Raw genomic sequence first — 1,062,565 nt, forward strand, 5'->3', positions numbered from 1 at the left:
TCTGCAAGACTGATGAAAATTGAAAACAATCAGAAATTTGGCTTGCACAAATAGACAATTATCTGTGAGAATGATGGCTGAAGACTTAATCTGAGATGAAAGGACAGACTCATTTGAGAGGGTGCTTGAGGAGAAAAGTTTCTGTGACAACCATGCTGTGCATTTGAATAATAATCAGAAACAACCAGGGCTTGGCAGTTGTCTGGATCTCTCAAGGGAAGCTGGACAGAGTAAAATATTTTTGAGGCAATGCCTTCTACATTTGACTCCCCTCTCCAGGCAACTCACAGGGACATTCTTGATCTGGAAGCACTTGTCAAAAAAAAATAGGGGTAATATCTATCTCATAGGTGGTCTTCAAAATAAGATTATGTTCATGAAATGGCATGCTAACTTGAAAAGACCTCAACTAAGTTGACACTGAAGAGTTCACGAAGGTCAGACATACATGTGAAGTGCATGAAGTATTTCTGTGATTTAGGTGTGCTGTAAGGAAAGGGGGTGAGTGATATCTTGGCAACAGTCATGCCTTGAATATCAGCAATGTGGGTTCTAGCCCTGCTTTGCCACTTGTAGAGAAACCACTTGACACCAGGAGTCTCGTATTTCTCGTCTGTAAAATGGGAATTACAAATGTCACCTTGCACAGGTGTGTGATTTAAAGCCAAAACGAATAACATATGGGAAAATGTTGTAAATGCTAATGCACTATGTAAGTGTGAGGACATATTAACATGATTATTCTTGCTTGGGTTCCCAGTTCATGGGATTGAAATTCAGCTGTTCCAATGACAGATGAGCTGCACTACATTAATAATTACCCCCAAAGTATACTGTTTTCCTTGCCACCTATCACCAATAAATATTTGATTTAAATTTGAAATCTGGCAACGCTGAGAGTCATCAATCCAAATAAATCCTCAGCTCTCTGCAAAACAACATTTCCCAACCAGAGCCTACACCTGCTCGGTGATGCTTGCCTTGCACATGGGCTGAGAGACCTGGCCAGGTGCTGCTGGGGCTGTCAATGATGACTTGCCCATCAGCTACTCAACTACTTGCAGTGGGTGGCCACCGTGCTTAGAACAGCTTGCAGGAATCTGTAGGTAACTACAAAGAAAGAGCAAGCGTTGTCCTAAAATGCTGATAAGCTGATCGAGAGAACAAGAGGAGCACAAATACAATATAGAAAACCTAAGAGATTCTGTGGTAGACAACTATTGTTGCTGCCTGTCTAGCCTTCATCTACCCTCTTCTGGTAAGAAAATCTCTATTTTCCTTCTGTTAACCACCCTTCCCCTATTCTTGCCTATGTGATATTTGAGTGAGACTGACCTTAGCCCTTAGCTTCAGAAGTGGGCACGCAACCCAGGCCTTTTAACCAGAGCTTTGGTGATCGGTTCTGGGAAGGGCAAGTCACTTTGGCCCAGGTTTAGAGTGCTTGCTCAAATACTAAGAAAAAAATATTCTTCTGAGCCTCAAAATAACTATAAAATGCTTCCTGGTGGTATTTTTAAGCACCTGGACCTAGCTGGGCCTGAGGCTTATTTGGACTTGCCCATTGCCTTAACCAATGAATTCTTGTTTCTTTGTTTAGTCAATTTGAGGATACCTATAGCCACAGAAGTGTTATGGTTTATTCCTTCAGTCTGCATGACTTGGGTGCCTTCTTATGTTGGGCCCTGCGCAGGAAGTTTTGATGAATGACATGAGTTCTTCCCTTACAGAACTTTCAAACTAGCAGATGAGACACAGAGTATTAAAATACAATATAGTAAGCGTGATGATGAATGATATATGTATGAGCTATTAAAAAACATAAAGTGGAAACCCTTAATTCACCTGTGAGTGGTTCATTTGTAGAGGACCTGGGAAGGCCTTCCACCTCAAGGTGGTAAACCTTGAGAGGCTGCTTAAGGGCTGAGTAGGAATGATCCAGGAAATTATGGAGAGGGAAGGAGATGGATGCTTGTTTTCACCTCTGTGACATGGAGAACTGTGTGTGTGTGTGTGTGTGTGTGTGTGTGTGTGAGAGAGAGAGAGAGAGAGAGACAGAGTGAGTGAGTGATTAGCGGTTGACAACGGAGGGGAACTACAAGCAGATCCAAGTTTCTCAAATGAAAATGCAAAATCTCATTGACAGAAGAGCGAGCACGAAGGAAGAGTCAGGATGATGGGAGAAGTCCTCTTCGCCGTGGAGGGCCTTGGGACTTCTGTTGGATCTTGATTTCATCCTATAGGTCATGGGGAGCCTGGAAACGTGTAGAGCAGGAGAATGTTTTGAAAGGTCATGGCAGCAGCTATCTGGAGAATGGATTTGAGAAAGACACCCTTGGAGGGAAGGAGACCAGTTAAGAGGTTCTTACTCTAATCCTGATGAGAGGTCTAATTCAGTTTGGAGAGTCAAATGCAGATTAAAGAAATATTTTGCAGGTAAAATTTGTAATATTGGTGACTGGATGTGGGGGTGAGGAGGAAAAAAGGGTTAAGTTTGTACCATTTAATTTTCCTACTAGCAGTATAGAGTTCCAATTTCTCTGTATCTTCACCACCGTTTGTTATTAATTTTTATTATAACCATCTTAGTAAGTATGAAGTGGTATTCCATTGTGCTTTCTATTTACATTTTCCTGATGGCTAATGATGTTGAGCATCTTTTCATGTGCTTATTGGCATTTGTCTATCTTTCTGGTGGAAATGTCTGTACACATTCTTTGCTGATTTTAAAATTAGATTATTTTTCTTTATGTTGTTGTGAGAATTCTTCATATATTCTGGATACTAGACCCATTGTCCTTTCACTTTCTTGTTAGTGTTCTTAGAAACACAAAAGTTCATAATTTTGATGTAGTCCAATTTCTTTTTTTTTCCTTTGGTTGCATTTACTTTTGGCATCATATCGAAAAAACTATTGTCTAATCTAAGGTCATAAAGATTTACACCTGTGTTTTCTTCTAAGAATTATATAGTTTTGGCTCTTACATTTAGGGTTTTTATTTATTTTAATTATTACGTATGATGTGAAGTAGTGGTTCAACTTCATTATTTTGCATGTGGATGCCCAACTGCCCCAACACCATTTGTTGAAAAGACTGTTCTTTCCTCATTGAATTGTCTTGTCCCCTTTGTCAAAAATCAGTTGACCATAAATGTAAGGGTTTATTTCTAGATTCTCAATTGTATTCCAGTGATGTACATGTCTGTTTTTATGACATGTACCTTGGTTACTGTCAGTACTTGGTAACCAGTACCTTGGTTACTGTCAGTTTGTACTAAGTTTTAAAATTGGTAGGTTCTCTAGCTTTGTTCTTTATGAAGATTGGTTTTAGCTATTTTGAATTCCCTAGATACTCATATAAATTTTAACATCAGCTTATCAATTTCTCCAAAAAAGCCAGCTGGGATTTTGACACGGATTATGTTAAGTCTGTAGATCAATTTGTAAAGTATTAACCTCTTAATAACAATAAAAGTAAGTCTTCCAGTACATGAACACGGAATATCCTTCCACTTATTTAGGTTTTTTAAAATGTCTTTCAACAATGCTTTATATTTTTATTGTATAAGTCTTACACTTCTTTTGTTATAATGTTTTTGTAAGTATTTTATTTTTTTGCTGATATTGTAAATCAAATTGTTTTTTAAATTTATTTTTAGGTTGTGTGTGCATTTCTAGTGTATAGAAATACAACTGGATTTTGTATATTTTTTATCCTGCAAGCTTGCTGAACCCTCTTTATTAGTACTAGTATTATGTGTGCGTGTATTTCTTCAGATTTTTAAAATATGTGTGATTATATTATCTGTGAAGAGTTTTTCTTTTTTCTTTGCAGTCTGGATGCCTTTATTATTATTGCTAATTGCTGTGGCTAGAACATTTACTACAGTGTTGAATACAGGTGGCAAGTGTGAGATTTTTTTCCAGTGTTCCTGATGTTAGGGGTAAGGTCTTCAGTCTTTCACCATTAAGTTTGATGTTAGCTGTGGCCTTTTCATAGGTGCCCTTTGTCAGGCTGAAGAAGTCTCCTTCCATTCCTAGGAGGGAATAGTGATGTTGAGAGATTTTACCATGAAAAGTGTTGGATTTTGTCAAGTGCTTTTTCTGCATCTTTTGAGATAATCATGTTCTTGTCTTCTATTATATTAATATAGATTATTACATTGATTGAGTTACATGTGTTGACTCAACCTAACATCCTGGGATAAATTCTACTTGTTCATGGTGTATAATCCTTTTTTTAAAAAAATATGTTGTTAGATTTGGCTTTTTAGTATTTTGTTGAGGATTTTGACATCTATATAAGGGAGATTGTTTTCTAGTTTTCTTGTGATTTCTATGTTTAGCTTTGGTATCAGGGTAAATCAGGGTAATACTGGCTTTATAGAATAAGTTGAGGAGTATTTCATTTTATTCTACTTTTTGGAAAAGTTTGTGAAGAATTACTTTAATTTATGTATACATGATTTTTATTTTTTATTTTTTATTATACTTTAAGTTTTAGGGTACATGTGCACAACGTGCAGGTTTGTTACATATGTATACATGTGCCATGTTGGTGTGCTGCACCCATTAACTCGTCGTTTACATTAGGTATATCTCCTAATGCTATCCCTCCCCCCTCCCCCTACCCCACAACAGTCCCCAGAGTGTGATGTTTTCCTTCCTGTGTCCATGTGTTCTCATTGTTCAATTCCCACCTATGAGTGAGAACATGCAGTGTTTGGTTTTTTGGCCTTGTGACAGTTTGCTGAGAATGATGATTTCCAGCTTCATCCATGTCCCTACAAAGGACATGAAATCATCATTTTTTATGGCTGCATAGTTTTCCATGGTGTATATGTGCCACATTTTCTTAATCCAGTCTATCATTGTTGGACATTTGGGTTGGTTCCAAGTCTTTGCTATTGTGAATAGTGCCATAATAAACACATGTGTGCATGTGTCTTTATAGCATCATGATTTATAATCCTTTGGGTATATACCCAGTAATGGGATGGCTGGGTCAAATGGTATTTCTAGTTCTAGATCCCTGAGGATTCGCCACACTGACTTCCACAATGGTTGAACTAGCTTACAGTCCCACCAACAGTGTAAAAGTGTTCCTATTTCTCCACATCCTCTCCAGCACCTGTTGTTTCCTGACTTTTTAATGATTGCCATTCTAACAGGTGTGAGATGGTATCTCATTGTGGTTTTGATTTGCATTTCTCTGATGGCCAGTGATGATGAGCATTTTTTCATGTGTCTTTTGGCTGCATAAATGTCTTCTTTTGAGAAGTTTCTGTTCATATCCTTTGCCCACTTGTTGATGGGGTTGTTTTTTTCTTGTAAATTTGTTTGAGTTCATTGTAGATTCTGGATATTAGCCCTTAGATGAGTAGATTGCAAAAATTTTCTCCCATTCTGTATGTTGCCTGTTCATTCTGATGGTAGTTTCTTTTGCTGTGCAGAAGCTCTTTGGTTTAATTAGATCCCATTTGTCAATTTTGGCTTTTGTTGCCATTGCTTTTGGTGTTTTAGACATGAAGTCCTTGCCCATGCCTATGTCCTGAATGATATTGCCTAGGTTTTCTTCTAGGGTTTTTATGGTTTTAGGTCTAACATTTAAGTCTTTAATCCATCTTGAATTAATTTTTGTATAAGGTGTAAGGAAGGGATCCAGTTTCAGCTTTCTACACATGGCTAGCCAGTTTTCCCAGCCCCATTTATTAAATAGGTAATCATTTCCCCATTGCTTGCTTTTCTCAGGTTTGTCAAAGATCAGATAGTTGTAGATATGTGGCATTATTTCTGAGGGCTCTGTTCTGTTCCATTGATCTATATCTGTTTTGGCACCAGTACCATGCTGTTTTGGTTACTGTAGCCTTGTAGTATAGTTTGAAGTCAGATAGCATGATGCCTCCAGCTTTGTTCTTTTGGCTTAGGATTGACTTAGCAATGTGGGCTCTTTTTTGGTTCCATATGAACTTTAAAGTAGTTTTTTCCAATTCTGTGAAGAAAGTCATTGGTAGCTTGATGGGGATGGCATTGAATCTATAAATTACCTTGGGCAGTATGGCCATTTTCATGATATTGATCCTACCTACCCACGAGCATGGAATGTTCTTCCATTTGTTTGTATCCTCTTTTATTTCCTTGAGCAGTGGTTTGTAGTTCTCCTTGAAGAGGTCCTTCACATCCCTTGTAAGTTGGATTCCTAGGTATTTTATTCTCTTTGAAGCAATTGTGAATGGGAGTTCACTCATAATTTGGCTCTCTGTTTGTCTGTTATTGGTGTATAAAAATGCTTGTGATTTTTGCACATTGATTTTGTATCCTGAGACTTTGCTGAAGTTGCTTATCAGCTTAAGGAGATTTTGGGTATGTATACATGATTGACAGAATTCACCAGTGGAATCATCTGCTCCTAACCTTTCTTTCTTTCTTTCTTTCTTTCTTTCTTTTTTTTTTTTTTGAGACTGAGTCTTGCTCTGTCACCCAGGCTGGAGTACAGTGGCACAATCTTGGCTCACTGCAACCTCTGTTTTCTGGGTTCAAGCGATTCTCCTGTCTCAGCCTCCTGAGTAGCTGGGATTACAGGTGCACACCACCATACCTGGCTAATTTTTGTATTTTTAGTAGAGATGGGGTTTTGCCATGTTAGCCAGGCTGGGCTCGAACTCCCAACCTCAGGTGATCCACCCACCTTGGCCTCCCAAAATGCTGGGATTACAGGCCTGAGCTACTGTGCCTGGCCATGGGAAGATTTTTTTATTACTAAATTCAGTTTATTTACTTGTTATAGGTCTATTCAGATTTTGTTTCCTTTTAAGTCAGTAGGTTATGTGTTTCTAGGAATTTGTCCATTTCATCTAGGTAATCTAATTTGTGGACATACTTTTTTCATAGTATTATAATTTTTTTCCATTTATGTATGGTTGGTAGTAATGTCCCATCTTTCTTTCTTTCTTTTAGTAATTTTAATCTTCTCTTTTTTTTTCTGGTCATTCAGGCTAAAAGTTTATCAATTTTATTGATCTTTTCAAAGGACCAATGTTTAAAATTTCTGTTGTTTTTCTATTTTCTATTTCATTTATTTCTGCTCTAATTCCATTATTTTCTTCTTTCTTTTTGCTTTGGGTTTTTACTCGTCTTTTTTCAGTTTCTTGAGGTAGAAGATTACTGACTTGAGAGCTTTCTCCTTTATTTTAATGTAGATAATTCAAAGCTGTAAAGTTCCTTCTAAGCACTGCTTTAGCTGCACCTCATATGTTTTGGTATGTTGTGTTTTTGTTTTCATCTATCTCAAAGTATTTTCCTGCTTTTCTTGTAATTTCTTCTTTGACTCATTGGTCACTTCGAAGTATGTTTTAAAAATTTCCGCATAATTATAAATTCCCCAAATTGACTTCTTTAATTATTTTCTAATTTCATTCCATGTCATCAGAGAAAACACTGTGTGATTTTAATCACTTGAATTCATTTAGGACTGTTTTATGGCCTAACATATCATCCATACTAGAGAATGTTCCATGCACATTTGAGAAAAATATAAATTCTGCTGTTGTTGGGTACTGTTCTTTAGATGTGTTCTTTGTTGAATTGGTTTGAAGTGTTATTCAATCTTTTATTTCCTCATTGACCTTCTGTGCAGTTGTTCTGTTCATAATTGAAAGTGGGATATTGAAGGCTCCAAATATTACTTTTGTATTGATGATTTTACTCTTCAATTCTGTCAGCTTTTGCTTCATGTATTTTGAGGCTCTGTTGTTAGGTGCATATATGTTTGTAATTATTATATCATCATGATGGGTTTGTCATTTTATCATTGTGAAATGTCATTCTTTAAAAATGTTTTTAATTTTAATTTTTTTTTTTTTTTTAGAAATAGGGTCTGCTTTTTTGCCTATGCTGGAGTGCGGTGGCACAATCATGGCTCACTGCAGCCTTGAATTCCTGGGTTCAAGGTATTCTCCTGTCTCAGCCTTTTGAGTAGCTAGGACTACAGATGTGTGGCACCCTATGCCTGTGTTGGGATCACAGGTGTGAGCCACCATGCTGAATGCCCAAATGTCATTCTTTGTCTCTAGTAACAATTTTTGTCTTAAAATCTATTTGTCTAATATTAGTATAGCCCTTAAGTTCTCTTCTGGCTACTGTTTTCATGGTGTATATTTTTTCATCCTTTTTCTTTCAACCTATTTGTGTCTTTGAACCTAAAGTGTGTCACCTAAAGAAAGTATATAATTGGGTTATCTTATTGTATCCATTCTGCCAAAATATCCCTTTAATAATTGAGATGTTTATTCCATTTATAATTTAACATAATTACTGGTAAGGTAGGATTTATACCTGTCATTTTGCTTTGTGTTTTCTTATATGTCTTATGTCATTTTTATACCTGTATTTCTCCATTACTACCTTCTTTGTTCAATAGATATTGTCTAATGCACTATTTTAATTTCTTTGTCATTTTTATTACAATATTTTTTGAGTTATTTTCTAAATGGTCACCCTGGAGATTCTAATTAACATCTTAATTTACAACAGTTTAGTTCAGATTAATGCCAATTTTCTTTTTTCTTTTTTTTTTTTTTGAGACAGAGTTTCACTCTTGTCACTCAGGATGGAGTGCAATGGCACAGTCTCAGCTCAGTGCAACCTCAGCCTCCCAGGTTCAAACGATTCTCTTGCCTCAGCCTCCTGAGTAGCTGGGATTACAGGTGCCCACCGCCATGTCCAGCTAATTTTTGTATTTTTAGTAGAGACGGGGTTTTGCTACATTGGCCAGGCTGGTCTCAAAATTCCTGACTTCAGATGATCCAACTGCCTTGGTCTCCCAAACTGCTGGAATTATACATGTGAGCCACCACACCCAGCCCCAGTTTTCTTTCAATAGATAAAACTTTGCTCTTGTATAGCTCCATTTCCTCCTTCTTTGTAATGTTTTTGTAATACAAATTATATTTTTATATATTGTATGCCCATTGACACAGACATGTAATTACTGTTTTATGCAATTGTCTCAAACAAGTTACAAATAAAACTCATTTATGTTTTCTTTTATATTTACCTATGTAGTATCCTTTAATACTCTTTGCATCTTCATGTGTATTTGAGTTCTGCTCTAGTGTCTTTTCATCCTGAAGGACTCACTTTAGCATTTCAGGCAGGTCGGCTAGCAACACGTTCTCTCAGTTTTGTTCACTGATAGTTCGGTGAACAATTTTCAAGTTCACTGATTCTTCCTTTTGTCTACTCAGATTTGTACCTGGACCCTTCTAGAGAATATTTTCATTTCAAGTATTATACTTTTCAGCTCCCAGAAATCCTATCTAGTCCTTTTAACAGTTTTTCTATTATATTTGGTATGATATCATTCTCATACTATCCTTAAGTTCTTTAAATATGCTTTCTTTTAGTTTTTTGAACATATTTAAAACAGTATCTTAAAGCTTTTGTTTAATAAGTGCAATGTTTAGACTTCCTCAGGGACAATTTCTACTGACTGAGTTTTTATTACTGTATGTTTGCCATGCTTTCTTGTTTCTTTGCATGTCTCATAATTTTTGTTGGCAACTGGGCATTTTAAGTAATATAATGTGGCAACTCTGGAAATCATATTTTCCCTTCTCCCCAGAGTTTATTTTTGCTGTTTGTTGTTATTAGGTTCATGACTTTCTCAACTCTCTCAAGGCCATATTCTTTGTCATGCATAATCATTGAAGTTTCTGCTCAGTTAGGTTATTGCTTACTAATGATTGGCAGAGATATCCTTAAATGCCTGGAAAGTCTCCCAGTCACTGCTGAGGGGCTCTGTGTGTTTTGGGGTATTCCTTCAACCCTCAACCAGGCCATTGATAATTCTGCCTAAGCCTTTGCTTCCTCTTTGCCCAGAACTTCAATGTCAGCCAACAGTGAGATCTTAGGTTCTTCTCAGGTCTTTCCTGGGTGTGTGTCCCCCATATTCATGCAACTGGCAATCTAGATTCTCAAGAATATGTCTGAGGTTTTTGAAGCTGCCTGTGGACATCTCTCATTCCCCATTTTTTCTTTTTAAGCTTTTTAATTAGTCTTTTGTTTGCCTCAACTTTTGCCCACCTCCTCAAGCACTGTGATGTTTAACACTGTGATGTTTAACAATTGCTAGGCTGTTCCCACTGGGCAAGTTCCCAGTTACGTCAAATAAACACAACCCTGTAAGTGAGATCTTCTAGGGACCACCAGAGAGGCCAGTTAGTGGGAATTCTGTGGGAATGAGACTTTGAAGGTGCTCTAGCCCTGTTCCGCCCCTGCCAGTGGGGCAGCCAGGATGCTGCTTTTCACGTTGATTGTAACCTGTTGATTTTCAAGGCCACTTTGGAGCTGGGGGTAGGGATGGGGATTAGGACAAGTTAAATGCCACAATGCTCACTGTTTGTCTGTTTTTTTTTTTTTTTTAACTGAGATTCAGCTTTTTGCCTTGAATAAATGTTCCCTGGTTTGTATCAAGTCTTTGATTAAATCCCAGAGTTCTGGAAAAGTTGATTCTGATCATTTTTGCCGGTGTTTTAGTTGATTTTATGGAGGAGAGGAGTTTTAGACGTCTTTCCTCTACCATGTTCACTGATGTTACCAGAAGTTTTTTCCATGAGGTAGAAGTAAACACAGGGATGATGAGCTCCAAAGACTATACCACAGGGCAAAAGTGGTTGTGGCTAAGGAGGGGGCTAGTGAGTGGGATGCCTCAGGCAAATTTTAAAAGAGGGAAGGCTTATACTTAGAAAAAGACAGAAAATTCTGTTTTTATGTGATTCGAGAGGCAGTCTGGCTCCAAGGTCTCTAAATGAGGATTGCCAAAGGCAGATGATGGCTGAACGTGTCATCTGGAAATATATCCCATTCTTAAGAGACAGCCTTCTGTGATGCTATCCATCTTCCCAGGTGCTATTCCATCTTCCTCTTCTTTTCTCATGTATAGCTCTCAATAGAGTGATGTACAGTTTTTCACATTACAGTGTCGTCTTCATCTCATTCCTTTGGCTTTCCCGTCTGTCCAGAGGGACCAGAGGAAGACAGCTTCATAAAGAGAGGCATCCCAGCCTAGATGCCTCCAGTTTAGAGTATGGATCTGGGCTCTTAACATGGAGAGAAAACAGTGGCACTGAGAAGGATCCTCAGAGAACAGGTTGGCATATTTCAGAGACAAACCATCTGAAGAAACCAAAGAGCCTGGCTCTTTATTAGTCTTGCAAGGTGAGCATGCAGGACAACAGCAGCGTGAGATGCTGAGTGGTAGGAAGCACCAAAGGATTTGACTGGGAGGACAGTCATGGTTCCGTTACAGGTAAATATGTATGTTAGGAAAGTCCCTGGTAGCCAGTAACAGAAACTCCTTTGAAAAAGTTGAACAAAAGGGGAAATGACTGGAAGGACACAGGGGCATGCTTGTTTGGTGGTCCCCAAGGACAGGGAAGCAGCTCCCTCACTAAGTGCAGGCACTGGGATGAGGAAGCTGGCTGAGCTCTGTCTCCTGCCCCCATCTCTTCTCCTTTGCATGTCTCTGTTCTTCTATTTCTCTGCTTATCTGCTGTCTCTCCCTCTCTGGTCCCTGTGGTAGAATATGGTCACCTCACAGATCATGCATGTATGCAGTATGAGTCCTGCTACACACAGAAATTGACTGGCATCTCTCAGAGTGTAAGCCTTGGAGCAGAAGGTCTGAGTGCCCCAATCTAATTCAGGTGTCCTCTTCTGGTCAGATCAGCTATGGCTAAGGGCTGGATTTGCTCAACCAATATAACTGAGGATCCATTTTTGGGCTCACATGAGAAGGGACAGTTCCCAGGGAAAGGGGGAAAGTGATGGTTCATAGGCTGTTCAGACATTCCAACTTTCTCTTCTGTAAAATGGGGACAATAATAGTATCTATTTCATTTTTGTTGGGTTGTTTTCTAGTTCACAGGAGAAATATATGCTTTGAAAAGTGTTTGGCATGTAGTAAGTGCTGTACAAATGTTTGCTATTATTTTTCTAATCACTATTAGTGAGATACTGATATGCTGAAAATAAAAACCAAGGGAAACATGTTGAAAAATAACTTGATGGGATTTTCTTTAGCAGTGTCTTTTTTGTCAAATGGGAGAGAAATATAAAGCATTCCATTTTTAAAATTTATCATAAGAACTACACAAGACAATTTTAAAGTATACATTCATTTACATATAATACCCAAATAAGAAAAAGAAAACATGGGCTAGAGAGAGAAAAACAGTAAAGAAAAACACAGAAAAAAGAGGCTTTTTGACAGGGAGAGATAGAAAGACAGAAAATCACATAAAGATAGACACCTGGGGAGTGTGAGAGACCTACATATCTAGAGATAAGACACACAGAGTGAAATGGAGCAAGAGAGACAAGCAGGCCAATTAACATGCATCGAGAAATGAAATCAAGAAAACAATATAGCCAGCCAGTGCAAGGAAGTAATACTCTCATCTGATACCCTTTGAATACATTGCCATTTATTTCACAAACTGTGAGGTGCTTTCTAAATCAAGGCACAGACTGGGAGGACGTCTCTTGCTACTTGCCCCTTTGGCTAGGATAACGTTAGACTAAGGATCAGAACAGCCTTGATGTAAGGGACTGAAAAGACTTGTACTCTTTTTGTTTTTTGAGACAGGGTCTTGCTGTGTCACCCAGAGACTGGAGTACAGTGGTAGCTCATGGCAGCCTCCACTTCCTGGGCTCAAGGAATCCTCCCACCTCAGCCTCCCAAGTACCTGGGACTACAGGCATGTGCCACCATGTCTGGCTAATTTTGTTAATTTTTTGTAAGGGCAAGGTCTCACTACATTATTCAGGCTGGTTTCAAACTCCTGGGCTCAAGCAATCCTCCCACCTCCATCTCCCAAAGTGCTGTAATTACAGACATGAGCCACTGCATTTGGCCAAGACTTGTACTCTTGCTGACAGCCTGTACATAGCCAGATGAAGGCTGATGTTCGACTCAGCCCAGTTCCTATCACCTCTTGTTTTTCTCTATCTGCTCCAGCTCGAGCGAAAGGTGAACCTGTGGCAGGCCAGGTTTCACTAACAGCTGAACAGGCAGGCCTCCGTAACAACTGTTTCAGCACTGACCGAGTGGTTAAGTTAAATATTAAAGGCTGAGGCCGGGCACGGTGGCTCACACCTGTAATCCCAACACTTTGGGAGGCCGAGGCAGGCGGATCACGAGGTCAGGAGATCGAGACCATCCTGGCTAACACGGTGAAACCCTGTCTCTACTAAAAATACAAAAAATTAGCCGGGCGTGGGGGCGGGCGCCTGTAGTCCCAGCTACTTGGGAGGCTGAGGCAGGAGAATGGCGTGAACCCAGGAGGCGGAGTTTGCAGTGAGCCGAGATCACACCACTGCACTCCAGCCTGGGTGACAGAGTGAGACTCTGTCTCAAAAAAAAAAGGGCTGAAAGTGCCAGTGCCCTTTTACAAAGGCTGGAATGTAGCAAAAGCCCACCAAGAGCCTAGGCCTTTCCTGGGACTTGAAGCGTGACAAGATAACGAAGGAAATCTTAACACAAACCATTTAGGATAAAGCAAGTTTTACTAGGGGTCTAAAGGAACTCCCCAAACTTCCATGATTTAGCAAGAGACAAGATAAGGGTAATCATTCCCAGCACCTGGACCCATTTAGGTTAAGTAAATTTACTGAGGCTCCAGAGGAAGGTCTTCAAAACTCAGACCTTAGTTACGGATTAGAAGTTAATCAGTTATGTCTTTAGATGAATGCACGCTTGCACATAGACACATAGCTTAGAAAGTATGCAAGCTCTGGAAAACTTTGTAATTTTGAGGTGGTCTGGCAATGTTTTCCAGGCCTTCTCCCTGTACCAGGTTACAGAAATTAACTCTTCTTTCCCAGTTCATTTGCATCTTGTTATTGGGCCACGAGAATAAGCAGCCTGACCCTCAGTTTGGTCCAGGAACTAACCCACTTTTCCTGGATCCCCACCGTATGTCGTGAGTTGAGTTAAAGTGCTCTAAGTGTGTTCCACACCAAATCTTCACATTAACCCTAAGAGATAGGAATCATTGTTTTCATTTTATGGATGAGGAAATTGAGGCATAGAAAGGTCCCCCCAACTCCCCAAGATTATGCGCTATTCAAAATACAGCAAATTTGTAATTCTAGGGCTGGCCAACTCAGAGTTTGTGTTTGTTCTCTATCACCTGTTTTTACTATCTTCAAAGCTAGTCTGCGTCAGGTGCCAGGGATGCAGAAATAAATAAGCCCTGAACCCTACTCTCGAGGAGCTAACACATTAGTAGAGGGAAAGATATATGTTAATACATGAGATTAAGTAATGCAGGTGCAGTCCTAGGTGTCTGTACTGGGACAGCTGGGTGCAGAGGTGGGGTTGATGAGGATGCAGAGTATGGCCTATAAAGGGGGAAAGTCACTCTCCTCTCCAGTGGTGTCAATGGAATCTGAGTTTTGCCAGGTAAGCAGGATGCTGGAAGGGCCAGATATTATGGTGGCCATGTGTTTTTTATTTATATACTCCCTTCTCTGATCTGTGAGGGCTATAGACTCTTCCTTCTTTTTGGTTTGGATAAGGGAAAAAACAAGCGCAATTTGGGTTCATCTTCCTGTTTGTCTCTTTTCTGGGGGCACTGCAGAGATTGAGACATGGTTTCATTACAGGAAGGAAAGGCTGGTGCATTTAGACAGGAGAGCTCCTGATGGAGCATATGAGCTTCTGTGCTGAGTTGGAAGTATTCCCTTATCTGGGGTCAGACTGACATGTCCTTGCTTGCTGCTCCTGGCTCCTTGGCCTACATGCTTTGTTTCTGATGATCTCAGAGCCCCTTTGTCCTTACTGGTTCATATAACTGAGGCAGGCATCTCTAGAATGACTGGGGAGAGTGTGGCCCTCTGGGAATCCTACCAGAACTAGGCAACCTCATATAGAAGCCACTGGGCACATCTGACTTTTTTTTTTTTTTTAATATGGAGTCTTGCTCTGTAGCCAGGCTGGAGTGCAGTGGCGTGATCTCGGCTCACTGCAACCTCTGCCTCCCAGGTTCAAGCGATTCTCCTGCCTCAGCCTCCTGAGTAGCTGGGACTACAGGGGCGTGCCACCACGCCCGGCTAATTTTTGTATTTTTAGTAGAGATGGGGGTTTCTCCATGTTGGCCAGGATGGTCTCAATCTCCTGACCTTGTGATCTGCCCACCTCGGCCTCCCAAAGTGCTGGGGTTACAGGCGTGAGTCACTGTGCCTGGCCACATGTGACTTCTGAGCAATTGAAATATGGCTATTCTAATTGCCATGTGCTATGAATATTAACTATACACAGGGTTCCAAAGCCCTTGCTATGGAAAAAAGAATGTAAAATATTATAATAATTGTTTACATTGCTTACATGAAATCATGATATTTTGAACATATTGGGTTTAATATTAAAATTAATTTTATCTGTTTGTTTTTACATTTTTTAACATAGATGCTGGAAAACTTAAAGTTACATATGTGGCTCACATTGTATTTCTGTTAGGCAGCACTGCACTGGGCCCCTCCTATTCCCGGGGTAAGGTGGATAAAAGCTACTGCTCATTCTACTGCCACCATTGTGGGAACAACCACATGAAGCCCTTGCGAGGTGGTGGGGCTGTTGGGAGTGGAATAACCAGGCCTGGGGATGTTGGGCATCACTCAGACAGCTATGCCTTTAAGACAGGTGCATACATGCCCGCAGAGCAGCCGTGCAACCCTTAGAGGAAACAGCAGTCCAGGAAGGCGAAGCCAGGCTGATTGCATCTCCACAGGTCTGCTACTTGTCATTTCCTTTTATGTTGACCTCTGACTCTGGATTCTATCTCTCACCACTTTTCTCAGTATCTAGCATTAGTCGTGGCCCTACATGATGGAACAGGGCCCTTGAGTGCTTCAGTTCTGCAGTTAGTATAGAACTGAACCAAAGACTGTTTGCATTAGAGTGAGCAGGTTCAGGGATGAGAAAGTCCTTTTGTCACCTATCGGCCAGAGCAGTAGCACCGGAGTCCCCTTTCCTGGCTGCTTTTGGAGGCTGGATATGCCCTCCCCCACCATCCACTCTGCCTCTAGGCCTGAGATTGACATTCCTTTAGGACCCCAACAGAGTTAGGAGTCTGTGCAGTAGAGACCTCACCCCATGGGCCGAGGTGCATTTGGAGGGTATGATAGAGGCAAGGACAACCTAGAGCCAAGTTGTGTTCTGTCAACTGAGGAGTGCTTGCTGAACGTGAGTACTGAATCCTGGGTGTGCCAGCAGGGATTTAGCCAGCAGAGAAATCAAGGAAGTCGGGATGAGGATGCAAGTGTTTGATGAAGGCATTAGAAATCACTTCAAAAACATTGTGCTGCGTGCTACCGCTAGCATTACCATAGAACGCTCCCTTCTTCCTTCCTCCCTCTCATCTCCCTCCTTCCTTCTCATCTCCCCGCTTCCTTCCTCTGCCTCCCTCCCTCCCTCCCTTCCTCCCTTTCTGCTTTCTTCTTTCTCTGTGCTTGGGCGTGAACCTGCCAATGTGTCTTTGCAATCTGAGCTCTGATTTACATCACTCAGAGGTTTTGCATGGCTGTCACCTATTAAGGTATTTATGTCCTGGCAGTGCCTGAACTTGAATGTACCTTGAAGGTGTAATTGTGTGTTGCTAATATAATGGCTGGAGTTGCCCATGCAGAGAGTAACATGAGAAAGGTCACTGGGAAGAATGCAAGGTCACAGAGCCACCTGAAGCGTGCTCAGGGTTGATTTGCTCATTTCCTTCAATCCCAGGGTAGGGAAATGTCATGATGGCAGGTAGGGCTTGTAGAGGGGAATAACTACAGCATGGGCTTGTGCAGATGGAAATGGAGAGGAGTTTATTGTGCTTTCCAAATGGCTAAAAGCCTCACTGAGAATCTGAGAATCTGAGAATCTGAGAACAGACACAGCAATAGCCCCAAACCAGACGCCTATAAATACGAATGAACCAATGGGAGAAATGGTCATCTCTCCCCGAAAGATGGCTTACTGTTTCCCTAACACTGGCAAATTAATCTGAAAAACAATATAGGAAGATATTTTCCCCTTCAGAAACAGGTTCAAAATCCAGGCCTTTCTTGGGATCTACTTTCCAGATTCCTTGGGGTACGTGGTGTGAGAGTCATGGCTAGATCAGCCACTGTGATGCTTTTCTTTTCCCACTGCACAGGGAAAGGGTGGCTAACTGTGCCTCAGGGGCCTCTGGACCCTGAACTGTATCACAATTGTGAATTCAGCCAATTAAGCACCTGCTATGAGATGTACCAGGTGCCGGGAGTACAGCAGGGAATCAAACAGTCATGGTCCCACTCCCACGTTGCCAACTGACTGGCTGAGGATTCAGACAATATGAACAGTGTGGCAAGTGCTGTCAGGGAGGACAGAGCAGGCTTCCAGTTGCGCAAAGAAGAGGCATCTGGCCCAGACCAGGTGAGCTAGGGGGTGCTCCCCAGAGGCAGATGCCCCTGCAAATCTCAGATGCTCAGAATCATGGAAGGGATCTTGGAAGTCATCTAGATCAATGCTTTCAACAGTGAACATACTGAGTCTCAGAGAAGTGAAGTAAAACCCTCAATTTGCACAGCTGGTAAGTGGAAGACCATTCAGGACTCAGGCCTCTTTACTTCAGTCTATTCTGTTCCGCTAAAATTATGAAAATCTTCTTCCATAATATTGGAGTTTGGACCAATTGAATTTTAAGATATAAAAGAATTGATGGGAACCAAAATATTGCTGTTATTAATGCTATAACTGATATAGGAGAATATAGCTATGGTCTTAGGGAAAGGCTGAACTTCACATCTGTTCCTCCTGTCCCACAGGTGCTGGCACCAAGAAAATGCATACACCCTGTGGGCAGCTCACTTTGAAGAGAGAGAGGAGAAGAAAGGGCTGGGCTGCCCCTATTCAAGCTCTTCTTCCAAAAGCAGTACTCAGATGGGTCACTCCATAATTCCCAGGGTCCAGTCAGGGAGCGGTGGGGAGAGGCTGGAGTGGCCTACTAAGGGAGAGCCCTGTTAACAGAATCTCCTACACAAGGAAGAATCAGTAGGAGAGGGGAAGGAACCTGCGAGGCCCCTGCCAACTCCTCTTCCATACTTGTTCGTTTGCGCATTCAACACACTTTTGAGCACCTTCTTTTCCTCTGTGCTCAGTGACAGGAATTCAAACATGAAACTAGATGTGGCCTTGGCTTTCAGAGAAGTCATTCCCTTAGTAGTGAATACTAGTTCCCTGAAGTTTAACATTGGAGGAGAAGGAGTTATTAAACACCCATTCTAAGCAAGAACATCAGTAGCCTACAAAAGGCCTTTTTTCACACTTTGAGTCTGTTGAAGAAAACTCACAGTTGCTATCACTTGCTTTAAAAGTGCCCCCCACTCTGCCTTGTACAGTCCGGATTGCTGTGAGGCCATGACAAGGAACCAAGTTCTGTTTTTCTGTGAAGAGAATGGAATAATCATTTACCTCTTTCCTGTGGCTGCCAGCTGGTCCCTTCACTTAGTCACTCCCTGTTTCTCCTTCCTCCCTTTCCTCTCCCCTTCCAGTACACAGAATCCCTTCTCCATATCCCCCCATGATGAAGGACCACCAGTCGTTAGCTCACCTCTCTTCCAAAGTTCCAATGACTAGAGTCTTTCTCAGAGTATGTATAACTGATGTCACAGACTCCCGAGTCTGGAAGAGTCTAAGTAAAAGTGGGTGTTGACCTGAATGTAAGTTAGTTTTCTATTGTCTTAGTTTTTGCTCCCCTCAAAAGAAACCCTGAGATGATACGGATGAGATGATATGGATGCAATTAATTTTGTATGTGTGTGTGGGGGGCAATTCCAGGAAGCAGCAGTAGGGGAGTGAGGAAGGGATCCAGGGAAGGAAACAAGGCCAGCCATGTGTGAGGTTAAAGAGCAGGTAACTGCTCTGGGCACTTGGGGCTGTCTTCCTCTGCGGCCCTCTGAGAGAGCTTTTATGCAACATGTCTCAAAATTGTCCTTTAAAGGGTGAGGAAGCCAGGGTAATGATCCACTGACTCCCATCCTTCACTGGGTGAAGGGCGTTCCTGGGGCTCCAACTCCCTAAAACTTCTAGCCTCCCCTCCACCCCAGAGAACCCCAAAGCAGAGAACCCCAAAGCAGAGATGCAAACAGAAAGTCATTACGTGGATGGCAGCTATCAACAGTGACCTCCAGGGCAAGCTGGGGTGTAGGCAGGACACTGACCACCTTGGCCATGTCTCAGCTAGTCTTTTATTTCACACTTAAAAAAATTGCTGCACTTATCATACTTTTCAATTTTACATTAATTTGTATATTTATATGTCCCTTAAAGGGTGAGGAAGTCAGGATAATGATCTACTGTAAACTCAATACCTACCTAAGTGCCTGGAATGCAGGAGAGCCTCAATAATTATTTGTTAAGTGAATGAATACATAACTGAATGAATAGAAGCATGAATGAATAGAATCTATGCTTCTGCAACAGCTTTCTGTTCTCAGAGCGTGACTGGGAGTGCCTCTGGGGCTTTAGTTACTGGGGAGAGGAGAGGAGGAAGGTGGGAAGCTATGCCTGATTCTAAGTAATTCTTCCCCTGAAAAGTCTCTAGAGTAACATGGTATGGCTGTCATTCAAAACATGCCCCCTCCCACCCCTGGAGCTCACATCTTCCTGGACACTCAAAGATCCCTTTGATGACTCACTCATTTGACAAGTGTAAAGTGCTTACTTTGGACAACCATTATGTTTAGAGCTTTTATACATATGAGAAAGATATAAGACACAAATCTTGCCTTTACAGAATTTATATATAGTCTAGTTCAAGGAACACAATAACCCATGTGAATTGCAAAACAGCTTATGATCAAGCAATGGCTTGTGTATCTCAGATTAAGTACTTGTAGGGTTCAGAATCACCCAAGGGATTCAGTACAGCAAAGGAAGGTGGAATAAGCTGGGAACTTGGAGTGAAACTACTGGGGCTAGGCTCCCTTCTCTATCCCTAGACTGTAAGACTAAAGAGGGCACACACTAGAGTTGATCCAAAGGTAGTGAAGAACTACTCATTATTTAGATCCCACAAAGGCCACGTTGTTCTCTGCCCCAAAGATGATCAGAGGATTACATCGACAGCGCCCATGCCCTCTGGTTTCTGGTTGGGTTTAGCCAATGGAGAGTCCAGTTGGAGGGAGGAGACTGAGGCCAGGAAATTGGCATTCCATAGCACCTTCCCTGTGTTCATCTTGGCATGGTATTGACTCTATCCCACTCTTTTTTTTTCCAGGATTCATTAACTTTACCTTCTCTCATCTCTTTGGATCTTTGCTAGCTCTGGATTCCCTCGTGATCCCTTGAAGTTCTCTACATCTTTCCCATGCCTTTGTAATAAGTCCCTTTGTAAATCAAACCTCTTTGTATTGTCCAGTTTCCATGTGCCATGTTTCCTCTTGGAACCTGACTGATACAGAAAAACCCAGTCCCTGCCCTTAAGGAATTCATGGTCTGGGAGAGAGAGTTCCAGACAAAATTACTCCCAACCAGAAGCAGACTGAAGGCAGCATGCTGGTAGGCAGAGAGGAAGATGTGATGATTTAGGTTACAGGTGGCCGGAGGGCCTTTCCAAATGTGCTTTGGGAGTTACAGGTGCTGAGATCTCTTAGAGGAGCTGTTCTATCCTATAATTATGCTAATTTAATTGTGGCAGTATGATAAACTGAAATTGCAATTGAGTTTTTTTTTTTTAATTGGTGCTATACAGTCAGCATTTTCGTACCCCATTTTCATCTCTGGTCTCTGCCCAGGAGCAGCAGCAGGAAGCAGCAGCCCCTCAGAAGACAATGGTTCTCCTGGCTTTTGTTTTGCCAAAGTCTGTGCTCCAGAGGGGAATGTGCTGAGCTGCAAGGGAAGAGATGGAGGTAGAGGAAAGTGTTCGGTATCCAAGAGGCTCTAGCTGTTGAAGCTGCCACAAGGGGAAGAGGTTTTTAGACCATCCCCTAAGACCAGAAGGGAGAGAAAATTTTTAGGTTTATTGGGTGGTAGGCACCAGTGCCTTTCCCCTAATGGTAGGAAAATATAGGAGGATGGCAGGATCTCAGCAGAGAATACTACGTGGGGCACCCAGGAGGCTGGACCTGGGGCTCTGGCCACTTAGCCTTAGCCATGAGCCCAGGACAGAGCTGATGCTCACCTTTGTGGGATTTCATAGGCTTGGGCAATGACCATATTAGTGATGAACCATGGACCAGAGAGCCATTCCTGAATCACATACTATGGAAGATCCCTGGGAACTTTGCCAATCTTGAGTGAGGAAAGGACGCAAGGTAGTGACCAAAATTAAATTTGCTACTAACCCAGTGGGATAGGACCTCAGAAAAGATTAAATTTTATTTTAGGAGATAAAAGTAATATGAACTTCCTTATGTTCCATGTTGTGGAATAAAATTCATACCTGCTACACGTGGAGGCATCATCTAGGACTGCTAAGGCTCCCAGTGCAGAACATATCTACCACAGACTGATGATTGCCCTAGCTGTGAGACCAATTGGTTTTGAGGCAATAGCTGTTTCCCTATTGGAACACTGGTGGGCAGAGATGAGCGTGAACCCTCAGAGGTCACACCTGATTTGGAGAACAACACGTACCAGTGATGAAACTGAGTTTGAAAGAGTGCTATAGAAAGCTTTAAGCCTCTGAGTTGTTGCAGGGTGGATTAACAAATGTTTGGAAGGAAGAGAACACAAATGTAGCCTTGTTAGATTACCCTGACAATAGTCATTTCTTTGAAATTCCCAAGGAATACAAAGAAAGATTAGACTCACAGAAGAACATCAAGGCCCTATCTGTGATTTTATTTCTAAAAGCAAACAGATGAATAAATAAACAAACAAAATGGAACCTTTTTGGGCTGGGCGCGGTGGCTCTTGCCTGTAATCCCAGCACTTTGGGAGGCCAAGGTGGGTGGAACACAAAGTCAAGAGATCGAGACCATCTGGCCAACATGGTGAAATCCCGTCTCTACTAAAAATACAAAAATTAGCTGGACATGGTGGCATGTACCTGTTGTCCCAGCTACTCGGAGGCTGAGGCAGGAGAATCGCTTGAACCCGGGAAGCAGAGGTTGCAGTGAGCCAAAATCACGCCATTGCACTCCAGCCTGGCAACAGAGCGAGACTCTGTCTCAAAAAAAAAAAAAAAAAAAAAAAAAGAGGGGGGCGGGGGGCAAAAGATCTAAACAGATACCTCACTAAAAAAGATATAAAAATAGCAAACAAGCATATGCAAAGATGTTCAACATCATTTTATTAGGGATTGCAAATTTAAATAGTACAATGAGATACCACTATATACCTATTACTAACCCAGTGGGATAGGACTAAAATCCAAAAAAAAAAAAAAAAAAAGAAAACAAAAAAGCTAACCCTGAAAACATCAAATACTGGCAAGGATGTCAAGCACCAAGAACTCTTCATTCATTGCTAATGGGAATCAAAATGGTACAGCCACTTTGGAAGACAGTTTGGTGGTTTCTCACAAGGCTAAGCATAGTCTTGTCACATGATTTGACCATTGTGCTCCTAGGTATTTACTCAAACTTGAAGCAACCAGGATGTCTTTCGAAAGGCGAATGGATAGTCAAAAGACACATGTATGTGCATGTTTGTTGCGGCACTATTCACAATAGCAAGGGCGTGGAATCAATCCAAATGCCCATCGATGATAAACTGGATAAAGAAAATGTGGTACATATATACCATGGAATGCTATGCAGACATAAAAAGGAACAAGATTCTATCCTTTGCAGGAACATGGATGGAGCAGGGGGCCATTATCCTTAGCAAACTAATGCAGGAACAGAAAACCAAATACCACATGTTCTCACTTATAAGTGGGAGCTAAATGATGAGAACACATGGACACATAGTGGGGAACAACACACACTGAGGCCTGGTGTGGGGGGTGGGGGGAGGGAGAGAATCAGGAAGAATAGCTAGTGGATGCTGGGATTAATACCTGGGTGATGGGATGATCTGTGCAGCAAACCACCATGGCACATGTTTACCTATGTAACAAACCTGCACATCTTGTACATATATCCCTGAACTTAAAAGGTTGGAAATAAAGCAAAAAAAAAAAAAAAAAAAAACCCAAAAATATAAAAAAAGGTGAATGGATAATCAAATTGTGGTACATCCATACAATGGAATATTCAGTGATAAGAAATGAACTATCAAGCCATGAAAAGACATAGAGGAAACTTAAATGCATATTATTTAATGAAAAGCCAGTCTGAAAAAGCTACATACTATATGAGTCCAACTATATGACATTCTAGAAAAGTCACCATGTTGTAAGGAAGTCCCAGCTACACAGGGAGGTCATGCAATGGTGTTCCAGCCTATGGTAGCAGCTAATGCCCCAGACTACAGACAGCATTGACTAATAGATATGTAAGTGTATGAGCCGTCAGATAATTCTAGCCCCCAGCTGTCAAGATACTCCCAGCCTTCTAGCCTACCGAGGACTCAGTTATCTCAAGCAGAAGCTAACAACCCCTACTGTGCCCTGTCTGAATGCCTAATGCATAGAATTCATGAGCATAATAAATGCTTGTTTTGTAACAGTAAATGGTAGGATAACTTGCAGTAAATGACTAGACTGTATATCTTTATAGCAATACTTACCTGGAATATATATCTCATATTCTGGCTACTAATTAATTGGTAGGGAATTCTTTGTGATGTCTGTCCTGGAAGACTCAGAGACAAAAACATTTAGAAAAGAAAGGAGGTTTATTTGCAAAGAAGTACAAGATAGAGGACTGGCTTTCCAAATAAAAAGACAAAACAAAACTGAATTCTTATATTAGTTTCCTATGGCCTCTGTAACAAATTATCCAAAATGTAGTGGCTTGAAACACCACCAATTTATTATCTTAAATTCTGTAGATCAGACATCCAAAATGGGTTTCACGGGGCTAAAATCAAGGTGTCAGCAGAGCTCCATCCCTCCTGGAGGCTCTGGAGGGAATTCATTGTCTTGCCTTTTTCTAGCTTCTCAAGGCTGCCCAGTTCCCTGGCTCCATTCTTCCACCTCCAAAGCCAGCAGAATTGGGCTCTTTCTTATGCTGCCATCTCCTTGGATCTCCCTCTTCTCCTTCTCTCTTCCACTTACAAGGACCCTTCTGATTACACTGGGCCCACTCACATACTCCAGGATAATCTCCCCATCTCAATGTCAGCTGGTTAGTAACCTTAATTCCATCTGCAACCTTAATTCTCCTTTTCCATATCGCCTTACGTATTCACAGGTTCTGGGGATTAGGGCATGGATATCCTTGGGGGCCATCATTCTGCCTACAAAAGTTCCAAACTAGCTTTCATATCAATTATAGGATGACAGTGGAGGTAGTTATTTGCATTCGTTAAGTGGTTGAGAGTACATTTTATACGCTTTCTCATGCCTCTACAAACTTTGCATGTATTAGAGTCTCAATAAATGTTTGTTAACGGTCCCTCTCCCCAACACGTATAAGTAGTGAAAGTAATCCTATTCATTTACCAATCACATGGTTCCAAATGGAGAGAAGGAAAAATTAAAATGACAGGCAAAGCCATCTGAAACCTACCTGTGATATAATAACCTGCCCTTCTTGTTCCGATTTATATCGTTGAATTCTTAGAGGAATGTTATGAAATAAGGGGATGGGGCTTTATCTGCATTTTATGCGTGTAAGGAGAATGAATGAGCTCTCTAAAGTCACTGGGATCTCTATATAGCCAGCGTTGAGCTCTACCTCCTGTTTCCAAACCCAGTGCCTTTCTCTTACACACTTGATTTCTGAGCTTCCCTTGGCCTCTTCTTGGGCAGGTGAATTTTCTGTATGTGTCAAAATCTAATGTTTGCCTTTTTCTTCTTCTCTTCCTTATTCCCTTTGCTGGACTATGGGGTTTTTATCATATCCACTCTGTCCTGTGATTTTATTTCCAGCCTATTCTTTGAATGTAGCTTGATATTTTAGGGCAGGGTTGTCCAATCTTTTGGCTTCCCTGGGCCACACTGGAAGAAGAATTGTCTTGGGCCAGACATAAAATACACTAAACGCTAACGATAGCTGATGAGCTAAAAAAAATGCCAAAAAAATCATCATATTTTAAGAAAGTTTATTAATTTGTGTTGGGCTGCATTCAAAGCTGTCCTGGGCCACATGCATCCTGTGGGCCGCAGGCTGGACAAGCTTGTTTTAGGGCATCCTCAGGCACCAGCCAAAGAAAGCCAGGACAGGGCAGTTGTGTGAGCCTTGATTTCACTCTCCTTTCCTGCATGCAGATGCCCTACATTTTGTGCTATCATATCAGCGCATTTGGGCTGCAACAGCTGATAAAGTCCAAATTCACTCTAAAGGTCATTATCGAACTCCCGTGTCTTTTAGGGTTATCAGGAGCAGAGAGAGCCAGTGTCATCAACAGTGCTCTCAACTGGGCACTCAATAACTTAACTTTCTACTTAAAAATATTTATGGATATATTTGAAAAAGTGGAATTGTTCACAGTTACTCAGCCAGTTAGTAGCAGACATAGGACTAGAATACAATCTACTTCCCCGGCTATGCTGATCATCATCAGTTTATTACAGAGAGCATCAGGGCAAGATGGTGTGGTCAGGGGTGAGGGCTGCTCATCTCCATCTGTCCTCAGATGTCATTTTCTGAGCATTTTCAAGTTCAGAAATCTGCTGACACTGGAAGATCTCAGGTACAAAGAATAGGGCAGAGCTTGGAGTGAGATTGGGGTTTGAATCCCAGCTTTACTAGTCATTAGTTCTGGGAAAGTTTGTTAAATAATTCTGACCCTTATGTTCTTCTGTTTTCCTTCCTTACATTTTTATGTAATGAGAATAATTATGCCTATCTTTCAAAGACCATTGAGAGAAACAAATGATATGGTTCACATGAAAACATGTGACAAAGTATGTGACATAGCAAGTGTCCAGTAAACACCTTTCTTTTCCCTTCCTGCCTGTGATGCATTCAGCCACTCCTCGACTCTGTTCCTGAGAAGACACTGAGTGTAGCTAAGGCATATCTGGTAACTGAAATTGTAGGCTTGGTTTTGCTATGGGTACCCTAGGTATGATGCATCCTATTTCTGTACACGGGTTTTGTTCCATCCATCAAAATGTGGGTAGTCAAGCCTTACCCTCTCCAAACCTCATGAGGTTTGGTGACTAAGCTTTTAGGACTGAAAAACCTATAGGACAACAGAGAAAGAGAAAAGGTCCAGCCTCCAATCTCACTGTACCAGTGAGTAGAAAATAAACAACTAGAACTATTTGCCAGCAATCAAGAACTATAAATATTTCAGGATGAAATGAATTTAGAATTGGTAAAAAGCACTTGATTAATAGCTCCAGAGATTGAAATCCTTTATCAATGTAGTTACTATTGTTAACAGACTCATATTGAACAGCCACTGTGCTCTAGGTAGACTTCAAATAAGAGTATTTAAACACAGCCCCTCCCCAGTGTCTACAATGAAAGGAAATAGCAAATAAGCCAAGCATGAATAAATAAGAGATGTGCTAAAGGGAGCAGGGGGTGGGATTAGACTCAGCATGGATCAGGAGACCCTCAGAGCACTGGAACGTGTCTTGGGGCTCCAAGAGAAGGGCTGGGGAACTAGGCACTTGTTCAAAGGAAGGCAGTGGGAATGATAAAATAAGCTCTGACGGAAGGTTAAATGCTTCAGGCTGATTGCCCTGCAGAAGAAAGGGTTGAGGGGTCTGCCTTACTCAGGTGATCACACCTCAACTGCCCATTGCATGCACATCCATCTTCCTCTCAGCTATCTCCTCTCCTGCCCCTTATTCTCTTTGTGGTCAGTTTCCAGTTTTAGCAGACTACAAGTCCTCTGAAGACAAGATCATATCTTACTTTTGAATGTCAGACCACTGATGACCACTGGTGCTTGTACAGACTAAAGTGCTTCTTTCATGTTTGTTGGACTATTGAGTGATTGGAAGGGAGCATGGATGCCAGCTAGTGGGGCCACAGCTGGTTCATAGTACTGAGAAAATACAGGTTCTTTGTCACTACTTAAGAAAGTGTCCTCACACATTGTTGGTGAGGGAAAGGGGGACTAGTCATTTGACTGTCACAATGTACATCTATTGGTTGCTCACCTAGCATCCTATCCTGCTTTCCCCTCTTTCTAACAGCAACCAGAGTTTCTTCTTGTGATATAGCTGAGGTGGGGGTTACCTCATCCTGGGCCTATTACCGTAAGCTCATTTTCCTTGCCTGGGCATTGGTCTAGGACTGGAGGATGACCCAGGCTTAAGCTAATCAGTGCATGGCCATTCCTTGGCCACTTTGATTCTTTCAAGTTGGTCCAAATCAGAGTGAAGTTTATCTGTCTGTTTCAAGTTCTGGAGAAGAAAAGGGTCACTTCTCTTTTCCCTCTGGATGATGTAGGGCATGAATATTATGTTGAAATCACTGTAACCACTTTGCTTCTATGAGGGAAACCGGATGAAGCCTCACATGGATAAGGGCAGAACCAGAGAAACAGAACAGGAGCATGGATCAAGCTGCACCAAAGACCCTTCTCCCTTGTGCTTTTCTGTTATGAATCAATACATTCTCTTTATGTTTAAGTCCATTTGATTTGGATTTGATTAGTACATCTAACAATGCATGCTGAATGATGCAACCGTAATTCTGCCATTAAACTTGCAAACTGCGAGACAGTGGCACAGTGGTTGGGAATCTAGTTTGGCTCCACCACTCCATCACCAGCTGTGGTACTGGGAGAGTTATTTGAACTTTCTGAGACTCAGCATTTCTCATAAGAGAGTAGAGTGAGGATAATAATAGGCTTGTGAGGGTTAAATGAGATGTTGCATGTCACTGCTAAGTATAGGATGAGAGCTCAAAAGAGAGTAGCACAACAGTGCTTACATAAACCACACAGCCTTGAAGCATCCTGCCTGGGATTTCAAGTGTAAAATGATACCTCTGGAGTTACGAGTGAATTTTCTTATCCTATTTCTCTTAGTCTCAACTTTAAATTCATTGTGTCTACTTCTTAGAAGGTCAAGGCAACTCAAATGGCTTATTATTAATAACACCTTCCATTTTATTGTGTTGTACTCATTGTACTGGTCATGGTTCTCCAGAGAAACAGAATCAATAGGATGAATGGAGATCAACCAATCAATCAGCCATCTGTCTGTCAAAATAAACTTATTATAAGACATTGACTCACAGAATTATGGAGGCTTAGAAGTCCCAAGATCTGCAGTTGGCAAGTTGGAAACCCAGGAAAGCTTGTAGTGTAAGTTCCATTCCAAGTCTGAAGGCTGGTGAACCAGGAGAGCTGATGTCGTGAGTTCCAGTCTGAGGGCAGGAGAGGACCCATGTCCCAGCTCAAGCAGTCAGGAAGGTGAAACTTCCTCTTGCTTAGCTTTTTTGTTCTGTTTAGGTTTTCAACTGATTGGATGGAGTCCACTCATGCTAGGAAGGGCAATTTGCTTTACTCAGTCTACTGATTCAAATGTTAATTTTATCCAGAAACACTTTCACAGACACACCCCAAATAGTGTTTGACCAAATATCTGAGCACCCCGTGACCTATTTAAGCTGACATATAAAATAACCATCACACTCATAAATCTGAAGATGTCTGTTGAATACCTCCTGTGTGCCAGGTATTATTCTAGGCACTGGAGATATGGGAGTGGGAAAAAGGAAAGAAAAAAAATCCCTATTCTCATGCAGGTGTTTTTTTTTTTTTTTTTTTTATGAAAGGTTCTTAATAGTTTAGAAATGGTTTTCTCTTTATTGTCTTATTTAATCCTCAGTATTCCTGTGGGGTTGTTTGACAAGAATTATATCTTTGCCATACAAAGGAGGAGATGGAGACACAGAGAGATTAAGTCACTGACTTGGCCAAGGCCGTAGTGCTCGAAGCAGTAGAAACAAGACTAGAAATGAAATCCCCTGAATCCAGTACAATGTTCTTTTCACTTTAGTGGATTTTTTTCGTATCTGTTTACCTGCAGAGAGCTGCAAAATGGAGAAGAGTCTATTTACAGAATTACCCAGCTCCACTCTGCAATGTGTTTAGGGATGGACAGTGCAATATGAATTGTCAAATCATTCATAAATAATAGTGTGATTACTACTAGTACTCATTCAGCAGAACACAGTCTAACAGACTTTCACGGCTTTGTCCAATGAGAAACTGCATTTGAGTAACACACTTGGGTTGGCATCAGTTGACCACTAAATTCTCAACCTAAGACGAGCTCTCGCTTTGTTTAATGGCTCTCAAAATGTTCATGTGCCAGAGAGCACAAAACAGCACTCTTTCTTGTTTTTCCATCCTTCTAAAACCATGAGAAATTATTTAAGGAAGTTTTAATGAAATGCATCTGTCACTTATTAAGATGGATGACTGGAGTGCAGCTTTCCATTACTGGAAATGGCTGAATCAAATTAGGAAATAACAGTCCTCAGCATCTTCTCCAACTGGCTTTTGCATAATGTGTTGGGAAAAATGCCACCTCGGCATAAAACTGCTGTTTTGAGGGCCAATGTTATTTCCCCAAAGGGGCTGTGTTTACCAATAAGGTTCCTCTTCCTTTTGAGCAGGTGAAATGGCTGCCCTTGGAAGTGAAGCTCCCTGGCCTGGGAGGTTTTTTGGTGTTTGGAGGTTGGAGACTCTGTTTCATAGTCCAGGAGGCTTGGATAAGTTCTTCTGGGCTGTGTGTGTGTGTGCGTGTGTGTGTGTGTGTGTGTGTGTGCATATATATATATATATATATATTTTTTTTTTTTTTTTTTTTTTTTTTTTAAGACAGAGTCTTGCTCTGTCGCCTAGGCTGGAGTGCAGTGGCAGGATCTCGGCTCACTGCAACCTCTACCTCCTGGGTTCAAGCGATTCTCCCACCTCAGCCTCCTACGTAGCTGGGATTACAGGCACCCACCACCATACCCAGCTAATTTTTGTATTTTTAGTAGAAACTGGGTTTCACCATGTTGGCCAGGCTGGTCTCGAACTCCTGACCTCAAGTTATCCTCCTGCCTCGGCCTCCCAAAGTGCTGAGATTACAGGTATGAGCCATCATGCCTGGCCTGCTGTATACTTCTCTAAGTCAGAAGTCTTGGCTTCTGATTTGGCTTTTGAGCTTTCAATTTCTCCTTCCTTATTGTTCCAAGCAGCACTCATTCAACAAATACTGGACATCTACTACGTGGCCAGCACTCTGTTGACACTGGGGTTACCAGCGAGAGCAAAACGATGTCCCTGCTTCATCTTGCTACTGTGCTAGATGGGGATACAATAGATAAAGTTCAGAGAGTGTTGCATGCTCTCAAGGTAATAAAAGCAACAAAGTAGAGTGGGTTCGGGAGGGGTTTATTAGAAAGAATAAAAACTCTTTCACAAGCCATGAAACCCAAGCCCTTATTTTAGGATAATCATTACATTTTTATGTTTCCAAGGGAAAAAATGTGCAGTTCACATTTTTGTCGTTGTTAAAAAGGGCTTTGTGATCATGTAATTTATTTTCCATCTAAACAGAGGCATCTGTTTTTCAACATACTGATAGATGATGATTGGCTAGCCACCTTCGCCTAAGTACATCCAAAGTCAAATTCCCCCAATGAGAAATCAGATCAACTCAGAATGCTTGTTAATCATATAGTCTTTCGGCAAACATTCATTGAGCTTCTACTATGTCCCAGGCAGGGTGCTAGGTACTAAGGGGAGCGCAATAAACAGGATGCACTGAGCATCACCAGCATCCTTTCATTTCCATAGCACTTTATTGTTTATGAAGAAGTTCCATGTGCATGATTTTATCCTTTCAGTCACCCTGCAAAGTAGGTAGGACAGATATGATGGAGAGATTGAAGTTTATGATTGTCATTAATGCTGTTCTCCAGATACTCCTGGTGTTCGGCCTTCTGAGCATAACTCTTTTAAGTAGTTGTGTAGTTGTGCTGTGTGATGTACTCTCGCCAATGAAATATGAGGAAAGGATCACGTCACTTGGGAATGGTCTCGAAGAGGGCCTTTCCCTTCCCACTTTTGTGGGCAATCGTGGATGCTCACATGTACGTCACCAGCTTGCTGAGTGACACCACAGTGAGCAAAGACCCCTGCTGCTCCACATGGATGTGTAGTATGAGTGAGGAATTAAACTTTTGCCATATTAAGCTATGGAATTTTTGCAATCTTGTGACTGACCCATAACCTGGCCAAGGAATATAAGGTTCCATTTGATCACCTTTCTTCACTGGGATCTTACTATCTTGTGGGGAAACATTGGCATCTCAGAGGGAGTCCGTTTCATTGTTAGAAAGTTCTGGCCGGGAGCGGTGGCTCACGCCAGTAATCCCAGCACTCGGGGAGGCTGAGGCGGGTGGATCATGAGGTCAGGAGATCGAGAACATCCTGGCTAACACGGTGAAACCCCATCTCTACTAAAAAATACAAAAAATTATCCGGGTGTGGTGGCAGGCGCCTGTAGTCCCAGCTACCCAGGAGGCTGAGGCAGGAGAATAGCGTGAACCTAGGAGGCGGAGCTTGCAGTGAGCCAAGATCACGCCACTGCACTCCAGCCTGGGCAACAGAGCGAGACTCTGTCTCAAAAAAAAAAAAAAAAAAAAAAAAAAAAAAAAAAAAAAAAAAAGTTCTAATAGTTGGGAAGTTCTCCTGTCAAACTTGAAATATAATCTGCTTTCCCATCATCCTCCTGCCTCTGGAGTATCCAGGGAGAAGGGATTTCCCTATGTGGTGGCTCTCCACACGATGTGGCAGCTGTCATGCCTCCCTTCAGAGCTCTCTTCTCCAGGAGAAATGTGGCTGACGTGGTTCCCTGATGCCTCCTGATTCTTGTTCCCAGTCTCTAGATAAAACGACTCACCAGTGCTGCTTTTAAATGGGGACATAATTGTCTTCAGGTGTTTTCTGACCACATCTACTGCAATGAAATCTTTATATATATTTATGCTCAGGCAACAAAATGAGTCATGGCAGGCAAAGGCTGTGTTAGCCACATTCATTATTGTATTCCCAGAACTTAACCCAGTACCTGGATCATAGAAGGTACTCAGTGGATCCCTGAAGAATAAATAAATTCATAGCATATGGAAAGCAAGGTTATGACCCAGCATTCTGAGTTTTGAGAGTGAAATGAGTGCTTTGGTAACTATCAATAACGTCTGCAACTCTGAAGGTGACGAGTGTTGGGTGAGGCCCTGTAACATGACTTTAATATGAACAGAGACATGTGTGACCTTGACTTATATTTTGGATATCTATGACACAAGAAATTTCCTGAGCGTTTTACCCAAAAGGGTAAAAACCTTAAATAAGGAATTGTTGCCACTCATTGTACCATACAAGGATCCCATCAGCAATGGCTTAATATTCTGTAGAATATGTAGATAGGACTGGTTGTTGGCCAGGGTATCCTCTAGTGCTAAGATGACTACTTGAGGTTTATCCAGCTTTGCGGACCTTGGGTCCTGGATATTAGAGATGTCTCCATTAGGAAATGGAAAACAGCAGCTCTCCATTGGGTTTTATCACATGTGATGGTGGCACTACCAACCCTTAAGTATAGATTCTCTTTTCTGGTCACTCAGTTGATACCAAGGGGCACCCTAGTGGCCAGTGGGTCTGGGAGAGGGGTGACCTCCTCTGGCGCCACTGCATTTGGCAAGGGATTGAGGACCAGGGAAGCCATTTTCTTCTGTAGTCAGGGTATGCCAGAGGGTGCAGGTTTGGCTCTATCTTGTAGGTACTGTTTCCATGTTCAATAAAGAGGCTTCTGTAGCCATGCTGATTCTGTGCTCCTGCCTCCCTGACCCAAGGCGCAGAGGCAGCTGAGTAAAGACCAGTCTGGTAGAGCTGGGTGAACGCTGGGCTCAGGACCTGTGAAAGCTTCCATTAATCTCCAGAGGACTCCAGTATATAGCCAGAGGTTGCTGCTCTAGAGAGCCAAATAATTTCATGTACTGAAGCCCATGAGCAATTTATGGCCATCACACGTAGTCCAGAGACTTCAGGAGGCACAAGAGGAGGTTGTCAATGCTTCTGTATAGAAGGAGTCTTAAGGAGGCATTAATGGGATTGCCTGTTGCATTTGAACAGATTTTAGAGCCTTCTGTTGTAGGGGGCCCCATTCAAAGTAGGCTGATTTGTGAGTAACAGCATAAATGGGCTGAAGTCAAATTTGCAAGTGAGAAATACGTTGCCTCCAAAATCCAAATAGAACCAGTAAGTGTGGAGCCTGCTTTAAAGTAGTCGCTGCCAATAAGGTGAAGATTTGATTCTTTCCTGTATTGGGTATGGATTATCCCTCACCTGACCAAATAGCACCCAGCAATTTTACTGAAGTGGTATAGTCTTGAATCTTACAGGGCACAATGGCTCAGCCCCAGTTGGAAAAGTTCTGTGACAAATGTTTGTGTCTTCTATGTGAGTATATCCTTTAAATACCTTCAGAGAAGGATGCCATCAGTGCAGTGTCATACTCGTGTTCCTAGAGAAAATTGGATGTTGTTAAGATCTTGCCTGCAAAGACTGAGTGAGATGGCAGAGTTGTTGAAATACTCCATGGTGGAGGAAAATGAAGGTTTATTGTGTTTCTTCAAAGGCAAGGGCAAATCTCAGCTGAGAGGCTGTCAAAATAGGCACAGAAGAGGACACCTTAGCCAAGTCTATTACAACAAAATACCTTTCAGTTGCTAAAGAATGGTCAGTAATGTCAATGATATTAGATATGGGGACCTTATTGAGGGTACCATGGCATTAAGGCTGTGCTAAACCACTCTCAGGCATCATCTATTTCCATCAGGGGTGAGCACTGGCCAAATTGGGTTATTAAAGTGGGAGACAGCAGCAACAATGACCCTTTCTTTCAGTAAGTCTTATATAATGGGTCAATTCCTGTAGCCCTTGTTTCAAAGTATATGCAGCTATACTATTTTAACTGGTGGAAAGGGGGTGTGGAAATGGGACTCCATTTTGCAAAACCAACTGTAAGTACTAATTACTTAATTTTATTCCAATTTATTGCTCATTGGGTTTGGGCATCCATGCCAACTATAAGGTATTTTAGGGTAGTGAGTGCTATCTATGACCATGGGGAATTTAGGTAAGGTAATGGTTCTAACAGTTAAGGTGAGGGATAGGTGTCTGTCCTACATTTTATGTCTTATACTTTCCCTAAGAGTATAAGGGTATCTACTTTAAGTTTCATGGGATCCCAGGCATAGCTATAACTTGAGCCTAGTATTGATTAAGGCAGTGAAGATTTGCAAATATGAGGAGACCAATGAACTACCAGAGAGGTATAGGGACAGTTGTCCTAGTGGGTGGCTGGTGTCCTGGGGAGAAGCTGAGTCCCTAGCTGGCTTGTGGCAGTTGCCATTACCTAAAAACCGGATATTGGACAATGAGCCCTTGGGGTGTCAGGGATATGGGAGTCATGGAAGCCTGGAGCCACCTTGCTGTATATCTGATGCTGCCTGGCACTGGGAGCCATAACTTCCCCACAGTCTGTTATAATCAATCTTGTAATTCTTCAAGGGTTGTGCCCAAGAGAAAATGATTTGAGAAACCTAGAGTGTGGAGTCTCCAATATCAGGCCTTTGGATTGGGATCTTGGTTTTGGGGAAGCTGATTGCCTGGAGGTCCCTCATGAGGACACTGCCTCCTTTATGACTCCTACTCCTTTGATTATTTCATTGATAGGAAACATTTATTGGGTTTCATCTTATTTATTTACTTATTTTTATGTTTTTGAGATGGAGTCTCACTCTGTCACCCAGACAGTAGTGCCATCTCGGCTCACTGCAACCTCCACCTCCCGGGTTCATGCAATTCTCCTGCCTCAGCCTCCCTAGTAGCTGGGATTACAGGCATCTGCCACCAAGCCTGGCTAATTTTTGTATTTTTTAGTAGAGGCGAGGTTTCACCATGTTGGCCAGGCTGGTCTCAAACTCCTAACCTCATGTGATCCACCTGCCTCAGCCTCCCAAAGTGCTGGGATTATAGGCACGAGCCACTGCACCCAGCCTCATCTTATTCTTTATGGGCAACTAATAGCTCTAGGCCATCCAATGCTTCCCTAATGGTCACAAGGTGGCTAATAAGGAGGAGTAAGACTGCCTGAGAATTTGAGAATGCCCTTCTTAAAAATAATTGCCTTGTATCAGCATCAAAAGGTCCTGCTCAGGGCTAGTAAGAGCTTCTGGTACATCAGAATATTCAGCAAAACAATAATAAACCCATTGCACCATACCAATTTTTCTCAATAGCTGTTGTCCTTCCTCCCGGGGTTTCCAACTAGTGAAGGCATGAGCATTTGCAGTGGTGGCCATAGGCTGGGCTATTTTCCCTGTCAGCAACACCCAGTAGATGAGAGGACAGACCGGGAGAGGAGCTCTAGAACACTGCAGAGGGCATGGATTATGTGCTCATTTCAATAGATTAAATGGATTTCTTAAAAAATTATTAATTTGGGGATCACAAAAAAATGGCCTGACAATCAGCTCATCTCTACAGATGCTACAGTAAATTCTGAATGAGTGTTATAGAGGTGCCAAAGTCAGTTGGCTCCCTGTTCATCTTCCTGTTGAATAAATTCTTGTAGTAAATTTTCAGTCAGTTCAACTGACAGACTGTTTCCTTTTCTGCTTCTTCTACCTGAATACAATTTTTTGAGTAGTTATAAGAAACACTTCAGGGAAGGTCTTCCCCTGTCCCATTTTTGAGTTTTTCCATTAAGAGAATTCCAGTCAATGGCACTAGGATCAGGAGCTTGACCCTCCATGTATCCCCACTCCTCAATATTACCTGTTTTGAAGGCTTAGGGGGGGCCTCTGCTCCTAGTGGAGTTGCAACAGCCCCTTCATATACTGATGCTTGGTGGCACCCGCAGTGTTTGGTGATCACTTTTTCAATTTTCCAATACATGTATAGTTTGCTCTGGCCCCTTTGGAAGAACTGGGGTGAGATATTCTGGTCCACTGTTCATTACGCTCTGTGCCACAAGGCATCTGAGATCTCCCACTCTCGAATACTGAAGATCAGGCTCTTTACTTGTGACAGAAGCAAAGCAGCAACAACAGCAGAGACACTTTGAGCCTCACAGAGTCCAGGTGAGCCAGTGCCCTTGGGCTGTCCCTCGGTGCACCCCATGTAGTTGCTCTTCCTCACCTGAATGACTACCTGATGGACCCACACATTGTACAGGACACCAGCTTTTCCCTGAGTGCCCTGTAGAACAGGGGTCAGTACCTGGTTGGTGCACGCAAACAACAGTCAGAGGGCAAGAGTTGTTCCCTGAGCCGAGAGTCAGTCAGTCTCAGCTTATGCTGGAATCAAGATAGATGATTCAGTCTGAGGCACGTGGCTCCATCTGGGCCATGACACACTCCCCAGAGCAACTCTAAGGAGGGCACCAATCCTATTTAGGGACCCCAGTCCCTAAATGCCAATTATTGAAACTTCTCATTTAAGGCCGTTAAATCTATAGCAGAGTCTCAGCAGGACTTGGCAAATGCAGCACAAACTAGCACAGCTCAAAGTGTAGGCTCGCCAGCAAGCAGCAGCACCACTCAAAGAGCACACTGGCCAGCAGGCAGCAGCCCCAGGTGCACGTATGCCTATAGGCAGCAGAGCTAGTTAGCAAGCCAAAAAATGAGAGCAGAAAGGCCCCCAGGTAGTGGTGGTCGTTGCGCAGAGCATCCTGCTCACACCACTTATTGTCTTATGGTAGCTCACGGAGGGCAGGATCAATCCCTCAAAATTGGCATGGATGTCAATGCTGAGGATGCTACACATGTCCAGAAAGGGCACAAAAACATTCATTTCTCATAGATTGAGGCTTTCTGGAGAGAGCAGGGCAGGCCCCCAAGGTGGTCTGAAATGACTTTAAATCCAGGGGCCAGTGGCTTTGGTTTTTACTGTGGTTAGGGGGCAGAAGCAGAGTGAGTTCTGTGCACAGCCAGGGTTTGTGTGGTTTGAACTTCTCTGCAGGCACCCAGGGAGAGAACACCTGGGCTTTCTCATCAGCTGCTCAGTGTGGGGCAAAGGAAGACAGGTGGGGCCTGTCACACTCTTGAGGACACCGATACAACATGCTGTACAAAATCCTCATTTTGGTTTGGAAGCTCAAATTGTATCATTAGCTACAGGTATTGTCAGGTGTTTTCCTAGAAGTGACAGTCTCTGTTTCTGACCAAGTGTCTGCCAAGCTACCATTGTTTGCTAGTCATCCTTTCAAGTGAAAATGGTGTTCCATGGACAAAGCAGCTGGGACCACTTGCACCTCCATCACACAAATGCTTCTCCTTGTGACCACTATAGTACTTGGGTGTGTAACACAAGTGCTTTATGCTTACTTACCATTTCCTTTCACACACTAGGAAAACGTTTACTCATGCATTAAGATTTAATAAAATGCACCTTGTTTACTGCTTCATCAGGGAAATTTGTAGACAAACTGGCACTTTCCCTTACTGAGAGTGAATGGCAGTGAGGTATATACAATGACTATTGATTTAGCTTGGTGGCACAGCCTGGATACCTGCTGAGGTGCCGGCACTTTCACCCAAAGCTGCTTCTGCACCGTCAGTGGAAATGGCAACTCAGTGAAAAGAACAAACAATGTCTTAGTATTATTATAAAAGTAGTTTTGAACACGCAGTCTTTCTAAAAGTATTTCAGGGACCACCCCCTTCCAGATGTTTGCATTCCGCACTTTGAAGACGGCTGGATAAGATCAGAATCAGTGTGAGGAAAGCCCACTTGCCCTTTCCTGAGGCCACAGTGCAAGGGTTCTACTATGGTGAGAGGGGGTGAAAAATTAGGACCAATAATTTAGTCTCCTATGATGGGTGTTTTACCAATCTCAGCTTCTCTCTAGCCAAACTCACTCAATTTCCATTCCAGGCACTGTTTTGGGAAATTAATAATAAGCAACAAGTAGCTCCTAATGTGATTCCAGACCAGTAGAGGCTGAACATACTCCAATAAATGACCATAAAGCTTTGTTAATAGGTTCTATAATAGAAACATATACTATGGGAACACAGTAACTAAGTCTGCACTGTGGGTTCAGAAAAGGCTCACCTAAGGATGTAATGTTTAGGTTGGGTCTTGAAAGACGAGTAGTTCATGTGGAAAAAGAGGATAGGAACTTTATGCTAGGGAAACAACAGGATCCGTGACATGAACACCACAAAGAATGAGGCCTGCCGACATTTCTTCAAAACCAGCTGCAACTGTGGGCTTCTATGATTATCTCTGAGGCTCCTTTAATCACCCCAGATCCCAACGTGAGGCTGATTCTCATCCCCACCTTCTTCTCTTTGGCCAGCCATTCACTCAGTCATCAAAATTGTATCAAGCATCTACTAGACATTTTTACTGAGTCGCATCTTATCTTAGTCTGAAGTGGGGAAGGCAAAAATTACAGCTTGAAAATTCCTTAGATCACCTATAACATACAATACCTGTGAAGACACAAAGACTTCTTAGATTTCTTTGTGTCTTCACAAAGCCATACACATTGCATGTTATAGGTGATCTAAGGAATTTTGTGATCCACACTGCATGTAACAAAGGACTTGGACACATTAGACGTTTCCAGTCCTGCCATGAGGCGCTCACACTGTGAGAGGCATGTGGGAGCTGAGACCAAGTGAAGGACTTGCAGCTTCATAGCTTCTGGTTCATGGAGGAGCACATGAGCCTGGAAATTTTACATTGTTTTTTTTTCCTCTCTCTCCCATGGTCAAATCTGTAGATTAAAGCATGTATGATGAGACTCCCTTCTATTTTGTCGCTGGTCAACTGGAATTCATCATTTCCTTTCTGCCCCCTCTGTCACCACCCCGCTGGACTCCTGGATTGCTGTTAGGGTCCAGGATAGCTGGCCTCTTACTCTGGTCTCTGCATGCTCCCATCCATTCTTGGCACTAGAGTCAGATGAAGCTCCTAAGACTCCTGGATTGAAGGCCTTCCGCATGATACCCCATAGCCAATTGTACACTCAGCACAGGCAACTTTGTGCCATATGACTTTTATCTCTCTCACTTCTTTCTCCAACCAGAATGGGAGGTCATTGGGAGTAAAAAATCACCTTTTCTCCCCTTGATACTCTCAGACTGTCCCCAAGATAGGACCTTCATGAAGTCTGTTTGCTTTTTTTTTTTTAAATAATGGTGAAAAAGACATTGAGGTACATTTTGTCCCTTGCATGCAACTTGGTGTTCACTTGTTTTTTCCCTCTTGTGTCCATGAGGCTCCTCCTTCCCCTGCCTTGAGCTGATCATCTGACAATGATTACTTGCTTTGTGAGCTCTGCACCTAAGAAACGTAAAGCTGTCAATCATATTATCTTTTGCAGATCTCTTTTAAAACCTGATTCTCTTAAAGTCCTAAAGCAAATACAATCCGTTTGTAAGCACTTCCAAGGTTGTTCTTCCTCATGGGTACAATCACTTCCTGCTGAGCGAAGTTCTTCTCTTCTGGAGATCCAGTCTCCCACACAGCCACCGTGTGTGGGATACAGCCCCACAGTCATTAGGGGAGCTTTCTTTCATCCCAGTCCAGATGTGTGAAAAAGTAGGGGCCCCCTATCCTTACACCACCACCAAAACTGTGAGTTTAATAAATATTCCTCATTACTTGTGTCCAGCTTCCTTCAAAGAAGAATTCAGGCCAGTTTACAAAGAAAAATACATTAACCATGAAACAAAAAAATAAAAAAAAAAGGAAGCAGAGAGCAAAACCTTCATTCTTGTAAGATGGAAAAAGTTAGTGCAAAAATATACACCTTGAAACTTATGTACTTACAAAGACGGGTCATTTATTTGGCCCCTGGCTTTCTTTTGAGGCTCTGCAGTAAGAACTATCATTATTAAGTCATAATGCCCTGAGGTAAAAACAATCCAATTGATTGAAAGAAGCAGAATTCCTGTTATTGAGTTCAGCTAGAAACTTCTCCCAAGGATTTCCATAAAGAAAACCCATAAAGTAACGATGTCTTCAACAATGTTCTTAAATAGATGTAGTTGGGGGTTTCGTAGAGCTGTTTCTTCTCATGTCCCCAGATATAGCCTTAGAGAATGACTAGGGTGTCTTACAGAAAGGAGGCTTCCTTTAAGTCCTGAATCAGACCAAGGCAGGGCAGGACTGGGCAGAAAACTGGACTGGACAGGGCTGGCAGGGCAGGGCAGGGCCAGGTTGGAGTGGACAGGAAGGGCTGACTGGGCAGGAATGAACGGGCTGGGCAGGATGGTGCAGAATGTGAACTGGGCTGAGCAGGGCTTGGCTGGGCAAAGCAGAGTTGGGCAGGACAGGACAGCACCGGCCAGAACAAGGCATAACTGGGCTATGCTGAGCAGGACTGGGCAGGGATGCCTGTACTGGGCAGAAGTTGTCAGAACTGGGCAAGGCTCAGCAGGACTGGGCAGGCCAGGGCAGAACTGGGCAGGGCTGCTAGTGCTGTGTAGGGGAGGACTGGGCAGGACTGGACAAGGCTGGGCAGGTCTGGGCAGAAAACAAGGCATAGCAGGATAGGGTCTTATACTCTGGAAGGAGTTGCTGAAGGAAGGAGAATGTCCTTTGCTCCCAGCAACCCCAGAACTCTTCCTCCCTGAGCATCGGAAGCCTGCTTGATCGGTTTCACTCTGGACTTTGAACCCTGCCAAGGGTAGCAGAGACTCAGAAGCCTCCCCTGAGGATGTTGTAGGAGTGACTCAATCATCTTGGGCTGGGCAGAGTAGTATCCTCACAGTTGGTGAAGACCGTCTGGATCTAATGTGTCCTCTGCCTCGAAGGTCCTTCTTCTCTGGAAAACTCCTTGTCCTTAAAGACCCAATACAAATAGCACTTCCTCTGTGCCGCCTTCTTGATGTTTCAGCTCTGCAATTCTCAGATCCTCCACTACATTTACTATGGGTCACCAATAATGGGTGCTTGTGCCATTCCTAGTGCTGGTTATCATTCCCCTCCTTCTACCCTGCTCACTGATCATGAGTGGGCGTGATGGTACTTGAATGGTCTCTACTTTGACACATCCAACATTAATAACAAACTATTTGCAATATGCTTCACAATTAATGTGTCAAGACACCTCCACTGGGAGTCACTCCTAGGCTGAGATAGATCCAACTGCAGGATCAGAGAATAGAGGTAGAAGGGGCTTTAAGAAGTCTTATCAGGAAACTGAGGCCCTGAGATGATAATTGACTTACCTGAAGTCACTCAGAGAATGAGAAGGAGAATCTAAGCAAATTTCATCTGCCTCTTGGTCTGGTATTGTCACCTGGAAGCCTTTTTTAAAAACACGGGATTGAATATCTCAGGCACTCTGAGTTAATGGCTCTGAAAGCAAGATTTTTCAAAAGGTGGGTCAGTAACTCCCAGGATTTGGGACTTCTAGAAATTCTCTGAAATGTCACTTCCCAGCCTGAACTCATGGTTCCTTTACCCCTTGATACTGTGGCACCACCAGGGGCTTCCTCCCCTTTTAATGGTTTTGTTGGGGAACTATAGGAGCCCCCAAAGTGGAGTGAGAATCACAAATAAACACACTCAGATCAGCCTGGTGGGAAGGTGATGGGCACTGGAGTCAGACGGACCTGGGTTTGGAGCCCAGTTTGATAGCTTGAGTGAGTCATTGACTATCCCCAAGTTCAGTTTTCTAATCTGTAAACCGGAGATGAGAGTATTCACCACACAGGACTGTCATGAAGATGACAAGACATGAGTACAGAATTCCAGCTCAGAGTAGGTGCTCAGTAGACACATTTGTTGCCTTTCTTCTTGAAAGAGCCCCCAGATGCCATCTGTAAAGCCTGTTCATGCCTGGAAGGCAGTTCAGAACAGCACGCTGGTTAGGAACTCAGGCCCTCAAGTCAGACCTCAGCCCTAGTTCAGCTTTGCTGCCTCTTACAGGCTGTGCTGACTTGCATGGGTGAACCTCAGTTTCCTCATTGTTCCTACATTGCACAACCATTGTGAAAATTAAACAAAATACTGCATGTAAATGGTCTGAAAGCTCAATGTGTAGTATCACTCAATGCCAGCTCTTACTGGCAGTATTGTTACTCCGCCAGAACACTTTAGATGATGACAAGGAGAATCTTCCAGAAGCTGCGGCTCCCTGCAGCTGACCAGCAGCTCTGCGTTGGGCGCAGCTCTCTGGCCAGATGTAGATGCAGGTGCCTCCCGTAATTCTGGACTTGTTCCCTGAGACCTTTTAGGAAAACGAAGGGGGACTCACAGTAGCTGCGTCTCCTATTCGGGATGTCCAGTGGGCTTAAAGCGTTCAAAGGCATGTCTAAAAACTGTGTGTGTAACACATGGTTAAACCAGGCACAGGGTTCCTCTGTCCCCCAACCCCTTAACTCAGGGCCCCCCACCCCCACAAAGGGGCTGCTGCTGGGGCTCAGGATCCCAGATCACCCCCTCTGGCCCGTCCCTGATTAGCATTGCAGATTTCTCAAGCCAGAACCTGCCTAATCCTAGCTTGAAGCTTTAACCAGGTTAACATTTAATGAGCCCTGGAGCATAGTGGGCTCAGTCCTGGGGGTGTCAGGAGGGAGGGGAGCAGCCCCGTGACAGGAGGCTGGAGAAGCAGTTGCTGCTTGGAGCTGCCATCTCTGCACTCCCCTTCCCACACCCCACTCCCTGCTTGACTCACTTCCAAGCCTTGACTGTCCCAGCAGGCTCTACAGGGGTGAGCACAGGGGGCTGACTCCTGCATCTCAGAGCTGTGGCTTTAACTTTCATCAAGTCATTGATGGCCCCTGGCTGAGGCAGGGCGGGGGTGGGAACCTGGCCTTTGATATAATTGGGGAACCACTAGGAGGGCTGGACTGATGGGCAGGAATGGCCCCTCCGGAGCAGCCTCCTTGGCAGATCGCAAGGGGAAGGTCAGAGCACCAATGAATGCTGCTCTTTCTTTCCCCAAGGTCCTGTGCCTGGCAGGCTCCAGGAGTCTGGGGGGACTCTGAAGGATCATGATCCCCCAGGACATAGGCCCCAAGAGGACATCTCCAGTGGCTTATGGGACACAATGAAATAAGACCATTTCCATCTATGTTATGTACTATGTTGAGTTTCCTAGTATGCCGATGAGGTGGGCGAGCCACATTTACAACCCCAGTTTATGGATGGGGTGACTGAGGCCTAGACAGAATAAATGAAGTGTCTGATGCTGCTGAGTCAGGCAGGGCCAAGACTAGAATCAGAACTCAGGTCTTAGGGCTGCAGTCAGTGCTCTTCCTGAGGGAGCCCCTGCCCTGAACTCACAGGTCTCCTCTGTTCCTGGGAAGGTTTGTGGAGAGGTCCTAAAAGGCAAATGGGGCCCCAAAAGTGGGCACCTGTGACATCAGTGCTAGGCAGACTGGACAGAGGAGCAGGAAGAGGTCTGGAGCCCCACTCGGCCAGGCAGCTGGGGTGGTCAGATCCTCTCCAGAGCCTGCTTGCCTCCTCTGGAGAACTGGTAGAAAGAGGGCTGCTCACCATGTGTTTTGAGATTGTTGTAAGAATGAAATGATAGGAGATGGGCATGAAGGTGTCTTGTACATTGTAAACAGACATAAAAACGAACAGTGTAACTAACATAGAGTCAAGCCGAAAGGAACCAGGTTGGGGACACTTACAGCAGAAAACAAAAAGGTAAGAAGGAAGGAGAGCTTTAAGATGGGGTTGGCTTTCTTTCCTTATTCCTCTCCATCTACTGCCTATGGGCTGTCTTTGCTTTCTGTGTGAAATGTGCTGACCTTTTTTTTTTTCTTTGATCCAGAAGCTTCAAGACCAACTTTAAGATGAAAATGATTTTATGAGGCAGAATCTCAGTGTAAATTCCGAATTTTTCCTGAATTTCTGATTTTAAGCACGTTATTATGTTGATATTTTTTAATACCAGTCTCTCAATTCCCAAGAATACAAATTAGGTATTTATCTGTTTGACATTATACATTAAAGTAAAAACAATTTAATTTGGATTTGCTACTGTAATTTGCACACAGATACCACTTAAAAATCATGTCCTAAAAATATCAGACTTAGCTTGAACAAGTTTTAGTGGGAATATATTGCAAAGAAAAGGGAATAAATGCATCATATAGAATGTTATAAAATATAGGTGCCTTAATCAATTTTACGCACAGGTTTAGACTTCAATAAAGGAAAATGATCATGTGTGAGTGGATAATTATTTCAAATGTAGTTATAATTGGGATTACATTTTGGCTCACATGAAATTTTGTAAAACATGAGTTTTATGCAGCAAAGATGTTTTGTCATCAGTTCCCATTGTTTCTTTTAAAATATTATTGGAGGAGGGAAGACCTTTGCCAATGACTGCTTGCAAAGACCTAAGGGAATGGGTCAATATCATTAACGCTTAACTGAAGAAGAAACTGAAGCCCAGAGAACTTAAGTAACTCTCCTGAGGTTGCACCGGGAATCAAGGCCAGAGGATGCTGTTCCCTAAGTGTCCTGACTTCTGAGCTTGTGCATTGGTCTCTGAAGTTTAACTGCTGCTCTTCACCATTACTTTTTGTTAGGAATGTCATCTGGTGCTACAATCTCATTTTTTACCCCCTTTTATAACCTCATTTACAGAGCTAAATATGTTCTTTTTTCCTCCCATTAGTTTCAGATCATGTTGGAAGGAGACCCAGGGTTCTGGGAGTGTGACTTGGTCCTAGCATATGAGTATGAAGTGGTAGAGGGGTCAGAGGGTGATGCAGCAGCGAGGTCCTGCAGCCCCTTACCCCAAACCCTGTGTCTAAAACTGCTTTACTACGATTTGTCATATAGTCCGAGATCAGAAGAAAATTGAATTTGAAAAGAGGATTTCACTGCCCCACAGAGAGTATGAAGAGCACTACTGAGAGCAAACCACCCTCCTTGGATTGACAGATCTAAGGTTGGGTGGGTCAAAGGTGGGAAAGGCAGGGCAGGGGCAGCTGTTATATCCAGTTGAGAGTGGGGAGGAGGAGGCCAGCAAAGAATGGGAACCTGAATGTTCTCACTCCAGGTGTGAATCTGGAGGAGCCCGGAGCACCTGCATCTCCCAGCTGCTTTGGTAGGTTTTGCTTATTTCAGGGAATCTGGAGCAGCAGCCAAAGGCTGCCTCAGAAACAAACAGGCTGTTTTCTGAAAGTAGGACGTTTGGTGTCCTTAAAGGCAATATACCGTCAGCTCCCCACTTGGTACATTTACTTTAAAGGGAACAGAATTACAGAACTGTTCAGCGCTGAATGAAAGGTTTAGAGACATATACCATGAAGCAGTTCCAAACTCCATGTTGATGGGCTCAAATCCTTTCATCTTAGGATCTCAAAACACCTTACCTGGCATTAAGGGTGATTGCTTCAGCTTTACAGAGAGAAAATAGAGACAAAGAGAACAAAGCCTGCTGGATGAGATAGTGAGTGGACAGTGAGTTGTGAATAAATCCTGGGGCTGAAGGAGACCTTGAAATGCTGTTGTAAATTTGATGGAATTCTTTCCTCTCCCTCTGTTATGGAGCTTGAAAAGAGAGGGGAGATTGCTTGCCTTAGAATCTGAATTTCATTGCCAGTGAAATAATCCTAAAGTGGGGAGTGGATGACAACTAAGAAACCCAAAATGAAAGCACATTCCACCCTTTGCATAGTTCCTAATAAAAATGAATAAAACATATGCTATACTTCATTGTTTACCCACCAATTCTCCTCCCACCAATTTATTGACAAGGCTTCAGCAAGAGATCCAGCACAGATAGCTGTGAGGATAAGTGATGGACTCTGTGCTTTTACTTTTATCTATTTCAGAGTCTAAGAATCAGCAATTAGATCATGAAAAGGGGGTGGTGGTGACTACTTATCCATGTCTTTGCTATGATGAATAGCACTGCAATGAAGATAGGAGTGTGTGTATCTTTTTGATAGAATGAATTATTTTCCTTTGTGTATATACCCAGTAGTGGGATTTCTGAGTCGAATGGTAGTTCTGTTTTAAGTTCTTTGAGAAATCTCCAAGCTGCTTTCCACAGTGGACCTAGTTTGCATTCCCACCAACAGCATATAAGTGAACCCTTTTTGCCACAGTCTCACCAGCATCTGTTATTTTTTGACTTTTTAATACTCATCATTCTGATTGGTGTAAGATAGTATCTCATTGTAGTTTTAATTGGCATTTCTCTGATGAATAGTGATGTTGAGCATCTTTTCATATATTGGCCATTTGTATGTCTTCTTTTGAGAGGTGTCTGTTCGTATCCTTTGCCTATGTTTTAATTGTGTTATTTGTTTTTTGCTTATTGACATGTTTAAGTTCCTTGCAGATTCTGGATATTAGACCTTTGTCAGATGCAAATATTTTCTCCCATTCTGTAGGCTCTCTGTTTTCTGTTGGCAATTTCTTTTGCTATGCAGATTTTAGTTTAATTAGGTTCCATTTGTCAATTTCTGTTTTAGTTGCAGTTGCTTCTGGAGTCTTAGCCATAAATTCTTTGCCCAAGCTGATGTCAAGAAGAGTATTTCGTAGGTTTTATTCTAGGATTTTATAGTTTTAGGTCTTACATTTAAATCTTTAATCCATCTTGAGTTAATTTTTGTATATGGTGAGAGGTAGGGGTCCAGTTTCATTCTTCAGCATATGGCTAGCCAGTTATCCCAGCGCCATTTATTAAATACTTTACCTACTGCTTATTTTTATTGATTTCATTGAAGATCAGATGGTCATAGGTGTGCAGGTTTATGTGTAGGTTCTGTATTCCGTTCCACTGGGCTATGTGTCTGTTTTTGTACTAGCACCCTGCTGTTTCGGTTATTGTAGTCTTTTTTTTTTTTTGAAATGGAGTCTTACTTTGTCTCTCCAGCTGGAGTGCAGTGGTGCCATCTCTGCTCACTGCAACTTCCGCCTCCGAGGTTCAAGCAATTCCCCTGCCTCAGCCTCCTGAGTAGTTGGGACTACAGGTGTGTGCCACCACACCTGGCTAATTTTTGTATTTTTTTGTAGAGTCGGGGTTTCAACATATTAGCCAGGCTGGTCTTGAACTCCTTACCTCAGGCAATCCACTTGCCTCGGGCTCCCAAAGTACTGGGATTACAGGCGTGAGCTACCACCTGGCCAGGTTATTGTATTCTTAAAGTATAATTTGAAGTCAAGTAATGTGATGCCTCCAACTTTCTTTTTTTGCTTAGGATTTCTTTGGCTATTTTGGGTGTTCTTTGGTTCTGTATGAATTTTAGAATATATTTTTCTAATTTTGTGAGAGATGATGTTTGTGTTTTGATAGGAATAGCATTGAATCTATAAATTGCTTTGAGCAGTATGGCTATTTTATTAATAACAATATTGATTCTTCTAATCCATGAACATAGAATATTTTTTCCATTTATTTGTGTTATCTCTGATTTCTTTCAGCAGTGTTTTATAGCTCTCCTTATAGAGAACTTTCACCAGTTTGGTTAGATAAGTTCCTAAATATTTCATTCTTTGGCTATTGTAAATCTTTGTCTACTTTTAAATGAGATTATTTATTTTTTCTTGTTTAGTTCATTGTAGATTCTGGATATTAGTCCTTTGTCTGACACATAGTTTACAAATATTTTCTCCCATTCTTTAGATCATCTATTTACTCTGTTGATTTCTTTTGCTATACAGAATCTTTTTAGTTTAATTAAGTTGCATTTGTCTATTTTTGGTTTTGTTGCATTTGCTTTTGAGGTCTTAGTCATAAATTATTTGCTGAGGCCAATGTCCAGAAGAGTTTTTCCTAGATTTTCTTCTAAGATTTTTATTTTGGGGGTGTAATGATATGGCTTGGCTGTGTCCCCACCCAGATCTCATCTTGAATTCCCACGTGTTGTGGGAGGGACCCGGTGGGAGGTAATTGAATCGTGGGGGCAGGTCTTTCCTGTGCTGTTCTCATGGTAGTAAGTAGACTCATGAGATCTGATGTTTATTAAAAGGGGGACTTTTCCTGCACAAGCTTTCTCTTTGCTTGCTGCCATTCATGTAAGACGTGACATGCTGCTCCCTGCCTTCTGCCATGATTGTGAAGCTTCCTCAGCCATGTGGAACTGTAAGTCCAATAAACCGCTTTCTTTTGTAAATTGCCCAGTCTTGAATATGTCTTTGTCAGCAGCATAAAAATGGACTAATTCGTAATCCTTTGTCAGATATATAGTTTACAAATATATTCTCCCATTCTGTAGATTGTCTATCTACTCTATTGATTATTTCTTTTGCTATACAGAATCTTTTTAGTTTAATTAAGTCCCATTTGCTTTTGGGGTCTTATTCATAAATTCTTTGCCGAGCCCAATGTCCAGAAGAGTTTTTCCTAGATTTTCTTCTAAGATTTTTACAGTTTCAGGTCTTACATTTAAGTCTTCAATCCATCTTGGATTAATTTTTGTATATGGTGAAAGATAAAGGCCTAGTTTCATTCTTCTGCACATGGCTAGCCAGTTATCCCAGCAACATTTATTGAATACAGTGTCCTTTCCCCAGTGTATATTTTCATTGACTTTGTCAAAGATCAGTTGATTGTAGGTATGTAGCTTTATTTCTGCATTCTCTATTCTGTTCAATTGACCTATATGTCCATTTTTATACCAGTACCATGATGTTTTAGTTACTACAGCCTTGTGGTATAATTTGAAATCAGGTAATGTGATGTCTCCAGCTTTGTTCTTTTTGCTTAGGATTGCTTTGGTTATTTGGGCTCTTTTTTTGATTCCATATGAATTTTGTGATTATTTTCTCTAATTTTATGAAAAATGATGTTGATTTGATAGGAATTGTGTTGAATCTCTCACCATGCCTGAGTTCTTATTTGAGACTGAAGGCCAATGCTGTTAGAATTTTAAATGTGGTTAAGACAACAACAAAAAGATGAAATATTTTGGAATAAACTTAATAAGAAGTGTGTAAATCTTATATGAAGAAAACCAAAAAACATTTTTGAGAGACACAGAATTGAGTAAGTGGAAGCACATCCCTGTTCTTTGATAAATATTTCAATATCATCAGTATGCTGGGGAAGTTAATTTATAAATTTAATATATCCCCCTAAAACTGATAAGATACTTTTTTGCCATAGCTTTACGGATGATACTGAAAGTCCACATGGAAAAATAAACATGCAAGTATAGCCATGAAACAGTGAAAAGAAATAGCTATGTTTGTGTGTCTGGGGGAGGGGGAGAAGTGGGGGAAGGAAGCAATAAGTCCAAGGAGACAAAATATACTGCAAAGTCCCTATCATTTAACAATGCAGTTCTGACAAACAGACAAACTAATGGAATAGAAAGTTTAGGAATCCACCAAATACATGTAGCAATTTAGTATATGATAAAGGTGACATCTCAAGTCACTGGGAAAAGATAGCTATTTTAATAAAAAATATGAGGCAACTAGAAATCCATATAGTAAATAATAAAATTAGATGTATACAATAAGCAGCAGTAAACTCTGGATGTATCAGAGGGAGAGTAGAATACTGGCCATGGTGGCATCAAGAAGTTGGCATATTCTCTGTCCCCAAAATACATATCAAACTGGACAAAAATCCTTTCAGGGATCTGGAAATCAACCAAAGGCTGACGAAACATTGAGAAGCATTTATGGATGAAAAACTACCAGAGCAGTGGGTGAGAACATCGCAGCCTGCAAACTACTTGCTGGGGCCATTGTCAAATTCTCCCCTGACCCTCCTACAAATCCTATCCACTCTCCACATACAAAGCTGTTGGCAAAAATTATAATTTCACCATTGCAGAATTGACCAGGGAAAACAGTAGCTTTGCTGCCCAGGGGAGTGGACTTGATATGGGGAAGAGGGAGACAACTCAAGCTGTTGTCAGTAAAAATAGCAAACTCAGTAGAAAATGAGCAGGAAATACTATCACTCTGTTAATTTGCCTTGAGGTCCCAGGGCAAATCGGGGTATGAAGTGGATCAGTGAGATATTTAACAGGAATATCCTAGATATTAGAGTCGCAGAGGGCCTCTCCACCCTTCTCTGACTGACCACGAAACCGTGAGCATGCTCAGGGACCCAAGAGAGCTCAGGGCAAAGTGAAAGTCAAGGCTGACTTGAGAACTAGCTGACCTTTGAAGGCTTCCCAATCTATACATAGATAAACCAGCAGAGTGAAAGCTTTAAGAGACCAAGGCATTTGAGAACAGCCTGTACCCAAGTGTTGGTTATCTATGAACTACATAATCCTAGAAAGCCAGTGAAAAAAGTGAAGTTAGGAATGAAACAATTGCACAGAGACATTCGTGGCTATTCACCATGGGAGAGAGAGATTCTGTAGCTTAAGTTCAGGCAAGCTACCTCACTTTCCCTACCAAGAAAACCCTCAGGAAAAAAAAAAAAGAGAATCTAGAGTTGTCATAATATATTACCTAAAATGTCAAATTTCAAACAAAAATGTTGAGCATGCAAGGAAACAAGGTGTGACTCATACTCAGGAAAAAAAATAAGTCAATAGAAAACGGATTCTGCGTGAGCCCAGAATGATACATTTAGCAAAGACTTCAAAGATCTATTATATATATATATCTTCAAAGAATTAAATAAATATATGGTGGCAATAACTCAACAAATAGTAAATCTCAATAGAGAAAAAGAAACTATAAAAAATGGAATTTCCAGGATTGAAAAATACAGTAACTTTTAAAAAAAATTACTAGATTTGTTCAATAGCAGATTTAAGATAGCAGAATCAATGAAATCAAAGATAGTTCAGTAACCATTTAACATTCTAGCCAAAAATGCGTAACACAAATCTAATGAGGAAATATCAAGCAAACCCAAACTGAGAAGCATTCTATAAAATAACTATATTCAAATAAAATTCTATAAGGTAACTGACCTATAATTTTCAAATTATCAATGTCATGAATATCAAAGAAAGGATGAGGAACTGTTTCAAAGAAAACTAAAGAAACAAGACAAACTAAATGTAATACTCGATAACTGTACTGGTTTATTTTCTGGGAATAAAATTACAGTAAAGGACATTACTGGGAAAATTGATGAAGTTGACAAATAACCTCTAGTTAGATAAAACTATATCAATGTTAAAGTTATTGAATTTGATAATTCAACCATGGTTGTATAAGAGGATATCCCTGTTCTTAGGAAAGATACATTGGTGTATTAAAGGTAAAGGGACATGACGTATATATATTGTATAAAACATGCTTTCAAATGGCTTGAGAAAAATTATTTCAGAGAGAGAACAAATATGGCAAAATGTTACAACTAATGTGCCTAAGAATAATATCCAATGCTCTGTTAAGACCTGCAGTGTATTTTATGTGAATTAGATGGCTCTTTAGTCAAAAATCAGGGCTACACCACACTTTTTATGGACTCTGGATTTTAAGGGTTTTAATAACCCTTTTTGGAAATAATATTTTTTCTTTTAAAATAAAAAATAAAACTAATATATACACAGTTTATAATGAGACTCTCTCTCACCCCCAGGTCCTGCCCCCTGCCTGCCCATCTTCGACCTCAGCCCTCCTCCTCCAAAGCAGTCCCTCAGAACCCCTCCTGGTTTTAGTCTGGCTCCCACCATGTGTTAAATGGCACCCTCTCAATCTGGGACAGCATCCGTTGATTTTCTCCTGTGATAAATGAGGTTTTGGCTTATTTACATTCTCATCTTCCTTTTACTTTCTTCTAAAGAATCAAGTCACTACTTTCAGTTCCTTTAGCTTTGAAATTTTAAATATTATATTTAAGCCTCTGTATCTTGTGATAGCAATAAAGACCACACCTCTTGAGTCTTACTCTGCAAAATGAGGAAATGAAGACCCTGTATCTCCCTTTAAGTCATCTTCCTTCACCTCTCAGTTTCTGTGACCTGAACTTTTATATCGCTGAAGTTGAGAGTATGTACGTTATATTTTGGGATTATAATTAAGTTTTCTTCTTTCTTTCTTTTTTTGCTTTGACTCTAACTTGATTCCAAAAGTGGAAACCAACGCAGAGATTTTACGTTATTATGAGGAGGTGCTATTTACTGCAAAGCCAAAGCCAATTAATTACTGTGCTCTGATTACATTTCTTTCTCTACAGTTGCCATTTCATTATTCCTGTATCACATAAAGAAAAATCTTCAAATAGATTATTTTTTCTTGCATTTTACCAATTGCTCAAAATTATGTCATATTTTTTCAGATTTCACCTTTGGACTTTGCCTTTCTTGGACTTGCCCTCCCTCAAAATTACAGATTGCTTTACATTTTTCTTGTTAAGGGAAGGAACATAGGCCTTTTTGCCTTCCTCTTTTTACCACTCAATCTCTCTATTGTTCAGAATCCATTTTGTGTTTTCTTATGGACAATGATCTCTTGTTCTATGTTGAACCAGTTGCTTCATATTTGGACAAGTTTCTTGTGAGCTTTTTGGTTTCCTTGGAGAATCTAAGTGCCTTCCTTTATTTATCCCCATGCTTTTTGTTTTCTCATTCCCAATGTGTTTTTAGATTCTGTTCTATTGAGTCCCTTCCCCAGCTTTTCCTCCCACTTCTGTTTTTTTTTTTTTTTCTTAGAACCTTCTTTCTTGAAGGTCTCAGTTTCCCTGGTCCATTCTTCACTGGTTGGTAGGCCTATTTCACAGCTATCATTCTAGAATTTTGTATTTAGTTTCCTGGGTTGCATCTGTTGTTTCCTGGATCCAATGTTTTCCTCTTTCTTTATTTCCAACCCTATTTTGTTGACAAACATCCTGAAATAACTTTAAAAGACAGTACGTAGAATATAAACTTCCTGAGATTTTTTTTGGTATCAAAAGACTTTTATTCTTTTACACTTGTTTAGTAAATTACCTGGTTATAAATTCTAGCTTAAAATTTTATGTTCCTCAGCCTTTGCGATATTATTCCATTATATTTTAGCATCCACTGTGGAGGCTAAGAAACATGGTGTCAATCTGAACCTTTTTTTTATTTTTGTTGGTAGCCATTTTCCCCCATCTGGGTAGTTTTACTAGTTTCTATTTAGGCCTGGTGGTCATGAGTCTAGACATGGGTCAGTTTCTTTCATCTTGTTTGACTCTATGTTTTCCCTTTTAGCAACCCTCTCAACTGAAGTAGACTTTCTGAATTGAACACCATGTCTCTTTTCTCTCATATGTTGCATCTCTTTGTCTTTTTGTTCAACATTCTGAAAGTGGTTTTTGGTTTTGTATTTTAAGGATCCAATTTATTAATTTTTATGTTGGGGAAATTATATTTTTGATTTCCAAGAGATCTTTAATGTCTTCGGATATTTTTTAAAAATGGCACTCTGATCAGGATTTTCTTGAATTCCACTGGGATTTTCACTTAATCTTAATGTTTCTCATGATGCTGCAGGTTTTGCTTGTGTGTCATGAGATTTTTAACTGAGGCTGGGGAGAGGCTGATTGGGAACTCTCTGTACTTGGTGAGGCCTCTTGATTGACAGCTGTCCTTAGGGTGGGAAGACTGAGAGCCTTTGTCCTGGGGGCACCCCAAATGTCCACATGGGTAGGGTTTTTCTTGCAGACACAAATCCTCACAATAAAGGCTCATGTCCTCTCCAGATAGTTTGTTTTAATTCATTAGAGACTTTAGTTTTTCTTTCTTTGCACAGGGCAAATGACTAGCACCCAGTATTCTGCATGAGAGTAGAAGTAAATTGTTCCATTAACATACCTGTATTCTGTGTTCCATTCTGACCCTAGCTTCCATTGTATTTACTCTCTCTGGAGGTCTGCCTGGAAATTTGATTTCCTCTCTGTAGGCAACTCTACCTGTATTCTAGGCTGCAGTTGTATCTGTTGTCAGACAATACAATTTTCTTCTCCCTTTGTTGAACTTTCTGGTCTGTGAATGGGCCCCTCCAGTTCTGTTTGATGTTTAATGAGGTCTTGCAAGGTATAAGACGTGTGTCTGTCTACTATCTTTGGGAATAAGTTTTAATCACCAACAGTTTTGTTAGCAGGAGTCTTTGGTCAAGCTCTCTGCCTCCAGGAGGTGCTGCCCTGTTCTGTCTCAGGCAGGTTGCACTAATCCTTATTTTAAATTTAGAGATAGCAGTTCCACAAACACTTTTCAACACACTAGTAATGCATTCAGTTTTATAACTTTCGGAGACATAAACCTACTCATTCCTGAATTAGTGATTCTCCTTTCACCAAAGGTCAGTATTTATTGCTTGGTAATGAATCTTGGTTTTCTGGAACCTCCCCAAATCCCTGGCTTTCATGAGTCCAAGCCAAGATCACATAATCTACAGGGGTAGTGTTATCCTGAGCTTTGCTCCCTCCAAGCCTTTGCCCATCTTCTTCTTTCCGCTGGAATGTTTGCTCCTTTCTCCTGCACCTTACCTGTTGTCACTTCCAATAAAAATCACACCTGAGATTCCAGGCAAGACCGGGCAGGCCATTCAAAGTACGCTTCCTATCAACATCCACGTTCTAATGGAGTTGCTGCCCTAAGCCCTGTGGAAGGAAGTGTGGTCATCAGCAGCTCCTTAATGTGTACCATATTGTCCCATGTGATTCCATTGCCCTCTCTTGTCACAGACGGTTGTATGAAGCTTGGCCATGATCCAAGGAAAACCAACCTATAGATGTGACAGCAGCCTATGAGTGGCCCTGGTCTTATTTCACCTAATCAGACTGATGGTGACTACATTGGATCCATTACTCTCCATTGGGCAGTTAGCTGACAGCTGAGATGATGAACAGAGTCAGATATACACAGAGAGAAGCCGAGTCACATTCACAGTGGGGCATTAATGAGTAACAAAACAAGACTATTGCTGGCAGTGTCTTGGGCCCCAAGTGACTTCTGTCTAACTCTAGACTCTGTGAGGCTTGGTGTGTCATGGGCTTGTTCTCCCCATTAGAACAGGTTGAAAAGTTTTTCTTAGTTACAGCAAATCCTGGCTGATGGCTAGGAATCTTTTTCTTATTGCTGTCTGCATTCTAATCATTAGCCTCCCATTGTTTGGGAGTAATATGGGTAAATTTCAGAGCTCAGGCTAGAGTGAGATAAATCCAAAGGCTTTGTTCAAAGACAAAGTGTTCTATGAAGCTGCCTCTGCAACCCCAGGGATTGCTCCTCCCACTAAACTCACAGTTATAAATACTACTGATAAGACATAGCCCATACTGCCCCGTGGTTTGACTTTCAAACCTGTGCTATTACAGGATTGGAAGAGTATGAGGACCATGGCTTATTCTCATTCACCATTATGTCCTTACATTGCCTGGAGTAGGGATGGCACAGAAGAACTATTCAGCACATGAAGCAGTGAATGAAAAGACAAAAGGGCAAGAAAAGGAGAGAACAGTGGAGAAAAAAGATTTTAATTAAATACATGTGGGAATTTATCTCTGGCTATTATTTATTCCACCAAGTACACGGATGTATGAATTCATTTAGCAAACCTTTCTTTTTTTGCACATTTGCTATGTATTAAGTGTTAGATATACAAAGAAAGATAAGAAAGACACAATCTTTTTTCTTAAGGGGTTCTAAATCAAATAGAAAATATAGAGTTGTAAAATAATATTTATAATACAATAAATGTTGTGTCCTCATAGTTCTCTGAAAGCAAAACAGTAGCTGAAATATAAACGATGATGTCTTCATATGGAAGAGGAGGAAGAATGAGGCTCCTACTATGTGTGACCTGGTGCATACATTATCTCAGTTGATTCTCAGAGCAAGCTTTTCATGGTCTAGGTGGTCCGTCCTTTGTTTATTCTACAGCTGAGGGATCAGGCTCAGGGAGACTTGAGTTTTGCCCCAGATCACACGGCCAGCAAGTGACAGAGACATGATTCCATCCAAATCTTCTGACTTTAAACCCTCCTGCTCTGTGAATGTTGAGTACCTGACCCAGGTGACTTTTCTGGAGCTTAACCTTGCTCTGACATAAGATCAGAGGGAAGAAAACACACTGTTTGGTTTAAGAAGATTGTCCTGACTCTAACACCCTTGGGGCCTTTAGGGGGAAAACAAACTCCCTGCTTTTTGGCCTCACAAGACATTTAGCCTGAGCAGCTGGCTTCTGTTCTAAGGAGGCCTGGTTTTCTCATCTCACACCTGGCCTCAGACTGACTCTGCTGGCCCCCAGCTGCTGGGCCCAACGGGAGGTGCAGACACAGGCTCTAACCTGCAGCTCGCCCTGCCTTGCTTTCAACCTGGGCTTTGCATCGGCTCTGCCTTCAGGGCTTTGTTTAATTATTGCAAACCTGCTGACTCTGGTTTTTTTGTCTTTTTGTTTTTAAAATCCTGGACACAGATTCCGCAAGGAGCCTGATAGAAGTAAAACGTTTACCCACCATCGGTGATGTCATTACCAAAAGTGGTTGGCAACTTTCAGGCCAAGTTCATGCTAGAGTTAATCTGGAGCTCAGCCTGGCTCCAGATGAAGACAGATGTAGGAGGAGGCAGGGTGCTTGGATCTCTGAGTGACTACAGAGCCACTTGTCGCTACCAGTCAGCAAGCATCCCAACACAAGAGCTGGCCCTCCAGGGCATAAGTTAAAACAGGAAAAGGCCTAGAAAAAGTAGGGAGAGAGACACAGATCCCACATGGCAGTCTAAGGGGCCCTGTGAAGATGCCAACCTCTGCAAAGTGTAACAAAAAAAGGCAGAGAGACAGCATACACACACCACATTGCCTTACACACCACATGCCTTTATTGCAGTGCCACCAAGCAGAGCACCTTTTGGGGAAGGATGCTTCTGGGAGGGCACAGCTGCCCATATTCATTCTGATAATTACCCTCAGCGTCTTTGAGACCCTCTTGAGGACATCACATTTGACGCCCAACAATATCTCTTATGAACACTCTGAGCAAATGGCAGGTGATTATGTTCCAGATTGGAAGAGAAAAGCTCACAATACTGTTCCAGGGAGGGCAGAAATACATTTATGGGTCCTTAGCATCGGGGGCAAGGGATGCAAATCAGAACAAGCACTTTTCTCTTTATCCCCTCCTGTCAGCACAAAATTGGGCAAGGAATTCAACTTCTCTAAGCCTTGATAATCTATTTAATGGAGCTAGTGTTACCTACCCAGTAGTTTGTTGTGAAGATTAAATGACAGAAGGCATTTAAAGAGCACAAGATACAGTTGGAGTCAGAGCTCACCAGATGAGTAAAGAACCCTTTGTTTCACCCCATGAAAAGCTTCAAGAGATTCTTTGATCCTCATTGGGCCCTATACTAAGTGTCCATACCCATTAGACTCTCTCCGTGAACCCGCACCCTTTTTCCTCTTCCTGGGTTTTGATGGGTCTTACTGGTCCTAAATTATTTAGCTCAAACATTTCTCTCTCTGGAACTTTCCCTGACATCACTAGGCTGAGCCAAATGCCCCTCCCCTGGGCTTCATAGTTTGCTTGATATACCACATTGTCTTGAAATTATCTGTTCAAGCACATATCTGTTATCTGTTTTTCTCTCCCACTAGTGGTAAACTTCATGAGGGCAGGGCCTATATTATTCCACTTTGTATTCCAGCATCATTCATAGTGAGCTGCATATAAAGTCCAACATAAGGAGGGCCAAATTCAAGGTCCACGTTTGCCCCTTTCTATGGGTCGGGGCCAGATGGCTGCTGAAGGAGGCAGGGACAGTAGCATCAACGGCACCTTGAATAGAACAGGAATCCAAAGGGGAACAAACTCTATTTCTGCATGCCCCTGTCTGAGCTGCCAGTACCTGTGGGGGCTTTTGGCAGATCTAAGCCATTAAGGGGAAGAGAAAAAAATGGGAGAAGAGAAAAAAAAGAGGAGAAACAGTAAGAGGAAAAGTAGAATTGTAGTGGATCCATTATAGACCTTTGCTGATTGAGAAAAAAAAAATCATTGCCCAATTGAGAGTGAAAGTGGGAGAAGAATATTAGAGAGAGGACAGCCAAGTAATATTTTATAGACTCTCACCCACCTCTGTGGGAGACTTGACTCCATGCAATGCAGTAGAAAATTCCCATGACGTTTCAGTTAGTGGGAGGCTGGAGAGCCGGATTTTTGCTCCAATCAGTGGGAGGCAAATAATTCCAGCTCTGGAGTCAGATTGTCTGGTTTGGGTTTCACCAAAAGACCACTCAGGTAGCTCTTTAAAACCCTATTTTGTGATTCATACAATGTGAATAATAATGATCTCTCTCTTTTTATTGTAAGGATTAAATGAGATGATCAGTGTAGATGTAGTTGTCAGAGTGCTTGGTACATAACAAGTACTTAATAAATTATATCAGTTATATGTGCTGATATTTTTTTCTGAATATCCCGGGCCTGACTTTGGAGTATTAGAGAGTCGAGTGGGAAGGTTGTAGGAAGGGGGACCACTGGATAAAGAATCATATGGCCTAGAGAGGAGGAGCTATTCTCCTCCCAGTTTATGTTAAGATGCTCAAAACATTTTTACTGTGGATCTAAGGGAATTAGCCATATGGAGAGACAACTACAACAGTGGGAAGAGTGATCCTGAAGTGAAAACTACTGTATTCTGGTCTAAATCCCAGTACTGCTCAGTTTTGACACATTGGACAAATTCTACAAGCTCTCTGGGTCTCTGCTCTTTCATCTGTCAAATAAAGGAATTGCACTGTAAGCTCCTTTTTGGCTACAATCCTCAATTCTGATGTCTAGCCAAACCAAGTTGAAACTTTTCCCCTTTGTCTATATTTACTTGCTACCCCACCCAGTTGGCTGGGGGCTATAAATTAAATAATAGGCAAAGCAAAGATCACCAGACAGGCTCTTTATAAAGAGAACTGATGGTTGAATAAATACAAGCTATATCTAGCACTCTCTGTTTAAGTATTTAAGAACCCAAAGATTTCTGGGGCAGAGGTAGGAGAGGGAGTGGGGCTGGGTGTGAGACATACGTGGCTTCCTCAGAAGGCAGAGCCAAGCATGTGTGGACAAGGGTCGTTTTCTAAACTGCAAGTGGAGACTGCATAAGGAAGGGGTTTCCATCTTGGGGAAGAGAGAAAAAAGAACAAACCACAATGACTGATTACACATAACCAAAGGGTTGTCTGATGGAGGAAGGTGGGGAACAGTTTGATGGAAGAGGATGTAGCCTCCCATGGCACTCCAGGGGGAGGACTGTGACCACCAGGGCAGATTTCAGATTTCAGTGCAGTAAGAAAACCCATCTTTTCCATTAAAGCAGGGGCTGGGAAACTTTTTTGTGTAGGGACAGGCAGTAGACATTCTAGGCTTTGTGGACCATACAGTACTTGTCACATCACTCAACTCTGCCATTGTAGTATGAACACAGCCACAGGCGATACATAATAAGCATGGCCATGTGCAAATAATGCATTATTTGCAAAAGTAAGCAGTAGGTCATATTTGGCCCACGGGGCTCTGTTTGCAGACCCCCGCATTGGAGGATCACCTGTAGGATAGGTGACCATTGGAAGTAAGTGGTAAGTATCCCCTCCCATCATCACCATCACAGTAAAGACAGGGTGCAATTAGAGGTTGAAAGACCCTCCCTTAATAGTGTCAAGGTGTGTATACCAGCCCAGGTTGGGTGGGGGTTACAATTAGCTGGCTTATGGTGTCTCTTTTAACACTAAGTCCTACAATGCTATTAGATGGTAGGCATAGGGAGCTAGTATGGGGTCCCTAAGTATCCAAGAGAGGGCAGGAGACCTTGGAAGAAGAAGCTGAGGCCCATAAGGCAAACTTCACAATTAGCCTGGGGCTGCTGCAGTCTCATTTGACACTTTTCCGCTTTGATCTCTTTCTTTGGAGAAACATTGCCTGGTAAGGATTTTCTGTTCTTACAATTTTAGCAGATTTGAAGCGGATATCATAGAGATGCTCAATTATCATCATATTAGATAAAAAAAAATCCCTTTCTTCTCTCTTTTGCTGTTCTGGTTCCTCCCTCAACACACACACACACACACACACACACACACACACGCACGCCACTCACTCATTTTGTATACATTTTCAGTTGACCAGCTGCATACGAAGCAGGCATCCAATTATCCAAAAGGAGCACTGTCTAAATAGAAAGCTGTAGCTCTCTCTTGCCCCCAAGGGCCTCCCCTTCAAGGTTGGGTTCCTGCAAACACTGTGTCCTTTTTGGGCTTCCTTCGTAATCTGTTTAGCTTTCATCAAAAATATAGCAGGACTTGGAAGCAGGAGGAGGGATATGGGGCTGCTGGAGGGAATATTAAGTGTGCACACACCCAGGCTGCCGTTATCTGACTCTAGGCTGCCAGGCATGGCTGCATCTGGAATATTAAGATGCCGGGCTTCTCCTGGGGCTGCCAACATCTCAATTTGGAACCTGTACCAGGCCACTGATAAATCGAGTCCTCATAAAACCCAGCTCAAACCCAAGTGGAGCCAGGCAGGATTCTAGGTCTTTACCTGGCCATTACCTCCCGTAAAGAGCCAGCTAAGGCATCCTAGAAGACCTTCACTGAATTACCTTTCAGTCTTATGGCATGGCTGACTATAGATTTCTAAGACCTGGCCTGAGGGACACTGGTATTTCTGCTATTTTAGCATCTGCTGCATTTCAGAGTAGAAATATGGTGGGAGTGGGAATCAGACCGTTTGTGTTCAAGTCCTGGCTCTGATACTTAGTAGTTACGGAGCCTTGGGCAAGTCTCAGCCTTGTGAGACTTAGGGTCCCAATTTGTGAAATGGAGATTTAAAAGTCAAATAAAATGAAGCCATTCCAAGTGCAGTTGATTCTTATTATTCATGGTAGTTACATTCTATACAGTTGCTGCAAACACTGAATGAAATACTAAACCATTGCTCCTAGGGGAAATATGGAGTTAGGTTCCTGCAAGCTTTTGGTCATAATAGTTTAATCACTCTATCAACACATTGTTAAAACCTTGTTTTATGTGTGTTTCTGTTTAGACATCTTATTTAATACAAATTGTTGATTAGTTAACATTGAACTCATAGCCAACAGAACTACACCTTATGACTGAATAAAGCTTATCTAACACATGCATTTTCTTTGTAAGTCATGTCACATCCTTCTGGCCCTGCAGCACTTCAGCACCATACATGGGAGCTATTTTAAACAGTGGAATTGAAGCAGGTGGACAGGCAAGCCCCAGAATTGGGGTTTAGCCAGGGAAGGTTTGATATGCTTTTGCTGTGTCCCCACCCAAATCTCATCTTGAATTGTAGCTCCCATAATTCCCACATGTAGTAGGAGGGACCCAGTAGGAGGTAATTGAATCATGGGGGGTGGGTCTTTCCCATGCTATTCTCATCATAGTGAATAAGTCTCACAAGATCTGATGGTTTTATAAAAGGGGGATTCCCCTGCACATGCTCTCTTGCCTGCCACCATGTAAGATGTGACTTTGCTCCTCATTCATCTTCTGCCATGATTGTGAGGCCTCCCCAGCCATGTGGAACTGTGAGTCAATTAAACCTCTTTCCTTTATAAATTACCCAGTCTTAGGTATGTCTTTATTAGCAGTATGAGAACAGACTAATACAAGGTTCTTGGCTTCACTCAGGAAGGAATTCAAGAGTAAGCCAGTGGTGTTAAATAGCAGTCTTTTATTGAACTGGAGCTGCTTCTGGTGGAGCAGGGCTAATTCATAGGCAGTGTGCCCAGAGTCACACTTGTGGGCTGTTGGTGGCCATATTTATATCCAATTACTTGTAATACTTGCAGTTACAATACTTGCAAATTAAGGGACATGTTAATGCAAATTAAGGGGCAGTTTATTCAACAACATTCTAGAAAGGGGTGGTAACTTCCAGGTCCTTGCCATGGAATTTGTAAACTGTCATGCCACTGGTGGGAGTGTGTTATGCTAATGAGCAATGAGGGCATCTAGGGATCACTTTTGTTACCATCTGCTGGTTTCTGCCAGTTTCTTTTCTTTTTTTTTTTTTTTTTGAGACAGAGTCTCTGTTGCCCAGGTTGGAGTGTAGTGGTGCAGTCTCAGCCCACTGCAACCTTTGCCTCCTGGGTTCAAGCAATTCTTCTGCCTTAGCCTCTGGAGTAGTTGGGACTAATGGCCTGCACCATGCACCAATTTGCCTAGCTAATTTTTGTAGTTTTAGTAGAGACGGGGTTTCACCATGTTGGCCAGGCTGGTTTCGAACTCGTGACCTCAATGATCTTCCCCCACTTGGCCTCCCACAGTGCTGGGATTACAGGTGTGAGCCACTGTGCCCAGCTGGTTTCTGCCAGTTTCTTTACTTCATCCCATCTGGATCAGATTCTGTTTTGTGTCAGCAGGGTTGTGACCAGAAAACAAGTCCTGCTGGTCTCCTACTTCAGAATCACCAACAAAAAGCACAAAAATGTGCCACTCACTAGACTGCAAAAGGGTGCTGGTTTACAGTCTGAGAGCCAAAACAAAAAGGCAGAGCTTCACCTGGTCCCACCTCAGCTGGGAGCATGCACATTTTCCCTCATCTGCATATGTCTATGAATGACTGCAAATGCATCTCAAGACTTGATTTGGGAGTTACACAGAAAGAAATTTTAGTAGGAGAATTTGCAAATACTGAAATGTGAATAATGAGGAAAAACTGTGCTTTGGGGTGGTCATGGGGAGGATCTATCAGAAAGTCCAAACTACCCCATCCAGTGTGCTGAGTCCTTTGAAATCTACTTCCTGCCTGCTTCTTCCACACTTTCTGCCGCTGCTCCTAACACGTACCCCATTCTCCAGCCACTCCTCTTACTCTCTGGTCAGGGAATGCTGCTTCTTACTTCTGTACCACTGCACATACTGTTTTCTGCCTAAGGTGCCCTCTTTATCCTCACAAAACTAAGCTATTATTCTTCTCAGAAGATGCCAATAGGTAGGCATCTTCATCCATGTGGGCTGCTATAATAGAATACCATAGACTGGGTGGCTTATCAACAACAGAAATTTATTTTTCATGGCTGTAAATGCTGGGAAGTCCAAGATCAATTTGCTGTTAGATTTGGTGCCTGGAGAGGGCCTGCTTCCTGGTACTTAGATAGCCATCTTTTCTCTGTAACCTTACCTGGCAGAAGGGGCAAACAAGCTCTCTGGTGTCTCTCTCTCTTTCTTTTTTTGCTTGGTCACCCAGGCTGGAGTATAGTGGCACCATCTTGGCTCACTGCAACCTCTGCCTCCCAGTTTCAAGTGATTCTCCTGCCTCAGCCTCCCGAGTAGCTGGGATTACAGGCATGCACCACCATGCCCAGGTAATTTTTTTGTATTTCTAGTAGAGATAGGTTTTCACCATGTTGGCCAGGCTTGTCTCAAACTCCTGACCTCAAGTGATCCACCCACCTCGGCCTCCCAAAGTTCTGGGATTATAGGCATGAGCCGCGAGCTGCCACACCTGGCCTCTGGTGTCTCTTTTATCAGGGCACTAATCTGTTCATGGAGGCCCCACCCTCATGATCTAACCACCTTCCAAAGGCCCCATTCCCTGGTATCATTACCTTGGGAGGTAGGATTTCAATATATGAATTTTACAGGACACCAACATTCAGACCATAGCAGTAGGAAACCTAGTCGTCCACACAATTTGTATATTTGGCTCAGAAGCAAAGAGTTTGATTTTTATGATTTGTTTTTTAAAGCATGCATAAGTTATGGGACAAACAAATGAAAATGACTTTTCATTAAGGATCTGTTTCTTTTGTTTCCCCTAATCATTAGCTCTTGAGGAAATTCAGTCCTTTGTGAATGTTCTCACTGTTAGGGCTTGGGGGGAAATTCCTGCTCTATTTTTCCTGGCTTTTATACTCAAGACTTTGAGAATTCTCACTCTCAGCTTGTGGTTTCCACTCTTGCCCTACGCTTTCATCAGATGAGACCCTTTAGAATGGTGAGATAGGAACAACCAGCACCATAATAACATCAGAAATCAAAGCCAGCCCTTTATGTCTCCGAATGATAAATCCAGTCCTTAGCCCTGGTCACTCCAGGTCAGGGCTGGACTCCTGGAGAAGGAGGAGCCAGTAATGTCATGAGTCCTGTAAGTCTGGCTCCCAGACAGTTGCCACTAGGCAGCTTGGCTAGGTGTCACTGCTGGCTGGGTTTGGGCTCCCATCCATTTTTGCCTGCTTCTTGGATATGTTTGCTCCATTCTTGCCTTGTTTCCTGCCTACCTCTATCTAGTTCGGGGGCTTGTTTTCAAGTTTGTTTCATCTTCACTCCAGCCAGCTAATTTCCAGCTGCTCCTGGCTTCTCTCACCTGCATGAACTGCCTTTCCCCTATTCCCTGCCGAGGCTCTGATGGTGTCATCTGACTTCAAGAAGAGGTGGCACTGGGTAGCGGAAAGAATACTGGGATGAAAATTAAGCAGCCATGGGTTCTGGTCCTGTTCCCACCGCTCATTATCTGTATGTTCTTATACATGTCCTTTATTTTTCTGTGTCCCATTTTTCCTATGTGAGAAATGAAAGGTTGACTAGATTGCTAAGAGCTTTTCCAGCATTCACATCCTGTGGTGCTATGAGTCTTTGGAAGAGAGATGGGTGGGATGTACCTGATTTGTCATCCACAAGTGGTAAACTACCTTTGAATGTCCCCAGGGCTGATGGAAAATCTGCTTCGTGACTGTTTGGTTGAAAATGTTCAGGAGCTATATTTCCCCAGGCTTGTTGGTGACAACACTCGGGTGAGTGCTGACTGTCAACACAAATGAAAATTAAGCAAAAGCAATAACAATAGGCAGGGAACATTATTTGGCTTTCAAAGTAATCTCAAATTCATTCATTACTCATCTTTTGGAGAAGAAAAGCCTCCTAGGGTATCAGAGAAAGTCTTACTACTCAATTTTCTAATGCTGCTTGGTGACTTAGAGATTGGCTTAAAAAGGAAACACAAGTAGCCAAATGCCCATGAATCAAAAGAGAATATTCATTGATTTGGGGACCTTTATAATATAAAGTGAACCACACAGGATGACAATGACAATAGTGGTGATGACGGTGATAGTGGTGATAGTGATTGTGATGATGGTGATGATGGTGATGATGATGATAGTGATGATAGTGATGATGGTGGTAGTGGTGATAGTGATTGTGATAGCGATGATGATGGTGATGATGATGATGGCGATGATGGTGATGATGATGATGGCGATGATGGTGATGATGATGATGGCGATAATGGTGATGATGGTGATAGTGGTGATAGTGATTGTGATGGTGATGATGGTGATGATGGTGATGGTGATAGTGGTGATAGTCATTGTGATGATGATGGTGATGATGGTGATGATGGTGAGGACGATGGTGATGATGGTGATGGTGATGATGATGATGATGGTGATGATGTTGGTGATGATAATAACAATAGTCAGAACATAATTATGTGCTAAGTCCTATGCTAAGTCTCCATGCATACTACCTCACAGTCTTCAGAATCACATTGTATTATTCAAGGTCAAACAAATGCATAAACAATAATATTTTATAAACAACGAACCCAGACATGTTAAGGGGTCAATGGTAATGTTAGTAATCATAATGTTTTACATTTATTTCTAGTTTATAAGCCATTGCTCATCTATGATACCCTTTCTGCTTTGACATTAGCAACAACCTAAGTTGTAGAAAGGGTGGGTATATCTCATGTTATAGAGAAAGAAATTGAAACTCATAAAGGCAACAGGCCTACAAGCACCTAAAAAAGAACTGATGAAGATTACTTCAGGGCAATTGCATCAGAAATTTGAGAAGGACAATCCCATCATTGGAATTTGTACCCACCCCCCCCCACCCCCCCAACCCCTCAACCCCCCACCACCCCTCCCCCTGCCACCACACACACACACACACACACACAAACACACACAAACATTTACTCTTATGTAGCAAAAGCATTTGCTTACTTGCATGCCCTTTGGCCATATTGAAACCTGATTTGGAAATATTTAAGACTGCAAAAAGTTCCCAAACATTTTCAGAAAGAAAGCTGCTTACCTTTCCCTCCATGTTACTGGGCTTATTGTTTTGTTTGTTTTGTCTGGGTGGTTCTCTGGCCCTGCCTCCCTGAAGCTCATTCTGTGGGTCAGATGAGAGGAGTTTGCTGTTCTCTGCCCCTCAGTGACAGCTGTTGTTTTTTTTTTTTTTTTTTGCTGCGTTTTTCTTTGAAATCGCTGACTTTGGAAACTTTAGGCCTGCTTAATCTCCAGTCTGTGTTCCCTTGGCTGCAGCCAGCCCTGAATCCAGGCTCTGTGTGGAGCAGAGGGAGTCTCTGGCTCCTTCCTTCTCTACACTGCTTCCATTCCCCTCAAGGTCAGCCAAAGGGCTCAGACAAGAAGAAAAGATGATGTCAGTGTTCTCTCTTCCAGTTTCCACATTCAAGAACTTTATGAAACTCATTCTTTTAATCTTTATTCACATTCCACCTTGCCTCAGCTTGGTACCATGTGGCCTTGTGAGTAACTTTCTTCTTCTTTCATCTTCTAGGTCATTCATAAGGATGTTAATCATTTAGAAGGATGGGAGTTTTCCCTACCTAGAGAATGCTTTTTCCTGAACTCATTGAAAGTCTCTTTGATTTGCCCAAGAACTAAGAAAATAAGTAACATATTTATAAGCTCTGGGTGTTATATCAAAACCCCCACATTGTAGAGAGGTCTGCTGGCTGCTCCCATTGGCAGAGTAGGTGGTTGCTTATACAGTGTCTTTTAAAAGTTTGCTAGAAAAGCCTTCCTAAATCTAAAGATATTGCCTTGGATTCTGCATTACAGATATACAGCTTAGTGTTAAGCATTGGCCTCTTAGTGCAATATGGGTGAGAATATCTTTTAAAATAATACTCCTGGAGTGGCTATCAGCTAGAACTGTGTCTGACTAGAATAACAGAGGCTAGATTGAATTTTCTCAGGTATAGCAGATGCTGTTAGTATCCCACCCATACCTGTCAATAAGGTTCTTATTGCTACTGCAAATACCCCCAATCACAGTCATAGGGCTGTTTTGGGGTAGGGGAGCATGCTTGGCCTGTGTGCTGAGCAAGCCAGAGTACTGAAGAGTTAAAGCCTTACAGAAGCAGCCCTCTTCCAAGGACAGGTGGGATTGAGTGGATACATACCCCAGCCTCTTCTCCCCTTGGTTAGATAATCCTGGCATTGTTCTACACTGTCTCCCAGACTTCCCCAGGGATTAAGCTCCAGGTTCCCACTGTGCCATTGGCTTGGCGACACACTGCTACTGGCTCCCTTTGCTTCCCTGTGTCACTTCCCATCCCTCCAATGGTGTTTCCTGAAATCACTCCCAAATAAACTACTTGCAGCTGAATTCTCTTCTCAGGGCTGCTTTTGGAGAAACCCAAACTGGGGGTGCAGGTAAGGACAATCCATGAGACTTGAAGGACCCAGGGTGTTGCTTCCAGCACCACCTTCTTGAGTCTAGTTTTCAGTGTTATGGCCAGAGAGCTGCTGCTGCCCCTCCAGGTATTAGTCGGTATTTGAGGCAGGAAAAAGGGGAGAAAACACCAAAAGCCAAGACAAAAGCCAAAACCTCTGCCAAAGATTTTGCCCTTTAAACAGGAAGGGATACTGTATTATTCAGGGTTCTTTTAGAGGAACAGAATTAATAGGATATGTATATATAACAAATACATATATGTATTCATCATATACATACATGTGTATATATGTACATATACGTACATATATGTATGTACGTATATGTATATGTCCTTATACAAAGCAAATTAGCACAGGAATATAGGTGATAAATATTAAACTTTAATTATTGGAAAATTATAGGCCCAAACTACTTTTGATGCAACTATAGATCACTGCATATCATAGGGTTAACCAAATAACTGATAATACTCTAAATTGATAATAAGAAAGCTAGATGAACAGTGATTATATTTTACAAAAAGCAAAAATAGCAGCTCTTGAAAACCTCACCAGTTAACAATAATTGTGGTAAAGTTGTTCTAGTAAGAAATCGCATGAAGTATTATTTGCATTGTGAGTGCAACTCATGATAGCACTGCAGACCCAGTGATGGAGGAAACTGACTTCCTCAAAGTGTTGGAATACACCTACCTAGCAGAATATATGTACATATATACACATATACGTATATGAGTATATGTATATATGTACATATATGTACATATGTATATGTTTATATGTATACGTACGTGTGTGTGTATATATATATATATAGAGAGAGAGAGGAGTTTGTTAAGTATTAACGTACACAATCACAAGGTCCAAAAATAGGCTATCTGAAAGCTGAGGAGTGAGGAGAGCCAGTCTGAGTCCCAAAACTGAAGAACTTGGAGTCTGATGTTCGAGGGCAGAAGCATCCAGGACGGGAGAAAGATGTAGGCTGGGAGGCTAGGCCCATCTCTCCTTTCCACGTTTTTCTGCCTGCTTTATATTCGCTGGCAGCTGATTAGATTGTGCCCACCAGATTAAGGGTGGATCTGCCTTCCCCAGCCCCCTGACTCAAATGTTAAATCTCTTTTGGCAACACCCTCATAGACACACCCAGGATTCATTCTTTGAATCTTTCATCCAATCAAGTTGACACTCAGTACCAACCATCACAGATGCCTTCTCCAAGAAGTTCTGCCTATACTTCTTTTGCCAGAATTATTTCACAATACTCCCCCACCCCAACTACAATTGATACTATATGGAAAAATTGAATGGTTCTAGCTGAGCATATTGCCCTGCCAAACAAAACTGGGATTCTCATTGTGAAATAAAAAGAGAATGGATATTGGGTAGGCAAGTAGCAGTATTTGTCACCGTAGTTACGGCCTTATGATGTGTCTCTAACACTTGAGTGAGGCATGAGTTCATTGGATCCACACTGCTCAAAGTGTCTGACCAGCAGTACTGGCATCACCTGAAAGCTGATTAGAAATGCAGAATTTCAGGCTAGCCCCAGACCTTCTGAATAGGAATCTTTTTTTAACAGGACCCTCCCCCTTCCCCCTGCCCTCCCTTCTCAGGTGAATTGTATGCACATTCAAGTTTGAAAAACATTGTCTTAGATTACTTTCCTTAATGTCAAAGAAACAAGGGAATCCCTGGTTCTTGGAATCTTTTCCTTGGCTTTGCCCAGTGCCTTCTCAGTGGCAAATTTCTGCTAAATAAATTCACAACTGAATAAATTATGTCAACCCAGTGTTCAGGGAGAAGTATCCTTCCTAAGTAGCTCATAATCAAAGTGATCCCTTGTCCTTGGGACGATTCACCCCCTTGGCAATGCTATTTGCATTTCTTTTTTTTTCCCCCTGTATCATAGTCAGTTTTGAACATCTGTCTTTGTTTTCCTGAACCAAAAGGTCCAGCATCTTCTCTCATTCATCCCCCGTCATCTCCCATCATCCCCATCCCACCCCTCCTGATATCCACCCAGCTGGGTGCTTTGCTAGGGTAAATTGAGATGATTAAATCTTATCTTTCTGTGCCTAGTTCCACCTTTTCTTTTTCCTTTTCTTTTCAACCTTTTCTTCTCAACTAATGGGGCCATCTTTCTGGATTTTTCTAGCATTGTTTTAGAAGGTTATAGTATTTTGAATAAATAGAAAAGTGTAGTGCTGAGATTTCAAACACTTTTTGGCAGTAGGATTCTTTCTGCAAACATAGAAACTCAGTGTGTACCCAGATTATAGGCGAGCTGCAGTGCTTCAATGAAGTGGTTGGGGGACTTGGATCCCTTACCAGTGGCCTCTCCATCATTGCCCCCTCAACCCCTGTAATTTCTTAAAATTTTTTTTTTGGTCATAGTCTACTTGAGTGAAACAGAAACCTCCCTGACCCATCAATTCGCTCTGTCAGTGACTGATGGGAGTTGGTGGAGATAAAATATAATTGAAGGACAAAATCAATTATGTTAAATTTGTAGCTATAAAGAAATACATATTGCATATTATTTGTATTGTAAAAAAAGAAAATGAACACATACAAGAGTCTATATATGCTAAAACAATGCCTTGTGATTTTAAGATAACTCTGATTTTTATTATACTTTCTTTGTTAGAAGGCTCAAGTGATTCAAATGGCACAAATTCACAGGCAGCACATAAGTGTGTCATTTAAGTGTCCGTATACAAAGCAAATTAGCACAGGGATATAGATGATAAATATTAAACTTTAATTATTGGAAAATTATAGGCCCGAACTACTTTTGATGCAACTATAGATCACTGTACATCATAGAGTTAAGCAAATAAGTGATAATACTCTAAATTGATTATAATAAAGCTAGATGAACAGTGATTTATATTTTACAAAAAGCAAAAATAGCCGCTCTTGAAAACCTCACCAGTTAACAATAATTGTGGTAAACTTGATCTAGTAAGAAATTGCATGAAGTATTATTTGCATTGTGAGTGCTACTCGTGATAGCACCACAGACCCAGTGATGGAGGAAACTGACTTCCTCAAAGTGTTGGAGTACACCTACCTGTAAAGCATTGCACACACAGTAGGAGCTGGGAAACACAGCGGGGCTCGAAAGATATCCTCACTTTTGAGTGAATACCGAGTTAGACTCTTCCACAAACTCTAATAATGAGCAATTTTTAGTTGATGAATGACAAAATTTAAGAATCCGGATTGCTGAGTTTAAGTTGTGACTGTGTAGCCTGTGGTCCTGAGTCAAGATGAAAGTCTACTGTCTTCCCTGAAAGAAAGCGAGACCTCTTGCCTTCACCAGGCTTTGAAAATCTATAAAGAAGGCAGAGAGTCAGACTGGAAAAATGCTTCACTTCCCTCAAAGGAGCCTCGTTCATTATGTGGTGCTGCTGGAGACAGAAGCTAAACTCACCAGATGGGTTCCCTCGATGGGCCAGGAGTGCATTCGTTTCTCGGCAAACTCGCCTTGATGTGGTGTGACTTTCAGGGAAGTAACTAGCGGCGGTGCTGGTGGTTCATTAGCCGAGTCCCCAAACACCCCAGGAGACATGGCAGTGGGACAGCTTCTGAGTGAGTGTTTCTTAATGGGCTGAGCTGCTTTTCTCGTTTGCTTAAAGACCAATTTAAAAGCAGTTCAGCAGTTCTGCCACTTCACACCACCCTTGACTCCAACCACGGGGGGCTGCTGGTGGATCTCCTCAGCATTCTAAGGCCACCATTCAAAGTGGTCCTGACTGTGTATGTGAGCAGTAGACAGTTTGTAAATATGATTGTTCATCACCAGGGATGCTTGTTCTTACCAGTGGCTGTAACTCGGGCTTGCAGGTGAGACCTGCTCAACATCATCAGGCTATGGAGAAAAGGAGGAAGTAGAAAGAGGGCAGAGATGGGTACAAGGCAACCAACCATCTCCCATGAAAATGCCAGCTAGCAAGCCAGTGGCTAGTGTAACCAGGGGTGCGGCAGATGCCATCATGGCTCCTAATAGCCCTAATACCTGAGGCAGTTTAGGAGCAAGTGCAGACATCTGAGACACTGTGGAATCAGAGGCAGGGCTACTCCATGGATAGGGATGTACGGAACCGGCCTTGGGCACATGTTGTCTATGGCTGGAAAGATCTTGCTGTCATAGGCTCCCATGGCCCATTCCAGTAAAGGATGATTTCTCTAACAAAGCCTCCTAGTTCTGGGTTTTTCTGGGTTTGACAGACATGTCTGATCCACTTTGTTCAGAGTATCCACTAGAATCTACCCACGGATGGTTTGGGTGTGTCTCCACCTTCCCAGAAATGCATGTGCATCCTTGGAGATTCTAAGCCAAGTAGTTTACAAATAGTATTTGTCCTGTCTGGGTGGGGGTCATAGCATACCTAATAGTTCTAGGAAGAGCCTGATAATTTAACTTCTCGTCAGAAGAGTTGAGGATGAAGAGTTGGGCCTTGTAGGACCTTTAGCACTTCCTGCAGCACTGATGAAACTGTAAGGCTGTGCTTCTCAAATCATGGTATACATAAGCTTCACCAGGTCTTGGGGAGCCTGGGATTCTAAAGTTTTAGTAAGCATTCCTGGCTATTCTGTATGTTGGGAAACTGTGACATGTGGTTTCGCAGTCTTCACAAGTTCAGCATTAGCAGGTGTGGGTGAGGATAGAGAGTGTGTCTGAAATGATTTTGAGACCAGGGCTCAGCATGCTTTGTGAGTTAGAGACAGGCAAAGACTATGGGGGCTTAGGAAAGAAAGACAGCTCAGATAGAGCAATAGTAAATGAATAGATTTGAGTTGAAAGATTTTGCAGGCACTGTCTTCTTTCTTGAATGTTCCCTGAAAATTAGGCCCCAGTAGTAAATTTTTACTCAGCAGCCCTAAGCTGAAACGCGTGTGGTGCCTACCTTTTGGTAATCCCTTTTAGAGGAAAATGTTTAAAAATACCTTATTTTGGTCCCCAGGAGAGTTTACCATCTAATTCTAGACGATAAATTCATTCCTCCAGTTTGAGATATGTACACATATCACATGTCACCCAATAGGTGCAAGATGGGGGGCCACAATGATTGATTGGGGAATCTGAATTTTTGATGGGAGCATGGAGTTTAGAAAAGTAAGAGTCATAATTCAGTAAAAAGATATCTTTTTCAAGGCAATTCTAGCATTAGGCATACTGGTGAGATATTAGAACCATTCCCATAGAGTCAGGAACAACACAAGATTCTACACATCCTTACTGTGATTTGGCTTTATTTTGGAGGAGCTAGCCAATGAAATTTGATGAGAAGTGTTGCCAAATGCCAAGGGTTTGGTGAAGGTCAGTTGCTCACTGCGCAGAAAGCCAGTCACTGAGACAGTGGGTATTGTCAGAAAAGAAAAGCTTTCTTGTGGGTGACGTCTGCAGAGAGATGGGAGACAAGGCTCAAATTAGTTTTTTCCATGGCTACAGTTAGGGGTTTATACAGTAGGGAAGGAAGAGAAGATGTTCAACAGGCAGCAGGTGGTCAGACAAGGGGTCTGGAAAGTTTCCACTCCTTGATACTATCTGGGAGCCCTGACGATTGGTTTTCTGAGAAAGAAACTCAGATAAGACAAATATAAGTTTCTCAAGCTTCAAGTACAGGAAAGTCAATATCTATGTTTACTCAAAAAAAGCTATAAACATCAGTTCTATGGGAAAACTGAGCTGGTTTCAGAAAGAAAGGAGGTATAAAACTCAGAAAGAAAGCAGCACAATTTTCATTGTTTTCAGATGATATATACTTGAAAAATCCAAGAAGACCAACTGAAAAACTGTTACAAGCAAATGTATCCAGTAAGAAGGCCAGATATAAAATGAATATAGGAAAATCAATAGCATTACAATATTATATATAACTCCAATATTATATAATTCCAGTATTATATAATATGTAGCCAATTCAATAGCATTATATAACCAAAATTATATATTATATAACCAATTCAATATCATTATATAACCAAAATCAATAGCATCCCAATATTATATAATATATAATTCTAATATTATATAACCAGTTAGAAAATATATTTGAAAGGAAAAAACTTCCATTTATAATAGCAAAAGAAACAATAGGAGTAAACTTTACAAGAAATATGCAAGATCTATGTGAAGAAATTATTAAATGCTACTTAAGAACACTGTAAAAATACTTCCTGTGTTCTTGGACAGAAAGACTCAACATTGTAAAGATGGCAGATTGTCCTATGTTAATTTGTAAATTTTAAGTAATCTCAAAGCAACAGAATTTTTTTAAACTAATTGAATCAGTTCTAAAATTTCTATGGCAAAATAAAGGAGCAAGAATATTTAACTAAATACTGAAAAGAACGGATAATAGGAAGGAAGGAACAACTTTCTACCTATTACAAAGCTATAATATTGTAAATGGTGTGTAGCTAGGGAGGGACACACAGACCGATCCATGCAACAAAATGGGGGAATCAGAAAAAGACCCAAATACAGGCAAAAATAATTTTATAATAAAGATAGAATTTCTTATCAGTAGGGAAAAAATACTTCTTACAAAATAAATAGTGTTGGGACAATCAGTCCCATGTAGAAAGAAAATTTAAAAAGTAAAGTTGGATTCTTGTCTAAATCTGTATGAAAACAATTTAAATGGACTAAAAAGTTTAATATCACATAAAATCACTAGAGGAAAATATAGAATAAATTTAAAATGAGAGAGAGAGAGTGTGTGTGTCTGCGCACGTAACTTACATATAACCCAGATGCCATAACAGAAATTATTAATTTGATAGTTGCAAAATTTATTTTGCCGGTAAGATAAACCAATTAAATGGCAAAAGACAGAAATGTGCTAATTTTCTTATATGTAAAGAAATTCTAGTAATCGACAAGAAAAAAACAACAAATCAAAAGACAAATGGCAAAGTACATAAGCAGACACTTTCCAGAGAATAAGATACAAGTGACTTTTTAAAATAGGAAAATATACTTGATCTACTCATAATGGAATAAATGGAGCTCAAAGTACAATGGGATACCGTATTTTTAACTGTCAGATTTTAATGATCAAAAAATTGATATACTGTGATGGTGAAGATGTGAGAAAATAATTGCTCTCAACTGTTGTGGGTATAAAAATGGATATATTCTCTATGGAAAGCAATTTGACAGTACCAATTTCAAATGTGCATACCCCTTGAGCCGGCAATTCCACTACTAAGAATTTACTATAGAAATATTCTTGCATTTTTACAAAATGAAGGGCACATAAGGTTATTCTGTGCAACATATATTGTTATGTAATAGTAATAATGCAGCGAAGATATATTTTAAAACATTAAATTCTATTAATAGAAGCTGGTTAAATACATGTGGAACAACCATAAAATAGAACAAAATAGTCAATTAAAAACATGAAGACTGTTTTATAGCTGTTGAGATGAAGTAATCTCAAAGATTTATTGCCATATATTTTTAAAAAGCCACAGAATACATATAGCATACAACCATTTTTATGTACATGTATGTGTGTTTTAAAATCTATACCAACAGATCTTAAACATTTTGGTGTCAGGAAGCCTTTATACTCTTAAAAATTATCAAGAACTCTAAAGAGATTATCTTAGAAAATTCTAGAAAACCTAAGAATACACAAGCACACATTCCATTAGCTGTCAACATGATGATGTCATCACATATCATATAGCCTTTGGAAAACTCCACTGTATACCTCTGTTAGGATAAAAGTGAAGCAGGTGAATAATGCTTTGGTATTATAATAAAAGTAGCTTTGATCTTATAGACTCCCTCAAAGGGTCCTGAGGACCCCAGGGGTCCATGGAACACACTTTGAGAACAGCTGACCTTTACATCTATAATTATATATGCATAGAAGGGTTCTGCAAGAATACCCCAGAATGGGTAACCATTATTGCCTCTGAAGAAATTGACTTGGAGGACTGGGGACCCTGGAGGGAGAAGGATGTGCTTTTTACTGCCTAATCTTTTGTAACTTTTCAATTCTATGCATGTCTTAGTGATTACATTTTTAAAAAAGAAACTTAGGGATTTAGAGAAATGAACTGAAATGCAAACAGAAATTTATGAGCTGTAGAATTAATCAGAGTCATGGACAAAGATTAATGTACATGAATATTTGTTGCAGCATTATTTGTAACAGCAAAGACTTGGAAACAACCTACATGTCCAAAAATAGAGATTGGTTAAACAAATTATGGTATATCTATACATTGTAATTCTATGCAGTCATTAAAAACTATAAATCCCTAGAATGTTCTGTGATATGGGAAAATGCTTATAATATAATGTTAAGTTAAAAAATAGCACAGGATATGACCTTGCATCAACCAAATGATTCTGGTTTAAAACAATACCAGAAGGAACTATAACAAAATTTTGAGTCATTCCTTTTAGGTGGTAAGAATGTGGGTTATTGAAACTTTCTTTTAAACACAGTTCTGAATTTTCCAAATTTCCCACAATTAATATGTATCACTTTTATAATCAGAAAGAAAATTCTATAAAAGAAAAAAAATTAAAGGATTCCTTCCCAGGGATATGAAGGGCTGTGTAGCTTCAGCTGTAGGTGTTAAGGGAACAGTGAAGTATTTTTGAGGGGGTTTCCTGCCTCTGGCTATATAGCCTGTGGTGATGAGTCCTGTCTTGGTGGACATTTGGGTATATGTGGCACCAGCTGTGGCAGATTGACCTGCAATGGCACAGCCTGGCTGGGGACACAGGTGGAAAGACAGGTACCTGGTGAACAGGAAGAAGTGGTATGTCTGTTATCTATTACTGCAAAACAAATTAATCCAGAACTTAGCCACCAAAAATACAATAAATATTTATTATCTCACAGGTTATGTGAGTCAAAAACCTGACCTAAGCAGGTGATTCTCGTTCAGGGTCTCTTACAAGGTTATAGTCAGGGTATTGGCTGAGGCTTCAGGCATCTGAAGGCTTGCCTGGGGCTGGAGCATCTACTTCCAAGATGGCTTATTCACATGCCTGGCAAGTTACAGCTGACTCTTGGCAGGAGTCCTTTGTTCCTTGCCACATGGACATCTCCACAGGGCTTCTTAAATATCCTTACAACATGGCAACTGGCTTCCCTCAGAGCAAGTGATCCAAGAGAGCCAAAGTGTCTTTTATGACCAAACTCAGAAATCATACTCTCATTTCTGCATATCCTATTGGTGACACTGGTTAGCCCTAGTCACTGTGGGAAGGCAATGGACAAGTGTGCAAATATGAGAAGGTGGGACTGTTTTCGAGGCTGGTTAACATCAGTGGACATATGCTTCTCAAAGTAATGAGCAAGACTCCAGAGCTCGGCTATTACCACAGGGCCAGACATCTTGGACTGGTGGGAGAGTCGAGGGTCTGTTTTACAGGATGAGGACTGGCTATCTGGGCCATACTGGCTGCTAAGCCATCAGGAGCCATGAGACAGGGTTTGGGACTTGGAAAGGGGAAGTAGACACAGAGGAGGCTTTTCCCTTCTGACACTGATATCACTCCCTGTTTACAGGACTGTTGTCCCACCAGCTAGGGGTGCAGATATTGGCTGGTGGTGTTACAACCTTGTATCCTGGATGCGTTGGATCAGCCTTGATGTAACTTTATTTTCCAAAATGCTTCAAAATATCTGCAAAATATTGACATCGTAGCATCCAAGCTACTTCTCCCAAATTGCCTCATATGTGGAAATATGCTGTATACAGAAGTCCCACCTGACTGCATATCCAGATTGGTGGCTCTGAAAATATGGTCATGATGGACCTTTGTTTTCCTAGTGCTGGTTAAATCCACTTGGGTACTCAGTTCACAATCAGCAAGGGGTGACAGCAGAGGACTCTGGGGTTCTGTCACAGTGGGATGAACAAGGCCAGTCCTGGATACCAGGGTAGACAGGTGCTGGGGGTCAGATACCCATGAGACTTTGAGAAAAGTGTTTAGGTGGGGCCTATGCAGGGAGTCAGTGCCAACAGGGACCAGTGAAGAGGGAAAGGGCAAGTCCCAGCTTGTCTTAGTTTTATTTGCCAGGAGCAAAGTCCATCCCAAATTTTCTCAAGGTGAGGTGTTCATTATAAGATCACAGATCTGATGGGAACCACCAGTCCTCAGGCATTTAGGTGCTCCACTATTAACATGACTCAAATGTCAGTTCCACACAGTCTGGGCTTCCTAGTTCAAATTTTGGAGAGAAAAGCTGATTGGCTCAACCTGGCCTGGGGCTTAGCTTCCCTGGAGTCAGGTGTTCACCTCTGATCTAATCAGCTATGGCTATGACTGAGGTCCCATGGTAATTAATAATGCCCCCCTTGGCCGTAGGCTTAATCACAAGAAAGGGAAAATGGATGTGAGAGAGGTAACTCTAGTTTATTTCCCAAAGAGAGGCCTAGGACCTGGTGTGCACACAGCTGGGCCAGCAAGGTACTGGCATCATGGAAGCCAGTTAGTGGGTAGCAGACCTCAGAGGAAGGGCAGTGCCTAGGGGAGGGTCCTATAAGAACAAGGTTAAGAAACAGTCTTTTCAGAAATTAGGGACAGGGTGTGGCTTGGTCATAGAGGCAAGACAAAATAGGATTCACTCAATTTATTAGAAATGGGATTCGAAGTGAGAGGGGAATTAATATGAGAGGGAGTTGATGTTGAGCTGCGCGGTCTTAATTCCTCCTAGATAGAACCAAGATTGATCTCTGAATGGGGATGGGGCTCAGTCAAAGGCATTCTGCCATCCTAGGGTCTGGATAAGAAAGGAAGGCAAGGACGGAGGCCCAGGCATGACAATGCACATGAGAGCTGATAGATGAGATTAGACTGGCCAGTGGGAGCTGTCTTTTATTTGATCATTATTTGTCCAATTGACAACTGCAGCAGGTCAATTGGATGTAATCTATAGCTCAGAGATTGACTTGCCTACAGTTGATCTGATCCACCTCACAGACATGTCTAAGCTCTAAGACACCAAAGGCTTCTCCGTGATGCCACTAAAAGTCACAGACCACAGTTCTGACTGCAAGGCAGAGAGAAGTACATGGAAAGGACACTGCCCGTGGGTTTGGAGCCCTTTAAAAGGCTTTTCAAGAAGGCTGTGTTGATAACCAAATTACCCAAAAAGGGTTTCTTTGTCTTCCTCAGCTCAAAAGGATATTTAAAAAGGCCAGAGCGTATTAGAATAGCAGCAGGTGATAAGACCAACACTTGTTCATTACAGTAATAGCTCCTACCCCTCTTCCCTGATGTACTGTGCTTTGGCAAGAACAGGGATTGCTGTGAAATGTTCAGTGCTGGACACAATGTGCTTCTATCTCTCTTGCTATTTCTCCCCTCTTCTGTAGATGTGAGGTTGTTTCTAGTTTTTAGGAGAGAGCTGTCACTCTTTGGGAAAGGCTTTTCTTGTGTCTATGCCACCTCTTATCAAGCTGCCAGATAACTCTCATTGTTTCCACGATGATATATGCACAGACTGAAGCATATCGAGGAGAGATTGTGCTCTCTGATGACGGTTGGACTCCCCAGCTGGACTGTGGATCCCTGGGGAGTTGAGGTCATTTTTTTCTCTGGGTAACTCTAGTCTTGTGGACCCTTCCTAGTCTAAGTCATCTAATGCAATGCTTGCAGGTCTCCCCATTCTTTGGGAGTTGGTAAGCCCATTTGCTAGATATTTCTGACTCTCCACCTCGCAGGCCCTCTCATGATAGGGTGGGATGATGTAAATCTTCCTAGCCAGAGTTGTGAATGGAAGCGACATGTGCCATTTCCAGGCTGAAGGATTTACTTGTGGGTGCAAGACCCTCCAAGCTTACAAGAGTGGGTGCTCCCTCAGCCTGGATCTGTAAGTGACTATGATGATCAGAGCCCTCTGCTCACCTGAAATGGACTTGGATTATGCGAAGAATATATTTCAATATATTGTTTTTAATTTACTTAGATTTGGAGGGGCAGGGGTTGGTTGTTGTTATTACATCATAACCTAGCTACCCTAATACGCTTTCTTTATGGGGAGCAAATTCTATTACTATGTTATCTACAAAACTATTAAAAGTCATTTGTTAAAAAAAAAGGAGAAGGAAAAAAGTCACTCATAATTCTGCCATCCAAATAAATCTATATTTCAATGATTTCCTCCAGTTTTTGTTTTTTTTGTGTGTTTTTAATTTTTGCTGAGTTGTAGCATAGGTGTGGATTCTATTTCATACTCTGGGTATTTTTCATTTAATTTTATCAATGCCCCATGATAGTAGGAACCTAGATTTTTTTTTAATATATATTTTTAAATTATAAGTTTAAATTATAAATTTAAGTTCTCTGGTACATGTGCACAACGTGCAGGTTTGTTACATGGGTATACATGTGCCATGTTGGTGTGCTGCACCCATTAACTCGTCATTTACTTTAGGTATTTCTCCTAATGCTATCCCTCCCCCATCCCCCATCCCCCAACAGGCCCCTGTATGTGATGTTCCCTGCCCTGTATCCAAGTGTTCTCATTGTTCAATTCCCACCTATGAGTGAGAACATACAGCATTTGGTTTTCTGTCCTTGTGATAGTTTGCTGAGAATGATGGTTTCCAGCTTCATCCATGTCCCTGCAAAGGACATGAACTCATCATTTTTTATGGCTGCACAGTATTCCATGGTGTATATGTGCCACATTGTCTTAATGCAGTCTGTCATTGATGGACATTTGAGTTGGTTCCAAGTCTTTGCTGTTGTGAATAGTGCTGCAAGAAACATACGTATGCATATGTCTTTATAGCAGCATGATTTATAATCCTTTCGGTATATACCCAGTAATGGAATGGCTGGGTGAAATGGTATTTCTAGTTCTAGATCCTTGAGGAATCGCCACACTGTCTTCCACAATGGTTGAACTAATTTACACTCCCACCAACAGTGTAAAAGTGGAACTTAGACTGTTTTATTCACCACAGTCTCTCTCCATGGCACATCACATACAGCAAAGCGTATGGTAGGTGCTTAAATTAATATTTAATGACTTTAACTACCCTCCTCTTAGCACGCCGATCCTTACAAGATGTCTTGTATGTGACTGGTCAGCAGTGTCAGGCTACAGATTCAGAGCTCAGGCTTGCCATGTGGCAGAGCATATTTTAAAAGAAATCCTGGTTTGGTTTTTCCTCTGTGCAGCATTGGGGCCCAGCTCTCTTCCTGGTTGTGCTGGAAACTCACAGTCTTCTTCTAGTACCTGTCAACTCTGGTCCCCGGTCTTGAATGAGGCCTTTTGGCCACTTGAAGAATTTCACAGAGGATTTCAGACTTGTATCTTAAAGACTATACTTGGTCCTTTCTTCTAATTTGAAACAGGAGTCTGGATAAGCCAAAGGTTTTCCCAAAGTCACAGAGCCTCTGAGAAGAAAGGCTGGGATGAAAATCTACTTTCCTGAACACAAGTCTTGGTTCATTTGAATGTTTCTTCTGGGTGCCAATTCTTGCTCTTGGCCCAGGGTAAGTTCCTTTGGTCATGGGTTTCCAAATGCCTTAGCAATAAGTATACTCTGATGTCTAGTTTCAGGTCTACTTATTGATTTGTCTCTTGCCTTTTTATCCCCCTTCTCCTCCTCACCTCCCTCCTGCTTGCTGCTGCTGCTCCTGCTCCTTCTTCTTCTTCCTCTTCCTCTTCTTCTTCTTCCTCTTCTTCCTATTCTCTCTCTCAATCTCTGTCTCTCTCATATAACACGTGGTTTCCCCCAGCCAGAATACAACTGTATCCTGTCTTTATTTTTGACATTTGACCATGATTATTGACTTGCTTTAGCTTAGCGAAGGTAAGGGTACCTATCATGCCCTTAGGAATTTTCACATTTGCTATATTTGTCATGACAACTTTGTCAGAAATAGATTATAATCCACTTTTAAACAGGAGAGATAAGGCCAAGAGGTTAAAACTCTTGACCAAGCCCAGAATACTAGCTACATTAAATAAAGTAAAATTAATTTAATAAAGTAAAATTAACTTGAATAATATATTTTATGTAACCTGATATACCCAAAATATTATCATTTAAACATGTATTCAATATGAAAAATACTAAGGAGAGATTTTATATATTTTTTTCATAATAAACATTAGAAATGTGGTGTGTACTTTACACTTACAGCCCATTTGAGTTTGGATTAGGCATATTTCATGTGTTCAATTGCCACATATGACTAATGGCTACCATATTGAACAGTGCAAGTCTACAGCATAAATCAGAGTATGAGACTTTCCGCTAAAGTAGTGTCTTCCCATTGCAATCAAAATGCAAACTTGTTACCATGGCCTATCCAACTGTAGAAGATCTAGACCTTGGCTGCCCCTCCACCTTTCTGTCTTCTGTTCACTATGTTCCAGCCAGATTGATTTCTTACTGTCTACTGGACATGCAAACCTATTCTCATCTCAGGACCATTGCCTGTGATATTCCTTTGCTTAGAACGTTCTTTCTCAAAAGCTTTTCATGACTGCCTCTTTCCCACCAATCAGGACTTAACTCTAACCTCCTTAAAGAGGACTTCTTCAACTATGAAGGTAGAGCTAGGGCAGCACCCACACCTGCTGTCCCAAGTCATCTACCGCATGGCCCTATTTTGTTTTTTATAGCAACTATTATTATCTTAAATTACGTTATGTGCTTGCACATTTATTATCTGTCTCTCATCATTAGAGTGTAAGCTTCTTAAGGTGAAGGACCTTTTATTTTGTCCAGAGCAAAAAATTCCTGGAACATAGAACAACATCCTGTATACATTAGGTACACGAGGAGTATCTGTTGACCAACAAAATGCCTAACTTGATCCTATATGTCCCAATCAGATTTTGCAGTTGTGAGATGTGTTTTACCTTATGTCACATTGCTGAATTTCTCATGTCATTTTTATTATTACTTCTCTTATAGAGAATTTATGTACCTCCTTGACTGAGTTGTTCACTTTTCCCTTTCCAGAAATTGGGAATTTCCTGAGGAGGGTGTTGGTGGTCTCAGTGTCCTCTTTGGCCACTTCCTCTCTTGGTACATGGTCAACTCACATTCCTCCTCCCCCAGCCCAATGGCCCAAGTCATCTGCAAGGTGACCCAGAGCAGCCCACCTAATTGTCTCCTTGGGGATTCCAGTATCTATGTCAGAATCTATGTCTGCCACTTCCACTCCCCATCTCTCTGATTTGGCCTTTCAGCTTCTTCCTCTGTTGATCTTGGCTCATCTCAATCCATTTTACCTCATCCCATTTTCTCTATTGTGAGATCACCCAGAAATTTTATTTTATTTTATTATTATTATACTTTAAGTTTTAGGGTACATGTGCACAATGTGCAGGTTTGTTACGTGTGTATACATGTGCCATGTTGGTGTGCTGCACCCATTAACTCGTCATTTACATTAGGTATATCTCCTAATGCTATCCCTCCCCCCTCCCCACACCCCACAACAGTCCCCGGAGTGTGATGTTCCCCTTCCTGTGTCCATGTGTTCTCAATGTTCAATTTCCACCTATGAGTGAGAACATGCGGGAGATCACCCAGAATTTAAGAGCATGAACTTCTTAGTCAGGTATCCAGGTTCAGCTCTAGTTAACTGTGTAGCTTTGTCGGGGAGTTAACCTCCCTGAGCTTCTATTTGTGATCTGTAGAAAAGAGATACTATTACTTTTCCTCAGAGTGTTACTGGGAATATGAAATGAGATAGTGAACGAAAGTCTTTTTGAAATAGATCATAATAAGTGCACAAGATGTGTTAGCAATCATTCTCACACTTTTCATCTTTCTGTCTATTTCCCCTATGTGCTCTTAAATTCATTTTCCCGTCTCCCATCCTTTTGATGGAAATTATATAGGATAGGGGTGTTAAAATTATAAATTTGGGCATGAGTTAAGGTCCTGACTTTTCTCAGTGGGTTGTGTAAATGTTGGAGGAAAAGAGTCAGCGGTTTGAATTCCAACTCTGTTATTTGCTTGCTGTTTCACCTTGGGCAAATTATTTTGCCTTTCTGAGCCTTAGCTGTTTTATCTCTGTAATAGAAATAATAACATATACCCTTTCCCAAAAAAACTGTGTGATGTGTTAGACACCCACATGTCTACAGATGCATACATTCGTGCCTGGTAGACTATCAGTATTAATTCCTGCCTCCTTTAAAAAAAAATTATCTAAAAAAGAAGAAATTTTTTGAGATTTAGTGTGATTTAATCTACAGGGAAAGGCACTTATTTTTCCTTGGGAAAAGTTTGAGACAATGTATAAATCATGAGAATTAATTGAGACTCTTGTGTCTATGAGGTGCAAAAGCAATGGACGGGGTATTATTAGAGAACGTTAAACCCTGGCAGCTCATTTAAAGTTTCAGGTCTCTGCAGCCCCCTAGTGGCCATTGGGTGCAGCAGACGATTCACAGTTAACTGACAAATTAACTGGAGTCAGTAATGCCTTTGGTCAAGAATTTTATAGAGAAATAGGGAAAGGCTGGAGTTTTAGTCTTTTTTCATATTTCAAATAAAAATTCCTCTTCCAGTAGGTATGTCAGAAAAATCTGATGAAAATCAAACCTATATTGTACCAGGAAAGTATTAACTACCATAGCATTTTCCTCCCTCTTTTCTTTCTTTTCCACCCTTCCTCCACCAAGATAGGAACATATTTTCTTCTCGGGTGAGATAATTCTTTGCCCTAAAACTTGTAAAGTCAGTGTATCCAGTGTGACTTCCAGAGAGAGGGCAGATGCCTGTCAAATTAAGTGAGTTGCCAAACATAGAGCAGGAAGAAAGCCATTCCGAGAATCAATATTCCTTTGTTACTGGGTCTTCCACTTGCCAAGGCATTGCCACAAAGCTGGAAAGGCCCAGCTCCTAGGAGAACAGAGGTTCCACCTGGCCACTATCTCCTGTGGGGTGGTAGGCAAGTTACTGCGGCCCCCAGGAGCTCAGTGAGGGAGGTTCAATGTGACACTGTGCTCTGATCCTGTGAGAAGACTCCTGTGCTACCCGACAGGCCGTGAGCTCCAGAGAAGATCTTGCCTTATTCTTAGCTTCAACAGTCAGCCCAAGGCCTGACAACCAGCCTTTAAGAAGGAATCAAGGGGATTTGTGTGACCCAAAGATGGTAGTTTTGTCTGAGGATCTAGTGAACCACTTGTTATAAAAACAGCTATTATGAGTTCTGTGTTGGCAGCTCAGGAGAGACGAAAGGAAAGGGAGAGGAGAGGTACAGCCATTACAGGTGAGTAAAAAAGGCCTAAGGTTCTGAACCCTCATTCCCAAGATTGTGGGCAAGCAATTAAATGCTCTGCAACTCAGTTTCTGCATCTGTAAATCTGGAATTAAAATGTTTGCCTTGCAGAGACTAGGGGAGGTTACACATGTTCAGACACCATTCTGAGAAAACAGAGCGACTGACAGGGGTCTGAAATGTATTTGTTGTAGCTGCAGAACAACTCTGCCAGACCAAGACCATCCATCCCTCTCTGCCCCCCTATTCCCAAATTCTCCTGTGTGGACGGCAGGACTCCTAAGCTCCCAGGAATGCATTCAAATAATAGATGGGTCAGAAAATATTCTGTCTCAGGGCCTTAATACAAGCTGTTCTCAGATTTGCCAGTGTCGCGCTGCCACCCTCTCCCCACTTCCTCCTCCCTTCCCACTCCCCCCTCCCTTCCCCTCTCCTCCAGTTTTATTCTGGAACCTGTTTTTCCGAAGTCGGACCCGTTTAATCTCTTAAATGTATAATTAGGGAGAGTGCTTGATTGCAAAGTCCTCTTCCATTTCTCACATTTGCTCCCTTTCACACTGCAGAGAAATACGGCAGGGAATCTGGAGGAGGGGAAGGAACAAGAGACTGGAGAGGGAACAGAGGAAGGGTGGGGCGGGCTCACTGCTTTTCTCAATGAATGCCGAGGCCTCTGCAGATTTGCATAGGAGCCGATCGAGCCACGCCATTGGTTGGAGGGTGCGGGTGGGGCGGGGCGAGGCCGGACTGCGTGGGTCGGGCAGCAGCGCGGAGTTGGCTTGTGAGCCCCGCCCCCTCCGGGCCCCGCCCCCTCCCTGCGCGCGCTCGCGCGGCTCAGCCAGCTGCAAGTGGCGGGCGCCCAGGCAGATGCGATCCAGCGGCTCTGGGGGCGGCAGCGGCGGTAGCAGCTGGTACCTCCCGCCGCCTCTGTTCGGAGGGTCGCGGGGCACCGAGGTGCTTTCCGGCCGCCCTCTGGCCGGCCACCCAAAGCCGCGGGCGCTGATGATGGGTGAGGAGGGGGCGGCAAGATTTCGGGCGCCCCTGCCCTGAACGCCCTCAGCTGCTGCCGCCGGGGCCGCTCCAGTGCCTGCGAACTCTGAGGAGCCGAGGCGCGGGTGAGAGCAAGGACGCTGCAAACTTGCGCAGCGCGGGGGCTGGGATTCACGCCCAGAAGTTCAGCAGGCAGACAGTCCGAAGCCTTCCCGCAGCGGAGAGATAGCTTGAGGGTGCGCAAGACGGCAGCCTCCGCCCTCGGTTCCCGCCCAGACCGGGCAGAAGAGCTTGGAGGAGCCAAAAGGAACGCAGGAGGCGGCCAGGACAGCGTGCAGCAGCTGGGAGCCGCCGTTCTCAGCCTTAAAAGTTGCAGAGATTGGAGGCTGCCCCGAGAGGGGACAGACCCCAGCTCCGACTGCGGGGGGCAGGAGAGGACGGTACCCAACTGCCACCTCCCTTCAACCATAGTAGTTCCTCTGTACTGAGCGCAGCGAGCTACAGACGGGGGCGCGGCACTCGGCGCGGAGAGCGGGAGGCTCAAGGTCCCAGCCAGTGAGCCCAGTGTGCTTGAGTGTCTCTGGACTCGCCCCTGAGCTTCCAGGTCTGTTGCATTTAGACTCCTGCTCACCTCCGTGCAGTTGGGGGAAAGCAAGAGACTTGCGCGCACGCACAGTCCTCTGGAGATCAGGTGGAAGGAGCCGCTGGGTACCAAGGACTGTTCAGAGCCTCTTCCCATCTCGGGGAGAGCGAAGGGTGAGGCTGGGCCCGGAGAGCAGTGTAAACGGCCTCCTCCGGCGGGATGGGAGCCATCGGGCTCCTGTGGCTGCTGCCGCTGCTGCTTTCCACGGCAGCTGTGGGCTCCGGGATGGGGACCGGCCAGCGCGCGGGCTCCCCAGCTGCGAGGCCGCCGCTGCAGCCCCGGGAGCCACTCAGCTACTCGCGCCTGCAGAGGAAGAGTCTGGCAGTTGACTTCGTGGTGCCCTCGCTCTTCCGTGTCTACGCCCGGGACCTACTGCTGCCACCATCCTCCTCGGAGCTGAAGGCTGGCAGGCCCGAGGCGCGCGGCTCGCTAGCTCTGGACTGCGCCCCGCTGCTCAGGTTGCTGGGGCCGGCGCCGGGGGTCTCCTGGACCGCCGGTTCACCAGCCCCGGCAGAGGCCCGGACGCTGTCCAGGGTGCTGAAGGGCGGCTCCGTGCGCAAGCTCCGGCGTGCCAAGCAGTTGGTGCTGGAGCTGGGCGAGGAGGCGATCTTGGAGGGTTGCGTCGGGCCCCCCGGGGAGGCAGCTGTGGGGCTGCTCCAGTTCAATCTCAGCGAGCTGTTCAGTTGGTGGATTCGCCAAGGCGAAGGGCGACTGAGGATCCGCCTGATGCCCGAGAAGAAGGCGTCGGAAGTGGGCAGAGAGGGAAGGCTGTCCGCGGCAATTCGCGCCTCCCAGCCCCGCCTTCTCTTCCAGATCTTCGGGACTGGTGAGCAGCTCCCGCCTGAGTGTGCGGGATTTAGTGTTTTTAGTCACATTGATATGCAACCATTAAATAATCTTCACTTCCACCCCACTTTCTAAAACCTCAGCTCTGCTTCATCGCCCTCCTTCCTCCCGCAAACCTCCTTCCCGAATCAGACCGTAGTTTCTTGTTTTCTCCCTGAACGCAGTTCAGGGGTCTTCCTTCCTCTTTAGCAACCAAGTTGGGGGAAAAGTTTCATACTCTTGGCAGAGCGCCTTCTTCTCTGGACTTATACGCTGTCCGAGACAAAATTGGGCGCCCCTCTTCCTGGGCCCCGGGACAGTTGAAATGCCCCGATTACTTCCAGGTTCCAAGCTTAGTAGTAGATGTCAAAACTATTGCCCTTCTCTCTCTCTTGTTCCTGGCCAGCGCAGATTTGGGAAATATGGTACCTTCTCTTCATATTATTGAATCTCACCCAACTGTCACCATTCCAAACGTTGGCTTGGGCAGGTATTGCCAGGGATTGTCTCTTCTTTATTTATTTATTCTCCCCCTCCCACCCCCACCCAGTCTGCTATGCACTCTCGACTCATCCTTTCTCTTACATGTTGTTGGGAAAGCCCCAGAGAAACTAAGGAACAGAGGACAGGAGGGAGGTGTGGAGGAAGGAAGGAAAGTTGTCAAGATTGTCTTCCTTTGGGGAGTCACTATGAAGCCAGGGAGAAACCATCGTTGGTTTTCCTGCTTTTCTTACCTTTCCCCACTCCTCCTTTCCCCTCTGATTCTTAGCTTGAACGTCTGCAGCAGCAGCTCTTGATGATAGTCTCTGGCAGCTTGTTTCACTGCAGATCTCCCTGCTGGAGACTCCTAAAATGAGATTTTTCTGTTTCATTTACTCCCTCATTTCTTCCCATATTCACTGAGTTGGGGGTGTGTGTGTGTGCAGGCACTTACTTCTAACTCTTTCCAGAGTATCCTTTGACTGGAAAACCAGGTGGTTTTGAATCGATGTTCTTCTTGTAAGACAACTGGGGAAGACTTGTGAATAAAATATACAATGTAAATGAATAAGAAAGGCACAGAAAAGAAATCAGGCTTTTAAAAAGCCTACACAAATTCCATCAAGCAAACCCAGCTTCTTTTCTATCATTCTCATCATCAGAAATAAATGAAGTTCTTATGCTCCACTGGCTGCTAATGTCTAATATTAATTGGATGGAAACCATTGAAAAGGGCCCATTGTAGAGCTACAAGTATCTTGCATGCTTGTCCACACACATACACACACACACGAGTACTCTCATGCAGGAGGGATATTCAGAAGCTGAGGTTCCCTAGTCATTGCACAGAATACATACTAGTATGTGACCCCCAAGAAAAACAGAGTGCGGATGCACATTTCAACATTAGTGTTAGTGACACTGGCACCTAAAGTGAGCCCTTTTCATTTAGTGCTGGAATTTATATAGACCATCCTAAGAGGCACTGATGAGTTTGATAGTGCCTTCAGTGAACTGAGATGGAAGACTGATACTGTTGTTCCACCCAAGATGTTTTTGTAAAGAAAAGCTGGGCTTTAATGTCATTATGGTTTGTGTGGTTTATACATGCAACATTCTGTTTTAGTGCCCAGTGTTTTAGTAATGGATATAAAAATGACTTCTCTGGAAATGCAGATTATCTTCTAGTTTCATGCCTCTGAGCATCTGTGGAGCTTCCCGATCACCTTTTATCAAATGACCATAGAATCCAGCAGTCTGTATCAGCTGTTGTCAGATGTTGGTGACAGGCAAAAGGGCTCATTTCTACAGCCCCGAACCTGCCAACTGTAAACAGGTAGGTTGCATGAAGCTATCAGTGGGTGTCTCTGAAGAGTCACATGCTTAATTCATTTAAAGAATATACTCCACTCAAGTCTTAAATAAGGTGTTGGAGCTGCTGAGTGGGGAGGTTTATGTAGAAAGGCTGTGCTCCAAGGGCTTCTCTGCTATTGGCTGTAGGGAAGCATTGTGGGCATCCCAAGCCCTCCCTCCGTGGCCCAGTACATTTGGCAGCTGGACCAAGCCCTTATGCATCATTTGACACATCTAGCAATGCTGATTTCAGTAGGAGCCAGGATTCTGCCATTAAAAGGCAAGAAAATTTGGCCAAGCATTTTTCAGCAGGATTGGAATCAAATGATTATTGATAGGATCAAATAAGACACTAAGTGTAACTGGATGAGCTCCCCATGACCTCCAGAGAGACAGCCAGCCTATTGAAAAGCACTTCAGGCCTTGTGGTGATCATACTTGGAACAGCCTGGTCTCTCCTTTCTCTGAGGACATATGCTGTCTGCAGTTAGGCAGCTGGCCATGCAGGACTAGCCTCTCTCACATTATCATTGCCTCCCCAGCCTCATTCAGATACAGTCTCCATTGCAGACATCCCCATGGAGTAGATACACCTTGCTATACCATGTTCTGTGTTTCAGACAACATGTATCATTATGGTTCCATTCATTTTCCCTATGAAAATTCAAGGTTAGGTTCTGACACTGGGATTGATTTTGCTATTTATCATGTTTGGAGAAATGGGTTTATTATTTTTATATAGGCTCTGATTTATAGAAAAGGCATTTAACTCTTCTATGATGTGGGCTCTTCAATAATACAGAAGGAAAGTAGGCACAGCTCAGCTTATTTTCTTCCTGTGTCTGCCCAAGTGTCTTGTCTGGAGGTACACAATGATGCTGATGGGGCTATTTGTGGGGGAGGGAAGAGCTGATTGTTCTTCCATGTTTTGTGGTGAGGGGCCTGGAGCAGCCCATTTGGCTCAGACCAAAGATAGCTTCCTAAACCTGAGCAGGACCATGACTAAAATAGTAAAAATGAAAAAGCACCAGTTAGAAGAAAGCAAAACCGTTGCACTGCTTGTGATTTGGGCTGTCTGAGAGGACAGAAAGATGTCTGAGAGGCCTTATAATGCATGAAATGCTAATGGTTTTTCTTTGTGGGTTACTGTGAATTCATAAATAGGATCGGCATTTCACGTCTGAGGCAGATCCCAAATTCACCCATTCATGGAGAAGAGGTGAAGAGGTAGTTTCTGGGACTGTATTAATGGTTCTGGCCTCTCCCAGGACAGCCCAAATCATAGAAAAGATGTCTGTCTGCAAGGCTGGCATGTTGCCCACAGCTCCAGTTTGTATCCTGGCTTACAGGTGTTTTGAGATCTGTTTCTGCCGTCACCCAGGCAGAGGGCTAGGGGATGATGACTCATGGGGTAGGAGGCCTATTTCCCTGTAAGCACTCCCTCCCCACCCAGGAAAGTGGATACATGACTTTGGATTTTACATGTACTATGGAGAGGCCTGAGCAATTTAGAGATGTATGCAATGCAATATATCTGACCTTTGAACTCCCATATCTGTCAGTCCCTTCCCATTTCATTTCTGGAGTGGGCAGAGAGAGCAAAGGAGGATGGAGAGGAAATTGGAGCTCCCAGAAGGGATATCAGTTATTGGAGGTGAATTGGGAGAATTGGAACTAGTCCAGAGAAGAGCAGAGAGCTGATTTAACAGTTGAAGGGACTGATTTACCATGAAAGATGAAAAGAATTAAATATATATGGCTGGGCTAAATGGCGACGAAGGGAAAGCCATGGTAACAATCTACAAATCTCTGAAGAGAGAGAGTGGCAGTGAAGGAGAGGAGTTATTTAGCGTGGCCCATGGAAGTAATTGGATCATACTTGTAGAAGCAAACTTCGGGTTGGATATCAGGGAAACCTTGTTTTCTGACATTGATATTGTTCTGACTATGGAATGGAATTCCAATGGAGTGGGGAGTCAGGTGAGATGTGGGTCAGACAAGTCCCAGCATTCCTAATTAATCAGTTCTATATTTTCACATATTGAGAAGCTACAACAGGACAGAGAGCTGGGATGCAGAATGGCAGAAGGAATCAGAACCTTTTTATGATCCAAACCCTAGAGCCTTTGGGCATTGGTGTTTTTAGAGGAAAAGAAAAGAATTGCATATACATCTTTGAAGTTGGTGAGAAGCACTTAAAAAATTGTTAATGACAAATATTTTGAAATTACTGAATTTATTCTTCCCTGCCCTCCAATTAAACATAGATTATTTCTCTGGGGTGCGATCTGTATATCCAGGGGTTTGGGAGGCACAATCACCAGAGAATTGTGTATCTAAGATACATCTATGGGTGAGGGTATATGACAAAGCATCACTGAGCAGGGCAAAAGGTGACCTGTGTCTTGAGAAGATGCCATCAGTTCTAGATTTGGTGGACTCCTACTGGCTACTTAAAAATCCCTTTAAATGTTGAGAATCTATATTGCCATTTGAAAGATGAAGTTCATCCACATCCAATTTAACATTTCAAAAATTTTTAAAAGAGAAAGAAGGTCCATGAGGGGTTTTTGTGTAAGGCATGGGAGGAGAGTGTGATTATTAATAAAAATGGGTATCTAGGCTGGCCGCAGTGGCTCATGCCTGTAATCCCAGCATTTTGGGAGGCCGAGGAGGGCAGATCACTTGAGGTCAGGAGTTCGAGATCAGCCTGGCCAACATGGTGAAACCCTGTCTCTACTAAAAATAAAAAAATTAGCCAGGCATTGTGGCATGCGCCTTAGTTCCAGCTACTCAGGGGAGTTGCTTGAACCTGGGAGTTGGAGGTTTCAGTGAGCCAAGATTGTGCCACCTCACTTCAGCCTGGGCAACAGAGTGAGAAAGGAATATCTATAAGGAAGTTGGTCTGCTGAAAATCAGGAGGAACTGGCCTGAAGGTGGGAGAAGAAAAGAATGAGAGTTGATCAGCGGAAGTCTCAGTGCCCTGCCACTCAGGATCACTGCCTGGCAACCTCACAACATGGAAATTTTTCCAGTCTGACCTGTAAAGGAAATTTTGCCTTTCTTTATAATCATTATTAGTGTCCTGTTATGGTTATTTGGAACTTTACAATTTATAAAGCATGTTCACATTTATTATTACTTATTAATCCTATGGTAGGCAGGACGAATGTTTGCTTTATTTTGTAAATGAAGTAACTGGAATCCAGACCATATTTTTCCAGGTCATATAGCACAAAATGGTACACACCTGGAAACTTTCATACTGACTAGAACCACAGTTCCCCTTTCCTTCAAATCAGAGTTCTTTCCACTAAGGGAATCATCTCCAAGTGCAGATTACAAAGAGCAAGACATGTCAATAGGTGAAAAAATTTCCAGTATCCTTGCTAGAAGACCATGCAACAAATATTTGGTGGGCTATAGCCAGGGCTTGGAAAAATTCCTTGAAATCATTGAGGCCCAGCTTTATCATTAGAAAAATAGGGATATAATAGTTCTTAAATGTTCCTAAATGGGGATAGTAATAGTTCAAGGTGTTGTCATGAGGATTAAATTAGATGATGTGTGCAAATCCTTAACCCAATGCCTGATGCAAAATAAAGTGCTTCATCAATATGAACCACTATGGTTTTTTTATATAATAGCAACAGCAGCACTCCAGCATCTGGTCATGCAGGCTGTGCACTCTGCAACTCTAGGGGTTCCATATACATTTTAGTCTGTCTGAATGGTGCCATCTGGAGTTGTAATCTCTATGTGTGGCCATGTGTGGCAATCTTGGCAGCAGCAGTTGTGATGCTGTGGTTCTCCATTCAACTAGCTTCTTACTCCTAAGAGATGAAAGGTAGGATGTATGGGAAATGAAGAGAGTTATAAGTGTAGTAGTTTCTACCATTTCACCATGGAAGGTGACTTTCTCAGAAATATGCATGGAAAGGAGGATTGAAGTGTGGTATTTACTTCCTCCCCATGAATTAATGTCCTCTCGTCAGTCTTTTGACTTTGGATTCAGTTCAAAGAGTCCACCAGCATATTCGCAATCCAGTTCTTTTTTTCTACAGAAAGAAACCAAGGCTTAACTTTATGAAAATATGAAAGTTAAGATGGAGGAAGAACAAGATAGAGATGTTACAGCGGAATCATTTTCAGATGGCAGACGTTTCTTAACTGAGAGTGCTCTGTCCAGGTCTAGAGGCACTGGGCTACTGGCTTCTGGTAACTCTTTTATTTTAATTAGCTGAAGATGTGTTCTTTCTGTATTTTCAGCATCACCATTCATTGCCAAGTGGAGAATATGGAGAGAAATGTAAATTACCAACTGGTTAATGGACCTGAGCACATTAAGAGCAGTTAAACTTTGAGTATCCCTGGAGACGTATAACCCAGGGACTTGAGTGGGAGGCTGCCTCGGGAAGATCCCTCAATCTAAAAAAAGAGGCTAAGAACCACAGAGCATTTTGTACATGGTGGTTTTTATGAACCATAGCTGAGCCATTGCCTCCAAAAGATGCACATGAACATCATCTCTACTTGGGAGTAGATAAAAAATAAGACGTGTGGGTGAGGATGGTTGTAGGTCTAGGATCATGTGGAGAGAGCTGAGAATAAAGCTATCAAGGAGTCCTTCTTCTTTACAGCCATTGTGTTGCTCTGTGGTCTAGGGTGTGGCCAATGTTTCTTAACCTTGTGATGACCAGGGCTCTTTCACACAGGTCAAGATGTAAGCAGGGAGTGTTGGCCTGGTGGTGAGGTAGTGGAGGAGGTTGGAGGCATTCTTCAGTACACTTTTTGATTAATTGTATTTTTCAGAATAGCTTATTTTTCTTCAGTAAATTTTGTGATGAATTTTTCAGCTGGCTGTTCTGAGCTTGGGTCCTTTCCCAGGGAAATTCTATCAGATTCGCTTTGTGTTGTGGTGTACATATTCCAGAAAGTGGGCAGAGAAGATCTCCCTTGGGGAAGATACACCCAATCCCTTGGTTATTTAAGAGTCTTTTTTTTTTTTCTTGCACCTTACCTTTCTGACTAACAACAGGTGCATGCAGTGGTAGGCAGTCAGAAATCCTTAGAGTAAGAATAAAGCTAAAGGAAGGTATGAAAAAGGTATGAGGTTAGAGGACAAGGGAAATCTAGGCAGGCTTAAAGAAATCAGGAAACTAGCCAAAGGAAATGAGGATAGATCGAACCATTGGTTATATTTTTCTTTGACCCCTACTTATCTTTTATTTAGTTTTCATTGGAATGTGAGTTCATGAGGGTGAGCATGGAAAGGACTCTTTTAAGCCCAGATAATTAAAGTAAGTGTTCTGTGGTGAGGAGAACACTAGATTAGGAGCTCAAAGACATGAATTCTATGATGTTCTTTATCTTTTGTTAGCTTTGCAATCTTCTACAACTCTCTTAAACTTGCTAAGCCTGTATATTTATATATGTATTATAAATAAAAAAATATATATATATGCCAGTCATGCATGTTTTAAATAACTTTTAAAAAGAAAAATAGTCCTTTATAGCTATCCAGATATATACCATTTCTTTTGCTCTTCCCTTTTCCTCAAGTTTCAATATTTTCTATTTTATTATTTCCCTTCAGCCTAAAGAGGTCTTTTTTTGCATTTCCATTAGAATAAGACTATTGTCAATAAATTCTCTTAGTTCCTGAAGGATATTTTTACTAGGTTCAGAATTATGCATTGACAGTTCCTTTCTTTCCACACTTTAACTATTTTGTTCCTGTGTCCTTCATAGTTTGTGATGAGCAATCTGCCATTAAATTGTTGTTCCTTTTTGTAATTGCTTTCAATATTTTTTTCTTGGCTTTTGGTTTTCAGAATTTGATTATGATGTATCTCTGCATGGTTTTATTTGACTTTATCCTGTTTGTAGTTTTTTGAGACTCTTGAGTCTATAAGTTTATGTCTTTCATCAAATGGGATTTTTCAATTATTATTTTCTCCTTTTGTTCCTGCACCAATATATTCCTCTCCTCTTTTGAGACTCTGATTACACACCTGTTAGATCTCCCATGCTCTTGAGACGCTGCTGATTTCTTTTTTTGAAATTTTTCTCTTCGTTCTGTAGATTGAACAATTTCTATTGACCTATCCTCAAGTTGATTGACTCTTTCCTCTGTTATCTCCATTCTGATATAATTATTTACTTTAGATATTTTAGTTTCCAGTTTAAATGTTTCATATTTGACAATGACTTCTGTTTCTTGATGAGAACTACCTTTCCATTCATTTTCCAGAGTGTTTACTTTCACCTTCTGGGACATGGTCATAACAGCTTCTTTCACGTCTTTGATAATTCCAACATCTGGATGATCTTATTATTGGCATATGATATCTTTCCTCTTAAGAATTAGTCATTTTTTTTCTTTTATGTCGAGTAATTTGAGATTGTATCCTGCAAATTTTGTACATTACATTGTTTGGTCTGAGTTGGGTGTGGTTTGAACCTTTGCTTTGTTCTCAAAGCCTTTGTTATTCTGCTTTGAGTCTGTCCACACCTCTGCCACTCAGGTGAGCTGAGGCCCTTGGCCAGTTCCTTCAGCGAATTAGCATATTTCCTTCTCCAGCTCTCTTTAGGATTCTCCTTAAACTTAGAGTTTTACCTACCTGTATTATTGCTGCACAGATCCTGCATTTAGGGTTGCCCTTGAGAGATGACAGCAGAGAGATGATAAAGCAGATGAAAGTAGAGGGATGATAAAGAGAAACAAAATGGGGATTCCCTCCATACTCTTTGGACTGAAGGGACCCCTTTCCCAGTCCTTTATCCTGAAAGTTGTGGTTTCTACCAGGGTTTCTATTTGAGGGTTTCTATCAGCAGCTATGCTGGCTCTACTGAAGGGTCACCATCATGAGATAAGAAGGAAAAAACAAGTAAATGTAGATTTTCCTCTGCACTCACTGAATCATAAAGTTCCTTTCCCTGTCCTTTGGGTGAGAAAGAAAAGATTGCTTTGGGCCCCTTAGCTGTCCATGGTGCCACCACCACAGATTTTCTGGGTGCCTGCATTCGGTTCACAGACAAAAGAGGTAAAAACAGAAGACTTGCCTTCATATGAATTGCTTTTTTCAGGTTTTGACTCTCTTCCTCAATGTTCCTGATTTTACTTTTCAGAGTCCCCAGTAGTCATTTTTTGTTTTTCTTGTTGTTGTTGTTGTTGTTGTTTTGTCCAGAGTATTTCGGTTGTAAAGAACAGGATGAACAGGACTTTGTGGGCTTATTTCATCTTGGCTGCACTTGGAGTTTCTCATTTCTATGTTGAATCAGAGTTTCCATCTGTAATTTTTTCCTTTAGCCTTTAATATTTAATGTTGTGCTATTCTGTATTTAAATTATCTCAGCTTTTGTTTGCTGAAAGTGACTTTATTTTGCTTTCATTTCAGAAAAAGATTTTCACTGGGTATACTTTCAGGTGGATAGCACTTTAATGCTGTTGCTCCATTGTTACATGGTTTGCATTATTTCCAGTGAGTCAGAGAATTTCCTGAGTCAGAGATGCTCTTTACCTGTTTCCTGTTATGTCTTTCCCACCTTCTGCCTTCCTTAGGATTTTCTTTTTATCATAGGATTTTAGAAATTTGATTAATGATGTGCCCTTATGTAATTTGCTTTGTGTTTTTCCTCCTAGAAATTTGTTGATAGACTCTTGGTTCTCTTTATATTTTTCATCACATTTGGAAATTTTTAAAAAAATTGTTTTCTGCTCCTCCTTTCTAAGAATTCAATTACAATTGTGCTATACTTTTATGGTTCCCATACTTTATTAAGGGTCTGTTCATTTTTTTTCTCAGCCCCTTTTCTCTCTATATTTCAGTCTGCATAGTTTTTATTGCATATTTTGAAGTTCACCCTCTTTTCTTCTATAGTGTCTAATGTGCTAATAAACCAGCCCATGTAATAAGTTTTCACTTTAGATACTGTATTGATTTTCAGCTCTAGAATTTCTGCTTCCATTTTTATTTCTATCTTCATTATGTTTATGTCTTTCTCTAAGTCCTTGAACACGTATAACAGCTATTTTAAAGTTCCTTTCCACTAATTATAGTATTTCTATCATTTCTATGTCTACTTATATTGATCAGTTTTTCTCTTGGAAATAGGTCACATTTTCCTGCTTCTTTGCATACCTTGCGGTTTTTTTTTTTTTTTTGGTGTTGTGCATTATGAATATTCCATTGCTGAATGTGTGGACATTTTTGTCTTCATTGAAAGACTTTTGAATTTTCTTTGACAGTTAATTGACTTGTCCATCAATTTTATACTTTCAAGGATTATTGTCAAGCTTTGTTTGAGGGAGTTTAGAGAAGTCTTTATTCTATGGTTAGTTTAAGCCTCTTCTTAAGGTTTGGCCTTTCTGGAGTCTCCATCACATGCCTCGGGTATTCAAAGGTATTCAATGAGGTCTCTCCTCTCTGGTTCTTACACACTTAAAAAACATTTCCCAATTCCATGTATGAGCTGTAGAAATTGTTTGGCTTACAGTTCCCTGATAGCTATTCTTTACTTGGTAGCTGCTCTTTGCTTAGTCTTGTGGAATCTCACTGTATGAATGCACAACTTAATATTTAGCCAAAGACTCAAGGGGACTTCTAGGCAGTTTTGTGGAGCATTCTCTCTCTCTCTCTCTCTCTCTCTCTCTCTCTCTCTCTCTGTCTGTCTGTCTCTCTCTGTGTGTGTATGTGTGTCTAGTTGTGCCTTCTCTGGTTTGCTCCCTGGAAATTTGAGCTGCTTCAGCCTTCCTAGACACCAATCTCTATGACCTCAAGTCACTGAGGCCACTATGCTCTTTTTGGCCTTCTCTTTCCTGTGTCAGAGTCTGGTAAATGCCTCTAGGCAAAAAATCAGAACAGTGCTAGGGCCCACCACATACATTCTCACTCTTTCAAGGATTATAGTCCTGTGTTGCTGATTATTCCACAGCTTCTTTCAAATATTTTGTCAGTTTTACAGTTATTCATGGTAGGAAGGATCGTGCAGTGCTAGTTCTTGTATCATGGCCAGGAGCCTATATGATAAGCTTTGGGATCTAGGTCATACTAGCTTGTCTACTGAGATACCCTATAGATCTCCATGGGAGGTGCGCACCAAAGAGAAATTAGACAAGGGAATCCTTTTAATGGAGATCTATAAGTTTGAATTTTTGCCTGAGGAAATGCTTATTTATTGGTTTAGTTTTTTTTTTTCTTTTAAATTGAGCACTTGCCAAGTTGAGTGAAGTACAGTCTCTTCCTCCCAGGAGTTCACAAACTAGTTGGAGGAGAAAAGGCAGACAAAGTATGCTAATAAATAACTCCAATAAAAGGCAGCACTTGAATGCTAAACAAATGGTGCAGCTGGTTATAGTAGTTGGATAGAGGGTTGGAGAGGTCAATTCCTGCTGGGGTGATTAAGGAGAGTTTCATGCTGTACCTCCAAATCTCAAAAGCATTCCCTTAAAGGAAGATGAGCAATAGTTTTCAGTGCATTATGGGAGAGGTAAAGTTTCTCTGAGACAGGAAACTATAGCTCTGGAATTTTAGAAACAATAAGCTTATTGCCTTTTGGCAGGGAGTCAGGTCAAAGGATGTCTGCTGAGAATGATGGTTTCCTTTTGAGATTGAGATAGAAGTGAGTAAAAAATAAAAACACTTCCAGAAGGAGGTAATTTGAGAATAGGGTCTTGGAGAGAGTGCAGCTTTTTACTTCAAAAGAGAAGGGCAAAGGATCTTCTGAGTTGGGGCAAGAGCCAAAATAATGCCCGGATGAAGAACAATTGGCTAGAGAAAGGGAGAGAGGAAAGAGAAGAGAAGAGAAAGGAGAGACAGAGAGACAGAAAGGCAGACAGACAATGTGTGTGTGTGTGTGTGTGTGTGTGTGTCTGTGCTCTGGAGAGTAGAACCAGCCAGAGCAGAGAGCTCTAAGGTGCTAGGTCAGATATTCTGAACTAGAGGTTAGCCTGGCTTTTTGTGTCTGGAATTTTGATTTGATGCTAGAGAAATCTGAACCTATTTAGGTCTTGAGTAGGGGAGATGCATTTTGACTGTGTGTTGACTGCAGATTATTCAGGAAATGTATTTTAGTGTGGGTCTCAGGCCTGGATGTAGAGAGGGCTAGTGTTGGAGCCCCGTGAAGCTATTACACCAAATAAGCAATGAAAGAGTCAGAGCTGGGCCAATAGATGCCCAGATATAAGAGGAACAAATGAGAAGGAGTCAAAAGTCTAAAGTTTTGGAACCTTGAAGACTTATGGTTTACTGATAAAGAAGACAGTTGGGAAGAGGATCTGGTTTGAGGGGCGAGTGGTTGGCATGACAATAATTCTAGTGTGGCATCCATCCAAAGATGAGGGTATCTGGGATTCACATGAAAACATGGGCCTGAAGCAGGAATGGGGAAGGGGTCAAGGCTGAAGATATCGATGTGGGAGCTATTTACACGCACGTGGTAATTTAATCCTTGAAAAAAAGAGATGAGTTTTCCAGAGGACGTAGAGAGAGGAAAGAAGGAAGGTCACAGCTTAGATTTAGGAAAGTTCATAATTAGACAGTAGAATGGAGTCAATGACATCACCAGAAAGAATTTTCTTACAAGAAGGAACAGAGGCCTCTGTGGATCATGTGGTGTTATAGAAGCTCAGCAAGGCAGATGGAGTGGAAAGACCATTGTGTTGGACCAAGAGCAATTCACGGAGTGTCTTGTACAGAGCAGGAACAGGCAGAAGGAAGTTTAGAGAGAGTGCTGAAGAAATAGAAGCAAAATGTGTTTAAGTAGTCATTTAAGAAGTCTTTGAAAGAAAGAAGAGAAAGAGAATGAAATATCAGTGATGTCAGAGGGTTCAGCAGCATGGAGGAAACATGTTTTATGATAGAAAACCTCTTAATGTTGAAAATCAGGAGGGAAAAAGCTAAAGAGAAAAGATTTCAGGTATCTGAAAGAGAGAGGATAATCGTATAGCAAAACCATTCAATCTAGGTGCAGACTCTTATACAGGACTTAGATGCCGTTATATCTAGGGCCCTGTCTGCTTCTGGAGTTTCCTCTTAAAATAGAGTTCATTCAATCTTATTTAAAAAAATATTTCTGCTACTCGGGAGGCTGAGGCAGGAGAATGGCGTGAACCTGGGAGGCAGAGCTTGCAGTGAGCTGAGATTGCGCCACTGCACTCCAGCATGGGTGACAGAGCAAGATTCTGTCTCAAAACAAAAACAAAAACAAAAAAAACCTTAAATGTATATGTATATTTCTGGGGATGTGGGGATCACTATTTTCCAAGGCTGCCCTGTTACCTGTTGGACAAGTCTGTTGGGAAAATATTTAATAGTGGTCAAATTCTATTCCTCTGTAATTTAATGATAACAGCTACCATTGAACAGTTTGACATAGACTGCTTTATTTAGTCCTCACTATAATGTGGTAGTTTTATGATTTTAGTACTCTTTTCGTTTTTGCAAATAGAGAAACTGATGCTCAGAGAGGTCAGATAACATGATCCAGGTTGCACAGCCAGTAAGTGAAGGATCTGGTATTTGAATTTCAGCCTGTTTAACTCCACATCTATGATCTCTCTGTCTTATGTCTTTTACTTGTGACTGTAGTTTGGCTGACAAGCATTAACTTCTCCCCAACATGAGGGTCCTTCAAACATTTGAAGTCAGTTATCCCACATATCCTATATATTTTTCTTTGTCTCCTCCTCCTTTTCATTCTCCTCCTCTTTCTCTCCTATCCCTTTTCTTTAAAAAATCATTAATTCAACAAATAATTATTGGGCAGCTTCAGTATGTTAGACACTGTACTAGATGCTGCACAGACAGCAATGAACAAAACAGACATGGGCTTTGCCCTCATGGGATTTATAGAATGGTGAGGGAAGAATATTAAATGTGCAAATGAACAAATAAATATATAATGAGAAATGATGATACATGCTGGGAAGGAAACAAACGTCTCTAGCCCCCTTGTCACTTTTCCTCCTTCACCACAGGTTTCACAGTGCTCACTGAGCCTGCTTCTTCCCCCCTGCCCCACACGCCCTCTCCTCTTAAAGCATGGCCCCAGATGAGGACAACATTCTGCTCCTGTGATCTGACCCTCTATAGCGAGGCCCTTGAACTGGGAAACCTGTGTTGTTGCAGTTTAGCGGTAGGCATGGGCAGAACTGCAGGCAGGGGTACAATAGAGAAGGAAAACAACCTCCTTCTCTGAGACGAGAAGACAAATGTATCCAAGGCCATGCAGAGATGAAAGGCAGAGAGCCCAGGAGTGGGGCCAGACAGCGGTCTCAATCTGTTCTGTGAAGTATGAGCAAAGGTTGTGCTAAACAGATCACAAAGCCATGCATCCCCTTCCATTCCTCGCATCCTGCCTTTCCCTTCATGCTCCAGCCCCCTTGGACCCACACATCTGCTTGACAAATGCAGCCAAGGGGGAAAGCACAAAATTTACTAAATAGAATGCTTCACTGTGGCTGGCTAAGGTAGGAAAAGGGATTCCTTCTCTGTCTCCCTCCTTCCCTCCCTCTCTCCCTCCCTCCCTTCCTTCCTCCCTTCCTTCCTTCCTTCCTTCTTTCCTTGCCCCTTCCCTTCCCTTTCCCTTTCCTTTTCCCTTTCCCTCCTTCTCTTCCTTCCCTCTTACCTTCTTTCTTTCATAGTATTAATCTTTACACCATAATTTGGAAGAATCTGATTGGAGAAAAATGTCATGAAGCACAAATGCAGATTTGATATATCTGACCTTTCTTCTCTTCAGAACAATAAATGTCAAATAGCTTAAAATGACAGCCTGGATAACCAGAGATTATTTATGTGCTTAAATATTTAGGCAAGAAACATAGTTTAGACTTAAGTCTAATTTACATGAACATGCTGACCTATGTGAATCAGAAGCACTTTAAGGGATCCATCACAAGCAGTGGTGTTTGTATTTCAGAAAACAGAAAATGTGAAAAATCAGAATAGAGTAGAAGTGGTAAATGACCCTTGATAAGTAATGAGAATGTTTGATAACATCAAGAAATTACTTTGCAGCACAAAATTGTGTTTGCATTTTTCATATCTGAGTGGTGTGGTGGCGTCTGGAGAAGGACCCACAACCCACATGTCCTCTCCTTTATCAGATGCAAAGTATTTTATATGTGCATGTGTATGTGTATCATTTATTCCCATTTTACTGAAGACATTTACTGTTAAAACAGAAGGAGGGAGAATTATCTTGCTTCAGCTCTGTAAATCCTGATAGAAGTGTAATCCCCCAGACAGAGTGTAATTCTCTACTCAACCTCACACTCAATTATCATCAGGAACAGGCTCAGAAAGGTGGGTTTCTTGTTTTGTTTTGTTTAAAGAACTCTGAACATTCTTTAACCCCTGTACTTCTGAAAGGAGAGGATACTACATTGTGTTAAGGAAGCAGAATCTGGAATTAGTTCTAGGTTTGACACCCAGCTCCAGACATTCTTAAGCTAATATGAAAATAGTTTTTCTGGTCTTAGCATCCTTATCTGTAAAATTATAGTACTTGCTTTATAGGGTTCTTTTGAGGAGTAAATGAGGTAAATTTTAAAAAGAGTTTAGTATAGCATCTGTGACATGGTTAGAGCACTGAAGATATTATCCATTATCTTCTGTTTTATTATTGATGTTGTTATTAATAAAGGGGTTTCCCCTCATTATTTTTTGTGGCTTCGTTTCTATCTCATTTTTGCTGAGATCTAACTATTCTCACAGTTAGAGTTTATCTTGTGGAAAATATAACTAAATAAATGAGGGTCACAATATAATTCTTTAGATATTGAGCACTGGAGCAGCTGTTTTGCTCTAAGAGTGAAAGTTACCAGAAATCCAATCCTGTCCCATTATGCATTGCCTAAGGATTCCATATTGAACCAGCGAATCTTTTGTTTATTTATTTATTCATGTTGAAGGATTTTAATTAAATCATAAATAATATTTCCAAAGTCGAGATATTCATTGTAAGATCTTTTAATTTCACAGCAGAAAAAAACCCTATTTCAATAACTAACTAGGAAAATTTAAAAACTGTAATGTGAGTTGAAGCAGTGGAAGGAGGGAAGAGAGTTCTCGACCAGGAGTTGTGAGATTAGGTTTTCATTTTAGAATATACCAAGTTATTCTTTTTTAATCTGGGCAAATCACCTAAACTTCCTGAGTCTTTGTTTCTGTAATATCAAATAAGTGAGTTCTAATCTCTGTCCTTTTCATATTAAAATCCTATGATTCTAACCTATTTCCTGGGCTGATGCTGAAGCATGACTGGGAAGGTGTTATTTCTATAAACAGTTGCAGGGTCCGTTAGAATTTCATAAAGCAGTAATAAGAAATCATCACCTTCTCTGATTCTTATGTAATTGGTAAATTATGATAAGAGCTGCTTACCTCTAATATGCTTTAAAGACCATGACTAGATTAAGAACATTTATTTTTCTTTCTACCCCAAAGGAAAACCCAAATTATTTTGATGCTTTTCTGGATATATAGTAAACTCACCAGAGCTGCTTTGTTATGGTTTTCTGTTCTAATCATTATAGCCAATTGTGTGAACAGAGGCAATCAATCAATTGATTGATAGACCAACTGATAAATAAATATCTACCTACTTACATACATACATAAAAACTATTTTCTCTTCCTTATTTGGGTAGGGTTTATGTTAGGGTTGGGACTGAGGGACAAGGGAGTGTTTGACTCATCTGTCTCAGATGAGGGACATAGTAGGTGCTCAGTAAATATTTGCTGAATCAGTGAAGGAAGAAAAAAGGAATGAATGAGGGATATAAATGTGGTATATTAAAAGGACTATCTGAGCAAGTTCTTTCTATCTTTCATAGCCCATGTCCCAGTGAATACAGTTTGTGTTTATACGTTCACTTGCCCAATTCTTAATGGTTCACTGACTTTTTCCTTAATTCCAATTCTTCATTCTACAAATAGTCATTGAGACTTTCCATGCGTTCAGGACTTTGTACGGTTCTATAGGGTAACAGGCAATAATTACAAGATGTAGTCCCTGACTTTAAAGACTTAAAGTCTAATGAGGTAAACAAAAAATATAGGATTTTGAGTCAGAATTTGGGGATTCAAGACTTGACACCATCATCAGTTAGTTTCATGATCTTCATTTAAACTCTCTGGGTCCTAGTTCAGTGCAGGGATGATACCAACCCCACCAGGTTGAGGGGATCAGATAAGATTATATGCATAGGTTAGTGCACTGTAAAATCAAAAGCACTGTGAGCATTATACTACATACTTTAAAATAATACTAGATGGTGTGAGCTTAAGAGCTAAATGTCTTCGGGCAAAGAACAGTGAGTAGGAGTGGTGAGTACAGGCTTCCTGATGGAGCTGAAGCTTGATGGGTTTTGGAGGAGTAGGGTTTGGAATAGTCAGGATGAAAGAGGAATAGCATTCCAGGTGGGGACCACAGAGTATGGAGCACAAGGTCAGTCCAGTTTGTCTTCCTGTAGTGCCTAAAATGAGCCTCATGCTCTACTGGGCCCTCTCAGTTTGGAGAAGAGATTTTATGTCGGTAAGTACAGTTGGATGGGCAGGATGGGGCCAGGACCTTGGAGAGCAAGCAGAGGGTGTTTGACTTTCTTGCAGCAGGAAACAGGCAGCCATCAAAGGCCTGATGTGAATAGCATTTTAGGAAGATGAAACTGGTAATGGTGTGTGGTCTGGATTAGCATGTAGGGACTGGGGTCAGGAATCTGGGGTGGAGGAGAGGGAAGATTTGGAAAGATGCAGATTCAGCAGGATGATGGAGAAGAGGATGGCTTCAGAAAAACTTCACAGGCCTTGGCACAAGGGGCCGAAAAAGAGAAATTCAAGTTTCCTAGCACTTTTTGCCAGCAAGATTAGAATAATAATGGGTCATTTGATAGAAAAGAATTTGGGAAGAAAAAACACTGGGGAGGAAGAGTTGAGTTCAATTTGCACCTGGGGAGCCGAGATGATAGCCCAACTCCAAGCTGCTGTGTCCTGCTAGCTGGAAACGTGGCACTAGAACTCATGTAAGAAGTCAGGGCTGGGCGTGGGGATTTGGGAGTCATCAGCACAGAGACTTCTCATAAATTATGCGCTTTGCTTAGAAATTAATTTCATGTCTTTTTGGAAGATAAGAGAAATGAAAAGCTTGCTGAATTATGGATTATGCAACTGTATTCAAAGTAATTCTCTTTCCCCCTCCCCTCTGCTTCCCTGATGAATTTTGTGTTCTGTTCTTCCTGTTGATCCACACCCCCTAGCCCTAATTCTTTGTAAACTGAGGAACACAATAAACTATTTCTTTCAGATCAGAAGACTGTCAGTGAAGGGATTAAGGTGATCGAGAATGTTCACCAGAAGATACGGCGATCTTCCTGACCCCCTCTCCAATCCTTCATAGATCACAGGGAGAGAGGCTTTCTTTAGAGGAAAGCAACAATTTATATTTATAGGAGGAAATGTTTAAGGAGCTAAATTCTCAGTTCCCTGGACAGCCCTGTTGTTTGATTTGCAGCTTTTCTTAAGTAAAGCACTGATTCTCAATGAGAGATGAGCGGCTTGGCCAATAATGCAATCGGATAAAGTAGGGTTTTCAGACCTGGTGGGTGGGCTTGAAGCTGGGACTCCTTCCCTGGCACCAAGCTTGCCTTTGTAGTTTGAACTGAGTTAGCATAAACAGCGGGTGCAACACTCAGAAGCTGAATTTTCTTTAGTTTAATCCTCTTTGTCCTCCTCTTCAAAGGGAAAAATTTGCAAGCAATTTGCTGAGACATGCTCAAGAATTACCTGCCAGAGAGAATATCAGACATGACCTCAGATAAGGCAATGATGAGAAGGGGGGTTGGAGAGAAGAGAAATGTGGCACTGAAGTTTATTGAACATCTATTACATGCCAGGCACTTTGCAGACATTCTCATCTAATCTTCACAGCTGCAAGAGACAGATAGTTTTATCTCTGTTTCACAAATGAGGCTCTGTGGGGTTAAGTGACTTGCCTAGGTCAAATGACTCGTAAGTGGCTGAACTGGGATTTGATCTTAGGTTTCTAAGCCTGAGGATCCCCTCCTCGTTCCAAATCTGTGGTTTCTTCTCACCCCTGCTATGAGGAAAAGCTTGCTTGCTTGCTTGCTCTCTCTCTCTCTCTCTTTCTTTCTTTCTTAAGACATTCAGCTGTGATTTTCCGGAAGCCTGTGGAGTAGGATGAAAATCGAGTGGCTCTCATATCTATCTACTCCTCGTCTGTCACTCACTTCCCTTGTCCCTCACTCCTTCTTGATTTCTTTTCTCTTGTTCTCTACCTCTCATAGTAGGATGTGCTCCTTTCTTCTTACATGTCTCTCTCTTGAGGTGGAGGGGTTAAAGGATGAGGAGAGTGATGAAGCAGCAGAGCGTCAAGTCCTTCATCTCTCACAGTGTCCTGTGCATGTTTCATTGCCTTTCTGTGAAGCCCAGTCAAGGGCGTGTAGATGGCCCATGTTTGCTGGTTACTGCTTCTGACTGTCATTTTGACTGCGGATAGACATTGAGTGAAGTACCCACTCTGTGCAAGGCACCACAGTGGGTGCCAGAAAAAATTATTTTGAAGTGGCTAAATTGAAATTTCCTTAAAATAAAAATGAGTGTGCTTACGTTTTGCCTATTTAGGAAATAGGGGCTAAGGAGAAAGGAGTGAGGAAGCCAGAAGAGGAGGCAGCGACCCTGCTTAAGAAGCCAAGGAGTTCCCTGGTATACAAAGTGACAGCTTGATATGCAGCCTTGGCAACCTGCCCTGGTCCACTATATGGTCACTGCCTGGTCTAAAACCCTTGAGTGTCCAGGGCTCCCTGTTAGGTGGCCCATCTCCATTGACACTGCTCAGGTGGTACCCCATGCAGATTCTCTACTCTCTTTTCTCTTCCCCTGAGATCTATTTAATGATAAATGAAAGAATGCATGAACTGGCCTACTCTCAGGATAGATCTGTGTGTGCTTTCCAAAGCCCATTCATCTGGGCAAGACAGGGAAATTGGAGTGGGCCAGAGCCCCTTAAAATGCTCTCAGGTCAGGTCAGCCTTTCAGAGAAGAGTGGCTAATAGTGAGGATTTTAGGTCAATGAAGAGGCGAGACCCGCTGTGATGCCCATGATGATGAAGCCCACGAAGCAGCCACTGCAGTGCTTGGCCCATGGTAAGTGCATCCTGAACCCTTTAGTTAGAATACATTTGGCTGCAAGTAACAGAGACCCGTTCAGAGTAGCTCAACAATCAAGGGTGTGGTATTTCTTTTGTTCTCTTTCTTTCTTTTTTTTTCTTTTTTTTTTGAGATGGGGTCTCACTCTGTCGCCCAGGCTGGAGTGCAGTGGTGTGATCTCAGCTCACTGCAACCTTTGCCTCCCAGGTTCAAGCAATTCTTCTGCCTCAGCCTCCTGAGTAGCTGGGACTACAGGTGCATGCCACCATACCCAGCTAATTTTTTGTATTTTTAGTAGAGACGGGGTTTCACCGTGTTAGCCAGGATGGTTTTGATCTCCTGACCTTGTGATCCGCCTGCCTCAGCCTCCCAAAGTGCTGGGATTACAGGCATGATCCACTGTGCCCGGCCCTAGGGGTGTGGTATTTCATGTGAGAGCTTGAGAGCACATGTGACTCCAGGGTAGGTTAATTCAGCTGCAACATTACAAGCTCAAGAGCCCAGGCTCTCTGTCTTTCTACTCTGCCCTCCTCAGGGTGAGTAGCCGCCCCCAGGGTGATGGGTGGCTGCAGAAGCCCTTGGTACCTTCACACACAGCTGCTTGCAGGGGGCAGAAAAGGGGCAAGGGTCTTTGGAGAACAAAAATCTTTCCCGAAGGCCCTCACTGGATTTCCTTCTTTGTCCCATTTGCTGGGGCTGCCTCACACGATGCCAAAGTCAATCACTAGAGAAAAGAACACAATTCGTAGTCTCAAGCTCGAGTGCACATCAGAGTCACTGGAGGGTTTGTTAACACAGGCATTGCTGGGCCCCATCCCCAGAGTTTCTCATTCAGTAGGTCGGGGGTAGGGCCTGAGAATTTGCAGTTCTAACAAAACCTGCCGGTCCTGGGGCCACACATTGAAATGCATTGATTTGAACTATTCAGCAATCATCTCCCAGGCTCAGGGCAGTGCCCCTGAAGTACCTAGAAGCCCCAAATCTGAAAAAAAGCAGAGGCTCTGTGAGCAAGAAGGAAGGAGGAAGTGCCTGCCAGGTAGTCACATCATCTTTAATTTTTGGAGTTACAGATGGATATCAAACACTGAGATTAGTAGACCACCAGAGGTGGTGGTGGTGGCTTCTCCCCTCCCCACCCTTTTCTTCTGTTCCTCCTCTTCTTCCTCACTGTAAACTTCGGTGCCATCTGAAGCTTCTCTCTTTCTGAACATCAAATTCTTCCTTGTTTTGTAATGGGTACACCCAAAGCTTACCATGTTGGGGACATTCAGTCCTGTGGCAAGGGCTGCTGGTCTTTCAGTGGAAGCTGAGCTGCCCGAGCTCAGCCATCAGGGAGCTTGATGTGGCGGTTACTTCTAAATGAGCACTCATTATTGATGTTAATTGAACTTGAAGTTAATGAAAAAGGATTATTTTACAGGGCTTAAGTTGAGGCCAAAATTGTTATTACAGGTTAATTATTATCCTTAAAAGGCACCATTACAGCCATGATTGTTTTTTATCAGCTTTTTCTCTGGTGCTGAGATTTCTTCGAAGGCAGATTCCTGATATAATTAGTCACCTCATCTAATTCTTAATCACCAATCACTTCTCTCCAGATAAAGGTTAATCAAAGGGATGTGAGTTGGGTACTCTCCCTTAATCGCATTTGATCAGTTTCAAACAAACCCTTTCTTCTATTTTTGGTTAGGAATGTGTGGCCTTTCCCCGTATTTTCAAACCTAAAACTTGGAAGAAGAATTCAGAATGGGTCCACTGAAAAAATCAGACAGGCCTGCTATGGACAGCTCTAGGCTGCCTGGGGCTGGGGAAGGTGGCAGGAAAGAGAGGCCCTGAGGCCATGGAACTGTGTCAACTGCTGTCCTTTCTCTTCACCCTCCCTCTTTCTTTTATTCTTCCCTTTCCCTTTTCTCTTCTTCTAGTCTTGCCTTTACTCCTTCCATCCTCCAACCTCATTTTCACTTCTGTCTGACTTCAAGCTCATAATTTTTCCTTTGGATATGACTGCTTTTCTTTCATCTTCTCTTTCCCCTTTCCACCTCTCTCTATAGCACAAGCCTGCACACTGGGCTAGAACTAGGGGGAGGCTGTTTGGCTGCTGCTACTGAGGAAATATAACATGGACCACAAGAAGGACTCTCACCGTACCCAGGGAGAAGGGCAGGGTACAGGAGGGGCATGGACATTTGAGGAAAGCCTGAGAAGGGTAAGGGCTCTTCCTTGAGAGAAAGGGAAGGCTGAAGGGAATAGGATTGAGTTACACAATTATAAAAAGTCCTAGGTAGGAGGAGGAGAGATTTAATCACCAAATCCCAGGGTAACTGAATGAGAGAGGAGGCCTTGAGGCTTTAGCACCCTGTCTCACAGTGCCACACTGCTGACTGGTGGAGGGAGGAGCCATCAGGGAAATCCTGCTGAAAAGCCTCCCAAGAGAATCCTCCCTGGGGCCCCCACCCCACCACCTCCCACTCTGATGTCCCTGGTAACAGAACAAATGCACCCTTCCCTTCCTCTTTACAATTATTTTTAAACTGAAGTATTATTTATGAAAGTGACATGTGAATGTACTCTCCTTTTTCTTTACTTTTTCCTTCTTTTTATTGTTATTTATTAATTAATTAATTTTTTTTTTTGAGATGGAGTCTCACTCTGTCCAGGCTGGAGTACAGTGGTACGATTTCAGCTCACTGCAACCTCTGCCTCTGAGTAGCTGCAGAACCACTTGCAACCTCAAGTGGTTCTCCTGCCTCAGCCTTCCGAGTAGCTGGGATTACAGGCACCTATCAACATGCCCAGCTAATTTTTGTATTTTTAGTAGAGACGGGGTTTCACCATGTTGGCCAGGCTGGTCTTGAACTCTTGACCTCAAGTGTTCCACCCACCTCAGCCTCCCAAAGTGTTGGGATTACAGGCATGAGCCACCGCGCCTGGCCTCTGCTAACTTTTTAAAGGTGGATTGTAGATATCTATTTACATCTATGTCTATCTATATCTAAGCTCCGCTTTGCTCAAAACATCAACCTAGGCTCTTTCTCCTTCACTAGAGGTAACCTGTGTTAATAGTTTGGTGTGTATTCTTCCCAATATTTCCATGTATTTACACAATACAGAAACCTGCCTGTGTGAGGTAATGAAAAACCCAAGCTGAGCATCTTCTTACAATGAACTTTTACTGTCCAATGGGATCATGTGGAGGTGCGTGATGGAGATTTTATTCTTCTTACAATGAACTTTTATTGTCCAATGGGATCACGTGGAGGTGCTCTACACTTGTCTTAGCTTGCTAGAGCTGCCATCAGAAAATCCTACAGAATGGGAAGCTTAAGCAGCAGAAATTTATTTTCTCACAGTTCTTGAGGCTAGAAGTCCAAGGTCAAGGTGCCACAGGGTGGGTTTCTCCTGAGACCTCTCTCCTTGATTTGCAGGTGGCTGTCTTCTCTCCTTGTCCTTGCAGAGCCTTTTCTCTTTGTCTCTTCCTCTTCTTATAAGGATGTGAATCCTGTTAGATTAGAGCCCCACCCTTATTGACCTCATTTAACCTTAATTACCTATTTAAAGGCTGGATCTCCAAATGCAGTAACATTGGGGATTAGGGCTTCAACAGATGAATGAACGCGACTCAGCCCATAACAGCACAAAATCTGCCCTCCCAGCTCTGTGCTTTTGTCAAGACATTCCCTCTTGGGGGTCGGGGGTACCCTTTGTATTCTTCATCCTGGGAAATGTTCTTCATACCTTAAGTCTCCACTCAAATGTCAACTCCTCTAAGACGCATTTCCTCTGCAGCCTGGCTCCCTGCTTCCGCACAAGGGCTTTGTGCTCCCCAAGAGCTTGTGACCCCTGCCTTGTAGGAGCTCTTTTTGTCCTGCAGCTTCTGTGGCAGTTTGTCTCCCTGCACCCACACTACCATACCTACTCTCCCATTGCAGGAAACAGTTCATGGATCCTAGGGACACATTCAGTAAGTTTCCCTTACTTCAGGATGGAGACAGCTGTGTCAGAATGTTCTGGCATCAAACACAGGTTGTGCGGAATGTAGGGAAGACCAGGGAAAAACACAGACCCATAACCTGTAGCCAACCCTCTTTCTTCACCGCAAGCCACTGAGAATACTGGACAGCCAGTATCTCACTCCTGTGGTCCTCCTTTCAAAAACACATCGGCCAAAAGAATGACCTAGGAGAGCAGATAAACTGGCCAATAAGATGGTAATTAAGCAGATGGAGGCTCACAAGGAACTGTTGAATTGAGATGGCTAGGGATCTCCTGAATTAAGCCACTGGAAGGACTACTAAAAGGCACATATCATCTAGAAGGAATAAAATAATAAACTATGGCCAATCATGCAACACTCATTTAAAAGACCATGAATTCCTTTCTGCATTGTTTCCTTTCTGTGGGTTTCTGAAGGCATTGGTGTTGTTAAGGCATTCTGGTGCTGGACCATGGTATAGCCAGGCTCACAGCCACAGACCAGGGATCCCTGGAGCTGCAGCTTCCTGCTTCCAGCCTCAATTCTTGTCTCTCTGCCAAGCCTTTCAGTCTTAAACTTTCAGCTCATTGCCCATTCTCCTTTAAAGAAAAGCTCTGTGTTTTAACCTTTGTTCACTCTCAATGTCTTTCGGAATGAAAAAAGACTTTCTAATGGAATCCCAGTGCACTGCAGTGTGGTCTGCCTTCCCAAGTTGTCACCCCTCCACAGTGCAGAGTGCCGGGGAGGAGGTCATCCCAAGTAACAACTTTCAGAGCTAATTAAGGTTTTACATCATTCTAGAGAATTAGGATCAACCAGCGGCCCTTGTGTGTAACTTGCCAAATCCAAATCCTGCCTTATGTCCAGGCATAAAAGCTACATTAAGTTTTAAGACCTGATTCAAAAACACATTATGGATAATGATGACACCTTGATATTAAGTCTTCAGAAAGGAAGCACATGACTTGACATATGGAGCACATGACTTGACATATGGAGGTTTTACCACTGATGGAAACATGGGGCTTTTTATGGTTCCCATTGATTGTTAAACAAATGCTACATCTCTCTGTAGGAGATATTGACCACCAAGTGCATTTAAGAGGAGTATGTCGGGGTGTGTGTGTGTGTGTGTGTGTGTGTGTGTGTGTGTGTGTTTGAAGCATCACATTCTCACAGATACTAGTATGTTCCCGTCATCCTCCTAGAAAAGCAAAATAGTTGAGAATTGAAAGGGAGTCCAGAATCACAGAATACTGCATTCAAAAAGGTGCTTTAGAAGTAAGAATGAAACATTAATAGAATGATATCACCCTGATTTTTAAAATTTAATTTTTCTGTACTAGAAGAAATTATCCTGGACTTGAAGTCATTCTGCTTGGGGTTTTGCTGGTCCCCACTAATTTACTAAGTTATCTTAGATAAGTTATTGATAGTTTTTTTCCCTGCTCCCCCTCCCCAGGTTATTGGTAGTTGTGAGAGCTAACACTTTGTTGAATGTTTTCTCCCCTGCAAAAGTCAGGCTTAACCTCCATTTCTCATGTAGCCCTCCCAGCAACGCCACGTGGGGGATAGTATTGCTTTTCCCATTTCACAGAGGCTTAGAGAGGTTGTCCCTTGCCCAAGTATCTCACTGTTCAGTTGTGGAGCAGGAGCTCAGGACTCCTGGATCCCCAAACACCTGCCCTTAGCCCCCATGCTATGCTGCCTCCCCTGGGTTTAACACCACCATCCACAACAGCAACAAATATTCACTGGGGGCTCCCATGAGCCAGGCACTGTGAAGGAAACAGACATGGCCCCTGCCCTCAGAGTTTGCAGATGAGGACAGCCAAGTTCTCTCTGGGTTTCTTGATCATTTTCTATTATAAGAAAAGGGTTTGGGTCCTTGACACCCCTTTCAACTTGAAAGTTTGTGAGCACTTAAATTACTTGCAGTGACTTCTAGTTTTCCATTTCTTCATTCGTATCACCAGTTACATGCTTATATTGGGTGACTGTCATGTGCCAAGCACTCTGCTAAGGGTTTTTGTAGAACTACTGAATTTTGTCCTCATATCAGTCCATAAGAGACTTTAAATGAGGAAATGGAGGTTCAGAGTTTACCTTGCTCAAGGTCATTCTGCTTGTAAATGTCAGAACTGGGATTTGAACCCAGCTCTGTCAGCTCCATGCTTTTCCCCATAGAAGAAACTTCTTGAGCCACTGTTCTTGAAATTCAGTAAGTTCCATTCATTTAAACAAGCTAATTTCTATTATTACAGATATTATGGAAACAGTAATCTATGTAACTGAGTCATCTGGAAGCCTGTGCTGCAGTCTGCTTATTAGAGGCAGGATTGTATACCAGGGAATTCAGACCTGAACAGGACCTAAACCTTGGTGTTTGGTTGCCAAGCTGAGAAAGAATCCTGGAACATTCCCCACAGTGAAAGTTAATATTTTGCCACTTAGAATCAAATTCGGGAGGTTGTTAGTTATAACAACAACAATAACACAAAGAACTAATATTTATACACCTCTTTATAGTTTCCCTGGCCCTTCCACATCCATTATCTTATTTGATAAGAAGAAAAGAATAATGGAATGAATTGGGAGCTGGTGAACATATAAAACGATACTGAGTCTGCATGGCAGAAAGTCAGAGCAATGAGAAAAAGGAGCAGGGTCACTCATCAGAAGCAGATGGGCTTATCTTTAAATACCTGATCAGGAAGGCAGCTGAGCAGTAGATAAATGTAAAAAGGACCGTGAAGCTGAGAATAAATGGAGCAATCTTTTTCTGAATGGAAAGTGGCTGAAATCCCAGGGCCAGGGAAGGGGAAGGGTGGAAATATTCAAGAATTATGGCCTGAGAAGAATCCCTAAAGCTGTCAGGCAGCAGGGGCGACAACAGCACATCAGGAGTGGCCCAGAATAGATGGCCCCATAAATCAAGGAGGGAAACATTATGGCCAGCACAAGGCAGCACTGTGCCCTAATGGGGAATGGGCTGGAGGACTTTATAAAGCTGGGTTGGCCAGGCTCTGGGCACAATGGAATTGACCAAGTCAACCTTGGAAAGGCTCAAAATTCAGCATGTTTTAAAAAAATGGACTAGTGGGTGCTTAGATCATTCTGAGGATCCACAAGTCATTCTCCCCCCTCTACCACAAGCTTACTTAAAAGGAAGAAATATTATACACAGTTGGGAAGTATGTGTGTGGGAGCAGGGAAGAAGATGCATTCTCATTGCATTAATGTGCGTAGAGTCAGTCTGGAGTGTGGGGACAGTCTGGGCTCTAGCGTGGGTGGTCATGGTGTCAAGTCTTAGGTCTGCCACTTACCAATCATGTGACCAATCCCTTCAGCTCTCGGCCTTCAGATTTTCTCTACAGAACAGGGACAGTAATACCTTAATAATTGCTCATTGTGAGGGTCCAATGGGCTGATTGATTGTAAAGTGCTTAGCACAGGGTTTAGTGCAGATAAGTGATTAGAAGCAATTATTAGAGGGGACAGTGGAACTACCCTTCATTCAGAAATCACAGTCCAACAGATGAAGAGTATAGTGGACAGTTTTCACTTGGTTATGCTGCGTGAATAACCTCAAATTCTTGATACTTTCCAACAACTTTATTATTGATGTTGCTTGTTGGTGCAGTGGGATGGCTGCTGCTCTTCTTCAGGCTGTCAGTGGATTCAGATCTGCTCCATGCATCTTCCCATCCTGTGATTCAAGATGAAAGGGCATCTCCTATGTGAGCTGAATATTCTCAGATTGGAGGAAACTAGTGCAAGAGAGCTCTGAGAGCCTCTTGAAACTGCCACATTGCCCCTTCTGCACACATTCTAATCAGCAAAGGAAATCTTGAAGCCAAGGCCAACATCAGTGGACAGGAAACCACATCCTTCCATGGTGGGGGTGCAGGTAGTAGGTAAGACTGAATATTTGCAAGAGAATAATAGGGTGTGCCTCAAAGGGCATGGTTAGGACCATGGTTGTACATAGAAAGCCAGTTGACTGGGTTAGGGAGAGATTGGTTGAACTCAGTCAAGCCACCATTTACTAAAGCAACAGACATGTGGTCAGAGAATGAGCTTTTGCTGAATCTTTCTCTTGATGCTAGCATTGTATAGAGAGAAGCTGGATGTCAGGAAGACTGTGCCCTTCCTTGCAGTCCTGCTGCATCTAAGCTTCCACCTGTGACATGGCACTGACCTTCCTTATCAGCCCCTTCAGCTCCTAGGCTTGGGTAGCATGTGGTCCCAGGGAAGTGTGAACTGATGGTGAGTCATTCTCTCTCTAAGCAGTTGGATGTGAATATTAACACTTGTTTCCCAGGCAGCATCAGAATTCAGCATTTTCTTATAGTTCTTATGGTTCTCCCCAGAACTATAAAATGTTCTTCTTTATGGGCCTCAGATTTGTCATTTTTAAATGAGATGGGATAGAGTGATCTCTAAGGCCATTTGCAGTTCCTATGGTCTATGACCATGATGATTTTACAAGTGTAGAGAAGGCATCTGAAGTGCTTGATCTGAAACATGCTAATGCAGATAAGTGTTATGTCAACATTGTGCTTATTTAAGATGCATAGTGTTACCCACATTACTGTAAGTAGAGATTGTCACCCGGCATCCTCTCTAGGTCTCCTGTACCCTGGAGTTTCTTCTACTCTCACCTCTTATTAAAAATCTGCTGCAAGACATCCTTAAAGTGTGCATGCCTAATCATTGTTAACACTATTGAAGAAGATGAGCCTTTACCCCCAAAGGAAGGCCTTTCTAATACTGTGATGTTACAGGTGTATGGAGGAAGACATTTTAGGGCAGGAAGGCCCCTCTTTTTCCTCTATTCCAATTTGATAAATACTTATAAAGCATCCATTAGGTTTCCCCCCAAGCTATGTGCTTTCATTTTTGTTGTCTCTTTTAATCCTCACAAAACCCCCTTGAAGAAAATGTTACTATCCCCATTTTTATAGATAGAGAACACCGAGTTCCAGAGAAATTAACTTACCCAGTCATACAGCCAGGAACAGCAGGTGTGAGATTCAAACTTAGGTCTTCTTCACTGAAATTTCCATTCTATTCAGTTCCTCTTTTATTATGTTTTGAGAAGATGTGTGCTGAGCTATGAGTTGGGGGCTTCCTTCCAAGACTTGAGAGGTCTTCTGGCCTGTGTGGCCTGAGGCAAGTCTCCAATAACACAGAATTGAGGCAAGGGAACGGTTAGCTACCAGGAGACCTTGGTTCTTAGATGGGGGGACACAGCTGATTAAGTCACTGGCTTAAGATGAGTCATATATGTGAAGCAGGACTGATGGCAGCTACCCTGCCACCCGCTCAGAGATTCAGAGGGGCCCTGGAGAGAGAATATACATAAAAATTCTTTGTAAACTGTTTAACATCATTCAAATAGATGACAATGTTGTTGGTTCTCTTTAGAAGGAAATGGGAACAAACCTAACTGCCATTTTCCCTCAACAGAGGTTCTGCCTGAAAAGGCAATCTTGTCCCCTAAAATGTTTGTTTTGAGGGTTCTAGGACACGGCAAAGAATATCACGCCTATAACCTTTTTGTAGTAGAGAGTACAACAGAGAATTTCAGACTCACTTTTAGAAAACTCAGGGCATAGAAATCCAGATTTCTACCAAAGGCATTGGTGGATTCAGGCCCAGGCCTGTTTGACTCTGGAAACTTCCACTGTTTCATTCTGAAACAGTACTAATACTTAGGTATGGTACTAAAAGGGGTTACCAAATATAAGACATAGCCCCCTTCATTCTAGTGGCACATGGTCTGCTTGAGGTGGGAAAAGGCACACTGACATAAAACAGCAAAACCAAAGTGCTAAGGGGCAGAGGGCATGGAGTCAATTGTCAAGATAAATGCCTGGTTAAAGACCCAGCAGAGCTTGTCTCTCTCCTACTTGTAGATGCTCTATGTTCAGCTGAGAGTGCAAATGGCCTGGAAATCCTTGCTTAGGGGACTGGAAACCTCTGGATGTACACGTTTTGAAGCATTTCTCTATAATGTCTTTGTAAAGCATCTTGCTGTCTTGGTTTTTCAGCTTGCTTTCACAAGAGGGTCCAGCAACAGCTGGTGGTTGTTCTTATCCTTCAATAACTTGGGTCATAAAGAGATGAAATGACTACACAGTCATCCAGGACTAGCAGTACTGGAGTCTTTGTCCATCACAGGGCCTTTATGCACCTCACCTGCCTGCCCTCCTGGTTTCTCTCTCTCTCTCTCTATCTGTCTATCTATCTATATAGATACAGATAGATAGATATTCCACAACAGTACTGGGGGTCTGTGCATGGCCAGACCCAGGAAGTGGGTGTTTTCCCCTGCTGTCTCTCTGCTGTCACTTTCTCTCGGCTGTCACTTTCTCTCCACAGCCTCCCCACTACTATCTATCTATCTATCTATCCATCCATCCATCCATCTATTATTTAAAGGAAAAAGTCATTTTAAAGAAAATAGATCCTGTGGGAATGATAATTTATAACACCTGATAATCTAGACATTGCCATATTTTATCAAGTGGTTTACATTTCCTGTAATCCTGCTTTGAATGGTATCATTCCTTAAATAAGCAAGTAAACATTAGTAAATAAAATTGTGTTAACATTGCTCATTAGCTTATATGTGATATATAGAGAGAGTATATGATATATATGTGTATATATATATGTGTACATGTATTTTTCCTTTCTTTCCACTGCAGAGAAACCATTGTATATCCCTGGAAACATTTATTTCTATTTAAATGTGCTTTAAAATGCAACTAAGTAGAAAGACAGAACTTTTTAAGAAGAAAGCTTAATATAAATCTAGCCAGACTAGATTTATATTCAAAGTCACTTTTTGGTTCAAATTAACTTCTACTCAGTGGTTTTCAAACTGTGTTTGGAGACAGAGATGCTCCCACAGTTGATTCAGTCACAGCTACTCACTCTTGTTGGTTTTATACATGGGGATTCCCCTTAGGACTTCACTTAACAAAATGTTCTATTTCAAATAAACAGCTTGAAAATTCCACTTTTACACCAACAGCGAGTTCCCCAGGAGTCAGAAGGAAATGGTGTATTGGATGTTACAGTAACAACATTTTTCTGATTGTGAGGAAACATCTTAGAAATTGGCATGTAACTTTTTTTTAAAGTGGTTTTTCAATGAAAATGTAAAAGATGCAAAAATTTTGGATATAGTAAGAGGGACTCCTTTTTGGGAAATTAATAGGAATTCATGGACATATATCAAATTTTACTTCTGTGAAATTTCAGTACTCCAGAGCTAATTAGGTATACTGAACAGAAATATTAACAATTCCTTTCAGGTAAGCTGGAGCGTGCATTTCAATGCCACTGGTGCCATGTGCCTGAGTTCGGAAGCTGGTTCGGTAGCTGGAACAGCCCACCCCAGTGGAAATTCTACACAGGGCAAAATCTGCACTTGTTTTGATGGGAAAAAGGGAAAAGTCCCTTTAAAGAAAATTGGTCCTTTGGGAATGATAATTTATAACAGCTGATAATTAATCTAGACATCACCATATTTTATCTTGATGTTTATATTTCTTCTAATCCTGCTTTGAATTGTATCATTCCTTAAGTAAGCAAGTAAATGTTAGCAAATAAAATTGTGATCATTGATCATTAGCTTAATACATAGGTTCCCTTTTTTTAAAAAAAAAATAACAATTTATTAGACCATGTGCTCAATGTCTACAGGCCCAATCCTCCACAGCTAGGAACAGCCATGGTAATTGGATAATTGACTTATATTGCCAGAAACCAAGACATCAATATTTACCAGTTAGCAACTAGCTGAGTCACAGCTATCCCACGAGCCTCTAAGAGGTGATAAACCACCAGTGAGTCCTCCTCTCACAATTAGCTTTTTGGACTTACTCTCTCCTCAAAGTGGATGGTAGAGAAAAGGTACCCAGAAGGCTTTATGATTACCTGACCTGACATTCTCATTTGCCAAAGGTTTTCCTGGTAGCCCTTTTAGGTTCTCTTGTGAAATCTAAACACAGGGATGTTTCTTTCTTTTGAAGTAAAGGTCTTTTAACATAGCAGTCCTTCCAGTAAGCACAAGAAAAGATTGGCTGTCTGAGTTTTAAATTAAATGAAGCTACCCAGGAATGAGACAACAGGAACAGTAACAGGATTTTGGTGCAATGGAAGATACAACATAATGGGCTTGTCAAGCCTTTCCTACCCACAGTGTGACTTTTAAAATGTCCATATTGGCATCACTTGAGAATCTGTTAAAAATGTAGAATCCAAGGCCCAACCCTCAGGCCTACCCAACCAGAATCTGCACTTTGACAAGATTCCCAGGATGGCAGTTTAAAAATATAGGCCCAAAGTCCTTGATCCTCTCTCATTGAGAGGTGATGGGCTCTATGTCCCTCCCCTTGAATCTAGGCAGGCTTGTGACTGTTTGACTAATAGTGTGTGGCAGAAATGACCCAGGATGACTTCTGAGCATAGGACAGAAAAGGTCGTGCAGCTTTCTCTTGATTCTCTTGAGATGCTAACTTTGGGAGAAGCCAGCCGCCATTTAAGACTTCCAAGTGCTCTGAGATACCCATGAAGACACTGTGGCCAACAGCCCCAGCTAAGCCCAGACTTCCTGCTATTCTTGCTAGATTGTCAGGCATATGAATGAAGCCACCCTGTGCCCTCAAGACCAGCTATCTGCCAGCTGAATACCAACAAGTGACTCCAGCTCATGCCACATGGAACAGAAGAATCACCTAGTTAAAACCATGCCTGAATTTTGTAACTATGGCATTTATGAGATATAATACAATGGTTGTTGCTTTAAACCACTAAATTTTGGGGGTAGTTTGTTAGGCAGCAAGCTAACTGTAGGCCCAGTAAAATGTGAAAGCACTGGACAAAACAGCAATAATCAATCATTCAGGGAGTCATTGAGAAAAGTCCACAGAGTAGTCAAAATGCTTGGGTGGGTTAAAATATTCCTGATTTCAAGTGAGAATGTTCCTCATTCAGTCTTTCTCTTCCCTTCTTTACTGTGTAAACCATGGGAAACCTTCTGATAAGAATTTGAAAATTGGCATTTAATAAATATCCAATTTGCTAGGTGTTGAGCTAAGTGCTGTACTGTGTTATATCAGCGAATCTTCATAAAAACCTTTTGAGCTAGGTATAATTATTCCCATGTTGTAAATGATGGAACTGAGGCCAAAAGGGGTGATATAACTTGTGCAAAGTGAACTTCTGGAAGTTAAATATAGGTCTGTCTTACTTGAGTGTCTCTTTCACCCGGGTTTTGATGGCATGAGACTGAGATGCACTTGACCACAGTCCTGACAAGGTAGTGTTAGCTAAGGGCAATCTTCCTTCTTTCTCTTCCCTTGTGGGAGGAAGTGGACATGGTTGGGGCCATAGGCCTGAGTTTTGAGTTACATCTCTTTTTCTGTTTAGTCTCTTATAAAAGGGCTAACAAAGATGAAGGTACAGGCAAATAGACAGGTATAGGGCCAGGGTACTACACATGCATGATGGATTATTCTTAGTTAACTGGCTGAAATGTACACTTGACTTTTGAACAACCCCTGCACAGTTGACCCTTTACACAGTCAAAAATCCAAGTAGAACATTTGACTTCCCAAAAACATAACTACTATTATGATTAACCACTAATAGCATACTGTTGACTGAAAGTCTTACTGATAACATAAACAGTCAGTTAACACATACTTTGCATATTATGTGTATTTTATACTGTGTTCTTACAATAAAATAAGCCAGAGGAAAGGAAATGTTATTAACACAATTATAAAAAAGAGAAAATACGTTTACTATTTATTAAGTGGAAGTGGATCATTACAAAGGTCTTCATTATCTTCAAGTTGAGTAGGCTGAGAAGGAGGAGGAAAAGGGTGGGTTGGTCTTGCTATCTCAGAGGTGGCAGGAGCAGAAGAGGTGGAGGAGGTGGAAGAGAAGGCAGGAGAGGCAGGCATATGTGGTGTAACTTTATGGAAATACCTAGTAATTTCTGTCTGACTTTTTTGCTTTCTCATTTCTCTAAAAATGTTTCTATACAATATCAATTCTTCTTCCACCATGTGCTTTAGTTTCAGCACCCTCATAGAAGGTTTTTTTAGAACCCTTTTTCTGGATTGTCTACTGTCAATTTGTTTTCTGGAACTGCTTCTTCTGTGTCTTCCTCCTCATCATCTGGCACTGGTTCGGAGTCACTCATCTCCATCAAGTCATTTTCTGTTAATTCCTTTGGTGTGGTTTCTATTAGCTCTTGAACTTCTCTAAGACCCATATCTTGAAAGCATTCATTCTCCACCTTTTTTTTTGCCATATCCATAATCTCTTTCATGATTTCCTTGATTGTCATAAATCCTGCAAAGTCATATACAAAACCTGGGCATGGTTTTCTCAAGCAGGAATTGATTGTTTTGGGCTTGATGACTTTCACAACTTTTTCTGTAACAACAGTGGCACCTTCAATGGTGTAATCCTTTCAGACTTTCGTGATGTTCTGTTTGTTGGGGTTCTCTTCCACAGCATTGACAATCCTTTCCATAGAGTATCATGTGTAATGAGCCTTAAAGGTCCTTGTGACCCCCTGATCTAGAGGCTGAACTGCAGACATTGTGTTTGGAGGCAAGTAGAATACTTCATTGCCTTCATTGTTGAACTTACAGGTTTCTGGGCAACAAGGGGCATTATCCAATATCAAAAGAACTTTAAAGGGCAGTCCCTTACTAGCAAGGTACTTCCTGATTTCAGAGACAAAGCATTAAGGGCACCAATCCAGAAAAAGGGTCTCAGCATCCAGGCCTTCCTGTATAACTCCAAACCTGTCTCTTTTCTCTTCAAGGTTTAGGGGTTAGCAGCTGTATTGATAAGTCCTGATCATAAACCCATCTGCATTTGCACAAAATGGTAGAGTTAGCCTATCCCTTCCTCCCTTGAATCATGGTGCTCACTTCTGTTCCTTACTCATAAATGTCCTTTGTGGCCATTTCTTTTCTGAGTAGGGTACTTTAATCTGCATTAAAAATCTATTCAGGCAGATATCCTTTCTCCTAGATAATTTTCTTCATGGCATCTAAAACTCTTCTGTTGTCTCTTGGTCAGCAGAAGCTGCTTCCCTGTTATCTTGACATTTTTATAACTCAAACTTTTTCTTAAAATTATCAAACCATCCTTTGCTGACATTACCTTCTCCAGTTTTAGATCCTTCACCTTCCTTTTGCTCTAAGTTGTTACATAATGACTTGGCTTTTTCTCAAATCACATTAGAGTCTATAGGTATGGCTTTCTTATAACAATCCTGCATTCATATACAAGCTTTATTTTCAATCTGACATAAAAAGGTATTTACCCCGAAGCGCAAGGTTTTTATGCCTGCAGGTGTAGCCACAGCAATGGCTTCACATTTTTTTTTTTTACAATGGTCTTTATGCTGGATTCATTTATCTTGAAATGGCTGGCAGCTGCAGACCTCAATCTATGGCACATATCAAGCAATTCATCTTTTTCTTGTAACGTCATGACTTTTCTCTGCTTTTTGGGAGCAGTTCCAGCATTCACTACTGTCACTTTGTATGGGTCCCATGGTGTTATTAAAGGTTTACAATATTGCATTAAACATGATGAATAATATGTGAGAACTATGAGAGATCACATTTTACTATGATATGAAATTTACTGGAGAGAAAACTACTCATGTAGAGAAGATTTTAAACAGATACAACACTTGACCTCTTGCAATAGTAACAGGTGGTTATGAAACTATTACAGTAGTACAGTATTAACTAAAATTAATTTCAGTTATGATTTAATGCTGCATCTTTGCATTTGTTCACATTTCTCTCAATTATGAACAATGCCATGTCCAGTCTGTGTTTGTGTGCACAATAAGTTTTAATACATTTTAACTTATAGATTTGTGTATGTTTTATGGTAGTAAATGATAAAATAGACTAGTATCTACATATATTTTATGATTCATAACATAACTTTTTCTTATTTTTTGATATTTCCAGGCTATGTACTATATCTATGAGTTTTCTCAAACTGTCACAAATCTCCAAAAAATTTTCCAATATATTTATTGAAAAAAATTCACATATAAGTGGACCCGTGCAGTCCAAACTCTGTTGTTCAAAGGTTATCCATATTTAATTGGCATATGAGAAAATTCCATCTTACTCTTCAAGGAGTGAGCAGGTCTGAGCCTAGTTTTTACCCCATTGAATCTGAGTTAGTTGGCTTCTCTGTATTCATCTCTTGGGAAAATAACACGTTTCAATTTAGCATTCTTTACTGAGGGCCCCTGTGAGCCTGGTGTTATGCTAGACACAGTTGGGGAGATACAGTGGTAGACAAGTCACAGCACCCATCCTCAGAAATTCATCATCATGCACCAAGGAATATCACAGGGCAGAGGCCAGAGGATGGAAAGTCTAGGAAGGTTTTCTGGTGAAGATGGCCTAAACCTGGGCCTTGAAGGAATTCACTGAAAGTAAATGAGCTTAACAGCATTAAGGCAGTAGGATACTTAAAGGAAAAACCTAGAATAAGGAAAAGACCAGGTTGGGGAATGGCTGGCAGACCTCAGTAGCTGGAGTTAGCACAGGCTTGGTTGCTGGATAACCATTGTTTTGACCTGCCTAACAGGGAAGTAAGGGATTCTTTAATGCTGTACTTCTTTTCTTTTCTTTTCCTTTCCTTTCCTCTTTTCTTTTTCTTTTTTCTTTTCCCTTCCCTTCCTTTCTTCCTTCCTCCTTCCTCTCTCCCTTCCTTTCTCTGTCGTCTCTCTCTCTCACCCTCTGCTCCCTTCCTTCCTTCCTTCATGAAAAAATTCTCTATCAATATAAACATTAAGCTTACTTGCACTTCCGTTTATGACCAAGGAAAAACATTAGAGTAATAGGTAGAGTGACCAGCTTTAGCAAATAAAAATACATGATGATCAGTTAAGTTAGAACTTCAGATAATCACATCTGATGTTTACAATATTCGGGATACACATCACTAAAAGTTGTATTTGTTGTTTATCTGAAAGTCAAAATTTAACTCGGTGTCCTGGATTTTATCTGGCAACTTTAGCATTAGGTAAACATAAACAGCCCTTTTGACTTCTCAAGCCAGGTGAAGTGATGCCTCCTTGGTATTATCTAGTTCGTTGTCATTGTTGTTGCCTGTCTGTCGCCAGGCTGGAGTGCAGTGGCGCAATCTCGGCTCCCTGCAACCTCCGCCTCCCAGGTTCAAGTGATTCTCCTGCCTCAGCCTCCTGAGTAACTGGGACTACAGGTGCACACCACCACACCCAGCTAATTTTTGTATTTTTATTAGAGACGGGGTTTCACCATGTTGGCCAGGCTGGTCTTGATCTCTTGACCTTGTGATGCACCTGCCTCAGCCTCCGAAAGTGCTGGGATTACAGGCATGAGCCACTGCGCCCAGCCTGGTATTATCTAGTTTTTATAAACAAATTAAGTTTCGATTTAACCCACTGTAATAGTTTATGTTGAGACATTATGTTTTGCTTCATAGTTTTTATTATTTCCATTTTTTAGAAAAATGACCTGTTTGCAATTTGTGGCTTGGTTTCTTCTTGTCTGGCTTTATTCTCTTGATTTTAAACTTTCCGGTCTGACAGTCGAGTTCTAGAAGTTGTTCTGCTTCAAATCCCTTGAGATTTGTTCTGAGGGGACATCGATGCTCTCACACCTACAGTCCTTCACAGCCTTTTCATGGCCAGCTTAGAAATGATTAAGTTTATTGAGGCAACCTCAAACGGAGTCCCTGTTTGCAGATGGAGGAATTGGGTGGGGGGACTGTAATGTGTGTGTGTGGGTCTTCACTGAGCTGCTGAAGGGCTGAGGGTCAGATCAGAAGGGCAGAGCCAAAAAAGTCACACCCCATTCTGCAGGCTCCTTTGGCCTTCTGAACTGAGGAAGCTCTAGTTGTTTCTCCCTCCAATCTGCTGGGAGTAGAAACTACAGAAAATTTGAGGTTTAAAATGAGGGAAAGTGGGGGAGTACAGGTAATGAAAGTAATAATGAGAAAATAATTCATTTTGACTTGGAAAAGGTGAAGAGGATCATTTTGACTTGGAAAAGATGAAGAGGGTGGGGGATTGGGAAAAGTTTCATGGAGGAAGTGGCATTTCAGTTGAGCCTTAAAACAGCTGGGTAGAACTTTTGCCCCATTCTTGCCTGTGAAATTTCCTTTCCTCTCCCAGTTCTACCTCATTACTTTGTAAAGAGTTTAACAGCCCACGCAGGAGGCGGGGAGACAGCCAGCAGCCTGTTGTGTCTGGACAAGCTGGCAGGAGGGCCCGCCCCACAAGTACAAAAGTTTGCCATGCCTGACAATGCCACCATGCCCTTTGCTCCAAAGTCAGAACAATTAAGCCCCATCTATCTTTCTTGCATCCTGGAAGACACAGAAATGCTCCTCTTTGAAATTTGATAAAAGCACCAACCTGCCAATCAGAAGAGGGAAGATCATAATTAATGATAATAGCCTGGTTTTAATTATAGCTATTTAGCAAGTTAGCAGAACAATACCAGTAAAACAGCTCTACACTGAGTGGGTCGGGAGCAGCCTGCTGCTTCCTTCAGCGTTCACATAGTGGCCCTGGAACTTTGCAAGGCTCAGCTCTTTGGAAATGGAGGGATTGGAAATGAGGGCAAAGCAGCCTGCATTCCTCTTTCTCCAGTAAGAGATTTCTACCTTTCTCTGTTCCATACAATTTGCAGGTGCATCTAGCATGAGCTGGTTGTCCGTGAGACTACACAGTTGAAGACGGACCTATGTTCTGTTGGAGTAGAGGCAAGAGCTCAGAAATGCATATTACAGTGAGGCCCCTTAGTTGAACTGTCCACCCTTGGCTCCTTTCTCTGTCCAGGGCCAGATCTAGACTACTAAAAAGTTAACTCTGGAAGGAAATTTAGAGACCCTTTAATCCAGAGAGCTTTAAAATTTTAAAGGCCAGAAAAGCTGCTCTAACTGAAGAGGAAGAATGAGAAAGTGGCCACAAAACCTTGCTTCCAGCCTCCATCTTGCCAATGGCTACAGCCCCATGGTTGCTCCATGAAACACTTAGGATTCCTTAAAGAAGCAATTTTTCAGGCTCACTTTTATGGCATGGGTACTAGAAGAAATGTGGCTTTCCCATAACCAAGCAAATAGATATTGTGAGAATTAAAACCCAGATCTCCCCTTTCCTCCGAGGAGTGTGTGTTTATGATATCCCACTTGGGCTATTCTTTCAGCACTGAAAATCCAAATATACCTAGCCATAGATCCCTGGGGACTTATAAAGTAGGAGCTTAAGTGGGGGTGGGTGACAGCCACTAAGTCAATGGCTTTTAATTTGGTCCAAAGTGGGGAGTCCATAGCTTTCATCAGCTTTTCAGCAGGATCTGTGACCCCCCAACATTTAAAACCACTGCCCTGAGGTTACTCAGCAACTCAGCCAAGGGCTCTGATACACCCCGACTTCCTGCTTCCTTCTGAGGTCAGACCATCACCCCATTCCTGCCCTGGGGCACATCTGCCTGGCCAGCTGGTTTTTCCTACTTCACAGCTAATTCTGAAATGACCAGGACCCAATCAAGATAGAAGCTGATAGGCAACAAAGGTATGGAGCAGGATGGAGAGGAGACTGCCTCCCAAGGCAGCCAGGGGAAGATTTTCTCTGAGAGATGGTAAAGTGGCCTTGTCATTAATGAGGCAGACATCTCTCCAAGGATGGGTCTGCAGAAAAGATGGCATTTCCCCAATCCCCTTTCTGACAAGACAGCAGCCTCTAACAGATGAAGAGGAAATCTGTAGTATGGAGCTCCTTGGATCTGCTTTAAATCTGCCATGGGACATTGGCAGTTGGAGAAAATCATCTCAGGTGATAAAGAGTTGGATTAGCATCAGATGACTGTGAAGTAATAATTTGTCCCTTTGAAATAATTCAGGCGGCCTTTCTTCTCTTTGACAGATTCAGGTCCATGAAGTTTCGGCCTTGTTAGTTATCAGATTTACAGGAAACCTACTGACTGCTTCTTACCAAAGGGAAGAGAAGTTTTTCCCTAAAAGAAAAGCATTCTTTTGGGATGAATGACCTAGCATTCATCCTTTCTCTTCCCTTTCATAAGTGGGCACATCCTCTTTGTTTCTTAGGAACAATCACTCTGTCACTTTGGGGAGAAAAGGATAGAATAAGTACCCCATTGTTTGAGTCAAGCTGAATGAACCTTTATCTTAAATGTGAGTCCTTCAGACCCTACTTTCCCATGCTGTCAGTCTCCTAGGACATGAGTGGACAGTGGGATTTGTTTGGGAGGCGTCTGATACCTAAAGAGCTGGAGCAGAATAGTTTAAAACAGGTTGCCATAGACAGTCATTGATGAGATAAGGAGCTTGCACAAGGATGTAAATCACCTTCATCACTAAGTTTACAAGTTAGTTCAGTTGACACTTTTTTTCCTTGCAAGACCTTTTTGATGGAGGAAGCAGTGTGTTGCTGCATGCATAGTTGCACACTGCTTACCTGATCAACCACAAGCACTTTGGTTTAAAATAAGAGTATTTCCTTGTAAGCTGTTTTGTCTAAAGTTTGGAAGTTTTCCAAGCCAAATTCTTTTAGAATCCAAGAAAACTGCTTGGGGGAGGGATTCTCATTCTCTGGGTCAGGATTGTGTGTCCTGGGCTGCCATGCAGCCATAGGCTATGTGTGGGCAGTAGCCCTTTAGTACCACGCAGGGGTGGGTCATATATCCTGGTTCACTGAGTTCAAAGGATCTTGTGTCTTTGGAGTCAAAGAATGCTGGGTAGAATTGACTTCTCCTGACTGACACTCCCTGGCATCAGTCCTGTTTCTTGCCTGCATATTGCGTGGGTTCTCTGCTTCGACTTTAGCCAACTAGACTACTATGTTTCTCTGCAGCATTTTGCCCTGGATTCTCTCCCTGCTCCATCTACCAGCCTCACCTTCTCAACTCTGGATTCCTGGCCAGCACTGTCCCCTGATTTTACTTTCCTCTTAGACCTAGTAACCCTGTATCCCACATACCTGTCAACTACAATGCTTTCCAGCTCCCCATCCAGCTCTCTGCTGTGTCTACTGTCACTTCACTGGCTGAACCTCCATACCTTAGAGTCCTCCTTGCTCCATAATCTCATGAGATGACAGTTCCTTTATCATAGTGATTGGCAACTTGTTTATCCTCCAAGGAAGACTGGAAATTTCTAAGCCCCAATAGTGACCTCAACCTACTAGTAACATCCAGGTCTGAGCTAGGGGAAGTTGTTTTAAAATGCCTCAACAGGACCTTTCAGCATATTTGCCTAGGAATGATGGCTAAAAGAACAAAACTTAGGCTTGGGATTAAATATGGACCTTACAATTTACCAGTTGTTAGATCTCAGGCAAGTCATGTGAGCCTCAGTTTCTCAATCTATAAAATACAAATGACTGCAGGAATGTTGTGAGAGTAATAGAGGCAGTGAACAGTGTACTTAACACAGGCTTGGCTTATAATAGTTTTCATTATTTTCAATCAACCTCCTAGAGACCTAATTTCCCAAAGGCTCATAACTTTTTCTCTCGATTTCTGTGCCTCTTGCCCTTCCTCGGTGGGTATAATACTGCAGCTCCACACTAATATTTCTTGGAGGCAATCAAATCCCTTTACAAATGGTAAACAGGTGGCTTCTTGCTAAACAAAAAGCTGTGTACTTGATTGATCCTGCAATCCAACAAAATGAAGGAGGTAGCTTTTTATCTTGTACAATGGATGAAAAGCCATTCTTATCAAACAATGTTCTACTCAGCTTTTCTCCCAAGTTGGGGTGGATGGGATAATGCCCTCTACAGATTATGGTAAACAGGTGGGCCCACTACCCTATAATCTGGTAGTCATGTCTCTCTTCTGGGTCTGGGAAGGAAGCCAGAATCCTAGGGTTGGGCAGAGGGAATAGGAGGTTTCCTGCCTTTGCTTTACTGGGAACCATATGGCAGCCAGTCATTCCATGGGGAAAAGCAGCCTCCTGGATTCTCCCCTAGGAGCCAGGAGGCAACCACAAGGAGCAGCGCTTTTGCCTTGAAGACCTGATTCTGAAAGTACAGATAGGCAGAGCAGAGCCAGCGTGTGGGAGGGGTGTGGGAGTGGGGTCGTCACCCATGATATGCTGCTACGTCTGTGAAATTCTGAGCCAATGAGATAGTTGGTGGACTGAGGCCTCATGAATTCATTCAATTAAACAATGAACTGACTTACCCACTGAATGAATGAATGAATGAATGAATGATTACTTAATACCTACTATGTGATAGGCATTGTCTAGGCACTAGGGATACAGCAGTGAACCAAACAGAAAAAAGTTTCTGCTTCATGGTGTTTATATTCCAGAGGAGAGAACAGACAATAAGCCAAAAAATACATGCTGGTAAGGGTCAGGGAGAAAATGAAGCCTGGGAAGGGACAAACAGTGATAGGACAGTGGTGCTCATTTACATAGGATGGACAGGGAAGGCCTCTATGACAAGCTGGTGTTAGACCAAGAATGGGAATGGCATGAGAGACAGAGCCATGAGGATATCTGGAGGAAGAGTGCTTAAGGCAGAGGAAACAGCAAGTACAAAAAGTCTGAGGTGGGAGTGTATTTTGGTTCACATCAGCCTCCAACTTAACTTATAAACAGGCAAAAAGAAGTTATATATTTATGTTTATTTTTGATATGCAAATGTGATACCACAAGAGTCAAAGGAGACACTGATCCTTAAGAAAATTACTTCGTTGAACCTCTGATAATGTAAATATGTTGGATTGGATTAGCTCTAAGCTCTCTTCCAGTTTGGAGGGTCTGATTTTTACTATGAGTCCTGGGAGGTTAGATATTTCAGGGAGAAGTCAGGACCAAGGAAGCTAAGAAAGATGGAAGGATGGACAAGAAAAAACTGGTGGGACAGGGCCTGAGAGCTGGTTCAAGGCAAAGGTGGGCTCTACAAACACAGAGCATTCTAAAGGGAGAAAGGATCATTATTGTCATCTTCACCTTCATTATCATCCCCAACACCACCATCATCATTATCACCACCATCATCACCATCATCATCACCATCACCATCACCATCACCACCATCACCACCATCACCATCATCACCATCACCACCATCACCATATCACCATCGTTACCATCATCACTACCATTGCCATCACCATCATCACCACCATCACCACCACCATCGCTGTCACCATCATCACCATCACCACCATCACCACCATCAGCATTATTGCCATCACCATTACCATTACCACCATCACCATCATCATTACCATCACCACCATTACCACTACCATCACCATCACCATCATCATTACCATTACCACCATTACCACTACCATCACCATCACCACCATCATCACCACAATTGCCATCACCATCATCCTCACCACTACCATCACCATCACCACACCACATCACCATCACCACCATCATCACCATCATCCTTATCACTATCACCACCATCACCACCATTACCACTACCATCACCATCACCACAACCACCACCACCACCATCACCATCACCACCACTGTCATCACCATCATTATCATCACCACTGTCATCATTACCGTCACTGCTAACATTTAATGAGTTTATCATGTGCCAGACATTGGACTAAGCATCTTTTGTATTATCTCCTTTAATCCTGACAACAATAGTATGCAGTTGAGAATATTATCCCCATTTTATGTATGAGAAAACTGAGAATCAGAAACATAAAGTAAGCTGCCCATGGCCGTAGAACCGGCAAAGGCAGGGTAGATAACAGAATATAATCTCAACACACACACATATTGCTAGGCAGTGCCTGTAGTCCAGAGTGAGGATGAAGCAGAGAAAAACAGACAAGGGTGGGGAGGGCCAGGGAAACCAGAAATACCATTTGACTCAGCAATCCCATTACTGGTAGATACCCTAAGGATTATAAATCATTCTACTCTAAAGGCACATGCACATGTATGTTTCTTGCAGCACTATTTACAATAGCAAAGACTTGGAACCAATAAAAATGCCCATCAATGATAGACTGGATAAAGAAAATGTGGCACATACACACCATGGAATACTATGCAGCCATAAAAAATGAGTTCATGTCTTTTGCAGGGACATGGATAAAGCTGGAAACCATCATTCTCAGCAAGCTAACACAGCAACAGAAAACCAAACACCACATGTTCTCACTCAGAAGTGGGAATTGAACAATGAGAACACATGGACACAGTGGGAGGAACATCACACGCCGGGACCTGTCGTGGGGTAGGGGACAAGGAGAGGGAGAGCATTAGGAGAAATACCTAATGCATGCAGGGCTTAAAACCTAGATGATGGGTTGATAGGTGCAGCAAACCACTGTGGCACATGTATACCTATATAACAAACCTGCACATTCAGCACATGTATCCCAGAACTTAAAGTAAAATTTAAAAAAATAGTAATGGTAAAAAAAGAAATATTTTATTGTGGTAAGTGTACAATTGAGTGACATTAAGTCCATTTACAATGTTGTGCCACCCTCACCATTATCCATTTCTAGAACTTGTTCATCATCTTAAATAGAAACTCTGTACTCATTAAACAATGACTCCCCATTCCCCCACCCTAGTAACCTCTAGTCTACTTTCTGCCTCTATTTATTTGCATGTATCAGAATTTCATTCTTTTCTGAGGCTTGAATGATATTCCATTGTATGAATATACCACATTTTGTTTATTCTTTCATCTATTGATGGTCATTTGGGTTATTTCTACCTTTTGGCTATTGTGAATAATTCTATGAACATTGGTTTATAGGTATCTGAGCCTTTGCTTTCAATTCTTTTGAGTGTGTACCTAGGAATGGAATTGCTGGATCACATGCTAATTCTATATTTAACTTCCTGAGGGCCTGCCAAATACAGGAATGTTTTCTAAAGCTCTTTAGGTGATTCTAATGTGCAGTCCGGCCAGAAGAGCTGAGTACAGGTAGGGACTGATAAGGAAGTTCACTTGATGAGCAGGGGGAAGGTGGGCACTAGGAATAAAGACGTATCTTGGTGTGAAGTCCAAGGTGTTTGTATCTGTGCCTCCAATGTCATTTACAAAGGCCCCTCTGATATGGGAATTACTACCCTTTGAATCAAGAATCCACTCTTGTCTCCCCTGTTGCTTTCTTGTGGGATTTTCTGAAAATGATTTTCCCATGTATATTTCTATGCAAACTTGTCTCATACTTGCTTCCCTACTCTCTTCCTGGCATGTTGAGAAATGACATTGGTAATTTGGAGACAAAATCCCCAAAGAGCTTGAACAACATCAATAGTATTTTCTCTAGGTGCATGTGGGCCGGGAGGTCCTGTCCAAGGCATAGTAACTGCTTTAGGTAAGGGTTCCAGCACTAGCCCTGACTTAAATTGTCCAAATTCTCATGTTGTCTGAGTTCTTCTCAAGAGAGAGGAAAACATCTGATCTGACTTATCTGATATTTCACTGAGTGCCTTTGGGTTTAGCTTGTCATTGCCAAGGTTTATTTCAACTATATCAGCCTTTGCCACATGAACACAGCACTTTTCATACTGGGCTTGAGTTGACAGTCATCAAACATTGCTTGGTCCTGGGTGGCGGGGGTGGGGTGGGGTCGAGAGAAGAAAGCCATAGAGAAGGGAATAATCTCACCATTTTTTGAAGTCACAAAAACAGTCATACCAACAAGTGCTTCTGTATGCATAAATCCTTGAGCAATGGTACAAGAGAATTTGTCCATACATTCCAGTGCATTGCTATATTTGGTCAGTAGTTAATGGGTGCTTTGATGGTGGAGCAATTCCTACTTAGGGTTGGGGAGGTCATTGTAAGGAGGATCCTTTATGGAACCGGTATTTCTTCCACTGCTAAATTTGGGTTCTGCTGAAAGAAAGTGCTTCCAGTACAAACCAGGTTCCCATGGAATCTGCTTTATTGTCCAGAGGCTGCTGCTTTGTTGGGGACATTAAAAGGGATTTTGATGCCCAGAGTGGAGGTGATTATCAGGTGGTTATTGCTACCCAGTCATTATCACTGCTATCCTGGGTAATGATGTTCTGCTTGTCTTGGTGGCATTTTCATATCACAGGAACTCAGGAAGGGTGAGTTCAGCTCCATGGGCCCCTGCTTTGCCCAGGAAGAGGCCACGATGAGGCATCTGCTTCTTCCTGTCTGGCTTCGTTTAAGACTGACTTTGACTCCAGATGCTCAATTCTCTTCCTAGAATTTGGCTTTAGGCACCTTCTGGATTCTGTCTCTGGGCATATTTCTAGCATCTTGGTTTGCTCCACTGATTTTAGTTGTCCCTTATACTTCCCATCTCTGGCTTGGAACAAACCCTTGAGCACAGTCCTCATCACTGTCCCCCATCACCATTCCAGGTTTCCCATTCTCAGTGCCTGCACCTGACAAATGCCAGGACTCTGGTTCTGCCCTAGCTTCTGTTGCTCCAGTGGCATGTGCTGACCTGGCTTCAGAAGCTCTCTGGTTCCCAGCACACATCTTTTCTGCAGCCGCTTCCTCCACCCCCTACAAATGTCATTCTGGCTCTGGATATGGTATTTGGGAGTATTGAGGAAAAGAGGCATCTGAAATCAAGCCACCAAATTCTAGACTTTTTATCATTAATCATGAGAAATGACACTTGGATCTCTTGCCTGTTTGAGATAGGAGCCCATAGCACTGAGCTGTCACTTTGATAAAACATCTGTCCGTGGTTGGAGCCACAGCCCAGGGTGGATACCACCAGTGCCCCTGACTCCTGGAGGGAGTGTGGCTGGAGATACAGTCAGCTGAGGAGCTCACACTGTCTAAGACACTTTCAAAGAAGCCTTTGGGAATTCCCTGGAACTCTTCCAAGGAGAGATGTTGTGTGTCTCTTAAACCACTTGCTTTTTGACTTGCAAATGTTGCAGTCCAACAAGTTCTTCTGAATGCACACATCTTTGGGCAGTGGGACAGAGGATTTGTCTGTACATTCCTTTGCCCAACTTGAAAGTGAAGAGAGCTACTTTTGGGCAGATCTATGGCAGAGATTAGAAAATTGAAATTTAAAGAAACATAGTTATAAGAGACCTTAGTGATTATAGAGGGTCACTGACTTACAGTAGGTTGACTTATGATTTTTCGACTTTATAATAATGCAAAAGTGATACGTAGTCATTAGAAACTGTACTTCAAAATTTGAATTTTGAAATTTTCCTGGGCCAGTGATATGCAGTATGATACCCTTTTGCAATGCTGGGCAGCAGCAGCGAACAAAGGCTTCCAGTCAGCCACACAACCATGAGGATAAACAACAGTCTATGGTATACTGTGCTGCCAGGTGATTTTCCCCAACTGTGGGCTAATGTAAGTGTTCTGAGCACATTTAAGGTAGCCTAGGCTAACCTATGATGTTGTATTAAATGCATTTTTGACTTACAATATTTTCAATTACTCTGGGTTTATCAGGACATAGCCCCACTGTAAGCTGAGGAACATCTGTATCTAGTTTAACTACCTGTTTTGTCTGCTCACCAAATGAGGAAATTGAGGCTTGGAAGGATTTCAGGATGTCCTTAATATCATGCTCTCTGCAGTTCAGCTGCATCCCCTCCCCTGCTCTGTACTTAAATTCCTTGACTTCCAACACCTTCAATTCTTCTGAATTAAGAATGTTTCAGATACCAGTTCAGTCAACTCCCTGTCATTGTTCGAATATTCTGGGGTCTCCTCTCTGAAAGCCTCTGAGCTTAATCAAAAAGAGAAGCAAGTGGAGAGTGTGAGGTTTCCTGAAGCTTGGATCTGTGGGTCAGTGTGTCCAGCATGCCATGAGATCTATGTCAGCCACGTACTTACTGATATCCAGTCTAGGGCTCGGAGGACAATGGGCTGCCTGGTTTCTTTGGCCAGGAAGACATGTTAGAAGACCGGCACCTCTATCAGATATGAGTGGTGTCTCTCTAACCTGATCGGGCAGGTAATATAATTGCCCTCAATTTGTGATTGCTTCTTCAAAGCTAATGCCAGGCTTTTATCAGAATTGGTCTAGGATATGCTGTGAACCATCTGTGTGACCTTGGATGAGTCACTTTCTCTCTCTGGACTTCAGTTTTTCTCCTATGTAAAATAAATAGAGCTGCTGATGTCTAATGTATTTTTGTGGGGGAGGGAACTCATGTGATATTAGTAGCAACCACTGTAGAGTGTCCAAAGCTCTTTTTAAGCACAAGGCAGGTTTCTTATGGTCAGGAGTAGAATTAGAGCCATTGGTTGAGAGTGGATTCTAGAATCAGAGGTTCTGTTGCTCTTAGATGTTGGGCATGCTCTGATTTGATTTTTCCTTTTCCATGCTGCTTGTGCCTAATGGCCCTAAGCTCCCCACTGCTAAGTGAAGGACCAGCCTTGGACTCCCATCTATGAATGATGAGTGGGCAATAGTGGGAAGAACTATACAGGGGGTGTAGTTGTCAATCCAATGAAGCCTTTCCAGGACATTCCATCCAGTAGCATTCAAGGGGTCAGTGCAGGATGATTGCATGGCTCTATTATGGCCTAGATAATAGTTGCCCTTGGAGATAACCCAGGAGAGCCTGGATTAGTTTAGACACAAACTTCCTCTAGGTGAAAGGATGCCTTCACTGGTGGTTGGCTGTAGGCTTAATGTCACCAGGGATCTCTCCTCTGCAGTCAGGCATCCTAACCCTTAACGCTTGGCATCTGTCAGCTTTCCTAAAGCCAATGGGTTTTATACCAAGGTTCATGCGTGTTGACCAGCCAGACATTTCTGTCCCCACAAGGGATTGAAAAAGGAACATAAAACACACTCATGCACAAACTGAGGGCTGATGCGTAAAACAGTCCTGGATTCCTCACTTTCCTCCAAAAGAGGTTAGCTAAGCTGCCCTGTGATCCTGCATGACCTTGTGGTTCCTGTGGGCAATGCTCTTTATCAAAGACCTAAAACACTTAATTGTTCCTACTGGAAAACTGAGATCTAAATCTTCATCAGTTTTGCCCTGATTTCTTTTTCTTATTGCCTAAAAAAATGACCAAAACAAAAATGTATGAAGTAGATAAGAAAATTCACAGGTAATCCCTAAGATAACCAACACCATTAGTTTAAGGTACATCTTCTTAGACTTTTTTATTTGTAGAAGCAGATGTATTTTTCATATTTTTATTTATTCAAAATTGTTTTACATGTTCCACATCATCAAAAAGTCTTTGTAAGCATGATTTTAATAAATAAATAATATTTTCTAAAATAGATAAATCATAATTTGCTTAACTATTTCTTTAATGGTGGTTGATATGGTTTGGCTCTATGTCCCCACCCCAATCTCACATTGAATTGCAATCCTATATGTTGGAGGAGGGGCCTAGTGGGAGGTGATTGGATCATGGAGCTGACTTCCCCCTTGCTGTTCTCATGATAGTGTGTGAGTTCTCATGAGATCTGGTTTTTTAAAAGTATGTAACACTCTCCCGTTCACACTCTGTCTCCTGCCAGCCATGTGAATTTTTGCCTGCTTCCACTTCACTTTCTGCCACTATTGTAAGTTTCTTGAGGCCTCCTCAGAAGCATTAGCCTGTACAGCCTGCAAAACTATGAGCTTATTAAACCTCTTTTCTTTATAAATTACCCAGTCTCAGGTATGTCTTTATAGCAGTGTGAGAACAGAATTATACAGGGATAATTTACCCTAAATTGTTTCAAGTATTTTTCTTTTGTTTTATTCATTATGATGTGTGTTGTCAAATTAACTCACCAACTTTTTAAAAAATGTATACTTCTACCAGCAATGTATGAGACTACTCAGCTCACAATACACCATTATTATCAGTTTGCTATCATAGATGAAGATCATTATTACCTCATTATTATTTTAATTTGAAATTCTTGATAACCATCAGGTTGGATATTTACCATTTGTATTTTCTCATTTAGAATTGTTCTGTTTGTGTCATTTGCACATTAATCAATTAGGATCTTAATGTTTTTGTTTTGCATATTTGTTTGTTTTTGGTATTTGTTCTTTGCTTATAATCTTTGTGGCAGATACAGTTTTTAGTTTATTTTCTTTTAATATTGCATATAATTTTTTGGCATGCAATTCAATCCATTAATATTTTCCTTTGTAATTCCTTTGCTTTTATATTTGGAAAGCCTTTCCCTGCAAGAAGTAAAATATGCCTTTATCCATACTTTCTTCTTCCTCATTATTTGATTTTTTAATATAAAGTTTTTTGATTTATACCAAGTAGATTTAAGTGTAGGATCTAAATTGATTTTCTTCCATATAGTTAACCAATTGTTCCAGTGTTGATTTTAAAATAATTCTTTCCTTCCTTACTGATTTGTGATGCTTCCTTTAACTTCTATTAAGGTTTGCTTCTGGGCTATTTATTCTTTTCTGCTGATCTCTGTTAGGGGTAATATTGAGGCAATTAGATAGTTATTAGGTCAAGGGATATAAAAACACATTGATCTTACCTTAGCCTAACTATCTCCTTTCCTCACAAGATGCCTAAGGAAGGTATATATTCAAGGGACATGCAAAGCAAGGTAAATTTTATTATTTAGTTAAGGTAGGGCTCTATATTTTATGTGGCTGTTCCAGTTATCTCTTATTATATGGTTGCATAGCAAACCACTTGAACTTAGAGGTATAAATCAGCCATTTTATTATGCCCATGGATTATATGGGTCTGGAATTTGAAAAGGGTACAGTGAAAATGTCTTGTTTCTGTTCCACAGAGTCTGAGGAAGACTCAATCGCTGGGGGTGACTTAATGGCTGGGGGATGGGTGAAAGACTGTTCAAACTCTGTCTCCTGGTCAGCAGTAGCTATCAGCTGGGACCTCAGCTGGGGCTGTCAGCCAGAATACCTGTATGAGGTCTCTGCATGTGGCTGCTTGGGCTTCATCACAACATGGTGGCAGGATTCCAAGAGTAAGGGTGCCAGGAGAACCAGGTAGAAGGTTTACTACCCTTTTTATGTTACCCTCAGTAGCTATGTAGAATAACTCTGCCACGGTCACAAGTCTGTCCAGATTTAAGATAAGGGAACATCAACCCCACCTCCTGATGGAAGGAATGTCAAAGTCCCATTACAAGGAAAACGTGTGGGATGGGAGACATTTTTGTAGCCGTCTTTGGAGGAAGGTATGATTTGTTAGAGTGAGGAAATTTGGCAAGCTGGATTAGAGCATAAGGCTTAGACTATTTGTCCTGCTTGATGTTCTCTTCCCCTCCCCTAGATATCCATATAGCTCACTGCCTCACTAACCACCTTCTCAGTGAGGTCTCTCCTGACCGACCACTCTATTTAAATTTGACCTTACACACACTCTGAAACTCTTTATTGCTCTTCCTTGCTTTATTTTTTTCTTCAATTACACTTATCATCTCACATGCAATATAGTTGTCCAGTTTATTATGATATTATTTACTGCCTGTCTTTCCCCTGTAGAATATTATCTTCACAAGTGCAGAATCTTTGTCTGTTCTGTTCATGGATGTCTCCCAAGTGCCTACAATGTGACTAATACATAGTAGGTGCTCAAAATAATTGAACAAATAAATGACTGAATGAAGGGCAGGAGCCCCTTATTCCACTCCTTCTCTTGGCCACCTCCCATCTTGAGGTGCCTTTGGAAGGCCAGAGAGAAAACCAGACCATCTTCTCTCCTTCCTTTTCCTTTTCCTACCTCCTTGCCTTCCAGCTCCAACTCTACAGCCTTTCTGCTCATCACTACCTCTTTCGTGGCCAGCCTTTGCTCTGCTGTAGCCAAAGTAGGGCATGATCTCAAGGCTTTGAGCTTCCCAGATTACACACACCTGTTCCTGCCACCTTGCTCTCCACCCGATTATGCAGGGTCCATGTCTTCTGTATGTAACCTTCCAATGGAAATGAGGTCACTGCTGTCTGAGCAGCTGCCCACTCCTCCCATCCCCAACTGTGTCTGTAGTCATCTTGCTGCAGCACACCCCTCACTCAAGCAAAGCAAGGAGACTTGATCCTCAGAACAACCCTGAGAAGCATGAAGGTCAAATATAGGGGATCCCATTTGCAGATGAGGAAACTGAAGAACCGCATAATCAGCTTGCTGAGGTCATAAAGAATGGCTGCTGGAACAAGGGTGCTCAAGCTTGGAATCCATGAATCTCCATTGAAATGTCACAGTCCCCTTCTGAAAGTGGTGGCTGCATTACCTTGTGGCTCTGGGCCCCTTCTCAGTGTCTTTGGGCTTCCATTTCCTCATAAAGGAATTTAAAACACATCCCAAGTTATGAGGCAATTGTAAGATCTTAAATTGTCAGAGACAAAACAGTCTTGTTGCAACTCACGAATCTGTTGAATACCATGAACACAGCAACAAAATGGCTGAATATCCTTTTGGGACAAGTGAACCTTGTCATTTGATCAAATTGCCTCCCAGAAATACCGTTTTGACTATTTTTAATACAGAAGCAACATACTGAGCAAATGACTATTTTGGTTATGGTTCTTCTATTCTCGCTACCTTCGCCCTGGAGAACATTTAGACAATCTCTTAGTGTTTTTCGTTTTTTGTTTTTGTAAGGACTAAACTTCCTTAAAGGGACATGAGGAGACAAAAATAACTTTATTTTGCCATCTTTGACATGCTCACTTGAGCTCTGGGCCTTGATAAAATGGGGACTGTTTTCTAGAAGGTTTCTTTTAAATCTAACATTCTACTGTTGTGCCGTGGAGTGTCTTGCAGAATCTGGAGGGGCTGGAGGCTTTCTTTATGTAAATATATTAATCCTTCCACCCACCCCAGAAGCTGGCATCCAGGGCCAGCTAGATAATAAATTATGCCCTTCAATTATTGAACCAGTGTATGTATTTCAGCCAAAAGGTTAAAACTGGCTTGTTTGTAAGTGGCGAAAAGGACCAGCCATAATACACAGTTCTGATTCTGGTGCCTGTTCACCACTGTCTGTGAACCACAGATTATAGGGAGGGAACCGAGAGGCCCAGGAGCCTTGCCCACAAGGCTGATGCAGAATTGTGGAGTTTCCAACAGGTGACTTGTACTCCATGTGGCTCATTTTCAATAGGCCTTTAAGAATTTTCTTTCAGTCTCTTCTCTGTTTCAGTATCTCTCAACCCCTTTAATTATGAAGTTCTTTTCATCTTTAACTTTAATTCTTCCTTATGTATGTTCTCATCAGTCCCTGCCAGTCTCTGGTAAATCTGCATATCACAGAGATCAGCCTGGGGCTGATATAGCTCCTAAGTATAGCCTGTAAATGGAACTGGAGTTTAGGCTCCTTATTACCATAGAAATTAAAAAACTCTTCCATTCATGTGGAGTTTGGGTTCTTAGACAGGGTCCGCTAAACCCGCCAGCTCTTAGTGGGCTGTAGAGGCTTTGTGCTTGCCCCATGCTGAGCTGGAACCATGCTCTGAAGGGCATCAGATGCTACCAGCTCCCTCTTCTCTGAGCATTGTGTGTCGAGTTGCACCATGCTGCTGTGCAAACGTGGATGGGCTGACTGCCCTTCCTTTCAATTCAGTTAATAAATTCAGTGGGAGTGAGTTCAGTTCCTGAGATGTGCTAGAGATGAGAAAGGATGTGGCAGAAGAAGTACCTATCTCTTGAGGGATGAAGTGGCCTCATTTCACCTACTGAGATTCAGGAAGTGCCCCATCTGGAGCCTCTGGGCTGGTTGGGGTCAGTCTGCAGATTTTCCTTGCTTTCTCCCATGCCCTTGTCTTTCTCTCCCCTGTAGAGAAAGACACTGATGTTGCTGTTGTTCTAGGAACAGTGGAGACAACTGTTAGGTTACTTAAAAACAAAAACAAAAAACACTGAAGAATCAACTCCCTTCAAGCATGGGCTAGATGCTGAAGATAACATACTGCCCCTATCCCCAGAGACCCTTGCTCCCAGCGACCCTTGGTGTCTGGAAGAGAGACCTTGGGCATCTGGAGACCTGGTTTCAAGTCCTGACTCCTGTCTTACTGGCAATATGATTTTGGACAATAAAAACCATATCAATAACAATAATAAGTACTTCTGTTTTGGAGTGCTAACTATGTGTCAGGCAGAATGTTAGGTGACTTCCCACATTACCTATTTGAGTAAATTTATCTTTTCAACTTTCAGTTTCCTTGTACTAAACAGACTTTGTCAGCCTAGCTCTTCCTCCAACACAATCCCCAACCCCATACCCCTGTGGACATGGTCCACTGATCTAAGAATGGATTTCTGAGCAAAGATGGACCAATAGTTCTTCACCCTAGACTTTGGGGGCAGGACTGAGTTGTGTTGGGAGAGAGAGAAGGAGAATGTGTATCCGTGAGTGTCTGGATGTGCAGATTGTTACATATAAAACTCAGGAGCAGCTGAAAGGCAAAATAAGCCAGTCCACATAGGAGAAACAAATAAAGCTGATTGGCAGAATGGTGAAGACAAAAGAAGGGCTCAGGGTCCTGAGGGCTCCTCAGGCTCAGGCTTCAGTGTGCTCTGGGGACCCAGCTCCTTGCCTGTTCTTGGGCTCTGTGGGACAGCCTATGTCCTAGCAAAATCTTTCCTCCTTAGCTGGAGCTAGTAGGAATTAGGTTTCTCGTCACTGTGATAAAAATCCTAAACACATTTCTTTTGTGAAAAGTGGGGAAATTGCACAATAGCAGTCCCATGGAGGACACATGCCCAGAGCAGGTCACCTGATGTAGCAAGAAGATCATGGCAATGTTGGGAAGACTTTGTTGAACCAGAACACCCCAACCATAAGCTCTGCTAATTTAACTGTTGGCAGCAGAGTTCTGCTTCAGGCTGATAGGAGCAAAAGCCCATTGAACTCAGTAGCATCAGGCCAGAAACTGGTTGAGAGGTCTTGGCTGACATCTCTGACACCTTTGATGGATATCAGCCCTGCTTGATCTCCAGTGCCCTTCAGGGGAGAGGATGGGAGGTGTTTGTCATCTCGATGTGACTTGCGTGTCTAACTGCTAGTTCTATACATGTCTCATCTAGGAAAAACACTCCCAGTTCTCCAAACATGGGATGTGTCTTTGCAGACTGCAGACTCTCCCATCATTAGAGGCACCCTGGGACTGGAGGTTCTTTTGGGCATGTGTGGAGTGATCTTTTTCTCCCATTCAATAAATTTAACTCTTCTCTTTTCTTTCCTTTGTCTTCTCTTTCCCCATGATTAAATGAGACAATATGTATGAAGAAATACTATGCAAATACATTAACTTACCCATCATTTGTTTATTTGACAAATGTTTGTTGACTATGTGCCAGACACTGTATTAGGATTTATCAACACAGTTGTAAAAGAGAAAGATGTGATTCTTGGTATCATGGGACATGCATTCAAAGGGTAGAAGGAGACAAAAACACTAAGTAGAAGAGTAAAAGCAAAATTCGTATGTTGTGGTGAGTGCTGTCAAGGAAATAAGCAAGTGACAGAAAGAGAAAGGGCCTACTTAGGAAGGCCAGGAGTACTGCTCTGCCAAGACTCAAAAGACAGGAAGAAGCTGACCCTTCAAAAGAAGAGTATTTCAGACATGAGAAGTGGTTTGGGCAAAGACCCGAGGCAGGATAAACTGGCTGTGTTCAGGACAGGGAATAGACTGCTGTGACTGCCCTGTGGCAAGTAAAGGGAGGGGTATGTGTAGGTAGTCAGGGACAAGAGCACAGACCCTGGAGTCAGACAGTTCTGGATTGAATCCCAGCTCTGCCCACGTACTAGCTGGATGATCTCAGACAAGCAGGTAACCACTCTGTGCCTCAGTTTTCTAGTCTGAAAAATGGGGACAATAGTACTTATATTTTGGGTTATCATAATTATGAAATAAGATAAAGCATTATGTTAGTCCACATCTTCTGAGAAGCAGGTGTCAAGATAGGATTAGATGCACGACAGGCTGTTGGGAGAAATGTCTTGAGGGATAAAAGAGGAGAAGCCAGAAAATGTGGGAAAGCCGTCAGACCTCAATGCAGGTCTGACTTATGAAAGAGTAGGGGAAGGTTAATAATACTGCAATCAACATGGGAGTGCAGATATCTCTTTGATATACTGATTTCATTTCCCTTGAGTAAATGCCCAGTAGTAGGATTGCTGGATCATATGGTAGATCTATTTTTATATTTTTGAGGAACCTCCGTACTAATTTCCATAATGGCTGTACTAATCTATATTCTTACCAACAGTGTAAGGGTTTCCTTTCCTTCACATCCTCAGCAACACTTGTTATTTATTTATTTATTTATTTATTTATTTATTTATTTTTGATAATAGCCATTCAAACAGGCATGGAGTGATATCTCATTGTGGTTTTAGTTTGCGTTTCCCTGACGGTTAGTGGATGTGAGCATTTTAAAAAAAATATTCTTATTGGCCGTTTGTATGTCTTCTTTTGAGAAATACCTTTTCAGATCATTTGCTCATTTTTAAATTGGGTCATTTTCTTGCTGTTAAGTTGTTTGAGTACTTTATATGTTTTGGATATTAACCACTTTATACATGTATGGTTTGCAAGTATTTTCTCTCAATCCACAGGCTGTCTCTTCACTGTGTTGATTGTTTCTTTCACTGTGCAGAAGCAGCTTAACTTTTTATTTGATGCCATCTCTTTTGTCTGTTTTTGCTTTTGTTGCCCATGCTTTGGAAGTTATATCCAAGAAAACATTGCCCAAATGAATGTCAAAAAGCTTTTCCTCTATGTTTTCTTCTTGTGGTTTTACAGTTTCAGGTCTTACATTTAAGTCATTAATCCATTTCAAGTTGATTTTTGTATATGGGGCGAGATAAAGATCCAATTTATTCTTCTGCGTATGGATACCCAGTTTTCCCAATGCTCTTTCTTAGACAGACTATCCTTTTCCTCATTGTATGTTCTTGGTACCTTTGTCAAAGATCAATTAACTGGAAATGTGTGGATTTATTTCTGGGCTCTCTTGCTGTTCCATTGCTCTATACATCTGTTTTTGTGCCAATATGATGTTTTGATTACTAAAGCTTAGTAGTGCATTTTAAAATCAGGTAGTGTGATGCCCCCAGTTTTTTTTTTTTCTCAAGATTGCTTTGGCTATTCTGGGTCTTTTCTGGTTCTATATGAATTTCAGGATTGCTTTCTCTATGTCTGTGAAAAAATGTCATTGGAATTTTGATAGGGGTTGCATTGAATCTGTAGATCACTTTGGGTAGTACAGACATTTTAAGAAGACATTCTTCTAATCCATGAATACAGGATATTTTAAAATTTATTTGTGTCTTATTTAATTTCTTTCATCAATGTTTTATAATTTTCAGTGTTCAGATCTTTCACATTTTTGGTTAAATTTATTTGTAGGTTTTTTAATGCTATCATAATAGGGACTTTTTCAGATAGTTCATTGTTAGTATATAGAAATGCTCCTGAATTTTGTATGATGATTTCATATGATGAAACTTTATTGAATTTGTTTATTATTTCTAACAGTTCGTTGGTGGAATCTTTAGGGTTTTCATATGTCAGATGATGTCATCTGCAACAGTGTCAATTTAACTTCTTTTTTTCCTGTTCAGACCCTTTCCCTTCCCTTTCTTTCACTTCCCTTGCCTTTCTGTTTTTGCCTAAATGCTCTGGCTAGGACTTCCAGTACTACATTGAATAGAAATGGTCAGAGTAGGCATCTTGTCTTGTTCCTGATCTTAAAGGAAAAACGTTCAACTTTTCACCATTGAGTATGATATTGGCTATGGGCTTGTTATAAATAGCTTTTATTGTGTTGAGGTACATTCCTTCTATAACTAATTTGCTGAGGATTTTTATCATTAAAGGATGTTGAATTTTGTCAATTGTGGATTTTGCATTTATTGATATAATCGTATGATTTTTGTCCTTTATTCTTTTAATGTGGTGTATCATATTGATTGATTTGTGTATTTTGAGCCATCCTTGCATCTGAGGAATTAATCCCACTTGATCGTGGTGAATGATCTTTTAATATGCCATTGAATTCATTTTGCTAGTATTTTGTTGAGGATTTTTGCATCTGTGTTCAAGGATATTGGCTTGCAATTTTCTTTTCTTGTAGTATCCTTGTCTGGCTTCAGTATCAGGGTAATTTTGCCTCATAAAGTGAGTTTGGAAGTATTCCTTCCTCTTCAATTTATTTGGAAGAGTTTGAAAAGGATTAGTATAAGCTCTTCTTTAAATGCTTGGTAGAATTCAACCATGAAACCCTCAACTCCTGGGCTTTTCTTTGATGGGAGATTTTTGATTACTGATTCAATCTTTTTACTCATTATTAATCTGTTAAGATTTTCAATTTCTTTATCATTCAGTCTTGGTATGTTGTATATTTCTAAGAATTTATCCATTTTTCCTAGATTATTCAATTTGTTGCTGTATGATTGTTGATAGTAATCTGTTATGATCTTTTGTATTTCTGTGGTATTAATTGTAATTCTCCTCTTTCATTTTTTATTTTATTTGAGTCTTCTCTTTTTTATAGTAAAGATCTGTTGATTTTGTTTACCTTTTTAAAATACCAACTCTTAGTTTCATTGATCTTTTCTATTGTTTTTCAAGTATCTGTTTCATTTATTTCTGTTCTGATATTTGTTATTTTCTTCCTTCTGCTAACTTCGGGCTTAGTTTGTTCTTCTATTTTTAGCTCCTTGAGATCTGATGTTAGTTTATTTGAGTGCTTCCTCCTTCTCCTTACCCTCCTCCTTCTTTTTGAGGCAAGGTCTTGTGCTGTCGCTCAGGCTGGAGTGCAATGGTACAATTACAACTCACTGCAGCCTTGACCTCGTGGGCTCAAGTGATCATCCCACCGCAGCCCCCTGAGTAGCTGGGACTACAGGCACATGCCACCATACCCAACCACTTTTTTTATTTTTTGTAGAGATAGGGTCTTACTATGTTGCCCAGGTTGGTCTCGAACTCCTGGGCTCAAGCAATCCACCTGCCTTGGCCTCCCAAATTACTTTCTTCTTTTTTAATGTAGATATGTATTGCTATAAACTTACCTTTTATAATCGCCTTTGCTGCATCTCATAAGTTTTGGTATGTTGTGTTTTAAATTTTGTCTCAAGATATTTTTAAATTTCCCTTTTGATTTCTCTTTGACTCATTGGTTGTTTAGGAGCATATTGTGCATATTTATGAGTTTTCTGAAATCTCTCCTATTATTGATCTCTAGTTTCATACCATTGTGGTCAAAAAAGATACTTGATGTGATTTCAGTCTTCTTAAGTTTGTTAAGACTTGTTTTGTGGCATAGCATATGATCTATCCTGGAGAATGTTTTGTGTGCACTTGAGAAGAATGTGTATTCTGCTGCTGTTGGGTGGAATATTCTGTGTATGTCTGTTAGATCCATTTGGTCTAAAGTCTTAGTTTGTGTCCAGTGTTTCCTTATTGATTTTCTGCCTGTGTAATCCAAGAAATCTTGATAATTGCTATTGGTATCTTGTTTTTGTTTTCCTAATTCCTTTTCTGTTTTTTTTTTTTTTTCTCCCTTTCCTTAACTAATCCTTAGTTAGCTATAGGACCTCAGGACATTACCCATCCTCATAGTTGAACAAGAGACTTCCTAACAAGAGCTAACGTAGGCAGTTGCCATATGGTAGGATTTGAGAGGTACCACAAAAATTGCCCTTTCTTAAACAAACAAACCAATAATCCCATACCTGTGATACTACCAGAAGTTCCATTGTTAAGAATTTCTTCCCCTGGGATAAGCCTCAGACCACAGCTTCCAAGGGGAACATTTTAAGGCCCTAGCCATGTAGGTCTTTGTGTGTCTTATTTGGAAGCACTCAATGTTGCTTAACCCTACCCTCTTGAAATTCTCCCCTTCCCTCTCATGGGCCACTGCTGTTCTGATTCTTGTTTCAACCTTCCTCCCTTTCCTTTTGTCCATATCTGTATTCTTTGCTGACTCCTTTCTCCCATCCTTTGGGAACCCCAAGGCTCTACTAACACCCTTTCCCTTATAAATCTACTATGACTTCAACCAGGAACATGATTGTCAATCAATATGTCAAATTTTCACATCTTCCGAGCCTCATAGCACATCTCTCAACTTTGCTTTGGTCATTTCCTCCTAGAAGAAGTCTTTCCAGTAACTCAGTCCCTATGTGACCAAACCGTCTTCTCCTCCCCTGACATCCTTCCTCTGGGTCTCCTGTTCACGCAGGCTGGAAATCTATGATACATGTGTGATGTTTTCCCTCTTTCCCCTTCAATTCCAATCACTCCTGATTTTTTCTATTTTTTTTTTCACAAGCGACCCCCTTTCTCTGCCATTACCTTCACTCAGCTTTTCTTCTTCCACCTGCGGTTTTGCCGTGGCCCACTCACTATACTTCTCATTGCCTCCCCTGATCCCTCCATTTTTTGGAACTGTCTGTTGAATATTTAATACATATGGGTGAAGTCTAAGTAGTTTTGAAAGTTCTTGAGCGTGGTTTGTTCTCAGCAGTTTTGGCATCCCATAGTTTTCTTTACACGTGCCACTTGTGCCTGAGTCTGGCTTCAAGGGAGAGCGGAGGACAGCTTCAGCTGTAAGCCTCTCTTTCAGGCCTGGCCTGACTCCCATCCCAGACCTGACCTCCTGCTGAACAACTGCTGCCTGAGCCTTACCTTGCAGACACAGCAACTTCTTGCCACTACTGTCACCTAGAAAGGGTTCCTATCCCCAGTACATAACCCTTCCAGTGGGACAAATCCAATTCCTAGCCCCAGCCCCTCGTATTTTATCCTGCCCCACCCACTCAAGTTGTTAAATCAAAGTGGCCATTTCCTGAGAATGTCTGGAAGATCAACTGGGTCAGAACTTTTGTTTTTGTTTGTTTGTTTGTTTGTTTGTTTGTTTTTTGAGACAGAGTCTTGCTGTGTTGCCCAGGCTGGAGTGCAGTGATGTAATCCTGGCTCACTGCAACCTCCACCTCCTCGGTTCAAGCAATTCTCCTGCCTCAGCCTCCTGAGTAGCTGGGACTACAGGCACGTGTGCCTGGCTAATTTTTGTATTTTTAGTAGATACCAGGTTTCACCATGTTGGCCAGGCTGGTCTCGAATTCCTGACCTCAGGTGATCTGCCCGCCTCAGCCTCCCAAAGTGCTGGGATTACAGGCATGAACCACAGCACCTGGCCTTGTTTTTGTTTTTGAGATGGAGTCTTGCTCTGTCGCCCAGGCTGGAGTGCAGTGGCGCAATCTTGGCTCACTGCATCCTCCACCTTCCGGGTTCAAGCAAGTCTCCTGCCTCAGCCTCTGGCATAGCTGGGACTACAGGTGTGCACCACCATGACCGGCTAATTTTTTTTTTTTTTTGTATTTTTAGTAGAGACGGAGTTTCGCCACGTTGGTCAGTCTGGTCTTGAACTCCTGACCTCAGATGATCCTCTTGATTTGACCTCCCAAAGTGCTGGGATTACATACATGAGCCACCGCACCCGGCCTCAGACCTTTTGTCCATGTAACCTCCTGTCAGAGCATAGGAGATGCTGTGTGAGAAGGGGGTGCTTCCACTTTTGTGTCTCAGTTATCACCCTAAGGGATGTTCCTCATGCTTAATTATGTGCTATTATTCATATAATGTTAGAGTGCCTATGGTTCCATTTATGTAACATTATTAAAATGACAAGATTATAGAAGTGGAGATTAGTGGTTACTGGGTGTTAGGGATTAAGGCAGGAAGAAGGTAGGTGTGGTTATACAGGGGCAACAGGAGGGATTCTTGTGGTGACGGAACTGTTCTGAATCCTGACTGCGGTGATGGATACAGAAACTAATGCGTGTGATAAAATTGCGTAGAACTAAGCATACCACATGCATACACACATACACATGCACACACACATACACACCAATGCAAGTAAAACTAGGGGAATATGAATAAGGTTGTTGGATTGTATCAATGTCAGTATCCTGGTTATGCTATTGCACTAAAGTTACGAAGATGTTACCATTGGCGGAAACTGAGTAAAAGGGACACCACAGGATCACTCTGCTATTTCTCACAACTGCATGTGAGTCTACACTTGCCTCAAGATAAAAAGTTTAACAAAAGAACTAGCACTTCTAGCTCTAACACTTGCCTAGTGGTATTTGTTGAACTGAACTGTTCATTCTGTCAGCCAGTTCTGTCTCTTGGGAATAATAGATTTCATGGGACTTTTGTTCATTTAACGAGAGTATGTTTCTACTCACTCTCCAGAATGTACTGCTAGCTTCAGCTTCTCCAGCTTCCTCTTTATTCTTACATGCATGATTTTGTTGACATCAGTCATACCACCCTTCATGCTCTTGCCTATGGACTAGAGAATCCCACTAACTTTAGTCCAGCCTCAATGCTCCTTTGATTGTTTAAACTGCTCTTCTCCCACCCGTCACCTGTGCCCATGGGATCAGAGCCACATTCAGCCTTAGCCAAGGGTGACTACACTATTATATGCCACAGTCAAAACTGGATCATCTCATTGGTTTGTATTTTCCCTTTTTTTTCTTTCCAACATTTTTGGCCACTGAAACATATTAACTGGAATCCCCTGGGGTCCAGTCTGGGAAAGACTCCCAGATGAATTCCCTGAGTTTTAATTGAGAACTCAGCTCTCTGAATCTTTTAAGTTGCAGAACTATCCTCTACTTTTCTACCTTTCTCTGCCCATTCACATAGTCTTGTAGGATCTTAAGATTCCTTCCCATCAACCTCCCAATTTTATACTAAAAAAACTTAGTGTCACCTGCCAAATCTGAAAGTGTACTGCACATTTCATGATCTAGGTTATTTATAAACAAGGTGCATAAATTCGAGCCCAGTTCTAACTCCACAGACATGCACATTCGCCTCCTCCGGATGTTTCCTGCCTTTAGGCCAGAGTCCTATATTTGCTAAATCCCACCCCCATGGTCCTGTACATGACACACACACTTACACACAGACAACTAAGGACACTTGGCTAAAAGGTACAACTGAGAATGGTGCCTATTACAGAATCCTATTACAGAATCCTGGAGGCGGGAGAAACTGCGAGGTCATCCAATTCAGCACCCTATCTAACTCAGGAACTTCATTTGTTAGGGATTCTTTCTTAGCATGAGTCCACAGTTGTTTGTCCTCTGGAAGGACACAGGATCCGTTTCTTTTCTCCTTCACCCATGATGCTTCTCCACTAATTGAAACTCTGTTTCCTGGGTGATGCACCCACTCATCCCTTCAGTCATTTTGTGCATATCGTAGGCAGACAGAGGATGGCACCACTTGACCCACTTCTGGTCTAAGAGGAGGTAGGATTTGGTGAAAGCAGCCTGTTGGTGGAGTTAGATAGACCTGGGTTCCAATATCTATTTCTGCACCTCCTAACTGCACAACCTCGAGCAAATTACTAACTCAGCCTCAGACTTATTTTCCTCATATGTAAAACTTGTCTCAAAGGTTGAAGTGAGAAATGACTGAGGTCGTGTTTGTGAAATACCTGGTACACACTAGCTGCTTTCACTATGATAGCTTATATTACAGGTAGTAGTTCGGGTAATTTTACTGAACACTTACTTTGTGCTGATACTACATCGGGCACTTCCCATGCAATAATCATTTTTATTCTTCACAATGACTCTAAAATAAAGATGCTGTTATTATTTCTTACTTTACAGATGAGAGAGCTAGGGCCTGGTTAACTCATTTGTCCAAGGCCACAAAACTGTAAAGCAAGAGAGCTAAAATTCAACCCCAAGTTTTTTCTGAAACTTAGAGTTATGAGTCGTCTGACAACTCTGTGTCATTTTTTTTACTTCCTCCCTCAGAGAACCTCAATACATTAATCAGGCAGTCACCTCACATCTTCCTTAAGAAGAGACAACGTATCAGTACAGAGAATATGCATATTTCATCTGCAAGGCATCATAGTACTGCTCGCTCTATGTTTATGTAATTATCATGAATTTTAAATTAATGTCATCTGAATTAATGAGGTCACACATTAAAGAAACAAAACATGATCTTTAGGATACTTCTGGCTTTAAAATTTGATGATTCTATAGACATAGCAAATTATAGGGAAATAAACAACTAAATAATTGAAGAAATGGGAAGACTACACAGTGGCTGGTTTTGACCAAGATTTTCAGGATTTTCAGAACCTGAAAGCCATGGGCTTATGGAGACCAAATGGGCAAGGTCTCCGTCTGTCCAACCTTCTCTGACCTTGTGGCTCTAACACAAGAACCGGGACGTATAAATTCCTGTGTTCACTTCTTTGAGGGAGGCACAGAGACTTTTGTCAGTGTGTTGATTCCTATTAATTAATTTTTAGGAACTCTTCTGTTAATTTTTCCCAAAGTTCAAGGGTATAATCCTTGAATGTTGACCAATTAATTAAAGGTTATGTATAGGCCTATTAATCAAGGTTCTCATCTTTACATTTTCATATCCCCAGGGGTGTGAGGTAGTGATCTCTTGGTAGAAGGAAGAAGGGGCTAACTGTTCCTGTGTCACTCTCAAGAAATGAGCATGGCACTGCATAAAGGGATGAGTTACTTGTGCATCAGAGTGGCAGCCCTGTACAGTGGGAATAGCATGGGCCCAAGATTCATTCTGACTCAGATGTGAGTCTCTTAACCTAAGAGCCTTGGTGTATCCAACTATAGAAAGGAAATAATAATAATATTGCCATAGGGAGGCTGTGAAGATTAAATGAGATAATGTATGTGAACTGCCAAGGTGCTAGCTTGTCCCTTTATGGCTTCATTCAGTAAATATTGATTGAGTCCCTCTGTATGCCAGGTCCATGCCATGCACCAGAATTACAATTGGTGACACTGTAAGACAGACATCGTCCTTGCCCTCATGTAGCACACAGTCTAATGGAAAAGGCAGACCAGAAAAAAGTCACAGATACAATTCTGTATTGTGCACTTAAAATTTGTCAAGAGGGTAAATTTCAAGAAAAAGAAAGAGAGGGTAGATCTCATGTTAAGTGCTCTTACCGCAATAAAATAAAGACATAAATAAATAAGCTAGTATATTTAACTACAAAAGAAAGTATGCATGCACATCAATGAATTTATGTTGGTAAAGTATTTAGAACATTGCTGGTTACAGAGGAAGTGCTATGGAAGTATATGTTTAATAAAAAATATATTCAAATATTAGGGCTTTATTATAAGGCCATAATTATTGGATGTGGAAAGATTTAATTGCAAAGATGCTTCACTCCAGGATGGTTAATAGAAAGTTGGAAACAACCTTAAAGTCCAACAGTGGATGATGAACTACATTAGTGCATTTTATGTTGCTGCAAAGAAAGACCCAAGGCTGGGTAACTGGTAAATAAAAGTTTATTTTGGCTTATAGTTTTGCAGACTGTACAGGAAGCAGGAAGCAGGGTGTCAGCATCTGCTTCTGGTGAGGTCTCAGGAAGCCTCAGCCTACAATCATGGTAGAAGGCAAAGGGGGAGCCAGCATATCATGTGGTAAAAGAGGGAGCTCTTAAGAGAGAGAGAGGGAGAGGTGCCAGGCTCCTTTAAACAACCAACTCTTGTGTGAACTAACGGTGAGACACGAGTGATTCACCTTCATAACCAAAACACTTCCCAGCAGGCCACATCTCCAGCATTGGGGATCACATTTCAACATGAGATTTGGAGGGGACAAACATCCAAACGATATCATTGCCTAAGTAAATTATATTAATCTATATACAAATAAAAGAGAATACAGGGAACGTTAACGTAGCTAGTGTGATAGCGAAGGCCTCCTTGAGGAGGTGACAACATGATCAATAACGTGCGAGAAAGACCCATCCTGTGCAGGGTGGAGGAGGACAGGATAAGAAAGAACATTCCGGCCGGGCGCGGTGGCTCACACCCATAATCCCAGCTACTCGGGAGGCTGAGGCAGGAGAATCACTTGAATCCAGGAGGTGAAGGTTGTAGCGAGCCCAGATCGTGCCACTGCACTCCAGCCTGGGTGACAGAGTGAGACTCTGTCTCAGGAAAAAAAAAAAAGAAAAGAAAAGAAAGAAAACTTTCTTGTCAGAGGGAACAGTAAACCCCAAAGCCAGGAGGTGGGGAGGGGCGTGGCAAATCTGAATGAAGGATGAACCCCCAAGTGAAGAGAGAAGAGGAGGGAGGGAGAGGAGAGGAGGGAGAGGTATGGGAGGCTGGGGAGCCCAGCAAGGGCTGACCTTGCAAAGTCTCCTGGGCCATCTGAGTGACATTAGATTTTATTGCTAGTGCAACGGAAAGTCTTTGATGAGGTTTGAGTTGGCAGATGGCATGATCTGAATTAAGTGTTAAGAAGACTGCATGGAGAGCGGTAGGTAGGGAGAGCAGAGGTGGGAGGCAGGAAGGAAGCTGGTTGAGAGGCTGCCGTAGAAGACCAGATGAGCAATGAAGGTGGCGGAACTGGGTGGTAGAAGTGGGGAGAGCAAGGTGTGGGGGGCCTGGGATCTTGTCTGGAGGTGGCATCAACAGACTTGCTGAGAGATTGGATGTCCAGTCTGTCCAGGTGAGAGAAGGTGAAGAACTAAGGATGCAAAGCCTGGATTTTGGTTGAGTAACTGGAAAAATCAAGGTGTCATTTACTAAAATGGGGAAGACTGGTGTGTGGAGAGAAACACAGGGTTAGGCTTTGGGCATGTTGCATTTGAGATGTCTGTGAAATATCCAAATGGCAAGATCAAACAGGCTGTGCAGAAGTTGGGGAGTGGAGAGATAAAAATAAAAGTTGTCAACCATATTGATGATGTTTAAAGCCTAAATCAATAAAGCTGCTTTCTATTCCCATATATTAATAATAACAGCAACTGCTAGTTTATGAGTTTTCTCTGTCTTATTCTTTGGTTATAGCTGTTATCTTAGTCAGTTTGGGTTGCTATAACAAAATACCATAGACTATGTACCCTAAACAACCACATCTGTTTCTCACAGTCCTGGATACTGAGAAGTCCAAAACCAAGGTGTTGACTGATACAGTGTCCACCGGTGATGGCTGCTTCCTACTTAGCAGATGGCTGTCTTCTGGTTGTATCTTCACATGGTAGAGAGCAGAGAGAGAGAGAGAGAGAGAGAGAGAGAGAGAGAGAGAGAGAGCAAGCTCTGGTCTCTTCATCCCTTTCTAAGGGCACTAATCCCATTCATGAGGGCTCCACCCTGATGACCTAATCACCTCCCAAAGGTCTCACTTCCAAATACCATCACACTGGGGATTTAGGCTTCAGCATATAAATTTTGGGGGGACACAAACATTCGGTCCATAGGAGTTGTCAGGCATACCCATTAGATTGTGTACCGTCAGGAGTAGTTGTAACTAAGTGACCTAGGAGAGGGGGAATAGGTGTGGAGGAAGGTTCCAGAACTGTTGGAATCCTCTGCTGGGCAGGCTGCTCATCCAATTCCAACCGCTACAGCTGGGATTGAGAGATCTGTCTCATGGCATGGAGGGGCCCTTCCCCACACCTTTGAAAGTATCGTCAGCAACTGTCATACTTGTAGGTCTGGCTGGTGTGGCCCATCTTGGTAGGTAATGGTGAGTGGGGCTGCTAGTCTGGTTTTTTGAGTCTGAAGGGGTTAAGGAGGGCCACACAGATTTCATTGCAGAACAGATGGCTCACAGCCTCTGCACTTATACCTCCCATTGTCTGCTGTCTGATTGTCACCTGGGGGAAGGCTGCCATGCCATGAAAATGTAAGAAGTTGCAAGCTTTATTAGTCCATCACCACCTTACCTACCTTAGCATAGCCTCTTCCAGGGAAACAAACTCTGTGCCACAGGTCATTGGATAAACGCTACATAGGGGCTTCGTTTCTTATTCCTGTGCTGGCATCTAAGGGAACGGAAGAGAAAAATCGATGAGTTTTTGTTCCGTTCTCTATCTTCCCCTGCAGGCAGATATGGCCAGAACAGAGTAATAATATGAAGAAACTTTTCTTTGGCTGCACATAAGAAAATACAGGTTCTACCTCTCATTCTACTACTTACTGCTGCTGACCTTTTTTTGGCCAGTCCCTTGGACATTCTGCATCTTGGCTGGTCCATCTGTAAAGAAGGAGCAGTCTTTGCCTGCTCTACCCTCTCCCAGAGCTGTTTTAAGCAGCAAAAGAGACCACAGGTGTGAAGGTGCTTTGGTAACTACAGAGTCGTAGAAATGGGGATTTGTTTGCATGTATTCCGCCAGGCCCCTGTTCTCATGGAAGTGTGTCTGGTGAGGAAGATGAATAAGGCAAGCTGCTTGGTCTAGACAGTGGTCCTTAAAGTGTGGTTCCCAGACCAGCAGCAGCAATACTTGGGAGCTGGACAGAAACACAGACTTCCAGGCCCCACCCTAGACTTACTGAGCCCAAAAGCCCTCCAGGAGCGCCTGATTCCCACCTAAGCTTGAGAACAACTGGTCTAGGCATTCAGGAAATCACTTCCTGAGAAAATGACTTTAATAAAATCTGAGAAATAATCAGCTCTTAGACAGACCAAGAGGAAGGGAATGCGAGATTCAGAACACCATCCCAGAGGAAGGTCTTGGCGCAAGAGACAGCTTCATCTTTTTGAGAAATTGAAATGAGTCCAGTGTGGTAGGAGCCAAGGAAGAGCAAGTGTAGAAGGCAATGAAAGGAAGCAGCCAGCTGTGAGGGGCCTTGTAAACCCGGGAAAAGATTTTGCAGTTTATGCTCTGGTCAATTGAAAGCCATTAAGGGGTTTGGAGCAGAGAAGGGCCTTTTCTGTCAATAACGTGCTATTGTAATTTTAAAACATTTCCTTACAATCCAATAAGGGCAGTTAATTGTCTTAATTAGAGCTTACACTCTAATTCGGGAGAAGGCACAATGCAACTATTGGGGCAGTCTTTGAATATGTATATTAAACACAAATTATGTGTTTGGCACTGTGCTAGGCACTATGAAGGAGGCAGAAGGTTACACAGCTCCTTTCAGGGGATTGAGAAGTTGGGTGAGAGGACAAGACAAAGGCACACACACCAGCACCGGTGACGGGTGCCAGGCATCTCCACGTTAAGTCCCCTGGGGGCAGGGCTGGTTGTGGCAGTGGCTCAGAGGGTGGGTAGCTAAAGAAGTGTTGGGGCAGCCAGACCAGGCTTCCCGGACGAGGAAAGGGCTTGGGAGAAAGCACAGGGGCAGAGATGAGCAAGGGATTTCTCTGTATTCCCGGGGAACAGTTCCCTTGGGAAGTCCTACAAAATACACTGGGAGGCACAGCTGAGACCAGATGATACAACGAAGTCTAGGGAGAGGAAACACCCCCCAGCCTGGCTGCATAGATCCCAGACTATCTTGACCCCAAATGAAGCTATCCTTGAGGTTGTGGCCAAGGTCCCTTCTGGGAGGCCTCATGCAAGGGATTGAGGCCTTTTTCTGCAGTTGCCAATGAGAATTCCCTGTTCAGTCTCTTTATCAGGCTCTGGGGCATCCCTGAGAGTTGCTGGCTTTGCCCTTGTTTTTAAACCTTTTTATAGAAGTATAACAATCATAGAAAAAATTACATAAACCTTAAGTGCATAGCACAAAGAATTTTTTTCAAATGAACACACCTATGTTCCCCCTGCCTCCCCACATCATGGTCAAGAAACAGGACATTCCCAGCACCCGGAAGTGCCCCCGCCTCTGCCATTCCTCATCTGGCGCTGCCCTCCCTGCAGGGAACCAGTCCCGACTTCTAACTTGCTGCTTTTTGTCTTCTATGGGCTCTTTGGTTTCTAGCTTCCCAGCATGATGTTTGTGAGCTATGTCCACAGTGTTGCCTGTAGTTGTAGATTGATTCATCCTCATTGCTGTGTGATATTCCATCGGGTGACGTGTATACACTGCCATTGATTTGTCTTGTTCTACTGTCAATGGGCATTTTGGTAGTTTGCAGTTTGGGGCTATCATTTTGTTGCATTTTAAACTTTGACCTGGGTCTTCCTTTTCAGTTTGCTCAGATTCCCCTTATTGTCACTAATTTCCTCTCCTCTAAAACTGTTGTACTCTGTTGTATGTGTGTTTGGCAATGGAAACAAATAAAAAAAGAATACTATATGAAAAATTGGCACCACGAGATTGGAGGGATGAGGGGGGAGGGCACTACCAGAGAGCCACCTCTCTCCTCCCTCCTCCCCTCTCCTCTCCCCTTCTTCCCCTGCTTCCTCCCCACTCCTCTTCTTCCTCAGAGGGCCTAAGCTAAGGGACACCACTGCAACCAGGTGCTGACAGCCAGGTACCAGCAAAACTGGCCAAGGTACATTGCCCTCCAGAGCCTGTGAAGGGCAGGAAATGTATCTTGTTCATTTTTATAGATGGCTTGGTGTGGACACTTGGTAAATGTTTCTTGAATGAATGAGTTTCTGATATAATAAAGTGTCTGTGTTTCCTGTTAATCTATGAGGTGCCACGTAGGCCCTGAGAATACAGTGGGGTGTGACATCCTCCCCTTGAGGATCTTCTGAAACACATTTGGCCGAGCACTTAGGCCACCATCAGGCACCATCTCAGCACGTTCCGCCTCATGCCTCCTGTGATTCTGCCACAGCTCTGTGGGTAGTCCCTCTTCTTACCACATGCACAGGTGGGGAAGTTGAGGCACAGCTGCCTGAGTGGTGTCCCTGATTTATACAGTTAGTCAGGGGACATTCAAAGCCAGGGGTGGGCTTGAATTTGTGCTCTAACTGCCACTGTGACACTTGAATACTGCCAAGTGAGCATAGCTAAACGGAAGGGACAGCAGACAGTGAGCGGTCCCCAGAGCAGCTGGTGGGGAAGCCCAGCTTTTCTGAGGACGAGGGGCCCGAGTGGGGCCCTCAGGAAGGTGATGCTTAGGTGGGAAGAGCAGGCGGGTCCTGTGAGATGGGGGGCAGCTCGAGGACGCTCCTGGTGTGCATGGAGATGTGTAAGTCAGAAGGTCAGGGACACTGCCAAGGGCAGGTGAGACTATGGGGAGGGGAGAGGTGTCTCTGGGCTGTCCTGGGAACACAAACCCTAGGAGTACATTGTGGCCAATCAGTCCACCTAGAGCTGCCCGAATCAATATTTCGCACTCTAGAATCTGCAGCTTTGCTGCTGTCGGGGTCCCTGGTGGCCGCATCTCTGCAGTCCTGACTTGTGCATTCTATGTGAGCTCAGCTTTCCTCCCCAGCCAGTCTCCTAAGTCAGCTTCTGCCAACAGCCCGCAGGATATGTGCTCGAGACCTTCACCTAGCCTTCAGAGCGACATAGCCCCCACCTCACCCTCCTGGCACCCATTCCAGAATTTAGCCACAGGAAGCTCAGAGCTGAGACCTGCTGGAAGCCTCTCCCTTTCCACAAACCAGAGAGCCTACCCCTCACTTTCCATCCTGGGTAACCCTCAACAATACACAAATTCATTAACATTTATTAAGGTTTTACAGGCTAGGTATTAAAACACTATGCGAAAAGCCCTGCAGGCTAGCAGAAACACTTTAGAATTCTCTACTCATCCAGCAGTTTGGTAATTACCTTGAAGGTGGTATGGTTAGAAAGCACATATCTGCATACACATGTTCATTTCCTTCCTTCCTTTAAGTCTAGCTCAGTGGTTCTCAAACTCGCTAGTTTAAAAAAAAAAAAAAAAAAGCCTTCCTGAACAAGGTGGTCAGCATGAAACATGCAGGCTGCATGTTCTGGGGAATTTAAGGGATTTTCAAGGATAGTTTTGAATCTATGCAATTCAAAATATCAATTTTTGCCTTTTGCACTGACATCAGAATTGAAGTCCCACTGTACTGCTTAGGTGGTTGGGAAGAAAAGCCTCCCCACTTCCTCCTTCCAGAGGCACTAAGGCCTATTCACACCCGCTGCCCCTGATCCCCCAGGGACCCTGGCAGCTGCGTACCGAGCCTCACCAGCAGCCAAGAGAGCACTTTTTGGAGACTTGGAAATCCCTGCCACTTATGGGGGGATTTAAGTCCAGTTGGCTCCCGAGCTGGGCCTATTTTTTGGAGCCAGAAGTTTGTCTCGCCACTAGACAATGAGCGTATCAAAGCTGAGACTCTTTCCCATCTCTGCTTCTCCTTCTTACACCTCCCCCACCCTCATCCTCCTCTCCTTCCTCCTTTGCTTCATCTTCCCTCTCCTTCTTGTCCTCTTCCTATGCTCTCCCATTTCTCTTCTCCTTTCTCTCTCTTTCTACCCCTTCCCCTGCCAATGTTTTCATCATTGAGCACAGTGCCTGTCATGGAACACCATTCTATAAAGTTTATAAACGAATGAATGAATGAATGAATGCCATTCTTTGGCTTCAGAGGAAAATCCACCTATTTTCCCGTTCTTTTTTCAATCTAGGGCTCTTGGAACTAGATTGTCATGTTCACCTTTCTGTCTTTTTCATTATTCCCTGAAAGCACAAACTCAATTTAGGCTTTAGTGAAAAATGAAGAGCATTAGACCAACCTTTTAAAATTGCTTGGTCAGTACTTCCTGCTCGCCTGTACTTCACAACGCTGTCATCACTGGGTAATTATAACATTAAGTATGTACCTGATCAGCAAGTTGCTTTTATTAAAATCCCCTGTTGGTTTCTAGGCATCTCATAGCTCCTGGGGCATTTGTTCAACTCCTTGGGCCTCAGGTAGATTCATCTCCAGTGCGGATAGGAGCCCAGGTCCAGAGGTCCTGGGTCAACACGTCCCTACCACCACCCTATTCCCCGACTTTCCTGATAGTACTTTTGCCAACTGTGTGGTGAGCAGCTCATTATGGTCACCTCTAGAAGAAGGGGCTGCCTATTCATAGATGAGAATACCGAGGTGTCGTGGAGGGAAGGGAGGAGCCCCTGGGAACACGGCTTCTCTTGGCAACCCCTAAACCACATCCAACCCACAGTGAGATTCCTCTCTGTGTTTTTGCTGGTGGAGGCCACCTGGACCTCCTTTCACGTTTCCCTGCAGGGGTGATGGCAACTGTGGCAGGGCTGTTTTTTACTTTACAAGCTCCTTTTCACATGTGTTTACAAATTCTACAGCTCATCAAGATTCTAGTTCTGGAGTCAGACAGATCTGCTTGTATGTGCCGGGCCAAATAACCTGACTGTTCTGAGCTTTGTTTTCTCTGCTGTAAAATGGGAATAATAGAACCTATCTCATAGAACCCTTGTGAGCATCAAAAGATATAGGTAAAAGGTTTCACATAGATCCTGGCACATGGTAAACACTCAACAAGTGTGGCTAATGTGATAATAGTAGTGCTACTTAGCAGTTGTCCAGTAAGGAAGTTGCCAGACTTTTGACAATCTCTGGAGGAGGATGGTATTGCTTTCTTGCAGTGTCAAAAATCTTTCAATGCCCGGGGGAGGAGGTGGACTTTGGTACAGCACTGACCAGAGTCTCTACCACCAAGTAGACTCCTCTGCTTTATAAAAGTTATAAGCAAGAACTCATTGAGAGCATTCATTCACTCAAGAAATGTTTACATGCCTGCTGCGTGCCAGGCTCTAGACAAGGATCATCCTAGACAAGGTCTTGTTGTCATGGAGCTAATATTCTTGAAAGGAAGACAGACGATAAGTGTGTAAATAAATGGACAAGGCAATTTTATGTAGTGATGAGTATTGTGAAGAAAATAAAACGGGGTTCTAGGACAGTAGGAAATTTGGGGAGGGGTGCTGTTGAGTTCCAGTGGTTAATAAAGGAGCCAGTCAGCGTGAACTGGCTATGCGGTCGGGTGGGGGGGCAAGTGCCAAGGGCCAGATCCTAGCACCAGATCCTAGAACCAGCGTGGTGTGTTCAAGAAACAGACAGGAGTTCAGGGTAACTGGCCTGGGAGAGGCCAATTCCAGGTGAGATCAGAGAGATTGGCAGGGCCAGATTATGAGAGCCTGCTGATCACAGAACATCACATTCCCAAGCCCAAAACCAGATTTCTTTTTTATAACCATGGGCCAGATGTATGGGCCACACTATAGCACTATATGATATAGACCAGACCACTGGAGAAGGCTTCCTTCATGAGGCAGGATTTAGTATGAACCTTGGATGGGAAATAAAGTTGTGCATTGTGCTACAGAGAACCCTGGCATGAACTGGAGCACAGACACTTTTTAAGAGTGCTGTGGAGAGTCACAGTTCCCAGAATCTGTCTTGGAGCACCAAAACCAAGAGGTGCTCCTCAACCAAAGGTTTCTGGGAGTCTTCCAAAAGTTTGGGGAAATGGTAAACTAGATTTTATTCTCCAAGGTTAAAAAATGTGTCCGGGCACAGTGGCTCACGCCTGTCATCCTAGTACTTTTGGAGGCTGAGGCAGGTGGATCACCTGAGGTCAGGAGTTTGAAACCAGCCTGGCCAACATGGTGAAATCCTGTCTCTACTAAAAATACAAAATTGGCCGGTCATGATGGCACATGCCCGTACTCCCAGCTACTTGGGAGGCTGAGGCAGTAGAATCGCTTGAAACTGGGGGGTGGAGGTTGCAGTGAGCTGAGATAGTGCCATTGCACTCCAGCATGGGTGACGTGAGCAAAACTCTGTCTCAAAAAAGAAATGTCGTTAAAGGTTGAGGAAGCCTTGCAGCAAAGACACCTGTCTCACCTTTTGTAATCCAACATGTCCCAAGCTTACTTAACCGTGAAACCTTATTTATTTACAGAGTTCCTATTAACATCCCCCAGAATTAAAGTGCCAGGGAACACCCTTTGGGAATCACTGTTGAAGAAGAAGCCAGGGTTTGTGTGAGCCTGAGGGATCAGTAGCGTCTGTGATTCAGCACTTGTGCCCGTGACAATTCATGCTGATGATCCCCTCCAGTGACTCAAATCATTGAGTGTCAACTGTGCCTATGTTCGCACTGATCCACTTGCTTTATTTTCATTTTGCTAGCAGGACAAGGGAGTGCCTGGAGACAGAAAGTGAGTAAACTCACATCCATAACCCCCCGGGACTGGGCTGAGACTGGTTTGGTTATGAAAATGCTCTTGGGCCTTAGACGACAGCCCTGGAACCCCCAGTGATGAGCTTCTCAAAGAGTTGAGGTCCACAGCCTGTGAGGAGCCTTTCTGTAGGATGAGCAGTGTGTGTACTGTGTGTGTGCCTCTGTGTGTGTGTGTGTGTGTGCAGGGGGGTTATCAGGGTGAAGGTGATTGCATTCTCAGCTCATCTCTGCTGCTAGCAACATCAAACACATACTTTTAAACTTTTGGCTCTAATTTCCCTGCTAATGACAGTAAACCTTAGTTTGTCAATCACTTGGATGGATCTGGGTTGGTTTTCGGCTCATGAATCTTAGAAATGTAAGTGACTGTAGTAAGAAATCATCCAGTCTCCAGTCTCCTCCCCTACGAACCAGGACAATGGTTCTAACCTTCAGAAGATTGTGAACTCCTTTGGGAATCTAATAACAGCTATGGACCTAACCCCAGAGAAAAAGCACAAATGGAGATTCAAGTAACATTTCACCTACTATGTCAGAGGTTTACAGGCCTTTTTATGTCCTTGGTACCCCTGACGTGTGATATGGTTAATAACTGTTCCTTGAATACCTATTTAAATCCTTTTGTTCATTGTCTCACCTTGCTCTTAGGATAAGGTAAAATATTCCCTAAAATGGCACACGAGGTACATGATCTGCACCTGCTCCCCACTGGCCCCGGGGGGCACTGCTCAGTCTCTCTGCCCCCATCTGCTGCTGGTCTAGCCATGCTACAGCAGCTCTGAGAGTTCTTGCTCTTACCCACCCCTGCTTTCCACAAGGCATATGCATGCGTTGTTTTCTTTCCCTAAAATGTCTTTTTTCCTTTGTTGCCCAGACAACTCCTTCTTATCCTTCAGATAGCAGTTCAGGGGTGACTTCCTCAAGGAAATTTCCTTCACCTCCTTTTCCAGATCTTATACAACAGATCATCCATTCTATGCCCTTTACCAAGTCCTATATGTCAGATTATCCATCCTGTATTCTCATAGCACTGTAGACGTTTCTTTCAAAAGCGTATGTCACAGTTGAAATATACCTCTACTTTTGAGATTAATTAATTAAGGCCTGGCTTCCCCCACTAGACAGCAAGTTTCATGAGGGCAGGTGCTGGATCTTTGGTGCCTAATAATGTGCTCAGCACACAGTAGGTGCTCAGTAGTAACTTCGTGTAGGGTGAGAGGATGATCATTGATTATGAATGCTCCCTATATATCAAAGCAACCCATTCCATGGTCCCAGAGATTTTGTTCTGTTAACTTCTGGTTTTGAAAAGTGACAATTTTTTGCTTGCCTCCATTTTACTGACAAATTATGAGAGGTTTTGTCCTTTAAGTAAATCAATGACCACTTTGGTCTTTGCAAAGCTGTTGGCCAGGGCTCTACAATAGAAATCCCCTTCAATGAATTCATCGTCAGGCAGAACTTGGACATCACTCTGCCCACCCTCAGGCTGCAGGAGTATATGATAACCATATCCATCAGCAGCCATCCATATGATCACGTTTACATTTCTGTCCTTTCATAATTCCTGCCATCATTCCTGCCTCCCTTTCTTCCTTCTTTTCTTCCTCCTTCCCTCTTTTCTTCCAGCAGTTGCACAGGTGCCCTCGCAACCTAAGTAGAGAATGTGACACACATGCACACCATACACACACACCACACACACAACTCTTGGAGGAAATTTTATGTGTATATGTGTGCCCGGTATGTGGGAGTAGGTGTAAAGTAGAGCAAAATTTCACTACCAATAATTCTGATTCATAGTTGAAATTGACTCTGCATGGTCGTGGGGCACCGAGACCCCTTCTAGCTGGTGGGTCTTTTCCCCTCATCCCCACTGATATTCCCCTCCTCTCCATGAACACAACCTAATATTGGTATTATTCAAGTCTCAAGCCCCAATATTTTTCTTACCCAATCACCCTTACCTTCTCACTCTGCCCCTGCCATTTGGTCCAGCTGCGTTCTGGGGACTTCATACAGTGGGGAGAACCTCACCTCACAAGGATGAGAAGCTGTGGGCATTCCCTGTTCTCATTTCCTCTGTCCTTTATGCTAGAGCATTTGCTCCAACCTCCACTTCCTCTCAGTATCCTGCCACAGAAACATCCGAGGAAGATGGGAAGCCTATAGTTTCCCACCTGCAACTCATTTCCCCACCTGCAAGAGAGGAATGTTGGTGGAACCAGGTGCTGGAAAGGATGTTTGCACAGCCCCAGGAGCTCAGCACACACCACTGTTGTTAGGTCTACACAGTCCAATGCAGGCACATGACAAAGCTGCTCTGATAGAAATGAGCCCTGCCTGCTCAGTCCTTTTTTACTATCCTCCATCTCCATGTGGTCCAGTCCCAGCCTGTGGTCCATGCTGTGGGCCCTGGAGGTAATCAGCTGTCACTAAATTGAGAACTGTCCAGAGTCTTCACTGCCCCTTAACCACAACTAACCTGGGAACTTGAGTGTTTATCCTTGGAGAGTGAAGTGGTAACTGTGTGGGGTAGTTGGTTAGAAAGTTCATTGTCAAGTGGGAAGAAGAACAGACATGTGGGATATAGCTGTGTGCCCTGGTAAAGCATGAGAATGATGGTCAGTACAGCCCAAGAACACCCCCAGATTCAGATTCTTCGTCCAGTTCTTGCTTTTTCTGAAGTGTGACGGTGGGGCTTTTCTTGTATTCCTTCCAATAAATCCCTTGTTACTTGAAGTCACTCAAACAAATGTCTGTTCATTGCAACCATGAGAATCTAGCTAGAACCTCTCCTAGGGTCTTTCATATATATAATATATATTTTTTCTTTTTTAGGATGGTCGTAGATCTATCTGCCATATTTAACCTATCACACTACAGATTTCTTAAGGCAGGCTCTCCTTCAAAGTCAACTTTCTAGCTTCTGATGAAAATTGGTTTGAAAAAAGAGAAGGCGGGAAGGAAGGAGGGGGGAGGATGGAGAAAAAGAGGGACGGAGAGAAGGAAGGAGAGGAAGAAGGTAGAAAAGAGGAGTGAAGAGGAGGATGGAGGAAGGAAAGGAGAAGGGAACGTTAGTTTTCAGGAGGGACCTGCATAGCCTACACGTCATTACACTGTGTACCATGGCTGGGGTAAGAGTGGGGGATGAGGTAGGTCAAAGGCATAAGGGTCAAGGAACAGTTACTGTCTAAGTTTTCCATGAAGAAGGGTCAGATAAGGCCTTGATTCAGAACAGAGAGTTTTGTTTTTGGATAAACTAGTTTTGATGGGTATTTTTGGAAGATGAAGAAATGGAAGTTTATTTCATTGTCAATTCTGCCCGTTTCAATTTGGCAAACAGATTTCTTCACTCCCCTTTGTGTTTCAGGCAGCACTAAGGCCCTTGTTCATTGTAACTCCCCAGGACTCACCGAGCGCAGCCCCCAGCAGAGGCTGCCTGCTATTACCCAGAAGGCCAATAGAGGGCTCCCAAGAACACTGAGCAAAATTTGGTGGAAGACATCAAGATGTTCAACTGTAATGGCAGAAGTGGTTATTATCCTTCTCTAACATACAAACTGATAAGACTGTATTCATATGATAAAGGTGCAAATGGAAGTGCACCTGCCATGAATGCAATAGAAGCAGTTGCTGCATTAAGGAAGCTTGGATTAGATTAGCTTTAAGTTTCTTTCTGAACACAAGCCAGTGTCTTGACCGGAAGTATCTCTTCTGGAATTAGCTGATGATAGAGCTTTATAAAACATTTGCATGTTGAATATGTTCAAGCCTTGATTCTGTTCACTGTGTTATCTTGGAAAAAATTGCTTAATATCTCTAGGCATTATTTTGTCTATTTTTTTTTAAATGATGGGGGTAATATTAGGGTAGTGGGAGTTTGGCTTTTTAAGACCTTTTAAGGTAAAATCTTCTGTTACTACAACTGACAGAAACCACATTCAGAAAAATCTGGCCGAACATTACTTATTCAAAGGGAGAAGAGTTAATCCTATCCCCTAACACAAGGCTAACAAAATGATTCTTAGAGTAATACTTGGAGTAATACTTGGAGCGGTGACTGCAGTGTTTGATGGCCATTGAGTTAAGACAGTAGAGTGAGAGTGAAAAGATAACAGTAACCGTATCTAAAAGACTTAGATTGAAATCTTGACTTTATTTAATAGCAAATCACTTCACCAAGTCTCAGTTTTCTTAAATCTGTAAAATTTGGATAATCCAAATTGCCTTGTCTACTCCAAAGTGTGAAGGTCAGATAAGATAATGCAATAGAAGTATTTTGCATACTACAATGTGCCATGTAAATGTTCAGTTATTAATAGATGCAATAACTTAATGTTTCAAATTTTAGTCACACAGTATGTGTGAAAGTCTTAAATTCTTTCTTTCCTGAATTTAAGATCTCATATAGCCATACTGCAGCCATAGTTTTTCTTTGTAATCTTTCAACAGAAAACACATTTGAAAAGAGATATAGAAAGATTTCTGAGATGCAAAGGGAAAGGAATTAGATTCATAGATTTTAGAACAGAAAGGAATTCAAGAGACTAAGCAAAACCAGGTGATTTATAGACAATATTGAGAATATGTTTGAATTACTAGCTATGACTAGACTGAAGTGGGAACTAAGCTTTGTCTTTATCCATTTATTCTTTCATTTCAGTTGCTTGACGTTCTAGGAATCCACACTTTGGAACTGTGGAAAGAACTAGAGTCTTGCAGTGGGATTATCTATCTCTTTATCTCTCCAAGCATTTGTAGGACACGTACCTATTTGCCAGATACCATGTTAAATGCAGGAGGCAATACAAAGATGTACAAGATATTGCCCCTTCCCTCAAGGCACACTGAATACTCTGCCTGTCACATAGTAAGTGACTTAAAAGAAAGAGATAGATTTCTGGGTTTGTTTTTGTTTGTTTTAGGATATATGAGACATATATGTCAAGGAGGCGGTATAACGTAGCAGTTAAGAATAAAAGCTATAGATTTAGACAGCTTTGCACTGTAATCTCAGGTTTGCTAAGTAGACTAGCTTTGTCTTGAGCAAATAATTTGGCTTCTCTAAACCTGAGTTTCCTCCTCTATGAATTGTGTTAATGCTGCCTACCTTGGAGCATGACTGTAAGGATTAAATGAGCTGATGTGTGTAAAGTGCTCAGTGCTATGAGTAGTGTGTAGTAAACTCACAATTATTATTATATCATTATCATTATTACAGAGCGACACAACACCAAGTCATAATATATCTCACAGAAGAGACACCAAGAGCCACAGAAATCCAGAGAAGGGAGCACTCAGCAAAGGCTTTGTGGGGGATGACCCTGGACCATTTAAGGATAAGAGAATTTTCTATTGGCAGAGATAAAGAAAAGGTCATTCCAGAGAACACAGAAGAAGGGACACAAACAAAGGAGGGAAGCAAGAGAGAATGTGCCAAGGGCTGGGAATGGCGAGACAACCATTTTGTCATGAACAAAAAGCTTGTGTTGTGATCTACTTAATGTATTCATCCTGACTCTGAAATTTCCATAAAGATACCTTGCCATGTCTCCCTGTGTAGAAAATTGCCGCAATTATCCTAATGCTTTGCTGGTCTGAATTGGAAGGCAGTTATGTGAAATCTTGAAGATGATGAGATTTGTTTCCTGGAATTCTCAGCCACTCATTCTTCTACCAGTTTTCTCTCTCACTGGGTCCTCCCCTCTGCCAGTCATCTGGCATCTCTAGGTACTTAAAAAAACTTATTCATCTTTCTTATTATATAAATAATATTTGTTTATTGAAGGGAGATTAGAACACACAAGAAAATCTATTCCTGTGACCCCCATGGAATTTGACCCAGCCATCTCCTCAAAAACACATTCTTAGAAAAGAAACAGATAAACTAATTTGCACTAAGGTGGAAATGGTTTTCAGTGGGACCAATTTAAGAGCCCTTTGCAGACTACCAGGCCTAGAACTTCAGAATATATAAATAATTATCAGTGTAACTTTAGGCATCAGAAAGCATATAGGGAAGTCATTTTGGGTGGTAAAAGTGATGCCAGTATCTACTTAAAACATTAAAGTATATTATACATAAGCTGTTGGGTTGTGCCTTTTAAGTAACTTTTAAACAGTTTTATTCAAAAATAATTTAAATAGTTTATATACCATGAAAAACACTTATCTTTTGTGTCCAGTAGGATGAGTTTTGACAACTGCATGCACCTGCATAACCCTCTTCCCTACTGAGATATATAATATTTCTATCATCACAGAAAGATTCCTCATGCCCCTTCCCAGTAATCTCCTCTACAGAGGCAAACACTGTTATTCATTTTTCACCCACAGGTTCCTTTTGTCTGTTCTAGAACTTGAAATATGTGAAATGGCACAGATGTACTTTTGCATGTCTGGCTTCTTTCACTTATCATAATATCTGAAAGATTCATACACATTGTTGACTCAATCAGTGGTTTGTTCCTTTTTATTTATAGTATTCTATTGTATGGTTATTCCATTAGTTTGTGCATTCTCCTGTTGATGGACATCTGGATTATTTCCAGTTTGTAGCTATTATGAATAGAGTTGCTATAAACATTTTTATACAAATCTTTTATCTTTCTATCATTAGTTTTTAACAATTTGATTATGATGTGCCCTGGTAGAGCCATCATTGTATTTATCATGCATGGGTTTCATTGAGCTTCTTAGATCTGTAGATTTGTATTTTTCATCAAATTTGGGGAAAATGATCAACACTATTTTCAAAAATAATTTTTCTGACCCAACTTTTTGTCTCACTTTTATTTAGGCCAATTACATGTATGCTACACTGCTTAATATTTTTCCATAGATCACTGTGGCTCTGCTCCTTTTTTTCCTTTTTAACATTTTTCTACTCTTTAGTTTTGATAGTTCCTATGACTGCTCTTCAAGTTCACTAATCTTTTCTTCTGCAGTGTCCTCTGTTGTTAAGCAGAGTGACTTTTCATCCAGTGAACTTTTCATTTTAGATACTGTATTTCTCTGTTCTAGAATTGCAGATGGATTCTTTTTAAAATTTCTTTGCTTACCATTTCTCCATTGTAATTGTTTCTTTGTTTCTTTATTAAATTCATATTTTCCCTTAAATATATGAACAACTTACAATACCTATTTTAAAGTCATTTAAATGAATGCTAATCAATTCTTCTCTATCATTTCTGATTTGTTTCTATTGACTGGCTTTTCTTCTGGAAATGAGTCACATTTTCTTTCTTCTTTGCCTATCTGGTAATTTTTGATTGTATGCTAGACATTATTGGTGTTACATTATTGACTCCCTTGGTTGTATTGTCTTCCTTAATAAATAGTTGAATTTTGTTCTGGCAGGCAATTTACTTGTGAATCAGTTTAGTCCTTTTGAAGCTTGCTTTTAAGCTTTTAAAGAGATGATCTAAAGTAGTCTTTAACCTAGGGCTAGTTTAGGTCTACTCCTAAGCATGGACTTTCTGGGGCTTCTATGAATTTATCGAGGATTCTCCACAGTCTTGTGCCATCTCCAGTAGATTGGGGTACAATATCTTGCAGTTATGGGAGCAATTATCTTTGATAATTTTTCTTTCTCTAGTAGATATTTTCCTGGCTCTGTGAAGTCTTATACTGCATATGTGCAGCACAGTATTCAGCCAAAGACTCAAGGGAATACCTATGCACATTTGTAGATCTCGTTGTTTGCACTGCTCCCTTCTTTCTGGTGCCATATCCTACAAATTCCAGGCACCTCAGCAGCTCCAAATCCCAATATCTCTCCCCTGGCCTCAGCAAGACCATGTTTTGGCCTTCTTTTGTGATGTCACTCTCCAACAAGTGCCTACAGATAGAAAATGAGGTCAATTCCATGCCTTACCTTATCTGTTTCCCTACAGAAAATTATCTGTATAATTCCGGATAGGCTAAGTTATACTGTGAAACATACAACTCTCAAAATATCAGTGGTTTAAAACAACAGAGGACAACTTCTAGTTCATAATACCTCTCTATCAAAAGTTGAGGGGGATGTCTGTGTTCACAGTGGGATCAGGGATTACAGTCCTTTACTGCCTGCTGTCCAGTGTTTGAAAACAGTTATTTAATATGAATATTTTTTAGTTTCCAAAATGTTTGCACTAGGACACATAGCTCTGTACCAGTTATTTTATCTTGACCGAAGTGAAAGAACACATAAAGTAATGCTGTCAGTTCATTTTGCATATGGAGGAACTGTAGCATTGACCATGGATTACCTAAGAGCTCCATATTAAGCTGGAATAACAGTGACATTTTTCAGCTCCTGGTTTCTCCAACCAACCATGTAATCTCTAGTAGAAAGTAAATAGATTTTGGAGCTAAATTGATATTCATGAAAACCAAAGCATGTTTCACAAGGAGGTAACAGATTGGGGTCTAAGCTCTGATTTGCTGCAGTAGCCATTAGTGAAGTTCTTCCTTATTCTGGCTTAAGGTGACATTAACACTTACTTATACTTAGCAGGGCAAACTCTTTTCTAGTTGGATGGGGCCACAAAATTAGCTCTGGCTAGGGAGTTGTGAGCAGAAGTGGTATATGTCAATTCTGAGTGAACACTTATTGCTGACACGAGCATTCCAATCTCTATTTTTTTCATGGTGACTAGCAATGTTCAAAATGGTGACTCGGTCAGCCTGGGTCTCTGAGTGACTAATGTTAGCAGAGAGCCCCTCTCTACTTTCAATGGCCGGGTAGTATGAGCAAGAGGTAGTTCTCTGTTATGTCCAACCACTGCAATTTTTGAGGTTTGTATATTTTCATAATGTAATTTAGCCTAACTGAGTGATACAGATAACTTTGATAAAATTTGCTATTTTGATTGTCTAGGTTGGTTCCCCAGAAGCAGACCCTGAAATAAGAATTAGTATACAAGGGACTTATTAAAAGAAGTGCTCCCTGGGAACATTGCTAAGGAAGTGCAGGAAGCAGGATGGGGAAGGGAAGAAGCTAAGTTATGGAATGATCTCAGGCAAAACCCCCTCATTTGTCATGCTGCAGCATGATCTACAGGGGAGCTATGGAATGGAAGTTGTGCCTCGGTGATGTCTCAACTCAAGGCAAGTGAGTTGGACTATATTAGTCCATTTTCACACTGCCGATAAAGACATACCCAAGACTGGGTAATTTGTAAAGAAAAAGAGGTGTAATGGACTCACAGTTCCACATGGCTGGGGAGGCCTCACAATCATGGCGGAAGGTGAGGCTTGTCTTACATGGAGGCAGACAAGAAAGAACGAGAGCCAGGCAAAGGGGGTTTCCCCCTATAAAACCATCAGATCTTGTGAGACTTATTGACTACCATGAGAACAATATGGGGGATACCGCCCACATGATTCAATTATGTCCCATCAGGTCCCTCCCATAACTCATGGGAATTATGCGAGCTACCATTCAAGATGAGATTTGAGTGGGGACACAGGCAAACCATATCATGGACTTTCTTATATCCACATACAATCTGGGTCGGGGAAGGGAGAGTGGTGAATGGGGAATCTGTAGAAGGAGATACATGAACATCTAGATGAAGCACCAGCATGGTATACTACTGTGATCCCAGGGGAGAAAGAAAACACTCCATACCTTCATTTTCAGTTCTGTACAATGGGAAGACACATCGTTTCTTGTCTCTTGTAAGAATGGCATGGAAGAAATGCACGGCAATGTTATTTGAGGGTAGAAATGCTGGTGGTTTCAGTACTCTCAGATGGAAATACCTTTCCCCCCTTATGTCATTAGGTCTTAACTGTCAATATATCTCTATAATATGGCCACTGAATTTTACCCCAAAACGTTTACATTCTCTGCTACTTCGTCAGTCTCTAAATCAGCTTAGAACGAAAAAAAGAGCATCAAAATTTGCCTTCAACTCTTGCTACTTATTATTTGCTAGCTGCTAGCAGGATACTCGGCCTTTTGCTGCACAAAAAGACATGGGTCAAAATTGCTTGTTTCTTTGTCACCACTTGATTTACCCACTCACCAGCCCCGCCTGAATGACTGCTGCCTTTTTATTTGGCTTAGATTGCAAGGCTCTGCGAGCTTGTCTAATGGGGCAGTTTTCTTTACCATGAGCTCTGAATGAGTTACACTGCCTTTGTGCTCTTTTGAAAGGTAAAGGAAATGGAATTTTGCCTGCCATGATTTGAAGTGAAGGTGTGTGATTCTTTTGCTGCAATTGATGGTACCGTTAGTGCTGAAGGCAGATCAGGAAACTCTGGTCTTTCTGTGTTTTGGTGTGACTAATGTGGAAAGACTTCTCAGGTCACCACAGTAAAGTGGTTTGGGACCAACTGCCAATTAGGGGAGTACAGAATCATACCCCTCATTTTCTTTTCCTCCTATTTTTGTGATCTCCCCTCTCTATACTCACACCCTTTTGGCTTGTTGCCATTTCTAGACGAAGTATTTCCTATTGCAATCTCAGTTTTTCATCTTGATTTTTAAGCTGATAAAATGTCTATTATATTGGCATTATAGCTGATGTCTAAGCAAACTTCACTAAGAACTTTGAAAAATCTTTACTGTTCACTCCCACCCTACTTACTTTCCACATACTGACATTGTCCTAATTGTTTAGAGTTGGTACTTCCCCTAGAATTTTCTGCCTCCAGCTCTGTCAACTCATATACCAAAATAACGTGTCAAATCAGTTGAGAAAATTGATGAGACTGGCTACTGCTACTTGGCATTGTGTCAAGCCCACAAAACCTGGCAAAATCAGCTGAATTTTTCACTTTTTTTCTAACTGGGCGAGTACCATGTAGACAATAAACATACTGTGTGATTAGAGCTCTCAGGCAGAAAGAAGCAGTCTCATATTTTCCCCAAACATCGTTGGCTGAGAAGTTAGTGGTTTTGACCTTACCAGATGTGTGGCCTTGCTGGTCATATTAATTTAACTAACATTTTAGAGTCTCATACTCCTGACTTATGTCTTAGGATGAGTTTAATAATATTTTATATACCTTTGCAGTTTACAAAGTGCTTTCGTATACCCCATTTTTTCTGCCCAACCATGTGTCCTATTGATTTTGCAGAATTAAACTGTGCTCCCTGGCTTGAGATAATGAGGGCTGGGTTGGGCTGAGGAGTGCAGTTGATATTGGTAATGTCAAAGTCTATAAGAGATCTCGAGTAATCATGTAATTAAGCTTCCAAGGACAATGGCATCAAAACTGTCTAGAGCTGGATGTGGTGAGATATGTTTGTAATTTTTCAAGAAAGGAGATGCTGCATGCTTGAGATGCTTTCAAGGAGATACAGAGTAGACCTGGGCTCCAATCCTGAATCTACCACCTATGAATGGTGTCACCTTGAGTAAATTCTACACCTGTGAGCCTCAGTTTCCTCATTTGTAAAATGGGAGCTAAAATGCCTGGAACATGCAATATAGTCAAGATGAAATGAAACAATGCCTGTGAAGCATGTGCCCAGTGCCTGGCACCTGGTAAGTGCTCCATAAAAGGCAGTGATTATTCTGGGCACTGAAGGATTCTTGCTATTGGATTTCTTCCTAATGTTTGCTTCCATCTTTTTTAGAAAGCTCAGGATATGGAAAATAAATGAATGCTTCAACCCAACTAGTGGAAATTCACACTGTAGAGCATGAGAGATGATCGTGTCCAAAGATGGACCTGAAAACAGGCAGATTTCCTATTTTGTTCAGTATCTTACAGGTTCAGGGCCAAGCCCGGAGGCTGCTGCCCAGAGGCTGCTGCATTATTGTTGTGGACTTGCTCCTTGCACAGGTGCCTTGAGGGGTGGTGGAGGAAAATAGAGACACAGGGATGCAGAGCAGGGATGCCTTTTCATCGTTCTTTCAATCTGATACCTGGAGAGATTCCAACAGAGGAGAGGAGAAGAAGGGCCTGATGCTCACTTTCCTTCCAGGCATGAGGGCTCTATGAGGCCGGAGTCCGGAGGTCTTGTCCCCTGACAGCCCTCTCTGTATTCTGTAGTGTGACTCCACTTCCCTACCTCAAGTGCTCTCTGGGCTGTGCACCGACCCACACTGGGCTCTCTTTCTTTCCATGCCCCTGCCTCTGTTGAAAGCCCTCTCCCTACTTCTCTTTGCCCTGTCAATCCCTACACATGCTTTAGAGCTCAGCTCAACTGCTGCCTTCTCAGGAAGCAAGCTTCTCCTGATTTCCCAACTACCTCCAGTTTCTTTACATGCTCTCATGGTGAAGTGAAAATTGAACATTTATTTCTATTCTTACTTGATTCATGCCCACTAGACTTTGAGACCCATGAAGATGGGCAGTGCCTCACTCAGAGCCTGGCACATGGTAGGTGTTCCCTAAGTATTTGTAGGCTGGATGGATAAATGGGTGGATGGATGAGTATTCAGAAGCAGGTACAATGGTCCGTGGTTTGCCCAATGTGCTGAAGAAGCAAGGGCTTTAGCTTCGCTATTGCCTCGAAGTAGCTATGTTCAGAAGCTTTAGATCTCTGGGCAAAATACCCACATACATAGTGAGAAGAGGCATGACAGAAATGTAGGGCATTTGTGTAGCCCTAGTGTGCACACACACTCACTCTCAGGTGCACCCTACATATCCCTCTTCCCCCAAAGATAACAAATTTTGGGCTTCTTGGTTGTTGTGCATTGGTTTGCCCCTTTGAAAGATTTACCCCTTCCTCTTCAATTCACCTCAGTTCCCTAGTTCTGACACATCAGGCTCTGCCTCTGCTTCTCTGCTCATGAGACCTCCTGCCGGCGACCTATGTGATGGGACCCCACACCCAGCTTTTGGAAACTGCCACCTGCTTGCTCCATATATCTGCTTTCTGGGTTCTCCACCCTCTGCTTTTCTTCTCATTAGTCCAAAGTCATGTGGAATTGGTGTCTGGACATCCTGAATTTCAACCCAGTTTCTCCATGATGTTGAGATGCCCTTTATTACTGTTTCTTGTTTGTCCATTTCCACGAGATGACAATGCATACAGGGAACCTCATCTCCCAGTGTCATGGTGAAGACTCACCCGTACTCAAGATTCCTTTCCTGTTGCTAGAGTTTCTTCATAAATCGTATTCAGTATACTGAGATCTTTGAATGATAAGACCATACCCAGTTGGAGAACATTGTGAAATCCCTACTTTTCTAACATTTTCAGAATTAAGCATGCAGTGAAAATGGTTCGCCTATTCAGGAGATATTGGCCGTTAACCCAGACAGATGCTCACAAATAATGTCTTGCACTCACTGTATAATAATGAGTGTTATTAAATATGAATGACCTCATTTGTCCTCCTGGCATGTGTGTCCCATAGAGAGTGACACATATGTATATCGTCATTTAGCATCTGGAGAAACTATAGCCTAGGCAGGTTAAGTGATTTCTGTCAACTCCCAAGGCTAACTATTAGGTGTTGAACCTTGAGAAGGCATTGCACTGGCCGGACTTGAGTTGTAAAAGTTGTAAATTATAGTGATGATAGAATAAGAAGCCAAAATATATACACTGATGTGGATCAACAGAGTTGGAGCTAGGTCAGGAGGGGACACAGCACACACAGTAAAAACAGGAGAGGAGCTGATCAGGAACTAAGAATTTAGCGTATAGAGGAGTCATTGTGCCTCAGGGCATAAAAAGAGAAGCTCTAAAGCATGCTTCTCAAAGTGTAATATATATCCAGAATTCCTAGGAGTCTAATGAAAACCCAGATTCTGATTTGGGAGGTCAGAGATAAGTCCTGGAACTCTACATTTCTTCTTCTTCTTCTTTTTTATTTCTTTAGAGTTAGGGTCTCACTCTGTTGCCCAGGCTAGTGTGCACTGGCACCATCATGGCTCACTGCAGCCTTGTACTCCTGGGCTCAAGTGATCCTCCCACCTCAGCCTCCCAAGTAGCTGGGAATATAGGCACATGCCACCATGCTTGGCTAAGTTTTTTTTTTTTTTTTTTTTTAACTTTTTTAGAGACAGGGTCTTGCTGTGTTTTCCAGGCTGGTCTTCAACTCCTGACCTCAAGCAATCCTCCTCCCTCAGTCTCCTGAGTCACTGGGATTACAGGTACGAGCTACCATGCCCAATGTATTCTGCATTTCTAACAAGTTTCCATGTGATGCCTGTGCTATTGGCACTGGATCACTGTGAATAGCAAGGGTCTTAGCCCTGGATGGGATTAAAGAAGACCTTGCGTCAATAGGGCTCCTCTTACCTGAAGTCTCTTTTGAAAGCTCCATATCTACTTTCTCAGTAGGGTCTTCCTACATTCTAGGGCTGGAAAGGTGATGGTGGTCAGTGGGGAATACTAGGCTATGCCCAGGTCCTGGAAATTGACCAGTGATTTTTCTCCTAGATTACGTTAGCAACAACCCTACTTTTTGAAGATTGGGAATAATTTTTCCCCTGCAATGATTAATTCAATTGGAAGGGAAAAGAACTCTTTGCCATTGGTCTCTTTGTGAAGGACAAAGCATGTATTTGTTCACAGAGTTGAAATAAATAATAGAAAACAAGTTTTCCTGAAAGTATTTATAGCCAAGAGCCTCACTAAAACATCCACTACACAAACACTCTGTCTTCAGCAAGCCAGAGCCAAGTCAACGTTAAACTTCTCGGCAGCCAGTGGCTCCATGCCACTTCAGTTTGCCAAGGGAGTGATGAAGGATGCCCAGATTGGAGAGCAAAACCTTGCAGAGAGACAGCAAATTATGGCATCAACTTAATGGAAATCTCAAATGTTCACCCAGAGGCTGACAGCTTCTGTGCTCCCAACAGCCCATAGGGTTTGCTGTGTAGCTACTGAAAAGAGAAATCAAAGTCCAGTAGGGAGAGAGCTTCACAGGTTAGGGCCATGCAGGCTGAGAAATAAATACATACATCCATAACTTGGGGCACTGTGCTTCAGAGAATCAGAGACAGTCTTGCACTGGTGACCTTGGATTTTTCTAACAGCAGAACTCAATAGTATTAGGATAGGTTCACTGTTCACCAAGAATTAATCTGATGAATAATTTATCCCCCTTAGGTGAAAATGTTCTTAGTAGTGGACCCACCTCATTCATACAAATGCAGACCTATAGTCTGATTCTAAATAATTGGTCCTCTGAACATATCCTGTGATAAGCCTAAAGTATACACAAACTTGCTTGGTAATAGTCTTGGGCACCATGCAGTAGGACCGAGAGTATGGGAAGTCTCATTCTCTGCTCTTACAAACAACCACCTGGAGACTGCATCTCATCCAACTCCCCAGCCTTGAAAGAGACACTACAATCTACAAACTTAGGCCTAGAAGGCACAAAGAATATGGTTAAACTGCATCAGTTTAACCATCTTCATCTTTCTTTCTTTTTTTTTTATTATACTTTAAGTTTTAGGGTACATGAGCACAATGTGCAGGTTAGTTACATATGCATACATGTGCTGTGTTGGTGTGCTGCACCCATTAACTCGTCATTTAACATTAGGTATATCTCCTAATGCTATCACTCCCCCCTCCCCCCGCCCCTCAACAGGCCCCGGTGTGTGATGTTCCCCTTCCTGTGTCCATGTGTTCTTATTGTTCAATTCCCACCTATGAGTGAGAACATGCGGTGTTTGGTTTTTTGTCCTTGCAATAGTTTGCTGAGAAAGATGGTTTCCAGCTTCATCCATGCCCCTACAAAGGACATGAACTCATCATTTTTTATGGCTGCATAGTATTCCATGGTGTATATGTGCCACATTTTCTTAATCCAGTCTATCATTGTTGGACATTTGGCTTGGTTCCAAGTCTTTGCTATTGTGAATAGTGCCACAATAAACATATGTGTGCATGTGTCTTTATAGCAGCATGATTTATAATCCTTTGGGTATATACCCAGTAATGTGATGGCTGGGTCAAATGGTATTTCTAGTTCTAGATCCCTGAGGAATCGCCACACTGTCTTCCACAATTGTTGAACTAGTTTACAGTCCCACCAACAGTGTAAAAGTGTTCCTATTTCTCCACATCCTCTCCAGCACCTGTTGTTTCCTGACACTTTTTAATGATCGCCATTCTAACAGGTGTGAGATGGTATCTCACCGTGGTTTTCATTTGCATTTCTTTGATGGCCAGTGATGGTGAGCATTTTTTCATGTGTCTTTTGGCTGCATAAATGTCTTCTTTTGAGAAGTGTCTGTTCATATCCTTTGCCCACTTTTTGATGGGGTTGTTTTTTTCTTGTAAATTTGTTTGAGTTCATTGTAGATTCTGGATATTAGCCCTCTGTCAGATGAGTAGATGCAAAAATTGTCTCCCATTCTGTATGTTGCCTGTTCACTCTGATGGTAGTTTCTTTTGCTGTGCAGAAGCTCTTTAGTTTAATTCGATCTCATTTGTCAATTTTGGCTTTTGTTGCCATTGCTTTTGGTGTTTTAGACATGAAGTCCTTGCCCATGCCTATGTCCTGAATGGTATTGCCTAGGTTTTCTAGGGTTTTTATGGATTTAGGTCTAACTTTTAAGTCTTTAATCCATCTCGAATTAATTTTTGTATAAGGTGTAAGTAAGGGATCCAGTTTCAGCTTTCTATATATGGCTAGCCAGTTTTCCCAGCACTATTTATTAAACAGGGAATCATTTCCCCATTTCTTGTTTTTGTCAGGTTTGTCAAAGATCAGATAGTTGTAGATGTGGTATTATTTCTGAGGGCTCTGTTCTGTTCCATTGTTCTATATCTCTGTTTTGGTACCAGTACCATGCTGTTTTGGTTACTGTAGCCTTGTAGTATAGTTTGAAGTCAGGTAGCATGATGCCTCCAGCTTTCTTCTTTTGGCTTAGGATTGACTTGGAAATGCGGGCTCTTTGTTGGTTCCATATGAACTTTAAAGTAGTTTTTTCCAATTCTTTGAAGAAAGGCATTGGTAGCTTGATGGGGATGGCATTGAATCTATAAATTACCTTGGGCAGTATGGCCATTTTCACGATATTGATTCTTCCTACCCATGAACATGGAATGTTCCATCTTCATCTTTCATTCTAAGTCTCCTTGCAAAGCCAGTAGTAGTCTTGGGCTGTGGAATCAGTTTCTTAGTAGGAGTAGTAAATCACCTCACATAGGGTTTGAGCCTACCAATTAATACCCTGACACTGCCTTTGCCAACAAAGCTCACTAAACAGATTGGACTAAGTAGGATAAATACTAATCAGAAAACAGCATCTGTAATATGTAAAATCTGCAAAGAGTTCATCATTTGGTAGAAGCTCAGAAGCAGAGAAGACCTGTGGATTTAGAGGACATCACATCATGACAGTGAGCCACAGGAAGCAAGTGTTGTTGGAAATGTCTGACCTCTTTGAAGGTCAATTGGGTTTTGCATTAGATAGTGGGCCACAAATTAGGGATCTGGAGCAAATTCCTTAGTCTCTCTGGACCTTGATTTCTCATCTATAAAATAATCTTAAAGGCCTTCACTTCCAGCTCTGATATTCTAATTTTTCTGGGCTTGGAAATCCATGCTCCCAGAGCTGCCTCTGATCTGCGTGCTGTTCTGAGACCATTGCTTGATGTCTTTAAGCTCTCTTTTCCCTCTAGCAATAGTTACCCATCAAATGTCTTATGATCATTGGTTGAAAGCTACCAGATTGAGACCGATTTCTCTGTTAGTCTCTAACACTTGGATTTGGGTTCATATATGTGGAAATCAATCTCCTGTAAGGGTACAGCAGCTGAAGGCAAACCTTTTTGAAATGCTGCACTATTAACATGCCCCTTTAATGGGTTTAAAGTTTGACATCTGACTAATACCGACATGGCATATGCCTGGAGAATTACAGCCATGAGCTTGGGTAAAAACATTTTGAGTGCCCCTCCAATTTTTGTTCCTTACGGCAAATAAACCACATGATGCTCTCTTTTTAGTACTCAGCAAATGCCTGGGGGCCCCAAGGAGGGGTGGAAGATAGCTGAGGAAAGGGAGATCTGATTTATTGCTCTGATTAATCATGGAGGGCAGGCAGGCATTGCTCTGATGTTGGACTTTCTCCTGGGAAGTGTAAGAACATTATTCTCCTCATTCCTTGCACACCAAGAACATTTGCTGCTGCTTCAAGCACAGAAAGGGTTGCATAAACATTTTAATATTGCATGAGGCTTGTATAAGACTGACTGAGTATGTGAATGCTAAACCCTGACACATAAAGAGACAGAGAGAGAGAGACTGGTAAAGACCTAAGATTGTCTTTTTTTTTTTTTTTTTAAATCAACTGGTGATGCTGTCTGTAGTAACTCAGAATATTTTGATGATTCTCATTGGAGAATTTTGTCATTGTGATATATCAAAGCCCATGATAGATCAAGCCCAAACACCACAAACTGCAGACATATTTCCTATTTTTGCTTGATTTTTCACACACAAAAAAGTCATAAAATCACAGGCGCACTCTGTCTTTCTTTTTCTGTAATAGTTTGGGTTTTGCTGTTGGATTTCTACTACCCCATATGGAGAGGCTGGCTTTAAAGAGATTTCAGAACTCAGGTCTATGTGTCCTTCCTACAGAATAGCAGGCCATGGCAGAGATGCTAGGGGGTGGGGAGGGGCACTGCAGGGAAGGACAGTTGCAGGTGGGCAACTGTCACCTGAAAGAGCCCCAGGAAAACTTAACTTGTTTGGTTTAGCATTCAGAGAGTCACAAGACCATGTCATGGGTTACCAGGCACTGTCAGTCATGCTACCAGAGCCTCTAAAACATCTTTCCATAGTCACTCTGTTCTAACCCCTACCACCTAAACATCCAATTGCCCTTTCTGTTGTTTTGATTCTAACTTCTCAGTATTTCTCAGATGCTTCATCTGATGCTTTCTTCATCTCAATCCCAGTCCAAGTTCAGATCATCTCTGCCTGGACCACTGCACTGGCCTCTTTGTTTCTTTTACCTTCATCTGTCCAATATTTGGTACACAACGATTTTTTAAAAAAAACACAAAATGATCTTTTCAAGACAAAAACTTAATTCTATCACAATCATGCATAAAATCACTCAATGATTTTCTCTAGGATTCCTTTAGAAGTCATCATCCTTAATCTGGAGTATGAAGCCCTCCAGATCTGCCTCCAACCTGCTCTCCAGCTTCACCTGCCAGTATTCCCTGCCTTGCATGCTATGGCCTAACCCTGTTGTCTTTCTTTCTGTTCCTTGAACATACCAAGGTCTCTCATTCCTCTGGCTCTTTACATACACTGTGATATATATTTACTTCTCGGCCTCTCCTCCTTGATTGTAAATTCATTAAGACATGGACCAAACCATACTCATCTTGCTTGTTGTTATGGCGCAGGACCTAACAGCGAATCTGACCACATAATAGGCACTTAATACATATATGATGAATGAATGGATGGACAGATGAAGAGATGAAGCAGATGTATTAGTCTATTTTCATGCTGCTGATAAAGACATACCTGAGACTGGGCAATTTACAAAACAAAGAAGTTTAATGGATGTAAAGTTCCACATGGCTGGGGAGACCTCACAATCATGGTGGAAGGCAAGGAGGAGAAAGTCACTTCTTACATGGATGGCAGCAGGCAAAGAAAGAGAACTTGTGCAGGGGAACTCCTCCTTATAAAACCATCAGATCTCATGAGTCTTACTCACTATCATGAGAACAGCACAGGAAAGACTTGCTCCCATGATTCAGGTCCTTCACACAACACATGGAAATTCAAGATGAGATTTTGGTGGGAACATAGCCAAACCATATCATTCCACCTCTGGCCCCTCCCAAATCTCATGTTCTCACATTTCAAAACAATCATGCATTCCCAACCATCCCCCAAAATCTTAATCCATTTCAGCATTAACTCAAAAGTCCACAGTTCAACATCTCATCTGAGACAAGGCAAGTCCCTTCTGCCTACGAGCCTGTAAAATCAAAAGCAAGTTAGTTACTTCCTAGATACAGTGGGGGTACAGGCATTGGGTAAATACAACCATTCCAAATGGAAGAAATTGACCAAAACAAAGGGGCTACAGCCCCTGTGCAAGTTTGAAATCCAGCCAGGCAATCAAATCTTAAATCTCCAAAATATTCTCCCTTGACTCCATGTCTCACATCCAGGTCACACCTGCAAGAGGTGGGCTCCCACAGCCTTGGACAGCTCTGCCTCAGTGGCTTTGCAGGGTACAGGCCCCCTCCCAGCTGCCTTCACTAGCTGGCATTGAGTGTCTGTGGCTTTTCCAGGCGCATGGTGCAAGCTGTCAGTGGATTTACCATTCTGGGGCCTGGAGGACAGTGGCCATCTTCTCACAGCTCCACTAGGTGCTGCCCCAGTAGGGATTCTGTGTGGGTGCTCCAACCCTACATTTCTCTTCTGCTCTGACCTAGCAGAGGTTCTCCATGAGGGACCTTCCCCTGCAGCAAACTTCTGCCTGGACATCCAGGCATTTCCATGCATCTTCTGAAATCTAGGCAGAGGTTCCCAAACTTCAATTCTTGACTTCTGTGTACCGGCAGGCTCAACACTACATGGAAGCTGCTAAGGTTTGGGGCTTCCACCCTCTGAAGTCATGGCCCGAGCTATACCTTGGCTCCTGTTAGTCATGACTGGAGTGGCTGAGATGCAGGGCACCAAGTCCCTAGACTGCACACAGCATGGGACCCTGGGCCCAGCCCACCAAACCATGTTTTCCTCCTAGGCCTCTGGGCCTGTGATGGGGGGAGGAGGGGCTGCTGTGAAGACCTCTGACATGCCCTGGAGACATTTTCCCATTGTCTTGGGGATTAATATGCAACTCCTTGTTACTTATGCAAATTTCTACAGCTGGTTTGAATTTCCCCTCAGAAAATGGGATTTTCTTTTCTATCACATTGTCAGGCTGCAAATTTTCTGAACTTTTATGCTCTGCTTCCTTATGAAACTGAATGGTTTTTAACAGCACCAGAGTCACCTTTTGAATGCTTTGCTGCTTAGAAATTTCATCCACCAGATACCTTAAATCATCTCTCTCAAGTTCAAAGTTCCACAAATCTCTGGACCAGGGGCAAAATGCCACCAATCTCTTTGCTAAAACATAACAAGAGTCACCTTTGCTGCAGTTCCCAACAAGTTCCTCATCTCCATCTGAGACCCCCCTCAGCTGGATTTCATTGTCCATATCATTATCAGCATTTTGGTCAAAGCCATTCAACAAGTCTTTAGGGAGTTCCAAACTTTCCCACATTTTCCTGTCTTATTCTGAGCCCCCCAAACTGTTCCAGCCTCTGCCTGTTACCCAGTTCCAAAGTCGCTTCCACATTTTTGTGTATCTTTTCAGCAGCACCCCACTCTACTGGTACCAATTTACTTTATTAGCCCATTTTCATGCTGCTGATAATGATATATCTGAGACTGGGCAATACACAAAATAAAGAAATTTGATGGACTTACAGTTCCACGTGGCTGGGGAGGCCTCACAATCATGGCAGAAGGCGAGCAGGAGCAAATCATGTCTTACATGGGTGGCAGCAGGCAAAAAAAGAGAATTTGTGCAAGGGAACTCATCTTTATAAAACTATCAGATCTCATGAGACTTATTCACTATAAGAACAGCATGGGAAAGACTTGCCCCCATGATTCAGTTACCTCCCATGGGGTCCCTCCCATAACATGTGGAAATTCAAGATGAGGTTTGGGTGGGGACAGAGTCAAACCATATCAGCAGAGAAGGGAGTCAATGTCTGGAACAGTATCTTTCTATTATATCTCCCTCCATGTAGAATCATTGAATTTGGAAACAAAAGCCAGAACTGAGAGAGTCCTTAGGGAGAATATAACCAACAGCCTCACTTGATAGGTGAGGAAACCAAGGCTGTGAGAAGTCCAGTGATTCGTTGCACATTACACAGTCAGCTAATGGGCAAGGACTGTAATCCAGCTCTCCTAATGCCTATTGCAGTAACTCTTCTGGTTCCCTTGCTGCATCCCCAAGGAGTTCATATTTGTGACTTGTAGACCTTCAGGAGATGGAAGGAATCTTTTTGTCAATTTATAAGTGAGGAACCTCACTGAGGCTCAGAGAGGCCAAGGGCCTTGCTCCAGGTCAATTTTTACACACCACTGAAGTCCTAGAGAACAGGGATGGGCATTAGCCACTGATCATAGCCACTGCTGGCTGAAATGAGGCAGCCCAGGAGCCAAAAACCATGTGACTTTGACTATACATGGAGCTACAGTGATGCTCCCTGAGCAAATGGGCAGAATTCAGACTTGGCCACATGAATTTCCCATTTCCTCTGTCCTCCTCCCACCTGAAAACTGGTTCTGCCTTTGTCTCCCCTCTGCCTAAGTATCCTGGGACTTTAGTTCTCTAGGCTGGTCCTATAAACTGCCAGCAGGTGCTAGGTAGTGGTCTAAGACCAACCAGGTTGGGAGCCAAGGCCTTTCAATTTCAGATCTCCTCGTTAGGTAGGGGGCAGGGATGAGGCCTTGGATTGTTCACCATTCAGTCCTTTGACTCCTCCCTCTGCTGAATCAGGTGGCATTGGGACTTGGGAGCTGATTTTACTGGATTATTGGAGAAATGTGCGTAAAATCCTTTGGACTCTTTAGGGAAAAGGACAATAGAAGTTCCAGACATCCTTATTATCTCATTCTGCAGAAGAAGGCCTGATTTCAGGTTTAGAAGCTAAGCATACAGGGCCTGAGAGAGCTACCTGAGGTCCCTTTCCTTTCTAATAGGTAGGAAGGCATGTCCAATGTGTGCAATAGCCACCTCAGAGTGGCCCTTCAACCCCTGAATCCCCAGTCTCTGCTCATCTTCAGAAAGGCTACAGTGGGAAGGGCAGTTCAGACAAGATTGATTTTCCGCTTAATCCTGGCTGGCAGGCAGGAGATTGAGTTTCCCTTCTCTTCCCCCAGGCCTGAGGAATGGGAACAGCTGAGGGAGGCCAGGACAATTCAATTGGTGAAATACGTTCCAGAGGTCTTCCTCTTAATGCCAGGAGGATGTCAGGAGCAGAGTGATCTGGAACAATCGAGTGCCCCAGAACCCCTACAGATGCCCTTCATCAGGGGTAGGTGGCCAGGGCTGGGGATGGCATCAGCTTCCTTTTCACTCTCGTTTGTGGGGATTGGTCTTGGACCTTTCAGGGCAGCAGGACTGAATTTCAGGGATTGTACCTTCTCACCAGGATATGAGAGCCTCTTGGCCCTCAAATTCAGGTGCTCTTCACTTCTATCTATGCAAGAGAAATTTATCAAAATTGGTGCTTGTCCCCTTCCCCAAGAAAGTCTTCCCAAGTGGTAGATCCTTGAGGGGAGGGGAGATGAGTGTGGGTTCAGAGAGGGCAGAGGAGAGTAAAACCAAGCTAGAGCCTGAGAGAGAAGCAATCTCCCCCTAGTGACTCAGAGGGCCACCTCCCTAGAAACTGTAACACCGAGGGTAGGAGAAGATGGGTGGTTGGTGGGGAGAGCACCCGCTATTATTCTCACAACCTTCCTCTTCTTCCTCTGGCAACAGTGGGTGGGAAAACAGAAGGTGGGTTCCATGTGATGCCACCTTCCCCTAGTGCCACTGTGACTTGATTTGGCAGTAGTCTTGATCCTGTCCTCTAATGGAGGCTTCAGCCAGACACCCGTCCTCACTCGGGCAAGCTCCAGGTAGAATAAGCATGCTATCCACTAGCTCCTTCTTCTCCACACAGCATCACTCTGCTCTACCTCCAACCCCTGAGAACAACATGTATCCCCAAAACAAGTGTGCTGAGGTCAAAGGCTGCAGGCCTCTGAGAGTCAGGAACAGAAGGAGAAGGGGAAAGAGAACACCATAGGAGCAGTAGCTCCAGCTCTCTGAGTCCCATTTGGCAAGTGCTGGGTTAGTTCTCCAACATCACATCACTTCTGTTCTTCTAAGAGGAAGATTAGTTAAGGGACTCAGGTCACAAAACCAGTCAGTGGCAAAGCCAGGGTCAGACCCAGCACTTCCAGGCTCCAAAGTCTATGTCTTGTAAGTGTACTAAGAAGACAAGAATCTCATGAATCTTCATCTTCTCTCATGGCATGGGACGTGCTTCTTTTTCAGCTGGATCCCTATCCTCTTTCAGTTTTGTACATTGCTCAGGCTTTCAGAAAACATCTATTTGATGTTTTCAAGACCAATGTATTGGTTATCTACTGCAGCATAACAAATTCCCCCAAAACTTAGCGGCTTAAAAATACAGCAACATCTGTGACATTATAGTTTGGGAAGGTTAGGCATCTAGGAACACCCTAGCTAGATGGTTCTGGCTCAGGGTCTTTTCTGAGGTTGCAGTCAAGCTGTTGGTCAAGGCTGCAGTCATCTGAGGGCTTCAATGGAGCTGGAGAATCTGCTTCCATAATGGCTCATTGGCATGTCCTCACTTCCTCCCTATGTGGACTTCTCCATAAGGCTGCTTAACTGAGCTCATGGCGTGGCAGCTGGTTTCTCCCTGAGCAAGTGGTCCAAGAGAGGGCAAGGAGGAAGCTGCAATGCCTTCTGTAACCTAATCCTGTAAGTCACATACTGTCACTGACGCCATATTCTATTCATTAGAAGATAGTCCCTAAGGCTGGCTCGCTTTCACAGAGGAAGGAATTATGCTCCATCTCTTGAAGAGAGGAATACCAAAGAATCTGTGGATGTATTTAAAAACCATCACGCTCTGTTACCCAAGGCACCCCAGTCTTAGGGACAGATGTTTTGTTTTCCTCTCTTGTGCCAAATGAATATGGGAATTGCCTGTTCCTCACCTGCATTGGGGCCCAAACCCAAGAAAGACACATTTCATTCTGTTCTATCCCTGTAGGATCATGGATTGGGGAATGTGGATGGTGGAAGGCAAGCAGTCACTTCCAGTAACACCTTTTAGTGACCTGCTGACCATGGGGAGTCTAGCACAGGAGCTGAAACATTCAGAACAAAGTCCTTTTAGCAAATAAGAACAAAAACAAACAAAAAAACACATGCAACAGCTCTGAGTTTACTTGTTTTAACCATTTCCTAATGCTCCAACATAAATTTATTTTCATTCAGTTGGTAAGATCAATTTGCTAAGAAACTTTTTATGGCAATGAATTTTACTCTACACCATGGGAGAATGCACTCAGCGGTGAAAACACCTGGGTGAGCAGGAGTCCAGGGCATCGCCCAGTCATCCCTCTCATGGTAATAATAACACTCAGAGAACACGCACAAGCCAGCAGTGTTTCAAGCAGTATTAGCTAATCTGCTTCACACAAGAATCCTGTGAAGTAAGTGCTATAACTCAACCTACACATGAGGAGACTGAGATATGAAGAAGCTGTGTAACGTATCCCATGTGAATTGAGCAGCAGAGCAAACCTAGGCAGTAGTGACTGCAGAATCTGGGCTCTTAGGCATTCTTAGTGCTTTACACATAGCCCTGGATGAAAAAAACAGGAATAAAACAGTGTTTCTCAGTTTGTAATGTGAACATGAATCTCCCGGAGTCTGGGGGATCCTGTTAAAAATGCAAATTTGGATTCAATAGGTTCTGGTTGGAGGCTGAGATTCTTTATAACAGGCTCTCTGATGATCCTGATTGGAGGGACGGGAGAGGCAGGAACTACACTTTCAGCAACAAGATGTCTCCTCCCTTCCCCCATATTTCTTTTGCTGGGGGCAATATTTCTCCACTCTGGCTGGACTTAGGATCACAGGTATGGTGGTAAAGTGGAGGATGTAGGTATTAAAGAAAAAGCAAACCTTCTGCCTATGTTCCACCCTTAGAAGTTCTGATCCACTTGGTCTGGGGTGCCTTCCAAAGGAAGTAGGTTTTAAAAGCATCCCAGGTGATTCTCACATGCAGCTAGAGTGTAGAACCAAGACCCTAGGCGTCAATCTGCATATTACTAATGATATCTCTGCAGCTCCCCCCAGTCCAGAACCTGACCAGTCTCATTTCCCTTTGCAGAAACTGTGGCCAGGGCCGCCTCACGCTGTGCCAGCCAATCAAACCCTATATCTGCTACTGAGCTGCTGGAGGCACGGGGGACAGAAAAGTTTGATGCTATATTTCTTATGCAACGGAATATTCTTGGAGCACTAACGGGCTGCCTTGCTTTGGGGGCGAACAGCAGGCGCTGCAGATTGAGGCTCCAGAGCTGGGCCAGCGTGGAAAACCTGCGCGCTGTTCCCAGCCAGCGTGTTGGGTATGCAAGGCACGCGCCGGGCCGGGCTTCCTCTAACGTCTCATTTTGCATAACACTTTTTGTTTTCATTATGCCTAAATTTGGCCTGCCCAGAGAGCGTGATTAAAATGAAAACCTTATTCTAATAGAGCTCGGGAAATGAAAGAAGAAATCTAAAAATAGGCCAGGGAAAAGGGAAAAACTCAAATGGTATAATGACCAAATTGCTTCAAACACACACACTTGCAGTCATTTCTCTTCGAGAGAGAGAAAACAGCAGTGACATCCATGCAGGTGTTTGTATAATCCAGGTCACATCAAAACTCCTGTCAGTTTTATAAATTCACAGCCCTGGGAAAAATGGAAGCAAACAGTAATAGGAGATAATAAGAGGAATAATAAGTCTGACTCCCTGCCTCTCGCACAGTGGAGTTTGGCGAGCCAAGAGGGTATCTATAATGCACTTTGTTCTCTGTGGAGAAACACTGGATGGCGAGAGGAAATACAGCGTTAATATTCTAGCACAGGCCTGATGAGGACTGGCCATAAGCGCTTGGTTTTTGGCTTCATTTCTTGCTTTCTCTAAAATTAGATAATCCAGTTTTAAGAGCTCAGCTTAAACAATTTCTATAGAAGGCATCCTCTAGTTCCCTGGCCCAAGTTAAGGCCTCCAGCTCTAAGTTCCGAGAATTCCTTCCATTTCCCCATCAGGGGACTCTTTTCTCTTCATTACTTTTGTTTAATCTGTGTGTGTTTAGCTCTGCCCTACATCTATATGGACTTGGACAAAACATAGTGGTATGTATAAAGGGAGGAAGAGAGGAATGGAGGAAGGGAGGGACAGAGAGTGGGTCCTTGGGCAAGCCATTTAAATTCCCTGAGCTTCTGTTTCCAAGTCAGTATAATGGTAGTGGAGAAGAATTTGGGCAGATGATCCCTAAGCACTCTTTCTGTTTTGACTCTCCATTGTGAAACTTTCAGTTTTTCCAACCTGCGGGTCCCCTCCACTGGGACAGAGTGGTTGGCTGGACAGACAAGTGGCAGAAGACATGGCCCAGCCATGTTGCTCACAGGCACAGATAAGGCCAATAGAAAAGATGCCATCTTGCAGTCACGTTGTTTATTCACCTCTCATCTTGTCCCCCACTCCAACCATGCAGTATGATTTATAATTTGTCCTAGTTAAAACTGAGATCCATGAAAGCTGAGCTATCCAGTTGTCACAGAGAAATCAAAGGACTAGGACTAAGATCAGAATTCAGGTCACCACCCACCCACCCCCCACACCCCACCCCTTAGTGTGACACACCCACCTCCTCTTGTATGTAAACCTTGAACTCCCACCTGGTTGGTCTCAGGCTGGAGCAATAAGTGGCAGTGTTGAAGCTGTGTGACCTTGGGCAGGTTACTACTTAAGCTCCCCATGCTTCCATTGTGTCCTCCGTAAAAGAGGAATGGACAGTTTTCTACCTCCTAGGGTTGTTGTGAGGATGTAATGAGTTCATACGCACAAAGCACTTAAAACAGGACCCAAAGTTAGGCACTCAATAAATGTCAGCTCTTTTTATTGTTCCCTCTCTCTTGCATATTCCTGTCTCAGCCTCTGTGCCTTTATTCATGAGCTCCCACTCCTCTATTGAAATCTGATTCAGCTTTCAAGGCCTAGCCCCTCATAGACCATACATCACATCCCATCAGGCTGGGAGGAGCTGTGCAGATAATTAAATCCAACCCCCTAATTTTACAGATGAGAAGTCAGAGGCACAGAGAGGCACAGCCAATTGCTCAAGGTCGCAGAGCCAGGTGGTGTGGAGCTGGCTAGAAACCAAGGGGGACCGACCTTGTGGCCCAGCCTTTCCTTCCAACACTGGGCAGCCTCCCACTTTGGAACTCAGAGCTGTTATTGTCGGCATCTTTCCTCTGGTGCTTGCTCTCTTGGGAAGGCTTTTTTATTAGCGTATAATTAGTAAACACTTTTAGAATCGCCTTTCTTGATGAATCCTTCATCCCCTGCCTGCTGGGCATGTTGCTTTGTACAAAGTAGGCATTCACTGGTAATAATAATAATAATAAGGTCTATTGGATTAGGAGGCCACTGTTTACAAAGCACTTTCATATATGTATGTAAGTATCTCATCGATGCAACAACCCGTGAGGCAGAGATTATTTTTATCTCCTCTAGAGAGAAGGAAACAGGTTTAGAGAAAGGAAGAGCTTGCTCAGAACCACCCAGCCCTCACCCAGGTGAACCTCTGTCTGCAAATGTCCCTGTTATTCCTGCTTGCCTGAATGAATGAATCTATTACTTAATGTTTCATGTGGATTTGTTTTGTTTCCTTAACTAGAAAGCTTGAGCTGTGTGTTAAAAATACTTTATCTTCTCGAATAGTCTACAGTAATCACAGCAGATTCATAATGTGTACTTGTGGAAGAAATTAGTCAGTTTTCTACCAGCGCCTCCAACCCCAAGGAGACAGGGTCTGTCCAGACACACAAATGCCATTGGCCATGTGGCCCTAATTCACTTGCTTCCCGGTCTTGTGTTTCTCATTCTTCCCTGTAAAATGTGATTAAAGCTATTTGCCTCCTTTCAAATTCTTTGAGAACAGGCTGGTAACTAAACATTCATGGACTCCTTACACAAAGGGACTGTAAACACAAAGCCAGGAGAAAGAGTGTATGTGGAATTTCCAGGGCCTCAGTTTTGGGTCAGTGTCTCAGGGGCGCATCAGGTAGCAGAAGTTGGAGGACAGTGGACAGGAGGTGGGAGGAGGCATCTGGCCAACCCATTCCTGGTCCTTGTTTCCTTGATCTTTCATTACATTCTTACTTCATTAATTAATTATGTCACTACTACCTTAATATTATTCATTAAAACAGTTGATTCCAGGCAACCCTGCATGGCCTCCTCTGTGAATCCCACACGAGAGACCTTTCTACAGCCCAACAGCAGGAGAGTTCCAAACAAGAACTTCTCCTTCCTCAGAGAGGGACTGGTGGAAGAAGCTGCCCGGTGCAGAGTCCCAGTGCCTTCCTCACCTTCTTTGCAACAACCAGATTTTAAACAGAACTCTTTATATTAAACATATGGTAGGCCAGAAATAGCGGGGTCACTCAGAGACTTTAATGAATAGCTCCTGCTACCCCTTCCCCTTTATTTTTAAGTAAATTAAGAAGGTTAGTAGTGACTGTGTAAAATCTTTCCAGGTACTGTGCTAAATCTTTTCCAAACTTCGACTGCTGTCCTCACAACTTGCAAGTTACTGTTATCCTATTTGACAGACAAGAAGACAAAGCCTAAGAAAGCCTAAGAACTTATCCAATGTTGCACCATTATTAAGTGATAGAAGTGGGATTTAAACTCAATTTAGACAGTTTCACCAGGAATATCTGAGGTTCCAGACATACCTTGCAAAACACTCTAGATTTCTATGATTTTCCACTAATGGCCCGCACCATACTAGATGCTAGATGTTACACTGAGGCCGAGTCCGTCCACTCATTCATTCATTCATTCATTCATTTCAGATTAAATTAGAGGGTTTGTAAAACCTGGCATTCTGTGATTCTAAATCACAACCACCACGACTACTGCCACTAACATTCCCTGCACTGACAGTTTACTAGTTGCTAGGCACTGTAAGTACATTTAAATTGCATGTATTTCTCATACCAATCCTGTGAATAGGGATTAGTCCCATTTCACATAGGAGGAAACTGAAGCTCAGATAAGTTAAATAACATGGTCAAAATCATGCAACTAGTAAAGCAGACCCAAGATTCAGGCTTAGGCATGCCTGACTCTTTTTTAGAGACAGTCTTTTTTTTCCTTTTTTGGAGAGGGAGTCTTGCTCTGTCGCCCAGGCTGGAGTGCAGTGGTGTGATCTTGGCTCACTGCAAGCTCTGCCTCCCGGGTTTACGACATTCTCCTGTCTCAGCCTCCTGAGTAGCTGGGACTACAGGTGCCCGCCACCTCGCCCAGCTAATTTTTTGTATTTTTAGTAGAGACAGGGTTTCACCATGTTAGCCAGGATGGTCTCGATCTCCTGACCTCGTGATCCGCCCGCCTCGGCCTCCCAAAGTGCTGGGATTACAGGTGTGAGCCACCATGCCCGGCCTTGGGCATGCCTGACTCTTAACTACCTAGCAGAGATGAGGTGCTTGACTGGAGAAAGGATGTATATACCACCATGAAGGGAACTGGGAGGATCACCACTGGGCTGTCTGGATTAAACTCACAGCCCCACCACTTACAGTGCAGCATAACACGGACAAGTCAGTTAGCCGCTGGGCCTCAGTGCCTCTTCTATGAAACAGAATAGCATGCATGCCTCCTAGGGTTGCTGTTAACATTTGCAGAGTGCTCAAAGTGTTAGCTATTTTTGTTATTTTCTTCTTCCAGGGACCTGAGTCTGGGCTGTTGCACCCCAGGGGAGGTCAGCCCTAAGTTTCTTTATTCCTTGTACCACTGTGGGAGAAATCAGGCCCCAGACTTTGGAAGAGAGGTTTAAAGAGATAGCCTCTCGGATGTTACTGAAACATGAACTTATCCTTTCTTTCTCTCCTTAAGTTTCTTCCAGACATGACAGCCATGGACTTAATAGAATTCAATTCACTGAAATTCTATTCGTTCTGGATATGAATGATAGAAGGAACTTTCCCAGGAAGCTGCTTATGGGACTGATGATATAGATGCTATTTGCCACACAATTGTGAGTTACGGGGTTCCACAAGGAGAACAGACTGAGTTTAGATGAGACACTTGGAGTTGGCAGATGTGGATGCTGTAGAGTTCAGCATCGGGTCCAGGTTACAAGCTGATATTACTACAGTTGGCCATTATTTGTGCAAGGGCAGGGCCTCTCATTTTATAAGGAAACAGACACCCATATCCCTGTAAGTTCTAGGAAATTTATTTTTATGCCTCTTCTTTTTTAATATAAGTAATGAATTTAGCAGGCTGTCTTGGGGGAGACAGTGACTCCTTGCTTCTGGTGTAACAAGAATATGCAACCTTGAGCCCTCAACACAGTTATTTCCTTAGCCTGCTTTCCCTCCTCCTCCTCCTACATCCACTCCCTAATTCCCCTCACACCCCCGTTCTTAGTGCTAAGAGATTCTAGCTTGTGACATCTCTGCTGCATCCTTCTTGGGCACTCACTGCCCAGACTGAAATGGATGTTTGGCCTTTACCTAAATATGAGGTGAGGACACCTGGAAAATACATTTTTGAATCTTCTTTGGTGCCTGGCACAGTGCGGAACCTCTAGTAGATGTGCTCGGGAAATACTGGCTGGAGAAAGGCATGAACGTGCTGTACTCTGTCGGAGTCAGCCGTATTTACTGGGATGTTCTTCAACCTCCTCCATGAAGCTTTTCTTGATGGTGTCTTCATCTAGAAATAATGTCTTCCAGTCTGAAATCCCATGAAGTTTATCTCTTAATGGAGCATCATGCTTCACAATGTGTCATACCCAGGTCCTGGTTTCCTGGAAGGACTGTACACATCTTCAGATCAGGACCAAGTTGGCACCATCTTTATTCCCTATACAGCCCCTAGCATGGAGTCCATTAGGGAGATGTGTATGTGTGTGTGAACTTGAACAGCACATTCTAGATTGTGTGTGTGTTGGAGGGATGTACAGCCCCAGTGTCCAGCTCAGTCCTAACACATGATAAGTGATCCATGAGCATGACTACGTGAAGCCCAGGTGGGAAATGTTGTAGAGGAAATGCAGCCCTGGATGGTGGGTCCTCAGAAGTGGAGGTCTCCGGACAGGTGGCCTTCTCCCCTCTCTGTGGCACCATCAGCCAGATCAGGGGTTCTTATGTTTCACTGGAGCCAGGCACCACTTTGGTTATACCAGTACACTCACATGTGCTTGGTAAAAGGCAAATGGAGTTTAATCTGAAACCCCATCATTTAAAAACAGGAAGGGAATTTTTTATATGTATGAAATAATAATGTAAATTCTTAGGGTGAGTGGTGCATAGAAGACACTCAGCAGTTGTTAGTAGCCTTATTTCCCTCCTCTCAGGGGTGTGTTGCAGTCAGCTCACCCAGTGCCCCGAGACCTAATTGTACACAACTCTTTCTGACTCCATGGAGTGAGTTTTTGTTGGTAGCTAGAAATTGATGATGGCGGGGATATTTATGCTATAGAAACCAGCAAATACTACAGAGCAGAGCTGACCTCCTCTCTTACCCTCTTACCCAAAGCTGGTTGTTAAACATTTACCATTGGCTGCTCCCATCCCCCACCCCGGCAGGCTTAGATGCTGTGCGCTTGGCTTTGTTGTGTGTAGCTGTGATTGGGCACAATACCTGAGATCTGTGAAGGAGATATGGGTGAGTATGGACCAGGATGTAGAACTGTGTGCCTTTTGTGTCTCATACTTGTCCTTCCTTCAGGAACCTCCTCCCTAGGTAACACCTGATAGGCACAAGGAGGCATGAAGAACCTGAATTACTGCCTTTTTAAAACAGGGATTTACCTTGTCATCTTTACTATGTGTGTTTTACCCCTTCAGTTTTCCTGCCCCTTGCACCCTCTATGCCACCTTTTCCAAGGCTTTACTCTAATTGTGCCATAGCTTTGCCACCTTAGCATTATAGAGCCTGGGGGGACATTTGAACTGGAAGGGGCGTAGACAGATACCAATGCATTACTCTGGACATCATTTATGCAATGAGATACACAGTATCAAGAGAAAAGAAAGGCATCACCAGTAACATGAACTTGAAATCCAGATCAGAGCCAGGAATGGAGGAGCAGAAAGATTACAGATCCTACAGTGCAATCTGCCATCCTCTATTTGGCCAGGTTAGCTACATGCCTTATTGTGTTTGTGCTTTAGAGTCATGTCCTTGGCATGAAATCAGTTTGTGTTAGGAGCACGGGAATATTTCCTGTGTGAAGCAATGAGTTAGTTCCATCTCACACCTGTCAGTGAGTCACAAACCTGAATACATGAAAGCTCCATCCATGCAGAGCTTTTAGAATCAGGGAACATCCATTTTTTAAGGACTATTACATTTGATCTAATCCTCTTCTCTTGAGACATGGAGATAACTTGACATTACGATGACCCAATGTAAATACTGTTTGTAAATATCTCACGGGCTGGTTATCTCTGCTTCTTTTGTAAGTATTCACGGGAGAGACCCTGGCTTTCCATCCTACCAAACTTCTTTCTGTTGTGCTACCTCCTCAAGCTACTTCATGTCTCATTTCTTGTGCTCTTCAGTTTCAAAGGGGGAGTCAGAATGTGCCTTCTCTCCCCCTTCACCTCCCCTGCTCCCCTCCAGCCTGGCCTTCGACCTCAGCACTGTATGAAAGCTCCTTATCTGTGTGACACTTGACACCTTTTTTCTTACCTCATCTCTTTGGACTCTGCAGTAGTCTGCTTGGGTTGCCATAACAACATACCATGGACTGGATGACTTAACCAAAATTTATGATTTCACAGTTCTAGAAACTAGAAGTCCAAGATCAAGGTGCTGTCAGAATTGGCTTCTGGTGAGGTCTCTCTTCCTGGCTTGCAGACAGCAGCCTTCTCACTGTGTCCTAACATGGCTTTTCTTCTGAGAGTGTGCAGAGAGAAAGCTCCCTGGTGTCCCTGGTAGAGCCCTATCTTTATAACTTCATTTAACCTTAAATACCCTCCTAAAGACTCTATCTTTAAATACAGTTGCACTGGGAATTAGGGCTTCAAGCTATAAATTTGGAGGGTACCCAGTTCAATCCATAATGTATATATTCTTAATATAAGGCCTAAGAGACAGCCGGAAAAGGCCCTGTGATTGCCACTTTATCAGCACAGGAAAGCATAGCTCAGAAAGTTCAAGTGACTTGCACAAGGTTGTCAGGCCAGTCAACGTTGAAACTGGGAGGAGAATCTGCATTTTCTGACTCTGCCCCTGATCTCTTCACATTGTTCTCCCAGGCCCTCCAATACAAGTTATACAAGTCATACCCAACTAAAAATGCAATAGTCTTTTCTCAGCCATTATCTCATTGATAACATTTGATAGTATGACTATCCCTTTTTTTTTGAGATGGAGATTTGCTCTTGTCACGCAGGCTAGAGTGAAATGGTGCAGTCTCTGCTCACTGCAATATCTGCCTCCCGGTTTCAAGCGATTCTCCTGCCTCAGCCTCCCGAGTAGCTGGAATTACAGGCAACCACCACCACACTCGGCTAATTTTTGTGTTTTTAGTAGAGACGGCATATCACCATGTTGGCCAGGCTGGTCTCGAGCTCCTGACCTCAGGTGATTCACCCACCTTGGCCTCCCAAAGTGCTGGGATTACAGACATGATCCACCATGTCCGGCTGACTCTCTGTCCATTTTTAGAAATTATGGTATCTCAATTAAATTAAGTTGTGAAGGAGAAAATTTTACCCAAAACACCACCATCTTGACACCATCACTATTCTTTGTCTGTGTTACCTTTTTAACCCATATATAGTCATTAGACTCAGTTGTCAATGGAAGTTGGAATGAGAAATCCATGGACTTGTCAAACTCTTCAAGTCTGACTTGGGAAGATTCTAAAGCCATAGGCAAATACAGACCACAAAATACAAACTGGTTACAGATAGACAAGTCCTTTCTCAGTGAAGCTGGACCATCCAGCAGCCACTTCCCTGTGCTCTTCACAAACCTGCTGGACAATACTAGTTTCTCTTTGGAATTCCCTGGCCTTGTATATGTCTCTGGAAAGTAATCATTTGAATTCAGGACAGAGCAACAGAAGACACATCAAGATCCCACCAAACCTATGCTGTGACTGCATCTGAAGATGGGAAGTAGGGGTCATGGGGATCTCACACACTCTTCCTAATGTCCTGCACCCCCAAACCAGGATAAAGGGCTGTTAGGAAGCAAGGTGCCAGGCAGCCCCCCTCCTATCCTTAAACCAAACTCCCTCACGGAGATAAAAGTAGTAAGGTCCAGTAGAATGAATATGAATGGAGTCAGACCAACTGTAGTTCACATCCAACTCTGCCATGTAGTCATTTATTTTTTCACATCCTCCTTTGTTCCAGTAAAATTTTTAAATGGCTTCCTGCCTTATTACTTGCTATTAGGATGACATTCAGAAAGCCATCTTGATTTCAAACTCTCAGTATGATGGAGATACTAACAGCTACCTTGCAAGGAAGGCTGTTTTGAGGATTAAATGAAACAATGTATGGAAGGTCCAAGTACAACATGTGGCACATAGTAGGTGCCCAACACATAATATTCATTATTTTAAAATGGAAATGTACTTGTGTGATAAGCTTGTGTTTCCAGAACCTTGCTTAAGTAAATGCTCTTCATCCATATTCTACTGTAAAACTCATATGCTCTCCGATGTAGTTTAGCTTCTGCATAAAGTTTACACTGACCTGGTGTCATCAATAAGGGACTCATTATTCCACTGGTTTGGTGAAGCAATCCCTGGAAAGACATTAGGATTTGGGAATGGCAGGTGAGTATGGATGGGGCTAAATTATTTACTTCATCAAAGTGTCTCTGGGCTTTATCATGCAGGCCTGTCATAGGAAGCTGTACATAAAGATGAATAATGGTCCCTTTAACTCAGGGATCTGAAAGGTCACTGGGGCCGTGGCAGACATATAAAGTTGTGTTTGCCGCATCCATCAAGATGCAATTGTGTATGGATGTGATGCATGGCAGGCAGTGGAGGATGGACTTTTGCTTTCCACTTTGTATGCTGGTCATGCTGGGCTGCAATGTGGAAAGGCAGTGATCAGCCACCAGAAGGCCCCAAACCCTGTGCTGACACCACCCTTCATGGCCACTGCCTCCTATGGGGGAGCATTCAGAGCAGCAGGGGTTTGGAGCACAGGCCAGTGAGAAGAGGGTAATGGCTTGTCTGTTTTTCCATCTGATAGGTATCCTGGGTCTCAGCTCACTCTATCTCCCAGGGATCTAGCAAATTGATGGAAGAAAAATGAGGCAAAGTGACTAATTCTGTCACTACCATGTGATGCACCTCAGGGTTGGGGATCAGTTGGCTCTGGGTTTCAGGTTTCTTGGCCTGAAAAGGAGGGACTGAGACTCTTGGGATCCAGAGCTTCAGAGAAGTCATGTGGCTTCTCTGAGTGCCAGATGCTTTTCAGACGAGGCTGCCTTTCATCTTCTCTCCACCTTCATAGGAGACACCAGACAAATGTGACACTATGGGCAAGTCATTTCCTGCACTGGGACCAACATCCTTGCTCTCCAAACTCCGGTCACATTTGTGCCACCTCCATTATCCATGTCCTCTTTGTGTAACTTGTACTTAGTATCTTTTCCCATAGACTGTTTTTAATTTCAATGCATTTATTTTTAAGGAAGAAACCTTATATGGTTTAGTAATTGCATATAGAAAATACATAAAAAAAGAGATAAAATGAAAACCAAACAATGAGATTAGATCCTTGATAGATGCTTTGGCCAAATCAAAGTCTCTAAGCCTGAAGCTTGCTCTCTCTTTGTTAAAAAAAGGAGCTTGGCAAGTGTCAGAGAAGCAGCACCTAATTGAAACTCTCTCTCTTTGAGATACTCAGAAGGGTTAAAAGAGAATTAAAAACAGACATCACCTTCTCACAATGTGATTTAATGTTATTTAATAATCCATGCCTGTATTATGGAAAGCATTTCCCGAACCATCTACAGTGAGATGCCATAACAACAATCGTATGGATTCTATACTGTGGGGAAAATTCTACAAGGAAACTTTAATTCCCTTTTAACTCCACATTTTTATTACTTCATCTATTATCCATAATGATCACCTTATTAACCATTTATATTTCCATTTTCACTTGTACTACTTGCTTACTGGCTTGTATGAAGCTGGCATTTATTTGAACTCCCACCTAACACTTGTACCTTCAAAAAACTTCCAGGTGCTAAAACCATTGTCGCTTTCACTCAGCAAATCATCAGAGCCTGGAGGCAGGCCAAGGAACAAGCCCTGAGACTTCCTCTGCCCAAAGCTCCTGGCATGTGTTGGGCCCCTGAGCACAGAGCCCTCCCTGGCAGAAGGATACCTCCTCACCCTCTTCCTGAGGGCTGCCACCATTCCAATGAGTAATGTTTTCAGACAGATGCAAAATCGATAGCACAAGACTCACACCGCTCTGGTTATCTTCTATTCTTTTTCATTCACCCTCCCTTGACTTCCTTAGATGAGAGTCTGGGGAGAGATTCATCTCCTCCCTTGTTTCTTCTTATGTCACTGTTGTAGCCACAGGGGCGAGAATAACAGATATTTCTAGGTTGTCAGGGAGAGATAGGAAAGGCGAGCTCTTTGTAGCACCTGACAACTTGCCATAAAGACTCAAGGCACTATTTGTGGGCTTTAAGAAAATTAAAGTTTTAATTGTCATCTTCAATCTGCACAGATTGTAATCCTTGCTAAGGATTGCTCCCAAGTGAAATTTGAAAGTACTTTAGGTGGTCGGGTTGTCTAAGATCTCTTTAATTATGGTGTGTGTGTATGTGCGTGCACGTGCACATGTGCGCACACATCTATGTTTTTCCTTACAATTGTCTAACACAGACCTGTGGTCTTTTCCTCCAAGAACCCTGTTTGTTCCTCTTACCACCATCTAACCTAAGACAGTCTTCTGCAACTCATTTGTTTTGCTTCTTGTGTCTTTGCCACCCAGAAATGGCCCCCATGCGTGCCTGTACGTACACTATGCAGTGGGGAGAGTTGTGATGAATCAGCCATTTCCCCATCTGACTTCCTCATGGTGTCACCTACTCCTCTACCTTCCCCCGGAAGGATTTAAGTCCTCACCAATCTTTTTTGACAAACCCCAGCATTCCGGACAACATCTGCAAATATTGACATTGCTCAGGTAGAAAATCCTGCCAGGTGAGGACATGGGCAGGTAGTCTCAACTGGACTTCAGCACAGCTCAAAGTTTTCAGCCACTGTGCAATTTTAGTTACCTTTGTGTTTGCCCACATCAGCTGGCGGCTCCTTCTCTCCCAACTTTAACTGTTTAACGGTAGCTTCTAAGCTATCTTTCATTTTGGGGGGTGTTCCTAGATTTTGATCTCATTTTCTCTTTTCTAAATGATTTCTTTCCTCTGCTGTTATCACATGGAACCCTTTTCTTCTGATTTAAAACACTGTTAGTCTTTCTCCCATGCTATTAAGAAGCTTCACCATCCCACACCTCTCCCCGCTGACAACAATTACAGACCCAATGCACACACGCACACCGTGTGATTTAGGCTTTGCATTCAACTCTCTCTGACCTCTTACCTTAGTCTTAAGACCATCCTAAGGGATTCAGGCCTTTCCATATGGTATCACAGTTAGAAGACTATGAAAAAAAAGGTAACAATGCATTGATTTTTATTTAAACATCTGGATATTTGAAGGCTTCTGGAAATTTCTTACCTACTGAAGCCTGGGGATGTATAGACACACACAGACACCCCTCCATTTCACCTCCTCACTTACATGTACATGGCTTGTCAAATGTGCTGAGTTCCTTATGGTTTGGGTTCTGTAATCCTCAGCTGGTATCTCTGCTACCTAGCCCAGCAATATGAAGATAGTGCTCAGATACAGGAGTGAAATAGAGATGAAGAGTCAGGGATGGAGAGGTGGGAGAAACCAGCAGCCTGAACACATAAACAGAGATATTAAAAAGTGCTCCCCATTATTCACAATAGCCAAGACGTGGAATCAACCTAAATGCCCATCAACGATAGACTGGATAAAGAAAATGTGGCACATATACACCATGGAATACTATGCAGCCATAAAAAAGAACAAGATCATGTCCTTTGCAGGGACATGGATGGAACTGGAAGCCATTATCCTCAGCAAAGTAACACAGGAACAGGAAACCAAATACCACATGCTCTCACCTGTAAGTGGAAGCTGAATAATGAGAATACATAGACACGGGGAGGGGAACCACACACACTGGGGCCTGTCTGGGAGCAGGAGGAAGGAGAGCATCAGCATAAATAGCTAATGCATGTGGGGCTTAATACCTAGGTGATGGGTTGATACATGCAGCAAACTACCATGGCACACCTTTATGTATGCCATGTAACAAATCTGCATGTCCTGCACATGTCCACACTATGTAACAAATCTGCATGTCCTGCACATGTATCCAAGAACTTTAAATTAATATTTTTAAAAATAGTGCTCCCAGGAGCTCGAGCCTATTTGTATAGTGCTTCTATCCTGTAGCCCTTAATGTGTAAGGACTCCTTGTCTGTTATGTTAGCTGCCCTCACAGTCATTCTGTGAGGTTGGCGAGGTGGGCACTATGACTGTTCTCATTTCATTTAATAGGTGATGAGTTGTTTCACAGTGGGCAGGTCTGTGCAAACTTAGCCCCCAAAGTTCAAGGAAGCTGAGAGGCTGAAAAAGAGGCTGACAGATCCAGTTTCTCAGAAACATTTAATAGAGGCTTCCAAACAGAAACCAGACAAGATAGTAGATCTCTGCACCATTACTCCCCAGGCCCGGGAAAGGGGGATATGTGATTCAGAAGTGATGTGTAGGACAATCAATGCACCATAACATCAAGGTTGTTTTGACATCTAGGGGCAGGATTTATAGTAAATACAGTGCTGTTATGCAGGAACAATAGATAAACTGGAAATCTTACCGGCCTTCCGAGAACTAGGGTTACTCAAAAGTCAACATGGCAGATTAGCATCCAAGATGGAGTTGCTTTAGCCCCCAATATGGGTCTAAGAAACAGAGAGGGTGGGCATATTTTCCAATGTGGAAAAAGTCAGAATTAGGACTAATGGGCTGCGACGCCAGCCCTGGTAGCACCTTAAACCCAACGCAGACAATGGAAGGCAATGGAGGTAGAGTGGGAGTCACAGGCCTCCACGGCCGCCAGGTAAGTGAGCTATGATGGCTCGATAACCTCTCTGAACCTGTGTTGCCATATCTGCTGAAGCACACAGTCTTCCTGGCCTGCCTTACTTTTAAATGGTTACAGTCTTAAGCTGCATATGAGGTGATGGTTTGAAAGTCCATTGTGACCCAAACAATGCTGGGCATTAGTCCGTGTTAGGCTTCAGGGACAAATCCATACCTTGTATCCAGGCCCATTCTAGATATTGAAAGTCTCATTAGTTGGGAGTGGAATGAGATGGCATCAAGGGAGACAGAGCATGGGCTGCCCTGCCTTGTACCCCACCTGTCTGTGGAGCCAGTGGCAACAGGCAGCCACTTTTAACTTTCACTTGGAAATATATCTTTACATTCAGTAGCTAGTTCTTAGAAGATGAGATTACTGTTCTGAAAATGTTCTAACTGCGGGCTTCACAGATAGGCAGGCTTTTATATTTTGCCATGCTGTAATGAGAAAAAAGAAAAAGAGATTTAGTTTTCCTGGTCTGCCCCTGAGTATTGCCTAATTGTCTTGAACAACAATTGACTTGGTCTTTCTCATTCAGCTTCTAATACTAAACATACGTATATTATGTCTCCCAGCTTACTTATCTATTTACCACTGTTGCTTGGGGGAGGTTAATTTCTTCTCAGCCTAAGTTGTTTGTTCCCTAAAAATGCCTCCTGTAAGGGACATTGAGGCAGAGCCCATATACACATGTAAGGAAATGGAGAACAGTGTCTTTTATGAGGCATGATGCACCAAAGGGTTTGGGCTTCCTTCCCCCACCTCCAACCTCTAAGCTTGGCATCCCATTATTTATCTGCATTACTTCTTAAATCTACATTTCACTATGTAGACAAGCCGAGACAATGTTTATTCTACATGAATGAATCAACCCTGGTGCAGTCAATTTATTTCTCCTTAGTAGGATAAAAAGACAATTGCCATGTGATGGATTGGATGAAACATAGAGCAATCGGAAATAATGGTGAAGAAGGTAAAGACCAGCACCCTGACAGCCCAATGTTATTTTTCTCTCTAAACAGAGGTGGATATAGCTAAACCCCTCTATTCAGTTTCCTCACCTTGACTGTGAAGAATACCCCAAGCGTGACAGTGGACTTGCATAAACAACCAATTATTGTTTTACAAAGTTAATCACCAGTTGCTGGCCTTTTAGTTATTATTAAGGAATCAGTGGAATTCAAGCAAATAAGAGTCTGACTCTATTCAGCTTTACAATAATACTTTGTGGGAGCTTCATCTCTTCTGGCCCATTCTCTGCCCACATCTGCTGCCTAATGGGCTAGGTTGTTCAGAAGCTTATGTTGATGGAGTTGCAGCAATGACAGATTTCTTTGGTCTGAATTACGTGGACTATTGCCCAAATTGCCACTTTTTGTTTTGCTGGCATAGACACAGCTCATTGAGAATGAGTAACTCCCTGAGGTTGCTTTAAAAAAAGATTTGGCACTTAATAAAAGCAATTCCTTACTTGCATAACAGTTCAAGCCATTTTAGATAATTAAGAAAGAATTCCTTTGAATACATTGTAACTACTTTTTAAAAGTTCTGTTATTTTTTTAAAATCCCATTTAGGTTATTTGCATTTTTCCAAGAAACAGACAACTGTACCTAAGCCAAAATGCATGGTTTGGGGGTCAGTGTTGAGGGGATGGCTGTCACTGTCTAAAATATGTCTTGGGCCTTCTGTTTGGTTTTTCAACCCTTTCCTCCTTCTCCTCATTATTATAAACCACAACTGATAACCAAAAAAGGAAAAAAAAAAAAGAGTTCCAGTCTTTTGTTTCTTTTCCCCTTTCCAGTGTAGGTACAAGGGTATAGAACAGTGATCTAAAAATCATATTGGCAGAAGGGGATGGGTAGAGAAAAAATCCTGAATAATCTACCAACTTGATAATCATACCCTGAATATAGATTTGGGATTTGGCTCTGGAGGGTTTTCTCCCCTCCCCTCTCTTCCCCTGCCCTCCTCTCCCTTCGTCTCCCCTCCCCTCCCCTCCTCTCCCCTCCCCTCCCCTCCTCTCCCCTCCTCTCCCCTCCTCTCCTCTCCTCTCTCTTCCCCTCCCCTCCTCTCCCTTCGTCTCCCCTCCCCTCCCCTCCCCTCCCCTCCCCTGCCCTCCCCTCCTCTCTCCTCCCCTCCCCTCCTCCCCCCTCCCCTCCTCTCCCCTCCCCTCCTCCCCTCCCCTGCCCTCCCCTCCCCTCCCCTGCCCTCCCCTCCTCTCCCCTCCTCTCCCCTCCCATCCCCTCCCATCCCCTTCCCTCCCCTCCTCTTCTCTGCTCTACTCTCCTTTTTCTCTTGATAAGCAAGACCATGGAAGTTGCCCAGTGCAATCAACCTCTAAGCTTTCTTCTTTTCTCATTCAGTCTCCATACTTCACTGAGCTTAAGTAGGTAACTATTTTGGGAGACATGCATGGGTTTCTTATGTGACTGAGCCAAATATATTTAATCTTGATTAGTTTTGGGAGATTTTGTTTTGACATTTAAACCAAGTCAACATTTAAACAGAATTATTTTCTTTGATTGTACAGTTTTCCTTACAGAACAAGAGGTAGATTTTGATTTGGAGTTTATCATTATTATCATCATTATTATTTATGTCCCCCAGACCTAGGGGTTAAGAAGTTGTTTACTCTATCATTTCCCAAACTGATTTGCCCTGCAGTGGTACTGCAGCTCTGTAGTAGAAAGAATACTGACATAAGAGTCAAGTGACCTTCAGGATCCTAAAGCTGATTCTTAATAAATAACTGTGGTTTTAGGCTGTGATTTCTCAGCCTCCATTTCCTCAATATTGAAATGATGTGTTACTGGATAATTTCTAGGAGCCCTTTTAACTTTTATGGTTTGCACTAGCAAATGGAGAGCTGTATTTCTGTCCTCCTGGAAAAAGAAAGAAGTCAGGCAGGGAGGCAGGAAGGAAAACAGAAAATGAAAAAAAGTTAAGTGAAAAACAGAAGGCAAAACCAAGGAATAGAGGCCAATTTCTACTAAAGTGGTTGTGTGGCATCCCTGATCCTTGAAGGCTGAAAGTCGTGCAGCAATAGCATACAGAATGCACGATGCAGGCAAAACCTATATGTCTAGGAGCCAACTTAGAATCGTTAAAAGCAAATGAGAAAACTGAAGTGTTGCTCAGTATAGGTAGGAGCTAGAATACTCATCTGTTTTTTTCTCGTTGTTGTTTGTTTGTTTTTTTAATAAAACTGTCTCTGGGACTGAGTGATAGATGACTAGTCATTGAGCTTAAAAATTCTATGTGTTTTTCAAATTAGGTGCAATGAAGAGGAACTGGAAATTGGGAAAGCAAATGGGTTATTGTTTTCCATGTTTCTTGTTTTCTTCGCCTACTCTTGGTGGAAGACATTTCTCACAGTATCTGCTAGTTATTATGCATAGCTTTTCTTTTTCCTCCATCAGCTAGGTAGGGGAGCATATTCCTGGGCCTCATGGTCTTCCATAGGTTGAAGGTTGTGTCTCTCTTGCCATCTATAGGTTCTTGGGAGGTTGGGGGAGCTGCTTCAGGACCTGTTCCTCCCTGAGGTTGCTCTGCCCCTCACAGTGAGTAGGACCCCCCCACCCCGATTTGGGTGAGAGAGGGGAGGCCAGTGCCCATGGGAGCCCACAGGAGGGAGAGAGGAGCATGGGCACGCTTAGCGGCGTGGCTCTGATCTGTCACCACACATCACAGATGACAAATGACTATACTGTAAATTACTCAGCTCCCCAAATTGCCTTATTTAGGACTCAGAAGCCCCATGCGTTGGGAATATTGTGGTTCTTCCTCTCTGCCTGTTTTACCTTGGTGATTGGATGGGTGTGGGGTAGATTTGAGCCCAGAGGGCTCTCCTTGCATCTCAAAGAGAAGAGCTTGTTGTTAAGTCTGAGGTGTAGGAAACCTGAGTGCCTCCAGGGCTCTGGTCCTTCTCAGCAACCTCCCTGTTGCCACACTTCAGTGGAAATTCCTGGGTACCCTAATCCTAATGATTTTAGGGCTGGGGTTGGTAGCTGCAGGGGGTTGTAAGGAGTTCTCTGTCCCTGTTGACCAGCCACTTCTACCAAGATTCCTGGTCCGTAAGGAATTATCCTCTGCATAGTCCCAACACCTTCTTCCAACTGTTTTATGTGATCATCTTACATTGGCTGTGAACGCAATAAAACCAAGTAATGGTTCACATTCCTTGCCTGAGCTTCAGGAAACGGCTGGGAATGATGAAGAAACATGCAAGGATTTGTTTCTGTGCTCAGATGCTAAGGACTAAGTCTGGTTCCTTGCCTTTGCCCAGCATGCTGGTGGCTGGACTTTCCTGAAGTCCTCTGAGAAGTTAATCCTGCTATCTCTCAGCCATGAGGGCTGTGCGCCACCTGTCACTCTTCAGCCTCCTCTCAGGCATTGCCTCCTCTGAGGGGTCCTCCCTGGCTTTCGCATTCCTCTCCACCCCTCACTTTCATCTCCAATGAGTGTCCTCGTTCCGGACTGTCATCATTCTTAGAGCACGGCATGCACCACACTGAATTATGGTTGTTACTTTGCATGTTCACCTCCCCTACTTGGAGTCCGGAGCTTTGTCCTATTCTGCACCCTAATGCGGCACAGTGCCAGGTACAGAGAAAGTTCTGAACACAGGTGTGCTGAATGAATAGATGAATGCAAGGATGCTGGCTCGGCCACAGTTGTTGTCATTGTACTTTTTGGTCTAGTTTTGCATTTCTTGATCAGCCAAATGTGGTTTATTGATGACAATACAATATTACAGTATGCCTTTTTCTCATTTTGAGGTCTTTATGATGATTTTTAATGTATTTTTCTATTATTTTTGTTTGTCAACTCTTCTCTCTCTTAAAATATTGTTTTACATTTTTATTTATTTTACTTTATTTCTGAGTCAGGGCTTGCTCTGTGACCCAGGATGGAGTGCAGTGGTGCAATCATAGCTCACTGAGCCTTGAACTCCTGGCTCAAGTGATCCTTTCACTTCAATCTCTTGAGTAGCTAGGACTATAGGTGTGTGCCACTGTGCCTGTTTTTTGTTTGTTTGTTTGTTTGTTTTGTTTTGAGACAGGATCCCACTATGTTTCCCAGGCTGGTCTCAAACTCCGGGCCTCAAGCTATTCTCCTGCCTTGGCCTCCTAAAGCACTGAGATTATAGGTGTGAGCCACTGCACCCAGCTGCTATTACTTTATTAGTGTTTTTAAAGTGATACATGGTCATTCTTTCCAACCCAACTCTTCTGTGACCCCATTCTGAACCACTTCAGCATCCAAGTTGGTGCCCTTGCTGGATCTCAATGGCTAATTCAGAGTTTAGAAGTTTCTGAAAATGTTTCTTTTTCAACACTCAAAAGAGAAGTGGAAACAAATGATAGAGAAGCAACTATGGAAAGTTTGTTGGTTTTTATAGTAACCTGGCTGGTGAAAAAGCCCATATGAACAATATCTAGCTGGTGCAGCTGTGGCTTCCAATTTCAGACAATTTCAAATCCCCTCATCTCATTGATTTCTCACAATAGCTGTGTGAGGTAGGTGGAGCAAATTTTCTAAAATTTCTGTTTTATAGACGAGAGAATGGAAACTCAGAAAAGCTCAATGGCATATCCAAGTTCTCACTGGTGGTAAGCACAGGAGGAATAGAGCCAAGGCCCCTGACTGAATGCAGTGTCCTCGCCATCACACCAATGACCTCTCCATTCTTTCCCTCTTTCTCCCTCTCTTTTTTTTCCCCCAGGAAAATTCTCCAGAACGGTCAGAGTCCTTCTCTCTAAGATTGAGGTTTCTGGGTATTATTCTCCCTGGGGTGGGGATAAAGCCGTCCTTACCTAAGTGCGGCTTAAAGGGAGAAAAAAGTTCTTTGGGTTATTATCATCCTACCTTTGGATGTCCATGGAAGCATAGAGGGTTCTAGATATGGTGGCAAATATAGAATGTGGCCAAAGACTGTCATACCTCTCGAGAGCTTCACCATTCTTTAACTGCCTTTGAAGGTACATTTGCGAAAAGACCTGAATGCGAGGAGTGGGGGTTTTTGTACTTTGTGATGAAAAGACCAAATTCTACATATTTTCTGTCCAGCACAAAATCTCTTCAAATCATGTATGGTTTCTAAATTTTAAACAACAACTCACATTCCAGCAATATTTGAAATCACCAGTTTCCAAATGCAATAGAATTCTAATTCCTTAGATTTCCCTTTGATGGGATTTCTGTGGCTAATTTTGTCCCTGTGAGTGAACCTAGGGCTGAGTGTACTTGGCTTTCCCAAAATGGAAAGGAGCTGGTGATGATACCAATTTAATAATAAAGCATCCAAAAGACTCCCTGTCTCACACACGCAAAGAGAGGCTTTGGCCACATAAGTCCCAACATGGTGATCGTTATTTCCTTTTGGATTTAGCCTTCTGTGCTTATTTCTTTATTAGCTGATGTAATGAAGGACACTGGCAGGTGTGAGGAATCTGGCTGCTAGGCTTTGCCCTCTGGGATCAGTAGTTGATGGCAACACCAAATAGTGCTCACCCTTAAGATACCTGGTCACAAGCCTGCAGGCAGCTTTAAGACTTGCTTACTGACCAGGAAGATATATGGAGCTTACCACCCCGTGGCCTTCCGCAGGTGGCTCTACTTACTCCTTTTCGTCTTTTCTGGTACCCTTTGGATGGCCACAGCTAAAGCTTTCTTGACCCAAATTCTTGGGTCAATGAGTAAATGAATAAACAGGTATAGTGCTTTGGTGAAAGTGAAAAAAAAAATCCTATTTATCTGCTTTTTGAAAAAAAAAATCAACAAATATTTATTTAGCACCTACTTTGTGCATGGATATGGAGATGAGTAGGAAAGAGGCCCTGATTTAAGGAGATTTAAAAATCTAACACTACTCCAGTAACTAGTCAGAATATCAGTTCCTTCAATCAGCAAATATTTAGTGAGTCCTTCTACACTAAGCAATGTCCCTGGCACTTGGGCTATACTGGTGAATGAGACAGACATGGTCCCCGCCTTCAGGGATCCTAGAGTTCCAAAAGGGAGAGAGACACATGAACAAGCAATGATAGTGGGGATATTACTCCTTGCTGTCCTTTGATGGGAGAAGGAGAGTGTCTGATAAACTGGATCTTAAGAGAGATTCACAGGCAAGAAATCAAATATAACTGGGGTGCAGGGGCAAAGATTAGAGGATGCTTCAAGGAGAAGCATTTGAAAAAAAATCTTTGAAAGACTTATGAATAGGAGCAGGAGGTGAGCATTTTTGGTAGAGGAAATAGCATGAGCAAATGGCAAGGAAGTGGGAGAGCAGAGTGAGCTCAAGAAACAGAGTTATCTGGACTGGTTAGAATATACAGGATGGGACAGTTAAAGGAAGTTATGAGCAGAGAGCTGCTAAACTTCATTTGTTTTTAATTTTTTTAAAATGATGGCAATCTAAAGAAAGGTTGCTAGGATAGTATTGTTTATTTCTATACATCTTTCTGTTAGATTTTATAATCTAATTATTTACATTTTGCCATATTGTTTCTCCATATATATATGTGTGTGTATGTGTGTGTGTGGGTGTGTGTGTGTGGGTGTGCATGCACATATGTGTATGTATGTATGTATATATGTATGTAATTTTTGTTATTGTTGTCATTGAGCCATTTGATAGTAAGTTGTGAGCATCATGACCTTTTGTCTCCTAAAATTACACTAATAGAATTTTATTTGTGCTTATTCTTCTACATTTAAAAAAACTCATGAAAGGTAGCTCACCTCCTCTCCCCATTGTCATACCCGGTGCCCCACCCCACACCGGAGCTTCTTTTAAGGTAGTTGCAGCTCCACTTGCATCTTTCTGAGCTTTGAAATGAACAGCTGCTGAATAGCTAGGTTGCTTAGAGAAAAGAAACGAGTTTAAACAACTCCAAAGTTATTCGTAGTCTCTGCTGGGTTGAAGCAGACGGGGCCATCTGTGCTTTCTGTTCATATCTCAGGACCTGAAAGAAAATATTCTATGAGGCTTAGGAGAAAATGACATAAAATGAATCCATTCTGCTGTCCGTGATCATAATGAAACTAGAGAACAGGTACAAAATCAATTCATTCTTATTACAATTTTCAGATTGCCATCTTCCCATTTGTTCAGATGCAGGTCTGATGGCTCAAATTGGTCTTTGTAATATTTAAGGAGCTTTTTTGGTCTTTTAATATTGGCTTATCAGTTCCAGTAATTTTACCTCCCAGAGTGAAATTGGCTGCTAACGTTTGGAGGAAATCCGTGCTGTATTTTTCGTAAGTTTTGCTGATCGTCACTCACCAGGCTACAGTAAATGTGCTTCTGGCTTATTAAGAAGACAGCCACAGAGACTGGATGCTTTATTACAGATCTACCGATGGTTCCAGGAGCTCTTCCCTAGCAGAGAGACCTTTTGTGAAGTATTTATCTATTTATCTATTTTTCTGCCATAATACCTAGATCTTCTGTTTAGAAGTCTTCTCATTTGACCATAAGGATAAAAGAGAAAACTCAGGCCTACAAATGATTCTTTTATTTCTCCTTCAAGGCTGTGTGTGTGGACCTCATAGAGAGAGATTAGGAAGGAAAAGAAGGGCAGAAGGAAAAGCAGTTCGAAGGCAGTTGTCAACCTCATCCTATCTTTCTCCTGTTGCAAAGTAATAATTGGAATATGCAGTTATGTCCTTTTTATAAAAATATGTCATGCTAATTATAAAAATAATGCATAGTAATTATTTTTCAAATAATTGAAAAAGAAGAAATTAATTGTTCATAATACTACCCACCAAAGATAACTACTGTTAATAATTTAGTATTTTTTAAATCAGTCTTTGTGAGTTTAAAGACTAGAGTTGATTCATATAAAATTTTTAAGATGATATTTTCATTTAATATTACATAAAGTCTTAGTCATCTTTGTTGGAAGTTACATAATAACTTATCTTTTGGACATGCCATATTTACTTTATCACTTTTTATTTCAAGTAGCTACTTTGCTTCCTAGTTTTGTTCTGTTTTGTTTATCCTATAAAGATTGCAGCAGTGAATATTCTTATGCAAAAAAGCTTTTATGTGTATAACAGGTAATTTTCTTGGGATGGATTTCGATGAGTTAAATTACTGGGTCAAAAAATAGGCATATTGTAAAGGCGATCTATATTTGCTTTTAAAGAGTTTTTTAAAATGCTCTTCCAGAACAATTTATACTCCCACTAGAAGTGTATAAGAATGCTTATCTCACGCAACACTTGCCAGAACTGCATATTATTTAAAAATATTTTTTAATTAGATGGGCAAAGAAAAACTGCCACCTTAAATTACAATTCTTTGCTTACCAGTGAGGCTGAACAACTTTTCATATTTGTTAGCTCTTTGTGTGTGTGTGTGTCTGAATTTTCTGTTGATGTTCATAGCCTTTTCACCTGCCTGTCTTAGTGTTTTTCTAAATTATTTGGATGATATCAGGACTAACCCTCCATCTACTACATTTGTTGTAAATTTTTCCCAATTTGAAAGTCTTTTGCAATATTTGTATGCAGTTGTAACATAGACATACTTCCATTTTTCGTGCTTTGCTTTATTTCACTTCACAGATATCGCAACTTTCACCAATTGAAGGTTTGTGGTGACTCTGCTTAGAGAGAGTCTGTCAGCACCATGTTTCCAACAGCATGTGTTTCGTTCATGTCTCTGTGTCACATTTTGGTAATTCTCGCAATATGTCAAACATCGTTAATATATCTGTTATGGTGATATGATTGGTGATCATTGATGTTACTCTTCTAATTGCATTGGCATGCCACAAACCATGCCCCTATAAGGTGGCAAAGTTATTCAATAAATGTGTGCTCTGATTGCTCTACCAACCTGCCATTTTCCTAACTCTCTCCGTCTCCTTGGGCTCCCCTGTTCCCTGAGATACAAAAATATTGAAATTAGGCCATTTAATAACCCTACAGTCGCCTCTAAGTGTTCACGTGAAGGGAAGAGTAGTATGTCTCTCACTTTCAGTAAAAAACTAGAAATGATTAAGTTTGGCGAGTAGGCATGTCAAAAGCTGAGACAGATCAAAAGCTGGGCCTCTTGTGCCAGTTAATCAAGTGTGATGGAAAGGAAAATTCTTGAAAATTAAAAGTGCTACCCCAGTGAACACACAAATGATTTTTTTTAAAGCAAAACAGCCTTATTGCTGGTATAGAGAAAGTTTGAGTGTTTTGGATAGAAGATCAAATCAGCCACAATATTTCCTTAAGTCAAAGCTTAATCTAGTGCAAAGTTCAACTCTCTTCAATTCTATGAAGGCCAAAAGAGGTGAAGAATCTGCAGGAGAAAAATTGGAAGCTAGCAGAGGTTGGTTCACGAGGTTGAAGGAAAAAAGCCATCTTTATAACATGAAAGTGTGAGGTGAAGCAGCAAGTGCTGATGGAGAAACTGTAGAAAGTTATCCAGAAGATCTACCTAAGATAATTGATGAAGGTGGCTACACTAAACCATCAAACTAGGCAAAACAACCTTATATTAGAAGAAGATGACACTTAGGACTTTCATAGCTACAAAAGAGAAGTCAATGACTGGCTTCAAAAACTTCAAGGAACAGGCTGACTCTCTTGTTAGGGATGAATGCAGGTGGTGATTAAGTTCAAGTCAGTCTTATTTACCATTCTGACAATCCCAGGGCTTTTAAAATTATGCTAAATCTACTCTGCCTGAGTTCTATAAATGTAACAACAAGGGCTGAATGACAACACAAGTGTTTACAACATGGTAAACCATGTAAACTGAATATTCAATAAATGGAATATTTTAAGCTCACTTTTAATACCTACTGCTCAGAAAAAATGATTCCTTTTAGAATGTTACTGCCCATGGACCATGCTCCTCATCACTGGAGAGCTCTGATGGAGATGTACAAGAAAATTAATTTTTTTATGCCTACTAATACAGCATCCTTTCTGCAATCCATGGATAGTGGACTCATTTTGACTTTCAAGCCTTATTATTTAAGAAATACGTCTTATAAGGCTGTAACTGCCATAGATAGTGATTCGTCTGATGGATCTGGGCAAAGTAACTTGAAAACGTTCCGGAAAGGATTCACTACTCTAGATGCCATTTAGAACATTTTTAATCCATGGGAGGAGGTCAAAATAACAACATGAACAGGGGTTTGGAAGAAGTTGATTCCAGTCCTCATGGATTACTTTGAGGGGTTCAAGACTTCAGTAGAGTCTTCATTGGAGGAAGCAATTGGAGATGTGATGGAAATAGCAAGAGAACTAGAATTAGAAGTGGAGCCCAAAGATGTGACTGAATTGCTGCAACCTCATGATCAAACTTGAACGGATGAGATGTTGCTACTTGTGGATGAGCAAAGAAAGTGGTGTTTTGAGATGGAATCTACTCCTGGTAAAGATGCTGTGAACATTGTTGAAATGACAGCAAAGGATTTAAAATATTACATAAACTTAGTTGATAAAGCAGTGGCAGGGTTTGAGACGATTGACTTCAGTTTTGAAAGATTTACTGTGGGCAAAATGCTATCAAACAGCATCATATGCTACAGAGAAATCTTTCATGAAAGGAAGAGTCAATGGATGCAACAAACTTCATTATTGTCTTATTTTAAGCAATTGCCACAGACACCCCAACCATCAATATTGAGGCAAGACCCTCCATCAGCAAAAAGATTATGACTCACTGAAGACCCAGATCATTGTCAGCCATTTTAGCAATAAAGTATGTTTAAATTAAGATGTGTATATTGTTTTTTAGAGATTATGCTATTGCATACTTAATAGTCTAAGTGTAGTGTAAGCATAACTTTTATATGCACCAAAACCAAAAAAATGTTGTGTGACTTGCTTTATTGCAATACTTGCTTTATTGCAGTGGTCTGGAAATAAACCCTCAATATCATTGAGGCATTTCAAATGGTCACATTTTCCTCATTTTCTTTTAATCCTTTTTACTGATTTTAATCTTAGAAAATCCTGTCTTATCTAAAGATGTGTGAAATACCATTTTGTGTTTCCATTGAGTTTTGTTATGGATTATTTTTCTTACACTTACTTTATCTGCCTTTTATTGTGGTAGATGATTTGAATTGAGGGTTCAAATGAGTTTTTCCCCAAAACTTAACTAGTGGCCCCAGCAGTAATTATTATCTAGTGCTACCCTCCCCCTGAAACTGAGATGTCCCATTTATTACATATTAAATTCTTATACAGACCTGAGTCTGTTTCTGGAGTCTCCACTGGAATGTTCCATTATTCCATCTATCTACCTTCTGCAACTGTTCCACTGTTCCATCTATTTTTGTGTTAGCACCACACATTTTAAGAATTAAAGCTTTATAAAATACCTAATGTATAGTTAGAGAATTCCCCATCCCTCCATTTGTTTTCCCTAACAAAAAAGGTTAAAATTATTTTTAGCTATTTGTTGCAACAGAGGAGTTTCAGAATCATTTTTCAAGTTCCAAAGAAATTATATTCATGTTTTGGTTAGAATTGTTTAAACCTATACATGGGCACTTCAAGGTTACAACTCTTATTTCATAAGCTCATGTTATGATCAGAATTGCTGATTCCTAAACATCTATGGAGAACACAAAATACTCATTTTCAGATAACTTAGTGCATCTGAATCACCCTGATTGTTTAGAGAAAATCCTGAAATGCAATGTTTCAAATTCCCTCAAATTATAATTATTAATTGATGATGAATGACAAAGACTGTCTTTTGGTCTATATTGCACAAACCATATAAACTAGTTGAAAGTAAGTCAATAAATAAATGGATGGATGAATGAATGAGATTACAAAAGCGTCATGAAAAACAAGAGATCTGGTCTACCAGAGGCCTTCAGTATCATCTGGGCAGTGGTGACTATTGTTTGGAAATATATATATATATATTTTTTAATTATACTTTAAGTTCTGGGATACATGTGCAGAATGTGCAGGTTTGTTACATAGGTATACACATGCCATGGTGGTTTGCTGCACCCATCAACCCGTCATCTACATTAGGTATTTATCCTAATGCTATCTCTCCCCTACCCACCACCCCTCGACAGGCCCTGGTGTGTGATGTTCCCCTCCCTGTGTCCATGTGTTCTCACTGATCAGTTCCCACTTACGAGTGAGAACATGCAGTGTTTGGTTTTCTGTTCTTGTGTAGTTTGCTGAGAATGATGGTTTCCAGCTTCATCCATGTCCCTGCAAAGGACATGAACTCATCCTTTTTTATGGCTGCATAGTATTCCATGGTGTATATGTGCCACATTTTCTTTATCCAGTCTATCATTGATGGGCATTTGGGTTGGTTCCAAGTCTTTGCTATTGTGAAAAGTGCTGCAATAAACATATGTGTGCATGTGTGGAAATATTGTCTGACAACATCAATTACATATGGTACAGAGATAGGAAACTAAATGTTTATTGAGTTACACTGGGCATTTTGTTAGGTGTTTTTCACATGTTATCTAATAGAAGAAAAATAAGATAAAGGAAAGGAAGAGACTTGCCAAGAGGTCACAGAGACTGTAAGAGGTGGACCCAGATACAGATTCCTATCTCTTGGGCTTGAGAGCCTTTGCTGTCACTCCAGTTTCTGCAGCCTGGAGTGACAGGTCTAATGTATAGGATCTTAAAGAAGGATTATTTTTTGGCCAGGTGAGGTGACTCACACCTCTAATTCCAGCACTCTGGGAGGACCAGGCAGGTGGATCACCTGAGGTCAGGAGTTTGAGACCATCCTGGCCAACATGGTGAAACCTCATCTCTGCTAAAAATACAAAAATTAGCCGGGTGTAGTGGTGGGCACCTGTAATCCCAGCTACTTGGGAGGCTGAGGCAGGAGAATTGCTTGAACCTGGGAGGCAGAGGTTGCAGTGAGCCGAGATCGTGCCATTGCATTCCAGCCTGGGTGACAGAGCAAGACTCCATCTCAAAGAAAGATTTTGTGTGTGTGTGTTCCAATGTCAATATGTCAGAAATAGCAATGGGTAGTAACATTTTAGAAATAAAGTCCCACTGAGGATTATTTACCCTTGGAAAAGAACCACAAGATTCATCTTTTTTCTCTGTTATATGGAAGTAGGTCCACAAGAATGTGTGTCATGAAGGAATCTTCTGGTGTATACTGAGAACAAGAGGATTTTGCATAGATTAACATTTTTTCAAGCCCAGTCTATATCACTTGTGATTGCATAGACATGGCTCTTGGAGGCTTAACTTGGCATCTGGTCTTAACAGGAGCAGCCCTGCTTTAATCTACTTTCCACTCCGCCACCCTCCATCCTGACAAGATAGTCTAATTATGGCAGATGCAGGGTTGTGAACTGTGGTTTACTCTTCTTAAAAAAAAATGACATTAACATTGCTGTAATCATTCTTTAGCTGCATACATTAGAGATTTCTTCCCTAGAGCCCCAAACACTTTGCAAATGTGATCTCATTAACCCACATGCCTACCCTCTGTGGTAGGTCGGCCATCTTGACGGCATTCGGGAATTGAATTATGCAAAGAGAAAGTGGTGTCTTCAGAGCTGCCTGCCAGCTGGGGATGGGATCAGGATGAACATAAAATCTTAGAACTTTACAGAGCCCTGGATATTACCTGGTCTGACATCCTCAACAAATAAACAGGAAACTGAGGCCTGGAGGGGCCATGCTACTAAACTCCAAGGTTCTCCACGGCCAAATGTTAATCACCTGGGAAGCTTAAAAATAATATTATCCAGGTTCCACTCCAGATCAATGTAATCGCAGTCTCTGGGACCTCCCCACATCAATGATTTTAAACGCTCCTTAGGTGATTCTAATGAATAATCATGGTTGAGATTTAGCTGGACAACAGCAGACCCAGGAGAAGCCCCATTCATTCACCCTAGTCTAGGGGTCTGCCCATGGCTTCACTTTGTCATTCTCCACCATACAGTTTGGTTTATGACAGAAGTTCTTGAGGTTTTAATCCAGGCTGGCATCTTTCATACAGGAAATAATCAGGGTAATTCCTTAGCTTTTCACTTCATTTCACCAGCACAGGCACATTGTAAAGCTGTGGCAACATGGTGCAGAAGTAACTGTGTGACTCTGCCAAGCCAGTCAATCAACTGGTCAGCTCACTGGACAGAATCAGTCAAATTGGTTGGTTGGCTGATTCAGCCATTCCAGATAGAATAGCCTGCCTGGTTGGCTAAGTGTGGTCATTACTCTTCTAGACCTTGCCTTTTACAAGGAGGTGTGATGATATTTATTTTCCATCATAAGCTCAGTGCTAGGGAGCACTGGAGATTCTCAGCATTTGCTCTGTAAAAAAATAAATGAAATGATATCCTCTAGCATTACAAGCATTAGAGATTCAAGAGTTCATCACAGTGCCCATAGGAGGTGCTCAATAAATGGTAGTAATTATGGTGTTCATATTGCCTTGGGATATTGCAGTGACCTAGGCTCAGACCCAGGCAGCCACGCATAGGCATGTGCATACAGACACACACACACACACACACACACACACACACACACACACACAGTGTACCAGAATGGAGCATGTTTTTAGACTCGGCCATTTGCAAAACTTAGCTAAAGTTGATGGTGGAAGGAAGAAACAACCAGTCTACTAACTCTTTTACCTTCAGAAAGAAGTGTCAATATAGAAAGTGACATTGGTTAGGGAACTGGAAACAAAAACCATAAAGGTCTGTCTGAATAAGAAAACAAGGTTACTTCTTAGGCTGTATTTGAGGTGCAGCTATAATGAGTCCCTTGGCTCTTGTTCCTTAGCCCTCCAGGTTGTAAAGCTGAAGTCCTTTGACCCTGGAATCTGGGATTACCTGTCCTGCAGCTCCAGAAGCTCTTCCTGTCCCTTTCTGTTCTATTATGACAGTCAGTTAGTCTTACTGAGGTTCTTTGAGATTCTTTGCTATGTTCCCAGAAATTCAGTCTGCATCGGTTGCCTGTGAACCTTTCCTAATCTCTTGTTCAAGAGCTGGGTCCTTGTCTAGTTCCCTCCCTTTCGCTTTCTCATGAATACCCAAGTCCCTATATAACTTCTAATTTCTCCCAGACCTGGGAGTCCATCATGCGAGCAACAGAAATGGAAAGGGAAAGAAAGCAACTGTTGCTCCTGGTCTCCACAGCAGGCTGTTGGGAGCTGTCTAGACCTCTCTGGTTTTGGCAGCTAGACACTCGTTCCTTCTCTGACAAGGAATGTCATGTTAATCTGTCCACTGGAATATCCCTCACTGCCTGCCTCCCATGACATTGTAGCCCTTCCTGTCATGACAGGTGCTGTGGCTATGTGGCCAGGCCTCGACCCACCTCACGAAGCACTCAGCGAGTTATCACTAGGCTCCTTAATCTAACCAGCTGTACTACAGCCAGGTGGCTGGATAAGCTAAGACAAGTTCGTTTGTTGTCCTTATAGACAGGTCATAGGCTAAAGAGCAGACAGAGGCTGTGAGGTACATCTCTTAGCAATTGTGATCACTGCTTGTTTCAAGAAACTTTTTTTTGCCTTTATACAAATCCCTGGTGTCTGCTGCAAATGATGATGTGTTTTCATTTCCATGACTATGTCTATGTGCCACACCTAACCAATATTTCCATATACTAACACTTTGAATTAAGGTGTAGATTCTAATCTCACTTGAATGGAATTCATGTTCACAGAAGAATACCAAAGATTATTGGTGATTTTGATTCCATTCTTCTTTGGTTGGGACATTTGGTTGGGATGTAGGTCATTTGGTCCCACCCACATTTTCAGCATCATTTCTTCTTCTTCCTCGGAGGACCACTTAAATAGTCTCCCTTACTTAACCCGCCCTACTGTCTTACAGCCTCTTATCTGCATACTTACTGCTTCCTCTCTACAGACTGTCTTTTTCTCATTCTCTTCCTGGCTAACTCTGACTCATTTTCTAAAATCTGACCCACGAATGTATCAGCTCCCTTGTAAAGCCTTCCTGGGCTACTCTCTTTCCCTATGCATACGTCCCATGGACCGCTTGTCATATTGCTGTGAGCTCCAAGGAAAAGCCTGTGCATTGTTTATCTTCACATACATGATGTGTGTAGTATGAGTCCAGTAAGTGCTTTGGTGCCAGTGTATACATTTAACTGCAAATTAATAAACACTGGCCTTGGATTGCCCTTTGTGACTTTTGGCTCAGTCATAGAAAAACATTAAGTAGCTTAAGGAATAAAGACCTAATTAATTCATCTTTGTATCCCCTACCCAGCACCCAGCACTGTGTCTCGGACATAGTAAGTACATGTATTCTAGATGAACAATCACTAGATAGATTATTGCAGTGCTAATGTGCCTTGCCTAAAAATGGTATTTGCTTGGGTTAGATCGAACCTGATGTGAAACATGTATGAAATTGGACTTCAAGAGGCTTCTTTCTGTTGAGGGGGCTTCCATTCCCTTTCAAAAAACTCCCAGGGAAGGCCGGGCATGGTGGCTCATGCCTGTAATCCCAGCACTTTGGGAGGCCAAGGCGGGCAGATCACGAGGTCAGGAGATCGAGACCATCCTGGCTAACATGGTGAAACCCTGTCTCTACTAAAAATACAAAAAATTAGCCAGGCGTGGTGGTGGTTGCCTATAGTCCCAGCTACTCGGGAGGCTGAGGCAGGAGAATCGCTTGAACCTAGGAGGTAGGTAGAGGCTGCAGTGAGTCAAGATTGTGCCGTTGCACTCCAGCCTGGGCGACAGAGCAATACTCCATCTCAAAACAAACAAACAAACAAAACAAACAAACAAACAAAACTCACAGGGAAATCCTCAGAACATTTGTCTATGTAAACTCAATAAGCAGAGTGAATACAAGGGAACTTTTCATTAGCATTTATTTTCCACCTGGACTTTGGGCTCCCACAACTGAGACTCTGACCTCCTACAGTCGGGGACTACATTATTCACCTTTTCCTTGCCTCACCCAGCACAGTACACAATTGGTGCTTTATAAATGTTTACTGAGGGAGTGGCCACGTGGTGATCTCTACGCAACTCCTGGAAGCCCTCCAGCACCGTCGCTCTTAACACACATCTAGGTATAACATTGATTGCTGCGGATGCCATTTCCTTTCTAGGAGAAGTTATTTGTTCAAGCGCAACTTGCTGGCCTTTGCATTGTCCTCTGAAAAGAATCCCTGATGGCTGTGCAGAGGCTTTAGTTAAGTGGAATAAGATGGTTTCCATTTTCATATTGTTAGAGAGTGCCACTCGTGTTGGCTGATGAGTGCTGGTTAGAGCTATGGGAGGATCTCCTATCCTTCTCGGGTTCTATAGACATTTCAGATAATATAAGGGAAAGAAACGAAAAGACTGGATGGGAAAAGGAAGAAAAAAACTAACCTAGGCAAAGAAAATGAATACAAGAAAACTCCAAGGGACGTGAAAATCGGTAGCATTCGTCATTAAAAGGGGAACGTCAATCATTCTTAGTCTCGTTTTTTCTTCATTGTGTGCCTGAGTGAAGGCGAAAATGGAAATGACAATGGCAAAAACTTTTAAAAGCCACTTTATCCAGGAACAGTGAATAAGAAAGATATTTAGTTCCAACCTTGCAGAGAGGGTTGTGTGTGTGTGTGTGTGTGTGTGTGTGTGTGTGTATGTGTGTATACTCAAAAACATTTCCCCCTACGTAGATGATATTCCCCCTGAATCTCTCCTGTGCTTCCTGATACCAAGGGAATGAAAGATAGGGGAGCAGTCAGAAGTCACAGAGAGTTTGCTGACGGGAGGCCGCGGGTGGGGGATGGTGAGGGGTCAGTAGTGTGGTAGTGGTCTGTGACTTTGGGGCTTATACTAAATTAATTTTCCCACTGCAGGATTCATTTTCAACCCCATCTACTTTCTTTCTTGGTCTCAGCCTTGCAGCCTGCACACATTTGTATGCTTTGCTTCTTGTTTTACACATTTTTGCAAGTCACATGGACTTATGCCCATGTAACTCACCTCTGTTAATGCAAGGTTGTGTGAAAGGTTGAGGACAAATGGAACTTTTGTAAATCGAATCATCTTTCAGATGTATTTGGGAGCTTTCTATTTAACAGAAGGTAGGCTTGAGTCTTGGGCAAAATGAAAAAGACTTTAGCAATCTCACTCACATTCCAGTTTGTTTCTTCTGAAAGGTAATTTTGTGTTTTTATCGCCAATTTTCTTAAAGCTGAGTCTGGTTTTCCTGAAGCAACAACTGTGTGCCTGCTGTTTGCAGGATATCGGTACGTTCTGCTGAAATGGCTCCCACCTCCCCACTCCCCTCATATATACCAGGAAGTGCCTGGGACAGAACTGTCCTCTGCTTGTGTCTAACTCCTTGTACCCATGAGCTTACGTGCGCCAGGATATCAGCAGTGCTTAGAGGCAGGTAGGAGAGAGGGCAGAGTCCTGTGAGAAATCTGTGGCCAGAGTGTAGGTCCAGCTCTCCGGATGTCTAAGCCAGTACTTGTCCCTCTTTTTGCTATGCTGTCCCCCACAGCAGGATCCATCCTGAAAAGGGATACTTCTTGTCAGTGGTTCAGGGCAGTTCGACTTGATCCTCCCCTTCTGTGTCAGAGGTACGTTCAAAACTGCTGGTGGAAGGAGATACTGCCTCTGTGGATTTCTCATAGGTCTTCTAGTTGAGCCATGCTTTATAAACTAAAGCAGAAGAGAGCACTGCATCTCTTGCTAAACAACAGGGAGAATGGTTTAGGAGGCACTATAACGTAATAACATAGTGCAAAGGCTAGGTTGGATTCCTGGGTTCAATCATAGCTTCAAATAATTAGCAGTCTGAACTTGGACCAATTCTTTGTTGTTGTTGTTGTTGTTGTTGTTGTTGTTGTTGTTGAGACGGAGGTCTTGCTCTGTCACCCAGGCTGGAATGCAATGGTATGATCTCGGTTCACTGCAACCTCTGCCTCCTGGGTTCAAGCGATTCTTCTGCTCAGTCTCCCAAGTAGCTGGGATTACAGGTGCCTGCCACCACACTTGGCTAATTTTTGTACTTTTAGTAGAGACAGGGTTTTGCCACATTGGCCAGGCTGGTCTTGAACTCCTGACCTCAAGTGATCTGCCTGCCTCAGCCTTCCAAAGTGCTGGGATTACAGGCGTGAGCCACTGTGCCCAGCCTCGACCAGTTCTTTAACTCCACTCAACCTCAGTTTCTTCACCTATGAGACAGATGTGTTCATACCAGCCTCAGAAAACTGTGAATGTTATAGAAAATGTATATGCAGCGTGATAGGTGCTAGATAAAGAGAAACTCTCGTCATTCGTGTTTATTAGCACTAAAGTTCCTTTCATCCCATGTTTGTCTTGTTGTCTACTTTGTCTACACTTTCATTTTCTGTAATACTTCTCTTGTGGTTTCCTAAAGACATTTTCTTAGTTCTATCTCCTTGCTCCCTCATTTCTTTCTTTCTTCTTCTGTCTCCCTCTCTTTTCTCTCTTTCTCTCTCTATGTCTCGCTCTCTCTATGTCTCGCTCTCTCATATCTAATATCATGGCATTCCTGTTCTTTCTTCTATATAAGAATTACAACATTTCAAAGCTGAAATAGCCCTTGGAGTTTCTCAGCTCTAGCTCCTATGTGTGAGATGAGACAACTGATGCCCAAGGAAATTAACATCTTACACACGACTGCCACTTGGTGGAATCCTGGAGGACTGGGATGGGTGCTCAGGCCACCTGCTCCGTAACAACACTTTGTCCCTGGGGGTGACCGTGGGAGGGAGGGTCCTCTATCCCCAGGGAACCCAGTGAGGACAGGGATGTTACAGTTCTTTGTCTCCCTAAAGGGTAGTGTTTTTCCTGTGTCCTTTCGAACTCCTTGGGAGCACTTTATATTTCAAAGCTTTTTGATAAAACAGCTAAACCAACTCATCTCCTGGGACAGCAAAACTCAGTAGAGATTTCTCACGAAATTCTCTTATTGTTGGACTAGACTGAGGATATTTTTAATTTTTTTCTTGCAATCAAAAAAATTTACAGTCGCTCAGCATGGATAGTACATCATGAATGGGCAGTTGTGGGTCTTTGATCTAATTTTTATGTGTCTGATTTCTCAATAATAAATGGGCTTTTGTTAGGAGACAGGTTGGCACTTACTGAGTTTGCTCTTTATGGGTCTGTAGTGAGTTGGGAGCCAGCTGTGGATGTGTTCTTTTTTCTTGGTCCTACAGCAAAACTGTGACTTGACACATAATTGAACATTGTTGCCTAGGCCCTTTCAATATTCCAGGCATTTGAAAAGAGAGAAAACTGTGTTCCATCCAAGAGAATAGCATCGAAGCTAAATGTCAGGTGACAATTTAGCATAGTTGTGACTGATATGATCCATCACAAAGGGGGGAGGAACTATTGATTATGATGCAGATAAGAGAAAAACACATCCCAGAGACAAAAGTAGGAAAAAGCGAAGAGCCCGTAATGTAACCAGTTGTCTTTAAGTCACTGCCCTTGAGGAATGACAAATGCCTTGCACTGGCTCAGATTTTTTGAACAGCCTAGAAACGGAACACAACACTGCTACCATCGCAGGCAGGAGTTATGTTAAAGAAAGATGTTTTGAGTAATGTTCATGAACAGCAAAATGGCTCACACAACAGGACATCCTTCTAGAATATGGTCAGAGGGCATTCTGCAAAAGGGCCTGAGAATGAGGACTGGGGAAGAGGAACTGGCATAAACATGTCAAGAAGGCTCATTTGTCTGTACTCTTGAAAGGTGAGGTGAGAGGCAGAGGCACACAGAAGGCTGGCTCTGGGGAGTGATAATGGCATTTGAAGCTTTTCACTTCTGTGTAGGTCACTGGCTCAGTTCAAAGCCTAACTGCTCGAAATTGTTACTGCTTGATGGCTGATGGGAAATTAGGTCCTGGCTTTCAGTCTGCCTCCTAAAAGTATTCCTTGGGAATTGGTCTCCCTTCCTGGAAGACTGACAAAGGCTGGGAAAGGCAACAGGTACATAACTGTTCTGAAGCCAGAGGGGATCTTGCTGGAGTGGGGCGGGGTTAATGCTGGCCAGGCACAGGAGAGGGAAGGCCGCGAGGGGCTGGTAATGGTGGTGAATGGGTGCGGGGCACCAAAGAAGAAAATGCTTTATTCCTGCAGCCCCTGGAAGTGTGAGGGCTGCAGGAATCCTGGGGCCGCCAGTGGGCTGACCAGCTTGGGGACCATAGACAGCAAGTTGGATGGAGTCCCATGAAGAAACTCATGCCTGGCTCCAGAGGGCACAGTCCTCCTTATAAACCCACAGGTCTCTTCACCCTACCTCTCTCTGATCCACCTCTGGCTCCCTGACTCCAGAGAGTCCTTGTCTAATCTCAGGGCAGGCAAGGCTGATTGATGGGCTGTGTTCCAAATAAGACTCTTGCAAAGCAATTTAGCTCTTAGAATTAAACAACTTTTTTGTGTTTCTATTATTGTCCCCCCTCCCCTGAGGCAATGACATGAGGAAGAGATAGGGTAAGCAGATAAGGGGAAATCTATGGAATAAAAAGCACCTCAGTTAATATCTCCAACTGTCAATCCTGCTATACTTCCCTACTTGTTTTTCTTTTGACACTAACTTGACTCCTGGGCTTTTGAAGCCTGCACTCAGGCTGTCTGGGGGACCACTGTGGGCCCAGTTCTTTCTGTCTAGAGGAAACTCCCGGTGGGCAGTTCATACACCCAAAAGCTGTGAGAAGGTTTATTTGGTGTCGTAGGACAGGTTAGCAGAGGACAGGAGACAAAGAAGACAGCCCATGGAGAATTTGGCTAGAGAAATTCTCTCCTGATCCCCCAGCTTTTTCTCTTGCAAAACAGGAGGTATGAGTGTGTTGCACTCAATGATGAGCTACTACTTTATGGCTTACAACCTTTCAGACACAGGTTTAGGAGATGAGAAAAACCTCAGTACAGTTCATCACCCATCATAGGCATGCAGTGTCATTTTTATGTGGGTGAGACAGATTCTTTGTTTGCTTCGCACGTTGTAATGATTTGATGTCACTTTGCAGATGGTCTGTTTCTTAAAAAGTGTGCCTATTGCATTGGCTGTGTGATAGCAGGCATGTTCTCTCTCCTTCCTGGAGGTGGGGAGCCTTTTGGTGACATGCAAGGCCCATGCAAGGAGGATGGGGAAACTGGCATGCTAGACCTATCAGTAAGCCTGGGAGAAGCCCAGAAGAGCGGTTTCCATTGGTATCTGGAATACAGAGATTTGTGCAAAAGCTTAAAGGCTGGGGTACAGTTCTTTGAGGGAATCGCCCTGCCAAGGTAGAGGGTGGGATGGAAAACAAAGATGGTGTTCTCTGGAACAAGCTGCTGCCTCCACAGCCCTGACAGATGTTGAGCAGACTTCATGCTCTGTCTGGATAGTAAGTGGGTGTCTTCTAAATATTTGTGTGTAAGTTTCTCTCTCACTACCCCTTGAACTCCCTGGGGGCAATGTCTGAATCATCTTTGTTCTGTTTATTCCTGGCAGCTTCCAGACACATAGAAGGTGCACAGAAAATCCTTGTTATCAGAATGAGTGAAAGGGGAGAGCGAAGCCCAGGGTAGTTCTGTCTTTTCTGAGGATGATGTTTGAATGCCTTGGCATATTTTAATCCATTCCTACCTGACCTTTTCTTTAAACTACACTTAGGCCTCTAGAAAGTCATCAAAGAACATTTTGCTGAAGAGCTGAGGAACTGATCTTAAAAAATTAGAGCTCAGGTTTCCATATAATGATAAAGTCAGAGCTTCATCAACTGAAAAGATTCTAGAAAGATTTGGAGACACTCTCGCCAGTATCATCTTCCTTAACCAGCATGGGCTTTTTGCTGTGGCATCTGTTACCACGAAACGCCATGGGTTGTGCTAACTTAGCCCATCAACTTCAGTGGAGGGCGCTGCTCAGCTCTCCCTAAGGTGTTCAGGACTTAGCTCTCCCAACCTGGATTCCTCCTGTGCATTCCTGACTCCATTTGACCCTGTCATGTTGCAGTTAGGCCCGATCAATAATCTTTTAAAATAAGCTTTGCCCTTTGAAAACTAGCCCTAAGCACTTTGCATTCCTTTCTGTTTGAAAAGTTCAGTTTTGTTCCATGCTCAGTTCTAAAAATACCCTAGAGAGGTGGGAGGCCCACGCCATGCAGTTCAAAGCTGCTCCAGTGGGTGAGGGTCTTCAGGGCTTGGCAATGAGCTCACTTGGGTGAATTTATCACCTTCACACTTTCCGGAAATGGGCTCCCCTAGAGACAAAATAGGAAAGTGAGCATTCTGTCCCCTGGCAATCTCAGGTCCATGGACAGGAGGGCTCTGTGCTCGGACGATGAGGCAGGCACCAAGACCCTGAGGGTTGCTGAAGAGCCTGAGTTGAAATTGGCCCTCAAAAATTTTGTTTTCAAGATGAATGCAGTGTGTAGACACTATTGACTGCAGGTCGATTGATAATCTTCAGTCTGCATTTTTGAGAGCACCTGTAGAGATCCAGTCAATACTCACTGTGTTTGGGGCTGGGATGCTTGGTCCACAATGATGCTGGTTATTTGGTTCTCAGCATTCCCAAGATCAAGGAATCTTGTCCCAAAGCCCCATAAATGTAAGACAGTTTCCTGGTGTCAGTGAAGTAATACATTTGTTCCCTTTGCCTATAATTGTCCCAAAGTGGCTAGCAGAGGTCTAATCTCTGTTTTTACTCGATGTCCTTGGAGAATGAAGGCACAATGAGATATAGGCTGTTCAAGCACTGAGCTTTTTACACTCTGTTTATCTGATTCTTCTCTCTAATTAAAGTTACCTTCTATACTTGATTGGTTTTTAAAGCCCAATATTTGGCAATTAAACCTTCTTTATTCTAACAACTGTGTGACATTTCCCTGAGTGATTTAGCACATGATATATTATCTGCAGAACCAAAGACTGACTTCCTTGGGGAGCTTCTTTTGCAGAATTTGATGTCAGGTGACTTCTCTAAACATCCACCGAGCATTCTGCAGAGAGAATGATGCAGACTCTATTCAGGAGTCCGTATTGCTGGTGAAGAGAGAGCCTTGGCTTGAATTCGGACTCAGGAGACCCCATTTAATCCCCAAATGAAGCTACTTTTCTAAAGCCCCCTCGAGGTATTTGAAAGTGCACCCCTTTTTATCTGTGTCTGTTCATTATAACCAAGTAAGCATGAAGGGTGTCCTTGGAGAAGCCAGCCTGTGCCCACCCTAACAGCAGTTTAGCCCACTCAGCCCAGGCCCCAGGTGGGGTGCTAGAGGCTCTTGGAGCACAGAGCGCTTCCAAATAGGGCTGTCTGATACACCAGGAGCAAATTATTTCGACTTAACCCTTCCTAGAGGCCTAGTAAAACCACCTCAAGGTTTTCTTTCTCTTTTTTTTTGTTTTTTTGGTTTTTTTTAGACGGCGTCTTGCTCTGTCACTCAGGTTGGAGTGCAGTGGCACGATCTCGGCTCACTGCAAGCTCCGCCTCCCGGGTTCATGCCATTCTCCTGCCTCAGTCTCCCAAGTAGCTGGGACTACAGGCGCCTGCCACCACGCCCGGCTAATTTTTTGTATTTTTTAGTAGAGACGGGGTTTCACCATGTTAGCCAGGATGGTCTCGATCTCCTGACCTCGTGATCTGCTTGCCTCAGCCTCCCAAAGTGCTGGGATTACAGGCGTGAGCCACCGCGCCCGGCCTTAAGGTTTTCTTTATTCCATTTTCTCTCAGACAGGAAAACCCGTGGCAGGACTCACGGGGGGTTCAGCAGGCACAGACATTGTAATACAGCCCCTCCCCTTTCCTTATAAGAGTGGATCCTATTTCCTATTCAGATTTGTTCAATTTTTGATGGACAGAGTTGTAGTGTTGCCTTTTCTAGGCCATAGGAACCTTTCAGCTGCCATAGGAATGAGGGTGCGAAGCAGATAGCAGCCACTGCACAGAAAAAGCATCAGTGTGCTCAATACTTCCTCCCCACCTCACTCCTGCTGCACACACACTTGCACACATGCATGCATGTGTATGTATGTACACACACATACACACACGATGCCTGCACCCACGCATGATGGCGGCCAACCTGAGCCATCTAGGAATGCACACAGAACTCCACCTCCTGCTCTGTTGGGAAGTCATCTTCTCCAAATTTAGCATTTGAACCGAAATTTAGTCTGTGACCATGACCCTTCCTTGGAGCCTGGTCCAACCACATAGGCATTCTTTATTTGTTTGAGAGTGTTTTCAGTCTTTTATCCTCACATATGAGGTCAGAGTGATGCTGAAGGGAGGTTAAATCACTGCCATCAACAGCATTGGATTCGCTTAGAGGTGATTAACTCTGCCACCTGCCACCAAGGACTGCAGAGCGCATCCTAATGCCTTTGTGTTTCCTGTGCTGTGAATGCAAATGATTTTAGGGGGTTTCTCCTAGACTTGTTGTCCTGTCCTGAGGACTCCCTTGGGGAGGATAACTGGAGCTATTGAAGACCCGCTGTAGTAATTCTGGTGTGTTTGTAAGCTTCCTCAGCAATACTTCCCTACCTGGAGCTGAGGTGTCCCCCTGCTACCTGGAGTACTTTTGCATCTGAGCATCACTCTTTTTGCCAGGTGGAAGGCTGGACTGGTGTATTGGGATGGCTCAGAAAGCAAGGGCCTGCAGGAATAATCCCTGAGACTATTGATCTGGGAACTTCTGGCTGAGATCGTTCTGGGGTGAGCTCACAGGCTTGGGCAGTCAGAGCTAGAAAGGGTTCTAGTGCCTCCTTACTTAAAGTGTGGCCTGAGGACCAGAAATAGCATCATCTTGGAGCTTGGCAGAACACAGCACCTTAGACCCCATCCTAGACATTCTGAGTTCAAATCTGCATTTGAACAAGATTCTCAGGTGATCTGTAGGTATGTTCCAGTAAACAGCCAGTCAACCTGTCCCTCATCTTATGAGATATTCTTTTGACTGTCCCTCTGAGATACACTGCACCAAGAAAATGCCCACATGGGGAAGAGAAAGCCAGCCAGCCAGCGGGAAGTTGCTGCATGAATTTCTGACTCAGGTTTCTGGGTGGTAGAAGACCCTAGGTACCTAGCAATAAGCAAAATAGACGGATGGCAAGAGGGGATGTAGAGAGAAGGTCTGCACAAACTTCACCTTCTCTGACATTCACTTCTCTTCTTCTTCCCTACAAACTAGCTGCCAGTGACTCACTGTCAGGTGACCTCAGCCAGTGACTCGTAGGCTGGGTGATGATTTCAAGAGACCCTGGTCTCTAAGAAGGTCATGATGTACCCTTTTTCCTACTCCTGCCATAGAATTAAAAATAAAATAATAGTACGTTGTAAAATAGGTTATTAAAAATCTAATAGAATTCTGATTTTCTCCTGGATGAATATTTTGCTTCTTGCTTTAAAATAGCAAAAGCTAGTTTAGTATATGAGCCCCTGATGCCCTCCCTAAGCACATACTCAGCTTCCCACTGGGTGCCAGGCCCTGCCCTTGCTGTAGTTTGAGGAGACACATTCTTGAGACTAGATGAGGAAAATCTTGACTCCACAGCCCTCTACCAATTACAGAGCCAGTTGCTGGTAGATTGGGGGTCAGAACCCTTGTTTCTGGGGTTCCACCTGGATACTTAGGTCACAAGTAGTCCTGGTTCTCCTGGGCAAGGTGGTATCCTGAAGGAATCATGAAATTTTCTTAGCTTCTAGGACTTGATGTGAACTAAGACTTGGGGTTTGGGCTTGTTTTTTCTTTTTCTTTTTTCTTTTGTTTTTTTGAGACAGGGTCTTGCTCTGTTGCCCAGGCTGAAGTGCAGTGGTGCAATCATAGCTTACTGCAGACTTGACCTCCCAGGCTCAAGCAATCTTCCTGCCTCAGCCTCCTGAGTAGTTGGGATTACAGGCATGAGCCACCATGCCCAGCAAAATCAGGACTTGTTTTGAGTTTATCCATATCTTAGGCTCTGGGAGCTAATGAGAAACAGATCTGACTCAGATTTGAAATAAGTCAACTATACATTCAACCACCATCATTTCACTCCCATTTGCCACGAGTGAGAGGGACAAATTGACCCTCTGACCAAGGTGGTGCAGGAGGTCAGAGTGGATCAGAGAGAAGCTGCCCTCCCAAAGGCTGTTTTCAAACTATCGTCTGCCACTGTTTCTTGCTCAACACTGAATCAAGGTTAGGATTGGAAGGAATGAGGAGGGGGTTTACCATTGCTGTTTTTGACTTTTAAATTGATTTTTGATGAACACCCTTCTCTCTCTTGCCTAAAGAGCCAGTTTAATCATCACGATGTCTTGTGGGAGTAAGAAGCTTTTTTTTTTTTTTTTTTTTTTTTTTTTTTTTTTTTTTTACAAAATTCCATTGTATTTTCTTAGCGTAGTTACAGTTCCATATTAGGGTTACATATGTCATACTTCTTCCAGGAAGGTCTGAATGTAATTAAGCCTTGTGCTGTGCCTCACATCATGCCTTGCAAGGAGAAGGTGATCAACATTATATTTGATTCAGCAAAAGCCTTGTAGTACCATCAATAACATGGTTTACTGCTTCAAAAGTGGCAATCAGAAAAGTCTCTCTCCATCACTGCCTTCCAGATGTTACCCTAGTATACCTGGGAGTTTCCTGGGTTATGTCATGTGACTTTTTCAAAATGCTCAAGAATGTGTGAAATACCCCATGGTGCCCTGACCTTTATGATTCTCCTTCACTGCAATACTTACTAAAACTTTAAACTACAGTCATTGATCATTCTACTATCCACTGGGTGGTTACTATCCGTTGCCAGCCCTGTGCTAACCACTTTACTTATATAAATCCTCACAATAGGCTATGGACAGGTACAATTACTATCCCCATTTTACAGATTAAGTAACTTTCCCAAGGTCACCCAGCTAGTAAATGGGGAAGCAGGGATTTTTACCCAAAGAAGTCTGTCTAGAAGAGTCCAAGCGATTAACTAAGCACTGCCCTAAAGGTATAAACAGAGAGCCATTCTCTCTTTTGATTTCTGCTTTTGTGGTTTTTTTTTGTGTGTGTAGGGGGAGGGAGTCTACTCCCATCCTACATGGTGGAACAGGTTTCTGACTATGAGGAAAAGCTTTGGGGTATAACATCTAAGGCTTCATTCATGTGGTATGCAGTTATTTAGGAGGGATTTCCTTCTACCCTGGTGGCATGACAATCTCCAATTCCTTTGGTTAGCAAAGTAACAAGACTGTCAGGTGTTTTGGTAGCAGAAATTATGGACTTCAGTGAAACATTTCTCTGACTTTCCAGTTAAAGAATGGTTTGCTCAGAGTTAACCAAGACCTGAGAGTTGGAAGGGAATTTAAAGGCCCTTTTGTTCAAATCCCCATCTAATTCATGGCTCCTTTTATAACCTTCCACTGAACATAATGTTGTATTTTGGTTTATCTTTAGTCAGTCAAAGGGGACCTTGTGCTTATTGACACTTTCAATGATTAAAATAAGAATTCTTTTTATTTGGTCTTATTCTGAATCTTTAACCTGGATTTCTTGTCTCCATCTTTTCTCTCCTTAGGCCCTATTTGTCTGCTTAACATGAGCATCTGGGTTAACTATATCCACAAAGAAATCTATTCTTTTAATTATAGAATGAATAACTATATAAATTTAAATTAACCCATCCCCGATTCAGAATTTTAGAATCATCCCTTTTGGTAACTCTTCAGTGAAGTTTGTTTCAGCTACTAATTTTTTTTCTTGGAAGTAGTTACGTCATCCATTTTCAAAAAGAAGTCATATGTACTCAACAGAAACTCTTTAATTACGGGTGTCAGTATCCATCTTTGTCTGGTCTAGAGTAGTGCCTTTCGCATTCTACTGGAAGAAATTTCTCAGGCGCATGGCATTGTATTTTTACCTCCTATGCCCACCTCACAGTCCAAATGTCAGCACTTTATGGAAAGAGAACTGGGCTCAAAGCCAAAACAGGTGAGTCAGTCCCAGGTTGGATTCTGCCCTAGGACCTTGGTCAAGGCATTAACCTTTGGGAATCCCAGTTTCTCCTTGAGAAAATAGCCACTCTGCCAGCTCTGCCCTTGTCATAAGGTTGTTGAGAGGCTCAAAACAGAGATGTATGTCAGAGCACTTAGTAAACTGTAACATGGTATGGCAATAGGAGGTCAAAGCACTGGGTTCCCAGAATGATTACGATGTAGGTATGTGGGAACCAGAGAACAAGAAAGCCCCACAGCTTCAACCCCACAGTGGATTATTGTCCTTCTAGAGTGAGTGTCTGCAGATGTCTTGGCAGGGGAGGGTGGTTGGAATTAAGTTGCCTCAGAGATTAACGTTCCTGTCAGTCAGAAATGTGTCAGTCAGGGAGTTTCAAAGCAACAGGGGGGAGAGAATGAGCTGACAGTCATTTGTAAAAATTTAATGAGCACTAATTAAGCATCCTGTTTGTAAATAGCACCAAAGATAGCATTATATAAATGCCAACCTGGACCGTTTTTGGGAAGTGGCATTAGGCACAGGTGAGCTGCTCTGGTTAGCACTGTGCCTTGCCTTCAACAGCTCTGAGCATCGATGGGCAAGGGTCTTATTTATATCTTTTAGAACTTTTCCACAGCAGACTAGCTCTCCATTGAATATTATCTTATCAAATTATGTTTTTGTCAAGATTTTGATAAATCTGGCACCATCCCAGTTCTAAGACCTTCTCTTGAAAGAAGCCTTCACATTAAAGACGTCTTCAGAGATCCTCTTCCTTCTCCTTGTTCCCTTCACGATTCTAAATTAATCTCTTCCTCTTTGAAGTCTTATTTTTTATGATGCGTTTTAAAAAGAATAGAATTTCATAGGGAAATTGATGAAACAAAATTCAGCCAAAAATGCATTTAGCACTTAATGCCATAAATATTTCAGTTGTCTTTCCCATCATCCATCTCAATGGATGGATGTTTTACTTATATTTCTCTGAAAAATAATGATTCTGTCAGTTATCAATAATCTTTAACTTTATGCTAAAGAAACTCATCATTATCTAGTGAGTTTTGCCCTTTGCGGTCATCAGTGCCAATGTCCTTGGAGGAAACTCACCAAAACTGAAGTCAGTCGAGTCAGACCTGAGACTTAAAGACCTAAAAGCAGAGGCTTCCTCTATCCTGGTAGCAACAAGTAAAGAGGGGAAGAGAGAGGTCACTTCCTAGAACAGAGGGCCCCTGAAAGATTGTTTTGGCCAATTCTCTGTTTCTACATAGGATTTCTCATTCCTCATTCCTGAGCAATTGCTTATAGGTACACTGGTGTGCTGGTAAGTGTTGAACAACTAGTTCTCTAAAAAGAAAAAAATGTGTGTGTGTGTGTGTGTGTGTACATTTACTGTGTATTTTACTGATAGAAAAGATGTGTAGTGTACAATTTACAAATAATAAAATATTCTTTTTTGAAAATTCCAATGGATTCTCACAGAATGCTTTTGTTGATTTTACCAAAATTTGTATTAATAGTCAACATATGGTTGTAATTAACAAATGAGTAGAGTTCCAACATCAATGTTGGTTGGTGTTTTTGTTTACATTGACAAGCAAGACAACAGTGAAACAACAAAGATAAATGTGGGAACTCCAGCACCTCGTTCCATAAATCCCATTTTCCTAGAGTTCTGAGGAGAAAGAAGTCATTCCCCCTACACAGAAGTCCTTGTGTTGCATGGTAAGCCAGTCCTCTGCTTTGATCATGAGACCAGGTAGGAAAATATTATCAAGACCTGTAAGAGGCTGGGGCACTTGAAGAACTGAGATTCATTCTTTCTTTAAGTTCTAACATGTTATCAAATTTTATACATGCCCATTGTTTAAAAAAGCAAATAGTGTATAAGGCTTGTCGTGAAAAACAGTAGTCCTCTACCCCTTACCCTCCATCTCCTCTCAGCAGCGAGACGCCCTTTAACTCTTTCAGCTGTTTTAGGGGGGCATACAGCTAGACCTCTGTAAATAATACACTTGTGTTGCTGTTTCTTGATTTGCCATTTTAAACCCTTTCCATGGAATTCCCACTATGGTGAGGAAGTGTGGGAGGCGAGGAATTGGTTCACTCCACTCGCATTCTCCACCCCACCCCTGCATCTGCATATGTGCCAAGACATGCCTTTAATTTCTCTTCACTCTTCCAATAGAGCTAAATTTTAATTTCATTCAAATCAATATTCAGTGTTTATATTATATAGCAATGCAAGTGATATTCATGACTAAGCCTTTATTTTTCCTTTCATGAACCATCTTTTATTTTCCCTAGAGGTTTTGCTTTGTTTTTGTTTTGCTTTGTTTGATATTTACATTTAGATTATATTATATCCTTTTATATCAGCTTAGTTTCCTCTGAATGTATCACTGTGTCAACCTCAGACTCTGCCAGTTGTCTGTATTTCTAATCCAAGTATCAGAAGCCTCTGCCATCCCACCAATCTCATCTTCAAGAAATCTCTCCTGGAGCCCTCTTCCCTGCTCCCATCTGGGTGGGTTGTCCTCTGGCATCCTGGGCCCTGCCATCTGCCTCATCTCGGGAATTCTCTTTATCTGGCTGCCCTGTGGGTTAGACCTCTGTCTTTTAGTGTCCAGATGGTACTGGCTGGTACTGAAGGAGCCCCTCCTCACTCAGCTTCCTGAGAAAGAGTGCAGAGGAGATAAGACATTTGAGGCCCTGCTTATCTGACAAAGCCATTATTTTACCTTCATATTTGGTAGTTTCTCTGGGTATAGAATTCCAGGGTGCAGGCTGGGCGCGGTGGCTCATGCCTGTAATCCCAGCACTTTGGGAGGTCGAGGCGGGCGGATCACGAGGTCAGGCAATCGAGACCATCCTGGCTAACACGGTGAAACCCCGTCTCTACTAAAAATACAAAAAATTAGCCGGGCATGGTGGCAGGCGCCTGTAGTCCCAGCTACTCGGGAGGCTGAGGCAGGAGAATGGTGTGAACCTGGGAGGTGGAGCTTACAGTGAGTCGAGATCGTGACACTGCACTCCAGCCTGGGTGACAGAGTGAGACTCAGCTCCCCCCACCCAAAAAAATAGAGAAGAATTCCAGGGTGCAAGTCATAGCCCTTCAGATTTTGGAAGACATCACTCCATTGTTTTCTGGCCTCTGGTATTACTATTGAGAAGTTCAAAGCCATTCAGACTCATCATCTTTGGAAGGAGTATGTTTTATCTTTCTCTGTCTAGAAGCTTGTTTGATTAGAACTTGTCCTATGTACTCTAAAATTTCATGACACTGTGTTATGGTTTGAGTTTATTTCATTTGTCTTGCAGTATGAACTCCTTTAATCTAGAAATTCAAGTCTTTTGGTTTAGGGACATTTTTTTGAATTGTTTTGTGGTTAATTTTCTTTCCTCCTTTGTGTGTGTGTGTATTTGTGTATGTGTGCATATATGTGTGTATTTGTGTATGTATGCATCTATGTCTGTGTGTGTGTCTGTGCATGTCTGTGTGTGTATTTGCCTATGTATGTGTGCATGTATGTGTACGTGTGTATTTTTCTGTGTATGTGTGCATGTCTGTGTTAATGCTTGTCTGTGTATGTGTGCATGTATGTGTTTGTGTTTGTGTGTATTTGTCTGTGTATGTGTGCATGTGTGTGTCTGTGTTTCTGTGTATGTCTGTGTATTTGTGTATGTGTGTGTTTCTGTGTGTCTATGTGTGTGTGACTGCGTGTGTGAGACTGTGTGTGTGGCTGTGTGCATGTGTGTGACTGTGAGACTGTGTGTGTGACTGTGTGTCTGTGCATGTTCTCTTTCTGGCACTCTCATTATTTACATGCTGGGCATCCTGGACTGGTGATTTGCTTTTCTTATATTTCCTGTCCTATTTTCTATCTCTTTATCTTATAGCCCTCTGTTGACTTTTCCCACTTCTACTATAATCTTTTTAATTTCACCAGTCTTGTTTTGCTATCATAATTTTTTTATATTATCCAGCTCTTGTTTTCACAAATGTAATTTATCTTCTTTTAAATCTCTCAGCATATTAAATATATTCTGAATATAAAATGTTTTTCTTACGTAATTCCTATTTGGTTGCTTTTATCCCGTTTGCTTGATTTGATTGCCATATTTAAACTCAGAGATTTCCCTCAGATGTCTGTCAACACTAGTTTCTGCTCTTAGTAAGAGTAGGACACTAGAATGCTGTTTGGAAGCCCTGAGCTTGTTGTTGGGACGTGTCATCTGTAGGCTTCAGTGTAGGGTGTGACTGGACGACTTTGTTAGAGAATCTTGTGGTCAGTACCTTTAGGTCTTTCCTTTTGAGCTTTTCAAATCCCCTTGGAAAAGCTCTCCTAGTTACCTGCTTAGAGGTATAGGCCTAGTGGCCATGATTCTAGCAATCCAATGGGGAAAGAGTTTGGAGATCTCGGCATTTTGGATACAAAAACTCACTCCTTCCTACACTTGGTAGTTTACCCTCTTCCTCTAACTGTGCCTGGTGTCCCTGGACCGGGAGTCTCCATTTCTCCAATTCCAGATAGTAAAGAAGCCTTTGGTCTCTTGCTGGATATGGGAAGGGGATTTGTGGATCCAGCTGCTTCTTGAATGAACTTTCATCAAGGCTTCTTTGCTTAGTTTTTCGTCCCTCCCACCAACACTCCTAGAGATAGCACAATCAATGCCTAATCCTTTTTAGGAGTTCTGGGAAAATAGGGCTGCTGCTAGGCCTCCACACTATCAATTGCGGATGCAGCTTTCTGATCACTGTTCAATCAATTGGCTATCAGTCTAGTCATCCATTTGCTGCCCAGTATCTAAACCGCTGTTGCTGTTGTTTGCTTGCTTATTTTCTTTACCCTTGCACATTAATGCCCCCTTTCCTCCTGTAGCATCTCGATGCACATTTATTTCATGTCACCTTTTTTGTGTTATCGTTCATTGTAAATCTGTCTGATCACTCCTCTAAAGAGGGAACACCTCTGAAGGAAGCGATGCATCCACATGCTTAATAGTTCTCAGTACTCAGCAGGGGAAGATCACTATGTGCTGAAGCGTGACTACCCTGAGGTCTGTTCAGTAGCCGAGCCAGGCCTGGGGCTAGGTGCTGAGGCTCAGATACTGGTGCACTCGTCTGTGCCCTCAAGGAGCTTATAGGTGGGTGCTGTTTTCTCCTGTCCAAACACAGGGAGCCAACTTCTGCCTGTTGACATCTTGGTGGCTAAAGAAAGAAGTGATGGCTGTAATCGTGAGCTTTCCTTACTCTCTATTTGTCATGAAAAAAGACACAGAAAAAAGTGAAAGTCAGCCTAGAAATGAAGAGACACGTCATTCTACAGGCTGATGGGAAAAATAGGGCTGGGGAAAGATGGAAGTCAAGAGACTCCAACCCCTTTCCATATACTTCTTTGCCCTCTTTAATAGGAAATACTGTTTCATAATTTCAAAAGTAATACCAGCTCAATGTGGGAAATTTGAGAGATAAAGAGAACTATGAAGAAAAAATTTAGCCAGATGCTGTGGCTCGCACCTGTAATCCCAGCACTTTGGGAGGACGAGGTGGGCGGATCACTTGAGCCCAGCAGTTCAAGACCAGCCTAGGTAACATGATAAAACCCTATCTGTATAAAAAATGCAAAAATTAGCTGGGCATGGTGGTGTGCACCTGTAGTCACAGCTACTTGGGAAGCTGAGGTGGGAGGATCGCTTGAGCCCAGGAAGTCAAGGCTGCAGTGAGCTGTGATTGTGCTACTGCACTCCAGCCTGGGTGACAGAGCGAGACCCTGTCTTAAAAAAAAAAGATAAAAAGGATAAAGAAAAAATTTAAAGTTACTGTTAACCAGACCACTTTTAACATTTTATTATAAATATTTGCTTATAGGCACATATACATATATATATATACACACACACACACACACACAGACATATATAATTTAATAAAATTATAATTTTGTTAAACTATACCTCCTCTTATAGTTTAGATATCAAGTAATTATTTTTTATTGATTTTAATTACCTGGTGAAATTTTGTCCATTTTAATATTTTGAGATTTATCATTTTTAATTAAGAACTTTATATACCAATATAATGGAACTTTGTTGTATCTTTTCCATCAGTGTATTATTTTCCTTTTTTACTTGTATTTGGACATCTTCTGACATATGGAAATTAGTATTAGATTTTTATGCAATCAAGGCTGTCCGTCTTTCTTTGCAATGTTTTCTTGCTTTATACCAAGAAAGTATACTGAGTAGATTTCCTGAGGTGGATTCCCTGGGGAGGTTTATTTCTCAAAAAGCCATCAGCTCTCCCTGAAGTTGTTTAATTACCACTTACTGGGCCCCTGTTTACCCGGAATTCTAAGGCTGGCTCAGATAGAAGATGTGGATCGGGCTTTTTAGAGCTCCAGCTCTGCTAAATCTGTTCATTGTCCCGTTTGCCACTTTCACAAAGAGGATGGGCATGCTCGCTGCAAGCAGAGCCAGCGACGTGACCACAGCTGTCATCAGATCTCTAAGCCATGAAAATTCCCTGGGAGCCTCTTGGGATACTCCAGCTGATATCCACCTTCATTTGAAACTCCTAGGATGCTCCCCAGAAGACTCACTAAGACAAGAAATAGCAAAGACTGCTCTAGGCACCAACTGTCACCCGGACAGTAACAAGTCATTTTTCTTCCCTTGTAGCTACCTAATGAGTAATCATCACGACTTCCCCAGACTGGGGCTAGAAGACAAACAGTGTTCCTTGGAGTTATGTCCTTTCATCTTGCCTGTTTGACATCCCTGTTGACAGGACACAAGATGCCAGGCCAGATGGCGCCAGGCACATTATACAGATGAGTGGCAGCAGTCCAGGTGTGCCAGGCAGGGGGAGGAGGCAGGGGAGAAACTGGGCATTTCATCACTGGAGTGTACTATAAAGAACATGTCCAGCTGGGGTCTGTCTCTTCTTGAGAGCCTGAGTGACTGATGTTCCAAACAGATTCCAAAATGCCTATTTCACTAAGGGCCCGGGAAAATGAATACATGCATCCTAATGACTGTATCTTCCATTAGGCCCTCCATGAAGCGAGAAAGTAGGACATATGTTTGTGATGGAAAGAGCACTATGCCAGGAGCCAGAGGCCCTGAGTTCTATGCCTTCATAGGATGACCAGCCATCCTGGTTTTCCAGGGACTGATGGGTTTCCTGGGACATGAGATTTTTCATTTTTAAAATCACAACGGTCCTGGGAAAACTGGGATGATCTCCTTTTCTAGCTATTTGACCTTGACTGTGTCATTTATCCTGCTGAGCCCCCATCTCTTGACATTTATCCCTGCTCTGCCTTTAAATAGTTGCAGCAAACATTAGGAAGGTATTGGGAGACAGAGTTAAAAGTTGTGTGACCTTGATCAAGTAACTTGGCCTGTTTAAGCTTGATCTTCTTACTAATGAACACTTCATCAGATTGTTGTGAGAATCAAATGAAAAGTAAAAATTATGTGTAAACTCCTGATCACAGTGCCTGGTGCATAGTAGGTCCTATTAAAAGTTATAAATGGCTGTGGTTCCTATTTTGTAGTACATTGCCAAAACTAGATGTCATTGTTACTGTAAGAGATTTTGGAGTTAAGAAAGTCAACTCTGCCCTCTTTGGGTTGGATTGCTGTTTTTTCAGAGAGGGGCCAGGTGGAGCCTCAGAAGGCCGGGGTGTTCCACAGCTTCTAGAAGAGCCTTTTGGAGGTCAGGCTCTGGGAAAGTGAGGAGATACACTCAGAAGCTGTCAGCACTGGTCTCCTCCTTTTCTCCTGGACGTGGGTTTCAGGTCTGTCAGGGACACTTTCATGCTTTCTGTCAGAAAGTAAATCATGCAGAGGATGGCAGGTGGGAAAGTACATAAAGGATTGTATTCAACAATCATTTATTAAGCTTCAGCTTTGCTCCAGGCCTGATACTAGTTACTATGCCTATGAAGGTGAGGAAGACTCATTTCTTACCATATCCTCAAAGGGTTATGGTCCTGCTGAGTAGACAGAACAATGTAGATTTAGATCACAGACATTTCTTTAGATGCCATAACAGAGGTGTCTGTGCAATGCTGGGAGACCCAGGGGAAATATTCACTGCCTAGGGTATGTCTTGATGAATGAACAGGAGGTGGTGGGGAAGAGAAGGAGGTTTCAGAGATTGGGGAGTCAATACTCAAATATGTGAGGCAAATATGTTTGTATTGAGAACATGGGGTGATTCATGGTGGCTGGGGGAGAGAAAGGAGCTATGCTGTGTAAGAATAAATGCCAGGCTTGTAGGACTGGAAGATCCTAAGCAGCCTGAAGGGTTCTGAACAACCCCATGAAGGAGTTGGGATTTGTGGTGGTGCAAAAGGATCCATACCAGATGTTTAAGAAGGAGACAAGAACCAGATTTCTGAATTGGAACTATTGCTGTGTCCACACAGATCTGTTTGTAATTATGTTCATAATAGCATTGTTTATACCAGCAAAAATCATAATGTTTATGTGGATTCTGTTGAGTTAATTATGCATTGATACAACAAAATACTGTACAGCTAATTAAAATTATATTAGTGATATATATTCATTGGCATGAAAAGACTTTAAAGAGTGTGTTACAAAGCAAGACAAAGCATTTCCACATTTCACTTCAAATTATATATGAGTTTTACAGTGGTGCACTGCAGCCAGCTCACATAAGCTCGCAAGATCTGATTTGCTAGCATCTCTTTCCAAGTCCATGTTCAGTGACATCATGTTGGTAGCATGAAATAAGCCAAGTGGGAGTATTTATTATGGAAATTGGCAAATACTACAAATAAGGGCTTAAAAAAACAGAGAGCTTGTTAAACATCTCCCAGCCCACCACTGTGTATATATAAATATTAAGAGAAAAACCTGAGCACTACTTGTTGATGAGATTAGAGGTGATTTCTTTGCTCATCTGTATTTTCCAAGTTTTTAAAATTGACATGCATAACTAAGGTACTCTTTCTTTATTCTAAAAGCGCCAGGCATGGTGGCTCATGCCTGTAATCCCAGCATTTTGGGAGGACGGGACCAAAGGATCACTTGAGCCCAGGAGTTTGAGACCAGCCTGGGCAACGTAGTGGGACCCTGTTTCTGCAAAATAAAAAATAAATAAAAAGAAAAATAAAAGCAAGCTCACTCTGATAGCAGCATCATGATGAGGGATGGGAGCAGAGGGATCAATTAGGAGATCACTTAATCCAACAATCCTGGAGAGAGCTCATGAGAAGCTGGGATAGGGCAGTGAGAAAATGAAGGAAGGGGAGAATTACCATAAGAGGCCACTCTATATACTTCAAAACTTTCAGTCATTTTCGGGTGAGAAAGTCATGGAGAATGAATACTTGGGCAATACTTTCACAGAACTGTATTAGTCCATTCTCACATTGCTTTGAAGAAAGAACTAAGGGTGGGTAATTTATAAATAAAATAGGTTTAATTGGCTCATAGTTCTACAGGATATACAAGAAGCATATTGGCTTCTGCTTCTGGGGAGGCCTCAGGAAACTTATAATCATAGCAGAAAGCAAAGGGGAAGCAGGCACGTCATATGTGGCCAGAGCAGAAGCAAGAGAGAGAGAGAAGGAGGAGGTACCACCCACCTTTCTAAACCACCAGATCTCACGAGAACTCACTCACTAGCATGAGAACAGCACCATCGGGAGATCTGCCCCCTTGATCCAATCACCTCCAACTAGGTCCCACCTCCAACATTTGGAATTACAGTTTGACATGAGATTTGGGTGGGGACACAAATCCAAATCATATCAATAACCAACAGAAGGACAACCAGAAACAGATTTCATGAAAATGGGGCATCCAAGGATTTTAACATGATACAGCAACCTTAAATTTAAATCCTCTTGCAACCTTATTATTATTGAAGCTGATGACATAAACCAAAATGACTGGACTTGAATGTCTTTGCTTTTGGGAGTCCCTGCCCACCCTAATGGGATATATTAAGCCAGTGACAGAACAACATAAGCAGGCAAGATCCATTATTTTCATATATGTAGTGACTCTCACAGTGCCTGGCCTCAAGTGTGTGCTCTAAGAATGTTTGATGAATGAAGAAATAAAAGGTGAGGCTTCCTCACTGGTGTGCCGGTAAATGTTGAAGAACTATTTTCCTGATTTGGGACGTTCACTGATATTTGTGGTGTAAATACTCCTACCATGGCCAATTGTAAGCTGTAAGTGTGGTCACCAAACTTGGGATGAGGTGAGGACAATGGGGTCTTGGGAGCCTCTAGGAGAGGATCCAGCATACAACTAGACCACTTGGTACTCAGGGACCACCCCCAGGCACCTCTCTGGCTGGACCCACCCTCCCCACAATCACTTGGAGAGCTCTACTCAGACAGCCCTGCAGTCAACCCAGGGCCTCAGCCTCACCCCTGGGCACATGTAATGAATGCCATGGTCCTTGAACTGCATCCTGGTAACATGAGGGGGTTGACCCCAAATAGGGACTGCACTGGAAACAATGGGTTAGGGTTGAAGGAAATCTGGATTCTGGTTCTGGGTGACCACAGGAGGTCACAGGATGTCTCTGAGGGTTTGTCCTCTTGCCTGTGTCTTGGAGATAGTGATCTCCACCTCCCCAGGTGGCTGTGAGAGCAGAATAAACAGGGTGTTACGAGAGGGAGTTTCAAAGATCCCTGAAAGTTGGTGTGGGGCCCTAAAGAAGGCTGTTTCTTTCTCTACCCATTTCTTTCTCCTCCCCTCTGCATTTCCCTCTATTGGCCTGGGCTCTATTGTGTGTGAACCGGAGCCAAGTCACCTTTCAGTGCCCTAGGGTTAGGGGACATGAGTTAAGGTTTCAGGAATCTCGGGGCCTCAGACAAATCATAACTAAGTGTGGAGCACTACCCTCAAAGCTGATAGGAAAGGGGCAGCAGGACAGCACCCTCAATCCTCGCTATAGCCTGTGACCTGCCAGGCGGGCACTCTAGTTTCCCTTCAGCAGAGGTGCATGAGCTCCTCAAGAGGCAGCTGGGTCTCCAGTGGCCCATAAATGTGGGGGCTGAGCCTGGTATAATGGGGAAACACTTAATTTCCTGATTTATGAGGCACTCGTTATTTTTATTAACTGTCCTATTTTATTAGGCCTCATTCATGGACTGAGAAAATCCTTATTCTTACGGTTCTAAATGCCAAGTTCTCCATCCAGGCAGAAAGATCCTTAGAGGTCACATATCTGGTAAAAAGCTAGCTCTCAAAGTGACTAGAAGGAGAATGTTGGCATTTATAACGATTATAATAATGCTATTTAGGTGCCTACCTACGGGCCTGATTCTATACTGATACCATGCATTTCATGTACTCCTCAAAGCAACCCTACATGATAGATACTATTATTCTCATTGTACAGATGAAGAAATTGAGGTCTAGCAAAGGTTTACAACTCGACCAATGTCACACAGCTAGAAAGTGGTGGCACAAGACCCATACCCAGGTCATCTGACTTCAGAGTCCTTTTTGTTTGTTTGTTTGAGATGGAATCTCACTCTGTCACCTAGGCTCGAGTGCAGTGGCGTGATCTCGGCTCACTGCAACCTCCGCCTCCCTGGTTCAAGCGATTCTCCTGCCTCAGCCTCCTGAGTAGATAGGACTATAGGCACACACCACCACGCTCAGCTAATTTTTGTATTTTTATTAGAGATGGGGTTTCACCATGTTGGCCAGGATGGTCTCTATCTCTTGACCTCGTGATCCGCCCGCCTCGGCCTCTCAAAGTGCTGGGATTACAGTCGTGAGCCACTGCTCCCAGCCAATCCCTTTCTTTTAAAGAGGGCCTGCCATAGATGATTGGAACTAGAAAGGGACTTAAAGTCTCTCCTCTAACCTCCTTGCATGGCTGCAACATCTTAGCTGGTTGCCTAAGCTTCCCTTATCCTCATTTCCTCTTCTGTTCTGTAGTTCAGAGCCACATATGTCTATGGCTCTAAGAGCTGCTATATTTTAAGAGCTAACTTCACTTCAGCCATAACTGAGTCCTACCAACCCCTTATTATCATATTTTTCCTCTGCTGAGACATGGATCTGGTATAATGATTTCCTCTTGTCAGATGGACCAAGGGCTACAAGTTGTTCCACAATATATGCTCACGGGGAGACTGCAAAACGCAACCCTCTGCGCAGCTATTAAAATAACCTTCCCTCTGTAATGGATTAGTTATTTCAGCAATGAGACCCATTTGAAGGGAGATCATGAGATAATTGACTGTCAAACAGTTGAACAATGTTAAGGTCAATTGTAGTGGAGGTCAATTCGTTTGAACAATGGGCCTGCTTCTGACAGGCTTCATAATGTTGATAATAATAACTTTGGTTTAATGGAAGTGTTCAGTGGTGTTAGAGAAGAATGAACTATTAGATGTTCAGATTAAGTATTGTCTAAACTCAGAGGGATTTGGACATGGTTTGGTCAAAGAGAATAAAAATCCTTGGCTAGGGAAAACCAACTTTAAAGAACAGCTGGATTTAATGTCAAAGGCAAATGATTTTCTTTCCCCCTTTACCGATTGACTTGAATTTACATTGTGCAGATTGTGATTATTCCCCTCCTCTATATTTATAGTTTCTCATTTGCATTTTCCAGAATAATTAAGAATTTAACCTAGAATAGGCCATTTTTGAATAGAGGTGAATGCTTTCTGATTTTTTAATAAACCATCTAAATTAGATACCAAATATACGTTGTATTCTCCTTGCCTCTGGCTTGGAGTCCTTCTAAACTTCTGGACTCATTACTGGAACCCAAAGGGAGAGATTGCTCACCCCATCCAGAAGTCTGTTTTTGTCTAGGAGGTGACTCTCGTTCACAGAGGACAAGCCATTTTGCAGATGGGGTCATCTACGTATGGCTAGGTGGAGCCCACAGACAAGCTCAGCAGCCTCTTTAATGGGTGGACACTGAGGGACTCCCCAGTGAGTTCCCAGCAGACAGCAGAAGAGGAGAGCAGCTCTGCATTCTTTGCTTAAATTCCACTGAACATTTCCAATCTATTTTGCTTTGCTTTCCAGTGCAGACTCTTCCTTTGCGCTTTTAAAGGATTTACATCTCCAGGAAGAACATAACTCTGACACTCCCCAAGGTCATGCTGCCCTCAAGATTCAGCTGAGAAGTGGGAGAGCTAATCCTCAGGAGAGTTTGCTCCTCCAGCCAGAGCATATTCATCATCCTATTGCTCCCATTTAACACAGGAAGGCCAAAGCTCCAAAGGTCAAGGAATATGTCCCACATCACAGAGTGGCAGGAAAAACTGGCAACTGGGCCCACATCTATCTGCCTTCAAAGCCTATTCACTCTTCCTATCTACTTTACTACGTCCCAAATTTATAAATGGAACCTCATCATTGGGAGGGCTGCTTGGTTCTAATGCAACAAAGCCCCCTGTCTACTCCCTAAGTTCATTCTCTGCTAGTGGGTAGGGGGCTACTAAGGCCACATCAATCCTGCAGCTGCTGGATTCTGCATTGCTACAACATGGTTCCAAGAGAAGGGCTGTGTTCTCCCTGGGCAGGGGGCTCTATGTCCCCGGGCAGGCATGGACAGAACTGCAGAGGTGATTCATCAGAGCTTCCTGAGAAGTCTACAGCCCCAGGCAGTTGTTTCTTTCCTTGGGACAGAAGGGGCAGGGGTAGGGGAGAACCATGAGACTCTGGATGCATGTAGGTGTGCAAACAGCCAAAAGCTCTTTCAGAGTTCTTGGATGGAGGCAGAGCACGTTGAGGTGTGTTGAGGACAGCTGACCTGGTTTTACTATAGGTTTTTGAGTTGTCTGCAAAGTTCTCTGCATGGTTGGGTTCCAGAGTTTGAAATACTCCCTCTACCCCAAATAAAAATTAGCAGTAATCCCAACAATAATGTCTGTAAGCCCTTTGCAAAAGAGTCAAAAGACCCTGCCAGTCAGACAGCATAACCTGTGAATTTCCTGGTACTCACCTGGACCAGGTCATCGATCAACTAGTTAGCAAAGATTGGGGCTTAATGGAGTCTGGTGGGTCCATTTTGACATGGAAATGCACTGGAAACATCCCTGGGAAGGGTGGACCTTAGTGAGGTTCTACACTGGAGGAGCTTAGCCAATGATATTTGCACTTATCAAGCACTTACTATGTATCTGGTATAGTAACTAGGACTCTTAAATGCATTTTCTCACTTCATTATCACTCTATAAGAATGTAAGTACTATTATTATCACCCATATTACAAATGAAGAAGCTGCGGCCGAGAGGGTTAAATAGCTTGCCTGGAGTTGCCCAGTTAGTAAGTGTTGGCACCAGAAGTCCCACCCAGTCAGTCCAACAGACTCTACAGATAGGCTGAGCATCAGGAAAAGGAAGTGTGTGTATAGGGATGTGTGTGTGTGTAGGGGTGTGTGGGTGTGTAGGGATCTGTGGGTGTGTAGGGGGGCACTGGCTAGACAAAAATGTTGCCAAGCATCTTGTCTGGCCTGAAAGCGAGGGCAGAATGGTGTCTGAGTAAAGTACTTGTAGCTTAGTTGCACTTGCTGTGACAAAATCAAACAAACAAAACTAACTTTACCTCTGTGAGAATGATAGGCAGAGGTTTAAAAAAAATCCTGTAATACTTGCTTTGTTTTGGCTTCAAAAGTGCTGTTGATAACAGCTGTTCCCAGTGTACAGTGTGTTTATTGTTGAGTAATTATGTTTTGCTTTCATATTGGCAAAGCTATTATTTGTACCCTCAGGAGCAGTGGACATCATGTATGCACAAATGAATTAATGTGACAATGGCTTTCGATGTTGGCAGCAGTGACCTATTAATCTGCAGTGTTAAATAAATACTCAGACCTGTTCATCATGGTGCCTATCACTACTGGATTTCGCTGGCTACAAATTTCACAAGATCATGCAACCCAAAGGACTAGAATATAGACAAAAAGAGAGAAATCATGGACATCTCTCTAGTGATGATTTTGAAACCTATTCAAAGGCCAAAGAGTGTTTCTGATTTAAAACAGCCAGAGTGGTCAAAGCCAGACATTGGAAATTTCCCAGAAAGCATGTCAAGGGAAAGATTCCTGCACTGTATCCTGTCCCTAGAAGGCTAAATCAAAGTGACATTCCTCTTTCTCCACTCTCCACTTATTTTGCACACACGCACGCATGCACACATGCACACACACATGCACTTGCATGCCCAGGGATCTTTGATTTCTCGCAAACTTCCTTAGTACCTCATGGAGGTCTCAGTCAATGGTATTGCTTGACTGTTTTATTATTACTTGCCATTTCCTGTATACAAGGCAACATACAGTTAGCTAACTTACCCACTTAGTTGACTAAACAGAAAGGCAGACAGAAAACCTCAGTTAGGTGAAAGATGATGAATATTCTCAAGGAATAGGAAAGTACAATAATGAAGAAAAAAGTCTTGTGTGACCATCTTGCAGACTTGCATTCCAACTGGTTAACTTCAGACAAGAGGAGAGACTGACAAGCAGGGAGGAGACAGCTTACACCCACAGAAAAGAGATGGGAAAAATGGAAGAACTGCGTTTAGTAAATATTCTTATATTCTTGTGTCTTCATTATGTCCAAAGTGAAGTGTGGATTGTGGATTGCAGAAAAAAAAAGCAAGATTTAGCCTGTATTCCCAGAGAAGGCAAATTGTTGGACAGGAAACACCGACCCTATAAAGAGGCAGTGAGAGGTGGCTGTGTATAAAGGGCCCCAGTAAGACATGGTGAGAATGAAAGGAGAACAGGCTTTGTCTTAGACACTCTTCAAGGCAAATCTGAAATGTCCAGGAATTTGAAGGCCTGACGGAGGTAGGAATTCATTTTGGCTAAAGCCTTTTTAACTGAAGAAGAAGAATGAGAGAAAAAAGCAGGAAGAGGCCAGAAAGGAGGTCACCCATGGAGACAAATGATGAATAAGGCCTGAGCAGTGCCTGGGGAGGGAGGAGGGAGCCGAGGAGGGAGCCAGGGAGAGGGCCAGGTGCCTGTATTCAATGCAGAAAGGGATGAGATCCAGAAAGTAGGCCAAGGGAACTTCGTCTACAAGGTACAAATCCTGTTCATCTCTGATACATCCCATGGGCAGTGAAACCCTGGAGTCAAATCACCATCCCAGACACAAGTAGGCCAAGCCTGGCACTGAGAAAAGGTTTAACCGGTGGCTTGTCAATGAGGTGCCATGGTTGAACCTTAATGCTAAAGTGAGTCCTAACACCAAGGCCAGCAGGCAGCTGTTCCTCTACCTGGTGGGAAAGTCACAGCCACCCCCAATGCTCCCCAAATAAGAGTACGTGGGGCTGGGCACAACACCTTGAGAGGCTGAGGCAGGCAGATCACTTGAGGAGGAGTTTGAGACCAGCCTGGCCAACATAGCAAAACCCTGTCTCTACTAAAAAGATAAAAAAATTAGCCAGGTATGGTGGCACATGCCTGTGGTCCTAGCTACTCCAGAGGCTGAGGCAGGAGAATCACTTGAGCCCAAGAGGCAGAGGTTGCAGTGAGCCAAGATCAGGCCACTACACTCCAGCCTTGATGACAGAGTGAGACTCTGTCTCAAAAAAAAAAAAAAAAAAAAAAAAAGGAGGATGCGGGTAAGGTGTGAATATCATCTCTTGGGAATGGGTGTGTTTCCCCTCATGAAAAGAATCAAGGCCTGAGTGAGATCATGTCTGTCTGTCTACTACTCAAAATCCTTTAGATCAGGGGTCAGAAACTGCAGCTGGTGTGATGTGTGGCTAAGAATGATTCTTACATTTTCAAAAGGCTGTTATAAACAAACAACAGCAACCAAAACCAAACCAGAATATGCCACAGAGGCTGCATGTGCCATATTCTTATATGGCATAAAATATTTACTGTCTTGCCCTTTACAGAAAAATGTTTGCTGACCTCTGCTCTAGTGGATTCCCACCACATTTAGACAAAATCCAAAGTTTATTATGGCTTACTAGTGGCATTGGCAGATCACACACACACACACACACACACACAAACAAAAACAAGATGCTTGCACAATATTTAGGATATACTTATATGAAAAAATGACTTGCTTTTTATCTGAAATTCAAATAAAACTAGACATTTTGTATTTTACTTGGTAACCTTCCTTACAGGACATGAAAGGGTGGTATAGCAGGAGTATGAGCTCTGGATCACACTGCCTGGGTTCATATCTCAGCTCCGCCACTCATATAACTGGGTGAGTGGTTAACCTTTCCATGCCTCAGCTTTGTCAACTGCAAAATGGGGGTGATGGTGTCTTCTAGGGCACCTGGAACAGTATGTGGCATGTAGTAAGAGATCAGGAGTACCAGCTGTTACTATATCACCTGCTCCAAGATGCCCGTCTGGCTTTCCCTCCTGCTGCTCCCCAGTTTCCACATTTCACTATAGCTATTGTGGTCTTCTGGCCATTCCTGGACACTGCCTTAAAGGCTTTGCACCCATGGCACCCTCTGCCTGGAACACTTTTCTTCCTACTAGCCTACAGAGCTCACTGCCTCAATGCACAAAGGATCCTGCTCAACTGTAACTCCTGGAAAGGCCTTTCCTGCTCTCTCTCTAGGCCCCTTTCTGCTTTCCTCTGTCAGCACAGCATTTACCTCTCCCTGATACTGTTTATCTGTGTTATTTGCTCATGGTCTGCTCTCCCACGGCAATGCCAGCTTCCTGGAGTGAGAGTCTTAGTGATCTTGTTCTCTGTAATGTTCCTAATCCCTAGCACAGTGACTGGCACATATTTGAAGAATAAATGGGCCAGGTGCGGTGGCTCATGCCTGTAATCCCAGCACTTTGAAAGGCTGAGGCGGGTGGATCACTTGAGGCCAGGATTTCAAGACAAGCCTGGCTAACATGGTGAAACCCTGTCTCTACTAAAAATACAAAAATTAGCCAGTCGTGGTGGTGCGTGCCTGTAATCCCAACTACTCGGGAGGCTGAGGCAGGAGAGTCTGCCAGGAGGCAGAGATTGCAGTGAGTCGAGATCGCGCCACTGCATGCCAGCCTGGGCAACAGAGTGAGTGAGACTCTGTCTCAAAAAAAAAAAAAAAAATCAATGAGTAAATGATCTACTGTACTTTGCTAAGGGGCTTGCTTCAGAGTCATGGAAATAGTTGTAAAGACATCAACACAGTATATAGAGGATTGACTACATGCTGAGACAGGGTAGTGAATAAACAGATAGGGTCCTTGTCCCCTTCTGAGTTTACAACCTAGCTGGGAAGGCAGATATGATACAGATACTTAGGACTGACAAAGTATAAAATCTGAAAAGAGTTGTTAACAAAAGTCCTGGGAGCCTTGAGAGCATTTAAAAGGTCCGGAAGGTCCTCCCGGGAAATGGACTTTTGAGCTGAGCCATGAAGCAAGACCAATTTAGCCAAGTGAAAAGGGGGAAGAAGAGAATTGTAGTCCAAGGGAACTGCATGTGCAAAGGCCTGGAGGCGGGGTAGGCCCAGAATGTTCAGGGAGCATAAAGGAGTGCAGGGAGCCCGAGGATGTGGGCTCCTTGCCACTGTGTGTAGAAACCTATTAGTCCCGCTCAGTGCTCGGGCTTTTTGTGTTCTGGCTTGATGCTTACATCAGCACAACTGAGGTGCATCTGGGCCAACGGCAGCCTCCTTGCATGTACTTATTAAAACTTGGATTTATTATTCTTTTCAGTTCATTTAAGCACTGGCAGAAAGGGCTGAGCTGACATGTCTGAAGACTGATGGATGGATGGGTGATACGGCACAGGTGCTTGAGGTGCTGCGACTCTTTTTTGCCACTCCCTGTTTGGCAGTGACAGCCCCGTAGGAACAGCACAGCCTTGAGTCAGCTCTGGGTGTCCTCTCATTGGCAAGCTCTATGAGCCTCAATCTCCCCACTAACAAAATGGGGAGGTGGTTACTAATGTGTGCCTCGTAAAAAACAAGATAATTAGAAGGAATATAATGTGCTCAGTTTGTTGCCTGGCACATGCAGGGGACCCCGGAATGGTGAGCCTGTCTCTCTTTCCTCCCTCTTCAAACCCAGCCTTCTTCTACTCAGCAGAATCCATTCCAGAGAAGGAAGACTTGAAGCTAACGTTTTCCATCCTGGGCCCTTTGAAATTCCGGTTACCTGAGATAGTCTGCAGAAATAGGTGCTGTGGTAAAATAGGTCTGTGGAGAATTCTTCCCCTAAAACCGCAAGGTTCCTTCTTAAAGCACGAACCAGGGGATTTTCCTCAGCCCAGAGCCAAGGATGTGTGGATGTTTGACACTCTAGAGCTTCCTGGCAAAGTCATTTTGTGATGCAGCACAGGTCCTCACACAGGGCCATTCACCGGCAGGGACTCCAAGTCCATGAGTCCCTTTGAGTGCAGGGTTGAGGTGTTTCTGACTAAAGAGGGCTGGTCCCCTGGCTGCAGTGCTGGTCGCCAGCTTCTGCGTGAAATCGCCTTATTGTAGAAAACCCAGAGGGTTCCTCACTGACCCCCCACTGTCACTTCAGCCTCCCACTCCCAGAGTTGGTAGATACCCTTAGAGAAGCTGCTGTTGGAAAAACTTTATAAGCATTCCTTCACAGGCAACCAAGCTCAGAATCATGGTGCTTCCTGCCGGCTCTGGGGTGGGGGTCTTCCAGAAGAGGCTTCCCATCTGCACATCCATGCTGGCGTCCGGCATCTCCTGAGACCAAGAGACATTTTTGTCCTGAACACTTCTATACTACTATTTGTCAAATGGATGTAGAAGCTGTTGTAGGTAGAAAAATAGAAACTCATTTAGAACTTTTTTCTGAGAAATAATATTAGTGGCCACTAAGGTATAAATACCAACATGTATGGATTGGCAAATATTGTTAGCCTAAAAACAGTCCTTATTCCCAGACAAGTTTGGAGCTCTACTTTATTATTATTATTATTATTATTATTATTATTATTATTTTGAGACAGGGTCTTGCTCTGTCACCCAGGCTGGAGTGTGGTGGTGTGATCATGGCTCACTGCAGCTGCAAGCTCCCAAGCTCAAGCTATCCTCCCACTTCAGCCTCCTATGTAGCTGGGACCACAGGCATGCGCCACCACATCTGATTAATTTTTTAATTTCTTGTAGAGATGGAGTCCCCCTATGTTGGAACACTGCTGTAGAATATTTGGTATTCCTCATCACAGATGAAGAGACTGAGTCAGGGAGTGACTGGTATCATGCTTAAACTCAGTGAGGGCAAGCAGGGGCTATGGTATGCTAGTTCGTGAAGTGTATGATGGGGTCACACTTCAAACTGCCCTGTCTTCCTTCAAAGCTCCTTTTGTGGGGAGATGCAGGCAGGGAGAAAGGCTGCTATATTCTACAACCTGCTGAACTTGCTGTGGCCACCCTTGGATAGCCTGGATTTGAGGACCTGGCTTTCTTATCTGATGAGCCCAATCACTCCTGCGTTTGGGCTGGCAGCATCCTGCAAAGGTGCATGGTCTAGAGCAGAACAGAATGAGCACTGCCTTAGGAGTTAGAAAACCTGGATTCTAACCTAGTTTAACCATCTATTATCCTTGTGGCTTGGGGCCAGCCAATTCCTCTCTTTTTGTTGTTTGGATTTTTTTTTTTTCATCATCCACATCTGTATAGTGCGGAGTCGGTGGGAGAGGGAGCAAATCTGCTTTACCTTTCTTACGAAGATGCTGTGAAATATCAAGATGTAAAACATTTTAAAAACATTCAAAATGATTCAGCCAGACTCGGGCTGCTGACTGTATTTTGGTGCTAATGCCAAAGCAAACATTTCCATTTCTTTTGGCATGTTTAGCATCAGATTCATGGCCTGGAATTGTCAAAAACTGACCAGAAAAAGTTTCTTGGAGTCTGTCAAGGGCATTCAGTTATGGTTCAGCTGAATTTAAACCTTGGGAAGTTGCAGGATGAAATTGGAAATTGCCCTGGGTAATGGAGAGCCAAATTGGACCTTAGAGCAGGTAGCAGGGTGACTTATTTTTTAATGTTTCCAACATGAAAGAACACAATTGATTTTTTCCCTCCTTAATCCCTCCAACTCCCTAGCTTTTATTGTTTCTAAAATAAGATAAACCAAGCAGGTGTTATTTCAGCTCTGTAAACAATCTTTATTTTTCTGGCCAATAGGAATGGAAATTGAGACAGAGACCAGGCTTAAGAGAGGGGGAAGCCAGGCAATCAAGGAAATCATTGATCTTAACTTAGCCAGTTCCTACTACTTCTGCAAAAGCTCACAGTGGTCGTGCTCCCCCCCGTAACTTACCCTTGGGTCTTTGTCGATACCTCATGAAAGTGCGGAGCCTCCGGCAGAGAAATCTTCAAGCACTCTGGTTCCTTGCACAGATCAAATCGCACTTGTTATTTTTTAAGATTAGTGGCAGCTCCTAAAATGACTTTACTTTCTCGATCCAGGCAAATAATTGTCCAATGATTTTATTTTAATGCTTCGGTGCTGGGAACATTGGAGGAGTTTCTATCTTATGGCACATTCTGAAGTTCCTGACCTATTTTCTTCTCCTTCTGTGTGTTTCTGCCACGGGCAGAACTGTGTGACATTCAAAGGCCTTTTCTGAGTTTGTAGACAATTAGCAGGGTGGAGACAAGGAAAACATGATCCTGAATGGTCCTAGTGAAGGAGATAAACCTGTGACCCTGGGCTGGGTCTGAGTCTGAAGATTGGGGTACTTGCTGCTGCTAGAGTGTAGGCATCAATCCAGGAAAGCCCCTTCCCTTGTACCAGTCCAAAATCTTGTGTGTCTCAGTCTTGGGTGAGTCCTTTCGCTCCTTGAAAAGCAGTTTTGGCAGAGCTGGCTCAGATGACAAGACTGTTGCTCCTTCTTCCAGGAAGGAGAACCTTCAGGGCTATTCTGCAGTGTCAGTACAGGACGTGAGAGCAGAAACAACAGGGTATAGAAGCTCCTTGAGCTAGCATGAGGTTACATCCTGATGAACCCATCGTAAGTTGAAAATAACAGAAGTCACAAATGCATTGAATACACGTAAGCTACCAAACATCATAGCCTAGCCTAACCTACCTTAAACATGCTCGGAACGCTTACACAAGTTTATAGTTGGGCAAACTCATCTAACACAATGCCTATTTTATAATAATAAAAATAATTTATAACAAAAAAGGTCAAAATTTTAAATATGGTTTCTACTGAATGCACATAGCTTTTGCACCATCATAAAGTCAAAAGATCATTAAGTTATGCCATCGTAAGTTCAGAACGTCTTTGTAGAGTACAGGTAAGGTCTTTGATGACAGACAGACTCAGGTTAGATGATGTTAGCTTTGTGCTATTATCTTAGCTTCCTGAGCCTCTATTTCCTTACCTCTAAAATGGGGATAATACCTCTACCACTCCGGTCTCAAAAATGTTAGCTACAATTATCATCATTGTTGTTTTATAGTCATCCTTAACCAGTATCTCTAGGGTTTATGTATATTTTCATCACCACTAATTAGTACTTGTTGGTTGAACAAGAGGACAGAATACTTGAGCTGGGAACTGTCCCTAAAAATCTAGAACATGAAGACGTGGTGGACACTTGCTTTGCTTCTACTGGGCCTGGCAACATGTCACCTCATGAAAGGTGGTCACTGCCTCAGAATTGTCCCTAAGTTTCGGTAAAATGGTGCTTCATACAAGCAGGAGCCTGAGAATTGGGATCCTAGGCTGCCTCAGAAACTAGTTACCTGGTGTTATTCATTAACTCAGAGTAGCAGAAGGCAAGAGGAACAGAAAGTGCAGTTATTACTTGGGATTACAAGAAGCTGAGATGCTCACACTCCATAAACACACAACTCAACGCCTTTCCCATCCCCGAGACCATGGGGCAGGCAGAACCCAAATCAAACTAGTCACGGGCCACATAACAACATTTCAGGCAATGAAGGACCGCACATACATCAGCGGTCTCATAAGCTTTATAAGGAAGCTGAAAAATTCCTATCGCGTGCTGAAGTCATAGCCATTGTAACGTCCTAGCACAATTAATTTTTTTAAAATAAATTTAGTGTAGCTTAAGTGTACAGTGTTTCTAAAGTGTACAGGAGTGTACAGTAATGTCCTAGGCCACCCTCACTCACCACTCCTTACTGACACACCCAAAGCAACTTTCAGTCCAGGCAAGCTTCATTCGTGGTAAATGCCCTATACAGGTGTACCATTTATTATCTTTAATGTTTACTGTAACCTTTCTTTCTTTTCTTTTCCCTCCCCTCTCCTCCCCTTCCTTTTGAGATGGAGTCTTGCTCTGTTGCCCAGGCTGGGGTGCAGTGGCTCAATGTCGGCTTACTGCAACCTCCGCCTCCTGGCTTCAAGCGATTCTCCTGCCTCAGCCTCTGGAGTAGCAGGGACTACTGGCGCAGGCCACCATGCCCTGCTAATTTTTGTATTTTTAGTAGAGATGGGGTTTCACCATGCTGGCCAGGCTGGTCTCGAACTCCTGACCTCATGATCCACCCACCTTGGCCTCCCAAAATGCTGGGATTACGGGCATGAGCCACAAGCCACCACGCCCAGCCTCTGTCATTCTCTTTCTTTCTTTTTCTCTCTTTCCCTCCCTCTCTCCCTTTCTTCCTTCCTTCCTGCCTGCCTGCCTGCCTGCCTGCCTTCCTTCCTTCCTTCCCATTCTGTTCCCTTACACTCCACTCCACTCAAGCAATCAACCTGACCTCAAGCAATCTTCCCACTTCAGCCTCCCAAGTAGCTGGGACTACAGGCATGTGCCACCATGCCCAGCTAATTTTTTAATTTGTTGTAGAGATGGGGTCTCACTATGTTTCCCAGGCTGGTCTCAAACTCCTGGGCTCAAGGAATCCTCCCACCTTGGCCTCCAAAAGTGCTTGAATTATAGGCATGAGCCACTGTGCCCAGCTCAGTACCTTTTCTATATTTTAATATGTTTAGGTCACAAATACCATTGTTATACAGTTGTCTACAGTATTCAGTACAGTAACATGCTGTACTGTGGCCTGGTTTGTGGCCTGGGATCGATAGGCTATACCATATAGCCTAGGCATATAGTAGGCTACCATCTAGGTTTGTGTAAATGCACTCTGTGATGTTCACACAGTGATGAAATCATCTAATGATGCATTTCTTAGAACAAATCCCCATCGTTAAGCAATGCATTACTATACTTCTCGAGTCCCATGCAATCACGCCCTCGGCGGATGTGCTGTCTGTCTGGGGCAGCTGTTCTCTGCCTGCTGCCTCTTTCCTGAAATGCATCTCTAGGCTGTTCCTTCCTGGCAGGGAGCCCTCATTAGCCTTCCTGGCTAATGCTGCCCTTGAGATAATGACATGAACCTGCTTTCAAGGGTCTGGAGTGTTTTAGGGGAGGAGCACTGCACTTCTGATTACCATAGGTCCAGGTAGAATGTGTTCCTATTCCGTGAAACAAGAAGACTCAACTCATTTCTTCTCTCCCTGTCTTGATAAATTTGGGGAAGATCTCAGGGAACAAGTGTCTCTCTAGTTTCCATATATTATAGATAAGCTGTTCGGCTAAGCTGAAGTTGCCTTATGTGGGCTAATACATGGCTGGGCTCAGGGGGTTGGAGATGCTGTGGGCTGTGCGGGAGCCATGACCTCCTTTGCTTTGGGGACTGAGAAGGATGGGCCCACCGCCCTATGGAGCAGCTTCCCTCCTGCTCAGCAACTGTTAGGCCTTTCCTTGGGTTTGGGCCTGAGGACTTCCCTGTCTGAGACCCCTGGGTCTAGTTGGTCAGCAGTCCCACATGTCTCTCTGGGGTCCTAAGAATATTTATTTAAAACTATTATCTATTCAGGATTAAGGGGCCTTTCCTTTGGAGTATTTGTTCTCTGAGTGGGTGCTTAGCAACTGAAGTGCTGTTTGTAAAAGACATAGGTTGGTGTCCCCAAGCATTTCATAATGAGTGTGGGTTGAAAAGCTCCTCTGGTGATTTTTAAAAGGTTACCTTTCATCTATATCACAGGTTCTCAGAGCATGACCTCCAAACCACCAATGTTAGCATTTCCTGGAAAACTGGTTAGTAATGTGAATTCTTGGGCTCCACCCCAGACCTACTGAATCAGAAACCCTGGGGACTGAGGGCAGCTCTTTGAGCTTTAATAAGCCCTCCAGGTGACTTTGATGTGCCTTGGAGTTTGACAGTCACTGTCCTAAGTGGTCAGGAGGCGTGGATGTCAGGTATTTCTCTTCTGTAACAGGCCAGAGGACACACCTTCAGTATGATCATTCAAGAGATATGTTAGTATCTCTTACTTTGGGAGGCCAAGGCAGGTGGATCACTTGAGGTCAGGGGTTCAAGACCAGCTGGCCAACATGGCAAAACCCCATCTCTACTAAAAATACAAAAATTAGCCAGGAGTAATGGCTCGCGACTGTAATCCCAACTACTTGGGAGGCTGAGGCACGAGAATCGCTTGAACCCAGGAGGCAGAGGTTGCAGTGAGCCTTGATCGTGCCACTGCATTCCAGCCTGGGTGACAGAGTGAGACTGTGATTCAAAAAAAAAAAAAAAGTGATATGTTAGTATCTCTTAAAGTACCATCGACTAAGCGCCTTCTGCTGAATCACTGAGGGATACCTATTAAATGTGTATACACTATGGTCCCATTTCAGTTTTTCTGAATCAAAACCTTTGAGGTTGGTGACCTGGGATTGCGTCTGTTCAACATGCTTCCCACGGGCTTCTTTCACCCAGTGAATTTTAGAAATAACCTTCCTATTCAGTGTATAGGGTTTGACCAGCAGCATGTTCATCACCTGGGAGCTTGTTAGAAATGCAGAATTTTAGGCTTCACCCCAGACACTTAATCAGAACCTGCATTTCCAATATGATCACCAGGTGATTCATACACACATTAACATTTGAGAAGCATTGCCAAGGGCCATATGCTTAGAGCACTTGCTATGTGTGGGCTGCTGATTCATAGTTTAGTCAACACACCCTTGAGTAGAAAGTGTCATTCTAGGGTAGACCAAGGGCTCTTAAAAAAGTACTAGTGTCCCATGGGTCCTGACTCAGACATCCTGGAGCTTGTCCAGGATGTGATTAACAGGGTAACAGATGTCTTTGCAAAGCACTGGAGGGCTGATCCACACCTAACGAGTGTCAGATCAAAGGCACCATGTGGATCTCTTGTTGTGGGTCTTGCAACCCCTTTAGGAAGGGAAGTCCACTTGACCGCCCTTCCAAACTGCTTTTTTGTTTTCCCAGAGGAGACAGGTAGGCAATCTCATCAGTTTAGATGATACCTAGCTCAGAGAAGCAGAGATTTAGGATTCACATGACTCATTCTTTTGTTGCTAGTTAGTTTTATGTAGCTTTCCAGAAAGGTCTGCCAACTGTCCTTTATACCTTAGTGTGAGTTGAGGGTAATTTATCTTTCCTTTGGACCTTGCCACTTTAGAAGGGAAAGCTTGACAATGTGTGCCATGACAGGCTCTAGACTTCCATCAAAGGAACTTTAGGCATCAAAAGCAGATGAAAAGGTATTGGATTTGGTGGTGGGGGAGGGGCTTTCTAGGAACCCACAAGAAATTACTGACTTGTTTCTCTTTTATATTTCTGGGAGGAAAATGATTGGGCCAAATGGTCTCTGGGGCTCTTTCCATTACTGGAAATTCTTTGGAGTATTTATTGAGCATTCACTCTGTGCTAGGTCCTGTGCTGGACATTGAGGGGATAAAAATGTAAACTGATGCTTCTACCTGTCTCCCAGGATGGGATGGGAAGGGAGACAGAGACATCAGCCCCTCTCTGAGGTCCAAGAGATGCTCTCCTCCTGTCACTCCAAAACCGATGTATCCTGATGGTAACTCAATAGTAAAGGAAACTTCCATTTTTATTGGTGTGAGTAAACTCATTCATTCATTCATTAAACAATTATTTTTTAATGTCTCCTACCTGTAGACAATTGTTTCTGAAATTTGTTTTTAGATTTGAATATGAAAATGATCTTTCTTAAAAGCACCTGTTTCAAAGATAAGTTTGTAAACTTTCAGACTAGTTGGAACATATTGTTGTGAATAAAGCCCTGATTAGAGGAGAATAAATGGGCTATTTTCCCTCTAGTTTTCCATAGGACAGTTTGAGAGAGGTCAAGCTGGAGTTTTAATTGAGGAGGGCTTTTCCATCAGTCAGCACTGGCCACTCATGAAATAGAGTGACCTCCCCCACTCAACAAACACACACACTTGGAACTAGTGAAGGAAAGGTCAGACGTCATTGCCAAGGGCTTTGAGAAGGGACCTGGACTTGGTGGCTTCCTACAGTACTTTCCAACCTTGAGATTCTATGAGGAATAGAGGGCTGTGTGAGATTCATCTCAGGGACTGTGGTTTCTTTTAGTATAACATCCTCATGGCTTATTTCATCATGTTTCTGCACAAACATTATGAGTAGAATGGCTTGCATTTGCCCTTCTAATTTTCTCTCCCAGGTGAAAAGACACTAGGCATATGGTTCAAACACAATGGACTGATAGAAAACATGAAAGTTAGAATGTAACAGATATCTCAAAGGTAGCACCTAAGAAAAATTACAGGCACTTTCCTCCCTAAACTGGACTAAAGACCTAGAGTTTCAGTGAATCCCAGAAAATGTCAGGTTTCTCATTAACCTTTCTCTAAGTTACCTAAACCATATCACAACCCACAACTAAGGGAAATGCTGGAGGTGGCATGAGAGCCACGTGCTACATTAAACCCTATGCCTGGGTAGAAAACTGAGAGCTTAGAATAATTTAGATCAAGTCACCCTCTTATTTAAAGAGTTCAAGCAAAGCCAAACTTTGTTGCACCATTCCCTATTTGTATTCTAAAGATTCAAGAGGCTCACAAATGCTGATCCGATAATTTGGGTACCTGTCACCAGCATGCATGGACCTAGTCCAAACACTCCTTTGTGTTAGTAATGTGTTGTCAGAGAGTCAAGTAAGCAATTGTCATTTTCCATAAAAATTAATTGTTTGAAATTGATCTCTAGCTACATTTTAATTTTTTTTTAATCAAAACTTTAAAGAAACCTATAGTTGGCAGTGTTGCCTAATAGCCGAGAGAGCAGGCTGTGGAGTCAAACAAATCTCAGTAAGAACCTTTAGTTTTGCTTCTTTCTAGTGGTGTTAGCTTAGGGCAAGTTACATATCTTCTCTGAACCTCAGTTTCCTCATCTGTAAAGTGGGAATAATTGTAATACCTATGTCACAGGGTTGTTGTAAGGAACAGTGAGATAATAATCATAAGGGGATGGAAAAGTACCTGATTTATAGTTAAGTGCCTCATTAAGATTGCTATTATTATACCTGATTTTTCCATAGTGGGGCTTGAGAGTGTGGACCTGTGGTCCTAGCATTCTGAGGTACAAAGTAGAAGCTCTACGGATCTCAGGGTTTTTACAGTCTAGGATCATTCCCTCATTCAGTCATTTGTCCATCCAACAAATATTTATTTAGCACCTACTGTCTGCCAGGCACTATGGTAGCAGTCAGACAATAAGCAAGTGACTAAGCCCGTGTGTAATTATTGGTTGGGATACATGCCAGGAAGGAGGCAAACCATGAGCAGTGATGGGACATGCTGCTAAGGGGGGACCTACTTTGATAGGATAATCTGAGAAGGACTTTTTGAGCAGGTGACATTTAAGCTGGGTCCAAAGGATGAAAAAGATTGTGTCAGGCAAAGAACCACTGATCCTTTCATTAGTGCATAAGGTAGACACGATTTCACCAGGAGTACTCCAAACAAATTGAGAGCCCCAGCTTTCTTCTCATCTGTACAAGAAGTAGACCTTGCCAGCAACTGGGAGGGAAGGTTTTGCTCATTTTATTATATATGGTGGAGGGTTCAATTATATCAAACTTCTCTAGAGCCCAGCATTTTCAGGGGTGTTGTACCACCAGGGATACAGTTTCCCACCTCAGTGGAAGCTGGCAGGAAGTTGCAGGAAGTTATGAAAAGAGAGTGAGCCTTCAGTCCAGATCTGGGATAAAATCTACCTCAACCACTTCCTAATTCAGTGAGTTTAGGCAAATTAAATGATCTCTGAGTCTCAGTTTCTTCTTTGGTAAAATGTGAGTGTGACTGCTATTGTCAGGATTGAAACTGAAATGAAATAGCCATACAAACCATTCAGTCTAGTGCCTAGTATATGGTAGGCACAGAGTAAAGCACACTTTCCTGTGGGGCTGTGTATTTAAAACAGTGAAAATCGATTCCTCACTTTCTAACCCATGTGGTAGAAAAAGACATCTTTGGCATACGTGCTGGCTTTAAAACAGGTCCACAAATTCTTTGACACCCCTTCCATTCAAAAATAGAGTCGAATTCCCTTCTCCTTGAAAATGGACTTGCCTGGGTCACTCATGCCTGATGAGTAGAATGCAGTGGAAGTGACACTGGATGAGTTCTGAGGTTGCGTTGGAAAAGCTAATACAGCTTCCATCTGCTCTCTCGCTCGGTACCCCCCATCTTGAAACCGTGTTGTAAAAAAGCCAAGTGGCCACATGGAAAGGCCTCTTACAGATGATGTTCCAGCTAAAGCCCCAGGTGAGATCCCAGCCAAGAGTCAGCATCAGCTCAGAAGGTCGAGGCTGCCATGAGCTGTGATTGAAACACTGCACTCTGGCCTGGGTGACAGAGAGAGACTCTGTCTCAATCAATCAATCAATAAAATAATTTCCCAGAAAAGTCAGTTCATAAAAAAAAAGTCAGAATCACCCACCAGATATATGAGTGAATGAGCCTTCAGATGATTCCAGCCCCCAGCCTTTGAATGACCCAAGTGAGCTAGAGTTGACCAGAGACAAGCTGCCCCAACCAAGCCTTGCCCAAGCTGAAGATTTGTGAGCCAAATAAATGCTGTCATTGTTTTAAGCCCTAAGTATTGGGGTTGTTTGCTACACAGCAACAGATAACTGGAATAGCACACTTCTTTGTCTTTCTCCAACCCACCCCCTGCCATAGTGTCTCTCCCACCACTGTAGACCCAGAGTAGCAGCGATATTAGGAAGGACACTGTACCATAGTGGGATCTTATTTCTTCCACTAACATCCTGCAAAGTCTTAAGCAAGTAGCTCCTCCTGTGGGGCCTCAGTTTCCTCCTGTGTGTGGTGAGTTTGGATTAAATACTCCCTAAGGCATCTGCTAGTCCCAAGGTCATGCAGGAAACTAATATGAAAATAGGAAAAGTTGCAAGATTTAGGTATTTTGCATTGTAGGCCTAAGTTTTGCATGCAGTGGCATAGAAACCCAATGTTCTCTGAGAGCCTTCTTTGCAACTTTTCAATTAAAGAACAAAAAAAAACATGGTCTAAGCATTTTTTTTTTATTTCAGAGGGAGATTTTATGTATCTCGAGCCCTCCATGTGAACCATAAAATGGGCTTGGTTGGAGCCTTGCAGGCCTGTCCTGATCCAATTGTCTAGCAATTCTCATAGAATCCTCATTAGAACCTATGCCCTGAAGAAGCCTGCAAACCTGGGGCCCATTTAACACCTGCAGTTCTCTTAAAGTTTAAACAAAGACTGGCAGGCCTCAGGCTAACAGAGTTTTAAACCCCCATCTGTTGGGTGGTTTCTGGCAGATGGTCTTTAAAAGATGCTGTGTGTTTTATCATTTCAGTTTCTTCTGAAGAGGGATTTAAAATCAATTTAAGGGTCATGTTCAGGGACTTTGTCAAAAGTACAGGCTCCACGTCAAACAGGAATCCGTCCTCAGGGGCTCACTAATGACAAAAGGAAAGTGATCCGGGCTGTTCCGTGGATTCTTGTTCTCATCTCCTTCCTTTGTGGAGGGGATAGCTTTTCTTTTGAAGTCTGTTGCTTCCTTCATTTAGTCTTTAATTTTATACCACCAAGGTGAGTACCGCTCTGTCTTATGTACATAACTGACTGTGGTATGGGAGACTTCCCTGATGAGCAAAGGCCAGTCTGAAAAGGGTTGGCTTCCAGGTTTCCAAGTCGAACATCATACTCTAAATGAAACAGAGGAAATTCTCATTAAGGGAAACTTCTGGGTAAGCTTTGGCGGGAAGGAGAAATGAAAAATTGTAGAAGCTTTAGAAATCTCAGCTAGCTTATGCATTATCAATATGGAAAAATGGATTGTTGCTTTTTCCATCCCCGCTCCTACCCATGGATAGGGGAATCATGAAACTCAACATCAGAAAAAGTAAATACCAAGAGCCCAGAAAGAGCACAACTTGTTTTTCTTGGTCTGTTTAAGGCTGCTGAGATTGAATTGTATCCCTAGGATATTGGAGTTTTTCTTGTCTATTGCCTAGAGCCTGGCCATTATTGTGATATTTGGCTGAGACGTTGCCAAAGTACAAGAAGTGTTTGTTATTATGAGTCCTTCACTGAAAGGTGGCTGGCACATGAAGGGCCCTATTCATTGCTGGCCGTTGCAGCTGTTATTTTGGTAGGGGCTGCAGCTGTGTGTAGGGAAGGCTCTTGCTCTGGGCTGCTCTAGGTGTCTTAGAGCAAACAAAAAGGAGGGAATAAGCTCTTCAGGTTGTAGTTCCACTTTGGATTGCAACCTAAGGCATGCTTGCTCACCTGGCTAGAATGGGAGAATAAGTGAGGTTTGGCATGCCAGAGTCTCCTGCCAGGGGTTCCCTGGCCCTGAGCTATGGTTGCTGGTTTCTGTTGGATAGATCACTGGACTAATGCGTCAGTGCCTAGTGTTGGATCCCTGGCTAGGTGGAGAATCTAACATACAGATATAAAGCCTGTAGGGGAAATCAGAGCCAGGAAGGACCTTGGCAATCAATTGGCCTAGCCCCTTTCTATTATGAATGCAGAAACTAGGCCCACAGCCATGGAGTTCTTTCCCCACAGCCTGTAACAGAGGCAAGGCCGCCCATCTCTTCTCTCAGCTCCAGCTCAGGTCTCAGTCCAGGTCAAGCAGCCTGTGAACTCAGGCCCTTGGTCACAAGGGTGTTCAGAAGAGGGCTTAGCACCATTCGCCCATACCTACTGTGGGAAAAGCAATGTAGAGTGCTTGCCCTGCTGATGTTTATCAGCAAGCCTGCCTTAGGATTAAGATGGCATCTCACCTGATGGACCTGTCCCTGCATTTTCCCTCCAGAAAGAGGGCCTTGGACAAGATGAACCTCCCTGCCCTATTCACTCACAGTCACACAGGCCCTGCCTGAGGCGAGGCTGAATAGAAGCGAAGGCTGTCATGAGTTGGAAATGGCCCGCATTCCCAGGGAAGCCCTGTGAGCAGTAAAGTTGTTAGTGTGATGAAGGCCAAGATGCTCATTGATGTGGGAGGCAGAGTTCAGGTTTCATTATTGAAATGTCCAGATTTTTTCATGGGTGATTGAAACCTTCTCAGTCCCAGCACTTTGGGTGAGTAATTCTCTCTCCCCAGCTCCTCTTCTTGACCCCATTTGGACCCCAGTCACGTAACTGCCAGCCTTTACCCACTAGGGTCCCTCTGAAGCTGCAGCTTGGATCCCATGTCAGAGTCTATCTATGTGGCACCTTCAACTTGCCCCAGAGACTTTTGTAAGGCGATGGAGGCCAAAGAGGCTTTTGTCTTGGAAGAACCATCACAAATGATTCTCTACTTCTAAGAAAGGGGTTGAGCTTGGTTGCTGTCAGCTTCTCATTGACTAGGTGATGTCACCAGGGGAGACATGGGCTGGTTCACTTCAATAACCAAGCAGCTCAACTTAAAAGCTTCGAATGGATCTGACCTCTTTTTCCAGATTGTTTTTGTGAAGATTGATTAGCTTCAGTATGCAGATTATATAAATTTATTTTATTTTAACACACGTTATGTTTTAGAGCAATTTTAGGTTCGCAGCAAAATTAAGTGGAAGGTACCAACATTTCTCATATATTCCCTGCTCCCACAATGCATAGCTCCCCCACTGTCAACATCCACACCAGTTTGGTATAATTTGTAACAATTGACAGACCTATGCTGACACAGCATTATCACCCAAAGTCTATAGTTTACATTAGGGTTCACTTTTGATGTTGGGCACTCACCGTTATAGTATCATAGAGAGTAGTTTCATTGCCCCCCAAATCCTCTGTGGTCCACCTATTTATCTGCCCCACCCCTACTCCTAACCCCTAGCAACCACTCATCTTTTTCCTCCATAGTTTTCCATTTCTAGAAGGTCATACATACAGTTGGAATTATACAGTCTATAGTCCTTTCAGATTGTCATCTTTCACTTAGTAATATGCATTTAAGTATCTTCCCTGTCTTTCATGGCTTGATACATTTCTCTTTTTTATTTTACTTTATTTTTTTCTGAGGCAGAGCCTTGCTCCGTCGCCCGGGCTGGCATGCAGTGGCACGATCACTGCTCACTGCAACCTCTGCCTCCTGGGTTCAGGCGATTCTCCTGCCTTAGCCTCCTGAGTAGCTGAGATTACAGGCATCCACCACCACGCCTGGCTAATTTTTGTGTTTTTAGTAGAGACAGGGTTTCACTATGTTGGCCAGGCTGGTCTCGAACTCCTGGCCTTAAGTGATCCGCCCACCTTGGCCTCCCAAAGTTCTGGGATTACAGGTGTGAGCCACCACGCCTAGCCTAATAGCACATTTCTTTTGAGCGCTGAATGATATCTCATTATCGGGATGTACCACAATTCAATAAATTTTTAAATATCAAATACTCTATGTTAGTGTGATTTGTCTGTTTTACTTGACACCTAATATTGGCACTATTCATAACCATTCAGAATCTAATGCTTCTCTCATTTTTAATATGTTCCTTTCAATAGTCCTGTGAAGCAGGTAGGAATTGCCATGGTCCAAAGATAAGAGACCACAAGGACAAATAACAATGTTTTTCTGTCTGTCTGTCCCTTTGTCTAACTGTCCCTCTGACTGTCCTCGTGTCTGTCTTTCTGACCGCCCTCTGTTTGTCTCGGTGTCTGACTGTCCATCTCTCTCTCCCTCTTTGTCTGTCTTCCCTTCTTTCATCCGTTCCTTTTTTCTTCCTTTTTTTAATTGAATAAATATCCGCTCTCCTACTATATGGAAAGCGTTACTTTTGTTAATTCGTGAAGCTGATAGAGCTCTGTTTTACCTTTGTGGAGCATAATAGTCAAGTAAACTGGCCCTGCATAGTTAGGGACTGAAAACTTCTCAATGTCAGAAGTAGAGACTTGAAACAACAGCCTCTGACCTCACATCAGAATGCAGTAGCTCTCTGAAGTTCTACTAAACTAGGGAATGAGTATGTATGGTGTAGGCATTCAATCAATGTTTGTTGAATTGAATGCAATACAAATGATAAAAGTAACATTACAAGTGAATTTTTGAAGTCTTCATTACATGTACTGGAAGGTGTTTTTGGCATTTTATCCACATTTCTAGTTGCATCCTTAGTGCCTGGCACACATGATAGAGTTCCTTGTACTGCTGTGGTATGTATCACTGGCTGTAGAGTCAAAACCCATGCTTGCCTCTAATTATTTGATTCTAATGGGGGTTTGGGGAGTGAACTCACATTGAAACAGTCATTGATATGTGCTTGGTAGTCACAATACACATCTCATAAAATCTTTTAACAATAATACAAGGCAGAATTTTCATCTTCATTAAATTTTGTAACAGATGAGAAAAAGGAGGCTCAAATATATTAACCTGCCTCAACCACATGCCTTGTAAGTGGTAGAATGGAAATGCAGATCCAAGTTTATCAAATTTCACAAACCATGTAACTACGTTCTTTTTTTTTTTTTTTTTTTTTTTTTTTTTGAGACAGATTCATGCACTGTCGCCCAGGCTGGAGTGCAGTGGCGCAGTCTCGGCTCACTGCAATCTCTGCCTCCCGGGCTCAAGCAATTCTCCTGCCTCAGCCTCCTGAGTAGCTGAGACTACAGGCACATACCACCACGCCCAGCTATTTTTTGTATTTTTAGTAGAGACGGTGTTTCACAAAGTTGGCCAGGATGGTCTCAATTTCTTGGCCTTGTGATCTACCCGCCTTGGGCTCCCAACGTGCTGGGATTACAGGCGTGAGCCACTGTGCCTAGCCAATATTATAATGTTCTTTTCTCCCTTTTCTGCACATCTTTGAAATCAGATATCCTAGAAATTATTGTTTTGCTATTTTTGGAATTGGATTGTCAATAGCAAATATCCTTGTGTGTTCTGACTATGGTTTCATTCTGAGTTTCATGAAGCTCTAAGCATAAAACTTCAAATCACCAAGTAGAGCAAATGGCTCATGGCATGGTGTTCCTATCTTGCTTCAGCTTTAAGTTGAGGCCACTTTTTAATTGATTCAGTCTCTATAGAGGGTAAACAAGTCTCCTTTCAATAGTCCTTGTTTGAAATTTCAGTTCTTCATTTGATTCTCTTTTCCCACATTGAAAAACCCTAAGGTCCACATATTCAAAACACGTCTCATATTTCTCCTCATCCTAAAAACCTGGGCAACCTTCTCTAAATATGACCAGAGATGGATTCATGGGCTGTGTTATCACCACTCAGTAGTTCTGGAGTGACAACAAAGTAGTAGATGGCCACATAAGTTACAGAATTTTCCCAGCGGGCTCATAAGCTAAATTATGCCATCAAGACATAAATGTGGAAGGCTGTTTTATGATAGAAAGTAATGATACATACAACATGAGCATGATTCTTCTGCAAAAAGGGCATGCAAATTTATAATATGTCGTTTACTTTTCAAGCATCCATTTGGTCCTTCTCTTTCCATTGATATAGACTCCAAGGTCCATGGGGGCTGGGACTATTTGGTGTGATGCTCAGTTTTGTGTAACTAGGTGCAACATCTAGTTACAGTTCAAGAACAGAACAAGGGCTTAGGTAGTATTTGATGAATAATTGAATGAGTATAATATAACATGATCTTCCTGACCTGAGGCACATGAAAAGCTACTGCCAAAGCCATCTTTCTAGCTTGCTGTTGCTGATGATCTCTACCCTTTTTCACTCCTCTTATACCAAGATCTGGGTTTCAGGGCTCAAATTAGGCCCACCAGGCTTGCATTTTTGCTCTTGCTCTCTCTTGTGCCTGTTGTTCTCCCGCTCACCTTGGCTCAGCTATCCTCATGATGGCCTGACTATTCTTCCAAGGTCTGACTTCAACTACAACTCAAACCATTTTCCACCCTCCATGCAGGCACATGTGTTATTCTGAGGAACCATCCCAAAATGTTTCCTAGTGGTGGAGACTCAGGGAGGATTATGTAAAAGAAAACAGACACCAAATTGGGAAGGATGGTGGAGGTAACGCTTCCCAATAGACTCTCCTTTTCTGGGCAAGCCATGTTCATGGCAGATGCCTACCACCTGCTTGTTGTATTCTGGATTCCCTAGTTTGTCAGTTCTTTTCTAAAACAATGCAAGAAATGAATGCAAAATTATCACTGTGCTTTGCCCACTGTGGAGCCCAGAGCAGTCACTGCTGCCCATAGCCAAGAGATTTTGCTTCTCGTGATGTCACTTAAGATTGGAATTAACGTCTTCTTAGCTGCCATGCTGCACTGCTAGCTATCCAGAGCTTGGGGCAATCATACATCCAGACTCATTTTTTAAACTATATATGAAATGTAAAATCAGCACCAACGGCAGTTTTCCAGAACACATTCTATAGTTGTATAGAGAATAGTTTTACATTTGTTTTTCAAAAGTAATTCACATTCATCAAAACATAATGAAAAAATACAAATATAACAAAACTACCTATAATTAAATCATGCAAAGATATCTACCCCTAACATTTTCATGTATAGCCTCCCAATCTGTTTCATGCATTTATCTCTAGCTAGCACCTATATATTTTCACAACATTAGATCACATTGTTTATATTGTTTTATGACCTGCCTTTTAAAATTAACATATTTGTAAAAAATACTTCTACATCAACACATAAATTTCTACAAAACCCTTTTACTGGATAATATTTTATTTTAAGGATGCCCAAAGTATATGCAACCTATCACATACTGTTAAACATCTAATTCTTTCTAATCTTTAGGTTCTACCAAGTACTGGAACAAGGAATATCACTGGGTCTAAGTATTTGTGCCCATTCTCTGTTACTTCCCTGGGATAGTCAACATTAGCAATTCAATTAATAAAAAATATTTTAAGACTTCTGATCCATAAATTTTGACAAGTATAAAATTTCATCCTGTATACGGCTTAATTACAAATGTTAACTCTATTTTCTGTGATATCAGTTATCGCTACAAATTCAATAAGCATTTTTTTCTATGTCTTGTCATTGATTTTTAAAAGTGTTCAGCAAGATAAAATCACTCATTCTATAAATATTTGCCAAAAGTCGACACTACATAAGGCACTCTGCTAGATACTGGGGTAAGAGGAGTAGAAATTCAAGAGTGTATAAGCCTTAATCTTGGTCCTCTTTTATTTACTTAGTACAGGAAACATTGCTTCATTAATAAATAAATCTAAGCATTATTTTTATTAAACTTGTTCCCTTGTTTCCATTTTTTAATGTACTAAAATATAAGTTACTTTGTCAAATTTTAAAATACACTGTCAAAATGGAAATAAGGGTAATTTGGCATGAACATGGCTTACTTTATTTCCACCCTAGATTTTAAAAAAAAATGACACATGGTTATTTTAGTCCATTAGAAAAATTCAGAAAAGTATAAAGAAGAAAATAAATGACTCATAACCAGACCATTGAAAGGCAATTACTGTTAATTGGTGTATTTCCTTCCAGGCATTTTCTTTGTATATTTTTCGCACAGCTAGATCATACAATATATGTAATTTTCCAAGCATATAATGTAAATATTTCCCTATGTTATCAAAAACCCTTTGAAAACATTATCTCTAATGGCTCTATAATATTCCATCATGGAAATGAACTACATGTGTAGAGTTTGATCATTAATAGTAAAAGCTCTGGAGTAAGACTTCCTGGGCTCTCATTCTGATGCTGTCATGGGCTGGCTTGGGGTCTTGAGCAAGTTACTTTTCGATGGCTCAGTTTTCTTATACGCAAAATAGGGATAATTATAATCTCTAACTTACAAGGTTTTTGTAAGTGTATTAGTCCATTCTCACACTGCTGTAAAGAACTGCCCCAGACTGGGTAATTCATAAAGGAAAGAGTTTTAATTGACTCACAGTTCTGCATGGCTGAGGAGGGCTCGGGAAATTTACAATTGTGGCAGAAATTGAAGCAAATATGTCCTTATTCACATGGCAGCTGGAGAAAGAAATGCCGAGCAAAGGGGGAAAAGCTCCTTATAAAACCATCAGATCTCACAAGAATTCACTCGCTATCATGAGAACAGCAGCATGGGGGTAACTGCCGCATGATTCTATTACCTCCCACTGGGCCCCTCCCATGACGTGTGGAGATTATGGGAACTACAATTCAAGATGAGATTTGGGTGGGGACACGGTCAAACCATGTCAATAAAGAATAGGTGAGATAATTCAAGTAAAGCTTAAACTAGCACCTGGTACATAATGAGTATGCAATAACAATTATTATTACTACTACTCTTACTACTACTATTACTATTATTTTCTAAATCATTTAACCTATTGCTAGATATTTAAGTTGTTTCCAACTAAGATAGCATTTATTATTATAAAATCACTGAAGGCTGTGATTGTTCACAAACACTTTTATAACTTTCAAATATTTTCTTAGGAGAGAATCAGTCAAAAGTATCAACACTCTTAAATACTGCCTAAATTAGTTATCTGTCCTTATGTACAGGATAATGCATTGTTGTTATTCTAAACAGGGGAATGGTATATCCAAATCAGAACCCCCTGTGGGGCTTTCTCTTGCCTCATCCTCTCCTTACCCATTTCCATTCTCCCTGCAACCCCTAGATGACAAGTGAGAATCAGAATCTCTGGGGCATTTGAAACTGACCCTTTTAATTTCTTCATATGCAAAACGAGAATACCAATACCTGTTTCATGGGGTTTTTGTAATAAAAAAATAAAATGATCCATGTGCATAGCAATTTACACATACTCATTGTTAGTCAATTATTACATTATTATTAAAAAAATTAAATTTACAATTCATACTTCTACCAGGAATGTATAAGATTATCTATCTCATTGCCCTCAGCAGTGCTGAGCATAATTATTTTAAAATATATTTTAAATTGTATTTAAATTACTAAAATATCTATTAAATTTATTTAAATTATTTAAGTGATTTTAAATATTTTCTAATTCAATAAGTGAAAAGTAGTAGTCCAGTATTTTAATTTTCTTTTATTTGATTACTGTTGGAAGTGAGATTTTTTTCAAATATTTATTAGCCATTGATATTTGGATATTTGTGTGTGTGTGTGTGTGTTTCAGAAAGAGAGAGAGAGAAAGAGAGATCAGGATCTATATTTATTTTTACAGGTGTCTTTGTTTTGTAATTATTTTTCTTTTTGAGCATGGGGGAAGAGGTTGCTCATTTTGATAGTAAAGATACTATCCCTAGACTGACCATGTCTTATTCCTACTGAACTAGTTTTGTCTCCCTCTGGTCGATGTATATTTCTAAAGGCTTCCGTACCATCTGATTAATGATCTATTTTAGAGTTTTCTCCAAGAGCACTGTTAAACTTATAGGCCTGTGGTCCCCGAGCTTTATCTTTTTTTCATGTTAAAAAAATCTGAAAACATTAGACAGTCTCTTCTCTTTAGGGCAACATGAAATCTCCATGATTACTCAGAGCAGATGGGGATGGAGATGGTCTGCAGCACCTTTTCTTGGAACTTGAACATGGTTGAGGGATAATGAATATAAACAGCACAGATTGCACAATTGCCAAGTCAATGAATCTTGGACACATGGCTAGAAGGAGGCTGAGTCCTGGGCCCAGTGTTGGATCTCTGCCCTTTCCTGCTGCTTGTTCTCCAAGTCCTCTCATTGGGCCGCTAACTTGTTTTTCCATGCCTCAGTTCTCACCTTGGGAAACTGATGTATGCTTTGCTGGCTCCCAGACTGACAGCTTTTGTAAGCATTACAAGCAACTCCAAGTTCAGGCCATCTACTGTTGGCCCCTCTGATGTTGATCAGTGGTGGTCTGCCAGGATCTACAGGCCACAGGCTCAGCAAGTCCAATCTCCCATGGCCACTTTTTTCCAAGACAGCTCCTCCAACCCCTCCTGTCGCTGCCTGCACAGCCCTGAAAACCTGCCGGATCCCCGTGGGTGTGTCTGGATTGCAGATCTTCCCCTCCTGTCTACAAAGTGTATGTTTCCCTCATAGGGATCACATGACTCTTCCCTGAAGTTTTAAAACTCAGAACTCTCAATGGCTGGGCCCACATTTTGCCCAGCATTTTATTTTCTATAATAATAATATAAATCACATTGACTGAACACTTACTCTAGCTAGGCATTGTGCTAAGTGCTTCATAAGCACTCTCTTATGGCATCTTCAAGGCAAGCATGTAAGATTGCTTCTATTATTCCCATGTCACAGAACAGGAAAGTGAAGTGTGAAGAAGTTAAATAGTTTGCCTGAGGTCACGTAGGTGCTAGTAAGTGTTTGAACTGTGAGTTGAGTTCAGGCCAGCCTGACATCTAAACCCATGATCTCAACTCCAAGACAACATGGTACCATCTGGGATTCCCCATCTGGCCTCCTTTTCCCTTAATCTAGTTTGCAGCCCCTTTCATAAATTCCATATCTCTTGCCACAGATCTCTATTAAACAAGGACATTTCAAAGCTATAAGAAGACCTGGCTGCCATTTCATTCTGCTGGGTGATACCAGCAGATCCTGATCCTGCTTTACTTCATGTATGACTTCCAGGGAGAATGGCTAGGTTACTCTTGTTCCTAGTGCCCCACTTTCAGGGAGAGTGCCCCACTAGCCAATTGTGTATCTTCCTCTTGGGTGTCATGTTTTCTATTTGCTCAGAGTGGATTTCCTTCTACTTATTTCCTAGCCTCCTTCCAACCCCCTGGAAGGCTGCTTCATGTTCTAGTGCTTCTCTCTGTTGGTCTTATATTCACTCCACTTATATCAATTCATGAAGGTCAGGAACTCAAAAGTCTTTATCTTTGGGGTCTCCCTTAGTCTATTCAGGCTGCTTAAAAAAAAAAAAACCTATAGACTAGGTAGCTTAAAAACAACAGAAGTTTATTGTTCACAGTCCTAGAGATTGGGAAGTGCAAGATCAAGGTGCCAGCAGATTGAGTGTCTGGTGAGGGCCTGTTTCCTGATTCACGAGCAGTGCCTTCCTGCTGTGTCCTCACATGGTGGAAGGGGTGAGGGTTCTCTTTTGGGCCTCTTTTCTGTGGGCACTAATCCCATTTATGAGAGCTCTGCCAAAAGCCCTACCTCTCAAAGGCCTCACCTCCTAATACCATCACACTGGTGAGTGGGTTTTGACATGTGAATTTTGGGGGAACCATAAACATTCAGTCCACAGTTCTCCCTAACAGTCAACAACCCATAAACACATCTTCCTCAAGTCTTTTTCACCCCAAGGGTGAGTTAAACCTAGTATAGATATAATTGCTATTTACCTCAGGCAGGAAAACCACACAGTTCTACAAGTGTGGGCAGTGAGGAAGCCATGGCTGGAACTTCTGGAGTTTGTGACAATAGTTCTTGGCTCCCCCTGCCCATTTCAGAGTCTGGGACCCCAGAGTAGGTGGAAAAGTCACTTTTGCATCTTGTTTTATTTCTCTCTCATATTCTGACTACAGCAGTTTCTTGGTAGTGGCAGATTTAATAGTCACACTTTCTACTATTTGCAAGCGACCCCAAATTACGTGATATGTAATAAATTGTCATTTTGCTGAGATAAGAATTTGAAAAATCTCATGCTATGAGGCTGGTTTTGGTTATGAGTCACTTAGTGAATGATTTATTGTTTTCTCCCTATTGTAGCAATGCATTTGATGGAGGTAATGATATGTTACAGCAATATTCTTGAAGATGAGGATTCCAGAAGTCTCTGGATGCATGCTGTACAAATGACCAGGGTTTACCCAGTGTGCGAGGCCCAGGGCAAAGGGAGGACTCTCCTCTCTTCCCCTCCCACTGCTGAGTATGAGAAATTAATAGGGAATTGACCTCACCTTCCTACAACACCTTTACAGGTCACTGACAGAACCTCCCAAGGAGTCAGGGGTGCTCTTGGTCCACAATTATAAGAGATAGATGTAGTATTATCCAATTAGCCCATGGTTCATTCACCTGCTCCAAATATCTTTAATGCTTAGTCCTGACTGCTTCTCTTGGGCCAAATTGCTATTGTCCTAATGAAAATATATATCTTTGGTTTACATTTGGAGATATTACAGGATTTGAGGAAATATTTTCATTTTCCATCCAGAGGTTTAATGTTGTGTAAGTGCTGCCTGAGTGTGACCTACCTGTATCTAATAAAATCATTAATTGAGCAGGCCGGAAGGTTTAGTTTCTGTTATACCTGTTGCCAGCAGCTCGCCCTGTCCCAATGCTGCCCAGAATCTCCAGTGACAGCAAGACCCAGGAAGTCTTGGGAAGACAGAGTGCCACTTGCAGAAAAAGAGTCCATTATCTTGAAAGCCGCTCCTGGAGTCATTGCCAAAAGCAGTTTCTCCAAGTTTATGCTCAAACCTTGGAAGGCTTCTGCCACCATGATTGAAGGGGACATGGAAGGAGCCAAGCCATCTTGGCCAGCAAATGTCACCAGTCATGATGAGCCCCTAATCCTGATGGGACTTCTGATAAGACGCTCGTATGATGACAGATGAGGCTACACACAGCAGTTTAACTCAGTCATTTGTAATCATTACTTTTTGGCCATTCAGTAACCATCCTGTGAAATTATTTTCTGAATTTCCCAGAGTAGAGATAGGAGCCAAGTTTTACCCCTTTTCTTTAGGGAAGCCTCTTGACAGTTACAAATGCTTTAAGGAAACTTTCTGAGGCGCTCTCAGATCAACCTTCAAAGCCCTTACTCACCCATGCCACCTGCTTTGTTTGAGTGATGACACAGTGTTGGCGACAAGCACTGGGAACTTTCTGAGGCCAACGTCTCTATCGTCATGTAGACATGTCCCTGGGGCAAGATGCAGGGTGACAGTTCATCTTGCTCTTCTCATTGTGTGATTGTGGCCACATCTCCTGACCCAGAGCTTCCTTCTCCAGCAGTGAGCTGTGGTCCCATGTGTGCTGGCCAACAGGTGTGCAGAGACACTGACCTATGGAGCCTGTCAGCACACTGGGAGGCTAGGCCAGACCAGGAGTGGCAGAAGCCCTTGGGCCAGTTGCCTTTCACTGCAAGCAACCTTAACTCTTTACTCCAGTGGATCATATAAATATTTTCTCTGTGTGTCATGATATGAAAAAAGGTGAGGAAGCACTGGCTTAGCCTCTCTGATTTTTTGTTTTCCTCTTGTGTAAGTTGGGATTTGTTTTTCTTATCTTATTAAACCTTTATGAGGATCAAAGGCTTAAATGAAAGGGCTTTGGGAGTCCATGTATTTGTGGGGTGTGTCATTGGCCACAGAGATAGAACTCTATCCCTCTATCTCTAGTTTACTTTCATTGGCTGTTCCTTTGAAAATGAGGTGGAATTCCACTTTTTTTAGCCTTTCCAAGTCATAAAATCAATGTACTGTACCTACTATTTAGGTTCAAGCACTTACATAACACTATAATTCTGTATAGTCTTTGCTTCTTATGACTTCTGCAAGGTACCTACCAGAGCAGAATCTGCTTACCCCTCTGTCTACTTGTGCTGAGGATACACACTAGTGTATCTGCCTCCTCCTGGTCTATCCTGCACTCACATCCCAGCATCTCCCAAATCCCTGCCCTTCCTAAGGACAGCCTTTGCTTTCTCGGAGCTTGTGCCACATTGAATGGCAGGTTCTTGCCCAGGGGCGAGGGGATCCCGAGTTGCCATAATTTCAGCATCTGTGTGCCAGGGTGCAAGCTGCTTTGGTGGTTTAATAGGACGACTTACCTTCTCTGCCCTGCAGACAAATCTCATGGGTGCAGAGGAATTCTCTCCTTCCCTTCTCCTCGATATACTTTTCAGCCAAGTGCTGTCTTGTTAAGTGAGTGAAAACCAAGTCACAAACCAATATGCAATAAAATGTTAACACTGGCTTCTCTGGGTGCTGGAGGTATGGGTGATATTTATTTTCTCCTTTAGACCTTCTTGATTTTTTTTTCAGATTTTCTATAGTAAAACCGAAAGTGTATTTTAAATTATATTCTAAAAGTTGCACTCAGGATGTGCTGCATGAAGGCAAATAACAGCTTCCACATTCCTTCACACTTGCCAGCTCCAAATTACTGCCTCTGCCTTTAGAGCCAGGCGATTTGGAGGGGGTGGGAGCTGGGAGGGAGTGGGGAGGAGGCTGCAATGTGGGCCATTGAATTTCCTCTTTTTAGACATCGCTCTGGCAGCTAATTCCAGGGTGCTCATCTGTATGGTGGCAGCGTGACTTTCATGTTTTCCCCAAGGTGTTTTATGGCCTTTTTACAGTGGTACTTGAATAACTTTCTCCCAGTAACTTCCAGATAGTGAAAAAATATCAGATGATTTCTCTTTCCCCCACCACGTTTCTTCCCTTCTTTGTTGCAGCTCCATTGCTTAACAGGCGTCTCCTTGCCATCTCTTCCTTCTCCTTCCTCTCTCTTCTTTTCTCTCTCTCCCTGCTCTCCCCTCCCTCTTTGCCTCTCTTCACCTCATTTTTAAAGCAAAATAAAGAGAGAGGCTCTGACCTTGCTGGCCATGGCCATGGGAGAGGGCAAGGAGAGCAAGCCAGGGCTTATCCGTGACCCAGATGGCTGCAAGAAGAGTTCCTGGGGCAGATTCAACCCTTCACTTTTCCAGAAGGTAATTCAGGTTTCAGAGCGAGGGGAGGCTGAGGTTTAGTGGCTGGGTTCCAGGCCTCTTCCCTGCAGGAAAGTTGGCCAACAGACTGAGCATCCGAGAAAAGGCAGGAGGGTCCCTGGCAAGTCAGGTCAGTCCTGTTACAGGGCAGAGCCATTTTAGGTAGCAGTTTTAGATGGCCTTCTAGGTTGATCTGGAGGGATCTGTCATCCTTAGTCAGGAGAAGGCAGCAGGCATCTATGAACTGGTCACTCCTTCTGCTGTGTTTCATTCCCTGTCCTTGTTCTCGATTGCAATCAATGTCATCTCCAAGCGGTTCTTTGCTGGACAGTAGCAGTGTGATTGGGCCATCCATCAAGGTTCCTCTATAATGCCTCACCTTTCTTGGTGGCAAATAAGGAGCTGGCGCTCCGTTCTGAGAGACTTGAGTTCGAATAGACCCCTGCCTTCTCCAGCCTCCCACCCTACCCCACTCCCTTTAACTAGTTAACTCTACTCATCTGGTTAAGGGCCTCAGCGCAAGCATCAGCTTCTCAGGTAATCTTCCCCTGCCTCTCGTAATGAAGTCAGATCCCTCATCATACGTTCTCATAGGGTTGTGTCTGTCTCCTTCACAATGGATAACAACATCAAGATGTCAAAAGGACTTGAGAGGTTGTTGGATGGCTGTCTGCTGCCTTCCACACTCTAAGCTCCTCAGCCTGGAAGCTCTAAGAGGGTAGTGGGGGTTTCTGCTCACGAATGCAGCCCAACTGCCAAGGGCAGAGCTCAGCACATAGGAGATACTCAGGAAGTATGAATGGAATTAATGAATTAATCTTAGCTCCATCCCTTTTGGCTCCAGAACCTTGGACAAGTTACTCAACCTCTCTGAGCCTCAGTTCCTGCTTTTGAAAATGGTAATAATAATCCCCACTCAGAAAATTGTGGGATTTGTGGGGCAATGATTATAAAGCCCCCAGTGTGGTGCTGGGCACCATGTGTAATAGGCATACATCAAGTATTGGTTTCTTTCTCAGTGAGTTTTTTTTTTTAAAACATCCCAGAGTATTGCAGCTTAAAGGTTTAAAGAACAAAAACATGTCTCCCTATTTCTTCTCTCTCCTCCTTTCTTTGCTACCTTCTCCTGTGGTGGGTGAGGCATAGAATGGGGGCACAGAAGATCATATTTCGTGATTTTTTTCACTAACGAGATGACTTCGAGTGAAGCATTTTTCCTTCCTGTGTTTCAGCTTCCTCACATGTGTGATAGGAAGACACAGATAAATAGTCTTCATGGCCCCTCCCAGCTCCCCCACTCTGAGTCTCTGCATGAGGCCAAGGGTAACATTGATCACCATTGTTAACAGTGCAAGATGAATGGAAGCAACAAAGGTGACATAGCGCCAGAGTAGAATGAAGCCAATCAGGCTGTTGGCCTATCTGTTTTAATACAAGCTGAGTTTATTTTAGTAATACAGGTGAAGAGTGATTTAAAATATAGCATCATGCCAATACCCCTTAGTAAAAGCACAAGGATTTCTAGTGTACCTTTCTTCAAAAGAGCCTGAGGGCTTTGTAGATACTGTCTCATTAATTCTCTGAGCATCCTAAAAGTTGGCTGGGAAAGCATGATGAGTTCTGTTTTACATGCAGAGAAACAAAGCTTGAAAAAGGTTAAGCAGCTTACCCAAGGTCACGCAGTAACACTGCTGTATCTGAGAACACAGTTCTCTAGCACATCAGCCTATCTCTGGAAATGAGTTCAGTCATGGTGAGGGGCCTTTGTGCTGAGTAATGTGGCATCTGGAGCTGGGGCTTCTTAGAGGATAGGGTCTTTATCCTGAAATGACAGGGGTGACAAGTAGATAAAGAGGGATTGAAAGGTCTGGAAGTTAGGAGAAAGTGTTTTGTCCCTCTTCTTCCCCTCACCCTAAGCATCTTCCCTTGGACAAGCCAAGGACCAATTTCAAGGATCCAGGCATCAGGCTTTGTGGTGGTTGCCATGGAAACAGTCGTGGCTGAGCCTGAGGCCCCACAGAGCCAGCTGCCCTGATGGAAGGTGTGTGTTTCTAGGTCGACTTCCTGGTTGACCCAAAGGGATCTATTGTCCTCAGTTAGGAGAATGCAGCAAGCATCTCTGACCTGGTCAGTTTCTTTCTTCTGTATTTAATTCCCAACCCCTGTTCCCCAGGAGAATCATCACCTGCAAGGGATTTGTACTGTAGAGTGGCATTGCTAGCTGGTCCACACATCAGAGGTCTGCAGTCATACATCCTATCCTAGTACTCACTGGCAATGTGACCTTGGGCATTTGTGCTTTCCGAGCCTCAATCTTTTCATCTGTAAAAGAGGTCAACTACCAAAGTTGTTGTAAGGATCACAAAAGCAGATGCCTCTGAAAGGCATCAGGGAGCCCTAAGTCATGGTGAATGTGCACACAGTTGCAATCCACTCTTCCACGCTGGAGCTCCCTTCTTCCTGTGAAAGTGGGTCACACTCTCCCCAGGGCACTCACTGCATGATTTCAGGAGTCATCCTGGTAACCGTTACTTCCCAACTTGAAACATCAGGTCAAGAGAAGAGCCAGTTGTTCTTGGATAGTTTGTAGCCTCTTGTCTAACATGTCTGGAGACTCCTGGGCCTGCTGGTGGGTAATTATCCTTACCAGGACTCTCTCACTCCAAAATAAAAAGGTCTTTTGTTGATGGACTTGGTTTTCCAGGCTGCCCTGTCTTTGTGTCTTTGTGTCTTTGTATCGCTTTCAGTATGTTAATTATTTAGTGCTTGGTAAAGCTCTCTGAGATCACAAGATGAAAGGCCTGATGGCAGTTCAAAGCCTTCCTTTTGATTATTATTCTAGTCAACATATTTTGGGGGGAGAAAATAGGCTTAAGATCACAGTGGAGTAAATTTCATAAAGAGTAGAGTACAAGCAAACCACAGAAATGGACCCAAACAGATAGTCATGTTGCCCTGCTAATGGAAGCACTCAGGTCTTCCGGGGGTAGGGAGTGCGGGTGTGTTAAGAATCAGGCCACCTGGAGAGTGATATTTGCTGTCTTGGATTAGTAAAATAAAAATGCCTATTAGTCTTCCACAGCTACCAAAAGCCAGTGTGAGTCCACCTTGGCCAGTTAGGTAGGGCCAGTGACCAAGCACACCTGCAGCAGGGGTTCAGGGCCAAAGGAGACATTGTGACACTCATGGATGAGTCAGGAGCTGCTTGCTTGGGATGCTGAAATCATGTCTGGAAAGGTGAAAATGCAGTGAGTGACCTGGAACTATCAAATTCTGAGAGATACAGGTTCTGAAGAGGAGGCATCAGCTGTCACATGGCCTTCGTTATAGGACTTTGGCCATGAATTATGAGTCACTAGTACCTGCATAGATGTGGTAGCTCAACTGATGAAATAGGTCCATGTCTTGATCTGCCCCTGCCCCTGCAAAGCATGTCCTACATGACACCAAACCAAAAACAGCCACTGTGAAATGCTTTTCCTAATTTTTTCTAAATCAATGAGCGAAAAAAAGAAAAATCAACATAAACAACAGACCTGAAACTTAAGTTGTGTGAGTGAAATTAATATGCAATTACAATCCATCGTCATTAACATGTTTGTTGAATGGCCTCAACACCACTATCCTAAGTGGTTAAGGAGGTCAGGGCCCAAGTTCAGGTTTTGTTCTGGCACAACCCGAATCCCAGCTCAACTGCTTTGGTGTCCAGCTCAGGGAAGACAGGGACCTTGAGGAGTAGGGATTTGAGCTGGGCCTTTAAGAAGGGGTAGGATTTAGGAAAGCAGGGGGTGGAGAAGGATGTTCTAGGCAGAGATTAGCTTGGGCGTAAGTTTGGAGACTAAGGAGTAATGGGATAGAATGTGAAAGGAAGGATTCTGAATGGGAAATAAGGCTGAAAAGGCAAACAGTGGCCAGAGTGTTTGGGCTCCAGATTTACACGCTTTAGCCATTCTGGAGCAACCTCTTTGTGATTCCTTTTTTTTTTTTTTTTTTGGTATAGGATAGCCTGAAGGTAACCAAATCCCTAAGGGTAGGCACCATGCTAACAATTTCCTTCATTAATATTCCTCACTGTTGTGCCTTGGGAAGGGGTACATGCTTTCATTGGCTGGCAGAGGTCCTTCACCGTTGAGTGAACACAAAAGTTATACATGGGTCCTCTTAGGGAGGCAGGAAATGCATGCTGAAGCTATAACTTTTGACAGTACAAAAGAATATTATGGGAGAGTAATTTTTGCTTCAATATTTGAGCTACTAAGAAAGAGCACAAACTTCTCTGGCAGGATGGGATGGGACTTAGAGAAAGGTAAGATGGAGTGGGAGCTGTTTAATTCCATCCAAATTCCGCCCTTGACACTAATAGCTCCCTTCTGAATGAGCCAGCTGGAAGAAAATGTGAAAGCAAACCATAGAGAAACAAATATGTATGAACCAGAGAGGACCTTAGCGAGCAGTGAGTTCAAACCACTCATTTTCCAGGCCTAGAGAAGGTATGGGGAGGGCTATATGTTTAGGACAAATGGTGCATCTGCAAACTCTCTCCTTTCTCTGAAATCACATCTCTGTTTTTCAGACTAAATTAACAACATCGCCCATCACCGCTAACTCTAGGAGTCATGTAAATTTACTGAGGTTTCTTTTGCTGAACAGGTGCAGGCTCAGCCTAGTGAATACCCAAACCATTTCCCCTGGGCTGCCAGTCCCAAAAACAGGCCTGCCCTGTACTCTCTGAGAGCTGTGCCTGATTTGACATCCAGACCACTATTTATTTGGCCACATTAAGCTTTGCTTTGTGTGACACAAAATCATTGTAAAAGAATGCATTATTAAGTGTGTTTTCAAATAACAGGGAAAAAACAAGCAGACTGTCACTGATTGTTTTATTGTTGGAAGGAAAATAAATAAGTAAAACGTGTACAGGCAAGGTAGGAACTGTTCCAAAGAGCATTTAGAATAGGAGCATTTGTTACATTTTATTGATGTAGGTTTGTAAAACATGCTTGCCAGTGAGCCTGGGGCATTCATGTAAATAACCATCGCACATGCATAGCTCTTCATTATTTATACTGACACAAGTATGATATATTTATTATATTATGTTCATTGGCTTAGGAATAAATAGACATGCAGTGAGACATGTAAAAATAAAGATTGGAAATACACAGTGCCAATTGGCTGCAATTTGGGTAGTTGTGATCATGTACATTTGACAAAGTTAATGATTAACTAGTGAATAATAGCGAAGCAGCTCTCTCGGAGCACTTTTGATTTCTGGACGTTGGAATTATTGACACAAGATGATCTAAATATAGAAAAGAGACCAAGACTCCCACTCATTTTGGATTCTAAAACAGAGATAGGAGCATACAATTTTAAGAATGATATGACTGATATTGAAAGACTGTGTCATGCACACATTATCTCATGTGGCCCTTACAAAACCCTGAGAATTTTTAGAATATGCCCTATTCTTATTCTCGTCATCGTTTTCAGAAAATTGAGGTTTGGCAGAGTGTGTGCTTAGCCTGAAGTTAACAGCTAATAAGTGCCAGAGATAATACCTTCCTCCAGGGCGCTGATTTCATTTATTTGACAAATATTTATTGAGTGCCTGCTGTGTGCCAGGCATGGAGACATAGCAGTGACTAGTGCAGGAGGTACACAATGAATAAACCAATATACAGAACACATATATGTGTAAGAAATAGGGCAAAGGGATGGGAGTGGCTTACAATGAGTTGTCTCTCAGCAGGATGACCAGGGAAATTCTTTCTGGGAAGTTGACCTACGGACAGGGACTTGGACAGAGAGAGGGAGTGGCCATGTACCTCTGAGTAGGAGGAGCTTCCTTGGCTGAGAGAACTGCCAGTGCAAAGGCCCTGGGGTGGGAATGTGCTTGGTGAGTTTGGGGAAGAGCAAGGAGACCTGTGGCACTGAGCTCCAGCAATGAGGGAAAATGGTTGCAAATGAGGTTAGAGACAGAATCAGGAGCCAGATCCTGTGGGGCCTTTAGGGGCTAGGCTATGGCAAGAAATTTGAAAGCTATTTCAGGGGCTGCAGTGTCAATCTAACTGCCACATAGAGAACAGACTGAAGGGGGGCCCTCTGGGAGCTCATAGCAATAATGGAGAGGTGCAAGATGGGAAAAGATGAGAAGGGATAAAATTCAGGTAGAGCCATCAAGATTTGCCGATGAATTGATGTGGGGTGTGAATAAAAGGAAGAAGTTAAGGATTCCTCATTGGTTTTTGGCCCAAGCAACCAGGCGAGTATTGGTAACACTTTCTGAAATGGGGAATACCTGGGGTTTAGGGGAAGGGAGTTCAGGTTTTTGGCTTGCTCATGGTAAGTTTCAGATGCTTATTGGGCAATAAAGTGGAGATTTTGAGCAGGCAGTTGGATGTGTATTCTGTTGTTCAGGGGAGAGATTGGGCTGAAGACACAAATTTGGTAACAGTAGTATGTGGATGATATTTAGAGCCATGAAACTGGGTAAGATCACTTTGAGAGAGAGTTTAGATGCAGAAAATTCCCAAGTTCTTCAACTTTTAACAACTGTCAAATAATAAAATAAAGATCCCACAGAGTTGTTTTTTATGACAAGCTTACTTACATGTCGGGCAAGGAGAAATTCACTGTATGGTTTTCCAAGTAAGAAAAGTCAGAGTTTTTAAAGTCTTACAAAGAAGGCTACAATGTGGTTCTGGTTATTTGGAGTTGAAAATCGGTTCTTTGAACTAAAGAGAATGAATGAATGTGTAGGTTTGTGTGAGCATGGGTAAACAAGTTATCTTCATTGGTCAGCAAAGAGTCTTCAATTATGTACAGGAAGGGTCTGGTGTCCCGCAGTCACTTGAAATTTATTGATCATCAGCTGGTTAGAACCAGTGGGATAAAATATAATACTCAGCCATGACAGTTCCTAAGCAAGTGCTGCCGGAAAAGGAGACGTTTCCTCCTCTACAGTTTGGAAAATAAGGAAGACCTGGCAAAGAAGAATAAAGAGGATCTTCCCACTGAAGCAGGAGGCAACCAAAGACTATGTGGTGACCAGGATGTGAAAAATCCAAGAAGCAGGGAGTGATTTGCAGGGGCAAATGCTGCTGAGGGGTCCAGTGAAACAAAGACCTAGAGTTGTTCAGTGTATCTGCAGCCTAGGGTCGTCGGCGACCTTGAGGTGGAGTAGTGAAGACAATCTAGATTTTGTTGGATTTAAGAGAACATGGGAAGAAGAAGGTGGAGACAGAAGCAAAGAAAATCTTTTAATAGATTTAGCTGTAAAGAAGAGCAGAGTAAAAGGACAATGGCTGGAGAAGAGTGTGGCAGTCAAAGAAGCTTTTTCTTTCTTTGTAAGATGGTGTATGTTTGTGTGACTGACTTGGTAGAGAGGGAAAATTGTTGATGCAGGACCATTGTAACAGCAGATCCCTTGAGAAGAGACGAGACTAGCACCTAAGTGAAGAGGCTGGCACTGTTTAAGAGTGTAGACTGTTATCCTTTACAACAGAAGAGAAGGCACTGATACATGTAAGTGGGTAGATCACTTCTCTTTTCTCAATAAGCTAAGAAACAAATTCATTCACTGAGAATGTGGAAGCATATGGGGAATTGGAGTTTTGAGAACTTAAGAGGAAGTTTGAACTAGTTGTATTGGAAAGAGAGAGAGTGAACTGAGTTAGTCAGGGAAGGCAATGGGATTCCCGGGCCACCTGAGGGTCTTGAGGTTTCTGGTGATGAATTTAAAATGAGGCCTGTCAGCACTGTTGTGTGTTCCTCCACCCGTCTTCTCCCACTACCACATCCACCTGCTCCAGGATAATTGTAAAGAAAGAGGCAAAGGAGTTGAGATTGTGTGAAATGGAATTATGATAGAGATGAGCCCTGGAGCTGAAGCTGAGGACATTAGGGGGATGATACACAGTGAAAAATTCAGCGTATCAAGAGCTTGAGGTTTTCACTCTGCCTTGATACCCTGCAGTGCCTAGAAAGGGCTTAAGAAATCATCAGAAAAACAACAACAATTGTATTGCTAGCAAATCAATAATGCCTTCAGTCCAGGTACATTTCTTCCTCATTTCTCTTCAGGCCTTCACTTGTCTGCCTCACTTGGGCACCTAGAAGCTCCTGCTCCTATTTCCCCACTCCTTTCTCCTCTACGTTTCATCTCCCAAGGTCCAAGAGTCACTCTACTTGAGCCAGTTGGTCTGCATTCATACCTTCACCCATATATCTGCATTGATGAGGCCCATTTCACTCTGGATCCTCATATTTTCAGAGTGCAACCCTGAAAAGACAAGGCTTTCTCTAGCTTAAACGGATTGCTTCTGATGGCATGGCTTCTCTTTCTGCTAGAAAGTCCTTCTCTACCGTGGTTGGGTAGGGCAAGGGTAAAGAGCTTGATGGGAACAGACAGTGTCTTGACCCTGTACTTGTTAAATGCAGAAGTATTTTGTTCTTTGTATTCTACATTGATGTGTATTCTATGAACTTTGACTAGCACTCATTTCTGTTCCAATGCTTCCGATTTTGGAAAACAACTGCGTTCATGTGGGCTTTGCTTTCCTTGATCCTTGACTTTTCAGGTGGGGAGGCTCAGCCTTTTGGCTGACCCCCACATTAGCTCCCTAGCCTCATCCGCCTTATCACTTGCACTCCCTACTCTCAGGGGTAAGATTGGAGACCCTGTGAGCCCACTGGCTGGAAGAAATTCTAGGAGTTCCTGTAAGGACAAGATAAGACTTTCTGCTTTTTTTCAACCCTGCGATATTCAACCCTGTGGGTGCCTGGCAAGTTATTGGTGTTTTGTGATATAAAAGGCTTTAAGCTCATGCTTCTGAAGAGATGGCCCACAGTGATGTCCATATTACCTTGCTGGGTCATGACCCAGCCCTCAGAGCCCTTCCTTTTGAAAGCTTTCTTTTTTTTTAACCCCTGAATATATTATCTGGCCCCCATTCATATTAAAGTTATCTGCCATTCTGTACCCATTCACAGATTCATAAGTGCTCCCTGAAGTCTAGCCCCATCTGCTTGGTTCCTCACATCCAGGAAGAAGTTAATATCATTCCCAAACTGAATGGTTCAGAAAAATGACATCACTTAGAAACAGGAAAGTATAACCTAGGCTTAGTCTTCCTGTCACTTCAAAGCTACTTAAAATTTGAGATTAGCCAATGACTCAGACCTAGAGTCTAAGTGAATTTTTATTCACATGGAGATTGATTGTCCGAGTCTTCCCAGACCCTTCCCACTTGCCCTATTCTGAAGCATGCTCAGTGGTGGCCTCTGACCTCAGCCATTGTGCCGTGGGGGCCCTGCCAGGCCCTGTGGAGAGCCGAGGACCACCCTGCACCAGTCTGTGGCCTGTGCAGAGTGGTGAAAGGGGCTTGGACTTCAGTGTCAGTTGATCTAGTCTTTTGACCCTGATTTCCTGTCTCCTGCTGGCTGTGTGGCTGTAGTCAAGGTAACTAACCTCTTTATGCCTCAATTTCCTCAGCTGCAAAATGAGGACAAATAAACTTATTCACAAGGTTACTGTAAGAAGTAAACAAAATCACACATTTAAAGCACTTAGCATCATACCCGGTCCATATGTGCTCGATAAATACTAATTTTTTAAAAGGCTAATAAACTTAACCCCACCCAAAGTAACGCTACGTGGCTTTGCATTCACTTCTCTGAGCCCCATTGCCTATCTACGAAACAGAGTTGATGTGCAGGTGAAATGAGATGGCTTCTCTCTGCAACTCACAAACACAGACTCTCACCCCTTTCAGTGCATTTCCTCTGAGCTGTTTTGCAGAAATGCTGCAGAAAGATGTACCTGGCACAAATCAATTCAGTTCTAATCTCTGTAGACCAAATATAAGAGAAAAGTCAAAATTCTTTCCTAGATACCCAAGAGCCAGCACTTCCAACTCAGAGCTATGGAAAGCAGAGATTAAAATTTTTTTTAGGAAGGAGACCGTGGAATGTCCATCCTGTCCCAGTTGCAGGGCACAAGGGCCTTTAATAAGCATTGCCTAAGGGCAGCACCTGCAGGTAAAATAGTGGAGGGGTCTGGAAACAAGAGACTGCCATGGGTACCCAGGCCAGAGATTTCCTTCAAGTGTGTGAAGTGGGGTTTATCCTAAAAGGGGGTTAGAGGTAGGAGACCAGAACCTGCAAGAGCTGGTACAGGGGGTAATGTGGAAGAAACTGCAGAGCAGGCAGACTGGGAAAATGCCTCTGCTACTCCTGCTGCCTGCCTTTTCTACTTTCTCTTCTTCTCCTCTTCTCCTCCTTTTCCTCTTCACAAAGTCCCTCCAAGTGGGTTAACAGTTACCACCAGAATAGCAGGTCAGCCCATTCACCATAGAACATGGCCTGCTGATATGAGGCAAACCTGGGCTCAGTTCCTGCTTCCATCACTTGCCTCTCTAGGTCTCAGTTGATGCATCTGTAAAATAGAGATGATCATTTCTATCTCAGAGAGCCACGGTGAATATCATGTGACATTATGTAGGTAAAGAGTCCAGCATGGCGTCTGTTCCGGGGAAGCTACAGAAGAAATGCTAATTTCCTTCCTTCCCTCCTCCCTGCACTCAGTCTTGTGACACACTATCTATGAAAGAGAACTAATTCTCAAATCCTTCCTTCTTTAACAAAAAAGGCTTTGTCTGCCGTAAAACATTAGCAAATAGTGATTGAGCTTGGGATTTTCTGGGAAGCACTGTGTTAGATCAGGCAGTGTGTGATCATTTGATTTGTAGATATATTGTAATGACTTTTCACCACACAAAATCCACATGAGGTGCTGCTAAGGACAGGAATAATGCTTCTCTGCTGCTTTTCTTTCAAGCCTTCTTTCTGTCATGCAAATCAGAAACATTAATCCTTTTGGCTTTCTGGCCTCTTGGCTTTGGGAAAACTCCAGTCACCTAGCTTCCCTCACAACCCTGACAATAACATAATTGTTAAGAACTCATAACTTCAGAGTGCAATTTCAGCCCTCTCATTGATAAGGCAATAACCCAAGCAAACAACATTAGAGGAAGTTACAAGTCAGAACATAAAGTAGGGATGGAGGCATTATCTGGACGAGATGAATTGGAGTTCTCTGTAAAGCTGCACAAATTATTATAGGCAGAATAGACTTTGGATAGAACTCTTAGACCAAGCCATTAAGTACCCTGGCTTCTAGTTCATCTCCCAGAGATCCTCAGCATGGCCTTGGTCAGAACATTCAGACCTCTTAGATCTGTCTGCCCTTGATAGAAAATGTACATCAGGGTCCTGAGGTCAACTCAGTCTACTGGTGGTTCAATTTTTTCCCCCTCATCTTCCCGATGGATGTCATGAAAGCCCCTTATAAACTTCATTTTTGACTGATATTGAGTGACAGCTAAAAGACACACCCCAAGCACATGGATCAGTGTTTTCTTTGTTTTTATGTCCAGGTCATAGCTCCTTGGAATCACCAACAAACATGCCTTCTCCTTCTCCTGATTATTTTACATGGAATCTCACCTGGATAATGAAAGACTCCTTCCCTTTCCTGTCTCATCGCAGCCGATATGGTAAGTATATGTTTAATATTTACTTGAGATACACCATCACTATCTCATAATAAGGACTCTGTGAGTTTCAGTTTGGGATTCATAGTGCTCCAGGGCATTCCCTCAGCTCCCTATATGCAAAAGAAGTCTTTCTGAGCCCTCTGTCTCCCAGTGACGCTCAACCCCGTGGACCATTCCAGCCAGGCCATTCTAGCTGCATTCTGTATCCTGGTGGGAGCCAAGGGCTTTGTGTCTGCCATATCCCTCCCACTTAGCCTTTATGGTATATAGTGTTCCAGCCATCCCCTTATCAATCATTAGAGGAGATGCTTATTTGCATCTTGACTGTGGCTTGCTTTCTGGTTCTAACCCACAGTGTTTCTAACAATCACAATCTCTCTCTGTCTTTTTTTTTTTTTTTTTTTTTTTTGAGACAGAGTCTTGCTCTGTCACCCAGGCTGGAGTGCAGTGGCACGATCTCGGCTCACTGCAAGCTCCACCTCCTGAGTTCACACCATTCTCCTGCCTCAGCCTCCCGAGTAGCTGGGACTATAGGCTACCACCACCATGCCCAGCTAATTTTTTTTTTTTTTTTTTTTGTATTTTTGGTAGACACGGGGTTTGACTGTGTTACTGTGTTAGCCAGGATGGTCTTGATCTCCTGACCTCATGATCCGCCTGCCTCAGCCTTCTAAAGTGCTGGGATTACAGGAGTGAGCCACCGTGCCCAGCCAACAATCACAGTCTCTTAAGAAGGGATTATTATTATGAGCGTCACAGGTCTTCCAGGGCCCCTTACAGTTAAGAAGCTCCTTAAAGTTTCCCAAACATGTTCTTTGATATTATTTTGGTTCTTTTGATTCTGCAACAGCATCCGACATGAAGAGACCAGGTCCAATTACATTTTTACAGATGCGGAAACTAGGTTTAATAGGATCACACAGAGTGGCTTCTCCAGCTACCAAGCCAGAGTTCTTCCCCTACTTTCATTTTTTCTCCCAGGTGCCTCCTACCCAGCCTGGTAGGTCCTGTCCTAGCAGCCCTCAGGAGGCTGCCTTTACATGGTATAAGATTCCTCCTTCTCTGTGCTCATTCTAACAGCTCATAGTAGCTGGGTCTCTGCAATGAGAAGATTTAGAGGAGAGAAGAAGCATTTCCAATGAACATTTTAATTCTCTTGAACTCCTCTAGGGTGAACCCCATAAGGACAGACACTAAGCTTTGCTTTCCACTTTATTCTATCGCATGGAAGATATGCATAAAGCCTTATTAGTCTTTCAATGGCTACTTTCAATGGCAATAACCACACTTACTTTTACACCAGCCTCATATTTATGATGAATGAATGCAAAAGTCCTCCAGAATGAAACTCATTCATCAGGCCTGATTCAATTAAGTATTTATAAACCTGGTGTGGCACTGAGTTCTAGATTCCCTTCTGGGCATATTTACCTATTCTTCTGTGCAGTCTATATACCCTTGGGCCTAAGCTATTTAAAATGCACCTAACAGAGATGTTCCACTCACTATAGAAAAACTTCCAGTCCAAAGCCTGCTGTCTCTCATCTATAACGCTCTTGGTTCATATTAACTGTACCTTTCTGTACCATATTTTAAACTTAAAAAAAATCCATCAAAAACCCTAGGGCAGTTTATAATTATCTTCTGTGCTGGAATGTTTCCTGTGATTCTTAAGCAGCCCTTGCAGGAGAGAAAGATCAGTGGTCGTCAGGAGATTCCAGATAAGAATTACTTCCTGCTTTTATTTAAACCAGACACTGAGTGTCATCTTATGATAAGGGCAAGTATCTATAAATAATTGAAATCTGGATCTTTGCATTGTTAATGCTTTGTAACCAGATTTGCGATACAACTGGTCTTCAGGTAACATTTTTGATTTTGCTCCCAAAGTCATTCAGTATCTCTACAGAGGGACAATTTTTATAAAATGCAGAATCCCAAGGGGCAAATCTACCCCCTCCATGCTGCAGAGGGCAACATATTTGTTCCCTGTGGAGCATCTTGTAAGAGGTTGCAGGTCAAAACGAGAAAATCATGAAAGCTTATTAAGCTGCCTCCTACCCATGGCTTGGCCCTGATAAACCATTTGGTGCTCCCTGAGCTTCATCCTCCTTATCTGTAAAATGAGGGTGAAATGGCATGCCACCTTAGGGCAAAGGAATCGATCAGGAGGTTTTTCAAGATCTCTTTCCAACTCTCCTCGTGGTCTGGAATCCTCATGATTTCCCTTCTTGGCAGAGTAGAGGACCCAAACCATTGGCAGTTACTGCCCAAGTTCTGGGTAAGAGTACCCAAGTCATCACCATCGTTGCTATTGATTTATGGGGAAGGAGGAGCTGATTCTTCATTGGTGGTTCCTTAACTGACTATGGTGGGCATTCCAGAGGCTTTACATCTTTCTGCCATATTTAATTCAGCTGAGACTTATGAAGACATTACCACCACCATCACCATCTCTGTGTGCTTGGCCCTGTGCCTGTTGTGGGAAGTGATGCAAACATAAAGACAGGTAAGGGTTGGCCCTTCCCTTTCACTGCTCACAGGACAGAGAAATCATTCCATAGGCAGCTAAGCCCACTGCCATAGTGTCCCCGGTGGGCTGACCTCAGAGTACAGATGTTGAGGACTTGCCCCAAGACCCACTGCAGAACAAGCTAAAGACAGAGCTAAGGCCAAGAGTCTGGTCCCCTTAAGGATGTTGGTGGGAGCTCAGCCCACATGTCTATGAATCAAAGAGGCCAGCCGAGTTGGGTGATAAATCCATACCTTTCAACTGCCGTGAAAGACATTTTAAGAAATGTTAACAACTTCATTAATTGTAAGACCTCAAACTTGGGCAGTTAAATTTGACTGGAAAATTGCTGCCTGAAGGGATCATTCTTCAGACAGTGAGAAGTCACCAAGTCTCTGCAAGTCCATCATGGAAGTCCACGCTTGGTTGGCTGTCTTCACCTGCATCCTGGTGGGAGGTCGTCAGGGTGGGGGAGTGAGAGTGAGCATCAACAACCTGACCGCAGGTGTCCTGATGACCACTAGGCTAGGCCTCTGTTGGGTGAGCTATCCAGTTCTGAATTGGAATGGCTTTCTTCTTTCCAGTGTTTTATGAGAAGAGACGAGGTGGAAAGAGGCTAATAAGATTTACTCACCCCCAGTCTGTAATTATCTGCTTGAGGAAAAAGTTTGACCTACCTTTTTGAAGGCTCCCCATATTTCTTCTAATTTGCACTGGGGCCTAATATGCTGTGTAAAATATATTCTCTTCCGTGGCTTTTGACATCAGATTCCAGTCCTTTCTCGCCTTTGTGTTGAATGACGAGCGCCCACTAATTTCATCATCAGCGAGCAGAGGGCTGCACATTCCTCCCCTAAGGCTTTGAGAGGGAGGACATCTAAAGAAAGACTTTATTTTTCTTTTTATCATCAGCTCTCATGCCCTTAGACTTATTTATAGGCTTGGCTAAAGGATTAGGCTCTAACTACCTACTCAGATAAAAATCTGTTCCATCAGGTAGCACCAGATGCTAAAAGATTGAGGCCACCGGGGGTTTTGAAAGGCAGTTTTGATCACCTTGAGTTTTAGAGCCACAGAGACAGATGGTATCCTTTCCACCTTTAAATCATATTTGCCCACTCTGGGTATAGGAAGAATCACATCAACTTTTTAAACAGGACGATGAAAGGTTCTGCCCATATGAGCAGGAGAAAGGGACTTTTCATTTATTTAAAAAAACAAAACATGATACATTGCAAAACTCTTTTTCACCCACTTTTCTCATTTAAGTTGTATTATAAAATTGCAGTAGATGAAAATTATTTTATATTTTATTTTTATGGAAATACAAATCGAGGGTCAAAGGAGTTTATTAATGTGCTTTCATTTTATGGAGTAGGTGAGCCATTAGAAAAGAATGAACCTGGACTTTCTGACTCTCTGAGTGCTCTTTCTATCATATCACAAAGTTATTTCAAAGATGAGCTTTCCCTGCCTGGAGAGCATGCCCACTTCCTGGATGACCTGGTGTTTAGCTAAATGATCAATCTGATGTCTAAGACCTTGGGTAGCTATGGGACCAAGACTTGATATCACCAAATGGAGACTATCCCAGGCAGGCCAAGTAATTCAACCCTTTCTAACCATGAGTGGAATCCCCTTGGCACTGTAGGTAGTCTTGTCTTCTCTACCCTCCCTCCCCATCCCAGACTATGGTCCCTGGGGATTGACTTGTGTCTCCCCACAAAATTTTGTTAAAGTTCTAATGCCCTAATACCTGTGAATGTGACCTTATTTGGAAATAGAGTCTTTGCAATCAAATAAAAATGAGACCATACTGGATTAGGATGGGCCTTAATCCAATATGATTGGTGTCCTTATAAGAAGAGAAAACACAGGCACATATAGGGTGCACACCATGTAACTATGGAATCAGAAATTAGAGTGATGTGTCTACAAGCCAAGGGACACCAAGGATTGCGGGCAGCATTGGGAGCTAAGAGGAAGGCCTGGAACAAATCCTTCTTTAGTGCTTCAGAGAGAGCATGGCCCTGCCTACATGTTAACTTTGAATTTTTGGCCTCCAAAACTGTGAGAAAATAAATTTCCGTTATTTTAAGCCACCCAGTTGATGGTACTTTGTTATGACTGCCCTAAGAAGCTGATCCAGCCCCCTAATGTCCAGAACATTGGCTCCTGGAAAAGAAAATATTCTTCCCAACATCCCAACATCTAAGCACAACAAAATAATTGTTAGATTTGAATAAAAGTTCTATTCAAACTTTGTCTGCTTTCCAGCCCAAGGAGACCTATCCAGTTCAGGGGCTGGTGCTTTTAGAAAGAAAAATTAGACTTTTTAATTACTTTCCCTGCCATTGCCACCATCACCACCCATCCTGTTAATGTATCAATTTCTTTGATTGAAAAGACAAGGTAAATTAAATATCTCTCTCAAAAAAAAAAAAAATCAGCCTAACACAGAATCAAAAATGGAAAACACAAAGGACCTCTGGCTCTGTATGGGATTTGCTTCATAGCTCTGGCAGGAAGTCAGTTTGATCGCATTTCTGAAATTACGTATTTAATGTGGCTGGCTGTGATCAACCATTCTGGTCCTCAGGAGCACTGGTGTCAGTGAAAAGCAGCTCCCTTGTGGACTGTTGTCAGGGCTGAAAGCTTCCTTACCAACTCCTCTGCCCCTTCCAGGCCAGGTCTTTTTGTATTCTCTTCCTAGCCTTGCTCCACTGAGCTAGGGGGTCAAGCGCTTTCCTAGCTCATGCCTCTGTATTTTCATCTACAAGCTTGATAAGCAAAAGATCTCTGCATGCATTCACCACAAAGTCTGAGTCCCAAAGGGGACAGTAATGCTGGCAGTCACACAAGAGCAAGGATCAGGGACCACCTATCACCTTGAGGGCCCTGACCTGCTGGGAGCCAATATACTCAATCCATGGAAATTCAATATAAAGGAGTTGGCTTAGGTGTTTCGAGGAGAGACATGTTTAAAATGCCCCTCTTGGTCATATCTCTTTAAAACAAAGACACATAGAGCCATTCATAAATATGAACAATTTATCTCTATGTTGGTGGCAAGTTGAGTAAGGAAATGCAGAAAGAAAAAATGTCATATAATAAGAGAATGAATGACCATGTGACACAAAGGTGAGAAAAACAAGTCAGAAAAGATCCATTCAAAACACTTTTCACAAAGTGGGACAGACACTGACAAAGGGAAACAGATGATGAGGGGAAGGGGACAGAGACAGAGAGAGACACACAGGGAAAGAGAGAGAAAGACACAAAAGTAGGGGTTGCCCTTGGCTCTCTGACTGCCTTTTCATTTATTCTTTTTCCCGTTGACATGGGTTCAGCTCTCACCCCTGGGCAGGTGGCTCCTTAGTGCTTGCTTCAGTCTTGACTTCCCCCTTCAGAGGCCCTCCCACAACCCCCACCCTGCCTGCATCATTTCCCCCTTAGCACGTCTCCACCAACACAGAGAATGGGAGAAGGGATGTCAACAATCATGGAGTGCCGAGTGTATGCTTAGTTGTGCTCTAGCCATGTCAGTGATAAAGACAAATAGGACACATTTGCTTCCCTCAAGGAGCTCTGGGGGAAGAGGTAAGCATACCTGCTCTTTGACAAATGCAGTAACAGAGGCCCAGGAACACAGAGGAGGGAGGACCAGGTCTGTAGAGGACTCAAGAAGGGAGATGTTTTGGAGACTGTGGCAGCTGAACTGGACCTTGGACTCTAGGGAACACAGAGAGTCATGAGAAGAGTGTTCTGGACAAAAGGGATGCATGTGCAAAGGCGTTTGGGAACACGTCAAGCTCTGTGGCAAAGGTTGTAGAGGACCTGGGGTGAGGCTGGAGAGACAGTTACTCTGAGAATGCTCAGGAGTTGGGCATGGTCCTACATATGAGGCATAGGATGGAAAAGAAAGGGAAGGAGGAGAATCTGGAAGAGATTCTGGATGTAAGGTGAGCACCACTTGGTTTCCTATTCAGGAGAATCCACCTTGAGTAATTGAGTGGATGAAGATGTCATTGACTGGAACAGAGAAGAGAAACATTTGGCAAGGAAAGATGTTGACCAAGACATCTAGACGGAGGAGGAAATGTGGTGAGATCCACCGTAATCAAGTTACATTTGAAATGCCTTCAAGACAGCCAGGTGAAGATGGCCAGTAGAGAGCTGTAAACCCAGGTCTTGGCTTTGAGGAGAGAAGTGGATGGAGAGTTATTAGCAGCAAGACTGAGGTTGAGGCCAGGCACAGTTGCTCACACCTGTAATCCCAGCAATTTGGAAGGCCAAGCAGGTGGATCACCTGAGGTCAGGATCTCAAGACCAGCCTGGCTAAGATGGTGAAACCCTGTCTCTACTAAAAATACAAAAATTAGCTGGGTGCACATGTGCCTGTAGCCTTAGCTACTTGGAAGTCTGAGGTAGGAGAATCGTTTGAACCTGGGAGGCAGAGGTTGCAGTGAGGCGAGAGTGTGACTCTGTATTCCAGCCTGGGTGACAGAACGAGACTCCATCATACACACACACACACACACAGACTGAGGTTGAAGCTGGTGATTGGAGGTTGAAGACCCAGAGGAGATCCAGGATGTTTCATTTGAGAGGTAAGCAGAGGAAGAGCAGCATGAAACACAGAGAGAGATGAAGAAATGGGAGACAGGAGGAGAACCAGGAGATGGTATAGTCACCTGTGTTAGTCTGTGCTCATGCTGCTAATAAAGACAAACATGAGACTGGGTAATTTATAAAGGAAAGAGGTTTAATTGACTCACAGTTCCACATGGCTTGAGAGACCTCACAATCGTGGCAGAAGGCAAGGAGGAGCATTTTGTGGTAAGTAAGATGTGCTTACCTCTTGCCACATATTACATGGTGGCAGGCAAAGAGAGCATGTGCAGGGGAACTCCACATTATAAAACTATCGGATCTCATGAGACTATTCACTATCATGAGAACAACATGGGGAAGACCTGCCCCCATGATTCAATTACCTCTCACAGGGTCCCTCCCATGGTACGTGGGAATTACGAGAGCTACAGTTCAAGACGAGATTTGGGTGGGGACACAGCCAAATCATATCAACACCAAAGCCAAGGAAGTGAGGAATTTTTAGATGAAGGAATGTTGTATGCATGTGTGGTACCCCCAACATTCCAATCAGTTCTGTGGAGACAGAATCTCTCTCGGGGTCTAATGAACCATCAGTACCTAATAGGAAGGTTTGCTCGTTTTTAGCAGACATGACATGGCTCTTGGATTTAATAGAGCTTCCTTTTGGATACCATATAGCAAGTATTCACAACCAGCAGCTGGTGATCGCACTATAACCCCAAATTAGAACAGTCTGGGAGGTGGTGGACCTCACTTTATCCCCATATTCTCATGGAGAAAATTTTTATGTGTCTCCCTGCTACTTGGTGCCTCTGATGTCACACTTTTCCTTGTGTCTTAGTTATTTGTGGTCCTGCGTTATCACTCTTCCTAGACTTTAAGCATTTAAACGTCAAGGAATTCACATCTTGTTTCCTTTTGCACACCTAGTACTTCTCTCATGTTGTGTACTCATTGTGTACTCACTAGAGGTAATGGCAATGTCTGCTCAGCAGTTCAGGGACAAATGAGGAGCAAACTGAGGTCTCCCAATTCCCAACCTACAGCTTTCCAGCCCCCAAAGTTCTCTGTTTTATTAAAGAGCAGGGACATTCCCACCAGCCCTCTCATTTCTAGTCATATTAATCAGTTTCAGGAAAGAAATGTGTCTGAGGGGAGAACAGTTCCTGAGCTGGACTTAATTTGGTTGAGGATTCAAAGCTGTGATTTTAACTACTTTGAGCAGGCTTGCTTTTTTTCTTTTCTTAACATAAAAAAGCATATTCAGCAGACATGAGTGAGCTGAGGAATTTCTCTTTTGACAGCTTTGGGACATCTGAGATACCGTATACAGAGCACTTCTAACCAACCTAGAAAGACGTGTGTCCAAAACGTTCAGGAAAAGGACTGATCAAGAGTGAGAAAAATGAGAGAAAATCCTCTTAAAATGTTTTGTCGAGAGCAACCTCAGGTGCAAAACTTTGTGTCAGAAGAGACCTCCAATTCACAGGACTTGAACCAGCCCATTTGGGTAGATGACTAGAATAATTTGGTCTATGAGAAGTTCATAGAAATTGTGAGCTGTCAGGGCCTTCTGTGGTCTGATCAAATAGCCACATCTGTAGGATGAGGAAACAGGCCTAGAGAGGTTAGTGATCTCCCCAGGACTAGCAGCAAAGCAGAGATTCAAACCCAGGCCATCTGCTTGGCAGAACCCACACCTAACCTCTCTACCATAGAGGCAAGGGTTCATTTTCTTCTCAATAAGATGGCTCACAAAGTATTTTCTCACATTTCAGTCCCATCTGTTGCTTTACACAACTCATCCCTTGAATACCTTGGGTTTCCAGCCCAGCAGAGTTTTGCTGCCCCATGGATTGCCTCACTGTGGGGTCAGGGCCTTCCTGGTGTAGATGAACACATGGCCACACTCAGTCTAGTTGCCTCATAGTCACTTGGAGAGCACCTTAAAAACAGGATTCTGGTGACGGTGTTCACTGGACTAGAGAACTAGGTCTGGTAATCCTAGGGCTTTAACTCACCTCTGCATTGCCTGTTTAAATCTTCTCTGGGCCGGGCACGGTGATTAATGCCTGTAATCCCAGCACTTTGGGAGGCCAAGGTGGGTGGATCACCTGAGGTCAGGAGTTCCAGACCAGCCTGGCCAAGATGGTGAAACCCCATCTCTATTAAAACTACAAAAAATTAGCCGGGCATGGTGGCAGGCACCTGTAATCCCAGCTACTTGGGAGGCTGAGGCAGGATAATTGCTTGAACCCAGGAGGTGGAGGTTGCCGTGAGCTGAGACTGCACCATTGCACTCTATCTCAAAAATTAAATCAATCAGTCAGTCAATCTCCTCTGTAACATCCCAACAAAAGGTCTTCCAGCCTCTGCCTGAAAGCAACACATGGAACCACAGTGGGGAAAACTCATCTTGGGAATCTGAGACGTGGAATGAATTCCCAGCTCTGATTCTTGTGAGTTGTATTACCTTCAGCCACTACCTACTCCTTTTGGTTCTCTATGTCATCTTTAAAGTGGAGGTGATCAGGATTACCAACTGACAGCATTATTGTGAGGACATGACGACAGATCTGAATGTGCCCAGGACACAGCGAAAGGTGGGTTTTGGTGGCGTGGCTCCATTTGCTCTAAGCCTCTTGCTTAAAACTCTTTTAAGTCCCTAGTTTTGCCCTCTGGAACTTGAAAGCATTTTGCCTTTAATCACACTAGTATTTGAGCTGGGATTTAATTCATGCAGTTCAGCTTCAAAATTTATACAACTATACCGAATTAAGCAATATCAGTTCTTCACCTGCCTAGAATAACCTTATCTCCTCCTCTGTTCTTAGCAAACTTCCTAGCCAAACCCTTACTATCTGTTCAAATTGTTTCATCCTTCAAGATGCAGCTCAGCAGTTGCTTTTTCTGTGGACCTTTGGTCCTCCCAGGCAAAGAGCCTCCCTTGTTCTGTTTTCCCTGAGGCCTCTTAGAGTTAGGTATGGGCAAGTTCATCCCCCAACTGGACTGGGAGTCCCTGAAGGGTAGAAGGTCTGTGCTCGGGCAGCCTGGTACCTTCCTGTGTTTGAAAACAGGGAGGAATGGAACCCCATGTTCACATTAACACCCAGTAGGTCCTGTCTCTTTAGAGACAGAAGAGTAAGTGGGGAGGTCCATCTGCATATTCTGGGGTCTCCCTTACCCACCAGGCTTCTCCTGTTGTCATGGAAGCCACATTGCTCAGAGTTCATCTCCAGCCTTCTGGTTTCAGGAATAAACCCATTTAGACAGATGTCATATTGAGCAGTGATACAACTGCTAAGGATTTCACCATGCCCTCTGGAGCCTGCTTCATTCTGTTAGAGACTTCCTTACCCAACACACACACACACACACACACACACACACACACACACACACACACACACATATTCTGCATGAGTGTTTCCTGGAAATTGCAAGCAGAGAATTAAACTGGAAGTCCGATCTGGGTTCTGGTCTCAACTCTCTTGCTGCTCCAAGCCCTAGGCCATGCCACCTTGGCCAAGTCCCTTCACCCTTCTGAGCCTTAATTTTCCCATCTATAAAATGAAGAAGCTGAGCTAGTTAACCTCAGAATTAATTATTTTCAATTTTCTGTTCTGTGATTAAGAGCAGAGTCCTGTTTTTCTATCTGTAACATAGTAATGGTCACAGATAAGAGAAATAAGAATTCAGCTTTCCGTGTGTATCTCCCACTGCAGTGTGCACATGTGCACGTGCGCACACACACTGCCCTCCGAGGCTGTGTTCATGTAATTGATCGATGGAAGGAGACTTGGCCCTTCTTCTCTTCAGCTTGATTATAAGTGAGCTAAACAGATGTCTTGAATTGGGTGATTGGTTCCCAGATGCATTCCAGGGAGCAGGCTGGTGGGAAGGAAGTGAATGGTTTCAAGTTCTGGGGCTCTATGACAAATGAACAGTGGTTGTGGGCAGAGGGGGTAGGGGCCAGGTTGGACACTTAGTGTTATGAAGCAAGTGACCAGATGTTGATGGCAGCTGGTGGATTAATAACAAAGGTGACTGGTGAGCCAAGTACCCCTTAAGGAGATAATCCAGAAAGGGGGAGCCACAGTCCCTAATCATCGGAGCCTGGGCTGGAAGTCAGGCCCCCTGGGTTCCTGCTGACCAGCTGGCTAGAGTGAAGTTAGAGAGTTTATTTTGGCCACCTGCCCAAAGGGGCAATTATTCTTAGCATGGTAGAGATGGAAGAGACCTGAGAATCATTTTATTCCCCCACTCCATTTTACAGATGAGGACACTGAGGTCTGGAAAGCTTAAGTGACTTGTGTGAAGTTATATCACAGAGCCAGAGCTAGAACCCAGATCATGTCGCTGGAGGTCTTCCAAAGGCAAGCTCAATCAGCCATCGCAAAGGAAATATTGAGAGAGGAGCACACGTTTCTCCACCCCTTTTCCTTTTATGCTTCCAGCTGAAACAGGGCTTGAAACAAAGTTTTCTTCCTGCTGTGCTGGATATACTCCCTCCTATGTGCTCTCTGCCATTGCTGACTCCTGGAGACACTTAAAGAGTAACAGCAATGACGCCCATCATTAAATAAGGCCAAATTGTGTGCAAGTCACCATGCAGGGCACTCAACATACACTATTGCATTTCACCCTCCTCACAATTCCAGGAGGTGGTCCCTGCTTTAATTCTTATTTTACAGTTGAAAAAATTGAGGCACAAAGGGATTAATTTTCTCTGACATGTGGAGCTAGTAATGGCACAGCCAAATTTCCAACTTGGGAGCCTGACCTCATGCAGGATCTGTGCTTGTAGTTACTCCCTGCAATGCCTCCCCAGACACTCTGGTGCCTCTCCCAGCCCCCTGAGAGGTTGATATAAAATAGGGCAAGGATAGAAGGATGTCTGTTCTAGCCTGCTTCTCCCTGGGTCCTCCAAGGTCAAGTCAGGTCAGTTCATCCCCAGGTTCCTGGTGGTAAATCTGAGGCACAGGAAGACACAGTGCTGTGTCTGCATCACAGGGCCAAGATGGTAATAACATCCATCTATTAATATATGGTATCTCAGGGCTTTGAAAGCATGGCGACATTCATTACCTTATGCAATCATCACAGCAGATATATATATATATATTTTTTTTCTTTTTTTTTTTGTTGAGATGGAGTCTCACTCTGTCACCCAGGCTGGAGTGTAGTGGCACAATCTCGGCTCACTGCAACCTCTGCCTCCCCAGTTCGAGCGATTCTCCTGCCTCAGCCTCCCGAGTAGCTGGGATTACAGGCACCAGCCACCACACTTGGCTAATTTTTTTTATTTTTATTAGAGACGGGGTTTCACTATGTTGGCCAGGCTGGTCTCGAACTCCTGACCTCAAGTGATCCATCCGCCTTGGCCTCCCAAATTGCTGGGATTACAGGTATTTATATTATTTTTATCAAAATGATTAGTGTGATAATTCTCCCTGGTTTATCCATGAGAAAACCAAGACTCAAGTGGTTAAATGAATTGCCCCGAGCACAAGACTGATGCGCCTGGAGCTGGGAGGCTTCCTAAGAATTCTCTAGTGAACTTTCCCCTTTGCTTCTGGCCCCATGCTTTCCCTCACCCTGTTCTCACTGTGGCTCCTGGCCTGAGAACAGACCTGCTTACCGGCAGGGAGCTTCCAGCAACCATCAAAAAGCAGTTTGTTGGCAGAAGAATACATGCAGGAGACAACCCAAAAAGCTTTATTGGAGGTGAGTTGAGCCATCTGATCATAGGGAGATATTTGAAACCTAGCCATAAATGTTTTTGCCAGTTTATTCAAGAAAAAAAATAGGATTTTTCAGAATTTTTCTACTTGTTTAAGATATTGTTTTGTCTATTTGTCATACACAGCTTTGAATAATTATGATAATAACAATCACAGGATTAGAAACAGAATTTTAGTACCAGCCTTGCAACCAGTCACTGTGCATTCTTTGATGATCCCCATCATTCTCCAGCCTTTCCCTTCCTCTCAGAAGTCTCCAAGGTCCCTCATGACTCTGAAGGCCTACATTTGGGACATTCTGATGAATCCCTCGAGCAAAGAGGATCCTTCCTGTGCCTCAAGATTAGTGGCCACTGAGAGAGTTCCCTTGAGCTGGGTACAATCTTTAAGGACTGACAGTGTTTTAAGAATGCTAATTTCTGGGGTTCCATTTAATGAAATGTAGCTTTATGTGTAGATCTCTATAAAGGCCAGCAGTAAGAGAATTGCCGTGTACGCATGATGTTTCATATGGTTATTTATTGAAGACACTTAACCAGGCTTGTCAGGAATACATTGGCATTTTCCTATGCCATCAAGAAAACCAGTCTCAGCTGGAGGGGCCAGTAAGTGAAGCCTGAAGATGCATGACAGCTAGTGGTTCAGTACCTCTGACCAGCTCCCGTCTGGTGCTCCCTGAAGAGGTGACATTCAGAAAGACTTCTGCAGCCAGGAGAGATGCCCTCCACACTGTGTGTGAAGGACTCATTAATCAGTCGCGTGGCCCTAAGTCAGTATTTTCCCTTGCCTGGGTCTTGCTTTTTTCACTTCTCCAATGAAGAAATGGTTGACCTCAAATGTTGCTTAAAGTTCTAACAGCCTCTGACTGCAAATATCACCTAAAGGCAATGCCAACCTTACTTTGGTACAACAAAATCCTAAAGAAATGGTCATGGTCATGTGCCATCACCTCCTTCAGATTGACAATTGGAATACTATTTCTCAGGATGAACAGGAAGCTGTGTTCACAAAAGGTATGGTTATGCAAATTCAGAATCAGCCAATGTGCTTTGGGAATTTCTCCATTTTAAGCACATGCCTCATCATCTTAAGCCCTTTCAGCAGTTCTGGGAAATGAGGCTTCTCACTGAGATGACCTGACTGAGGCTTAGCACAAAGCAGTGTCCCATATCACAGAGCTGACAAATGGCAGAATTAGAGTCAAATCTCAAGTCTTGTGCTCTATTCCTGTGAATCATTCATGACAATATTAAGGTTACTTGATGAATAAGACATATGGCCATAGACATACGGGAAAAGATTGTACGACTGATTGGTATCACAGACATCACCATTCAACAAGTGAGGACAGTCAGGCCCAGCGTCAGGCTCTGTATCCCACTAGTTAGACATCAAGTCAAGATAACTGGAGACAGGAAAGCATTTTTAGCAGGAAAATAACCCCAATACAAAATCACAATCATATTGTCATATTTTAAGTGAGTGGCAAGCCTGATAATTCTGTTTTCAGATGCAGATCCCATTGACCAAGTATTCAGTTAAATGAACTCTTATAGGCCCCTTCTGAAAACAGATACATCCAGATGGCCACAGAAACTTTGCTCGCCCACCCTCAGTTTTCTAAACTGGGATCCCAATCAGACCCAAGAAACACAGCACATATTCTGGAAGACATCAGTGATATGGCTTGGCTGTGTTTCCACACAAATCACATCTTGAATTGTAGCTCCCATAATCCCTACATGTCATGGGACAGACCCGGTGGGACGTAATTGAATCGTGGGGGCAGCTTTTTCCTGTGCTGTTCTCATGATAGTAAGTCTCATGAGATCTGATGGTTTTATAAAGGACAGTTCCCCTGCACACACACTCTTGCCTGCTGCCATGTAAGATGTGCATTTCTCCTCTTTCGCTTTCTACCATGATTGTGAGGCTTCCCCAGCCATGTGGAACTTTAAGTTCATTAAACCTCTTTTTCTTTATAAATTACCCAGTCTTGGTATGTCTTTATTAGCAGCATGAGAACAGACTAATACAATCAAGAAACCTAGAAGGGAACTTTAAGCCCTGGGCTTTATTGCACTTGTGGCTTTGGCTTCCTGAGCCGAACACCCACTGAGATTCAGACTTAGATCTTGGTGATGTGTCCTCTGACTCAGTCCTCACCTAGGGCATCCCAGGCCCAACTTTATAGGTCATATCAGAACCTTCAAGATAGCAAAGACACTCTGGCTCCTGTCCTGCCCCCAGCTTTGCCCTGCCTGTCTCTCTCTGGGCCCAGGTCCTTTCCTGCCTCACTTGCAGAGCTTGTACATTGTTGTAGTATGAAGTGCAGCCATTCAGAATATTGGGATTCTAAATCAGCACATTGGCTGATTCAGAATTTGCATACCATGCCTTTTTTTTTTCAGCACAGCCTCCTGTCCATCCTGAGAAATAGTATTTCAATTGTCATTTTGAAGGAGTTGATGGCACACCACCATGACCATTTCTTTAGTATTTTGTTGCACCACAGTAAGGTTGGCATTGCCTTTAAGTGATACTTGCAGAGTCAGTGGCTGTCAGCTCTGCCTCACTTGTGGAGCTTGCACACTGTTTCCTGCCTCACTGCAGCCACAGACATGTCCATGTCTGTGGCTCTACATGAGGGAAGCTATGTCTGCTGCCTTTTCTATTGGCAATCCCATTTGTGACCTACTGAAATCAGTGCCTCAGGACTCACAGGAAGGAAACACATCAGTAAAAGACCACATAGTCCCTTCCTATCTGAGTAACATCAGATGTGACTTCACTTCTCTGAGCTCCAATGCCTTCATCTGTTGAATGGAGATAAGAATCCTGCCTAATTCATAGGGGTTAAATAAGATGATCATGTAAGGTGCCTGGCATGGTGACCAGCCCCAGTGAGTCCTTGGCGAGTGTTATTACTTATGAATACACTTCCCACACGCCTTCACAGAAGTCCTCTCCATGGGGGTCAGGGCTCTTCTATACACACTACAGCATGCGTTGCCAGGAACAAGAAAGTAAGACCTCCAGCTTTACTTCATAATAAGAGACAAAATCAAGAAGGATGAAGTGTTATAGAATTGATGGGCATGGCATTCTTCTCTTTTTTATGACTCTTCCTTTCATTCTGCAGTATTTGCTTCCAAAGCTCACGGTGGCCTGAGGCTGCAAGGCCTCATCCAAGGGGCTGATGTGGGCCTGCCCCAGGGGGCTGCCCTTGAAGGCCCTGCCACCCTACATTCACCTGGAAACTGGGCAATGTTGGAGGGGATGTCTTTAAAACTAAGGGGAGCTGCTGGTCCTCTACCTTGAAACTGACCCAAGGTGATTTAGAAAACTAGTAGGATTTAGGAAACTAGTCTCTGGGTTAACAGGCTCAAGGTTAAGGAGGCATAAAGGGCCTTGATCCAAGGGATTCTGGGGAAATCTGAGGTCAGTCTGGATACAAAGGAGCATTGTTAGATATTCTGAGCCCACTCAAGAGGAGACCCAAGTGTCCAAAATGCACCAAGCTCCCTATTCCCCTTTTGTGGTGTTATGGAGAATAGCTGGAACCTACATGCAATCTCCTTGAGTGTCTCGGCCTGGTACATGGCCCCGGTTGGAAGGCCTCCATCTCTGCCTGAGTAACCAATGCTGGGCTTCCTAGGCACAGGCCTTGGGCTTGACTGCTTTGGGAGTCTCACACATTCCTAGAGGCTATATTTCCACCCTCAGGTTCAGAGTGTTCAAGGTGGGTGGTCACTAACAACTCTTCTACAGCCAGGGGGTTTTGATAAGGGAGACTGGATACGTCTTTGGGCAGGGTCACCACTGTGGTTTTCTGATACTTACCACAACATTTTTCTAAATGGCTGTGCTTCATACTAAAACAATGTCTAGAAGCTAACTGTTAATGAATTCAGTCTTTAAAAATATGATTCATATACTGGGAGATTTCAGGAAGTGAGTATCAGATGATAAAAATGCATGAACACACACACACACATGCAGGTGTGTGCACACACACTCACTCGTTTATCCTGCAACTATTATGTGCAAAACTCACATAAGCTTTCCTTTTTGTTTTTTTTGAAATGTAGTTTCTCTCTTGTTGCCCTGGCTGGAGTGCAATGGTGGGGTCTCGGCTCACCGCACCCTCCACCTCCCGGGTTCGAGCCATTCTCCTGCCTCAGCCTCCCAAGTAGCTGGGATTACAGGCATGCACCACCACACCTGGCTAATTTTGTATTTTTAGTAGAGACAGGGTTTCTCCATTTTGGTCAGTCTGATCTCCAACTCCTGACCTCAGGTGATCCGCCCGCCGGGCCTCCCAAAGTGCTGGGATTACAGGCGTGAGTCACTGCACCCAGCCAAGCTTTTTAATTCTTTGAGAATCTGGAGGCAAACCAAGTCCCCATTGAGTGTGATGTACATTTACCCTCCTTCCATAGGAAATCTGCCTCTTGGGATGACAACAAGTCCTTGTTTAGGGGCAGCAGCTCCTGAGCAGAGGCAGGCTGAGTGGTCTGTAGGTTTGATTGTGTTGGCCCAGGGTAAGCCTATAGAATCACTGACCTTCAGAGATGAATGGCACCATGGAGGGTACATGCTCCATTTCTTTCATCTTCCAAATGCAAAGAAACAGGCCTAGAGACAGAAATGGACCTGCTGGGGTCTCAGCTGCTCTGCAGCTGCCCAGAACCATCCTCACTGCTCTGCTAGAGCCCTTTCCCTTCATAGCACTTGACCCTCCTCTCAGCTGGCAGATCTTTTCCAGAAGGTTCCATTACCTTACCTTTCTTCCATGATGGAAATAACAAGAAAGTAAGTGACAATGATTTCACATATGTGATAGGCAGGTCCTGGAAAGTGTGTCTTTTTCTCAATGCTCTTTTTCAATGGTCAGATTCTCTTGGGTCAAAACAAAAAAAAGGTCAAGATCTCTGGATCCTCCTGAAGGTCATAATCATTCTGCAAAATGGGCCTGACATTTAGAAAATATAGATCTGTCCCCTATCATGGAGAAGCCTTTTCAGAGATGAAAAGTTTACAGGCTTTGGGTCTAAGAGTAACCAAGATAAAACACTTCATTGGTTTCTCATCTATTGTGTAAATTAATCTTCAGCCCTAAATTGAGATTCTGAAGCTGCAGGAGAGAGATGAACAACACTGGATATTCTGCATTATCCAGCTCTAGGTCACTCTCTGGGTCTGCCTTGGGGTAGTCCTTTCATTTGGGGGCAAGAAAACTTTTTAAGCCTCAGCTTCCTCACCTATAGAGAGAAGAAGAAACCGTCCACTTCTCAGTGTTGTTCTGCAGATGAGGTACAGTGATGGAAGGAAAACACCCAGGACAGTGCCTGGAAGACCGCCAGGAGGGGCTGAGGGAAGGTAGTTTCCCACCCCTGCCCCTGGGTGGGTGTGGACCTGCCTCTGCGGTTGGGTTGCTTAAGGCTGAGCACTGTGCTGAAGCCCTAGACCGCTCTGAATCCCTCCTGTAAAATAGATTCTACAGTCTCTACCTCATAGGCACTGAGTTGGAAGAGGGTGAAGGAGAGAGATTCAAGAAGCACACTAGGTCTAGAACCTCAGAAGAGGCCCGAGGAAAATAAGACTTAACCTGGTGTTTTAGGCAAGTCCCAAGGTATTATTGCCCAAGAGGCACTGAGGCTAGTTTGAGAGAGAAAAACCTGTGTCTCCACGTTTTGTAAGAAATTAAATCAGAATGTAGAAAAGCCTAATTCAGTTCCAACCAAATGAGTAGTAATATTAACTCCATTCCTATTTAAAGCTAGAAAGTACAGCTTTAACAGCTAAAAGGAGGTTGCTGCGGACTAAGAATTACAGAAGGAACTCATTTTAATCGGTACATTTGCATAGCCTGTTTTACTAGGCAGGATCTGGCCCAAACACAGCCAATTATCACACTTAAACTCTCCAGAGTTCAAAGATCCAAGAATTAATATGCTCGGTGCTGGGATTGTATATTCCACTGTCTGTTGTATACACATGTAGGGCACATTTGCCAGGCAGGACACAACTCAGACAGCTGGCACGCCTCACCTCTGTCTTGAATAGAAACAGGTCATCTTTCATTGGAAGAGAAAAATCAAGATAGAGGATGGCCGCAGAAGTCGAAGCTTTGGGAAAGGCACTGATAATTGTCAATGTGGGATGGGAGTGGCTGGTGGCTTTCTCTCCTTTTTGCTGACATGAACATCCACCAATGTGGATGTGTCTTTTTGACCCTCCCTAGAGGAGTTACATTTCATGGCTGCGCCTCTCCTTATTAGTCATGTTTCATGGCTAATCCTTCCTGTGTCACTTTGGTGTTGCAAAGTACAAAATGTTGGACCAGTTTTCTCTTTGCAGTCTGCTCTGAAAACCAGGTGTCTTCAAGCACATCTTGAAGATTAAGGCAGCCTGTGGTTCCTGGACACCAACTGTAGAGCAAGTGGCTTATCAACTCAAACAAAGTGAGAGCTACCCATTTCAGCTTGCCACTATGAAGGCAAGTTGTCTGAATCGTGAAGGGGCAAGGAGTATTAACCTTAGGGCCAGAAGGATGGCAGCTCCTGGAAAGCAGCTGAGGAGCAGAAAGACACTCAATAGAAGTGTAATTGAAGGATTTTTTTCTTTTCTCCTACAATTGAATAGTTTGGTTAGTGTTAACAGGAATATTTTGCTCCCACTCTGCAGCAGGGCCAGCTGTCTATGGGTGTGGACACCCATTGGAAGACAATCCAGTGGCCGGCTGCCTGCCTTAGAATCTGCCCCCACTGTATTCTGAAATTTCCAACACCAGACTTGTCTTGGAGATTGGGGTAGTAGTAGCCTCAGAAGCAACTGTTAAAATGCACAAATGCTAATTGGGATGTAGCACCCATTGGCACTGCCACAAAGATTGAATTATCAAATTAGCTATTATAAATTAGCTAGTATAACTCTTCTGAGACCAAGGACTTTGGAATCTTTAAAAAGCCAAATCAAGAGGGAACTTTAGAAAATATCTGTTCTAGATTTTATATTTGAGGAACTTGAGGCCCAGAGAGGTTAAGTGACTTTTTCAAGGTCACCAGCAAATCAGTGGCAGAGATGGAGCTGCAACCCAAGTTTTACCCAGTGCTTGTTCCTGGAATCATCTAGTCTATAAGTCCTTTGTTTTGCAGATGAGAAAACCAAAGTTCACACATGAGAGGTAACTAGTCAAGCCTGGACTCAAACTGAATTCCTCATATTGTCTGTCCAATATCTACCACATTATCCCATTTTTTCTTATTCCCATGGCTTCGGGGAGAGGATGAAGTACGAGGTGGTTGAACATTTTGCATCTTGGCATCTTCTGTTAATCCATAAGCCAGCTTTGAGAGCCCGCCATGTGCAAAGTTCTTCAGCCACTTTGGGGAGTAGACAATGAATGAGCAAGGAAGGGGAAGAAAAGCTGAGTGGCCCATGTACCCTAAAAGTGGGGCAAACGTGGAATCACTGGACAGAAAGAGTCTGCCCAGGGAAGCTCAACAAAGTACAAAACATCCCAGGGCATGGGCCCTTCCTGCCTCTCTTTTCTCTCTTTCCTTACCCAGTGACCCTCCCCAAACACTCCCCAAGAGAAAATAAACCCTGACTCATTTTCATAGCCTTGGCCCTCTTCTCTGGAGAGGAGATCGAAGGGTAGATTATAGGGCTGGCAAAGCAGGCTGTGAGGAAATTCCAGTTCCCTATGGCCTTTCCCTTATCAATCAGAAAGGACAGGGCCTGGCTAGCATTTTTCAGAGCATCAAATATGGACCAGGTCCATTTTTCGTAGGCAGTACATTTTTTTCTTATTTATTATTTTTTATTTTACTTTAAGTTCTGGGATACAAGCGCAGAACATGTAGATTTGTTACATAGGTATATGTGTGCCATGGTGGTTTGCTGCACCTATCAACCCATCACCTAGGGTTTTTTATTGTTTTTATTTATTTATTTATTTATTTTTAAGGGAAAAGGGCAAGCAGGTTTTATTTCTGGCCAGGCATACAGAAGGAGAGAGCACTTGCTCTAAAGACAGCTTCTCCCAGAGCAGTGGGAAGCTGGGGAATGTTACAGGGTTAGACGTGGGTCAGGGGCTATGTAAGTTTGTGTTGAGAAGAACTTCAGACACGCAGGTGCGGATCAGGAACATGCTCTTCATACGACACGTGTGCAGAAAGTGGCAGTGATTCTCCTCTATGGGTGGTGACTTTTGCGTTATAATGATATGCTAATGATCTAAAGGTGACAGGGGCCACTGGTTCTGGTTTGCTCTGGTTTTGTGCAGGCCTTGTCTTCCTCTGCAAAGCATCTTGAAGTTCCTAGGCCATCTGGAATTCTTTTTTTTTTTTTTTTTTAATCCTTTAAGTTCTGGGATACATGTGCAGAACATGCAGGTTTGTTACATAGGTATACACGTGCCTTGGTGGTTTGCTGCACCCATCAAGCCTTCATCTACATTATGTATTTCTCCTAATGCTATTCTTTCCCTAGCCCCCCACCCCTCGACAGGCCCTGGTGTGTAATGTTTCTCTCCCTGTGTCCATGTGTTCTCATTGTTCAGCTCCCACTTATGAGTGAGAACATGCCGTATTTGGTTTTCTGTTCCTGTGTTAGTTTGCTGAGAATGATGGTTTCCAGCTTCATCTATGTCCGTGCAAAAGACATGAACTCATCCGTTTTTAAGGCTGCATAATATTCCATGGTGTACATGTGCCACATTTTCTTTATCCAGTCTATCATTGATGGGCATTTGGGTTGGTTCCAAGTCTTTGCTATCATGAACAGTGCTGCAGTAAACATATGTAGGCATGTCTGTTTATAGTAGAATAATTTATAAACCTTTGGGTATATACCCAGTAATGGGATTGCTGGGGATTGCTGGAGATTGCTGGGTCAAATGGTATTTCTGGTTCTAGATCCTTGAGGAATCGCCACCCTGTCTTCCACAATGGTTGAACTAATTTACACTCCCACCAACAGTGTAAAAGCGTTTCTATTTCTATTTCTCCACATCCTCTCCAGCATCTGTTTCCTTTTTAATGATCGCCATTCTAACTGGTGTGAGATGGTATCTCATTGTGGTTTTGATTTGCATTTCTCTAATGACCAGTAATGATGAGCTTTTTTTCATATGTTTGTTGGCCACATAACTGTCTTCTTTTGAGAAATGTCTGTTCATATCCTTTGCCCACTTTTTGATGGGGTTGTTTGTTTTTTTTTCTGGTAAATTTGTTTAAGCTCTTTGTAGATTCTATTTATTAGCCCTTTGTCAGGTGGATAGATTGCAAAATTTTTCTCCCATTCTGTAGGTTGCCTGTTCACTCTGACCCATCATCTAGGTTGTAAACCGCACATACATTACATGTTCGTAGGCAGTATGTTTTACCACCAGTTCTTACAGCAAACTTGAGTGGTAATTATCAGCCTAATGTACAGGTGAGGGAATTAAGGGTCAGAGAGGTGAGTTTTCTTGCTTGGAGTCACTGGGCTGGTAAAAGCAGAGCCAGACTTAGACTCAGCCCTCATGGGTTTCTTGGGCAGGCTCTGCCCACTCACCCTCAGGCCCTCTCTATGTCTTCAGGTAACTTCACAAGATGCAGAGCTTCTCACCATTCAACCTGTTAGTTAGTTTTGTTTTTTACCTGCCTTCTCTGAGAACATCTCCCGTAATATGAGTTACAGAAAGAACACATTTTATTCTCTTAGGTCCCTTTTCACCAATACAGAGCCCTGTGCTATTGACAACTGATCTCCCCTGGACAGGGCAAAGGATGTAGGGAGATGAAGGCCAACCTCCTAGTGTGGAGTGGAGGGGGCTGAAAAGTCACGTTTGGGAAATGGTTTTTTCCATTGACCCTTGGCTATTATTGCAGGTCTGGAGTGCAGCTTTGACTTCCCCTGTGAGCTGGAATATTCCCCTCCACTGCATGACCTCAGGAACCAGAGCTGGTCCTGGCGCCGCGTCCCCTCCGAGGAGGCCTCCCAGATGGACTTGCTGGATGGGCCTGGGGCGGAGCGTTCTAAGGAGATGCCCAGAGGTAAGGGAGAGGCTGCTGGTGATGTCCTGGGTGGGTCAGGGCCAGGCTGGAATACCTATTTCTGTTTGAAATGATGAGACTTCACTCCTGTTCTGCTCTGTTTACTTTGAAACCTGCTTTTAATATCTGTGACTTTCCATGGCTTCTTGGGCCATGCAAGGAGGGGAGGAAGACAAGTCCCATCTCAAGATCAGCCCAACCCTTTATTCTTTAACAAGTAATAAAAGTAGGGTTTCATAACTCTCTTCCATGCAGATTTCCCTGCAGGAGAAAGTGCTGATCGGTATTTGAAATGGGATTGCCAGATAAAATACAAGATACCTCATTAAATTTGAATTTCAGATGAACAGCAAATGATTTTTTAGTACAAGTGTGTCTCATGCAATAGTTGGAACACACTTAAACTAAGAACTACTCCAGTTTTACAAAACAATTCAAATGTAATTGAGTGTCCTGTATGTTTGTTTTTACTGCCAGATCTGGCAATCCTAATTTGGAAGGTATTGTAGAACTGGCTTAAATGTTTCTAAGCCGTTCATAAATACTCAGGCGACACATTTGCTTGGTGTGATGCTTTCTGTGGTCTTGAGCTGTTTATGAATGTCCCCTTCTTTATTATCAGGGCCTAGGAAAGGTAGGCTCAGAGGAAAGTAGTGGGCAATTGGTAAATTGTGCTGAGTTTCTTAGACAGAGGCATGAAGGCACTAAGCTCTAGTCTAGTTTTATGTCTCACCAAGCCAAATCTTAGGACTCCCAATGTCTTGGACCTAGAAAACTCTACTGACTCAGAATTGAAAGCCTATGTTCCTGGCTTTTTGGAAGAAGGAATAACTGAAGTGGCAATGGGCTTATTAGACATTCAGGGTAGTTTTTTCAGTTTGCAAAGCACTCCCACCTACGCTATCTCATTGGATTTCAATGAGAGAGGCAGGGCAGATAAGAAAACTAGTGCTCAGAGCGGGGGAGTGACTGCCCCAAGATCACACAGCGTGTACATGTGGGTCTGGGTCTAAATACTTGCTGTGATGAGTCCTAGACAAGGGCACTTTCCACCACATCATGCTTCTGTCTTTGTAGAAAGACCAGGACCAGAGCCTGCTCTGTGGCCAGATTCTCAAGAGAATCTCAGACTCATGCTACTAGGGAGCCTAACAGGTCAGGTCTTGGGTAAGCTGATGACGGAGATTGGAGATGGCACAAAAACAATTAATGCTCTCAGGCTTATACCTCAGCCTCTACCTTGTCATCAAAGAACCAAAAGAGACTTTCCTTTCTATACACTTTCCTGGGCTGACTTTTTGTTTTTGTAACTCTTTTGGGATGGGTTGACCTTGACTTATATTTTAAGCTGCTTTTATCTGGATGGTGATAGGTATTGTAGGGTGTGTGTGTGTGTGTGTGTGTGTGTGTGTAGGTGAGTGCTCTTAACCTGATAGTGCATCAGAATACTTCTGGATAACTTATAGAAAAGACTGCCTAGATCCTATAACCTGAGAGTCTGATTCAATAGATCTGAGATGGAGACTATGTGTCTGTGGATTTTACACTTTTACTAGGAAATTTAGCAAAAAGTGGATATAATATACATGCATAGATTAGAGATTACAGCAAAAGCAACAACACTTGCATTCTCACCACCAAAAAGCTGAAGAATCTGAACATTATCAGTCTTTTTGGAGTTTCCTCTATCCCACCTAGATCACAAACTTTTCCCCACCCTCCAAGGTAACCACTCTCCTATATTTTGTGTGAATCACTTATTTGCTCTTTTTCATGGCTATACCACCTATGTATACAGCTCCAAACAACATATTGACTAGGTTTGCATGTTTTCACCCTTGTATATAAATGGGATTATACTGTTGTTGATCTGTTCACTTTGATACATGTAGCTGTGATTCATTTGCTTTTGGTACTATATTAATCCTTTGCATAAAAATATCACAATTGATCTCTTCTACCGTCATTGAACATTTGAATTATTTCCAGGTTCTTGCTATTGCCATCAACACAATTGTAAACATTTTTGTACATCTCTCTTGGTGCACATGTTCAAGAATTTCTCTAGAACAGGGATCCCTAACACCCAGGCTGAAGACTGGTACCTGTCCATGGCCTGTTAGGATGGGATGCATAACTGGAGGTGAGTAGCAAGCAAGCCAGCATTACTGCCTGAGCTCCGCCTCCTGTCAGATTAGCTGCCGCATTAGATTCTTATAGGAACATGAATCCTATTGTGATTATAAAAACATGAATCGTATTGTGCACTGTGCACACACACAGACTGTGCATGCAAGGGTTCTAGGTTGAATACTTCTTATGAGAATCTAATGCCTGATGATCTGAGGTGGAAGAGTTTCATCCCAAAACCATCCGTGGAAAAATTGTCTTCCAAGAAACTAGTCCTTGATGCCAAAAAGGTTGGGGATCATTGCTCTAGAGCATGTAACGAAGAGTGGAATTGCTGGGTGAGAGGGTCAGAACATCTTCCATTTCATTGGGTAATGCCAATCTATTTTCCAAAGTGGTTACACCAATTTGTACTCCCTCTAGTAATATATTGGTATTCCTCCCCGTGGCTTTACATCCTCATCAGTATTGCTATTGTCAGGCTGTATTTTTTTATCTGTCTGGTGAATTAAATACAGCATCCCATTGCAGCTTCAATTTTCATAGAAATCTGTTTTATTTCATTTTTCATAAGTTTCTTGGATGATTCTGAGGCATAGCTGGGCTTGTAATACTGTTGACTTACTCCCATTCAGACTTACTCCCATTCAGCCACCCCTAGGACTATCTCCAGATTCCAACACTTAACCTCTAGAAACATTTTTTTTGGTCGTTACAGATTTTTTAAAAATTTATATTCCAGGAGTGGAACTGTGATTACAGTTCAGTGAGATCAAGAGACAGGGACAAGTGGAAATTGTGTTCTTTGTAAATTCCACAGATGTTACTGAGTCACACATGATAACTTTGAAAGTTTGTGCTTTAAAGAAATGTTTTTAAACAGTGCCAATAAATTGTGCATTTCACTTGGTGACCTGTTTCTCCTCCTCCACCTGTGATCGCTGACATGCGCACAATACCCTGAGTGCTATGACAAAAGAAAAAAGAAGAGGGAGAGGAGGGAAGGAAGAAAATAAATGAATTTTTACTTCTCAGCATTCTTTAGCATGGAAACATATCAATGCCTTTAGTTTTTATGAAGCTGGATCCCAAGGGTCAGTGCACACACTGAATGTGAAACTTTCCCATTAGATGAATCAGGATTGGAATATCCGTTTTTTTTAAAGTAAATGTTGTCAACTTCCATTGCTCTGAAAAGTCATCACTGTTAGCATCAGGTAGTAGTTAGCAATACTAAGGATGGTGGTGTGAACAACCATAGCAAAAGCTGCTGTGGATACACCAGTCTCCTTTACCAAGCTCTTTCATGAATGGGCACATCCAAACATAACTTAAGAGAGGCTCACCACTGTCAGAAACTTCTGCTAATTTGTCTGGGGTCTAATGGAGTGGTCTGTACTCACACAGCATGGATCAGTCATGGAAACAAGGAGATCAGCCTCCCAGCCCTCCCAGAAAATCCACTGCTTCAGTAATGGCACTGAGAGGTGTTTGGAGCTTTCAGGAGTGCGTCTCTCATCACTTTTCTAGTCAGTTATTTATAACACTACCTTTCCCTGAAGTAGCGTTTTTCCTCATGAAGCAGCCTATTGTAATAAACTCCCTTGACCTTCAGGGAAAGAAGTGAAGGTTCAGGAAGAGAAAACAACCTGTCCATTCTGCACAATGGCCAAGCAGTGTCCTATATTCCAATCCTAATCCCAGAGCTTTAGAGTCTCAGTTTCTTGGTCATTTTGGCAGAAAGGGTGCTGGTGGTGAAGATGAGAAGTGGGGATGGGTTGCCTTTAGTATTATGTAGTCACTATTTTGTTTTCTAACTCAATATTCATGGGTCAGATAGTATTTAGATGCTATTGCAATATTTCTTGTCAGTTATAGAAGGACCAGAAAAAGGCAGCAAGATGATACCAATCAAAGATAATGAACTATAAGTGTATAAATCCTGAACGGTTTTAATTTATGGCCTCTGTAGCTGAGAATAATAAGGAAGATACAATTCAGAGCAGCAAGATAATAAAAAGTGATCATTTTGATGGAACATAATATTATAAATTACTAAAATCTTGAAGAACCATCAGATGGAGGCATTCTGTGACTTTTTAAGAAGTGCCAGGGGCCATGTTGATGTCTAACTGCTTCCGGTGTTTTGGAATGTAGTCAAAGGTATTTTTCTTCTCCAGCAAGGCAAAATTTTACTCTGTAGCATGAATCCTGGCTTAAAAATGGAAAACACACTCTCAGCCCATCTGCAGAGCCCTCTCCCCAGGGTCTCACTCATGGGCACACAGAGAAAAGATGGAAGCAGACTCCACAGTGAGGAGGCTCCTATTCTTCCTGGAACAGCTCAACTCTCTCCCCATGCTCTGTCTCTCAGGTTTTTGCTTTGTTTTGTTTTGCTTTTGGTGGAGGGTCTGGATGCAGCACTGCTACTGAGGTTCTTCTGTTCATCAAGATGGCTTCATTTTCAAAAGGTGGTGAAACCCTGTCCTGGAGCCCTGGAGTGGCTAAGGTTGCTTTCACACATGACTAGGGTATTGCAACAGCAGAATGGGGTCATTCAAATTTTTGATGCACTCCTGTCGTACCCTTGTGTATTAGTTTCCTGTGGCTGTTTTAACAAATTCTTACAAACCAGATGGCTTAAACAACAGAAATTCATTCTCTCCTCATTCTAGAAGCCAAGAGTATGAAATCAAGATGTCTGCAGGGTTAGTACCTCCCGGAGGCTCTGAAGAGAAATCCTTTCCATGCCCCACTCCAGCTTCTGGCATTGCCGGGAATCCTTGGCATTCCTTAGCTTGTAGATGTCTCACTCCAAACTCTTCCTCTGTCATTACATGGCATGCCTCCTGTGTCCTTGTCTGAAATCTGTATCTTAACGGGACATGTGTTATCGGATTGAAGGCCCACCTTAAGTCCAGCGTGATCTCATTCTGGAATGCTTGATAACATCTGCAAATAGTCTATTTTCAATTAAGTTCATCTTCACAGGTACTCAGGGGTTAGGATTTGGACATATGCCCTGGGGGCCACTCTTCAGCCCACTGTGCCTTGGTTTTTCTCCCCCTGCGTCTGGGTTGGCATGTGGATCCCATGCATCTGTGGACTGTGAATTCTTAGACCCTTCAGGAAGTCTGATTAGACAGGTTCAGAGGAGACCAGATTCATACCAGCATTTCTCATCCTTTCTTCAATTTCTTCCCCTACCCCAAAAGTTTGCCATGTTCTTAAAAGGGTCCCTGAACACCTCTCAAGTGAACTGTATCCCAGGAGTAGCAGGGACCTGAGTCACCTTTTGAACTGCAAGTGCAGACTTTGCGGGAAAATTCTCTTAGGATATAGCCTCCTTTGCACCCACACTCACTGCAGGCTGCAAATAAGTGGCTGAGTTGACTCTGAGTCTCACCTCTGACTCTTGATCTTTTGAGGTATTGATAGGCTACGGAATGATAAAGGGCTGCCCAGCATTTCCTCCTTCATCAGTGAAACTCATCATTAGCCACCCATTTCTGTCTTCAGGCTTTATTTGCTGATTGATGGGGACCTCTGACACCTACATGTGAATGGGTTTGCCACTGTTTCTGGAGAGCAAGTTCCCTAGGTGAGGAAGGGTAGGAGGTGTCCTCATAGATGAGGACAGGCTGTCAGTAAGATGGAGACGGACGACCTTCAAAGCTGGAGAATCACTGATCTTTCTCCCAAGAGTGCTGACATTGTCCCTGCTCTGCACCACTGCAGAGTGAAATGTGCTAGTGCAGGCTTCAAGTCCGGCATTTATGGCCCACAGGGTTCAGTGGCCACCCTGAAGTTCATCTCGTTAATGGGAGTCAATAATTACACACTTCACTTTGTCTGTAGGAACAACCTTTAGCAAACCTCTTATTTTAGAAGAATGTTGAAGTTGGGGAAACAGTCAGGAGAGGTAAGAAAACTGGAATAGAAGAAAAATGTAATCGGAGTGACCGCTGATCACACACACAGACACAGACACACACTCATGGGCAGAACAATGTTCCTTTCTTTTCACTTGTTTCAAACCGGATGATCTAAACTGGGACTACCCTTGCCAGGTATTCACAGGCTGCAGCTCCCCAGAGCTCCCTTCCTGTGCTGCTCTGTTCATGGCCAAGTTTCTACTTTAAGTTAATGGTTTCTAAACTTTATTCTGTTGTATGCCCCATTGGTAAAATATTTTTGAGCATGTACTCCTACCATGTTATATTCATCAATTATATGCACTTTTATGTGCCTAACTGTATAATACTATTTATTAGCAAAGGTTTTCTTTTCTCTTTTAGATAAAACAAATGTAGCCACACATCTGTCCTCTATAAATGGAATCAGACTTCCTTGTTTGCTAAGTCATCTTACCCTGGCCCCAAGGTTCCTGATGTCTCTGTCCGTTTTCCAGTCCTTTAAGGAGCATTTTTGGGGCAGGGTTCTCCTGGTCCACTCTCTTCCCATTGCATGGGCCGTGCTGGCCAGGGACTCCTTCACCAGTAAGGCCTCACAGACAGCTCTAGCCCCTGTGTTCCCTCTTAAGTTTCAAAGACCTTTATCCTCTTTTCTTAGAATCTACATCACTTGGAGAGGAAAGAAAGAACTTCTTGGTTGAATGCTACTGACAACACTAACTCTCCAAAGTCAAGAGGTATCTTTATAGAAATTCTTGTTTCCATTTCAACTGACATACCTAAGATACAGGCTGCAACCAATATTTCCTACTGGCTTATCTAAAAAACTATCTTGGTGCTGTTTATGATGGTGAAAAACTAGAAATAACTTAAATGCCTAAAATAAGGAATTGGTTAAATAAAATATAGTATACCTAAAATATTATACCACAATTACACATATACATTGTAAAAATATTGAATAATATGGGGAAATATTTGGAACCTATTATTAGGTTTCAAAAAGCAAGTTAAAGAATGTGTGTAGTAGAAATTATTTGTAAAAGAAAAAAAGAACTATGTACATAAGGAAAATTCCGTAAGGAAATATACCAACATAGTAGCAGAAGTTATTTCTAGATAAATTAATTATTAGTGATTTTCATTTCCTTCTGTTGCTTTTGCTATTTTCCAAATTTGAGTTAATTATCATTTATTATTTTTTATAATAAGATAAAACATGCTATCCTTTTTTTTTAATACAAAGGGATAAAAAATTATCATTCGAGACTGTATTCTATTGAGTTATCTTAGACTTTGGGGAAAAAATGTTAACTATTTTGTGCTACAACCACAGTCAAAAAAGCCTAGCCAAAAATCCTGGCTAGGATGCAGTAGGCAAGCAGACAGACAAGCAGGTTATTTTCCTGCCTGCCTGCCTAGGGACAGCACATTGGCAGCTGGCATGGGCTCCCAAGTCCAGAGCACCCCACCCCCTACCTCTTTCTGCTTGGCTTATCCTTGAAGGGTAGGAAGAGGAAAATGTGGAAAATAAGTGTGCAGCAGGCTCAGGAATATACCCAGGGGCCAAACCCAGCATCTAAGTAAGAGTACAGAAACACACCCACTTCAGTTCAATTTTTGCCCCTGCAGGCTTACCAAGAGGGCTCTGGGTGCTCATGCTTTTCATTTGAGCATGATTTCTCATAATACTAAGGTCACTGGGTGGATGTGTGGCCTTTTATCTCTGCCCGTCTTTTGGAATTCACCAGGAAAGCCCACATTAGTTCTCTGGTTCTGTTTGTAGAAACATGTCACTCGTCTCTCAAGCAATACAGTCCCTGGCCCTTAGATCTGGACCCTTGGGCAATCACATCAACAAGTTGTGATGTGTGATTCTTTCCGTCTAATGTGATTCTGATACAACTAGCAGCTGGAGCTTGGACTCCTGAGAAGGGTTGCCTTAATGAGTGGCATGCTTGCCTCAGGGGTGGACCCTCCAGGGAAGTATTGTTCACCTCTCCATCAGGACAGGCCTTTCCTGGGTGTTGGGATGGATTATAGATGTCCAGTGAACAAGGAACCCCTCCTAACTGAACCTCATGGGTCTGCCCACAGGGAGATAGGGAGATAGGCATGTGGAGCAAGGAAAGAAGGACTGGCTGGGGAAGCAGAGGCCTGGCTCTGGTCCCAGCTCTGCCATTAGGAGCATCACTTTACCTCTCTGGGTCTTGGGTTCCTCATCTGTTAGGTAAGATCTTAGACTAGATGGTCAATAAGGCCATTTCCTGCTCTAAGGCAAGGCTTAGGCATATCCAATACAAATGATGGCCAAATACCTGGCATAAAACCTGTGAGGCACAGAAATCTCTACCAGCCCAGGGAGAGAGACCCACCTCCTAAGGTTTGGCCATGGTTTCTGGAATCTAAACAGCCCAGTGATTCAGGTCACACTTTGTACCACAGAGCCAAGATAGGATCATTGCCTCCAGAAACCCTAGTGTTTTCTCTGGAGGAAGGAAAGAGGAACTCCTGGCCCATCACAGCAGCTGAACTTGTCAGATTAGATTCTAGAGGTTCAGGAGCCTGAGAAGGGATCACAGCATAGAGATAAAAACTAGTATTGGCAAATTAATGCTTCCTCCAGCCCCCAACAAGATGCCCCGATCCCTAGAACCTGTGAAGATATTACTTTATAGGGCAAAAGGGACTTTGCAGATGAGATTGTCTTGGATGATCTGGGTTGACCCAGTGGAATCACAGGGGTCCTTAAAAGGGAAGGAGGGAGGCAGGAGAGTCAGTGTCAGAGAAGGAATATGAAGAAGGAAGCACAGGTCAGAGAGAGATGGAGATTTAAGGAGGTCACATTGCTGGATTTGAAGATGGAGGAAGAAGCCGTGAGAGGAAGAATGGAGGTAGCCTCTAAGGGCTGGAAAAGAAGAGGACATGGATTCTACCCAGAAGCTCATTCGGAAGGAACGCAGTTCCACCAACCCATTTTAGACTTCTTACCTGCAGAACCAAAAGATAATATAGCTGTGTAATTTTCAGCCCCCAACTTTCTGGTAATTTGTTACTGCAGCAATAGGATACTAACACAGCTGGCCTTGACCAAGTCGGCAGGAAAATTGACATGCTCTTGGGGCCAGAGCCAGGGCCAGGGCTTACCTGGGGCACGATTCTAGAAGGAACAAGGCTCAGAGGACTGATGGGGCCTTCAAGACAAACTGACTTAGATATATTGAAGGTATCCAATGAATTCTGGCTGGAAATGCAGTCCTTAAACGGTCTCCTCCACTATAAACAGAATAAACTTCTCTGTGGACAAGAAATGGGAAAGAAATACCCAAGGGGACAAGGAGCTGAGGCCAGAAATAAGGAGATGCATCTGGGAGTTTGGCTCTTGTAAGGCAAGAAGTACCAAAAGCACGTCCAGGGAGGGTCCTGGAGAAGGCACATTGCTAGAAATGGGGCACCTGGGATAAGGCTACTACTTTACCTGTAGAGAGAGCCTGAAGGTGCTGTAACAGCTGCCAAGGGCTCAGTTTCTATGAAGCTCCTGTCTAGGGTGGTTGGAGGAGGCAGTGAAACTACACACACAGGGGCTGGGGTGAGCTGCCAACTGGCTCAGAAATGAGCCCTGTTTCTTGTCCCAAATGAAACTGGCAAGAGTTGCAGACTGTAAAGTGCTTCTCCAGCCACAGTCACAATTGATTCCTATAACATAGCAAGATAGGTATTTCTGAGTTGTAGATGATAACCAAAGATGAACTAGTAAGTTTCAAAGAGAGGAAACTGAGTCTTTCTCATTCATTGCAGTGTCCCAAGAGCCTAGCCTAAGCCTCCATATAAAATAGGCATTCATTAAATATTTCTTGACCTATAGTTAGAAGCTTGGAGAAATGAAGTAAGAGGTTCAAATCTCCAAAGCCAGTATATTGCAGAGTCAGATATTCAATTCCAGTTTTTGAACACCCAATCTTATGTTCTTACCATTATGACAAGCTCTTCTTAAAGCACAGTGCTTCCCAGGCCTGTGCCTACAGAAGACTCACCCTCATTAGATATCTGGCAGTACATTTAGAAGTTCGGGGCATCACCCAGATACCAGTGATACTGGCGTGCCCACTTTGTTCTATGACACAACCAAATTACATCAATTGGGGTGTCTGGAAGTGCTGTGTCTTCAGAGGGGTCTTGGGAAGCCCACTGTCACCTGTGTCTTCTTTGCAGATGGCCAGGTTGAGAAGTGCTGCCCAAGGCAGCCACAGCCTAAAACTTACCATCCATCCCGGCCGCACAGAGATGTAATCCATGTGAGGAAGTAGAATCGGTTACTGCCACCAGCTAAGCTGATTATAGTTTCCCTGCCCTTTTAGCAATGGAAGGAGCCCTGTGCTGAGAGTTGAGTGCTGGGTTGGCGTTGGCTGACACGTGACATCAGACCTTAGTCTCTAAATTGGTGAATTGAGTGGGTGGGACTAGGTCATCTATAAAAGTATGTGGGGCTGTCTTTTTGCTTTCCTTACTTCCTCGTATTAAGAAGCTTTTATTAATGTTATCTGAGTTTTTTAGCCTCACTGATTTCTGTATATCAAATAATACAGATAAGACATATCCTAAAGAAAAATGGGCTCTGCTTAAGAAAAGTCATGAACCACTCTGAATTTATGCTTGAAGGGATTTGAAAGAAAGCCAGGACCTTGCAAGAAAGAATAAAATGAAATTCTCTTGAATGGGGATAACTACAGAATTATTCTACTTAGAGTGGAAAGATAATCTTTACTCATTCAAGATAGAGAAAGACTGGTTCAATGTAAGTTGAAGAGGGATCTGGGGGTCATTTTACCTCTGTGGCTCCCTTTCCTGACTTGTTATAAAAATCAATCAAAATAATGCACAAGAGACCATTCTGTAAACAGGAAAATGGCATAGTAGAGTAACACACAGCCCTGCCTGACAGCAGCCAACCAGCCACAGCAGCCTGAAGCAAGTGGTGCTGCTCTGTCTTGATTTAAGGATCTTGACCCTACAAAGCAGGCTTATTGGGCCCAGGCATTCACATATAACATCATATCTGGGAATGGGGGGTGGGTTAAACTCAAAAATTTTGGACATGACAAAGGATTTGCTGAGAATGAGGAGCCCTCACCTGAGGCAGTAATCATGCACATTTACAAATGGAAGTGCAGCAAGCTTGAAAGAATACACAGGGCTTCAGATCTCATTGTCCAGCTCTTTCTGCTAAGTGATTGGTGAGGACCTTTAACCTGCGTAGCAAAGTTTGTGGTCAGGTTATTCTTATCTAATGCATTATGGTCCACTTTGAATTTTCTACATTTTGCTTTGGGATCCTTACTGCTGATTCGTAGTCTTTTTTTTTTGTTTTTGTTTTTGTTTTTTGTTTTTCTTTCATTCTTGAGACAGAGTCTTACTCTGTTGCCCAGGCTGGAGTGCACTGACACCATCTCAGCTCACTGTAACCTCTGCCTCCTGGGTTCAAGCGATTCTCCTGCCTCAGCTTCCCAAGTAGCTGGGACTACAGGTGTGCGCCACCACACCCAGCTAATTTTTGTATTTTTATTAGAGACGGGGTTTCATCATGTTGACCAGGTTGGTCTCGAACTCCTGACCTCAAGTGATCCTCCTGCCTTGGTCTCCCAAAGTGCTGAGATTACAGGTGTGAGCCACCATGCCCAGCCTTCATGCTTGATCAAAGTACCTGTGTTGAGTATTACTCGTAAGTACATGTGTTGAGTATTACTCCTTTCCTAGTTGATTCTTATGGAAGCTGTTAGTATTTGGAAATATGCGAGATGCTGTGTTTACTTGTTAATGAATCTGATAGCATACATAGTGTGGCAGCTCCCTGTGTCTCTTTTCTGGAGCACCGTGACTTGTATTTGTGTTATATTTGGCAACCTCCTTCTTTCTTTTGTGATCAGCATTTGTTGCATCTAGAGGCAATAAAGGAGGTATTTGAAATATTTTGCTAAGAATGGTGAATTATTCTTAGGCAAGGTGCCTACAATGAGAATAGTCTTTCGGTTATATATTGCCATGACACTAAAGTAGATAGACATTAAATTTACTTCTTCAACAACAGCTTGGGATGCCCCTGTTTAATCCCCTTATATCCAATATTACTTCAGCTAAGCAAACATAAAGTATTATTAAAGTATCTTTATGTAGATTAAATAATCTTCCTCTCCTAAGAATTATTTTTCTTCATTTATTAAGACAATACATTGATACCCAAAAGGAATTCATTCTATAGTGGTATGTACCCAGGCAGTGCAGTGTGGGAGAACTCAGTGCAGTCACTGCTATCTCTCCCATGTCCAAGCTCTAAACACAGATTATATCCTATTTGGAGCCTTTAACTGTAAAATAGGTCAGAGCACTGGGAATATAAAAAAATAGAGTCATCAAAATAATTAATGCTTTCAAAATGAGGATTTGAGAGAAGACAGGAGTCTCAGTGCTTTTGGCTAGGCAGTTCTCTAGAGAGCATCCATAATTGCCCAGCCCTCAAATGAGTGCTTCATTCATTTCTCTCATTTTTGCTGTCTGTTACTTTTCCATCTCTCTTCTATCCCAATGTTCTCTCTTCCTCTTCCCTTCTCAATCTCTTTGCCATCAAAAGCCTAAAGTATTCTTTCCATCAAAAACTCTGGAAACAGAATAGGCAGAACCAGCAAGATTGGCTGACATACAGACTAAATGGGCTGGCCCTACTAATAAAAACAAATTCAGACACCTGTTGGTCTTTTGTGTGACACATATATAAGGACAAATTTAGGAAACATTGCTTGCTAGAGAAACAAGCTTAGTTGCCTAAATTGATAAGAGAGGTGAATTCCGGAAGCCTGTGGGAATGAGGAAATAATTAAATAGAGTAATATTTTTAAAGTAAGCTGGATCAACTGGGTTCTGTGCTCCTGAGATCAAAGACAGGATGAAAACTCAGTGTCCTTCAGAAGGAAATCAGATGTCTAGATGGAGTGAAATAAAGATGAGGTTGAGGGGGGGAAGGGGGTAATGTACGTGCCCAGTGGAGTTGTAGGTGAAAGTGATAATCTCAGAGGGAAGTGGGATGGGGCTGGGATAGGGAAAGAACTACTCTGCTAGCCTGAGGCTCCATTTATGGCTGCATATATTCCCAATGGAGATGGGACAGAGTCTGAGGTAGCCACGGCCTTTTAGCCAATCCTACGGTTATGTATATGCATAGCAGACACGCAAGAACTAAATGGCCTGAACATTAAAGTGCATTCCTCCTCCAGATTTTTAAGACCTGACATACGCAAAGCAAGAAAAGAAACACATTATCTTACCTATACACAGATCTATTGACAGATGACAGAAGACTTACTGACTTAAGGAATATAAGCCCATCATCTGTAAAAACATTCGCCAATCACTAAGGAACATAGGAATTACCCATAGAAATCCAGGCTTAAAAATCAAAACAGCTGGGTATGGTGGCACATGCCTGTAGTCCCAGCTACTCCAGTGGCTGAGGCAGAAAGAATGCTTAAACCCCGGAGTTCTGAGCTGTAGTGTGCTATGCTGATAAGTGTCTGCACTAAGTTTGGCATCAATATGGTGACCTCACAGGAGCAGGGGACTACCAGGTTGCCTAAAGAAGGATGAACTGGACATGTCGTAAACAAAGCAGGTCAAAACTACTTGCTGATCAGTAGTGGGATCATGCCTATGAATAGCCACTGCACTCCAGCCTGGGCAACATAGCAAGACCCCATCTCTTTTTTATTAAAAAGTAAAAATAAAAATAAGCACCTGAAAAACAATCAATAGAGACATCAGCCTCCACACACTGCAGGGAAGACAGACTTCACAGATAGAACCCAGCCAAGTTACTAAATGAAGAAACAAAGCTAACAAAGATAGCAAAATAAAACAACTATAAGAACAAGAAAAGAACCTATGGCAGTCTTCAGGGGGAAATATCAGAATCCAGAATTGCTGTAATATATTATCTAAAATGTTCAGTTTTAACAAAAATGAGAATATATACAAAGAAATAATACAATGTGACTCATAAGAAAACAAAAAGCTAATAAAACTTTCTGAATGTCCTCAAATAATGGATTTAGAAAACAAAACCTTAAAAGTAGCTATTGTGAATATATTCAATTAAAAACAACAAAAAAGTTTAAAGAAATAAAGAACAGCATGACAACAATGAGCAATAATAACTGAAAAACTGAGAATTTGACTGGACAGAAAAATCTTTTAAAAAGAAACTAAAATGGAAAATCTTGGGTTGGAAAGTGCAGTAACTAAAATGAAGAATTCACTAGACCAGCTCAACAGCAGATTTAAGAAGGCAGAAGAAATTTTAAAATGTGAAGACAAGCCAGTATAAATTTTTCAACCTAAAGAACAGAGAGAAAAATGTTTTAAGAAAAATGTTCAGATCCTAAGAAACTTCTGGGACAACATCAAGTGTTATAATATGTGTTTAATAGAAGTCCTATAAGAGAGAAAAGAAAAGGGGGGCAAAATTTTTTTGAAGAAATAATGGCCTAAAACTTGCCAAATTTGGTGAAAAAAATCAATTTGCACATCCAAGTGCCTCAGAAAATCCCAGCTAGAATAAATACTATGAGATCTACGTCTAGACGTATCATCATCATATTGTTAAATGCCACCAAAGATCTTAAAGCAACAAGAGAACAATAGCATATCATGTACAGGGAATATTGAAATGATTAATGGCTGACTTCTTATTTGAAACACAAAAGACTAAAAGACAGTGGAATACATATTCCAACATGTTGAAAGATAAGAAAAAATGTCAACAAGATTTTGATATCAAGCAAAACTAACTTTTAAAAATAAAGACAAAACAAATAATTCCCAGAAAAGCAAAGACAGAGAATTTGTTGCCAGCAGACCTGCTTTACAATAAATACTAAGGAAGTGTTTCAGGCTGAAATGAATCATACCAGGAGCTAACTTGAATCCACGGGGAGAAATGAAGAATACTAGAAATAGTAAACATATGGGTTAATATAAAAGGCTCAAACAACCTTTTTCTTATTCTTCTCTTAACATCTTAAAAGACAAAATTATGTAAATCCACAATTATAAAACTATATTGTTGGGTTGATAACATATATAGATGTATATAGGACAATAACAGCACAAAAATGGAGAGTAGAATTAGATTGGAGCAAAATTTCTATATTTTAGTAAAATTAGGTAATATTAATCTTAAATAGACTGTGATAAACTAAGATGCATGTTGTAATTTTTAGAGCAATCACTAGGAAAATAACTCCAAAATGTAAGAGAAAGAAACAGAGAGAAAAGAAAGAAAGAAAAAGCAAGGAAGAAACAAAGGAAAAAATGAAGGAAAATAAATAAACGATTCAAATGGTACACTGAAAAGTATTCAGTGCTGAAAAAAAAGGAAGAAAGATACAGAGGAACTAAAAAACACACAAGATCAGAGATTGTCAGACTACATAAAAAGGGAGATGAAATGTATGTTTTCTAGAAGAGGGACATTTTAGACTCAGATACTCAAATAGATTGAAAGTAAAAGGATTGGAAAAGAGATGTCACACAAACAATTAACCAAAAGAAAGCTGGAGTGGTTGTATTAATATCAGATAAAATTAAGACAAAAATATACTAAACAATATATTTTACAATGATAAAAATGTCAATTCACCAGGAAGAGATAACAATTATAAATGTATGTGCATCAAACAACAGGGCCACAAAACACATGAAGCAAAATGGTTAGAACTGAAAGACAATTCAACAATTACAGTGGGAGATTTCAATAACTGCCAAAAGTAGAACAACTGGATAAAGAAGGATATAGAAGCCTTGAGCAATAACATCAACTAACTCAACCTAACTGACAAATAAACACCTTTCCACCTAATGACTACATAATACAAACCTTTCAAGTAAACAGAGAACATTCTTCAATATAGACCATATGCCAGGCCATAAAGCAAGTCATTAATTTATATAAAATTATACAAGTAAAAAATCAGTATTATATAAGTAAAATTAAAATTAATTAAATTTAAATTTAATTAAAATTAAAATTATGCAAGTAAAATTTAAAAAGTATATCCTTCAATCACAATAAGACAAACTAAAAGTTGACCACTGAAAGAAATCTCAGAAATCCCTGAATATTAGGAAATTAAATAATGAACTTCTAAGTAAACATCAAAGAAAAAATCAATTGCATGGGAAATAGAAAATATTTCACCTGAATGAAAATTAAAATAAAACATATTAAAACTTATGAGATGAAATTTAAAAGTGCTCAGAGAAAAAAAAGTATAGCTTTGAATGCCTATATTAGAAAGAGAGTAAAGTCTCAAATCTATAACCTAAGTTTTTATTTTAAGAAATTAGAAAAATCAATGAAAACATGCAGTGTAAAAGCATGCAGAAGAAAGGAAATAAAGATTGAGTAGAAATCCAGGAAATAAAAAAGCAATAGTAAGAATCATTGAACCCAAAAATTTGTTGTTTGAAAAGAATAACAAAATTGGTAAACCTTTTATTCAGATTAATCAAGTAAAAGAGAGAGAAGACACAAATTACTAATTCAGGAATAAATGACGGACCATCACTCTTGACCCTAAAGAATTTAAAAGATTGTAAGGGAAACTAAACATCCTTTTGCCAATATATGACAACTTAGATATGACAATATATGACAACTTAGATAAAATGGACAAATTTCTAGAGATACACAAATTACCAAAAACAATTCAGGAAGACATATTAAAATCTGAATAGACTTATAACAAGTAAAGACTTGAATTAGTAATTGAAAATCTACCCCAAAAGAAAAGTCCAGACCCAGATGCCTTCATTGGGGAATTCTACCAAATACTTGCAGAATAAATTATGCCAATTATTGACATATTCTTTTAGAAATAAAGGAATGAATACTTCCCAACTCATTCTATGAGGCCACTCACCATTCCCCTGATCCTAAATCTAGGAAAATAGATGTGACAAGGAAAGAAAACCCCTGATCGATATCCCTCATAAAAGATGGGTGCAAAACTTCTTAACAAAATATTACAAACCGTACTTAGCAACGGATGAAAAGGATGATACACTATAACCAAGTGGAATTTATTTAGGATTGCAAGATTGGTTTAATATCCCAAAATCAGTTGATGTAATATACCATGTTAATAGGATAAAGTACATAAGCCATTTGGCTATCTCAATAAACACAGAAAAGGCAGTTGATAGAATCCAACATCCACTCATGATCAAATTTCTCTATGTACTAGGAATAGAAGGTAATTTCCTTAACCTAATAAAGAGCACCTGTGAAAAACCCATACCTAACAAACAACATACTAAATAATGAAAGACTAAAAGCTTTTCTCCAAGATTAAGAATAAGGGAAAAATACTTGTTTTCATCACTTGTAGTGATTGAGCCTAGCCAATACAAAGGAAGGGAAGGGAAGGGGAGGGGATGGGAGGGGAGGGGAGGGGAGGGGAGAAGGAAGGAAGGAGAGAAGGAGGAAGGGAGGGAGGGAGGAAGGAAGGAGGGAAGGAGGGAGAGAACCAAAAACATGCAGATATACAGATTGGAAAGGATAAAATAGGGAGGGAGGGAACTAAAAACATGCAGATATACAGATTGGAAAGGATAAAATAAAATTGGCTTTATTAGCAGATAAGATGAATTTTAGGTAGAAAATCCCAGAAGAATTCACAAAAAATGAAAACTAATTTAACAAACAAATGAATTTACCAAGGCCACAGATACAAAATCAATATTAAAAAATTAACTGTATTTCTATGTTCTAACAACAATTTCCAAAAGGGAATTAAGAAAGTAATTCCACTGACAAGATCATCAAAAAGGAGAAAATAATTAGAAAAAAATTTAACAAAACAAGTGCAAGCTGTATACATTAAAAATTGCATATTGCTGAAATTAAAGATAATATAAATTTAAAAAAGAGACATTACATTTTTGGAATTGAAAATATCAATAGCTTCAAGATGGTATTTCTCCCCATATTGATCAATAAGCTTAATGTAATTGCTATCAAAATTCCAGCAGGCTTTTTTATTTTGTAACTTAAAATTTATATGGAAAAGACCTGGAATAGACACAATATTTTTTCAAGGAACAAATTTGGAGAACTTCTACTACCTGATTTCAAAACTTACTATAAAGCCAAAGTAATGAAGACAGTGTGATATTAAAGAAAAGAGAGGCTTATATACCAATGGAACAGAAATGAGAGTCCAGAAATACATGTTTAATTTATAATCAACTGATTTTTGACAAAGGTGCCTGAGGTAAAAGAAGTGGTGCTGGAATAATTGGATATTCATATACAAAAAAAATCAACTTAGAATATGACCTCATACCATACACAAAAATTAACTCAGAATTTAAGAGCCAAAAGTATACAGTTTCTACCCAAGAAAATGAAAATGGCAGAACATCTTTGTGACCTTGGGTGGGGAAAAACGTTTTTAGGTATGACGCTAAAATCACAATCAATGCAAGACTTTGATAAACTGTACTTCATCAAAATTTAAAACTTTTGTGTTCTAAAAGACACCATTAGGAAAATGAAAAATCAAGCCACAAGACTGGGAGAAAAATTTGTGAATCATACATTGCATAAAAAAGTGTATCCATAATATATAAACAACTCTTACAAATCAATAATAAGACTAAAAGCTGAATTAAAAAATAAGATTCAGGCCAGGTGCCATCACCCACACCTGTAATCCCAACACTTTGGGAGGCCAATGCAGGAGGATTGCTTCATGCCAGAAGTTCAAGACCAGTCTGGTCAATATAGAGGGATGCCATCTCTACAACAAAATTTAAAAAAAATAAGATTTATAAAACTTACCTCAAGGGGATTTAATAAGAATTAAACAAAATAATACACTAAAGCTCACATTGGCACAATGTTTGCTACACAGGAAATAATCAATGAACAGCAGCAAGAGGTATACTCAGAAAGGTATACTCATTATTTTGTAAATAAACAAACTGAGCTGCAAAGAAGGTAAAGAATTGTCTGAAGACATACAGCATGTAAGCAGCAGCATGGATCCAGCTGTAACTTTCAGTATCTAAGAAAAAAAAAAATTCACAGATGATTTTCACACTGGATGAGGGAAAGATGTTCCCCTGGGCCATCCCATCCTTCAAGGTACTGAGGGTTGGGACCTCCCCCTGGTCTCTGTCCCATCAGGTTTTGCTGGTAGGGAAGGTTGGAGGCAAAGGAAAAGGAAGAAGCAGGCTGCCTTTAAGAGGAAACTCTCAGGATCTCACAGTTGTCACTCTTTCCTTCACTTGATTTTCAATAACTGTTTAAATATTGTTATAGTTCATTGTCAGAATTATGTGGAATAGAGAAAAAAATAGAATCTGCTTTAAACGTGCATCAACGGTAAACTGGCCAAATTAATTAGGATGGATCCATAACAAATTTAATTACAAAAGCAATGTATATTTTTTAAAATGTTAAATAAATATTATATACACTAACATGGAAAAATATTGATATAGTTTAATGAAAATGTAGGTTGTTAAACAGTATGCATATTATAGCCTCATTTTGGTTCGTATATGTAATTTAGGCATAGAAAATGTCCTGGAAGCACTAGCAAGATTAATAAAGAAAAAAAGAGAGAAGAATCAAATAGATGCAATAAAAAATGATAAAGGGGATATCACCACCGATCCCACAGAAATACAAACTACCATCAGAGAATACTACAAACACCTCTACGCAAATAAACTAGAAAATCTTGAAGAAATGGATAAATTCCTCGACACATACACTCTTCCAAGACTAAACCAGGAAGAAGTTGAATCTCTGAATAGACCAATAACAGGATCTGAAATTGTGGCAATAATCAATAGCTTACTAACTAAAAAGAGTCCAGGACCAGATGGATTCACAGCCGAATTCTACCAGAGGTATAAGGAGGAACTGGTACCATTCCTTCTGAAACTATTCCAATCAATAGAAAAAGAGGGAATCCTCCCTAACTCATTTTATGAGGCCAGCATCATTCTGATACCAAAGCCTGGCAGAGACACAACCAAAAAAGAGAATTTTAGACCGATATCCTTGATGAACATTGATGCAAAAATCCTCAATAAAATACTGGCAAAACGAATCCAGCAGCACATCAAAAAGCTTATCCACCATGATCAAGTGGGCTTCATCCCTGGGATACAAGGCTGGTTCAATATATGCAAATCAATAAATGTAATCCAGCATATAAACAGAGCCAAAGACAAAAACCACATGATTATCTCAATAGATGAAGAAAAGGCCTTTGACAAAACTCAACAACCCTTCATGCTAAAAACTCTCAATAAATTAGGTATTGATGGGACGTATTTCAAAATAATACGAGCTATCTATGACAAACCCACAGCCAATATCATACTGAATGGGCAAAAACTGGAAGTATTCCCTTCGAAAACTGGCACAAGACAGGGATGCCCTCTCTCACCGCTCCTATTCAACAGTGTTGGAAGTTCTGGCCAGGGCAATTAGGCAGGAGAAGGAAATAAAGGGTATTCAATTAGGAAAAGAGGGAGTCAAATTGTCCCTGTTTGCAGACGACATGATTGTATATCTAGAAAACTCCATTGTCTCAGCCCAAAATCTCCTTAAGCTGATAAGCAACTTCAGCAAAGTCTCAGGATACAAAATCAATGTACAAAAATCACAAGCATTCTTATACACCAATAACAGACAAACAGAGAGCCAAATCATGAGTGAACTCCCATTCACAATTGCTTCAAAGAGAATGAAATACCTAGGAATCCAACTTACAAGGGATGTGAAGGACCTCTTCAAGGAGAACTACAAACCACTGCTCAAGGAAATAAAAGAGGATACAAACAAATGGAAGAACATTCCATGCTCATGGGTAGGAAGAGTCAATATCGTGAAAATGGCCATACTGCCCAAGGTAATTTACAGATTCAATGCCATCCCCATCAAGCTACCAATGCCTTTCTTCACAGAATTGGAAAAAACTACTTTAAAGTTCATATGGAACCAAAAAAGAGCCCGCATCGCCAAGTCAATCCTAAGCCAAAAGAACAAAGCTGGAGGCATCACACTACCTGACTTCAAACTATACTACAAGGCTACAGTAACCAAAACAGCATGGTACTGGTACCAAAACAGAGATATAGATCAATGGAACAGAACAGAGCCCTCAGAAATAACGCCGCATATCTACAACTATCTGATCTTTGACAAACCTGAGAAAAACAAGCAATGGGGAAAGGATTCCCAATTTTATAAATGGTGCTAGGAAAACTGGCTAGCCATATGTAGAAAGCTGAAACTGGATCCCTTCCTTACACCTTATACAAAAATCAATTCAAGATGGATTAAAGACTTAAACGTTAGACCTAAAACCATAAAAACCCTAGAAGAAAACCTAGGCAATACCATTCAGGACATAGGCACGGGCAAGGACTTCATGTCTAAAACACCAAAAGCAATGGCAACAAAAGACAAAATTGACAAATGGGATCTAATTAAACTAAACAGCTTCTATACAGTGAAAGAAACTACCATCAGAGTGAACAGGCAACCTACAAAATGGGAGAAAATTTTCGCAACCTACTCATCTGACAAAGGGCTAATATCCAGAATCTACAATGAACTCAAACAAATTTACAAGAAAAAAACAAACAACCCCATCAAAAAGTGGGCAAAGGACATGAACAGACACTTCTCAAAAGAAGACATTTATGCAGCCAAAAAACACATGAAAAAATGCTCACCATCACTGGCCATCAGAGAAATGCAAATCAAAACCACAATGAGATACCATCTCACACCAGTTAGAATGGCAATCATTAAAAAGTCAGCAAACAACAGGTGCTGGAGAGAATGTGGAGAAATAGGAACACTTTTACACTGTTGGTGGGACTGTAAACTAGTTCAACCATTGTGGAAGTCAGTGTGGCGATTCCTCAGGGATCTAGAACTAGAAATACCATTTGACCCAGCCATCCCATTAATAGGTATATACCCAAAGGACTATAAATCATGGTGCTATAAAGACACATGCACACGTATGTTTATTGCGGCACTATTCACAATAGCAAAGGCTTGGAACCAAGCCAAATGTCCAACAATGATAGACTGGATTAAGAAAATGTGGCACATATACACCATGGAATACTATGCGGCCATAAAAAATGATGAGTTCATGTCCTTTGTAGGGACATGGATGAAATTGGAAATCCTCATTCTCAGTAAACTATCACAAGAACAAAAAACCAAACACTGCATATTCTCACTCATAGGTGGGAATTGAACAATGAGATCACATGGACACAGGAAGGGGAGCATCACACTCTGGGGACTGTGGTGGGGTGGGGGGGGTGGGAGGGATAGCATTGGGAGATATACCTAATGCTAGATGACGAGTTAGTGGGTGCAGCGCACCAGTGTGGCACATGTATACATATGTAACTAACCTGCACAATGTGCACATGTACCCTAAAACTTAAAGTATAAAAAAAAAAAAAAAAGCAGAAGCCACTGTATAGTTCCTGCAGAAGGTATGCAGGGAAACAGAAAATGTATGAAAAAACCTCCCTAAATAAAAGACATCTGAGACTCTAATTCAAATGAAAAAAAAAAAAAAAGAAAATGTCTTGGAAGCATATATACCAAACTATTATTGCCAATTACTTTTGGAGAGTAGAATTTTGGTTGGGGAACTAGGAGGAGAATACATTTTTGTATCATTAGAATTTTTACATATTTATTTTGTAATTAAAAACTAAAAAAATTTTTTAAAAATATTTATATCTAAAAATGCTATTTACTTTCTTTTAAGAAAAGGAGACTTCCAGTTTTAAAATGGTGGTGTAGAAGCAAGCTGGTTTTACTCCCCACACCCTGTAGAAAATCAAAACCAAAGCACTGAGATTTTCACTAGCAACACTTGAAATTCAAACATGAGGATCAGACAGGTCCCAGGACCACAGAGAAGTGAAAATATTCTAAGCAAGTAGTAGGAGAATCAGACTTTCACATCTGTGACACCCCTACCCCGCAATTTTCCTGGCAACAAGTTCACAGAAAATCTTTCCTCATTCACAATTTCTACACTGGAAAAACTGAAATTGAGGTGGTCAACCAGCTTCTCCACCTTCTTAGGGGCTCTTTGGCAGGAGATCTGTCCTTCCCTTAATGCACAGGAAGCATTGTGATTGTCTAAAGGGAAAAATATCCCTAAGGATGGGCATAGGCAAAGGTAGGACTGCCGTCTCCAGCCATGGAAACTCTACTCTGTAACTCAGCCAAAGGAGATGCCAAATCAATGTGGCCGTTCAGCAGCATCATGCTTAGGAGGCACATTTCACAGTTTCCCTGGGCACAAACTGCTAGCCAGCCTTCCCACACTACTGGGTAATCTCTTTGAGACCTCCCCCATTTGGAACAGTCAGCACTTTGACTATTTATTAGCACAGAGGTGAACCTGGGCTTCACGTGCTACTTAGAACCAAAAAGGAGGCAGCAACCTAGAGGTAAAAATTTGCTAAGGAAATTTATCCAATAAAAAACAAAACAGGCCAGAGAGAGAAAACTAGAATAAATAACTGATCTTTCAATGCAAAGATATAAACACATACCAACAAAAAACAACAGCTAAGAGGGAACCATGACCTCCCAAAAGGACAAAGCAACAATACAGTTACTGACCCTAACAAAGTGGCCATTTGTGAGCTCCCTGACCAATAATTTAAAATAGCATTTTAAAGGAAACTTAGTAATCTCCAAGATAACACAGAAAAGCAAATCAAAAGTTTATTAGAGAAATTTAAGAAAAAGATTGAAATAGTTTTTAAAAATAAAACAGAAATCTTAGAACTGAGAAATACGTTTGCTGAAGTGAAGAACTCATTAGAGGCTCTCAACAGAAAAATTGGCCAAGCAGAGGAAAAATCAGTGAGCTCAAACACTGGCTATATGAAAATACACAGTCAAAGAAAAAAGAACAAAAAGGAATGAAGATTGCCTGTAAGATATAGAAAATTATCTCCAAAGACCAAATCTAAGAATTATTGGTGTTCAAGAAGGAGCCAAGGAAGAGCAAGGGGTATAAAGTTTATTCGAAGAAATAATAGCAGAAAACTTCCTCAAACTTGGGAAATATACAAGTCCAAGGTCTAAGAACACCAGAATCAACCCAAATAAGACCACACCAAGGTATATAATAACCAAACTCTCGAAGTTCAGAAACAAAGAGAGGATGCTACAGGCATCAAGAAAAAAAACTGAAATAACATATAAAGGAACTCCAATTCATCTGGTAACAGACTTCTCAACAGACTTCTAAGTAGGCCAGGAGAGAGTGGAATGACATTTTCAAAGTGCCCAAAGGAAAAAAATTCTGCCTTCCAAGAATACTGTGCTCAGCAAAATTATTCTTCAACTATGAAGGAAAGCTAGTCCTTCCGAGACAAATAAAAGCTGAGAAACTTCATGACCGCCATACTCTTCTTAAAAGAAATGCTAAAGGTAGTTCTTCAATCTGAAACAAAAATAAACACTAACATGTAAAAGAAAAACATTTCAAAGTGAAAAACCCACTGGTAAAATTAAGTACACAAATAAACCCATAATACTGTATAGTAATTATGGCATGCAATTCACTTATAACTCTAATATGAGGCCCAAAAGACAAATCTGTGAAAAAAATAATACCTACAGCAACCTGTTGAGAGATAGGTAATATAAAAATTTGTAAAATGAGACAACTAAAAGTCAACATGTGGGGGATATGGAGTTGAAGTATAGAATTTTTTTTTAGTTTTTTTGCCTTTGTTTTTATTCTTCTATTTGTGATCTAAGATAAGTTATCTCTTTAAAACAACTTATTATTATCTATAAGATGTTTTTGTAAGCCTATGGTAATCACAGTGTAAAAACCTATAGTAGAATCACTAAAAATAAAAAGCAACAAATTAAAACACACTACCAGAGAAAATCACTTAACCACAAAGGGAAATGGTAAGAAAGGGAGGATCTTAAAACAGCCAGAAAGCAGAAAATAAAATGGCAGTACTGAGTTCTCATTCTCAATAATAACACTAAATGTAAATTGTCTCAATTCTCTAATTAAAAGGCATAGAGTGACTGAATGGATAAAGAAATAAAATTCAGCTATATGCTGCCTTCAAGAACCCCACTTCACATACAAAAGACACACATAGACTGAAAGTGAAGGGGTGAAAAAAGATATTCCATGCAACTGGAATCCAAAAAAGGACAGGAGCAGCTATATTTACATCAGGTAAAATAGACTAAAAATCTAAGACTGTAAAAAGAGACAAATAAGTTACTATATAAAATAAAGGGGTCAAATTCAAGAAGAGGATATAACAATTATAAATATCTATGCACCTAATATCAGAGCTCCCAAGTATATAAAGCAAACACTAATAGATCTAAAGGGAGAGATAGACTACAGTCCAATAATAGTAAGAGACTTTAACACCCCACTTTTAGTAATGGACAGATCATCCAGACAGAAAATCAACAGAGAAATAACAATGTTAACTTACACACTAGATCTAATGTGCCTAACTGATATTTGCAGAACATTTCACCCAACTTTGCTGATATGGTTTGGCTGTGTCCCCACCAAAATCTCATCTTGAATTGTAGCTCCCATAATTCCCATGTGTCATGGGAAGGACCCAGTGGGAGGTAATTGAATCAGGGGGCAGGTCTTTCCTGCTGTTCTTGTGATAGTGAATAAGTCTTACATAGTGTAAAGGGGAGTTCCCCTGTACACACTCTCTCTTGCCTGCCACCAAGTAAGATGTGCCTTTGCTCTTCCTTTGCCTTCCACCATGATTGTGAGGTCTCCGCAGCCATGTGAAACTGTGAGTCCATTAAACCTCTTTTTCTTTATAAATTACCCAGTTTTGGGTATGTCTTTATTAGCACCATGAGAACAGACTAATACATGTGCAGAATAAACATTATTTTAATCAACACATGGAATATTCTCCAGAATAGATCATATGTTAGGCCACAAAACAAGGCTGAACAAGTTCAAAGAATTCAAAATCATATCAACTATCTTTGCTGCCCACGGTGGGATAAAACTCTAATAAGAAGAGTAACCTTGGAAAATACACAGACACAGAAATTAAACAACATGCTCCTGAACAACCAATGGGTCAATGAAGAAAATAAGAAGGAAATTTTGAATTTTTTGAAACACATTAAAATGGAAATACAACATACCAAAATCTGTGGGATATGACAAAACAGTGCTAACAGGGAGTTTATAGCAATAAATACCTATGTTTTAAAAAAGTAAAAAGACCTCAAGTAGACTAATGAACCCCAAGGAAAAGCAAGAATAAATGAAACCCCCAAACTGAAAAAAATAATAAACACCAGAGCAGAAATAAATGAAACTGAGACTAAAAAAATACAGAAGATCAGCAAAACAAAAAGTTATTTTTAAAGATAAACAAAATTGACATTTATCTAGACTAAGAAAAAAAGAAAGAATACTCAAATAATAAAATTAGAAATGAAAAGGGGGACATGACAACTGATACCTCAGAAATACAAAGAATTATTAGAGACTATTATGAACAACTATATGCCAGCAAATTGGAAAATCTGAAAGAAATGGAAACATTCTTGGACACATACAATCTACCAAGATGGAAACATGCAGAAATAAAAAACTTCAACAAACTAATAATGAGTAATGAGATTGAAGCAACAACAAAAACTCTCCTTTCAAAGAAAAGCCCAGGACCAGATGGTTTCCCTGCTGTCGTGTAACAAACATTTAGAGAAGAATTAATACGAATTTTACTCAAACTCTTCAAAAAATTGAAGAGGAGGGAATACTTCCACATTTATTCTATGAGGTCAGCATTACCCTGATAGCAAAACCAGACAAGGGCACAAGAAAAGAGAACTACAGGCAAATATCCCTGATGAACATAGATGTAAAAATCCTCAACAAAATATAGGCAAATCTAATTCAACAACACATTAAAAATATTATTCACCATGAACAAGTGGGATTTATCCCAGGGATGCAAGGATGGTTCAACATACACAAATCAATAACATATCTTACACCTAGAAAAACCTGAGGACTCCACCAAGAAAGCATTTGATAAAATTTAATGTCTCTTTTTGACAAAAATCCTCAACAAAGTGGAGATAGAAGGAACATACCTCAAAATAACAAATGCCATAGATGAGAAACCCACAGCTAACATTGTACCGAATAGGAAAAAATTAAAAGCCTTTCCTCTAAGGAATGGAACAAGGTAAGGATGCCCAGTTTCACCAGTTGTATTTAACATAACACTGGAGGTCCTGGCCAGAGTAATTTATTCAGAGAAAGAAATAAAGGGCACCAAAATTCAAATTAGTATAGCTACTATGGAGAACAGTAAGAAGTTTCCTCAAAAAAACTGAAAATAAAACTACTATATGTTCCAGCAATTCAACTACTGGGTGTATATCCAAAAGAAAGGAAATGCATATATCTAAAAGACATCTGCACTCTCATGTTTATTGCAACACTATTCACAATAGTCAAAATATGGACTCAACCTAAGTGCCCATCAATGGATAAAGAAAATGTGTTACTTATACACAATGGGATACTATTTAGCCATAAGAAAGAATAAAATCCTGCCATTTGCAGCAACATTGATGGAACTGAAGACTGTTATGTTGAGTGAAATAAGCCAGGCACAGAAAGACAAATATTGCATGTTCTCATTTCTATGTGGGAGCTTAAAAAGTGGATCTCATGAAGATAGAGAGTAGATTGGTGGCTACCAGAGGCTGGGAAAGGTAGGAGAAGGGGGGTGAAGGGGAAGAATATATACATATATAGGAACTATATTATAGATATAGTTATTACCACTTAACTGTATACTTAAAATAGTAAAGATGGTAAATTTTATGTGTATGTTTTACCTTAATTTTTTTTAAAAGAATAAGTTACTTGCTTAAAGTCACATGGCTAGTTAATGGCATGCTCAAGATTGGAGCTCAGATCTGTGTCTTCAGCACATCATCCTCTTTCAGAATAGTCCTGGATGAGAAATTAGGAAGTTCTTCTGGAGCATAAGGTCATACATGAATAATTGATTCAATTATCAAAAGAGGTCTCAGAATCTCCTGTTTGGGAGACACTGAGTAATGAGTACTGGTCTAGAATGGTTTAGAAAGGAGATGAGAGCCTTGAGGAGATACAAGGGCATTGATCAAGTGACTTCTGGGAGCTCCTTTCTTATTCTATGACTCAACAGAGTAAGAAAATACCATTTTTTTGATAGTTTCAAATTAGGTAGCACATTTTCAAAGCAGTGGGGAGAAAAAAAAGGGACCCTAGAAACGACCATCTAGTAATTCAATCCCTGTTAATATAGTGGAACAAATATTAAGAGGAATAAAATACTATCTAGGATAATGGAATTATGAGCAATAAGCATTATAGGTTTTAAAAGAACAAATCATGCCAGACAAAGTTGATTGCTTTTTTGATTAGTAGACTAACGGAATAGAGTAGATGTAATACATCTTGATTTCAGCAAAAGATTTGATAGTGTCTCATGAAATTTTACTCAGGAAATTAATTGAAAATGGCCTAGAGATGAGCACTGTTGCGTGAACTTCGGCATGGTGGCAGGACAGCAGAAGGGAATGAGAAACACCCATGCATCAGAGTAGGGAGACATGGGGCAGGGAATTTCAGGTCAAGGGTTAGTTCTATTTAATTATTTCATTACTTCTCAGGAAGAAGAGGAGGTTGATCTTACGTAAGTGAAATTCATAGTATATCTTATCTGTGTGCTTTAATGAAAAAAAAAATCATTTGAAAGCTAGCAAGTCTACGTAGGTTCCAATCCCAGGCTTAAACTCATTCTGGGTCCCAGGAGAAGCCCTGTTGATGCAAACAGTATCAAGTAGGCCAATAATTAATTTCAACTTTAATTCTGAATGATGAAGTGGGTGTAATGTTCTTAGCCAAGAGCTCTGCCTATTCTTGTGACCATGCCCTTGTCACTGTGTCCTATCCTGCATAGGCCCCCTTTCAACCTCAACACCTGGGAGCCCACCAAGCACTCACAGCCTGGTACTTAATGCTATAATAAGTTATTTAGTACCTACTATGTTCCAGGCCATGGTAGGCATAAAGGATAAAGGATGCCATAAATACATAAGACGTAAGGATAGTTCATGGTTTGGAGTAGGTGACAGACACATTAAACTTCCTGTGATTATTGCTGTAATCAAGTTTAAACAATATTTTATGAAAAAAATACAGTAGGCTCAGAGTAACATCAGATAGGGAAAAGCGGGAGGTTAGGAGGGTCAGGGGTTGTGGAAGCCAGCCTCAAAGAGGAGCAGAGGCCAGGCGTGGTGGTTCACGCCTATAATCCCAACACTTTGGGAGGCTGAGGTGGGTGGATTGCTTGAGTCCAGGAGTTTGAGATCAACCTGGGCAACATGGAAAAACCCTGTCTTTACAAAAAATACAAAAATTAGCCAAGCATAATGTCACAGCTACTTGGGGGGTGGAGGCAGGAGGATCACTTGAGCCCAGGAGGTCAAGGCTGCAGTGAACTATAATGGTGCCACTGCACTCCAGTCTGGGTGGCACAGTGAGAGCAGGTCTCAAAAAAAAAAAAAAAAGAAGAAAAAAAAGGATGTATTTTACCAGGTTCTCAATGGAAGGCTAGATTTTTATATAGGATGGGAAATGAAAGGGCAATGTAGCCAGAGGATAGACTGATGGGCAGCCTTGGACAAGTTCTGAACCTCCGTAAGTGATATGGAAGACTATTATAGTAATCATGTCAGCCCTAAGTTGTGAGGATGAAGTGAAAGGTTGTCTATATAGAACATAGCACCATGCTGAGCACAGAGTAAAGGTTCAGTAGTTGGAAGCCATTATGCTGTCACTCCTGATAGTAGGACCTGGGACAAGGTGGGGTGGAGCTGGGTTGCAGCATGAGGATGGAAAGATAGGTTTAGAACCAGCTTGTGAAGAGGACTGTAAAAGTCATATTAAGAAACCCAGACTTTATTGGGCAGACAATAGAAGGACATAAATATGGGGGTTACTTGACCAGCCCTTCTTTTGCCAAGATTGCTCTGATAGTGATGGAAGAAGAGTATGAGGAAGGGGTAGCCGCAAGAAGACCAGGTAAGGGGCTACTCAAGTGACAGATAAAGACCCAAACCTACTCTCAAATGGAAGTGGGAGTAGAAAAAAGGCTCTGAGTCTGAGGTCTGTTTTGGTAACTAAAGAAAAGAGAACCAGTATTAACTTAATTGTATAGTTTGGACAACTGGGTATTTAGTAATGTCATCATTTTTAAAACAGAGCTCAGAAACAACAAATTTCAAGTTTGGTTTTTCATAATCCCATGAAAAATTTCTTAAGCAGATTTATGCAAATCAACCCTCTGAACCATGGTTGGAATGCCATTTTCATCATTGCCACTTTTGTTGTACAAGTGAGATCTTAGTGGGCTAAGATAATCTCTCCTGGCTCTCAGAGACATTGGCAATTGGAGCAGAGCTGTTTGTAGGAGAAATGTTTCAGAAGGTTTTACCTGGGAAGAACTGGGAAAGCTGTACTAATCAGAAAGAGGTAAATGAGGAACCCAGAAACCAAGGGGGTTCCTAGAGGTAGTACTTTCCTCTCTTTTTGCCCTCTCCTTGTGTTGTTTCAACATAACAAGGAAAGGTTTTTCTAAGTCCCCTTCAGGGTGGTTTCATCATGGAGCAAAATGTTTCTTTGTTTTGTTACTTGACATATAGACAAACACTAGAGAGAAGCATTATACATATGCTGACCTTAAGCATAATAGGTTACAGACTAGACCTATTAGTTATAATTTTCCTGCATTGTTACATGGAACAAAATTTAAACTTTCACAACTACTGATACCCACAGTTAGATTTTGTCCTGTCTTTTATTTTAAACATTGAACAAAGGAGAATGAAAACTAGTTGAAAATATTGCCTGATTCATTGTCTGTTATGAGAAGATATTCAAATATGTCTTAGACACACAATACAACTGTGAGTTATCCAAAATACAGTCTGGTTCTCTTGAAATTATCCCTATGAGATTAAACTCTATAGAGGGAAATTGCTTAAGGATCTCACTGATGCCATCACTGGTTGTACTCTTTCTTGGGTAAAAGTTGGTGAAAGAATCCGGGAGAGAGAGGAGGATGATGGGAAGGAGGAAGGGAGGGAGAGAAATCATTCTGGACCAAGAATTTTCTTTCAATCTTTTCCTGTAAAGCTTTGACTGATTACGTTTACTTTGACTCACCTGAAGTGATTAATAAGAGTGTGTCTCCATAAAAGAATTTTGGGTCTGTGTAATCAAGACATTTTTACTTAAACTTTTTTCGATGTCCCTAAGACATAATTACTAGGTCATTTTGAAATCATGTTTTATGGTTGCTCAGGAAGATGAATATGAGGAGTTCCAATGGGGAAATTAGGCCCGTGGTTTAGTCTGCTCTGATTTATGAATTGCCCTTTAAGGAAATACAGTGGTAGTTGAATATAGGCTTATGGGAAGACCGTGTTGTTTAGGAAGTGTGTTCAGTGGAAGGAGTATTAGCCTAATAGTCAAACTGAGCTATGAGTCAATTTGTGACTCAGTCTGATTTATTGTCAATCATCAAACAGCTCTTGAGTCCCTACTATCTACTGGACATTCTTCTAGGCCTGGAGAGCAATACATAGCAGTAAAAGATATGGTACTTATTCTAAGAAGCTCATATTTTTATCAAAAAGATAAAGCACAAACATGTAGCAAGGGTTAAACATGATATTATAAAAGCAGGCACACAAATTTCTCTTGGGAGGAAGCTGTCTTTATTTGGAAAAATGCCTTCACGTGTAGGTCACAGATGTCCATATTTATGCAAAAAAACAATGAGAGGATATTTCTGGAAAGAAGAGAAGGAAAAGATAGGACCAGTGAAGTCAACTTTGACAGTTTCTTACCAGAGGGTTGTTGTAACTGTAGGAGCTGGCATAACCATAAGGAGCCAGCATGCCTAATGATCACCTTGAGGTTGTTTATATTCCTCGATGTAAATTCTTTCTCTGTATTTATTGCACCTCTCCTACCCAAATCTTATAGTGAACACACAAATGGCCTTGCAATAAGTAACCTTTTGGATGAAACTTAAGGAAGGGGCCAAATTTCACTTTTGGTGCAACTTATTATAAAACATACAGGAAATTGGGTTAAATGAGACAATTCATGAATCTGAAGTTAGAGGTGGCCATGAGCACCTGGGAGTTTGGGAAATCTTCATGAGAATTTTAGACTTTCACAAGGTGCAGAATTGGAGGTTCAAACTCATCTTCCTTAGACCTCAAAGGGCAGGGAGGCTGGCCCCGGTCAACTTTTAGTTACATATGTTTTAAAAGATATTGATAGGCCGGGCATGGTGGCTCATGCCTGTAATCTTAGCACTTTGGGAGGCCTAGGTGGGCAGATTGCCTGAACTCAGGAGTTCAAAACCAGTCTGGGCAACATGGTGAAACCCCGTCCCTGCTAAAAATACAAACAAATTAGCCAGGCATGGCAGTGTACGCCTGTAGTACCAGCTACTCGGGAGGCTGAGGCAGGAGAATTGCTTGAACCTGGGAGGTAGGGGTTGCAGTGAGCTGAGATGACACCACTGCCCTGCATTCCAGCGACAGAGTGAGATTCCATCTCAAAAAAAAACAACAACAATAAAACAAAACAGATATTCATAAAAGACACAGTATGATACTCCATAAACATATAAGAGTTCAACAGATAGGGCATTTCTTACATTGGCCTCTGTTGAGCCTCAGTTTTCTGCTATGCCAGCTCTAAATGACACAGATTGGCCATTTTAGTAAGTGTGTAAGTGGAGGATAGAGTGAACACAAGGACCAGAGTCAGACTGCTTGAGTACAAATCTTGGCTCCATATTTATTTACTGTATAATCTTCAGAAAGTGACTTTATCTCTCATGTGTGCCATGCAAATAGACAGTCATACATTATGGATTTTTATGAGAATGATGTGATTAATATATGACAGGTCTTAGAGCATCACCTGTTAAGACCTACACAATCATGTTATTTTTCTTGTTAAAGTTCAAAATGATTGCACACTTACGTGTCCTCTCAACATTGACATAAACTATTCTTATCCGAATCATAGAAGTGGAAATATCATTCAATGAAAATGCAATGAGCCAGATAGGGTGGTGAGTCCCGGAGTTGACAATCATAGCATCAGTGCAAAATGGCAATGCCTCTCTCATCTAATCTTCTGGCCCGTTAGAGAGCCCCTAACTAGGTAGAGAGGAGAAGCAGGAGGGTTAGCATGATGCACTGGAGACAGTGAAGTCAGACCCGTCTGACTCTGCTTCCTGTAGCTGCATGACTTCCATTGAGATGCTTAATTTCTCTGAATCTTGGCTTTATTACCTATAAAATAAGAATAATAATATCTTGTTTTAGGGTTGTGATGAAATTTAAATGAGTCAACATATATAAAATCCCTAGAAGAATGCACAACACTCAATAAGTATTGGTGTCTTCGGTCTCTTTCCATAACTATGTTGCAAGGAGCCAGAGAGGAGCAGAGTAAGTGCTTTTAACTGCCCAGGAAGATGTCTGGTGTGAGTACTTCATGGGAGAAGTCAACCAAATGAGAAGTTGAGGGAGCACTACGGTTTCCATGAGGGCATTGTGTGGTCTCCTTCTTCTATGCCTTTATGGCTAATGCAGTACTTCAAGGTAGAATTGGGGAGGGTCGTTTAATCACATTCAGGAAGAGACATAAGTTATGAAAATGCAAGGAAACTAAGAAGACCCCAAAGAAAAGAAAGCTGTGAGCTTTGGAACAGCTGTGCACATTCCAGCTTTCCATGGCCCCCTGCCTGTCTGCTTGCCTCTACTCACTCTTCTGACCACCCCTTTTTTCCCCCTTTCTCCCCTCTTCCTTGGGCCGTTTCTCTCCTCTTTTCCTCTCCCCACCTTCTCCTGGTTTCCCTCATCCCCTTTCCACCCTGACTTCCTCGTATGCATCTTTCCTTCTTTTCTTTCTCATCACACCCCATCTCCACCACTCCCCTCCTTTAAAAAGAGGGAATTGTGTGAAGCATTGGCCTGGGGATTGGTGGAGTTGAGTGACTGGCATCCAGGGGGTGGCCTTGTCCCCACCGGTGATTTCCTCAAGAGGGGCCTTGAGAGGGAGCAGCTGAACCTCAGCATATTTGCCCACCTGTCTTGGCAACTCTTCTTTTTTCCAGTTCCTCTGAACAAATTGGGCACAGATCACTCAGGCTTTAAAATGTTATCTGGTTTGTGTTTACAGTCAGTCCACAGTAGAGCTGTTACTGCATTTCCTGGGCTAGGATTTAGCATGACCAGTCAAGAAGCGTGTCTGTGGGTGCAGAGCCTGACTGGGCCCTGGGTCCAAGAGGAACCATGCTGGACAGAGGGACTGTGGTGGACAGAAGGACCGTGCTGGACAGACTCTTGGTGCCCCCATTGTCCATAGCACATCCATGGCTTATTTGGAAAGGACAAGGCTTCCTTCCAAAATTGTACACATTAAAGGGCTATTTTATTTCATGTCCCGAAAGTGGGGTATCACTTTTTAAAAGATGGAGTCTAGCTAATAATAATTAAAAACTGCATATATAAGAAGGGGCATATTAGGGTAAGGTAAAGGGAGAAAGAGCAGAGCTGGGAGGGGAGAGATGAGAGCAAAGGAGAAAGTTGAAAAGAAGATAAAGTACAGCAGATGAGAAGAGAAGGAGGCAGGGAGAGAGGGCTCCTCTAAGAGACTGATGGTAATAAATCTCTTTTCTTTAAACATTATCTGGTCTGTAGTATTATGTTATAACAATACAAGACAGAATAAGACAATCTGTTGTGTTGAAGTAGACCCTCAGAAATGCCTGGTCTCTGGGGACAGGTGTTGCAAATGTAAAGATGGGTTGGTTTATGTGGTAGGCTGGTAGAACTCTTTATTTGTTTAATAACTTTGGTCCAGCCCCAGCCCTGAGAGAATGGATGATTCACTTTGCCTCCCCAAATGTCAGTCCCTGTTGTATAACGTAGTTCTTAGAATGCCCTACGCTTCTTAAGGGGCTGCTCACAGAAAGTGTGTGACCAGGTTTTGTGACCAGTTGAGAACCTAGACAGTGCTGTCACAATAAATAGCTCACCATGGAGACCCTATCCCATCTCCCCAGCCCACCTTGCCCAGGCAGAACAGCCCACTCCTGGGTGTAGTGATGTCAGTGGTATGCACTTGCCTTCCTGGAAACCTCACCTACTGATTTACCGTGGGATCCTAAATACTGTCTATAAATGCAATGCTAATTTCATTAAGTAGCATTGTTCCCAGTGAAACTGCAAATCTCCTTGTCAGTCACTAATGCTTTTGTTTGAGTGGGTTGAGAGGATCCCTATCACTCCTTTTGACTACCTGCAGCAGGCTTGACAGTGAATATTAGTTCTGGGAGAGGCAGGAGGAGAGGAAACCCACAATTCTAGAGCACTGGCTAAGCATTAAATCTAGGACTTTAACATCATCATCTCTTTAAGGGAAGGGGAGGGAGGACAATTCTGAAAGCCCAGTGAGATACATGGGTTTGCTTGAGATAATGAGCTCTCTCCCAATTTGATTTTTTCGTTTTGCTGAAAACTTCATAATTTTGAATTAAATGCAAGTGATTTAAAAATCACAGCACCCAAACAGGAGCTTAAACTGGCTCAAAGAGGGAATTAAACTTATGGTCCCTGCTTCTGTGTAGTTTATGAGCCTCTTTATCTTGGTCTATTCTAGGGGTGAGTATGTAATAAATATTATATATGTGTATTATATGTTATGCAGCACACATAATTAAGAAAATTTTTATCACTTAATCCACTCTAGAAAGTAAATATACTAGCATTAATATGTATGCTAAATAAAGTGGCACTCGTCACACTTGCATATTACACATCTTTAGAAATCATGCTAGTATTTTCTGAAGCCAGGTCAACTCTGTGTGGGTGTTTTATTTGAGCACTTTTGCAGCCCTTGCTCTACCATCCCTGAATAAGGGTTACACCTAGCCACTGCTGTCTTCCTGGAAGTGTTGTTTGGTGGTATTTGGCAAATAGTTGACATGTCTCCAAGAAAAGATATATTTATTAACTCAAATTTCATAATGCTAGAAAGGATACCAAATGAACATCTTTCCATGCAGGTAGTTAGTTCAGGTGAGGTAAGAGAAGCCCAGAGAGGTTAAGGCACCTTACCATAGCTCCAAGCTGATCAGTGAGAGAGGAGGCCCTAGAGCCTGGGCTAGGACTTCTGCAGGCTGCCGTAGTGCTCATTGTACCATATTACACTGCTCTCATTTGAGTGCTACACAAAGCCAGAAAAAACCCTCATTTTAAGCATTTTCATTTCCTTTGTTTCCCATGGAATTACAATCCTTTGGCCTGGCTTGAGTGGATAGTGGACAGGAGAGGAGCAGATGAACACTGGAAGCTCACGTTTTTTCAGCCTTGTAGTTAGCTCTCCCTTCTCCTCCCGGAACAGGACACATGCATGGCCCACAGAGACACCCAACACCCACCATCCCTCCAGCTGTTCAGTTGAGTGAGACAGATGCTCAGTCCAGCAAGTGACCCAAAGTGACTGGCAAAAATTAATTAACTTGCTGTGGAACTAATAATAAGCTGCTGGTTTGTTTTTTCTTCCCCTAACACCAGTTGCCAAAGAGTTTTTCATTAAGGGGCTGAATGCTTCCTTTGTAACCAGAATAACCTCATTAGTTACAGCCCCATCGTAGCTGGAGAGTCAGACAACAAATCATTGTCTCCTCTTTAGCCACCGTGACCTAACTTGTCATCTTTCATTGTCTTTCTTGGAGGAGTTTCTCTCCACCCCAAACATTCTCCATCCCTTCTTCAAGGTCTCTTTCAGAAGTGACTTTCAAGTGTATCTACCCACTGTGTTTTTCTTGACAGCAGAGCCATTTTGTGTTTGTTAATTCAGGCCTTTGTTGGAAAGAGAATAAACATGATCACTCTATGTCCATATTCCCCAATTCCCTAGCTTCTTTACCCAGGCACCTTTGGTTGGTGCTCTGCCATTTTAATTCATATTGCACGGTGCTTTACAATGTGTACATCAGTTTCAGAGACATATCTTTAGTCTTAACAAGGACCCTTCTATGCTATCCCCTCCATGAGATGAGCTCATGGAGGTTCAGAGAAGTAGCATATTCGGAGTCATGCTTCTACTGAAAGACACAAATGGTATTAAGATCAGGGCTTCTGACTCTGAGTCAAGTGGTCTTTCTAATCCACCACAGCTGCCTCTCAGTCCCTTCTTTTCCAATGTTATCTTTACAGTCCAGGTTTTGCTTCCCTTCTCACTCTTGTCCACCTTAGCCTTGATACTCCTTTAAGACTTTTGTGTCCAACTAATTAGCTTAAAGCCACCAAGAAGTGGGTGGCAGGGCAAGGGCACTGGATCACAAAAGATCCACCTATTGGTTCATCCTCCTTGCAACTTCGCCAGTCTTACTTCAAGCTGGAAGCTTACCTGAACTGATGCCGTTTTCTATGTTAAATATTTTGCATGGGTGCTTTCTAGGAGGACAAAGTGAGGAAGCAGAAGAGGGAGACACCATGCCCTTTATATAAGCAGGAAAAAAGGTTCTGAGTTTTGTTCTTTGAACAGTTTTTTTTCCCTGCAAAAAGGGATGGAGTAGTAGGATGGAGAATGAGGAGCAAGGATAAAGAAGTCTGTGATGGGAGCTTCAAACGCCATGTCTACCTCTCTGTGGAGTACATAAGGTTTGATCCCTCCTTGCTCATTGGATTCTGAGTCTCTCCACAAAGAGTGCACTACCTGGCTTTAAGTCCTGGCTTTACCACTCACTTGCTGTTTGACTGTGAACAGGACGTCTAACTTCTTTGTGTTTCAGGTTCCTTGTGTGTAAAATGGAGACAATAATAGTTTCAGTTTCATAGGGTTGTTATGTCAAATAAACTAATACATGTATGTCACATAGGAATGCCTGTGCATAGCAACTATTCAATGAATATTAGCTAGCACTACTACCTTAGCTAGGAATTGAGATATTAGCATTTGCTTTCAATATGTTCCCCTGCATGTGGGAAGAAATATGTATACATTAGTTGGCCAGGTTTAAATACATGCTTACAGTCTCAGTCATTAGTGTCCTGCAGGATAGAAATGTAAAGTGCTTCAGTTGAGATGCTTTAAAATTATTCATAGAATATTAGAGTTAGGAGGGATCTTACGTATCATTCAGTCAATCCCTCTACCATTCCAATAAGGCCATGAAAGCTGGGCTTTATCATAGACTTTTGTCTTTAAGAACTTAGTATGTGTGTTGGGGGTGGGGTTAATGAAGTATTTAATGTCAAAATTTACATTTTTAAAATTCACCCTTTATAGTGTACAGTCCCATGAATTTTGATAAACACACACAGCCCTGCAATCAAGGAAAAAAAATTTCCATCACCAAAAAAATGTTCTAGTGTCTCCTCTGTTTATTTAAACTTGTATATATACATATGCTTGTGACCCTCAGACAGAATGATACCTTCTTAGAGAAAGATGTTTATGGATATAAATATGGACACAGGCATTTAGTAGCACAGCAGCTCTTCTCCTATGACCCAGTCTCCAGCTAGCACGACCATATGTCAATCAGCAGAGAAATGCATGAAGTATGAAGACACTTGATATTCGACCTGGATTCGTTCCAAGTTGCTTAAACACAATCCTTCAGAAAAGAGAAATACATCTTTATACTTTATTTTCCATTTTCTTTCTATGAAGAGTATCTAGAACTTCTGTAATTGTTCAAAGGCAATCCATGTTTCTGAGCTGATTTTTTAAATGAGCCTGATCTCTGAAATGAGCTGAGACCTTACAACTCCAAGGTGATGAGTGTTAGAGTCCAGAGATCATGGGCCTAAGCCCCAGAGGACTGTCTTCTTGCCCTGTGTTGTTATGAGTGAGCTTTTCCAGGCCTCCCTGGACTCAGCTCAGAATAATCTGAGGGAGGACTGAATGCGTTCGTCATGCACTCTGTTGTTAGTGAAACCTCAGTGTTAGTGTGGGACCCCCTAAGTTACTATCTTAAGCATTTTTTTCTTTTACCCCCAAAAAATGGCTTGGAAAAGGTAACATTACAGAACTGGTGTATTATTATTTGCTATTTATTTGGACATCTTGACATCTTCCCAAAATTATAAAGCACAAAACCATTAATTAGGTTCACAAAAGGTGCACTTCCCTGTTTCTCTACATCCTTAGTTTGTTAATGTCCCCATATTCAGCCCCTACCAGCATTTTTATAATACCCCAGTATTGCCAAGTTTCCACCTACAGGAACTTCCTGAGTCTAATCCAAAGAACCTTCTTAGACTTTCAAGGTTGATAACTCAGAGACAGACATGGCTTATTCTTGGTTTTGCACTTTCCTATTAGTATTTTTGGACATTTCTCTGATTTATATTCCTGGAAACCAATATCTGGTCTTCAGCAGCTCAGATACTTTCAGCTTTTGAAGATGTCTTCAGTTGGTAGAACAAAAGAACTTGTTTTCTTAGCCTACAGTAAGCGAACAATGACAGAAGCAGCCAGTTCATCATCTTTTCTTTATTAACAGATGTCAAAGTAATTGATGAGGGCTTTTTTTTCAACCTTTAGTATATTTTTTAAATGGATTGATTCTGGGGCATCTCAGTTCATTTACTGACAGTGTCTTAAGGAGGGGAATGTGGCTGTAATCAATTTTCATTATCATTGTGTAGCTAATAAGCCTAAAAATAAGAACTCTTAATTTGCTATGGCATGATTGAGTACCCAAGAAGAATATGGAAATAACATCTTTCAATATGCCTAGAGAGTTACATTAGACCTCTAAAATTTCCATCTTCAAAAGATATCACTTCCTATAATTTTCTATCCACTAATAAAATAACTCAGGACTCATAACATCACTTTTCTCTGGGTCCTAACCTCAAAGGGTGATCTCCAGTTGCGATTTTCATATTCAGTGTTCCCCTACCCACAAACCGTATGACCCAAGCTTCCTTTTTCATGGATTCTTTCCATCATTGTTTCTCTCAAAATAATTACTGGAAGCCATGCTAGACCTGGAAGACCCAAAGCAGCTTCCTGGAGCACTGACTGTTTGTATAACTCTCCCTAGAACAAAAATAGGTCATCTGGAGCATGACAGCCATCACGGAGTCCCCAAGATGGTGTGGTAAAGACAGAAAGCTGAAGATCATATACCCTTATGAGCAAACCACTGGGTGGGGAATAAGGAGAACTTGGGTCCAAGTGCCAACTCTGTTTCATCCTTTTGGCCAACTCTTTTAATCTTTTAGACCTGTTTTCTCGTCTGAAAAATGAATACTAAATCCCATCCTATCTCACAGGGCTGTTGGACTATGCCAGTGATATAATGTGTATAAATTCACTTTTTAACTACACAATTCTGTATATTATTATTATTGTTGTTACTGAAACAGAGTCTTGCTCTGTCACCCAGGCTGGAGTGCAGTGGTGCCATCTCAGCTCACTGCAACCTCCCCTCCTGGGTTCAAATGATTCTCATGCCTCAGCCTCCCAAGTAGCTGGGATTACAGGCATGTGCCCTGCCCAGCTGATTTTTGTATTTTTAGTAGGGATAGGGTTTTGCCATGTTGGACAGGCTGGTCTTGAACTCCTGATCTCAAGTGATCCTCCTGCCTTGGCATCCCAAAGTGCTGGAATTACAGGTATGAGCCACTGTGCCCAGTCCTGTATATAATTTTTACTACTTTTTCTCATCTTCTCTATCTCTCTATTTTGAATCACCTCTTCTTCATACCGTGTATCTTCCCACATTCCTTTACCTTCTGATAAAACTTTAGCCACCCTTTGCTCCTGCCTGACATTTATTGAGCATCCATCCATATCTGGTCCTTTGGGATATGTTGGGACATTTAATCTTTACAGTAACTTGGTAGAATACTTATTGCCATGACCCTTTTACAGACAAAGAAACTAATGTTCAAATTAAGTTAAGTTAGGTAAGCAAGAGGCAAAGTCACGATTTCAACTGAAGACGATCCAACCCTAGGTCACAGTTTCTCAGTGAGGTGCTTCTCGAGTCTAATTCTTGGTCTGGTCAAATTAAAAGACAAGATGTGATGCACCTAAGGACAGGGCGAAGGGAGAAGGAGTTGGGGAAAGTCCCAGGTGGATAAACTGGTGGCTTTTTCCCTCTTTAGCATCAATATTTCCTGTGGTTTTTAAACTATCCAGGTGAGGGTGGGAAAAAAACACAAATTGGGTTTCTCAGCTCTCACGCCAAAAGTCAACACGGATAGAAGACATCTGTGACCACATGTATGGAGATTTTCCCCGCACACCAAGCAAGCAGGAAGTTCTGCAGCAAACACCAGCTGGGTATCCTCCAGTTCAGTTCTATTCTGACACTATCTACCTGGAGACAGCGTCAGACTCCACTGGTTGAGGGATCAGTCCCCAAAATGCCCCTGCTTCCTACCAGTCTTAAGTCCAAGCCTTAGGAACCTCTGCCTGACCAGCTTCAAGTTGGGGTTCTCACCATTGCCACTTTGGGTTTGATTAATTTGCTAGAGCAGCTCACAGAACTCAGAGAAACTTACTTATGTCTACCGATTTATTATAAAGGATATTACAAAGAATATAGATGACAAGATGTGTAGGGCAAGGTATGGGGAAGGGGTGTGGTGCTCCCATGCCCTCTCTGGGTGTGACACCTCCAAGAAGCTCCAGATGTTCAGCTACCCACAAGCTCTCTGAACCCTGTTCTTTGGAGTTTTTATGGAAACATCATTACCTAAGCGTGATTGATTACATTATTGACCATTGGTGATCAACTTAACCTTCAGCCACTTTGTCCTTCCCTGAGGCTGGGGGATGGGACTGAAAGTCCCTATCTTCTAATCCTGCCTTGGTCTTTCCAGTGACCAAATCCCATCCTGAAGCTACCTAGGGGCTGCCAGTCATCAGTCAATCTTAGCATACAAAAATGCATCACTTTGGAATTTTTAAGGATTTTATGAATTGAATGCCAAGAAATGGGATCAAAAATGAAACATATTTCACAATATCACACCAAGAAACTTTCATTATGGAAAAGCATGGCTCTTAATGGATGCTTCAACATTCTTCCCTTTGAGTTTAAATCACATCATGCAAAGAGAACTCGTTACTCCTTCATTAACCAAGCTCAATCATTTTTTATTTCACTATGGGCAGCAGACCCTAAGCCAGGGGTTCCCAATCTGAAGACTATAATGCCTGGGGAGTTATGATAAGGAATCCAGAAATTTATCTGTGGACTAAAAAGATAAAATGGCTGACATCTCTAGGTGCTATTTTTAAAAAATATATAGATGAAATAGTGAATAATAAAATAGAAGTTTGTTTAAGAGCATCACTAAATTCACAGGACAGTAGAAGCTCTCTTAATTAACCTTCCCTTTACCAGCTCTCTGTATTAGCTTTCCCTCTGTAAAGTATCATTTTTTAAAAAATTCCCAGAACTGAGCAGAACACTCTGTAAATTATCTTGATTGATGCCCATAGCATCCTGTACACTCGAGGCCTATAGGCTATTCCCTTGCATACATGCACACTTCTGCTCACCAGTTAAGATGCTCACTTCCCAAGAGGCTATTGTATTTGTTCTAAAAGATATTTATGGTAATTACAAGATTCAATTGCAATGCAAGGAGAGAGCTATTGTTTCTATGAAAACTCAGTTGAATGCTGCAGAAAGATTCAATAAAGGCAAGCCAGTACAAAAGAAGTTGCTGCTGGATGAGGCAGGACCCCTGAGAATGACTCTCAAGTTGTCACTACACGACTCCAAGGGACAGCCTGTGGCTGACGCCTCCTCGAGTTGTGCAGGGCATAACTGCAAAACAGCACACAGAAGCCTTTGAATTGGGTGACTCTCAGAGTTTGGAAAGAAAAACATAAATATCTCTGAGAAGATGCTATTGAAAATGATCCTCAGATCTTTTTAGGTTCTTATTCCCCATCACATAAACCCAAACTGAAAATTATAACCAATACATTAAGGGTCTGATAAATGTGAGAAAGATGCTACGCAGAAGACATTGACCTTGGACATGACCCTATATCAAGAGATTGGTGTATGAATATGTGTGTGTGTGTTAGTTAAAACAGAATGTTTAAGGTATCATAATTTATGGTTCTCTTACTTAACTAGCTCTTTAAATTAACATTTGTATCACTAGTCCTTAGGGATTCCAGCCTTTGCTTGTTTTACACGTTCCCAACCAGCTTGAAGTGCAGCCCCCACTATCATGTCAGGAAGAGTGGTCTGGATGTGAGAAGCTTTGAAGTTACAGAGGAGATCTCTTTAGTGGCACTCAGATAGCTCTTAACTGAGAACAGGGTTGGGTAATTCCATCATTGTCATAGAGGGGGCTGAGATTTCTGCAAACACCCATATCGGCTTCTGTGTCTGCCACACACTCCCTGAACAGCCCACACCACTGTTGTTTCAAGAACTCCAAGTCACCGTGCGGCGACTAGCAGACTCTGCATTCTCCATAATTACACCCAATTTTCCAATTGAATTATCACATGATTTAATTCGTTTGGTGCATCTGGAGAGCATCAGCATTGTGCAGCTGTTGCAGCTTCAAGAGCTAATTGTTACCAAGCACATTAAAAGTAGCCCTATTGCAATGCTCTGAAGTCAGAGAGGAGGGGGCACAAACTTTCACTTGCCATTTTCCCTTTGGTTGAATCATCACCCAAAGAGCCTGAGGGGGTAGCAAACATTTAAGCTCTGTTAACACGGAGACCTCATCGGGTATGGTTACTGTCACTGGATGAAACTTCTTAAGTGAGTCAGACATATCCAGATACCAGAAAACAGAGAAACCTAAAAGCTCTGTTTGGCATGTCTTAGAGAATCATGCCAAATAAGATTAGGTTAGAAACTAAAGGCAGTGTTAAAGGAGAGACAGTGCTTCATCAAAAAGTACTAGGAAGTCGATTGTTAAGGAAGCCCCAGGACATCTTAAGACCCCAAATCTTACTTCTAGTAATAAGCCACCTTAAAGAGAATTACCCTTTTCCATAATGAAAGTTTTTTGATGTGATATTGTGAAATATGTTTAGTTTTTTGATCCCATTTCTTGGCTTTCAAATCCTAAAATCCTTAGAAATTCCAAAGTGGTGCATTTTTGCATGCTAATGATTGACTACTGACTGGCAGCCCCTACCTGGCTTCAGGATGGGGTCTGGTCACTGGAAAGACCAATACAGGATTAGAAGATTAGGACTTTTATACCTGCTAACCTATCCATATGTTCAGTTCATTTTTATATGTTTCATTAGAGAATCTATTTTGTATATAACCATTTGAAGGCTTGCTTCAGTGTAAAATACTCCCTAATATTCATCTGCAATCTCTTGTTACTTAGGGTCTTAGAGTCAGAGGTCTGAAACTCTGGAAGGCATGGGTTGGACACTTTTCCTTCCTTCCCTTCCTTGTGGTTTTAAGGATGTGGAGTTTGATTCCCAAAGGGTCTCTGTCCTCTGCATAGATTTTGTGGTCTATACATATGCTTTCTTATGTGAAAGATAAAAATCATGAGTTCATGAAAAGATATTAGGGTTATCATATCTGAGCTGAGGGCTAGCCAGGGAGGAAAGCAGGCCATGGGGGGCCAAAGTAAGGGCTGGAGGGCAGAGGTGAGTCAACTGAAGGAGAGAATAGAGGGACCCTAAATGGAATATAAGGACAGAGTCCACAAGCCAGGCAGAGGTGAGAGCATGGGTGCACCATACCAACCACCAGGAGGATGAGGAAGAGTCTGTATCCTGAACAGTGAGATGTCCTAGTCTGCTCCTCTTTCAGACTTCAGAACAGTGTAGTTAGTTGAATGCCCCCCTACTAAGGAAAAAAAGGGGGTTATTCCTCAAGGAGACTGGCATGCCCCAGAGAAAAATCTGTTATTGCCATGGGGAATCCTCCATTCAATGGTTCATTCCTGGCCCAATCACCCTCCTATGAAGTTTACAAGGCAACAGCCCTCATTCATGTGCATAGAAATTCCAATTGGCTTTGAATTTTTCATAAAGAACAACCAAGGATCAACAGATATTTGATGATAGCAGTTCTAACAGAAAGCACAGTGACTGAAACCAAAACGCAAATTAAAACAAAGGTCGGTGGTGAGGTGGGGTGAGGGTCTCAGAGTCAATACGGGGAGCAGGAATAAATATGAAACACACACTCTGTCACACACACACACACACGCGCACTTTCTTTCTCTCTCTCTCTCTCTCTCACATACACACACTCTCTCTCACACACACACATTGTAACCTCAGAAAGTGTCCAGCATAATTGAATCCCACACTATAAAAGGCATACACAATACCATATAATTATAAAACTTCAGAGTAATAGAAAATAAAGATTGTATGTCTTGCAAAGGAAAAAATATAGATCGTATACAAATGATGGGGAATCAGAATAGCATCTGCATTAACATCTGCAATTTGGGGACCTAGAAGTCAGTTGATAAATGTGTTCAAAATGTGAATGGAAAATAATTTCCAATTTAGAATTCCATACCCAGCCAAACTATCATTAAATGTGAAGTTAAAGATTTTTTTTACACATGCAAAGTCTCAAAATATGTGCTTGTTGTGCATCCTTACTTAAAAAGTTACTGAAGGATATGCCACATCAAAATAAGAGAATAAAACAAAGAATAGGAAAACATGGGATCCAGAAGACAGAGGATCCATTTCAGAAGAGAGGAAAAGAGAATTCCTAGCATAATGACAAAAGAAAGTAGTGGAGTGAATTGAAAGTGTTACATGCTACCACATGAGTGAGGCTTGAAATAATGATGCTAAATGAAATCAGCCAGTCACAAAAGGACAAATACTGTATGATTCCACTTATATGAGGTACCTAGAGTAGTCAAATTCACAGAGACAGACAGTAGAATGATGATTGCCAGAGACTAGGGGAATGAGGGAGTGGGGAGTGAATTGGTGTTTAATGAGCACAGAGTTTCAGGTTTACAAGGTGAAAAGAGTTCTGAAGATGGGTGGTGGTAATGGTTGCACAGGACTGTGAATGTACTTAATACCACCAAACTATATACTTAAAAATGAGTAAAATGGTAAATTTTATGTTATGTATATTTCACCACAATTTTTTTAAAAAGGAAAGTGTACACTCTAGGAAGGGAGAATTAGGAGGGAGGGGCAGCTGTGTTTTGTTATAAGCCTAGAGAGTACTAACTGATTTTTCAAATTATTTATGTGTAATACTTCAATAAAAATTTAAAAATGTTTAAACTTAAAACTAAATTAATTGGGGTAGGCATTCCAGGCCAAGGGAACTGCATGAGCAAAGTCAATGAGGTGCAAAACAGCATGCAGAGAACTTTAAGAATTTTCTTCTTTGTGGAGAGGGTTGAACAAATTGGGTAAAGGAGCTGCAGCTTTATTCTCTAGGCAGTGTTTCCCTACAGTGTGGAGCACACTTACAGATGAACACGATAACTTTGTCATCTGAATCCCTATATATTTAATTTTAATATTCTCTTCTATTCATAATGAATGACACATTGGGTTTTAGTTTATGGTGATGACAATAATGATTTAGATTCCCTAAACTGAATTTAAGTTTATAAATATGAGTTGGTTTTAAGAAAAACATTAGGTGAATAATAGTAAGAGAGGCATATGACTGTGGCAAAAAAAAAAAGAAAAAGAAAAAATCATGAACGTGGTGCATGGATTACTATGGTAGATGAAACACTTCTCTGAGCAATAGGAAGCCCTTGATGGTTTGTGTGAAAAGGGGCATTCAAGCTAAGTGTATGGACGGGCTTAATCAGGGGAATATGAACTTCATTCTACAGCTCCCTCAATTCTGGACGCTTCTTCACAGGCTGCCTTGAGGTGGGATGAAAGAGAGAGCTTCAAATAGAGATGCTCTGTTCTATATATGAGTCTACCTATAATTACAAAGGAGTGGCCACTAAAAATGAAAGATTGCAGGCCACTGAGATAGATCATTCTGGTTAGGTGGGAATTAGGGGAGAAAGACTAAGAATGGGGAAGTCAACTGAGAAGCTGATGCAAGTGACCTAACAGGAGACTATGTGGGCCTGGCCCAGGACAGTATGCAGGGAGAAGAAGAGACAGATTAGAGATGCAGAGCTCCTAACTGAATGCCCAGAGTTCTACCTAGTGGCAGCTCATCTGAACTATAAGTATAGCACTTAAGGAGAGATACACAACTCTTAGAGAACAAGCCTTACATGCCACAATACAGAAGTGATGGCAGAAGTTCACTGCCGTATTGAATTTTCTAACGTAACTTCCATTACTAGGAGCAGTTGTATTCGAAACTGATTTTGCCAAGCCCAGAAGAATGTGAAACTGGAAGAAGAGCCATATATTATATTACAAGGAAACTAGACTTGGATTCATCCATTCATTCCTCCATTCATTCACACCACAATTATTTGTTCAACACACATTGATTCAATACAACAGTGCAAGGAACTGGTTCATACACACAGACCCATCAGTGAACCCAACCAACATCAATCCCTGCTTTCTTGATCCTTTTACACTCATAGGAAGAAATAGGAAAAATAAGCAAAATATACAATATGTTGAAAGTAAATAGGTGCTATAAAGGACAATAAAGCAAGGAAGGCAGGAGTGGTGTGGTGCAATTTTTGAAAGGGTGGTCAGGAAAGCTTTGTGTGACAGAGACATTTGAACAAAGAATTGAAGGAGGTCAGATAATGAGCCACACAGCCATCTTGCGAGGGCCGACCAGGCAGAGGGAGTAATGACCACAAGGGCCCTGAAGCAGGAGAATGCCTGGAATATTCAGGGATGGCAAGACGACCATGTGGCTAGAGCAGAGTAAACCAGGAGGAGAGTGGCAGGAGATGAGGTCAGAGAGGCTTCGGGGCAGGCTGTAAGGGTCTTGGAAACATCATAAGGACTTTGGCTTATACTCTTAGAGAAATGGAAGGTTTTGGAGGGTTTGGAGCAAAGGGAAAACATGTTCTAATGCAAGTTTTAAAAGGACCCCTTCAGCTGTCAAGTTGAGACTATAGTGAAACAAGGGCTGAAGCATGTAGATGTGTAGAAATATTTTCAAGAAACTAAGCAAGAAAAAGACAACTTGTATCAGATGCTGGAAGGGCAGATGGTAAGGAGTGGTGTTTTTGAGGCGGAGCCAATGACTTGGACATAGAATGTGAGAGAAAGAGAGGAAACAAGAGTGACTCCAATGGTTTTGGCCTAGGGGGATAAAGTTGCAATTAACTGGGGTTAGAAATGACTACAGGTAGATCAAGTTTGTGTCAGTGACTCATGAATTTAGGTTCTAATGTGGGAAACTGGAATCATTCAATCCATAACAATGCCCAAGTGGAGATCTTAAGAAGGAAGAGAGATAAAGGGCCCTGGATCTCAGGGCAGTGGTCTCGGCTGAAGATACAAATCCAGGGTCTTCACTGGGGAGTTGTTCACTAGGGAGATGAGACTGAAGGAGATTTCCCAAGGGAATGAATGACTGTAGCTAAGAAAGAGTAGAAGACCAAAGCTGGTCCCCATGGAACTCCAATATTAGCATCTTGGGGAGATGAGAAGGAACTAGTAAATGTGATTAAAGAAAGGATGATGAGGTAGGAGGAAAACCAAGAGAGTGCTGTGTCCCAGAAGTCAGGTGAAGGAAGTGTGGGTGTGGGAGTGACCAGCTGTGGGTAAATGCTGTCTATGGCCAAGGAAGAGCATCTGAGGGCTGAGGGTTGACCACTGGATGGAACAACACACTCCTTGATAGGAACAGTGGTGGCACAGGATGGCGGAAAAAGCCTGGCTGGAGAAGGAATTGCTGGGCCCTGGTCCATTCCACCAAGTCACCGTGCAACTTCTCTAGGGCCAGTCTTCTCATTTGTAAAGCGAAAAAGCTCCTACTAGCTCTAAAATTCTAAGATTTTATGATGATTCTAATGGAGTACACTTTATTCTTTTCATGAAAATGATACCATGAGAGTATTTGGAATCTGAGAAAAATGTGGGTGAAAATGCAGGACATTCCTCAAGCTGACCATTGGGTCTTATATGAAAGAAGCCAAGTTTGTTTCCTGTTGAAAACAACTGAATACACACTTTCTGACTTTTCCCACAAGGAAAGACACCTCATTTATATTTGTATTTTTGGTTTTGTTCCGTGTGTAATATTGATCCTATTTAATTAAGATTTCCAGACTCTCATTAAACAGAGTTTATTTTGATAATTTCCCAAAACTGAGCCTTTACACTTTGATAACTCCACCTTTCTCATAGATGCACTTACCTACTACCACCTGGTGGTAGCAAAAATATTACAAAATAGAAGAAAAGAGGAAAAAGTAAAGGCTCTTATTTTTAGTTTACTAGTCTCAAGGATTGGACCTGGATCTTTCTGGGCAGTCTTGGCTTTGGGACATCTCCAAGGCCTCCAAGACTGTGGGACCTGGAGGACCCTATGGAGAATTGACATTGGTTGCTTGGCCTGGAGTCCTTGCACCCAGAGCCAGTGAAATCTAAACACACTGAATATTTATGAGATATTACTAGGGGAATGAACCAAGCAAGTCAGGATCATTATAATTAATTCTGATTTTCTGAAACTACTTGAAATTTCTATTTAAGGAATGATCCATGCATGAATTGTTTTTAAAACTTACCTTTTTAATACGTACTTTTAGAAATTTGTTTCTAGTAAAGGTTGAGCTTTTTGTTTTTTTAAGGTCTTCCATCTGTGTCGGAGACGAACTGAGCATATCTGGTTGCTAGGGGTATAAACTTCTGTAAATAATCAGCAAGCATAATGGCTAGCAATTTCATTCTACATGAATGGAGAAGTTGCTGCTTTCCCTGGAGAGTGGGGGAAAAAAAACCTTAATTTGAAAAGATATATAGGCTTTATTCTGCTCTTGCAAAGACACACAGACATGACTGTAATCTCTCTGTGTTTCTGAAACCACAGGGAAAGCTAGAAGCAGCTCTAGGTGAAAAATACTGAAGGATAGCAGGAAACTACTAGATTTCTTTCTTTTTTTTAAAAAAAATATACTTTAAGTTTTAGGGTACATGTGCACAACGTGCTGGTTTGTTACATATGTAAACATGTGCCATGTTGGTGTGCTGTACCCATTAACTCATCATTTAACATCAGGTATATCTCCGAATGCTATCCCTCCCCCCTCCCTCCACCCCACAACAGGCCCCAGTGTGTGATGTTCCCCTTCCTGTGTCCATGTGTTCTCACTGTTCAATTCCCACCTATGAGTGAGAATATGCGGTGTTTGGTTTTTTGTCCTTGCAATAGTTTGCTGAGAATGATAGTTTCCAGCTTCATCCATGTCCCTACAAAGGACGTGACCTCATCATTTTTTATCGCTGCATAGTATTCCATGGTATGTATGTGCCACATTTTCTTAATCCAGTCTATCATTGTTGGACATTTAGGTTGGTTCCAAGTCTTTGCTGTTGTGAATAGCGCCGCAATAAACATACGTGTGCATGTGTCTTTATAGCAGCATGTTTTGTAATCCTTTGGGTATATACCCAGTAAGGGGATGGCTGGGTCAAATGGTGTTCCTAGTTCTAGATCCCTGAGGAATTACCACACTGACTTCCACAATGGTTGAACTAGTTTACAGTCCCACCAACAGTGTAAAAGTGTTCCTATTTCTCCACATCCTCTCCATCACCTGTTGGGCAACTACTAGATTTCGATTGTTATAGTATGCCCATTTCCTCCCCTCCCTAACCTGATTGATCTGAGCCAGCTCAGGGAAGAGGGTCTAAGTTATAAGACAGAGCCACAGTTATAAATGGCCTCCCCACTGTTCACCCGCTTCTGGCTCAGGTCCTCATTGCCCTCCACCAAGCCTTTTGCAATGCCCATCCTCTAGGTTTTCAGTGTCCAATTCTCTAAGCCAGCATTTTCCTCCAAAGGCTCAGGCTTGGCTTTGTCACTCCTCTATTGAGAAAGTTATTGGTTGCTCCTATTGCTTTAGAATAAAGATCAAATTTCTTAGACTAAAATTAAAAACTCTCTACAATCTTTCCAACATATTTTTTGAATTACTTGTCTTCATGCAGGGGCCACTCAAGTCAACTCTGTTAGGTTCAGATGTCCACACACTATATATGGTAACCACTTTGCCTTTGCAGATGCCATTCCCTTTCCTGGTGATGTATCTTGCTTCCCAGTACCAGCCCTGGAAACTTTAACACCTGCCCATATCATTTTAACTTTTCAATGCATATTTCAAACCCACTATGACCCCCAAGAAACCATTATTATTTTTCCCCAGCCAAAAAGATTATCTTCTTTGGCTTTCCCCCATACCATTTTATCTCTTTGACTTTCCCCCATACCATTTTATCTCTGTCTCTTTTAAATCTTCACTTCTTACTTTCTATTAGGTGTTATTATTATTCCTAAATTTTAAATCTCTAATAAACTCTGAGCTCCCAGAGGAAAGAGGCAGGTTGGATTGAATCTCACATAGTATGATACTTGGGGTACCAAACTAAGTAGGTGCTAAATAAAAGTTGGTGGAATGAATGACTAAATGATAGTTACTGAAACAATTCCTGAAGACAGTAGGCAAACTGAGTTTAAATTCAAGTAGAGAAGTAAATATGGAAAGAGATTGGGATTTATCCATGTAGTACTAATGGAAGAAATTATAACAGGTTTTTTGTTGTTGTTGCTTATTTTGATTTGCCTGTTTTTCTTTTTTTAAAGAAGAGCTGAATAGGTGAGAGTTGAGTCTGAGACAGGAGAGAAACTGCAGAACACAGCTCAGGATGAGAAGGACCCAATGAAAAAGGAAGCCGAAAGAGAGGAGGATATTTAATACCCCTGAGAAGAAATTTATGCCGACCCAGATTTGAAGTCAACCTCTGATTATCTACTATTTATATATTTTAAAGAAATATGCAGGAGATTTTAGTGCTTCCTTTTTTGTTTGTCTCTCGATATATGCATGAGCCAGCACAATTCAGGACTTGATTTACCTTTGCTGATTCGGCTTCTTTTCTCTGAGCTTATTTATGGCTGTGAAAGAGGCATTCTGTCCTTGCTAATAAAGGACAACCGAATTGCATTCAAAGCTCAGCCACTGAGTTGCTTTGCTTCTGCTAGAAAGTTGGTTTCTCCTCCAACGGCCAAGTTTTCCTGAACTATAGGAAATAAGGTGCATATTTGAAAGGTAGAGTCCTAGACTAGAACTTCTCAAATTTTAGTGTTCCTCCAAATCTTCCAGGACTCTTGTTGAAAGAGTAAATTCTACTTCAGCAGTTCTGGGGTGGGGCTGAGAGTCTATATGTCTGACAAGCTCCCAGGTGGACCACACTGCAAAGCAGTGTCCTAGACTTTTGAAGACAGAAGGAACTTAAGAGGTCATCCAAGCAAGTGGTTCAAAATACAAATTCTCAGGCTCCACATACAAAGAATCATGGATGGAGCCCAAACAGGTGAATTTTTGATAAGTTTCCTAGCTCATTCTTATGTATACCTGGGTTTGGAAACCACAAATTAGTCTGATGCCCCATTAGGGATAGCGAAACTGAGGCCCAGAGACTAATTGAATTCCATGAAGAAAAGTTTCTGTTTATATGAAAGGGGCTTTCCTGAAAGGATAACCCTTATACATTTTGCTGCCCTAAGTGAAGGTTCCCCTTTAAAGCCACAGAAATAACTAGATCCTCTATATAATTTATTTCTTAAAAGCTACTAGCAGAGAAAAGCAATTTTTTCTGCCTCTTTTAGAATGACAAATACTCTAAGTTATTTTAGTTTTGTGCTAATAGTAGGGGGTGGTGGTGGTGGTGGTAAGGAATGGCTATTAAGCAATTATGTTATTCAAACACATCATTATTATTATTACCAAGATGAGTGGACTCATTATAATTGAACAATAAAAGCATGAATGACTTTGCATTGTTATTAGTGTCTGTCTCAGGGCCCCTGTTTTTCCCAGGGGCTGTTCAGCAGATCCAGCTCACAATGTACTGGACTTGCGGTGGTTCACTTGCAGGCAATTGGATTGTTTTTTCAGAATCACACGCTGTGGTCATCTTTTCTTTTCTGGTACTGACCTATTGTTCATTCAAGACTCTTGCCGCCCCCACCTCCTGCTCAGATAACCTAATCCTAGAAAGACTGTGGCCTCCCTGACTCCACTCTTGTCACCTTCCTATCCTTTTTTTCACACAGCAGCTAGTGATCATCAGAACTGTGAACTGGCATTAAAATTCCCTTGCTTGAAACCTGCCAATATCTGCCTATTTATTTTAGGATAAAACACAAATCCTTGGCAAAGCTTTCCAGGCCCTTAATGAAGTGTGCCACTTCCTTCAGCAGCCCCACTGGGAGCTGTTCCTCTTCTTCCCCTCACCATCACTGCCCCCACCAAGCACTATAGTGTTTTCAGCTTCTGGAATGTCCCGACATCTCCAGTTTCTGGAATATTCTAACACCTCTCTGACTTAGGGGATTTGTACATGCTCTTCTTTCTATTCATAATACTCTTTCCCTAGCTGTTTAGTTCTTATCCTTAAGATTTCAGCTTAAATGTCTATTTCTCCTTCACTACCTGACTAATTCAACACCCCATATGGACCCCTTCCATAATCCTGGCGCTTCACCATTGGTAGCGGTGTCTACACCAGTAATTACTTGCTTAATATATTTCTTCCCCCACTAATAGTAAGCCCCAAAAGGACATAACTGTCCTTTCAAGACTAACTCCATATTGTTCAACACATACCTGGTATATTAGGCCATTTTCACATTGTTCTAAAGAAATACCTAAGACTGGCTAATTTATAAGAAAAGAGGTTTAATGGCTCACGGTTCTGCAGGCTGTACAGGAATGTGGCCTGTCCAGCTTCTCATGTATAGGCATGTACAGAATGTGGCACCTGCTCAGCTTCTTTCCTCAGGAAACTTACAATCATGGCAGAAGGCACAGGGGAAGCAGGCACATCACTTGGCCAGAGCAGAAGCAAGAGACAGATCGTAGGAAGTAGGTGTCACGCACTTTTAAACAACCAGAGCGCATAAGAACTCACTCACCCTCAAGCGAACAGTGCCAAGGGGCTGGTGCTAAACCACTCATGAGAATTCCAGCCCCATGATCCAGTCCCTTCCCCACCAAGCCCCACCTTCAACATTGGTGATTACTGTTCAATGTGAGATTTAATTGGGGACAAATATACAAACTGTATCACCCGGCACATAGTAAATGCTTAATGGTTATTTACTGAGGAGATGAATGTTTGAGAATCCACCAGGTACTGAAATTGCAATACAGAATCATGGAGACAGAAGGGGGAACTGGAGGCACTGGACCTCCCTCTGTCTAATTCGCAGCATTAGGTGCTGAGCTGCTTCTGTAGTTGCATCTCCCCTACCCCTCCACCATATGTTTAAAAAAGTTTAAGTGATTAAAATATGTTTTATCCCTAAGTTGAACGTCAAGACCCAGCACATTTGATCTAGGTTCCCTAGAACTGTGGTGGCATTGTTACTCTGGAAGGATATGTGGATGAAACCATGCAAACCCTGGACCTGAACTTTCATAGGATGTTGTCGAAGATGCTGTTCACGACAGCACTCCCTGTTCCCTATGTAAAGACACACCTAAGAAGTGTCTCTTGTAGATTTAAATGTCAGGAAGACCTTTGCTTCCTTGAAAAACTGGTGAGTGTTTGCCTTATGTTCACTGAATTCGTGAACCATGTTTTTCTCTCTTAGCTTTGACTGCCAGAAAGCTCAGAGTCACATTCTCTGCTCAATTTTTGTAACTGTAGAAGCCTATAGCTCGCACACCTGGCAATGTAACTTTGCCCTAGTCTTGATTTCCTATTCTATAAATATATTCTCCCCAGTCTCAGTTTATTAAATTATTTGTAGCTTTTTATTTTAGAGTGAAAAGTCTTGTAAGTTTGCTCAAATCCTTAGTGGAATGTGGCAAGGAGATATATGAAAGAAAGAAATGCATGAGGTTCTGAGATACATTCCGTTTAACTTGGGTTCCTACCTGTGGGTGGTCCTGGCAGGGGCAATGCACGGAAGGAGCCCTGCTGACATGGGTGTCTGTGCACCACGCAAGGACACAGCAGGGTTTCTAGAAGAGGAACCCTCTGGAACAGCTTACGGAGGTGGTTTTGTTCCTGATCTCCTGCCGAAGCTACCCTCAGGTGACCCAGAAGTGTGAGTGATGCCGACCTCCATTCAAGATCCGAATCCTTTTCTGGGGAGTGGCTAAATATGAGCCCTGTAACCTGTCCTGAAATTCTGTGTGAAAGCTAGATTTCTGCTGGCATGAGGTCTTCTACTGTAAGGTCAGAATTAGAGTGTTTTCTTAGCTAAGACTATAATTTCAGCTACTTTCTAATTCTCCTTACGTGCCCAGTATTGCTGTAGAAGCCCTATTTGTTTTCAATAAAGCTGGCATTTATTTCTTGTCTAAGAGAGCAGGAGCAACCATGTGGTCCACATGTACTGAACACGGGATGCCATGTATGTCCCTCACACAGGCTGATTTGTGAAGGAGCCTCATTCTCTGCATTTTGTATATGGGTAAAACATGTATAAACATGTATATGGCTCAGGGAGAGAGATTTGTCAGAGGTCACTAGCTAATGAGAGGGGGTGCTGTGGTTCAGTCCCAGTCTTCTGATCCCAAATAGGCAGATCCTCTACAGCCCATTTCAGATGGTGTTAGAACTGTAGGGCAAGAAACAGGCCACTCCATGGGTGAGATAAGGAGCTGTTCCATGTGAAGCTGGGAAAGGACTAACAGGCAGGCAGAAGAGAAAGGACGAGACCCTTGCAAGGATTCAGCCACATCCTTGGTGTACATGCCCCTGCCCCAGCATTATCCGCATCCGTCTCCCCCCACCCCCACCCTACTCCATCATACTTGCCCTGTGGTCATTGCCACAAACAAGTTCCCTGACACTCGAGGCTGTCCTGGCTGTCATCATTCTTGTCTCCCCAAACAAAATGAAGATTGCTTGAGTGGAGAGCTTTCATCCACAGCATCATTAGGGTAGGAGGAGCTCTTGGAAGGTGTATACTAGTCAATGAAGGTTTATATTGGCAAAAAGTTACTATGTGTTGATGTACAGTCATGTTCTGTGCCCCTAGGCACAGACTTCACAATAACTCGGTGTGGTAGACACCATTACCTTTCTATATTGCAGGTCCCCATGGTCATGCAGTTAGCAGGTGCTGGTGTCTCAGCTTCCTGCCTCCGCTTTCCGTCATTGTTGAGATGCCAAAAATGGCTATCAGAGCCCTCCAAGTATCTCAAGATTAAGGTGTGCTTTAGGGAAAACGGAGTCAATAGAGAAGAACATATTCCACAGCCCTCTAAAAAGCTCTGATCTGAACACTAGAGCTCTCTGCTTATTTCATTGACATATACATTGATTTTTTTTTCAAGTTTATTTCAAAATTCTGTATCGAGTTTAATTACCAGCTTGAGTTTTAATAGCAACTATATATCTTTTAATTAAACTTATTATGTTGAAAGAATTATGGATTCATATAGTTATAAAATAATATAGATTTCATTTCCCTTTTTACACAATTTCCACTAACAGTAATATCTTGAAAACATAAGTGTAATATCACAACCATGATATTGACATTGACAGAGTTAAGGTACAGAACATTCCCAGCACCACAAAGAGTCCTCTTTTTTTTTTTTTTTTTTTTTTGGAGACGGAGTCTTGCTCTGTCACCCAGGCTGGAGTGCGGCGGTGCGATGTCGGCTCACTGCAACCTCCACCTCGTGGGTTCAAGCAGTTATCCTACCTCAGCCTCCCAAGTAGTTGGGATTACAGGCCTATACCACCACGCCCGGCTAATTTTGTATTTTTTAGTAGAGAAGGGATTTCACCATGTTGGCCAGGCTGGCCTCGAACTCCCAACCTCAAATGATCCACCCGCCTGTTGCTTTTTTATATTCTCATCCACTTCCCTCCTCTCTCATCACTTCCTTAACCCCTGGAAACTACTAATCTCTTCTCCATTTCTACACTTTTGCAATTTTAAACATGCTATACAAATGGAGTCATAAGGCATAAAACCTGTTGAACTTGGCTTTTCTTACTCACCATACATTTTCTGGAGATGTATCTAAGTTTTCACACATATGAATAATTTTTTTCTTTTATTGCTGAGTGATATTCCATGGTATGGAGGTACCACAGTTTGTTTAATCATTCATCCGTGGAGGAACATGTTGGTTTCCAGTTTGGGACCATTATGAATAAAATTGCTCTAAACATTTGTGTACAGATTTTTGTGTGAACATGTCTTCATTTCTCTGGAATACATTTTCAAGAGAGCAACCACTGAGTCCTGTGGTAATGGCATGTTTACTTTTATAAGAAACTGCCAAACTGTCTTCCAGAGTGGCTGTACCATGTTACTCTCATCAGCAATGTAGGAGTGATGTAGTTTCTCCGAATCCTTATCAGTATTTGGTGTTGTCATTTTTTATTGTAGCCATTCTGACAGATGTGAGGTGATAGCTCAGTGTGGTTGTAATTTGCGTTTTCCTAATAGTTAATGATATTTAACATCTTTCATGTGCTTATTTTCCAGCTGTTTATCCTTTTTGATACAATGTCCCTTTAAATCTTTTGCCTGTTTTCTAATTTGAATATTTTTAATTGTTGAATTTTGAGGTTTTTAAATATTCTAGGTACTAGTCTTTTCTCAGAAGTGTGGTTTGTAAATATTTTCTCCCAGTCTGCAGCTTATCTTTTCATCCTATAAACAGGATCTTTTTGCAGAGCAAAAGTTTTTAATTTTGATGAAATCTAATTTACCAAATTTTTCTTTTATAGATAGTGTTTTTTGGTGCCAAGTCTAAGAACTCTTTCTGTTGCCCTACTTCCTCAAAATTTTATCCTATTTTTTAAAAGTGTTATAATTTTACATCTTACATTTAAGTCCATGATTCATTTTGAGTTAGCTTTTATTAACTAAAAATTCTGACCTAAGGTCATTTGTTTCTTCTCCATTTTTCTTTATCTTTCTTTTCTTTTCTTTTCTTTCTTTATTTATTTATTTTTGGCCTCTGGATGTCCAATTGCTCCAAGACCATTTATTATTTGTTGCAAGCCTATCCTTCCTCTATTGAGCTGTTTTTGTACCTTTATCAAGAATATGGGCATATTTGTATGTGTCTGTTTCTGTGTTCTCATTTCATTCCATTGATCTATGTGTATATTCCTCCCCCAACACCACATGTCTTGATTACTGTAGCTATATAGTATCTTGAATTCAGGTAAAGCAATTCTTCCCACTTTATTCTTCTTTTTCAGAAGTATTTTAGCTATTCTAGTTCCTTTTTCACAAGAATCTTCCTGGGATTCTGATAGGAATTGTGCTAAACCTTGTATTAGTTTCTTGTGGCTGCTGTAACAGATGACCACAAGCTTGGTCATTTAAAACAATAGAAATGTGGCTGGACACAGTGGCTCATGCCTGTAATCCCAGCACTTTCGGAGGTCGAGGTGGGTGGATTATTTGAGGTCAGGAGTTCGTGACCAGTCTGGCCAACATGGTAGAACCCTCACATGTACCCTAGAACTTAAAGTATAATTTTTAAAAAAATACAAAAATTATCCAGGCATGGTGGTGCATATTTGTAATCCCAGCTACTCGGGAGTCTGAGGCATGGGAATCACTTGAACCTGGGAGGCGGAGGTTGCAGTGAGCCGAGATCACACCTGGGGGACAGAGTGAGACTCTGTCTCAAAAAATAAAATAAAATAAAACAATAGAAATGTATTATCCAGAGTTCTAAAGGCCAGAAATTAAAAATCAAAGTGTCAGCAGAGCCATTCTCCCTCAAGAGGCTCTCGGGGAGAATTCTTTCCTTGCCTCTTCCAGCTTCTGGTAGCTGCTGACATCCCTTGGCCACATCACTCCAGTCTCTGCCTGTCTTTACATCATAATCTCTGCATAATATCTGTACAATTGTCAACTGCCTCTCTCTTGTAAGGACACTTGTGATTAAATGTAGGGCTCACCTGGATCATCTAGGTTAATACCCCCTTGTCAAGATCTTTAATTTAACCATATCTGTGAAGACCACTTTTCCTTATAAGGCAATATTTAGTTTAGAACCTGTTATCTTTGGGTGGTTATTATTCATCCTGTTACAAACCTATATATCTATTTTGGGGAAATTGACAACTTTACTATATTAAGACTTCCAATCCATGAACTTGGTATTCTTTCCATTTATGTAGCTCTTCTTTGATTTGCATCATCAGCATTTTGTAGTTTTCAGCACACAAATTCTGTACCGGTTTTGTTAGATTTAAGCCTAAGTGTTATTTTTTGAGTAATTACAAATGTTATTGTATTCCTAATTTTGATGCCTGGGTGTTCATTGCTAGTATAGAGAAATACAATTGATTTTTGTATACTGACCTTGAATCCTGCAGCCTTGCTGAATTCACTTATTAGTTGTAGGAGTATTTTGATTAATCATATATTTTCTATACAGACAACTATGCCCTCTGAAAATAGGGACAGTTTTATTTATTCCTTTCTGATATATATGTCTTTTATTTCTGTTTCTTTGTTTGTTATTTATGTATTTTTGCCCTATTGCCCTGACTATAACTTCCAGTACTATATTGAATAGCAGTCATTAGTGTGGACATCTTGCTTTAAATCTCAGAAGGAAAGTAGTCAGTCTTTTACTATTATATACAATGTTAGCTATAGAGTTTTATTTGTAGATTTATCAAGTTGAAGAAGTTCCTCTCTCCCTATCTACTTTTCTGGGTTTTAATCATGAATGAGTGTTGAATTTATCTATTGCTTTTTCTTCATGAATTGATATTATCATGTGATTTATCTTCTTTAGCTTGTCAATATGGTACATTATATTGATTGATTTTTTTAATATTGAACCAGCCTTGCATCCCTGAAATAGCTCCCAGTTAATCATGGTATATAATTCTTTTTATATTGCTCAACTCTGTTGGGCAATATTTTGTTAAAGATGTTTGCATCTATATTCAGTAGGGATACTGATTTGGAGTTTTGCTTTTGTTTTGTACTGTCTCTGTTTGATTTTGGTTTTGGAGTAATACTAGCTTCATAAAATGAATTGGAAACCAGCACCGCAGTGTGTCACTAATCCTAGCTATTCGAGAGGGTGAGGCAGGAGAATCACTTGAACCGGGAGGCAGAGGGTGCAGTGAGCTGAGATTGCACCACTGCACTCCGGCCTGGGTGACAGAGCGGAAAAAAAAAAAAAATGTGCACCAGTCATCCTTTCATGAATAGCCAGGACACCTGGACAACATAGTGAGACTCTTTCTCTAAAATATATATAAATGAAATGGAAATTGTACCTCTTCTATTTGTATATAATTGGTATTAATTCTTTATATGTTTGGTGGAATTTTTCAATAAAGCCATCTGGTCCTGGAGATTTCTTTTGGGGGAGTTTTTAATGGCAAATTTATTATCTGAATAGTTACAGGGCTGTTCAAATTACCTATTTCATATTGGTTGACTTGTGGTAGTTTGTGTTTTTCAAGGAAATGGCCCATTTTATCTACGTTGTTAAATGTATACGTGTAGAATTGTTTGTAGTATTCCCTTATTATGCTTTTGATGGTTGAATGCTCCATAGCAACCCTTGTTTCCTTCCTCATATTGGTAATTTGCATTTTCTCTTTTTTTCCTTTGTCATTCTAGCTAGAGGTATGTTAATTGTATTGATCTTTTCAAAGAGCTAGCTCTTTGTTTTAATTAAATTAGCCTATTGTCTTTATGTTTTCAATTTCATTGATTTTTTTCTCTATATTTATTATATCTTCTGCTTGCTATTAGTTTATTGTGCTCTTCTTTTTCTAGTTTTTTGAATTGGGAGCATAGATTGTTGATTTGAGAATTGTATTCTTTTCTAATGTAAGCATTTGGTGTTATTAATTTTCTTTTCATCACTGCCTTAACTGTGTCCCACAAATTTCGATTTTAATCTAGTTCAATGTGTTTTTTAAATTTACTTGAGACTTCCTTTGGGATCTATGTGTAATAGCTGACATGGGTAAATCTCTCCCACACCTCCTGAGCTCAGACCAAGAGTGCAGCCTTTTCAGCGTGTTCTAAAGATTATTTTGACATGATCACTGTTATGACTATGATGAAGAAAATATTTCCAGGAATGAGAAATCAGGTCATTCAGCCTGTGAGGTGGATCATCATGGACTTAGCCCACCACCAGCCCAAAGTGTAAGATGTCTGCTCAGGCTTCCATAACAACCATAGATGAGGTTGTGTAAACAAGAGAGATTTCTGTTCTAGAGGTTAGAAGTTCAAGATCAGAGTGTCAGCGTGGTGGATGATATGGTTTGTTCCTGTGTCCCCACCCAAATCTCTTCTTGAATTGTACTCCCGTAATTCCCAGATGTTGTGGGAGGGGTGCAGTGGGAGCTAATTGAATCATGGGAGCAGTTTCCCCCATACTGTTCTCATGGTAGTAAATAAGTCTCATGAGATCTGATGGTTTTATCAGGGGGTTCTGCTTTTGCATCTTTCTCATCCTCTCTTCACCTGCCACCATCCACATAAGATGTGACTTGCTCCTCCTTGCCTTCCACCATGATTTTGAGGCGTCCCCAGCCATGTGGAACAGTGAGTTCTCCATTAAACCTCTTTCCTTTGTAAATTGCCCAGTCTCAGGTATGTCTTTATTGGCAGCGTGAAAATGGACTAATACAGTGGGTTTCTGCTGAGGGCTCTCTTCCTGGCTTGCAGATGGCTGCCTTCTCACTGCATCTTCACATGGTGGGGAATGGGGAGAGAGAAAGATTTTTCTCTTCCTCTTCAGGTAAGGCCACCAATTCTATCAGATTAGGGCTTCAGCCATAATTACCTTTTACAACCTTATTTATTTAAATTTAATATTATTTACTATAACTTTAATTTAATCTTGTCTCTTAAATTTAACCATATTTATCTTCTAGATTACTAAATGTAACCTTAATTACCTCTTAAGATCCCTATCTCCAAATACAATCATTCTGGGGCCTAGGACTTCAACTTATGAATTTGGCAGGAGAGGGACAAAATTCACTCCATAATACTTGCATTCCCACTAACCCTGTACTCTACAAGGAAAACCTGGCTGTTATTCACATCTCACAGTTTATTTCTGTATCACTCATTTTTATTGACTCATACTTTGTGCAAAGCTCTGCACCAGACAGCACGTAGGCATGCCCTCTGGGAGTTACCACCTATCCTGGGGGAGAGACAAGAAGAAACTTTCTACATGACCCAACCCTAAGAGATGAATCCGGACCCACATCCTGTCTCCACCAGTTACTATGTGCATGGGATTTGTGCAATTTTCTTATTTCTACCCTTCAGTGCTGCTTAGAAGCAATCCCTATTCTGCCTCCAAGAGTTACAATGATCGAATGATACATGTGTGAGATGTGCACGTGAAATACAGTAACACACAATACATAGCTGTCATATGGTAGAAAATGGTAACCTGATTCAGGTCACTAGAGCAGAGGATATGTGGCTAGATAGCAAGGAGACTGAGGTAGGACACATGGAATGGGATTAAATGGTGTGGGGCCTTGAGGGCCACGTTGTGATACCTAATCTTTATTCTCAAGCCAGGTTAACTGTGAAGTTCAGTGCAAATCTGATTTACAGCTTTCAGAAAACCTTCACATTCATTTTCATTTGATGTATGAACAGCCTTTTGAATTGCACAGGGCAGGTACTGTTTTTTCAGTCTTAGAGATTTCAAGCAATGAAATCAAAGAGGTTAACTAATTCACTAAGATCCTACAGCTAGTAACTAGCAGAGCTGGGATTTCCAACTCCTGTTCCAGTCCTGTGTCAGCAGCCCTGCCAGCTGCTGCAGGAATGCACAACCCGTCCCAGGATGGGATCTAGAATTAAAGCCCATTTCCATGCTCACTGTTCCACAAATATTAGTAGAGCCAGAAGCAGAGGCTCCTCCATGTCAGCAAGATTCCCCTGATTGATCTGAACTGTTTTGAGTTTAGAAACAGCTTACAGCTCTAATCTGATGTGATGATAAAATCTGGATTTCCTTTCATTTGTCAAAGTTTTACTTCATCTGCATCACCCTCATCATGAGATATAGCCTAGGGGCCCAAATCATCGCTTGTTGAATAATGCATATTAATGGGGAATTTTCTCAAATGAAAATGAGCAATATCTATGACATAATGAATGCCCAAGTTTTTCCCAAATCTTAAAGCTGCATATGTAACTATGAACATGTGTTATTCACTTACATTTTTATTTAGTTTGTGTAGATTCAGTTAGTACAGTCTCACCTTGGTCATTTTATCTACAGATCTGTGAATTTGCTTTTTTATTTGAATACGTTGCACATATATTTTTTTAAATTGCTCCCTTTCTTGAAGAACCCTAAGCACCATGTGCTATACAAATCGCAGCTAAATACATCTATATAGAGAGGGATGAGTAATGGATCTTCATGAACAATGGCTTATGTGATGCTGGAGTTTATAAGCCTTGTCCACAAGAAACAAAAAAGATGTCAGTAAGTAACTAGGCTAAAAGTCTTGCAGTGTAAATACCAAAGTTCCTCAAAGACATAGACAACAAAATTTCAAAATATAGCCTGGGATAATCTAGTATATATTTCCTGTGAAAATATAACTCTTCATTAAGAAAGCAAAGCATTAATCTAGAAAGATTCCTGATACCTGGTGGTTTATATAACATTTTAGTGATACCCTTAAGAACAATATTTTAAAAATTATATTAAAATTATAAATACCTAATACACTCAGGTACTTAATAATTGCCAACCTTAATTTCATTTCTCTTTTCCTTCTCTGCTTTCCATAAAAGCTTAACATTTTCTTCTCATTTATGGTAGTTTGGATGTCAAAAGTCCCTAGGCTACCATAAAACTCCCTGGTGCTTAGAATTAGAGACCCTGTAATTAGGCTTAATATCACCTGCAAGAAAAAAAATAATAAATAAAATTTCTTATCTATGATGTCTCTGTTAATACCAGAGAATCACTAAAGTCACCTTTTAGCTATTTCTTTACTCTCCTCTTTCTTTGCAAGGAGGAGGAACTTTTATTTTCTCCACGATGGGCTTGGCAGAAGCTAGGAGAAATATCCACGATCTACTTTGGGCACCTTCCTATGCATCCACGACTGTTGTTCTCCAATCAAGTGTCCTTCTACCTCACCTCCTCCGTGCTTATTCCAATGCTTTAAGGAACATGTGGCCAGTCAATCAAATTTCCGCCCAGACTCTAATTGCATTGTGTGTCGAAGAAAGGCAACTGACATGAAATATCTTTAAAGCATAATGTCTTCCTATTTATTATTAAACTGCTTTTATGGGCAGGGGTGGGTAGGAAAATGGAATCTGTTTGTCGGGTAGACTACTGCCTCAAGAATATGTTCATCATTTTATAGATCTAGGAATGTATTACTTCCAATTGGCTTCATGGTTAAAACTGTGAATGTGAAGTCAGGCCAACCTGCATTCAAATCCTCAAAGATCTATCACCTGCCTCAGTGTGACTTACTGCTTTGACCTGTAAAATGAGACTAATAACTGTCTGTACCTCAGAGGGTTGCTGTCAGGATTAGCCAGGATCATGTATATAAAGGGCTTATTGCAGTGTGCCTGGCAACCCATTACTGAGTAACATTACTCAGTAATGTTAGATAGTATTAACATTGTTGTGGTTGAAAGACAGTGCTTAATAAGTGGACAGAAAATGCCTTGGATTATGATTTCTTAGAATCGGTGCTAGGTGTAACAGAAAGAATTATGAGAGCAATTTGAGATTATTCAGGATTCTCCTCTAAACTTTAGCTTCAAAAATCCTAGAGGAAAACTCTGACCAGTATGTAGGAAAGTTCTATATTCCATCTCAAGAAAGATTCAAACAAGTAAAACTCCTGTTGTGGGCCATTGTATGTCTGTTCACTGTCATATTCCTCTGCTTGAAGAAACCTGTAGTTAGAAAACAGTTTTCCATTTATGCCATTCTTTCCTTAGGGTCTCAAGTTTTCTAGCATTTATGTACAGAGTTAGTTTGTAAAAATACAATAAAGGTTTAAATATTTATTATGACAAATTGTTTTCATCCTGGTTAATAGGCAATGGTCCTGTCAGTTGGGTTTGAGTGTGGGATTCTTAAAACTCAGATGTGCTTACATGTGTGAGGAAGGCGAGTCTCCAACGGTGTTCAGGTCTAGATATGACCCCATTTCCTTTGCGTATGCAGAACTAGGCAGAGCGCCATGTTTCCTCTTCAAATAAGCACTTGCAACTTATCATAGAAAGCAGATAGCTTTGCCTGCCAACACTCCCATGGCAGTCTTAGGTTTCATTTTTAATTTGGTTCCCTGCATCTTCTCTACTTTAGAAAGAATGACTGGCTCCTATATATGGGGTCATTCTCAGTTTTGAGTGTGCTCCATTTTCTGTGGCGAGAGCACTGAGTCTTGAACATGCTAAATCTGTATGTGAATATTTTATTATGCTCTCTCCTTTTTTTCTTACAGAGTTGTCTATCTTTGAATAGTTTCTCATTTAGTGCTTAGTTTAAAAGTCATTTGCATTGAATTGCTTGAGATCACACATGAACTAGTTTAGCAAACAGTTTTTGCAATCTGATCTCTGCCAAAGATTTGGTTTTAATTGTTAAGGTAGCCAGACATATTTTCTGACTCAAGCATTTTAAAGAGAATTCTGCTAAGTTTTAAAATAGAGCTGTACACCATCTCTTTATAACACAACAGAGTGTTTGCTATGCAATAACAAATGAGTAGAGTATAATACTTGTGAAGTGGTACAACTGAATTCTGTCCAAGAAAACTCCTCCATATGGTCCCTCCAGCTCGTAAGTTTGGCTGCAACCCTGAAGCATTCTCCTGGTTACTATGGCTGCTTATACACTTAAGTCCCATGGAGTTAAGGAAAAAATGCAGTAGAGTGAAAATTAGCTATATAGCGTGTTTTAATAGAGAGCACATGTGATTCATCCTGAATGTGTTAAGATTATATAGAAAATTTGTAAATTTTACTTGTGGTTTTGTGGGAGGATGTAAGGCTCATAGATTGCATGTTGACAAATGTAAAATGCTTGCAGTGAATCATAAAAGGCCTAAATGGTGCTTTTATTGTATTTCAGGGTTTTAAGCAAACATATCTGAAATCATAATGAAAGTCAAAGGGAAAAGATTGTAGCTTAATGCATACTTTTTAACTTTACACATAGCTGGGGATGGCTTGTGATGCATAAAGTAAGATCAGTCTTTACTGAATTTACCAATTCTTCATCTGAAGACTCCTTAAATTAAGCCTGTTTGATTTCTCAACTGGATGCTGAAAGAGAATTAATGTTATTTCCCAAGCCAAATCAAGGTTTGATGCTCCGAAGCTTCCTTCATTCCTTTCCCCTTTCAGCATTTTCTTTCAGTTTGGGCCCTTTGCAGTGCTATTGAGAATGGAGCATGCTAAACTTTTCTCTCTTTAAACACACGAGATCTCTTCTTGCTTAAATGGTAATGAATAAATTACTTTCTGCAGCCTGACAGAAAGATGAATTGTTTAACACTTATTATGCAGGCATCTACTTAAAGCCCAGATTACAGTTCAATTCATATTTGATTCATAGAACTTGAAGTATTCATCCTCCCACCCCCATCTCCCCTTCAAAAAGGTCCTGGGACATCTTCCTGTTGTAACAAACAAGACATGACTCACGCCTCCTCATTCCTGTCTCCTGCCGGGGTCTCAGCAGTTAGGCAGCCAGGCAGCCAGAGACACGTGTGTGAGAAATAAGACTTAAGTTGGATGGATCAAATGCTTCTCAATTCCCTGGCCCACTGCTGTTCACACAACATAAATACAGTAATCATCTTCATATGCGAAATTAGGGAGTGGAAATGGGCTACCAGCCATCTAATGCAGAAATTTGCGGCATCAACAGTGAGCCTTATGTTGGGGAGAGGGAGTGGTGAGCAGGCAAATACTCTTCCTTGCAAAAAGCCCTGCTTTTTGAATGCATGGAATGATTGTGTTGTCCTCTCTGGGTACTGTGTAGAGGGCAGCTGGGGCTGGAGAACAGAAGAGAATTTTCTGTTTTAATTGGACAAGAGAGAAATCTTTTACAAAACAGAACTGTGGTGGTCTAGAAAATGCGGCTGTCTGCCTTCCGGAGAGTGTCTTGCCCAGCAGAGCCTCTTTGCATCAGTCAGCCCTGGCTTCAGAGCCAGGGCAGTGCCTGGCATTAGGGGATGATGGGCATGATTACCTAACACTGGCATCTTTCTCTTTTGGCAACTGCAACCAGGTTCCTAGAAGCAAGTCTAATAACTAGTGGGCAGATTTCAGGTGGTTTGGAGGAGCCCGGGCTTTAGGGATGTTTGGCAGCTGGGGAAGGAACAAGAGGGGCTCTCTTTTCACTGCAGGCCTCTGGAGCTCCAGGCATTATCTCTGCAGAGGTAAAGGCCTGCATCTAGCTAGAGTGGAGAAAGCATACTGTCTCAGTCTGCTCAGGCTGCTATGACAAAATACCATAGGTTGGTAGCCTAACAACAGACATTTATTTCTCACAGTTCTAGAAGCTGGGAACTCCAAGATCAAGGTGCTGGCAGATTTGGTTCCTGGTGAGGGCTCTCTTCCTGGCTTGCATATGGCCACCTTGTCACTGTGTCCTCACATGGGGAGGGGATAGTGCCAGTTCTGATCACTTCCTCTTATTACAGGACGCAAATCCCATCATGGAAACTGTTTTAGTCTATTCTCATGCTGCTAATAAAAACATACCCAAGACTGGGTAAATTATAAAGGAAAGAGGTTTAACGGACTCACAGTTCCACATGGCTGGGGAAGCCTCACAATCATGGCAGAAGATGATGGAAGAGCAAAGGGGAGCAAAGGGATGTCTTACATGGCAGCAGGCAAGAGAGCTTGTGCAGGGGAGCTCCTGTTTATAAAACCATCAGATCTCTTGAGACTTATTCACTACCACGAGAACAATATGGGGGAAACCACCCTTATGATTCAATTATCTCCACCTGGCCCCACCCTTGACATGTGGGGATTATTACAATTCAAGATGACATTTGGGTGGGGACACAGCCAAGTCATATCAAAGGCCCTACCCTCATGACCACATCTCAATCTAATTACCTCCCAAGGGTCCCACCTCCAAATACCATCACATAGGGTATAGGGCTTCAGTCTTTGAATTTGAGGGACACAGCCCTTCAGTCCATAGCACACACACACCATCAGTAGTTCTTAGAGCCCTGTGTGGCTTCTCCGTTCTTTGCCTTTGCATGGGTTGTTTCCTGAGCTGAAAATACCATCATCTATCTTGCTCTCTTGGTAAACCTATGTTTTAAGATTCAGCTTTAGGAATCTTCAAAGCCCTTTCCAATCTTGGCTCCCCAGGTGAAGCATAAAGGCCTCAGTGGATGTCTGCCTTGGCACCCACCACCCTCTTGGTGATGACATGCAAAGCTCAGGTGCCTCTGCTCCATCAGGCAAGTGATGTCAACTTCCTCTCAGTATTTCCAGAGCCTGGCCCTCCAGCAGCAGGCAGAGGTTAGCTGGATAAGTAAGTGAGGGCAGCAAGCATGGGATTAACAGCTGGAAAAAGTGGATTCACGTATTTGCAGCCAAACACCTGGCGTATAGAAGGCCATATCGCCTAGGCTTGTAAAAGAACATTGTATGATGCTGACACAGTGATGAAAATGCCTAACAACAGATTTCTCCTAACGCAACCCCTTCATTAAGGGACACATGTCTACACTACTTACTGCTTGGTTCTCTGTCATATTCTAGTTATCAGTTTTCTGATTTGTGAAATTTAGGTAGTTGTAATTGTTACTTTGCAGGGCTATTGAAAGAATCCAGTTAAACTTCTGGGGAAGAAGAACTTTGCAAGTGGTAACATTTGATTTAAATCTATCGGAAAGCTTTTGGGAAAATGCGCACATATGCATAAATACTATGCATGTGTGCACTCCTCCTTTCTTCTACTTATGGGTCTTGAAGTCAAACAGAATTAATTTGGAAGTTGAACTGCAGTCTCTTCCTTAGCTATGTAATCTTTACTTATTAATTTTCTCATTTGTAAGATCAATAAAATAAATATAGGATTGTTGGTGAGGATGAAATAACAACATAGTGAAATTGCTTAGCACAGCACCTAGAACATAATGGATAGCTACAGATGCTCTTCCTTGAATCCCACACACATTCCACGGGCACCAGTGTGGGCACAGTGCCCCTCTGACTGCCTCCCCACACTAACCTGACACACTCACGTCCATACCACTCATGTGGGCAAATGTGAACCACATGCATAGTTTGAGATTATCAATTACCTTTTCCCTAGCTGTCAGTCTTATCTCCCCACCTAGTGTGTAGGTTTCCAGAGCTGAGGCAAACCCCATTCTCACCCAGCACCAGGCTCTGCCCACAGTGAACACCCTCCTGTAAGTATTAGTTAGAGGAACACTCTTATTTGTAGTGCCTTGGCGTGGGATTTGGGAATTGCAGAAGAAATGAGTCCTACTTTTATGTGTTTGTTTTTGTTTTCACTTTAACTTTTATTTTAAGTTCAGGGGTGCATGCGCAGTACGTGCAGGTTTATTACATAGGTAAATGTGTGCCATGGTGGTTTGCTGCACGGATCATCCCATCACCCGGTATTAAGCCCAGCATCTATTAGCTATTCTTCCTGATGCTCTCCCTCCCCCCAATCCCCTGCTCCAGCAGGCCTCGGTGAGTCTTAAGTTTTAGGCAACAGTGGTGGCTTCCCTGCAGTTCTTCCTTACCTTGCTCCATTGGAACAGCTCCTCCAAACCAAGCTCCACCCGCTCCTCTGCAAACCTGAACACAGAGGTGTAGGAGGAGCCTTCCCCAGCTGTGTCCTCTCATTTCCCATAGAGGGTTTCTCACTCATATACAGACATGAAACCTCCCTTTGTAACAGAAATACTCTGTGTGAGAGCTCAGGGAAACCTGAATGGTCAGTTTTGCTTTTATAAAAGACCTAAATCAGATTAACTTGGTAAAAACTTAAGGGTCCCTTTCCTTGTGCCCCAGAAATAGGTGCAACACTGGCCTCCCTCACACATCTCCACCCAAAAGGTCTCCCAGGACTTGGTTTGGGGTTTCTACCACCAGCGAGAGCAGGACTGGTGTTTGAGCAAAGGGAAGGCATCTTATTTTCCTGTCACACACTCTCCTACCTCAACCCTCCTGCCCTGCAGTGACCGTGGTTTATAAACACATAGTCTGACAATGATTTTTTTCCTCAACTAGTGAATTGATACCTTTCTACGAAGAGTCTTGCTAGGGTATAAATATCAAATCCCATATGTTACACATTACAAAGGAAATAAATACATGAGCAGAAATACAGTTTCAGCTTCATGTGTCTGTGTATGCATCAGGTAACTTAGTATTTAAACATTTTCATTCAAGACAATTCTGGAATATTTAAGCCACCAACTGTTGTAAACATGCTTTACAAATAGACGTTTGAAGAAAGATTTCTATATTATAAAATTTCTAAAATTTTTATTTCAAATATTGTTCTGTTATAAAGGTAGTGTAAGCCCATTATAGAAATGTTGAAATATAGACTAAGAAATTCCTTTTCTTTTCACAACCTTAAAAAAGCGATAGCATTTGGTTGTTTTTCTTCTAAACTCTAGATGAATTTTATATCATTACAGTTAAGAACACAGTGTCTAGACACAGGCTGTCTTGGGTTTAAATTCAGACTCTATTACTTACCAGCTGTGCAGTTTAGGGAAAGTCACTTACTCTCTCTGTGCTTCTACCCCCATCATCTAGAAAATGGAGATGTGAATAGTACCTACCACATAGGATTGTTGTAAGAATTAAGAGTTCATGTAAAGTATTAAAGTGAGCTACCATATATGTGTTAGCTATCATTTTATTTCACATAATCATTATCATCCTATCCATGTGTTTTATGTCATTTTCATTTAATGTTCTATCATAATTCTTTTCCACATTTGACACAGTTTCTTCTAGTGGTGATTTTTCACGGTTGCAAAACATTTTATCAGATTATAATTTAACTGTTTCTCTATTATTGGACATTTACGTTATTTCTAGGCATTTCTATTTTAAGTAACACTGCTATAAATACCATCATGAAGATCATTTTTTCATAGTTTACATTATTTCCTTAGGCTAGATTCCCAGAAGTGGAGTGCCAGGGTCAAAGTTGATAACATTGCCCATGATACACCTTGCCAATGGCTTTCCAAGAACCTTGAATCAATTTATATTTCCACCACAAAGTAGATGTGTGCTTCAACTGAGTTCTGTTGCTTTTTAATCGGCAAATTTAATGGTTAAAAAATTGTTCATTCACAATAAACATTGTTAGGAACCTCCTAGGTGCCAGGGACCGCGTCTCACATTGGGGTTGCCAAGATGGAGGTCATTGGTTCTGCCACGTTCTAGAGGAAGAAACTGGAAGCCAAATGAACAATTCTAATCAGTGTGATTAGAGCAGTGAGGTGCAGGGGACCCTCACCTACTTTGGGAAGTCAGGAAGGCTTCCTGGAAGGGGCAGACTTGAGTTTAGTATTGAATGAAGAATGGTAGTTAACCAGGTAGAAAAGGGATGGAGGGTTGTTCCATACAAAGGGAAGAGCATGTGCAGAGGAGGGGTGAGGGGGCTGGCCCAACTGTGGAACTTCAAGGAACTGGGTATTGGTGTGTTGGAAGGAGGATTGAGAGATGCAGCTGGCACCAGGTCATACAGAGAAGCTGGGTTCTGTGTAAAGTTATGATTTTTCAAAGCTGCTTAATATGGTTTTGCTGTGTCCCCACCCAAATCTCAACTTGAATTGTATCTCCCAGAATTCCCATATGTTATGGGAGGGACCCAGAGGGAGGTAAGTGAATCATGGGGGCTGGTCTTTCCCGTGCTATTCTCGTGATAGTGAATAAGTCTCAGGAGATCCGATGGATTTAGGGCTTTCCACTTTTGCTTCTTTCTTATTTTCTCTTGCCACTGCCATGTAAGAAGTGCCTTTTGCCTCCCATTATGATTCTGAGGCCTCACGAGCCATGTGGAACTGTAAGTCCAATTAAACCTCTTTTTCTTCCCAGTCTCGGGTATGTCTTTATTAGCAGCATGAAAACAGGCTAATACACTGCTTTTTATTTGTTGGTTGGTTGATTGGTAAGTTTTAATAATAGAAGCAGCCTCAGAAGAACCCTGCAAGAGAATTTCTGATGATATACGATCAGATTTACCAACTGGCTTACAGTATTAACTGTTAAATTAATTTAGCAGTATGGGTGTTCACTAAACCAAGCTAACCTGTAAACTAGCAGCATTGGTGCTTCACTAAATGAGGTTAGCCTGTACTGTGGCTCATCTGGCAGCACAGTGAGGTGGGCATAAATGGTCTTCAAAGTCTCCCACCCACCCCACCTCATCCCTTTTTTGTTTTTCTGCTTCTTCTTATTCCCACCAGAGGCTTGGAGACCTGCCCTGCCCTTCCCAGTCCCTCTCTAAATAACCTCTCAACACCCTGGAGAAGGATGGTTGAGACAAACTCATTCGCACAATGATGCTGGTGACTGGTTAAGAGGTCCAGCCCTCACCTCTCCAGAAGCAATTGAATTCTTGAGGGGATCACCTGGAGGATAGATATTCTTTCAACCCAAAGAGTCTCCAGTAGTGGAATTTCAGATCAGAAGGCCAGCAAGTAAAGAAGCTATTTAAGATCAAGGTGGGCAACAGTGCCTTCTTGGCCCCTTCCAGGGTCCCACATGGTGAGACATCTTTGTGCAAGCCCAGATCTGAATGTCACCTTTTGTCCCACTGTCCAGGGTCAGCTTCAGCCCTAGGATTGCCTCCTTCATCTTGCCTTCTACATGGAATGTGAAATCAGTGTCCTGGGATAAACTGTGCCTGATCATCAGCTTTTCCTAAAAGCTGGTCAGACTCAGGACAATGGCCAGAGGCTGGGAGGATGAGGGCTTCAGTGAAGTGGCCACACTTCCATCATTTCAAGGTTGCCTACCTTTCTAGCCCTGATTTAGAAAGGAAAAAAAAAGATATCTTTTCTACCTTTGCAATAGCAAAACCACAACAACAAAAAAAGCGATAAACAATTCATCTAGGACAGTGTTGTTGGTTTTTTTCTCACCTCAGAAAAACATTGTAATTCCTTCTCAGCAGATTTCCTAGATCTTAAATATCAGCTCAAACATTTATGCATGAAAAATTAGAGGCCATGAATGATGCATGTATTCTGGAAAGTCTGCCTGTAAATCTCTCCCCCTCCTTTGGAAAGTCCCAGGATGGCAGCCAAAGCCTCATTTCCAACCCCTATTTCAAAGCCACCTGAGATGAAATTTCCTATTTGTTTCCAACTCGCTCACCCTTTGCATATTCAACCCTCCCTGGAGGCAGATAAGTCTGCTATTATCTTGTCTGAGATGTTGTTCTTTTACTTGACCAGATTATAGCACAATTGTCAGTTTGCTCTTTAATAATACTACTTCACAGGGGATTTGTAAAGATTAATGAAATAATGTTTGAAAACCACTTTGAATTTGTATGCATTCTTTCTCCCGAGGCGCAGGGTTATTATTTCTTAGTGTTTATACTGTATCGCCCATGTAAGAAGTTTTAAATACTCTGCTAACATTTAGAACGGTTTAAGTTCGATGTGAAGCCATCGGCTATTAGAGCTGGAAGGGGTCCTACCCTCAAACTGAGGAGGTGAAGAGAAGTCTGCCGCCTGGAGTACAGGGCTGATTTATGTAGTGCCATGCAGCTGCTGAATGGCAGAGCCGGGTCTAGAATCCAGGGCCCCGACTCCGTGTTCACATCTTCAGCTCCGTTATAGGTTAAATTGTGCCCATCCACCCCCACCCCGCCACAAAAAAAAGAGAAAAGTATATGTTGAAGTCCTCACCCCCAGTACCTCAGAATATGCTCTTATTTGAAAATAGGGTTGTTGCCAATGAAATTAGTTAACATGTGGTCCTACTGAAGGAAGGTAGATCCTTATAAGAGGTGGAAATTTGGACACAGGCACACACAGAAAGAACACCGTGTGAACGTGAGGGAAGCCATCTGTAAACCAGGGAGAGGGGCCTGGAATGGATCCTTCCCTCACAGCCCTCTGAAGGAACCAACACCTTGATTTTGGACTTCCAGCCTCCAGAACTGCCAGGCAACACCGTTGTGTTGTTTAAGCCCACCCAGTGAATGGGATTTCCTTACAGTAGCCCTAACAAACTCATACAAAGTTTTTCCTACTTTTAATACTAATTATTGCCACTTAGCAGATTAAGAGATTGAGGCATTACGAAAGGGGTCATTGGTCCAAGGCTGGAACGTCTACTGGAGAGCCAAGTAATGAACCCAGAAACCTGAGCTGCTTTTCTTCACTCTCCCTAGGCATCCCTCGGGGCTGCTAGAGTTGGGCAGCCCTAGCTCGATGCCCCTCACTGTGGGTATGGGCACCTGATGCAGCCCATAATGACATCCCAGTGCCCCAGGGGCTGCCTCCTGGCACCCCTCCATCCTTCCCATTGTCAGAAGGCAGCAGCAGGGCTGAGTGTGGGCAGCAGACCAGGGACCCTTGTCATGTATTGTTTGACAACCCAGGAGGGGTTTTAAATGTAAATGGGTGGAGATAGCTTCTGAGGGTCTCTTTGTCAAGGAGGCATTGGATACACAGAATCCATTTTCCTGGGACACAGCATATGATCCATCGGGGCTAAGTTCTCCATCCTGTCCACAAAGGCCGTGTAAGTCAGGGTGTTCCAGAAGCTGAGGGCCAGCAGTGCTGCTTGCTATTTGGGCAGTCATCAGTGACACTGAAGAGGCCCTTTCAATGGTGTTGTCAGGGAGAGCAGAGAGAAGGAAGGCAACACCCTCAGCTCTGGCACCCACAGAAAAGGGGAGAAAGGAGAGGAGAGCTCGATCTGAGAGCTCACACGCTCAAAGAACAGGTATTGGAGGTTTATTTTCCACACTGGAGAAACTTGAGTACATTTGGAAATCAGGAAAGGAGCCAGCTCCATGAAAGCACCAATGATACCCAAGGAGGCCTAGAGAGGTTAAGGCACATCCCAAGGCCATACTGGAAGTGAGAAATAGAGCAAAGACTCTTGCTTGCCAGTCCAGGGCTCTCCACTGTGCAAAGATCATCCCAACTTCCACCCATTGTTTCCAATGTCACAGATCACCCTTGTGATCAGTTACTTGGTACTATTGCAAGTCAGCTAGCTAAACTTAAATATTTAACCTCATCTAAAGCAATAACATCCACAAAATTATGGGTTTCTTGTGTTATATAATCATTTTCTTAATACTTATTTAATTAAATAAATACACAACTATTTTTCAAGTGTTTTTTTTTTATTTTTTATTTTTTGAGACGCAGTCTCGCTTTGTCACCCAGGCTGTAGTGCAGTGGCGCAATCTCAGCTCACTGCAACCTCCGCCTCCCAGGTTCAAGGGATTCTTTTGCCTCAGCCTCCCAAGTAGCTGGGATTACAGGCGTGCACCACCACGCCCAGCTAATTTTTGTATTTTTAGTAGAGATGGGGTCTCAGCATATTGGCCAGGCTGGTCTTGAACTCCTGACCTGGTGATCCACCCGCCTTGGCCTCCCAAAGTGCTAGGATTACAGGCATGAGCCACCACGCCCGGCCAAGTGTTTTTATTTTTTATTGGTTTTGCATATCACGGGTAGTAGCCACCTAGTCTGTAGCGTGGGCAGCTTTGCACCAGGGGTTAGGGAGGAGAGAATCAGAGTCAGGGACAGTGGCTTAGAATCCTAAAAATGGGGGTGTGGACATGTTGGGAGCACAGGGAAGGGACCCTCTCCCCACCAGTATAAGGGCAAGTAGGTTCAGGGACAGAGTGACATTGAAATGGAGGTGAAAGAAGATGACAGCACTCCTGCCCACTCACCTTAATTTGTCAACAACAAAAAAAATGACAAACTGATGACAACTTGAAGGTAGCACAGAGTTTTAGATCTTAAATTAAAATTGTATTATAGTCATCTGAGACTCAACCATTTTTGCCACAAAGCAGAGGTCAGTTGTTTCAGGAAAAAAAGTTGGGCTTTGAACCTCAACTCTGGTACTTAAATCACAGCTATAATTGCTTCTGGATTGGATTTGGAAGTTGACCTTTGATCGGAAACATTGGTTTCCTAAGATGAGGCCTTTCCCTGACAAAAGGCTGGTTTGATTGCTTGGAACTGGAGTGAATGTTGGTCAGCACCTAAGAGCAGCTTCTAAAGGTCTGGCTTGACCCCTCCTTGGCAGCTCAACACATTGATCCTAAGGAAAGCTATGGAGGGATGTGCCAGGCAGACCCTGTGCTAGGCAGAACCCAAAGTACCTGCCTGGATTCATCGTGCAAGGGCAGGTCTCCCAGCCCAACGGTGGTGCTAGAAGAGTCATCACAGGACTATGGGTGTGCTGCCTTCCCAACCAGGAACTAGGTAGAAAATTTCACTGTCTGTTGATCCCTGGGAGAGAGGAAAGATGATGGCAATAGTCCCATGCACATACTGTTAGAGAAGTTATTCTGACACTTGTTAGAATGGCGAGGAAGACTTCATTCAAGACTGTTACAATGGGGCCACTGCAGTAGGGGAGATAGTAGGGAAGATAGTGCTCCCGATACAGCAAGGACAAGTGGGGTTTCATAGCCATGAAGCAGATGAGTGGGTCAAGGGAAGGGGGGTTTCTTGCTAAACTGGCTTAGCAGGATTCTTACTAAAACTGAGCTGACAGGACAGGGGCCAAAGTCAGGAGGAAGGCTCAGAGGTGCCTGAGACAGTCTTTGTCAGCACTGGGTGCTCACTAGGTGCTAGTCACTGGACTATACGCTCTGAAATGCAGTTATCACACCATCCCCGGAAGTAGGAAGGCTTATTTCAATGTGATAGAAGAGGAAACTAAGGTTTGCCCCTTGTCGAGGGCCTACAGATGATCAGATGGGAGATGTGGATTTGATTTCAGGGTCCTCTGATCGTCATGCACAAAGCTTTCCCACCACTAAATGATTCCTGATGCTTTGTGAGGCGCTCTCCTTCAGAGATGTTTGTAAAAGAGCAGAGGCTTCTGTGTCCAGAATGGTCAACACAGACAAGAAGTGGGGGGCTGTGTGGTATAATTTCCTCATAGCTTTGACATCTAAAAGACCATCAGGATGGCTAAATAGTAGAAAGGAGAGCTTTATTGATATCAGTTTGCAAACCAAGAAGAGACAGTTTCCAGCATGGACCTAAGGTGCTTTCTTTTCAAAGAGGGGAAGGATGGGCTGTGTTTTATGCCTCAGAAGGTCTGTGTCACATAGTAGATATTCACCAGGTGAATATCACTGTACATATTCACCAGGTGTGGAGGAAGGCCATACAAATTTATGAGGTGGGTCAAGCACATGCACAATGGACCAACACATAGGTAACAAACATCCCATGTTCACTTTGGGGCAGGGCTTTAGCATTAAAATGAGGTAGAATTTGGCTCTTTAGGGCAAAAGGTGAATGACAGGGCACAAAGACAGTTTGCCTACAGTTTCTATGAGCTGCTGGAACTGGCTTAAGGGCTACAGTTGCTTATCAGGAAAGAGTGTTTATGAGGCCAGTCCTCTGTCTATTCAGAGTTGTAGTGGTCTGGGTTGTAAGACAGAGTTAGGAGGAGTCTGATATTTTGCCTGATGGCTTCTACTGTTAGGAAGTTTAGGAAAGGTGTGATTTTTCTCTTAACTGTAAGAATTTCAGAGGTTGCCATGCTCACTGAGTCCAGAGCCCTCGCCAATAGATAATCTTTCCCCCTTAACCTTTGTGTCTGTCTTAGTTCATCAGGGGGTGTCTGTTTTGGTCTCTCAGATTACAAATTCTTCAGACCCCTTGATTCTGAAATTGTAAATCTTCCTTCCTCTTGCCACTGTGAGCTCTAAGCAAGTTCAAAACCTGAGCCTACATTTAATTCCTAGATAGGGAATTTGAGGGTTTGTTTTAGCAAACACGTCTGGTGGCTCTGCCCTTTTCCTCCCCTCTCTTTATTCACTGCTGATAATCCCTTCCCATCTTTCCAGGCTGTCCTTCCCTTAATCCTGCCAGTAGAAACCCTGACTATCTTCAGATCCCAACTCACAGGTCACGTCTTTCCCGAAAGCTCCTGGGGGTTCCAAGCAGGAGCTCCCTCTCCTGTGTCCTTTCTAATGCCCAGAGAGCTGTGGCCATACTCTGTCTCGTGACATAATATACCTGGCTGTGACTTCCTGAAGTCCACTGTAGAGATGTCAGCCTCACCAGAGCAGGGTCTGGGTCTCCCCATCCCTGACTTAATAAAATGGCTTTGAGTCAAAATCATTTAGGTGGGAGGGGCCCAGGCCCTGGCCTCTGCAGAGGAGATGCAGCCAAACACTAAATGAGATTCAGAGCTACTGAAAGGCCTGAGGGTTCAAAGGTGTCTACCTCATCCTCCTCAATATTAGCTAATTTGACTTCCTGGGGTGAAGTGCAAAAGGTATTCCTTGCAGCTCAAGCACTGTTTGAAGGCTCCTATTAAAATAAACTGCCTTGGAGAGCACATTAAAACTGCAGAGAATCCTTCATTAGACCTACTGATATCAGCAAAAGTTCTGAGTACCTACTGTGTGCCATGGTGACGCGAGATTAGAAGAAAAGTGCAAAGATGAATAAGACCCAATCCGTGCTATGAAGGATCCTCCCAGTCAAGGATTGTGGGGTCGGTAGTGGGCACAGGGCAAATAGTATTGATAACAACAGTAACTATAAACTATAAGAAGAGCTCTGATAATAACGCTAAATGTATTGAAGCACTTACTATGAGTCTGACACTATCTCGAAGCACTTAACAGAATAAATGCATTAGTGCTATAACCCAATGAGCTAGGCATTATTGCTATCCTCATTTTTTAACAAGGGAACCACAGCACAGACAGGTTAAACCATTTGCCCAAAGTAAACAATTAGAGAAAGGTGGAGCTGGAATGTGACTCCAGAGAGTCTGGTGCCAGAGCTTTGCACTAGAAGAACAGAAGAAAGAGGGGTTAGTTTTACCCTAGGACAAGAGTCAGGGGTGCGGGGGCTGTCCAGTGAAAATTTCACAAAGGAGGTGGCATGATATCTGGAAGAGTAAATATCATGTAACCAAGTAGGAAGGAGGAGAAGAGGGAACAGCATCTTTAAAGTCACAAGCAAGAGCATAGATACTCCAAGTCTTGTTACAAGAAAAGCATTGGCTGGGTGCGGTGGCTCAAGCCTGCAAGCCCAGTACTTCGGGAGGTTGGGGCAGGTGGATTGCTTGAGTTCAGGAGTTCAAGACCAGCCTGGGCAACATAGCAAGACTCTGTCTCTTAAAAAATGAATAAATAAAACTTAAAAAAATTATCCATGATGCTTGTTAAAGAACTGTAAGGCAGAGTTTATTCCGGATGACTGCAACAGAGGTTTCACCATACGGGCTGGAGAATGTGCTCAACTCAGAATCCAACAAGAAAAAGTGGGAATTGATAGCCAAAAACCAGGGGAGGGGGAAGTTGTCTGTGTATAGAAAATTACTAAGAAGAAACATCAGGGATGGGGGGATTCTGGCCAAACTGACCCAACAGGAGCCATGCAGGCCAGGGTAATCAGACATGACCTGGGGGATGGTGAAGGATGGGAAATTCAATCAGATATGAAGAGTAGGGGATTCTGGCTAAATTGACGTGACAGGATTCTTGCTGAAATTGGGCTCGTGGAGGCCCTGCCCAAGCATGGGGCTTAGTGGGGCTCAGATGAGCCTGATTAATGTTTGGTCACAGACAGAATTCTTGTCGGTCTCCAGATCATTTGGAGTGGATGGAACATGCTGTCAGTCTACAGAGAGGGGAATCTTAGAGAAAGGAGCTAGGCTCAGCAAGCCTGGGAGGGCAGGGGCTGGAAAGTAGAGTGAAAGGAACTAACCACAGAGCCTTTCACAGGGCCTGCCATGGTTCTAGGCACTGGAAATAGGTGAAACTTTCCGTAGTGATGTGAGGATTATTCTACCTGTTGAGCAAACTGGACTTTCGAGAGGCGACATGGTGCAGAGCTGGCAAGTGGCAGAGCTGGGATTGGAAGCCAGGTCTCACTGATGCCAGCGCCACTGGAACTAGCTGTAGGAGTTGATGCTAAGGGTTCGGGAGGCAGGCAGCCCTCGTCAGCAGGCATCCGAGGACCTGAGAGAAGCAGGGCCATCGTCTAGGGAAAGGAGCCTGGGGAACGGTAGGGGGAGGTGAACTCTGCCCCAGCTCCTCCTCACTTTCTCTGAGTCCTGATGCCCCTGGTGAGTCTCCTGTCACACAAGGCTGTCTGGGCAGGATCAGTGCTGATTGGAAGCAGGATGAGAGACGATGGCTTGCGTAGGAAACACTGGCTCCTGTTTCATTGCCCATTAGTCCCTGAGCTGTAGAACCCCCCTTTTTCCTGACTTGCTGGAAGTGGATCTGTCTCTACTTAGCCAGAGGGAAAAGCAAGACCAGCTGAATCTGCAAAGCTAAGTAACCTGGTTACCACAGGGCAGGAGTAAATCAATCTTGATAATCACATCTGGCAGTATGTAAAGCCATTTTGTTCGGACAGTACAAATTGATTTTATGGTATAAAATGCTGTGTATTTATTGTGAAGAAACACTGAACTCATCAGTGCTCTACCTAGTGTTTAAGATTTCCATTCCATGGAGAACAAGGTTTCACTTTCTTCATGAAAGAGATATAGATGTGTGAAGTGCTTGTGTACCTGTATGACATACGCCCTGGCTAAAGATTGCATGTCAGCTGAGGTCCGCAACAAGGAAGAACAGTGCCCAAGCCATTGAACTGTGTTTCTATTGATACTTATGTTTCCAAAGCTGATTTTTTAAAGGAAGGGCTTATGCCTTGGAAGGAAGAGTCAACATCTGAAAATGTTAGCTAATTTAATTTCCCGAAGAGAAATGCAAAAGGGATTGAGGTAGTTTATTATGTTAAATCTCAAATAAACCTGGACAATTAAAAATGGAAGGAAAGCCAAGACTAATTAAAAGGAGAAGAGAATGAGAAATGCCAGTCATCTGGGATAAATTGATTATTGCAGTTGAGCACTAAATTTAGCTCTCGGCTTCTTTGTGGCTCAGGCATTCAAAAAATAATTTGGGATAATAAAGTTTTTTAGGTTTATTTACAGAAAGCTACCAATGACCACAATCATGACAGAACACTTATGAGTAAACAATTAGTTTGGGGATTGAAATGTAAATAGGACTAGAATTCATGAATTTGTTCTCAACATTTTTCCTCTCTGACAAAACTCATGTCTGATATTGTACCTTTGCTTTTGTACTCAGACTACCCGTGGTGTGTGTATGCCTGGAGTGAGAGGGGGTCATGGTTCCTACTTTATTTTTTGTTTTGATTCCTTTCTTCCCAAACTGTTCTGGAATTGTTCTGAAGGTGTTATGTAGTCTGGAACTCTAAAATTCCAAAGGTACTACAGCAAGACAGGAGGGAAGACAGCATCACTGCCTCCCTGCAGGATGGGCACAGCTGCCTCTTTCTGTCACCTCTTCACTGACATTAACAGTCCAGCACTTAATAAACATCCTGAAGCTCCCATTTTCCCATCCCCACTCCCAGCACCCCCTTCATGAGCTAAACTACCTGGAGATGTTGCCATCACAGACTCCTCAACAGGAGGGCGATCGTTCAGGGCTAGGGGTCAGGTGAAAAGAAAGAGAAGTTTCAGTAAGTTTTGGGGGAATTCGGGAGCATTGATTGGAAAGTGAATGACCTCGAGGGAGAACTCTCTTCTGGGTAGGACGGTTCCTCCTTAGCTGAGCATTAGTTGACCTCATGATCACTTTGGAAACAGAGAGAAATTGTCCATGTTTGAAGTAGAATTTCTACATTTATCTTCAGCATGGAACCCTGAAATGTAGAAATAACTCCAGGGATGATTGAAACCAAGGAAGCAGAGTAAAATGCAACCTACCAGGGACTTTAATAATCACCCAGATAAAGACTTTAAAAACAACACACACAGCTAAAAGCACAGGAGGGGAAGACGTGCAAATTATATTTAGAAAGGCTTAATTTTTAAAACTTTTTCATTTTCAAAATCAGAGATGCTATTAGCACACTACTGAGATGGCAACTGCAAAGGTATCTGTCTCATAAGCACAAAGGCATTGAACAGGCCATTAACATTGAAGGCAGTGGGAGGGGGAAGGGAGGAAGCCTGGGTTCTGTTGCACACCCTGGTGTCAAGTCCCAAGTCGGCCACTTCCAGGCCCTGGGCTGGTGAGCGAGTCACCCTGTCTGGATCCGTTCCTATAAGGTGTTCCTGGCGTTGATACTGTAGAGAAAGAACCTGTTTGTCTGTCTCTTTGTTTATTTATTGTATTAGTCTGTTTTCACACTGCTATATATAAAGAACTACCTGAGACTAGGTAATTTACGAAGAAAAAGGGTATAATTGACTCACAGCGCTGCAGGCTTCACAGGAAGCATGACTGCCAGACCTCAGGAAACTTACAATCATGGTGGATACAAAGGGGAAGCAAACACCTGTGGCAGGAGACAGAGAGATAGAGTGAAGGGGGAAGTGCCACACACCTTCAAACAACCAGATCTCCTGAGAGTTCACTCACTATCAAAAGAACAGCAAGGGGGAAGGAAGCCCATGCCCACGATCCAATCACCTCCCACCAGGCCCCTCCCCCTAAATGTGGGGATTACATTTCAAGATGAGATTTGGGTGGGGACACAGAGCCAAGCCATATCATTTATTTATATAACCTCCTCTTTCCTCAAGGTAAGAGTTCAGATGGTTGACATAACCATTTCATGTAACTGTTAACAGCAAACAAACAAGCACATGGAAAGCCAGGGATTTAAAACTCTACCTATCTCACAGGGTTGTAGTGAGAATTATATGTACTGTTTATGAAAGTGTTTACTTTTTGATGGGCACATAGTAGATAGTAAATGTTTGCTGAGTCTGAAAATATGCTCCTACCAGCCTAAGGAGCTGATGCACTGTCGGTTCTGCCCACATACCTGAAGGAGAGCCAGAGAAAGTTCTTGTCTGTAGCCTCCTTTCCCTTTGTGCTGTCCCACACCATCCACCCAAATAATGCCTATCACTCTGGCCAAGATGCTGTCTGTGGCTGTTCCCTTGCAGCCCAGCCATCCCTGGTGACTTCAGCATGGAACCCCCAAATCACATTTGATTCCAGGGGTATCACATTTGGTCTGATGGGCAACATTCCCATGCCTGTCCCTCTCCCACACTCTTTTGGTGTTAGTGAGCTAGGTCACATTAAAGAAACTTCTGTTCTACTTTTGGAGCCAAAGTCTGAGAAGTAGGCAACAAAGGGGATCTGGGAGAATCAATTAATGATCCCAGACACCTCTCATACATTTTTCAGTGGGGTCCTAGAGGAAGTACAGTGTCAGCAACTCCAGGCTGATTTCTGCATAAGTGAAATGTATTCAAGTGACAAAACTCACAAGCAGAACTAGGACATGATCTTATCCAGAGTCATTTTTTTAATTATTGTTGAGAAGCAGAATCTAGTTACAGAGAAATGATTTGATGCGGATGCCCAGACTCTAGCTGTAAAATGAGATACAGAGTAACATTTGTCCAGTGACCTTTTCCTTTCACAGGACAATTAATAGATCTTATTTTTGTAGAGCTATGATCTTGTCAGTTTAAATCCAACTTGCTGACCAAACTGGAGAGAAACCTTCGTCTCCAACAGACCAAGTTCTCCTATCTGCTGCTGCTTGGAATCGAGTTTGCTGGCTGGTGTGAGTGGAATTTCAGATTTATCAGGCCAGCCATGGAGCAGAAATAATAAACATGGGATTCGAATGAAAGGAAAGCAGAAAGTAGAACTCATTTAAGAAGAATGAAACCCTTTAAATGAAAGTGCATCTTTCTCAATAATAGAAATTCTAATGTTCTTGGAGCCATTATTATAATAGCTTTCTCTGGAGTATGCAATACATTAAGGAGTCCAAGTCAGAGCAAAGGACAAGCAGCCGGGAATCATTTGTCCACTGAGCCAACAGCAAGTCATCAGTCATCCATATGCCTTGGTTTCCCCATCCATATGCTGGTAATGGCAACTGTCGCTTGGTACTCCTGTTGCAGCATGTGAAATAACAAAGATTTACAAACATATGTTTGCTTTAATAGCCAACAAAGTTATGCTGGTACTTATATCCAACATGAATGGACTAAATGCTCTTTTCTGGGTTCACAGGCCTACTGGAAGACCTGATAATTAAGTGAATGATGAGATTTACTCAAAATAGGTGTCAAGGACAAAACCAGGGCCAATGTGTGGAAGCTTTAGGGAGGTTGGTTTTATCTCAACCTAAGGAAAATTGTATGAGAGTAAATCTAGGCCAGGTGCAGTGGCTCATGCTCATAATCCCAGCACTTGGCGGGACTGCATTGGGAAGGTCACTTGAGGCCAGGAGTTCAAGACCAGCCTGGGCAACACAGTGAGATCTCATCCCTACAAAAGATTAAAACTAGCCAAGTGTGGTGGCTTGTGCCTGTAGTCCCAGCTACTCAGGAGGCTGAGGTGGGAGAATTGCTTGAGCCCAGAAGTTCAAAGCTATAGTGAGCTGTTATTGTGCTATTGCACTTCAACCTGGGTGACAGAGCAAGACCCTGTATCTGAAAAAAAAAAAAAAAATGTAAATATGTTCTGTTGATAAAAAGCGCCAAGTGAAGGTGACTCACATGTCACAGATGTTTCAGGGATCACTGCATTGGTGCAACATGGTGAGACAATATGCCATTTGAGATCCCATCCAAATCTAAGATTCTGGATTCTAAAATTTTATTAATTTTGGATGTGTAGATGAGTGAGAGAAGACCTCTAAACAAAAGCTCTTAATATTTCTCTTCTGTGGGCCACCAGGATTGGGTAGAGTTGTCACAGAGCCCCTGCCTCTCCCGAGTTGCCATCACATAATGAAATCTCAGCATGGAAGGGCAGGCTTGCAACACTTTGGAATGGGCACCAGAGAGAGTGGACAAAAGAAAAAAAAAAAACACAAAAAAACAACTATTCACGCAGATAAGGCACAGGCATTAAAAACTGGAAATAGTCTGGGCATGGTGGCTCACACCTGTAATCCCAGCACTCTGGGAGGCCGAGGCAGGCAGATTGTTTGAGGCCAGGAGTTCAAGACCAGGCTGGCCAATATGGTGAAACTCTATCTCTACTAAAAATACAAAACTTAGCCAGGCATGGTGGTGCGTGCCTGTAATCTCAGCTACTTGAGAGGCTGAGGCACAAGAATCACTTGAACCCAGCAGGTGGAGGTTGCAGTGAGCCGAGATCATGCCACTGCACCCAGCCTGAATGACAGAGCAAGACTCTGTCTCAAAACAAAACAAAACAAAACTGGAAATGGAATTATGAGAGACCAGCCAGTAGATACTGGAACACCTCACAAACCACTCAAGATACCCAGCTCTTAACAGTCATACTGTGGAGAGCTGAGAAAGTTGCCTTGAATGCGAAGGGTAAATTTCTTTCCTGCTGCAGAAGTCCTCTGTCTAAGATTTATGCCTCAGGAGGGAATGGTGGCTATTTAACGACAAACATCTTCTTGGTCACAACTGGTCATTAGGATGGTGGAAACATTATGATAGAAAGAGCCTGGTCTAGAGGTCAAGGAGCAAGCATTGTCCATTCAAAGTCAGTCTTCACTGAAAATCTCCATGACAGCAGAAATGGCGCCTATGTCCACACGGTTCATTACAGTGCCTGGAACTTAGGAGAGACTCAACAAATGACCAGGTGTCTGATGTCAGCTCTGCCACTAACAAGCCATGTGATTTAGGACAAGAAGACACAATCTTAGATCCATCAGCTATGAAATCATGATGAACTCTAGAACCCTATGTCAGACAACTCACACCTCTGTTCATCCATCCTAAAATATTTGCTGAGTGTCTACTATGTGTCTTGCAGGATTGTAGGCCCTGGAATTACAGCCAAGAACAAAATATTCCCTGCCTTCATGAAGCATATGTTCTAGTGAGGGAAGACAGACAGCTAACAAATATAAGCAGATGTAGAGAATATATCAAATGGTAATAGGTGGTAGGAAGAAAAGAAAGCATGACAAGGGAGTACTGGGAGGCAGGTGTGGCGTGCGGGTGTTCTTTATACATATATTTATAGAGAGTTGTCAGAGAGAACCTCACTAATGTGATATTTGAGCAGAAACATGAAAGAAGTAAGCCACATGGATTTCTGGGGAGAAAGCATTCCAGACAAAAGACAGCAATAGAAATGTGGTTTACCTGTGTAACAAACTTGCACACATACCCCTAAACTTAAAATAAAAGCCTTTGTAAAAAAGAGATGCAATCACGATTATGTTGGCAAATTGCTGTAATTATTTTTATAAGACTTACTATAGGTGAAGGTCTACTGAGATTAAAAAAAAAAAAAAGAAATGTGGGAGTTGCTAGCAGGTGCTTGGTATTAAAGCCACGAGACAGGATGAGATGACCAGAGAAAGTGTAGGTAAGAAAAAAATCATTCCAAGAAGGCTTTGAGGCATCCAACAGTTATAGGTCAAGGAGGTGAGAGGAACCCGTACAGTGGCTGAGAGGGAGGTAGAAGGAGAACTGAGAGAGTGGGGTCCCAGAAGCCAAGAGAAGAGATGCTTGGAAGAGGAAGGTCATTATCTGTGTAGAATGCTGCAGATATTTTGACTACAGCAGAAGCTGAGCCTTGACTATTGGTTTTAGCTATCTGGAGGTCATAATGACCTTGACAAGAGCCATTTCGGGGGAGTGGTGAGGGAGAAAGCCTGACTAGAGTGGGTTCAAGAGAGGATGGGAAGGAGATTGGAGGAAATGTGTATTGACAGTGCTTTAGAGGAGTTCTATTGCAAATGTCAGCAGAAATGGGTGGGAGGTAGCTGGATAGGAATGTGATTTTCTTAAGGTAAAAGATGCTCTATTTCTATGCTTAGAGAGATGATCCAGTAAGGAGAGAAAGTATGATGACATTGGAGGGAAAATCCTCTGCCCACTGCAGTTCTCCCCACTTCTGTTATTACCACGCCCGTCAAGGAGGAAAGCACTACTCGCCTCTCCTACCCTGGCTTAAGGGGAAACCACAGCCCTCCCTCAGATATCATCAGCAAAACTGTCACTAAACTTGAAAATCTAAGTAAGGCCTGTCTACAGGCTTAGAAAAAACAATAGAAAATCAATTCAAAGAACAGTAATAAGCAACAAGATTGGTGTTTCACTGCCTGTGCTCCCCATGCTCTGTGGAATGCTGATAGGTCAGGTGAGTTTAAGGACTGCTGAGTTAAAAAAAGGAAAGCAGATGCATGGCTGCAAGACTTCTTGGAGGCTTTAAAGGCTGGTGAGCACTGTGTATTTCTAAGAGGGGCAACTAGTGTGAGGATTTTTCCCACCACATTTGGGGAAGTATGACAGGGGACTAGTGTTGCAAGGCATACAATACAGGAAAGAGTGAACAAGATCAGGGGTTGGCAGACTTTTCTGTAAAGAGTCAGATACAAATATCTTAGATTTTGTGAGCCATTGTCTCTGTTGCAACTACTGAAGCCTGCCATTCTAGCACAAAAACAACCACAGACAATAGGTAAACAGATGGGCATGGCTTTGTTTCAATAAAACTTTATTTACAAAAACAGGCAATGGGCCAGATTAGGCCTGAAAGCCGTAGTAGTTTGCCAACCATTGAACCAGATAATCTGCCTGAAGAGATGAGCTCATTTTCCTGCAGAGACACCCAGGTCTGTCCACAGGGATGCCAAGTTCCTACTTACCTCTCTTTGGCAGGGGCTATTTTTCTTTACCTTTCACTTAGGAGCACTCTCAAATACACTTAAATTCTTTGCAATTTAGCACAAACGTCTGAGACCTAGAATGGCCCATGTAGATCCCATTTCTTTTCTGGGGCCCTGCCCTTTTCCTCATGATTCACACCAGAGGTATCCAGCTTCTTTGCCATTTTTATAAAACTGTTTGGGTCCAAACTGAAAATAACTCTGAATCATCCAGATTGTGGCTTATCCAGTAGGCCTTTTGCTTAAGTGTACCTCCTCATTTCCAGATTTCTGTGAGGGAGACAGGGGAGGGGAAATGAACTGAATGCCTGCCGTGTTGGCTGCTTATTGTCCCTGTTGAAAGCTTTTGTGAAAAAATGACTCTTGGAACCATAGCACATGAAGAGTGATTAGAAAATATTTGCCTATTGGATCTGAATAAAAGAGCACTTGTGAGGTTATGGGGAGGTGGCAGTGGGGTTGGGAGGTGGAGGGATGGTAGTGGGGCTGTTTCATGGAAAGGAAATTAAGATTTTTTCTTTGGGACCCAAGGGATGGAACCAAGACCATCAGGTTGAACTTACAGGGAGCAAATTTCAGCTGATAAGCAGGAGTCACTTTGATTTTGTCAGAGGGGTGGGGAGGCAGCATTCCATGTGAGCCTTCAGGTAGAGGCTACAGAAGGAACACTCACAATTCAGATGTGCCAGTAAGCTGGTGCCTTCGCTGGGGCTGCTCCAACCAAGTATCATATACTGGGTGGCTTAAACAACATACATTAATTTCTCATAGTTCTGGAGGCAAAGACATTCAAGATCAGGGTGCTCACATGGCCGGTTTCTGGTGAGGGCCTTCTTCCTGGCTCGTAGACGGCCACCTTCTTGCCAGGTGATCACGTGGAAGAAAGAGACAAAGCTCTGGTCTCCCTTTGTCTTCTTATAAAAACACTAATCCCATTATGAGGGCCCCACCCTTCGTGACTTCATCTAAGTCATCTATCTCCCAAAGGCCCCGCCTCCAAATGCTATCACACTGGGGGTTAGAATTTCAACCTATGAATTTTGAACATTTAGTCTATAGCAGTGGGATAACTTTTTAAGGCCCCTTTCAATCCTGGTCATTTATGACAGGCATCCACAACCCCAAGGCCATGGACCGGTACTGGTTCCTGTTAGGAATTGGGCCGCAGCAGCAGGAGGTGAGTAGCGAGCAAGGAAGCGTTACCACCTGAGCTCCACCTCCTGTCAGATCAGTGGTGGCATTAAATTCTCATAGAAGCGTGAACCCTATCGTGCACCGCACATTCAGGGGATTTAGTTGCACACTCCTTATGAGAACGTAATCGCTACCCACCCCCCTGTCCGTGGAAAAACTGTCTTCCACGAAACCGGTTCCTGATGCCAAAAAGGTAGGGGACTACTGACTTTTGAAACTGAAGTAATCCACTCAAGCATGGTTTTCTTTAGACTGTAGATTATTGCTTTCACATAGTGTCCTACTATTGCGCTGGCCCCCACTGTCATTAAATATCACCTATATTTACTGGCTGGAGTGAAATATGTCAGAATATCCCAACAGGAATGATTGAAGAGAGGATTCACCAACTTTTAAGAGACAAGAGTTAACACCAATGCCACCTTTGTATAGCTCTGGTTTGAGCAGGGTGAGCTGAAACAAGGCACTCTAATCCAGAGACAACTGTCTGCATAGGCTTGTGGCTTTGTTCCTATGTCAGAGATGTGAGCAGAACAAAGCAAGATCTGAAAGAGCAGTGTGGTGCCAGAACATGAAACTCCTAGGGTTGTTGCATTTTATAACGGAATGGAAACCAAACTCAACTTTGGCACAAACAGGACACATCCGACCTCTTTTCGCTTTTATCTTTTAAATGTCTTTTCTCAGGGAGGAGTTCAAAGTGGCTTTTAACAAAGCATCTTTTATCCCATGTCCTCAGGATATTTACCTATCCCAGATACCTAGAAAACCTGCTGAGGGGACCAGGTTAGATTCTGGGCCATGAGTTTTGCTGTCTTTGTTGCCAGTTTGGAGAAATTCAATAAGTAAAAACTCTGCAGGAGTTTGAAAGATCTGAGTGTAATCCCTGACACATGTGTGAACTTCAGCATGGCCCTTCTCTGCTTCTTTTTTCTGTTGTAACTACTCGACTCTGCCATTGTAACAGGAAAGGGCCATAGACCATATGTAAATGAATGAACATGCCTGTCATCCAACAAAACTTTACTTATGAACACCGAAATTTGAATTTCACGTAATCCTCACGTCATAAAATATTCTCTTTTTGATTTCTTTCCAACAGTTAAAAATTGTAAAAAACAAAACAAAACAAAAAAAACTTCTCTATTCTCAGCTCTTGAGTTATACAAAAATAGGTAGTGGGCCAGATTTGATCTACAGATTGTAATTTGCCCACCCTGTGCTGGACCCTGAGTATACAGAGGTGACCACATTTAACTTGATCCTAGCCTTGTGGTACTTACTTATGGGAGAAGTGGATACTAAATAATTTGAAGAGTTTTTCATGTAATCACCAATTGCATAGGAAGGAAAATAAAGGGTCTCATTAGGAATCATAACAGGGAAACATCGTTTAAATTGGAGAATTGGCAAGTCAAGTGGGTGCAAAGATTTAAGGATTTAGCCAGGAAAGAGTGGATAGAAAAGGAAGTATCCCAGGCATAGGGGGAATCATAAGCTCAAACTGATAAACTGAGGGATGGTTTCTATCCTTCATCACTGACCTACCAGTGCTTCAGGATGTTTCCAGAGAGACTGAATGGTGCCGAGCTTGCTGGGCCAAGTGTGAGGGATGAACTGGTAAACCAAAAACAAAATTCTGAGCCACCCAACCGACTGAATGGACCCCTCGCCTTGGCCAAGGGGGCTTCCAAGGAAGCCTAAAAAAAACTAGTTCCGACCATGATGGGAAGGAGGGGGTCAGACATGCCTCATGATACTCTCCTTCCTTTGGAATTCAGGCACAACTAACTGGCATTAACATGAAAACAGAGATCTGAAGGCTGACAAAACAGACTCTTTGTAGTAATAAGATACTAACTCCCAGCCTGACTCTAGTGTAGCATCACATGACAGAGAGCAGGCCCTGAAAGAAATCCAAGTATTTTACCCCAAAATATATTTCTGTGACATATTTTGAAATGGGCCTGCAGAGCTGTCTCTTGTAGGGGAAATTTACATTTGGTAGAGAATCCCCTTCCCTGTCTACGTATTTTTCTGATCCTGACAAGATTAGCTGAAACTCAGGTACCTTTTAAACGTCTGAATAGGAAACATTTGCGATCTATTGCTTCTATGAGTGGCCACCTATGAGACTTCATCTTCATAATAAGAACCTTGGTCTCTGTAACCCCTTATCTTAACCCAGACATGCTTTTCTATTGATTCCAAGTCTTTGGATAATAAATAACTTAACTCTGTCGACAAATTGCCAATCAGAAAATCGTTGAATCTACCTCTGACCTGCAAGCCCCCACTTCAAGTTGTCCTGCCTTTCCAGACAGAATCAATGTATATCTTACATGTATTGATTGATGTCTTATGTCCCCTTAATATGTATGCCAACTAAGCTGTAGCCAACCACCTTGGGCACATGTTCTCAGGATCTCCTGAGGCTGTGTCACAGGTCATGGTCTTCACATCTGGCTCGGAATACAGTTTCAAATATTTTTACAGAACTTGGCTTTTTCATCAACAAACTCACCTCCAAATGTGGTGGCCTCTATTGTCCAGCTATAGTCCTTCCACCTTCTTTAGCATCATTATGTATTTTTGCAGAGGTTCAGGACTTTTTCACCTGATCTTTGTCATTGTTGTACCTCCCCTGAGGGAGGCAGGTGAGGGGTGGTGACATTATCAAGCAAACAGGACCCTCTATGTCTGGTAGTCAGGCATTGTGGTTTCCAGATCTTGTTCTACCACCACCTTGTTAGGTAATGCTAGACACATCACTTAATCCTTGCTAAACTGGAAAATTAAGAGATTTTATATATTAAGAGTCTCCAAGCAGGTGGCCTGGTGGGACTCCAAGCCTCTTTAGCCAGATCAGCCCCACTCATGTCTGTCTTATATATTAAGGAGTTCATTCAAAATAGGATTTCATAAAAAGCTCACTGGACTTGATGGTTTTTGGGTCCTCCCCAGGCCTGACCCTCCTGGGATTCTATGAGCAGAATCTCTTCTCCAAGCCTGTCCATGTTGGATCCTGAATATGTCTGGGGCCTCCCTGGGGCAAATGAGCCATGAGAGTGACCATCCAAGCTTGTTCTATGAGAATAAGGACAAGTCAAGCCATTTTCTCCATGAAAATGATAAATCCCATCCTGCTGGCAAAATATCAAGAAAAAAACAAAAATATATGATTCATATCGAGTTTGCTCAGCTTTCCGTTGCCTCAGTAGTGCCACAGGCAATTAGTAATATAAACTAGGTGTTAGCCCTTTAACCTCCCAGTAAATCTGCATCCAACCCTTGAGGCACTCACACCCTCAGGACACTGAGCTGGTAGAGTTCCTGTCCCCCGCCCCCACCTTCAGGTGTCCTCAGAGGCACGCCTGGGGCTCTCTATCTCTGTCCAGCTTGAACATGCTTCTCTCAGAGTTTCTATCTCCCCTAATCCAGATAGGCCAATGAGCTTCGGCCTCTGAGTCTGGTAAGGGGCATCCTGACAATGAATGCCAGGACGAGGTCTGGACCCTCTGCTGAATCTGCCCAGGTGCTGTTTCTGAGTTGCTCGAACCCGGCATCACTCCTCTGGATACACGCTGTACCCATTTGCATGACTTTCCTGCTTGCTTTTGTTTTTTCAGAGAACTCTTCCCACAGCTCACTTCACTCTATGGAACACTCAGAGAAGCTGAGTGAGCACCATAATTCTGCCCTGTCCTCTCTGGGTGGCCATGACACTGAGGAAAAAATCCACTGGTACTCTTGATGCTTCCACCAAGATTAATGGAGCCGTTAGTATCCAGGCCACAGTGTGCACCTGCTTCCCTTTGTTACAGCCCCGGCCCCTCCCCTGGAATCATGCCACAGCTCACAAAGTCTTCCATTCATATCCTTGCATTTGATACTCAAGATAACCCTAATACTTTAGGATAGGCAGAGGACACATGATTATCCCCTATGAACACATGGGGAAACTGAGGCACCAGAATCAAGTCATTAAATAGGACTGGAGCTAGAACTCGTGCCCAACGTCTTGATAAGTATTAAATTAATATTTGTAAAGTATTAGAACCTGTCTAGGGGCTTGCTGCAACACTAGGCTCCTACTCTCTGCCCCTTCACTCCCTGATATTTCTGTATTGCTTTCAGAGGCCATTTGCCAAGCTGTGAATTGGCTAGTTTGAAACTTCTTCTAGAATGGGAATCAGAGAGCAAATTTCTCTGCATGTAGGCAGAGCTGTGTGAAAATGCAGTTCTGGTTATTTGGACTTCCAGAAAGGAATCATAAAATAGACTACCAACCCAATTCTGAAACCTTTAACCCAGTGTAGTTGGTGACCCAGCAGTCCTCACCTTTCCACCTAGGTGGGTGTCCCTCTGAGCTGGGCTGTTAAGAAATTTGCTGCTAACCCCCAGTAGAAATACTGAGCCCTTTCATGGTCCTCCAAGTTAAGCTGCCTATTTCCAGAAATACGGCCTGGGTTCCTTCCTACTCCTCCACCCACCAACCAACACCATACCTCTTCTACTGTTTATGCCCCAACTCTTAACGTGTCCCCAGACTGTCCTTTTGAATCATCTCAACCTATCTTTGGCTCCCACAAAGTTCAATCTGGCCTGAATCCTCTGAGCTCTCAGGGCCACCCCCACCATGCAATCGACACTGTACACAAGCAGTCCTGAGCACGTGAGCAGCCCCCACGATATCAGCCTGAAACACTTGCATTGCCCATCTCCCAGCAGGCTTAGGATCTGTTTCTCTCATTTGCTTCTTCCCCAATGCCAGGAGCTACTTCTTTAACCTCAGCATTTTGTTTCCCACATAAGCTATGATTTAATGTCTTCCTCTACTTCTTCAGCCTTCATTTCCAAAATTTCTATGTGTTTTCTCTTTGATAACCACCTCTTCTCATTCCATAATCACCTATTCTTTTCCATGGATGTTATTACGTCCTTTATCTCTTTGAGTAAAGATACTTGTTTAAGAGCCAATTTAATGTTACTCTATCATCTCTGTTTCCCCATGTGAGTTCTGTTTGTTGTCTGCCTTTTGTGGTGTTACTCTCCCACAGGCTTGAGAATTTTTGGTTTATGAGCTCATCTTCTGCCAGAAGCCACCATTCTGAATGTTCTGGGTGGTATCCCAGGAAAAACAGTCTTGGGGGGGGGTCTTAGCCCTAGACTTGAGGGGAAGTGGTTCCCATTCAGGCTTGTGCTGGCCACTGGTCTGCCCCACGTGTGGATGGGTGATGTGGATCTGAGCTCTGTCCTCACCGGAGTGAGCTCTGGGCCCTTGTGTCACGTGAGTAGCAATTTCCTCACCTCGCCATGGGTAATCACATCACCCCCAATCTTAGGGAGATGGTAGGGGTGGGAACCACACAGCTTAGCTTTTCAACACCAGTGAGCATGGTGACCCAGCCCCCAGCCTCATGAGGGTGGTCTTGTCCTTACTACAGGCAAAGAGCATTGGCGTATTGCCCATTTGATGTTCCTTTTGTTTTCATGTTTTAGGGTGTAAGGAATCCCCATTTTGGTCTCATGAGATGTCTCTTTCTTGCTTTCAAGTATGGATATATATCTATTAACTCTTTTTACACTTAAATAGTTTTCTACCTTTCCCAGTGTTTGGTGTGGAAAAATGAAGTGTCAGCTTATGCTCAATTTTCTATCTTCAAGAAGAAACTCAAGTGTCTTCAAGTTCAAATTCTTCCCTTCTGGTCCAGGCAGGTCCCTGAAAATCTGCATTGTACTGCAGGCCCTGCAAACAAAGCCCTGGTCACACACATTCTTGTACCCCAAAAGCCAACTCATTCAACAGCTTCATTTAAAAGCCCCCTTGGTGCTTCACAATTCAAGCCTCCTCCCTTCCTTAAATATGACTCCACGTCCTCTATTAAGGAATTTTTCTGCTTAAAAACATGTTATGAAGTGAGAGAGTCACCATCCTACTCCTGGCAGTTAGTTCCTCACTGACTTTGAAACATTAAAAAGTACTTAAGAGCTCACATTTTTATTTTATCACATCTGGGATTGTGCCTTATACTAAGGATGTTCTTGTTACAGCACAGGCCTTCCAATTACATAGCACTCCTCTAGGACAGAGTGTAATGTGGTTTTTTTTTTTTTGCAGAGTCAGATATTTAAGTGAATTTTATTGTCAGGTTTGCTTTGTAGTCATTTTAAAACCAGCCACTGTTTCTTAAGCTACCTCAGAGGGTAACTTATCTATTGATGACACAGCTATATCATTTTACAGGGTTCCATACCACATAGCTTAAGTGCCTGGACATCGTTATTTTAAAGTAGAGGAAAAAAATTTTTTTTTTGGTTCATGCTTTTTTATGTGTCCTTTTACATGTACTTTTAAGTGTCCATATATTTTGTAACAGGGAACAAAAGAGATGGCTTAAGGTGCCTTGTAATATTTATTTTGTATTACAAATTATATGTTTATAATATTTATTTCTCTCAGTCATAAAAGCAATTCATGCCCATTATAGAATATTCATCAAATATACTAATGTATGAAATAAGAAAATAAAAATTACTCATGCTCCCATCATCTCAAGGCTTTTAATCAATATTAATATTTTAGAGCATTTCCTTCCATTCTTTTTTCTATGCCCATCAGTGTACATTATAGTATATATTCTGTAATTGAAATCTGATTATACATAGCTTTGTAGACCACCATTTTTCACTAAATGTCATGTACTATTAAAACCAGAGCCTGATGCCCTTTGCTCTCTAGACCCATGGCTGCCCTATTCCTACTTGCAAGACTGTGAAGCCATGAGCTTTCATGATGTCCCTAATAAAAACTGTTAGGATAAGAACAAGTTGTTTTAGGATCATGCCATGCCTTATTGTCACCTCTAGGTTTCTATGCTGGGTTCTGTTACACTAGTCCATGTCAAAACAAACAAACAAACAAACAAACAAAAAACAACTAGTGTTCTCTTTTTAGAAGTACTCTCTGTACCGGGTATGGTGGCTCACGCCTGTAATCCCAGCACTTTGGGAGGCCGAGGCAGGTGGATCACCTGAGGTCAGGAGTTTGAGAGCAGCCTGGCCAACATGGTGAAACCTCGTCTCTACTAAAAATACAAAAATTAGCTGGGCGTGGTGGCGCACACCTGTAATCCCAGCTACGCAGGAGGCGAGGCAGGAGAATCGCTTGAACCGAGGAGGCAGAGGTTGCAGTGAGCCAAGATCGCACCATTGCACTCCAGTCTGGGTGACCGAGTGATACTCTGACTCCAAAAAATAACAGTACTCTCTGAACCTCTGTTTTCCCCTCCACAAAGTGAGGAGCTAGAGCAGGTGACAAAACCCAAATGAAGAACAGCCACATTGGCCAGCCTCCCTTGGCAGATGCTGGCAATGGCCCACACTCTCCTCAGGCACATGGGTGCTCTGCTCCTCCCCTCTGTACCCCTCTGCAGCCCTGCACCACACCCCCATATCCCTCCACCTGCCCCGCTATCTCCCTATTACCCTGGGGCCATTCTGTGTCTCCTCCCTTGGTGAAGAGGAGAGAACGCTCCAGGAGTCTTCAAGGTTTTAATTAAACATGACTCCAGCTGAGCAGCTGTACATATTAAAACTTTTATTAAAATCACGGCTAAGGTTCCACCTTAATCAGGAAGCCACATCTTTCCTAAATGGACAAAATTGCTGGTTAGATCACCAAAACCAGTTGAGACCTCTTAGTTGTCAGGTTTTTTCTTCCCTAATGCAAAATCCATATGAGTCACCTTTCCTGTTAGGAATTAATACATTTATTAATATTTGATTGGTTATGTGATTTTAAGAAAAGGGCACTGGGCTTTGTGGAGGAATTTCTGAGGACTCCATGGCAAATGGAACAACTCGGCACCAAATTAGTGGCGTTGGTTCATATTCTTCTTTGATTTATCATCTTTTCCATGCTTTGAAGCACAACAGATATGATGGGTCTGAGAGTGAGCACTAAATCTCCACTCCCTCGCTACTCTGTTGACAGTAGCTATTTAAGAGAAGCCTGATTTGTGAGGCTGACCAGGCCTGCTGCCCACCTCTGTCACTGCCCGTCAGGGGATTGGATTTCCAACAGACTTTCCCTTTCCTTCCAATCTCCTCCACCCAACTTTTAATAATAGGCTCATATTTCCCAGGTACTTTCCTGTGGCCTTAAAGAATGCGGTTGCCTTTGTCTTATTCTCAGTCTCTGAGGGAGTGCTATTTTTTGTGTGTCTGTTTCAAAGTGGGGGATGCTTAGAGATCTAGGTATTGACTGGCCCACAGTCACGCCAACTAAAGACCCAGCAGCCGAGACTAGAATATCCCCTCTGGGGAGGAATTCAGTATCAGGCAAAGTTTGGTTGGACCCCTCCACAAAGGGCAATGATGAAAGACTTCATGGACCACTTTAAGAGGGCAGACCTCATTCAAGACATAGCAAGCAGTCTGCAGTCCACAGAGTTACCAGGAGGCTCCCCACATGGTCTCAGTTCTTCTTATAGAAGTAGGGACGTGCCCTGGCCTGCCAGGGGAATTCTCAAGTGGCCAGAGCCCTTGCCACCATGCCAACGCTCTTGTAGAGTCTATTTTATCAAAGGCTATTTTGCTTCCAGTCCCTTTCAGTTAGGACTCTCCACTGGGTTTTATGATCAAGTCATAAATCCTCAGTGCCACTCAAGGCCCTCAGAATCTGGCCCTGCTCACCTCTCTAGCTTCCCCTTTCCCCTCTCCACACACCCCTACCTGCCCCTTGCAGCCATTCTGAATCTCTATTGTTTCTTAAGGTGTCTTTACTCTCCTCACCTTCTAGTCTTCTGACAAATCACTCTCTCTTCAGGGAACACTATCAGGGAAGGAAAGATGGTTTGGGGAAAGAGAGGGTGATTTGTTTTGGACATGTTGAGTGAAGGTGGCAGCAACACATTTAGGATGTCTGTATACTACTTAAAAGATAGGATATGGGAGAAACAAGATATTGGGACTTAAGCTGTGAACCCCAGAGTCATTTTCACAGACAGGGCAATTGAAGCTGTCAATAGGAATATAGGGAGAAGTGTGCAGGACCTGAAAACAGAGCCTCTATTTGGGTTAGGGAAAGAAAAATCTGGCCAAAGGATATGGTAGAGGTAGGTTTAACTGAAGGAGATCAGAGGTGAGAGGTAAGTCACAAACGTGTGCAATTGAAAGTTAGGGAGAGGAGCTAACATTTGTTGAGTGTGGAGTAGGCACCAGCCCTGTATTAGGTGATGTATGTACACGTGGTCTGGGCTCCTGGGATCTAAGTGGACACTCGTTTACTCTCACTTCTTAAACATGGCCCCAGCCTCACTTTCTCATTATCAAGCCAGCTTGCCGCTACTGGAGCACAAGACACCTTATCTTCGTCCAGAGTTCATTCCTATCAGTGTCCAGGGTTCTTCTGCTTTTTCCCTTCAGTCCTGGAATTCTCTCAGCTTCAGAAAACTTATTCCCTGTGCCTCCCCTTCTGAGCTACCACTTTGTCCCAACAGACTTGTTTCATTGGCTTACTTAGTTTTAAAATTTGTAAAATTCTTCCTTTCATTGAAAATGTTTTGTTTTCTCTCTCTGTCTTCCTCTCTGTTCCCCCTACTCCCATGTGTTTTTATTGAGAGGAGCTCTTTAAGAATGTGACCACATCACAGATCAATCTCAAACTCCAATAAGACGGCTGGGCGCGGCGGCTCACGCCTGTAATTTCAGCGCTTTGGGAGGCCGAGGCGGGCGGATCATGAGGTCAGGAAATCGAGACCATCCTGCCTAACACGGTGAAACCCCGTCTCTACTAAAAATACAAAAAATTAGCCGGGCGTGGTGGTGGGCGCCTGTAGTCCCAGTTACTCGGGAGGCTGAGGCAGGAGAATGGCGTGAACCCGGGAGGCGGAGCTTGCAGTGAGCCGAGATCGTGCAGCTGGACTCCAGCCTGGGTGACAGCGAGACTCTGTCTCAAAAAAAAAAAAAAAAAAAAAAAAAAAAATCCAGTAAGACAGCAGATCTCAGTGAAGAAACCACTGTCTGTGTCTCTGCTTCCACCTGGGATCACTCTGAAACCATGTGCGACTTTAGCAAAAGTGTGTTTGTTTTCAAATATCTGAAGAAGAAGAAAAAAAGTAGAAAATCATCTTAATATTTCCTAATATTGAGATATTAAGCTGTGTGTAATGCAAATATTCAAATATTCATCTACTTGGCATCACAATGAAAAGACATCTGGGAGGAGGATTGATTTTCACTTTTCATTCAGATGTTTTAATCGTGTAAAAAGATATTTAGACGCATGACTTCCTTTCCATTTAAAATTATTTCTTGTAAATAATCCATTCCTTCTGTTCCTTCCTTTTGCATTTTTATCAGATACTTCATTTATTTCAACCTTCTTTGCCCCCCCCCCCATTTTTGTTTAGAAAAATAGAGGTCTCAGCTTCACTGCATTCTTTTGAAAGAAGTAAGAAAGAGAAGAGAACCCCCACACACACCCCTATAGCCACACTATACCCATTTCTCCAGTAGTGAGCTAGGGCATGTTTAACAACTGGCTCTTCAAAAAAGTGAAGAGACTTGGCTGGGTGCAGTGGCTCATACCTGTAATCCCAGCACTTTCGGAGGCCGAGGTGGATGGATCATGAGGTCAGGAATTCGAGACCAGCCTGACCAACATGACCAACAAGCCAACATGGTGAAACCCCGTGTCTACTAAAAACACAAAAATTAGCCAAGCATGGTAGTGCACACCTGTAATCCCAGCTACTCAGGAGGCGGAGGCAGGAGAATCTCTTGAACCCGGGAGGCAGAGATTGCAGTGAGCCGAGATCGTGCCACTACACTCCAGCCTGGGTGACAGAGCAAAACTCCGTCTCAAAAAAAAAAAAAAAAAAAAAAAAAAAAAAAAAAAAGTGAGGAGACCTTATTTGTACTGTTTGTCTATACTCATAGTGTAAATTTTGCCACCATGGCCACTTTAAGCTACTGACGTGATTTTACTGAATGTGGAGTTGGGAAGAGATACACAGCTCACACACTTAAATAGTATTTCCGCCATACAGACACAATATGCATGTAAATACCTAACCTCAAAAACATAGATACTAGTAAATAATTGGAAAGTGATGAGTTTTGAGTGATTTATTGCCTTTATAAAAATATAATGTAGTTAATTCAGAATTTTTCAACATTAATACTGTTGACATTTTGGGCAGGATAATTCTTTGTTTTGGGGGGTCTGCCTTGTGATTATAGGATGTTTAGCAGAATCTCTGGCCTCTACCCACTAGATACTAGTAAAATCCTCAGTTGTAAAAACCAAGAAAACCTCTCCAGATATTGCCAAATGTCCCATGGAGTACAAAATCACCCCCAGTGAGAAGCACTGATTTAATTGTAAGTTCGTATATTTTAATAATGGCTGTATTTAACAATCTTCTTTCAAAGTTCCTGAAAATGTCACAATCAACTTTAAAAGCTGGTACTGTCAGCTTCAGCTCAACACTCACAGCATAGACTATAGAGAAGTTTGTCCTAAGAATACACTGGTTTGCCATAGTCACATAGGATATCAGAGGAAGTAAAAAGAGCAAGATTCTGCTATACTTCTGAACTTTTTGGTTTCTACATTTAATGACTGTGTTCATCACATCCCTAAATGCAGAGTGACATCTTTCTTTCATTGTGTTTTGGTTTTCTTTGAATTAAAGAATGCTTGGCTAACGGCCAATATTCTTCTCAGGTGCATAGCCCTAGAGTTCCCTCTAAGGTGACTGTGATTTTCTGCTCTGTCAGAGTTGGGGACCTCCTGTAGGTCCTTAGGAGCTTTCTGGAAACCAGTTTTGCAGTGGGAAATACAGGGTGTAGAATGAAAGGGGACAGGGTCTCTAAGGCAGTGTCAGGTAGTGATCCCAGTGAAGAGGGGTCAATTCCCTCATTCTCAGGGAAACTACATCCTAGGGTGAGAAATCCTAGTCTGCCTGCATCTCTTCACTCTGATTCTCCATAGGCAATGGTCGAGCCTTTACAGATACTGGAAATCATCTCCAGCCATCCCCCTTCTGGGACTTTTCTGACCTCCTGACATCCTCATCCTTTGTTCCCACAAAATCCCCAAGGCCCCTTCACAGACCAATGTTACCTTTGGCTTCATCCAAAGCTCTCACCCCACATGCCAGCCAGGCACTGGCATAACGTAACCTATGGACTCATTTGTCTGAACTCGTGAGGCCCAGTCCATACCCCTCTGTCCAATGTATGTCAACAGAAAATATTCTGATATTGGTGGTATTTGCCTCAGGCCATGTGCTAGTTTCTTAGGGCTGCCACAACAAATGACTGCAAACTGGGTGGCTTAAAACAGCAGAAATGTATTGTCTCGCAGCTCTGGAGGCCAGCGTCAAGTTGCAGCGGGGCCATTCTCCCTCCCAAGACTCTGGGGAGAATTCATTCTTGCCTCTTCCAGTTCTGGTGGTTCCTGGAGCTCCTTGACTTGCAGAAGGACTCCAAGCTCCTTCCTCATATGTATGTCTTCCCTGGGTCTCAAATCTCTTCTCCTGCCTCTCTTTGGATTTACAGTCCACGTAAGCTTAATTACATCTGCGAAGACACTGTTACCAAACAAGGTCTCCCTTGCAGGTACCAGCGGTTAGGACTAGTACATATCTTTCTGAGGGACACGGTTTAACACACTATAGGGATATTAGGAGAAGGGTTATTTCTCCAGCTTCATAAATTATTCAACTTGTCTGACCTCCCAACATGAAAACTAGCCCGGAAGTGAGGAGAAGGAGGCTTTGTGGCCTCCAGCATCCCTCTTCCCAGGTAGAGGGAAGGAATAAGCAACTCTTTCACTCCTTTCTCCCACCAAGTTTGTGCCCCAAGAGCTCAGGCGAGAGGGATACTTTGCAACTCCAAGCAGCCTGCTTAAGCCAGCATGGACTAAGGAGCAGAGAGGGCTGGTGTGGTCAGCTCAGGCCTGATCTGAGAGAAGCAGAGAGCTGGACCCCAGAGCACACAGGGCTTTGTGACCAGCTCCTCGGAGTGGCAATAAGTCAGGTGATGTGGCTGGGTCTCAGGCTAGGGTGGGCCTGGTGGTATTCCAGGAACAAAGGATTAGGATTAAGAGGAATATGAGAGTCAGACCCACAGGGAGCAGAAAGGTGCTCTGGGACCCGCTGAGTACCCCGGAAGCCATCAGCTGCTGGCGACTCAGGGTCCTGCCTCTGCCCAACTCACTCCATCCCCTAGGCCCCTCCGGAAGCATTGTCATCTGGATTTTGGGGGAGTTGGTTCTCCAGTGACAATACCTCCAGCCTTCAATGTGGGTAGCCTTGACTTGGTACCTGAGATAGAGAGTGATCTTAAGATTGGCAACAAGGGATCTCAAGCCGAAAAGAATAAAGACGGACTCATGAGAAAGATGACAGAAAGAGTAAAACCCAGAATGAACTCAGGTGCTGAAAGATGCCAGCGACGGCCCAGAAGGTCTGTCTCAGCTCTGACGACACCGAGAATTAGAGGGCGCTTCTGCCACTCAGGGAAGATGATGTAATCTACGTGACCAGGGCTTCATACGTTGATTATTTTTGTAAAAACTTTCTTTTTCCTTCTTGTCTTACCAGGCCCCTTCTCTCCTTTCATTTCTCTCTCGTTGTTAGCCCTGCTGTCACTCCTTGCCTCCCTCTTCTCTCTGACCTTTAGTGAGAAAAATTCAAAATGCCATCTTAGAGCTCTATGTTTATTTCCATCTCTTTAAATTCTGGCAGAGCCCAGCCTTCACCTGGGTTCCTCTGACGTTTTATATTCTTCCCTCTTTTTAGTCATCAGCCTTAATGTTTCATGGCCCTGGGGTGTGACTGGGGAGGTGGCCATTCCCACTTGCCTACGTCCAGCCCTCTGTCTTGCTTTCGGTGCTTCCCTTGTTTACCATCCTGGCTGTGGCTGCCCGGATGCTTCCAAAAGCCAAGTAGTCTTTAAGATCCCAAATTCAAGAGCAGCTTTAAATCTTTGAACTTCTTTCCAGGGACTAAAAGGAAAGAATGAAGAATTTAGTCCATCAGAATGAGGAAGTCTGAAGGACTTGATAAATTGGTTTAGACAGAACTGGTGTTTTGTTTTAATATGGGGGCACTGTGTTGAAGAAAAAAAAATTATTCCATGATTCTTGCTAAAGCATGGTAAGACTTTGTTCAGGACCATCATGATAGGGAAAGGGACCACTGCAGTGGGATTTTTGCAGGGAGGGAGAGAGATGAGGCTCAACTCCAAATATAGCACGAGCAAGTGGGAATACATAGCCAAGAAGCAGGATGGGGGTAAGACGATGGAAAATTCCAAGGAGGAAACATCACGGGTAATGGGGGGATTCTGGCTAAAGTGACCTCACAGGATTCTTGCTGAAGACAGGCCAAGATGATCAGTTATTACCTGGGGCCTGGTGGAAGATGAGAAACCTTATCAGATATCTAGGGTGGAGGGTTTTTGCTGAACTGACTTAGCAAGTTTCTTAATAACACTGGGTTTTATAAGCGAGGACACAGACGTGCCTAGGAGAAGGTTCAGGAACCTCACTAAAGTTTAGTCTGGCAAAAAATCTTTGTCAACTGAACGTGAACTTGAGTTTGAAGGTAAAAAACAAATTTTTTTAACCTTTAAAAATGGTCAACTGAAAACAAGCCGCGGAACCATGCATGATTTGGGTAGACCGTTGTAGAGTAATTAATGCAATACAAATTAGTGACCCATTTTCAATCAATTAAAATATAATAAAGCTACCAATAACACTATGTTCAGAAGAATGTTCAGAGGAATTAAATAGTTGCGTGATTAAGAATTTATTTGTTCTTCTTAGTGTGAGTCTGGGAGAATTATGCATATCCGTTCCCATGGCCCTGGAGATGTATTCAAGTGTTGGCTGGTGGAGAAGTTCATTTGATGACAAGCCAGACAAACTAGCTTTGGCTGTGGGTGGACAGAGTCCCAGGGGTGACTTTCCCGCAATATGCTCAATAGTTTCTTATTCCCTGGCACACAGAGAGCTTGACACAATGACCTCCAAAGCCCTTTTAGAATGGCAATTTGACAAGTGTGCTAGAGGGGACTTCACTGTTTACTTTCCATTCTGCCAAAGTGCTTCCACCTGGCACAGGGATACCCACTCCCTTGGCAGCTGATTCTGACTTATGAAAGTACTTTAGGCCAGGTCTCTAAATGTTCATTAGATTCTTTTGATCTAGGTAATAGTATTCTGAAAATACAGTTACTCATCCATAAAATGGGGATAGTGTAACTTCCCGAGCTGTAACCATGAACGAGAAGGCCCCAACTCTATACAATAGCAGTGGAGTTAGCCAATGATTTTGGATATTGTTGTCTAGTCAGAGCCTAAAGACAGCAGGCTGTGAGTGTTTGAGGTTTCTCTGAGTGTGTCATAGCAAACTCCGCAAATTTCAGGACCCAAAAGACCTGCCTTATGGTTCTAGCTCTGCTGTTCATAAGCTGTACAACCTTGAGGAAGCTTGTTGGTCTCTCTGCCCTCGATTTCATCACTGTACAAACTCAGGACCACCACACTTTTCCTGAACCTGTCCTTGCAGGATTGTTGTGAAGATCTTTCCCCATGAGGTAGGACTAGGTCAGAGATCCTCCAACTTCTCCTGTCACGGGTCACACAGCTCTGGTATATTCACGGCAGTTTGTCCTGCCTGTGACCCTCACCTGTTAGTCATCTTGCAGCAGACCCCATCTCCTACCTGGAGAAGGCAAATGCAAGTGAGGGAGAACAGCATTATTATAGCAACAGCGTCAAATCTTCTCTAACTTATAAACAGGCATAAATCACCTGCAAGCTGTAGTAGTTTATTATCAGTAGCAAATTACTTATGATACATCTCACCTATCATTGCTTGCTCGGTGGTTGAACGCTGCAGAGATGATAAGGTTTCTCCCACCTCGAAAGCTCTCAGACCTCATGTGTGTGTTCAGGCTATATAAATGTAAATGTTGTTGATGATGATGATACCCAATGTATGCAGAGAACCAGCCCCCGGAGGGGAGCGAGGGGCTTGTTCACCAGTACCCAATGCATTCATTAAGGTGCTAAAACAGCACAAGGCAGCTACAATTTGCAGGCTTTGTCTGCCCACAAGTTAAGAATGGTTTTTACATTTTAAATGGTGGAAAAACAATCAAAAGAAGAAAACTATTTTGTGACACATGAACATTATATGAAATGCAAATGTCTGTGACCATAAATGAAGTTTAGTTAGGAAATAGCCAAACTCATTTGCTTACATATTGTCTGTGGCCACCTTCTCCACAATGGCAAAGTTAAGTAGTTGCAACAAAGCCTGTCTGTCTCACAAAGCATAAAATATTTACTATCTGGTCCTTTATAGAAAAAGTTTGCTAACCTCTGGGATAGCATGTGACTCACCTTACCACAATCCCCAAATCTAGAGACAAAAAGAGAGCTTAATTTCTTTCTTGGCCAGGTGCGGTGGCTCACGTCTGTAATCTCAACACTTTGGGAGGCCAAGGCGGGTGGATCACTTGAGGTCAGGAGTTCAAAACCAGCCTGACCAACATGGCAAAACCCCATCTCTACTAAAAATACAAAGATTAGCCAGGCATGGTGGTGGGTGCCTGTAATCCCAGCTACTCGGGAGGCTGAGATGCAAGAATCGCTTGAACCTGGTGGGTGGGGGTTGCAATGAGCTGAGATGTGCCACTTCACTCCAGCCTGGGCAACACAGTGAGATTCAGTCTATCTCAAAAATAAAAATAAAAAATTTTTCTCTTGTCTCTTTTTCCATGAATATCTAGGATAATGTATAATTTATGGTCTCAGTGGAGACGTTCTTGAGAGTGAAAGCGATCACTGCATAAATGGACACAGTCCCAGAAAAGCTGGGATGCAAGATCAATCTACTTAAAATCCTTAGTGATAGCAAAGCAAAGTAAATCTGTCCAGGATGGGGACAGAAATTCCTGTTGGCCCAAAATCTGATGATGCATTCTCTGGCTTCCTGAACTAGAAGAGGCATGTCTTGGCCGAAGAACCAAGAGGAGGGTTAGATGCAGGGGAAGTTGGCCTTCCACATGCTACAGAGCTCTACTCTGCCCACCTCTTTCCCCTGAACCAGGCCTTCACTGTTAAATCAATATTTTGATATTTCTATATGTTGTTGCTTTTAGAGGGATAAGCTACATTTTTTTAATTTTTATTTTTAGCTCATAAAATATTGAATACAACATAAATACAGTCTCTCATCTTTATTTGTTTTTGGAAGTTTACTGAAACTCTGCCCTCACCTGGGCTCTTGTTATCTGTATGGGAGATCAGGATCGAAAGAAGTCAAAGGAAGAAGTGAAGCTATTGACAGTTATGCATTTTCTATAAAACCAAATGCAAAATGCTAAGTATTAGCCCCAGGCGAACGAGTTGACATGTTAGCATGTGACTTGAACTAAAAAGAGAGGTGTTTTTTAGGGGCCTGGACCTTTGGATCCTCCAACTAGTTCACCTCAGGGGGGAAAACAAAAATTCTGATTTACTCTTGTAGGGGCAGAAGAAGAAGTGATCTCTCAGAAAAGCAAAGGCTGTTTCACCTTGAGCTTTATACTTCTTTGTGAAATCAATGCTTTTGAGTTGTGCTTAAAAAATAAGCTCACAGCCTATGCCAGTCATGAAAGACAGATGTTATTTGTATGGGAGATCAGGATTGAAAGAAGTCAAAGGAAGAAGTGAATCTGCTTGAAAGACATCAGGCAATAGCCAGGAATCTCAGATCTGCTGCACCAGAAGACCAGGGACTTGGTGTCTGTGCCCAAGTCTAAAACATGAGAATATCCTACCCCTCCCCCAAGGGGAAATATATTAGCATCCCTCCAGTTGCCCTGGGGAGTAGTCTAACTGGTCACCCAAGAGAAAGGCCCTAGGCTAACTTTCAGGCAAGAGTAGGGAGGTGTTGATGGAAATCAGTGATTCAGGCTTCATTTGCATTGAGGAGCAGGTAAGGGTACACCCACCTCATCCTCCTAGATTCCCCCATCTCAGTGCTCCTCTGTCCTGGAACTGGTCCCAGGAGTCTGGGAATCTCAGCTAAACGTCTTCAAAAATAATCACCCTTAATTGTGGGAACTGACTAGAGGACTTAACTGCTCAGGCTTTAGTTTTTTATTAATTGGAATCTGGTAGAAACAAAAGGGATATATCTATAAAGGTGAAATTTGAGTCCTGTTCCTGGATGTTGAAAGTGTTTTATATATTTTGGTAGGTAGCAATGGGGAGATGGGGCTTTCTGATTCACTTCCAATCACACTGCACAAGTTGTCGCCTACTTTACTTTGTCTAGAGTCCAGCCTAAATGAGTGTTGAAAGTGTTCCTATTTCCCAGGTAGATAACAGGACCACTATCCCAGAGGAGCTTGGAGATAACCAATATTAATATATTATCATGGGCCCAGGCCTTGAGCCTGCAACAGAAGCCCAAAATACACCAAGATTAATTCTAGATTTTAACTAAATGTAGTTAAATTTAAAAGATCAAAGCATTTTTTTGAGACCTAAAAGAAAATATATGTGGATAGTTATTTCATTCTTAAATGTAGATAAGAATTAAATTGAACAAATCTGTCGAGATGATTACATAAGAATTAAAATCCTATAATTAAAAAACTTAACAAAATGGAAACATAAGCATATTTTCCATAAATACATAAGAAAATAGTTGTTGTATTTAATATATGTATGAAAGCCTCACATTAAAAAAAAAAATGTTAATACCCCCCCCAAAAAAATGGGCAACTGATATGAAGCAACAATTCAAAGAAGAATACTTAAAAAAGATTAATAAAAGGATGAAAAATGATTACAATTGCTAGTATTCAAAGATGCAAATTAAAAAACAAACCATTCTCTACTACAAAATGGCAAAAGTTTTAACTGTAATAACACAATAATGCCAATGAGGTTGTGATGAAATAGGCATGCTTCTTATGCTGCTAGCAAGAACATAAATATATTGTACAACTGTAAAGCAGTTGTATAATATTCATCAAAATATTAAAAATGTTATGTATTTTAAACTACTAATTCTCATAGTAGTTATGTATCTTAGGATAATAATTAAAAACTTGAACAAAAAAATTTCTAGAAATATTTTTTAATGCAACATTATTTATAATAGAAAAAAATACCAAAGCAAAACCCTGAGAAGATGCTAAAAGCCCCCAAATGAGAAAGTGGTAAATATAGAGAATGTTTAATATTGTAGAAAAATGCTCAGGATATTTTGTGGAAAAATCAAGATACAAATTTGTATATGATATGTTATTTTAATTTTGTAAAAATAATTGACAGGTGGCCACAGTGGCTCACACGGGTGATCTCAGCACTTTGGGAGGCCGAGGCAGGTGGATCACCTGAGGTCAGGAGTTCAAGACCAGTCTGACCAACATGGTGAAACACCATCTCTACTAAAAATATAAAAAAATAGCCAGGGGTAGTGGCACGCACCTGTTTTCCCAGCTACTTGGGAAGCTGAGGCATGAGAATCACTTGAACCCAGGAGGTGGAGGTTGTGGTGAGCCGAAATTGTGCCATTGCACTCCAGCTTGGGTGACAGAGCAAGACTCTATCTCAAAAAAATAATAATAATAGTTGACAGAAAATACATCAAAATATTAACTGTATAACTTTCTCTGGTGTTTGAATTGCTGTTGACTTTTACTTCTTTGCATCATCACCTAAAGTAAATGTTAAAAATTTTTTAATTATACATTTATATTTTGCCTTATTCTAAAAAAGAATATAGGGTTTAAAACTATCAATAATTGAGCAACATAAAATAAATTTAAAATAATTAAGAAAGATAGAGGAGAAAACATAGATAAGCAAGTTACTATGAACCTCAGAATGTCCTTAATACAAAAAACCATGCCATGCAATTTACCTGATAGAGGAAGCCACACGTTTGGCTGTGGGCCTCCTAAGCAGCACACGTGAATTAAAGCACACAAAGTGCTTTCCATTATAAAGTTCACAGTTTAGCTAAAGCAAAACAAACCAGCTGCTTAACAAAAATGTATGTGGTCTGAAACTATGACCAGAAAGAAATCTTTTATATGGATCCTTAAAGAGACACCAATACTCAACAGCATCTGAACAATCATTGTAACAATGCATTTATGTGGCATTGCTTACAATGACTTTTCAAATACAACTGATGTTACCATGCTCAGGTGCAAACCAGAAAGGCATTCTGATCACTTGGCAAAATCCAGGGCTAGACTCCAGAACACCAAACCAGCCATTCTATAGAAGGAGTTCTGCAGGTCCTGGAGTTTCTCTGTGAAGAAAAGGTATTCCTGTGAGTGTGAGACTGCCGATGATGAGGGAGGAAGAAGTGAAGGGCAGGGCCTTGAATAGTCCTATTTTTTGAATATCTTGTTTGGTATTCAAGCAAGTGTTTCCATGGTCACACGGATGTGCGGATGCCTGCATACTCTGTGTGCCTGTCTGAGAGTCACAGGTGTGTTACCAAATCAGACAGTGTTCAATACAGGCCTGCTCCAATTTATTTGACTAATTTCACTGCAAAATTCCTGTTAAGATCCAGATGAACCAACCATTAACTTTTCTCAGATTTTATTTGGGAAAAATGTCCAAGGAACACTCATTGCCTTTAAAATTAGGGGAACATCGTTTAACAAGTAATAAATGAGGAGGGTTCCTATCATGGAATGTTCATGGACTCCCTGCATCCTTGCCCTTCAGTAAATCTTGCTAGATTTAACTCAAAGATGTTTCCTAGGGTCTCCTTCTCATAGAGGCCCCCCTCAGTTCTGGTAATTTTTTTTAGCAGCCTGGGTATTGCAGGGGGCTCTCTTGAACACCCCCTGACTTACCCTACCCCATTTGGCTTTTGCCTTTAGCCTTCTGCTCCCTTATGCTCCAGGGCTAAGATCCAAGAAAGACAGAAGCTAATTGTTTTTGTTTTATGCCAGGGAAAGAGTGTTCAGGATGCAGAGCTGGAGAAAGTGGTGACTGCTGATAGACACAGAGTAAATAAATCAGGCCTCTAATTAAATTTACATGATACATAAATAGGTTGTCTCATTTATTTAGTAAACAAATTTAGGTAGATAATGAGATTTCCACTGAAGACTGGTCATTGCCCCAGAGGCATATGCCAGCTACTTACCCTGTTAACATCCCAGGTTTTGTGTAGAATAGCTTATCTGGTTCATCAGGTGAGTGTGACTGCAAGAGATGGGACAAATGACAAACAGCAAGGAAGAGAGGTCACTAGTACAGGGGACTGTCCTTCTAGATAGTTCTCTTAGGGAGGGCAGAAGCAGGGATCTCATGGTAACTGGAACAGGAAAAGAGAACAGATGGAGCATGTTTATCTTGATATTAAAAGTCCAGAAACTGAGATCAAGAGAGGTTGGAATTAGAATGAGGATGCATCTATTGTGTTCTTTGTGAAGGGTTTTGCTTTGACTTAGGGGTCTAGCCAGGAGTTTGGTTGCATTGGGGAAGCTCTCTTGAATTAACAGAGACAGGCTGCAAAATTCCCCATTGACCAGTGGTGTGGTCTTGGGCAAATCATCTGGTATCTGTATGACTAACAGAGACTAATAATGATGAAAGGATTGTCAAACAGTTATGAGGTTTGAAATGCCTTGCAAATTATAAAGCATGATGCAATATTTAGTTTTATAGTAATATTATGTAAATAACAGCAGAAGCAAAGTGTAGTGGAAGGAACAGTTTCTCTGGATTAAGAGTGCTGGGTTTGGGCTGGGCATGGTGACTCACACCTGTAGTCCCAGCCCTCTGGGAGGCTGAGGCAGGTGGAGCACCTGAGGTTAGGAGTTTGAGACCAGCCTGGCCAACATGGCAAAATCCCATCTTTACTAAAAAAAAAAAAAAAAAAAAAAAAAAAAAGTTAGCCAGGCATGGTGGCACATGCCTGTAGTCCCAGCTACTTGGGAGGCTGAGGCAGGCTAAAGGCTTGAACCCAGGAGGTGGAGGTTGCAGTGAGCTGAGATCATACTACCACACTCCAGAGTGGGTAAAAAAGCAAGACTCTATCTCAATAGAAAAAAAAAAAAAAAAAGGAGTGCTGGGTTTGAATTCTGACTTTTGTTCTTTTCCTTGTGTGAAGTTGACACTGGAAAAAAATTCTAGTTCTCTCTGGTTCCGTCTCTGTCTCTTTCTCTGCATCTGTATTTTGTACTCTCTCTGTCTCTCTCACACTTGGTCTCTGTCTATGAAACACGTGTGATAACTTCTTGGAAAGGAATCTTGATGCCAGGCTTTGGAAAATCCTGTTCCTCAGAATGACTGTGCAGGTAAATGTTCTTTAGAGCATCAACACAGAAACTAACAAAATGAAGTCACATCACAGTGTCCCTTTAATCTGCAAATGCCCCGCAGAAGCCTAGCAGGCATAAGACAAGTAAGAATGTCCAGGACATGGTATCTGAACAATCTGTCACATCCATGGCACTCACCCAATCCCGAGACCCCAGTTTTAGGTTCTAAATTATCAGACTGGTCCTATGAGCTCCTGGCTCAAACTCCCTCCCAGGCCCTGTTACTGAGATACTGAACAAAATGGGATTGTGCCTTTAGAAGCAGTTAGAAGGAAGTGAGATGCCCATTCTTGTAGGATTTTGGGTGGGGTTTCTGAGTACTATTCAAATATCTTCCTCCTCTATGACTGCCTGAGCAGGAAGGCCGTTTCCCTCTGCTGCACCTGCATGGCGCTCTGTTTCTGTCACTCATAGGCACTCATCCTCTTCTCCCCTCCAGAAGTGGCTCTATCTAGGCAGATCTCCCTTCTCATGAAGACTGAGCAACTCAAGATCAGGGCTTAAGTGGGTGATATTTCTATGTCTTCATACACTGGCCCCATGCTTTGTACAGTGAAGGCCCAATAAATGCTTGTTGAATGAATGCTCGACTTGAGTCTGCACGCAAGGAAGGGGTGGAGGCAGGATTGTGCCATGGCCACCTCCTGCAGCCTACTCTGCAGAGGCACCACCCATGCCCACTCTTCCCTCAGTATCATCCTTTCTACATGTTTCTCTCTGCCTAAGAGGTAAGGAAACAAGGCAGGATGGACATTTAAGCCATCACTGAGCAAAAACTCAGCAGAGGCAAATGCCCAGTCTTTCCAATTTGGAAAGAAAGAAGTAAGAAGAGAGAAGAAAGGAACTCCTTCCTGTTTGGGGGATCCAGAGGGCTGAGGTCCCTCACTGCCCTGGTCATCTAGGATGGTCACCATCTCCTGGAGCTCTGGGTCTTGGTGCAAGCAACTCCCACTTCTTTAGCCAAGACGGGCAATACAGGCCTCAAGGCGCCCAGGCCACACTTCACCTTCCCAGCCTCCTCCCTCCAGTGCACTGACAGCAGGGAGAGGAGAGCAGAGCTGGTGGGAAGTGGATATGACGAAGTGGTCCTAGGAGGTGTTCCCCTGGCTCTGGGGCTAGGGGCGGGTTCCACCAGGTGTGGCCCTCCCTTTGAGCAGCTGCTCTGCACGGGCTCTGCTCATGCTTTGACTCTTTTATTTTATTTTATTTTATTTTATTTGAGATGGATCCTCACTCTGTCGCCCAGGCTGGAGTGCAGTGGCACAATCTCGGCTCACTGCAACCTCCACCTCCTGGGTTCAAGCGATTCTCCTGCCTCAGCCTCCCAAGCAGCTGGGACTATAGGCGCGTGTCACCACACCAAGCTAATTTTTGTATTTTTAGTAGAGATGGGGTTTCACCATGTTGGCCAGGATGGTCTCGATCTCTTGATCTTGTGATCCGCCCACCTTGGCCTCCCAAAGTGCTGGGATTATAGGCATGAGCCACCATGCCTGGCCACTTTGTCTCTATTTCTGTCTCTGAAACATGTGTGACAACTTCTTGGAAAGGAATCTTGACGCCAGGCTTTGGCAGAACCACATGGTATGGCCATAGAGATGGGCAGAAGATCGGACCTTGTGGAAAGAGGCACCCCATGTCCACCCACACTGACTCATCCTTGCTTCCTAGCCCTCAACACTTCTTTCTGCCTGCCTGAGACATAAGGAAACTACAACAGGAAGGGCATAGGAGCCGTCCCTCAGCAAAACCCCATAGAGCTGACCACTGCTGAACCTGTGGCATAAGCGTCAGCCCCTCTGACTCCCCGCCATTGGGCAGCAGGATGGCATAAATAGCCCCAAACCACGTCAGGGCCCGTTTTTGTTCAAGCTGAACCAAACTGTCATCTGGATGGCAATTTTCCCCTCCACATCTGTTTAGCGTAATTTACAAATCACAGCCCTTGCACCTACACGATCGGTGCCACATGTTGCTCATCTTCCTTATTATCCCAAATTAAAGTGTTGCCTGGTATCTGGGTTTTCTGCATGGACTGTAATAACGGGGCTCTAATCTGACACCCAGTCAAACTGGGAGAAAGCAGATTGAATCAAATGGGGGTTATGTCAACCGGAGACATGTGCTGTGGCTGGGCCTGAAATCCTATGCTTTGGTTATAAGGTTGCTCAGATGCCAGCGGTGGCCTTGCGGTTCGGCTCCTGTGCATTACAGAGAAAGGGGGAGCGGGAGAGGACACCGAAGTGAGTGCATCTGGGCTTCATTAGTGGCAATGTAATTTACAAAAGGCAGCTTTTCAGATGTTGGGATAATCAGCAGGCTGTTATCGAGGTAGTGCACGGTAATCACGGGTTGACATGAGCAATCCATGCTGGGTGAGATAAATGGGTTTGACTGGCAGGGCAGCGGTTGGACTTTAATAAAAAACAAATTGGATTTTTTTTCCTGTGGCTTAATATAAGAATCATGTGGACATATGCATAAAACCGACACAGTAGCAAAAATCCCTGGCAGAAAGAAAATGCCACTGCGCTGGGTCTCAGAGCCAATTTCTGCGTTATAAATTCTGTGGCTGTTTGGGCAGTGGTTGAAACTGGGGTGAGTGGGTTGAGGAGGAGAAAGCAATGCAGGGACCTCTCAGCCCAACCCCAGCATAAATCACAGAATAATGGACAAGTAATTTAATACTGTTCTGAAGCCTCAGAGTGAATCATTGCTTTTCCTACAATGAGTCTGGGTTCTGGGGGGTGCAGAACCTTAAGCTGTTGACTCCTAGAATTACGCCCTCTTTGGGAGCTGTATATCGGTGTGCCCAGCTTCGTCAAGACTGAAGTCTTTTGCTGAGGGGGTCTTTCAACCTTCCCTCTACATATCTGGCATCTGAAGCAAATGAAACAGCTCTCAATCTGATGAGTTGACAGTTTTTCAAACCTGGCATGTAGTGGGTGCTCTTGGAGAAGCCTCAGGATGGCTCATATATGATGAGTTAGTTCCCAGAGCATAGAGGAAAAGAGCAAAATATCACCAAAGTGTACAGAGGACATCACTGAGGACATCTGGGAGGCTGTCAGGGATTTCTTTGCATATAACAATGCACTTAAAAATCAAAGTCTAGCTGAACATTTGCTATCACATCATTCCCATGTGGATAAGAATTTCATTTTGTTGAAGTTCAAATTAAATAAGCCATGGGGATCTTTAAGGCCTCTGAAGCTTGTGGGATACATAGGAAGAGCAGATACTATTTTTCATGGCAAGTTGATAAAAATTCCTGCAGCTATTTGTGCAGGAATAAGTTCATCTTTAAAGATCAGAAAGAGCCTGGAACGCTAAAGCTGGAACGGAACTTAGGCATAAACCATCCATAGGTGAGGCAAGTCAAAGACAAAATTGCTAACACAAGGTCACACGGCAAATTGGCCACAGTGTCAAGGCTATGGCCCTGGGCTTTGGGCATTTTCTGTTGTGCTACTTGGTGCCCTGTGGATTTCCAGACCCATTCAGCAGCGCTACCTAGAGATGCTGAAGAAAGGGCCTGGCAAGCCAGGTGCTCTCCAGAACATCAAAGTGCAGATAGCTAGTACTTCTTCAAGAGTGTGCATTCTCCTGCTGACATTGCTTTTTAGACTTTCTCCCTCCCCATTCAGCAGTCCATGCCTAGGCTTCCTGGCATCACCAGCCAGGAAAGCACAGAGACAGTGCTCAGATTGTCTGAAGGGCAGGTCCAGGGGTGGGGAGAAGAGCTGGACTCCAGGGTAGATGCAGTCCCAGGCTGGGATCTGCACTAACCAGCGGGTGACCTTGGGCAAGTCTCTTCACTGCTCTGGCCCTTAGACTCCTTTGACTCTGAAATGTGGACATGAAATCAACCATCTCTGTGGCTTTTGAGGCAGTTTTTGCTTTGCTGCAGTGGAACCCTTTATTCCGGGTGACCCCTTCATCATCACATACCCCTGCAAGAAAGAAAGAGACAGGGTATGGTGGTTCTAGTTGAAGACAAGGAAGAAAGCCAGAGAATGCCTTCACATATGAGCCCCCCTACCCCAAAACAGGCCCTGGGGCCCTCCTCAAGCTTAGGACTCCACAGAGTTAGAAAAACACTGGAATAACCATCCTCAAAGACCCTTTCGGCATCAGCACTTCATGATTCTATTAACAGCCTGGAGTCAGGTGTCCAGACAGAGACTATGTAAATTAGGGCACCATACCCTGCAACCTCTCCCTGAGCTACAGTATTAGTCTGTTCTCATGCTGCTGATAAAGACATACCTGAGACTGGGCAATTTACAAAAGAAAGAGGTTTAATGGACTTACAGCTCCAGATGGCTGGGGAGGCCTCACAATTATGGTGAAAGGCAAGGAGGGGCAAGTCATGTCTTACATGAACAACAGCAGGCAAAAAGAGAGCTTGTGTAGGGAAACTCGTTTTTAAAACCATCAGATCTCGTGAGACTTATTCACTATCATGAGAACAGCATGGGAAAGGCCCACCCCATGATTCAGTTATCTCCCACTGGGTCCCTCCCATAACACGTGGGAATTCAAGATGCGATTTGGGTGGGGATACAGCCAAACCGTATCAGTTAGTGTAGATCAAGATTCACTCTTCTTCCTCTTTACCTAGAGGAAAGAGCCTAATGCAACTAGGGGGTGCCACCCTGGGCCTGCCAGTGCCGCCACCCCTCAACTTTCCCCTGACCTAAGAAACAGTCTGGCTTCGAGGATTGAAGACCATATCCTGCAAAAAGACAGGTCTTGGGTGTCTGAAGAATTGGCTTATAGTGTCCATTTAGGTTGCCAGAAAAGATTCATCAACTGTCAGCTCATGTGAGAACGAGAGCAGAGATTCACCAAGCATGTGCTTTTGTCTCACATCAGTGTTTTAGGCCATCTGGGAGACAAAGATGTGGTGAGGAGCCAGTCACTCCTGTGTTTGCAGAGCTGGGGGAGGTTGCACTTGCTAGAAGGATGGTCCCGTGACGGGCAGTGATGCATAGAACTGTCGCATCCCCTGGGGCAGGGCCCTCATCTCCTTTTTCTACCTTTACTAATCCTTTATCGTCATGGCCACAGATCTCCTCCGTGTAGACTTACCGGTCCCATCCCTTCCCATGCATCTATTATTATCTGTTATTTAAGGCAATTAGACACATTCCTACCACCTTCCCACCATTCAGACTGCTCGTTAAATTTCTTTTTGCCTTTTGTCACACCTGAGGGAGGGAAGGAAGTGACTGAGCAGAGCATACAAGGACCATGACAGATGTCATCTGCTTTAAGCGTATCTGAAGTAGGCATCTTTATTTACTTCCATATGAAGAAACTGAGGCTCAGAAGGGTAAAATGACTCAAAGAGAGTGAAGGGCAGGCCAAAGATCTGAACCCAAACACCCCAGAGTTTATTTTACAAACATCCAATGCCACTTCCTGCGAGAATGTGGGTGAAGTCTTGGGCTCCTGAGGCGGGTGCCATGCATGGGCTGACAGGCATCTAAGAAGTTCTCCAGAGCAGCGGTCTCCAACCTTTTTGGCACTGGGGACTGGTTTCATGGAAGATGATTTTTCCACAGACTAGGGGTGCAGAGTGGTTTCAGGATGATTCATGCACATTCCAATTATTGTGCATTTTATTTCTATTATCATTATATCATAATATGTAATGAAATAATTATACAATTCACCATAATGTAGAATTGGTGGAAGCCCTGAGCTTGTTTTCCTGAAACTAGATGGTCCCATCTGGGGGTGGTGGGAGACAGTGATGGATCATCAGGCATTAGATTCTCATAAGGAGCATGCAACCTAGATCCCCCGAATGTGCAGTTTACTGTAGGGTTTGCACTCCTATGAGAATCTAATGCAGCCACTGATCTGACAGGAGGTGGAGCTCAGGCGGTGATGTGAGCAATGGGGACTAGATGTAGCTTCGCTCACTCACCCACCACTCACCTCCTCCTGGATGGTCTGTGGCCCTGGGGGTTGGGGACCTGTGCTCCAGAGGACCTGCTAGCATGGCTGTCAGAGGCATCTGCAATCAGCTTGGGGCTTCACTGAGAGCAGTCATCAGGCAGAGAACCGAGCTGAACAGGGAGGGACAAATGTCAACAGAGCACCTGCTGAGGACATGGGCCCTGCCCTTACCAAGTTGGCATTGACAGTTGAGGGCATTTGCCAAGTTAGCCTGCAGTTGGAAGGCAGTGTGCATGGTGGTAGGAAGGAAAATGTAGAGCAACACCCAGACGGGCCGGCAGCATGGCCCTAGAGGAGGCAGGAAGGAGAGGCTCATGGTTCTGCTCCTGATCTCTGGGAGCTTAATGGGCAGTGGAGTTGTTGACAAGCACACTTTTAAGCCAGACTATTTCTTAATGCCTTGTGATTATTTAGGGATTTGCTTTTCAGCACATCATAGCTCTCTGCTTCATTCATTTCTTAGTCTCAAAAATGTGTCTCTGTTTCACTTCAAATGACCTAGAGCAGCCAATCAGTCAGCCCCAGTTCCTGACTGCACCCCGTGCACCCACTGGCTAATCATGAAATGGGATAACTGCAGGCTCTTGCAGGTTCTTCCTTATTCCAGCTTCGGGAGCACATAGGCACATCTTAACTGGGAGGCTCAGGAGGTGCACAGTATGCTCTCAAATAAACACATTTCCTCTGCATCAACCTCTGGTGTTCAGAATATGCCTTTCATGAGCCCATCAGCCACACCCCTGCTGCAAAGCCCCCTGGACTCCACTCTGTTGGAGCATTTGGCAACCCCAGCAGACTTGACCAAAAGAAACACCATGCTGGGGTCACAGCACTGCAGAAGAGCAATCTTCTGCTTAGAAACTTTCCAAAGGACTGGGAACTCACTTATCTGCCGGCAAAATTGCCAGCTTGGGAATTCAGCACTGCTTCTCTGCAAAATCAGGCGCTGAATTACCCTGCACTTAACAAATGGTTGCCCTGCTCTCCTAAAGCTGCCAACACAAATTGAATTGTATTTTTTCATTGGTGTATATAGTGGGTGTGTGCTAGAGCCAGCACTAATTTCCCCCAAGCAAGATAAATGCACAGACCCGAGCCTTCGTGCTTTATTCTGTCTCATTCTAGCAAATTAAAATGTCACAGAGCTATAGCCATCCTTTAGGAGACTGGGTCAGGTGGGGATGAGGGAGGTTGCAGTGGGGGTAGGAAGCCTATCAATTGGTCTCCTGCCTCAGCTGCAACTTAGATAACTAAAGAGAATAAAAACAGATGAAACCTGGTGAAAACATTCGCAGCTTTCCATAAAATAAGTCTGTAGAAGGCCGTGTCAATGGAATCTCGCAAGAAGCAAAATGTATTATTTTTGGCAGTTTTCTTCAGGGTAATTTTTACATTGCTGGTGTCCTCTCTTGGATTTCCACCTTCCCCCGCAACACCGTTCACCTTATAACCAACCACAATCAATTTGGTTTAATTGAGTTCTATGAAAATTTTCACCTAGAGAGGCCACTTCATGAATCAAAGTTCATCAGCACACAAAGTTCAGGCAATCAGAAATAGAGTCTGATTTAGAGAGGCTCTCACAGGGACTTGCAGGAGGAAACGGGGCTGTGTTTGCAGCTGGAGTGCCGCTGGTTGTGCCTGCCTGAATTCTCGGAAGTTGCCGTGCAGGTATTAATAATGTAACACCTGGTTTCACATGTGTTTTTCTGGCAGTCATCTCCCCAGCATCAAAGGGCACTTCAGCAGGCTCACCTTCATCCTTTTTGGAAAGGGTGTGTGTGGGACTGTGCTGCGTCCCATTTTCCAGAGCAGAAAATGCGGGCTTAGAAGAACGTCCCCAAGTACCTAAGCAGTAGCTGAGAGAAGAGTTCAGCACGGCCTTCCCTCCTCATCAGCAAAAGGTAGAAACACCAACCCGCAGGAGGCCCTGCCTCAAAGCAAGTCTAGGGAACTTGTACCCATTCCTGCCTGCACGCCCAGAGGTCAAGCTTTTCTCACCAAATCTTCATTAACAAGGTCCTGCCAAGAGGCGCTTCATACCAGAAGCAGTCAGAGAGATGCAGTTTGGAAGCTGAAATATGAGTCTTTCTCAGACATTTCAATGGTTTATAGGGCCGGCAGGACCAAACATATAAAATCAAGTCTGTCCCAGAAAATTCAAGCTAAATGGTAGCCAACCCATGGGGGCTTAAAATCAAAAGCAGAGAACACCAGCACAGACAGGTGGGAAGAGGCCCATGTTGGTGATACTTAACCCCCTCATGTACGTTTCGGTTTAGAAAGAGCCTTCTTATTCAGGATCTCCCTCGCCGTCCTGGAAGGTGGATGGAGAAGTGGTGTCATGGCCCTGCTCAGCCAGCAAGAAGCCCAGGCTTAGGGAGATGCAGTGGTAAGAGCAAATCTTTTTTGCACAGCTGGGATCCAAACACAGATCTGCTGACACCAGAGCCATGCTCTAACCACTGCACCACAGTCCCTCACCATACCAGCTTGCATGCAGTGGGACTTACTTGTTCTGCTCCGGCACCAGTAAATGCTGCAAGGACATTTTTTTTTTTTTTTTTTTTTTCAGATAGGGGGTTCTGGCCAAGGACTCTCCTCCCTCGAGGTCTTTGTACTTGGTATTCTCACTACCTGAAATTCTACCCACTATATATCTATCTCTCTCTCCTTTTTATTGTGCAGGTCTCTGCTCAAATATCAGCTCATCAGTGAGATCTTTTCTTCAGTGAGATCTTTTCTTACCACCCACCCATGCCCATCACATTCCATTTTCCCTTATTGCATGAATCAGTCTTTATTTGTACACTGTCTGTTTCCTTCCTGTGAGTGTAGTCATGAGCACTGAGACCTTGTCATGTTTGTTGTTCTATTCCCACTGTCAAGGTTAGGAGTTGGCTGTTTTTGTAAAAGGCCTGATAGTAAATATTTTAGGTTTTGTGGCCCGCACGCTCTCTGTTGCAGCTGTTAAACTCTGCCATAGTAGTACGAATAATACATGAATGATACGTGTATGAATGGGCCTGACTGTGTTCCAGTAAAATTTTGGTGGACACTGAAGTTTGAATTTCATATAATTTTTACATGTCACCTGGGCAATAGAGTGAGATCCTGTCTCAAAAAAATTTTTTTACATTTTAAGAAATAGTCTTCTTTTGTTTGCTTTTAAACCCATTTACAAATGCAAAAGATAAGCATATAACATTCTTACCCATGGGCTGTACAAAAACAGGTGTTAGACTGGATTTGGCCTTGATGCCATACTTTGCAGACGGACCTCTGATCCAAATCAGTGGCTGGCACAGAGCAGGTGCCTAGTAAATAATTGTTGAAGGAGTGACCAAACCAACGCATAACTATATCATGAAATTGCATCAAGCAACAGGTAATCAGCCATCAGGTGTTTATGGAGCAGCTGGGTGCTCTGAGGGATGCTCTAGAAGTCAGATCCAGCCCAGTTCTCAGGGAGCCACAGTCTTGTTTTACATGTAAGGGGAGGGAGAGCAAGGAGGGAGCTGTAGAAGTTCATCAGGAAAAGAGAAGCCAGGCAGATATCCTAGTTTCCCTGCAGCTTACCCAGAAATTGCGTTCCCTTGGTAAAAACTGCTTTGGAACTAGAGACGGGATGGTGAGCTCAGAAGCCAGGGCCTGAGGAGGACAGTGTTGTCTTGGGGGCCTGGTGCTCCAGAGAGACACCACAGAATGCTTGCCACAGAGATGCGTGGACCACCACAATCCTGCTGTCCAGGGCTGCGTGAAGGAATGCACTGGACATAGTGGGGAGGGGAGGAAGAGGCCCCTCCTACAGACTGAAGGAATGGGTGGATGAGGGGCATTTTCCCAAGACAAAATATTTGAGAGAAGTCTTCATTCATCTGTTCAGCTCCCATGTTTTGAGAGGCGTGGGGATTGGAGCTGAAGAACAGGCAGTCATGGTCCTCACCTTTAAGGGATGACAGTAGAAAGGGGATCGTAGACGCTAAAGGTTATCGTGTTAAATTTGTGGGAGGTGCTCTGGTGAAGAAATAGAGGCTGCTATGAGAATATAATAACCACCCAGATAGGCGCCACAAAGGGGATGGATTTTCCTGGCACACAAGGTCAGGGGGGCATACCAGGCATGCAGGGCAAGTGACAAGTCGCCATGGCACAAGAGAGCCAGGCGTGCTCAGGAACTGAGCCATCAGTATGACCAGACTGCAAGAAGTGTGCTGCTTCCCTAGGACCTTGCTTACTAAGCTGAGGAGTTTGAGTTCAATCCTGAAGTCTGAAACGTTTCATTTAAACAGTGGCCAACCACGTTTCTGAACGGCCCACAACGCTGACTTCTCCCTCCAGGGCTCAAGACCTCTCCACAAATCTGCCTCACCTGGCAATTTCCAAGAAAAGAAATCTTCATAACTAATTCAGGATAAACAAATCCAAAATGGCTTTAAGTGACATCAGCAGAGATACCCTCAAGTGCCACAATTTGGAAATGATACTCAACACAGGCCTTAGATTCTTGAAAATGTGACTTGACTTCCCACCTTGCAGGATACAAAGTTAAGCGTTGCCTCCAGGGAGCTGAGCTGCTTTCCCTAACATTGGTTCTTAGTCTTTTCATCCCTCAGTCTAGCAAGGCTCAGCCCATTCTTCAGCTGGGCTTTCTTTGTGTTTGCAGATATTCTCATGGTATTAGTCTGTTCTCACACTGCTATAAAGGTACTCGCCAGCGGGGTGCTCTAGTTCACACCTGTAATCCCAGCACTTTGGGAGGCCGAGGCAGGTGGATCACGAGGTCAGGAGTTCGAGACCAGCCTGGCCAATACGGTGAAACCCGTTTCTACTAAAAATACAAAAATGAGCTAGGCACTGTGGTGCACACCTGTAGTCTGAGCTACTCGGGAGGCTGAGGCAGAAGAATCGCTTGAACCCAGGAGACGGAGGTTGCAGTGAGCCAAGAGCATGCCACTGCACTCTAGCCTGGGCGACAAAATGAGACAACATCTCAAAAAAAAAAAAAAAAAAAAAAAGATATGAGCCAAGACTAGGTAATTTATAAAGGAAAGAGGTTTAATTGACTCACAGTTCCACATGGCTGGGGAGGCCTCAGGAAACTTAGAATCATGGCAGAAAGCAAAGGGGAAACAAGGATGTTCTTCACAATAGCAGGGGAAATGCCAGATTCTTATAAAACCATCAGATCTTGTGAGAACTCACTATCACAAGAACAGCACAGGGGAAACTTCCCCCACGATCCAATCACCTCCTCCCTTGACACGTGGGGATTGCAGGTCCCTCCCTCAACATGTGGGGATTACAATTGGAGATGAGATTTGGGTGGGGACACAGAACCAAACCACATCACTAGTCTATAAACTACCTCTGTGTGTGGCTGAGCCCCTCTCTGTAGGTCTCTAGGTGCCCCTGAGAGTTTATCTCTGACTTCTTTGTGGCCCCTTAGGTGTCCTTAGCTCTCTCTGCAAAGCTGTTCATTTTCATCTTTCACAAACAGGGAGAGAGAACACATGGTAAGGTGCCCCCTCCACTATCTCCCTCCAGGACTGTGGGCTCTTCCTATGTTTCTTTATGTCTATTTTTCTCTCCTCCAACTCTTTCTTCCCCCTCCTTTTTCTCCTTCCTTTCTCCCTGAGTCTCTGCTCTGTAATTATCCATAATATAAACAGATTTTATTATTTGTTAGAAGTATTTGAAAAGATTTTGTGTTTCCTGCTTCTAGTTTAAAAGGCTGCTGAGAGAACAGTGTCTAATTCCTTTCTCAGAAACAGGTAAATAAAAGTTTTGCTTTGCTGATGAGCCCTGGTTGGATAAAATGTTCGCCATCTGCACTCTGCACAAGGAAGCCCTCTGCCAGGGAACCCTGCTTTCATCAAAATCACTCCTGACCAGCCAGCTTTACTGTCGAGAGAGCGAAATGTCTAAAAGAGATAAGCTGTGCCCGTCAGAGGCTTTGAGGATCCTTGCCCTAGAGCTGGCATTTAACAAGTTCTAAGAGAGAGAAATGTTCTCCCAGGACTCAGCCTCAGAGCCTGCTCCTACAGACCCTGTTTCTATCTTAGGGTGAGACCCTGTGTCTCAGGCTGTTTGACCCTTACAATCCCTCACAATCCAGCATCTCTGAACACTTTCTGTTCTAATGTTTCCCTCTTCCCATGCAGCTCTCCCAGAATTTTAACATTCTTGAGCACTGACGGTCCTACCTGGGCACACCTGCCAAGCTTCCTTGGAAAACAGGCCCTAAAAATTAAGCCAACTTCATAGGCACAGATGACTACATACACACTTATCAACTCTTTTCCTAAAACATCATCTTCCAAGTCCAGTGTTTTTGTGACATCCGGAGCATTGATCGCTCCTATTTCTTTATCTTCTCTTTCTTTTTAGAAATCCATTAGAATCCTAGGTTTTAATAGTTGTTTCCTTGATATAAGGAGTTTAATTGTGCAGCTCTTAGCATGCCCTAGAGAGTCTAATGAGAAATAAATAATCCTAAGTAGCCTCCCTTAGGAATGAAGGATAAACTCTACCCAGAGGCTCTGTTGTTAAGGAGACTTTGCTAATTGTTTCCACAGTGTTAGGCTACTCCCCAATTAAGCAGGTGGTTCCTTCAGGCCTGGGGTCATTTCTTATCATTTCTTATCCTACTAGGGTATTCCCTTTCCTCTGGAGCTCTGAGCCTGGGCAAGCAGGACCTGAGCTGGAGGCTCTGTGATCAGCAAGCTTATAATGCAGAGGAGGGAAGGGGGACAACCTGGAACCCAGGTTCTTCCCCTCCTGGAGTGGATGTGGGGTTCCAGGGACCCCTGAAGAACTTTCAACTGGAAAGCAGGGATCCTGCTTGCCCAGGATCTGTGCTAGGGACTGAAGGGAATACCGTAGTAGAATAATCACGTTAGTCAGTTGATGGTGGAATCAGCACCACCCCACCAGAGCCCTCTGGTGCCCTTTGATTGTTTGAGTGATGGCCAAGAAAGCCTATCAGTTTTCATGTGCTGCCATGTCCTCATCTGTAAAAGGAGACACTGTCTCTGGACCTCACTGGCGGGGAAGAAAAGGGAAAGAAAGTCACATTTACTGGGCATGTTCTATGAGTCATATTCTGTGTTAGGTACTTTCCCATTCATTATTACCCATCTACAAGGTACATGTAAGTATCCAACCCATTCTATAGACAAGGAAACTGAGATTAAGTGATTTACCCAAGTAATGCATTATTAGGGATAGAGATGGGATTACTTGGCTATGTAAGGATGCAGAATGGCACTGGAAGGGCTCACTAGGTGTTAATCATTGCTGCTGCTGCTGCTGCTGCTGCTCCTCCTGCTGCTGCTGTTGCTGTAATTATAGAAAGTCAGGCTATTTGATTTCCAACCCCATGCTCTAAGGGTGAATGAAAGGAAACTTGCAAAATTCCTTGAGACAGGCAGGATGATGAGCCTCACAGGTTGGATAAATTCAAGCAGTTTAAGCCATAGGCAGGTTCAAATTAACAGTCAGTGCCCAAAGGGCTTCCTGGTGGGGCAATGTGGCATGTGATTGGAAGCCCTCTGGGTGCTCAGTCTCTGGCCTTCCTCTTTGGATGGAAACAGGGGTACTGCAGAGAGCCAAGGCTAAGGTCTGAAAAGAAAGACTCATCCCCCACCCTGTCCCACCCAAGGTAAAAAGTGGAGAGACCCAGCATAACTTTAGGGAGTGCACTGTCAGTCCCTCCTACAGACCACACACAAGGGTCAGTTCGAAGAGCTGTCATTGCCCATGGCGACACCACTGCCAAGCGATTGTTTTTCCACCTAGTCCCACTGAGAAAACACTGGCAACACACAGCAGCTTTACAGATAACAAAACAGGACCCCAAAGGGAAGAAGAGCTTCTCTCAGATTCCAGTTAGTTCTTTCCCCTTCTTTGACCACCTCTGCTAACTGAACCCACACCCATGCTTTCTCTTCCTTCCTGCACTTTGGCGGTTCTGCAGTTAGTGAGCTTACAGAGCTGGGGAGGGAAGGGAGACAATCTGGTACCCAGGTTTTTCTCCTTCTGGAGTGGGTGTGGAGTTCCAGGGACCCCTAAAGAACTCTCGACTTGAAAAGCCTGCCCTCCCTACACTTTGAGTCGCCCACCTGAAAGCACACTAGACATTTGAATTCCTGACTGCAGCCAGCTCCCAATTAGGTTTTCACTGCCCCTTGTCAGTTCCCTAGCTAGATTTCGGCAGTGACACTTGTTGTAGCCACTACAGAATGTGGCAATGGAAAGAAAAAATGTCACTATGCCGTTGTCAAAAGAGGAAAGGCACTCTGTTCAATCAACTGTGAGAGAGATTGAATTATTTATACTGCCTTTGTCAGTCACTGCGAAAGGTAATTTCATTGCTTGAATTTTAAGTTTTTCATTAATTAACCACTTTTTCAGTTCAGTGCTCCGCAGCCAGGCAGAAACCCACTGCAGAGCCATTTCTGAAGAGGGCGGGGGCCCTGCTGCTCCCAGTGACATATGGATGTCTCTGTGTTTTTGCTTTTCTGCAGTCACTTTTGCTGTGTGCTGGTACAGATATTGGATGTTTCATTTAAGGCTCAGAGTCTCACCCAAACTGTCTGCAATTTAATATATCTCAGTATATACGCTGGTAAATCATCTCTGTGTCATTTCTCTCAATGTTCTGTTATTAAAGTCCATTTTTCATGGTAAAATATTCCTCCAAGAGATGGCACAAGGTACACACATCCCCAAGCCTAGTATTTAACGCTAATAGGCTGAGCTTTCTCTGAAACTAAACTTGGAATTGAGAAAATATAGCAGAATGAATCAGGAAAATGCTTTCTTAGAAACGGAATGGGATTTAGACTAGAAAGGGAGTTCAGAAGAAGGCTTACATTTTACCTGAACTGTCCAGATAATTGCTTTATTTTTTTTCTTCTCTTGGAAAGTGGAAATGTGGCCAGACGCACCTTGGGGATGGTTTCGGGGAGTCTGTGCAATGATACCTCAAAAGGAGCAAGCATGCAAAGTTTTTAAAACTTTTTCAGGTGAAGCAATAAGTTAATGATATTGTGTGATTGTGAACCTCCTGTCTGAAGGCAAGAGTCTTCCAAATATTACCCCTGCTAGAAACAGAGAGTAGACAAAAGCTGTGTCAATTCAAGAGAATACTTGAGTACGTACTAAGTGCCAAGCACAGGACAGATCTGGGGATGTGGAGAATATGGACTTGACCCCTGCCCATTTATGAGCGACTGGAATGAGATGGAAAACACTGGCAGAAGCTGCTTCTTGGCTCTTGGAAAGGCCAGTATTTCTGGGGCCTAGTCATATGATCTTACTCTTTCTAGAAGACATTAATAATCTGTCAACAAGGATGGAGTATCTATCAAATCCTAAATGCTGCAAGAATGCTGACGCCCAGTAAGACAACCAAAAGGTGTTACCTGGTCTGTGTTGCCTTTGGTTGTTGAGAACAGCTGGCTTTTCTTAAAGATCCCTCCTGCAATGTGACTTCTTCATTTACATAGAGCACCACCCCAGAGTTCCTTGAATCTTAAAACATAAAGAAATAAAAAATCAATTATATAATTTAAGTTGACAAAACTAACGTATTCATTGTAGAAAATTAAGAAAATGAAGATAAACAGAAAATTACTCATAGCTTATGACTTAAAGATTTCTACTTTTAATGTTTTGATGCTTATTCTTTCAGTTTTTTTTCTTTGTATATATTTACATACATGGTTTATATATCATATTGCATTCTGTTTTGTGGCTTTATTTATTATGTAGATATATATATGATGATCATCTCCCAGGTCATTAATTACTTTCCTTCAACCTTATCTCCCATTCTCATTATATGCATGAATTAGTTCATTTAACTATTCTCCGTTTTAAGCTGTTTCCAATTATCTTTTGCCATTACAATCAATATTTCCTATAATATTTTGGAAAATACATTTTTATTCACTTCCATAATCATTTCCATTAAATTTGGGTTTTAATTGCTGAGGCTAGGATTTTTGCCAAATCTCAAGGTTTTTGCCAAATTTTCCTCCAGAAATCTCCAACCAATGTATGTTCCTACCGGCCATGTATGTGACAATTTGTTCTCCCACATTCTTGCCTTGGTTCCTTTGACTGTCAAGAGTTCACTTCTTAACAACACATGAGTGTACTTGGGATACCCTACTCCCAACTATCATCAAAGTTCCATGCAGACCCGAATCAGTATATGCAGAGCTTCTTATTTCTTGTTTTGGGGTACAGCAAATTGATGTTGCTACTATTGTTAGCATCTTAAATAAAATGAGGCAGGCTAGCAGCCCCTCCTGGAAGTTCTGGCAAACTCGGTGTAAACCCAAGATGCCTAGACTAAAGCCTGTTGTGGCCAATCAAATCATATGGACCTCTTTAATGACTAACTAGGATTCGGCCATGGTGAATGGCCCTCGCGAACATGCAGAAATAAATTGGACCGCTCATAAAGTGATCCAGGCAGGGTGACCCTGGGTGGGCGGCCCTGGCTCCAAACTTCACATGGCATCCTGTCCCGGCTTTTGTCCCTGTAAGTTTGTCACTCAACCAGCCTTAACCTCTCATACGGAGCATCTCCTGGAGACCTTCCACAGCTTGACACACTGGGAGAGTCACTCGAAGAAGTAAGAGCTGACAGGTGCTGTCCCACAAAGCTCTGAGTGCTAATAGCAGTCCCCTCACCTGCCCATAGGGTTTCTCTTTCTTTTCTCTTCTTTTTCTTTCCTCCCTTTTTTAACTGTGTTAATTTAATCTCGCCAATATCAAACTCCTATGCGAGAGGTAATAAAATCCTTTTAGGAGTGAAGCAGAGTTTATGTTGAGAGGAACAATCTGTCAGTTTTGCAGGGTGCTATTAGATGGCTGCTGTGCAGTGTGCTGAGGCGAGGTGAGGCTGGCTGCCTTTGTCTGTGGCCCTGCTCTTCTTTGTGACAAGCCTTGCCCAGGGCAACGTGGTGGCTGGTGATTAGGAGAGCTTGGCCACTACCTCAGGAGTGCTCCACTGAAGAACCTCATGAAAAAGTGGATCCTAAGGGCTCTTCTTGTTTGTTTAGGCTCTGCTGTTGTTATTCTCTGCTGCTGTGGCTATCTGAGATTGCTTTTCCATAATCCACCTGCTTGATACCTGGTTTCTAGCACTCCTCTGTTCCCCTTTCCTTTCCACCGGCCTCCCCTCAATAACTGTGAGCTTCCCTTGGGCTTGCTAAACACTAAGCAGGGTCTTGGGATGTATATTTATCCATCTTCCTGCCCTTCCATGCTCACCAGTAGGAAGCTAACGCCAGAAGACCCGGGTTCAAATCTCAGTTCCACCAGTTAGGGTCTTTATGTCCTTGCTCTTGGATCTTCTTTGCTTCAGTTTTGTCATTTGCAAAAATTGGCACAGTAATCTTTCCTAGCATTTATGGAAGGGTTAAGTGAGAATATAGTAAATCTTCTGCCACAGAGGGCAATGTCACTTCATGACCCCAGAGGGCACCATATCACGTTGTCACCTAGAGTTGTACATTAGTCCCTTCTCCAGCTCTGTGTCTGTACAGAGTAGGCAATTGGCAAATGGAAGCTGTGGTTATTGTCGATATTATTTTTTGTTCTGCTTTTTTTCTGAAAGCTACCTCAAGTCACTGGCTGTGCTGTTACCCCTAAGGGTATTCTAGTGAATGCCCTGGTTATAACTGGCCTGCAAGCCTGGGTTCCCAGTCTCTCTGTAATAAAGCAAGAGAACACAGGGGTCCTCTCAGATTGAACCCTAGAAAATAACCATGCAGGAACCAAGTTGTGGCCACACAAACACACTAAAAATAAAGCAGCAACGGAAAGATGACAAGAGTGGCTCAGCCTCCCTCCACCTCTGAGTGGAACCTGAGATACCCCCTCCCTTCCTGAGGCCTGCAATTCCTCACGCATAATGACCTCAGTGGTTTCTCTGAGTTATGCTATTCCAAGACTCTGCAAATATGAGTGCCTTTTATCATTTCTATTTTTAAGAGGGAAATGGAGAAAGAAGAGGAGTGGATGAGAGGGCAGGTTGACCAGTCCAGTGTGAGGCAGCTCCTCAGAATGACAACAGTAGCGACAGGAAATCTTCTAGGAGATGGCGTTTTGCCACAAGGTCTCAAAATAGCTAGGAAGAGAGTCTTCTCTTACAAGGGTGGCGGGGGTGTGGTGGTAGGGATCCTTTATGCAAGGCACAGGGTTGAATATTCTATGTTCACTCATTTTTATTGGAAGATCCATTTGACAGTGTCTGTTTTTCTGATTATTTGATTTTGTTTTGATTTTGATAGTTAGGATAGTTGGGTAAGAAGAAGCACCTGTCACCCCTTGAGATTGGCCTTTGAGAGTCCAAGTTAGAATTGTTTGTTCATGGGGTGCCAAGTATTATCCCAGGGAGTTGGGAGAAGGTAGCTTCCCATGTAGCTGAGTCCAAAGCTCGCACCACTCACCGCACGACAGCCAGTAAGTCAAGAGACAAGGTGTTGGGGCAAGGAAGATGCCCCATTATGGAAGATGTCCCCATAATATTTCAGGGAGCCAGCAATCTGAGAAGATGGTGGACTAATGTCCTAAAGAACCACCTTAAAGGGCATAAATCTCAAGCTTCTTTTTATATTGGGAAGGGGGAAAAAGGAGGCGGCTGAGGTTAGGAGGTGGCAGGTGACCACAAATGTTTGGGCATCAGCAGGAGTCTAAAAGGGTTGCACAATTTCTTTGCCCTTGGTCAGGCCACAGTGCTTCTGTAAATCATTAGAAAAACATTATTACTTGTGTGTATGCTCCTTATCTCTTTGAGGGCTAGTTTTAGGAAGGGACTATTCTCATCTTTGTCTTAGAGTTAAACTATAAACTTAACTCCCCCCATAGTTCATTTGGCCTATGTGCAGAGATAAGCAAGAACAGTTAACGCAGATGGTGAGAGTTGGGGGTCAGGAGCAACATGGAGTTAGCCATGTTAGGCCTCCTTTTCACTGTTATACCCACATCAGAAAGAGGCTCTCGGTTTGTATGTTACAAAACCATAAATTCCTCTCCATCCCTTTGATATCTCTTTCAGCCTCTGCCATGTCTGTCTACAGAATTTGGCTGATCTCAGGTGAAGGCCATAACCCACATGAGCAAGGTCACTGTGGAAGGGCATGTGCTAGGTTTTGAAAATGCTTCTTTTTTATTAATATTCTCAAAATCAGGCAGGAAGATATTCCTGAGTTTTTCTGGTACTTCCCTGCTCCTCTCCCAATTCCTATATAGACTCTCCACCCCGTGGAATCTAGTGATCCTTTCTGAATAGCACTAGGTGTTCCCGTTCTGTAATCCGAGTAAACCCTGTTGCAACAAATTTAAAACAAAACCATATGTAAAGGCACCCTACCCAGGTATCTAGCACAGATTATGAGTATTCAATATACCTACATTGAATTTGAAATGAATTATCTTTGGACAGAGATGTGGATAGTTAGGCTGCCTAAGAAGCAAATATATCCTACCACAGTCTGGGCTCTGCGCCACAGAGAGGAGTCCAGCATAGCCCCTCCTCTTTGGGAGACCATGTTTTTGTGAGTAAAGCCACATAAGGAGCAGCTTCAATTCACAGCCTGGAGTTTAAATGGCCTCTCCATGCAGGGGATGTGATTTGCATTTGATCTTAGCTTACCTTTGGGAAACAAATCAGTTCCCCAAATAGAAGGTACCCTACTTAAGATAGACCCAATCCTTTCGAATCTGTTAAGCCCTCTGTTGAGTATTGTCATTTTGCCAGCATCCCCAAACTTTGGTCACTGGAGCACTTGACAGAAGGCTAATACTTAAGAAATAAGTTGTAATAATGAGAATTCCTTCTCTGTAGACAGTCTTTCCATTCCAGTAAATTGGGTCCACATTCACTGGATGAGTATTTTGTGAAGTGTCATACTCAAATGTAAAAGGTTTATGGATGAGAAGTTTCAGTTTTTTTTCCCCCTTCTTCACTCTCTTCTTTCCAGTTGTTCTGCTATTGAGCCAATGCAGTGTGGTGGTTCATTACTAGGAGTGTAATGGCCTTATCAAGGAATGTAATTGTCCTGCTGTACTGGCCCTGGGCAGACACCATCTGGAGGGTGAGCATTTGGAAGTTTCCCAGCTTAGAGAGAAAACTGATAAACTAGAGCTGAGAGACGGTTACAGGCCTGGAAAGGAGGCCATGCAGTGAACAGATCAAGGAAATGGGATGTATAGTGTAGAAAAGAGTAGAGAAGTCCTGGTAATTGTGTTCAAATAGTGGAAGGACTCTCATGTGAAAAGGGGCTAGACTGAATCAGTCTTTGTCCAGATGGCAGGACTAGGACCCATAAATGGACATTAGAGAGCAGCAGGGTTGAGTTTAGACTGGGAAAGACATGTCTAACAATTAAAGCTCATCCAACACAGAGAAGCTGTCTCGTAAGCCACAGACGGCACCCACCCATGGTTGTCCAGCAGAAACTGGCTGACTGCCTAGAAGAGCAAAGGGAATGCTGGACCTGGTTGGGAAGGGGATTGATTATAAACTTTGCTTGGCCTGCTGGATTTGATGGCTCATCCTTGTCCATCCTCCTCTCTCTATTAATCCAAAGTTCACTAGAAATCCTTGCTGAGCAAGGCCCTGGGTCAGTGGTTCTCAGTAGTATCTGTTGAAAACCTTTTGAAACATCACTACTTAGACCCCACCCCAGAATAGTTAAATCAATATATCTAGGGGTGGGACTGAGGCATCCACATGCTTTAACCACCACCACTACCCCCCATGCCCGGCCCCGGTCATTTTCATGGGGAGCCAGGGTTGGGAACAACTGCTTCAGACAAAAAGAGAATGTGATAACAACCTCGCTCCTCTAAACATATCGTATGATATTTTTAAAAATAAAACAGTTTTGTCTCAAATTAGTAGCATTTAAGCTTAGATCCTCCTAGATGGTTTTAGTAGCTTCCATGCTTACATTATTTTAGCACAGATCACTGGCTTTGAAGGGTATATGAACATTTATGAACACATGTGAAGGTTGTATGAACATTTGGGTGGACGGTGAACATGCTCCATTTTCAGACGTGATGGATGTGCCATTGACAGTGAACTTGGTATTCTCTTGTGCTCCTGTCCCTCAGCTTGCAAAAGGCCAGCAGCTTCCTCCACACCCAGCCCAACACCCCTCCTCCAATCACCGGGATACTGTTGTATAGCCAGGGGCCTAAACAGCTACAAACTGGGCAACTTCCCCCTTTTTTAGCATCTTCTGGATGATGCAAGCACTCAGTTTCCATATGGGGCTGGTTGTGAGCCAAGAAGAGAGGAAGCACAATCTCTGGAATGGAATGGAGGCATGGGGATTGTTTAACAGCTATCGTGGGATCATCTGAAGCTGTGCTGCCCAATAGAAATATAATGTGAGCTACATACTTAATTCAAAATTGTCTAGTAGCCACTTAAAAAAGTAAAAGTAAATAAGTAAAATTAATTTTAATAATACATTTTATTTAACTCAATATAGCCAAAATATTATTTCAACATGTAAACAATTTAAAACTTACATTAAAATTACATTAAGAATTATTACATATTAATGAGAATAATATTAGACTAAAATCACATTTAAATTTATTACATATTAATGACATTTCAGGTACAATTTGTATACTATAAAATTTACTTGTTTTAGGTTAAAAAAAAAATCAATAATTTTTAGTAAATTTACAGAGTTGGGCCGGGTGCCGTGGCTCATGCTTGTAATCCCAGCATTTTGGGAGGCCACGTTAGGTGGATCACTTGAGTCCAGGAGTTCGAGACCAGCCTGGGCAACATGCCAAAACCCAGTCTCTATAAAAAATACCAAAATTAGCCAGGCATGGTAGTGTACACCTGTAGTCCCAGCTACTCAACGGGCTGAGGTGGGAGGATAGTTTGAACCTGGAAGGTCAAGGCTGCAGTGAGCCGAAATTATGCCACTGCACTCCAGCCTGGGCAACACAGCAAGATCCTGCCAAAAAAAAAAAAAAAAGAAGGAAGGAAGGAAAGAAGGAGAAGAGAAAAGAAAAGAAAGAAAATTACAGAGTTGTGCAACTGTCACCACAATCTAATTTTAAAACATTTTTTATCACCCCAAAAAAAGGCCCTCGGCTCATTTGCAGTCATTCTCAATTCCCATCCCAAGCCCCAGGCAACCCTTAATCTATTTCTTGTCTCTACAGCTGTAAAGACAATAATAAAATACATGGTCTTTTGTGTCTAGCTTCTTTCATTTAGCCTAGTGTTTTTGGCCTTCATATATATCGTAGCATGTATCAGTCCTTGGTTCCTTTAGATTGTTGAATAATATTCCATTGCATGGATATACCACCATTGTTTATCCATTCACCAGTTACTGAACATTTGAGTTATTTCCACTCTTTGGCTATTACGTACTGAGAAAGCTGCTATGGACAGTCATGTACAAATCTTTATGTAGACATATGTTTTCATTGCACTTGGGTAGCTGTCTAAGAATGGAATTGCTAGATATATGTTAACCACATGCTTAATATTTTAGGAAACTTCAAAACTGCTTTCCAAATAATGAAATATTTTATATTTTTTTTAAAAAAACCCAAGGCTTCAAAATCTGGTGTGTATATTATACTTCTAACACATTCATATTAAGATTAGCCACATTTTAAATGTTTAATAGCCATGTGGGGCTGAGGTCACTATTGCACAGAGCAAGTGAAAGTGTTTCTGCCCAGATATCTTATCTAGAATCCCAAGCCAAGTCAGGATAATGTGTGAACTAATATATGCACACACACACACACACACACACACACACACACACACACGTACATGCTCCCCTGTGACCCACACACATCATGAACACAAGCACAGCAACTCCACCCTCATTACTCTTCATTTATGATTTATTCATTTGCCTTTACAGAATGTTGCAATAATTAGATTGTGCTAAATAAATATGCTTTACAATAATTCATCCATGTCTTCTTGAAACACATTTCTCATGGGATTGAAGGTGATAAATTAACAGAAATATACCCCCCAAAATGAAGATATAGAACCTCATTAAGAGTTGATGGCAAATATTAAGAATGTGGAGAGACAAGGAAGATTAGAAAGCTGAACATATTAAAAACTGTGTCATAATTCTGGAGTTCTCTATTATTTGTCAGTGGTGCAGAATTCAGCCCGTACGCCTCTGCTGGGCAGACGTTTGGGGCTGCTTCTTCTACCTACTTAATCAGTCCTACTCAGATCCCAAGATGCTTGGTCTCTTGGCTCTCTAAATTTCTAATAAACAGACTTGGATGTAATTCTGAGTCCCCAAAACCACCTACAGAGTGAGGGTCCTAAGGCCATCAGATGGATTCCCTTCAATATACAGATTCCTGGAAAGGCCGTTAAAGCTCAGTTGGGGGCTATCTTTACCATTTCAGGCAGATAAGCAAAAGTCCATCCAGCACTTCCAGAAACACTTTTTGCCCTCAGATCTGGGTAGACTTGTCTGAACCCTTCAAGGTTCTTCTGTCTGAACCCTTCAAGGTATGTTAGGTACTGGATGCATATTGACTAGAAAGATAACTTGCCCACCTGTGCATGTTTATAGGAGTGTATATGGACAGAAAATTATAGGCTACCCTCTTAAATTTTCATATTTGACTTATTAAAATAATTGATAGATTATTTCACATTTCTAAACCCCTATAGTCCCTTTCAGTTCAATTCAGGAGTCATTTATGGGTGTCCACCATATGCCAGAACTGGAATAAGTGATGCAGAGAATGAATGAATGCTGAATGAACAAATGGTAGTTCATGCCCTGGGGAGAAAGAACATGGATAGCTGGAAACACAGGCATACGGTCATAATAACGCACTAAGTTTTAGAAAATATTACACCCAAAGATTTGGCTACAGGAAAGGAGAATAAGGCCAACTCTGCTTGAGGAAGTTGGAAAAGTCATCCCAGAGGAGGTGACCCTTAAATGGACCTTGAAGGGTGAGCAGATTCCGAGGTAGAGAAGGGGAAGAAGGGCAGAGAGGGTAGGGAGGGGTGTGTGCAAAGGCTTGGTGGCCTTAAGAAGAATGTCGTCCTCAGGTAGCAGTGACCAGTCTCGTGGGTTGGGAGGTGGGCCACAGAGAAACCAAAGGGTCAGAAAGCAGGGAGCTGTAAAGATAATGTTGGGCCAGGCTAAAGAGTTTGGACTTCATTCTATAGGCAAAACAAAAAACCACAAAGCTCCAAGGAGAGGCAATGAAGTCACTGGGCCAAGGCCTAACCCTGAGATAAGCAGGAATATATCAGCATGAAACCAGAAAGCCTAATCCAATTATAACAGTACTGCCCAGGTCTAAAGTTTTCTGTCTCTGTGAGTAATCTCAAGTGTTATAGCACATGCCATAAACAAACAAGTAAGTTTGCAAATGAAAGAAAGATCAGCTCTTGATTGAGGACAATCCTGTAGTATGTAGGGATGCCAGAAAGAAGTGAGGACTTTTTACAGAAGATTTAGTTGATTTCAGTCTTCCAGAAACCAGAAGAGTTTTTAAAGCAAAAGGAATCAAACAAGGAATGCAGTGTAGACATCACTGGCCAGACCTGGAGGGGGAAAGAGACAGCCTTTCATCTCAATAGAGGATTTAAGGGCTCTCAGTCTAGAGGACTCCTTTGCCAGGGCTTCGAAAGAGCGCATGAGTATAAGCTTAGACTCTCTGGAGTCAACTTGGAGGGAGAGGACGGGAGACTAGATACATGCAAATGTCCACCCTAACCCACACCCTAAAATCTCAATCTCCATTATTACTATTATGTGGCACTTAGGACCTATCTATACCTTTTGTTTTGTTGTTGCTTGTTTTCACACTATATTATATATTCCCTGAGGACTAGGAGGGTATACATACCACTTTATACATCCCCCACCCCACTAATATATTGCTATATCTTGGAGGTACTTACAATCTATTTCTTGACCTATCAATGGGTGTTTCCAATGAAAGAGAATGCATTCATGTAGGACCCTTGGTGTGAAGTTTTGTCTCATGCCCATTTGTTAGTTAAAAGGTCAAAATAAAGGATATTGACCTACCTCTGCTATTTATGCCCAGTGTAGCAACCTTCATATCTCTTGCCAAAAGACCCAGGATCTGAAATCAGTGAGCTCTGAGCCCTGAGCCCTGAGAATCTGGCTGGAATTATTTCAGAAATCGTTCTCTAAGAGAGTATCAGCATTTTTGGCTAGGTTGGAAATACATTTCTCATGAGCATTTTGTTCCTGAGAATCAAGCACTTTCAATATGCCTTAGTGTTTCTAAATGTGCTGCTTGATTATCTGCTCCAGGCTACTTAAGAACAGAATTTAGAGCAAGGTCTCAATTTCAGAGTGTTGTTTAGTTCCCTTATTCTTTTATTTTTTCCATTAAAAATTGTTGCATTTGCTTTTTTCATCCATCAGTCAGTCAGTGAACATCTGCCTGTTCAGAACCTACACAGTACTAGAGAACAAAATATATGTGGTTTTATTACACATTTGTGTGACAAATGTTTCTATGCATAGACAGACCACTTTCTTTAAGAAACATTGTAGAAAAGAGTCTAATAATGAAACTAAAGTATTTGTAGAGATATTTTTGATTTCACAAGTTAGCATTATTAATAAAAGGAGAAAAATCAAAATTTGGAAATATAATTTACTACAAATTGTCTGGAGGAGAAATATTTACAGCTTATGACACAGACTGAATAGTGTAAGCTTATAAACACCAAATCGAGGCTACCTCATGGCCCTTGAGGGCTAGTAATAAGCCTTGAGAAACCTAGAAAATGTCATCAGTATATACCTGTGCAGGTAGAATATTGATCAGAAAACCCTAAGCTAAATGTCACTTCCACATTTAAATGAAACCTGGATGGTTCTCATAGGCCCCACTAAAATCAATAGCAAAACCTTAAGACTTCTTGATAATAGCTTCTGTATTTAAATGAGAGTGAATTCATGAAATCACAGTGGCCACCTTTCTATTTGCCCTGCCTTACCTGCCACCATTCAAGTCCTTATATAGAGACTACAACCTTGAGAATTGATTCTTGCTACATTTCTTGTATCCCTCGTCATTGAAAGTTGTCTTGACAGTAACACAAATCCTCAAGACAGTCTTGTTTGCAATAGTAAGGACTGTGATGACAATAATAATGGGAGTGAACAGTTCTTGAACCCTTGCTGAATGCCACACAGTGTGCTAAGCATTTTACATGGGTTTCCTCCGTGAGACTTCTCCATAGTTCTACAAGAGAGTCCTGTCACTGTCCCTATTTCATAGACACTTTAGAAACGCTACATGCCTTGTCCTACAGTAAGATCACACAGCAAGTAATGGCAGAGCCAGGACTTGGCACAGGTGGTCAGAGCTCTGAACAGTGGGGAAATAACCCCCTAGGCTGCAGCATCTCCCAGATAGGCGCTGCAGATACTAGTAGGGCCATCACAGGTACAAATTCCTGATGCCAGGTTTGGCTTGGGGTACATTTTGACCATCTCCTCACTGAGGGGGCATACAGATGCTCAGGATTTCAAATCCAGCCTCTTGAATGTTGGGATCCTTGAGCCTGGCATTTTAGATTGTTTCTTTCTACACAAGATTATACTTTTAACAGTCTGAAAGCCATTTTTTCTACCACAACCAAAATTTTTGTCTAAGTCATGTTTATAAATATTTAACAGTTATCTTTTTCCTTTTCTTTAGTCCTAAACAACTGACCATTTTTTTCCCTCTGTTTTCTCTTCTGATTTTCAAAGTTCAAGCATTTCTGTTTTCCAAAGAAATTGGGAGTCTGCCCCTATTTATTTACCATCACTACCTACAGCCATTAGGATGTAAGATGCAAGATACCAGCTGTATCTTCAGGCTCATTCAATTGAGGTCATTTCACTATCTGCTTCTTCAGTTGGGCTTTTGTTACAGAATTTATGAAATGAAGTCAATATAAATCATATTCATTAAATCCAAACCAAGGGAAGGGGAAGGAGAGAAAGGTGGAGGGCAGGGGTGGAGAGAATAGACATCAATTTCCACTTACAGAAATGGACAGAGCAAATACTCACGGATTGACTGTTCCCAATTAAACAGTCAGAACTAGATTTAAATTTAATCCCCATATTTCCATGACTGGGGAGATTACCCAGTAAATTTCAGCAGCCCAGCCTGAGGTCCTCAAAAAAAATTCAAATGCCCACAGCAGCCTAGCAGGTAAAGTAAATGAGTGAAGTGGGCCAATGGTAAGATGATAAATGGCCACTGACCCTCAGCCTCAGTGATGGGGACATTAGGAAATTGTGGGGACTATGGGGAACTGGAGAGACATGGCCATCTGAGGGGGTAGTGTTACAGGAAAGGGGTCCCCATGCAGAACCCAAGAGAGGGTTCTCAGATCTCATACAAGAAGAATTCAGGGTGAGTCCATAGAGTAAAGTGAAAGCAAGTTTATTAAGAAAGTAGAAGAATAAAAGAATGGTTACTCCATAGACAGAGCAGCCCTGAGGGCTGCTATTGCCCTTTTTTATGGTTATTTCTTGATGATATGCTAAACAAGGGGTAGATTATTCATGCTTCCCCTTTTTAGACAATATAAGGTAACTTCCTGATGTTGCCCTGGCATTTGTAAACTGTCATGGTGCTGGTGGGAGTATAGCAGTGAGGATGGCCAGAGGCCACTCTCGTCACCATCTTGGTTTTGGTGGGGTTGGGCTGGCTTCTTTACTGAAATGAAACCTGTTTTATCAGCAAGGTCTTTATGACCTGTATCTTGTACTGACCTCCTATCTCATCCTGTGGCATAGAATGCCTGAACTGTCTGGGAATGCAGCCCAGTAGGTCTCAGCCTCATTTTACCCAGACCCTATTCAAGATGGAGTTGCTCTGGTTCAAACACCTCTGACAGTAGCAAATATTCAAATCCAGCCATTTATTGCCACCAAAAAAGAAACAATAGGCCCAACATTGCCAGATCTTCCTTCCCTTTTCCAAATCCAGAACAGCTCCAGATATTCAAGTGGTTACTGTTTCCTGACTTTTAAGCATTGAAGACCAATCCAAATCTAAAAGTCAGTGCAGACCAAGCCTTTGGCCAAATGAAAACCCATCCAAGAACAATCAATGTGCTCTGAAAGGCTGACAGTTTGCAAGCTCTTTTCTAAATCTTCTCCCAGCCTTGCTATTGTTTTGCAATTTAGATCTCACTTAAAATTTAGGGCTTTTTTCTCTCTCTAGCTCTAATAGCTAAGGAAGTCCTAAAGAAAGCTCAATTTACAACACAAAGTTATTGACTCTTTACAAAGGTTTTCCCTTTTCCCCCCCACTTAATGATATCTATGAATATAATTATGCTTAAAATTTCCAGCCAAAGATCCATAAAGCAAGGTTAACTTTACAGTGATTATTTTCTGTCACATATTAATGAAAGTAGTACTATGGAAAGCCATTACAGACACTCAAGTTCATAAATATAAAAAGGCAAATCAGTAAACTTCATATATAAGATTTGATAGCATAAAATTGTCCAAATTGTTTACATTAAAAACAAAACTAAATGGCAAAGGACACATGGAATAATTTCTTTTAGCAAATATAATAGATAAAGGGTTAATTAAGAGCCTAGTTTTAAGAAGTTCTTACAAATCAACAAGGAAAACACTAAGCCTCCAATAGATAACTGAACAAAAAAAACAGACAATTCACAAAAGATGAGAAGCAACTAATTAAAGAACATATGGGGAAATGACTCAACCTCACTAGTAATTAAAGACATGCAAATTGAAACAACAAATATAATTCCTAGTTCAGACAAGGGTGCAATGAAACAGGGACTGCCGTGCATTACTGATAGACAAAATATAAAGCCTCATCGGTAAGCAATTAGCTAATATAAATCAAGAGTTCAGTTCTATTAGGCAGTATTGAGCTTTTCCTATGTGCTAGGCATTGAGTGTATGCAAATGACAAAAACCCACCCCTGCTGTCAAGGAGTGAGCCTGTTTCATGAGAGAGACAGACACAGGTAACTCCATTATTAGGAGGTAAATGTCAGAAGCATTCACACATGTGGCAAATGCAGGAGTAAAGCCAAAGAGTTTGGAAGGTATCTTAGTCGATTTGTGCTGCTACAACAAAATACCTGAGACTGAATGGTTTATAAACAATTGAAATTTTATTTCTCACAGTTCTGGAAGCTGCAAAGTTCAACATCAAGGCACTGAGACCGTTAGTGTCTGGTGAGGGCTGCTCTCTGCTTCAAGATGGTGCCTTGCTGTTGTGTCTTCAGATGTCAGAAGGGGCTAAGGGAAAAAGGAGGCTAAGCTAGTTCCCTCCAGCCTTTTTACAAGGCACTAATTCATTCATGAGGGTGGAGCCCTCATGACTAAATCACTTCCCAAAATGGCCTCTCTTAATACCGCCACAATGGAAATAAAGTTTCAACATGAGTTTTGGAAGAGACACATTTACACCATAGCAAGAGTTTTATTTGAAATGATCCTGAGCTGAATCTGGAAGGATGATTAGAATTTCGCTGAATAAAGAAGGGAAATAACAGGAAGAGAAGATGAGGAGGCTTTCTCAGCATATGGCACAGCATGGATGAAGGCATGGTGTCTACAAGAACTGTGGGGGCGTTGAGAACAGCTTCAGAAGCAAGTGTGAGGTGGACAGGCAGGATGGGAGGCTGGAGAGGGAGCCCAGGCAGCCCATGCTCTGGTAGTGTGAACTTTTTATCCCAGAGGCAGATTGAGATATGGAAGCAGGGAATGGATACAATCCGATGTTTACTTTTTAAAATTCTGCACAAAAGTCACTGTGGTTTGTTTTTCTAATTCAAGAAGTGACAGATAAAAGCAAACAACCCAACTAAAAAATGGGCAAAGGACTTGAGTAGACATTTCTCCAGGGAAGATATGCAAATGACCAATAAGCACATAAAAATATGCTCAACATCATTAGTCATTAGGGAAATGCATATCAAAACAACAATGGGATACCACTTCACATCCATTAGTTTGTCTATTATTTTTTTAAAGTAATACAACAAATATTGGTGAGGATGTATGGAGAGAAATTAGAATCTTTGTGTATTGCTCGTGGGAATGTAAAGTGGTGTAGTTGCCATGGAAAACAGTCTGGTGGCTCCTCACAGGGTTAGACATAGAAGTATCACATGACCCAGCAATTCCATTCCTGCATATACACCCCCAAAAATTCGAAACAGAGACTCAAACATACTTGTACACCAACATTCATGGCAATATCATTTACATTAGTCAAAAGATAGAAATAACCCAAATGTCCATCAGCAGATGAATGGATAAACAAAATGTGGTATACACATACCATGACCTTAAAAAGGAAGGAAATTCAGATACATGCTGTGAAATAGATGAACTTGAAAACATTGTGTTAAATGAAATAAACCAGACCTGAAAGGGCAAACATCATTTGACTCCAATTTTACAAGGTATCTAGAATAGGCCAATTCACAGAGACAGAAAGTAGAATAGAGGTTACCAGGTGCTGAGGGGAGGGATTAATGGAGAGTTATTGTTAAATGAGTACAGAGGTTTTGTTTGGGATGGTGAAAATATCTAAAATTGGGTTGTGATGATAGTTGCACAACATTGGGAATGTACATAATGCCACTGAATGGTATACTGAAAAATGGTTAAAATGGTACATTTTATGCTGTGTATATCTTATCACTGTAAAAAGTATTTTTTTTAAGTAGCAGGTGTTTTGGAAAATTCAAGAAAGTGTAAAGAAAAATATTCTAACCTCCAGAGTTACCCATTTAACATTTTGGTGAATTTTCTCAAGTTGTTCTGTGTGTAGAGTCATATATTTATTAGATTTTGCTAGACTGAGGTCACACTATCCATGCTGTTTTATAACTGCCTCTCTCTTCTAATGAGAGATTATGAACTTCCTAGTTGTTTATACAGCATGGTGGTTAAGGATGTAAGTCCTGGAGAAAAACCACCAGGGTTCTTTTGTCTTAGTTCTACTGCTTACTCAGTTATCAGCTTTGTGGCTATGGGAGGTCACCTAACCCTCTAAATTTGCTTCTTCATCTGTGTGAAAGAGACAGTAATAATAATACCAAGCACATGCATAGTTCAGGATTAAATTATATCCTAAATATATATATAAGCACAGTGTCTGGTACTCAGTAAAAGAAAGCTATTGTTATGAATATTTAAAAATCCTCACCTATTCTTCCAGAGAATAATTTTAATGACTCCATGAAGTACTTTATTATGTGGATACACCATACTTTACATAACTAATCTTATGTATTGAACATTTACCATTTCTAAATATTTACTCCCATAAATAATGCTGGGAAACTTTGCAAACATGTCTTTAGAAATAACTCCATTTCTTTAAAGCAAATCCTAGAAAGGAAATTATTGGATAAAAGAATATGCACAGTTTAAGGTTTTTAAACTGTACATATTTTGGTGGACTATCTTCCAGAAAGAGTATGATATTCACAGAAGCAGGAGAACAACTTTATCAATAGCAAGAAACTGGAAACAACCTAATTGTTTAAAACAACAGATTAAATGTGATGTCCAGTTATTGGACTATTACACAAATATTTATAAATATGTTTGCAAGTCCTACATAAAAACATAGAGGATGCTTACGACAACGTTAAGTGAAAGAATAAGAGAAAAAAATATTTTAAATTTTTAAAATCCTATGCAGGTGGTGAAATAAAAAACCAAAATGGAATGGTTAAGTAGTAGGACTACAGATAAATTTTTTCTTACCATTTCTTTTCTAAATTATATTTAATGCACATAAACAAGATTGATAACAAAGGAAAAATAATTTTCCTGGGAAAGTATGATTTGTCCCTATATTTGAAAGCTTTCATTGAGATGTAGTCTGACATTGCAAGTAGAACTTTAAATAAGCACCCATGATAACAAAGCCCAAATTTCAATTTTCTGGTTGAAAATTTTCAGATCCGAAGTCACCTTCTTCAGCCTTATCTATATATTCAAAAACTGTAGAGATTGGAGATTTCTGCCATATAGTGTTGGAATCAGCAACAAGATCAGACAGCCATTATTTCTCAGAGGAAATGAATCTAAAAAGACTCTAGAAATAAAAGCAATATACCATCTCTCAAACAGAGTCCAGCTGCTTTCATAAAGGCCAAGGTCCAGGGAAAGGCTCTAGCTGTCTAGTCATCTTCATGGAGCTCCTGGGCTCTGGGCCCCTCAGTCTACACCATCTTGAGCTGATAGGCAAGTTAATTGATATCTCCGAGTCTCAGTTTTCTCAACTAAAAAGTAGGTTTAATAATCATATAACTACCTTACAGGGTTGTTGCAAATTAAAATGCAGTAAACCTTGCAAAATGTTAACATATTGCTCGGGACTAATAGGCACTGGATAAGCATTAGCCATTATTATTATTATCGTCATACACTAGTTTACTTGCTGTTGTTAAAGATAAGAACAGCAAGGCCTAGGGAGATGTGACTTGTCATAGTTTAGCGGGAAGAGCCATAGATTTGTAAAGGGACCTGAATTGTAATAGTAATTGAAGCACTTTTTTATCCAGGGGCTTAGGGCAAGATACTTAATCCTTAAAGTAGTGCTAACAGAAATACAATATGAGCCAAAAATGTCCTTTTGGATTTTCTAGAAACCACATCATAAGAAGTAAAAAGAACTTCATTTTAATAAACATTTAACCCAAGAGATCCAATATTTTCATTTTGACTTGTACTCAATATAAAAATTATTAATAAAACATTGTATGTCTTCTGTACTAAATCTTTGAAATCCAGTATGCATTTTATACTGATAGCCATTTCAATTTAGAGACTAAATTTTCATCTGAAATACTTGAGATGTATTTTATAAAATTTATTCTTGGAAAATCATATTCACATACCCAAGTTGTTCCAAACATATTTTTCCAATAACTGAATTAAGTTTCAGTACTTAAACTTAAATTAATTAAAATTAAATAAAATAAATTCAATTCTTCAGTCACGTCAGCCACATTTCAAATACTCAAAAACCACATGTGGCTATTGGCTGCCATTATTAGACACACAACTACAACTGGGGATAGCATCTATTTCACTGGGTTGTTCTAAGATTGCATGAGAGAGTTTTACAAATCATAAAATGCTGTCCAAATAAATTACTTCTCCTCCAAGGTCACCCAACTAATGAGAGGTGGCTCAGGAACAAGAACCAGGCCAATGTGATTTCCACATATGGACATTTGAAATTTGAACACTACTCATCTTGAACCTGGCTTTCAATTTTTTTAAAACTGTGATTCACAGTAAGTAATATATTTCACGTCACAATGAAAGACACATACACCTGTGCATGTGTGTGTCCGTGTGTGTGTGTGCGTGTGTGTGTGTGTGTGTACCTGTAGATCAGTAGCCACTGTTATTTCCCAAAGGAGAGTTACAATGAGGATATTTTATAAATTAATTCTGCTTCTTCCTCCTGCTGGTCTTCTCCTCCTCCTCCTTCTCCTCCTCTCTGTTTAGTGCTGGTCATGACCCACTAAATTGATTTCATGGCCCATTAATGGGTTACAAACCACAAGTTGAGAAACACTGATCTTAAGAGTCCAAACTTCAGGGCATTTTAAAAATTGATTTGTTTTATGTTGCAAAGAGTAACCCTCTGTAGCCACTCGTCATAATGTTCAAAAAGGAAAAACATCCCCCCCAAGGTAAATAAGAAATATGACACTGCTTTAGATAAGATATAAGAACATAGGTGAGTTGCCCACTTTTTTGTTAAATATTATTAATTTATTCATTCAGCAAATGTTTATTGAAGAAACACTGTACTTGGCATTGCACCAGGTACTAGTGAGCCCCGGCCCAAGACAGACGGGATCCCTGTGCTCATAGAAGTTCAGCTCCAAAACAACAGAAGCCTTCGCTGCAATGACTTAGCCAGATAAGGGTCTTGGGTGTTTTGCTGTGTGTTTCCCACAACAAGAAGAGCGGAGACAGGCAGTTCAGCACTGGCATAGATATCCAATGACACCATTAGTGACTTAACTCTTTTTTTTTTTTTTTTTTTTTTGAGACCGAGTCTTGCTCTGTCGCCCATGCTGGAGTGCAGTGGCATGATCTTGGCTCACTGTAACCTCCACCTTCCGGGTTCAAGCGATTCTCCTGCCTCAACCTCCGGAGTAGCTGGGATTACAGGTGCACGCCACCACGCCCGGCTAATTTTTTGTATTTTTAGTAGAGACAGGGTTTCACCGTGTTAGCCAGGACGGTCTCAGTCTCCTGACCTCGTGATCTGTCTGCCTTGGCCTCCCAAAGTTCTGGGATTACAGGCGTGAGCCACCACGCTCGGCTATGACTTAACTCTTATTACTTTACTAGTCCACATCCCATGTTGTCAATCCCTGGTTACAAGACAGCTGCCACACCTCCAGGCATTATGTTCATATTCTAGGCAAGAAAAAGAAGAAAGAAGCAGAAAGGGGAAACTTTCCCCACAATTCCCCGCACCAGAGGGCTGCCAGATAAAACACAGGATGTCCAGTTAAATGTGAGTTTCAGATGAACAACAAAATTGTTTTTTAGCATAAGCATGTCTCATGCGATATTTAAGATATATTTTCACTAATAAAATTGTTCGTTATTAATCTGAAATGCACATTGAACTGGGGGTTCTATATTTTTATTTGCTGAATCTGGCAACCATACGAGCATAATTCTGCTTACATTTCACCACCAGAACTGTGTCACATGGCTGTTCCTATCTGCAAGGAAGCCTGGTTAAATCAAGTCTTTTTTTTAAACTTCCAGTCTCAATAAAAGAAGGAGGCAAGAGAGAAGGAAGTTGGTTGGGGACCTGAGTGAGCCAGCCTATGAAATCCACCGCAGTTCAGTTCCCCTCTGGCCTTTCTTATAGATCATATTATGGAATTTGTTTTTGTTTTTGTTTGAGACAGAGTCTCACTCTGTTGCCCAGGCTAGAGTGCAGTGGCACGATCTCTGCTCACTGCAACCTCCGCCTCCCTGGTTCAAGTGATTCTCCTGCCTCAGCCTCCTGAGTACCTAGGACTACAGGCGCACGCCACCATGCCCAGCTAATCTTTTGTATTTTAGTAGAGATGGGGTTTCACCCTGTTGCCCAGGCTGATCTCGAACTCCTGAGCTGAGGCAATCTGCCCGCCTCGGCCTCCCAAAATGCTGGGATTACAGGCATGAGCCACCTCGCCTGGCCCCGTATTATGGAATTTCTGTTTTAATCTGTATTCAGTGAGAAGGAATTGAAGAGTTTAAAAGAAGGGAAGGATAACCTAAATTAAATGTAAGAAGATGGTTCTGACTTCTGTGTGTAGAATGTATGAGGAGGAAGTTTAGACCTGAAGTGAAAAGATCTGTTAGAAGCCTAGAACATTCTAGAACCTTTGAGAACTCAGCCTAGCCATCTTGCCATGCAGATACCTCAGCTTCCTGCATGTGCATTGACTCTTCCGAAAAATGAAGAGAAATGGGTGAGAGGCCCCTGGGTGCCCCATGCAGCTCTCCCAGAGTGGCAGCAGGTGACAAACAGTGATGCCTTCTCAGCTTCCCTTTGCTTCTCAGCTGCGTGGCTTGGTTATTAACATCCACCCACGTTCCATGCTCCTTCTTCAGCAGGGGGTATCTGAGAACCACAGTAGATGGAACATCAGAACTTGTTATAATAAGGTTGAGATTTTATGAGACTCCTGTAAGGAAATGGGCAAAAAATTGCTTTTTAAAATATTTAATTAAAAAAATCAATGGAGTGCCCAGAAAAAGCAATAAAAGCTGCTACCTCTTAGCAAAAATTTTAAAAGTAACATAGAAGATGTTTATCCCTTGACATCTGGGACTTAAAGCAAAAATTGAACAATCCGATTCCAGAGCTAAAAAACCCACGTGGGAAAGGGAAAACATGACTTTGTGCTTCTCTCTCTCTCTAGTGGGTTTTGTTCCACTGAAGGCACCCTGGTCGCCCAGCTCCCTCCCTTCTGTCCTCCTCCTCCAGCAGGTGCTTTTATCTCTCCTTCCTCCTGTTTCTCATTGAATTAAATCAATTCTTTCGTTTTCATTTTGTTCCCCTTTCTCCTTCTAGTCAGATCAAGTGCTTTTCTATTTTCCTTGAGGATTACCAAAATGAGCTCTTAGGGAAAAAGGATTTCTCAGCACTTTGTCTTCTGTTTCTTTCTATTTATTTGCTTTGCCTTTTATTATCTTTTTTTGCTGACACCCCAGGACACACATGCAGTATGTAGAGATTATTGGCTCTGCCCCTTTTTTCTAAATGAAATCCATTGATGTAAAAAAAAAAAAAACACCTTTGTGTCTCACTTAAAAATGGTTTATTTTTTAACAGGGTCAGAGATCTAAAAGGGAATATATAAAAACGTACTCCCCCACACATAGACATACATATACATCCACACATATGTGTATGTTTATGTGTATCCATCTATTGATGTACACGTATATACGCACACACACATACGCATATTTTACTACACACACACATGAGCATAAATATATATTATTTCTAGGGAACTTCTGCCTCGCTTAAGTAGGACCCGAAAGGTTGTTTTGCCTTTTCAGTTTGCAGAGGCTCACTAATTGTGCAAATTGTACTGCTACTTCTAGGCTACAACTAACTCATTATCTTAAGATTAATAATACTATCAAGAAAAATCAACTCCCTTTACTCCCCTTCTCTCTCTTAATGAACACACTTGGTTTTTCTAATGATTCAGTCTCAAAAACGAATACCATTTCTCTTCAAAGTGCTTCCAAATGAAGGTGCAGAAAAGCAATACATGTAAGTCCTGGTGGTGGAGAGTAACAGAGCTAAATCCAAATATTTGACATAGAGACAGAGGGAGACAGTAAAAGTGCACAGGGACTGAGTGCCCACATGGCTCAGCTCTGCTATGGAAGCCAGGCATAGCCCTTCACCCACTGGACTGTTTCCTCAGCTACAAGGTGAACAGGTTGGACCAAATGATTTCCAAGAGCCTCTAGAGCTTTGAAGTTCTGTCTTTCCATTATCTCAATATTAGGCAAAGCATGCCAATGAGCACAGTCCCACCTCCTCTTTATTCTAAATGTCAAAATTCTGCTCTAAAAACTAAAACATGAGTTGAGGCTACACAGGATAGTAGAATTCAAGTTTGAAAAATAAACAATAAGGAGCCTCTTTCAGTGGCCCCAGTTTGCTTTGAACAATTCATAAGACCACATGAACAAAGGAAACCCTCAAATACTGCTCAGCCATGGTGAGGCCATCTAAGCCCTGTGAGTGATTTCAAAAGGAGGACCCACTGTCTGGGTCGCACCTGCCCATGCATTAGTCTGTGATCTCTGGGGACAGTCAGAAAGAAGAGCTTGAGACCAGCTGCTGGGCCTGATCCACAGAGTGGTGAGAGTGCTGAAAAGTGAAAGGAACATCTGCAGGCAGCTGGGGACCAAACCACAGGGCATCTGACTGAAACACCTTCGTAGATTTCTATCATGGACAGGCATATACCCAGTGAGTGTTCTACTGGACAGAAGTCTGGAAACCTTGCTTCTAATTGCAGATCCACCACCAATATGCTGTGTGACCTTGGGCAAGTCCTGAACTTCTTTGCTTTTTGGTTTTCTCCCCAGTACAACAAGCGATTAAGCTACGTGACAATCATGTTTATGTCTAGTTAGGACATTCTCAAAGTCAGATATGGAATGTAGCATTTTTAAGTCTCCTCAGGTAGTGAGACCAGTGCAGTAACTCAGAGGAGGCTTTCCAGGAGCGTGATTCTGCCAGAAGGAGCTGAGGTCTTATGAAAGGACAGTTTGAAAGTCAGACAAGCAGAAAAGACTTGAGAGATGATACAGATATAGATATAGATTAGACATACACATAAATATCGATATAGATAGATATGGATAAGGATATATTGTTTCTCCTTTTTTTCCATGATTTTTTCCTTTCCTATTTTCTGCAAATGGTCTTTGCAGCAGAAATAGATTAGAGGAGGGTATCCAAAGTGTGTTCCATAGAACATTATACACAGTAACAAAAGGGTTCTATGCACAAAGGAGTTTGGGAAATGTTTCATTTTATATTCCACTCTTGAAGAGCCACAACTCTTATTGGCATATCAAGGCTCTGAGAAGTCTTCAGTGAAAGAGCCTGTTTACTTCTTGTTGTACCCAGGAGTCCTCAGACTCATTTGCCCACAGAGCCTTCTCATAATACCTGTTGACATCCATGGGGCTGGTGTTCTGCGGAAGGTACTCTGGAGTTGGCACAGCATTATTCCCCAACACTGATATCTCGGGGCATGCATCTGGGTGAGGCCTGCATGCATTACACTGCACTCCTTCTGTCCAGATTCCAACCCATTAAACCTCTGCTTTTCCTTAGTTCCCACCTAACATGAGTGGCATTGTGATCAACTGAATGAGTAATAGCGTATAATAATGATTTAATAGTTTATTGTACTATGGACAATTAGCCAATGATGCCTGGATCCTGTTTGATTGATTGAGATGGAAATCCATCCATCCATGCATGTGTATACTTATGTTCTCACTCAGAGAATATGATTAAGAGGCCTCTGGTTCAGAAAAGTGGATTGAACATTTGTCTCCTCTTTTAAGATCCCACTGAAGTTATATTAAATAGAGAACTATCAATGGAGGAACAAATTCTGAATAGCAAACAGAGCAGGAGGGAAGGCATGAGCAATTTCTAGAGCACATAGAGGAGACAGAAGCTGTCCATGGAAAAATAAAGTGGCCAGAGCCCAGAATGTGCCAAAAAGGTTTAGAACAGAGGAGGTGTCCCATCTGCTGAGAGTGCAGGTAAAAGATCACCTGAAAGAAAGGATGAAGGTAAAGAAGAAGAATGGAAATTTCTCTATGGTTAACCCAGATGGCCTTCATTCCTTTTTCAATATCATTTTCCCAAAGCAGAGGGTAGCAGGATGCTTAACCATAGGGCTAGGAAAAAGCCTCTAAAACTTCAAGTGGAGTGATAGACTTATGGCTGCTAGTGGGAGTGTTCATACTCAGGGTGACGTGCCCTTTGGGCTGGCACTGGGAAGCAGTCACCTGCAAAATGGCTTGCTCCTGAAACTGTCCATCAGGCAAATTATACGTAAAGGACAAACACCATCTGTACACATATAGCTCCTGTTAGCCTCCCTAGTCTCTCCTGTTTAAATGTGAGGGACTGATCAATGATCACTCAACATGTGAATAATCCAGCAGCATGAAAAAGAAAAATCATGCATAGCAAGACAGCCTTTTCTTGCCATATGTTTCCTCCCCTCACCCTTCCATAATCTGCTGCCACCTCTCCCCAGGGGCTCCAAGCCTCTGTTCATTTCTGCATAGTATAAAAACTTCTGTCCTCTGGTCCTTCAAGTCTCATATTTTTTGTGGCTCCCATGCATTTGCACATAAATAAATTTATATGCTTTTTCTTATGTTAAAAGAAGAAGAAAGGAGAAAAAGAAAGATCAATATATAAAAAAAAAGCTGACCCCAGAGAAAACAAAGATAAATCAGATAAGTAACAGAAGCTAACTTGAAAGATAAATCTCTTAAGAAAGATTCAAGATTAAGCATGGGGTAATTAAATTATCAGAGAAATAATAAAACAAGATTTGCTAGAGATGAAAGAGGCATGTGTTTTCTGATTGACAGAGGCCAGCAAATGCCACGGATAAATTTTTGTACAGATCTGTAGCTATATGCATTGCAAAATGCCATGGATGAATTTTTATATAGATCCCTACCTAGATACAATGTATTGAAATTTTAGAATTTTAAAGTTAAAGAAAGATCCCAAAAGCTTCCAAATAGGAAAAACAGATCAATTACAAAGAAATTACAAATAAAACCAGCGTTAGACTTCTTCTTAGTAACACTGACACTAGAAAACGCTGAAGCTAGGTCTTCAAATTTTTGAGGCAAAGTTTCTAATCTGCAAACCATAACCAGAAAAGCTGCCAACCAAATGTAAAGATGACATAAACATTTCAAATATTCAATGATTCACTAAGAAATTTCCCCCTGAAGAAGTTTCCTGAGGATAGTGGGACTAACATAAAAGTCCCAGTGAAAAGAAATTTCAGAATAATAGCTGTACCATAGGCCCAGAAAGCAACTGATACAAATCAAAAGAGGAAATCAGTGTCTTCAAGACGAAGGGAGTAATTTTTTCAAGGAGTATATGGATGTGTTAGTGATATGGTAAAGAAGACAGATATAAAATAAATAGAAAAAAATCAGCTAGAAATTCCTGGAAAGACAAACTGAAAAAAACAAAACAAAACAAAAACTGATTCTGTGGGGACCAAGGGAAAACTTTCCCTTTGCCCTCCCTCTGAAGGTTCATGGAAAAATTAACCCACAAAGGGCAGATTAATTGGAGAAGAAGCACACCAATTTATTAATGTGCACACAAAGGAAAGTCACAGAGTGATTAACCCACCCCTCAGTGGGATGCAGAAGCTTATTTGCCTTCTTGAAGTTACAAAAAGAATGGGGACTTGGAGTATGGCCAAAACAGGTTATAGTTGCAAAACAGGTTATGGGAGGAAGAGAAGAGGAGGCTTGGCTAGCAATGGTGGTCTTGTTATGTAGATGAAATCTCACGGTAGCAGCTTTCAAATAGAATAAATAATAAATGTATTTTTCAGACTTTTAAAGGTATCAACCTCTCCGTTAATTTTTCCTAGCTCTGGACAAGGGAAGAGCTGGTTGCATCAGTGCAGATTTTCTACAGATGCAAATCTGCCCCACAAAAGACAGCTTTGCAGGAAAACTTTTGTTTTCTGACTCTCCAAGCAGCCATTTGAAAATATGTCAAATAAATATAGTTTGGGGTAAAATATTTTTATTTCCTTCGGTCCCCACTTTGAAGCCTTAACAAGTTTCACATATTTGGCCATGTGTGGTGGCTCACACCTGTAATCCCAGCACTTTGGGAGGCTAAGGCAGGTGGATCACTTGAGGTCAGGAGTTCAAGACCAGCCTGGTCAACATGGTGAAACCCCATCTCTAGTAAAAATACAAAAATTAGCTGGGTGTGGTAGTGAGCCTGTAATCCCACCTACTCAGGAGGCTGAGGCAGGAGAATTGCTTGAACCTTCGTGGCAGAGGTTACAGTGAACTGAGATGGTGCCACTGCACTCCAGAGCAAGACTCTGTCTCGAACAAAAAATGTTTCACATATTAAAAGCCAAGTTGATAGCTTTGGAGAGGTTTGGGTTAGAGATTGTTAGAGATAGACAAAAGAGTGGAAAACAAATTGGGATATGCAGAAAAGAGTAAATTTAAATATACCATCCCATCTCTCTTTAAATCAGTCTTTTAGTCCTGAGAATAGATCAGTTTGGTTAAACAGTTGTGTCCCATTCCAGGAGGTGGCATTGCAGGTAGGCTAGGCTCTATATATGATGCAGGCAAACAGATCATAAAGAAAAGGTATTTCTATGGAAGCAGGGAAAAAAGGCTAATGTCTGGAATAGTCTATAAACTACTTTTTTTTTTAGAGTCTCTGAAGCATCTTCAGATTTCAGTGACAATCTGACACATATTTCTGGATTGTAGTTTGAACTGGGTGTTTAAACGAACTTTGTGAGTTCATATATTACTGGCTGTTTATATATAATTTGCTGTGGTAATTTTTCTTGAAGTTTATTTAAGTGGCCTATCTTTAGTTTGCAGGGTTTTAAGAAAAGCACAGTTTTAATTTCTAATAATTTCTAATAATTTCAAGTTAGAAAAATGGAAGAAAATTTGAAAATGTTATTTTTGGAGTCTTGTAGCCAAGAAAGAATTCAGGATTCAGTCTACATTGTGAGAAAATAATAAAAACTCAAAAATAATGGACAAGGCTGGAATCTCATAACAGAGTTATGAGGAGAAAAACCTATAGGGTTTTTTTTTAAAAAAACAAAACATAATTCTTCTCTTTAGTCCTTTATTTCTACCAAAGACAAATAATGGTATGACAAACTTATATGCAAAATAAGTATTAGTTTGATAATATTTGGCCTGATTATTCATATAAAGCACAGCAAGAACAGTGATTGGTCATAGAGGCTCTTATAAGTTAGCTTTGTTGGAACTTTTTTACAAGGAATCTAAGATTAGACTTTTTAAAACCTCGAGGCTAGAAAGCCAAGCCAAGGATGTGCCACTTATCTATATCTGTAATACCTGTACAAATTGGGTGAATTTTTCCCTTCTCAAGGTCTTAAAATATCTTGAGGTTTCTGGGCCTGTCAGAAAGTGACATCTTTTACTTACCACAGGTCAGGAACCCTATAAAGAAACTGTGTAGAAAAGGTATCAGGTCAGACTTTTTAAAGGGCTTCTTATCAGCTCAATAAAGTCAATCTAAATTCCTCAAAGCAGTCTGATCATATTTGAAAATATACCATTTCAGTCAAGGCCTTGGTAAAATAACCACTATATCCAATAACCACTATATCCGCTATTAACTACTATATCCACTATTTTGTCCTACAAAAGAAAACAGATTCTAATTGAACTTGTGTAAATAACTATATTGCCATAAATTAAGAATACTTACAACTTTTCAAAATTCTGGAGAAATCAGGTAAAGAAAAAACTAAATGTTTTAATTTTGCTCACAAAACTATACTTTACCCAGTTGTTGTTGTAAGCTATAAGTAGCTCAAAAGAAAAAGTTTTCTTAACTTTAGACAATAAAGCATAAAAAGAATCAACAATGTTTCAAACAAAAAGAAGTCATTAGAAATTATTTCAGTCCTCTATTAGTTCAGTCCCGTGTAATTAATTCTTGTCCCACTTGATGTTGTGTTGGCAATTTTCATGAACACGTCAGATTATTAAAATTAGAGTCTTGAACTTTTTTTACCTAGTCGAATGATATGATCTCCAAAGTTATAATACCTGTGCTCAAGAGAACCTGTCAGAGTCCTTTCAATGAATTACCTTAAAGAGGAAGCAAATTTTGGACAGTAGCTGATTACAAACGTTTTTTTGAGAATAATCAAAGTAAAACAATAATTGTCTGTAGATTAAAGAAAGACAGAAATAGCTATAGTGAAAGACACGACTGGCAATGAAATTTGGTTATTTTTGTGGCACACGACAATTTAACATAATCTTAATTATTGCTGATAACATATACCGAGACTTATTTCAAATATGAGACAAATTAAAATGTGCCACAATTTTGACAAGTAACAATGCAAGAGAGAGAATTCATTTGATCCTGATGCTGGAAATATATCCTGCTTGGAGTAGAATGCATTCTTGGATCTATAGAGAAGATTATAAATATAACCCTTATTCACTGCAGTGAGAAATATATAGCCATCAGTATAAAAGGTCTGTTTATTGATTTTCCACACTTAGGATCAACCTATAAACAAAACACAAAATACTTAATCATTCTTACACAATCTTGACAAGGTAAAGGAAAAGTACAGCTGATTTGGGAGGGGGGTGTGGAAGAGTAAAAGTACAGGAAAGGGCAGGAAGACTAAATAGCCTCATCTTTATAGTGAGAAGAGTCAAGTGATACTGCCTGGAGCTGATGGAAGAAGTCATAAATATATCACATAAAGTTAAAAACATAAGGTGTAGAAGATAATTTTTAAAATCAAGAACATTTTAAAAATCAAGAATTATGAAAGAGATATTGTTATTTTTCTTATTGTCCTATCCATGTCTAAAGTTGTCACACCTGCAAGGAAAACTATGATTATAATATTTAGCATTATGAAGGCAGCAACCTAAAGAAATTAGAAATCCTTAAAAAAAATTTTTCCAGTGTGTGGAATGTGGTCAGGTGGAGCAGAGGTTAGAGGCTGTTTTAAAAAAAATTATAAGCAATTCTGTACTATTTGATTCCTTGTCATGTGTATTAGTTCATTCTTGTGTTACTGTAAAGGAACACCTGAGTCTGGGTAACTTATAAAGAAAAGAGGTGTAATTGGCTCATGGTTCTGCAGGCTGTACTGGAAGCAAGGCAATGGCATCTGTTTCCTGAGTGAGGGCCTCAGGAAACTTACAATCATGACAGAAGGCAACAAGGAGCCAGCATGTCACATAGTGACAGCAAGAGCAGGTGAAAGAGAATGAGGAGGTCCCACACTCTTTTAAACAACCAGATCTCACATAACTAACTGAGCAAGAACTCACTTATCACCAAGGGGGTGGTATTAAACCATTCATGAGGGATTTGCCCCCATGATCCAATCACCTCCCACCAGACTCCACATCCAACATTGGGAATCACATTTCAACATGAGACTTGGAGGGACAAACACATCCAAACCATATTATTTCACCCCTGCCCCCCCAAATATCATGTCTTTACATTTCAAAATATGATTATGCCTTCACAATAGTTCCTCAAAAGTATTAACTCATTCCAATATTAACACAAATATTCCATGTCCACAGTCCAAAGCCTCATGTGGGACTCACCTATGTGCCTATAAAATCAGAACAAGTAATTTACTTCTAAGATACGATGGTGGTACAGGCATTGGGTAAACATTCTTGTTCCAAAGTGGAGAAACGGACCAAAACAAAGGGGTAATAGACATCACACAAGTGTGGAACACAGCAGGGCAGTCATTAAATCTTAAAGCTTCAAAATAATCTTCTTTGACACCATGTCCCACATCCAGGGCACGCTGCTGCAAGGAGTAGGCTCCCAGGGCCTTAGGCAGCTCCACCCCTATGACTTTGCAGTGTGCATCCTCCATGGCTGCTCCCACAGATTGGAGTTGAGTGTCTGCAGCTTTTCCATGCTAAGGTTTCAAGCTGCCAGTGTCTCTACCATTCTTGGATATAGAAGGCAGCAGCCCCCTTCCCACAGCTCCACTAGGAAGTGCCCCAGTGGGGACTCTGTGTAGAGGCTCCAACCCCACATTTTCCCTTGTTATGGACCTAGTAGAGTTTCTTTGCCAGGCTTCTGCCCCAGTGGTAGACTTCTGCCCATGCCTCCTATGGCATTTAGATGGGAGCTGCCAAGCCTTCTTCACTCTTGCATTCTGTGTGTCTGTAGGCTTAATACCAGATGGAAGCATGGCTTATGTTATCCAAAGTGGTGTCTGGAGCCGTACCTGGGCCCTTTTGAGCCATGGCTAGAGCTGATATAGCCAGAATGTAAGGAGCAGTGTCATGAGGCTGAGCAGGGCAACAGCACCCTGGGCCTGGACCCTGAAACCATTCTTGCCTCTTAGCCTCTTAGGCCTCTGAGCCTGTGATAAGAGGGGCTGTCCCAAATAGTTTTGAAATGCCCTTGAGGTCTTTTTTTTATTGTCTTGGATATTAGCACTTGGCTCCCTTTTAGTCATGCTATTCGCTTTAGCAAGTTGCTCCACAGGCCACTTGAATTCCTCCCCTGAAAAAGTTCTTTTCCTTTCTACTACATGAGTAGTCTGCAAATTTTCCAAACCCTTATGCTCTGCTTGCCTTTTAAATATAAGTTTCAAGTTTGTCATTTCTTTGCTCCCATATCTGATCATAGACTGTTAGAAGCAGCTAGACCAGTCGTGAACACTCTGCTACTTAGAAATTTCTTCTGCCACATACCCTAAGTTACCACTCTTAAGTTCAACCTTCCACAGATCCCTAAGGCATGAACATGAATGCAGCCAAATTATTTGCTGAGGTGTAACACAGGTTACCTTTACTCCAGTTTTGAATAACTTTTTTATTTCCATTTGATACTTCCTTAGCTTAGTCTTCACTGTCCATATTTCTATCAGCATTTTGGTCCAAACTGTTTAATTAGTCTCTAAGAAGTTCCAAACTTTCCCTCATCTTCCTGTCTTCTGAGCTCCCCCCGCCCAAATTCCTCCAACCCCTGCCCATTACTCACTTCCAAAGTTACTTCTATATTTTCAGGTATTTTTATAGCAAAACACCACTCATTGGTGCCAATTTTCTGTATTAGTCCATGCTTGTGTCACTGTAAAGGAATACCTAAGGCTGGGTAATTTATAAAGAAAAGAGATTTAATTGGCTCATGGTTCTGCAGACTGTACTGGAAGCATGGCAATGACATCTGTTTCTAGTGAGGGCCTCAGGAAGCTTGCAATCATGGCAGAAGGCAACAAGGAACCAGCATGCCACATGGTGAGAGTGAGAGCGAGAGAGAAAGGAGGGGAGGTCCTAGACTCTTTTAAATAACCAGATCTCACATAACTGAGTAAGAACTCACATATACCAAGGGGATGGAGCTAAACCATTCATGAGGGATCTGCCCCCATGATCCAATCACCTCCCACCAGGCCTCACCTCCAACACTGGGAATCATATTTGAATATGAGATTTGGAGGAACAAACACAACCAAACTACATCACCATGTTACCACCATATCAATTTGATTTTTAGGATCATTGAGTACCTACCATGGGGCAAGCATTGTGTTGCATACCAGACATTTAGAGGTGGTAGCAGCCTTATAGCAGAAGCATCTAAGAAACAAATGATGCTAGCACAGGAGCCCTTCCTAGGGATGTATGTGTGTAAATCGGGAGAGAGGAAGGCAGGGCAGGGAACTACAGCTTACTTCCTTACATCTTAGCGGGAAAGTTCATGGAGTATTTGGCCAATTGATTAAAGCTGTTGGTATATAACCCTCAGAGAGGTGAATTATGAGAAGAAGAGTTTAGGACTTGGGGGCTTGGAGACTTGACTCAATTTCTTTAGATTAATAATATTCTAGGCAGGCAGATAGAATTACTGACAGTTTGGGGCTGTAAGAATCCTTAGAGAGACTGTATCCAACCCTTTCATTTTACAAAGGAAGGTTGGTAGTAGCAGAGCTACTTCAGTTTAGTCCTTCTGATTCCAGGTTTAGTCCTAGATCAAAGGAATTCCAGACTAAGACACCTGTCAACACAGGGAACTGATTTTTATTACATACCTACCTTGAGCAGGCACAGTACTGCCTACTTGATTCATGTTATTTAATTTAATCTTCACAACAGCCATATGAGGTAGGCTCTGCCCATATTAAATTTGAGCAAATTAATATTTAAAGTGTTTAAATAATTTGTCTAAGGTCAATAACTGAACAGATATAAAATAGTTTGACCTCTAAGTTCATGACCCTTGGGTTTTGGCCCATAATGTGAGCCCTGCTGGTTGAGATGAGAGCAGCACATTCCTACACTGGTGACCAGAGGTAAAAATAAAAATCATTTCATATTTAATCATTAAACATATCAACACGATGCATAATAAAAGAAACATGGTTGTGGCGCTGTATGAGCAGAGCTCTTTGATCTGCCTCTCCACACCCCCATGGCCACACTGGGTGAAGGTCTGTGTGCTGCTAGACCATCCTTCTTAATTAGAAAGGACCCAAGGAGACTTTGCCTAGCCTCAAGCTATCCTGAGCAAAATAAATAGAAACCAAAAAGAGAGAGAGAGGAGATATAAATTCTTACTGACTTTAAAAGATTTATACTGACAATATCCCAAGGAGCTTATGAAATGTATTTTTTCCCTTATTTTTGGTAGAGGAAAGCTGCTGATGAAGAGATAGCTCTCAACTATAGAGTTCCATTGAGAGTGAAAATACTTTAAGCTCAGTCGCTTATTGATAGTCCGGTTGCAGAAAATAAGATTCATATAAACATCATCTCACATATTAGAACTGGAAAAATAATCTATCTTCCAGTCAGCTTTGAAAGAGTTCCATTATTGAGGTGCCAAATTTCGGGGACAGAATTTACATGCATGGCCACACCCAAGGGTGGAGAGGAGCAGTGATACAGAAAGAGCCCCTAGTCCAATACCTCAACACCTTCAGCTGGATTTTTGAGCTTCTCATGCATGTGCACATGTGCATAGCAGTAATCTTCCTGAGAAGAATGGAGATACTTTCTTTATTTTGCCCCCATCCTTCCCTTCAGTAGCTCAAAAAACTCCTGGTTTCTACTCAACATTCTGCCAACTTGAGAACATCAGAGAATGGTCTCAGACCAGGACACAGTTGCTGCTGCTCCCTTATGTGTAAATTATTATCGGACATGGGACTGTCTTCATCCTAACCCCAGGTCATACCCCCAAAGAGTCTGGAGCAAGACTCTGTCCCCAGAGATACTTCCAGGGTCCTCACGTGCTCTGCACAGATACACACTACCCTAGTACTGGAAACCCCAGTCATCCACCCTCAACACATTGCCTTTGCTTACAACAGTAATATAGCAAACACTTCGAATTTGCATTTAGTCACATTCTTGCCCTTGTGTGGACTTGTGGTGCAAGATGAGGTTGGGTCAATATTAATTCCCTCTTGCCCCCACCATAACAGATCAGTTCTCCTGCAGCACCACTCTGATGGTGCCACTCTCCTGCTCAAAATATCTGGCTCTCTATTATCCACAAAATGAAGCTGGAAATCTTCAGCCAAGAAGCAATGCTCTCTGTGGTCTGGTTACACCTCCTATCACCCTGGCCCTCCTTATTTCTCAGTCTTCTCTCCAGTGTCCTACTCTGCAGCCAAACATCATCTACCTTTGTCCTGACTCCTCTTCCCTTCAACTTCTGCACAGTCCATTCTGCCAGTATCTTTGTTTTTCTCTCCCTATAAGACCTGGCTCAAGGGTCTTCCTCTTTACGGATCTTCCCACCTGGACCTCCTGTCTCCTCCTTCCTGAAGGCTCCCAACATGTTTTGCCTGGATGTGTGTCTGACTTTATGACCTCTATTTGTGCTGATAGTTCTTGCAGACATCTGTGCACCCCTGCCAGACCTGGAGTTCCTTGAAGGCCACAACTGTGTCTGTCACGTCTATGTCCTCAGGGCAGAGCCAGTGCTTGGATGTTTGCTCAAAATAGGCATCCATTAAATGGAATCTGCAGGCAGAAAGGAGTAAGGAAGGGACCGAATAAATGGATTTGGTCTGGTGTCCATGTGCCTCTCATTCCCCTTCCTGCTCCTCTAACTTCCAAAGCTATACATCCTGGCCACAAGTTACCTTGGCCATGTTTTAGGCTGAAGTACACAGTGGGCCAGTGAAAAAGAAACAAGGAGAAGAGTACTGCTTAGAAGTCCAGAAATCTGGAGTATGGTCTTAACTTTCAAACTAAGACTTTGGATAAGTCATTTCCCTATCTGGATCTCCAGTCTGCTTCCCTAGGAAAGCAAGAGGACTGAATTAGATGATCTTCCCAATTCTTTGTCTTTGGTTCTAATCCCTTTTCTTTTCCTCTGTGCCCATGACAAGAACATTTCCTCTGCTGCAAAATACTGTCATAATGTAGATTATTTACGACAGTTGTAGATCACTTTTCTTATATGCCATGCTGAAGCTTCCCAACAAGTACAGAGGGTTCACGTTCTCGATCCAGCTCAGACACAGTCTTGTGCTTCATCCTGATTTTAACCAGAGGTCGCTTTTACTTACTTTAAGAAAGTTGGAAACCTCCAATTCCTGGAACAACACCTTCCTTTTGAATAATGCTTTGCCTTGGTAGGAATCCCCCTCTTTTATCTGCACCATTGTTTATTGCAGGCTGCTAGTTTATTTGCCTATTTGGGAAACTGGGTTATCTGCAGAAGGAGACCTTGGAAGTGCCAGGAGTAGTTTAAGAAGACTGAGTACTCATTAGCTGCTTCCCACTGTGGAAGTCAGGGATCTTGTTGAAATAGATTTCTACTGCAAAAGGAGCAGCATCTAATGGCCCAAAACTTCAATGCAGAAGTGAGCAAGTAAAATTAATGTATCAGAAGGAATGCCTGGAACAATATAATGGTGGTGTGCTTTTACACTGACAGTAATCCCCATGAATGTAGGTTTCTCGCAGGTCATTTGGCCTGTGCTACTGGAATCAAGATTGGCTTGCTCCAGAGGGAAACTCTGCCACAGGCACAACACCAGGGGAGATTTGTAGGGCTTTTTCTGTGGAGACCAGTTGCAAGTTCACATGACTCATAGGCTCAAGAGCTGAAATGAACATTAAGAGATTATTGAGTTCAGCCAACCCTCTCACCCCATTTTACAAGGGAGGAAACTGAAACCTAAGAAAGTTAATGCTTTTCCCAAGATCATTCAACTAGTAAGGGAAGGAACAAGAGTCTTTTGAAATAGATGTTTTTATTCCTGTTTTGCAGATGAAAAATCGAAGCCTCTAGGACACAGAAGTAGGAAGTAGGGGAGCTAAGGTTCGAACCTTGGTCTGCCTGATTATAAGGCCTATGTCTCCAGCCACTGTCCACCTGCATCAGGCTATACTATTTACAAAGAAAATCTAAGAACGGAGGAGGAAGGCTGGGTGCATGCAGAGAAGGAGATAATGGCCTCCAGTATCTCTGATTTTGATGCCATTTCTCTCTAAGTCTTGCCACAGAGCTACTGCTGGTCTTACCTGAACACATCTGCAGATTCGTTTTCCCTGTCTCTTTCCAGGCTCCTTTCTCCTTCTCAACACCTCAGCTGACTCCAAGCACACCATCCTGAGTCCGTGGATGAGGAGCAGCAGTGAGCACTGCACACTGGCCGTCTCGGTGCACAGGCACCTGCAGCCCTCTGGAAGGTACATTGCCCAGCTGCTGCCCCACAACGAGGCTGCAAGAGAGATCCTCCTGATGCCCACTCCAGGGAAGCATGGGTAGGTACTTCTCCATGTCCAAAATTGATTTTATACCAGGTGATTTGGCTTTTGGTTACACATTTCCAGAGTCTGTGACATCTACTTACAAACTCGTGATTGTCCTTTAATCGGTAGGTCCAGGTTGAGCAATTACTACTAATATCCCTTAGGTAGTGTCTTGGGTACTGATTTGTGGGTCCCTCTGACTTCCCTGGCTAGTGGCCCTTCCAGAGGCCAGAGGACCAGCTGCCAGAGTGGGGATTTCATGAGTGGGTGTTAAAGATGTTCATTTCCCAAAGTTCAGATACAGCCAAGAAGAAAATAGCCAAAGAAATGTTAAAAGTCCAGAATGAAAGTAATTTAATATGGTAGAAACCAGGTTTTACCAGCAGAAGTTGGGCAGGAAGGGAAAAAACAAAGTATTTTGGCCATCCAAGCAGGTTCTATGGGAGTTTGGTACCCCAGAGCAGGATTAGTCATGGATACTACACCAGTGTAATTCAGTAGGGATTGGAACAGAGCTTTGTGCTACAACCACCAAGACATGTGACAGTGGAATCCTCTAAGCTTTCTGGAGATACTTACTTGCTTACTCAGTGATCCATCAGGCCTCTGTGGTAGTGACATTGGAAAGCAAACTTAAACTAGGGCACTTCTGTGCCTGGCTTTTGTTTTTCCATTCCTTAAGTATAAATACCATCCTATGACCTCAGCGTTGAGGGACCCCAGATCTGATTACTTTAGCAACAAGGATCCTTCTTTGTGACTTGTTTACAGGAGAAAAAGCCCAAATGTCTAGCTATGCTTAGACTTGGCTTCCTTCTAAGAGAATACCTTTTCAGAAGGGTCCCACTTGAACGATGACTGTTACCCATTCTCCATCCCCATGGTGTGCAGGGGAGAGATCCTGCCCGTTGCTTTGGCAATAAGGCTGAATGGCCTCCTTCGTAATTTCTTGAAAGTCTTCTCCCCACTCCCCGCCATTAACCCATCTGTATTTAGTTGCACTTAGAAGGACTACAAGCTGCTGCAGTCTCATCAGGAATGAAATCTTGACATCAAAAAGAATGCTCTCCCCATTCCTAAACTCATATCCATCTTCTTGCCTCTGAAATGCCTCTCTGGGCTGGCTGAGAAGGTCCCAGCTACCAAGGACTCTTGCTCTATTCACCAGATATCAGTGTGGCATAGCAGGTGTCTGGGCTGCCCCTTGTTTGGGACCAGCTGTCTTCTGGCACCAAGCCTCCCTCCAGCACAGCTTCTCTTTCCAGTAAGAAGCCTGGATGGGAAGACTTCTTATCTGAGGGCAGGGCTATGTGCCATCCTATAGGTATTTGCCCAGCCTCATATTCTGAGAGCTGCATATTCTGACTTATCACTCTCAACATTCCTTCCTTCCCTACCAGGCCTGGCAGAGACCAGGGAGTGCTGCTTGAGGCTTCTGAGCCCTCAGGCATCAGTCCATTGTGGTGCTGGTGGCGGGTGGGAGGATTCACTGATGTGGCTGGGAGAGGTGGAGTTGGAGTCTGAGAATACCCGTGAGAGTGAGAAAAGGTGCCAGAGGGGTTTCAGCACTTCTTGTGTGGCCTGGCCTGTTTCCCTGTGTAGCATAGTCAGGAAAATAACTCCTCGGGTATGACTGGCCATAGGGCCTTGCAAATAGTTTTTCCCTCTTTACCTTTCTATGCTCATATAGAAAGTCAATTCTCATTTAAAAGAGGAGAAAACTGAGGCAGAGAGAGGAAATAGGAAGTGATGTGGTCCAAATTGGACTCTTTCCAGGAGACCTAAGCCTCTTAGGGAGAAAGGGTGGAGTTGGGAAAGAGAAAGGGAAATATGAAAGAATCTTGGAAAAAAAAAAAGCGATTATTTTGATTATTTGATCCTTCAAGACAAATGAGCCCTGGGACTTGCCATGTCAGTGCCTTCAGGGGCAGCCTTCCCTCCACATGATGCCATGGTCACCTGCCTCAACGTCCACCTGGCCACCCAACTTATCCTCTTCCCAAGGCAATGCCTCCATCACCAGAGGAGCTGCTCTGTCCTCTGGAGGGTGTGAGTTGAGCAGGAGAGAGGAATTGGGACTGAGCTGAGGCAAATTCAGTGACTTGATGGCTTTGTCTGGGGCAGAGTTTAGTGAAGAGCAGGAGTGATTCCAGATTTAAAGATGCCTGGGCCAGCCTCCTCACCTCCCATGAGATCTGTGTGGTGAGGGTAGAAGGTGGCAGCAGAAAGGACAATCAATAGACCATCCACTGCAGCGCAGAGCTACTCTCGTGGGTGCCTTGGCCAGCTGCAAGGAACAGGGCATTTGCCCAGCAAATCAAAACTTGCCCAGCTTTGCACTGTTCAGAGTTTGGGATCACAAAGGATGGAGATTTGCCTGCTCTCTGATTATGGGGTCGCTGCTAGTCCCAAGAATCTTTGGATTTGCAATACTCAGCAGTTTGCCTTGCCGAAAGCTCACTCTGTTTAATGTCAGAGATGACCTCACTAGCATAGTGCTCAGAGCAGCGAGGGGGACACAGTGATATCCTGGTGATGTTGAATGTGATGATTACAAATGGGGCTGGCTTCCTCTCATAACAGGAGACGGTGGTTTGGGGACCACTATTTGGAAAACAACATTCCGTGTTTGTAGTAACGAGGGAGGAAGTTGTAATAATAAAGTCGGCTGGGGAGAGCCTGACTCAGAGGAGTGGGCTGAGGAATGACAAGTCAGACGCCACCAAGTTCCCTGGAAACCACTGTGTCGTGAGCAGGCGGTGCCGGCTGTCGTGCACGGGTGGGGCAGGAGCAGCAGACTGGTTGGAAGCACCCGGAGGCAGAAGGCAGGGGAAAGGCAGTTGGAGAAGCACAGCAGCTGCTGCCTTCCTGGTTGCCTGGAAAGCAGCGGAGTATATGAGGTCTAATGAATCACAGAGCATGAGTGGCCACGTTGGCCAAGTCTGCCGGGCTTTGGCCGGAGTCTCGCACGGGACAGACAGATGAGTGCCCAGCCTGCTCATCTGCATGGCCAGAATGACCAGAGAAGCAAGGAAGCAGAGAAACAGCGGCTATCAAACAGCCTAGGCCCGGCTGGTCACAGAGTCACATAGGCATAGGACATCTTAGCTAGAAATTAGTGGCTGTAGAGTCCCCATGAACTGAATGAATATGATAATACTTATGTAAAATGGTGGGCTGTGAAATGGCATATGGAAAATGGCTCGCACAGTGCCTGGCTGTCGTTGGCACTAATAAGTGCTAGGTCCTTTTGGGTTCAAACATTCATCTCACCATCATGGATTGAGTGCCTCTTGTGTGGCAGGTGCCAAAGACAACACAGCCGAAGACAACAAGGTCACAGCTTTCAAGGAACATCTAGTCCAGTAAGGAAGACACAAGCAGAATAGCAACAGCACGTGCTTGTGTGAATGTTTTAAAATTGAGGCTCGTATTATTAAGAGGCTGCGCTAAGATCGCTAGTGGCAGATCCAGCAGAAGCAGCCGGCTAGGGAGCCACCCACTGCACCACACTGCCATTCTGATGTGTCTTAGAAGATCAATCCAGCAGCAATTGTCTGTGTAAAATTGGTCCTCTCCTGGATGCAAGAACGCAAGCTTGATGGTGGGTGGCGTGTCGGTCTATAGGAGACACTCTCCAGGGCTCCTACCCAGAAGGCCACCTCGAGTCTTGTTTCCTTTCGAAGCACATGACTTTCTCCCACAGCAGCGGGTATCTGGGGACTTTATTATGTATGACCAGAACTACACAGTGTGTGGAGGGAAGAATTGGGCCCCGAGGGGATAGAAGTTGCCAATCATTTGGATTACTAATACTTGAAAAGATATTTTAAACCGAAAGTCGTTGGAGAAACTCAGGCTTGAGCCAAGATAAGCTGTCAGGGCATTTTAAAGCACAAATAAGCCTCAGTCCAGAGGGTGGTGGTGAATTGAAATTCTCAGCACAAAGCCTTGCCTTTCTGCAGGACCTCAACCCCTAGACCCGGAAGATACTTGAATCTAACCTCCTCCCCTTTCCATGTTGGTTTCCTGATGGGGAACATGAAGCCCAGGTGGGTGATGTGATGTAATGTGACGTGATGAAGGTCAAACTGCAGGCTCAGACCGGGCACAATGGCTCACACCTGTAATCCCAGCACTTTGGGAGACCAAGGCGGGAGGATCACTTGGGGCCAGGAGTTCAAGACCAGCCTGGGCAACATAGCGAGACCTCCAACCTCTACAAAAAATATATATTTTTAGTTAGCCAGGCATGGTGGTACATGCCTGTAATCCCAGCTATTCATGAGGCTGAGGCAGGAGGCTTGCTTAAGCCCAAGAGGTTGAGGCTGCAGTAAACTGTGATCATGCCACTGCACTCCAGCCTGGGTGACAGAGCAAGACCCTGTCTCAAAAAAACAAACTAACAAACAAAACTGCCGGCTCGTGGCAAAGCCAGGACTCATCTCCACAGTGGCACCCTGGAAAGGTCTGTTTCCCAGCTGCCCAGCTGCATCAGGAAACCCTCAAACTCACTGCCCTTAGATTAAAATCTGCAGCCACCCTCCCCAAGTGAAGAAAAATTTGCGTTCATGCTGGGTACCCACACAGCTACCGCGCTTACTTAAGGCAGTCAGTTCTGACCAAAGATCCCAGCTTTAAAACCAGTAACAATCCTAATAGGAAATGTGCCAAGGTAATTTCACTCAAAAAGATATTGATTTGTGGCCATCAGGAGGTATGGTTTCAATCCTGATTCCGCCGCTAATTTGCAGCATGGTTATGGACAACCACAGTATTGCCCAGCCGTAGCTTCTTACTTTCTAAAGTGGAGGCTCTGGCTGCCCTCTGCTCCCCTCTTCTGTCCTGGCAATGCCAGCAACCTATCCTCAGATGCCATCCAGGACTAGGGCAGCAGGAAGTAATTCTCTCCACCCCAGACTCCTGCTCCCTGGACAAAGAGGAACCTCCCTACTGGCCCACTGATACCTTCACCACTAATGCACAGAACCCTGGCTGTTCCTGTCAGTAGACAGGCCGAGCGAGAGATGGTCTCAGGGCAGGGCACCTGTGGAAAGATGCCACCAGGTATTTGCTTCTGAAAAGGGACCTGATTGCTTTTCCCAGGCTGCTCTAGGTTGAACTTCAGTCAGCCCAGGGCAATGTGGCAAGTCTTGACAGCTGGGGAAATCAGAGCCTGTGGCATTCAGCCTCCATGGTCAAAAGTTCTCTTCGAATCTTGCCTGCATGATAAACGAGATCAGAAATAAAAAAGGCGATCATTTATTGAAACTGATGCCCTCAAGTGGCAGTGTCACAATGATTTAATTTCAGGCCCAGCTTTTTCTCACTTTCAAAGTCATTCATAGAGTCAGCTTCTCTCTTTTCCCCCATGGTCTGAATAACACACTAATAAATATACAATAAGGCCTTTAATGTCTAGGTGATTTACACTAAAAAGAGAGAGCCATTCAAAGGCTCTAAAGATAATTTTTAAAAGCCTTAAAACTCACCCCCAGGCTTGTCAGGGGGATATTTCTCAGACACCTTGTTACAGGAGCCATCACATAGCTCGAAGTTCTCTGAGCACACAGTGGGCAGGAGACTTGAGCTCTAAGTATTCTTGGAGGAAATTCTTCACACACAATATGAGCTTGGACAAGTCTCAGAATCTCTACAAGCCTCATCTTTGTCAAATGGTAGTAATTGTGCCACTCACTGGGTTGTCATGGGTTTAAATTAGATCAACAAGCAGAGCAGGTGCTGATAGTGCCTAACCCCCTGCCTCCCAGGCTGTCTGTCTAAGGGACACTCTCCTCTCAGGCTGCTCAGGGTCATGGGAGAGTGGGCAGGAAGAGAGCCAGGGTTACGGATTTCACTTAAACCCTTCCTTCTCAGAGTAACCACTTGTGTTCTCCAAGATGGATCCCAAAGTACCAGTCCCACTGAGTATACCTGGATTTACCATATTTCTCCCCACTTTAAGTAGTAATATTGAAGCAACTACTAAAATGCTAGTCCTCTTAAGAGGAACTGGACCTTCAGCCATTAACATAGTAGGTCTCAAGCTTTAGTAATACAAGTGAGAACTACACATTTTACCAACTTCATATAATTGAGTCTCATCTTTTTTTTTTTTTTTTTTTTTTTTTTTTTGAGATGGAGTCTTGCTCTTGTCACCCAGGCTAGAGTGTAGTGGCGTGATCTCAGCTCACTGCCAACCTCCGTCTCCTGGGTTCAAGTGATTTTCCTGCCTCAGCCTCCTGAGTAGCTGGGATTACAGGCCCCCACCACCACACGTGGCTAATTTTTGTATTTTTAGTAGAGACGGGGTTTTACCATCTTGGCCAGGCTGGTCTCAAACTCCTGACCTTGTGATCCACCCACCTCGGCCTCCCAAAGTGCTGGGATTACAGGCATGAGCCACCGCACCCGGCCCGAGTCTCATCTTGAGCTATTCTGATTTTACTCGTCTTGGAGTGGGCCATGAGCATATGTATGTTTAGAAAGCTCTGCAGGGATTCTGGGTGTGCATCAAAAATTAAGAATCATGGCTCTAACATCTCAGCTTGAATTGGTTGATCACATAAGCGGGTAGCTTTATATAACCATTTACTAAGCACTGAGAAGAAAAGTAAAAAAGAAAGCTTAAAGACTTGGGAGGGACTTGTGTTTAAGGTGGAGAGCCATTTTTCTCCCACTTATGGGTGGACAGGCTAGTGACAAGGTTTCCACCCCTGGCCTAATCCTGTCTACACAGTCCCTGAGCTGAGGTAGCTGGAGGGTATCCAAGGTCATGAATGTCACTGGTCTCCACAGGTGGATATACTCTAGACACATCTGTTATTCTGTCTCTAGAAGGACTATGACTTCCAAAGCCACAGGGGAATGAGAAGAATACAGATGGACTAGAGAAGCCAAACCTCTTAAAGCCAGAAGGAAGCTCCATCCCATTCTTCCATTTAACTATCCATCCATCCATCCATCCATTCATCCACCAACCATCTATCCATTATCCATCCATCCATCCCATCCACCCACCTATCCATCCATCCATCTACCCATCCATCCATCCGTTCATCCATCCATCCATCCATCCACTCATCCATCTACCATCCATTCATCCATCCATCCATCCATCCATCCATCAATCCATTCATCCTTTAATCCATCTATCATCCATTGATCCATCCATCCACCCATCCATCCATTCTCTTTGTACTTCACGTATTGACTCTCATCTAGGTCCCAGGTTAACAACAGAGCCACAGCCCTCCTTTTTGTTCTCATGAAACAGATACTATGTTGTTAATATTCATGGTAAATATCTGTACAGTGCATGTTCAGTTTGCCAAGTGAGTCAACCTCTATCAACTCATTTCACCTTTACTGTGATCTGTACCATTCATATTATTCACCTCCTTTATAGAAGAGTAAACTGAATCTCAGAGAGCTTCCATAATTTGCTTATAGTCATGGGTAACACAGGGAAACAGATCTTCTGGGTCCATTTCTTTTCTCGTGTTGTTTTCCCAAGAAAGCCTTGCAGTTGAACCTTGGCGTCATGCCTGGCTCCGAGGAAACTAAGAGCTGTTCTTATCCAGTCAGGAAAAGCTCTTCTCAGGAGGACTCCTCTGAAATTTGGTCATCTAATTCTGGCCCACAAGTCTTGAAGATGGAGACTTTGGGTTGCACACCTTTTTATGCTAGCAATGTCTGGCACACTGCCTAGCACATAGTAGGGGTTCTATATTAGGTGGATGGATAACATATCAATTGAAGCTAGTTCTAGGATGCACCTCTTCTAAAGCCTAAGCTCTGGGTCTAAAAATTAAAGCCCCGTTCAAGATCACAGAAGAGTCTCCAATCGATGGAAAGATGAAAAGTATTTTCTCCCTGCCCTCCACCCACACCCAGGAATAAATGTGCAACCCTCCCTGGGGCTCAGGAAGCAGCTGTCAAAATGCACCTCAACTGTGAAGGTTGCCATGAAGTACAAAGGACAATTCCTTTCCTGGCAGGTACAACTTTTACTCACGATTGCTTTCATTGATGGGCATCAAAAAAAAAAAAAAAAAAAGACCATCAGCTTCTGCCAGTTCTGACCTTCAAGATTTGACAGCTGAAGTCTTGTAGTGAGGCTCTTTTGAGCTGCTGCTTTTGCTTTCTCACTCTGCCCTGGATATTTGATGGATTGAACACCAGGACGATGAGAGAACTGTGAATACCTGTAACCCCGTGCTTGTCAGAATGGCATCTTGGCCAATCGCATAATGATAAATATATATTGTATACAAAGAGAAGTCAAAATGCATAGAAACAGACACTTCTCATCTCAGAAGTGTTTACCGAGCCTCACTGTTTCCCAGTGGGTAGGGAGATGGTAAAAATAGGTGCAAGAATTTTAGTGATAGAACACTGGTGTCAAGAAATTCACTCATAGTTCATGTATGCATTCTGTCAACAAATGTCTATGAGTCATGCTCAGTCCCAGGCACTGGTTGGACTCTGGAAGCTCATTCAGCCTTCAAGGGGCTCAGAACAAGGTTTGGAGTTGGACGACAGACACAGTTATGAGGCCATAAGGAAAGGGGTGTGATGGGTGCTGTGCATTGGGTGCTATGGGAATGCTTGTGGCTGTCAGGCAAGCTGGCCCTGAGAAGGACACTTGAGCTGGCTCTGCAGGGGCAAGGGGTGTCAGGTGGATGATGAGAGGAAGACATTCCACACAGAGAGTGCATGTGTGCAAAGGACCGCCTGAGGACACAGATGATGAGCTGTGGCCATGTGATTCTCTTGGTTTCTTCCTCCCCCTCCTGCCCGGGGTTCCTTATCCTGGCTCTCTGAGTGCTCACTTTCATGTGTTTGTGCCCACTGGCTTATGTAGCAAGAAAACCCATCCCTCTCCACAAAAGCAGTCCTCAGACAGCAAAGCCTCATCCCTAAGCCCCACAATCACCACTACCACTTCTTGTAGCAAATGTCCTGCCGCAAATGCCCAGAAGACCTCCCTCTGAGTGCAGGCTCTCCCCTCGCTTTCACTTTCTCTCTCGTAGTATCTTCTTCCCTAACGAAAACTCCAAGTACCTATATGGACAATCTGTGCATACAACTATTTTTTACCCCAGCACAAGTGGGTTTCAGTGGATGAGCCAGGACTCCAGGATTGGCCTGTTGCCCCTTCAGTCCCCACTTTGCAAGTAGAGTAGCCATGGAGATGGGGTGGGGGTTCTTTGTGGACTGCCCTTAACCCCTTTTCCACTACAAAAACCCCTACACATGCAATGTCCCCTCCTCTGAGAAGCCCTTTTAGGGTTTCTCAAATAGCATTGACCATGTAGCCTTGTGACCATTCAGTTACCAGCTTGTCTCTCCCTACAGTCAACAGGGACCCGGGGTCCTCTCCCTGTTGGCTCATAAGTGCCAACACATGAAAGATAGGGAGAGAATGAGGCTGCTGGCTGGGGACGGGACAGGACCTGGCATCCCAGATAGGAATTCACCTCCCTTCCTTCATTCCCCATAATTTGTATGATAATGAGGAAGAGAAAGAGGAAGAATCACCTGATGCTTACTCTCTGGTGTCAGCATTGTTCTAAGTGCTTTGCATGTGTCAGCTCATCTAATATTATGTGTACCACCACTTGGTGAGGGAGGCCCTAGCACTACCACTTTTACAGTGGGGAAGCTGAGGCTCAGTGAGGTTAAGTAACCTGCCTAGAGTTGCACAGCTTGTAAGGAGTAGACTGGATCTGAGCCCAGCTAATCCAGCTCTACTGTCCCTGCTCCCAATCACCACTCTATGGATGGTAACTACCCTATTACCAGCTGATAATTAAGGATGCAGTCTTATTTATTTATCATTATTAACCATTATTTATTGTTTATAAATCCCAGCTGCATTTTTCTATGGTGTGTATACAATCCTTCCTGTCCACAATAAATGGCAAAGTTATGAGGCTTTGATGCACAGAAGAAGCCTGTTTTAGAGAGCAGGCAGTCCTGAGACTTATGTCCGGCACTGCCGAAGGTCACAGAGAGTCTATCCAGAAAGGCTGGCCTCAGCTCTCCTGTCTTCTGAAGCTCCATTCCAACCCAGTTGCCTTCACCAAAAACCAAGTCTGCATTGAGGAGATGGAATCGGGTGATGGAATTGCCAGCTCTTTGAGCCATAAGGAAACTGTCCAGGCAACTGGAGCTGATGGCCAAAGAGTGAGGAAACACCATGACCCACTTAGTAGCCCAGTTCCCCTCTGCATTCATGCCCAGCCTCAAAGCAAACCTCCTTCTTTCTCGTTACTTGGCCTGTTTCTAAGTTTGCCTTTTCCTCTTTGTTTTATTTAGGGAACGACACACATATGCCTGGCTAAACTCCTCGCTTTTACAGAAATGCATTCTCTTATGGTTCAGAGCCTTAGTGAAGAGCCATAGCAGCCTTGGGATTTTGAATTTAAAGGGCTTCACAAAGTCTACACACAGATTTGGTGCGATGTCTATTCCTGGGAGAATCTTACACAGTAAGCTCGGTGAATGAGTGTTCCCGCTCCTTTCCAATGACTGATTGTGTTCCCCCTGCCAGTGGGGAAGTCTTGTGGTGGTGAGAAAAGGGAGGGTCCCTAGGGGAGGCCACTGAGAGCAGGCTGAGCCCAGGGCATGAGACCTACCATTGCCAGAAGCTGAAGATGTTTCTTCAGATCACTCACCCGAGGGCACCAGGTTTACCTGAGGATCTGGGACTTTGCTCCACCCTACAGGGCAACTTAGCTCAAATGACGCACACATAATGGGAGTCTAAGGAAAGACCTGTGGGCCATGCTGCTTTTTTCTTAGCCCCACTGTGTGATCCAGGCTTTCAATTCACCAAAAGGAGTGTGAAGGAGAACCCACAGTCAAATTGGTATTTTGCATTGTGCTGTTCATTCTGTGGAACGTTCCTTGCAGTCCTAGAATGATCATCTCAGTGACTTCTCCTGGCCATCAGGAAGTCCCATATTGGAATAAATGAAGACCCGGATGAGAGAACTGACAAGTGAATATCACGGGCTGTTAATCTTCAGCCTCAAGTCCTTTAGGGGATCCCTGTGAAGCCCAGGATCAAGTCTGAGCTGTTTATTAGTATGGCACTCAAAGCCACTGATCAAGCCTCACCCCTCCTGAGCCTGGCTCACCCCATTTCTCTGGACCCATGATTCGTTTGTATCAAACTACCCACAGTTGCCCCCCAGTGAAGCAAGCCAGTTCAAGCCATTTTGCCTTCCCTCACCTTCCCAACCATCAAGAACAATAGGTCTTCTCCTCCAAGAAGGAATCTCCTAGCTCCTTTTCCACAAAGCCTTTCTTGAGACCCCAGACCTTCTGTGAGCAGAGCTGATTGCACCACCATTTGCTGGCTGTTTCACATCTCTATGAGTGTTCTCACAGCACTGGGCCACATTTGTTCTTTCACATGTCTTCCTCACCAACCAGGTACCCCAAGAATAGGGATGGGCATTATTTATCACTGTATCTGCAATGCCTAGCACAGTACTTGACTCACAGTCAATAAATACTTATGAAATGAACAGATTCCCAAATTAATTGGACCAGAAACTCTTTGAAAACTTGCGACATGGTTTTAAGAATGCATCTATAATGCTCTTGACCAAAATTCCATCTCTGTTCTTCATAACGACTCACTTCCTTATACCCAACCTCCAATCAAAGGACTGTCTTCAGCCTGGGTTATCTCCATTTGTGGCCCTAACCATCCTACACTGCCGAGCAAATGCTGGCCTATGTTAGTCTCGGAAATGAGATGGTTCCCATGCTTGGTGATTGCCCTGTCCGTGTATGCCTTTTAGTTCCTCTAATTTCTTGAGCTATTTCCTGCATATTTCCTGTTCTTCCAATCAGGACTTCTACTTAGTAATTTTCCCCCAATTCCTCCTTCTCCTTAGTTTGCTAGTCTTTACATCACCACTTAACCACACTGACTTCTGTTGAGTGTTTTATCTTTTCAGATAATCTAAGATGAATTCCAATTACATTCTGTCCAACTGTTTCCTAAAGATTCCCTCCATGATTTTGTTTCTCTGTCTTAGGACTAAAATTTCTCTGTGACTGCGTGAAATACTTATCGGCAATCTGTTGGATGTTCACCTGCAGGCCTCAGAGTGATTTCCCTGTCTGGAGTCTTCCAGCCTTTCTCGCAGTAGCCTGGTCACCTGCCCTGGGAGCTTCCTAGTGACCATTGGCTCATCCTCTCAGTAGATCCAGATGACTTCCATTTCTAAAAAGCCTCACTTGTCTATCAACTTTCTTGTTTAACCTCTGCCACCTTGTCTAACTTACGGACAGTCTCCAGGGTTCCAGGAGGTGGTAGCAGCAGGTACATTGCGTGTGGGATGTGAGCCAGAAAATGTGGTTGTTGGCAAAGCCAGAAATCAGTTGGAAATAAAAACTCCTGTATTTCATCATATATCCAAGGTCCTTAGTTCTTGGCCTTCACCCATGACTGCCTCTCCAGTTTCACAATCCTACATGACTGTTTGTGGGTTAAAGGCATAATCTAGCTAGCAGAACTTGAAAAATATTTCAATCATGGAATCGTGAACCAGGAATGAACCTTAAAAGTAATTGAATTCGAATTCTTTATCCCCTACCCCAAAACAATGCAAGAGGCTCTTCCAAAGCCCATCTGGCTTTGACTTGCCTGACTCCAGCAGTAGAATGCTCACCACCTTGCAAAACAGATCACCTCATTGTACAGCAGCTTTAGCTCCCAGGTAGAACTTGCTGATATCCCCTTGGCTTTGTAACTTTGGAAAGGTAATGACTGTCTCTAAAAAGTTATTCAATATCTCCAAACCTCTTGTGTTTTATACACAAAATGGCAATAGTAATACCTGCTTACCTTGTAGGCTCTTTGTGAAAATAATGCTTTTAACAATGATAGCCAATGTGTATAGAGTATTTACCATGTTCTTAATACAAAGACATATGATTTCATTTAATACAACAGTTTCCCTATGAAGTAGTACTATGACAATGCATACAAAGCACCTAGAATCATATGAGCACCCAACACAAGATAGTTCCTTCTCCTATTTCTCCATGATCTGGTTGATCCTCTATTTGTCCTCTAGAGTCATACAGAGGAAGCTTACTTTCTCCTAACAAGGCAGTCTGTCTTCCCTTTGAGGATAGTTTTTATATCTCTTCTTCACTTGTTTTCCCAGGCTAAGTGATTTTAGTCTCTTCTACAGCATAGTTGCCACAGCCATATTGTTCAGAGGGATTCTTACCAGCAAAGGGGTCAGGGGACTTGTTCTTCAGTGATCTGGAACCTCCACCCGCTGATGTGGCTTAAGCCTGGCTCACCCTTTCGCTAGCTTTATTCTGCATTTGAACCCCAGCCACCTAAAGTTGACACCGTTAGGAACCATGAAAGCTGCTGCAGCATTTCACTAAAACCATTTCTTAGACTATTTGATTCTTTTTTCTGAATGGAGAATCCTCAAGTTTTTCTTGCAGACAAAGAAGGCCTTTCTTGTTTGCTATTGACATTCCCAAAAATGTCTGATTCGGAAAGAAATTCAATTCTGGCCCCAGCTTTCACATCATCTTGCTTTGTTTGTCATCCCTGTAGCCTGCCAGCTTTGCCCCTTTGTTCCCCTAATTGCCAGAGACATTTTTATACTGAGTAAATTGCATCAGGCCCACTGCAAAATGAATCAATTTGGGAAGAGTATGAGCTGCACTGTTGTCTTAAGTGTGCATTAACATTTAGATGCGTTATTTAAAATGGGCCTGGAGTTCATGCCAAAGAGACTGCCTCATGCCTATTCTGACTCGTTCTCTGCTATTGGACTGCACAGAAGGGAACTGGGGAGCCCTACAGCCCACCACCAACCCTGTTTTATTCTCCATATCTCCAGGGAGGGCTTGAACTAGGTGAGAACTTCTAAGAGCTCAGATTTGGGAACTAAATTTACAAACGGAGTTTGACTTGGTGATCTCAGAGTGAAATAAAGACAGGTGAAGGAGGAGATGAAGGGGAGGCGAGGTTCTCCTTCTCTGTCTGTCACACACCATGCACACACTTGACATCTAGCTTTAAATACAAATCATACGGCCAGAAGTCTTTGGAGGTAAAACAAAGCATACACAAAAACACAAAGGACACCAGCCAACGCTCTAGTTTAAAAATTAAGTGATGTTCTGGAACTGGTGAAAAAGCAAGGCTGCAATCCTGATAATCATGTGGTGATTTGATGAGATAATTCTTTTATCATCAGGAGAGTCGGATAATATCTCCATTAGTAGCAGGAGGTTTCAAAATTGGAGAGAGTGGCAACACCAGGACAATAGCCTGATTAATGCTTTTTCAGTCACCTGGGCTCATGGCCTAAACTGGTAATGGACTCCATCCATCAAAAAATTATTCTATCTGGCATCCTGGTTTCTGAAGAAATCTGGACGTCCTCATAGAGGATTGGTTAAATGATTTAAGGTGGATGAAAGCTCTTAGCACAGTGCCTCAGTAAAAACTGTTTGAATCTATTCCGTCTATTTTAATATATGTTCAGAGATATAATGACCCACTAGATACACAAGAGAAATAAAATAACAGTTGTATAATGAAGATCTTGAAGCTCTGAGATGTATGATTATCAGCAACGTAAGGATGGCACCTTCTGGGGGAGATTAACCTGGACCCCCCGTTCCTGAGGGTCACTTCTCTCTGTGCTGCCCCTAAACCTCTCTGTATGTGACAGCCCCAGTCCCATGGAAATTCACTGGCTGTGTGTGTTTCTATCCATTTTTTCCACTACAGCCTCAACTTCATCAAAACATACACTGAACTTTCATTGTGGGGTCCCCAAAGTCCAAAACAGTGCCTGACACAGAAGAAGTATTCAATAAATTTTTGTTGACTGGGCAGTATTTCCAAATTAAAACTCAAAATTAGTGTCATGCTAATGTGTGAGTGAAAGTAGATGATGATAAGGATATCTGATGTATTTTGTGCCAGGTAGGCCTGAAACAGTAGCATCCCTGACCAGAGACAGAAAACAAGAAATACTCGCTGCTAACATACTCACTGCTAACCCAGCTCATTGCTGTCAAATAACAACAGCTACCACATTTATAGCACTTACTATATGCTGGACATTGTTCTAAATGCCTTTACCTATCTTTACCCATTTAATTTTCACAATGGGCCTGTGAGGTAACATATTATTATCCCCATTTCACAAATGAAGAGACTGAACTTGTTCAGTCATACAGCTAGTAATGAACAGAGTTGGGATTTGATCCCACAGAGACCACTGCACTATATGATGTGACCCCTCCAGAAGAGATGTAGAGAGGTGGCTCCCCACTATTCCTCCTCCCCAGCAGGGGACTTCACAGTGGCCCTGGCAGGTGACATGCCAGATGCACAGGGAAAAGTACCCGTGAGAAGAGACCATCTCCCCGACATGTACCAGATGGAACAGCACCTCCACCACCTACCCAGTGGACCCCCTTCGTTCCGCTACCACTAGGACCTGGGAGGGAGGATCCTAGGCAAAGCCTCACCACACATGGTATCTGTATGGGAAAACTGAGAGCAGAACCATTGCAAGCTGGAGAGATGTTTCGTGCTGTGCCCTGTTTCAGGACAGGTGTGGGGGACTAAAAGCACTGTCTGATCTATACTTCCACCAAACCCCAGCAGTGCACTTAGCAGAGGAGTTGTTTCATTCTATTCATAGGTAAAATTGGGTAATGAACCACTAAGAGGAGAGACATGTACATAATGTATTCTTAGGTAAACTGAGGCAAGATGAGGGTGACTGAGTCTGCATGCATTCTGCTGCTCTGCAGGAGCTCACTCTGAACACAGACCCGACTCCAGCACTGTCACTGTCAGAGCCCTCACCCAGGTCACTGGACCCAGAACTCACCGTAGCCCACTCGGCCAAGCTTGAGCTGGCCTTTCACAGCTGTGTAAATAGGATTTCCAAAACCTCCAGAGGAAGGGTGAAAATATCTCCCTGTTTTCTAATTGGCTTATGAAAACATCTTCCTCTAATTGAACTTTCCCCTCTTGCCTGTGCCTTTTGATGCCTGTACTTAATTGTTTCTAAACAGGAAGCTAGTGTGATAAGAATTTAGTTACATCTGCATCTTCCGTGCTGAAACTATTTTACCGTATGCTTCTAAAGTTGGTTACAGGTTGATTTTGATGAGAGTAATGTAAGTCCCACCAGTTTTGCTATAATTGATAGTCTGCTACATCATTGGGGAAAGAAAATTGTTTATTGATTTCCAATTCAAAAAGGAAATCTACAAAAGTGTTTCCCACAACCACATGATCCCATTATGCCTCCCCCTACCCCCACCCCTACCATCTTGGTGAGGTCTTACCCCATGGATCACCCCTACCCTTCATCCTATCCAGGATTACCCATCTCTTTGCCTTCATTCACTCATTCATCCATTCAGTCATTAAATACTTATTTCAATACGAATTCCTCTATTATGTGCAGGGAAATTAGCTAGATGGTGAAAATAGAACAGGGGACAAGCAGAAACAGTCACTATCCTCAGGAAGCTCACATGCTAGAGAGTGAAATATATACTACATTACAATTATATGTATAATTATGTCATTGCCATAGTGATACATGACAGAGGGGTACAGGCTTGCAGGAGCTCTTGCAAGTAGGGACCTGAGCTAGGCCAGGGGCTCAGGGGAGCCTTCCCCCAGGAGGTGGCATTTGAACTCAAGTGTGAAAGATGAGTAGAAGTGACAAGTAGCAAGACCCTTTCTGGGAGTGGGAACAGCATATGAAGGACCTGAAGGGAAAGAGGTAGGATATTTTTTAGGAAATCAGGGAAAACATGCATCTGAGTCTGAAAGAAAAGAGGAGACTGGCTGGAGAGAAGGCCAGGGGAAAGGACAGGCAGAGGACTGATCAGGAATATTTTGGATCATAATCCTTATCTTCAAAGCCAAGGAAAGCTGATGTAGAGTTTAAGGATGGAACTGCAAGTCAGTTGGAGGTAGGGTAGGGATGGGTATGGGAACCCCAGACCTTTGCAGCACCACAAGGAAAGGGAGGGTAGTCCTCAATACAGAGTGAGGCATAGAGAAAAGTGAATGACTTGCAGATATGTACAAGAGACAATGGGCAGGATTAGTGATGGGTTGGATACAGGTGGGAAAGAGGAGAAGATATTTTTAGCTTGACCAACTGGGTAGACAGAGCCATTCACCAAAACAGGCAAAAATGACAGAGGCACATGTGTGGAGAGAAAAGTACAAACTTCAGTTTTGAGATGTTGAGTTTTTTGAAACTTATAAACATCCAAGAGGAAACGCATGTGGACACAAGGGTCTGGAGTTTGGAGGAAAGATGTGGACCATCTTTCCAAACTCCAAAAACCAGGAGTTGTTGGCATGCAGGAGTAGTCTTCAAGCCCTGGGAGTGTATTAAAAGGTCTAGGAAATTCTCATTGTTCAATTCCCACCTATGAGTGAGAATATGCAGTGTTTGGTTTTTTGTTCTTGCGATAGTTTACTGAGAATGATGATTTCCAATTTCATCCATGTCCCTACAAAGGACATGAACTCATCATTTTTTATGGCTGCATAGTATTCCATGGTGTATATGTGCCACATTTTCTTAATCCAGTCTATCATTGTTGGACATTTGGGTTGGTTCCAAGTCTTTGCTATTGTGAATAGTGCCACAGTAAACATACGTGTGCATGTGTCTTTATAGCAGCATGATTTATAGTCCTTTGGGTATATACCCAGTAATGGGATGGCTGGATCAAATGGTATTTCTAGTTCTAGATCCCTGAGGAATCGCCACACTGACTTCCACAATGGTTGAACTAGTTTACAGTCCCACCAACAGTGTAAAAGTGTTCCTATTTCTCCACATCCTCTCCAGCACCTGTTGTTTCCTGACTTTTTAATGATTGCCATTCTAACTGGTGTGAGATGATATCTCATTGTGGTTTTGATTTGCATTTCTCTGATGGCCAGTGATGGTGAGCATTTTTTCATGTGTTTTTTGGCTGCCTAAATGTCTTCTTTTGAGAAGTGTCTGTTCATATCCTTCGCCCACTTTTTGATGGGGTTGTTTTGTTTTTTTCTTGTAAATTTGTTTGAGTTCATTGTAGATTCTGGATATTAGCCCTTTGTCAGATGAGTAGGTTGTGAAAATTTTCTCCCATTTTGTGGGTTGCCTGTTCACTCTGATGGTAGTTTCTTTTGCTGTGCAGAAGCTGTTTAGTTTAATTAGATCCCATTTGTCAATTTTGGCTTTTGTTGCCATTGCTTTTGGTGTTTTAGACATGAAGTCCTTGCCCGTGCCTATGTCCTGAATGGTAATGCCTAGGTTTTCTTCTAGGGTTTTTATGGTTTTAGGTCTAACGTTTAAGTCTTTAATCCATCTTGAATTGATTTTTGTGTAAGGTGTAAGGAAGGGATCCAGTTTCAGCTTTCTACATATGGCTAGCCAGTTTTCCCAGCACCATTTATTAAGTAGGGAATCCTTTCCCCATTGCTTGTTTTTCTCAGGTTTGTCAAAGATCAGATAGTTGTAGATATGTGGCATTATTTCTGAGGGCTCTGTTCTGTTCCATTGATCTATATCTCTGTTTTGGTACCAGTACCATGCTGTTTTGGTTACTGTAGCCTTGTAGTATAGTTTGAAGTCAGGTAGTGTGATGCCTCCAACTTTGTTCTTTTGGCTTAGGATTGACTTGGTGATGCGGGCTCTTTTGTGGTTCCATATGAACTTTAAAGTAGTTTTTTCCAATTCTGTGAAGAAAGTCATTGGTAGCTTGATGGGGATGGCATTGAATCTATAAATTACCTTGGGCAGTATGGCCATTTTCCCGATATTGATTCTTCCTACCCATGAGCATGGAATGTTCTTCCATTTGTTTGTATCCTCTTTTATTTCATTGAGCAGTGGTTTGTAGTTCTCCTTGAAGAGGTCCTTCACGTCCCTTGTAAGGTGGATTCCTAGGTATTTTATTCTCTTTGAAGCAATTGTGAATGGGAGTTCCCTCATGATTTGGCTTTCTGTTTGTCTGTTGTTGGTGTATAGGAATGCTTGTGATTTTTGTACATTGATTTTGTATGCTGAGACTTTGCTGAAGTTGCTTATCAGCTTAAGGAGATTTGGGGCTGAGACAATGGGGTTTTCTAGATATACAATCATGTCGTCTGCAAACAGGGACAATTTGACTTCCTCTTTTCCTAATCGAATACCCTTTATTTCCTTCTCCTGCCTAATTGCCCTGGCCAGAACTTCCAACACTATGTTGAATAGGAGTGGTGAGAGAGGGCATCCCTGTCTTGTGCCAGTTTTCAAAGGGAATGCTTCCAGTTTTTGCCCATTCAGTGTGATATTGGCTGTGGGTTTGTCATAGATAGCTCTTATTATTTTGAGATACGTCCCATCAATACCTAATTTATTGAGAGTTTTTAACATGAAGCGTTGTTGAATTTTGTCAAAGGCCTTTTCTGTATCTATTGAGAGAATCATGTGGTTTTTGTCTTTGGTTCTGTTTATATGCTGGATTACATTTATTGATTTGCGTATATTGAACCAGCCTTGCATCCCAGGGATGAAGCCCACTTGATCATGGTGGATAAGCTTTTTGATGTGCTGCTGGATTCATTTTGCCAGTATTTTATTGAGGATTTTTGCATCAATGTTCATCAAGGATATTGGTCTAGACCTAAACAAAATATAAAGCTATTATAACATTTCTGGTATAAAACATAAGAGAAAATTATTGCAGACTTGGGTAAGAAAAAACTTCTTAGATAGCATATAAAAAACATAAACTATAAAACAAAATATTGATCAATAGGAATTTATCAAAATTTAAAACTTTTTCTATTCAAAAGATTCCATTTGAAAAATCAAAATACAAGCCACAGTGTGGGAGAAAATATTAGCTATACTTATATCTGAAAAGAACTTGTACCCACCCAATTAAGTGGGCAAAATATTTTAATAGACGTTACACTAAAGAAGATATACAAATGGCCATGAAACGTATGAAAAGATGCTCAACATCGCTACTCATTAGTAAAATTACAATAGCTAAAATTAGAAAGACTAACCATACCAAGTGTTGTTAAGGATATAAAGGAACTAGAACTTTCATATACTACTGGTGAGAATACAACATGGTATAATCACTTTGGAAAAACAATTGGAACATTTCTTTAAAAACTAGACATATGCCTACCATACAACCCAGCCATTCTACTCCCTGTCTGGACATTTACTCAAGAGAATGAAAACGTATGTCCCCACAAAACTTTATGCATTAAAATTAAGAGCAGCGTTATTCACAGTAGTTTAAAACTGGACCCAAATGTGTATCAACAGGTGAATAGATAAAGAAATTGTGGTTTGTCTATACTATGGAACACTATCCAACAATAAAAATAAATAAAACACTGATATATATGATAACATGGATGAATCTCAAAATCATTATGCTAAGAGAAAGAAGCCAGGCACAAAGACCACATAGTTTGTGGTTCCATTAATATATAATTCCAGAAAATGCAAACTAATCTACTAATCTCTAATGACAGAGAGCAGGGCAGTGGTTGCCCAGGAAGCAGGGCAGGATTGACTGCAAAGGGACAAGATAACTTTTCGGAAGGGAGAGAGAGGGTTGGAGATGATGGAAATGTTCTTTATTTGGAATGTAGTTGTGGTTTCTCAGTGTAACAACTATTAAAACTCATCAACCTGTACACTTTAAATGGATACCATTTATTGCACAAAAGTTATGCCTCAATAAAGCTGACATTTTGTAAAAATACCTAGAAAAAAGAGCTGAGAGTAAAATTAGTGAAAAGGAGATGAGGAAGTGATACATGCATGTACAGACAAGTGCATTGAGTGTAAGGGTGAAGGGCTAGTGAGAGAGATGGTGGCAGAGCAGAGAGGCAGAGGATCAGAGCCCACTTATTTAGCCTTATCTACCCTTCAGTCTGCCTTGCACAGTGCAGACACAGCTAGACAACATGAGTGGTATTCCTGGGCCTCTGATTCACGAATAATCACCTCCCTCATGAAGACTTCTCGGAAAACATCAGCCCACTCTGTTCCTCTCTCAACTCTGTAAAACTGTCTAGACCACAAAATAAAACTCCAGTGTCCCACCTGATCAGGTAATGCCTGGAAGTTGTTAAACCATACTCTGTTTCCTCAGTCTATAAACATCCAATACTCTCTTTGTTTGCAAATTATTTTGTATAGGTGTTTCTGGTTTCCCCAAAGAGACTGTTTTTTCACTGTTAGTTATTGATTTCTTTTTGCTGCAAACATATTATAATTATTGTACACAATAAATACTTATAGCAGCCTATGAAGTAAATACTATTAATTTCCATTTACAGCAAACAAAACTAAGGCTCAAGGAAATTAAGCAACTTCCCAAAAAAGATGAACTGAGCCTATTCATAATCATTGTAGAAACAAGCTTCTTCTATTTTGGGGCCATGTTTTATGCTTTGTTGGCCCACCATTGCAAGATGCTAAACAAATATTGGTTTATTCATTGATTAATTCCTTCAACTATTATTTTTATGATTTAAAATAGCAAACACCTGCCATCAGGGACTCTTAAGGGGCCTTAAGAATGCCGATTGCTAGGGACATTTCATACTTGCCAGACCAGATGAAGGAATTAAAGGAGCCACAGGTTTTGTGTCACTGCCTGGGTGGGAGGAAGGAAATGGAGTCAGCTTCCTCCTCTCTGCTTACCCAGCAGCCTTTCTACTTCTTCTAGGATTTCTTCTCCTTCCCTGTGAGAGAAGCCACAAGAATGTCAGGGATTGTGGCCACCTCCACTGGCCACCTTGGCCCAAACCCAGTGTCAAGTTTCCTTTACACCCGTGATCCCATAGGCAATCCTGGACTAGAGAGTGGTAACTAAAGCCACTGGGTGGTCATTCTTCTTCTTACAAAGTGCCAAGTCCCAAACCTGAACCACAAACAGATCACAATTGCTAAACCTAAAAACTACCTTTCAATTGCCTTGTAAATAAAGCCCCCTCTCTAGCTCTCTTTCTCTTTTTAAATGCTTCTCCCCAACCCTACCTTTATTCTTTCTGGTTCTCCAATGTCCCCAAAGTCTGCACTATAATTGCATATCTAAAAGGTTATTTTAGTTGTTGTAAAAGGCATTCCATTAGAAATAAATTGGAATAAAAGAAGAGAGACATGTTAAGAAATATAGATTCCAACTATGTGTCCTTGATTTTTGCATATTTTAGGGTGAGTCATGGTTCTTTGATGAATCAGTTGGCGGAGGAGGTAAGGATTCATTCATGAATAAAAGTATAAAAGTTCCTAGGATTCATGAGGACTCAGAGAGAGATAGTTGCCTGGAAGGTAGAAAGGCTCTTTTCTTCCAGATTTCAGACTTAATGTTCACTGAAAAGCATGAGAGAAGGAGGGACTGAAAGGGATTGTACAAGCAAGTACAGAAAGCTTTCGCTGATCTAATTTACTCTTAAAACAGCCTTCTCCATGGTTGAAGGAACCCCTGTTCTCCTTACGCCTTTCTATCTCAGCTACATTTTTGAAAAATAAGCTTCTTTTAATCTATCAGGGGAAACCAGGGATGTGTTGAGGATGCTTCCGTGAGAGATGAAGCCGAAATCAGTAATGCTGAAAAAGGTCAAAGCTAGAATTGTTATTTAAATGTTGAGTGTCCCCAAATTTACTACAAGTTGCTTATAAACATTTACAGAATTGACTTTCTTTTCCCTCTAGAAGTTTCCATGACAGAAAAGCCTCCACACATGACCATGGGCACCTGGTCTTCCCATAGCAGGGCTTATGTATCCCTGTTCCTCTCTGTCCACAGATGGGCATACCTGCACACGCTACTCACATCCATTTCTTTTTCCCTTTCTATTAAAATAAAAATACACACTGAATTAGAATCAGCAAGAAAGGAGCCTGGGCATCTTTTTAATAATGCACACCCAGAGGATCTCCATGACTGGGCACGCTTGGGAGACACTGAATTAGATGGCTTAAGCAGAACTTCTCAGCATTTGTTGCGCCTGTGAATTACCTGGGGATCTAGTAAAATGCAGGTTCTGATTCAGTAGGTCAGGGATGGGCTGGAAGTCTGGATTTCTTTTCTTTTCTTTTTTTTTTTTTTGAGTTGCAGATATGGGATTTTTTTTGGGTTTTTTTTTTATTATACTTTAAGTTTTAGGGTACATGTGCACAACATGCAGGTTAGTTACGTATGTATACATGTGCCATGTTGGTGTGCCGCACCCATTAACTCATCATTTAACATTAGGTATATCTCCTAATGCTATCCCTCCCTGCTCCCCCCACCCCATGACAGGCCCCAGTGTGTGATGTTCCCCTTCCCGTGTCCATGTGTTCTCATTGTTCAGTTCCCACCTATGAGTGAGAACATGCGGTGTTTGGTTTTTTGTCACTGCAATAGTTTTCTGAGAATGATGGTTTCCAGCTTCATCCGTGTCCCTACAAAGGACATGAACTCATCATTTTTTATGGCTGCATAGTGTTCCATGGTGTATATGTGCCACATTTTCTGCATTTCTAACAAGCTGACACCTATGCTGCTCTGAACAGACCACTTTCAGTAGCAGGAGTCGGAAAGGAAATGTGTTGGGTGTCCACATGCAGATGTTCACTGAAGCTAGAGGCCAGAACAGTTTCAGAGGGTCCACGTGTACTTTCTGCTTTCCTTGAACATCAGATCAGTGACAGTGGAAAAGCCTCTCAAGAAAGCCAGCCAGACCCTGTAGGGTGGCAGTTTCTCGGTGCACTCCCCAAGTTCTAGATCAGACCCTCAGTTTGGTGGGACCAAACATGCTCAGGACTCAAGGTAACCACACTCGCACAAGACATGTAAGTCATGAATAGGATTTTGAAATGTCCATTAAAACATACAGTGATTGGTGTGAATTCACTCCTTGACCAATCAGTGCATTCTCTGACTGCAGGCAGAGGCACGTTGGGGGCCAAGATAACTGATTATGATCAGCAGGTGGTTTGGTGAACAAGCCTTCAGATGCATCAGCTGATTGATGTCATGGCCCCTCTCTGTACCACGAGGGACGTCTTTAGTCAGGACTCAGTCAGCTTGTCCTGCCTTTCCTGCTCCTATTCTAGGAAGTTCTTGCTTCTCTAGATATGTTTGTGTTCAACTCATTACTGCATCCTAATCCCTCCTAAGCCCCAGGTGCTATCCTGAGCACAGAGGCCATAGAAATGTTAATTTTAGTCAAGCCCTGCTCCTCCTGATTTGGGCCTGGCCTGGAAGTCATTTCTGCCTCTTAGTTTTTTTCCATTTTTAATTATTTAACAGTGGTAAAATACACATAAAATTTACCATCTTAATCATCTTTAAATGTACAGTTCAATAGTGTTAAAGTACATTCACATTGCTTTGCAACTATCACCACCATCTATCTCTAGAACCTTTTCATCATCCCAAACTGAAACTGTGTACCCAATAAACAATAGTTCCCCACTTCCCCCTACCTCCAACCCCAGACAACCACCACTATACTTTCCGTCTATATGAATTCGACTACTCTAGGTACCTCAAAAATGTAGAATTCGATGGTATTTGTCCTTTTGTGATTGACATTTCACTTAGCATAATGTGCTCAAGGTTCATTCATATTGTAACGTGTGTCAGAGTTTTCTTCCTTTTTTAATGCTGAATAATATTCCATTGTATGTATATACCACATTTGGTTTATTCATTCATCTGTCAATGGAGACTTGAGTTGCTGTCAACATTTGACTATTGTGAATAATGCTGCTATAATCATGGTTGTGCAAATACCTCTTCAAGACCCTGCTTTCCCTTTTCTTGGATATATACCTAGAAGTGGAATTGCTGGATCCTATGATAATTTGGCTTTTAATTTTCTAAGGAGTTACCATGATGTTTCCATAGTGGCTACATCATTTTACATTCCCACCAGCAGTGCACAAGGATTCCAATGTCTCTACATCCTCACCGATATTTTCACCTCTTATTTTAAGCGTCTTTGTCAGTTATAAGCTGGGTCATTTCCCAGTGTCCCACCCAAAACACTGTTTCAGTCTTCTTTACCCCCTCCAAATCCTGCTCAACTTTTTTTTTTTTTTTTTTTTTTTTTGAGACGGAGTCTTGCTCGGTCACCCAGGCTGGAGTGCAGTGGCACAATCTTGGCTCACCGCAAGCTCTGCCTCCCGGGTTCACGCCATTCTCCTGCCTCAGCCTCCTGAGTAGCTGGGACTACAGGCACCCGCCACCAGGCCCAGCTAATTTTTTGTATTTTTAGTAAAGATGGGGTTTCACCGTGTTAGCCAGGATGGTCTCGATCTCCTGACCTCGTGATCCACCCGCCTCGATCTCCCAAAGTGCTGGGATTACAGGCGTGAGCCAATCCTGCTCAACTTCTAAAGCTAAGTCTCATATTTTCTAAAAAGTCCAAAGCATTATCCCCTGATGAGCTCACCCTGTTTATACCTGATCATGAGTGTCTCATTCTCTAATCGCCTTCTATTACCCCCCTAGAGATCATATTCTATGCTCCTTGGCTTGATCTAGCAGTAAAAAGCAATTGGTATTTGTTGTAGCTTGTTTGATAGAATAATATAAAGAAAAGCAAGAACCATGCAGAATTGGAAAAAGGGATTAAATGCCCAAAGTTTGATCCCTGATCTGAGATCTCTGTACAAGGGCAAAGGAAATCAAGTCCTCTTGCCCCCAGAAAACTATCTCTGGCAGAGAGTTACTTAGAGCCTCTGCACCCACCTAGTCAGCCGTTCCTTCCTGGCCACATTACCTAGGGGATCACTGGCCCTAAAGATCATCGGGTGAGGCGAGATGCCTCTCAGAAAAAAACTGGCTCTGGAAGAGCTAGCTGCAAATCTGTAGCAAACCTGAACTCATTATTTCGGGGGATTGCTGTAGGAGTCCATGTGGGTTTTATTACAATATATGCAGCCACTTACATTATGTCAGGCCTGAGTTTTCTTCTATATTCATTCACCCCATGAATGGGTGTTGCTGGCTGCTGAACCAAACCAAACTGACTTTTTTTTTTTTTTTCAATTAGTGTAGCTGCCTTAGATTATGGAAAGAGCTGAATGGTGCTGGTGTTGGCCTCTTAGAATGGTGATTTCTCTGCCATTCCATGAATTATCTGATGTGGCTGCCCTGGGCTGCCCTGCACCCATTTATTGGTATGAAGCAAGTGCCTGAAGCCTACAGCCACCATAAACAGGGCCTGGGACAACCAGGAGCCCAGTTTCAGGGTCCTTTCAACCTCTTCCACCCACAACGAGGTTTCAGTCATCTCAGGAGTGCCTGGCCTAACATAGAACTCCCCCCAAGCTCACCAGAACCTGATGGAACGAGGAGTGCTGGCAGAAGGAGATATTCAGGACATCTACTACGACTTCCACCTGGCATTTGAAGCCCCTTGCCAAGTACTTATCAGTCCACTTGAACTTCTCTTGTGACAGGAAGCTCACCGCCCCCAAAGATAGTTCAATCATCTTGAGATAGCACATTCACTCAGGCACCATTGATGACCCAACAGTCTACAGAGCAGCAGGTCCCTGGACCCCCTTCCCCTCCCCCAGAGGCATGCTGGGGGCTGTGTGGCTCCCAGGCAACCCATCAGGGTGTCCCACCCAGTAGAGAATTCACAGCCTTCTCACCTGAGAACCCAGAGCAGGCTGGCTGCTCCACTGAGAGCCCAAAGGCTATCAATTTACTCTCAGCCCATCTTGCCTCCCTCACCCTGGTCCAATTACTAATGCCTCCCAGACAATAACTGCATTTTCCTTCACAATCCTAACCACACTGGACCCTGGAGTGACCACAGGCCGTAAGTAGCCTGGGGTCTCTGCCCCACCTCCAGCCCTCATCCTTGCTTGCTCACTGTCACAGTCACCCTGGACTCACCCCATGCCTCCAGGCTCCTTGCCTCCCCCGCTCTACCCAGCCATCAAAGTGGCCTTCTATTAGGATGGTGCAAAGATAATTGTGGTTTTTCCCGTTGGAAGTAATGGCAAAAACCGCAATAACATTTGGACCAACCTAATAAAATGCCAGCTTGACTGTGTTATTCTCCTGCTTAGCATCAGTCACTGGCTCCCTATCTGCTATGGGGTCAAGTCCAGCCTTACTGATGAGCCTCGAGGTCTCTCTCATTTCTCCCTTTTACTCCACCCTTCACTGCCTCTCTCATTGTTCAAGCATTACCCAAGGCTGCGATTCTTCCTCATCTCCTCTTCGCTCTTCACCCCATATCCCCCATGAGAGCAAACCCTGTCAATTCCGTCTCCAAAATATACACTTACCCACTTGCCCCTCCCTCCTACCATCCTAGTCCAAGCCACCATAATCTCTCACCTGGTCAACTGATACAGCAGTACCTCCTGACTGGCCTTTCTAGCTCCACTTTTGCTCCCTTCTTTCTCTGCACAGCAGCCAGCATAATAAACATCAAAAATATAGATCAAGTTATGCCAGCAAGCCACCTCACTATAAAACCTTTGCATGGCTTCCCATTGGTCTCAGAAAAAAATCTCAGCCTAAAGCCCTGTGTGACCTGGCTCTGCCCACCTCTCTGACCTTCTCTCACACACCATCCCCACACTGGCTGCCCATCTGTTTCTCCTGGCCACTGGCCCTTTGTACTCACTGCTCCCTAGCATGCAACACCTTCCCTTGGCTCTATACTGTCACCTCCCACTCATCCTTTGGAGCTCAGCTGGAAAACCACCACCTCAGGAATTCCCACTGTGATCTGTGTTTTCCTCTGTCTCAGTGTTGTGTTTAGCTCCTTTTAGCACCACTAACAACTGGTAATTAATTAATATATTTGGTTCCTTGTTTATTGTCCAAATCACCTCACTATTAGGTTGGTGCAAAAGTAATTGCAGTTTTTGCCACTGAAAGTAATGGTAAAAACCACAATTACTTTTGCACCAACCTATAGAAAGAAAGCTCCATGAGGGCAAGAACTTTATGGATCTCATTATATCCACAGTAACACAGCACTAAACACCATTCATAGCACTTAGTAGAAGCTCGATAAATTTTGTTAATTTAATGCCAAATAAATCCAGCCCCTGCTGCTTCTCCAGTGTTCCTTCTGCCACGCCTTACCCCATGCCCACATCCCAGCCATGTTGCCTGGGATTCCTGAAGATGCAGCTGTTTTAGGTCTCTGCCTTCACTCATGCCCCCGGGGTGGGATTCTTAAGCCAGAAAACTCCACTGATGGAAATGTTACCTCCTCTCTAAAGCGTTTCCAGCTTCCCCAAGCAAAGTCAATTCCCCAGATCTCTATGTGCCATGGTACGGTGCCCATGCATTGTTCTTTCTCTTGGAAACTTGGTTGTAATGATGCTTTTTCATATCTGTATCCTCTGTGAGATCTAATTTCCCTGATGAAAGATATCACGGCTTTTCCATCTCCACCAACCTTCACTCATAATCAGATACAGAACCTGGAGCATATTAGTTGTTCAACAAACATTTGTTGAAATGATGAATGAATTAAGTGGAAGAGCAGTCCCTGGATATAAATCCAATAGACCAGATCCCTAATCCCAGCTCCCTGGTCACCTGAGTGACCCATAATACCACTTGTGTCTCAGTTTCTTCACCTGTAAAATGGGAATCATAATTCATTACCTATCTATCTCATAAGTCAGTTTAAGATGATAATAAAATAGTAAATACCAAAATAGTTTGAAAACTATAAATTCATTCATTTAAACAATATTTATTAAGTCCTTACTCAGTGCTGAGGCACTTGAGTTACAACTGCGAAGACATCATCCCTTGAAGAGTTCCACGTCTTCATACTGGCATATGATTACTAGTTAGTTGCTCACCCTGCATAAAGACAATCTACCCTGAACTGTCTTGGTTCTTGGTCTGCAGCATCTTTGCATTAATCTTTTGCTTTTGGATTCACTGCATACCTGTTTACTCTAGTTTTACTGGAGGTCTCTGCATGCATTCCAGCTGTAATCACGGCTGAATGATTCCCTCACCAATCCTGGTTCCACTTCAAGAAAACTGTCAGCAGTACACACAGCACCCAGCCCATCCATCTGTGTAAAGAGATAATGTAATTCTAAGACAATATTTAACATTGTAGGATGAGGCATAAACTCAATATGCTTTCAGGCGGAATAAAAAAAAAATATGTGCCCCATCTCATTAATCACAATAAGAATGAGGGATGGGGCAGATACCCAGGCCGGTGCTGTTCCTCCAAGTTAATCTGTCTTAATACCAAGCCCTTGATAAAAAGAATGCCTGTGTCATTGTTCTGCTTGTTTGATGGCAATTTACATTGGGGGAGCTCAAGATTTATGAAGTAACAAGAACTTCTGAGTAATAAAACCTTGAGTGATCCATGCTCTGTTTGGAAGTCACTTCTACTGCAAACACTCTCTGGGGATGAAACTTCAAGAGAAGGATTTCAAGACAAGTTATGCGTTTACAAAACTGCTCTTTTACAAGTGCTTATTGGGTTCATTCATTCATCCATTCATTCAGCAAATCTTAACTATGCATTAACTCTGTACAAAGCTCTGTTAGGGGTTTGGGGACCACCAAAGAAGCCAGCAATGGTCTGTACCCTCAAGGGACTCGCATTAGGGAAGTTGTGATTCAAATTCATTAGTAAGGGTGCTGCATGGACTGTATGCTTTGCAAGAGCAGGGATGATGCCTGTTTTATTCTCCAGCGTGTACCTGTGCCTATTACAGGACCTGGCAAAGAAGAGCTCATTAAAAATTTGTTAAATGGTTAAGTGTCCATCGAGAGATAAATGGATAAACAAAATGTGGTACAATGGAATATTATTCAGCCTTGAAAAGGAAGGAAATTCTGACACCTGCTACGATGTGTGTGAACCTTGAAGACATTATGCTAACCAGACACATAAAGACAAATACTATACAATTCCACTGATGTGAGGCACCATATGGACAGAAAGTAGAATGGTAGCTACCCAGGGCTGGGAGTAGGAGGGAATGGGGAGTGACTGCTTAACTGGTATGAAGTTTCAATTTTGCAAAATGAAAAATGTTCTAGAGATGGATGGCAGTGATCATTGCACCACAGTGCAAATGAACTTCATGCCACTAAACTGTATACTTTAAATGGTTGAGATGGTATATTTTATGTTATGGATATTTTACCACAATAAAAAAAAAATGTTTTCAAAAGGGCTAGCAAGAAGTCCAGAGAGAGCTTGAGGCAAGGGATGAAATGGAGCTTTCCACAGAGATGAGGCCATTGAGGGGAACCTGTACTTTCCCTGGGAAGGAGGAAGAAGAGGGCATGGAGCAGTGCTAAGGACACCCCCTGGGCATCCTCCAAGGAAAGGAGGCCACAGGAAGAGTGGTGAGAATTTGCAGGAGCAGCAAACCAGTAAGGACATGGAAATGAAGCGTCGGAGAGTTTCAAGGATGGTTCTTTCAAGGATGACAGCAGTGTGCGAAGGCCTTTGGCTTTGACAAGTAAGAGGTAACAGATGACCTCTGGTAGAGCATCTCCAGAGAATTGTCGGCATGGAAGTGAGGCTCACAGGATGAATGCCAAGTAAATGGGGAATAAGACATTGACATTCAGTAATGAAGGAAGGGGAATGATGGTGGGGACTTGAAAGAATCAGTGGAGAGAAGAGAAGGAAGACTTAGCAAGGGACAGAGGGACTGAAGAGATGTTCTAGAAGGATCCGGAAGGGCTTGGAAGGATGAGCTGGGGGAGTTCTTCTCCCCATGAATCAGAGGTCAGTATAAGAAGATGAGAGAAGAGAGGTGTCAGGAAAAAGCAAGGGGAAGAAGAGGGTATTGAAGGGCTCCTGGGGGACAGCCCAGTCTCCCTTCTCAGCAACGCAGGAAGCAAGACCAAGTGCTGATAGTGGGAAGACAAGAATATGCCAGAAAGGAGGTGGGGAGTTTGGGACTGGGGTTGTGTCGGTGTGGTAGGGAGCAAATCAGAGATGAGCAAAGCATTAGATCCAGCTGAGACCAGAGCCCCTGTGTATGCAAGGATCCCAGAAAGCCTGGAGACATGGCAGCATTGGGCTCCTCGTAGCCTGAAGGAGAAGAGTGAAGGGAAGATTTAACCAGCTGGGGATGGATGAGACAGGGTCAGCACAGGCCAGAGGAACATGCTTCTCTAGGGTAGGCAAGACCATGGATGGCACTGATGTCCATGAAATTCCTGGATGACAAGGAAAGCAGGGAGCAGGGAGGAGGTGAAGTCAGGGACTAGAGCACATGATGAGGATAAAGGGATGGTTCCAGAAAAAAAAGAAGAGGCTAGACCAGGTAGAAGAAAAAGAATAGGTGGCCATTGTATTAGTTCTGAGATTAGGTAATTTATAAAGGAAAGAGGTTTAATTAGGTCATGGTTCTGCAGTTGCACAGGAAGTATAGTAGCTTCCACTTGGCTTCTCAGGAGGCCTGAGGAAACTTAGAATCATGGCTGAAGGCAAAGGGGGAGCAGGCATCTTACACGGCGGAGCAAGAGCAAGAGAGGTAGTAGGGAGGTGCCACACACTTTTAAACAATCAAACTTCGTGATAACTCACTCACTCACTATCACAAGAACAGTACCGAGGGGATGGTGCGAAACCTTTCATGAGGATTCCACCCCCATGATCCAGTTGCCTCCCACCAGGTCCCACCTCCAACACTGGGTATTACAATTCCACATGAGATTTGGGTGGGGGACACAGATCCAAACCATATCAGCCATCAAGGAACTCTGGGATCGGAAATCATGGCCAAGGAGCCACTGTGGGGAAGGAGCCATGTTGAGGAGCCGTGTTGAGGAGGAGTGGGCACCATCCAAGCTTAAGGAACAGCGAGACCCAAGTGTATGGGGGTGTCACAATGTCCCCAGTGTTGGTGACTAGGTGATGAGATGGGGACAAGTGTTCCATGAATAAGAAAAGCAACCACTGGGGAGGGAAGAACAGGGGAAGGAGAGGGGAAGGTATACTTGGCTGGCAAGGGCGACAAGAGAAAGGGCCTGCTGAAGCTGGAGTCACATCTATGGCTAGGAAGACACCTGGAGGCACCGCAAGACTCAATCAGTCAGGAAGACGTGGGCTGGCAGCAGAGGGAACTCCATGCAAGATGGTTCATGGTGGTGAAAATGAGTCCACCTGGGGAGAAATGAGGGTTGGAAGAGGAGAGCTGGGGTTTGGATTTTCAGCCTGAGCAATAATGATGAACAATCTGATAAAGAGGTTGGCTGGAGGGAGGCGAGAGGGTCTAGAGAATGGAAACAGGGAGATGTGTGGGAGAAAAGTATCTGAACTTCGAGTATTTGTAAAACTAGTCAGCCCTCAACCTGAACGTAGAAGACCCTAGGAGCCGGGTGCAGTGGCTCATACCTGTAATCCCAACACTTTGGGAGGCCAAGGCAGGTGGATCACTTGAGGCCAGGGGTTCAAAACCAACCTGACCAAAATGATGAAACCTTGTTTACTAAAAATACAAAAAATTAACTGGGCATGGTGGTGCACACCTGTAATTCCAGCTACTTGGGAGGCTGAGGCAGGAGAATCACTTGAACCTGAGAGGCAGAGGTTACAGTGAGCCGAGACCACACCATTGAACTCCAGCCTGGGTAACAGCAAGACCCTGTCTCAAAAAAAAAGGAGACCCTGGAGAAGGACCCTCAAGAAATACTCAGATGTTGGATTCTCAAATGCCACAAAACCGGGGTGAGGAACATATATCTTGGGAATGGAGAACTCCTGCCTTCTAATTTGTAGGACTGCCAGGCAGGCCACCACAGGTCTCATTCCAACTACCACCAGCCAGCTTCATGAACTTAACTAACAAGCCTTTTCTTTTTGATGGGGAGGAGAAGTTTACTCTGAGTCTTGGACTCCTTTTCTGCAAAATGGGAGTGTTTGGAGTAGGTGATCTTCTAGCTTCCAAACGCTATACTCCTGTGAATCTGCGTCCTTGGCTTTTTCATGCTACCGTCTCTGACTGTGCTCAATTATAGTGATGATCCAACTCCACACTCTCCTCACTAGTGGGATGAATAGACACTCATTAGGAAAAAGTGAAAGCCCTTGGTTGAATAATAATGTCATTACATACTTATCTCAATCAGGGCGGCTGCGAGCACAAACAGCTTCTTCCTGTAAATTAGAAAAAGCCCCTCTGCTCTTGGCAGACAAATGAGCAAATGAGCAAAGATGCATAAGCAAAAGGCCATGGCTTGGCAAGTGGAGCCCGGCTCCATTTGGGCCCCTCTGCTCCCCTCAGCAGAATGTTCCAGAGCAGGCCCAACCTGTACAACTGCACCCAAGACCCTGATTTCAACCCTCAAGACAATAGACATGGCACTGATGGTGGCTCCAGTACTCCCATTTTACGGTTGAAGTCGACACAGAGAAAGCATCAGTAATTTCCTCTATATCTCATAGGCCCTCCACCCACAGACCAAGACCCTACAGGCTTTAGATTTTGAAAAAAAAAAAATCACAGTTCAAAATTTTATTGTTTCATTTTTGCATATTTATCATCAATAAGTGTATTTCCTTGCCTAAGTAGCCTGACAAATAATGAAGGATATCTCCCAATCTCCTCCCCCAAACCCAGTCACTGTGCCTCCCTTTCAATTTTTTAGGTCATATTTGGGCATTAATCATATCACCCACAGTCAAAATGCCATCTCATCTGGAAGGAATAGAGCTGCAATATTGGGAGAGCATAGAATAAATACTGAGACTCATAATTCTTTATCATCCTCTCAGCTCCCATATGCACTTACTGAAATGCATTTGGCCAAATGAGAGTGGGGGAGAGGAAGAAACGAATCCTAACGAAGTTAGTAGTAATGGCATTAGAAATTGTATTTTGACTTACACTATTATTACTTATTATAAGTAATAGTATTATAACAATATCAGGAGTTCTCAATTAGTTTTGTATCTTTTGGACTTAAGAAGAAAGAAAAGAATTTAAATTTACTTTTTGGACCAGGAGAGCAATAATCATTTCATGACTATATTCATTTTGTTAGCCTCATATGAAAAAGGTGACCAGGGACTAGTTATAACAAATGATCATGCCTTATTTTTCAAGGCACCCTACATGACCGAAACAATATGATTTGTTGAGTTCCCATGTGAGCAGAATGTTGAACCTGAAAGGAAGAAAAAGATTCTGTCTTCAAGGGATTTGCCCTCTTGATAGGAATGCAGCGCCTGGACACACAAAAGAATTATAATGAGTTTTGCAAAGATTTACAAATTACCATTGAGTGCCGATTAGCAGCAAGAGAGCATGGGTCTGTGTGGAGTTTAGAGAGGAGAGGAGGAAAGAGAGTGAGCTGAGGTCAGTGGGGATGTGTGTGCTGCTGGGAGCCCTGGTGCACTCAGTAGCAAGCACCATGCTGACCTAGACCAAGGTTCTGTTTATATTTGAGCAATGAACTGAGGCTGAGCATAGGCCGGTGGTAGGGAGGGAGCCAGGTATTGCCAACCAAGGGAGTGGTACGCAGACCTGGAGAACATTCACGGGGCTCTGGTGGAAGAGCCTGTGATGACCACAATCATCAGATTTTTTTTTCTTTTTTTTTTTTTTTTTTTTTTTTTTGAGATGGAGTTTCGCTCTTGTTGCCCAGGTGGGAGTGCAGTGGCACTATTTCGGCTCACTGCAACCTCCGTCTCTCAGGTTCAAGTGATTCTCCTGCCTCATCCTCCCTAGTAGCTGGGATTACAGGCGCCCACCACCATGCCCGGATAATTTTCATATTTTTTAGTAGAGACGGGGTTTCACCATGTTGACCAGGCTGGTCTCGAACTCCTGACCTTAGGTGATCCACCCGCCTCAGCCACCCAAAGTGCTGGGATTACAGGTGTGAGCCACCATGCCTGGCCTCATCAGGATTTTAAGATGGTGAATCTATAGTGCCCGGAATGTGATGATGATTGTGGTCATTGTTCCAGGTGCTGTGGATTCACTATCCTGAAATCCTTACAACAACCTTCTTGAGCAGTGACAGCAAATGGATATCAGCCAGTATGCCAACCCCATTTGGTTGGCAATGGTTGCTTGGCACATGGTGTAAGTTGCATCCAGACTTGAGGAAGGGAGCCATGGTGGCTACTGGGGTCTTCCATGGGCAAAGTGTGGTGGTATACATGGCAAATATTTGTCATCTCTATTCTAAGAGATTTCCCTTGATTAGATTATAAAACCTGAAGTAAGTGATTTTCATAAACTTATATATAATTGCTTTATTATGAAGCTAGGAGAAGGTCATATTAGAAAAAGTTATCTCTTCCTCAAGGCATTTTTTTTTATTTATTGTAAAATTGCCATAATATACTAAGTTTAACAAAGCCAGCCACTCTACTACTATCCTCTGGAAAACTGTCATTAAAAAACATAAAGATCTATAGCAGTGATGATGCAAATACCTTAGATGTGGCATCCTGTGCAGGACACAGCCTGCACTGCCATATGCAGTGACCCTGAACCAAGTGTGAATCTAGTTTGTCTATATTTGTTCCACGAGCCCACACTGCCTGATGAAAAAGTGAGTGAGTTGTGGAGGAAAGGCAGTACATTTTTATAAGACCTTAACATTTTGACAAATAAGCTTGGATCTGATGTAATAAGCAATGAGCAAAAAAGCTGTTTATAAGCATATGCTATCCTACATTCAGATATTTATAGATTGAATAGCTAGAATCTTTTGCATTTTATAAAGAACATTACAGTGTTTAAAAATACTTCAGATAAGTTATTTCATTTGATCCCTACATGGCTATAGTCTATTCCTGAGCAGAGAACTGACATGGGAAAAAGGCGGCCGCAAAGGGAGGGGGATCTCAACATAGGAGTTCTGTAAAACGTTCCTCTTTTAGAAAGGAAATGTGAGGTTGTGCTCTTTTCCTCAACTAGGTTAGGATTCTCTTAACTGAAACTGAGATGTGCATTTCATTGTTTAATTTATCAGCATCTCGAGTAGACTTGCTAAATCATAGCTCCATTCATTGGATGTGCCAGCATAATTAATTACACTGAAACCTCCTGACAGCATCTTCCAGGGACCAAGAAGAAAAGACGAAACACAAGAAAACAGAAAAATCTGGGTCAATGTTCTACATATTCATGATAGTCTTAGTCACCTTGAGTCCTGGCTTTCTCTCTAATTGAGTAACTTTGGGTAAGTCACTTCCTGTGTTTCCTCCTCTGTCAAAATAAGGAATAGATGATCTTTATCACTCAAGGTCCCAGGAAGAAAGAGATGGCACATTCAAATTGGATAATTTGAGGTGAGTCTAATCAGGGAGATTCTTTACAAAGGTGTGGGGAGGGTAAGAAAACCACCAGGGCTAGTAACTAGCACTAGTATGCCAGGGCTAGTAACCATCACTAGCCCAGTCCTCAGTGGGGAAGGCGTGATTGCTAGAATCCAAAGGGAGAAGAGTTTTGTAGAGAAGGTTGTCTTGAGAGGGGAAGAGACCTTGACTCGGGAACATACCGTGCAGTGCCACAGGAAAGGAACTAGAGAAATAAACACTCCAATGCCACCCTCCACCCTTGCTCTGATCTCCTGTGGTGTTCCCATTGGCCAAACACAACCAGAAGCCAGAGAGCCAGGGAGGCAGGATGCACTTCATCCCCTTCAGCCTCCTGCAGCACGAAGCAGGCAGGGAAGGAGCAGGGAGCAGAGCTGGGGTAGCCAGGAGGGAGCTGGCACACTTCCTAAGTCCACCCCGGCTCTGTGAACATACTTCATGCACATTAAACATCCTGTTCTCTTCAAGACGCCAAATGTTAGATGTCTTAGGAGAATTATTATTATTTTTTTGAGTAGAGAACATGCTAGCATCTTGGGTGAAAGCATCATAAAGCACAGTCTGCTATCGCAGGTGAGCGATATCTATGTTTTGAATGAATAAATACATGAAACAAACAAAATAGTCCCTTCTGAGGTCTAATAGTGAGGAAATAAGAGACTCTATGTGAGGCATACACATGCATGCACACACACACACACACACACACACACACGAGTCTCTAAAGAGCTTTGAGCTTCTCACAATAGCATGGAATTTACTAGGCAGGAAGTAAATCCTGGGACTCCAACCTTGAGACAAAACCCATCAAGGCATCCAAAGGGTCCTATTGTAATGCCACCTCAAAGGCCAGGCAGACCTGGAACCCAAGGATTCTAGGCCTGGGAATGACTTGAGGGAGCAGCTAGCACAACTCACCCCTTTATGTTCCAGGCTGGGTTACCTCAAACTGCAGAGGGGCTGGACGTGCCAGGCACCTGCACAGAGGGGGCAGCACCTGTGTCGAAGCCATCTACATCTGTCACTCCCCGACCCACCCCTTAAGACTCACTGAGTGTGAGTCTTAGGATCATGGATGGCCCTCATGAGTGTGCGAAAGTTTGCTGTTTTAAAGATCTCAGAGCCCCAAACTGAGTGGGCCTTCTAAAGACCCTCATTCACCAAGCTCTCTGTAGTGTTAGCATCTGCCTCTCATCCCAGATTTCTCCCGCAGCTCCTGTCTCATTTTCTAAAATTCTGCTCTCCCTCACCATGAACAGAGACCCAGAGCAGACCAGTACCAGGTCTGGAGGCCTCAAAGCTTGAAGCTGTTCTCTTGATACTACTATTATCACAAATCTTAATAGAAACAAACCTGCCATTTATACTGCACCTTCTGGGTGACAGGCTCTGAGCCAGGAAATCCAAATACCTAATCTCTTCTAAGCCTCCCATCACATTGGTGGATCTAAGCCACACATCTAAGCCTCCCATCACATTGGTGGATTCTGCTTCTTATTGCCCATAGGAGGACCCTTAGACAGGTCCTCAGACACTGAGCAACCTGCCTGAGGGCCCACGACAAGTTTGTGGAGAGCCAGTATATCTTTCTGCATCCACCCCACTGTGTCTCCTCCTCTCTGTCAGAATTAGACATGGAAGGGTGAAAGAGCCTTCTCCTTCATTGTGCTTGAGGCCGTTTCACCCTGACAGTCCTGGCCTTGCAAAGAGGGCCTCACTGGGCTGCCTCACCAACCAAGTCCTAAGGGCTTCGCATGGTACCTCCAGGGAGCCTGTTCACCTGCTTCCAAAGTGCTCTCTAGAAGACAGAAAGGAACTAACATTGACCGAGGGCACACCTATGTGCTTGCTGCACTAGACAGGCCTCATCACTTAATCCTCCCACAACCTCGGGAAGTAGGAATTATTATCCCCATTATACAGATGAGGAAACTGAGACCTACCCAAAGGGCAAAGAGTGAAGTCAGTTTTGTTTTGAAAGCCAGTGTTCTTTTCACTGCATGCCACTCCCTCAGAGAATAAAAGGGAAAACAGGAAGGCTAGACAGAGCATCCTAGTCAACCTCTCAGTGATGCAGGGACCTCCTAGAAACATCCTAACAAGGACTCGTTTTGTTATGGAACAGACAGCTCATTCTGTTATGGGACATCTGGAGAAAACACGATACATGACTCTCTGATGTATACGCCTTTGGCCTTGGCTGAGTTGTGGGGCAGAGTTTGGGGATGAGGCGAAATTAGGACCTGAAACAGCTGAGTGGTTAAGGCAACTGGAGATGCCCAGATCACAGGAATGAGTTACCCAGGTGGAGCCGTTTGAAAATCCAATGGGCTATAGCCATCCAGTCTTCATCCCAGTGTCGGAAAAAAATGTGAGACAGGACAGGGCAGAGGACAGAGAGACACCAATCCACACTCCTTGCTATTGACGCTTAAGTAACTGTAAATCCACTTAATACTGTTATCAACTAATCCACATCTATCATATTACTCAAAAGGACAGCAGGAGAGATTTCATCAAAAGCTGAAATGAGATGCATGCTCTCCACTGCATTCCTCGACCTGCCAAGTGCCAAGCCTATCAGAAGAGAAAACGAGATTGGTTTGTCTGCTTGATTCTGAGTTTACCCACAGTGGCTTTTCAATGATTCCTCCATTCTTTTCTAAATACTCCCATACCATCTGGTTAGAAATCTGTTTTTAAATTTGTTCAAGGATCTATGCCAATATTACCACTATGAAGTTGATTTTTTGAATCAAAACAGTTACCTACGTCTAATCTGCAACTGGCATCTGCATAGCTGGAAAGCCATGGGTTCCATCCCTAGCTTAGACAAACAAACGCTTGATGTTATTTACATCTGCTCTCAAAAATCATCTTTAAGAATCCTTACGAATAGCAGGAGGAAGTTCCTCACCCATATTCTTGGCTTTTTTCTTATCAGGCAGAACTACTGGATCAAACTGAAGTCATCAAACTTGGGCTAAGCACCTACTGACCGTGTGCAGAAACAGCTAGGCCCTGGAGATATCCAGCACTGAATAGGGTCCAGTGTGGGACGATATGGAGTCTACCCTTTAGGCCCTGATTCCGTCTTCCCACTCCTAATGACTTTCTCTCACTCTTTTTAAGCAATCCTCACCCGAGCCATCAAGGGCCTTCATCCTTGTCTCTCTTCTTATAAGGTCAGGCACTATATTTTATTTCTCAGTGCATCCTGAGTGCATGGAAGACAGTGGCTAGCTCCATGTCTTCCATGGAAAACACACTCAAATACACACTTGTAACAATGATGACAATGTTGGTGATGGGTTGCAGCAAGACACAGCCTAAAGATAAATGAATCTCTGATTCAGAAAGAAAGGATTATGGAAACACATTAAATATAGTGTTGTCAATTAATATGATTACGTATTAAAGCAGGCCCTACAGTATTACAATACTGTAATTGGTAATGGTAACCATGGCATATTCTTTGAGCCAGACCCAGGGTGATATTTTTCATGATTAGCTTTTGATTAATCCTACTAGATAGATATTTCATTTACAGTCTATACATTTGTTCTTAAGGATTTAATTGATTGTGCAATTTATAAGTATTAGAATTGCTGTTATGTAAATGAATTTTCAGCCATCCAATTCACCTTTAAGGTAATTAAATTAAGTGTGGTTAGTTAAGAGCATTAGACATCTGTGAAAAGTGCCTGAGAAAATTTTGTTTTGCTTAGAAGAGGAGAAGGCCTGGTATGTTTCTCTTCTCTCATTTTGTGCTTCTCTCCGAGCCTGGGTTCTCAGCACTCCCTGCCCCTTTAGTCACTGCCTTCTTGCCTCTCCTGCTGGCACTAACTAATCTGTCAGTTAAAGAAGGACACACGTTGAGTGAAAGTAACAACCTGTTTCATTAACAAGCTCAGCTGCTTCCAAGAGAAACCAGAGGGACTGGTGTTCCTTGCTGAGACACTCCTCTCCTCAATTTGTTGAATTGTTTTCCAATTTTGTCGGAATAATGTTGCTCGTGGTATGTGTATTCAACATCAATTTTAGAATCAAAGCTCCGTTGTCAGGTCTAGTAGATCAGGGAACTGAACTTACCCTTCCCTGCCTGCTGGATGAATAAGGAGAAAAGTCTCCTTTTCATACATAGTTGCATGGGATAGATGGAGAGTAGAGACAGCATGGAATTTTGAGGTACACAGGCTTGACGTTCAATTCAATTCATTCATTCATGCAATCAACACATACTTACTGAGTACATATTATGAACTCGGCCCTGTTCTAGGCACTCTGAGAGGCACTAATGGATCAGCCACGGAAACCTGTCTCTACAGGGGCTTTGAGCCCACACTCCATATCTGACTAACCACATAAGACATTAGACATGTTTCTTCAGTTCTCTGAGCCTCAGTTTCCTGATCCATAAAATGGGAATATTAGGAGTAAAACTTTTAAAAGAATAAAATAAGATCATGTTTATTAAGGACTTATAACATAGTTCTTAATTTGGGGACCATGGATCCTTAGAGGACCCTGGAAAGAATTGAGGGGCCTATGAACATGGATGGAAAGAATGACATTTTTATTTTGATTACTTCTAACTGAAATGTAGCATTTCTTCCATTGTAAATGCAGGTAAAAATTTACTACTACTATAGTAATAGGAGTCTATGTGATTTTGTCTGTAATAGAAATCACATGACAGCTGTTGCAGACATCTTGAAATACTACTGAAGCTCATCACTACATCAAAATTACAGATGTTATTAGATCTGCCATGAGATGGTTATTTCATGTGTTTATAAACAAACACATACATTATTGCAGCATAACTTTTTAATAACTATATTTCAGTATAACTTGTTTCCTTTGTAGTTTTACATATTTGAAAACATTACTCTGGGGAATCTATGTACTTCACCAGTCTGCCAAAGAGGCCCGTGGCATCCATAAAACCCAAGGGCCTGATTTAGATGTTGTCGAACACAGTGGTTCTCAAAGTTGAGTGTGTGTTGGAATCCTCTGAGGGGTCTGTTAAAACCCCCTCCCCACACCCACCATCACCTCCCAAGTCTCTGACTCTAGGCTGGAACGAGGCCTAATAATTTGCATTTCTAACAAGTCCCCAAATGATGCTGATGCCACTGATCTAGGGACCACACTTTGAGAACCAGTGGCCTAAGTATATGACAAGTATTTAAACTCCATTTTCCCCAACATTGACCTGGCACACGAACACTTTCAGATTATTGGAATGCTACTAAATGATCCAGAACAGCATATCAACACACCATCTGACTCTGCTAGCCAGGCCACGCTGAGTGTTAGCCCCTCCTCCGCCCAAGGCCAAGGTCATATGACCCTGCTGGGCTGCTTGCAGCCTCAGCTCTTCCCTATCTCTAGCTCCAGCTCTGACTTGGCACGGACAATTTCAGAAGCACTGAATATTCTGGGATTTAGCATCAAGGCATACTCACTGCCTAGCCAGCTCTAACCCTCTGTCCCTTGTCCCCAGGGATGATACCTAGCTTCTGTTTTATTCCATGGTACATGAATCCTTGGCCCATGCCCTAGTTCCTATAAGTCAAGAGCCTGTCCCCATGTTCCAGGTTTGGAGTCCCGGCCAGCATGTGGTGCAACAACCATGTTTCTGCTACCTAAAGATTTTCCACCTTCCTGCATTTATGAGCATTGCCTGCTATTGGCTTTCTTGTTGACATGCTTCTTTCTTTTGCAGGGCTACTTTCCCTTCATAACACCTGCATAACCAGCTGTCTAGTGCCATGTCCTTCAGACACCAGATCCTAGGCCTTTCCAGGGCTCAGCACCTGAGACAGCTCTTCATCCCTAGAATAGGCTTCTTAGGTCCAGGCTCCAGGATGTCTCATCCTGGTGGAGTTCACTGTAAAACACTGCTTCATGCCTTAAATAACACATTTTTCATGCTTTGCTATTTGGGGCAGTATTGAGCATCAGATTAATATAACATTTTTGGAGGGCCAGGCACAGTGGTTCACACCTGTAATCCCAATACTTTGGGAGGCCAATGTGGGAGAATCACTTGAGCCCAGGAGTTTGAGACCAGCCTGGGCATCATTGGGAGATGCTGGCTCTACAAAAAAATTAAAACTTAGTTGGGCAAGGTGGTGTGCACCTGTAGTCCCAGCTACTCAGAAGTTTGAGGTGGGCAGATTGCTTGAGCCCAGGAAGTCGAGGCTCACTGTGATCACACCACTGCACTCCAGCCTGGTCAACAGAGCAAGACTTTGTCTCTAAAATAATGGTAATAATAATAATGTAACATCCTAGGATGAGCTTATACTTGTAGTATACTGAATTCGATTAATCATTTATTGAGCATCTATTAAGTACTAGACATCATGCCAAGCCTTAGGGATAGAAAGTCAAAAAACTAAGATACAGACCTTGTTTTAAGAAATGCATAGGCTAATATGAGACGTAAACATATAAGTAAGTAAGTAAGGGCTCTTTTCATCTCCTCTGTGTATTCATTTGCATAGTTCTGCTCTAGTTAGTCGTTCATCACTAATTCTGATTTAAGTGGACTATTTTTAGATCCTGACAATGATCAGTTTGGGGTTCTCCTTTGGCAGAATCTTTTAGTTTTTCTGCTTTCTTTTCAGAGCTTGTGGCCCCATTCACTCCCCCAGTGATTACTGGTGCTGAGTTGGCTACTAAAGTGATAAGCCACTTCTTTGCTCTACGAAACCAAAGTAACAAACTTAGAGAAAGACAACAGCCTTCCTAGGTGGAGGAAGACCAGGCCGTGATCACAAGTGTTTGACTAACTCTATTTTCTGCTAAGCCTACCTGGTATTCCCACTTCCCATCCCCTCATCTCCCTTTGAACATACACCGTGGTTATGGAGTTCCACTGGGACTGAGTAATTTGAAGTTCTCCCCATACTAAATAAGAGATGAAGATCATGAGTACATGGTGAAGGAAAAGAATACTACACATCATTTTTCCATTCTTTGATTTTTTTAAACCAACTTCAGTGAAATTTATGAAATATGACCGTGAAAGCTATCTGGATTCTTACCAATATTATCTGGTCCAAGTCAATCCTACCACTCCAATGCCATCAGTCATGCCAGGGAAACTGCTTGACATACCCTGAACTAGCGCTGTTCTGCTCCAGTTCTGCTGTAATTAATTAGACGTTTAGGAGAGCTGGTAAGTCACCAGTGTTTGAGTCTCAGTTTGGGGGTTAGGGAATGACCTCACCATTCTGATGCATACAACGGTGTGATGAAACACTGCTTATGTAATAAGAAGTAAGCACCTGGTGGAACATGGTGACAGATTATTAAGAAGTAAATAGTAGGAACTTGTCAGTTGCCTGAAAAGCAGGCTATGAAACTAAAAGAATGCAAATAATTTAATCATTCACATAGGCATATATAAATAGCACATGCTTTGTCCAGAGAACTGTTCTGGGGTTACCTAGAACTGCATATGAGATGAACCCAGCTGCTATGAAGTTAAGTCAGATAAGGCAGACAGAACATAAAGGGATGTTAGTGCTTTTCTGTGTGCACGTGCATATGTGTATAACTAGTATAAAAGAGTCCAACAGAAAAAAAAAATAACCCAAGAAAATAAACTGAGCAGAGAAGCCCAAAGTAACTCCAATCACACTGGGCCCCTCTGTGTTTGAATTTGAGCTGAGCTCCAGGAACAAGCGCGGGATAGCAGGCAGGCTTTGGAGAGAGGGAGATGCATAAGTTGTGAGTTCTCGATCTGGTGCCATCTATGGCCTTGGTTCTGTCTCAGTAAAATGACAACTAGCTCAGTAAATGGGTGGTAAATTAAATGAAGTAATGTTTAATACTTAGTAAGGTGACTGATACATAGCAGGCATTGAATAAATGTCTTCTCATCATCATCTTAAAATCATGTGAGCTAGGGCAAGATGGATACCAGTAACTCTATATTTCTATTAGGAAACTGAGCCTCAAAGCAGCTGAGTTGCTCAAAGTCACAAAGTTGTTAAGCTACAGAGATAGGACTTCAACCTTGAATCTGATGCTTTGTGTACTACCCCAGGTTGCTTCTCATTTCACATTTTGACAGATTAACCAACTCAAAAAGAATCCTTTTTTGATATCAAAGTTGGACCACCTTTCCAGAAGCTCTAAGCTAGTACTTGGAAAAACAGTCCCTCCTTATTGTCTAGAGTGAATCCTATTTCCTCAGCTCTGTGGCCACAGACAGCTGTCTGGGGGTGTGGGGGTTCCCTTTCACACTGTTCTCCCACCTCAGGCTCAATCGCTGTCCTCTCTGCAGCCCAGCTCTGGTAGGAAGCATCCATTCAAGCTCCCCTACATGGTCATCTGTTTATTTCAGTCCCTTTTGGACCATACTCCCAAACTGGCAATTCTTAGAAATCCAATTTTGTCTACTTTTTTGATGACTCTAAAGTGCAGAAAGTTAGAGTATTGCTTTTTAATTAATTCTACTTTCCAGAAGCTGAAAATGCATAGTCCTGCTTCCTGAAGAAAACGATCCCCTCTAACTCTTCTGGAAACATTGATATAGGTCAGTTAGTTGGCATTGTATTCGCCATTGTTACCCTTTGAGGACTCCACTTTAGATAAGCTTACATTTTTTAAAATTGCTGTCATTTAATTACATAGGCAGTTGACTTGAGCTTTATTTTTTTCCATTAAATGAAAATTAAATTAAGCTCATTATTGTATTAGACAAGCATTGATTGTGCCCACTTTGGTTTTAATTAAATGCTACTATTCATTATTTCCTCCTCTGTAGTGCTTTTAATTTCCTTTGGTTTATAATTTGGGGTAACCACAATATCAGTAAATTATCCCTCATAAATAATATTCAAAGAGAAAGACAAAACACACTGTGAAAGCAATTTGAAGGTATTTGCTTCTTGTTTTTAATTTACTGGTAGGATATTTATCAGTGAATATTTTTCCATGTTGCTCCTTTGTTATAAAACAGGGCATGCCCGTATCTCTCTTAAGCAGCTCTGACTTTTGCAGTTAATGGCTGACTTCAAGACGTCATTGATCTTAAAAATGTGCTGACTTTATGTGCAAACTGAAGTTATGGTCCAGGGGATAGGTGTTTGAATTTAAGTCTAAGAACATTATCAGAAAGGTTCAGAAAAATGCCCAAGGAAGCTTACTTCATTTTCTCTTTAACATTTATGAAGCACTCATTTCATACTAAACAGTCTCTGGGGTCCTGGAAATGCAGGAATGATAGAGAACCATAGTCTCTGTCCTTCTGGTACTTGTATTCTAAAGGGTAAGAGATAATATACTATATACTGATCCTCATCCACCAAGAAAACAAGATTCTCCATTATTAATTTGGCAACTGTGCCTAGGCCATTATTTTGCAAATCTAGACTTTGAGCAAGGTGGTATATTTTGCACTACTCTGCTCTAAATGCAGCACAAGGAGAGATAACATGGGAATGACATAACTGTCCTGAACAATAGAGACACCGTGTTTCCATCTCTCAAACCCAGAACAGAAATGGGAAGTAGTAAGCAGATCAAGCTGCAGGCCAGCTGAGCTCTGGGGCAGGAAGCAGTCCATACAGCCAGGAATTTGGCCTCTGTGTGATAAATACTTCTAAGGATGACCAGCCAAGCTGAAAGGCCAGGGCCAGAATCAGTGCTTGCAGCCAGGGTTCACATGAGATCAGCTCCCACAACCACAAAAAGGATCCTAAAAAAAATGCCACTGAGGCCACTGTTTTTCTCAAGTTGCAGTCCTAGGAACAATGTCTTATGACTCAGACCTGAACCAGACTGCCCAGAGATTGAATCTGGTTCTGACCTTGAGGGAGGACCAAACAGAGGCAACATAAACAGCCAGACGGGAAGGGGTGAGCCTGGCTGGGGAAGGGGAGGACCTGTAAACAAACACCCATCAAGCAAAAGGAGCCTAGCCTTCAAGTACAAAATCCTAAAATGTAAAACCCTGCCAAGAAAGAAAGCCAAAAACCAATCATTCGCATATGAATCCTCTTCAGATTAATAGAAATTTTTATACCAGTCTGAATAAACTTTCAAATGAATACATTTAAGATATACTTGAATAGATACAGGAAGGAAATCTTTTGTTTAAAAAGAGCCAGAAGTTATGAAACAGAATCAGGCTGAAATGAAATGAGAACAGGTAGATATGGAAAAGAACCAATTATACATATTAGAAATACAAAAGATGGTCACTAAAATAAAATCAAAATGAATTAAAAATAAGTCTTAAAGTGTCAGCTCAGCAGATAAGATGAACTCTGGGATGGTCTTGTTCAAATGGAAAATTAGAGGATTAGAATAGAATATCCATTGGTGGTTACTCAGAATGCAGCAGAGAGAGATTGTCTAAATATTTGAGAAAGTGGTTTAGAGACATGGAAGATAGGTGCTTAGACATAGTCTAAAAGGGCATCAGAAGAGGAGATTGGAAGAGATGGAGGAGAATCAATACTTGGGAAAATAATTTGAGTATTTTCTAGAACCGAAGAAGGGCAGAATTATTTAGATAAAAGGTTCACTCCAACTAGGCAGCAGGATTAAGATGCATCTACTCCTAGACAAATTATAGTGAAACTTTAGATTATCAAAAGTAAAGAAAAAAAAACACTAAAAGCTAGTAGAATATTTTTTAAAGGGATTACCTATAATCAGAAAGACATCCAACCTGTCATTAGCAACAACAACAACAAAAACAACAGAAAACAGTAGATCAGTACTTTCAAAGTGCTGACAAAGAGGAGTTGTCAACATAGAATTTTGCAGTCATTTAAAGTAGTGTTAAGGAATAACGTACAAATAAAGATGTTTTCAGACTTATCAGGACTAAGAGAGTTTAAAATTTATAGATCTCATGAAAAGACTATTGAAGGATGTATTTCTTGAAGAAAGAAAACAAATTTAAAGGGAGGGTATATAAAACAAGGTACAATAGGTAGCACTAAAATGAATAAATTTGGTTGGTAAATTTTAAAACATTACAATTAAGCATTGATTACAAGAAATGATTTAGGGTATCTAAAAATTATGAAACTAAAACACTAGAAAAAAACAAAACTGGAAGTGGTGTTCAGTCTGTACTTAAAGCTTGCTAAGTTCCACGTTTTGAGGGGAAGAAGAATAGAAATACTTTTTTAAAAAAGTAAATTTAGCTTTTCTTAGAAACTAATTATAGTTAAGTATATACGTAAAATTTAAGATTGTTTCAGAGAATAGAAAGATGATCTATAACTTTCAAACCAGCTGTTAGATCAACATATAAAAACATGTTGATCTAACAGAAGGCAAAGGGGAAAAGTAAAAGAAGGAAAAATGTAAAAAATAAATTATTATGGCAGTTGGTAGAAATCAGTCAAATAGATTAGTAATAACACAAAAAGTAAATTGACTAAATTCACCTATGAAAAAGATAAATTATCATATTGAATTAAAAAGAAGCATATCTAAAATGAAACCATTCAGCAAGGTTGAAAATAAGGAGATGGAAAAAGATTTACCATTTGACTAAAAGGAATGATTGTTATCAAAATAGAACTTAGCAGCAAAAATTCATGAAAAGGCTAACAAAATCATAAGAAAAGAATCTGGCAAGAAGATCTAGCAATAGCAGACTTTCATGTGCTTAATGATATGGCCTTGTTATGTATAAACTAAAAGCTGACAGAGAATAAAGAGTTGCTAACAAGGCTGCTCTCTCAAAATTTGAAGATCAAACAGAAAAATACTTAGTAAACATAGAGAAGATTTGAACAACAAAATTAACATGCAACATCTTATTATAAACCCAGTAAGTCCATAGACACATGAAAAAATTCTAAAAATGGGTCACATTCTATATCCAAAGGAAGTCATACTTCACAGAGTTGATGCCATAGAAATCATGTTCTCTGTCCACAGTGCCATTAAATTAAAAGTAATAAGAGTAACAAAAGAGAGTTAATAACAACATATGTTTGGAAACATAAAAATGTCCTTCTGAATAACTAATGGATTAAAGAGACAATCACAATGGAAATTACCAGATATTTAAAACCCAAAGACAATAAAGGCACTAATCAAAATTTACAATATGCAGCTATAGTGAATTTTGAGGTAAAGTTTATAAGCTTTATGTACATTTTTTTAACTGTAAGATTCAATTCAGCAAGCTACAAATGTAAAATCTAACTAATAGGAAAAAGTAATAGAGTGGTTTACAAAACTGGCTCTTTGAAAACAAAACAATAAATGAGACAAAAGGAAAATCAGACAATAACTACAGATACAGTAGAATACTTTTAAGTTAATAAGTTAAATAAAGAATTTTTATGTCAATAAATTTGAAAACTTAGATGAAATACATAAATTTCTAGAAAGAGGCCGGGTGTGGTGGCTTACACCTGTAATTCCAGCACTTTGGGAGGCGGAGGCAGGTGAATCACCTGAGGTCAGGAGTTTGAGGCCAGCTTGACCAACATGTAGAAACCCCGTCTCTACTAAAAATACAAAATTAGCCAGGAATGGTGGCAGGCGCCTGTAATCCCAGCTACTTGGGAGGCTGAGGCAGGAGAATCGCTTGAACCTGGGAGGTGGAGGTTGCAGTGAGCTGAGATCGGGCCATTGCACGCCAGCCTGGGCAGCAAGAGTGAAACTCCATCTCAAAAAAAAAGAAAAGAAAAGAAAAAGAGATAAGTTGCCAACATTGACTCTAAAATACATAAAAACTCAGAATAAGCTGATAGCCATTAATGAAAAGGAATCAATAATGAGCCCCCTACAATAATCCACAAGAGACAAGACACAGATGCTTTTATAAGCAACTTTTTCCATCCCTACAAGAAACATACCAATCATATCTTTGGCAAACTGATTCAAAGAATAGGAAAAAAACAAAAAGAGAAAAATGGCTGGGGGTGGTGGCTCACGCCTGTAATCCCAGCACTTTGGGAGGCCGAGGCAAATGAATCACCTGGGGTCAGGAGTTCGAGACCAGCCTGGCCAACATGGTGAAACCTCGTCTCTACTAAAAATACAAAAATTAGCCAGGCATGGTGGCAGGTGCCTGTAATCCCAGCTACTTGGGAGGCTGAGGCAGGAGAATCACTTGAACCCGGAAGGCAGAGGTTACAGTGAGCTGAGATCATGCCACTGCACTTCAGCCTGGGAAACAGAGCAAGACTTCATCTCAAAAAAAAAAGAAAAAATTAATTTAATTTAAAAAGGGTGAAACCACCTAACTCATTTAATATGCCAGTATAATCTTTATACCAAAAACCTGACAATAGAGGAACACTTTAAACTGATCTGATTTAATACCATAAGTCCTAAATAAAATGCTAGGACCCAGATCCAGCAGTGTGTTTATATATGTGTGTGCTTGTATATATAGATATATACACACATATATAAAAATGTGTGTGTGTGTGTAATGACCCATTAGGATTTGTCTCAAGAATGCAAGAATGGATCAACAGAAAACATGTTAAGAAGGCAAAGTCATTCTATCAATCAATCCATATAATTACCTACTTATATAATAATAGTATGTGATATGGTTTGGCTGTGTCCCCACCCAAATCTCATCGTGAATTGTAACTCCCATAATCCCGTGGGAGGCATCCAGTGGGAGGTAACTGAATCATGGGTGTGGTTTTTTTCATGCTGTTCTCATGATAGTGAATAAGTCTCATGAGATCTGATGGTTTTGTAAAGTGCAGTTCCCCCTGCACATGCTCTCTTTCCTGCCGCCATGTAAGACATGCCTTTGCTCCTCCTTCGCCTTCCGCCGTGATTGTGAGGCCTCCCCAGCCATGTGGAACTGTGAATCCATTAAAACCTGTTTTTCTTTATAAATTACCCAGTCTCGGGTATGTCTTTACTAGCAGTTTGAGAACGGACTAATATAATATGAAAACATTAATAAGATGGAGAAACACCAAAGTCAGGATATTGACTCTATCTATGAAGAAAGCAATAAGCATAAGATCTAAGAGGAATACACAGGGAGGTTTCAACTTAAAATATATGTCATTACGTTAAACAAAACCTAAATGAAGAATAGTAAAAAGTAATGACTTGATAAAGCCAGGTTGGGTATGTGAGTACTAATTAAATTATTCTCTATGCATTTCTGTATGTTAAAAATATTTCACAATTAAAAGTAAAATGTTATTTAGAGATGAACTGTCTTGGGGCTTTTCAAACTTGGATGTGCACATGAATCATTTGAGAATCCTGTTAAAATGTGGATTCTCTAAGCTGAAGCTAGAGATTCTGCATTTCTAAAAAGTTCCCAGGAGATACCGCCTACTGGTGCACAGACTACACTTTGAATAGCAAGAGTGGTTCTCAAACTTAGACATACACTGGAATTAGCTGGGAGGGCTTTAAAAAGGCCCTGATGCCTGTGTCCTATCCCCGGAGATTCTGGTTCAATTGACCTGAGGCAGTGCCTAGACACTGGTGTTTTTTGAAAGCTCCTCAAGCAATACCAGTATACAGACAGGGTTTAACACCATTGAGATAATATATTTTCTCATTTCGTACCTAAGAGAACTAAGTCTCTGGGAGAGGGAGATGCTTACCCAGGTCATACAGCTTGCTGGGGACCAGAACCTAATCTTGTAACTCCTATTCCTGCTGTCTTTTCAAGTGCAAATATTTACCACAGTCTTTGCCAAGTTCCTGCCCTTTGGGTTTCCTATTCTAGAACACATGTTGCTCATTCAGTCTTCTCAGCCCAATAACTGTGTAAGCATAGCCTAGTAGAAGAAAAGCAGGCAGATTCAAGGCAGGGCTGTAAATCAAAGCATGCTGCCATTGGCACTCTCCATTATCTCCTTGCCTCCTATCGCCCCTTCATGCACACACTCTCTTGGGGAGCTTCCTACTGTGGATTTTAATAATCCATGTAGTCGTCATGGAAGACTAAAGAACTTTCTTATCCAAAGACCAGGTCTCAGAGTTTCTCAGTTTTTGTTGTTGTTGTTGTGGTTATTGTTGTTTTTGCTCTCCTACGGCACTCTCCTGCTCTGTCATCAGCTAAAATACAAGACACTTTTAGTTCATTCCATTGTACCAACAATACTCACTTCTGTGCTGAGGACCCATAGGATACATGCCGTAAATAACTGAGGAAACCCTACCTACCTGACCTCACCTCACACCATTAGCTTGGTGCCTATTTAAAGCATCAGGTCACTTTTCCCAGGTGGTGCCAGCTGTCACACTTCTCTGCTAACCTCGACCTCTGTTCTTACATACTAAGCCACCTAATTTGATACCTCCTCCCTCAGATGTAGGCATAGGCATCTTTCCTCCTTAGTTCTCCTTCACCTTGAAGAAGTGGGATTTATGCCCTCACTCCAAGTCCACTTTCATACACAGAATCCTAGAACTAGACACCAGAAATTCTTGCAGACCAACCCTCTATTTTATGAAATTATGGCTCTAAACAGTAAAATAACTCCCCTGCTCATGGCACACTGTCCACTGGTGTATCCCATCCTGACCAGCTTGATCCTACCCCTAGCAATATCTCTGCAAGCCCAGAGAGAGCCTTGATGGCTCCAATGCTACTAGGGTTTTCATTCCCGGTACTGGTCTCAAACCAGGCCTTTCTTGAGGGAAGAGGCAGAATTTATTCAGAGGGATATACTACAGGTTTGCACTTTTCCCATTTGAGATCTGTGGTCACAAGGCAAGAAGGGACAGCCACAATTGGTTTGATTAGGTTTCCTCGTAGGACCACTGCACTGATCATATTCTTTCTTTTAAGGAAGGCAGGACATCAGCCAATTAATCACCTTCTTTCTTTGTGGGAAGAATTGAGGCTTAAGAGCCTTTGAAAATCAAACAGAAAGTCATTCTGTTGCTGAGTTTTAAATAGTACCTTGACCCTCTTTCCTGAATGTAAAGTAACCACTGTATCAATAGTCCTTCCTGTCACTTATCACTTTTCTGAGCAGGAGAGCTGTGAACCATGCAAAGAGAAAAATGACAGCTGGAGAGAGAAGTCCCAGAAAGCCATATTTAAGGTATACAAAGAGGAAAACTTTAAACTCAAAAACCATTAAAACTGAAAAGACTTTAGTGATGATGTGTTCAACACCAGTTTGTAGATGAAAAACTTGAGGCCTAGGGAAGAAGCTTTGCCAAAGTCGGAGATTCTAGAAACCTCAAGGAAGACAGAGATGTAGAGTCTGACAGAAGCACATTAATCAGTTAAGGTAGGCCTTATTTATGCAATGTGTGCTGATAACATAATATGTATAAATTGAGTTTTGGTAAAATCAAATTAAATGTGAAGTGTATTATGGGAGCTTGTAGTTTCCAGGAATCTTATGATAAAGACTGAAAAATAATTGTCTTCCCTTCCACATTGCTCTTCTATTTTAAATCTAAATTTGTTTACAGGGGAGTTGCTTAAAGCCAAATATATTGGCAATTTAATAAATTCTTACCGTCAAGTTTGTTTTCTTACTAAGAGGAAAATGATGAAATGGTAAAATAGTTAAAGCACTGAACTACAAACCAGGATTCCAAGTGCTAGTCCAGATCTGCCATTACCAGCTGCATGGCTTGGGTGAATGACTGAAACTCCGTGGGTATCTGCTTCTTCCCTTGCTGTTCGAGAATAATCGCTCAGGTCTCCCGTTCACTAAATCTGAAGCTGGTCCTCAAACACAGGAGCATGGGCCCCCATTACAGGAATACACCCACGTGATATATGAGATGGTTCAAAGGATCATGCCGGATCTCTTTTCCTTGTTAGGGACTTTGCTCCAGTGGTCCCTGGACCAGCAACCTCGGCATTGCCTGGGAGCTCATTGGAAATGCAGAATCTTTGGCCTTGCCCAGACCTGGTGAATCAGAATCTGCAAGGTCTCTAAGAGATTCCTGTGCACATTTAAGCATTGAGAAGTGCTGGCTTAAATGATGGCTTTTTTTTTTTTTTTTTAAGATGTCTGTTCCCTGAGCTTTCTGAGTTCCCACTTTTGCATCTGCCTACGTGTTGCTGGAGAGTGCCTGTAGCCCCCGGCCTGAGCCAGCCAGCCCCACTTTTGCTTTCCTCCCTGCGTCTGACTGGCCTCTCCTCTTGACTGCTGTGTGAAGTGAGTGGGTAGGTTGACTGACAACAGCAAGAAGTGTCAACTTATCCCTGGGGCAACGGGGCAATAAAAAGCAGAGACAAGAAATATAACAGACAATCACCTAGGACCATACACAGTTTAGAGATAAACAGTCCCATTTAACTCAGCAAACTCTGAAAAGATTCACACCTCTCCAAATGCCAGAAGAAATTATAATTTTCATTGTTTTTAAAATAATATTTTACTTTCAGTTATGAAATATTTTAGACACATAGAAAATAATATCACAAATATTACAAACAGCTCCATCCCCACCACTTAGAATTAGCAGATATTAATATTTCACCCTATTTGCTTTGTTTTTCTTTCCTTTTTTTAAATAAATAAATCTAAAGCCTCGCCTCATCCTCCTTCAGCCTCTCGTCACTCTGCTGAGGTTGCTGGTGTTATTCCACATGAGACTGTACTTTTCCTGTATACTATGTGTCCATACCATAGTCAATGCATATTCCTGTTTTTATCACACTGTATATCTCTTTTGCAACTTGTGTTTTTCACTCCACATTATGTTTTGGGGATTTTTCTGTGCTGAAATACACAAAGTCACATGTATTTTTAAAGCTGCTGTTTAGTATTTAGCTGAAAGAACAAAATGTCCAGGAACGGTTAGTTGAAGGGAGTGAGAAGGGCTGTTTAGGAAGAACAAACAACTTTGAGTTATGTGTCTGGTATATTTTAGGTCAAAGATTTCCTGTACCAGATTTCAAGACTCTCATGTCCTTTTCCCAGTCTGAACCTATCCTTTCCACCCCTGAGAAGAATGTTATCTTCCCCATCTCCCTAATTTTGCCAAGGTCATTGCCAGAGCAGAGGGCACCCACTCATCTGGGGGCGGTGGTAGGAGAGCAAAGGACCAGCCATCCCCAGACCCACAGCCAAGCTGCCCCATGTCCCCCTGTGTGACCCTGTGGTCTTCAATCAAATTGCCTATGACTAGAGAAGGCTCAACTCCCTGAACCCAGCAATACATGAAGAAAATGCAAACACTTTATTGCTACAATTTATCCTAAAGGAGATTTGCAAAGCCGCATGCTTGAGATTTATGGTGTGGCATCCAGAGATTTCATGCACTGTATTTCTCATTTATGGGCTTCAATTTAGTTAAGAGAAAAGAAGCTTTCCAGAGCAAAACACCCTAAAGCTTTGGTAAGATAGGATATTTAATTAATTCCAAAATCACCAAGCGGGTGAAGAATGAGTTTCAGGCCTGTGTGTTCAAGCGTCCCCTGGGCCTGCTTGTTAGCTACCTCCTAGGTCTTGGCAACAGATCTGTGTATGAAGAAAGACTGAGGCTGTGGTTGAGGTCTCAGAACCTACTACTATCTCCTGCTGCCATCCCAGAAAGCTCAGGATAGGGTCTTTCCCCCAGGACAGTGTAGATCTGCCTGCTTCAGGGTGAGCCATCATTTTGGGGACATCACAGGAGATGGGAGATGTTCAGGGACCCCTGAGTGGTCCCAGGCTCTAGAGCTCTCTCTAACACACTCCCTTTCTCTCCAAGATGATCAGGCTGCCCAGTCTCACAATAGCCAAGACATCCTTTCTTTCATACCAGTCTAGGACCCTTTTATGAGGACACAGGATGTCATGGCAAGGCTTCATTAGATGGCATTCACTTAGGTCTAGGGTCCTATTCTTTGCAGGGCCAGAAACTAGATTTATTTCTGTGTTCCTGAAGCTAGTCAGTCTCTGGGGACATATCTTAACAGTAACTGAATTCACAAGCCAGCTATGCTCCCACCCTCTGCACCTGCCCCTACCATTCCCACAAGCTGGGACACACTTGTTCTCCCTGACATTTCCAAATCCTGCTTGCCCTTCAAAACCCAGCTTAAACAACTGAGGTCCTCTTTGAAGCCTCTTCTCAGGCCACCCAGCCTTTGAGTGTCCGCTTTCTTTGAATATGTCCATGTTCATCGTTGATACAGATCGGCATCAATCCTCAATCACTTGGCAGTGTAAACTGACTTGCGTATGCGTATGACTTATTCCTCGTCAGTCTGTAGGAGCCTTGAGAGCACAGCATGAGCTCATTACTTCAAAGCTCTTCTCAAGTTAAGTACAGGGTAAGGGAGTCATGGAAAGAAGGAGGAGTCGTGGAAAGAAGGAGGAGTCTTGGAAAGAAGGCCACCAGGGAGGCAAGTCCTCCGCCTGTCCAAGGCTCTGTTTCCATATATGCCCAGTGATGGGAGCACTCACCCTACCTTTCCTGGAAGGGGCTTGTGTGGCTCATGGCAGACAATAGATGTGAAGGCTGTTCTGGGGCCGCAAAGCCCTTTATACGAAAGTAGGATCATTACAGTCCTGTGTATGGTAAAACATGGTTTGCTGATTGACTCTAACTGGAACATGGAGTGAGAGTTGTCCTCCCCCTAGAGATGAGAGGAGGGCAACATGGGCCATATTCATATGTATGTTTCCATTCACATGCATGTTTGTATTCCTGTTCATATGTGTGATTATATCAATCCTCATATTTCTATCTGTTGGGTCTGGAGCCACAGGCAGCAAACCTGGGGAGCTTTGAGAAGCTGAGAGTGAGACAGTCTCTTCATTTTTTATGGATGGAGGAGCATACATCAAGAAGGACAGTGCTTTGCACAGCTTATCAATACTGAACTCAGACTCAGGAAAATAGTCTTTTTCTTTTTTGCTTAAAATCAACGTGTTATCTGCTGGCAGAAGTGCCTTCCTTGCTTCGCCTATAGGCTCCCACACAGCACCTCCAGCTAGAACCCAAGATTTCGGATTCTAAATCACATTCACATTCAGCTCTGATTTCCTGCTTGCCACCTGGTGCTGGCCAGGGAAGCAATTTCCCCTAAGTCTTTTAGCCATATCTGAAGTCCCCACATTTCTTGTTGCCCCTGCCCACACAGAGCCTCCAGTTCCCTCGCATCCCTCTCCATCCCTCTGCCTGCTGTCAGTACCTCTGAAACCAGCAGCCGGTTAGGATCTATCAGCTTGGGAACCACTGTGTCCCAGGACAAGAAGATCTGGGACCACTGAGAAGCCATCTGTTTAGTCCATGCCCTTTAAAATCTGGGACCAACTCTGGGTTATAAAGAATCATATAGCACCTCTGATAAAACAGTCTGAACCTGAGGGTGGGGACTTCCTGACTTGCTTAGCTGGGAAGGAAAGAAAATCAACATCACTTGAATACACATGTGTGCCAAGAACTCCACTAAGCAATTTCATGGTTTCAATCTCAGTAAATCCTCACCACAACTAGAGAGCCAAGTGTTGCCATTTATTTTGTAATGTGGAATCTCAGAAAGCTTAAGTAAATGTGCCCCAGACCACACAGCTGGTATGTAGCAAAGCCCCTTTCTCTTTAGCATGATGCTGCCTCTGGGTAGTGGGATGAGGGTTTACTGGCCATGTTAGTGATAATGACGTCCTTTCCAGGCTCTAGGACCCACTCAGACCTTCCACCCCAGGAAGTATCTCTTGGCTCCTATTCACGTGCCCAAGTCTTACCCAGCCTGCACTGCTAAGCTCAACTCTCCCTCGTGGTTCACTTCTTCCTTTGCACACCACAGCCTTTCTAGCCTGGGTGTCCCTAGTCTACATCTCCACCTAGACCCTGCTGCTCCACCCCTTTGCATCAACTCTGTGTGGTCTATCAGGACATATGTGAATGAGGGTGAGGCGAGGTGCATGGTGATCTCCTTGAATCTGCTCCAGTGTCAACCAACGATAAAAGGGCAAGGTGATCAATACCCAGAGAGTCATTAGTAACAAATTCCTAGCTATACATCTCACAACTAATTTCTGCAGTGTGACATCACAGCAAGAAATGCTCCAGGATGGAATCGAACTCTCCACAAAGCCCAGGGCTCTTTTACACACCTAATCTGTCTCCCTGGTCTCTTCTCCCTGTCTTCCCTGGGCAGCCTCACACGCTCTGAGTCTCAGCCCATGCAGCACACTTCCCTGCATCCTCCTGTGCCTTCTCGGGGAAGCACAGCCCTCCTTCTCCACCGGGAAACTCCCCCGGGTCTCAGGGCTACTCACTCCCTCTTCTGTGCTTCTACCACCGACACCCTGTCTCTTGCAGGCACGGGGCCTGTGGGTACACGGAGTTTTTTTCCATATACCTAAACACATACCATGATTGTCTCTGGAGAGTGGGATTCTGTGTGTTTTTTATTTCCTTCTTGATATTTTGATTCATTTTCTATATTTTTCTATAATGTATCTTTCCTACAATTATCTTTACAAGTGGAAAAGAATGTTGGTGTTTAAAATGATCGTGGTAATTTTATGTGCCTACTGTACTGTAGGATCATCCAGGCCAGAAACTAGGCCTTGGTTTGATCTTCAGAGCTTAGTGCAGTGCCTAGAACCTGGAATGCGCTCATTGTATGTCAGGTGCATGAAGGACTAGATGCATGCCTGCAGGCATGGGGAGGAGAGGGCAGCATTTGGGTTGGCAGCTAAAGGCTGGGTCTGAGCCGCAGCTTGTGTCTCCTCACCTGTAAAGTGAGCAACAAACCCTGGTGGTCCCAGCATCCTAAGTTGTTCTAGAGGGAGTCTCCTGACCACTCCCGCCCATAGGCAGCGCTGGAGGAGCACGCTGCTCCCTGGCCTGAGTCTCTGCCCCACTGTCCCTGCCCCATCTGTCCGAAGCAGCCCCACACGGAGGACCAAGAGACTTCCACTTCATTGCAGTTGTGAGACTCGATGTCACCGTTCTCATTTGCCGCCTGTCTGGGATTTTATAGACATGCTCTCTCTCTCTGTTTATTGTGATGGCAGTTTGCACAATTCCTCTTCAGGCACTCAGAGTCTTCCAAGCATGAAGCTCCCAGAGATGAATGAGCCTTTATCGGGGCCTCAGCACTGTTCAATCAGTGGGAGCCAGCTGTGCTCTAGGCTGTCTTAAATTTCCAGCCACATTTTCCAAACCTTTGACTGAGAGGCCAGGACCAAAGGGAGATTGGCCCCAGGGGGTCGCCGATCTCTACATAGAGCTAGCAGGGGCTTAGCCACTCACTTCAGGGGAACAATGAGGATGGCGACAGCTGCCTCCCTCTAGTGTGGTCTGGGAGGGCCTGGAGATGCAGCCTCGTCCGGCCAGCCCGAGACTGTTCAGGAATGTTCTCCAGTGTGTGGACCTGGAGATTGAAGGATTCCCTTAGTGGAGGGAGGGACTCTGGGAAAAGACTGGGGGAGAGGCGGATTCTGCCACCTACGCCGTGTGACCTTGGGCAGGAGAGTTCACCTCTTGGGGTCTATTTCTTCCACAGTCAGATGGTAACTGTGTTACCTGAGGGGATGTGGAGTTGGGAGGAGACATTAAGTAAAGGGCAGTCTTCCTCTTTTGCTGCCCCCTTGAGCTCCCTGAGGCCTGAGGTCTTCCAGAGATGTGGCTCTGGTTCAGCAAGGAAGGGGTTTCTCCAGGACAGGCTACAGGGCCTCTGACCTCGCCCACTGCCTTGCTTGGCCTGTCTTCTCCATTTTCCGCCCTCTCGGGTTGTCTGATGCTTCTGCAGGAAGTCAGCGGAAGGGCTCAGAGACTCATAGGGAAGATGAGTGAGTGGAGGAGATAACAAGAAGGAACGCAGGAGCAGGGGGGACACAGGAGCCGGGCGCTTTCTTCTGCAGAAACTTCAAGGGGTTCCCTAACGCCTCTCTTCAAAGTGAACACCAGAGCCTGGGCCCTGACCAGCAGCAGGTGTGGCAGCCAGGCCCCACAGCAAAGGCCTCACAGTAGATAATTTGTTCAGGCCTTTGTGCTTCTATCTTGGCTTTTCAACTTGATCTGATGAACCACCCCTTGCTCCACCTCTCCCCCACTTATATCGCACTAGAAAATCAGCCTGAACTAAACCTCCCCAAATCCAACAGAATAAAAAATTAATTCACGAATAAGTTTCTGTATTGCAGTTCTTTCTTGTGAAACACAGCATATTCCTGAATCCACAATTTTTTCCTAGAGGCAAAAAATTCAGATATTATTTCTGTAGAGTTAGTTACACAAGGTAACTGGAAATCTACACTTGATTTTAAATAGAGCACACAACTTTGGCGTTTGGAAAAATATCAAACCTCAGAATTAGGAAGTCATCCTTGTCACCATCAGCACAACCAGCCGTCGTTGCTATTTTTCCTTTTTTTAAGCTAGCTTTATGTTTTAGAGCATACATACACTAAAACCACACGTCAGTGGATACATTTTTACAAAAGGAAATCATTCATGGAATTACCACTCGGACCAAGATGTGAAACACTTACCGGCAGGTAAGAAGCCATCTTATGCCCCCTCCCAGTCATTACAATCCCTTAAAGATCATTACTATTTGACTTCTTTCCCTATCGATTAGATTTTCCTGTTTTTAAATTTTGTGTAACTTTATTTGATAGTATTAACTATTTTGTGTCTCTGAGATATTCCTGTTTAGTTGTATGTAGCAGTAATTCAATTTTGTTGTTGTTGCAGACTATTTCATTGTATAAACGTACCACAGTATATCCAGTGAATTAGGTTATCCTTATACTTGTCTTTTGGAGCATATATACATTTCTTTTGGATGTTTACTTAGGAGGGTAAAAATGTGTGTCTAGTCAGCTTTAGAAGATATTCTGGAACAGTTTGCCAAAGTAATTGTACCAACTTAACTCCTCCCAGCAATGTATTGAGAATGTGCTCCATAGTCTCAACAACTTGGTAGGGTCCATTTTTTGTTTGTTTGTTTGTTTTTAGCCATTCTGGTGGATAGGAAGTATTGTTTTTGTTTTTGTTTTCGTTTTGACAAAGTCTCACTCGGTCCCCCAGGCTGGAGTGCAATGGTGCGATTTTGGATCACTGCAACTTCTGCCTCCCAGATTCAAGCGATTCTCCTGCCTCAGCCTCCTGAGTAGCTGAGATTACAGGCTAATTTTTGTATTTTTTTTCAGTAGAGATGGGGCTTTGCCATGTTGGCCAGGCTGGTCTCAAACTCCTGCATTTCCCTGATGAGTAATGATTTTGAACACCTTTCATATGCTTATTGAATATTTCTTTTGTGAAGGTCCTGTGCAAGTCTTTTTACCCTTTTTTGTTGTATTGTTTGTATTTTTCTTAATGATTTTAGGGCTTCTTTATATATTACAGACAACAGTCCTTAAGATGTATACATCGTGAATATTGCAGATATTTTCTCCAAATCTGTGGCTTGCCTTTCCATTTACTGCTTTTTATATCCTATTCAAGAAATCTTTACTTACCTTGATATCATAAATATATTCTTCTATGTCATCTTCTAGAAACTTTATTGTTTTTCCTTTCACATTTAGGTCTATAATTCATTTAGCATTAAGTAGAGGTATAGGCTCATTTATGTTGAAAAGATTCTCCTTTCTCCACTGCATTGCAATGGCATCTTTGCTGTGAATCAGGTGGTTTTAAGAATAGGTTTGTTCCTGGACTTCATTCAGAGAAGACAAACTTCTCTGTTTGTCTATATTTGCACGAGTACCACACTGTTCTAAATACAGGAGCTTTATAATATGTCTTGATATCTGGTACTGTAAGTGCTCCAACTTTGTTCTTCAAGATCATCTTTGCCATGCTTTGCCTTTTGCATTTCTACGTGTATTTTAGAATCATCTCATAAATTGTCACACAGTACAAATACACACAATTCTGCTGAGATTTTGATTGGGATTAAGTTTAATCTACAGATTTGAGGAGACCTGACATTCTAACTATAGTGAGTCTTCCAGTCCTTAACACATGATAAAGTTTCATTTATTCAGATCTTCTTTAATTTCTCCAGGTAATTGTTTTTAGTTTTCTTTGTATTCTTGCCAATATTTCTTTAAACTTACTCTTTTGTGACTTTTAAGTGTTTTTATAAAAGTTATTTTTAAAGATTCATGTTTTCTTTTGTGACTAGTATTTAAAAATGTAATTTTTGTTGTATACAGTATCGACTGTGTATTCAAAAACCATGTTAAATTCACCTATTGATTCTAGTTGATAATTTTATTTTTTTTCCAAATGTGCCTTTTCTTTCTTTTTCTTGCCTTATTGTATTGGCTAAGAGAACTAGTAAAATGTATGTTAGAAGTGGTAACAGGGAGCCTCATTGTCTTCTTCCTTAATTCAAAGGGAAAGCTTTCAATATTTCATCATTAAGTATGAAGTTAGCTGTAGGATATTCAGAGATACCATTTGTCAGATTGAGGAAGTTTCCTTCCGTTCCAGTTCCTACAATGGCATAAAAAATTATCCCAAAACTCAGTGGCAAAGAACAACCATTTACTACACTCACAGATTTTGTTGGTTGGGAATTTAGACAAGGTACAGTAAGAAAGGCTTGCCCCTGCTTCACAATGACTGGGGAGCTGGAAGACTTGAAGTTGAGGACATGGAATCATTTGAAAGCTTGTTTACTCACACTTCTGGTGGTTGATGCCAACAGTAGACTGGTGGCATCACTACTTGGGCCTCTCATATAGTCTCTCCATAGAGGCTAATTCAGGCTTTCTCATACCATGGTGAGTGGGTTCCCAGGGTGACCGTCCTGCAAGACAGCCAGGTGCCACCTGTGATCTAGCCTTGAAAGTCATCAACATCGGCTGGGTGCAGTGGCTCACGCCTGTAATCCCAGCACTTTGGGAGGCCACGGTGGGTGGATCACCTGAGGTCAGGAGTTTGAGGCCAGCCTGGCCAACATGGTAAAACCCCATCTCTACTAAAAACACAAAAAATTACCTGGATGTGGTGGGGACCACCTGTAATCCCAGCTACTCAGGAAGCTAAGGCAGGAGAAACACTTAAACCCAGGAGGTGGAGGTTGCAGTTAGCCAAGATTGTGCCATTCCACTTCAGTCTGGGCAACAAGAGTGAATGAAACTCTGTCTCAAAAAAAAAAAAAAAAAAGAAAAGAAAGTTATTTAGCATCATTACCACTGCATTGTACTCTGCAAGTTCTGTGAGAGCATGTGGAAACGGAAATATTGCTGTGACCATATTTGGAAAATGCAGTCTGCCACAACTGCTATTCCTAGTGTGCTGAGGTTTTTCATCACGAATAGGTAATGAATTATATCAAATGCTTTTTCTGTATTTATCAAGACAACGGTATACTGCTTATTCTTTTTTCTATGAATATACTGGGTTATATGGATTGAGTTTTGAGAATTAAACCAACCTTATATACTGGAATAAGCTCAACTTTTTGTGATGTATTACCTATTTGATATATAATTCATACCGATCTGTTAATACTTTGTCTAGAACTTTTGCATCTATGCTAATGAGAGAGATTGACCTGTAATTTTTCCTTCTTGTAGCCTTCTTAGATTTTGTTATCAAAGTTATGCTAACTTTATAAAACAAGACAGAAAATCTCTGTTTTTCTATCTTCTGCTAAGAGTTTGTGTGAAATTGGTTTTACTGCATCTTTAAATATTTGGAAGAACTCATTGATAAAGCCAACTTGGCCTGGAATATTCTCTGTAGAAAAGTATTTAATTATATATCCTATTAACATAATTAAAAGTATTTAATTTTGCATCCTATTAACTGTGTATCCTACTTAATTATGTATTCCATTAAAATATAGTTATATATTATTTTACTATGCTGTTCATGGTTACCCTAGAGACCATTAGAGTATATCTTAAATTAGTATGCTTGCCACTCCTGAACAAGGCAAGAACCTGATTACTTAAACTCCACTAGCCACCATCCTTTCTTTTATCCTTTTGTTGTCATGTATTTTACAGCTACACATATTTTACATATCTGAAGACACTATTATTATATTAATTAGCCAAAATTCATTTAAATATTTCCACGTATTTTCCCTTGCCATTGCTCTTTATTCCTTCTTCTATGACTGTGCCTCCATTTGGGAAAAATTTCCTCTTGCTTCAAGAGCTTGCGTTAATATTTCTTTTAGTAAGGGTCTGCTGGCAAAAAAAAAAAATTCAGCTGTTTTGTCTGAAATGTCTTATTTCACTTTGATTTTTGAAGAATATTTTCACTGGGTAAATAATTCTTGGCTGGCAGTCATTTTCTGCTAGCATTTTAAAGACATCACTCTGTTCTCTTTCAGCCTTCCTTGCCTCTGTTGAAGTCAGTTGTCAGTTTTATCGATGCTTATTTGGAGGTAATGTGTTTTTTCCCCTCTGGCTATTTTAAAGATTTCCTTTTTGTCTTTGATTTTCAGCAGCTTTATTATGATATGACTAGGCATAGTTTTCTTTACATTTATTCTATGTGGGACTCACAGAGAAGTTTGAAGTTTTTGTCAGTTTTGAAAAATTCTCAGCCAGTATTTCTTCACATATTGCCTCTGTCCTTTCCCTCTTTCCTCTTGTCTGGGACTTCAAATTATATGTATTTTAGACCTTTTCATTGTGACTCACGTGTCTCTTGAATTCTTTTCTGTATATTCTGTCTTTTTTTTCTTCTTCCTATTATTCAATCAGGGCATTTTCTGTGAGTCTCTCTTCCAGTATCCTAATTTTCTGTTCTCTTGTGTCTAATCTACTGTTAAACTCATCTATTGAATTATTAATTCGTTATCGTATTTTTCACTTCTAGAATTTCCATTTGATTCTTATAAATTCCTGTTTTCTAATGAAATTCTTTATTGCTCATCTGTCTTCTTGAACATATTATAATTATTCTAAAGTCTATATTTGATAACTCCAATATCAGACTTCAAGGTCTGTTTTTATTTTTTTCCATTGCTTTTTATATTGGCTTTGGGTCATTTGGCTCTGTTTCCTGTCCTTTCTGGTAATATTTTATTGAATTCCAGAAGCTCTAAAAGACGTTGTTCTTCAGAGAAGTTTCATTTTCTTTTGGCAGGCAGAAACCTTGATCCAATCAGGATTTGATGATTTAGGGCTGTGAAGTCTCAATGAATGACTAAATGACTGCATAGAATTGGCAGAAATCCACAACTTATTAAAAACTCGTTGGGAGGCTGGGGGATGATGAGTGGGAATTTTCAAGAAAGAAGAAGTCAAACCCTTTGTGGCTGGGAACATCAATGTCAAGGAGAGGGATGGTGCCATTAAGAGAGCTGCAGAAAGGGCCAAAGTTAGGAAAGAGTAAGGAGAGATTTCATGACCACAGAGGTGCAGCATGCTTGTGAAAAGATGCTGGGACTGAATGGGATCTTTATCTTTCTGAGAGAGAACACCCTGAAAGATGGACCTAAAAATAAATGCAAGTGGGCCCTTATCAAAACTAGTATCTGAAGACCACCTGCCACTTTCCTATTAGATATTACTGTTGATGTCACTGGTTCTCAGCAATTGTCAAATTAGGGGCTCTGGGTATTGAGAAGGCAATTTGGCACAAGATAGTGGTTGGTGATCACTGATTTGGCTAATTCCTTACATTGACCCAACATGTCCACAGATGTGGAATGGATCTGGAAACTCATCTTTTCATTATCTCATTGACCAGGTGCCTACTCCTCCACTCAGACTGCAAGTAAGAGCAGCTTCCTTTAGGAAAGCTTCATAGCATGATCTTTACCCTCTCAGACCTCATTAGGGTTGGCTATTTCCAAGACATATCAGCCTTCAGCCTGTGCCATTAGCCCATTTATGCCTAGTGTTCCATTATTGGAACACCAAGCATGTGATAGTTATTTATATCCTACTGCTCAAGGTCATTGCCAAAGTCTGATTGCCAAAGTTCAAAAAATTGCAACCTCAGGCATAAATGGGTTATTGGTAAGGCAGTTACTGTAGTTCTTTGGTATGCTAGTTCTTTTTTTTTTTTTTTTTTTTTGAGGCAGGGTCTCACTCTACTGCCCAGGCTAGAGTGCAGTGGTGTGATCATGGCTTACTGCAGCCTCAACCTCCCAGGCTCAAGCCAGCCTCCCACCTCAGCCTCCTGAGTGGCTGGGACCACAGGCACATGCTGCCATACCCAGCTACATTTCTTTTCAAATTTTTTGTAGAGGAAGGGTCTCACTATTTTGCCCAGTCTGATCCTGAACCCCTGGGCTCAAACAATACACCATTCTTGGCCTCCCAGAGTGTTGGATTACAGGCATGAGCCACTGAGCTGAGCTGGCTATTCATTCTGAACCATGAACTTTTCATTTAGAAGGATTGAAAAGAGAAATGTATGTTCATGAACTTATTATGGGCTCATATCGCTAGCAAGCCAATATTCTTCAAATCTGTATCTCCATGGCTCCTCAACTTCACCCTAAAATATATTTATTGATCTCCCAGGTGCTCAGCATTGGTCTAGGTCAGCAGTTCTCATAATTTTTATCTCAGGACTCCTTTACACTATTAAAAATTATTGGCCAGGTGCATTGGCTCACGCCTGTAATCCCAGCACTTTGGGAGGCCGAGGTGGGTGGATCACTATGTCAGGAGTTCAAGACCAGCCTGACCAACATGGTGAAACCCCGTCTCTACTGAAAATACAAAAATTAGCTGGGTGTGGTGGCATGTGCCTGTAGTCCCAGCTACTTGGAAGGCTGAAGCAAGAGAATCACTTGAACCCGGTAGGCGCAGGTTGCAGTGAGCTGAGATCATGCCACTGCACTCCAGCCTGGGCAACAGAGCAAGACTGTATCTCAAAAAAAAAAAATTATTGAGGACCCCAAAGAATTTTGTTCATGTGGGTTATATATATTGATTCTTATCATGTTGGATATTAAACAGAGAAATTTTAAAAATATTTACCTATTAATTCATTTATAAATAATAATAAATATGTTACATAACAATATTGGTGTAAATAACCTATTTTAATAAACAGTAACCATATTTACCAAAACTGAAATAAATTTAGTGAGAAAAGTTGTTGTACATTTTTGCAAATCTCTCTAATGTCTAACTTAATAGAAGTCAGGTAGCCTCTGGAAAACTCTATAATATACTCATGAGAGAGTATGTGTAGAAAAGAAAAATGATATTTTAGTATTATTATGAGAAGAGCTTTAATCTTGAGGGTTCCCTGAAAAGATCTCAGGGCCCCCGAGCCACACTTTGAGAGGAACTGGTCTAGTGGATAGGCTTTTATACCAGAAAGAATGAGCAGATTCCAAGCTCTGGTCTTAGACCAGGCTCATTTCTTAAAATCATCCTTGTACCTTTTAAAACCAGAATTAATAGAGAATGTACTTGGACTCCATCAGATGGCAGAAAATGATAAACTAAGTGGAAAAGGAAGACTAATTGGCTTATGTAACTGAAAAATCTAAAATAGTGAAACTAGGCTTCAGGCTCTGAGGGCTTGTTCACTGCCATATTCCCAAGGCCAACAACAGTGCTAAAAACATAGCAAATATTCAATATGTATCTTTTAATTAATTAAACAATAAATTAGTAACTGTTATCAGGACTCTTTATCCTCAACTTGGCTTGCCATTTTTTTTTTCTGTTATCAATAAGACTCTCCATAAGATTGCTCATTGGAAGCCCTGGTCAAACAAGGCTCTTGGTCCTCATGATCCCAAAACAAAAGTCATCCCTTCCTTCACAAAGCATGTCAGTATCAGCCCTTCTTGGATCATGTGTCCAAGCTGTATCAACTATTGTATGTGAGGTAAATGGGTATTGCCAGCTTAGAAGGGGAGGAGGGGTGAAGTTATTAACAGCCTTACCAGAAACAACTGGAGATGCGGCAGTTCCCAAAAAAGAAGAAATACTGATCACACATCACACAAAATTACAGATGTCCACTAAAGATATCATAATAACCCATCAACAAATGGCTTATCCAATCAAGTGTAAACACAAATTATCAGATGTAAAATATGTGCTCTAATCACTTCAATGATCCAGAGAACTGTCTTGCAGACAAGTTACCAACTGAGTGATTGATTTATGATTATTTTATTAGTTTTAGTCAGCCTCAAAACAAACTCTTCAGCTTTTTTCTACCTCATTTTCATCAAATGTAAAACTTGTGAGAGCACTGTTATCATATGACACACCATTGAGAAGCCATCAGCAATCGCCTGTTACTTATAAGAAACAGTCTCAAACCCTCAAGGCCAAGGCCTTTAATTCATCACAATGGTTCCATGGTTCCTAGCCTCTTAAAATTGAGGAGCCCTTTTTAATGACTTCCATGAATGAGAACCTAATTGTTAGTCATAAATATTGATTGATTAAAAAACATAATGACATTTTAGAATAGATTTCCATGTGATAGCACCCATATGTGTTTGAAAATTATTGTGCATATATTTGTGAGGCATATTTGAAATGTGTTCTCCAGATAAAGCTTGGTGAGTGTGAGTGTGTGAGAGTGTGTGTGTGTCTATGTGTGTGAGTTAGTGTGTGTGTGTGTGTGTGTGTGTGTGTGGTTTCCATGACTCTGGACATAGAAACAGTAGATGACGGGAACTAAGATGTCAACACAGAGGCTTGGGAGATTCTTTTCTGAGGTCTGTACTAGTGTTTTCATGGCTTTTTAAAGAAGAAGGAAGAAATCAGGCCACATGATGTCCAGAAGCCCTGGAACCATGAAGAGCTTCAGTTTACTCAAGTATTTGTTTGTGATTCCATTTTAGTTTACCTATGTTTTATTAACTATATCTTTCTTTTTTAATATAATTTTGGTGGGTGTTCTAGGGTTTTTCATGTTCATCTTAAACTTCTCACAAGCTGCCTTCAAATAATATGACTGTATGTATAGTATAAGATCTTTACATTCTTATATTTCCAATCTCTACCCCCAGCCTTTGTACTATTATTGTAATACATTTTAATTCTACATATGTTATAAACTCATAATATATTGCCATTATTTTTTCATTAAGCATTCAAGTCTTTTAAAGGGATTAAAAGTGAGACAAAATGTTTTTTAATTTGCCTAAATATTTGCCATTTCTGACATTCTTCATTTCTTTATGTAGATCCAATTTTTCATCTGATATCATTTGCCTTCTGCCTGAAGAACTACTTTTAACGTTTTTTGTTTTTTGAAATGAAGCCTTGCTCTGTCACCCAGGTTGGAGTGTAGTGGCACAATCTCAGCTCACTGCAACCTCCACCTCCCAGGTTCAAGTGATTTTCATGCCTCAGCTTCCTGAGCAGCTGGCATTACAGGCACACGCCACTACGCCCAGTTAATTTTCGTATTTTTAGTAGAGACAGAGTTTCACCATGTTGGCCAGGCTGGTCTCGAACTCCTGACCTCAAGTGATCCACCTGCCTCAGCCTCCCAAAGTGTTGGGATTAGAAGCATGAGCCACCATGCCTGGCCTACTTTTAACGTTTCTTATAGTGAAAGTCCCTATAGAATTTTGTCTAAAAAACTATTTTTCTTCATTTTGAAAGGATGTTTATGTTGAATATAGAATCCTAAGTTGACAATCTTTTTTTCTTTTAACACTTTAAAGATATTGCTCTATTGTCTTTTGGCCTGTGCGACTTCTGACAATGAGTCTGCTGCCATTCTTATATGTGGTCTCTGCATATATTGTATCTCTTTTTGTTTAGGTACCTTAAGATTTTCTTCTTATCACTCATATTAAGCATTTAGATTATGATGGATCTTGATGTAATTTTCTTTACGTTTCTTCAGATTGGGGTTTGTTAAGCATCTTGGCTCTGTGAACTTAAAGTTTTCAACAAATCTGGAAATCTTTGTGCTATTATTTCTTCAAACAGTTATCCTCCCTTCTGGGATTCCAGTTACACATATATTCGACTGACATTGTCCCTGATGTTCTGTTAATTTTTTCCAGTCTTTTTTTCTGAGCTTCATTTTGGATGGTTTCTATTGCTTTGTCTTCAAGTCTAATGATCTGTTCCTCTACAACAAGGTTTCTCAACTTTGTCACTATTAACACTTGGTGCTAGTTAATACTTTGTTGGGGGAGCTGTCCTGTGAATTATAGGATGCTTAGCAATATCCTTTGTCTGTACCCATTGGATGCCAATAGCACCCTCCCCTCATTTCTGACAACAAAAATCACGTCCTCACATTACCAAATGTTCCCTAGTAAAAAATGGGCCCCTGTTGAGAACCACTGCCCTACACTCTCTAATCTGCTTTTAGTCCCATCCGGTATATTTTTTATCTCAAAAATTTCCATCTGGGCCTGTTTCAGTCTTTCATTTTTCCCCTGATTTGCCCATGTCTCCTTTACATGAAGGCACACACAGACTTCTGTTCTACCACTTGCTTTTATAAATAAATTTGTGTTTGAACACAATAATGCCCATTTGCCAATATATTATGATGGCTCTTTTCATGACTCAACAGGAGAGTTGAATAGTTGACGACCTGCAAAGCCTAAAATATTTACATATTTATACTCCAGTTCTTTATGGAAAAGGTTTTTGGCCCCCTGCTTTATATTAGTAAGTATATTTATAAGGTTTATAATAAGCTGTTCTAAGATCATCAAATTCTATTATTGCTTTGACTTCTATCTCTGTTTCCACTGAGTGATTATCTTCTTAATTATACGTCCAATTTTCTTCTTTTTTGAATGCCTGGTAACTTTTGGTTAGATACTAGACATTGTGATTTTATATCATCAAGGCTGAATTTTGCTAATATTCCCTTAAAGAGTATTGGATTTTGATCTGGCATGCAGTTAAATAATTTGTAAATCAGTTTGATAGTTTCAAAGATTGCTGTTAAGTTTTGCTGTGTCAGACTCAGAGTAGCCTTTATTCTGGGACTAATTTAATCCTAATACTGGGAAAGTGTAACTTTTCTGAGGGCTCTACTGAATGACCCATGAGTAACTAGATCTACTGACTTTGGCTGGTTGGTACACAGATTGTTCATAGCCTTGGATCTAGGAATTGTTCAGCCTGATGATTTCTGGTACTGCTTTCCTTGTCCGGGGGTAGTTTTCCCTCATGCATGCATGAATTAGTACTCAGCCAAAGACTCAAGGGGACGCCTTTACAGATTTCCAGAACACTTATATTCTCTCTCTCCCCTACATCTCCCATCCCAAACTTGACTTAGTCACCAAGCTGTGTTTGGTTTTATTCTCTCTGCATGGCAACCTGGAAACTGCCTCCAGGCAATAATCTGGAAAAATTATAAGTGTCACTTCATTTGTTTCCTTTCTCTCAAGTATCACTTGTTTCCCTTCTCTCAAGTCTTGTGCTGTCTGTTGTTCAGTGGCTGAAACCCACCATTTTTTCTAGATTTCCAGCTTTCTGTTTCTTTGTAACATGAGAGCAATCCCTGTAGCAGTTAATCCTCATGAGCCAAAGTAGAAGTTTTCGAGGAGCTCTGAATAAACCAAAGAGCAGACTTTCATATTAAAACATATTTTCAGTATGAAACATACCATATCTACTGTGAACAGCAGTCATCATTTTCTGTGGTATTTCAAGTGAATGGAATGTCTGGAATCCTTCTTCTTGCTGCAACAGTCAATCCAAAACAAGGGAGCGCGTAAGCACTAATTTCCTTGGGTATTTCACATGTTAAGAGAAGTGAGCATCTAAACCATCCTGTAAAAATCCATCTAAGGTCTAAAAGAAGGAAATAAAATTATCCTTCATCACATGTTTTTGGTTTGTTATTGTTAGCATGTTAGTCTTAGGTCAGATTTATGGTGTAGGTTTTTACGATTATATGTTATATGACTACTTTGATTATACAATCAGCCCAAATGTGCTGTAATATGTTCTATATATTTATTCCCATTTTATAGGATTTGGATCATCATTTTATTATTTCAAATGATGTTACATTTTGCTCTTGTGCCTTGTTATTGGCTATATTTATAATTAATTGGATCCTAAGTCTTTGGTTAACAGCATAACCCTTTTTATGACATAATTCCTATGGGGAAAATAGGAATCATTTTATAATGATATGCTTTATAACACTGTTTTCAAGGACACATTGTAGCAAAAAGGAGCCATTGCTTTAAAAGGACTCTAGTTTAACTCTTGCATTTCTTCTCAATATGGTACAGGCATACCTCATTAAGGTATTCCAGACCACCACGATAAAGCAAGTATCTCAGTAAAGCAAGTAACACAAATTGTTTGGTCTTTCCAGCGCATATGAGTTTTGTTTACTAAGTGTGCAATAGCATTATGTCTAAAAAATGTACATACCTTAATATGAAAATGTTTTATTGCTAAAATATGCTAACAATCATTTGAGCCTTCGGTGAGTCAGAATCTCTTAGCTCGTGGCAGGTCTGACCTCAATGTTGGTGGCTGTTGACTAATCAGGGTAGTGGATGCTGAAGGGTGGGATGGCTGTGGCAATTTTAAAAATGACAGCAATGAAGTTTGCTGCACCAGCTAACTCTTCCTTTTATGAAAGAGTTTTCTGTAGCATGTGTGGTTGTTTGATAGCGTTTTACCCACAGTAGAACGTCTTTTAAATTTAGAGTTAATCCTCTCAAACCCTGCTACTGCTTTATCAACTAAGTTTATGAAATATTTTAAATCCTTTTTGTCATTTCAACAATATTAACAATATCTTCACCAAGAATAGATTCGATTTCAAGGTACTACTTTCTTTGTTCTTCCACAAAAAGCAACTCCTCTTCCTTTCAAATTTTATCATGAGATTGCAGCAATTCAGACACATCTTTGGAGTCTCCTTCTAATTCTACTTCTCTTGCTGTTTCTACCACACCTGCAGTTGCTTTCTCCAATGAAATCTTAAACCCCTCAAAGTCATCCGTGAGGGATGGAATCAACTTCTTCCAAACTCTTGTTCATGTTGATATTTCGACCTCTTCTACAAATCAAAAATATTCTTAATGACACCTAGAATGGTCCTTTTTTTTTTCCAGAAGAGTTTCCATTTGCTTTGCCCAGATCCATCAGAGGAATCACTATCTGTGGCACTTACAGCCTAACGAATGCATTTATTAAATAATAAGACTGAAAGTTGAAATTACTTCGTGATCAATGGGCTGCAGAATGGATGTTGTGTTAGCAGGAATGAATACAACATTGACTTCCTTATACATCTCCATCAGAGCCCTTGTGTAACCAGGTACATTGTCAACAAGCATATTTTTAAAGGAATCTTTTTCTCTGAGCAATAGGTCTGAACAGTGGACTTAAAATATTCAGTAAACCATGTATTGTGCTCCAGACTTTGTTGTTACATTTATAGGGCACAGGCAGAGTAGATTTAGCTAATTCTGAAGGGCCCCACAATTTTCAGAATGGTAAATGAATATTGTTTGTAACTTACAAGTCACCAGCTGCATTTGCCCTTAACAAAAGAGTCAGACTGTCCTTTTAAGTTTCGAAGCCAGGTTTTGACTTCTCTAGCTATGAAAGTCCTAGATGGCATCTTTCAATAGAAGGAAGTTTTCATCTATATTGAAAATCTGTTGTGTAGTGTAGCCACTTTCATCAGTGATCTTACCTAGATCTCTAGATAACTTGCTGCAGCTTCTCCATCAGCGCTTGCTGCTTTACTTTGTACTTTTATGTTATGGACATGGCTTGTTTCCTTAAACCTCATAAACCAACCTCTGCTAGCTTCAAACTTTTCTTCTGCAGCTTCCTCGCCTCTCTCAGCCTTCTTAGAACTGAAGAGAGTTAGAGCCTTGTTCTTGGTTAGGCTTTGGCTGAAGAGAATATTTTGGCTGATTTGATCTCCTATTCAGAACACCGAAACTTTTCTGCACAGCAGCAATAAGTCTGTTTCACTTTTCTTATCATTTGTGTTCTCCCTCGAGTAACACTTTTTATTAAAAGTCCTCCAAGAGCTTTTCCTTTGCATTCACAACTTGGCTATTTGGTGCAAGAGGCCTAGCTTTTGGTCTGTCTCAGCTTTCAACATGCCTTCCTTACCAAGCTTAATCATTTCCAACTTTTGATTTAAAGTTAAAGACGTATGACGCTTCCTTTCACTTGAACACTTAGAGGCCATTGTAGGGCTAGTAATTGGCCTCATTTAAATATGATGTGTCTCAAGGAATAGAAAGGCCTGAAGACAGGGAGAAAAATGGAGAATGGCATGTCGGTGGAGTAGTCAGACATTTATTGATTAAGTTCACTGTTTTATTTTGGCGTGGTTTTTGGCATCCCAAACCAATTACAATACTAACATCAAAGATCACTGATCCCAGATCACTGGAACAGATATAATAATAAAGAAAAAATGTAAAATATTGTAAGAAGTATCAAAATGTGACACAGAGACAAGTGAGCACACACTGCTGGAAAAAATGGTGCCAATAGACTTACTCTATGTAGGGCTGCCACAAATCTTCAGTTTGTAAAAAATGTAATGTCTGTGAAGTGCAATAAAACAAGGCGTGCCTGCATGTGTATATGACTTATGTCCTCCACTGGGTAACAAATATGCTGAGAACAATGATCAAGTATTGCATTCTTTGTACCTACAATGCCTTACATTTAAGGAGAAAGCAGCATGGCATAATGCTATTGTATTTCAAACGATTTTTTCATTCACCAAAACTCTTTCTTTAAATTGTATTTTACATGGAAGCCCAATTTAGAAAATATATTAACAAGAATTCTTCTGGCTGAAGTGAGATCAGGAGCCCAGCCCCCACAACTTGCTGTGTTCCTTCCACTCCTACTGCAAGGTAGTCACTAAAACCCCTTCACTGTGGAGCAAGGCTCCAGGGTGGATGGGTCAAGATTTGCAATCAGTCAAGCTGAGTTCCAGCTGAGGATCCACTGTGTACTTGCTTAGAGATTTTGAGTGAGTCACATAACCTTTCTGAGGCTGCTTTTTACAAAACATCGATTTTAATCACTATAATACTTCTATATCGGTCAGGAATGCTTTTAGCTGAAAGTAACATAAAGTTCAGTTTATGATGATCTAAACAGAGATTCGCTTTTCTTACTTAAAAATAAGTTCAGAGGTATGCAGTTACTAAGTGTTTTTTAGACATTCACTGATATTGTTGGGGACCTCAGCTGTTTTTATCTTTCTGTCCCATCATACTTAGCATTTTGGCTTTTATTTGTATGCTTGTTACTTCAGTGTCACAAGATGGCTATTCATTTATAAGTTCCAGAAAGAAAGAAGAAGCAAAGTCCTCTACCTCTGGAAGTTGTTTGTTTTTAATTCAGGAAGAAAAATTCTCCCTCAGCACACTTTAAAAAAAAAAAATCATTAGCTAGAACATGCCCATCCTTAGCCAATCAGTTGCCAAAAATAACGAGTTTGCACCAATCAAAGATTTCCCCCTGAGGATTAGATAGGGACTTATGTTCCCAAGTTTTAAGGAATCTCCAGCCCAACCTCTGAAAACATCAGGGTCCTGCTGACAGAAGAGAGGGAGCAGCAGAGGAGTGTCCATTGGTGTCTGCCATGTCTGTCCCTATTCCTGCCTGAAGTTTAGATGGCTGCCATGTGCTTCAAATGTGGATGTTGGAGAAAGTGACTTTCAACCTATAAAAGCACCAATGAAATGAGATCATTCATTATGTTAACCTCTCAGTAAATATTTAAGGAGTGAACAAAGGGGAAAATTTCAATGGAGAATAAGAATGACCTTGAATGTCCTAAGTCAGCAATTATCAAAGTATAACCCCATAATGTCTATGTTAGATGGCATCAGAAGGATTGTTAATTTAAAATATAAATTCAGTCCTACTGAAGGTGGACCTCTAGGTGAGTCCCAGGAACTTATATTTTGAAACATTTCCCAAGTGACCTATAAGCCTATTAAAATGGAAAACTGTGGTCCTGTATGACTGGAAACCACTCAGTGAGGCAAAAGCAGGTGTTCTTGGGTAGATGTGCACCTACAATGGGCATTTGGGAGTATCAGAAAGGGGAACACCAAACAAAAGGGCAGGTTGCTGACTGGTAGCTGTACCTTCTGTTTAGCACAGCCGCTCCACAGTGTAAGCACTCAATCATGGCAGCAACTTTTATTCTTACTGACAATTTTCTCCAGCACCAGGAGAATTCAATCTTAATGGAGGCTTCAGCTATGGTTCAGTTGTTCAGTCACTGTCTGTGAAATGAAGCCACTATCACCCAGGTCTGCTTGTGATAGACATCATTGAAACTCCTAATTTGATCCACAGGGAACAATAGGAAATTCCCAATGCATTCTGTAGGTCAATAAGAAAAGTTAAGCCTCAAGATTGTGTTGAAGGCATTTGCAAGATTGATGCAGTATCTATAAAGAGTATGGAGTCCCTCAGATGAAAGACAGCCCAATCAAGGTGTAATGATTAGCGACATCTCCTTAGCCCAGAGCATTGGAAAGTGCAGATGATAAATTACTATAAACGCTTAATGGAATGCTTCAAAGTTCAATGTAATATTACAACATAGCGTCTCTGAAGCTAAGTCCCCGGGTGTGACTGAGCAGATGTTTTCCTGGTTGATTTTGAAGCCAATTAATCAAGTTATGGATGATTATTCCAGGCTGTGTGTCCCAAGTTACATAACTGGACCTGAAATGATTGTCAAATGTAAACAAATGTATACCCAAGCATATACATTTAAGTTTACATAGATATGTGTGTGTACATGTATGTGTGCATGTATGTATATGTATACACATTATAAAACATTGTGGGAGTCACATGTTAAACACGATTATAGGTTTAAAAAGTAGATTACATGTCTCCATTTGTCATTCTTAGAGTCTTTTTTTCCTATAAGCTAAGCACACTGGTAAGCTTTCACAAAGGCTATTGGTGAGAGTAGCATCTGAGACCTTCCTAACTTCCTAAAGTATTGATGATAGTACTTTCAAGATGCTGAAAGACTGTGGCTGGACAGGAGAAAAGTATGTGTGAAGGATTTTTTTGTTTTAGTACCTTGTACAAGGCACCTAACCTCTCTAAACATCAGTTTCCTCATCCATGAGAAGGAAATCATGATACCGACATCAAAGGATTATTGTGGGGAGTGAATGAAATAATGTATGTAAAACACCCAGTACAGTCTGACAAATCGTAGACTCTTGATAAACCACTGTTATTGGTTTTATTTATCTCTATATGTAGATGTGACAGGTTTGAAAACGTGATCTGAACCCAAGCTCCCTGATTCATAGTGTTGTTTGAAGGCACCATCTGAGAAGGAGCAATGTAAGAAGACAAAGAGTCACGCCCAGACCTAGACAAGTGTACAATAGGGTTCAGGGCCTCACCTGGGCTCCTGCAGGAAGAGTTCCCCTGAGACCTGCAGATGGAAACCTGTCCATACACAGAGGCCATAGATGCACTGAAAATGATCTGGAAGAAGCCTTAGAGAAGTACTGTTTGGAATTATCCCCTGAAAGCCCATTTCCCAGCAGCAGCTGAAGCCCTCCCTACTCCTAACCGAGGCTCATCCCTTCCAGTTTACTTCTTCACCTTGTTTCTGAAATTCACCTGAGCGTAGATGGGCGGATGCAGTGACTCACCACCCAGAAACACCATTCAGCCAGGTGGGTAAGATTCCAGCTCCTACATTTCAGTCGAGCCAGTGCTGAAGTGTTAGCTGGCCTAGTGGACTAAGTAGGTAAGGAAGGATACTCCCTTCACTTTTCAGACCCAGAGAGGTACATCTCCCCTTCTGTTTTAAACTCAAGAGAAAGTTACCACGGTGCCTTTCTGCTTTCAGCGTGCTGCAAGAAGCTGTTTGTTTTTAAGGCATACAATGGAGAAAGCAGGGTCTCCAGACTGGCTTGTGATTACTTTCTTTCTTCTTTGAGTGTGGTCATCTTGCAGTAGAAATGTCGTTCTATTTTGTCTTTATGTGCGTGGCCACTTTTCAGTTATTCTCCCCTAACTGAGAAGGCAAGGGCACACTCTGTATAAATTGTATATTCTCTGTAAAGAAAGAAACCAGTACATGTTGAGCAACTATTAGGAGATGGAGCATTATTCTAGATATTTCCCATGTGACATCTAATTTAATCCTCAAAATAACCCCACAATCTAGGTGGTAATATTCCCATTTTTTATTATGGTAAAATACATATAACATAAAATTTACCATTTAACCATTTTAAGGGTACAGTTCAGGGACGTTAAGTATATTCAAATTATTGTGCAATCATTACTGCCATCCATCTCCAGAATGTTTTTCATCTTGAAAACTATAACTCTGTACCAGCTGAGCAATAAGTCCTCATTCTCCCTCTAGCCCCTGGCAACCAGCATTCTACTTTCTATCTCTATGAATTTGACTACTCTACATACCTCATGTAAGTGGTATCATACAATATTTGTCTTTTTGTGACTGGCTTATTTCACTTCTCATGTCTTAAAGGTTTATCCATCTTGGAGTGTGTGTCAATTTTTTTTTCCTCTTTAAGGCCGAATAATATTACATTGTGTGTGTGCGTGCCACATTTTGTGTAATCATTCATCTGTCAATGGACGCAGGTTGTTTCTACCTTTTGGCTACTTTGGCTGCCATGCACATGGGTGTACAAATATCTATTTGACTCCCTGCTTTCAATTCTCTCCAGTATATGCCCAGGAGTAGAATTGCTGGAGCATATGACAATTCTATGTTTAACTTTTTGAGGAACCACCAAACTGTTTTCCAGAGCCCCTGCACCATTTTACATTCCCAGCAGCAATGCACGAGGGTTCCAATTTCTCCTCCACCTTACCCACTCACTACTCTCATTATTTTCTGGACATTCTTGTTGTTGTTTATTGATAATAGGCAACCTAATGGATATAAAGTGGTATTCCCACCAGGCTCAGTTTTAATCTAGAGCTCTTTGGCCTCAAACTTATGGCTGTGTTCCTTGCACCAGCACAATGCTAGGAGTGCAGGCAACTCGGGAAAACCACCGAGTAGAGAGTCTGTGTAAGAGAAGAGCCTGGTTGTGTCAGTTCTTTTTTTCAAGAGCCACCCAAAGATGGAAAGGCAGTCTCTGCAACATAATTGCCCAGTCAAGAGCACAGCCCAGAACTTCAGTCTGTGCAGTTATAAATAGAAGCTTTTGAATTCCCATTTCTCTTACTTCTCTTAGTCAATCAAGTGGTTTTTGACCTTTTCTTTCTTGCATCCGGACGAAGGTTCCCCCTGGGGATATTGTGCTTGTTCCCTTCTGCAGCCAATTAGATCATTTTGATTGTGGAGCTAACAAAACAGTCCTTATTTGAAAACTGACAGTGAGAGAGAGAAAAAGAGACAGAAATAGAAGCAGTGAAAAGAAGACGGAGGGAAAAAAGAGAGGATTGTGAGGTTGGTGTAATTAGCATGGCACAGCGTTTCAGCCAGTTAAACAACATCCATTTCTGTCCCCCGCACACAGGACAGCAGAAGTCTCCAAGCTGATCAGACCACAGGCCCCACCTTGCTGCTCTCCCAGGGTAGGAGAGGGTTTTCATGTCTTCATCATCTGACAGATGACACAGCTAAGGCTCAGAAAAGGCAAATGCCTTCACTGATTCCACTGAAATAATATGAGACAAAGGCAGGACTCCAGTCTGCTGACAGTCCCTCTGGGCTCTCTTCACACTGTTCCCGCCACCTCCTGCTGCCACACCTTGTGAAAGAGACCAGGACCAGGACGCTTTCCTCTTAAAGTCTCGTGTCTCTCTTCTGCAAATGTCTATTATGAAATAGACATGAAAGATGGGGCAAAGAAGTGAAGAGCTGGATTAGATGACGTCTAGGACCCTTTTCAAGAGCTCGGAATGAGAGGGAGCTAGATTTGAGTTTCTGGCTTCATGGCCCTATTGTGTAAATTAGGGCCAGTGATTTTCTTCTCTGAGCCCGCTTCCTCATCTGTGAAGCAGGTACATTAAACTAACTGCCTAGGACTTTTATTTGAACAACTAAGGGAGTATAGAACTTTACTTTTAATAGTATATAACTTTAATAGTATATAATTTTAACTATATGTATCAATTGCCAATTATGTGCCCAGTATATAGGCACTTATGTACTAGGTGATGGGTTTATAGGAACTCTCTGTACTATTTTTGCAACTTTTATTTAAATATAAAACTATCTCAAAAGTAAGGTTTTTTGGTTTTTTGTTTTGGTTTGTGCCTAGTATATAGGCATATGATTAGCAATTGATGTATAGAATTAAAATAATATTCATCAATGCAATTTCATTCTTTCTACTGGAAAGACACCCCAAATTTTGAGCCCTTCTTGTCTCCTTAGATTTGGAAGACAGCACAGCATATACAATCAGATCTTCGTGTCTGTGGGTTCTGCATTTGTGGATTCAACCAACTGAGGATCAAAACTACTAGGAAAAAAATAAAAAGTAACAATACAACATAGAAAATAATACAAATTAAAATATAGCATCACAGCTGTTTACCTAGCACTTACATTGTATTAGGTATTGTAAGTAATCTGGAGATGATTTAAAGTATATGGAAAGATATGTGTAGGTTATATGCAAATATTATACTACTTCATATAAAAGACTTGCGCATTCTTGAATTTTGGTATCCACAGGGGGGTCCTGGAACCAATCCCCCAGAAATACTGAGGGATGTGTAGGATTTTCTATATCCCACAGTTGAAAATAAATTCAATTCTATAGGTCATCCAAGAATGGGCCCTATTTTACTGAATTAGTCTTGCTCCAATTTCTAGCAGTCTGTAGAGACTCACGTATGCAAGCCCTCAGGACCCAGGCCTTAGACTGTGACAGTTCCATCCAGTAGCCAAAGTTATTAACCTGCCCACCAAAAGCTGGAGAACTCTTTTGGGGGAGCACTGCGTGTGTTAATCCAACTATTGCATTTAATCCAAGTTATTAACTACTTGAATTAAATCGAACTCAATCAAACATCTAGAATGTGAGATCTCCATGCTTTTGTGTGTCCCTAGGGTATGCTGGATGCTGTGAGTGAACCTTTTCTCTGAGGTCCTTAACAGGCCTGTTCTGTTTCACATCTTCTTCAAGGGATACCTCAAATTTTCCCAAAACTGTGCAGTCCTTCTCCTCACACTTGCTCCATATCTTCTTCCCTTCCTCTTTTTCTTTCTTTTTTCCTTTATCAGCTCCTCTTTTCTCCTATTCCATCTTTCCTTCTTCATTCTCAGTCTTCCTGTCATTCACAAATAAATATTTAATATCTACTATGTAGCAGGTACTGTTCTAGCACAAGGCAGATAAGCCCTTGCCCTCAAGAAACTTGTATTTTTTTCAAAAAAAAGAAACTTTTTATTTTAGGCCAGGTCCGGTGGCTCATGCCTAAAATTCCAGCACTTTAGGAGACCAAGGCAGGAGGACTGCTTGAGTTTAGGAGTTCAAGACCAGCCTGAGCAACACAGTGAGACCTCGTCTCTACCAAAAATTAAAAAAAAAAAAATTGCCAGGCATGTTGGTGCACACTTGTAGTCCCAGCTACTCAGAAGGTGAAGTGGGAGGTTGGCTTGAGCCTGGGAGATTGAGGCTGCAGTGAGCTATGCTCATGCCATTGCACTCTACCCTGGGCAACAGACTGAGACTCTGTCTCAGAAAAAAAAAATTGTTTTGAGATAGTTTGATATTTAAGTAAGAGTTGCAAAAATAGTACAGAGTTTCTATAAACCCATCACCTAACTTCACCTTATGCCAACATCTTATCTAACTAAAACATAATTACTGAAAACAGAAAATCAACATTGATACAATTCTCTTAGCTATCCTACAGATCTTATTAGATTGTTGCCAGTTTTCCTACTCATTTTTCCAGTTCAGGAGCCAATCCCGTTTCCTGCATTGCATTTAATTATCATATCTGCTTATTTTCCTCCCATGTATGACAGTTCTTCAATCTGAATGCATCTTTCATGACCTTGACACTTCTGAATAGAATCGCCAGGTATTTGGTACAATGTCACTCAATTTGCACGTGTCTAACCTTTTCTTCTGAGTAGACTGAGGTTCTACATTATGGAGAGGAGACCCCAGAAGTGATGGATCCTTCTCAGTGCATCATATCAAGTGGGCATCTCATGTCAAAATATCTTGTAACTGGTGATGTTAGTCCTCGGTTACACTTGAAGTTAACATGTGGAGAGGTGGCAACTGATGGTTTTCTCTTCTGTACTAAAGTTTCTGTTTTCTCCATTATAATTAATTAGTATCTTATGGGGAGATACTTTGAGACTATATAAATATCCTGTTTCTCATCATGCTTTCCTCCATTGATTTTATTATGCATTGTTTTTGAGCACTTCCTTACTCAAGAAGCTTACCTTTTATTAGGAGTTAGACAATGAAGAAGTAATGAAATAAATGAGATGACTTTAATGAAAGCGTTGTAAAGAAAGTGTAAGAGGGTGAAGTGAGAGCAAAGAGGTCTACTTTAGAGGGCACATCAGGGAAGTCCTCTCTAAAGACGGGACATTTAAGCTGAGTCCTGAATGAAGAAAAAAAAAAAACAAAAAAACTTGAGTGAGATCTAAGAGAAACACACTCTAGGCAAAGCATACAACAGCAAAAGCCTTGAAGCCAGAACAAGCCAGGCCTGTTGGAGAAAAGGAAATCAGCCAGGCATGGCTGGAGTGCAGGGAGTAAGGGGCCAAGTGTAGAAGACAAGGAGGAGGAAGTAGGAAGAACCAAATCAAGTGACGTCTGTAAGTGGGGTAGAGAGTGGGGACGTTTTCGAAGCACAGTGCAACCTCCTTCGTTAAATATATTCTCAACTGTGCTGTCCAATAGGGTAGTCACTAGCCATGTCAGCTACTTATATTTAAATTATTGATTGAAATCAAATAAACATTTTAAAATTAAGTTCCTCAGTCACAGTAGCCACACTTTGAGGGTCCACTAGTCACTCTGAGGCTAGTGGCTGCCCTATTCGACAACACAGCTATAGAACAAATTCATCATGGCAATAACGTCCACTGGACAGCGTGGCTGCGTGTGTTTTCTGGAGGTCATTCATTATGTTAGTTTCTAGGGGATACGCAAAGTTGAATGAGTTATGGCCCTTATTCTCCAGGAACTTCAAGTTTAGGAGACAAATATGCAAATAAACATAGTACCAGACAGTTCATATTAAGAATCACGGGCATGGCACAGAAAAATTGCTGTCGGATTTGGATGCGGCACTGACAGGAGATCAAAAGAGGCTTCCTGGAGAAGCAGGGGTTAAATGTCTAGGTAAGATTCTTTTGGGTTGAGAGGAGGAAGTTATGTCCAATGGAAGTTTGATACGAGCTGAGGTTTTCGAAGACAGCAAGTACAAGATGAGGATAGCAAGTAGCGTAGGTTGGCTGCAGTTTGGTTGTGTGTGTGTAGGAGAATGTGAAAGGGAGATTTTAGCAGGAAGGAGGGCGATAGAGTGTGAAGGGCCTTGGAGCCAAGCTAAAGAGTTTTATCTTTATCCCAGAGGCAGTGGGGGAGCTGTGGATGACTCTTACCAAAGGAGTAACATTATTGAAGTTGTGCTTAAGAAAGATTGGTCAGTGTGCAGCATATGAAGTGGACGATGGCTGGGGAGATGGACTGCAGAGAAAGGGTGGGAAATCTATTTGCAGTAGAGCAGGTGTGAGGTCATTCCTCTTCCAGCATCTATTTTTCTGAAACCTGAAAGCATTCTCAAGCACAAGAAGACAGGCTGCTTGAAATATAACATTCAGAAATAAATCTGAGATTAGAAAACACACCACTTACTCTTTATAGCAAGCAAACATCAGACCCACAGGATGTAATTAAGCTCGTTGAAAAACAGGCACTCTTTGTGTGTGTTTATTTACACAAATCCGGGTTTTATAAACTTTAGGGCTCATAAAAGTCACCTCGAGCAGCTTATTAAAATGTGGAGTCCTGAGCCCCGCCCCCACGGACTCTGACTTCATATGTCAGGGATGGGGCCTAGGAATCTGTTTTTTAACAGGAATGCACTATGATTAGGGTAGTCAGTGATCTGAGGAAAGGCGCCTGAGAAACACTGCCCAACCTCTTTTCCTTTTCAGCTTTCTAACCTCAAGCTAACAGGTTCCTCTTCTCATTATTTATAGGCCATAGTCCTGCAAACATGAAAATTGTTCCTCTCTCATTATGCCTTTTTCTCTCACCTCCATGAATTAGTAGACTTAAGAGAACTGTAACATATTTTTTCCATTTATAATTTTTTATTTTATCCACTTAAAATAGGCTTAAAGAATTACCCTTCATTTTTTCTTTTTCCCCAAGTGCTGATTTCCAGAGCTTAATCTATCTACCCTCTGTCTATGTATCCCTTATATTGGCATTTGTTTTTCTTTGCCCTGTCTGCCCCACACAACCAAAAACTCTGAGGGCAAAGACCTTGTTGCAGTCACTTCCCTGAACCCTACAGGGCTCAGCCCTGTGCCCTGGAATTGTCCTAGTTAGCCCTGGTACAATTAGAGGTCTGGCCCAATTGGGACCACAAATGTTCTAAAAACCCTCTGAATTGGCATCATTACCAAAGCCACTTGACAGACAAGATGAGCAAGTCTCAGAGTGTTTATGTGGAATCCTCAGAAGCATACATGAACATCTCAGCGGTTTTGAACCTCGGTCTCAGAACCTGGCGTCCCATGTGTTTCTATTGTTCACTGCATGGGCTCAGAGAAGGTAGGTAAAGGTAGGTGAAGGAAGGTTTGGTGATACTGATGTTCTTTCCCTGCGGTCACAGGAGCCCTACTGTCAAGGAGGGAGCAGGAAGGGGGCAGCATTTTCCCCTTTGCCCTTTGTGTTTTGCTTGCTATTATCCACTTCCAACTTTGACACTTTGTCTTCCTATTCTTCCAATGCCATGTGCCCACACATGATCAGCACAAACAGGCAGCCATTCCATTAGCCCATCTTCAAGACCAGTGTTCCCAATTCACAGGTAACTGGGGAGTCCAGAGAGTGATAATTACAGACCTTTCCTCCAATTTCACACAAGTAAAGAGCTTTTACAATTTAACACAGCCCCTTTCTCCAATTATGTCACATTTCAGACAAAATGCTTGAGCCTCAACATTTCCTTTGGCAATCCATGCCTCTACAGAACAGATGGGGGTTCTGAGATAAGAGCCTCCTCTGCACAGTTCCTGTAGGGAGGCGATGGGGGACAGAACAAACATCCGTAAGCCCTCAGCTTCTACAGACAGACCGTTGGGGGCCCTGGCCCCTCCCAGGGGCTTTCCTGTTCCAAGTTGCATGCCCAGGTGAAGTAAGATGGATCTGAACTGTGAATGGAATGCACCAAACTGTTGTGACTGTCAGAGCCCACATTAATGGAGGCCCCAACACAGCAGCTGGGCAGACACCAACATGCAAGTCTCCTAGCGATGAATTTGCCAAGCAGTTTGAAGAAAAGTTAGGAAATATGCAGCCCTCAATGTCCAAGATCAACGCCACCACCTTGGGAAGCCTTCTCTGCTTCCACTCACTTACCCACACCCACTAGGCAATGAACGTGCTTTCCTGCAGACCCCCAGAGGACATTGTTTAGGCTTTCACTCACCATAGAAAATTCAGATTAGTTGACTTGTGTCCGGTACCATACTATATTGTGAGAGCACATTCCATATCTTATCCATCTTATATCCCTAGTCTCTGGTTTCTGGCACTTAGTAGCTGCTTAATATATGTTCACCTAATGAATGAACAAATAAATAAATCATATGATATGGCATGGCAAGACAGCTACCTGCAGCTATTGGAAGATTGTCATGCAAAGAAAGATTGTTTATGCCCTTTGTGCAATACTGGATGAAATGAGAATCAAGCAGTGGATGTCATGATTTTAATAATGTAAAGTAGAGGGGTTTTGTTTTTGTTTTAGCAGCCCAGTCACTGAGAGGTTGAGATGAGTCAGCTGCCTTGGGGAAAGCAGCGAGATCCCCTTCATGGACAGGGTTTAAACCAGAAACTGAAGGAGAATAAACAAAGATTTTCTAAGGGGATTCAGGTGCAGACATTTGGAGGGGTGACCGGTCTGGACACTTTTAAGGTTTCTTCCAACCTTGAGACTCTGTACTTTCAGGATTTGTTTTTATTCACCTGCATGGCTGCTTTATTGGTCTGAATATATATGGGGATATTTTTCATCTTCCAAAGTAATCTGAAGGCAGCCTCTCCGTTTACCCATGGAGCTTTTGGTGGGAACGGTGGATTGACTTATAGTGGGGCTGACTCGTATGTTGCATGATTCACTGTGCTCTATAGATGTCCCCAAACACATATATCATTGTGTCTGCTGTTCCAGGATGACACTGTTATTTCCCCACCTGTGCAAATACAGCTGTAAAAAATGTTGCATGGCCAGGCTTCCCTTCCCCAGAGTGTAGAGAGAGAGCACACACCCTCTGGTTTAACACGCCCATGAGGCACACACCCCCTTTTCTGAATTTCAACACTCAGGTTCAAGTCTATTAAGAAGAGAAGAGAATTGCAAATGAACTCACATTACTGGCCAAACGAAGCCAGCCTCCCTCCTAAATTACTGCGTATATTAAGTCTGTGGGCCACAGAAACTCCTGCACCGTCTGTGGCTCCCTGGAAAATCAAAAAGGTTTCCAGCAGTTTCAGCACACAAGCAGGCTCTGAGACTTTTCTCTTTGTTAGAGATTTGATTCAAACTGTGTCCGTTAGCAGTGAAATACAAAAGGAAAAAAAGTCAGTATGGTATAGCTTTGAAATATTTCAGCAAGCGCCACAGGAAAGAATAATAGACCATAAATTGCTGCATCTGGCCTTAAATTTATGAAGAAAACAATAATGCAAAAAACCAAGAATGTTACTGTCCTTTGTCATTTAAAAAGATAGTTTTGACTCCTCATCAGTTTTTGTTCACCCTTTCACTACACCAATTGTGAAACTGCAACAAAAGCAACATCCCTTTCTCCCCACCCCACCCCCATTAAGCAATAAATTTGGCCGAAAAACTCACACATATTTGAGCAGCAAAGAGATTGGGAAAAGTTGAGAGTAGTAAGGACCCCACCCCATCCCAAAGACAAGATGTGTGGGTGGGTTTCTGGTTAGGAAACAAAGCCAGGAGCTACCTGGAGGGCCTGTGCCATTGAACCTGAGATGTGAAGCGGCCATCTGAGCTCAAAGTGAAACCCCTCCACCTCTCCCCCAGCCACTCTCTTTCTATGAAAGTTGCTATTGAATCATGTCATCTCCTAATAGAAGCTGACTGTGGAGAGAAGGATGGGGCCTGACTCCATGTTCTTATCTTTTATGTGTGCTCAGAAGTCCAGGACCAATTTTATTCTATTTTGCACATTGGGGCAATCATCTTGGACTGAGTTATAATAAACACGAGATTTTTTTTTTCCCTCCTAAAGCCACTCCTTGCTGTGCTGCTCAAAATAATTTCCCCATCTGACAAAAGCACCACATGCCAGTAGGCCTGTTCTGCGTGGACTCTCTGTCCCCGTCTTACCCAGATACTGTGATGGTTTAGTCTCAACTCTCCCTGCCCAGGTGCTGCTGTACCTGCCAGAGAGATTTCTGCAAGAAATCATGATGGGCAGTGCTAATGAATAATGGAGAGGGGTAGGGGAAGAGACTCTGGCTGGAAGGTCAGCTGGGGGTAGATTGTGGAGGGTCTTGAGTGCCTCCATCAGGTATCTGGACTTAATTCAAAATGGCATCCACCTCCACCCACGTGTTTGCCAGGAGACGAGGCCCCAGCTGCATTTACAGCTGACTCTGGTGGCCACATTGCCAAGGAGGTCCTTAGGGGAGGGTTGGTTCCTTACTCCTCTTCCAGTGAGTAAGTGCCCGGCACCATCAGTTTTAAGTGATTAATGAATGAAAGACTCTGCTTAAATGATATCAAATACCCTGATGAAGACTGGAAAAGAATATTAAGCACACAGCTTATAAACCACACACTAAACTCTAGCTTCCCCAGCATCTGTATTTTATAAAACAGCTGGAAGGGTAACTAAAGTTTAAACTCTTCTTCCTGATTCTTGTGAAGATACAGACAGCCTTTGGCCACCAGATTTTTCTAAGCCAACACAGGGACACTATTTGCACATTATTTTTCATGCAATGTGGTCATTTACATACATTTGCATAGTGCTTTCAAAAAGCCTTAATTCTAAGTATGTCAAATAAAATAAAACAAATTAGTGTAATCTACTGCCATTGTATAGCAGCTCAGCTTGGAGATCTTGGCAGTGGTGGCTGGAAGAGCCAAGAATCAGTTTTTGAGAAGCTCCGACAACCCAGATTTAGTGTATCCAGGGGTCAATAGACACAGTAAAGTCTGAGAACACGGAACTCTTTGGGGGCAGGGTCAAGTTTCAAGTGTCTGGATAGTGCTAGTAGTTGACAAATCCCAGTTATATCTCTTATTTAAGTCTCACAAAAACCTGTGTACTTGGTAGGGCTAGGATTGTTAAGAACTTTTCTACAAGGGGATCGGAGGGGTCAAGTGGATTGCCTAGTTATACCCTGGTAAATGGTCATGCCAACATGCAAACCTAAGACAATTCCAAATCCAGGCCTCATGGACCTCAGAGCCTTGTTGCTCTGAGAATTGATCCAGAGTTGCCTTGAGAAGAGGTAAAATGTCCCTATTTGCTGGTTGGTGTGTTTTCTTCATTTTTTTGTTGTTTGTTTTGTTTTATTTTGTTTGTTTGTTTTTTTTGAGACAGCGCTTCACTCTTGTTGCCCAGGCTGGAGTGCAATGGTGCAGTGTCTGCTCACTGCCACTTCCACCTCCCAGTTTCAAGTGATTCTACTGCCTCAGCCTCCCAAGTAACTGGGACTACAGGCATCTGCCACCACACCCGGCTAATTTTTTGTATTTTTAGTAGAGACAGAGTTTCACCATGTTGGTCAGGCTGGTCTCAAACTCCTGATCTCAGGTCCTCAGGTGATCCACCCACCTCGGCCTCCCAAAGTGCTGGGATTATAAGCATGAGCCACCATGCCCAGCCCTTATTTACTATTAATCCAGCATCTCCTCTTTAGACACCACACTGCCACTGGGAAGCGATGTGAGGGAACCCCCTATTGGCTCTGGAAGAGCGTTACCCAGCCTGTGATGCATCTGGCCCTAAGTAATTGTCTTTTTATAGTTTGAGACAGCTATTTGAAAGTTATGGTAATGCGGTGAAAATATAAGCAGCTTATAGTTTACTAGAACATTAATCCTCTGGGGATGATTTCTTTTCTCCTCCGTGCATCTCCATGGGACCTTTTTCATTGCATTGTGTGAAATTTATTTTTAGACTTTTCTCCCTGTGATCTATCACTGGCCCACCTCTGCCTAATTATTAATTTCCATATTTGCTAAGCTATATAGAAAGGGTTCTAGTGCAGGTCAGGCCAGATTTTGGACCAAGGACCCAGGACCTTTTCAGCAGAGGCTCAGGGGAGACACACAATGGGAAGTAGGAGTCAAATCCAAATGGGCTTTGGAAGCAGTCAGAGCTGAGTTCAAATCCTGGCTCCTTTATCTTTGATAACTTGGCCTTGGCCTCTCTGATATTGAGTGTCTTCAGTCACACACCTGTAACCCCTAGATGCCCAAACTGATGCTCTAAGACTAATCCTGTAAATTTGGGTAAGCCTGTATGTGGACAGGCATGGGCAGGACCAAGGAGTCAGCTACTATAGCCGGCAGCCCTAGGATGCAGAGGAGACTTCCAGGGCCGACTTGTTCGTGAGAAAGAGGAATGCACAGTGCCTAGGGCCACAGTACTTTTAGGAGCCCAAGGAAACTTTTTAATTTCTTGAAAAATCAGAAGAAAAAAATGAACTTTTGAGTTTAATAAAATGGTTTAAATATATGACATTAATATACTTTGTATGCATTAATATATGCTATTAATATATTTATCTCAATTACTGATGCAATTGTAAGACAGAATTTTTAGCTTTTTTTGTATAAAGGATCCCATAATGGCAAAAGCACCCAGGGCCCCCAAAAGTCATAATGCAGCCCTGGGAGTTCTTGCCCAGTCCTCTGTTGTCTCCTGGGCACCCACTCCTCCTTTGTTCAATCTTCATCTGTTCATTTGCAAAAGAGCTTCCAAATCAGGCAGCCTTGGGCTGACCTAGCTCCCAACATTTCATGATGCCCAGTGAACACCCACGGGGCAGGTCCTTTACATCAGTGTGAACTTCGGTTTGCCCAGACTTGGCTACCTGCCTGCCCTGCATCTTGCACCAGCCAGTATCATTCCACATTCTTCAGTTTCCTTCATGTTCCTGCCCATAACCCTCAACCACCTCAAGCCAAGCAATAAAAGAGAAGAGGGGAGAGTTCATAAATGGAGCTCCCGATTCACTCTCTGTCCTACCCCCAAAAGCCTCCCCACGTAGGACTGTTCTGGCAGACTAAATAAACATTCCAATGGCAATCACGTTGCTCTCTACTGTAGTTTATTTTATGTGAACATTTGAGAAACCAGTAGAACCAATGCCAATTCATATGACTTTCTGTGACTCAGTTTCTCCTTTTGCAAATTGGGCATAACAAGAGCAATCTGGTAGAAGCAGTAGGAAAAGAAATAAAATTACAACCTGGAGAATGCAGAATGCCCTTCAGAAGAAACATCCTAGGTACATTTGAAGTTATTATTAGCATGACTATCAGTGAGCTCAAGCCTCTCAGAGTGCCTGGGGCATAAGGACTTCCTGTATTTATAAGGCTATGCGTCAGCCTCCTCTTCCTTCCTGATTCACCATCAATTGCTTTCACCACTACTAAATGGGCCCTGAGCTCCAGTTATTCTCAGTTTATGCCCACAACCTGTGAAAGGGTGAGTGAGCCAGTGGTGGGTTAATTTTGGGAGACTAGCCCCTTTCCAACCATCCTGAGGACCTCAGTCAGTCTCCCAGGAGGCCTGCACCCTAAGGGGTGAGAAATTGGGAGCAAGAAGCAAAGCCAGCGGGCAAAGGAGGGCAGAGGCTGTAAGGAGAAAAACCCAGAATTGTATTAAACAAACAAACCTTTCCCCCAAACTGGAAGGGAGCCAAAAGACCAAAGAAAGACTCCGTGGCAAGTAGATGAGTTTATTTGGCCTTACATATGGGGCACTCCTGGGTGGCAGCAGGACAGCTCTAAAGATCCAGCCCGCCTCCCATCTCTAAGCTGCTTTTAAGCTAATTTTCTGGCTCTTTGCCTACTGTATGTATGCAATGGAACTGTTTTCCTCATTGTTTCTCAGATACTCTCTGGGAGGTTTGCGTTCTCAGGGACACCTGCTCCCTGGCAGGCACCATGGCCTTGGCTCACAGCCTGGTCTTCAAGGTTCAGGCAGCAGGCATACACCCTTAAGTAACCTGTCACACTACAGAGGCAAACAAGGAGAAAGAGGAGAAGTGCAAGAAGCGAAAAGATAGTTAAAAATGCCACAGGGATGGGAAAGGACACCCTCAAATGTCTAGTGTTACCCAAAGCTGATGCCTTCATTCTCTGTTCCACAGTCATCCTTTGAGCAGGACACACAGGACGTGCTCCCAGACCCCCTGCAACTTCATCACACTGTAGCCACCATGTGGCAATTAACCTTACCCAGTGGTAGAGTCACGCTTTGTCCCTTTCAGGTTTCAAGTTAGAATCAGAGATCTTCGACCTGGAAGGGACATTGAGAATCATTTGTCTAACACTACGTTTTTACAAATTAAAAAATTGAAACCCAGAAACTTAAGGGGCTTATCCAAGTTCTCACAACAAAGAAATCAGGACTAAAATCCCAGATCTTCTAGTGCCCCGTCCAAAGTTCATTTCACTGTTATGCATAAGGTTTTTAGGTGCGTACCCTTCCCACATGCTTAGGATCTAGGTGTGCTTTTACTCTCATTATTTTATGCATCCTGACACCAACCAGGCCTGGAAAACATGTACTACATCCCCATTTTTACCAGTGAAAAAGCAGAGGCTCAGAGAGGCTGAGGGAGAGTACCCAAGACTCAAGGGAGAATATTGAAGATCGCCAGGTCATTGTGGCAGGGCTGGAATCAAACCCAGTCTCACTGACCAATACTCTCAGAGAGTGCAATTCCCTCCATCCCACACTGCCTCAAAGCCGACTGTCCAGAGCTCTGTGGTTATGGATATTGTGAAGGAGCAAGGATTCCCATCCATATTTATAGGCAAACTTCTGGCCCAACCGCATTCATGCTCAGAAGTCTCAACATTTTTTTTTTTAATTTATCAGAGGAAAGAAAGTAACAATAGAGTTGATGGGCAATTTGTGTAATTAACACCCCAAATCTCCTAGTACCATAAGTTTTTTGGATTCAGTGCATTCTCCCAACAGATGCTCTTTTTACTGGTCAAGTGTCATTATCATGAGGATTATAATGGAGTGGAAGAGAATGGCTGCCAGAGGAGACCAGAGGGTAGGCAGGATATGGGTTTGTCATTAGTGGTCTTGGGTGCACTTCGGTGCACCTATGAGCCTGCTTCCTGTGAAGATTTTAATGATGAAACCAGAGAGCTCTAGAGAAGGAGTTGGACATCTGCTTCTCAATTAGTGTTAATTTAGCTTGTTTGGAAATGATTTGTGCCTCTACAAGACAACATAACTGAAAGTTGTTTTCTTTCCTATGATCATAACTTTTTACTCTTCTCACAATGGGCCAGATGAATGCAGCAGAGGGGCATTCCTGGGCTGCAGAGGAACATTCCTGGGCTGCAGAGGAACAATGGATAGTCCTGTTCCTGCCAATTTTGAAAGACATTGTTGCTCCTTAGTCTCAATGCAACTGTAATGCCCAAATCAAAGTCTTGAGAAATGTCCAGCCCCTTCCAAAGCACTTCTTGGAAGCAGGTAATTGGCCCTTTTATGGTTGTTACCCCAGGGCACATGTTAAGGTGGTACACACAGCTACAATCGTGCTGGTTATTAAAACATTGACATATTTCCAGATCAATTGAAAAATAGCCATTTCTCCAAGCCATACAAGTGCTCCATCACCTCTTCAGCTTCCCCAGACTCAGGGATCCCAGATGAGCCCTGATTAAGAGCTTCCCTGGTACCCAGGCACCCACAACCTGCCAGTCAGGCCTTCATGGCCCCTGCATGCCTGCCCCATTCCTACATGTCCCCCAGCCAGGGCGGGCCCTGCCCTGCTAAGGGAGACAGCATCCCTTACAGTGACACCGAGCCCTAGCAGGCTAATGCCCACTCTGTGATTCCCCCAGAGGCACCTAAAGTGATTGATTGCCAAATGGTTTTAATGGCACTCTGCCTTTGAGTTCCTTTGTGAGGTACACAGGGAGACCCCTGCTCTATGCTCTTCACAGGGGCCCAAGCAGATGTGCTGTATTCTTGTTGGCTCTGAAGTTGACATAGACAGATCGAGAGTAGGTTCTGCCCCTGAGCAGGGCGTGCCAGCACTACCTCTTACAGTGTTCAGGTGAGCAATGCTGGAGCCTGATGGCCAGACCCTGCCTGCAGGGACAAACTGGGTTGAGTGTGATGGGAAGTCCAAGTCCAAGTTGGCTATTGAAGCCGGAGACTCGGCCAGCCAGAGCCTGGAGGCACACAGGAGTCAGGAAAGGCAAGAGGGAGCGAGAAATGGACAAAATCTGATGTTCTTGCCCCTCAAATCAGAGTCCATACACAAGGATCTGTGAGTTCTCTATGATAATTTAAATGATCTCATATTGATGATAATCTAAAAGAAACTCATTTTTGCCTCTACCTTTGGGCTTGTGTTCTGGATCACTTTGGCATCAAAGAGTGGTGCTTTAATAGTTATCAGACTTAAAGACAGAAGCAAGGTACACTTGTCAAGGGTTCATGCCCTTGAAGGTCAAATGATTGCAGGGGACCCTGACAAGAGAAGGGTTTGCAGCAGTTGCATACCAAAAACTCTTAGAAGAATTGATTCATCAGCCAGGCACTGTGGCTTATGCCTGTAATCCCAGCACTTTGGGAGGCCAAGGCAGGCGGATCACCTGAGGTTGGGTGTTTGAGACCAGCCTGGCCAACATGGTGAAACCCTGTCTCTACTAAAAATACAAAAATTAGCTGGGTGTGGTGGCAGATGCCTGTAATCCCAGCTACTCAGGGGGCTGAGGCAGGAGAATTGCTTGAACCCAGGAGGCAGAGATTATAGTGAGCGGAGATCGCACCACTGCACTCCAGCCACTTGGCGACAGAGACTCCGTCTCAAAAAAAAAAAAAAAAAAGAAATTGATTCATCACGTAACCTATGTAACGTGGGCATATCAATCATCTGAAAAGATGTGTATTAGTGGTTTTTTTTGTTTTTGTTTTTGAGATGGAGTCTTGATCTGTCACCCAGGCTGGAGTGCAATGGCACGATCTCGGCTCACTGCAACCTCCGCCTCCCAGGTTCAAGTGATTCTCCTGCCTCAGCCTCCCGAGTAGCTGGGATTACAGGCACCCACCATCATGTCCGGCTAATTTTTTTTTTTTTTTTTTTTTTTAGTAGAGACGGGGTTTCACCATGTTGGCCAGGCTGGTCTCGAACTCCTGATCTCAGATGATCCTCCTGCCTTGGCCTCCCAAAGTGCTAGGATTACAGGCGTGAGCCACCATGCCCGGCCAAAGATGTGTATTAGTTTTCCATGATTGCTAGAATGGATGGCTTATTCACTCAAAGTTCTGGAGGCTAGACATTCAAAATCAAGGTGTCAGCCAGGCCATGCTCTCTCTGAGACTCTGGGTAGGATCCTTACCACTTCCTAGCTTCTGGTGGTGGCCATCAGTCTTTGGCATTCCTTGCAGCCACATCCCTCCCACTTCTGCCTCTGGCCTGACATGGCCTTCTCTCTGCACGTATCTCCCATCCTTTTTTTTTTTTTTTTTTTTAACAAGAACACCAGTCACATTGGATCAGGGCCCACCCTAATGACCTCACCTTAATTTGATTACATCTGCAGAGACCCTATATGTGGTCACATTCACAGGTGCCAGGAGTTAGGATTTCAACACATCTTTTTGGAGGACATAATATAATCCATTACAGAACCTGAGTAGGAGCCGTCTAATCTCTATTTGTCTGTCCTGTGAGCAGCGATATTGTTTCAGCAAATAGCACCTCCCATCGCATTGAATTGATGTGTTAATTTAAACAGTATGGTTTTATACATTTATATTTATTTTTTATTAATTATTGAATTATTTTTGTTTGGTTTTAATAGTCAAGTAAGAGCTATAAGCATAAGGAGTTTATACCCATGTTTGTGCTTTACATTTTAAAATAATATGAGAATACATAATTTGTCAGCTCAGGCAGTCCTTGACAATTGTCACCTGTTCTATTTAAAGCAGCTGCATGTTGTTTCAGTACTAGAAACCCTGGAGTCCAGATGAATTCCAGATGTGAGAAGAGACTGTGCCTTTTCTAAGCTTGATAGGTGGTCAGATTTCAAGTTCCTAAGGACCTGTGTACTCTCAGGACTTGCAGATGTCCTCGAGGTAAATGTTGAATTTTGAAATGACCTGGAGCCAACACCAGTTCTCTCAGCAACAATATCTGGGCTAGAGAGGAGTCAGATTCTGGCTTGGAGTCCCACAGGCAGGGCTGGTCTGGAGATAGCCAAGCTCCAGAAAGCTGGGTGGCCCCTGGAACCCTAGGGAAGAACTGGCATCTATAATAGAACAAGCCCACAGTGCTCTCCTCCCCAAATCTGTGGGAGCCCTGGGGGATATTGTAACCTACTCCATTGACCCTCATGGCCCTGAGGACAGGTTTGCTCTCAGCACCCCAGCAAGACAGCCAGAATGTCAGTCTAAGGTATTTGCTTCATGTTCTTTGATCAGAAATGGATGGCAGACACTAGTGGAACTTCTTAGCTCCACCTACATATTCCTAAAGGCAGCCCTGTGAAGGTCAGGTGGGATCTGGGAGAGTAGCCTTCAACCATATGCAGCAAATTCCTAATCTGGAAAATGAGTATTAATATAATAATACCTGCAGGTCTTCCTCATTGGTGGTGTTATGAAGATTGAATAAAATAATGGTTATAAAAGCTTTTCAAAATGTAAATGACTGTTTGAATCTGAGTTATTTTTGCCGCTTGTCTATGCCCTTCAGCCAGAGACCACCAAAGATAATCTATAGTTAAACAAGTTTCGTTTATTACTAATTGTAGCATGAAGAATAAACATGTAGAGTGTCTCAGTAAGAGGGTGTTAGAAAGAATCTATTATAGAATTTGGGCTTTGTTGGGTAATTTGAGGTGGGGCTTAGGGAAGCAGGACTTTGCTCTGAATTGGATGGTGTCATTAGGTAGCAGCAATTCTATAATTGGGTATCTCAATAAACCTCCATTGAGAAGAAAGACTGGAATGAGGATAAAGCTATATTTGGTAAAGAAGCAGGAGTAACTCATTTTGGTCAAGAGAAGATGTTTGGCATTTTGGAGGTAACACAGTGATCTTATCTTTGTCTGTACTTAGAAGTGGCCTCACTTTGTCTCGTTTTATCAAGATCTCAGAATAGCCTTGTCTGAACTTGGTATTCTGCATTCTGTGTCTAATGGGAGAATCACATGGCCTACCTGTGAGTCAGGCCAGCTTCTGAATGTCAGAATCTGCTCTTTTATTTCTCACATTACGCATGTTCAAACCAACAGATTCTCTGGAGAAACATGGGCCCGCATGGGGGTTCAAAAATAGATGTACTCAGCATATCTAAGAGACAGAAGAAAGAAGGGAGGGAGAAAAATGAGGAAGGAAGGAGAAACATAAAGGGGGAAAGAAGTTGGGAGGCTGTAGAGTGTTCACATGTCCTCCAAGACTCCCCAAGAGCCCTGGAAGAACTAAAATGGATTGAGTGATTTCCGCTTCTAAGAGGCCGCCATTAGAAGGCAGCATCACATGGTTGGCCGAGAAAACACCAACACCATTTGATTCCCTTAAAGGGCACCACTTGAATCAAATCCTGGGACTGGTTGTAGATTTGACCTTTTTTGGCACCCCTCACTACCTCTCTCACTCCTACTGAGTTCCATGTCATACGGATCTTCGGGTCTGTGCTCCCTAAGTGGTTTGAGGGGAAGGATTCCAGAGCCATTTTCTCCTCTGGCTGGTCTGTGATCACATTGCACAGATGTTTCATAAAACTTTAAAATGACTAAGCCATTTATCTCCGGTGGCTAATCAAGCAGGTTTAAAGAATTCCGAGGTATCAAGGAACCACAAGTGCAGAGTGGAAATTGAATTGTGGTCACAGATATGATTGGGCCATTAAAAGCCAAACTTGATGGGCTAAGAGAGAGTTATCAGCTGATGAGCGAACATCAATATGATAGCAAAAAAATTGGCCTCTGTTGAAAGGGGCTTTTCTCAAAGGCCTCATGATACCCAGTAGAAGATGAACTCTTGATACCTGCTGTCTCTCTGTTAATAGCTTCTGTTGAATCAGATTAATTTAAAGGGGCTAATGAAAATGATGTAGGAGAAGAGTTTGGAGGTAATAATTTGATGCGAAGGTATTGGCTTAAAGATGATGACATTATAAAACCAGTCCCCTGGGGAATAGGCAGAGAGAACTGGGAAGTGATTAGGAAGCAGGGGGTTCCCGCTCTCAAGGGTTCTTGCCTCCCCTCTGCCAGTCCACAGTGCCTTTCTCAGACAGGAGCATGTGGCAATATCAGCTGACATTTATCAGTAAGAATTTTATCAGTAAGGTTCCTGGGGAATTTAAGTATTTGAATACATGGCACACGGTAGGCTCAATATCTATTTTATTTAATGAATGAATGCCAAGTAGTAGAGACTCTTTGTTTCCTTTATTGGTTAGCTCATTTCCACTGTGTTTTGGGTAAAGACCCAAATCTTGAAATGATACTGGAATGATACTTAAATTCCAGTATCATTTGCTTGATACTGGAATTTCTAAGGAGTTCCAGTCTTCCCAATGGTTTTATAATATTTGTATCTTGCCTTTTTCTTTCATTTCTAGGAAAAGTTCTCCAGATGTGCTTACAGTGCCTTCTTTGCTTCTTCCTATCATTTTTTTGGACCAAAGTTATACTCAAACCAAATCTTAGCATTATGAAAGCCATGTCTTATACAGAAAAATTAAAATCCTTAAGACAAAGGTGGAAAATTACATAGTTAACAAGTGGGAGGTAAGGTGGCCAAATGGACTCCACTTTTACTTCTTTAAGGGTCAGAGTTACCCAGGTCTGTCTAGCTGGCTGCTCTTGACACAATTCCTCAGTCATATTGGCATAAGGCAGAAGCTTGTGTTGCCTTTGGTTTTAAACGTACCTGTATTCAAATCTTAGCTCTAGCTTTTTTTTTTTTTTTTAGCCACCGTGACCTTGAATTGACTTCATAAAATTTTCCCAAACTTCTGTATTTTTATGTTTTCAGGAAAAAGATTGGGAGAGGGGGTAATATTTGACTGTATTGCTGCCAAAACTAGATGATAACGTGGATATGAAAGCACCTGGCATTGCACCTGCATGTTCAAACTTTTTTTTTAATCTTACGAAGTGCTCAGTTTTATCCTCTTGTTGGTGGCATCTGGCAGGGCTACCTCTGACAGAGGCATATAGGCATTACTCTTGAGGTAGACTTAGCAGAGAACACCTGGATGGTGCTGAAGACTCCTAGGAGTCTGTTGAGAGATGAGTTTTGAAGTTCCAGCAGGAGGGTTCATGGTTCCTGGGGAATTTAATTATTTAAATACTTGCCACATAGTAGGCTCAATGTCTATTTTGTTTAATGAATGAATGACAAGTAGTAGAGACTCTTTGCTTCCTTCATTTGGTTAGCTCATTTCCACCGCGTTTTGGGTAAAGACCCAAAAATACACTGGTAGGCGGGGTAATGGACTGCTAAACTGAGAGGTCCCAAGGGCTTTGCTTGATATGAGTCAGCTGCATTCATGAACGGCCCTGAGCTAACAACCAGGAGATCTGAGTGATTTAAATAATTGTGTAACCTTGGGCAAATCAGTTCAATTCTCTGAATTTCAGTTTCCTTATCTATGAAATGACAGCTTTGAGCTAGAAGATTTCTATTATTCCTTCCAGTTCTAATGATCTGTGATCCAAAATTGACTGTTCTCTTGCAAATGGATTCCCCATGGACCCAATGGAAAAAGGCACAATGGCCTCATCATTCAACCCTGAGCTCAGCAATGTCCATTAGAATCGAAAGGCGAGCCTCCATTGAAAGTGGTTATTACACATGTTGGGGGCTGATCAATGCCTTTCCTTTGTGGGTGAAGTGTTATTTTGATAAAAACTTATCTTATGAATTTTAATCATGTGGATTGTCAGTACTCCTCAAACTCTAAAGACAAAACCATTGTTATTACTTATTGACTGACTTACAGCCAGGTCAAAGAAACAAGTCCCAAACATTGGCAGCTGAAATATTTATGATGCAACTAGTGTTGCTTCCAAGTAATGTACACTGTGTTCAAAAAGGAACACATTATGGCAAGCCAGGGCTTAAATTGATGAACGTGTTTCCATTTTAGCTATGCAAATTATGCATCAGAGAACAATCAATATGAATTTGATATTCCCAGGAGACAAAGCAGGCGTGGGAGTGGGCCCTGGGACTAATTCTACTTTCTCATCTTTCAGAAAAGGAATGAGCTATCCTCAACATACTACCCTAGCCTCCGTCTCATTTGCATTAGGTCATTATGCTCTTCCATCCAAAGGACAATATGCCCACTTGGAGTGTATCATATAGATATATAAGATTGAGATTAGGAGTTAGTTTCTTAAAATATTCAGTTAAAAATTTTATGCATTCCCTTTCCAACCAAGGATAATACCGTAAATATTCTTGTACAGGTGCAAGTGGGGAAATGATATGGAAAGCATCCTGTATAAAACTCCAGGCACAAACAAGCATCCCCTTCTCCATGCTTTGCCTTTTCAGTACTTTACAAAGCACATTGACTGGTTCCAACTCTTGAGAGATTGGGTGCAAAAAAGCTCTGAGTTTTAAAATATCTTGTAGATATTCCATTAAGCCGGGCCTAAGAGATCCAGAAAGTCTTAATTGCAGACAGGATGGATGTTATATTTCTTTTGTTCATTTATTTGTTCATTCATTAAACAGTATCCATTAATTGCCTTTTTATGCCAGGAAATAAGTACCTATTATAGTCTGAGTATACCCATACCCATAGATTCCATTTTCCTTCCAGAATTGACTTATTAGCTGTACCTCATCATTTCATTTTTTTTTTAAGTTGACAAACTATGGCTCCCAGGCCAGCCACCTGGTTTTGTAAATTTTATTGGAACACAGCCATGCTTACCTATTACATATTTTCATGCTGCAATGGCAAAGTCTAGCAGGGGATGCTATTTGGGCTATATTGCCCTCAGTGGTTAAAGACAAAAGAGATACATTTTCTTCCAGCCTTTAGCAAAAGAGCAAAGTTTATCAATCAGTGAGCAAACGCTTATGAGGCACTTCAGCAAGGCCTCGAGGTAAGCACTTGGGGGGAACAATTTGGTATTCTCTCAGATATAGTATCAAGCCTCCTAATGGCCTCATGTTTCCTCCTCAAAACCCTCTAGAAACTTGCCACCTAAAGTGTGGTCAACATCTGTCTTGTCTGGGAGCTTGTTAGAAATACAGACTCTCCAGCCCCACCCTACACTAATGAATCAGAATCTGCATTTTAACAAAATTCTCCTGTCCACTTCTATGCATGCTAAAGTTTGAGAAGCACTGCTGCAGACCAAAAGGACCTGAGAAACAATCACTTGGCTGATCAAAGAGTATACACAGGGGGCATCCTGAAGTCCCTACTATGGGTTCAATAGTGTCATAACAGCCCCTAGTTATTGTTAAACTTTGCCTGGTCACTTTGGAAATAAATAGGGATTATCTCTAAGGGTCCTATAAGGATGACTTTTTTGTTAATTGTGTGAAATCATAGATGGTACAGCTGGGACGGATCTTATTGACTATTTCCTGTTCATACAGATAAGGAAACCCAGAGCAGGGAAATGATCAATGGCTCATAGCTAGTAAGTATGATAGCTGGAGTTAGAACTAAGGTTTCTGAATGTATTATCTAGTGCTTACCTCCACTTCACTAAGCAGTGAAGACAGGGGGTGAAGCACATGTTTAGACACATGTTTAGATGAATCACTCCAGATCAATTGATGTGCAATGGATCCATCGGTTTAAAAAAAAAAAAGAAAAGGCTACATCTAGTTTACCATTGGGTTATCCATTGCTTAGGGTCAAGTTGTCAAGGGAAGAAAATGGAATTATAGGAACATGGCCAGTTTGTACCACAATTAGTGCCGTAGCATGAGTCAGGGACAATGTGGAGACTGACCAAGTTTAATCATTAAATAAATGACCTCGTTATCATACAAATCTGAGGTTGATTGTCCATTTGCATTGCTATAAATGATACCTAAGACTGGGTAATTTATAAAGAAAAGGGCTTTATTTGGCTCAAGGGTCTGCAGGCTGTACGAACATGGAACCAGCATCTGTTCGGCTTCTGATGAGGCCTCAGGAAGCTTACAGTCATAGCAGAAGGGGCGGGGGAGCCGGCGGATCGCATAGCAAGGGAGAGAGCAATGGGAAGATGGTGCCAGGCTCTTTTAAACAACCAGATCTCATGGGAACTAATAAAGTGAGAGCTCAATTATTATCACAAGGACAGCACAAAACCATTCATGAGGGATCCACCCTCATGACCCAAACACCTTCCACTACGACCAGCTCCAACATTGGAGGCCACATTTCAACATGGCATTTGGAGGGGACAAAACATCCAAAGTATAATCTTTTCTGATATCCAAGAAATAGGTATCAGAGAGAGGCCTACCTGTATCCTAGGCTTCAGGGATTGAGGTGGTAGCAGGGCAGGGGCATTCTCCTCAAAGTTTCTTCTGTGCTAGGATACACTCCCTCAAGCCCTATCCTTCAAGGGTCAGCTGAAATACTGGGATGGGATGGGATGGGATGGGACGGGACGGGACGGGACAGGATATTCTCTCCTCTACTGTCCTGGGAGCTCCTAAAGATAGAGTACACATCTGACTTGTATCTTGGTCCCCAAAGTGCCTATTACCTAGTAGGCCCTCAATCCTATTTGTTTTGTGGAACCTTTTGGAAGAAGCTTTCATAGTCCACAGATTGATTCAGCTTCCATCACAATGACTGCAGGAGCTTTGTGGAACCCCATATCTGCCAGCACCATCACCATGACCTAGTTATCATACAAATCTGAAGTTATAGACAGACCTACATGAACACTTACACAGTCCCTGTTGCAGTTCTTGCTTGCAGTGGCAATGGTATACATATTTCATATCCTGACCTCTGCTGAGTCAAGGGACAAGCAGGCAGTTTGCACAGAAGCCTGGACAAAAAGAAAGGTTTGACCACATTGATTTGTCTGTCTCCATGTGCCTAGAATAAGTCATTATAAATGGAAAAAAAAAACAAATCACTTCAGGGATTTTTATTTGGGACTTAATTTTAGCTAAAATTCGAATCAGTTGGTTACAGGAGTCAAGAGGATTGATTCCCGTCTCCTCCTTAACCCATTAGCCTGAATGTTCTGTCTTGCACACTGTGGTCCTCTGTCTTGTAGACACAGCCTTAAATACACATTAACATTAATGACTCTTGGGAGATACAACCTGAGAGCACATTATCTTCCCATATTTATCATTTGGTTAGATTTTCCAACCTCCTAGGTCCGTTTGTGTCTTATATCAGAAATCATTTGATTGAATCACCTAAATCAATTTTCCTTTACTTTCAGGTAGCTTACTGTTGTCCTTTCTAGCTCTTAGCTTATACTGATTCTCTTGTGTCCGGCATCTCCAGGTCTGTCGTTTGTGGAAGTGATTATGTTTCTAAGAACTCTTACTCTTATCCCTGAGATACAGAAGAAAAAAAAAAAAAAGCCTCCCCTTGCCTTCTAGTGCAGCCTCTTTGTCCTCACCTTGCATTTCAGCCCAGCTGCAGTCAATCTGGAATGCTGACATACTGTACCAGGCTTGCTCTTGCTGGGCTGTTTTCCTTCTGAAGTTCCCGATCAAGGTGTCCAAAAACACAGGGTGTTAGGAAATTTGTTCAAATCAAAGTGAGTACATAGGAAAGCATACACAGTATGTGGCCTCTGCCTGCCCCATTCATTTCTTTGTTCATTCATTAAACAGTATTCATTAATTGCTGTCTTTATACCAGGCAATAAGCACCTATCACAGTCTGGGTATGCCCATAGATTCCATTTTATCTCCAGAATTGACTTACTAGCTGTATCTCATTGTTCTGTTTTTTAAGAGTTGCTCTAGGGCATGAGTGGGCAAACTGACTCTCAGGCCAGCCACCTGGTTTTATAAATAAAATTTTGTTGGAAAACAGCCATGCTTATCTGTTACATATTTTCTATGGTTGTTTTTATGCTACCATGGCAAAGTTGAGTAGTTGTGTTAAAGACTTTATGGCCCTCAAGCCTAAAACATTGACTATGTGGCCTTTTACAGAAAAAGTTTCCCTATCATTGGTTTACAGCATTCTTTGTATATTTTTAGTTGGTTGTCTTTTTATTATTGAGTTATAAGAATTCTTTATATATTCTAGATACAAGTCTCATCAGATATATGACTTGCAAATATTTTCTCCCCATCTGTGAATTATCTTTTCAGTTTCCTGATGGTATGCTTTGAAGCAACAAGGTTTAAAATTTTGATAAATTCTAATCTTTCTATTTTTTTATTGCTGCTTATGCTTTTTTGTGTTATATCTAAGAATCCATTGCCAAATTTGAGGTCATAAAGATTTACTCCTATATTTCCTTCTAAGAGTTTTATAGTTTTAGCCTTTATATTGAAGTCTTTGACAACTTTAAGTTTTATATCTTATATGAGGTAGGGGTTCAACTTCATTTTGCATTGGATATGCCATTTCCCTGAAAAATTTTTTTATAGACTATTCTTTCCCCCATGGAATTGTCTTGGTACCCTCTCAAAACTCAACCGCAAATTTGAGGGTTTATTTCAATTCTATTTCATGGATCTGTGTGTCTATCATTATGCCAGCATAACATTGTTGTAGATGCAATTACACTGCAGTAAGTTTTGAAATCAGAAAATCTCCTACTTGGTTCTTCTTATTAAAAACTCTTTTGGCTATTTGGGGTCCCTCGAAAATTTTATATGAATTTTAGGATCAGTTTGTCAATTTATACCAAAAAGTTACCTGGGATTCTGATAGGGATTATATTTAATCTGTTGATCTATTTAGGGATTATCATCATCCTAACAATATTAAGTCTTCTGCTCCATGTCTGGGATGTTTTTTCATTTATTTAAATCTTATTTGATTTCCTTCAACAATGTTTTGTAGTTTTTCAGAGTGTAAGTTTTGTACTTCTTTTGTAAAATTTATTTCTATTCTTTATGCTACTATTCTAAAAAGAATTTGTAATATCATTTTTGAATTGTACATTTCCACTTTATAGAAATATAATTGATTTTTTGTATACTGCAACCTTGCTGAACTTGTTAGTTCTAATATTTTTTAGTGATTTCTTAGAATTTTCTATACACAAGATTATGTCATTTGCAAATAGAGATAGTTATCCTTCTTTCTTTTCAATCTGGTTGCTTTTTATTTATTTATATTTTTGCCTAATTTCCCTGGCTAGAATCTCCAGTATAATGTTCAATAGGAGTGGCATGAGCTGATATTCTTGTCTTATTCCTGATCTTAAAGGAAAGCATTCAGTCTTTAATAATTAAAGTATAAAGTTAGCTGTGGGATGTTTTGTAGATGCCCTTTGTTAGCTTAGGAACGTTTCTTACTATTACTTGCTTGTTGACTGTTCTGTCACGATACGGTGTTCAGTTTTGTCGAGTCTTCCCTCTGCGTCTGTTGAGATGATGCTGCGGTTTTGTTTTCTACTCTACTGATGTGGTTTATTACATCCATTGATTTTTGCATATTAAGTCAATCTTCTAATAAAGCCTAATTGGTCATGGAGTACAAGTCTTTTTATACATTGCTGGATTGAGTTTGCTTGTATTTTATTGAGGATATGTGTGTTTATATCCATAAGAGACATATTGGTCTGTAGATTTCTTTTCCTGTAATAACTTTGTCTGGTTCTGGTATCAAAATAATACTGACATTGTAGAATGCGTTGGGAAGTGTTTCCTCTTCTTCTATTGTTTGAAAGAGTTTGTAATAATTGGTATTATTTTTTAAATGACATAATTCAGTAGTGAAGCTATCTGGGCCTAGGATTTTCTTTGTAGGTAATTTCTTTAATTACTAATTCAATCTTTTTATTTGTTATGTATTGATTCAGATTTTCTATTTCTTCTTGAGTCAGTTTCAGTAGTTTGTGTCTATCTAGGAATGTATCTATTTCATCTAAGTTATCTACTTTATTGGCACATAGCTTTTTTTAAACAGTATTCCTTTATAATCCTTTTTATTTTTGTAAGTTTGATAGTAATGTCCCCTCTTCCATTTCTGATATTAACGATTCAAGTATTTTCTCTTTTATTCTTGGTCACCCTAGGTGAAGATTTATGAGTTTTGTTGATTTTTGCAAAGAACAAATTTAAGATTTATTGATTTTCTCTATTTTTTCTATTCTCTGTTTTATTAATTTCTGCTCTTTGTTATTTGCAGTCTCTGCATGTTTTAGTTTGCTCTTCTTTTTCTGGTATCTTAAGGTGGGTGGTGAGGTTATTCACTTGACAACTGTCTTCTTTTTTAATGTAGACATTTACAGCTATAAATTTCCCTTTAAGCACTGTTTTAGCTGCTTACCATATGTTTTGGTATGTTGCATCTTTATTTTCATTTATCTCAAAGTATGCTCTAAGTTTTCTTATGATTTCTCCTTCGACCCATTGGTTATTTAGAAGAGTGTTGTTTAATTTTCACTTATTTGTGAATTTCCCAAATACCTTTCTGTGTTGATTTCTAATTTTATTCTGTTATGGTCAGAGAAAATAATTTGTATGATTTTAATTCTTTTAAATGTATTGAGCCTTGTTTTGTGACCTAGCATATGGTCTATCCCAGAGAAAGTTTCATGTGCATTTAAGAAGATTTTGTATTCATACCTGCTGTAGAAAGCGTATAGACAGATTTTGGGTTTCTGTTTCCCCCATTCTGACAGTCTCTACCTTTTTATTGGATTGTTTAGTCCATTTGCATTTAATGTTATTATTGACATGCATGGATTTTTATCTGCCATTTTATCTCATTTTTTTCTATATATCTCATGTCTTTTGTTCTTTTTATCTCATATTGTTTTCTTTTTTTATTAAATGAATATCTTCTAGAGTAACATTTTAATTTGTTTAATGATTTTTTTCTTGACATTCTATTGAGTTTTTTTCTTAGTAGTTTCTCTAGGGCTTACCATATACATCTTAACTTATTAGAATTGATTTTAGATTTATATTAACTTAATTCCAGTGAGATACAGAAACATTGCTCTCATATAGCTCTGTTCCCCTCCACTTTTTAATGCTATTATTCTCATACATATTACAACTATACATGTTATAAACTTTACAACAAATACATTGTTATAATTGCTACTTTATATAATTTTATGTCCTTTAAGCTTGCAGGAAAAAAAGGAGAGCAAGTATATATTTATAGTGATAGTGATACTAACCTTCGTATTTACCATTTCTCTTAAATTTTTTTGTATGTTAAAATTACTATCCGGTGTGCTTTCCTTACTCAAGTATGCCTTTTCTGCCCCCCCTTCCAATCCTTTGTGCGGTTATTATCAAATATATAATACATTTCTATTTATTTTAGGCCCAACAATACAATTATATACCTATTTTTTATATAACAGCTTTTTTTTTTTTTTTTTTTTGAGACGGAGTCTTGCTCTTTTGCCAGGCTGGAGTGCAGTGGCATGATCTTGGCTCACTGAAACCTCTTCCTCCCTGGGTTTAAGCGATTCTCCTGCCTCAGCCTTCTGAGTAGCTGGGACTACAGGTGCACACCACTATGCTCAGTTAAGTTTTGTATTTTTAGTAGAGATAGGGTTTTACCATGTTGGCCAGGATGGTCTCGATCTCTTGAACTTGTGATCTACCCACCTCGGCCTCCCAAAGTGCTGGGATTACAGGCGTGAGCCACCGTGCCCGGCCTATAACTGCTTTTTAAATCCATTAAGAGAAAGAAGGACAAGAACTATGTATTTAAAAAGTCTTTTTTAATTACATAGTTACCTTTCTTGATGTTCTTTGGTGTGTGTGTGGGTAGGGAGTGTCTAATTATTGTCTGGTGTTGCTTTCAGCCTGAAGAAATTCCTTTAGGGTGTCCTGTCAGTAACAAATCTCAGTTTTTGCTGATCTGGGAATTTTTTATATTGACAGAGTTTTTTCTTTCAGCACTTTGAACATGCCACTCCACTGCCTTCTGGCCTCCATTGCTTCTGATGAGAAGGCAGCTATTAATCTTTTTGAGGTTGCTTTGTAAGTGATAAGTCATTTTTCTCTTGCTGCTTTCAAGATTTTCTCTTTGTCTTTCAGCTTTTTTACCATGAGTCTGTGTGTGGATGTATGGGTTGAATTTTGTCTCCCAAAAAGACATGTTGAATTCCTGACCCCCTCCTACCTGTAAATGTGGCCTTATTTGGCTTTAGTGTAGTCTATTTCCCTGCAGTGGGAAGCCTTTCATGTCATTCTCCAGAGGGCATGGTGTGTGCGATCATCCTAGGATGACACTGCTTTTAACAAGTTTCTCTTTGACTGTTTATTTCCCTGATCTCTGTTAAACCAACTGCTTCTGCTGGCATCACATCCAGCTGTTGGCACTTACTAATTGTCAGCTGATTATTCTATTGTTTTTGGCAAAGCTCTGGGGTAAATGTTGCGCCACAGTCTGATCCAATTAAATGTGAGTCCCTTTACAGACATAATTTTTGAGGCCACTCTTTGAAGGTTTTTTCTCACTCCAGCAGGTTCTTCTTAGCTATCTATTTCCATGGTTCTCTCTGGAGAAATAGCTAACCAACTGTTTAGCTTGTTGTAGATAGTCATGAAACTGCCAGTCTCCTCTCAGTTGTTTGCCACAAAAATCATAATTGTTTGTAAGAGCATTCTTAGGCTTGAACTCCCTCACAATCTGATATAAATAAATTCTATTGCTTTGGGGAGAACTTTGAAGATCTCTATTCTTATGGGCTTCTTCTCTCCCTGGGCAAAATCTCTGAGCCACAGGTCTGAGGCAGGGAGCAAGAGATTGTGGCCCACTTTTCTTAGAGTGACACCCTACATTATGGTCAGAGTGCTGAGCAGGGTAAGTAGCCTCTCTTCTTCTCAACATGTCTCTTGCAGCTTAGAACGTCCATCCTACACATGAGCTGTGGTGAGGGCAACTGGAGCCCCAGCATTATCAGCATGACATGCCTGAGGTAGAGACTCCACTCTATGAGGGAGAACTGGATAGAGTAAGGGATCCCCAACTTCTTGGCCATGCTTACCTGGAGTTTAGCCTCTGCCTTGTGTAGCTGGGGAAAATTAGAAATGCTCATAGCCTGTCCCTCCTGGGTACCAGGAGGTACCAGACACTAGATAGGGAATTAGGGGCCAGGGGGAAAGCCGCTCTTGGCTAAACCTTCCTGGAATGGAATTTCCATTATATTGAGCCGGGAGGGGAAAAGAGAGAGCAGGTCATGGTCCCAATGTTACAAATTCTCACTGTTCTTAATGAGTTTTAGTAGCTTCTCTTAATTTTTTTTCATTTGCTATATTCCCTTAGGACAATTTCCAAAGACTTTAAGTGATTGTGTTTCTAAAAAATAATTTTTACCAGTTATGCTTGTTTCACTGGAGAGCAGATCTGCAGGGCTCCTCATTCCCCCATTCAAAAGTAGAATCCCTCTGCAATTCTTTATTTTTCTCTCTCCGATACCTGACAGTGAATGCCTTTAGAATAGGGTCTGTATTCAAGTAATAATTTCTGCCTACATTTACTCTCTGCCTGGAGGTCTGTGAATTTTATTTATGGTGCCCTCAATAGAAAGTTAATTATTATCACCATTCCACTGGTGAGAAAACCAAGGCTTACGAGGTTAAGTGATTTGCCTAAAATCTTACCATTAGTAAATGTTGGTTCCAAGAACACAAACCAAGTGTCTTTCTCTCAACTCCATGGTCTTCCCACTCCATCAGGCTGCCGTTGTGTCTCTAGCACCTAGCATAGTGCTTAGGACACAGGTTCTGGCTAAATGAATGAATTATCATTGAATATACAAATAATTAAGCTCTTAGGGACCAGAACCTTAAGAATATAAGCATACTGCTACTCTCACTCCTTTTGCATTTTGCTTTCAGGCTGATTGATGTACCTCCATGGCAACCTTCTTGACTTTGCTAATTAGTTCTTTTGCCTTAATGGTAATCATAATATACAAGAACAACTTTAATCCTAAATTCATTAAATTAGATCAGTGGCTATTATGTAGCCACGATATTCAGAAAATGTAGTGCTAAGGTCTCTGGAATTTGCAAAAAGTCTTCCCTTTGAGTTTATTTTAGTGCCAGATTATAGTAGTATTCTTTTGTGCTACTTGATTTTTGCATAATTTGTCAGTTTGGCTATTTTTAGGTTGGTCATCTTTGATATTGTATTGTTAAGAAAGTCAGGTTAGATAAGCCATTCATATCATGATTGTACCTGAGTCTGTTTTTGACACATACATTGATCTATTGGACATCCCAAAAGTTTGGAATCAATAACTTTATTCCAAAACTGAGCTTTATCTTTAAAGTTCCACTTTACCTTTCTCTCTTTCTCTTTCTTGCTTAGAATTACCTTTTCATTACCCAAGTAACGTGAATTTATTCTCCTTGTGAACATTTCTGTGAATACATATTTATGTGTGATACATGAAAAAAAGGCCTGAAAAGATATATTCCAAACTTTATACGATGGCTACCTCTAGGGATAGAAAGGGAAAGGGGAAGGAGGGAGTCTGCTGGTCAAAGAAAATGCTAGGCTTATCTGTATTGTTTTAATATTTTATAAGGAGAGCATAGCCTCCTCCTTTCTGTGTTCCCTTTGTTCGTTTGTCATTCTTAGTGCAAACATATGAGAATGTGTTTATATGCCCATGTATATAAGGTAAATGCAGCCAAAACCTCCTCCTCGGAGGGTCCCCCAGTGTCCTAAGGAGTTATTCACCCCTTCTTAATTTTTCTGTCTTAAGTAGGAGAAAAGGGGTATCATTATTCTTGCCTGTGCCTTTTTCCTCTGCAATGTACATTTTTCTATTAGCTTGTGCTGCTGCAGTTTATGGCAGTTTTATTGCTCAGATTATTTGCCCAGTAAACACCAGCTTGATCATGAAGAAGCAGAGAAGATTGAAGAGGTACTTCTAAAGACACATCCTGTTACCAATAGCAAGTTGCCTCCTCGATTAGTGATTCAAGCTAAGGCCACCTGTGGCATGATCTAAGCCTTCACTCGGCTGACCAGCTCCCCAATGGACACTGTCTGCTGCAATGAGATTAGTCACTGAAGGGCCCACATTGTTGGCTAGGTCAACGCAATGTGGTGGAAAATGCAAGGGCTTTGGGGTTTCAATCTTGGTACAAATTCTAGTTTTATCTCTTAGCAGTCAAAGGGCTCACAGGCAAGTTCCAGTTTCTTTCAAGTCTCAGGTTCCTCCTCCTCCCCCTTGTTTCTCCTCCTCTTCCTCATTTTTCTTTTAGAATTATATGAAATGACATATGGAAGATATGAAAGAACTTAGTTCCATTATAGCTGAGGCACATAAGAGGTGTTTTATGATTGACTGCCACTTTTCTTTCTTTCTGCTAAGAGAGAAAAAAATAATTCTTTCTCCTTCTTCTGGCATGAATATGCCCTCTATTTCTCTTTCTTAAAACTATGGAGAGCAGTCCTTACCCATGCTCATCTCCCCTGGCATTGTTGATGACATTTCCAGGTAAGATCTCTTAGGCTGAACAAAGAATTGATGCTGGAAAAAAAAAAAAAAACATATCAAGTGTTATTAGGATTGAGGCTTGAAGTTTTCATAGACTCAGGCACTGTTCCTCAAGCAGTTCCTGAAAAAGCTTTTAAGATGAAAGATTTCTAATATCTGTAGGAAGAGTAAAACCTGGACCCCTTAAGGAACAATAACCCTAGGCCATGCCAAATGCTTCCTTTCTTTAGATGAGGACTCTTATGAAGAAATAGCAGCTGGCAAGAGATGTCACCGGCATTTCTTATTTCCATATGATAAGCTTGGTGTAAAGGTGCCTAACTAGTTTCAAAAAGAAAAAAAAAAACTAAACAAAAATTCTTAAGCATTTCTTCAGAAAGTGTTAGAGAAGACAGAAAATAGAGAGTCAGACTAGCACCTCAGGAAGCACCCAACGTACTAAGGCCAAGGCACTCCTCATTGTTGGTATTAGGTGGGTGCAAAAGTAATTGTGGTTTTTGCCATTATTTTGCACCAACCTAATAAAAGAAGCCTGGACTAGAGAGGCTCCCCCATAGGATCAGGGATGAGGTTTCATCTGAGTGAGTAGAACCCCACCAATTAGGTGCATGTAGTCAGTCATTCACAAGCCTCTTTCCCTGGCCAAGGAGACTGTGTTTTCTATTAGTAAGAAAGTCAGGAGACCCAAGAAACCCTCCTGGAACTCACTTGATTTTGCTGGGAACTGTTAGGTTCTTCCAAAAATGACTTTGATATCATTAAAGTTCTTTGAAGACTTTTAATTCTGTAATTCTGACTTAGAAAGGTGGAGTCACACCTACCTTACCTACAAGCTCCAAAAAGACTACCTGGCTTTGGTCTTCAGACTCTGATTCCTTTGCCTCCCCTCGTGGAAAAAGCTCAGGGAGCCTCACTGGAGAGGCTTTATCAAAATGGAGTTGTCTGGGTGAATTCCAGAATGGAAACAACCTAACTGCTACTTCCAAGCACTCTTGGAGGTTAAGAAAAAGAGAGGTTAGCTGTAACATGAATTGCTTTTCTAGAATTTCTAGCAAACAAAAGTTCTTCCTCAAGATATTACAGTGGGGTGTTCTGTAGAGTTTCCGATTTGCAGAATGGGGCTCTGGAGGAAGGTTTAAATTCAAGGGTTCTTCTTTATCCCCACTGTGGCTGCGATCTGGGCAGAGGTACACAGGATGCCTGACCAGTGGCTGGCACTTAGGAGTCTCATGCCTGAAGCAGACACTCTGGTCTCTCTCAGATACAGGACGCAGACAGGCTGAACGTGAAACAGTGAGCTGGGAGTCACATCTCTAATCTGGTGTTTATCTGGTGGGAGTAGGGAGTCAGAGGTCAATCACAGAATTGCTGTTGCAGACTGTTAGAGTGGAAAGAGGCCTTAGAAATATTGTCCGTGCCTGTGCTTTTAAAGGAAACAGGCTCAGAGAGATCAAATGGCTTTCCAAATGCCTCCTCTGCTAGCACGTCCCTCAGGAGTCTCATTCCTCTCAATGTTCTCAGCTGTCAGCATGCTTCCTGACACATGATAGGTGCTCAACAAATGTGGAATGAATGAGTACACATTGTGCTGCTGACTCAATAACGGAGCTGAAATGAGTACCAAGACTCTCTTTTCTACCCCGATCTCTCAAGTCAACACTCAGTATTACTTTCTCTGCACAGTCAAGCATTGGCACTTGGAGCTAAACTAAGGCTCACCAAAGGCGGCCTCCTGCCTGCACTCAATCTGGACAGATTTGCCACTCACTGCTATGTTGGCCTTGTGGATTGAAGGGTCTGCAGCTTCCAGTACCAGCAGAGGATGTCCATTGTCTTAGAGAACAGATTGGAGCCAATCTCCCCTTTGGAAGCTAGGACTTATAGAACCAACGACACTGTTTCGCCACAGCTGCCCTGGGATGAACATGGAATGATGGCATGGAGACAGAGAGGTCAAGAGCCACCAGTAGCTCCTGGCCATTGCTCTTCCTGACAAGTTCTGTGACGGGGAGAGCAGGAGACCTCCCCGAGCATGTAATCACAAAGTGGAGAGGGCAAGCTATGTCGAGCAAAAGTAAGGTCTGGCTAGCATTCTCTTTCTCCAGACTTTTTAAATAACAGGCTACAGGGCTAGCATTTCTCCTCCGTGTGGTTATTATCTGTTTCTTTTTGCAAAGCAAGACATTCCATGGAGGGTGCTGGGACTGCAAAGCGGGTCATAAAGGGTGACAAAGCAGAAAGAGAGTTGCCTGCAGTCTCCTCTGCATACGATCCACTCTGCCTGCTTATTCATCCGCACAGAGGAGTCGCGGGCCCCACTCTTAAATGGCTTCATTCATGATGATTGACTTCGGAGATTTGCCCATGCCGTTTGCAGAATGTTAAGCAGGAAAGGATTTTTCCCTCTTTGAACCAGCTATGTTAGGAGGCTCCAGTTTCACAAACTCAGGGTAGGGGAGGCTGGAAGGAAAAATCAGTCCTCAGCCAGAATGCGTTCCTCAAATGTGAATAACCGCTGAATAAAGATGGTAATGAACTTGGAAGAGGCTCCTCAGCATGAAACTGATGCCTCAGGGTGCTCAGGTATTTCTCCGACCAATTCTAAGTGGCATTTAAAACCTTCAAATATCTGTAAAAGTTTGTTCTATTTAAGATAGCTTCACTTCTGTCTACTGACTAGCTTTAGTCCCTGCATAACAGGAGTTGGAGAAGATCTGAACCTAATTGTTCATTAAAAATCAAAAGTTGGATTTGTATGATGCATTGGAGCTTGCAGTTGTGGTCCCTACTTTTTTTTTTTTTTTTAAGACAGGGTCTCACTTTGTCACCCAGGCTGGAGTGCAGTGGCACCATCCCAACTCACAGCAGCCTCAACCTCCCAAATTCAAGCGATCCTCCTGCCTCAGCCTCCTGAGTAGCTGGGACTACAGGTGGGCCATCTTGCCCAGCTAATTTTTCTATTTTCAGTACAGGCAGGGTTTTGCCATGTTGCCCAGGCTGGTCTCAAACTCCTGAGCTCAAGTGATTTGCCTACCTTGGCCTCCCAAAGCGCTAGGTTTGCAGGCATGGGCCACATCACCCAGCAAGTCCCTGCATTTCTAGAGAAACTGTCAGCATGCATTTTGGTTCAAACTTTCTCCTCTCAAAGTTTGATTCCTGCGGTAGCTTCCCAAGGTGTCTCCATTCTTCACAGTCCTCTCACCCCTAAATATTCTAATGCCAAAATATTTTTCCTATGGACTATTTTGTTTATATAACTTTCCCGTTGATAAACCTTATAAGCTTCTCATTCATTCCCTTATGAAAACCAAACTTCTTCATAGAGCAGTTAAGGTCCTTACAAATGACCATTCTCACTTTGTATCATACTAATCCTCTACCCCTGATCTCCATTCCAGCCAGGCAGGTTCATGCCACATTTTTAGCCAATCTTCAGGCCTCCCCAATTCTGTAACCTTTCTATATGCTTGTTCCTCCACCCAGAAGGACCTCACCTCCCATCTCTGTTTAACACGTTCCAAGTCATGCTGCAAGGTCATGAAGGCTTTACTGGTAACTCTTGTTTGGGAACTCCTTGTATTATAAGCACATGGGGGAATAAATATCTTGGCCAGTTGCGGTGGCTCATGCCTGTAATCCCAGCGCTTTGGGAGGCCGAGGTGGGTGGTCACTTGAGGTCAGGAGTTCGAGACCAGACTGGCCAACATGGTGAAACCCTGTCTCTACTAAAAATACAAAAATTAGCCAGGCATGGTGGCATGTACCTGTAATCCCAGCTACTCGGGAGGCTGAGTCAGGAGAATCACTTGAACCCGGGAGGCAGAGGTTGCAGTAAGCTGAGTTTGCACTACTGCACCCAAGCCTGGGCGACAGAGTGAGACCCTGTCTCAAAATAAAATAAAGTAAAATAAAAAATAAAATAAAATACCTCGTCTTCCGCATAAGAATATAGGGTTATTGAGAGCACAGACTATGTATTTTTTATATTTCTACCATACCCTCTCACTTATGAAGCCCACTGCTTTGCATATTATGCACACTTTAAAAATAATTTTTCAATGATGAATGAATATATAAGTGAATGAGTGATCAACAAATTAATGTATTAATTCTGGATGTACATTTTCTTAGCCTTTATCTCTATTTTCCTATACCACCCAATGCAAAGATACTCACCTCTTAGTAGCATAATTTAAAAAGAAAGACTAAAATATCTACTATTCAGCCATAAGAAAAATGAAATCAAGTCTTTTGTGGCAAGATGGATGGAACTGGAGGCCATTATCCTAAGTGAAATAACTCAGAAACAGAAAGTCATATACCACATGTTGTCACTTATACGTGGGAGCTAAACAGTGGGTACACATAGATACACAGAGTGGAATAATAGACATTGGAGACCCCAAAAGGTGGGAGGGTAAGAGGGGTAAGGACTGAAAAATTACATCGTGGGTACAGTCTTAATATATGCATGTAAGAAATCTGCACTGGTACCCCCTACATCTTTAAAAATGTTTTAAAAATAAATATATAGGAGAAAAAGAAAGATTATACATATCCGTTATAAAGTCTGTGTTTTCCTCTGGACTCCTTAATTGTAAAAACAAGAGAGTAGAGAGCATAAAAACTTGGACCTCGGGGCTAGGTTTTCTAGTCCCAGGATCCCCAAGGAGTGCTGGGGAGTAGGGATTGGAAAACATCAGGAGTTACACCAGACAGAGCATGTAAAAGGTTGACTGCTTTCTGGTCTGGCTGAATATGTTTTAACTGCAGAGTTAGCCCTCAAAGGTCATGGACTGGGAAATCTAGCTCTTGTTGGTTTTACTCAAATCAAAATGTTAAAGGACGAATCGAATCCAATTAGTAAAAGCAAACTTCTTATGGGCTGTAAGTAAAGCATAAGGGAAGCAAGCCAGGAAGCATGACCTTAAAGGGTGCCTTGCCCCAGGGGTGTGAAGCTTAGAGGCCTCTTATGTCAATTTTCACAAATAGAATTATAACTGTATTCGCAAAAAATAACTATGATAATAAACATGTCCTGTAGCATACAATTTACAAGCTCAGCCCCTAGGGTAAATGCGTTCGGGTCTAAAGCATGCTGTTATGCTACAATATAGTACTTGGGACAGTCATATTATACTTAGCAGATGCAAGAATAGAGCACAGCTATTCCACTCCTCCTTATGTACGTAAGGTACAAAGGATGGGATAGCCCTGAGGAAGTCTCTCTTCCTGATGTCATATCTGGGTTTTTTATTTCGGTAGGAAATCGTCCACTTGATGATCACAGGATGTAGGTTAGAAGCTATTTTATCAGTAAAAATAGGCTTGCCTTGGAATAAACATATCCTTTCACTCACTAGCCATGTGATCTCGGGCAAGTCATTTTCCTCTCCACGGGTCTCTTTATCTGGTGAACTAAGTGATTAGAACAGAGGATCTCTGGGTCTCCTTTCCACACTAGGGCTTTCTCTGATGGATGAAATTCTATGGGTCTATGAATCTGTGTTCTTTGTAGCTTCTACAGAACTCATTTTACAATACAAGTTTGGCTCTCAGGATAGCTCAAGAACAGATTCATTCATGTTGAGGAAAGGAAGGGGAAAATGTTTCAAAAGTTGATTAGCAAAGCAAAGAAAGGATACTCACATTTATTGACCTGCTTGAATGTTTAAAATGCTTCAAATGCTCACGCCTGTAATCCCAGCACTTTGGGAGCCTGAGGCGGGTGGATCACAAGGTCAGGAGATCGAGACCACCCTGGCTAACATGGTGAAATCCCGTTTCTACTAACACTACAAAAAAATTAGCCGGGCATGGTGGCAGGCACCTGTAGTCCCAGCTACCCGGGAGGCTGAGGTAGGAGAATGGCGTGAACCCAGGAGGCAGAGCTTGCAGTGAGCTGAGATCCCGCCACTGCACTGCAGCCTGGGTGACAGAGCAAGACTCCATCTCAGAAAAAAAAAAAAAAAAAAGCATCAAACATCTATAAAACAAAAGTTCACTCATTTTTTTTAATGAGCAAATATTTATTGACTACATGCCATATATGAGGCAGGCATTGAGCCAGATGCTGGAGATACAATAAGAAGCTTTTGTCTAATCCCATTTTACAGATGGAAAAGTTGAAGTTCAGAGAGCTTGGTTAAGTAATCAGCACAACCTCATGTAGCTATTGGTTGGGGAGTCTGGATTTGAACCCATATCCCTCTGACTACTGTAGTACCTCATGTTGCATCCTGCAAAGTGAGTCTACAGAGCCAAAAGGAGTAGTGTCTGGGGCCCGAGCCTTGATCTAATATCCTGGGTATTCTTTCTACAAGAGCCACTAAAATGAGATTTTTGTGCTTCCTGACACTATCCCCAAAGTCTAATGGTATCTGAAAATTCTCGCTTTCCTTAATGATTTTTATGGAAACGTCTTCTGTTAATCATACTAAACTCTTAGAAAATTGCCTTTGACAACCTCAGAACTAGATCCCTGAAGCCTGGCCCTTGGATGCCACATTTGATATTTCTAGAAACAAGAAGGGGACTTCATGATATCTGAAATCATGAGTGAGGTACTTGAAGAAATAGCTAAAAGATGGTTCTCCTGCAAATTGGAGTTTCTTTCCCTAATCTTGTTCCCCAAAACCCCTGGCTTCTTGTTGAATTTGCATACACGTATTCATAGACCTTGCAGAGACTGGGAAGACCCAGAGAGATGTTTCTGTGCCCATCCAACCCTCCAGCCACTCCCGACATGTAGCCTTCGGGCCTGTGTCCTTGTATTCACTCAGGGTTCTCCAGAGAAACAGAACCAGTACGGTATATATAGACATATGAGAGCATATCTATTATGGAAATTGGCTCACGTGATTATAGAGGCTGATAAGTCCCACAGTATGTTGCCTGCAAACTGGAGAAGCAGGAAAACTGGTGGTTTAATGTAGTCGGGGTCCGAAGGCCAGAGATCCGGGGGAGCTGATGGTGACTCCCAGTGCAAGGCTGAAGGCCTGAGAAATACAGCTGGGGTAGGGGTGGGAGTTGCTGCTGGTGTAAGTCTCAGAACCCAAAAGGCCTGAAAACCAAATGCTCTGATGTCTAAGGGCCAGAAAAGGTGGATGTTTTAGTTCAAGAAGAGAGAAGGAGAATGTGATCTTCCTCCACCTTTTTGTTTTATTCAGGCAGTCAACGATTAGGAGATGCCCGCCCACATTGGTGAGAGTAGGCCTTCTTTACTCAGTCTACTGATTCAAATGCTAATCTCTTATGAAACACCCTCATAGACATACCCAGAAATAATATTTATACCAGCTATCTGGGTATCCCTTAGCCCAGTCATGTTGGCGCATAAAATTAATCATCATAGCTATTAACTGGGTAGTTCTGATTGGGGAGCCTGTGTTTTCCAAACCTAATGGATTGAAGCAGCACTGTATGGTCCTAAGGTAACTCCTTGCTCACGGTCTCCATCTTATGCTAGAAGGATAGAAAGAGTTCTTAAGGAGAGCATACCAGGCTAGGTGACCAAATAGAGCTTCAGCAGAAGACAGTGGATTAGAGATAAAGAATGTGCTTTGGGGGTACAGTAGAAAACTAATGAGTTTGAATGCCAACCCAGCCTACTAGCTGTGTACCTGGGACTCTAGCATCAGTGTCTTCCTCTATTGAATGAGGATAATAATACTTCTTTTGGAAGATCATGAAGATAGTTGCTAACACAAAGCAAAAACCTGTTTTGCAATAAACAGTACCTGATGTTATTTTTGCTTTATTTATTAATGTATTATCCCTCATGAATCATGTAAGATTTCAGACCATGGCATTCTAGATGGTCACTTATAGTGAGGGAAGAAGAAGCTTAATTGCAAACTAGAGCCTGTGACTGTATTTGATGTGTGTGTATACATGTGTGTGGGGTGTCTGCATATCTGTGCATGTGTGTGCACACATGTCCTATGTATCCATGCATGCATTTGCATGCTCCTGGGCCTGGAGCCACACCTCCACGTGACATCTTCTGGAATGACTAGAAGATTTGATAACCTCCCTTCTTGTGCAGGCTTCCTTAAATATGGCATTTTGAGGATCCCAATTATAGACTCTTGTCTCAAAACAGCCTGGAAGACATAAAGACAAGTGTCACAAACATTGTCTCATTAGTTCAGTAAAACCTTGCTAATTTATCCTAATTGTGGGGAAGGATCGTTTGCATGCGGGAACTGTCTGAAAGGGACCTGCTTTAATAAATAGACAGGACTTACTTGTAATTAGTGGTGCCACTCACACACAAACAATCAATGTGCTCAAGTACTTAAAAATAGTTTGTTCTCGTAAGTGGGTTGCACATTCCCAATGTCATCTTGAAGCCGCTAATGCAAGGAATGGGCTGGGAGCAAGGGGTCTTTTATTTTCTTTCTTATTTCCAAATAACACAACCATCTGACAGATGGCCAGGGGCCTACTACGACCTACTCGCAGGGAGAGAAGGAAACAATGAAGGCAAAGCAGAGAGTTTTGGCAAGAATCGGGACTCAAAAGGCCAAAGTTCTAATCCCAGTTCAGTCTCCAGGCTGTCAGGTTACATTCAATTTCTGGGTCCGTTTTGCCTGTAAATGAAAGAGTTTAGCTAAGTGGTCTTCTAGCATTTTTAAGTCCCACTATTTCAGAACTGTAAGCGATCCTAGAGATCATCCAATTTAACTCCTTTCATTAAAATGTGAAGATAGTAAGGGGTTCTTTCAATATAGTCACATGCCACATGAAATTTTGGTCAACAGCAGACCACATATCAACCATTGTCCCATAAGACTATAATGAAACTAAAAACTTCGTATCAATCACCTAGTGCCATTGTAGCCATCCTAACCTCATAACACAATGCATTGCTCACGTGTATGTGATGATGCTGGTGTAAATAAACCTATTTCACTGCCAGTTGGATAAAAGTATAGCATATACAATTATGTTCAGTATATAATACTTGATAATGATAATAAACAGGCCTGGGCACGATGGCTCACGCCTGCAATCCCAGCACTTTGGGAGGTCGAGGTGGGTGGGTCACCTGAGGTCAGGAGTTCGGCAGAGTGGCCAACATGGCGAAACCCCGTCTCGACTAAAATATAAAAATTAGGCTGGGTGAGGTGCCTCAAGCCTGTAATCCTAGCAGTATAGGAGGCTGAGGCAGGTGGGTCACCTGAGGTCAGGAGTTCGAGACCAGCCTGGCCAACATGGTGAAACCCTGTCTCTACTAAATATACAAAAAATTAGCCGGGCATGGTGGAGGGTGCCTGTAGTCCCAGCTACTTGGGAGGCTGAGGCAGAAGAATTGCTTGAACCTGGGAGGCGGAGGTTGCAGTGAGCCGAGATTGCACCACTGCACTCCAGCCTGGGCGAAAGAGCGAGGCTCTGTCTTAAATAAATAAATAAATAAACAATAAATAAATAAAAATCAGCCAGATGTTGTGGTGTGCACCTGTAGTCCCAGTTACTTGGGAGGCTGAGGCAGTAGAATCAATTGAACCCGGGAGGTGGAGGTTGCAGTGAGTCAAGATCGTGCCACTGCACTTCAGCCTGGGCAACAGAGTGAGGCTCCATCTCAAAAAAAAAAAAAAAAGATAACAACTATGTATTTACTATACTATACTTTTATTATTATTTTGGAGTGTGCTCTTTCTACTTATAAAGAAAAGAGTTTACTGTAAAACATATGCCATGTTACCCCAACAGCAGCCTCATCCATCTTGTGTTTACCATGTCTCTTGATGGTGTTGTTTTCTCTTGTGCTTGATTTAGTCTCATGTTGTTTTGTTCATCATGGCCCCTAAGCATACAAAATCCACTGCTGATGTTGCCAGTAACAGGCCACATCAAGTGATTGACCTGGAAACATAATTAAAAGTGATTAAGGACTACGAAGGTGGAAATCAGTGATGGTTATTGCTTGCCCGTCAAGCATGTCACATGCCACCATAGCTACGATCTTGAAGAACAAGAACAAAGTGATGGAAGCTATTAAAGGATCTGCTTCATTGAAGACAAGGAGACAAACAAAAATTCTAGAAGGTTCTATAGCAGTTATGGAGAAACTTCTCACAACTTGGATTAAAGACCAGATACAGAAGTGTATCCCTCTCAGCACCATGGCAACCATGGCCAAAGCAAAAAGCTTGTTTGCAATGTTGAAAAAACAAGGCTGGACCTGACAGTGATGTTGAATTTACTGCTAGCTCTAGGTGGTTTCAATTATTCAAGAATCATTATTCATCACATAATGTGAAAGTGAGTGGTGAGTCTGCATGTGTGAGTGGTGACTCTGCATATGCTGATGTGAAGGCAGCTGAAAAAAATTTTCAAACTAGATAAGCTTATTGTGGGGAAAAATTATTTGCCAGAGAAAATCTTCAATATGGTTGAAACCTCCTTATTCTGGAAATGGATGCCTGAAAGGACTTCCATCCATAAGGTGACTAAGTCAATGTCAGGTTTCAAGGTTTTTAAGGACAGGACAACAGTTTTGCTTGGAAGCAATGGTGCAGACTAGAGCTGGAAACCCTTCGTGATCTGGCACAGTGAAAACCCCAGGGCTTTCAGGCATATCTATAAGCATGCAGCGCCACTGTACTACAGGAGCAATTAGAAGTCATGGATGACCCAGCTCCTCCTCCAAGATGCCTTCCTGAATTGCTGCCTCAGTGAAATGGAGAAGTGCTATTTGGAGAGTAACATACCTTTCAAGATTTTGTTCACTATTTATAATGCTCCCACACATCCTCCTTTTATTGGTGATTTTCATCCCAAGATCAAAGTGGTGTCTCTCCCTTCAAATAGCACCTTTTTGGTCCAACCAATGGATCAAAGAATTATAGCAGCTCTTCAGGCCTACTACCTGGACAGAACATTTGTATCTACAACCTGGACAGGCTATTGCTGAAGCTGAGGAAGACACTGAGATGACACTGATGCAATTCTGGAAGGATTACAACATCTAAGACTGCATCAAGAACCTTGCTTGCGCTTGGGCTGGTGTCACCAAAGAGTGTATAAGTGACATCTCAAAGACACTCAAGAGGCTCATCCATGACTTCAGAGGATTTGCCAAGGATGAGGAGGTTGCAAAAATCAACAAGGCTGTAAGCTGAGATGGCAAATAAGTTTAACGTGGGTGTGGATGAGAATGACATTGTGGAGCTCCTAGAGGTGGTTCCTGAGGAATTGACTAATGAGTTGTTGGAACTGGAAGAGGAATGCAAAACTGAAGAAGAGGCAAGAGAAAAGGAAACTGCATGAGAAGGAAAAGAAGAACTCCCAAGAAAATTCACAGTGAAGGGTTTAGCAGAAGCTTTTCCAGACCTCAACAAGGCCCTCAAAAAGTTTGAAGACATCTCCCAGCTACTTGGGAGACTGAGGCAGGAGGATCACTTGAGGCTAGGAGTTAGAGGCCAGCCTGAGCAACATAGCAAGACCCCCATCTCTTTTTTTCTTAAAAAAGAAAAAGGTTTGAAAACATGGATTCCGATACCAAAAGGTTTTTTTTTTAATAGAGAGGAATGTTCATCGTGCATTATCTGCTTACAAGCAACTCTGTGATGAAGAGAGGAAACAAAGCAAGAAATCCACCCTGAACATATTTCTGAAAAGAGTGACAGCTCCTCTAGAACAGCCTCAGGCAGGGCCCTCAGGAGATATCCAGAAGAAGGCATTGTTATCACAGATGACAGCTCCATTCATGTTATTGCCCCTGAAGACCTTCCAGTGGGACAAGATGTGGAGGTGGAAAACTGTGATATTGATGATCCTGACCATGTGTAGGCCTAGGCTAATGTGCATGTCCGTGTCTTAGTTTTTAACAAAAAAGTTTAAAAAGTAATACAAAAATAATTAAAATTTATAAAAAATAGAAAAAAGCATACAGAATAAGGATATAAAGGAGAAAATATTTCTGTATACCTGAGCAACGTATTTATGTTTTAAGCTAAGTGTTACTACAAGAATCAAAAAGTCAAAAAATTAAAAGTTTATAAAGTAACAAAGTTCCAGTAAGCTAAGGCTAATCTATTATTGAAGAAAAATATTTTTTATTAATTCAGTGTAGCCTAAGTGTCCAGTGTTGCTAAAGTCTACAGGAGTGTACAGTGATGTCCTAGGCCTTCACCCTCATTCACCACTCCTCACTGACTCACCAACTTCCACTCCTCCAAGGTTCATTCATGGCAAGTGCCTTACATAGGTGTACCATTTTAAATCTTTTATGCTATATTTTTACCATACTTTTTCTATGTTTAGATATGTTTAGATACACAAATACCGTGTGTTACCTTTGCCTACAGTATTCAGTACAGTAACATGCTGTAGATGTTTGCCACCTAGGAGCAATAGGCCATACTATATAGCCTAGGTGTGTAGTAGAAAGTTTATTTTGCCAAGGTTGAGGATGTGCCCGTGACACAGCCTCAGGAAGTCCTGATGACATATGCCCAAGGTGGTCAGGGCACAGCTCCATTTTACACATTTAGGGAGACATGACACATCAATCAATATATGTAAAAAGTACATAGGTTCAGTCTAGAAAGGTGGGACAACTTGAAGCAGAGGCAGAAGGTGGGCAGGAGCTTCCAGGTCACAATTAGGTGATACACAAAGGGTTATATTCTTTTGAGTTTCTGATTAGCCTTTCCAAAGGGGGCAAATCACATACGCATCTATCTCAGTGAGCAGAGGAGTGACTTTGAATAGAATGGGAGGCAACGTTGCCCTAAGCAGCTTCCAGCTTGAGCTTTCCTTAGTGATTTTGGGGTCCTCCTTTCACACCACCTAGGTTTGTGTAAGTACACTCTATGAGGTTCCCATGATGACAAAATCACCTAAAGATGCAGCTCTTGGATGTATCCTTGTTGTTAAGCAATGCATGACTGAACCTTCTAAGGGTTCATAGGCTATAAATTATGAAGGTTGAACATATGTTTAATGATGTATATGATTAAGATAAAGGCTCAAGAAAGAGTGAAACTGGAAGTACTTGACCCAGTTCAAGGTCCAAGCAGAGAAAAGATCAACAGCCAGCAGGGCACACAGAGTGCAGGCAATCAGAGAAGACAGAAATGGGTAATGGGGTAGAGAAATAAACCCTTGAACCCTGAGCTCAAGGAGCAGAATAAGTCTGGGGTCACCAAGGGAGCAAGAAGGCAGGTGGGAAGCCCACTAGGAATCAAGGACACAGATAAGAGTCTTAGCAAAGAAAGGCAAAACTCAGCAAAAATATTGCACCACGGTCCCAGGTCATAGAGGAAGAGGATGAGGCTTGACGGGAGCCACTGGCTCAGCCAGTGGTGATCATTATAAGGCTGGAGGTCCAATGGCATCTTCTCTGATTAAAGGAGATTAAGGAAGCTCTGGGCTTGTGAATTGTGTCCTCCCCTCTGGAGGAAAGTAGAATAATGGATAGAGGGATGGGCTGATGGATTGAAGGGGGCTCCGTGTAATTGTTGGCATCCAGGTGGAAATGGTTCCGAGTGGCAGGAAACAGTGCCAATGGCCCCGTGAGCCTGACCAGAGCAGGAGCTGAAGATTTGAGAGTCCTCCCCACAGAAAGCAGCACTGAGACTGTGAGAATGAACAAGCTCTCTGCAGAGACAGTAGAAGGAGAAAAAGGAAGGTCAAAGATGATCTTAGAGAACACTCTCTTCTGGCTGGGTAAATACACTAAAAGCTGACCTATTCTCTTCCCTTACTAGAGGCTAATAGTGAAGCATATATTGAGGACAGGTGGGAAACAAGATGAGTGGCATTTTAGAGGTGACAAGAATAAATATGGCTCACTCCTTGGGTTGCATGTTATCAGATTCGCCCATCTGTGTCTCTCCTTTGCTTACATTACTGTTCACTGATGAGATGGCATCTCCATTGTCTCCAGGATGCAAACTACAACAAAACAAGTCCCTGGTGTTCTTTGCCTTCAGAGATAGGTGTGGATTGAGATATGAAAGCCACAGAAATAAATCGGCCCCTAGAAACAAATGCTTGTATGTTCCTTTCTCCCTGGGAAATTGCATTCCAAGGAAAAATCAGCAAGTTCTGTTTTTTCTTGATCTGGTTTTCTATCTGAGCATTCTCAAGCCTGGTGACCTTGAGGCTGTCAGCTGGGGCAGCAATCTCAGAAAGGTCTGCCTGCCTCCAGAATGCCTCCCTTCTCAGCCTGAAACTCATAGAACTAAAAATTCTCATCTGCCCATTCCCCACTTTTCTAAAAATGTAAAGAGTAAGTCCGGAGAGAAAAAATAGTTTGATCAAGATCATCAGTGCCTATCATGGATTAGATAGTATTTCTCAAATCAGAGTACTACATAAGCCTCTTTTAAAAGAAAAATAAAAATATTTTATAAGTCCCTATAATATATGCATATACCTCGATTGAACACTGACTTCAGGTTAACAATTCGCAGATTGGTTCAGGGTGACTGAGCTGTGTCATGTGCTCCCTGCCCACTGGCTCATATCCTGAGCTCCATCGGGCTTGTTACCCCTCATGGTCCACTCCATCCTGAGCTCCTGGCAGGCCTTATAAAAAGGGCTTTCCAGCCGGGCATGGTGGCTCACACCTATAATCCCAGCACTTTGTGGGGAGGCCGAGGCAGGCGGATCATGAGGTCAGGAGATCGAGACCATCCTGGCTAACACAGTGGAACCCTGTCTCTAATAAAAATACAAAAAAAAAAAAAAAAAAATAGCCAGGTGTGGTGGCACACACCTGTAGTCCCAGGTACTTGAGAGGCTGAGGCAGGAGAATCGCTTGAACCCGGGAGGCAGAGTTTGCAGTGAGCCAAGATGGCACCACTGCACTTCAGCCTGGGTGACAGAGCGAGACTCCATCTCAAAAAAAAAAAAAAAAAAGAACTTTCCCTGAGTAACTTTGCCTATAAGAATCTTCCCAGGCCCACCTGTAGCCTACTCACTCTTTCTCCTTTGATCATGGTGGGATATCTTTCTCTGCCTCTAGTTATACAGTCTCTGGGACTTCTTGGTTTCCAAAGCTACTCTCCTAGAAATTGGTCTTTATTTGGCTTAATTCGTTTTTTCAGCTCCACACTCACCCAGAGATGAGGCAGAAAAAGGTGGAGGAGTCTACCAGGTGATGCGATGAGCAGCTAGGCCATCATGACATGACACATCGGTGAAATGTTAGGGGTCCATAGGAAGAGGGCATAGCCCTGGGAAGCTCTGAATGGAAGGTAGGGTAGAAAAGGCTGCAGGGGTCAAAGGGTGTGTAGGGAATTGATCCACAGCATGTGAGAATTGAATGGACCAAGGAAAGCCCTAGACCTACTCCCTTACTTTGCATATAAAGACAGTCCCAGAGATCCAAAGAGGCTTGCTTCGTTCCTTGTGGGTTAGAAGACCATAAAAGATAACAGTTAAGAGCAGTGGTTTTGAAGTTGGACAGGCCTGGGCCCTGAATTCAAACTCAGCCTCTATTACGAGCTGTGTGATCTTGAGCAAGTCATCTGACTTTCCTGAATTTCTGTTTCCTCATCATAATAAACCTACTTCATATGGTAGGGGCGAATGTTAAATGAGATAATGGCTTAGAAGTGCTTAACACAATGTCTGCCACTTAATAAGAGTTCAATAAATGTTAACTGTGAATAATGACAAAGGTGGAATTAGAAAGTCGGGTCTTCTGGATCCTTCATCTGGATGTTGCATATCTCACCCAAAGGAGACAAATTTGATTCATAGGTTTATTTATGGTTGAACCTGGCAGAAAACATGCTCTTCTGAGAAGATAAAGAGCTGCTTCAGATCAGAAAGTTGAATCGTAGGCAGTTAGACACGTTTGCTGGAGAGTTGAAGGACAGTTCTACCTGTCCAGGACTGAGGATGAACCACAAGTGATGCACGTGGACTTCATGCACAAAATAAGATGTGCTGCTAATCAGGACAGCTGATATATGGACAAAACCAGAATGTGCAGAAGAAGAAAAAGAACAGACTGTGCCAGGATGGGAAGCAGGATCATTATACAGGCCAGATCTTTCATGAAAATTCTGTTGTAACTTTTTTTTTTTTTTTTTTTTGAGATGGAGTCTCACTCTGGCTCCCAGGCTGGAGTGCAGTGGCACGATCTCAGCTCACTGCAACCTCCACCTCCCGGGTTCAAGCCATTCTCCTGCCTCAGCCTCCCAAGTAGCGGGATTACAGGAGTGCACCACCATGCCCAGCTGATTTTTGTATTTTCAGTAGAGATGAGGTTTCACCATGTTGGCCAGGATGGTCTCAATCTCCTGACCTCATGATTGGCCCACCTCGGCCTCCCAAAGTGCTGGGATTACAGGCGTGATCCACCGCACCTGGCCTTGTTTTAACTTTCTAATACAGAAAATCCATGAATTGGGTACCCTCCCAGCTCCATGCAGGCTCTGCAAAGGAACACAGGTACAATCAGCAATCGGTCAGCTTCTATTCATTTCTATGAGGGCTCTCAGAATGAGGCTTCTGAGCCTAAGAGGAACCTGTTTACTGAAGGCAAACTTGGAGACAGGCTGGGAATATCTCAGCTCATAGCCTCGTAGATTCTCATTCCACCTCAAATCCTAACAAGTCCTTATACAAAAGGGTTCCTGGAGGAAGAAATGGAAACGGGAGGTGAGGGAGGGATTTGGGAGATCAGAGTTCCTAGGGAGGACTAGAGATGATCCAGGGAGGCTGATTTGGTGGAATGATGCATTCCTTCAGCCTTTGCTATAGAGGCCGCCCCAGACTTCCCTACATTCCATCCTGGGGGAACAATAGGTGTTGACTTGTCCCAAGGTCATGCTCATCAGTAATAGGGATGGAGAAATGTCACTCTGGGCCTTGTCGGCTCTGCAATTATTCAAATGCTTTGCTTATAATACAATCACAGCTCCTAGCTCTGATTATTGGCATCATCAACATCATCTATTAATGGCCTTTGAGCTCCTCTGGGTACATGGCATTGTACAAGATGCTAAAAGATGCCAAACACAGACTCAGAAATCGAAAGAGGAAAAAGAGCAGAAAGTGGACCAACCCAGGCATCATTCTGAGTAGAAAGATCTAAACCAGCTGAAATCCATTCATGTGAGCTAATCTTAAAGGGCCAGGGCCTGCTAAGTACCAGAAGGGCATTAATTATTCCAGGGTCTTCTATCATTTCTATCTTCATTATTTCAGCTGCCTATTTTTAACTAGAAGTATTTAAATTTCCATTAGTTTTCCTTTTATCCCTTTTGTTAAGTAAACCCTCTCTTTATCACCTCTCTGCCTCTCCCAGTGTGGTGGCTGTCTGCAGAGTGGAGAATTAGAAAAACTCTAACAGTTAGAACAAAATAAATAGGTAAAGGAGGGCTAGCTTCCAAATTGGCCAGACCTTGCTGTGTTTGCACAGTGGCACCTTGATACCTGGCATTTCTCTTTGATGGTGCTGTAGGAACTCAACACAAAGTGGGGAGACACGCTTTGCTGAAAATGCCCCGTCACCCCAGCATGAAACATGTTCCACCCACCGCAGAGCTCCAAACAGCTGTTCTGCCTCCTTTCATGCATGTGCTTTTTAGCTGATGGTGGGAGACAGCATGCCAGAAACGTCTGAGTTTCCACCAAAGACATATTGTAGGTTAGAAGACACAGACAGCTGCTGTTGTATTGAAAACCTGCTCATCAGAGTTTCGAAAGGAACAGATATGAAAGGTTCAAATGACCCCTTCAGGGTTTCTCCATCTAACTAGGCCTTAAGCTCTGCCTCTCATTAATCTTTAATGAACAAAAAAGAAAATGTGTAGCTGGCTAATTATTGTGTAGGGTGGCAGATGCTTAGCGAGGAAAAGTCCCCAGAGTCACGTCATTTAAAGAGACATTGTCAAAAAGAGTCTTATTTTGAAATGGCTTCCCTGACCTGTAGCATTATCTATTCTTTTAAACTTGAACTACTTTTATCTCAACATTTTGATCATTGTCTCTCTCTAGGGCATTTGAGCTTTAAAAGTCTAGAGCAATCAGGTGATGGAATCCCATATTCGTCCCCTACAAGAAATTCTCAGTCCTCCTCCTTGGGGCTGGGTGGGAAGACTTGAGTGCTGCTTTTCCTCGTGGCATGATACCTACCTGGAACGTCTTTCTTCAGTTTTCTCTTTCCCCAGTTAATTCATTCATCCTGTCCCATGCTGCACTGGGCTCTCACTTTCTTTGAATTTTCTCAGCATTTAGACAGTTTTAGTATGAAAACTCTTGAATGCAAGTTCCTCCAGGGCAGAGACTGTCTCATCATGTCTGTCCAGTACTTACTACAATGCCTGGCACACACCATACTCAATAAATGTTTGTTGAATTCAATGAAATTGCTTATAGGTGCCTTGGGCTTATTTGCTTTTTATTTCATACTACTCTGCAGTTTTCACCGCTGAAGATTCCTTGAAGGTAGAATTCTTGTCTTATTCTTTTTTTGCCCTACCTCTAGAACAGTTGCTACACATTGATGTAACAGGTTCTCCACATGCTGGATGGACTTGTTAATTGTTGTTTAAAGTCATCTTGTATATCAACTCTGCATGCACTGTAAGGTGTTCTGTTTGAGTAAATATTTATATGTTATTTATTTAAGAGGAAACTAGGCAAGTTTGATTAGAGCTCTTTTTTTTTGGAGACGGAGTCTTGCTCTGTGGGTCACGCAGGCTGGAGTTCAGTGGCATGATCTGGGCTCACTGCAACCTCCGCCTCCTGGGTTCAAGTGATTCTCCCACCTCCACCTCCCGAGTAGCTGGGATTTCAGGCATGTGCCACCATGCCTGGCTAATTTTTGTATTTTTAGTAGAGATGGGGTTTCACCATGTTGGCCAGGCTGGTCTCAAACTCTTAACCTCAGACGATCCACCCACCTCAGCCTCCCAAAGTGCTGGGATTACAGGCGTGAGCTAACATGCCCAGCCTACAACTCCTTTTATAGACAATTTTATTTTTAGATTTAAATGCAAGGATGTCAGTGCTATATTTTTAAGATTGTGTTTACTTCAGGAGTCAATAAAAAAAATTTTTTTTTGAGACAGGGTCTCTCTCTGTTGCCCAAGTTGGGGTGCAGTGGCACGATCATTGCTCACTGCAGCCTCAACTTCCCTGGCTCAAATGATCCTCCTACCTCAGCCTCCCCAGTAGCTGGTATTACAAGCATACACTATCATGCCTGGCTAATTTTCTTTCCTTTTCTTTTCTTCCCTTTTTTTTTTTTTTTTTTTTTTTTTTTTTTTGTAGAGACCTGTCTCACTGTTGCCTGGGGTGGTCTCAAACTCCTGGGTTCAAATGATCCTCCTGACTCAGCCTCCCAAAGTGCTGGGATTATAGGTGTGAACAAGCATGCCAGCGCCCCCACCCTCCCACCAACTGTTTTAATTTAAAAAGATTAACCGCAGTAACATTCTAAACAGTTGCTGGAGAAGTGATTTTGGAACCTTTGGAGGAGAATATGGTAATTCCAAGTGTCAACACAGGCTCACTTAGAATAAAAAGACCCTCTTCAGGAGCGTCATGAGCTTAGTAGGGTAGAGGAATGGAACAGACACAGAATAACTTGATTTAGGCAACCCACTGGACAATGCTTTCCTGATATTCTGGTAGGTGAATCTGTGACAAATTGAACACTTTTATCCAAAGAGGCATAGTGAGTAAGTCTTGCCCATCTGGAAGGCATCTCAGATAAAAGTGCCAAAGGATTCCGCTTTGGCCTTTGGCTTTTCTGTGTTTTTGATGCGTGACTGAGAGGGTGGCAGAAACAGAATTTAACATTTGTTCAGCACTTACCACCTTCTAGGTACGGTGCTAGAAGCTGTGTGGTTATCATCTCATTTTATGAGTGGCCTGGTCTGCTGATGATTCAAAACTCAGGAGCAAAGCCAACTTCACAGATGACAGACTAAATTCTGGCAACCAAGTAGTTAAAATTTGCTGCAGAAAGCACCATGCCCCCACACTCAGGTTCAAAACAACCAGCTGCTTTGAGCCACAACCTACAGAATCTAGGAGATCTGGTTCGGTAATCATTTGTGGGAAAAGAATTGGGGGTAACAAAGAGGGGGTAGGGAGGAGGAGGGATTTGTGGTGATCACATGTGAACAGAAAGCGATGGTGTGCTGGAGCTGCTTGGCGAGAGAACCCTCCAAGAGGCTGCAGATGCATAGCCCAGACCTCAGGGAGAACTGGCCCTAGGATTCCCTGCACCTGCCAGACCAGTACAAGGTACCACCATTGTCCTAGACTTCTGTAGCTGAACAAAGCTTCAAGAGTCATCTAGCTGTATTTTGGTCATCAGATTTGAAGGGAACAGACTTAAATCCAGAAGAGAATGACCATATCAAAATGGGCACTAGAAACCAAAAAATAGAAACCTATTATACGGTGTATCTTCAAAGCACTCTTCTATTCATTCTACCGTTTAATCCTTCAACAGTCCTGTGAAAGGGTTAATAAAATAAAGAAACCACAAGGAAAGAAGTGGAGTGACTCGCCCACAGCCAGCCAGTGAAGAGTCTGGCTCTTGAGTTGGGATCTCCAGACCATCACTCGGGTATTCTTCCCCTGGACCATGCTGTGTCTCTATGCACAAGCATCTGCTCACGCTGGGCCAGACGCCGAGTAGGCACAGGCCTGTGGGGAAGTTGTTCTGCAAGGCTCACAGGAGGCCAGAGGTTCCCACAGCCCATAAACTCTCAGCCCTTAGCCAGCCCCTGGCCCCCCACACAATCTGACCCAGAGCAGCTGTGTAACAGTCATGGGCTGTTTGTGCCTCTGGCTTTCAGCAGAGTTTGGGCTGGAGTTCACCTGGGAATGGCTCTGCCAGCCTTTCACTCGACACCCGCTGCCAAGTCTGCCTTCCCTTCCTCCACTTATCTCTTGTGAAGGGAGGGATGTAAAACACAGCCCAACTCTAACCTGCGGTTCCCGCCAGCCCAGCCCTCAGAGCTGCCCCTGCTCCCAGAAACAATACCCTGATTATCATTCATTATTTCTACTTCTTAGTATTAAAATCCTTTTAATATGGCATTGAAGACCATTGGGGAGTTTTAAATTTCGTGTCAGACCAGGATTTATAGGCCAGTTCTGAAATTTTACCTCTGGGCTCGATAATTGCAATTCCCTTTTAATCGCTCTCTTAGACACCTCTGTTAAAAGACTTCAATTATTTCCACACTGTGGCCCATGAGACGGCCAATTTGAATACCCAACCCATGTCACCTCCTTATTATGGAGGCCTGCGTGGGAGGCGCTAGACAGGAACTTGGTCTGAAGGTACTAGGTCTGATGTGCTGTCCCAAGGGGCCTTGGGATTTTTGGGAAAGGAGTCTCCTCTCTCCAGGAGTCGTGAGTTCAGGGATCATACCCCACCCACCTCTGTTCTTCCACTCCCCAACTGGAAGCAAGTACCAGATGTGTTAGGATGTATATGCTCACTGAGGCTTGTTTTGAAAGCTGTACAATTCTATGAACAGGCAAATGCATATACTGGGAATCCTTCCATGGGAAATTGCTTAAAGGAATATGATACAGGGGGTTGGCTGGGAGGGTCAAGGCAGATAGAAATCTTTCAGCTGAGCTCTCGAGAGTCCTGTGGTGCTTTTGGGAAAGTAAGAGCAGATACTACCTGAGGGGGTTGTGGAGTATTAGAAAGAGACTCTCACCACCACCTCCACCAAGGACAGAAAGAGGACACAGGATCAGCCACAGCCTGCAAACGGCGGCCATGTCAGGAGAGGAGAGAAGAGCAGCTTGCTCCTCGAAGGCCCAACTTGATCAGGTGTAGTGAAGGGGGCTGAGACAGGAGCTGAGGGTGGGAGTAGCTAAAGGAGCCACCTCCAGGATGCCATTTAGTGCTTTGTATCTGATGACAGCAATTTGTAAGGGATAAATGCATGACTCTGTATCCAGAGCCACTAAGTGCTGAAAGAAGGTTTAATTGTGGGCCAAAAACATCTGCTTTTTTTTTTTTGAGACAGAGTCTCACTCTGGTTGCCCAGGCTGGAGTGCAATGGTGCGACTTCGGCTCACCGCAACCTCTGCCTCCCAGGTTTAAGTGATTCTCCTGCCTCAGCCTCCCAAGTAGCTGGGACTACAAGCATGTGCCACCATGCCTGGCTAGTCTTTGTATTTTTAGTAGAGACAGGTTTTCTCCGTGTTGGTCAGGCTGGTCTCGAACTCCCTACCTCAGGTGATCTGCCGATCTCAGCCTCCCAAGGTACCTGGACCACAGGCGTGAGCCACCACACCCAGCCAACATCTGCTTTTATTGGGAGATAGTGGGCTGAATGAGAGGCAGCACTCAGGCTGGGAAAAGGGGACTTCATAAAAGAGGCAAGGGCAACAAAGAAAATCTAGGATTCAGGGTCTCACACATTGTGATCAAAGTCTTGTTCTTGGGTGGCAGCAGACAAGAGGGAATGAGACTCCCCAGCCTTGGTAAGGAGGGGTCCCCGGGACCTCGGTCAGCAGCCTTGCTTGGTAACATAAGGGATGTCTGCACTGGAGGCCATTAATGGGTTGGACCAAAGCGAGAAGGGTCACTCAAGAGCATGGATCTCCCAATACAGCAATGGGCTAAGCTATTGTGTCCAAAAACAGAGTGCTGTCACCCCAGGATATTCAAAATGATTACCTGCGATACTATTAACATGGCTTCTTATATTTATCACTAATTTTAAAATAAGATATTGAATTTTACTTATATTTAATATCAGACTGACAGGAGTATATGTGCATGCTCAAAAGATTTTTATAATACAGGAAAATGAACGAAAAAAAATCTTTTAAATGAGATGATGTACTTGACACCAGAAGACTCAGTGGCATATGATTTAACTCAACATGGGGCTCCAGCCCCTGGCCTGTCACCAAGCCCGTGCCCACAAACGTACACGGAGCCAAGTCATCATGGATGAGGCCTCAAGGTCCCAGTTATCCTAACTCAGTTCGTAAGATGCCATGAGGATCAGCACCAGACGCTTGCCCTAGGATCCTAGTGTCTGTGTCTTTTCCTATCGAAAACATGGGCTTTTATTTCCTTCTGCTTTCCATGCCTGTTTTCTCATTTGTAAAATGGGAAGAGTCTTGCATTATCCCAGTCCCACAAGAACCAATGTTCATTTTCACCCATGTGAAAATTGCAAGGAAGAAGGAGACTCCCAGGTCCGGTTTGTCCCAGGCTCCTCCACACATATAAGCCCCTCTCATGCCCCTACCAAAGGAAGACCTCATAAACGGAAGAGACATCACCAGGCTCCACAGGCACACACAGCAGGCAGACACCATGGTGGCCAAGCCCCATGCTCTGAGGCACTTCCCACTTGCAGGAGTCTTCGAGGGGTGGATAAGGGAGTGCCAGCCTAGAAATCCCAATCCCAAGCCCAAGCTCAGGCACACACTAGCTAATCTTCTGAGCATGCCCTGTAACCCTTCATTCCACATTGCCTGGCTATGCTACAAAGGAGACACGGGCACCCTCGTGCCTTTTGCCCAGGGTGGCTGTAAGAATCAGATTAGTTGGGCGGTGGGGGTTGTATGTGTGGAAACAGGGAGCCCTCTTAGATGGTAAAGAGTGTACTGAGCTGAGGGTCCCCTGGCTGTCCCAAGGACTCACCCTTGCTGTGGACTCGGAATTTGACAGATCTAGGTTGGAACCTCATCTCTGTTATTTACCAAACCTAGAACAAGATAATTCACTTGCTAGCATCTCAGTTTTTTAATCTGTGCAATGGGAACAACAATTCCTACCTCTTAGAGCTCCTAAGAGATTAAATGAGATAACTGTGAAGAATTCCTGCCCAGCGTCTGACACAGAGTTAGTGTCCAAGGATGGCAGGCGCTAATGTAACTATTATCTAATGTCAGTGTGACAAGCACCACCGTCACTACTTGGATGACATCATTGGCAGGTTTCCAAAGCCAGAGACTCTTGCAGACCACAGTCTCGACCATTTTCAGATACCCCTGCAGCAGCTCCTGCCACACAAGCCCCACCCTGTAGCCATGAAGAGCCTGAGTGTCCATTACCTGCCTTGGAGCAGAGGCCACCAGCGCTTTGAATCAGAGGCTCAGAGCTGTTTTGAATGCTGTCTCTGAACCTGCTCTGAGCTGTCAGCAGAACTTTGCAACCACCCACAGAATTCACAGGAGGTGGGAGCTCACATGCCAGATTCCATCTTTCCAGCCTTTGTCACGGTCTATTCCAGAGTCCTCTGACCTCAGAGGATGCTGGAAACTGGGAAGGAGGAGGGGGGTCCTGCTCTCCTGCCCAGCTCCATAAGAAACATGCCGAGCAACTGAAAAGATGCCAGCTTCTGTGACCTATCACAAAAAGGCCTGGGTGAAGACATGGGTTTTCCAGCCTCATCCCCAGGAGCCAGTTTTTATGGACTCTTTGGAGGTTTCTGCTTGGTTTGCTTTTAAGAAAACTGCATTGCAAGCTCACCCGTGGCTATAGTGACACTTATAAAACAGTGGGGGTCCAGGAAGCTCTGTATTAAGACACTTCGCATACATCTCTTGGGAGACAGGTAAAGGAAGTGGGCTATTCCTGTTTTGGAGATGGCCGAGCCCTTATCAATTAAATATATCACTGAAGGACTGAACCAGCCAAAAACTGGGAGCAGCCTGTCCTTTCCAGAAAATTACAGCTTCCAGTGTATTAGGCCAGGGACCATGTCAAATGACCCTGAGGGTTTGGAGCTTTCTTACTGTATTGATTCAAAGTCTGAGAGAAATGAGAAGATGGGAGGAAACGCTGGCCTGTGCCCAGGGATTTCTGCCCCCTCTAGCCCTAGCCCCCATCTTTCTGGCTCCTGCATGTGTCCCTGCCTCTCATGCAGGCTCAGCATCCCTTAAAAGTTCCAGGTCACAATTTTGAGCTGACCCTCGAAAGTCATGAAAATTGGCAGTCGCAGTCCCAGCCCAGAAATTGACTCCCAAGTGAACATATCGTTGGCACAATCTCAGGGCCTCAAGCAGTTCTGTTTGTTATGTTCTGGAAAGCTCCCATATGGCTGATACAGTAGAGGCCTGAATTCTGAATTCCAAATTCCATTAGTTTCCTCAAGCATGGCTTAAAGGTGTGAGCATGATCCTGGGCAAATCTAATGGGCCCTTGATTCCTGCATTATTAGCAGACACTTCCTAGTATCATTCTACAGAGGGGCCTCCCTGAAGGGTATGGTGATAGTATTCATCTGGGAGGCAGAGGTAAACGTGTAGAAAAATGTTCTGTACAGTTTCTGGCCACAAGGAAAATAGGGCTGCTTTGCAAGAAATAAGTTGTTTTCTCAGCTGGTCTGTCTACCAGGCTGGTCATCACAAAGAAAATGATACCATTCATCCGAAGTCTGCAAAAATACTTTTAAAGTTTGTTTCTCCAGTTAGTGGGGATGGTTTTGAATGATCGACCTGTATTAGTTTGCAAGGACTGCCATAACAAAGTACCAGAAACTGGTGGCTTAAATAACAGAACTTCATTGTCTCACAGTTCTGGAGGCTAGAAGTCCAAGATCAAGGTGTCAGCAGGGTTGGTTCCTTCTGAGGCCTCTTGAGGAAGAATCTCTTCCATGCCACTGTGCTTCTAGTGGTTTTCTGGCAATCTTTGGCATTCCTTGGTATACATCACCCTAATCCCTGCCTTCATATTCACACGGCATTCTCCCTGTGTGTGCATCTGTCTCTGTGTCCAAATTCCCCTCTGTTTTATAAGAATATAGTCATACTGGATGAGTGCCCACCCTAATGATCTAATTTTAACTTGATTACCTTTATAAAGATCCTGTTATCACATAAAGTCACATTCTGAGGCATGGGGGGTTAAGACTTAAACATATCTTTTTGAGTGAGTCACAATTCAAACAATGATACTGCCTTTCCTGCCCACCCTACTAGGACCGAAGGAAGCCAGCCAATAGTGGCACATGCCACCTTCTCCAAAAAGCTTTTCCAAAAACTTCTGACAGGGTTTGGCACTCCTTGCCCTTGTCCCCTATACCAGTTGCCTGGTCCAACCTGGGAGGTGTATTCCTGAAAAACACCAAGATGAGCCTTGATCAATGAGGAGTAGCCAAGTAGCAAAAAATAAAAAATAAATAAATAAATAAAGTAACAAAGGGCCTCTGGGTACAGAGAACATCATGAGCAAAATGTGGAGGATGAAGGAGCCCTGGTATGTGCAGGGAGCCAGAGGCAGGTCCCGAGGCCATTGGAGAACTGTGGTCATGTTTGAGGGTTTTTTTTGTTTTTTGTTTTTGTTTTTGAGATGGAGTCTCGCTCTGTCATCTAGGCTGGAGTGCAGTAGCACAATCTCAGCTCACTGTAACTCTCAGCCTCCTGGGTTCAAGCGATTCTCCTGCCTCAGCCTCCAGAGTAGCTGGGATTACAGGCACACGCCACCATGACCAGCTGATTTTTGTATTTTTAGTAGAGACAGGGTTTCACCATGTTGGTCAGGCTGATCTCGAACTCCTGACCTCGTGATCCGCCCACCTCGGCCTCCTAAAGTGCTGGGATTACAGGCATGAGCCACCGCACCCGGCCATGTTTGAGTTTTAAAGAGATTATTCCTGACACGGGGTGTAGAATGGACCCCTCCTCGGGCTGAAGGTGGATGTGTCCTTGGGTCTCAGTTCTTCTCTGCCATATTAGAGGATTAGACACAGTGATTTCCAAGGCTCAGACCCCTCTTAACATCTATCAAGCCTGCAACAGCGTTATTATCCAGGATACTTGCCACCATGGAGTATAAGCAGCACGGGAGGGCTTGTGAGCCTTTTTTGTACCAAGAGGGCTCAGAGCACCATCCATCAAAGCCTCTGACAATTACCTTCCCATTCCTAGTGTGGAGGTGGAAAGGTGTGATCCCTCTCCTCACTCATCACAACAACCACAGCTGACACACCTATAACAAAAGACAGGTTAACGAGAGAAAAAGCAAAACAAAGGTATTTAATCAAAGTTTTCCATGACATGGGAGGCTTCAGAAATGAAAACCCAAAGACCCAGGGGAAATTTTCTGTTTTTATGCTTAGGTTCAATGAAGAACAGATAGCTGTGTAGAAATATGATTAGGCAAAAGGGTATGAGCTAAGGCTAATAGACTGAAGGGGGACCCCAAAAAGGCCTGGCTGTTGGATTCTTCTTGGTCTCTTGTCTAGCACTCCTTCCTCACTCCTCCCTGGTACAGGGCAGGACCCTCTGGAACTAGGGTCTTAAGATTTGCTATCCAACAAGGTAGTTCAGAGAATTCCTTTATGGACAGCTCTATACAGAAAGGCAGGGGGAAGGTTAGAGCAACAATTCTCATTTCTATGGCTTGCCTTGTGGGAGAAAGGGGAGCAGGGGATAGAAAGGCAGGAGAGGGTCAGAGAGAACTTGCTTCTGAAGACCCTCCAATGTCCTTCAGTTTAAAGTCTCCATCAGGCTAAGGTGCCATACCTTGGGGTCATGTTCTGAGTTCCAACCATGACCACCCCAGTGAAGGGGCAGGGCATAGCAAGGTGTGGGTGGGGGACCCTCTCTAGCAGATACAAGTCTGTGAGCTATTCTTACCCCACCTCACCAGGCCCCTCCAGGCTTTTCTGGCTGACCACTTATCCCAGCCCCAGAATTTGCTTACAGGACCACAGTTTATGGCAAGTTTCACCCTACTGTATAAAGTTTCAGCACAGTGGCTTGACTTGGCCAGAGATTTATGGCTGAAATGGAGCCTTTGGGCTTGGGTGTCAGCATTTTCCTTGGCTCAGAGGCTTGCATTCGCATTTGAACCAATCAATACATGCAGGCATTAAGTGGTATTTAGGCTGCCTCTCTAGGGAACAGGATGGGCTGCTGTAATCATTTGAGCATGGGCAGGGAGGATGCTTCTAGGACTGGGAAATCCCGGGAGCTCTGAAGTGGGGGCCCTGGATGAATGCCCCAACTCCAGCCCTGCTCAAGACTCAGGCCTCAAGCTGGAGGCAGACTGGACTGAAGGAGGGATCCCACAGAAACGGCCACATTTCAGTTTCAATGTTGTCTTTATCCTTCTCCATGGGGATGATGTATTGAAGAAAAAAAAAAAAAAACTACTGCATTGACTTGGCTTGAAAGAAAAGATTGTATTTGAAAAGAACAGATGGTGCTAAAAAGTTATTGGAAGAAAGAGTTAGGAAACCAAATTCCAGATTCCCACTGGCTGCTGGTGGGTGATGTGCCCACATCTCCTTACAGAAAGAGTTAGAAAGGCAAAATGATCACCTGGGACTCTAATCACAGAAAATCCACAACCCACCCTGCCAGAAAGATTGTCTGGCAAGTTTGTGGAGTGGAAAACCCCCACTGGGATCCCCTCCTGTGGTCTCTTCTCTAATTCTAAGTGATTCCTGGAATGCCAGCACCATCCACACTCTCTCCCCTCTCACTTCCCCTGCCCAGAATTCAGCTGGGTCCCTCCCCACAGCTCCCTGGTGAGGGATGCTCAGCAGATGCTGGAGGAGGAGATGGCTTGCATGGGACCTAATCCAAAATTTAGAGAAACAGAAAGAGGAAATTCAGGATTCTCAGGGTCACTACTCTTGATTAGAAGTCTTCTCTCGCTTGATTTTTCTCTTTCTTTCTTTTTTTTTTTTTTTTTTTCTGGTCTGGATAATCAGTGTTTTTTCCTTTAAAAAGAAGAAAAAAACCACTGATGCATCTTCTATATATTTTTTATACAAATCAGAGCAAAGAAGAATCCCTCTTAGACAATACTACTGGGACCAATTGTTGTTTGGGAATCAACTTAGATCCTTATATATTTTATTTTAATTTGCAACTTCTAAATGCATGTTAATTCACCAGTGCTTGATGTAGGGCCAAATTAGTGTGGTGTGGTCTGTTGATTAGAGTTCCTCATTGTCTTTCTCATAAATTACATTCATAACACCTCATCCATGATGTTCAGTCTCCATTTCCTTAAAATGGAAATAATTTTAAAATACTTGTGAAGTAATCTGAAGGCTCTCTGGAGACTTTCCGGGTTTTTAAGATTTGTTTCCTGATCTTTCTGTTGCCCCATTCACACCTAATTCAACAGTAATTATTTGTGGTGACTCACCAGCTACCAGTCTTTCCAAAGTATTCAAATGTTCTCCTGCCTATTTCATCCACTTAATGAGTACAGCTAGCATAAACTGTTTTAGAAACTGTAGGGGCAGAAAGGTGTGTCACTTTTCCTTACCCATCACAAGGGTCACTCTGGACACTCCTAGGACAAAAGACAGGAAAGCAAGAGGAAAGCAAAACAAATTTGTTTAATTAAAGTTTTACGTTACTTGGGAGCCTTCAGAAATGAAGACCCAATGTCTTTGTTTGGTTTGATGAAGAGTGAGCCATTGCAGAAGGGGATGGGACAGAAAGGGGATGATCCAGTGGTGACAGACTGAGGGGGAAACCTAGCAAGCCTGTGGGTTCAGATTCTCCTTGGCCTCCCTGTCTAACATTTCTTCCTCCTGGGTGTGGAGCAGGACCCCTATGGAATGAAGGTCTTCAAGGCAGCAGGGAGAGAATAACCATTCTAGTTTTATGGCTTGCTCCAGGGGAGAGGGGTGCTAGTTCTTTTTTTTTTTTTTTTTTTTTTTTTTGAGACGGAGTCTCGCTCGTCTCCCAGGCTGGAGTGCAGTGGCGGGATCTCGGCTCACTGCAAGCTCCGCCTCCCGGGTTGACGCCATTCTCCGGCCTTAGCCTCCCAAGTAGCTGGGACTACAGGCGCTCGCCACTACGCCCGGCTAATTTTTTGTATTTTTAGTAGAGACGGGGTTTCACCGTTTTAGCCGGGATGGTCTCGATCTCCTGACCTCGTGATCCGCCCGCCTCGGCCTCCCAAAGTGCTGGGATTACAGGCGTGAGCCACCGCGCCCGGCCAAGGGGTGCTAGTTCTTATGACTGATTTTGGGGAAGAGGACTTCTGGTTTCTACAACTCACTTCAAGGGAGAAAGAGGGGCGAGAGACAGGAGGGGAAGAGAAGGTCAGACAGAACTTGCTTCTGAGGCCCTTGCAATGTCCTTCAATTCAAAGGACTCAGCATGCCAAGGGGCCATACTTTTGGGTATCATGTTCTGAGTCTGACAGAATAAGCATAACTGACTCTCAGTGGGTGTGGAACTCAAATGATGGGAGTAGGGGGTCTAGGGGTACTAAAGAATAACCTTGAGCACTCAGTAACCTTGAACACTTAGTAACCTTGGGCATTCAGTGACCTTGAACATTCAGTGACCTTGAACACTCAGTGACCTTGAGCATTCAGTGACCCTGAACATGCAGTAACCTTGGACACTCAGTGACCTTGAGCATTCAGTGACCTTGAACATTCAGTGACCTTGAACTTTGAGTGATCTTAAACACAGTAACCTTAAATACTCAGTAACCTTGAACATTGAACCTCAGTAACATTGAACATTCACTGACCTTTAACACTCAGTAACCTTGACCACTCAGCAACCTTGAACATTCAGAGGGCACAGGGTATTTCACGGCATGTAAAATGTAGAGCTTGTGCTAATCCAGCAAGCAAATTAGTCACACGAAGGCCAGTTAAGAACATTTCTACTACTGTGTTTTTCTTACAACTGTGGTTATGATCAGTCTACTCCTACTCCTCCCCATCCCGATTGCAATGATTTAGAGGCTAAGTCTGTAGAGGTAGACTCTTCGTCTCCTACTTTCTGGCCTGGTACACAGAATGAAGAAAAAATGCTCAGCCAGGGCCAGGGTGGACATCAGCCCCCCACAAGCCTGCATATTCCAGTCCAGATTCTGAAGATGCAGAGGTCGAGTAGAAAAGGAATAAGGTAGCCTGAGGCAACACTGAAAGGGGCCAAAATATCTACAGGATGCACCCTTTGCTAGTATGCTGTTCTTCAAGCATGACCCACCTCTGACCCACCAAAAGCTCTTCTAAAAAATGAGTTACTTGCATTTGGTATACATCCAAACCTATGTGCATTATAGTAGGAAGTGCCAGAGTTTTGAAGATAGTCTTGGGTTCACGTTGCCTCCTAGTACTTACTACATGAACCAGCTGTGTCAGCTCTCTGAGCCTCAATTTTCTCTCTTATAAAATGGGGATGATGATATGTTTCATGCATTTGTTAGGAAAATTAAATAAGATTTTCATATTTAATGGAAGGAGTCCTGAAACCTTTATGTCTGGAATGGGAGGCTCTTCTCCAAAACCCCCAAATCCCACCACACAGTCAATCTCTTATTTCACCTTCTTATAAGATCATCAGCCACACTGGATTTAGGAGAGAAAAGAAACACTAGCATAATAATAACAACAGCATCCGCTAATGCTTATTGAGTGCAAACTACATGCCCACATATCTCAACCCATGTGATCTTCACAATACCCCTTTATGAGTCAATTAGTATTCCCACTTCTTAATTACAAAATTCAGGCACAGAGAGGTTAGGTTAGGTAGCTGGCCTAAGGTCACACAGCCAATAAAAGGCAGAATTGAGACTATAAAACTCTCAGTAGGTGTGGAATTCAAGTGATGAGAGCAGGAGGTCCAGGGGCCTGAGGTCACACAGCCAATAAAAGTCTGGCTGCTTAATTATTATATTTCTCTTGAAAGAAGGAAAGGAAAAGGGAGGGGGGAATAGAAGCAAGAAAGAGAGGAGGGAGACAGGGAGGGAGGGAACAAGGGAGGAGAGAGAAAAAGGGGAAGTTAGAAGAAGCTCAAAAGAAGCTAGGAGGCCGAGTACGGTGGCTTATGGCTGTAACCCCAAAGGAGGCACTTTGGGAGGCCAAGGTGGGCGGATCACCTGAGGTCAGGAGTTTAAGACCAACCTGGCCAACATGGGGAAACCCCATCTTGACTAAAAATACAAAAATTAGCTGGGCATGATGGCGCACACCTGTAATCCCAGCTACTTGGGAGGTTGAGGCATGAGAATCGCTTGAGCCAGGAGGCGGAGGTTGCAGTGAGCCAAGATCATGCCACTGCACTCCAGCCTGGGTGACAGAGTGACACTCCACACCACCACCCCCCCCCCCCAAAAAAAAGAGGCTAAGAAAAGGAGCTCAGGACCGTTTATGTTGTCTTTGTTCCGAAACATGAGAAAATAATTAAGGAAATGCAGTTTGGAACATCTTCTATGCCTCTACCCCAGGAAGGCTAGCCTACCTTCCAGATCCCAGTCACCCACATAACATCTCTGATGAAATGAAAACTGCTTTACAGCTGACAATGCTAAGGTCTCAACAAGCAGGCCTGCAGCCCCAGATAACCCAGCCCTGCCTTGGCCCCTCCTACAGAGCCTGGGGCCCCCTTAGCCTCAGAGCAGCTCTTCTCCACGCTGGGCCATTGGGAGCCAGATCCCCTTTCGACCTGAAACCTCTTCCTATCACAGCTGATCCTCTTCAGAGCACATTCATCTAACTTGTGGGAAAGTATGAAGGGCAAGTGAATAACAAAGCCAAGGCTACTTGGATAAAAGACTCCATGCCACACGCCATGTGTAATTATTATTACAGAAAATTAATAAGCAACAAAGGACCTCACACTAAAATTTACATTGATCTAGCATTTTTCCCCTGCTATCTCCCATAAAAATGCTTTAAATGCAGGCTGATTTAATGGTAACAGTAAAAAATTGTGCTGAATGGTTTATATTTGCTACAGAATTACTACAAAGTATATTTTAAGGAAAATTTGAAAGTTATGTGTTTTTTTTCCCTGTAGGATAAGATTAGAGAGAGAGGTTCAATTGTTTTTTCTTTTTTTTTCCCCTTTCTTTCTGTATTGATCCAGACAAACTCCCACAGGCTCAGTTCTTTGTTTCTAACAAATCTTTACACCTTCACACCTTGTCCAGACACTTGTCAAGAGAGATTCTTAGCAAAGACACATGTGGAGGAATGCCAGCAGTGTGGCTTGAGTCTTGACAGGGTTATGCTTGATAATAATCATCACCACGTGACTGTGTTCTATGTGACAGGGACTTGGCTGGTTATCTAATTTATGCGGCTTTTGTCATTGTCGATCCCACCCGTGAGTTTGGCCATCCCAGCTAGGAGCTCAGTCACCATCCGAATGACTTGGCGCTCATGACCAGCGCAGGACATGAGGATAGCCACATCTTGTAGCTTCAGGTCCCCAGCCATGTTCATCAGAGCCAGAAATAGAAATAAAGCCTCGGAAAAACAGTTTCTAACCTCAGGGAGCTTAAATGGCAGAATAAAATGGTGTTCTAAAGATTATAGAGGCATGCCAACCTGCATTTTAAACTCAGTTATAAGCAGCGCATATAGTAGACCTTTAATAAGTTTTAACTCTTGTTGGTCATATTATTAATGCTGCTGTAGGTAGTATTCATATTGACTTGGTCCAAGCCCGACCTGCATTGGAGAGAACATTTATGCAACAGATGGTAACTGTCATAGTTGAGAACTCAGGTATCCTCCAGGTCTCAATTACATAATTCTCCGGTTCCTTCTGATTCGCTCTTGGCAAATGGAGGCCAAGAGTTATGTGATGAGCTATGCAGTAATAATGCAACCGCCAAAGTTCCTCAGTCTTTGCGTTTCTCCTAACAGGGAAGGCGTCATTATCATGTGAATAGATGACAGCTAGTGTTCATGAATTGACACGAACGTTTGGATTAACTCAGCTCCACTGCAATATAAATTTTGACCAAGAGTGTCAGAAACTTGTCTGATTTAACAGAAATATGTTCATTTGTCCTCTCAGTCAACAAATATTTTTTGAGTGTCTACGATGTATAAGGCATTGGAGACATGTGATGAATGATCCGCCATTCTGGCACTAAGGAGGTGGGAAGGCAAGACACAGAAGTCATCCTTCCTGTAGAGGCCAATGAAAAACATTGGCACCAGCAAGATTGGACCACCTGTTCTCCAAACACACACTGTCTATGTGGCCTCTGCTCATGTGCTCATGCCAGTCTCTCTTTCTGCATTTCTGCATTGCCCTTTTCCTAATTCCTGACCCCTCTTCACAACCCATCCTCAAGATACTCCTATCCTGACCACCCATTTGGAGACATCACTTTGGCCTCGGCTTCCATAGCATATGGTGCCTACACCTCTTACTCGCCTCTTGTATGCTACCATTCACTAAAAATCTTGGTACATATGTTTATTCTTTCTCACCAGTCTGTAAGCTCCTTGAGAACAAGGCTAAATCCTAAACACTTCGCGTCCCTAGAGCATCCAATACTTTAGCTAGTGTGCAACAATGCACCAGTAAATATCTGAGAAATGGAATGCGACTCAACAAATGCTAACCAAGAACTAGACACAAAGCATCTTTTCATGTCCTACAGGAAGATGCAAAGGTAAAGAAGAAGCTTTTACTCTAAGTGAGATGGAGGCCTTTGGAGGATTCTGAGAGGAGTGGCGATTTGCTATCATAGTCAAATCCTAATACATCTTGTTGTAGGGATGTTCTAACACAATTTCTTGGGGTTGTATTTAACATATAAAGATGCATTTAACCAAGTTTTTCTTTATTTAAACAAACGTGATGGCTGCTACTCATAAATTGCAATACCTTTCTCACCCTCTTTTACTATATTCCTTTCTCCTTTGACGCTCATTAATGAATTGAGATGCAGATATTTGCAAGGACCAGTGTCATTCCATGAAGAAAGCAGTGGTTTCCATAGGAATAGCTCCGCTTATGGAGCTCCTACTGTGTGCTAAGAATTATTACTCTGCATGCATCCTTCTCAAAAATCCTTAGAACAATCCAGCAAGTTAGGCATTATGACCTCCATCTTAAAAATAGGGAAACTGGAGCTCAGAGGAATTAAATCATTTGCCTAAGGTCGTAGCTTAGGGTGGTGGATGGTGGAGCTGAGAGCTGAATCTAGGCCTTGCCTTGCTACACTGCAGCAGCTAAAACCATCTCAGAAAGGCATTCCTTTGAAAAGTATGTAGGGTTTGAGGGCACACTTAAGGGAGCCAGCCCTATGTCAACATGATGCCCATCAGGATATTGCACAGAAGCAAAGTATGACATGTTCCCTGTCTTGTCAACTGCCACTCATGGTCCTCACGTGTTGTCATAAAGTGTCCCTTCATTCTGGGCTTAAAATAACTTGGTGCCTTTGCCCTCCTGAGTCACAGCTGCCAACCTTTCAATCTCATCAGCGGCTTGCCTTGTATCAGATGTGCCAGACAGTTTTCTTTAAACATATAGAGCTAAGCTGGTAGGGAGCCGTGGGAGCCTTAGAAATTCTTTTTGTTTCCATGTCAGAGCTTCTTATGATTTTTTTGTAGATTTTTCTGACACTGTATTTCACTATCTGGCTGGTGTGTCTATCCTGATAGCCGAAATTGATGATGCCTCCAGCAATGCTAAGTAGACATATTCTTCTCTATCTCTGAGATTTTAGGGAAATGAAATGCAATTGACTGTATAGACTGATCCATAGGTTGCATTGTCTCTTGTGCTTGCAGTCTTGGAGCAATAATATGCTTTATTTTAATCTTAAGTCTGCAGGTAACTCAATGTGTGACCTTGAGCAAGACTTCACTTCGATAAGGAGGGTGAAACTGAGTCTTTTTGCAGAAATAAATCTGCGATTCTGTGATTAATCATTCTCCTCCCACCTCTGTGGGATATTATTTGTCCATTGGAGATTTCAGGGCTTTCATAAAATGTTTTGTTACTAGGACTCCTGCAATCAGCTAGGGAAGTATAGATATCAGATCAATAAGGGCCCTTAGGGAACTTTTAATTCAATGCCTGCATTTTGCTAATGAGGAAACTAAAACCCAAAGAGGTGCAGGGACTTGCCCAAGCCCACGCAAATCCACGACTGGAATCCAGGACTCAGCTCCCAATTCAGTGGCCTTTCTACATATCTCTTCTAGCCTGTAGGTCAGAAATGGACCTTGATATTCACAAGCCAACCCTCCTGCCTTTTTTGATGGACTCTAACATCCTCATTATAATATAGGCACTCTGCAAAAATGGCTGGTCCGTGTTTTTCTCAAAAAATTCATGCAAAGTTGGAGGCAGAATACAATTGATCAGAAAACATCCAACATTTCAGGCATTTTTGGAGAGAAGTGCCTTATTCAAAGTCATCAGGCAAATGAGGGGCAGAGCCAGAACTGGAACCGGAGAGCTCCAGAGAGACACGGGGAAGATAATGGATTGTGACAAGCTGTCCATACAGTCCTCTGACTTCCTAAAGTCCAGATGGACACCCCACACTGTCACATTGATTGATGGAAGCACCAGTGATAAGACAGTCACAAATCCCCAACACATGGAACCAGCTGTACGTTTGTCTCCAGGAGGCTCTAGGTCAGAACATAACCTTCCCTTCTGCAAGCCTAAGTAGAATTGCCACCAGCCGAAGGGACAAAAGCAGGACCCTAATAGGCTCATTCTGTGACCACTTGGGTGTAAGCAAAGAAAATGGAGGCAGACCAAGAAGAGAGTTTAGATTTGTTTTTCACCGGGTTTTTGGCGGTCTCTTAAACAAATCTGACCCTAGATATAAGCTTGCCCTTTTCTAGTCCCAACTTCCCTGGATATAAAATACATGTTTGGCAACTGCTCTGAAAGTTATTAAAGTTGCAGCAGTAAACTATGGGAGGCCAGAGAATTTCAGACAAAAGTTATTGCATCGGTAACTCGGAAACTAATTCCTAAAACTCTTGACACATTTATCCAGAGGGCTAGTGCCAATATAGAAATGGAAATCATTGTCAAGGGCCACTGTGTACCTGGAATTAAAATCCATCATTTCTCAGAGCAGAGAGCTAAGATTTTGGCAGAATATGAATACTCCTGCCTTTCACCACGATCTTTCCTCAAAAATAGGTCCTTTATTTTTCAGAAGAACAAGACAAATTCGGCTCTTTTTGTCTTTTTGTTTTATCTCCTTAAGAACCCCTTGTTTACATGTTCTTCTCAAATATTGCTTTCTTTGTCAGTCCCTCATTTAAACCGAAAGCCCTCCTTTTCCTTCAGTTGCACCAGTTTTATTGTGGATGGAAATCCTGCTGGGTACAGTAACAGAGAACAAACTTTACAGCAGCAATAATCCCTTCTACAGCATCTATTGTGGGGAAACTCAATACACTTTTATTAAATGGCTGAAGAATTGGCTTCAGTGATCTGAATTAACTACAGAGAGAAAAGATAGGGAAGAAGACTACCTCCTTCATTCAGCAGACACCCACCGCATGCCAGAGACCAGAGACATAAAGCTACCAGCCAGGAGCACCGCGCTGAAAGAGATGGTGGATGGTCTTAGGCGATGCCTTCATCACCAAAAGTTAGCAAAGGCAGAAAAGATTTGGTGGGAATTAGTGTTAGCAAGCGCATGCAGAAATGGGCCCCCGATTTACTGTGGCAGGATTGACGATGTGCCTAAATGTGCACACATTTTGACTCTGATTCTAAGAATTTGTCCTTAGGCCGTATTTAGATAAGTACACAGAGTTAGCTTTGGCATAATCATGATCAAGAAAAAATCAGAAGCAATACACAGGTCATTAAAAATGCAATCATTAAAATGATAATGTAATCTATATTGTCTTGTGACATACCATCAAGTGAGCAAGTGCAACCACAGAGAATATGTACTATGGTCTCATTCATGAAAAATTAAAATGGATTAAAATGGACAGGTTGGGCTTGATGCAGTGGCTCACACCTGCAATCTCAGCACTTTGGGAGGCTGAGGCAGGTGGATGGCTTGAATCCAGGAATTGGAGACCAGCCCGGGTAACACAGTGAGACCCTGTCTCTGCAAAAAAATGCAAAAATTATCCAGGTGTGGTGGCTCACAGCTGTAGTCCCAGCTACTCAGGAGGCTGAGGTAGGAGGATCACCTAAACCTGGGGAGGTTAAGCCTGCAATGAGCTGTGATCACACCACTGCACTCCAGTCTGGACCATACAGCAAGACCCTGTCTCAAGACAGAAAAAAAAAAAAAAACAACCTGACAGGTTGTTCCGTTAGGTGGTGACTATGGTTATTGCTGGACAATGGTATTCTAGGTGACTTTTACTTTCCATTATCAGCCTTTCTGAATAGTTGGATTTTCAATGCTTTTTATTTTTTACAGTGAGCATCACTTTATATTTAGGGGGTGGAAATATTTTTAAAAATTTATTTAATGGAAAGCTAGTTTTTCCCTTAATCCTTTACCACTTGTACTGCCATACCAAAGCCCAACCTACTGGTAAAAAAAAAAAAAAAAGTGAAATATTGTGATGATTTCATAGATGTATAAATAAGCCAAAACCCACCATCAAATCATACACTTTTTTTTTTTTTTTTTGAGACAGAGTCTGTATCGCCAGGCTGGAATGCAGTGGTGATCTCTGCTGACTGCAACCTCCACCTCCCTGGTTCAAATGATTCTCCTGCCTCAGCCTCCCTAGTAGCTGGGACCGCAGGTGTGCACCACCACACCCAGCTATTTTTTGTATTTTTAGTAGAGACAGGGTTTCACCATGTTGGGCAGGATGGTTTCAATCTCTTGACCTCATGATCCGCCCACCTTGGCCTCCCAAAGTGACACTTTTTGTACATGTAATTTATTATATATCAATTATACCTCAATAAGATTGTTTTTAAGGAAAGAAAATATCAAATAATCTAGGTAATTTTTATTTTCCACACAAACCACTCAAAATAAGCAGGTAAATAAATCTACACACACACACACTCACACACTTGCAGACATTTATGAATCAATGCTGGAAAGTAAATTCGATGGTCCAATCAGTGACAGGAGGCTATTTCAAGAGGTTAATAGCATGAGCAAGGTGTAAAAGTGTTCATTTAATTTATTCTCTATTCTCTGACAGTGTCAGTATCCTTGATTATAGGTGGGTGCCAAGCTCACCATTTCACCTGCTTCCATCTTTTTCTGTTGGCACTTTTTGCAAAGTCCACGTCAGTCTTAGGTACCTTTTACCCCAAAATACATGCTTCGGTGCACTTTAATTTTCCTGCAGTAAATAAATAGTTCTTACTAGCTTCCCTCTTAAGTAACTGTAGAACAAACCTGAGGGTTCCGAGACTTTCTATCAGATAAAATTCTGAAAACCAATCATTCTTTCTAGAGATAATTTTGAATAGAGTGATACATGTTTTGAAGACATTTCCTTGAGTCTACTTACTGGCAGGTTTTCTCAACTATATGTATTCTTTCTTGTGATACTAGCTACTCAAATAGTCCAAAGAGCTGCATTTGCCTTAAACAGAATATGACAAAAGGAATGCCAGTGGTGAGACTGGGTTCGTGAATTGGATCTCTAAGTTTGTTGGACTAAAAGAAAATAAGTATTTGCATGTTGCTGTCAGAATCACGGTCCTCAGTGCCACTTCGAGTCCCGTCTCTTGGGGCCCATGAAGAATGTGAGCCCTGAAGTCCCTGCAAGGACATGACCCTGTCCACATGTTAGGCCTAATTCTCATATCTGTTTCTCTATGCTTTTCTCCTCTGCTTTCCAATGCAACCAGTTGGACAGTGCTCCAGGGAAGAATCGGGCGCCCAGACAACCCGTTTCGAGTGGCCCTGGAATACATCTCCAGTGGAAACCGCAGCTTGTCTGCAGTGGACTTCTTTGCCCTGAAGAACTGCAGTGAAGGTATCTGAATCTGGCTTTCCCACGCTCCTTGGTAGCCTATTGTGTTAGATGTGTCAATAACCTGCAACCATGTTTGGCTGGGAATGTGCACACTTATGAAGAAAAGTCTAGAGTGGGCTGGGTGCTGTGGCTCACACCTGTAATCCCAGCACTTTGGGAGGCCGAGACGGGTGGATCACTTGAGGTCAAGAGTTCAAGACCAGCCTGGCCAACATGGCAAAACCCTGTCTCTACTAAAATTACAAAAATTAGCCTGGTGTGGTGATGTGCGTCTGTAATCCCAACTACTTGGGAGGCTGAGGCAGGATAATTGCTTGAACCTGGGAGACAGAGGTCACAGCGAGCCAAGATTGTGCCGTTGCACTCCAGCCTGGGCAACAGAGCGAAACCCAGTCTCAAAAAAAAAAAAAGTCTAGAGTGTTTTAGGGGCTAGTTCTGAATGATACCAGGTGATCCATATCCCAGATAATCAATTTCAAAGAGCTGGTATAAAATGATATCTACCTTGAGAACACATAGGCACATAGAAGGGAACAGCAGACATTGGGGCCTAACGGAGGGTGGAGAGGGAAGGGTGGGAGGAGGGAGAGGATCAGGGGCCCAAGAATGAAGCGTGGACCCAGAGGAAGCCTGAGGCACTCCCAGACCTAAATTCTCAATTTAGGCTATTCCTGAATAACTTTGAAGGCCCATGTCCCACAGTCATCTGTTCCATGTACAGGCCTGGATTTGAACTTTGTGCCTCTGGGAAGTGGTGTGTGAAAGGGATTCTCTTAGGGAGGAAGCCCTACTGACCCCTCACCAACCCAGCTTCTTTTGCCCCTGTGGCTCTTCATTTATTGCTGGCTTTGCAGGAAATTTTATAGTGTATTTTGTTTTCGTTGTTTAATCAAAACTGGTTTATGTGTGGGGAAAAGAAAAATCACCATAATGTGATAGACTGAACCACAGTTCAAGTTGAAAAGGTGGTTAACCTGTGATATGAGGCAATGTATAAGAAACATGTGGTTTGGGAGCAAGCCAGGAGCTTGTACAAATGTTTCCGCACTCATGAACTTGAAGATTTGTGAATGTCTCTGGACATCATCAGTCCTCACAGATGTCAAGGATCTATGTACCATACAAAAGAGGCCATCTGTTGAAATGGAACCAGTTAACAAGAATGTGACAGGGAGAAAGTATCAATTCCCAGAATGTTCTCATTTGATCATCATTAGGAAAAAGGAATAAGAAACTGCAAAAGTCCAGATATCAGGCCCACTACAAATACTCCTGCAAAAATTTCTTGACCTGAAAAAAATTCTTTGCATGTTAAAATCAAGGATCTCAAGCTATAGATGTTTTCTCCCTTGCCCTGCAACTCCCTCTCACCTAAAAACATTCATCCCCCGTAGCCTGTGTTGCATTCGCGGTGAGTCTGTTCCAGAGACCCGTTCCTGTCTGCTTTTCTATCTTTACAAAACCAATAGAGTTGACCTCCCTAAAATCTCTCTAGTTTTTTCTAATCTTTCTAATCTCAGAAAGTCTCCGCTGGCAGGGCACCCTCTTAGAGGAGGGAGAAGATGAGTCTTCCTCTGATTCCCTAGAGAAAGTGGCTTGGCCCAGATACCTGGGGAAGTTCTCACGGTCCAGCTTCCTTCTTTCAGTGTCTCTAGCTCCAAGAACAGATGGTCTCCATGAGGAGGCAAATGTTCTCTGTGTTTCTTCTCTGGGTCAGACCACCTGTGGTCAACAAGGGATGTGGAGTGATTGATTGATACGGATGTGTAAGGCAGAGAATAGTGAAGAACAAGGTGATCTCAGTGTTTGCTTAGAACTTCTAAATTTCCTTCCCATAGAAAACAAATTCAGGTGCGCATCAGTAGGCATAGACAAATTGCAGACATAAGAATCATCCTAAAATTACACTCATATTTAAAGGGAAGGGGTTACTTTAAAGGCATACTCAATGTCTATTCGATGTAGGCAAATGTCTATGTTTTCTGGGGTCATTGCTTTGGTTAAGCCAGAAGAAGAGGGGATAAAAAGAGAAAAATGGTGTCTTTGAAGGAGGTGAATAGGGCTGGCAACATTACTGGCCAGGACTGTAGGAAGGTCTGCAGGATGCCTGGTCTATATTTCTGATAAGAACTTGGTCCCTTCATGATGAGGCACAGATAGAGCACAAGGGAAACACAACTGTAGAACTCCACAGCTCTTCCTTGGCCCACAGCAGAGACGTGCCATTTTAGTTCATCTGGAGAAGGCTCAAGGAGACATGGGACAATTCTCCCCGCATTGGAGACAATATCTATCTGTGGGTGTCATCAAGACAGAGGCCATGCCTGTATCCTCTCTACATCCTTACACTTATCACAGTGTGTGACACTAGGTAGGTGCTCAGTTCATCTCAGTTGATATGGACTAATAGCAAAAAGCTAACATTGACAGAGCACTCGCCATGCGCAAAGCCAAGTGTCAATGCCTTTATGTGTTACATCATGCAAGCTTTACGATAATGCTGTAAAGCAGGGACTAGTATCCTCATTTTACAGATGGGGAAACTGAAGCTCACAGAAGTTTCAAAACTTGCCAGGGTCATTCAGTTAGTGAAAAGTAGAGTCAAACTCGATCCCAAGTTGATCTGATGACAAAGCCAGTGTTTCTGTCCACTACACTCTACTGCCTTTGTGGAAGAGGCTGAGGTTTCATTTATTTCCTGAAAACCTTAGCATCATCTTTGACTCTTCCTGTTCCTCTTACCACTACACCCAAATTGCCAGAACCTTTACCTCTAGACTTGCTTTTGCCTGTATTCTATCTGTCTCTGTCTAGATACTTGATATGGTTTGGATTTGTGTCCTCCCCTTCCCACCAAATTTCATGTTGAGTTATAATCCTCAGTGTTGGAGGAGGGGGCTGGTGGGTAATTGGATCATGGAGGAGGATCTCCCTCTTGCTATTCTCGTGATAGTGAGTGAGTTCTCATAAGATCTGGATGTTTAAAAGTGTGCAGTGGGCCAGGCACGGTGGCTAATGCCTATAATCCCAACACTTTGTGAGGCTGAGGTGGGTGGATTACCTGAGGTCGGGAGTTCGAGACCAGCCTGACCAACATGGAGAAACTCCGTCTCTACTAAAAAAACAAAAAACAAACAAACAAAAATTAGCCAGGCGTGGTGGCACATGCCTGTAATCCCAACTACTCAGGAGGCTGAGGCAGGAGAATCGCTTGAACCAGGGAGGCGGAGGTTGCGGTGAGCCAAGATGGCGCCATTGCACTCCAGCCTGGGCAACAAGAGTGAAACTCCGTCTCAAAAGACAAAAACAAAAACAAAAGTGTGCAGCAGCCAGGCAAGGTGGCTTATGCCTGTAATCCCAGCACTTTGGGAAGCTGAGGCAGGTGGATCACGAGGTCAAGAGATCAAGACCATCCTGGCCAACATGGTGAAACCCCGTCTCTACTAAAAATACAAAAATTAGCTGGGCGTGATTGTGGGCGGCTGTAGTCCCAGCTCCCCGGGAGGCTGAGGCAGGAGAATCACTTGAACCCAGGAGGCAGAGGTTACAGTAAGCTGAGATCGCGCCAGTGCACTCCAGCCTGGTGACAGAGTGAGACTCTGTCTTAAAAAAAAAAAAAAAAAAAAAAAGTGTGCAGCACCTTCCTCATTGCTCTTTTCCTCCTGCTTTAGCCGTGTAGGATGTGCCTGCTTCCCTTTTGCCTTCTACCATGATTGCAAGTTTCCTAAGACCTCCCCAGCCATGCTTCCTGTACAGCCTGTGGAACCATGAGCCAATTAATCCTCTTTTCTTTATAAATTACCCAGTCTCAGGTATTTCTTTACAGCAGTGTGAGAATGGACTAACACAATACTACTGTTGCTGTCTCTTGGATATACCCTTCTGACTTCATATTCCCAGCTGTGTGTCTTATTCTTTCTATATTCTTCATATAGGCAGACTTGAATTTTGGCAGCAGCCAACTGGTCTCCCTGATACCATTCCATCTTCCACACGTTGCCAGATAAATCTCCTCAATATTACTCCTTCTTTTGTGGCGCTTTCATGTGACATAGGTCATTTCTTATTGCCTCCCACATCAGAAAATAATAGAAAAAGGGGCCTAGACTGGACCACCTTACTCATTTCCTGGGGCCAGGAAATGTCATTTGCAGCCACAGAAATTCTCCTTGGAAGACTTTATTCTCTACATCTAAATTTAGTAGGTGTTTTATAATTGTTTCCAATTTAATCATTTTGGGATCCTAACTTGAAGTTCAAGACCTTGTCTTACATTTCTTTTATTTCTCCAGGGAGCAGCTAGCATGGTGCTAAACACACAGAAAACACCACACGAATACACGTTGACTGATTGGTTAATCAATCAATTGACAAATGCTGCACCTTCTTTTATAGCTTTGGGCTATTACCCTACTACTTCCAAAAGAAAGTAGCTGTAAGTAGAAATGGCTTGGAAGAGGTTTTTCACTGAAAGGCCAGTGAAAGAGCAGCTTACACAATCAGCACAGACAAGAGAGACATCAGCCCCCAGAGACACCCATGGCTGGGCTCCCAGGGAACCCTTAGCCCATTCAGAAAAACCTTTCTTGAGCAGACAACCCAGAGCAATAGGATCACGCAGGACACTCACCGGGACCCCTCAGGTTCAGAGGTGCCTACAGCAACACATACGTCAGAATGGGAAAGACTAGCTTCTTGAAAGGGATTTGAAAAGGACCAGTGTGCCAGGTGTGGTGGCTCATGCCTGTAATTCCAGCACTTTGGGAGGCCAAGGTGGGTGGATCACCTGAGGTCAGGAGTTCGAGACCAGCCTGGCCAACGTGGTGAAACCCCGTCTTTACTAAAAATACAAAAAAAGTAGCCAGGCATGGTGGCACGCACCTGTGGTCTCAGCTACTCGGGAGGCTGAGGCAGAAGCTTGAACCCGGGAGGCAGAGGTTGCAGTGAGCTGAGATGGCACCACTGCACTCCAGCCTGGGCGACAGAGCAAGTCTCTGTCAAAAAAAAAAAAAAAAAGGAAAGAAAGAAAAGAAAGAGAGGGAGGGAGGGGAGGGGAGGGGAGGGGAGGATCAGCATGGCCCTGAACAGCTCCTAAAAATGCACAGCTTTGCAAACCCTCATCTAGCTCTTCCGTGCACTAGGCCCTGTTCTAAGCATGGTACATATATTAACTCATTCAATCCTTACAACAATGCTATGAGGTATGTAATATTATTCTTATCATTATTATTCCCATTATTATGGATAGATAAATCAAGGCACAGAGACCTAAGTAATTTCCTCAAAGTCACACGGCTGGTATTGAAATGGAGGCCATCTGGCTCCAAAATCCATGTTCTTAGCTACCACACCTTGCTGTTTGCACAGAAGATCTCTGCTGGAAGGGACACCAGAAATATCTAATCTGTCTCCCTTGCCATGTGGAAATTGAATGAACAAAGACCCAATGATTTTCCTTGAAATGTGATACACTAAATTACTGACCAGCCCAAGGTGCTTTCTGCCTCCACCTTATGGTTGTCAAGTTCTCAATTTTTCTAAGAAATCAATTCAGTATTTCCCTTTCCCAGCTCAGATTGTTCAGAGGCAGTTGAAATGGACCACTGCCACTAGTCAATATGAAGACAAAGAGCTGCAAAGGAGCTCCCCCATGAAAAACAAGGAAATGCAGATAGCTCCTGTGTGAGCCTACATACATTTTATAGCAGGCCACTATATCTCCTCTTCTCTTTCAGGAACCTACAAAAACACATCTGAGGTTTCCCAGGCCACAGCCACATTCAGCTCACTAACAGATTTCTCAAAAGAAGTAATCTTCTTGGTTCCTTACTCTACTGAGATAATTTCATACACATTGCTTCTGATTCATTCATTAGAGAGGATGTCATAACCTTCACCTTACCCGTGAGAAGTTATTTCTCTAACTTCTCTGGCTCAGGAAGGTGAAGGTATCCAAAGTCAAATGCAGTCCCATTATTATGGATACCTTGAAACATATGTCCCCAAAGAGTTTGAGATGCACAAATACCATTTTTTAACTTCTCCGGGGCTAAGATGAGGGTGTTTGAACTCGACTCGTGGTCTTCAAACCTTTTCTAGAGGCTGAAGCCTTAATTAAAACAAAGTCTTATATGGAAGCCCAGTATATAAAATGATACAAGTACAGCTGTCTTTGGGGGCGCCTAGAACCCACCTGTTCCAGAGCCCTTGACATTCCCCCTCAATGGGGCTTCATGAAATACATTTTAAGAACCACTGGACAGTCTGATTCTAAGCTCTCTTTTTTTTTTTTTTTTTTTTTTTGAGATATAGTCTCACTCTGTTGCCCAGGCTGGAGTACACTGGCGCCATCTCAGCTCACTGCAACCTCCGCCTCCTGGATTCAAGGAATTCTCCTGCCTCAGGCTCCTGAGTAGCTGGGATTACAGGCGCGAGCCACCACGCCTGGCTAATTTTTGTATTTTCAGTAGAGACGGGGTTTCACCATGTTGGTCAGGCTGGTCTCGAACTCCTGACCTCGTGATCCGCCCACCCTGGCCTCCCAAGTGCTGGGATTACAGGTGTGAGCCACTGCGCCCGGCCTCAGCTCTCCTATTAACTCCAGTTTTTATGGTCTGGTCCTAGATGTTACACTTATTTAAAATATGAAAACCAAAAATAGGTATATTAACTGTATCTTATTTAAAAGATTAGGGCTTAGCACAAGGCTATTAGACTTTGAATATGGGCCATTTTCACAAGGCAAGTTCTTGTCCAGGTGGGTTCTGGCTTTGAGGTACTGGATATGTAGCTAGTATAAATATTTCCAGGAAAAAATGGGTAGCATCCTGTAACCTTGTCCCCCTCTCTCTCCTTCTTCTCCACCAAAGACAATGTTGGGCAATGGAGGATGTCTTTCTTAGCCTGAAAGGGGACAAGAGGAAATGAAAGAAGCTGAACAAATAGATTCAAATCTTTGGCCAGCCATGTGGAACCAATCAACATCTAGAGTAGGCTCCAAAATCCAGCTGGGTAAATGAGGGATTACTTCATGGGCTCCTAGCAGCCTGGCCCAAACTGGGCATTTTCTCTTCCAACAGCAAGCAACGCCTCAGCAGGATCCTCAGTCTGTGCTTGTAAAATGTAGATCACAGTGGCACTCTGTCTTGGGGCTGCCAGCAGAAAACTCTGTATGTAGCAGGCTCAGCTATCCATCCATCCATGCATCCACTCATCTATGCCACAGACAGTTTCTGAGCAAGTACTAAACTGGGTACATGCTAACATTAATATAAAATAGTTGTTTCTGTCTTAGGACTGAATTTTGGTGTGGTTGCTTTAACATTTCCATTCTACTTTACATAGAACTATTTCTTAAAGGGCATCTTTGAGTTATATTTAATTTGCACCCTAACCCTAACCCTAAGGGTTGTAAGGGTTTGTGCAAAGTAAGTGCAAATCTTACGAAGAGTTTGTAAGAGTTAAAGAAAGAGGAAAGAAACACAAAATGCGGCTCAATGGTTAAAAACAGATTTATTTTAGAGAAAATAAACCTGAGAGGGGCTTCTGGCCAATTTTGGTCAGGAGAGCTTTCTCTTACAGACTAAGAGTATATATTGGTTTTACGGTGAGCAGGCTTATCACAAGCTTGGAATGTTTCTCTGTGGGAGAGAAGTTTATGGGGGGTTGGAATTTCTCTGGACGGAGGAGAGGTTATCTTGGGGCTGACGTCTTTCCGGCCAGAGGGAGACTATCTCGGGGCTAGCATGTCTCTGGTTGGGGAGGAGTTTGGAATGTTTCTGGTCAGAGATGTTATTTGTGGTTTATGGTCATGCTGACCTTGGCCATTAGGCTGATGTCCTTTGGATTTAGGTGGTTTTTGATTAAGATGAACTTTAGGATGAGGTGCTTGTCCAAGATGGCAGTGCTCCTCCTCTGTCAGTACTGAATAGGTGTTCCATTCCTGGAGATGTCTTCCTCCAAAGTAGTTCCAACATTCCTTTCTCAGAAAGACCACAGAATGAGCACTGAACCAGAATCAGAAAACCTGGATTTAAGTCTCCTTCCTACCTCTCACTTGCCATAGACTAGCTATCACACTTCAAATCATTAAAGATTTCCCTCATAACTGGAACATAGATTGGGTTTTTGTGGGGTTTTTTTGTCATTTAAAATAGAGATAGGCCGGGCGCAGTGGCTCACACCTGTAATCCCAGCACTTTGGGAGGCCGAGGCGGGCAGATCACGAGGTCAGGAGATCAAGACCATCCTGGCCAACATGGTAAAACCCTGTCTCTACTGAAATACAAAGATTAGCTAAGCGTGGTGGTGGGCGCCTGTAGTCCCAGCTACTTGGGGGGCTGAGGCAGGAGAATGGCGTGAACCCGGGAGGCAGAGCTTGCAGTGAGCCGAGATGGTGCCACTGCACTCCAGCCTGGGAGACAGCGAGACTCCGTCTCAAAAAAATAAATAAATAAAAATAAAATAAAATAGGGGTAACAACATGTCAGTAGTTGTCTCAAAATTGACCTCATGCTGAGGGTCAGTGAGAAGGTGGCTGTGGAGGTGCCTTGTAAATGATGCCATGAGCTACTTAACCTCTCTGGGCCTCACCTCGCCTGAAGCCTTTGAGAACTAACCTGCTTCCTTGCTCCTGCTGTTTCTCATGAAGAAATTACCATTCACAGAAACAAACTGGCTCCTCTGAGGCCTCCTGCAGAGCTTTGTGATGTTAATTATTGACCTAATGCCAAGAGGGTGATGAGAGCCACACACTGCCAACCTGGGGAGGTGCCACCACCTGGAGCAGTCACTTCAGGGCACTCAATCAGCCGTGCAATGGTGGGCTCTATTGCTTGGAAGTGATCACCAAGGAGAAATCGCAGTCACGACCTTAGTATCCTCACTTAGTTCTAGTGCCTATCTCCAGGTGGATGTTCAACTCCATTTTAAAAACGCTCTCCTTCTAAACTCCCTATTTCCAAAATCTCCTGCCCTTAACTTACCGTGGACTGAACCATTTAAAAGATAAGCATGACAATTATGATTTCATCAGCCACTGAGATCTGCTTGCATTTCTCAAATGTCCCTCCCCAGCTCAAGCTTTGGTTCCATCTGCGCCCCCTGCAGCGCACCCTCCACCTTTCAAAGACCTGCACATCTTTCAAATCCCAGCTTAAATAGTATTTTCTCTAAGTCTCCACTCAGGATTGTTTCCATGTATATCTATTTTAGAACCGTCTACTTCTCTCCAGTTATTTATGTGTCTCACTCAATAGATGCTAAGTTCCTAAAATCAAAGACTGTCTTTTTTTAAAATCTCTGTATCCCAATTAGCAGTGAAGTGCTTTTTTTTTTTTCATGGCAAGCACTCAATAAAGGTTTGCTTATTCCAATGTAGGAGAAAGATTAGAGGCTTTAGAATCAGACTGAATGAATTTGGATGCCAGCTCCATCACTCACCACCTTTTTGAGCTTGGAAAAGTTTCCTAAATCTATGAGTTTTCATTTTCTCATCAGGAAATACATAATTATAGGTTTTTTGGGAAATTAAAACAGATGTTGCGTGCAGAGCTCCTAGCACAATGCTTGGCACAATACGTATTCTCATCCTCTCTCTGGCATCCCTTGACTAAGCTGAATCTCCTAATTCTGGAACCAGAGCTGAATAATTCTGCACAACTATCCTGGGGTATGTTTACAGGTTCACATCCGCCTTTTGCCTTTCCATCTGCGCCTTGCCTGAGCCATTATGCAAAGGGAAAATTTACCTCTTTTCCAGCAGAGATTCTGACAGCCCAGACTTGCTTTCTGATTGCAAAGGCAGCTGCTTCTCTTGCCTCCTAAGACCTATGCTCTTATGCCTGATAAAGTCATTTTTTTACCTTGGTGACTGGGTGCACAGAGTCCTTTGTGCCACACAAAGGAGTAATCCTGCTTAATTCTGTAGAGGTAGTTGGAGGCAGGAGAGAGGTCTTTTCAAATGCCTGTCACACTGCCTCCCTTGAGGAAGACTGGAATCCAAAACAGTCAGGCCAAAGCAGGTGGAACCAGGAAGGAAATTCGCTGGTCTTTCCTTTCTCTACCAGTGCCTAGCTACTGTTGGCAAAGAAGTTCTTACTTTGGAATGGCTTATCCATAATTATTAATAAAGCCAATTTTAAAATGCCCCCATGAAGTGCTTAGAAACAATGCCTGCTTGGGCAACTATTTTAAATATTCGATCATTGGAACTTGCCCAGAAATGGGGGCAGACACAAAGGTTTTTAAATATAAATAAATAAAGAATGAGTGTGCCGAGGTCATTGTACTCCCAGAAGAAAATTACTTTCAAATTACAACTACATAAAGGAAATAATTGAAAAGATTAATCACACTAAAATAATTGGTCTATTTTACAAGTAATTTGGAGCAATACTCAGTCATTGACATCAATGTCTGGTAGTAAAATAGTAATGAATTTCATTCTCTGACTAATGTATTTATTTTATTAATGGTAATAAATGGTGGTGTTACCGCTTATAAATATTTCATAACTTTTAATTCATTAAAATGTTCAATGAATTTCCAAAAGTATTTATTAGTTTTACGTCATCCTTAGTATTCAATGTGCAATTGCCACTCTGCCTGGGTAATTAAAAATATTATTGTTTTGGGTAATGGGACTCCCTTTGAATGTGAAGGATTAGGCTCCAGTTATTAATGAGACGGATGCTCCAGCTGGTGATGGGGAAGGGGCTTGGGAAGATGTTTTCTCTTTAGGTCGCTAAGAGCTCTCTGGAATCGTTCCTTAAAAAAAATGTGGCTGTGAAGCAAACAGGGTGGACCCAGAAAAATTAATTCCAGATGTGATCAGAGAAATGTCACTTTAGACGTTGGTTCCAGTTCACCACCTGTCCCGCACCATCTCCGTCTTCCTGAAACAACTGACAGCAGGATTCAAACTTTCCAACCTCACCTCTATCTCTGTTTTATTCTCCAACATTAGAGGTCATAAGGAGTGAAATGGCCAAAAAGATGCAACAGAAAGAAAAGCAAGGGATACGGCATCATGGACAGTGGAAAGAAGATATAGGACTTGGAGAAGAAAAACGTGGACTTGAATCCTGAGTCATTTGGGTGCTACATGTCCATTACATCCTGTGGTACCAGATAATTCACGTGTGAAATGAAGACAGTGACACCTATCCCTGGGTCCATGTGAGGATTAAATGGGATACTGTGTGCCTCACCTGACACAGTGCCTGGAACCTAGTGGAAAATCAAACTGGGTTAGCTCTACCATTCCCTGTGTCCAAATTGCAGATCATGGTATTGTTGGCCCAGTGGCCTTGGTGGCTCTTCATTAACTAACAATTGATACAAACAATTGCTATGAGTCATCAAGAAAAACTGGACCAACAGTGAACTAGTACAACTCAGGATCGGTGAAGTGAAATGGTATCCCCTGGAAGAAGGACTAGATGACTCAGCTCTCAGCACCTTACCCTGTAGGTCTGAGATTCAGCTCACTGTAGTACTTCCAGAGCCTCTCCATACAGGAGGCTAAAGGCATTTGGCTATGGACAGGTTGAGAGGTACCAACAGGTGAGTTGGGGTAAACTGGGGCCAGCACTCACACTTAGATGTTTGCACCTGCAGGATGTGTAGCAATGCTCCCAAAGCATGCAAACCCAAGGAATCAGTGTGGCTCATCTTTCAAGAGCTTCAGTTTTACCAAAAGATTGGAGTGGAGGAATATTTTTTAATTTAAACTAGCATGGCTATGTATTGAGTTCCAATGCAAACTGCACTCAAATGTTAAGATAAAGCATCGAAGACCTTCCCTGCTCATAGTGATTACCCATACTCTTAGTGGTGGCTTTACTCTTCTTTGCCATTTGGGACACATCAGAGGGGACAATAGTAAGGCATCACTCCAGGGTGGACAGAGGAACATGAGGAGGAGGTGCAGCCAGGCCTGGGATCACCAGCTGGAGAGGAGAGCCAGGGAGTAGTGTGTCTTCTCAGTGCAAGCCATTGGCAGGTGCAACAGTGGGCAGGATCCTGAGGTGACACCAGAGACTAGCAGGGGGTCCAATCTCCCAAATCAGGCAGAGAAGGGCTCAGTTTCTAAACTGACATACCAAGTCAGAACCAAACCCACCAAACATTAGATGTAAAAGTCTCTTGTGCATTGGCCTAAAGTATCATAAATGTCCCCAAGCACAGAATTGCTCTGTTGATTTGTTTTGTTTGTTTGGTGGGGTAGGGTGGGGTAGGGTGAGGTGGGGAGAGGTAAGCAAGGACTGAACCTGTAGCTGAAGATCCTGGAGACATTTTACTTCCTCCCTACCCAGACCCCTGGACAGAGCTCCTCACACCAGGATCTGTGGGAAGCTCACGCTGAAGTCTTCCAGAGTGAAGGGCTTTGTGCAGGGAGTGAGGGAGCCTTTTGCTAGCCGAGGGGCATAGCCTAGGAGTACCAGAAAGTGTACTGCTGGGATTTGATGATGGTTCTCTTTTTATTCTGGTTATTTTAAAGTTCTGGCATTTTCTGTCTTCAAGTTACGCTGAGAGCACGGTTTTTGTGGAACTTTATTTTGCCCTTCTGGTTGAGATTTGTTTGGGGAGGAAACATTGGCAGACAGTTGCTGGGCAGCGGCCCAGAAGGCCCCTCAATGCACAATTTGCAAACCATAGAGCAAATGGTCTCGGAGATCCCTCCTTCCCTCAGCTCCAACATTATGGAGTTCTATGATCAGCATTTGGGTGGATATAAAGTCTTTCAGCTTTTGCTGCTTCTGCTTCTTCCTTTAGCTCTTAGCCAGCATTTCATATCTACAAAACGATTAACAAACATTAACTAATTTCCTCCCATTAATCATTCATATCACTGGTAGCTCAGAGTCTTACCATTTCCTTCAAGAACACAGGTGCAATATCCTGTCTGGATCCCAAGTCTCACGTCTAGGGGATGATGGGCCAACATGGCAGCCCTGGATCCTCCCGAGCTCACAGGGGAAGTGGGCCAGAAGGTGGGCATGGGCTCTGTGAGGCTACAACCCCACTAGGATGCCTTTCTGCTCTAATTAACAGGAAGGGCCAGCCACATGGCCAGCCAATGGTAGCTAAGAGGCAATAAGCTTTAATTAGAAGCTTCTTCCTGGAAACTCACATGGTCATAATAAGTCTGTGGTCTTAAAAGGCCCAGAGAGGTTGAATGCCTCAACTCTCTTTTGCTTTTATGAGCTGATCCTTTCAATCATTTGTGAAATTTAAATATAATGAAAACATTGGCTCTGGACAAGGGCCCTGATTATCTCCTCCTTGCTACAGGGACGGGCAGCCCAAGTGTAAGGTCAGGAAGGCAGCCTGTTTTCTTCCCATCCTAGGCTGTCTGTAAGATTTATGATTCAGAAACACACCACAGGTGTGTGAATAAGCTGCCATGGCTGGGACCAACCACAGAACTCTCCCCTGGAGGGGGCCAGTTTGTCTCGGGGAGGACTAGACAGGGAACAAGCCCTCTGCACACCACTACCCAGAGATCCAGGAGAACAAGTGAATAGCTCAAAGCCTCTGTCCTGAGGACTTGGGCTTATGAGTGTATGAAGGTGGGGTGCAAAATTTCTTGAACTACGTGATTTGAATTAGAAGAGAAAGCAGAAAGTGACAGGAAGAAGTGGTCCCTGTTTTCCTCCTTGTCTTACCATCACAGGATCAATGTCTTTCTTTCTTGTTAGTGCACGGATACAAACTCATGCTCGCTCCCTGCACACTCTCTCTCCCCAAGAGATCCACTGTGCACGTGTGTCAACTAATGCACGAGGGCTGTCTTCTTGTCCACCCCCTGCCATTCTTCCACTGATGTGGCCTTTTTCTCCATTCCATTCTTCCTGTTCCTTATCTGTGGCTGTATGTAATGCAAAAGCAGGTGCTCGACTCAGAATCATATCATTTATTTATTCCATGTGATCATAAATAAATAAATGCAGACAGATCATTTTCCATCTCAACTGTTTGGCAGCTCATGGACAGCTTTCCCCTGCATCTCCCGAGCCTCAGCCTCTTCTGTGTGCCTCTCCACACTCCGGATATCTTTGTCTTTTTGCTTGTCTATTAATTCATTCTCACTTCTCGACTTTCTTCCTTTCCTTTTGTGAAGGGAAGAAACCTGGGCCTTGGAATTGCCTGTCTGATCCATGTGCCCAGCTCCATTATCAGTGAAGCCTGCTGTGCTCTTGCTCCAGGCACAGGCCTGAGGCTGTATATCCATGGACAAGGTGGCTGAAATGGTTGGATTGGCTACACTGGGGCCCAGCTCCAGGGCTTACACAGATGGAATATTCTTCTCTTTTCATCCTTACTCTAAGCAAAGATCCTCTGATGATCTCTCTTCCCTTTCCCCTTCTGCTATTTCTCCTCCTTTTCCTTCAAGTGCCTGTCATTTTCTCATTAGGAGACCAATACACACACACACACGCACACACACACACACACACACATATACAAATATGCACGTGTGCACACACACACAACCAGCAAGGAGGCATTTGAATGTGGTGATCCTAAAGAGGACCTCAGGGGCAAGGCTGAGGTCTTTAATTAGAGATTGAGGTCTTATCCAGGGCTGAGGTCTTCCCTAGTGCCAGTCACATGGCAAAAGCAAGGCTCTAGGTAGATAAGAAGGTCCAGCATTTTCCTGTGAGTGTCAAGAAGTTAAATTGGAGCTAAGATTGCAGTCTCTGCATGGGAAGACACTGGAAAGCAGGGTCTTGAGAAGAGTCTTTTCTCTTCTGGGGTCAGCAAAGCACAGAGCCTTAAATTCATGGCAAGTGCTGGAGGTTTTTTGATGTATGTTTGTTTGTTTGTTTTGCCCTTGTCTTTTCCTAGTCTTCAGTAAAATCATATTGAACATTCCAGCTTATCTTGGTTGTACTCCCAGAGTTTTGACTAGGCTTTTGCCAGGGTTTTAAAGGGTTTAAATATCACCCCTGAGCTCCGGTCTACAGCTCCCAGCGTGAGCGACGCAGAAGACGGTGATTTCTGCATTTCCATCTGAGGTACCGGGTTCATCTCATTAGGGAGTGCCAGACAGTGGGCGCAGGCCAGTGGGTGCGCGCACCGTGCGCGAGCCGAAGCAGGGCGAGGCATTGCCTCACCTGGGAAGCGCAAGGGGTCAGGGAGTTCCCTTTCCGAGTCAAAGAAAGGGGTGACGGACGCACCTGGAAAACTCGGGTCACTCCCACCCGAATATTGCGCGTTTCAGACCGGCTTAAAAAACGGCGCACCACGAGACTATATCCCACACCTGGCTCGGAGGGTCCTACGCCCTCGGAATCTCGCTGATTGCTAGCACAGCAGTCTGAGATCAAACTGCAAGGCGGCAGCGAGGCTGGGGGAGGGGCGCCCGCCATTGCCCAGGCTTGCTTAGGTAAACAAAGCAGCCGGGAAGCTCGAACTGGGTGGAGCCCACCACAGCTCAAGGAGGCCTGCCTGCCTCTGTAGGCTCCACCTCTGGGGGCAGGGCACAGACAAACAAAAAGACAGCAGTAACCTCTGCAGACTTAAATGTCCCTGTCTGACAGCTTTGAAGAGAGCAGTGGTTCTCCCAGCACGCAGCTGGAGATCTGAGAACGGGCAGACTGCCTCCTCAAGTGGGTCCCTGACCCCTGACCCCCGAGCAGCCTAACTGGGAGGCACCCCCCAGCAGGGGCACACTGACACCTCACACGGCAGGGTATTCCAACAGACCTGCAGCTGAGGGTCCTGTCTGTTAGAAGGAAAACTAACAAACAGAAAGGACATCCACACCGAAAACCCATCTGTACATCACCATCATCAAAGACCAAAAGTAGATAAAACCACAAAGATGGGGAAAAAACAGAACAGAAAAACAGGAAACTCTAAAATGCAGAGCGCCTCTCCTCCTCCAAAGGAACGCAGTTCCTCACCAGCAACGGAACAAAGCTGGATGGAGAATGATTTTGACGAGCTGAGAGAAGAAGGCTTCAGACGATCAAATTACTCTGAGCTACGGGAGGACATTCAAACCAAAGGCAAAGAAGTTGAAAACTTTGAAAAAAATTTAGAAGAATGTATAACTAGAATAACCAATACAGAGAAGTGCTTAAAGGAGCTGATGGAGCTGAAAACCAAGGCTCGAGAACTACGTGAAGAATGCAGAAGCCTCAGGAGCCGATGCGATCAACTGGAAGAAAGGGTATCAGCAATGGAAGATGAAATGAATGAAACGAAGCGAGAAGGGAAGTCTAGAGAAAAAAGAATAAAAAGAAATGAGCAAAGCTCCAAGAAATATGGGACTATGTGAAAAGACCAAATCTACGTCTGATTGGTGTACCTGAAAGTGATGCGGAGAATGAAACCAAGTTGGAAAACACTCTGCAGGATATTATCCAGGAGAACTTCCCCAATCTAGCAAGGCAGGCCAACGTTCAGATTCAGGAAATACAGAGAACGCCACAAAGATACTCCTCGAGAAGAGCAACTCCAAGACACATAATTGTCAGATTCACCAAAGTTGAAATGAAGGAAAAAATGTTAAGGGCAGCCAGACAGAAAGGTCGGGTTACCCTCAAAGGGAAGCCCATCAGACTAACAGCGGATCTCTCGGCAGAAACCCTACAAGCCAGAAGAGAGTGGGGGCCAATATTCAACATTCTTAAAGAAAAGAATTTTCAACCCAGAATTTCATATCCAGCCAAACTAAGCTTCATAAGTGAAGGAGAAATAAAATACTTTACAGACAAGCAAATGCTGACCGATTTTGTCACCACCAGGCCTGCCCTAAAAGAGCTCCTGAAGGAAGCGCTAAACATGGAAAGGAACAACCGGTACCAGCCGCTGCAAAATCATGCCAAAATGTAAAGACCATCAAGACTAGGAAGAAACTGCATCAACTAACGAGCAAAATCACCAGCTAACATCATAATGACAGGATCAAATTCACACATAACAATATTAACTTTAAATGTAAATGGACTAAATTCTCCAATTAAAAGACACAGACTGGCAAGTTGGATAAAGAGTCAAGACCCATCAGTGTGCTGTATTCAGGAAACCCATCTCACGTGCAGAGACACACATAGGCTCAAAACAAAAGGATGGAGGAAGATCTACCAAGCAAATGGAAAACAAAAAAAGGCAGGGGTTGCAATCCTAGTCTCTGATAAAACAGACTTTAAACCAACAAAGATCAAAAGAGACAAAGAAGGCCATTACATAATGGTAAAGGGATCAATTCAACAAGAGGAGCTAACTATCCTAAATATTTATGCACCCAATACAGGAGCACCCAGATTCATAAAGCAAGCCCTGAGTGACCTACAAAGAGACTTAGACTCCCACACATTAATAATGGGAGACTTTAACACCCCACTGTCAACATTAGACAGATCAACGAGACAGAAAGTCAACAGGGATACCCAGGAATTGAACTCAGCTCTGCACCAAGCGGACCTAATAGACATCTACAGAACTCTCCACCCCAAATCAACAGAATATACATTTTTTTCAGCACCACACCACACCTATTCCAAAATTGACCACATACTTGGAAGTAAAGCTCTCCTCAGCAAATGTAAAAGAACAGAAATTATAACAAACTATCTCTCAGACCACAGTGCAATCAAACTAGAACTCAGGATTAAGAATCTCACTCAAAGCCGCTCAACTACATGGAAACTGAACAACCTGCTCCTGAATGACTGCTGGGTACATAACGAAATGAAGGCAGAAATAAAGATGTTCTTTGAAACCAACGAGAACAAAGACACAACATACCAGAATCTCTGGGACGCATTCAAAGCAGTGTGCAGAGGGAAATTTATAGCACTAAATGCCCACAAGAGAAAGCAGGAAAGATCCAAAATTGACACCCTAACATCACAATTAAAAGAACTAGAAAAGCAAGAGCAAACACATTCAAAAGCTAGCAGAAGGCAAGAAATAACTAAAATCAGAGCAGAACTGAAGGAAATAGAGACACAAAAAACCCTTCAAAAAATTAATGAATCCAGGAGCTGGTTTTTTGAAAGGATCAACAAAATTGATAGACCGCTAGCAAGACTAATAAAGAAAAAAAGAGAGAAGAATCAAATAGACGCAATAAAAAATGATAAAGGGGATATCACCACCGATCCCACAGAAATACAAACTACCATCAGAGAATACTACAAACACCTCTACGCAAATAAACTAGAAAATCTAGAAGAAATGGATACATTCCTCGACACATACACTCTCCCAAGACTAAACCAGGAAGAAGTTGAATCTCTGAATAGACCAATAACAGGAGCTGAAATTGTGGCAATAATCAATAGTTTACCAACCAAAAAGAGTCCAGGACCAGATGGATTCACAGCCGAATTCTACCAGAGGTACAAGGAGGAACTGGTACCATTCCTTCTGAAACTATTCCAATCAATAGAAAAAGAGGGAATCCTCCCTAACTCATTTTATGAGGCCAGCATCATTCTGATACCAAAGCCTGGCAGAGACACAACCAAAAAAGAGAATTTTAGACCAATATCCTTGATGAACATTGATGCAAAAATCCTCAATAAAATACTGGCAAACCGAATCCAGCAGCACATCAAAAAGCTTATCCACCATGATCAAGTGGGCTTCATCCCTGGGATGCAAGGCTGGTTCAACATACGCAAATCAATAAATGTAATCCAGCATATAAACAGAGCCAAAGACAAAAACCACATGATTATCTCAATAGATGCAGAAAAAGCCTTTGACAACATTCAACAACCCTTCATGCTAAAAACTCTCAATAAATTAGGTATTGATGGGACATATTTCAAAATAATAAGAGCTATCTATGACAAACCCACAGCCAATATCATACTGAATGGGCAAAAACTGGAAGCATTCCCTTTGAAAACTGGCACAAGACAGGGATGCCCTCTCTCACCGCTCCTATTCAACATAGTGTTGGAAGTTCTGGCCAGGGCAATCAGGCAGGAGAAGGAAATAAAGGGTATTCAATTAGGAAAAGAGGAAGTCAAATTGTCCCTGTTTGCAGACGACATGATTGTTTATCTAGAAAACCCCATCGTCTCAGCCCAAAATCTCCTTAAGCTGATAAGCAACTTCAGCAAAGTCTCAGGATACAAAATCAATGTACAAAAATCACAAGCATTCTTATACACCAACAACAGACAAACAGAGAGCCAAATCATGAGTGAACTCCCATTCACAATCGCTTCAAAGAGAATAAAATACCTAGGAATCCAACTTACAAGGGATGTGAAGCACCTCTTCAAGGAGAACTACAAACCACTGCTCAAGGAAATAAAAGAGGATACAAACAAATGGAAGGACATTCCTTGCTCATGGGTAGGAAGAATCAATATCGTGAAAATGGCCATACTGCCCAAGGTAATTTACAGATTCAATGCCATCCCCATCAAGCTACCAATGACTTTCTTCACAGAATTGGAAAAAACTACTTTAAAGTTCATATGGAACCAAAAGAGAGCCCGCATCGCCAAGTCAATCCTAAGCCAAAAGAACAAAGCTGGAGGCATCACACTACCTGACTTCAAACTATACTACAAGGCTACAGTAACCAAAACAGCATGGTACTGGTACCAAAACAGAAATATAGATCAATGGAACAGAACAGAGCCCTCAGAAATAACGCCGCTTACCTACAACTATCTGATCTTTGACAAACCTGAGAAAAACAAGCAATGGGGAAAGGATTCCCTATTTAATAAATGGTGCTGGGAAAACTGGCTAGCCATATGTAGAAAGCTGAAACTGGATCCCTTCCTTACACCTTATACAAAAATCAATTCAAGATGGATTAAAGATTTAAACGTTAGACCTAAAACCATAAAAACCCTAGAAGAAAACCTAGGCATTACCATTCAGGACATAGGCGTGGGCAAGGACTTCATGTCCAAAACACCAAAAGCAATGGTAACAAAAGCCAAAATTGACAAATGGGATCTAATTAAACTAAAGAGCTTCTGCACAGCAAAAGAAACTACCATCAGAGTGAATAGGCAACCTACAACATGGGAGAAAATTTTTGCAACCTACTCATCGGACAAAGGGCTAATATCCAGAATCTACAGTGAACTCAAACAAATTTACAAGAAAAAAACAAACAACCCCATCAAAAAGTGGGCGAAGGACATGAACAGGCACTTCTCAAAAGAAGACATTTATGCAGCCAAAAAACACATGAAAAAATGCTCATCATCACTGGCCATCAGAGAAATGCAAATCAAAACCACTATGAGATATCATCTCACACCAGTTAGAATGGCAATCATTCAAAAGTCAGGAAACAACAGGTGCTGGAGAGGATGTGGAGAAATAGGAACACTTTTACACTGTTGGTGGGACTGTAAACTAGTTCAACCATTGTGGAAGTCAGTGTGGCGATTCCTCAGGGATCTAGAACTAGAAATACCATTTGACCCAGCCATCCCATTACTGGGTATATACCCAAATGACTATAAATCATGCTGCTATAAAGACACATGCACACGTATGTTTATTGCGGCATTATTCACAATAGCAAAGACTTGGAACCAACCCAAATGTCCAACAATGATAGACTGGATTAAGAAAATGTGGCACATATACACCATGGAATACTATGCAGCCATAAAAAATGATGAGTTCATATCCTTTGTAGGGACATGGATGAAATTGGAAACCATCATTCTCAGTAAACTATCGCAAGAACAAAAAACCAAACACCGCATATTCTCACTCATAGGTGGGAATTGAACAATGAGATCACATGGACACAGGAAGGGGAATATCATACTCTGGGGACTGTGGTGGGGAGGGGGGAGGGGGGAGGGATAGCATTGGGAGATATACCTAATGCTAGATGACGAGTTAGTGGGTGCAGCGCACCAGCATGGCACATGTATACATATGTAACTAACCTGCACAATGTGCACATGTACCCTAAAACTTAAAGTATAATAAAAAAAAAAAAAAAAAAAAAAAAAAAAAAAAAAAAAAAAAAATATCACCCCTGAGAACAGATGGATGATGGCAGTAGTGATCCATGGGATACTCCAAACAAATGCCAAGTCTCAGAAAAAGGAGGAGGAAGACAGGGAAGAAAAGAGGGAGAAAGGGAGAAGAAGGCTGAGGTCTTACCACTTCCCACTCTATGAAGTTCTGCTTTTGTGCCCAACCTGGAAGTTCTGAGCTTGTATTAAGGAAAGTGAAATTTCCCTACCTGGTATATTCTCTATCAGACATATAAACTGGTCTGTCCATTTCCCCACCACCTGGTAATTTGATTTTACAACAAGAAGCCCTACTTCGAGAACCAAAGCAGGAGACTTTACTAGAGAATTCAAATTCTTTGGATTTTTGAAAATTTTATCTGCATACTCATGTTATTATATTACCTGGTGCAACATCACCAGAAATTCCACTGACGTATGAGGGGCCACTGTCTCTCATCACTGAGTGTTGCTTTTCAGAGGTGAAAAAAATTAGAAGGGAAGTCACACAGCCATCATTTGACAAGTTATTTTGTGGGGTGTAGAATTCCTCCCACTGTATCCCCATCCCAGCCCTTGGTTCTGGCACACAGGCAATCTCATTCCATATGATATGAGGAGCAGCCCAGTGTTCTGTCTGCAAAGCTCTGGCAAGCTCAAGCAAGGCTTCCCATTACCCAGGTGGGTCATCCAAGTGCCACAGCCTATTTGACTTTAGCGTCTGTTATTTTTCCCTCCTGATAAATGCTAATTCATCCCCTTTATCTCCACATCCCTGGTGTTTGGCTCAAAGCCTGGGACAAAATGGAGGCTCCATGAATTTTTGTAAAATGTTGAAAGAGTGAATGAAAAAGTGAGTCAAAATGGTGTGGCACAGGAAACTATAAACACAAAGCTGAGTAGGAAATTGAGATCAGTAGCTAGAAAATGTAAATAAGGCAAATATATTAATATTTCAGATGATTTCAGAGATTCATTTCATCACTTTACATAGGCATTCAACTTTGTAATTATAGGCAAAGACAAATAAGCCAAGTAGCATAAGCTTAGATTCTAGATTCTCCCCTGCCAATATAATAACAGCAATGACAATAATAAAAATAATAATAAATTGCAAGAATGGGCCCTTCAATACACAACATCTAGAAACTCCTTCCCTAGGTCCCGAGCACTGCCAGCACTACTCAGGGAGCTGATCAATTGTGTACGCACCCCAGCATGAGTTGCTTAAGGTGTAACTTTGCCACTGCTCTGAGGATCTTACAATGGAACAGAAGAATTTGCTATATCCTGTCACCTCTCTTGCCCCCTGGGGTTTCAGTTGACTATACAATTTTGTACTGTTGAAACTCACAAGAGTCATATAATTTAACATCTGGAAAGGATCTAAAGGATTTCTTTGTCTTCCTTCCTCCCTCATTTTACAGATTAGCAGATTGAATCCCAAAGACATTATGGTTCTACAGCTACCAAGTGGCCAAGTCATGAGTTTTTAACCTCCTATTCTGTTGTTTCTTTGACTGCTCCCTGCCCTTCTTAATCTTGAAAATATTAGAAAATGACTTTAAAGTCTCTGTGTTTATGTTTCTCAATACACTGGAACCTTTGTCCCAAATCCTTACCCTCCAGCACAGAGCCTGGCACACACTGGTTGCTCAGTCACCCTCCAGCACAGAGCCTGGCACATACTGGATGCACACACTGAAATAGATGGAACACATGGCATCCAGATAAATTATTAAATGGATAATAGGCACACTAGAACCTTATATCTCGGCTTTCATTTTCAAAAAGAGGACAGCCCAAGCTCAGCCCAGGGAAGGGGCGTGTTTGAAAAGAGAGTAATGACGGGAGGAAGAAAAGCCAGACCAGCTGGAATATGAAAGAACTGACCAATTGGAAAGGACCTTCAGGAGCATATAGAGAATATAAATCTTACATTCTATATGCAAAAATTAAAAATTAAACTTACCTCTTTGGAAAACCCATTTCCATCAATGGCAAACAGCTTAATCTAACTAATTTAGAGTAAACTCTGACGCTTGGCAATTTTTTCCTCCCTTTTGGATAGATAATCAGATAATTCAGAATTGTTCTTTTCTCATTCTCCATATCATTCCTCTGAAGTGTAAGTAAACATGGGAAGGCTTCTGTATCATCCTAGTATTGGAAGAGCCATCTACTCCCTTCTCCACTGAGACTCACTCCATGTTGGTCTCTGGTCATGGGCCCAGCCTGAGTGTGACCGAAGGAGTCCTTGCTGGCAGGTCATTAGGTCCACACAGATCACTCTGTCTCCATCCACAGGACCTCCAGGTCTGCCCACACCCTCTCGACCACCTCTGGGCCCCTCTCAGGGAGACACTGAGACCCTCAAAACTCTCCTATGCTTCTCTGGGTTCCCAGGCCCTATCTGCCAAGGGCTCCCCACTGCCCTCCTCAACTCCCCTGACTACCAAAGCGGTCCAGTGCTAACTTGGGGCACACAGGTCATCTGGTTCCCAGGCTCCCTCAACCTTTCTGGTAAAGTCTCAGGTAGGGAATGCACCCACCTTGTTGCTCCTGCAGGGCCCCTCTCATGCTCTCCTTGTCTATTTCTCTCTGCTCCCAGCCCACAGGGTCTGTTCCACATCACTGCACATTCTGCCTCACTCTGTGACTTTTGACTACAAATCTAGGTTTTGGGGCCTATCAGTTCTTGGTTCCAGATATTCAAAGTTTAGCTTTTTAGACTCAAGGATGTAATTTCACTCTCAAATAGTCCATATCTTACTGCTAAAAATCTGTATTTTCAAGTGTATCTGCCCTCCCCAACCCAAAGTAGTGTGCAGAGAAAGCACTAGCGGCTCTCTAAATGGAGGGAAATGAAGGATTGGGTCTGCAAAGCTCAGGAAAAAGAAACCTCAGGCGATGTTTCAAAGCATCACCATATTTTGAATCGTAATTGTCATAATCATGATCTCATTGTAGTGCCACATCCCCAGACTCTAGTTGTCCAGCTGTCTCTAGCTAAAATAATCACCAGAGAGAGGTATCAGTGCCCTTTTATAAAGGTCTTTATGGAGAAAATTTCCATGACAGTTATGATGGGAGATAAAGAACTCAAAATATTTTAAAATTCTGATGTTCCATTAAATACCCAACCCTTTTTGGTATCGACTGTAGTCCTGAGTCAGATTCAGAGCTTGTAGAACTCTAGGTAAATCCTTTAGTTTTACACCAAATTATGTCCTGGCAAAAGATGATGACTGAAGACAGGATGCAGATTGTGTTCTGATTCATTTTTGGAAAGCACCACTTGCGTCTTTTTCCTGCACAAGGTCCCCATCATCTGTAGAATAGTTTGGAGACCTTGGAGCTGGACCCTCTTTCTCTGGCCCCAACCTGCCTGCCCAGCCTCTAAGTCCAACAACTGGGCTCAACCAGATCCATAACCTGTCCTCTGAATGGGCCAGAGATGGCCATCACCCTACCCTAATCCCATCTGTTCATCAAGGACCATCACAAATCTCATTTCATCTCCCTGAGGCATCTGTGAGTGCTTCCTATGTTTAAACTGCACATTCGGCACTAACTGGCCTTAAATTACCTGCTGCTCATGACTTCTCGTGTAAAACAATTTTAAGTAAAAGTCTATGTTTTGGGCAGAGTCTAGCAACTCTTGCTTCAGCCAACACACATGAGAATGTGTTCCTGCTAATCTAGATGGTAAATTCCCTGAGGACAGCACACCTCAGTGAAAAAAATTTTGGAGCTACAAACAGCATCTACCAAACTCAACCTCTCTGAGCATTGGTATTTCTCATTGCAAAATAGGAATCATTATAATGCCAACCTTATAGGGATGGGTTTAGACTCAGTGAGACAACCTATGTAACACACTGGCACAAGAAATGTTCAAAACAAGCTAATTCTCTTCCTTCTTTCCCATCAAGTTCTCTATTTCCTCCTCTTCCTCTTCTCAGCCTTCATTCACCAAAATGGGTCTTGCTAACTCACATGATGGTACAATGCTCAAAATAATATGTGCACCATAAAGATGGGCTCAATGTTGGATGATGAATGGATGAATTAATTAATAAGACTAAATGAAATGTAAGGATTGCTCCATCACCCACGCCTGTTCCCTGTTCCACATTTGGTCTCTACAAGGATGGCCTCACCCAGCCTTGGGAAGCCTCCTGACCACTGTTTGGAGCCCTGACTCTTCTTTGGCCATTTTTCTAAGAAACGCTTAGCAAGGACCCTACACTGGGCTTCAGTTTTCTTGACAGTGAAATCCAGGATGTATGTAAGGAAGGATAGTTGGCTCCATGCCCAAGGATGGTGTGTCCTTCAGAAGGAACTGGCAGGATTTCTATCAGAACCCCATTCCCTTCTGCTGCAAGTGTGCCAGGGTCTTCTGGCCTTTCTAAGCAGTGACATGAAGTCCATGGTGAGCTGACTTGGTTAGCTGGTCCTTCCCCAGCTCCACCTCCGACCCATGATGCAGAGAAGTCACCATAGCAACTCACCATACTCCATTTCCCCTTCCAGGAGGGGACAGAGAAACAACATCAACCACAGCCTCTCAGCCATTCCAGGTGTTATCATGACCCAAGCTGGGCATTTATTTTCTGGGTCTGAAAACACCAGGTATCTGCCGTAGAACTTGGGTGGCTGTCTTAGACACATGTATCTGAATAGCCTCCCTTTCGTTAATCTCTAACCATGAAGGATTCTAATTCAATGTAGAATATTAGTACAGTAATATTCAGATTTTCCCCATTTTGAATCTGTGTTTATAGCCCATAATAATAAGGAACTGTGAGGTTGGGTGACATTTTAAGGACTTAGATTTAGTTTGGTGAGAGCATTGAAGGGTTTTGTGATCTCACTCCCAAATGGGAGGAAGAAAGAAGTCTCCTAGGAAAGGGGATGCCACCTCATGCCCATGTTACTTCAGTTTCCAGCTACAGTATTATTATATATTCTCTCAATGCTCTCAAACAGAATGAAATCTGGGTTCCTCGATGTATTTTTAATAACTTTTCTGAAGAGATGGCTGAGTCTGAATTGTTGACTCAAATTGTATCAGCTTTCCAAGAATCTTGCTTTCAGAGGTGAGAATGATGAATTAAAGCGTTACTTGGATTTTTAAAATGTGTCCATCACTGAGGCCCCTGGGCTTGTGTACAAAGATTAAAAGGTACTATTCCCCCAGGAAGATAGACTGAATAACCTGTGTACAGACCAAGAAAACTACAGTCTAGGTAGCCATGCAGTCCTGCCCTACAGATCCAGAAGTGGTGGTACTCCAGCAAGCTCACCCAGCTAGAAGACATGTCTCAGTAGAAGCAGAGCTCTCATGAGGGTGTGAGAGATGAGGCCAGGTGATTTCTACCTACACTTTCAAGTCAAGAGACAGACCTCTCTGGGGCTGAGGGCTGTGAGCTCAGAAAGGCGCCACTCCATGGAGAAGGCTATGCCTCCAGTTCCCTAGATATGCTGTTATCCAAGAAATAGCCCAGCTGTCATCGGTGAAGGCCCCTAGGAAGAAGGAAGCCAAAGTGGGTTCTGTGGTTCCAGAGAAGAGACATTCCCAGAGCCATTGACTTATGTTAGTGCACACCCCAGGCTCTGCCTGAGAAGAGAAGAGATCCCTGAAACCCACATTCTTAGAAAAAGGTTCTAGATAGCCATTATGAGAGAGAAACTGGGGCTTGCCCACTTTTACTGAGGACTCCTGGAGAGAGGAAGAGGCAAGTACAAAGGGAAGGGAAGGAAAATGGAAAGGGAAAAGCAGCCAGGCAAGTCATGGATGTTCATGAAAACATTCCCAGAAACATCTTCCCCTTCCTTCCACACACAATGGTGGTGATGTGATGGAAATACTAGATGGGGAGTTACTGTTGTAGCAACTCACGTAAATGGGAACCAATGGAAGAGAAATTATATATGCCTTGCATTTCATTCAATGTTTTTTCTGTTTGTTTGTTTGTTTGTTCATTTGTTTGTTTGGGAGTGGGGATTGTACCTGCTATTTGCTGGCATCAAACTAGGTGCCGGGCAATATAAATATGAAGGCAATTAAACCAAGTTTTCTGGCCTTAAAGAGCTCAGTACAGTGGATAAGACAGATAAAGAAGGGACTACAATATAGTGAGGTGAATGAGACGCAGTGCTGTGGAAATGGGGGAGGATGCAGTGACTGTGTGAAGGATGATAATACAACAAAGCCACAGAGTGAGTGCAGAACAGAAGAGCACAGACATTCTACTCATCTCCTGGGATCCATCCAGCTCCATGACACCTCTCCAAACTCTCCTTCCCTCTCCCCAGGAGCACTGATCCATTCCCGTAACTGTGGACACACCCCTCTTAGGAGGATCTTTCCACACCTTGTCACACATTTAACCCTCTGCCTCCTTCTAATATACTGTCAGCTCCTTGTATGCAAGAACCATGTTTTCTTCATGTTTGCCTCTTTAGCACCTAGAATATTGAAGCTGAATACTATGTGCCAGATTGTGAGTTGCTAGTGTTTGTTGGCAGGAAAGAAAGAAGGAAGGAAGGAAAAAGAGAAGGAAGGAAATGAATGTCTCCAACTTCCAGAACTTCTTCCCATTACCTCCCGTCCTTCTCCTGTATTTGGCTCCTTTTTTATTCCATCCAGTAACTCCTTCTTTCCCCCTGTTCTCTTCGATTCTTCCTGCCCACCACCCACCAATCCATTCCAGAGCCCTCCCTTTCACTTTCCATCCTTTGTCTTCCTTTCTCTGTTTCTCCTCCAGGTCCTTCCCTTTTTCCACTTCTTGTCTGACCCCCTAAGCCTTTGTGTCCTTTCTCCATCCTTCTCTTCCTAATTTCCCATTACTTGGGGCAGGGTCAGAGGTCTGCTATGGCTCATGAGGAACAATGAAGTGATGAAAAAGGATGGGCTAAAGATTATTTGTTTCAAAGACAGTCAGTCGAAGGAATGGTGACAGCTTTCAAATGGGGCATAAACCAAGTTAAGCCTTCAGTCAATAAACAAAGAACCAGGACCTCCAACCAGATAGCGGTTGTAGATATAGGCCACAATATACAAGGATCACGTGGCCAACCAGTTTTGAGGGTTTCCAGCCCAAAGCAGAAGTCCTGGGAGAGCCTGTGCCCCGCTGAAAAAGACCCTACATGGTGACCCCAAATTGCAGACCCCACAGGGATCACCTGTCCCAGCCTTACAACATGGGAAGCCCTAGCACCAGAGAGATTAAGTGACTTACCCAAGGTTACATAGCAAGTCACAGCTGAGTCAGAACCACAGCTCAGCTTCTCCACTCCTGGCCCAGTGTTTTCCCACTATAACGCATTGCCTGTAGCTCCAGCAAATGCATTTCCTACGCGCCAGGATTGATGCAGCCAGCATACAGGGAGTCATTCTTCCTGCTGAGAAATGCATCCAGTTATGGGGAGGAAGGTGACAGCTGTTTAATAGCAGCTCTGTGGGATGGTTCTGGACTTGGAATGTGGAATATTATCTCTTGCTAATGCATTAGCAGAGACGAGGGGAAACAGAATGTAATTACCCAAACGGCTGTTTTTCCCGGATACTAAAATGAATTCTCCCACCCTGGTGAATAATGTGGACGGTCTTTAACAATTGGTTTATGCCCCATCTGAAAGCTGTCACCACTCCTAATAACACAGGGACCTGTCTTGCCAGTCAGGGGTATTGATTTGAGACTGCGTCTGCGATCTGCTCGTGGATTAATCAGCTTCCTGAGAGAGACGCCCCAAAAAGGAAGATCCAGGGGGACTTTGCTGCTGGACTTCTGACAGCATGGCCTCGGGGCCTCCCTCAAATATGCCCATGCTTCTCTGCATCTCTGCATCTCTGCATCTCGCTGAGCCCTAGCAGTTTATGTGGTTTCAGGCCCATGACCAGGGGTGGTGGGAGGGTCCAATCCAAAGTGAAGACTTAGAGAAATACCCCATTCTTAGGAGAACCCAGAACAAGTGAGCTTCTGACCACTCATCTTTGCACAAACCTCATAGATAAATACCAACTAGAAAGCACATAAATTAAGTATAATTAATTCATCTCATCAACCTAGAAATAACTTCTCTTCTAAATGTCTGTGGGCTTTTATTTTTTACCACCATTATGGTACTTATGCTTCACCACAATTCCTAGTTATTTGTGCTCCTGTCATATCTGCTCTAAGACTGCAACTCTTTGAGGATAAGAGTCCATGAATCATTTCTGTATTCTCACATAACCTAACACCTACCACAGAGCTGTACACGGGAAAGATGCCCAATAAATCAAATCTCAACATGAAGTCATTGACAAACACATGGCTTCAGAGGAAAGAATCCATCGTGGGCAGGACGAGCCTTGTGTCAGGAGCTCTGGGCAATGTGCTCTCTCTGCACTTCCTGTCTCCAGAGGCCAGAAGGCTACACAGAAGCTAGACCAGGGACAGGAGACGATTAGCTGACCAAGGGCAGGACAGCAGTGCATTATCCAAAAAGAAAGGAAATGGAGCCCACTCAGACTAAATAAGACCTGGGACCCAGAAGCCTCAATCATGGCCGTGAAGACTCTGCCCAGAGAGGGAAGGGCCAGGACTGGGAAGGCCAACTATGCCAGAAAAGCCATGAATCATGGCTTGCAATCTTGGCCCTTAGGAAGAAGGAAACCAAAGTGGGTTCTGTGGTCCCAGAGAAGAGACATTCTCAGAGCCATTGATTTATTTTAGTGCACACCTCAGGCTCTGCCTGAGAAGAAGAGAGATCCCTGAGATCCACATTCTTAGAAAAAGGTTCTAGATAGCCATTATGAGAGGGAAACTGAGGCCTGCCCACTTCTACTGAGGACCCCTGGAGAGAGGAACAGCTTTCAGACTGTGGAAACATCATGGTCTGGATGTGAGAAAGAAATTGGAATGCAGGTCAGGTCTTCTTCTTCTCAGTGATGAGGAAGCATCTGGACAAAGCCCAAAAAGTCTTAGGCACCACCAAAGGGCCGTGCTGCTTAACTGTGTTAGGTAGAATTATCTTCAAGACAGAGACAGGAGGGAAGCAGGCAGCAGACCACCACCCAGCTAACAAGACTGCTAGCCCGGGAACAAGCTGCATGGTGCTGTCCGCCTTCTGGGAGATGAGTGGCTGAAGCAGCCCATTCAAAGGCTTTGGGAGCCTTTATGAATCGAATCTCTGGAAGTCCAGCTAGAGTGTCTATTGATCCCAAAGCCATCTTCAAGTGGAAGAGCCATAAATTACCAGTCAGCTTTTATTATGTGAGAGACTTTCAAATTCTAAGCCCGACTTTCTCCTTTTTTTATTATCCTAATGAAATACCATGACTTGGCCCAGTCTCAAGAAAGCACCCAGTGAAGAAGGAACAGGATTTCTGAGCTAATGGACTCAAGTCCTCACTGAGAAGTCCTGGACACCAACCCTGCCAGGAACCCTCCTCTGTGTGGGAGACAATCTGGAAGCCAAATCACACAGATTTGATGGAACTTAAATTGGGTGTAGGTGTGGACCCAGAAGTATGGAGGAGACCTGGGCCACCCTGAATAATCCCCTCTTCAAGGGAGGGGCATTGGCCGCAATGCAAACCTTGACTCCATCCAGGAATGACACTAGTCCCAGCTGGTTTGTGTGTGGATGCTGCAGTGTTAGTTTTTCTAAAGGCTCCTTTACATTCTGGTTTGGGTCATCCTTTTAGATATACCTAGAATATTCTCTTTTTTAGTTTTTTTAAATTACCATAGCAAGACCACTTCACATGAGATCTACCTTCTTAACAATTTTTGTAATGCACAACACGGTATTGTTAACTATAGGCATAATGTTGTACAGCTGATCTCTAGATATGCCTACAATATTCTTAATTGTACACCTCTTAGTGGAAAAATCCTGTGCTGAACCATTTATTACTCCCCAAACATTTATTAATCATTTACGAACGTATATAATAGGGAATTGTTGGTCCTCACAGAGCTGGTAAGGTAGTAAGGAGGAAGGATCTATGACAACTCATTATAAGGAAATTAAGTACCCTCATGGGGGAAGCTGTGGAAGCAGAGAAGCGAGCATGTGATTCCAAATGGGAGAAAATATATCAGTGCCTGCCCCTCACTGAGACCACAGTTTATTTTCTGGAGGTGCAGATGAGATGCTGTACAGAAAGGTGGGCATTTGCAGGCAGAGTAAATCCATGTCCAAGTAGAACTGGCAAACAATCAAATTCCCTGACACTGGAGCAAACTTAAGATTGACAAGCCTCCTCTACAGCACTTGGGAGAACTTGCTGTCAATCAGTCTGCTTCCTGGGGGCCACATGCTGGGAAACTTTTGTTCTTATTTGGAGACAAACAAGATGGAGAGCCTTAGACTGAACCATAGGCCCAATCACTAACACTCTGTGTGAGGCTTAAATATTTATGTGAGATTTTCTCCATATTTACTTCTACCTGATGTTTTCTCCATCTTTACTTTTCAGCTAAGGCCAGAACATTTATTAAAAATTACACAATTTGATCACCTTTTTCAGTCATCATTCAGAGATTTAAATTTCTAAATAAAGATAAAATATCTTAAGAGGACAGCATTGCCTTTTCCAAAGAGTGGAAGGCCTGTCTTGGTTCAGTTATTGTTTTAATACATTTGCAGATTTTCTTGCATGAAATGTTCATGACACACAAAGCAACTTTATAGGTACTCCTGACAAACTCAGTACCATATTGGTTATGGACTCTAGTTCTGCAAGCTGGCGTTCTGGGCTCAAGTCTCCTTTCTGCTGTTTACCATCTGTGAAAACTTGGTCAAGTCTTTTGCTTCTTCTCTTAGCCTCTTGTTAATCTGTAAAATAGTGGACCAAATGGGATATTGCACATTATGTTTATCAAAGTGATTAGTACACAGGGAGATTTTACTTTTGACCCAGGAAAGGGCCAAGCCAGTGAGATATTATTAAGCATCTCTGAAATCGAGAATATAGTTTTTGAGATACACCCTCATCTACCGTATGCAATGGAATAATCCTTTCCTCCTACCCCTCCAGGAAGATCATAGCTTAGTTCAGGGCCCCTACCTCCTGCAAGGTCAGCCTGCAGATTCTGCAGGGGGAGCATTGACATGAAAGAGATGCTAGGTCAAATCCTACCTGGAGCTTGGCATTTGACATGGGAGACCAGGAATATTCCAATGGACAGACAGGTGGGGGAGATGGGGCCTCAGGTTTGCCACAGCACCCCCACTATGACCAGGAGGACAGAATGAGAATTAACTCTGGCTGTGGTTTGACCCTAAATAACAAAGGCATCTGCCGTGAAAGTTTGCCATGACTGCTGAGATTTCAGGAATAATATAACTGGCCTTTCTAGAAGCTAGAAGCGGTGGTATGATGTGCTGTGTCAAGGAATAAAGAGCCCACTTCTCCCTGGAAGAGTCACAGATGTCTTCAAAGATTAGCATGAGCCGGGCCCTGCCAGCGGGGGAGAAAATTGGGACAGTGAGACGTGCAGGGTATTCCAGATGCCAGGGACAGTGATAGTGGTCATGAGAAGGAGATGAGGGCAAAGAACTAACTAGTGTCTGCATTGTCACCACTAATCATTGCTGACTCATATTTAGTCCTAGTGAAGGACCAAGCTTTGCATTGAGCATTTAAATGGGTTAGCTCATATTCCTCACTATAACCCATGTGGTAGCTCATCCCAATTTTGGAGACAGAGAACCTAAAACTCAGAGGCGTTCGTCATAGCTGATATATAAGAGCAGAAGTGAGTACCATGGCCTGGTTGAATCTTCACACTCAATTGGATGGGAAAAAGCCTGTGGTTTACTCACAAACTACCTGTGAGTAGTTTGTCGTGGCTGAAGCTCCAGAGGGTGGGACTTGGGGGTCTCTGAAGATGTGGAGCAGTCCTGGGCTGGATGGGGAAGCTTCATTTACTGAGGGTTTAGCTCATGCCCAGGAACCTGGAGAATTCTTTAACCCTGGCTGAACTCAGGTGTCTCCTTCTCTGTCCAAGACAGCTCAGTATAAACAGCACCCTGCAGCTGCACAAGAGCCCTGTTGTGTGCAGGGCCCAGATGGCACGCTTGATTTTCTTTATTTATTTGGATGTCATTTTCAGTGTGATTGAGTGATTCCACCACCCCAGTGGGTCTGCTCAGTCTCCCATCCCAAAATCAGGCAGGAGTGGAACAAGTTTGAGGTTTCTGAAAGATACTTATTTATTAATTGGGCCAACTCTGACTAAGCAGCTTCTACTAAAATCTAGAACCAGAGGCAGCAAAGTGCGGAGAAGGGTACACTCAGGGCATTCCATTGTACTGTAGTGAGAATATTACTTAATTTTCTAACAGTTTCTTCCCTGGGATTTTTTTTTTCCAAATTAAATCTGATGTGGAGAAGGAGTATAGCATAGAGGTTAAGAATGTGGGTTAAGAGTCAGACTGCCTGAATCCAGGTACCACCCTCACTAGCCATGTAAGCTATAGAGTAAGTTATGTAACCTCTCTGAGCCTCATTTTCCTCATCTGCAAAAAAGAAGTTAATAATACTATTTACTCTTAGGATTTTAAGGAGATAAAATGAGTTAATACTTGCAAAATGTCAGCATACAACCTGGCACATATATAGTCCTCAGGAAAGGTCAGCTATTATTGCTCTGCGGAACAGACACAATCAGAAGGGCCCAGGCTGCATCAGGACAGAGGGGCCTTCAGATTCCACCCATGCTCCCATGCAGGCTCCTTGGACCTCCAGGGGCCTTGGGCAGGTGTCTAACAAGTGCCTCTTCAGGAGGGAGCCTTGATTTTACCGTTTGCCAATTTCTGTAGTGTAAATATTCCCATGATGGCTGATTATAAGATACCACTGTGAGGTCTCCAGATGTGGAATTGGGAAGAGATGCACACAATTGGCTCCAGTGTGCTACTCTGGGAGCCTAGGTGGAAGCCAGAGAGTCTTAGATGTCCTTGTCAGCTCTGGCTTTGTATATCCTAACTCAGGGTAGCCTAAACATTGGAGTTAAGCTCCCCACCAATGTTTGGCAAATGTGAGGAAATGGACAGAGTATGGAGCAAGCAGGAAAGAGTTTGGAGAGTTCAGGGTGTTAGGTTTTAATGCCTGACCTAAAAGGCAGCACTTCTGACAGTTCAGTGACTTTTAATTAGATGAGATCGAATCAGCAGAACTGCTTCCTGTAGCTAAAAGTCTTTCCCTTCCAGTGCAGCCATTCAATTACTGCTAGGGCCCATTGGGCAACACACCTCAGCCGAGGGATGGGATAGTGGCATAAGGACATGCATTGCAGAGACCTTCAAGGACAGGTGGGGTATGTGTGTGTGTGTGTGGTGGGTGTGTATGTGGTGTGTGTGTTAGCAGGGAGCATAGGCCAGGATGGACTGAAAGTCTTGGGCTTAGAAACTCAGGAATTACCCTCGTAGAAAGTGATCTGAGAACCAGAGAAATTACATAAAAACAGCACTGGAGTGGGAATGTGGGGACCTGGGTTTTAGGCCCAGTGCTGCATGACTTTGTTTTCCCAGCTGAAAATAGGAGAATCAGGATGCCCACCATGCCTTCTTCACAGGGGTGTTGTAGAATCAAAAGACATCTCATCTGTGAATGCACCATACAAATGGAAAAGGTTAATCTCTACTCAACCGTGAAGTAGCTAAATGCTCATGAGTCGGCCAAACACCTTGGAAACCAATCAGTTGCTAGGGAAGGTATCAGGTATCCATTCTTGTCACAAAGAAAAGTGGGCTGGCCGGGCGTGGTGGCTCACGCCTATAATCCCAGCACTTTGGGAGGCCGAGACAGGTGGATCACGAGGTCAGGAGATTGAGACCATCCTGGCTAACACGGTAAAACCCCATCTCTACTAAAAATACAAAAAATTAGCCAGGCACGGTGGCGGGCACCTGTAGTCCTAGCTACTTGGGATGCTGAGGCAGGAGAATGGTGTGAACCTGGGAGGTGGAGCTTGCAGTGAGCCAAGATCGTGCCACTGCACTCCAGCCTGGGTGACAGAGCGAGACTCCATCTCAAAAAAAAAAAAAAGAAAGAAAAAGAAAAGTGGGCATATGGTAAGAGTAGTCATGGCCTGGGACTGGAACCAGAAAGCTACATGTGCCAGGAAAGCAGCTCTTCATCTTGCTCCTCAAAAGAGGTGAGAGCATCTCTTAGGTATCATACCAAAGCCTCTGGGTTTTAGCTTCTCTCTCTCTCTCTCTAAAACTGAGACTTTGAGAAGAAGGATGAAGAAGGATGGTCTCCGGTGCACGATGCCATGGCTCCCATTGGGTGCTACTCAGCTCTCCTGCCTTCTCTGATGAGCATGGCCCAGAAGGGCTGCCTTGGCCCCAAATCCACCCCAGGATCATTCAGCTCAACTCTCACAGACACCCAGCACTATCCCAGTCTTGAATTCTGAAGAAAGGAATCTGATGGGCCCAGATCTGGCTTTTGAGCAAGGCCACGTGCATCTTAGGTTGTTGGCCAGCTTGTGAAAGGGCTTCCCTTCTATCACAGCCAGTAAGGAGTCATGCAGCACAGAGACCACAGGGCTACCTAAGACAGGGAAGACTCTGTGAGGAGTCAGGACAGGAAACAGCCACAGTTGGCCTCTCTGGAACATCCTGTGCTCCTCAGACACTTCTACAGTCTTTTCTTAGCCCCTTAAAGACAAAGAAATGAAATTCTGAAAGACCTTATGGCCAGCACATGAGACTACACTGAAGGTCATACAAAAGCTATAAAAGTCAGTGAAAGGCTGGTCTCAGGTGTTTGAGCTGCCAAGTGACAGAAATGCCCCAGCCTCAGGCTCTCTTGTGCTTAGGGACCAAAGGCTGTCCTTTGTTAAAAGTGTCAGCTGTGTCCATTTATCTTCCTACCTTTGAGTCTCAACATCCTAATCAGGCAAAACAAAGTACCAAGGTTTTCCTTATGGGATGTCCATGAAGAATTCAGCAGAGTCTGAATGCATTAGGTTGAATCATGTGAAACTGCCACTTTTATGTGCCCAGAACGGTACAATGTCACCAGTTTCATCTGGTTCAACCTAATAGGAAGCCTTCAATAAATGCTTTTTTTTTAGATCCTCACTTCATCATGACCTTCTCCACCAGAAAATATTGAAACCTCAACACACTGCCTTCGGGTCATTTACAGTTCAACACAAGTGTGTAATGAACAAAACACCTCTCCCTGGTATACAGACAGGAGCAGGCTTTAGCTCTAACACCACCTTGTAAATTCCCTGCCCTCTGCTCTCTAGAGTTGGAGGTTTGCTGTGCATGGAGCCAGACCCAGACTCGGCAAAGCAATAAAAGCTCTGTGTTCTCAGGTTGGAAAATTCCAGAGATGAGTCTTCTGTTTAATCATGTCATTTTTTTGCTCTCTTCCATGAAAATTGGAGTAATTGCAAAATGTAAATACACAAAAAGTGAAAAAAAATTGATGATTGATTGATAGGAAGGAATAATGCATCAAGCTCATTATCTTCCCTTGGAGTAGCACACAGCCAGACCTGAAGCTCTCTAAGCACAGGCAGGGCCTGATGGAGGACATGGGGATGGAAGAAGGGGAATGAGCCAGGTAGAACTCAGAGGATATTGGCCTGAGGGCCAAGGCAGCCACTAGCATCAGGGGACTCTGGACTGGTCCTGTTTTCTCACTGGACCTCAGATTCTTCATCTACAAGATGAAGAATGGGTCAGGTTCATTCCCACTTAGCATCCACAGCCTCTGAGACAGGAGTGTACACAGTACTCCAGATAACCTTAGCATGAAAGGGGCAGTGTATTATAGTCTGTTCTCAGACTGCTATAAAGAACTGCCCAAGACTGGGTAATTTATAAAGGAAAGAGGCTTAATTGACTCACATTTCTGCATAGCTGGAGAGGCCTCAGGAAACTTACAATCATGGCAGAAGGTGAAGCAAACATGTCCTTCACATGGCGGCAGGAGAGAGAATTGCAGAGAAAAGGGGGGAAAGCCCCTATAAAACCATCAGGTCTTGTGAGAACTCACTATTACAAGAACAGCATGGGGGTAACCACATGATTAACTCACGTGATTCAGTTGATTCAGTTACCTCCCACCGGGTCTCTCCCACGACATGTGGGGATTATGGGACCTACAATTCAAGATGAGATTTGGATGGGGACATAGCCATACCATATCAGGAAGCAAGGGTGAGCCCCAAGCCAACAGGGATGGCAAATGAGAGGTCCCTGCCCATTCACTCCTGTAACCACCCAACAAGTTCTCCTTGACCGCTGCCTAGACAGAGCCAACTTATCAAGACAGGAGAATTGCAATAGAGAGTTTAACTCATGCAGAGCCAGCTGTGTGTAAAACCCAAGTTTTATTATTACACAAATCAGTCTCCCCAAGAATTCAGGGATTGGAGTTTTTAAGGATAATTTGGTGAGTAGGGGCCAGTGAGTTGGGAGTGCTGATTGGCTGGGTAGGAGATGAAATCATACAAAATCAAAGCTGTCCTCTTGTGCTGAGTAAGTTCCTGAATGGGGGCCACAAGAACAGATGGGCCAGTTTACTGATCTGGGTGGTGCCAGATGATCCATTGAGTAGAGGGTCTGCAAATATCTCAAGCATTGATTTTAGGTTTTACAATAGTGATGTTATCCCCAGGAGCAATTTGAGGAGGTTCAGAATCTTGCAGCCTCCAGCTGCGTGACTCCTAAACAATAATTTCTAATCTTGTAGCTAGTCTGTTAGTCCTACACAGGCAGTCTGGTCCCCAGGCAAGAAGGAGGTTTGTTTTGGGAAAGGGCTGTTACTGTCTTTGTTTCAAAGTTAAACTACAAACTGAGTTCTTCCCGAAGTTAGTTCCTCCTGCACCCAGGAATGAACAATGACAGCTTGTAGGTTAGAAGCAAAATGGAGTCAGTTAGGTCAGATCTCTTTCACTGTCATAATTTTATCAGTTATGATTTTTGCAAAGGCAGTTTCACTCCCATCCCCCAACCCTTTCTGGACTCTGCCCACTTCCCACAAACCCTCTTATTCCTCACTACCCCACAGCCTCTATCTTGTGGCCTCTCCTGCCTCTCTACCACTACAGCCTGGGTGTCTGGGGACAATTCCTCTGCAGATGGATCTGGAAGTGCCTGCTCACTGACCACTGATTAATCAGTCAACGTCACAATATCACATAACCCTCTCTGGACCTCTATTTTCCCAGATAATTGGATGTTGCCTGTCTAAAAGTCCTCTGAGCCTGAGATTCTGTCCTCTGTATCTTTGCTTTAGCATACTCACCACAGCCACAAGGCAGGCATGGAACATTCTGGGCGTGATGTAGGAGAGCAAGGTTGGGGAGGGCCTCAAGCCATGGCCTACACAGGGCACGTCTTTCGTGACCACGTGGCCCTAGCAGCTGGAGACCAGCCTGCTTGGCTCCCGCAAGTATTACAAGCCCCACATAGCTTTTAAAGGCATTTCTGCCTGTCCTCTCTACATACATTTCCACAACCAGTAACAGTAATAAATCTTTGCCACTCCTGACAGTTTACAAAGGGCTTTCACACATACATCTCATGTGCTGTTCCCCACAATCTTTGTTGTCACCAGTTTAGCAGTGAGGGTGAGGGTGCAGCACAGATGTGAAGTGATGTGACTAATCGGTAGCACAACTTGAAGCGGAGCACAGATGGCCGATTCCCACCCCAGTGGCCTCTCCAGGATACAGCATCTCCCTCCTCCAAGATGGTCATCATCTCCTACTCCTTATGACGGGGCAGCTGGAAGAAGAGAGAGTGGCTGCCAGGGCTAGGGCTGATGATAGGATTGGTTTCACTGTGGCCAGAGCTGAGAAGGTTCTGCATACCTAGAGCTGCAGGGACCCCCAAACAGGAGAGTCCTGGGATCTTAAAGCCAACATTCTGCTCTTCACCTGTCTCAGCCCCAGTTAAGTGCCACTTCTCTCTCTGGTGCTTCTTCTTCCAACTAGGGTACTCTGCTTAGGAGTCTGGGTCTGCCTCTCCCACCCTACCACCAACCTCCCATGGAGTTAACTGAACTATACCTGGCCCACATTAGCCTCTCCAGGCTTACCTCAAGACTTTGCAGCTGCAATCATCACCATAAATCAGCAAGTCTTTCCATGTGTTTGATCAGATTTCTCAAACTGAGAATCTGTTTGCTCCAGTCTATCTCTTAAGGCGGAACCACACAAGTCACAGGTGTGGCCAGTCTAGTAATTGGTTGCCCGTGGCTCGATCTGTGGTGGCTGGAGTGGGCATGGTCTGGTTCAGAAGTGGCCCCCAGGATGCAGGAACTCTGAGCAGAGGACTGGTCCCTGGAGAGTGAAGGGAGGAGGAGTGAGCATGCAGTTAACGCTTTTGTCTGGGATGCCTCCCCTGTGTCATTATCGGGTGATCCCTGCTGACCTGTCACGGCCCAGCCCAAGTGAAGCACAAAGGCTTCACTGCTTTGTGAAGCCTTCAGGGAGAATGAGCCAGTCCTCTCTCTAAGCTTCCATACATCTCTCCTCAGTTTCACATATGTCTTCACCCCCACAAAAATATAAGATCCCAAAAGAACAGAAGTATTTTTCATATATCTTTAATAACTCTATATGTTAATTCAAAATAGAAGCCACAATATAACTCAGTGTTTCCCAACACTGTTGTGGTGAAAACGTGTCCCATGTTCAAATATGAGCAGTGAATGTTGGGTTTTTAAATGTTGCCCAAATTTCTCCAGTCCAGGGTTTCTCAGAGCCTTTAATTTGCTAATGTACAATATGAATCTCCAAGAGTAAAATAGAATATGCAGCCTTCCCAAACTTATTCCCACAAAATAATCTTTTCATTAAGCACCAAAAACAGTTCCCAGAACCAGTGTTTTTGCAGAAAACAGTTTGGGAGATACACATGTAGCAGAAATTCCTTAGACTCAGGTGTAGGCAAGCTATAGTTCAAATTTGGCTCTGCAACCTTGGACAAGTCACTTAACCTCTCTGGGCCTGAGTTTCTTTATCTGTTAAACAAAGATGATAATACCTACTCACAGGGTTGGTAGGAGGATAAAATGACAAACAGTGGATCCAGTGGGACTTGCTCAGTGACGGCCTGTGAGCAGGTGCTCCATAAATGGTCGCTGCTGGTTTCTTGGGACTCTGTCATTACTGAGTTTACTCTACAGCAGGTACTCAGGAGGTTCTGGTTCAGAAGCACAGCACCACTGAGAAGCCTAGAAGGCCCCTGAGAGCCAACAGAAACTGAGCAAGACCAGAGCCAGTGGCAGCTGTCTCTGTCCCACAGAGGTGGGGCAGGCTGACTCAGGGGCTCAGGTCAATGGAAGGATCTTCCCAGGATCTCCACATCTGCCAGTCCCCTCTCCAGAGCCAATGGCCATAGGGATCACCAAGGGGCCACTAGCCTTTCACTGGCCACAACAAATGTCTGGTGGCCCAAGGCCATTCTCATCCAGCATGCAGAATAAAATAATACAGTCACTTACAATTGCCCAGTTCCTTCACATTCACAAGATTTTCTTTGTGGCTTCCATCTTATCACTTCAACCAGGCCCAATAGACCTCACATAGAATGCTCTGGAGTTATGTATCAGGATAGTTCTAATCCCAGAAACCCTGTAGGATAGACAGGACCGGGATTATTTATGCCCATTTTACACATACAAAAAGTAAGACTTGGAAAGACTAAGCCAGTTGCCCAAACCTTCACCCTGAGAGCAGCAGTTTATCAGCCCTGCTTGCTAGAGATGGTTCTTGCTGATTATCCATTGCTCTCCAGGCTCTGAGCTGCCTCCCTCTACCTTGAGTGGGTAACATTCCTGTTTCAGTGATTCCTGCCTTGCACAGGCTGAACTTCCCAGCCAGGTGTCTCCTGATCAGCCCTCACTGTAGCCATGGTGACAGGACCCAGCAGGTGCTGGTTCTACTCATCCAGTTTGGAGTCTTCCCCACAGTCGCACTGTACATTGCAGGCTGCTCTTCCCTGAGCAGGGCACATCCTAGGCTTGGTGTGTAAACCACATCTCCATCCTTCTTCCAGCTGACAGACATAGCTCCTGCCTATGAGCTGTCACCTGACCACTCTGCACATCCTTCATACCACCTGCAGGGTGCTCCTCCAGAGCTGGAAGTAATGAAAGGGGAGGCCTTTGGCCAGAGCAAGCTGCCCTGATTTTTGCAGTAGAGTATTTAAAACAGCCCAGGTACAGAGGATCCCTGCTTCCTGGAAGCGGAGTTGTTTTGTGTCTAGATGAGCGTCTCTCTTCAGCCATCGCCCCCTACCGCCATGCCAACTGCCTTAGCATAATGCACTCTGATTTCCCCACTGTGACTAGCAATGGACTATTAAGCCAGTGTTGCCCCATGAATCTCAGCCTATGAGGCAGCAATCACAAACAAGCAGTTTGAAATGACTTTCCCCTGATGAGGCTACAAACAAACAGAGGCCAAAACCCAGCCTGTGGCCTATTGTCAAGAACACCAGTCAGAGCAGGGTCAAGAACAAAGTGGCAGGCTGCAACACAGGCCAGGGAAACCACCGCTTCCCAGTAATTAGGACCCATTGAGCCCATAGAATAAGGCAGACTCTACTGTCTTCCCTGAGCCGATGGAAAGGGCGACCCTGCAACCCCTTTCAGCTGGAGTGGGGACTGAGCTAGTAATGCAGCCAACATTCATCAAGCCTTACTCTGTGTTAGGCACCACTAAGAACTTGATGGACAGTAATTCATTTGCTCTTCACAAAGGCCACATGAAGAAGGTACTCTTATTATCCCCATTGTACATTCGAGAAACTGAGTCTTAGTTTAAACCACTTCCCAATCTTACAGAGCAAGTAGGTGATGGAGCCAAGAGTTAGACAGCCTGTCGTCAGAGCCACTGAAAGGTCCTGATTGAATCTGGGTCCCTCTAATGGAGAGTACTCAATGAACACTGATAACATAATAGAGCATTGAATTAGGAGTCCGTCCTTACAACGGGAGCTGTAAATAGCAGAATGTGAGCTGCCTTCAGTTCTGCCTCATTCCTTCTATGTGATCTGCACAAAAACCAAACTGACTTCATCTCTACCTCACAGGACTATTATAAAGATTGAATTTCATAACATGTGTCAAAGTGTTTCATAAACTATGATGCTTACCATATGAGCTGTGAGCATTTGTTGCTTTCCTATAAACAATCAGTGTCCTGCCCTCATCCTGCTACTCACTAGCTAACTGAAATGGCCCAACTGACCCTGTGAATTGGTATTTCTAAGCTTTGGCTTTTTAAACATGGAATGACACTATTGATACAAGGCCAGCTTCTCACCTTGCTTCCTACCAACCTGATTGTCCAAGTTGTAGAGCCTTAATGAGCTGAGCCCCTGGGTGCCCCGAGGATGCACAAATACCAAATGAACAGAAAGCATTTATTATTACGGTAATTGTGCTAAGATACCCTCTCCAGAGAGCTGTGAGCACTTTACAGACACAGTTCATTCATTCTCATAAGCAGACCCAGATGGACCACCCTGGGGGACCATCTGGCTGGGTCGAGTGTGCCAAGTCAGCCTGGGAGAGATGGAGCAACTTAGGCTCACTAGGGTAGGGGCAGAATCCTACAACTCATGCATTCCACCCCTGCCCAGTCTGACACAGATCATGTTGTCTCTGAGAAGAAGCAACTCCTTCAGCCCTGTTGTCCTTGAAGACCAGTTCTCAGCCTATATCAAGTTGATGGGAAAGGTTTTAATAAGACACAGCAAACCCCTACAGCTGTCCCTTGCAGCAAAATCCTCATGGCAGAGGTTCTTAAGGTGCAGTCCCAGAACCAGCACCAATGTAATTTGCATAATTAAAAATGCAAATTATCAAGCTCTATCCTAGATCTACTGAATCGGAAACTCCGGGGGTGTTAAGAAGCATGACTTTGATGCATGCTAAAGTTTGAGAACTACTTTCTTAGAGTAAATCCCAGTTATAGTTGCAAAGGTTATCTGTGCCTCCTGAAAGGCACTTTCTTCAGATGGAAAGAGCTAGATCGGCAGCTGCTTATTTACTGAGCAATCAATATTCCCAGGCTGGAGAGTCCCCACCTAATACGTCTCTATCATTTCATTTTACTGCCGAAGTATTCCCTGCATCTTAGGAGTGGATGGGACCATACGGCCAGTTATTTTATAATTAAAAAGAAGTGAAAGGAGACAGACTTCCCAAATTCTTTGCTTGAGGACACAAAGTTGGAGCTAAATCTCCCCTATGTCCTCTATGAAAGAGACCAAGGTCTCAACTGCAGACTGCCCCCAGCAGCTCAGAGTATGAGCCCTGCCACTTCCTGACCATTCACACCCCACTCCATCCAAACCAAAGGACGGCATTTAGTGGTCCTATGCAGTGTTCCTCCAAGTGCTCATGGAAATGAGTTGGTTCACCTCCTCCATCAGCCCAGTAGCCCACCTGGAAAACCAGATTCTAGGCAGAAAGAGGGTGTCAGAGTTTCAGAGGAATGGCCAGGATCTCTCTCCTCAGGCAGGGCCAGAGACCCCACTCTTAGAATGTTCTAGGAGAAGCCCTGAACTGGCAGCCAGGAGACCACGGTTCTAGTTCCTCTCTACCTCTTACCACCCATGTGACCTTGAGCCAGTTTCCTCATCTATAAATGGGGGTGACAGTTCCATGTCATAGAGTTGTTTTCAGTATTAACTGAAATCATGTACCTTGAACTACAAAAAACGGAGAGTGCTATGCAAATAAAGATCTTTATTATTCTGAGTCACTGCTCTTTAAAGAAGACAAGTGAGGTCAGGAAAGCAGATGGAGACCACATCTGACCATCGGGTAAGGATTTATGAGTGAAACTGTCCCACTGATTGGAATGAAGACCCAGGAAGCGTGCTGCAGAGTGCATGGCAGCTCTGGGGACTGCCTGGCTGGTCAGCTGTCCGTGCTTCATTCGTCTCCTCCTCCCAGTTCAGAGCCTCTGACAGATGGACCCAGGAATTGCTTCCTGGTTCAGCCAGTGAAATGGACGCAGTGAATAATCTACAGTTTACCCCTGAGCCAGTAAATCCAAACTCTTCTGCATTGTGTCATGCCGGGATCACAATAAATCTGGCATAAGACGGGACATAAAACATATCGGTGTTTAGTTGATTTGTTAATTTAACTGTCAGTGGAAATCAGATGTTGAGATTCACTGTGAAACGAAGTAGCAATTTGTGCCTCTGTCAGAAATACGGGCCTACAGTGTGATTCAGAAACCTCGCCCCAGCATGGTGGGCATTTCGGGGATGCTGGTGGCCCTGAGAGATGCCAACAGCTTGGTGGCCCAGGCCTGGGTAAGGTCTGTCTCCCCGTCCCCATGGTTGTCCACACTTGGACCAGCCCTGATTCTGCAGGATGCTCTAGGGAGTGGGTCAGGGGTGTGAATGAGCTGTGGATCTCTGAAAATAAAGCAGACTGCATTCAATTGGTACCTTCCTGTGGATCTTTTTTTCCCCTCTGAAAATAGACGCCATCCTCACCCTGCCTGCTTCCTGGATTGATTGAGAGAAACTAATGAGATAGTGGACAGGAAAGGGCTTGGAAGAGTTTTGTGAATAGAAATACAGGTCATGTATTGGAATAGAAACAGGGTGAATTGGGGTCCTCAGAATGTAAGCATCAGCCTAGGAAGGAAAAAGAAGGACTGACTCACTCATGCTTCTTTTAGAGAAATTTACTTCCTTTTTTTGATTGTAAAAGTTATGTATGTCCATTATAGGACACAGAAATTCAGAACGGTTTAGAAAAGAGAGCTCAAAGCATTCATAATCCTCTCCCTTAGAGATAACTATGGTTAACAATTTGACATACATTCCTTCTAGTTTTCCTTTCTGTGTATATACATGGATTTTGCTATGCTGTTCCAACAGTCTTAGATACAGGTGCATTGGGCTTGTTTGGTTGGCTGGTTGGTTTTCTTTTTAGTTAATTTATTATGAAAATTTTCTCATGTTAATAAGGGTTCTTCAAAAACACCCTTGTGTGATACAGGGGTACGAGCTTTTATTACTGTTTCCCTGTCTGTGGGGATGTTGTTTCTTCGTGTTTGCTTTCATGGTATTATAATCTGCTCTGAGTTTTTTTAGATCTAAGTGTCTGATAACTCTATTTCCTCAAGGAAGTTTCCTAAACGTGGAACTTTGGGGTTCAAAGGTCTTAAATACAAAGTTTTTAAGGTTCTGAAAACATACTGCCAAACTTTTCTAGAAAAGTCCTCCCAGTTCACCTTCTCACCAGCAGTATGTAAGAGTCCCTAACTCACTACATCCTTGCTAGGACTGAGTATTATTTTTATTTATTTATTTAAATTAAGACAGGGTCTCACACTCAGTCACCCAGGCTGGATTGCAATGCTGAGATCACAACTCACTACAGCCTCGACCTTCTGAGGAGAACTCCCAGGCTCAGGTGATCCTCCCACCTCAGCCTCCCAGGTAGCTGGGACTACAGACGTGTGCCACCATGCCCAGCTAATTTTTTTGTATTTTTAGTAGAGACAAGGTTTTGCTATGTTGCCCGGGTTGGTCTCAAACTCCTAGGCACAAGAGATCTGCCCGCCTAGGACTTCCAAAGTGCTGGGATTACAGGTGTGAGCCACTGCGCCCGGCCTGGGTATTATTTTCAAGTCTTTGCTAATTTGATGAAGCTATTTTGTGCAAAAGCTATTTCAGTTTGTGCCATTAAAAGTAAAAATAATGGCAAAAAACAAAATAGCTTTTGCACCAACCTAATAAAATGTTTGAATCTGACCATCACTTGACACAGCTCATACTAAAGTCACACAGACAAGTCACTATTCCCTGAGCATGCCATTCTCTGTCCCTGGGGTTCCCTTATCTTTTCTCTTTTGTTGAGAATTCTTACCCACTCTTTGAGGATAACTTAAGTGCTGTCTCTTTCCTAAAGCCTTCTTTTGCCCCCTGGCTGGACACTCCTTCTCTGTGTGCCTATCATTCAGACATCCCAGTTATCTATTTCTGAGCAACAAATACTCCAGAGCATAGTAGCAAAAACAACAACCATTTGATCATTTTTCACAATTGTGTGGGACAAGAATTTGAGCAGGTAACTTTTTCACGCCACATGGCATTGACAGGTCATGTGTTGGATTCAGCTGGCAGATCAAGTGGTGTGTGGGCTCCAGGATGGCTTTGCTTGCATGTCTGCTGCCTCAGAAAAGATGGCAGGAGGGCTGAGCCCAACTGGAACTATCGCCAGAGTGCCTACACCTGACCTCTCTAGCATGGTAGCCTTGAGGGAGTCAAACTTCTTACATGCATGCTCCAGGCTCCAAGGCCAAATGTATCCCTGACCGGGGAGGGCGCTGCACAGTTTTTATGATCTAGCCTCAAAAGTTACGTGGTGGCTTCCATCATATGCTATTAGTCCAAGCAGTCATGAGCCTGCCTGACTCATGAGAAGAATACCAAAATCTCCATCTCTCAATAGTCCTCTCAAGAGGATTTTTAAAGAATTTGCAGTTAAGTTTTGAAACAGCCAAAACACACACCTATTTTAGCACTTATTGTATTTTTATTATTAATTGCCAAAATATCTGTCCTAGTATACAGGATGGCCTCAAGATTGTAAACCACATTGTCTTCATTGTCTACTATTTGTTGAATACCTACTACGTACCAGACACTGAGGCTCACCTGCAGTTTTTCTAAACCTCAAGACAGCCTTGTGAGATAGATGCTGACACTCAAGGCAATTGAGTACCTTGTACAAGACCAAGCACAGTCGAGTCAGCATTCAAATTTGGTCCAAAACAGTCTCCAAATCCAATCTTGTTTTCCTCACCTCTAGCACATGCTCAGTTAATTGAAGATCAGTGGAAATTCAGGACAGCACCCAATTTTGAAACTTTATATCAGGTCCATTGAAAATGCATCTTCCTTATACTACCATGGGTTCCATAGCAAAACTGCTTTCATCTCTGGACCCTTTGTAAACTGAGAGAGGACACCTGTGTCTGTGTCCCTGTCACTTGGCCAGTCAGTCCAACACCTGTGGGCATGAATATTTCCTCTAGGTGTCCTCAGAGATTTTTCCCATCAAGTCTTGTCTGTTTTCTCACCTATTTTTCCCTAAATGAAATTGTAGACTCTGTTTAGTAGCTCTTCATTCTAGAGAATATAGTACCTGGCAGAACCCGCCTGGGTGTTTGAGAAAGACTTGTAAAAGTGGAAATGGAGTCCTGTGTACCTTGGGACCTGCCCAGTCTGAAGCAGCCCTTTGTGCCATCTGCCTGTACTTCGTAGCAAGATTGAGGGCTGAGAGGATTCTAGCTGAGCTGGGAGTCTCCCCATATGCTTTCCAAATTGTCATCCACATGTATCACCATTACCAGACCCTCCCCCAACACCTTCCTCCTGCACATGGAAACTCATCTCCATTGTTCCCTGCTGCTGGCTGAGACCTTGAACCACAGCGTGGGGAGAAACAGCCCTCAGAGCTTACCTGGTCCAACCCCATCATTTCACAAATAAGCAGACTGAGGCTGAGAGAGGCTAATGCCAGGTTTAAGATCACTCAGGTGGCCTGGTGTGGTGGCTCATGCCTATCATCTCAACACTTTGGGAGGCTAAAGCAGGAGGATTGCTTGAGCCCAGGAGTTCAAGATCAGACAGGGCAAAATAGGGAGACCCCATCTCTAAATTTTTTTTTTTTTTTTTACTTAGCCAGATGCAGTGACACACACCTGTGATCCAGGCTACTTGGGAGACTGAGATGAGAGGATCACTTGAGCCCAGGAGGCTGAAGCTGCTGTGAGCCATGATCGTGCCACTGCACTCCAGCCTGGATGACAGAATGAGACCCTGTCTCAAAAAAAAAAAAATTAAAATTAAAAAATAAAAAAAAAAAAAGATCGGCCGGGCGCGGTGGCTCATGCCTGTAATCTCAGCCCTTTGGGAGGCCAAGGTGGGTGGATCACGAGGTCAGGAGATCGAGACCATCCTGGCTAACACGGTGAAACCCCGTCTCTACAAAAAAAAATAAGAAAAATTAGCTGGGTGTGGTGGCGGGAGCCTGTAGTCCCAGATACTCGGGAGGCTGAGGCAGGAGAATGGCGTGAATCCAGGAGGTGGAGCTTGCAGTGGGCCGAGATCCCGCCACTGCACTCTAGCCTGGATGACAGAGTGAGACTCCATATCAAAAAAAAAAAAAAAAAAAAAGACCACTCAGCACACAGCCGTGTCGGGTTAGCTCAGAGGCTTCGTCACTGCCAGGGCACTGTAGTTCCAGCTATATCCAGTGCCTCACACACCGGTAGATTCCACTGGAAACCAAACAGAAGGCGGATTTAAAAGAAGAAAGAGAAGAGCCTGAACTCTGCATGGGGCCTCAGCCACAGGCTTTTCTCAGTAGGCCACACTGACCTCCCCCTCTCCTACAGTCTTCATTAGGTCTTATTTTCAAGGCCAGGATAATCAGTCATCTTTCAAATTGCTCTAAAATATAACATAAAATTTACCACCTTAACCATATCTATGTGTGTATTTCAGTAATGTTTAAGTATATTCAACATTACTGTGCAACCAATTTTCAGAACTTTTTTAACTTCCCAAACTGAAATTTCATACCCATTAAACAGCTCCCTATTCCTCCCTCTCCCCAGCCCCTGTAACCACCATTCTACCTGCTGTCTGTATGGATTTCACCAAGGTACCTCATATAAGTGAAATGGCACATTTGTCTTTTTGAAACTGGCTTATTTCACTTAGCATAGTGTCTTCAAGGTTCATCCATGTGGAAGCATGTGTTAGAATTTATTTCCTTTTCAAAGCTGAATTGAGGAACAACTATATTGTTTTCCATATAAGCCACACCATTTTACATTCCCACCAACAACACACAAGGGTTCAAATTTCTCTATATCTTTGCCAACACTTGTTATTTTCTATTTCTATTTTTTTATAGTAACCATACTAAATCAGTCATCTTCTTGTATGTTTCGGTCATATTCATTGAAGGAATCAAGTGAAAGATAACACATACAAAAAATGCCCAATACATAGTAGGCTGAATATTATTTTCGTTGTTGTTATTTATCCTTCCTGCCTGCCTATCATCCAGTTTTCCTTCTTCATTAGGTTTCTCCCAATCTTGTGATTCTGAGAAGTTCAGACCCTCACATGAGAGGCTTAGAAAAGAACTAAAAACTAAAAAATACAAAGAGGTTCTTGACTCCTAGCCATAGCAAGTGATCTTGATCTTTTCACAGGGGACTCTACCCGTTTCCAGGTTTCTTTGCCTGAACTGTACCTATCAAATTTGATAACACCAAACCTTCTTACATTTCCTCCAAGGACACCCTGCTTTCTCTTGCCCCTAGCTGGAAGAATGGCCCATCCACTGCACACTGCTAGCTTGGAGTCTGTTTTGCACTTGGCTTTGTGCCTAGAATGGGAAGCACTTTTTTTTGAGAGATGGAGTCTTGCTCTGTTGTCCAGGCTGGAATGCAAAAGCACAATCATAGCTCACTGCAGACTCAACCTCCTGCAGTGAAGGCTAAAGCGATCCTCCCTCCTTAGCCTTCCAAGTAGCTAATACTACAGGCACATGCCACTGGGCCCAGCTGGGAAGCCCTTGCTGACTGTCTTCCAGCCTCTCGCTACTCACTGTGAATCAGCCATCACTCTCCTCCATGTATGGTGGCTCCCAGCAGCCCATGCCAGTTGCAATTTCATCAGCTTCCCAGTCCATGCCCCATTGCAGGTATGAGTGGGCAGCCATCATCCTGAATGGAGTTGGCAGCACTAAGCAAGGTCTTTAGACACAGAGAAGGACATGATCACTACAAGGAGCCTTCTACATGATTTGCTTTTTATGTGAACAAATGCCAGCTTTGTACACACATAGCCACAGGAGTTGGGGCTATGTGGAAGTCCTCTGAAATACTAATTTTGTATTATGAACAAAGCGTAAACCCTGCTTCTGAATCCATTACCCAAAATTATTTATTAAAAAGCATTATTCACTTATTCTTTCAAGAAACTTTTATTGAGATTCCCAGGTGCTAGGTGTTGTTCTAGGCACTGGGGATTCAGCAGTGAAACACACACTAAGTTCTCCATCCCCTGAGTGCTAGTCAGGCAGACAGACTACCAACAACACTAATAAGAAAGGTGTATATTGCTCAGTTATACAGGTAGCAAGGAAAGGAGAGACGATGTATCTGTGATTTGGATTAGAGGCCAGGGCAGAGATTTTAGATAAAGCCACCAGGGAAGGCCTTGCTGAGAAGGTAACATTTCAGTAAAGATGGAGGTGTGGAAGCCTCTTATGGGTTTATCATGTGTAAATGTCAGATGGTTAATATTAAAAATGAAATCTTAATCATTTTCTAGCACTAGGTGGTTTACAAAGTACTTGCCATAATTATCTCATTTGGCCCCAACAACCCCTGATGGAGGAGGCATTTTTGCCTGGCTCATGGGGACAAACCCTGAATGCCGATATTCAGGTTCCTGGACCTTATCTTAGTGCCTCCTTGGTACATTATTCCTCTGAAAACACTGAATGTTCTAGCCTTTTGAGAGACTTGAATCCTATTCCCAAATCCCAGCCACCCTCCACAGGTCCCCAAGACACTGGCTTGCTTGCTCAGGCCCTGTCTCCTGCCTGTTGTGCACATTCTTCTCTGGCACTCCACTGGCTTGCACTCTACAGTCCTCCCTCTTGCTCATTTCTGGGGCTTCTAAAATGGCCTTTTCCACCCTGGTGGGGCTAGCATATTGATTAAGAGCGTGGGCTTCCGAACCAGACAGACATAAAACTCTAGCTCTGCCAATGCTTATGACCTCGGGAATGATCTTACAAATATTTGGATTCCAGTTTCCTTCTCAGTAAAATGAGGGAGCAATTACTTTATAGAGTTACTGTAAGAGCCAAATAAAATAATGCTCATAAAGCCTTGAGTACAGGACCTAGAACACTGTAAGTACTCAATCAATGGTGAGGGTGGAAGCTATTGCTATGATGATTGACAGTGGCATCAGCACCCGGTGGCTATCTTGTCTCTTTAGCAAGTAGCCAGCCCTTCTGCTGTGGCTACCGTGGATCTCATGGGGGCAGGATGACCTCCAGTGTATCTTTAAGAGGGCTGAATCCACCTGGCTCCCTTAATTGGAGGTGTCTCAAGGGGCCACTACCCATGATCAGGTGCTCCTGTCTTTATTCCTCCAGCCTGAATGAGCCCTCCTTGCCTTTGCTCTCATTCCAAGCAGCTTTCTCTGCTGCAGAATCTAAAGCCTGGTCCCTGCAGTAGTCTCAGTAGTAGCTATAATTTGTTTGTGATTAGTACTAATTCTCCAAGGTACAGTTGAAATTGCATTGTTTACTGAACAAACAAGAGGAGAAAATGACATATTTTACAGGGAGGTATGGTGTAGAATGGTTAAATGCAACCACTTTGCAGGGAGATTAATGGCAAAATATACACAGAGGTCATTTATAATATTACAAATGAAATTATTGGTGTGTGTTTTCAACAAAGCAATGAAGATAAATGTTGAATAGGAAAACCTTAGGAAAGGATCACACAACAAAATAAAGGGGCTATGGAGACTACAAAAGAATAAGAAAATTTTTAATTCCTTCGGAGAACTCGACCACAAAAATGAAACGCACTCTGCCTTCCTGCGGGTGGCCTACAGGAATCTTGGCGGTTCTCAGTAAATCTATATGGAAACTGACTTTGTCCTAGGATTTGGAAGTTGGAAACCAGCCCTCACAGGCTCTGTCATGTCAGACAGCCCTGGTCCCACCCTAGTGCCATCCTTTATGTTGTCCTCTCTCACCATCACCTCGGGCCCCCTGCCAGTCCTATCAGGGTCTCCTTCGTATCCACTCACCTCCCTCCATCTCCATGTCACCAGCCTCATTCAAGCTGCCTTCGTGACTTGCTTGGTCAGTTACAACAGCAGCCTGCCAAGTGGTTTGCCCACTTCCATTTTCTCTCCATCCATTCTTCCCGAATCACTCAGAATGATCTTTCTAAAGACTTAGATTTTTTTCAGTTTCTTGTCTAAACTCCTTAAATAAGGTCCATGCTCCTTGCCACGGCCCACAGCGTCCTGCCTGGTTGGGCCTTGGCCTCCCTCCGCAGCCACCCCTCATAACCCTCTGTGACCATCTGTGACCCTCTTGAGCCGTACTGGCCTCAGCTCTGCTTCTAGATCAGGAACATCCTTTCACACCCCCAGCCTTGCAGTTTCCGCTCCTCCACAGCCTTTTTCATGGCTGATTCTCTCTCATCCTTCACTATCAGCTCACATATCACCTCCACAGAGAAGGCACATCACTTATTTTTTTTTTTTTTTTGAGATAGAGTCTCGCTCTGTCACCCAGGCTAGAGTGCAGTGGCGTGATCTGAGTTCACTGCAACCTCCGCCTCCTGGGTTCAAGCTATTCTCCTGCCTCAGCCTCACAAGTAGCTGGGACTACAGGTACATGCCACCACATCTGGCTAATTATTGTATTTTTAGTAGAGACGGGGTTTTGCCATATTGGCCAGGCTGGTCTTGAACTCCCCACCTCAGGTGATCCACCTGCCTCAGCCTCCCAAAGTGCTGGGATTACAGGCGTGAGCCACCACACCTGCCATGTTGCTCTTTCTTCACCACTGTCACCCCAGTGCTGGGCACATTGTAGAAGCTCAAAGATTGAAATGGAGACTGGGGAAGGTGAGTGCAATTTCTGCAGTGCAACCCAAAGGAATTAGTAATTCCTAGCAGAATGCAAGGAAACCCCACCTCACGACATTCTTTTACTGAAACTCGGTGATCTGGTTTGTATTATTTGACTATATACGTTAGTACTTGCTATGTGACAGGCACTCTTGAGGAGATTGAATAAGTGACATGGACTCCCTGCCTCAAGGAATTTAGAATTTAGTGGGAGAAGCTGGCAATGCAGATATAAACACACAATAAAGTGAGGCAAGGCACAGCCAAAGGTATGCATCAGCACCCCAGAGGGAGATGCATGTCTTTCTTCAAGAGAGAAGAGCAAGCAGTTGGGGAAAGTGGCATCCGAATTAGCAGGAATTGTTGCGATCAAGATGCTTCTAGACAACGGAACAAAGTTACACAAAGGCTGTAAGGAACTGCACATCCCGATGTTTAGCTAAAGATGTGAAGGGACATGGCAGAGCTGGGATTTGGACTGAATGCTACAGAAACCAGCAAAGGTTTATGGTAGGATTAGGACCAAAAAGGAGCTGACCTCAGAAAGCTGACTCTGGTGGTGAGGTGACTCCAGAGACAACTAATGCTGAAAACCCATCATTGCAAGTATAATTTTTCATAGCTATTATTTACGTTGGAAATGACTCTTGCATTTGTTTCAGTTATTATTTTGCTGAAAGGATCTAACAGAGCCTTATCTCTACTGTGTGACATGAGGACACCCAAAGGTTCTCTCTGTCTCAAGATCTGGCCTCTGTAACCCCCTCACTGACCCCCTTCCCATCCACCCTCCATAGCTGGTCCTCTCAAAGTCCTTAGGATAGTCTCTGAAGTTAGCCCATAATAAGAACCCATGTATTCTGTTATGTCCACATGATTTCATTTCATCCTCACATAAATCTTGTAAATTAGGCAGCATCCCCAATTTATAGAAAACTGTAAGCTATGTCAGCATTCACCCCACTAGCTAGTAGAAGATGGGGGCTGGAGCCTAGTATTATTTTCTCTATACCTTAGGCAGCTCATCAACACAAACTGAACAAAGTGGGTCCTTGGGCCTGCAAGAGTATTCACAGACATGGAAACTAGGGGTGAAAGGCGCTCTTGAGAATACTGGACCAAGGAGAAAATCCTTGCAATGAGACGGTGGGGGTGGTGAGAAGTGCTGGAGGTCTTGGAATTCCTCTGCGAGGAGAAGGAACTAAAGATCCATTTCTCAGGCACCAGAGGTTCTCAGACTTGGCTGTACTCAATTATCACCCAGAGAGCCTGTGGCACCTGCTTTTTCCAGGCCCCCCACCCAGATCCTCTGATTCTATAGGACTGAAGCCAGGCCCAGGAAGCTCCTGCGTGGTTCTGATATAGGCGTGTGTGGACACACCATTAACGCAACAGCCTAAGCCCATGGCAACTATGAATGGCTGACTTTAGAGGGTTTACAAACAAGGAAACTGAGGCCCAGAGAGAAAGAGACTTGTTCATGGTCCCAGAGGGCTGGTGGCAAGGCTAGGCCTCAAACTAACTCTCCCACTTCCCGGAATCGTGATTTCTTACCCAGCCCACCAGCAGCCATCCATAGCAAGACCCGCTCCTCACTGATTTACATTTTGAGTCATAGAAACCCAAGATGCCAGCTCTTTAATGAGGTTGTCCACACTACAATTGAGGAGGCCCAAAGCCCTCAGCAGGACTGGTCTCTGCCAGGCTTAATTTACACAGTTCTCAGGCCTTCCAATACCCCCATTAACGTCAGAAAGGAATCTGCAGCTATTTGTCTGTGCACTCGACTACATTCTCATCATGTCACCATCCATTTTCATGTCTTGAGGCTGTTGAGAGCCTGATTTTCCTAGTCCAGATCATGGCCCAGTCCCCTAGACTCCAGCTCCAGCCCCAGGTTTGACCTGAGTCCTCTAGACACCAGGTTCCCCTACGTGTCGTCTCCCCTCACTTTAATTGAAGAGCAAGACCCCCTTCTCACCGAAGCAGCACTCAAATTTCCTCCTTTAACGAGTGTCATTAGTTAGGCAAGAGCAAGCAGGTGGGAGATGGCCAGAAAGCTGATAGAAATGTGCCTTTTTAAAATGACACATAAATCACCCTAATTAAAAATTAAGCGCCCTAAAATGTGGCATTCGTTTAAAAAAAGAAATTTGAGTTAGGAGAGTTGCGTAGGTTTTGTAGCATCAAATCTCTAAAACACGATTGAAGGAGCGGAGGATGCGTAGGTTTCTGTTTCGAATGCATAATTAGGGAAGAGGCATCATTCTCAGTGAGTGAACCCAATAAATCACCTGTGGTGTAGAACAGGAATTCATGTAACCTGACCTGGGCCACGTGTGTCTCCAGTGCAAATCTGAACCAATTTCTACTATATCCAGAGAGGAGATAAATGGGCAAACAAATGTGGCCTGCTGCTTCAGGAGAGATGTTCCAGGATGCAAGTGACAGATGACTGAGACAGGAAATCCCACTGAGAGTCAAGTTTGCTGGGTGTGTGGCTTTGGAAAGATGCCCCAGAGGGGAGAAGGCTTCAGGGGAGAGTCATTAACAACAGCCAGCATTAATAAAGTCGACACTAACTCTATCCAATCAACCTCATAAACATGCAGCCACCAACAGCTACTGCCCAGAACAGGACATCAGAGAAGGAAGGGGCCTTCGAGACAGGATTTGAGATCAACAGTGAAGATAGTAAAGGTGAAGAACCCATCCCTGATACAGAGGCATCTCAGCCCAAGATCTCCAGGCCTCCAAGGCAATGATACTCAACCATATGCCCCTGAGAATTGCCTGAGGAACAGTTTGTTGTTGTTGTTGTTGTTTGTTTGTTTGTTTTTTGAGACAGTCTCACTTTGTCACCAGGCTGTAGTGCAATGGCATGATCTCGGCTCACTGCAACCTCCGCCTCCCAGGTTCAAGGGATCTCCTGCCTCAGCCTCCCAAGTAGCTGTGATTACAGGTGCCCACCACCACGCCCAGCTAATTTTTGTATTTTTAGTAGATATGGGGTTTCACTATGTTGGTCAGGCTGGTCTTGAACTCCTGACCACAAGCAATCCACCTACCTCAGCCCACCAAAGTGCTGCGATTACAGGTGTAAGCCACGGCACCCAGAACTTTTAAAACCACCAGTGCCAAGAGTCTGTCCTCCAGAGATACTGATTCCATTGGCCTGAACATCAAAAATATTCCTTATTTCCCAAGTGACTCCCATGGGCAGTCAGGGAGCCTCTCCTAGAAGACAATTTAATCTGAGTCATGGGAGAGGAACTTGAGCTCGGATCATCTCACCAGGTCTTGGGCCCCTATCTGTGGTTTACTAGCTGTGAGACCACTTGCAAAGTACCCAGTAAGTCACTGGTTACCTTTTGTAGTTCTTTGTTGTCTAAAAATCATTTCTCTGTGCATTGTGTAGGCTCTCACATCCTTAGTCTTCTGATTAATCAAATGAGCATATTACTAACGGTCCTTCCAGTTTTTATGAGATTCAAACGAAGGGTAAAGAAAACACATTGTAAGCTATTAAAATGCTATATAAAGGTAAACCCCTGTGATTTACATTGTTAGTCTGGGGGAAGTGCCATTTCAAAGGCTAATATGTAAATTCCCGTAGAAAGGACCCTTACTAATAAAAGATCCCCAAGCACCGACTCTTCCCAGAGTGGCTTGATCTCAGATCTCCCTTACTTTTGCCTATTAGGGCATTTAGGTGTTTCAGTGGTTACCAGGAACCACATGGGCAGAAGGCATCAGAAGTGTCGATGGGAAACAGGAGCTGGCTTTTCACGTCTAAGCCACTGCCCTTCCTCGTTGCTCTGCAGGCTGTGGCCAGCCGGGGCCTCAGGGTACTCTACACCGCAGGCCAGAACAATCATTTTATAACCACAGAGAAGATGCTGTTTGGGAACTCAGGCCCTTGATTAAAATCATTCACCAAGGATACATTCCTTCTTGGAATTTATGGGCCCCATAAAAAACAGAACTTGAGAAGACAGAGCGTTGTTTTTTGTTGTGCCTCATTAGTTTGGGGTTTGGGCTGGCAGTAGAGATCACAGTACCAGGCGTCCATCTAATTGACTCTTCTGCAAGCATAAAGCTCCCTGTGGGACAGAGAAGGCTGTGCCAGGGAGTCTGGAAATCTCCATTCGGGGAGGGAGACTGGGCGGAGTTGGTAGCAGTGCTGAAAACGTAGGCACCTCTGGGCTGCTGCTGTGCTTCCACCCAGGAAGGAAGACAGGTCCTGGAGACAAAATCCAGGGCATCAGAGAGTGGAAGCCACACTGGCTCCTGCTCCTGGACCTCCCCCTTTGTCGAGGTGTGTGGGTGAAGGGCAGGGACGCTGACAGCCTGACCTTCCATGCCCACCATTACCACTCCTTGGAGGCCGCATAAAGAATAGAGAACAAGGGATCTAAATCCGTGGGTTTCCATCAATCCCTCAGCCAGCCACTAACCACTCAGAGCTTTGGTATTCTCAACTGTCAAATGGACATAATGAGACCTTCCCCAGCTAATACACAGGATCAGTTCAATTCCCAAATAGGGAGAATTTAGATCTTTATACCAGACACTGTCTGAGGCTCTTGAAGGTGAGACTTGACACCTCCCTTCAAGTCACTTGCAGCTGGATGAGGAAGTCAGGCATACAAGCCATAGTAATGATATGTAGCAGTGTCTACCACATTAATTGTAAGAAGAAGTAATGTACCCAAGGGAAAGGGACATTCATGGAGGGGAGAATCCATGAAAATGGCACAGATGAGGTGGTGAGATCTAGATCCCCAGGGCCGAAAGAGGAAGAGTTGGTGGAAGGTGTCCCCAGAGGAGAGGGGAAGCCAAAGATTCCAAAGGGTAACCCACATGTGACCTACTGATCCCACATGGAACAAACTCAGTAAGCATCCATACAGAAGAGGAAATCACCAAGGAAAATATGAATAGGGAGGCATCACATGAAAATTTCAGGCTGGGTGCAGTGGCTCACACCTGTAATCCCAGCACTTCAGGAGGCTGAGGCAGGAGGATCGCTTGAGATCAGGAATTCGAGACCGGCCTGAGCAACATGGTGAAACCCCATCTCTACAAAAAAAAGGCAGCCAGGCATGGTGCTGCACACCTCTATTCCCAACTATTTAAAAGGCTGAGGTGGCAGAATCACCCGAGGTCGGGAAAGTCAAGGCTAGGACGAGCCAAGGTTGCGCCATGACGCTCCAACCTAGGTGACAGAGACCCTGTCTCAGAAAATTTAAAATGCCTGTTTATCAAAATACATTATAAACAGAATGAAAATATACATAAAATACTGGGAAAAATTGTCACGCATATAATAAATAGTTTTGCATCCTTATTAATGACCTCATACAACTCAGTATGAAAACAGGAAGAACCTAATCGATACATTGGCAATTCCCTAAAAAATAAATTTGGAAAGAAAAAAAAAGCTAGTAATGTGAGAAAAAATTCAACCTCGAGGCTGGGCACGATGGCTTATGCCTGTATTTGGGAGGCCAAGGTGGGTGGATCACTTGAGGCCAGGAGTTCAAGACCAGCCTGGCCAACATGGCGAAACCCCGTCTCTACTAAAAATACAAAAATTAGCCAGGCATGGTGGCAGGCACCTGTAATCCCAGCTGCCTGGGAGGCTGAGGCAGGAGAATCACTTCAACCCAGGAGGCGGAGGTTGCAGTGAGCTGAGATTGCGCCACGGCACTCCAGCCTAGGCCACAGAGTGAGACTCTGCCTCAAAAAAAAAAAAAAAAAAATCCAACTTCACTGGCTATCAAAGAAATCCAAAATAAAACAGCAGAGGGATACCTTTAGTTAAAAATAAAAATTCTGGTAAAACTCAGGGTTGGCCAGGAGGTAGTATGAGGGATGTGCATGTATGAACACAGCTGGTGAAGAGTGTAAATTGGATTAACTTCTAGAAAGCAATTTGGCAATCTGTATTAAGAGCCTTTAAAATGTTTATACCTTTTGATTCAGTAATTCCACTTCTGAGAATCTATCCTATGAAAATAATCTGCAGTGCAGGCAAAGGTTTACGCTCAAAGATATTCTTCAAAGCGTTATCATAAACAGACTAGCAGCCCAATCATTGAATAATGTTTAAATAAATGATGGGACATATTGCACAATATTGTAGCCATTAAAAAGGATTTTTATGGGAAAATTTTAAAACCTTTGGAAAAGCTTGTGATACAACCTAAATTATTTTAAGGCCTATATGTATGACACAACTATACATACTTATAAAGCATGGGCAGAAGAAACTAAACCAAAGGGAAATCTACCAAGATGTTAAAAATGGTGGCCTCTGGGTGGTGGGATTCTGGGCATTTTGTTTCTTTTGACCCTGCTTTTGAACTTCAGACAATTGGATTCTGTTTTTAGAATGAAGGAAAGTAAAAGAAGCTGTAAGACCTCTTTGAGGAATGACAGGTGATTGGTGTGTGAAACACCCATGCACATTGGGACATAAGGTGTGGATGAAACAGACATAGCCTAGATTTGTTCAGGAGGTAGAGGGAGACCTCACAGATTTTTTTTTTTTTTTTTTTTTTTTTTTTTTTTTTTTTTGAGATGGAGTCTCACTCTGTCTCCTAGGCTGGAGTACAATGCTGTGGTCTTGGCTCACTGCAACCTCCACCTCCCTGGTTCAAGCGGTTCTCCTGCCTGGTTCAAGTGGTTCTCCTGCCTCAGTCTCCAAAGTAGCTGGGACTACAGGCACATGCCATCACACCTGGCTAATTTTTTGTATTTTTAGTAGAGACAGGGTTTCACCATGTTAGCCCAGATGGTCTTGATCTCCTGACCTTGTGATCTGCCCACCTCAGCCTCCCAAAGTCCTGGGATTACAGGTGTGAGCTACCACGCCTGGCTGATTTTTAAGTTCACTTATGTTTTCTGTGGCAGGGCTGGGAGTGAGGGTAATAAGGTCTTAACTATATTTGATGGTCTCCTGTGGTAAGGCATAAGAAAAAGTGATTTGGAAACAAAATCACCAAGCAAATGTGAGAGCTTTTCTTGTTATCCTAAATACCTGTGCCTTGAAAGAGGGGCAAAGAGGACACTGACCTTCCCCATTTTCTCCTACTAAGTAGAAAGAATAGAACTCCCTGTCCTGGTTGTTACAAGTTTAGTGAGCAAGCAGGTGCTGCTTCTGGGGTGCTCTCGACTCCTGGGACACAGCCCCGTCAGCTCCCCAGGCAAGGGGGCATCTCCTCCCACTGTTTTAGGGAGACCACACCTTCCATGGGACCAGCACCAGTGTGTGCAGAAAGCGTTTTACCTTCTAGCTTCCAAGAGGACATGAATGGTAGGTAAAGAATCGATGCCCAAAATTAAAGCAGCAAAATGAATTTGACATTTTACATCCTAAAATGAGCATTGTATCTTGTTCTCCTGTTCCCTCTGTATTTTGATCCTGTGTGTTTGTCTGAGAATATGGCCTCCATACAGTGGGGGATTGATTCCAGGATCCCCAAATCTGCACAGGCTCAGTCAGCCCTGCGAAACCCAAAAATATTGTATTTTCCATCCGTGTTGGGTGAGATCCATGTATAAGTGGGTCCAAACCTGTATTATTCAAGGGTAATTTTTTGTTGTGCATTTTCCTGCACTTAGAATCTATAAGTTATTTGGGGAAACCTTGCTTAGGCTATCTTGAGGCCCAGAAACGAATGGAGTGGTGTTTTTCCTTCTGTGTGAGTAAGAAAAAGGTAGAGATGAATAGTCCAGGGGACCACAAAGATCTAGTCACAAAAACAAATTAGAGCACTGAGAAGTGGATCTAAATCTACTCTGGGCTCCCAGTGATGGGAGCCTCGGCTGTCTGGGATTTCAGCGGGAGTCAGGTTTCGATGGAGTGTTCATTCTCTATTGCTGCTGTAAAAACTACCACGAACGTAATAGAGCAACATGAATTTGTTCTTTTACAGTTCTGGAGGGCAGAAGTATGACATTAGTTTCACTGGACTAAAGTCATGTCAGGCAGGCCAGGTTCCTCCTGGAGGCTTTAGGAGAATCGCTTCCTTGACTTTTCCAGCTTTCAGAGGCTGCCAGCACCCTTTGGCTTGTGACCCCTTCCTCCCACTACTCCAAATGCTTGCTTCCACCCTCATAGTCCCTACTTCTTACTTTGACTGTCTTGTCTTATGATCACATTGCCCATACCCCCCAACCCTAGATATTCCAGGTTAATATCTCCAGCTAAAGATTCTTAATCACACCAGCAAAGCCTCTTTTACCACATAGGTAACATTTTCACGGGCCCCAGGGATTCGGATGTGTCTATTTGGGGGTCTGCTATTCAGCCTACTGAAGATAGGTAACCTAATGTGCAGGCTATTCATGAATGCTCCTAGGGGCCAGGCACTGGCTAGGCCTGGGGGAAACGCCAAGCTCACACAACTTGATGGAGATGATGGGATCGTGCACAAGCGTTCTGGAGGCAGGTTGCATGGAAGCAGCAGCTCCCCAAATGGAGGTGGGGAGGAAGGTGTGAGGATTGTGGCAGGCAGTGTCTGTGAGCTGGACCTGGACGGACGACAGGATTTCAATCAGCAGAGTATGGGGTGCATCATCACACAACCATCACATGACCATGTTCATCGCCCTCTGGGAGCCTGCAGCACAGAGTCCATGAGGAGAGGCAGAGGGAGAGGCAAAGCAATTTAGGCCCAGATCACAGGGACCTTGAAGAGCAGGTGAAACGGCTCAGATATGATTCCCTGGAAGGAGGTGGGATCTGTTTTCCCATTACTAGTATTTGCAGAGAATGCCCTGTAGGAGGCAGGGTGGACAATGCTGGGTGGCCATGTGCTGTCATCTGACAAACTCTGCCTTATCTGGACTACCCTAGAAAAGAGGGCACAAGGCCACCTCCAGCATCTCCTTCCGTGAGATGGAGAGGGCACCTTTACAGTCAGAGAAGCTGGGTGTGAATCCCACATACCAGGTGTGGGGCCTGAGATAAGTCACTGAACCTCTCTGACCTCAGTTTTCCCACTTAGGAAATGGACATCATTAAGACCTGTCTAGTTTCCTCACAGGGCCGGATGTGCTAAAGTAGATGGAGAAATTCCAGAAGTAAACAAGCTGGGCTTCATGTTAGTTTCAGTGCTATTGGGAAGAGTCCTTTGAACCAGGAAATCATGGAATTTTAGATATTAAAGATCACCTAACCTGGAGAGTGCCGCATCAGAATCAGTTGAGTTTGATTTGCAGCCAGAGTTGGAAAGGCCCCACCCCCATGTGAGGCTCAGAGAGGCTGGGGGACTTAGCCAAGTGGGGTCCTAGTTCATCTTCCCCCACTGCCCTGAGCACTGAGATGGGTTTAGCACCAGCTATGACCAGGATAGAGCTAGAAAACAAGGCAGAGAGTAAGGCAGGCTCACTCGGGGTGTTGACCCAGGTGAGCCCTACCTGCTCATCTCCACAGGGGCCAGAGTCTCCCCATCTGACACCAGCCAAGAACTGAGTAGCAGGAGGCACCAGCCAGGCCTTGTGAGGTGGTCCCCAGGCAAAGCCCTCCATTTGGTCAGGGAGGCTAAGCCAGACCAGCCTTCTCCTTCCTGTTGTCTGAATCTCTGGGGCCTGCAAAGATGTGAGTGGCCACAGGTTAATTCATTATCAAAATGCATTGTTCTTAATCCAGAAACTGATAACTCTGTATGTTCATTATAAACTGCCCCCATCCCTTCCCCCTCTGGATAAAATTAATTATCTAAGAATTTCAGACTAGAGCAAACCTTAGCAATCTAATAGAAATCCCTCCTTTGATAGAGGAGGGGACAGGGGCCACACAGAGAAGGGACATGCTCAGCCTCATACAGCCAGGCAGGAGGATCCAAGTCCAGATCTGAGGCCCAGGCTTGCATGATGGTGTTCTTTGCATTCCAGAACAGGAAGTGCTGCATCTTTCTAATATCTTCTCAATAAGTCACTCCAGTGGTAGAACCTGGGGTCAAGAACATGGGGGACATGAACTAGATCCACTTCTTGGTACCCCAAATTTGACCTTGAGGGTGGAGCTATCTGTGCAGGTGAGACTCCACCTGGAGGCCTTTCACTTGGCACACTAAAGTCATGGTTTTGAGGACCCCCGAGGAGGAATGTCGTGGAGGGAACATGGACCACTCTGCTGCTCACCTTCCTAGAAAGTGAGATACCCCAGCAAGCCATGGATGAGTGTGAGGGGTTTTGACCCCTCTCCCTGCTGATGTTGGCCCTGGGTGTGGCCAGATGGATATGCAGATGTCTCAGTCAGGCCTTGGAATGTGAATGGCAGGGCAGGATAATGCTGTCCCTGCAGCCTGCCCATGGGACCAACCCGTCAGGCCAGCTGGTGCCTGGGGCCATGCAAACTTACCATGGTTGTGTGTCTATGTGCTCTCCAGGAACATCCCCAGGCTCCAAGATGGCCCTGCAGAGCTCCTTCACTTGTTGGAATGGGACAGTCCTCCAGCTTGGGCAGGCCTGTGACTTCCACCAGGACTGTGCCCAGGGAGAAGATGAGAGCCAGATGTGCCGTGAGTAGATGGGGCTACCCCACCCTGCCTGAGCCCAGCCCATGCTCATAACCCCGTTGTCCCCATTATCCCAGGCATGAGAGCATGGACAGCCTTCCTGATATCCAGTGACACTTGTGACTCCTCTCATGGCAAAGCCACACAGTCTTCAAGAGGCAGAGCTAAGATTTGTGGTCTAGAAATAGCCTGGTCCGTAGTCATATAAGTCAAGAACCAAACAAGATCTTGTAAGTGATGCTGTCAGCATCCTCAAGGCACAGAGAAAATGTGCAGGATAAAGCCCAGCTCTAATGTGACATTGGAAGTCCTCCATGCCCAGACTTCCCTCGCCTTCCAAGTCCCATTCCCCACCTGCCCCTCATCCTCTCCCTCCTCCATGCACCCCAGCTCCAGCCATATGGAACCACCTTACAGATCCTTCATGCCTCCATGGCTTTGCTCACATGGTCTCCCCTTTCCTTCCTCAAGTCACATCTACTTCAAGACTCGCCCTGAGTCGATTCTTTCAGAAAGCCTCCCTGGCCGTCACCCACAAGTACCACTGGTTCTTCTCCCTCTGGATCCTTCCCCCACAATCCAGTGGATCCATCCAAATATCATCATTGCCATTACTTTTTATGAATAGTTTTGAGATACAATTCACATACAATTCACCCACTTCAAGTGTACAATTCCCTGTTTTCCATATAGTCACAGGGTTGTTCAACCGTCATCACAATTTTATTTTAGAACATTTTTATTACCCCGAAAAGGAACCTGTCGTATCTCTCCCCATTTTGCTCCAAACCCCCTGACATTAGCCTGAACCAACCACTAATCTTTGTTTCTATAGATTTGCCTATTCTGGGCATTTAGCATCCTACGAGGGGCCCACTTTCTCCATATCTTTGCCAACACGTCATATTATCTGTCTTTTTAATTTTAGCCATCCTAGTGGGCATGCATCCATTATGTTTTAAGGAGGTGATTTCCATGTCTCTTCCTCTCTGTGGGTGGTTTGAGTCTGGTCATCTTTCCCATAGCAATACCTCTCATGATTCCTGGCACAGCGTCTGTGCTTACTGACTCTTCATTGATGAGAGGAAAGAATGAGTTGGGAAACTTGGACTCCATAGGGGAAAACAAATTGCCGAGGCCCCACTGGCAGTCGGGGCGGAGTAGACTCCCAGCTGGTGCTCCTGCACTTGAACATGGTGCTCCCCGCAGCTGCCTCTCCAGAAGTAATCACCGCAGAGCCCTTGATGTTTTTGCCACTGAAACCACCAACGCTTCCAGAATACCTACAGGCAGCTGGAAAACGTGCCAGATCCTGGAGCAGAGATGAATAACTTGGCATCTTCCCTCAAAGCACTGAAAGCTTCACACAGGGGCGGGAGTGAAATGGAGCCTGGACTGGGGAAGGAGGAGGCAGAATGGTGCCTGGGGTGGGGCCCAGACCCGGAGCAAATGCCTCACCTCCCAGATATGCAGACCCCAGTGGCCTACAGGAAAGTTTCCAAAATACGTTTTAAAACAGGGCCCTCTGCCCCCAGTCATCTGGACCCTTTGTGGGGGGTGGAGAAGGTTTCATTTATTCTCATTTAAATTAAGCAATAAAGACATTCATTTTCCCATTTTTAAAACTTCATTTCTATACAAAACTTTCAAGTGAAGTTTTCCAATGATAATGGAATAGTTGTATGTTTTTAGATAAAACTCAGCAAAGAGTTACAGGGAAGGCCTTTGCTTGCCCTGTTCTGTTCCGCTCCTGGCCTTTCTCGTATAGTTCTCACTACACACATGGCCCAAAGTGAAGCCAGTCCTGCCCACAGTGCCATGTTCAGGGGCCTGTGTGTGTCTCTCTATTTATTTGTGTCTGCAGTGTTTCCAGCAGTGCCTCTGAACTCTGTGATTTCGCGATTGCCTTTTTCAAATTTTTTGATACCTACTTCCCAGCTGGGACACAGGTCGGGCAGGCCATGCCCTGATTGACAATTGGGAAAATGAAGGCACAGATAAGGCAATTGACTTGTTCAGGGTCACACAGCATGTCAGGGACAGATTAGAGCCCTGAACCTTCAGGATCCAGTCCATTACTATGGGCTCAGGGCATTTCCCACCACTCCAAAGCTTACCACTACTGGTTTCCTGGCCAGCTCCAAGCTTCAGGGCAGTCTACTTCAGGCACTGAGGGCAAGAACCTGGGGCCCAGAGGCTTTTTCAGCCACATTTGAAAAGCGGCTCTGACAAGCTGTCAGAGTAACCCCTCCACCCTGGAGAACACCCCCACTGTGTTCTTGGCTACAGAAAGCAGTTGCTGGGAGGGAAGTTCAATTCAGGAGAGTTATTCCCACTCAGATCTTAGCAAAACTCTTAGAAAATATCCTTTTTCTTATTTGTGTGCCCTATCCTTTCCGGCATTTTTGCTGTGTTCCCCATCACACTAATGTTGACTCTGAAAACCATTCCCATGAAGATAACAACAGCAACAACACCAGCTTACCTGTTGAGCCTTTACTCTATGAGTCAGGAGCTGTTCTCAACACTTTCCATGTATGAACTTGCTTCATCCTTACAACATCCTGTGTGATGCTATTGTACCCATCTTTGTTAGAGACAAGGAAGCTGAAGCTCACGGAGTTTAAGTGGTTGTCCACGATCAAACTGATAGCCAGAAGCTGAGCAGTGATTCAGGCTCAGTCTGACTTCAGAGCCACACTCAAACCACTGCAGGGTAAACTCTGTTTCACGAGCTTCCAGCACTTAGCTATGATAAGCACTGAACCTAGCCACAGACACACCCAGGATGAAGGGGCCAGGAAGAGACAGGGAGGTCCAGGGCCCTGCTACCGCCTTTCTCTGGGGGTAGGAGGGTTCAGATCATGGGCCTCCCCCTCTGGGTCTCGGGTTCCTCATCTGTAAAGTGATGCCTACTGACACTCTGATGTCTGAGAAACAAGCAGGAAGTGTTTGGAGCAGCTCCTGGCACAAAGTAAGTGCTCAGTAAATGTTAGCCAGTATTATTCATGTTATTATTTTCTTCAGGGGGATGGTTTCCAGAATCAACACCAACATCATAGGAAAATACTCTTGACTACACCAGCTCTTTCCAGGTGGTCTGGAACCTGTTAAAATGTTTCCTCTGAGCAGGTGTTCACACTGCAGCTCTGTTAGGAATGGCCAGGTCCTCTAAAGAACCTTCCTGAGGGTCTTTCATCTTGGGCCAGGGTAGTTGACCAAACCCTGCCATGGTTGGAATTTGGAAGGGGAAAGTAGGTTGCATTTAATCAACTCCCCCTACCAAAAGCCAGCCTCAACTCCCCACACCTTCCCAGAGGGAGTCCTCTGCACATGCTGGGGCTGCAAACAGATTATCAGACTCACTCTGGGCAACGTAACTGGATCTCTTTGGAGCCCTTAAAAATTCTAACAGTTGTCCAGGATGAGTGGAGGGGCTGAGATGGAGGTGACATTCCCTTGCCCTTTTCTAGCCAATCATGATACTCATATGTCCATTGTACTCTCTCCTCCAAACCCACACTCCAACACAGTACTCTCGGTCCCCTCTCCAATACAGCCACTCCTGCATTTCTAATTAAACATTGCCAAATCCAAGTGAGACATCCCAGATGCTGTAATGCACTGAAGGGGGTCTTCGTGACTCTCTCTGCGTTCTGACCAATGGCCTCGATGGCATGTGGCTCCCTAGAAAGGGGCCAGATGTTCCCACTTCATCCCCTAGATGGGTCAGTGATTCACTAGGTATTGCAGACAGATCACTTTTCCCCCATGGACTTGATAATCTCATCTGTGTGCTGGGGATACTCTTCCTGCCAGGCAAAAACAGTGTTTTAAAAGTGTATTTCTTTATTGTAAGATAAAACATACTGGTTGTAAAATACAGAAAATCTAGAAATGTACACAAGAGAAAATAACTATCACCCATAATCCTCCCTCTCAAACATTCAGAGATAACTGTAATATTTTGATGTATTTCTTCTAGCATTTTTCCCATGACTCTGTATTTTCAAGAAAATGTATAGCACATATTTATCAAAAATGTTAACAGAGTTGTCACGCAGGAAGGAAAAGAAGTAGTGTCATTTGGCCTGGAGTTTATACTTGGCAGCTCCCACAGCTGCTGCTGAGGTCACAGCTCCATGACTGTACCAATTTGTCTCTCTTAGAGTGGAATCAGGTGTCATAATTGCCAAATGTTGCAGGATTGATTGACCTACCCACAGCGCGATTTGGCCATCCAGCCAATGAAATAACTGGCTACAGCCCAAGAAGGGGGTTGGTTAGAACAGTGCTTCTCCAGATTTAAGGTGCACAGGAGTCACTAGGGGAGCCTCTTAAAAATGCAGATTCTGATTCAGTGGGTTGGGGCAAGGCCTGAGATTCCACACATTTTACGGATTCATAGGTGATGAGGCTACAGCTGGTCCCTGGACCACATTTTGAGTGGTAAAGAGTTAGAGGATTGAGCCCACTCCCATTTTGTTCAGCAAATAAGTTTTGAAGTCTTCCAGTGTGCTGACTGAGTAGGAGCTTGGGGCGAATGAGAAAAGGATGATCAGAGGATGAGTTGATACCATTAGACCCAATCCTGCAGGCCAACCTTTTGCTCAGCAATTGGCCTTAGTGGTGATTTCCCAGTTGCAGCCTAATCCACAAGGGTCTTTGTTCTGACTCTTAACCTTAACCCACCAGCTTCCTCAGGAGTGGCTTCTGGCTGAGCAAGCTGCCCTGATGAGTTTACAATCATGGAAATCCTCAGCTCTCCTTCCTCCCTTAGGGGTTTTAATTGCCACATCAATTGTCCACTGGCCTGTCTTGCTCTTTTGCCTGCCTCCTCTCCCGTTATTGAATCAGCCAGAAAGAAAAGGGGTTTCCACTCCCAGCTCACCCTGGATTCTATGCCAAGCTGAAACAAGAATGGGATTCCAGAGACAGAGAATGCTGATGGCTTTCTTCAGTGGCTTTCTTCTGTCCAGCTGAAAGGCATAGGCAGAGCTATCACATATGCAGCCTCCAACAGGCATTTCCAGAGAGCCAGGCAGGGACTTGCTGTCAGTTTCAGCCATACTCTGATGAACTAGCTCCAAGTTAGGTGTGAATGGCAATTAATAACACTACCACCACTTTACATTTGCACCTCTCTGGCTATTTACAAAGTGTTTCCACACTCTCTCCCCTACTTTATCCTCAAACCAGTTCAGTAAAATAGACACTAATATTGCCCCATTTTACAAATAAGGAACCTGAGGCTCTAAGGAAGAAGTGACTTTTGTAAGGTCACAAAGCAGGAAGTGGTGAGGCTAGAACTAGAGCCCATATGTCCAGATTCCAGTGCTGTTGTGCTAACAATACCCATGATCCAGGCTCAGTTCTCTCCCTCTGCCTCCTAAAAGGGTAAGGAGGGAGTGACGTACAGTGCATCTCCCACCTCAGGCCGGCCTCCTCCTTCCTCCAGGAATCCATCACCCACTGGAATCTTCCATCATGGGCCCTGGGGTATTTTGTTTGTTTGTTTTTGCTTGTTTGTTTGAGATGGAGTTTTGCTCTTGTCGCCCAGGCTGGAGTGCAGTGGCACAATCTTGGCTCACTGCAACCTCCACCTCCTGGGTTCAAGTGATTCTCCTGCCTCAGCCTCCCGAGTAGCTGAGATTACAGGCACCCACCACCAGACCCGGCTAATTTCTGTATTTTTAGTCAAGACAGAGTCTCCCCATGTTGGCCAGGCTGTTCTCAAACTCCTGACCTCAGGTGATCCGCCTGCCTCAGCCTCCCAAAGTGCTGGGATTGCAGGCGTGAGCCACCGTGCCCTGTCGGGCCTTGGTTTTTAAAACTCACTTGTGAAGGACACTCCATGAGAAGGTCACTTCCACCAGTTGGTTTCTGCAAGAGAAGTAGATGTGGGATCCCTTGAGGGGGAAATAAAAAATAAAACAGAAAGTTCTTCTTAGCTTTGGGATTTTTAATCATAGAAACATGTGGGGCTTAGGGGGAAATGATTTCTTCAGGGGGGTATAAATGGGAAGAGATGTTCAAAGTCAGTGACAGCCTGTTTTAATTTATAATTCTGCCTCTGTGTGAAATGCACAGAGAATCTGAGGGAAATGAGTAATAATTCACTAAGGTGTTGTCACAGCCAGGAAGCGTTAGGGCCCTCTTTGTCAGCCTGCTGCTGCCAAGAAGGCTGAGACAGAGGAAGGACATGCAGTGCTGTGGGTCTCAGCTAGAGAGCTTCTTTCCTCCCACGTGGAGACACAGGCTTCTCTGCAGCTAGGCTGGGAGGTGTTGGGGGCCATCAGAATCGCCTGGAATAGCCCACTAGCTCCTCAGGGCTGAGTGCCTTTCCTGGAGCCATGCTCAGAGTGAGCTGGAGAAAGTGAGCTCTCTCCTTCACCCTCTTATCCTTTCCTCTTCCTTCTGTGGGCAGTTGGGAAATATACAGTCTAGAAAGCTGACTGTCACCTCTTCAATAGGACCTGAGATCAGTCTGATGTAGAGAAAAAGATGACGTGCCCTTTGTGCTGAGCCCACTGATGATATAAAGAGGCCCCAATGACTGGGATTGTTTGATCAGGACAGGCTAGATTATGCTGCAGTAATAAACCCCATATCTCAGTGGCTTGGGATAACATTTACAGTACCCATCCAATGAGGGTGTGGGTGGGAGGGGCCTCTGCTCCACAGGATCACTCAGGGACCCAGGCTGGCAGAGGCTCCTCCATCAATACAGTGTCACCCTTAGGAACAAGAACTTTCATTGGTTGTTTCAGCAAGGGAACAGAGAGACCAAAGATTTACACAAGGGCTTTTAGCAGCCTTAATTCAGAGAAGACACATCACTTCCACTCACATTTCATTGGCCAGAGCACATCATATGTCTTCACTTAACTGCAAGGGGGTTGGGAGATAAAGGAAAGCAAATGGAAAGTTTTGAGCAATATGTGTCTCTGCAGACAGGTAATTTGATGGACCCAGACAAACTCCCAGCCAACACTACCACAACCACCACCACAGTCTGGACATTGTATCAACCATTAGAAATGCAGTGAGCTATACAGTGGCTTCTCCTGGGGTCACATTCATGGTGGATGAGTATAAAGAGTGCAGAATTTAGAAGCAGAAGACCTGGGTTCGAGTCCTAACTGGGTTACCTGTTAGCTATGTGACCTTGGTCAAGTTGCTTCACATTTCTGAGCCTCTGCTTTGTCAGATATACAACTGGACTAACAACACCCATGCTGAAGAGTTATTTTTCCTATTTTGTTTTCTGTAGATAAGAAAACTGTAAACCAGCACGGGCATCAGTTAGGGCTTGGGGGCTTCTCTTCATTATAATCAGTGTCATTAGTCATCCAGCATTCTGGCTGGGGAGCTATATTACTAATGAAGATAATTTGGTCATGCCTGGCTAATTCGACTTGGCATTGGCATATTTTGCCTTTAGTGATCCTGAAAATGACTATGCCTCTCTGCTCTCTCCATAGGGAAACTGCCTGTCGGTTTTTACTGCAACTTTGAAGATGGCTTCTGTGGCTGGACCCAAGACACACTGTCACCCCACACTCCTCAATGGCAGGTCAGGACCCTAAAGGATGCCCGGTTCCAGGACCACCAAGGTACTACTGCTCTCCTGCCTTCTCTCTGGTGCCCATCTTCATGCCCACATAGACAGATGGGAGACTCAGGGCTGGGCTTCACCCCACCTGCAGGGCAAGCTCGGGTGTCTGACCAAAGCTTGCCTAGAGTGCTCACACACAATTCCCTCTTCACTCCTTGGGCTTTCGAGTGATTAAATCTGGCCAAGATAGATGTCACCTTTGGTTACTTAAAATAAGAACCATGAGGAGGGATTAACAAAAAGATAATAGCAACAATGATAATAATCCTTTCCATCAACAAGTATGTGCTGAGGGCGTCCTATGTGTCAGGCACATAATTCATTGAGAGGTAGGGAAAGCCATAGCCCTCTTTATGACTGGGGAGACTGAGGCACAGCAAGGCCTTGTGTCATTTGCCCCAGGGTTGTGCCCAGGGAGCCTCACCCTATACCCGGTCCATGGTCCATTCCCTGCAGCACAGCCTCTCCAGCCATCCCCCCACCTCACCCCTGATTTAAGGTAGTAATGCCTGTCCTCCCCTCTCCGGGGTCCATCCTCCCCACAAACCCTGCGTGTCTGGCAGAGAGCAAAGGGCCTCCATGCAGCCAAGAGATAGCCAGCCCCTCCTGGGTAAGCTGACTCCAGACTCAGAGACACCAGGCTGGGCAGGATGTGGGATCACAGAGGGTCTATATGGCCAGCAGAGCTCCCAACGTTAGGCTGCTGGAGAGGCCAGGCTAGCCAGCCTTGGGGGCTGTCCCTAGTGGTGGGGCCCGGGCAGGCCCTGGTGCCCACCTCTCTGCAGCATAGGGCTGATGGGGTGGGAAGGTCTCTCTCCTTCTGTCCTCTTCATTTGCCTTCTTTCTATGGAACTAGAGACCCTCCAATGCTTATTTGTTGAACAGTGAGTTGGCTCACTCCCCACCGTGCAGCAGCATCCTTCTTAGCATTCTGTCTGTAAAAGACGCAGAGGAGAGAAATGGAGTTCCAAGCTGGATGTGCCCTTCATGTCTCTGTTCCCAGTCTGATAATTTCCACTACAGCACCCATAGCAAATAAGCATCCAGCCCTGCGGAATACCGCCAGTGACAGGGCTCCCACTGCCTCCTAGAGCAGACATGCTGTTGTTCTCAATCACAGATTAGCTTTCCTTACCTGGAGGCAAGCTCCACCTCTCCATGACTTCTACTCATTTATCATGGCTTTTGCTCCCTGGAGCCCCACAGAACTGAACTACCCCCTCTCCCACCAAGGCAGCCCCTCAGAAATCTGAAGGGAACAATTGTGACCTGCCTGCCTGCATGAGGGCTTTTCTGTCCCCAGTCACACAATGCCAGCTCCTTGAATCTCCCTCATGCTTGCTGAGATCTCTTAGTTACTCTGCCCTTGACCCACCCGAATTTGTTACTTAATAACAGCCTTTACTGAGAGAGGCAGAAAGGTAGAAAGGAAAGACTAAAGTATAATGCTTGGGGTTCTGTGGCCCCCTAAAGTGTTGTGAGCTCACAGTGGCACTCATACCACAGCACCGGCCACCTACAAAATGCTCTGCAGACCCTGAAAGTTTGCAGATGCTTCTTCCCACCACCACGTGCGGATGGGAGCCCCTGTTCTCCCAGATTTTCAGGCAGAGCCATGCTTAGAAAATATAAGAAGTGAGTCTTCATGGGCAGGGGCACAGGACGACCTGGGTTCTGGACAGGGGAGAAGAGAGTGAAGGTCGCAGAAACCACTGGAAGGCCACGCATGACTGAAAATGGGGAGGGTGGAGCTGGGGAGGCCAGTGTGCTTCAGGCTAGTCCTGGGCCATGGGCTAAAGTTGGTGACCTTGGAAGATCAGGGATGTGGTAGCCCAGATGATGGTGCTGGGACCTCACAGGCAGTTTAGAATGAAATTGTTGGCCAGGCGCAGTGGCTCATGCCTGTAATCCCAGCACTTTGGGAGGCTGAGACGGGCAGATCACCAGGTCAGGAGATCGAGACTATCGTGGCTAACACAGTGAAACCCCGTCTCTACTAAAAATACAAAAAATTAGCCAGGCGTGGTGGCAGGCGCCTGTGTAGTCTGCTACTTGGGAGGCTGAGGCAGGAGAATGGCATGAACCTGGGAGGTGGAGCTTGCAGTGAGCCAAGATCGTGCCACTGCACTCCAGTCTGGGCTACAGAGCAAGACTCTGTCTCAAAAAAAAAAAAAAATTGTTGACAGGTGGGCTTTCTTCTCCATTGCAGGCCAGAAACCTGTTTCCTCAAAGATATCCCTAGGCTAGATAAGAATTGTGCACAGTCCATTAACCCTGCACCCCTGGTCCCCCAGTTCCTGATAATGGCGTGCTTGTGATTCTTTTCCTCTCTCCTAGACCATGCTCTATTGCTCAGTACCACTGATGTCCCCACTTCTGAAAGTGCTACAGTGACCAGTGCTACGTTTCCTGCACCGATCAAGAGCTCTCCATGTGAGGCAAGTCTCAATGTTTCTCTAGTTCTCTAATTTCTCCTCCCACCTCTTGTCACTTCCGGAACCCAGATTAAGAAAGTAGCCTAGCTGGCTGGGCTGGTCGTTCTCCTGGGGAGAGAACAAGAGGGCCACCTCTGCCATCTTCGAGGCAGAGCATGTCCATCAACATGGTAAAGCCCTATCTACAGAGAATCATGTCTTAAACAGCCATACTCAGCTGCACTGAACTACTTGCAGTAGAACCATGATTTAATCAAACCCAGAAGAGATTTTCCACGGCATAACAAGGGAGAGTGACAACGATTACAAAAGACTTTCTACAGAATCCTTTTTAAAAATATTGAGCTCTTGTAATACATTGTAAATACTATACATCCTCAAAAATTTGATTTACATAAATTTCAGTAAGACATCAATGGCATTCAGTGAGGTACCTCCAAAGCTACTCTCTCAAATGGTTCCTGATGCTGTTATCTCATTGGTGTGTGGGTGGGGGGACTGGCGCCCTGTTCCTTAGCATACAGTCATATTCTTTAGGGGCCAAGAAATGTACTTAAGACCCCAACATGGTACAGTGATTAAGCTCATGGACTCTAGAATCAACTTTCTGAGTCCAAGTCGGGTTCCACCACTGAATGATTGTATAGTTTGTTTGGGCAGTTAATTAACCTCTTGGGGCTTCAGTTTCCTCACTGGGAAAGTGAACACATTTATAGTGCCTATCCTGAAGAGTGAAGATTAAATAGATAATGTCCAAAGGGCTTGGAAGAGCATTGGGCACAAAGTAAGCACTGCAGTATTTAGCCCACAGGGTGCCTGGCACACTGTATCGACATTCAGAAGGACACTGGGGGAAGAGGAAGAGAACTTGAGCCAGAAATCAGACTGTAAGCTCCAAGAGAGCAGGCCATGTCTTGTGCTTCTTTGTACTCCCTCACTGCACCTGCATCAACATCTTGCATGTAGTAGAAAACCTACACGTAGTTTGGGTTTGGCCAGTCATCTTGTTCTGGACACTCACAGGAGAAATTCCTGTCTGGCTCAGTTTCAGGAATAGCTATGCACCCTCTGAGCAATTTGTTTCCTGTCAAGTTGTAGACATTGTGAAACTGACCAGATTCACTTCTCCTTCTGCGGCTAATAGAAATCCCAGGGAGGTGGTTCTGTGGCCAGCAGAGGGACAGACAACAGGATTGCCCCTGCTAAGGGATGCAGGCAGATTCAAGCCCCTCGAGTTTCTCATAAAATAAAAACTCACAGACAGAAAACAAATAAGAATGGAAAAGATGTAGAAATGATTTTTTAATCCGAGGAGTGGTTAAATTAAAACCAAGGCTCCACTTGGCAAGCAAACGGGACTTTGTGATATGCAATTTGTAGCAGCTTACTCCTGGTTTGATTTTATAACTCGACATTCACCACTTCCTTCTCACCCTCTTCTAGGCTATGCTATCCTACTAGATTTTATGTATCTCTGTGAACCACCTTAAATCCTTTTTGGAAGAATTCTGAGCACAAATAAATAGATTCATTAAATTAAATTGTGTTTGAGAAACCATGCTATCTCATGCAGATGGTGGAATTACACAGTCATTGCTGATATTTCTCAGGTGTCTGAGAGCAGGTACCTAGAAAGGAAGGCTTTTTGAGAGAACATATAAATGAAGACAGATGGTTGGCCCACCGGAGAGGACAGGAGGATCCTTAAGAGCATTTGGTCTTTAAATTTACTCTTCGCTGGGTTTAATATGAGCCAAATTTCAGAAAAAGAAATGTCAAGGTACAAATGATATTATTCTAATACTTCATCATTTCTCTAATAACCTTTGAGTTGATCAATAGCTTAAACAGGTGTTCTGTTTTACTGGCCTGTTTTATTTTTCCTGCAGTCTAATTTGCTCTGGGCTGTTTCTGCTATTTCCTGCCCTTTTCCAGAACTTGGCTCAGCAGGCGTAATGAAAGGAAGGGAATAAGTCCATTCCACACTCACATTATTTATATTTATATATATTCATATGATTTCACATTCAGGTTTTCAGACCATTTGTCTAATGCTGATGGGTCTTTGAATTCCCAATGTTGGGAGAAATGTTTTTATCAGGAAAATAAATAACCAAAATAGAAATATGCATTTCCTGATTTGTAAGCCCTACCATTTATTTTATGTGAATCCTAAATGCAGAATGCAGGAAGTTGATTTCCTCCTCCCGGGCAGGCTAAACCCCAGTGGCAGAAAAAAATGGATATTGCATTTCTCTGGGGGACTATGTGAGGTTCACTCAGGGCTTTCAAACCCCACCAACCCTACAGGGGCCTCTGTTGCCTATGGGGCCCGAGTGCAGAAAGGTGGACACTAGACAGAGTTTTGGGGACAGGACTCTGATGAGCATCAGGCCCACAGGGACTGGCGACTGGTCCAGCTGAGCCCTGAGGCTGATGCCTACAACGAAGGACCTTCTTCAAACCCAGCTCAGTCCTGGTCTCCGGGAAGTTAAAGTCATTGTACACTATCTCAAGACACCACAATCATCAATGGATTCCCAGAGAAGAACTGGTGTCATCTTCGAGAACTTCCTGCAAAGTCTAGAAAGTGAGTTAACCAGTAGTTCTGTATTTCACCAGTTACATTCACCTGGAAAATGTAATAAATGCCCCACCCTGGACCTACTGAATGGCATCGCTAAGAGTGGGGCCCAGGGCTCTGCATTTTTAAACCCTATCCTTGGTGATTTGGAGGTGCACTGAAACTTCAGAGCTATTGGCCGTAGGTGTGCTTGCCAATTGTGACTGAAATTCATTCTGAGCCCATGCAGAGAGTTTTCCTCCTGTCTGTGGCCCCAAATAGCGTGATGTCACTTGTCTTTTAGAAAGATGAGTCAGAAAAGGGATGAGAAATGATGGAGGCGGGGGAGAAGAGAAGCGGGTGGGAGAGCACATGAAACCAGGTCAGGAGCCCTCCATGATGGAGGCATAGCCACAGTGTGCCTTTGTGCCAATCTAACTTCCAGGGCATTCCAGAAGCCTGCCCCACTCCCACCTCCTCCCTCCAGGCTCCTGCAGCCTGCTCTTGCTGACTACCACGGCTGCCTCCTATCTCTCTGCACAGTTACACACGGGGCATGAATATTTAAAGACCTCTGCCTCGCCCAGCCACAAACAAGAAAGAACGTTGTGGTTTTGGTTTTCTTTTTGTGTTCCTCCTCTCCGCCACAAGCTCTTCTCTGCTGGAAACTGGGGAGCCACTTACAATATATTCTGATGTTATTTTTATTTTTATTTTTCTGAGCTCCAGTTCAAATAATTAAAGTTGCCACCGGGGAGGGAAGGCTTGCAGTGGCTTTCATGTGCTCACTTGCTGTCAGACCTGCTCGAATCCGCCTCGGCTTTGAGACACCCGCGGATGTGTCTTGCATTGCAGCCGCTGGTAATAAAGAGCACGGCAGAGTGGCGGCTGACACCACCCCAGCCCCCTGCCTTTCACACACCCCAGCAGCCTGAATGTCTCAACAAGCCCCGTGTGGTTTGAAATTCTATTTTATTTGAATAGCCTGCCTGTGACTAGAATAATTTAAACTACGTTCTCAGGCCTTCTGGGCCTGCAAGGAGAAAAAGTGGACTTTCCTCATTTTCTTTCCCCTCCAAGGCATAGAAGCAGTTTTTCTTGTGTGAGCTACAGAAGTGCAATTTGATCCAAAAATGAGATGGGATCCCCCCAATTTGTGGTGGTCAGTTCCTCAATGCTGGTTTTCCTACCTGGCCAGAGCTGCAGTTGCCTCTCCCCTCTTCTCACACATACATATGTACACGCAAACACACACACACATACACACATGCGTGCACACACCCTCTGGGATCTTGGGACACAGCCGAACCTTTCCACCCCTGACGTCACCTCTAGCAATAAAAGGAATCAGGTTGGATTAGCTGTGGGGAGCTGCTGTCATCTAGGCAGAAGGTGACCAGCGGGCCCCTTCCAGGTCTACGTGGGCCTGGAGAAAAGGGGACCCATCCTTTGTGTCATTATAACCAGCAAATGTAGCCCAGAGGGATGTGAGAAGACGCCATGGCCCCTGGAGTTGACCTTGGCCATCCGTCCCTGAAGCCCTTCTCAAAGGAAGGCACCCGAAGGCAGGGAATTTTTCTGTAAATTGCTCTCTGATTGATTTTGTAAGACTTTTCAGGGTGCTGGTGATCATCCCGGGAAACAGGCTTATCCTTCCCTCCAGCCTCTCAGTGTGACGCAGAAGCAGGGAAGCCGAGAGGCAGGCTATGTTGATTGGGCTTATTGAAGCTTGCCCCCGACCTCGGCAGCAGGCAAATAAGACTCTGAAGATGGGAAAAAGAGAGGAACTTTTCTGACTGCTGTGTTTTTAAAGTTTGTTAAACTCAGTGACAAAATCTTCTGTGGAAAGTCAAGAAAAGGAGGATAAGAGTAAGAAAACTTAGTATCAGATGGCATGAGATCGAGGAAAAACAAAAGCAGAAGGGGACCTTCCTTTATCAGCCCCCACCAAACTCGCGACAGGAGCCAAAGAAGATGAGCATAACTATTGAATTCAACTCGTTTTCCAGAGCAGATCCTATGCATCACGGGCTCCCCATCCAGATCATGAAATTCACCTCAAGACCCACAGCTAATAAACACAAGACCAAACCTAGATCTTATGATTCTGAGTTTCATGCTCTTCCTGTCACACTGCCCTGCTGGAGACAGATGGAACCTTCTCAACTTGGGGAGAGTTGATGAGAGCTTCAAAAGCATCAGAACTGGCATTACTGTCACCTAACTCAGAGCCCCACCACCTCGTCTCTGCAGGCAGATAAAGAATCCCACCCCATTGTGTAAACAAAGAGTTCTCCTCTTCGTCTCTCCACAGGCTGGAAGTAGTCACTGGGTCTAACTCCTGAGCCACCAAGGGGACACTGCCACTCACCTACAGGACTCAAATGGAGTTTGTCCATTGGGTGGGCCTCATTCTCGGCCGCATGTGATCCAACTTACTTTAGCAAATCAGGAAGGAGAAGCCATTCCAGGAGGCCTCATGGGCTTGATTGCAAATAAAGTTGTTATTTCCTGGAGCCAGTTTACCTTCTGCATAGAACAGATGACCATCTAGGGAGAAGAATGTTGCACGCTTCCCCTCTCTGGGCTGACTGGTAGAAGAACAAGCAAGCCCCTCTCAGAGCCCACCTGGGACCAGCCTCTCTGCCCGTGCATGGCCAAGCAATGCTACACTTTGTGGTGTTTGTAAAACCCTTCTTGTAAATAGTTGGGGACCAGTACCAAGCTAGAGGGATTCCAGGGTAATGTTTTCTCTACCTCCCTCACTAAGCCCAAGTCCCTTTGATCAGGTATTTGGGGACCAAGATACTCATCAGGCAGAGTTCCTGTGGATGTCCAACCCCCATCTCATCTGATGCTGTGACATCTCTGCAGTGACAGAATGTGCCTGAATTGGGAGAAAGCAAGTCCAGCTCTAGGAGTCAGTGCTTGCCTAAATTAAGAGCAGATCCAGCTAGTCTGGCTGGGGATTGTTTTCACACATGCTGTTCTCTGCACACTCCTCTTCCTGCTTTGGAGACCACGGTCAGGACCCCAAGCTAGCATATGATCCCTCTAAGTTGTCCACTCTCTGCCCAGGAGGACATAATGTTGGGCCTATCAGAAAGCACAGGGCTCCTCTGGCTCCCACAGGGTAATGCTGATACCTAGAGCAAGTCGGAGCAGGGTGGTGGCTCCAGGTAGAGCTGCCTCCCTCCTGCCCCACAGCCCAACAGCCACGCCATCTCCTGTGACCAGAAGAATCCAGCTGGCCATGTGGGGCCAGTGCAAAAGGAGCATCACCAAGGCAACGTGGTGCAGTGGGAAGGACAGGGCTTGAAGTCCCTTAGCCCTTGGAGGAAGCCCCCTACTTTCTAGCCTGGAGACCTTGAGTATAGCCACCCACTGTTCTCAGCTTCAGTATCCTCTCCAGGGCTGTCAGGAGAAATGAGTGAGAGGAGATATGAAACATGCCCAGCCTGAATCTAGACACAATTAGGTGCTTAAAAATGGAAGCTGTGGTTTCTGCTACTCTGTTGTAGCCATTACTATTATTATCTTCTTATCTGACTTTAGTGATGATTCTGAGACCTGCCTTCTCCAAGGAGCCTGAATCTGGAGGGTTTGGCCTCTGCCCTGCCCTGGGTAGCCTGGCAATATGGCAACACCCCTCTCCCAACTATTGCCAGTGGAGAGGGGTGTTGCCCAGCTCAGTGGCTGGAGTCAGAGGAAGTTTATGCTTTAAAAGCAGCAAAGGGGGCCCTGCCACCCCGTCCACCATCTCCACCAGCTCCTCTCCCCAGCCAGCATGGGCATGGGAGCTCCCTCCTCCAATCTGCCAAAAGTCCCTTTGCTCCACTGCCTCATCAGCAGACACCTACACAGAACAATAACCCCATACCTTGATATAGTCCCAACATGTTTACAGAGGGGCCTTCCCCCACATTGCCCCCATCCCCCAGAGAAGATGATATTGTCACCTTTTTACAAATGAGAGAAGGCTCAGGAAAGGAACCTAGACCACACACAGCTGGCCAGCAAGGCCCACAGTGTCCTCCAGATGCAAGAGCATCTCCACTTTCCCCAGGGGAGCTCCTGGGAGTGGGACAGCTGCCGTCCACAAGGTCACTCAAGGCAGGGAGGAAGTCTGGTGACACGGCCCAGAGCAGAACATCATAAGCCTGACTTTTCTTTTACAAACCCCTTTGTTTAACTTAAATGTCAATTCTGTATTTTATTCCTTAACATATCTATTTGTTTGGACACAAAAACATGCCTCATTATTTACTATTGAGTGGCTAACACTCCAGGAAGCTACACCCTGTTTGCCCTTTGGCTTTGGGTACCCCTAGGAAGAGCTGAGCAGCATATGTGCCCTCACTCTAAGAAGCCCAGAGGAAGAGCTCCCACCCTCACTGCCTTTCTTGGAAGCCCCAAGGCCTCCCCACCTTTATGATCTCACTCTATCCCCTAGGTCACAATTAGGCTCATAGATGGTGCATTTTGAAGAGCACCTGCTCTGCCTTGGTTGGCGCTGAAGTCACCTTCAACTATGGTTGCCCCTCATCTACCCCATGAGTCACCCTCACCCTGGTGCTGAAACCTCAGGAGGGCTGAGCCCTGGCAGCTGCTAACACTGCTGGTGATGGAGACAGTAACCTCAGAAAGCCTTTAGCTGGGGTCTAGGCATCCGCAACTTTGTGTTAGAGGGCAAGGGCCTCTAATACAACGGAGGAAGCTGCAGTGGTTCTCGAGGCATTTTCCAAATGGCTTTTTCCAAAGGCTCTCTACATGAGTAAGAGATTTGGGCCCCACTTCCAGTCTCTAATGACAACCATCCGGACACCTGTAATAACATCACTGTAATGAGAATCCCCTGTGTGTCAAAGCTTACAGAGTCTCTCCACCTCCCACGGCTACCCTGTGAGTGGATAAAATCTTCCCTGTTCTGATGAGCCCCTGAGCCATGGCAACAAGGCATTTGACTGGCTGGATGCACACACGGACCCCGAGCAGGAGGGATGAGCGAGGGAGGGGCACTGAGGGTCCACAGTCAGGTGGTGAACCAGCAAGTATTGATTTCAAACCTGCCGTGTGGCCAGCCATGCGGGGAGACAGCCCACAGGAATCTGGGATCTCTTTGGGGTGTTTATTCTACAGAAAAGTTAAGAACACTTACATTCAGTGTGAAAACTTCTGGTCTTCAGGTCACTTACAAATCACTTGGCTGTATTATGCTGAAAAGCAAGCCATTATTCTTAATGAGAGCCTTCAAACACCCTAGCTCTTTGCACCCTAGTAGAAAGAAGCCTTCACTTAGTCCAGTGCTGGAGGAAGGGACCCTTAGTATCGGTAAAGCCAACTAAGGATGTAGTTTTCAAATATTGATTCCCTAGTATAAGGCTGGCACTATGCTAAGTATTTCACCTACATTATCTTGTTATAAAAAATTATTACCCCCATTTATTGATACAGAAACTGGAGCTTAAAGAGTTTAAGTGACTGCCCAAAGTCACCCTGCTAGAGGCAGAGTCATGATTCAAACCAGGTCTGCCCAACTCCCCAACCAAATCTATAAATACTGGATTTGACTTAGATGGCCTGAGTTTAGATCCCAGCTCTGCCCCACTGAGGAGCCATATGACCTCAAGCAAGTGACTTCCTTTAATTTGAGAAAACAACAACAACAAAAAACCTGTTTTAGTTGCTGCATGAGGTTGTTACCAGGATCAGAGGAAAATGTGAAAAGCCTTTGTCTTCTCTGCAAAGCTTGATGAATGGCAGCAATTATTATTATTATGATCCCTCATCTTACGTTACTCAGGCATGAGGAAGTTGCTGCTGCATAAATTCAGCCACTGCTTGTGTTCTGATTTCTCCTCTCAGTCAATCAGCAACACGTGGGCAGGTCGGGAGCATTATTTCACACAGTGTCCACATTAGCACCAGCAGGACATGCCCAATAAACCCACTTCGTTGATAATTAATTAATTAATTGTGCAGCCCCACCCCCACCCCCCACGGTTGCAAGCATAACCCTCGTCCAGGATGAGAGTGAACAAGAAGACTCCTCAATGAGTCTCGAGGACCCAACAAATGACACCTTCCTGAGCTTTCTGAGCCAAAGTCATTCTTACCCCAGCACCTAGAGCTAGGAAGCCACTGGAGCCCAGCATTCTATCACTACTGCCTGTTAAGTGGTCGACTCTGCCAGAGCACTTGCTAATGCCTGCAGTAATCAACAGCAATTGTAACTGCAGTCAGACATAATTAATGTAATACCTTTGAGCCATTCACAACTAATACCTCTCCCATTGCATGATGAAGCTGAGGTCTAGGAAGAATCACTGTCTCAGCCCCTGGGTGTGAATAGGATCTTCCTTGGCACTTGGCACAGACTTGGTTCCCATTCAAAAGCTGTACGTTAATCACAGACCTCTCTGGCTCCCACTAGTGGTCATTGCAACACATTCATGTCACCCATATATGGGGGAACACCCCATTGAGAGCACATACTCTCTCCAGCTGTCAGGGAAAAATACTCCCCAGAGGGCTCTGGGCCCCCTGCAGATGCTCCTGTGCCCCACGTCTACTTTTTCCAGTGGTGTCCGTGAAGGCTGCGGGAGTTTCATTGCCTAGAATCATCCTGTTCCCCAGCAGTCAGATTACAAAGCTACTCCTCAGTGTCATCTCCATCATACACAGAGAAACTGAGACACAGAGGAGGCCATTTGCCCAGGATCACACCATGACAGTGTGACTGAAGAAAATACCATCTTTTTCTTCCCATAAGCCTGGAAAGATAATTCTCTAGGGAACCCAGAAGATTAAAAAACAGCAACAAAAAAAAAACTAGACAGAAACTTTAACACAGCATTTTCACCCTGTCGTATTCTGTTTTTTGTGAACTGTTTATCTCTAACAAAGTGTCCCCTGCCTGCTCTTTCCCATGCAGGAGAAAGGAACTAACATTTATCAAATGCCTTCGCTAAGCTGGGCACTGGTCTCATATAATCTTATTAAAGCCCCATAATAAATATCTAAGCAGGGTACTGTTGACCCCACTTGACGGAAGAAGATGCTGAAGCTCTGAGATATTACATGATACATAAAAAATAGACCATTCTTTCTGATACCAAAGCTTGCGTTCCGTTCACAGCACGGTCCCACCGCATTCCACAGAAGCTCCCACCTTCCCTTGATCTCCCTCACAAAGCCTAGAGTACAGGCACAATAACTTGATTCTCCCTGAAGTGGGTAAAAACATAGTACTAGCTTTTACTGTTTTCCAACATCAGAATCCTCTCTCACCACCTTTTTAATATAGCATTTATTGCTTTCTCTGATTATAAAAGAACTTTATGTTCATTGTAGAACGTTAGGAAAATGCAGGAAAGTATGAAGAAGAAAATTGAAATTGCCCAAAATCTTACCCCCCAAAGATATTGGTACATTTCCTTCCAGACAGATAGATTTAGATTTGAGCTTTGCTATAGAGAAAGGGTTTATATAATATAAATATAAACATCCTGTGTCTTATTTCTTATTTAACATTACATTTTCCCATATCAATATTAGTCTTCATAAACATGCTTTTAAAAGCTGCACACTCTAATTTCATTGTTTTTGTTCTAGTTATCAAAAGTCAGATATTCATTGTAAAAAAAAAATTGGAAAAGAAAGAAAAGACCACAGAAGAAAAAAAAAAACCTTGTAACTTTATAACCTCACCAGCCAGAGATCTCAAGGTGATTATTTTTGTATGTGGCCTTCATGTTTTTAGAAAGAGGGCATATGAATGTCCACTGGGGTTCCCTGGCTTCTACATAATCCCTCAGAAAGGAGACATTAAGTGGTATTTTCAGGAAGGATCGTGATCTTTTAAGTATCCTGCAAGACCAGGAATCCAGCATTTCTTAAGCCTCCATAATTGCAAGCATTTGCCAGAAACATGTTTTATTTCCTTGTTATCAAAAATCTGCATCTGGCCAGCTTCTTGCTGTGCTGGGTTGATTTGTCATTAGGCTATTTATAGCTAGAGAGTTGGTGTTTCATTTTTCCAGGTGAACTAGAAGATGGTGAACAAAAACACTGGATTTTGCAGTGAGTCAGTATTCTCAGCTGAAGTTAAGAAGATACCACATTGAAACCAGGGAAGTCAAAATTACCGGTTCACACTGAGAATTACAACCCTCTGGCACCCTATATTGAGGGAGAGCCTTAATCCCCATACAGAGATGTTCCTGATGACAATTCCAATCCCAGTCATTCAACAGAGACTGGATGGGGAATACCCAGGGAGTACCCCCACCATGCAAGCTCATCTTTGAGCATCTCTGTTAAAAATGTGTTTCCTTCTCTTGAAGTGAAATACACACTACAGCATCTAGCCTTGGTTTTGTCTCTACTATTGGAATTCATGCAGGTCTTCAGAAATTTGAAGAAAGATAGCACCTCCCCCCTCAGAGCATTTCCTACATTTAGGGGTGTTGCATGCAGAATAGATATTATTTGATGTCACTGAGTCTCTTTTGAACGCTGCAGGCTTTTGAACACACAGTATTTTCTGTGGGTTGAAGGGATTGTCCTGAAGCTGCCACGAGGTATGCATAGCAAACATGGGGCATATTCAAGACACAAAATTGCAATAATTACCTCTGGAGGAGGAATGGGCCATGAGAGAAATAATAGCATTAGGCCTAGCCACAATGCCGTTCCGGCTTTACATACAGGACTTTAATTAATAAAATGACAAACACTGGTACCACATAATTGGAAAGTCTATCAGTCCCTTCCGAGAGGCAGGAAAAAATGGCCCTTGTGAAAGCGCTGGCTGGAACCAGAAGATATAATTGCTGGTGGCGTACTCCTGGTGTTGTCTCTACTCACTTGTCTCATTTGCTGTCTGCATATAAAAGAGTTTATTAGTCAAACACTGCCATTTATAACCTATATCTACTAGGATGTGTCTAGAAGGATCAAAATTTTATTGTTACTGGCATCAGCAAGTGTTATTTCCCATAAATATAATTTAGAACTTGTGTCAGATTTCCCATATTTGTGTGAATACACACACAAACACACACACACACACACACACGACTGTTAATTGTCTGGTAAGGACAGTGGTTGTAAATGCATTAAAATTCACTAGCTCCCTAATTTCTCCAGCACGAAAGTATTTCTAGGATAAGATCTTGTTAAAATATAAATTCTGATTCAGAAGAGCTGGGGCAGGCCCTGAGACCCTGAATTTCTAATAAGCTCCCAGGTAGCGCCCGCATTGCTGATCCAAAGACCACGCACTGGGCAACAAAGATCTGGAAAATCTTTGCAATATGCCCCCAAAGCTTTAAGGAGTACCATAATATATTACATGGGCATTGCACTCCATGTATGGTAGAAAGAACACAGAGCATAGTGTGGACTCCAGGTCTGCAGCCTGTGGGCTTAGTGCCCAGGGGTGACTGACTTAACGTCTCTAAGCCTTCAATTCTGCATCTGAAAAATGGGTGGAATAATATCTACACGAAGGGATGTTGTCAGTATACAGTGAGATAAGCCTACGTGCAAGCGCCTAGTTCAGCTTCCTGGCATTCAGTAAAGAGTCAATTAACAAATGACTTCATATCCAGTAGGCCAGGGGTCCCCAACCCCCAGGCCACCGACCAGTACTGCTCTGTGGCCTATTAGGAACCAGGCCACACAGCAGGAGGTGAGTGGCAGGCAAGTGAGCAAAACTTCATCTGTATTTACACCCACTCCCCATCCCTCACATTACTGCCTGAGCTCTGCCTCCTGTCAGATCAGCAGTGGCACTAGATTCTCATAGAAGTGCGAGCCCTATTGTGAACTGCGCATGCGAGGGATCGAGGTTGTGTGCTCCTTATGAGAATCTAATGCCTGATGATCTGTCGCTGTCTCCCATCACCCCTAGATGGGACTGTCTAGCTGCAGGAAATAAACTCAAGGCTCCCACTGATCTGACATTATGGTGAGTGGTATAATTATTCCATTATATATTACAATGTAATAATAATAGAAATAAAGTGCACGATATATGTAATGTGCTTGAATCATCCTGAAACTACCCCCCAACCCCCAGCCCCTGGTCTGTGGAAAAGTTGTCTTCCACGAAACTGGTCTCTGGTGTTAGAAAGGTTGAGGACCTCTGCTGTAGGCCACCCAGATAGAAATAGGTCTTAAGATGGAATTCTAAGGGTGTTTTTGGACCAGAACCTTGACTGCCAAGATCAAGCTGGGTATACTTGGCATGGGTATTTACATAAAATGATATCAAGGGACCTCTTTAACCAAGGACTGTGTAAGGGAAATGAAGGTCTTTGAGAGGGACTTGAGCCTGCAGTCTGCTCTAGGAACCACATACAGTGAGTGCTGTCTAATGTTAGACACATGTAATCAACAAGGAATACTCAGTAAGAACTGATACCAGGCCTCCAGGTCTTCTAATTAAGAAATTGGTAAAAAACCTCTGCAGGTCCAAGAGGGTAGTTCTAGCCCCGTATACATCCTCGGGTCATTCCTGCTCACCGGGTCTCTCTCGCTGTCACTCTCTCTCTCTCTCTTTTTCTCTCTCTCAGTTATTCTGTCTTTTTCTAGAGGCGATGTAACAGCCCCAAGAAGGCCCTTAGCTGACGGCAGCAGACTCCCTGCTGCAGGAAAATCGCCCCCTCTACACCTTGGTGATGGTGGGCACATTTTAAGCCATTTGTAAGTTATTAAGAATTGCCTCTTACTCAAAGTCCAAGATGAAAATGGACCCCTCACTGAGAGGGTCAGGCACTTCCTGCACTAAGTAACCCAGCTCCCCAGAGGTCTCCACCCAGGCTGCACTTTAGAAACACGTGGAGAAATTTTAAAATCTGCCGATGCCCAGGACCTACCCACATCTACTTAAATCAGAGTCTCTGGAGTGGTGCCCAGACATTAGTCGTCTGGAAAGCTGATTCTAATTTGCACCCCAGGTTGAAAACCACTGGTTTCACCATGTCATTCACAATATCACAGGAGCTCTACTTCCACATTCTTCATCTCATACTTCATAATCCCCTTTTGAGGCAGGCAGGGACGGGGTGGTGGTTATTATCACAAGTTTGTCTATAACAAAATACAGGTTCAGAGGAGGTAAGTGGTTGGCTTAAGGTCACCCAGTTAATACACATTGGCCTTGAAGCACAGACTCCAAATTATGCCATAGTCAGCAGACAAGAAAAGAGGATGGTTTGACAAGCCACTGAAGAATGAATGTTGATGCAAAGGGCAGGTGGTTCCAGTGCATTCTGGAAAGGTCACGGGATGAGTCACAGGAGCACAGGGACAGGGATTTGGCATCAGGCCAGAGATTCTGCATTTCTTTTTTCTTTTTCTTTTTTTTTTTTTTTTAGACACAGTCTTGCTCTATTGCCCAGGCTGGAGTGCAGTGGCACCATCTCAGCTCACTGCAACCTCCGCCTCCCAGGTTCAAGTGATTTCTTGCCTCAGCCTCCTGAGTAGCTGGGACTACAGGCACCTGCCACCACACCTGGCTAATTTTTGTATTTTTAGTAGAGACGGGGTTTCACCATATTGACCAGGATGGTCTAGAACTCCTGACCTTGTGATCTGCCCACCTCAGCCTCCCAAAGTGCTGGGATTACAGGCACAAGCCACCGCGCCCGGCCAGATTCTGCATTTCTAACAAGGTCCCAGGTAACACTGACGCTACCAGTCTGAGGACCACACTCTAAGCAGGAAACCACTGACTGGCTCTTAGAGGCACAATGTGGAAGAAACTACGATTATAACTACAGGTGAGAAGTAGGCCAAGGGAAAGACATAGGCTCTGGACTGCTTGTATCTTTTTTTTCCTAGATTCAGGGGATACACATGCATGTTTGTTACGTTATGCAATAGCATAATGCTGGGGTTTGGGCATCTATTGCACCCATCACCCAAATAGTGAGTTTACTACCCAGTAGGTAGTTTTTCGTCCTTTTCCCCCTTCTCTCCCACCTTTTAGAGTCCCCAGTATCTATTGTTTTCTTCTTTAAGTCCATGTGGACTCATTGTTTAGCCCCCACTCATAAGTGAGCACATACAGTATTTGATTTTCTGTTTCTACATAAACTCACTTAAGATAATGGCCTCCAGCTGCATCCACATTGCTGCAAAGGACATGACTTCTTTCTTTTTTATGGCTCTGTAGTATTCCATGGTATATATGTACCACATTTTCTTTATCCGATGCACCATTGAGGGACATGTAGGTTGATTCTATGACTTTGCTATTGTGAATAGTGCTGCGGTAAACATGTGACTGCAGGTGTCTTTATGGTAAAATGATTTATTTTCCTTCGGGTGGATACCCAGTGGTGAGATTTCTGAGTTGAATGGTAGTTCTGTTTTTAGTTCTTTGAGAAATCTCCATACTGTTTTCCACAGCAACTGAACTAATTTACATTCCAACCAACAGTGTGTAAGCATTCTCTTTTCTATGTATCTTCACCAAGATCTTTTCTTTTTTTACCTTTTAATAATAGCCATTCTGACTGGTGTGAGATGGTATCTCATTGGTTTTGATTTGCATTTCTCTGGTGGTTAGCGTTGTTGAGCAGTTTTTCATATGTGTATTGGCTGGTTGTATGTCTTCTTTTGAGAAGTGTCTATTAATGTCCTTTGCCCAGACAAAGGGCAAAGGTGTTATTTTTAATGAAGTTATTTGGTTTTTTCTTGATTTGTTTAAGTTCCTTATAGGCTCTGGATATTAATCCCTTCTTGGACGCATAGTTTGCAAATATTTTCTCCCATTCTGTGGGCTGTTATAAACTCTGTTTATAGTTTCTTTTGTTGTGCAGAAGCTCTTTAGTTAGGTCCCCATTGTCAATTTTTGTTTTTGTTGCATTTGCTTTTATGGTCTTAGTCATAAATTCTTTGCCTAGGCCAATGTCCAAAAGAGTTATTCCTAGGTTTTCTTCTAGGATTTTTATAGTTTGATGTCTTACATTTCAGTCTTTAATACATCTTGAGTTAATTTTTGTATATGGCGAGAGGTGGGATCCAGTTTCATTCTTCTGCCTATGGCTAGCCAGTGGACTGCTTATATCCTGAGGAAGAACATCTGCCTGGATATACTCCCTTACTGAACACTCAGTGGATGAACAAAAATGGCCAAAAAATACACATTTGCTAGCCATTCACTGACTGCCAGTTTGCAATCTTATTCCAGGCCTTTTGCATCTATTCCTAGAATGAGACATTGTTGAAACTCAGACAGTGCATGCCTTGGCTTGAGTTGTGGCTGTAGTTGAGTGTCTTCTGCTATAAACATAGGAGGTATCATTATAAGATGAAAGAAGGTTAATTCTTTTTTTTTCTCTTTGAGATGAAGTCTTGCTCTTGTCCCCCAAGCTGGAGTGCAATGACGCAATCTCGGCTCACTGCAACCTCCACCTCCCGGGTTGAAGCAATTCTCCTGCCTCAGCCTCCCAAGTAGCTGGGATTACAGGTGCCTGCCACCACACCCGGCTAATTTTTGTATTTTCAGTAGAGGCAGGGTTTCACCATATTGGCCAGGCTGATCTCGAACTCCTGACCTCAGGTGATCCACCTGCCTCGGCCTCCCAAAGTGCTGGGATTACAGGCGTGAGCCACCGCACCTGGCCGGAAGTTAATTCTTTAATTCTCCTATTTGTTCCTAGCTCTGAACAGTTGGGTCCAGTGGCTGTCTGGACCTAAGTCTTTACTGTGTGATGTCATGTGTCTTGCCTCGATTATCTTGTATCGTATGTCCTGACTGTCAAGTGGCTCCAATTACTTCACCTTTTGCTACAATCAGAACATTTGTAATCATTCATTTAAATTCTATCTTCCTGGCTGGATGATAAGCTCCATGAGGGCAGGAGCTCATCTTCAAGAACAGAGTATGCAGCAAAGAGTAGGAGTGCAGTAACTATCTGTGAGTGAGTAGATGATGATCTCCCTTAAGGACTAATCCCAGGAAGGATCCTGGTGGATTGCCTCAGAAGGCTAAGGATGCCATAGCCTTCATACCATCCCTGGGTGGCCAGTCCAGTTCTCTCTCTTTTGCCCGGCCTGATTGGCCTAAAACACAGAACAGGAAGATGGAGAGAGTTCAGCTGCTGGCTGGCCCCTGGTCCCAGCATAGACAAGACAGGGCTGCATCTTGCTGACATGCTCATACCATCAGCAGACTCTACTTTAAACTGCAAAGTTCCAGGGAGCAGCTGAGGAGGGGGCAGTTTAGAATATAGCCAAGTGGCTGGAAAGTGAGGAACCTCTCCCCTTCCCTGGTCCCTGACCCATAGAATGTAAGAAAGTGCCAAGGAGCTTCCTAGGATGGAAAGTTGATTGACTACCTCTAAGAGGAAAGCCTGGCAAAGATGAGAGTGTCTCCCTATATAGATATGCAATTTTATTCATGCTGACATTGATTGGTTCCTACAATGTGCCCTTGCTTGACAGCCACTGTGAACATAAGATGAATAAGACAGTCCCTGCCTTGAAGGAATTCATGACCAAGGGTAGAGAGAGAAGACAAGGCAGCAGGTCCCAATAACCTTAGAAGATTTAAGAGGAGGAAGAAGTCGTTTCTGAGATGGATGAAAAGAAAAAGGCCTCCTGAAAAGGAAAGAGATCTCATTTTTTAAGAAGACAGAAGGAAAAAGCAGGTAGAGAAAATGAAAGAATAAAAAGTATAGAAGCAGAGAAATGCAAGTCAGGTGCAAATCTGGCAAGTAGACTGGTGTAGGGGAGTCTGGAACCCGCATTCATTCAGCTTCCTTGTGTGGGTTGCTAGGTGAAAACTGACAGACTACTTCTCTGGTCACTGGAAGGTAATGCAGACAGTTCTTCAGTCACTTAAAAATGCAAAACACAGGCTTTTTAGTAATCAGCATGCTCATCCAGTCACAATTTCAATCTTGCTTTAAAGTCATCACTTCTTGCCCTCTCCTGCCGCCTCCAAACTTGGTCCTATTGCAGATGGAAAGCCTGAAATGAGAGAAAGGGTGTGGTCAGTGGCCTCTCTAGTTCTCCACCCAACCTCTCCTCCTCTTCTGTCATCTTGTTGACTTCTGACTTGTTGGGGTTGTAAGCATAGACAGAGAGAGGATTTCAGGGGAGCAAGAAAGTTCTTATTGGAGACTGTTGGGTAATCTTGCATTGGTGTTTTCTGGATGTGACAAATGTCCAAGGCTTACTGTTTCTTACACAGGGGCTTTTGGGGTTCCTTTGTAGATCCACCTTTCTCCTCATCCCCTCCACCATGGCTTAGAATTTTTCACCTTGACTTAGGGCACATGCATTTTTTTTTTTTTTTTGAGACAGAGTCTTGCTCTGTCACCCAGGCTGGAGTGCAATGGCACAATCTCGGCTCACTGCATCCTCTGCCTCCCGGATTCAAAGGATTCTCCTGCCTCAGCCTCAGCCTCCTGAGTAGCTGGGACTACAGGCATCTGCCACCACACCTGGCTAATTTTTGTATTTTTAGTAGAGTCGGGGTTTCACCATGTTTGCCAGGCTGGTCTCAAACTCCTGACCTCAAGTGATCCACCCGCCTCGGCCTCCCAGAGTGGGGAGATTACAGGCGTGAGCCACCGTGCCCGACCGGGTATGTGCATCTCTATTATAGGTGGTAACTTCCACCTTCCTCCACTCTTGGGCATCTCAAGATACCGGCAGCTTCTTCCTACTATTGTCTATTTACCTTCCTCTTAGGCAAGATCTACAGTGACCCTGCATGGGCTCCCCTATACATGGTTCTCCTCCCACCCATATGCAACACTCATGCATTTCTGCCCCAGCAAACTCTGGGAGTGCAGGCCACCCAGTGCTGCCACCTTGCCTTGTTCTGCCATCAGAGCAGCTAGCCAGCCCCTAGTTCAAACTTTAGACCTTCCAGGTAGGAGACAGACACTAATCCACCGTGTTTCCAAAACTGCAGGGGTAAGTATCAAGTCCTTGATGTGGTATCATAAAACCATTCTCTCTTGACTTGAGATAAAGATGGAACCCCCTTCCCACCTTCTTCTTAGCAGGAGAGTGAAGTGGAACTCATGGTATGCCAAAAGCACCTTCCAAAAACTCTCTCCTAATAGTCAACCTCCAGCATTTTGCAATATGCAAAGTATGAGTGAAGGGTTAAGAACTATGTCATTCATTTTTATCCACCTCTCTTGAAAGTTCTGCAACCTTGTGCTCTTACACTTCCCTTTGAAATGCAGCACCCACTGCCTCCATGCTTCAGCCAAAATGCCTTTTTAATATTTTGTTACATCAATTATTATTTCAGTTAACAGTCCCTATAACCCTATAAGAGATAAAACTATTCTCATCTTAGAGAATAGGAAACTGAGCTTCAAAATGATTAAATAACTAGGCCAAAGTGGTAAAAACAGATTTTGAATTCAGAACTCTCTGATTCTAGAGGTCTTAGACCATTCTGAAATGGAGAATTCATGTGACCCAGCATAAGTGCTTAATAAATATTTGTTGAATGATGAAAAAGTTGATTTCCTCAGATAATAGAGGAATGTAAATGCCATAATTTTTGATAGGGCATGAGAAACCATTGACAGTTGTTGAGCCCAAGTCACAGATGAGCATGATCAACAGGAGAATGTGATAGAAATATACAAGAGAATTCAGAAGAGAGAAAGAGTGGAGAGGGAGAGCCACTTTAGGAGACTCTGAAGAGTTCAAAGAGTTATAAAGGACATGGGTACTCTATTTTGCTAGAGTAATGAGAAAATTATCTAGAAACCAGGTTGAAAGAATTTAAAGAGAGAATGAGCAACAAGGAACTAGCGGCAGCAGTTACATCCCAGCTGTTCAAGATGGGAGCATCTGAATGGGGCAAAGAAATGGTTACAAGCCAGAGGAGCCCCGAGGATGAAATAAAGGATATTTCTCCAGAATGGGTGAACCTTGATCTTATTTGTAGACAAAGGAGCCAAAAGATTGACTCTGAGATGCTGGGGAAAGGAGGGAAAGGAGGGCAGTAACTAAAAGAGCAAGGACTGGGGGAGAGAAAATGAGCAGGGCTAACGTGGAAGACAGTGAAGGATGCAGCTTCCTGTAAGAGAGAAAAGGAAAAGAAAGGGGGATAAATAAACACTTGGCCCACAAAAAAGAGAGAAGGGGACTGAAGGAGATTGTACCTGACATAGTAGATCTTTCTCAGTAAAGTAGAAATCAAATCAGTGGATTAGGAGGTGGGAACCAGGGGGTGAGAGTGTCAGTATGCGAAGGAGAGTTTGAAACACCCATTGTACTATGTGTGTCCAGAAATCAACTGTGGAAATCAAGAGAGAATGAACAAGTACCACCTCACATCCAGGGCATTGAGACTCAACAGTCTGGATTCATGGAAGTTCAAATTAGCAATATTCTTCAGCCAAGGAGCAAAAGGAGAAAGCATCATGATCCCAAGCTAGGCACTGCATGGCATGGGCTGAGAGCTGAAAGGGTTTACAGTTAGCAGGGGTAGAGTTGAAATTTCCAATCATGGCATCCAGCTGGTACAAGAAAGCTAAGTGAGGCCAGAAAAAAAATTAACAGATTCATTCATTTATCCTAGGAGGTCTCAGTGGAGATGCATATTTGCTACCCAGGATATGGAGAAATGGGAAAGGTATAAGTGAAGTGTCTGTGGTTATAGACCAGGCTTACAAGGTCCAGGGACTCAGAAGTAGATCAGTCCCTGGGGGCCCCAATGCCCTGGTGTGACCTTATTAGTGAAGGGTTTGTATGCAAGAAAGTGGGAAGTTTGGGGCTGCGGTGAGTCATGGTTCTTAACCTCTTCAATCAAATTGTGAGGCAACCATGTATCAAGGACTGGAAGACAAAGGAGTGGTAATTTACAAAGAAGCAGGTATTCAGAGAGAATCAGTGAAAAGGGGGTACCTTTACTCTGATGAAACTGCCAGTTTGCCATAAGACATATTTTACCTTTCTTTCTACAATAACCACCATTTTTTCTTACAGGATTATTTTAGGCAATGATATGATATAGTCGTCCTAGGTTTTTAAACACAAAGACATTTTAAACACAAAGACCAGAAACCTTGTTTATAGTATGTCCTACCTCTGAATATGATCGTACTTAAACTTTCTTAGAAAGGTTATTAGTTACAATTTTCTTTCAAATGTTTAGGAACAATGCCACAGAAACTTTTAATAAAGACACAATGAAAAACACAGTTGTAACTTCCTTTTGGCGAAATGGGCATCCTCTTCGAAAGATGCCCATATTAAAAGATCTTGATATGTAGATTTTTGTCTGGCCTTTGCCTGCCAATGGCCACAGGTTTCAAGTCATTGGGTCTTTAGTTAGCTGACATGTGACATGACACCATTCAAATGAGATTATTAGAGTCTTTGGGGAAGAGATAAAAATCTATTATACCTAAATCACTAAAAGAAACTGAGTCACAAAATCATTTGTCCAAGGTCACAAAGTAAATTGGGGCCACAGGCAAGAATCCTTGGCTACTCTTTAGGAAGTTCATTTACTACCCCACTGATCTTGATATCACCTTACAGGCAGAATCTTGTGAAAGGTAGGATGATAACATCAACCAGAGCAAAGTTCCAAAACTGCCCATCAGTTGTCCCTGCCCAAGAAAAAAAAATTAACAGATTCATTCAGTTATCCTAGGAAATAGGATACTTGCACTTCATTGAAAGCCTCTTGATGAGACAGGTGGTGGGCATCCAGCTCTTCTCACCAGGCTGAACTCAGCTGAGTCTCTGATAAGGTCCTTGAAACTTCAGTGGAGAATTCCAGAAAGGGGACCTTTCAGCAATCATACCTTGTCCTCTGATTCTTCTCGCCCTCACAGCTCCGAATGTCCTGGCTCATTCGTGGAGTCTTGAGGGGAAACGTGTCCTTGGTGCTAGTGGAGAACAAAACCGGGAAGGAGCAAGGCAGGATGGTCTGGCATGTCGCCGCCTATGAAGGCTTGAGCCTGTGGCAGTGGACGGTGTTGCCTCTCCTCGATGTGTCTGACAGGTAGGCTCTATGCATCTCCCCCAATACCCTTCTCCTCTATCAGCTAAAATGCAAAAGAAATCATGCCTTCCCTTTCCCCGTGCCTTTTACCCAAGACACACATGCAGATGTGCCCACACACTGATATGTGCACGCGTGCACACACACACACACACACTCTCTCTGCAGGTTACACACTTTCTGCAGTTTACAAGCTTCTCCAAGGGATGAAGAGGCTACTGAACACTTGTCTCGGAACCACTGGTATGGCCTGGTTGGCTACCCCCAGTATCTGTAGGAAAAATAAAATTGAACAACTCACATTTCTCCCAAATAACAGTTTGGTTTTACATGTATATAGCATGTTCTCTTATATGATAGACTTTGCCTTACTTTCCCCACTTTTATTTTATCCTTATTAACAAGAAAACCTGCAAGGTAGGTAGGACAGGCTTTATCATCATTTACCACTCCTGTCCTGTTATAAGGGGAGAAACAGAATCAAAACGGTGAAGTGCCAGCAAGTTGGAATCAGAATTGGGACTGGTGCCCAGGCCCTACTCCAAGTCCAGTGTTCTCTGTTGAGTCAGGTCCTGAGGCAGGTTGATAAAGAGGATGGCAAATTCTTCAGTAAACAGAGGAATGCTTCTACTTGTGGTCTTGGTTCCTATTTGGGCTCTATCACTAATGGCCTCTGTGACTTTGAGCAACATCCTTGACTTCTTTGGGCCTCAGTTTCCTCACCTTTAAGCTGAGAGGTTTGAACTAGAAAATCATTAACTCCACGTGGCTCTGCAGTGGAGCAGGAACCATGGAGTGTTCACTGCCACTTGTCTCCCAGGATGGCACTATTCTGCCACCTGCAGTCAGCCTGGAGCAAGCCGTACTTGAATAAAGATGGCCCTGCATGGCAGCACTCATGTGACCCTGCCGTATCATCCTGAACCCTCATGGTGGGTGCTGATCTGTTCCAGACAAAAGAGGGGCGAGGGGCCATTTCTATAAAGGGGACAGATAAATGGATCTGGATGGGGGACAGCCATCTTTTATGGGCTAAAAGTCAACCCTTACAACCCAGAGCAGCCTCTGCCTGAGACTCCTAAAACACAATCAAATTACCATCCTGGTGGATCCACCTTCAAAAAATGAGGGCAGAGGGCTCAAGGCAAGGTGGAGGGTGATGCTAGTTGGCATGCAGCTTTATAAGTGTAAAGCTGGTTTCACATTTTGTGCCCAAACCCCACAGTCTGCTATGTCCAAGAGCTCATAACTGCATCAGTGCTGTCAAAGGACAAAGGCATTGTCCTCACTCTGAGCACTAGCTACCCACTCCTTCAGATGTGTGTGGGTTAACGATGAAAGCCCAAGGACATTCCAAGGATCAGTGACCCCAGGACAAATGGATTTAAGTGGAGAAAGGAGGAAGTGTGAGCTCTGCCCACTATAGTTTAGTCTTTTATCTTTGGGGATTGTGGAGCTGCATGCAGTTGGTGGAGAACAGGAGGGTGGTGAAAGAATCCTCCCTCCTGGGAGAGGTGAAATTAATTCAGATGAATCAAAGGGTTTTTTTTCTCCTCAATCCAGCAAGTCTTCTCTCTTTCATAGCTACTCCTGGGGATTTAAAGTAAGATGTTGACTCGTTTCACTCTCATCCTCTAGAGTTTCATTTGAAGGAGACTTCGTTCTCAGCCTCCTTCTTCCCTGTTAAAGGCTGTTTACCAGACTAACATTTCCAGTATTGATACTGAGACCAAACTGTCCAGTGAGGATTCCGACAAAAGACAGCTTGGTTTGATGATGCCTTGTGACCTAATAAGGGTACAATTACAGAAAACAAGAGTGCTTCCATTCGCTGGGAGCCTGCATACCACTGACATGCTCTGAGGTTGGAAGCTGCCCTCCCAGAGGTACAGATGATATGGGAAGCATCAAGATCCAGAGGCAAATGGTACTGAAGGAAAATGAAGTGCAGCAGTTTTCATTCGCTAAAATCAAACTAGACTGTAGATGTGACTGGCCCCAAAGAAACTAAAGAAGCACTCTAGATGAAAGGGCAGAGGCTTTGGAATCAAATAGTGCCAAGTTTGAAAACTGACATGGTCACTTACTAGTTGTGTGACCTCAGCCAATTACTTAAGCTCTCTGAGCCTCAGTGTCCTCATCAGTAAAATGAGGATAATAACAGTATAATTTCACAAGATTGTTATGAGACTAAATGAAATGACTATTGAAAGAGTCGACACAGAGTAAGTATTAATAGATTTTATTTTCTGCATCTTTCAGTTATTTGGCCTCAGTAATAATTTATTAAACAAATAGCACAAATCACAGCCACTGATCTTCCAAGTCAAGCCATGTTCTATAAAACAGACAACACAGTCTCCTCTTAGGTTTGGAGAAGTAAAGTGCTTGTTTAACTGTCTGATCCACACTAAATGCTCAACTACTAATAACTATAGTATAATAATGAAAATATCTCCCCACCTAATGGCTCAGAAGGGTCTGGGATGGCCAATTTAGCAATATAACCAGTCATCCAACCCTTAGATAAAGGCGGGCTTCTTATGAATTTGTTTTCACAATGCTCTGTTGACTCCTTATGAGAAGTCACTGATGGAGGAGCAAAAAGCATACTCTTCCCTCTTCCTTCAGGGAGAGTCAGCTATAGCTGCCCAGATTGCTAGAAGATGAAAATGGGAGAAAGGAGAAGGTAGAGGAAGACATAAGCAAAGAAAATAGAAAAATAGGATGGATAAAAGACAAAGAAAAACCAACTCTCTTCCTCCCACCTCTGAGGTAGGCGGTAACACCTGGCGCCACCTGCCCCACATCCCATGAAGCTTCCTTAGGCAGCTCCTGGCTTCAGCTATTCAGCACCTACATTGTGGACAGCTCCCCAACCCTGAACCTTGAAAGCGGCAGAAATTTTATTCCCTATGCTGTCCCAAATCACCTCTGCTCCCAGGTTCCTCAACCTTCACACATTACAAAATTTTTAAAGTAATTTTATTAGGGCTTAGAGGTTAGCACTTAAGAGACTCCAGGCTCTAGTCACCGGTATTGGCCCTGGCTGTTACATGAAATATAAATCTGACCATTTTCCTATTTTGGAAATCCTTCTGTGGCTTCCTGTGGCTTTGGGGATGTCTTTAAAACTCCCTAATAAGACCTTTTTTAAGCCCATGTGTGATCTGTCCAGCGCTAGTTTCACCAGCTGCTTCTTAAACCATTCTTTCTCTCTCAATCTCCCCTTCCTTCCACTCAGTTGTTCCATGCTACATTCTTACTTCTAGGCTTTTGCAGTTGCCATGTTAAAGGCGTGTTAAAGTTAAAGGAAGAACTTAATGTTCTGCCTTTACTTTCCATCTCTCTAAATACTACTCTTCCTTCACTTAACAAAAATTATCGCCAGACACCTATACTCTATATGTACCCACAATATATTCTCATGGCTCTTGAAACATCCCTATAATAATTTATCACTCTTTACTATCTTTTTTATATCTGAATATACAAACTAACAAGGCAGGGATTGTGTGTGTCTTATAAATCACTGCTTCCTGAATCTTTAGTACCATACTTAACATGTAGTATGCCCAATAAATATGCATTGACAGAATGATGTATTGAGGGAAATTGCATATACTTTCAAATTCCAGTTGAATAAACTGAGAATTTCACTTGATGGAATCTATCCAACATTCCTCCTCTCTTCAACCTGTGTCCGACAAAACAGATATGATTGCTTTATAATAAATACTACTGCAAAGTGTTCTGTATATCAGAGCAACACCTGTGTCCCATCAGATGAACCAAAACAGCATTTGTTACTCTGTGACAAGGAATTATCTTTAGGGACTTGCCTGGTACCTGTGCTTTCTTTGTCTCTGGTCACATTCCTGTTGGAATCACTTCATAAGAAAGACTTTGATCCTAATTGGGTGCCCTGGTCCTTGTGATAGAGAGAACTAGAGTTGTGCACTTGAGAGAAAAGAGCTGTAGTCAGATTGCCCCCACCACACAGTAGTCCTCGGGAAGGCTCGGTGAATACGTCATAGGTACATAAAGCCTGGTGACAGGGAGGCATTGATCCATGGAATGATATTTCTTCTGTCCACTTACAAACATGTAAAGCGATAGAAGGAATGTAATAGTCTGTCATCATTACAGAATTATGTTAACTGTACAACCATAGTATAATAAGTAACAGGAAAAATCTCTAAGAGCAATGCCTGAGATGTTTTGAGCAGTGGCAATGTCCTCCGAATACAGATAAATGCTCTCAAGGTAATTTTGAAGGACAACACCAATTCAAATATCAGCTTGATGTGTGCTTAAAAGTTATCTCATTACTTTACATCCACCTCACATAGCTACTTTTCCTCATCCTCTCCCCACTTTATCAGCCCCACCTCCCTCATTCAGTTGCTGCTCTTTCTGCTGGAATTAATTCTACCTTTTCTCAAAATAGAAGAAAGGCAAGTTCTCTCTCCTGATTCTAATTGTCAGTCTCTTGCAGAGATATACCCCTAGTTTTTCCTCACTATATATATCTTACTAAATTAAACACAATGTTCCCACACCATCCTAAGCTTTGACACGCTTACAGAGCAGAAGCCATGCTAAGTTCAACTCGTTATGAGATGGATTTGGAAACACCATGGATCAAATCATGTCCCACAAATCACTGCAATTGTACAGTCAAATATAAAGTACACAACTTATCACACCTGTGCAGGCTCCATTCCTCAGCACTATCATTATAAAGGCTTTTAGCCGTACACTACATACATAGTCTAACAAGAAAAATTGTTCCTTCTGGAGATATTTAGATTTCCTGTTCCCTTTGCATCCTTTGTCCTAAACGACAAGTGGTGTGTTTCACCAATGCATCTTTCAAATGAGATGGGTTAAACTGAGAGTTATGTCTTCATGCATTTAGACCAGAAACTCCATAGAGCCAAGATTTTTTTTCTATTCAATTTTTATCACCGACAGAATTCTCATTTTATATGGGATGCTGTCAATAACAACACTCTCCCTTTGTGTGGCATCTTTCTGTGATGAGAAAGGCATTAGAAGAGCATTTTTTATTACTTGTTCTTATCTGTGTAGAGAAGTAGTAGATTTCAGTGAGTGGAAATCCAGAGATTTCCGGTAAGCCTCAGTTTGCAGGTCTAGACACACCCCTAAAAAATTCTGTTTAATTCACATTTCTGTTAATTGAATCACAGCATCCTGATAAAGCCATTTAAGAGTTATAAATGATGATTAGAGCTAGCGTTTGTTGAGTGCTTACTGCCTGCCAGTCATGTAACAAGTACTTAACATGCATTATCTAATTTCATCCTTAAAGCAACCCCTTGGGGTAGATATTATAATTAATCCCCTTTTTAATACGAGAAATCTGAGGGCTATGGAGGTTAAATAATTTTCCCTTAAACTTTAGGCTGGTCTGCCTCCTATGTACTGCCTGAGGAAGTGATGCATGGGGCTTGGCATGTAGCAGAAACTTGAAAAACTAGCCATTGTTGTTGTTTTTTAATTTTTTAATTTAATTTTTAGAGACAAGGCCTTACTCTGTCACCCAGGCTGGAGTGCAGTGGCATGATCACAGCTCACTGCAGTGTCAAACTCCTGAGCTCAAGCAATCCTCCTGCCACAGCCTCCCTAGTAGCTAGAACTACAGGCGTGCACCACCATGCCCAGCTAATTAAAAAAAAAATTGTAGAGACAGGGTCTTGCTATGTTGCCTAGGCTGATCTTGAACTCCTGGCCTCAAGTGATCCTCTTGCCTGGGCCTCCCAAACTGCTGGGCTAACAGGCAGGAGCCATCGCACCTGGTCGATAGCCATTGTTACTAACAAAATATTTAGGTTCTCGGTTATTTTTAGGCCACGTCTCTTATTCATTTCACATTAGTTTACTGCTTTCCCTTTGCTTCAACCAGCTCCTGAAATTCATCATAGCAATTCCCACCACCACCTCCTGCTACAGACCATTCCCTGCACGGCCCCTCCCTGCCTGCCTCTCCTCTCAGGGTCACAGCTGGAGTCTCCCCTTATCCTTCCAGGCCATTGTGTCCCCTCTCCAGGTGCCTCCCACTCCGGCATGCCTTTGACTGTCCCCACACCATGTGTTTCCTCCCCAACACTGGAGCACAGTCTCTGATAGGCATTTTTAATTTGCATATCTATTCATGTACCAAGTCTAACCAAGGCATAAAAATAACCTTTAGTTATACTGTACATTTAACAAATCGCCCTTTCATTGAGAATAAAGTTCACTGCTGTAAGGATCAACAGGAGACCCCAGCCACAAGGTTGGTACACTGTGCTAAATAGAGCCCTGCTTCATCTTTAGGAGCACATGGCCCTGGGGTGCCCCCCACATCTGCTCTTGCCCTCCTGCCTGTCTGCCCCTCCTAGGAGCATTTTCATCTGTAACTGCTCTGCCTCTAACTCCACCTCAGGAAACAGGGATGCCTATGAGGAGGAGCAGACATCACTCGCCTACTGACCCTCTGCCAGACAAGCTGGCTGACAGTCCCAGCAGCTCCTGCACCTCCTCACTCTGCCCACATCTCCCCATCCACGGCAGCCCTGTGCCCCCTTCCAGGGTGCTTGGCTCCTTCACAACACAAGGTTCTCACTCAGGCTCACATCTGAGCAGCTAGGATAGATGTCATTCCCTAATTTCAGCTGAAAAGACAGAGGCCCAGAGGGGTTTAAGAACTTGCCATTAAACATAGAGGCCCCTCTGTGGAGGTCCTTCCTCCCCTCCTTTCACTTCACCAGACAGCATCCTGTGAAGGTTTCCAAGCATGAAATGTACAAACCTCCAAAATCCCCTGAGGCATTTACTGCAGTGTTGGGTGCCAGGTGTTGGGCACACCCAGACAAGCAATACAGCCCCAGCTCTCAATCTCCATCTAATTAGGGAGGCTGGCAGGAAGACAAGACCACGGCATCACAGAACACGAGTCCTGGGAGCTGGAACAGAAGGAGCCCAGTAAATCCCCAGCTGTTGGGGCTCCTTGCTTCCCAACAGGCACCTGTCTGGTTGCCAGTGGTGAGTCCTCCCTCTGCTGGGCATTCCCACACGAACAGAAGCAGAGAGCAATGACTACCACCCCAGGTAGACATGCATTTGCTCATCCACTCTCAGCAGACACATGCCAGGAACTTACCCCAGAGTAGACCTGCAGGCTCCAAAGTTGGAAATGGGGCAGAAGGGAGAGGAATGTCTCATCTGCCTCTCGCAAGGGGAGTTGAATTGCCCTGATGCCATATATATATACACTTAGGCAAAACCAATTCGTGCACATGGTGAGTGAAGAAAATAAAAGGTGCTCTCTACTCATGACCTGCTGTGGCAGCACAAGTGTCCCTTCCCGGAGCTGCAGGGGCTGGGGACATTGACATGCTTATTGGCATTAGGCTGAGTCAGTTCTTTGAACTGGGAGAAAATGGTGGTCTCAGAGGCAATTATAAGCCATGCAGGGTAAATTACATTGACTAAACCCATCAAGTCTTTCCCCAAGGGGTTCAAAACACTTCAAGTGCACACTATGCTTTATTCTCCTTACCTTGATGATAAGGGAGGTGGGAGCAGAGTCCCTGGCTTCATCAGCAGCCTGCAAGGCTGAGGGGACTTTGGCAGGGCTGGGGTCCCACCTGGAGCCCATGGCCTGTGCCTCTTGGGGCCATAATGATTGAGGACAGGAGAAGAGGGATGGCGTTCTCACTGAACCAAGCATCTGTGCCCGTTTATCTTCATCATTGTAAGTCAGATTTTAATGACCTTAGTTTATCAATGAGAAACTGTGACCCAGAGTAGTTAAATAATCTGTCCAGAGGCACACAACTAAGAAGCAGAAGAGTCAGGATTCAAAACACAATTTTCTTTTATTTATTTATTTATTTATTTATTTATTTTTATTTATTTATTTATTTTGAGAAGGAGTCTCCCTCTGTCACCCAGGCTGGAGTGCAGTGGCACCATCTCAGCTCATTGCAACCTCCACCTCCTGGGTTCAAGCGATTCTCCTGCCTCAGCCTCCCAAGTAGCTGTGCTTACAGGCATCCACCACCACGCCTGGCTAATTTTTGTATTTTTTAGTAGAGATGGGATTTCACCATGTTGGCCAGGCTTGTCTTGAACTCCTGAACTCAAGTGATCTGCCCGCCTCAGCCTCCCAAAGTGCTGGGATTATAGGCATGAGCCACCGCACCCAGTTCAAGGCACAGTTTTCTAGCTCAAACTCTCACCCTTTTCCAAACACCATGCTCTCATGGTCAAAAATTTTTTTCCATGAATCTCAGTGACAACAGGCAGCAGGTGTTATCACACATCAGCAGCTGATATGAAAGAACTGTGCTATGGCGCCTAGGCCTGGGCCACCTGAAGACCCTGTCAGCCGTGAAGAGGTCAGCCTGTACCTGCAGGGCCCAGCCATGCAGTTAAGAGCCAAAGAAAGGACTCTGACCTGTAGGAGCACACCAGGCACAGACTGGGGTGCCAGATCAGTCATCCAGAGAGGAATATGGGTGTGTGGTCAGGACCCAGGTGAAAAACCGGGACAAGATGAGGCCCCAGGCCTCCAGAACATAACAGAAACCTGGTCAATGAGCCTAAAGCCTATGCAAATAGCACATTAGCACAAGAAAGCTGCATCTGCATCCCGAGCCCTGGGCCAAGCTCCTTTATGCCCCCGCCACCTTACTCAGACCTGTCCCTAGTCCTGGAGTAGTGCAGGAGTGTGCTGCGGGTGGCGGGGAAGGCTATAGCTGTGAAGGAAGAATACTGCAGATTCCTGCAGCCAGTCAAGGACCAAGTTCACCCATCCCTCCCACCCCCATGAGTGTGTTAGTCATCAACCCAACAATGCCAGGTGCACTGAACATACCTGAGTACCTAGGTATGTGCCACGTGTATGTGAGAGGGGGTGACACTACCTGAAGTAACATTACATCTCCACTCCAGGGGCTGTACACAAAAGAAATGTTATTTCCTGCTTGTATGAAATAAAAAATAAGCATGCTGGTTGGTGGGTGGCCTTCCACCTGATCATTCAGGGATCCAGGCCCCTTCTACCCTTTTCCTTCCCTGAATGGAAAGGATTCCAAGGCCAGAGAAAAGGGTGGGCCTTTCCTCTGGCCTAGGAATCCTTTCCATTCAGCCAGTCCGTGGGCAAAGAGCTTAGGAAGTCTTGATCAGGAAGATTTTTATGAATCATCACTTCTGCTCCGCTCCCATTGCCTCCTTTCCCATCTGCTGTCTTTGGATTTCCTTACTGACTTTTTGTTTGCCTTATCTGGGCTGGTTTTTATGCTTCGTACCTAGAAAACAAAAATTTTCAGTCATTGGGATTTTTTTTCAGGGTTAGAATTTACCACACTACCTGTAATATCATACTGTGGCTTCTGTATCATCATTTAAGGTTTCTGTCTAAAATTGGCATATGTAAGAATCAAAGAAAATGGTTACATAATTCAGTTGAAGGTCTTGGTCATTAGATGTTAGGCATCTATTGTGCGTAAGACACAAGGCCAACAGTAACGCAGAATGTTGTTGACCTGTTAAGTATTCTTTGAAACATGGTCTAAATGTATTTTATTATGAGCTCATTTTTGACTATTGTAAGTATTAGTGGTTTACAATGTGCTTTCGTCATATTTCCTAAAAATTCAAGCAGTGAGAAATAAGACTCCTCTGAATTTAGTAGCTCAAAACTGACAACATTAAATGTGACTTGGAAAAAGTCTAGAATACATGGTGCACACAAGAAGCGTTCAAGGTTCTGTGGATGAGTTTCTTAGCTTTTGCAATGCATCATGTTTCTCAAAGCTTGTTTTCATTAATAAAACATTTTATAATGTAAAAAAAGTCACATGGCCACACCTGCTGCAAAGGGTGCTGGGGAATGTAGTCTAGCTGTATGCCCAAATAAAAGAAGTGAGTTAGATTTGAAAAAAAAAAAAAAAAAGAGATGGTGTGTCACAAAATAAGTCAAGGAATATAGCTCTCATGTCTGGCCATCTATCAGAGTGTCACTTGAGAATGTCTCTTCCTCATTTAGCTATGCTGAGCATTGATCACGCTTCTTCTCCACAAAGCCTCATAACTCACGGCTGAAATCAATTCCAGGTTCTATTCTAAGGTATGAATGTTTCCTTCCCAAATTTTTGTGATGCAGCAAAATCTTACTTTCTGGCAGAAACCACCTCAGAATTTCCCCCCCACCCCCGAATTTGTCATTTCTAAAAACAAAAAATAAATAAATAAACAGGAGAAAGTGCTTTTGAAAAGGCTTAAAACTAGCAGGACAGTGTAGGACGATGGTTTCCAAACTTGGATGAACATTATGATCGCCTGGAAAACATATTTTTTTCTTTCAGAGCCCCAGATCTCATACACAAAGATTCTGATTCACAGTTGACATATTGGGACCAGGAATCTGTATTTTTCAAAGTTCCCCAGTTGACTTTCATGCGTAACCACATTTGGAAGTCACTGGTATATAATGGCAGATCCAGGTATCTGGATCTGGGCAAGTCAGGGAATCAAGAAGTGACTGGAGAAATGTCATTGGCTGACACATTGTCGGCAAACATATATTAAGCCTCCATCAAGCACAGAGGTTGGAAAAGGATGTTTGATCAGCTCTTGTCAGATCACAGGACCTCCACAGGCAAACAGTAGCACACAGGTGCCCTGCAGGTTCCAACAGATCATGACCAGGGTTCAGCAGGTGCAGTGACCTCCAGATACAAGAGCAGTCAGATGAACCATCACGGAGAAAATGAGCTTTTTATAAACTGGTGCTTGAGGAAAATTTCAGTCTTAGAGAAATGGAAAAGGGACAAGGCATTCCAGAGAAGGCCTTCGGGGAAAGCAGAGGCTTGGAGATGCAGAAATGTTTTTTGTGGGTTCAAGAACAGCCAACCTGGTTGTGTCAGAGAATCCTGAGAAATCTTTTTGGGAGAGAGTGAGTGTGAATATTAGGCCAGGTGTTTTGGATTTAGGAATACAGGTAATAAACAGCCACTGAAGGCCAGGTGCGGTGGCTCATAACTGTAATCCCAGCACTTTGGGAGGCCAAGGCAGGCAGATCACTTGAGGTCAGGAGTTCAAGACCAGCCTGGCCAACATGGTAAAACCCCATCTTTACTAAAAATACAAAAATTAACTGGACATGGTGGCATGCACCTGTAATTCCAGTTCCTTGGAAGGCTGAGGCAGGAGAATCACTTGAACCTGGGAGGCGGAGATTGCAGGGAGCTGAAATCGCACCACTGCATTCCAGCCTGGGCGACAGAAAGAGACTCCATTCCAAAAAAAAAAGAGCCACTGAGGGCCAGGCACCATGGCTCACACCTGTAAACCCAGCACTTTGGGAGGCCAAAGTGGGCAGATCACTTGAGGCCAGAAGCTCAAGACCAGCCTGGCCAACATAGTGAAACCCCGTCTCTACTAAAAATATAAAAAATTAGCTGGGCAAGGTGGCGTACCTGTAATCCCAGCTACTCGGGAAGCTAAGGCACAAGAATTGAACCTGGAAAGTGAAAGTTGCAGTAAGCCAAGATCACACCACTGCCCTCCAGCCTAGGTGGCAGAGCTAGACTCTGTCTCAAAAAAGAAGAAAAAATAAAAGAGCCACTGAGCACGGAGATAGGCTGGAGGGTGGGAAGCACAGAGAATAGGGGATATTGGAAGGTCTTGTGAGGGGCCCAGTGGGAAGTGATTGGAGCCTCAGTGTGAAGCTCAGAAAGCGTGAAGAAAGAAGCTGGAGGAGAAGAACCTTCTTCCTCTGCTGTCTTCCAAATGGCACCACTGGCTCAGGACAGCCTGGGGCGAACTTAAGTAGACATGGGCTACTTAAAATTATTAAGTGAACTTAATTAGGTTTGTCAATCCCTAAGGTTGGCAGGGTAGCAAATAAGGCAATATATTCACTGTCCATCAACAGCCTGTTGCCTGAACGAGATTGTGCATTTTCTGAGCTGTACGTGAGCAGCTTCACCCTTCAAGAAGAGGAGAAGAGATGCGGCCGGTGGCTCAGCACGCGATGTGCAACCAGGCATTGATATATAGAAATCAAACATTCATAATTCTGGAAGGATCTGGCCCTGTTTCTTTCTCAGAAAATATCCCAGATCATTGGAGCAAGGAGTAGATTAGCAATTCTGAGCTTTAAATCTTATTTCTAACGCTGATTTACTGTGACGTTTGGGACAAGTTGTTGCTTTTGATTGCTAAGTTTCCACAATCAAGAGTGCAAAGCAGTGAGACAGATCCGGCCCATGAGCTTGGTTTAGGAGGCAGTTGCTCAAAATGGCACTAAGTGAACCTCTTTAAAATAACAGGATGTTCGAATCTGCTCAAGATTTTCTTGGTAACATCCACAGCTTGGCTTACAAGTCAACAGATGCATATGTTTTTCATAATTCTTAATGTCTCGGAAAATGTAGCCCTGTGTTCTCAGCCCCTTCTTTCCCTAAACACAAAGCCTGCAATTTAGGAGATAATTGAGCTTCCAATATTTGAAGCAAAGAATCCAGTTCTATCTATGCTGCCCCCACCCCCGCGCCAGGAACCTCATCAATGCTCATAACTTCCACTCTTACCTCTATGCAGATGACTCAAATATCTTTATGTCCACCTGGGTTCCACACCTGGGTTTCCAGCTGCCTAACTGGTGTCCCACCCACACCTTCCAATTGCTCCCACCAGCACACCCCACTGCCTAGTGAGAGTTTCGCCCATAGTTCTACCATTCTCCAAGACTTTTCATTATTTTAAGTCTTTCTTGACTTCTCTCTCATTGTCCAGATGCAATGTTTTTCTAGCTTGAGTAGCTTCTAGCTCTATAGGGGGCACAACTAAAAGAGACTTCAGCAATTCCCGGTCAGTAAATAATGTGAATCACATCACTGACTGAAATCCTCAGGAGCAAGGTCCACGTCTTACACATCTCTACACTCCTAGCTATAGGCACAAGTGTGTGATTTACAGTACCTGCTCAGATAATCTCTGCTCAAAGAAAGAGGGGGAGATATGTCATTTGTGGCACTGCCTGAGGAAGCACATGTTACTAGGAAACATATAATATAAAACAGGAGCAATAAATTAGCATCTCATGCTAAACAAAGGGTTCCATTGTTGGGGGAAAAAAACACATCTTACATAGATTCTTTTAAAAACCAAGATGGCACCTTAAAAGTTTTGGCAACTTGCCCAGGGCCCCACCAACTATATAGACCCAGTCTTCACTCCACTCTACTTTTTGAAACTAGTCCTCACCAAGCAGAAAAGACTTCTAATTTACTCTCATAAAGATGCTTTTGGTCAGGCGAGAAGAGAGGTAGAAACCACCCTTTTTCTGGGTCTTCTCACCATTGTCAGTGCTGCCGTCTCGGTACCATGTCAGCTCCCCAAGCCGCAAGCCAACACAGCAACAGAGGACAGAGGAAATGTTTGTGTGTTCCAAGAAATGGGGAGCAGACATCCCTGTCCCTCCAAGAAGAATGGATGGCGGGCTTTTCTAGCTCCAGACAGCCCTCATGTCCCCAGTCATCCCAAGGAGCTTGCTCTACTTTTCCGATGGTACGGAGTACATATGAGACTAAATGAGATTCAACAAGTTGGATGGTTCTGCAAGAGATGATGGGAAAATTGGCCCGGGATGCAAGAGGCCTGAGCTCTCATCCCACATCCGCTACTATCTCCATTGCAACCACACAAGTCAAAAGAATGGCAGGGGCCCAAGAGGCACTTGACTCCTTCCCCAGGGCACTTGGCATTTGACTGTAGGTCAAGTATTTTTGTGCACAGGCCCCTCGCTTGCTGGGCCATGGCTCCAGGAAGCAATGTCTTTCCCCATCAAAACCTAGGGCCCAGCAGAGCTCAACATACACTACACAGATTTCGAGAATGAAAGAAAAACAGGAACTTGCCAGAGATGGGTCTCCATCTGCTGTGGTGGAACATCCTTGCAGCAGGCCTTTCCAGTTGGTGACATACCAGAGCACAGGAGGGAGCCAGGAGCCTTTAGGCTGCGCCCCTGAAAGTGAGCACAGAATGCCTGGAAGCCTCAAACTGAGAATGTGGAAGGTTCTGAGTGATTCTCCATGCTTGCTCAGCCTGGCTGAAAATTCATTTCCTCTCTTATTTCTAGAAGGGCTTCCTCACCAAGCCAGACTCATTGTGAAAGATCTCTATGGCCCTTGAAAGCCCTGGAAGCTCTGTGTTGACTTTTACTCATGCTCCTGGTGTCGTTATGCCTAGAGGGGAAACCAAGGCAGGAGGTGGTAAATTACTTCTGAGAGTGGGATGGAGCCAGGAGGGGTATGTTCCCAACTCCTGAGTATGGCCTTGAATGTCCAGCTCATCTCCAGTTTACTGTGCAGAAGTTAAAGACTCCTAGAGCCAAGACACACATTCCTAGCCATGATTGTGTTTGACATGGCCAAGGATGGTCCCAGGAATCCAAAGCGGTCCATCAGCTCCCATCTTCATCTTAGAGCTGAAGTCCATTACACAGATAATAGGAGGGATGTGGCAGGGCTTTTTCTTCACATATATTATTTTAATAGATATGCCTACTGCGACCCAAGCTTCATGACAGCCCATTTTAGAAGACTTTTGCAGAGCAAATTAACTGTGCAGTGATAAATTGGAGAAAGTGTTTTTCCTCTACAGTACCTGCCAGCCCTATCCTAAGCAGCCACGGCCCAGACAAGCCCCAGCAGCAAAAAGGGATGCAGGACACTCCCTCCTTCCGAGCCCACTAAATGGCCGAGGAAGGAATGTGAGACATGGTGCCCAGCTGGCAAATGCCTTCTACCCAGTCCAGCCACTCCATCCTGCTCTGCCCTCCAAAGCGTTGCCATTCCCTCCATCCACATCAGACACAAACCTTTCTGTCAGCTACTTAAAATCATTAAGTGAACTTAATTAGGTTTGTCAATCCCTAAGGCTGGCAGGGTGGCAAATAAGGCATTATATTCGTTGTCCATTAACAGTCTGTTGCCTGAATGAGATGGTACATTTTCTGAGTCGTACGTGAGCAGCATCGGCATTTCTCAGGCAGAGATCTGCCCGTTGAGTCTCCGAGGCGCCCAATTCTGAAGCTGCCCTTCCAGACTTGGCCCACTTCCCAGATGGCCACCTCCCAGATCCCCCCTGAGTCTGTTTTCAAAAGGCGTCTCTGTAGAGCTGAATGAGAAGAGTCAGGGCGAATGCATTCTTTATGCAAAGCCAGCCTCCAACCAAGATATCTAGCCAAGTCTGTTTTAATAACAAGTTCCAAACTCCACCGGCTGGAAGAAAGAAAAGAAAAAGCAACAACAACCCATGCAATCAAAAGTGTCCTCTTTGAAGAAACAAAAAGAGCTGAGCAGGTACGAACTATGAAGGGTCAGGAGCAAAATCTCTGCTGCTAAGCACTGAGAAAGAGAGGAGACTCCCCTGCCATGTTCTTAGGCAACACAGGTTGGTGAGAGAGTGGAAGGAACCCCAAAGGGCTAACGCTTCCCTTCTCCTTGACCAGGCTGCCCACAGAGAGGAAGGGGAAGGCTCTTCTATCCTGGGGAACCCAGCCTCGTTTCCCCATCCAGAGCTGAGGTTTCAAAGTGGGGCAGAGGAGTAACTGTATGTTCACTAGGACGGCCTGTCCCTCGCAGTCTTGGCAGTGATGTGTCAGGGTCCTTGCTTTCTTTCAGCCAAACCCAGGGTGGCTCACCTGGTACATGTCAGAACCTTCCCTCAGTCCCAGAGTGGTCTACATGCCAGAGCTTTCCTTCAATCCCAGAATGGACCACCTGGTACATACTAGAACTTTTCCTCAGTCCCACAGTGGTCTACCTGGTACATGCCAGAACTTTCCTTCAATCCCAGAATGGATCACCTGGTACATACTAGAACTTTCCCTCGGTCCAAGAGTGGTTCACCTGGTACATACCAGAACCTTCCCTCAGTCCCAGAGTGGTACACCTGGCATATGCCACAACCTCCCCTCAGTCCCAGAGTGGTCCACCTGGTACATACCAGAAACTTCCCTCAGTCCCAGAGTGGTATACCTGGCATATACCATAACCTCCCCTCAGTCCCAGAGTGGTCTACTTGGTAAACACTGGAATTTTCTCCCTCAGTCCCAGAGGGTCCACCTGATACATGCCAGAACTTTCCCTCAATCCCAGAATGGACCACCTGGTACATACTAGAACTTTCCCTTGCTCCCAGAATGGGCCACCTGGTACATTCTAGAACTTTCCCACAGTCCCAGAGTGGTCCACCTGGTACATTCTAGAACTTTCCCTCAGTCCCAGAGTGGTCCACCTGGTACATACTAGAACTTTCCCTGAATCCCAGAGTGGTCCATCTGTATATACCACAACCTCCCCTCAGTCCCACAGTGGTCTACCTGGTACATACTAGAACTTTCCGTCAGTCCCAGAATGGACCACCTGGTACATACTAGAACTAACCCCTGGTCCCAGAGTGGTCCACCAGGTACATTCTAGAACTTTCCTCCCATCCCAGAGTGGTCCACCTGGTACATACCAGAACCTTCCCTCAGTCCCAGAATGGTACACCTGGCATATACCATAACCTCCCCCTCAGTCCCAGAGTGGTCTACATGGTACATACTAAAACTTTCACTCAATCCCAGAATGGACTACCTGGTAGATACTAGAATGTTCCCTCAGTCCCAGAGTAGTCCATCTGTATATACCATAAACTCCCCTCAGTCCCAGAGTGGTCTACATGGTACATACTAGAACTTTCCCTCAGTCCCAGAGTGGGCCACCTCATACCTGATAGAACTTTCCCACAGCCCCACAGCAGTCCACCTGGTACATGCCAGGACTCTTGCTCAGTCCCAGAGTGTGTCAGGTCCCAACTAAGTGTCAGGTCTACCTGGTATATAACAGAATTTTCCCTCAGTCCCTTGGTAGTCTACCTGGTACATACCAGAACTTTCCCTTAGTCCCAGAGTGGTCTACCTGATACATACCAGAACTTTCCCTCAGTCCCATGGTGGTCCACCTGGTACATGCCAGAACTTTCCCTCAATCCCAAAGTGGCCCAGCTAGTAAGTGGTAGAACTCCAGACCTGAGGCCATAGCTGACTCTGGAGAGTGACATGGTAGCTGTACTTCTGGGGGACTCACGGAAAGGAGTGGGTAGAACCAGGAGACTGCGAGAGCCTTGAGGAAGCCTTTCCCATCTCCAGCAAGGAGACGGTGAGCGGTGCCAGAAGCAACCTCTTCTTCACCTATCAGGTAAAGACACACAACCAGGCACCTTCGAAAGTAGGGAAACCTGAATCTGGGTGGTCCTGATGCCCACTCTGTCTCTGGGCCAGCACATCCACAGAAAAGAGCCTCCTAGATTGGTGCTGCTCTACCTGCTGACTCCCCATCACCTACCACCCACAGACCCCATTCTAGACGGCCTCTGCTCCTGCCCCACCCTCCACCCATCCTTCAGCAGCTCACCTTTGTCCCACCTTTGTCCCACTGTCCCTTCCCTGCAGCCTCTGGGGACTGGAGCCATGGGGGAGGGTTGGCCCATGGATGGACAGAGGCACCCATGTGTGGGTGGCCCCGGGTGGACAGAGGCAGCACTGCCTGGTTCCATATTGCCATCTGATTGAATCTTCCTGATGGTTGTGCGTGTTCCTGACTCAAAATATGTGCAATTCGCAGTGTCAATCAAACTCTTTTAAGCAGCAGCTGCCACTGCTGTCGCCGCGCAGAGCACTTTAGAAACTCTTCTATTTAGAAACCATTCCAGCTTCAGCCGGCATCATCCCATCCATGCTAAGAGGCCCAGTGGCTGTGACAGACTTCGCAGATCTAATCTCTTAGTAATAAGGAAGGAAGGCAGAGAGAGGGGCGGGGAGACATGCAGCTTCCCAGGGAGCACCCATTTAGAGGATAGCCGCGATTCTGTCCCCCCTCCCCAGGCACACACATGTCATTTACCCGCTCAAGCCCCTCTGGCCTCCTGGAAGGTACACCCCTCATATAGCTCAGCATTGAAACCAGGGCCTGGCTTGGCCCCTGGTCCTGTGAATGACAGATTAGGAGATGATGACCTGGTGGAGAAATGTGCCCTGTGGGGGCACTCACCCCCTGATGTGCAGGCGAGCCAGGCAGCTGTGCCTTCCTGATGCTCCCACAGGGAACCTGAGTCCTTCTATTTACCCTCTCTGTCACTCTAAGTGCCTGTTTTCTTGCTACCTGGAAGCAGCATTTTCCTAAGGGTTGCACCTGCTTTAACAAGACAGCAGTATTAGGGCCCTGGTTTTCCAGTTGAGATCCCAGGCCCGGGCTTTGTCCAGGGTTACAGAGGCTCAAGCCAGAAACTCATCTATGGACTGTTTCCCATGGGGAGACCCCACGGAAATCGTGGCTGTAACCTTGCCAAGATTCGTAGAGAAACCTGATGAAGGCGTGTGAGATGTGTGCAGAAAGGCCTCTCATGCTGTCTCCCCTGCCTCTGCCTCCTCTCCTGGTCCCCATCCTGCTTACTAATCCCATCACAATTATCCTCTAAGAGGTCTTTGATCTTGCCACTGTCCTGTTAGAAACCTCCAGTGGCTCTCCATTTTCCCTGAAATAATGGCAGAACCTCCTTGCCTGATCTCTGTTCAGAGGTCCACACCATCTTTACCTCCTTCCTCACTCCTTGCTCCCCAGCAGGACAGGTCCTATCCCTGCCCACATGGCCCTCACAGCAGTTCCTCTGCTCCAGACATCTCCTCCCTGCACTGCACTCCCACACCCACATCCTCAAGCCCTTCCCTGCATTCAAAACCAACTTAAATACTGCCTTCTCTGTGAAGCTGTCCTGATCTCCCCACCCTGGTGTAATTCCCCCTTCCTCTGAGCTCACACACTGCTGTATCTGCACCTTTATGAAGCATTGACCTCCTTCTACTTTATTCCACACCAAGGTACAGACACTTCATCTTCACACTGGACAATAAGTAACTTGAATGCAGCGTTCATGTCGATTTCTCTTAGAATGCCCCATAGACCTATATGTAATAGCTTTACAGGAAACAAAAACAGGTGTGTATCAAGGTTGGAATGAGAGATGCCTCTCAGAGGCATACACCCCAGTGCCGGGGTGGCAGGGGCTGAGGGTCCTTGTGCTGTCCATCCCCTCTTGCACACTCATCTGGCATGCCCAAGCTGCCCAGAACAGGATTTGAAGGTTCTCCATCAGGCACTTCTCCTTCCACACCCAACCACCAGCACACACTATCCTGACTGAGGGTAGCATGGAGACTTCTTCATGGGGAATATGGCCTGAAGGGCCAGCCCCAGTGATGCTGGCCATGTCTACAACAGATTTGGGCATTTCTTCTTTAGAATCAAACCAGATTTGGGTCCTGTAATTGTGACTTTCAGACAGAAAGGATTGTTTCTGAATGACCAGATCTCACAAGATGGTTGAAAGCACAGACAAATGTATGGAGTAGTTCAGTTAAGCATAATCGATCACAGTTATTCAGATAAAAGTTTTGGGATTTAAAGCTTTGCTCCATGGAAACAGTAATTGTTCTCTGGCCAGGAATAACCAAGCCAGCATCTAACAAGCCAGCATCTTCTACACGTTGATCAGAGATCATCTGCACACAGGCGCAACGGGAGCTTCCAACCCCTGCTGTAGTTTACCCACTGGCTAAAGCTTTGCTGCCTCACTGCAAATCCATATGAGCAAATGCCCTTTCTCTCCATATCTCTTCCTCTGCATCTTTCCTCCCACTGTTGACATCCCATTTCTTGTCCTTGTTGTACCCTGCAGGCCCTGTTCTCTCCATGTTGCCAGTGCCACCCTGCTCTGGTTTTCTGCTCTTGACACCCTATGTGGCCAATGCCCTGTGGCCTGCGTTCCCTCTCTCTTCCTCTCTCTCCTTTTTTTCTAACAGCTTTATCAAACTAATTTATATATCATAAAATACACCCACTTTAAGTGTACAAGTCAGTGACTTCCAACAGATTTATAGAGCTGTGGAGAGAGCACCACAATCCCGTTTCTGAGCATTTTCATCACCCCAAAAAAAGCCTAGGTGCTAGTCTGCGGTCAATCCTGTGCCCACTCCCAGCCCCAGACAACCACTAATCTGCTTTCTGGCCCCATAGATTTACCTTTTCTAGACAATTTCTATCAATGGAATCATTCAATAGGCGGTCTTTCACCTACTGTCTGGCTTCTTTAACTTAGCATCTTTGAGGTCCATCCATTTTATAGCACGTCTCCGGGTCCGTTCTTGACCATTGACTGGTGTCCCATCATATGGCTGTACCATATGGAGTTTGCCCAGTCACCAATGGATGGGTATGGCTTCCTTCTCTTGGTGTTTTTATACCCATGCCAGAGACCACGCCCTGTTCTGCACGTCATTCTGGATTGACGTTCTGGAGGGTAGGAAAGGATTTTAAGGTTCTCAGGAAACCTTCACTTAGAGCAGGAAAGGGCCAGCTGACTCTGCTAGCCTTCCGTGGGATGATTTCCCAGGAAACAAACAAACCAAAAGTACTTTCCTGTTTATGTCACTGTAAGGCCTTCCCTGGCCACAGTCTGAGAACCTGGCCCTCCAAGGATATGAAAGGGTGGGGGAAAGAAACAATATCTTAATGGGTTTGTTGTTAACACTTTTATGACCCCTGTGTTGGTTACGAACACTTCCAGGGGTGATAGTCAAGTCGCTTAATATTTAACCACCAGGCAGGCAACCTCCAGTGATGCTGGATGAAACCCAGGATGCTTGAGACCCCTGCTGGGCTAACCAATGGATAAACCCTATGGGTGCTGGTTAATTGGGAAATTGAGGGGTCGGGGCACCAGGGAAGGAGCCAGTTGCCTGAAGCAACAAGCAAGGGGCACTCGTGGAACTGTGGTTCTTTATTGGCTGGTACAGAAGCATTTTAATATTTTAATAATGACTTCAGCCCCACTGGCTGAATGTCAGACCTACCCATTTCTCCTGTTCAGTTCACCCAAACAGGAGACCCAAGCTGGTATTTTTTTCCCCAACTCAGTGCCTTGAAATCACTCCCCATTTACTGAACGAAGCAGTTACTGTCAGATTTCTTCCCATTTCCAAGCATCCTGCACACCCAGAAAGCAAAAGATTTCTCCTCAGATTATCAGGGAGTCCTGGTCCCAGGCCCCAAACTCCAGGCTGGATTTAAGGACCAGTGTGTCAGCCATTAACAGTATGGAGCGATAGTTCGGAAGGGGAAGTGCTCTGCATTGCAGAAGTAGGGGGAGCTGACTGCTCTTCTCTCGCCACTGCTCTGGGATTAGCGAGCCTTTTTCAAACTCACATTCTGAGCCAGGTGATCAGCACACACCTGCTGGATGCTGAATCCTAAGACAAGACCCCCCAGTTTGCTCCTCACACACATTCCTCTTGATGTGTACAGGTTCTGGCTGCGGATGGTCGCATGGTGGGGACAAGGATCCAGAGCCATCGTGGCTTTTGACAATATCTCCATCAGCCTGGACTGCTACCTCACCAGTGAGTTCACTCTGACCCCAGCACTCTGTCCCCCAACCCCCATGGCCCATGGCCTCACTGTCCCCTCCTCAGCCTAAGCCTGACTTGTCTCTCCCACCTCCCTCAGTGTGAAATCATCTCTCACCCTGAAATCAACCCTCACCTAACTCAGCCCGTGGGGTCTTCTCTATTGCAGTTAGTGGAGAGGACAAGATCCTGCAGAATACAGCACCCAAATCAAGAAACCTGTTTGAGAGAAACCCAAACAAGGAGCTGAAACCCGGGGAAAATTCACCAAGACAGACCCCCATCTTTGACCCTACAGGTAAGGGTTCAGCTCACAAATGTGAGCACAGTAACTTCTTGTTGCAAAAGGCAGAAGAAAGGTTGGTGCTGTCTTTAGGGTGGGGAGCTGTGCTGAAAGAATGAAACAGTCTTTAGAAGGAGTATCACCTACACTCTGACTATGGGGTCCAAGAGGAAGCTGTCTGGTTCTCATATTGCCTGAGCAAAGGAAACCTCTGGAGGTTGTACAAAGGAGCAGCTTCCTCTATGCCTAGGGAATACCTAGGCCCCACCCAAAGGAGAGAACCAAGCTGGCATTTTTTTCCCCAACTCTGCTTTGAATTCACTGCCGCCTTACTGAACAAAGCAAAGCTTACTCTCAGATTTCTCCTCCTTATAAAGAGGGCTGGGCCTGGCCAAGGTTATCTGTTGCACAAAGGTGGGCTACCCCATCATGGGTAAAGCCCCCAAAGCTTCCTTTCAACACAGTTCCCCCAGAGCTCAGATCCCTCCAAAGCTGTTCTATTCAGCATACCCCAAGCCAAGACTTCTCATGGCCCCTTGCCACTTCAGCAGAACTCTTCAGCCTCTGGTTATAAATCACAGGTGTGACTTCTCCACCACTCTTCTATTAGACCAGCGGCTGTGAGCCTAGCCCCGCAGAAGCTGACTAAGGCTGCCCCAGCCCCATGCCAGCCAGCCAAGGGATTTTCCCAGGCAGGCACTGGTGCCTGGGCCTGTGAGGTGTCTTCTGCTATGTATAGCCTGGAGAAACAAGTGTACAACACACAGTCTACCCACACTCTTTTTCCTATAAAAGATAAGTCTTTATCAAAATAATAACAGATCAATGATAAATCTCTAATTTCAACTTATAATGTGAAATCCTTTTTTGGCACAAAGTACAAAAAATGAGGTCCATACCTTTGCCACATCTGCTCTCAACATGTGAACTAGACATTAGCATGGCTTTGTCTTTGAAGGAGTCCTTTCCTTTCTGTCCCATGAAAAGCTGCCCCAGGGCTAACCGTCACCCCTTCCCGATTCCTGCCTGATCTAATCCAGCTGCCAGACCCAGGAGAAAGAGTTAGTTACTTTTCGCATCATCCCTCCCTTCCCCTTTAACTAGAACCATGAAAGACCTTTGTATATTCCTACACAGAGGGGAGCCCGTCCTACAAAACTGCAGCTCTCTCTGCTTTCCCCCTCACCTCCCAGTTCATGCCAATGTCTCACCTGATAGAGGCAGCCTTCTAACTTCTCCATTCAGTGCCCTACCCCCCAGGCCCAGTGATTCACCTCCACTCACTCCTTGGCTCTTTGTCAACTACCACCTCCCTGTTATAAATTCAGGAAATGTATAAATTTATAAATTGAGGGAAGAAGCCAGACTTCCCCTTTTAGTGTGCTAAGTAAACATAGCCATAGCCCCCTGCCCAGCCTAATCAACAGCACCGATTACACAGCAGAGACTCCAGAAACATCTATTGACTAGTGGGTGGCTGGATGCCTGAGCTTGGATCTCAGGTGTCAGCAGCCAGGCCCCTGCAGCCAGCATTTAGGAAACAGCCATCCACCCTGCTCAACTCCTGAGTTTATTGCCACATAACTCCCACTGTCCCTAAAAGGTTACTCAATAAGGGCCTGCCCAATGGCCACTCAGACTAATGAAATCACCAGTGGCTCACACGTGGCGATGACTCCCCCATCACCTCTAAATAAAATTAAAGGCTGGAGGAGACAGCAGCTGGAACACAAGTCTCCCCACTGAGAAACTTGACCCCTCATTCTCAACCCCAGTCTCAGAGCAATACTGAGGTAGTGCCTATGGGTCCAGGCAGACTCATGGAGTCAGAGGCCAAGGCCACACCCAGTCAGTAATAATCACCCAGCAGACATGTGCCCAGCACGGTGCATGGTTACAACAGGGACAGGGCTGAGCCAATTCTCGCCGTTCTGGAGCTTCTGGGCCATGGGAGGAAGGTGGCCTACGAGGCAGCAGGGCATGTTTGCAAAGCCCAAGCTCAGAGCTTCTACCTGGGAGGCCCCCTGAAGAAGGACAGAGGGATAGGCCAGAAGGGGAAGGAAAGGAAAGGAAAGATCATTGAGCGTGGTCCCATAGCCTAGGTTATTTCACACAACAGCTTGTCCTCACACAGGCCTAGGGACAGTTGCTGTTTTTACCATTGTAGGGATGAGGAAAATGGTATGGAAGAATTTAAGGGCCCCAAGGCTGGAAGGCAGTAGGGCCAGGAAGTCAACCTGGAGTCCACATTCTTTCACCCAACTAAGCTACTTCTAGGTATCAAAGTCTCCAATCGGAGATAAACACTAAAAATGGAAAAGAGCAGGGAAGAGTTCCAGCCAAGAGGCCCTGAACGAACAGTAAACAAATCAGCTCCCAACCTTCTGACAAACAATCAAGGAGACAGGATAATAAGATTTTTCTTTCCAAAGTTCAAAGCTGTCAGTTTCTGCTGGGCTGGAACAAGGTGGTTGGTGGCATTTCAACTCTCCTCCGGGCAGGCTTTAGAGAACTAGAAACTCAAAGGCCCTTTGGGATCTTTTGAGAACAGTTACTGACAACACTTCTAAGCTTCCCTAAACATTCCTCACTCCCCACAGCAGCCCTCCCTTCTGATGAGGGACTCAGTCTGACTCCTTGGATCTGGGAGGTTCTTCACCTCCAGGCCCATGGAGCAGAGCTGAGCCACTCAAGTTTCCAGGCTGGGAAAATCCTGTCCAGGTGCTTCATGCAGCATTCTCGGAAGACTCTGAGTCACTTTAGCTAATCAGATGAAGATGCTGAAAGAGAAAATGGGGCAAGTATTAAGTCCAGGGAAATTACGTTTGTCAGCTTTGCACATACAGTTACACTAACCAAATGATTAGGGTAATGTGATCACGGGGCTGCAGAGCCAGGTTCTTCTCTCTCTCTCTCTCTCTTTCCCCCCCTCACCCCACTCCCTCCTTCTCTCTCTCTCTCTCTCTTTCTATCTCTTTCCCCTCCCTGTGACTGTCTCTCTCTGGCAGTAATGAATGTTAGCAGTGAGGAGGAACAGTCAGGCTCTGCCACACTCTTTCCCTAAAAAGCCCAGATTGGGACAAGCAGGCCCCCCAGGGTCCAAGGACCCTTCCTCAACCTCCCTACCCCTCTATCCTTCTCCTTGGAGCTCAGAGGCTGTTTGTGTAGGGCTAGTCTAAGGGAATCAGCTCAGCTAATGGGAGAACCCGCCCAAACTTTGGGCCCAACTCCACAACCCTAACTGTGGAGCCTTGGCATCAAAACCACAGCCTTGCCTCTAGCTATTTGGTGACAGGTGGGTCTGCCATTTTCTGCGTACACATCTCTCGCCAAAGGGGGGATAAAAGCAATTAAAACTATGTAGAGTCATGGGAAAAGCACTGGACTAAAAGAGAGAACACCCCCACTGGGCCCTGGCTGGTTGCACTAGCAAGCCGTGGGCCTGGGGCCATTCTGCTCTGCAGGTCCTCCCGTCGGGGCAAGTCAGCAGATGAGGGGGGTTAATGTGAACACAGACAAGGGCAGAGAGACTGCAATTTTTTTAAAAATCAAGGTTAGAAGTAGACAGCGTCCAAGTCCCTTCCCGTTTCCAGCTCCAAGATTCCAAGGGTTGAAGGGCGATACCATCAGGGAGCCATGGCTTTATTTGGCCCATATCTCCAATTAACCCATGGCACTGCTAATGTGCCCAGAAGTGAGGGTGACAGGCTGTCCACTTCCACACACACTCCTGATTCAAGAACAGATGCCAATTCCAATGAGAAAGTTTTATATGTTTCATATAAATTGATTGGGTCTATTTCTGCTAAATGCATTATCCATTCACCACAGAACAACTATTAGAGTTAATAGAATTTGTAGCTAGAGCCATTATGTTCCAAGTATGCCCTTCTGGGGATGACGGCATCCTTGGAAGGCAGGCTCCGCAGGCCTGCATCCTCCCTCAGACCCTGTCTTTCCACTCGATAGGGGTCTTTGTTCCCCTCAGAGCCTGCTGCACTCAGGCCCGGCAGGTCCGGCCAAGCCTACTTTAGTAGCACACCCCAATAGAGGAGGCCTCTTCCCTTCAGAGTCACTCCGTTCCTGAATCAATGATGTATTCTAATCCAGTTCCGAAAAATCCTGGCCTCTTCCTTGCTAGCCTTGCAGATAATCCCATGCTGGGGACAGGGAGGAAGCCAAGTCCCTCTCTTTAGCCACAGCTCATCATTGCATCCCAGCCTTGAAGGTGGGAGGTCCAAGATGTGAGAAGTCCAGAGACAATTCAGAGCAGGAAGCAGGAAGTTCCCTCTGGAGGGAACTCAGATAGACTCTTGCGTTAATGGCATCATTAACAGCTTTCCCCAGAAATCCCCAGTTACGGACACAGTCCAGGACTCACAAGTGCAGCAGTGAGCTGGCCAGCCAAGGAACTAGATTCAGCCCCAGGTTTCTCCAAGTGTGTCCTCAAATCATCAGCATCTGGGTCCCCTGGTGTCTGCAAGTGCTGCTTGTTAAAAATGCAGATTCTTGGGCCCCTGTCAACTGTCAACCTATGGAATCCGAATGTCTGGGAGCAGGAAGTCAAAATCCACATTTTTAACCATCCCTCAAGGAAAGTTTGATTAGCAAAAAATTTAGGAACCCGGGACTGCATCGTGACCTACAGACAAGGAGCCTGGCCCAAAGCAAAGGCTTTGCATCACATTCCCTCTTCACGCAGCAATCATAACTGCGATTCATCAAGCACTGCTGTGTGCCAGGACTGTGCTGAGCTCTTGGTGCTATCATAGTATCCCCCTTTAACAGATGAGGTCCAGAGAGGTGAACTAACTTGCACTAAGTTAGACAACTTGTGTAAAAGGCAAATGATCACGTTTCTTAAAAATCATGCAGAAAGTGAAAATTTCTAAGCCAGATAACATTTAGAAGGTCAAAGTTGTGATAAAGAAATCTTTTAGGAATCCCATTATTGAATAGGTCTTCGAGAGGGATCTCTCTTTCATTACTGAATAGGTCTTCCAGAGGGATCTGGCTTCTTATGTTAGTTTTCGTTTCAACAGAGCACATCTGCATCTTCACTAACATTCAAGACGGTGCCCCCAGGCAGGCAGTGTTCCCACGCACATGTAAGAAAGCTGATAATTGCAGCTAATTGGCATTCCTCCATGCTCCCCAGCCTTCACTGGTGCACTTGGAAGGCACTTCTGTTAGCACCCATTCAGCTGGGGGGGAACTGTTCATTAAGGGGTGGCAGGCATGGGACCGTAGTTAGAACCCTTGGAGCCACTTGAGACACTGGTCATTTCCCTGCTCAGCTGCCCTGCTGATTAACCTCATGCTCTGTGTTCTCGCTTATTTTAGATTATCTCGCTAATTTTAGATTATCACCTATTTATAGCAAGCACACTAGCGATGACGCAGGAAGTACCAGCCTTAACAAGGCTCTTGGGACCCCAGTCATCGCAGCACGTTCGGCGCCCTCCCAATTAGAATGTCACTATTCATTTGGGTGTGTCTCCCTTCCCTGGAGCAAGCACGGCTGTGCTCCAGGAAGAGAGGTGGCAAAGAACTAATTTGTGATTCATGATCCCATTACCAATGCTAATGAGTCTCTTCCAGTGGAAGAGGCTTTCATGCTGGAGAGCCAGTCAGCATCCCCAAGAGGTGGACATCAGTGAACACCAGGGTTGGCTTGATGGTGAGAAAGCACTTCTCCAGGGACCTGGTGACGGTGACAGGGTGGAACTGGAGGCTGGGCTGAAGGCCAAGCACCCATCAGCAATAGAGCTTCCCAGAGTGTGTTCCGCCATTTGTCAGCCACCTCCTTCCATCTGAACACAGGGTGACAGTCACTAAGCTCATTCAGTGTCTCTTTCATTTGATTCTCACAGACTCCCTGAGAGAGATGTCACTATGAGGAAGCAATATAGCATCTTTTTTAAGAGCACAGACTACCTGTGTCCAAACCCCAGCTATGCCACTCACTCTAAGCACCTCCCTTCTGCTGTCTGTGCCTTTGTTTCCTTGCATCAAAAAATGGTGCTTAGATTATCAATGCTTACATCGCTTAGGTTTGATGCAAGGATCACATACGTTTATATGTATTCAGGGCTTAGAGAGGTGCCTGACACATAAGGAGCTACCTGAGCCATCATTTTCTTCCCATTTTACAATTGAGGAAACAGAGGATCAGAAAGATTATGTGACTTGACCCACTAATCAAATGCAGAGCCAGGGTTCAAAGTCAAGCCGGCTCACTCCAAAGTGTTTCCAACTCTAAGCCCATGCCTGTTAGGAACAATACTAAATACTGCCCAATTGCTGACCAGCATAAGGGAGAAGCTCTTGCTGCATCCAAATCAGCTGTTTTCTTTCCACTCGGGAGATTCAACTCAGCACCCAATGCAGACATCATTGCTTTCCCTGAATCCCAAGCCTAGGGACTAACAACTCATATAGTTCAGTTTAACAAGCATGTACTGGGTGCCTGCTCTGTGCCAAACCCTATGCAGGGGCCTGGGGCTCTGAGGCTGTGAACGAGCCAAAGTGTTCTCTTGAAAAATGATCACCCAAAGCTTTGTCTGCATAAGCCCAGTATGAAGCCACTACTATCCCAGCACAAGAGAGACTTCTGATTCTGATCACCTCTAGAACCAGGACAGGTGCCCTCACTTGACCTTGCCCTAGATGATGCATTGCAAATTATTCTGAACTAATCATCATTTTCATAATGTGTCCTGTGAGATAGAAAGGCATCAACACTATTATTTCAGAACTTCCCAAACTCAGGCCCTCCTTAAGAAATAGCACAGACTCACCCAGCTCTGACAGACTCAAAGATGCCTCATGAACCTCCAGTCTAATGCTAGGTGGGGGTTGGAATTATGGCAAAGCTGCTGACAAAATGCTTCCACATAAAGTCGATACTGTTGCCCTTCTAAGCAGCAGACAGGAACCATTGCCTTTCTCTCTCCTGACTGGCCTGAGAAAACATGTTGTTTTTTCTTATTTGTTTCAGTGAAAGCTTGCATAAGTGAGAGACAATAAATGATCCAGGAACTCTGGGCTCAGTATGCCTTGATTAAGATCATTTAGCTTGAAGACTAACAGAACACAAAGGCCCCTCCATCAGGGCAAGTGCATTAAGTACTTGTTTGGGAAGACTACTTTTTTATCATTCTTCTCTCAGACTTGCTGCTTCTGCCTGTAAAACAGCTCTGCATCTTCTCAGAGCCTATTTAGTTCTCTGCTTGTTGCAGCAAAGCTTCAGTGGTTTTGGACAAAGAAAAACATTTTTTTTAATTCATCCGGGCCTGGAGGTGGACAGTGAATCTAGGAGTAAAAAGGTTAAAATGCTAACTCTTGATCACAAAAGGTGGTCTTCCCAGCTTGCCCCTCTCCTATTGAGAGGAAAAGAAACAAGAGGTGGAATTGCCTTAGCTATCATGGAGTCAGGGAGGAGAGAGAGGGCACAGGGCAGAACTCATCCCAGCCAGTGCCCTCCCTGCTGGGTGCTTACACAAAAGATGAGGAGGCCAAAGCGTGTACCAGCTGTGCAGCAGGGGATTTGGGGTGCCTGGATAGTTATCTATTGTGTTGTAACAAATGACCATAAACACAGTGGCTATAACAACACACATTTATTATACCAGTTTCTGCAGGTCAGGAAATCAGACACAGCTCAACTGGGTCCTCCACTTCATAGTCTCTCGTAAGGTTGCAGTTAGGGTGTCAGCCAGGACTGGGGTCTCATCTGAAAGCTCTACTGGGGAAGGGTTCACTGCCAAACTCATATGGTGGTTGGCAGTTCTTGGAGGGTTACTGGACTGAGGGCCTCACTTCCTAACTGGCTGGAGGCCAACCTTGGTTTCTCCCCAGTATGGCAGCTTACTTTTTTAAAGCTAGTGTGGGGACGAGGGGGTGGGGTGGGGAGAGAGAGAGAGAGAGAGTCTTCTAGTAACACAGAAATTATGATTTTATAAGCAAGTAAACGACATCTCACCATCTGTGCCATATTCTGCTGGTTAGAAGCAATTCACAGATCTCACCTATACTCAAAGGGAGGAGGTTACACAAGGGTGTGATTATCAGAAGCTGGGGACCACTGAGGCCATCTTAGAGCCTGCCTGTAGTGGCTTCTCCATGCTGGAGACGAACATTCACCAGGAAGCTCTGGGAGCCCAGTGGGGATTCTGATGGGCAGAATTCCTAGGATCAATCTCAAGACTATGTATTCAATATTCTACAGATGCTTAAATAGTCACGAAGCACCTACTGAGTGCCAGGCAATAGCAAGACAGTAAGTGAATTGGCATAGAATCCCAGAGACCAAGGTTCTGGCCATGCAACTTCAGGAGAGTCAAAGATTCTGGGCCCCATTTCCTCATCCATCAAGTAGGAATATTAATTACTTGCCACAGTTCTTTCTCAGAGCTGGCTATTGTACTGAGCAAATGAGATCATTTCTATCAGGCTTTCAAAGGTACAAAACAATATGCTGATATAAAATGCTGTTGTGACATTGTAATTAACATTATTATTAAATATATATGTAAGCAAAAAGATTGGGCCAATTCACTCACCCCTCATGTGTTGCCTTCTATAAATATTCAGTGCATTTACAATCCACCTCCTTCTATGAGTTGTGCACACTTTTGTGTATACACGAAATTCTATGAGCTTCACACTCTTATGTATACACATAAATATGTATCTGGAGGGGAGGTTAATATCTTGAATTTTGTGTCCTCTCATTCAGTAAATTCCCCCAACCTAATTGCTCATCAGTTTTCAGGTAAAGCCCTCAAACTCCCCTTGGGGGAAATAAATGATTTGTGTGGGGTATAGAGGATTGCCCGAAAAATCCTCTCATCCGTATAATTTAAAAGAGGATCTTTAGTCTTCTAAAGCTTATCAAGATCTTGAAAACAATGGATGCGTCAAAACCTTGTTCACGAAAATTCTTTTAAACAAATTTGAAGTGATTAAATTGGAGATGCTTTGTTTTTTGGTTTGGGGTTTTTGTTTTGTTTTGTTTTGTTTTTTGAGATGGAGTTTCGCTCTTGTCACCCAGGCTGGAGTGCAGTGCCGTGATCTTGGCTCACTGCAACCTCCACCTCCTGGGTTCAAGCAATTCTGCCTCAGCCTCCCAAGTAGCTGGGATTACAGGCACCTGCCACCACGCCCAGCTAATTTTTGCATTTTTAGTAGAGACGGGGTTTCACCATGTTGGCCAGGCTGGTCTTGAACTTCTGACCTCAGGTGATCCACTCGCCGAGGCCTCCCAAAGTGCTGAGATTATAGGCATGAGCCACCACGCCCAGCTCTGATTTGTTTTTATGGTGAATATTAACAGTGTCTTCATAATAAGATAAGAGCAAATTGTAGTCATCTAATTTTTATTATTTTTTAGTAAGTGATTGGCAGATCTAACAATGATCATATTCTAGGAAAAATGTTAAAAAGAAAGAAAACAAGGCTTAGTGTGTGGTTGTCCAGCAACCTAACTGAGAATCAGAAAAACTCCCTGGGCATCAAAATAGTTTCCTGGAAAAGAGGACTATTTCTTTCCCCTCAGCTGGCTTTATGATCGTGATCCTACTAACTAGACCATTCAGTCTACCAGCCAATCCATTTCGTCAGACATGGGATTAGGGGAGTGGCCACGCTGCTAAGGAGTAGGACTCACGTGTTTTCTTAAAAACACAGGGCTCGGCCAGGCACAGTGGCTCATGCCTGTAATCCTAGCACTTTGGGAAGCCAAGGTGGGCAGATCACTTGAGGTCCGGAGTTCAAGACCAGCCTGGCCAACATGGTGAAACCCTGTCTCTACAGAAATACAAAAATTAGCTGGTGTGGTGGTATGTGCCTGTAATCTCAGCTACTTGAGTGGCCAAGGCACGAGAATCACTTGAACCCAGGAAGCAGAGGTTGCAGTGAGCTAAGATCTCACCACTGTACTCCAGCCTGGGTGACAGGGCAAGACTCTGTCTCAAAAAAGAAACAACAACAACAACAACAAAAAAAACAGGGCACCCTGCATTTTGGATATGTGTATGCATGCATGTATGAGTGTGGGCTGGTGTGCGCAATTGTGTGTGCTCGAGTGAGTATGTGAGAGTGTGCGCCAGCTCCTCAGAAGCCCAACCCCTTCCAATCATGCGTAAGAGACAAAACAAAAGGCCTTTCAGCAAACGTCCACTTACACTAACAAAACCACTCTGGTTTGTCCATCTTAAACATTCTAACACTAAAACAGGAGCCCCAAAGGGCCAAAAGTGTCCCAGCACCCACTCACTGTACCCCTGGCGTGCATGACCACCTCCTTCTGACCACTCAGGTGGGTTTGGAGATGGCATTTGGGCTACTCTGTTGTTTCTATTTCATTTTGCTTTGGTTTTGTTTTTCACATAACAAAGATTTATTAACCACCCTCTCTGTGACTAGCACTGTTTTAGGCCCTGGACACAAAGCAGTGAACAAAACAGACAAGCCCTACTCTTATGGAGTATATGTGCTAGTGCAGAAAGCAAACTAGTGTATAGATGGCATCATTTCAAAGTGATATGCCGTGAAAATAGTAAAGCAGGTCAAGGGGACAGGGGTGGCGGTGGCCGAGCACACATGTGTGTGAATGTGGGCCCTAACAATGAAGTATCGAGGGAAAAAAACTTCAGGTTCCTTCAAGGACGTGGGAGCAGAATCAGGAAAATGCTACTGGCTACTAATATTAAGATGCTACTTCTTACTCTAGGCTGGTGTGGCCTAGGGAAATCTTCAAGGCCTTCCACAACATCCGTGCAACACCCAAAGCTCTGAAGGCCTTGACGGTGAAGTGCACTGAGACACAGCAGAGGGTGGGTGGAGTAGGGGAGCATGCCTTGGCTGACCAGACTGGGCCGGGGGAGTGACCAGGGTGCCTGGCTCTTCATCGAAGAAGTCAGGCAGAAGGCCACGTGCAGTCAACTCTGAAGAAGCACGAAAAAGTTGGTTCCAATCCAGGCTGGCATTGCTGTTTGAGAGACAGCAGCAGGATTCTCTGTTCAGTGGTGTTTCATTGCAAGTAGCTGGGAGATCTTGATTCTAGGAGGCTCCATTGAGGTTGAAGTAGGATCCAGCCAATGGCTGGGAGCCCAAGGATTAGTCCAGTCCTACAACAATAACTATTTTATAGATGACTGCTGATGTTAATTCAGTGGCCCTAGAAGTGACTACTGTCATTATCCAGTGCCTGATAATGTCAAGACTCACATCTCTGAGATCCTCTTGGCCTTTTCTTCATGCTTGTTGCCTCATGGTTACAAAATGGCTGCTGCAACTCCAGCCACCATGACTGCATTGCAGACAAAAATAGGAGGGGAAGCATCCCTTCCCTTCTTTTCTCTAGTCCTCTAGTCTTACACACTTTGCCTTCTCTTCTTGTTCTAGTATTTGGTCCTAATGCTTCCCCACTGCTTTCTTTTCTGCCCCTGAAATTTGGATCTCATATCTTCTCATATGCGTCTCAGTCTTCCAATTTATTTTAGAGGATCTGGGACCTAGACCCAGAAGTCGGGACACCTTTCTAGCTCCAAATCCCCAAGCCAGTTGGGCTGCCTGCACCTCCGTCTGCTCATCTGTCAGAAGTGTTACAATTCCAAGGGCCTTGTAGAGATTTCAGTCATCATGAGTTAGAACCAAACAATGAGCAGGAATGACTTAGAATAGAGTGAGGGGCTGGGGCTTCCCACACGTTTGCCTCTCTCTTAGATGCTAGTGAACCTTACAACAGGAGGCCGCAAGTCCTAATCACATAACCCCTATGGTGATTAAATCTCTCCTATCCGCAGACAAGAATGGACAAGGCAGAAGTCCATGACCCTTTGGGCTTGAGTGTGGCAGAGCTGGTATTTAAACCACCAACCACTTCCCACTTAAGCCTCAAAACCAAATCCATTATGCGTAACCTACAGATGGCTGAGTCCACAGCACCCATGTGATATCAAACACTTTATTGGCCCCACTCTGGCCCGAAGCCAAGTTAGAAATAACCAAATTAGCCCTGAGGCCTCCCTTAACTTAATTTTTACAGCTCTGCTTTCAGGGTAGTGTTTTTCCTGTGACCTTTCTCTTCTCCCTTGTGTTCCTGACTTTCCCTTGGGGAGCAGGGGGTGGCTGCGAACACAATACAGCAGCCATCACAGGAGCCATTAAAATCTCCTGCAGATCACTGGGTGTCAGAGCTGCTTAGGGCAATTCAGCCCTGAAAGCAGCTTTTATCTAGGCAGCCCCAGCTTGCTGCCCTGTTGATAGGGGCAAGCTCACTCGGAAGTCCCTCTCCAAGAAGGGGTGTCTGCCTTCCGTAGGGAGGGAGATGGGCCTCTGGTCTTTGTTCCATGGGATACTTCAGCATTATCAGGCACTCTGCCTGTCTAGAGAAACTGTGTCTGGAGCAAAGGAAACAACAATGTAACAGTAAAAATGAGATCATGTGTGTGAGCATTTCTAGTAAAAGACAGGGCTGGCGTGATCATTGTTGTTGTTACCACCCCTAACTTCTCATCATACACAAAGAACCACAGAGAAAGCTTTGCCTGAATGAACGGGGTGGGTGTGTATACACAGGCACACATGGGCAGGCGCTCACAGGTGCACATGCAAGCATATGTGCATGTATGTGTATAAGCACACACATGTGTGTACCTGTGCATGCACATACACGCAAATAAATTCAGTCTGAGAAACAAGCTGGAAGAACAGCATGGAAAATTTATCAACTGAAAACAGTTCGTGTTGTAGAAAGAGGAAAGGAGATGTGCCCCTCCTCACTTAGCCCCAGGTTTACTTTGCAATCACCGGCCAATTGCTTAACTTTTCTACATGATTGCATGACTTTTGAGACAAAAGTCACAGTTCTTCTCCCTTCCCTATCTACTGACCTATCGCGGTTGTAAGGAGCTAGGCTTACTGGAGGAGAAATGTACCATAAATTGTCCATTGAAATTGAAGGCCTCAACATTCTCAACCCTGTTCATTCAGAATCATGATACCATCCTTTTATCTGAAGTTAGACTTCCAATACCTTCCACCATCCACCAAATATAAATGCCAAAATATAAATATGTTCCAAAACTGTGATATAAAGATTTTCTGCAGTTAACTGCCCCTTAGCCTGATACATGAAGAGGGGTAGGGCCACTCTCATGCCCTCACCTGATCTTAGAGGTAAAGTAAGATTAAACATGGGTGGACATGCTGCAGTACCGAGAGACACCTGCCAGCAGAGACAGAGTCACTATAAAATATTTATGCCTGAGGCCATTTAGTGAAGAGTCAAATAGCCCTAAACAACTCATTAAGTCTGGGAAGCACTATCAATAAAAGGTTTAATTATACTTAGTGAGCTGTATCGAAAATAGGCAGAGCATAATGAAACGGCAGTTTCTAGACCATGGTCATTGGAGATGTCCCTGAGGTGAAATCTGAAAAAACAAACCTGCAGCCCAGGAAGAGAAACGCAGGTGAGGGCTCTGACCAGATAGATGGCATACAGGGGCTCACCATAGCAAATGAGCTCAAATGATTTCTACATTTAAAAAATGTTTCTAGGATTCTGGGAAGAGGGCAGTGATGGTGGTAACAGCATAGTTTTTTTTTTTTAATCTTTCCAAATCCCTACATAAGCACAGAACACCCATATATCAAAACTGAAAACCCATGAACAATATTGACAGCAAAATTTGAAGATAAGGCATTCCCCTAAAACTTCAAAATGCAAGTGAGATAGGTCAAAGCACCAACAACCACAAGACCCGCATGGTATCAGCATCTGTACAAGATATAAGACAGGAAAGAAACAGGCCTGAGAACAGGAGAACCCCTAAATAGCCAAGAGATAGTTGCTAGAAATTACAGAAAGCCAGTCTGAGAACAGCTTCTGAAAGTGGGAGCGGCTTTGCCCAGTGCAGGGGACCAGGAGTGCCACAGTCAGATCTGAAGGGGCTGGAGCAGCCTGGCCAGCAAACGTCATTGCAGGAAAGGGCCGGCTTGGAGAAGAAAGTTCTGGGGATAAAATCAATATTGAGTAGGAAAGGGATAATAGAGAATAAATAAATAAGAGAATGTCCAGATAAAAGTGAAGGAAAAAAACAGTCAGAAACCTCAGAAAGCAAACTGCCTTTTTTTTTTTTTTTTTTTTTTTTTTTTTTTTTTTTTTGAGGCAGAGTCTCCCTCTGTCACCCAAGCTGGAGTGCAGTGGCATGATCTGAGCTCACTGCAACCTCAGCCTCCTGGCTTCAGGTGATCCACCTGCCTCAGCCTCCCAAGTAGCTGGGACATAGGCACCCACCACCATACCTGGCTAATATTTGTATTTTTAGGAGAGACGGTTTTACCACGTTGGCCAGTCTGGTCTCGAACTCCTGACCTCAGCTGATCCACCTGCCTCAGCCTCCCAAAGTGCTGGGATTACAGGCATGAGTCACCACACCTGGCCAAACTGCCATATTTTTGAACACTGTATTAAAAAAAGGAGTAGAGGGAGTTCTGTGAAATAAAAAAGCTCCTGAACCCTAAAAATCCAGGAAAACTAATCTCACATAAAAATACATAACAGAAGAGCATCAAGATCAAATATCATTCAAAATTAAAATAAGAAAACAAAAACAGGATACAGAGGGCAGAATAACACGCCTACAGAAAGCAAAATCATGCCAGAAAGACGTGCTTATTGGATGAGTCAGAATCTAACCTTCTGTTTTAAAATGAGCTAAAAGACACAAAAACAATAATATAAGACATGAAAAATAACATAAGTCATTGTAAGAAAAACTCAGAAATGTGGTGCTAGAACTCAGCAAAGAATTTGCAATAAAAGAAAAACTATTTTCAAAAATGAAGGCTAATCTATTAAGGGAAGGAACAAAAAGCCAAGAAATACAACAGTTTATGCCTTATAAGAAATAGAAGTTAAAAAGAGGAAATTTTTTTAAAATGAAAAAGAAGACACACATCAAAGACTCTATTTTCTTGTTATATAAAGTGTTGCTGTCAAAAACTCTGATAATTTTAAATTTCCTTCTCTAATAAGTCATTTGCTATTTTGCTTAGGTGCCCAAAGTATTTTTTTCTTTTTATTTTAAAGTCCGGCAATTTTACTGGAATATACATGAAGATCCAACATAGAAATAATTGAAAGACCTGATGAAGAAAACCGAATAACTAGAACAAAACAAAATACTTAAAAGTATAACTCCAGGAAAATATCCTTATTGAAGCCACTTGTTAAAAGAGCACACTGTATACCTAAGAATATTAACCCAGAAGGAGCGGTACCAATGTGTATTCTAGTAAAATTGCTGGACTTTAAATAGAAAGAAAAAAATTACTTTGGACACCTAAGCAAAATAGCTAGTGACTTATTAGAGAAGGAAATTTAAAATTATCAGTTTCTGACAGCAACACTTTATATAACAAGAAAATGAGTAGCATCTTTAAGATACTCTAGGGAAAAATATATTATCAACACTCAAATAATTCAAGGAATATTTCTCCAGTGACCCCTCTCTAAGGAATTTACTTTAAAACAAGCTTCGGACAACGAAAATGACTACAGAAATAGCAACATAATGACTGATGTGAGCAATAAATATAAATACTTACAGAACTATGACGAAGTAAGGGATAAAGAGGAAAGAGAAGCATATGTAATGGCTATCTGCCTGGGGCAGCTATGTGTAGTACAGTACACAAAATCACAGGAGAACGGAAAGAACATATACAAAAAAAAGTTGAATGCTCTCAATTTTTATATTAATAATGGTGGTAGTAGTAAAGATTGTGACTCTAATACTGTGTGTAAGGAGAGGTAAAGTAAATGAATAATTACAATATATTCTAATTCAACTATCACATGTGTTTCTGAGAGACATGGTTCTCAGTGTGAAAAAAGAAATGCAGATATGATATAGACGAGGTTAAATAAAAAGTCCTGTCGTCCTGAATTTGAGTCGGAAATATCAATATGAACTCATGATGTACCTTGTCATATACATATGTATGTGTATTTCATATAGATGTATGTTTATACTGATATACATATATGCATGCACATATATATTTCCTAGCTCTGTTCACTCAAAAAAATAGACAATCACCAACCCAGTAGCAAAAAGCTTCCATAGCACCCAGAATATGTACTTAAAATACTTTTTCCCACTAAGAGAAATCAGGGCTTTTGAGGAAACGGTTGATTCCAGGTCTGGAGAAGAAGTATTTTGTCATATCATATAGCAAAGAAGCTTTAAAAGTCTACTAGCGTCATGTCAAAAGGACCCGGGAGGCTACCACTGACCAAAGACGTGATCATTTGAGCTTTCAGAGGATAGTAATTGTGATTAATTAAAACTCAAAAATATGTTTAAATTCATGGATTCATAATAATGTACAAACAGTTAATTGGCCAGCTTCAGAGGATGATAGAGAACCAATTCAGTATCTTGAAATGTATACATAAGGAGAAATAATTCAGCATTTATTCTGCATTTTCTACATGAACCATATTACTCAGTAACCCAAATAGTAGATTGGGGGAACATCTTTTTATAAATATATTCCAACTAATGTATGAGGAAAGAGGTAAATAAGTAGAATAACATTATTTTGCAACTTGCAATAAATAAATGGTTCTAAGCATTGAGCTTTGTTTGATAAGTGCTAACATGAAAAAAGAGAGCAATAATCAGACACAAAGTATCTCCTGATGAAAGAACATGACCTGTAGTCTTGCAAAAGGATCTAGTTGGCAATTTGCAGGACAGAGAACATGTTGAACTGCCCCGTGGAGAAGGAGTCAGCAAAATTCAGAATCTGGGAAATGCTGCAGTCAAATAGCCCAGTTTCTTCAAAAAGAGAAAATATGGAGGCCAGGCATGGTGGCTTTTGCCTGTAATGACAGCACTTTGGGAGGCCATGGATCACTTGAGCCCATGAGTTCAAGACCAGCCTGGGTAATATAGTGAGACCTCATCTCTACAGAAAATTTAAAATTTAGCTGAGCATGGTGGCATGTGCCTGTGGTCCCAGCTACTCTGGAGTCTGAGGTGGTAGGATCGCTTGAGCCCAGGAGATGGAGGTTGCAGTGAGCCAAGATCATGCTACTGTACTCCAGCCTCGGTGATAGAGCAAGACTATGTCTCAAAAAGAAATGGATGAATTATTATATTTGCCTGGATTTTGGTCATGATTTTTATTTACTGGGACCTAGGGTGCCCATCAAAATGGCTCTGTATGCCACAGCATCCATGGCATTTAGTTCGGTCAGTGGATGTGGATGAAATTCAATGCTATGGATCTGAATAAAAATTGTACAAATGATCCACATGAAGCATTGAGCGCTCTTCCGTGGTACAATACACACAGGCCTCCAAACTGAGGCAGATCCTTACTGTTGTGATTAATAGTGACGATCAAGAACTTACTTTCCTTTGTATTATGCTTTATTTCTTTGCATTGAATTCAGCAGATGAGATTGTTTAGCAACAGTAATAAAACCAGGACAATCATTGTCTAGCCTATTTTTTTTTAGCGATGTACTGTTTATTACTAATTGATTTGTTTCTTCTTGGAGGGTGCTACAATGTGCTTAAAATGAAACCCAGTGCTTAATAGACTTTTCTGTACTCAACTGTCTATAACCAATCAGTATTTTGATATTTGTGGGTTCTTTATACAGTTTAGATATGAATGAGTATTAAACTATGTTTCCAGTATGGGGTATGTGTAAGAATGAGATAAGGCAGTTCTTTTTTTTTTCTTTCATAAATGAGTATTAATAAAATAGGTTTGTTTGTTTGAGAGACGAGGAAAGAGGCAGGTGACGTCCCTCCTCTGCCCCCCATCCCAGATCCCCCCTGGGGACCATTTGATCATCCTACAGCTCCATAGGGCTTCAGAGACCAAGGCAGACCCTCAGCAGGGGAGTTATGGGGACCTTTAGATTGTCTGCTCAGCATCAAGCCAGCCTCACTGCTAGTCTCACTGTGACCTTGATCTTCTCTCCAAAAACTGGGATTTTTGTCCTGTTGCTTATGACACAGTCTCTCTCTGCTTCCTGACCTTGTAAACACTCCAGTTACTAAGTTTCCCTTATGACACTGCCTTGCTCCCATGTCCTCTCTGGGGACCACAGCCTCAACCTGAGCACCTTCTCTCATTGGCTGACACCTTTGATCCTGCACAGCCCATGCTCCACTAGGCTAAGCGACTGCAGGGGCCACTGCAGGACTTTCTGGGATGGAGGGTCCACTCACCTCAGTATAGTGACCATACTCTCACCTGTCCCCTCATAGTGGCCTGCCTACTCTTTGGGCCTAAGCAACCTTCATATGGTCTGTCCTGGCTAGAACTGAGCCCCAGGCTCAGGGATTTCAAAAGAAAAAAAAAAAACACTCAAAAGTGTTCCCTAGAGATTTCCTGGGGAGCTGAGCCCCTTTTCAAGCCTTGAACTTGGACTCAGAAGATCTACATTTAGTTCCTGGCTAGACCAGTTATCTACTTCGTATGCTGCAGACCAGCCACTCAACTCCTCTGAACTTGAATGTCCTGATTTTTAAAGGGAACACTGTAACTCCACTCACAGCACTACAAAGTTGCAGCAAGCATAACGGCATTTCCTGCATGTGTGAAAGCGCAGTGACTGGCCTATATTAGGTGCACAGTAAACACTGAGAGGTTTTCACCCCATTCGTGAGTGGAGATTACCTCTCAGGTGCCTGAGGTGCAGCCTCCCACCCCAACTCCTTACCCAGGAAGAAGGACAAAACAAGTCAGGAAGCACACAGCTTCTACCTGGGGATCAAGGCTCACCTTGACTCCTCCTATCCCCTGGAACCACTCTTGCTAACTCTCTTGCCTCTCTGGTTTTAGACCTGCTCACTTTGATCCACAAAGTTGTGCCCATTGCCTTCCACTTCAGCAACACTTTTGAAAATCAACCTAGCATCTGCCTGTCTTCTCATGGTTCTGACTCAACCTGTCTTAGCGTAGAGCTGATCTCATGTCTACCCTACCTGAAGTACCTGCCAGATTCTTCCTGCTTGAAGCAAGAGCCTACCCCTTGGGCAAGGATGTGGAAATAATTAGAGTCTGTCCCCAGCAAGCCTCAGTCCAGTGCACAGCTAAGAGAGGTCAATAGTGTATGGAGCAGCTTCAGAGAGACACTATAGATAAAACAGAATAACAAGAGTCCCCTTATGCAAAGTCACAGGTACCCACAGCTCTGGTGGGTCAATCATGAAAATCAGACTCTGGTATTAAGTAAGGTTCTGAAAAAGACAAGGTGGATCCGGGACTTATGTAGGGACAATCTGACAAGGCTTGGAAGTCTTCAAGGCAGAAATCTGGGAAGGGTTTAATCACCCCCAAAGGACGCTTGGACCGAGAAGGAGGAACCCTCAATTTTGGTTCCTTCTCCAATACTGATAGGCTCAGAAAAGTCACTTCTCCCTAAAATGCTGTTTCTCCACCTGGACAATGAGGTGCAGAAGACTAATGTACAAGTCTCATCGAGTATTAGATTCTCTTCAGAATGCTTTTTAAATGTTTCAAGTATTGCCTTCTCATCCCCACCCAGGATCTACTAAATTTGAATCTCCAAGTCCCTAGAATCTGTATGTGAAAGGTCCTCAGGTGGTTTGGAAAACACTGAATTCAGAGATCGCCAAGGTCCCACTGTGCTGTGACATTCTCTGATGACTACAGGATTGCAGACAGTATGAACAAAGGGAACCAGCAGATGAAGCTGGAGCAGCCCACACATGAGAAGCAGGACAGCCCTCGCACAATGAGCAATACACTCAGAAACTCCACACCCCCAGAGGCAGTGCTGGTGGGAATCATAAATTGATTCCAAGCAACTCTGGGCAGATTTATGAGGGTCAGAGCCATCCAAGGCAGCGAGGACCACCATGCCTTGAAGGCTGCTGGGAGCAACAGAATTCTGGCAAGATAAATCATGGGTCTGTCACAGGATGGCAAATCCTCTCTTCCCACGGAATCCACTTTAGAAAGCGTTCCCTCTCTAGGCCCATCCATCTGAAATCACTGAAAATCAAAACAAAATTTTGTGTATGGAAACCACTGGAGACTAATGTATGTCCACTGAATTGGGAAAGTACAGGTCCCTTTTATTGAGAAATGACCCTGGAGTCCCTCCTTTATGAAATGGAGGACATAAATTTTGAGATTGGATATCTGCTTCCCACAGTGAAAACTTGAATGCAAAGTTACACACGTTTTAAACTGTAGTCATTGTGCATCTCTAATGCTGAATGTTGTACTAAGCACTTTGCCTAGGTCATCGTCTAATTCTCACAGAAAGTCTAGGTGGTATGTCTTACAGTCTCCAATTGTTCACATTTTAAAATCTGAGGCTTAGAGAGGTTGTACAATCTACCTTATGTCTCACAGCTGGCCAGCAGAGACATCCAGAATGAGAACACAGCCTATCTGAATCCAAAGCCTAAGCCCTTCTTCCTCCCTCACCAGATGTCTCACCTTGCCAGAAGTAGAAGCCCAGCATCTCTGGGAATATTTCAGAACCCTCAGAATAAACTAACCTAGGCTGAAGTGGTTCCCACTGAAGGTGAGATGCTCAGGTAGTGTGCCAAGCCCATACCTTTAGATGTCTTCCCTAGCACTCTATTGAGAATACACACACACACACACACACACACACACACACACATATGTATTCATATATATATATAGAGAGAGAGAGAGAATATGTATTCATATATGTATTAGTCCATTCTCATGCTGCTAATAAAGACATGCCTGAGACTGGCTAATTTATAAAGGAAAGAGGTTTAACTGACTCACAGTTCAGCATGGCTGGAGAGGCCTCAGGAAACTTACACTTATGGCAGAAGGGGAAGCAAACATGTTCTTCACATGATGGCAGGAAGGAGAAGAATGAGTGCCCAGTGAAGGGGGAAGCCCCTTACAAAGCCATTGGATCTTGTGAGAACTAACTCACTATCATGAGAACAGGATGGGGAAAACTTACCCCATGATTCAGTTATCTCCATCTGGTCCCTCCCATGACACATGGGAATTATGGGAACTACAATTCAAGATGAGATTTCGGTGGGGACACAGCCAAACCACAGCTATCTACCTATCTATTTATCTATCTATCATCTATCTATCTATCTATCTATCTATCTAATATAGATATATGTATTCTTTCATTTTCAGGGTTGAATTAACTAAATAAACTGCCACGCTTCTGCCCTGTGATTGATAAGGCCACCCCCACACCCAGGCTGCTTGCTGTAAGGAAAGCCTGGGTCTGCAGAACAGGTTTCAAGGAACTATAGATAAGGAGAGGAGTGGATTTCACAACTTCTTTTCTGAGGTTTTATTTTTCTCCCTGCCCCCATCCCTCCTCCCCAACCCACTGACTTTAAATTCCCAGGTGCTGTTGGCACGGGATCCATATTCACAGAAACTCCCCTGGCCACATGTCCTGCTGTCCAGGACAGCACCAGCCTTGGGTACAGGCAGGAGTCAAGGACACACTCACATGTTTAGAGTTTGGGACTTAGCAGCGAAATTTCCTACCCCCTTGCTTCTTTTAATATGCCAATCCAGCCTCTTTTACAGACAAAGGAACTAGATCAAGATCCCCTAATCAATAAATGATGAAGCTGCCCCCAAACCCTGGTGTTCATGCTGATTTCAAAGCCTGTGTTCTTTCCACATCACCCCTCGTGTGGTGACGTAGCACAGCCCACACATATATTTTGGGCACAGGAGTGAGTAAAAGGGCAGCTGGTCAAACTAGCTCTGCCAAAAATGCATTCTATAAAGAGTCTGAATTAGCAGGTTTGCCCTCTTTATAATAAAAATAGAGGATGGGCATGGTGATTCATGCCCATAATCCCAGTATTTTGGGAGGCTTAGGCAGGAGGATCGCTTGAGCTCAGGACTTCAAGACTGCAGTGAGCTATGATTGTGTCTCTGCACTCCAGCCTGGGTGACAGAGTGAGACCCCCATCTCAACAAAAAGTTTTAAAAATTAGCTGGGCTTGGTGGGGTAGGTCTGTAGTCCCAGCTACTCAGGAGGCTGAGGCAGGAAGATTGTTTCAGCCCAGAAATTCGAGGCTGCAGGGAGCCATGATTGCACCACTACCCTCAGCCTGAGCAAGAGTGAGACCCTGTGTCTAAAAAAAAAAAAAAAAATCAGAAAACTAACAATCAGCCATTCACACCCAAAGTGAATGGCTCCATTACCTTCTAGCCCCTGAAACGACCATCCTGAAACCAAATAGAAATAAACATCTTCCTTTGCAAAAAAAATAAAAATAAAAAATAAATAAATAAATAAATATATAAATGAAGCCCAGAAAAGTGTTGAGGACTCCGTGTTGAGTAGCATATGCATAGAACCCCACCCAGAACTTCCACCCCCCAGCCTCTGGGCCAGGGCAGCATGACAAAAACCCACGACAACTGGCCCAGTTTTCAGATTAGCAACCCTGCCCGTGGCAGTCTCAATCTATTGCTTATAATCGGCAACCCAAGTTAACCTTTCACATTTACATAATTAAATTAGTGCAGTCTTCAAAATGTTTTCACTTTAATGTCTTAGCAAAATTATGCACGCCCAAATTAATGTTTCCATCATTTTCCTTAGACTAGAACTTAATCTCTCTTTTAAGGGAATTTCTGCAATCTTACGAGATTTTTGTATTTTAAGTAAAAGTAGTTTATCAACAACACCTTTTTAAAAGTTTTTATAGGTTGTAAAAATGTTAGAATTTTGGCCAACATGAGATCTGACAACTCCCCAAGGTTTGGTCTGGCTCAAAGATAGAAAGTTTGAAAGGAAATGGCCCGCGGGGGGTGGGGGGGTGCAGTTTGCGCTGAGTGTTCCTGTGTTGCCCCCAGAAGAACACCTAGGGACATTGGGTGGGACACAGAACACCAGGAAGTGGGTGAGGGGGTGCTGCGAAAAGGAGTAGCATGCACCAAAGACAAATTTGACCTGTTTTTCCATTTTTTATACACTGTTGCTTGGAGAGCCTGAAAGCTGCTTTCGTTGCATTTCCAAATGCAAGCTGGTTTTAATAAGGAGCCTGAGCCCTGCCTTGCTGCAGGTCTGTTAGGGAGCGTCTGACAGGCAGGCCAAGCCATGGCCAGGGAGTGCAGGGCTTCCTGCTCCCACCACCAGCCTGGGTCCCTGGGCCAATGTAGCATCACTGAGCTTTCAATTCTCTTTTTCAATTGTCTCCAAGCTAAGAGGCTCCTATAGGCAATGCTGAGCCTTTGGGAGCAGGTTAGTTGCAGTCAACAATAGCACAGATTGAGCACCTGTTGTTTGCCCAGCACCGTGCTAGGCTCGGTGAGAGACTGGGAGAGGACCCAGCTACTGCCCACGCCTGTCCCACCTGCAGGGGCCTTCTCCCCTTCCTGGAACTCCCCTAGCGCAGTGTTGGCTGGGCCCTCCTGTGGCTTGCTGTTCTTGCTGTCCTGGCCTCCCTTTGGGTCTCTCATAGTAGCCTGTAAGCTTCTTAAGGCCAGGGTCCATCTTAAGTCTGCCCCATCTTTGTCTCTGACTCAGGGTCTGGCACATAGTAGGCTTTCTATGGAAGCTTCCAGTTTGATGGCCGATTGGTGTTTCTTGCCCTGACCTTGGTGCCATCTTGGATGGAGGGTTTGGGGCCATGGAGCAGATATCTCAGAGGCCACCCAGGGAGGCCCCCGGAGGAGGGAGGGCCTGGCCACATGAGTGACTGCCTCTCCTCTTGTGCCACAGTTCATTGGCTGTTCACCACCTGTGGGGCCAGCGGGCCCCATGGCCCCACCCAGGCACAGTGCAACAACGCCTACCAGAACTCCAACCTGAGCGTGGAGGTGGGGAGCGAGGGCCCCCTGAAAGGCATCCAGATCTGGAAGGTGCCAGCCACCGACACCTACAGGTGCGTATGGAAGAGGGGGAGGGGAGGGGCAGACCACCCCTCCCGAAGAAGCCTGGAGTCTTGCCTATGGGTGCATGTTCCTGGGGTGCCCAGGCATGTCAAGGTTCAAAGACCACAGACTCAGGCCCATAGGGGGTATAAAGGTTGGAGATGGGGAGATTTAGGAGAGTGAAATATGGCAACAAAAGAAGATGTGTCCTTTGTCCTCAAGAAACTCACAGGCTGTTCGTAGAGGTGATATGCATGCATGAGCTAGCTTCAGAATTATTGCTAATAAGGATAATTATGGTGGCCTGTTCATTGAATATTGCTTAATGCTCTTCAAATGAGGCATGCATGTAAAATGTTTGGGAAACAGAAGCACAATGCACCTGAAAGCTGATGCTCTTATCCTTGCGCCTCCTTTCCTGGGCCTTCACTGTTGGTAAGAGAGCAAACTGTTCTGGAACGTTCCTCCCAGCCCCAACCCTACCCCAGCTCCCAGTATTCCCTTAGAGCAGAGCCAGGCTGGAACGAGATCCAGCTCCACTTGGCCACTTTGAGGCCATGGCATTGAATGAAGCTAACGGTAAGACTGGAGGGCTGGTGGAGAACCTGATTGCAAGACCCCCTCCTGGAGCATCTGGTTCTGCACGTCTGGAGTGGGGGCTGAGAACTGACATTTCTAACAAGTTCTCAGGTGGTGTCAATGCAGCCTTTTAGAACCTCTGAGCTCAATCAAGTCTTGGACTTAAATAAACCTGGGTGGCCCCCAAACGAGCTCTATGACTAGGCAAGGCCAGTGCTGCCATCCTCGTTTTACAAATGAGGACACTGAGGCTCAGAGAGTCAGGAGCCTCCCCACAGTTACACATCCAGAAGCAGCCTCCACCTCCAGAGTTCTGGGGCAGGGCCTCATGGGGCTACTCCATGGAGCATGGCAGGGCAGGTTAAAAGGAAAGCAAAACCACTATGCCTTGTGGGAGCAACGTCCCCCAGGGCTGAAACAATAGGAGATGAGCTCGCCTCCCCTTCCCGCAGCCTCCGGGATCCACCACATCTTGGGCCTCCTGGGAAGGAGAGGGACTTCTCAAGTTGCCCTGTTTTCTCTCTCCAGGTTAACATTTCCTGTGGCAGCCCCATCCCTGGGGCCTCAGGGTAAATGTGTTATGGGGACAGCCCTAAGTGCTTTTTAAATGGCACTCCAGGCAGAAATGCTATAACAAGATTTGGCTACAATCAGATTAGCTGCTACAGTGCCCACACACCCCCAGTAAATATCCCGGAAGACACCGGACCACCCCGGCCCTGCTACACCAAGCAAGCCAGACCTCCCCTTCCTGCTGAGCCAAGCCTCCGTGGGGCCCAGGGCGGGGAGGAAAGGACTCCTGGAGAGGAGGAGAGGAATGCTTGCTAAGGACCCACAGGTGTTGCTCCTGTATGAGCATAGGGTGGGTAGCATTATTATTGGTGTTCCCATGTTTCCAAGCGAGAACTCTGGAGTCGGAGGAGCTTAGCAACACATGTAAGGCTGCACAATCAGTGATGCAGCTGGGATTCAAACCCAGGGTGCTCTGGCTCAAAGTCTGTGTTGTTTCTACTAAAGCCCATGCCTGGACTCTGGGAGGCATGCAGATGGCAGAAGGGACAGGAAAGGAAGGAGGGCATAGGAATCACCCACCACCCACCTCCTGGAAGCCTCTGGAAATGAGAGGCTATGAGAGGGGCCCAGCCTCCTGAAGGGATATTGGGCAACACACCCCGTATACAAAAAGCAATATGAAGGAGAAAGCAGAGGCGCTGGGAGGCGCACAGGAAACCCAACAGTAAGCCCCCAGCGGAGCCCATTGTCCTACCCCTGCCCAGGGCAACTCCAATGCCAGCTTGGCCAGAATTCCCCTGCTCCCTGTCCCACAGAGGGGGACAAACTCTCAGGAGATCCCTTGCATGGGGATTCTCTTGGGCTGTGTTCCCCCGAGACAGTGTGAATCAAGCTCACTTCCAAACTTGCACAGGTCAGCTAATCTCTTGAGACTCTGTTTTCCCATCTGTAAGTGGCAGGGGCTGTAAAGGTGACATATAGTGCCTGGCACAATGCTTACACGTGCTGGGTGCTCCCTGGCCCATGGGCGGAGAAATCAGCTGAAGCAATGCTGCTATGCAGCAGCAGGCAGCAGGCAGGCAGCGTTTCCAAGAACACGCCGACCCCATACGCGGTAGTTTCTGACTTTTCCTGTCTCCAAAGACTTTTCTCTGACTTCCTCAGATGAACCCTGTGTTCTGAAAAATTTGGACTGCCAGATGAACTACACTTATTAAATAATAATTAATTCATTTTCCCATTTATTATTAATCACAGCCATATCTAAGTCGAGTCAGGTTTCTGATCTGCATGAAGTGCCACATTATTTCCACAGTGCATTCATAGAATCCCAGCCAAAATCAGAAAGCTGTCTCCACTCATCTCTTTGAAATATTGAGACTGAGGCCAGCTCCGGGCCCCAGCACTGTCTGGCGATTTTGCCTCTGTTGAAGCAGGACATTTCGAAGTGTCCAAATTAGTAAAGGAGGCATTTTGGTCTGGCCTAAGATAGGACCATATCAAAATGGAAGAACCAAAACCAAAAGCCACTCAGTTGGGGTTTTTGTCACTGCTGTTTTTGAGACAGAGTCGCGCTCTGTTGCCCAGGCTGGAGTGCAGTGGTGCCACCTCAGCTCACTGCAACTTCCGCCTCCCAGGTTCAAGCAATTCCCCTGCCTCAGCCTCTCGAGTAGCTGCAATTACAGGCATGAGCTAATTTTTGTATTTTTAGTAGAGACGGGGTTTCACCATGTTGGCCAGGCTGGTCTCTAACTCCTGGCCTCAAGTGATCCTCCTGCCTTGACCTCCCAAAGTGCTGGGATTATAGATGTGAGCCACCACACCCGGCCAGTCATTGTTGTTTTTGAATACTTGTATTTTAAGCAAATAAAGGGTCTAACAGATATTCCTGACCCTCACCTCCTCCTTGGCCTTGGAAGAGACTCAGGTCTTCGATGACCTGAGTCTATTGGTCACATAACTTAGTAATCTAAGAAGCAGACGGTTAATGATTTGATTTTTAGACCACTTCAAAATGTCCCCAAGTCAGAATATGACTGAGAAGTCAGCACCCTTTCTCTGAAAGACTTTTTCTCCATAGTAATTATTACTATTTAATAAGTGCAGTTCATCTGTTGAAAAAAACACAAGATGCACCAGAGGACGTGAGAAAAAGGTGCTTGGAAACAGAAAGGTGGGAGCCGAGCCCTAACGAACCCACCCGTCCTGGAGGCATGGCTGCCACCGAGGCCTGGCACTGGGACGGCTCCACTGACTTCTCTGCCCGCTGCTGGGGAGGTGAAGGGAAGGGAGCGAATGCTACCAAGCCCCAACTTCATGCCAAGCGGGGGCCACCATTGCCTGGGGCCTCCTCCAGGATGTACACAGTTGGAAACACCCCCACTCTTAGCTGCTAACTTATCCTGGGCCCACCTCCCACCCTCTACAGCTTTGCCCACCTCCACAAAGGAAGAGGCCCAGAAAGAGGGAGAGGAAGGGGGTGCGGGGCAGGCAGGAGGAGACAGCAGGCTGGCATGGGGGCTTGGGTGCAACCCTGGAACCCCCGTCTCCTCCACCCACCATGTCCTGCCTTCCCTGCCCTGGACTTACCACTTCCTCTGAGAGCTGATGCAGTCTGTGTGTCCAGGTTCCTGGGCTTCATTCTCCCCCTGCTCTGCAGATCTCAGTGACCCATAGTAAGCACCAATTAGGATGCTGTGCCTCACACCAAGTGTGCAAAGGTGATGAAGATCCAGCCCTGCCCCAGAGGCACTGCTGCCAATGGTGGTGGTGATGTATGCAAAGGTGATGAAGATCCAGCCCTGCCCCAGAGGCACTGCTGCCAATGGTGGTGGTGATGTATGCACAGGCATCTCCGTGGGGTGTAGGGAGAACTACAGTGGAGGTTTCTACAAGGCGCTGCCGCGGAGGCCGGGGGGAAGGCGCTGCGGCGGAGGCCGGGGGGAAGGCGCTGCCGTGGAGGCCAGGGGAAAGGCGCTGCACTCAGCTGAGCTTGTGAATGGCTTCTGCCAGGAGATGGGCACCTGGGTTAAGTTCGAAGGCCCTAAGCATTGTCTACAGAAAAGCGGGTGGCCAGAGCCTGCGGTGAGCACAAGAAGTCGGTACTGCCGATGAGAAGTCGGGCAAGGCTGGCCTCGGGGAGCCGAGGCTGGAGGCAGCAGGGCCAGGTCCTGGGGCTCCAGTGTTACCCCCCAAATGCCTCTCGCTCCCCCTGGTGACAGCATGAGGGTGGAAGTGAGAGAAACGGCCTGGAGGTGGGGAGAGCAGTTGGAAGGGAGTCACTGTCACTCAGGCCAGGGTCAAAAGGACTGAGCCAGGACAGGGGAAAGATGGCAGGGGAGGGTCAGGTGCAGGGGACAGGCCCAGAGGTGCTCAGGAGGTGGGATCAGCGTAAGTTGAGGACTGAGTGAATGTGGGGTCGGGTGCAACGCTGGGACTACATCCACGCTCTGGCATGGACTGAGGAAGTGAGGACAAGGAGCGCAGCCACTCTCCCACGAGCTTGGCTGAGAACAGGCAAGGCCAGGGCAGCAGCAAGAGGGGCCCTGATCAGGAGGCCTCTGGGCCGTGGTGCTGAGTAACCATGGTGTCTAGAGGGTGGGTGGCTGGAGCGGATGGGAGAGTGGGAGGCCACTGCAGTGCCATGAGAAGAACGTGGATTATGGGGTTTGTGCTGGGGAGGGGGACAGCATCCTCATGTTGTCACAAAATGGAGACAGATGATGGCACAGCCCAGCTCTGAGAGGGCTGTTGGGGCACTCAGTGAGAGCCCACGGGTGGCCTGCCACAGGCAGAGGTGCCAGCACTCAGCCCAGCCCGCCCCCTCTCTCTCCCTGACTTCTTTCCTCCTTCATCCCTCTCTCTCCCTCCAGCCTGCCTGCCTTCCTACCTGTCTAGGACCAGCATCCTTCTCAGCCCGCAGTCCTGCCCCCATCTCCTCCCCACCCACTGCCATACACACACAGATCGTATATAACACCATTTGTCAAGCATGGCCCATAGCTCCCGAAGGCAGTCGTCACACAGCTCACCTGCTCTTCAGACATAATGGACAAGAGGCCCCACGTCCCAGCTGGAGCCAGCTGACCTTGGGCCACAGCTGTTCCTGATGGTCTCTATCAATGACACTCATTTCCTCACCTGGGGCACCAGCGTGTGCAGCCAGACAACGCCATCATTCAACTCCACAAATAGCCATGAAGCCCTACTGTGTGCAGGGCACTGAGCCATGGAGCCCCAACTGTGTGCAAGGCACTGAGCCATAGAGCCCTTACTATGTGCAGGGCACTGAGCTATGGAGCCCCTACTGTGTGCAGGGCACTGAGCCATAAAGCCCCTAGTGTGCAGGGCACTGAGCCATGGAGCCCTGCTGTGTGCAGGGCATTGAGCCATAAAGCCCCTACTGTGTGCAGGGCACTGAGCCATGGAGCCCCTACTATGTGCAGGGCACTGAGCCATAAAGCCCCTAATGCGTGCAGGGCACTGAGCCATGGAGCCCTGCTGTGTGCAGGGCATTGAGCCATAAAGCCCCTACTTTATGCAGGGCACTGAGCCATGGAGCCCCTACTATGTGCAGGGCACTGAGTCATAAAGCCCCTACTGTGTGCAGGGCACTGAGCAATGGAGCCTCTACTATGTGCAGGGCACGGAGCCATGGAGCCCCTACTGTGTGCAGGGCACTGAGCCATGGAGCTCTGCTGTGTGCAAAGCATTGAGCCATAAAGCCCCTACTGTGTGCAGGGCACTGAGCCATGGAGCCCCTACTATGTGCAGGTCACTGAGCCATAAAGCCCCTACTGTGTGCAGGGCACTGAGCCATGAAAGCTTGCTGTGTGCAGGGCACTGAGCCATACCGCTCCAACTGTGTGCAGGGCACTGAGCCATGGAGCCCCTACTGTGTGCAGGGCAGTGAGCCATACAGCCCCAACTGTGTGCAGGGCACTGTCCCATGGAGTCCTACCCGTGTCAGGCACTGAGCCATAACACTCCTACTGTGTGCCAGGCACTGAGCCATGGAGCCCTACTGTGTGCCAGGCACTGAGCCATGGAGCCCTACTGTGTTCCAGGCACTGACTAGACTGGTAGAAAGGCCTGAGACTCTGGAGCCTCACAGTCTCTGGAAAGACCACAGGACAGAAAAGTTTAATAACAGTCCACAATGCCAATCAGGTTCTAGACAATAGTAGGAGAGATATCACAGGCATGATTAATTGCGAAAGTAATTGTATGGATAGCCATCGCTATAAAGGGCACAGACCAGGGAATGTCAGAGATGGAGGAATTAGGAAAAGATGGATGGGCTGCAGGCAGAATTAAGTTTGAGTTCAACCTCCACCACCAATGCTCCATGTGACTTAGAAAGTTGTCTTCCCTCCTCTCCACAGGCTCCATCTGCAGAGCAAGGGGCTATAGAGAGAGGTCACTGAGGTCCCTGCAAGCTCAGGTGTTTCGAGGCACTTAGGGCTACACTGGCCAGGAAGGTGCTGAGGGAGAAACAGACCATGAACCTTGCTCACTGATGCAACAGGAGTGGAACCTGGGCCGGCCCCACTGAGAAGCACCTGCCTCCACAAATGGGCCCTTCAACCCTGACTCCTATCTGGATAATACAGCTATATACCTGATCAGAAATCTCCCGCTGACCAAGCTCCATCCACACTCACACGCGTCATGTGTCATCACAATAACCCTGCAGGGTGGGTAGGACAGACCTCACCATCCTGATTTCACAAATGAGGAAACTGAGAAACGGGAGAAAAGGGCCTTGCCCAGGATCCCACGGGGAGTTAAAGGCAGAGCCCAGAGCAGGATGCCACTCTGCCGCTCCTCCAGAGGGTGTGCCGGAAAGGAATGGGGTGCTTCTGTTTTTCTGAGCGGCAGTCCACTCTCTCCCGCAAGATCCCCCCGTGTGTGTGGACACTGTGGATGTGCTACACACCAGCTGTGCTCTCATTTCAGGATCCGGCAGGCAGCCTCTTTGATTTGCTGCTAATTCTTTATTTAAAAAAGATTCACAACTCAATTACATCAGGTAACAATGGTTCACAGTTTATAATACAAAACACAAACCCAGTAAACATCTCTTCTGACCAGGGGACATGGATTTAGATGAGGAAAAAACAAAAAATCACAGCATCAGCTCGTTGAGAGCAGTATCTTGTAATTTCCAGTAAATTGGAATCACTGCAAGTCATCTTCCCCACTTGAGTGGCAGGTATATTAATTTCTTGTTGTTTCTCAACCATCAGAAATAAATTGTTTACAAGGGATGGGGAGAAAGCTTCGGAGAGGCAGGCTGAGGCTATTATCATAGCATGAGGAGTTTGTGTAATGTGATTCACAGGGTGCAGGGGTCTTCAGAAGAGCTAAGGCTGCCCTGTGCTTTACACAGAGGTGGGCCCTGGGTGAAACTGAACAGCCTTGACCCCAAGCCCCCTTGGCCGTGCCCTGGTTCGCCCACTTGGTCCCCTTCTGCCTCCCAGAAGTCACCCCTGGAAAAGGAGTGGACAGGCTCACCCATGGGGGCACATGATGACAGCAGCTGCCATTTGTCACTCACTGGCTACCCTCTGGGCTCTGAAGTAGGTCCCTTATAAGCATCATCTCATTTAATTATCATAACAGCCTTCCAAGGTAGGTATTATTATCCCCTTTTTATACATGAGGAATCTGGGCTCAGAGCGGGGGTAAATAATCACCCAAGGTCTCACAGCTAGTGAGTAACACTGGCAGGGCCAGGACTGGGGAGAGGTAAGCAAAGCACCTTGGGCAGAAAATTTAAGGAGGTGCTTCTTCTTGGGGTCAGTCGAGTGCAAGGTCCTCCCTGGGAGGGAGGCATCTCGCCGGGCTCAACCTACTCCTGGCCCTGAGTGGCAGAGCTGGGATTTGGATCCAGGTCTGTCTGCATTCAAGCCCTTGCTTTTCTACCTGTGGCACATCCCACTCCTAAGGCAATCAGTCCTGTAGTAGCAACTAGAAGCTTCCAGAGGAGTGAAGCTCTAATGGTGGAATTTCAGGCTTCAGGGGACTGATGAGGGAACTACTCCTTCTAGGACTCCTGCAATTATTTCAGGTAGGCAGCTGCCTGCTCCCCCTGACTTTAAGCCAGCCCCTTGTCTGGGTTGGAAATGTGGGGCTGAGGCCACCACCCAGGAAAGTACAACCCAGCCACGGACACCTGCTTGCCAAGCTCTGCTGTCTACTTTGGAATCTAGAGAGCTGACCCCAGCCCCGGGTCTCGCCTTGTGCTTTGCATGGGTTTGCAGTCTTCTCAAATTCGCTTTGTATGCCCATGAGAGCAGGGGTTCTTGTCTTCATTTTCTTCCTCAGTAGTGGAAGTTGAGGCTCTGAGAAATTGACCATGTTGCCTCAGGTCACACAGCCAGAAGAACGGGGACAAGAACCAGTAGATGACTTGGAGCCCTGGGCTTTTTCCATCCCACCCCACCATCAAGAACTAGGTCAAGACATAGATGGGGCTGGCTTTCAGATGTGGTTGAGGGGAGCGGGGTGGGAAAAATAGCAAAGAAGGCTTAGGAAGGGTAAAAGGAGTCAGGAACAAACAACGTCTAAAATATAATAATTTGGCTAAATTTAAACATATGAAAGAGTTCAGAATGATTCATAATGCATGGTTGATGCAAATGACTATGCAAATGATGCCAAAAGGAATGGGCAGCATGACGCTTACCTCTCAACCACAGCAGGAGTGGGTAGGATGAGGACTTTGTCTTGGGCTGAAGTTTTCCAAGCAAACCACATCTTCAGGTGGAGATGACTTTTTAATGCAGCCTGACCAGGACTCAGAAACCTGGGGCAGTGAGCAGGACAGAGTTGGGGCCCATCCACACTGCTGTCCCTAGACTACAGGAAGCCGCCACATCGTCCCCTGCCCAGGTTCACTGAGCTAAATAATGCTGCTTCCTCTTACCTTTCACCAATAAGCCTTCCTTTTTCTCAGTCTTTTAATTATTGTTATCACCTTGTCCATTTCTCATGGATCAGGAGGGAGTGTTTGGCTGAGAGTCTGGGAATTAGGAGGGGCAAATAGCTTCTCAGACCCCTCTCTTTGTGCATCCCAGCAGCACATTGGGGAGGAAATGACCTCTAAGAGGGGATGTGCAAGGGTTTGGACCATAGCCAGCCACTGACTGGCTGTGTGGCCTCAGATGAGTTACTTAGTCCCTCCGAGCCTCAGTTTCCTCATTTGTCAAATGAGATTAATAACATTTGCCGTTTATGGCTATTGCGTGATGCCGTGTGCCTGTGAGCATGCATTGTGCCTGGCACATTGGAGGATGCTGGTAATCAGCCCACAGCCCTCTCCAAACCTACAGCCCTCAGCTTCCCACTCCATCCACCTGCTGCAGCCAGACATACCAGAGGCTCCCTGCTTCTTCACTTCCGTTCACACAAGTCCCAATTCCCACCACCTCTTTCTGCTTGTCTCAGAGCCCTACCCATCTGCAAGCTCCATGTGAAGCCAACATCAGCCTTCCTCACCCCATCACCACACCCCACAACCACCTGTCGCAATCCCCCATCTCCCTCCTGGCCCTAAGCACCTGACGACCCTTATTTTGGCCAGAGATTTGCAGCTTCCCCGGGGCTTTCACCCATGAGCTCCTTTTGTTGGACTATCATGTTGTTTGGAATGAAAATGATTCTTCTCTTACTAGGGAAGGGGCTGGGGCTCAGAGAGGGCACAGGGGCAGGAAATGACCCCACCTGATCAGGGAGCCCGGGAGCACTCCACTTTGCCTCCTCAACATAGCGACCCTATGGTGAGACTTCTCTTTTCATCATGAAGATCATCTCCTCAGTTTCTTTGTGAGCTCTTGAAGAGCCTGGAGCTGTCTCAGGTCCACAATGCCTTACACCCCTCCCAACATTCGATAAACTCTCATCAATGCCCAGGTACTCACCAGGGCAATGGGCACTAGATTCTCCAATTCCATTCCATGAAGACCTCAGTTCCTTGCCTGCCATGTTCGCAAACAGCCTCTGCAGAAGGGCCGTGGGCTCTGCCTTGTGAGAGCTCCGGGAGGCCCCTCACACACTTGGAAGAAGGGACATTTCCTGGAAGTGTAGATAAAGGAGCTACTATGTGCACATGGGCAAAACTGCCTTGCATCTCTTCCTGGTTTTTTGTAAAAGACCTTGGATCTGAATACACATGGATGTGAAAGTCTGCCGAGTCCCATACCCTGGCAGCTGGTCCCTGGGGACACATTTGTTAGCTGGTGCGTTAGCTGTCTTCAAGACATGCCGCTCTTCTGATATGGTTCAGAAGAGAGTTCTTTTCTCCCCATCCTTGCTTGACTTCATTGCAGCAGCCTAAGAGGCAGCAGAAATCATCTCCCATCCCCACACTCTGTTTTTATTTTCATCATGATGGGTTGTTTGTTTGTACACATATTTCTCCAGAAGGAGTTACCAGTGAGATGGGAATAGACAGTCGGCTCATATACACTGCTCTCCTCAGTCATTCTGTGAGGAACCTCCTTGTTTCCAGACCCCATGGGGAGACTTTACAACTTTGTACCAAGTCAATTATGGCTACTACCGTCATTAATAATAATAATAATTAACTAATACTAATTGAGTGCTTATTACATGTCAGCCACAATTCTAAGACCACATGTCTTAATTTCTTTAATCCTCATAGCACATGTAGGCTAGGAGGCAAGTTCACTTATTATCCCCATAGTATAGATGAGGAATAGGGAAGTTACTTGTCTAAGGTCACATGAGTCCATTGATCTGGGACAAGGAGAGAAAACCATAATGAGGAAATCCTAGGTATTCAGAAAGCCATCACCCCAATATGCCACATTCATATAGTCTCCTCTCTCTCTCTCTCTCTCTCTCTGCTGTTTCCCTCTCTCTCTCCCCTCCTTCTCTCCCTTCTTCCCTCCCTCCTCCCTGCCCTTTTCCTCTCTTTCTCTCTTGCACCCTTTACTAGTCTTTCACCTTCTTAGTTCTGTGACTGAGGCAACTCCCTGTCCCTCTCTAAACTTGACCGTCCTTTCCTGAAGCGGGGGAGAAGAATCCCTTTCTGCAGGGACTGATATGGGGGAGAACCCTCAGACCACGACGGCAATGTGCTCAGCCCACTGGAAGCTGCTGGGTTGGCAGGAAGGGGGACAGTCTTCATACCACAGCGGGAGCCAACGTTCTTTGTCCCATTACAGCATCTCGGGCTACGGAGCTGCTGGCGGGAAAGGCGGGAAGAACACCATGATGCGGTCCCACGGCGTGTCTGTGCTGGGCATCTTCAACCTGGAGAAGGATGACATGCTGTACATCCTGGTTGGGCAGCAGGGAGAGGACGCCTGCCCCAGTGTAAGTGCCCAGAGCAGGAGTTTCTCGTCTGCACTCTCTCAGGCCCCGGGAAGGCCTCTGGGAGGCACCAACACTCAACACCCTCCTCCTGGAAGTTCATACCAGGAGAATGAGACAGCAAAGAGTAATTAAACAGCAGCCTTGCAAACTCCCAGCACCCCAGTGGTTCACCTCTTGCCTGTGCTAGGGGGAGGCAGGACCTGGCAGAGCTGGCCATCCTAGCAGGAACTCAGCACCCTGCCGGGTGAGTCTCCTGGTTGGGCCAGGCCCCACCCTCCCTCACCTGAAGCACAGCTTTTGCTTGGGAAAAGGGGCCAAAGCAGGCAGCTATGTTCTAGCACCCAGGATCCCCAGCTCCTTCTCCAGAAACTTATTTGAGAGCATCCTTGGCAGAGAGATATGGGAAGAGGGGCTACCGAGAAAGCAGTTTACTTCCACAAAATAAATTCAGGGCTCCTAAGAGCCAGGCCCTGGGCTAGGAGCTGAGGAAGCATGAAAAGTAAAGTTCAGTTTTTCCCTTCTGCTCCTTCGGGGTTAAGGTGAAACGACAGGAGTAAGCTTAGCAAGTGCAACCTTTTGCATAAAAAATGTCTCAACTCCAACTTTTATTTAGCAACTATAATTGGGACTTTCCAACCTAATATAATATATTAAGCCATTAAATTACAGGCTGCTGTAATTTTCACGGGAATTTATTGAGTGCTAATGTAATTCCTTCATCTAAGCAGAAAGATTGCATTATCTTCTGCAAGGGACTTTCACTTGATTGGACTGTAATCAGTTATGTCTTTTCACAGGACCGCGTCTTTTTTAAAAATTCAATTGAAATCTAGTTGTTCCTCGGGGTTGCTGCACTTTATCATTTTTATTAATCAGTCTACTAGCTCTCAAACTTTGTGGATGCACAGGAAGTTCCCAAGCAGGCCGGAGGAGGCGATTCTGGGCCAGGGACAGAGGGCAGCTCACTCTGCTGGTTGGGCAAGGCATAGCAGGGGCATGTGGGGAGAGTGACTGGTCTTCCCTGTGGCTTCACGTCTCCACCTCTGAGGAGGCACTTGGAAAGGGGGAAAAATGGCGGTTGTCAGGCACTACCTCCATCTCCAGTTCTCACTAGGCAGAAAAAATGGTGTCTAGACACAGTTCTCAAGATAATGAAGTGGACTCTAAGAATTAAACTGCAGGGGCCGGGTGCGGTGGTTCATGCCTGTAATCCCAGCACGTTGGAAGGCAAAGCGGGAGGATCACTTGAGGTCAGAAGTTCGAGACCAGCCTGGCCAACACAGTGAAACCATGTATATACTAAAAATACAAAAAGTAGCCAGGTGCGGTGGCACACACCTGTAGTCCCAGCTACTCAGGAGGCTGAGGCACGAGAATCACTTGAACCCAGGAGGCAGAGGTTGCAGTGAGCCAAGATCGCACCACTGCACTCCAGCCTGGGCAACAGAGCAAAACTCTGTCGCATAAAGATTAGTAAATAAAAAATAATTAAACTGCCAGATGTGGCAGCTTTGATGGTTCAATTGCACATCTATGGGGGCAGCGGGGAGTTGCCCTTCTATGTACCTGGCCACACTGGAGCTCCTGTGTTGGAAATGGGCTCCAGCTGCTAGAATCCTCCTCCCCACCCCCAACCACAGCACATGTGCACATACACAGCCCTCAGTCTTTGCTTCTCCAGTGCCTCCCAAACCTCGCCTGGTGGCATGAGTCTAAATCAGGCTTTCTCAACAGTGGCATTATTGGCATTTTGGAGCAGGTAATTCTTTGTGGCTAGGGGCGGGGGTCTGTCCTGTGTATTACAGGATGTTTAGCAGCATCCTTATCCTTTACTCACTTGGTGCCAGTAACAGCCCCCAGAAATGACAATCACAAAAGCCTCCAGACACTTCCAAATGTCCCCTAGGCAGCCAAGTCTGTTCTAAATGTTAAATTCCACCATTACCATCCCCTGCAAGGCACATATTGTGAAGAGCCAGCCCACAATCCAGACAGCACTCAATTCATTCAAATTTATTTAACCAATATTTATTGAGTACCTACTTAATGCCATCCCTATTACAGGAACTTGGGATATATTGGTGAACAAAAGAAAGATCTTTGCTCTCAAGGAACTTACATCTGAGGAGAGGGAGGGGGAAATATCTGGGGAAACAGTGACCCCAGCAAAGGCCATGTCCCAGAGGTTCATCGATGCTCAAGGAACACTCGGGCTGGAGGAGAGGGAGCAAAAGGAAGGGTAGGTAAGAGATAAGGCAGAGGTAATAGGGCTGGATCAGGCCACTTTAAGGCATGTTGGAGCCATAGGAGGGTTTTGAGGCAAATGGTGACATAATGTGGTAGGTGTATTAAAAAGCTCACTCTGGCTGCAATGTGAAGAATCTACCATAGAAGAATCTATGGACACAAGGGAAGGGTCAAGACAATGAATTCAAGGGCTATGGCATTAATCCTGGCAAGAGATGATGATGGCTTAGACTAGGATTGTAACAGTGGAGGGGATGAAAAGTGGTTGAATTCTGGGTGTAATTTGAAAGTCAAATCCAAAAGGATTTTCTGCCAGATTGAATGAGAAATTAAGAGAAAGAAAAGAGTCAAGGATGACTCCAAAAATTGTGCCTGAGCCACTGGAAGAAGGGAGCTGCCATCACCTGAGTTAGGGAACACTGTGGAAGGAGCAAATTTGGGGGCAAGATCAGGAGTTCAATATCAGACATGCTGAGTTGTAGAGGCCTGGTAGACAGCCACAGGCAGACAGGTGGACAATGAGAGACAGGCCGCTGGAGTTCAGGAGAGAGGTCCAGGCTGGGGATATAAATATTAGAGAAATAAGCATAAAGTAGAGACAGGATGAGATTGCCTAGGATGCAATACAGATAGAGAAGAATGTGAAGACCGAGCTTAAGGGACCCTCAACATTTAGAGGTCAGGAAAAGAAGAGGAACTAGCAAAGCGGGACAAAGAAGAGGAACCAGGGAGGTAGGAGAGGATGCAAGAGGATGGGGAGTCCTGGAAGTCAGGTGAGGAAAGGGCAGCAGCTCCTCCAAATGCTGCTACTGGTCCAGCAAGAGCCTCGACTGCTCCCCACCCCCACCTGATCTAAAGGAGACATCAGAAGCAGGGGTGCGGGGGATGAGCATGGGTCACAAAAGATCTTTCTTTTGTTCACCAATATATCCCAACTTCCTGTAACAGGGATGGCACAAAGTAGGTACTCAATAAATATTGGTTAAATAAATTGGCTCTAACTACAGGAAAGGCCATCCTCAAGCCCCACTGCTGTCTCCTCCCCACCCCAGCAATCTCTGGATCTGTTCATGAAGGGAGGGCATCACCTAGGGGTGGAGGTCCCACTGCTGCCCACAAGCCAAGAGGGGAGATGGAGCAGAGGCCGACGGGGTGGACCTTCTCAGCACCACTGGTTCAGACTGGGCAGCCCCTCCATCTCCAGATGAGGAGGCAAGTCCAGGGAGGCGGGGTGCCTCACCAAGTATAGCCCAGCAAATCTCCGGCAGAGCCGTCAAGAACCCAGACTGAGCAGGGTGTGATGGCTCATGCCCGTAATCCCAGCACTTTGAGAAGGCTGAGTCAGGAGAATCGCTTAGTTAGTGACTAGCCTGGGCAACACAGCAAGACCCTGTATCTAAAAAAAAAAAAAAAAATACAAAAATTAGTCGAGCATGGTATTTCGTACCTGTACTCCCAGCTACTCAGGAGGCTGAGGCAAGAGAACTACTTAAAGCCAGGAGTCAGAGACCAGTCTGGGCAACATAGCAAGACCCTGTTTCTTAAAAAAAAAAAAAAAAAAAAAAAAAGTCGAGCCTGGTAGCTTGTGCCTGTAGTCCCAGCTACTCTGGAGACTAAGGCAGGATGATTACTTGAGCCCAGGAGTTCGTGGCTACAGTGAGCTATGATCATGCCACTGCACTCCAGCCTGAGTGACAGAGTGAGACCCTGTCTCAAAAGAAAGAACCCAGATTGGACCCTGAATCCTGTGCTCTGCCCAGCCGACAGCTCACATCCCTCAGACCCATCCCCAGGGCCAACCCTCAGGGCACATTCCCTGCAACTCACGCCTGTGCCAGGTGGCAGTGAGCAGGGTCTCCTCCCAGGAGTCTCCCCCCAGGCCAGGACATAGCTGCACATACATATGGGAAATGCCAGCTCTCTACAATAGCAATTCAGAGCCTTCCACCCACACTAGATCCACTCTAAGAAATATCAAATTATTTCCATCGTTAAATCCAAAATGCCATGAAACAAACTGCATCTCGGCTATTTATCTGGAAATTTCTGTAGTACTCATTGCCGGCACCCCTGAGCGCTTTAGCGTAAGAAGTGGCTCAAGAAGAATGGCTGCATCCACTGGCTGGTTACGAAGCAGCATTGATGGAAATGTGATGTTTTACTGGCTTTTTTTCTATTAAGTGAAAGAAAAGTCACTTTCCTCCAAGGTCAGGCTGATGTCTGAAGAATTCGTCTGAGCTGTGGTGGCCGACAAGCAGGCGTGGCTGTTTTTGAAGCACCATCCTACTTCTTCAGGGATTCCAGGATTCTGTTACAGAAATCTCCAGCACAATCCTGGGGACTCTCTAATACCTGAGCCCCAACCAGGAGCATATGTGGGCCCAGAAGTGAATCTAAATTAGAACAGCAGCTGGCTGGGCACGGTGGCTCACGCCTGTAATCCCAGCACTTTGGGAGGCCAAGGCAGGCAGATCACCTGAGGTCAGGCGTTCAAGACCAGCCTGGCCAACATGGCAAAACCCCTCCTCTACTAAAAATACAAAAATTAGCGGGGCATGGTGGTGTGCACCTGTAGTCCCAGCTGCTTGGGAGGCAGAAGTTGCAGTGGGCCAAGGTCGTGCCATTGCACGGAGTAAGATGGCAAAAACAAACAGATAAGAACAGCAGCCATTTACTCAGTTCCCACCATGTGTGAGGCGCTCCACTAGATGCCTGAGGGTAGTACTTGTACTACCCTCAGTAAATGCCACAACGACCTGTGTTGTCTTCATTCCCAGCCACACTGGAGGATCAGAGATCGAGGGCCCCTGTCACAGTTTCCCAGGGTGGGTGGAGAATCCAGACTACCTGATTGCAGGGCTCACTCTACAAGGCAAGCAGAGGGGTGTGCCAGGGATTCCGGAGGGAAAAAATGGAACATTAGCTAGGAGGAATGAGATGTCCAAAAGGGAGAACTGATTTTCCCAGAGAAGAACTGGGAATAAAACTTGAGTCTGGCCTCTTGCTGGTTTTTTTCTCTCCTCCTGATGCTTCAGAACTGTGACTTCTCAGAAAACCTAGATGGCTCTCAGTGAGAGAACGGCTCTCATAGAGAATGAAGTCCACTCCTTGCAGTGCCTTCAAGGCCTCTAGCCATGATCACACTGTTCCATTTAATTCTCTCTACCCACCTAATTTACGCTCCCTCCAGCCCCATCTCACCACATAGGACCTTTCCCATTCTTTCTTGGATCTCTTCATCCCACAGGATCGAAACAGGTCCTGTACAATCTCTCTGTCCTGATAGACTTCTGGGCCAAAGAGACCCTTGTGCTTTTCCCCCACGCACCCCACTCACCCACTTCCCTCTGGACTCATGCCACTCTCTGCTCTTGGAATGACATAACTTTGCCCCACTCTCTGTGAAAAAAACAAAAACAAAAAAAAACTCCCTATCCTTCAAGGCTCAACTAAAAGCCGCCTCCTACAAGCAGTCCTCACAGCAATAAAACCTTGCTCTCTCTCTCCCAGTTTCTCCTAGCATTTTCTGTCTAAGCTATCCTTGTGGTCCTTCCCTAACACTGCCCAGAGTGACAGTTATTGGTATATTTTTCTGCCTCCTCAACTCAACTGTAAGTTTTTTGAGAGAGAGTCAGATCCTGTTTTTAAGCATAGAAGTTCTGTCTGCTGCAAAGTGGAGAACTCCGGTTTGGCCACAAACCTAACGTGCTTTTTGTTTCTACAGACAAACCAGTTAATCCAGAAAGTCTGCATTGGAGAGAACAATGTGATAGAAGAAGAAATCCGTGTGAACAGAAGCGTGCATGAGTGGGCAGGAGGCGGAGGAGGAGGGGGTGGAGCCACCTACGTATTTAAGGTATGGTGTGTGCTGCCAGATTTCCACCAGTTTCCTGTGCATCTGTGATGTCAGAGCCTCATGACAGCCCTGGGATAGAAACACCTCAGATGCTGTTATCCCCACGTAAAGATGAGCAGGGCCAGGTACAGTGGCTCATTCCTGTAATCCTAGTATTTTGGGAGGCCAAGGCAGGAGGATCACTTGAGGTCAGGAATTCACGATCAGCTTGGGCAACATACCAAAACGTTGTCTCTACCAAAAAAAATTTAAAAATTAGCCAGTTTTGGTGGCTTGCACCTGTAGTCCTAGCTACTTGGGAGGCTGAGGCAGGAGGATCATTTGAACTCAGGAGTTCAAGGCTACAATGAGCTGTCATCATGCCATTGAACTTCAGCCTGAGCAATAGAGCAAGACCCTGTCTCTAAAACCAACAAAAGAATTAAAAAATAAAGATGAGCAGACTGAGATCCAGAGAGATATAGAGTCTGTCTGTCCAGGAAAGGGTAGAACTCTTCTCTTACTGATACATCAGCCCAATTTCACCATGCACAGCCTTTGCCATCCTACTTTCAGAGAGTCCCACTGTGCCCTCCTGGACCAGCTCTCTGCCCTAAGGTGGACTTTTCTGACATCATCACAGCCAGGCCAGAAACTGAAGACAGAGGCCACCTGCTAGGTCCTCTCACAGGACTGTGATGCTGAGGGCTTAATCTTGAATCTTTGGGGGTCAGAGTCAGAGACCTCTAAGAATGAGGGAGAGAGAGCATAGAGAGACCTGCTTCTAATCACCAGCATCCAGACCTCTGAGGCCAGTCTAAGGAGCTTCTGGAAAGGGGCTAGAGGAAGTAGAGGAAGCAGCCTCTAAGATCAACCCCCACCTCCTGGTATATATATTTTGCTCTTGGTATACAGGTCTTGCTTCTCTGGTTGAACCCTGACTGATAGAGAAGCTGGCGGAGCCAATGGGCTATTGTAACAAGGGTTCAGAGCCTGCAAACCACCTCAGACCACTGAGAGGTCACCAGGTCACCCCAAAACAGCAAACCCTCAGTCAGGTTGAATTTACCAGAGCTTGGGGGGCTCCAGGGGGAAGCACAGCTTGGTTTCTCAATGTGTGAATGTCTCCCCTGGTCAGATGAAGGATGGAGTGCCGGTGCCCCTGATCATTGCAGCCGGAGGTGGCGGCAGGGCCTACGGGGCCAAGACAGACACGTTCCACCCAGAGAGACTGGAGAATAACTCCTCGGTTCTAGGGCTAAACGGCAATTCCGGAGCCGCAGGTAAAGCGCTGCAAGCGTGCCCTCTCCCAGAACCTCTCCCAGGCCTTCAGCTGGGCCCCGATGCCATCGCATGCCTGAGGGCATCTTAGTCACTGGCACCTGGGATGCTAGGAGCTCTGAATATTGGTACCGATATCCAGGGAGGGAGGGCAGGCAGCACCCTGGGAGCCCTGCAGGCCATCTTGCTGACCTGGAACTTGGACTTGTAGAAGGTCACTGAGAAAGTGAGGCAGGGAGCAGCCGTCAATCAGCCAGCTGGCCCTCCCTGGGTTTTACCAACGTGCAATTGTTAGAGCCTCCCCCTGAGATTCCTTCTTGCTCCAGGGGCAGATGGTCCCTCCAGTTAGGATGTGAGCAGGTGAAAAAAATCTGGGCAATGTCAAGCCTCCTAGACCCCCATGGTACAGACCTCCAGGCCCTGAGCTGCCAGACCCAAGCGTATCCCCGCTGGAAAACCTCCTACTTGACTCTCCACGGCTGAGCTCTCCTCCCTCATTAATGGGAGCCAGAAGCACAGAAATGTGAGACAGGCAGGGAAGAGAGTGTCAATTCCCCGATTCCTCTAAAGTCAGCCACCCCTAAAGACAGAAAATGCAATTCCTTTCTGTATTTTCCACACAATCAGACTGTGGGAGGATCTTAGAAGGCATTTAAGATTTGGGATTAATTGAAACAAATGTGCAAACTGTCTCTCAATTGAGAGACGGCTAGAAATAGAAGAGTAGAAACAGTCATGGGTCCACCCTGAGGTTCTCCAGTGACGTTTGCAGCACCGAGGCCCAGCACCCGAGAAACCCTGAAGCACCTCCGCCTCTGTTGCACATGTGCTGTCAAAACAACCTGCAGGTTTCCAGGCAGATACCATTCCTGTTTTACAGGAGAGCCAGTGGGCTCACCAAGGCCTGATGACTTTTTTTTTCTCAACATGGCCGAGCTGTTTAGTGATGGAGACTTTTTTTTTTTTTTTTTTTTTTTTTTGAGACGGAGTCTCGCTCTGTCACCAGGCTGGAGTGCAGTGGCACAGTCTCGGCTCATGCCACCTCTGACTCGCAGGTTCAAGCGATTCTCCTGCCTCAGCCTCCCGAGTAGCTGGGATTACAGGCACACGCCACCACGCCCAGCTAATTTTTGTATTTTTAGTAGAGACGTGGTTTCTCCATGTTGGCCAGGCTGGTCTCAATCTCCTGACCTCAGGTGACCCACCTGCCTCGGCCTCCCAAAGTGCTGGGATTACAGGGGTGAGCCACCACGCCTGGCCAGACTCAATTCGTATTTTTAAAACACCGTTGTTCTGATTTTGATATGGGTTATTTTCCTTTCCACATATTTGCTCGAAGGCTGCAGGACGGGTATGGGGTCAGAAACCTCCTCAGCTGGGGGCTGAGCAGGATGAAAGCACAGCGCATGGTCTCCGCCCATCTCGTTCTGATTTATTTATTACGCACTTGCTCACAGCTGGGCACAAACACCAGCGCCAATTTCTGGCCCCTAACGCGCCTAAGGGGCCTTCTCTCTGCCACATGACAACAGCCTTGACAGGCCCATACCCTCCCCTGAGAGCAGAAGGGAGGACGGCGAAACAAACCCAAGCTCAACACCCACCCCTGCAGGTTTCATGGCTAACAGAGTCCCCCCAGCTTGCCTGATGGCCTCGCCTCAGCTCTGCTTGTCCCCATTCTAGATTCAAGCTTGTTCCTGACCTCAGCTTCATTTTCAAAACCTGGCTTCCTCTTTCTAGCAAGACAGTCATCCCACCTACAGGTCCCTCTGGGTCCCAAGGAATCTCGGCCACAAGTGCTTCCAGAAACCCTGCCAGGCCGGTTCACCCGTAGGGTTCTGGCAGACACACACACTGCTGTTTCTGCCTTCCACCATCAATTTCCAGGTCCCCAGCATGCATCATCTGCTGCAGCAGAAAGGGTTTTAGGGTTTTTAGAATACAGCCACCCTTTCCTATCCATCAGTTCTGCATTCACGGGATTCAACCAACCACAGATCAAAAATACTCAAAAAAAAAAAAAAAAAAGGATGATTGTGTCTTTACTGAACATGTACAGACTTATTCCCTAAACAATACAATAACTATTACATAGGATTTACCCTGTATTGGGTATTATATGTAATCTAGAGATGATTTTTTTATAGGAGAATGTGCAAATACTATGCCACTTTATATAAAGGGACATTTATTTTGGTGTGATGGAGGGATCCTGGAACCTCCACGGATACTGAGGGACAACTGTAGATGTCTATTCAAATGTCCTATGGAACAGTAGGCATAGGGGATATCCTGGAATCTCAAAGGTTAGCAGAAGAGATTTCTTGTGGTCAACCCGTGGCTACATTCAACCTCGGCTCTGTAGATAGCTTCCTTTGCAAGAGCCCAAAGCAGCCCCAGGCATTGGGAAGCACAGCCCTGAGGCTGCCTTTGTTGCCAGGGTATCGTCCACCGACCAGGGCTTCTGCTCCTGACCTTGGAGCAATTCCTGAGCGCCTGGCCCTGGAGAACCTCTAAGCAGGCTGAGCCGAGGTGTGAGGCTGTCTGCACGTGTGTGTTCTGCCTCTCGAGCCCCTGACGCTCCCCACCCCTGGCAGTTTGTGGAGCATTTCGTACACTCACTGTCTCCTTTGAGCTGAACATCAACCCCATCAGGTGGGTCTTATTATCCCCAAGCCACAGGTGAGGAAACACAGGCTCAGAATGGGGCGTTCTTCCCGAGGGTTTCACAGACAGCAACGGGCTCTCTGGTCAGCCTAGTCCAGGATTCCTGCAAGGAACTTTAGTGCAAGGTTTTGACATGTGGCTGCTCAAAGACTGGTGAGTCCCTTTTCTTGTTAGGACGGGAGGCAGTTAATGAAATGAAGGTCCAGTGCTACGGGGCTTGGCTGACATGAAGAGAAGATAGAGGAACGAGTTTAGTCGCCATGCTGCCTGTCTGCCCACCTCCCCCCATCCTTAACCAAGCACAGCCCCTGCTTTTGAGCCAGAGAGTACTGGTAGGAAGCAGGGGTACAAGGCACGCTCTCATCTGGGTGTACTCAGCTGTGGCCAAACAGGTCTCCTAGGGCAAGTAGCCTCCTGGTTTTCCTAGTGTGGATCTGAAGCCCCCAGGCCCCACTGAAGATGGGCCCCGGGAGCTGGAGCTGGTGCAGGCGCCCTCCAAGGCGTCCTGCATCCTGCTTCTCAGGCCAGCATGGCTAATCGAACCTTGCCAGCATCCTCACGCAGGTTCCCTATCTCTTCCCGCAGGTGGTGGAGGTGGCTGGAATGATAACACTTCCTTGCTCTGGGCCGGAAAATCTTTGCAGGAGGGTGCCACCGGAGGACATTCCTGCCCCCAGGCCATGAAGAAGTGGGGGTGGGAGACAAGAGGGGGTTTCGGAGGGGGTGGAGGGGGGTGCTCCTCAGGTGGAGGAGGCGGAGGATATATAGGTAAAGATGATTCGTGTTCAAGGTGTCACTCCCTCCCCGCTTAGTCCTAGGCTCCTCACCTCCCTGCCCTGCCCCGCCCTCCCCTGCCCTCCCCTGGCCTGCCCAAGTGTGGACTGTGATGTGACTGCACGCCTCCCTCTCAACCTGCCTGGACCAGCCAGAGGCAGGGTGCTGGCTTTCGAGCCAGCATCCTGCCTCCAGGCTTCCTCAGCGACAGCATCAAGATCCCATGTGATTCTTGATCTCCCCCAAAGTCTATGATAAAGAGGCTTTGGCTTTCCAGACTAGTCTCTGAGTCACCCATAAGGACTCCCCCAGCCTCCCTTGGATGGCCTGGCCAAGCCAGCTCCTGAAGGGGCTGGTTTGTGGTTTCATGGACTCCTTACTCCTGCTCCCTACCCCAGCCCACCAGCTTCCTGAAAGGCGCCGCTGTGCCTGCTGATGGGAGCTATTCCCGAGGGCAACTGCAGGCAGGCTTAGCCCAGCCCTTCAGCAAGCAGCTGCCCATTGACCCCAGCTGCCTCGTCTGGGCTTCAGAGCACAGTCAGCAGAGCCTTCTGAAGCTGAGAGGCTGGGAGACGATGGCTCCCCACTCCCCACAGATTAGGACGAATGCATGCATGCTCTGTGGTGTTCGTGTCTGTGTTTTGCATTGACACTGTGTGTAAGATGCTTGTGTTAACCACATGCTCTTCTTTTCCAAGCTGGGTGGGTGGGAGGAGCCCGAGGGGGGAGCCCAAAGATAGCCCAGCCCCAGATGAAAGGAGGGACGGGAGCCTCAGGGCACAGGGGCTCATCTCCCGCAATCCACACAGCCCGCCACACCCCAACCCTGACCCAATGGGGCTGGAGAGCAACTCTTCAGTGCTACCATCCTGACCAGTCCTGGGAGAGGCACCATGGGCATATCCCAGCCTGGAAAGACTAGAACTTTTTGGACTCTTGCTCACATTAACCACTTCTTAGTGGGCTCCCGGCAGAGTGGGAGCTGGCCTGGACTTGAGGGGAAATTAGCCACACACCCAGCATCTACTGAGCCAAATCCCACATGCAGCCTCTGTGCCCTGAGCCTCCCTTCCCTCCCCGCATCCCTGCCCCTGAGGTCCCCAGTGACCCCCTAACTTTGGCCAGAGCTGCATGCCCCACTGATGTGTATGTGTGTTAAGATTTTGGCACCCACCCCCCATGTTAAACTCTGCTCTGGTTTGCTACTCAGGCGGCAATGCAGCCTCAAACAATGACCCCGAAATGGATGGGGAAGATGGGGTTTCCTTCATCAGTCCACTGGGCATCCTGTACACCCCAGCTTTAAAAGGTAGCCTCTCTGCCAGGCAGCAGAACAAACTTGCTTAGGTCAGTCCTCCCACCAAACTAAAACCTCAGAGTCTCTGACCTGTATCCAGGACACAGAGGCACAATTATGGGTCCCTGGCAGGCAAGCTTCCTATGGCGCAGGTCACCACATTTTCTAGAAGTCAGGATGTGTGCTTTAATATGAATGCAGAGGCAGAATCCTAGGAAATGTGACAGTAATAGCCCAATACCTGTACCAGCCAACCTAAAGATCATGTGTGTGGGCTTCTCTCCACCACTGACTCAAAAGCAAACATCCATAGACACCCATGCCCGCTGCCTCCGCTGCACTCTCTATATGCACAGGAAGACTCTTCTACACAGTTGTGCTTCCGGTGGCTATGGGACCTAGGAACAGGGACCAGAGCACCCACAGTGACCACCTGGAGACATAGTACTGAGGCTGGGAGTGGGGAGGCAGGCTCGGCCCAAGACTGACCCTCCCTCCTTGTCACTAGTGATGGAAGGCCACGGGGAAGTGAATATTAAGCATTATCTAAACTGCAGTCACTGTGAGGTAGACGAATGTCACATGGACCCTGAAAGCCACAAGGTCATCTGCTTCTGTGACCACGGGACGGTGCTGGCTGAGGATGGCGTCTCCTGCATCGGTAAGGGGGCAGGGCCAGGGGAGGCAGAGGGGCCCATAGCCTGAGATTTGGCCCATGACCACAAATGGTTTCTGGGTTCCAGGACACCCTGGATTCGGTTTTGTAAACTTTCTGTCCCTCCCCTACCTGCCACAGCTCGAGTGCTCTGACCACTGTGTGAAAGGTGGGTCATGGCTCCTGAAGGAGTCTTAAAAATCCTCTACTATAGAATAAGCCCTCTACCACCCCCACCGAGGGGCCATCCTGCCTCCACTTAAACATGCCCAGTGACAGGGATCTTACTGCTCCTAAGGTGCTCTGTTCCCTTGGGCAGTTTCAGAGCTGGAGACCTGTTGCCTTAACCTTCCTCTCCTAGGTTTCCTTACAGCAGCAGCTGTGCACGTGCAGTGTTTGAAGACAGTGCTCCCATTCCCCTCCTTTTTTTTTTTTTTTTTTTTTTTTGAGGCGGAGTTTCACTGTTGTTGCCCAGGCTGGAATGCAATGGTGTGGTCTCGGCTCACTGCAACCTCCACTTACCAGGTTCAAACGATTCTTCTGCCTCAGCCTCCTGAGTAGCTGGGACTACAGGCGCCCACCACCATGCCAGGCTAATTTTCATATTTTCAGTAGAGACAGGGTTTCACCTTTTGGCCAGGCTGGTCTCAAACTCCTGACCTCAGGTGATTCACCTGCCTCGGCCTCCCAAAGTGCTGGGATTACAGGCGTGAGCCACCGCACCTGGCCCCATCCTCCTCCTTTAACTCTTCTTCAGACTAAATAACCCATTTGTTTGCAGCAGTTCATACAAGATGCAGTTTTGCGTCTCTTCCCCCGCCCCACCAGTGTCCCTCTTCTGCATGTGTTCCACTGTCGATGTCCCTTTTGAAATGTAGTGTCCAGTACCAAGCACGATACCTCCGTGTGGTCTGGCCAGCAGAGGGCACAAGACCCCTCCCCGCTCTGAGCCCAGTGCCTCAGGGCCACAAGGAAGTAACTTAGCCTCAGAGGGTGTTACTTACAGCGCACCCTGTTGTTTGGTCACCTGCGGCCCCCCATCTCTTCCAGATCCACTTTCGTTTCACCTTCCATCCTCACCCTATAGTTGTGCAGCTCATGTTTCGAACCAACGTCCTGCCACTGATATTCATCCCTGTTAAATTTCCCTCCACCCAAAAGCTACTGCTAAAAGCCTGTAAAATCAGGATGAGTCTGGTCCTGCTCATGGTCCCCTGAAAAGAAAAATGTGACAAGGTCTCCAGCGATGGGAAGGAGCAAGTAGTTTTTGTCTCAGCGGGGGAGGTTATTTCTGACTTGGGACAAACTCAAAGGAGACCTGGTGTGGTTGTCAATACCCCACTGAGACCTGTCTTCCAGTGTCACCCACCCCGGAGCCACACCTGCCACTCTCGCTGATCCTCTCTGTGGTGACCTCTGCCCTCGTGGCCGCCCTGGTCCTGGCTTTCTCCGGCATCATGATTGGTGAGTGCACAGAGCCCCAGGGACTCCCAAGGGGGCAGGAAGGCAGGACTGAATAGTGTCTCAGGCTGTGCCACAGGTGCCAAGGTGTCACTTCATTATGCTAGTCCCTGGAATTGGGTGGGGTGGTGATTAGGGCAGCCCAGGCCAAGCCAAAACGGAAGCTCCCAACCTTCCCCCCACCAGAGCAGCTGCAGTTTCCTGAGGAGCCCCTGATTCTGCACCTCAGCCCCGTGTGTATCCTCCTGGCTGATCAGGGGGGATGGGGAGCTCTCTTCAGTGTCCATCACGATGGTGAAAGCTCGCCCCCACCCCCAGACGTCACTTCTAGCTCCCACATGCTTCCACTGGCGCAGCTCCTGTTTGGCTCCCACCCTATGTAATGCACTAGCCCACTCTTCTCCAAACCAGCCCTCCACCACCCTCCAGGCAGAGAGATGGGAAAATCGGTTTCTGTGTATATTTCTGTTCAGCCTGTGAGCCAAGGTGAGCTGACCTGCAGGTCACAGAGAACTCAGTGTGGTCCCAACCAGCTCTTACTGCTGGCAGAGACATGCCCAGGACAGATGGGCAGAGGGTTGAAAAGGGCAGAGGGTAAGGCTCTTGAGAGCCCTCGCAGGCCAGGCCCCTGCAGGTGAAGGGATCTGCCGGTAGAAGGGAGATGGCAGCACACACTGTGTCCCCATATGGTGCCATCCCTCAAAGGGACAGGATAATAGGAGCTAACACTTGTTGCATGGTTACTACGTGCTCGGCAATTTACACATTTCAATTCATTCGATCCTCAGGTAACCCTAATCTGATCATGGTCGGTCCATAGAGGAGGGAACTGAGCACATAGCGGGTGACTCATTTGCCCTGGCCCATGTGTGGGGGAGCTGGGCTTTACACACAGAGTCTACCCACTGAATCACAATTTTGTTCTGGCTTCCATGGAGTTTGCCTTCCAGAACATCCTCACATGTGATAATGGTCACTCACATTGGTAGAGCTCTTTAGAATTTTTCAAAACCATTTTATGTTGGTGAATTCATTTCAATGACAACCCTAGAGGGTGGGGAGTGGGAGTGGTTAGGGAAACAGGGCAGGAGTTACCATCCCTGCTTACAGAGAGGGAAACTGCAGTCCAAAGAGGTCCTGTGACCTGGTCCTCATGGCTCAGCTTGTAAGTAACAAGAGGCGGAATTAGAGCACAGATCCCCAGACACCAATTTAGAGATCTTTTCATGATGTGGCTCTTCTCCAACTCTGTGGCTTGGCAGTTCTCCAACTATAGGAAACACAATTGACCAAGATCCCAGCTGCACCCTCAAATCCACTGCTGTGATTGCACTGAAGCTGCCCTACCCAATGGCTGAGCACAGCAGAAATACTAAGGCAGGCCAATTCCTGGGAGTCATGGGACTCCTCTGATGACTGACTTTGGCTCCAGAACCCCTTAGGGCCTTGCTGAAACTTCCTTAGGCTCCATGGCACCCAGGGTGCTTCCACCCAACCTTCCCTCCCTCCCTCGTTCACGTGGGGTCATACTTGCAACACAGTCTGCTGGTTCACCCAGCCTTCCCTGGCTCCCTCCCCATTTCCTCTCATGGGCATTTCTTCTAATAAAATCTGCAGACCATCTTGGGTCTGATCCCATCTCCAGTCTGCTTCTTGGAGGACCCAGACTAACATGACTCTGCCCTATATAATACAAATAATTATTTTCCGTATATCTGATTTTTAGCTTTGCATTTACTTTAAATCATGCTTCAATTAAAGACACACCTTCTTTAATCATTTTATTAGTATTTCTAAGTATGATGGAAAGGTTCAGAGCTCAGGGGAGGATATGGAGATCCAGGGAGGCTTCCTGTAGGAAGTGGCCTGTGTAGTGCTTCAAGGGCCAGGCTGCCAGGCCATGTTGCAGCTGACCACCCATCTGCAGTGTACCGCCGGAAGCACCAGGAGCTGCAAGCCATGCAGATGGAGCTGCAGAGCCCTGAGTACAAGCTGAGCAAGCTCCGCACCTCGACCATCATGACCGACTACAACCCCAACTACTGCTTTGCCGGCAAGACCTCCTCCATCAGTGACCTGAAGGAGGTGCCGCGGAAAAACATCACCCTCATTCGGTGAGCGCCCTGCTGCCATCCTGGGAGGAGAGGGGTGCAGTCTAGGGGCTGTATGTTATCACAGCACCACAGACTCCTCTGGCCACAAAAGGCCGGCAGAGCCCTCCCTATGGGCACCCCTAGCCCTCCTAGGAGGACAAGCCTTGACATTCAGAGCCATGTATGTTGGTTTACATTAACTCCCATAGTTTATGGAGTTTATAAAATCAGAGGAGAACCAGGGCTCTCCTCAAAATTCATTCAGATGTGCTCTCTCCAAGCCTTCCTGGCCCCCCTTCCCTCCAGGGGAGCAGGGGAGCAAAGGGCCCCTCCTCTGAGCATCTAGAGCAACTGTGCCTTCCTCTGTCACTCACTGGCAATACTCCCCAGCCAGTACCCACAGTGATCTATCTCTCTCCAAGGAGCATGAGCCTCCCCCGGGGAAAAGCCATGGCTTATGCACCCCTGTGTCCCTGGCAAATATCAGAGACTCAATAACTACTGATGGAATGAATAAATATTTGGCCATTGTCATGAGTCCCTGGTTGGAATCCTTCTTACCAGTTTTCAGGTGAAGAACTGGAAGCCCGAGATTGCATAGCAAAGCCATGTTGAGGGTGTTACTCCTGAGTGTGTATGTTACCCCGCCTCTCGTGTTTGTCCACTAAATGTGACGCTCAGGCTCAGGACCCCCAGCTGCCTCATTATTGTGGCCTGTTTGACTCTGTCTCCTCTTGTCTTCTCCTTTGCACAGGGGTCTGGGCCATGGCGCCTTTGGGGAGGTGTATGAAGGCCAGGTGTCCGGAATGCCCAACGACCCAAGCCCCCTGCAAGTGGCTGTGAAGGTAAGAAGTGGCTCACTCTTGAGCCTGCCCTTGGCTTGCGGACTCTGTAGGCTGCAGTTCTCAGCTCACAGCCTCCTCCTCCTCCCCACCCTCCCCTTCTCTGCCCAGACGCTGCCTGAAGTGTGCTCTGAACAGGATGAACTGGATTTCCTCATGGAAGCCCTGATCATCAGGTAAAGCCACAGAGAGACACCCTCACCCCAACTCCCCTCTGCCCCCAAAGAACCTGGAGAGGTTTCTAACAGATCGATATCTCCAAGGGAAATAGTGTTGTCCCTAGCATGTCCCCTTTTCTCCAGTAGGAGACTCCGAAACATTCTAGACACTTCTTACCAGAATGGAACAACCCTTGATGGTTGTTTCAGAAACAAAGTCTGTGTGGCCTAATAATCCCACCGATGTCACTGTCTGCAACCAGTATCCCTGCTGTTATCCACTGGTTCTTCTTCCCTCACTTTTTCTTAAGAAATGGAGCATGCTAGACTTTGACAGTACAAGATATAATCTCCCTCCAAGACCCTTCACCAATCCCAGTAATTAATTGTGCTTCTAATATGATGGGAGGCCACCCCATCCTAGGCTCCCATCAGCAGGGCTGAGTCTCAGCTGGCTGCACCTTTTGACTTGAGGCTCCAAGATGTGGATTTAAGCTGAGAGTCTCAGTGCCTATGGCTCCTGAGGGCGTCCGCTGTGACAGCAGATCCCCTCAAGGAGGGGGCAGATGTTTGACCTCAAGATCAGGTGGGGTCTCATGGCCCCCTGTCACACTGGGAAGACTCTGAACGTCCTGACAGGTGGGGGCAGACTGGGATGTCCCCTTGGTGGAAGTGGCAGGGGTAACAAGGCCAGGCAGTGTGAGTGATATGGCTGTGAGGTCTGGAACCACAGGAGGACACACAAAATAACATTTATTTTCTGATGATACATATAATTCCTGATTATGAATAAAACTTGGCAAGTATGAGATTATATTGAAGAAGACCCATATCACTCAATCATCTCACTACTTGGTGGTAACTAACCATTATTATGTTGGTGTCTAATCACCCAGTCTTTCAACACTTGGGGGGCTGTGTATACATGTGTATATGCACACACATGCATGTTGGCCCATGTGGAATTCCTAGGCCCTACTTCCCTGTGTGTCCTAGTGTCCTAAAGGGATCATGTTAACAAGAAAACCCAAGTCTTGGTCCCTCCCATGAGGAATCCACGGGAAACTGATAGACTCGTGAGGCCATCCCCTTTTGCTGGCTCTGTTTCACACGCTGTCACTTGGCAAGTCTCACCCAGTCTCTCTTAGAAGCAGTTGTTTTGCTTCACCTTCTGCCTGAGGCCTTCCTGGGAGAAATCAACCATGAATTCTAGCACCCAGTCCACGCACCAGTATCTGAGAAAGACACTCTCCTGCCCCCTGAGACACTTCCTCACCCAAGTGCCTGAGCAACATCCTCACAGCTCCAGCCACTCTCCTGCAAATGGAACTCCTGTGGAGCCTGCTGTGGTTCTTCCCACCTGCTCACCAGCAAGATTCTGGGTTTAGGCTCAGCCCGGGACCCCTGCTGCCCATGTTTACAGAATGCCTTTATACATTGTAGCTGCTGAAAATGTAACTTTGTATCCTGTTCCTCCCAGTTTAAGATTTGCCCAGACTCAGCTCAGTTAATTTTGGTTACATCCCTCTCTGCTCTGCAGCAAATTCAACCACCAGAACATCGTTCGCTGCATTGGGGTGAGCCTGCAAGCCCTGCCCCGGTTCATCCTGCTGGAGCTCATGGCGGGGGGAGACCTCAAGTCCTTCCTCCGAGAGACCCGCCCTCGCCCGGTGAGTGAGAACCAGTCTTTGCTGCAGTTGTTGTGCCAAGGACAGGAGCAAGGATGGAAGGAGCAAGAGTGGGCAGCCTGGGTAGCAAGTTCCTCGATGGAACCCAGGGTGTCAACTTTAGGCTTGGATAGGGGGGTGACTGGCTGGAAGAGAATGGACAGAAGATAGAGGTAGATGATGGCTGAGCCCCAGCCCCAAGGAGCTTGTGCAAGGCTCCTGCAATGCATTTGTATTAGTCCATTCTTGCATTTATATAAGAACTACCTGACTCTGAGTAATTTACAAAGAAAAGAGATTTAAGTGGCTCATAGTTCTGCAGGCTGTGCAGGAAGCATAGTTGGGGAGGCCTCAGGAAACTTACAATCATTGCAGAAGGTGAAGGGGAAGGAGGCACGTCTTACATGGCAGGAGCAGAAAGAAGGGAATGAAGGGGGAAGCGCTGTACACTTTTAAACAACCAGGTCTCATGAGAACTCACTCACTATCATGAGAATAGCAAGGGGGAAATCCACCCATGGTCCAATCACCTCCCACCAGGCCCCTCCTCCAACACTAGGGATTACAATTCAATGTAAGATTTGGGCAGGGACACAAATCCAAACCATATCCGCATTCTATAGCCTGGATCCATTCTCATGGCCTGCTGACTCTGGAAAACCAAACTAGAGACAAACACAGAGGAGAACTTTCATGACAGCCATGTCGCTACTCAAGCAACTGACCTGGGCAGGTCACTCTGCAGCTACTCATTCAGAGCCCACAGTTCTCATGTCTCAAGTAGGGATAATAATACCTGGACATTCCAAGCGTGTATTTAGGAAGGTGCTACACACATCTTATGGTTAACAGAGCTTGGGAAGTGAAGATACCCAGGGTGGACCCAGGAATCCCAAGCTCCAGCTCCAACTTGGTCATTAGACACCCGTGTGGTTTAGGGCAGTCTTAAACCTTTAACCTGGGTATCCTCACAGGTGAGATCTGAGGATTGGACTAGAACATCTCAAAGGTGGTTCTAAATTATTAAACATAGCACCCTGGGCAGACCCAGAGCCTAGCTGCCCATGCTTGGGTCTGCAGGTCTTCAGCAGGCCCCGGGTACCAGGAACTGGAGCTGAGCAGGCCCCAAGGTTAGGATCCAGGCTTCCTCAACGAACCACTGTACTATGGGGATCACAAGGAAGACTTGCACAGTAAAAGCAGCGGCCACCCTCCCGCTCCCAGGAAAGCAGGGAAGACTGACAGCCAGTGGTTCCAGAAAGCCCAACCTGACCACACTGCTCAAAGGGACTCAAAGTGGTGATGGGAGCCCTGCAAGGTCATGGCTATTCTGATCTCCACCTTCAGTCAGGATCCATGTAAAATACCTTCACCTTAGCCACTGGGTGACCCATCTCAGTATCTAAGAAGAATACTGTCTTACCCCTTGAGAAGAGGAATTTGTGTGCACCTGAGCATACCTGGCAGGAGGACTGGGCAGGGAGCAGGGAGATAAAGACTACACCTGTCTCATAAGAGCCCTCATCAGCTGGCATCCTCCTCAGACCTTTCACATTTCTCAACACCACCCTATGAACAGACAATGCAGGTCTCTCCCCACTTCTATGGATGAGAAAACGGTGGCCCAGAGAGATTATGGGATTTGCCATGGCCACACAGGAAGTGGAAGAGCTGGGACTAGAACTCAGGCCTTGTGACTCTTGATTCAGTGCCCTCTCCAACTTACTGCTTATCCAGTGGTCCCCTCTGGGAAGCTGTAAACTGTCAAGATGAGGTTGTGTCCTTAAAGCCAACACTGCCAGGCATCCAGGCATCTCTGCCATGGTACAGGCATCAGATTCACTGGCTTTCCCACCACCATCTAGGAGGGCAGAGCCTTTGGCCCTCATGCCCTGAGATTCTCAGCAGCACTGCTGTCAGTGGGGGACACGTGGCATCACACTTTGGGAAGAGGCACAGCCCTGGTTCTCCCACTGGACCTTCCTGAGGCTTAAGGAGAGAAAGTTGTATGCATGCAAAGGAGAGGGACTTTGCAAAGGGAGTCTGGGAGCCCAGCACTTGGCAAGTTCAAGGACTTCAGAGGCAGGAGAGGGCAGGAGTGAAGAGTGATGTGTGTCTCTCTCTCCCCTCCCCCTTTCTCTTTCTCTCTCCCCCTCTCTCTCTCTTCCCCTCTCCCCCTTTCTCTCTCTTCCCCTCTCCCCCTTTCTCTCTCTCCCCCTCTTCCCCTTTCTCTCTCTCCCCTTCTCCCCCCCTCTCCCCCTCTCTCCCTATCTCAAAGACAAAGGCATCTCTCTCCTTTGATGATGAAAGATGATTCCAATATTATTACAAAGAACATAGTCCAGCAAGGAAAGGCAGATCATTCTCTCTCTCACCACCCCCACCCCAGAGTGCCGCCCTCCGAGAGTCAGAACAGAAGCCTGTCCCCAAGTTCTACCCTCTAACAGCAGGCACTACCTGAGGGACCCCCACAACAGGGAGGGGGCCTGTCCTTGGAAGAGCCACTTCTCAGGGCCAGAGTCCCACCCTCACCCAATCTGCTCTTTCAACCCCTGGCCCCGCTTTTCCTCTGTGTGGCTCTCGTTGCCAACCAGGCACACCCAGGCAGCACCTCAGTCATGGTCCTCCCCGCCTCCCATACACCCACCAGGCCCAGGTGAGCTGTCCTTCCTGGGATCCTTGGCTGATTTCAAATGTCCAATTGTGGCCCTCTAGAGCCACCAATGCAGATGTGTTTGTGGCAGCAGCTTCCCTGGGGCTTAGCTGGGCTTCCTGCATGGATTCTCGGGGCCACAAAATCCAACTTTGTAAGATGAGGATTCAGTGGACTGTGAGAAAGGAATGTGATTTCCAGCAGACAGACGGGACTAATATCAGTAAATCCTACACAGGATAAAGGAGGGTGAATCGGCCAAGGGACATGAGGGGTGGAGAAACATGTGCCATGAAGAGAAAGTGGGCGGAGGTGTGCCTCCAGATTCTGAAACTCGGACTTCAGAGGCCTGAATTCCACCTGATTCACTTGTTGGAATCACCCTGATACTCTTGATACTCCCAGGGGTTCCCTGATGACCTACTGTGTGCAGGAACCAGGCTTGAGGTGCAGAATCAGAGAAGGTCTCTGTCCTCACTTCCTGCCAGCTCTGTAGCTCAGTGGCTCCACAGACCTTAGATCAGGATCAAAGGCTCTGGCCTCAGACAACATCTGTGCAAACATGAAATGACAGAACGGATGTGCAGATGCGGTAGACAGAGTGGATGCCCAGGTCAGCCGTGCCTGTCGGGGAAACGAAATGCATGGGTACAGATGAAAAAATCACTTGGTCCCAGGGTGCACTGGCTGGCAATGCTCTGCGAGTCTAGATTCAGCATCGGGTTTGCCAATGTCCACAGCTCCTCCCACCCCACCCCACCCATGCACACAACCCCTCCCAGACACACACCACACACGCACAACACATGCTACACACAAAAAACACCACATGCATATATACAACACACATCACACGCACCACAGACATGCACAACACACAAAAAACACACCACACACACTACAGACATTAAAAAAACACATCTATGCAACATGCAACACACACACAAAACACACCACACATGTACACAACACATACACTATACACACATACACACCACACACACGCTCCCCAGACATACCACTTACATACACTACACATACACATACTTCACACACACATACACAACACACACCACACACATGCCCCCCAGAGACACCACACAGACATATACCACATACACTCGCACACACCACACACACATCACACATGCCACGCACACACCACATGCCACGCACACACCACACACATGCCCCCCCCACAGACACACCATAAAGACATATACCACATACACTCACAATCACACATGCCACGCACACACCACACACACATATACAACACACACCATACATACTGCACATATACACACCACACACATATATGCCACATACACCCCACACACACACCCCCCACACACACACCCCCACACATACACACCACAAACACCTCACACATCCTACACAAACCACACACATACACAAAACACAAACACATATACACACCACACACATACACACTATACACCCCACATACACACAACACATACACAAAACACACACACCATACACACATATACACAATACACACGCACACCACAGACACGTACACACCAGACACCCCCCATAACCCATGCTTGCTGGCTGACTGTCTGCCCTGTGCACACTGATTAGTGGAGCAGTTAATCTGCTCTGAGCAGCCAAGGACAGGGGACCATAACAGCCTAGCCCGTGAGTTAATGCCCAGAGAGATTTAGTCCCCACAGCGCTCCAGGCTCCTGGAGCTTCCGAGACATCTATGGCCCTCGCATCCTGAGTGATGGATGCTAAGACACAAAGAGACTGGTAGGAAGAGAATCTTCCTCAAGGCCCTAGCACAGCTAGGACCAGGGCCTCCTCTGGTAGGGACAGAGAGCATGCTCCTGAAGAGCAAAAAGATAATTCGCTCTTCCATCCTGCAAACCCACCATGGAGAGCACCTGCAGCAAGGCCCACGACCATGGCCATGAGAAGAACAGCTGGGTCCGAGGAGGTGCTGCACTCCAGCGGCAGATGGGGATAAAATCCTGATTCCAACTCTTTGCCGCAGGAGGGATGATGCAGGCATGGGTGCTGCTTGATGGGAATGATCAGAGTCTCTGCTGCCCGCCTGTGTGCAGAGGTACGCCCTCTGCCCCTAACGAGGCCTGTGGATAAGCCAAACAAACACAAGGAGCCATTTTCTGAGTCCCCCTGGTCTCCCATGTGGAAACCCCTCAATACCTCGGGTCCCCTGATGAGGCACTGCCCAAGGCTGCTGGCGTGGGTGCTCCTGACAACCCAGGGAGACCGACAGTCCCACGCCACTGTCACAGATGAAACTGGCTCTGAGAGGCTGAGCAGCCAGCCCCAGACTACATGGCCTGGAAGAGGGCAGCAGGGTGGAGCCCGGGTCAGCTCGATGGGCCACTGAAGTGTGGTGTTTGCCGTTTGTGGGTGCTGTATTCCACATTTGGTGTGCATTGGGCACTGTAGTCACATACGCTCCAACCCCCTTCAGGCACTCACTCTCTCTTCCATTTTAACTCCTTGGATCCCAAGGAAGAGGGAGGATGCCTCTCCCAACCCAGATCCTTAAAGCCCATCTCCGGGCAGCTTTGGCTCCACGCTTATTAGCTGTGTGACCTGGGGTGAGTCACTTAGCCTCTCTGAGTCCTCAGCCTTCTCATCTTTAATATGGAGATCACCTTCTCTTCCCTACCTACCACGCAGCAGATCATGTGTGTGCTCTGGGGCATGTAAGGCACCGGTAGGGGAACTATCCACTCTCAGTTGTCTCCCCAAGAACTGAAGCACGGCCTAGAGAAGCAAGACTCTGTCTACCTCCTCCAGACCCAGGCCACTGCTCCAAGGAGTCCTGGGGAGGCCCTGATCTATGGCAGAGAAAATCTCCAGCAGGCTAAACCTGCACCCAGACCCCACCCAGTTCCACCGCTGCCGCCTGGCTGGATGACTTCCCTGTGGGCACCTCAGGACTAAAGAGCCCAGTCCTCAGCCCACCCTTCAAAAGAAGAGCAAAATAGGAGAGCTACAAGCATGAATTTCCTGCAGGGAGTTTGCCCAGGTGTTCAAGAGTCACTAGCTTAAACAAACACCTTTCTTGGGGCGGCCCTAAAGGGGATGGATTTGACCCCCTACCTGCGTGCGCTTTCTTGGGGAGGTATGTGAATCATACTCCTCCAGGTAAATCCTGGCCTGCGGCTATAATCAACCAATCAATCAGCCACCCAACACTCATTGAAACCCCAGTGTGTGTCCAGCATTGTGCTGGGTGCTGTGGGAGGGTGAGATCCCTGTCTCTGGAACTTCAACACCGTGACTTGGGGAAATGGTGAAATCAACATGGAACAACACAGTGACTCGGACACTGCATGAGGCTGAGCTGCCGCACACGTCAGGGATTTAGGAATTAAAATAGAGGCCAAGATGGGATGTCGCCTTCTGAAAAGGCTTCATTGTGCTCAGCAAGGCTGTCCAGGAAGCCGAGATGAGAGGTCCCCAGAGGGGTAGGGAGGTGACATCTCCTTTTGAATGAAAGAGACCTCATGCAGAAAAGCTTGAGATAGCTCATAATTGCCCAGCATTTCCCAAAAGCTTTTCTTTTTCAATCAGTTTTAGCGCTGGATCTGCTTGAAGAAAATTAGTTTTAAGAAATATTTTAAGACATTTAAATCAAGGATTTTTAAAACTCCCCTATTCCCCTGTGGTTTCCTCACAAACTTGTTTATAAATTGGGGGTAGTCAAATGCTTATGAAGATGGGGGTGAGAGAATGTGCACAATAAATTACAAGGGAAAGAACACCTGCTCCAACCTAGCTTCCCGGAGTCTGGGTGTCCCGAGCCTTCGCTGCACGCTGGCATCATATTACCTGGGAAGACTTCAAATGTACAAATACTATGCCCACCCAGAGAGGTCTGGGTTGGGGCCCAGGCATCCAAATTCTTTCAAATGCCTCCACGTGATTTCTAATGTGCAGCCAGGGCCGAGGCCCCTGGTGTAGCTGCATGTTCACGGTCTGCCTCCTTGTGAGCACTGGAAGCCAGCATTTTAGATTTCCCTCCTCTCACTGACAAGCTCCTCGTCAGTGGCCCGCTTCTGTCTCCCCACAGAGCCAGCCCACCTCCCTGGCCATGCTGGACCTTCTGCACGTGGCTCGGGACATTGCCTGTGGCTGTCAGTATTTGGAGGAAAACCACTTCATCCACCGGTGAGTCAAAGTGACTGTGCTCTTCCTGTCGTCCTGTCGCTGATCTGTGTGCTTCCCCGCAGATCTCAAGGGCTCACATTTCCCCCTTCAGAGCAGAATACTAGGTCTCCCTCCAGAGCCTTTTGGATGTAGGATGATTCAGCTTTGTTTTATTGTTTTTTTTTTTTTTGTGAGAGACAGGGTCTCACTTTGTTGCCCAGGCTGGTCTCGAATTTCTGGGCTCAAGTAATCCTCCCACCTTGGCCTCCTGAAATGCTAGGATTTCAGGCATGAGCAATGGCTCCTGGTCCCTTCAGCTTTGTCTTTGAGATGGTAACTTATTCTATCAGGGATTCACTTGCCCCTTACATAAAACAAGTGTCATAAAATATCCTCGCCAGGGCTGGAGACCTGTAAGTTATTCTTAACCTCCTGTGAGGACCCCTGCCTATATCTTGAATGTTCAAGTCCTATATCACTTTAAGGCTTCCCCCGCCATAGAAAACTGGGCTCCTTATGGGGAAGTTAAGGAATTGCATTTTTGACAATGGGTGGCTTATAGGCAAGGATGCTGTTTTAGTCGTCTTTGTATACCTGGCATGGACACAATGTTTGTTGGATACATTAATTTTTTCTAAAATACTCTGAAATGAAGCATAAAGATGATTTTCATTGCTTCTATACTTAGTTTCTTCTATTACAATCATTCTTGTGTTTAAAAGCTGTATAGACTGGGACATCATGCTATGAACATCATATATCATGTATGCCTTTCCTTGTGAAAGCTGATGACTTTCTCAGCTGACAGCTTGAAATCAGAAAAGTAAAACAGATCATCAGGCTCTTTGCAAAGCTCTTCCTTAATGATTTGCCTCTAATGTAGTAAATAATAACCTGGTGAACTCACAATAATTTATTAACACGTCTTCAAAGAGTTTAAGGCATGTTCATAATAATTAAAATATGTAAGTACAAAATAGGAAATGAGAGATGTTGTAAGAGCTTAGAAATAGAAAAGTATCATGCCTGTAATCCCAGCACTTTGGGAGGCCGAGGCGGGAGAATCACGTGAGGTTGGGAGTTCGAGACCAGCTTGACCAACATGGAGCAACACCATCTCTACTAAAAATACAAAATTAGCCAGGCGTGGTGGGGGACGCCTATAATCCCAGCTACTCGGGAGGCTGAGGCAGGAGAATCACTTGAACCCAGGAGGTGGAGATTGCAGTGAGCCGAGATCGTGCCATTGCACTCCAGCCTGGGCAACAAGAGCAAAACTGCATCTCAAAGAAAAAAAAAGAAAAAAGAAAAAAAAAAAAGAAATAGAAAATCATGCAAATATATAACAAGTTATGCTTTCTCCCTAATAAAAATGGGGAAATGAGAGGTCAGGAAGTACACTTGCCTAAGTTCCAAAGTCACTCCTAACATGAGGCAATCAACTCTCAGAAGAGCTTATCCTCTTCCTGTCACTTCATCCTTTTAGCCTTCAGTTCTCCCTCCAGCTTCTAACCCTTTCCAACTTGCAGGTCATACTGCTTCATAGAAATAATGGAAGCCAAAAAGGAGCTGGGCCTAGCTTTACCATCTGCTCCTTCTAAGAGTCTATCAATCAGTTCTGTTCTTTTTTTTAAGGTAGTTTTTCAGCCCTTTCCCCGCTCCCCAGTCCTGTTCTTGTCCTTTGCATTGTACCCAGAACTTTCCATAAATCTCAGCTCTGGGCTTTGCCATTCCATTGCTCAGTCGAGACAAAGCTGTGCTCCTTTTGAAGTCGTCCTTGGTTAGAGTCATCTTTCCATCTTTGTCCATGTGCTTTAAGTCTAGACTCCTATGAGAGCAACCTGTGTCACCTGGTGGCCAGATGTCTTCCTTCACTTAGCATTGGGATCTTTTCTCCTTGTTTTTTGTTTTTTATCTCTGCCCACGTTGGTCACCATAGCATACAGATTCTCTGGCTGAGGGATCATTTCCATTTGTCCTCTGACCTTTTGACATCTCCTTTCCTACAGCCACAAGACATTTTGATGATACCCAATGCTCTGTTGCTATGATGTTAACAGGATTACATTCCCTCAAGACTCCTGTCACTTCCATATCTGGAAATAGTTACTGAAGGTTAGAATTAGATCCCAGAGTAATCATTTATTGCTCTTTTCTCCTTTTTAAGAAATAAAATGGTCAAACACCAAATCAAGAAGGTATCAGATGATCTGTTTTAAGCAAAAGAAAACTTCTGGCAGAAACTGTCTGTCTCAATCAAATCTTTTCTTCTGGGGCAATTTGGTCACTTGTATGGAAAAAACGTCTTTGACATGCTCTAACTAGCTAAGAGGTCTGTGGTACATACCCACAACAGAGTTGCCTCGAATTCTCTCTCTCCCTCCACCCTTTATCTGCTCTTAAGATTCATGGACTTCCACACATGTATACGTTTACGCTTTTGGAATTCAGAGTGGAACTTCCTCACCAGATCCACATGCTTCCATTTTTTTAAAAAAATTGGATCTTTTTCCTTTGGACATGGTTTATTGCCATTTCATAAATGACGTGTCACTCTCCCAACTCTTGGTGTATTCTATGTATTGCATTTACCTTCTTGCCATTAAATTCACGATCACTTTTTAAAACAACCATTCCATACACATCAGTGTAAAGACTTTTCTGGAGCCATAAATATTGTTCCTGGTCTACTTTGCTATATTTCTCTTGAGAATTAACGGCTATACAGCCAACTATTTTTCTTTCTTTTTGATGTCATATGTGTTATGCTTTTATGGGGGCATTTTATACACCACCTCAAAATTCAACTTAAACCTTCTGGATCAGGTCAGCAGCATTAACAACAAGAATCTCCTACCTGAACCCATTATTCTTGTACCCTCAGTCATGATCCCCAATCAAGATCCTTTTTTTTAAATAGTATCCTAGTAGCCAGTTGATTCTCTAAGTCCTTTCTCAACCTAGGATCAGAACCATCATGAAACCAGTTGAACATGAAAACAGCAGCTGTGCTCCCTAAGTGCATCTTGTTTTTTTCTGCACAGGACCTTAATATTATTAGAGACCCATCCCAGACTTCTTCTGGCTGTATCCTTCATTCCTACATGCATGACCAGAATGGTAAGCAGAGAGTAGAAGCTGATGAGTCTTGGACAGCGGTTGACCATGCCTCAGAGGCAGGCTACAGGAAAGCAGGTCATCTATAGTCAACAGCAGAGATGACAACTTTATCACCTGAAAGAAGCGATTCTTCAGCCATGTAGCTTAGCAAGGGCTTTAGATAAAATCATGGACAAAAGAACCGTAATGGCTTATTTTAAAAATAAATAAATAAATAATAATAACAATAACTTTGGGAGGCCGAGGCAGGTGGATCACCTGAGGTCAGGAGTTCAAGACCAGCCTGGCCAACTTGGTGAAACCCTGTCTCTACTAAAAATACAAAAAATTAGCCAGGTGTGGTGCTGCATGCCTGTAACCCCAGCTACTTGGGAGGCTGAAATAGGAGAATTGCTTGAACCCGGGAGGCAGAGGTTGCAGTGAGCCAAGATCGCACCACTGCACTCCAGCCTGGAGTGCAGAGCAAGACTCTGTCTCAAAACAAAACAAAAAACTAGAAATATTTGTGAATATCTTAATCTACTTGAATTTGATTTCAGGGAAGTCATGCTGTTCTAAAACACTTTTTCAAACAACTGGCAGAAACCAACCCGTGGTTTGTACCAAATCTGCCTAAGGCCAGATAGCATTCTTTATGGCCCTATGTTATCTACTTTTAGCTTACTTTTTAAAAAATAAAATGAGGACAGTAATAGCACCTTGTGTCTTATAAGGTTGTTGTGAGAGTTAGATATGAAGCACTTACAACAACACTTAGCACATAGTAAAAGGCTAATAAATCCTAGTTCCTAGTATGATGCATTTCATTATGATTGCCCCATTAAACATTTTTAATCATTTCCCCTAATCCTTTTCCATTTCTCTCTTAGTTGTGAGGCCTAGAATTGTTAAGGCTGTTTCTCTCACACTGAAGTATACTACACTAAAGGAAATATAGGGAAGGGAAGGAACTATTTAAACTTCAGCTTGGAGATAAAATCTTAGTGATGGCCGTTGTACACTCATCTTCCTAGGGATAAAATTAGGAAATGCATTTCCTTTCTTCCCAGAGACATTGCTGCCAGAAACTGCCTCTTGACCTGTCCAGGCCCTGGAAGAGTGGCCAAGATTGGAGACTTCGGGATGGCCCGAGACATCTACAGGTGAGTAAAGACTGCCTCACCCCTCGGGGCCTGTCTCTTCCACCTCAGCCCCTCAAGAATGGGGTGTGGCTGCTTGTCCCTTACATCATCTCCTGGTACCCTGTCAACTTTCTACCTAAAATTTTACTAAGTTCCTTTTTAGGCTATGGGAAACCTTAATTAGTGACCATGCCCGAAGGCCTAAATCTAGGATCACACTTCCTGCAGTAATTGACACCAAGCTCTTTTTTTTTTTTTTTTGAGACGGAGTTTCACTCTTGTTGCCCAGGCTGGAGTGCCATGGCACGAACTCGGCTCACCACAACCTCTGCCGCCCGGGTTCAAGCGATTTTCCTGCCTCAGCTTCTCGAGTAGCTGAGATTACAGGCATGTACCACCATGCCTGGCTAATTTTTTGTATTTTTAGTAGAGACGAGGTTTCTCCATGTTGGTCAGGCTGGCCTCAAACTCCCAACCTCAGGTGATCTGCCCACCTCAGCTTCCCAAAGTGCTGGGATTACAGGTGTGAGCCTCCATGCCCAGCCAACGCCAAGTTCTTAATTAGGTTGTCCATCAGTTCCAACTGTAATCTGGCCATGCTCTGAGACATGGGATAACTTGGATACTTGATGTGGAAAGACCTTCAAAGTGAGCTTTATTGAACTTCCTCAACTCTTCTCAGTACTCAGGAATTCTAAGTGGCTATGGCTTCTATCACTGCAGGCACCTGCATCCCAGATCGGGCAGGATGCAGGGCCTGGCTCATTGCTCAGCTTTAGCCACCCCAGGAGATGTGGAGTATAGTGCAGAACCCATCAGTACTTAGCACAGCCTTATTTTTTTTTCACTGTCACATTTTCAAGGCTACATTAAAAAAAATTTTTTTTTTCAGTTTTAAAAGCTAATACTACTTTAATTGTACTTTTTCTCACTCTTCTCTTCCTAGCCTCTAGTTCCTTTTTTTCCCTGATTATTTACAACACTGACTTGCTATGTGAGCTCAGCAAGTCCCTCCTTGCACAGGATGACCCCTTCCCTAACTCACGGGGTAGAGAGAGGAGCAATCGTTATACGGAGCTTTAACTCTTTGGGGAATAAGTGAGACTGATCCAGACACCACCCCTGAAGGCCTCCATCAAACATGGTAACAGTCCCCACAGGGGTGAGCATGCTGAGGCCATCACGTTACCACGGGGCAGCAGCATGTGGAAGATGTAGTAAAGACGTCTCTGGAGTGTCTACCACTGCTATCCGTCGCACTCCTCTCCTCTGCTCCACTTCGCCTTCTAACACTACCCACAAGCTCAGCGTTCCTTCCTCTCCTTCCTCAGAATACCCTGGGACTGCCTCTCATTTCAAATACAAATGCTGCAGCATGACTCCTCGAGCCCTCTGTTATCTGACTTTTCCTTCCCAGGCTCAGCTCTGACAGCTCCCAGCTCCAGGCTTCAACCACCCTAAGTTACCTACAGTCCTTCATTCCCCACCTATTCTGCACTTTGTACAATGGCATGGGTCAGGAATGGTCTTCTGGGAGAGCGTTTTTCTACTCAGCTCCATCAGTGCCCTTCTGTGAAGCTCTCCCTGTCCCTGACCCCTGCCTCAAGTAGAATGAATCAATTCTTCATTTGTGTCACTGAGCCTTGCACATACCTGCATTACTGTATGTGTTTTCTATATTGCAATGCATATATATCCATTTCTTCCACTAAACAATATCCTTGGGAGAGAGAGACTGACCTATTTATGTCCTCAGCACATGGCAGAGTACCTGATACATACTAAATATTCAGTACTTATTTATTGAGGTAATTAATTAATGTCGACAGCTGGCAGGAAGCTGCCTCCTGTAACACACTCACACAGGAGAACACCAGGCTAGACATGCAATTGGCCTAACAGGCAGATGAGTTAATTTATTGGTTTTTATCAGTGAGTTGCATTAATGACATTACTGATGAAAACTAATAAATTAACTCATCTACCTTGTAAGCCAACTCCATGCCTAGCCCTGTGTTCTTTTGTCTGGGTGTGTCATGGGAGGCAGCGTCCACACAGCTGTCTAGATTACTGGTTGATTGCCTATACTGAACTAAATGCTGTGTGAGTGTCAGAGGATCCAAAATGATTAAGACACAAGCCCTGCTCTCAGTTCTCCCATTTTGGATCTTGCATTACTGCAGATCATCAGAAACACACTATACTTATAAGGTTGGAGTGATGTTATTCATTGTGAGCTATAATAAACAAAACCCAACAGAGAAAGCTAAACATCTGCTAGCAGGTATCTTAGTCATTGCATAGATCATTCCTCTCATGCCTCTCGTGGTTTGTTTTGTCTTCTATTAAATGACACCAAAGTTCTTAACTAAATGATCTGTGTGCCCCTGCTCTCCTCCTGAACCGCCAAGGACTCTTGGTTAATTTCAGACCTTTAATGGGTAGACTATATTGTTGCCACTTTCTCAACTTTCCCAGCAGGGCAGATGCTTAATGCCATCTCCAGATCCTAGTTTGGTTTTCCTCTCCTTCCCCACAGGGCGAGCTACTATAGAAAGGGAGGCTGTGCCATGCTGCCAGTTAAGTGGATGCCCCCAGAGGCCTTCATGGAAGGAATATTCACTTCTAAAACAGACACATGGTAAGTCTGCTATCATCCTCCAGGTATCCCTGCAGCCATAAGGTGGTGCTCCTGGGCCAAAGGATTCTATACTCTAAGCCGGGAGCCCGTGTGTTAGTAGGGAGGGAAAAGAGAAGAATCAATACACCCGACAACAGTGGTTCTCAAATGTGAGCATGTATCAGAATTCATAAAGACTTGTTAAAATTCAGATTATTGGACCCTACCCTGGGAATTTATGATTCAGAAGATCTGGGATCTAGCTGAGAATTTGCATTTCTAACAAGTCCCAGAGTGATGCTGCCATTGCTGGCTGGAGGACCACACATTAACAGCCACATGTAATTTTAAATGGCAGATTGAACACATGCCCCTCACAAAGTACACATACACACACACACACACCAATAAAGGGAGTCTTTTAGTTGCATTAAACCCTGCAAGAACACAACAATGACAAAATTTTGGAAACTGGGAAGTCATGAACAAGTGGTACCTTACTGAGAAGATTAGAAAATGGATCTCTAAACCAAGTCCAGATCCAGAAACAGGGCTGGTTCCCTCTGCCTGAGAGCTCCAGAAAGGTCCAGAAATTGAAAGTAGGGGTGTAGGCCAGGCACGGTTGCTCATGCCTGTAATCCCAATACTTTGGGAGGCTGAAGCTGGAGGACTCCTCGAGCCCAGGAGTTCAAGACCAGCCTGGGTAGCATAGCAAGGCCCCATCTCTACCATAAATTTAAAAATTAGCCAGGTGTGGTGGTGCACGCATGTGGTCCCAGCTACTCTGGAAGCTTGGATGGGAGGTTCACTAGAGCCCAGGAAGTCAAGGCTGCAGTGAGCTATGATCATGCCACTCCACTCCAGCCTAGGCAAGCAAGAGAGGGAGAAAGGGAAAGAGAGAGAGAGAAAGGGAGGGGGAGGGTAGAGGAGGGAGAAGAGAGGAGAGAGAAGAAAGGGAGGGAGGGAGGAAGAAAAGAAGGGGAGGTATAGCAAACAGGAAAATTCATGAAAGGTCTGTTTAAGGAATAAGTAAATCCTGTGGCTGAGCCCCTCACCCCTGAAGCTTGCTGGCTGTCCCTTATCTACCATCAGCACAAGACTTGGGCTCTCTCTCTGAAGAGACTGAACTGAAGTCTCCCTGGTCCTGGCCCCCACTGGCCCCCTCAGCACCAAGAATACCGGCAACTGGGCAGATCATCAGAGAATTTCTCTTTGGAGGACCGATGAAGAGAAAATTACAGATACAGTACTGCCAAGTGGGGCACAGGTGCAGTGGGCTGAGTAATGGCCGCCCGAGGGTATCAGGTCCTAATCCCAGAGGCCCAGAATTGTTGCCTTATAAGGAAAATGGGTCTTTGCAGATGTGATGAAGTTGTGGATACTAGAGTGGGGCAGCTGTCCTGGATCATCTAGGTGGGCCCTAAATGCCATCGCAAGTATCCTTATAAGAGAGAAGGACCAGGAGATTTCACACACACAAAAGAAGAGGCAGTGTGAGCACAGAGGCTGAGACTGGAGATGCGGCCCCAAGTCAAGGAGGTCCCGCAGCCACCAGAAGCCAGAAGAAGGAGGGAACAGATTATCCCCTAGAGCCTCTAGAAGGGACGCAGCCCTGCTGATGCCTTGATTTCAGTCCTGTGATACCAGTTTCAGATGTCCGGCCTTCAGAACTGTCAGAGAATGAACTTATGTTGTTTTAAGCCACCAAGCATGTGGTTGGTTGGTTGGTTTTGTTTTTTACAACAGTCACAGAAAATTACAGCTAGTGAAACAAGCAAGCAAGCTACCCACCAGCCAATGTATTACACAGAACTTTCTACTGGCTTCTTAATATCCCAGTCTTAAAATATGAACAGACAGCCAAGAATCAACAAACATTTGGGAAAATATTCTAATCTGAAGAAAACACACATATAAAAAGGAACTTGAAGAAACATGTAGAAAGTTTAGGAAAACTTTTTTAAAAACTATAATATCCTCCAAAAGATCAGAAAAAACTATTGCAACCATAAATGGAGGACAAAAGGTTATTTTAAACAATACTCTTAGGAGGATAAGGAAATCCAAGTGTGATAAGAGGTGGCCTCAAGGAGATAGGCATGGCTACCCTGAAGCCTGTGTGGGCTGCGTGTTCTCACTTTCTTCCAAAGAGTACAGGGCTGGGTCAGAGGGGAAAAGAGAAACTTCACAGTGGAGAGACCTGACAAATAACGACCTCAGCCAGGTGCTCAAGGTCAACCTCAATAGTGATAAGTCTAGGGGTCAAGCACAGTAGCTCATGCCTGTAATCCCAGCTCTTTGGGAGGCCAAGGTGGGCGGATCACCTGAGGTCAGAAGTTCGAGACTAGCCTTGCCAACATGGTGAAACACATCTCTACTAAAAACACAAAATTTAGCTGGGCATGGTGGTAGGCCCCTGTAAACCCAGCTACTCAGGAGGCTGAGGCAGGAGAAATGCTTGAACCTGGGAGGTGGAGGTTGTAGTGAGCTGAGATTGTGCAACTGCACTCCAGCCTGGGTGACAAGAGTGAAACTCCATCTCAAATAATAATAGTAATAACAACAGGGCTGGGTCATGTTGCCAGTATGTTCCCCTGATGTCATGAAAATGGTACTTTACCTCTGTGGTCTTCTTCCTCCCCACATCCCGTAACCACAGTCTAATCATGAGAAAAACAGACAAATCCCAATTGAGGAATATTCTACAAAATCCCTGACCAGATTCTCAAACCTGTCAAGGTCATAAAAAACGAGGAAAGTCGGAGGTGTTGTCATAGTCAAGAGAAGCCCAAAGAAACAGGACAATTAAATGTAATGCGATATCCTAGTAGGACTCTGGAATAGAAAACAGAGATTCAGTGAAAACTAAGGAAATCTGAATGAAGTATGGGCTTTAGTCAATAATGCCTTAACTGTGGTTAATTGTAACACGTGTATCGCACTAGTGTGACGCTAACAGTAGCAGGGATCAAGTGTGAGGTATAGGAGAACTCCCTGTATTCATAGTTTCTTCCAAGTTTGAACTGTTCTAAGAAAAAAATCTTATTATTTAAAAATTTGATGACAGAAATGTAATGAAAAGGATGGAGTGTGAAGCTAAATAAACCTTCCAGAAAATAAACCTAAAAAGAGATGGGAAATATAGGAAAATATAATAATTTTTTATTTAAAAAATTAAGGGGTGTAGACCAAAAGGTCCAATTTAGCTGACAAAATAGGAGTCCCAGAGAGAAGGAACAGAGGAAATGAAGAGAAGAAAGACAGCAGAGCAATCATTCAAGATTTCCTAGCACAGGACATAAATTTCCAGAATGAAAGAATTCACCAAGTGCCAATCACCATGGATAAAAAGGGCATATCCTCGGCCAGGCGCAGTGGCTCATACCTGAAATCCCAGCACTTTGGGAGACCGAGGCAGGTGGATCATGAGGTCAGGAGTTCGAGACCAGCCTGGCCAAGATGGTGAAACCTGTCTCTACTAAAAATACAAAAATTAGCTGGGCGTGGTGGCGGGTGCCTGTAATCCCAGCTACTTGGGAGGATGAGGCCAGAGAATTGCTTGAACCTGGGAGGCGGAGGTTGCAGTGAGTTGAGATTACTGTAGCCTGGGCGACAGAGCAAGACTCTGTCTCACAAAAAAAAAAAAAAAAAAAAAAAAAAAAAAAAAAAAAAGGCACATCCTCAGGCCAATGGTGATAAAGATCCTGCAAACTTCCACAAAGAAAAATTTAAAAATTAATAGTAAAAAATAATAGAGATAAAAGATAAGGAATCCAAATGGCATCAAATTGCTTAACAGCACCACAGGAAACATAAGAAGACAATGCAAGAATGAAAAACCTCCACATGTTGAAAGCCTGGAGCTGAGATCATGTCATAAGATGGTGCGGCCACGAATAGTCAGAGCTGCCTTTCTGACCAGCATTAGATAATGAGAGCAAGAGCCTTTGTTGTTTTTACACCAGTGAGATTTGGTTTTAACCTAACCCAGTGGATCTCTAAGTGTGGTCCATCAGCACCACCTGGGAACTGCGAATCCTCGGCTCCCACCTCAGTCCTAATACAACAGAAACTCTAGGGGTGGGACTCTGCAATCTGTGTTTTATCAGATGATTCTGATATGCAGGGAAGTTAGAGCACCAGCAACCCAGGGGATCCAGAGACAGAGAATAACTTAAGCAATTAAGTAATTGTCCTGAACACACACACATCCTGTGACCTAACGCTCCTATTTTTAAGTAAATACATTAGACAGAAGATGACACAAATAGACTTGGGCGCTGGATGTTCACTTGCAACATTGTTTACAATAGAGAAAAAGCAAAACAAAAACAAAAATAAAAACAAAACCCAACCCAACTACCCCTCAACTAGGAGATGGAAAAATTAACTGTGGTTTACTTATATCATGGAAAACTATTCCGCAGTATAAAAGAAGACAACCTACATATATCAACATAGATAAATCTCAAAAACAGTGTTCAGTGGGGAAAAAGCAAATTACAAAAAGGAGTAGGATATCATTTATGTATAACTTTACAATGTAAAAAATGTCTATAACACAGAGTATTGTTTGCGCTTTCACGCATTGTTTAAAAATGTGAAACATACAATTGTAGGATACAGTCTAACTTCAGGGGAGCAGAGAGAGGGAGGTGGGGTCTTTCTGTCTCTAAGTCTTCATAAAGAAAGGGAGAGCTGACAAGAATAAGACAAAAGATTAACATCTAGATACATAGATAACTCTGTTCCTTTTTAAAGTTTTGACTGTTTCACAATTGGAATGCTTAAACAAATTATATAGCTGCAAGGATTAGGAAGTGCTCTAAGACAATCAGGCAGAAAGAGGAGGAGCTGGGGTTTTTTTGGCAAAGGTGGGCGGGGGGAAGCTCCTTACCGGAGGTAACTTCAATACCTGAAAGAAAGGGCAGGCCTTGGAAAGATCTGAGAGAAAGGCTTTCCAGACTGCAGGAAAAGCCAGTGTGAACAGCCAGAGGCAGGAAGGAGCCTAGCTTGCTTGCTGAAGAATGAAATCAAGTCCTGATGGTCGGAGCTAAGGGAGCCCAGGGCCAATAGGGGTGGAAGGGATGGGTCAGAACACAGATGGCCTTGGAACTCAGATGGGGGATGTGGATTTTATTCTAAACACCATGGGATGCCGGTTGAAGGGTTGTAAGCAGGAGTGTGATATGATCTTTGCTTTATAAAAAAAATCTCTCTGCCACTGAATTTATACTAGAGGTGGGTAAGTGAAGAAAGAAACCAGTTAAGAAAATCCTGCACATTGCTAGCTGAGAGAAACAGGAGAGCGGTGTGGCTTGGTGGTGGCAGTGGAGGTAGCGCAAAGTAGTCAGATTCAAGATTTTTTTTTTTTTTTAGACTGTCATTCTGTCGCCCAGGCTGGAGTACAGTGGCGCCATCTCAGCTCACTGCAACCTCCGCCTCCTAGGTTGAAACAATCCTCTCACTTCAGCCTCCCAAGTAGCTGGGATTACAGACGCGTGCTACCACACCCAGCTAATTTTTGTATTTTTAGTAGAGACGGGATTTCACCACGTTGGCCAGGCTGGTCTCGAACTCCTGACCTCAAGTGATCCGCCCACCTCAGACCCCAAAATGCTGAGATTACAGGTATGAGCCACAGCGCCCGGCCTCAAGATCTATCTTGAATGTAGAGTTAACAGGACTGCTGACTGTTGGATGGGAAGTGGAGGGGTGTGGGATAACGGAGTCAAGGATGACTTCTGGGTTTTGGGCTTGAACAAATGCATAACCAGAGGTGCTGCTGAGTTGGGAAAGAATGAAAGAGGAGATGGTGTGGGTTCAGAAGGAGTTCCGTTTGGGCATGTTAAATTAGGCCAGTGAAGCTAATGAGTGGGCATCTGATAGATGAAACTAAAGATCAGAGAACTGTATGAGATCTTGGTGTATGAGATCTTGGAATCCACTGGATGGACATTTAAAGATATTAATTTTTGGCTCCCATTTTTCCTAAGAGCATACCCTCTATCACACCTGGAGACCATCTTCCACAATGTTTTTTTTCTTTAATCATAACCTCCTTTCAGGTTATGATTAAGGAGAAAAATGTAGCTTTTAAAGGCTGATACAGAGCAGCTTAATATTTTAAAATCTTTTCTCAGATTATCTTCATTGATTCAAATGTTTAACAGTTTAATCAGCAATAATGTTTGCTATTATTTCTATCATTCCAGGCAGAGCAAGTTTAATACCAAAAGAAACTGAAGTTTAAAAAAAATATATATATATATATATATATATATATATATATATATATATATATTTGATTTTAAATGCTCTGGTGCAAAGCTTTGGGCTTTTGTCGCTCCTGTTTAGGGCAGGCTTATAGGTGATAAAAGAACCATCTGGCATACAAAATATAGATTTGCCTCATCTGTAGGGTTTCTAGATAAAATACAAAATGGTCAGTGAAATTGAATTTCAGATGCACAGCAAATAGTTTTTTAGTATAAATACTGGAGCATACATATACTAAAAAAACTATGTGTTGCTTATCTGGAACTCAGATTTAACTAGGTATCTGGTATTGTTATTTGCAAATATGAAAATCCTACTTATTCAAAATTATCAAAGTTCTATAACCAATACTACTTCTTGCTCCCTTGAACTCTAAGAAAATAAATATCCATGTGCAGTTCTATTAGTGCTCTCAAAGGATGCTATAACCTATATCTATCTAGAAAAACAGAAAACATATAGCTGTAATTCTTTAGGCCTTACTGCCAGTTTCTTGTTCATTTGATTTTGCCTAGTTAGTTTTGCCTTGAAGGGAATTAAGATCACCAAACAGAAAGGAATAATATATGTGCCAGGCAATTTGTAAGTAGCAAAATCAAGAGATCTAACAATGTATTCCAGTCTGTCTCGGATTAGTTGTATAATAACCTGTGCTTCAACCTTCTCACCTGAAAAATAGGGGAAATATCTTTGCCCAATCCTTCTCACAAGAGTCTTTGAAATTTCACACAGATGATGACAATAAAAGCACCCCATGTTTCTTAGAAGATGAAGGAACTATTGTTCTCTACAATTTTTGTGGTAATATTTGCTAACCTCAGAAAACTACAATCACACTAAAAGATAGTCTTTGTCAAAAAGCTGATCATTAGGTAGTGGTTTAAAGTTTTAATCAAAATATCAAAGGTGATTCTTTTAGAACACGAAGAATTCATCTCATAAGGCTTTTTTAAAAAATGAGAAATCAAATATTTTTTAAAGTGAAATAGAGAAAAATGCCTTATCAGATTTAAGACAAATACACAAAAAGTAAAATAGAATGGTATCAATGCAAGAAGCAGACAAATAGATGAAGTGAAAATATAGCCAGAAACAGACCTGTTTTTAATCGTGAGTCAATGGGTAAGGAGGAAATTATCTTATGCATAGTGTTGGAAGAGTAGTTATTTGAAAAGCTAATCAATTTAGGTCCTTACCTTACACTAGACACCAAATTAAATTCCAACTAGATTTAAGAAGAGAGCAAAAACAAACACAACTAGAAGAAGATAGCAAATATTTATCTAATCTTTGGCGAAGGGAAGATTGCATAGCTATAAAATAAAGGAAATCATGACATTAAAAAAATAGGTTTGACTATCTAAAAATAAAAATTTTTCTTTGGTATGCTAAAAAGTAGCATTAGAAAGCAACTAAGGCCAGGTGCGGTGTTTCACATCTGTAATCCCAGCACTTTGGGAGGCCGAGGTGGGTGGATCACCTGAGATCAGGAGTTCAAGACCAGCCTGGCCAACATGACGAAACCCTGTCTCTACTAAAAATACAAAAATTAGCCAGGCGTTGTGGTGGGCGCCTGTAATCCCAGCTACTTGGGAGGCTGAGGCAGGCGAATCACTTGAACCTGGAAGGTGGAGGTTGCAGTGAGCCAAGATGGCGCCACTGCACTCCAGCCTGAGTAACAGAGTGAGACTACATAAAAAAAGAAAGAAAGAAAACAACTAATAAAAGTATTTGAATTTTTTATAAAAAGTTAACATCTCTGACATATAAAGAGTGCCTACAAATCAAAAAGAAAATTGATTGATAGATACCAATTTGTCCCAGCAGATAAAAATGGGCAATTCATAGGAAAAAAAAAGTGAAATGAATTAATAAACACTTGGGAAAACATCCAACCACGTGAATTATCAAGTCAATAAACATAATTTAAAATATTCTACCATTCTTTCCCTTAAAATCAGCAAAAGTTGTCATTATTATTAAGAATACTCAATGCTGGTGAGTGTGTCTACCACGCTTTTACATGGTGCTGGTAGATGAATAGAGTAACACATTTGGAAACCAAATAGTATGCACCAAGAATTTGTCAATATTCATAGTCTTTTAATCTAGTTATTTTACTAGAATTAGCCTACATTTTAATTCATTAATTACCCTGATTTACTAGATTATCCTATCTGGATTCAAGATCTATCTTGAAAGTTACAGGACTGCTGACTGTTGGATGGGAAGTGGAGGGGTGTGGGAGAATGGAATCAAGGATGACTCCTAGGTTTTGGGCTTGAACAAATGTATAACCAGAGGTGCTGCTGAGTTGGAAAAGAATAAAGGAGGAGATGATGTGTGTACAGAAAGAGTTCCATTTGGGCATGTTAAATTTGAGTTGCCTATTAAAATAGGCCAGTGAAGTTGATGAGTGGGCATCTGATAGATGAAACTGAAGCTCAGAGAACTGTAAGAGACTATGAAATCAGCTGGCTGGACATCCTAATCTAGTAATTCAGAGACTTTATCTTAAGGAAATCTTCCTTTTAAAAAATGCACAAAGATGTTCATCATAGTATTTTAAATATTTTGAAAACTGAAAACAATGTGGAAATGATAAGGCAAACCAACTACTCAATGGAATGTTTTACAGCCATTAACCATTCCAAATGTTATTTATGAAATGGACTGGCATGGAAAATGTTTATGCTATAATGAAATGTGCAGAAAAGTCAAGGTTCAAAATTGCATATTGAATATAACTGCAAATAAGTGAAAAAAAATCTCAGCACAGAAACGACTTAAAAATCAACAGGGGTTGTCTTTTAAGGGAACATCATGTGTAGTATTTTCTTATTTTTAAAATTTTTCTACATTTTAAGAGTTCTATGTTATGGAAAAGGGTATAATGGGGAAAAAAAGGTTGAAATTGTATGTCTGTGTGCCTGTGTGTGTGTGTGAATGTGGGCGGGTGTGTCTATATCCATCTTCATGTCCTCTGTCCCATGCCCAGGTCCTTTGGAGTGCTGCTATGGGAAATCTTTTCTCTCGGATATATGCCATACCCCAGCAAAAGCAACCAGGAAGTTCTGGAGTTTGTCACCAGTGGAGGCCGGATGGACCCACCCAAGAACTGCCCTGGGCCTGTGTATGACTCTTTTAGGAACACTTCTACTAGTTACTAAGCAGTTTTTCTTTTCAAAAAATATCCAGAGCCACATATGCTTCTTTAAGATGAAGGGGCAGATGGCTGCCCTCCCTTTAATATGCCCCAAGATGCGAATGTGACTGCGACTTCAGTGAGATGGATGCGTCTCCCAGGCCCTCAAAAGCAAGGATGCCATCCCAGAAAAAGTATCCATTGTCTGGCTACAGGCTGTGGACTCACCAGGCCTACATTCCCCAAGCTCCTGCTGGGAATGTGTGTCCCAGGCCCAGTCCCTGCTGCCCTACACCATATGTCTGTGTCTACTTTAAAGATTTCCATTTCCTGCAATGTCTGCTGCCCTGCCTGGCACCCCTCACTTCCTTCCCACAAGCAACGTGGATGGGAAATATAATTGGAATATTCTGTCCCCAAAGTGGCTTTAATTCAGGAATGGAGTGACAGCAGCCGTGGTTAACGTAAACATCAGGATGTCTGTGTTAGATACCTTTACACCTGCGCACTCTTCCTTGACCAATCAGCAGGGGGCAGCATAGGCCAAGTACACGGGGCCTAGACGAGTTCGCACCCTCAACGTATTCGTTGCAACCCTGGGGCTGGAAGAAAATACATTTTTCATCATTGTGCTTCTCCTTATTTTAATTAATGTGCTTCTTCTTTTAGATACCGGATAATGACTCAGTGCTGGCAACATCAGCCGGAAGACAGGCCCACCTTTGCCATCATTTTGGAGAGGATTGAATACTGCACCCAGGTAAAACATTTTCTCCCTTTGGTCAACATTTACTCTATATGAAAAAGTCTTAAAGATGGCAAATACCGAAATATGAAATAGGTCAAGCCAGTCAGAGTACAAGATTTATGATCACAATAGTGAAAATTAATTTTCTCTAAAATGAAATGACTGGTGTCTCCATTTGCCCATTTTGTAAAATAAATATTAGTAACTTCACCAGCACACAGCACAGTGCCAGACGCACAGTAAAAACTGGGGAATCAATCCAGTCCACAAGAATTTACCAAGTCCCTACTGGGGACCTAATGTTTTAGTAGCCAAAATTGAAGCTTCACAGACGTATGGAACACATCTGCTCTCAAATAGTTTAGAGCCTGGCTGGAGAAATAACAACATGTGAAATAATTAACTGCATATAAAATTGATAGATTATATGTCCAACTATATATGTCAGGAGGATTAAGAGAATGAAATTTCAAAGTAATCTGGAGAAATTTTAACATCATCAATAATACTTGCTATCATTCATACTGCACAAATCACTTTTTGCATATTTCGTTTTATCCTAAGTGAGGAATGTAAAATATCCCTACCTTATAGATGAGGAGTTAAGGCCTGAAGAGTCTGTCCAAGTCAAACATTTTTCTAGCAATCCTGTGGGTTCCTCTACAGATCCCTCTCCCATTCCTTCAATAACGACTTGAAATTTTTGCTTCTCTCCCTCATTTTCAGCCGACAGCTATGCTTCCTCCCTCACCAAGAGGGTGGAGATCATCATAAGAGAATGCCCTCGTTTCCTCCCTGTCTCTGATACAAACTTCTCTGCCTCTGCCGCCATTTCTCACCACCTGCCTTCCCGTCTCTCCTCCCCTTCAAGGCCAGCCTTGCTGCCAGTATCACCAGTCGCCTGCTCAGGGCTTTGTTCTGTCCGATGCTCTCCTCTTCCCTGTATTCACTTTCTTTCCCTCTCTCGGTTCTCGTTCTGCCAGGATATCTAATTCTGAGAATATTTTACAAGAGTCAATAAACCACTATTTATTTAATTTAATTTTGGGAGCAGTCTCGCTCTGTTGCCCGGGCTGGAGCACAGTGGCGCCATCTTGGCTCACTGCAGCCTCCACCTCCCGGGTTCAAGCGATTCTCCTCCCTCAGCCTCCTGAGTGACCAGGATTACAGGCATGTGTCACCATATCCAGCTAATTTTTTTTGTAATTTTAGTAGAGATGGTGTTTCACCATGTTGGCAGGCTGATCTCGAACTCCTGACCTCAAGTGATCCACCTGCCTCGGCCTCCCAAAGTGCTGCCACACCTGGCCTACCTACTATTTCTTTAAATCCCCTCCTCTTCATTGTGACTAAAGACAGACACATTTTTCAAACTGTAGTCATTTTCCACCCTCACTACTCCATCCTCTTATTCCTTTCAGCTCAGGTGAGTGAACTGGCATTTTTATCTATAGACTTCCTATATCACGTTATTGAAGGTTCTTTCAGAGAACTCTGTTTAATGACATTAGGTTATTTTGTTGTAATCTGAATGGAATACACCCACTTAAACATATATACCTTCTTAGGAGTATTTTTCTCAATAGTCTATAATATCCCTCTTAAAAGGCAGTTTTACACAAGCATATTTAAAATGATTGATTCACTATAGAAATTACTAAAACACAGAGGGAACTAAAGAATGTTTTAATGAGTCAGAGGTAGTTATTTTTTAAACTCGATGAACACTCGTGTTTTTCTGTTACTCAGGTAATGAGGGTCTTTTCTCAATTTGCATAAAATATTAATTTCTCCAAATTTAATTTTTCTTCCACAAATTTTCCCTAAACTTCTGGCAGCTGCTTCTGTTCTTCTATGTTACAATCTATTACTGTGAAAATGATCTAGTACACAGTTTTTGTAAATGGTTTTCCTCACAGCACTTCAGCATTTCCTGGATTGTGCAAAGGGTCCCTCACATCCAGACTAGTTAAAGAATGCCTGTAATCCCAGCACTCTGGGAGGCCGAGGCAGGTGCCTCACCTGAGGTCAGGAGTTCGACACCAGCCTGGCCAACATGTTGAATGAAACCTTGTCTCTACTAAAAATACAAAAATTAGCCGGGGGCGGGGCGGGGCGGGCGGTGCATGCCTGTAATCCCAGCTACTCAGGAGGCTGAGGCAGGAGAATGGCTTGAACCCACTAGGCAGAGGTTGCAGTGAGCCAAGATTGAGCCATGGCACCCCAGCCTGGGCGACTGAGCAAGACTGTCTCTAAAAAACAAACAAACACAAAAACATGCACTGTGGTACCTGCACATGTGATGATGTGGCACAGGAAAACTTACAATCAAGTGTAAAGTACCCAAATGGAAATGGAAAGCAGCTGGGAAGAGATCAAAAAATAAACCCTGTAGGCCAACATGGCATGTGTCTCCTCTCCTCCTCCCCCCAGCCCCCCACCATCACTCTTGAAGTCAAACACATAGGCTTTTATTTTTATTTTTTCCAGTTGGAACGATTTTAGTGGAACTAGACTGGAATAATACAAATAATAATCTTAATTTTTTTTTTAATCCACTAATCTTTAAAAATCGGCCAAAGGTCCCCTCCTCTGCAAAGCTTTTCCTGCTCCACTCTGTCCCAGGCACCCATACACACTTCCATTACAGCACTTATCCTCTAAGGTCTTTGAGGATAAGGATGACATCCCATTCATTTTGTATGCCCCAGTGCCTATAAGTTACTATATTCTCAATAAATACTGGTTTCCTCATCTGTAGAATATGTTTAGATAACATCATCTCTAAGGTATCTTCTAGATCCAACATTTTTTGTCTCTGATTCAAAGTTTTAATAATATCCCCTACGGCAGGACCCGGATGTAATCAACACCGCTTTGCCGATAGAATATGGTCCACTTGTGGAAGAGGAAGAGAAAGTGCCTGTGAGGCCCAAGGACCCTGAGGGGGTTCCTCCTCTCCTGGTCTCTCAACAGGCGAAACGCGAGGAGGAGCGCAGCCCAGCTGCCCCACCACCTCTGCCTACCACCTCCTCTGGCAAGGCTGCAAAGAAACCCACAGCTGCAGAGGTCTCTGTTCGAGTCCCTAGAGGGCCGGCCGTGGAAGGGGGACACGTGAATATGGCATTCTCTCAGTCCAACCCCCCTTCGGAGTTGCACAAGGTCCACGGATCCAGAAACAAGCCCACCAGCTTGTGGAACCCAACGTACGGCTCCTGGTTTACAGAGAAACCCACCAAAAAGAATAATCCTATAGCAAAGAAGGAGCCACACGAGAGGGGTAACCTGGGGCTGGAGGGAAGCTGTACTGTCCCACCTAACGTTGCAACTGGGAGACTTCCGGGGGCCTCACTGCTCCTAGAGCCCTCTTCGCTGACTGCCAATATGAAGGAGGTACCTCTGTTCAGGCTACGTCACTTCCCTTGTGGGAATGTCAATTACGGCTACCAGCAACAGGGCTTGCCCTTAGAAGCCGCTACTGCCCCTGGAGCTGGTCATTACGAGGATACCATTCTGAAAAGCAAGAATAGCATGAACCAGCCTGGGCCCTGAGCTCGGTCGCACACTCACTTCTCTTCCTTGGGATCCCTAAGACCGTGGAGGAGAGAGAGGCAATGGCTCCTTCACAAACCAGAGACCAAATGTCACGTTTTGCTTTGTGCCAACCTATTTTGAAGTACCACCAAAAAAGCTGTATTTTGAAAATGCTTTAGAAAGGTTTTGAGCATGGGTTCATCCTATTCTTTCGAAAGAAGAAAATATCATAAAAATGAGTGATAAATACAAGGCCCAGATGTGGTTGCATAAGGTTTTTATGCATGTTTGTTGTATACTTCCTTATGCTTCTTTTAAATTGTGTGTGCTCTGCTTCAATGTAGTCAGAATTAGCTGCTTCTATGTTTCATAGTCGGGGTCATAGATGTTTCCTTGCCTTGTTGATGTGGACACGAGCCATTTGAGGGGAGAGGGAACGGAAATAAAGGAGTTATTTGTAATGACTCAGCATGGGGAAAGACATTCTTTACTTGAAAAAGAAAAAATCATAGACAACTGAAATATCACTTTAGGTGACGGTTAGATGCTTTTAATTGTGCTGATTCATCACCAATTGTAAAAAATGTCGTGAGTAGTTCCAGTAGTATAGCAGAAGTGTGTATATACTCATCTCAATGAAATGCATACATTCCAAGTGCTTTGAGTAGGATAAAGCACCAATACAGATCCAGAGATTCAAACATCCTATTAAATATACCTCATGCCTTAAGAAAATCCTCCTACTAGAAGTGAAAAACTGAGTGTGAGGTTTCCTACTGGATTTAAAACTCAAGATTTAAACTACTTATTTAAAAAATTTCCACTAATTAAATTTTGATCATTTAAAAGCAAAAATGTTAAGCAGCAGTGATACATGGAAGCATAGAAACATATCCATTTGTGGGCATAAGCGTCAATACATTTTAGGCCAAAACCTTCTATTCGTTTCAGTCATGGAATGACTACCAAACTCAAGTTTGTACCTGTAGAGATGGACAGGGCCCCGGGAGGAACAGGCCGCTGGTGGTCCTAAGGAGAGGCACTGATCCAGTCTCTTTCCTTTCACGGTTAACCTGCGTTTTCTCTCCCTTCATCATGTGATCCAAGTACACTGGGAACATAAATGTGCTGAAATACACATCGCATAATTTGTATAGCTGTCAAAGGCAGATTAAAACAAAGAATTTTTTCCCTAGGAGGCAATGAGGAAAGGAATTGTGGAACCCTTGGAGAGTTGAGGTTGACATTGACATGTTAGAGTGGGAGTTCTGAACTTGGTTTTCACAGATGAATTTTACTTCCATGAAAACGCATTGGGAATCTGTTTAATTTTACACACATACTTATGTGTGTAATGCTTAGAATGCTTTATCAGTAAGTCCTCATTTCATCCTCTTTCTTTCTGCTTCTCCTCTAGCCTCATGCCCACTTTCTTTCCTGTCGGTAGCTACGCCAAAGCATTCAAGAGGAAAGCAATTCTCTTATTACTTGCTAGTTACTAAACATTACCAAACAAAAGGACTATGTGTGTGTATATTATAAAAAGTATATATATACATACCTTTTTCTGACCTTCTCAGTTTCACCTGCGTCAAAATCATCACTTTCAGCATGGGAAAGCCATTATGTTAAAAGCCAACACCAGACAACTCTTCCTTTCTCTGAAGGCAGTTGCCTTTCCCTGGAGTTAGGAGTGTACAACTGTAAAAGCACTGATGGCTAGAGGCTACCTTCCTTATCTGCTTAACTGCCAAAAATATTTTCATCAGAGATGCATGAAGATGAAACATCAATGAACTCATCTCTAAATAAATGTATCGGTAAAATTCTGGTTCATGCCAGGCACAAAAGTAGCCTAATCATATACACATTATTTAACTCACAGACCACCTGAAGGGGCTCGAGAATATCACTTTGAGAAACACTCTTCCTAAAGGATACTGACAGAGGAGTTGTCAATAACTGAGAAAAACACCTCCATTTTAGATTTGTAACATCAGTAACCAATTAAGCTGGGAGTAAGCTATCTGGTTAAATAGCCATCTCTTTATTGTTATTCATGGGGAAAATATTACTTCTTTCCACTTTTAAGAACGACAAATCCATTACATTTTCAGGTTGTGCCTTTCTACCACTGAGATTGATTTGTTGATCTCTCTAATCGTCCTTATTGGTATCAACTTTCATGTAAATAAGTCAAGTCTTAAAAGCTTGTATACATGGATAAGTAAATAAACAACTCCACACTGAGATGCGATGACCTGAAGATGTTTCATTTAACTTGGTGTAACCCATGGGTATCAGCATGGTATTAATCTGGACTATGGTCCACTCGAATATTGCTCCAGCCACATGGCTACAATTCATACAGACGCTATGGATTTTAATAAAGTTATTAACCATGATAGAAAGTTCCACCCAGAATATGAACGGGCACAATTAAAGTTTGCAGAAGCTATGCTAATTAAACCGTAATCTAGCATAATTATTTACATCCTATGTCTATAAAGCCCATCGAAAGTTCACAACTGTTCCACTGGGAAGCTGGCAATTTGTGAGCAATGACCAGTTTGTTAATATGTTGTACCTCAGGATTATAGCAATTCAGACTAGCAGGAATAAACTTTTTAAAAAGAGTATGCTCTACTCAGTAGTTAAAAGGCTGGATTCTCTTTCCACCAGTTAGAGTCTGAGTTCTGACTCCCCTTGAGTTATCTGACCCGTTGGTACCTCAATGTCTGCATACATAAAAGGAGGACAATCACCTCCCTTCCTCACAGCTCCTCAGGGAGATCATACACTGTGTGAAAGCACAAGCACCCCCTCTTACACCTTGGCAGCCCCCAGGTGAGGTGGGGCTGGGTGTGGGGGCAGGTATGTCTATGCCTCCCTGCCCTCGTGCTCAGCAGTGGTTCTTGTCCCCACTCACATCCAGCCCTCTTGGCTCTTCCCATTTGTGCCATGTTTTCTTCATCTGTCATTTGGTTTTGTTGTTTTGACATATAATAATCATGTGTATTTATGGGGTATCATGTGATACTTCAATACATGCATATCTTATATAAATGAAATCAGGGTATTTAGCATATCCATCACCTCCTATAGTTATTTCTTTGTGGTAAGAACATTCAAAATCCTCTATTCTAGCTATTTTGAAATATACACTATTGTTAACCATAGTCACCCGACTGTGTAACTGAACACCAGCACTTATTCCTCCTCCTAACTCTAATGACAGTAGCAGGAACCCTGCCAGAACCCAACTCCTTTTCAGCTCAAAAGAAGAACATAAAGTTTCTACCACAATTTCAGTAATTCTTTAAAAAAAAATTTGGCATCTCCACATAGTACTTAGTAAACCCTATAGCTGTAAGGTATTATGTAACTACAGTAAAGTTTATTCTGTAAAACATGGGCTTTTATATCCAAATTCCCATAGCACACCACTAAGAAATTCTAATGATCAAGCCATTTTAATAGGTTTTCAGTAGTAATAGCAGGATTAAAATCCGTATGAGTTTTACAGACCTAAAAGGAGATGCATTTGAATTCAGGTTACTCTAAATAACAGGCTACCCATGACAAGATTCATAAAATTGTATGAAGTGTGTTGTCAATCTGTCTTTAATGGTTTTTAAAATGAGTCCCTAAAGAACACACAATTTGACTTTGCTAATTTCATTGCAGCAGATGGCTCCTGTGTTGTTGCATGAAAAAGCAAAACCAGCATTCCCGTAATCCTAAACATGCTGCTGTGAAATACAAGATCATTACTGAGAACAAATAGTAAGGCTTCTATTAAGATTCTACTTTCATTTGGTGTCCTGAATGGGGGTGTTTAATTTTTGATGCACTACTCAGGTGCAAAACATTTTTTAGCCGTAGCCTAACAACTGTAAAACATTTGAAAAACTTGGTAAGAACAAACTACTATACGGGGGGTGCGGGGGACGGGAAGTTACATGAACTATGACCACAAAACTACAGGAATCACCTTCCTCTCTTCAGCATGCAGTAAGTGTAAAACAGGTGTGTTACCCTTGACATGGAAAGATGGCACTACAAGTCTAACCTCAGAAAAAGCACAAATACCAAAATTAGTCTTTAGTGCCTTCACATGTCCATTTCTTATATCCCTCTTCTTGACATCCTCAGGCTCTCTCCCCATCCCATCAATTTCCTAAGACTTATTGCCTCCTTGTGAGAACTAACCCACAGTTATTTTTCCTCCATCACTCAATGTTCATTTCAGCTGGTGTTAGGTGAAAGACAGTCTTATTAAATGAACTCACATTGAAACCTTAGCAGCTAGGGTAGTATTTCTCCCTACAGTATTTACATATTAGAAGAGGTATTTGCTAACATAGATGAATATCAAATTGATAAAACTTCAGATGATTATATCATCTAGGATGGTTTAGCATTCATCAATTACTTGAGAAAACAGCAAGCAGACCAGGCAGGAGTTAAGAGACCTACCACTACTAGACTGCAATTACTACCTCCCTGACTCAAGCAAGTTACTGAAACTCTCATTTTATTTAAAAAACGAGGTCAGGAGTTCAAGACCAGCCTGGCCAACATAGTGAAACCCCATCTGTACTAAAAATACAAAAAATTAGCCAGGCATGGTGGCAGGCGCCTGTAATCCCAGCTACTCGGGAGGGTGAGGCAGGAGAATCGCTTGAACCCACGAGGCGGAGGTTGCAGTAAGTGGAGATCACGCCACTGCACTCCAGCCTGGGTGACAGTGCAAGACTCCATCTTCTATATACATAGAGATATATATAGAAGGCTTTGGTCTCAAAGGCCCCTTCTAACTGTCAAGTCCATGATTCTGTAGGACTTCACCTGTTTAAGGTAAATTCCAACACCCAGTCATTATCAGTGGAGCATCACTGGTGTGTGCATGTGTCCTTGACCTTAACTCTTATCCCAGTGAGACAAATCATATGTAATCTTTATGTAGAAGTAGACCAGAGAGTTTAGTATCAGTCCTCTGTTTATTCAAAGATCTTTCTATTCAAAGATCTCTTTAACAAATCATCAAATCCTTACCATAGCAAAACGAGATTAATCAGGGATGATTTCCAGAAAGAAGCAAAGCCAGCAGAACTATGAGTCATGTCCATTTAATGACTTTCATGCTTTCAGTGCCACATCACTTATTTCTCTTTCATTACATTTGCTATAATGGGAACCTTATTAGCAAAGTAAAACCATAAAACTTATCTTTTATCACACCTAATATTTGATGGTATATCTGATGCACTTTCTTTTTGTCAGTTGACAATTTGCACCTCTTAGTGCCTGTATTAGTCTGTTCTCACACTGCTGATGAAGACATACCTGAGACTGAGTAATTTATAAAGAAAAAGAGGTTTAATGAACTCACAGTTCCACATGGCTGGGGAGGCCTCACAATCATGGTGGAAGGCAAAGGAGGAGCAAAGGCATGTCTTACATGGCGGCAAGCAAGAGTGTGTGTGCAGGGGAACTGCCCTTTATAAAACTATCAGATCTCATGAGACTTACTCACTATCATGAGAACACCATGGGAAAACCTACCCCCATGATTCAGTTACCTCCCACCAGGTCCCTCCCATGACACACGGGGATGATAGAAGCTACAATAATTCAAGATGAGATTTGGGTGGGGACACAGCCAAACCATATCGGTGCCCATTCCCAAAGTGAGGTGGCAAAGCCTAAAGCAGGCCAGGTGTTTGAGAGCAGGAGATGCCTGTGGATTCTGACACTCCTCAACAAGCGCATCCAAGTGCCATTATGATGGGCAATTCATGAGGAACAGGAGTCTTCTCTCACAATCACCATAGAATTGGATAGAACCCCTCTATTCAGGTTTTATAGAGATATCCACTGCCATTGGATGGCAATTTTTGGAGATCTGTTGTGAACCATATAGCTTTATAATGGATCCCTAGAAACAGGGAATCCAAAAAGATAGCCAATTCAAACAATCCACCAAGATAAGATTGTGACGACTGTGGGCAAATTTCCTATATTTTACTGCATCTAATAGTTGAGAAAAGAAACAATTTAAATCTTTTTGCATTATTCTCAAAGTAATATTTATATAGTATTTCACAGTTCTCAGAAGAAATAAAGTAATTTTCAAGATAGAAATTCTTTTTCCTCAAGTATGTACCAGGAAACAGCTGGTGATGTTTTATAAAGGATAAGAAACTAAAGCAGAAAATTACATTGGATTTTCTTTTGTCACACACCAGGGGGTGTAAAGTGAGGCCTCAAGAATCTCATGCTATTTCTTAATTCCCTAAGCTCTATTCCCTTCAAGAAAGAGAAAATATCATCTGAAAAATTACAGTATTTTCACTAATATATGTAATGTATTGGAATTCTTATTAGAAATCCATTTGTATTAGCAGGTTCAATAAAGGTGACTATAATTTTTCGCTTTATTCTTCTGCTCTGTAATGCTCTATATTGTCTGTAATGCAAAATCCACTTCCCCTTGCCATCAATACAAGACTTTTTATGACTATTAAAATTCATTTAAAAATCCATTATAGGGGTTTTTTCCCCCCAAAGATACTGGATAGTAACACCCACCCTTCACGACAAGAACTGTCAGGGGCAGCCAATGTCATTAACACTGTTAACTGAGTTTCAAGCTTAATCTCAGAAGTCATACTAGAGAAAAGAACAAAACGCATGGCGTGAAGCTGTGCATATAATCTTAACCTGATTCATCTCCATGTCGGTCTGATTTGATTTGTTAGGTGAAAAATAATAATTAGTTCAGCCTTCAATAAGGTAAGTCTGTCTACGTGGAATAAAGTCATGAAGGGCTGGAACTGAAAGAACTTAACCTCCACCAGATGGACACAGGCCAAGAACACAGCACTTGGATGGTTAAACCTTCCATGCTTTAGAAATGCCTAAAATTCAAATTCAGTACAGGATAGTTAGCTTGCTCAGTTCAACTGATCCCAGTTGGATTTTATGTAGCCAGTTGAAACAACTCTGACTACATATCTAATCCTGAGACCAAATTTCTCCTGACACAGGAGTCTATTGGGGTTACGGTAGCAACAAACTCACATATCTGGGTTCATGTGAGATTTTAGAGCCAAATTTAAACCAGATTTATGAGCATTTAAAAAATGACACCAGTGATCCTTGGGAACAGATTATGTTTTCAGCTAACAGCCTCAATTTAAACACCTGAAATATCTTTAATAATTCAGAATGCCCTGCCCCTTCTCAGCACCACCATGACTACGCTTGCCCTATTTGAAAGGTATAGTAAATGATGAAATTTGCTGCTGATTTATTGTCATGAACATTCTATTCACTGGAAGACATTCTAAAAAGATAAACGGAAAAAGCTTCTCTTACACCTTGAGGCTGCTCTCAAGGGAGAGCTATAAAACAAAAAGTTTCATTTGACCACACATAATGAAACGATATTAATGTCAGTAATATGTGCCCGTCTACTCAAATTCCACCACGTATACTTTTCCTCTCATAAAAAGGAGAATTAGCAAAAAAAAATGGTAGAACAAAATCTTTTTGCCTATGCAAAGGCATCATATTCTGCTTATAATACACTATTAACATGTCCTGAAAGCTTAACTTGTTCAGCCCATACACAAATTTCATTAGGAATGTTTATTTTATATTCAAACAGTATATGTGACATTGTTTGTAAATAAGGCCTGTGTACCAAGGGATACTAAACAATTACTAAAAATATACATGATAACGTGAGTTTTGTATTAACCACTGTATTTGTATTATAAATAAGTGAAGGAAAAGGCATGAAAAAAATAAATTAATCCTTCTATTGGCTTGCAATGTGGCTATGAATATTATATGTCTCTGAGTCATTTAGTCGTTTGTTACTTAGATAACAAATATCCATCTGGTAAGTAGTTAAAATTACTAGAACTATTTCTCAATTAAGAATGATTTTAACACAATAGGCTTCTAGCCACTGGTTGATGTGGTTTAAATAATATTATCACACATTCTAAATAGGTAGCCTCAAAATAAAACTCTGAAATAAAAATATCTAACACAGCCAGGCACGGTGGATCACACCTGTAATCTCAGCACTTTGGGAGGCCAAGGCAGGTGAATCACCTGAGGTCTGGAGTTCGTGACTAGCCTGGCCAACATGGTGAAACTTCATCTCTACTAAAAATACAAAAAATTAGCTGGGCATGGTGGTGGGTGCCTGTAATCCCAGCTACTCGGGAGGCTGAGGCAGGAGAATCACTTGAACCCAGGAGGCGGAGGTTGCAGTAAGCCGAGATCCCGCCACTGCATTACAGCCTGGGTGACAGAGCGAGGCCCTGCCTCAAAAAAAAATATAGATAGATAGATATAGATATATATTTAATACTGGAGATCAACGTTATCCCCACTTGAGTATGATCCAGTTCATTCTCTCCATATTAGACCACATGTATTACCATATTCTCTAAATTATCATCATATTAAAATAGGAATTCAAAGTTAGCCCCAGGCAGAAGGGAAAGGGAGCTGCCCCAGGTGGTCCTGCTGCGTCTTTCCTCCCCATTCCCTACTGCTGCGCCACTCAGCATCTGTTGTCTCTTACACGGCACTCTTCAGGGGTAAGTTGGGCTCCTGGATTCAGACTTTTCTTGTCCTCCTTCCTCCTTTCGTGTCTAAGAAAATTTACCTGTTCTGTGGCCTAGTCTCGCAAGGCCCCTTGTGTGAAGCTAGCTAGATACTATCTCTATTTCCAACAATCAATGGCCTTTACTGCCTTTGTTCCCTCAACAAAACCGAGCATCTACTAGGTACCAAGTATTATTCTAGGTGTTGGGGATAAAGTGGTGAACAAAACAGTCAAAAATCCACTCCTCAATCTCGTGAAGGAAGAAAGAAATAATAAGCAAGAAGTTGTAATCAGTAATAGGCATGACCAAATGCTAAAGAGAAAAATAAAACATGAGAGGGAAACAAGGAGCTCTTGGGAGGAGGTGCCAGAGACTCACAAGATTACAACACCAGAGTTCACAGTTAGCAAACAGCAGTACTCAACATTCTTACATACTTAAAAATATTCCCCCCAAATCACCCTAAATATAAAAACAAAGTTTTTTAGTAAAAGGCAGCTAATTATTTCTATTTTTTAATCTAAATTCAAAGTGTTCCATCCTACCCTAAATAGACAAGTGAAATCCCAACTGTAGAAATACGTTCTTTTCTCAAATGACTCACTATTCATCAAAACAATACTAATAGGATGGTGGCTATGAACATAGACTGTTGAGTAGAAAGCATGATACTTTTTAATACTCTTTATAGGGATAGGACAAATCCAAGCCATTACCGTGAGGAAAAAGTTCAAAGCATATGCACCCCGAGTTACTGAGAAAAGGAGAGTTGCAAATAGGGTAAATGACAAGATACCATTCCAAAACCACACAGCTTCCCTTTTTATTGATGCTCAAGAAGTGAACTTTAAATGACATTTCATCAGCAAAACACAAATGAAAACACCTAATGTGCATGTATAGTATATGTAAACATACATGGTATATGGACTCAATCATCCTCATCTAAATAGAAAGAGAACAACTGGTTCTTCGACCTCAAAAATAAATTCAGTGTTGGCATTACTGTTTTTAACTTACAGTGTTTTATATTTAACAGGAAAAATTATGAATAACCAAGTTTGGTGTGGTCATGGATTTCATGTTAAGGTATAAATAGAGTTTTTAAGAAATAATCTGTATAATAAAATAAGTTTACTTTTGAATCGCAGTACAGTCATTTCCTTCAATCAATAAAAATATTCCTTGATTACAAAGCAGCCTTATTTTGCAAATGTATTTCAGGAAAATAGCTCTAGCAATATTTGAAACACCACACTATTTTAAAAAGGCAGCGAAGTGACAGAATTTAGATTTAAAATAGTATATTGCAAAATAGTTCAACATATTATTTCTAAGCACAAGGCAAGCTCCATTCTGAAGGATGCTTTTTAATCTTATAAAGCAAACTGTTCCAATATTTCTGTGGTAAAGTCTAAATATTTACAATAAAAGATGAATCTTTACACAGACAGGACATAAACTTCAATACCTAACCACAATGCAAACATTTTACATTATGACATCACTCTAATGTGAAGCTTAGTTTGTTAACATGTGCTCAAGAAGGAAAATAAAAACGATACAGTTCTGTAGCTTTGTAACAGGCAGAACTCTGCAACAATTAGAGAAATAAAAACAGCAAACAACACCAGTTCTATGAGTAATAAAACAAAAAAAATCCAGATATTATAAACATTTAAGTAAATAACTAATACATCCTTCCTGATATATCTTTATTTGCTCTCTTCTGTTAAATACGTTTTTTAAAATGTTTCTCATATCCCAGGAGGAAAGGACAGTAAATTCTTCACAAAGATAAAAGTGCATCATGTTTGAAAAGTGCTTCGTGTTTATGTGTTACAAACATATCCAATAAGGAAGTTAAGTAAGTCTGCACAAAAAAAATCTAATTATTACTTGAATTCATAAACCTTAATCATGGGTTTTTTGTAGTTCATCCAGATGAAGCAGTCAAGCAGCAGAAGAAAAATCTGAGATTAGACATTTTGTATAGCAGAAAGAGCACTGGGCCACAAGTGAGGAGACCCACAGTCTATTCTTAGCTCAGTTAACCAACCAGTTAGTGACCCCAGGTAAGATGGGCTTCCATTTCAGTATTTGGCAATGGGCAAGAAGCAGAGCTGGAGAGCCTCTAAGGCCCCTTCCAACTCCAAAATTATCATGTATCTTTAGATGAGGCATTTCTGAAAGGGCAAATAATTTTACCAAAATATAAAACTACATACTAGTCATCTAGCTACTACTCACTCATTGGACTTATTAGTAATAAAGCACAGAAAGAAAGAAAAATTCCAAAAATGCTTGACAAAAAAAGGTCACGTGAACATTATACATAACCAAAGCTAGAGAAACCCTTCACAATTAGGGCACTAAGAAAAATCCAATATGATGTGCAAAAACAAAACAGAATAAGCAAGAAATGCAACAGCTGGTCACCTGATGGCACTTTTTCTTCCTGAGTCCCAGACTCTTCTTGGGACCTAAAGCTTTAATTGGTACCTATTTTGAAAATTGCTTTAAAAGAACCATGATTCCCCATAGTTCATATTCATGGCTTTGTAAAGAACTCTCTCTAAATTGTTATAATGGTTTTTAAGAAGATAACTATATTTTCAAAATTTTAATATGGCTAAATAAAGTAAACCATTTACCATGGACTCTTTATTTACACCAAATATATATATTTGAGCTTACTTAATATTTTAGAAGCTTAACAATTCTCATCCACAAGTTTTGACCCATTAATTCCCCGATAGGTCACTCTGCTCGGTCGAACTAAGACTCCATGGTTCGGCTTACAGGTGAAATAGCGCTTGTCACCCACTGACCCATCATTTTTTCCCTTGGCGCTTCGGAGCTCAAGTCCAAGCCAGATACCTGAAGCAAAGTCAGTGGGGCCCACGTACCTAACAGTACCCATCTCATTGGAGCTCGTGAGCAGGACCTGAGACCCCTCGTGCAGCTTCACGCTCCCTTCAATGCCACCTGCAGTGGCGGTGCTGCTCCAACTGCGACGCAAAGCAGCTTTCGATCTGTGCAGAAGGGAAAAGTGGGAAAAATTATTTAGTGCTGAAGCCACGTAATGCAATGCATCATATTCATTTCCACTGCCAGATTCAGAATTCATTCACTCAGTTCCCAAAAGAGAACACTTTATGGTCACAACTTGATTTTTAAATTTTAAATAGCAGTTTTAGAGTATACAGTTGACCCATGAACTACACAGGTTTGAAGTACGTGGGTCCACGCATACACAGAAGTTTCTTCCACCTCCGCCACCTGGGACAGCAAGACCAACCCCTTCTCTTCCTCCTTCTCCTCAGCCTGCACAAAGTGAGGACAATGAAGAAGAAGATCTTTATGATGATCCGCTTCTACTTCAGGAATAGTAAATATATTTTCCCTATGACTTTAACATTTTTTTCTCTTTATAGTAAAAATACAGTACATACTATATGTAACATACAAAATATGTATTAATCAGCTGTTTATGTTATAGGTAAGGCTTCCAGTCAACAATAGGCTATCAGTAGTTAAGTTTTGGGGGAGTCCAAAGTTACACACTGATTTTCAACTGTTGCAGGCAAGCAGGGGATGGCACTCCTAACCCCTGCACTCATTACTCAAAGTTCAACTGTACTTCTGTTTAACATTTTAAAAGTTTTTGTCTTTTGCGCTATTTTAAGACTACCCCATTCTGGATTTAAGATTTCATTTGCCATATATATATATATACATGTGTACACACACACACACACACATATATGCTTTCAGTAAAATAGCAATTAGAAAAAATACACTTATACCTAATTAATTTCTACTAGTATTATCAAATAAAGCAAAAAGAAAGAATCTAGTATTTTGGCTGTTTTAATTGCTATCAATATTATCAAATAAAGCAAAAAGAATCTAGTATTTTGACTGTGTAGTAAATTTATTTTTTGTTCACTTTAAAAAATATTTTTTCATATGCAAACAAATTTTAAAAACTGTAAATCTACAACTTTGGAAATATCTATACACATATGTATGTATATTCTATGTATGAATTCCAGTTACGGTTAAAGGTTTAGCACCCTCCCAGCCACTAACACTAACGAGGGTCTGAGGTGCCTTGAGCAGCTGCCTCTCCTTCTCCCTACAACACAACATTCCTTACAGTGTGCAAGAACGTCTCCTAGCACTCACCACCACCACAACCTGATAATGAGGCATGGGACTCCCCAGTGCACTCATCCAAGGCCTCAAGGCTATATTGCCCCAGAGCTGCCTGCACTGTCCACTGCAAGTAGCTGACCCTGATATTCACCCACAATAGAAACATGACCAGGGTCTTGTCGCTCCCTGAGCTGAGACCTTCTAAAACGGCCAGAAAGAAACCATCAAAACTACCTGGTGCCTTCCATCCTCTATCCCATGCCACCTCTCCTCCAAAAGAAACCCCTCTCCCTACCCCACAGGAGATTCAACACAGAACTTGATACTAACACTACACAGGATCTTGTTGTGAACAGAATCTGGGTCTTACTTATTTCATATTTCATTTCACTTTCTATATTTTTAATACACTGTCACACACAATGTCTCATTTGTTCCTATTAACCACCCTATAAGAAAGGAAGATGACTAATTTTAATGGATAGGAAAACTGAGGCTCAGAGATTTATTCTAAGCCACATCTGCCAGTAAGTGATAGAATTCTAATTAGAAAATAGTCTTAAATTATTTACATGTCAAATGCACAAATACAATAATAAATTTAATAAAGAAGCATGTAATACCTATAAGAAAAAGCATACATCTTTACTGAAGAACATACATGGAAGAGCTCTGTTACTAAATAGAAATGTATATAGGTTAATTCTCCCCAAATGGATGTTTTTCGTAACCTGACAAAATTACTGTAATTTTCACATGAATGATGACAATAGCTATCATTTCCTGAACACTTACTAGGTACCTAACACTTCACATACGTTATCTCTTTCGATCTCACCCAAACCAGGGAAGATGGGATTATTACCTCCTTATAATGGAAGAAGAATCTGAGGCTCAGAAAAACTAAGCTATGTGCCTAAGGTCAGAGAGATGAAAAGAGCAAAGTTGAGGCTCAGATCCATGGCTGTATAAGCACAAAGGCCAGGCTCTCTTCACAAACAGAATGGGTACTGGCAATTAAGAAAAGGCTGAAAAATAATGAGGCAAGGTTTACGCTGCCGTTAGGTTAAATTATAAAGTTAAAATAGTTAAAACAATGTGGCTCTGGCATAAGAATGTAGTTTTAAATGACATAGAAAACATATTCTAGAAAAATGAAAAATAGACATAATTATTTTACATGTGATTAAAAAGTAAAACTTCAAAGCAGTGAAAAAGGAGTGAACATTGAATCAGGAGTGCTGTAAAAATTAGCTGAGAAAAAGGATATGACTCTCACCACTCCTCTATATTAAAATAAACTGCAAATAAAGACCTTTAATGCATAAACTGAAAAAAAGAGACTGGGCACAGTGGCTCATGCCTATAATCCCAGCACCTGGGGAGGCTGAGGCAGGCAGATCACTTAAGGCCAGGAGTTTCAGACCAGCCTGGCCAGCATGGTGAAACCCTGGCTGTACAAAAAATACAAAACTTAGAAGGGCACAGTGGCAGGCGCCTGTAATCCCAGCTACTCAAGAGGCTGAGGCATGATAATCACTTGAACTCGGGAGGCAGAGGTTTCCGTAAGCTGAGATAGTGCCACTGCTCTCCAGCCTGGGCGACAGAGCAAGACTCTGTCAAATAAATAAATAAATATTGAAAAACACACTCACACACACATATATGCAGAGAAAGAGATAGGAAGTATTGGGAAGGGAGTAAGGAAGGGGAGAGTTCAATACATGTTTTAGAAGTCTGGCATCTATTACTAGTTAAATTCTGATTTTTTTCATTTATTATTGTGCCATAAAAATGTTTTCATATCACAGCACAGTCTTTAAAAACATTGCAAAAGTCACGCTGAAGGAAGCTATTAAACAATATGGGAATATGAGCACGATATACAGGGGAAAGCTTTGAAATGGGCATATGGAATATGATTCATCTCCCTTTGCTTAAAAATTCAGACACATGGCCAGGCACAGTGGTGCACACCTGTAATCCCTGAATTTTGGGAGGCTGAGGCAGGTGGATCACCTGAGGTCAGGAATTCGAGACCAGCCTGGCTAACATGGTGAAACCCCGTTTCTACTAAAAATACAAAAAATTAGCCAGGCATGGTGGTATGGGCCTGTAATCCCGGCTACTCAGGAGGCTGAGGCAGGACAATCACTTGAACCCAGGAGGCAGAGGTTGCAGTGACCAAGATCACACCACTGCATTCCAGCTTGGGCAACAAGAGCGAAACTCTGTCTCAAAAAAAAAAAAATTCAGACACATGCATTAGGAAAACAATTGGAAAAGTATATACCAAATGCTAACAGTGATAATCTCATCTAGGTAACAAAATTACAGATGACCTTTTTACATTTGGTTTTTCTTCATTTTTCAAATATTGTACAACTTTCATAAACAAAAAAGCTTTTAAAGAAACAAGTAAATAATGGATTCAACATCTAAACCAAAAATTAATGGGTTGGGTAAACACTTAAACGTTCTAATAAGAATGATTTATTTGATTCAAGGTATGTCAAAGCTCAAAAGCCAGAGAATTGAGACACTTAGAATTATGGTATGTTTGAGAGCTCTGTTTACTCATTCAAAAATATTTATTGGCCACCTATGAAATGGCAGGCATGGGGCTATGTTCTAGGTATTTGTATATAATAATCAGTAAAATGTTATAAATACTACAATAAAGACTGTATACAGTGCAGAATCAGCTAAGAGGAAGACATCTCTTCTCCCTTAAAGCCTCAAGAAAGACACATTAGTGGGGAAATGACATTTCTGCCAGCTTGAAAGATAGGCACACAGAAAAGGAAACGCAGAGATCGTCATCTGAGAAAAATATATATATTACTTTTTTTTTTTGAAACAGAGTCTTGCTCTGTCACCCAGGCTGGAATGCAGTGGAGCAATCTAGGCTCACTGCAACCTCTGCCCCCCAGGTTCAAGTGATCCTCCTGCCTCAGCATCGCAAGTAGCTGGGATTACAGGTGCCTGCCACCATGCCCAGCTAATTTTTGTATTTTTTTTTTTTTTGAGACAGAGTCTTACTCTGTTGCCAGGATAGAGTGCAGTGGCATGATCTTGGCTCAATGAAACCCCTGCCTCCCAGGTTCAAGTGATTCCCCTGCCTCAGCCTCCTGAGTAGCTGGGACTACAGGTGCAAGCCACCACACCTGGCTAATTTTTTGTAGTTTAATAGACAGGGGCTTTCACCATGTTGGCCAAGATGATCTCGATCTCCTGACCTCAGGTGATCCTCCCACCTCAGCCTCCCAAAGTGTTGAGATTATAGGCATGAGCCACTGTGCCTGGCCAAACTGTTTATTACTTTTTATATTCCTGAAAAGCATACAGTTTAGAGAACTGCAATCACCCGTGAGGATATTACCATGAAAAAAAAGTCAGGGAAACACAAGAGCCAATCGTGTAGGTCTTCGAATGCTAGGCCAATGAATCTGGACTTCATTCTGTGTTTGAGAATTCGAAAGCTTTAAGGGACAGGCAGAAAACAAACCCAAGCACATGATGTGAGAGGACAGACCTGTGGCCAATTGGATGGTATCAGTTCTGCCTAAAGACAATCAAATTTGGGCTGACCAAACCATGCCAATGAGCCAGATTCTACAGACAGGACCCAGTGAGGATTTTTGAGCAAGCCCTGGTGATAACATGGAGAAGAGTTTAAGTGAGTTGGTAACAACAGGACAGGAGACAGATCCCAGGCGGGATGTAGACATCCGCAGAGTGAAGGAGAATCGATGCCTCATGCCTATCAGGTCCCTTTGACGACCATGGTAAAATCTCAAGCTCATTCTTGGCACTGGACATACAGTGTTCTGAAGACAGAGCTGCTTCCCTCCCCCTTTCTGCCATGTCTTCCTCGGGATGAAACGCATTCCTCACTACCATTTCTATACGTGATCTAGAAAAATCTGTTCCTTCTCCTCTCCCAGCTTGCTTTCACTCACAGGGGCCAAACGTGCCCTCCAAGGCCTTCAAGTTTCTACCCAAGAATGTCCATCATCTCTGACTAGATTATCCACATTTCTTCTCAAAGTATCATTTATTTCCGTACGAATAAGCAAGGACATGGAGCAGAGTTTGATGAATCTCAAGAAACATACTTTCTCAACACACGTGTCTCAGAACACACCATGTCTCCAGGTTAACAACAGCACAACACACAATCAACTCTGGCCCCTTGGCAGAAGGCCATCGAGCACTGCCCTGTCTCCCTCACCCCTACGAGCAGGGACAAATGTCCTAGTGCCTGCCAGCACCTGAAACCCTTTCTTTTGTTTCTGAGAACAATGATCACCAAATATTTTGGTTGCACACTTTATGAGTAAAAACAGATAAATAAATAATTTAAAAAGTTTATTCTCAGCCAGGTGCGGTGGCTCACGCCTGTAATCCCAACACTTTGGGAGGCCAAGGTGGGCAGATCACGAGGTCAGGAGATCGAGACCACCCTGGCTAACACAGTGAAATCCCGTCTCTACTAAAAATACAAAAAATTAGCCGGGTGTGGTGGCGGGCGCCTGTAGTCCCAGCTGCTTGGGAGGCTGAGACAGGAGAATGGCGTGAACCCGGGAGGCGGAGCTTGCAGTGAGCCGAGATCACGCCACTGCACTCCAGCCTGGGTGACAGAGCGAGACTCTGGCTCAAAAATAAAAAAATTAAAAAAAGAAAAAAAGTTTATTTTCTATCCTCAATAAAAGTATATTTTTAAGGGACTAGTGTTAACCTGTATAAATATTACTAAAGCTTTTTTATTTTTAGAGAAAACAGGGAAGTACTGATATTTCCACCTCACGTCTACAGAGCGTCTTGTGTATAACCATACCTGCTGTATAATTCCCAGGGCTCAGATTGTTTTCTCCTTCCCTTGCTTCTCTGTATCATGTTCTTCCACTCACCAACATCTCGACACTGATTTGGACACCTCTCCCCCTTCAGAATCCTTTATTTCCTGGGTGTTTCTTCTTAGCAGCTTCTTCCATTCTGCCTAAGAACTCTTGAATATCTTCAATAAACTGGAGCATAAACTGACTGCCCTTAAACTCCTTCAGCTACTCAAGCAAGAAGATCTTCAAAATTCTCAAAATTGGTGATGGTTTTGAGGAAGGGAGAAAAACAGCCCCACCCAACCCTCTCAACAGTACCTAACAGTCCTCAGGATGAGCCAGGTTTCTCCCATGAAATTTCAGATCTCTGTGAAGCTTGCCAATACCTTCATGCCAGAAGGTAAACAAATGACCTGCCTATCCACAGTGGGACATCAAGTTCTAGCCTCTGGGCTCTAATTTCTCGTGGCTCCTAGGGTCCCATTACTTAAACAAGCACGTGTACTTCCCTAAGCAGCTAAGCCTTTTCCCCCAGGGTATTATTCATAGATTAACTGGCAGCACCTCTAAACCCAATCAGTCTGGAAGAGCCTCATATTGCTCTAAAGTGAAAATGCTTCAGAAAACCAATGGGGGGTAGTGAAGTGGGTCTCAGGGAGATAAACAAAAATGAAAAAGAGAAAAGGGCATTCTCTCTGCAACAAAACAAAAAAAAAGGCTTTTTTGGGCATTATACTCTTAAGAGGAATTGGGAGCGTTTTTCAAAATAACTGCAAGATTACGCCTTACATTTCTTTCATGTATCACTGACAATATTAAATCAAATCTCTCATTACTTAAGGAGAGTTTAAAAGCAATCCACCCTACTTAATGAAAAGACAATATGTAAATTCCTTTAACTTTTATTAACAGTTCTGACCTCTATGAAGATAAAATATATGCAGTGCACTAGTTTTAGTCACTGGTGACATTTTTAATTGCGCTTGCAAAGGAGGGAGGAAGAACGCTTCTCAATACACTTATCACACCTTTTCTCCTACGTGTTAAAACTCTACCAAGCAATGCAAAAGATACGGCACTCCACTTTTCTTTCTTCACAGAATCCCATCATGTTCATCTTGAAAGGTGTTTTTCTAAATCTTCTTAATACTCACTTGGCAAAAGCATTTCTTCTGTTAATCTCCTTTTGGGAAGAAGCAGAAGTTGTGCTAAAACTTCTCCTAAAACCTAAATATGAAAGTTGGGGTTAGCAGAGGAAAAATATAAGCTTTCAGTCCTTATTTAAAATGATATTTTATCACTTCTTCTATAGATGTTCTATTATATTAAATGTTTCTTTCAAAACAGCAGGCTGGCATGGTGGCTCACACCTGTAATCCCAGCACTTTGGGAGGCCTAGTGGGAAGACTGCTTGAACTTAGGAGTTCAAGACCAGCCTGGGCAATAGAGTGAGATCCTATCTCATTAAAAAAAAAAAGAAAAGAAAGCAGAGAAGGTAAGTATACAGAATATAATGGTAGTTTAGATTTCTTAACAAATTTTCATCTTTACTTTCATGATCAAACTATACACATAGATGAATAAGTGAAGAGCATGACATTACTTTTGGAGAATTTCATTATAAGATTTCTTAAAAATCAAATAAAATTGAATTACACATTTATAAAGCTGATTATTTTTACTGTCAAATATGATAATCTTGATAATCATATAAAAAAAGAAAAAGATAAAATGGTTTAAAAGATACAATCATTTATAAAACATTGAACAATTAACTTCAGAGCTTTTGATTGTTGGCCTCTCCAAATAATACAACAGAAATAAAAACACTTCACAAGAGGTAAATTTTTAAAAAGATGTTATTAAAAAGAAACAAGATTTCCAGCCTGGCCAGTTATGGCAGACCAGATGTGCTGAATGAATCTTTTGATTGACACAATTTTAGTTTAAAACTATAATTTTTAAAAAATACTATCGAGCTGACACAAAAGGCACAATTTCAAAGTGGCTAAAAACAAAAAAGGGAAACCATCAGAGGCCTCCAAGCACCAAAGTAATTGACCATCTTATACCAGCAGGCTTTCCACTGAATTCCAGAGAACCTGGGCTTTCATCTTACTGGCTGCACAGGAGACAGGGAAGAAAATAAAGCCCAGGGCCTCCAAATGGAGATTCTCACAAAAGATTCTTGGTTAAAGTGAGGATCCCCAACAGCTCACTCTCAGTGCAAGGTGAAATGAGAAACGAAATGAAACACCGTTCAGATGAAGACAAAGGAAAGTCACTTATGTCAACCTTAATCCTCAGTAGGAGACAAAATTTTCTCCCCTCAGAATTTGTTACCATGAATGAAACTCATGTTATCTTGTAATACAGATATATGTTGCAGAGACTATAAATTAAAGTCCCAGGTTGGCAATGCCTCCAGGCAACTGGCACAGGTAGACACAATCTTCTCTGGAAGCATCAACCCAGGCCTCAAAGAATTTTTATATATAAAATTCTGAGCAAAACAAGCATCTCACAAGGAAAGAAGGCAAACCATAAGTTAGTCTCAACAGAAACAGATGGCAGAATCAGACTCACAAAGGTTTTAGATACTGAATTATTTAACACAAAATAAAAGATAATACTTTAAATATTTAAAGACATAAAAGAAAAATTTGAAAATATGGGGAAAGAATTGCAATGGTAAGTTGCAAGCAGATTTGAAAAAAGAAAAAAAGACAATTTTTATAATTTTAAAACTTTATGGCCGGATTAAGCAGCAGAATAAACATAGCTGAAGAGAGAATCAAGAAACAGAATGATGGGTCTAAAGATATCCAAAATATAGTCTAGAGTGACAAGTTGTGAGAAATATGAGAGCGCATGGGAAAGAAAATGAGAAGGTCCAACATACTACTAAACAGACTTTCAGAAGGAGCTAAGAAAAATAATAAAGGAGAAACTATTTTAATTATAATAAATAAGAATTGTAAAGAATTGATCAACTCCCAGATACAGAAAAATCTGTAATGCCAAACAAAAAGGATAGACAGGATAAACAAAAAGAAATCTCTACCTAGACATGATAGTGAAACAATAATATGAATTAGTTAGACTCACAGGTGACGTCTCATCAACAATGACAGAAGCCAAAAACAGCACAACGATACTGTCAATATGCAGGGGGAAAATATCTTTAAACCTAAAATTCTACACCCAGTAAAATTATCATTGGAAAAGACAAAAACAAAGAGTTTGTTATCCAACAGACCCTTTCTAAAAGAAATTTTATATACATGAAATTTTAAAAATGATCCCAAGTAGAAATTCTGAGGGTTAATGAGTAAAGACACTGGGAAATATGAGAGTAACATTACAATATGAAACTATTACAATAATATCAAATTTATAGGAGAAATAAAATACAAACTGGACAACTCAGTTTCTAATGATTTTCTATTATTGAGAAAGGATAAAAATCATTAACTTTAGACTTTGCCAAGTATCAATGTTAAATTATCTACAGTAATTACTAAGAAGCATATTCATAGACTATAACTTCTACACAAGTAGAGGCAGTAAACAGAATGAAAAAAAAAAAAAAAAAAACAGAGGGTGGGAATATAGCCAGAATAAAGTCAAGAAATAAAAATCACTTATTAAGTACAAAAAAGTGAATAGAAAACAAATAAAATAACAAAAATATCATCAGTGTATATCAGTAATTACAATAAATGCAAATGAGTAAGACTCTCAGGTTAAAAGAAAGATTGTCAGATTTTTTTTAAAAAGTAAAACCTAGGCCAGGCACGGTGGCTCACACCTGTAATCCCAGCACTTTGGGAGGCCAAGGCGGGCAGATCACAAGGTCAGGAGATCGAGACCACCCTGGCTAACATAGTGAAAACCCGTCTCTACTAAAAATACAAAATATTAGCCGGGCGTGGTGGTGGGTGCCTGTAGTCCCAGCTACTCGGGAGGCTGAGGCAGGAGGATGGCGTGAACCCGGGAGATGGAGCTTGCAGTGAGCCAAGATCGTGCCGCTGCACTCCAGCCTGGGTGACAGAGCAAGACTCCGTCTCAAAAAAAAAAAAAAAAAAAGGAAAACCTAACTATATGCCATATAGAAATATTCTAAAAACATAAGAACATAGAAAGGTTACAAGTCAATGGACAGAAAAAGATATATTCGGCAAATACTTAACCAAAAGAAAGTTGGTATGAGGTAAAAAATATATATTATTATGAAAGCAACACCACTTACATTAATGCCAAACAATTAAATACATAGGTATAAATCTAACAAAACATGTACAAAGTCTCTATGAGGAAAACTATAAAACTCTGATGGAAGAAATCAAAGAAGATATAAATAAATGGAGAGATAGTCCATGTTTATAGGTAAAAAGACTAAATATTAACATGTCAGTTCTTCCCAACTTGATCTATATAGTCAATGCAATCCCAATTAAAATCCCAGCAAGTTATTTTATGGATATTGACAAACTGATTATGAAGTTTATATACACAGGTGAAAGGCCCAGAATAACCAACACAACATTGAAGAAGCAGATCAAAACCAGAGGATTGACACTACACAACCTGAAGAATTACTATAAAGCTACAGTAATCAAGACAGTGTGGTACTGGCAAAAGATGAGACAAATAGATCAATGAAACAGAACAGAGAGCCCAGAAATAGCCCAATATAAATTAGTCAACTGATCTTTGAAAAAAGAGCAAAGGCAATTCAATGGAAAAAAGACAGTCTTTTCAACACATAATACTCGAACAACTGGACATTCACATGTGAAAAAAAAAAATCTAGATACAGACCCTCACATCTTACCCAAAAATTAACTCAAAATGGATCATAGATCTTATAAGACACAAAACTATAAAACTCCTAGAAGATGACACAGGACAAAAATCAGAGTGATCTTGGGTTTGATGATGACTTTTAGATAAAACACCAAAGCACAATTCACGAAATAAAAAACTGATAACTCGGACTTCATTAAAACTAAAAGCTTCTGCTCTGTGAAATACACTGTTAAGAGAATGAAAAGACAAGTCACAGACTGGGGGAAATAGTTGCAAAACACATGTCTGATACATGTTTGGTATTCAAAATATACAAAGAACAACAAGAAAATAGCAAATGGAATTTTAAAATGAGCAGAAGATGTGAACAGGCACATCATCAAAGAAGATACAGCACACTGTTATTGGGACACTGTTGCATGCTGTTGGGAATAGGCAGTAGTTACAGCCATCATGGAAAAACAGGATGGAGGTTCTTCAAAAAACTAAAAATAGAACTATCATATAATCCAGCAATTCCACTGCTGGTATATATCCAAAAGAAAAGAAATCAGTACATTGAAGAGATAGCTGCACTCTCATGTTTACTGAAGCACGATTCCCAACAGCCAAGATATAGAATCAACCTAAGTGTCCACCAATGGATGAATGGAGAAAGAAAATATAGTATATATACATAATACAGTGGAATATTATTCCACCATAAAAAGAAGGAAATCCTGTCACTTGCAGCAACATGGATGGAACTGGAGGTTAAGTGAAATACGCCAGGCACAGAAAGACAAATATCACACGTTCTCACTCATGTGCAGGAGCTAAAACAGTGGATCTTGTGAAGGTAGAGAGTAGAATGATTAGCCTCAAAGGCTGGGAGGGGTGTGTGGGTGGGAAGGGGGATAAAGAGAGGTTGGCTAATGGGCACAAACATGCAGTTAAATAGAAGGGATAAGTTCTAGTATTCAATAGCACAGGGGGAAAATTACGGGTAACAACATTGTATATTTAAGTATATTTAAAAATAGCTAGGAGAGAAGAATTATAACATTCCCAACACAAAGAAAAGATCGATGTTTGAGGTGATAGATATCCCAATTACCCTGACTTAATGATTACACATTGTATACGTGCATCAAATTATCACATGTACCCCAAAAATATGTACAACTATGTCAATAAAAAATACAAAAAAGAGATGGCAAATAAATATATGAAAAGACAGTCAGCATCTGTTACAGGCTGAATTTTGCCCCCCAAAAACTCATATGCTGAAGTCCTAACCTCCTGGCATTTCAGAATGTGACTATATTTGGAGATAATTACGGTAAAATGAGGTCATATGTAATTGGAAGTAATTAAGTTAAATGAGGTCATATGGATAGGCTCTAATCCAACATGACTAGTGTCTTTATGAGGAGAGTGGGACACACACACACACACACACACACACACACAGTGAACAAGACCGCATGAAGACACCAGAGATAGAAGGCCATCTACAAGCCATAGAGAAAGGCCTTAGAATAAACCAAACCTGCCAACACCTTGATCTCAGACTTCTAGAGCCTCCGAAATTGTGAGAAAATAAATTTCTGTGTTTCAACCACCCAGTCTGTGGTACTTTGTCACAGCATCCCTAGCAACTAATACATCATCAAACATCCTTAGAAAATTCCAAATTAAAACACTAGGGAATTTCAAATTAAAACAACATACCTATTAGGGTGGGCCATAAAATTAATCTCAACAATTATTTAAGGATTGGTATCATACAAATCATTTTTTCATAGATGGTTATCCATGCAAAAAAAAAAAAAAGAAATTAGATCCTTACCATACACAAAATCAATTCTGAGTAAACTGACACATGGGAAACACAAAAATATAAATCTTTTAGAAAACAATATAAGAAAATATCTTCATAATTTCAATTTTAAGAAAAGATTTCTTAAAACAAAAAGTGCAGGCTGGGCGCAGTGGCTCACACCTGTAATCCCAGCACTTTGGGAGGCCAAGGCAGGCGGATCACGAGGTCAGGAGATGGAGACCATCTTGGCTAACACGATGAAACCCCGTCTCTACTAAAAATACAAAAAATTAGCCGGGCGTGGTGGCAGGCGCCTGTAGTGCCAGCTACTTGGGAGGCTGAGGCAGGAGAATGGTGTGAACCTGGGAGGCGGAGCTTGCGGTGAGCCGAGATCGCACCACTGCACTCCAGCCTGGGCGACAGAGAGACTCTGTCTCAAAAAAAAAAAAAAAAAAAGGCAAACCATAACCTGTTTTGCTATTTTGACTACAAAAAATTAAGGAGCTCTGCCAATCTAAAGATACCAAAAACAATAAATAAAAATATTAAAAGACAAGTAACGACCTAGGCAAGATATTTGCCACACATGAAATTGACAAAATGTTTGTTCCCAAAATACACAAAGAAGCCTACAAATTAATAAGATAAAAGACAAACTACCCCCTGAAAATGGGCAAGAAACTTGAACAGGTACTTCATAATAGAGGAAATGCATATGGCCCATAAGCATGAAAACAGGCTCATCCTCATTTGTAATCCAGAAAATGCAAATTAAAACCATAATGAAATACCATTTAAGCCCTTCAGATAGGCAAAGACTTCTAAATCAAACAAGGTAAGTACTAATGAGGTGAGGAGAAGCAGAGGCTCTGGTCCATGGCAGATAGAGTATGCAATACAGACAGACAGGCATTAACTAGGAAGGTGGAGGACGCAGGTATCCCACACCTGGGAATCCTAGAGAAACTTCCTCAAGTGTGCACAAGAACATAGTTTGTAATAGAAAAGACACAGGATATAACCCAAATAACCATCAATTATGGAATATTTCAACGGAATGCTAAATAACAAAATAGCAAACAAACAAAACTGAACACATATTATTTATTGATATATCTATATATGGGTGATAAAAATAAAGAGAACCAAGGGAATAATTAATGTACAATTCAAGACTCCTCCACCTGAGGATGGGGTATATGAAGAGCAAGGCAGATGAGATGGGATGGGGTACTCAGGGGTTTCTACAGGTCAGGTTATCATCCTCTTCAGCCAGGGGACAGGTAACAGATGTTAGTTCTGTTATTACACAAACTATAAAAATACAGTTTATAGACCCTTTTGTATACAATACCTCATAATAAAAATTTTTCAATAAATGAAAGCAAAGAAATATTGATTAGGAACACAAAACTGTGTAGTCTTACCAGGATAAGAATGGTTCTGTTTATTTGAAGAAATTTCTGAAAGGGTATCCAGGGAATCTGTTACTCTATGAATAAAACAAGGGACATCTCGTTAGAAGTAGCTGGTCTTCAGGTTTAAGACTGGTTATCAACTAAGTTTTTCACACCAATTGTAGTCATTCATCAGACAAATATTTATGGAGGGTCCATTTTAAGCCAGGAATGAACTTCCATCTGGCATGGAAGAAAAACAATAATTAAATAGAAGAGGTTCTCACTATCTAAAGATAATTAGTGTAGAAAAAAATTCAAGTGAATTCACCTAAAATATGGACCTGAATTTCTTTGTAACCTCATCTTCAAAGGTGAAACTAAAAAATATGAAAATAAGTTTATTTTATATTAAACTTAACAAATGTTAGATTAATATTGTGAAAAAGGCACTAATTCTTAAGCTAAAAGAAAAAGATATTGGCTGAGTTTGTGTGAGTGATTTTTCTGGTAAAACTATATGGCTAATACAATTCAACATCTTTTACTTTATACTTGACTCTAAGCCACAATTATAAAGGTCACTTTCCCAATGGATTTTCCTGCATTTTTTGATATTCAAATCATTCTTTATCTTTAAAAAGTCAATCCTGACAGGCTCATTTTCTTTCAACTGTTTAGTGACCTAAATCTGGAAAGCCTTCATTTGTCAATCACTTCCTCCAGCATATCTTATTACCATCAAGAAATCCTTCAACTCTTGCAATATTTGCAATTTCACATTACAATTCACAGGCATCATTTTTACATGATATACAACATACTGCAATGAGAGACTGATGGACACAAAGAATATGATTTTATGAAGAGAATGGATATTTGAATGAAGTAGTAACAGACAGTTGAGAGGGAGTGAATTCTAGAAGTAATCAGTTCATTAGTAGTAAGTGCCTAATAATAGTAAGAACTAAGAAAGTGAATATTATGCTAATGAAGATTACTTGAGCAGTGTGTGTGTGTGTGTCTGTGTGTGTATGTGATTAACCTAGTCAGTGAGTTTTCTTAGAGTTTCTCTAAAGAAGTTTTGACTGATTCATATATTAGCAGAAGAAAGGTATTAAATAAGTGAAAGTTAGGCAATAGTAGGTGGGTGTAGAAAGCCATCCAAGCAGAAAAAATAACATGTGCAAAGATTCCGGGATAGGAAGCACATTTTACAAACAGAAAGGGGTGGGGGGAAAGGCCAGCCATAGTCCTGAGAAGGAAGAAGATGCAAGGTGTGATTGTGACTGGACACTACCTTATTAAGACTGTCCTCAAGCAGTCCCTAGTTTAAAATTCTTCCATCTTGAAAATCAGTGGTATCTTTCAAGAGTTCCAAAGCTGGTTCAGATTAGAAACGCCTCAAAATCAGGGACCATGTCTGTTTTATTCGCTTATAGAATGCCTAGCACAGCATAAGTGCTAAAAGACACTTAATAGTATTTGATGATGATGAATGAGACAATCAGAAGATGACAGGAAGACAGCTGGATTGAGATGGCAGTTCATTTAGAGACAGCCCTATTTTTTTTTTAAGAGGGGGCTGCTTTTTAAATGCACCACCTTAAAGAAAACCAAATAGAAGGCAATCAAAAAAAAGTAAAAAACGTGTGCTCCAGAAACAAAGCAAGAAGGAAAAGATGAAACCATGAGAAAGTGGCTTGACAACGTAAAGGAGGAGGAAAAAGCTGTTACAGCATAAAACCACTGAACTAGGAATCAGATTGGATCAATATTTACTGTGCCTAAAATATGCCAAACTATGTACTCTGAGTAATCAAACATGAAAAGCAGAATCCCAGTCCTCATGACTAGGAAACAAACAAAACTTGTAAGAGACTGCTGCAATGTTTTGATGAAGATATGCCCAAAGTAACATGAGAACACAGAAGATTCACTGGTGACTCAGCATGCATTTTACTCCCAAACCAATTATTTACAAGATGTATGTCCTGAAGAAGGTCCCTGAAGCTCTTCTAACCATTATAGGGTTACGGTTAAGGGCACACATGCTGATACTAGACTACCTGGGTTCAAATCCCCAGCTGGGAGCACAGCACATGTCACCCCTTGTGACTTACTTTCCTCATTGAGGGAATATGGTGCCTGCACCACAGGGTTACTGGAGAGCAGTAAACAGGTTAATACATGAAGGGCCCTGCAAACAGACCCCAGCATGTATAAGCACTATTCGTAGTTACTACTTCCTTTTCTTCATTTATAAAACAAATACAAAAAAAAAAGAAAGAAAGAAAGAACAAACCATCTAAAAGCAAAGGCTTACAGAAAAAACAATTACAAAGTAACACACCTGGGCTGAGTCCAGCTCCTTGGCTAATTAGCTGTATGACTTTAGCTAAATCACTTATCTCTTTGAAACCTGTTTCTTCATCTGCAAAATGGGAATGATCCTAATAACTTACAGCTGGCAGGGTCTGGGGGAATTAATGAGGTATGCATCTAAAGCACACTGTAGAGAGCCCACCCACTCACTAAATGCTCAACAAATGTTTGTAATAGTTATTATTCTCCAGCTTACCTGATCAATATTAGGATCAAATGAAACAACACTTAAGTGAAGATACTTTATAAACTACAAAGTATTGTATGTTAAATTCTGTTATCACCATAAATATGAAGAAAATTATGTCAAGTATATCACAGAAGGAAATTAATACTAAACAAATATGTAATGATTCACTAAGAAAAAGAAATTGAGGGAGAAATGGATGTAAAACTTCAATCTGCCAGGAGATAGTCACAACAGTCTAGTTGTAAGGGAAAACTAGACAAGACTCCCAGATTGCGATCGTAGGTCTAGTCTCATGAATGTGATTATGCCATATATGTTATCTCTCATTTAAAGATTAGTATCCCATTTCCCATCCACTAAAAGGCACACCAAGCAACTTCTTCCAGGCGCATAAGAGAAGCCATTTCACATAATGATACCTGGAATTTTATGAGGACTTTGTTTCTGCTCAACTTATTTTTTAAAACCGGATGAGGTGGTATGAAAGATACTATCTTAAGAAGAAACACCAAGGAGATATATTATATAAAAATCCTTGAAGTTTCACTTCCCCCAAAGATCTACTGCCTATCTATTTTTGAAAACTAAAGAAATCAGAGGAAAAAGCCATTTTGGTTCCATTAGGTTTGTAGGAGAATGAATGGGGTGCCTGCTGGCAGGAAATTTAATGTAGTTAGGATGTGACTGAAGCAATCAGAGAGCATTTTTACTTTTGTTTGCATGACAGATTAAGCTTGCTGCTCTCACTGTTCTTAGCTGCAAACGCCACTTCTAATAGCCTACACATACTCAGAGGGTTTGCAAATGAGGAATAAAGGAGGTTTTTAAAATTGCAAATCCTCAGCAAAGCAAATTTAGCTTTCCATGAGCCTTCTCTCTGAAGAAGGTGGTTGGTTAACCCCTTGAAAGAAGACATGAGCTACAATCAGAGCATATCTTTAATATAAAATTAGTGTCTCTATTAACCACTGCAAATTACAAAAAGTTTCTGTAAATAAACATAAATTTCATTCTCTCACCTTTGCACCCTGGATGGGGGAGCAAATATTCCATATCTTGGAGAACAACTAAAATACTGCACACCTCCAACTGAACCATCATTCTTGCCATGGGGTTTTTCAAGCTCTATACCATACCAATATCCTAGAACATGAATATTGCATTTTAAAAGCATCTGTACTTTATCCAAAACTGTTATGCTACTATACAAAACCAAAGTCTAGGTGTTTTAACATTTCCATAAATGACCAAAATGAGGGAAGATCATGATACTCATTAAGATTTCAAATTATAAAATTGTAAACTTTGAAAATTCAAAAAGTGAACAGGAAAAACATTTTACAAGTATAATTGCAGAGCAGTACATTAAAGGAGGAAAATAAAATGCACAAACACAAATTTGGCAAGAATTGGCAATTGTGTAAACAGTATATGACCAAAATATATCTAAAAGCTGCAATGAAAAACTGTTCTTGACTCGGTAATATAGTGTTTCAGTGAAAGAAGTGAAACATAATATTGAGATTTAAAAATCATAAAATGAACACGCAATCTTTTCATCTTACTCACCTAACATTAGAACACCACAAACAGTGCTCAAATAATTAAAGAAGGACAAAAATATTATAGAAAATACCACTAGACATCATGATAAGTGCTTTTCCTTTTCTTTTTTCCACCCAAGGTAAAAAGCAAAATCTTTTTTTTTTTTTACCTAAATGAAAAGGTTTAGGTTAGCTAATAGGGAGAATTATTTTAAAGACTTTTTGTATTTAAAAGGACCTACTCTGAAGGAAGTAACAGGATTTCCTTTTCTAGACAGCCTAAAATTAAAGTAGCAAGGTTGCTTTAAATGTGGTTTTACCCAATATAAGGTAAATGGACACAAAATCCTAAAATAAGGATTTTCTAATTGAGGGTGCCTCAAGACCAATTAGGAGTATCTAGTAGTCCATTTATTTGTGATTTAAAAGGAGTGTACAGTAGTAATTGTATTTGGTCTCTTATAATCAGTATCAAGTAAAAAAACAGGACATAGATATCAAGAAACTTATTACAAATTACAAAAATAGTGTTTCTTCCAGATTACTAGTTCAAAGAATTAATTATATGCCTTCAAAAAAACCAACTCACAAGTTCTTAATTTTTTTCCTCTATGTATAAAAAGATGATACCTGAGTCCATTTCCTACTATGTAATACACGTAATGTTACAAAACTATTGTTAAGCTGCACTAACGCTCTGAACATAGGTCATCACATTTCCAAATGTCCTAAACCAGGTTAGTCTGGTTGCCACTGTTATTTCTCAGTGCTACAGTTACAATTTTCCAAGTTTTACTTGCTTCTGCCTTTTATGCTTTCCTATATAATTTTTGCATTTTCCCATTTTAATTTACCATATAATTGCTAATGTTAACCATGTAACTCTTGGAAACATGTAGCATACAGCAGAAATACATATGACAAGTGTTAACAATAAAGACTACACATTGGCAGTGGTGTGGTATGGATATCTTCCCATTTAAATGTTAATTTTCTTTCCAAGGTGGCACTGATAAAAAATGCTGATGAGACCAAATATGACCCCCCTCAAATCTAGATCTTATAACCTCCAAATACTTAAGATATTACCACTGTTCTGTAGCAGTGATTAATTTTTAATGCTACTACTTCCTTACAGGACAGAATGTTTTTAACAAAAAAGTTTCCACTTTTTATTATATTTGCTTACTACTTCCCAAATTTCTAAATGCTTTAGATTAGGAATTTAAAAACTGAAATCAACCTAAAATGAAGAATTATATCCAAAGAATCAAACCATTCTATCTTGGTTTAATATCATCAGAGAAAGGGAACTCAAAAGACAAACGGTAATTGTAAAAAAATAACCTACCTGTGCGGTTAAGTTTTTATTTGAATCCTATATTAAGTATATCCTAACTAATCTCAATTACTACCTGGAGACCTAAGAAAGTCATGAATTATAAAACACCTAACTCAAATCAAGCAGTTGGCTTGCAATTATAAGTGGTATTAGTGAAACAAGACTGTGTTGGGAGACAGTCGCCTATGGTCCTGTCATGTTGCCGCATGTCTTATGGGTAGAGGCAGTGACTACTTTCGTTCTAGACTACCTTTTCATAAACGTCTGTATAGGGGACAGCCTTGGAGGATAGAGCTAGCATCTCCCACCAGAGCAAATGGCAGGGATGTGTACCATAAGTTCAAAGATTCAGATTCCCTAAGCTCTAGGGTCCTCTCCTGGAACAAAAAACACTGGCTGTGCAGGTGACACCTGGCTCGCTCGCTCTCACCCTGTGGGAATTGGCACTAAGGGAATAATAAGAAAATGCTGATACTCTGGCTACTGCTATGACTGTGAGTACTAGAGTGCTTTGTCTCAAACTTGTGATGACTCTAGTACTCACAGTATCTTCCACCAACATCTATGGAACTGTGGCAGGCGAATTTGTTAGCTTGCAAATAGGGTAAAATCTCAGATCCCTCATAGTTCTTGGCTAAATGCTACAAACTTTTTTTTTTTAATCAATGTTCTAGATAACCTTTTCCTAAAATGCTGCAATGCCACCATGTGTTAAAATAGCATATTGCTATCTAAACATACAAACTTGGTTTTGTTCAACCGACTTCTGTTTAAAATTATAATCATTGACAACACAAAAGAAAGCAATCTGGGTGGGCACGGTGGCTCACACCTGTAATCCCAGCACTTTGGGAGGCCAAGGCGGGCAGATCACCTGAGTTTGGGAGTTCGAGACCAGCCTGGCCAACATGGAGAAATACCATCTCTACTAAAAATACAAAATTAGCTGGGCGTGGTGGCGCATGCCTGTAATCCCACCTACTCGGGAGGCTGAGGCAGGAGAACCGCTTGAACCCAGGAGGCAGAGGTTGCGGTGAGCTGAGATCATGCCATTGCACTCCAGCCTGGGCAACAAGAGTGAAGCTCCGTCTCAAAAAAAAAATAGAAACTAATCTTTACTTTTGGAAACAATGTTACGTATAGATTGGAATGAATATATAAATACACAAACATATATTTTTAAGGGCCCCAAAAACATGTATTTTGAGCCCTTCTGTGTGCTTTTCTCTGCAAGCCACTCTTTTAAAAAGGTATACAATTAACTCATTATTTACTACTTATTTTAAAGATTATCCGTAGCAAAAATCTAATCCTAAAATGTTTGCCTGTCACTTAGCACACCCAGCAATCAGTAGGAGTAAAATTGGAGAATGACAACTAATTTTTAACACCGACCATTTAAAACACAAATGGCAAGAAAAAAATGTATGGGTAACCATCCACGTGAGTAAACAGTCTGAGTTTTCATCATCATTTCACATTTTCTGTACTATAGCTGCCATCCACAAAAACTGTTCATCAAGATTTCTCTACAATTAAATTCTATTTACATGTAAAATTTTAAACCTTTTGTATTCTAAAGAATTCCAGTTAAGAAAATATGCAGATGAGTTACCTGGAGCGAAGTTTGTTGTCCCAAAGAACCTAATGGTGCCCAGTCTCTGTCCTACCACTAACACTCTCTCTCCGAGGCGGAGTTCCCCCTGGCAACGGCTATTATTTGCTGTAGATGTTGCTGAGGAATTCAAACCTGTTTAAGTCAGGGAGGGATACGGGGGCAGGGCAGGAAAAGAGGAGAAAAAACAAAGGGAGAAAAACTCAAAAAGCACATTAGCCAAAAAATCACACTAGGTATTCTAACTAGTCTAGTTAGTTGGTGATTTTGATATCTGATGCCTTTCATCACATAAGTCATCTACAGTTGTGTTTCTCACATGTGAGGTCAAGCTGCTCAAAGGAAATGTGAAGAGTTTCCTGGGAAAATTACTGCCATGGGAAATTCACAAAACCTGATCCCTGGTAAACTACCAACTCTTCCAAGATTGCCTGCAGCATCTCTACTAGAACAGGGGTCACAGCAAACTGTTTCTGCAAATTGCTGGACAGTAAATATGTTAGGATTTGCTAGCCATACCATCTCTGCCACAACTATTGAACTCTGCTGTTGCAGCATGAAAGTAGATATAGACAATATATTTTTTTCAAATATGCATGGCTGCATTCCAAAGAACTTTATTTACAAAAACAAGTGGTAGGTCAGATTTGGCCCATGGGCCATAGTTTGACAATTTCTATTCTACTAAAATACTAGAATTATAGTATTAATAGTTCACTTAGACTCAGTGTAAATTATATAAAAAGTCATGTGATTTGACTTTTTTTTTTTTTTTTTTTTTAAAGAAACAGGGTCTTGCTGTGTTGACCAAGCTGGTCTCAAACTCCTGGGCTCGAGTGATCCTCCCACCTCAGCTTCCCAAAGTGCTAAGATAACAGGCATGAGCTACTGTGTCCAGCCAAAAGTAGTGTGATTTGAAGGTTAAATTGCTATACGGTTCTAATTATCCTAAAGTGATTTTGTTATTAAGAACAAAACCACTGCCCTGTCAACCTGATTCAAAACTAAACCTTGAAATGCCCACTATTAAACATAGAAGTCCTAGAGAAATATGATCTAGAAAGCTCTTCAAATATAACAGCTGAAAGAGAAGAAGTGGGCGCTTGAGCCTTGTCCCATCAGTACATAAACAAAGATTTGAAGAGCTGCCATCTGAGAGGGAGTAGAGAACTCTGGAGAAGGGCATGGGATGGAGGATAAGTCATACTGTGAAAAAAGAAGAAATCAAAAACACAGCAACTAAACAAGGAAAATAAACCCATGGAGAAGGTCTGGATTATACCAGTAAGTCCGAGGCCCTCATCATAACCAATATTCTATAGCACTTCATAGTTTACAAAGTGCTTTTCCTAAAAATTATGCTGAAAAATAAGACACAAACTCAGGAATTAACTAAGACACACTGTTAACAGCCAGTAAGTGGTACACCTAGATTAAAACCAAGACTCTGTGATCAGAAATCCTCAGGCCTGTCCGCTTGTTGCCTGTAGACAATGAACCAAAGATGGCAAGTTCAACAGTGGGACACAGGCTGGGCATGATGGCTCATGCCTGTAAATCCCAGCACTTTAGGAGGCCAAGGTAGGAGGATCACCTGGGTCCAGGAGTTGAAGGCTGCAGTCACTATAATTGCAACACTGCAACCCAGCCTGGGCGACACAGCAAGACCTTGTCTTTAATAAAAAATAAAAATAAAAAATAAAAAGTAAATAACAATGGGATATGATGAGGCCGAGGTCCCTACCTTTCCCATTCCCCGAATCCTTTATTTCCACTCTTCTTTCTCTAATTTTTTAACCTAACTTTCCATTATTGTTCGTTCTCTGCAGTCTACATCTCCCTCAAATGCAAATCTATAAAACAAGTGGAATATCTACTCACTAGAGAAACATGTTTTAAGTACATGTCTCTGGGGTTCCCAACACAGACTTTCCCATATCTCCCATTCTTGGCCCATCTCCCTCTTTGAAAGGTCCTCTTTCTCACTCTGATAACTCTCTTCATCTTCACTGTTGTTTAAGTCGACATAACCCTCAAATTTATTTTTTTTAATGGTAAATATATAGGCACGCTAGACTACTTTGTTTAGAAGGTTAAAAAAAAGTAATTCCATACCCATGTATAAATTTTAAAATCAAGTAAATGTCAAAAGTGCAAATACCAAATGAAGGGGGCCTTAAAATGTGAATGAAATTTGGACAAACAGGATGGCTGTGTCAGCACTGTACCTTCTCACCTCTGCTCCTCACAACATAAAGAAAAACTGGTTGGGGTATGGAGAGAGGAAGCCACTCAGAGAATAAATATTCCAGGCAAACAATTTCAGGGAAAACTTTCAGGTTCTCTACTTTTAGGGTCCCAATTTTTAGGCTTATTATGTCAATGTTATTGTTGAGAGCTTTGGAGGTTCCTTCCCATCAAGTATTTTTTTAAAAATCTGTCATGAATATTTTCCATAATAAAATGTTGGTTCACTACAAGAACTATTAATAGAAGTACTAAAAAAAAGAATCTGGTAATAAAGAGGTTCATGAAGAACGTATTTTGCCAAGATGGCTTTTGCCTTTCTGGACAAGTTCACTATATAGGCAAATAAGTGAACTGCAACAGACAAAATCTATGTCATTTCAAAAAGAAGTCTGATAAAGTGTTTTACGTATCTTTACAAATAACTGAAGAAATGTGGACTGAGTGAGATTATGCAGGTTCACGGCTAGTTAAAAAGCCATATCAAAACTGGCTGGTATTGCCATCCTGGGAGAGGACCCTCTGACCTTCTCCTAGGTTTTAAGCAAACATAGTTTTAAAACAATCGCTTGAATAAAAACACAGAAAGCATGCTTTTAAAATATGAAGATGACACAAAGGCCTGTGAAGAAGCTAAATTCAGATGAGGTAAAACCACTAAGAATGAATTACATGAAAATAAATGCAAAGTCTTATATCTGAGACAGCAAAACAAAGAGACCTTAAGGCTTAAGGTTCGGGGGAGGTGGGGAAGAGTAAAAGTAGTTCAATCTGATTGAAGTAAAGGGTTCCTTCTACACATTTAAAAAGAGCAAATCTACTTACAAACAAACCAAGATAAAAAACACCAAGAAAGCCTGGTTGAAAAAGCCATAGATACCAGCACTGGCTCTGGATGAAAGGGAAGGGCTTTTGCTCATTGTCTTCTTGTTACTGCTGATTGCATTCTGTTTCTTGGGGTAGCTCTGTCTGTGTTCCAAAGAAGATGTAGAGGAGCAGCTGCTGACAGATCCAAGCAGGGCAACTGTAACAGATAAAGAACGTGTCAAACGGTGGAAAATAAGATGTGGACCAAGAAGCAGCTTGTCAAGGCAAATCTTTCTGAAATTCTTCATTTAACTTCCTCAATTATGGATTATCTAGTGTCAAATTAAATGCCTAATTTCATCCACATAGCAACTGTAGTTTATATATAAAAGATTTTATAACACAAGCAATAATATTTTAAGGATTCCCACGGTAAGATCACAATCTTATATAAGAGGTATCACCACATCAATTGATGTAAACTGACTACCTAATCTAATGACCATCACTCACCTCTCACCTTAGATGACATAGTAGAGTCCCATCTTATTTATACAAAAATTAAACATGATATTAATATGTTTTAAGGCAACAAAAGTTTAATATTAAGACATTTTGAGTTAAACCAGAAGGCAAGAAGGAATACTCATGCTCAATTCATCTAATGATTTGATAGCTAAAGGCAAATGAAACATTTGTGTAGAGTGCTCTATATTATGGAATTTCCTTTTATTTTCTTAAATCTAGTCCAGTAGTTACCTAATTTAAGTAAAAGAATCATAATGCAGTACTTTACACACAAAAAATATAATGTATATAGCTTGGTATGAGCTGCTTCAGTGATTTCCAAGTTTAATTTTTACTATAATTTTTCCCTTGCCAACTTTAAAACTTAACCTCCATATAAACTGTTTTCCTACCATATTTTAAAGTTCCATCAAAAGTTAAATTTTGAGAAACAGAGGTTACAAGGTATATTACCATCTTTCTCTGTCACAGTTTTAAGTTCTTCACCAGGAGGCAATGAAAGTGTTGACTCAGAAGCACTATCTTTTTTTGATGTCATTAATCCTTGGACACAAAAATAAAACACTTTAAGCAAGAATTTTAACATTAAACATAAAATGTATTTTTTAAAGTACATGCATCCCTCATTATCGAAATCTCACTCACTTCTGAAAACATATTGGATAACAACTGCACAGACATATGAGGACATGTTTTGGTATAAGCACTAGCATACGAGAAGGAGACAGTAACAGTGGCTACAAAGATAAATTAATGTCTCATCAAGATGATCACATTCTGAGATGGGTCCTAAGGGACAGGTCAGATTTCTTCCTGAGAATACTAGCCGTATGGTCAGGAAGAACTGAGGGCAGGCATTCTTGATGGACAAAAAGAAAATCTTAAGACACAGAAAATAGTGAGTAGCTTGGCTGGAACAGAGTACTTATGAAATGTAGGAAAAGCAAGACTAGACAGACAGGTCACAGTAACACTTCAGACAGGGATGCCAGTGCCCAGCTAAGGACTGAGAACTCTTCTGTAAAGAAGGAGCCTCTGCTGGGCTTTGAAAAGGAATACTGGCATGAACAGAGTCTAGTTAAATAACACTCTCCTGACAGCAGGGCTGCAACGAAACCACAGCGGGAGAGGCTGGAAGCAGGGACCAGTCAGACATTATTAGCATAGTCCAAGCATGAGAGCCTGAACTCCAACAGCAGAAACTGAATGAAGAGGGTGGAGAGGAGACATTTTGTGAAGGCAACCTGAAGAGTAAATTTTTATTTTTCATTACATTTTTCAGTTATAAAATATTTTCTTTAAAGTTTTTATAAAAAATAATACAAGGAGATTCCTTGTACATTTTGACTAGGTTTCCTCCAAAGGTAATGTTTTGCAAAATTGTGGTATAATAAGTATATGTCAACCAGGATGTTGGCAGTGATACAATTCACCAGTCTGAGATTTCCACAGTTCTGCTTGTACTCGTGTGTGTGTGTGTGTGTGTGTGTGTGTATACACTTGGGTGTATCATTTGGTTTTTCATATCTTCTATTTCTTGGCTGAAACTTTCTTTTCATTTGTTTCAAGAGTGTTCACGTTTGATTCTTTTTTTTTGTTCAGAAACAGGGTCTTGTTCTGTTAGCCAGGCTGTAGTGCAGTGGCACAATCATAGCCCATTACAGCCTAAACTCCTGGACTCAAGTGATCCTCCTGCCTCAGCCTCTAGAGTAGCTGGGACTACAGGTGTGCACCACAATGCCCAGCTACACCCTTAATTCTTGGAGTGTGGTTACATTACTTAAAATCTTTATGTGTTCATTGCAATGTCCATGTCATCTCAAAGCTGCTATGCTTGGACTGTCTTTTTCCTTGTAAGAGGTGTTGACTTTGTTTTTCATATTTTGGGTAATTTTAAATTGTATCTTGTGTCTTTTGAATATTATGTATGGACACTGGACTAGGTCTTGGTTTAAATCCTATGGAGGATGTTGACTTTCATTTTAGCAGGCAGTCAACCCATGTAGCCTCTGGGCAGAAGTTCCTGACCATCCTCTGTGCACTGTGGTTCTGATGTGGGTTCCGTTTCCGCAGCCTCTGCAATGCTGTTTGAATTTGTCTCATGCGCTGTGCAGCCCAGTAGTCAGGCTGGGACCCAAGCAGTGGTCTACCAAGGAGACCAAAGGCTTTGGTCAGATCCATGCATACACCACTTGCAAGAAGACCTAGGAGTTCACAGCCAAAATTGTGAGGCCTCTTTCTTGAGCCCCCTCCTCTCTATGATTTCCCTGACACTTCCTGCTCCTGGGCATCCCTTCCCAGTATTCTGAGTAGAATGTCTAAGCTTTCGTTTCCTTGCTCTGTCATACAATCCTGAGATTGATTGTGCCTCTGGGGCCAAGTAGTGAGAAAACAGAAGAAAAACCAGTGTGGATTCCATCTATGTCCTTGGACCAAAGTTTCTCTGGTCAGAGACATGGATTTCCCTTCCTTGGGGTTTCGGGTGCCTGCCCATTCACAGCTGCCCATCCATACCACGTAGGACTGCCTGGGGACTGGATGGGAAACAAGGGAAAGAAAAGGCAAGCAAGAAAGATAACAGGTGATTTCATCCACATTCTATCTAATAGGAGACCCCTTTTCTGCTCCTCAGACCAGAAATAGAGGGGGCTTCTCTTGGAGCTTTCTGTCTATATTTACTGTATACTTCTGGGCTTCAGGTTAAAAGGATGCTACTTATAATACCACCAAAAAGTATGGAGTACCTACCAATAGACCTAACAAGGCAGATATAAAATATCTGTAGAAAAAAATTACACAATTTTGTTGGGATATTTTCAAAGGGCCTAATTAAACAGAAAGATATTCTAAACTCATAATTTAAAAACTGACTATTGTAAAGATGTCAGTTCTTTCCCATTGATTTAAGCTTCAACTAAAACATCAGATAAAACCTCAACAGAATTTTTAAAAGGAAACTTAACAGTTTATTGTAAAATGTATACGGAAGGGTGATTTATAAAAGCCCCAAATCAGCAAGACAGTGATCAAGAATGAGATAGGAGGTTTTCCACTACTGGACATCAAGATTTATTTTTAAAAACTACTTATTATGGAGTGCAATATTGACACAGGGATATTCAAATAGCCCAGTGGAACAGAATATAAAGGCCAGCCTAATTCTTGGACAAATACCTTTCATCCTGGTAGAGAGCTTTCTACCTCAACTATTTACAAATTACCAAGTGTTTATTGAGCACCTATTTTGTGCATTGCTACAGTGAAAACAACACTACAATTTACTCTCATGGTTCAGTTAAAGTTTAAAATTTTGCCAAGAGAATAGGACACTTGCACAAATAAAGCAATCAGAGGACAAAACCCAAGATAACAAATAACAGTTGGGTGGTATGGATAAAAAAAGCACATACAAAGTTAGGGAATGAGGAGATTCAAGTGAACTAGAAACAGGATATGAATAAGAAGTCGAAAAAAATGGTGAGGACCTCAAAAGGCAGAAGTCAAATTACTGCACACAGATAAATAGCATGAGACAAAGTATGAAGGGAAGAGTGAGAAAATGTACGTAAAAGATGGGGAAGAGATACGATAAACCGTTCTCTTCCACAGAACTCTTCCATAGTTCTTCCATAGAACTTCCACAGTTCACCTATGGAAGCCGTGTGAGACTCCATCAATAAAGACAGAGAGCCGCAACTGCTAGTTTCCCAGTCAGGACTTTTTTTTGGTAAAAAAGAAGTCACTAAACATCCTTCAATAGGCAAGGAGCCTAAAGCTAGTTTTGTTCCATAAAAATTTGATGAAAGTATGAAATCTAGCTTTGAGGATAGATTATGTGTGATAAAGGTATGGAGACAGTAGAGGGAAAAAAGGAAGGAACAAATCTGAAATACATTTGTTAGGAACTGAAGTCATTAAAATTGAGGTTTAAAAACACATAAGATGCAGGTTTTATTAAATTCAGGTTTCAGAGTTGGCTAACAAAAAAAAGTGAAGCAATCTAAATATTAGGAATTCTACAAATAAAATTAAAACACTGAAGCAGATGGTTAACTTTCTGGTTTGACCTACCAGTATTTACTTTTGATGTTACATGAGCTACGTCAATTTTCTGGGACCTGATGAGAGGTACAGCAGCTTTTGTAGAAGGAGTGTGTGCTATATTCTTCCTTCGACCTTTTGCTTTACTTATCTTTGAAAGAGGTGCAAAAATACCTAAGGGAGAATGCAGAATTTTAGTGTTAAACAATTAAAACATTTCAAATAAAGGAACAAGTACAACTAATTAGTAACATAAATCTTTAATATAAACCTTTAGTGCCCACTGCATATCCTATGATGAGAGGAAAAAAAATGTAAGACACAGTACTTACCCTCAAAGAGCTTACAATCTAGTTTTCAAGACTAACAACACGTCAATAATGTAAGAACCACATTTCAGGTGTTAAGTGAAATTCGGGAGAAAGAGAAATGAGTAAAGGTAATACTGATAGTTTTCTATCATTTTTTTTTTTTACCTTTATGGTAACTTTTAAGAAATGTCTGTATTGTATTTGAAGACTGTTTGCCATAAATCTGAAATTTGAACCTATGTATTTCAATTTGGTTTTCTATCATTTCTAAGCAATTGGCAAATAATAGTGAGCCACAGAGCATAAAAATCTATTCTTCCATGCCAACTTACAACTCCTTTGGAAGTTATATTTATCCCACATTATAGCTTTTTATGTCCATGTCTTTCTTATCTCTCTTCCAGACTAACACCTTTTAAAGACAAAATTTAAATGTTACTTAACTCTGCATTCCCCCACTGTACCTAATTACAGTGTGTTACACATAGCAGGGATAAAATAAATCTTTCTGACTATAAAATATAATCTTCCTAAAAGGCCTGGCCCTCAGGTCCTGACAATCAGAAACAATACAGTGTACTTTGGGGAGGGGAGCGGCAGGGGCAGGGGGGTTACCTATCTGCAGCAGCTGGGAGTACAAAATTCCACCAAAAAGGAGTTTATCCATACAATAAAATAACCAGCATAAAAAGTATGCACCGACATTAGAGATAGTGAATATAGACTATAAATACCAAAATAATCTGGCTAAGATATTTAAAAAGTGAAAATAAAGCCATAATATGTATATTACACTCTTTCATTGAGTGTTTACAATCTAGCAAATATACATTATGACTAAAATGGAATATATTAAAAACAACTTGTTTTAAAGCAGGGTAGAAATGCTCGAGACTCTGTAAGAAGTGAGTGCTTTGTTAATAACTAAAAAGTACCAACTACACTACTTTCCTGCTAATCTTAAAAATCTCTCCCACCTCAGAGTCCATACTACTTTATCCTGATCTTATCTTTTTTTAAACTTATTTACAATGTTCTCTGTCTCCTACCTATGAGATTTTCCATGACTTCCTATTCTTTCTCTAAATTATTTTCCTTCCCTAACACACACACACACACACTCTCTCTCTCAAGCCTGGTGATAATGATGACGATGATGATGATTACAACCAGTGTCGGCAAGGGTTTGACGAAAGAAATTATTTTATACTCTGGGAATGTATGTTTGTATGATCTTTTTAGAAAACAAAAATCTTGACCTAATCCACTTTATAGAATTAATTTTAAAGAAATAATTATATTTAATGGTATGACAAACATTACAAGGTTTCATCTGTATACTAAAAGAAAAAAATACATTTCAAGAGGTGACACAATTTCTAGTTTACTACAATGACCCAATCACACTTCTGGAAATGAATCATGAGAAAATACTCTAAACAGGAGGAAAAGGTTGTATATCTGAATATGTCATCACTGTAATATTATTCATAAGTAGGAGAAAACATAATTGCCTGCCAATATGATGAATGAATTCACTATATCCATAAACCACTATATCATTATAACATTATAAGACAATAAAGATTATGTAGAAATATAGAAAAATATGAAAAGTAAATCAGGCCAGGCGCTCTGGCTCACACCTGTAATCCCAGCCCTTTAGGAGGCCGAGGCAAGCGGATCACCTGAGATCAGGAGTTCAAGACCAGCCTGGCCAACATGGTGAAACCCCATCTCTACTAAAAATACAAAATTTAGCTAGGCACAGTGGTGCGTGCCTGTAATCCCTATCAGGAGGCTGAGGCAGGAGAATCGCTTGAACCAGGGAGGCCACTGCACTCCAGCCTGGGCAACAGAGTGAGAGACTGTCTCAAAAAAAAAAAAAAAAAAAAGCAAATCAAAAAAATTAAGTTATGTATTTGATTACATTATGTGAAAAATTGTATGTGTGAATACAGGCAGCAGGCAGGATTGGAAGAAACCTAAAATAAACATTTATAAGAGAAGTCAAGCTATGGAGTCTTTTTCTGATTTGTTTGATTTGTGTCATTAATGTCATAATAATGTTCAATAAATTATGTTTTCCTTCATGTCAGGGAAAACATGTGGTTTTCTGAACAGCAGCAAGTTGAAGGGCCAAAACCTAGATCAGGAAACAGTCATTGAAGGACACTTTTCAGTATTAGTAAACCCTCTTACGATGATTAAAAGAGAAGGGTAGCCCTCTCCACCTTTTTGTACTTTCTCTTCAACTTCCACTGACCATAAAATGTTTCTCTTCTGAGCAACCCCATCATTTGGTGAACCTTTCCCCTAACAAAGTGGGATGGGGTAGAAGGCTAAATTAATTGGAGTGGGGAGAGGAGAGACCACTGGAGGCAGCAGTGCTGGGTGGAATTGCCTAGACTGTAGCATGTTGGCTTTCTCTCTCTTTCTCTTCTCCCTTTATTATGTAAGAGCTATTTCATTTTAACTTATTATGGTGATCACACAGGCAAAAAGACGAAAAGGAGAGAAAATGTACCTCTTTTACTGGAATAATGTTTATGACTATAAGTGAATAAGGTATTTTTATCAATATGAAGGCAACTTTGGCTGATATAACCTCTATCATGACTACTGACACCTTTACTTCACTATCAATAATAAATATATTTTCTAACAAAAAAATCTCACCAGGAAATTTCTGTAAGCTAAAGTATATTTGTGTATTAAATTAAATATTTAATTCTATGGCTTAAAAAGATTTCCATAGTATATAAAACCTCATCTATATAGTTTGCATTCTTCTTTTTTTTTTTTAATTAGCCAAAGCATTTCAGAGAACCAAAACTAAATGTAAAGCAATGACTGGATGCATAGCATATGGGCGGCCTCTATTACTCAGTTACTCAGGCTAATTGAAGTATTGATAGGACTTTTCTCAAATCTCAACATGTAACTGTAAGGCTTAACTAAAAACAAACACATGATGAATTATTTGGAAAGACAAAAATAACAGATTTCCAGATAAACACGGCCCACTGAACATAGGTTTAACTCCAATTCTTCTTCTCCAATCCCCACTAAAATATCGGTAAGGAATAAAAATGGTATGAACTCTAAAGAAAAAAGAAAAGGAGAAAAAATACTAAACGCTTCCAAGGAGGAGGAAAGGGTCAAAAACAGAAGATGGAAAAACCTCTACCTACTTTTTGTTTTTCCTTTTTCATTTTATACTAAATAATCTGTACAACAATACTTCAAAACTTCTGAACAGCAACACTGGAAGCTCAGGATAGTAGTTGGTAAACTATGGCCCAACAGCCATATCCTGGCTACTCCCTGTTCATTGGTCAATTTTTATTGAAACGTAGCCACGTCCATCTGCTTACACACTGCCTATGGCTGCCTGTTTACTACAACAGCAAAGCTGAGTAGCAGGTACAACAGAGAATGCATAGCCCACAAGGCCTAAAACATTTACCATGCGGCCCCTTACAGAAAAAGTCTGTCAAACTCTACCTGAGACAATAGAGTATCTCCTTAAATGTACTGAGAGAATATGAAATCCAACCTAACATTCCTTATCCCAAATTATCACATAAAGTCTGAGGGGAGAAAACATGTGTTTAGAATAGAAGGTCTCAACACATTTACTTCTCATGAGTCCTTTGTCAGAAAGCTACTGAAGGACAGGCTATACCAAAAACAAGTCAACCAACAAACTGCTACATTGGGTTTCATATTCTCTCAGTATATTTAAGGTAATACTTTATTGTCTCATGTAGAGAACTAAATCTCCCTCTTCATAGTACAAACTCACTAGATGTCTTGAACTGGAAAAATCAAGAGACATTCACATAAATATAGTAGTTACAAATACAGACATTAATATCAGACAATACAGCTAAAAGAGTTGAAAAAGTTCTTGCTTAGTTCTAAGGAGCAGGATTTGAGGGCAGAGAAAAACAAGCTAAGAGAGAGTTTTGTAATAAGCCTTGCCGTACAATCTGACTTTAGTAAACTAAGTATATGTATTCACTTTGGCAATTATTAAAAGACATAAAAACAGTAATACCACCAAGTATTAAAACTTATCATTTTCTACAGTTCAAAAAATCTAATAGGTATGAGAATGAACAGATCAATAGAACAAAACAAGCCTGAAATATACCATAGCATTGATAAGAACTTAATCTATAATAAAAGCAGCACAACAAGCCAAAGGGAAAAGATGACAGATTTAGAAAGAGAGAAAACCATTGTTGAGAAATTCCTTGGCTTCTGATTAGCCAGGGGATTCCCCAGATCCCCTCCCCTCCACCTTAAGTAGCTTAGCTGTGACCTGGGGCTCCCAGGACTGTCAAGGACTATGCCCATTTTCACACAATCCAACACATGACCCCTGCCCCACAACTTGCCTTTAAGTACATACAAGGGGACGGGGGTATCCAGCTTTGTGCCAATCAAGCACGCCTCCCCTTGGGATAATGGGAGTTTGGGAGTCCCCATGAGTTCTGCTGGCAATCTAAATGATTCCATAATTCTGATTTACCTCTGCCCTATGTGTTGCTAAAGGCTTTTGATCCTGCCCTTAGTCTGCTTGACAGGTGGCAAAGTAATCTATCGGAGGAAAATTAAAATTAAATTCTTAACCTCAAACTACTAACCAAATAAATTCCAAATGGATTACATAATTAAGTATAAAAATTAAAACATTTACATTACAGCTAGACAGGAGGAATAAGTTCTAGTGTTCTGCAGCACTGCGAGGTGAAGATGGTTAACAACAATTTATTGTATATGTTCAAAAAGCTAAAAGAGGATTTTGAATGTTCTCAAATAATAAATGTTTGAAGTGATGGATATCCTAATTACCCTGATTTAATCATTACACCTTACATTACACAGAAATATCACTCTGCACCCCATAAATAGGTACAATTATTTGTATAAATACAAATATTTAGTGCCAACTCAAAATAAAAGGAAAAATATAAACATTTAAAGAAATATAAAATGTATAATCATTAGATTAGGAAGAATTATCAAAGCATAAAAGCAATATAAGAATTTATAAAAGAAAAGTCTTTAAGCCATAAAACTACATGTCCAAAAAACATTGCAAATGAGGTTCAAAGGCAAATGACAAGCTAGACAAAATATCCATAATAAATAAAGCTTAATATCATAAGTATGTATTTTAAAACTCATCCTTTTTTAAAAAAGACGCACTAATATCCCAATTTTTACTGGGAAAATAACACAAACAGGCAATTGCCAAGAAACATAAAAAATACCTATACTACAACAAAACACTTTAAAAAGTGTTCTATTTCACCACAATAAGAGAAATACCAATTAAAATATAGAAATTTTCATCTGTCAAATTGGAAAAATTAAAGGAAATGGAGCTATTCAAAATCACATTTTCAAACAATATGTAAAGATTTGGGGAAATTACACTAGGATATTAAATAAAAATGCAGAATTTTTATTTTCCTCTTGTTTTCAAATCTTACACAATGAGCATTTTTATAAACAAACAAAAAAAGTTTTAATAGACCAAAAAAATGAGATTCCATCCTAAGTGTGTGATGAAAGGAAACTAGTAATTTTGATAAATGCGTGATAGCAAACAGCTCTCATCTGTTGAGTGCTTACAGGGAATCACACACTGTTCTAGGTGCTTTATACTTTTACCAACACATTTAATTCTTGCACTAGTCCTTATGATAGTGTCATCCCTATTTCACAGAAGACAAACTGAGGCACAAGAAGACAAACTGAGGCACAAGAAGAGAAAGACAGTCACATAGCTGGTAAGTAAAGAAATCAAATCACACACAAGCAGTCAGACTCCAAAGTCCATCTGCTTCATCATGATCATACCACACCACCTCACCATCAGACCACAAGATGAATACTACACAATCATGGAAAATAATGTTCTAAAAGAATATTTCATTTCAAGGAAAAGTATTCACAACATAGTAAGTGACTACAAAATCAAATTGAAATCAACAGACAGGATAGGTGTGTGTGAGAGAGAGGAAGAATAAATTTACCTAAACATGTCAGAAAGAATTTACTTAAACATTTGCCAGAATTTACTTAAACATTTGTCAGAAAGAGAAAGAAACCTCGCAGAGTTTCAAAGAAACCTCAGGAATGCGGTCATAAAGTTGGCCTTGCTTGATTTTTCCAGTTTTCCAAGTTCTTCATGACCTCCAGAGCTCTGTACTTCCTTGATAACCAAGTCCCTTCCCTGGCCATGACACTACTAGGTGCAGGATTTGAGGGAGGTCTGCAGAGCTGGGCGTGCCCCTGGTTAGAGACCTTCTCCCAATCACTATACTGCTGGCAGCAAGAATCAAGGGCAGCCCAACAGCTCACAGCCTACTAACGAAAACACCCCTCTCATCACTGTCTCCCCACTAAAAGCCACCCAAGAGACCAGTCCCAAGAAAGACACTTTCCCAAAAACATCATTGAGACAATTCCATCAGACGACCTCTTCACCAGTCACTACTAGACACCCTCCTAAACCTTTCCATCATGGCCTCTGAAATTCATGGTTGGCCAGGCACAGTGGCTCATGCCTGTAATCCCAGCACTTTGGGAGGCCAAGGTGGGCAGATCACCTGAGGTCAGGAGGTCGAGACCAGCCTGGCCGACATGGTGAAACCCTGTCTCTACTGAAAATACAACAATTATCCAGCCATGGTGGCAAGTGCCTGTAATCCCAGCTACTCGGGAGGCTGAGGCAGGAGAATCGCTTGAACTTGGGAGGCAGAGGTTGCAGTGAGCCGAGATCGAGCCACTGCACTCTAGCCTGGGTGACAGAGCAAGACTCCATCTCAAAAAAATAAATAAAATAGTGTAAAGCTGCACCTGATCTAATGCGAGGCTAACTCTTATACTGAAATCCATTTCCCTTTCAAGTTTTTCAGGACTTTCCTCCTGTAAGTGTCCCCTTTCTCTCCTGCAACCACCATTTCTCCCTCTCACGTCACCTCTCGTCAGTGTAAATAAATATAACTATCTCCTATCTTTAAAAAGTCCTCCCTACATCCACATGCCCCTCATTTATCACATAAGAAATCAGGAGAAAAGTTTTATTTAACAACTGTAAAAGAGTAAAACTTGATTATTTTTAATTAATTCTTACCGAGTTAAATAATATCAACCTTACCATACTTGGGGGCACATTTAAAGTACTGGACTTTTCCAACACTTCCATTATTTTTTCCTTCTGGTTCATCCAGTTCAATGCCAGCCCACTGCCCACTTGCAAATTCAGTTGTTCCACAAAATCTTAATGTACCAACCTAAAGAAAATATAAACCAGAATAATTTTGGGGAATTATTGGTAATTCCAAGGGTCCTACTCTTGCAACTTTACTTCACCATGGAAGTTTTTAAAAATTCACTCTCTCAAAGTGAATTTTAAAAATTCGCTCTCTCAACATCACCTTTTTATCCTTGGTAATGTTCCTTGCTCTCACTTCAAAGCAAGGAACATTACCAAGGATGAAAAAGAACATTAAATAATAATAAGGGAGTCAATTTCCAAGACGACATAAGAATCCTAATTAGCTGGATAGTAGCACACACCTGTAGTTCCGGCTACTCCAGGGGCTGAGGCAGGAGGGTTGCTTGAGCCCAGGAGTTCGGGGCTGCAGTGACCTATGACTGTGCCACTGCACTCCAGCCTCGGCAGCAAAGTGAGACTCTTCTCAAAAAAAAAAAAAAAAAAAAAAAAAGGGATATAACTATGTTGGGAAACTCAATATCCAAGCAGGAATTCCCTGTTCCATTCTCCATACCAAGCTCCCTATTAACCTCAATATTAAGAAAAAACTGAAGGGACAGGGCTAGGGGAGGGATAGCATTAGGAGAAATACCTAATGTAGATGACGGGTTGATGGGTGCAGCAAATCACCATGGCACACGTATGCCTACGTAACAAACCTGCATGTTCTGTGCATGTATTCCAGAACTTAAAGTATAATAAAATAATTAAAAAAAGAAAAAACAAGAAAACCTCCCATATGAGATATTTTTAAAAAGCAACTGGCAATAAATGAATACAATATGGAAACAAAAGCTTGGGAGGAAAAAAGGTGTCTGGATGATGGGAGTAGGAGGAGTCCTCTTTTCCACATAAATCCTTATCACCAGGTTACATAATATCTCAGACTGCCCTATTTGTGGGAACCCAAAGACAAACACCCACGAAGAGCAAGGGTCTCCTGTGCTCCATTTCTATGGAGGAGCAGCAGTCAGAGAAGTACCACTGGGGAAAGAGGGGACTGCAAAGATAATCCTCCACCTTAGATCATCCCTTAGCTCATGCCTCTAAATTCACTCAAGAGTTCTACTCCACTCCACTCTTTATTCAAATAAATATGTCTTCTTTATTAAGTTCAAGTAGTTTATATTCTTAAAGCATAACTTAACAGTAAATTCATATCTAAGTTTTACATTTCCCATTAAGCATCTTTCTACCTACATGTTGAACCTTTTTCAAAAACTCAAAACTCTGACCATACTGTCTGTGTCCTTGAACATAGGTCATGGACATAACAACCCTGGCTTCAGAGATTGCAGTTACTTACTGTACCTTCTGTCCTGCAATAACAACACGATCCCCCAACTTCAGGCCAAGTGACGTAAGCATTGCCTTGCCAGTGACATGATCATAATTTGGGAGCATGGCCTTTGAGATGTTACATGACAGAGGCACCGCATCTAGAAGCATCTGCTTGATTTCCTTAGCAGTGGCTGCGGCGTCAGCCATCTCTAACGGCATATCTACTGGGTCTGGAACAACATCAGCAGGGATCTGTCCTTTGTCATTCTACAAATAAAGATAAGAGAAAAATGTTCAACTCTTACTTAGAGCACTAGAAAGTCATATAAAATTTCTGTTGGAAGAATTTTACGTTAAATTCATTCATCATTTGTTTATTCAAAAACATTTCCTGAACACCTACAATATGCAGACACCATTCTAGGTGCTAAAGATCCTACAGTGAAAAAAACACAAGCCCTGCCCTCAAGGAACATTACATTCTGGTGGGAGAGATAGACCATACAACATTAAACAAGTAAATTATATGTGGCATAATAAACAGTCATAAGTGGCCTGGAGGAAAAAAAAAAAAAAACAGGGAAGGGGAATAGGAAATGTGGAGACAGAGATGGTTGTAGGGGAAACTCTTTAGATTAAGTGGTCAGGGAGACCTCACTGATGAGATGCATCTCCACAGAGTTCCAAAGCAGACCAGGGAGGAGCTGTGCAGGTTCTCTGGCAGGGAAAAGCAAGGCGTCCATGTGGGGAACGGTGCTCAGGTCCTAAACGGAGAGCATTCTGCCCGCAGAGGCATGAGAAAGCAAGCTTGGAAACAAAAGTCACAGGACTGATGCTTCCCAGCCCCAGATCCATGGTTCCAGAGCTGCCCTCTTGGCTCTGTGACCTCAGCCCCCTGCCCATTCATGGGGTAACTCAGATTTCAAAACTAGAAACTATGGTTTTGATACTACTAAAACCTGGGCTATAATCAAGAAAAAAGCTCTGTTTTCACTATGACAGAAAGACTGTATCCTGGGATTTGTCCTGTGACAAGATAAAATGGCCAATGACAACCCCACGGTCATTTGCATGGTATATGTATCATCAAAGCCCTATCATATGAATTATCTGTCATCTTACATTCCCTAACCAAAAACCTTAGACTTCATGAGAAATAATTTAGATTGTAATCTTCTTTTAATATAAAGAATAAAGATACTTTTGTTAACTGAGAAACTTTTTTCCCTTTCTTCACTGATACAATCTTCTTCAAATGATCCACATGGAAAAATGAATGAGGCTTTTAGAACACACTTAGTTTGCAATTGCTTCGCATTTTTTTGTTTTAAAATTCAAGTCAGGTTGGTCCTTAGTAAAAATATGGCAAGAAGATATGTTATTAGATGTCTGGGATGATAATGGACTCTTTTAATCCCAGATTTCAAGAAAACATACAAAATACAATAAAGATATATGTTACACTAATGTATACTCTCTAAAAAACAGAGAGAGAAAAATAGGGAAACATAAAAATTTTTAAAATACACCCAGGCTAAGTTGTAAGCTATGCTTACAGTGAATATTTTACTTTGGACTTTTGTTATATCCCCACTTTTTGGAACCTGTCACACACTTCTGTTAATTCCCATACAATTCAACAATCAAAACTTCTGTTTAAAAAAAAAAACCTAAATAATAGTAAGAATAATAAAATAACAATGACAATATCTTCCTAACACAAGAAGGCTTATTCATGATCAATTGTGGAATTCCACTTTCTTCTAAAGTGGTGGCATACCACCAGACTGGACCTATAAAAGATGATTAAGGGAGTTCTACACATGGAAACAAAAGAATAAAACTTGCTACCACAAAAGCATACTTAAGCACATAGTCTATGTTCTTCATAAAGCAACTATACAATTGAGACTAGGAAGCAACTAGCTAACAACACGACAACAGGAACAAAACTTCACATTTCTATATTAACCCTGAAAAAGGTTAATAAAAGATGATTAAGAGAGTTCTAAACATGAAAACAAAAAAATAATACTTGCTGTCACAAAAGCATACATAAGCACATAGTCTATAGACTCCATAAAAGCAACTACACAATCAAGGCTACAAAGCAACTAGCTAACATGAAACAGGAGCTCAACTTCACATATCAATATTAACCCTGAAAATAAACAGCCTAAACACAGCACTCAAAAGACATAGAGTGGGAAATCGGATTTAAAAAAAAAAAAAGACTTGTCCTTCTGCTGTCTTCAAGATACCTATTGCACAGGTAATGACACCCATAGGCTCAAAGTAAAAGGCTGGAGAGAGATCTATCATGCAAATGGAAAACAAAAAGGAGCAGAGGATCACTATTAAACATACTTTAAGCCAACAGCAGTCAAGAGGGACAAAGTAGGGCATTACATAATGATAAAGTGTTCAATTCAACAAGAAGACTTAACTATCCTAAATATACACACACCCAACACTGGAGCACCCAAATTTATAAAGCAATTACTACTAGACTTACAAAAAGATGTAGATAGTCACACAATAATAGTGGGTGACTTCAACACCCCACTGAAAGCATTAGACAGATCATCAAGGCAGAAAACTAACAGAGAAATTTTGGACTTAAATAAAGCACTTGACCAGTTAGACTTAATAGGCATCTAAAGAATACTCCACCCAACAACCACAGAATATAAATGCTATTCTCATTTGCACATGGAACATACTCAAAGATTGACCATGGTCATAAAGCAAGTCTCAACAAATTCAAAAAAATCAAAATCACACCAAGAATCTCTTGGACCACCGTGGAGTAAAAATAGAAATCAATACCAAGAAGAGCTCTCGAAAACCACACAAATACATGCAAACTAGAAAACTTGCTCCAGAATGACTTTTGGGTAAACAATGAAATTAAGGTGGAATTCAAAAAAAATTCTTTGAAACAAATGAAAATAGAGACACAATATACCAAAACCTCTGGGATGTAGCAAAAGCAGTGTTAAAAGTACAAAACGCCTGTATCAAGAAGATAGGGAGGTCTCAACAACCTAACATTGCACCTAAGGGAACCAGAAAAATAAGAACAGACACTTCTCAAAAGAAGACATTTATGCAGCCAAAAAACACATGAAAAAATGCTCACCATCACTGGCTATCAGAGAAATGCAAATCAAAACCACAATGAGATACCATCTCACACCAGTTAGAATGGCGATCATTAAAAAGTCAGGAAACAACAGGTGCTGGAGAGGATGTGGAGAATTAGGAACACTTTTACACTGTTGGTGGGACTGTAAACTAGTTCAATCACTGTGGAAGTCAGTGTGGCGATTCCTCAGGGATCTAGAACTAGAAATACCATTTGACCCAGCCATCCCATTAATGGGTATATACCCAAAGGACTATAAATCATGCTGCTATAAAGACACATGCACACGTATGTTTATTGCGGCACTATTCACAATAGCAAAGACTTGGAACCAACCCAAATGTCCGACAATGACAGACTGGATTAAGAAAATGTGGCACATATACACCATGGAATACTATGCAGCCATAAAAAATGATGAGTTCATGTCCTTTGTAGGGACATGGATGAAATTGGAAATCATCATTCTTAGTAAACTATCGCAAGGACAAAAAACCAAACACCGCATATTCTCACTCATAGGTGGGAATTGAACAATGAGAACACATGGACACAGGAAGGGGAACATCACACTCTGGGGACTGTTGTGGGGCGGGAGGAGGGGGGAGGGATAGCTTTAGGAGATATACCTAATGCTAAATGACGAGTTAATGGGTGCAGCACACCATCATGGCACATGTATACATATGTAACTAACCTGCACATTGTGCACAAGTACCCTAAAACTTAAAGTATAATAATAAAACAAAATAAAAAATAAAAATAAATAAATAAAAACACGTTAAAAAAATAAATAAGAACAAACTAAACCCAAAGCTAGTCAAAAAAATAACTAAAATTGGAGTACAACTATATGAAACTGAAACCAAAAAAGGCATTCAAAGGATCAGCAAAATGAAAAGATGGTTCTTTGAAACAATAAGATTGACAGACTGCTAGCTAGCTAAAGAAAAAAGAAAGATCCAAATAAGCACAATTGGAAATGATAAATATGACATTACAACAATCCCACAGAAATGCAAAAGATCCTCAGAAACTACTGTGAATACCTCTATTCACATAAACTAGAAAATCTAGAGGAAATCTAGAAAATCTAGGAATCTAAATTCCTAGAAACACACAACCTTCCAAGAACCAGGAAGAAAGTGAAACCCTGAACATACCAATAATTAGTTACAAAATTGAATCAGTAATAAAAAACCTACCATCCAGAAAAAGCCCTGGACCGAATGGATTCACAGCCAAATTCTACCAAACATACGAGGAGGAGCTGATAACAATCCTACCAAAATGATATGAAAAAACCAAGGAGGAGGGATTTCTCCCTAATTCATTCTATGAAAGCAGTATCATCTTGATACCAAAATCTGGCAAAGACACAACAAAAAAGAAAACTACAGGCCAATATCCCTGATAAACACAGACACAGAAAACCTCAAGTTACTAGCAAACCAAATTCAGCAGCATACCAAAAAGATAATTCACCGTGATCAAGTCATGCAAGGAGGTTCAACGTATGCAAGTCAATAAACGTGATTCACCACATAAACAAAATTAAAAACTGTATGATCATCTCAATAGACACAGAAAAAGCAATCAATAAATTCCAACACCCCTTCATGATAAAAAAAAAAACCTTCAACAAATTAGGCATTGAAGGAACATACCTCAAAATACTAAGAGCCATCTATGACAAACACACAGCCAACATCATACTGAACGGGCAAGTTGGAAACATTCCTCCTGAGAATTGGAACAAAACAAGAATGTCCACTCTCACTACGCCTATTCAACATAGTACTGGAAGTCCTAGCCAGAGTAATTAGGCAAGAAAAAGAAATAAAAGGCATCCAAATAGGAAAAGAGGAGGTCAAATTACCTCTCTTCACCAACAATATGGTTCGATATGTAGAAAATTCTAAAGGTTCTGCCAAAAAAAACCTCCTAGACCTGATAAACAACCTCAGTAAAGTTTCAGGACACAAAATCAATATATGAAAATCAGTAGCATTTCTATACACCAATAACACTCAGGCTGAGAACAAAATCAAGAACACAATTCCATTTACAACAGCCACAAAATAGTAATAAAAATACCAAAGAATACATCTAACCAAGGAGATGGAAGATCTCTACAATAACTATGAAACGCTGCTGAAAGAACACAAACAAATGGAAAAACACTCCATGCTCATGGACTGGAAGAATCAGTATCATTAAAATGTCCACATTGCCCAAAGCAATTGACAGTTTCAACAGTCTTCCTATCAAATTTCCAACATCGTTTTTCACAGGATTAGAAAAAACTGTTCTAAAATTCATATGGAGCCAAAAAAAAAAAAGAGCCCAAATAGCCAAAGCAATCCTAAGCAGAAAGAACAGAAGCCAGAGGCATCACATTACCTGACTTAAAATTATACTACAAGACTCCAGTAATCAAAACAGCATGATATTGCTAAAAAAATAGACATATAGACCAATGAAACAGAATAGAGACCCCTGAAATAAAGCCACACACAACCAACTGATCTTTGACAAAGCTGACAAAAATAAACAGTAGGGAAAGGACACTCTACTCATAGATGGTGCTGGGAAAACTGGCTAGCCATATGCAGAACAATGAAACTGGACCCCCACTACTCACTATATACAAAAATTAACTCAAGATGGATTTAAAATTTAAATGTAAGACCTCGAACTACAAAAATCCTAGACGAAAACCTAGGAAATACTCTTCTAGGCATTGGCTTAGGCAAAGAATTTGGGACTAAGTCCTCAAAAGTGAAGGCAACAAAAACAAAAATTGTCAAACAGGACCTCATTAAACCAAAGAGCTTCTGCACAGCAAAAGAAACTATCAACAGAGTAAACAGACAACCTACAGAATGGGTAAAAATACAAACTATGCATCCAACAAAGGACTAATATCCAGAATCTATAAGGAATGTAAACAAATCAACAAGAAAAAAAATCCCATTAAAAAGTGGCAAAGAAAGTGAACAGACACTTCTCAAAAGAAGACATACAAGCAACCAACAAATATAAAAAATGCTCAACATCACTAATCATCAGAGAAATGCTAATCAACACCACAATGAGAGACTATCTCACACCAGTCAGAATGGCCATTATTAAAAAGTCAAAAAATAACATGTTGGTGAGGTTGTGGAGAAAAGGAACATTTATACACTGTTAGTGGGAATGTAAATTGGTTCAGCCCCTGTGGAAAGCAGTGTGGAGATTTCTCAAAAAACTAAAAACAGAATTACCATTTGACCTAGTAATCTCATTACCGTACACACCCAAAGGAAAATAAATTATTTTACCAAAAAGACACTGCACTCATATGTTTTTCACAGCACGATTCATAATAGCAAAGCCATGGAATCAACCTAGGTGCTCATCAGTAGTGGACTGGATAAAGAAAATGCAGTACATATACGGCATACTACACAGTCATTTAAATAATGAAATCGTGCCCTTTGCAACAACATGGATGCAACTAGAGGCCATTATCCTAAGAAAATTAATGCAGAAACAGAAAACCAAATAATGCATGTTCTCACTTATTAGTGGGAGCTGAACACTGGGTACACACAGACATAAAGATGGGAACAACAGACACTGAGACCCCTAAAGACAGGAGGGAGTGTGGGAGGGAAGGAGGTGGGGAAGGGCTAGGGCAAGGGCTGAAAAACCACCTATTGGGTACTATGTTCACTGTTTGGGTGACAGCATCAACAGAAGCCCAAACCTCAGCACCAGGCAATATAACCTATTTCACAAACCTGTACATATACTCCCTGAATCTAATATTTAAAATAAAAATTAAAAAATAAGACGGTGGCTATCAAAGTATGGTCTGAGGGCTACTACTGACCCATATGTTTACCTTTTTTTTTTTAAGTAGTTATTTTCAAAATATGGCAACCTATTAATCTGCTTCTGGCCTAAATTGGTAATTTAGCTCAATAACGTATCTCATGGCATCCTAACAAATTCAGAACATTGTCCCCACTAATGGGGCTTTGTCAACAGCTGTACCAACAAAAGCAAACACCTCCCCCCTTCACACTCCAGCTGGACTGAATGATCATCTCCTAGGCTTCTTGCATGCTACTCTCTCTGCCTAAGATGCTTTCCTCACCCTCCCTTCAGTACCTGTTTAATTCTTGCCTATGTAAGCACTTCAGATGTTACCCCTGTTGAAGCCTTGGGAAGACGACCCCATGGCCCTCTGCCACCCCCGCCCATCATGTCACACTGAATTAGCACACTACAGTAAAACTGACTGTTTCCCTGTCCCACCTCCCCTCTGCAAGACATTCTTTTTGAGGGCAAGGGCTTTATCTACATTATTGTAGTATTCTCCCAGTGCCCAATAACCAATATAGTCAGAAGGGAGGGAGGGAGGAAGAGAAGAAATTAAAAGTTGGCGGGTAATCAAGGGGGTTAAACAGAAAGAAAACTGGCAAAGAAGTAGGGAAAATGGGAAAAATAGGAAAGGGAAGGGAAGACAGGTGTTTTGAATACTGCACACTATCTGCCGCTCACACACATCCCTTCAAGGGAAAGTATAACACAATTAAGAATACCTGCCAGAGCGAGTTATTGTTATTAATATAAAGAAAGGGAAAACAGAACACTTTCTGAAAAAAAAACAACAACAACAACAACAAATGATCTGAAGACTATGAAATTCAATCCTGTGTAACTCTGTAAATTAGTGAAATTTTACTATTAAAAAATACACTTTTCCTTTAAACATTTCATTTTCAAAGGCTTACTTCATCCCTAAATGGGTATTTAACTTTCCGAAATGAATTTTCTTTCCAAAAAAATTTAGAATATGATTTAACAGAAAAATATAACTGTAATATATGTATTGCTACTTAACAGCTGACTTTTCATAAATACATCAAACTCCTAAATGAAAGATACTTAAAGATTATGACACTTAAAGGAAGACTTTACTTTCCTGAATGGGACTTATCAATATAAAAGGAAATTTATCATTATGCCTTAAATTTATTTACAATAAAGATCATCATCACTCTTTATATGTGGCACAAAGATATAAATTACTTGCTCATGTAACAGTTCTTCTATTAATAACATTCAGATTCAACATTTTACCAGAAAGTAAGATTTCTTAATTCTTTTAATATTTTTCACTTTTAATTTAACCTCTTACCCTAAATGCAGGATTTGCTCCCTGCTCCAAGAGGCACTTCACAGCACCTGCACACAAGTTGTATGCTGCAATATGCAAAGCTGTTCCAAAATTAAAATCACTGCAAGTGGCATCCACATCTGCAATTAAACATCACAAGTATATTAACTAAAAGTTTAAACTTAGCTATCATAATTTAAAAGAAGACAAGGCTTTGGGAGGAGGGACTTATATCATTTATAAGACTTAAGTCAACCCACTAGAGGCATGATTTCACAATAGAACAAAATCTTTATATTACAATCTAGTTAAAATAAGCAGTTGATTATTAGTACAATAAAATTCATTATAAGATGGAGTGATATTATCTTGGATTTTCAAACTAAAACATATTTTAAAACAATTAATGGCAAAAATTCATATCTGTAAAAGTAACAGCTTATCACAATCTCCCATTAAGTCTGTTGCATATTTGCCACGACAACTACAGTGAGGTAGAGTAGTAGAGTTTAGGTCAGGGGTCAGCAACCTATGACTCAGAGGCCAAATCCAGCCCACCTGTTTTTATAAAGTTTTATTAGAACACAGGCACACTCATTCATTTACATATCCTCTGTGGCTACTTCCATGCTACAACTATGGAACTGAGTAGTTTCATCAGAGACCATATGGTCCAAAAAGTCTAAAGTATTTAGTAGCTGGCCCTTTACAGAAAAAAAACGGCCAATACCTGGTAGGTAAAACAAAGCAGAATTTTCAAAGTAGTTAAAGTCTAATTAAGCATAGAAATGCTTACCTATAAATTGATTCATAATACTCTACTGAACAAATGAATTTGAATTTCATAATGAGAAAAGTAATCTTGCAACTCTAAGGACATGTTAATAACTTTTAGCATAGCATCATATGTTATACTTAAATACAGGAAATCCTCCAGATTTGGGAATCCCATCTTGAGTATTTTCGATAACAAGGGTTTAAATATACCTCTGGTTCTGCAAATCCTACCCTCAACTAAACAACACCACACCCACATACCCTTCCTACAACTGCAAACCACCCAGATATACTCGACAAACTCTCTTGAATTATTAAAGACACAGTAGTGTAGACAGAGGCTTTCTTCCCAACATCACTTAGAAACTGAAAAGGTAGAATTTTAAAGAGAAAATGGACAATTATGCAGATTGGAGGTTAGAAATGAACATTCTGGGAAATTTATCTATTGAATCTCTGAAGCATGTTCCTACAATGGGGAAAATATTGTACACTTTAACTTAACGTTAATACTATTTGCTTGCTCTCATATTTTTCTAAAAAAGAAAGAAAAGAAAATTGGCCCCCAAGAGAACCAGAGAGAAAAATCAAAATACCAGGACTGTGACTTAGACATTCAGATCTTCAATTTCAGGATATCACCATCAAAACAGGGAAAAAAACTGAAATATTATCCCTTAAGTTGAATTATATAATTTCAGAACCAAATGCCATCTAAAATAAATATTATTTACTATTCCAATCTCTGAAGACCTTATTACTCTATTTCTGGCTACCCAAGCAAGGCAAAAGAATCATAAACCACGTAGAATCAATTATATAAAACATCCGTGTTATACTGGAGAACTTAGAGATATGAAAACCCAGAGAACACTCTTTCATTTTGTATCTCTCTGTACTAATCCTTTTGTAGAAAAGATAGTAATTAATACTCAATAAAGAAATTTTAAACTATCTCAGAAATAAAATGGAGTAGAAAGGCATATGAAACAAGATGGATTAGAAGGAAAAAATATCCTTGAATTATAATTTTTATGCCACCACTAAAGTGTTCAGTTAATAATATCTAAAGGTGATCTTATAATACTTGCCTTTTGGTTTCGATGTTTTCAAAATCACTCTTATAAGTTCAGGGACATCAAAATAAGCAGCATAATGCAAAGCATTCATGTTTGTCCAGCGACTCCGCAAACTAATGTCTGCTCCCAGGTCAATAAGCTGAGTTGCAAATTTTACAGCTGTTTCCACATCACCTAAAGAAGATTTTCTAAATTACTTTCCTTTAGTACAAATTTTAAGTTCCAATGGATGGCTACCAATTGCCTCATTTAAAAAGCCAAAGCAAACAGTGCACTGTATAGACACACTTCAAAAATTTCACTTGCAAGAATTGATCCTAAGAAAATAATCATACTCAGGGATACAGATAAACACTTGGCTGCAAAGATGCTCATCACTGCACTCTTATTATTAATTCTAAAAAATCCAAAAAGTATAATAAGAAATTGGTTAAATAAATTGAGACACACATAGAATGCTATGAAGCCATCAACAACAACACAGCAGATCAGTGCTCCCCCAAACGTGTTCCGTGGACCACTGGCAGTCCCAAATTGCAATCCGTGTGTACCTTTTATTGCTTTTCCCTATTTAATATGTCTTCTCATTATGTTAACTAAAATGTAGTCTTCTGCCTTTTATTCTTTCCTCTTTTTTAAAGACAGAGTCTTGCTCTGTCACCCAGATTGCAGTGTAGTGATACAATCACAGCTCACGCCAACCCTAAACTACTGGGCTTACACGATCCTCCCACCTCGGCCTCGCAAGCAGCTGAAACTCTAGGCATGCACCACCATGGTTGGCTAATTTTTCAATTTTTTGTAGAGACAAGGTCTCACTATGTTGCCCAGGCTGGTCTCAAACTCTTGGCCTCAAGCAATCCTCCTGCCTGGGCCTCCCAAAGTGTTGGGATTACAGGTGTAAATCATCATGCCTGGCCAGTTTTATGCCATTTGAAAAATATTTGGGCTTATATTTTATGGCTTTATTTTATTTTGTATTATAAATTCATTTTTATTTTATTTTGTGAAAGTATCAGTTCATGATGAGTTGTGAGGGGAAAAAGGAGTCCATCACCACCAGTAGCTTCAGCACCACCACATCAGACTATTGAAACAAGGAGAGACAATCACAATATATAGTTAAGTAAGAGATGCAGGTTTATACAATGACAAAAAGCACAAGAGAGTAACAATTTTGGAAAATATGCACATATGTTACATATGTAGGAACAGACCTTAGGTCTCAAGACTGGGCTCTTAAGATTAGGGATCAGTATGCAAAGACTGACCTTGGACTGTCAAACCTTGTTATAAACCCTCAGAAAGATTTTAGGGTGTTAGTAGTTACTCTCATCTATTATGCAATCAGGCATGAGGCCTGATCCAGAAAAGTTAAGAGGTATCAGGAGGGTATAAAGACCTCCTTGATTAAAGGGAATATGGTTTTTGGAAGGACCTAACTGAATCCTCAACTCTTCAGGCAATATTATCATCATCAGCTGGGTGCCTTCCCCCGGACAATATATGGGCATAAATATAGATTATCTAAGCACAAGTGCAGATGACATAAGCAACTGATAGATTTACCACACACTTACCAATACCATGAGCTCCAGATTTGCAGGTATAATGTAAAAGAGTCATATCTGTCAATCCATCTCTATCATTCACATTGCAACCTCTCTTAAGAATCTGAAGCAGTCAAGGAAAATATGGTTACAACCTAACTACTGAGGTACCTATTGCTTTCAAACCAGTGCTGAGGAACCAAGTTAGTCTATCATATCTGAATTACTTGACAGTAAAATGTATAGACAGTATGAGCATATCTTAAGGGTAAATTTTTAAATCTGTACTCAACAACAATAATGAAAACTGAACTTGTCAGCAGGCTGAAGGAAATTCTTAAAGATTATTCCAAAGGTAATCTGGCACTCCAAATATGTTCCTCTCAAAAATGAGCAAAATTTTATTTCTATGCGTGTAATGATATTTGAAAAAAGTATAAGCACTCTCTTCCTACAACACAGCAACATACTGGTCAAGGAACCCTCCCTCAAAAAATCTAATATTCTTAAAGACTACATTCAAGCCTATATATTTACCAAACCACCCAAAAGTGTAAATAGAACATGATGGTAATCAAATCCCTTTATGAAATGCATAAAAGTTTACAAAATTAATTTTTACAAAGAAGGAAATATGAAAAATGCCCCTCCCTGCACCCGCCAGGAGTCTACAAATGTCAGAAGTACAGAGCATGAAGAAATAATCAGAAGAATATATAGTATTAACTCACTGCCCCATGAAAATCCTGGAAATACAAATAAATATCAGAACCTTTAAAAGGTTTCTCCTTTATTACCATCTTCCTTTCAGATGGGGAAAAAATCTATACCATTAACAATCCTAACAATGCAAAACTTAAAATGTAAGAATTCCTTACCTCATTTCCAATAATGTCAATGTTTTGTTGGACCTGAGGAACCCACTGTCTCAAAATGGCAAATAATTCTGAAACTGAAGTTTTGGGATCAAAAAGAATTTCCTGGCATGATGCATCATTAGGATCAAAGAAAGAAAATTCTGAAATAAAAAAAAGATGCAAATTAAATTTACTAAAAGTTTCAAATAAATATATTGAAAATAATAAACAATAAAACCAAGGTTCAAATGATACAAATATTTTAGATGCTAAAAAAAAGCAGAAGTATCTAAATAAGGAAAATATTATGAACATTTGCTGAGCACTTACTAAATACTTTAAAAATCCTCACCAACACCTTACCTGGTAGGTATTATTCTCATCTTGCACATGAGGAAAGCAAAGCTCAGACTAAATAATACCAGCTCAACATCGCACAGCTAGTAAGTGGCAAATCTGGGGTAGAAAACCAGGTCTGTCTCCAAAGTCTATCTTCTTTCCTCTATTATTCTACTTGCTGAGGTAACTCACCATTGAGCTTGGATTGTAACAGCATGCATAAGTAGTGGGACTCATTGAGGTTTTTTTGTTTTTGCTTTCTTCTTTGCATTTATATATTTTCCAAAATTATACTATGTACACATAGTTCTTACTTCTAGAGTCAGCATAACTAAAAGATGAGAGGCACCAAACTAAAGACACATATACAAGCAGAGCAGCAGTCCATCAGAAGAGAATCAGAAAGACTGAACTGAAATGAGATAACATTTGTAATCTTGGACAACAAAATGGTCCTGTTAGGCAAAAATCAAAACAGAAGCCAAGACAAACCGTGGCCTCTGAGCCAGTCCTACCCCCAGCTCAGGAAAACCTGTAAGGACCTATTCTCCAAAACACCTACTTAAACTGCACATGAAGCTTGAGCTTCATTTCTTGGTCAGCATGACTCAGCACATTGCAGCAAATCAGTAATGACTAAACTAACCCACTCATTCTAACCAGTGAGAATTAAGCTATATGAATTTCCTTTTCTAGGCTTTATAAACCTTACTATAACCTTAGTGAGACAAGCTTCTTGCCACTTTTGATTTGGAAGTCTCCCTATTTGCAGTTTTTTACTCACTTAATATTTATATTAAGAAAAGCACCCTGAATTTTCTTTTGACAGTTTTTGATGTCAGAAGCAGGATCAGAAGACGACCCCTGTGAAGCCCCAAGGCCAGTAACTAGGTGCCGGTACCCAGGGCCGCGGCACTGGCTGCTCTCTCACCCAGCCATGGAGTTCTAGAGTAAGTCTCTTTTGAATCTGAGCTCTCCTCCTTCTGTGTAGAACTCTCCAATTATGCTGAACAACCTTTGCTGAAACTTCTCAGGAAGTCAACCTACTCTGTTCAAAAAGGGGAAGGGTGAAACACATGATTCCCTGTGTTCCAGAGCAGCTGCTGAAAAAAGAATCCTTAATAGTTAAGACCTTTCAGAGAATCTAATGCAAAGATGGGGTCCAAAAACACTGTGGATCAGAATCTTGTGAACTTTACAAAGTTCACAAGAAAAAATAGGTGAACTTTACAAAGAATAATTTGCAATTTCAGTGACCACTTCGGAGAACCTTTAATTTAGGTAAGATAGTCAGTCTGCCTTTGGGAGTGCCCTTGAAGAAGGAGTATCCTAAGCCTTTCGGAGACAATGGAATGCATTCTTTGATTTGTATGCAGAAGCTTCTGAACACAAAATGACTCAAAAATAGCTTCTCTAAAAGCATCCCTACAGCACTCAAATAAAAAAAAAAACTTCACTAAAAAGCTGTAGCCATCTGAGCAGGTAACCTTGACTTGTTCCATCTCTCAGAGGTACAATTTGGATCCAGCTTCTTTTATAAACCAGTAAGCTTTGTATTATTTTAATTGACACATGGCTAAAATTTGGAAATGAAAGCTATAAGATTTCTGTGTCTGTCTGTATACACAAACAGACACAGAGATCTTATAGCTATGTATGTTCAACAGACATAAGTAAAAACAAGTGCTTATATAAATTAAGTATTCCTGAAAACTCTCAGAAAAATAGGAACTAATCCAAATGCTTTTCAAGTTCATGTGACTTGGGTAATTTTCAATAAACAAAAACACTGTTGGTTTAGTTTAAAAAACCAATATGCCTTCAGGGTTGTCAGCATTAGACATAAGGCAGACGTACAACTTTGATTCTATGTCGGTCTACTAGTCAAATAAGCTCATGTTAGACAAGTGAATTACAAATAAGCTTCTGCTATCTCTATGTTACAAAATTTCTCAGCAAGAAAAACAAGATGATGCTTAGCTATTTAATGTCTCATGAAATTTTCGTAAGTAATCCAAGCATAATTGTTCAAAACAAGTGAATTAAATCAATGTAAGTCCACATAAGATAAATACTGAAACATTAATTGCTGAACATAAGTTTATCTACTTTCGGACAGAGAAACTAAAGATACCTGGGTGTGTTAGTAAACATGTCCTGTGCTACACTGAAAAATTATATGGAAACGTGCTTCTAGAAATTATGGTGTATTTACATAGATTTCTCAATCTACAGAATGCTAGCGTGACAGTCGAGAAAAAATGTGAAGTAGGAAGATATGTTTTTTGTTGAAAAAGAAAATGAAGGAAAAAAACAAAATGGCTATAGGAAGTTGAGAAGAGGGAGAGAGAATCTTGTGTGATTACGCTGGCTAAAATTGAATGAATCTATTATCATTCATATCAAAATAATGCATAACTAGCATTTCAGCTCCTGTTAAAATGACTAAACTTTCTTGGAGTATGGGCCTGCTCTTGATGGGAGATTGTGAAAGGTTTTTCTTTAACTTTTGAATGGTCTGCCTAGAAAGCAAAGATTCTGTATTTTGTCAAGATAATTTCCTGTGCTTCGTGCTGTCTTTGATTAAGTTTCTCTCTCAAAAAGTCAAGGGGTTTTGGTCTTTTGTTTTTTTTTTTTTTTTTTAACAACTACATGGCTTTCTCTGTATTTGCCTTTGAAATCTTTGTCACTTTGGTTAAATGGATAACTAAATACCTGTAATCCTATTTAATCAAGTGCTTTGAATCTTGAATCTTTTGGGTATTCTTTTTATAAACGTCCCAAAAATCAAATTCTGAATGAAGTCTTTTCTGACCTTAGACTAACTCTGGGATTTTTCAACGGCCCCTAGAAAATCTTGTTCTATTTCTTTAAAAAAAAAAAAAAAAAAACACAGACATTAAACTAATTAAGCATCTTTGCATGGGAAGCATTGTCAAATAAATGTGAAACTAACTAGGTTTATTTGATATGTGAAACTAACTAGGCTTATTTGATCTATTACACTGCATGAGAAGCATTGTCAAAGGTGATGCTTAACCTTATGTTATTTTTGTATGACTATATTATTAATGTAAGTGTTTTAGAAATTGTATGAAATTCCTAGAAATTGGATATGTTCTGGTATAATTTTATCAGTCATAATTCCAGTTATTATCTTCAAATGTTATAAAATAAATAACCAAATTTCCTTGTCAATTGCATTAAAATGAAATGTCATCAAATCTGTAACTATGGACATTTTAAATCTTTTGCCATCTACAGACAGTGATTTTTTACTCTGATATTTTCCTGAAAGCTTTTGCAAGCATCTGTGATACAAAATTGCAGGAAGATTTACAGAAAAGACTCTGACAAGTACAGGTTTCTGGTAACTTTAAGATCACAGCATTGGACTGGGTAAGAATTTCCAGCAGTCTAATGGAAAACCAATGGATTCACGAGGCTGCTAACCCAAAATCAAGCAGAATAAGAATTACAGGGGACTGAATGAACTGATGAGGGTGATTATAATTTTTATGTCTTTGAAATATTGTGGGTTCTTTAATGTTTGTTTTCTAGAGTTAAAGAATGCCTTTTCTCTTTTCCCTTAAGACCTACAACTTACAGCAATTTGGTGAAGAATACTTTCATAAACAAAAATGAAACACATTTTCTTTTCTCCCTACCCCAACCCCTCCAAAATTCAGAAACGTATTGAGTATTCTTTATTTTCATGGCAATATAAATATTTACATAAGTTCAATGAAAGTTTGTTTCCCCTGTAACAGGACACAATTGGGCAAGTCCTCTGCTTGGCTTCTTAGACTGAAAAGGCTTTTTAAAGTCTAATTTCAGATTCCTTATTACCAGACAGTTTTAAGGAATTCAGATTGACTTTACAAAACCAATAAAGCCCCTTAGATATTATCAAACCTCTGACTGGAATGGCATACTTGAGAATGTGTATATATTCACTATTCTTGCTGCACTTACATATATAATCAGGCCAGCTTAATGAGACAAAACTTATTTTGCAAACAAATTAGCCTGTGATTATCTTTGGTAGAAATGGGAACTGTAGAGAGAAAAATTGTGTTTCCATAGAAAACTCTAAGTACGCCCATTATCAGATTCTAGTCCTGTTTATTGTCTTTGAGGCATTGTCCACCTATAAACTGCACTGGATCCTGAATTCCTCTAGTTTCCTCCAATATCTGGTTACAACCCTCCAAACTAATATTTCCAAATTCTTAAAACTGTCCTTTTCCCCAACCCCTACTGGATGATTTGATGTAAACTTTAGACAAATCGCCATCATGGCTCATGTAAGGAACCTTTGTGCCTGTTTCTGTGGGGGCCACTTAGAGAATTCACCAAAACATCTGATGACATCAACCAAGACATTCAAACTGCAAACCAGGAAAGTCCATCGGTAGAAACTGCCATCCTCATTTCAGCATCTCAAGATGCTCCAAGAGCAAATCTGGAAATCTTCTTAATGCCCTGCCCTCCAGAGGGCTCATTTAAATAACAATAAGTTAGACTTATTAAGTGCCTTGAAGATGCCAGGGACTGTTCTATGAACTTTGTGTATATTAATTTATTTAATCCTCATAACTACCATATGAGGTAGGCACTATTGTTATTCTCATTTTATAGAAGAAGAAACAAAGGGATAGATAATATAAACAATTTGCCCAAAATCACACAACTGGAAAGTGATTGAGTCAGGATTAATGCCAGAATAACCCAGAATGAGAACATAACCTCTAAGCTACAATGCAATAATATATTAACATATCTAACTACATTTGAATTTTCAACTTCCATAAAGGAAAATAAAGTATTTTTTATGCTGTTGCAAGCTTTTGAGATTAAATGAAAAATAGTTTTTATTTTTTTATTTTTTGTAGGGACAGAGTCTCACTCTCTCGCCCAGGCTGGAGTGCAGTGGCCGATCTCAGTGATCTCAGCTCACTGCAACCTCTGCCTCCCTGGTTCAAGCGATTCTCCTCTGCCTCAGCCTCCCAAGTAGCTGGGACCACAGGCGCACGCCACCACACACAGCTAATTTTTGTATTTTTAGTAGAGATAGGGTTTCACCATGTTGGTCAGGCTGGTCTTGAACTCCTAACCTCAGGTGATCCACCTGCCTCAGCCTCCCAAAGTGCTGGGATTACAAGTGTGAGCTACCAAGCCCGGCCTAAAAAAATAGCTTTTAATCAAAAGAAAGTGGGGTGAGGGGAGAAAATGGAGGTGATGTCTACTTTAAGTCAAGATGGAATAATGAGGGCCAAATTTGCCCTTCCATCTGAAACAACCACAACACCAGAGGGAAGAACAATGGTTTTCAAGACACAGGACGTTAGACAATGAAAGACAGTGATCTCTGAGGAATGGAATACAAATGAGAAAAGTCCTACACATGCCCCAGGTAACTGCCTTGAGGGAGTCTCCAGGAGCATAGTTCAGGGGTGGGGCAGGGGGAACCAAGAAAAAGCCCAGCAGACTCGCTGAGTTGAGGAGACAGAGCTAAGTAAGAGTCTGGACTCGCTAAGTTGAAGAGACAGAGCTAAGAGTCTGGACTCACTGAGTTGAGGAGACAGAGCTAAGAGTCTGGGGAACTTGAGGTGGCCAGAGGTCACAGGGCAGAATACAGCAGAGATGGATGCACACACTCCAAGAGAAACCCAGAGACCTGTGCAGGGTCCTCCTCAACTACTCATCATATGCTTGTGAGGAAATACTTGAAGTAAGGGAAAGAACCATCCATAAGGACTACGGGGATTAGTGCCTACTCTCACAAGGAAGATTGAAAAAGAATCCTCATAATTCACACAGCATTGAGTAGAACAGCAGTCCCCAATCTTTCTGGCACCAGGGGCTGGGGTAGGGGGACCAGTACCAGTCCATAGCCAGGGGGTTGAGGGCCCCTGGAGTGGAATTCTCAGTAGTAGGGAATAATTAGCCCCAGGCCAAGAATGGCTCCAGACCCACCTAACAAATCAGAAAAGTAGGACCTCAAAGGGTCCAACTATTTCCAAGTAACTAAACTGTATCCCAGAACAAAGTTCAAGAATACTTACAGGAATACAAAAATATCCAGCATCTAACAAGGTAAAATTCACAATGTCTGGCATCCAATTAAAGATTATCAGGCAAGCAAAGAAAGAGGAAAACATGACCTATAATCAGGGGAATAATAGACCTAGAGTTGACATGGATATTATAATTAATAGAGAAGGACATTAAAACAGTCATTATAACTCTATTCCAAATGTTCAAAGGTGGAGAAGAGACCTGGGCATAAAAAAGAGCCAAAGCAAACTTCAGAGATGAAAACTTCATCTGAAATGAAAACTGCACTGGACAAAATCAGCAGCTAATTAATTAGACACTGCAGAAGGAAAGATTAATGAACTTGAAGATGCAGTAATATAAACTATCCAAAACAAAGAGAAAAAAATGTTTAAATATAAAATAAATCAGTGAGTTATGGGACAACCTCAAGCAGTCTATAATATACACGCAATTACAGTATCTGAAAAGGGGGAGAAGCAGACAAAAAATTGTTTTAAATGATTTCCCAAACTTAATGAAAACTGAAACTCACAGATCCAAGCAGCTCAACCAAACCCAAGCACAAGAACATAGAGAAAACAATACCTAAGCACATAATAGTAAAATTGCTCGAAATAAAAACTCTTTAAAGCAGCCAAAAAAAAGACGTTACATCTAGAGAAACAAAAATGACAGCAGAAACAATGCAAATGGGAAGAGAGCAGAGCAAGATCTTTCAAGTACTGAAAGGAAACTACCAACCTGTAATTCTAAACCCAGCAAACACATTTTCAAAAAAATAAGGTAAATAAAGATGTTTTCAGACATAAAACAGCTGAAAGAATTCATCACTGGCAGACCAGCACCATAAGAAACATTACAGGAAGTGCTTCAGGCGGAAGGAAACGGTATCAGATGGAAATCTGGACCTACACTCACAAAGGAATGAAGAGCACTAGAAATGGTAACTATATGGGTAAATGAGATTTTTTTATATTATTTAAATTTGACAGATAATTCAATGTTTAAGCAAAATATATAATAAGGTATTTTGGTATTTATAATGTATATAATGTGTATTCTGCATGAACTGATTCTGAAGGCATTTCAAAGCAAAAGATTCCAAAAATTGTTATGCAAGAACAGTACATAGTTTCACAGGGTAATCACCTTGAGAGTCAACACTGAATCACATGCCTCAACTCTGGTTTCTGTGGACTGGTTTCTTTTTGTTTCTTGGTTTTACACTCATTAGTTGGTATTACATAAAAATTCCCTATGGGGGCCTACATGACCCCGCATGACCTGGCCGGTGTCTTACTCTCCAATTCCGTCTCCTCCCACTCTGCCATCAATCACTTTGCTTCTCAGCCACAAAGACCTTCCATTAATTCTTAGGATATACCAAGGTCTTCCCTCAACACTGTGCCTTTAGTTTTCTGTTTTTCTTCCTGGAACACTTCTTCCCAGGCTCTTCTCACAGCCAGCCTCTTCTGATTCTCTGAATGACCACCCCATCTAAAGCAGCTGCCTTGCCCCCATTGTTCTCTATCACAGCACCCTGTTTCTTTCTTCCACAGAATTCATTATGACCTATTTTTGCTTTGTCTATTCATTTGTTTGTTTACTGGTCTTCCCTATAGAAGACCTGTCTTGGTCACTGATATCTCCAGCATCCAGGACAGTCCCTAGCACACAAGAGGCCCTCAATAAATACTTGCTCAATAAATGCAATTATATATGCCGCTTTTCAAGGGGAGACTGACCACAGTGTACCAAGAAAGCAACTACGATGAAAAGGGTCTAGAAATCCTGACAATGAGAAACTGGTGAAGGAACCAGAAATGTGTAGCCTAAGGAGGTTCAGGCTAAGTTAAAATGTTCAAACTATCTGCAGATACTTAAAGGCTATCCTATAAAGGAATTTGTGCCATGTATCAAACTAGAATCACTTGGCCAAAATTTCAAGGAGACCAATTTTGAGTCAACGTACGAAAACAATTTTATTACAACTAAAGCTTTTTAACAATAAAATTAACTATTTTGTTAGTTTCCCACTATTGAAGACATGCAAGAGGTTAGATGGTTATCTGACAGAGATCCTGAAAATATGATGTCTACACAGGGAGGTGAGTGGGGAAAGGTTCATAAGAGTCTATAAAAACCTATAAATACTAAGACTACAATGCTTTTTTTTTTTCTTTTTTTTTTCTTTTTTTTTCTTTTTTTTTTTTGAGACAAAGTCTCACTCTGTGGCCCAGGCTGGAGTGCAGTGGTGCGATCTCAGCTCACTGCAACCTCTGCCTCCTGGTTCAAGTGATTCTCCTGCCTCAGCCTCCTGAGTAGCTGACAATATAGGCGCACACCACCATGCCTGGCTAATTTTTGTATTTTTAGTAGAGACGGGGTTTCAACGTTTAATTCCAGTTATGCAAAATGTCAATATCCATTATTACCTTTCATTCAATGTATTTATTCAACAATCATTGAGCAACTAATAACAAATGACTATATTAGCCTTTTTGAGATAAACAAAAATAAAATGATTGTTCTCCATCCCAAAGTGCTACAATATAGGAAAGAAAATAAGACAATTAGAAGTCAAGATGGAGTGAGACAAGTATCATACCTAAGGTACAATGCACAAGGTTCAAGGTTTCCCCTGCGTAACTGATTTTGTTATATCTGAAAATAAGCCCAGTTGATTACTGCAAAACGTGCAGATAACTCCCAAGATCAAGGCACAGGTTTTATATAATACTTCTGACAACTGGTCTAGGTAAGCTGCTAAAGAATCTGAACACACACACACAAAAAAGAAACTTGGAGATGAGGAATTACTATACTACAATGAATATGACTAAAAAGACAAATTCTCAGTCCAATAACTTTATATCTACTAATATCTACTAATATGTAAAAATTGTATGATCTCTACCTCCAAAAACAATTTGAAATGGTGAACCAACATTTTACTTGAAAAACTCTAAATTGGAAATTTAACAATTCTATCAAATTTATCTCCTGGTTCCCTTTTATCATGGTTCTGGAGAAATAAGCCTAAATAGATGAGAAGTGGAAGCTTCTAAATTAACATTTTACAGAGGAGATGTAAATGGACCAACTTAAACATTAGCCAATCTCATTTCACATTCCAGGGAAGGGTCTCTTACCCTCTTTGCCTAAGTACATGGCTTTTTTAGCAAGTCAGTATATTTAACCAAAATAAATACACCAATAGCAGAAGAATGCTAGATATCTAAGCACCACTGCTTTCTAAAAATAAAGTCCTCTAAATCCATCATGATGCTTAAAATGAACATTTTAACATAATATAAATGCTGACAGCAGAAATAAAGCATTTAGCTTAAGAAGCAGAAAAAGCAATAAGCAATTGTATTTTTGAAAAAGGAAAACTTTAGCAATTTTATGAAAACCATAAAAATGGTTCTAAGAAAGACTATGAGTGCAAAAAAGGCGTAACAGAGAAGTCAAGTTACCAGTTCACAGAAAATAAGCACAGCTACTTCACATACCACAGTCTGAAGGCATTGGTGCTGCAGAAATGGAAAAGATAACTGGGGTATCAGAAGCAGAAAATATAAATGGGTATCTTCCAAACAAAGGATTTCCTTCTAATGGAAAATCTGGAAGGTCCTCTATGGTCATCTTCTAGAAAGCCACCTATAATAAGAAAGAAAAAAAAAGTGTTTCTACTTTATTTGTATGCAACTTAGAATGACTGCCTTCAATAACTGCCTAAAAGTTATTTGACGTCAAATCTGCTGACATTTTCAGTAAGGATCTTTTATGAAAGGGAAAAAATTCCTTTTGGCAAAACTGTTGTTAAAAGGCATACATTGCTTCACACCACCTCTTACACCAGTCGGTAGCACATGTAATCTCTCTAGACAAAGCTCAAAAGGAATATATAATAGGTGAAAACACTTTAAATGCTGAGCTAATCTAAATGGGTGAAATCCTCCTACTCACGTAACAAACCAGGGCATATTAACCCTTGTAGATGGATCTTTAACTTCCCATAACGCTGGCACAAGTTACATCATTTGTCATCCAATAGCTCATGCCATGTGCTCATCCCATGAAGATAATCTACCTTAAAATGTTTCCATTATTTTCTATCCCAGAAAACTTTACTGAAAATTAATCATGTCACTCTTAGAAATCTAAGAGTTTACTAAGATTGTTCGACTTAACAAGGTCCGAGGTATGTGAGTTCTATCCTGGCCAAAGATGGAAGCCATGCCTTTTAAAGCACATGGCTTATATTACCTCTTTTTCCCAGAAAACATGAGTGCTTAGAATAAATTTGCTCCAAATTAGACTTTGTACTACACCCTAGCCTACATCTCAGAAATGATGTAGAAAGCAGAGAAACTGCTAGTAAAACCAAACTTATGAAGCTAAAAGCCTTCCAGTTTCTTTTGTATCCGATCTTTACTATCTGAAGTGTCATGAATTCCTGCTTTTAAAATGTAAGCAAAACATTATAAAACTAAATGAAAAATAAGTTTAGATTATTTCAGTAGAAAGCATAGAATAAAAATAGGTAATCAATGGCTTGATCTGGTAGTAGACAACACCATACTAGCTACTACTTAATGTGTGCTCTGTTCTACTTAACCAACCCTATATCTAACTCAATTATCCTTACCATCAGTGCCCCACTACAATAAAACAGTCATTTCATTGAGCTCACTGTTGTCTTCCCAACTTGATTCATGTTTTCTTAATACTGGCAGGAACTGGTAAAAAGTAGGAGGCTTTTTTTTTCCTCAAAAATCGTATGCTTATATGGATATAGATGTTATATATTAGGTAACCTAATCCAGTTGTTACTATTTTAAGGTATTCACATTTTCTTGGATGCTAAAATTACTTACCACCAAATACTTAGAAGCATTTTGACATTAACCTTGCCACATAAATAGGAAAATGACAAGTTCATGGAATTAGTGTTACAGAGCAGCGGTGATCTTCTTCAAATACTATCAATTCCAAACAGTAGTGAGTATTTATTTATTAAGGAACCACTACAAACAACACACTATTCTAGATGTTTCAGCAAATACAAAAATGAGTTAACAGATGGTCCATGCTTGTTAGGTAGTTTACAATCTATTAAGGTGAATAAAATACCACTAATAACTATAGATTATGAGGCAGAATGGGATCTGCTCCATCACGTAAGTACCAGGAACATTTGCAGTGGGAGCTTCTAAGAATCATAAATGGTGAGGAAGGTATCATCTGTGATGAGTCTTGTGTGATGAATAGGTATCAATGTAAAAGGGGATCCCATTAAAGGGAACAGTAGGCTGGAACTTGGGATATGGCTAGGAAAACAGTCAGAGGTGAGGCTGTAAGGGCTTTTTAGGGCTGTACTGAGGAGCAAATACCTCATCAAAGACCAAACCACTTACTTTCATGAGCACTGGGAAACTACTGATTTTTTTAAAGAGAGTAACATGATTAAAGCTGTTTTAGGAAAATTAATCTGACTATAATCATGGTTTGGGACTCAGACATGTTTTTATACTCTTAATTCTTCAGCAAAAAGATTCAGTGGATATCTGTCTGAGTCGGTTAAGAGAAGTCACCACATGACTTCCCTTTCAAAGGGTGGAGTCTCCCATTCAAAAAAAATTTTTTAAGTGATCCCCAGAGCACCTTTCATTGCCTTGTAAACTGTTGAGATCCTCAAAGATATGATCTCTATCGTACACAACTAGCAGTCACCACAGGAGCTAGTGTGTTACACATATTTAACTAATATTCAAAGCTTAGATTCAAAGTGGAAAGAGGATTCATGCAATCAGATGTAACCAGCTTCAGTCTTTTACATATTAGATACTTCAAGTCCAGAAGAAGCTACAATATTACCTGACCAATGCAGTGAACATTCTTTGTATTTTGTCTTTGTTGCATTTTTCTCTAGTTACATTTCCTTATCTTCGTGAAAAACTTAACATTCTACCTTTTCTCCTGCCAAAGGAAACTATGTACCCCTATAAACTTTCTTATAGTCTCAGATTCATTTCCTAAAAGCAATTCCTGGATCTGAAGACCTACAACACCTGGACTCTTGATCAAATGTCTAAGTATACTGATCTGAACTGAGTACACACTTTCATTCCAAATCCGACTATGGTTAACTGGTGATAACTGATTATAAAGTAAGCCTCAGGTTAAAAAATAAAATAAAATATTGGCCCTGCCAGGCACGGTGGCTCACACCTGTAATCCCAGCATTTTGGGAGGCCATGGCAGGTGGATCATCCAAGGTCAGGCATTCGAGACCAGCCTGACCAACATGGCAAAACCCCATATCTACTAAAAATACAAAAAATTAGCTGGGCATGGTGGCGGGCACCTGTAATCCCAGCTACTCAGGAGGCTGAGGCAGGAGAATTGCTTGAACCTGGGAGGCAGAGATTGCAGTAAGCCGAGATCGTGCCACTGCAGTCCAGCCTGGGCAAGAAGAGCAAAACTCCGTCTCAAAAAAAAAAATTGGCACTAATCAACTGTCTACAGAACAGGTGCCTCTGATACTAACAACAGCTAGAATGAAATTCCCCAAACTCTGATTTCTATAGGAATTTCACCCTACTCATCACTCCAAGTTAGCTGTTAGTAAAAGCATCTTACATAACATGGCTCAAATACCTTGTGATTTTTTTTCCAAGACTCCTTGGTCCATGCTTTAACACAGAGCAGTAATAAATGGGGATGTCCACTAGCATCTTCAGGCTGGTTCAGGACTGTCTGGACCCCATAAAAGGGCCTTACTGAAGCCAGGAGACTTCAGATTTGAGATATGGTTCAAGAGTGTCCTGGAGTTATTCAACTAATAGGAGACCAAAGCTGTGTCTACATTAGCTGGAATCATGAGGCCCTTTCATTCAATTTCCTGTAATACTTTGTTATGAGTCATCATTCTCCTGAGATTCCAATCTCACCACATAAGTATTTAAAGCATAACTCCAATGATCCTTTTATTTGCTACCTACATAACATCTGTACAATCTACTAAACAGGTATTTACAGTACTGAACACTTTGTTGGCCTTAGAGAGAATTAAAAATTGAAATACCTGCCCTGAAAAAGCTATTTATGCATTTAACAAATATTTATTCAGCTTTTCTTACTAAGTTCTAAGCTATGCAAAGGTAAAGAAACCAGATCTGTCCTTGCCCTCATATAGATTACAGCCTAGTGTTGATTCCTACCAGAAAGCTGAAAGTAGTAAGTGCTATGACCAAGGACAGCTGAGTCCTATGAAAGCACAGATTCAAGAGGATCAACGAAGGCTTCCTGGAGACTAATAAGTTAAAGCTGTGGCATCTGACCAGATAACTACTAGCCACATGTGACTATTTAAATTAATTTAAAAATTGGCCAGGTGCAGTGGATCATGCCTGTAATCCCAACACTTCGGGAGGCCGAGATGGGCAGATCACTTCAGGTCAGGAGTTCGAGACCACCCTGGCCAATATGGTGAAACCCCCCCCCCCCCCCCACAGCAAAAATTAACAGGGTGTGGTAGCAGGCGCCTGTAATCCCAGCTGCTCGAGAGGCTCAGGCAGAACAATCGCTTGAACCTGGGAGGCAGAGATGGCAGTGAGGAGAGATCAGGCCACTGCACTGCAGCCTGGGTGACAGAGCAGAGCGAGACTCCGTCTCAAAAAAAAAAAAACAAAAAAAAAAGAGAGAGAGAAAAGGAAAAGAAAAAAAATATTAAAGTTTCAGTTCTTCCACTGCTCTAGCCCCATTCAAGTGGTCAAAAGCTATATGTGGCTAGTGCTACCATATTGGGTAATGCAAAAAGAACATGTTTCTGGTCTCCGAAAGCTCTTCTAAACAGCACTGAAGGAAAACAGTGCAGCTCACTCTCCAGATGAGAAAACAATATACAAATGCCTGAAACAAGACACAAATAAAGGTTAACACACTAAAGCAAGCCTATAGCTCCATAGTTCATTATAAATAATTAACAAGGGAGCAGTAAGCCTAAAAGTAACCAGAGTTTGAGGTTTGAACAGGGAGAAAGAGTGAAGTTGATTTTATATAATCTAAAGATCACTGGTTTCAAACACGTGTCAAAATTGGAGTTGTCATAAGCTATAAGAGACAACATAGGTCACTTTTTTAAAAGCCCTTGCTGGTGGGACTGTATGTGGTAAACACAAAATGTCTGAAATGAATCCTACAAATAGAATACCATGGGCTAAATCTTCTACAAAACAGAAGTAAACACATTCCATGCATGGCAAGACTCAATCTTACAGTCCAGATAGTCCGTATCAAATGAAAGCATTTAAAAAATGCATCATATTTACGAAAGCAAAATAAGCTGGAACCAGGATGGTTCTCCAACATAAAAACGCAGACCAACTGGACTCCAGCAGGTTCAAGCCTCTGCTTTCCTCCCCAGTTGCTCAATGCCCCGCACCACGTGATCCTGTGCTGTTTAGACGACTCACTTTAAATTGTGCACAAGATTCACAAACAACAAACGTCAAAGTGAAAGTGAAGTACAATTTAAGTGCTGGCGGATGTTCCTAAGGAGGAAGGTGTTTACTGAAACCTTTCAAAGGCGCCGTTTTACACGATGATGGTGCTACAATATGAACGCAGTCTAGTATCTCAGAACATACAGCAAGTTATTGTCCCATAGGAACATCATCCTCTGATACGTATCAAAACACTGTCTCAGCACAGAGCTGAAAACCAGAGTCTGGATGACGTGAACAGCCTGACATCTAATTCAAAGCGCTACCATCAGAAGCAGTGAATGGGATCCTTAAGGATGCCGGCTCAGCTCCAGCGCTCCTTCCAACTTCCCCTCCCAGGTGCGGATGGTTCAGAATTAAGGGATCTCAGGTAGCCAAGGACTGCAAGGACAGCCATTTGGTTTAGCTTTGAAGACCCACTGGCCAAAGGTTTCTCGACAATTTAATGCGCAAGGGGAGTCAAGTGAGAAATGGGAAGAGGGCCGCGTTGGAAAGCCACTGCGCGTGCGGGGACTCTCGGGGCAGCCGCGGCCGGCGGTCGTGGGCCAGAGCCCAGCTCCGCCGCCGGGTCCCGCACACCCCGCGCCCCTCAACCTAAAGTTGGGCCGTCCGTCAGCGGCCGCCACGAGGAGTCCCCATCCCCGCCGGGTGGGCCGCTCCGCCCCGAGAAGGCCTCCCCGCGGCCGGCGACACCGGTGCCCACGGGAGGCGGCCGCGGGGCTTCCACAGCCCCCAGCGCCTCTGCGCGACCCTCCCGGGGCCACCGACCTCCCCGCGGGCCCCCAGGGCCGCCCACCCCGGCCCCGACCCCGCCGCCGGCCAACCCGCGGCCCGGGGGGGCCCCGCGCGCCCCCGGCCCACCTGCCTCCTCCGGGTCCTCTCGGAGCGGCCGGCTGGGGACGCGGGGACGCGGGGGCGCGGAGGAAAGGCCGAGAGGCGCGCTCCCGCCGGCGCTGTCTCCCGTGGCCGCCCACGGAGCCTCCCGCCGCGCCGCTCCACACCTCTCCCGACCCCTCCCGCTGCCTCCCACGCGGGGTGGGCGCGCGCGCAGTGCAGGCGGCCGGGCGGCGCGCAGGCCTCGGCCACGGCCCCGCGCACGCGCTGGGGACTCGGTGGAGACGGAGGAGGCAGCGCGCGCCTGCGCTGGCTCGCCTCGCTCCCGCGCCCCCGCACTCCCCAGCAGTCAGATGATCGGGCGCACGCGGGGCCGCGACGCCGGCTGACAGCGTCTGCGGGGTGTCGCAGTGTTACCTCCCCCGCCGCGAAGCCAGGCGGCCCCGGCACGCCGTGCATGCCCACCGCCTTCAGAGCCCTCAGCCTCGCGGCCTCACGTCTCTAACCTGCGGCGCCCCCACCAGCTGCTGGGGCCGGGGACCTAGTCTTACCCGTCTTGGGCTCCCCAGAGTCCAGCCGAGCGTGGTCAAGAGTATATCCACCAGTTCCCTGCTGGCAGGGCTTGCTGTAAAAGGCCTAATCCATGCTACACCCACGTTGAGCAATTAGTTCATATCTCCTGCGGCTTTGCTGCCTCTTCACCCACGTTTTCTCCTGACCGCTTCTCCGTCTCCCAAGGACCAGACAGGGTGAAACTGTGCACCTAAAGTCGTGAACTCTGACAGCCTGACTCTCTGTCATCTGGTAACAAGAAAGCGTTACTGGACACATAGTGAGTCCCCTTAATGAGGAGACCTAGTAAGACCATGACCGAAGTTTGAAACATGGAGACAACAGTGTTACATCTATCAGCTGTCTCTGAGGCCTACAGCGGCTGCTTCATAGAGGCTGTACTTCTGTGTTCAGCGCGCACAGTGCCTGGCAGGAACAGATGTTGAATGAACGTCTGTCAGTGTCTCTGCAAGAGCAGAGGTAAGCGCTCACCGCACCCCAGAGCATCTTTTCCTGTTAGAATCATTGATTTCAGGGACTGGAAAAAGCCCCCTTCCCACTTGCCTGAATCCTCCTTACAGTGTCTTCCCACCAAGCAGTGGTTGAACACCTCCACTAACAAGGAACTCATTACCTTTTAAGGCAGCCATTTAATCTTTGATCAGCCTTTTGGAAAATTTCTACCTTAGGAGCTAAAATCCAGCTCCCTGCATCTCCCCCTCACTGGATTTTGTTTCTGCCCTGGGGACTCTTAAGTCTGACTCCAATTCATCCAAGACACGCATTACCTGTCCCTTAGGCTACTCCTGATACGACCTGGTCACAATCCCACTCACCAGCATGTTGAGGGATTCTCTTGGATGCATTCCAGCTTGTCCAGAGCTCTCTTAAATGTGATTATCAGGAATGAGAGGGTGGCCTGCCAAGTGCGGAGAGGAAAGAGACTGCCACCTCTTCTTAGGTCCTATGCTTAACAAAATTCACCATATCAAAAGAGTTGCTAGGAGCAGTCACATCACATTGTTGAATCGGGTGGAGCACACTGTTGACTAAAACCCACAATATTTGAATACATGACCATCCCTGACCCTGGTCAGCTGCCAGTTTCTCTGTCTCTGCAGGCTCAGCATCTGCGAGTGCTCTCAGAGATAATGTGACACGGATACTTCCTCCTCCCTCTGAAGAGTCCACCTCCCTTTCCCTGCTTTCATCATACCCTCTTCTTGTCTGACCCACCCATCTCTTTAGCTGGTTAAAAGAAGGAAGGCAATCTGCCCTTGGTTGGCTTCAAGCACCTATAAATGAGGCCAATTGTCATTGAACCACAGAAAGTCATAAAGATCTGTGTGTAACAGAGTAGCTATTGGTGAAGTTTCCAAACGTATACAGTTCACTTTTATTGCGATTTAAATTATCCATCTGAAATACCACTATTAGTAGGTGACGAGGCATGGCTAGCTGAGTTGTTCTTAGTTATAATAAAGATCTCTGTTAGAACCAGCCAGGCCACTGGCTTTATCTGCTACACCCAAACACTGTATGATACATAGGCAAATTCCCAGGATACCAAGCCACCAGAGTCTCCCACTCACTTAGTTGCCTTTGTTCAAAAATCTGACGTTACTTCTTTACACCATCATCAAGAATGCAAGTGCTCGTTGGAGTCATGCTTCCCAGAATACCTCGTGACATACAAGCTTTAGAACCAGGTATTGCCCAGTTAACCAGAGTGAGACTGGACAATGATATGCGGCCAGAACTTGGAACTTGAACTATTCATTGGGGTGGGAAGGCACATGGGGATGTGGACCAACTGTAGCTGCTGAGATTCAATTCTATCTGGAGACACAAAGTTCCTGAAAAGTATAGCAATAATCCACAGCGTCAGGAGGTGATCAACTTACTGGTCAACATCACAGTGTGGAGAAAGGGCATTACTCACTGACCACTGTAAGGCACTTGACCTATGGAAATCTTGTCTTCACTTTACAAATGAAGAAACAGACTCTGGGAGGCTGCGTGACTTGCTCCATGTAGCCAGGGGCAGAAATAAGATTCAAACCTAAGTCTGTCTGATCTGAAGGCCTATGTTGATTCACTACTTTGCTAACCTACACAGGCTGTCTTTGGGGGCATTAAAGACCCAGAATGGCTGCATAGAGCAGCATTCAGAAATTCAGACACTCGGCAGCAGGAAGATCTGTCAGCAGCTCTCAGGACCCCGACCATGATAAAAGGGTTAGAGGAAATAGCAAAAGAAGACAAGGTCACTGCTTTTACATGGACTGGATATGGGATGGAATATCATCAGTTTCTAATTTGTGAGTGTATAGGGGGCCTAGGCCCTTAGGACCATGAGAGACACCCAACTGTCAGAATTGGGGCACCAGATTGGAGTTCAACTAGCGGAAGTGCTTAAATGCAAAAGATCAGAGCACTGGGCAGAGCCCCTAATATCTTCCTGTCTGTGATGTTTACAGATATGATCATCAGCATAAAAAGCCCAACAGAATCAACAAAGTATTAGAAGTAATGTTAGCTCAGCAAGGTTGCCAAGTACAAGATCAGTTTCTAAAAATCAATAGTTTTGTCTACATCAGCAGTAAGCAACTGGGAAATGTAACAGACAATAAGAAACCATTCACAATAACAATAAAGTTTAACAAACTCTAAAGCATAATATCCAGGAATTAACCCAACAACTTGCAAAAACTTTAAGGAGAAAATTTTAAAACTCTATTTAAGGACATAAAATATTGAATAAGTGAAGAGATACAGCATGGATAGAATGACTTTACATTGTAAAAGTATCCATTTAGTCTCCAAAGTAAATGTTATCACAACCAAAATTCCAGCAGAAACTAAATTTTTAAGGAACTCAACAAACTTATAAAATATATAAGGAGAAATAAATTTTAAACAGTTAAGTCAATTATGAAAAACCAGAGCAGACCTGCCATGCCAGATATTATGTCATTGCCACATAGTAATAAAAATATTATGGTACTGGTATAGGAACACATAGAGCAAATAGGAAACAGAATGAAGAACTCAGGAGCAGACCCATGTATAAATGCGACCTCCATTTACACAAAGGTGGTACCACAGATCAATGAGAAAAATATAAATTATTTAGAAGACGGCATTGGGGAAACTGGCTTTAATTTATCAAGAAAAAATAAAGTTGAGAGCCCCATGTTCTGCCATATACAAAGGTGAACTCCAGATAAATGGCAGACCTACATATGATACAAAAGAAAATGCAGGAGACTATCTCTATAATGTGGGTTAGGAATTTACTTCATAAAACAGGTTTGCAGAAGCACAATCCTTGAAGCAAAAAAAAATTGTATGACTTGACTGCATCACAATTAAGGGTTCTGTTCAGTTAAGAATACCATAGAAAAAATTAACAGATGGCTGACAAATTGGAAGAAAACATGTGGTATGTTCAAAAGCAACTAGGGATTAATATCTGAAATGCATGAGGAACTTTTCACAAATCAAAAGCAAGTCAATATAAAATATTTTAAAGGCCAATATAAAAATGAGAAAAGTATAAGAATAGGCAGTTCACAGAAGGAAAAGCCAGAATGGCAAGCAAGCATTAAAGAGATGCTCAATCCCACTCGTAATCAGAGTGGGAATATAAAGAGTGTGACCCCATAGCCACCAATATGCTGGTCTATGTTTTAAAACCAGCTCCCCAGGGAAGGAAAAGTCCTAACGTACAGTGTTTGCCAATTTCCATGGTGCAAATACTCTGAGCACTGCCAGTTTCCAGCTACCAGTGTAGCTTGAGGTCACTGAACAAGAAGTTGGGAAGAAATGTGCTTTATCAGCTCTCATGAACTGTTTTCAACACACCACTGCTTCACCCACCAGCATGGCAGAAATCAGAAAGATAATCCCAAATATTGGCAAAGATCTGGGGAAAGATGCACTGCTGATGGAAATTTAAACTGGTAAATATATTCTGCAGATCAACCTGGCAGTGCTTAGTGAAAAAAATTAGCAGTATGCTTTATGACTCAGCAGTCACCCTCCTGGATATGCCTCAGAGAAACCCTTACAGTGGTTGTATAAGCACCTTGTTCATGCAGTTTCCAGGAAGTCAGTTTCTCATTCACTAGGTGACCTTATTCAGTCTATGGCTTTAAATGTTGACCAGGCGTGGTGGCTCACACCTGTAATCCGAGCACTTTCAGTGGCCGAGGCAGGATCACTTGAGGCCAGGGGTTCAAGACCAACCTGGCCAACATGGTAAAACCTGGTATCTACTAAAAATACAAAAATTAGCCAGGCATGGTGGCGTGCACCTGTGATCTCAGCTTCTTGGGAGGCTGAGGCAGGAGAATTGCTGGAACCTGGGAGGTGGAGGTTGCAGTGAGCTGAGATCATGCCACTGCACTCCAGCCTAGGGGACAGAGTGAGACTCCATCTCAAATAATAATAATAAATAAACAAATATCATCTCTGTTTTCCTGATTTCCAAATTTCTACCTCCAGCCCTGAACCTCAGATGTATATCCAACTGCCTACTCAACATCCATTCTACAGCATACATTACATATCACAAATAGAACATGTTCAAAATGGAACCCTTCCCCATAACCTTCCCTATGTCAGTAAATGGCAACTCTATTCTTCTTTTTGCTCACTGGAGTCATCCTTTCTTCCTACCATATTTTTGGATTCTCCAAACCGAACTCCCTGTCTTCATTCTTCAAAAAGTTTATGATATTATTTATTAAGTAAATTCACATACCATAGAAATCCTTACAAATCAGTAGCCACTGGAGACCCCAGGGACCTCCTACTGCTTCTACCTGGGCTTGCCCTCCTCTAATCCATCTCCTTTGTCAAGGTTGCAGGTGGGGACTGCCTGCTGAAGTAGACCACAAACTGAAGAGGACTCCATTGAGCCGCACCAGACTTATTATCTGAATGGGGCTTCTCATTCCTGGTTGTGCATTAGAATCACCTGGATATCTTTTGCAAAATAAACCCTTAAAGACCTCCTCAGATATTTCCATTCAGTTGATCTAGTTTAGTTTCATGCTATTCTATGTTTATTCTTTTTCTTTTTTTTTTTTTTTTTTTTTGAGACAGAATCTTGTTCTGTCACCCAGGCTGGAATGCAGTGGTGCAATCTCAGCTCACTGCAACCTCCACCTCCTCGGTTCAAGCGATTCTCCTGCCTCAGCCTACCGAGTAGCTGGGATTACTGATGCACACCACCATGGCTGGCTAATTTTTGTATTTTTAGTAGAGACGGAGTTTCGCTATGACAGCCAGGCTGGTCTTGAACTACTGACCTCAACTGATCCGCCCACCTCAGCCTCCCAAACTGCTGGATTACAGGCATGAGCTATCATGCCGGCCCTATTCCATAAATTTATTTTCCCTTTTCTTAGCCCTAGTTCCTGAGAAGACACTAACAAAAGAATTTGCATGTTCCTACATGGGGCACTGCTCCCCAGACCCTCCAGTTGCTGCCACTCTCAGACACCACATGATGCAAAGTCTTCTTTATAATTACAGCTAGATTGGAGGCATATGTTCTAGTGTTCTATAACTCTGTAGGATAACTATAGTTAACAATAATAATATTATATGGTTTCAAATAGCTACAAGGAGGATATTGAATGTTCTCAACACAAAGAAACAAATGTTTGAGATGATGGATATGCTAATGACTGTGATCTGATCACTATACATTATATGTGTTGCAACATCACTGTGTACCTCATGAATATATGCAATTATGATGTATTTTTATTTTTTTAAAAAAAATTGAAGTCTTCTTAAAGCCTACATAAAGGAAGATGGAACAAAAGGAATGTTACATGGCATTAGGACGAAAACTGCCACTGCGGCACAAGAGCTAAATTTCGGATACCAGCCACCCCCCAAATTTTTGGCCAGTAAGACGCTTCCAGAAGCATCTTTGGCACACAAAAATAACACAAGCCAGTTTCCATGAGGATGTCAGTCCAACAATCTCCCCAGCACTTGCCACTGAAACGGACTCTGACCAAGCCTCTAGAAATAACTATTATTTTATAGAAAATGTAAGTCATAATAAAAATCATTTTTTTAAAAACACCATGAGGATGCAATCATCCAACGCCAAAATGTGGGAATTTCTACAGAACAAATAACCCAATTCTGACAACCAAAAAATGGCTGAGGGGAATGGTTATAGACCAGAAGAGACATAAGAGCTCCATCCACAGCCTGCAATGTCCAGACTTTATTTGGATCTGGATTCAGACAAACAAATGTGAAAATATTCCTGAGACAAATGGGGGAAATTTAGCCTAGACTGGATATTAAATTATATTTTACAATTGTGTTAATTTTGGGAGGTATGATGATCATGACATGATGGTCATGTTTCTATTAAAAATTCTTGTCTGTTAGACATCCATACTGAAGTATGTATGAAAAATGTTTGAGGTCTGGGATTCGCTTTAAAGTGCTCCCTTAAAAATAAGTGTGTGGTGGAGGGATCGATGTAAAAAGAATAACATATTGATAATTATTAAAGCTGAATGGTGGGTACGGTAGTCTTCTCTTATCGGCAGTTTCACTTTCTGTGGTTTTAGTTAGCTGCCATCCACCACAGTCTGAAAATATTAAGTGGAAAATTCCAGAAGTAAACAATTCATAAGTTTTAAATTGCACACCATTCTGAGTAGCATGATGAAATCTCACGCCATCCTGCCCCGTCCCGCCTGGGATCTGAATCATCCCTTTGTCCAGGGCCTCCACACTGTACATGCTCCTTATCCATTAGTCACTTAGTAGCCAGCCCGGTGATCAGATCGACTGTCAAGCCATCCAGTGCTTGTGTTCAAGTAACCCCCGTTTCGCTTAATGATGGCCACAAAGCACAAAAGTAGTGATGCTGGTATAATTGTTATATTTCATCATTAGTTATTATTATTAATCTCTTACTGTGCCTAATTTACAAATTAAACTTTATCATAGGTATGCAAGTTTAGGAAAATACATAGTACATATAGAATTCGATTCAGGCATCCACTGGGAATCTTAGAACATATCCCCTGTGGATAAAGAGGTGGGGAACTACTGTATATTATTCTTTCTTCTTTTATAGGAATTTGAAATGTTTTCCATAATAGAAAGCTTTAAAAAAAAAAAAAGAAACTCCAAGAGGGCAGGAATTGTAGTCTATTTCTATCACTGCTATATCCTAAGTACCTAGAACAGTATCTGGCACATAGTACTAATTCAATAAATGTGTGTTGATTAAATGCGCCAGGGTTTTTCAAGATTTCAGTCTCAGAGTCAGGTGCAGCAGCATGTGCTTGTAGTCTCAGCTACTTGGGAGGCTGAGGCAGGAGGCTCGCTTGAGCCCAGGAGATAGAGGATGCAGTGAGCTGTGACTGTGCCTGTGAATAGCCACTGCACTCCAGCCTGGGCAGCATAGTGAGACCCCATCTCTAAAAACAATTTCAGTCTCAGCCAGGCATGGTGGGCTCATGCCTATAATCCCAGAACTTTGGGAGGTTGAGGCAGGTGGATCACAACGTCAGGAGTTTCAGACCAGCCTGACCAACATGGTGAAACCCCGTCTCTACTAAAAAATACAAAAAAATTAGCCGGGCGTGGTAGCAGGCACCTGTAGTCCCAGCTACTTGGGAGGCTGAGGCAGGAGAATGGCATGAACCTGGGAGGCACAGCTTGCAGTGAGCCAAGATCACGCCACTGCACTCCAGCCTGGGCGACAGAGTGAGACTCCATCTCAAAAAAAAGAAAAAAAAAGAGACTATCATGTCCCAGGAATTTAGAAATCACAGAAGCTGCCTTTGTATCACATGCACACACACACACAGGAAAATCTGAGGCGTTTACATATTGCTAAAGTACCACTGAGTTGTCTTTCTGGCAGCTGTTTACAAAACCAATCCACTCTCATCCCAGTTGGCTGTAAACCATCAGAAGCTTTAATAACATCTTGATTAGGGGTTGAGAAAATGTCATACCCACTGGAGCTGCCACAGAGTAGGTAGAAAGCAGCTTGCACCTTGTCAACAATGGATCAAATGACTCTCCTCGCCAAAGAAAGCCACTGACAGACTAATTAGCTGGTACTGAGTCATGAGAAAGTCTCCTTTGTGACAAAAGCAGCATTCATAATAAGATTGTTCCTGACATTCCCCACCTAACCATATTTGAAACAGCAGGGGATAGTTAAGGTAAAAAATAAGTGAGAATTGTTTTTTAATTCACATAGAGTTCAACACAAGAAGAATAAGCTATTGTCTAACTTTTTAAGGCCCATCAAAATATATCATGCAATATTTTTATCATCAAGATCATCACAACCAGAAGGCACTGGGTGGCACTTACAAGGACAACAGTTTGCATACTGACCCATCAAATCATCAGCAATATGTTGAGTGCCTTCCACTTGAAAAGCAGTATGGAAGCTGGAATCAAGTGCAAGATTCACTCCTTGTTTCCTAGTAAAATAGAGAGTGTCATGGTTGCAAGCGTGGGGAACCTGAATTGGAACCCCAGAATCACCTCTCTCTGCAACCCTAGCAAGTCACTTAACCTCCCTGAGCCTCAGTTGGTTCCTCTGTAAAGTGAGATAAAGAATACCTGCCTCCAAGTGTCATATAAGCCTGACTCAAAGTGAGTGCTCAGTGAATAGCTGTGATCATAAGACACAAGCATGAGAACAGAAACCACCCACCCACCAAAGAACAGTGCCAGAACTCGGGATTTCTCAAGATGGAAGCACATTGCAGGATGGGGTGGTCAGGAAAGTCTTCAAGGGAAAGACATATTTTGAGCTACATGAGAAGGGTAATGAGATCTAGTTATGGAAATAAGGAGCTAGCATTTACTGAGTACTTAAACTATGCGATGTGCATTGTTCTAAGTACTTTCATTCTTTGACTTCTATAAGATAAGTATCATTTTGATTTTTTTCCAGTTGGAGAAATCAGGTCATAGAGCAGTTAAGTAACTTATCCAAGATCACATAGTAAATAGAAGAACCAAGATTTCAGCCTATGCAGTCTAGATCCAAAGATTAAATGCTCTGTCTCAAAAAAAAAAAAAAAAAAAAAAAAAAAGATTAAATGCTAAACCATGATACCTTGCAAGAGAAAAGTCTTAAGAGGCAGAAAAGTTCAGTGTGTATTTAGATGATGGTAATCGAAGAGCCTGTGTCAGTCCTTTCAGGCTGCTGTCATGGAATACCATAGACAAAGTGGCTTATCAACAACAGAGATTTATTTCTCATGGTTCTAGACTCTAGGAAGCCCAAGATCAAGGCACTGGCAGATGCAGTGGCTGGCAGGGGCCCTCTGCCTGGTTCACAGACAGCCATTTTTCAGTGTAGCCTCACATGGGGGAAGGAAAAAGGAGCTCTCTGAGGTCTCTTTTATAAAAACAGTTAATTCCAAAGGCCTCACCTCCAAAAACCCCTCACAATGGGGACTAGGTTTCAACATGATTTGGGGGTACACAAACATTTAGTCCCTAGCAGTCTAGCTGGAGCAGACCCGTGGTAAGACGCTGGTAGGAGATAAGCTGCAAAGGCAGGTTGGGGCCAGACTAGGCCAGGAATGGCCTTGAATGTTACACTGAGAGGGAGAGGCTGCCCTCTGGAGACAGGGAAAACCCAGCATGGGTTTCTAAAGAGAGAAAGACTGAGGAGTCTGTCAGCACGGTTCAAAACGGAAACTCCTGCCTAACCTTTGTGCCCCTTGTCTCTTACATTCTCTTAAAGAAAAAACCTGAACATTAAAGGCATATAAAAAACTTCAAGCACTTTGAAGTAAGATGTAGCAACAGAAAAGACAGTTACCTTGAGATTCTTTTACCAATTCAACTTAGATTTCTTTAAAATAGCAAATGATTGTTTACAGATGACTTCTCCACATACAGCTTAGTTCTTATATTTAATGTGTGCTCAACACCAACCTGCATTTAAAATGAAGTTGAGACAAGTTAGCCACACACCCTTGAGGGATGGAAATCTGTCTTTTCTGCCTTTCCTATCACACCTCATTAAACACATTGCAGCCTAACAATAACACCCACAAATCATCATTTTAACCACTTGGTTATTATGTAATAATGTAATAATATATAATCTTTTGGATATGTGCCCATTGGACAAAAGCAGAGTCCCAGCAAAGAAACAACAGCCACACAGCTTCCTAGGGTGCTGTCCCATCCAGCAAGGTGCTGACTGGCTTGCCGCCCACTTGCACCCCGCTCCTCCTAGCACCCTGACTTCTATTTCTCCAGCCTCACCCATACCCTAACTCAGACTTCACAGCAGGATGCCTCTCAAGGCTCAGCTTGTCAACTGATACACCACACACCTACCTACCAGGGAGCTGCATTTTCAGCAATTTAGAGGCATTGTTGCTCATAGCAATCGCCTGGCATCTTTGCGAGCAGAATCCAGTGGCATCATGAAAACATGTGTGCCTCTATTGCAAAGGCTTCCAGTCATACTCAGGTCTCAGCTGAATCTGAGACTGGCCACTCCCAAGCATGAGCTCCACACAGTCCTCAGCTCCTACAATCCAAAGAGACCCCAGAGGCTGGGCGTGGTGGCTCACGCCTGTAATCCCAACACTTTGGGAGGCCAAGGCAGGTGGATCACTTAAGCACAGGAGTTCGAGACCAGCCTGGGCCACATAGCAAAACCCTGTCGCTATAAAAAACACAAAAAATAAAATAAAATTAGCTGGGCATGGTGGCATGTGTCTGTAGTCCCAGCTACTCAGGAGGTTGAGGCTGGAGGATCACTTGAGCCCAGGAGGTGGAGGTTGCTGTAAGACAAGATCTCATCACTGCACTCCAGCCTGGGTGACAGAGACCCTGTCTCAGAACAAACAAACAAAAATGAAGAGATCCTAGAAAAGAGATTTGGTCTGTGAAGGATCTTCCTACTCCTGACTTGTCAAGTACTAACTAAGTAATTCTTAGTATGAGTAAATACCATAAGACGTGTCCGTTTCCTTAGGGAGTCCATAGTCTAACTGAGAGAACACAATTAAAACCCATGAAAAATGAGAAGTAAGATAGAATCTCAATGTTGAAGTCAGATGTTTAGGGCTTGCCCAGGACTGAGGAGGTTCCTGGGATGCGGGCCTCAGTTTAAAAACAGAGCAATGCTGGCGGGGTGTGGTGGCTCACACCTGTAATCCCAGCACTTTGGGAGGCCGAGGCAGGTGGATCAGGAGTTTGACACCAGCCTGGCCAACATAGTGAAACCCTGTGTCTACTAAAAATAAAAAAAAAATTAACTGGGCATGGTGGCGGGCACCTGTAATCTCAGCTACTCTGGAGTCTGACGCAGGAGAATAGCTTGAACCCAGGAGTCGGAGGTTGCAATGAGCTGAGATCATGCCACTGCACTCCAGCCTGGGTGACAGGAGCAAAACTCCATCTCAAAAAATAAACAAAACCAAGAACAACAACAACAAAAAAAACCAGAGCAATGCCACAAAAATTGAAACAAGTTGGTCACCCTACAGACAGATCAACATTCAAGTTCTTAATTAGCTTTGGAACCTTAAATAAATAAAATAACCTCTCAAAAACTCAGCTCCCTCATTTATGAAATGGGTATTATAGCAGTACCTACTTTATCATGAATCTTATAAGAATGTAAGTTATGGTATGAAAAGAATTTAGCACACTCCCTGATGTTGAATAATTGCTCAATAAGTGTTAAAATTGTATATATAATTAGTAAGTATAAAATAGCATAGAATGAAATACTGAATTAAAGACTAAATTGGGTGTTTTAGAAACTAAAAAAAGGAGATCAGAGAAAATTGGGTCATTAAGAACAGGCTTTGTAGACATAAGGTTGACAGGTAAAATATAGGTTGTCTAATTAAGTTTAAATTTTATATAAATAAGTAATTTTTAGTATATGTCCCATATTTTTAAACATTTTTTATCTATCTGAAATTAAAATTTAACCAACTATCTGATATTTTATATGCTCAAAGTGGCAACCCTGTATAGAGAAGGTAGAACTTAAATTGTTCTTTGGAGGGAGAAGGAGGAAAAAATGCCAGGCCCAGGGGTAAAATGAGCAACAGTGGACTAAGGCACGGGACAGGCTGGTAGGTTTTGAGAGGGAACATCTTGAAATCCAGGCCCAAGAGTCCAGACTTGATGCAGAATATATGGGGGAGTTTTAGGGAGGGTGCTGAGGTCCTGGGGCAGGGTGGGAACCGAAAGGAAGTGGTGTGCTGGGCGCAGTGGCTCACACCTGTAATCCCAGCACTTTGGGAGGCCGAGGTGGGCAGATCACTTGAGTTCGTGACCAGCCTGGCCAACATAGCGAAACCCTGTCTCTACTAAAAATATAAAAATTAGCTGGGCGTGGTGGTGGGCACCGGTAATCCCAGCTACTCAGGAGGCTAAGGCAGGAGAATCACTTGAACCTGGGAGGCGGAGGTTGCAGTGAGCAGAGATGGCACCACTGCAGTCCAGCCTGGGTGACAGAGTGAGACTCTGTCTCAAAAAAAAAAAAAAAAAAAAGGAAGTGGTGCAGTGCTTCAGAGAAGGGAAGAGACACTTTGTATGGGAAAAGAATGGATCTAAGCTGCCTCTGATGTTTTGAACGCAGTGACTGTGAGAGGGACGAGAGCCAGGGAGTTGGTGGCTGCTCTTATGCTCTTGCAGTCAAGTGGGCAACCTGAACTTAGGCGGCAACAGTAGGAGTGGGGGCAAAAAAACAACAGAGAAGGGGCAGATGCCTAGAGAGACTGTGAAGGCAGGTGATGTTTGTGGGGCAGGTGTGACCAAAGTTGTGTATATGTCCTTTCACTAACAAAACTTTCTCGTGTCCCTGCAGTCTCATTGATGACCTGAATAAGCAATTCCATGTAAATCTAGAGACGCCTGTTGAGATAAGTTAACTAAGACCAAGAAAGAAAAATAGGGTATTTTATGCCCTCCTTGCTCTTCCCCTAGTAGTGAGAAGAGATTAAAGCAATAGGGTTCATTCAGTTCCCTCATTGCTTTCCTCCCTTCTTAGAGACCCCACAGGGTTTTCCTGACCACCAGAAATGACAAAGGCCTTCAAGGAGAGTGAGTTCAACCCAGGAAAGGGGCCTGGAGAACTCAGGGCAATTTCCCTGTAGGGTCCGCATTGCTATTTGTGACCTCCTAAGCTGTTTGCTTTCCTCCTATGTGCACACACAAAATTCTACCCTTGTGGCAAATGAAAAAGCCGTGGTCCCATTTGGTAGCTCTCCCCGAGAAGCAGTGCTTCTCCTTGGCATGAGCCTTTAATTTTGATTCAAAGAAGCAAACGGTGCAGAGTATCTGGCTTGAGATATATGTGAAGCCAAAAACCAATGGTCCTGGGAAAACCAGATCCTAAAGATCTGCTCAGAAACTCAACTCTAAGCCCTTTATCAAGTTTTGATTCCTCACAGCAGCATGAAGGACTGTGATGGTTAATACTGAGTGTCAACTTGATTGGATTAAAGGATGCAAAGTATTGTTCCTGGGTGTGTCCGTGAGGGTGTTGTCAAAGGAGATTAACATTTGAGTCCGTGGGCTGGGAGAGGCAGACCCACCCTCAATCCAGGTGGGCACCATCTAATCAGCTGCCAGCATGGCCAGGATAAAAGCAGGCAGAAGAACATGGAAAGGCTAGACTGGCTAAGTTTTCTGGGCTCCATCATTCCCCCTATGCTGGATGCTTCCTGCCCTTGAACATTAGACTCCATTTTCTTCAGCTTTTGGATTGTTGGACTTGCAGCAGTGATTTGCCAGGGGCTCTTGGGCCTTCAGCTACAGACTGAAGATTGTACTATCGGCTTCCCTACTTTTTTTTTTTTTCTTTTTTTTTTTTTTTGTTTTGGGGGGGGGAAAAAAAAAAAAAAAAAAAGCCTGTTGCCCAGGCTGGAGTGCAGTGGCACAATCTCGGCTCACTGCAACCTCTGCCTCCTGGTTTCAAGCGATTCTCTTGCCTCAGCCTCCCAGGTAGCTGGGATTACAGGCACGCACCACCACGCCTAGCTAATTTTTGTATTTTTAGTAGAGACAGGGTTTCACCATGTTGGCCATGCTGGTCTCAAACTCCTACTTCAGGTGATCCGCCTGCCTCTGCCTCCCGAAGTGCTGGAATTACAGGTGTGAACCACTGCACTTGGGCGGCTTCCCTACTTTTGAGGTTTTGGGACTTGGACTGGCTTCCTTGCTCCTTAGCTTGCAGGCTGTCTATTGTGATCATGTGAGTCAACTCTCCTAATAAACTCCCCCTTCATTTATACATCTATCCTATTAGTTCTGTCCCTCTAAAGCACCCTAATACAATGACCCTGTCCTGTTTGCTCTTCAAAGTCACTTCCCACCTCTGCCCAATGTGATATGTGCTAAGCCCCTCCCTCTAACATTCCTGCCTCTGTAACCTTGCACAGGCCTTTCCTTCTGCTTGGACTTTGCCTGTAATCTACCTGCACCTATCCCATTCCTACCTCACTTCCAGAGCCTTCCTCTTTGCTCAGGAGGACACACCTTAAAACCAAATTGTGCATTATTTTGTATTAATGGCTCATATGACAGCATTTTTTTCCTGCCTTCTCAGTGGAATTGTGAACTTCATGGGGGTAGGGAACATTTCTTGTTCATGCCTAAAAGTACTCAATACCTACTTACTGCATTAAACTTAAATTTTAAATTTGCAACAAATGTATCACACTAATGGAAGATATTAACAGTAGAGGAAACTGTTGGGGGGCACATAGGGATTCTCCATACTGTTGGCTCGATTTTCTATAAACTTAAAAATAAAGTCTAATTTTTAAAATATTTAATTTCATATTTTTTTCCAAACCCTGAGTATTTTCTCTTTCAAGAGACAGAAGAAATCAATGAAAGAAAAAGGCAAAGAGGGGATTTAAAAGGTAGACTGATATACAAAAGTCAGTTGTGGCCAGGCATGGTGGCTCATGCCTGTAATCCCAGAATTTTGGGAGGCCACAGTGGGCGGATCACTTGAGCTCAGGAGTTTGAGACCAGCCTGGGCAACACGGCGAAAACCCTGTCTCTACAAAAAAATACAAAAATTAGCCAGTATCATAACTTGTCTCAAAATAAATAAACAGATTAAAATTTGAAATAAAATAAAATAAAATTTTAAGTCAATTGCTTTCGTATATACCAGCAGTTAACAATGGGAATTTGAAATTTAAAACACAATACCATTTACATTAGCATCAAAAAGAGAGAGAGAAAGAGTTATGTATAAATCTAACAAAATATGTACAAAATGTATATAAGGAAAATGATAAAATTCTGATAAAATAAATCTAAATAAATGGAGAGATATTTCATGTTTGTGGATCAGAAGACTCAATAATGTCAAAATGACAGTTCTTCCCAGCGTGATCTGTAGATTTAGCACAATCCCAATCAAAATTCCAGCAAATTATTTTGTACATGTTGACAAACTGATTCTGAAGTTTCTGTGGAAAGGCGAAAGACCCCAAATAGCTAACACAATCTTAAAGAACAAAGTCAGAGGATTGACACTACAGGCTTAAAGATATACTACAAAGCTACAGCCATCAGGACTGTGGAATTGGCAGAAGAATACACAAATAAATCAATGGAATCTAATAAAGGGCTCAGAAATATACTCACTCAAATATAGTCCACTGATAACACAGGAGCAAAGACAATTCAATGGAAAAAAAGGATAGTCTTTTAAATAAATGGCCCTAGAACAACTGGACAACCACATACGAATAAATGAATCCAGACACAGATCTTACACCTTTTACAAAAATTAACTCAAAATGGATCGTGGACATAAACGTAAAATTCAAAACTATAAAACATCTATCTAGAAGATAACATAGAAGAAAATCTAAGTGACCTTGGGTTTGCTGATGACTTTTTAGATACAACACCAAAGGCATAATTAATGAAAGAAAAAATTGACAAGTTGAACTTCATTATATTTTTTCAATTCTGTTCTGTGAAAAATCCTGTTAAGACAATGAAAAGACAAGCCACAGACTAGGAGAAAATCTTTGCAAAACACATGTCTGGTAAAGACTGTTATCCAAAATATACAAGGCTTAAAATTTAATAAAAAGAAAATTCAATTTTTTAAATGGGCAAAAGATCTGAACAGACACCTCACCAAAGAAGATATACAAATAGCAAATAAGCATGTGAAAAGATGCTAACATCATATGTCATTAGGGAGCTGCAGATTAAAACAACCATGAGATGCCACTACACGCCTATTAGAATGGCTAAAATCCTAAACAGCAACACCATCAAATGCTGGTGAGGATGTGGAACACAGGAACTTTCACTCATTGCTGGTGGGAATGCAAAATTATAAGGCCACTGTGGAACATCACTTGGCAGTTCTTACAAAGCTAAGCATAGTCTTACCATATGATCTAACAATCATGCTCCTAGGCATTTACCCAAGTGATATGAAAACTTATGTCCACACGAGAACCGATATGTGAATGTTAGTAGGAGCTTTTTTCATAATTGACAAAACTGGAAACAACCAAGACATTCCTCAATAAGTGAATGGATAAACAAACCGTAGTACCTCTATACAAGGGAATATTATTCAGTGATACAAAGTCATGAGCTATCAGGCCATGAACAAACGGAGAAAACTTAAGTGCATATTGTTAAGTGAAGAAGCTAGGCTGAAAAAGCTGTGTGAAACAATGGTCACCGTAAAATGATCAGTGGTTGTCAGGGCTGGGAAAGAGAGCGGGAAGGATGACCAGATGGAGCACAGGAGACTTTTAAAGGCAGTGAAACTATTCTGCATGATATCGTAAGGGTGGGCATACAACATTATGCATTTGTCAAAACCCATCGAATGTAAAACACAAAAGTGAATCCTAATGTAAACCACAGGCTTTAGTTCATAATAATGTAGCATTATCTATTCATTGATCGTAAGAAGAAAAAAAGTCAATTGTGAAGCATTTTTAATACTCCTTTTAAGTTTGGAGGCTGAACTGACTTTCTGATCATTCTATTACGTACAAAAGGTTGCATTCCTGTAAAATATGTCAAAGTTGCCTCATTATATATCCAGTTACTGAAACCCACACTCATCTGTCTAAAATAATGCTACGCTGTGTTCAGGATACTCACCTCTGCCTTAGCAGAAATGAGTTTCATCAGAGGGCTGTATGGACAGGAGATTGGTTTTCTAGTGAGACTTACCCAAACCACGTGACTGTCTTCTCAGTGTCACGTAGAAAAAGAATTTTCAGTCCCTCATGGGTCTTTCTCACCAAGAGTACAGATTGTTCAGCGTGTTGGTTGGGAGTGCACGGAAATGGGTGTTTTCATACTGCACTCCCTGAGGCCCCTGTGCAGATCCAATTACAGAAAACCTGGTGGTGGTGGCAGGCTTCAGCAGGCCTCCCTTAGAGTCCTCCTTTGAGAGCACCAGCCAGCGTCCCCACAGGCAGCACGTACACAATAATGGCATTGTGGAGGTGCTATGGAGACCAGATTTAAAGGGCCGAACACTATTAATTATGACCCTTCACCTACCTCATCGGCTGCCAGCAGCAATAGCAGAGGAAGAAGAAACATAAATGGGGCCTGGACTTTCACTTCACAGCAAAGTAGCCCAGGAAGTTTGAGGAGACTCAGAGTCACTGTCAAGTCGTCAAGGACCTGGGTCACCCTGCATCCCCATCTGGGGCTCCTTCTATATCAGTTTTCCTGAAGCTTAGTCCAACTTCTTGAAGTGGGCCAAGAAAAGGCTGTTTCCAGAATTGGATATTGCATCTCTAAAACACAAGCTTCACTGATGTCGTGGAGTCTATGAGACACAAACTTTATCTCATATGGTAGAATCCGGAATGGTAGGAACAGAGGGAGGGAGCAAGCAGCCCATCGGAGGTCACAAAGTATCTTTGGGTGCCAGGAGTGGTCACTACCAGAGGCTCAGCTTAGGAGGGCAAAACACTTCCCATCTTTGCCCAAATTGCCACATCACCCAGGGCAAGGTTGCAGGGATTTCTTTGACTAATGAGAGACCTGCGGTCCCAGTGTGTTTTGAAATCATGCTCTCTGACACGCTCTAAAGAACAGAGGAGGTCAGTACAAATTGCTGGTCTTTGTTGATTTTCTTTTCTGCAAACAGATCAGCCATCGCTTCACACCCAAGGAAAGAACTGCTGTCCAGTGCCAGGCCCAGAGCTTCATGGTTTGTGGCAAGTCTTTGGAAAGATAACGTCTAACTTCATTCATTTTAGCTGAAAATACCCCATGGTGGCATTTTTCTGGTCTCCCTACTAAAAAAATGAACATGACACACAAAACATGGTGCATGGTTCTAGCTCTTAATAAATTCCAAGCCTTTTTGACCAAACCATTACTGTGTAGTTTCTAGGAGGAAGCTGCTCCCGCTAAAAAAAAAAAAAGAAAGAAAATTCCAATTATTAGGGTCATATATCTGTTTTTTGTTTCTCTCTTTTTTTTGAGACGGAGTCTTGCTCTGTTACCCAGGCTGGAATGCAGTGGCACGATCTCAGCTCACTGCAACCTCCGCCTCCCTGGTTCAAGCAATTCTCCTGCCTCAGCCTCCCGAGTAGCTGGGACTACAGGCATGCACCACCATGCCTGGCTAATTTTTTGTATTTTTAGTAGAGACGGGGTTTCACCATGTTGGCCAGGCTGGTCTTGAACTCCTGACAAGGTCATATATCTATTTAAAAATAAAAATATTGTGTTAATGGCATAAAGAACATTTAAGAAATTGAGGAGGTATCACTCTGTGTAGCACATCCAGGCGAGGGGAGCCTTGGAGCCTCTGGGACTTTCTTCAAACAGGAAACCACTGGCTAGGAGCTGGGGAGATCACAGTCCCTATTGAAATACCACTGCTGACAGAATAGAAGCTGCCTATGATGAGTGACTTCTCCCTGCCCTCTTTCAATATGAATGTGAATTCTCAGTCATTGTCTTCCTAATAGAAATCCTTAACCTAGAAGTGTTCACTCCTGGCTTTAAAAGGAATAGCCAACCCCTTAGTACCCAGAATTTTCTATAGGCTATCATTTTTTTTTCACATCTATTGCAATAATTACTATTTATACTGAAGATCCTAAAGAGCTGAAAGATCTCGAAGTACAACCAGAATCATGTACAAAAGACTCTGGAACCTGTACTACAGTAAGCAAGCATGTCACCTGAGAAATCATTAGTCTTGCTCACTCAGGGCTCTTGACTCAGCTGTGTGAAGAAAACGTGCTGTTTGGAGCATACACGTTCACATGGCCCACTCCCTGTGTTCATACAGCTGGCATAGAGCTTTGCTATACAGCATATAACCATCTCCAAAGCATCAGCCAAGAATACTATAGGAGATGCAGCAGTTTATTAGTAAAGTGTTTAATAAAAGTATGATTTTCAAGGGTGTGGGCAAAGTTTAGGGAAACCCTCAGAAAAAGGGCAGTACTTTGGGGCAGTATTAAAAGTATGTTACTACCCTAGCCTGAAAGCAAGGAGAGAGAGTGATTTTTGGAGCCAAGAGAGGGTGACTGTGTGGAATGGGGTTGCCTGATAGGGGCTGTTGTCCTCCGGAGAGGGCTGCAGCCAGCCCATGGGGACTGGCAGGGAGGACAGAGAAATCAGTGTCCTGACTTGTTACAGTAGGTAGCCGGTCAAGCATGAGCAGGGCAGAAGAGGCCTCCACCTGACCAAGAATGTCAGGCAACCATCAGGTGATGGTCAAGCAGTTGTTAACTGTCTGTCTAAAATAATAATTAGTCGCAGCCAGCACCAGGGAAAGGAACTCTCCCCACAGATAGAAAAAACCTGAAACGGGTGATCAGCCGCTTCCTGATAAGATCTCAGGAGAGGGGCGAGTGAGCTCCAGCATGTGCAATAAGAGGCAAAAGGGCAGCGTTTAACCAATATAAGACTTTCCAGGGACATCCTGCAGGTAGAGGGAAGAACGCCTCAAGTGAGCATGCGTACAACTCCGGTAAACACCGCATATGCCCACCTCCCAAGTGCTAGCAGGACACCACCACATACAGGCAGCTCACCCCAAAGGAAGAGTCAAGGGAAAAGGGACGCAAGATGCTGGAAGTATGCCAACATATAAAACCCTTAGTCCAAGATCAAAGGAGACACGGTCCTCCAAGATGCCCACTTGGCCCTCCTCCAAGAATACTTTTCTTTTCATTCCTGTCGAAAGCTTTTTGTTTTTGAGATGGAGTCTCACTCTGTCACCCAAGCTGGAGAGCAGTGGCGCGATCTCAGCTCACTGCAGCCTCCGCCTCCCAGGTTTAAGTGATTCTCCTGCCTCAGCCTCCTGAGTAGCTGGGAATAGGTGCCCAGCTAATTTTTTGTAGTTTTAGTAGAGACGAAGTTTCACCGTGTTAGCCAGGATGGTCTCGATCTCCTGCGCTCATGATCCTCCCGCCTCGGCCTCCCAAACAGCTGAGATTACAGGCGTGAGCCACAGCGCCCAGCCTGCTCTAAAGCTTTTTAATAAACTTTCACTCTGCCCTAAAGCTTGCCTTGGTGTCTTTTTCTACCTTATGCCCCTCAGTCGAATTCTTTTTTCTGAGGTGGCAAGAACTAAGGTTGCTGCAGACCTGTACAGATTTGCCACGGGTAACTTGGATACCTTCCACTGCCAACAAACTCACTCTCTTCCTCTGATTTCTTGCCAATGCCTCTCAAGAGCAGGAGCCCCAGCGATGCCATGAACAGGGATATGCCTCCCAGAAGAAGTGTGGGGAGGTGGGGACAGTGGTCTGCAGCGGCAGGCAGAAGATATCCAGCACTACCTGCAATTTCTTACTTTCCCTCTTTTGGTCATAAGTTTATAACCTGGCCTAGGCCTCCTCAGAACTCTGAAAAATGTACCTTTTCCACCTCACAAGGCTTGGTTCCACTTTCTGACAGCAAGAGAACATTGCGAAGAGAAATGTGAATGGGTTTCATCATGATTTCTGATGATAAGACATTGTGTTGACCTTTTGAGGTACAGCCACAGATCAGTTAATAACTTGGAAGAACAGCACATAATGATCCCTTGGTCTATTCTTGAGATTTGACTGACACCTGGCCGCCTGTAATTATTGGAGCCAGTACAAATTTCACAGTCACTGACTTGAGTGTGCAAAAATATAATTTTCTCTATTCTTTTATAATTGAGTGTAATTTCTGCCTTGAGCCTCCATTCTGCCTCAGAGAAAATTTAATCTAGTCACTTTCAGATAAACTCATTCAAATTCGGTCATTTCTTAGTCAATTCCAGTTTACAATGCAGTCACAATTCAGTTTAAAACTCTTTCTCTCCCTTTTTTTCCCCCTCCCTCCCTCCACTCTGGAATTGAATTTAAGCTCTCAATGGCTTATCCAAAAAGTCCACTTCTTGGTCTTAATGAGTCCTGTGTGCCTCTGGGCATCACAGAGTTTAGGCGCTCCCTTGAAAGAGGACCTGGGTGGTCCATGGAACACAAAGGGGCTCTCATATGTTCTCTCCATTGAGAGTGCAGCTCAGTCCCGACCCAGTTCTCATCTTATCCTGGGTTCCCAGTGGCTCTTTCTTTCTCTGCTAAATCACATTCCACAAGGAAGGTTTTGGGACACTGTGGGTGCTCTCCTGTGCCACTCAGACCTATCGGCAGCAGTCTCCAGTCCTCTTTTGCTATATCAAGATGACATGAGGCCGGATGTGGTGACTCATGCCTGTAATCCCAGCACTTTGGGAGACCGTGGTGGACGGATCACTTGAGGTCAGGAGTTAGAGACCAGCCTGGCCAATATGGTGAAACCTCATCTCTACTAAAAAATATAAAAAATTAGCCTGGCGTGGTGGCGGACGCCTGTAATCCCAGCCACTCGGGAGGTTGAGACTGGAGAATTCCTTGAACTTGGGAGGCAGAGGTTGCAGTGAGCCGAGATTGCACCACTGTACTCCAGCCTGGGTGACAAAGTGAGACTCTGTCTCGGAAGGAAGGAAGGGAGGGAGGGAAAAAGGAAGGGAGGGAGGGAAAAAGGAAGGAAGGAAGGAAAAAGGCCCTCAGAAGAAATCAACCCTGCTGACACCTTGGACTTCCAGCTTCCAGAACTGGGAAGAAATATATTTCTGTTGCATACGCTACCCAGTTTGTAGTACTTTGTTATGGTATCCCTAGTAAACTAACGCAGATTGTGAGAAAATTAGTCTTTTTATTTAACAATCACACCTTTTGTTTCATTTTTGAGACAGGGTCTCACTATGTCACCAAAGCTGAAGTACAGTGGTGTAATCATGACTCACTGCAGCCTCAACCTCCCAGCCTCACATGATCCTCCCACCTCAGCCTTTTAAGTAGCTGGGTCTACAGGTGTGCACCACCACATTCAGCTAATTTTTTAAATTTTTGTAGAGATGGGCTCTTGCCATGTTGCCCAGGCTGGTCTTGAACTCCTGGGCTCAGGTGATTCTCCCACCTCAGCCTCCCAAAAGGCTGGGATTACACACTTGCCCCTCTGCTCTCAGCCCATTTTGAGATTCTTTGAAACATTAAAACCAGCTCCAGAAATCCTTGAGAGGCCATAATTTACAGTTACCCATCTTGAAATGTGTCCACTGTTTCCTGGTTCAGAGATAAAACTCAATCTAGCCAAGCCATGTTCTCTCATATTATGAGTACTCAACTTTAGAAAATAATAACTTTCTGAAGATAAATTTATCAGGATATTTATTTCTGAGCTCTCTATTCTGTTCCATTAGTCTGTGTATTTTTATGCCAGGACCTTGCTGTTTTAATTACTTTAGCTTTACAGTACATTTTGAAATCAGATAGCGTATGATACCTCCAGCTTTGTTCCTTTTACTCAATTGCCTTAGATATTCAGGGCTTTTGGTGGAGCCGTATGAATTTTAGGACTATTTTTTCTATTTCTGTGAAGAATGACATTAGAATTTTGATAGATATTGCATTGAATCTGTAGATGACTTTGGGTAGTATGGACATTTTAACAATATTAATTGTTCCAATCCATGAACACAGAATATCTTTCCATTTATTTGTGTCTTCAATTTCTTTCATCAATGTTTTATAGTTTTCAGTGCACAGATCTTTCATCTCCTTGGTTAAATTTATTCCAAAGTATTTTACGTTTTTTGAAGCCATTGTAAGTAGAATTGTTTTATTTCTTCTTCTGATAGTTCATTGTTAGTATATAGAAATCCTATTGATTTTTGTATGTTGATTTTGCATCCTGCAACTTGACTGAATTTATTTATTAACATCAATTGATTTTCAGCAGAGATACTAAGAACATACATGTGGAAAAGACAGTTACTTCGATAGATGATATTGAGAAAGCTGGATGTCCACATGCAGAAAGATGAAACTGGACCTTTATCTCACATCATAGATAAAAATCAACTCAAAATGGATTAAAGACTTAAACATAAGGCCTGAAGCTGTAAAACTAGTAGAAGGAAACAGGAGAAAGCTTCATAACATTGGCCTGAGCAATGATTTTTAAAATATGACTCAAAAACCACAAGTGACCAAAGCAAAAATAGACAAATGGGTTGCATCAAACTAAGCTTTTGTCCAGCAAAGGGAAAAATTAACAGAGTAAAGAGACAACCTACAGAATGAGAGGAAATACTGTATTTGCAAACCACACATCTGATAAGGAATATCTAAAATACATAAGGACCTAAAACAACTCAATATTTTAAAAGACTCTGTTAAAAAATGGGCAGAAGTCTATTCAGGAATAGACATTTCTCAAAGGAAGACATACAAATGGCCAGCAGGTAAGTGAAAAGATGTTCAATATCACTAATCATCAAGGAACTGCAAATCAAAACCACAGTGAGGTATCACCACCCACCTGTCAGAATGGCTATTATTAAGACAAAAGATAACAAGTGTTGGTAAGGATGTGGAGAAAAGGGAATCCTGGCACACTGCTAATGGAAATGTAAATTAGTATAGCCACTATAGAAAACAGTATGAAGTTTTCTCAAAAAAATTAAAAAGAGGACTACCATGTGATCCCGCCATCTCTCTACTGGGTGCATATCCAAAAGAATTGAAATCAGTCTGCCTGGCCGGGTGCGGTGGCTCACGCCTGTAATCCAAGAACTTTGGGAGGCCGACGCGGATCACCTAAGGTCAGGAGTTGGAGACCAGCCTGAGCCCATCGCTAAAAGAAAAAAAAGAAAGAAATCAGTATGCCTATTCATTGCAGAATTCTTCACAATAGCCAAGATACATCTAACTGTCCAACAATAGATGAATAGAAAATGTGGTAAATATGCACACTGAAATATTATTTTCACCTTTAAAAAAAAAAAGGAAATCCTGTAATTTACGACAACATGGATGAACCTGGAAGACGTCAACCTAAGTAAAACAAGCCAGGAACAGAAAGACACATACTGCGTGATCTCACTTATATGTGGAATCTAAAATGTGTCAAACTCATAGACCAGGTGCAGTGGCTCACTCCTGTAATCCGAGGACTCTGGGAGGCTGAGGCGGGTGGATCACCTAAGGTCAGGAGTTCAAGACCAGCCTGGCCAACATGGTGAAACCCTGTCTCTACTAAAAATACAAAAATCAGCTGATCACAGTGGTGCGTGCCTGTAATCCCAGCTACTCGGGAGGCTGAGGCAGGAGAATCACTGGAACCTGGGAGGTGGAGGTTGCAGTGAGCCAAGATCACATTGTTGCACTCCAGCCTGGGCGACAGAGCTAGAGTGAAACTCCGTCTCAAAAAAAAAAAAGTCAAACTCATAGAAGCGGGGAGTAGAATGGTGGTTGCCAGGGGAACAATGGGGAGATATTGGTCAAAGGGTACAAAGTTTCACTTAGGATGAATAAGTTCAGTAGATCTATTGTTCAACCTGCTGACTATAGTTAATAATAATGTACTGTATAGTTCAAAATTGCTAAGAGCGTAGATCTTAAATGTTCTCACCACAAGAAATACGTGAAGTAATGAATATGTTAATTAGCTTGATTTAACCATTTCACAATTATACACATATCAGAAGTAGCTACTTACTTCCAAAGAGTACAGTGTGGAGCGGGGGAGGAGGAAGTTCACAGGGGAGCACCGGGACAAATGCTGCACAGCCAGGGATCAAGGTCAACATCAACAGCCACAGATCACATTGATAGTACGTACCCTTGATATGATGTGATGAAAATGGCATACTACCTCTGTGATCTTCCCCGAAACCCAGCATCCCAATCTAGTCATGACAATATCAGACAAATTCTAACTGAGGAACATTCTATAAAATACCTAAACCAGTATTCCTCAAAACTGTCAAGGAACCAAAAACCAAGAAAGTCTACAAACTGTCACAGCCAAGGGGAGGCTGAGACATGTCAGCTAAATATAACGTGGGCCCGGGCATGGTGGTGCATGCCTATAGTCCCAGTACTTTGGGAGGCTGAGGCAGGAGGATGGCTTAAGCCCAGGAGTTTGAGGCCAGCCTGGGAAACATGGCAAAACCCTGTCTCTACAAAAAGTACAAAAATTAACCAGGCATGGTGGTGCACACCTGTAGTCCCAGCTATTTAAAAGGCTGAGGCAGGAGGATCATCTGAGCCCAGGAGGTGGAGGCTGTGGTGAGCTGAGATGGCACCACTGCACTCCAGCCTGGGTGACAGAGCAAGACCCTGTCTCAAAAAAAATATATAGATAGATACGTATATGTGTATATTGTATTATATATATGCATATATGTATAATATCTAGTTACTAATTATATATATTATAATTAGCTAAAGTATATACACGTTAGTTAATTAATGTATCCATTACTTCATACATATATAATGTGGTATCCTCGATGGGATCCTTGAACAACTACAAAAAATGGACATTAGATAAAAACTAAGGTATGATGGTTAATACTGAGTGTCAACTTGACTGGATTGAAGTGTACAAATTATTAATCCTGGGTGTGTCTGTGAGGATGTTGCCGAGGAGATTAACATTTGAGTCCCTGAGCTGGGAAAGGTAGACCCACCCTTAATCTGAGTGGGCACCACCTAATCAGCTGCCAGCCCAGCTAGAATATAAGCAGGCAGAAAAATGGGAAAAGAGAAACTGACCTAGCCGCCCAGCCTTCATCTTTCTCCCATGCTGGATGCTTCCTGCCTCAAACACTGGACTCCAAGTTATTTAATATATATTTATATATATATTATATATTATATATAATTTATATGTATATAATTTATATATATTATATATAAATTATATACATATTATATTATGTACATAATATATATATTATGTACATAATGTATATATTATGTACATAATGTATATATTATGTACATAATGTATATATTATGTACATAATGTATATATTATGTACATTATATATAATATATATAATTTATATTATGTATATAATATATTATATATTATAATTTATATATTATTTATATATTATACATATAATATTGTATATAATATATATTCCATTAATTCTGTTCCTCTAGAGAACCCTAATACATAAGGTAATTTGAATAAGTGTGAACTTTAGTTAAAAATTATGAATCAATATCAATTTGTTAATCTGTTACATATGGTAACAAATGTACCATAGTAATGTAAGGTGTTAATAATAGGGGCAACTGAAGGTGGGGATGGTATACAGAAACCTTCTATTCAATTCTTCTGTAAATCTAGAAATGTTTTTAAAAAGTCTATCAATTTTTTAAATGTTTACATTCTTTACTTGGGCAATTCAACATCCCAGAATTTGTTCTGAGAAAATAATCACAAATGTGGGCAAATACTTACCTACAAGAATATTTCAATATTATTCATAATACATATATAAACTAAATGCTCAATAATAGGAGACTGGCCTAAGAAATTATTTTTCCTTAATTCGATGGAATATTGTAGTCATTAAAAATACTGTAAAGAATATTAGATGATGTGAATTTATGATATATTAAGAGAAAAACTAGGCTACAGATTATACATATGGCAACATTCTGTCTTTACTGAGACATAACTAGATATATGATAGACGATTGATAGATAGGCACATTTATTTTTATTTTCCTTTGAGCTTGTCTATACCTTCTAAATTCTTACATGGTATATATTGCTTTTTATTGTGGTAAAGTACACGTAACAAAATTTACCATTTTCAGCATTTTAAAGTGTAAAATGTCATGGCATTTAGTACATTCACAATGTGCCATCATCACAACCATCTAGTTCCAGAACGTTTTCATTGCAACAAAAGGGAACCCTGTATCCATCAGTCACTCCCATTATCCTATCCAGTCCCTGGCAACCACTAATTTGGTTTCTGTCTCTATGGATTTGCCTGTTCTCGGTATTTTGTATAAATGAAATAACACAACATGTGACCTGTTGTGTCCAGCTTTTCACTTAGCATAATGTTTTCAAGGTTCACTCATGTTGTAGCATCTGGCCAATACTTCATTCCTTTTTATGACTGAATAATAGTACATTGTATGGATATACAAATTTTGTTTATCCATTTATCAGCTGGTGAACATATGGACTGTTTCCATTTATATCTATTATAAATAGTACCACTATGTTCATATTTAAGTTTCTGTTTGAACATTATTGCTTCTATAATGTAAAAATGCTGTTCTTAAAAAGGTAACATCTAAATAAATTATACTCACCAAATCCCCCAGTCTATATGAGTGCTAATTCCCTAAGAAATTTCCTAAATTTGTTTACTTGGGTACAAGGGCCCAATCTTCCTTTCATTACATTTGTGAAGTTTCCAGCCCCAAATTTTAGTTTTTTTGTTTGTTTTTTGAGAGGGAGTCTCACTCTGTCGCCCAGGCTGCAGTGCAGTGGCACGATCTTGGCTCACTGCAAGCTCCGCCTCCCGGGTTCACACCATTCTCCTGCCTCAGCCTCCCCAGCAGCTGGGACTACAGGTGCCTGCCACCACGCCCGGCTAATTTTTTGTATTTTTAGTGGAGACGGGGTTTCACCGTGTTAGCCAGGATGGTCTCAATGTCCTGACCCATGATCCACCCACCTCAGCCTCCCAAAGTGCTGGGATTACAGGAGTGAGCCACCACGCCTGGCCCCAAGTTATCCTTTAAATGTTGAACAATATTTTTCTCAAGAATCTTTTCAATTCGCAACACACAAATTGAATTAAATAGGATTTTGTAAGAATTGATATAATATTTGAGACTAGCTCGTGTTTTCATTTCCCTTTGGCTAGTTTGGAAGGCAAAGGTGATTTTTACCATTTTATCCATTATTCCTGCAGTTCTAGTTAATATTTTGCATCCTAGAGGCAAAGAACGATAAGGAAAACAATTTGCATTCAAGTCTTATGTTAACATGTTAACGGTACACTATGTCCAGGTTGATGGTCAGCACTAGAGGTAGACTGGTTCATTATTTTTGATTGCCTGGAGTTGGGCAAATTCTAAAAGTTTCAAGCTATCAAAAGTTAATCATGTGGCGGTGGGGGGGTGCATGGAGGCTCACGCCTGTAATCCCAACACTTCGGGAGGCCGAGGCAGGTGCATCATTTCAGGTCAGGAGTTCAAGACCAGCCTGGCCAACATGGTGAAACCCTATCTCTACTAAAAAGGCAAAAATTAGCTGGGCGGTAGTGGCACACACCTGTAATCCCAGCTATTCGGGAGGCTGAGGCAGGAGAATTGCTTGAGCCTGGCAGGCAGACGTTGTGGTGAGCTGAGATCGGGCGACTACACTTCAGCCTGGGTGAGAGAGTGAGGCTCTGTCTCAAAAAAAAAAAAAAAAAAGCTAATCATGTGTGAATCCTGCTCAGCAATGAAAACGTCTGAACTAATGATGCATATAGTAACATGAATGACCCTCAGTATAACCATGCTGAGAAAAAGAAACTAAACCAAAAAAATAAATCTGTATGAAATTCAAGGATGGGCAGAGTGGCTCATGCCTATATTCCCAACACTTTGGGAGGCCAAGATGGGAGGATCACTAGAGGCCAGGAGTTTGAGACTAGCCTCAACAACATAGCGAGACCTTGTCTCTTTAAAAATTAGCCAGGCATGATGGTGCATGCCTGTGGTCCCAGCTACTCAAGAAGCTGAGGTGAGAGGGTCACTTGAGCCCAGGAAGTCAACACTGCAGTGAGTTGTGATGGCACCACTGCACTCCAGCTTGGGTGACAAAGTAAAACCCTTTCTCTACAAAAATAAATGTTTAAATCCCAAACAATGCCAGCTAGTCCATAGTGACAGAAAGATGATCAACAATTGCCTAGATGGATGAGAAGGGGTATATAGGGAGGGATTACAAAGGGCCATGAGGAAACTTTTGGGACTGATGGATATGTTTATTATCTTGATTGTGGTGATGGTTTTGAGACAGCCAGGTGGGTGGGGGTCCCTGGAGAAACTCCAACCAGCCTACCCACTGAGGTGGAGGCTCGGGAAGTTCATGCCCTTTGCAGTGGGGAGGAGCCCTGTCCCTCCTCTTCCTGTATGGAACCTGGGATTCGAACGGTGGGTGGGAAGTGCTCTAGCAGGGACTCTGGTCTAGCGAGAGTCTGTTTCCCCCCTTTCTCTCTTTTTACCCAATAAAACCCCATCTTACTCAATGGTCTGCAAGCCTGAATTTTCAAGGCCGTAGGACAAAGAACCCCGTCTTTAACTGAACTAAGGAAAAGTCCTGCAAAAGTTTCATGGATGCATGTGTGTGTAAACTCATCAAACTGTATATTTTAAATACATGTGTCAGTTATACCTCACTAACAGCACAAAGTAAAAAAAAAAAAAGCTAATGATGTGAGCTGCTCATACAATTATTATTAAACATAGTTTAAATGTGTTCATAATATTGGTCCCTTTTTCTATTTATTCGCATTTAATGTCAAAACACCAAAGAAGGGTTATTTGATGTACCTCAGGTTAGAGGCATGTTTGTTCTTGGTGTCTTTATTAGTAGTCTATTTTAAATGTTGACATTGTTGTAAATTAGAATCTACAGAGATCAACTCCCTGTTCTGCACAAATGCCAAAAGGATATTAATCTGGTCCAAAGATATGCTCCTTTCACAAGGCCGAAGTATTTTAATCATCACCTCCCTGGGTTATTCTTCAGAGTCAGTCTTGGGTAATTTATCTCCTTTAAATATTATTATGAATACTTATGGTTTTTTTTTAGGGGAGGGGGCCTATTTTTGTCATGGTAATTCTAAATGTATAAATAGAATTTTTTTTTTAAGTCATGAGCAAGCAGGAATGAAATTTCCCAGCAATAACATTAAAAAGTTATAAGCAGGGTTATAAGCAGTGGTTGATGTCCCATTCCCCCATTCAGCACAGACAAACCATCCTTATGGATAAATGTAAAGGGGAACTGAATCTGCTATCTGCTCTTCAGTCTAAGAGCAGACTTTAGACGAAGTTATAATACAATAAAAAGTTAAATACTGTAACTTTTTCTGAGAAAAATGCACACAATATTTGAGTTGTCTACAATATTTCAAAGACTCTGAGCTAGTCTGACTCTTGTTGCATAACCCTGGGAAATTGTGAAACTCAGTTCTGACTTATGTCCCACTATGATGAATTCATATGACCCAATGTCTTTCCTCAAATTTGCCATACACACAAATGTCTACTCACAAATTCATAAGCAATAACTAGAGTGAAGAGTCTATTTTGAGAAGTTTGTACAACTAGCAGCCATTATCTTTCCAAAGCCCAGGGTACTGATGGTGGCGGTGGCCTATTTAGAGCAGCTGCTGTGGGGATGCCAGCTGCAGTGGGGAAGGTGAAGCTGGGGCTATGCGTTCCACCGAGCCAGAGGAGGGCAGTAATAGGTGGGAGTCCCGCCCCCTACCGAGTTGGCTGGTCAAGAGCACCTCACTCCCCAGTGCAGCAGCAGCCACATCAACACAGCTCCAGACCCGGGCATCCCTGTACTCTCAGGGGCGTGGCTAGCCCCAAGCCCCCACAGGCTTGGAAGTGCCTGCTCCCACTCCCTGGCCTCTCCCAACCCCTGGCACTTGCTCCAATTTCAGAGCCTGAGCCTGGGTGCTGTCATGGCCCGGCTAGGTGTGTACATTCTCAGGGCAGCACTGACATGCCAGACATCCTCCACTGCCTTGGCACCTTCTGAAACTTTGAGCACCAACGAGCTCAGGAAGGGAGGCCAGGAGGGCTGAGGGAGGCTTAACGCAAGCCTGCAGGTGCCCCTTGGTGTGAACAGCCTGGGTGCCATGGAGGGCATGTTGATGGTGGCAGGAGGCAGACAGGTTCCTAGGAGGGAAGGGGTGGGTCCCCAGTGAAGCCCCACTTTCAAACCAGGGACAGCCTGAAGCCTGGGGGCCAGGCTTTCAGTCCCAGGTGGTGTCCATGACCCAGAGTGAAACTTTATGGTGCTTTTTCCAGGCACACCCATGGCCACCCATGGACCAATCACCACACAGTTCCTCCCTTCTGAGCCCATAAAATCCCTGGATTCAGCCACACTTGCATACTGGTCAGGATGACCTACCTGTGGAAAGGAGCTGCCCACTATGGGTCTCCTCTCCACTGAGACCTGGACACTCATCAGCATGGCCTGCCTGTGGAAACGAGCTACTCACTTTGGGTCTCCTCGGAGCTATTCTCTCATTCAATGAAGCTCCTTACTATCTTGCTCACTCTCCAGTTATCCATGTGCCTCATTCTTCCTGGACATGGGACAAGAACTCAGGACCAGCTGAATGGTGGGACTGAAAGAGCTGTAACACAAACAGGCCTGAAACATGCCCCCCACTCACCACATTGTGGGTGACGAGAAGGAGAAAAGAGCTGCAGCCCTTCTGGGAGCCCAGACCTCAGGGATCCCCAAGTCATGGCTATGACATGCTGTAACTCCCTCTTTGGGGCTTTGTGGTTCCTGGTATCTGACCTTTCTGGTGTTATTGCTTTCCCCTTGTCCACATGCTGGTGCCCACAGCAGAAGCTGCTTGCAGTACGTCTGGTCCAGCTGCAGCCTTGCACAGAGCCAGCACCTGTGCGGGCGCCTGGAGCTGCCTGCCCCACCACAGCCAGCACACCTGGCTGTGTGCAGTGGCTGGACCCTGCACTTGCTCACTCACACACCCTGGCAGGTATGGGTTCTGGGCTGGAAGCAGGAGCCACACGCAACCTGATGGGCCAAGTGAGCAGAAGGAGCCCAGCAGGCATGAGCAAAACTGAAGCAGAGGCACTGCTAGCCACAGAGGTTTCCAGCTGGCAAAGCAACCCCCTAAGGATCCCATGACAGTACATACATGTAAAAGTAAATACACAAATAAACAACCAGTCAAAAGTCAAGAAATTCGAGTCTGCTCTTATTTCCCTACAGAGAATTAGCAAACCATCCCACAGTTCATAAGGACATTGACACAGTTTTCCCGTAGGTTCTTCTGATAACATGGCTGAGCAGTGGTCTTACAGTTTGGGAAGAATTCTCAATTAATTCCTTCCCTGTGTGCTGTGTTCTGACTCAAAGCCCAGCATTTCTTTCCCCAAGCTATCTTGTCTTCACACCAGAGCTAAGTTCCAGAGGACAGGGACAATCCTCTGTTACAGGTGGAGAGACTCATACCTAGGGGACAAAGGCAAAGATCTGAGGATATTTCACAGGTTTGGGGAGTAGAAGAAAAGGTAGGAATGAAGAAAGGGGCTGTGAACTACATTTCCCAGCCCTTTTTGCATCTAAGTAGGGCCATGTGATAAGTCCTGGCCATCAGAATGTAAGCAGAAATGATGGGTGTCAACTCCATGCAAAGACAGTCAAGGATCTGACCTACCTTCCCCATACTCTCTTCCCTTTCCGCCCTGTAAGTCATGTATTGAAGATGTTCATGTTGCAAGATGGAAGGGCTTAAATCCCTGAGTCACCATGTGGAGTAGGGCTGTTTAAGAGAATGTCCCAACATCTACACTGGCATTGTATAAACAATAATAACTCTTACTGTGCCAAGTCACTGAAATTTGGGGATTGTTAGTTATAAAAGTTAGCCTACCCTTTAAAAAAAAAACAAACTCTAATTTATATGTAAGAATTGAATCTATTTCAATAAAACACTTTCTATCATACAAAAAAACTAGATAAATGTTTTTCAAGCTTGTGGTACATTTAGGATACTTTGATTCTAAACATACACTACCTTGTGTACATGAAATTTGCTTTGGAGGATACTTAGAGGCATCTTAAAGGTATAAAGAGTCAACCTCCAGAGGTACAATGTACCTGTGCGATGACTGATCCAGACCATACGCCATGCACACTAAGATTCAAGAAAAACAGGCAGGTGTTTCTACTATCATCACCAAATCAAAAGCTACTTAGGGCAGACACCTGGATATCACATGTTGGTTTCTGATAGAATTGTGTATACCACGAGCAACTCTGGATGGATTGCTCTAAGGTATATAACAGTAGCCAGAATGGTTCTTTTAATGATCCTCCAAAGCAAAGCAAGGAAGGCCAGTTTCTGAAAAGATAAATGTAAAGTGAGTGCCTAATGAAGTGCGTGGGACACAAACATGGCCTCCTTCCCCGCCAGCTCACCACAATAGATGCATGCTTATCTCTCTGTTACCTGTTCATCTCACATCCAGACCAAGGAACTGTGTTGCAAAAAGCACTCCTTCAGATATGGAGGACCAGGTATGTCCTAGATAGGCCTTGACTAGTGGGAAATTTTTCTTGGCTTTTAAGGTACAGGAGAGCCCCTTTGGTGAGGCTGATAGACTTTGAGGGGTAAAACATTTCTTAGATTGTTTAAATGACTTTCAGTCTTGGCTCAAAATTGATGTCACACTAGAACCATCTTTTGCTGATCAATTAGTTCAGGGCCACATCAAACAAAATGGCATGGAATTTATTTAACATGCTAAAGGGGAAAGACTAGTACCTTATAAACTAATGTTTAATGTAGTTACACTAGATGCATTGGTTTGAGCTATGATATGGCCTGATCTTTTTTTTTCAAGTGACCTTTTGAAGGTGGAGCCTAATTTTTCTCTCCTTGAATGTAGACTCTACACAGTGACCAGCTTCTACAGAATAGAATATGGAGGAAGTGAAGGTGACCTTTGGGATTAGAACTTGCTCTGGGGGAAGCCAGCTGTTCTGTTGTAAGAACACTCGAGCAGCCCTACAGAGGGGTCCATGTGACATGTAACTGAGGCCTCCTACAAACAGCCAGCAAGGAATGGAGGCCTTCATGTGAGTGAGCTATCACAGCCATGTAGATGAGCTATCTTGAAGAGAATCATCCAACCCCAGTCAAGCCTTCAGATGACTGCAATCCTGGCTGACATCTTGACTGCAAACTCATGAGAGATCCTTTTGAGTTGCCCCCAAATTCCTGACCCACACAAACTGTGAGATGTTATCTCAAGCTCCTTATTTTTGGAGTAGTTATACAAAAACAGACAACTAATAGAGGGACCCTTTTCCAAGACCTAGAGCATTATAGCTAGGACCCTCTTAGGCACCAAGCAAAGCATACAATACCGCATTTTAGTTAGATGTGTTTGTGTCTGTGTGTGTGTGTGTGTACACGCAAGTGCAACATACATAGAGTGTGCAACTTCATTGTACAACTCAAGGAATTTTTGCCTATATAGTGTATACCCATATAACTACCACCTAGGTCAAGATGTGGAACATTTCCAATATCCTAAAAAAAATTCCTTCATGTCCACAACCAGTTGATAGCTCTTCCTAGAGATTTACCACTTTTCTAATTATTTAATATAACTATGGATTACTTACCTGTTCCCGAACTCCATAAAAATGGAATGTTTCACCTTGCACTCTTTAATGTCTAGCTTCTTTCACTCATCATAATGATTTTAAAATTTATGCTGTTGTTACATGTTTCATTAGTTTGTTCCTTTCATTGCTAGGTAGTATTCCATTGTACAATTATATCAAATTTATCTATTTCCCTATTGATAAACATTTGGGTTGTTTCCAATTTGAGGCGATTATGAGTAGAACTATAAATTTTCTTATACCAGTCTCTTTGCAGACCTTTATGTTCAATATTCTTGGGTAAATTCTTAGGAGTGGAATTGACGGGTCACAAGGTATATTTTTAAATAACAGTTTTCCAAAATAGTTGTACTTTTATATGCCCACTCAAAATAATTTTTTTCATTTGAAGCAAATCCAATTTAAAATAAAGAAAAATAAAAGTTGGTCTTAATGAAAAATGAACGGCAATGAATAAAGAGCTTCCTAAATTTTTTGGAATAGTCAAGGAAACTCATGTGTAAGGTACAGAGCTATCTGACAGCAAATCCTCCAGGCAAACACTTTGATTTTGATCATTGGTTTGGAAATAATTTTAGTCACTTAGATCAAAGTTTTTCACAAAGATGAGTCAAGCAGGGGCCCAAATCCCAAGAGAAGAAGAATTTACATAAAGCATCCTCCAGATGAGTTTTTCACTCTGTTAAATGGATGACCCGAAGGGAAAAGAAAGCCTTCCCACGTGGCACCCTTGTTTACTGGGCCAGCTCAGCACTGTGACAAATGAAGCAACGTCTTGATGCCTAACGCAGCTCGCCTGCAGGCACTGATTCGGCTTTGTGTCTCCCCTGAGTTCTGCTTCAAATAAACAGATCAGGGAAGTTTATTAATGATGCACTCTGGGGCATCGGGCTGTGATAGGCAGCAGGCGCTGCACACAGCCCCAGTGGCCAGTCTCCAGCTAGCACAAGAGGCAGCTCTAAGTCCTGCCTGTTTTGGAGACATCCTGACACCCACGGTGTTGTTTTCGTTGGTTGTATGAAGTGGGAAAAAATGAAGACTGGAAAGCCAGAATAGCAACTCCAATCTCAGCAACTTCAGGGGGATGCTCAGAGATGCTCAATGCAATGTTTTTCTATTTGGAAAATTTCGAAATTGGCAACAACCTAGATGCCCAAAAATAGGAAATGGTTAAATAAAAGCCCCTCTCCCTCCTGCAGACAGTGGGAATCATTGTGTTTGAGAGCCGAGAAATTAAACAATGAGGCCTTCGAAAAATCCTGAGGCAGCAGTGGATTGAGCACAGGGTGGGGGTGGGGGGCAAAAAGAACACCAGGATTCAGAGGGCTCTAAGTGCATCATAGGCAATTATTTCCAGACCATTCAGGAATAAACCAACGCAAACCAATGAAATTCTTATGACTTTCATTATTATAAGTGCCCTAGCTTCCAGGGGGAAAGGAGTAAGAAACTTTTTTTTTTTTTTTTTTTTTTTTGAAGACAGGGTCTCACTTCCAAAGTCCAGGCCAGCTTGCAGTAGCACTATTACAGCTCACTGCAGTCTCAACTTCCTAGGCTCAGGTGATTCTCCCACCTCAGCCTCCGGAGTAGCTGGGATTACAGGTGGGTGCCAACATCCCCAGCTAATTTTTTGTATTTTTAGTAGAGACAGCCTCACCATGTTGCTCAGGCTGGTCTCAAACTCCTGAGCTCAAATGATAAGCCTGCCTCAACCTTCCAAAGTGCCGAGATTTATAGGCGTTGAGTCACCACACCTGGCTGAAACTGCATGTTTTTGAGTACCTACCTTGGGTCAAGCACTTACCAAGTACTAATTGACAATCCTCACAATGGCTCTGTGAAGTAAGTACCGTGGTCCTCATTTCAAAGATGAGCTCTGCCTCAGGAAAGCTTAAAAACTATCAGAAGTTTCCTCAACTAACAGGAGAAAGACTCAGGATTCAAACTCCAGTCTTTCTAGGCCAAGCTGTTGTTCTAGATTTTACTGACAGCAAATAAAGTTTAAAAGGAGGTTTTCAATGGGCAGCTGCTACCCTTAGCCACAGGCAGGAGCCCCATGCTCAGTTTGAGCAGAAAAATGGGCTTCCCCTTGAGTTCTCCTCTTAATAATGAAATGGCTCTCCACTGCCCAGTTTTTAGCTTGTTTTCCTATGAAGAAGTTTGAATAAGAAGCCTCTTCCCATGAAAGCATTGCCTTCCTGAGCGTAGTGACCAGCCTTGAGCTTTACATGGCAGTGACTTTTCCTGCTGTCCCCATCCAAACTGGGGGGATAGCTTTCCTGCTACCTAACTCAATTTTCTAACGCAAAGGAAAGCAACCTGCCTTCTTCATTCACTATCTTATTTAGAGACATTCTCTATACTAGAGTCCCGGGATTTTTATAAGCCACACAAACAATAATGCATTACTTCAATTATTATCTATTGTGTGTTTTGGGGGCTTCTTGATAACAGCAGATTGGAGCACACTTGGCTGGTTTGCCCTTATTAAACCGTGAAGGTCACTTCTCTTCCAGGGCCTGTAATCAACGAGCCCTCTCTTCTCTTCCACAAATGCCTCTCTTCCAGAGCCTTTGCAATTATGGCTCATTTCTCTAGGTTTCATATGGCAGGCGTCTGAACAGAATTAAAAGCATGAGCACGTGCAAAAATAATCCGCTTCCTAAGATAGTAAATGCTGAGAAGTTCTATATTAGAACACACTGTGAGTGCTGACTGGCTAGGGCATGATTAACCTAATAGGCTTAAGCTGCACTTGCTATCCACATCTGTCAGGACGCGAGCAAAACACAGGCCCCTAATCCACCAGGCTGGGGGCCTTCAGAATTGTCCTGCTGCTCACTAACAGCAGAGGGTTCCAAACTTAGAACAACAACAGGACGACAGGTACCACTCCCTCTTCACATTTGGACCAAGAAAATAAAGAAAGCTGGTTCCAAGTTTAGGATATTGTACCATGGACTTCAAAGAATTCTGGCCTGAAAATTGCCTGGATGGACTAGTAAGATTTCCTTTTGTTCCTATTTCAAATATGATTCTTGGAAAATTGTGAAGGTGGGTGGAAGACGACTGCAAGCTGAAATCATGGGGTGTACACCTTCACACAGTGACATTGTAAACAGCGTTGCAAAGAGTGGCATTCAGTTCTTGAAAAAGCCCAAAGCAATTCGGCCAGGATGTCAGGGTGGAAGTGAAAGAGGTTCCATCCCTTTGCTGGTTAAAAACTCCACCTGCTATGACGCTGGGGAGGGCCTGGCAGAGGAGCAGCGGAGTCCCAGGAGGAACCAAACCACAGCTAAAGGTCTTTGTCAGCTCATGGGAGATCCTGCTTCAGGCAAAAGGAAAGATATGGAAGGACTGATCCCAGGAACCAAAACCTCTTCATCCCAGCTGAACAAATCACAAAGCCACATGGCTAAGGATATTCCGTTCAAGACACAGGGTTCCCATGGATCACAAGGGGCAGACTTTTCTGGAGATGAGAGTGAGGAGAGTAGTACCCAAGATACTTCCAAATGGAAAAGGACAGCAAAATGTCACACGTCAAGCACACAGAGCCACTGCTACCAAACCATCCACCCTGCTCATGAGCCTGAAGGCAAAGTGGACTTCCCGGAGCCTCTGGTAAAGGCCCACCAGCAGGCTTACGCCTATCTACACTCCAGCCTCTCCAAATATGAAGCAATTCTGTGCATCATCCATCAGGCCACCCAGACCCGGGAGCTGCTGCAGCCCATGGTCAGCTTCCTGCTGCTGTGCTTTGAGGAGATCAGCCAGCTGTTGGGGGAGATCTCCAAGGATGGAGAAGTGCTCCTGCAGGAAGTCAGGGAGGATCTGGCTTGGCCTTTGAAGAAAAGAGAGCCCCAGGAGCAGCCAAATCTCCTGCAACAGCTGCTACAGTACACAGTCAGCAAGCTGCAGGTGCTCAATGGCACAGTGGCCTCGCTCACCGGCAGCTTCCTGGAGGGCTCCAGCAGCTACCTCCACTCCACTGCAACCCACTTGGAAAATAAGCTGAGCACAAAAAGGAATGTGGATGAACGCCTCCTGAGGGCTCTGGGGCAGCTAGAGAGCCTGGCGAGTGGCTGTGGCGACCCTGGGGTGCAGGGTCTCCCCTTATGCTCTGAGGACAGTGGCATTGGTGCTGACAATGAGTCCGTGCAGTCGGTGGACAAGCTGGGCAAGCAAACCAGCTGGGACCTTGCACCAGAGCCCGAAGAATGGAAGTCAGTGACTTCACCCCACACAGAGGCCAGGCAGTCAGGACACGCCTGGCAGCAAAGTCCATTCTGTTTGGGTTCAGGCAGACCCCAGGACTGCCTGCTCTCAGGGGCTCCTATGGCAAAGGTTCAGCCACGAACACAGGACGAAGCAAGGAGCCCATGCCTCTCCAGTACAAGCCCAGAAAATATCACCTCCCCACCTTTGAAGCTGGGGACAAGCACCCCATGTGATTCCTTTGGGATTGGGGTCTCTGTGGAACCACACCTTTCCAAAACCTCCAGGCCGATGGACGCTTCATCTCTTAGTGACAGCGAGGACAGCAGCCCAGAGGAGGAGGAGGAAGACAAAATGAGCAGCATGAGTCTGTGTGCCTGGCAGGAAAAAACTCCACATTCAAGGCCACAATCTTCACCTGCTGACCGGGAAAGCCCATTTCAGGCCCGCACCAGGAGGCTTAGGAGCCTCCAGGCCCAGGAAATGATTCTGAAGATGAAGGAGGCAATCAGCGAAAGGATCAAGTTTGTCCCTGTGCCCTGTGGGCACCAGGACTGGTCTGAGGAGGAGGAGGGGAGGATAGTGGTCCCCCCAAGACCTAGCACGGTAAGTGGCAGCAGGAGGGCCCCTGAGAGGCAGACGAGGTCCCAGTCAGAGTCGTGTCTCCAGAGTCACGTGGAGGACCCCACCTTTCAGGAGCTGCGAAGGGTCCAGAGGGACCTCAGTCAGAAGCTGGAGGCATTTTATGCCCTGGGTGCCAAAGGGCAGGGGCAGAGCCAGGAGCAGATTCTGCAGCCCAGAGCAGCAGCCGTGTGGCCCAATGGCACCTGCAGGGTCAGTCCAAGCAACACCACCAGCAGGCTCAAGGCATCCCTCACCAAGAACTTCAGTATTTTGCCTAGTCAGGACAAGAGCATCTTGCAGAAATGCAATCCCCATCCTGAGGACGAACAAGGCAAAGCTGAGAAGCTTCCAAATGCCATCCCATCAGGAGAGGTCAGTGAGGCTGCCAAGGCCACAGACTGGAATGTCAGAGGCTGTCCCACCAGAACATCCGTCAAGAAGCTTATTGAAACTTTCAGTCCCACGGAGAGTCTGAGGATGCTGGGGGACTCTAAGGACTCTGGGGCAAGTCCCTGCCTCAGGAATTGCATCATGCCCCCCAGATTTCCCATGTACACAGGGCTTGCCCCTTTGTATCCGAAGCCCCAAATTTCTCCAGCATCAGGCAGAGAATCTCTCAAAATGGGCATAGGCTGGAAGCCCTTAGCACCTATCTTTCCCCCTCTGCCTAAAGCAGAAGCAGCCAAGAGTGAGGAGCTCAGCTGTGAAATGGAGGGGAACCTCGAGCACCTCCCTCCACCGCCCCTGGAAGTTCTGATGGACAAATCATTTGCTTCTCTGGAGTCCCCAGAAAGCAGCAAGTCCACAGAGAACTCCCCCAAGGAAACCCAGGAGCCAGGGCCGGGAGAGGCTGGCCCCACCAGGAGAACATGGGCTTCCCCAAAGCTGAGGGCCTCTGTGAGCCCCCTGGACTTGCTGCCCAGCAAGAGCACCGCCAGCCTGACCAAGCCTCGCAGCACAGGGCCAGGGAGTGGCAGGAGCAGCTGCCAGCCCAGGAAGCCAGCCCTGGACCTGAGCAGCCCACCAGCCACCAGCCAAAGCCCCGAGGTGACGGGTGGGACTTGGAGTCAGGCAGAGAAGGCCACCAGCCTCTACAGGCAGCCCCGGAAGGCCATCGCCTGGCACCACTCCGGCCCTCCATCTGGACAAAACAGGACCTCAGAGTCCAGCCTGGCCAGACCAAGGCAGAGCCGAGAGAGAAGCCCCCCTGTGGGCAGAAAGGCCCCTCCCACGAGGACACACTGGGTGCCTCAAGCAGACAAGAGGCGCCGGAGCCTTCCCTCCTCTTACAGACCTGCCCAGCCAAGCCCCTCTGCTGTGCAGACGCCCCCCAGCCCACCTGTGAGCCCCAGGGTGCTAAGCCCACCCACCACAAAGTGGCGAACTTCCCCACCGCACCAGCCCAAGTTGCCCAACCCTCCCCCCGAGAGTGCACCCGCTCAGTGCAAGGTCCCCAGCCCCCCGACCCAGCACCCAGAAGCAAGCCCCCCTTCCTCGATTCCCTCCCCATCACCCCCAATGTCCCCTTCTCAGGGGCACAAGGAAACAAGAGGCTCTGAAGACAGCCAAGCAGTCATAGCCAAAGTGTCTGGGAACACACATTCCATATTCTGCCCAGCTACCTCCTCTCTGTTTGAAGCTAAACCGCCACTCTCAACAGCCCACCCACTGACCCCACCATCGCTGCCGCCAGAGGCCGGGGGCCCTCTCAGGAACCCAGCAGAATGCTGGAGGAACAGCTCAGGGCCTTGGCTGAGAGCAGACTCGCAGCGGAGAGCAGCTCTGTGTGCCCTCAACCCTCTGCCTTTCCTCAGGAGGACAGCTTCTGACCGCCAGCCAGGTGGCCGACCGCAGCCTCCCACCTTGGACCCCACCAGCACCTCTTATGAATCCCAGCTCGGCCAGAACAGGTAAGGAGTGTCCTGGGGTCACTGCCCTTCAGCGGCTTGGACTAGAGAGGAACAGAGCGAATGGGCCTCAGGATCTCCTGGGTCTCAGCAGTTTTCAAACTGTGCTCCAAGAGAAGAGGCAGTTGGGAAAAAGGTGTAGGGGGCAGTTCCAGCTCCCCCACTCTCCAACCTTGAGTTACTGTGCTCTTATCTGTTACACATTCCAGCTGCCCAGGAAAGATTTTAATTGAAAAGAGGCCCTGCTGTATTAAAAAAAATCAAGTTCAAATGAGAACACATGGACACAGGAAGGGCACACACCGGGGCCTGTCGGAGGGTAGGGAACAAGGGGAGGGAGAGCCTTAGGACAAATACCTAATGCATGCGGGGCTTAAAACCTGGATGATGGGTTGATGGGTGCAGCAAACCACCATGAACCAAATATATCTATGTAACAAACCTGCACGTTCTGCACATGTATCCCAGAACTTAAAAAAATATATATATATATATATCAAAAAAATAAAATAGTAAAGTTCAAAACACTCAAGTTAGTTCAACCCCACACACCCCATGTTTTACAGCTGGGGAAACTGAGATGAAAAGGCTTGCCCCTGTGGCTGGCTCACTGGTGCCGTGTCTCAAACCAGCAGCCTGGCTCCCCATGTTTCTGGTTCCCCGCAGGAGACCAGCATCTAGTTGGGAGGTTCTCAAGCTATTTGGTCCCAGGATGGCTTTAAACCCTTTAAAGTTATTAAGAGCCCAAAAGAGCCTTTGTGTGTGGAGGCTATATCTATCAATGTTTACTGTATTGGAAGTTAAAACTGAGAAATATGTAAAATATTATTTTTTTTAAAAATATGTTAACACAAATAATATACTCTTATAAAAAGTGTGTATTTTCTTGTGTCTACTTTTTTTAAAGCTTTTATTTTAGGTTCATGGGTACATGTGCAGGTTTGTGATGTAGGTAAACTTGTGTCACAAGGGGTTTATTGTACAGATAGTTTCATCACCCAGGTACTAATAATACACAATAGTTATTTTTTCTGCTCTCTCCCTCCTCCCACCTTCCACCCTCAAGGAGGCCCCAGTGTCTACTGTTCCCCTCTTTGTGCTCATGAGTTCTCATCATTTAGCTCCCACTTATAAGTAAGAACATGCAGTATTTGGTTAGTTTGCTAAGGATAATTAATGGCCTCTAGCTCCATCCATGTTCCTGCAAAAGACATGATCTTGTTCTTTGTTATGGCTGCATAGCACTCCATGGTATATATATGCATTACATTTTCTTTATCCAATCTGTCATTGATGGGCATTTGGGTTGACTCCATACCTTTGCTATTGTGAATAGTGCTGCAATGAACATTTGCATGCATGTGTCTTTATGAAAAGAGTGTCTTCTACAACAACAAAAAATTTAGGGAGAAGAGTAGCACTGTCTTACATTTTTTCAAATCTTTTTAGCATCTGGCTTAATATAAGATGACCGGATTCTCAGCTCTGCTTCCATTGTCAACCTGTTGGGATCTCACACCTCATGTAGACGCGGGGCTCTCCACCCTGCATTCACAAAAGAATGAGTGAGAAGGAGAAGTGACATCTTAGTATTATGATGAAAATAGTTTTGACATCGTGGGCCCCCTATAAGTGTCTCAGGAATAACCAGGGGCCCCCAGACTACACTTTGAGAATGGCTAGTCCTGGAGGCATAGAATATAAATGTGTGGCTTCCCATATCCCCAAGGACCTGGCTCCACTTCTCCTCTAACTTCAGAGGTTTGTAGAGTGAGAACAAGAGTCTTCATGAGTGCTGAGCACCAGAATCCAGGGGTGGGGCTGCTACCTCTCCCCCGGGCAGGCTGAGTTCCAAGTGTGCCTTTCTCATCAGGGCAATGGACGTGCATGTCATTGGCCCAGCCGTGCAGACAGGCCCAGGCATGCAGCCGCAATGGGGCATGAGTCAAAGTGTAGCCATTGCTGGACACTGAAAGAAGAACTCGTATGCTCAAGTGGTTATTTTACAGAATACACGGGGAAATGTGCCTTTTCCCAACCTGGCATAGAAACAAAAAAAAAAAATGTCTGAGGTCTATTAGAGAAGAACTCTTATTAATGTGTCTATCAAGATCAGACAAAGCTCAACTAACATCGGTCCTTGCTATCTTTGCATAGCCCACGATTGTGTAAATCAGCAGTTAATTTCTGCCAGAGTGATACGTTTTGCAGACTTCACAATCTGTCCAGGCACAAATGGTAATTTTTTACAAAGTACTCGGCAGTCAATGTAAAATAAAGATATTATCTTGGGAAAGTTGTGCATTATTACAGTTAGATAAACTTCCCCAGCCACTTGAAAGAAATGAAATATTGATTATTTTTGCAAGAATCTTAATGTAACATTGCTCTTTTCTTAAATCTAAAATGAGCTTCCTACAGTACAGTGGTTTTCATCTGAGAACCTCTATATATGTTAATGCATTATTCCTCACTCCCGCCACTTATTCAGTTATTAGATTTCTAGAACTGTGCCCTTCAGCAGAAGAGCTTGAGAGAACAGGGACAATAAAATGGCATTAATTAAAAACACTAACATTTTAAAACAGCAGGAGCAATAATAAAGTAACATAAAATTGTTCAAGAAGAAAATGATGCCCTTCTCTCAGCCTTCTCCTCAGAATAGGGCAGCCTAAAAGGTTGTTTTATGTCCTGAATCTCAATACTTGGGGCAGGGGCGGCAGGGAGGTAACAGTGGCTTAAAAGAGAGAGGACGGTCAGGTGCAGTGGCTCACGCCAGTAATCCCAGCACTTTGGGAGGCTGAGGTGGGTGAATCACCTGAGGTCAGGAGTTTCAGACCAGCCTGGCCACCATGGTAAAACCCCGTCTCTACTAAAAATACAAAAATTAGCAGGGTATGGTGGCACGCACCTGTAGTCCCAGCTACTCGGGAGGCTGAGGCACAAGAATTGCTTGAACCTGGGAAGTGGCAGTTACAGTGAGCCAAGATCGTGCCACTGCACTCCAGCTTGAGTGACAGAGTGAGACCTCATCTAGAGAAAAATTTTAAAAAAGAGAGAGAGGGGAGGGTTCATAAACAGGACGCTTCCCAAGGTCACGTGGAAGGTTGTATAATGACTCGCAACCATTCCCCCGCCTCTTATGACACCACACAGCTGTAAGCCTTCCCACACTGTGAGCATGTGATGGGAAAGTGCTCATTCCCCAGAACCCCTGCCCCCAGGTATAAAGTTGGCATCTGGGAGCAGAAGTGCACCTGCTGAAAGCACATCAAGCCTTTGCCACCCTGTGAATGGCAAGCATTTTTTTTCTGCCATCCTGCATATGGGGAAACACCACCAGGGACTAGGCATGATTTCCCCAAGATCATGCAACAAGCCAGTGCCAGGGAGCCAGAGGCTGCTCAGAACGGGCTGTTTCCCCAAGCAGGGACATGCAGGGACACAACCACACCCATGATGTCTTGCAGCTGAGGCAGGCCTGCAAGCTGAACCAGCCTGCCCTTCCAGTCACTCCGTGCGAGGCAGAAGCCCCCTTTTTAGAAAAATGGATGATGTTTATATCTCCTGATCTTGGGGACCTGGGGATTGGGAACAGCCCTTGGAGGCTTACCCAGGAAGCTCAATTACTGAGCTTCAACTGTTATTTCTGTGCCAAATCCCCTAGCGGGGGTACCAGCCTCTAGGTCTCAGGATGTTGGGGCAGTGTGTGCATTTGAGAAGGCTCCAGACTTTCTCCCCTCAATGTGGTGTTTTCAGTCTTCACCTGGCCTGGACTGCCCAGGCATGCACGCTCTGCCGCCCTTACTCAGTCTCCTGGATCAGATACCCAGTGGGCCCTGGGCCCTGAACTCCTGTAGGGACCTGTGATGGGGCCGGAGGCCAACACAGATGAGATTGGCTCCATGGCACAGTGAGTTGGGTTCCTTCCTGTCTGACAACCATAGCTGTGTGCTGGTCTTAGCGCCCACCCCACTTACCCACGACTCCTACCACCCACCTCGATCTTGTTCAGATCCAAATGCAAACATATTCTCCACTGGTTTGGCATCCCATGTATGCCTAACCTCACAGAGCTGAGCACATTGTGCAATAAAGCTCACAGATCAGGCAAGAACGTGCTGTCGCGAGCAGAGAGAAGGGCCTTCTTGCCTGTGCATGTGGGGAACTAGGGTCCTGTCCTGGCCCTGAGGCAACTGATTGAGAACTCTGACCAAGGCCTCATAGTCCCTGTAGTAGGATAGTGTGGTCCCTAGAGTCCTTTCCTAGTGTGACTTCCTGTTCATTCAACAATGCAGCTCCATAGTGTCGCTACCCACCTATGGGGCACTTACGCTATTAATACAATAGTATGCCAAGGGTCTTCCATGCTTCACCCAGTATTGATACCTGTGAGTGCCTGATGAGCTGGGTACTATTATTACTTCCTTTTTTAATTTTTATTTTTACTTTAAGACGGAGTTTCACTCTTGTTGCCCAGACTGGAGTGCTATGGCACAATCTCGGCTCACTGCAACCTCTGCCTCCCGGGTTCAAGCGATTCTCCTGTCTCAGCCTCCTGAGTAGCTGGGATTACAGGTGTCCGCCACTATGCCCGGCTAATTTTTGCTATTTTTAGTAGAGATGGGGTTTCACCATGTTAGCCAAGCTGGTCTCAAACTCCTGACCCCAGGTGATCTGCCCTCCTAGGCCTCTCAAAGTGCTGGGATTACAGGTGTGAGCCAGCATGCCCGGCCTATTACTTCCATTTTATAAGGAAGGAAGCAAAGATTCAGAGGGGTGAACTAATAAGCCAGAGAGTCAGGACTTGAAACCAGGCAGTCAGCCTCTAATTCCCACTCTGGGAAGCCTCAGGCTGTCCTGCCAGCAGACGGCCAGCGTGGTTTCCTGGGCAGGTCCCCTGCTAGCCGAAGCTTGCTCCATGCTCAGGGCCACCCTCCATTCTGCACTCCCAAGGCACTCCCAAATCCCACTCAGGCTCCTGTGGGGGTCCTCTCCCCATGCAAAGCCCCTCTTAGCTGTGTCACTTGGCAGCTGGGAATCTGTTCCAGCCAAATGCGGGGCCTGGGCTGGGCCAAGCTGTTTGCATTTTTCTCTATTCAGGAAAAGGGTGGCAGCTGCGCGAAGCCGGTTTTTTCCTTGTTGTTGTTGTTGTCTTTAATTCAACTGGCTAAGCCTAACCCTTATTAAACAAGAAGTGCTTTAAAAACAAAAACAAAATAAAGGCCCAGCTCCCAGAGCTTCTGAGGGAGTTGCTTTGTTCAGAGCAGCAGGATCCAGGGCTTCAGGGGAAAGAACAGGACTCAGCCAGTCACCCCAGCTCCCGCAGCGCCCACCCCTGCAGGCACACGGCAAGGGCGGCACCAGCCTGGCAAGCCTGGTACAGAGGGCAGAGGCCTGGCACCCAGGGTGAACAGGCTTGTGGGAGAGGGCTGGGGAGGGACAGAAAGGGAGAATGGAGGACAGGGGTGGGGCAGGAAGGAGCAGCAGAGGAGGAGTGTCTGACCTGCACTTGTCCTTTCTCTCGGCAGCAGCAGCGAGGAGAGCCCTAAGAAGGACACAGAGCCGGGGAGCAGCCCCTGTTCTCCTGAACTGCAGGGCGGCACCAGGCGTGCATCTCCCCCAGAGTTCTGTGTGCTGGGCCACGGGCTGCAACCGGAGCCTCGGACCGGCCACATCCAGGACAAATCCCAGCCAGAGGCGCAGCCCCAGCAAGAGGAGGTGTCCTGACAGGCTGACGAGGGGGCCACACTCACACAGTCACCCCAGAAGGCCAAGTGTGACAGCCAAGTGTCCAGCCTGACCCAGAGATGATGGGCAAACCAAACTCCTACTGAGGTGTCCTGGAAAGGCCTAGAAGGTGCACTGCCCAGCGGGTCTGCTGAATTTTAAACAATCGCCATTTTCAGTCCCAGATCTTGCTCTGCCTTGGGGTTCAAAGGTTAACCAGAACTTTTAGACCCCACAATGACAGTATTTAATGCTTCAACTGCTGGCCTTAATTTGAGGTGGGGTGGGGGGTGGAGAATGTATTTGTTGCATGCTTGATAGGGTTTTAACTGGGTTCATTCCTTGAGATCACTTAAGCCTCACAACAGTGAATGAAGCAGATAGCATTCTTCAGTTTTGCGCATATGAAAACCGAAGGTGTGGGGAGAAGCCCCCTCAAGTGTCTGGCTGAAGGTCATACAGCTAAGAAGAGAATAGAGCAAAATTTTGCACAGATGAGTCTGGTGCTAGAATCTCTCTGCTCTTTTTATTACATTCCATTGCCCATAACTATTGCGTCACTCCACCTGCCTAAAGCAGACATGGGTGCGCAAATGGTCGCAAAGCTTCTTTGTTGTAAGGTTAAGTAGCGGCACAGCATTGACAAAGTCCCTATTGAGAGCTTTGTTTAGAAGTGCATGGCTCCCAAAATGAGAAGGCTGAGTGAGCTGGGATTAAAACACACAGCCCCACCCGTCCTCTGTCCTCTCGTCCTTCCCAAGCTCAGTTTCAATGCTGTAAACTTAAAGCTGACAGCTCACAATACCAGCCACGCTGCCTCTCGGCCTAAGCATGTAGCAAATGCTCTCACTGCCCTACGCATTACATGCTTCTCGACTGAGTAGGGTAAACCAAGCCTTCCAAACAAGGCAGCCCATTCTCCACATGCTGTGGGCGCTGGAGCTCAGAAGATAGCGTGGGTGAGACATAGGTACTCACACACCGATCTCCCCTCGGAGGCTTCTTGGCCAACTTTATTCCCAGGTCATCTTGCAGAACTTCTGCTGGAGTCGAAATCAAAGTGAAAAACAGTTGTTCATGCCAAAAACCTGCTTCTGCCAATGAGCTAGATATTTGCTGCAGATCTTGGAATGCTTCCACTGGAGGCTGTGGTGTGCGTTCTATTTAGAAAAGATTTTGCAGTAATTGAGTGATTCAATGCCGGCTCAATGGGTTGGCAAAAGACAAGAATTCTTACCCACTGGGGTACAGCAAAGGGACGATCCTCCAGATCTGCTGCAAAGCTGATTTTTAAAGTTTGGGGTAATTATAGACCTCAAACCCATTCTTGCTGAGACTGTGGGCTCAAAAACTTGTTAAACTGGGTCCCTAGGGACTACAGCAACCTCCCCCAGAGAGAGGCTATGACTCTAAGTAAATGAATCCCACCTCGGCTTGTCCAATTATTATTCAAAGGCACTCAAAGAACAGCTGATTAAACTACCAAGAGGGGCCACAACCCACCCCTCTGCTGGAAAGGGACACACCCAGCTGTCTGCTCGCGTTTGCTCCTGTTGCCGCCCTCATCTCAGAGAAGTGCTCAGGCAGTGCCCAGGCCAGCCGATTCTAGAGCCAAGCCACACCCACTGCTGGGTGGACACTTAGGAGCTGCCTGGACTGCAGGCAACGCAGGGAAGTCCAGCCACCCAGGCAGGGCAGGGGCCAAGGTAAGCACGTGAGGATGGACCAGGTTCAGCAAACTTGCCCGACAGAGATCTGGGCATTCTCCCTAAATGGTTGGGCAGACCAACCATTGGGTCACCATGGGGTGAGCCTTAGGTAAGCTGGGCACTGAGCTGAGTGAGCAGGAGACACACAGTGTGAGCGGCCTTTGAGGTCTAGCTCACAAGTAAGTGGCTTCAGGTAGGACTGCTCAGAAAGTGGGCCCTGCCTGGGCTCGGATTTAGGGGCAGGATTCCTGGAGGTCCGAGGAAACGAAGCTGTTTCCCAGCTGCAGGGAGACTGGAGTGGGACACAGTGGGTGAAACTGGGGTACCATGAGGGGGTGGAACCCCAGGAATTATAAATATTTTCATTACTGGAACCAGGATATGAAGTGGAGCCACCCCAGCAGTGAGGGGAAGCAAGGCTGAGTCTCCAGCCCAGGCCTCCTTCCGTAAAGGGCCTCATCTTAAAAGTCCAGGGCTGGGTAGAAAGTGGAAAGGGTGGCCGAGTGCCCCCTGCTGTGACCATGCAAGCTAGCAGCAGCAGGGAGCCAGGCAGAGTATTCCACCACAGAAGGGGTCAGTATCATGGAGAACACGCAGGAAGGGTCCGGAATGAACAACTGCGCTTTCTGTGAGCATGCATGGCAGGAGGCTGTCTGAGACTAGAGGTTGCCCCTCGACAGGCTAGGCTGGCAAGCAGCAGGAAGTGCCCACCCACCATATTGCAGGCAGCAGACGAAGGGGTACAGGGCACCCGGGATCCTGCCATCAGCTGTGGAGATGCCCATGATGCCTCCTTGTCCCTCTGGAGGACCTCCACATTTGCTTGGGGCCAACGTGTGCCAGGGCAGGGTGAGGCTCCTGCCATAGGTCCCCACACGCGATGTCATAAAAGCCCCCAGCTGCCACCAGACCCAGGCAGCCGGGACAGTGAGCTGGTGACACCATTGTGTTGCCCAGTAACCCAAGGCTACTGGAATTCCAAGTCAGCTTCCCCCACTCCAGGGAAGATGGGGAGGGGTTGCCAAGGTGCTGAGGGCTGGGGGTCAATTAGGTCAAAGGTGAAGCAGTGCTGAGCCGACATAGGAGCAGGCGGGTCAAAGATGTGTTTTTGGCCACCATACCAACTACCAGACTTAGCTCAAATTACATGTGAATTAGACTTTGTACAAAAGGAATTAAATCCACAATGGAACAGTTTTGTGGCATCTGGTCAGTTTTGCCCCACTAGAGACCAGATCTTCCACAAACTTGAGTCTGCCTTGGAGCACACATTGCTGGTGGCAGGAGGGGCAAACCCAGCTGTACAGCTTCTCAGACAAGGGCTGCTCACGCCCACCATCTCCCCTCTACCCAAGAATGGTATCCTTGCTGGGCCAAATCCACTTCCTTTGCCCAAGGGGGAAGGGAGGACAGTTTTTCTTTGTTCTGCTTTTTGTTTTAATAAAAATTATTAAGCCAATGAACCCAACTCATTGAAGACCCATGAGTCTATACTTTTTCTTCATAGAGTTAGAAACCAAGGACTGTCCGGGATGCAGAGAAGGAGGAACCCACCACAGATCAATCTAAGGGGTACACGTCATACCCATCTTCTCACTCGGGCCAGCTCCACTCTGGAGGAGCACAGCTTTCATCTTCCCGACCATGGAGACCCCAGAGCTGTGGAGAGGGAGGTACTGAGCCCAGCCCTTTACCCAACACTTTAGTGACACTGTAAACAGTTCCACCCCAGGGAAAAAACACAATTTTCTGCTCCCATCAAAAGGATTCATGGAGAAAAAAAAAAAAAAGAAAACATCATATTCTGGCAGAACAGTGATAGCTTTTTGCAAGTATAAATACAATCTTCAAAATGAAATATAACCTCCCTCCGTGGCTGGGGTCTGAGCTGCTGTTTACTCTAAGCCGTATCTACTCTCCTTCCTCACATCGTATGCCCAGTTCAGAGCCTAAAATAATCCATGTTGTAGGAAACGCAGGGCAGACAGACCAAAGAGACTTTTCTTTCATTGTGAAGGGCCTAGGATTGACAAGACTTGCCTCATAAACCTTACAATGTGAATGAAAGGGATTTTGAGAAATATATTCTTTTTCTGAAATAAACCAGTGTTTTGCATGTATCAGGGGAGCCGCTGCAGTGAATTATAAGTGCTGACGTGTTTGTCAATTGATCGTCTGGCTGACGGCTTACAGGCTGCTAAAGCACCCACTCTATCTTTCAAAGGAAATCTTTTCAAAGGTAATATATTTTTAAGTAGCCCCACATCAAAGATTCAGTTGAACTGCCATAAAGTACATGTGTTCTGAGCCTGTATTAACAGAACGTGTTATACTGCACCATCGTCTACTCCCCCTGCCTACCTGAAGTTTAACTAAAGCTCCATCAATCCATCCAGACGTTTTTATGAAATGTAATTAAAAATGCATCACACAAGAAGAGGAGCAAACAGTTAATTCACTCAGCACTCTAATTCAATTTTATGAAGGACCCTGGACACTGCAGGCTTGATCGCACTCCTGGACTTCACAAAGTAACTTTGTGAATGGTCGGTGGGCCCTGCATCAGGTGGCTCTAGGATTCCACTGATCTAGTCACCCGCTTCTGAACGCTGTCATTCCAGACAGCCTTGAAGTCTAGCACACGAGGCAGCAATCGGTTTTGGCTGGAGTGATAGCACTGGCGGGGCTCAGTTAATGCCCATAGATAAAGCTGACTGGCCTAAATTGGAGGAAGAAGAAAAAGAGGAGGAAGAGAGCAGGAGGGGAAAGAAACAAGGGGTATGGTAAATAGGCCACGCATTCTCAGGAGCCAGAGGGTATCACGCTCCTGAGGGTTGGAATTAGAACACCAGAGCCTGAGTCATGACACCTCCATCCCCTGGCTCTGTGACCTGGCATCTCTGGGCCCGTGTCTTCATCTGCAAAGCAGTGATAATAATGTCAGCCTACTTATCCTGCCATCTGCACAACAGGGGCAAACCTGTCTTTTCTAAGGCATCTTTCTGAGCCACCTTGGGGAACAGAACTCATAATCCTGGCCATTTTGGTCTTTAGTGTTCATCTCTGCTGCCTCCGCACTTTCAGATCCGATTGAGAAAAGAAGCCAATATCATTTCCCCCTCATTCCTGGGCTGCGCTTTGATCTTTGGAGAAACTTAAAAGCAGCTGTCAAACTCAGCAAGAATTGACTTCCTTCTTTGAAGGTTTTCATGTCTTTCAAAGTGAAGAGAAAAGACTTTACAATATTTGCTTGCAATTGCAAGTACATATGTCAAATATACCACATGGAAAAAAACAAATTAAGCCTCTGAATCTCTCATCTTTCCCATGTTGAGTCATGAGGCTGTCAGTCAGTCAGATAGATGACTGGCAATTACTCTGAACACTGCTAAACAGCAGGCTTTGCACACAGTGTGGGATGAGGCTGCAGTTAATAATTCTACCTTTCTTTGTATGTAACACTCTACTTTTTCAAAATGCAATCATGTACATTGTTTCATTAAATCTTTAGAGGAAAAAAGACGCTATGAGATGGACAAAGCAAGTGTTTTTTCAATACCTTTTACACATGAAAAAAAGATCTCACTCCAAAGATACATTGCCAGTGAGGGCAGAGCAGGCCTCTTACCCTGGCCAGCCTTCCTCCTGATACCTGCTGAAAGCAGGATCTAGATTATTCCATAGAGGCAGTACTGGAAGGAGACAGCATACCTTTCTATGGAGGAAATTCTCCATTTTCTTCAACATTTACAAATAGGAAATTATTTTTCTTTTTAAAGATACAGGGTCTCACTCAATGTCGCCCAGGCTGGAGTGAAGTGACACAATCATAGCTCACTGTAGCTCACTGCAGCCTCCAACTCCTAAGCTCAAGTGATCCTCCCACCTCAGCCTCCTGATTAACTGGCACTGCAGGCATGCACCACCATTCCTAGCTATGATTTTTTATTTTTTTGTAGAGATGGGGTCTTGCTCTGTTGCCCAGACTGGTCTCAAACTCCTAGACTCAAGAAATCCTCCCACCTCAGCCTCCCAAAGTGCTGGGTTTACGGGTGTGAGCTGCCACACCTAGCCCAGGACATTACTTTTCATATCTAATCAAAGTTCAGCTGAAATTCTAGCCATTCCTCAAACTAGCTTGGATGAAAACTCAAAACAATGTTTCCAAGAGTTTTTAAAATAATTCCCTCTATGAACCTCAACCACTCCCATCATTTTCCACACACACACACACACACACAACTGCTGCTAGCATTAAGAGAAAAAGAAAAGTCTTTTCCAAAAATCTTTGCTTCTCATCGCCATGAACCCTGAAGTGGGCTTCCAGATGAAAATTGGCAGGAGCAGACGTGGCCTCCTTCTGGAGACAGCTCTTTATTGCCAGTGCCCCACAGCGGCAAAAACCAGTGGATGAGACAGAAAATAATATAGACCCCGGGAAACAAATTGCCTTCATGAAAATTATTTATCTAGCAATTTTTTTTCCTCCTTTGGAAGGGGACAGGATTGGCTATGTTTACAAAACCTGGTGACATTTTAGAGTGATTATTTAGTTAACGGCTTCTGACTTCAGCTGCAGAAGTGCCGCATCACTTTAAGGATGTAAAAATTCTCAAGGAGAACCCAAGGTGATGTTAATAACAGCTGTCAACTCACAGCGAGGTAATTATAAAGATGTGATTAAAAGAAAGCAAAGCCTTCAAATGTTACAGCCAGCTTCACTGAAACACCAGGGGATGGGATATGGCAAAACCAGCACGCCCCCTGAATAAACCCCAGTAATGATAAGGACCAAACCTGAGCCCCCAAGAGGTCCCTGACTCAGAAACACCCACCAGGGAGCACCTGTGCACACAGTGATGCTGCCGTGCTGTCTGGAACCCGGCTGGGAGCAGGCAGTTAGGACGCTGCTTCCCAGGCTTCCTGATCCTCAGAATCAGCTGCTTGATAATTTGCGGATTCCCAAGCCTTCCCCCCAGTAACAGATCTATAGCTGAGACTAAGAGTCTGAGTTTTTAAAAAGCACTTGTTCCTGTCTCTCTCTCCCCGTTCTCCTCCCCCAAGCAATTCATCAACCACATTTGGTAAAGACTGATTTAGGGATGCTGACTCCCAGGTGTGGGCTAGCCTGGGAACCTAATAACCACTGAAAGCTTTGAGACTGTGACAGAGGTTCTCAACTTTGTGAGTGATCGAGGCTCTGATTCAGTAGGTCTGGAGTACAACCCAGGGATCTGTACTTTAACAAGCACTGTGGGTGATACTGTAACAAGCAAGCCACAGTCCACACTTGGTGCCTACAGCATCCCCAGGCCAACAGCTTCCAATCAGGGCATACCTGAAGTCTCCCCTTTTTCCACTATGAAGCTGCAGCATTACCTCTGCCTGCATATGAGTCTCTGCCAAAACTCAGGTCGTCATGGCAGGCTCCCTTGCTACAGCAAGCTCTGAATAGGCTACACTTTGCTCATGTAGCCTTCATTTGTGTCCACAAATCCTGTCCCCACCAGAGGCCAAGTGTTCACAGCATGTCCTAATGATCAGAGCTGACCAAGCAGACCCTCTCTGCCCTGAAGCTTTTGGGAGCAAAACTCTGGGACCAGACTAACTCCAGAAATCCATGGAGTTTCCGTGGCTTATTTTAAAGGGCTCAAACGGACCCAAGGGGAGGTAAATGTCTTGGAGCCATAAAACATCCTGGAACAGAAAGTCAGGGGCTTTGGAGTCAAACAGGCCTGGACACATACCCAAGTTTCAGCCACTTTCTTGCTGTCTTAGGGCCTGACGCCGCAAAGTGTGGTCCCTGCCAGACTCACAGGATTGACCTCACCTGGGAATTGAACAATACAGACTCTCAGGCCCCACCCAGACCTGCTGAAGCAGAATCTGAACTTTACCAAGATTCCCAGGTGATTCCTGTGCACTGGCTGCGGTTATTCATTAAGCATCGCTGAGGCCCAGTTTCCTCATCAGGAAATGGAAGAAATAATATCTTCCTTATAGGATGTCAAGAAGAATGGCAGACCTGGAACACTGCAGAATTTAATGAGGAGGTTGGCTCTTGCTCTCGGCTTCCCTTTCTGGGCCCCCATCTTCCTCCCGCCATCACAAGGAGAACAGGAGACTTATGGTCATTTCCCCCTTTCTTTTCCTAATGGCAGAACCAAGTTATAATAAAAGGAAAATGCTTTAGGCAAGAAAGCGCTCTGCTCCCCTGCAAATCATCCCCTCTCCAGTCTCAAGAGTCAGAAGAGTGGAGGGGAGGGAAGAGCCACAAGGAAAGAAGAACTTCTGGGTTTTCTTCTCTGGGGGGAGGGATGGTTGTGAGGGCGTCTGGAGAAAGGGTAAGACAGCTGGAGAAATGGCAGGCCCCAAACAGAACAGCTCCCTGTTTTCGTGGCCTGATGCTAAATGCTTTATGAGAATGTTCTCAGTCATCTTCACCACAGCCAGGTGTAGGTGGGCATTGATGTCATCCACACACTAGATTGATATGGAAAGATCAGAGAGGTTGATAGATGGGTCCCAAGCCACACGCCAGCAGGCCACAGGCCTGACTCCAGAGCCTGGACTCAGTTTCTACCGTCAACCCCAGAATACTCTAGGGCTGTGAGGTAAGGGGAGCTGGCAGGCCAGGAGCCCACAGGGCCTAAGCCATGGCCAGTTTCCTTTTTTATCGGATTTTTTATTGTGGTTTTTGAATTCACCCAGCCATTAGAATCACCTGGAGTTAAAAGAAAAAAAAAATACAGCTGCCTAGGCTTCACCTCAGACCAAGTGAATCAAAATCCCTGTGGGGTGGGGGTAGACCTCAGTATTTTTTAAGTCTTGCCAGATGATTCCGAAGCACAGTGAGAGGGTAGAAACATTTATTATCTCAGAAGGTAGGAGATAATAAAGGGAGGAGAAAACAAGATGAGAGATTTTGTTCCTGGACCAAGCTGAGGGTTGGGCTGCTATTTCTCGTGGCCCAGTAACAAGATGCAGATGAAGTGGGGAGGAAGAGAGTTTTTTATTTCCATAACCGCTTACAGGGAGAAGGCCTGGAAAATATAGCCAGACCAACTCAAATTACAAAGTTTTCCAGAGCTTACATATCTTCTAAGCTACATGTCTATGTGTAAGTGTGCATTCATCTAAAGACATAAGCGATTAATTTCTTTTAATCTGTAGCTAACATCTAAGTCCTGAAGACCTTCCTCTGGAGCCTCAATAGATTTACTTAATCTAAATGGGTCCAGGTGCTGGGGTGATTACCCTTATCTTGTCTCCTGCTAAATCCTGAAGGTTTGGGGAGTTCCTTCAGACCTCCAATAAACTTGTTTTTGGAGGCCTGGGGAGTTTCTTCAGACACCCAGTAAAGCTTGTTTAATCCTAAACAGGTCCCACTAAGAATTCCTTCATTATCTCATCATGCTTCAAGGCCCAGCAAAGGCCTAGGCAAACTCTTGGTGGGCTTTTGTTACATTCCAGCCTTTGTATAAGGCCACCAGCTCTCTCAGCTTTTAATGTTTAACTTAACCATTCAGTCAGTATTGAAACAGTTGTTATGGATGCCTGCATTAGTGATACCTGGCCTGCCACAATGGGACCTATAGGAAAAGTTTCCTAAAATCTCAAAAAATTCTCCTTGACGTAAAAGGGAATCCTGGCAGTTACAGCTCTCAGACAAGTCTTCTGTCTATGAGTCTCACTCTGAACTGAGTACACCCATTTTTCTAAGAAAACGAGTTTTTAAAATTCTTTCTCTTCTCTTTTCCCCATTTCCCCTTGTTCCCCACTTCCTACTTAGCCCTTTAGAAATGCAACTATACGGCACTACTCACAATAGCAAAGACTTGGAACCAACCCAAATGTCCAACAATGATAGACTGGATTAAGAAAATGTGGCACATATACACCATGGAATATTATGCAGCCATACAAAATGATGAGTTCATGTCCTTTGTAGGGACATGGATGAAGCGGGAAACCGTCATTCTCAGCAAACTATCGCAAGGACAAAAAACCAAACACCGCATGTTCTCACTCATAGGTGGGAATTGAGCAATGAGAACACTTGGACGCAGGAAGGGGAACATCACACACCGGGGCCTGTTGTGGGGTGGGGGAGGGGGGAGGGATAGCATTAGGAGATATACCTAATGTAAATGACGAGTTAAGGGTGCAGCACACCAACATGGCACATGTATACATATGTAACAAACCTGCACGTTGTGCAAATGTACCCTAGAACTTAAAGTATAATAAATAAATATATATATATATAAAAGAAATGCAACTATAACCTTTTACCTCCCCTTCACCAGACACTCCCTCCAGGGCAGGCTCATCTAACTGTGTGCTTAGAAGCTCCAGAGCAGAACTTGCACCCACCAGGAAACTGCCTGGAGACACATCAGTCAATTAATAACCCAAAATATGCCCACCATGAAACTCCCTCCCACCCAGAGAGCTTCAGCCACTTTACAACCTAGTTCTGCCCACGAAGATGCCAACTTGACCATCCATTACATAAGTCATCAAAGCGAGTATGTGGACTCCCCCACCTGCCCGCTTCCTCTCCTGCATGCCATTCATGCCAGCACCCCCCCGCCCCTTTAAAAGTGCCCACTTTCTGCTCCAAAAACGACACAGTACCCTTCAAGGCAGCTTCTCCCCCTAAACTAGCTTTGGAATAAAAAGTCAGTTTCTTTATACCAGGCCTCCCTTTTGTTCACTGGAGTCTGCAAGCAGTGAGTGACTGCACCTGCATTTTTGTTACATGGAGAGAGAGATTGAGAGAGAGAGAATCTTCCATCATTAGAGGCTGTATTCCCACCCCCAAGAGCATCTCATGTAAGTGGAGTTCCTGGCCACACACAGAACCAAGCAAAGTATGTGTGGGCTCAGCTCCAGCCCCAGCTCTTAGGACAATCTTCATTTCCCATGACAGGCCGTCCCATTAGATTCCCACAGGTATTCCCAACAGGCCCAGGGCCAGGTTACCAACATGCTGTCTTCCCTTCATTTTAAAAGTAATGAGGTAAGGAAATCTTTGGAGATGGAAATTTCTCAAGGTACACCAGAGCCACCCAGTGCCTCCCAGCAGCGTCACACCACAGGTGTGGTTAATGAGGGAAAATAATGAGGGAAAAGAGAACAGTGCAAAGATGTATTCTGCACTTTTCCACTGTTTTCAGCTGTTTTCAATGCCTCCACCCCTGAGAGTGGGTGGAGGCCCATGGGATGGGAAGCTTCCTGTGTGAGAACACACATGGAAGGCAGGAAGACAGGACAGTGCTGCTGAGCTTCATTTCTGCCGTCAAAATCCTTGCCAGACTCTATATCCCTGGCCTCCTAGGGATCTAAAAAACCCGAAATGTTCTGATACATTCTAGGATAAAAGCAGAAAATGCAAGTCTCCTCACCATACCAAAAACATTTGCTCAGATGACAGGCAAATGCAATTCATTAAATTGTTCAACACTTAAAACATTTACTGTCAGCCTCTTGGGCATTTTTGGATGGCTGCCTGTCTAGCAGGCCTTTAACCTGGTTCAATCAGAATCAACAAAGAGCTAGATGGTCGCAGGGAAGCCCCTGCTGGGGTCACAATCAGGTGAGAAGCAGCTCACTGGGCTAGAATTACCCAAAGTCACTCTTAAGCCGCCTATGACAAGCCCAAGGCCCGGGATGACTAGCAGGCCCAACCTCACCCCAGGGCGTAAAGGAGGGGCCGGACTAACTACACCTGCCACAGAGGCAAGATGGGAAAGTGGCTTCCTCAGCCTGGTGGGGTATGGAAATACATAAGTGAGTAGATTCGGGGCTTTCCAGAGCCAGACTCCCCAGGAGAGGCTCAGAACAGGGATGTGGAATGGATGTTAGGCCTGGGGGGCAGATGACAGTGGAAAGAGGTTCCACTGGGGAAGGGCAAGGGAGGGGGGTGTCTGCCAGAAAACTTGCTGGCACGAGGCTGGGCCCTCAGGGCCTCGGTCGTCTGGATCTGCCCCAGCACATGGCTGCAGGCTGGGCTCCCCTGCAAGAGCTGGGATGCTGCCCCTTCAGCCTTTGCATTACCAGGCCTGCCTTGCCTGTGCATTTGAGGTCATGGCCTTAGCTCTAACTCTTTCCAGTCACACAGTTGTTAACCTGCCACTGGCCCCAGCCAAGGCAGAGCCACTCCTACCTAAAGTGTCCAGAGCCTGAGCCCCAGACTTCCCTCTCCACTGCCGGGACCTCATTTCACTGGCTGCTCCTCCAGGGGCCAACACCTTCCCTGCTTCCACAAGTCCTGGCCCGTGCTGTGCCCACTCGCCCCTCCAGCCTTGTGATGTGGCCCACAATTGCAGCCTGTGCAGTTTCAGAGACTCCGCAGCATCTGCACACCGGTAGCACTTTACGCTCCACATGCATCTCCATTTAGGGTGTTTCAATGGCAAAGCATTGTCTAGTCCTCTTCAGAACTAGCCAGAACTCCAACTTCTAGAGAAGGCTTTTAGTGATGCAAATCTCAAATTCCCCTTGTCTTTTGATAAGCTGGGCTGATCCCATCAGAAGGTTCCCACAGGACAAACAGACGCGCGCTGCAGCTTTTGCAGGGCAGAAGCACCATGTCCCTGAACACGTTTGTTACACTCACCTCCAATCAGGCCCATAACAAATGGACTGGATTCGATGACCAACTCGGGCTGCGGGTTTCAGGAGGGCTTGCCCAGCAGCTCACAGATGGGCGACTATCGTCTCAAGCGGGCTGCAGCTTGCAGGGCTGTGCTACCCTTTTTCTTCCTAACTCTTTGTCTCAACATTGTCTGCAACTGGTTTTGCTGCTGTCACATTTCATTTCGTTCATCACAAACCTAGTTACTGGAAAATTATCTGTGATTAAAAAAGTACAAGATAATAAAACCTTAGAAAAATAAGTAATTCTTTTATTTCTACTTCAAAATATACCATGTACATCTGGAACTCTAAGGGGGAAAGTAACCAGGAGAATATTCCATCAAAAAAATAAGATAAATAATAATTGCCCATTTCAGATCCATCTTTAATCCAGCTGAAAAGGGTATGAGCTGCCAGTTGTCTTGCTGTCAGGGGCCACCCCTCTGTCAGTGGCCTTGCGGCTGCCTCCCAAGGACTCTGAGTCTAAGAGTTCCTGGAGCGTCTTGAGGACGTGCTTTGGCTGGCTGGCGGCAAAGTCCAGCAGGCGGGAGCCCATGTGCTCCTGGAGGCTCCTGGACAGCCGGCACACCACCCCGCGGATGTTCCCGCTGGGTCCAGGCAGGGTGCCATTCCCGGTGGCGGTGTTCAGGAAGTGCCAGAGGATGGGAAGGACATGCCGCTCTACAGCTTGAGGCTTCCGGGGGTAAACTGAGGCCACCAGCACTGTCAGGCAGAAAAGGAGAGTCACTTGAGCCAGGCACTCTCTCCCTCTCCCACTTCCCTCTCTTGGGACACCAACTTTGTCCCCCAAAGGGCTGGCAGCCCAGCAGGCGCAGCACCTAAGGATCATGACACATTTAGCAGCCTATGAAAATGTGTTAGCTTCTTTTAACATTAGTAGAAAATATATGAATATGTCCAACGTGGTTTATATCTGTGCTTATACCAACCAGTCAGAAACTATAATTTTTAAATATTTTTTATGGAGAAAGGGGCACGCAAAGGCAGAAATATGCAGAATCTCTGACAATCATAATGGTTCCTCCAGCCCAGGGAACAGGAAAGAGGCAGGCACGCCTGGTTACAATCCTGCCCCCATCAACTGTGTCAGCCTGAGGAAGCCACCCGACCTTTCTGAGCCTTTTCCAAACCCATAAAGTAAGGATAAAAATGCTGAACCAACCTCTCCAGATTGTTAGAAATTCAATAATATACATAAAGTGTCTACCTGTAGGCAGGCAGGTGACAAATAGTAACTATAGTAATACTGCATTTATCCACATCACCACCTATGGAAGTCCACACAAATACAGAGAAAAACTACTGGGGAGGGAAATCAAGACCCTCTCACATGAAGCATGCTGGCAGACAAGACAGCTGGCAGGGGAGAAGCCTAGCACAGCCTCCCCGGTGCCTGGATGCCAAACCTCAGGACGAGACCAGCAGCAGAGGCATGAACGTGCTTGTGAACCAGCAAGCTCTGCACAGACCATTCCAGTGATAAGCCCCCATATCTGGTTTCCCAAGGCCCCCAACCCTCTCTAAACCCCAGAAAACCCAGAAGCCAGCTGAATCTGCCAACCAGCTCTTCATCACCTGAGTAAATGCCAGGGCTGTGGCCACATCAAAACCACATCAAGGGCTCTCCTGGGTCCCCAGAGGGGCTGCTCAGGCCTTCAGCTGTGGCCGCATTATCCTAAGCGCATTAGCACTATCAAAGCTGGCTTTGCGATTCACATGCTCTGCCTGTCATCCTGCTGAAGGATAAGTGCTGGGGCAGGCAAACAACACTAACAGCAGCGCTTTATTGATTCTGTGGGCCGGGAATTCTGTGGAAAACAGTTTCCATATCCTGGAAACTGCCTGAGCCCGGGGCTCAGAGCTTCGCATCACAGCTCCATTTCATGCTCACAGCACCCCCGAGAGGCAGGATGCTTGTCCGTTTTCCAGAGGAGGAAAGCAAGACTCAAATCAAGGCAAAGGGCAAAGCAGAGGACAGAGGCCTAATCTGCCTGGACTCCAAAGTCCACACTCTTTCTACCGCACGCTGTCCCCAAATTTCTAGGGATTCCATATTTCAGAGGTGATCTGGAGCTTTATTTTTTGTTTTATTTATTTATTGAGACAGTGTCTTGCTCTGTCACCCAGGCTGGAGTAGAGTGGCACGATCACGGTTCACTGCAGTCTCGACCTCCTGGGCTCAAGTAATTCTCCTGCCTCAGCCTCCCCAGTAGCTGGGACCACAGGCATGCGCCTCCACGCTCAGTTATTTTTTTAAAAATTTTTTTTGTAGAGATGGGGGTCTCATTATGTTACCCAGGCTGGTCTTGAACTCCTGGTCTCAAGCAATCTGCCCATCTTGACCTCCCAAAGTGTTGGGATCATAGGTGAGCCACCTTGTTTTATTTTTCATGAAACTGCAATTTGTCCTTCCCTCATCAGGACCACATCATCTAATCCCCTAGGATACCTTCCCCTTAGAGCCCCACGGGTCCCTCTGATTTCAAAGCCAGCCTGGAATAAGGAGGAACCAGGGAAGATGCCCTGGGCCACCCTCTGGTCAGCCTGACACTCTCTCGGTGACATTTCTCAAGGAATGTTGGCTTTGAGGCTGCACCCTTGGGGCTCTTGCAGAGAACCTCCGAGGGTCACAGGACCCTCAGAGGTGAAGGTGGTCCTGATAACTGGAAGGGCAGGACTGCACCCTTTGGGTCACCCCAGCATTCCCCAGGAAAGGATCCTGGAGGAAAGGGCTTGGAGGAGCTTTCTAAAGTGGAGCAAAGAGGTACACTGGTTGGAAAGAGTTGAGAGTTCTATTCCCTGTGCTTGAAACAGGCTGAGTAGGAAGAGAACAGCTGACAAGAAAGCAGTCCCTGTCAGCCCCAGGGTGGGAGATGAGGGGAAACTAGAAGGGGGACAGTGAGAGGGAACCAAAAGAAAACGAATGACCCTGAGTAGCCACCTACACTGAATAACGATAACTCAAAAGTGTCCTGAATCCCTATGGAATGCAAAAATAGGTGAGAACACAGAGATTTCTATGCCCATGTTTATACCAACCTTTTTCACAATCACCAAAAGGCAGAAGCAGCCCAGTGTCCATTGAGGAATGGATAAACAAAATGTGGTATATACATTTAATGGAATGTTATTCAGCCTTCAAAAGGAAGGGAATTCTGGCCAGGTGCTGTGGCTCATGACTATAATCCCAGCACTGTGGGGGTCCCAGGTGGGTGGATCACTTGAGGTCAAGAGTTCAAGACCAGCCTGGCCAACATGGCAAAACCCTGTCTCTACTAAAAATACAAAAATCGGGCCAGGCGCAGTGGCCCACGCCTGTAATCCCAGCACTTTGGGAGGCCAAGGCGGGTGGATCATGAGGTCAGGAGTTCAAGACCAGCCTGGCCGTCATGGAGAAACCCCATCTGTATTAAAAAAAAAAAAAAAAAACAACCAAAAATTAGCTGGGCATAGTGGTGCATGCCTGTAATCCCAGCTACTTGGGAGGCTGAGGAAGGAGAATTGCTTGAACCGGGACCAGGGAAGCAGGGGTAGCAGTGAGCTGAGATTGTGCCACTGCACTCCAGCCTGGGCAACAAAGCAAGACTCTGTCTAAAAAAAAAAAAAAATTAGCTGGGTGTTGTGGTGGGCACCTGTAATCCCAGTTACTTGGGAGCCTGAAGCATGAGAATGGCTTGAACCTAGGAGACAGAGGTTGCGGTGAGCTGAGATCTCATCACTGCACTCCAGCCTGGGTGACAGAATGAGAATCTCTCTGAAAAAAAAAAAAAAAAATGGAAGGAAATTCTGACACCCGCTACAACATGGATAAATCTTGAGGACATTCTGCTGTGTGAATTAAGCCAGACACAAAAAGACAAACTGTACAATTCCATTTATATGACATACCTAGAATAGCCAAAATCATAGAGACAGAAAGTAGTTGGTGGTTGCCAGGGACTGGGGAAGGGAGGAATGGGGAGCTAGTGCCTAATGGGGACGTAGTTTCTGTTTTGCAAGGTGAGAGTTCGGAAGATGACTGCAAAAATCATGGACACTACCACTGAACTGTACAACTAAAAATGGTTAAGGTGGTACATTTTATGTTGTGTATTTTAACACAATTCTTTTAATGGGGGGTGATATAGTTTGGCTGTGTCCCCACCCAAATCTCATCTTGAATTGTAGCTCCCACAATTCCTACGTGTCATGGGAGGGAGCCGGTAGGAAGTAATTGAATCATGGGGGCAGGTCTTTCCGGTGTACTTCTTGTGATAGTAAGTCTCATGAGATCTGATGGTTTTAAAAGGTTATAAGGGGGAATTTTCCTGCACAAATTCTGTCTTCCTTGCCACCATGTAAGATGAGTGGCATGATTGTGAGGCCTCCCCAGCAACATGGAACTGTTCGTCCATTAAACCTCTTTTTCTTTATAAATTACCCAGTCTCGGGTATGTCCTTATCAGCAGCATGAGAACAGGCTAATACAGCAGGGAAAACTGAGAACTATCTCAAGAACTGAACCCAGGCACTCACCCTCCCCCCCCACCCCCACCAAAGGCTAGGGGGGCTCTACCTGCCCCTCAACAGAGCCTCCTTCCCCATCCTGCTACATTTTATCCACTCTTGCTCCTTGAATTCTCTTCCACAGAGTGAGGCGTGTTTACACTTCAGCCCCCAGGAAGCTCACTCCACAGGAAGAGTAGCAGTCCCCACTCAAACTCAATTCCACAGCCCACGCCACCTTCTCCGATCACATCTTGGCTAATAGAACTCAGGCTACTTCAGAGCCACATTCCCCAGGTGCAAGGATGTGGCAGTCGCCTGGCTGGCAGGTGTTGACTCTTAAGCTGGCAAAGATGGTGAGGCCCTTCTGAGGGCCAGCATGCGGGAGCAAACCCCATTAAACTCAAGCTTAGAAGCAGCTGAAGTAATTAGCAGATTTACTCCTATTAAGCTGTGCTATTATTAGGCCTCGCCTGTGTCAATAAAAATTTTCTTCTGTGTTCCTGGTGGACACAGAGTTAACAGAAGACCTATGGAGAAGCTCTTGCTTTTGAGGTCTCTTGGAAATAGACAAGAAAAAATTACAGTAAGTGGATAAGGTGAAGATACTTGCCCACCTCTGGGCCCCGTAAATTACCCAGACAAGGACAGGTAAACCTTTCGTGCAGAAAATGCTGACTTTGAGCAATGGCAAAGGGTTCCTTGTCTGGTGTCTAGGACCATCTTACTTACATACCCTGTTCTCCCCCAGCTCACCCGCAGCCAGCCCTGCCTCACTCGCACCTGCCTTCCCGTAAGGTAAAAGGCCACTCCAGGAATGCTGGAAGGACAGAACCTGCATAGAGGCAAGGCCAGGCGCAAGAGATGGGGCAGGGGAGAAGCTGAAAGGGCAGCTGGTGCCAAGGTCCTCAGCCATGCAGCATGTGCCGGGCCCCTCTCTGAATGCTCACAGCTGGGCTAGGAGGGGAGGGCAGTAGACAGACCAGTGATACCATGTGGGATGCAGTCTTGAGAAGCACACAGGGAGAAGGTAATGCCAGAGCCAAGCAGGCATCCACCAGGTAGAGGAAGAAGAATGGAGAAGGCTTTCCGGGCAGGGCAGCTACAAGTGGGCAGAGCAAGAGGTTGAGAGACCGGCCACTGCATGCAGGTACCCAGGAGGCAGAGTGCCAGGGGGAAGCAGCACAGCACAGGGTTGGGGTCTTGGCCCTTCAGCCAGGCTCCCAGGACACATCCTGGGCTCCTCACCAAGAGACCTTGTGCATTTCACTTTTCTGAGTTCCATTCTCCTTTTCTCCACCAAGTGGAATCTACATCTTCCTGTGGGGTGGTCATGAGGATTCAATGAGCATAGAGCTGGGGTGGGAGGAAGGGGGCACATCCTAGAGCAGCAGTGACAGCTGTGGGCCACTCCAGGGAGCCTGGACACTATCCTGAAGACAGCTCAGGAGTCTCACAAAGATTAAAGCAGGGCTGGTGCATGATCTGTCTGCATTTCAGGGGGACCATCGGGAGTCTAGGGAACAGAGTCCCTCTGCCCCCCTCCCTAGATGGGACCTTCCCAAGGCAGGGGAGGAGGCTTTGTGCAAGCAAAAATGACCATGAAACCAAGATAAGTAACCTGCCCAAGGTCAGGGCTGGTGGTGGCAGATGGGTGTGTGGACACCAAAGCCTGTGTCCTTTCTGTGTTGCCACCTCAAGGACCACAAGAACAGATTTCAGTCCTGGAATGAAGTCACTTGGACTTCTCCTGCAAACTCAAAGCAGAAACAGGATTGGAGCAACCCTTCGCCAGCTGAAGCTTGAGCAAGGCTGAGTAGACTCAGGCTAAGGCCCCGTCTCCACATAATACAGTCCCAGCACTGGCCAAGGGGTCCTGAGGGGTTGAAACCCAGCTGGTGCCTGCTTGCCAGGCTGCACATGCTAAAGTTGTACATGGCAACTTTTTCTAATTCTCTTGATGGTGCTGTCAAGTGACCAAGCCATATGCACCCACTAGGCATGGTCTGTCTGAAAAAGGAGGCTTTTTTCTGACTCACACAAAGGTACTCTATAGGCTAGAAGCAGCCTTGTTTGCAAGGAGGAAGAAACGCACACAGGTTGAGTGTCCCTTATCTAAAATGTTTGGTACCAGAAGTACTTCGGCTTTTTTTCTGATTTTGGAATATTTTCATGATACTTACCAGTTCTGCATCCCTAATCCAAAAATCTGAAATCGGAAATGCCCCAATGTACGTTTTCTTTTAATGTCATGTCAGCGCTCAAAAAGTTTCAGGTTTTGCAGCATTTCTACTTTTCTGATTAGGGAGATTCAACCTGTAACAGTTTTTTAAACACACTTTTGCTTTTGTACAAACCTACTTCATTTTGATCAAAAACAAAGATTGTCTTCTGGCAATATGGAGATTGTCACACACAGAAAAAGCAGATTTTCAAAATTTTAAATGATTGGGGGGGATTATTTCAGGTCTAAGATAACTGGGTGAATGGTTCAACCACAGGCCAGGAGAGAACAGAAATCTGCCAGGAGATGGGGTGGGGTGGGGCTGGGGGTGCTCACCTGCCAGGCGATCTGTGACATCCAGCACCGCATGGCCACTCAGGAAACGCACTCGCCCAGCAAACGCTGGTAGAAGGCAAAGGTTGTCTGAAAGAGAAGGGGGATGTCAGTGGTCACACTGCTGGGGGCTGAGTGACAGCACTAGGGGTTTGCAGGGCCACATACCCACAGTACCTGCAAGGGGATGAGGCCTTTGGGGGAGCTGAATTAATTTTTCCAGGTCACAAAGGGGCCACTTAAAGTGAATGTATGTAGCGTGTTTGGGAAAGAATCAGTGGCCTGAAATAGTTAAACTGGCTCCCAAACAGGCCTCATTTATTCCCACAGATCTGGTTCATATTGCCTGTGGGTCTCAAAATTGACAGGAGTTTTGGGGCAAAACAAAGTAGACAGGTAGGTAGGTAGGTAGATAGATGACAGAAGATGGATGGATGGATGGATGATGGAGAGAAGATGTTGGAGGATGGATAGATAGAAGATAGATAATAGAGATGGATGGATGGATATACAGATATTTTTTAGGGGAAACAGAATCACTGAGCCATGATTACACAAAGGTCAGTAAAGGGTTAGGATTAAAATTCAGAAAGTATAGCTCTTCTCAAAGCCTGAATTTGTGCTCTACCCACCAAGATGTACCCACAGCTGGTGGTGGTTCATTTCTACACTGAACACATACTGATATCATCTATGTAATAGGCATAGAGCTAGGAGCCAAGTAAAACCCAGTACTCCCATCCCCCTCAAGAGGCTCCTCTGACAAGCAGACAGACACTTAGACATGAACCCTGACACCAGGTGAGAAGCACTGTGCTCTTGTACCCAAAAGCCTGCAGGTCTGAGGCCAGGGTGACCGACTGGTCCTGGTGGGCCCGGGCTCTCCCCATTTCAGCACTGTCAGTCCCGAGTCCCGGGAACCCAGGATGCTTGGTCATCCTATCCAGAGCAGAAGCACCCGGCTGGCTCTGGCAGGGTCAGAGGAGGGAGTTTGTGGGTTGAGGAGCACATATTATCATCAATGGTTTATATATGACCTCACTGCCCTGGCCTGATTTTCTCCTTACTTGTAAACTCCAGGCGGTCTGAGTCTCAGACCCAGCATGAATGTACTTGCAAAGATGGCTGAGTTTATCGTCTATATGCCCCAATATGCCTTTCGGGAGGTTTGGGAAAAGAGGTATTTTAAACCTTTTTGAAAAAATTGTCCCAGTGTGCCCGCCCCCAATCCCAGCTCCACCAACCATCCAGCCACACCCAGCTGCGAGGCACAGCTCTCTGGCTGCCCAGCCATGCCCATGGGTAAAGTTCTGGGGACTGAGCACCACCCCATTTGTATCTTGAAAGAACTGAAATAGTATGAGTGTTTATTACAGAGGTGAGCCACTAATGGTGAAAACACAAGCAAATGGGGTGGGGATGTTTCCGGAATAAAGAGGCTGTCTGGCTCCTTCATATTCCCGAAGTCGACTGCAGCAGGACTCCGTATCTACTGAATTTAGAAGCTGCTTGTTCCTCTCCATTCTAGCTGACACCTCCTGGTTTCTCAAACTATTAAACTTGAAGAGATGCATTTCTCACAAAGACACACAACGTGAGAAAAATGGGCCTGTCCTAGAAAGGTGTGCTAAGCTGAGAAATACACACCATCATCAGAACCTTCTCCTTGTGGACTGCAGAGAAACCAGCATGCCAAGCTCCCAGCATTTTGCAACCACACTAGTCACAACTTAATTCAGTAGGAAGTTGGGCAAGTAACAAAATGCATTTTTCAGAGATGTGGCTTTGTGGCTTGCCTGCACCTGTCAGGTAGGTGAGGGCAGGTGGCCTATGTGGTGTTACCACAGCAGCCCCAGCACGTGTATCCTGGGACCCAGGAGCTGACCTTCTCCAGGCCAGACTTCTCTTTACAGGGGACAGAGTTTTTAGAGTTCTGCACGAGGAAGTCTTTGCAGTCTCACCTTTTCCAAATTCCTTCAATACCTCAGCACAGAGCCCCTGCATTCCTGGAGAGGGGCACTCAGTGCTTTGTTTTTCTCATCAGGCACAAGTTTATCTAAGAGCTCATCCCTGCTTCCCTTGCTGTCCTCCTGAGGGATACAGAGGAGAAAATGTACCCAGGTACATCTCTGCTGTTTGCAAAAGCTCCATCCACAAATCAAGAGGCTTTAAAATAATTTGTCCTGGGAGATAAATGAGATGCCAGCTTCTAGAATATAGTAATTAGCAAGATAAGGTCTCGGGGTGCATTGGTAAAGCTGTCAATTGCGTAAGAATAGATTTTCATATGAATGGCACCTGTTTGTTTCCAGGTGTTTCTATTTGTCCCACCCCATCATTTACCTGGGCTCAGATTTGAAGACAAGGACTTCTTCCTCCGTCACCTCCCACAATGCTCAGCCTAGAACATTCTCTAATGTAAGGAACATGGCTGTGCTTTGGTCAAGGATAGGCCAAGGTAAACATCCAGAGTGACTCAGCAAGTTTAGAGCACAGACGTATAACTCCACTTGTTATCACAGTCGTAACACGGGAAGGCCATGCCTTGGCCCTGTGCCACTATGGTCTGTAAAAGGCATAATTGCCCTGCTGACACTGTGCAGGCTTGTGTGTGCCCAGAGAGAGAGTGAAGCTACTGCCCCCTGTAAGAGAGAATGCCCGTCTGGCAGTCGGACACGGAGCTAGGAAACGGCTTGTGCCCAGAGGGAAAGAGTTAAGCTGCTGACCCTGAAGGCAAGGGAGAGCCAGCGCAGCTGTGTGTGGGAGCCAACAGACTAAGCAGCTGAGACAGGGCAGATGGTGTGAGAGTAAGCTGCTGCGGAGAGCTGCTGCTGAATAAAATCATCTTTCACCTGCCTGTAGCCCCCCGAGTGCTCTTTCTGCTCATCCACCCACTCCCTTCAGACCTCAGCATGAGCTGGAACCTGACCCTAGACACATCTAGACCTGACATCTAGACACAGCAGGGGCTCCCGCCTCTGGCCCCAAACATCCCCTCTCCCCAGAGCCAGAAAGAAGTGAATTTGGGGAACACTTAAAAATGCATATCCAGCAGAGACCTGTGCCAGACCATGCTCCCACGGTGCACAGCACACTGCAGGTGCTGAATAAATGCTTGTAGCATGCAGGGCAATGTCAAAACAGGACACAGTGTTCCTGGGCTGGTTTATGAACCCCAGAGCACTATGCCCAGGCATTTGGCCTGTCTTTCCGCTGGCCACTTTTAGAGTGAAGGATCACCTTTCAGGTTACCTCCAGGTTCAATAAGACACACTAAAGCATAGCAGTTGTAAGAGCTCTGAATACAGATTGCTTGGGTTTGAATCCTGGTTCTTCCATATTTTACTATGGAACATTGGACAAGCCACTTATCTGCTCTATGACTCAGTTTACCCAACTATAAAATGGGGATGATACTAATAGCTTTCTCATAAAGTTGCTGTAAGGGTTCAATGAACAAACAGTGCTTAGGATAGTGCCTACAGCATATAATTACTATGCAAGTATCAGCTATTATTGTTACTATTATTACCTTAAAACTCTGAGAGCCCAGCAACCACAATGGTAGAGAGACCAATGAAGAGGCTAGAATCTAATTTTTAAAAGCTGAAATTCTACACTCCATTAGCCTAACCTGGTGCTTTCCTAGGCTCCTTTTCTGCCTCACAAGGAGGCAAAGACTGGCCTTGAAATGGAGAGAAAACAGCCACTAGCCGCAGCCCAGAGACTGTCCTTCCTAGGCTCAGACTCCCCTCTCTACAATGGGGTGGAGGTCTAAGGGGCCTTACACCTGTCCCATTCAGCCAAGCCCTGAGGCTACCAGGCCACATCATCCTCCAGCTACTGGGAAGCCAGATAAGAGCTTTTAAGAAAGTGTAGAAAACATGGTAGCAAGGAAACTGGAGTCAGACTGGAGTCCCCTAAATAAGCACAAGACTTGGTAAGTTATGACGTGCTGGTTTTACCAGATTCACCATGGCTGCCAGCACTAGGGATGTTCATCTAAAGAAAAAACTGTGACTGATTCACTTGCACAGAAACATGCAAGTTATGATGCAGTCACATGATGGAGCTGTTAAAAGTGACTCAAGCCGGGCGCAATGGCTCACACCTGTCATCCCAGCACTTTGGGAGGCCGAGGTGGGCAGATCACCTGAGGTCAGGAGTTTGAGACTAGCCTGGCCAACATGGTGAAACCCCATCTCTACTAAAAGACAAAAATTGGCCGGGTGTGGTGACGTGCACCTGTAATCCCAGCTACTCGGGAGGCTGAGGCAGAAGCATCGCTTGAGCCCAGGAGGCGGAGGTTGCAGTGTGCCCAGATTGTGCCACTGCACTCCAGCCTGGGTGACAGAGCCAGACTCCATCTCAAAAAAAAAAAAAAAGTGACTCAAGAGTATAATCATCTGCAAATGCTTATGCTATGATTTTTTTTAAAGCAGGATGCGAATCCAAATGTATAACACCACAACTGCTGTGCTGAACCCCTATTAACCCCTATTAATAGGAGGGGTATCTGGTTCAAGAGGCCAAAGAAGAGACTCAAAGCCAACAAATGAGACACGGGGTTTTATTAGGGGCTTACCTACAGGGGAGAGAGTCTAGTGGCAGCAGGCTGAATGGGAGAGCCTCATGGCCCAGTGGCGGAGGGCTGGGCAGGAAAATCGCAACTGCCTGCAAACAGCATGCAATTTACATAGCACTTTCACTTAACACCTTCCACCTGGCAACCTTCATTTACCCCAAAACTCAGGGCCTCAATCCCCTGTATGGCTCATGTTCCAAGGGACAGGTCGGGAGCTCAGATGTGCCTCATAAACAAGGAATGAATCTCCAAGTTGGCCACTCCCAGATTCCCTAGCTCAGAACACACACTCATTGTGTCTGCCATTCAGGGTCATTCTAAGGGGATGCTAAAGTTATTGCTATCAGGTGGATTTACCCTACAACAACCATGTACACAAATGTGCACAGGAAAAAACTCAAAAAAATGCCAAATGTTAATAATGGTTTCTCTGAAGAGTTGGGACTATGAGTGAGGGATTTTTTTCCCCTTTCAAATGCTTTGTATCTTCGTTTACTCAAAATAAGTATGACTTCTTTACAGTGGTAGAAGTGAACTTTCGGTTTTTTAATTAACTAGAAAGACTGCCCAGTAGCATGGGAAACTGGGTAGTGTTAAATGAAAGAAGCAAAATCAAAACTATATTTACATTATGATTTTTAACAAGGGAAATTTGTATATAGACAAAAATAGAAGAGATATTTTTAAGCAGTTGGTATATTGGAGGAGCACCATGGATGCATTTTTAAATTCCATTAACATTATAATGTTCATATGATTTATATAAGGTAATAAATTTAAAGTCAGAGAGCAAAATAGCAAAAGTAGACCTGAAGCCACCCGCATTCCAAGCTTATCTGCTCTCTCCAGTACTGACCAGGGGCTGGAGTAAATTAAGAAAGTTCCTTTTGGCACAGAGAAGCTTGAATGCTGAGGTCTGATCAGGAGAGGATGAGCTGTCAGCAGCTTGATGTTTTCATTAGCGAAGTTTCTTCTGTAACTAACCCAGTAAGAGCCCAAAGACAGAGCCAACCAGTTCTACTCAGGAACTTCCTTGATCCCAGAATAATTCCCCTGAAATCAGAAGGTCTTGGTGCTGAGTAGGAAGAATGCCACTTGAGCCCCAATCCCAGAGAGGCCTCAAGGCTGGCAGTGAGAGATGGCAGAGGTCAGGGAGCAAGCTGCAAACATGTCTCATTCCTTACTACCTCCCATGAAAAGGACATGGGCAGAAATCCCCACCTGCTCTGCCAACCAATACTCCATTCAACCCCACCCAGCCTGGGGAAACCAAGGGATTAGAAGTGATGATGTTGGCTTCTTTGTCACTGAATTCTAGAATTAGTGAGTTCTAGAAGATCCCCATACTCCATTCAACCCCACCCAGCCTGGGGAAACCAAGGGATTAGAAGCGATGATACTGGCTTCTTTATCACTGAATTCTAGAATTAGTGAGTTCTAGAAGGTCCCCTAAGAAGGCCATCCTCCCGACTTGGCTGTGCCATCTGGACTTTATGCCAGAAGGCATCCTAGCTTGGCATTATTCTTGATCCCCTTGATCTCCAGTTTAGCAGGAAATAAACAGTAATCTGCTGAGCTGTTGCTTTGTGACTTTCCACATTTAACTATTTCACAGCATTCAACAGTCGTCTCCAGCCTGGAGCCCAGAATTTCTTATGGAGCATGAAGAAGGAGGTTTGGGGAAAAGCTCCTTCCCATCAAAGAAACTGGATCATGTCCAATCCAAGCCACTTCCAAGAGGGGCCTCAGGTGTTAAAGATCCCCCAAGAAACCACTAGAACCACCAGGCTCAGCTTGGGTGATTTTGGAGGACTTCATACCCCTTCTCTTCCGTCCGATTTGATGCACTCTCTGCTGCTATCACCCAATCCCCTGGGACAGCGGGAAATTTAGTTACTTCCATCTGCAGGCCAGGCTCAGACCATGACAGGCAGATAAGAACCATTACCAGAGGCAGATTCTACCCTAGGTACTCCCTGGCAATGAGTTCCCCTTGTTGGTAACCTACTCCCTCCAGTTCTGACCTACATGGATGTGGAAATCAGCTGGTCACTTCAAAGTTAGGAACACTTTCAAAACCTGTTTTGCTGGCTGGGCTAAGAGGGTATGGCTTGCAGCAAAGCCATCAGGCCCAGATAGCCCATGCTTCACCTGCTCAAAAATTACCTGGATCCAAAACAGCATATTTGGCCTGACACGGTGGCTCACACCTGTAATCCCAGCACTTTGGGAGGCCGAGGCAGATGGATCGCCTGAGGTCAGGAGTTCAAGACCAACCTGGCCAACATACTGAAACCCCATCTCTATTAAAAATACAAAAAATTGGCCAGGCGGGGTGGCACACACCTGTAATCCCAGCTACTTAGGAGGCAGAGATTGCAATGAGCTGAGATCATGCCAATGCATTCCAGCCTGGGTAACAACAGCAAAAATTCCATCTCAAAAAAACAAAAACAAAAACCAAACAGTATATTTTACCCTTTGGGCTCCACCAGAGCCTTTTGCCAGGGATTTACTGGACTCCATTCATCCCTTTGAGGGCCACACCATTCCATTCCAGCCTAAGCCCTGACCTATGGATTAGAGAGGAAGAGAGCCAACCCTTCCCATTGCACCAAAGCCTCTGGATGATGAACCAGAGGGTGCATTATCAGCCGTACCCAAGGAGGCCCCGTCCCAGAAGGGAGAACATAGGCATCTTCCTAGTAGCTACAATCCTGCTACCAGGTGAGTTCAGATCACAAAAGCAGGCCACCCCAGGCTCTCCTTTCCAGGATGCCCAGTCTAGTAGGGGTACAACAGGGCCCCAAATAAGAGGGACCTGAATCTTGTGACAGTATGAGACACTAGATTTTTTGCCCAAAGCGCCACAATTCCAGAGCTCAAGGAGGCTGGCCTGATGGCAAAAAGTGGAAACTAAAACACCTGGAGGGGGAAGAGTTAAAAATTCCTCTCCCTAGACAAGGGTGCTTGTCCTCTTCAAATAGCTAAAGCCTATTTTGCTTGGTACAAGTTTTCCCAATAAATCCAAGGCCCATGGTGATTTACCAAGAGCCTTGGTTATTGGCAAGAGCAATCTCACTTACCCAGAGCAACGCTGAGAACAAGCCGTAATTTAGAGCTGGATTTATATTGTTTGTTCTACAGCAACAAACTCAGCAAATCATAAATTCCCTCTGAGATGAAGAGTGGAAATTGACAATATTTATGAACTCAAGAGGCAGAGAGGGACCTGACCAGGCCTTTGATTTGTAACTGAAACTTTTCCTGGAGCCTCCAGCCAAGGACACGGTGCCTGTCCCAGCCCCAGGGAGCTGGGCTCAGGCCAGGAAGCGGGGTGGGGTCGAGGGGAGGGGGACAGCAAGTGTGTCAGGAGGGGTGTGCAGCCTCTCTAAAGGATGGTCTTTGGATGCTAAAGGCAAGACGTTGCTCTATGCTCATGAGGACACACAGCAACAAGGCAAACAGAGGTGGTTTTCAGACCATGGCTTCCTCGTACTGAAGCAAGGCTTGTTTGGGAAAGCTCGTCCTTGTACTGGGCTGGCCATAAGTCTACTCATGTGCTACTTTCTCCACACACCTAAAGTTTGGAATTTGCACTTTGGTCCACGTACTGGGTGCACCAAACATCACCTTTTAGCATCCATGAAAGGAATAAGAAAACACAAGCAGATGCACCAACATTTCCCCTAACGTTCCAGAAGCAAGATGTCATACCTAGAAGCTCTCACCTTTCCTGATGGCTCTTCCATAGCTCCCACCTTTTTTTCTTCTATCCTTTTTCCCCTCCCTCCACTTTCCCTCCCTGCCCATCACCACAAACCCCACCCCAAGCCCCAGCTCAGCTTAAGCCTTCCCAGCACTCCTGACTCACCCACTGGGGTGCCTTGTGACCCTGGGGGGTCATTTCCCTCATGTGTCTATGAGGAGGCTGGACTGGATCATCTCCACATCACCTCCACTTCCAGCCGTCCAGAGGTGTGGGTGGCTGTGACAGAAAAGCCCACTGGCCAAGAGCCTTGGAGGCCCCGGGCTCCACCTCTGCCCTACACAGCCTCTGGTGAAACATCTGGCCTGGGAACCAACCAAGGCCTTATCCACCTTGCAGATTTCCAAGCAGGAAGGTGGACATGGTGACCAGAGCCACACAGGCCCAGGTGGGACACTCACCCAGGCTCTCAACCATCGCATCCAGCACAGCCACGGCAGCAGCGTAAATCCCTGAGTTCTTGGAGTTGAGGTTGTCTGCAACAGTGATGATGATGGAGAGCAGCATGGGGTGTAAGCTCTCTTTGAGGAGGGGGATCATCTTGGCAAGAGACTCCAGCGCCCACTGGTTCACTTTCTTGTTGGAATCCTGAAGCCTTGGGGTGAAAGCATCAAAGACCTATTGAAGAAACAGAAACCAAGAGCCCATGGGAACCCAGGCTGGGCAGGACTCCCACAGTGCAGGCAGCTTGGAGCTCACCCGGCCCAACTGAGCGACCTCAGCAGAGACTCCTCCTGCGTCCCTGACCTATGCCATAGCACTCTCAAAAACGAAGAGCTCACCTCCTCAAAAGGGTGGGCAAGAGGGGAGGAACCAACAGGTATTGAGCACTCATTGCATGCCAAGTGTCCAGGGCGTCTTGTTAGTTGCTCTGCAATCATTTTTACTGAATGATCTTAACAATCCATGGAGCACGTTTTCACCCCCACTTTCTCATAAACAACAACAACAGGGGCTCCAAGAGGTTCAATGATTTGCCTGAGATCACACAGCTAGTAAGAAACTTGGATGGAAACCCAGGTCTGCTGACTCTGAGCTGTGTCTTTGCTCAGCTGTGTAACTGACTGTCAGCAGCCTCAGTCCACCAAGAAGCAGGCACCCACCCGAGTGTTCAGCCTATGAAGGGCTTGTACCTACTCCTAACACACCTGTCCAGCCATCACAGCCAAGTCACCTGTCCAGCCACATGCTCTGCCCCCAAACATGATGCACCTAGCTCCCCAGAAGCAACCCAAGGCCTCACCACAGTATCCTCCACCTCTACCTCCTACCCTCCTCACTGTAAATCTGCTAGAAGGACAAGAGACACCTCTGAGCATTTCCAAGCTGCCGGCAGGAGGCGGTGCCCTTGCCCACTCAGCCATTTCCAGGTAGTCTCCATGTTACAAAGGCCAACTGCATAGCAAAGGGTCTGACACAATGTCCAACGCCATTCAGAGTTTTCAAACTTCAAGTTGCACCCCCCAGAGGAGAGACAGGTGGGAGAGTAAAAGCAAGCGGTGCTCACCTGGACCAGGTGGGCAGCGACAAGCTCCGGCTTGGCCTTGCAGAGCTCCAGGAGCTGCCCCACGCCTTCCATCCGGGACCGGAAGTCCTTGGCCTCCAGCAGCCGCGTCAGCTCCCGTAGCTGCTCCAGCATCTCCCCGCGGCCCTGCAGTGTGGAGCGCAGCCCCACCAGCCTTGGGCCATTGCAGCTGAGCCTAGGTAAGGAGCGTGGCGTCTGAACCCCCCAGGGAAGAGCCCGGGGAATGAACCCACTTCTGGTCCCATGCCACCTCCTACAGGCAGGTGGGGCAGAGACAAGAGTGTCACCTGCAGCTTAGTCCACCCCCAGCTTCCCCTCCACCTACAGCTTGTTGCCCAGGGCCCCATCCCCTTGTCAGGGGTCAGGGCTCTCTCTTCCTGCCTTTTTCTCTTTTCAGAAGATATGTAAGCAATGGGGGAAGTCAGAGTGGGGAAGTGGCTATCCACAAAAGAATGACTGGTACACTTTTTTTTTTTTTTTTTTTTTGAAACAGAGTCTCGCTCTTGTTGCCCAGGCTAGAGTTTAATGGCACAATCTCAGCTCACTGCAACCTCCACCTCCTGGGTTCAAACAATTCTCCTGCCTCGGCCTCCCAAGTAGCTTGGATTACAGGCATGTGTCACCATGCCCGGCTAATTTTTGGATGTTTAGTAGAGACAGGGTTTCAGTATGTTGGCCAGGCTGGTCTCAAACTCCTGACCTCATGATCCACCCACCTTGGCCTCCCAAAGTGCTGGAGTTATAAGTGTGAGCCACTGCACCTGGCCAACTGGTGCACATTTAATGTAAGAGTGGGGAAAGACCTTGGAGGTCATCATGGCCAACCTTCTGCCCGGCTCCTATATCCTGATCCCTGGCTGGCTAGGCTCTGCTCACACTCCCCCCAGCAACTGGGGACATTGTAAAAAGCCCCATTTTCTTACGCTGGGATCACATACCCATCACAGCCCCCTAGCCCCTTCCAGCCAGCATGAGAACAGCTCTGTGCAGAACTACTGTCTCCCACCTTCAGCTCCAAGCCTGGGTCACTGGCTTATGCCCTACACCCAGGTCCCATCCAGCAGAGCCCACTGTCCCTCATTCTGTGATTCACTCCTGCATTCCACACTGATTGTCTACTGAGAGCCAAGAGCTGTGCTGGGCACTGAGAACCGTGAGATGAGAGCACAGCCTTTGCCGTTAGGAGCTCACAGACCAAGGGAAGATAGATACATCAACGGGGCTGACAGAGGTATGAAGAACAGGCCAGCCTGTCACCCTGAGGACATGAGGACACAGAGTGGTAGAGCTTCCTGGAGAAAGTGACAGGTGAGCTGAATCTTGCAGAACCAATAGACATGTTCTAGGTGCAGATGGCGTCTAGGATAAGCAAAGGCACAGCAGGGAGGGAGGATGTGGAGGGGCATGAATACCAGCTGCTCTCATGTTTTGCTTACCCAGGTGCTGCTCTGGTCAGGCCGAGAGAGGAAAAGTGGGAGAGGAGGCAGGAAGTTACCTTTGAAGAAGTGGGCATGGGGCTTCCCTGGTGCCCTGCTAAGGAGTTCAGATGGGATCAGCCCAGGACATTGCAGAAGGGCTTCAGTTTTAAGCACAGGCGTGACCATCAGACTCCTGCTTGGTTTCTAACTGCTCCCAGCAACCCCACACCCGCTCCTCCCAGCCCCTCAGTCCATGTCTTCTCATCTGCCTTAGTTCAGGCTGGGCCTCTGAACTAGTCCCAGGCTGGCCACTCTGGTGGTTAAAGGATCTGCTGGTCTAAGCGAACGAGGAAACACTGAGCTCACACAGAGAGTCCAACCACCGATGCTAGTGGAACCCCGCCCACTCGGCTGGGACTGCAGGAACCAACTTCTACTGGCAGATGCTCCCGAGCCCAGGATTTGGTCTCCCTGGGATTTGGGTTGTGGGGAACACATCCTGCAAATTCATTTATTAGTATTGCAGCCCCAACTAGGTCTCAGCAGTACCCCGGATCCATATGTCCACCCCAGAGCCACCCCTGGCCATGGACAAGCAGGATGCCTCTGTCAGAAGTCTTAGATGTGAAGCCCAGAGATACAGGAGCAGCCATACCCCTCCTTGATGGGCAGCCCGTTCTCACACACCACCAGACTCCTCAACACCTTGCAGCCTTTGGCAGAGGGAAGTTCATCATTATCTTCTATTCCCTTGAAAAATACACACAGAGCATGAGCCAAAAGGAGTGGTCCTCCGGGGAACTGCCAGACATTCCAGTGGAGACATAACAATGGCAATAATCCCTTTCACCTAGGAGAGCTTCAGATGTCACAGTTGAGACTTCCAGAGCCCTGAAAGTAGCTGGGGCAGAGATCAAGATCCCTGGTTAACAGATGAAGGCGTGGAGGCCCAGGGAGGCTCAAGGAACATAGGTAGTGTGAGGTTAGAACCAGGTGTGAGCACAGAGGACAGAAATCACATCTATCTCACCTATCAGGAGTAGTGGATGAAATCAACATCTCTGGAATCCACTCCCCACTCCCCTGACCCACATGAAGGCTACCAGGCTCAGCAGTGTCACCCCCACCCCCAAAAGGCCATGACCCACTTATGCCCCACAGCTCACCCGCTGTTTAATGGCCGCCATGACCTTCTGCAAGTCGTAAGATGGGAGAGATTGCTTCAGAAATGCATCAAACTTAGTGTTTGCCATCAAGATATTCACCATCTTCCGGCCATAAAATCTGCCACAGGAGAGAGAGCAAGATAAAGAAACAGCCTCTGAAATGCAAAATAAATTTGCTTTACAGCTTTACATAATCTTCCTAATTAAAGAGAGTTTTTAATAATTTTTCTAATTACAAAAGCAATCCCTACCCAGTTAAAAAATAGATTAATAAAATAAACATCATCCATAATCCCATTACCAAGAGAAAATCCCTATTAAATTTTTACATATTTTCCTATAGTCTTTTTTCTGTGGCATTTACTTTCTAGTTGATATCAGAATGTATATACAAGTTGTATTCAGCTTTTTCACTTTATCATTCATTAATCATCTTCCCAAGTCCCTTAAAACTCTCCATAAACATCCTTTTTAATGGCTACAAAATATTCCGTTGAATGGCTATACCAAAGTGTACTCAATTTTGTTCTAATATGGAACATTTAGAAGTCCAAGAAAGGGTAAAGCAGGACAATATAGGAGGGTGTAGTCAATCTACCTGAGGAACAGTGGTGGCAGGTGAGGGAATCAAGGAGGGCTTCATAGAAGAGGTGACCCTTGTGTTGGGGCTCAACAGATAAGTAGGAGTTCACAAGTTGGGTGGGATTTGGGATACGTCGGAGGAACAGGGTTATTTAGGTCTATAACACAGTGTGACATGTCAGCAGGGGGATATATTGGAGAATAGTGAGCAGAGGTTGGACACAGGAAGCAGACAGGCCAGAGGAGAACACAGGACCCTGTTTAGGGAGACAGGAAGGAGTTAGGCTTCAGTTTGCATGCAATAGGAAGCTGAAGAATGATTCAATTTGTACATCAGTCAAAATGTCTCTAGCAGCAGTGTGGAGGATGGATTGGTGGAGACAAGGCTAGGGGGCAGTAGACTTATTAGGAGGCCACCATAATAGTCCAGGAAAAAGATGGTGCAGGCCTGAAATCAGGCAGTACAGTGAGGATAAGGAAGCACAGTCAGATCCAAGAGCTGCTGAGAAGATGGAAACCACAGGATTTGGTAGCTGGTTGGAAGTGAAGCAGGAAGCATCTAAAATCTTAAATCATATTTCATTCAAACTTAAGACTCCATTAATTGTAAAAGGTGCCCTTACTTTATTTTCCACTAAGGAAAATCAAAAAAATAAAAACTGGTGATTTCCATAGCCTCCAATGACACTGCCCCATGTGTGAGGGCAATCTTTCTATGTGCTATCTCAGAAACAGAAGATAGCATTGCTTGTCGGTATTTTTCTTCCTTAGGTCAGGTAAAGTTCTTAGTGATTGCTTTGCAAAAAATGTGGGACTTGGTCATTCCTTCCACAGTGAAAGTTTGCTTCATTGATATCTAATGGATATCCACTGATGTTGCCATGCCTTTTCTCATATACAATAATGATTCATTTCAATTGCAAATAATAGTGTAATATTTCTAAGAAACTTTAAACAGATTAAACTCAATGATTCTCCAGAGAGCATCCAAAAATCACTTCTGAAAATAAATTTAAAAATTTACAAAGAAAGGCTCGTAGTGTAGGTCCTACAATGGAAAATTTAATTCAGAAAATAATACTCTGAGCAACACTGACTAAGTTTGTGAAGGTGCAGATAGTATAACGACATCATAAACTGGGCACAGTGGTGCACACCTATTGTCTCAGCTATTTGGGAGGCTGAGTCAGGAGGATTACATGAGCCCAGGAGTTCAAGGCTGTAGTGTGCAATGATCACACCTGTGAATAGCCACTGCACTCCAACCTGGGCAACATAGCAAGACCCCATCTCTTAAAACTACAAAAACTCCTATGTCATAATCACTGCCTAGCCCAACTGAAGCCCAACAGCAACTGTGAAATGCCTGTCATTGTAAGATACATGCCAATTTTAAAAATATTAAAACCAGGGAAGGATGTGTGTCTTGAAATCAATGAAGTATGGGAGTCCCCATTGTGCCTCTTGGGTGGCTCAGTAAATAACAGTCACTTTTAATGATAGAGAGAACAGAGAGAGGCAGACTTGGAGAGGAGGCAATGAGTTCATTTAGGGACACTCAGCACTGCAGATGGCAGTAGGACATCAGATGGTGGGTCCCATGGAGGCTTTAGAAATAGGGGGCTGATGCTCGAAGAAGGGTCTGGAGTGGAGGGCAAGAATTGAGAAGCCTCCAACTTTGCTGGTGGCTGGAGCCACCAGAAGTAAAAGCCAGGAGAGGGAGATGAGGACTAAAGACACCTTGGCAGCACCTACACTCAGGTGGCAGTCAGGGGCAGAATGGTCACAGAGGGACAAGGAGGATCCCCGGAGTACAGCGCCATGGAAACCAGGAAGGACAGAGTTCTAGGAAGGAAAAGGAAATGTAGTCACCATCGTCTAGTGTAAGGGATGGGTCAGAATGGAGAGGAGTAGCAGATCTGGAGAGACTTTAGACCTTGATTTCCATCCCTCTAACAACCATTTAAAACCAACAAACAAACCAAAACCTTCTACGTCCTTTTTTTTTTCATTGCATGGCAGAGTTACACAACACTTTATTATATAGTAGATGCTCTAGCAGATGCTACACAAAGAATAGCTGTTTATAGACATTTCATCCCATTCTTCCAGTCCCCCTAAACTCACTCTTCAAAGTATTTGCTCCAAGTTTAATGGCAATGTGATTTGTGATTTTTTTATGTATTTATTTTTTTGAGACAGGGTCTCACCCTGTTGCCCAGGCGGGAGTGTAATGGTCCTATTTCAGCTCACCGCAACCAGTGCCTCCTGGCCTCAAGCGATCCTCTTATCTCAGCCTCTCAAGTAGCTGGGACCACAGGCACATGCTACCACGCCCAGCTAATATTTTGGTATTTTTTGTAGAGACAGGATTTCACTGTGTTGCCCAGGCTGATCTCAAACTCCTGGGCTTAAGAGATCCACCTGCCTTGGGTTCCCAAAGTGCTGGAATTACAGATGTGAGCCACTGCACCCAGCCAGGCAATGTTTTGTTTGTTTGTTTCTAATTTTTTATTTCCATAGGTTATTGGGGAACAGGTGGTGGTTGGTTCCATGAGTAAGTTCTTTAGTGGTGATTCGTGAGATTTTGGTGCACCCATCACCCAAGCAATATACACTGAATCCTATTTGCAGTCTTTCATCCCTCACCCCCTTCCCACTAGTTCCTCCTGAGTCCCTAAAGTCCATTATGTCATTCTTATTCTTTTTTTTTTTTTTTTTTTTTTAAGACAGTCTTGCTCTGTCACCCAGGCTGGAGTGCAGTGGCGCGATCTTGGCTCACTGCAAGCTCTGCCTCCCGGGTTCACGCCATTCTCCTGCCTCAGCCTCCCGAGTAGCTGGGACTACAGGCACCCGCCACCACGCCCGGCTAATTTTTTGTATTTTTAGTAGAGATGGAGTTTCACCGTGTTAGCCAGGATGGTCTCAATCTCCTGACCTCGTGATCCGCCCGCCTCGGCCTCCCAAAGTGCTGGGATTACAGGCGTGAGCCACCGCATCCATTATGTCATTCTTATGCCTTTGCATCCTCATAGCTTAGCTCCTACTTATGAGTGACAATATACGATGTTTGGTTTTCCATTCCTGAGTTATTTCACTTAGAGTAATAGTCTCCAGTCTCATCCAGGTCACTGCAAATGCCGTTAATTCATTCCTATTTATGACTGAGTAGTATTCCATTGTGTGTGTGTGTGTGTGTATATATGTGTATATATATATATACACACACACGTACATACATACATATCACAGTTTCTTTATCCACTCATTGATTGATGATGTGGCATTTGGGCTGTTTTCACATTTTTGCAACTGAGAATTGTGCTGCTATAAACATGCGTGTACAAGTATCTTTTTTGTATGATGATACCCAATAGATACCCAGTAGTGGAACTGCAGGATCAAATGGTAGTTCTACCTTTACTTCTTTAAGGAATCTCCACACTGTTTTCCATAGTGGCTGTGCTAGTTTGCATTCCCACCAGCAGTGTAGAAGTGTTCCCTTTCACCACATCCATGCCAACATCTATTATTTTTTGGTTTTTTGATTATGGCCATTCTTGCAGGAGTAAGCAAAACCTTCCGCTTCTCCACTGATATTCCTCATTTCAGCAAATGGCACTATTATTCACCATTGTTCAGGGTAAAAACTTAAGAGCATCTTCAGTTCGTCTTTGAAACCCTTACCACCTGCATCCTGTTGGCTCTGCCATCCTGTTGGCTGTTGGCCGAAGCCACCCACCACTCTCCAGTCTGATCCTCCAGCCCCTCTTGCCTGGACTGTGGGGCAGCCATCACCTGCTGTTCCTCCTGCCTTTCTCTCTCACTACCAGTCCTGCGGCAGCCAGAGAGGCTTTTTTTTTAATTATAAAGGCTGACACGCATGTAAAGAAACACTCAAACTCACTATTAATAAGCAGGGGGTCAAAGCACTCTAAAACAATGATGAGCTATCATTTTTACCCATTAGATGGATAAAAATTAGAAATCTAGAAATTGCCACATGCTGAGAGGCTGTGCAGGAGGGAGGCAGATGTGGACCCCAGGCAGGGCGGGGCTGCTGGAGCGCACACATGCATCTGGCCCATGGTCCTGCTCCTGGGCACGTCCGAGGAGGTGCCATGCAGCACGGTTTGCAGCAGGGGAGAACGGGAGGAACCGCAGGCACTACGTCCCTCAGGGAGCACCCTCAGACGTGGGTACCCTACGAGAATGTCTGGCCTGGAGCTCACCCATCCAGGGTGGGCATGGCCTCTGGAGCCCTGACAGGTGCCACATGGTCTCCAGTTGGGGAGAGGATGGGGTGAGGGGTGGAGACCTACACACTCATCCAAACGGATGTGGTAGTAATAAGCCCTGAACTGAGGAGTGTGAGGAACTGGGCTCCAGCCCCAGCTTTTGAAGATAGTCAACCAGATCCTCTCGCTCTCCTGCTTAAAATCCTCCAACACCTCCTCATACTCCCACTAAGAAAACCCTCCAATGACTTCCAATCACACACCATCCAAAATCCCAACTCCTGACCTTGGCCTAAGAGAACGTCTCTGACCTGGGCCTGCTGCCCACCCTCACCCCCACCCCTCACTCACTGTGCTCCACCAGGCTGGCCGTCCCCACCCTTGGACACCAAGCTTGTTCCCATCCAGTGGCCTCTGTGACATTTGCTTTGCCTGATCCTCAAAGAGCTGGCTCCGTGTAGCCGTTCAGCTCTCAACTCAAATGTCACTCTTAAAAAAGGCTCTCTGAACCCTCAGTCTAAAGCAGCCCCCCGCCAACTCCATTGCATTGCAGCCTTTACCTCCTGGGCTCAAGAGATCCTCCCACCTCAGCCCCTCAGTAGCTGGGACTACAAGTGTGCAACACCACCCCTAGCATTTTTTTTTTAAGTAGAGACAGGATCTTACTATGTTGCCCAGTCTCAACTCCTGGCCTCAAGCAATCCTCCTGCCTTGGCCTCCCAAAGTGCTGCGATTACAGGTATGAACAACCACATCCGGCCTATTTTTTCTTTATATCCCTGATATGTATCTAAAATTACCATAATTATTTATTTATTATCTGTCTCCCTCGACTAGGAAGTAAGCTCCAAGACAATAGGGGCTTCATTTTTCTTATTCACTGCTGTGTCCTTAATAAGAAAAAGAGTGATCATTAAATATCTCCAGAAAAAAAGGCCTGAATGGTCTTACAGAGAATGGTGCTGGGGTGAGGTAGAAACAAGAGCAACACTCAATGGGTAAGAGGGGAAATGGAAGACCAGAAAGTGGAGGCAGGGAGTAAGGACCCCTCCCTGAATGGGCTTGGCTTGATGGAAGGGATGGGACAAGAGCTGAAAGGAAAAGACATAGCTTCCGCCTACCTGCCTGTCCCTCTGCAGGATCCCAGGGAAGCTGAAGCTGTGTGCCCCAGGCCCCTCAGGGCTGGCTGGTTGGTTGCCTTCTCTGCCCCCAGGCCCCTGGCCCTGCCCTACCTGGTGTCCTGGTTGGAGTCCTGCGCCAGCCTCACCAGGTTGTGCACCAACATGTCTGTGCTGTCTCTGGTGCCCGAGAGAAGCTTCTCAGCGCCGATCTGCTCCAGCACAGCTGAGAGGTGCTCAGCCGCATATTTCCGGATCAAGGGGTTCCGGTGGCTGAAAGGAAATCATGGCCCAGGGGTCAGTCTCAGGATAGTGGTGTGGGAGTCCCCAGGCTGGCAAACATGGATCTACCATTGCAGACCCATGCTTCATGCCAGCCAGGGGCTCCAAAAATACCTGTCCCCATGTGAGCTGAGGGGAATCTTTGAGGAAAGAGCACTCACTTTCTACTAACAGGGTGACGGCAACAACGGGAGAGGGAAGGAAAGTGACATGAAGCTACACGAGGTTCCCCAATACACCGTATGCATACCGTCCTTGGGAGCTTCCTGTACACACATCCTTCCTTTTGTCTAAATACTCTTCTCCCTCTTCCCTCCACCTAGAAAAGTCCTACCTAACCAGTGTCTCTTCTTCCTTCTTTCCCCAGCCCCACAGGCAGAATTAGACGTCCCACCCACTGCCCAAGGTAGCGCTGTCTTTGTCCCCGGGGAAGTACAGTTGCACCCTTAGGGCCCCCATCAGGCTGCCAGCTCCCTGTGGGCGGGGACCAGGTTATCTGTCTCCCTTGACTAGGAAGTAACTCCAAAACAACAGGGGCTTCATTTTTCTTTTTCACTGCTGTATCCATCATGACGAAAAGAGTGATCATTAAGTATCTCCAGAAAAAAAAGGCCTGAATGTACAGAGAACAGTACTGGGGTGAGGCAGAAACAAGAGCAACACTCGATGGGCAGAGGGGAAATGGAAGGCAAGAAAGTGGAGGCAGGGAGTAAGGACTCCTTGCTGAACGGGCTTGGCTTGACAGAAGGGATGGGACTAGAGCTGAAGGACATAGCTTTTATCCACCTGCCTGTCCCTCTGCAGAATCCCAGGGAAGCTGAGCTGCGTGTTCCAGGCCCCTCAGGGCTGGCTGGTTGCCTTCTCCGCCCCAGGCCCCTGGTGCTTCCCTACCTAGTGTCCTGGCTGGAGTCCTGATTCCCTCTCTGTGGCAACCCCACTGTCCTGCTGTGCCTGACACATCCCTGGTGCTTAGCAGGAGCTTAATGCATGTTTGCTGAACTGAACTGAGACAGGAGGGAGAAGAGGGATTCATGGGTGAGTTGGTGACCATAACAAGTGGGACCTGAGCTCTGTAAGAGAAACCTGTCAGAATGGCACCTCTTTCAAAGGGCCTCTGTGTCCACACCCCATCAGAAAGCACTGACCCTTTTGTCCCCTAGAGTCTCACCCCAGTGGAACACAGTGGGGGACATCAGAACTCTCCCTACTCAGCATGGTCCATGGACCAGCAGCACTGACATCTGAACCAGAATCTGCATTTCAGCAAGATCCCAGCGGACTCAGATGCACAAGCTGTGACCCTGGTTCTTGTTGACAGTGATCAATTGCCTGTCCCTCCATGCCAGCACCTTTTATCCATTATCTCACATCTACCTCATTAGCTACTATTATCATCATTCTGCAGGTGAGGAAGCTGAGCCAAAGGGAGGCATCCAGAAAAAAAAAAATTCATTTCTCCTAAGTTAATTATAGACACAGTAAGCACTCAGTGAATGTCAGGAACGGGCAGGCACCATTCTAAGTGCGCTTTCATGAGTCAATTCAATTACCTCTCATAACAACCTCATGAGGCAGACACCATTATTATCCCCATTTTACAGATGAGTCAACTGAGACACAGAGAAGTGAAGTGACAATCAGGATGTGAACCCAGGCGATGTGGCTGGGCAGGATCTCACCCTTTGCAGTATGCTATGGTGCAATTACTAAAGGTCTCCCAGCTGGTCCAACAGGCCCCTGGGGCTACTGAGAAACCTCACGCATCAGTGTAATGATCCACTTATGGGGTGGAGAGGCCTTTTGCTGTGTGGGAGAAGCAGCTTGGGAAATGCTTTTGGTTTTGCTTTTAGTGTGGGTTTTTAATGACAGGGAAAACGAATCTGCAGAAAGGCTCCAACAGGATCCCAATACCTTCCCCTCCCCAAGAGCAGGTCCAGTGGGCAAGCTGGAGAATGAAATTTTGCGACTTTCTCTTCTCACTGGCCCACATTTCATCAGAAAGCAACACTGCTCCTGGGGGTGGCAGGAGCTCCAGGGCCCACGCTCAGGCTGCCTCTGCAGCCCTGTCTCCCGGGGCGCTCCCACAGCCACGGTGTGCTCCCCAGCCTTGGAGTGCAACAGCCCCCTCCTCTTCCAGCCAGAGGTCCCTGCATTACCCCGGCCTGGCCGATGAAAGGTTGGGAGAGAAGCCTGATGCCCGGCACAGGGAAGCAGGGGTCTTCCTCACCCAGCTAAGTGGGAAGCACCTGCTGTGAAGTCTGAGATGGGCCCCTTCTTCACTCAGAACCTCTGACCCATCATCCTGGCCTCTAGCATCTCGAGGGACCCCCTGCAGCCTCACTTGCCTGCTTCCCTCCCTCCCTGCACCCTTCCCTCCTTCTTTCACATCCCAGGGCCTCTCCCCTTGCCTTACCCTCCCTGACTTCCCCCACCCCTCAGACAACAGGCAGCCACATACTAGACACCCGCCGAGGTGAGGACCACCAGGGAGCGGGCAAGGGTCACATTCTCCACCATAGCCCTCAGAGACTGGCCAGCTGCTCTCTGGATGAACTCGTTGGTGTCCGCCATCTTCTGCAGCAAGCAGCGGGCGATCTCCTCGGCCTCCTGGTCCATATTCTTCTTCAAGGCCTGGAAGAGGTCTCCCAAGGTGCTGATGGCCAGGTGAGACACCTTGGACCGCAGGTTGGTGACCTTGGAGAGAGGAGAGAGGCCCTCCAGGGTGCTGGACCCTGCCAAGGGCTCTGGGACGCATGGAAAATGGGCCCTGCACCACCCTCTTCCTCCACTCCCACCCTTCCCCTGACCTAGGCCTTGCCACGCTGGAAACAAAAACCCTGCAGCCACTCTTAGCAAAACTGTCCCATTTTGTTATCATCTCAATTATTAATCCCATCATTATCATGACCATAGGAAATGTGTACACTCTGTCTTCAAAGCACTTTTACAAAGAATGTCTGATTTGATCTTTGCAACTACCAAGTGAGAAATAGGTACCATGAGAAGCACGGTAGTGCTGACTGAGGCTCTAATTAACCTGGGAGAATGTAACTGTATTTTTTCTGGATGCCTCACTTGGCAGAGGAAACAGAGACCCCAGGCCACATGCAGGAAGGCAGATGCTCCCCACACAGACCAGGCCCCTGTGTTAACAAAACAGCGTCCTCCGTATTCATCCCTACCCCACCCCCACTGGAGCAGCCCACTCCCAAGGGCAGGGCACAGCCTCCACATGAGACCAAATGCAGCCTCCTGCCTCTCTGGACCCAGCTAGACCAAGCCACAGAGCCATGAAAGAAACGCTTTGGGAAATACTACCACTGCCCTGGAGTTGGGGATCTGGCCCTGGATGCTCCATCCCTCCTTAGGCATTTTGAGTACAGAGGACCATGCAGGCCGACACATGGGCATGTGGGATTCTAATTGTTTCCATTCTCAAAGATTACAAATAAGGAAACCCTAGGCCTCAGTTTTCCAATCTGAGAAATGGGTGGCTACCTCCTACCTCAGTGGCTGAAGGCTGAGAAATAAGCAGGGATCCCCATGTCCCTGGAGCCACGGCCCCTCCACAGCTGCTAGCGGACTGCATCCAGCAGCTGCAGTGGGGCCAAATGCACAGCACACAGGCTGGGGGGCCTCACCTCCCCAGTCACCGCCAAGCACACGTCGTGCAGCCTCCCGGTGAGGACCTCCGAGTGACAGGCTGCCAAGCGCTGGATGCTCACCAGACCCTTCTCCTTCATCTGCCTGAGAAGCAAGGCCAGGCCCTGTTGCAGGCGGGTGGAGAGGGAGGAGCCCCACCCCTCTGCAGACTAGGGGCCCCACATCACACACCATCACGGTCCACCATCACCCGCAGCAGGGTGCCATTCCATGGCCTCAGAGCAGGGTTTCCCAGGGTAACACCCTGGCCTGGAATCCTAACCACTCAGTAAAAGCCAGTCTTATGTGGCCTCTGGCCGGCCCTCAGCTCTGACAGTGCTGTATGGAAGCCCACCCCCCTCCAGGACCTGTCTGGGTCCTTGACACAAAGCCAACACCTTCAATAAAAGGCACTTGAACAGGGAGGACTGAAGGCAGGGAGGGCTTCTCACAAATGTTCTGGAGGCCGAGGCATTGCTTTGCTCATGACCATGGTCCTGCATCCCCACAGTGGGAGGAGCACTCGGAGCAGATTCAATTTCATTCAGAGAAATAAAGGGCTGCGGCCTTCCTGGGCCCCATGGTGTGGAATCAAATGCATCCTTGCCATGCCTGGCTTTGGTACACCACAGAGCCATGCATAGGCTGCTTGGAGGGTCCCAGGGCACACACATAAAGCCAGGAACACCACACACTCATGCACACACGCACGTAAACACACATATCTATATGCATGCACACAGTCCTCCCTCCAAACTGGCTTTTATGCTCCATGGTGCTGGAACCCCAGAGTGGGAGAGGAGGGAAGTTGAGGGGCAGAAGCTATTCTGCAACAGCCCCTGCTTCCGGCCAGAACACAGCACGTGGGGGAAGCATCTCCTCACCAGTCACTGCTGTTGAGGCACTGGAGTGCATCCCTCAGCCCCAGCTCCGGGTTCGAGAAAGGCCTCAACTCCTTACAGGCTCTAAGATCCATCTCCTCCTCTTCTTCCCATTCAGGAGACCCCAATGTGAGCACCGCAGGTAATGAGTTAGCTGCATTCACAAGAAAGAAACAGCAGGCTTCACGCAGCAGGACAGGCAAGAGCCCGAGTGGCCACTCCTGCCACCGCTCACCATGGGAGGCCGTGCCACCACCCTGAGCCCACCTAACAGGGAGGGTGTACAAGGGGAAGTGCCTGGTGAGGCTAAGAACCCAGCGCCTGGGCCTCCCTCCCCAGGAGCCATGAAGACCTCCTAACTCTACCTTTGGTTGACTTTTCCCCTTCCTGCCCTTGCCAATGCGATTCTTATAAACAGATTTGTGATAAGCCACATGATGTCATGGGACAAAACCCCCCAGTCAGGGGGACACCTCCAAACCTGCCTCATCTGTGGTGGGGTGGGGCCCCCTGAGCCATCAGTGAATGATCTCCCTACTCACTTTGGTGGCGGTCTAACCTCATTCCCAACCAGAGGCCCGTATGGTCAGCGCCTCTTCCTTCCCTCCTGCTATCCAGCCTTTTGTGAGGTTGCCCACAAGCAGGGAAGGGTCCAAGAGCAGATGGCTAGAGGAAGACAATGTAGCTAACTGGCACCCACACAGTCCAGATGCAGCCACACACACAGGGACCCACAACAAACAGGTTGTCGTGTTTTCTAGGCTCTCCTTCCCAGGAGACAGATGCTGAAATCATAAACTCCTAGGACAGGAAGGAGTCTTACAGGGCCTCTGTCTAGCCAAATGCCCTGATCACACAGTTGAGGTCCCAGAGGCCCAGAGAGGGTGGGGGACCCTCCACAGCCCCTCGGCTCCTCTGTCAGCACAGCCAGGACAAGAAGTTCCCCCTCCCAGTCCAGAGCTCTCACTACCACATCTTCCTTCCTGGCGAGTTTTCTCCCGAGCTTCACCTCCACCAGGATGATTTTCACCACAGTACATCTGGAGGTCCTAGGCAAGTCTGAGTGGATAGGAAGCCCTTTACTGAAAGTGGAGGCACAGCCGGGCACAGTGGCTCACATCTGTAATCCCAGCACTTTGGGAGGCCAAGGCAGGCAGATCACCTGAGGTCAGGAGTTCAAGACCAGCCTGCCCAACATGGTGAAACCCTGTCTTTACTAAAAATACAAAAATTAGCTGGGCATAGTGGTACATGTCTGTAATCCCAGATACTCAGGAGGCTGAGGCAGGAGAATCGCTTGAACTCGGGAAGCGTAGGTTGCAGTGAGCCGAGATCATCTCACTGCACTCCAGCCTGGGCGACAGAGTGAGACTCAGTCTTGGGGATTAAAAAAACAAACAAACAAAAAGAGCGGAGACACAAAGCCCTCACTCTTGGACTCTTTTTCAGCACTGCCCTTGGCAGGTGGAACAGTCTCTTAATCAGTTATTTCAGTCACTCTCTGAAAGGCAGGAGGTAACATCCAACCTCCCCGTCCTTCCCTGGGCAGCACGGACGTGAATGACATGCTGTCTGCAACGCTCTCAAAAAGAGGCTCAGTCTTCTGGAGTGAGCAATACAGCCGCCTGCCCTGCTGCCCCCCTTCCTCGCCTTCACCGCACCCCACAGGGGCATTTAGCATCCACTGGATTTAAAAACAAACCCACAAAAGGCACTGGCAGGGGGATTCCAGCCTCCAGTGTCTTGAGGGCTTGTGTGGCCTCCCCCTTTGCCCTACCTCTGACAGCCTTCCAGTCATGTTCGTATTTGTGCCTTCTGGTTCAGTCATTTCTATTTTTCACACACACAACAGAAGAAGTTGAACAGATCCTGAGCTGAGCTCACCTAAACTAACCCAGTCTCCCAAGAAAGGCCAGCTCCTTGTTGGAAACAGTGAGTTCCTCTTCAAAGGTCCCGCTTGTCCTCTATTTTCAAAGCTTAACTTCCTTGCCTCCTTGCCCCTAGTTACAATAAACAACTTTCCAGCCACTCCCAATCTGTAACCCACATCCATTCCCAATCTGTAACCCACATCAGTTCCCAATCTGTAACCCACATCAGTTCCCAATCTGTAACAACCCACATCTGTTCCTTATTTGAGGCCCTTAGTTCCAAAACTGCTCTTCCCACCGCTAGAGCCCCCACCCCTGCTCCATTTGAAGTAGCCAGTTGGGATCAGCTTAGATTGTGCTGTCCGACCCCAGCCAATGGGGACCGGACACAGTAGCAGGGACTGACTGCGTTAGGGATAAAAACCCCTTCCCTCCTTTGTTGGGTGTGCTCTCGCAGTGACCAGAAGAATGAGCTGCAGCCTTCTGCGGAAGTAAATTTGCCTCGCTGAGAAATCCTTTATTCGAGTGCTCGTTTTCTTTGTGACTCCTAGCTCTTATTTCCAACACCCTCACAGGACATATTAGGAGAATCAGGAGGACAAGCAGGTTTACAATCCTGAAATACTATCATTTCCAGCCAGACTAAAAACCCAAACTATACAGCAAGTTAAGGGATTATTTGTTCACTGTGAGGAGAGAGGAAGAAGAGGAGGATTCAAATACAGCTTCCAGGATGGTTGTAAGAGGAGAATGTTGGCTTTTTTTCCTAACTCCAACAACATAACCTACTTGATTTTATTTCTACCTACCCGCTCACCTGCCAAACATAAACAGTTCAAATAAAGAGGGACAACAGACTATCCTGGGTCAAGCATCACTAGCCAAAGTCTCAGTCTAGTGATCTTTAGATGGTGGTACTATGGGGCACCATGACCTTGAGTGGCTTTTACATCACTAGGTCTCAGTTCTGCTGCTATAAAATGAGTGGGTTGGCCAGGCATGGTGGCTCACACCTGTAATCCCAGCAATTTGGGAGGCTGAGGTGGGCGAATCACTTGAGGTCGAGAGTTCAAGACCAGCCTGGCCAATATGGTGAAACCCCATCTCTGCTAAAATACAAAAATTAATCAGGCCATGGTGGCATGCACCCAGCTACTCAGGAGGCTGAGGCAAGATCACTTGAACCCAGGAGGCAGAGGCTGCAGTGAGCAGAGATCACACCACTGCACTCCAGCCTGGGCGACAGAGTGAGACTCTGTCTTAAAAAAAAAAAAAAAAGAGTCAGTTGGGTTATATACATCAATAGTTCTCAGTATCAATCATATCATTCAATTACCACTTTCATGATTTTTGCCATATCTCTCAATAGCCTGTCCTTTCATTTACATTGTACTTTTCTTCAAATCACAAAAGAATTTCAAATCCTAAAGAATTTAACTTTAAAGGGAACTTTCTGTCACTACCATAAACTAACATTGTTTGTCATAGAATATGATAAATATTTACAATGAAAGTAAAACAATGTTAAAACTCTAGCTAAAAAATTTGTAGGCAGCTTCTGTCTTTGAGCCTGAAAGAGGATCTCCTTGTTTAAAGAGAGAGGTGCCACCATGCTTGCAAGTTTCCTGAGGCCTCCCCAGCAGCAGAAGCAACTATGGTTCCTGTACAGCCTGTGGAACTATGAACCAATTCAACCTCTTTTCTTTATAAAAAATAATAAAAAGAGAGGTGCTAAAGACTAGCACCAAATTCAGACTTTCTACTTGAGACAATTGAAAGGATAGAAAGAGGATTGAAAAGGGAGATGAGCTGGCATTATTTACAGCATGGAAATTATGCTCTAGTCCATGATCATTTGCCATCACATCCCACACTTACAGAAACTCTGAATCAAGCTGACTGTTTTTAAGTTTTTTTCAGTAGCAAAATCTTTCCAAATGAAATCTCACATGAATGCCCAGTATACAAAAAAAAATGAGGCAACATAGAAGCTCCTCTGGTAGAATGGGGACAGAGCATCCCCATGTCCCAGGCACGATTCCTGAGGTGCCCTGGTAGAAGCTCTGGACCCTCTGATTCCCGTCTGTAGCCAGTGCTGTCCAGCCCTGACATTTTATGAAGCAACAGGAAAGAAACCGAGGTCTTCCCCAATCCTCTCATCCTCTTTCTGCTGTTCACAGCTGCTTCCTTGGGTGCTATTGTCTAGTGTCTTTGGCCCTCGTGCACTGGTCACTCCTCCAGGACATGTCACACAGGCTGAGGACATCACAACTCCAGTTGTGACATCCTGGGTCCCAAGCCCAGCCTGTAGACAATGATGAGACCCTGACACTGTTTCTCTCTCTGGCAAGGCAACCACCACCCCAGGCTGCCTCCTGGTCTAACATGGACAAGGGGCGGAAGCAAAGCCACCGAGGTCACCTTTGCCATGCCTCAGGGCATCCTGAGGCAGCATGGGCAGAGGGACACATGTGCCTGCCAGTCGGGCCTGCCCACCTGAGGCGTGGCGGGCAAAGCGGGGCTCCTGCCGGCTGACGGGGATGCTGGGCAGGGAGGCCCGGCTGGCCCACTTCCTCAGGATGACGCCGACGTCGTTTCTGCGTGGGCCGCTCAGCCTAGTGGGCACAGACAGGGTCCTGCTGCCCCGGAGGGGAAGGAGGCCTGTGGACACACAGAAAGTCCTAGGACTAGGCAGGTCTGTTTTCCCCCGGCCTCAATGTCCTCCTTTGAAAATGGGCCCATGGCTGGCCAAAGTAGCTCATGCCAGTACCCCCAACATGTTGGGAGTCCGAGGTAGGAGGATGGCTTGAGGCCAGGAGTTCAAGACCAGCCTGGGCAACATAGGGAGACGCCCATCTCTACAGAAAATTTAAAAGAAATTAGCCAGGCATGGTAGCACACGTCTGTATTTCCCACTACTTGGGAGGCTGAGGTGGGAGGATCCCTTGAGCGCAAGAGTTTGAGGCTGTGGTGAGCTGTGATTGTGTCACTGCCCTTTAGCCTGGGCCACAGTGCGAGGCTCCATCTCTAAATAAATACATAAATAATAATAAAAATTTTTAAAAAGAAAATGGGCCCATTAGCAGGCTATGAGAGAGTGGACTCAGCTCCCCAGGCCTGAGCAAATCCCACACCAGGCACCCAGTACCTTCCTTCATGAAGGCTCTCTGGGAGCCCAGGCCCTGGGGAGTGAGCTCCTGCCCTGTCTTGGGCTCCTCCAGCCTCCGAAGCAGCTCCATCTCCTTCATCTGCTTCAGCCGCATCTTCTCCTGGGCAGACTTGGAGATGGTGACTTGGATCTGGCACAAGGTCAAGGCAAACTCTATTAACCTCCATTCATTCAATCATCAACATTCAATCATCAAAAATGTTTCTCCTGTGTGCCAATTGCTGTCCTGGAAGTGAACAAAAAAGACAAACTCCTTGCACCTTAAGAGCTTTGAAGTGTGGGGGAGAGACAACAAACAGACCAAATGCTGATATCAGGCAGTATGTGCTGAAAGAAAAGTAAGGAGACAGAGATGATAGTGGCTTTTAGCCTAGAAGGTCCCTAGGGACTCCCCGAGGAGGTGAAGCTTAAGTGGAGACAGAAATGAAGGAGACCAGCCCCACAGATTTCTAGGAGAGAAGTGTTTGAAGCAGAGGGAGTGAGTGCAAAAGCTCTGAGGCCGGGTGTGCTTGGCTGGTTGGGGACAGTCAGGGGGTGGACACTGGCTGAGCTCTCTGAGTCAGAGAAGTGATAGGACACAAGATCAGGCAGGGGGCAGGATCCACATCACGCGGGCCAAGGAAAGGACTGGGCTTCTCCCCTGAAGGACACAGGAAGCCGTTTAAGGTTTTGAGCAGAGGAGTGACATGATCTGACTTCCACTGGTGGGGGCTGTCTCTAAGTGTTGTTTTTTTATAATTTTTTATTTTGAAATAGTTTAAGACGCAAGAACAACTCGTAAGTTGTCAAAATAGAACCAAGACTTCCGGTGTTCCCTTCACCCTTCCCCAGTGATAATATCTTCCACATCCACAGAACGTTCTAACTTCCATTTCTCTAAGGCTCATGCCAGCTGCTGCACGGGAAGGGTCTGGAGCTAGCCTCACACTGGAAGCAGGAAGAGTGTTTAGGAAGCAGCTGAACATCCAATCAAGAGGTGGTGGGGCTTGCACGGCGATGGGGATGGTGGGGTGGGCAGATTCTGGACATGCTTCTAAGGTGCAGCTCACTCTCTTCGCTGATATATGAGGTTCAGGGCGAGAGAGGAAGAGAGGAGCCAAGGACGCCCGAGGTGGTTGACCTGAGCCACTGGAAGGCTGGAGTTGAGTGGGCCCCTGGGGAGAGAGGAGGTTTTCTGAGGTGAGCATTCAAGGGTTGAGTTTTAGACACAGTCAGTTGGAAGTATAATTAGGCACTTAAGCAGAGATATTGAGCAGCAGCTAAATATGTTAGTCTGGAGGTCAAGGGAAGGTCTAGGCTGGCGAGGGAGGTGTGGGAGTCCTCAGCATAGAGATGGTACTTAATGTCTGGACTGGATGAGGACCTAGCGGGTCAGTATAAATAGACGAGAGGCCAGAGGGCTGAGTGCTGGGGGAGTTCCAGCATCCAGAGGCCGGGGAGATGAGGGGGAGGCAGCCAAGAAGGGCTGGGAAGGAGCTGCCTTTCACGTAGGCAGGACCAAAAAAGAGCCACCCCTCACCCCTATCCCTGGCTGGAGAATTCAAGGATGAGACACAAGTCGTGTCAAAAGCTGCGATGGGGTCAAAGTAGACGAGGACTAACCGTGGCTGCATTTGGGAAGATGAAGGTCATTGGCAACTCCAATGTGGGCAGTTTCAGTGGGGAGTGTGGACTAATGCCTGTCAGGAGTGGACAAAGGAGAGAAGAGAGACGCAGCAATCATTTTCTCTTGGTTTTGTTCCGCTTTCTTAAAATGAAAGAGGTAACAGAGAGCTAACATGCTGATAGCAATGATCCTGTTTCAAGGAGAATATTGATGCCAGAGAGGGAACAAGTGTTGGAACTGAAGGATTAGCTGGATTGAGCAGAACAGCAGGAGAAGGTGGTGAGCCAATGGGATGCTTGAAATTGAGACCATGGTTGGGGGACACACTTTAGAATGCCAAGGCCTACGATGTGGCCACAGGAGGGAGCGCAGAAGTGGGGTGGAGGATAAGCTCGTTTCGCTGCACTGAATCATTGTTTGTGTTTCATGTTCTGTGGTCCTCTCTACAGTGGGAGGGTTGTGGTGCTGATTTAACAGTCACCCAGTCTCTAACAGAGAATATGCACCCAGGAGGCCTTCAAGATATGCTTTTTGACCTGGAATGTTCTGTTTCAAAGAATGAGCACAGGCTCCTCACTACAGTGACTCCCCAAGCTTCACTAAATTCGTTCCAACCAGGAAAGAGACCACCTTCCAAGGTCACCTGAGAAGTGTGAGGTATTCGCCAGTCCCTGGAGCACAACCCGTGGCTGATCAGCCCTGAGTCAGCTGCCTCTCATTTGCTATCTTGGGTGTTAGTTCAAACCACGCAGCCCAGTTCACCTAAGGCTTCCTGCTCTCTCCCCACATCCGGCTTCCTCGTGAGCCCTGTGCAACCTCCCCGTCCTCCTTCCTTCCTCCCTCCTACCCCTTCAGCAACCCTCTGTTGTCTTCCCTGCACCTAGTTCCCCACCCCACTTCTGACCCCCATCCTTTCTCTTCCTTTCTTCAGCCCTCACCCCAACCCCGTCTGCAGGTTCTGGCCTTTAGTACTCGGGTGGCTGCCTCGGGCTCTCCTTGCTCTGCTCTGTGGCTGGTCCCACGCTTGAATACTTCAGACACTTGCTTGCCTTCCTGCAGCCTGCGGTCCACTCCAGCCCCACTTCCTCCTCCTCCCGCTCCCCAGGTACCTTGGTGCCGATCTCCTTCTGGTCCTCTTCTTTCAGCGGAGGGCAGGCTTCTTTGGCACAGTCAAAGGAGAAGGCTGTCAGCATGGGAGCAGACTGAGAAAAAGGCAGGGCAGGCTTCTTGGCAGCGGCAGGCCTGTCTCTGATGGGTGAGGCCAAAGGTTTTGGCTCTGAGGGGTTGAGAACAGGGGTGGAGCTGAAGACACCCAGGTCACTCCTGAGCTCACTGACCCTGTGGCTGGCTCAACTCTACTGCTAAGCCCCACACCCTCAATTCTTCCTCAATGGAGCAAGACCTGAGTTAGGTTTACTGTACAGGGCAGCACTGGCAGGCATGAGGCAGACTACCTGTGGACCAGCATCACCCTCCATTTGTTCATTCACTGCACACTTTATTCCAAAATAGGTGTGGGAGTGGGGAGGCTAGGCGGGAAACAGGGCCAGATGTGTTATCCAGGAGATGTAAGACATTTCCTGAGAATATAAGTAAGTGTATCTGTCCTGGGAGGTATGTACGGCAGGAAAAGAAAAAGCAAAATGGGCCCACCAATCCTTTCATATGACCATGGGCTTGCCTGAAAGCATGACGCAGCAGGAAAGGGCAGAGTTGCCAGGACCAGAGATCTAACACTAGTCCAGTCTCATTTCACAGACGGAAAAGCTGACAGCCAGTGTGATGGTTAATGTTAGGTGCCATCTGGATTGGATGCTTACATAGCTGGTCAAGTATTGTTTCTGGGTGTGTCTGTGAAGGCGTTGCCAGAGGAGATCGACCTTTGAGTCAGTGGACTGGGAGAGGAGGACCCATCCTCAGTGTGGGTGGGCACCATCCAATCAGCTGCTAGCTGCCATCGCAGCTAGAACTAAGCAGGTGGAAGAAGGTGGGATCACCTTGCTTGCCGGGTCTTCTGGCTGCCTGCTTTCTCCCCTGCTGGACGCTTCCTTCTACTCCTCCTGCCCTTGAACATCAGACTGCAGGTTCTTTGGCCTTTGGACTCTGAGACTTGCACCAGTGGCTTGCCAGGGGCTCTCAGACTTTTGGTCACAGACTGAAGGCTGCACTGTTGGCGTCCCTGGTTTGAGGCTTTCGAACTTGGACTGAGCCACTACCAGCCTCTCTCTTCCCCAGCCTGCAGATGGCCTCCTGTGGGACTTCACCTTGTAATCGTGTGAGCCAATTCTCCCTAATAAACTCCTTTATATACAGACATATATCCTACTAGTTCTGTCCCTCTGGAGAACCCTGACTAATACAGCCAGTAACCTTCGAATGCTCTTGGGATGGATAAAATACCCATTCACTTCTACTTGATGGCATCAAATCCACAGTATTGCTTTGTCATTCATATTTTCCCCATCAGCGGATTTTAAAGGTACATTTCTCATTATGAAGGCAGGGCTCAAACAGGTTCATTCATTTTCTGCCACCCACAGGGTTTGGAGCTCACTGTCCTTGGGTGAACCTGCAAGTCTGGGGTCTGCTGAGATGGGGCCACCAGCTGAGGCTGCCTGAGGCTGGAAAAGGCATCTTACCTCTGGGGCCCATGCAGAGCTCCCAGGTCACCCAGGTCCTCTGCCCAGGCCATGTCTTCTGCAAAGGATTCCTCTGCTTGGTGCAGGGAGAAGGATCAAGGGCCAAGGGGGAAGAGGGGCTTTGAAGCCTCATCTGCCCGGAGGTAAGAGGCAGGGCAGAGGGCACATGTGGTAGGCACCACCTGGCCAGGGCAACGACTGCAGGAACGCCACAGATGTGAGGAAGCCCCCAGCTTCAGACAAGACCCTGTGAGCCCCTACCATGTGCTAGGCATGTTGCACACAGAGGGCAGTGTCAGCCCAGTTGCCAGCTGGAGGGCAGAGAGCCCTTTAAGGACTTAATTATTTTGTATGTCACTTCTTCACCTGCACCCCAAAGGGATGCCCTGGAAAGCCTTGTCTGAGCAGCCTGCCCCTGCCACAGGTCCCTGGTGACCTGGTTCTCAAGCAGCAAGCTGGAGAGCCAGGGGAGGAAGTGGTTACTGACTGGGGTCTCCTGGCCCAACCCCCACACCAGCGTCCTCCGGGTTAGCTCTTAAGGTCACTCAGGGTGCCGGCGCATTTCGCCACAGACTGCCTGAGCTCACCCTGCTGCAGCCTGGCCCGGGAGCAGGGGAGAAGCAGCTGCCGCAGAGGTTTCTGTGCCAGGTCCAGCTTTGTGTCTTGATCCCAGGGCCTCTTGGGCAACAGCCACCCCCCTTCGCCAACTGCCCCACCAACTGAGCTGATTAGCAGAGTGACCTGCCAGGAAGCTGGTCCTGGGGAGGCCGCCTCTCCTGCCGGGCAGTAGAGTGGCTGCCTCCAACTCCTCCCCACCGTGGCCTGGGTTCGGGGTGTTCTGCTCCCCAACCCTGCAGCAGAGGCTCAGCTTCCATCCACCCGTCCCACCTCCCCATAGAGTTCAATCCAGGAAGGATCCCTCCTCCCTCTTTAAAGGCCTCCTACCCTGTCCTGTCCCCTCTCCTCGCCTCAGTCCTGTGCTGGCCCTATATCCTGACAGCTAAAGCTCCTGGGGCCAGCTGGCTGAGGCTTGTGGGCTCTGGTTTACCCTCTCATTCTCTAGGTGAGGAATACTCTCTCTACTTGCTTAACACACCGCAAGGGGCAGCTGCTTGATGTGTCAAGACCCCAGCTTTGGAGCCGTGGAAACTTGACTGCAAGCCTGACGGGGCTCAGCGACCAGGGAGGACATTCTGCTCACAGAGCCTTCGTGTGCCAGCTCGTCTGTCACACACGGCCAGAATTGTCTCTCTTATCGAGGCCGTGGCAAGCTGCACAAGCTGGTGTATGTCATCACACCTGACCTACCAGAGCAGGTGTCAATAAATGTCACTTCTCCTCCACACCTCACCCGGGCCCGCTGCCACCCTCCGGTTAGACCTCCGGTGACTTCAGCTTCCTGCTGTGAAATGAAGGACCCAGACACAAGAGCTCTCAGATCTCCTCTGGCCCTAATTCTGTTTCCATGACCCAGCCCAGGAATGTAGAGAGTCAAATAACAAAGGGAGGTGTGCATGGAAGATACGTACCCAGAGATGCAGGGGTCTTCTCCCGAGGCCCACTCCCCCGAGCCAATCTTAAAAGAACGGGGGAGAGAAAAGCATCATGAGGGACGGCCAGCCAGAGACACTGCTGGGGGAGCCCAGGGTGGCTCCAGGATGGGGCAATGGCCGAGATGGGGGACAGAGGGGACGGCACTGTTATCCCTGCAGAGGCTCTTGGCCCAGGATTCAAGCTGCAGGAGATACAGCTCCCTCTGCAAACACAAGGGCAGGCTGACCACCAGGCCAGGTTCAGCCCCATTTCCTGGCAGTGCAGCTCGCCCATTCCCCAGGAGGCTGACACCCACACAGAAACTGCTGGCTTAAAGGAAGCCACCACCCTCCCGCTGCGCTGCTTGGGCCTGTGGAGCTGAGAGCAGCTGCAGTAGTAAACTGCCTCCCAGCTTAGACAGCACCGAGCTCAAGTTCTCCAAGCTGCCCCAACCCCGTGAGAGCTCAGTGACCCCTAAATAGTCCCACTCGTGATTGTAATCCCCATCCCAGGGCCTGGGGGATGGAGTTGATCCCCTTTGCTGTGGCAGGAAGTCACCACTGTTTTGTACCAGAAGCTCAATCCCAATTACCCACAGGAAGGGAAGACAATGGCATCCCTGGCACTGGTTTTAATTGTAATTTCTTAAGTTGGAAGCACCATTTACTTATTCAACAGATATTTACTGAAGACCTACTACGTGTCAAGCACTATTCTAGACACTGGGAATGGAGCATCAATAAGACATGACACTCCCCGCCCTCCGGGAGCTCAGGTTCCCATGGAGACCAGCCCTGCAGCGTCCCACATGGCTTTCCCTTCTTGGTGGACATCAGGACCCAATGGGGGGCTGACAGAGTAACAAGCCACAGCAACAGGTCAGGAACACAATATCCCACACTCTGGCCTCAGAGGATCACAGTCCAGGCCGGGCTGCAGGAGGGGCGGTAGGACAGCCCCGCTCAGTGCCTGCCTGGATGCAGGGGAACCCTGCTCCTTGGGGACTGTGGAGGTCAGGGGAGTCCACAGGAGGAGCGGAGCTTCAACCTGGGCATAGATCAGCCGGGATTCACCATTGATCCCAGGGCCAGGCCCAGCCTCTTGGGTCTGGACCCACAGGGAGGGATTGTGTGGGCTGGAGATAGTAAGCAAATGCCCCAGGGCACCCCTGACCTGGGGAGGCCTTTGCCATTGTAACCCACCACTGCTTAACCACTGCCCAACGGCACTAACAGGATTGGAGGCGGGTGGGGAGGGGAAGTGGAGCATCAAAGTCCACACAGTTGCCCTTGGCTTCTATGAGCTCATGGAGGTCCCAGGCTGCCTGAGGTGAGCACAGGATGCCAAAAACCCCAATGCTTATGCCTCGGCTTTGCCCCTGGGGCCCTGAGCTGCAGCCTCCCCACCTCTGCCCCCCCGCAACACACACACACACACACACACCTGCTCTGAGCAAGGGATTTGGCCTCAGAGGACTTGGCTCAGCTTCTCTTAAGCTGTGGACCCTGGGGAAGCCTCTTGCCCTCCCCTTCTCTAGCGACCCCACAGCAGAAAGGACTGAGGCCAAGACAGGCCATGCCGATCAGGGCCCCTGCCTTCCTGCACGTGGCAGCCCCACCCCACCCTGTGCGAACCTCACAGAAAACCCACCACGGCTCAGGCTCCTCTGCAGGCCCCAAGGAGGTGGGTGGAGCAGGAGCAGCAAAGCCCTGTTTCCAGCAAGAGCCCCTCCCTGCTCCAACCCAAACGTCTAAGCATGTCCAAGAGTGGCCTCAGCACTGTCCCCAGCACCTGCCTCTTCTCCTATGCCCTGTCTCCAAGAAGGGTGCCAGTATCTGTCCAGTGGCTGAAGCCAGGAACCCCAGCATGGTCTCAGCTCCCCCATCTTCAGCCCACATCTAGCCCGTGGCTTAGCCCTGCCATTCATCCCACCCCGCCCCCACCTCTGCATCCTCAGCCCACAGACTCCCTGCCTCTGCCCTGCTCAGGCACCCTTTGCCTTCTCCCCAGATTCCTGCAGCAGCCCCACCTCCATCTACACGGTCCATGCCACTCTGAGGTTGCCAACGTGGCCTTTCTAAGTCACAGAAGATGCCACTTTCACACCCGAAAGCCTTTGGTGGCACCTCCTCACAGGAGGATGGAGCTCCCACTTCTCAGTTGGCACACGGGCCCTTCACCCCCACCCCACAGGCTGTCACGCAAGGATGCAGGGGCTCACTCCTCCTTCCGTCTCTCCCTCTTCCACCTCCATCTCCATCTCGCAAGTGTGCCCTCACTCTGCTGCCTGGCATGATTCAGATCTCTTTCTCCTGGGTCACCAACATGACAGGCAGCCTTCACCTACGCACCCACCTCTCTGAACTTCACCTTGATGACTTCCTGGCTGGAGCACACAGATTGTGACCTATGCACCTGGCACATAGTAGGTGCTTAACAGCTTTTAGGTGAGTAAACGGACAGATGGATGACTGAAATGGTAATAGAGCCTCCATCCCCTCCATTGGCTAGAGAGCCCCACATTGTCAACAAAGGGAAATCCATGTCACAAACCAAACAGGAAAGGACAGATATTTATTATGGAACTAATCCATGCCAGGTACCAATCCTGGCCCCACAGAAGCCACAGAGGTTTTTGACATATGGCCCCTGCCCTGTGGTGCTCCAAGTTAAAGAACAGAATGAGGTTTAAATAAAATAGGCTGGCCAGGTGCGGTGGCTTATACCTGTAATCCCAGCACTTTGGGAGGCCGAGGTGGGCAGATCACCTGAGATCAGGAGTTCAGGACAAGCCTGGGCAACATGGTGAAACCCCAGCTCTACTAAAAATACAAAAATTAGCCGGGTCTGGTGGTATACGTCTGTAATCCTAGCTACTTGGGAGGCTGAGGCAGAAGAATCACTAGAACCAGGGAGGCAGAGGTTACAATAAGCAGAGATCGCGCCACTGCACTCCAGCCTGGGTAACAGAGCAAGACTCCATCTCAAAAAAATATATTTTTTTTTAATTGGCTGGGTGCAGTGGCTCATGCCTGTAATCCCAGCACTTTGGGAAGCCAAGGTGGGCAGATTACCTAAGGTCAGGAGTTCAAGACCAGCCTAACCAATGTGATGAAACTGCATCTCTACTAAAATTACAAAATTTAGCCAGGCATGGTGGCATGCTCCTGTAGTCTCAGCTACTCAGGAGGCTGCGACAGAAGAATTGCTTGAACCCAGGAGGCAGAGGTTGCAGTGAGCCAAGATCGTGCCACTGCACTCCAGCCTGGGCGACAGAGTGAGACTCCATCTCAAAAAATAATAATAAAAAAAAATAAAAAACAAAACAAAATAAATAAACAAAATAAATTTAAATAATCAAGATTTGCTTATTTTGTTTAATGGAAGGGAGGGGCTGAGGCAGTCCCTGGGCTGGATGCCTGTGGACAATGCAGAGAAGGCCACTTCCCCTCCTTGCCGCCCTTTAAAGGGAGAGTAGGTAGACATGGAACAGTGGAGATGAAATGAATGGGTGGGGAAAGGGGTGAGAGGCTGTTGGGGTTGCAGAGATGGATGAGGGGAAGCACCATGTCCCCTCGTAAATGGATGGATGGATGAGTGAAATGGTAATAGGTCCTCAGGGTCTGGAGGGGTAAGAAGGCCCCGCAGAGCAAGCACTGGGGGACAGCGGGGAGGAACTGTGGGGTCGTGGGCTGGATGGACCCTGAATGTCAGGCCAAGGAGACTCAGCATTATGCGCCTGGGTCCTTGACACAAAGGACCCTCCATTCATTCAATCAGGAATGTCAATACAGGCAAAGGGCATGCAAGAGGTGTGCAAGGTGGCGGGGGAAGCAGGAAAATGAAAGATGGGGATGGAGCGCACAGGGCTGCAAGGATACTGGCTAGGCACTATTAGGCAAGGTCAAGAAGGAAGCGGAAGTGCAAACCAAGAGGAAAAGGCAGGGGCAAGAAAGGGGTGGAGCTTTCATGGCTGTTAAGAAAGACTTGGGGGCTATGGAAATGTGTTGGAGCAGGAGGCACTAGGAGCAAGGGTCAAAGATGACACTGAGACTTGAAGGCCAAGGAGAAGGTCTGCACCTTGACAGCAATGAGGAGGTCTTGGGAGGGGGTGGTTTGGGGAAACACGAGGTGGTCCTTGTTGCCATGATGGTGGCACAGCCTCCCTGTCTCTCCCTCTGGTGCTGGATCACATCAGCCAGGAGAAACTGGAGATGCCCAACAGAAAGATGGAAACCCGGAGCCTGACCTGTGGATGGTTCCAGGGCTAGAGCGGGAGATGTGAACTCACCCACATTCCACCATCTGGAAGACTTGGGCACACATAAGGGCCCCAGGAGAAAACAGGAGATGCGGGCAAACAGTCCTGGAACAATTTTGGGAATGGCAGAACTTAGAAATGGAAGAGAGCACACAGGAAGCTGCCTGGAAGGTCGAGAAGCAGGTATAAAGTCAGGATGCAGAAAAAGAAGAAAAATTCAAGGGCCATCCATGGTTCAAATGATGCAAAAAGGTCAAGAGTAAGGAGATAAGAGGAAAGGCCACAGGTCTGGGGCCAGTGAGTCATGAGAGGCACAGATAAGGCTGCTCCGAGGGGAGGAAGAGGCCAGCGTCTGAATGGGAAAGGGGAGGACGTGTGCAATGGTGAGGAGGCGGAGGTCAGTGGAGCAAGCTGCTGTCTGAGGAGGCTGACAGTGAAAACTGAATAGAGAACTGGAATCCAGGAGCAGGTACATGGACGGGTCTCTATAACCCACAGGGTCGGAGAAAGACATGAACATGTGTGTGCACAGAGGGAAGGCACCAGGGAGATGGAGGGAATGAGGAAGTGTAAGAAAAATGGAAGAATCCAAGTCATCAGGCCCCAAGAAACGGGAGGGAAGCAGTCACAGCAGGAACTGGACTGTGACTCTACTGAAGGAGCCAGGCCCATAGGCCCTGAGCACATGCACACACACTCCACACACATGCACTCACACATACACATGCACTCACACACAGATACACATGCACACACATGCACTCACACACAGATACACATGAACACACATGCACTCACACACGCACTCACACATACACATGCACACACATGCACTCACACGTATGCACTCACACATACACACATACACACACATGCACACATACTCCACACACATGCACTCACACACACATGCACTCACACATACATGCACACATATACACTCCACACACATGCACACACACTCCACATATGGCTTCACACACAGTCACACACACATACAAACACATGCACTCACACACACATGCACACACATGCAGTCACACATGCTCACACATGTACTCACGCACATGCATGCTCTCACACACATGCACACACATATGCACTCCACACATGCACCACACACACGTGCTCACACATACACATGCACACACACTCCACACATGCACTCACATACATACGGTCTCACACACACATGCACACATACACACCCCACACACACATGCACACACACATATGCACACACCACACACACATGCACTCACACGGTCTCACACACAAATACACACATGCACACATACCCCACACACACTCCACACACATGCACTTACACACATGCACTCACACACATACACATGCACTCACAACATGCACTGACACATATGCACACACATGCACTCACATACACATGAACACACATGCACTCATACACACACATGCACACACAGACACTCCACACATGCACACATACACACACATATGCACTCACACACATGCACACACATGCACTCACACATGCACACACTCCACACATGCATGCCCTCACACACATACACACATGCACACACACTCCACACACATGAACACACACTCCACACATGGCTTCACACATGTAGTTACACACAAACACATGCACTCACACACATGCACATGCATGCTGTCACACATGCTCACATACATGCACTCACGCACATGCATGCTCTCACACACACACGCACACACACACTCCACATACATGCACCCACACACACACATGCACGTTCTCACACATACACTCCACACACGCACACACATGGTCTCACACACATGCACACATACACACCCCACACACACACGCACACACATACATATGCACACACACTCCACACACATGCACTCACACACATGGTCTCACACACATATTCACACATGCACACATACCCCACACACATGCACACACCCACTGCACACACATGTCCTTACACATGCACTCACACACAACATGCACTCACACACATACACATGCACACGCACCCATACACATGCACACACATGCACTCACACACATACACATGCACACACATGCACTCACACAATGCACTCACACACATGCGCACACATGCACTCACACACATACACACATGCACTCACACACGTACACACGCACACACATGCACTCACACACATATGCACTCACACACGTACACATGCACACACATGCACTCACACACATGCACTCACACACATGCACACACATGCACTCACACACGTACACACTCCACACACATGCACACACAACTCCACACAGATGCACTCATACACACATGCACACACATACTCCACACATGCACTCAGACACACTCAGACACATACTCTTGCACTCATGCACACACACACTCAGACACGTACACACACACATGCATGCACTCACACATATACACATACTCAGACACACACACACTCGTACTCACATACATGCATGCACTCACATATACATGCACACATACACACTCATACACATACACTCACACATACATGCAGGCACTCATACATGTGTGCACACACAAAGACACTCAGACACACTCACTCTCACACACACGTGCTCTGACATCACTCTGGACTGACCATGGGGATGTTGCTGGCCATCTAGAGCACTGTCTGTCTTACTTACAAGCCATAACCCGATTTATGCCAACACAAAGATCCTCTTCCCCGCTTGTTTGTGGGATATGAAGACCCCTTTTCAAGCCCAAAAGTTTGTGGACTGTCCCCCATACACATGATACTGGTTGTATTTTTAGTATCCATCAATTAAGAAAATAATTACAAAGAGCTGCCATGAACTAAATCATGCTTTAAAATAGTGTTTTATTCATAGCCAGGCACGGTGGCTCACACCTGTAATCCCAGCACTTTGGGAGGCCAAGGAGGGCAGATCACCTGAGGTCAGGAGTTTCAAGACCAGCCTGGCCAACATGCTGAAACCCGTCTCTACTAAAAATACAAAAGTTAGCAGGGCATGGTGGTGGGTGCCTGTAATCCCAGCTACTCAGGAGAATCGCTTGAACCCAGGAGGCGGAGGTTGCAGTGAGTTGAGTTCACACCACTGCACTCCAGCCTGGGCGACAGAGTGAGACTCCATCTCAAAATTATAGATATGAGATAAAATAATTAGTGTTTTATTCATTACTCCGGCAACCTCATCCACTAAGGCACTGGGAGAAGACAGAGGCTGGAGACATTGTTCGTGATGCCATTGACCCAGCCTGCCGTCAGCCAAGAGGCAGAGAAGCCCCGGCAACCATGCTGGGACCTCCCTAGGTCTGTGGCTCATGGGTGGAGCCCCCGGCCCTTTCCCTGCCTGGTGTCCCAAGAACTCTGCCACAGCATGGAGGGTCAGCCACAAGGAGCCCCAGTGGATCTCAGGGGGACAGAGGGAGAGAAGTCAGCAAGGAAGGTTTGACTTAGAGCTCTTACCGCATGCGTGGGGCCCTCAGGCCTGTGAGGACTCCCTGGCCTGGAGGTAATGGGCTGGGAAGGGAGCCAGGCACACGGGAGGGGGTCGCTGCAACCGTCCTGGCCTTTGGGATGGGTGGGATCACGATGGCGCCCAGGGACTTCTGCATCTTCTCATCATTGCAGTGCAGGTATTGCCGGGAGATCTGCGCCTGGGAGCAGAGGCGGGACAGGGGTCTGGCCTATGGAAACATCCCATGGTGAATGCTCACCTCCCAGGCACCTCACACAGTGTGGGACCTGCTGTCTCTTTTCAGCCACACCACCCTGGGACCCCCAAAAGCCTGACTGCTTCCTTACCACTCCTGGTGAGGAGACTGGCAAGCCCTTTTGTGACTATTATTATTCGTTTTTCTGTTCTCATTTCAGAAAAATCCTAGAACATCAGAGCTGGAAGGACCTTCAAACACATCTGGGCCAAACCTCTATTTTCATAGATGTGCAAACTGGGGCCCAAAGAGGGGTGTGACTTGCACAAGGTCACACAGCCAGTGAGGGGCAAACGGAAACCAAGGCCCAAATCTGAGTCCTAGCCCAGCATTCTTTGCCACACTCTTGCTTAAAATGGAGAGGGCCAGAAAGCAGGAGGAATTCTGGAACATTTAGACCAGAGAAGGCCCAGGGGACCACCAGTTCTAGGACAAAGGTCATGCAGCCTCTGGTGCAGCCACCCAGAGCCCCCAGGCCAGCTATGGAGGTTTGGGATGCTGGGGGAGGTGGTGAAATGAGCACCTTGAGCCTCTCCCAGTGCTGTCCCTATCCTCACTGCAGACCTCAAGACACCTCCAGGGATGCTCAGGGCATGGAGTCAGGGGTTGGTGGAGGCTAGAAAGAAAGGCAGGAGGAAGGGAGGGCAAGAAGCTGAGGACCAGACTCACAGCAGTCGAACCACCTTACCTCCTGAGCACCAGGTCTCAACTCGTGAGGACCCGGAATGCTCCCCGGTAGGTCCAGGCCCTTCTCTTTGACTCCGCTGGCCTCAGGGGTGGTAGGGATGCTCTGGATGGGAGGCATCAGCCTGGGCACCCTCAGCAGCCTCTGAGAGGTGGCTCGGGGGATGGTGCTGTGCAGGGGAACTCCTTGGGGGCCTCCCCCTGGATCCAGAGAGTCTGTACAGGGATGGGGATGGGAAATCAGTTAGTCCCAGAAGAACAGGGAGTGGAAGGCGGATTCAGACCCCAGCAACGGGGCCTTCTGCCCTGGGAAGGCCTGGGATGGCGAGGAGAGAGATCAGATCTGTCCCCAACCCCACCACTGGTAGACTGAGCAAGCAGCCACTTCTGAGTGTCTGTGCCATTCCAGAAAGGGCCAATCCAAGTTACCTGTTTAGAATTCAGAGGCAGCGTGGGAAGGAAGGGAAATAAAAGCAGTGCCAGATCAGGAGGAAGCATGGCAGGTCCTGGCCGTGGGTAGAAGCTATGTGACCTCGAGCAAGCCACTGTCTCTCTGAACCCCATTACACTTCTGTGAAATGGGGTGATTCAATAACATCACTTATATAAGATGCCAGGCAAGTACCTGCCACTGTTTCCCCTTCCTTTTCGGCTGGTGATGTGGGGCATAGCTGTTTTGACACAGCTAACATAGTCTAAGACAGACCGCCACACTTCCAGCTCCCCTCTGAATGCTTTAGGTGCCCAACAGACATCTTCAGCGCCCTGTGCCCCACCCCATCTCACCCAGCAGCCATGCCTCAGGCAAAGGCACAGGGCAAGAAGCACTGGGTTGGGCCAAGAGCTCAGGGTTATCTTTGTAAATATCAATGATGAGGAATAAAAAAAAAAAAAAAAGACTAGCATTTTAACTTTCATTCTGGCCTCAACAAAACCACTGCATCAAAACAGCCAAGTCAGGCCAGGCGCAGTGGCTCACGCCTGTAATCCCACACACTTTGGGAGGCCGAGAACGGGAGGATCACTTGAGGTCAGAAGTTCAAGACCAGCCTGGCCAACATGGTGAAACCCCATCTCTACTAAAAATACAAAAATTAGCCAGGCGTGGTGGCACATGCCTGTAGTCCCAGCTACTGGGGAGGCTGAGGCAGGAGAATCGCTTGAACCTGGGAGGTGGAGGTTGCAGTGAGCCGAGATCGCACCACTGCACTCTAGACTGGGCAACAGAGCAAGACTCGGTCTCAAAAAAAAAAAAAAAAAAAAAGATTAGCTGGGCCTAGTGGTGGTTGTCTGTAATCCCAGCAACTCAGGAGACTGAGGCAGGAGAATCACTTGAACCCGGAGGTTGCAGTGAGCCAAAATCGCACCACTGCACTCCAGCCTGGGCGACAAAGCAAGACTCTGTTCCAGAAAAAAAAAATTAAAAAAAAATAAACCAGCCAAGTCAAAATATCATCTCTGTTCCTGCACACTCGCTCCCCTCCTGGCTTCCGGTGCTGGTTCTGTTCTGTCTTGGAGCACTGTTGTGTTGTGGTTAGCCTGTGGGGAGCTGAAAGGATGGAAAAGAAGGGGTGTGGTCAAGTGGAGACTGTGCCACTTGCCGGGCCACCTTGAGCCCCAGCTGGGTCAGGGCACAGAGGAGTCAACTCAGCCTCAATGCAGGGGCCAGAGCAGCCCCAGCCCTGCCCGGGGACCACAGATCCCCGGCCCTCCATGCTTGCTGAGGGGCCTGATAAGTCTATAGGTCACTGCCCATCAGAACATTAGGTAGAACAACTCCATTCTTTTTTTCCCTATGCTGGAACTTTGTAAAAAAGAAATGAAATATCTAGAAAAGGGCTTCAAGCCCCTAAGGGAGAGAGTTGTTGGTCTGGCAGCTCTAGGAGTTGCACCTACTGGAAGTTCTAAGGAAGCTTCTCGGGCATTCCAACCCCACCTTCTGCCTCCATAATGTGCAGCCAGGACGATTCCTCCCAGAGGCTCCCTGGCATCGTCCTGGGCTCCCCGGGAGCTGGAGACACCCCACGGCTCCAGGGAGAGGCTCAGCAGGTGGAGCAGTCTGCACAGGGGAGGGGAAGAACAGCCAACCACAACCCCAGGCTTGACGGCAGCAACCACGTGCCTCTTGAGAGCACTTCCCCCTTCTTCCTAAGACCTCAAGACTTCTTATTGCTCTTGTTACCCAAGAGTTCATTCCGCTGAAAAGAGCCCGTATGATTCGCCCAGAAGAGGAGAGAAGGAAGGAAAATAGTAACAATGTATTAAGTTCTTCCCATATGCCAGGTGTTGAGAATTCTGTGTACAAGTTTTCATTAAACCCCCACAGTAACACAGAAGTATTATTAATAGTGTCCCCATTCCACAGAGGAGGAAATTGAGGCCTGAAATGTTACCGACCTGCCCAAGGCCCCAGAGCCAGTGAGTATCGGGGCTAAGATTTGAACTTGGCTTGTCCACCACACAGATGAGAGACAGTATAAAGTGCCTGCTGTTGAATCCCTTGTTCATCTGCTCAACAAACGTTTCTTGAGAGCCTCCTAGCTGCCAAGCGACTGTGCCTCACACCGAGATCTCAGTCACTGCCCTCTTGGAGCTGACAATTACATGCAAGATTCAGGTTTTAAATAGTCACAAAAGTAAAGATATAAATGCAAACCATGAAAAGAACTGAAGGAAAAAAATGATAGGGCATTATTGGAGAGCATCCTAAGGGGCAAACTCACGTTGGGGAGTCAAGGAGGTCTCTTCGAGGAGGGCTTTGAAGCCAAGAAGGGAGGCTGGGTGGGGATTTTCTGAGTGGGAAACGGAGGAGGGGTGGGGGAGGAGCAGTGGCTCTAAACCTCAGGCAGGAAAGAGCCCACAAGCCCCAGGCCCTGGACAGCAGAGACCGAAGGCAGAGAGTGACACAGTTGGGGTGAGGCCAGGGCCAGAAGATCTTGTGCATAAGGGAACATTTGGGATCTTAGTCTAAGCACATCCAAAACCCACTGGCTGATTTTGAGCATAGTTGGTGGAAATGGGAAGAACATTTGCTTAAAAGGATCCTTCTGGAGCAAGACTAGAAGGCGCAAGGGTGGGAATGAAGAGGCCTGTCGGGAAGCACTGCAGAGCCTGGGAGGGAGGCTCAGCTCCAAGGAGGTCGCTGAAGCCATAGAGAAGGTACCTGGCATGTGCCCACTGATCACCCCCAGGGCATCCCAGCACGCCACCTGGAAGCCTGCTGACCCTCACAGCCCTGGAGGCCTGGGGCCCTTGACCTGGAAGTGGGTGGGTGAGGGGTGGGCAGGGGCCAGTGCTCACCTCGGGAAGACGCTGCCAAGCCCTCTGAGAGCCTCCTTTTCTTGAGCTTGTCCTTAATCTGGATGGTGTCCCTGGCCACGCTGTTGGCCTCTGACTCCGGAGAAGGGAGGAGCACCAGGGGCTGGGCCCCCAAAGACAAGGCCCTGAGGTTCCTGGGGTGACCATTCCTTGCCTGCCAGCCCTTGGAAGGGGTGTCCAGCTTGAGGCCACCCAGCTGTCCGAGTCCACTCAGGAGCTGTGACGGTTCCTCGTTGTTCAGCAGGGCTCTTGGCTCAGGCTGGAGGGAACCTGAGGGGGACAGAGGTGTGAATGGCTTGGCACGCAGTACCCAGGGTGGCACCAGGCACCAGCAAGCTCCTTGACATTGCTTCCTTCGAACAGGCAGCCACTTGCCTGGTGAAACCCAGTCATTTAATGTTTCAGTCACTCCTGGGGATGAGTCATTCATTCGACAGTGTCTCTGAAGCACCTAATCTTCACAAGACCCATGCCACAAGGTGCTCAGGACAAAAGGGGGAATCCACAGGCAGTCCTATGGCAGCACAGACAAGAGGCCGTGAATCATAGGGAAGGTCGTCTGCCCAGGGACCACCATCCACCAATCTCCAGGGTCCAACAAAGTCATCAGATCCCCGAGCACTGACCTATGCCAAGCACAGACTGCAAGGAGGAACTCAGGCATCTCAGAGCAAATCACCCCCACCCCCAGCAGACACACCAGATGGGAGAGAAACAAAATACTCTGCACATTTAGAGGAGGAAAGAGGTTCTAGAAGACCTTCAGGAAGTGGTGCTCTTCACCTGGGCCCTGGGGTAGCATTCAGACAGGTGGGCTCTCAGAAGCTTGGCCACACCCCACCCCCTCCAGAGACCCAGGCTGCAGATGCTGGACAAGTGGCAGAGACGCTGAGTGGACATCTTGAGAGGGGCCCCCTCCCCATTGCCACCCTGGGTGCCGAGTGCACTCCCAAGTCCAGGCGCATGCAGAGAGCCCTGCTCCCTATTCCTGCGGGTCCCCCTCTGCACACCTCCAACCTCTGAGGCACAGGATCAAAAGAACCTGCCTTTGAAAGAATCAAAGGGTATTTTCAGCAGGAGCCACAGGAAAAATAACACCTGCTGGTAGCTTGAGAACACAGCCGGCATCTACCACACTCACTCCCTGCTCCAGGATGAGGCCAGGGGCCCTGACCAGGTGAGGTCTTCCCATCTCACCTTCTCCATGAGGCAGACTGGAGTTGATGCTTCCAGGCGGGAGCACCCGGGGCCCAGCACTGGTCCGAGGGATGCTCCCGCAGTACACGGCCACGGGGACCAGGACCTTGGCTGGAGACAGAAGCACAGGAGAGCAGCACCTGAGAGTCCTCCAAGGCCAAGACTGGGAGCAAACCAAGAACACCCGGCCGTAACCCTTAGCACTCCACCCCCCAGGGTCCCTGCCCAAAAAAACCAAGGCATGTGGTGGCCCCACCCCCAACACCAGAGCCTGGCAGGGCCAGGCAGGGTGCCTGTGATCTCCACCAAATCCCTCCAACCCCGCTTGCCCCAGCCTCTCAGCCTGGCTGCCTCCTCCCTCCTCGCACCCTGGCTTTGTTCCAAACCCCCCTCCATGCCTTTTCATCTCCTTCATGGGCACCCCTCTTCCATCACCCAACATCATTGACCCATGGAGTGCCCATCCCCAACCTCTGTCCACCAGCTGCTCTCCCCAGGACACTTCCTTACTGCCACACCCTGCAGATAATCCCCTACCCTACGGCTTCCGCCCTGACCAATCCCACCCGTTACAGAGCATCCAATTACCTTGCCAATTCCTTTTTGGAAGTCCCCAGGCACCTCATCAGCATGTCCTACACTGATCTTCCCTCTTCTCTCCTAACGTCCCTCGGCTCAGCAAAAGACACCCTCTATCCCCGACACAGAGATTTGTGAACACTCTCTGTGCAGTGAGACAGTAGTGGGCAAGGCTGACTCAGTCCTCAGTGAGACTTGAAGTCTGGCGGAGAAGACAATGATTAACAAGCAATGACAGTGTGGGGCCTGGGAGCCCGGCCAGAGATGGGGACAGAAAAAGCTTCCCAGAGGGAGGGACCACTGAGCTGAGAGCATACAGGGAGCAGGAGTCAGGAAAGAGGAGGGGAAGTTCAGCTAAGGCATGCGCTCCTTTAAGAAGCCTTCCATCTTTTGCCAGTTTTTAAAGCAGATTCTCTGTTTTTGTTACTGAGTTGTTTGAGTTCCTTATATATTCTGGTTATTAATCCTTTGTCGGATGGATAGTTTGCAAATATTTTCTCCTATTCTTCACTCTATTGACTGTTTCCTTGTATCTACAGAAGCTTTTTAACTTGATGGAATCCCATTTGTCTATTTTTGCTTTTGTTGCCTGTGCTTTTGAGGTCACTGCTGGATAAATATCCAACAGAAAGTAAATCAGTACATTGAAGAGCTATCTGCACTCTCATGTTTATTGCAGCATTATTCACAATAGCCAAGATATGGAATCAGCCTAAGTGTCCATCAATGGATGAATGGATAAAGAAAATGTGGCACATATACACAATGGGATACTATTAGGCCATAAAAAAGAATTAAAAAAAGAATAAAATCCTGTCACTTGCAGCAACATGGATGGAACTGGAGGTCATTACTTTTTTTTTTTTTTTTTTTTTTTTTGAGATGGAGTCTCAGTGGTGCGATCTCGGCTCACTGCAACCTCCGCCTCCTGGGTTCAAGTGATTCTCCTGCCTCAGCTCCCCTGAGTAGCTGGGATTACAGGCACCTGCCACCATGCCCAGCTAATTTTTTTGTATTTTCATAGAGACAGGGTTTCACCATGTTGCCCAGGCTGGTCTCGAACTCCTGAGCTCATGCAATCTGCCCGCCTCTGCCTCCCAAAGTGCTAGGATTACAGATGTGAGCCACCACTCCCAGCCTGGCGGTCATTATCTTAAGTAAAGTAAGCCAGGCACAGAGAGACAAATTCTACTTGTTTTCATTCATATATGGGAGCTAAAAAAGTCAATCTTACAGAGGCAGAGAAGAGAATGGTGGTTACCAGAGACTGGGAAGAGAAGGGGGTGGAATGAAGAGAGGTTGGTTAATGGGTACAAAAATACAGTTAGATAGAAGGAATGAGAGCTATTGTTTGATAGTATAGTAGGGTGACTATAGCTCATAATAATGTATTGTATAATTCAAAATAGCTAGAATTGGAATGTTCCCAACATCAAGAAATGGCCAGTGGTTGAGGTGCTGGAAATCCCAATTACCCTAATTTGATCATTACTCATTGAATGCCTGTATCCAAGTATCACATGTACACCCAGAAAATATGTACAACTATTATGTGTCAATATTTTTAAAAGAGAGAGAGAAGCCCTCCCTCATCTGTGTTCCCACAGCCCCAGGCACAGCCCCGTGTTACTCTCTCTTCCCCATGCCTCTCTCTGTTCCTGCCCTGCAGCTTCCCTAGGAACAGTCACTGTGTCTTACTCATCTCTGTAGTACTGTACCTGCCGCTAAGTAGGCACTTCACAAATGTGGGTCCCACACCCTCCTGGCTCAGCCCTTCCCGAGCCCACCTCAGGACCATCCATGGGGACCTAACCCACCACCTGGAGAAGCCACCACGCAGGTGGAAACCCAGCTCGTCCATCCCCAGGCTGCAAGACTCCTAGTCTGGAACTCAGGAGCCTGGGTTCCCACTTTTTCCACCTGTGTGACCTTGAGGAAATAAGCTAACTTCTCTGAGTCTCAGTTCCCACATCAGTAAAGCAAAGGAGTTGACAGCACTAAAGGTTCATACAACATCTTTATCCTATTTCTAGATTTGTAGATTTTTCTTTCTAAGATCTCAGCACCTCCCACTTCCCTACTGGAATCTACATTCAGGTGGGATCTGCTTTAGCACTAAAGTAAGCAGGTGTTTTCCGATTCATATGTCGAAGCCCCCGGGAGTTCTGCCGTGTGCATCATGCGCTGTCTCCTGAACCGCTGCTCTGGCCATCCTGCTTCTCTGCCTTCCTTCCAAATGGCCATCTGGCCCCTGCTCCAGCCCATGCAGGATGAAGCAGCTCTGCACCTTGCTAGCACCCATTTCATCTGGGGCAGGACCAATCCCCTCACTTTCCAGGGGAAACTGAGGCTCACCCAGCCAGCTCCCAAAAGCAGAGCCAGGCCTCAAGGCCCGTCTCCTGATGCTAACTGACCACACACTGCTCCCACTACCCCACTTGGTTGGCTAAGGAAACAGAGTCGTTCACCCTCCCTGAGGGCCCGGCCCATATCCCCTGCCCATCCACATAACCTTGACCACAGAAAAGAATTAGCCCCTCAAGGAACCAACCACCCTGCTGCAGAGAGTGGAGATAAAGCTCAGGCCGAGGCCCTGGAACACCAAGCACCTCCTTAGGCCAGGGAGCCACCCAGACAGCCAGCTGAGCAGCAGCATGTGGGGAGCTGGCCAGGGCTGGAAAGGCACGGCCACCTGGCTGTTATCTCCCAGCAGCCCTTTATCCCCACATCTCCCTTTTTCTGGCCCTTGGGAGTGTCCGAGGCAGGTCCCCTAGCCTGGAAAACACCAGCAGCAGGCCTCCCATGGTGCCCCTTACCTTCGGGGACATCGTCACGGGTGCCCATGTCCTGGGTGGAGAAGGTGCCTACAAGGTTGCCCAGAGGCAGCAGCTATTTCTGAGCAGTGAGTACAGTCCTTGGGGGTCTGGAGGGCTCTGACCTGTAACATCCGGGACCTAAGGGTGAGAGGAGAAAGGAGAAGTCAGTAAAAGCAAATTAACACTTTTAAACTACTTCACAGAAAGCCCGTCAGGGGCTAAAGCATTATTGTCATGAAGAAATCGGCCACTAAACCGAAGGATGCCATTTTTCTGACATTGGACTCACAAATGTTTCAGTTCCCAAGTGCGAGGCCGTGTGGTTTTGGGAAGAGTTCGTTATGAAGAGTGTCAACCAAACCCATCAACCTGCCATCCCTTGTCACTGAGACATGGACACCTTTAGGGTCGCGGGGAAAGATGAATTTTTTCAAGGTAGTGTCTGACACTGTGTTTCTCCATCAGTTTCTATTTGCTTCAGATGCCCCTGAGTCCGCCAGCTGCCCTGAAAGCCCATGGCGACGTTGGCCTCTGCAACCACTGATCACATAGATGTTGGCGGGGCCTCTCGGACACCGGCTCTCCAGTCTCTCTCAGGATGCACGGTCATGACCTCCATGACGTCCTTGGTGCTCCTTCTCACCTGACTGAACAAGCCACACCTGTGACCCCCTCAGCCACTGCATTGCCCACACCTTGATCCCTCCAGCCCTCCCTTCAGCCTCTGGGTCAGCCCTCAGCTCTTGCCCTTGACCTAACTTCATTTTCTTTCCATGCGACAGGGTCTCACTGCACACTCTGCAGCTTCACACAATTCTATGAATCCTTTGCTGCGATAATGGTGACCCGTTTTCCCCTGACAGGTAACAGAGGTGCCTCCAGAGCTGATCTGTGGTAAGACCAGGGGTGAAGCCCACAGCTCCTAATTTCTACCCCAGAGAGGAGTTCTCGTCCACAAAGCGTCTGGGGACAGGGCAGGAACCTGTGCCAACTCCCTTTTCTGAGCAACAAATCCCAACTCAGGAACTGAGAAACTTGCCTTCCGTCTGGAAGCCAGCCAGCCACTGCCCCACCCAGGCCCCAGAAGGCAGAGTAGCTCCTAGCAACCCTCAACCCAAACACAGGTGTCCAGCCCAGTGCCCAGCCCAGCACAGCACCCAGTCCAGCACCCAGCCCAGCTTGGCCCCAGCCTGGTCTCACTGCTTAGAACCTCAAGACATGAGTTCCCTGTCTGAGGAGAATTTTCCTCACAACCAGGGGAGGGGAACTCTCTGTTTAATATCTACTGGGATAAGGATGTGGCCACACGGTGGAGAAAAGCAGTCCTGAACCCCTGTGAGACACGGCACCTCTCCTAGACAAGGCGAGGGAAGATTCTATTCCACAGACACCAACACCCCAAACTTCACCCCCTGAGCTAGGGAAGAGGCTCAAGAGATTGGCCAGGCAGCTGGTTTCCAGACAAAGCCCAGCAGGAATGTGGCAGGCTGGCACAGACCTTCCATGGCTGAATTATAGCAAACAAGCTGGGGTCCTGGGATTTGGGGGCTGTGAGCGTTGCAGGCCCCACCTGTTCCCCATATCTCTAACCAGAGGATACACTTTCTACGAAAATTATATGCAGAAAAGCAATATTTAGCTACAGTCCTTGTTCTCCTTAACTGCAGATTAGAATAGCCTGGAAACCAATTAAAATTACAGATTTCCACGCCCCACCTCCAGCCCCTGCTGAATTAGGTCTAGGAAATAGGCCACAGGGATTTTTTTTTCTTTAACTTCTGATTTTTTTTTTTTTTTTTTTTTTTGAGACAGAATCTCACTCTGCCACCCAAGCTGGAGTGCAGTGGCATGATCTTGGCTCACTGCAACCTCCACTTCCCGGGTTCAAGCCATTCTCCTGCCTCAGCCTCCCAAGCAGCTGGGATTACAGGCATACATCACCATGGCCAGCTAATTTTTGTATTTTTAGCAGAGATGGGGTTTCACCATGTTGGCCAGGCTGGTCTCAAACTTCTGGCCTCAAGTAATCTGCCTGCCTCGGCCTCCCAAAGTGCTGGGATTACAGGCATGAGCCACCACACCCGGCCTTAACTTCTGATTTTGATGTTCAGACAGGATCAAAAAATCACTGGCCTGTAGTTCAGATTCACTTTATAATAAGATCTCAGCCCTATTTCTTACCCTAGGCTGTCAGAATGGTCATTGCTGCTTCAGTTTCCCCAAAGTGATCACTCTCTAGGAGGCTAAAAAGAAGACTCGAGCTGCCTGAGGGTACGGGATGCTTAAGTTTCAACAGCCACCCCTACTGCAGTGGGCCTTCTGAACATGACAGTTTTCCCACCGTAGCCTCCTCAGTGGTCAGAGGTCAACATGCCAAGGCAGCTCAGGTTCCCCCTGGTCCCAGGACACCAGCAGTACGGAAAGGAAATCTGGAGCCATTCCATGGCTCGCCCAAGCATCCCCTCCAGCAGAGCCCCTTTGAGACCCTCTTAGGGTCTACACCTTCGACCCTTCAGGCCCCAGGGTCTAGTGCAGGATCTCCTAGGTGCCCGCCCAAGAGGAGGTGGCCAAAGCTGCTATGGACAAACAGGCCTGACTAATGTGAGCGCAGTGAGAGGCACCACCCCAGGAAATCACTTTGGCCCAGGGACCTATAGGAAATGAATGATCCATATCCAAACTATAAAAATCAGAATCAGGAAGTCCAGCACGAGTGTGGACAGGGCAGACACCACTGAGCACCTGACCCCCAAGGCACAATTCACCGAGGCCCCATCGCACCCAGCACTGCTCTGGACACTAAGGCGCTACTCTCCCCTGTTAGAACAGCCAGCCCCTGACCCAAAGGGCTAAATGAGCCAGTGGATTCTGGTGACCAGGATCTTGTCCTCACTTCCTGATGCTCTGAATTGCTCTGCCTGGCTGGCTTCTCCCCTCTCAGCCTCCGTTTCCCAGCCCAGGGAATGGGGCGACCCAAGGTAAGTGACCGTTGTCCCCTCCTCCCATTAATGCTATGGCTACAGAGGTTCCATAGTGACCGGGGCCATAGGAATGAAGAAAGGTGACACAGGGGACTCAAGTGTCAAGTGGAAAGGGAACAAAAGCTAGCTAGGGCTGGCCCAGTAAAGAAGTTCAGTCCCAAGCACAAAACCCCAACCACCCAGGCCTCGCACAGCCCACAGGGAGCGTGCAGCTCCACGCCCACTCTGCTCCCAAGGAGCTGGGCAGACTCATCCCACCCACCACAGCCCTGGGGCTGCCGCTCCCACAGCTTCTCTTGCTGTCATGACACCACCCACTCCGACTTTCAGAGACCTCTGAGACGTCTCCAGCCAGAGTTCTCATCTCCTCAGACAAAGCTGGTGGGAACAGTAGAGCCCACGCCAAGGTGACAGAGAAAGGAAGGAGGGGTGAGCCAGGCTGAGGGGAAAGGTGGCGGCGTTTACAAACCCTCATTCTGGAACCAAAAACATGGCCCCCACTGACACACTCTCGGAAGAGAGGCCTCAGATCTAGGCCCCCCTCCCGTCTCACACCCCACAAGCCAGTATGCACCCAGTGTCCAACTCAGAACTCCCAGAACACTGGCTGTGGGCTCAGACACAGTGGGGCTGGAATCCTGCCCCGGGCCCTCTTGTATAAACTTGGCAAGCTGATTTAATTCCTCTGAGCTTCAGTTTCTTCATCTGAAAAAAATGTCCTAACAAGGGGTTTTGTTAGGAATAAATGAAGTAAAGTTAGAAATAACAGTCCTATTGCCGGCATATAGTAATTGCTCAATAATGTCAGGTGTGAATCTTGCTTCTTTTTCCCTGGGGAAAAGCAACACACACACACACACACACACACACACACACACACACACACACACACACACACTCGCATGTCCATACACCCACACTGTCTTTAAAGTTATGACAGGCCGGCCCTCCATTCCTATAAGACAGACCCAGGTGACAGAGACGCCTCTCATGCGGAGGAGACAGATATGTCTATAGAATAAGAGGCTCAAACTAGATGTTGCCTTTGACCCCCTCCAGCTCTCACCCATGAGCCCACATTTCTAAGCGAATGCTGTCTGTAATGCCAAGCAGAGAAGGTGAACGTTCACTGTCACGCCCGACAGGACAAAGTAACCCTGCTACAGAGATGAGCACTCAGGGATACCCTCCATACTGTCTGACTAGGGCACCGGAGAGGCTCCACGGAAAAGCAGCATCCGTGCTGGGCCTGGAAGTAGGATCAAAACGGGTAGGAAATGGGGTCTAAACGGGTAGGAAGGAGGAATGGCATTCCAGGCTGAGGAGGCGGCCTAAGGAAAGCGTGGAGGAGATGCGCCTGTGAGTCTGGGGTCTGGCAAGAGGACCCAGGCCCGGGGAGCGGGATGAGGGCCATCGGGGGAGACCCAGAATGCTCTGTGAGAGGGTCGGGGCTTGCTCTGCAGCCCCGGGAAACTCTGAAGACTGTTCAAGGAGAGGAACGGCATTATCTGACCTGCAGTTTCATGCAGACCCCTCAAGTGGGGCCTTGGAAGGACTTCCTAAGGAAGGGGAGCCTCGGAGAGAATTACAGGACTGACATGTAGAGATGTCAGCCCAGCCTCTGGACCAGGCACAGAAAATAAACAACTTAACCAGGATTTCACACTGATTATACGCAGGGTTTAGACTGGACAGAACATGCCTTCCTGTATCTCGTGCTGTCTCCCTGTGGACAAGAAACAGCTACCCATGCCTCCAATCACCATACACATACATCTCACCCCTCCACCCACCTCTGCTCCCCTCATGGGAGGCAGCCCAGGCCGTAGACCTGCAGGGAGGACTCTGGATGTTGTCAGGTGACCAACTTATGAGACTCTGACCTCCAGAGTTCGGCCTGCCACTGAAAATGTGAGATTCACTCATTCATTCAAACATGCCATAGGTACTAAGATACGAAGGGGAATAAGACTAAAATCCAGCACCTGCAAGCTGTGTGACTGAAGGCACGTTGCTAAACTTCTCTGAGCCCCAGCTCTTTTAACTGCAAAGTGGAAATAATGCTGTAATCCTGGCACTTTGGGAGGCCAAGGCTGTCGGATCGCTTGAGTTCGAGACCAGCCTGGCCAACATAGTAAAACCTCGTCTCTATAAAATACAAAAATTGGCTGGGCATGGTGGCTCACACCTGTAATCCTGGCACTTTGGGAGGCCAAGGCTGGCAGATCGCTTGAGTTCAAGACCAGCCTGGGCAACACAGTACTGGGCAACACAGTAAAACCTCATCTCTACAAAAATACAAAAATTAGCCAGGCGTGGTGGCCTGTGCCTGTAGTCTCAGTTACTTGGGGGTGCTGAGGCAGGAGGATCACTTGAGCGCAGGAGGTTGAGGCTGCAGTGAGCTGAGATTGTGCCACTGCACTCCAGTCTGGGTGACAAAGACCCTGTCTCAAAAAAGAAAAAAAAAAAGGAGATAATGCTTATCTCACTTCAATATTGCATTCAATAAAATATGAAAAGCGGGCCCGGTATGGCGGCTTACACCTGTAATCCCAGCACTTTGGGAGGCCAAGGTGGGCAGATCACTTGAGGTCAGGAGTTAGAGACCAGCCTGGCCAACATGGCAAAACCCCATCTCTACCAAAAAATACAAAAATTAGCTGGGTGTGGTAGCACAAGTCTTTAATCCTACCTACTCAAGAGGCTGAGGCAGGAGAATCACTTGAACATGGGAGGCAGAGGTTGCAGTGAGCTGAGATCACACCACTGCACTCCAGCCTGGGCGACAGAGCAAGACTCCAGCTCAAAAAATAAAAATAAAAAAACCTGACCACAAGAGAGTGCCCAGAGCTAAGGAACATCCCAGGGAGCAGCAGCATTGAGCAGAGATGGGTAGAGAAGGGGAGGCCCTAACGGGGTCTGATCTAGGACAGCCAGGGAGGCCAGGGGAGTTGGCGCCAGGAGAGCCAGATGAGCAGAGAGTGGTTAGAGGTGTCAGCTCAGCCAATTGGATGTGACCATTATGGAATCATCGGGAGCTTAGTGAGAGCAATGTCTGTGCCTGTGGAGGCATGCGGGTCACAGAAAATTGCTGAGGTCTGAGGCGTGAGTGGAAGGTATAGAGATGGTGAGTCCAAACAACGCTGGAGAATTTGGATGAGAAAGGCAGGAGAGAGATTGGAGAGTAGCTGGAGGGGAATGAAGGGTGGATGAAGCTGTGTTGTTTGCTTGTTTGTTCTCTGTATTTTTTGTTTGCTTGTTTGTTCTCTGTATTTTTTGTTTGCTTGTTTGTTCTCTGTATTTTTCAGGGTAGGAGATTCTAGAGCGTGTTCACAGGAGGAGGAGAAAGAGTCAGAAGGAAAAGGCTGAAGACACAGGGGAGGGAGGGGAGCTGATGGAGCGGGAGCCCAGTGCTAACAGCTGAGGGAGAAGGGCACAGGCTGGGCCAGATGGGAGCACCAGTCCTCGGACCCTGGAGGAAGAGCCAAGGGTCCTACAGAGGGAGAGGTCAGGAAGAGAGAAAGGGCGCGTAGAACGGCCTTGATATTGGCAGTGAAGAGGGAGGTGAGTCTGCTGCACGTGAGAGCTGGACTCAGGAGTGTGAAGTTCTGAACAGTCACGGAGACATATTCTGACTTTAGAAGAACCAAACCATTCCTTTCCTTTCCCAGATGCCTCCATCTTTATTAGGAGGGCTTCTTACAGGCAGCACCTACCCTTGTGATTTCAATTGCCATCTGATTATCGGGACTTCCAAGCCTACAGTAGAGCCCAGACCTCCCTCTCTGGAGCTGCAGACAAGCTGCGAGGAGGCCTGGATGGCTCCACCTGCATGTCCATCTTTATTAGCTTGGGGCAGGGCTGGTTTCCACACTGACCCTCAACTCGGCCACTCCTAGGGCTGGCAGTCCCAAGAGCCACTTCACCCCCAACTGCGAGACTGATGTCCACACCCATCAGACCCCCTGTGGGGGCATCCGAGGCCCCCCACCACTCAGGCCCCTGACTCCAGCTGTGACTGGCATGTGGGGGCCAGCAGAAAGGCCGTTCACAGATGAGAAGCCCCCCACCACAACTCTTTACCAGCTCTGGGGCTACCACCACTGCTGCAGATGGCGTCTCCTCTCCCATCGTGAGATCAGGTGGGGTTAATACTCCTGTAGCCACTCTGTTCTCAGACAACATAGGGTGCAGCCAGCCAGCAATTCCACAGAACGCAGACAAAGGGACAGACAGTGCCAGGTTCATGGCAATAATGCAGTAACTGTAGTGTGACTGAATGAATGAATTCAAAACTAAAGCACATTGGCCGGGTGTGGTGGCTCACACCTGTAATCCCAGCACTTTGAGAGGCCGAGGTGGGCGGATCACGAGGTCAGGAGATCGAGACTATCCTGGCTAACATGGTGAAACCCCATGTCTACTAAAAATACAAAAAATTAGCTGGGCGTGGTGGTGGAGGCTGAGGCAGGAGAATGGCGTGAACCTGGGAGGCGGAGTTTGCAGTGAACCGAGATCATGCCACTGCACTCCAGCCTAGGTGACAAAGCAAGACTCCATCTCATAAAAAAACACTAAAGCACATCTTCCAGACAGTCTTATTGAGAAGAACCTAAGTGAAGGAATTAACATTTCTTAGTTCCATTTTGCTTTGCGCCCGGGGCAATGTACTACAGTGTGCTTCCAAATACTATGTCATTGAGCTTTGGAAATAGAGAAAGAAAGTATGTATTTTCATCCTCATTTTATAGACAAGATGATTGAGGTTCAGAGAGGTTAAGTAACTAGGTTGAGGCCACAGAGCTACTAAGTAGAAGAGTCGGGGCTGATGGTTTCTGCTCACGGAGGTGGCAGTATTTCAGGGCATTCATTCAGGAGTCAACAGGGTTAAATTCCATCACCTGCTAGCTGTGTGACTTCAGGCACATGATTAAAGTTCTCTGAGTCTCCATTTAACTGCGAAATGGAAATAATAATATCTATCTCCAAGGTTATTGAGAATATTCCACAAAATATGAGAAACATTTAATAGGCTGATTGGGCCCAAGGGCTCGATCCACAGTGGCTATTAATAGTATTGGTTGTTTAGTAACTGTTTGGCTGTGTTCAGATGTTCAGGAAGAGGGGAAATGTCCCTTTTGAAAGTCTTTGGGCCAAGAAGCTACAGAGGCCTGGCTGAGGCTGGACAGCAACACGGAGGTGCCACCTTGTGCAGCAGGAGGTCCTTCCATTTCCTGAGCTGTCGAGGGTGAGCAGAAAGCAGTGGGCAGGCTGGGGCGGGACACTTACAACAGGGGTCAAGTACCACGTTGCTGGGAAGAACCTTTCTTAACAGAACAGTCTGTTCAGGAGGCAGTTCACACCTGAATCTAATGACCTCCCAGGACAGGGCAGAGGAAGTGGTCAGAAACCCAAAGCAGCACTTCCCAACTGTTTTATGCCCAACGCAGCCGAGGAATGTGGCCATCCATTTGTAATAGCAGCTCAGTGTGGGTATCTCGGGTTGGGGGTGGATGGGCCACAGCATTTAAAACACCCCCCCACCAACCCCAGGAAATTCTGATGTGAGAATTAACAGTCTAAAAGATATAGGAAAGCCTAGGTGGAGAGAAAGTTTTACTTAGGCTGTTTTTGAAAAACAATGAGATAGGTGACAAGCAGGGCTGCCATGTTTGATTGTCTAGGTTGGGCACTGCACGAGGGCATCCTAATTAAGGAGACATCTCTCACACTACATCCTTTTTTTTTTTTTTTTTTTTTTTTTTTGAGACACAGTTTCACTCTGTCGGCCAGGCTGGAGGTCAGTGCCATGATCTCAGCTCACTGCAACCCCCACCTCCCAGGTTCAAGCAACTCTCCTGCCTCAGCCTTGCAAGTAGCTGGGATTACAGGCATGTGCCACCATGCCCAGCTAGTTATTTTTTGTGTGTATTATTAGTAGTGACGGGGTTTTGCCATGTTGGCCAGGCTGGTCTCGAACTCCTGACCTCAAGTGATCCACCCACCTCAGCCTCCCAAAATGCTGGGATTACAGGCATAAGCCTAACACTACATCTTCTCCAAAGTCCTGGCAATGTTGTTTTAGACGATGACTGTACATATTTGTACACTCATTTCAGTCTTTTTCTGATGAATAGAAGAAAAGTGTCTTGAGAAAGAGACATCTTTTTCTAATTCACAAAGGAACCATATGAGTGGGCTGTGGTCCTAGTAACAAAGCATATGTAACTTATACACAAATTTACAAAATTCAAAATCTTCTGAACCTGCCACCACCTTTGTGTATCGTGTTGGTGCAAATATAAATTAGAGATTAATCAGAACTTGGTCTAGTAATTTAACAGAATTTCCCATGCCTTTCTTCTGTTACTAAATTTCAAGCTGGAAGGGGCCTTGGAGGTCAGCTAGTTTCCTCTCTTGTAAATGAGGGGTTAATGAGCCGAGATCACACCATTGCACTCCAGCCTGGGCAACAAGAGCAAAACTCCGACTTAAAATAAAAACAAAAACAAAACAAAAAAATGAAAAGCAAAACAAAAAAAAAACCCCAGCAATTTAGTTCTGGAGGCTGGGAAGTCCAAGATCAAGGTGCCAGCTGATTCCACTCCTGGTGAGGACTCACTTCCTGGACTGCAGGTAGCTGTCTTCCCTTTGTCCTCACATGGCAGAGAGAGAGACAGAGAGCAAGCTCTCTGGTCCCTTCTTCTAAGGGCACTAACCCATCATGAGACAACCACCCTCACGACCTCATCTGAATCTAATTACCTCCCGAAGGCCCCACCTCCTAATACCAACACGTGGGGGGTTAGGCTTTAACATTTGCATTTGTGGGACGCATGCATTCAGTCTATAACACCTACATAAGGCCATCAGGAGCCAATACCTATCCCAGGGCCCATACCCCTATAGGCATCACACTGGCTGCCAGCTGGCAAGGCCTTCAGCAGGACTGGGAGGAAAGCTTCCTTTTCCAGCTTCCCATCAAGGCCTCCCCAAAATGGTCACCTTGCCACTGCAGTGCCTGGTCAGAGCCTGTGTAGTGTGCTCCCAAGGATTAAGGTTTTGGGAGGGGTAGGATACCACCGCATCAATCCTGCCTGAAATCACACAGCCCTTGGCTGGGGCTTGGAAGTCTTCTGCTGGCCCTGAGATTTCCACCATCAAGGTAAGAGTTATCCTAGCACTTGATCATAGTCCTGGAGTCTCGAATGAAAAATGGCTTGGTCCACTGCCCCAGGAATGCCTTCTGCAGGGTTTGGTGATCAGTTGAGGATTCCTGCCCAGTAGCAGGAGCTTGAATCTTCAAACTGTAGACTGTAAACAAGCACATGTACTCAGAGGATCAGAAGGGACTAGGAAGCAAGAAAGCATCTTGTCCAAAGTCTCAGCAAAGGTGTATTGGCATGACTCTAGCATCTGAATGTCTGTCACACCCCAGGAAAGGGCTCTTGGCAAAGGCCTCCCTGCAAGAAGCTCAGAAGACTTCAGACCCTGGCCCTATCCCTTCCCAATGGCCCATGAGAAAGCCGACTTTCTTGAATAGGAGCCAGAGTTTTGTGTGTGCCTCTCCAGGACATACACCAGGTTTTGCCTGGGAAATATAAATGGCTTCTGTGGAGGGACATTTTTTTTTTCTGTCTTTGTTTTGTTGAAGAGAAATCCAAGACCCAGGAAGGGATGTGAGTTGGGCCAAGAACCAGAGGTTTTAAAACACGAAATGGGAAACTCAGACTTCCAGACAGTGGCTCTGGAGCCTGGGTCTGTAATTCAAACACTAAGAAGTATGTGGAATAGTGATTGGTTCTCCAAGAAGAATGGAGGAGAGGGATGGAGGAGTGGGGAGGGCAGAGAGAAAAATGGGGCTCAAAAGCCTGAGCACTATGAGGGGCTGAGATCACAGAGAGCAGAGGAAGGGAGGCACCCAACAGAGGAGGAAAGAGGTGAGGAAGAATGGCTGGGGGCAGATGCTCAACCCCCTGGTAATCAAGAAAATGCAAATGAGATGCTACCACCATCCCACAAAGATGGGCAAAAATTGAGATGGGCGGCAATGCCAAGTGCTAGTGAGAGCACAGAACAATGGGAGCACTCACGACAGCTGGCAGGTGAGATGCAAATGGGCACAAACCCTTGGGAAAGTGGTCTGGCTTTACCTGACAAAGCTAAAAATGCACAAACCTAATGTTCAGCAATTCCACTCCTAGGAACCCACCCTTGAGAAAGTCTTGCACAGGTGATCCAGGAAAGGAGCTCGAGAGTGTCCAGAGCAGTGCCATGGATAATGGCCAAAATCTGGAAAAAATCTAAATGTCCAACAGGAAAATGAAGGACTAAATCATGGTGCACTCACAACATAGAATATTACAGAGCAATGAAACAAACGACTGCCCCACTCAACACTATGGACGATGCCACAGCGTAATGTTTAGTGAAAGAAGACAGACCCAAGAGACCACACAGGGTATGACCCTACTTCTATAAAGTTCAAAGAAAGACAAAATTACATCGAGTGTTTAGAAATGCATACATAGGCCCAGCGTGGTGGCTCACACCTGTGATCCCAGCACTTTGGAGGCCAAGGCAGGCATATCACCTGAGCCAGGAATTCGAGACCAGGCTGAGCAACATGGAAAAAACCCATCTCTCCAAAAAAAAAAAAAAAATATATATATATATATATATATATACACACACACAAAGATTAGCCGGGCATGATGGTGTGCACCTGTACACCCAGCTACTTGGGAAGCTGAGGTGGGAGGAACACTTGAGCCTAGGAGGCAGAGGTTGCAGTGAGCTGAGATCATGCCACTGCACTCCCACCTGGGGGACAGAGTGAAACCTTGTCTCAAAAAATGAAGCGAAATTAAATTAAAATAAAAATGCAGACGTAGATGGAAAACTTGATAGAAAATCAAGGAAAAATTAGTAGCATGATTAACCCTAAGGGGAAGGGAGGCAGCTGTGATAAGGACAGGGCCCACGGGGGTGGGTTCTGGGAGGCGGCCAGTTTTTCTATTTCTTGGCCTGGGAGGTGGCTACATGGACATTCACTTTATAATTATTCCTCACACTGCATGCATTTTATGCATTCTTCTGTCTGCAATAATAAACTTCCAGCCTCTGTGCTAGTGAGCAGAGTCTGGTGCCTCTGAGGTAGCCGTGGGGTCAATGGGAGGATGCGCTGCCCTCAGAGGCAGGTCTCTCCAGAGCTCAGGTTGACATCTCCCCATCCCTTGCCCCCAACTACCTCCCCCTTTCTTCAAATCTGTTAGTCTCAGGTTCCATGGGCTGAAACTGAGCCAGTCCTGGGAGCCAGCCTGTGGCTAGAAGGCTGCAGGGCCGTCTCCTGCAGGGCATTGGTGAGAAGAGCGAGGGACTGCCCAGTTCAGGATAGAAGCGATTATGGGCCCCTCACACCACTTCCTGGGGCCAGGCACCAATGCCCTGTGGCCTACCTCAGTGATGCTCCGACAGAGTACGGGCCCCAGTCCCTCCCCTCCCAGCGCTCCTGAGGAAATGGCAGCCCTCTGAGGTCCCCCGCCAGCACCAGCCCTTGTCCTGGAGAAGTGACTGGCAAAACCTTAGTTTCAGGAGACTGAAATGTGCTCCAGAAAGGAACATGCCAATCTCCACCGTGACAACAGCATCAACAACAAACAGTAACTTCCATTCTGCACATGGGCTAACGTGCCAGCTGCCCTCCTGACTGTCTCCATGCTCACAGACAGCACCAAGGGAGGCTTTTTTTAAACCCTTCTTCACAGATGAGAAACCTGAGGCTCAGAGAGGCAAAGAGCTCAAGTCCACACAGCCAGAAAGAGGTGGGGTTAGAATTCAAACCCAGAGCAGAGCCCCTCCAAGGCCTATGCTCTCACGGGGTGCCCCAGCACCCCTAAGCACAGGTGCCATCCCCACAGCATGCCCCCACCCCTCCCGGCACCATCGCCCACAGCACCCCAGGGAGCTGTTGCCCTGTGAAGGGTTCACCCTGAGGCAGAGAGCACTGCCCACAGAGGCCATGACTCGGGGAAGGGGTCAGCCCAGGCCAGCCCCTCCTTCCTTGGCTCCCAGTGCTCAGAGAACAGTGAGTCCAACCTCCTCCCCTAGAGCTGCCACATGAAGGCCCAGAAAGGGTCAGGGACATCCCCACGGTCACACAGCCTCCATGTCACAGCAGGATGCTTTTTCTTTCTCTATGTGTTTGTGCTTGCTCCAGTTCGGGTCTTTATCCCTCCCTCCAAGGACTTCAGGGGTCCTGACCCAGCCTCCCATTCACCACCTACAACAGATGGCTTGGTGGACCTATCGTCTCTCACCTCTCTGTCCAGAGGCCAAACCCCTGTCACTGGAGGAATCCAGGGTCCTTGGTCTCTATAGAGACGTTGATGCTCATGGGCCCAAGGAGGCAAGGACGGGGCAGGCCCAGGCCTGGCCCACCCTGGCCCCCACCAGCCACACAGTCCTGGGCCGCAGCTTCCTGTCTGAGCAGGTGCTGGGTGGCCGCGAGCCCCACTGCTGGCGTGCTCCAGCTCTCAGCAAAGCTCTCCTTGAATAAACAAGGCTGCATAGCAACCACTCGCTGAAGGAGCCCATAGCTCCCTGCGCGGGGGAGAGACCGAGCCGAGAGATTTTCCCCTTGGTCTCATTGCCTCTGTGGCTCACCGGAGCACAGGCACTCCCAAGTGGCCGACCTGTCCTCTGGGGTCATGGACACCACAGAAAGAGAGAGCACTGGGCCCCCCTGCCTGGTGACTGCAGCCAGGAAGTGCATAGCTGGCTTGGTGCAGGGATGTTGTTGGTAGAACTCCTGGTTTTGCTCACATGGCCTCTGGGCTCAATCTGCTTCTGTTTACTAACTCTCCTAGAGGCAGAAAGACGGAGTGAGCATCCAGGCCTTGGCAGCAGGCAGCTGGGTTTGAATCCTGATCCTGCTACTTCCAGCTGTGTGCCCTCTGGTCAGAACTTTACCTTTCTTGACCTCAGTTTCCTCATCTATAAAATGGGTACACCAATAGTACTGACTTGATAGGGTTGCTGTAAGGATTTCAAAGGTGCATGTAACAGTTTGTAATTTTGTCTAGCACTTGGTAGGCTCTCCATCACTTCCCCAGAAATCCTTGCAGAGCAGGAAGCCTGTGGCCTTCGTCCCAACCAGATTTCTCCACCTTAACTTTTGGAAAATGTGAATCCTAGCAGCCCATGTGTACTTTCTCACTGAACCCAGGCTCTTGGGCAGAAATCCCAGGCTGGCATCCTCTCTCTGGAATGACAGCCAGTCCCACTCCTCATGCTACCCCCTTCTAGCCCTCACCATCCAGGGGGCACACAGTGGAAGCCAAGGACTCAATTTGTATGCAGGCTTGCAAACAGCCACTCGCCCAAAGATACTATGAATTTTCCCAGGCAGCTCCTCCCCATATTCTGTACAAAGGAATCAGCAGGTGTGTGGAACACACAGGGATGGCTGGTGGGAGGCCAACTACACCCCACGAGGCCTGGGCTGCTGAAATGCTTGCACACGGGGTAGCTCCTTCCTGGGACTCTCTCCTCTTCCCTGAGATGGCCAGGGAGGGCAGGCCTTGGGAGTAGCTGCTGTCATTTACCAAGATCCAGGGGGGAGCAAGGAGGGCCAGCCAATTATGACTGAGAACAAGGTCCCTCTGGGGCAGGTGCTGGCCCCAAGCCAGAGGTCACAGCTGACAAGGCGAACGGAACTCCTGAACTCCCTGTAGCAGAGGCCCAGAAAGGAGACTCTTCCTCCAAACCAGGAACAGTGGCTGTGCGGATTCCCCTTGGGAGACAGGTATGAAGATGCCCAGGTGGGGAAAGAGAGGCCTGGCAAGTTAAGCCCTTGCCCCAAGCCACACAGCTTGTGAGTGAGAGCGACTCAACCATGGGAACCCAGGTATGAAGATGCCCAGGTGGGGAAAGAGAGGCCTGGCAAGTTAAGCCCTTGCCCCAAGCCACACAGCTTGTGAGTGAGAGCGACTCAACCATGGGAACCCAGGGCGGGGACGTGACAAGGCAGGTTTTGGTGTCCCTCAGCTCTGGCAGGGAGACGGTGTGTGTGTAGCTCCCCCAAAGCCCATCTGCACGTCGCTGCTTGAGTCGGAGCTTCTAGAACACAGATCCGATGGCCGTGCCCTGCTGGACACCTCTCATGGCCCCTGCTGTCCTTGGTGTAAGGGCCAGACTTAGCACCATGGCTGCCAAGCCCCTCTAATCAGGCCCCGCTGCGTCCTCCTTCGGCTCCCGGGCTCTCCACACTCTGCCTCCACTGGATGGCCGAGCATTGTGTGTTCCCAAGGTGGGCTGGCCATGCTCTGTGCCAAGTGCTAGAGACACAGGAGGCAGCACAGCCTGCCCTCAGGAGCTGAGTGAGGGAGAGAGGCCCCAGCAGGTAACCCCCTGCTTGCTCCTGTGTTACCTGCAATAAGGGAGGATGGATAACACAGCACAGCCCTTAAGAACCAGGGCTCTGAAGCCCCTGGATTCCAGACTGGATTCTGATCCCAGCAATGACATCTTAGGCAAGAAACAAACTCTCTGAGTCTTGGTTCTTTCACATGCCTAGCAGGGAGACTGCAGATCCTCCCTCCCTGGGGTGGCTCCAGTGAGCCTCAGTGTGCCTGCCAGGCACAGAGCACGCACTCACCCTCACTGTGACCATGGACAGAGAGCGAATCCCAGGGGCAGTGAGGTGTGACATCCAGATGAAATCCCCGAGGTAAGGAGCAGGCCAGGCGAGGAGCATGGGTGGAAACCGCTGAGGCAAACACAACCTGAGCCCCGGGCCTCTGGGGGAGCCAGGAGCTGCCTGGAAGGATTGGGGCACTCCAGGTGGGGAGGGCAGCCAGGCTGCCACCTGGAAGCTCTCTGGAACTCCCCTGAAGAGACCTCAGAAAGAAAGGGACACGAATCCAGCCCTCAGTCATTTGTTGTGACTTCTTTTCTCATTCTAAAAAAATATTTTCATACTTAATTTTGTTTTCTTTCTTAAAGAAGCCCCCAAATTGTTTAAGCCTCGAGTCTCACAAAGCCTGTATCGACCCCTGGTGGAAGGGCGGCCAGACCCTTGGAAGAGGGTCAACAGCTACAAAGGAAACCAGATGTCACCTGTCTCCTCCAGTGCCCAGTGTTCCCAGTCATTGCCCCGACTCTCCTGGGTGTGCTCACACTGGCCTGCTCCCACCTCCAGAACCGATGAACAAATACTTGATGTGAATGAATTAAACTGACTCACAATACAGAATCACAAGCTGGGAAGAGGGCTCTTGAAAGTACCAAATAAGTAGCCCCCTCCACATCCACAGGGGATAGCCCCCATCTACCCCAGAAAGCTACTCAAGATTTCAGAAACCAACATTCTATAACTTTCCATGCTGATGGATTTGGTCAGTGGAAGACTACTAAATTCTGATCCTGTTCCCTCAGTAAAAATGTCACCAAGAGTCCTCTTGGCCCTTGTTGATTTGTAAAGTGAACAAAGCTGTTTCTATGTCTAGCAACAAGAAGGACTAGATACCCTGAACACACTTCCCATTGCAAATGACCTGAGCATCCTATATCCAAATAGTCTCCTGAACACGTAGCTGGGCTATTAGCAGGGACTTCACTGAGGGGTCTTCTCCTCCCCTTGCTCTGGGATGTAGCTGTCATGCTCCTCTCCTCTCCTGGCCTTTGCTCATGCTGTTCCCTCCACCCCAAAAGCCTTTCCCATATCCCTTCCTACCCCTTACTTATACCTATCTCCAGCCGGGCACGGTGGCTCACGCCTGTCATCCCAGCACTTTGGGAGGCCAAGGCAGGCAGATCACCTGAGGCCAGGGGTTCGAGACCAGCCTGGGCAACATGGTAAAACCCCGTCTCTACCAAAAATACAAAAATTAGCTGGGCATGGTGGCGCATGCCTGTAATCTCAGCTACTCAGGAGGCTGAGACAGGAGAATTGCTTGAGCCCAGGAGGCAGAAGTTGCAATGAGTTGAGATTGTGCCACTGCACTCCAGCCTGGATGACAGAATGAGACTCCATCTCAAAATAAAAACAACCAAAAAAAAAAACTTTATACCTATCTCCCTTGGCCAATTCCCACCCACGTGCTCCCAAGGGGAGTCCTTACTGACTCTCTAGAAAAGAGGTGCCTCTCATCTGCCTTTCTAGGGCCAGCACTTCCCTATCACAGCACCACTCATCCGCTGACTGTAACTGCCCGCCCCTCTCCTGGCCCACCAGCCAGCCACACAGACCTAGACTGTGAGCTCCTTGGGGGCAGGATTCATGCCTTATATCTCTGGAACCAGCGCCAGCCAGGTTCCACATGGGTGTTGAGAGAGCGACACCAACCTGACTGCACGTGGGGAGAGGAGGTGGCTGGCGGCATAAGAACCCCCTGCCCCTGCAACATTCGCCGCTTCTTCCAGGACCAGACCTGAGATCCAAGCTGCAGACCAGAGTCTCAGCCCCATACATTGTATGGCAGGGAACAGGTAGGGGGAGTTCTGACCCCCTGGGCTGGTGTTGCCCCCTTATAAACCAGGACCATCTCAGGCCCAGCTGGAGGTCAGATCCCAGGGAGCATGGGGAGCGAGGGCCCCTGGTAGGGACCCTAGGAGGTGCTCGGGCGCCTCCCCCATCTCTGTCTCAGGTACCCATCCCTCAGGATAAGGTGCCCCCAGGCTAAAGATGGTTAGCATAGGGCATGGCCAAGGGTTCCAGGCAAGTGGACAGAGAGTTGGTTCCAGTCCTGACTTTGTCACCATTACTGTGTGCCCTCCAACAAGTCCCTGCCCTCCTTGGGATTCCAAACTGTCATTTGTGATCAGACACTGGGTGATCTCCTGGTCCCTTAGAGCCCTGATGCCCTGTGTCCTGGGCCCTGGCCCAGGCTGAGGAGAAAGGCTGGAAGCCCCCCCTCCCTTCACAGGCCACGCGCCCCCAGGTAGAAAAGCGGATAATGGAGGCAAGCTGGCACTGCCTCCAGACTGACACTGTGCTGGCTTATCTCCCAAAATACCACTGCCCCACCTTCTCCAAGGCCAGCCCCAGCCTGGAGAGCCTGAAAGGCCCTGTCAGTACCACAGGCTGGGTGGGGGTGCTCAGACACTGCCAAGGACACAGAACAGGCCCTTCCCAACCAGCACCTGCCACTGGGCTGACATGTTCCCTGGGAAGTTCCTGGGAAACTCTAGAACAATGTATGCAACCTAAACACAGGATCAGAGAGAGGACTAGGCCAAGCCCCTCTTATCACAGATGATGGAGTCACACGGGAATTCAGTGGTAATGACAGGATGGGGACTAAGGCCTTCTGGTTATGCTGCTTCTGGCCCCAGCTGCCCTTCAGGGCTTCTCCCAACAGAAGCCAACCCCTCACCTCACATGGGGTGTGCCTCTCCCTCCTTTCTCCCCATTCCACAAAAGGACGTGTCAGAGAAGAGCAGCTCCCTGCCCCACAGCCACAGGAAAGCTCGAGAGATGGAGGGCAGGGGGAGGGGAGGAGTTAATAGGTGAGTAAATAACTCCAGAAGCTAATGGCAAAAAAGAATTTGATGGGTTTTTGTTTTTGTTGTTGTTGTTGTTGTTGTTGTTTTTGAGATGGAGTCTCGCTCTGTCGCCCAGGCTGGAGTGCAGTGGTGTGATCTCAGCTCACTGCAAGCTCCGCCTTCCAGGTTCACGCCATTCTCCTGCCTCAGCCTCCTGAGTAGCTGGGACTACAGGCACCCGCCACCACGTCCGGCTAATTATTTTGTATTTTTAGTAGAGACGGGGTTTCACCATGTTAGCCAGGATGGTCTCGATCTCCTGACCTCGTGATCCATCCACCTCGGCCTCCCAAAGTGCTGGGATTACAGGCGTGAGCCGCCACACCTGGCCCAGAATTTGATATGTTTTTATAAGAACATGCAAAGAAATAGGAAAATGTGTAAAATGCTCCTAAACTTCCACTTTGTAAAAATTAAGCATATGTTTCACATACTTATAATATGTACATATTCCTGTACATATATTGTCATTTTTTTAAAAAGCCTCCACCAGCAGGGCCCAGTGGGGAGCTGAAATTCCATCCCATCATCAGCAATGAGGAAAGGCATAGGGGTGTGAGGCAATATCCTGCTTTTGCTGAGATGGTATCAGCAAGGCCCAGTGGTGAAGCGAGCATCCAATCCCACCTAGATCTGTGTGCTAGACCTAAACAGGATAAATGCCCTGCAAAAAAAGAAGACAGAAGAGGACCTAGAATCTCACAACACAATACCCAAAATGTCTAGGAGACAACTGAAAACCACTGATCATACCAAGAACAGGTCAAATAACTTGAATGAGAAGAGGCAATCAATGATGCAGCACCCAGATGACACAGATTTGAGGATTCTCTAACAAGGATTTCTAAATAGTCATCATAAAAATGCTTCAATTTGCAATTATGAACGTGCTTAAAACACATTAAAAAATAAAATGTCTCGGCTGGGCACAGTGGCTCGCGCACTGGCTCACACCTGTAATCCCAGCACTTTGGGAGGCCGAGGCGGGCAGATCACGAGGTCAGGAGATCGAGACCATCCTGGCAAACACAGTGAAACCCCGTCTCTGCTAAAAATACAAAAACATAGCCGGGCGTGGTGGCGGCCACCTGTAGTCCCAACTACTCAGGAGGCTGAGGCAGGAGAATGGCATGAACCTGGGAGGCGGAGCTTGCAGTGAGCCAAGATCGCACCACTGCACTCCAGCATGGGCGACAGAGTGAGACTCTGTCTCAAAAAATAATAACAATAAAAATTAAAAAAATAAAACGTCTCAGCAAAGAAACACAAGACACAAAGAAAAACAATTGGAAGTTTTAGAACTAAAAAATACATAATCTGTCACAGGAGTAAAGGGAAAAAAGAAAAAAATTTAAGAAAGAAAAATACAATATAAATAACAGCATTAATATGACTATGATAGAGGAAAAAAATCAGTGAACTTGAACATAAAACCATAGAAATTACTCGATAGCAACCAACAGAAAAATTATAGACTGAAAGGAAATGAACAAGGCCGGGCACAGTGGCTCATGGCTGTAATCCCAACAATTTGGGAGGCCAAGGTGGGCGGATCACTTGAGGTCAGGAGTTCAAGACCAGACTGGCCAATATAGTGAAACCCTGTCTCTATTAAAAAAATAATAATAATAATACAAAAATTAGCCAGGCATAGTGGTGCATGCCTATAATTCCAGCTACTCAAGAGGCTGAGGCAGGAGAATCGCTTGAGCCAGGGAGGCAGAGGCTTTAGTGAGCCAAGATCAAGCCACTGCACCCCAGCCTGGGTGACACAGCAAGACCCTGTCTCAAAAAATAAAAATAAAAAAGAAATGAACAGAGCCCCAGGGACTGTGGGACTACAACAAAATATCTAACATTTGTATGATTGGAGTTCAAGGAGAGGAGAAAGGGTATGGGTCTGAAAAAGAATTCAAAGAAATAATGGCTGGAAACTCTCCAAATATGGTAAAAGATACTAATCTACAGATCCAAGAAGGCAAGCAACCCCCACATAGGATGAATCCAAAGAAATCCACATCAAGACACATCGTTAAGAGGCCGAGGCATGTGGATCACTTGAGGTCAGGGGTTCAAGACCAGCCTGACCAACATGGTGAAACCCTGTTTCTACTGAAAATAAAAAAATTAGCTGGGCATGGTGGTGCACACCTGTAATCCCAGCTACTCAGGAGGCTGAGGCAGGAGAATCGCTTGAACCCAGGAGGCAGAGGTTGCAGTGAGCTGAGATTGTGCCACTGCACTCCAGCCTGGGTGACAGAGAGAGACTTCACCTCAGGAAAAAAAAAAAAAAAAAAAAAAAAACCAATATATTATAATCAAAGTTCAGCAAACTAAATACAAAGAGAAAGTCTTGAAAGCAGCTAGAGATAAACATCCCATTGTCTACAGAGAAACACAATACAAGTGAGAGTGGATTTCTCATCAGAAAGCATGGACAACCAAGAGAATGGCAGATTTTTCAAATATTGAAAGAAAAAAAAATCTATTAACCCAGGATTCTACATTTTTCAAAAATAAAGATGAAATCAAGACATCGTTAGATAAAGAAAACTAAGAGAATTTGTCACAGTCAGACCTACCCGAAAAGAATGGCTAAGGGCAGGTCAGTCAAAGTGGCTCATTCCTGTAATCCTAGCACTTAAGGGAGGCTGAGGCAGGATGATATCTTGAGGCCAGGAGTTTGAGACCAGCCTGGGCAACATAACAAGACCCTGAGCTCTACAAAAAACATTTTTTTTTAAATTACTGGATGTGGTGATACATGCCTTTGGTCCCAGCTACTTGGGAGGCTGAGGTAGGAGGATTGCTTGAGCCTAGGAGTTTGAGGCCGCAATGAGCCATGATCACACCACTGCACTCCAGCCTGGGTAACAAAGCGAGACTGTGACAAAGGAAAGAAGGCAGGAAGGCAGGAAGGAGGGAGGGAGGGAGGGAGAAGAACGAAGGAGGGAGGGAGGGAGGGAGGAAAGAAGGAAGGAAGAAAGGAAGGAAGGAAGGGGAAGGGAAGGAAGGGAGGAAAGAAGGAAAGGATGAAGGAAGGAAGGGAAGGAAGGGAGGAAAGAAGGAAGGAAGGGAAGGAAGGGAGGAAAGAAGGAAGGAAGGGAAGGAAGGGAGGAAAGAAGGAAGGGAAGGAAGGGAGGGGCTAAGCAAAGTTCTTCAAACAGAAAGGCAATCATAAAGGAAGGGAACCATAGAGTTGCTGTCCAAGGAAGAAGGCAGGCAGGTGAGGACAGGCTTGAGCCATCTGGATCAGAGCTCGGGGGAGGTGCTGCTCCAGGCCTGGCAGGGAAATGCCAAATCTGTGTTGAAATCTGCTTCTCCTCATCACCCTGTGGGAAGGATGTCAGCCAATCATAGCCCATGCAGAGGAAAGAGGATGTGAAGGTGCAGGACTCTAGACCACATCACATGAGCAACAGCGAAGACAAAAAGAGGACTTGGAGGCAAACAAGAGGGCTCCATTCTGCCAATGGTGGGAAAACCAGCCATGAGGGATTGGGCTTGGCCACGTGGCTCGGACACTAATTAATAGGAGTGTAGGAGGACAGACTTCTTAAGAAATGGCTCTAACAAAAGGCTTTCCGTTCTTAGAGGTGTTCAAAAAGCCAGACAGCAACTTTCCAGGATGTTTCATAGGAAGCAGGCTCTTTCCACCCCAATCTCCCAGCCCCCAGCCCTACCAAGAAACTTTCTAGCTCAGGGACCCTGGAATATGGAGGGCATGTAAGACACAGTCCCCTGCATGCAAGGTGGAGCCTACGTTCTATTCTAGCTGTGGTCTGGAATCATGCCTTTGGCCAGACCTGCCCCAGGGCCAGTGGGAATCTCCAGCCCAGCCATTCTCCAAGTGTGTTTTGTGGAACAAATGAAGATTGTGGAAAGAAATACAGAACAAAGAAGAAAAAAATGTTCTATGGTAAGGGAAGTTTGGGAAACGTGGACTTAAATAATGCTGAGGCTGCGTCTGAAGGTGATGAGTTATCTCCGTTATAAGAGAGTCAGTTACACATAAAACTCGTCCTCCTCTTTCCTCTCTTCTCACTACTCCACTTGACTAGTCTAAATAAATAATACTGACCGGGGGCAGTGGCTCACACCTGTAATCCCAGCACTTTGAAAGGCCAAGGTGGGCAGATTGCCTGAGCTCAGGAGTTCAGTGACGAAAGAGCAAAACCACCCTAGGCAACATGGTGAAACCCCATCTCTACTAAAATACAAAAAAATTAGCCACGCGTGCTGGCACGTGCCTATAATCCCAGTTACTCAGGAGGCTGAGCAGGAGAATCGCTTGAGCCCAGGAGGCAGAGGTTGCAGTGAGCTGAGATCACACCACTGCACTCCAGCTTGGGCGACAGAGTGAGACCCTGTCTCAAAAAATAAAATGTGAATAAATAAATAAATAATACTGAACTTATTTCTTACCTATCCCATGTCTCAGGGCCTTTAATATACACTGTGTATTACGACGTTCCAATAAGGGATAGAGTATGAAGCAATTTCCAAATCTATATGACCATATAGACCTGTTGGTTCATGAAATATCTCTTAAGATCAGAGTTTTCAAGAACAGACATTGCAAAACTCTGCTATAATCTGTTTCAAAGTTTCCAAAGCAACTAGCCCAGAACTTGAGCACAGTCAAATAACAAATTTATCATTCGATTCAAATAATATTTTACTCCTTAGAACCATCAAGAAAAATCAGACCTCAAGAAAGGTGTCCAAGCCAGGTAAGGTGTAGATCTCTCTCCCCAGCTGGTACAGGCACATCCTCATGACTGCCCTTCAGAAAAGCCGTCAGAACAAAAAAGGAAGAAAAACAAGTCAGGAAAAATATCTCAGAAAAGAAACAAAACCAGCCTCAGGAGTCAGAAGCAAGAGAACGTGTCTTCCCACCTCAAAAAACCTGATTGAGGATCCCTCCCACACCCCCACCAATCCTTTCTCTAGAGACTATACACTACCGGCCGGGCGTGGTGACCCACGCCTATAATCCCAGCACTTTGGGAGGCCGAGGCAGGAGGATTGCTTGAGCTGGGGAGTTCGAGAACAGCCTGGGCAACACGGGGAGACCCCATCTCTACAAAAAATCTAAAAATTAGTCAGGCATGATGGCGCACACCTGTAGACCCAGCTACTCCGAAAACTGAGGTGGGAGGATCGCTTGAGCCTGGGAGGTTGAGGCTGCAGTGAGCTGTGATCATACCACTGCACTCCAGCCTGGGCAACAGAGCAAGACCCTGACTCATAAAAAAAAAAAAGAAAAGAAACTAAACTCCCACCAAACACAAGCGTTTGTGAGCAGTTTCAACCCCCCTCTGGAATGTGATTGACAAATACTTTCCAGAGATTCCCACTCCATACCTGAGGAGCCAGGCTTCAGGGGAGCTCTCAAAAGCAACAAGTCCCAGTCCAGGGTCTGCAGCCTCCAGGCCTGCTGGCTCCAGCTGTGAGCCAGGGCTCCCCAGGAAGGAGAGGCGTGCAGGAGAGGACACACACTTCCTCCTCAAGGAGATGAGCCAGGGCCGGCCGGAGTGAAAGCCAGGCCCAGAGGTCTCTGGGCACTGGCTCTGTTTGATGTGAATGGAAGAAAAGATTCTTGTTTTTCACAGTTCCCCTGGGTGACAGTTACCATGGATATAAATCAATTTTTGGTATCTGTCAGTAGCCAAATGAATAGAAAGAGTGCACTCCCTCGGAGCCACAGTCAGACAGAGACATGCATGGGGACAGAGTTTGACAGCAAGCTCAGGTCAGCCAATAGAGTGGGCACAGGTGGGTGCGTTGCTCCTGGGAGTCCACCCTGGGCTTTCAACAGGGTGCACACGCAGCCCCATGGCCCTCACCGCCAGGGAGAAGCAACTTGTTTTAGGTGGATAGTGATTTCCCCACATTAATAGGCAGGACACCCAGAACTCTGAAAGACATTCCCTAGAATACCCAAAGAAAATGTTCAAAGACAAGCCCCAGAGAGCAGGCCAGGATCCTAATGGCTCATTTAACAATCAGAGCTACCACTTATTATTTGCCAGTCTAAGCGCTTTATATATTAGATCATTTATCTTCAAAACAATCCTTTGGATAGGCACTCTTATTATCCCCACTTTATAGATGAGGAAACTGAGGCTCAGAGGGGTCACTCAACTAGCAGTGGTCACAAAAGGATTAAAACCCAGCTTATCTAATTCTGTAGCAGCTCTACTCTATTCTCAAGACTTCTGGGATGCAGACCCAGCTCTGTCCCTGGGGCCTCATGCAAATCATTAAACTTCTCTGAAACCCATTTTCTCATCTCAAAAATAGGGGAAAAATATTGTTCCTGCCTACGTCCTAGGACTTTTGTAAGAATTGTATACAAGACAACCGATGTCGGGCACGGTGGCTCATGCCTGTAATCCTAGCACTTTGGGAGGCCGAGGCGGGCGAATCACGAGGTCAGGAGTTCAAGACCAGCCTGACCAACATGGTGAAACCCCATCTCTACTAAAAATACAAAAATTAGCCGGGCGTGGTGGTGTGCACCTGTAATCTCAGCTACTTGGGAGGCTGAGGCGGGAGCATTGCTTGAACCCGGGAGGCGGAGGTTGTGGTGAGCTGAGATTGTGCCATTGCACCCCAGCCTGGGCAATAAGAGCGAAACTCCGTCTCAAAAAAAAAAAAAAAAAAAAAAAAGGAAGACAACCAAAATTTAGGGAAGGGAAGATAAAAAGAAAGAAAATTAACATTCATTAGGCATCTATTGTGTGTCAGAGCAGTTACATTGTTACTTATAAGAGTTATCTCTCATTCCAAGGTGGCTTTCTGAAACTTCTCTCTCATTCCAAGGTCAAAGACCTTGTCAGAGGCCTTGTAGTCAGGAAGCTGGAGTCTAGATTCCAACAGAGGTCTGTCTGGTGCCAAACTTTTGTTTGGGCGTTTTTGTTTTTCTTCTTGTACTCCAAGATGTCATAGGTACAAAAGTTAATGACCCATTGGTGTGAGTGACCCAAGTCCCATTGGGCCTCCTGTCTTCTGGAATCCTCATTTGTTCTGCCAGTGTAGCTTCCAACTTCTGCATTTGGGAAAGCTGCCCACCCGGGACCAAAGCCCCCTGCCTCTGACTCCACTGTAGCACTCACGACTGCTGCCCCACATTCTGCCAGGCAGCTACAGATGCTGTGTGGCCTTGGGCAAAGCCCTTGACCTCTCGGACCCTAATAATCTCACATTTCAATGTGGCTAAAACCAGAACTGAAAATCTCCATGGCAAATTTCAATCCCCCAGAGATGGCCGGCAGTGCAAACCTTGCAAATCTCCTGACGCCCAGCTAGAATCCTCCCGAAACCTCTCTGCACGGCCTATCACGGTGCTCCATCCTAAAATACATGTGGACCTTTGTCCTTCTCTCTGTGAATAATGGATGGCATATTCTTCTGGTGAGACCAAAGAGAAATATCCTGTCTTCCTCTCATGCTGATCTTCCTGGCACTCAGACTGCCTGCACCAATGGCCTCATTCATCCTAGATGCAGAGAGAGCCAGCTTCCGAAATACTGACAGCGATCACAGCAGAGGCAATGGCTCTTTAAGGACCCTTTAAGGGTAATACAGGGGAGTACTTCACTCAGAAGCACGTTCGGCATGCGCTTTTTTCTTTTTCCTTGCTTTTTTTTTTTTTTTTTTTTTTTTTGACAGAGTCTCACTCTGTCACCCTGGCTGGAGTGCAGTGACGCAATCTCCAATCACTGTAACCTCCACCTGCTGGGCTCAGTGATCCTCCTACCTCAGCCTCCTAAGTAGCTGGGACTACAGGCACATGCCACCATGCTCAGCTAATATTTTTTGTATTTTTTGTATTTTCAATAGAGACGGAGTTTTGCCATGTTGCCCAGGCTGATCTCGATCTCCTGGACTCATGCAATCCACCCACCTTGGCCTCCCAAAGTCATGCACACTTTTCCTAGGGTGCATATGGGTGCGAGGAAAAGGACAAAGGTGTAAAGGACCAAGATGGCCTCATTGCAACCAACAGACACACTGAGGAAATGGACAACCTCCGCTGCGGGGAGTGGAGAAGGGCAGGGAGAGAGGGAGGGAGGAGGGAAGAGGGGAGAGAGAGAATATGAGAGCGGAACATACCCGTGAGTCTAGAAACCAAGGCGGCCAAATGTAGAATTTGCTGTGTTATAAAAACAATAATAATTTAACCATTAAAAAGAGAAGACCTAGCTGGAAAAGAAATAAAGATAATGTGAATAAATGGAAGGTGTGATTTTATACCTATCGCTCTATTGACTCTATTTAAGCTAGTTTTGTAACATTGCTGAGATTTTTTTACTGAACACCTGAGGGTCCTTGTCCCCAGACACATTAAAGACCATCTTATTGGCTCAGCGTGGTGGCTCAGGCTTATAATCCCAACACTTTGGGAGGCCAAGGTGGGCGGATCACCTGACGTCAGGAGTTCAAGACCAGCCTGGCCAACATGACAAAACCCTGTCTCTACTAAAAACACAAAAATTAGCCAGGTGTGGTGGCATATGCCTTTAATCCCAGCTACCCGGGAGGCTGAGACAGGAGAATCGCTTGAACCCAGGAGGGGGAGGTTGCAGTGTCAGTGAGCCGAGATTGAGCCACTGAACTCCAGCCTGGGCAATAGAGCGACAGAGCAAGACTCCACCTGAAAAAAAAAAAAGACCATCTTATTTCATCTTCATGTTCACCCTTTGAATTGCTCTTATCTTTGCTTTGTAGATGAGGAAATTGACACTCATGGAAGGTAAGCAGTTTGCCAAAGGTCACGGAGTAAGCGCTGGAAACTGGATCCTCACCCTTCTAATCAGTGCTTTTTCAATACTTAATTTCTTTATAGGAAAAGGCACACTAGGTCAGCCCATGGCCACCTCAGCTAGGGCCAGTGGAGGACATTTCATGATAAGAGTTCCAGAGCTTTAATTTCTACATTTTTTAAGCAGAGTGGCCTGTTTGATTTTGTTTTATTCTTGTTGTTTTGTTTTTTGAGACAGGATCTCTCTGTGTCGCCCAGGCAGGAGTGCAGTGGTGTGATCACAGCTCACTACAGCCTCAAGTGCCTGGGCTCAAGGGATCCTCCCACCTCATCTTCCTGAGTAGCTGGGACCACAGGTGCACTCCACCATGCATGGCTATTTTTTTTATTATTTGTAGAGACAAGGTCTCACTATGTTGCCCAGGTTGGTCTCAAACTCCTGGGCTCAAGAAATCCTCCTGTTTTGGCCTCCCAAAGTGCAGGGTTTTTTAAATTTTTACAAGATCCAAATTAATAAAGTCCAGACTTTGGCAAATTTCTTGAAATCTGATCATCTATTTTGGAAATGTTATCTATTTATGCCCATTCACTTGAACAATGCATTTGATGTTGAGCACCTTGGGAGCCTAAAAATGTAATGTAAAAGCTGCCGCTTTCCTTTTTTCTAATGAAATAAAATTCTTCCTCTTGAAACTTTTTACATTTGCAGACTTGCAGACTTTAAAAAATAAAACCTATATGGCTTTCTTTTACATATGAAATTTCTCAAGTCCAGAGTCTTACAAACTTCTCTGAAATGCAGTAGGCTTTCCTGTGAAACTCATGAGCTGTCATAATACACATGAAAAATGGGTGCCATTTCTCCTGTGCTCTTGGGGAGTAGGCAGCCATTATAAACCATCATGTGGTGCAGATGATATGGTCTTATTTTTATATTTATAGATACATATACACATTAAAAAGGTCGGGAAGGATATATGCTAAAACATTAATTTTGCCTACATTGGGATGCAGGGGGTTGTGGGTAATTCTTGCTGCAATTGTTATTTCAAGATTTTCTACTGTAAACATGGATTATTTATATACATTCTTAAATTATTACAATAATTTGGCCAGGCACGGTGGCTCACACCTGTAATCCCAGCACTTTGGGAGGCTGAGGTGGGCAGATCATGAGGTCAGGAGATCAAGACCATCCTGGCCAACATGGTGTAACCCCATCTCTACTAAAAATACAAAAATTAGCTGGCCGTGGTGGTGCGCGCCTGTAGTCCCAGCTACTCAGGAGGCTGAGGCAGGAGAATCGCTTGAACGCCGGAGGTGGAGATTGCAGTGAGCTGAGATCGCGCCACTGCACTCCAGCCTGGTGACAGAGCGAGACTCCATCTCAAAAATATATAAATAAATAAAAAGGAAAAAAATTAAATAAGCTCACGCCTGTAATCCTGGCACCTTGGGACACCAAGGCAGGCGGATCACCTGAGGTCAGGAGTTTGAGACCAGCCTGGCCAACATGGTGAAACCCTGTTTCTAATAAAAATACAAAAACTAGCCAGGCGTGGTGGCGCACGCCTGTAATCCCAGCTACTCGGGAGGCAGAGGTTGCATTGAGCCAAAAATCGTGCCACTGCACTCCAGCCTGGGGGGCAGAGGGAGACTCTGTCTCAAAAAAAAATAAGCTAAGTGAGCCCTCTGTTTCTGACATGATGGAATAACACGGACCAAATACCCTCTCAGAAGAAACAATGAGAAAACTGGACAAAGTGTGAAACAATTATTTTCAGACACTGGACTACAGGCAGCCCTGCAATTCCTAAGAGAAGGGTAGCAGGGGAAGCGAGGCCTCCAGGAATCAGGCATTCTAGACCATGAAGCAGGGAAGGGGCATCCCAATCTAGTGGTACTGAGGAGACAGAAATTGGAATCCAGAACAGTTGAGGCAGTGGAAGTCACATGGCAGAGCTCTTAGAGAAGAGGGAGGTAGGCAGAAAGCCTTTTCTTAAAAAACACCAAAAGTCTGCATGGGAGTCCTCTTGAGTCTTTACTCCACGCTAAGATGTGCACAAGAGGGTACAATTCCAGGAAGCCAGGCAAAGAGCTGCTGAGAAGCAGTGAGCTAAAGGGTTCCCAGGGCTTACATGGCATCTGAGTTCCAACTACTCAGAAAGAGAGACCCCTGTTGATAACTTGGGGCCTTCACTAGGGAACGGGAAAGGCCATGCACATGGCGACGCACATGAGAAACCCCAGAGCCATCACTAAAACAACAATACAAAGGAGCAGGGCTAACAACAAGCCAATAGTGAAGGTGCAGTGAAATTTTAAAATTATTCAATCCAAAAGTCATGAGAAGAAGGGGGAAAAGGGCAATAAAAACAGATGAGACGAATAGAAAAGAAATAGCAAAGTGGCACACTTAATCCCAATCAAACTGGTAACTAAACTAATGAAAATAGTCTAAACATTCCAATTAAAAGGAAGAGCTCAATTGGATAAAAAAACAACACCCCACCAGTCAGAAGAGCAAATATTAAAAAGTCAAGAAGCAACAGACGCTGGTGAGGTTGTGAAGAAATAGGAAAGCTTTTACACTGTCGGTGGGAACGTAAATTAATTCAACCATTGTGGAAGAGGGTGTGGGGATTCCTCAAAGATCTAGAACCGGAAATACCATTGGACCCAGCAATCCCATTACTGGGTATATACCCAAAGGAATATAAATCATTCTATTATAAAGATACATACACGCATATGTTCATTGCAGCACTATTCACAATAGCAAAGACATGGAATCAACCCAAACGCCCATCCGTGATAGACTGGATAAAGAAAAGGTGGTACACATACACCATGGAATACTATGCAGCCATAAAAAGGAATGAGAGAATGTTCTTTGCAGGGAAATGGATGAAGCCAGAAGCCATTATCCTCAGCAAACCAATGCAGGAACAGAAAACCAACCACCACATGTTCTCACTTATAAGTGGGAGGTGAACAATGAGAACACATGGACACAGGGAAGGGAACAACACATGGAAGGGGTCTGCTGGGGGGTTGGGTGGGGGGAGGGAGAGCATTAGGAAAAATAGCTAATGCATTCTGGGCTTAGTATCTAGATGATGGGTTGATCTGTGCAGCAAACCACCGTGGCACACGTTTACCTATGTAACAAACCTGCACATCCTCCAGATGTAACCCAGAACTAAAAATTAAAATTTAAAAAAAAAAAAAACAAGACCCAATTAGGTGCTGTTTACAAGAAAAACACTTTGAAATTAAAAACACAGATAAAGAGGAAAAAAAAAGAGATACATCATACAAATAAGAAGCCACTTGAAAAACCAGAGTGGCTACATTAGACAAAGTAGACATTAGAACAAGAAGCGTTCCCTGGTATAAAGATGGACATTTCATAATGTCAAAAGGGTCAATTCATCAAGAAGATGTAACAGTCTTAAATGTGAATATACCCAATAACAAAGCATAATATACATGCAGCAAGAACTGGCAGAATTGAAGGAAAAACAGACAAATGTATATTGAGATTTGAATACTTTAATAGGCCTATTTCAGTAATTAATGGGAGAAGTAGATACAAAAATTAGAAAACCTGCATGACACTATCAAGCAATTTGATTCCATTGATATTTACAGACCATTGCACCCAACAATAGCAGATACACATTCTTCTCTTTTTAGATGGAGTTTTTGCTCTGTCACCCAGGCTGGAGTGCAATGGCGCAATCTTGGCTTACTGCAACCTCCACCTCCTGGGTTCAAGCAATTCTCCTTTCTCAACCTCCAAGCAGCTTGGACTACAGGCACACACTACCATGCCCAGCTAATTTTTGTATTTTTAGTAGAGACAAGTTTTCACCATGTTGGCCAGGCTGGTCTTGAACTCTTGACCTCAGGTGATCCGCTCACCTCGGCCTCCCAAACTGCTGGGATTACAGGCATGAGCCACCGCATTCGGCCAGGTACACATTCTTTTCAAGTACATAAGAAACCTTCACCAGCTAGGTGCACTGCATGCCTTGGCTGTCATCCCAGCATGTTGGGAAGCCAAGGCGGGAGGACAGGAGGATCACTTGAGGCCAGTAGTTCAAGACCAGCCTGGGCAAATAAGCAAGACCTCATCTCTACAAAAAAACATTAAAAGTTAGCCAGGTGTGGTGGCATATGCCTGTAGTCCTAGCTACTTGGGAAGCTGAGGCAGGAGGATCACTTGAGACTAGAAGTTGGAGGCTGCAGTGAACTCTGATGGCACCACTGCACTCTAGCCTGGGTGACAGAGCAAGACCTCATCTCTAAAACGAAAGAAAAACAAAAACATTTGCCAAGATAGATCATACACTGAGTCATAAAACAAATCTCAATAAATATAAAGGATTAAATCCTGTAAAATATGTTCTCTTAGAACAAAATTAATCAGAAATATCAAAAAGATCTTTGGAAAATCCTCATATATTTGGAAACTTAAAATCACACTTTTAAATAACCCAGGAGTCAAAGGAGAAAAACAAGAGGAGGAAAAATTAAATAATACTAAGAACTGAATTCTTAAAATGAAAACACCACAGGCTAGGGGCTCATGCCTATAACTCAGCATTTTCAGAGGCTGAGGTGGGAAGATCACTTGAGCCCAGGAGTTCAAGACTAGCCTGGGCAACATAGGGAGACCCCAACTCTACAAAAAACAAAATTTAAAAATTAGCCAGGTGTGGTGGCTTACACCTGTAGTCTCAGCTACTCAGGAGGCTAAGGTGGGAGGATCACTTGAGCCCAGGAGGTCCGGGCTTCAGAGAGATGTCTGGGCAATGGAGTGAGACCCTGGAGACAGAGAAAAGGAAGGGAGGGAGGATGGGAGGGAGGAAAGGAGGGAAGGAGGAAAGGGGAGGGAAGGGGAGGAAAAGGGAGGGAAGGGGAGGGGAGGGAAGGGAAAGGGAGACAGAGAGGCAGAGGGAGAGGGAATCAAAATTTATGGGGTGCAACTAAAGCAGTGTATAGAGGGAAAGTCTACCTTTCAATGCTAAACTGGAAACAATGCAGATCTCCACCAGCAGAAGGGATAAACAACTTGTGGCATATCCATACCAAGACATACCACTTGGCAATAAGGACAAACTACAAACACATGCAACACCAATAAATCTCAAAAACATGGAGGATCCGTCATTGGAAAACCAGAATCACGAGTAAATATGTAGGCTGGGCACGGTGGTTCACGCCTATAATCCCAAAACTTTGGGAGCCCAAGGTGGGTGCATTATGAGGTCAGGAGTTCGAGACCAGCCTGGCCAACATGCTGAAACTCCGTCTCTACCAAACATACAAAAATTAGCTGGGCATGGTGGCACATGCCTGTAATCCGAGCTACTTGGGAGGCTGAGGCAGGAGAATTGCTTGAACCCGGGAGATGGAGGTTACAGTGAGCCGAGATCATGACAGTGCACTCCAGCCTGGGTGACAGAGCGAGACTCTGTCTCAAAAAAAAAAAAAACTATGTATGTATATATAGTGTATATAGCAATATCCGCAAATTCTCCAACTGTGAGACTTACATGTCCCAAAAAGATGATATAAATCTTTCTCTTCCTTAATGATGATTTTTTTTAATTTCTGGAAGAATAATAGGCCCAACTTCCCTTCTGACTATAGTCATATTAAACAAGCAAATCCCATCAATGATAAATGTCACTACTGTAAAAACTACTTAAGTTGTAAGGAAATATTGTTTCAGAGACTTAAAGTAATTGTAGTTGGAGAAAAAACAAAGAGTATCTTTGTATGATGTTATTTATATGAAGCTGAAGCAAAGACACTTATTCCATAATGATAGAAAGTATATCACTGGTTTCCTCAGACTTGTGGAAAAGAGGGACATTTGGGATTAATTGGGAAGGTGCACAAGGGAATCTTTGGGATAATAGAAATTTTCTGTATCTGGATTGTGTTGTGACTATACAGGTGTAGACATTTGTTGAAACTCATTGACCTTTACACTTAAAATATTGTTATTGATTATAAATTACACCTCATGCCGGGTGCAGTGGCTCATGCCTGTAATCCCAGCACTTTGGGAGGCCAAGGTAGGCAGATCACTTAAGATCAGGAGTTCGAGACCAGCCTGGCCAACATGGTAAAACCCCATCTCTACTAAAATACAAAAATTAGCCGGGCATGGTGGCGGGCACCTATAATCCCAGGTACTTGGGAGGCTGAGGTGGGAGAATCGTTTGAACCTAGGAGGCGGAGGTTGCCGTGAGCCGAGTTCACGCTACTACACTCCAGCCTGGGTGACAGAGTGAGAAAGATTCTGCCTCAAAAAAAATTAAAAATTAAATAATAAATTATACCTCAAAGCTTTTTTTAAACAAAAGCCTTTGTCTACTGCTCTGATGGCTGGGGCCAGTCTCTTGTCACTCTGGAAACTGAGGACACTTGGATTCTACCCAAGCCTCCAAGTAGTGGCATATCAGTCTCGGAGCTTCTAGCTGGTGATGTGCAGAGGGCCTCAGAGGACTCAGGACAGCAGGGTCAATTTTTTTGACCCTAGGCTGCTAACTCACTGACTAGAACTGAATCTGGTTCTCTTTAGTTTTGCACCAACTCTGCCAAGCCACTCTATCTTATGCTAAACATCATACTCAAACCAAAAAAAAGAAAAAGAAAGACTTTGTCATTATCTTGCCTCTTGGTGTGTTCCGGTATGAAGTATACAGCATCACCTTTGATGTCTTGTCAAATCGAATCAAGCTTAAGACCTGTGCTGTTTCAGACCATAGCCACTAGCTACATGTGGCTATTTAAACGTAAATTAGTGAAAATGACATAAAATTAACAATTCTGTCACTCAGCCACACTGGATACATGTTAGGTGCTCACTGGCCACCTGCGGTGAATGAGTTCCATTTTGGACAGCACAGAGAACATTTCTGTCATCACAGAAAGTTGTACTAGGTAGTTCCGAGGTACAACTTCCAGATTATAGAAAATACAGAGGGTACAGGAATGAGTTAAACTCACTTAGGGAAATGATCTAATCCAGCATGTGGCTCATTCTGCAAGACAACTGGCCTGGTCTCCTCAGTGTGTCATTGTTACAGATAAAACTAAGGGGGCAAGAGGGTAAGAGACCGTTTTAGAGCAAAAGTAACTAAAGGAGACTTGACAAACAAACCCAGTGAGTGAGTGTGGATTGGATCCTGATTTGAAAAGAAACTGAATATTAACGTGCTACTACTACACTCCAGCCTGGGTGACAGAGTGAGCAAGATTCTGCCTCAAAAAAAAATTAAAAATTAAATAATATTAAATAATTAGACAGGAGGATGGTATTAGGGAATTACGGTTTGGAGCTTCAGAGATATAAGAATGGTATTGTAGTTATGCAGGAGTCATAATTTGTAGGCACGTCACCCTGAAGTAGTTAAAAGTGTTATGATGCCTTCAGTTTACTTTCTAGTAGATCAGCAAAAATAAATATATGCACACAAATATAGATGAAGAAAAATATAGCCAAATATAGTCATGGACTGCATAATGACATTTTGGTCAATGTTGGACCACATATACGACGGTGGTCCCATAAGATTATGATACAATAGCGTATTACTTGGCTTTTTCTCTGTTTAGATACACACATCTCTCTGTGTTCCAACTGCCTACAGTACTCAGTCCAGGAACATGCTGTCCAGGTTTATAGCCTAGAAACAATGTAGGCTACATAATATAGCCCACATGTGTAGCGGGCTGTGCCACCCAGGTTTATGTCAGTACACTCTTTGATGTTCTCACAATGACACAATTTCACCTAACAACATCTTTCAGAACATATCCCCGTTGTTAAGGGTCGTATGACTATATCAACAGTGTTTTACTTTAAGTGGTGTGTATATACAGATCATCATACTATTTTTTTTTCTTTTTTTTTGAGCCAGAGTCTCACTCTGTCGCCCAGGCTGGAGTGCAGTGGCACGATCTCAGCTCACTGCAAGCTCCGCCTCCCAGGTTCACTGCCTCAGCCTCCTGAATAGCTGGGACTACAGGCGCCCGCCACTACGCCCGGCTAATTTTTTGTATTTTTAGTAGACATGGGGTTTCAGCATGTTAGCCAGGATGGTCATGATTTCCTGACCTTGTGATCCGCCCCCCTCGGCCTTCCAAAGTGCTGGGATTACAGGCGTGAGCCATCGCACCCGGCCTATACTATTCTTTTAACTTTTCTGTATATTTGAAATTTTCCTAAGTTGGGAAAAGAAGTGAAAAACCATATTCTTCTCCCTCTTCCCCACTATCATTGACATATGTAAACTCCTGGATTTCATGGACAAAGTCTATGGGGAAATTGATGCAGTTGGTGTATGATGTGGTTAATTTCTTTCTTATTTTGGCTTACTATTACTTCACTTTTTAAGGACATAAGGAGGGGGAAACATCAATTCAAGCTTCCTATCCTCAGCAACTGTGTCAGACTAAAGAGCTGCTGCAGCTTCTCTTGACAGCTGGGCACTTTTTCGGGTTAGCATCTGTAGCCCGGTGGGGAGTTTGGTCAGGTCCAGGGAGGGTACAGCCAGGCCAGGGAAACTGGAGGTGCAGCCACCACCTGGAGACTCGATCTCCTCCCATCAGGATTCCCTCCAGGCCCCTCTCATCATGCCTGCTGCTGGGCTACAGTCATTCAGGTTCCGCTTCAGGACTTGGACACCAGAAAAGAGCTGGAAGCACTTTGGAGATTCTCTCAGCCAATCCCAGAGGGCTGGCGCGCAGAAAGCTCACATCCCCACCCTCCACGGGAGTTTAGACAGGAGGAGGCCGGAACCAACTGCTCTCCCAGAAGGCTGGGATAAAAGGAAATTTGCACAAAGCAAGACTGGCACCTAGTGGATGCTTTTTATATTGACGTTTGTATTATACTTCTAACCAGAGAAAGTAACCTGGACAACCCCACAAGCCTGGTGAAGATGAGAAAAAATACAATTGTAGCAACCTGGTCGTGCTTCCCCTAAATTCACCAAATCCAAGGAACAGCAAAAAGCCAATACACACGTGTGCACTCCAAAATCCAAAAATGGAACGTCAGCCCGCTGTAGTGGCTCACGCCTGTAATCCCAGCATTTGGGGAGGCCAAGGAGGGAGGATTGCTTAAGCCCAGGAGTTCAAAATCTGGGCAACTTAGCAAGACCCCAACTCTACAAAAAATTTAAAAACTAGCCAGGCATGGTGGTGCATGCCCATAGTCCCAGCTACTCGGGAGGCTGAAGCAGGAGGATCACTTGAGCCTGGGAGTCCGAGGCTGCAGTGAGCCATGATCATGCCACTGCACTCCAGCCTGAAAAACAGGGCGAGACCCTGTCTCAAAAGAAAAGGGAAAAAAAAAAAAAAAAAAAAACAAGGTCTAGTGAGGGAGAAAGGATCATTTGGAAACACCTGAAAAGAATTTGCCATACGCTCTCCACTCATTAAAACTCATTTTGGTTGCTTACCACTAGATAATCTCTTACACCTGATTTCCAACCAATCAAGGACCTCAGTTCTAAAATGCTCAAGTTGCAAATTTCTAGAACGGACCTATTTGTCTTTCACTTTCATCACTCTTGCTTCCTAGAAGGCCCTCCCTCAAATCCTAAAATCATTTAGATCCCTGGCTCTTAATAGATCAATTTCTTTTTTGTCATGACTGTAATGGCTTCACTGGTGAAAGTTAATGACTCATTCTACCTCACATCCTAATTAGTTGCTCAACTGTGTCTCCCTACTCATCCCTATGCCATAGTCCCCCTCCTAGGGACATTCAACACTGTGTCAAATGCAGGGCCCTGAACACCCAGCTGTGAGAGAGTGGCAAAAAAACAAACAAAAAAAAAACCTCTCCTATTGAAGATACCCTCCCCACCCTTGTAGACCCCCTACTCCTTCCCTATCCTATGAAACTGAAGTTCGAAATAAACACACAAAATCATTCATTCATGAGGTAAGAGTGTGGTAAGTATCATGTGAACAAACCTTATCAATGTTGCCCAAACTGGAATGTTCAGATATACACACTCCTAAAGGAGCAATGAGATCATTTCTTCCAGCGTCATGACTCCAGCCAGAGGCAGAAGAGCCGCAATTTCCCAAGTTTAAAAAATCATCATCATTGTATTACTATCATGTGAGAAAAGTACATTTTAATGTTATAATATTCCGTAATGAAATCAATTCTTGGCCAGGCGCAGTGGCTTATGCCTGTAATTCCAGCACTTTGGGAGGTCGAGGCAGGCGGATCACCTGAGGTCAGGAGTTCGAGACTAGCCTGGCCAACATAGCGAAACCCCATCTCTACTAAAAATACAAAAATGAGCCAGGCGTGGTGGCGGGCGCCTGTAATCCTGGCTACAGGAGAATTGCTTGAATCCGGGAGAAGAAAGTTGCAGTGAGCCGAAATCACGCCACTACACTCCATACTGGGCAACAAGAGCAAAACTCCATCTCAAACAAACAAACAAAAAGAAATCAATTGTAAATTAACCTATTGGCTTATCACAAGCCCAATCAAAATTCCCATAGGATTTGCTTTTCGTTTTTTGTTTTTTGTTTTTTGAGACAAAGTCTCCCTCTTGTGGCCCAGGCTGGAGTGTAGTGGTGCGATCTCGGCTCACTGCAACCTCCGCCTCCCGGATTCAAGAAATTCTCCTGGGATTACAGATGCCCGCCACCATTCCCGGCCAATTTTTGTACTTTTAGTAGAGACAGGAGTTCGCCATGCTGGCTAGGCTGGTCTCGAACTCCTGACCTTAGGTGATCCGCCCGCCTCGGCCTCCCAAAGTGTTGGGATTACAGGCATGAGCCACCATACCCGGCCAGGATTTATTTTTAACTTGGGTAAAATATTGTGTGGAAGCTCATCTATAAATTGTTACAGCCATACTGAGAGGCAGTTTGACGGAATCTATTGAAATTTAAGGTACATGTAGCCTGTGACCAGAATTCCACCTCTCCTTACCCACCTGAGAAAGATGCTGGCACAGGTGCACAGAAGGCAGGCACGAGGTCGCCGCAACTTCACTTTACTGAGAAACAGGAAGCACCCCAAGCATCTATCGATCAGGGAATGGTTCAACAGCCTAAGCTGCAGCAGTGGTTCTCCGAAGTGCAGCCGTAACACAGCAGCAGCAGCATCACGTGGGACGCATTCTTTGGCCCCCATCTGGCTGAATGAGAAACTCCAGGGTAGGGCAAAGCAGCCTGTGTTTTAACCAGCCCTCCCGCTGATCCTGCTGCAGTTAAAATGAACGTAGTCCTATGTTATTAATTTGGAAAGTCCTCCAAAATATATTGGGTTTAAAAAAAACAGCAAGCTCAAGTTGCAGAATGCTGCATACAGTATACCATTTATGTGGGGGAAAAGAAATCACTTATTTTCTGAGAGCACATCTGTATGTAGATTCACAGAAATCACAGATTCACAGAAATGATTTGGAGTCCAAAACTCTAAAGTAACAATGGTAGCCTCTGCACGTAATCACTAAGCCAGGTGACGGGCAGTTAGTCTAGCCTTAGGTGTCATGTTTGCATCTTTTTTACAAGAATGTATTTCTATAATACTTGTCTAATTAATATGCATTTTTTAATGAGCTTCCTAGAATAGTCAGTCATAGAGCAGGAAAGAAGAATGGTGGTTACCAGGGGCTGGAGGGAGAGTTTACTGTTTAATGGATACAGAGTTTCAGTGTGGGAGGATGAGAAAGTTCTGGAGATGGATGGTGGTGATACACAGCGTGAATGTGCTCACTGCCACTGAACTGCGTACTTTTTTTAAATGGTTAAAATGGTAGATTTTATATTTTACAACATTAGAAAATAAAAGTGTGTTTCTTAAATGTTAACAGCTATCTGTCCAGCTCAGTTCCCAATGAACCAGACTTCTAGCATGAAAACTGCCCTCTTCACAAGGCTCCTGGCAGTGTGACCCCAGCCCGGGCAGGGGTGATTGGGCTAGGATGAACACCTGAACCAAAATGCAGCCAATCAGATGTTCCTCCCAGGAAGTGGGAGTACGGACTGGCTCAGGTTCCCAGCAGGAAACAAACACTGTTAAGCAGGGCTAAGAGATTTTTTATAAAGGGACTACAGTACTTAAAACGGTGTGAGTGGAGTTAAGGGAGCCTACGAGGAAGAGTGAGGCATTCTGGGACAGGCGGAAAGCAACCAACAGGAGGAAATTGTCACTAGACTTCCAGCCAGAGTGAAGGGCACAACCAGAGGACCAGGGCGGACCCCACCAAACCACAGCCCTGCAGAGTTCAGCAGGGGAATGTAGACTCTGACCGTGTGGCCTCCCACCCTCCAATCTCCAGCAAGGGAGTTGAGCTGATGCCATCGGTGGTACTCAGCCTCCAAAGGCATGGAGCAGATGGAGAAAGGTGTGGGGAGAGGGCTGGATCTAAGGGAGCAGAGAATGCCCAGCTCTCCTAAGAATCAGCAAGTGGCTGGATGATAACATCATAACCTCAGGAACAGTCAGGCAGCCAAACAACAGCACGAACTCCAAGGCAGCAGTTAAGAGACCACACAGCACTTTGGGAGGCAGAGGCGGGTGGATCACAAGGTCAAGAGTTCGAGACCAGCCTAGCCAACATAGTGAAACCCCGTCTCTACTAAAAATACAAAAAATTAGCCCGGTGTGGTAGCGGGCGCCTGTAATCCCAGCTACTCGGGAGGCTGAGGCAGGAGAATCGCTTGAACCTGGGAGGTGGAGGTTGCAGTGAGCCGAGATCGTGCCATTGCACTCCAGCCTGGGCAACAGTGCAAGACTCAAAAAAAAAGGGACTACACAAAAGCCCTAATGATTCTGTCTCCTGTAATCCCTCCCTGCAGACAAGCTGTCTCTGTGTACCCTGACAATTCTTTGAAATTGTAATTACACTTGTTTTGCTTCAACTGCCCCAATTTTTGTTTCTTACAACCAAATAATCTTTACTTAGCAAAGTGGGAGAATGAAAAGGCAAAAGATATTTAGGAAAATATTTCAAAGAGGTATAAAGACAACAACAATAAAAATGAATTCTAAAAGCCCCCGAAGTTAAAAATAATGTACTGTCGAGAGACAGCAATGGCATAGAATGGATAGTGCTGAAAGACTAGGATCCTACCGCAATAAAGCAAGCACGAGGTATAGGATGGAAAGAATAATCCACAGTGTGCAGAAAACGGGCTGTGTGTGTGGGAATCCCAAGTTAGAGCCTCATCTCACAAGACACACCACAAAGAACTCCGTATAGATCAGAGAGGCAGCCTTCAACTGCTTCAGCACAACAACACATTTTAGTTGCGTACCCCCTAAAACAAGTTACTTTAAGTATGTGCAATGCACTGGTATGTTCTACTTTAATTACATTTTCTTCTTTAAAAAGTGGTGGCTGCAACCCACTTTAATTATTTCATAATGCACTGAAAAGTCACAACTTACTAAAGTGTAAAAAATATAAACACACACACACAGAGACAACGAGAGAGACGAGAACAAAATGCAAGAAATACCTGCCTAGTTTCAGAAAAGGAACTTTTTTTAAGCTTAAAAATACAGTTTAAAGAAAAATAGTATTGGCCAGTGCAGTGGCTCACACATGTAATCCCAGCACTTTGGGAGGCTGAGGCAGGCAGATCACTTGAGGTCAGGAGTTCGAGACCAGCCTGACCAATATGGTGAAAACCCATCTCTACTAAAAATACAAAAATTAGCCAGGCATGGTGGCACGCAACTATAATCCCAGCTACTCGGGAAACTGAGGCAGGAGAATTGCTTGCAATTCGGGAGGCGGAGGCTGCAGTGAGCCGAGATCACGCCACTACACTCCAGCCTGGGTGACAGAGTGAGACTCTGTGTCAAAAAATGAAAAGGCAAATCGTGGAAAATATTTGCGGCACATGTTTGGAAAGGAATGATTCTCTTTTATAAAAAGACTTTTTTTAAGCATGGACAAGGATCTAAACCCACAATAAAGAAATACAAATGGCAATGAGCATTACAAAAGTAGTTAAACTGAGTCATGATGAAATGGAAATAAAAACACTGCTTATGGAGCCTAAAATTGATGGAACCTTTCTGGAAATTTTGGTATATTTCTTAAGTCTTAAGGGAGTATGTATGTCATTTTCCTCAGTAAGTAGAAATATCTCATAGGGATACATTTTAAGAAAAATACAAAATGTGTCTGAGAATGTTCCCTCTAGCATTACCTACAACAAATTAAAACATGAGAACAGTGAAAGTACAACATGGGTGGAATAGTGAGAACCACAAACATGATTTCAAAGGATAACTGACAATGATATTGTGTGAAAGATGATAAAATGAATATATAGATTCCAGTTTCCTAAGAAAAGCATGTGTATTCATGCAGAGAGAAAAATTAAAAGGAGATACACCAAAACATTATAGTTATCTCTGTTATATGATTTTATTTTCCTTCTTTGCCAAATTTCCTCAATGAACATGTCACTGGCTTTCAAAACAATAGATTGTTACAATCTTATTTTAAAAAAACATTGTATTAAGTTCCCTTTTTCACCTTTGGAAAGGGGAACTGTGTCCACCCATAAGGCTGTGTCTGCATTTCTTGATAATGCCAAAGACAAAAAAGAATTTCCGTTAGAACTTATTCCCCCATCATGTAACAATTAACTGCTCTGAAAATAATCCCTTAGCCAGACGCTGCACTCTGATGTTCAACGTGTACCCACAGATGCTGCTCCGTGAGGTTCTTACAGCATCCATGAGACAGGTGGCACTGCTGTTACTCTCCTGTCACACTCCAGAAAAAAGAAGTCGAGTTATAACTGCCACACTGTAGGGTGGACCCAGAACTAGCACTCAGCTTCTGGACCCCAATGCAGTCTCTTCTCACAACAGACTGACTTGCATTCCTGTCTGCCCTCCTTTTATTTCTTGTACCTCATCAAACCACAAAAGTCCCCAAATGAAAGACTGCCAGTTGCACAACAATGTGACTATACTTCATGACAGAACTGTACACTTAAAAATGATTAACATGGTAAATGTTATGTATATTTTGCCACAAAAAAAAAAGGGAGAGGCCTTTGTCGAGGTTAAGTCATGAATTAACAAGGTCAAAGTCTGGCTGAATCTATCCAGTTTGTTTTTTAGGTATAACCGTATTCCTAGGGAACCCACGCTCACCAGCAAGCTATCCCTAAACTATGAGAAAGCACCCTGACCAGCAACCCTAAGTGGGTGCCTGAGGAGACTCAAAACATCCAAATTCCAGCCAGTCAACTGTTTGTTGACAATTCCTGTTAACAAAAGGAGAGTGGTCAGCAGGCAGTAAGACGACCTAGCACAACACACAACAGAGCCAAGAACTCCAACCCCATCAGTATAGACAGGCCAGGCTTCATCCACACCACCAGCTACGAAGGCCATCCAGTTCCACACTCTGGTCCAAACGCAATCTTCCAGTTATGAAACTGGTTTATTATGCAACTCTCCTGAGTACAAAGAAGGGTCACCACCCAACGAGAACATCCTGCTCCACTGAGAGGAATGTTACTTGTCGCAAATAAATACAACATGCAAACACAATTTCTCTTGGAAGCCTGGTTAGCAATTCGACTCTGTGAAATTGCATCAAATCTAGAGACAAGAACAAAGCTTTGGCCCAGCTTTGGAACATCATGACCACACACGACCAACTAAGGGAGCTGCCGAGTCCTCGCTCGACTTCAGTGCTGCTTCTGGTCTCTCTGTTGAACTTTCTGGACAGCTCTAGGTCGGGCAGGAATCTCTAACAAATTAAACTACAACAGGGCCATGGGCAAGCCTGGGGCAAAATGTCTTCATTACCTCGTTTTTATTTCCCTTTAAAGGCCCTAATTTTAGCACCCGAAAGATGTATCTCCTCTCTCTCTGAGCCATTATTACCTAGGATATGCCAGGCCATTTTAAAGTGGTAATTTTCAACCTTTGGATTTTTCATATGACATCCAAGCAAACTTCATTTTGCACTGCTTTCTACACAATGACTTGTAATTGTTCTGGGACAACAGGCGTGTGCCACCATGCCCAGCTATTTATTTTTCTCAGAAATATTTTCATATTAAAAATTACCCACATATATATGAACACAAGTTATAGTATGGATGGGTACAGCCAACCCAGTGTCCTCACACAGAGTCAGCCAGCACCATGCGAAGACGAAGCACTACCCACCCCATGCTTTGTCCACACCGGGCGTCCTCAGTCTGAATGACGCCTGCTAATCCTGTTACACTGCTACGGCTTCTCATTCTGCCACTGCTTTGTGATCCACCGCACAATTTTGTCAGCATAAGGACAGTGCTGAGGTGCCACAAAAGTCAAAAGCTAACTACATTTGATTAAAAGAAAATCTAATTTTATGCCTGTCTTCAAAGACATGATCACAAATGGTCACAGGAGGAGCACTGGAAAAGCCACTGCTGCCTGGATGGGTTCACCAGTTATCTTACCAATTACAACTGAAAGAAACTACAGCTAAAGAATGGCAAGAATTCAAATCTGGCCGGGCATGGTGGCTTGCACCTAAGCACCACGCCCAGCCAGCACTTTGGGAGGCCAAGGCAGGAGGATCACTTGAGCCTAGGAGTTTAGGACCAGCAACATGGCAAAACCCAATCTCTACAAAATAAATATCAAAATTATCCAGGCATGCTGGTGTGCACCTCTAGTTCCAGCTACTCAAGAGGATGAGAGGCAGAAGGATCACTTGAGCCTAGGAAGCATGATCATGCCACTGCACTCCAGTCAGGGTGAGAACAAGACCCTGTCTCCACAAAAAAAAAAAAAAAAAAAAAAAAAAAAAAAAAAAGATAATTCAAATTTGAAGAGAGTAGAACAAATATCAGTTCCTCCTACCTCATTGTCACTCTTTCTTGGGATCCCTGGGGTCCCCGCTTCTGCCCAGGACCAGGCCTGGGGGCTCTTTCTCTATTCAGACCATGCCCTTGGGAAGCTCACCCAGTCTTAGACAGCTTTAATGTCACAACCATGCCAACACCAAATTACCACCTCCATCCCAACCTCTCCCCCAAGTTACGTGGGTATGTACCTGCATGCCTAATAGGTATCTATAACTCACCATGTCCAGAACTCAGTTCCTGATCTCCCCTCACAAACCCACTCCACCCACAGCAGCATCCAGGTGCTAGCAAAAAGCACCTGTGAATCATACCTGCTTTCTGGCTTCCTTGCACATCTCATAAGAAATCCCATCAGCTCTATCCCAAATATCAGCAGCCAACCAATTCTTTCCAACTCCAATAATACCACCCTGACCCAAGTTACCATCACCTCTTCCCCGGATTGCTCTAAAAGCACCCTACTGGTTTCTGCCTTACAAGAAACTGTCCTTCAGTGCTTTCTCAACCCAACAGCCAAGGTGATACTGAATTCTTAACACAGAAGGCAGATCATGTCACTCTTCCGCTCAAACTCTCTTGTCAGTCAGCATGTCCTTACAATGGCCTCAAGGCCCTACGCAACCTGACTGCTCGCTACCTTCTGCTTTAATCTCCTTTTCTCACTATGCACCACATGGACCGCCTCTCAGTCTTTCACAAACCAGGCTCATGTGGACCTTAGACTCAAGTTCTTGTCTCTTCCCCAGATACCCACTTCGCTGACTCTCTCACCTCTTCCCAGTCTATATTCAAATCTCTCCCTCTCAATAAGCCCTATCCCGATCACATATTTAATTCTGCAACAGCACTCCCCCACCCTAACTCCCAGCCTCCTTAATCTGCTATTCCACCTGTAGGTTGCCATCTTCTAACATAGGTCCGTGGTCTGTTAGGAGCTGGGTTGCACAACAGGTGAGTGGAGCGTCAGCCAGCAAATCTTCCTCTGTATTTACAGCC

The 1,062,565-nt window shown here is 43.5% G+C and overlaps 5 protein-coding genes and 1 long non-coding RNA gene across 24 annotated transcripts; 2 read left to right on the plus strand and 4 right to left on the minus strand.

Annotated features, from left to right (window-relative positions):
* The first annotated feature begins 85,512 nt into the window (after positions 1-85,512).
* On the plus strand, positions 85,513-822,422 carry ALK (ALK receptor tyrosine kinase). 2 transcript variants are annotated; one of them, XM_016948281.4, is made up of 29 exons: positions 85,513-87,106; positions 288,141-288,260; positions 311,015-311,179; positions 473,533-473,734; positions 623,444-623,571; positions 686,666-686,797; positions 694,279-694,410; positions 696,750-696,850; positions 718,250-718,419; positions 739,848-739,942; positions 740,118-740,246; positions 764,011-764,173; positions 775,448-775,598; positions 781,570-781,701; positions 782,819-782,963; positions 786,214-786,396; positions 787,613-787,711; positions 788,208-788,360; positions 789,714-789,818; positions 791,743-791,929; positions 792,663-792,753; positions 792,862-792,926; positions 794,449-794,578; positions 801,313-801,410; positions 805,559-805,651; positions 808,170-808,271; positions 817,528-817,662; positions 818,344-818,434; positions 821,276-822,422. In XM_016948281.4, exons 1-29 carry the CDS (start codon positions 86,440-86,442, stop codon positions 821,972-821,974), a joined length of 4,863 nt encoding a protein of 1,620 aa, XP_016803770.3. In that variant the 5' UTR covers positions 85,513-86,439; the 3' UTR covers positions 821,975-822,422. The 2 variants fall into 2 exon arrangements, with proteins under 2 accessions (XP_016803770.3, XP_063645260.1); XM_063789190.1 differs by lacking the exons at positions 85,513-87,106; positions 288,141-288,260; positions 311,015-311,179; ... (10 more) ...; positions 781,570-781,701; positions 782,819-782,963 and having other exon boundaries at positions 786,241-786,322; positions 821,276-822,067.
* Positions 420,952-438,544, minus strand: LOC107973419 (uncharacterized). Its single transcript, XR_001715679.3, has 3 exons — positions 438,458-438,544; positions 421,880-421,938; positions 420,952-421,024 (listed from the first exon to the last, which is right to left on the minus strand). It is a non-coding gene; the product is annotated as an uncharacterized LOC107973419 (long non-coding RNA).
* On the minus strand, positions 796,875-823,637 carry LOC134807825 (uncharacterized). 3 transcript variants are annotated; one of them, XM_063789193.1, is made up of 5 exons: positions 823,518-823,637; positions 822,940-823,084; positions 818,168-818,276; positions 799,130-799,348; positions 796,875-797,852 (listed from the first exon to the last, which is right to left on the minus strand). In XM_063789193.1, exons 2-5 carry the CDS (start codon positions 823,075-823,077, stop codon positions 797,770-797,772), a joined length of 549 nt encoding a protein of 182 aa, XP_063645263.1. In that variant the 5' UTR covers positions 823,078-823,084; positions 823,518-823,637; the 3' UTR covers positions 796,875-797,769. The 3 variants fall into 3 exon arrangements, 2 of the variants coding, with proteins under 2 accessions (XP_063645263.1, XP_063645262.1); XR_010149167.1 differs by lacking the exon at positions 818,168-818,276; XM_063789192.1 differs by lacking the exons at positions 818,168-818,276; positions 822,940-823,084; positions 823,518-823,637 and having other exon boundaries at positions 799,130-799,760.
* Positions 823,638-831,387: 7,750 nt separating this feature from the next.
* CLIP4 (CAP-Gly domain containing linker protein family member 4) lies at positions 831,388-949,921 on the minus strand. Of its 9 annotated transcripts, XM_063789191.1 has the most exons (19): positions 949,796-949,921; positions 943,071-943,186; positions 924,136-924,293; positions 917,664-918,526; positions 893,697-893,844; positions 883,801-883,940; positions 882,953-883,046; positions 881,385-881,546; positions 879,538-879,656; positions 871,226-871,462; positions 869,795-869,930; positions 862,334-862,477; positions 858,716-858,805; positions 857,808-857,951; positions 854,681-854,815; positions 851,199-851,322; positions 847,635-847,699; positions 840,746-840,818; positions 831,388-833,624 (listed from the first exon to the last, which is right to left on the minus strand). In XM_063789191.1, exons 5-19 carry the CDS (start codon positions 893,827-893,829, stop codon positions 833,303-833,305), a joined length of 2,118 nt encoding a protein of 705 aa, XP_063645261.1. In that variant the 5' UTR covers positions 893,830-893,844; positions 917,664-918,526; positions 924,136-924,293; positions 943,071-943,186; positions 949,796-949,921; the 3' UTR covers positions 831,388-833,302. The 9 variants fall into 9 exon arrangements, 6 of the variants coding, with proteins under 6 accessions (XP_063645261.1, XP_009440506.1, XP_001162329.1 ...); XR_010149164.1 differs by lacking the exons at positions 917,664-918,526; positions 924,136-924,293; positions 943,071-943,186; positions 949,796-949,921 and adding an exon at positions 917,328-917,599 and having other exon boundaries at positions 839,591-840,818; XR_010149165.1 differs by lacking the exons at positions 917,664-918,526; positions 924,136-924,293; positions 943,071-943,186; positions 949,796-949,921 and adding an exon at positions 899,556-899,718 and having other exon boundaries at positions 839,591-840,818.
* On the plus strand, positions 937,499-950,563 carry PCARE (photoreceptor cilium actin regulator). Its single transcript, XM_515380.7, has 2 exons — positions 937,499-941,644; positions 947,173-950,563. Exons 1-2 carry the CDS (start codon positions 937,977-937,979, stop codon positions 947,369-947,371), a joined length of 3,867 nt encoding a protein of 1,288 aa, XP_515380.2. The 5' UTR covers positions 937,499-937,976; the 3' UTR covers positions 947,372-950,563.
* A 9,532-nt stretch (positions 950,564-960,095) lies between these two features.
* TOGARAM2 (TOG array regulator of axonemal microtubules 2) lies at positions 960,096-1,030,908 on the minus strand. Of its 8 annotated transcripts, none has more exons than XR_010149168.1 (20): positions 1,030,668-1,030,886; positions 1,017,368-1,017,505; positions 1,013,973-1,014,083; positions 1,012,758-1,013,045; positions 1,009,462-1,009,673; positions 1,008,526-1,008,716; positions 1,000,808-1,000,854; positions 997,749-997,915; positions 995,013-995,163; positions 994,361-994,525; positions 989,997-990,147; positions 989,112-989,217; positions 987,929-988,164; positions 985,303-985,461; positions 979,251-979,368; positions 978,740-978,834; positions 976,649-976,841; positions 975,543-975,736; positions 966,791-966,877; positions 960,096-960,447 (listed from the first exon to the last, which is right to left on the minus strand). XR_010149168.1 is itself a non-coding variant. In XM_001161841.6 (20 exons), the coding sequence occupies exons 2-20, from the start codon at positions 1,017,393-1,017,395 to the stop codon at positions 960,110-960,112; spliced, it is 3,060 nt and encodes a 1,019-aa protein (XP_001161841.4). In that variant the 5' UTR covers positions 1,017,396-1,017,505; positions 1,030,668-1,030,908; the 3' UTR covers positions 960,096-960,109. The 8 variants fall into 8 exon arrangements, 7 of the variants coding, with proteins under 7 accessions (XP_001161841.4, XP_063645264.1, XP_001161801.3 ...); XM_001161841.6 differs by having other exon boundaries at positions 975,543-975,759; positions 1,030,668-1,030,908; XM_063789194.1 differs by having other exon boundaries at positions 975,543-975,759; positions 976,649-976,919; positions 1,030,668-1,030,881.
* Between the last annotated feature and the right edge of the window lie 31,657 nt (positions 1,030,909-1,062,565).

Source organism: Pan troglodytes, chromosome 12, assembly GCF_028858775.2.
Source record: "Pan troglodytes isolate AG18354 chromosome 12, NHGRI_mPanTro3-v2.0_pri, whole genome shotgun sequence".
Taxonomy (NCBI): Eukaryota; Metazoa; Chordata; class Mammalia; order Primates; family Hominidae; genus Pan; species Pan troglodytes.

Excerpts from the sequence above, each read along its gene's own strand:
- PCARE (XM_515380.7), top strand. The coding sequence starts at position 937,977 with ATGGGGTGTACACCTTCACACAGTGACATTGTAAACAGCGTTGCAAAG. Across the intron at positions 941,645-947,172 it reads TCCCAGCTCGGCCAGAACAG|CAGCAGCGAGGAGAGCCCTA; the intron begins GTAAGGAGTGTC and ends TTCTCTCGGCAG.
- LOC134807825 (XM_063789192.1), bottom strand. The coding sequence starts at position 799,664 with ATGCACACCAAATGTGGAATACAGCACCCACAAACGGCAAACACCACA. Across the intron at positions 797,853-799,129 it reads TGCTGCAGGTGCTCTCCATG|GCACGGCTGACCTGGGCATC; the intron begins GTGGGTTTGCAG and ends TTTCCCCGACAG.
- TOGARAM2 (XM_063789194.1), bottom strand. The coding sequence starts at position 1,017,395 with ATGGGCACCCGTGACGATGTCCCCGAAG. Across the intron at positions 995,164-997,748 it reads AGAAGGAGATCGGCACCAAG|ATCCAAGTCACCATCTCCAA; the intron begins GTACCTGGGGAG and ends ACCTTGTGCCAG. Across the intron at positions 994,526-995,012 it reads GAGAGCCTTCATGAAGGAAG|GCCTCCTTCCCCTCCGGGGC; the intron begins GTACTGGGTGCC and ends GTGTGTCCACAG.
- ALK (XM_016948281.4), top strand. The coding sequence starts at position 86,440 with ATGGGAGCCATCGGGCTCCTGTGGCTGCTGCCGCTGCTGCTTTCCACG. Across the intron at positions 686,798-694,278 it reads AGATGAGAGCCAGATGTGCC|GGAAACTGCCTGTCGGTTTT; the intron begins GTGAGTAGATGG and ends CTCTCTCCATAG. Across the intron at positions 792,754-792,861 it reads CCCTGCAAGTGGCTGTGAAG|ACGCTGCCTGAAGTGTGCTC; the intron begins GTAAGAAGTGGC and ends TTCTCTGCCCAG.
- CLIP4 (XM_063789191.1), bottom strand. The coding sequence starts at position 893,829 with ATGACCATAGAGGACCTTCCAGATTTTCCATTAGAAGGAAATCCTTTG. Across the intron at positions 871,463-879,537 it reads GAGCAAATCCTGCATTTAGG|AATGACAAAGGACAGATCCC; the intron begins GTAAGAGGTTAA and ends CTTTATTTGTAG. Across the intron at positions 869,931-871,225 it reads TTGTTATTGCAGGACAGAAG|GTTGGTACATTAAGATTTTG; the intron begins GTACAGTAAGTA and ends TATTTTCTTTAG.